Here is a 1,153,433-nt window from a genome sequence, read left to right on the forward strand (position 1 = left end):
ATGAAATAGCTCTGGAGATCATGTAGCCACCAGGAGGCTGAAAGACACTCTTCCAATGCAACTCTCTGGACTCGGTCCTGAAGGTAGGACTGGGACCACAGTGTCCCCAATTCTCATTCTCCAGAGCCAGTCCAGGAGGATACCCTGGTCAATTTCATCAAATGCCAATGATACGTCAAGAAGAAGATACAAGGTCACACTCCCCCTGTCCCACACTCTGCATCAGGGCTCATTTGCATGGCCAGGCTTAAACTCAGATTGGAATAGACCTAAATAATTCTCCGAGAATGTCCTCCAAGAATGTGACCTCCAAGAATCCTTGCAGCTGCCCAAACACAACCATCTCCACCACTTTTCCCCAAAAGAGGGTACTGGCAACGGGCTGATAGGTGTTCCAATCCAAAGGGTCCAGAGTCAGTTTCTTTAGGAGCAGTTGTGCCCCCACCTCTTTCAATGCAACAGGGACCACCCTGTAATGTAGTGAAGTGCTAATCACACTCTGAACCCAACCAGTCAGCCCCTCATGTTATTATTTGGAAAGCCAGGAGGGACAGGGGTTTAGAGCAACACATAGTCAGACACACTGCCACCAGTAAAGGATCCTACTTGCCTATTGTTCTAGGATCCAAACTTAGTACATAACAAAAGGTTAAAAAAAAAAGTAAAGGACCCCCGGACTGTTAAGTCCAGTCAAAGGGCACTATGAGGTTGCAGCACTCATCTCGCTTTCAGGCTGAGGGAGACAGTGTTTGTCCACAGACAGCTTTCGGGTCATGTGGCCAGCATGACTAAACCGCTTCTGGCACAACAGGACACTGTGATGGAAGCCAGAGCACACAGAAACGCCATTTACCTTCCCGCTGCAGCAGTATCTATTTATCTACTTGCACTGGTATGCTTTTGAACTGCTAGGTTGGCAGGAGCTGGGACCGAGCAACGGGAGCTCACCCCATCCTGGGGATTCGAACCAACTGTCTGACTGGCAAGCCTGAGAGGCTCAGGGGTTTAGACCACAGCACCACCCGTGTCCCTCCAATGTTACCACTATAGCTCAGTGACATAGCCTCCGTCTTGCATGCAGAAGTGCTCTAGTTCAATCCTTAACATCTCCAGGTAGAGTTGGAGACATCTCCTATTTGAGACCATGCACAACCACAGCTAGTTCTCTGTAGTCAGTACTGAGTTTGATGGCCAATGGGTCTGACTCGGTATAAGACAGCTTCCTAAGTTTCTAGAACATTACAGAATCCAAATTTTCCACCTATGCTTTCCCCTAGGACATCTTAAGTATTCCTCCATCAGCCTCACATTTTCTGTGAAACTTGGCCTATGAATGTGTATAAATGGCTAAATAATGACAAGGCTTCCTGTGACATCCAAGCAATGTCACAGTTATGGCAATAAAGCCACATCAAAGTCCTGGAGCTTGGCAACATCTTTGGAGTCACATAACTGTCACAATAGATAATGGCCCATTTGTAGTCGTAGCACATCACTCAGGTTTCGCATTCATCATCTGCACTAGTCATTTCCTAGGGAGATCACAAGCATGCTGAAGTATCATTACTACTACTTCATAGTAAAATGACACTCGCATCATCTTGTTAGGGTTGTATTATTTTTATAGTAAACTTAGTGCCTGAATGACAATCTGCATATTTTACTGTGCTTACTTGAAAAAAAATAGACATTTTAAAAATGAATCTGATTTTTTATTTATGTTTTTGTCAACAGAGGGAGAACCCTTTCGCTGTCAGGTGAGTTTTCAAAGAAATACATGTGTAGGAGAAAAATCAACTTTATTTAGACACGGCACACCAAACACTGCTATTTCTGTTTATTCTGAGAGCGCAACAGAGCACCTATCATAAACACCTTGGGGCGGGAAACACAGATTTGAACGAAGATTGTGAAGAAATAGTGCCGAATGACTTTCATCTCATGATGAAGACATAAATGCAGAAGGGCCAGCGTAAGCAACTTGTCATGTAGACAAGAAGTTAACATATTGCATAGGCAGAAAATTCAGCATAAACAAATGAAGGCATAGGCAGAAGCTTAGTCTGGAAATGACAAGCCAAGAAAAAGGGTGCAAAAGTGACTAACCCACATATCTTTTAGGATTAGTCGCCCCTTATGAAATTGGCTGCTTCGTGCAAATAGTGTCCAATGAGTCGTACATACTGCTTCGGAATCAGAGTTTACATCTATCCTGCTAAATGCACTTAGGATAGAGTGTGCGCTAGCATCCAGGGAAACCCAAGTGTTAAAATGTTCCATAGACAGTGAACCAATTTTGAAGCATTGCTTGCTCATTAGTCATTGCCTCCATATAGAATTTCCATGTCATAGAAGCCACTTATTTTTAAAGGGTTGTACCGAGAAGGAATGACCCCCAGCCCATTTTAAAATATGGAAATATCCAGCCCCACTCCCCTACTTTTGCTTCTCTACTCCCTACTCACCCTGATTACCAGAGTAGCACTTTGTCCATGGCACAAACACCACTGAAAACAGATCCAGGCATGTGTGCCACCTTGCCCCACAATTGAGGGGTCCATGGCCATGCGACGTCAGCATACCCCATGGCATGTGTGCATGACATCAACATGCCCCGCAGCATGCGTGCATGCCCTGCGGCGTACTCATGTCACTTGTGCACACTGCAGGGCATGCAGATGTGTCGCGCTGCTGCCCTGGGGCTTGCACGCATGATGTGAGCATGCCCTACAGTGTGTGCACACGGTTGCCACAGAACCTTGAGGGGCCCAGCCCCCTCATTGAAAATTTTGGGTGGGCAGCCCCTGCCCTCCCCCCAGTTGGCACACCTGACTTCAGCCTGCCTAGCCCCATCCTTTTAATGCAAGGATTGGAACCTTTGTTCCCATGTTGCTGGACTACAGCTGTTCCATAGAGAGTGTTGCTGGACTACAGCTTCCATCCTTCCTGACCACTGGGCATACTGGATGGGCTGGTGGAATTTGGCAGTCCAACAATATGTGGAGAGCCAGAGGTTCCCTGACCATTTTATCCACTTGTAGCCTAAATGCTCTGGTTTCTTCATTTTCTTTATTTTGATCGTGCTAAAACGTGAGAGAATTGTTGCTGTTGCTGTGAACGTATTAATTGCTGGCTATGCAATTGTCTCAACATGATGCACAATTAAAAAATGGGGTGAGGTGGGGGAAACGGTCTAAAAACAGTCAAAAACACACACAAAACCCCATATTTTTAAATGTGTTTACAACAAAATATATATTTAAGGCAAAATTAAAGCCAAACGAAGTAGACACTTAGGATAAAGACTCATTTATCCAGCTGGAGAAGCCTGTCAGAATAAAAATGTCTTCAGTTGTTTCCAGAAAGTGCAGATTGCGGGCATCAATATGAATGATGTTCCACAGAACAAGAACAGCCCCACTAAAAGCCCTGCTCTGAATTACTGTCAGGGAAGTAGTACAGGGTGTTGGCAGCTGCCATTTATATATCTCAGGCTGCAGTCTTACACATATACCATATATATATGTACGATCTATATAAATTTATACCTATGTACCAAGGAGTAAGCCTCCTTGAGCTCAGTAGGGCTTACTTCATGGCATGGGATAGCATGTTTAGTATCCTTAGTTTCCCACAAAACTGAGCATAAGACTTTAAGAAGATCCCTGCTGGATCAGGCCAAGGGCCCATCTGGTCCAACACCCTGTTCTTGCAGTGGCCAGTGAGAAGCCCAAGAGCCTCAAGCAGAGCACAAGTGCAACCAGTGCTATTTTTCTAGAAAAAGTGGTGCCAGAACGGTGCCCCCCTGAGAGGTGCTGGAACTGAGTTCCGGCAAGTTCTGGCTGAAAAAAGGCCTTGAGTACAGCAGTCGTCTCCCCACCAGTGATTCCCCACCACTGGTTTTCAAAGGCCTTCAGCTCCAACGGTGGAGGCATTATTAATTAATGGCAGCTAAGTATAATGAATGGGAAAGACCTAGCCCAAGAGCTATTTTATTCCATCCTCTTTTACTTTCTTTTAATGTTTCATTTTATTATTTGTCAAAAGAGGAACGGGTTTTGGTTTTTTTCTTTTTTTTTTCATTTAAAGGGAGCATGCTGTAATCTGCCAAAGAAATCCAGCATTTCAGGTTTCTTTGGATTGTAGTTCGTTTGGGTTTAAGAAATTCTACGGATGTTCCCTTGTGTTACTTTCGTATTGCTGGAACTTCAGTTTTGTGGCGATCAGTTGACTAGATACAAATAAACAATTTCCCCGTTAGATGTGCATCTCTGCCCTCGTCAGGTGCTCATTATGAACGCCAAAGGGGCAAATGGGAATGCATGGGGTGAGCCCTGCCCCTCGATGATGCTGCATGCCTTGGGCACCCTTGAGCATTTCCAACATGGGAACAGGAAGCCTGACTGAGCAGGATTCCTGCTGCAATGATTCCTGTTCCATATGCACAAGTAAGGCAAGCACCTTCAGACGAATGCTGATATCACACATGGACCAGGGAATGCACCCACCATGTCCAGTGTCAACAAGGAGGCAGGACTCATTTTCTGCATCCCAAATTGCCCCTTCACAGAAAGCACCTGATGAGAGTTTATGCATATCTCAGTAGCAGAGCATCTGTTTTGCAGGCAGGGCATCCCAGGGACAATCCCTGGCATCCCCAGGTAGGACTGAGAGAGAACCCTGCCTGAATACCTGGAGAGTCGCTGCCAGTCACTATAGACAATACTGAACAAGATGGACCACTGGCCTGGTTCAGGATACAGCAGCATCCAAGCTCTTCTCTATCATTTCCAAATGCAGAACACAATTCTGCTGTCTCCTTTGAGACTGTGGCACTAGTATGCACAATGAGATGTTTATAGATCCTATTGACTCCAATAGGGCCTGTTGCCTGCTGTATACATGCTCTCAATGCAACTGAGAGCACAAATAGCTTATTGATGGAAATGATAATGAACGCTACTTGGTTATTTGAATGGCTAAAACCTTTATCACACTATTGTGTCAGTCCTCTTGAAACCGGGGGGGGGGGGCATTACTTCACGATTTACTTGCACAATAAAGGGGTTCACATTTTGTGATTTTGTTCCTTTGTTTGCCGGATTCCCCGCCACCCCCTTCTTAGACAATAAAGGATAATACACCATCATGAAATTAAAGAAAACTAAAGACCACTGCTTAAGGGGGAGGATGGCAAATGGAAATATCCTTCAGGGATCCATTTTATTTTTCTATCCCACATCAAAGAAAATATTTTGTCATATCTGTTTTACAGTACTAAAAATCCCATCGACTTAAGACACTATTCAAGACTCACTGGAGGCTAATTTGGACTTCAGCTACACCCATGCAATCCCAGTGAAGTCAATTATTATAAATGTTAGAAAAATTGGACACAGTCCCCAGGATTATTTTATTTTCTTGATCTGCTTCACTGCTCTTTTCACAAAATCTCTTTCTTTCCCCCGCCCACAGCTCTCTCCCCACACACATTCCCTTATGTAACTTTTTATCCAGACATAACATTCTGTCCTCTATGAGTGGATTCTATTGATCATGCCAGTAACTTTTGCAATCACAGTACAGCGGGATCTACATGAAAAGTGGGTTGCCACCAGTACGCTATGGTCTATCCTGTGCAAAACTTGGCCTTTTATTCTCCTGAAGATTTCTGCCTTGCCACATGCTGGACTCCCATGCAAGACTTCCTGGCTTCTTTTTTGCGAATTACATTTCTATCCAGCCTCATCAAAGCAATTTTGAGGCATCTTACAAATAAAAATATAAAACTATACAAAATCAATAATAAGATGAAACAAGAAGATGAAAACTTACAGCAATAGAACTAGAAGGGCATAGCAGCAAATGAAGCAATCTGACTAAATACAGTATCGCAAGCTTAAAAGAAACACTTGGAAAGCAGTGGTACAATCAGTTCATAAAGGGACCCCTGACCATTAGGTCCAGTCGTGGCCGACTCTGGGGTTGGGGTGCTCATCTCGCTTTACTGGCCAAGGGAGCCGGCGTACAGCTCATGTGGCCAGCATGAACCAGAGCAGCGCACGGAAATGCCGTTTACCTTCCCGCTAGAGCGGTACCTCTTTATCTACTTGCACTTTGTGCTTTCGAACTGCTAGGTGGGCAGGAGCTGGGACTGAGCAATGGGAGCTCACCCCGTCGCAGGGATTCGAACCACCGACCTTCTGATTGGCAAGTCCTTGGCTCTGTGATTTAGACCACAACACCACCCAAGCTGTGGTACAATCAGTTCATATACCAAGGTAAATAAAACAGTTGCCAGCCCAAAAGTTTGTATGAGTCAGTGCCAGGTGTATGGGCCTAGGGAGAGCATTCCAAAAATGGGATTTGCTGCATATAATGTGAGAAATGGCTCTTAGTCTAGAGAAATATATAGGTGTGTTTTAGTTGTATAGTTTCATCACTGCCGTGTTTTAAAATGACTGTTGCCATCTTCCGATAAAATAACTCTTTGTTAATTAATTGTATGTTTCAAGTGAGGAATCAATCAACAGATTATTTGCAAAAGGGAGCAGATGGATAAAAATTACAATTTTTCTTTGTTTTTAAAAGACGCACATGAAAGCCATGGCAGGCATAATCTCAGAACAGGCATTTCCTGCAGTGTGAGACAGAAAGGGACAACTTCTTTTCCGATGGTGCTCATCATGGTGCATTTTTAAAAAATAAGCCATTGCATTAAAAATAATCAGTACAATTGTATAAGTACACAGAAGTAAGTGCAATGGCAGTTATTCACAAGCAATAGGACTGCAGCCAATTAAAAAAATAAAATCAACCCAATTAAATGGGGACATCATTTTAGTTAATAAAAGGAAATATCTGTTTAACCTAAGGGTGGGGAATCTCAGGCCCAAGAGCCAAATGTGGCCCTCCACACCTCTCTGTTTGGACCTTGCGGTTCTCCCCAGGCTGCACTCCTCCTTAGCCACACCCATTCTCCTCCAAGCCACACCCATCACCAGCCTATGTCATGCCTTCCTTGAATGTTTTTGCCTACCTGGCATGTGTTCTTCACCTCTGATAATGCTTCTTGCTTGTCTGGATGGAAGATAGAAAGGGGTGTGTGGACATGCAGAAACTAGTCTTCTGTACAAAGGTAACATTTACATGAGCTACTTTGCCCAGTTTTGCCTCTGGCCCTTCCCACCACTGGCACGTGGTCCTCAGAATGTTGCCCAGATGAGAATGTGGACCTCAGTGTGAAAAAGGTTTCCCAGCATCTTTGTATTACATTTTACAGCCCTGGTTGTTACTTCCTCTGAGAAGGCAGGTCAAGTGGATGGGGAAATGAATACAGATTCGCCGTCTGTTTCCCATTGTCTTTGGATTTGGGGTTCTGTATCCTCAAGAGCAGATTGGATTCACAGCAAGCCACCAGATCCACAGCACTTTCCATTCTGAGTCTATGAATTTTAGTATAATGGTACTTTACCCATAACTGAGATAACAACTCCTTTAAATGTGTTTCATCTTTTATCAAACTTGGGTTTTTATATGAAACGTAAAACATTGATATTCCTATTACATCCCGCAAGGGAAAAGAAACACACCATTTGTCATAATCAGGGAAAATGTTTTATTCCTTCAGACATGCATTTATCTCCTTCACAAATAGAAGCCATAAAAAGAACATACAAGTGTTTTAATATTATGTGGGGTACCTTCATGCCTAGATGCCTTCCTGGAGGACTAGCAGGATGGTGTCGGATCCTGGCAAAGAAACGAATAAAGAGCACAGGCTGCAGCACACCAGCATTTCCACCCATTTGTTTAGTAAATGCAGTTCAGGTTTAGGCAACACACACTTGCCTTCTTCAAAGCCTTTGTGAACACAGCAAAAGAAAATTGGTCAATAGCTGGACACAATGTCCGGGGTACTGTTTTTGTTGAGTGGGTGAGAATAGCTGGGATATAGAAAATCTGAAGAAAGTTGCCTACTTTGGGGGGCTCAGTTAGCTTAGCGTACCAGATCACTCAAGTCAGGAGTGAAGCGGGCTGTGTGTGTGTGTGTGTGTGTGCGCGCGAAGGATGTATTCTGCTTCCCTGAGCCTCTGCTCCTAGGAAGAGGATATAAAAATGCCTGTAGTATTGATCCCCTGCCATCCCACTTAGGGGAAAAAGAACACAATTGCAAGATTCTGCTTTTTTTTAATTGTTAAGGCTTCTTTTTCAGAATATTAGATCCAGTAGCCATTTGGTTGGAGAAACAGAATTAAGCCGTGTTTTCTTATGATTTCCAAATTACCAAGTAACAAATGTTGCAATCACCCTTACAGAACAGAAACTCTTTTGCCCTACCAGGAACTGACAGCTTTCTAATGCAGTTACATTAAGGTGCTTTTTGAAGTGTGTGAGACACTTTTTAACTAGCTCCTTGGGGCATTGTTAGATATCATTGCTTACTACCAGTGGGAGCCGCTGCGCTGTTAATAGCACTTCCCGTTTTACTTCTGATCAGTCATATATGGGGGCTTAAAAGGGATTGCTTGGAACATATGAAAGAGCCTCTGCCTCCCACAATTTGCCAACCACACTGTCCATTCAGACAGAGCCAAAGATAACTCCCTAACAGAGAAACAGGCTAGGACTGCAGGGTACATTTCAGTGGCGACCTGCTTGCTTCAGTTGGGTTTGAGTATGATACGTCTCTAGTGTGAAATAAATTCTGAGGTTCAAACCCCACACAATTCCTGTCAAAATCAAGCTGGAAGGGTGAACTGTACCTTTGGGTTTCCCTGTTCCACCCCCAATATTTATTTTATTGATCTTTGTCTCTGTCTTGTATATCTGTGAGAACTAGACACTGCCATTTGTTCTGTGCCTAGAAAGTACGGGTTCAAGAGGTTTCCTAGGGACGGTTTTGCCTTTGTCCCTCTGCTTTCCCCTGGAAAACCTGCTTTTTGGTGCTAAATCAGAGTAAACGTCAATCTGGAAGAAATTTGACTGGCGTTTGCTCCAATTCGGTGGTAAACAGCAGGTTTTCCTGAGGGAAAGCATTGGCGCGAGTGGAAGTGTCTCACTTGAGACATAAATTTGTTTTTTTTTAATTAATATTTTAGTGAAATTAACATTAAAAACACATTATATTGAGAAAATTCCTTTGCAAAAATGTTAATATTAGGAGAAATATGGGAAGAACAGTAACTCTACGAGGCTACTGTTAAGATACATGGGATGTTGCTAGTCGCTCTCAGCTTTGCAGATAAGGCAGAATGTAGTGCAAGCAGCCCAAACATCAGAATGGGTCGCTGTGCATCAGTGAGGGATTTCCTGAAAGCTCTGATCAGCACAAGGTTTGCACAACGACTCTTGCCAAATACCCACCCTCTCATCCACCAGCTCCCGCCTTAACTTTGGTTGACATGTGCCCCATATTTGCAATTCCAGTTTTACTAACAGAGCCAGCATGTATGTTAGGCTCATCAGTCTGTAGTTTCCATAACCATTGTCACTGCATTAGCTAGTTTCCAGTTGTGACCTCTGACCTCTGAAATTCTTTATGGCTCTTCATAGGCATTTGTGTGACTTCATATTTTGCTTTCCTTCTACACAACTGTCTCTGAGCAGCTGAGGGCAAGGGGCAATATCCAACGTAAGTAAACCCACTTTTGTCCCTTGATTGCAATGGGTCTGGTCTGAGTATGACTAAAGTTGAAGATCACTCAAGAGAAATATAGGCATCCAAACTGATGAGCCTTATTTCAACTTCTTGAAAGTATGAGTTGGCTAGCTACTCCAAAATATTCAAACCCCCTCCAAAATATTTATTTTACTTCTTTCATACCCCACCCTTCCTCCTGATGGAGCCAATGACAGCCAACAACCATTTAAAAACATGTATACTGGCAATGTATAAACATCATAAAACAAAAATTAAAAATACAATATATCAGTACCAGCTTCACCCATATCAACTTGCCTGTGCTTCAAGATCAGTAAATGAGGTGTGGGATGAGGTACACATGGGAAAGGGCTTTTTCAGTGATGGCTCCTTGTAAATCCAACTCTCTCCTGGCTGAGGTGTGTCTGGCCCTAGAGGATATTTGGAGGAGGATAGACTTGATTGGTGCAGCTTCTATCATTGTCATTAAGTTATTTGTTGTCGTCCTTGGTTAATGGACAGTGCTGGGCTTTTAAAACGGATTTTATGTGTTCTTATCTGGTTGTTTTTATTGCAAACCATCCTGTGACGGAGCCAAATTGTGGCCTACAAATTATCTAAATAAATAAAGTAGCAACAGCAGTATACAATGTACAGTGGTACCTTGGTTCTTGAATGGCTTGGCTCCCGAACAAATCGGCTTTCTAACGCCGCAAACCCAGAAGTCAGTGTTTCGGTTTGCAAATGTTTTACGGAAGCCAAATGTCCGACACGGCTTCCGCAGCTTCCATTTGAGTCCAGGAAGCTCCTGCAGCCAATCGGAAGGCGTACCTTGGTTTTTGAACGGTTCCGGGAGTCGAACGGACACCCAGAATGGATTAAGTTTCACTCTCTGGTGAAATAAATATCTTGCAGTACAATCATACTTGGGAGCTTACTTGGGAGTTAGTCCCTTTGGCCTTACTTTGACTTACTTCTGGGTAAGCAGGCCTAGGTTTGGGCTAGAGGTAAACAGAAATCCATAAAGAAGACTTTTTGACAAGCTAGACATAGCCAGATTTGTACTAACATGTACGGAAAGAGATAGCAACATCTTGTTCTGCAGAAAGGACTCACTATTACTTTTGTCATTAAGTTGTCCATAAAGGTGATATATAACCATCCATTTTCTCCAGTTATCCATGCAAAGCAACACTTTGCTTTTCAAGAAGTTAAAAGTGGAGCTTCATTGTTTTTATCCAGCAGACCAAAGACAGCAGACAATCCATATGGAACAAAAGAAAATGTGGCCTTGGGTTATACGTTGAGTAGTTCTGCAGTAAATCTTATTTATTTCCTCCGAGTCTTCAATATCTAAAGCTCTTATGTATTCATTATCAGCAACATGTCGAGTAATGTGGTAACTTGACAAGGTTCTATTCAAGCGGCTTAGTGGGACATACAATACTTATGCTTTTTGATAAGAAAACATTTGGAAAGGTCACTTCGTCTCTTGTATTCTCTATCTCTTTGAGTAACAGCAACACAATCTTCAAAAAACAAAAAAATTGAAACATCCCAGAAATCCAAGGGTAAATGCATTGATTGGACCATACTGACTGCTGACTAATAATAATTCCCTCTATTAGTGAAGTTCAGGGGTGAGTGGCGAACCTTATGTGGCCAAAATTGCACCTCCCATGCATTGGGAAAGCATCAGTATACTTGGGAGAACCCAAAAGTTTGCAGAAGAAAATTTGGAGGGAGGAAAAGAAAGCAGACAAATTCTTCTCAAAGCAGCTAAAACACAGCACAGGTGAGAAGATACTTTCGGCAACCATTTCTTGAAATTCTAAACAATGCTTTCATTAAGAAGAGATTGCCCAGACTTCCAGGACAAATGCTCAAAAGAGCAAGTAGGCCAGGATGGTGTCAAGCAAAAAGATGGGATAGAGGAAAGGGCGAGGAAAGAAAAAAAGAGACAGCAAAGAGAGACGATAGGAACAGAATGGAAGGCTCAGCAGGAAGTAAGAAATAGGGAGGCAGAATCATAAGTGAAATCATGTAAAGTGGGGAGGGTGTGTGGTAAGGAGAGAGAGACTCACCTTGGAAATCACTCAGGGCCACTGCCCAGCCTACCCCGAGTCTGCCTGCCCGGGGGGGAGCCATGGTGGCAGCAGTTGGCCACTGAGGGCAAGGGCCCAGAAGGGCATCTAGCAGAACTGGAGCTGGGATGGGGGTGCAGATAAGCAGCAGAGGCAGAGAGAAGGCACCTCCTCCCCTACACAACTGGTCCATCAAAGGTAGCTTTCCTTCACTTGGGCAGCAGTTCTTGTGCAGCACCCCTAAGCAAGGGAAGGCCAACCTACTTATTTATTTAATGGTGGCTCACATGGTCAAGCACAAGTAAGGTGCGTGTACGTTGGGGGATGCCTGTATATGCACTTACGGTGTGGATGCCTGAGTTCTTTCATAGGCCCCCAACATTTTAGTGGAAGCAACTCATCTATGCGCACTAAGTAAGTGTGTTTAAGGTCTGCGTAGGCTTCTTACCAGTGACTATCAAAAACAGAAAGAATAAAAATGAGACGGAATGGATGAATCTGTCAAACTTCAGTTTCCAGTCTTTGGTTCCCCACTTTTCTACATCAGTTTGCAAAAATAAAAATAAAAAATCCTAATGAAAATTCAGCAACATTTTACTTCAGATTTTTAACATATGCCTTTTTTACAAATCAACTTCCCTTGATATAATGCATTTTTATGTTACTTTTCATAGATATATGCATTTTTACGTACAGCTTACCCACATATATGCATTTTTGTGAACATTACTTGGTTGAAGAATTGCATCGCAAAATTCAGAAAAGTGTGAATTACAGTGGATAGTTGGGCTTTGCTTGGCATGTTTTTTCTCAAAGTGCAAATTAGGTAAGTTCATGTTTAAATGTGACATGAATAACAAAAAAAAAATTCCCCTAGCCTACTTGGGGGTCGCTACAAACACATGTGTGCAGAATCCTGAAACCTGTAGCTTAGGGGTATGGTGAGAGGGATTCAAATATACTTCAGAGACATTTGGATCACTTCAACTTTGATTTGCCTTTTGTTGTCCCCCGTTTTCAACTTCTTATTCCTCTTGAGCATATTGTCATGACTAGGTCATCTTTATTGTTACTTTCCCATCCCATTATTTCTGAGTGTAAATGATGAAGTCTTTCACAGCAGCTTCCAGAGTCTAGGAGGAGAGAAAAATGCGCATGTCATTATTGAAGTATATTAGATAAAATGTTACCTTTAGATGAACTTGACTAAAAACAATGGTTTGATTGTAAATCTGGATCACAGCTGGAAGCCATGAGCTAAATAGCAATGGGAATAATGGAAGAAAGGGGGTGGGTGGGAAATAGCACTATTAGGCAAATCAAACTCTCATAATTTACATAAACACCTGCTCGTGCTTAAATCTTTTGAAAGACTATTATTTTAAATCCAGGCAACTGCTGAAATTCAGTTTGTTAATGCTCAGATACACTTGTTCCTTTTTCTTATTTTTTTCCTTCACCCAGGATGCTTCTGGGATCACAATCAGCAGATTAAGGAGTCGCTGTCAGCTGTTTTGCCGGAGGGAGGATTTTCCTTATGATGAGGCAAAGGATTGTTCTTCAAGAAATTTAAAATGGGCAAACCTCTCCCTTTCTGCCCCCCGCCTTAATGACCACTTTCCTAATTCTGATTGGAAATCAACCTGATTATCAGTGCTCAGGGTGTTTCCATTAAGGCTTGTTCACCGGCAGGCGTCTAATTATTCAAAGACTCCTCTAGGTTAAGACTAGCATCGAGCCTTTAAAATGAGCCAACAAATGGCAGGCAATTCAACGCAAGCACGCTTCTTGACAAATGATTCGGTGTCACTGAATTGCCAGAATCCATGCCAGATGTGTCATTCAGCATGTTCTGTGGTAAATGGACCGGCATCCTTCTTCAATAACTCTGACGCCGCCAAATCTACCTGAGGGCAAGGCTCTGCCCAATTATACAACAGGATTTAATTCTTGAAATGAAGATTTCTTAAGGAGGAATCATTTAATATTATTCTGTGTACCAGGCTGTGTGTTTGTGCACTCACACAAACTCGTGTGTCGCATCTCCCTGCCACCTTATCAAATGTGCATTCTCCCCTCCCTCCAAGAACTATTGAGCAGTAACATGTGGATTAATCCCATTTTGTCTTCACAATAATTATGTGAGGTAGATTAGGCTAAGATAAGAGATGTGAACTGACCCTGGCATGCATTGTATGGCCTGCTAGTTTTGTAAAGCATAGGACCAGACCAGTAAAAGAAAATGTGTCATGTTACACATCTTAAGGCTGATAATTTGCAGTCCCACCAATGGAAATGGACTGACACGTCAAAACCTGCAGTAAAGGCTTTTACCTGACTGTGCCCCCAGCTGTGGAACTCATCTCTGCCCCCCTGGGAAGACCCAGCTGGTCTTGACACCAATGGGCTTCTGGCAAATGGTAAAATTTTATTTGTTCCTCCAACCTTTCAGAGGACACACTTATTTTAATTCCACTTTGTTCAGCTCCTAGTCTGTTTGTATTTTATACTGATTGTCATTTTACTGTTGGGTTTTAATTGTATGGTTTCTGGAAATCTTATTAATACATTTGCTTTGATGAAAACTGCTTTGAGGGCATTTTTGATTAAAAGCAGTATACAAGAATGCAAAATAAATAATAAGTAAGTTCTAGTGATTCTACTTGCAGTAAGAACTATTCAGGAAAGTGTACCAACTACACAAGTCTTTCTCTTCCATGAGATGGAAGGGGTATACAATCAGGTTTAAGAGTCATACACGTTGATTGGGAATGCCATAAGAATCTAACATTGGTTGGATTTTGCCAGTGTTTGCTGGAATCCTGATTCATTTGACATCTTTAAGGGCCAGATGAACTTTTAACTGAGTTAAGATTAAAAAAGGATGTGTACAAAAAATGGAAAAGGGGGGAAACCACCAAAGAGGAATTCAAACAAATAGCCAGCACGTGTAGACACAAAGTCAGAAAAGCTAAAGCACAGAATGAACTCAGGCTTGCTAGAGAGGTTAAAAGCAACAAAAAAGGCTTTTATGGGTATGTTCGTAGCAAAAGGAAGAACAAAGAAACAGTGGGGTCACTCAGAGGAGAAGATGGTGAAATGCAAACAGGGGACATAGAAAGGGCTGAACTCCTCAATGCCTTCTTTGCCTCAGTCTTCTCCGAAAAAGAAAACAATGCCCGACCTGAAGAATTTGGAGCAAATGATTCAGCAGAGGAAACACAGCCCAGAATAACTAAGGAGATAGTACAAGAATACTTGGCTAGTTTAGATGTATTCAAGTCTCCAGGGCCAGATGAACTGCATCCAAGAGTATTAAAAGAACTGGCAGATGTGATCTCAGAACCACTGGCAATCATCTTTGAGAATTCCTGGAGAACAGGCGAAGTCCCAGCAGACTGGAGGAGGGCAAATGTTGTCCCTATTTTCAAAAAGGGGAAAAGAGAGGACCCAAATAATTACCGCCCAGTCAGTCTGACATCAATACCAGGGAAGATTCTGGAGCAGATCATCAAGCAAACAATCTGTGAGCACCTAGAAAGGAATGCTATGATCACCAATAGTCAGCATGGATTTCTGAAAAATAAGTCATGTCAGACGAACCTGATCTCATTTTTTGACAGAATTACAAGCCTGGTAGATGAAGGGAACGCAGTGGATGTAGCCTACCTTGATTTCAGCAAGGCATTTGACAAGGTGCCCCATGATATTCTTGTAAAGAAGCTGGTAAAATGCGGTCTTGACTATGCTACCACTCAGTGGATTTGTAACTGGCTGACTGACCGGACCCAAAGGGTGCTCATCAATGGTTCCTCTTCATCCTGGAGAAGAGTGACTAGTGGGGTGCCACAGGGTTCTGTCTTGGGCCCGGTCTTATTCAACATCTTTATCAACGACTTGGATGATGGACTCAAGGGCATCCTGATCAAATTTGCAGATGACACCAAACTGGGAGGGGTGGCTAACACCCCAGAGGACAGGATCACACTCCAAAACAACCTTGACAGATTAGAGAACTGGGCCAAAACAAACAAGATGAATTTTAACAGGGAGAAATGTAAAGTATTGCACTTGGGCAAAAAAAATGAGAGGCACAAATACAAGATGGGTGACACCTGGCTTGAGAGCAGTACATGTGAAAAAGATCTAGGAGTCTTGGTTGACCACAAAGTTGACATGAGCCAACAGTGTGACGCGGCAGCTAAAAAAGGCAATGCAATTCTGGGCTGCATCAATAGGAGTATAGCATCTAGATCAAGGGAAGTAATAGTGCCACTGTATTCTGCTCTGGTCAGACCTCACCTGGAGTACTGTGTCCAGTTCTGGGCACCACAGTTCAAGAAGGACACTGACAAACTGGAACGTGTCCAGAGGAGGGCAACCAAAATGGTCAAAGGCCTGGAAACGATGCCTTATGAGGAACGGCTAAGGGAGCTGGGCATGTTTAGCCTGGAGAAGAGGAGGTTAAGGGGTGATATGATAGCCATGTTCAAATATATAAAAGGATGTCACATAGAGGAGGGAGAAAGGTTGTTTTCTGCTGCTCCAGAGAAGCGGACATGGAGCAATGGATCCAAACTACAAGAAAGAAGATTCCACCTAAACATTAGGAAGAACTTCCTGACAGTAAGAGCTGTTCGACAGTGGAATTTGCTGCCAAGGAGTGTGGTGGAGTCTCCTTCTTTGGAGGTCTTTAAGCAGAGGCTTGACAACCATATGTCAGGAGTGCTCTGATGGTGTTTCCTGCTTGGCAGGGGGTTGGACTCGATGGCCCTTGTGGTCTCTTCCAACTCTATGATTCTATGATTCTATGATTCTAGAGAAGAGCTCTCTGGGTTGCAAGCCTCCCACATTTGGTAAATTTCAATTTCAAAAAGAAAAATTAATAGTCTGAGGCTCAGGTACCTTGATGAAGACTTCTTGGCTTAATACACTGTAATATTGGTTGTATTCTTCCATCATGTGAGCTACAATTTATTGGAAAAGTTAAGAACTTAAGAAGAAGCCTGCTAGACTACCCAAAGGCCTATCTAGTGGCTGGCTAGCTGCCTATGGGATGCCCACATGCAGGACTTGAGCAAAACAGCATTGTCCCTACTCATGATTCCCAGTCACTGGTATCCAGAGCCACAGTGCCTCTGACAGTGGAGGAAGAAAACCAGCAATTGTGGCTGGTAGCCATCATTAGCCTTGTTCTCCATGAATCTGTCCTTCAAAGCCATCCAAGTTGCTGGCCATCACTACGTCTTGTGGGAGTGAATGCCACAGTTCATAGAATCATAGAGTTGGAAGAGACCACAAGGGCCATTGAGTCCAACCCCCTGCCAAGCAGGAAACACCATCAGAGCACTCCTGACATATGGTTGTCAAGCCTCTGCTTAAAGACCTCCAAAGAAGGAGACTCCACCACACTCCTTGGCAGCAAATTCCACTGTCGAACAGCTCTTACTGTCAGGAAGTTCTTCCTAATGTTTAGGTGGAATCTTCTTTCAACTAGGCACTGTGTCAAGTGGGGAGTCTGCCCTGAAACTTCCAACATTCAAGATTCATTTGAGGACCCTGAATGTTGAAAGAGTCAGGAGAGACGGGTGAAAGTATTTCTTCGCACAGTGCATAGTTAAACTGCCTGGTTCACTCCCAAGGATGTATTGATTGTAACCAACCTGGATGCTTTTAAAAAAGAGGATTAGATAAAGTTCAGGACGATGGTAGTTGCTAGAATACTCAGAATTTGCAGGCTACTGTCCATATTATGATGCCGTCAAAGTTCCACAGGTTCCTTCCTTACATGAGTCTGCGGAACTGATCAGGGTACAAGCAGTCCTTCCCCTGCAAGTCTAAATAGAAAAACAACAGCCGCAACAACATTTCGTTCCATTCCACCCTTTCTTCAGTGCAGATCACCCATTTAAGAGCTCACATTTGTTTCACATAGCTGTAAAGAAAAACTACACACACAAGGACAGCCTTGCTGGATCATACCAAAGGCCTATTAGTCCAGCATTCTGTTCTGATAGTGCCCAACGGAATACCTATAGGAATCTGACAAGCAGGACCTGAGCACAATAGCTCTCTATGGTTTGCTCCCAGGCACACTGTCCTAAGATCCTACCCATAATCTCTTTGGTATTGGTATTGAGCATAAATTTAACTTCAGAGTTTCTGTTAGCTGCATAATAGCATATATCAGAAATAATACTGTCTCCAACCAACTTCTGGCAAATAAAAGTGCTTCAGGAAAGGAACAAAAGCGCAAGACGGTCTTCATCCTGATTTAGTTCTCCATGATCTCATTCTTCTATGCAGGCAATCATGTAAGGAGATTGTTCAAAGTGAGTTATTTCATTGAGAGCCAAAGGCACCGTTGACTTCAGATATGCAATTCTTAGACAGGAGAACAGAAATAATCTGAACATTGTCCTGAAAATGCTCCGTTGGGATACCTTTTGCCCTTTTTAGAGTTCTGCCATTAGATAAAAGGAAGTCAATAGCTCCAAAGGTAATTTTAGGAGGAGAATCTCAGAAATACATTGTCCCAAAGCACATCTGAAATCACTTCACCATATTGGGCAGAACTACTGCAGGCAGAAGTGGAAAATTGAGCCCTTAAATAGGTGTTTGTGTGTATTTGTGTTGTGTTCTGTGTGTTCCAGGGAATATCAAGTGTGATGCTTTATGAAAGCATGAATTAAGAACCTCAGGGAGCAGAAGATATATTGATTTTGCACAGTATGTAGCTCAGCCAAGGAAAGCACTGGAGATAATCAACCAAAGTTAGCTGCTTTAGAATGTACATCATGCAACCCAACACAGTCATGTTTCAGTTCCTTGATTGGAACTTCTTTTAAAAACATGCATTTAATTGGCTATTTTGTCTATACATTGTTTAAGCAACTAGAAGAGGGGAATGCCTTTCAAAACACCTTGTAAGTTCATTTTTCCAAGTGCCTGAGCCACCATCATTGCCTTATCTTAAGGACACTTAGGACTCAGCTATACAGCTGCAAATAAAACATTTTAAGTGTGTTTTACGTGCAATATACAATGTGACACTAGATGACGATGGTGAGCCTTATGGAAAATTCAATGCATTTTTTAAAACACCTTTTAAAAAAAGCATTTTCAGAACGGTTTTATGTGTGTGTCGATTCCACCTTAAGTCCTCTTCAGATAACAATATAGGGTGGCTGAACACTTTGGTGGCAGGTTCTGGGCATATCCCTCACCTTCATGCATTCATCTGTACAGCACATACATGTTTTCAAACTCTGTGTGTATAACCTCTGGCTCAGAGGTCTACATTTTTACAGGTGATTGTGTGAGCAGAGCTGAAGCTAAAGACGGGTGAGCATAAGGTCGCTCTTCCAGAAAATGAATTAGGCCTCTTCAAGTGTTCCATTCGAATATTTGAAACTTTTTGTGGGCCTCTTTCCCTCTGTATCTGCTACCCTGTCTGCATCCCCCAGGAGTGGTGATGGGGTCACCTTGGGAACATGGACTGGCAGCCAGTGGCTTGGCATCCTTGCTTCAGGTGTCAGTGGATATGCCAAGAAGCCAGAACCAAAGGAATGGTGGCTCTAGGCCAGACTGTAGGACTCTGGGAAGGCTCACTCCTTGTGAGGGATGGACAAATCTTTCAATTTTCAGTCCATGTCACTTCTGCAAATTCTTACCCCCAATTTCTTTGTTTCATTCCATGGAACAAAGGGTGGAATTCAATGTACAGTCGTATCTTGGAAGTCGAATGGAATCCGTACCGGAAGTCCATTTGACTTCCAAAACTAAAGCACGGCTTCTGATTGGCTGCAGGAAGCTCCTGCAGTCAACCAGAAGCCGCGGAAGCCCTGTTGGACTTTTATAAGTAACATCTTTATAAGTAAGAATTCTCTCTCCTGGTCCCAAGAAAGAAACAAGACAAGAAGGAAGGAAAAAAGGAAAGTCTGGAAATTTAAGGCACATCAATATCTGGATCCTAGGTGCGAATAAATGAAGACACAGTAAGGAAAGATATGAACTGTGCGAAAGAAAACTCTGCAAAACATAGTGGTTCTTGATAGGGTTGTTATTAAAGTCAAAAGCAAATGAAAGGTCTCCTTCAACAAGACATTTCAAAAGTAAGAAGAGTACAAAGGCCCACCCTGTTATTAAGCATTGGCTCCAGGGTCACAGGGCATGAAGTTGGCACCTTCCCAGCTGTGATTTAAAATAAATGGCAGGTGGTTCTCCCCGCTTTAAGCTGTTGCACAGTTTCCCCAAGAGCTTTGCTGAAGTGAAAGAGGAGGGAATGAAGTTGGCAGTTAGAGCACAAAGAAGCTATCCAAACTTCTCTCATCCGGCCTTTGTTCAAGAGCATAGACATTCAGGAAAAACGCACTCTGGGTTCAGGCATTTGCCTGAATGTGCAAAAGGATTAAGCCAGGAGCAGAGGAACATATGCAAAGCCCACTCAAATGTCCCCGGGTGTGCTGGCTGCTCTTGAGATCTTATTATGGGCAGAAAGCCCCTGGTTTATCCCCAGTCGCAGGGAGGTTTTCAACTGAACACAGTTAAAACAGGAACATAGGAAGCTGCCTTATTCAGAGTCAGACCACTGAGTACATCCAGCTCAGGATTGCCTACACTGAATGGCAGCAGATGTCCAGGGTTTCAGACAGGGAACATTCCCATGCTGGAGGCTGAACCTTCTGCAGACTCTATCTTCTGACCTGCAGACTAGTAGTATGGAGGTATCAAGAGCAGCCAATGGCCCCAGGGATATTGGAAATAAGGCCTTACGTGTTCATGCAAATACCTGAACATGGCTCCAAACAGAAACCTCACATAATGTGTGGCCTATAAAATGTTCTGAGGCCCAGAGCCTTTTGGCCCCCGGGCCTGAGGCTTTCCCCACCCCACCCCCGGTCTACTGGAAAATCAATATTTGTCACCAGATATTCAGGAACTGAAAGACAGTAGTTTCAAGATACACAGTGTGAATCATCCAGGGAAGGAATGGATCATTCATTTGTAAAACAATATTCCTTCACATTTCTAGAAAATCACAGAGGTGCAGCCTACCTAATGGAGGGCACAATCCAACCACAGCACTTCTAAATCCCATTAATTTCAATGGGAGAGTGAAGCAGATGCTTAAACGTCTTCCATTGAAATCAATGGGACTTGGAAGTGCTTAGCAGCAGCTGGGTCAAGCCCTTCTTTTTAATTGAGGCACACACTTCCAAAATTAGAATGGGAGGGAAGATAATAAAAATTGGAGGAGGAAAAATACTTGTGTGTCATCTCACTTGCGAATCAATAGACTGTTCACAAATCCAGCCCGGTATGATTGCAGAGATCTGAGCGCCCTCTCCTTATTACTATACCATAGTTCATTTAATGCTGCAACTATAGTTCATTTAATGCTGTGCTGGCTCCTCTTGCATTTTCCTCATATAAAAGTTAAGTATCCACTACAAAAATGAATCATCTAAACTCCAGGTAAAAGCTATCACAGTATGAAAGTGGAGATCATGCTGTGAAAATGATATCAAATGTTATATAAAAAGAGCTATCCTATTGAAAGTGCTGGTGGTTTGTAGTTTACCTCCTGTTAGCGGTTCTATCTGTATTGATTTCAAAAACCTGTTCAGAAAGCTAAACTCAGATTTTTTTTATGAAAGCATTTGTAGAATGCAAGCTGTAAGCATCTTTCCATGAGTGCAAAGCCAATATCACTTCATCACTCTTTCACTCTTTTTCTTCCTGTATCAGTACGAGAAATAACAGCCTGCAAAGGCCTGGGTACAAACTAATGTTAACAAGAACAAAGGTTGGAAATGGTTGCCGTTTGGGCTTTGTGAAACTTCAATCCATCCGTTTCGTATGGCGTAAATCAAACAAAGGAAGCGGTGAGTGACCCCAGTGTCTTCCCAAGGCACTCGCAGAAAAAAAGCAGCTACATTGAACTTGCCAAGATAGAAGGAAAGGGTGGCCAGAAGTTCATTGCATAAAAGGCAGGAGGAAGAGAAACAGCACAAACAAGGCCTTGTTCTGTAGATGCTGATGGGCAAGATCTCACCCAGTTCATAGGGGAACTGTGAATTACTACCAATTCCACCTCAACACAACCAAAGTAAGAGCAACAACAGCAACCCTGACAAAAAAGTATTACTTCACAAGAATGCAAGGAGATTAAGGTCAACACTGGAACAGAACTACCAACAGAGCCATTTGCCTTTTTAGAATGCAAAACCGAGACATTCAGATGCAAGGTGGATGGATGTACAACATTCAAATGAGAGGCAGGCAGAGAAAGAGGCAAACAGAAGCAGCTCATGGCAGGGGGTGGAGTCGATACACTAGCTTCCCATAAGGTGGGTTGCTGTTGCTTACCATGAGAGGGAGGCAACAGGGGAGTCAGCACAGGGCAAATGCATCAGTAGGAGCACCAGATTGGCCACACCCATGTGTTTGACCTCCCCTCCTCTTCCCACCTCCCTCTCTCCCTCCAGTAAGCAACAGCGACCCACCGGCTAGGAAGCTGGTATAGCAACTCCACTTCATCAGGTGAGTGATTTCTGCTGGAAAGTATGATAAGTCTGTTATATACACCAACACAGCTGTGAGATTCCAAGTTTGCCTACCTCAATGAAAAATGCTAATCAGATATGAGATCTTTCTTTATGAATTGCCAACAACTCACTATGAAAAAAAGAGTTAAAGAAGAGCTTGTGCATATACATGAAATAGTAAAATCTTTGTTGGGGGAAAAGTGTTAGATATGTATTGGCACCAGTGGGAAAAGATACAATCTTTGGGAAAGTATGCTTGAAAACTTTTGCAGGGCAGCAGCTGAAGAAGGAGCAAAAGGGTTTTCTTGTGTGTGTGTTTCTTTGTGGCTGATTAGCTGCTCTCCCTGTGCAAAGGTCAGAGGGGGCAGGGTTTCTGTTGAGTCAGGTTATTAGCTGTGGGAGGAGCTTATCAGAGCTTGCAGGGCAGCGGCGCGCGCAGTTTGATCCATCTTTTAGATTTAGGGGAGCTAGTCTCAAACGTTTGTTGGGGGAGATCTAGGTTTTTTTGGGGGGGTTATTTGTCCTGTCTTCATGCTTTTTAAGATGGAGGACCACTGTAGCCACCCCCAACGACACGTTTTCAAGATGGAGGATGAGGGAACAGCTGCAGTCGCCTGCGGTTCCTGCGCAATGTTTGCCATCTTGCCAAAGGTTGCAGGCAGCTTTACCTGCAGCAATTGTATGTTGATTGCCCTCTTAGAAGACAAAGTCCAGCATCTGGAGGAACGTGTAGCTACGCTCCAAAGAATTAGAGAGCTGGAGCTCTTCTTGGAAGCAACAGAGCACACCGTCTCCACCAAGGAGGAGACAGGGGGCTCCCCTGAGAAGGAGGCTAGTTCACCAACACAGGAGCCAGATATATGGAGAAACGTGACTCAAAGAAGTAGGAGGCCCAGGGTTCGCTCTGATTGTTTAGAAATACACAATCGCTTTGAAGTCCTCTCCCCTAACATGGAAGATGAAGAACAGACTCCATTTGAGGATCTCTCCCTCATTACAGTCGATCAGGTATATGAAGACGAGCAGCAAAGTCAGTCCTCAGGGAATGTGCAGGCGACCTTGGAACGGACAGCTCACGGAAGAACCCCAACCAGACCTAAGAGGAGGCGTGTAGTGGTGATAGGGGATTCCCTACTGAGGGGAACAGAAGCAGTGATCTGTGGGCCTGACAAGATGTCTCGGGAGGTGTGCTGTCTCCCCGGGGCTAAGATCCAAGATGTAACTGAACGACTGCAAGGAATCATAAAACCCACTGACAAATACCCCTTCCTCTTGGTTCATGTGGGAACCAATGACACTGCAAGCAATAGCCACCAGAAGATCAAAAGAGACTACGAGGCTCTGGGCAGGAAATTGAAGCAATTAAATGCACAAATTGTCATCTCATCTGTCCTCCCAGTTGAACGACGTGGCCCAGGGAGAGAGGAAAAAATAGTGGAAGTGAACAGCTGGCTTCCCAAATGGTGTAAACAGGAACAGTTTGGATTCTTAGATCACGGACTGCAGTTTCTTGAAGATGGACTTCTGGCAAGCGATGGGCTGCACCTCACAACGGTTGTGAGGAATGTTTTTGCCAAAAATCTCAGAAACCTCATCAGGAGGGCTTTAAACTGACTAATGTGGGGGAGGGAGACAGTGCTCCTGAAGGTAGGAGTCTATCAATTGATGAAGATGATCATCCAAATGTCATAGACCAAATGGAGCAAACAGCACGCAGACCTAGTGGTGGGAGGAAAAAATCCTTAAACAAGAGACACGGGGGAATGATTAATGGACTTCAATGTCTGTACACTAATGCGCAAAGCATGGGAAATAAACAAGATGAGCTTGAGCTCTTGGTACAGCAAACTAAATATGACATAATAGGCATCACTGAAACCTGGTGGGATAAGTCCCACGATTGGAATGTAATAATGGAGGGATACAATCTATTTCAGAGAAACAGACCAGACAAGAAAGGAGGAGGAGTGGCGTCATATGTCAGGGATGTGTATACCTGTGAAGAGATCCAAGATTTAGAATCTCAAAGCAAAAGTGAGAGCATTTGGGTCAAAATTAAGGGAGAGAAGAATAACAGAGACCTCATTGTGGGAGTTTACTATAGATCCCCAAGCCAAACGGAGGACATAGATGATGCCTTCCTGGAACAGATAGCCAAGCATGCAAAAGGAAGGGAGATAGTAGTAATGGGGGACTTCAATTACCCGGATATTTGTTGGATGTCAAACTCAGCCAAGAGCATAAGGTCAAACAGATTCCTCACTGGCCTTGCAGACAACTTCATTGTCCAGAAAGTGGGAGAAGCAACAAGAGGAACAGCCATTTTAGATCTGGTCCTAACCAATGTTGATGACCTGGTTAGTGGGGTAGAAGTGGAAGGATCATTAGGCGCGAGTGATCATGCTCTTCTGAAGTTTACTATACAGCAGAAAGGAGCAGCCAAGCATACTAGGACTCAATTTCTTGACTTTAAGAAAGCCGACTTCATAAAACTTAGGGAAGTGCTGGGTGAGATCCAATGGACAGTAATACTAAAAGGAAAGGGAGTTCATGATGGCTGGGAGTTTGTTAAGAGGGAGATAGTAAAAGCACAACTTCAGGCAATACCAATGAGACGGAAACATGGAAGGTGCCTAAAGAAGCCAGGGTGGCTATCTAAAGAACTTTTAACTGAGTTAAGATTTAAAAAGGATGTGTACAAAAAATGGAAAAGGGGGGAAACCACCAAAGAGGAATTCAAACAAATAGCCAGCACATGTAGACACAAAGTCAGAAAAGCTAAAGCACAGAATGAACTCAGGCTTGCTAGAGAGGTTAAAAGCAACAAAAAAAGGCTTTTATGGGTATGTCCGTAGCAAAAGGAAGAACAAAGAAACAGTGGGGTCACTCAGAGGAGAAGATGGTGAAATGCAAATAGGGGACACAGAAAGGGCTGAACTCCTCAATGCCTTCTTTGCCTCAGTCTTCTCCGATAAAGAAAACAATGCCCGACCTGAAGAATTTGGAGCAAATGATTCAGCAGAGGAAACACAGCCCAGAATAACTAAGGAGATAGTACAAGAATACTTGGCTAGTTTAGATGTATTCAAGTCTCCAGGACCAGATGAACTGCATCCAAGAGTATTAAAAGAACTGGCAAATGTGATCTCAGAACCACTGGCAGTCATCTTTGAGAATTCCTGGAGAACAGGTGAAATCCCGGCAGACTGGAGGAGGGCAAATGTTGTCCCTATTTTCAAAAGGGGGGAAAGAGAGGACAGGACCCAAATAATTATCGCCCAGTCAGACTGACATCAATACCAGGGAAGATTCTGGAGCAGATCATTAAGCAAACAGTCTGTGAGCACCTAGAAAGGAATGCTGTGATCACCAATAGTCAGCATGGATTTCTGAAAAATAAGTCATGTCAGACTAACCTGATCTCGTTTTATGACAGAATTACAACCCTGGTAGATGAAGGGAACGCAGTGGATGTAGCCTACCTTGATTTCAGCAAGGCATTCGACAAGGTGCCCCATGATATTCTTGTAAAGAAGCTGGTAAAATGCGGTCTTGACTATGCTACCACTCAGTGGATTTGTAACTGGCTGACTGACCGAACCCAAAGGGTGCTCATCAATGGTTCCTCTTCATCCTGGAGAAGAGTGACTAGTGGGGTGCCACAGGGTTCTGTCTTGGGCCTGGACTTATTCAGCATCTTTATCAGCGACTTGGATGATGGACTCAAGGGCATCCTGATCAAATTTGCAGATGACACCAAACTGGGAGGGGTGGCTAACACTCCAGAGGACAGGATCACACTTCAAAACGACCTTGACAGATTAGAGAACTGGGCCAAAACAAAGAAGATGAACTTTAACAGGGAGAAATGTAAAGTATTGCACTTGGGCAAAAAAAATGAGAGGCACAAATACAAGATGGGTGACACCTGGCTTGAGAGCAGTACATGTGAAAAGGATCTAGGAGTCTTGGTTGACCACAAACTTGACATGAGCCAACAGTGTGACGCGGCAGCTAAAAAAGCCAATGCAATTCTGGGCTGCATCAATAGGAGTATAGCATCTAGATCAAGGGAAGTAATAGTGCCACTGTATTCTGCTCTGGTCAGACCTCACCTGGAGTACTGTGTCCAGTTCTGGGCACCACAGTTCAAGAAGGACACTGACAAACTGGAACGTGTCCAGAGGAGGGCAACCAAAATGGTCAAAGGCCTGGAAACGATGCCTTATGAGGAACGGCTAAGGGAGCTGGGCATGTTTAGCCTGGAGAAGAGGAGGTTAAGGGGTGATATGATAGCCATGTTCAAATATATAAAAGGATGTCATATAGAGGAGGGAGAAAGGTTGTTTTCTGCTGCTCCAGAGAAGCGGACACGGAGCAATGGATCCAAACTACAAGAAAGAAGATTCCACCTAAACATTAGGAAGAACTTCCTGACAGTAAGAGCTGTTCGACAGTGGAATTTGCTGCCAAGGAGTGTGGTGGACTCTCCTTCTTTTGAGGTCTTTAAGCAGAGGCTTGACAACCATATGTCAGGAGTGCTCTGATGGTGTTTCCTGCTTGGCAGGGGGTTGGACTCGATGGCCCTTGTGGTCTCTTCCAACTCTATGATTCTATGATTCTATGATTCTATGAATAACTTTCACTGATGCTGTCATGCCTTTTTTATACCGCTGTTTTAGTGCTTTAGGAAGGAATTCAGCATCATGGTACATTAATTTTTCAGGCAGTGCAAACATGTCAGCTTCCCAAATTAAATAATCCCCTCTCTCCTCACCCCTGTGTGCTGTTATGGGGATTCTCCCCACAAGCCATTTGTGGGGCACATGGAGGGAGGGGGTGAAGTACCACTGACAGGACACATTAGATGAATCCCACCCTTAAAGCTTTTGGAATTAATGGTTTGAAATTGTTAATTTAGAGGTACGCACTGTTGTCAGCCATCTTGAGCTCTGTTGAGAAAATAACAAGGGTAGATACATATGTTTATTCACTTATATAAACACCATGAAAACAATGGCTCCTAAACTTCTGACTATCTCAACGTTTGGGATACCACGGTAACAAAATATGTTCAATTGTATTATGTGCTGTGCTTGCCTGGTATTGGGAGAATTGTGACAGTGCTGGAATGATCTATTTCCAAAGGCACAGCCTCTGTTGCTCCAAAACAGCCTTGAAGCATCGACCAGAGTCCACTTCATCAGAAACAAATCTATGTGATGCAGAAGGGACATTATTTTTGTTGGATCTCAGCTATACTTACAGGGCAGAGTGTCCCATGTAGTTTAGCTGTGAACTTTCTGTGACAAGATTCCTAGGCCCGGGTAAAGTACTTGCTGGGCCAGTGTTCAAATGCTTATGGCATGCAGACAGCTACTCCACCGGGCACAAAAGTGATCCCTGGCTCTCTCCTGAACATGGTATAATGGATCGACTCTACAAAGTTGAAAGTATTAATGTCACTGAACCTCATATTTCCTGGCTCAAAGAATCCATGCGGGCTTTACAATATTATAGTTCTTCTTGGTCTCAGATTTTAAACTGAAGTAGAGTAGAATTCTCAACCACTTCCTCCTTCCCATCTGCACAACCCATAAGCCAACTGCCTCCATTCGCCATTTCCTTCCACCCACTTATCCACCTCTTGGTACCACCAGGAGGTCCTGCCCCTCCCCTCTCTGGTTCCTGCTACACTACCACGTCCACAAGAGGCACAAGTACACCTGAGAAGTGTACTTTTCTCAAGGACTACTCACATTGATATCTAGATTTCCTGACAACAGAAGGAATGCGGATATCTCCCATTACCTCTTTGTCTGCTTCCTGTGTAACTAAAACAGCTATATTCATCTGAAGCCACCCCTGGTCATTAAGTGGAGTTACATTTAAAGAAGCATAGAGATTTAAGACTTTAGTGATCTCTAGCTTTGTTTAAAGATGCATTTAACTGCATGCCGTTAAAACAAAAGAAAAGAGATTAAAGGGGCAAAAAGAATCTCTCATTATTCTGGGCAAGTACTTTGTACTGAATTACACGGAGCAGGATTCACTTTGCTATAGCCATTACATGAAATTGCTGAATGATTTTATAATATAACCATTCACATTATTCAATCCAATTTTGAGTTCCACTGCTTGCTTGCCGCATCTATTTGGTTCCATTAATACTCTGGGTGTGCATTCCTAGACCTTCAAAATCACAAACAGATGTTTACAAAGATTTAAAGATAATTCATTATTCAGATTTTAGAGAGTACCTTTCAGATATCCTTGTTCCATGAAGTCAGAGGCAGATATATCCACAGGTGAAAGAGATTTTGGGGTGGAGAAAAATGGAAACAAAAGTTTTTCTTCATGGACATCTTGTCCCTTTCCTCATTATGAATCAATACTGTATCATTACATAGGTTTGTGATGTACCCCAGCAGCTCAGCTACCCAGGCCATTGTTGCAGTTTGTGAAAACCACCAGTGCTTTATTTGTCAGCTACTCTTCACACAAAGCCATTTCCCATTCCCGGTGAGGTGTCATTGCAGGCTGGGAGCAAGCCCTCCCCACACACAGAGAGCGGGATCACCCCTGTCGCATTGGATGGTCCTTGGCCACATCACCCTTAGGCCGTCCAGTTCGGACGGTCCAGGGGCATGGCGTGGGCTATTCAAACTGCCCCTGTTTTTCTCCCTGCTTGGCCAGTTCTCCTGCCCTCCCTCCCTTAGGTTAGGCTCTTTTATTTCTTGACCTTGCTATGGACCTCCGTTGGTCGCCTTGGTCATCCAAGGGGCCTGGTAGGAATTTTGCCACTTGGCAAATTAGCACCAGCCATTTGGTTTTTCCGCCTACCTCGTAGCAAATCGTCACAACTTTGTAAGGTTTGGCAGTCAGGCATTGGAGTATTAGGTTGAAGGTGAGGGGAGGTAGTGGCCATCACCTACCCCTCCTAATTCAAATGTATTCCATTAAAGGAATCTGGGGGACATGGTCTCCATCTGAAAAACCCAAACCCAAACGGGGGGCTAGGGCCATGGCACAACCCCTAGCTTTGACCCTGGGGGAGTCCCTAGTTGATGTGCATCAGCAGGGCTCCCCCTACTGGTAGTTAACCCTTCCAAGACTCCTGCAGGCAGGCATGAGTCAGATATAGTCGTGTGGTTTCCAATGCCTAAGCCAATACCACTCACATTTTGTAACCAATAAAGTTGTGGCCTTTATCGCCCATTAACCAAAAATACTTTTTCATGTGTCTTTATTCCACTTCCCAGGAGTGTTTTTGGACCTTGCCACGCAATACCAAGCCTCTCTCTTTATAACTCTTCATGCAGCACTTTTCCTCTGAAGAACTGCTTCTCCCCACTCTGGTTTCCAGAGTAATCTTTGGCCTAAGAACGTGAGAACAGCCTGCCAGATCACATCAATGGCTCATGTAGCCCAGCACCTTGTTCTCCAAAGGTCTACCCAGATGCCTGTGGGAAGCCCATAAGCAGAATCCAAGCATAAAAGCACTCTCGCCTCCTGTCCTTTCTAGCAACTGGTATTCAGAAAAATATTGCATTGTGAAGGCTAGCAGCCTTCTCCTCCAGGAATTTATCCAATCCTCTTTTAAAGGCATTCATCCTGGTGGCTGTTATCACTGCCATCTGTGGGAAGGAGTCCCGTGGTTTAGCTATGCACTTTGTGAAGAACTTTCTTTTGTCTGTCCTGAATCTTCCAACAGTTAGCTTCATTGGATGTTCCTGAGTTCCAGCGTTATGAGAGAGGGAGAAAACTTTTATCTATCCACATTCTGCATGCCATCTCTTCTTACTCACCTTTTCTCTAAACCAAAAAGTTCTAAACTCTGCAACTTTATGCTATAGCATTGTTATTGATGTAATGCTATCATATACAGAGCTTTTTTTCCTAAAAAGATGTTTGGGGTACTCTCATTTTCCTACTCATATTGAAATACTGCCCCTCAATGAGGCCAAACTTAGATTTAGGGGTATGCGTACCCCTGCGTCCCCCCAGAAAAAAAAAAAGCACTGATCATATATAATGTTTTCCTTAGAAAATTATGAGAAGTCCTTTCTCTGGAATTGATCATCACCTCACTGTCGATGTCATTTGAAGGCAGATAGATATGAAGTGGCCAAATAAGCACAGAGCATACAAGTTTTCAATCAGCACATGGGGTCTGGAAGCTTTGTGTACATTTGACTTTGGTGTGGCATTTGCAATTCCACTAAAGTTGATGGATGCAGGAGCGCAGGGCTGCAAAACGTGAGGTGATCCTACAAATTCCAAGGACTGGGGTATTTCCTGTTTTCAGTGTTATGCAGGCCTTCGCGTGTTTTGCACAAGTACATTTCAGTCACAGTCACACTGCATCATGGGTGTTGAAGTCTATAATGCAGCTGTGTTTGAAGCACCCAAGCAAAGAAACATCTAGGAGCATTATAACTTTAAAGGCAGAAAATTTGCCCAGGCAAACATCAGCATCTCCAAAACAACTAATTTGTTTGTTTTTGTATTTATATTTATATTTATATTCTGCCTTATGGAACCCAAAGCAGTAGACATGTGGTCCCAAGCAGTCTCCCATCCAGGCAGTACTAGCTTCAGCAAGGTAGTGGCTGAAGACGCCTTCAGACAATGGGGATTTAGAACAAAGCAGGGGTAAGTCGTAATCATAAAATTGTAGTGTTTAAGCCAGACTTCCCCAGCCTGAGGCTACAACTCTCATCAGCCCTAGCAAGCACATGCTGACTAGGCACTAAGGTATATGGGAGTTGTAGTCCAAAATGTTTTGACGGCACCAGGTTGGGAAAGGCTGGTTTAGGCTGGAGGTTGGTCTTAAAAGAACTGAAAGCATAGGACTCCCTAAAATCTACACAGACATTACTATTCAAGAGGAATAAATATATATTGCAGTAATCTAGGGCGTCTGATGCAGTTATCAGCACAAGAAAGCACATATCTCCTTTGACCAGTAACCAAGTGATGTTCCACTGAGAAATCAAATAGAGCACGACTTTTGACTTCAGTGAACTGTTTGCTGCCTCTTTTGTTTTGAGTTGCTTTTTAAAGAACAAGAAAACATCGTAGCAGCTTGCTTACCGATCTCACCAGAGAGAGCCACGCCGTTTAAAACTGCCTTTGATCGGCTTGACTTCAATCAGGGTTATTTCCAAATCTGCAGCCTGAAATAATCCTTTCTCGGTGCAGGTTTGTAAACTTTTCAACTCCCAGAAAGTCACTTGTGCTGTTTAGCAAGGTCAGGTTGTAATGAGCAACAACTGCTTTATTTACGATTTGTGGCTCTGAGGGATTAATTGTCCCTATTTGGGCTCATCCACAATCTAAGGCCGAATTGTCAAAATGATCCATGGCTTTCGTCCCCAGGCCCATGGTTTCATTATTAAGGTGCGTTCTAATCGATAGGAGCATTTTTAACATTTTGCCCCCTACTTTTTATCAATCCTTATTATCTAATGACCAATACTGAACTGGTGCAAGGTTTCTTCAGAAACACCACTGACAGATTACATCAGGCACTTGCATGCATTTGTAATTGGACTTGATTACCATTATAAGAGCTGAATAGGAGCACAGAAAGAAACCCAGGATAACGGCGCTCTGTTGGCCACTCCATCTCTTTGTAGGTGTCTCATTAGTCATTCTTAATTTTGAAAGCTCAACAACAAACTCCAAGTCATTTCCCCCCAGATTCAGCCTTTTAAACAGCTTCATTTCAGAGACAAGGAAACAATCAGAGGCTTGGAAAGCTGAAAAGGGTTCTAGAAATGGCAAACGAGGGCCACTAAGCATCGGCCCCCATTTCTTTGTTGATTGTTTTTGCCCAGTGGAGCCTTTGTGTCTGTGAAAGAAGGCCACCCGTCCAAATAAAGAAGTTGGGCTTAAAGCAGGAAGTTGGCAGGCAGGGAGGGAATGCTGGGGCTTCCTCTACCTATATTTCCCTCCCTCTGAAACTGCATCCCCAGTGGCTTACTTCCAGATGGGAGGAAATCATGGGGGGGGGGCGGTTTGCAGGAAGAAAGACCAAATAGTTGAAGGACTTTTTATCACACTTTCCTGTCCTCTATGCAAAAATATACCTGCTCATTGGCAATCTGTATTATATAATATACCAACTTTTAATTCTCAATTTCGGTGTGCTGTATGTGTGCATGTGTTTGTGCCTTTCTTTTGCTCTGATTGCTTATTGCTCTGAAGCTTGCGAGCTAGTTTATCATAAAAAGAAAATAGGAAACCATTTAATATCTGCCCCTATGTGGACAGGGATAGCCTAACTACTGTTGTCTACGCTCTTGTAACCTCAAGGTTAGGTTACTGCCATGTGTTATATGTAGGGCTGCCTCTGAAGATGGTTTGGAAACTTCAGCTTAGTGCAGAATATAGCAGCCAGGTTGCTCATCAGAACCAGATGGTTTGAACCTAGTACACCGATCCTGGTCCAACTGCACTGGCTACCAATTAGCTTCTGGGCTCAATTCAAAGTGCTGGTTTTGACCTATAAAGCCTTAAATGGCTCAGGGCCACAATACTTCAAGGAACGCCTCTTTCCATATGAACCTACCTGGACCCTAAGGTCATCTTCTGAGGCCCTTCTTCGTGTGCTGTCTCCTCCTTAAGAGGTCTGGAGGGTAGCAACACGAGAATGGACTTTTCTGCAATGGCTCACCATCTGTGGAATGCTCTCCCCAGGAAAGTTTGCCTGGAGCCTTCATTATACAACTTTAGGCACCAGGCAAAAAAATTCCTTTTTAACCAGGCCTTCGGTTGATTTGATTGAAATCCTATGCCCTTTCGGGGGGGGGGGAGTTATTGGGTTGTTGTTTTTATTTTGATTATGCATTTTTGGTTTTATATTTTGATTTTATTCTATGAACCACCATGAGACCTCTGGGTATGGGGCGGTATATAAATTCAATAATAATAATATTAATAATCTCCTTTAAATGGGCCCAAGTAAAAATAGCCCTTTTTACTTAGACTGATTCCTTTTGAATAGCAGCCTCCATGCTGTATCATAGACTGCTTCTGGATCATCAGCATTTTCAAACTGATTTGCAGAGTGGGGACTCCTATTTGAGCTACTATCCACTGATTAAAATATAGAATATGGTTAGGTAGACACCTAGAGATTGCCTTGTCCTATCTAAGTGATGGGCATACTCTCCTTGGTTCATCTCAGAATCCATTCAGCATTAAAAACATTTTTTAGAGGGCTCCCAATAAGTTCTCTTCCAGCTTGAAAGGTTGTTGCCTGTGCATAGAAGGTACCTGGGGATTTGAGTATTCCCCAAACATCACACCCAGAAACAAGAATCAGGAAAATGGAATAAACTGCTATGTGAATATAACCTCACACTCCGGTAGGTGAAATAGGCAAGTATTGCCATTTCACTCAAATAGCCCTCCAAAATGAACTAAACAGCTCAGGCTTCTGGCACCTCTAGCCTGTAATCTCAGGCCTGGTGTGTCAGCCACGGGCAGCTGCTAAGGCCCTAATGCCCACTGATGCCCCCTGACTGAGAACATTCCCAGTGTTTCATAAGTCAGCTACCTACAAAAAGAAGTCAAGTATTCTTCAGGGAACCAGCTTCAATTTCCGCATAAATGTTTTGGCAATCTTTAACCAAATAATATTTTCCTCGGTTGTACTATCCATGCTTCATGTACCTTTTTGAAGAGTACAGAGATGAACATTATCAGTAGTTGCATCACAAAGGACAAAATCCACCATAAACTTCTTCTTTTTTCTTCTGAAATGAAAGGGACTTACCTTGGATTTGTGCCTATCCTGTACAACGCCCTGAAACAAAGCATAAGACTCAGCATCTTTTGCGTAGATGTTCAACTCTCACACAAAAGAAACTAGAATGATGGACCTAGCCTACACTCATTGGTGATTAACTGCTCTTCGTTACCCTGAAACCACTTATCTCTGTTGGTGTTTGCAGTAATAGCATTAATTAGCATCCCAAAACCAGAGTGGTCACTAGTACTAATAAAATATTTTGTGCTTGGTCATGTAAACCAGATTTAATAATGCCAATGGCATACCACCAACAGTGCTGTTACTATGTCTTGCCCAAAGAAGTGATCAGAGTTGACACTTATTAAAGTAAACAATAAGAAGGATGTTCATTATTTTGGATCTATGTACTACTTTTTTTATTAGTATACAGAGAGTCAGGTAAGGCTGACATGGGATTCCATCTCTTGCTTTTTAATTAGAGACCTGGACACTAAGAAATTAAAAAACTCCAATAAATACAAGTTTGAAAGAATGATGTGCTACACATCAAGCTTAAAAGCAATCGAGCATGACAAACATTCAAAATGGCTGTCACATAGCCACTCTCAAACTCACACAGCATAAACCAAGGCCAATGTCACATTCCAGTTCTGGTCATCGCAAGATCCCACAGAGAAAGCAGCTGGCCTAGAGAACTCCAGGTGAGCAACATGTTCCAACAAAGGCTGGAGCAGACTGAGGCCTTTTAGGCCTCTGCCTCCTGAATACCTCATCCAGGCTCCACCCCCTGGTAGAGAATTCCAGAGCCTCATAGGGCCAAACCTCTGGCCCGAAGATGGGCACTCCTCCATTCCATTGCCTCCCTTCTAATGCACTCCTCTGTGCCACTGGAACAATGAAGTGTGGGGTGGGGAGGCATCTGACTCCTCAGTCTCAGGAGAAGATGTAGGCACCAACTCTAAGGGGCCCAGGTCCCTTCAGGGCCCTCAATAAAATATCCCCCCCCCCAATGTTGAGAACAATCAGTTGTGGTGGGTCCCAATCTTCTGCTCAAGTTGGTGCCTCTGATAGAAGATGCCCATAAGGGTCTCGGCCTACAAGCTCTGATTGTCTGAGAGGTTGTCTGGGAATTCCTGTCTGACAGTCTCGGGTGCAATGGTGTCCTTATCTCCAACAGTCAGTTCAGTGTCCTGGGTCTGGCCCAGCTTCTTATATTGTGCCTTTGAAGGCTCTGACTCTGTGTCTGGGTCACTGATGGGTGTAGGGGCCATAACAGCCAAATTCTCTTGTAGCAAAATTAATGTTTGAGACTGAAGGAAATCTCCATGTGGTGATGAGAAAACAAAGAGTGTTTATTGCTAGCAGTAAAGGCTCAGTGGGATCACTCTCCAAAAGCTGAGCAAGCCCAAAAGGGTGGGGCCTGCTGATATACGTAGCTGTTATCTGTTTTGCGTGTTTAGACCTTTAAACCTCCCCCTTATATAAATTCAGACAAGACTCAAATTTTGGTTTGGTTTTTGGCAGAATTTAGGCCACAACTTTGTTGATTACAGCAAGTGAATGGTTCGACTAGCTCCCTGCACCGTTGCAGGTAGCGCTGACCCAGGGCACCAGCATAGGTCAGCCTAGGGTGAACACCTGGATAAGTGGAAAGCTGGAAACAGGCTATCTCTGCCACCCAAATGCCCCCCTGGACTCAGAGGGCACAACCCCCTCACAGGGGTTGACCAAACCATCGAGTCCCTGGATTCCTTTAACGGAATACCCTTCACATAGGGATGGCGAGAGCATTCTCCCATCCCTATCACCTGAACCAGAGCCTAGCCACAACCTTACAAGTTGTGACGATTTGCTACGCAGCAGACAAAACCCAAATGGCAACAGCCAATGAGCCAAGTGGGGAAAATTCCTGCCATACCCCTGTCCCAATGACAGACAATACACGACGGCATAGCAAGGGCAAGCGTACAGCCCTAAATATAGGGAGGTGTGGGCGGGTGTTCCGATGCACACACCAAAAGAGGAAGTTCTGGGTCACGTGCATAGGTATATATAGGTGCCTTGATCCGTTTAGCTTGCATCCCATTGACCTGATTAAACCCAGCATCAAGGGACCTACCAATTGGGTGTTGTGGCCAATTAATCAAACCCACCCACAACACAGGGTTTGGTTGCCAGGTCTCACTGCAACACGTGCCCTCTTTAAGGGAGGACCCAATAAAGCAATACATGTGCATAAACTTTCTCCAATCTAAAGTTACAACACAATACTAATTATACCATGTATGGTCTTTCCTTCATTACCTATTCATTAGGTAAGGAAACAAAGGACTCTCTCTCTAAGCAGCAGCCCGCCCCCCCCCCCCCCGCACGTAGGCACGTCTCCTTTCATATGTAGACGCTTAGGAATGTGTTTACAACCTTGGGAGTGAAGCTGCTTCTAGCACAAGATAAGGCACTTACAATGAAACAACAGACACAAGGCCTCTAGCCTGGCTAGTTAGCTTAGCTTGTAGGTCTCTATTTGCATCAATCTGCTGATTTGATCCTTATGGCTTCATTTGATCCTGGGATGCAGATTCGCATAAAATTCACAATTGTTACAATTTTCATAATAACTCCAGAGATTTATACTTCTTTCAGTTCCCAAGCAATGTATATGTGGACAACAGAATTTCTGGATTGGCTCTAGAAGACTCCAGATGATTAAGTCCAGTCAAAGGCAACAATGGGGTGTGGCGCTTATCTTGATTTTCAGGTCAGGGGAGCTGGTATGTGTCCACAGACAGGTTTCCGGGTCATGTGACCAGCATGACTAAACTGCTACTGGCTCACGGAGGACTGTGATGAGTGCCAGAGCACACAAATATGCTGTTTACCTTCCTGCCACAGCAGTACCTATATATCTACAGCTTATGGAAAAGCAAGCCAAGCACAGCCCACCAGCCAGGTGACAAACACCTAGCATCCCTATTTGTTCAGCCCGAAGCAAGCAGCAAAAACCTGGAGGGCGACTAATTTCCCAGTAAACTTCTATACATAACCAGTGGGTTGCATTTGATTTTCTGAGTCTCTTAGACATGCTGGGTCCATATTGTTCTAGGTTAGATGGTTCAAAATTAGCCCTCACCCCCTGTGCATTTTGCATCAAGCAAACCTTCCAACAGTTATGAAAGGGAGGGGGTCATGGGCACACAAACTACGCAGTATTTAGCTGTACAAAGAGTTCCACTGAATGGGACTAGTTCTAGAACAGGAACCATCAGGGTAAACTGGGTGTGATGTCAGTTGTACAATCTCACTGTGACAACACCAGATATATAACACACACAGTTGTCTGATACAGCGGCAGATGCCTCTGAAATATTAAGAGTCATCGTCACATTCAACAATATCTCTGTGTTTGAGTCTCTTTATTATCCATAGGAAATGCTTCAGTTGGAAGCCAAACTCTCAAGGGGCTAACCAAGCTGCCTTTGTGCCTTTGTCTCCTTCCACCTAGCAGAGTGTATGTTGGGTTCTCTTGAGTCGAAAAGTGCTATACAGTTGTACTTAATTACACTCAGAGCTAATGTTATCATAATGGAAGACATTCCGCTGGGGAAATCTATTAAACATTTTTAAAAAAACTTGGGATGGTGACTTCAAGGTAGACTTTGCAAAACAGCACACTTTGGAGTGAAAAGAAAGAGCGGTGCTCTGAATTTTGTTTTTGGTTTTTTTGTTGTTGTTATTTAAGTCACAGGGATACTTCCAGGCCAAAGCTGATAGGGGTATGCTTGAAACGGAGAAGGGAAGGTTGTGGGACAAAAAGACATAAGTCAGTCCCTGTGGCATTTCCTGCATTTTGCACAGCTTCTGATCATTCTTGTGGCCTGCCAAGCATAGCATAATTAAGAACTGTGTGCTTGAGATCACACAGGTTCAGCGGCTTGTACTTTGCTTGTTGTTTTCCATTACAGATTGATCAGAAATTTGCCTGACATTCTCAGAATAGTCCAAGTGGCTGCCTTTCGAATGCATCTCCCATCTTCCCCACGCTTCCTTTCCTGACATGTATTCTTCATTATTTTCTGTGCTTTGACAAACTTCAGAAATAGTACATTGTCTATCCCAGCAACAGGAACATACCAGGGGATTTATTCACGCTCAGAACATGGAAAATGCAATCCCAAACTTTGGCAAAACTCGCAAAGTTGTTATTCCTACGGGGGGAAAGTGGCTCAGGAATTGACATCTTCTGTCTTTAAGGAAATCTATAAATACTTATTGGCTTGTTGGCATGCGGAATATAGACAAGCTAACTGCTCTTGACAATGTGACATTGACTCGAGAAAACGTTTTCAACTGCAAATTAGTATTTCTTCTTCAAGTAAATGTCTAGAGTCCAGACCCCCTTGCAGAATTCATTTCAATGTTACTTATTGCAATAGCATGTTATGCTTGAACTGTATGCCACCCAAATGTACTCAGATGCCTTCCTCATTTTGCTGGAGGGATCGGGGGTTTGAAAAAAGCAGCTTTTGATATATGCAATACTGAGACCTGGCTAGAATAGGTGGAGCATGGATTGTATCTGTTATGAGGGTGCAAAAACTTTGTACCAAGGCCAAATAATGAGGTGAATTGGGTGATTTTGCCACTACCTGAGCTGAACCATGGTGTCTACAATCTCGCTCCTGACTTGTATCAAGGCCCCCCACAAAGCCTTTATTCTGCCACTCTGTACTCTCCACTTTTCTGTATGCTGCACCTCTATTTTCTATGTCTTCACTAAGGGCTTATCCACATCTCCGCTTGCCTCACTGCTTTCCCCGAGGGAAAACTGATCTTTAGTGCTGAATCAGAACAAACAGCAACCAAGTTTTCTGCATATTGCTGTTTGTTCCAGTTTAGTGCTTAAGAGCGGGTTTTCAGGAGAAAGGAGCAGGCCAAAGGCAAAACTGCTTAGGTCCATGCCTAGAAAGTGCTGTTCAAGCAGAAAACTGCTCTGACCAGTGCTCTTTAAGCACGAGACAAGCAGAAGTGTGGACAAGCCTTAAGTCTGACTGAAGAATTCTGAATGATTTCATTTTTAAATCAGAGAAAGTGGATTAAATTTTTTGAAAAAGTTTAAAGCTTTATTTAACTTTTAAAAAAGAGAAAAAAACTATCCGGTACTCTGCTTGGAAAAAAAGATACATTGAGTTCATCAGTCCTGCACAGGCAGTGTTAAGGACAGCTGTACCTTGTGCTACCTGTTGCAGGATGTTGCTTCTTGAATCAAACAAGTATCAGAAAAGTGAAGCCAGCCTGTGTAAAGTTGCTAGTGTTTAAAAAGATATATACAAGCAACAATACTCAGAATGGGGAACAAAGAGCTTCATTTTATGCAAAATGGATTAGAGTGCAAATTATAGATTTGAAAGTGCACATGGCAACTCAGAAACAGATTGGAATTTTTATAAAAACACTGGCACAGCTATAAGGTGAATCTTGGGGTCCATGTACACCTTCAGTATGTGTACTATGGACACTACCTGTGTGTTTGCTGCTGCACCCCTAGAATTCCTGCTCAGTGTTTGAATTTGTAAACAAACCAACTATTACAATGGTGCCATCTGCCTCCAGTATTCTCCCCTTTAAGGAAAACCAATTCATATAAATCCTGTCGCAAATTTCAGGGAAGCAAAAGTGTGAAACCAAATTTTCAACTTCTTTTGTACCATGTTCCTAATTAGCAGCAGTGACACCGAAGAAGGTGATATGACAGTTTTCAGTAATAAAAGGATGACGTAATAAATAAAAAGTGGACTTTTTCTGAAAGAGAAAATCAAAAACCTCTAAACAGAGTTGGATTTCCCCCCCTGCAGTAATGTTGCTTCAATCTGTTATCATCAGAGTGAACTTTCACTTTCTAATGCCTTTTCGAAAAGCACAAGTCATGTGCTTTCAGTGCTTGCGTATCTGTTATAACAAACACAAATGAGAGAGAGGCATCATTCAGCCCCAGTTACATTTTCACCCAACCTGCCGCAGAAAATCATTTCCAGCACTAAGCTCTTGCAAATTGCGAGGTTTCACACTTCCTCCTTTTTCTCAAAGAAGAGAACCAATTATTCAAAAGTGTATTCCCTTTCATATTGCTGTTCTCTTAGTTGGATGTTTTCCCCCTGGACAACGCCTGGTGTATGTTGAAAGGGATCCATTCAATTATTATTTTGCGACAAATGATCCATTAAGAGCGATGCCAAACATTAAAGGTGCATTCAGTGATGTGCTCTGTAGCCCAAGGCTAAATGAGCCCCCAGGTAGAGGCTTCTAATCCATGAACCTTCAGCATTTAGCTTAAATGGCAATCTCTGTATTCCCTCCCCCCCCCCTTTAATGACATCCCATATTTGCTGTATTTCCCCCCATTGGTGTATTCCCCAATCTCTCCATCACTGGCTATGAACTATCAGCTCTACTCCCATTACATATATCATAAACCTTCCCTCTTCATCTGTTATTTTGGTAATCTTCCTACTTCTGTAGGACCATCCACCCCCTCTAAAGATAATTCTGAAGAAAGGACTGCACATTACTATTTTTTAATATAAAAAACTGCTTTAGAACAATATCCACCTAATTTAATACAAACAGGTTTAACATGTGTGCTTTCAATATGCAAGGGAAATACTTATACAATAGTATATATTTTAAAAGATACATAAGAAATTATAAGGAATTAAATAGGCATATTCCCAATGCTTCAGGATGGGCATGGACACACTGTTGAAACAATGAAGAATACAGAAATTAATCAATACAGGCTACAACTAACTGGGAGATCTCCAACATTAATTATATTCAGAGTAAATCCACTGTAATCAATGGACAAGTAAAACAATAAACAAGTGTGTCCTTAACTTGTAAGCCTACCCGAAATGTTTGCCCTCATCAGTAAGAATTGTAGCCACATGTTAAGCAACAAAAGTTTTAGTTGATTAAGCTACCATGCACCTCATTGATGCCTGCAGACCAGTTAAAAACAGCAGACCAGTTAAAAGAGAGCACCACTCTCTTTAAGTAAACATTAAATCTCAGTCACGTGCATCTCAAAAGAAGCCTATGATCCTTTTGTGACTGGTATTAATCAACCCTTTTTATTTTATTTCCCCTTCCTCCCCAAACCATCAGCACAATCCTGTGCACGTCTACTCAGAAGTAAGTTCCACTGAGTTCAAGAGGGCTGACTTTCCAGGAAAGAGGGTATAGGTTTGTAGCCTCAGGTTCTTGTTGGCATCCTCTTGAGTACACCTTCGGGGTAAAATAATTAGCCCCCAGTACTAATACAGAAAAACACCTTCTGTATTATGAGTTGTATATTCCACATGAATTAATGAAGATATTTTTTATCGTAATAAGAGCATGATATAGGCCATGGCACATACCTGGCAAACCATGTGCACAGCCCTCAGATTAGCACATCTCCTGCACATGGGAGTGGAGTTGACCAGGCAGAGTAATCAGCAGTAGAGTACAGGATCTTCATGCCCATAACTTTCACAACAGAACAAACCTTTTCTTGCAAGATGCAATCAACTGCAGACATAAATATGTAGCACGTCAATTAAGGCATACGCACAGTTGACTTGACTGCTCTATGGTACATGAACAGAACAATCCTATACATCTCTACTCAGTGAATTTTACCTCCTGAGTTCAGCATGGTTCACTCCCAGGGACACAGCTGAATCGTAGAATTATAGAGTTGGAAGGGACCCAAGGACCATCTAGTCCACCCCCTGCAATGCAGGAAACTTTTGCCCAACATGGGGCTTCAACCCACAACCCTGAGATTAAGAGTCTTGTGCTCGAGTTATCGGTCTGTAAAGATGTTTGCATGATCAGAAACTCAGGTTAATGATACTGTTGTTTACAGAAAACTATGCTGAAACAAACCCATGAAGAATTCAGCCAGGAGGTTCAAATAATTAATAGTTATATTTCTGAGATTTTATTCTAATCTACTATATAGAAAGCTATACCATTACTGGCAGAATATATTTTGTAGCACTTTGGCTTGAAATAAATCAGATTTTTGTGCAATATAAGTGCTACCTATCTTCACTGATATGCATAAGAGAGTGCAGTAATTTACTCTGCGTATAGTATTTCCTATAGCTGTGAGTTAAAAAACAACAACCCAACCCTAATGTGATGCAGAAGAAGGGCTAAAGTGATACCCACCAACAGGTTTATTACTAAACCAAACTCTGCAGTGCAAGAAAGAAAACCAGGTAAGATCAATGACAGATAAAAGAAAATCACCACAGTATTGCTCACAAACACACAGCTAACTGCATTAAATGACTTTTTCAAGCAGCCTACCTGGTTTGTTTGCAGCTTTTAATACACTAGTGGCTACTTATGCAAAAAAGGGGGGGAACTAATTAAATTTGTTTATGTATGTTATCATGTGGAGCACTCATTTCCAGACATCAAGCTATGAATCATTAAATAACTGCTAAATTGGTCTCCCGAGATAGATCATGCCTCAGAGTTGGGCAAGTCCCCATCCCGTCAAAGCCAGGTGTGCTCTGCGGTGAACAAGCATTAGAATGGCTTTAAAGGCCATGATTTGGGTAGGCAGCCAGGCTTCACACTGTGAGGTGAGAGGTAGGAAATCATGAAAACACTGACAGCCCTCCCGTCAGAGTTACTCCTCAGTTTGATTAATGAGGGCATTTGAAAGACAATTAGCAAAAGCAGGTTTGGCTGAAACTAGCTTATCAATCAGACCCCCTCCATTCAAAGCAGTGAAGCCTTTTCTTCGGGGTGTTTTCTTTTCTTCTTCATTTTTTTTTTCCTGGAGCGAATGAATGGTATCAGACCAGGCCCAAACAACAAGACTTTTCTGCTGCATTTTCAAGGCAAGCAGCAGAATGTTGCAAACCACAAAGCCATGAGAAAGAGGATCATTTTTTAAAAAAATAAAATAAAATCTTGACTTCTTAACAATTGCCAGACCAGAAATGCCATTAATATACCGGCAGATCTGAAGCCGTAATAGTTTCAACTTCAAATTTTCAAGCATTTTCAGCCTTTAAATGGGGTCAGAGCTCCCCGGAGCTTAAGGCCTACACAAACCATGCGAAGGAGTTTCTTCTGCTTCCTTTAGGAATTAGTCATTCTCTTCCCTAAAACTAAGGCCCAGCATTTCAAAGAAAAAAAATCAGCACTGCAGATAGCACTCTCAATGCCTCAAAGTCTGAAAAAACCCATTGAAAGCTGCAACTTGAGAGTAAGCCCCATTGAAACCAATGGTGTGTACTTTTGCGTAGCCATGTAGATGTTTTTTTTCTGTAAATTTTATTCTACTCAGTTTACAGCACTACATGGAGTTAAATGTGGGGCAAATTTCCTGAATAAAAATTTATAAGAACCAATGGCAGCAGCAAGTCGTAGAGTCACTTCTGCACAGATATTGCACATGATTTCAGTATAATCCTGCCTTTCTCTGTCAACAGCCCATGGTCTGCTTTCTCTACGGTTTGCCAATGGAGATCTTCTCTAGTCACGGGGAAGGGCTTACCGTATTTTTCGCCCTATAGGACGCACCGTCCCATCAGGCGCACCTAGTTTTTTGGGGGGGAAATAAAGGAAAAAAATTATTTCCCCCCCAGGCGCGGGGTTGGGGAAGCCCGAGCTTCCCCCGACCCCAGCCCCCAAACAGGCAGCTCTCTGCAAGCCGTGGGAGCCCAGTGCTGGCTCCCGCTGCTAGCGGAGAGGTCCGCGAAGCCTGGACGCGCTGAGCTCAGCGCGCGCAGGCTTCAGCATGCAGGCACCTCTCCGCCAGCAGCGGGAGCGCTCCCGCTGCTAGCGGAGAGGTCCGCGAAGCCTGGACGCGCTGAGCTCAGCGCCCGCAGGCTTCAGCATGCAGGCAACTCTCCACCAGCAGCGGGAGCGCTCCCGCTGCTAGCGGAGAGGTCCGCGAAGCCTGGACGCGTTGCGCTCAGCGCCCGCAGGCTTCAGCATGCAGGCACCTCTCCGCAAGCAGCGGGAGCGCTCCTGCTGTTTGCGGAGAGGTCCGCGAAGCCTGCATTCGCCCCATAGGACGCACCCAGATTTCCCCTTCATTTTTGGAGGGGAAAAGGTGTGTCCTATAGGGCGAAAAATACGGTAGTCTATGTTTGATTTTTTTTCCTCCACCACTAGGAGGCTGCTTTTGATTTCTAGAGCAAGGACTGCTTCCCCCTCACTCAACCAAACATTGAGCCTGGATCCTGCCCATCATCTCCAACCAATCTCTTTCAGCATATTGATGTTGGCTGAAGGTATTTCTTCTATCGAGCTGGTTACCAACAACCAACAGATGTGGGTCTAGCTGAGCTGAAGTCACAGTACTGACTCCACCAAACAACACCTGAGGAAAGTCCCTCTTCTACACAACTATTCAAGGTGATAAACAGCCCTATACCGGCTTGGATCTTTGGTCTGTATTGTCTACAGCAGCATTTTATATATTTATTTTTAATCCGCCCTGCACTAGCATAGAGATACATAACCTAAAACCTCATACAATAGAAACACCATGCCTCACATACCATCAACAATATATGGGCAAGTGGTTTTTTAAAAAGTATTTGTGTTTCAAAACCTCAAGTCCTCCCATAAGGGCACATATAGTACATTACTGCCTACAGACACTGGTCTGAAACCTGACCCACTTTGCCTGATGGGACAGAGAAATAGTGTTTGATGTCATAATCACTTGACAGTACCTTGCAGTAGCTCAAAAAGATGCTAAAGAGCATACAGGATAAGACTGAGTCATATGGAGCCCTGCAGAATAATTCCAATTGGGTTGAACAGTAAACTCCCAATGCTACTCTCTGAAAGTATCACAGATAAAGGAGTGCAACCACTGCAGAACCAGCGTGGTATAGTGGTTAGAGTGTCAGACTAGGACCTGGAAGACCAGGGTTCAAATCCCTACTATCCCATGAAGTTCACTGAGTAACTTCACAGCCTCTAGGCCTAATCTACCTCACAAGGTTGCTGTGGGAATTAATTGAGGGGGGAGAGAGAGAGAACAATGTGCACCACTGTAAGCTCTTTGGAGAACGGTGAGATTCATCAATGTGGCACCTCCAACTCCCCGCTGTTCTGATCCACAGGTCCAAAGGTGAGCCTGTGTGAATTTGATGCAGAGGATATCAAAGCAGGATGTCAATGTTGACCAGTTCTAGTGCTTTATTAAATAAAGGTGTAAACTTACAAAACAAGGCCTCATCACCATTACAGATGCAACTCAGACACCACAGTAGTGAAAGGTTATCATGACTTGTCCACAAAATGCTAATATTTTAAGCATTACTTATACAAAAGACGGTATCCACCAGTTTGGCCAGAACCTCCCATCGCTCCATCTGACTGATGAGGGCATAGGTGGCAAATACCAAAATCTTACTGATAGTTCTCCTCTCTGGGCCAGGAGCCCAGCATCCCAAGCCCAACACCAAAGCGAGTCAATTGGCACATATAAGAGCAAGTTCATAAACATTTGTGGGTTCATTCTTGCAGCATCTACCAGTTAGTTTCAGGGTTATTTTGACTACCAGTTCAGTGTTTGCAGCCTTCACCAACTTCACCAACTCTGTGAGCCACTCCAAGATGATACCATTGTCAATGGCATGCAAAACCGCTGAGATGTCAAATAGAATCAACGGCTTGCACTCCTCTATATCTTTTCTGACAAAGGTAATCAATCAGGATGACAAGGTTCTGTACCCGAGCCTGAAGCCAGATTCAAATTGGCCCAAATTAGTGATTCCCAAACTTTATTCCAAATTGGACCACTTGGAAATTGCCGAGGGTCTCGGTGGACCAGTTGCTAATTTTTCTGCCTATTGTAGCAATTGTAACACACTGTGCTAGATGATGTATGCTTTTTAATTGTATTTTTGCAGAACACCTAAATGAAGCTCACAAATAACTGGTTGTGGTCCATGGACCAGAGTTTGGGAACCTCTGGCCTAAATAATTCATACCCTCCAAGCATGCCTTGAACAGTCACCCCTCTCAAGTAGTTGCCCCCAAAGGCAACTGGTCTTGGTCCAGGGAGCTGTTCTTAATCAGGGGGAGAGCCTGATGCAAGTTCTTATCCATCCGCAAAGTCCATCTTTCTTCTAACTTTTATAAGCCAAGATGGACAAGGGTCAAGAGCACATCTAGTAGGCTGCATACTTCAAGCAGTTTGCCCACATCCTCATGCTGCAACAGTTGAAACTTATGCAATATAACGTGACTAAATGGCAACCTGGACCCCCCCCCCCGGACTCGCTCTAACCATCACATCTAAAACTACCGGTACATGGATCAAAGCTACTTTATCCTCAAAGTACCTGGCAAACTTATGACACAGGAGTCAGATGGTACAGCACCTTGCCCTTCCAGCCAGATTTCCAAATACCATTCACCACCCAGAAGAGCTCCACAGGATGGCTGCTTGAAGATGTGATGGTTGTAGACTTTCTTCACTACCATCATCTTCACATGATAGACACAATAAGGTGTTCTCACCTGTGTTCGGTCAGATTGGTCTCAGCTTTCCAAAGGGGGAAACAGTGAACTAGCTAGTCATGAAGCTACTTCCATTACCTTTTTTATATAATGAACCAGCGCTCTGATGCAAGTATCTCTTGGAAAGACATCATGCTCATTTAAAGATGTGGCTCTGAGCCTGGCGGTCTTCAAGGAATACACCAGTGCGTGACTACATCTAATTCACAAGAGAGGAAATGACCTGTCACTGAAGAACTTCACACCAGTGGTGTTTATGTTCACAAAACTCTTGTATCATTTGCATTGTACATATGGTTCAGGTCCAGTGATTTAATGATTGTTTAATTGATTTTCATAAATCAGTATATAAATATACAAATACATCCCTGATCACAAGATGCAGACAAATGACCTTGCTTCCATCTTCATTTTGCAGCAGGAAGACACACTATCAGCCGACGACAGATGGCTTTCACCTGGATGAGAGAGTGACAGAAGATGCGTCTTGGCTAATGTTCCATTAAATATAATTCGGAAATCCTTCTTAGCCTTCTTTAATGCAAGCAAACTTTTTTTTTTTTTTTTTTTTTTTTTTTGGCAATTTCCTCACTAAGTAACACATCACAGAGAGAAAAGAAAATTTGCTGACCTCACTCCCTGGCTATGATTACTCTTGTCAATTATTCCACGCTGGGAAGCCAAACAAATGTCGTATATGAAAACTAAATACTCCAGTTGGCATAAATTCAAATTAGCTGTCCCACACACGCTTCTAGCATGCAAATTAAAATGTCCTGAATAAGCATTAATCATCCTAATGGGCTAATTATTGTCATTTAATATCTAATAATATAACTACTGCACCTCTACAGCAAACTTAGATACCAAAATAGTCCAGGCTAGACCCCTGTATGCTGGGAGAAGTTGAAGAAAAGAAAATGTCTTATTTCTAAGGTAATATAGCTGGTAAACAGACTTTTTCGCTTCTGTAGCACTTTTTAAATCGTAACAGTCAGGAAAAAATCGCTGGGACATTTTCCTCCACATGCCCAGCAGAATTCAATGGATCTGGGATAACATAGTGGTAAAACTACTATGCCATGAATCAGTTTGAAACTTGCTTCTGCAGGTCAACAAAACATGCAAGGAATGTGCGGCTAGGAAATCCTGTGGTTTTAAAACCCTGTTAGTGGCAGACACACTCACACCCTAATCTAGATGCAGTCTGCAGTATACTCAGTGAAGAAAGGAGGTTATGGATCAGGTTATTTAGGTATCCACTCTATTTTGCTCTTCTCCAGTTGTTGCAACCAAGTTCTATGTGTCTTAGATGTATCAAAATACACATGTTAACAGGGTATAATCAATTGAAATACATATTCAAGTGGAGATTCAAAGATGCATTTTGAGACCTTTTTTAAAATCTGCAGATTAATGTGGACATTCACATTCTTGGAAGTGGCACCTCACCAGTGGAATGCCTTCAACCAGGTGATATGGTTGAACTCTTCTGCGTAGCTGTAGAGTTTTCGATGCATCCTTAAGGCACATCTTTTTACTTGAACCATTGGGACTGCTTAATGTGGCCCAAAGTCAAATAGATTGCTGTGGTTCAGCTGCCGGGAGACTAGGTTTAACATTTTGATTACCATTTATGTGACTTTAGTGTAGCTATTATTTTAGCTGTTGTATAGGCTACCTGGGATCCTGACTGATGAAGTACAGCTAATAGAATTAAATAAATAAATAAAGCAGTATACAAGTATGGCACTATCTGGAACTAGACAGGTAGTCAACAGGGAGTTTCAGAGAAGAATTGTAATCAGGGGAATATTGAAGGAGGCAGTGATTAAAGCTCAACACCCCAGTTCTCCAGTCCTTATTTGATTCCCTGCCACATCACCTATTATAAATTTTTTTATTGCGTTTCTTTCCATAATTTTATAGGTTTATAAACAAATAAAGTAGTTACAAGAAACAAATTTTCTCTTTTTTAACAACAAAAACAAAATAAAACTTGGACTTCCCCACCCCTTCCGATTCTGCGTTCTTTGCATTAACAATGTCAGCATTTTGTTACCTTATTTCATACCTTGTTGTAACTTTCGAATGTTATGTATCCAAATACAATATATTATATCTCAATTTCAATACCTTTAAAATAAACATAACATATTCAATTTAAATTGTCTCCTTTTCTCTTTTGTCACTAATTTTACCATTTACTTAATCATATTCGCAGAAGCTTAACGTTTCCTAATCATGCACTTTCTTAGGATTCATACAGCTTATAATATTTTTTCAGATAATCTTTAAATTTTCCCCAGTCCTCCTCAATTGTTTCTTTATCCAAATCTCGGATTCTGCCGGTCAGTTCAGCTATCTCCATGTAGTCCATCAACTGCGTCTGCCAGTCCTCCAGCGTGGGCAAATCTTGTGTCTTCCAACTCTTTGCAATGAGTATTCTTGCTGCTGTGCTAGCGTACATAAACAAAGTTCTATCTTTCTTTGACATTTTCTGGTCCACCATGCCCAACAGGAAGGCCTCTGGTTTCTTAGGAAAGGTATACCTAAATACCTTTTTCAATTCATTATAAATCATTTCCCAGAAGGCCTTCACTTTTGGGCAGGTCCACCAGAGATGGAAGAAAGTCCCCTCTGCTTCCTTACACTTCCAACATTTGTTGTCAGACAGGTGATGCATCTTGGCTAGCCTGACTGGGGTCATGTACCACCGGTATATCATTTTCATAATGTTTTCCTTCAAGGCACTAGATGCCGTGAATTTCATTCCGGTGTTCCATAACCTTTCCCAGTCTTCAAACATAATATTATGTCCAACATCCTGTGCCCATTTTATCATAGCAGATTTAACTGTCTCATCCTGTGTGTTCCACATAAGCAGCAAGTTATACATTCTAGATAAAATCTTGGTCTTTGGTTCTAACAATTCTGTCTCTAGTTTCGATTTCCCCTCCTGGAAACCAACCTTTTTATCCATTTTAAAAACCTCTTGAATTTGAGCGTAATGTAACCAATCTCGCACCTTGTTTTTTAATTTGTCCTGGCTCTGCAACTTCCAACCGTCTCCAATTTTTTCAATTAATTCCCAATATTTCGGCCAATAGGCCTCCATATTGGGTCTTTTTCGAGCTTTGGCCTCCACCGGTGATAGCCACCTCGGTGTTTTACTCTCTAATAAGTCTTTATATTTCATCCAGACTGCAAAAATCGCTTTTCTGACAATATGGCTTTTAAACAATTTGTGAACTTTAACCTTGTCATACCATAGATATGCATGCCAACCAAATGCATTATCAAAACCTTCCAGATCTAGGACGTCGGTGTTTTCTAGCAAAAACCAATCTTTCAGCCAGCAGAAGGCTGCAGCTTCATAGTACAACCTCAAATCCGGCAGGGCAAACCCCCCTCTTTCTTTTGAATCAGTTAATATTTTATACTTTATTCGGGGCTTTTTGCCCTGCCAGACAAACTTAGATATATCCTTCTGCCATTTTCCAAAACATTCCTCTCTGTCCACGATCTGTAGGGTTTGAAACAAGAATAACATTTTCGGCAATACATTCATTTTAATTGCTGCAATCCTTCCCAACAAGGAAAGTTTCAATCTTGACCAAATTTCTAAATCCTTCTTTACTTCCAACCAGCATTTTTCATAATTGTCCTTAAATAAATTCAAATTTTTGGAAGACAAATAGATCCCTAGGTATTTCACTTTCTTTACCACATTTAATTCTGTTTCTCTCTGAAACCCCTCTGTTTCTGTAAGTGTCAAATTCTTGGTCAAAACCTTGGTTTTTTGTTTGTTCAACTTAAACCCCGCCACCTGACCAAACTCAGATATAAGTTCAAGAACTCTTTTTGTACTGGATTCTGGCTCCTGCAATGTCAAAACTAGGTCATCTGCAAAAGCTTTAAGTTTATATTGTTTCACTCCGACCTCTATCCCTTGTACCAGCCGGTCCTCCCTTATCATGTTCAATAGCACCTCCAGGACTGAAATGAATAAAAGAGGGGATAGAGGGCACCCTTGTCGTGTCCCTTTTTCAATTTTGAACTCCTCCGTCACCACATTGTTCATTATTAATTTGGCCTTTTGCTCTGAATAAATTGCTCGTAACCCATTTTCAAACCCCCGCCCCACTCCCATCCCTTCCAAGTTTTTCTTCATGAACATCCAAGATATATTGTCAAATGCTTTCTCCGCATCAACAAAAATTAACACCGCCCTTGTGTTCCTGTTAGTTTGTAAAAGTTCCAAAATATCGATGATGTTTCTGGTATTCTCATATAAATGTCTACCAGGGAGAAAGCCTGCTTGGTCTTTGTGAATTACTTCAATTAAAACTTTTTTAAGTCTACTTGCCAAAATGTCTGCAAATATTTTGTAATCCACATTCAGGAGTGAGATGGGGCGGTAGTTCTTGAGTTGAGTCTTTTCAGATTCTATCTTAGGTATCAATGTGATGAACGCTTCTTTCCACGTTTCTGGTGCCCTCTTCCCATCCATGATCTGGTTGCATACCTCCAACAAGGGTTGTGTTAAATAGTCTTTCAAAGTCTTGTAGTATTTGGAGGTAAGCCCATCCGGGCCTGGAGATTTGCCTAGTTGCATGTTCTGAATGGCACTTTCAATTTCCTGGGTGGTTATTGTAGAGTTCAAGATTGATCTTTTATCTTGAGTTATTTTTGATAGTCCATTTGTCTTTAAAAAATGATCTATCTCTGATTCTTTCTGAGGCCCCTGTACATAAAGTTCTTTAAAATATCTGTGGAAGCACTTCCTAATTTCCTCTGGTTTCTGCACCGTTCTTCCTTCAATCTCTAGATTTGTAACTGTATTCAACTTTTGTCTTTTTTTCAGCTGCCAAGCTAGCAGCTTTCCACATTTATTTGCTGATTCAAAGGATCTTTGCTTCATCTGTTTTATTTTCCATTCAATCTCCTGATTAATCAATTTTGAATATTCTGCTTGATGGAATTTAATTTCTCTCAACAGATCCTTTGACTTTGGTTTAGTTCTCAATTTTTTCTCTCCTTGATGTATTTTCTCCAGTATTTTATCTTTCTTTCCATTCCAGAGCTTCTTCTTAATTGTATTCTGTTGTATCAGAAACCCCCTCATGACAGCTTTGCTTGCGTCCCAGATCGTTCTTTTTTCTACTGTAGTATTCAAATTTATCTCAAAATAGTCCTTTAATGTTTTTTGGGCCTTTTTCACAATCTCTTGATCTCTTAAAAGAGTGTCATTCATTCTCCATCTGAAGGAACCGGTTTGAGTAAGTCTGAGATCTAATTTCAGAGCGTTGTGGTCGGAGCATGTTTTTGGGCAGATTTCCACCTTTTTAGTCTTGGGTGCCAGCCCCCTGGAGGTCCAGATTTGGTCGATCCTTGACCAGGACAGGTGGGCCTCAGAGAAGAAAGTTCCTTCTTTACCTAGGGGGTTCTTTGTCCTCCATATATCAATCAAATCCAGATTGTCAGTCATTTCAAAAAAAGTTTTAGGCAGTCTGCCGTCTGATGTTAGATTTTGGTTATAAGACTTATCCATATGTGTAGACACCACTCCATTCATGTCTCCCATCATTATGATGTTAGCATAGTCCAGATAGTCCAGCAGCGTCTCATGCAGCTTCTTGAAAAATTCTGATTTCCCGTCGTTTGGAGCATAAATTCCTAGTATCAATATTTTTTCTCCTTGGGTCTGGATTTCAATTGCCAGAATTCTTCCATATTCATCTTTGAATAAAAATTTAGGTATCAGGCTCTCCTTAGCATAAATCACCACTCCTCTTTTCTTTACCTTGTCTGAGGAAATAAACTCTTGGCCTAGTCTTTTGTTGACCAAAACTTTCCTGTGGAGCCTGGTCACATGGGTTTCTTGTAAACAAATAATATCCAATTGTTCTTTCTTCAATATATGAAACAGTTTCCTTCTTTTCTCCGGGGAATTTCCGCCATTTATATTCCAACTGAGTAGCTGCAGAGACATCCTGAACTATTCTGTTACACCTAGAGCGGTGTATCTTCTTTTTCCTCTAATTCCGAGGGTTTAGGCGTCCCTCCGCCTGCTGGCAGAGTGGGTCCTGGTTTAAGTATAGGCCAAAGGGCTGCTGCTTCTTTTTGGAGATCTTCTCCGTGGTCGTGCTGGAACTTTTGTAGATCCTCTGGTAATCTTATTCTAACCTTCTTCTGTTTGTAAGTAAATGATAGTCCTTGTGGGAACTCCCACCTATAAGGGATTGAGTTAAGTCTCAACAACTTAGCCAATTCTGAATAGGTGGCTCTCAGATCCAATAGCTGTTTAGGAATATCTCGGTAGATTTCCACCCTTTTCTCTTGTATCTCAATTGAGTTTTTGAAGTGTAGGCCTAATATTTTGTCTCTCTCCTCTCTTGATCTCAAAGCTATTAGACAGTCTCTAGATCTATCTTTTCTTACCAATCTTCCCAGTCGAAAAGCCGATACTATTTTAAAATCACTTTCTTCTTTTAAGCCCCAGAACTTTGAAAATTCTGTTGTCAAAAATCCAATCAAATCTTCTTGTTCGATTTCTGGGACCGCCCTAAGCCTAAGATTAGTCTCCCGGTTTTTCAGTTCCGCCAAAGAGAGATAGGTTTGTTGGTCCCCTATCTGTTTATGCAGAGGCTTGACTTCTGCTTTAACTTCCTCAACCTCTTTTTTAGCTGATGTTGCAATTTCAACGGCTTCCCCTGCCAATTTACGGTTCTCTTCCGTTGCTCCTTGCAATTTTTCAATTGCTTGGGTGTGTTGGGAAACCTGATCTGTCAATTTCTGGATCGAGGATGTAGCTTGGTCAATTTTTGTTGATTGGTTATCAATTTTTTGATTTAATGTTGACAATTGTTCCAAAACTTGTTTCAGTGCTGCCTCTGCTCCTCCTGATGCCATATCTTCCTCTTCAGATTTTTCAGGCTTTTCACTTTCTACTTTTTGTGTTGCAAGCACAGCAGGCACTGATAGTCTACGTCCCTGAGTTAAAGTTGTTTGCAAAAGCTGTGCCTGCTTTTTTGCTTTTTCTTTTTCCTTAGCTTCCTTAGCTTTGGCTGCTCTTGTCTTTCCTGTACCACTCATCAGTCAATGTTCAAGGTCAGATGTTGTAATCCCATGGGAAAGACAAGTCCAAATTTATAAACAGTCTGGAGAAAGAAAGTAAGCAAAAAAACTTTTCCCAGGCCTTTGTTATCCAATGTCCTCTAGGGGGAGTGCCACCAAAAGTTAGTAAGAAGAAGGTAACTTTTCCGCCATTAAAGTTTCCGTTTTCAAAAACAATTTTAAAAGCAAGTTAGTTCCAAAACACTAAGAAAAAAGTCCTGCAGAGCACTTTAAAACGTTTAACAATGTTCCAACAAGGTGCCTGCAATTGTATCCACTCAAACTAAGTAAGCCCAAAAGTTGCACTTCAGTTACAAAAGTATCTGGAAGTTTGTAACAGTTCCGCAGTCAAGCAACTTCACCCGGCCACCCGAAGATTTGGGGTTAGAGTCTTCCCTCGCCCCATGGGGGACCGCTCCAAGTCCAATTTAAACTGTATTTTTTCTTCCTTTAAGAATAGAATTTCAAGTGTGCATGAAAGTCCCACTTTAAAGCCTTAAAGCTTCCCTGTTCACAGCGCTTTCCGCTCTTTAAACAGTCTGCTTTGATCTTATAAGCAGTGCCGGAAGACGGACTTCCTCTTTCTCGTCTCCCGGTTTCAGCCAAATTTCTTCAAGTTATTGTAACAAATCTTAAGTCCTTACTCACGGGTTTGCTGTTTCAGAGTAGTATTTTTTGGAAGAAAGGTCAGCGCTCATCCGTGACAGCCGCGCGGCTTCGCCTCCGCAGAAAGAGCGATGAACTCACAGCACCGCTCCCCCTCCTTCACTCCGGAGCCCCTTACGGGGTCCCTTCCGCGAATTTGGGGTCGCTCCAGGTGCCCGCCGAGTCCCACGGCCACGGACTCTCTCTGTCCGTGGTTTTTCTTGATGGGTTGCCGCTGCGCCGTAGCGAAACAACCCTTTTCTGCGGTGCCCCTCTTCAGAGCTCGAAGAGGTCCGCCATCACGGACCCTAACCCTAACCCTAACCCTAACCCTGCCACATCACCTATTAAAGAAGTTTTTAAAATGCAAGAGAACCTCTTCACAGATCTCCCAACATCACTTCTAGTTTGATCCTGGCCTGAGCCACACTCTCCCACCTACCATCTCTAATATGGGAATGATAATAACAATGTCCTACCTTACAGAGTTGTTGTAATGATTGTACCAAGATACGACATGTTTTGTATGCTCAACAACTCTATATAAATGTTAGGCATCAATGTATTTATTGCAGTTGTGCAAAAAAACATGACAGTGGTCCTGGGAAGCTCCCATTTATATTTCAGCAAAATTTACCCTGGGGAGCTTCCTATCACACTGTACCCATTTGGTATGAACTATTCAATTAAAAAAAAGGATATCATGATAAGCTACAATTCATATTAAAGTAGCCTATCCATGGAATGTTAAAGATTTAATGAGATTTAAAATATTAATTTTTTCCTAAATGGCAGTTATTTCTACTTTTCTATGCCAGTGGATGAATATATTGTCACAGTACTTGTGGAAATTATGAAGGCCAAGATTCATCACTTTTTGACTGTGACATCAAGGGATGATTTGCATGTGCTAATTGGCCATCACAGCTCTAACACAACAGGCAGAACTATCTTATCACCTCAGCTGTGATGCTTTTCCATAAAGTCAGTTCACACATTCAGTTGTCAGTCATTAACTGTAAAAGAGTCAAGTGCACAGGACTCACATGGCTTTTGTGCATGTGTGCAGGACTGGCTCCAGTTCTAAGGAGACCCTTTGCAAAGTACAGCATGTCCTATCACCTCTGGGGTCTTCTCGAATCCTGTATGGTACACATGTGCGCCAACTCCTAGGGACCAAGGCAGTTCTGGCCCCCACAAAGTATTTTTAGAGGGGATGAGCCCTCTCAATATTCAGGGGGCATTCAGTTCCACCCCCCAGCTCCTTGCAGCATCGTGCGCATGATGTTGTGGCGTTGCACAGCATTGCTCACGGACCCCTTCAACCCTCTTCAGAAGAAGGCACTTCTAATGGTACAGAACTCTTTAAACAGAAAGCTAGTGTGGGGAAAGATGGGCACTACCAAACTATGGGCCCTCCCAAAACCTTCAGAAGGTGAGAACAAAAACAGATTAAGAAGATAGAAACAAGAAGCCACCAAATATAATAGTATTAGTAACATTAGATTTCGACCCCACATTTTCATCCAAAGGAGCCCAGGGTGGCAAATCTAGCTGCAGATTTTTCTTAGGTTTTCTGAGGAAGAGGCCTTTCTAATAGAAAAGGAATACTGTGGTACCTCAGGTTACATACGCTTCAGGTTATATGCTTCAGGTTACACACTCCGCTAACCCAGAAATAGTGCTTCAGGTTAAGAACTTTTCTTCAGGATAAGAACAGAAATCGGGCTCCAGCGGCACGGCGGCAGCAGGAGGCCCCATTAGCTAAAGTGGTGCTTCAGGTTAAGAACAGTTTCAGGTTTAGAACGGACCTCCGGAACGAATTAAGTACTTAAGTTGAGGTACCACTGTATGTGGAGGAATCAAATCAACAATGAGGCAATGTAGCCAATCAAACAATTTGAATATATATAACCTGGAAAAAATTAAAGCTAATAACTTTATTATTATTATTTTTTCTTCTTCCCTACTTTTTGTTCAGCAATATGTTGCTTGTCAAGTATTTCCCTCACTGTTGCCCTTTCAAAGCAGCTAATGTTTAACCAACTCCAAAGTGAATCTAAATGGATCAGAAAAGGGTTTATATGATGCATTATTTTGCTTTTTTAGCTAATGATTAAAGGCATTGTCCAGCGTGAGGAATTAGGTCTTGAGTGTCACAGATACACTTACGAGTTAGGGAAAGGCGCGTCCATCACTCCTACGTCTCTCATCTACTCCTAGGTGTGCACCCAATGCAGCAGTTGCCGCAACAGAGAGGCCCCTCCCACAACCTCAGCTTGTGTATCTCCCCAACCCAAGCTGCACACAAGCAGGTGCACCTGTTTCTGCTCCTCTTCTGGTCCTGGGAGACAGTGGAGCAGGTGGGGTCAGGAGGAGGAGCTGTGGAAACCCTAGACCAGGCTTCCTCAACCTCAGCTCTCCAGATGTTTTGAGACTACAATTCCCATCATCCCTGGCCACTGGTCCTGCTAGCTAGGGATCATGGGAGTTGTAGGCCAAAAACATCTGGAGGGCCGAGTTTGAGGAAGCCTGCCCTTGACTCTCCACCAGCCTGACCTATCTTTCCATCCTCCTACAGCTGTTCTTCACTCTCCAATCCTGCAGCTTCTCCTGCCTCTTGACTCTTGTCTCCTGGCTGTTATAGGCTCTCCCCAAACACTGATCCCTTCTTCCAAGCCAGTCTCACCCATTCTCCCAGTACCCACCCAGCCACCACTCAGCATTCAGCAAGTCCCTGACACTAACTGGAACTGGTTTAGTCACAAAGCCATCTCTCTATCTAGAAAGGCACAGAAAAAGAAGTGGAAATGCCTGAAATGAATTTCTGGTAATGTGTCCATTTCTCAACATCAAGAATATTTCTGAAATAGAGGGGGGGGCTTGCCTTTGATCACCTGTCAGTAACTGTGAAGTATCTTTGCATTAAATAATGTGGGTGTCACATACACAGTAAAGTGTGTAGGAAGTATTATTACCTTTGCTTAAAATGAACAGAAAATGACATGTAGTACAAGCTTCACAAACGTGACAGTCGATGAAGCCAATGAGATTCTGGCATTTTATTTACTTTTATAGTTTAAGTACAGTAGTGTTGCTTCTCCATTAAACTCCCTCCCTCTCTCTCTCTCTCTCTCTCTCTCTCTCTCTCTCCCCCCCCCCTCTCTTCAGCCAGCTTAGAAAATTAGGCAAGGATAAACTAGTATCATAATCAAGGGCATGAAGTGTGTGCATTTGTATCAAACCTATTTGATGCATAATTGTATCTAAGTCGATGACAACTCTATCCTAATTCCACAACTGATCATTTTTATGTTCTGCTTTTAAAAATGCCTGTGGCCATCAAGTGATATGATGTTCCTGGTTGCAAGGGCTGGAGCGAGGGAGGGGGGGACAGCCACTGAAACAGTTTCCTCAGAAAGGTTTCTGTACGATTTAGTTTCTGACTGGGAATGTTGACACACAGTAAAGCGGGAAAGTAATATTTTGCTAAGAGAGATACTGCCATCGATTTATAGTTCTGCCCAGTATAACATGTCAAAAGAACCTAAAGGCAACTAGTTTCTAACATTGTATAGCCCTCCTTTGTACATGGAATCATAGAACTAGAAGGGACTCCAAAGGTCATCTAGGCCAACCTCCTGCCAATGCAGAAAATCCACAGCTGCAGCATTTCTCAAAGGTTGAGAAAGGTTGACTAAACATCCTTTGTTGTTTAGTCATTTAGTCGTATCCGACTCTTCGTGACCCCATGGAAGAGAGCACAGGCACTCCTGTCTTCCACTGCCTCCCACAGTTTGGTCAGACTCATGTTTGTAGCTTCGAGAACACTGTCCAACCATCTCGTCCTCTGTCGTCCCCTTCTCCTTGTGCCCTCCATCTTTCCCAACATCAGGGGCTTTTCCAGGGAGTCTTCTCATGAGGTGGCCAGAGTATTGGAGCCTCAGTTTCAGGATCGGTCCTTCCAGTGAGCACTCAGGGCTGATTTCCTTAAGGTAGACATCCTACCTGTGCTTAAAAACTCATAAGAGTCCACCTTCTAAGGAAGTCTGTTGAACAGCTTTTAACATCTGGAAGTAATAATAATAATAATAATACCCCGCCCATCTTGGTGGGTTTCCCCAGCCATTCTGGGCGGCTTCCACAGAGACCAAAAATACACTAAAATGTCACATATTAAAAACTTCCCTGAAGTTTATCGCTTTGACATCTGATGGGAGGGCATTCCTCAGGACAGGCGCCACTACTGAGAAGGCCCTCTGCCTGGTTCCCTGTAGCTTTGCCTCTCGCAATGAGGGAACCGCCAGAAGGCCCTTGGTGCTGGACCTCAGTGTCCGGGCAGAACGATGGGGGTGGAGACGCTCCTTCAGGTATAAAGTTCTTCTTAATGTTTAGCCTAGAGGACCAAATCCATACCATAGATTTAAAGCACTATTATATCCCTTTAACTAGTAAAGTCTTTCTCCAAAGAATCATGGAAAGTGTAGTTTTTCAAGGGTGTTAAGAGTTGTTGGGAGACCCCTATTTCTCTCACAGGGCTACAGTTCTCAGAGTGGTTTAACAATCCCTCTTCCTGGGGAATTCTAGGAATTGTGGGTGGGGATTTTATTACCAGGTTTCATGGGATTTAATACAGGACCACTTTTAGTTTTGCTTATTGCGCTTTAATTGTAACTGTATGTTTTCCTTTTGTTCTATTCTCACAGGATACTCATAGGATGTGGCAAACATCCTTGGTTAAGAGATTTGTGCTTAAGCTTGCCATAGACAACAGCAGTGTCTCTTTCAGTTAAAACCTAAAATAATCTCAGCTGTGGCCTGCATGAGGCCTCTATCATGCCATGTTGCATATCAGGGGTGCTTTGGCTGTGATTTGCATAAAGCAACTGCTTTTCTTCGTTCTTCAGGTGCTGAAGCTTCTTGGAATACACAGATATGAACAGGTCAGAATTAATGATTTTGCTTCAGTTGTTATAGATCCCCTCCCTAGACAAGGTTGACCATGATGAATGAACAGTTTCAGTAGAAGATTTGATGTAAAACTTGACAAATGTTTCCATATGTGCTTTCAAGACACTGTGTGTGTGTGTGTGTGTGTGTGTGTGTGTATCAGTGCCTACGTGAGAATTGTCTTGAAGAGGTCAATTTAAACTAGCAGAAAGTACTGCAACCAACAGATGATGTTGTAAGAATATATAATCCTAGTCTACATTTCTAAACCTCTTTGTGAGAAATCTCTGCAAACCTTACAACACATGGTGCGAAAGGTAACAGTGATAGATATAGAAATCACTTCTGCTATCTTAATTAACATTATGCAATATGAAGATTCCATCTGGAATGAAGATTCCCCCTATATAGATGAGTGAGAGCCATTCAATTATATGGAAGAGAGTAAAGGCACTCAAGGATACTACTGGAGTGGAAATTCAAGCTGAACTCCTGTTCCTAATGTCTGGGATATATATCAGAGTTTGTATCCTTTCAAATTTATCTCCGCTTGCAAGTCATTAACTTTTTCCCCAGGTAAGCTGGGGCTCTGGCCCAGCTGCCATTAGGGCAGACAACTGAAAATGGGCCCAAGTGGTGGTTTTGTGTTACATCTAGATTTGATAGTTGACCTAACACCACAGAAAGAAACTCCTGAATGTACAACTCCTCGCGTAGTTTTCAAATCCTGCAGACCTACCCACTAATTCATTCTCTTCCATCTCCATTGACCAACAATCAATCTGTTTGACTGATTGTTTAACTATAACAGGTCATTTTAACATGCAAAACCAAGTGATTCAGCATCAATGGAAGCTATCCACTGCAGATGCCAATCGACATCAAAAGAACTGAATAGAGGTCAGGTAATAAAGGGACGTAAGTTGATATTGCTAAGCAGCAAGTACAGGAACAATACAACAAGTTTGCATCAAGCTCAAAAGTTCAGCATATAACAGCCTTAGCCAACACTTGTAAATGCATGTAGTTTGTGAGTGGTGAATCAAACAAATCTCAGTCACAAAGGTCCGTGACTCCTTGGCGACAGAAGTGGATCCATACAATTCACATTGGTCCTAGTTGTTGTTTACTCTTACTACTGTTTTACAGCACAGGTGTTTCTTATTGCTAAACTTATTTATCTTTCCTATATCCTGCGCGTTCTCTTAGATGACAACTTCCTGACCATCAGCTATACTGGCTGGGCGTGAGGGGAGTTAGAATTGAGCGACACCTGGAGGGCCACAGATCTCCCCATCCCTGAAGGAAATGGGTAGTAGCACTTTTGTGGTATGCTTGTAGAAATTTGGGACAGAATTTAATGTAGCGCTATGGCAAGTGTTTCATTAACACAAGCTTTTCTGCTTGCTGGACGGAACGATCCCCTATCGCTTCCCTCTGTGCGCTGTTCCAAGGTTTCTCCTCACCTGCTCAAGAGCCAATTTGGGGGCGAAAGGTGAGAAAGCGCTGCTGCACTAGCAAAGCTTCCACTAGTAGGATTAGTTAGTGGGATTCCACCCTGGAAATTGGATGTTTAAAATTAACACTATCCATTGAGGTATATACTCATGCGGCTTGGGGTTTTCTAAAAAGAAAGTAGAGTCATACCTCGGGTTACAGCCGCTTCAGGTTACATTTTTTCGGGTTGCAGACTGCCGAAACCTGGAAGTACCGGAACGGGTTACTTCCAGGTTTCAGCGGTCGTGCATGTGCAGAAGCACTAAATCATGCTTTGCGCATGCGCAGAAGCACCAAATTGCAACCCGCGCGTGCGTAGATGCACAGACGCAGATTGCGAATGCTGGGGGTGCGAACATGCATCCCTCACGAATCATGTTCGCAACCCGAGCGTCCACTGTAGTGTAATTGGAGCATCATATAATACTCCTTTGTGGGGACAGAATTCCCTAGCTTATTTGTTTTACTCCAACTTTAGGAGGAACCCATACAAAATCTCATGAATTCCACATTATCCTTTGAATTGTTGGATAATTTGAGGATTAGTGGGGTAGGAAAGCCTTAAAAAGTCACATACAGTAACCCATGTGTCCCTTTGGTTTCAGATAGTACGTGGGTGGACAAGTCTAAAAAGCCCAGTGGGCCGTGAAAATTTCTGTCCCTGGCTTTTTAGACTCGTCTACCCATGTACTCCCCTTCATGGATCACTGCCTTGCCATGGCGAAGAGGCTTGAATAACTCAGAGAAGCTATGAGCGATGCCATGCAGGGCCACCCAAGACGTACAGGTCATAGCCGAGAGTTTAGACTAAATGTGATCCACCTGGAGAAGGAACTGGCAAACCACTCCAGTATTTTGCCAAGAAAACTCCATGGACATAAAAAAGGAGAAGCTCTGAGAAGGAAGTGAGAGTTTCCAAGGCATGCTCTCATTCATGGGGTCATGAAGAGTCGAACACGACTAAGATGACTAAACAACAACAACCCATGTCCTATCTGAAACCAAAGGGGCACATCGGTTGCCAGATGTGAAATACATTGGCATTATTTTCAGCTCTCCCACACCACTACAGCATATCTAGCTCTCCTAGATAAGTGTTTTTGCTGGGAAGCACTGTTAGCCTGGTGCACAAATGGCTACTGTTCATTAAGTTTCTTTCCAACAAAATTAATATGTATATGAAGTGAAAGGCGTGACTATTAAGCAAATAAACCTTTATACAGTTTCCCCTTCTCTATTCCTGAAATATATCCATTTATGCATGTGCCTACTCAGAAGTAAACCCTTCTGAGTTCCATAGTGCTTACTACCAGGTGTGTGCTTACAGGATGGCAGCTCCAAGCAAGATTCAAAATGGAGTAAGAAGTGTTCTAACTTGCACTAGGAGCCTCCAAGGAGTAGAGGAGGCTCTTTGCTTCAAAATGTCACCTGCAAACTCCTGAAGGGCTGTTGACACAATTTAAGGGATGTGCTGGAGGAGGCATGGTTCCCTCTGACATATTTGCTTACATACGTTTAAAATGAGCACCCAAATAAGGATTATGTCACCTTTGAAGGCACAATTTAACACCAACACCTCTTCTGATGGCCCTTCGAGCACAGAAGGGCTAGGTTCTATAAACAATCGATATTCACATAATTTAAGTTTCATAGTGTCTTACAGGAAACGACCTATTTTTCTGTCATAATACTTTTTAGCTCACACTTTTTCTCCACCACAGGTATTGAAGAACAGCTTTACCATGATAAAATAAAGATATAAAAACCCATGAACTATATCATAATTACATGGCAAATGTATTTTCCTTCTTTATGTCCTACATGTCCAAGGCTAGACATGAGAATGGATTAAGAGAATCGGAGGGATGAGGAGGGGGAAATGGAGTGAAGTACAAATATAGTACCAAATTACATTTCCTCCCACTCCCCCAAATAATCTAAAAATCTTCTGAAGAAAAGCAGGTTGGAATATTGGAAACTTAAGTGCCTTAAGTGCTTTTCAAAAAAAAAAAAAAAAAAAGACACGTATGAGAGAGATCAGGAAAGGCTGGGAAAGGAGGTGGGAAGAGAAGACACCCAAAACACATTTTCTATCCTAGACTAAAATAAACATGATCACGTTTTTTCAGTGATATGTCAGTAATAGGAAAAAGTAAAGTTTGCCTTTCGTGAAACACAAGACAAAACGTAGCGCCTAGCCAAGGGTATAGATGGGGGAGACATTCAATTCAGTTCACATTTAAAGGTGAATCTATCTAACTCACACTTTATGAAACAATGCAGGAACTGAAACGCAGCCATGCTTTCAAATTCGCACTTCTCCGAACTTTGCAATGCAGTTCTCCTGCCAAGTGACGTGTAAAGAAATGAATGTGCTGGGATGAAGTGTGTATAGAAATGCATTTCTTAGTGTAAGCAACATGCAAAAATGCATTAGATTAGGTAGTGCATTGAGGAGGTGTGGAAAGGTGGTGCGGGCACTCGTATCTTGATAAGCATGCCATGGGTGCAAGAACAAAATGGCTACCATGGGCAGGGGAAAAAGAAGTCACTGTACTCCATACCAGTGAGCATGGTCATGCACAAAAAGTATTAATGCCAGGGTACATTGCTTTGCAATGTGTATATTAGCCAAAATTTAATAATAATAATAATAATAATAATAATAATAATAATTTTATTATTTATACCCCACCCATTTGGTTGGGTTTCCACAGCCACTCTGGCTTGCTTACAGCACATTAAAAATTGTAAAACATTAGACATTTTAAAAAATTCCTGATACAGGATTGTGTAAATGTGTATATTAGCAAAAATGTGTATATGTGTATATTAGCAAAAATCAAACGTAAGACCATCAGAGACGTTTAGACAGGATGGGGCCAGATAAGCAGCCCATAATTTTACTGTCGGATTGAACATCTAGTTCCCCACCAAGGCCCAGAAGATGCCTCTGGGAAGCACACTATCAGGGCATAAGTGCAGTTGTTTTTCCCCACCTTTGTTCCCCAGTACTGGAGATCATACATAGCCATCATGGCTCCCAGCCATTGATAGCCTTATATTCCAGGAATCTGTCTAGTCCATCCAAATTGGTGTCCATTACTATATCTTGGGGCAAAGAATTCCATAGTTCAACTATGGGCTGTGTACTGTGGGCCCTATACCCTAAGCTCTCCTTATATTTTTCTTAGTATTCATAGACACATCACATTATTATTCAGAATCAGAGTGGTCAACATTAATAGAAACGGCAGGTCCTCCCATGGATATTGTGGTGTTAGAACGCTACTCTAAGGAAATTTATTAGCATGCATTTTATACTAATTAATAAAGAACAAAATAATACGGGCCACTTTATGCAGGTTATGTATTTCTCTGTCAGGCAATTCCATTCCAAACGCTTAGAACACAAGGACACCCCTGCTGTCTCCTCAGTGCCTCACATTTTTAAAAGTGGATCTGTAATATCAGACACACAACAATGTGAAGAAACGCTGGAAGCAAATTAAGTGCTAACTTTTAAAACCCTAAACAGCCTTGGCCCTGTATACCTGAAGGAGCGTCTCCACCCCCATGGTCCAGCCCAGACACCAAGGTCCACCTCCGAGGGCCTTCTGGCAGTTCCCTCACTACGAGAAGTGAAGTTACAGGGAACCAGACAGAGGGCCTTCTCAGTAGTGGCGCCCACCCTGTGGACTGCCTTTCCATCAAATGTCAAAAACTAAAAAACTTTCTGAAAACATCTCAAGGCAGCCCTGTATTGGAAAGTTTTTAATGTTTGACATTTGCTGTGTTTTCATTATGTCGGGAGCTGCCCAGAGTGGCTGGGCCAATCCAGTGAGATGGGTGAGGTATAAGTAATAAATATTATTATTAATGATTATGATTATAATTATAATAATTATTATCAACAACAACAACTTTAATGTTTGACTAGGTTTAAACTGTCCCATAATGTTTTATCAACTACCAACTATTTTTCAAAAGAAAAGAAAAATCCTGCTTCCTTCTGTCTTTTATACAACACAAAACACCAGACGACCAATTGTACGCGGAAGATAATTAGCCTTCAATTATCAGCAGTCACATTTTCACCTGTCCCCTTTTGCCTATTTGTGGAACTTCTCCTTTGACCGACCGCCATATTCCGACCCACCCCCCACCCACTGACACAACCCGGCTGGAATGGGATTAATAACCCTTTGTGCTCGCCATCTCCAGCAGTGCCTATTCAGCTCTGTAGGAATTGCGGTGCACAGTTTGTGGTGAGTGGTAAGAAGGCTGCACTATTCATTCCTTCTTTTCACCAGTCAAGTTTTTAAGTGTGATGAATACAGTCAAACATTTAATTCCCACAAGGCAATGCTTGGGGGGGGGGGGGGAAGAGTTTCTCCACATCTCATATAATCATGGTGGTGGTGGTTTTACTGCTCCTGTACCAATAACAGTAGCCAGATGCACAGAAATGCAGAGGTTTATTTCCCCCTCAACTGTCTTCAGTGCTAGGAAAAGTTTGGTGGCTACACTTTTGAGTGTCAGATTTATGTTAAAAGCCCAGGCTTGCTGTGTACGGCTTGAAGAACTGGTCCACTGCTGATCCTATTGCCAACTACTACTTCAGAATTTTAATATGTATGAAGTTACCATGTCACATGGAAGATGGAGCAAGCATTAGAGGAGCCATTAGAGATATGTGTAGAAAGCAGAAAAGCTTCTCCCTCTCAATAAAGGTAAAGGTAAAGCTACCCCTGCCCGTACGGGCCAGTCTTGACAGACTCTAGGGTTGTGCGCTCATCTCATTCTAGAGGCCGGGAGCCAGCGCTGTCCGGAGACACTTCCGGGTCACGTGGCCAGCGTGACAAAGCTGCTCTGGTGAGCCAGCACAGCACACACGGAAACGCTGTTTACCTTCCCGCTAGTAAGCGGTCCCTATTTATCTACTTGCACCCGGGGGTGCTTTCAAACTGCTAGGTTGGCAGGCGCTGGGACCCAGCAGCGGGAGCGCACCCCACCGCAGGGATTCGAACCGCCGACCATGCGATCGGCAAGTCCTAGGCGCTGAGGTTTTACCCACAGCGCCACCCGCGTCCCATTCTCCCTCTCAATATTAGAACCCAGAGCTATCCCATGATGTTGAATGGTGGGAGATTCGGGACAGAAAAGTGGAAGGACTTATTCACACAGCTTCCACAAGATGAGGGTGACAGCCACCCACTGGATTGTTGTAAGAAAGGTTTAGGCAATTTCCTAGAAGATAAAGCTGTTGATAGCTAGTAGTCATGATATCTATACGCTACCTTCAGAGCATGTCTCAGAATACCAGTTGCTAAGGAACGTGATTGGTAAACTGTTATTGTGCTTGTGTCCTGCTTGTGGGGTTTCCATAGGCAACTTTTGGACACTGCAAGGAACAGCTGGAAAAGATGGGCCTTTGGTCTGATCCAGTAGGCCTCTTCCTATGATCCATGCCTCTTCTATGTGCATCATTAGGTATGACTAACTTTCCTGCGTATAGTTCTCTAGATGCTGGAAGGTTTTTGATAGAAGGGAGGGGTAGAGAACTCCTACACACAGATAATATGTACAGAAGAGGAGGGAAAGTATGTGGAATGGGATCTTGTCCTTAAATTATTGTTGTTGTTGTTCCAGCAAGGCTTTTAATTCTGCAGTTCTGTAGTCCTTGCATATTGGACATTTGGGGGATTCTTGTCTTTGGTTGTCTATTTATGCAGCTTTTAATGTGGCTTTGCTGCTGTTTTATGGGGTTTACAAAAATCTAGTAAGTTATTGTTTGATTTTAGTATGTTTTACTGCTTGCTTTCAGTTGAATGCCACCTTTTCAATCCTTTGAGAAAGAAAGCGGGCATAGCAAAATAAATATGCGCCGCTCTTGAATGTCTATATAGTACATTTCCATGGGTAGCTTGTCAGGTGATGATAGCAGTGATACTGTAAGAGCTAAAGCTAGATCAGATGAGCAGTAACTTCATATGATGCTTTCGTTGATGGGTTCTACCATTTTGGACTGCAGATGAGAGTTCAGATGCTTCAATGCTCCCTGACTTAAATTTCACCCTAGCATAGAAAACTGTTGTTAAGAAAAATACTTCTGGGTATCATGGTTTTATATTTTATGGAAGAAACTGAAAGCACTTAAGAACACAAGAATACTAGATCAGGCCAATGGCCCATCTAGTCCAGCATCCTGTTCTCACTTTGGTTGATCGGGTGCCTTGTGGGAAGCCTGCAAGCTGAACATAAACACAACAGCCTGCTGCCCACAAATAGAGGATTTGCAGCTCTCGCACAACAAATCCCACTTCCACCCAAAATCACACTTTTGGTGATAAGTGATGGGGAAAGGCATTGGAAAGTGTGGATGAAGAATTGCTTGGCACAACATTTTATAACCTCCCTGCAAACAAATCAGAATGAATGCTCACTAAATAGCTGGTATTGTTTAACCAAGCTTTCTGCAAAGAAGTTGAAGGCTTAATAAGTAGGTCATCTGAAAGTGAGGAAAGAACTTCCAACTCTATGGTTCTACTTATGCTAGGAAGCAAAATATGTGATTCTCACCGAAACGATCACATTTAGGGATGTACAGTTCAGCCTATTTCAACCCATTTCACCTCTGCATGTGTTTACTTACAAGTCCATTCTATCCTATTACCACATTATTCTGCAGCTTTTAATCAAAGTCCACATAAGAATTCACAAACACACATTTTAAACATTTATTTGAAATGTATTCTTTGTCGAGCTCTGGAATGTCTAAATGCATTTTCTCTCAAAGTACAAATTTTAAATGTTTAACAATTTATTTAACAAAATGTATCTACCACTTGATAGTTATTTAACAAAATGTATCTAGCACTTGATAGTTTAAAAAAAAACAACCACCTCTAATATCTGAGCTAACAACTGCACTGGAACATTTGTGAAGCGTCAAAGCCAGCAGATAGCCAAGCGCACTCTGCAATTGGTCTGGAAGGTACAGATCAGGTCAGTTCATATTGGAATTCAATATGAAAGATCAAATTCCTCAAGCAGCCTAATCATATTGAGTTTCTGCTCATGTCTATGGGGTCCTGCTGGGTCCTCAAGGTCCCAGAGAACAGGGGAAGAAGACAGGTGGCCACATTAGTTCTGTGTGCAGATTCAGAGCTTCACTCAAATGAAACACCTGAACTGGCTCAACTTAGTCAACTTGGAACTTACATGTACAGCCTATTCTTTTAAAATGCTGTCTTTCTGTTTTCGTGCACATACACACACTCTGTCTTGCTCCTCATGTCTGGGGACAGTTTTCACTACTCAGAATAGAGGCTTTACAGTGGAAATGGCAAAGTTTTACTGCTCTGACAAAGCAATCCATGAGATATATATGCTAGACCTACAGCAAAGAAGAATCGGACAAAGACTCAGGGAAGCTAATTGTCTGCAGTGAACCTATTCCACAATATGGTTTGTTTTTATAACCTCTTGGTTTTCAGCAGACTCCAATCACGGTTGTGACAGCCCAAGGAAATTGAACTTTTCTGCACAGTCCTCACTAATGCAGCCTGCCACTTAGTCCTATTGTTATTAGAATAATTTGCTCCCAAGTTCTGGAATGAACTCTGTGCCCAAGTAATTAAAGCTCTTAAAGTTTCTAGTCCTTTGTTTAAAGAATTCGTCCTTGTGCTCTCTATGCCCCATCAGCTACCTAATTAGCAGAGCCTTTGCGTGATTAAAAATTCTCACAGAGATTCTGCTGGATATTTGCCTCTCTTAATGAGTGTTTGTGGACAGCTGGGAGCGGGAGCTGGCTCCCTCCTCCCAGGACCTCCAATGAATTCTGCAGACCTCTGTCAGGGCCCAAGAGTGAAAGCTGTCATTTTAGTAATGTGGATGAAAATTGGTCAAAAGCACCGTGGTCCTTGAGGAATGAAAGGCCTTGAAATATAAATGAAGATGAATATTCATATTTGGTTCAATAAGTGCCAACTATTAATATACATGTCTGTCAGTAAGAAAAGTCAAACTTATTCATTGTGCCTAGCATAATTTGGCTCCTAATTCACAATTATTCCGCTATTCTTCCTATTGCTTTGCGGCCCATTCATTGACTCCAGCTCTTGCACGGAAATTCAAAGATCTTCACAGAAGGGAAAGTTATTTCCTCCAAACAAAGTTGCCTTTTTGACGTCTGAGATAATTTACTCTCTGTTAGAACCCACCTGTGGCTTCTGCTCTGAGGGATTCTGAGCACACAGAAACACACACTGATTTCCCATACTTTACTCATGACAAAATGCCAGTTTAAAAACGGTTGTGGGCATGATTCCTGCATTGCAGGGGGTTAGACTAGATGACCCTTTGGGTCCCTTCCGACTCCACAGTTCTATGATTCTGAGTGTGAATGCACAAAGGGCGCATGTACATGAGAGGAGGAGTAAGGACTTTCCTTTTTCAATTATCTCGACTCTTCACTTGCTTTGTTTTTCCATTTCAACCCTATTTGCGCACAAAATTGAAACACTGAAAAATGTGTCCATACATCATTTAAATGAAATAGCAAGTTGCAATGTTTAAAGGAAATGGCCAGGGTTAAAATTTCTGCCTTGTTTTTGGATGTCAAATAATTTGGCTTCTGCCTGGACCTCAGCAGGCTTGCAAAGCTGATGGCAGATTTGCCCTTCCATTCTCAATCGGCAGCCCGGCTGTCAGGTGGCAAAAGAAATATTGACTCATTGTGTTTTTCAAAACCATATTAAAATTCCATTTGGTGTAGCCCATTCAAAGATGAAGTCAACATTCAATGTATATTCAGTTTCAAAAGGCCTCTCTTCTCTTTAACATGGACAACACAGAGACATGCACAGCTTGAAAGAGGCTCAAAGGCTAGGGACGCGGGTGGCGCTGTCGGGACGCGGGTGGCGCTGTGGGTAAAAGCCTCAGCGCCTAGGGCTTGCCGATCGAAAGGTCGGCGGTTCGAATCCCCGCGGCGGGGTGCGCTCCCGTTGTTCGGTCCCAGCGCCTGCCAACCTAGCAGTTCGAAAGCACTCCCGGGTGCAAGTAGATAAATAGGGACCGCTTACTAGCAGGAAGGTAAACAGCGTTGCCGTGTGCGGCTCTGGCTCGCCAGAGCAGTGATGTCACGCTGGCCACGTGACCCGGAAGTGTCTTCGGACAGTGCTGGCCCCCGGCCTCTTGAGTGAGATGGGCGCACAACCCTAGAGTCTGTCAAGACTGGCCCGTACGGGCAGGGGTACCTTTATCTTTTTTATGGGGGGATTATCTCATTCTATCCAGGGGCATGTCATGATATACAGTGTCCAAAATGGCTCTTGGGTGGTATTCAACCAAGTTTTACTAAGAGCCAACCCACTGAAACTAATGAGCATGACTACATTAGGTTCATTCATTTCAACAAGCCTATGCAGAGCAAAATTCAGTTGAGTATCACCCCTTGTTTGAAGCCATCCTGTGCTTTTACTGGAGGGGGGGCATCTTAGCAGTTAGATATGTGTCTAAACCTCCACTAAGCTCTCTAGAAAAGGGAAATGCCAGGCAGGGAAGAAAGGGAATGGAAGCAGACAGGTGTAATTTTGTGACTGACAGCACTAGCTTCCAACCAGAAATGATTTTACCAGAGCTCACCTATCAAATGCTTTTGGAGGAACACTGAAGTAACCTGTCAGAAGTTGTTCCACTATTTTCAGAGCCCTTCTGCAAGAACTGTGGAACTGTTGGTGGGAGCTTTGTTTCTGAGACCTTCATTCCAGTCCAGAGCAATCTTTCGTAAAAGCCAGTCCCTTGCATCCTAATTTTTATTTACTCGTGCTGTTTGTTTCTGCCTTGAGTGTAAAAAGGTAAAGGTAAAGGTACCCCTGCCCGTACGGGCCAGTCGTGTCCGACTCTAGGGTTGTGCGCCCATCTCACTCAAGAGGCTGGGGGCCAGCGCTGTCCGGAGACACTTCCGGGTCACGTGGCCAGCGTGACATCGCTGCTCTGGCGAGCCAGAGCCGCACACGGAAACGCCGTTTACCTTCCCGCTAGTAAGCGGTCCCTATTTATCTACTTGCCCCCGGGGGTGCTTTCGAACTGCTAGGTTGGCAGGCGCTGGGACCGAGCAACGGGAGCGCACCCCGCCGCGGGGATTTGAACCGCCGACCTTTCGATCAGCAAGCCCTAGGCGCTGAGACTTTTACCCACAGCGCCACCTGTGTCCCCCAATCTTTCGTAAAAGCCAGTCCCTTGCATCCTAATTCTTATTTACTCGTGCTGTTTGTTTCTGCCTTGAGTGTAAGCTGTTAGGTAATTCACCTCCCTTCACCTCATCCCAACTCACCTCCATTATGGACCTGGATGCATTTGATCTAAGTTAAATATTTGTGGATCTCGGAGTAATATCCAAGTCTGGTGTGTGTTTGTGTGACTATGTTACGCACAGTGTTAAGGTGTGTACAAGCATTACATTAGGGCACATTTTCAATAAAGTGTCATAAACTCGACTGAGTATGATGCAGCATTGCTCATAGATTGGTTAACATTCCAGACATGGGACCAATAAGTGAATATTAGCAATTTCCATTACTGTTTACATTTTTGATTGAATGCTGCAACATCCTAAACCACAAACTGGTTTCTGTGAGGAGAGACAAATGCAGAAAGTTCAGATCTTTAAGCAACTGTAAGGCACCAAAAAGTTCACAGTCCTCCCTTCCATCTGAAATTTGGCTTACATCATTGGTACCATGTCTGAAATTTTGTCCAATTCTACCAAGAAATAACAAATTATAGCTTTTTGTTGATTGTAGTCAGTTGGGACTATAGTTGGGAGATTCTGCCTCAGATCCAAAGTAAAACAGACCTTCTCCAAATCTGTCCAAAGCAAAGCAGCCACCAGCCAAATCAGGTTCTGAAGCATTTTCCCCTCTGTGCACACCCATAACATATGACTGCATCCACCTTACTAGTGTCTTTTTCAGAAAATTACAAGAGAGATATGGCTTGCCAAAACCACATGGCAAGAGTCAATGCACTACAATGTTCTGAAAAACTTTTTGATGCAGTATCCCTGAGAAAGAGGTCCTTCAGAGTTGGACGCAATGTTTTTGAATGTTTCTTGTTGGAAAATGATTTCATATGGAAAGGTTTCTGATTAGTGTGAAAAGGGAAATATATGGGTGACCTCCTAGAGAAACTGCATACAGATAAGCTTTCTTCCTCCCTTTTAATACCAGAACCAAAGTTCATCCAACAAAACCGATTGGCTGAAGACTGAGTACAGACAAAAGTAAGTAGTTCTTCACCCAGTGCATAGCTATTATGGAATTCACTGGCACAAAATATGGGGGGCTCCAGCTTTCTTTGTAAACCATTCTGAAAGCTTTGATTCCAAATGCCAATTGCAAGGAAACAACAGTGTGAGAAATCTATAGCCCTCACATCCTGGACTTTCCAATGACATCTGATTGGCCACTGCAGAAAACATTGTAGCATGCTGGGCTAGGGAAGATTCAGCAGGGATCTTCTTAGATCCTTGGCGTGTGGAGAGTGCTAGTTGAGACCATTCTGTTGGCAGGGAGTTCTTGGTGTGAAGAAGCATTCAAACATCAGATCCCTTCCTGCATTCTAAAGCATAGGATCCTGAGGCATTGAAAGATTGTGCAGTGGATTAGCACTTACCTGACCTCCTGACACCTGAGTTTCTGCTGAGTGGGAGGAGCAAGGTGTTGGGAAAGTCAGTGCAATGCAAATGCACCAGCAGGTATTGGCTCTGCTGGTGTGTTTGCACCATACCAACCTCTCTGTTTTCTCACCCCTCTCACTCTGCCTCCTGGTAAGCAGCAGCAACTCAGCTGTCAGGAGGTCAGGTAAGCACCAACACCCCACCCGGCCATCCATTAATGCTGAGAGATCAGTGTTGGGTATTTTATTTTATTTTTGGCAAGGAACGTAAGAAGGTAAGGCCAAGGGCTTGTCTAGTGCAGCATACTGTTCCCACAGTGACCACCAGATGCCAAAGGGAAGTCCATAAGCAAGACCTTAGTGCAACAGCGCTCTCCCCACTGGTAATTCCCAGCAAATGATATGCAGAGACATACTGTCTCCAATAGTGGAGACACAGCATAGCCACTGTGGTTAGTAGCCATTGATAGCTTTATCCTCTGGAAAAGTGTCTTTATCTCCTCTTAAAGCCGTCCAAGTTGGTGATCATCACTACATCCTATGTGAGTTAATGTTTCAATCATTTCTGATTTTCATGGATTGGGTGGTGGGGTGGGATAAGGAGACAACCAAAAGCAAGCCCAATGCTTTTTCCAGTGCATCAAACCAACACCAGTCTCCCTTCTCCAAATAATTATTTTATGATTTTGACCTTTTCAGAAAATGAACTACCAGGGCTTCCTCAGACACTTGTCAGTGACAGAACTAAGAACCAGTGTAGTTTGATTTCTTTTCACTCTCACCCAGTAGAATATGCTTTCAAACTTTATACAATTCCTCATACAGATAACGTGTGATATATATTACACACTTCAGATATTGTGTATGTTTTTTGATAAAAATGAAAGGCCTTAAGAGATATGTTTGGCAATTATCCCTTTTCTGTTTTTATTGCTCCAAAAGTTTACTCATGTCAACCAGTTGGAGCCAAATGTTGCTGTATTTCTTATTTTAATGCTTTGCCTGTAAACAGTGCTTATCTTCTAGAGAGAAAAAATGCCAGTACTACGTACCCTTGAGTACTCCCAGAAAAAAGCACTGCCTGTAGAGGTTCAGCCCCCAGAATCATCAGGTATTGCTAGGTAGGGTACTTGCCTGAATCCCTGAAGAGCTGCTCTCTGTCAGTAGAGATAATACTAACCTGGATGGACTAATGGTTTGACTTGGTACAAAGCAGTTTCTTATGTTCCAAACACACACCCTATTTAACCATTCTTAGGTAGAAACAGTAAAACCTCCAGGCTATCAGCTGTTGCCAACAGGTTGGTTATTGTCTGCCTTAAGATTTATCTATAGATTTAACTGTTTCTTTTAAATAGGACGGCCACCTCCATTTTTAGGGTGGCTTTTCGTATGCATGAGGAGGACTCTGTAGGTGCTAATGTTTTGTTTTCTGCAAAATGTAGCTTTAATTCAGTGAAGAAATGAGATCAGCTGTTGTCAATGGCAGGTTGAAAAATGAAGTGGAAAAACTTGGGACAGGTGTGGGAGCATATTAGTGAGGCAATTAGGTTTGGCAATAATGATTTATCATTTGTAGTAAGGTCACATCTTAGAAATCTGTGCCCACGCTGCATTTAGAGCTGTGGTAAATCAAAGCTTTCAGACTCACAGAAGCTGTGGCAGAACTTTTAGAGAGTTCTGAGTCACAAAAATTCTAGCATTCTCAGAAATAACAAGCATTCCTCAATGCGGTAGGGGTGATGATACAATCATCATCACCTTAACATTCATTTAAGATTTTTAGTGTTAAAAGTATTTCATGTACATTATCTCAGTTGTCTGGGCTATGGGGCTGGACTATAAGGAATATCAATTTTGCAATCTCCATATTCCACAGAGGGCAGGGACTGATCAAATAGTCCCGCTGTCCATGGTGCCGCTAAAGTTATTTTTCCTCCATGCCTGTGGTTTCTTTTCCCCATTGCCTTTCATAGTTAACATTTAGCCACTTGACCTACCTGAACTGTAATTCTTCAAGGGAGAGCACTGGGCTGTAAGGTCTTGCATATCTCTATCATCCCCTCCCCTCCCCTCTGCTGTCTCTCACAGCCATGCACTCTCATTTTTCAACTGACCCTCCCTCGCTAACACCCATTCTCACTCCATCCAACATTCCATTCCACCCTACTCTACTTAAACTTCTCTCACTACAGGCTAGATCTAAGAGATCTGGGGGGGGAATAAAAATGTCTGTGTTGAACCAAACTAGCATTAAAATAGATGTCAGGTAAGTTTTCCTGGGGACAGCATTCTGCAACCGGTGTGCCACTACCAAAACAGCCTCTCACTCACAGTCACCCACCCCATCTCACCTGGGGAGAAGGGCCTCCATCATTGATCTCAGAATCTGGGTAGAGGTGCTGTGGGCAGGAAAGAAATAGGGGATCAAGAGTTAACCATCCCCTCCCTTTGGCACTGCTGCTTCCCAATCCTGCAATTCTTTTCTCTTTTTTTAAATGCCAGAAGAGCAATCGCAGGTATCCTGGCACCATATTTCACTTGGCCAGCGGAGGGGGGAGGGAGTTTTCTGGTGTCTAATGGGGCATGCTGTACCAAGTGAAGGTTCACCAATGAGTCTACCAGGATAGCTTTGAAATGGCATTGTTAGCAATTTTCACAAAATGAATATCGTTTATCAGATAAGAATTTGTCCAGGGAGAAGTATGCTGTTGGCATACAAAGAATAACAAATGATGCAAAAATCAGTTGAAAAATGTGAGAAGCACACATTGAAGCAATATTATTATTATTATTATTATTATTATTATTTTATTATATATTTTTTAAATATTAATATTATTCTGTAGAGGGAAGAAATGAAAACACGCTTTGGCTGGCAGCTGCATAAACACAAACATTGCACTAAAATTGACCATAAGTGTAAGTCAATAAACTGCTCTTAACCTTCCAGTAAATAGTTTATTTTAAGAACTTCTCTGGGAACTATTGGAGCCCTTAATGTTTGGGAGTGAATCCTTTTTCATTGTTACATGAATAGCATCTGTTATCTGTGAGAACGGTTTTGATCTTTTTTAAAAAAACTTTCTCATAAAGTATGCAATTAATAAGCCTTTTCTTACTTTTCTTACTCAGAGGGAGCCAGTGAGACATTTTGAAACTGCATAAAGCCCTCTCACTCTTCCATGGGACTGGGACTACAATTCTCTGAACTCCCAGCAGGAAACTGAATTAGAGTACCTCATTTCTGACAGAAAGTCAACAACCTCCAGCTCATTTTTCTGTGGGCTATTCTAGGACTTAGGCATCCCAGTCCCATTATTTTGTGGGCAAAGCCACTCTACAGGGGACTAAGATCCTGCTGCTGTTTCACCTGTCTGCCACAAGTTAAGTTTGGGGGGTCTTGGGAAGTGGGGTGCAGTGGATGAGAATTGCAGTGAGAATCTGTTCACACAGGTCTTGCCATGTCTCAGTTCTAATCAGGAGTGATTATGCAAGTGAGTTTGAAATCTCACTACATCCACACCTGTAGTATCTGCTATAGGTTCATTTATCCAGGAAGTACTCTAGTGTTTGTTTTTCCTCACAGTTCCTTGGAGGTAATATTTTGTTTCCTCACAGCATCTTTAACCCCAGGTGCAACCTGACCTCCAGTGATCTCACCAATTCCATTACAGACTTTCCCTGAGACTCATTTTTAAATGTATACACTTGGAAGTATTTAATTTAAAATGTATTTTTTAAAAAACAAAATGTTCACAGTTTGACTTGTAAGGAATCATAGAATTGCAGAGCTGGAAGGGACCCCAAGGGTCATCCAGTCCAACCCCTTGCAATGCAGGAATCTCAGCTAAAGTACCCATGGCAGATGTGCATCCAACCACTGCTTAAAAACCTCCAAGGAAGGAGATTCCACAACCTCCCAAGGGAGTCCATTCCACTGTTGAACAGCTCTGTTAGAAAGTTTAGTGGGAATCGCCTTTCTTATAACTTGAAGTCCTTGGTTTGAGTGCTACTCTTTAGAGCAGGAGAAAACAAGCTTGTTCCCCCTTCCAATGTAGTTTTCAAAGGTTATGTAAGGAAGATTTTGAGAAGGGATTTACAGAACTAACATAACTTAGAAACTTCATTTAAGGGTTTGGGGGGGGGGGAGGTTGGAAGAAAAGATCCTGTTCCTCTGCTTTAACAACAACAACAACAACACAGCTCATTAGAGCTCTACAGGCACTGCTTTACATTGTAAATCCTATTGGAGTAAAGGCCCATCACAGGATACAACCACCAGAAAGAAAGTCTATTGTGAAGCTACAAAGTATTTTTTGTTAAATGTGCAGGTAAGAGCACACCATCACTTGGCCACTTCTTAATTATTTTCATGTAAGAGAGAGAGAGAAACTCTGCCCTATAACAGATAATGAAGGAAAGTGAATCCACAATTTAGCTGGGTTAATCTACTTTGTGCCTGTCCATTTCATCCACTTTGGCCAAAAGAGAGAAAAAAAGTTATATTGAATGGGGAAACTCAGACATTCATTTTATAAAGAGAAGCTCAGCAGTCAAACTACAAATCAGAACGTGCACAGAATGACTCAGGTGCAAATTGGAATATTTAAAAATGCACAGATACAGGGCTAATCTTGGGGCCTGTGTCCATCATGTGTGTGTGTGTGTGTGTGTGTGTGTGTGCATTTTACATTGGAATATAGTCCTTGCCCAGCTGTAGATTGAATGCATCTACATTGCAGCAGGCATCTCTTCTCCAGACATCTCAATCATGACTCCAAACCTATAGCCTCCCTCAAGTCTCCTGCAAAGAAGCATATTCCGTATTTTTTGCACCATAACACTCACTTTTTTCCTCCTAAAAAGTAAGGGGAAATGTCTGTGCGTGTTATGGAGGGAATGCCTACGGGTGGCATGCCTACGGATTTTCCTCCTCTAAAAACTACGTACGTGTTATGGTCAGGTACGTGTTATAGAGCGAAAAATACGGTAGTTCATTCCGGACGCCTCAGTAATTTTGACCACAAAACAGAGCAATTCAACGATCAGTTCTCTATGTGCTCAGCTGCAACTCAACCCCCACCTCAACAGGTCAGTATGGTCTGGAGAGTAAGCACTTAACTATCCTTTGTTGTTAATGTTGTACTGTTTTAAATCTGCCGTGAAAGAAAGGTAAAAAGGGTAAGCACAGAAAGAAAGCTGAGTCCTGGTGGGGGGAGGGTGTAAAAAAAAAGAACAAGGTCAAATCTCAGCAACTGGAAAGTAGTAGAGCTCCCTTCATCAAGTTTTTAACTAGAAAAATAGTATGCCTATTTCTTTGTAATACACCTCTGGGCTTTTTTATTATGACTTCATTTCCCCTTGTAATATTGGAACGTCTCTATAATTGTAAAAGTGTAATAGAATCTAATAGAATTTCATTTGGAACTCTGAATGGTCTATGCCATCTCTGCTCATTCTGAGTAAAATAATGATTTTTAATGTCCACACATGGCTTCCCATGACCTTATTCAATCTTTGGGTTGATCAGGAAATATATTGATTCAATTACATACTGATGACAAATGAACTAAAAGAAAGAGGGAAAAAAAGGTCAGCATATATTTGAACATGTAAATCTTAGCAATGTCTTTTGGGTTTGCCCAAAAAAAAAAGTCATTTCAAAATGCCATTTGTGGCTAATAGCACAGAGTTTCAGTTCCTATCTGTGAGGAGCAAAGAAATCATTAAAGTGCATAGAGCGTATTCTGTTCTGCTTTTATCATTATAAAATCCTCTTTCCTTCAGAGGGTTAGAGGGAATGACCTCCACTGACAAAAAAGACCCTCTCTCTTTATCACTTTACTGAAGCTTTACTTCATAAATATATCAGGGGGTTTCGCTAATTTCTCCCTTCTTTTTCTTCCTCCTTTGGTTCTTCTTTTTCTTTTCTTCATGAGGCAGTTACCACAGTGGATATTTTACCCTACCGTCAGTGCTTTCCTTATTACCCACCTTTCTTCTCCCTTTATCACCCATCTCAGTCATACAGAATGCCAAATAGCATTTCCTCAGGCTTTTGGCCCGTAATTTGAAGGGTGGCCTGGTAGCCTCTTTTAGTGAGTGATGATCCATTAGTTGTGTCTTTTACTTGTATAGCTATGTTTTTAGGTTTTTTACTTGGTTGTTTTTAATTGCTTTTGATAAAAGTCACTTTGGGTCATTCAGTGAGAAAAGCAACTTATTATTATTATTATTATTATTAAGGTAGATTTACCTAAGTGGGGTTATTTCCAGTTTAATAAGCTGTTAAGTGTCTATTTGCAGTATTTCGTGGCATCTCATGTGGGGGGTGGAATTAATGGCTTAAGGACAGCTAAATATTTACGTATCTATGTTCTGTGAAACTGGGCTACAAACCTCAGTTACAAAACATATAATTGCTCAGAAGAAGCAAGACACAAATAGAAATTAGAATGACCATCTGATTACTAAAACAGTCACTGGATCATGTACCTTATTTGAAAGTAATGTAGATGTCATGAGCGACTCGGGTTCCTTTGATTTGGTTCCATTGGCTTCATTCATTAATTTCTCTTTAAAATGGGACCTTTATCATGGCATCCATGACACTCTGGTATAATTCATTACAGCACATAGTTATCTATGCTCTTGCACAGAAAATCATGAGTGGTGTTGCTCTGGTGGTAAGGATTTTGTCAGCAGAACAGAGGAGGGAAGCCACTGGGGCCATCCTGTAGCCTCCACGCCCCCTTAAATTTGCTCCAGAGGGGGGACCTTTTAGAGTAGATTTTAGGAGGGCAGGCCCTAGTGACTGCAGGGAGAGGGGGAATGACTGCAATTTCTTCCCTCCCTATTCCTCCGATTGAAGCCTTGCCATCAGCTCAGCAACATCCCGTTGCATAAACATGATTGTCATGGTGTCTGGTGATTATATGTGTTGCAAAGTAAGACTCAGGAGCACACACATCGAGCCACTCCAGGGTTGGATTCATGCAACTGTTAAAATAAACTGTAAAATGTTGGCAAAGGCAGTGAAGCGAATGCTCCCCTATCTCTAGTGTGCAGGTGGCTCGGGGAATTGCCATAGGGCACATGAGCCACCAGCATTGTGGAAACTAAGCTTCGCTGGGTCTGGTAGCTGGATTGGAAATCACCTGAGAAGCCCAGGTATGCCACCATGGGTTTCATGACACATGAGAAGCAGGATATAAATGTAATGAAAACAAATGTTCCCTATGTCCCCTTTACTGTGATAGGATGAACTGTACTGCCCCAATGGCATGGCGACACAGATTCTGAAAGGTAGAAGTTGACAGCCAATGCCTAGTACTTTCAGATTGTTGACAAAGGCTTGTCTTGACATTGTGCAACAGAATATACAACGGTAACATTTTCTTATCTTTAACAAAAGCCGAAATCCTAAACACGTTTACTTCCTTACTTGCACATAATGGGGCTTTCATCTGAATAAACTTTGTTTGTTACATTATTTACATTATTTATTTATTTAAATTGCATATTTCCACTATAATGAAAAGGTAGCAAGTATACACAGAGTTGTGCTGCTAAATCAAAATAAGACCTCAACGATGTCCTTGACGAGTGTGTTTCCATAATACATTGTGCAGGTTTGGGGAGTACACAATGTACACAAAGAGCTAGCGTGGTGTAGTGGTTAAGAGCGGTGGACTGGTGAACTGGGTTCGTGTCTCCGCTCCTCCACATGCAGCTGCTGGGTGACCTTGGGCTAGTCACACTTCTTTGAAGTCTCTCAGCCCCACTCACCTCACAGAGTGTTTGTTGTGGGAGAGGAAGGGAAAGGAGAATGTTAGCTGCTTTGAGACTCCTTAGGGTAGTGATAAAGCGGGATATCAAATCCAAATGTATTTTAGAGGAAGCTCCCCTTTTTCTTTACTAGAGGGAACAGCAAGTCATTCCCTATTTGGTTGCATTAATGTCACTCTGTGTTTTGAGAAATAACCATCATTGGAAGGAGGGAATGGAATATTTTGATTATGAGCTATCCAGAATGTTCAGGAAAATCCAATGCACATTTAACTAGGAGTTAATCATGTTCAATTTAATATGGCTTAGTCTGCAATCCTAAACCCACTTACCTGGGGATGAGCCCCACTGGATTCAGAAGGAATTACTTCTGAGTTAAAATAGTTAGGGCTATGTTGTTGCTTCTGAGTAAGACTTGCAGAGGCTTGAACTGTAAGACACAAATTCATTTCTTAACACTTTGAGGTAGTATAAGCTACTTTTTTATCAGTAACAGCAACCCCTCAATGTCTAGCCTCATCTAATTTACATAAGTAGTTGGCAGCTCATTAACAGCTAATTAATAACTTTGTATGTGTTTGGTGGGGAGAAATAGGTGCCAGAACATATTCAATGCAGCAGAAGAAACAAGATTCTGCTTTCAAATAAAACTAAAAAGAAAACCCCCTTAATAAACCTCTATAAGACAAACTGAAAAAGATTAAAAAAATAGATGAGTATTTTCCATGATTCTATGGCTGATCTTTTTACAGACTATATCCAATGGAAGTAATTGGTTTTCGATTCTAATTTTTCTATGATGGTTTATTCCCCCCCTCCAACTATGAGGTTCAATTATAATCTAATGTACCAAACATAAAACACATGCAAATAATATACTAACAGTGCTTATCCTATACGTCTATTCAGAAGTAAGTCCCATTGAATTGCATAGAATTGCAGCCAAACAACAATCCCCAGCCATGACAATCTAAATATATAAATATATATTGCCCTAAATAGACAAAATAGGACTGCAATTTACTAGGCACAGATATGAGAAAATAAGGGCAGTTCTGTACATGTTCACTTGGAGTGTATCTCAGCTGGAGGTGGGGGAGAGGAAGCCATACAGTAGTAAACTTTCCTAAAATATCCCAGTAGCCAGAGAGCCACATTCCCTAACATTTGGGGGCCCACATGCCTGTGATAAGCAGGGCCAGAGACTGCACATCTGTAGACACAGAACTGAGTGGAAGCAAAGTCTATAAACTGCTGCTCAAATGTGTACAAGAAAACAAAATGCAAACATGTGCAATACAAGTATGAATAAAGTTACTAAAATGCAACGATATAGATCCAGACTATACATAAAACTGATGTGACAAACAATAGCTAAAGTCCAAATGATGTTTTGACCCCCATGGGGTCTTCCTCAGCCGTCAATGAATTTGTACCACACAATTTGTCATCCAAGATAACCTGATCTGCATAGATGACAAGGTGAGATGACTTATCATATCCATAAGGTTACTGTGTGCACATGGTGGACATGAAGATATAAAAAAAGATGGTGCTTTTCTACTAGTGCCCAGTCATGTGTGTTTTAGGGCGTCCTCCAGATCTCACATTATAGATGTCAGCTATCCACCATAGGCAACCTTTGGGGGCCAAATGCATGTGGTGGCGAGAGCCAGAGGCCACATATCTGTGGTAGGGAGTGACAGAGGCAAAGTGGGTGGAGAAATGGGTGTGACTCCTCCCTTTGTGCAGCAGGCTACATTCCAACCATATAGAAGCCTGAAGTTTCAACACAAATGTATTGAAACACATGTTTCTCTCTCTGTCCTCCAAGCAAGCAAGAGGCACCATTACAGTTCAAGCGCACATTCCAGCCAGACAAAAGCACTTGAGGAGGTGCACAGCAGGTCTGGTGAAGATGTGGCATGTAAAGATGGAATGTGGCCTTGGGAAGGGGCATATACTGGGGCGAGCTGAGTAGAGAGCCTTGGAAAGCCACACTTGGCCCTCTGGGCCTGAGGTTACCCCTGTCTGCAAGGTCTAACAAAAATGGTTGTGCCTTTTGATATAAATGTGACTTAAGTTAGCTTCTATTGACCACAATGGGATTTAAGCATGACTGGCGTTCTCTGGTTTTGGGCCGTTAGCCTATAAAGTGGCCCCCCACGTTAATTAAGGCTTGGATTAGACCCAAAGACAGCAGAACAGGATACAGTTGCAACAGCAGAGCAAATCAATGTTTGTTGTTAATCCTCTTTCACAATCATGCCAAATGCATTAGTTATAATTGGAAGATTGAAACGGAAATACACAGTGAATCAATCTGAAGTTCAGCACAAAGAATAAATTTTAACACGCTTCATATTCTTTATGAGGGCAGTGCAACAGGGTTCATTACACAATTCATTAACATTCTAGCCAATGTGGTTTTTTTTTCAAAAACACATACCTGGCTTTGAATGATAGCACAAAAATAACTACAGATTTACAGACATCTTGGAAAAGAAGGTTGCCTTTTAGCTATGCAGTGTTCATTAACTTGCAGCTCTGGTGAGAAACCTGGATTTGTGGCTGCAGCTGGGTGTTCAAGTGGTGGCACTGGCTAAGAGTGGCTTTCAGCAGCTTCAACGGGGTCATCAGGTTTTTCTGGGGAAGGCGGACGTAGCCAGTGTAATTCATACCGTAATAACATCCAGACTGGATTACTGTTCTACATGGATCTGCATGTGAAACTTCAGTTTGTTCAAAACGGAGCTGCAAGAATAAATGCATTTGCATTTTGTTTGAAAGCAACAATTCATAATGCTCTAAAGTCTAGGACCTCCAATATCTCAAGGACAATCTTGATTCATGTATACATATCTGGGCATTTAGATCGAGGACCTTTCTCTGTAGGTTTCTACAGGCATCTCCCCTATTCTAATTGCATGAAGGTGGGAAGCACAGGGCGCTACCAAGCCCCACCCTCACATCACTGTGACATTCCCACAGCCCTTCACATGTTGGGGGCTGAACTTCTGCAAAAGGGAGCTTTTTCTACACTTGATTTAGAACCTTGGACATTAATGTCAGAGCCAGAAAGCACACCTCCATTCTTCCCCCTCACATGATTGCAATTTGGGGTGGGGATGTCTGATGAGGGTTTGTGTCTCCCCGACATCCGAGGTAGGCCAAGAACAAGCTTTCTCGGTCAAAGTACTGTAGTTGTGATACACCCTCTGAAAGCACCCAATCATTCCTTGAAGCTATGTCACTACAGTAAGCCTGCATCTTGCGCACATTTAATGTTTGTGCGTTCAGCTTTACATGCATGGCAAATAAATAAATACATGGGGGGGCAGGATTTCAGGAAAAATTATTTTGGCAATCCCATCCACCACTGAACCCAATGGGTTTTGACTATACACGATTTTGGATTTAGGCAGGCGCCTCAGAACACAACTCCCACATAACTTGCAGGCCTACTGTATGTGCCGCACACCCGACATCCATGTGACATCAGGTGAGGGGGCAAGTGGGTGTGGTCTTTCAAGGATAACCTGGCAGACCAAACGTGGGCTTGTGATGGGCCAAATGTGGCCCACAGGATGGAGGTTCCCCGCCCCTGCTCTAAAAGTGAAAGTGAGCATAATAGAGCAAGTGAGCACCATGCCAAGGCTGCAACAGTGACCTAAATCTAATCTAAACTGAAGCAACCAGCACCTTCTAAATGAGTCTTTCCTGATTTTCCTGATGTACAACCAATTATCTAGAGGTATTGGGAATTGCCCTAGTGATGCTAGATAAGGGAGCTTCAGTTGACTTGTTAGGTGCCATACGTCTGGGTTTCATGACCTTGACAGTGGATTATATTTTATACTTATAGGAAATCACTAACTTTTAAAAAGCTCATTTATTTATATTTTGGCCTTTCAGCATGTAGAAGTTGATTCCGGTTCATAGACGAGACAGAACATATTTCTGATTGATAAAAGCAATCCTCAATGAAGGTGCCATTTAAAAATAAAAATAAAAAATGTCCTCCTTAAAAGAAAGAAAGAAAGAAAGAAAGAAAGAAAGAAACTCACACCATTGCCAGATAAATTCTAACATCACCTTCACGTTTAAAGGAAGCCTGTTGGAAATTAAATGATGTCCCGCTATAGAGTAGCCTCTTGCTCAGAACATGAGCTGTATTTCTGTTATTTATCATAACCAGCCATGAGGCTAATGTATTTTATTTACTACTCAAGGTCTACTCCTTCCTTACACCTGTTGCGAGGATGCTTGTAAACCTAAAAACCTAATGGTATCTAAGTGAAACTGCTCTTTAATGAGCTCCCAAAGGATCACACCCAAGGCTTTTATATGACTTCCTCACTCGTTTGATGTTCTAATCTCTGTCAAACGATCAATTTTTCCCCTTTAAAAAACAGTCACAATAATTCCCCTACCCCCTCTTCACACCAAAGGCATAGCCGTGGTTTTTCTTGTTTATAGCAATCTTTATTGTCTCTCCCACAGTCAGAGAGAAAATAATTTCAAAATATATCTTAGGAGTCATGAAGTTGGGTCCACTGTTAGTCATATTTAGAGTAGGTCAATTGAAAGTAATGGACATAAGTACCATAGGTCCATTAATGTCACTAGGTCCACTGTGAATAGAACAGCCCATGGTTGTCAAAGTGTTGGAAGTCTTGGAAGCCTTATCAGAGTGGATGTAGCTCATGGAAGAGGTGGGTGAAGTTTCATGGAGGGGGAGGATCCCAGAGCAAATTGAGCCAGAGCACTTACCTTCCAGGAACAAAAGTTCAGTACTGTAGAAACCAAATCTGCTATGCAGAAGCTGCCAGAAGGCAATAAATGTATGGAACCTTCTGCACAATAGTTCTTCATTCTCCAGTCTCATTCTTTGGGTGGCAGTGGCTGAGAAGTTCTGCTCCAGCAACTACCATTGTACTGGATACAGCACATATACAGCACATAGCCTCTCAAACACAGAGTGTAGACACATACATGTGCACACCATGTGCACACAAACATGAACTTGACATCCCTCCCCCCTTGTCTTGATCCATGAACTCTGGGTTGTAGCTCAGAGCATAGCTGTCAACGTTTCCCTTTTTTAAGGGAAATTCCCTTATTCCGAATAGGATTTCCCTTAAAAAACAGGAAAAGTTGATAGCTATGGCTCGGAGGCCCAGCAAGTTCACCCGGTTGCTCAGAAGAATAACTTGTCATCGTAGATTTAGGCTTAGTAAATTTATGCATCTCTTCTCTCGCACACACACAAAATAACTCAAAGCAATTTACAGACTAAATAAAAAATACATCCATGAAATCTCATGTACGTCCAAAAAAGCAGATTTAGTAGTACAATATTGTATCACTGATGCTGCCCAAATGCCCAGAAAAACAAAAACACCTTTACTTGGTGCCAAAACTATGCATAGCTGTCAACTTACAGATTTGAAAATAAGGGGCCAGCAGCCTTGAAAATAAGGGACCAGCAGACAAAATAAGGGACCTGCAGCCTCACCTGTTCCAGGCACTCCAGTCTTCCTGTCCTCTTGCAGTCTGTCAAACTCATGCTGATAGCTTCGAGAACACTGTCCAACCAACTTTGTAACCAGAGGTTCAACTGAATAGAATCTGAATCACATGCACCACAAGGCCTATGCAGCCTCAACTTAAGATGGCTCCCCGGCCTGGCTTTGCACTGCAAAGTTTGCAGCAGCAGCACGTGCAACAAAATGGCGTCCAGCATTCAAAAAAACCCTCAGCTTGCATTAACTAGCCACACACAAGGCATTCAAGCTCCACCCCCCCCAGTCATTCTTAGACTTCTTATTGGGTGAGCAACACAGCCAAGCAACACAGTTGGAGCCTCCCTCCTCCCTGGCCAACAGGGAGGGAGGGAGAGGAGCTGCTTCCTTTGAAATTTAAGAGACATCATTTAAGGGACATCCATCAATAAGGGACAGCAGGCGCTGAAATAAGGGACACTTGACAGCTATGACTATGACAAAGTTAACACCTGGCAGGTCTCCCATTCCATAAATGGGGAGCTCTACAGAGATGGCCTATTCTCTTGTCAACAATCTCAAGACTTCCCTTGGAGGTGACATATCAAGAAGGGCATCAGATTATGATCTCAGGGTCCAGGCTGGTTCATATGATATTGAGTTCTGAGCCATGTAAGGCCTTAAAGTTCAAAACCACCTATTTGAATTGGACCCAGAAACAACCTGGCAGTCAGGCTAAAACCAGAATTATATGTTCATGCATTCTTGCACCAGTTAACAATCTAGCTGCTGCGCTCTGTGCTAGCTGTAGTTGCCACACCATCTTCAAATGCAGCCCCATGTACATTTCATTACAAGAGTCTCACCTGGAGCATACCCTCCAACTTTTCTCCGATGAAAATAGGGACACCCTATTCCATAATAATAGTTTGCCACAGCCACTCCAGGCAGCCTATGAAAAAAAGGGGGGGGGGAATTCTGGGATCAAATCAGAAACTGAGAAGGCTTCTGTAAAACCAGGACTGTCCCTGGAAAATAGGGATGCTGGAGGTTACCAGAGCATAGAGAGCCACAGACAGCCTGTCCCCACCTAGTAGTTCAGCATCTCTTCCAGGAGTTCATTATCACTTCTGAGCTATCTATCACTTTTAAACATTTTTATTGAGTATTTAACATAGTTCTCCAATAAAATCAATGCTGTTCACAAAGTGGCCAGAGGCTAAGCAGGTGAGTAGCATTTGGAAAGTTCAGGGGAGATGCTTTGCCCAGGTTTCCTAGCAGACAACGAAACGACAGATAAGCCTGATCTCCCCTGAACCGATCCAGTCTCTCACAAGCCTTCCAGAAAGTGGTACGAATGATAAAGGCCGTCAAGCAGTGCAGAAGCATTCAGCAATGAGGAAACAGCAGGCAACAGACTGAAAACGCTGCTGGCAATGAAGACCCCAAACTCAATGGGAGACAAATGGAACAACTCAGACATGACCAGGACATGATGCAGGTCATTCTGTCACAGCCATCAAATGGATGGGGATCTTGCGGGCCAAGAAAAAACGCTTTGGGGACCAAGTACAGTCCTTTCCAGGCTGCTGTAAGAATTATGAAATAATGCATATAACTCTCTTTCAACACATGAAAGTGCTGTACAAATGTTGTTTATTTTATATCAATCATCATCATCATTAAACACTGCCCCTCCAATATGATCTTGATGAGACTACATATGATTACATCAAGCTCATTTTTGAACACAGCCTTCAACACAGCTACACTCCCAAACACGGTGAAAACAATATACAAAACAAGATTGACACAAACAGGTATTGCATCACTTTTTCTGCATGTTTTTCTTGTCGCACCTTGCTAATGTAGAAAAGGGGGGGAGAGATAGGGACAAACAGAAGGGACTGAAAACTACAGCAACTATTTGTTCATAAATTTTAAAAAATGTAATGAAAGGAAGTTTCTAATATGTTGGGTACGCTTTGAAAATGAGAGAAGGTAAATAGGAACTTCAAAATCTGGGAAGAAATCCAGATAAGGAGAATTCTGGAAACATCCCTAATCTCTGTAGAAGTGTCCTATGCTAATCCAGCCTCTCTGAGCTGGCTGTACTGCATAGTTTGTCTAGCCCACTAACCAGGACCAACTCTTTACAACAGAGATATACGGTACAGATATACAATAAATATATGGGACACGGGTGGCGCTGTGGTCTAAACCACTGAGCCACTTGGGCTTGCCAATCGGAAGGTTGGCAGTTTGAATCCGTGCAACGGGGTGAGCTCCCGTTGCTCTGTCCCAGCTTCTGCCAACCTAGCAGTTCGAAAGCACACTAGTGCAAGTAGATAAATAGGTACCGCTGCGGTGGAAAGGTAAAGGGCGTTCCCGTGTGCTCTGGTTTCCATCACGGTGTTCGTTGCATCAGAAGCAGTTTAGTCATGATCCAGAAAGCTGTCTGTGGACAAACACTGGCTCCCTCAGCCTGAAACAAGATGAGCACCGCAACTCCATAGTCGGCTTTGACTGGACTTAACCGTCCAGGGGTCCTTTACCTTTACCTTACAATAAATATACAATACAGAAGCAGAGATTTCCTTCATGACCCTGAAATAATGCTTTATTATGGCTGCTTTTATTGTGTTTATTCTTTTTTAATTGCTGTTTTATGTTCTCTCTTTATAAACCAACTCGAGAGCCTTTTTGGCTCTAAGGCAAGATACACATTTCAAAATCAAATCAAATAATATTACAAGATGTTGATCTACTCTAGCAATCATTCTACTGCACTTGCCGCGGATCTTGTCTGGTGTAATCGCTCATAAATATTTGTCCCGGCCCTGCCATCTTTCAAGTCCATATTTTCTCATCCTTCTCACATCACTGACAACCTAGCTCTTCTCTGAGATGCAATGTACTCTCATGTTTTGACTTTTATCATTTTATTTGACTGTATCTTTTCCAACAGCGGAAATGCTAGCGAGCAGGTTGCTCCCATCAACTGCCTCATGCTGCAGCAATTTTCAGAGTGCAAGCTGCAGTCAGAAATTTAGAGGACTTCATTCAGCATGAAGTAGTACCACCAGAAGCATCCCGAGAAACCTGCACAAATGGGAATCCGCAAAACCCGGAAAACACTCGTTTAATTTATTGACCTTTGACTGAGTGGTGCTTCTTACTCACAATGGTCCCTGTGTCTGTAATGGGTGGTATGCTAATAGGGAAGACAGACATGAGCTCTGGACAGATCCACACCATTCATTTAAAACACACCCATCACACATTTCTCCCCCCCCCCAAAAAAAAAAATAATAATAATCATGGGAACTGTAGTTTGTTAAGGGGGCTGTGAATTATAGTTCTCTGATTAAGAAGCAATAGTTCCAGGGATGCTTTGGGGAAAGTCATGTACCTTAAAGGTGTTTGGATGTGCTTTAAACATATATTGTGGGTCTTCCCTCTGTATAGTATATAGGGCATGAGCATGGGATGAACAGATCCTAAAAGGATCCCAAATAATGGAATAAAGAGCATGAAAAATCCAAAGAGTGTTTCAAGCACATAGGTCTTCTTAGGATTCATAGGTATCAGAATTTAATCATCCTCTATGGTTTAGAGGAAGCTGCTGAATCTCATGGGTCACCAAAGTTTTTGAACCAGTGGATGCAATTTGCAATGTTGAGGAGGTGTCATGGGTTCCAGTCACAGAGTCATGTCCAGTCATAGGGTCATGGGGTGACACAAAATGGACATTTACTGAGACTTTTTGCGGGTGCCCCAGGAAATACTGCCAGGCACCCTGGAGGCTGTGGGCACTACATTGACCACACCTGAGCTAGATGAACTACCCCTGTGCAATGCATGTCCTCTCTAAATGAACTGAATTATTACTACATGCTACTGCTATTAACATGCAAGGACAAAGGCAGCTCTTACTATGGGGTCCAGCAGGGCTGGTATCCAGGTGGCTTCCTATCTGTACTTCTGGGATAGCTCTTCAAAGAAAGCCATTGCTGGCTTGTTCTATGCTATTCTTCATCACCACTCCTGCACAGAGAAGTACTGCTAAGCAGAGTTCAGGTAGAACAAGGGGCTAACAGATTCCCACCTGATCCTAAAAAGCAGTATGTACTCCAGATGTGGTTTGACCACAACTTCTCTGGCCATTGTGCATGTTAGCTAACTATTTTACTGTTTTGTGTTTATGTAACCTGCCCTGGGACTTCTTACATTTCAAGAAATGAAATCACTCAACAAATAAATGACATCTCGAAGGCACCGTGCTGGCTACTGCTGCTATAATGCACCCAAAAGTCTCTGGGAGAACTGCTCTCAAAACTGCTCATCTCTTGCTTATTAGCCACCATGGTGCTCAATTGTTTTCTGGCTCTGTAATTGCTCAGTGCGAGACACAACAAGGAAGGAGGCATTTCCCAGCCAGTACTTGGCCATGTGTCACTTGCAAAGTTTCACAGACGTTATGGAGTCCTTTCCCCAGTGCTGCTACAAGATGTGCAGCAGCAGCTTCTCCATCCTGTTGCTCCTCCTCTGTTTCCTTTGACTATCTAGATATTGTGAGGCCTTGTAGTTTAAACACTGAGCATACTGGGACCTTAAGAAATGATATCTTTGGCTTATGGGGTGAAAGGAGAGAATAGTGTTCAACAGCTGTATATGTTGGTTCTACTTCCTTGCTACATATTTTTTTGGCAGGGCTGTTTTATTACTTTTTAATTCATCTTATTAAGCGCAAACTCAGCCAAGTCAAATCACTTCATTAATTAAAAGGGATTGGAAAGGTCCTTAACTCCCAGATTCTGCAAATGCCCAAAAGCTCAGGCCTGTTTACAGGAGGTCGTATTTCATTTACTGCCTATGTCAAACTGCTACCCATCAGGCCTTTGCTAGGCCCCTGAGACGAGCCAATCAATGTCTGCTTGCTAAAGCCCCTCGCATGAATCCACTTAAGCAATGTGGATGCTTCCTGTCTAAAAAAGAAATGGTCTCTTGGTACTTCTGATAGAAATTAGCCATGAATTAGAAGAGAAGCACAGTTGTTTTGGAAGGAAGCCAGGACCAGAATTAATAGGCCATCCAAGCCTCTTGAGTGTTAAATCCCATTTGTTGGCAATTCTTTATGAAAGGCTTCCTCTACCTATACCAGCTCTGACCTAGGACTCACCACTTTCTTCAGAAACTAATATTGTCAAATAAAAATTCAACCAGCTGAAAAAACATGAAAACTATTCCCCTTAGCCATTTGACATTTTATAAATTTTTACTGAATATTTGTACTTTTTAACTCCCTTGACCCCAAAGCTATCTATTTTTTTTTTCTTGGTCAAATATCCCATCTCCTCTTGGCCCATCACATTCAAATAATCCATCTCAAGCGTACCTAGTCCACTGATATTAATGCACTTACACGGGAGACCTATTTGGGTCACTGCAATTTTTAAATAGAAGTTTTAGAATCTTGTGGATGCGGCTACTGTGAATTTAATTTAATTATTCTGTGCAAATATGAGTGTACTTTGAGTGTAATACAATGTATACAGATTTTTTTTTCATTATCAGTTTGATGTGTTCTCATAAAAGCTATAGTAAAGATTTCCAAACTCATCACAGAAAAGAACACTAACAGAGCTAGGTTTCTACGTAAGTGACATGAGCCTATTCAATGACCCTATAGTTCCCTCATTTTGAAATTTAAGAATACATACCCTTACACATATTATTCTTAAAAGGATCCATTTCTTGGTATCAAAGTTGGCTATTAACAGGACACTTAGATTTGTTCAGAGCTATAAACAACACAACCACATACATTTCTAATCATTAGTAAGCCCCACTGAGTTTAGCAGAGCTTGCTCCTAAGTAGTACGCATGGGATTGCAGTTTAAATAATCTGTCAGTCAACATCTTCTACATTTGATAATTCACATCTGTTTAAAAATACACTTTTTTCCATTGGTTCTGTTCTGTACTTTCTTTATAACATGGGAAGCCTTCAACATTTTTGTGATATTGTTTTGCTATAGTTTTGGCCGAAGAGTTTTAGTGTATTGAAACTAAGTCTGGAATGAAAGCTCCTGTCAATTTCATGGGAACATTACCACTTTTCTCGGAGGGGATGGCTTTCCTTTAAGTATGAGATGGCTTAGGGTTGATTCCCCCACACCACTTCATTTCCTTTTTTAACACAGGCAAAAAAACCCCACTGTCATCACTTTAAGTGGCAACTCGATGGTCCTCAGCATTTTGGCAGCATTCCCTTTCTAATTTGGGACATGATACCCTTGGGAATGTCATGACATCAGTACATGCAGCTTAACTAAAAGGTGAGTCACTACTGCACAGGGACATCATCAGGACTTGAGCAGGCCTGAGGACTAAACTTACTGAGCCAGATATGCCATGCAGAATCGATGTTGCCTACCTTAGACCTAGGTGTTGTCACCGGCACACTTCTGTAGGCAGTAAGCCTCTGCATGCCAGTTGCTGGGAATCACAAGTTTCCCTCAAGGCCTCCTTGCAAGATTCCGGACTTCATAGCCCTGTGGCCTGACCCAGCAGGACTCTTCCGTTATCACCCAGTGAAGAGAGGCAGTAGAGAGGTTACAATCATTGTATGTTTGCTGTTCAAATCTCAGCTCAGCCGTGAACCCACCAAGTGGTCTTAGATGAGCTAATATTTTCCAGCCTCAGGCTCTCTTTGGTCATATCCACATTGGTCAGCCTTTCAACACTGTTGTAATGCTCAGGGAAAGCAATGTACTGTATAAGATACTAAGGGTTGCTAAAATGTTATGGTGGATGGCTTTAAAGGGGAATTAGACGGTGGCTACTGGTCATGAGATGTCGTGGGTGGCGCTGTGGGTTAAACCACAGAGCCTAGGACTTGCCGATCAGAAGGTCGGCGGTTTGAATCCCCGCGACAGTGAGCTCCCGTTGCTCGGTCCCTGCTCCTGCCAACCTAGCAGTTCAAAAGCACATCAAAGTGCAAGTAGAGAAATAGGTACCGCTCCAGCGGGAAGGTAAACGGCGTTTCCGTGCACTGCTCTGGTTTGCCTGAAGCGGCTTAGTCATGCTAGCCACATGACCCGGAAGCTGTATGCCGGCTCCCTCGGCCAATAAAGCGAGATGAGCGCCGCAACCCCAGAGTCGGCCACGATTGGACCTAATGGTCAGGGGTCCCTTTACCTTTACCTTACTGGTCATGACACCTATATAAATGAGCAGGATTCACCTTGCAAGTCCTGTCAGTGCAAGCCATCCCTGAAGGCTTCCACTTGAGCAATGGGCCTTTCCCTCTCTCCTCGCCTTGCCCCCCATTATCTCTGGAGGAGAGATGGGATTATTCCCAGAAGAGACAAGGAGTGGAGGAGAGGGGGGTTGTCCCACCTGGCAAACTGCAGTGCTTGTGCTGACAGAGCATTCATCGTAGAGCAAGGTTGGATTCTACCCACCGTCCACAGGATCAGAGGCAATATGATTCTAAATACCACTTGCTGGGAAGATGAGTGGAAGTGCTCCTTTCCTGCTTCTGGGTTTTCCATAGGCATCTGGTCCGATCCAGCAGGGCTCTTCCTACGTTCTAATATACAGCTACATGCTAGACGTTCACCTTGCACACCTGACCCCGACGTTTTGTGCTTTGTCCCTTTATGAAAATGTTATAAGCTTCCAATTAGAAAATGTGCCCCATTCTCATACATAAAGAACTGGTCTCCAAAACCTGACTATATTGCATGTGTGCTTGTGCCAGATCACGAACAATGGACCATTTTGTATTCTAAATGGTCTGCTCCCGATTCGATGCTCTACAATGTAAGCATTTTGTTCTACTTGGTTAGCTCTTTATGGGTTTCATTGTGCATTCTTACCTGACTGGTGACATTCATGTCAAGTTTGTTCTCAAACACTTCAGATTTATTTAGCCATGCTAATTCCTTCCAGAAGTACATTTAGAGCAAAACACTGGAATGGTTCCCCCCATTGAAAAAATGCAAAGGACCATTTGATTTGAATGAATGTTTATGCTACAGGATGGGCTTGATTAACAGTGAGGGCCATTGCCACATGGAGCAAAGCACTGTGGGTAAAAGACAAACAAAGAGTATCAGCCTAGCTTTGAGAAAACCCCAGCTCACTTTTCAGAAGTTATGATATACATTTTATATCTTTTGTGGCAAATACAACTGAAACAAAACAATCCCAAGGACCAGATGCACTGGAACAATGGGCCATTTCAGCTGGAGAAATAAAACATATATTGGCTCAAACCTAAACAAGAATAATTTGAATGAGGTGGGTTGATAAAGAGCCACTTTTGCTGGAGGGCTTCTAAGCTTTTCCTATCCACAGAAAATATGCTGATCTCCCCTGTATCTTTGAATTGGCTAGTGAATCTCATAATGATATAATGCTTACAGGCGCACAAGGCAGCTCCATTGCTGAAGCAGCTCTGAGTCTGGTCAATGCCTGGGTGGATGAGCCCCTGGGAACCACAAGGGTTCCATGATAGATGAGATGCAGGGGACAAATGTACACGGTTTGTCAATGCGTCTGGCTGCTAACCAGAAGGTTGGTGGTTCGAGCCCATGCAGGGACAGAATTCCTGCATTGGAGGGGGTTGGACTAGATGACCCTTGGAGTACCTTCCAACTCTATGATTTTGTTACTATGACTTTTAAAATAAAAATAGTAGTGGCTCTTCACACTCCCTACCCCATCCCCATCCTTCTGTCCATCCTGCTTCCTACAGCAGAGAATGGTAGAAGTGGGAAAGCTGTTGTAAATTTCAAGTGGAAATGTGGCCGTCCTATCTGTAGAAACTAATTACAGTGGTACCTCAGGTTACAGAAGCTTTCAGGTTACAGACGCTTCAGGTTACAGACTCCACTAACTCAGAAATAGTACCTTGAGTTAAGAACTTTGCTTCAGGATGAGAACAGAAATCGCATGGCAGCAGCGGGAGGCCGCATTAGCTAAAGTGATGCTTCAGGTTAAGAACAGTTTCAGGTTAAGAACGGAGCTCCAGAACGAATTAAGTTCTTAACCTGAGGTACCACTGTACAATAAAATAGAGGTGGTTTGTCAGTTCCTGGGATTTACATTGGTGCAGAAAGACTAAGATTTGTGTCATCAATACACAAATGCCTTGATCAGTTTTTGAATGCATTTACTTGGTAACATTTCTCATGATTGGAACACAATGAAGCACTACCACTGAGGATGGGCAGGTGGAGAAGCTCATGGGTTGAAATGGCCCCAGTCTCCTTGAAGCCAAGGCTGTTATGCCCTCAGCTGGCCAGCCCTTCATAAGCTTCCATGAGAGCCCTCCAGCCTCTTGCAAGATCCCATCCTTGCAAGATGAAGGAAGGCTTATGCCCTGGGAAGGCTTTTGCCATCCTGGGAGTCCATTCACCACCAGGTGCAGCAGTCACAGATTTTGTCATTCATGGGTATGGCGTAGCTTGTAATCTGAAAGCAAGAAAAATTGCCGATTCTCCCTTCTCATCCAAATTTTTATGTTGGGCTTTGAAAGTATATGCAAACTACTTTCCAGGCCACCGAGACAGAGTAAAAATGCAAGGATTGAACAGCAGCAAAGTGGCATGTTTATAAGTCTAGGAAAGGTCTTTATAAGCTGATTGAGAACCAGAACAGTGATGAAGTATAAACCATATGGGATGAAAAATAAAGCAAGGGAAAAGTACTGTACATAACCTGCTAGCTTCTTGAGATCAGATCACGCACACATTTTAGAAGATGGTTATTCAAAAGTGAATGTAATAGTAGAGCAACATCATGACAGGAAAGTTTTAATCTATCCCACAAGGGATTTATCACTTAGGATAAACATACATGATGTCTGCATAAACAAGGGAGAATCTATGAGCAGAGGGAATGGAACCTGAAAATTCTTTGTTAGAGACCCTAAGCCCTCCTCACAGAAGTCCTGGGGGAAAAGAAAAAGTATTGAACCAGTTTAAATCTATGGCATAAATATGTCTTTAGACTTCCCCTATGCTATTCTTATGCTGCTTTTATACTGTTTTCATACCAGTGCTGAGCTGGTTTTATGTTGATCTTACATTATTCTACTGTATATTTTATGATTTTGTAAACCACCCCAAAAACTTTTTGTTGATGAGTGATACAGAAATGTTGTAGGTAAATAAATCGGTGTACACCAATTAAACAGGAGTCGTTGATCACATATATTTTCTGGATTGTGTCTAGTGTGTGTCCATCCTCTGGTAGAAGGAAATTTGATCCAGCAGAGAATTCTGTGTGCACAATGGGAAGGAACTCAATTGCTCCTCTCCCTTATAGCCCCCTCTGTCCCCACCACCATCTCCCCCAGAGCACTAAAATCAGGGACCTTTGGGAACATTATAGAAGGTGGTTTGGGGGGGTTGCTAGGAGTGATGGGCAGTTTCTGAAGATCACCTCCTGTCCTGTTATGCTGACAGAAGCCTCTGCAAGAACACCACTGGATATGACATGGTCCAAAATATCTGAAAGACCTCACTAGGTGTAGTTCCACCAACCTCAGAAGTTCAGGGATGGTGGCCTGGGAGAGGGCATTCTCTATGGTGGCACCTACGTTGTAGAATTCCCTCCCCACATACGTGCACCCGGGACCTTTATTATATAAGCTAAAGATGCTGTCGCCCACTCTGAGATCTTACTGTGAAGAGCAAGTAAGAAGGTTAATAAATGATGATGATGACAACGAAGATACCACCCCATACATTTTTCAAGGCTTGTTTTGTACACTGTAAAAAGACAAGGCATCTTGAGATCAGGTCCCTGATTTTTTTTGTTCAAAGGTAGTGCTTTAAAAGGGGTGGGGGAAGGGTTTAATGAAGCTTGGTGTGGCAGCCACTTCAATTTATAAGGTCAAAAAGGGATATTCTTTTTACCTTGAAAAAGATGCTGTCAGGACTTTAACTGAGCCGAATGACTTGAATTTCATTATAGCTTAAAATAAAAAAGATTTTTTTAAAAAAAGAAGAAGAATCCTAACACAATTTACAGCCTTTGTTCAACACATCAATACAGATATTTGCATAAGGTATTGATTACAAGTCATTATAATCACAAAATGTTAATTACGCCAATTAATTCCCAATCTGTTTTTACCCTATCTTGTTTGCCTTGAGCGCCGAAGGTTAAAGCCAGAGTGACTAACTTGTGAGGTTTTCTCTGCTAAGAACATTTCTTATACGGGAAACACTTTCATTTTAGGAATTTGTATCTTTTCCCTTTATCAAGCTTGAAAGCGATTATACCTTGTAATGACTTCTCAGATGTATTTGTCTCATTTAATGTAATATATCTATATTAAGTGCAAACATTAATTATTGAAGCTATCAGAAAAAAATTAATGAAATGCCTTATTTTTGTAGAACTGCTTACAACTTGGATTTGATCAGATTGCAGTGTGTGGTATTCAACTACTATGTACCATCAGTGCAAAGATTTCCACTTGCAAATGAGACTTCCCCACCTCACTGCCACCCTGCACCCTGCCCAAATCTACTCCAGAGGGTTGGAGGAAACTTTGGGACAGATTTAGGAGGTGCACAATGGGAGGAGAGAGGGAGAACATTCTATTGCACAAGCATAAATCTTTGTGCTAATACAACATCCACTTAGTGTTACATTGGCTCTTTTGTGGTACCCAGCCTTTGGAATACTCCACCTTGTGAATTATGTTTGCCCTCCCCACTCCCATTATTTCACCAACTAGATTGATTGATTGATTGATTGATTGATGATAGTATTTTATTGTATCTTATTTTTATCGTATTGTAATACGTTGTCCATTGCTTTGGGGGTCCTCTGAGTCCAAGAAGCAAGGTGAAACCAAACCACAAGTATACTTTATTAAATTGTGTGCTGTATTGCGGAAAGTGTTTCTCCCAAAAGGCACTGAACATTGGCCAACCTCACCCCCTGACTACTGCAGTTCTTCATGCAATAGTTCAAGCTGTTCTGAAGAGTGACAAAACCTTCAGGAGCAAAGGGGTTGCAGAGGGAGGTGGGACAGAGTCTACAGTAAAAATGGCAGATCAGGGGAAATTGTGTGTTCCAGCTCGGGATGTAAGAAGGCAATGACTTCCATTCCAACCAATCTTCTTCACAATCCATTCACCTGCAGTACAGCTTTGACCAAATACTATGTTATTCACCTTACTGTCCACTATTTAACATATGTTACATAATTATTTACATAATTTATGTAAGTTAGAAAGTTAACATAATTAATGGCACAATTATTTCTACACCATTCATTTCAGTGTAAAGGAAATGGATAGACAATGTAAAAAAAGTCATAAGTTATGTATTGGTTTTTTAAATGATAAATAGATTGATTTCTGTTCTGGACCTGTGATGAAAATGCAAAGAGTGGCACCTTCCACTTCTGATTTAGTTCTCCAGCATTTCTCACCCCAACTTGCACAAACAAAAGTCCAACTGATGGTGCAAAACCATCATCAGCTATAACCCATTATATATGCCAGAACATACCAAACTCTGCCTCTTGGCTACAAAATCCTCAAATGGGGCATGCAGTTTCAGCATCTCATTCAAAAAGGAGATTCAATCACCATTACATTTGTGGTACATTCCCTGACATCAAATGCTCTAATACAGGGAATTTTCAAATTTGTGAAAGCTATAGTGGTTGGATTTTAGTAGCTATATATTGCCCAAATACAATCCATGTATTATGAATGTTCTCCACAATGTGCCTAAACCCTCTGAGGTTAAAGCACCACTGACAACAGCAGCTTTTCAAATGTATGTATGCACAAAGATTTGTAGATCACTTTTTGGACATTCTGTTAGATCATTTTTAATCTAATCCTCTACGAAAACCTTCCAACCAAGCCCTTTTGACATATCCTTAGTGTTGACTTCCAACAACCAATTATAAATCTTTGAAATTAGTCCTCTAGAAATATTAATTGAGGAATTTAACCTATAATTTATTGTTTGCATGATTTATTTTTTTCCCCCTGTGCAGCTGAAGCAACAGCCCCATGAAACCCAAGGAAGGGTAAAATATTTATGGGCAATGTGCTTCATCTTTAAGAGACAAACTGGGAAACCCCTGGGAGGCAATGCTGCTGAGAAACCTGCCTATAGTGGCTTGGTGTCAATTTGCATAACATTACCCAGAATGCTTTGTGGTTTCACGTTAGTGTGAAGAATGTTATCTTTTCCTTTCATTTAGGGAACAGATGGCAGCACAGAGGGGCTGGTTGATAGGCTGTTTGATTTAAAGGTTTGTTCATAATGCAAAGGGGTGTCAGTGTGGTTGCTGTATTAACATGGAGTGGAGGAAAGAGCAGGTCATTAGTGATAGCTCTGCATGCCAATCAAAAATCAACTGGAGGCAGGGATATCTATCATCAGATTGCCTTAAATTCTGTTCTCATAGCAAAGGTGTGTGCAGTCCATGTGTGGAGGAGCAGCGCATCCATACCTGCTGGCCTCCTCCCAGCTTTTGCACACGGATAATGTCTTTTGAACCAGGTATGCATGGTAAGCTTGATCTCCTGCACAATCAGCACATATCGGCTGTGGTAGAACCATCAGATGTGACGTACCTGCCTCCAATCTGCAGGGACCTCACCTGCCCTCCAAGAATTCTCAAAGATTAAATCTGCAAGCTCCTTTAGCATCCTTGGGTGCAGCTCATCAGGCCCTGGAGATCTGAATTCATTTAAAGTAGCTAGGTGTTTCCTTGCCACCTCTTTTCCTATCTTGGGCTACAGCTCCTTCCTCGCATCATTGATTCTGTTATCACCAGGTTGGGCACTGCTTTCCTTTAGATGAAGACAGGAGCAAAATAGGTGTTGAGCAATTCCTCCTTCTCTCTGACACCCAATTAGCATTTCTCAGTCTTCTCCATGCAGATGGTCTGCTACTTGCTTGTTCTTCCTCTAGCTTCAAACATAGCTGAAGAAACATTTTTTTTATTGTTTTTAACCTCTCTTGCAACCCTGAGCTCATTCTGAGCTCTGGCCTGCCTGACCTTCTCCCTGCAACTGTTGGCTGTTGTTGTTTAGTCGTTCAGTCGTGTCCGACTCTTCATGACCCCATGGACCAGAGCACGCCAGGCACTTCTGTCTTCCACTGCCATCCGCAGTTTGGTCAGATTCATGTTTGTAGCTTCGAGAACACTGTCTAACCATCTCATCCTCTGTCGTGTTTTATTTGTTTTATTTAATGTTGAATTTGCCCCTAGCTCCCCCCCCCCACTTCCTCAATTCAGTGGCATTTGAATTGCCATTGACATGGTCTCCATGTCTTCTTTTTTCTCTTCTTTTTCTCTTAAGTACTTGCTGCAATTACCATATTGATACTAATATCAACATCTTTATTGCTGGCATAAAACTAAGTATTTTCTGGAAATTGGGGGGGGGGACTAGTCATTCCTTTTAGAAGAGACAAAGAACAGATAAAGTAGTTTCATTTACTGAACCAACTTTGGTTAGAGTAGAAACATGCATGTTTTTCAATCATATGCAGATTTTACAACCCACTTCTAATATTTACTTGGAATGAAGTCGCTTTTATCTTAATGGAAACTGCAAAAGTGCTTAGGATTCCTACTTTAAGCAGGTAGTCGGAACAGAGCGAAAGAGAGCACACAAAGTTGAGTGCAGATCCAAATATTTTTAAACAAGCAGACAGAACTGAAACCAAATGGAGAAACAGAAACAAGGGGAATAATGGAGACAGAGGGCAAGCAAAGTTTGATAGATGCCATAAATAGTAGGCAATACTTTGGGTTCAAACCAAAATTGTTGATACATGTAATATAAATTCCAAAGCCTTTTGAGCAGTGAACTCTTCATCTACTGTATCTGACATCTATTCTAGTTTACCATTGTAGGATTCGGTGGGTCAGGGGCTCCTTTTGGAACTAAAGAAATTACTATTCTTTTCTTTTTGTCGCCTGATGCTCATTGCATGGAACACTTTAAGATTTATATTCCTTGGATGGATCCATGAATGTGTTTATCTGCCAAAGTTTGCTTAAAATCTATGTGCACTGGCTTAGGGATAGGGGTGATGACGGTCAATTTCGATTTCTCTCTGTTTCCACTCTTCAGTTCTTCACATTTTCACATCACTTTGCTTTTTTAAAAGTCCTCATGAAAATTCACTAGCATTTCAGTGAACATTTCCCCCACTAAATATGTTTGTATGCAATTTTGGCTAATACACTCATTTTTACAAACATATTTCCCCCTACCTAATATTTATATTTTCCTAATATAGTGCTTGTTTCAAAGGATGGCAATGTTTTGTTTCTTGCATTGTTTTGAAAAGTGTAAATAAGGCTCACTTTTCAATGAAAATTAAATCAATTTTCCCCCATCCTTACCTAAGCGTAAACCCCAATGAACACAGTGGGAGTTACCATACTTCTGAGTAAATGTGTATAGGATTGCACTGAAAGTAATGTTTAATACATTTGACCACGGCACCATATTTGTGTAAAACTCCTTATGCAATTAAAGACACTTCTGAAAGCTGTTTACAGCATCTTAATATAGTAAGGTAAGTAGAGTTATCCATAGTCTTTTCTTTATCTTACAATGCAAACCTATGCATGTCTACTCAGAAGTAAGCTCCATTGCATTCTAAGAGATTTACTTCCCTGTATGTGTTTATAATATTTCATCCCCAGTTGTACAGTGGTACCTTGGGTTAAGAACTTAATTCGTTCCGGAAGTCTGTTCTTAACCTGAAACTGTTCTTAACCTGAAGTACCACTTTAGCTAATGGGGCCTCCCGCTGCTGCCGCACAATTTCTGTTCTCATCCTGAAGCACAGTTCTTAACCCGAGGTACTATTTCTGTGTTAGCGGAGTCTGTAACCTGAAGTGTCTGTAACCCAAGGTACCACTGTATACAGAATGAACCCCATCCTCCTGCCTCCTCTTAAAGCAAACCAGTGTGTGGCTAGATATAAATGGCAACACTTAGCACAAAAGTCTATTTCTATAAAACTAGCTTCATGGTCTGCCATGGTCACTGTCTGTGTGACATTCCCACGTTGTCCCCCAGGCATCACAATAGTAAACGTATAGTTTTAAGAATAATTGTAGAATCGAGTCTAAGCATGACCTCCATCAACACAGAGTACATGCAAGCGATTAAGTTTTCTTTCAAATCACAAAGGAGCCAGGCTTTAGAAATAAAAACAAGCCGACCCTTTGACTTCTTTCAAGATTATTCTTCCACAATAATGTCCTTGTCAGTAATTTTTACAAGATACAAGAAAATTAGGTGAAAATTTATCAGGGAACATAAACAACAACGATTTGATCTTTCGTTATGTTTTTTATTGATTTTCCTCCTCTGCAAAGATTAACAAGCAGGCACTGGCATAAATTTATGCTATAATATGCCAGGCACAGTTGTATCTTCTAGACTGAGCTGCAAGAGGAAAGTTCACTCACTTAAGGAAGCTCTTGCTTAGCATCAGTTAACCTAATTTGGCTGCAGCGGGAGATGCTTGCTCCATGCTTCCTCTTTCCCTGTGGATAGACTTCATAACTTCGTAACCTACCTTTTGGTTCTGAAAATAACTCAAGTTTTGTCCATTCCATTTGCCTAGAAAGGAGCATTTTAAGAAGAAGAAAAAGCAATTTCTTTTTATATAATTTGGTAGCCAAGTCTACATTGTCCACAAATTTTGTTCAGTCCTATCATGTTCACATTTTGTGCAGATGTGTGGGAAAGATGTCGAAATGAAGCAACGCCAAACATCAGCTCTAGCAAAATGAATTAGTATAAGCAAATAAGCCCAGAGGATGCACACATGGATTCCTTGTGCGGTCGAGGCAATGCTCTCCCACTAATTCTTAAAAGTAGAATTACCACTTTCTCCATATATGTTTCAATACTATGCGGAGACATTGTGCAAGTGTTGTCCATGCAGCATTAATGTTTCTGTGGATGGTATATAGTAAATTGAGGGGGTCTGTGATGGCAAGTGGCTAATAGACTCCAGACCCTTCCCCCTCCCATTCAGGTTTCCAAATGATATAATATAACAACAAAAAACCCAGCTTGAGCCAGTGCCAGAATCAACATAAACAGAGACCTGCATACAATTAATATAAAAACTAGCAAAGAGAAAGCAATTTGTGTGTTCAGACCCAGAGACACCCCCCCCCTAAATAAATCCACACATGACTCAAATTTTAGTTTTGGTTAAGGAAGTTTTTCAATGTGTGACATTTTAATGTATTTTTAATCTTTATTGGAAGCCGCCCAGAGTGGTGGGGGAAACCCAACCAGATGGGCGGGGTACAAATAATGAGTTATTATTATTATTATTATTATTATTATTATTATTATTAGTTACAGAAGGTGAGTGGTTGCATAGGCTCTGGTTCGACTAGCTCCTTGCACCCTTGCAGGCAGCGCTGACCCAGGGCACCAGCATAGGTCAGCCAAGGGTGAATACCTGGGAAGGCAAAAAGCCGGGAACAGACTATGTTCACCACCCAGATGCCCCCCTGGACTCAGGCATAGGCACAACCCTCTCTCGGGGGTTGACCAAACCAGTTGAGTCCCTGGATTCCTTTAACGGAATACCCTTCACATAGGGATGGCGAGACCACTCCACCATCCCTATCACCGGAACCAGTGCCTATCCGCAACCTTACAAGTTGTGACGATTTCCTGCCATGCCCCTGTCTCAACAACAGACGACACACGACGGCACAGCAAGGTCAATAGCATAAAACCCTAAAAGTAGGGAGAGGTGGGCGGGTGTTCCAAATGCATGAGCCGAAAGAGAAAGCTCTGGGTCATGTGCATGGGTATATATAGGTCCCTCGATCCTTTAAAACTGTGCCCCATTGGCCAGATTGAACCCAACATTGAGAGACCTACCAATCGGGTGTTGTGGCTAACCAATCAACCCACCCACAACATAGGGAGTCAGTCTCCAGGTCTCACCGCAACATGTGCCCTCTTTTAGGGAGGACATGATTTATGTCCAGAACTAAATGCACTGAAACTGAAAAGACCACAACAGGGGCATTCCCTCCCAAATAAGGGCCTAGTATCCACCCTCCTAATATGAATTGGCAGAGGCATCCAGAGAAGGATCTCAGATTAAGATATTCATAATCAAGAAAATATATGTGGTATATATGCAATAACTGGTCAGTCCTTCAAACAACCTGGTCTGAGGTCATTTAGGGCTTTAAACTAGCACTGGAATTTGATGAAAAGGAGGCATGATTTTATTGTTAGTTTGATTTTGTACTTGATGTATCCTGTACTAGGATCACTTGCTTGATGAGGGGTGGTTTAAAAATGAAATCAAGAAATAAAATTTAAAATCTTGTTTTCCCAGAGTGGGAATTAAAAAAAAGGAAGAAAAGGAGACATGATTCCGGGTGTCATTAGCATATTGGCTGCTGCTTTGTGCAAGGAAATGACTTGCTCAAGTGAGAAGAAAAGTAATGGATGGAGATAGTTATATTTATATTAAAGCACATTCCTAACAAATCCACACCTAAAGTTTCAGTGTTACAATACCTGAACAATGCTATTAAAAGTAAAATAAAAATATTTTTAAAACTTAAAAAATAATTTAAAACCTGTAAAAGAAAAACCTTTAAAGCACTAAAAACATCTAAAAACGTGTAAAACTTGTACCCTCACAGTTAATTTGCTCATAGTTAATAACCTCAACATTGCCAGGAACAGAAGCTTTCAGCTATCACATGCCTGGGTGAACACAAATGTTTTAAAGTTCTTTCTCAAAGATAATAATGAGGGAAACAGATGCACTCTCTTGCCAGGGAGGGCATTCCACAAATGGAGAACCACCACCATGAAGGCCCTGCCATGGGGCAACATGACTGGGCGTCTCCCAGTCTGATCCCTCACTGGTAAGTAGCTGAAGACTGCTAAAGCCTTGGGTGGAGCAAAGACTGGGAGTTAACTTGTCAAGGGCCTGCTCTTTGTCAGCAGAAGATGGAAGAAATGTTTGAGGATTATATATAAAACAGCCTCACTGCTGTTGTATTTCCCAGGGGTTCAGTTGCCTTTGGCACCTAAGCGGCAGTACTGTCATTATACATCAATAGTTGCAGCAGCTGGGGATCTGGCCTTTTGAGATTTGCTCACTCCAATATATAGGAAATCAAGGAAAAGGAGAGGCTGCAACAAGTCTGAAAATGAAAGAACAGTCTTGGTTGGTCAGATCAAAACGTCAAAGGGGAAAGACACATTCTAGCTGTGATTCCTTCTGCATTTTAATGTGAACCTAGCTAATTTGTACTTTCAAAAACAATGTGTGAAATAAAGCAGCTATCCTTCAAAAATCCCTCTTCTAAATTCTTTGAGTTTTGAAGGATAGATTCAAAATATATCCTTTGAAATTCACTCTTCTATATCTATGTGCAAAGCAATGTGTTTACCTGGGGAAAGTGTTCATAAAAAGGCATTTTATTAGAGAAAAATGGGTGCATTGGGCAAAACTGCATACAAAAATGTGTGTTTTAGGAGAGAGGCATCCTAAAATGCTCAAATGTTGCCCCATGTGATATTCATTCAAATAGGGTTGCAAAATTTTCATATATATATTTCCAGATTGTAGGCAGGGCCTGGGGGCATGGAATGTGATCACCTGAGGGCTGAGCCCCACAGAAGATGCTCTGTTCATCTGAGATGTACAGCTATTCCATTTACTTTCCAATTCTCTGCCAATAAGCAAGATTATCCACACAAGATCTCAAGCCCCACAGAACACAATCTAGCCCAGAAGTTTCCCAAAATTCTGAGTTCATTGACCTCTTGATGAGCTTTTAAAGTTGTCATAGACCCCAAATCCAGGAACGTAAATAAAGTCAAGAAATATCAATATGCAGTTTACATTTATTAACCATCAATCACCATGACAAGGAGTCATAAAATGTACAAAATAAGGAAATAAAACAAGTGAAAATAATAACAATACCATACATTTTATCTTCTCTAATAAGATAGTTGGGGCTGATGGGCTTAACAAGTGTATGAATATTGGGGCTGGAAGTTAATCCAGTAATAAGTATCTCCACGTCTGTGAAGTCAGAATGTCCTTAATCAAAAGGTACTCAGGACTGTAACTTTTCTATTCTTGGTATACTTCTGTCAATCTCTTATTCTTTTATTCCTAAAGTTTCATAGCTCTCATCCATTTGCTGTTTATTCTCACAGTACGTTTGCTCACTCTGACCCTCCCCATCTTTTCACAACTTCCTCTCTATTTGCAATGCAAAATCTATTGAATATCTATATTGCTTGTATGGCTATTGAACATATTTAACAAGGGCAAATGCTAATAGGCAGCTTGATGTCCTTTGTGATGGACTGATGTGGATGTTAACGACGGTGATGACATCAATGAGGGAAATACCATTATTGCTTTTTAAGTGAATGCAAACATTATGGCCATATGCATTGCAGAGGGGCAGGTAGAGCATAGGTTTAGATTGATGCTGTGATTAACAGGGCTAAGAGTATAGCATCTATGAAATGAGGTGGTGTCCCCCCTCCCATAGGGTCATGTTCATCCATCAACTGTCTCCAGTCCACAATGCTGTTGGTGGTGAATGAACTTATAGAAGAATGGAACCACAATTGTACCATTATTGTATTGTGGTAATATTCTTATCCTTGTGGTAATATTCTAGATGTAATTAAAAGTGTACTTGCATTTGTATTAAGTAGAAATGTAGAAGTACAACAGTGCCTCAATCTTCTCAGTGATGTGTAGACTTTTCCATGAAGCTGTGCTAAAGTAGCATTTCCAGTACTACTCAATCGGCATTTCTGATGCTAGTTATGTATCAGAGAAGGCTTGTCGACTACATGTCTAAAAGTTAAGTGCTCTAATAACTTCTCTGTGGTGCCGGCATGACTACAAACCATTTCCAAAAACAGGAAAATGCTGCATAGTTTTCTGAATGCCACACCCTGGATTCCAGGAGAGAAGAAAACAGTTTGCAAAAAACACTGAAATGAGTGCTAAACTTCACTTGTTTAGTCGTTTAGTCGTGTCCGACTCTTCGTGACCCCATGGACCAGAGCACGCCAGTCACTCCTGTCTTCCACTGCCTCCCGCAGTTTGGTCAAACTCATGCTGGTAGCTTCGAGAACACTATCCAACCATCTCGTCCTCTGTCACCCCCTTCTCCTTGTGCCTCCATCTTTCCCAACATCAGGGTCTTTTCCAGGGAGTCTTCTCTTCTCATGAGGTGGCCAAAGTATTGGAGCCTCAGCTTCACGATCTGTCCTTCCAGTGAGCACTCAGGGCTAATTTCCTTAAGAATGGATACGTTTGATCTTCTTGCAGTCCATGGGACTCTCAAGAGTCTCCTCCAGCACCATAATTCAAAAGCATCAATTCTTCGGCGATCAGCCTTCTTTATGGTTGCACTATGGCCTACTATATTTCTACAAGTGGCTTTGACATCATGTGAAAGCTCAAATATAACATGGAAATTAATCACTGGGGAAACAACATGGAAACGGACTAAACTGCCGTATGAATGCAGCCCCTGTGACTTGCTAGCGGTAGCAGATGGTGTCAGGAGAGTGGCTCTGCCCCACCATACTCATCATTTGCTAATAAGAGTTAACCATTCATTTCACTATGAAGCAAAATTGAGACCTTGTGCCTCTAAAACAGTCAGCGATCTAATCAAACATACAAATGACAACTAGAGGTTGACTCTGCTATTGGGTGAGGCCTGAAGGGCTAGAACTGAGAAATCGGCTTTTCTCTGTACTACCACCCTATCCAGTGCTATTTTTCTAGAAAAAGAGGCGTCAACTGCTCACCATGAACTTCTCCCTTGTTCTCTTAGAATGGCAATGGCGCCCTCCTGAGAGGTGCTCCAATGAGCTTCAGCTGAAAAAAAGCCCTGACCCTACGTGTTGACCTCTTGCCTCTGGAAGGATGATAGGCAGCTACAAGAGTTCAATTCCAATGCCAGTTGAAAGCATTCATGTTCTCCCTGGCCTTCTGAATGCTGTCAGACCGTTTTGCACAATAGTTAGTATTGTTTTTTGTGGCTGTACGGTTGTTTGATTTGTTTCTATCTGCTGCTGTGATTTTGCATGTTGATTATAGTTGCATTGTATGTGGATTTTAATTGTGTTTGTTCATCAGGTGTCTGTCTGTTGTATTTTAATGTTTTATTGTGCAAAGGGCTCTGGGATTTCTTCATAGAAATCCCAGAGCCTAGAAGCATGCAAATTTTATTTTCTATTATTTTATATTTATATAGTGCCCTTCATCCAAGGATCACAGGGCTGTTTACAGTATAAAAAACACAAATATCGGCAAGAGTCTTGATAGCACAAGGATGGAAGAATGAGGAAACCCCGACAAAAGAACAGTGGCAAGAGAAATTGATGAACTATGCAGAACTGGCAAAAGTGACATGCAAATTGCGAGATAAGGACAACTGTGACTTTAAAGAAGAATGGGAACTTTTCACAAATTATTTAAAAAGACAACAAAATGAACTGGACTCCTTGGCAGGTTTTGAATAAACATACACAAATTTATTGAGGGTTAATATAGTGGATAGACAATATAAGGATGTATACAATTTTACAATATGCAGAGAACAATATGAGTTGAGAAATCAGAGAGGAGCTGAGGGAAGTCTTGGGGGGAGGGAGGGAGGGACGGAGGGTGTGTTGTGGAGGTGGGAGGGAAAAAAGGGGGAAATAATGAAGATGATTTGTTTTGATAATTTGTTATGTTGATATTGTTAATATTTTTTTAAAACATGCACACACACAAATATATGTAACATAATTACAAACAAAACAATACACCACCTTGGGTTCCATGATGGAAGAAATTCAAGACATAAATATAATAAAATAATATATGGACAAAGTCCGTCCCCAATGAATAACCACAATGAGTTTCCACAAATCTGTGACTAGCAGTTAAATTTTCTAAAGTGTAGAATGTAAGCTTCTTTTAAGGATTACTAGATCCACACCTTGTGAGGAGAGTGGTCCCTTTAATAATATGTTGGTACACGGTAGGATAAATGGTAGGGGCAGATGTGTGAATGGCTCATTCATCTACTTTTCACACTTCCAGTGTAATGTTTAAAAGGGAACTTGCTCATTCCGCACCAAAAGTGAGATCTGTGAGCTCTATCCACATATTGAGCTCGTTCATCTCACTTTGTGGGAGAGAGATACGCTTCACCATTGGATGTTATGCTGAAGAGCAGGTGTGTGAGAGTAACCCATGTATTCACTGTAATCAGTGCTGTGAAACGTCTCTTGCAAATCCCAAAAGAGCCATACAAAAAAATGAGCTCTCTTCATGACGCTGCTTTCGTCATGCCTGAAACCTTGGGATTCAAAGAAAACATTTCTCATGCAATAGACTAGAGCTGGAGGAAGGGCCCTGCCATCTTCAGGTAAGGTTGGCAAAGACTCCTGTCTGAAAAAACTCTCTCATGGGGGATGGAGAGAGAGAGAAATGGAACAAGAACAAAGGATAGTCTGCTGGATCCAGCCAGTTCAGTCCATCTAGTTCAATATCCTGTTCTCCCATACCCAACCAGATGCCTATGGGAAGCCCACAGGCAGAATCTGAGCATAACGCCACTCTCCCCTCCTGCCATTTCCAGTAACTGGTATTCAGAAGCATAATGCCACTGACTGTGGAATTAGAACATATCCATCAGGGATATGTAGCTACTGAAAGTCTTATCCTCCAGGTTGGTGGCCATCACTGCTTCTTTGGTGAACAAATTCCATAATTTAAGTATAGAGGATAGTGCCTCTTATTCCACGACTGCTAAGGTTACTTGCTTTATTGAAAGCTTTTTGAAAGTCCAGGTACACCATGTCAACCGGATTGCCTCTATCTATATGCTTGTTATCTCTCTCAGAGAACCCTAATAGATTTGAGAGACAAGACTTACCCTTGCAGAAGCTATGCTGGTTATGCTTCTACAAGGCTTGTTCTTCCATATGTTTGGTTATTTTATCTTTATCAGTACTTTCCACCAGTTTTACCAGGTCCAGGATTCCCCCTGGATCATCATAAAATTCATGCTACATTAGCCACAATCCAGTCCCTATGGATGCTGATCTTAGGGACAAGATGCCTCTTGATGTTAGCTCTGCCATTTCACATGGTAGTTCTTGGAGAGGATGCCATCTAGACCAGGTGATTGGTCAGTTTTTATTTTGTCTATTTGGCCTAGAACTTTATCTCTTGTCTCCCCTCTTTGCCTCAGTTCCTCAGACTCCCTTCCTGAAAAAATTAGTTCAGGCACTGGAATTTGCCCTTTAACTTCCACTGTGAAGACAGATGCAGGGAATTCATTCAACTTATCTGCAGTCTCATTCTTCTTTTGGTTGCACATAAAACTTCTGGTTGCAACAAGGGATCAGGGAAAAATTCAATTTTGTTTACATTTTAATAAGAAATTACCTAATTCACATTTCCATATGCAAACCAAAACACAGTTCCCCTTGAAGATTCACATTTCTCTTAATATTGCTATGCAGTTCTCCAAGAAACCAATATATGCCACTGACATATTATATTAGGGGGATATGCTAGCAAAAATGTTTATGTTAGTTAAACGTGTTGGCAAAAATGTGCTTATCGGGAGATATTCACACCAAAAATGCTGACAAATTTTATTAAGATTTTAAAAATATATATATCACTGCTCACTGGAAGGACCGATCGTGAAGCTGAGGCTCCAATACTTTGGCCACCTCATGAGAAGAGAAGACTCCCTGGAAAAGACCCTGATTTTGGGAAAGATGGAGGGCACAAGGAGAAGGGGACGACGGAGGACGAGATGGTTGGACAGTGTTCTCGAAGCTACCAACATGAGTTTGACCAAACTGCAGGAGACAGTTGAAGACAGGAGTGCCTGGCGTGCTCTGGTCCATGGGGTTACGAAGAGTCGGACATGACTAAACGACTAAGCAACAACAACAACAAATTGAAGCAGGTTGATGCCCCATCCGTTGTGTCATAATATGGGACCTGGATCAGATTTAGTGCTAAGGAAGTATCTGGTAGGCTTTTTTAAAAATGTGGAAACTTTTAATAATCTACAAAAAGGGGCTTCAATCAGCAGGAAAAGAAAACCCTGTTAATATCCCAAAATTTGCTTTCTAGAGCCACAATACCCTAACTCTGGGGTAAGCCTTGTCAGTTGTGCTTTTTCACAATGGTTAAATTGGCCCTCTGCACCTCCAATCCTACTGTATCCAATGACAAGAGTTTGTCATTGTGTGATCACCGACAGTGTGCCATTATTAATTGAACAGATGGAATTCATCTTAATCGTTTGCCCCCCTCTTGGCTTTAGACAAAAGCTTCATTCTTTCCTTATGCTCAATTGCTCCCATAAATGGTTCATTAACACGTTCTTTTGGTGGATGTAGCAGCTGTTCCAGTTTCTTCACTCCTTTTTGGTATTACAGCTGAAATATATTTCCTGGGTGTTAACCAATTCTAAATGTGGTGTCTGCCCCCATCCTCCTCCTTTCTCTGAATGCATTCATCCTGAAGATGGGGAATGAGTGTTCAAGAGCACTGGACTCTGGAAAGTTGAATACCCCTTCTGTGCCCTGTTTATCCACATATTCCCCTTTCCTTATATCTTTTCATGATTTATATTTTTATTCTTAAAATACATAAACTCTAATGTCAAGTCCAAATTACAGAGTCCAAATTACAGAGTAAAATGTCTAAGCTGAAAACAAACTGTGGTTGTAGTCTGAACATAAACTTGCTAATAGGTAACACATGATACCAATTTAATGTCTTGAACATACAACATGCTCAGTGACTTCGTAATGTATTGAAGTGAGCTAAATGCAATTCTTTCCAACATGTTAGTATTTCTGAATGAGCTACCTATCAGCACAAGCTACAATCTCTTCATGGTACAGGAATTCTTCCAGGTATAGCAACCTTGTTGGAATATTAGTTTCATTGTCCCAGTTCAGAGGATAATGTATTCTGATGGGAGAATTGATATTCACTTGTGAATTATTATCTGTATCATTAGGGTTTAATCAGGAGGACTGTGAAGAGTCACATTTCATATCAGGAATAACTAGGGTTCAGACAAGACTTGATGAGATGATTAATTGCAAATGGAAGTATGTGTAGCAAGCAGACATATGTGGTCATTACTGTCTTTGGTGCCACTATGGTGAAGTGGATGCTATGCTAGAAGCAGACTTCGTATATAGCCATTCTAACTTCTAGAAAGGTCCGGTGAATGGGGAGCTGGAAAACAGATGAGAAGGGATCCTTTGTGATAGTCTGAAAGCTTTCTTTTTCAGTAAAGGTTATATGTACCACGACTTAGAAGAGGCAGGCCCTGTAACAACACATACTACAGCATATATGCATGCTAGACGCCAGTTGTGTAGAAGCCCAAACACAAGCTGTTCAGAGGCAGGGCCAGCAGTGTGCTTGATGGCCCTGCTCCCCAGGAATGACATGATGTTGCCCTCACACATGTAATGCATGTAAAGGTCATCTATCTTGCCAGGTTCTGGTTCCTTTAAACCCACTTTCCCCCTTCCCCAGAATGGAAGTGAGGAAAAAAGAAATAAAGCATTTTAGCATACCTGCGACTGGGCAGGAGCTTCCCACCCACCACCCACCAATAAAAAAAAGACATAAATACCAATAAAAAAAATGTCTCTGGCATTCACTGAAAATCTGGAGGTTACCTCTCCAGACAATGAGGTGGATTCCTCCTATTTTCTTAATCTTTTTGTCTCCAGTGCTTTGTTGACACCCCAGAAGTTCACAGGTCTAAGAAACTCACAGCTGGTGTTGCTATTTCATGTATATATTGTACACCATGGGGCTCATAACTATGCAGAAAATGTTACTTCCACATTTTTAGGTGGCTTTGGTTTGCCCTGATAGGCATCACCCAAGTTCACTGTTAGAGGGTCTGTACTAGCTGCAGTTTCTAAACCATCTTCCAGGAGAGGTTCACACTAAGTGCATTTCAATAGTCCAGATGTAAGGTTAATACTGTTGTGAGGCCATCCCCATCAGGTAACGGCCATAGCTATCAGGAATGCCAACTTAGCCCAGCGACTGTGGGTGCCCAGGACCATGGGTGCCATGCAGTGTGCATGGCACTGGCACTGAAATTTGTGGGTGCCCAGCCCCTTCATGGGGAATTTTGTGGGTGCTCAAGCACCCAGGGCCCCAGAGAGGTGACACCTATGATAGCTAGTGAATGAGCTAAAGTTGGGAAAAGGCTCTCCTGGCCATTATAGCTACTTTTGAGATCTATAGTGATATTGAAGGATCCCCAAAGATACCCATCTGCCTCTTCAAAGGAAATGCAACCCTAGACCATCTTCCCACTTTTTAGACATGGAAACTACCAATGGACAGTGTCTTCATCTTGCTGGGATTCACCCTCAGATTACTGAGCATCATCCAGACTCCAGGCACTAGCTTAACACCGACACAACACATTCAGATGGAATGAGGCAAGGGAAGCGAGAGAGAGAGATGGGTGTCATCAGTGCATGTACCCAAAGGGAGTTCTGTTTATCATGCGTGTTCAAGCCTTGGTGCTGAAAACATCTTAGGGATTACTGAGGTTAAGCACTCTATCTCAAATCAAACCTATTTTTACTGAAAAGTCAATTGGGTATTTTGTCTGCTTGCTTGCCTGCCTGCCTCTCTCTCTCTCTCTCTCTCTCACACACACACACACACACACACACTGCTTTATTTTTTTTAATGTCATACTTTCTCTTGCCATTTTCTAAGCCACTACCACCATTTGCCCTGTGATTAGCAGGACTATACATGCATGTTTAACCACTAAAATGGGAGGGGGAGAAGTTCTGAACATAGCTGTCAACGTTTCCCTTTTTTAAAGGCAAATTCCCTTATTCCGAATAGGATTCCTTGCAAGAAAAGGGGAAAGTTGACAGCTATGGTTCTGAAGTAAGTGAATATTGTAATGCTTAAAGCAAGTATGCCTAGAACTACAGCTATCTGTGACAAACACTGAGCATGGAGACTGGACCAGAGTGACCAATGTAGTCAGAGCTGGCACATTAATAAGCTTTGAAGGGAGATGTTAATTCAGCAAATGTCCATAGGGGAGTGTGGAACCTGGTCCTCTGCTGCATCATTGCTTGCAGCTGGATGTTGGCTTGCAGCTTGGTCTACTCCCTCCTCCTGAGTAGGCCCTTCCTCGCAATTAGACCCTTTCTCCTGAGCAGACCCTTGCCAATAAAGATGCTCAGCAGCTGAATCCTGTGACTTTTGACTTGCCACCCAGCCTACCACCACCTTTGCTTCTCAGGCTAGAGGGGTAGAGGATGTGATGGGGGAGAACTGAGGAGCTAGATCTGGGGAATCTCCAGATGGGGTTACTAGCTAAATCAGGCTACCTTTAGCCTAGTGCAGGTTTCTCCAAGGGACCCTCCTCAGAAGAGATTTCCCCAACTTATGGGTGAGCCGAGATTCTGACTGCATTCTAAGTGACCTAAACTTAAAAGAAAAAAACAACATCCTTCTGGGTTCTGGAAAATGTGGTTGCACTTCTAAGTTCAGTGTTTTCATATAATTAATCCCAGTCTTATTTGCTTTCATTTCTTTTATCTGCATCTTTCCACAGGCTATTAAAAATCCAAAGTCTTATTCACTGTGGCAGTTGGGGAGGGGGTTGGCTGTGGGGAGGGGGAAATTATTTTATTTTTATTTTTTTGGTCCACCCAATGTGAAAGATGACAGGTAATAATATAATGTGTGGTAGAAGAAGAAATGCTGACAGACATTGTGTTACTTTGCTTCAATTAGGCTCTAATTACTTCTTCTCTTCAATTAGAAAATCACATGAACCAATTATGCCAGATAATGTGTGCTTATCCTATTCAAGCTGCACAATGGGTGAGGTCTATTCACATTGATTATCTTCAATTTATGCTTTTAGCCTTTTCCCCCCTTCTGTCTGCATGGCCCATTACAGTTTTAAAGTGGAAGCTCTTAAGCAGTTCACAGTATTATGATATCATTCATAACAATTGTTGTGTTTTGATGGAAGAATAATTTTGATGCCTTGAATAAGAAAGGGAGATTTCTTTGGATTCAGTATATTCTTCTCTCTCTCTCTCTCTTCATGGTTTATAAATGAAATGACACAAAACAAGGCTTTATTGAGTGCACACAAGTGCATTCAGATGATCAACTGTAGGGAACAAAGGATTTAGAACTAAACTTTGTACTGTCTCATTGACAAGTGAATTTGATTGGCACAGGCCTCCAACTCACTGAAAATGCTCCTACTATTTGAAAAGCGAAAAGGACCAGCATGGAGAAAAAAAAGACAAGTAAAAAATTATAAAAGCCAGTAGAAGAGGTGGCTCTGCCTGTCATTAGCTCTGGGTTCCACCTATGGTTGTTCTCCCTTACTTCTGCCCCACCAGTTTTAGTGGCACCAGCAACCACTAGTAAATGCCAATGTGAAATTAATAATAATAATAATATTTTTTTATTTATATCCCACCCTCCCCAGCCGAAGCCGGGCTCAGGGCGGCTAACAACACTAAAATAGTGCAACATTATAAAAAAGAAATTTGCTATTGCCAGGGGTATTATGAGGGGGTGGCTAGATGTCCCAGGTTCTGAGTCTTTGGGATAACTCAGCCTCTTTCACCCTCACAGCTCCTTATTCTAAGCAGCTAAAATTATATCATTTTCTCTTTATATTACGTCATGCCCTTTTTCTGTCGTAAGATAAGATGTTAATAATAACTCATTACAGATGAATGGTAAGATGCTATAGCTGTCTATCTCTCCCTCACCCACCAAGCTTATAGCAGCTGGAAAAGGATTTAGATGGGAGAAGGTCACTAAAGAAAGGGTTTAAATATCCCGGGTTGAAACCGGCTAAATAAATGCACATGCACAATGACTTCCCCAAGTGTAGCAGAGCTTCCCTTCAATCTCTTCCATGCTTCCTAATTCGATATCTTCTTCATTCCATCCAATTTGATGCTGATATACACAAACATCTCTTCAGAATGCAGGACTGTCTTCAAAGGAACAAGACCCACCTTCCCTTTCCTAAAGGTATTCAACACATTGTTCAAAACTTACTAAACTAACTCTGCTTGTTTCAGTTGAAAATGCTGTCTTACACCTCTAACTACAGACATTTTGGAGAGCATAAAAAGCTTTTGAATATCTAACTATAGATTTGCTACAGCAAACCTACAATAAAACAAATGGCAAGTGCCCATTATTCAAGACAGGGGGACTAAACTTTGAGGGATGTGTGCAATTACCGTAATTACACATCCAGCCGCTGCCACCTGCAATCATGCAACTTTGAGCCCAAATTAGCCCCAAAATGGTACTTGCATTTCTACACCTACGTATATGTACTACATATATTTTTCCTAGTGCATGTATTATAGAATAATAATGGCAGCAGAAAGTCCAGAAGATAAAGCCAGAGGAGTTACTGTAAACGAAAGTATAAATAGATGTATACAGACAGTGGTTTCACAGTGGTATAAGTTTCAGGCATGAACGTCACATTTATAAGAGGCTGGTTGTTCCATGTGTGGCAGTGTACATCACTTGATAACTTTGCGCTTGACAACTATGTGAAAGGACTCCTTTGGAAAGCATTGCACATATGGTGATATAAAGTGGTCTGTTGCTGGCACCTCTGATTTCTCATTCATACATACCACTTGATTCCACTCTCAATAAGTAGGGTTGCCATACGTCTGGGAAATCCAGACGTGTCCTCTTTTAAGGGAGATAATTCAGGGGGATTTTTACAATTGTAAGCAAATGTCCAGGGGGTTTTGGGGGGAGAATTGGAAAAAATGTGTGTACACATGGACAGCTTGGGTTCAGGCTTGGGCAACCCTACATTAAGTAATGCCTAAGATGTTGGTTGCTGTGTCTCAAAATTCAGCTCAACCTCAAAACTGAGATCAGATACTGTACCTCAAGTATCCATGGGTAAATTATTAAAGTCCGTGGTTATAGAATTCTTCAGAATTACAGGTTTTCAGTCCGTAAAAGACTGCAGCTTGCGGAATTAGATAGCGCTAAGGATATATAGGCATAGAAACTGTATGAACTTTGTATTACCTTTGGAATCCAATGTAAGATTTTATTGACAATAAAGCTTTACAGTGCAAGAAGCCAATTAATAAGGGTACAGGCCTACGGATATTTATCTGAGAAGAACCAGCACTGGAGCCAATCAGAGCCTTTCTCCTGCTCCATAGAGTGCCTGGGAGGAGCAGGGTTTTCGTCAGGAGAATGGTGTGGGGGAAATGCCCACTCTCACCTGCACCAGTGGCCATCAGAAGGCCCCGCAGCTGTTATTTACAGTTTTTATAGATGCCCATAATTCCCATGGCTCTGTGTATAATTTGATCCTCATTTGTACAACACTTTGCCCTAATGAAAAGCATGGCTAGTAGAAACTCAAATATTATGAGGAGAATGCATATCAGCTGTGAAGTGGAGAGTCCTTCCTTGACCAAATTAAAGCACACATAGACACATATATCCACCCTCCAACCAGGAAAGCAAGAGGTGTTGTCACAAGGCAGGGACACATTTATAGGCAGGCAAAAGCACCTTCTGGAAGCCTGCTGGCCCACAGGCCAGAGAGTCCCCACCCTTACTTTACCTATTTCTTTAATTTGCTTATGTTCTACTGTGTTTTATGCAAGTACATTCATTCTTTCTTTGGTTTGGAACTAGGTGCCACAGAAACACATAAGAAATCTGAAAAAAACCACACAAAAAGCAGCTCTCTGGTCTAGGCTACCTACCTGATCTGAAAGAGTAGAAGTTTGGGAATCTCAATGTTCACAAAGCATGTTTGACCAGAAGAGACTCCAGCATCATCAGACTTCAATTTGTCATAGCAACAGTTTCTTATGCCACACAGAGCAGCTACCACCCTGTTCCCCTGGGTAATGTTTGTGTTTGAAAATCCAAGCACAACTGGTTCAGATTTTCAGTTGTGACTGTGATAAAATAGTTTTACATTTTCAAATCTCCAGGGCTTGATGAGCTGCATCCAAGGGTACTAAAGGAGCTTGAGGATGAAATTTCAGAGCCTTTGTCTATTATCTTTGAGAATTCTTGGAGAACAGGTGAGGTCCCTACAGACTGGAGGTGGGCAAATGTTGTCCCCATCTTCAAAAGGAGAGGGGGGAGAAGTCCCAGGTAACTACCAACCAGTGAGCTTGACATTGATACCAGGAAAAGTCCTAGAACAGATAATTCAACAGTCGGTCTGTGAGCATTTAGAAAAGGGTGCTGTGATTACTAAGACCCAGCATGGGTTTCTCAAAAATAAGTCATGCCAGACCAATCTGATTACATTTTTGATGGAATTACAAACTTGGTGGATCAGGGAAATGTTGTGGACATAGTCTTGATTTCAGTAAAGCTTTTGACAAAGTCCCCCATGATATTCTCGCAAGCAAGCTGGTAAAATATTGATTAAATGAGGTAACTGTTAGGTAGATTTGTAGTTGGTTGACTAACCGAACCCAAAATGTACTCATTAATGGTTCCTCATCATCCTAGAAAAAAGTGACAAGTGGGGTGCCGCAGAGTTCTGTCCTGGGCCCATTGTTGTTCAATGTCTTTAAAAATGACTTGGATGAAGGAATTGAGGGGGTGCTTATCAAATTTGCAGATGACACCAAACTGGGAGGGGTAGCAAATGATGCAAGAGACAGAATCAGAATTCAAAATGACCTTAACAGAATGGAGAACTGGACGCAAGCTAACAAAAAGAATTTCAACAGGGACAAGTGTAAGGTTCTGCCCTTAGGCAGGAAGAACCAGATCCACAAATATAGGCTGGGGGACACCTGGCTTACTAGCAGTACATGTAAAAAGGATCTGGGGGTCTTGCTGGAAAGGATCTAGGGGTCTTGGTGGGCCACAAGCTTAACATACTGTAAGTCAACAGTGTGATGCAGCAGCAAAAAAGCTAATGCTATTTTAGGCTGCATCAACAGAAATATAGTGTCCGGATAAATGGAAGTAATAGTACCACTCTATTCTGCCTTAGTCAGACCACACTTGGAATACTGTGTCCAATTCTGGGCACCACAGTTTAAGAAGGATGTTGACAAGCTGGAACATGTGCAGAAGAGGACAACCAAGATGATCAAGGGTCTGGAAACTAAGCCTTATGAAGAGCGCTTGAAGGAGCTGGGTATGTTTAGCCTGGAAAAGAGGAGACTGAGAGGAGATATGATAGCCATCTTCAAATATATTTGAATACATGGAGGAAGGAGCATGCTTGTTTTCTCCTGCTCTGGAGAATAAGGCTCAAACCAATGACTTCAAATTGCAAGAAAGGAAATTCTGACAAAACATTTGGAAAAACTGTCTGACAGTAACAGCTGTTCAGCAGTGAAACAGACTCCAGCAAGAGGTGGTGGACTCTCATTCCTTCGAGGTCTTTAAACAGAGGTTGGCTGGCCATCTGTCATGGATGCTTTAGCTGAGATCCCTGCATTGCAGTGGGTTGGACTAGATGACCCTTTGGGTACCTTCCAACTCTAAGATTCTATGATTCTAAGATTCTTTTTGTTAATTTATTAAAAACCCAACAGATTGGATGCCAAACACTGCAGAGTTTTATATCTCGGTGGCTCACACCTTTCATTCATTTGAAGAACATTGAAGGTGGCAGATGTTAACTGTTGAGAACATCTGACATAGGAATTGAACAGAACTTCTCTAGAGCCTTAGAATACTGTGTGAATGAGAATACATAGGTGCAAATCATATTCATTTTAGGGGAAAGAATTTCCTTTCCCATCAAAGTGTGTGTGTGAGTGAGTGAGTGTGTGAATACTTTCTGAAATACATTCCCACTATAATTCCTTTTGCGGGGGGAGAAATGTTTCAATAGCTATGATAGCTCCCCAAGAGAAGGTATAATAATAATATCACACAAACAGCATTAATAGAATAACAATTTATATAATAGCTTGCTTTCACGCAGAAACATCAAAATTTATTTGTAAACCCTTTTTAATAAATCATACAGTGAATTGCTTTTACATGTCAGATAGAATAACATGCAACAAAATATTTAATAGCATAATGTTCTCAAGGGCTTCAATTATATCATCGAAACCAAAGTAACTTGTTTCCCGACAGACCCCAATATTCACCGATAGCCAATATTACAGTGGGCGTTTGTAAGAAAATATGTGTCATGGGTACATATCAATACTCAAAAATATTCAATACTATTGTGAGAATTTTTTATAAAATGTATATCTCTATCTACATGATATAGCAGCACTATTAAAGCTTAAGACTTAGGCCAGCTTTTGCCACCCTGGTTCCCTTCTGAAGTTTTGGACTACTGCATAGCCATACTGCATAGGACTGATGGGGGTCATAGTCTCAAAAACCTGGAGGGCACCCGGTTACAAAAGGCTGCCCAAGGGAGTAGACTAATCTTAAGACATGGATAGTTTGGCAACAGTAGGCTCAACTTGGGGTGAAGGTAACCTGTCATTGAAGAACACCATAAAAATAGAAGATCGAAGCTAATACAACCTCCAATTATCTGGCCCAGTAGTTCTCAAACTTTTTTTTCCTGTGGGCCTTTTGAAAATTTCTCAGGGGATTCTTAGACCACTTAGTCACCTTTTTTTATCCTACAAATCAAAGTCTTACCCTTCTAATGCAATGAGCAAAGTTCTATGAAACCAGGTGTAGTAATGCTTGCCAGTCTTAGGCTCAGGTCATGTTAAGCATTAATCAAGGATGGACTTGAGGGTGGAGGTAACAAACATTCTCTCACCCAGTGCAGAATTATGAAAATAATTAACCAGTTTGATAATCTGGCCAGGATCAAAATATTCTCAATCCCATGGTTAGAAAAATAATAAACAAAGTGCAGGTCCTAGCAACAATGTGCTTTTGTAGAAAGCTCTTCTGAGACTACCAAAACTCTAGCTAAAGCACTTTGAATATGTTCCTACCACAGAAAAGCACCAGAGAAATCTGCAAATGCCCACTGGGTTGGGCTGCTGACACTAGGCTCAATCCAGAGAAAATTGGACAAAGTTTCACTAAATCAGTGATTTCACTAAATAATCTAATATTTTCTGGATTCCACCTGCCAGCCTCAGTCCAGTATACCTGAAAGAGTGTCCCCACCCCCATCATTCTGCCCGGACACTGAGGTCCAGCGCTGAGGGCACCTGCCCAATGTCAAAGAGAAGAACAACTAGAAGACATTTGAAGGGAGCCCTGTTTAGGGAAGCTTTTAATATCTGAGGGACTATTGTATTTTAATATTTTGTTGGAAGCCACCCAGAGTAGCTGGGGAAACCCAGCCAGATGGGTGGGGTATAAATAATAAGTTGTTGTTGTTGTTGTTGTTGTTGTTGTTGTTGTACCCTTGGAAAGCAAAAACTAGTACAATCCAGGCCTTCTGTTGGATTCAGGGGTTTGGAACAATAAAACTGGAAGCTATTGAATAGAAAGTTCAAGGGTTATGTTAACTGTTTCAGTATAGATGCAGACTGGGAAAGTTCTCTAATGGGAAAGCTGGTTGGGAGAGGAAGGTCTTTAGGAGGTGTTGAGAAGACAACAGAAGTGGCAGCTGTCTAATATTTAATGGGAAGAGATTCCAAAGGGATCTCACAACATTAAAGGCCCAATTCCAATACTGTGCGGAACCAGTGCTTTTCTTCTAGGAAAAGAAAATGCCGGTACTCACCGTGAAGTTGTTACAGTAAGCGCCACACTTTTAACCAGTGCAGAAAAATTGTGCTGGTACTGCCTGCCCTTGAGGACCCCCAGAGAGAAGAAAGCACTGTGTGGAACAGACCTCCTGATAAGATGACGTCTGCAGGAGACCCTCACCTTCAGAGCACAGTGATTGGCTGTGTATGATGTATATGATACTGTTCTTGCTGGATGTCTTCCATCTGCACTGGAGTTGGGGGTGACCTTAGCTTGACAGCACAAAGTTGGGGCTGTTCTGCACACTGTCTGAACAAATGCCCCAGCTTGCTGAACACCTGCTAGTCCTGCTCCTATGGGTACTAGTTCTTGCCTGCCTGCTGTTAGGAATGCTGGAAAACAAGCTCAAGAAGATGAGGCAGGCGAGGGGAAAGGGAAATTCTAAAAAAAGAATGGTTGTTCTTACTCCCAGTCTTCTCAGTGTATAACTGAAATATAGTTCATGAACAAAAAAAAGTCTCACCCTCAGTTGAAAACAGTTGTAAATTGCAGTGCTTTTACACACACACACACTCTCTCACACACACCCCTCTTAAGAAACAATTATGGCCTAGACATAAATGCTTTTATTTGAAACATTATTTTATTGTTTTTACAGCCTTCATAATTTTTCCTGGAAGTTCTGAAACAGATTGCAGGAAAGGCAGACGCAAAATAGATATTGTGCCCCTGCTCAAGTCTACATGTCTCTTTCTCAGATATTGCAGCTCTTGATAATCGTGCCAGGGGAACTTCCCCACTCTAATTCAAATAAACATTTACACCAAAGTCAAGAGGGATAAAACAGCTCAGCGGGGGAACAGAAACCCAAAAGAAGCACACAAGGGGAATCTTAAAAATTTCAAAGGTTTTCTCCCTTTAATAATTAAAAAAGACTCATCCTGGAAACCAAGGGCTTTTTAAATGCAGCTTCATAGTAGAAAACTTAGTTCTACAGATATAGATAAAAAAGGATTGCTTCAAGTTACTTTTAGCTCTAGAAAGGTAAAAGATTGAAGCGACTCAGTAGGAGGAAAAATAGGATTCCTTTTCTTCTTCTTTTTGTAGAAAAAAGACCAGTGACCACTCAACTAATAGAGAAATAAGATTTGGTTTTGGGGAATTATGTTTTAACAATTATAATTATGGAACTGTATCTGTGATGAATCCTCTGTGTTGGGAATACAATGGCACTGCAATTTTTAAACGACTGTATAATTCTTGGGCACGCTTTGATGATTTCCCCCCCTTCCCCCCCCCCCGGCAATTGGTCTGTCTGTTTTATAAATCAGCAGGGGATTTGACAGAATGAGAAAAAAGGTTTCCTCCTCCCTAGATTTATAAATGCTTAGCTATATTCATTGTTAGCGCTGCTCTGAACAACTTAGTCATTGATTTGTGGCATGTGCTCCTTAGAACCTTTTAAATGTTTTTATGTGTCCTGAATGAACCTTTTACTCTAAAACTTGAAGCGTCGCAGCTTCAGACGTGAGTTATGGTAAAATAAATTGCCCCTTATTTCATCCCCCCCACCCATATATATTTGAACTGATGATACGTCCTTTATTTCTTAACTCAAGACAGAAAGAGGAAATGTCAAAGCCCTTACATCAGGGAGCCAAAAATAAAATTCTAAAAATTCAGATTGAAAATCAAATTACTCACTTCCTGGATAGGTTATGATGATTTCAGTAACCTTATGGTTCATCTTAATCTTCATAAGGGGGAAATGATGGGCTCGTCCCGCATCAAGGAAGACCTATGCTCAGCAGAAATTGACGTCTGCTTGTCCAGCAGTGGATAAGCCTGTGGATGGGTATCCATATATTACTTTAGCATTACTGGAATGTTCTTTTCTCAGGCAAAAGCTACATGTGTTGGCAGGGATGAGAACACCAAGCTCCACTCTTGGAGGGTGAAGTTCTGAAGCTGGGAGCCTCCATTTCTCATGAAGGTTCTCTGCATGCTTTGGAATCCTCCATAACTGGGGTTCTATATCATGTGGGGAGGACAACATCAGACCTTTGCTCTCCATGAGTTGAAGGGCAATGGGGGCATGGAGCTTAGTGCATTTGCTCTCCCTGCTAGCTGTTGGCGAGCAGAACACATGCACAGGGTTCTTGTGAGTCTTATTTAATGGCTCCAGCGGGACTTTCAATTGGATGGATGAGTACCTTGATGTGGATGTGGGTCTTCACGAAGATTTCCATGTAGACCCAAAGCTATAGGACTTCCGTATGGTTCTCCGGGTAGTATTTCTGTATTTTTGATTTAATTACTTTGTCTTCTGTGAACTGTGTGTCCCTCTCTGTACCACCACCCCTTATTTTGGATATTTGTCTGGTTTACTTGCCCAACTCTTCTGATGCCTTTTCCACAGGAACAATAAGTGACATTTTCTATGTGATATGGTTGTTTGGTTTTTTGTAAGCATCTTCTCTCGTTGGAGACAGGGCTGGGATCTGCTACTAGCAATTTTTATGATTGGCTAGGTAGAGAAGATGGACAGAAGCATCTAGAAAGCCTCTCAGTCACTGAAAATGTATCAATGGGATTGTGGGGCTCAGGAGAAAGACTGAACTGCAGCTTTGAAAGCTTGTGAGCGAGTTCAGTGGAGCCTCCCTTGCTCAGAAGTAAACTGTGCTGTATTCAGTGGGGATGGCTTCTAGGAGAGTGTGCGGAAGATTGCATTTTAAATGCTATTTTATTTTTTGGTTGAGTTTCTGGAGCGGGAGAGGGATAACTGTTTAAAGATATGGCTGGCTACCAATATTAATTAGCTAATTGTACATCAATTTCCCTGATTTTAATTGCAGTAGTGGGGGGGAAATGAGGACTGTTTTTGACATGGCCTGTATTTGTATTGTTTAATTTCTTAGTTGCTAAGCCCTTACTGTGGAAAGTAGGGGGTGAATTAAATGTTTCAAATAAATAAAACAAGGTGCCTACAGAATGGGATTGTGGGGCTGCACCAGAGCCCTAAGGCTGCTTAACCAATCTTCTCAGTTACTTTTTATGTAACTTTTATGTATCTTTTATGTAATCCAGAAACTCATAGACACCAGGTATTCTGAAAAACAGCTTAATGGACGCTACCAAGGGACCTGAATCAGACTTTATAACACAGAGACAAGTACCAATTTAAAGTGGAGAGCAATTCCCAGAATAGCATTATCTGTGTAGTGTTAATTCTTTATTATTCAAAAGATTGCTAACTGTTCATATCTGCACAAATGTGTTCATGCTTCATTCATTCCAAGTCAATAATAATGGATTCTTACTATTGATTATACATGAGCCTTTTTGTCCCATCATAATGAAATTTTAATGTTGATGGTCCCTAAACTATTATTTCAGCCTAATAACAGTGAGACTTGACAATTACCTTGGTCTGTGGATTGCAGATAGAACTAATAAGGTCATCCTTAATAACTTTTTGTTTACCTGACATTTGGTAATTTTATAGTTATTATGTATTATTTTAAAGTCAGCAGATTGTTTTGCAGAGGGCTGTTGCCTCCCCATGGAATAAAAATACGATTCCGGCAGGAGGATACCTCTTTTGGCTGGCTGCTCTCTGACCTGCCGTGTGGCACTCGCTTCCATTAAGAGATCCCTTCAGCCCACAGAGAAGAGAAGGGAGGAATGAGCTTCGATAATTACCATTCGAAAGGGCTGACCAAAAGAAAAGCAAGAAGACATCTTTAAATCTTCCAAAACAATTTAGAGAGAGAAACTTAATTTCAGAATCAATAAGGGCAGGACAGTAGCAGAAGAACTATTCTCTCTTTTCAATGAGCTAAACAAATATGTTTTATTCCCCCTATAAATTTCATGCCAACATGAGGCTATTTGTACAACGTTTTATTTGGCCCTCATCGGCATGATGTCAGCACAACCCACTCTTTTTCTGTTTTAGCCTAATCTAACCCTTGTGGCACCAGCAAATCCATTTTATGTTGCTGACTATGTGACAAGGGGTGCATGTATAAACACAAAGGTTTCCTGAGCGGTGGATGTAGACCCACACACAAGTCATTGGCAACCAGGCAATTTACCACTATACCTGGGGCGAGTCGCAATTATTCCACGGAGAGCACTCGAATACCAAACGGCACATGTCCCCGAAGGAGGCAGTGGCAACCACCACAGCACTGTTATTAAAACAGTACAGCCGACTGAATGCGTGACTCATCACTCTCTTCTAACTGCAAAGAGGCAGTAGCCTTTCAATGCTAAAAATGAAATGAATGAATGAATGAATGAATGAGAGCCATGTGTAAGAAGTGCCAGTTCCAACTCATAACTGGGAGGTATGAATCCTGCCATCTGAGATCTCACAAGATCAGGGCTGCCCAAGATATCACAGGATCTTGGACAGCCCTATGAGATCTCACAGGAGCCTTCAAAAGGCCTCAAAGGAGCCTCCCAGTCTAGTAAGCAAGATGGAGAGCTTTAAAAGCTCTTTCTGGGAAAGGAAAACCCTTCATGAGAACAGCTTTTTAAGCCTTCCATCTTGTTTACCAGGCTCTGGGACAGTTGTGTGAGGCCTCTCGAGGCTCCCACAAGATCTCATGAGGGCTTCCAGAATCCAGTAAGCAAGGGTCTCTTGCCCCTTTTCTATTTTTAATTGGCAATATGCATAAAGCTGCAATGGTGCAAGAGTGAAGTCTGCCTAAGTTGCAATTGCCCTATACCTCCTGAATAGTGATTGGCAAAACTGGTCACAGCAGCCTCACTGGTGGCTGAGCCAATTGCCCATTGGAGGTACTGGGAAAGCCGCAGCAGGAAGTTGCACTCTTGGGTCAAGATTAGAGAACCGTGATACACAGATTCTGAATAAGGAAGTGATTTGATTTCAGCAAGCCATTCTGAAGCCACGTATTTGAAGGCTCCAGGCAGCTTTTCAGATAATTCAATTACATTATCTAAAAGGATGCTACCCTTTGAATTGCAGAGTGACTGTGGACTGTTTCACACATTAATACTCTGACCCTCAGAGCATGTATAACAAAGTTCTCTCCCCCTTTCTCCACCCCTTTCTCTCTTTCTTTCTCTCCAACACCACTTCTTAGCGCATGTACATAGAGTGAAGCAGATGTTTGTGTGGGCATTCACTCTTCTGGCATGAAGATCCATCTTCATGTTGGGGAAAATGTTGCATGTAAATCATATGCAGTTATCTACACATTACTAGAGACACGGGGCTGGAAGGAACTATGAAATCAGATCTAACTTTGTTGCAAACCACACTGGAAATATTTAATTGGAAGGCAATAAGAAAATGTTTTAAATATTTTATTTTAAAAGAAATCTCTCCTCTAATCTAAGCATCACACTCTCTTAAACCATTCATCATATTTCCACAGATTAATCCACACAATCTGTGCCACAGCAGAGACACACAAAAAGCAGACACATACAAGCCATTGTCCCTCATGCTTTGGCATCATCTAGTTTTGCTTCCATTGTTTCTATATCTGTCCTCCACTATAAAATGTTTATGTGGAGCGGAATGTGAATTTTGTAAATAACATTAAACCTGCAGTTCTGGACACTGCTTGGTTGTGTATGCAAGCCCGGACCCAAGTCAGTGAAAGGGTTAATCAGACCAAAAACAGGTCATGAGGTCAAGCATCATCTCACCATGTGGAGGCAAGGAAAGGTCTTACTGGCGCTGTGTTGTGGCAGATCACATTGTGGGCAAAGAATTTGCACAAAGATGGTCCAGTGAAGAATAAAACATCTCTCATTGATTCCTGCATTGCAGAGGATTGGACTAGATGACCCTTAGAGAATCCTTCCAGCCCAACAATTCTATGATTCTATGAGTTGTGGTCTTGTTTTTTGTTCCCAATTATACAGTCTGGTTAAGCATTGTGCTGACTTAGGTCAATGCTTACACTTAACTCCAATTGACTTCAATGGCTCGCATCCCACATGTCTGCAAACACATGGAGACTGTACGTCATGTTGGTCAAAATAAAATGACAGTGTCAACGATGTCAGGTGAAACTTCAGAATGGGCCAGAAGAATTTTTCATCAGGTAGGATGGAAAGGCAGCTGAAGGCACAGCTGTGAAGTTGAACTGGAGAGGAAGATGCTCACTACACACACATATATAGGTCTGCTTTGCTGGAAACATGTACAACCTAGTGAAGAATCCCATCTCCCCTGAAACATAAAGATATATTTAAAAACACAGACTTGTCTTCCTCACACATTAGTGAGTACATGCTAAACATTAAATGCAAGGAAAAGCTTGTTATGATCAAAATCTGGGGGGAAATAATCTCTTCATTTCTACCTCCACCGTCAGAGGCAGAACACTGGGATGCTGTGAATTGCAGGAGAGGAAAGTGCTATTGTGTAGTCTGTAAAGGTTTAGTGTGAGAAAATGTATGTGTCCATCACATGCGCCAACTCTAGGGGGCCGAGGTGTCTTCGTCTTCCTCAATATTTACTGAAAGGGGGCTTGGCCCCCTCAATTTTGAGGGGTCAGAGGAAGCCAGGCATGGAGCCAAGCAGAATCAGAAGAATCTTTATTTGCATCAGCCACTAGCCATAGCAATAAAATGTTCTGAAGATAGAGGTGAAAACTTAACTACAGTAAATACAAAATACATTCTGGAGGCATGGCACAGCTTCAGTGGCCAGCTCCTCCAAAGCGCTTGGCCTCCTCCAGACAATGTGACGTCACACACACACAATGTGCGACGGGTCCTCTCAATCTTGGGGGCAACTTGGCACCTCTGGTGTCAATGTAGGCTCTAGTAGCAGAGCAAGCCCAAGGGATTTTGCTGCCTAATGGTGCTTCCTTCCCCAAGTCCATCAACACTGTGCCAAACACTGGGAGTAAGACTAGCCAAATTATTTTGGCACCTGATGGCAAAGCCCACAAGCACCTCTCCCCCTCCCTTGCATTAAAAATTCAGCATTGGTAAATTAAGCGATTAATAATTTCCCACCCTTTCATGACATCCAAAGCCAACTGCCTGAGGCAGCTCCTTCACTCAGCCTAATGGTAGGGCTGGCCCATAGTAGTTTAATAGGGAGAGATTTGCTTTTTGTGGAAGAAATGACAGAGCTGGGCCATTTGCCTGATCCAGCAGGCTCTTCTTACATTCTTAGCTATTTGCAAAATGCAATGATCATCCTACGGTGGGAGGAGAGGTATGAAGAAGGAAATATCTACATTAGAAAGATTTGTAGCTTTTTCCAGTCAGCTGGAAACTTGAAGAGAGGCTCCAGTCTTCCATCTCAGAGGAAACTGCCTAAGGATCATTCACTCTGAAGCTTGCTAGAGGCCAAAATATTTGTTTACAGGGCTGTTCCTAAGAGAAACATTCCCGACTGCTGACAAGAACATGAAAATGCTGTCAGAGGATAGCACCTCCCAGACCTAGGAGAAAACAGGCCGAAGAAGGGGAAATCTGTTAAGAAGATTGATTTCAATTAACCAGTAGCTCTCTGACACTCTCTTGTTACTCTGCAGATGTGAGAAAGCCCAAAAGGCTGAAGTGTGAATGCAAACTTCTTGTTCATATTGCATCAGATCACACTTAGGGGGTGGGGGGAATCTCTTCCCAAGGGGTGGAAACGTGGTTATCACTCATTTGCCTATATTAATTCATTTATATAAATATTTTTTCCAAAGCACAACATGCCAACACAGCCCAGCTATGTGACTAAAGTCCCCCTTTTAAGGCTTGTTTCTTACAGACTAATAGCAATTGATAGCATCCCAGTGAGTTCAGTAAGCATCACAGGATCACAACCTTTTTCTGGGCTGATTTAAAAGATACTTCTTGATCTGGTTGCAAGCTTTTCATGTGATCCCTTTGAAAGATGAACTCCTTGGAACCAGATGCAATGCTAATAGGGACAGTTACTTAGAGCAGAGCAGAGCACATTAACCTGTACAGATTTCTGCATAAGGGCATACTCACATACCAGCTTGGGTCCAAGACCCTTCTTGTACTCCTTATGCCAGTGCAACTGCATTATGAAAAGCATCACATTTTTATCTAGTTTGTTCTTCTTCCAAGAGTTGGCTTGACGCAGTGTCTTAACCATCCTACTGACCAAATGTTGAACGGCAGCATAAAAATTGAAAGGGACAGAGATAGTCAAAGCCATGATCTCTCAGCCTCAGCCACCCTTCTGCATGTCATCTAATGAAAGGATTATACAAGAAGATCATGTATGTGAAGCACTATGCTTGGTATTACGTGTTCTATTTGATCTCTTAACTGGGAGTAAGTCTCATTAAACTCAGTGGCACTTACTTCTGAGTAAGAAAGTGTCATCTTCCATTCTACCCTGTATTCATTGCACAAGGCATTGTTTCCCTTCTGTTGCAGTTCCTCTTCCACCAAAAAAATACACTCTGTCTCACTGCCCACTGTGGCAAAATTATGTAATATTATACTATTCCACCTCCTTAATTTCAGTACAAAGGAAACACAAGGAAAGTGCAGGAGGGCGAAATCAATTACATTTCATTTGCAGACTGTAAACAACAGCAACCACAGTGAATGCCCATCATATTCACTGGATTGTTTTCTGTTCTGGAATGAATAACCAAACACGGGCAATTTCTGCTCCTGTTTCTGTTTTCGTTGGAATTCTCCAACATTTCTGCTTCTGAGTAGACATGCATAGGATTGCGTGGTTAGGCTTTCTTTATCACGTGGTGACAACTCACTGATCACTCAGCGATTGTGACATCAAGTGTAGACCAGCAGCATGTGTGAATGAGCAGAGCCAGTGTAAGTTGAACACCAATTATTATAGGCTTTCCTATCACCATCCATTTCAGTGGAGTCGTTTCATACATTTAGCCGTGCGTCATCAAGGCTTGAGCAATCAAGCAGCATATAACTGTGTGTGCATGCTGGCCCTTAGACATCATTAGCAGCTCATTCATTTTGTCTGCTAGGCTAGGTGTCAAATCTAATGTGAACATATTTCCAATAGGCGTGAGAGTGGGTGTGTTCATGCAATTGTGTGTGCTTCCAACAATGGCTTCCTACATAAATTAATGAAAGATAAAAGGGTTCATAATGATGCACACAGCAACTCAAAAGGCAGGATGGCACATTCAAATGTCCCCATATAAAATAGTCAGATCCCATTTAAGAAAGAAAATATTTTCTTTCTTTCTTTCTTTCTTTCTTTCTTTCTTTCTTTCTTTCTAAAAAGTGCAAATCTGATTCAAGAAATGGGAACACTCTACACAAAGTGCACTATTTATTAAAAACTAAAACACAGCCCACCAAATCTTCTCTGCCTTTAATGAAAGCAAAGTGCCTTGGAAACATTTATAATCCATAGCTCTGCTTTAGTGGTGTACGTGCTTAAAAAGTTGACAGATTCCTTTGTAACAAATAGAGGCTTAATACACTGCATTAAGAGTAAATACAACCACCTTAATAAACATACTCATTCCCTCTTTAAAAAAGATAAAATGCAATCATAAAAAATGTGCAGATCTAAAAGGTACAAGGGACAATTTTCCACCACAGCAAACACACTGGGAGCAGCCAACTATTGCTCTTACAAGAGTGCTTCTAATTAAAGACCTAGATACATCCTCACACCAAGCTAATGAGACACAGTTTGCCTCTCTCGGAAGTTGCTTAGGCACTGCTTCATAAAGAACATGTGTGCTCTCAGTGCAAGTTAAGGGTTGGGAATCTCAAGCTCAGTGGTCAAATGTGACCTTCCAGACATCTAGACATGACCCATGGGACTCTCTGCAAGTCACAGCCCCTCCTTAACCCCACTTCATACCTTCAATGAGTTTCTGCTTGGCTGGAATGAGTCCTTGAACTCTCACAATGTATCTTGATTGCCTAGATGAAGAGAGACATGTCGTGTGTGTGTGTGTGTTTAGAAACTAGCCTACTATGCATAGTTTCGATTTGCATTCCTTGCTTCACCCACTTTTGCTTCTGGCCTAGCTCAATGCTGACATGTCCCAGCCCCAAAAAGGCTGTCCATATATGAAGGTGGCCCTCAGTCCGGAAAAGGTTCCCCATGCAGGTCAAGATAAGGCATGAAAATTAGCCAACAGCATGGTTCAATGCTATCAGTCCAACAACACTTGCTGTCCACAGAGATATAGAGGAAGGTGCCTTAGACTGAATATTCTGGTGCATCTAGCTCAGTATTGGAATTCTGTACTCAGTATTGGAATTCTGTACTTTCTGGTAGCTTCTCTCCAAGGTTTCAGACAGGGAATGTTCCTGGAAATTCTGGGGAACAAACCTTGTGCATTCAAAGAAGAAGGCCTCTTGCTAGTTGTATAGAGCTGTTGGGTAGTGAAGAACTGGAGCAAATGATTACTTATGCACTTGGCCTCCTGAGACCTTTAAACCAACATGAAAGAGCAATATTGACAGAACACTAGGAACCAATCTTCCCAGTCAGGGACCTCACCTAATGTAGCTGTCCCACTGGACATCTGAATATATGAATGGATCAAGTCAGAGCAAAAATTCTAGCCTAAACTTTTCCCTGACATGCTAGTTCTGAATGTGCCAGGAAGTGTTTGTTTAAAAAATGACAGAGCATTCACACATTCAGTCCCCCACCTGTAGTGTGAACAGCAACATTTCCATCTCATGCTTCTGATCGTGTATTTTGCCCGAGTGCCCAGCTTTTCACAGCAGTATTTTATCATGGGATTGCATCTGACAGACAGTACAGAAGATCTGCTTGCTCTATATGCCAATCACACAATGCCACCATCACTATTATTGTAGGTGCAAGTCATTTTGTTTAAAGTTTTGTCATTTACTTGCTTGTTTGCTATATAGTTGTGATACTTTGGTTCACTTTTCAGCCAAGAAAAGCAGCTTATAATTAGGTTGTATTGTTGGTTCTGATCCCTAGCAGAAAAACCACCCAGATTCCAAGCTCTTCCCTCCAGATGGAGAGGACTGGATTAAGCTGCAAGAGGACTCAGGAACTGGCTGGTGGTAAAGATGCCAATCTACCTACCCAGCCATTCCTTTAATCCAGTGGTTGGTTATGGCTTCTAGGTTCAAGATACTTCTCTCCAAAAAAGGGTGAGGGAGAAAGTAGACAGGTATGCTTACAGAACAGGGTGCCCACAAGCAATCCATAAAATATGCCAGTACAGGTATAATTTTTCTTATCTAGCTCATATTTTGGACAAGTTTATCTGTTCCTCAAAGGTAGAGCTACAGGACATGTGTTATCTAGTCTAGACGCCTAACGACTGCAGCTTTTTACCACAGGAACTAAGAGCAGTGCTTTGAAAAAGAATGATGCCATCTAACACAAGAAAGATATCAGGCAACTTTGTGCTATTGCCCTAAAAAATCACGCAGAGAGAGCTCCCTTATCTTGGCATCTCTCTAACCTGGCAAGATCCTGCCAAGTTGTCCTCTGAGCAAGGAGGTTCATTTCTCCAATGCACTATTAGAATAAAGGACAAATCTGAATCTTAATGGGTGCACCATTACCCTATAGGGCCTTGAGAAACTTTGCAATCAAGCCACACAATTTTGTAGATGGAGAACTCCCTGTCCTGTTGAATAAATCAGTAGACTATCTTCTTACACTAACTCAGACTAACAAATCTTTTCACAGAAACTGCTCTGCTTCAATCTCTGAAACAGAGCAAGGGCGTTAAAACCTCTAAATAATTCTTGAAACTCTTATTACACCCCCTTGCCCACAGGAACACACACAAACAGCTGGGAGCCTCCCAACCTGAGATGCTTGACTGGAGCCACTTATCATAACTAACATTGTAAATGAGTTTGCCCTTTTCAGAATGTCCAGGCTCAGTTCTCAGCAAGGAAAAGAGTAGTTTCTGTGCACTGAATAATCTCTCGTATATTTAAGACATGTTTTATAAGCTTCATATGTTCTCCACACCAGTTTTAGGCATAGAACTCAAGAATATTAGAGCAAAGGCCTGTTTAGTCTGGCATCCTGTTTCCCAGAAGCCTTTGGGAAGACCACAAGCAGGGTGTGAGGGCAATATTCCACCTCCACTGTTGCTCTGGCATTCATTGTGACCTATACAGAGAAGAAGCATGGCCCTTACCTGATAAACGTTACTTAGTATGGCCCAGCTATGGGTTTATTCAGCCCATCTTCTGCCTCTATCTCCCAGTGCACTCCCTGCCTGTGACCTCTACTCCTTTAGCCATCCCACCCTTGCTCTGAGCTCTTTGTGGGCTACTGCTTCCTTTAACAACTTTGTGTATGTTTGTATGTTACCCACTCCCACCTAGAAACATGTACATAGTGCTTCGTTCTTCCTCCTCAGAATTTGTTTTCTCCATAAAGCCTATTGCTTAACTCCTTAATCTTCATCCCCCACCACAACAAAAATCTACATATGTATAACAACCTTTATATTTTCTCTTCATAAGCAAACCTCGGACTACAAGCTTTTTTGGGCAGTGACCTGTCCGGTCCTTTTCTGCTTATGGTCTAAAATACTGGGCTCACTGAAAGTGCTGCATAAACAATACATATTTATGATGAATATTCATTCAATCATGTTAGCATTGCAAGATGTATATTGCTAGAGGATGATCTGTGAGTGCCTATTCCAAGTTGAGATAGTTAGTGGAGAGCTTCCCTGCATGACCTATTCTTGGCTTGCTACATCCCCTTAAAACCTCTGAACATAGATGGAGCATTGGAGTGGCAAGGTATGTCCTGGTCAGTTGGTGTCACAAGTTGCCTATTACTCTGCTGGGTTTTTATGATCACTAGGTGTGCCCAACAGCCCATATCTCACCATGCTCAAAATATAAGTCCCTTCACTTAAGATGTCCCAGTTTGTCTGTCCTAAACAATATATAAGATATCATAAAAATGTTTCTTGGGGAGACTCAGTTGATGGGTTCTTTATTTCACATACAGATGCCCATTCCAAAATGTGTGTTGGAACCATGCAGATACACTTTGCTAAACTCACTCCTGGCTGTGCAGCACATCTTTTATGGTGTCTGCACTCTGCTCCAGGTACTTCAATGACATGCTCAGCTGCTTGCACCTGGTTTTACCAGTATTGTCCTTTCAGATGCAATTTATAGCATAAATAAAAGGGAGATCTTTGCAGTGAGATGACCAAGACTAGTCTAAATAGTGGGAAACTTTTATGTGAGCCTCATTTATGTGAGTTGACTGGGAAACATCCCAATTATTCAGATGGCCAGACATTTGAATGCATTGGATTGCTTTTTTTTCTGAGTCTCCTGGGGACAGGCAATGAACTTTGATAGCAAGGAATTGTGAATAACAAAGGTTGAGATCATGGTCCTCTAGTATTCCATTTGCAGCCAATTTGTTCCATCATGAGGCCACTAGGATGCTAATGTTGGTCCTCCTCCGCAATCTTCCAATGGACATTTCATTTTAACTATTTATACAATGCTGCTGATCGAAGTGCCAAGGAAGGGCAACAAAAGGGCACAGCACTAAAGTAAAATACCACCATGCGTGACAACGGAAGCAAAGCAAGTTAGCAATGCCTGATCTTAACTGAGAACAATATATTAGTAACAAGCTTCAGATCACAGAAAGGAATACTCTGAAGAGGAAAAGACTCAGAACAACTATTTACTGTGCAGAGATCATTAGGTAAACAAAATAAGGAAGGCAAGGTTATGAAACTGGTCCTAGAAGAGAAGCACGAAGCCTAACACCAGTATTTACAAGAGGTAACAGATAAGGGGAACTTAGGAAGGAAACAAAACAATACAAACAAAACAAAAAAAACCTAATTGAGTAAAAATCATATGAATTGCATTAAATACAAATTTTAGAATGCTAAATCCATTGGAAATTGAAGCAGAAGTTCCATTGACCTCCCACTGAAAGCAGAAAAAAAACATGAATGGAATCGGACTGTTTCTGTTGTCCCGCTAGAGTCCCCAAATTTTCTTTGTTGGCTTTTGGCACAAAAAACGAAGAGTCCGTCATAAATACAAACTGTTTTTTAAAGTGGGGGTATGTAGTATTACATGTTTGTTTGGGTTTTCTCCAATGAGCCAATTGTAGCTAAACTTTTCACTGCCACTTCCTCAAATGTCAGTGCTTGAAACTTGATGTGTTTTATTTATAAATGTACCTTATAATAGAATTTGACAGCAATGACAGGTAAGGCAGTTAAGGTTTCATCAGCCATTCCTGAGATGGTCTGGGCACTAACTGTGTCAATCCATGTATCCATGCTCAAAGATCCCATGGAGATGAATCAATCCAATTAAGTGTGACATTTGTTTGGAACAGATTTATGTGGGATGGTGGGGAGCTTGGTTGTAAGTCACTCTGGGTTGTCCTGGGCAAGACAAAGCAACGAACAAATTTAATAATTAAAATAAATAAAAAAGCTCAGAAGAGAACAAACACCACTTTTTCTCCATGGCTTGCAAACTATTTAAAAGCAGACGAGGAAGGAGTGATCCCAAGCTTCTTACAAACGCTTAAAAATCCCAGCTCTCCTTTATTTCATAGTTGTTATATGTTTACAACATTAAGAAAACCTTTAATTTTTTATTTAATAGTACAGGTTTGATTTTAAAAAGAAAGAAAGCCACCTCATTTATGGTGCAATCATTTAAAATAATTTTGATATCTCACCCTTGCTCTCCTGAAGGGGGATTAAGGTAATGCTATTTTGAAGTTGTTTGCCTTATCCCCACAAGCTGGTTGGTAGGGCGTGTGCCAGAACAAATAATGTCTCTGTGTAGAAATGTACATCTACACTTTTTAGTATGTACTTTTCTTTCTCCCTTCCAACCCCATTCCCACTAGGAATAGCCCAGATTCTTTAAATGACAAGAGACTGCCCACAGCTTGACACTTTTATGTTAGACTAACAGTCACATTACTTTTTCATCTTTAAAAGGTACTATTCTTGATCAGCGCCAACACACATATTATCGAGTGCCTTTCAAAGCTGGCATTTAAATATTGCTAATGGAATTTCTTTGTAATAAGTCCCAGAGAGTTTAACTCTGTATCACACAGCAAAGCCATCTCTGCATCTCCCTTTGACTCAGACAGCAACATAATATTCGGAGCTCAATCTGTTTCACTTTTTGGAAACATGATGAAACCCAAAAGTGACTTTAAAAAAAGAAAGAAGGATCTTGATGTGAGGTGCAACAAAGGAGGCTCCTGAAGTGAAGTCACCCTGACTGCAGCATTCTAAGGGAACAGAAGAAGACTCCAGTGGGTCAGCCCAATGGCCAATATAGTCCAGCATTCTGTTCTCACAGTGGTCAACTTATGGGAAGCCCAACAGCAGGACCTGAATGCAACAACATCCGACAATGAAAAGCTCCTAAGGAGGGGATGGAGATCCTGTTGCCTTCCTAACATTGTTGGACTACAGCTCCCATCCTCCCTGACCATTGGCCATGCTGGCTGGAGCTGATAGGAGGTAGAGTTCGACAATATCTGGGGGAGGGGGACAGAGTTTCCCCCATCATAACATGGTAGTCAAAGGAGCAGCTCAGCACTGTTTTAGTTTAATCCCTGGATTTAATTGTTGATTGTCCCATCTCAAACTTGCATGTTTGAGAGCTTACCCAATGCTTTTTCCGTGTAACCTGCCTAGGCCCTCCACACAGCAGCTGAAGCCCCTGCTGTCAGTCCCTCCAAAGTACTTTTAGGATAACCTCTCGGTGCCTTTCCCAGAAAATCACACCTGATCCATACCTGAAGCTCTGAAATTGTTCACAGCCCTATTCTAAGCTGTTTCTCTCTTGCTTGAGTGAGTTGTTGCTTCCATTTTTAATTGTTCACACGGTGACATTAATTCTGCAAATGTTAGCCACCTTGTGGGTTTTTTGAGAGGGAAGCATGGCATTAATATCTTAATATTGATATTGTTTGCTGAGGTATTATTTGAACAATTCCGGGTTACTGTAATTGTTTCTTAATTGTATATTAAATTGTTATTTTCCAGCAAATTGTTTTATTCAACATCAACTTGGTATTATTTTAATGAGAGGCAGTCTAGAAAAGTTTTAAGTAAATAATATTTTTATGGTTTTCTTTTTATATGTTATGTGAGCTGTTATTTTATGTTCTGTACAATGCGTTGGAATGTACCCAGAAGATGAAGGGCAGATTAGAGATATTTATTATTATAAAAACTCCCCTTAACAACAACTTCCTGCCATTAGCAGCTTTGTCTGTCAAATTTGATGAGCATAAGGATAGCTGTAATAAAGGTGCGCTGAAAGAAAGAAAGAAAGAAAAAGAGAGAGAGAGAGAGAGAGAGAGAGAGAAAGAAAGAAAGAAAGAAAGAAAGAAAGAAAGAAAGAAAGAAAGAAAGAAAGAAAGAAAGATGGATGTATATGAACTCAGGCTAAGGTCCTGCTCCATCAACTCTATAGATTCAGTAAACATATTTAGAAAGTTGTGAAGAGGGTTTATGTTTTATTACAACCTAATCCAAACGAATTTCAAATGGACTTCTTTCCAAGTAAGGATGCTCAGCATTTTAACCCTGGTAACTATTTATCTATAGAAATACACATATTTCCACATAGATCTATCATTAAAACCTGGGAAGTATCCCAGGAGTCTGAAAATTTAATGTTTGGGTAATGTAGGGCTGCCATACGCCTGGATTTTCTCAGACATTACTGGGATTTTAAAGGGAGAATTGACATCCGGGGGAAATTTCCGAAAGGTGGCACTTTGTCCTGGATCTTAGGCAAGTCAATAAAAAAATCATTTTAAAAAGCTGGTTTACACTTTTTGAAATATGGCAACCCTAGGTAACAAAACTCCAGTTCCTCAGGGTCTTGACCCTGGATGCTGGCAGGGACTTTCAAAAATCAAAACTTGTATGAACAAGGCTTACAGTAAAAATATTTTATTTTTAAGTTACTCCCCTCTTAAGCTTACTATATTATTTCAGTAAAGTTTTTTTTCTATTCAAGTTCTTATTCTTTTAAAAATTATAGACTTGAAATCATTCTGTAATCATCATACACAATGTTGGATTTTTCCTTTTCATTTTTCTCATTTGTTTCCTCCACAAACAAACAACTCCTTCTTCAATATACTATCTCCCACACGTATCTCTGTATAGTACAAGGTTGATTTGTTAGCTTTAGAGTTTTTCAGTGCTTTTAATTAACACCTATGGTCCATATTGATAATTAAGGGTAAGCCCTTCCTTTAAATCTAAACTGTAAAGTACTGTATCTGATCAACTGTAATGCCTGGGCGATGCTGCTACAACAATCCCCATTCCTTCGTGAAAACAGATACATCTCACTGGTTTCAATATTGTCCCCCATCCATCCTAGGGGATTCTGCAGGCATGCTTTTAAAAGATAACATGGCCCAATAAAACACACGGTCTATAATCCTCCAAGAAGTTCTTTATCAACTCAGAGTCCTGGATAACGGAACAGGTCAACCTCTGCAGTAGTCCAGGACAAAGTAATTTGAAGAGCCAGAGGACACACTTCACTTGGTTTCCCAAAAGCTCTTTCATGTTTGTATCAGTTTTGTGAGGTTGTCTCAGTCTGGTGCTCTGGTACCATTGACCGCCAACTGCAGGACTTATTTCACTCACTGTGAACCCAGAGACTCACATTTCCCAAGTATCTCCTTCAAGTCCTCCTTTCCCTTCAGACTGTAGCCCCAACACAGAGAAAGATGGTTGCTTTTTAATTCAACTAACTTTTAAAAACTATTTCTATCCCACTTAATCCTACCCCCTTAATCAAACAAAGATTTCCATGGGATCTAAACATACCTGTTTCTATCTTGACAAATACTGTAGAACACTGGTCTTCAGCTGGTGGGTTAGGACTGATCCAAGGTGGGTCACAACAGGACCACTACCGCCATGGAAATATACGGTCAAAGATTAAGAAATGCATCCCCAAATGCAGCTGGGCCCTGGGTTTGAAAAAGTTGAAGATATCTGCTGTAGAAAAGAGGTTTTTGACTGTTCCTCAGAAGCTTATCAGGGACTTCTTGATGAGAAGATAATTAATGATGAACAGCCTTTGTTGAAAGGTAGCTGGAAATCACAGCAACTACCAAACTTTCCCTAGAAAGTGTACAGCCACAGGGAGTTGTTATGTTGGCTGTGTGTTCTAAATTATAATCTCAATTCACATAAGTCTATAGTGAAGTCTAGATGGCCCAACTAGTGCTCTGCTAGAATTGAAATTACACTTTAATTTTCTCCCCAGAATGTGCAGTTGCAGACATGCAAGGCAAAATCCTTTCCTACCCGGAAAGTGGGAAATTTGAAAACCACTTAGAATCAGAGAATCATAGATTTGTATAATTGTAAGGGACTATGTGGGTCATCTAGTCCAAACGCCTGCATTGCAGGAATCTCAACTAAAGCATCCTGGAAGATCATGCAACCTCTGCTTAAAACCTCCCAGGAATGAATGTACACCAACTTTCGGGGGAGTCTGTTCCACTGTCAAACAGCTCTTACCATCAAAAAGTTCTTCCTGATGTTATTTGGAATCTCCTTTCTTGTAACTTGAATCCATTGGTGTAGGTCCTAGCCGCCAGAGCAGAAGAAAACAAGCTTGCTCCATCCATGTGACAGCCCTTTAGATATTTGAAGATGCCTATCATATCTCATATCTAGCATATCTCATATTTATCATATGCCTAACATATCTATCATATCATAAAAAGCAGAGACATCACCTTGCCTTTATTTGTGCCCTCCATCTTTCCCAATATCAGGGTCTTTTCCAGGGAGTCTTCTCTTCTCATGAGGTGGCCAAAGTACTGGAGCCTCAGCTTCACAATCTATCCTTCCAGTGAGCACTGAGGGCTGATTTCCTTAAGAATGGATAGGTTTGATCTTCTTGCAGTCCATGGGACTCTCAAGAGTCTCCTCCAGCACCATAATTCAAAAGCATCAATTCTTCGGCGATCAGCCTTCTTTATGGCCCAGCTCTCACTTCCATACATCACTACTGGGAAAACCATAGCTTTTACTATACAGACCTTTGTTGGCAAGGTGATGTCTCTACTTTTTAGAGTTTAGGTGGGCCAATACAGGATTCTGCAATGGATAAATTGTAGTTCATTTTAAAATTGCATATTGTAAACATTGCATATAATAACTACTTTACCTGATGTTTTAATGTTTATTTCACACTTTACTTTCCCACATAAGCTTTGCACCCTAATGTTTCCCTTGTATACACTGTTTCTTATATTTTCCCTTCCCCGGCATCCAACTTAAAAGTGCTTTAATGTTTCTTTGATATCATTTACATCTTTCAGAACTGTTCTTCTGCTGATGCACTGCAACTATATTCTCCGAACTGATTTCAGCCTCTGGTCATTTATTGTCACCACTACTCCTCTCACCCACTGGGCAAATTAAGGGTCACTTTCACACGCAAAAAAAGAAAGCAAAAGAGGGGCACATACCATGCACAAGAATGTCTTTTGGGGGCTCATCCGTACCATCCATTTAAAGCAATCATATACCACTTTAACAGTTGTGGCTTCCCCAAAAGAATCCTGGGAACTTTGATATATTAAGGATCCCCTAACAACTCTCGGCACCCTAACAAACTACAGTTCCCAGAATTCTCTGGGGAAGCCATGGCTGTTACAAGTAGTGTGGACTACAAGTAGTTAGCACTACAAACCAGCTAAAGCAGGTACCAATTTCAGACAGACAAGTGAACAGGTTTTAGTCTTTCCTTCAAAGTATGTGGAGTTTCGGCTGAAGAACCGCAATTCCTTGAGAATAATTAGGCTTTGTTTTCACTCTCCCTTTGACTTGTAGGCTTCTAGAGTCTCCAAGTGGCCAATTCCCAGGCACTATTATTCACTGCATTGCTTGAGGGTGGGGGTTTGAATTCCAACTGCAGGAGCAAATTATGTTTGGGAGGAAATTACAGTAAATAGGTGTGAAAGTACAGTAGCTATAGAAGTGAAAGAATGTGAGTGAGTCACACAGAGTAACCATCTCATTAGATCCTGCGTTTTTTTGATGAAGTTGTTCATTGGGGAGCTGAATATGTGGGGGCGCACTAAGAGCCTGAATTATAGCCAGCCCCTGAAGAAGAGTGGGGGCTATGCAGACAAATAAAGGTACTTTGTTAAAAGACACAGAATCAGGAGGCAGGGAAACTTTCAAAAGCAAAGGGGGCATGCTCTGGAGTTAAAAGCAGTTAAAAGGTGGGGAGGAAATCCCACCATTAGAGTCACACAAATTGCTCTCTATCAAAACCTGACAGAACAGCAAATTTTGATGACAAAAACCATTTCTGTTATCCAGACCCCCCATAATTTATTTCCATTTCCATTTAGGTTTTACTATAAAGAAAAAAGTAAACTAAACCACTCAAAGGGCACTTACATAATAGGATGTTGGAAGCTGCTTAGATGGTCACCAAAAGGTTATAGGAGTTTCATGGCTCAGACACATGGAGGCTTCAGTGTTGATGTGTCCTTCTGGCTCACCCCTCCACCATCTATTGACATAATTTAAAGGAGTCACCTTAGGCCCAGCAAATGCTCTTTAAGCCATGGCTCTTGAATATGTGTTAGCATGAGCATTTCAGAAAAAAACTAGACCAGCACTTCCAGGTTAGAACTAACCAGCCTGGTAACATCAGAAGCTGCAATACACCGAATGTTTAAAATATAAGATGTGGGTGAAGCCCCACTGAGTTTAATAGCATACTCCCAAATAAGTGTGCCATAGATTGTAGCTAAAGGCTGCATCCAGGTGGAACCTTCTTGTTCAGAGAGTTCCACAGATGATTAGAAGAAAATGCAAGGCCCATCACCCACCCCTGAGACTGGGAATGTTTCCCTTCCAACATCCTTGAAAACCAACTTCTCTGAGTTTGTGGAATCCTGTTTTTCTCACCATGACAGTCCCAAGTTATTAGGCTTATCACAAAGAACTCATACCTTAGAAACAAGACACTATCCTTCTCAGCAAGAGCTGGTCATCTTCAGGGAAGAAGAGCCAAGATCACTAACCTCTCTGTGACAGAATTGTGGGTACCAGAAGGCTTCGAGACCACTGTTAGGGTAGCACTCAGGTCTGGGTTCTTGTCTGTGACTACTTCTAAGTTTTGTCTCAGATTCTGGCATCTAGTTGTCATCTCAGATTCCTCACTTGCATGATGTGCTCATCCCTGTCTCCCCTTCCTGAACTCACCTGTGGCTAAGCCCAACCCTCAAAACTGTGGTTCTTTCCTTACTTTTGGATGGGTAAGAGAAAATTTGACAGAAGAAACACATATAAGGATTAAGACCCCGTGGCCCTCCCAATGTTATTGGACATCAATTCCCACCAGCCCCAGCCAGTGTGGCAAGTGTTCAGAGATGATGAGATCTGTACTCCAGCAACATCTGAAGGGCCACAGGTTCCCCACCCTTGACATAAACACCCAATATCTTAGTAGAACATTGTCAAACCTGCCTCTGCTCAGATTCAAAGCCAACAGGTACGACTACCTAATGTTCTTGATTTATGTGTAGATCACCGCTAATCTGTCTCTTGGTGAGAGTAAGACTACATTCAATTCACAAAAAAACCTTTTAATATGCTGCATTAAGGGCCTTCCATGTTCACTCAAGTTCCAAAATGATGGGAAGTTGCAGGTGTTAAGGGCCACCTCATGAAAAGATGCTTTATTTAGGTGATATGGAGAAGATATGGTATAGTATCCTATCCTGCGGTTAGTTCAAGCTTCACTACTAACCTGGAGTTGGATAGCTGTCAGTGGCAGAGTGGTGGGCCTAAATTACCAGCGCTCTCACTTTTATCAGTCACTCACTCCCACATACACAGCCATCACACATTTATTGCATTAAAAAAATATACTACTACACATCCTTTCATCAACATTCTTTCACATAACAGCCAATAATAACCTAATGCACTGGCCATAATAACAATCATAATAGTAGCCAGCAACCAGTAATGATCAAACATCTCAGCATCACCACTGAACTAACAGGTCCTCTCCCCCCCCTCCCATCTTTAACCAGGGAGGAGGGTGATGTTTTTTTGTTTGCCAGTGTGGGCTCTCATCCTAGGAGGATATACAACTACTTCTGGTCCATCTAGTTCAGGCACTTGCTCGTGGTTATCAGCTGCCTTATTTGGCTGAGCTAGCTAGACCATTGGTCTGACCTCATGTAAGGGATTGTGTAAGCTTCCTACATTCCTAGACCTCACATCTGTCAGGAGAAGATACTGGGGGCTGATGCCATTTAGGGCAGCATTCAGCATAGCCCTTCTGAAGTTTGGGACTACAACTTCCATTAGTTCCAGCCAACATGGCTGTCAAAAACTGCACCTTGAATTGGGTGCAAGAACAAACCCAAAAGCCAATGCAGAAGAGCTGTTCACACATACATGACTCACGCCCCTCAGTGATCAGGCAGCAGCATTCTGAACCTGCTGAAGTCTCCAGACTGACTTCAAGAGCAGCCCCGTGCAGAAAGGCATTAAGACTAGTTCAAACAGAAAAGAACCAAGGCATGGACGACAGTAGCCATGTCTCTGTTCTTTTCTTTCCTTTTAAATTGCAGGGGGGAATTATGCTATATTCAGTGAAAGGAGTGACCTCTCTAATCTAATTAATTTTGCTCTTTGTAAAGAAAATCAGCAGAGCCATTAGCAGTCCTTGATTTTTTTTTCCCCCTTTCTCATTGGAGATATTGTTCAGGATTCAAAGAACCATGCAGAGATACCTAGCTGCCCAAGGAAATTTGGAGCTTGTGTTTCTCAAGCAGGAGCCCCATGTGCTGTATAGCAAATTTACTTTTGAAATTGAGGAGTTTCAAAAGCAATTTGTGAGATGTCACAGTGGTCAGCTGTTGAAAGAAAAGAAGTCAAAATTCCCACTGAAAGTGTGCAGGGCCTTGGGTCCACTCTAGGTAGTTGTTTGGATCCTAGTCATTCACACAAAACAAAGCCACAAAACGCATGGGCAGGCAAACTAAGGCCCGGGGGCCGGATCCGGCCCAATCGCCTTCTAAATCCGGCCTGTGGACGGTCCGGGAATCAGTGTGCTTTTAAATGATTAGAATGTGTGCATTTATTTAAAAATGCATCTCTGGTTTATTTGTGGGGCATATGAATTCATTCATTTCCCCCCAAAAAATATAGTCCAGCCCCCCACAAGGTCTGAGGGACAGTAGACCAGCCCCCTGCTGAAAAAGTTTGCTGACCCCTGATATAGAGGTTGCCTGGCTGGAGAGGCCTGCACAACAGCATCCCTAGAGCAATCTACAATTAAATAATCAAGCCACAGGCTTTCCTCAGACTTCTGAAGAGAATGAAGATTATTCAACCAGTGAAAGAATGCAGGAGGAAACAATGTATTTATGTCAGCTACAAAATTAGGTGTCTTTTTATTCCAGGAAGGGCCAACCCCCTCAGCCAGGACTGGGGAACAGAGCTGAATTTACCTCCCCCACCCCTTGCAGGCCAACTATGATAGGTGGACAGATGAGGTAACAACCTGAAAGGGGATTGTCTTTGAAGACCCTTTGCAAGTGGTTTCAGTCATGTCTCTCCCTGCCTCACCCTGTGAAAGGATCCCTGCCCCACTCCTGTTGTGGATATTAAAGAATATCTAAATTAAACTGTGGCTTGGATCCAGAGTTCCCATGAAAAGAGCTCCACTTGTGGGATTCTCCTGCTGGTGGTAAAGCAGGTGGAGAGGGCTTTAAAAAAATATTCTCCCTTCCCTTTCAGTATGCGGTGCCCTCCCTTCCAAAATCTGCTCTGAAGGGTTGGGTAACCATCCAGACAAATGTGGTAGGGTCACAGGGATGGTTCCAAGAAATGGGATATCTGCAAAATCACCTCTTTCTCTATCATGTGAAGACACATCAGTCAAGAAGCTAGACTATAAATTTATGTTCTCCTTTAAGAATAGAACAAGAGGAGAGTCTTGACCCCATCTAGATACAGCCAGGTGCAGAGCCAAACTTTAGTGATCAAGCCACATATGACATTATCCACATACATCCTCTCTTGGACCAAAGATCCTTCTGCAAACAATAGGAAGCTTTCCATGTATGGAGCAGCGATTTCCTTCTACCTGCTGCGTGGTAGGACAAGTCCAACATACAAATGCATCCTGTTGTCTGATATGCAGAAGTGTGTGAAATGATGCACAGGAAAGGAGCTGAACATCCCAATCATCTTATGTGTAGATGCACCAATCACAGCACAATATAAACACATGTATTTAATGGAAATGGTGTTGACTTTCACTTTGAAATAATTCTGGCAAACAGACCCAATGTTTGGCTTTTATTTGGAGAGTGGGTGTTTCTGGCAACAGAATAAGAGGGTCAAAAAGAGAACCACAAAAACCAGCAAGTCAGCAATTTTTTGTAAAATAAAATGCTGAGGGTATGCTATTCCTATAGACATAAATAACACGAGACCAAGAGATAGAGAGCATAAGGAACATAAAGCCAACTTTTCATGAAGGTAGTAGCAGCTGACCTAACGCTCGGTCTCGTTTCACCTGGCCACCTTTGCTGTGTGAGAAGAGAAGAACACATCCTCAAAACTTCTTCATGGAAAACCATGACGCTTATCCACAGAGCCAGAGAACAGAACTTAATTCTGTGCAAGGGTGAGTGAGTGAGAACACGGCTTCACAATGCAATAGTTTAATTATTATTAATACTTCTTTATTGATTCTTACACCAAGATTATCTGTCAGCAGGGACAGTGTTGCATGAAGGGAGAAAAAGAAGTAATGGAAACAGGATAGGTTGAAGCCAGGCAAGAAGGGAGACATGAACTGACATTAGATTTTTTAATTAAAATCCACAGAACTCTGTGGTCAAAGAACCTAGCCTGAAATGTAACCTCATGGGTAACTCATATGTTTCTTGATTTTAGGCAAGATATAAGAGGCACCCAGTAGACTGGGCAAGGGAGTTGGAAGAAGGGAACCAGTCTAATTAAATCAGCCATGCCTTTAAAATAAGTATTATTCAATTTCAAAAAAAGAGAGACAGAGAGAGAAAGATGAAGATGTGCTGACTAAAATTACATTAACTTGCCATTCCCTGCCCTACTGACAGCTGCCAACTGTGAAGTACTTTACCTGTCAATTTTGTATTTTCTGCTTCATATTTGTCTGGTTCCCTGTCACCGCCACCATTGACCACACACCTGATCTACCAAGCTCTGTCTGCTCCCAAATCCCTGCTGTCCTCCATGTCCCACTAAACTCCACCAAGTTCTACCCTCTACGCGCGCACACAAACACACACAACCCTCTGGCTCTGCCCACCAGCCCTTGACTGGGGCTGTGGGGTTGTGTTTTGTATATGTTGTGTTTTTGTATATTCTGTTGAAAGTTATTACTACTACTACTACTACTACTACTTCTGCACACATGGGCTAGGGAACCTCAGATCCAGGGGCTGAATGTGCCTGAAGAGGCCTTTCTATGTGGACCTTGGGACTCTTCCCAAACCACTAGCCTCCTCAGCCACGCTCATCACCAGCCTTGGTTTGCACCCTCATTTAGTGTTTTGGCCTGGCTATAATGTCTCCTTGAACTGTGTTAACACCTCTTGCATTCTGATACAGCAGTATCAGAAATGTAGCCACTGCTTTGGCCCCAGAGAAAACTGTTTTCCTATTTAAAACATGGGTTTCCTCTTCTTAATCTACATTTCACCTCGTATTACTAGAATGCTCTCCCTCCAGAGCTAACTCGCAGACATTACACGTTTTTCAATTAATATGATTTTCATTCACTTTGTAATTTATTTCTCACAGGTTAAAGATCTATCAATGAAATTCCATTTCCAGGCATTCTCAAGATCTCAATAGTTACAATTGTCTTCACATGGACATCAATTTTAATTATAGCATCACTTCACATTACAAGTGGTAGGGCTATGTCAGCGCTGCCACTGTAAATAACTTTTCATGGATTTATCACCTAGCAGTAAAACTTACTTGGCTTGGGTTTTCAAGGTCCTGCACCAAATGCAAATATTTTCTTGGGGAGGAGAGATTTGAGTAATATATTAATTGAACAGGAAGTTCACAACTGGAAAGACCTTTCTCTCCTTAGCTAAAATTTAACATACCTGAATCTATGCAACACACAGGCTCTGGGTAAGTTAGAGCAAATTGTGCTAGACATGTATTTGTCACAGCAAAATAACAAATCAGGCAAAGCACAGAATTTGTTTTACTTCAGTTACCTGGAATTCTTATTTTCCAATTCTGCATTCAGAATAATTATCCAGAATAACATTTATTTCATTTATATCCTGCCCTTCCTCCAAGTAGCTCACTATCATCATCATCATAATACTCTTATCCTATTTGTTCATCACTTTTCTTACAAAGGTAACTCAAAGTGACTTACATTAAAACCAATAAAAACCAAAAAGAACACAAAAATTCAAATAAAACACTAACAATTAATCAAAAAGGCAGGACCACAAGTTCCACTCTACTAAAAGACACCACAAAATACTTCAAATTAAGGGCCAAGAACTCTGGGAGAAAAAGAATGGGTTTTGTGCAATGCCTAAAACAAGATAAAGATGGCGCTAGCCATGTTTCTAAGAGAGCGTTCCATAAGCAGGGAGGTGGCCACCACTGAAAAGACCTTCCCAATCTTGCCACCTTCCAAGCCTCCAGAGGAGGGGGCAAATAAAGGGCCTCAGATTATAATTGCAGGGGTCATGTTGGTTTCCTGTGGGGAGAGGCTGTCCTTGAGCTACTGGGGTGCTAAGCTGGATAAGGCTGTCCTATCCTGAGCACAACACAAGAAGCTGCTTTATATCAAGCCAGCCCTACTGGGAGATGCTAAAAATTAAACCTAGGGCCTTTGGCCTACAAAGCATCTGATCCACCTCTGTGCTACGGTCCTTAGCCTGTGCGGTAGGCTAGGCTAAGACAGAGTTTCATAGCGGAGTGGGGATTTGAAGCTGCATCTCCCAAGCCCTTTGTCTGATAACTCTTTACTACATCATTCTACAGTAGTTCCAATCCAGCAAAGAGGCATATACACATGGTGGCAAATTTCTGCACACATCTCCCTAGTAGGGATGAAGAACTACATGCACCAATATGTGTACAAAATCCCAATCCCATATCTGGGACTGGCATATATGTAGCCCAGATCAGATAGTCTACACTCAGATGGGTCAACTGTCAGAGTAATCAGCAAGCTGCATATGGTACCAGCAGTTCCTTCTTCCCTGCCCAATCTGATTGATGCAGTTTTGCGACAGCGATAAACATGCACAGACCAGGGCCTATATTATTTTATTCAGATGCTCCTTTTGAACTTGGGCGCCATGTAAGTTGTTATATAACTTTTCCTATTCATTTTGCAGCTGTTTTTTAAACATGTAAGTAAAAAAAAAAACCCACTCAACAGTGGCAAGATATGTGTATATTTCAGAGTAGTTTTGATTATCCTTTGACTTTCATTTCATTGACTTTCATTCCTCATTCGTCTTCTCCCCTGCTGCAACTCTCCATTGGAAGTGAGGGTTTATGGCAGTTCCAACTACTCTCACAAGTAATTCTAAAGAGACCTCTGCTGGACAAATGGGAAACTGACTGCATGAGAAGTTAAAGGGCATGAGATGTGTAGAATCTCAAAAATACTTAATAAAATTATCATTGTCATTACAGTAGTACCTCGGCTTAGGTACTTAATTCGTTCCGGAGGTCTGTTCTTAACCTGAAACTGTTCTTAACTTGAAGCACCACTTTAGCTAATGGGGCCTCCCGCTGCTGCTGCGCCGCCGGAGCACAATTTCTGTTCTCATCCTGAAGCAAAGTACTTAACACGAGGTACTATTTCTGTAACCTGAAGCGTATGTAACCTGAAGCGTATGTAACCTGAAGCGTATGTAACCTGAGGTACCACTGTGTTATTAAATATTTGTACCTCACCTATCTGACTGGGTTGCCCCAGCCACTCTGGGTGGCTTCCAACAAATATAAAAGCATAATAAAACATCAAACACAGACACTCCAAGTGTCCCTATTTTCCAGGGATAGTCCCGGATTTACAGAATGTTTCTGATTTGATCCTGTAATGTCCTGCTTTCCCTGAGGACATCCCTATTTTCATCAGACAAATGTTGGTGGGTTTGAAGTTATGCAACCCCCAAGCCAAGGAGATAAATAACTAGGTAAAGGTAAAGGTACCCCTGCCCGTACAGGCCAGTCTTGACAGACTCTAGGGTTGTGCGCCCATCTCACTTAAGAGGCCGGGGGCCAGCGCTGTCCGGAGACTCTTCCAGGTCATGTGGCCAGCGTGACAAAGCCGCATCAGGCGAGCCAGCGCAGCACACGGAAACGCCGTTTACCTTCCCGCCAGTAAGCGGTCCCTATTTATCTACTTGCACCCGGACGTGCTTTCGAACTGCTAGGTTGGCAGGCGCTGGGACCGAGCAACGGGAGCGCACCCCGCTACGGGGATTCGAACCGCTGACCTTTCGATCGGCAAGCCCTAGGCGCTGAGGCTTTAACCCACAGCGCCACCCGCGTCCCCCAGATAAATAACTACACAACCTTTAAAAGACATCTGAAGACAGCCCTATATAGGGAAATTTCTTAATGTTTTATTATGGTTTTATATGTTGGAAGCAACCCATAATAAAATGATGACGATGATGATGATGATGATGATGATGAACGTCCCTATTTTCTTTATGTTGGAGGATATGCAAACATTAAAACCTTCCCTATACAGGCCTGCCTTCAAGTGTCTTCTAAAAGTTGTACAGTGGTACCTCTAGTTACGAACTTAATTCATTCCAGAGGTCCGTTCTTAACCTGAAACTGTTCTTAACTAGAGGTGTGCTTTTGCTAATGGGGCCTCTTGCTGCCGCTGCGCCACCAGCACACGATTTTTGTTCTCATCCTGGGGCAAAGTTCTCAACTTGAGGTAACTCTTCCAGGTTAGCGGAGTTTATATCTGAGGCGTTTGTAACTCGAGGTATCACTGTATAGTTATTTATCTCCTTGACATCTGATAGAAGGGTGTTCCACATTAATAACAACAACAACAACAATAATAATAATAGAAAATAATAGAACCAGCACAAGTTAGTTGTTAGTTGTTAGTTGCAGATGTTAGTTGTTAATTCCCATATTACGAAGAAAAGCACAACTCTTGTTAATGAAATTCTAAGAGTATATTTTTCAATCTGTCCCTTTCAGGCTTCCACATCATATTAAAACCCACTTTTTAAAATTACCGTTATGGAATGTGACATCCCAATTTTCCTAATGCTGGAGGGTATGTGAGTTTAATGTAATTTAATTACAGGTAAGTATATGCAGCATTGTTGCAACAACCCTGTAAGGTAGATGTGAAATTTTAATGGTATGCCAAACGGAAGGTACATATGGCAATTTAGAGGTAGGCTCAGGGGAGCATCGCAAGAACTGGGTATGCTAAACTCGTAATTTCTCTAATTCTTCTGTAATAGTCTCTGAAAATTTACTAGAAAACTCCCTTATGTGCATATCTTCCCTCCCCACCTCCCACTTTTAACATTAAATTCATGGTAAGGTGTAGGTAGGAACCTCCATTCTTCCTAATCTTGTACCTGTAGAAGACTCAATTTTTACCATGATAGCAGGTGATATATGGTTATACCAGCTGTGATATGCTTTTTATACTTAAATGTAATTTAAACCCCCATGACATCCTTGAAAGAAGGTGTCTTAATTTCTGCAAAGGGCATTGCACTCACGATTGAACTTGCCCCGAACACACATTTATTAATGAGTGAAACAATCTTACAGTAAATCAGTTTTTTTAAACCTTAATCCAGATATGGGGCAAAGGCTGAGACAAAGAGAGGATCCACCACCAAGTAAATTCAAGGCAGTGGCAAGATTTTGACTTACAGATTTCCCTGTTTGTAGCTCAGTTCAGAGACAATGCCAAGGAGAAGTTTTGATGGATTCCATTTCTCTCTCCATGCTTCCATGTCTGCTCTGAAGCCCCAAAAATGCATGGATCTCAAAGTGAAGGAAGAATGTGCACCATAGAGGGTTGCTATTTATTAATATAAAGTAACCCTAAAATACAAAACGAATCAGCAAATACAGCCATAAAATCATTAAATACCTTACAGCAAGTTATCACTCCTATAGACTGTACTGTAACACAAGGATATATTTTTCTTTGTCAAGGTTGGCAAAATGTTTTGTGTTTGTGTGTGTATGTTCACTGAGACTGGTGCAACTGCACATATTTGTTGCATGTTTTGTTTTTTCTTGGTTTTCCTCCCAGGAGCTAAAAGCTATGTTCATTCCCCTTTCCCCCTTTATCTTCACAACACCCCTGTGCCATTGGCCAACTTGAGAGTTTGTAGTTCGGACACCAAAGTTGTTAAACTGCACATACTTAAGAGTATTTTTTGCTTGTTGTTATTTGTCATGGCTGGCAAACATTTTGTTTGTTTTGATATTTTGCTGAAAGTATCAGGACTATGGAACATTTCAGTTAAAGCAAGGAGGCTGCTTTTCTGCTTTTCTCTACTACATGATCTGTGAATGACATAGGCCAATAAATAGCCTATTTAGTCAAGCATCTTGAGCCTATGAGAATTCCTTCAGCAACTAGTATTCAAGAAGCATAGGCCTCCAACTGTGGAAGCAGAGCAGAGCCATTGTGGCTAGCATTGATAACCTTATCCTCCATGAATTTGTCTAATCTTTTAAAGACATCCCAATCATTGGATCCCGTGAAGATATATTCCATAGTTTTCACTCTGCATTTGTGTGCTTTTCCACCAAGGTTGTTTACATTTTCTTTCCATCCCTCTCTCCCTTTTATACAGTGGTGCCTCGCAAGATGAAAAGAATCCGTTCCGCGGGTCTTTTTGTCTTGCGGGTCTTTTCGTCTTGCGGTTTTTTCCTCTTGCGAAGCAAGCCCATTGACGAATTAGCGCTATTGGCACTTTAAGGGCTAAAAACGGTTTTTTAAGGCTTGGGGGATTAGTGGTTTTGCTGCTAAAATGCTTTTAGCAGCTTAGCGATTCAGAAAAAGGGGTTTGGAGCAAAAAAAATTTCAAAATTTTTCGTCATTTTCCGTCTTGCGAAGCAAGCCCATAGGGAAATTCATCTTGTGAAGCGCCTCTGCAGATGGAAAACCCTTTCGTCTTGCGGGTTTTCCGTCTTGCGAGGCATTCGTCTTGCGGGGCACCACTGTATTTGGAACAGCGCTGTGAAGTAGGCTAGGCTAGGTTAATACAGGTACATAAGTAGCAGTTCTTGCCGATAGATGGGGAGGGCATGCAGAGGGCCCAATCCACAGTGTACCAGACCCTGGAAATCCTGTTGGCATCCCTGCCAGGGAGAAACTGCTAGATGCCAGCAAGGAAGCCATACCTTTTGCAAGGATTTCTACTGCCATCAAGTCAGCTGACTGTGATACATAGGAAGCTGCCTTAGACTATTAGTCCATCTAGCTAAGTATTATCTAAACTGACTGGCAAGGCCTCTCTAGGATTTCAGGCAGGGTTGTCTCATAGCTCTACCTGGATATGATGGAATTAAATCTGGAACCTTCTGCATGCAAAACAGATGCCCTTCCCTCATGGCCTGGACATCATGTGATCTGCTCCCCAATTTGGTCTTGCAAGGGGAGTGTGTAAAAAAAGAGCATTCCAGGAGGGACTGTTCATCATGACAGCCAGAACCTGTATGAACCATCAGGCATAGGATGAAAGAGCCTGATTCTTTGGTCGAATGTGGATGACTGGCATGTGAAAGCACACCTAGGCTGACATGGCAAACAATTTAATTCAAACGTGTGTAAATTACTTTTTTACAAGAACTTTTTGTTGAAACGTGGTAACTTAACACTTATAACCCTACAAAATTTCTGTATAATAGAAATTAAGTTAATTATTGGGGGGGGGCTGGAGAGGAAAAGCTGAGAAAAGTTCCATCCCACGAAAACTAGACCCCGACCCACCTCATTAGCAGAGAGAAGGGAATGTTTCCCTATTTTCTTATACTAGCAAACAGGATAGGACCTGGTAATACATTTATCCACTTTCCTGCAATGCAAGGAGGGGCAGGTGGCAACACTGATGCCAGCATCCCAGCCCTTGTGGAGGCAGGAGGTAACAAGTTGGAGGCAGAGATGAGAGTCGGCTCCCATTAGAAGTGCCACCTGGCCGCTTTTAAACTGCTCTGGTGTTTTGAAATCATCCGCAGTGTCAAGTAATGGGCAATTTAATATGTGCATATATGCAAATTAATCAGCACAAACATGATCAAAGGCTTTTCCCTTTCCGGAAGAGGTGCCAGTTCTACTGCCTTCCTCCCACAGGCATTCATGTGCAATGCCACCTTCTTACCTCTTGGCCACAAAAGCCTGGTAAGTTAGCCGTTGGAGATACAATGTGCTGGCAAACAAGAGAAATGGCACGACTGATGATAATACTAACAAGCAGCCATCAGGAGATTCGTGCATACATCTAGCCTAGTTTGCAGCTACAACACACATTTGCTGCATATAAATTTCTGACTCACTGTTGGCAGCCTGCAACAGTCCAGATCTTTCAGAACCAAGCCCCTTATCTGTATGCAGCCTGCTTTTGTTCCAAACCTTTCTTCATGTTCTCCCTCTCTTCTTAATTAACAGAAAACAGTTATGAATATTAAAGAAGAAATTAACAACAGTGTAAATAATTTCTGGGTGTTTGTAGATTCCATATTTAGTTTTTAATTAACCCCCACTGGTTTCAAAAGAGTGTTTGAGAGACAGATATCCTTTTAAATTCTCCTTGTGCAGATGTTGTTGTTGTTTTTTAAAAGGTAACATTGAAAACGGTATTTTGGCATTGCAGACACATAAGTGTTATTTGGGGGGTGTTCATCATAAATTGCTTTGGGTGCTATTTTGGCTGGTGCTTATGCCCAGCGTACAACCTGAATTCTAATGCAACTTCCAGAAAGAGAGGTAGCTGTCAATGCCTTTATTACAATAATGTAGATCTCTCTTCCAGAATATCTGGCTGGAAGGCAGACACATGGAAAACCAACCAAAACGTAATTTAAGGCAGCAGTAAGTTGTAGACCACTGCATCTCCTCCACCACCATTTTGAGTAGGAGAGGTGTTTTCTTTTTTCTTTTTCTTTTTTAAAGGTCTGCAGTGTTCTTCCTAAGTAAGAAATACTTTCCTCTGCCAGGAAGGATGTACCATTCATTCACTTCCAAGATCTTTAATCTGCCTCCCCTGCCAATCTCCGGAGTGCCAGGAGAGCAGCAAGGAGGATGGATAGTTTGATGGTGCCATTCAACACTGATGGCCCTTGATAACTTGCCTGATCTTAATAGTTGTTGGCACTGGCCACACACTAAAGAAAGGAAGGGGAACTGATACTCCCACCAGGAATTATTCAAATATATGAGTTGCATCCACATGGTGATCCCACATTGCCACGGGAGTGGGACTAATGGTATAGTTATTTCCTATACACCTCAGCTGAAGGGATCAGGAAGGTGATGTTTGAGTGCAAGGCTCCCCTGGGATGCGGGTGGCACTGTGGTCTAAACCACTGAGCCTCTTGGGCTTGCCAATCAGAAGGTCAGTAGTACGAATCCCCACAACAGGGTGAGCTCCCATTGCTTGGTCCCAGCTCCTGCCAACCTAGTACTTCGAAAGCACACCAGTGCAAGTAGATAATAGGTACCACTGCAGCAGGAAGGTAAACAGTGTTTCCATGCACTCTGGCTTTTGTCATGGTGTTCTGTTGCACCAGAAGCAGTTTAGTCATGCTGGCCACATGACCCTGAAAGCTGTCTGTGGACAAACGCCGGCTCCCTCGGCCTGAAAGCAACATGACCGCCACAACCCCATAGTTGCCTTTGACTGGACTTAACCGTCCAGGGGTCCTTTACCTTTTACCCACCACCCACATCATCTTCACCACCCACATGGTTCCTTCATGCACATATTGCTGGAGGGCTATGAGATTGCACTCCAAGGAAGTGGACCAACTCACCTATTCACACCCAAATGCCCACGTGTCACAGGACTGATCCTCAGAGCCAACATACATGTGATGTTACACATGATTTAAAGCTATGTGAATATTTTTACAAGGGTAAACAGCAGTGGCCTGATTAGGAGTACAGTTGTACCTCAGGTTACAGATGCTTCTGGTTACAGACTCCGCCAACCCAGAAATAGTACCTCAGGTTAAGAACTTTGCTTCAGGATGAGAACAGAAATCGTGCTCTAGCGACACAGCGACAGCAGGAGGCCCCATTAGCTAAAGTGGTACCTCAGGTTAAGAACAGTTTCAGGTTAAGAACGGACCTCCAGAATGAATTAAGTTCTTAACCCAAGGTACCACTGTATGGTGCTCAAGGAGGTAGTCCTTTTCTCCTGCATCAGAGTCCCGATGAAGATCTTCAACCAAGCTATGATTCAGCTATGGAGAGACATTCCTATTGGAGCCACTGGAGTACACATATTTTAGATAATAATTTGTTGCTGTATTTCTTATTTCTGTTTGATAATATTCCCCCCCCCCTCCATGCATCAATGAGGGCAGACCTTGTGCTTAAAGCAAATTTCTACCACAATGCAGGATACATGTGAGACTTGGGCAAGAAGGATCCGTGAGTTTAAGAACTCTGCCAACCATCCAGACTCACTTCTGTGGGAATTCTGCATGTAGAGTAATAACCTGATGTCGAGACGCTCTCAGGAATCTGATCTTAAAATGATTGTGGAAAGCTTCAGATTGTACTTTCCTAAGTGCACAAAGGGGTTATGTAGCCCTCTCCCCTGTGCGTAACACCCATTAGCGTTAATTTGAGTTTTCCTTGTTCACCGAGAAGAGAACATAGCCTGGAGCTGCTAGCATAGCTTCTTGCCTTCGCACTAACACAAAGTATTCCCTCTGCATTCCCACACAACCATTGCAAATGCATGTTCTGGGGGAACACACTTTGTACCACAGCTGTGCGCGTTTCTGTTAATGCAACACCTCTTCCCCCCTCCCCACCCACCCTCCATCCTTTAAAAGGAAGAGAGGGAGAAACCTCTTGTCTTCACAACTGTGGACAATGCTAATCTGTTCCAAATATGCCATCTGATATTCTAGAAAATGAGAGAGTATTATTCATCACATCTCAGCGTCCTTACCTACTACAGTTAAGAGAGTTTTGTGTAAATACATTTATTTTCTGTTTTTAACATAAAATGTAAAAACTTCCTGTTAGGAAAATGAATTCTAGTTTATTAAAATTGTTACTTAATAAACATCATTCAGCCATCCTTTTTTCATAAACAGGGCAGATGGATAGGCTCATGTCCTCTTTCCCTTGCTCAGTGGTGACACTTGATGTGGGGGGCAACTAGGTGCAGAGGTGGGGCCCGCTTTATTGTCTGAAGGTTGGTATGTGGGTGCATAAGACCATTAGATTCATAATTATAATATATTTCCTGCTTGTCCTCTCTATTATAATATTGACTAATGTGAGCTATTCAAGTATATGAACTTGCCACACCATCCCAATGATTTGCCACACTGGTGCACATACGAGAGTGTTGGTTTTATATGTAACACTTGTACCCTGTGCTTGCCCTGAAGAGCTCAGAGCTTGTTGTTGTTTAGTCGTTTAGTCGTGTCCGACTCTTCGTGACCCCATGGACCAGAGCACGCCAGGCACTCCTGTCTTCCATTGCCTCCCGCAGTTTGGTCAAACTCATGTTCGTAGCTTCGAAAACACTGTCCAACCATCTCATCCTCTGTCATCCCCTTCTCCTTGTGCCCTCCATCTTTCCCAAAATCAGGGTCTTTTCCAGGGAGTCTTCTCTTCTCATGAGGTGGCCAAAGTATTGGAGTCTCAGCTTCACAATCTGTCCTTCCAGTGAGCACTTAGAGCTCAGAGCTACTTCCTTACAATTCCTTACAGTTTCCTACCCACACTGTACATAGTGGCACTTTGCTTCAGCAATCAAAGTGCATTGCGTACATTTCATTTAGACCATTATGTACAGATTTACAAGATGAACCTCAGGTGCATGGGCTTGCCAAACAGAACAACTTCCACATGCTTTGGATCATAAGTGGCCACCATGCCTGGATTTGGAGGCAATAAGGAATTCTTCTGACCTCTGCTAACCTGTATTCTCTGCTTATATTTTAAAGGTTGACTACTGAAGGGTTATTGCTGGTCTAAAGCTGGGGGGGAAAGAAACCTAAAAGGACTTCTACCCAATCCAGCTACGAAGAACCTAGCTTTGCTGACCTCAGGTGGAGCATGCTCTTCTTACCAGTCTGTAAGACTGCCTACTTTCCCAGGAAGGTGTGATTCACAATTCCAGATTCCGAGTGAGAGATCTGTGCCACTTGAGAAACAAGCATTACCATGCTGTTCTATGACTTTGATGGAATCCCACAGCCATGTTTATCATATTATTGCAACTTTGAGCAGCACAAGATTCCATGCACTTGCCCATGGTTTGTGTTTCCCTTTTGGAAATGAGGTACAGCAGAGCCTGTAGTGTCTTTATGATATATAGCTTATTTACACATATATACAACCTGGGCCTACAAGAGAGGGATTCACAGCATCAACACCCCAATAGTATCTTGCTTCTCCCATAGCTACAGCCTTGGACTTCAGCAGACATCAGTCAAGGCACTCTGCCTTTCCAACCTGCTGCTTTTGTATCCGGCTTCTAGCTACCACCACTCAACTCTGGCCTTTCTAACTAACAGACAGTTGAGGGACAGAGGCCCACCCACTAGCACAGAGCTGTTTCCTTTGTTACCCTAATGACACATGCTTGGAGAGCCATTACCAGGTTGGCCTAGCTATTACAGCACTTGAATCTGCGCTGTGTCCAGGAATTAGAAGGGGGACTCAGGAATACAGCCTACCCCCAAGTCATAACACCATGATTGACTTGTCCTCCTAATCTTCCATCATGCAGTTCCTTTGTCTGTGATAAGCATTTCACCCTGTGATGGTGGTAGCCTTCAACACGAGCAAGGCCCACATGTGTTAAGGAGTCATAAAAACGTCAATGTGTCATTTTAATTCCTCTTTTAAAAGGTGCTTATTTCATAATTAGAACTCCCAGGGCCTTCCCTCATAACAGAATGATAAGAATTGTTTTCTATCTTGCTACATAAGGTGGTTTTCATGTTAACTAGTCCATTAGCAATCTGCCGTGCCTACACATTACAAGTTAATCTTGCCTTGGGCAACATTAATTTAGCTTTGCTTTTTAATGGCACCTCCTCGGGGTTAAATATAGATGATGCAATGCAAATATTTTCATGTGTAACTTCACTCACTAACCCCCAACTCCTGATTTCTGCAAATCATTCATGTTTCTGCATTTTTTGTTATAGAAAATTCATAATCATGCTTCCATGTGTATTTCGGATACATTGAACCACACTTCCTAAACTCCAATACATAGCTGAGTGATATAATGTTTATAAAGCCTGTTAGGACCTTATTAGGACTTTTCACAAACATTAACACAGGTCCTTTATCATTAATTTCAGCTTAACAATTACAGTATTTCAAAAAATCGCATCTGCTCTAGCCAATGAGCAAAAATAATACTTTGAATTAATACTCTGGTATACAACAAAATTACACTATAGAATACAAGTAACAAATAGGGCCAGTCCTCAGATAACTCTTTGTATTTTCTTACCCATTAAAAATAAATAATATTTAGCACTGATACAGCACTTGCCAACTGTTTGAAATGCTTCTGATGTATTATCTAAGATGCAGTCAGCATTATTATCCACATATATTATCCTGCTGGAGGTGGAGGCTGAAGCTGAGAGGCAACAACATACCTAAGGCCACCTAGTGAATTCATGGCAGAAGTGAGATATGCTGGCAACTTTACACCTCAGTTTTTATACCACATTGGAAGATGATTATTCTAGCTCATGGCAAAATACACCTCAGCTCCATTTAGGACTCAACTGCCAGAACCATTAATCTTTTATCCCTCTGACCATCCTTAAATACCTACAGTGGCTTCCTAATTCACTCCCAGATCCAACGCAAGCACCTCATCCTTACTTTTAAAACCTCCACAGACTGACTCTCCCTTCTTTCTCCATTCTATTATCCTAAAACATCCCTGCCTATAAACAGTGCTGTCACTACATTTTGTTGTATGGCTAGGAGGCCACTTAAGCTAAGGGGAGGTGCAAATTCCCACTTGGTCTGTCAGAGCTGTCTAGAAGGTTCCATACTGGGGTTTGTATATCGCTACAGGCCATGAAGAACAGTGAAAATTGGTCTTTCACATGTGACTTAGGGTGAAGAAGAATAGAAATCTGGCAGACTGCTTGTACATTTATATATCATATGCTTGATCAAATGTGACCTCCAGCATATGGTGGCCAGTAGCTGTACTCTTCAGCTATATCTCTGTGCTCTACTGCTCATAGGCTGTTAGTGGAAGAGTAAAACTTTCTGAACCTGCTTTGTGTTTGTTCTTCAAAAATATCTTGAAGGGTTTCAGGCTAGAGTTTAGCCATGGGCAGCACTTTCCTGGTTAAAGTATTTTTTTGTATGTTGGCCATTCCATCCTATTGCATACTATGGGTCAGAAAGTCTATGTGATATAAGCACATGTGATCATTATGTGAACACTCCACAGATGCTGAAAAATGAATTTCCTGTTGATTTATTTGATGTGGAGACATACAGTGGAGACGGTGGAAAGCAAATAGCATTTCCTCAACTAAGCCAGAAAAGTGGTCGTCTTTTGCATTACTGCATTCAGCCAGCCCAAGCTTAGAACTACAATTGCTTCAACCGTTAACCAAAACCTTTGAATAATAATTGTAAAGAGTATGAGAAATATGGGTATTTGTAGAAATTAATGTGATATAGTTTCTCACACATACACACCCAATCCAGTAATTCAAAATAAGCTTCAGGAATCGTTGTGCAGGAGCCTCTCTAATGAAACCTTGAGAGAACACAGATAATCTTTAGTTCAACAATTCAACTTTAGAGGTTTCTTTCCCTGCTCCTTTCAGATGTTTCCCCCAAGGTGTCTTTGCTAGAGAATAACTTTATGGTTAGACAAGTTCAAACACAACTTAAAGAAAATGTGTTTCATGTAATTTTTACAAGCTGAGGTTGGCACCTTACTGTTCTACAATGTCCCTAGCAGGTGAGGAAAAAAGTGAAAGGCAGAGGCGAAGAGAAATATTTAAGCTAAGCACTGAAGCAGTAATTCACAGAAAAGTTTAATTAATCTGCTAGTCTTTTTCCTGACACCTTCATCTTTTGACCTAGCCACACTTGCTTTTTAAGCTCTTGGTCATTTTCTGATTTCTTAAATGATTCCCATCTCCTGTTATGTTCAGTAGTATTTTTCCAACCATATTCTTTGAAAGACCTACTTCTGCTTTCCTTTCCCCCCACTTGTAACACTTGTATTACTGCCAAGCAAGCTGCTGTATTAATTATAAACCAGATGTGCCCCACTGGATCATCACACAGCTCAAAATCAGAAGAGACCTTCCTTAGCCTTTGGCCTGGTTTGCATCTCGTGGTAGGCCAAACAAACTGGGCATGCAGGCTCTTGGAGAAGCTCACAGATGCTTTGTCCCTCTTCGGTCATTTTTACTTGTGTGCTACGCGGAGCTTAGAGTGCCATCTGAACCCAGGCTCCTGGTTAAGCTCTCTGCTCATGAACCATTAGCCGTAGCCAAAAGCATCAAATGAGCTAGAAAGTAGGCAAAAGAAGCAGGTAAGTTAATTCAGCGGTGGATGGTGCCACATGCCACTGGCAGGTAGTTGGATGGGATTTCACACATGCACACTTATAGGGAAGACATATGGGGTGAGCAGAGAGACAACCCTCCCGCTTCCATGCACTGCCCATCACAATCACGCTATCCTTAATTTGGTTGCTGGGGAGAGCACAATTCACATGGAGAGGTATCAGCACTGAGACAGAGGGAAATTTGGCAACAGGCAATGGCTTGGGCACTCACACAGGTGACACTGAAGGCCTTGAGGGGCTGCCCCCATGCGACTTATATGCTTGTGGTTTGAGCCACCTCATCAGGAATGGTTTCCTTGCATTGTAGGTATATATAAACACAAAACTCCCTTAGGGTCCTTTGGAAATCCTTTCAGTCATATAACTCCCTCCGCCCCCTCGAAAAACTCACCAGTGAAGGCACTGCATTGAAGTGTAATAAGACAGATCCAGTCCTTCCATTACACAGAGTACTCATCTCTCCATTATCAGATCTAACATCTTTTATTCTTTGAGATGAAGGATGCCCTGTGTGTTGGTGCCTTTGAATTTGATGGGATCTCTGCTCATTAAGAGCAATAAAACAGCCACTTCTTATCCATGAAATTATATTAAGTGACAGAAATACCCTTTCTTACTGATGTAAGCATATGGACTGCTGCATTTCCTCCCCATACTGTTAGCATCACCCATTAAGTGCATTAATATTGAATTAGAGGCCGTAGATCACTTTCCCATTCTTAATTAGTACTTAGATTTTCCTCTAATGAAAATACTAATTGATGTGATATTAAAACGAACTTTTTTTCAGCACAGTTACAAATATTCTGAATGCAAAATAACCTAAAAGAGCAAATGATTTTATAAATGTGTTGTTTCCCCAGACAGAAGGTCCACCTATTACATGGACACTCACAATATATATGTAGTTGTTGAAAACATACAATGCACTCAAACCTACCCAATTACATTTTAATACCCACTAATCAGTTGGGGTTTTAGGATGAGATAAGAGTTCAGAATAGCAGTTTTGAGGCTTAATCTTTTCAATATTTTCTTTAAAACAACACCAGAAAAGGGCAATTGGACAGTATTTACAGAGTAAAAAGGCTATCGTTTAAGGGTTGGGGAGCATCAATGGATACATCAGTTAGCAATGGAGAGAACTTAAGTCAGATTTGAACTAAGGTAGGTTCAAACTGCTGTTCAGCATCTCTCACCCAAATCAAATTCTCAAAGTTGCATTTAGGGTTAGATCACCTCACCATGTTCACTGTCCTGAACACAACAGAGTGAAGTGTAGATAACAAATGGGGTTGATAGATAAATGTACCATTACATTTGTCCATACCATGCTTATACACTACACTGGTATATACAACGTTGCCCCCTCTATTGAACTTTTACTGAGGCAGACAATTACTTCAAGTCTACTCCAACTTTGGTGGAGGTTTTTAACAGCTCTGGCAATTCTTGATGGATGAGGAAGCAGAACTTGAACTCTAGCATGCCTCTCACTCCACATTAACCACACAGGAAAGGAAAACTCTTCTGGGAAGAGCAATCGGTATGGGCCTACAATGGACTGTATCTTTAGACAAAAACAACTGTATTGATCCATTGATTGATTTGACTTATACCATCCCATGAACTAGGGTTGGCATCATAAGTTCTGAAGGGGAGAGGACTGGCAAACCACATTAAGAGCAGAGAAGAGGGTGACAAAATAGGACCTTCTCCATAGCATATTGTCCTTAAAGGTATCTGAATCTTAATATAGGGTGATGTGCAGCCACTCAGCCCACATGATTAATTTTTAAATATCGCAGCAGGTTATTTAAATTTTGTTCCATTTTTTAAAACATTAAAAATTATCGCTCGAGGTATTGAGCATAGAAAAAGCCAATCAACAGTTGCTGAAAACAGAAAGTAAATTACACCGTTTGCCTGGATGCAGCTAAATTTTGGGATTGGTCCACAATTTTGTATGTAAGATATAGTACTATTCTAATTTAAATAAAATGTGAATTGGAGTGATATCAGTAGAGCAGTGTTTTGTTTTGTTTTACCCTTTTCTTCACTGGGAATGGCCTCAGCTCCTAAGCAGGACTGAATACAAGTTAATTAAGATTGCTGTGGAGCAGTTCCCATGAGAGATGCTCACATATGGTAAGATGCAATGTGCAATGTTCTGTTTTCTGTCTTTCAGTCCCAAAATGCTACTTTCTGTTCAGAATTTGGATGGGATGATATTCCCTGCCATGTTTCTAATGCAAGTCAAATTTGATATCTCTGTAATCCAAGGAACTTTGAATTCACAAATGCTAAGCTGAAACAGACAAGAATAGGGCATAAAGCAATGTTAGCAATGGCATCTTTTATAAAGCACGACGAGACAATGATAAAAAGCAAGCCTTTGCTTCAGTAATTGTTTGAAGTATGTACCCTCTTAATAGAATGGAATTTGGAGGATACAGGTGGTGTGACAATATACATATATCAGTTAAGTGTTAATGGGAATTGCATCCATGATAAATGTCTGTAAGCACATGAAATAGATACAGAGATTAGAACATGCCTATAAAGGCTAGGCTATCCTATAAGGAAGGCATGTACAACTTCCAAGAGACTGTGATCTACTCTCACTATAAAAACAAACTGGCAGTGATCTACCCATTGGATTGACCAAAGTTGTTGAGCTTTTTGGGGGGGATCAAACAGGATCACACAATCGACCAGGAACGCCCCGCGATTGACCAGTAGATTGCGATTGACCTGATGGACATGCCTACTATAAGGGAAGTGATCAGGTTCGAGAGGGGAATGGACTCTAAGGTTTCCTGCTCTGTGTTTTAATTACTTTGTGGGGATTTACAAGGCTTACATTGTTGAGATTCTATACATTTTTCTGGAAGAAGGGTACTGAGTTCTTCTCCGTCTTGGATTGAAATCCAAGTCAGAGAAAAACCCAAAGGGATGAACTCACAGAATGCTCATGTTGCAATTAATGTGAGCATTACGAGTCTGTGAGGTTCATATTCCAAGTCAAGATGTATAAAGCTCAACCGCATCTCCCCAGCTAAGGGAGCACTTACATCACAGGTGGGGCGGGGGGGGGAGAATAGGCAAAAAAGGAGTTAGAGCAGTACTGAATAAATGCAGGCTATCAGCTGTCAGAGGCTTGATTTAGAAAACCTATTTTTGTTGCCTGCCTGTGACTACAAAATGCAGGGGAACCATCCAGCAACTAGCAGCCCACAATGCATAAGTGTTTAGCTTAGTAGGCCAGAAGTTGTGCAAGTCTGGTTTAAGGTTAAAAAGCATGGTGTCACAGAGGACTCTATTCTGAAGCAATCCACCCAGACAATATCGCTGTTACTCTGAAGCACCCTTGCCTATTTATCCTCTTGATATGTTGGACATTCCTTTAGAAGTTCCTATGTAAATAACTTTAAAGAACTGCGCATTGCATGCCTTGCTCTCCTTTCAGCATTTTTAAACACAATCGCCTGCTGATGACAAGCTTATTTTCATATGATTAGATTGTCAAATTAAATCTTATGTCCCTGAATCACCCTTTTCTGGACTGTTTAAAATGGTGCCAATTCCTGGGCTGCTGCCATCTTGATTTATACTAGGCATGCTCAGCACACCTTGAGAAATGTGTGTCAAATGATAATTGAAATGCAAACCAAAGAATACAACCATAGAAATATAAGCTATAAAGATGTGCCCCTAGCTTTCCAAAATCAAGACCCTGATCTGCAATATTCCATTCAGGTCAATGCTTTCCATGCATTATATATGAAGGATATATAATATTGGGGCTATTGGTGGTCAACAAAAGAGGTTTAAAGACTGTCTCAAGGCAAACCTTTAAAAATGTAGTATAAACACTGACAACTGGGAAACACTAGCCTGCGAGCACTCCTGTTGGAGAACAGCCTTTACCAAAGGTGTCATGAAGACACTCGAACTCAGAACACAAGGGAGAAACGTGCTAAGAGGAAGGCATGCTTGGCAAATCCACGCTGTGATCAATTCCTGCCCAGGAACCAATGTCCCGTCTGTGGCAGGACATGTGGGTCCAGAATTGGCCTCCACAGTCACTTATGGACTCATATTTAAAACCGTGTTTATGGAAGACAATCTTACTCGGCTGCAAGTGATCGCCAAAGAAGAAGAAGATTGGGGCTATTATCACCTCAGCCAAATTTAACTCCTATTAAGGTATAAAGCAAGCTAAAGAAACTAGTCAGCACCTTGAGCTGCTCCTAGAAATATCTCTACCTCTACCTGGAAGCCAATGGCAAACCCTGAGCAAAGGTGTTCTGGCACTGGCTTAAAGTTAGCCCGATGCACAGCCCACTGCAGCAGCCAAATCTGGAAGTTACAATAACAAACAAAGGACTTCTGGTGTACCAGAGACATCAATTAGGCACCTTTAAGATGTACTAACATTCACTAAAAAGGTAAGGAAGGAAAAGATTAAAGTCTTTTTGTCGCTTTGAAAAGGCTCATCCTGACCTTTCTTTACTCTAGTCACACAGAAGCCCATTTCCCCCCCATCGATCATATCAAAGAGAAGCAACCTTGTGCTACAAGGTTTGCTTTCCATCCCTCACCTGCACATCTCTTCTTTTTCTTTGATTGTGAAGAGCTATGTGCTCCTTCTTCTTTTTTCTTCAAAACAGTTCCAGTGCTGAGAACCTTCAACTACATCCCTGATGCATTCCCTACATTAGAGGGATAGGACTATAATTTAGTTTGGGACTAATTTGCTCATATCTCTTTATTATGATTAATTAGCAAACCAGATATATAAAAGAAAAGCCGCTTTAAAAAAAAAAGTTATCAATGGACTCCAAGCTTAGGAGGCCTTGAGGTTTTGCACACTGCTTTTCTAGTCCTTTAGCAGATTACAAACAATACAGATAAGCTGTGCTATTTCATAGCATCAACATGCAAGATAAATGCTTTTCCAGCAAACATTTTCATTAAGCTTCTGTTCTATTATATAGGAGTCTGGGATATTTATTCAAATACATTTTGCACGGCATGTGGTACTTTTTAATGGAATTTTAACAGGGAAGGGGGGAACTAGTAGAAATGTATTTTCCAAAGAGCATATTTATATCACAGATCCTGAAAGAAAGAAACCATCATGAAGGTCAATGTATATTTTAGACAGAAAAAAGAGTAAATGGGAATTTAATAAACATGACCTTTGATAAGGTGTTCTGTCCAGTTTTTGTATCTGAGTTGTCTTCGTTCAGTGCACAGACCATGCCACACAGCAGATACAAAGTTATTGCTACAGATAGGGAAAACTTCATGTCAAATGTTTTCGAGGAACTTCTGCGCTGGGAGTCCAGTACAGCTCAAAGTCGAAATCCCCAGTGACAATTCAACATTAAAGCCATGGTTTTCCCAGTAGTGATGTATGGAAGTGAGAGCTGGACCATAAAGAAGGCTGATCACCGAAGAATTGATGCTTTTGAATTATGGTGCTGGAGGAGACTCTTGAGGGTCCCATGGACTGCAAGAAGATCAAACATACCCATTCTTAAGGAAATCAGCCCTGAGTGCTCACTGGAAGGACAGATTGTGAAGCTGAGGCTCCAATACTTTGGCCACCTCATGAGAAGAGAAGACTCTCTGGAAAAGACCCTGATGTTGGGAAAGATTGAGGGCACAAGAAGAAGGGGACGACAGAGGACGAGATGGTTAGACAGTGTTCTCGAAGCTACAAACATGAGTCTGACCAAATTGCGGGAGTCAGTGGAAGACAGGAGTGCCTGGCGTGCTCTGGTCCAAGGGGTCACGAAGAGTCGGACACGACTAAACGACTAAACAACAACAACAAATTCAACATTTTCTGGTTAGGTAGCAACTGGACTCAACATTGCCATGCCAAAATGACTTATAATTTGGCTCAGAGACTCTTGGACACAACAGTCTAAGTACAAACCATTGATAAGGGGTATTAATTGTTTTGTCTCACTAAGTAATAAATAAATTCCTGTTAGCAGTGGAGATGTCGGGAACCAATCCTTACAAAAAGAATGAGAATCCTTATTTCTTGGAGTTGGAGGCAGTGGTCGAGAGACACTTTGACATTTTGAGCATGTGACAGTTAGCTCTATTTGTCAAAAACAGCTCTTTGCTGGCTAGAAACATTTCCATAACCGTGGCTATTTCTGTTTTCCTAAATGGAAAACACTACAATGGGAGGAAAAATAAAAGGGAAAGAATGGAACTCCATGGAATGAGAACACGTGGGTGGTTTGCTGAATGCATACAAGCCAGGAAGCTACAACTGGTCTCAGCTTACCAGCACATACAATATACACAGTGGTGGCTTGTTGAGGCAGTTTGATGGAAGGTAATTCCATGCTTAGCAGTAATATAGAAGGATAAGTTACCTGGTGCTCTTAGCAGAGGATGTCATAAGGCAGCAGTGGAGACCTGGGAACGGTTTTGTTCAGCACCACGCAGGCACAAGCATGCAGCTGCTGAGTGGCTGGCAGTGTGCAGTATGGGCCACTGACATTATGGCCCATCAGTGCATGGATTTGACGTAACAGTCCCATGCCTCCATTACCACCTTGCAAGGCCTTCCTCTTCCTGTCGCCATCAGTGACCTGCAGCAGAACTGCCTTACTAAAGGCTGCTGCATATATATTATATATGGAGGCAACAAAACATGCATGTTCAATTGTCAGGGGATGCAATCTAGGCATGACATGCATGAAAGCTTTTTCTTAAAATAGAAGTGCTTTTTTATCAGGAAAGGGGCAACAAGAGGTAAGGCAGATATTGAGTGCTGTTCTTGCTACATAGGACTATCCTTCTTTACCAGCAAACAGATGACACCCCCTAAGACACATCTTGCTTCATTACCTGCTGGTTTGCTCTTGAGTTATTTGCTCTTTCCAAGAAACTTCTGACCATGGTGTCCAGGTTCCAAGGATTAGCTTTAAAGAATTGTAGTCAGAGACTAGGGCTAACTCTCAACTTCATTTTATATAGTCTAAAAGTGTTTAATGCAGATAGATGAGACAGAAGGAGATGAGAAACAAATGCAGCCTTGAACTTCTCCTGACTGACTTTATTTTTTATTCAATGGACATACAGAGCAGAAAGGCAAGGGCACTCAGACATGGACAATTGTGAAATATATCTGGTGCCAACATAGCCAAACCTATGTTGATATAAACAATCCCTTAGACCTTTGCAGAAACTTCCAGTAAAAATAAGGGTGGATACTATTCCATCCATCAAACATGAACATATAAATCATTAGATTTAGCTGTGGACCAGCACTTCAAAGTGGGAAAAAATGTATATTTAAATTATCATTGAATGTCCTGAATTTGATGGAGCCAGTAAGGAAACTACTGTGGAAATAACTGAGCAGTAGATTTTAAACTCATATGGGCACATAGAATATTTAGATGTTATAATTTTAACAAGCTAGGCAAATCCATGGTATCATACAAATCAGTTTCAGGGAAAACAAATTGACCTATAAAAATTGTTTATTAAATTTCTGTCCCACTTTGCTTCTCAAAGGAGCCCAGGCTAGCAAACACCAAAGTCATAGATCAAATGATAAATACAAACAACTAAAAAAAAAAGTAAATATTTCAAACCTTAAAAAAAATAAAAATAAACACATCTAAAAATATGCAAAGGAGTTACATGCTTTTGGAGTTGATAATTTTAAAGTTGCAAGGATGCATCATGCCAGGGTGGGCATTCCACAAACAGGGAAGGGTCATCGAGAAAGCCCTGCCTTGGGTCAGTGCCAACCAGGGAGCATCCAGCAATGGCACCACCAACATAATCTCCCAGCTGATATTGAGGAAGACACTCTTTTAGGTATTTGGGCCCCAAGCCAATTAGGGCTTTGTACACAAGTACTGACTTCTTGAATTGGGCACAGCAGTTCGTTAGCGGCCAGTGCAGCCACATTCTGCACTAGCTGCAGAACCCATCTTCAAGGAGGGCCTCACATAGAGCACATTACAGTAGCCCAGGTAGTAGGTCACCAGAGCAGAGGACAGGCTATCCTGCTCCAGACATAGCTAGTGAACCAGCCTAACCTGGCCATAAGCATCCCTAGCAACAGAAACAACTTGAGACATAGAGGAGGATATGGTTATCCCTGTGTTAGTAAAACAATGGGTTAAGTAAGAGAATGATAGCCCTATAAACAGTTATATTGGTGAGAGCAAATGGTGAGAGTTCACCAATAAAAGCTAGAATAGATTACTTCTTTTTCAGGAAAACCAATATTGACTTGTAGCTCTTTTGTTGTAAGACAGCTTTAATGTTTTCTACCTCATTTGCCTACTGAGGAACTCCTGATGCCTGCCACAAAACATTAATTCACTTCACTTCCTCCCAAATTCAAGGCAGTTATCGAAACCGATACTCCTGCAATGTACATATATAATGTTGTGAGCAGATTCATGATGTCCAAAAGACACAATACCCCTCTACTCAGATGCCCATCCAGTTTTGGTAATGCTTTCTTTTCTTCTTCTGTGAAATGAATTTTCTTCTGTATCATATGCAAGCTTATGCAGCCTTTAAAAAAATGTTCTTCCCTTCTCCACAGCAATACCCCATTTCAAGAACCTTTGGGGGAAACAAAAATCCCCTCCTCTCTTATAATGTGAATCTCCTCCCTGTTACTATAGGAGGTAATGTAAGTACAATGCAGAAAGAATGCCTTCTCTGAAGATGAAAGGGGGGGGGGGAGTGGAGACATATTGTTTCCCCAGAAATATAGATCCTAGACCAGGACTGGTTAATTTTTGGCCCTCCAGATGTTGCTGTAGTAAAACTCTCATCATCCCCAACCATCCCACACCCCACAGCCTCATCCATGAGATTTTTTTTTCTGGTCTTTTTTTCTGCAATGCCCACACTCAGAATGCTATTTTCCGCTTCTGAATCCTGGAATATCCCTATTGTTCTAAGTAAATCAGATCAAATTGATACCATTTGTTTGTTAAAAGCAGCTGTAACTACTTATCCAAATCCCAAGGATACAATTTAAGTGACAGGGTATGAAGGAATCTGTTAAGTATGTAACTTGCACAGAGCAAGAAAACAAGCACTGTATGAAATTTCCTCCATCTAAATTGAACAACAGCTGCTGTAACTTAAAGAAAACATTGGATAGCGCCTGTCCCTAGGATGGTAGCCTGTAATACAGGAGTAGAATGTAACCCTGCAGCTCTTGTATATCAAGTCACACAATATACACAACTATTCTGCATCCCTTCCAAATTATGTTTTCACCAGTACAAATATGATATGCAGATAGAGTCAAAGCAAAACAAAATTATGGAGTAATTCTTAAATCTTCTTAGAAATGACATTGAAACAACACTACTACTGTACCCTGGTGGAGCAAGAATAATGTGAACATTTCCACATATATCTTGCTGCTACTCATAAATGATAGTGTGCACCCAGCACGGAATCTAAACCATATATTAATAAAGTACAGTTTTACCTACTGACGTGATATGATACAATGCGAGGAAGCAGTGCAGAATGTACCAAATTCAGTCCTGAGACATAATTTTCTACTGACTCTGAGGAGTTTCTGGGGAGAGGGGGGGATCATCAACAGTCGTTTTAGCTTGGCATTTTCATGTATCTCATTTCTTTCTTGTGTGGCACCGAGCGTGGGCAAGAAGTATGCATTCTACAAAATAAATACATTTGTAAAAGCCAGCCACTGCTGTTTCACTAACTAGGTGAGTAAAATTTAGTAATAAAATTCATTAGTAAAATTCTGCAGTGTAACAAAGCTAATACTTGTGAAAGCTACTTGCATGGCTCACAGGCCCCCTTTTTAAAACATAAGTAGAAAGGTTCTCTGTTGTATCTCTAGATAACATGAATATTTGAAACATTCTTCAAGGTGATTGTATCTATCAAATTTTCATGTGGATAGGCTGAACAAATGAACTAGTATTGCATTTTTAAAGGATCAGACTGCTGTTGATTAAGGCCTTGTCAGACCGGGTACTTTCTTCCAGTTTTCCCAGTGGTGCAACTGACTACAAACTATACAAGCATTAGCATAGGCAAGCTGTCATTTTAATATAAAGCGCTCTAAGGTTTAGATACTTTTAAGGGGGCAAAGCTTCTTGAGTATATGGTGGTGTGGTGTTAACTTTTGCATCCCTGCCCCACCCTTCCTCCCATAATTTCACAGCAGCACTAAGAGACAGTGACATTCCCAAGGATGCTCCATTAAGCTTCAAGGTAAATGGCGATTTGGCCCTGGATTTTCCAACTTCAAAACCAAGATACTAGCCACTATAAAAGCAGTGCACTGAAGAGGCTACCCAAAGTTTCATCATAACAAAGCAAAAGTTATGTATTTAAATAAGTACGTAAACAAGTCCTCCCAGTTGTGAGGTAACGTGACTGACATGTTTTCTTTTATTTAAAATTCTATATGTCCCTGGGTCCAGGGTACAAAAGAGCAAAGGGCACAGTATATGTCAGCCCCAGTCATTAAAATTCCATTTACAATAGTCAAGGACTTATTTGAACACAAAATAGAATTGGCCTTAACGCTACATAGTCAGTTTGCAACTAAGCCAGTCCTGCGATCAGGTAGGATTGACCTGAGGCTGGCTAATGATGCCTTTGCAGCTCTAATAGAGCATGTCCTGGCATAGCCTACAAGCAATTATCTGACTAAAGGAAAATAACTGGTGCCAAGAGCTAATAGCCAACTAGATCTGGTCTTTTAGAACAAAAGGGACCTATTGCACCTCTGTCAGGAGACTCAGAAAGCTAGTTCGACTTTTTAAGATACTCTGACCATTTCATATCAAACCAGAGAGGCTGTCAGTTCCAGTATCTGGGACAAGGTTTTGCTGAAAATAGCCTGAATATTATTTGGGGGGGGGGTGTTAATCTTTAAGACCAGCTAAATTAAGAGAAGTACTTTAATGTAAATGGTTATAACATTTGTAACTTTACTAATACACATTAATAGTAAAATATTAAATTCTTCCCATGAGGTAAAGGTAAGACATGAAGATCTGAAGTAGAAAGAGGCAACCTCCTTATCACCCATGCATATCTGGGGAAAGTTTGGATATATCCAACTATTTATCTGGACATATCAAATTATTTATCAAATTAAATCTAAAATGATATTGTGAACATCTAAAATGCCATCATTGGCTTGAAAAGTCTGAGTGGCAGCGTGCCCACATTAAGTCACTTGCAGGTACCAGGAACTAGAAACCTCTGGGGAACCTGCAGCTTACATGGAACTGGGCCCTTGGCATTGCCCTGCATTATCATCTTGGGAAGGTGACAGAAGAATGAAATCTGCTTCATTCACAGGCTTCACTGAAGTACCTGTTATTTCTGCATAAACTGAGAACCCACGGTTGCTTGCAATCATGGGAAGACCTACACTAAATTTTCCACTAAAGTTTGAAAAGAACCAAATGTTATATAAGCATATGGATGAGATCACTACACAAATATTTAGCCTGACAGCCTGAATAATTCACAGTGCAAAATGTGTCAAGTGTAAGCATTCAAGAATAATCTAATGAAAGAACTTTAAGCAAAAAGAGCTTTATCTTTAAAAGAAAAGAATCATATTACAAAAATATGATTCTTCTGCGGCACAATCCATCCTTTCAAAAATGAAGATTAACTAGCATGTGAAAAATATTTTTCTAAGATCTGTTTTATTTGAACACACAAGAGTTTTAGCAGCAATATGAACCTCAGCAATTTTCATAATACCTAAAAATGTTTAAAGTATGTTTTCTAAACAAACTAAAGTGCCATAAAAATATCAGAAACAAAATCCATTGACCTTGGTACACAAGTTATAATGCCTACAGGGTTATAAGCACAATCTACATACATACATACCACCGAGCCATTTCATATTTTGGCTCCTTATTCCCCCACGCAACAAATGTTTGTGACAATACAAAGCAAATTTAGGAAAAACATAGAAAGTAGATTGAAAGAAACCAGTCGTTTGCCTGAACAATACAATAAATAAAAGACTGATTTTTACACAATTCTGTGCTCTTGCTCTGAAAGTAATACGACCAGTGGATGCCCTCACATAGGTTAGGAATTCACACTGCTTCAGAACTTTTATCAGCGCTACTGTGAAGCTAGAGCTCTCTTGATGATTATAGATCTCAGAACAACAAAAAAAGGCAAAAAGAGTTCAGGCTACATTGGTCCTTTTTATAAAGCTGCCACATTTTGGCATCGGCACTAGTTACTTCGTAAGAACTTCGTTTTGAGTTGATAGATACCCCCTAAGATTTCTTTTTCGTTTTGAGTAGGCCACTAAGGGTAGTTGATTTTTGCGAACTTTTGCTTGGAGACCCATGGCTCGGAGAAAAGGAAGACTTTTCCATTTCAGTTTTCTTCTCTTGGCTATCCTGCATCCGTTTCACGACTGATCCTGGAGAGACCGACCCACTTCCACCACTCTGAATCTTAAAAACAAACGACACCAAAAACACAAATTAACACAGGATACATTTGATATCACATTTATTAATGGGAGGAAGAAACAGTTATGTGATGATGCCTGTTCAAATTTTAGTAGAAATTTCTGACTTCTGATCAGTTATACAATGTCATTAGGAAAGGACAACTTCGTCTGGAGCTACGTTAGTTGCAATAAAGCAAATCAGATTTGACAGCATTCTTATTAATACATGGTGTTAGGAGTGGGAAGAATCCTCTTCTAACTACTCAACAGAACCATATTCTGTAAGCTAAAAACCAATAGGCCAAAAAGCTCTCAGATGCTCAAAAAGTACCAGGAAGAGCACAGCAGCAATGAATGTCTACTAAAGGGAGGAAAAGGAAAAGAGGTAAAGGAACAGTAATAGAATGACAGAACAAGCTGCAACAGACCCTGACTTTGTATTCCATCACACTCCAGTCCCAGACAGAAGGAACTATGCAATATTGCATCACCAAAGCAGTTTGAGACTCTTAAGCTCAGGGTCTTGAGTTTGAGCCCCACGTTGGACAAAAGATTCCTGCATTGCAGGGGGTTAGATTAGATGATTCTTGTGTCCCTTCCAACTCTACAATTCTATTGGGCCCATCTAGTCCAACTCCCTGTTCTCATACTGACTAACCAAATGTCTATGGAAAGCCCACAAACAGGACCAGAATGTGACAGCACTCTCCGTATCTTTTTAAACCTCAGCAACTGGAATTCAGAAGCATACTGCTCCAACACTGGAAGCAGAATACAACCATCATGGGTAGGAGCCACCAATAGCCCTATCCTTCATTAACTTGTCCAGTCTTTCAAAGCCATCCAAACTGATGGCTTCAACTATCTCTTCTGGGAATGAATTCCTTAGTTTAATTATGGACTGTGTGAAGAAGTACTTTCTTTTGTCTGTCCTGAATCTTCCAATGTTCAGCTTCACTGGGTGGTCTTGAGTTTTAGTATTATGAGAGAGGCAGAAAAACTCCCTACCCACCTTCTCCACACAATGCATAATTCTATTCACCTCTATCATGTCCCCCACCTACTTGCCTTTTTTCCCTGAACTAAGAAGCCCTAAATGTTGGAAACTTTGATAGCTTTATCACATCTTTGCCACGCTAGCAGACTTCCCTTCCTGATGACATCATCTATAGGACTGAAATGAACGCCATCTACTTTGCAAAGTATTTCTGTAGTGGCAAGAACTACGGCACCACAAAGACTGAAGCAAGGAAGGTTTTGAAGGCTAGAGTAATGAAAACTTCTGCACCAAGTTTACACACCAAGAACAATGAGAAAGCAGTTACCAATAAAAAAAAGACTATAAATCACACAAGTTGATATATGGAAGCTACGTAACTAAACCAACCTCTATAAATTACAAGAGAATCTGCTTCATCAGAATCAAATCCTCTAAATGATTCAGAGCAGTTTTATTTAGCCTCTTGGTATGCTGTTGGTTAAGATGCCGGGACTGCGTGAGACTGCCACTATGCTTGCTCCTAGACACCTAGGTATCAACCAGCATCCACTAATGGGAGCTCTACATGCAAGTGCCCCAATTCCCTTTTCTTATTGTGGGACTCAGGGCATTGACATGTAGACCATCTACTTAGAGGCACATTTAAAATGTGATCCCAGCCTGCTGCAAACACAATACCAACTACAAAAGCATCTAAAGTACTTATATGGCAGCCAACACATAGCTGAAATGACCTTTCAGTTAAGAGAGAGCGGCTGATTTTATAAATATGCTTACGTTAGAAGCTGACTTGTTATATGAACTTTTCTTCCGCAATGTCCCATTTGGTAAAGTGTTGCTGTGGGTTTTTTTCTTATGAGTCTGAAAAAGAATACATGTTGTTCTATAAAAAAGTAACTGTAAAAGTTCTGTAAAAGGTAACTATGATTCATAAACTTTGATTCTCCTTAACACAAATCTTGCTTTTACCAGCACTGCGCTATGCTATTATCTAGTTCAGGGGTGGGCAACCCAGTCAGATGGACAGGGTGTAGTAGTAGTAGTAGTAGTAGTAGTAGTAGTAGTAGTAGTAATTTCAGCCTGATGACTGCCCCGCTATGCAAACGTCTGAGGGCTACACACCAATGAGAGGCAGGGCCAGAGGCAAAAGTGTGCACAGGAGCAAATGTGAATTTTACCCGTGTACATTAGGTGAGTTTCCATACAAAATTCACACACCCTCTCTATTTCCATCAGGGAAAGCAAGAAGCATTTATCAGAGTTTGAAGACACATTCCAGCCAAACCAAAACACTCAAGGAGGCTGCAAAACTGGTCCAGTAGCAGGTGTGGCCCAGGGAGAGTCTGGGCCAGACAGAGATTCCTAGAGAGACACTTTTGGTTCCTAGGATGGAGGTGCCCCACCCCTCAGATTGATTTAATCTTAGAAATACCAGGTAAACTTTTACTTGTTTTGTCGGCGTGGAGGATTTGCTGCTCCCACTCTCTGTTTCTCTTTCTATACTGGCCTCTAAGTTGCCATTGCTGCTAGTAAGTCTATCATGCTCTTCACGGGTTTCTTGTTGTGAAGTTGATGATGCGCCATTCAGTTCAACTTCCAGAAGGTCTACTTCTCTGTTGTCTGTGTTGATGTCATTATTCCACTTCTTCATCAATTCTAGGACATTACATGGCCTTGGGAAAATGTCTGTTTCACCCTAAAGAAATAATAAACCATTTATGTCCAGGCCTTTATTTCTGGAAGCCAAGGTGTTTCATTAATTCTTTTATTATAAAAGAGAGAAAGCTCCTCTTTTTTTAAAAAAACCAAACAAACTGATTTTCTCCCCACAAAACAAAATAATGATAATGAAGAGTTTTACATTGGGAATTATACTGTAGCACATGTATTCCTCTTCTTTTTCGCCAGAACATTCTAAAAACAGCTGATGCCATCTATGCCTTATCCTAGGTGGCACCTTTTTTTGATCCTCCTTACAACTACTTCTTGAGGTGGCAAGATGGAACACCTACCTGTAGGCAATTAAAAATAGCACTGGCACACTTATTAGAAAGTCAATTGCTTTGGCAACCCCTCCGTACCTTCATTGATTTTCTATCACAAGTATGCAAGTCCAATAAAATCTGAAAATGATTTTGCCTGCCTGGTGGCAAGCTGTTTTCCCAAAAGCTCCACAAAGTTGTCAAGCACAAAGTCCTATTCACCTAGAAGTCTTAGAAGCATTTTTGACTAACAGGACAAATGTAACTATTTTTTTCATGGCACAGCAGCAACGAGTGTCTACTAAAGCCAGGCAAAGGAAAAGAGGTAGAGTAAAAAAAAACAATACTAGAAAGACAGAACAAGCTGCAGTATATGGCATCAGAAACTTTGATGCCCACAAATGCAGATTCTATGGAATCCTAAACGTTTGTTTTTTTAGACTTGAGCCAAAAACATGAAAAGAGGTTTTTGTGAACATATTTTTGCTTCTGTGTTCCTTCATAGTAATTTCTGTGGAGTGGAACCAAGAACAAGAGTGAAAACAGCTTTACTTATTTTTCTTCAGCAACCATGCAGAGTGAGGAGACTGCTTTATGTCCTTAGTCTGAATTAACTTTGTGACACTATCATTGTAACCAAATCCAACTGGGTATGTGGTTTAATGACATAAATATGGCTTATGGCTGGATCAAATAGGAAAAGACCTAATATAAGGTCTTTCAAAAACAGATTTCCTAAGCAACGACCGAGGCAACAAGCAATTATAATCCTGGTGGAGAGAGGAGGACATACCCCTCCCACTTCAATTCCATGCCAAAAATGTTTCAGTAAAGAACTTGAGCAAGTTAGACCAAGGCTTGCATTGTGTTCTTATATATTGACTTACTTAGCTTTACAGACCCATTCTTGTATTTGTGTAATGCTCATTATGGACACATATCAATTTCCATAGAAATAAATGGATCTTAAATATATAAATAAGCACTATTTTTAGTGGATTTTCTCCCAATAGATTTCTTCACTTTTTTAAGTCTTTATAAGCTTTTGGTTCTGAAAGTCTCTAGGGGTATAATACCTGTCTATTTGAAACTAGCAGTTACCCGCCCCCCAACACACGGAGGGGAAAGGACTATAAACGTAAAAGCAGCCTTGTAGCTTTGTCTTCTCTGTATAATGTATCAGCATCAGCTTCTTTAAGACTGGAACAGGAAAGTCATGTGTGTGGGCCCACTTAAAGAAAGATTATGGGTTTGATCTGTTGTGGGGAAAATCTCCCCCATGGATGTTGAATCCAATAAATGCAAAGTGATTCACAGTGAAGATTCAGTATCTTTAAGAGATACAAGCATTCAACCTAATGCTTTAAGCAAGAAATACTTTGTTCTTTAAAAAAACCCAAGCACTATGTTTTTAAAAGTTTGCTTATATGTGTCTAAAAATAACATGTGTGTGAATCTTTTCCATTTAAAGAAATGTATCATAAGGTTTTGACCATACCATAAATCCATACATGACAATGGATCCATACACAATATAACTAGATTTACACCTTCTTTTCCGACCGCAATACTATATTGTCTTTATTAACAGTATATTTCAGTCTTTGCCTTCCTATGGTTTTGGCACAAGGTATGTATGTGTGTGTTTTTTCTGAGTGGTGGAGGTTGGGATAAGATAGCCATGCACAGAGAGAATTAGTTCTACATGAATCAGGATAATGTATTCCCAGTCCTTCTAAATTTATAGAATGATTTTCAGATGTGGACTCCAATTTTGCAGGTGCAAATTTACATCTGTAATTAACTGTAGACAAATTGATGTTGCAGACATCCAAATAACTACCTTATTTGCAAGCACATTCAGGTAATTAAATTTCTAAGTGCACCAAATCGCACCTACAAAATAAGAGGCTGAGTTGTGGCCTCAGGAAAAAAAGCACTATGTTTTAAAGAGCTACAAATACTTAAATAGCACATGAAATGGGGTGGTTGTGTTCTGACAGTTTTTAAGAAAGTGGAACCACTTAAGTTAATTGTCTGTATTGCCTCATTTGAGCACCTGTTGAGTTTAATTGGCTAGCATCTGGTGCTGATTGTGGGGAAAGTGGAGGATTACTAATTGGTTGCCTTTTAGATTGTTTCATTTTCTTTTGTCTTTCCTTCAAGCTTTTTATGTTCATATTTTAAGGGAGTGCACGTCAGTGAGGTTCAAGGCATAGAAGGGAACAGTGTGCCCCTCCATCATATGGCACCCAACGTATGTCAGAAACACATTTTCCATTCTGTGATCTCTGCTAGACTCTGTTCTGAATGGCAGTACTCCCACACCACAGCTTCCGGACAAAAATAAAGGTTTGTTGGAGAAAATGTTCCAAAAGTAAGGCATAGTTTAAGAACCTTTTACGGTATTTGTGTGTGGTGAAAAATAAATGAATATTCACACAGAATGCTCAGTTAACTGGCGACTGATTTTTATTATTATTTTGTGAGGGATAGGCCACGCACTGGAGAACACACTTGTGTGATCAAAAAGGGAAGTGGAGGGGCAAAAGGAAGGAGAAGCAGCCTCAGTAGTTGAAAATGTAAGTGCTGAACTTATTCATGAATTGAAGAAATACCCACTAGTGACAAAATGTTCCATCGTGTGCAGTATGGACCAACTTGCTGAACTGAGAAGCAGTGTGCTTAGTTTTACAAACTAGAAGACTATGCATTAGGAAGAGTGAAACTCAGATTACGCAGAAGCAAATACGAATATGAAATATTTGAGGCACTCGTGAAATGCACATTTACCCTAGTATCTCTAAACACTTTTGTGCATTAACATAACATGAGTTCTTACATAAATTTGGAACTGAGGTGGGTGGGAGTAATTTAATTATAAACATCTAACAAACAAGACCTTCTGTCCATCTGTGGGCACAAGGGGGGGAAATCTAACAACCAATCCTATTGATAAATAAACAGCTGTTTATTTGGGTAAAGAGTACGAGGGAAAAACTATAGCAATTATGCAAAAATAATCCAGAAATAGATGCAACATAATTTCAGTTTGTTTGCAGCAGTGTATGGAGAAAAAACAACACTGATAGAAGCTTTTAACCATTGCTATCTCTGCTCCAAAGGATAACCAATCACAGATTTTTGAATTAGCACTTTACATAAAATAGCAGCTATTAGAATTCTGTTATAATTCTGCCCAAATGCTTGTCATTTCAACAGCTATCCCTCTGTCAAATGCTCTGAAAGCTTCAGTGACTGCAAACCCTAAAGCTGTGTACCATGCATGAAGTGCCTAACCCCCAAAGGTAGAAGAAAGGACAACTGGATATGGACAATCCAGATATGGGTGAAAATAGATTGCAACCCTATTGATACAGCAAGTATGTGCAGTTGGCTAGGCACAGGGCAAGGACTGGATAGCAGAGATCTCACCTTTTATACGAAGGTGGTGCCCCTACCCCATCTGCTGAGGCCACCTCCTGTGGGTTGCCAGCATAACAGTCCTCAGCGTACTATGGGACAAGCATCTGAGTTCTGGCTGGCAACCTGGGACAAACAGTGAAAGGCCTGGCCTGCTCAAGCCAGGGCTGAGGGCTAAAACACCACCTCCAAGTCCCCACTATATTAATGGTCTTGCCCAATGCCTTATCCTGCTCAAGTTGTGACAGAGAAAACAAAAGATGAACACCTAACAATGTAAACAGCTCTTGCTGAGATGAAGGTGAAAACCTTACATTATGGGCCAATCAAGATATGAGCAAAATTCCTTTCTGGGAAACCAAACAAGTTCCCAGCAAATGTCTTTACTCCGAGGGAGGGAAGGTGCATGGTGAAGCCATGGACAAGAACAGACCAATTCCCAAAGTCAAGGGCTCCTTTTGAGACTAAGATAAGCCCTGCATCTTCCCCATAAGCCTTGTGATAGTGTAGAAGCTCCCAGGAATTTCTGCAAGACCTAGTTAGCCCCATACATGGACCCCACCTCCTGAAGATTCTGAAGGCGGCCCTGCCACAGGAAAGCAGAGAACTGTTAAGTTCTGGTAACACTAGGCTGCCCTATATAAGACAGTAACCGACATTCCATTATTAAACATCTCACTAGCAAAGCTGATCTTGTTCTTCATGGGGGAGGGGAGCCTTAGGATGAAACCTTTGCTAGAAATGGACTGGAACAAATAGAAATGTGTAAAGTATGGAAAAGTAATCAAAAGCGCATAACATCTTATTCATTTCTATATTATTGTTGTTTAAATAATTGCTTCCATTATTATCAGCGAACCTCTGTAATCACCAAAACTTCAGATATACTGGGAGAATAATATTTGTTTTGTAGGGTGTTCATGCTGTAGTTTACCTATACTGCTTGCTTAAATGTGGATACAATTGCTTTGGGGAACAACCAACCATGCACTCCATTTAAATGAAGTTTGCAAGAGAGGTTCCCTGTGGATAGTGCCCTTGATTCTGCTTATGCTTTCAGTTAACAAAAATATATACACATACCTCGGAGATATTGTGGGTTTGGTTCCAGACCACTGCAATAAAGCGAATATCATAACAAAGCAAGTCTCACTTTTTCTTTTTGTTTCCCAGTGCATACATAGAAAAGATATGTTTACACTATACTGTAGTCTATTAAGCCAGGCTTCCCTGGCTGTGTCAGGGAAGAGTTAGAAGTTTTCAGTTTATCAGAGGGAGAAAGCATTCCCCAAGGGGGGAGGGAGAACAGTGAATCTAATAGAAGGGAGCAAGAGGAACAACAGGGAGGGACTGGCTGTTCACAGGAAAGGCAAGGGTTAAGTTCTAGCTCAGATTCGGAGGAGGGGAGATACAAGCCAGCTCTAGCCAGGAGGTTAGAAAAAAGAGCGGGAAAGCGAAGGGAAGGACGCCTTCGCATTTTGAGAGTGGCTGGTCATGGAGAAGCAGAGCTCAGAAGGTATCTGAAATAAGTGACTCTGAGGAATAATAGTTAAGAACCGTTTATAAGATTGTTTTGTTAATACACAATAAAAAGGTTTTATAAAGAACAAGAAGCATTTGTGTGGTGATCTGAAGAGGACAACGACCAGTCCTGACAGGCTGCAAGGACAGAAGGGGGAAAAACCTAGTTCTAGCCCTAGCCAACTCCACTCCCTTGGCCAGAAAAGGACCATTCTCTGCAAGGCGTATTAAAGTGAAGCACAATAAAATGAAGTATGCATGTACACAGATGGAATATGCAACTCAGTGTCTGGGTCAGAATTCTGACAATTGGAACTACACTAAGAAAGGTCATGAAGAGTTGGCAGAATCTGGAGGGAGTAGAAGGAGAAATGTAGTAATTTGTGGCCCGGATTTTTGTTCCTGTTTACACACTCTATAAAAGCCCAGTAAGCCCTCACAGTGACTTGTGTCATTGTTTATATACTGGCAGATACACCAAATGCTGTAAGTACAATTTAGATGCATATAAGGCAAATGACGAATGTCTCACCATCTTACTTGTTGTAACGTAGTAGAGCCTTCAGAAAAAAATGGGATATGGCTATTATCTGAGGGAGGTGAGGGAGAAACATTTTCACAAATAAAAAGAAAAATAAGGCAAATATTTAGGATTTTTTTAAAAAACAACAACAGCAACTTACTGTTATCCACTGGATGTGAAGCAATTCATTAGCAGTCATTCTGTGGGCAGGGTCTACTCTTAGAAGCAGCTCCAACACAGCTTTGGCTATAAAGAGAAAGACTCGTAAACCTCATTTCTGTTAGCTGCTAACAAACACATCTCCCAGTTGTCTCTGAGTGCTTTAATCCAGCAGAGTATTTTACCTCTAATGCTGTGAAGCTAATTCATGGCAACAGTTCTGTGAATTTTCTTTAGCATCAATTTTACATTTATGAGAAAACACAGTACTTAATGGTAATAAAAAGGTCAAAATATTGCAACAATTTGTTGAATTTCATGCTAGGGATGTTGTTGTTTGTTTTTATCGTACAGTTGCCTACTTACCAGCCTTACTGACTGTATCCCAGATTGAATGTTTAAAATGAAGATCTCCTTTCTTTATAAGTTCAAAAAGCTTTTCTTCAGAGCCTGCCATAAAAGGTGGATCACCACATAATCTGTTTTGCAGGAAGCAAAAAAGGAAGGCTGCTTTATATTCTGATTAGTACACATATATGTTTAAAAGATAGAAGCCCCGTGAGGATTTGAGAGGTGGCTGCAAGTCTAGTCTAGATAGTATAAGCAAGCTGTTCTTCACATTTGCAATACATTCTTTTGGATAGGAGTTTAAGCCAGGTTATTATATCTCCATTGTTGCTTTTAAAACGAATGTACATTGTTGTTTTTTCTCTATATAAACATTCAAATTCTATATAACATTTTTGTTTTCTGAAACAAACAAAATCCAAATGATTTTGAAACCCCGGAGGTTTAAGACAGCTAGTTTAAGCTCCCAAACAAGATGACTCTTTGTCAGAAATGGCAAAACTTTGCACCAAAAACTCTGCTTCTCGGATTTTGACTGCTCAGCTCAGCTAGTCTCTTAAGACATGTGATCTATATTTTTACGCTGTTGTTCAGCCAAGCCTGTAGTCCTATAGACAGTTTCCTGCAAGTAAGTCCACCGAACTCAGTGAGACTTGCTTCTGATTAGACATGCACAGAATTGCACTGAACAAGACTTAAACACATTGTGCGTGCTATGTCGGCAGCACTGATTGTAAGGTCCAATTAGTCTAGAAATGATCTCATGCTCATTCGTAGGCAGTATTGTGGTGTGACTGCTGACTACTAGAAAAGAATGTTTGGCTACCTAGCCTAGGAACATTTTGCTTATGATCCCTCTATTGAGCCCTGACATCAGTGGATGAAGCATTCCTCTCAATGTCTCATTAGTGGAACACCCACCCCACCCAGGGCTTACTGGGATTTCCCTCCTAAATTAATTCAGGCAATAGCAAAAAGTATTTATACCGGAGTGAACCTTTTAAACTTTCTTCTGTACCTACACATTTCTTCCTCACCCTTCCCCTCCTTCTCTCATATACTTGGCTTTGATGCATCTATCCTGGCTTGTTAAACCACTGTTTCCCATGATATCAGAACCAAGAAACGATGATTTAATCACTACTTACAATCCAAGATAATAAACCCCAGCAAATTCTTAGGCCAATAAACCATTAGCTTTTGGCCTCTGATCCAGGCTAGGAAATTCCTCATTGCAGCTTCTTGGTTGCAGTGCACAATATCCATAAAAAGAGCAAAGTATTGGCCAGAGGCAGAAGAGCAGGAAGGGAAATATCATATTGGTTCAAAAATAAGAGCAGCGGGAGAAGATTTGTCTCTGGAGCAACTGCAAGAAAACTTCCCCAAGCCAGTTCCAGAATACACAGTGGGAGAACGATCGGAACAAATCCTCAAAACAAAAGAGGTGCCAATTCTGCAACTCTTGCTTAAAGAGGAAAGAAAGGGCGTCAGAAAATGTTCCTTGTAGATTTAAAAGAAATTTGGGGAAAGACTGCTTCCTGTTACGAACAGCAATCCACTGTGGAGTGGTAGGCTGCCTCTGAATGCTAGATTCATAACCAGTGTTTGGAAGAAATCCTTGCTTAGAAATGGATTAGAGTTTGCTTTAAACTATGGCTCTTCCAATTTGATGAGTGGAAAAAGAAAATAAACAGTGGCAAATTCCTTTTCCTGGCTGTGCGAGAAGAAAAGAGTATATGAACCTGATGGTTAACTTAGGCTCCTTCCTGCCAGTCTCCTTCCCCACTGGGCGTCAAAAATTAATATGAGCATTCACACAAACAGCCAGGCCCTAGAATACCTGCCCAATGCCCTAGCTCCTGACAATTATGAAAAAGAAATTATACCAGGTGATCTCTAAAAAAATACTCATCATCACTAATTTAGAACTTGCACACATTACCATTAAGTGTAACATAACAAAAAAGTGAACAGAAGCAGAAGATTCACCAAATATAGGGAGTGTGTATTTTTTCTTTAATTTTAAGTCTGCTGTAGATTTAGAAAATGCTGTCATCTATCCTGATGGATGCCTGCCACTCAAAATCAAAATGTAGAATCATTACCATCAGGTTTATTTCACTCTGCTATGAAATGCCATAAGTAAACATTTTAGCAATTTATTTTCAAATGACAGTTCTCACAAGTCTCATATATTTATTTGATGGATTTTTAACCCAGAATATCTTCAAAAACACAACAGACATGATATACAGTGGTACCTTGGGTCTTGAATGGCTTGGTTGACGAACAAATCAGCTCCCGAACACCAAAAACCTGTTCTGGTTTTTGAATGTTTTTCGGAAGCAGAACATCTGACACGGCTTCCGCTTGAGTGCAGGAAGCTCCTGCAGCCAATCAGAAGCTGTGCCTTGGTTTTTGAATGATTTCAGGAGTTGAACGAACTTCCAGAACGGATTAAGTTTGAGAACCAAGATACCACTGTATAAGCTAATAGGAGTAAAAGCAGGAAGGGGCTTACCATTGTTCTGGCCTTCAAGCAGCAACAGCATTGTTACATACTAAGACAGTGAAGGGGCAGGGCACAAGCAGAGCCATTCCTGGTGATGTGCCTAAATTACACAATGTGTCAGAGGCCTAGCAAAGCCTCAGACGTGATTTCTGAGGCTCTGCAAGGCCTCGGACACAAATTTCAAGGCCCTGAGAGGTCTCAGACATGACTTCCAGTTCCTCCTGGAAGTTGCCTTAGAGGCCTCAGATACGACCTCCAAGTCCGTGCAAGGCCTCCAATGCAACTTTTGGGCCTCACAAAGCACTGGAAGTAGCATCAGAGGCCTCACAGTGTGAATGCCGAGCACCCACACAAATAATATGGGGCTCTGGGTGCCAGTTGCTGCCAGTGACCCCAATACAAGCCTGTGGCAATGTACTTTTGCTACTTCCGTTCTATTTTCTAGGCCTCTTTAATTTTGCGTTCTGCCACACTCCTGTGGCAGCCATTTTGTGACTGGCATTCCCAGCACTCTGAAAATCAAAATGTGTTCCCTGGTCCAAAATGACTTGTGACCCGAGGGCTACATGATGTCACTGAGGTTAAATAAAGTCTATTGAGAATGTGACAGAACTTATTCCAGAATAAGTCACATAGATGATTCTGGGCAATCAAGGATCATACAGTGTAAGGATATTTGGCAAATCAGCTTTGGCTACATGGTTATATCACTTGATAGCAAGCAAACCTAACTGAGAATAAAGAATTTGAAAATATTTCATAGGCATTAAAGAAAAATTAGTGTTATTTCAGCACTGTTGAAATTGTTCCAGAGAAACTGGGAGAATTTTTGCTTCAATCCTGTTTGGCAGCATAGCTGCTTTGTAAGATGCAGTGATAAAAATATTGGCCACATAAAATGCTACTATGCGCCTTGTGGTAGAACTTGTGGTCTACGAAACTAAGCCAAACACAGCCCACGAGGAGCTCAATAAAAACATAATTGCTTGTTGTTTTACTGGCCTATGCTAAAAGAGAAATGGCAAGCAAATTACAGATACATTCCATTAAAAGCATCACAGCAGCATTATTCTATTATACAAATACATCACATGCAAAATTCAACAAATCTGAACAAATGTATCAAATCTTAAGGCCTGGATTTCCTAGGTAGCTCAAGATCAAGCCCATTCTAACAGATAAGCACTTGTTAAGATAAGTCATGCCATCTGTACTTTTGTCATTGCTTTGGTTGCTAGAAGGTGAATGCAGACTCATTCAGCTACAGGGAACATCATATAGCAATGGCAACATTAAGCATTCACTTAGACATCATGGCTCAAAAGTCCATCTAACAATAGTAGGGTGTGTTGCTTATGAAAACTGGATGAAAATTAAACACATATCTTATATATCTCTTGAATACCATTTGCAGCAATAAAAGGGGTGTGAAGTGGATTCTATTAATACTTAAGCAGTATGTTTGTGGGTTTTTTAACTGTCATCTGGATGAAGTGCAATATAATGTTGCATTGTTATAATACTATTGTGATTATAAAATGCTAATTTAAAATATTTATATGTTAATTAAAGTATAATGTCAGGAGTCCTGAGCTGTGACTACAATCAGCACAATTCACTGCTCTGTGTTTTTACAAGGCCTGTGAATTGTGCAAATTGCAGAAACAGCATGGAATTCTTATTGGCCAATCAGGTATTTCAGTTACCCCAGCCCAATTTATAATGCATTCAGCTGTGCTATACTGTGCAAATGTGACTTCTTCAGTGGCAACATTAATACTGCAAAGTATGGCCATAAAACTGGTACTGCCTCAGCATTAAAAAGTTTGTAGAACACAGTTTGTGCCACAAATTAAAAGAAAGAAAAGCAATAAAGCTGTTCAATCTTTTTATGGTATGCAGAAAAGCTACACTGAAGGAGTTGAAGGAACAATAGGTGGGGGAGTGGTACACCCCCTACTACATCAGCTTAAGGTAAGATGCATGTTCTTCCTCTGTTTGCACTTGTCCAGAACAGAGATGTTGTTGCTAGTTAACCTATCAGAGCCCAACACTGCTGGAAGCAGTTTGGTTACACAGGGTGAGGCGCCCGTTGTCATCTCATGTTTAGCCCAAAGTAGCACTTTTAGCCAAGAAGAGCTGATGGGAAAGTCTTTCTCTGCACATCAAAGGGGCTCTGGGTTGTATTTAGCACTGCGTAAGCTGAGTTCCCTGAAACACTAGGACTTTCCTTTTATTTTCTCAACCTGCTCACCCCCAAAATATGCTCCCGGGGGACCCCCCTCGACCCTCTGGGACAGATCTTGAGCGTGTGCGAGTGCTGCAGGAGAGACGAGAGAAGCGAGTTCAGTTGAGCAAGCAAAAGTATGTTACACGAGTGGAACAGCAGGATTGGATACAATCCTCTGCCACAATTTCACGTTTCGTTTGCTTAGTTGAAAGGTTTCATCAAAGGAAAAATACTTTAAAACCCTGGATCCACATGCCGTGTGGGGTTTTTTCTTAATGTTTTTTTTTATGATAATAATAATAATAATAATAATAATAAATACATACATACATACATACAAAATTTCAGCTTTTGTTTGCTTAATCTGAGCATTTTCTCTTATGCACAAATAAATATAACAGAGTAAATTCATTACTCCCACAATCAAATGGAGGTTTTAGATTATTTTGAATTACTCTATTAAAACATGTGAATAATTACAAGAACTGGAGAAGTAAAAACATTTACTGGTGTATCTGGAATAATTTGTTTCTCTTACTGTATTCTTCTATTATACGATATGTTGTACTCTTCAAACATAGTAAGTCATTAAAAATTTAAATTTAAATTTTTAAACAATGTCTAAATACACTGGACATTTATATTAAATTGTGCAGTGCAACGGGCAGACAGTGTGAGCAAATGCCTTGAGCAGTGGCAGCAATGGGAAATGGTTCCCAGTTCTGTCAAGTCTACACCAAGACTGACAGAAAGAATGGACCACATTTTCATGAAACCTTATTTTTCATTAAAAAGATATTGCCAATAATAGCCTGACCCTTCACGCTGCCTAGACATGTACATTCTAAAGCTTTGATCCTAAGCACACCTATTTGAAAGAGTATCTAGAATTGAGGTTTAATTGTACCGAAAAGATTAACTAATCCTGTTAAAAAGGAGTCAAGAAAGACAACCTAAGCAATGAATAATTTCAGCTAGTACGTAGCCAAACCAAGTAACAACCCTTATTTTATTTTTTTAAAAAGGGAAGATTAAATACAAAGTTACGTTCTTTAGGATGGATATTTTCATTTTATATAAATGTTACAAGCTACTTACAGCATATACATAATGACACCTATGCTCCAAACATCACACTGTTGGCTATAGTCATGTGCACTGATCACTTCTGGGGCTGCCAACCAAGCAGAAAGAATATTATTAATAATACAAAAAATTACTTTTAAAATGCTTAAAACAAAGCATGTGCTGATGAGATATACTTTATTCCTCCCCGAAGCAAAAAAGAAAAGCAGCAGATGTTGAGATTAATAATGTACAGCCCTTAACAATTCATGCTGATGTGTCCTCACTTTGATCATTTAGGAATGATGACATTGTGGCTAAGTAATTGCATTATTGGTTTTCTTTCCAGCTATAAATTGAGAAAACGTTGCTTATAAAATACTGATAGCAAATGCTTCATGACACCACGTAAACACATTTCCATTTAGTAAACAAGTGTAGTGCATAAGGTTACATGCTGGATTTAAATACAGAAGGGGTTCTTTAAATATTCATTTAAGACAAATCTGAAAATGGGTAACATCAATTTAAAATATAAACATGCTTTTGGAAATAAAAAAATGGCTTCGAATTATCTGTTTTATATATTTATACATGCCCTACGATTGAAAAATATACATAAAGTTTTCTCACTAATCACTGGCTTGGCTCAGATGATCACATATCAGGTTACTAAATGGAGATATGCACAAACCTTTTCCCTGCACATTCTGCCCTTTCACAGCTCCCTTTCTGTTGGCCATGTTTAATACAAAAAGTTTCTAATTAGCCAAAGTTCTCCATTTCTCCGAACCAGGAAATTACAGTCACAAGTTTCAAGTTTGTTTAAGAACCTACTTCTTCCAAAGTGGGTAACCACAGTATCTCAGTTAAGACAACACATGAAAAGACTTTCCAGTTTCATAGCTGCATAACATGAAGAGAGGAGTGAAGGGGCTGCATACACAAATAAAAAGCTTGAATGTGTTTGATTTCAATACACTTAAAACAATTGCTTAAGGGTAAAGTTAGCGGTGCCTAATGTACTGTCCTTTAGTACAAGGTTAGTTCTCTTTGTCTGCCAAGGACATTTCACCTCAGAGAAAAGGGCAAGGTAAATAGTCATGCATCAGTACTTCATCCGTTTTGACACTGAAGCAAGTTAACTTTAATTGACTTAGTTTAGCATGTGTTACATAACCAACGGGCTGGCCTTCAAAACTTATTTAGTGTGTGTCACAGCTAGCAGAAAACATCCTTTTACTACATTCAGCTCTTGCTTTGAAGCTGTAAAGCAATTGCTAAGAGAGCATAAAATCTCATTTTGACATGCCATTATAATATCACAGCTATTGGATCAGTCTTGGTTTTAAACCAAGGGTCATAACAAGGCAGGAAACCTGATGTATGGTATCAAACCCAGGTCAACAACATAGCTTAAAATACAGAATGCAGAATACAAAAGCCAATTACAGAGAGGGTTGTCACACACAATACTGATTTCTAGATCAGAAAGTCACCATAACAAGCTGTATGCAGCTTCACAATGTCCTTGCCTGCTGAGCCAATGCAAATATAGTCATTTATATGAAACAAGTGGGGCCTTGCAACAAAATGTTGCAGTGTGGGGTGCATCTGTTTAGGGTTTGACACTTCCTGTCCTATTATTATTATTATTATTATTATTATGCCAAAGCAACGATGGGCAAAATGAAGACATTGTATATATACATCTAAACAAATGGAAGCCACCTATTCACAGACTGTGGGCTACAAAATAAAGTTTTATTCCATTCAAATGCCAGTCTTTCATGTGATGAAACTAAATGGGAATACTACCATATGAAGCACTGAACTTACCCATGTAGATAGGAGTCCCACAGGTAGACTGGAACATGCTTTCGCTTCCTCCCATCTTTTGTACAGCTAAACCAAAATCAGTCACCTACAGGAAACAGAACTCAACTGTCTTGAAAATTCTCTGCTGGTATGTAGTTGCAACTCTTTTATTCCTCTGAAGAGCTCATTGTTCATTGCAAAACCACTTCAGAGAGACCTAACGGAATCTGACTAGATTTCCCAAATGATCTCCTATAACAGCACACCTAAAGAAGAGAAAGCTCTGCACCAGTCCTTCTATAAATATTCAGAGCCGAGTTTTAAACAACTTTAATACTTGCACTGCAAATTGCACTAGCATTTGAGCATATGAAAAGTGATGAGCTTATTAATGAGATTCAAGCTAAGTGTGTGCTGCTATAGGGTCTGATCAAAGCACTTTAAAAAGCAGAATATTTTAGTTATGAGTTCATTGGGGGACATAAATATGGGGAACAGCAACAAGAGGGAAAGAAGCCAGGAAGGAAGTCAGACAGGAAAGAATCAGGAGATAAATGATTTGCTGGGTGTTTGGGACACACTCTTCCTCTCCACATACAGAGGAGACTCCACAGGTGCACAGGATGGGGTGAAGTTGGGGCAGACTCATCCATCCTTCTCGACTCCTCTATTCAGCAGCAGCGTAATGCTGAATGCTACCTCAACTGCCAGAACACTATTATGTGAGGGCAGAGACTGGGGAAGAAGAAGAAGCCCAGCCCAGTTTTGTATCCAGGAGCAGCTCACCAGGGGGAGTGGAGCAGCTATGCTAGCTTCCTGGCAGGTGGAATGCTGTTACTTAGGGAGGTATATGGAGACGTGCGAGGCAGCGAGGATGTTGGCATGGCACTAGATCAGTTCTGCAGGTCTGTTTGCACCACATCAACCTTTCTGCCATCTCAGTCCTCCTGGTCGGGAGGCCAACGTTAATGGCTCCCCTCCTTCTGGTGAGCCAATTCAGCTACTACCTCCCTCCACCTTCCTTGTTTTCCTGGGGCTTGACTTCCCTAGTAGTACAAGCTCCACTGTGTATAGTGCTTATTCCTGCGCCTAGCAAGAGACACACACGTGCACTGGGTCCAGGATACTGCATAGGAGATAGGATGTGAAGTGCCTGGGGCTGCTCTACTGTGGCCTGCCACACTGCTGTGTGCCTGGCACAGAGCAGTACACAGAGCAGTACTGTGCCAACAGAAATACACAAACATACCTGAGGAAAAGTTAATAACTACCTTGCTCCCTCCCCCCTTTTAATGAATCCTGAGAGCATCTTGAAAAGCTAAGCTACAGAAATATTTCACATTTTTCCACTGCACAATGAAGCATTCCCCCCCCAAAATACAGCTTTTGTTGTTAGTAGAACAAGAATTTATTCATGCCATTTTTGTTCTTCCTTACAGAGGTTCTCTGTTTTAAAAAAGTAACTTTTTCCTAGATAAATGACTGGTCCACCCAAGGACCAGTCCACCAGCTGCTTCCTTGCACTTATTTGCATTTGTTCGTGAGAGATCACAAGCAGAAATGTAGTAATATTATTTTCTTCCAAGGGGGTTCAGGAAGATATATGTGAGGTTTTTTTCTATTTTATCCTCACAACAACCCTAAAATATAGGTTTGCCTGCAATGGAGTGACTGACCAAAAATCACCTGGTCAGTCACTTATGGCTCAGTTGGGGTTCAAACTCAGATGTCCCTGGTCCAAGTACAACATACACTACCCCATAATGCTGCCCTAAAAGGTAAACTAGTGGCTCAAAGATATATTCAGCAGCTACTCCTGTGACTGGCAGCTTCTAGAGCAACTGCTACCACTATCTGTATAATGCTAGAGCAGAAAACCATATCCATGGTAGGACTGGGAAGAAGAAAAATAAGGGACCAAACACAATAGAAATGAGTGAGTAAAAAAGAGAAATATCAGTTAAATTATATGGCATAAAGATCCGTGAGGCTACCACCTCACTGAAGCTAAGCAGTTCTGGGTCTGGTTAGGGCCTTGATGAGAGACCACATGCATGGAGCCTTGAAAGGTGGAATAGAAATGTAAGTAAGTAAACAAATAAGTATGCCAGAATATAGGACTTTTCCTGCCGAGCCCAACTGCTGGGATTCAGTTTCTGCTGGCCTAATCTACTAAGAAAGTATGGAAGGGATATTGGTAGTAGACAGAGACCCAAATGCAGGTGGGTAGCCATGCCTTGGCCATTTCCCTGTGGGTGGGACAGACCCTATTCCAGTACGCTGGTCTAGGGTGTTGAAAGCCTCAGGGCCTCTGAAGGATACCCCCCCCACACACACACACACAATAATCGAGAGCCAGTGTGGTGTAGTGGTTAAGAGCGGTAGTCTTGTAATCTGGGGAACCGGGTTTGCGTCTCCGCTCCTCCACATGCAGCTGCTGGGTGACCTTGGGCCAGTCACACTTCTCTGAAGTCTCTCAGCCCCACTCACCTCACAGAGTGTTTGTTGTGGGGGAGGAAGGGAAAGGAGAATGTTAGCCGCTTTGAGACTCCTGAAGGGGAGTGAAAGGCGGGATATCAAATCCAAACTCTTCTTCTTCTTCTAGTCTTTGTGGGATACCAATGCTCACTGAGCCCAAAGACCACATTTAAAAGTCCAAAGCAAAAGGTCAGTTGTGACAGCAATATGGCACTTATGGGCAACATTCAAATTTGGGAGAAACTACAAGGATGGTGAAGAAAACAAGGCATAGGGTAGGCAGATCACAGAGGCTGAGCATAGTCCCAAAGCAGCCAAAACAAACGGGTTTTCTCTTTAGTCTTCCCAGGAAAAACAAACAAACAGAAGCTTGAATGTACCACATTGACACCAACACAGGGGAAGTAACAAGGCTGCACAGTCACATCAGCAAGCTGTCACAGCCCAGTCTGCAGAGGCAGGGGAAACATGACTGTCCTCGCTCTTCCTCTCCCTTCCAGTGCACAGCACAAACAAGCCCCAGCTTGGGAATTATTGTGCATTTCTCCATGCAGCTACAAGCAAAAGTATGTTCAGAAGCAAACACATGAAGAGAAATGCCTGGTGGAATGTTCTTGTGAACTTGTGCAAAGAAAAGTTCAGATTCGCACAGAACACTCTAAGTAAAATACAATTTATCATAGTGTGCTGCTTTAGTTACTGCAGGTTGAACCTCTGTGCTTCGGTTCTATGTGTCAGCATGCACTTTTTATACAATCCTCACAGCCATTTTATAACAGCAATAAAATTTTTAAGTAAGGATAAAGTAATATATAATTTAGCAACCATCAAGTTCCAATTATTTCCACACAAATAAATGAGTGTAAGTTCTTGATACGTTTAATGCGTTTAGGTAGTAAATACTTATAATATCCAAAGTCTACAAAATAGAAAGTAGATGATATGTAAAGCATCATATGTTTTTCAAAATTACTAAAATGTTTAAAATAAATTGGCAGTATGCATAATTCATACTAATTACAGCTCCCCAGCTCACTCTTGCTAATGGCTTGGAACTATATCCAAAAAGGTATAAGAATAACACAGTGCACTTCTAAAAACATTTCTTTTTAAATGGCCTATAACTATACTACTCTTTGCTCAACAAGAACTTTCTTCAATGGCACTTGACTCCTACATTCTTGTCAATTGTTCTTATCTCAGACCTTTTATTTTTGGCTTGATTACACCATTATGTTTCAGTTCAAAAGCTACTAATAGGCATTTACTTGGAAACTTGACTTCTGATTCCTGGGTTTTAAAAAAACCACAGGCAAAAGTACTGCTTAAAGTAAAGTGTTGCAATTTCTGGGCTTACCTTTATATTTAATTTCATTTCATTTTCTTCATCAATGTCACTGCTTTTAACTAAAATGTTTTCCAATTTCAGATCTCTGTGAACAATATCTGTCAAGATGGAGAACAAAAAGTAAGTGTTATTTATCAATTGCATTGAAAATATTCTGACATAAATGTTTTAAACCCTTTTGATTGAGTAATTTATGAGCTACACTTTTAGTGCATTTTATCCTACATTAGTGCACGTTGCAGACACCGTTTTCTTTTATAGAAAAAGTCTGGTCTGTACGTTCCAAATCTGGATCAAACTTAGATCCGTTCTTCTAATAAAGGGAAAATCATAATTTGAATAATATGATTTGTCATTTGATGCACTTTAAAAGCACCCATTTGTAAAATTAGCATATCAAAGGAAATCATCCAGCTAGCTTCCTGTGCTCAGAAGGACAAAGCATAAGGTTCATCAGAAGTAAAGATGAACAACTCTTTCTCATTTTGTCCCATTTCCCATTCACAGTTGTGCTCTCAGTTATTATCCATAATCAATACAAGTATTTCGTATTATATTTTTGTAAGAAAAAACACTGCAATGCCGCAGTTTAGCTGGCTGGCCAACTGCGGCACAATGGCAGAACAATACTCAGGCGAGGGTAGGGTGGGTTAGGTGAACTGTAAGGGGAGGGGGCATGGGGTTTGAAGGGTGTGCAAGGGGAGGGGGTAACAACAACAACAACAACAAAATTAACAACAACAACAACAAAATTATTATTTATACCCAACAACAACAATAACAACAACATTTTGCACTTATTTGCTGAAAAACGTTACTGCTGTAATGAACGAAGAAAAATAATTAGGAAAAAATAGGATAAAGTAATGGCATTTTAACTAGTAAACGAGCAACAAAAATGTGTGTCTTAAAAGAATGTTGCTTTTCAGTTGATAGGGCCACAATTATACTATGAAACAAGTAAGAGATACAAAATTGTGATGATGAGATATAATAATCTATAAGAGCGTAATAATCATCACATTACCTCTTTTGTGAAGATATGCTATTGCTGAGGCAAGACTCTGAATGATGTGCCGTGTCTCATTCTCTGTAAATTGACCTTTTCTTTGTAGAATCTCTCTAAGTTCTCCATCCTCACATAGCTCCAATACAAGGTACACACGCTAACATTAAGAAATAAACAATATAAATGTGTGTGTATAATATGGAATAATTAATATATATTTTCAATCTAAATGCCTCAAATATTTAGTTAAAAATAGAAAAATCATTTTTGTTTTAGAAAGATTGAAGAATTAATATTCTTCATATTTTTGAACAGCCAACTACAGTGGTACCTCGGAGGATGAATGGAATCTGTTCCAGAAGACCATTCGACTTCCAAAACATTCAGAAACCAAGGCGTGGCTTCTGATTGGCTGCAGAAAGCTCCTGCAGCCAATCAGAAGCCATGGAAGCACTGTCGGACGTTCGGCTTCCAAAGAACATTTGCAAACCGGAACACTCACTTCCAGGTTTGCAGCGTTCAGGAGCCAAAACGTTTGACTTGCAAGGCATTTGGGACCCAAGGTACAACTGTATTCTTAAATGTTACAACATTTAAAAACTGAAAATATAAAGTGATATTGGTTATAAGTGCTTTTCAAAGAGTCATTCAAGGTAAAAAAAAAGGGGGGGGATAAAAAAAAGAAGAAGAGTCATTCAAGGTGAAAAATGTGGAAGGACCCTTTGCACAGCTCACTTCCCTGATAAACAGCTTCTTCATAGGTCTTTTACTCCTAGTGGGACTATATCAGAGCACCCCTGGGTGGCTTGGGAGCTTCAGCACCCTCTCGCCCTCTATAAAGCCCCATCTCCACTTTATAGGAACTGAACTGCAATACAATTCTAACACAACCATCTGTCATCATCACACATGGTTTGCACCTTTGGGTTAACTGCATTATAGGATTTCTATTGATAATGTCTTACCTTGGGAGTCTCAAACACCTGTTCAAGATGTATGATATGCTCATGGTTTACTGTTTTTAGGATGCTCACTTCCCTTTCAAGTAGTTTTACTGCAGAACTCCCCGCCTTTAAGAGGGAGAGAAACACATTTCTTGCGGCAGCTTCAAAGTCAGGTTCCATAGCCTTAGTCCTGTCAAGCACCCCTACCAGAACTTCATGAGACAAACACATAAAAAGCTAAACCAAGCCAAGGTAGGCATGGGTTGTTACATTCATAAGAGGAATGATAAAACTATCCCGATATTTGCAATAAGATACAGACAGGTAAGTGAAGAGAGAGCAAGAGGTATGGCATACATGAGTTGCAAGATACACAGAAAAACAAGCCTATAAACCATCTGAAACCATCAGAGGAGTACCAAGAATAAAAGGCTCTATATTACTCCAATTAGATGTTACTTGTCCTAATTTTTTTGAGACTTGTCGACGAGACCAATATAATTTTTTTTAATGTAGTCAATAAAATCCCACCAGACTCGCAGGCCTTTTTATGTATGGTATTTTAATGGATATGTAGTTTTTACCTGCTCTTTTAAATATATTAGAACTAGAGTTATTTTGTTTTTAATTGGACTTAGCTCACCTTGGAACTGTATGTTGAGGTGTGGGCTAGAAGTGCTCCAAATACATACATAAATAAATATCCCCATGCAGCCTTGACCCTCTGCTCAGGCTTGAAATGCCAACAAGTAGAGACAGCAGACTGAATTGAGATATGTAAGGAATGTGCAAGCCTTCCATTCCCCTAATGGCCTAGTGATATGCCACAGCCTTCTCACCAAAAGGGAAAGAGGAGGGTAGAAACATGAGCCTCTTGTGCCTGATAGCATTCCCTCTGTGGTTGGGTGATGAACCGGTGCAGGATAGATCATGCACTGCGTAACTCAGTAATTACAAAATTGATTCTGCAATTATTTATCCAAATACAATTCCTGGAATTAAAATATTCAGAAAATACTAGGCAGTTCAAAACCACTTACTTCATTTGAACCATTTGTTTGAAAATGGTAGCATTATTATTATTATTATTATTATTATTATTATTATTATTATTATATTTGTATATCACCCTTTATCCATAGGTCTCAGAGTTGTTCACAATATTATGTCTCATGTTTTCTGAGAAATGAAAGTTGAAGAAAACTGATGGCAGCATGAAAATTGCACCATTTGCAATGTGAATTTGGGGCACATAAATGCATTGTGGTGATTAATTTGTAATAAATAATATTATCATTGTCTGAAAAATAAAAACTCATACTCCAATACAATTGAAGCCTACCTTTTCCCGGTTCACTTTCTTGATTGCCCACTTCATGCCTGTTTCTTTGTCTGTTACTTCAATCACCACACCAAAGCTGCCTTGTCCTAATTTCCTTCCAAATGAATAAATTTGCTGCAGTAATAAGAAGAATAAGAAGAATAAAATTAACAAGTTGAATGTTACAGAGGAACACTCATGTAAGACTCATCCAGACTTGGTCTTGCCCCACCATTCCCCCCCCCCCCCCCCCGGAGAAACCCAATCTTTACTGCTGAATTGGACCAAACGCCAGCTGGGCTTTCTGTGGACTGACATTTGCTATGATTCATTGGTAAAGAGCAGGTTTTCTCATGGAAATCTGTGGGACCAGGGCAAAACCGCTCAGACCTATGCCCAGAAAGCATGGGGCAAGTGGAAAACTGCTCAAACCTGGGCTTTCTAGGCACAGGACAAGTGAAAGTGTGGATGAGCCCCTAGGTTATGTTAGTAGTCAAATATATATGAGGAAAATATCCTCAAGACTGATGAATTTCACTAAATATTCAAATCCTTATTACTGAGGAACGTTGAGTTTTGCAGGACATCAAAAAACCAGATTGTGATGACAGGGGCAGGGGGCTGACAGCAATGGTGTGTGCTTTGCACTTGAAAAAGAAGGCACTTGCAAAATAAATGTTCTAGGATGCTTTCAGGAAAATACACAGGTCTTCCATTTTATACAGTGGGGCAAAAGAATCCTAACTTTACATACATGCTGATGGTGACTGATCAGGAAAGGGATATTGGGTGTGTGGTGGACAGCTCAATGAAAATATCAGCCTAGTGTGCTGCTGCTGTAAAAAGGCAAATTGAATGCCAGGGGATCATTAGGAAAGAATAAAAAACTAACCTGCCCATATCATAATACTTTATACATATATATGGTGTGGCTGCACCTGGATTACAGGGCACAGTTTTGGCCACCACCGATTGCAAAGTATATTGTAGAACTGGAAAAGTTGCACACGATGGCATTCAAAATGATCAAGCAGCAGGAGCAGCCGCTCAAGGAAATGTTTTTGGTGAGGGAATGTCTTCCTGGCCCCATCTATTGGCTGACGAAAGAGCAGCTGCTCTAATACTTGCTTTCCTTTTCCCTTCCCCATTTCTTTTTTCCATTTGTATTGTGTCTATTCTGCATGTATGGGCTGCCTTTTCTTTAATGTATGTTCAGTATTTAGAAAACCGCAAGTACTTTACAAGCTGCTGTTGTTATTGCTATCAATGGCTAATAGTCATTATTATCAATATATATTATCTCCAGTATCAGAGACATTCTGCTTCTGAATAGCACTTGCTAGGGAACACAAGTAGCGGAGCATTATTCCACTCATGACCTGCTTGCAGGCTTCCCATAGGCATCTGGTTGGCCACTGTGGGAACAGGGTACTGGACTAGACTGGCCTTTGATCCAAGGCAGCAGGGCTCTTCTTAAGTTCGTAGAATCCCAAATAGAAAAGTGCTGTATCTACAAAGTACATAATTTTGCTAACAATTTGTTGTTTGAAAAATGGGTTTAACACCACATAAACTACTTGTCGTCCCATTAATCCATTTGTATATTGTAGCTGTGTCCACTCCAGCCCTTTTTAGCTCCATTGTGTTCACCAGGTTGCTTTAGATGTTTTGGCCAAGCAACCTGAGGATGCCACCGTAACAGAACAGCAAAACTGTTCTGATAGATATAGAAATGCAAAAGAAGAAGCAGCTTGAATGAATATTATATTAGATTAACAATAATAAATGACCATTTTTATTGCCCCCTCCATCTTGCTTTGTTGAATATACAGTGTCAGGAGTCAGAGGATCAAACCCCCCATGGTAGGTTGCCAGGAATGGATAAGACAAGGAAAGTTCTTACCGATGCTTTTTATTCAATAGTCACAGAGAGAAGCTTAGATATGCAGTCTCTTGGAGTAATGCTGTTGTTCCAAGTGAAACCCCACCCTCTCCACCTCTCCCATTATGCATCATCACTATGGTGGCTGAGATGCCTTCTGCCTCTGAGCTCTCTGCTCTCCTACTTTCAATGCCTGCAGGGCTAGGGAGGGGGGTATGGAGTGCATCCTAAAGACACTGAGTCCATCAGAGTCCGTCAGTTGTCCCCCCCTCTGGTGGTGCTTCTACCTCCTCTCCCATTATCTCCCAGCTTTTCCCCTCATCTGCCTCTGAGCTGTGATTCCCTCAAACCCCTGTTATAATTCTGAACTGTCTCCTCCTTCTCTGGAAGGGTCTGGCTGGGGAGGCAGTCTCCACCATTCCTCCTCTGTCCAGTCTCTGACATCAAGCCTGATGAAGAGTGTTGAGGAACTTGAAAGCTTGCTTTTGACATTGAGATTGCTGCATTACAGAGGGTTGGACATGATGACCCTTTGGATACCAATCTGCAGTTCTGTGATTCTATGATACTGTATTATGTCAGTCAGGATGGTCCTTATACAGGCATTACCACTCTCCCACCCATGGACCAACACAGCTATTTACACAGCTATTTTTGCCATCTTCTAATTAAAAATTGTACCAAAAGTCTGGAGGAATGCACAACTACGAACCTGAATTGCTGCTCCATCTTCTATTCGCGTGTGAGGAACTTTGAAATCTGTATTACTGCCACGAATGCCTGGGGTGGTAATGAGCATTTTCCTCTGAGAGTCTGTTAGTTCTGACTTTGGCATCTTTAGGGACATAAAAAGAGAAGCATGAAATTAAAATACAAACCATTGTTTTAAAAGGCTATATGCTATTTTATGTACCTTCCGGCACATGCAGTAAGTTATATGTAAGTTATTACAAGAAAACGAGAAAATATATGAAGTGGGACGAGACCTAGAAAAGGTGAACTTATTAGATTTCAAAACAACAGATCGCAAAACAATCAAAATGTATGATGGAGCAGGAGGCAGCCAATGTAGTAGCTGTTGTTGAACTTCAACTCACCTCAGCCCCATCCAGTATGGCCAATTGTAATGGATAGTGGGAACTGAAGTCCAGTAACACTTGGAAGTCACCACATTGGCTACCCCTGTGTCGGAGTATGAATAAGTGGAAAAAAAGAGAGTCTAAAGACACCTTATATAAAAATATGTATTCCTTTTTCCTTTCTGATGCATCTATTTCAACAAGATTCCAACGTAATTTAAGCTTGCATTGCTTTTTTATGTTCTACTTCAGTTCTAGGAAATGCTTGCTGAAAAGCCAGTCTCACTCACAGAATCCAGATTCTGCAGCATGTCTCCCAATAAGCCTCTCTATTTCCTTGTTTTCTACAAGAGGACTACTATGTCTAGGCAGCAGGTGAGCAGTTACCCCCATGTACCACCAGCTGAAAGAGCGAAAGCCACTCTGAACAGCACCATCCTGCACTGATAGCTGGTAGCACACCAGCTATGGTCCCAAAAGGGATCATTCCCTAAGGGTGATGCACATGCTTCTCAGGAGAAGGTCCATGGCTCAGTGGTAGAGCATACGCTTTTCATGTCAAAGGTTCCGGGTTCCATCCCTGGTGTTTTTAGGGAGGGCTGGGAAGGATTCCTGCCTGAAACCCAGAGAGGCATTGCTAGCCAGTGTCAAGAATATTGAGCTAGATGGACTGAAGGTCTGGCTTGTTAAAAGTCAGTTTCCTATGTTCTATGTACTTATAGTCAATCCAAAACCCCATATTCAATACAAGACTCAAGACTGGGAAGAAACTTAATCTGAGTCCTGGAGAAGCTACTGCCAATCACAGTAAAGAGACAGTACTGAGCTAGATGAACTAATAATCCAATTCAATTTTTGTTTTTTTATTCCAAAATATTTATATAGCAGTATGGCACTCTCAAACCAGAAATAGCCAAATCAATGCACAATAAAACTTTTTTTCATAAAGCAGGTTCATATATTCATATTCTAATAGAAACATACAATTGTAGAGTTGGAAGGGACAGTGTTAAAATAAAATAGGGCAATCTGATTCACTCTGTACCTATATAAGCCAACTTTTAAAAAATCCTTTTTAAACTGATACCGGACAATATATATAAGGAATTCCACTAAATAACAGTAGTGGAAATGTATTTGTATTTACATATTTACAATTGTAAATGCTACTGGTGTTAGACAGCCTGAATAAAGAATCAAGAATTACTAGGGTTTTAAATATTCCTAATGCCTAATACTTTTTTTTTTTTAATCAAGCAGAGTAAAAGATTATTCTTTTTGTGTGAATCAGCCAACTGGGATACGCTAACAAAAAATGACACTGCATTAAGTGCTTGCATTAAGTTAATCAATTAGATACTAAATTAATGAAGTAGCTGATGTTGGAAAAAAGACAAGTAAATGTATAACTAAGAGAATAAAATGATGCTAAAATTATTTGTGCTAATATAATATCCATCTTACACTAAAAAAGTAAAGAAATCTATAACAATAATGGATTTCATATATGGCAATTCTAAAGTTAATGGTCATGCTTTTCAAAACATCCTATGCATTCTACTGACCATCTGAGATGTAAAACTCAGTTACCAATAGTAAAATGAAGTAATTCTTTTTGATTATACTATATGACATAAAGAGTATAATCATAGGTTACTATATTATCTTTTTATATCAGATGTAAATCACTCATGGTATGTTCAAACAAAGTTTATCTGAGATTGTTCAAAGTTTGCATCCCGCTTTTTAAGAGCACTACTTTAAGGAGGCCAATTTGTGTTAATTGACCAAATTATGGGTAATCCTCTGGAGTTTCAATCTTAAGTGCTTTCCCATCCCATTTGTTTTGAATGTATATTTATTTCAGGGGATTTTTTTGCAACAAAAGCTTTTAAAGATTTGTGCTGTACAAGTTTCAAATACTTGTGTTCTCAAATAAATGCAGTACACAGCACTGGACTGAAAACAAAAGAAAATGTCCTTTGTACATATTTTCTATAAAAAGCATCAGGGGAATAATAGAAATTTAGGTCAATCACCACTTCTGCTTAATTTCTCCACACAATTATTGTAACTTTTGAAAATTGTGAGATTAAATCTGAGCTATTATTTCAAAGAAAATCAAATGATTCAACATATCTACATTCTCAACATCAGCTGAAACTGATCTAATGATGTCACCCCAGTTGTTGCAAGGGGGACTTGTTTCATCTCTCTGCTGTCACTGCTCAAAGCGCCATGCCTATTAGGTTTTAAAAGAGGAAGGTTAGGGAGCTTGCGTTTCAGAGGCAGGGGACCGGCAGAAAGGGCTTCTGGGAATAGTGGGTGCTTTTTCTGACGCCCTCAAATTGGCCTGAGCAGGGTGTGGGAGGGATCAGAGAATAAGTCAGTCTAAGGCAGCCTTTCTCAACCTGTGTGTCCCCAGATGTTGTTGAACTACAATTCCCATCACCCCTAGCTAACAAGCCCAGAGCTCAGGGATGATAGGAGTTGTAGTCCAACAACATCTGGGGATCCACAGGTTGAGAACCGCTGGTCTAAGGCAAGTTCTGGACAGCTCACTCATCCTTAGCAGTCACCAAAACACTTCTAGGTTTTCCTCTGTGGAGCTACCAGACAGGCTCCTGCACCTTTGCAAGATGACAGGCAGGCAGCTGCTTAAACAGGTAAAGGCATATCCAACATGTAGAAGAAGCCACGGTGAGCGTAACACCTGCAACTCTTCTGCCTGCTGTTATGCAGTTTTCAATGGCAACGAACCGCCGGTGGGACAAAAGACTGGCCTGCCTTTGTTTCAGACGCTATTCCATCTGCCATGCCGTTCAATAAAAAGATTTCATACAGCTGCCATTTCTTTGTTACTGGGAGTTAGCGGATAGGGATCTCTTCTCCCATCCTAGTTCAATCTCACTTCAGGATGAGAGTCTTAACTGGGAGGGGGTGCCAATGCTTTTTCTACTACTGGGATTTAAGTTCAGTGAGCCCTCCATTCAAAGCGGGCAGCCTCTCGGAACCCACAAGTGAAATAGGTACTGCTGCCACTGTAAAGTCCATCAACTGGCAGGGGGAGGGGGAGGAACAAGGCATATATGATCAATAACTTAGCAGAGCTAGCCAGCCAAGAAAAACAGCACAGGAAGATGGAGCATAGGTCCATTAAGAAACAAGTAATTTGCCCATCCAGCACACAAATGGCTTGGTCAGGTGTGTCTGCACAAGCTTAAGCTTCCTATCCCTGTCTGAGTATAAGCCTAGGACTTTCTCCAGGCAAGACTTCTACTGTTTCATAGGGCTAGAGTTTCTTATGTGTCCTATTTGGTCCTGCCACATATGGTTGGAATTGTACATGGTCACCTGGAGGATGGCAAATGTTCCACGTCTTCTGCCTGTTTCTGTGGCTGAGTGGGTAAGCAGCTTTCCTGGAGGGGAGTGCTTTATAGGTTTGAATCCTGACATTTTCCTATTTTGCTTGACGTTACTATCACTGGCCAGATTTCACAAAGGCATTTCACAAAAGGGAAAGTTATCTGAACATACACTGGGGCGGAGGAAGGATGGTGGAAAAGGAAGAAAATAAAATCTTTGAAGTTAGTATCCTTACATTTGCTAAATAAGATGTTTGTTTCTTTGACAAGGTGTCTTCAGGATCCGAACATTCACTCACTGAAGTAGTTGGTGAATCTGAGGTCTCTACTACAGCTTGTTCAGGGCTCATGGTGCCATTATTGCAACGGGGGCAAAAAAGCACAACATTGCTTGGTTCAAATGATGTGCAACACTCTGTACATTTTGCAGTTGTATTTTCCTGACTGAGATCAGCCATCTGTTTGGTCGTGTAGATCCTGCTGTGCAAATTAAACAGTAGCACAAAGATTGGCACCTCAGTGTCCACTGTTGAAGGAAGCAAAACAAAAAGCTGAGAAAAGGAATTGGAAGGTCACAGTTAGTGGATTGGTGGTATTAAAATGTGTTATGACTAGCAATGGCTTCAAGCAATGACAGTACTGTAATACAGACCTCTGATCTCTCTCGATCTCTCTATACACACGTGTGTGTACACACACACATACACACATTTTAAAACGGCGTTTTTGTGTGCTGCTCTGGTTTCGCCAGAAGCGGCTTAGTCATGCTGACCACATGACCTGGAAAGCTGTCTTTAGACAAACACCGGCTCCCTCAGCGTGAAAGCGAGATGAGCGCCACAACCCCAGAGTCCTTCACGACTGGACTTAACTGTCAGGGGTCCTTTACCTTTTTTTAGCAGGGGAAATTATTTATCTTGATGATTTCAGCTTACAAAAGGGGAATATATAATGCTACATTTTTTATGATGTAATATTGGAAGGAATATTATGTACAACCTAAAATCTTACCTCAAAAAGTGAGGACCATGTTGAAATAGGTAGCACTGTCATGGAAGGGAGCTGGAGTAAGAATGGATAGAAAGAAACCACTGAAGTCTACAGACTAAGTAATCTGCCTACTGTTCATAAACTAAAAGACACCCCCCCCCAAAAAAAAAGCAACCATACAGAAACAGCATGCTAGAATGTTCTGTTGTTTGTTATTAGTTACTTTATCATTCTGGGCTGGATTCAACTAACTGGGCTTCCCCTAGCATAACAAGGTTTCCCCTCCTGTCTTGCCTCCTGCACTTGCACCCCAAATTGGCCCAGTGGGAATGGGAAAACCCCCAGAAATGTTCATAGAGGAGAGAGGAGGGGTTGTTCAGTGCTTGTGCTGATAGAACATTTGTAAAAACACAACACTGAATTCTTCCCTGTTTATATTCTCAGTTGTATAATAAAAATTGAAAACATAAAACCAAACCTATTATGCTAGAGAGGTAAATGTGTATTTGGCTAGCTTGAATGAATTGACAGGGCTTCAGGTATTTGGTAGGATGTTGGACTAGATAAGCCTTTGGATCCTATCTTATTGCTTGATCCTTAAAAGAAGAATACTTAATTTAAGCCAGTGTGTGTGTCAGACCTTAAAACAATTCCATCCTCCCTTAAAGCCTTTGCTCTCTAATGTTCTTTATATTCCTCACTAGGTATATTCCCCTAGATCCAACAACTTCTGAGATATGTCTACTCCACCTCCAAGATTGCTACCTGCCAACCTATCTACGATGGTGGTGGCACAGCCATCTTATACCACTTCAACTATGAAATGTGTAGGCTGAGGCCAATACAAACATAATCAAGATAGCTCTGATCTGTGTCATTGCCGAGCTGCCCCCTGCAGTCCCCATTGCCACTTGGAGCACTGGATTCCAGGCCAGAAGCACACCAGGGCAGCATAATTAATATGGCAGAATGGTGAGTTTGGGCATGCAGTCCAGAGCTCCAGTCAAAGCTGCCCCCTCAGCCCTGTTGGCTGCTGCCATGGGCATGCAAGGAATCAGGTGGGCCCAGCATCTCACATGTTGGCAGCGGGTCTAACATGGGTTTTGCTCATCTCTAAAAATTAATGAGCTGTGCTTGTTCCAATGTTTGCTACCAAGGGTTTTAAATTTTGATTTTAAATATATGACAGGAAAGACCAACTGGCAATCCCGGGACCAAATCATCTTACAGCACCTTCTACAGTCCAACCAAATTCTAAGCATGGTGTCATGAAAGGTTGGTCTACAGTTTCAGCTGTAAGGAAAAGGAAAATAGATTCCATTCCCAAGAAATAGTGACTCCACACATACTCTCTCTTTTGGATTTTGTATGTATTGTCCTGGCTAAACCTTGAGCACATGGGTTCTATAATTGTGATACCCTAAGCGTGCTCTGGTGCCTGGCGTGCTCTGGTCCATGGGGTCACGAAGAGTCGGACACGACTAAACGACTAAACAACAACAAGTATTGCACTGCACCTACTTTATTATGGAGCTTGACTAGTCATGAGAAAGTCGGTTGCTAGTTAATAGACACTTCCTACCACCAGGTGATTAGGAGAATGGCATGGTCCCCAACAATGCAGAAGTCAGCCATCCCTGACATATAGCAGCATATCAATGAGCTTAATGGTCAACCATGCAAAGTGCAAGTGTGATTTACCCACCACATGGATACTGAAGAATAATTAACCTAAAGAATCTCTTGTACGCTTTTTGTGTTAGCCAAGCATATCAAATTTATAGCTAGCTTCCTAATCTCTTTTTATGCAGAGAGCCAGAGTACATTTTAAAGCATTCCTAAAATATCAAAGAAGAACAGAAGTTATCTAAACAAATGCAGGATAAATAATTATAATCCCTTCTGGACAGACCAAAGCTTGTAGTAATCAAAGCAAAAGGTGTGTAAAGTCCTTACAGGTGAAACAGACCCTTTACATTTTGACCAGAATGCTATAGGAAGCTCATGTGCAATGGTGCCATGTTATTAAAGTCTAAAACCAATAGCTAGATAATTAAACAAAAAACAAAACAATACTGTATCCAAACATTTCATCTCTGCTTAACAAACACAAAACTTTTATTACTTCCAACTCTACAATTCTATGATTCTATTATTATCCTTTTATGTTTCTAAGAGTACATTCACAAGCAATAAGCACAACTGGGTCTGTCATCTCACCTATGTACTTTGTGATGTGTCGCATTCAAACATTTGAAGTTGCTAACTCAAGTTTATCAATATTTCAGCCATGCCATTATAGATCAAAATCAATCACTGTCAAAATTGTCTAAATGGAAATAGGTTACATTTGCTTAACCACATTATATATGCCTAGTTGCATCTCAAAGCAAATATACATGAGGTAAATGCTTCCCTGCTACTATTTTATTTTAATTTTTGTACTGCCAAAGTGTATCAACTCACTGAGTTATTATTCTAGTTACTCTGCTGAAGGTCACTGTGAAGTTTTCTTCCCAGTAAAATCAAATTTTGCACCATGGCAATACAGACTCTGTAAGAAGAAACCAAAAGATTTTTTTGAATAGCAAATCATGAACTTGTATAAATTTGCACAACCTTAGCCATGTTCTCTGCAAAGAGTTTACCTTGTGGGTAGAATTTGGAGGTTCGGCCTGGGATCCAGATGATGCAGAGTGGGGAGGGATAGGGAAGGTACTGAAATTCTGGAGGTACCTTGGAAAGAGAAGCCATAAAGTGGGGAAGCATCTCCGGCAGCATATTTGGGGCAAGTGAGAAAACCAGAAAGTGATTTGCAAGATCTTCAGTCTGTTTTCCCCATCAAATACTTTCAAGGTTTGCAATGAATATGAACAATAGGTGCTTGATCTTCTGGGGCAGTGACAGCCACTGAGTTAGAGACTGCTGAATCCCGCTGTTCCCTGTAGTTCCGACACACTGGCAGAAATCTGTTCTGGAGAGCTGGGGGAAGGCTTTTCAGAAGACAATTTGCAGGGCAATATCCAACTAGATTTTTCCTTCAACATAAAAAATTCCCACTTACACACCAGAACCTCCTCCTCCCTGCGCATGAGAACCCCACATCCTCCTCAAATTTGATCTACACAGTAGGAAAAAACCGCTGAACAAATTTAGGGGCCATGAAGGGGGAAGAGAGGGGGTGAAATCCTTGTGTTTATGGAATTAGTTCATTTCATACCACCTACAAAATCCTGACAAACTGAAACGTTCTATAGTGAAGTAAGAACTTAATAGCTCCATTTATAAAGTGAAAAATTAATGGAATACCAAAGTCAATAAAACATACTGTTAATACTCTTTCATTTAAGCTCCTGCAAAGCAAAATTTAGCAGAATTTGAAACAGTTTCCTGCTCAAAGGATAATTATCAAACTGCTTTCTACTCCTCTTTTAATTATAGTATTGATGTATTGAATGATGTTTTTATGGTAGTTGGAAATATTTTATGTTTTGAAAGGCAGTACATATATAAATCCCCAAAATTAATAAAACTGTACAGAGCATGCAAGTTTTAGTGGTTGAACAAGTTTGGGAACCAGTAGACATGCTCAGAAGTGTTAGGATTAACTGGAAAATACCTTTAATAAACTAAAAAGAAAATGCACTTTTAGCATAGCAGTGTTGAAGTACAAAATTGATGGGTAAAAAATGAAAAAGTGAACAAGAACTCAGGCTGACTAGGAAGAAAAAGTAAAACAGCATGTACATTTGACCTTGAATACTCATCACAAAATGGAGGCAAATATCTGACAATTTTAGCAGGTGGTCAGAGGGAAAGACTATTTGAATAGCTTCCAGAAAAAGAAAATCCGACCATATTTTCTTTCACCTAGTGATGTTCCAGTACCTTATAGTGGATAATATTTTGCTTAAATGAACAGAATTCTGTGCTTATATGATATAAATTCTGGAGTAATCCTACTGAAGCCAATACCGTTACTCTAAGTTTTAAAAATCTGGTTCAGTGTGATTAAAATCAATAGAGCGCATCGTTTGATGATACTACTTCTCAAGAAAAGGCTATAAGCTTCAGGCATGCTATTATTTGATTACACAATTTCATTGACAGGTTGAAAGGCTTAAAAGGCAACTGAGATATGTGGAGGATTTCATTTTCACAGGAAGAGGATTCATTTCCTCATTTGAAAGGACATCACCATGTCATTTCCTCAAAGTTTTTTTTAAAAAAATCTGTCCTTTGTTGTAAGACACTTGACAAGAAAATTCCTTTTCTAATCTCAAAAAAGCAGATTTCTTGCCAGTTATGATTGGATTTTTTTTCAACAGTGCACAGCATCATTTTAAAAATATGAATTATAACTCTGATATTGTTCTATGTATGTATTTGAAGGAAGACTAATGTTTTTTATTTTATGCATTTGTTTATTTTTTTCTCCATCCTCTCTGGGTCAGTTTATGTTTCTGTTGTTGAGTCCTCCAAGGGGCCTGGGTCTACCTATAGTGTTCTGTACTTGATATCAACACCTTGCATCCTTCAGCAGGGCAAAATTTAAAGCAAAGTAAATAAATGATTTTGTTTCTGGTAGAATGACTGATGACAGGACAGGAATATACAAACAAGGGAATTCTGCAACCTGTCATATATATGAAGCTTACTGTCTATATAACCTGTTTTCACAGGTCCACAACTGTCTATAACATGTATGAAATGAGGCAGTCACTAGATCCTACAAAACGTACTTTCAAGAGAAGTCACAACCTACACCTAAAGAAAGATAAGAATTATTATTATTATTTTACAAAAAAAAGACACTCCATCAGTATTTGTGGCTACCCTGCCACATAGTATGATTACCCTCCAAGGCCTTCTGCTTCTCTTCCAGACATAGCTGTCATATCACCAACTCCAGCGAAATCCCCATCTAGGTCAGCAAACTACTGCTTCCATAAAAACAAGTCTGGACTGCTTTACAGAGTTAGTGCACTAGAGTCTAACAACAGAGAACAGTGTAAGAAACATCTTCCCCACTGAGAGGGAATGATGTGCAGTCTAACTCTTGCTATAGTAACATTACAGCCTAGATGTTCCTTGCTTATCTGACTGACTTACACTCCATTCTGGTCACCTAATATCTGATCCTTTGAACTGACTGATATTAAACCTGAAAGAAGCACTGTAGTCATCGCCTTCTTGTTCTTCATTGATACATGACTGGCCCATTAATACCTGCCAGCCCAAAAATATTATCTCCCCAACTACTACATAGCTTCATGGTAGCTGTTCATCTTTCTTACTTCTGCCTACTTATTATCTGGACTGACTAAGTAATTGCTTAGCCTAAATGTGACGAGTTAGTGAGTGTGCAACATTGCAGTGCAATGCATACTGTAGACATGCAGTGTGGTAAATACTGTCTTTTATCACATTTCAGTAACTACTATGAGTGGTACGTGGTAGACCTCTGCTGCTTTGTGATGGGTGTAAGAAATACGTTTAGATGCATGTATGTGTTTTTTCTAAAAGAGAAACCTATTGTGTGTTTCTACAAACCTAGCATTTGAAAATGAAATTGATTATTAACAAAAAATAATAATTCTTACCTGATACACTCACATTTGATTGGTCGCACGAAACACCACTGTAACTTCAAAATGTTCCCATTCCCTATATTTAAAAAAGGAATGAATGAATATTTTACTTGCTATTTATACTTGCTGCTCCAAAATAATAAGCCTAGAAAGTATACTGGGGGGGGGGGGGGAATCAACCTTATATCAGAGCAGCACAAGTCTAATCAGGTTTTCAGCGGCTGGAAACCAAGGTTTTATAATCAGTGGGGCATAACTGGAAGTGAAAAAAATCCATAAGCAGAGACCCAAGGAGAGTGGGGGCAAATTAATGTTTAATTGCACATGAGAGCATCCTATTGTCAAGGACAACAAGGGCCAAGTCTGTACAAGTAAAGGTAATTATTTAACTAGTCAAGCCGCTAACTAATGCTTCATACTGCTATGAACACTAATCTCACACACAGACATACAACACAGCTGGAACTGAAAAAACATTATTAGCCAATGAGAAAAATAAAACACATGAGGTGGCTTCATCAGATATTTAGTATTATCCATATTACTGAGTGTAGCTACCACTCATACCTAGGTGCTACATACGGTTTATCTAAAATATTGTAATTATTTAAAATAAATTATTTAATAATTTTTCTAATATATTTTTTCCATGTTATCTTATTTTTTTAATAAAAATGCTTGCTTAATTACCAACATATATTCACCATACATTAAAGTAGATGGCTGTAATGGATAGCATCATAGAAGATATTAAGAAAAACAAGTGAAAACAAATATATACATAGATGCTTAACTGGACTAATTGGATGCTCTCTCTGTGTGGTAATTACATCACAGGACATGATAATTTACTTAAAAATATGACCATCACATTGGTCTCATAGATTGGTTTTCACAGATTGTGCTGATAACATCGTGATGTTCTTATTGTAAAGAAGTTTTGGACAAGTTTACTTAAAGAATTGCTTTACCCCATACATGTCAACTCAATAAATAAAAAAAAGTGAAGTACATTTAAAACTGCCCTTTCTCATGGTAAATGTTATATATAAAAGCACCCTGGGTCAGTATATGCCTATTTAATTACCTCCACAAAGTTATATACTATACTAACAAGGGGCCAGGGAGGAGCGAAAGTGTGTCCTCTGTTGCATTGGAAGCCTCTTTCTTTCTTTCTTTCTTTCTTTCGTTATACCAGCTCCTGGTTGGCAAAACTGAGAGGCTTAAGGATTGGGCCTTTGGGAGGATGATCCATGGGACGTAGCCTCTGCCACCCCACCTCAAAACAAACTAATTGTTTCTATCCTTTCAGCTGTCTACCATCAGAATAAGAACCACCAACAGTAGCTTTCTGCCCACTTTGGTGGAGCTGGGACAAAAGCCAGTGGAAAAAACTCTACACACCATCCTAACTCCCTCCATCAGGGAGTAAGGATTGCAGCCTACGTCTGTGAGGTATATTTCATATACCTATTTTATATATTCCAGAGAGATGCCAGTATACGCTGTATGGAAAGTTTGTTCCCTGTTCAAATCCACTGCATTCTCTATTCAATCTCTATTAAAATCTCTTATACGTTGCTGTAAGGCTGTAGCCTTTTACTTTCCAAAAAAATAATTACATAAGAAAAGGAAAGATTGCCACAAATTATTAAAATCATATAATTCAGCATGACTGCTCACTACCATCAGTTGTCGCCAATTTTTGTTCACTTTTTATTGTGTTGAATATTAATTCAAATATGGTATTACATACACTAATGAAAGGACAAATGCTTCTTATCTACTCCCTCTGTGCAGGACTGTTAAAGCCATCTTTTGTATCTTGCCTTAGTAATAAAATGCTGATTTATAGTGTTTGCTTTATCTGTTGAAGTAAGATAATGGAGGAGCTATTGCCCAAGTAGATTTTCATTTCATCTGGCGTAAGATACAAATCCCCACCTTCACATATCTTGAACCTGCTACTCCTAAAACATAGGTATATGGAATAATGCACTCCAGTGCACAAAGAGAAAAAGTATCAAGAAAAAAAACCTGCTTGCTATCAAAGCAAACACTGCTACTGTTATGTGATTCACAAAAATAATTTCTCAGAAACTCAACAGCTCTTAAAATCTAATACAGAAACCAAATACAGACTGTATACTTAGGTCACCTGCCAATGCTCTTCTTTGAACATCCAACTAATGCAAGTAAGGCAGGTGGCAACTAGAGAGAGGGCACTTTTGGTTGTGGTACTCCTCTCCCAGAAATACTCACCTGGCACGCATTATGCTATCTTTTTTGTACCAGGTCTTCCTGGGTTTGTTTGTTTTTACCAAAAAAAGACTTTTACAAAAACTTTATTGTTTTTATTATATCCAGTTTGTGAGGCTGCACAAGCATACAAACTTCGGGAAAGAGCTTGTAGCCACTTTGCCCATGTCTGGTCCTTTTTTGCTCCTCTGCCATACTAAGCTAGGACAAGGTTTGGCTTAGCAGGTTGTACAAACCAATGTTACTTTATTATTGATTTTTTTAAAAAAAATAAAGAATAGGTTTGCAATGCTGTTTTTAATCCTGTAAACTTCCCATAATCTTAAAATGAAGGGCTTTATAGAACCCTAATGATGATAATATCAATAATAATAATCACGAAATAAAATAGGAGAGGTGGCAATCTCGCTTTTGTTAACCCCATCCCTGAATACTCAATTCAAAGGGCAAAAGTGGAATTCCTCAACTGCAGTTGCATCATAGCAGTCTAACTGTAGACACCCTCGTCACATACTATGGCCAGGGTTTACAGACAGCTCCTATATTTACATACTTAGTGCAGTTTCATGTACACTCCATGCCTCTCTGCTTCCTGCCTCCTCCACATCTGCACCCACACTCCTCAATCTGACCACTGCATCTTCAGCCTTAAGTACTATGATCCAGAGCATGCACGCATGATCCAATTCCAGCAACTGCAGCAGATTTAAATCCACATTTTGGGGAAATCCACAGATAACTGTTTTCAATAGCAGGTGTCAAATTATCTGTGCTTCTCACATATGACATACTCATCCAGGAAGTCCACCCTCCTAATTTGAGAAATATTCTCAGGCAGCAGCAGACTTTGGTACACAAAGTCCAGCCTAGAAAGAAACCCAGAAGTTTCCTAGCACCTTATAAATGAACTAATAGTTTTTGTACACAACAACCTTCCTCATTAGATAATGACATAGGCAGAGCTGGTGTTGGAGACAAAAAACTGTACAGATATACATGGATTTGGAGTTAGCAGAAGAAACTGCACCACTCCATCATGCTAACAAGCTGGAATTAATAATATATATTCAAGTCAAAGGCTAAAACAAACTGAACAATACTCATCTCGAAAAAATGGAATGTACTACAGACTTTCTATTTTGTGTGCCTATGTAAGACAAGGAAGCTAACATTTCTTTGGGGGAGAAAGTTGAAGAAAACAGCACTCTCTAAAAGAGTATGTAAATCATGTAGATATCTAGTGTGAAAAATCCTCTATACTGCACTGTGTTATTCTCTCCTCAAAGGGAAATAAATCAAAGCTATTATCTTTGTAGTTTTATCGGGAATAAAGAAGGCAGACTGCTGACCTTTTTTATCCTCTGAACTTCAACAAAATTGTTTAACATTTATTTACAAGTCTGTCATATGATAAAGACAATACCTTCAATGAAGCTTCACTCAAAGACCAAGGGTGATATAGCTCATAGTTTAACGCAACATTGCTGCAAGCAGAAAATTAAATGCTGAAAGGTACAAACTTGATAAGAAGTTTTTTAAAGGGTTTTGTTTTTTTTTAGGTGAACTTGGGAACTTATGCTCAAGGAAAAGTGCAGCTATAATAAAGATCAAGTGCTGAAGCATAAACTACAGTTGTCTAGTTTAGCTACCCAGAAGGTGCTTCAACCCTGAAATTAAAAACTGTAGCATAAACTAGTATATTTTTAAAAATTTGGGAAATGTCTTTAAAAACCTACAGGACTATCTTTCAATGTTTGCAATATTTTATGATCAGAACCAAATTAAAAGACCCAAATATGTCTGTGTTTTCATTAATAAAGTTACGTAGCACTGTAGTTATTTGTTTTTTCCACGAGGTGGCACTTTTGTACTGTCATGAAAGGCTTGGTGATTTCTTTAATCAAGCCACATTCCTTCATCCTTTCCAAATCCATTTACACTTTATGGCATAAGAGAATGGGGAGTCTGTGTGCTGTATGGTTTGGCATCAAATCTTTAAACAATGGATTTTCAGTAAACCCCTGTCTCCAAACACTCCTATATGTCTCGCTGTTCTCTAAGTTCCATTGCGGCCTGTATTCCTCAGCTGATATTATTATTCATTTATTATTTAGCTATTTCAAAACCACACTTTCATAGAAAATATAACAAGGCATTGAACAGCTTATAAACACAGTACTGCAATAATTACAGTAAAAATGCCAATGACGTAGCAATGAAAAATGGTCAGTAAAAAAAATTGTATTTAAAGGCCTGTCTTAACAACACAATTTTTAAAAGAGATCTATAAGATAGCAGAGGTGACACCTGCCAAACCTCTATTGGCAAGGAGTTCCACAGGGCAGGAACTGCCAAACTAAAAGCTTGCCCCCTGGTAAAAGCCAGGGGGCATAGAAGGGGCACCAAGAACTATCCCGTTTATGACCTTGCATCACATTCAACAACAGAATTAGGAGGGTACCCATGCACACACTAGGAGGAGTACAGTGGTACCTCGGGTTACATACGCTTCAGGTTACAGACTCCGCTAACCCAGAAATAGTACCTCGGGTTAAGAACTTTGCTTCAGGATGAGAACAGAAATCATGCTCCGGCGCCCCTTCAGGAGGCCCCATTAGCTAAAGTGGTACTTCAGGTTAAGAACAGTTTCAGGTTAAGAACAGAACTCCAGAACGAATTAAGTTCTTAACCCGAGGTACCACTCTATACACATTCTCTCACTCATGCACACACATTCCTAGAGCGCACACTCTCACATGCACACACACGTGCAAGCATGCAGACCACACATGCTACATTGATCCCCATCTCAGTGCAGGCTGAAAGACAAACCAGGTGCCCCAGGCTACTTCAGGAGGAAAGTGGGACAAGAAAAGGAGGGAGGGAAGGGAGGGGTTGATGGACCACTAACAAAACTTCACAGAACTTATCCTGCCATGGATTCACCATAAACATAAACCTCTCTTCTTTGTAGCTTCTGTGACAAAGCATCTTCTAGACAATTTAACATACTCCTCAGGCAGTGTAAAATTGTTTATCTCCTATGCAGGTCTGAGGGGGTTCTGAAATCCTATTTTAGTCTCCTCGGGAATAAATTATACCACAAATAGTTACATTTATTAACGGAGCCTAAGAAAAAGTGAGTAACCACTGTGCGTACTTCTATCTACATGAAAAATAATTATTTTAAAAATCCCATTCTTAGCACTTCCTGTACTGTGCTCTTCTGTCTTGGCAGTATTGCAAATTTTTGCATGCTACCTGTAAGTGTCCCCCCCCCCCGCACCCCCTTAAGGTGTTTTTCCTGGGCTTTCTTCTGTGCTGCTCTTGCAATGAGGAATGAATTTCCCCTTTTTAAAATGATTGCAGCTACATCTGGTGTTTTATGGAGCAGAGCTTACATCCTCTACCCTGCCTCTGTGCCTAGCATATGAAAGCAAAGTTCTGCTGGGGGGGGGCTTATTTTGCAAAGATTCAGCAGGCTTGTAAATTTCTGAACTTATTTTCAAGACTGGTTTAGCACTTGACATCTTGCGAAGAAGGACCAAATTAAGACCTTTGGAGGTCCTAGGCACTTGGTGCCCCATATTTATCTAATTCAAAATTATATTTTTTGAAATGAAACAAAACCTACAGAAAGATGGAAAGTAGTGTTTATTTTTGTATACTTCCACTTTATTCATATTTGGGGGGAAAAATCTACTTTTTCTTATTGCAAAGTCTTTGATCAGATCCTTAGAACAAATCTTACATAAGACATATGCCTCCATACTTAGTAGAGATAATAAGGCATCCAGCCTACCTCGTTGCATAGTTGTTCTGTTGGGATTTTTAATATACTTCAACTGAGAAAATGAACACTCAGCTGAGCAATTTGTGACCATTAATGCTAAAAATCTGGCAATGAATCTGTGGTGCCCCCTTCCCTTGATACCCTAAGCAAGTGCTTATTTTGCTTAATGCTTAATCCAGCCCTGAGTGGAAGTATTAAGTGGTTTCCTTAATTCTGTCATTTGTTTTTTTCCACCAGATGGCACCTTAGTACGATACAGTATCTGCTTTGTATAGTCACATTCAATTGGCATTTGTTTTTCAGTACACTGTTTTGCATTTTATTGGAGAAACATTAATGTGGTTTACACTTCAGAGTCACCTAAGTGTTCCATTCAAACATTATGTGAAAGAAAATGTTTCTTATCTATAGCTATCCTCAGCACAATATACATATATATTAAATCTACAGTTATGTGCAATTTGATCTCTCTAAATCATCAAGAAATTACCTCCTTCATTATGGATGTTGGGAGGTACACATTGCAAATTTAAGTATGCGGGATAACTGCACAACAAAATTGCACTAGCTCTTCTCATTCTACTTTTGAGTACATTTAAATTAAGTGATGCAGCTCTTCCCTTTCAGTTAATTTCCAGAGAGGGAATAATGGCAGTACATCATTTGAATCTCAGTTGTATCCATTAACCAAAATAACCTTTCTCCTTTTTTGGTAAAATGTTTCCAAGCTCAAACCTACTGCATCCCACAACTCCCATTTGTGACACAGCTGACAAAAAAGAGATTGACACCAATGATTTGAAATCTTTTTTTAAAAAAAATCCTGTTGCATGGGCTGGCACCAATATAGATGGGTCCCTGCTGAATGGAAGCCCTTTCTACCAATTTCTGATCTATTTTGCATACTACTGCCCTAACAAACTCTGCTGCGATATCTTACCAGCATCTTAGTTATCCATCCATACTACCTTGTTGCATTAGCTCATACCCCAAGTGTGATATCCTGGTTGTTATATTGCACCAATTTTTGTGAACTGATTCTACTTTGTTGACTCAGAAGCTCGAAAGATCAGGACATAAATAACCCCATCACCATACAATGTGACCACAACAAAGCATGTACTGTATTCAGATAAAGGTGTAAAAGATCCTAAACAAGAGAGTGCCCTTAAGATAAAGGGATAGAAATATTAACAGTGAAATTGAGTCATTGTGATCATCTCCACATTCATATTAACAAACTGCAGATAAAATCTTGTCGAGAAAGCCCCACTGTTAAATGGAAACCACAAAAGTTCACATAACAAAGAAGTTTGCTGTGCTCATGTTTACTGCAGGCCTTGGCTAGTTGCTAGGAGCACTGCTTTCAGTGGGATTTTTGCATTCTTGTCTAGTTCACTTCCTCAAGTGCTTGAACATTCCCATAATAAAATTGCTTTTAGACTGCCTGTTCAACACACTACAGAGAACTCAATTCTGTCCAAGTCAGTGTAATGTATCCCTGTTTACATCATGTAACATTCTTTGGAGAAAGTTGGAACGTTCTTATATCATATCTATGGTCTGGATATGCAATCTGTACAACATAAAGATATGATTGTACAGGTATGCAATTCCCCATTGCATACACTCCAACTTTTCTCCAATGAAAATAGGGATATTCTAACATACGTAAGCTAGTCTCATACAGGCTTTCTCATAGTTGGAACTAGGGGGGGGGGGACCTTTTTTTTTTTTAGCCTCCCCACCACATTAATAAATATTGACATAAGTAACTAAGGGAGCATATAATAAAAATCTACAAAATCATGCACAGTGTAGAGAAGGTGGGTTGGGGAGAAAGTATAGCACTTTTCTCTCTTTTCCATACCAAAACTCCATCCAATGAAATTGAATCACAGAGGATTCTGTATTACAGTATTACAGGTATATTCTGTGTTACAGGTAGATCCAATAGGACTGTTCTTGTGTTAAGGGTGAAGGGTTGCAGCTGCAACAGTATAGAGAATGTCAGCTAAGAAGGAGGTTCCAAACTAGAAAATATGATAAAGTTATGCACAGGGAGGACTAAGTGTCAAGGAGTACAATTAGCAGGTTTTTTCCAGGAGCAGCTGGTGAACCTAAGTGGTGCCAATTCAGTGGGGTAGCATTTCTGTTAATGTTGCAAATGGACAAAACTGTGCTAGACTAAACTTACTGGTTTCACAGGATAAAGAAAACCAGCTCCTATCCCCTTTTTGTATTTTTTTCTGGATAAGACGGCTGGCTTCTTCTCTCTCCTCGCTTACAAAAAAAACACAAACTACTCCCACCATTCCTTCCTAATGTGTTTTAGCAAATTAATGATTTGTGAATCCTTGATTCAAAGCATCTATTTTACAGGCTGCAGTGAACATTCTTGAGGAGAGTGAATATGACTATCTATTGAAAATTAGATAACATAATTAGTTACTCATTTAGAAGCAGAGAGAAAATGAGTAATCATCTTAGTCTATTGCCCTTGTGTCTTATGGCCCAGTAGCCATAAGATGGCTTTTATTTCAACAACACAGAAGGGATTTTAAGAATTAGATTCATATAATTGAATACATTCATAGAATAAGGGTGATCTAATCAAATTTAATAAAGTAGCTGAAAATTCTGTCAGAAATCATGTAATGTAGGAAACAAGGGTCAAGACTGTGCCTACGATGGGCAGTAAGCTTTGTTAGCACTTCTGGAGATGTATCACAGTGTACTGTTTTATAACAAGTGACTATATATTTTTCAGAAGTTATAGTTTGGTCTACAATAATAAAAACTAGTAAATACCATCAACACAGAGAACCTCCATGTTGCAAAAGTGTTCATTTCCATTAAATGATCAGAAGAATCAGTGGTGCGGCTGCCCACTAGACCTGGTGAGGATGCTAGGAGTTCATGGGGTGCAGCCAAGTTGTTTTGGTTTTCTCATCATCATCCTCCCTTGCTGTTGTGGACACTTAAGAACTTCAATTTAACAAACAGCTTTTTAATTTAATTTTAATTTTGCCAAAATGTTTTACTACCTTTTTACCATCACAGCTCTGTAAAGTAGACCATTGTGCAACTTGAGCAAAACAACAAAAAGAACAATGCTACTACCTTAACGGCTAACAAATTTATTATGGCCTAAGGTTTTAGGGACTAAAATCCACAGGATCAGATGTCTCGTTTTTTTGTAATCCATGCACGCTTAAGGAATAATACATTTTTCTAGCCTCTAAAGTGCTACTTTAGAGCACTTTAGAAACTACACTGCAGTTTCATTTCTGCTATAAGCCTTTGCTAATTGTATAACATTTCTGAACAAATCAGATAAAAGCAGCAAGATGATTCCATGTAAATGCTGAATAGCATGGGAGACAAGAACTCAGAATATTAAAAACCCCACAGAACTCAGAATATTAAAAGCCAGGGGGCTAAGCAACAGTCTCCCAGCAACTTCTTCTGAAAGTTGCTCTCCAGATAGGAATGTAACCACTTCACAGCAGAGTCTCTAATTCCCAACTCAATCAGCCAATCCAGCATGGTCTATGGCAGGGGTTGTCAACCTGGTCCCTACCGCCCACTAGTGGGCATTTCAGGATTCTAGGTGAGCGGTAGGGGGTTCTACGGCACAAGCTGAATCCTCCTTCCATCGAGCATGGTAGGTGGTAAGGAAATTTTACCATCAAGAAAGATGCATTAGTGGGCGGTAGGTATAAAAAGGTTGACTACCCCTGGTCTAAGGACGCGTGTGGCACTGTGGTCTAAACCACTGAGCCTTTGGATCAGTGGTTCAAATCCCTGCGACAGGGTGAGCTCTCGCTGCTCAGTCTCAGCTCCTGCCAACCTAGCAGTTCGAAAGCACGCCAAAAAGTGCAAGTAGATAAATAGGTACCACTCTGGCGGGAAGGTAAACGGCGTTTCTGTGCGCTGCTCTGGTTCACCAGAAGCGGCTTAGTCATGCTGACCACATGACCTGGAAAAACTGTCTGTGGAACAGACAAACGCCGGCTCTCGCAGCCTGTAAAGCAAGATGAGCACTGCAATCCTAGAGTCGTTCGTGACTGGACTTAACTGTCAGGGGTCCCTTTACCTTTACCTTTACCCCTGGTTATGGAAACCAAAAGCCACTGCGAGTGGCAGAAAAAATAGTAAGGTCACACTCTCCTCTGGTCTCCCAACCAGATAACATATCAGGGTAACCAAGGCTGTTTTAGTGATGGAAAAGGACCATAATGAGATTGAAATGGAACTAGATAAGTAGCCTTGTCTAAGAATGCTAGATAGCACCTTGCCCAGTAAAAATCTTTTCTTGACTTTTGTATCCTATGGATGTAAACATAGCTATAACCCACCAGAGGGAGCATGAACATAAGAATGAAAAAGTAACAGCCAGAGACATATGGAAATCTTAAACCAGGAATGGCAAGCCTGTGGCCGTCTAGATATTGATGGACTGCAACTCCCACCATACCTAACCATTAGGAAAGTCATTAGGAAGTTTAGAGCAAGGTGCCTATTGCTCCCTAACATCTGAATCAGGAGATAAGAAAGCTCTGAATATATGAAAGCTCATATGAAAGCTCTGGATCGGTATCTGAAAGGGCCAATAAACTGTTGATTCCTGGAAAGATGGAATCTCTTTGGATAGGTAGTTTCTGTGTGCAGGAGATAGGCAACTTATCAGTTGCAAGGTAAGAAAGAACAGGTGCATAGTTGGGGATACTCCTCAACACATCTCTGTCACTAGAGCGCGAAGTGTCCTCTGTGGATAGGAGTGCCTTTTACCTGCTCTGCCTATTTCACCAGCTATAGCTATTCCTGGAATAGCCTGGCCACTGAAGTCCATTGTTGTTAATCTCAAGGCTGGATTACTGCACTCTGTGTGGAGCTTCCTTAAGGCCTGGATCAGAAGCTTTCGCTGGTGAGGAATGTGGCACTTAGACTGTTGATGGGGGCACATTGCCAACATCATGTGGCATTTTTGTTAAAACATCTGCACTCGCTGCATATCAACGACCAACCAGGTTCAAAGCCATTGTATTAATTTTAAAAGCCTTAAACATCTTATGTCCAGGGTACCTTAAGGACAGCCTAAACCCTTCTACCCCTGAGCATCATTAGTCTTCCCCAGAGCTGGCAAGGCTCACCTGACAGCAACAAGACAGCAACAAGCCTTTGGTGTCATCAGCCCTGTCCTGTGGAATGCTCTGCCAACAGAGATTCAGCAGTCACCCTCAATTTCAGCCTGCAAAAAAAACTTTCTCTGCTACCAAGCTTACACAGGCAATTAAGAATACATCTGATTTTAATTTTTAATGCATTTTATTCTGTGCGGATACTATTGCTGTAAACCGCTTGGAGATGGCTTACGCTATAGCAGTGTATAAGTACTTTTATAAATAAATAAAATAAAGCATTTAAAGCTGCAACATCACTGCCAGAGGAGATATACCTCTCCTCCGTCCTCCACAAGCCTGCCTACCCCGCGTATATATCCATGCAACGCCTTAGATCGATTTATTAAACTATAATAGCAGAGTAAGCTGCCATCAGCCTCTACGTTGCTTTTGCTGCTGCAGCCTAACCCGGCCGGCCCTCTGAGAGCGGATAACACGGCAGAATCTCCGAATAAGTGACTTGTGAGGGACCCCAAAGGAAGCTGGCTGACAAAAACTCAAGCAGGTCCCTCCTTCACCCGGCAGCCCCGAAAAGCGCCCACAAGCGGCGGAGATGCTGCGCTCCCCTCCCTGGAAGCGGCCGCTCGGGGCGCCCAAATGCAGCCGGCATCCTCTTCGTCGTCATGGCAACCGGACAACTTGCAGCCTCCCTCCCTGGCTCCCTCCCTCCTTCCCTCTCTCGCCACTCGCTTCGCAGCGGCAAACGCTCACACCTCACCGACCCAGCTGCCCTGCCGTGGCGGCTTTTTCCAGCCTCTCGGTCCCCGGCCGGCTCTTCAGCCCCTTCGCGCATGCAGAAACTTTTCTCCACAGCCGCCCAGCCTGGGCACCGCGGGTAGTACAGGGGCCTCGCAGGGACAAAGTAGCGCAGAGCGCGGAGACGTTCCTCCCTGCAACCCCCTCCCCCCCCCGCCCTCCTCAGAGGCCGGCCGGCCCCACCTCAGGGAGGAGGAGGAGGAGGAAGGGGCGGTGGGACTTTCCCGTCTCCCCCTCGCTTTTCTCTCGGTACCAGAAGGGCGGGCGTTAACTCAGCCGACCGGCGCTCTGAGAGAACTTGGTCTTCGCTTTGAAAAAAGTTACATTTCAAAAACCGGCTGCAGCCGCCGCTCTGCCCCACCATTCCAGCCTCTAAGGAAACTTAGCAGGGCAATCTGGGAAGTAAACCGCATTGAATACCGTGGATCTTTCCCCTCAGAAAAGCGTCCATAGGCTGGGAGTCTCTCAGCTCCCTACGAAACTTGTCCGTTGGGATTGTCCTCTTTCTGATTTCGTGAGGCTCACTTGGCTCCGCGGTTTTTATTGCTGCTGCTGCCGCCGTGGATGCGCTTTCGCGTATAAAGAGTGGTGTGCTCAAGACATGGCCCCTGGCGCAGAAGAACCAGGAAGCAGGAAAGAGCCGGTTGCACCGAGTACCATAATGTGCAATTCCTGCATCTTCTAGTTCCTCACTTAGCAAGGCTGCTTTGTAAAGTTTCAAATGCCTTGCAAGGACATACAGTATAAACCGCAGGCTGCCCCCTGGCGCAGGGTTGTTGAAATCAAGAGGGTTAAAGGAGCTTAGGCCGAGGTGGGGGGCACCCAGCCCAAGATACTTGGGTATCTGCAGGGGGGACAACCCCACTAGCTCCCACACCTCAGTGGAGCCTGCACAGGAGAACAATAGAATTGTAGAGTTGGAAGGGATCATGAGGGTCATCTAGTCCAACCCCCTGCAATGTTTCACCCAGTGTGGGGCTCAAACCCATGATCCTGGGATTAAAAGTCTCATTCTGTACTGACTGAGCTCAGATTATTGTTTCCTGTAAATCAGATGTCCCACTCTGATGCCACTTTTTAACAGCGCCCAAAATATGCCCATTGAGGCACCCTCCTCATCTTGCCTCACAATAGGATCGCTTCTGAGCTTTTTAAACAACTTCTAACTGTGTGGCACTACATCTTCTCTTTTGTAGCAGGAAAACCCTCAATCGACACCAACAGCGCAATATACAATTTGCATAAGGGAGATTACAATCTTGCTATGAGGAATGGGTGCTCTTTGCAACTCCTTACCTGTGATGCAATCATTATGTCAGGAGTTCCTAAACTGTGGTCCATGGACCACAAGTGGTCTGCAAGTTTCATTCATGTGGTCCACAGTGTGTCTATTGATTTGTGGTTGAAGTCAATAGACATCAATCACATCAAATATTCATGTTGATTTTAATTGTATTTTAATTGCTTTTATTTCTTATATTGTGTTTTTGGTATTACAGTTTCAATGTTATGGACACACAAGGTAATAAGACATAAAAGAAGCAGTAAAATACAGCTAAAATACAAATACAGCATCTAGCACAGCACATTACAACTACTACAACAGTCAGGAAAATCATCAAGTGGTCTGTCAAGACCCTCAACAATTTTCAAGTGATCCATGTGGAAAAAAGGACAAGAAGGATGTTGTCACTGAAAATTTATATGTACAGAAATAACATGTGATACAGTCCTTTCTCGACTGTAGCAGGGCCCAACTGCAAGTGCATTCTTTGCACATTTGGATCGTGAGTAAATCAGGTAGATGACTCATCTTATTGACGTTAGCTTTTCATGTATAGAAAGGGAAACATTCAAACACAGTCTGAAGTAGTTACATAGATACACAGTCTCCCAAGGAAGAGGTAACAATTAGCATGGGGGAGGTAGGTGTGCATACACATTCCATCTTTCAGGTGGTGTCACCTGTGCTAAACGTTCTGGTGTATCATTTGGTCTAACAGAGATGAACAAAATTTTATTGTGCTTGACACTGAAAAATTGTCCATCGTTCAGGGGCAGCCAGGAGCATATCCTTGAAGAATGCAACCTGTATTTATTTACTAATACAAAATAGCATTACCGTAAGCACTGAACAATGGACTGTGGTACAGTGACCTTTTCCAAGGTCCAAACTATTGTGAGCCACAGTTGCAGGTTAAATAAATGATATTTACCTTAGATAAATGAAATGGTCAAGACAAATTCCTGTTGTAAGTAAGTACTACAATAAAAAAAAATGTGTTTACCAGTGCTAGCTATAGTAACAATCCTGATTACATCATAATCTTTACACAGCAATTCTATATGTGTCAGAAGTTAGCTAATTATGGTGCCAGATGTATCTCTGTGGAGAAGGAATTCCACAAACTTGGAGCTGCCAGAAGGAATGCCCTTTCCCAGGCCACCACCATCAGAACTTCTGAGGGCAGTGGAACTATGAAGAGGGACCTCCTCCAATTTTAACATCCAAGAGGTCTGTGGGGAAAGAGACAGTCTTTCACATATTTGTGGCCTGAGTCATTTAGGGTTTTATACCCTAACTTAAGCATATTGAATTGGGCCCAGAAATTAATAGGCAGCCAATGCAGTTGTTTTAAAGCCAGGATTATATGAGAACTAAATGGAAACCCAGCCAGTAATCTGTCCACTGCACTTTGGACAACTGAAAATTCAGAGCTGTTTTCAAGGGCACCTATTATCCAATCTGGAAGTTACCAGACCATGGAGTATTATGGCCAAGTAAGCTCTGTCCCAAAGTGGCCATGTTAGCAAACCAGCGTTAGCAAGAAATAGATTCTCCTAGCCACTAAGGGCACTTGAGCCTCAAGGAACCATATTGAATCCAGAGTACACCCAAGCTATGAACCGGCTCCTTTCAGGGAAGTGGAACCCCATCCTCAACAAGCTGTCTTCCCACCTCTTGGACTCAAGAACTTGGAACATGTAACACCTCTGTCCTTCCAGGATTCAACTTTTTGGCCCTCATGCAGCCCATAACTCCCTCCTAGCACCTGTCTAGCACCTCAACCATCACTCCTAATTCAGATGGGACTGAAAGGTAGTGTGCCATCCTTATACACGTGACACTTCACTCCGAATCACTTGATGACAGCTCCCAGTAGTTTCATATAGTTGTTAAATAGCATGGGGAACAAGATGGAACTCTCCGCAACACCACAGCAAAGCTCCCATACTAACATATTTGGGCTGCAATCCAAAGAGATGATACCAAGCACATGACAGAGAACAATGCATGCAACTGAAGTTTTACTTGCTGCTTCAACCGCAGCAGTTTCTACTATCAAAGGGCTAAGTGACTGATCACATTTTAAAGCGACTTGTTCCTTCAGCAACTGCAAGAAGTTCTCTCCAGCATCCATATTTCACATCTTCAGATCACAGCCAAGGCAATAATGTTCTTGCTTCTTGACAGTGCATATGCTGGATAAATACATTTTAAAAATCTCTCATTGTGATGTTTAAATACTAGCCCCATTACAAGTATAGTTAAAAAGAATGCATGGTGGTTTTTATGCTATATTAATATCATTCTTTATGAAGTCTTGTTGACTTAGTATCACAAGCTAGTTGATTTATCAATTCCTGGTTTCTCCCAGAGTGATTTTTTAAAATGTGATTTATTACATGTAACTATATATTTATATATATATATAGTGGGACGCGGGTGGCGCTGTGGGTTAAAGCCTCAGTGCCTAGGGCTTGCCGATCGAAAGGTCGGCGGTTCGAATCCCCGCGGCGGGGTGCGCTCCCGCTGTTTGGTCCCAGCGCCTGCCAACCTAGCAGTTCGAAAGCACTCCCGGGTGCAAGTAGATAAATAGGGACCGCTTACTAGCGGGAAGGTAAACGGCGTTTCCGTGTGCAGCTCTGGCTCGCCAGAGCAGCGATGTCACGCTGGCCACGTGACCCGGAAGTGTCTTCGGACAGCGCTGGCCCTTGGCCTCTTTGAGTGAGATGGGCGCACAACCCTAGAGTCTGTCAAGACTGGCCCGTACTGGCAGGGGTACCTTTACCTTTATATATGCTAATTCATATATAGTACATGTAGCATTGAGTAGCCAATGATGGGTCTTTAAAGAAAGTGATGTACACTCAAGGAATACACACACACACACACACACACACACACACACACACATGTATTAAAAACTCCCTTTCCCTTTTTTGTGCATATAAGGTGTGGTTCTAGTGGTGGTCCCTACTACTAAGTAAGGTTTATCTGTTCCAGCCTCCACATTGAAAACTTGAGTGTATGTGAAGTATTTGGTACTCCCAGTGTGATGCTGTGACTGTTCCAAGTTTGGTTTGCTTTTTACCTGGAACCATATGAGCACATGGCTATGCTGATGTAGGATTTTACCCTGATGCATTTTGAAATGTTGTCGCTGCTTACTCTTTTATTACTGTGTTTCACAATGTGATTTATATGTTGTTAGCTTTGTGCACTGATAGGTTTTATCTAAACCACTAACATTTGTTTTCATGAATATGATTCCCCATTCGAGAAGCAGTAAAACCACTTGGTACATCATCTCATAGCAACACTTGCTGCTATTTACTCTTGGCAGAAGAGAATAGGTGCCTTTGAGACTCAGGCTTACATAATGCAGCTAAAACGGCAGGCTTTCATTTTTGGACATCTAACTCACATTTCCCTTGAGTAAATGTCTCTGCAAATATAGATGCAAATATTTTAACTGGATTTAAATAAAATACATATACAGTACCTAATAAAACACAGCTACTGCTGCAGTTTTCTAGGGGTTTTTTATTTCATACCCCGCCCCCTTTCTATAATATCACTCAAGGCAGTATGCAAACAGAAATAGAAAAAGAAATCACACAAGATTAAACCAATCCTAGCAATAAAACAAAACAAACAGTAAACGCAGCATTATAAAAATTCTTAGCAACAGGAAGCTAAAACATAATCAGAGGGTCTCTTACTATGACACGCTTGCCAAACTAAAACAGAACCCTTTTAAAATTAGGCAAAGTGAGGACTAAGTTAACCTTTCCAAGAATAGTAAATATTCTGTACTTTACAGGCCACTATTGAAAAGAATTTCTCCCTCTCTCATGTTCACGCCTTCTACACTTCTGTTGGTAAGGAGACAGTGATGAGGGCTGCAGAAACTGATCATGAATTTCAATTAGGTTCATGGGCGGGGGGGGGGGGATAATTCCTGAGAAGCACCATTATAGTAAAAGCAGTTCTGAAGTGTGTCAATTCCTAAACTAAGAATAAGGATTACTGTTACTCAGAACCACTATGAATTAGCATATAAAATGAAATGGGTACAGAGCACCTTTCACTACAGAACTGCACATATACAAAAAGTAAAACCCAAAAACAGCTTAGGAACCGTAAAACAATGGTACCTGATAGTTTTAAGGGTGGTAAGTTATCAAAGTTTTTGTGTCCTGTTTTGATGTACTGTACAGGAGAATGGTGCTAAATGTTTACATGGCCAGGGTAGTCTAATATCAAAAGTTAACTGCTATAGAACTGCCAATTCGCTTTTGTAGGACAACTGAATAACCCCTGGTGTTATTTCAGAGCTGGTGATAAATTTCCCAGTTCTAAAATAATTACTGCCACCTGCTGAAGCAGCAAATATTAGCCTGTGGATGGGAAAGTAATAAAATGGGGGGGGGGGAGCTGTGCTGCTTCATTGTTGGTGGATTTTGATAAGGGTCCTCTTGGGAATTCAGAGAAAACCTTTTGACTAAAGGATTTTTAAAAGCTCACAATTTTTAAATAAAAAAAAATCTCAAATTTAATTCTTGGTTTTTCTCCCCAAGTTGATGCAGACTTCAGTGTAATAATAGGACTACTTCTGCCTTAGAAACAAACATTATAGCTGAATTCCAAAACAAACATTGCATTTGGCCTACGTGAACTGTGTCCTTGAGTATACATGACCCAGCATGCCCTTCAGGGCAAACTGGAAGTTTCCGTTGCTGCAGAACACAACAGCCTGCCTCATAAAAAGAGTAAGTCCTAACAGGCAAGCTACCAAAATATGTTTCAGTATCTGCACTGGATTCCTATTATCCACCAGGGCATAATTCTAGGTATTGATTGACTTTGACTTTAAAACGTCTAATGGTGCAATCCTATTCACACTTACCTGGCAGTAAATAGCTGTGTCTTACTTTTGAGAAGATATATATATATATATGATTACACCATAATGCCTGAGTCTTAAATACACTTACTAAAGATACTCAGTGCTCTCCTCCTCTGCAACTAATTACTATCTCTTACAGCTGAGAGGCACACCATTTTAGCATTTCCACCCTGCAACATTATTTAGACAGCATGGATAAGAAGCATTTTTTGTGTATGTTCTACACTAATTTTATTCACATCTGTTCAAAACTGTGGTATAACAGATAAAAGTGTTGGGCATGGAATGGGGAACTGAGGTCCAAACTCAGCAATGAAGCTTAGTGGATGATGTGAACCAGTTACTCTATTTTAAACCAATCTACTTCATATGATTCTGTGAAAAACTAATAAAGACATGCTGCCAAACATGTTTTAAATGAGTTATATTACTTCTATTTGAAAAACTGGTGGTGGTGGTATTCATTATATTTTTTTAATAATTCTGTTCTCCGTATGCATGATTTAAATTATTATTTGTACTGGATTTTTTTTTAAGGAAGAGTACTTTTTCATTCTTTGAATGAGTTAGATACAAATAATAGCCAAGGAGACAGGCAAGGAAATAATTTAGACTCAACGGTTTAAATTCTTTTTTCAATGTTTCCTTTATTTTTTTCAATGATTTTTTATTATACAATAAGAAAAGAGACAACTTTTTTCTACAGCATTTATTTTGAGCCATATTAACATTGAAAACAGAAAAAAATATTCAGGTGCGGCTAGTAATTCTATAAACTCTCGCTTAACGTGTTCTCTATTATAACAACCATGGATACCATATTCAAGAAATTCATATAGACTGAAAAACTCTCTTCATTTACAGCAAATCTAGTATAACTGGAAACTCACTACTCTTTGGGGGAGTTAAAATGACTCTCCTTTTAAAGAGTCAGATGAAAACCAGGACATCTAAGAAGACCACCCCACCCCATCTGCAATCACACCTGATCCCAGCTAGCAGTATAGCAATTGGGATTGGGAATGAGGCTAAAGAGAGACTGCAGGGGATGAGGCTTCACAGAGTGTTGTGTGTGGCACAGTGGGTCAGTGCATCCTGCTGTTAACCAGAAGGCTGGCGGTTCGAACCCACCCAGGGACAGCTGTGGGCAGGATTCCTGCATCGCAGGGGCTTGGACTAGATGAGCCTCAGGGTCCCTTCCAACTCTTTTGATTCAAAGAAGACATGAGGGTTGAGAGCTTGAGGCATTATACTGAGTGAAACAACTGTATCTCAGCTTCTGCTATAACTTGTCTGCAAGGGATTCCTCCGCATTTTAAATTTTACTGCTCAAGTGGGAGGGTGAAAAAAGGCTCTGAAAAAGCAAAACTGATGCATCTCAGAAATACCCTTTATCGGTCTCACTCCTATGCAGCCAGGCACATTTCAGCAATTGACTGGCTTCATAATTACCCTATATTTGTTTGCATTACACATAGACAAGGGGTTAGCATAAAGAGAACACAGGTACAGTATAATGTAAGCTGCTGGTATTAAATGGACAGTCAAACTTCACTCCACCCACCCTCTGCTCCCCATGTTGGTTGCACCAATCCACTTCTGGTGCACAATCACCCTATATGAGTGAGAATTGAAAACAATGCAGGGGAGGTCCTTTCCTTTTCTAGAATTAAAGAGTAGAATTCCTGAATGCAGTTCTCGTTTTATTTCTTTCCACATCACTTTCTGGTCTTCTAGTAAACACAGAACCAAGAACTCTCTGCTTAACTCCATGGGAAGCTTTGCTTCAACTGATGTCCAGAGATTTGGTCTTTGGTTGCCACATTTTGTTAGCAAGACAACATAACAATGGCTATACGTTGCATTGGGAACAGTGTATACTCATACCAGATGAATTTTGGATTCATTTTTTTCACTAGAGGAGACAATAGGCTTAAGACACTGCCACATATGGTAAAATTGTAATGGACACTATAAATATGTGTGGAATTACTGGTGATGTTGCCAGATGGCTGTTTCCAGCTACAATCTATTAAGCGATGAGAATTTATGAAATAATTTTAAGAACAGCATATCAAATGTCCTATTTTTATTATTAATAACTATTGCATATGACAAAACAGTAGTGTAAACACAAATTGTTAAGACAGCATATAGCTGTCTTACTACCTATTAAAATTACATTACACTGAAAATGTAATCTCCCCATAGGACCTAAAAATGAAATTGATTGACCACTGCTATGAAGTTCAGGTGGAATATCTTAAGAGACATTTTCTGACTCCCCTCTTACGCACATCTTATTTTGATTGATGTTTTGTTCTTTGCAGCACTCCACACGTCACACCTGAGAAAGACCTTTAGCTGGCCAAAACATTGGTCTTTTAGTCTTTTCACTTTCCTGTGTACAAAGGAAATAAATGGGCAAATTGTTAGAGAAGCTGGTCTTTTCAAATATTGTTTCACATTGCATTTTACTTGGCAAAATAATTAGGTAGCTTGCAAGACCTTCAAGCACTAACCTGTTTACACAACTGAACATGAAGAAAGAATCGCCCTGGTCTGACTGAAGTTTACTAATACATCCCTAAGCATATTGTCAAAGCTTTATATTAAAAGCTGTGGAAAGAATTAGCTTTGGGGCCACTAAACAATCAAGTTTTGTTATGTTCTGTATTGCTTTTGTATTCTTACAGCGTGCCGTCGCCTTCTTTTGGGCTGGATACACTCTTGTCTGTATGAGGGCCACTGGAATCCCTTGGGAGCCACTTGACTATTTTCATGTTCCTCTGAATCAGAGTCATCTTGCTGCACCGAGCAGAACTGCTTTTCTGGGTAAATGTCTTTTAACTTGCTTTCAAAGAATATTTCCAGGCATCGTCCAGCCTCAGCTACCTCTGAATCAGGCTGCAAGAGAAGGCATCATAATTTGTTACGACAGCATGTGGTTCACTTAGTAAGACATGCTCTCTCTGTTGCTAGATCTATGAAACTCTTGATTTATTATTATACTCATCATTTAAAGAATTGATACAATTTACAATTAAATAGAAAACAACCACCCAGGAGAGAGTGAGAAGAAAGGTCAAGGCAATTCTATGTGAAAATAAATAATACTATACACTGAATAAGAATATTTCCAAAATGTTAAATAAACCAAGTGTGAGCATGGAAGGCTAGCTTCTTAGTGGTATTAGGAAATAAATGGAAACCAGATATTGGGAGGAAAATCAGGTTTTTTAGATTACCTATTAATGGTGAGTAAATTTCTCTAAAAGATCAAGGTGCTGAACCCTACAGAATTAGTTTTGTTGATAGCAAATATCTAAGGACAAGCCAAATAATATTTCAAAGCCCCAGCACAGAAGGCAGGTTTTCCTGGTATGTTATCGCCATTGTTCAGGTGCAACAGACAAAGGCAACACAAAGACAAGGATCAGCCAATTTAGTCAATGAGTGACAATAATCATGGACAAGGAGGATAAATCAGGTTCCTGTCCATTCCTTTTAAATAACTTGCTATTTTTTTAAAAAAGAAAAACCTTCAAAGCAGAGGATCCTGTAAATGAAGATAATGAGAATGTAACGTAATAGAGAATAATAGATTCTCCAGCCCCACCTATTGTGGTCTCTCACTCCAGAATTACTGCCAGTATTTGTAGTATTTGAATCTTTTGTCCAGGATACTGAGAAATTGCCTTTGATTAGTGGCTACTTGCTATCTTTTCTCTAGGTTGCTATTTTTCACACTATGTAAATCCAATTGACAATCCTGTGTTGGGATTATTCAAAGTTAGGTTAAAGAATCAAGGCCCAAATAAAAATATTCAGAGAGGAAGAGGTATAGCCACTGCCCACATTATTTGCCCAGGTGATGCAGTGAATTCTGAACTGCAAGAACTTACATAGTTGAATGTTGCACAATTCCAGAACATAAGGCGCACATCTGCTACCAGCTCATCAGCGGTGGAGTAATGCAGCTTGTTCTTTGTCTGGAGCTTTTTCCGGATGGTGGACAAGTCCATGGGCCTTTTGATGATCTGATAATAATGTCGAGCCTGTAAATAAATATCACAATCATTCTTTACAGCTAAAAGCATTGCTGTGAAGTAGGCAAGTGTTTTTTCTACCTTGAATATGTTTTAGATTAACAGTTTTGTTTTTTATACATTTTTATTTATAAATCCCTAACATCACAACACAATGCTATACATAATTATGCAAAATAACTTTAACATAACCATAACAATAACAATAAAGTGCACAACAATTTACTGTACATTAAATAAGAAAATTCACAAACACTGTAAACACATCTGCTTACCCACAACCATCAGAGACTGCTTAGGCAGGGGAAATGTCTTCATCTAAAATCTAACCAATTTTTTTTCTGGAGAAGTGGCGGTTAAATTACTGAGACAACTCTCTGACTCAGCAGTCCCTGATGGTTGTTGCTAAGTAGATGTATTTAATGTGTTCATGAATTTTCTCTTTAACGTGTAGTAAATAATTGTGAATTGTTTTATTTTAGATTCCTTTCCAACATGGAATATGGCTTTTTCACAGCATTTACTGGGTCAACATTTTCAATGAACTATTCAACACATCCTTATGATTCCCTTCCTGCTCAAGCATTGTTAGCTCAGACACTATTAGCGTGTGTGTGTGTGCAAAAAAGTGGGCAAAAAATTCCATTGCATTACTTCCATTCCATTACTTACAATGGAATGTATTTTTCATTTTGATGCCAGTTCTGGTTTGGAGAATTTTTTTTTTTTTAGAACTCTTCACTGTTCTTTTTTTGTGTGCTTCTAAGTAATTTTGTGTTCTCCACAAACTTGGCCACCTCATCACTCACTACTAACTCTAGATTATTTATGAGTAAATTTAAAAGGACTGGTCTCAGTACAGATCCTCCAGGGACCCCAGTGATTACCGTACCTCCTTCCAACGTGAGAATTGTCAATTTGTTTCTGTTCTCTGTTTCCTGTTCTCTAACTAGTTACTGGCCCCTCATCTTATCCCAGGACTGAAATGCTTGCTCAGGACACTTTGGCGAGGGGTTTTCTCATCCTACCATTTGGTGAGATGATGCAGTGAGTCAAGCCAAGTACAGTGTTCCTTAACTGACAAACATCAGGCTTCTGATGAGATAAGATTAAAGGAGTTCAGCTTCTCCTGCTTAGGGTGGGCGGCAGCAGAATGGGTGGGAAGAGACAGAGAGATATAATAGCACTCTACTTATGATTATAGTGACAAAACTAGAGAAGTGGAACACTTCTGAGAAAGAATAAAAGGTAAAGGTAAAGGTACCCCTGCCCGTACGGGCCAGTCTTGCCAGACTCTAGGGTTGTGCGCTCATCTCACTCTATAGGCCGGGAGCCAGCGCTGTCCGCAGACACTTCCAGGTCACGTGGCCAGCGTGACAAGCTGCATCTGGCAAGTCAGCGCAGCACACGGAAACGCTGTTTACCTTCCCGCTGGTAAGCGGTCCCTATTTATCTACTTGCACCCGAAGGTGCTTTCGAACTGCTAGGTGGGCAGGCGCTGGGACTGAATGACGGGAGCGCACCCCGCCGCGGGGATTCGAACTGCCGACCTTTCGATTGGCAAGTCCTAGGCGCTGAGGCTTTAACCCACAGCGCCACCCGTGTCCCATTCTGAGAAAGAATACTGTGAAGTAGAAAGTAGCTGTAGCCCACCATCTGAGCTGAGGGTGCCTCCAGACTGTCACTGTTTAGCAAGAGATTCAAGCACATACTGTAACTTAATGTCTGCACAGTGAAAATTGATTAAAGGGCTCTGTCACCCTAGTACAACACATCTACTTTAGAAGAAGAAGAAGAATTGGACTTTTGCAGTTAGGAAAGTGATGGGGAAATGCATTGACAAGTGTGAGATGAATGAATAACTATATAAATATCCCAAAAGCAAATCAGGAAGAATGCTCAATAAACAGGTCATCTGGAGAGTTCCTAAGATCATTTTTTTAACCAAGCAAAGCTTCCTTCATACTGAAAAGCATAGGAAAAAGATGTGAAATTAAATTCTGGTAACACTTACCAGAGGACTGACTGGTTCATGGAATGGAAGACTCAGGTTGTTGCAGAGCAGTGAAAGTATAAGTTTCTCACACTTCTGTAAAATGTAAGTTTTAAAATTAACTTTGGTTATAAAAGAACTATATGAATACCTACATTAATAGTTGATATTTTGGCCAGATAATTTATTTCTCAGTACTCCACTCACACCCAATTCTAAATCAGGTTTCTCTACTTGCAAAAGTTGGAGAAACCCTTGGCTAATTTTCACTAAGCATATATTACCATTATGAAAAACACAAGTTTCTGTTTCATTTGCATTGCTAAAGTCCAACATTATAACGATTATATGAATTTTTAAAAATCTCTTAAATAAATTTTGTATACCGCTGGATTGTAGAAAATCTCAAATTTTTGATATAAACTATATGCTTCCCCCTCTATCCTCTCCACCCTCCCTGCCCCCAAAACTGGGGTGTGTAATTTGGTCCTGACTTATGTTCAGTGTAGATGGAGTCTACTGTATTTTACTTCACATTTTTATTCTGTGTAGTTTTCCTTGGGACATTTGCACACATTGAAGAGACAATGTACATGTTTGGAAAAGAAGGAGGGCTCAAACATTACTCAAACTTGTTTATATGCTTCTGTTGATACTGGACTTACCTTCTGATCATAGTCGTCAAGGCCATAAAGTACTCTTGCTGGCATTAGCGTGTTACTGTAGCTAAAACGTGTGTTTTCACAGTCATACGCAACCTCTGGCTTCTCCACATTGCGACAAAGCGTGCACACCCATTCGCCTCTGGAGCACAGAAGGAAAATACAACATCAGATTGTTGCTGTAGATCACTGGTCCTTGAATTAATATGCCAATGGCAGATGCCTAAGAGGAAGCCTTAACACCATGTTGGAGAACAATTCTGCTTTCCTGGTCACCTCAGGCAGAAGAAGCCCATTTTGATGGATTGTGTATTTTCTTTAACAATCAATGTGTGAAGAAGAAGAAGAAGAAGAAGAAGAAGAAGAAGAAGAAGAGGAGGAGGAGGAGGAGTTTGGATTTGATATCCCGCCTTTCACTCCCCTTCAGGAGTCTCAAAGCGGCTAACATTCTCCTTTCCCTTCCTCCCCCACAACAAACACTCTGTGAGGTGAGTGGGGCTGAGAGACTTCAAAGAAGTGTGGCTGGCCCAAGGTCACCCAGCAGCTGCATGTAGAGGAGCGGAGACGCGAACCCGGTTCCCCAGATTACGAGACTACCGCTCTTAACCACTACACCACACTGGCTCTCTGTTTAATTGAGTACAGGCATGGATGCAACAAACAAACAGCAGGAGTTGAGAAAAGAAGCTGTGATGAAGTTCTTTTTAACAACAACTAGACTGCAGTAATGGGGGGGAGACATGAACAAACACAGGAAGTCTCTTCTACTGCTCCTCTACCTTGCTATCTTCAATATTTGACATGGTTTTCATCACAGACAAGAATTACAAAGCATGACTTCCCACTGTGTTAGTTTCTTATGCGTTCCATACCTAACATGAATCAAGTTCTCTGGTTTCCTCAAAATCCCCCAAAACAAATTACTGTAAAGGAAAAAGATGCCAATATATGGATATTATGTGTGTCCCTATGCATGTAGCATATAGCATGGGAAGAATTGTAGCTCTGTGGTAAAAAAAAAATATCTTTGCACGCAGGTTCAATCCTGGGAAATAGTCCTGATTGAAAACCTAAAGAGTTACTGTTAGTTAGTATAGATCGTGCTGAGCTAGATGGAACAAAGGTCTAACCTGGTGTGACGATTGCACCCCCCCCCCATCCATGCTATATCAGATCATTTCAGGGTGGATTACAGTCGATAAAATGACAATACAACATAAACAATAGAATCTTCTAAAAATTAATACACCCCACAAAATCCAATAATCAGCAGAAAAATCAACATAAACAGCTCAAATAAAACAGTAGCTAATTTTGCCAAATGGTTGCCAAATGGTTGAGTGTATAGACAGGACTTAACTTGGCACCAAACAAAGCCAATGATGGTGCCAACACAGCTCCTAAGGGGAAGGCATGACACAACCAGGAAACTATAGTGGAGAATGCCCTCTCTTTCACCTCCACATAGCATACACATAGGAAAAAACCTCTGCAGCATAGCTTTATGCCCAGGTAAATATAGGGAAAGGCTCACCCTCAAACATCCAAGTTGCAAGGCATTTAGGGCTTTAAATATAATCACTAACACCTTGAATTTGGGCTGGAAATGTATTAGCTGACAGTGCAGTTCCTTTAAAACTGGTGTTTATATCCTGTCCTTCCTCTCCAAGCTCAAAGACTGAGGAGTCTTTATGTTTTAGCAAAGCATTGCCAGGTTATCAACTTTGTAAGATTAGAGAGACCTTGAGCCATTTCTTGATCTTGCCATCTTCACCATTTGAAGATCGCTGAACACAGGACTCTCTGAGATGGAAAATGCACCTCCTGGCTGCCTAATGTCACTTACATACCAGTAGCCACCAAATGTCTGCACCCAGGTCCCAAGATATCCTGTTGATCATCCTGTGAGCACTAACTGGCAGCAGGACGCTTTTCAAATACAGTGGTACCTCTAGTTACAAACTTAATTCATTCCAGAGGTCCGTTCTTAACCTGAAGCTATTCTTAACTAGAGGCATGCTTTCGCTAATGGGGCCTCTTGCTGCCACTGCGCCACTGGCACACGATTCCCTTCTCATCCTGGGGCAAAGTTCTAAACTCAAGATAACTCTTCTAGGATAGCGGAGTTTGTAACCTGAAGCATTTGTAACCTGAGGCGTTTGTAACTCGAGGTACCACTGTAGTAAGCATCCAACCTGAAAAGAACCACTGAAAGCCATACATGAAACCTGAGTGGTTGGCACAAAGTGGATTAGATTCAAAGAAGTGGACCTGAAACATATACCAAATGGAGCAGATATTTCATGTGCTATATGTACTCACACAGGAAAGCTGAGCAAGGCAGGAACATGGCATGAAAGATGGAACACCTTTGGGCAGTAATCACAGCACAATAGCTCTCCTCCATTCAAACAAACAGCGCAGAAATCCTCGTTCTCAATCGGGTGGTCTTCCTGGGTAAGCACAGATTTTTTCATACTATTACTGAGCCTGTGATCTACAGAAGGATGCAACACTGGCTCTGTCAGTTGACTTGTGGGGATTCTCCTTTCCTCCGTGTTCTCAGGCTTGAGATTATGTCTTTCAAGTGGATTTCCTTGATTTACCTAGGATGAAAAGTAAAATCTAAATTAAAGCAGCCTACCATTTTCACATGCAACATTTGAAATAGTACAGAAGATTAAATGCAATGAATAAACGCCTCAAGGAAAGCAGCCTTACTGCATTCACCATTGAGGAGTCCTATCTCACAGTTTCTCTGTGACGCATAGCACATTAAATGCAGTAATTCCCTCAAATGATATGGTTTGGGAGTGGGGAGCTCTAACCAAGATGTTAAGTATATTTGCATTGTCCCCAATTACATTCATTAAAAATTATGCCCGAAGCTTTAATTGGTTTAATCAATAGATTAACCAACTAATTAGTGAAACTGAGATTTTGTAGCTTGAATGGCAGCATGACCTTCAGAATAGCAGAGCCCCTTCTTCCCCTGCCAGATATATTGGAAAAGAAATGTTAACATGTACCCTCATTCCAGTTTGAAGCCAAACCTAGAAGACATTTAGATAACTTTTGATAAGTGGTGGGATATAAATTATATAAGTAAATTTTTAAAAATGCCTTTCACCTTGAAAACACCGCAACTTTTCTTCTAGCAGACAATGTGAATAGCAGACAATAGACAGATTGTGCTCAGTTGAAATCAGTATTGCTAATGTCTTTTCAATCTAAATCTTTCTCAATACCAATGGAATGTAATCTTCACATTTTAAAAGTGGTTTCAACTCTGGCATTTTGTTTGAATAGCATTTTCCCTCCTCTGGTTCCAATTTCCACGGTCAGTGGAAGCTTCTGTTTATTACACTGTATGTTCTCTTACTCACAAAAAAACTAGCCCCTTCTTCAATATTTTGGCTCCTATATTGAAGTCCTGGTAATATGCAAATGTATTGACATTTAATCAACCAATCAGTACTGTATAAATCCTGATGATTAAGCAGTTTCAAAAGGCTTAAACTGGTTGATAGCCACAATCCCAAACAATATTCCTGAGAAATGTAATGTATCTGTTAATCAATCTGTTGTTGTTGTTGTTGTTGTTGTTGTTGTTGTTGTACCACCCTTCATCTGCAGATCTCAGGGCAGTTCACAACATAAAATTACAATGTTAAAATTACAAAATACTTAATAAAAATTAGAACAGAACCAAAACAATAACCCCCCTCCCATAACACATTTAAAAGGGTATTGGATGTTAAATAGCCCAAGGCCTGGTTGTAGAGGAACGTTTTCTCTTGGCACCTAAATGTGCATGAAGGCCCCCTGCACTTAAAGGTCCACTGAATCCAGCAGAAGGAAATGTAGTCCGCAACAAGGTTGGTGCTGAGGATTCAGCCTTCAGTCTAAAGACTTGGATTTTTACACTCATCACCTTGTATCCAAAAGTGTCTGAAGCTATACTGTGTGAACAAATGCTTGTCTACACTACCTGCAAAAACCAGCTGAGTTTTCCTGGCTCTCCCTGAACCCAATCCACCCAAACAAATGCCAGGATCTATATCAACTAGACAGGTTTAAATGTTTAACAGCAGATGTTCATGAAACTACAATTCACAATATTCCAGGGATTAAGTAATACACTGTAAAACTTAAGTACATCTTTCCCCAGTGATCCGTTTATACCACTGTTAATGAGATACTTAGCACCCTTTGAGCAGCACAAAAGTTTTTCTATGCATATTGTATGTGAAATGTTTTAGTAGAGGATGATTCTGCTTACACTTAAACAGAAATGCTTTGCATCAGTTTCAAAGCTTTTATTACTTAAACAGAGCAAAACAGATAAAGTTTAAATTTTTTTAAATGCTGTTTATTTTTTTTCATTACAGGCAGAACTCCTATGCAGAGATCACCCCAGAGAAAACACTTGGAAGTGGGTGTAAGATAAATGTGTCATCAGGTCCTACAGAAAGTCAAAGTCACCTGATGCCAATCCTGGGTGGTACTCAATGAATTTTTTCTACTAGTACAATGTTTAGCACTAGCTCAAAGGAATCCGCCCCCCCCCCCCCCGTCCCCTTGCACACTCCTTTTGCCTTCCTCAAATCTGCTCTAGAAATCTGGGGAATAAAACAGAACAGATTTAGGGGGAATGTAGGGGGAGAAAGGGAGAATGTTCTGTTGTGCACAGAGAAATTATGGCACGGATGGAACGTTCACCTTAGTGCTGCACTGAATACAACCCAGCAATTATCAGTTGTGTACTGCTGTTCTGATAAACATCAAGGGCAGGAATAGACTTGAAGTCCATTGTCTCCCATTCACACAAGTGCTCTTAGTACTTTCAGCTTTCGTTAAGAATAGTGCAGGGAACCACCTATTCTTTTCTCTGCAGCATCCCACACTACTTGCCACTGCCAGTGCAGTCTATTTCTTTCTGGAAGGAAGACGCTTCCAGCTTTTGACCTACATACAGTGTTTTTGTTTCTGTATATTTTCCCCCAACAGCAGCTTGAGATGGGGGATTTAGGTCAGGGAAATGGCATGGGGAAAAGCTTACCCCTGTCCCCAGTGCTGAAGTTCTGAACCAGTTCAGGGGCCTCTGCAGCTGCTCATAAGTAAACATGAAGGCATCAAAAGATATGATCACAGATCTTATTTGTCACTCGTAGTCTGGCCCTAAGTGTAGTGTATTCAAATCTGCTGGTCAAAGGCATCAGTGAATTTGAATGTGTCAGGGTAGAATAGAAGCAATGCCAAACAGCAACCAAACCAGCTGAATTGAGCTGAGCTTACCTTAATAGCCATGCTTGAAGACTGAGTACCACATTCAATTATCAGCAAGAAAGTTCCATCATGTTCACTCTTCTGTGGTTGCAGTTTAAATACTGGAAGTTCTCCAGACTCTGAGTTGCATATCTTCAGTCGTTCCAGTCGCACATAAGGGACTTTTACCTCTTTGGCACAAGCTCTAAGAACAAGGTTAAAGAGTGGATTGACTTCATCAGTGCTAGTAAGAATCATCCCCCCATTCCACCTCTATTAATATACCATATGTTTTCACAGGTTCCCTTGTATTTTTAGATGGCTAATCAAAATGTTCTAATATGATGTTATTAATACACCTGAAATTTCAAGAATGGGCTTTCATACTTCATAATGCAGGATCAACAAATCTTCACATATGAATGGGAGTTGTGTGTACAAGGGTCTTCCTATGTTGTTGTTGTTGTTACTATTATTATTTAATAATAATTCTCTGCTGCTCCAGAGAAGCGGACACGGAGCAATGGATCCAAACTACAAGAAAGAAGATTCCACCTAAACCTTAGGAAGAACTTCCTGACAGTAAGAGCTGTTCGACAGTGGAATTTGCTGCCAAGGAGTGTGGTGGAGTCTCCTTCTTTGGAGGTCTTTAAGCAGAGGCTTGACAACCATATGTCAGGAGTGCTCTGATGGTGTTTCCTGCTTGGCAGGGGGTTGGACTCGATGGCCCTTGTGGTCTCTTCCAACTCTATGATTCTATGATTCTATGAAATTTGTATACCATCCTTCATCCAAAGATCCCAGGGTGATTCAAAACAGCTTCTCCACAGGCTCCCTCACCATTGGAAAGTCAGACCTACGATTGTTTCAACCTAAGTTTCCTCACCAGTAAAACTCACAGAACTGACATGAAAATGAATCAGTTCGTTTTACACCAATTGCTCCACAGACAACATTGATAATGTCATTATGTTGTTTTTAAAGTGATACCTTACTTCACAGATTGACACATTAATTTCACAGATTACTAATATATTTGTTGAAGTGCATTGAGGATTGTGGTGAAAACTAATTTTTGTAACTGTTTATAGTAATTTGTTCTAGATCCTTCTCACATCTGGAATTACTTAATTTAACTGAGCTATTACAACAAATGTGATTTATGTTCCTTTCTAAGAGGGGAAAAAAGGATTCAATATCTTAATGCTGCACTTTCAAATCGGGTGTTTCGTGTTACCTGTTGCTCTGATTACTTTTAATTTCCATATCAAAATGTTCCTCTTCGCAGTTATGGCAGTCTGCAAGAAAAGAAAATGAATAAAATATTTGGTGGTCTTATCCTAAGGGGAAGTTATATTTGGAATGCATGGCCTCCTTTGAACTTTGTATTGGTATGCACTAAACCCAACATTCTGTTCAGACCCCTATTCGGGATTTTGTAAAACAGCCCACTTATGCCCCCAAGATCCCAATTTGAAGGCTGCCTGGTTTGGCTTTCTCTCCTCTCCCTTCACTATTGGGAAATATAAAATGGCTGTGACACCCCCCCCCCCGGCGCTTTTGACTACAGTCAAATCTGCATGTACAGTTGCGCCTCTAAATTTTAATTTTTTTCTTTCTGAAGAACCATATATAACTTATTAATTTTGTCCAAAATTGGATTAAATTTGCCTGCAAGGTACCTCTTCTGAGGGCATGGATTATGCCAGGTTTTTTTTTAAACGACAGCTGCAGTGGTTGACCTGAAAGAGCACCTATTATGGCTTTGGAGTAGGTGAAAAAAGAATTACTCCTAGTGGTATGTTGGCCTGAAAACTGCAGACACAAGAGAGGTATCCCTCTTACTCCCCACATTCCCATTCCATATGCTTTGGTTCTGCAAAGCTGCTCCCTTCCCCAAAGCACCAGGATTGGACAACACTAAAATCATTATCTCTACTAGACCTGTTAGTCATGACAGGAGCTGTTTCTCTGCCCTCACTCTGTTGATTGTTCTTTCCTATCATCCCATCCTGGTGTTGGGAAGCTTATTAATTTTGCTTTAAGCAGACACTTGCCACCAACATTTTTAATGACTACGGGGGCAATCCGAACTCCCTCTCAAGCCACCATATGATGAAAGAGGAGTCAATCTCTTTCATCTCAGGCTGTCTCCAGCATGCTCTGTCCCATGGAAAGTCCTGTTTTCCACTGGCAGCACTTCTGCCCCACATTTGGCAGGCAGAAGGAGGAACACCACAGCAGCAGAGTGATACTGGTGTTACTTTGGAAGCACAGGCTAGCGGGAGACCAACAGAGTCTGCCAGAGAGACACCTCAACCCAATCCAGAAGTCCACCAGCCTGGCACAAAAGAGATTTGGGGTTGCTGGGCAGAGTGCAAAGGTACCACGAAGTGCTTCAGGGATCTCAGCTTTGATTCATGCTGCCTTGTAGAAATCCTAGTTCACTTCTGACAAGCCCCAAATGTCTACAAGGCATCCCACCTTGGAGCGCAGGATTCACTGAATGTGATGCACATCACTATTTTGTACTATATTAACTGAAGAACCAAAAAGAGCTGGAGGAGGGAGAATCCCAGAGAGATGAACTGTCAGATCCAAAGCTCTGCCTCCCTTATGCTGGCAGGGCAGAGAGCAGCTTGGTGTTGCTCCATTTCATGGTTTCCTTTAGGGGCCAATGTCTCCCCCCACCCCCAGATTTCTCAAAAGGTCTCAACAGGTCACTCTCTGTTAACATGGGCAAGTATTGTGGATGCCAAAGAGAACAGGTAAGGAAACTGTAGTCAGTTTTGTGATTCAGCTTGGCAACAGAATGAATTACTTCCAGAAGGAGCTGTGTTATGTCTGTTGCAGCAAAAAAATTACTACAAAAACCAGAAGGAACCTTAAACATTAACAGATTTATTATTGCATAAGCCCTTGTGGAAGCATGAAGTGTAATCTTAAATTTGTAACCATATAAACGTACGAGGAGGCACATATGGGAGTGAGGTCATACGGGAATGAAATTGTCTTTTTGCATTTCATTTCCCTCTGATCTCATCTACGTATTTCCACACACAGGCCATAATGCCAAGTTAGGATTACATTTCATGCATCTGATTAAACAGACTGTAGTCTACGAAAGCTTGTGCCATAATAAATGTGGAAGTCTTGAAGGTGCCACACAAGCTAACTGCAGCAACGGCAACCCTGAAATGACCACACTATGCAGTGGAACAGATTTTAAAAGCCAAAGGAAGATAAAAGAAAAACATCATACCTTCAATATGTTTTGGTTGTGGAGTAACTGGCTGCATGCAGGAAGCATTGCTGATAAGTATGGGAGGGGAGGCACATGGCTGCGTCTTCTTCACCGAAAGATTAATAGGCTCTTCCAGAATATTTTGCATGGGAAGAGATAACTCACTGATGTCTTTGGACTGAGAAGCAACAGAATCACTTCCAAGAGGGTAAGTCATGGAGCTGAATTCTTCATTCTCCAGCTTGCAAAAAAAAGGTGGGGTAAGGGAAAAAAAGATTGAAATATACAAACTTACATCAATCTCAAGAAAAGAATTACATTGTTGAATATTGTTGCTTTGTCGCACTCTTATTTCCACACAGAGGCTGGGATCCAAAAAGCTATTTTAGGCATGTTCAACAGAACCTTTGAACCACCGATCCACATGCCATATTGCAAACAAGGTTTTGAGAAGAGGCACATGCAATTTCATGAGTTTGTATGTGACATGAAGAGAGGTTGTTAAATAAACACAAGTCCCCTCAGGCTAGTAGCTCCTTTGGAGCTAGTAGTCCCACGGTTCTCTGAATCCATGCCAGAGATTTAGCCCAGGCAGCATGCAATATATATGCATAAGCCACGTTTGTACCATACATTTAAAACACTATCTTGCCACTTTAGACAGTCATGGGTTCCTCTGAAGTGTTCTGGCAGCTGTAGTTTGTTAAGGGTGCTATAAGACCCAGAGAAGTTTAACAATATCTCTTTCCACAGGGAACACTAGGAATTGCAGTTCTGTGAGGGAAATAGGGGTCTCCAGGTCAGCCATGCAGTCTGTGCTGGAGCAAGCAGCTCAAATCTCTTTACACTGAGCTTCTCAGGTAGATTGAAAGGGAACAAAGGCATGATTACTTAGTCCCTCCCAAGGTGAGCTAAGCCCGGCAGGACTTTATGGTCTCAAACCCTTTTTGCATTCATTAGACTTAAGCATATTGCTTATATGAGGCTGGTTATCCCACAGAATCAACAGTCCTTACCTTGCACACTGCGCTCCCCAGGGGCACACCACCGGTTGCTAAGTGGCTAAGAGCATCAGAGTTCAGGTCATTTGTACTTCTATCCAAAGCCAGGCTGTAACTGGGCAAAACTTCAGGCTGCACGTCAGAGGTATATGGCATACTTTGGGGCTGACCGGATGTTACAGTGGATATTTCTTTTGCCTGTGAATCAACTGACTTGGATACCCTTGCTGAAGACAACTCCATGTCTAAAGCATTTGAAAAGCCCACAATGTTCAGTGAAGCTGACCGCTGAAAAAGAAGACAAGTGTAGGTTGATGTGCATGCAGATCTAATTTTTTTGATGTGGACATAAAGGCTCATCTATACTGTCGTGGACATTAAGTGCCTAATTCAGTGCCTAATTCCATCACTTTCTTTGTATTTTGTGGAAGCTTATGCTGTCAGTCCTACAAGTCTTTCACAATTACATTTTACCTATTCCACAACCTTCCGGATCTGTGTTCCTATTTCCACACAAAACACTGCATGTTCACTCATGGACTGCTGTGGGCAGGATTCCTGTGTTGCACAGGGTTGGACTAGATGACTCTCAGAGTCCCAACTCTACAATTATATGACTCTATGCTATGGTGCTCTATGGTAATCAACTCTATGGTAATCAAACCCCAGATTCAGAGATTAGTCTTGGAGCCTTCAGCTTTAATTTTGTTGGTGATATAGACAGATAGACAGCAGATAATAGATGAATTGTTGGGTGCCAAGATCCAAGTTTGGGGCAAGTACTCTTTGGAGACAGATCCCCAGCAGAGTTTTAAAGTCACAAAATATGCAGCAAAGTAAAACGTGGAAATATAGGCTGTTAGTCCTTTATACCCTTCCAAGTGAGTTACAAAAATTCTTTCTTCCTCTGGCATAGGAAAGGACCACAAGTTTGGCAAGTTAAAAACTGATTTACTTACAAACTCTTCAAAGGTCAGATTCATGTGCTTTTCTTCACATCAGTCAGAAAAGTTGCAAAGGCAATAAAAGTTCATAGAGGTAAACCTGGCAGGAGAGCTTACTCTATGGTCTTAACCCCTTCATGCTTTAATTAGACATAAGCATGTTGGTTATATGAGGCTGGTTATTCCACAAGTTTCCCATTTCATTCTAATAGAAAGGCCTGGTTTTTCCCTGCAAGCTACCAGGAAAGAAGAGTGCTTCTGAACCCAATGCAGATTGCTCTTTTCTTACTGTTGAAACACAGTGTCTGGATTCCATATTTCTGGAGTCAGAAGGCTAGAGCTTCTGGTTGCCAAAGATTGAGGGTGCCAGCAAAGTTTGGAGTAGTATCCAGAGATCTCATGCTTATTGCTATCTCATGATTGAGCCATTCACATAGACTGGTCTGATCTTATTCCCAAAGACTCTATGGAAAGACTCCTGGTAACTTCAGACTTCAGAGCTACAAAGCACAGGTCTTTGCAAAAATCACCTGATGTATTTGAAACTAATACCTTTAAAGAGATTAAGTTTTACAGAGAAGAGGGCTTCTATTTTCCCTTATTACTGCTCCAGTTACAGGAAGTGTATGAAGAGAGTATAATAGATTGCATCAGTCAGTATAAAACATTAATCTTACTAAAAAGGAAAGAAAGGAAAAATGAGGCCATCAAACTGCCATCTGTCTCTCCCTGGAGGCAAAAGTTAATTCTGCGGTTATTTTAATAATGAGGAAACATTATGATCTTTCACTTTAAAAAAAGTGTGTGTGTGTGTGTGTGTGTGTATTAAGGCTCCTGGTAAGCAGTTGACACATTCTACACTGTGATCCACAAAGCTGCTGTCAAGTGTGAAGTGAACAATGCGCTGGGAGTAAGGCTCATTAAGATCCTATTAATTCTCTCCCTAAAATAATCATTCCTTTTGGCATTAGCGGGCGGTGGGTGGGGAACCTCATCTCCCCTAGTGATTTCTACAGTACTGGATAATATGTGGTGTTTCTTTTTTTATTATTAATGGATCAGAATTCTCTAAAAAGCTTTACTGTTTCATTCCTTGAACAAAACAAATGCTACATTCATCATATACACTGTCACAGTCTGATTGCTGCTGTTGGAAAGCCTTTCGGTTCCAACATTTTAATGTACAAAGTTACAAACAAGTCCATTTGTGCCATTACAAATCTTCGCACTCTGCTTGCTTTTGCCCATTCCCTTCATTTTCAAAAAAAAAATCAATCCCCATGTTTTCCTTAAACTTTGCAAAAGCACAATCTCAATTACGTACAGCTCCTGACACGTTATAACATTAATTGCAACAGCAGCTGTCCAGTAATGGTGCTCTTAATGTCAAAAGGTGTTTTTTAACCATTATCACTTATATCACACAAATTTCAGCCCCCTTTTCCATCGGCCTTACTGCATACCTTTAATAGCAGCCTCATATGCAGACATTTAGCTGGCAAATGCTGTTCCTAGCATGAAGATAAGTGACAGGGAAAGCTTAATCTTCAAGCTTTCTGCATGTCAGGCTGCTATTAAAGGCACAGGAAGAAGGCGGGGGGGGGGGGGGCGGAACAGCAGCTCTACTTACAATAGTAAAAAGATAATGTGCCCAAAATCAGAGTTAAAAATTAAGAGCATATTTTTATACGGCTCCATGCAAACATGCATTATGAACCACAACGAAAGTTGGAGGTGAAAATGCCTACCTTCAATAAAGTCTTGGCTTAGGATTTGTTAAACCTACACAGATTCTTTGCGATTGTGGAGAAATTACTGAGAGCAAAGGACTGGAAAGTAACGAAGGCTGCTGTTAAGTGGAGCAATCCCCCTGGCAGCTCATTATGCTGCAAGGTTAAACAAATGCACTAATTCAAATCCAGTTGGCTCAAATTTAACTCAGAGTACACCAATAGCCTACACATATATTCCTTTTGCTTGGCTCTTAAGTAGAGCGTCCCTGACCAACACCCCAGTTTGGGGTGGGGGAGCACCTCTATTTTCTGTTTTAAAAAAATGCATCACAAGAAAATGGAGCCGGCTTTACAGTGCAAGCAGCAGAAACAGCCAGCCGAACAAGCAGCATCATGTATTATTTATCTTCCTTTTCAGGTCACAAAAATAAGCTTTGCTAATCTAAAACACGCTGTGAAATACTGCAAAATCCACAGCACGGCAATATCTGCATTAGGCCAGTCAAAATGGCATAAAATAGTAAGCAAGCTTTCAAGTTCTACCAAACTCTTCACTGGGTGAGAAGGGTAGGAAAGATGGCTGGGTGTTAAAAACCAGGTAAATGTTCCAGCTGTACCTGGAGCTGATGAGGATTAAACTGTGAACCCTCAGCATGCTCTACCACTAAGCCACCACCCTTTCCTATACAATGTTCTGATTACCACCAGAATGGCTTAAGTTCAGCAAATCCAGTACTCCAGAATCCCCAAGATGATCAGGGTCCAAAGGATCAGATCCTAAGCACTTATATTGGGCTTTTCCCTGCACCTGCACAGTAACTTTTGGGCAGCACCAGCTTAATGCCAGTGCCTTGGACATTTAGGTGGCATGGCTTTTGCAAAGTTCAGGCCAGCTGCCAGTACAAACACAAAACCAGGAATATAAAAGTTCGTTACTAGGCATAAAGTTGTGGAGTTGGATACCGTAACCTAGAAACATGGATTCTGCAGGGGTAATCTCTTGGACACAGATTGAGAGACGGCATCTGGATTAAAGATGGAGTCTGAACACTAGTTCCCTCCCCAGTATATGGTCCTGACTACAATAGGGCACAGAGTCAATGGTATTCAGTGGAATTCCTAGGTCAGTACCAGCAGGCTGCTTTTGTTGACATCAATAAGTAGAAAATGTTGTCTCCTGACGCTGATGTAGCAGTCAGTCATATTTAGCAGTACAGGGAGCTTAAGCTTAGATCATAAATTACTATGATAATCAATCAATGCAGAAATCTAGACACCCACGGTTATGCCATGGGGGTGGGGGAAGCCTAATGGTTGGAATGTCATGAATATCACCTCTTGTTTTACCAATTTGTGGATTTCTGGAACTTGGAGATAGATATAAGAATCCCAACATTAAAGACCCAGAAAGGAGAAGAGGTCTGTGTGGGATTTTCAGAGGCTAACGTGCAGTAAATAATGACGATGATTATGATGATAGTATCCCACACAATTATAACTTTACAGTGTATTAATATCTCATCTTAAATTCCTCTCTATTCTCCCAGTCCTGAGGTGAAATATCATAATTCAGCACTAAAAACTAAAAACAAACTAGAACACAAAAATGAGATGCAGAGCATATATTTGATGCTCAAGTCTAAGGTTCAATCCTGGCATCCTCAGTTAGGATCTGAGCTATTTGAGAGTGGGGCAACTCTCTCCCAGAGAATTTATGATATTCATAATATAATCTGGTGTACGTGTAGTATGAGGATCATTGCTCTGAATGAGTGTACAGCAACTCCTTTTAAAAAATGATGATCTTCAATTGAAATGTATGTGCATTTATTCAAATGTGACTAGTTAACACAAGTTTCCAGAGAGACTTAATTAGGAATGCAGAACTGATTGGGAGGGGGAGTACAGAATAGCATTTTTCTTTAACTAACTTCTTAACTAACTTCTTTTTCACTCCCTCCCTGCTCATCAAATGATTGAGCCAATGACTGGGGAAGGAGCCATTTCTATCTTCAGCCTGCTGGGCTAGGCCAAGAGGTTTAAACTTCTCCATTCTATGTGTCTACTTTATATATCCCCCCCCCCCATTTTTTGAGACTGTCCAAATTGATGGGTTCTTGGAGGGGGGCAGAAAAAAATGGAGAATGTAGATCAGGCCACAGGGCTGGGAGTTAGCCACACCTGCTATATATTTTACATGCGGTCTACAGATTTCACTCCAGAGTAGTGCTTTTGTTGTAGGAATACTGCATTTAATGTGCACTCAAATGTACAACATTCTGTACTTGACACACCATAAATTTGAAGCACATCCCCACCATCACCCCTGCAAAAAAAGAGAGAAAGATATTGGGAACAGTAGTTCAAAGGGCTACAGTTCCCAGCAGCCTTAACAAACTACCATTCCCAAGGTTCTTAGGAGGGGTGCTTTGAACGCTGGGTGTGAGCACAATTAGATGTGATGCTTCTCCCACAGAGTGCATATGTTGCTATAAAGTTTATTTGCAGAGTATTACTGGCAACTTTTATGTGGCATCTGTGCAACATCACTCCCCCTCTGCCTGTGCACCCCTTTGCTACCTGACCCCTGAACCAGATGACACAGCTCTTGGTGATGGTTTTAAAAGGGGGGCAAAAAGCAGCATGACTATAGCCCCATCTACTGGATGAGGATGGGTTAGATTAGAGTTCTCAAGAAAAGTACGATAACTGTTATGTCATCATGCATTAAGCAAATGTATTTGTGGCAAGTCTTCAGTAACTGTCTGAAACAGCATTGAGTCTACATCAGGATGTCTGAGTCTACAGTATCCCCATTTATCACATGCTTTATTGGTCTGTCAGAGCTTTTCTAATATGAATTTTATTTGTAAAAGTTTTCAAAAATATTAGATAAATATACAAGAGACACACAACACAAGAAAGGAGAAAAACACAGAAGCAACTTGAAACTAAAGCACATTTACAGTACAAGGATGCAGGGTGTGTGTGGAAATGACTGTCAAATTCACAGACAATCAATGAACTCTAAGAAAAGAGGATGTTTGTCAAGCTAAGTTGGCAAACTGAAAAATGAGGTGCAAGCAGCCAAAACATCAGAGAGGAGAGGGATGTAAATGTTTTTGCATTTGGTAACAGTAAGATGGCCATCTGGCACATACACGGTAAGAACCAGATCACAACAATCTTCTTTTTCTAGACTCTATCTCTAGCCTGCAGCATCTGTTGACAAAGTTTACACATAATCATCACTTCTCAGATAGCTCTGTTGTTTCAGCTGTTGCAGAGAAAACCACAATTGTGTTGTTAAGAAGTATAGTTACAAGGTCATAATTTGCTTGAGAATGGATAAACTCCTAAAAGAATTCTGCAATTAATTCGTAGAAGAGTTGAGCAACCACAAAATGTATTTAAAGGTCCTAGTTTGGACACAGCCATACTAGACAAACTGACTATAGCTCAAATGGATTAAGTGGAACTTTGCTGCAGTTATGCACTTTCTGTTAAGATCTTTAAACTGAGTTTTCTTTATATTCATGCTACAAAAATGAGGCGCAGGTGCCTTGCCAATCTAAAGTTCTGGGCAGATCCTTTATAAACCTCCAACTACAAAAGCATCTCCTTCAGAAGAAGGGTCAGAAGGAACAGGTAGATGGTAAGAGCTAAGGAGGAGAGCACTGTGACATTTAAATAGGATTCTAATGATGCTAGTAAGGTTCCAGCATTCTGCTTGAATTATGGTTGTCTGAGAAAGTAGCATATTTGCAGAGTGGCATATTAGAATAGTGGTGCCATTAGGGCCCCACTCAGCAGAAGGAACAGGAACACCCGCAAATGCAGCAAGTGAAGTAATGGATATTATCATTTAAAATGATCCCACCCCCATAAGATAATTAAGGTTAGGGTCCAAAATGATTTAACTGCATCACTGTACAGAAAGCTATGGTGAATCAACTTTCTTTTCATGTTCCCTGGAGTTTTCTTCAACATGTTAAGTCTGTCATCCAATGTATCTTTGTTGTTTTCCAGGAAGAAAAGTCCATATGGCTGTTTGAACTGATTAAATCAGAATGATACAGAAAAAGACGATCAGGCAAAAATGTGATTCTCTCTTCAACAGGTCCAGTGAACAGAGCATTCTTAAAGGAAGAGATGCCTAAGTATGAACCAAGGCCGATCCCTGTGATCATTCCAAATCAAGGCATCCTGTGTATAGTTTCTGGTAGCATGTTGTTGTATTTGTGTCCACTGATGATGCAACCATATAGGAGAGCTGCAGCAAAATATAAAGTCCAGGGCTGGAACTGTCAAACTTTTTTTAACCAAAAGTCTATTAAATGTGAAATTGCTTCAGTCATGGTTTATGCTTAAGACTTGGTGGTGACAGATAAAGTGCAATTGTTTGGGGAGGGAGGATTCTAGACATTCATTCATTCACACAACTGCTGTCCTGGTGAGCCATAAAAAGTCAGAATACAATTTTTGCATGCATTTGTAAAGCTGATTAGAAAGTGGTTGGTAGTAGAATGTATAATAGGTAGACAGAAGGATGACAGAAAGATCCCAAGGTAATGCCATGGCTTAGTGGGCTGCACAAAATAATTTTATGGGTCAAGTTTATATTTATCGTATCAGACTTCTGACAGTTGGCTTTTTATCCAGATGCTTTTTCAAATGTGTCAAGCTCACACTGGTTACGAGATGTAATTTGAGCTGCTGAGATGTTATCAGAGATAATCACCGCTTTATGCTGTGTTTAGTTACACTTGGATCATTTTGTTCATCCACAGAGCACAGGCTAAGGGTTCCATTGTCAGGATATATAACAACAGACGCAGCAGACAGCCAGATCTAGTTCTCTTTTGAGATGAGTATGATAGAAGTCCAGGTTGTCTACAGACACAGCCCCTAAGGATGTTGATAATGCCTGAATGTCCCTGGAGGAATTAGGACTAGAATTCATCTTGAGAAGCAAATACTTGAGGCATAGCCATTCGATACAATCATAAGCTTTCTTATTGTTGGGGGATAAGATGTTCAAAATGTGTCTTGCCTTGTATGCAACATCAAGCCCATGTAACACTTTGTCCACCAGGTGTCATCATGGGATGAATTCCATTTGATCAGAGTGGATGTACTGGGTGATAATGTTGTCCATTCTGTCAGTTAAGACAGCTGTAAAGTTCTTCGAGTCCTGATTGATTAAGGATATTGAGCAGTAAGAGGCAGTTACAGCCGAGTCCTTTCCCTGTTTCAATCATCCATCTTTTCTTCCACCCACAAGCAATATCTTACTACTCTAAAGTAGTCACAGAAGTTTCAAAGGCCTTGCTATCAGAATTTTATGCAAATATGTGTAATTTGTATGCAACCTTCTTATTCTACTGATTGCCTGGTTTCTCTGACAAAAGACTGTAACCTGGATCCAAGGGACCATACAGAGGAACCAAACACATCATAAGGCTCCTCATGTGATCCCTTCTGGCTATAGCCCCTATACCACCTTGCAAGCTGCTCCAAAAACTCTGAAGAACTTTGGGACTGTCTGCAATCTGGTATTAAAAAATCCTGGTTTTTTTGGCTTTGGCTAAGCAAGGATTCCAAATTCTTAAATAGAAGGTACTTGTACTAAAATTATTCAAATACAGTGGATGCTCGGGTTGCAAATGTGATCTGTGCGGGAGGTACATTCGCAACCCACAGTGTTTGCAACCCACAGCACCGTGTCTGCGCACACACGGGTTGTGATTCAGTGCTTCTGAACATGCACAAAGTGCGATTCGACACTTCTATGCATGCATGAGCACTGAAACCCAGAAGTAACCCGTTCCAGTACTTCCGGGTTCGGCGCAGTGCGCAACCCGAAAACACACAACCTGAAGTGTCTGTAACCTGAGGTATGACTGTATCAGCCATCATAGCTAAAATTAATCCCTTTGTAAATTGGTGGTTCAGAGTTGGGAACAGGGAATGCCCAGTTATTTTTATCCTTCATTTCAGTTTCCAGGGAGATGATTGGCCAATATCAGATACAGAATGCTAGCCTATACAATTCCTATGTTCTTAAATGCGGCCTAAGCAAACAGGCCTTATCTACGGTAGACAACAAACAATTAGAACTCATATAAATGGCATGTGGATTATGCAAATGGCATTGCATCTTATGACTCAAATTACAGACCATTTAATCAAAATACTCGTACATAAGTTCCTGGAAATTGTGGAGAAACAACTAAACAGTTATGTACAAGCAAAATGGTAATGTAAAATGAAAGTTAAATTACCCTCAAAAATACAACCAGTCTTTTACTTTGACCCAAAAGGAAATTTGGTCTTTCCCCTGTTATAGTTACAACCCCCACATCACTTCTTCAATCAGCACTTGCCTAATTTTGGCACCAAGCCATGACAGTGCTGTGACACTATAGCAAGACAAGGGTCTTGAGGTCAAAGTAGATGGGGCTGTTTATTTGTGTTTATTTGTATCCTGCTCTTTTCCCATAGGATTCAGGGTTGTGTATAGGGAAGGCTGAAGAGTGTTCCATTCAGGAACTAGCCAGGCCAAAGCACTATTATTCCACTAAACAACTCCACTGAAGTTACTGGCCAGTTAAAATATTTACTAGCTGCATGCCTATTCACATCTATCTAGTCATCTATGTCCTAAAAAGAAGAATTGTCAACTTTTGTGAAAACAACCTTGTCTTATTATTTTGGAAGCATTTCTTACTGACCAGAAGTGACCAGATCAAGTGGCTGTTGGGCAAAAGGTTCTCAGAGGAGGTGGGTAAAAGCTACCAACTTAAGCAAGCACATTTTCAGTATTTAATATTGCCTATGTGATGAAGCATGCTTCTAGTCTGTAATGCATGAAGCTACAGTCAAGGCAACACACTGGATAGTAGCTGCAATATGTACTGAGTTTATTTCTTTCTCTCTCTGTTCTCAGAAAACAAAACCCTTCTGGATATCAAGAAATGTTCCTTTTTAAATTTACAAAATCTAAATATGCATAGAGAAGATCATAAGTATGTCTATTTTACCTGTATGGTTATTGGCACCACCACCTGAGATTGAAGGAAGAGGGGTTACTTTGCACCTGAGTTGCCCTCCTCAGCAGGTTTGTTTACCTGCTGCAGAGGAACCTCAGAGGTACCTGCCCTAACAAGCCATGTGCCTGGGCCTTAGAAAGCTGGCTTACACCAGGTCCATCTAGAGTAGACTAGTATTATGTACACTGACTGGCAGCAGCTTTCCAAAGTCCCAGGCAGAGGTCTTTCTTAGCACCTCTTAACTGGATAACCTACAAACACAACCTGTAACTGCCTGCATGCAAATCATGTGCTCTACCACTGAGCTATCACTAATGTTGGGGATAGGAACCTTTTTTTCTGCTAAGGGCCACATTACCTCTGGGGTTTTTGGGGGGGGGGGGGTTGGGCCAAATAAATTTTTATTAGTTTTCCAATATTCCCCCAATAATAGCCAAATTATAACAATATCAATTAATTTACCTCTGAGGTAATTTATCGAAGGCTAGATGCTAGCAGTATGCAAGGCCAGAGTGAAAAGTGAGAGGGGCACTACCTCTATCACTCATTTTCTCTCTCTCTTTGACACCCATTTTCCACCTGTTCTTCCCTTCTGTGGCACCTGAATGAACTTAGGTAGGCCACAGGTTGCTCACCTTTGCCTTATGTGCAACCTCCCATGATCCTACACACGTGTTAACTGACAAAGCCCTAAACAACTCGTGCCCAAAGGACCATCTGATCTCTTATGAAGTACTTCTGGTGGTTCCCCATGCCCTGGAGCCTTCACTAGGAATTAAGCCTTTAGCTTGGCAGGCCCTGTGCTGTGTAGAGGTTCGGGAGGAACTGTCCCTATCCCTATCTTATTTTAGAGGTCTGAAAACTGTACTGTTTAGACAGGCCTTCACAATATGATTTTCTCTTTTTAGCCAACCAGTATCTACTGATGTTTCAGTGAAGTTTTTTATTGTGTTTTATAGATATTTATAGACTGATATTGTGGGACGCGGGTGGCGCTGTGGGTTAAACCACAGAGCCTAGGACTTGCCGATCAGAAGGTCGGCGGTTCGAATCCCCGTGACGGGGTGAGCTCCCATTGCTCGGTCCCTGCTCCTGCCAACCTAGCAGTTCGAAAGCACGTCAAAGTGCAAGTAGATAAATAGGTACCACTCTGGCGGGAAGGTAAACGGCGTTTCCGTGCGCTGCTCTGGTTAGCCAGAAGTGGCTTAGTCATGTTGGCCACATGACCTGGAAGCTGTACGCCGGCTCCCTCGGCCAGTAAAGCGAGATGAGTGCCGCAACCCCAGAGTCGGTCACGACTGGACCTAATGGTTAGGGTCCCTTTACCTTTACCTATAGACTGATATTATTGTGTTGTATATGTTCTGAGCCTCCTTTATATATTTTACAAAAGTGTGGATTATAAATGTTCACACAAATACATAACTGCTACCTTTGGGCTCCAACTACCTATGAGCATTTGACAGGCTGCCCCAGCATTAAGACAGCATTGAGAGGAAGCCGATGCAAGAAACAAGACTGTGGCTGAACTGAGTGAATTCCCCCTATTCCCTCCGTCATGCAATTATTGCTGCTTGTTTCTGAACACCTAAATAAGGTGTTCAAATAATTGTGAATACTGGGATTTCCCTCCATCCTTGTGTAGAAAAGAAATGTCAGGAACAAAGCAGCCCTAAAAATATGTCTTTTGCGGCATTGCCTGGAGATCAACAAATCAGAATTCATGAAAAACTCCCATCGAAATTTCCACTCAAGGCTTTATGTGATTTTTCAATCAGTTTGTAGTGCAAACGTACAATGTACATTGCCCCAAAATGTAAAAATGTACATTTGCATTACAAATGCCTTTCTTCTATTCTTTTCTATATTAACAACTATGAAACGTGTATAGAAATAACATGAGAGTCTCAAGGGCAATTTAAGCACTTGTATGGACACATTCACTGTGTTCCAAGGATATGGCTTTCTACAGAGAAGAATCTCCCCTACAAAGATGAAATTTCACTCTTGACCTTCATTCCTGTCAAAGTGCTGAAAGAGAGAAGTAGTCTTCAAAGAAGCCGTATAGAGCTACCGAAACATTTTCTCTTATGTTTAAAAAAAGAAAAGAAGAAGCTCTGTGTACCTTTCTGACTGGATTCAACAAAGTACTCTCTGGGGAGTGAATACTGACAATAGCATCTTCCAATGGCTGTGACATTGGTGGAATCATGTTTCTATCAAGAGGAAGTGCTGGTTTTTGACCTTCTGAATCAGTGGGATCTTCACCAACCTATGATAAGGGAATAATCAGCACAGATTCATTAATAGCACCAAGATCAGTTTGGGAAATGAGTCGTAATATGAAAAATCCTTTTGATGGAACACCCTTATTTTATTTGTATACACAGGGATCATTTCCAGATGATCTGTAGACTGAGCCACCCTCCTAATTTGTTTGCAGGGAGATTAGTTGATTTTGCCCATTAGTTAACATTCAATCAGATTTGTTTGCAGTGAAGTTAGATAACGCTGTGTCAAAGCAAGTGTTCTCACACTCCCCAGTGCATTTCCTCATCACTTTCTTTACTGCAAAAAGTCCAATCTTTTGCAGAAGAGCTGCAAATCAACTTTAATTGGGCAACCAGAATTTGCCAGTGTGTTATTGAATCCCACCAAAAAATAGTGATGCCTGGAAGGGCCTGCTGCAGTGGCGTAGCGTGGGTTGTCAGCACCCGGGGCAAGGCAAGTAATTTGCGCGCCCCCCCCCGCTGCACTGTCCCTCCCCCAGATAGTCCCTTGCTCTCTCTCCGCACCGCACCGCACGCCTGACACCCTCCCCTCCACAGTGGGCGGCGACCCGGCGGCTCGGATCGGATTCGCACAGCCAGCACTGAAGTGAGAGAGAGTGAGCCAGGTAGGGGCAGAGAGCTGCGAGTGCGAGCGCGCCCCCCCCCACAGATGTTGCGCCCTGCACCCCCCACACTACGCCACTGGCCTACTGAGTTCTCAGGTGTCAGCCCATTTATTAACAATTACTGGCTTTAAATCTGTGCTAACCTATCTGCAGTGGAACCTATTTGGTACCAAGTTTTGGTTAGGGCATTTAAACAGCTAGAGACCAAAAAAAAGAAGAAAGGAACAGACCTAGCAAACTCACCTGCTGGGCTTCATCCTGGCTTTGCTGCTGAACTGCCGTCGGCTGCCTCACAATGTAGTTTATTTGTCCCACAATTGTTTGCTGAACATGCTGAGGCTGCTTGGCCTGATTCACTTGCAGGCTGGGTTGCTGAGCCTGGAGGAGAAGCTCCAGATCTTTCTTCATTTCCTCCAGTTCAAACTGGTGGTGCATGATGTCCAAACTCTGCTGTAGCACTTGTTCGTGAGCCTTCTCGTTCTGACCTGTCGTAGATGATTGCTGTGGTGACAATGGTGGTGGCGGCGGCAAGGGTGGCTGTTCCTGCTGCTGTTGCTGCTGTTGCAAGTGATTCAGCTTTAGTTTCTGGAGAGGACCAAGCTGAACTTGCACTGTTGGACTGTGCAGAGCAGACTGCGCAGGCAGCTGCTGGGAATGTCCAGCCTGGCCTTGTGGACCATCATGCAGGGGAAGGGGATAAATGGGATGTGCCGCCTGTTGCAACGGCTGCTCTTGGGAATGCTTTGCCATCCTGGCAGATAAGCTATCGTGCTCCTGGTGAGATTTCTGCTCAGCACAAGGCTGCAGTATTTTCACGGGTCGAGAGGTGCACCTCTGTTCTCTTTCGTGCTGCTGCTGGCTATACTGCAGAGGGAAATGCTGCGGCTGGTGGTGGTGCTGCATCTCAGGAGGCTGTCGGAAGGAATGAGCATGGCTCATGGTTTGATGAGGAAGCTGTCCTTTATTCATGTGTGGGATGTTAAGGCAATGGGTGCAGCACACAGACGTAGGGCAATGAACAGGAGGCTGAAACTGGTGGGACTGGGTGTTGAGAGAGTCATGCTGTGGTGCTGGCGAATGATGTCCGTGATGATGATACAAGGAGGGCTGCATTCCTTGCATACTTCCATAGGATGGCACTTCTGAGTGATGGATTGGTCCCCCCTCCATTGACAAGTGGCCTGCAGAAAGCAAGGAAGAATTAAAATGGGAAGGATGCACCAGCAAAATGGAGAAAAACACCCACCCACCCACCAGGAGGGGGTCAACATGTGCTAGAAACAGGCTATCAAATCTTCCTTCAGGGGAAACCTTCTTCAGAAATACTTCCACAGAGTCGCACCTTTTGCATTATCTCCTAGCATCTGAGCATCAAATGGAGGCATATGATGAATTGTTGTTGTTTTAAGCCCTGTTAAAAGTAGAGGACTGGTGAGATAATAGCCAGCCCAAAGGGGAATGTATGACTTTTTCCCAAATTGTCATTTGTAGCACTTCCATAAAGACACTGTAAGCCAGGGGTCAGCAAACTTTTTCAGCAGGGGGCCGGGTCCACTGTCCCTCAGACCATGTGTGGGGCCAGACTATATTGGGGGGGGGGAATGAACAAATTCCTATGCCCCACAAATAACCCAGAGGTGCATTTTAAATAAAAGCACACATTCTACTAACGGAAAAACACACTGATCCGTGGGCCAGATTTAGAGGGCGATTGGGCCAGATCTGGCCCTGAGGCCTTAGTTTGCCTACCTATGCTGTAAGCAATCTTTTAATTTCAGTAGGGCTTGTGAGATTATTTCAACAGTAGCTATTTCAGCTTGTGGGTGGGGCTATACTGCATGGCTGCCTTTTGGTCCCATCCCCCCAAAAATGCTTCTCCAGATATGGAAAGGACTACATCAACATTATCCCCCTACTTTCAATCAGTTCTTTGATTCTGGCATGGTTATTTATGTATGGATGTGCATGTGTGTGAGCATGTTTTCATTCTTATGCCACCAAAGCAAAATAGTGGCGCCTATGTCACTCGCATAGGGGTATAACTCACAACTTGGCCTTTTTCCGCACGCGAAAGCTTTTGACTCACCTTGTAGCAGCTTTTGGGTTACATATTAAGTGTGACTTACAAAGAATTGTCACAGTGGTAGCAGTGGAAAAATTAACATCAATACTGATAATACACACACACATATTTTCATCTAATGAACTCAAAAGAAACCTAACGTTGTATACTTTTTTTACCTAAATTGGACAGTTGTTTAGTCCAGAAAGATGGGTCCCATGTGAATCTGACCTTCCAAGGAGGACCTGCATCAGTATTGCAGCTTGTTTCTAGTAAACGCTGGATCTGAAACACAATCTGGTATCAAATAAAAAAAATACTGTTAGAGTTAATGATGATCAATGCTTTATCAATTACAGCTGATTATAACTTATAACTTTAAATGACCCTACATTTCCATTTTCCATTATTGCTTACTTGCCCATTCAGTTATCCTTTTATTTCATTTCGCTTTTCGATTTGCTTACATTTTCAAGGCAAGAATCTCCTAGCTAAAGTGAACTAATGGGAGGAAAGGAATTCATGTTTAAATCAGAGACTCCTAAGCCAGTTGTCCATCACTGCAGGAGAAATGATTTTGCATGCAGACACCAGCAGGATTGTAATGTCTGCTATGCAAACTTCAGTGGAGAGTAAAGTTACTCAAATTGCTATGGAGACCAGCAAATAGCCTGAAATAGTGAACAAGAAGTATGCTTCTGCAGAACTGGCACTTTTGCAAGTGCCACATAATGTATGTTCCAAATTTGTGAGGAGTCATTCCTTTAGTATGGCAGCACCTTTGTTGTGGCAGACACATGATTTAGTTAATGATTTTTCTTTTAAAGTCATTGTTTTTTATCTTTGTTTTTAAGGATGGTGGTGATTCTATGTACACATGTTTTTAACTGGTGTATGACTTTATCCATGTTTTTATTTATAATTCTATCTGTACACCACTTGGGAAATTTCTTTTGATCTAGTGGTTTATTAATTCTCTAAATAAAATAAATAATTGATAAGTTGCTGATGTATGAAACAAGGCTGAGATAACGATCCACAATACTTTACTGTGTAAGCAAATCCTTACTGTCTCACAATCTTTCTCCCATAATTACAAACGATATTTTTATATGTGCTTTCCCCAATAAAGTACTGCACATAGAGAGCAACCTAAAGTCATATCCAGAAACTCCATAGAATCATAGAATCATAGAGTTGGAAGAGACCACAAGGGCTATCGAGTCCAACCCCCTGCCAAGCAGGAAACACCATCAGAGCACTCCTGACATATGGTTGTCAAGCCTCTGCTTAAAGACCTTCAAAGAAAGAGACTCCACCACACTCCTTGGCAGCAAATTCCACTGTCGAACAGCTCTTACTGTCAGGAAGTTCTTCCTAATGTTTAGGTGGAATCTTCTTTCTTGTAGTTTGGATCCATTGCTCCGTGTCCGCTTCTCTGGAGCAGCAGAAAACAACCTTTCTCCCTCCTCTATGTGACATCCTTTTATATATTTGAACATGGCTATCATATCACCCCTTAACCTCCTCTTCTCCAGGCTAAACATGCCCAGCTCCCTTAGCCGTTCCTCATAAGGCATCGTTTCCAGGCCTTTGACCATTTTGGTTGCCCTCCTCTGGACACGTTCCAGTTTGTCAGTGTCCTTCTTGAACTGTGGTGCCCAGAACTGGACACAGTACTCCAGGTGAGGTCTGACCAGAGCAGAATACAGTGGCACTATTACTTCCCTTGATCTAGATGCTATACTCCTATTGATGCAGCCCAGAATTGCATTGGCTTTTTTAGCTGCCGCGTCACACTGTTGGCTCATGTCAAGTTTGTGGTCAACCAAGACTCCTAGATCCTTTTCACATGTACTGCTCTCAAGCCAGGTGTCACCCATCTTGTATTTGTGCCTCTCATTTTTTTTGCCCAAGTGCAATACTCCCTGTTAAAATTCATCTTGTCTGTTTTGGCCCAGTTCTCTAATCTGTCAAGGTCATTTTGAAGTGTGATCCTGTCCTCTGGGGTGTTAGCCACCCCTCCCAGTTTGGTGTCATCTGCAAATTTGATCAGGATGCCCTTGAGTCCATCATCCAAGTCGTTGATAAAGATGTTTAATAAGACCGGGCCCAAGACAGAACCCTGTGGCACCCCACTAGTCACTCTTCTCCAGGATGAAGAGGAACCATTGATGAGCACCCTTTGGGTTCGGTCAGTCAGCCAGTTACAAATCCACTGAGTGGTAGCATAGTCAAGACCGCATTTTACCAGCTTCTTTACAAGAATATCATGGGGCACCTTGTCAAATGCCTTGCTGAAATCAAGGTAGGCTACATCCACTGCGTTCCCTTAATCTACCAGGCTTGTAATTCTGTCAAAAAATGAGATCAGGTTAGTCTGACATGACTTATTTTTCAGAAATCCATGCTGACTATTGGTGAACACAGCATTCCTTTCTAGGTGCTCACAGACTGTTTGCTTAATGATCTGCTCCAGAATCTTCCCTGGTATTGATGTCAGACTGACTGGGCGGTAATTATTTGGGTCCTCTCTTTTCCCCTTTTTGAAAATAGGGACAACATTTGCCCTCCTCCAGTCTGCCGGGACTTTGCCTGTTCTCCAGGAATTCTCAAAGATGACTGCCAGTGGTTCTGAGATCACATCTGCCAGTTCTTTTAATACTCTTGGATGCAGTTCATCTGGCCCTAGAGACTTGAATACATCTAGACTAGCCAAGTATTCTTGTACTTGTGTTTCCTCTGCTGAATCATTTGCTCCAAATTCTTCAGGTCGGGCATTGTTTTCTTTATCGGAGAAGACTGGGGCAAAGAAGGCATTGAGGAGTTCAGCCCTTTCTGTGCCCCCTGTTTGCATTTCACCATCTTCTCCTCTGAGTGACCCCACTGTTTCTTTGTTCTTCCTTTTGCTACGAACATACCCATAAAAGCTTTTTTTTGTTGCTTTTAACCTCTTTAGCAAGCCTGAGTTCATTCTGTGCTTTAGCTTTTCTGACTTTGTGTCTACACGTGCTGGCTATTTGTTTGAATTCCTCTTTGGTGGTTTCCCCCCTTTTCCATTTTTTGTACACATCCTTTTTAGGTACCTTCCATGTTTCCGTCTCATTGGTATTGCCTGAAGTTGTGCTTTTACTATCTCCTTCTTAACAAACTCCCAGCCATCATGAACTCCCTTTCCTTTTAGTATTACTGTCCATGGGATCTCACCCAGCACTTCCCTAAGTTTTATGAAGTCGGCTTTCATAAAGTCAAGAAATTGAGTCCTAGGATGCTTGGCTGCTCCTTTCCGCTGTATAGTAAACTTCAGAAGAGCATGATCACTCGCGCCTAATGATCCTTCTACTTCTACCCCAATAACCACGTCATCAACATTGGTTAGGACCAGATCTAAAATGGCTGTTCCTCTTGTTGCTTCTCCCACTTTCTGGACAATGAAGTTGTCGGCAAGGCCAGTGAGGAATCTGTTTGACCTTATGCTCTTGGCTGAGTTTGACATCCAACAAATATCCGGGTAATTGAAGTCCCCCATTACTATCTCCCTTCCTTTTGCATGCTTGGCCATCTGTTCCAGGAAGGCATCATCTATGTCCTCCGTTTGGCTTGGGGATCTATAGTAAACTCCCACAATGAGGTCACTGTTATTCTTCTCTCCCTTAAATTTGACCCAAATGCTCTCACTTTGGCTTTGAGGTTCTAAATCTTGGATCTCTTCACAGGTATACACATCCCTGACATATAACGCCACTCCTCCTCCTTTCTTGTCTGGTCTGTTTCTCTGAAATAGATTGTATCCCTCCATTATTACATTCCAATCGTGGGACTTATCCCACCAGGTTTCAGTGATGCCTATTATGTCATATTTAGTTTGCTGTACCAAGAGCTCAAGCTCATCTTGTTTATTTCCCATGCTTTGTGCATTAGTGTACAGACATTGAAGTCCATTAATCATTCCCCTGTGTCTCTTATTTAAGGATTTTTTCCTCCCACCACTACGTATGCGTGCTGTTTGCTCCATTTGGTCTATGACATTTGGATGATCATCTTCATCAATTGATAGACTCCTACCTTCAGGAGCACTGTCTCCCTCCCCCACATTAGTCAGTTTAAAGCCCTCCTGATGAGGTTTCTGAGATTTTTGGCAAAAACATTCCTCCCAACCGTTGTGAGGTGCAGCCCATCGCTTGCCAGAAGTCCATCTTCAAGAAACTGCAATCTGTGATCTAAGAATCCAAACCGTTTCTGTTTACACCATTTGCGAAGCCAGCTGTTCACTTCCACTATTTTTTCCTCTCTCCCTGGGCCACGTCGTTCAACTGGGAGGACAGATGAGATGACAATTTGTGCATTTAATTGCTTCAATTTCCTGCCCAGAGCCTCGTAGTCTCTTTTGATCTTCTGGAGGCTATTGCTTGCAGTGTCATTGGTTCCCACATGAACCAAGAGGAAGGGGTATTTGTCAGTGGGTTTTATGATTCCTTGCAGTCGTTCAGTTACATCTTGGATCTTAGCCCCGGGGAGACAGCAAACTTCCTGAGACATCTTGTCAGGCCCACAGATCACTGCTTCTGTTCCCCTCAGTAGGGAATCCCCTATCACCACTACACACCTCCTGTTAGGTCTGGTCGGGGTTCTTCCGTGAGCTGCCCGTTCCAAGGTCGCCTGCACATTCCCTGAGGACTGACTTTGCTGCTCATCTTCATATACTGATTGACTGTAATGAGGGAGAGATCCTCAAATGGAGTCTGCTCTTCGTCTTCCATGCTAGGGGAGAGGACCTCAAAGCGATTGTGTATTTCTAAACAATCAGAGCGAACCCTGGGCCTCCTACTTCTTTGAGTCACGTTTCTCCATATATCTGGCTCCTGTGTTGCTGAACTAGCCTCCTTCTCAGGGAGTCCCCTGTCTCCTCCTTGGTGGAGACGGTGTGCTCTGTTGCTTCCAAGAAGAGCTCCAGCTCTCTAATTCTTTGGAGCGTAGCTACACGTTCCTCCAGTTGCTGGACTTTGTCTTCTAAGGGGGCAATCAACATGCAATTGCTGCAGGTAAAGCTGCCTGCAACCTTTGGCAAGATGGCAAACATTGCGCAGGAACCGCAGGCGACTGCAGCTGTTCCCTCACCCTCCATCTTGAGAACGCGTCGTTGGGGGTGGCTACAGCGGTCCTCCATCATAAAAAGTGTGAAGACAGGACAAATAACTCCCCCCCAAAAAAACCTAGGTCTCCCCCAACAAACATTTGAGACTAGCTCCCCTAAATCTAAAAGATGGAGAGCAGCTAATTAGCCACAAAGAAACACACACACACAAGAAAACCCTTTTTGCTCCTTCTTCGGCTGCTGCCCTGCAAGCTCTGAAAGCTCCTCCCACAGCTAATCACCTGCCTCAACAGAAACCCTGCCCCCTCTGACCTTTGCACAGGGAGAGCAGCTAATCAGCCACAAAGAAACACACACACAAGAAAACCCTTTTTGCTCCTTCTTCAGCTGCTGCCCTGCAAGCTGTGAGCATAGGATCTCTCTTTCACACTAGCCTCATCTGGAATATTATTGATTCAGCAAAATGGAATCCTATGCATATTTACTCAGAAGTAAGTCTGCGTTCATAAGACAGCCAGGTCTGCACTACACAGGGCTAGTTTAGGGGATCTAATTATTTGTTATGGGCATTTACTCTTTACAGTACACATGTGTACCTTTTGTATTTTCATTATTTGCTTTAGCTCCTACATATTAATGCAGATTTTTAGTTCATGTTGCCTTACATTGTCTTGGTTGCCTTTTCGGAAGACAGGTAATTAATACATACTTAAATACATAAATGCATCAGTATTGTGCTGTATCTTCAGTTCATACCAGTTCCATATCCTGTCCCACTCTAGATGAAAGTAATGGGAAGCTACTGTAAATCATGAATCAGGTAGGCATTATGTGAATGACTGTGTTAGCATGGGGGGAAAGGCACTGGATCTTGTTCCATTTCCTATGCTTCTGGGTCAGCACTAAAGTCCCATGCTGATCACAAGAAAACATCCTATGCACTGTATATGCACTATATATGCTTCCAGATCACTGGTTGTGTGGGTGATTGGCACCATGTTTTAGCATGAAAAGAAGTCTCAATCTATATAAGGACTAGGGATGGGCAAATCAATAAACTTCCAGACCATGCCACTTTTGCATGTGTTTGCCCATAATTCAACTGTCCCATTTCCACTTTAATCTGTGTATTTCCACTCAAAACAGAAGTTTCTAAACATATTAGGCCATATTCAACTAATGCACTGCCCAAGCAGAAGCCACCACAAAGATTCCCACTAATGCAGTATTAACTTTTTAATGGAGTCGCTTGCCAACCTCCATTTTGCTTCAGCTTCTGGGAGACCTAGAAGTACTCTTAAAAGTCTTGAGCCACCAGTACAGTAGAAGAGTTCATGCATTTTCCCCATTAGCTTCTTTGGGGACTTGTTTTTCTCCCTTCCCTTCCTTTTTTTGTATTTTGGGATTGTAGTGAGCATTTAGACTTACCAGCTCCTTACTGAAGAGGAATGGAACACTGTTTTTACTGCACACTGCCCAGCTCAGAAAGTTCTGCACGTGTTCAAATTGCCTGTTTAACACCATGATGCCCTGAAGTTGTTGTTCCAGTTTCTGCTTCTTTTCACTGGTGATTCTCTGTCAAGAGTCAGAAACAAAAGAAACTACTCAACAAAGTCATTGGAACTGTGATTATGCCTCTTGCTTGCTTGGATGAAAAATGGAGAAACGTGTGTCAGTGTCAGAAACATCAGAAACAAAAGCCAGAAAACTTTTGCTTTTGAATGGGTGGAATATAGCCTACTGTAGAAATATAAGACTCAATTTGTTGCTCAGCTCAACGTTGCCATTAGTCCTTCCCACTTTTGCCTCTGACCTCACTCACCACAGGCATGTGACCTCCAGAAGATTGCCCATGAGAGAATGCAGCTCTCAGGCTGAAAAACCTTCCCCACTCCTGATATAGGCAGTCCCACTGGTACTGTAGGCACCATGGACATCTAGCTGTGCTGTTTCCAAATCTCTTGCCCAGCTGCCCTTCTCCCAAAGCTCCCTATTCATTACCAGACATTCCCACATCAGCTGAAGAAGGACTTCCCCTTTCAGTTTTTCTCACCCCGTGCATTTCTTGACCTTTGAGTTCGCCACATAAATAAATTGTTGTTGTTTTTATGTCTGCACGTAATGATCTGCCTTAGCTACGTTAGAACCACCCTACTTACCTCTAGCTGTTCAAGTAGAACATTCGTTCTCTTATTTATTTCACTGATCAGAAGCATCTTGGCCATTTTGATCTGATTTTCCACTTTCCTTTGGAGGTGCTTTACTTCAAACAATCTGCAGAAAAGAAGCCATTGACAACTTATATGCGTACCCATATATGAGAAGGTTTGATGGTCATCACTGTGAATGCATTATCAATTGCACCAGGAAGCCAACTAGTGTATATGGCTTGCATCTTTCAAAGCACTTAGTACTATGATCTGGCTAATATCATGATTCTAAGCTTGCGTGCACTACTGCTAACTTGAAAAACATGCTTCATGGATTCAAACGTAGGACTTTCCAAAAGAGTTTTGCTGAATCAGGGTGACAAATCAACACTGCCTGATTTTAGCAAATTTGCCAGGTTTCATGAGAAAGCAATGATCATATTTGTCTAGTTCATTATTAATAGATTATAGCAAAACCTTTATAATGTATACTAAGTTGTCAGACTGAAGTTCTCAGCATTTTATCATTGAGGGTAACTGGTGTGGCTATTCTTGTATCATTGGAGACAGAAAAAAACCTTTTTAACTGCTGTAATATTGGAAACTCCTTATTGGGCATACTTATTATTGCATTCTTTATATCTCACCAAGCATTACTTGAGCTTAGATTTGAATTGAGTTTTCCTGCATCTAACCCTGAATAACCTAGCCATTATTCTGTTGTTGTTGTTGTTTAGTCGTTCAGTCGTGTCCGACTCTTCATGACCCCATGGACCAGAGCACGCCAGGCACTCCTGTCTTCCACTGCCTCCCGCAGTTTGGTCAAACTCATGTTCGTAGCTTCGAGAACACTGTCCAACCATCTCGTCCTCTATCATCCCCTTCTCCTTGTGCCCTCAATCTTTCTAAACTACTAATTATTCTAAGCTACTATAATTTAGGATTGCAATCCACTGAACAGAACATAGTTCTGAACAAACTTGCACAAGACTGGGCTGTAAATTTAGCAAAATGCCAAAGGATGTTTGCCCTCCTATCTAACACAGCTAGACAAACTGGCCACCTCTTTCACATGTTACTGAATACCTAGAACAAGACAGCATAGTAGCCAGATCTCCTCTCTTTGAAGCATTTATCTCCAGCAAAAGCACACACCCCATGCTTCTCTGCCCAAGAGGGTCAGAGAGTTCTGCACACTTTCCCCTTCATCACTCCAGATATGGAATCAAAGAAAAGTGGGGGTGGGGGAAGCAAGTAGGCAAGCCACACCCCTTTCCTTCAAATGATGTGCCCCAGTTATGTCCCTACTTAGGCCACCTTCAAAAACATCACTGACTGCCTTATTGTGGGAACATTAGATCTGAGGCCAATTGCAACCACCCAGGCCACCCAGGCTCTCTTTCTGTTCCTTGTAAAGTGTTTGTATCCTGTCCCCAGCCAAACCGTCTCTGTTCTTCCTTGCCTAGAATGTGTCCTTGAAAGTTACCTGTCTTCAATCTGTTTGGCTGAGACCTGCACCCCATTTTTCTTCTCTTCCACTTTAGCCGTCACATTTTCCAGGATGGCTCTCTGGTTTTGTAAAGCCTCGTGGAGATGCCTGAACCTAGGAAAAGAAGAGAAGCCTTTTGTGTTTTTTTTAACTCTTCTACTAATAAAATCATACATTAACAGTGAGCAGTCTTCGGTTCAAATCCAACGCAAGGAGGATTTGCCCCTCTGGCGTGTGGCCCCTGACAGATTGCCCATATGGGAACGTGATCCTCAGGCCAAAACATGTTCCCCACCCCTGCACCAGACAGCGTGGGCAGGTTCATACATCACTTGTACTGTCTAGATTTGACTACTCAACACATAAATGACACACCACTAAATATGCAAACTGCCTCCACTGAACAACAAAGTGCCTGAAAGGAGGAGACACCTTTGTCTTTGGTGTTTGACCCATGATGGCTCCTTCACATATGGAAGTCACACATGATGCAGTCAGGAAGTGTTAAATATGTATGTTTGAAGATAGGGCAGATCTACAGCACACATTTAAAGCACATTCAACACACATCCAAAACACATGGACTCCCCCAAAGAACCCTGGGAACTGAAGTTTTCCCCAAACAGCTACTGTTCTCAGCACCTACACTTCCCAGGATTATTTGGGGCAAGTTATGCACTTTAAACGTATATAGGATGTGTTTTAAATGTATGGTGTGGATCTGCCTAAGGTCCAGTCAACCAAAAACTTTCCAGAAGACCCCAGCAGCTTTTCTACTGTCTTGGCATCATTATTTATGTACCACCCAGTCAAGGCCTGGACTACCAGATTATGTGTGCAAATCTGGGTACATGTTTGACAGCTGCCTTCTCCTAAAACTGTTTCCTGAACCACATTATTAGTTTTTTTATTACTCACGTTTATTCCACAACTATCAAAAAACACAATATCATTTGTAACGGCTACACAGACTGCTTCACCTTCCCTTCATAATCACAAATGTCTACTTAATTGCATAAGTGTGTGATGAAGAACTGAGGAAACCACAATAATCTTCATATGTGAAGTCGAAATCAGCTTTGCTCCAAATAACCTCCAAAGATTCATCTAAAACCTGCATTGGCCTATACTTTCCGTTCTTCCTCCAAGTTCTTTCCCACTTTCATAGTATTCAAAATGGGACACAAAATGTGCTCACAGCCCAATCCTGTCCAAACTAATTTGGAAGTTACCTCCATTGAGTACTATGAGACTTTTTCCCAAGAAAGGTTTCAATTCTGTTCTGGGTCTTACCTCTAGGTAAGACAGCATGGTGTGGTAAGTGCATCATGTGAAAACAGTGGAAGTTTACATTGCATAGTGGGATGTGTGACCTTCTGTACAACTGAAGAAACATTGTGATAGAAAAATAAAGTGGGGCAACCTTATCCTTCCAATCACTAGGCTCTTCCTTGTAGCACTAGACTAAGAACAAAGGACAATAAATATTTAGTACCTGTGTTCCTTGTGCTCCGTTAGAAGGCAGCAGCGGCAAGTAAGGGCGTCGCAGGTCTCGCAAAACAGTTTGAGTGTCTCTTGACTGTGCATTGGGCAGAACAAGGGAAATTCACTTGTTTCCCCATCAGCTCCTGGAAAGCAGGATTAATACAAAATTACTCCCAAATTACTGCCATGGCATTTGCCTTAAGTTCTTGCCCTACTGTCATTCTACTGCTCTCCCCCTATTCTCTTGTAGTTTTATTAAGTTTGGAATAGAGCATGTAATCTGAGCACTCTTATGCAAAATAAACAAATTTGCATTTACAGTTTATTTTCCTAATCTATTTTAAGCACAACACCAGAGTTTCTTTGGCGCACAATGTCAACAGCAAAGCAGAAAGAAGATCAGCTATCCTGAGTATAATTTGCTTAATTCAGCCACTAACTGATTCTGTTCTCAAAGCTCTGCATGAAATGCTTCAGCTTCTACTATACGTATTTATCCATCCTCAGGCTACAATGCACATACGTTGAGTTCCGAAGTTTTCCCAGATCAGTAGGTGTATGTGATCTTCCTTTCCCCCAAGAAGCATGCCTAATAAATATTGATATGCGCATGCATCAGATCCCTTAGTCCCTGTGAGATTGTTCTGATTCAATCACTTACTACTAGCTTCAAAGAAAGGAAAACTACCAGGCACTAATGGGAGTTGAGTATAAATATGGTCTTTTTCTTTTTCTTTCTTTTTCTTTTTTGTTACTGGCATGCCTGCCTCCTAGGACAGTTAAGGGGAAAGTCATTTACATTCTTAAGGCAAGTTTCCAGCCAAGTTCCCATTCCAAAGACTTGCTCAACTTCATTTCCTCAAATTCACAACCAGCTTTTGCCTCATCTAGATGTAATGTATAATACAGCATGTTACATACTTTATTAAACTGCCACTTGTATGTAGCAGTGTTGCATATTTTATTAGGGTATGCATTAACTTTGGTGCCATGTTTTCTTTTGATGGACATGTAGCTATCTGGCATCTTTCTTCTATGCTTATCACGGCATGAATTTTAAATTAATGAAATTAACAAATAATGAAAAGCTAGATTCTCCAAGTCTCATTTTGCATACTGAAGACAGGAGTTGGGGGCCTTGATTCCAGAAAACATTTCAACAAAGGTGGGCAAAAAACCCCAGGGGATTTCTGAAGCTTCCTTCAGAAGTAAAGACCTTAAACACCTACATACTAAAGCTACTGATGCTCTCCACAAATCTCCACTACTTTGTCTGTGGAGTAAACATTACCATATGTTATCTGTGTTGCATTTAGTTTCCGAGGAACTTGAGAGGACTCTGGAATGGGGTAGAGATTGCTGGAGGACTGACTTTGCCTTCTAGTGCATTTGCAAAACTATTTCCCCCAGATGTAAGTTTCCCTTGGTGCACTCCTTGTTCTAAGGAAAACAGCCATTTTCTTCCTATATACATAAAAGTGTAAGGTCGTTGGCATGCTCTGGTGTGACAACAGAATGGCAGGCAACAAGCAAGCAAGCAGTGCAGGTGGCAGGTGACACAAGTCAGCTGTTTAATGGGGTCAAGTGGCACTTCACTGTGAAGTTTGGCAAAAACAGAACCGCATGAGATTACATTTCTACCTGAACATCCCTTCAATGGTATAGGCAAGAAATTGTCTCCTGTTTCCTTGCCATGCCCGTGTTCTTCTGTACACAAGCTGCATAGCCACTTGTTGCAGTTAGTACACAGACTGTGTGCAGGCCTCTTTTCTTTACATCCAGAGCAATTCTGCAATGACAACAAGAACAAGAACAACAGCTTAGACCTGAATAAAACTAAACTTAAATTTGGGGTGACTCCCATTAACTTACAGAGATGTCTAAACTTAATGCAAATGTGGAAGTTGGACTTTTTAAAGATTTCACATCTTTTACACTTTTGCAAGTCAAAAGCATGTTGAGGTACAGAAAATAATAATAATAAAAATAAATAATATTTTTTAAAATCTATATCCTGCCCTCCCCAGTCACTCTGGGAAGCTTTCAACATATATAAAAGCACAACAAAACACCAGAGATTGAATCTGCGGACATCTGGATGAAAGACAGATTCTCTACCATTGAGCCACAGTCCTGATTACACAAAAAGAATTGTCACACAATACAGTTGTGTATGAAAAGCTCTCTGCACACAACAAATGGCTGGGAGAATACCCTAGTAGACAGAGTATGTTTGGAAAGCGACAAAGCAGAGTTCAAACAATTCGGATAAACACTGTTAACAAAGCATCGAGGGGAAAGCATTCTGCATATATTGGAAGGCATTCTCTTCACTTTTGCTTTGCATTTTCCATGGGTGTACCTCTTGGAAAGACATAGCAGGCTCGGCCCGGATGAGACCTTGTCAAATTAATCTTCGGTACACAGATAAGGAAAACACTCTCAAACATCAAATTGTGAAAAAATGTATATAAGCTGAGAAGCTTCTTATGGCTTGCCAAAAAGAAGAACTAGTGACTCACTGGAAAGATAGGAAGCATAAAAAATGACAGGCATATACATATAATATTCCTGGGTAGATATTTTGGATAGGAATTATTGATTCTCTGTTTATTATAGCACACCGCAGCTGCATAGCTTAGTGTAAGGTTAGTTGTGCTATCTGATTTTTCGATGTGTGTGTTGATTCTACAACACTCTTAACTAAACATGTGGCGATTCCTGAACAAGGCAATGGGCAAAACAGGCTGTAGACTGGCATCCTGTCAACGTTTAATTTCAGGGTTAAAGGTAAAGGTAAAGGTACCCCTGCCCGTACGGGCCAGTCTTGACAGACTCTAGGGTTGTGCGCCCATCTCACTCAAGAGGCCGGGGGCCAGCGCTGTCCGGAGACACTTCCGGGTCACATGGCCAGCGTGACATCGCTGCTCTGGCGAGCCAGAGCCGCACACGGAAATGCCGTTTACCTTCCCGCTAGTAAGCGGTCCCTATTTATCTACTTGCACCCAGGAGTGCTTTCAAACTGCTAGGTTGGCAGGCGCTGGGACCGAACAACGGGAGTGCACCCCGCCGCGGGGATTCAAACCGCTGACCTTTCGATCGGCAAGCCCTAGGCGCTGAGGCTTTTATCCACAGCGCCACCCGCGTCCCTAATTTCAGGGTTATGAAATATCAATAAACATTTTGGTTATTCCATTTACCTTATACCCTACATGGGGTTCCATGATAACTGATCAGCTGTATATGCTTACAGCTATTTTGTACTGTTTGTACACTGCCACCACAGCTGGAGGCAGCAGTACTTCTGAAAGCCACAGGAGGGAAGAGTGCCTTTGTGTTCGAATCCTGCTTTTAGGCTTCATACAGGCATCTGGTTGGCCACTGTGAGAGAAGGATGCTGGACTAGATGGGCTATGGGCCCGATTCAACAGTCTCTTCTTATGTTTTTATGTACTACATATATTATTATTTCACAGTGTGATATAATCTATACAGCATGTTTTGCTATTAAGACTCTTTCCACAAGCTTTCCTTCTATTGCAGATAGCAGTCATGTGGGACCCCAGTTCTAATAAGGACAATAGCAGGAGCAAAGGGTTAAAGCCACTCTCCCTGCACCTATGTCATTATATCAATCTGACTCAAGATTTTTGTTGTTGTTCCCAGGCAATTCTGTTAGGATGATGAACCCCCCAGAGGGTCATGGGGGGGTGCTGCAGGCTGTTCCAGGCAATGTTAGCTTTAAGTCGACTACAGCTATTACTTTTTGTCTTCAAAGTGCTTTTTAGATATGAATCTCCCCTATGCTTTTCTGGAACTGACCTTCCAGTTTTATGCTTCCTCCTGGTTTCCTTGGCTCACCTTTGCAACGGAATGAAAAGGTGGCACATAGTTGCTAATGTGGACAGCTAAACAGTGAGAAACTAGCAAGCATCGAAGGCAGGGTGGAGATCACTGGAACTGCAATTTCCCTGAATGGCATTTTTATGTGAAGCACTTTCACAAATCCTGAAATTAGACCTGTCCTTTGACTCTACCTCACAGTCCTTGAACCCTAACCTCCAAATTTTGCAATGCAGAATGGTTTGCACATGTAAATACATTATTAAGTGTTTTTAGTATTAGTAATTATTATTCGTTATGATTCAATATAGAGGCATTTTCCTAGTAAAAGTGTTTTCCTAGCTGTTTTGAAAAAGTGAAGCAACAACATTATGAAATGAGATTTAGCACTGAGTGCGGTTATGTTTGTAAAACTAATGCATTTATGCGGCCATATTTGCATTTGGTTTGCGCATCCCATTTTGGCTTTTGTGCTGACAAGTCACAAAATTTAGAGGCGATTGCCACTACCCAATGATATACAGTAGCTCCTTCCCAAACTGAACAGCATTCAATCTTTATGAGGCTCAAGCTACACCCAGGTTTTAATCTTTTCCTGTCTACAGTAATCTGCCAGTTTGCCAACTAGATGGCAGATAGTTGTTTCAACATTTTTGCACTTTCCAATTCTTATGTCATTCATCTTTGCAATAACCTAGTCAAGTAAATTAGACTGAGACACAATACTCCAGGCAAAGTAAACACTCTTATTTGTATGCTACATCAAACTAGCTCTCAATAATCAAGACACTCCAATGTATTTTTAAAAAGTTTGCTTGTAATTCCAAGCTGGGTGGCAGAGTGCTGAAAGCAAGTGGTTGCTTTACAGAATTACCAAATTTTTGAAATGAGCTGATATCGGGACTGGGGGGGTGTCCGAAATGTTGAAATCTGGAGCTGCCTGTATTTGTTACTATGTACTGTGATACTCCTCAACATGTAAATGTGTAAATAAACAAGAATACTGCAAAGATAGTACAAGTCTCTGTAGTATTCTCTCTTCCAAAGCAAAGGGATCCCATCAGGGCAACCCTGGCCTGAACTTCCCACTGTGTAGAAAAAGTAGAGGGGACGTTCAGGTAAAAAACTAGGCTAGGTCACTCTGTCACACACTAGTTACTTTTCTGCTAACTTTTCAAAGACTGCAATTGGTTTCTAGGCCGTGCTGCTTTATCTTTACTTCAAAGTCTTCAGCGAACCAGTATTATTTAACGAAAACAAATATAAAGCAATTGCAGAAGAGATTTTCCTTCTCTGTTGGTGATTCCTGTGCGGCACTTGTGATAAAAAAATGTTTTTTACAGGCTCGTTAGGCTTCAAGGCAAACGTAGCCCCACAAAACCACAGTATTTGATTTCAGCTGGCAGTCCCAAAGCTGCCCCTTACTTTTCCTTTCCATGCTGGCTACAAAGAATATACTTAGATTGATTCAAAGCAACCAGTAAAACTCTTTGTAAGGTGAACATTCTAGGCAGGGAGGCAACCTCAGCTGCAGCAGCCACATAAAGCTTATCTAATGCTTTTCATGCTAAAATAGCATACCCTCCAACATGCTGCTGATCAAAATTGGGGCGCTTGTTTTTTGCTCCAAAGCTTTCGCGGGAGCCAGATGACTTGCATAACACTTAAAAACAAGCATCTTTTGGTCCAGTGCTCTGATGTGAGCCCACTGACTCGTGCCAGAGTACCAGACCCCCAAATGGGGATCATTCCATGATCCAATCAGAAGTCAGGATGTCTTGCTCAAATCAGGAGGGTTGAAGAGTATGAAGTAGTCTGCACCAATAATCTAAAATCACATCCACAGCACACATGGCTTCCCCCAAAGAATCCTGAAAACTGCAGTGCTCACTTCTGTAGCAAAAGGAACCCCCTTGCCTGGAGTTCGCTGCCCCTTCCAGCCCTCCGCTTTCCCTCATTAACTTTCTGCCTCCCAAACTTTCTCACCGTATTTGCACTCCAGCCTTGTGCAACATAATAGGCTGTGCTGAAACATTAGGGGAACTATTGCGTCATCAAACAGGGAACAGTTAGTTACCATAAGACAAATCCCTTAGGTTTGAAACTTGATCTGCCTACATTAACAGCCACCTGAGGATGCTTCCAGGTGTCTGCTTCCTCTGCAGCATCTAAACTGGAAGCAGAATGGGGAAGTCTGCCTTATTTTCTCCACTAGCCCTGCTGCTGCCACCTTCTTCCCCTCCTTTCCTGTTTATTTGATTTTAAGCCTGCAGACTGGGCCTCGTCTACGTTTAAGCTTATATGTACAGCACCTGGTGTTTTTAGGTGCTTAGTTAACATGGCATAGTGGGGTTAGTAGACTACGACTTGGTAGACTGGGGTTCCAAAGGCTACTCAGCCACGAAACATAACATTCAAAACTCCATTCAGCTTGGGTTGTTGCAAGGATAAAATAGGGAGGGGGAGAACCAAGTAGGCCACCTTAGGTTCCTTGGGAGGAAGATGAGATATAAATGTAATACTCAGTGAATAAAACAATCAGAGAAGGAAGTACCTCGCAGAAGCTGATGATCCTATCATTGCCTTCTGCACTATCAATGCTATGCTGCCTGTACTTAACCCGAATGAGCATTATTTGTGACAACTAATAGTGTTAAGCCAAGGGAGAGGCTCATATTCACAGGAGACCCATTGAATGCCATTATTTTACTCCATTTGTTTCAATGGGTGTACTCTTAAATACGCCTTGATTGTCTATTGCCCCTCATGTGGTTCTGTGGCCACCAGGCGTGCTTCAGAATATTGTCCACTTACCCTCGCCATGGCTTGGTTTATTGTAGCAAAAGTCCCCAATAAATAAATGTTCAGCTACATTCCTTGGTAAATCGAAGTGACTGAAAACGGGACTTGAGAAGATACCTAAGCAAAGAGGTAGAAAAGAAGAACAGGTCAGGAAATAAAATAAACTGCTATTTCACAAACGAGTTTTAAAATATGTACATAAAAGCATGACAGTGATACACCCACTCAGCTGGGACTGGCTATGGAACTATGTATCTATTTCTAAATACACACAATGTGTGATGCAGAAGATTGGAGAAGGGACAAAGCTCAGTGGTACAGCACGTCTGTTGCATGCCAAAGGTCTCAGGTTCAATTCCTGGCATCCCCAGGTAGAGTTGAGAAAGATTCCCATCTGAGACCCTGGAGAGGTTCATATTTACATTGCCAGTCAATGTAGACAATGCAGAAGCAGATAGACCAGTGGTCTCGCTTTAAATAAGGCAGGCTTCTGCTGTTGTACATTTCACCAAAACTTTGGTTTCAGGAAATGTGACCCTTTATCCTACAATTATAGTTTAAAAATTATGGACTTTAAAAAATAAGAGAATGAAAAGATCATCTGTTATACACAGTAATGGATAAAATATGGCCACCCCATGATATTCATTTATCAAGGTTACATCAACCAATGCTCCACATGTTATTATGCTCCCTCAGTTTGGTCAGCTGTATTCACTGCAAATCATGGAGTGTTTTCCTGCAAAGCTGTTTTCAGCTGGGGCAACAGCATATGCTGGTAATGGCTCCCAAGGGTTTGTTATTCAGCTAGAAATAGCTAGAGCTGATCGTCATCTTGCTTCCTTTTGGTGCTGACACACCTACTATCTGAGGATGCTACATATAAGCAGAGACGTGTAAGAGTATTCTCAGGGGATGGGGCTAGTATTTGCTTTATATTGATCACGGGAGCAATGACAGACCAGAGAGTTTACTTTACTTGTTTGTGCTTTTCACAGATGAGATAATTTCATAAACTATAGTAGTTTGAAACCTACCATGAACCCTTCAGTATGGCAAGTCTGTAATTATAAATAAATTCAATACACAGATTTAAGAGATAATTATAATACTGCAGTGTATTGTAGAAATAAGGTAAATTGATGAACTGCGAATGAATATTTGCCTTTGTCAATCCAAGTTCTCTAGGAGTTACAGAATTACATTCTTGCTTTCTGCTGAAACTTCTGAAAAATTGAAATTGAACCTCCATGTTTAGAGCAGTATACCTTCAATTATCATATGCTGAGGGCAAACAGGGGATGGCTAACTTAGGCTATGTACACACTCCCATTAATTTTGGATTTTATATACTCAAAACACTGGTTTGGGAAGCAGTACACACACAATGTTAACCATAATCCTGTACCTATCCTGTTGTTTCTTATGATATACGACGTTTTTATGTCTTTCCCCAAAACAGCTTCAATCTGAGTTGAGAAAAAGAATAATGTTGTAGCATTTTAAGCTGGCAATGTTTTCACAGCCTAACATCTGTTGGGGGCAAGAATTCTGGATTATAAAGACTGCTAGTTCAGCCACGCAAGGCTTTTCTTATGTTCTTAAAATCATACTTGTAGTTACTCTGACAACCACTTGGGCCTAGTTACTCCAAGATCAAAGTGACTGTATCACTCAATACATCAATTTCCCCCCTTTGTATTTCAAGTGAAAATAGAATTGCAGACCTATATAAATAAATTTGCCTGTGATTGGTTCTTCTTTGCCTTGGGCGACGTATTTTTCAGGTTTAAATTATGTAAGCCTATTTAAAATTATGTATCTAGAAAAATGCACATATATAATTCCGTATGAAGTTGTCATCACTGTACAAGCGCTCTCTGTCTCTCTCATGTGAATGCTCTGCAGAATACTCAGCTATTAACTTGTCCATTACTCTTATGATTAATTAGATTTCTGCCAGTAATTCTCTAAGGTTTGGATGTTTTCCAGTTACTCAGCATTCATTGTCCTTGAATGCACATTCCTATAAGATTCTGCCGGTAAAAAAAGGCGATACTGACAATCTTTTGTTGATGCTGTCAGCAAAGCAGTTTTTCTGTTCAGTCCCCTGTACACAATGAAATCTGATTTAGATCACTTTTTTATTAGACTTCTTTCCAAATACAAAAAGTATTTCATTACATTTGTGTCCTGCTCTTCTAAAACAAGCTCTGGGCAACATACACATGGAGGAATTCAATGCAACTCTTCTAAGGCAACTCTTCTATTAGGGCAGGCATTTCACTTTGCCAGATGGAACAAGCCCGCCTCTTCTCACCCTGCACACTGTTCTAGTGGTTCTCCCCAAAACCCAAACATTTGGGGGGGGAGGGCACAGGAGGAGGAGGAGGAACCCTGTGATACAAGTAGAAGCTCTTGTGCACTAGCTGGATCCCACCCATGGTGATTGTCCCTTTTATCATAATAACCACAAATTGCTGGTTTTAACTGACAAAGTGCTGCATGGCTAAGGACCTCTTTCTGCCCATATGAGCCTACTTGGTCCCTGAGACCAACCTCTGAGCCCCTTTCCCTGTGTGCCCATGCAAGAGATGTTTGGAGGGTGGCAGTTTTTTTCAGTGCCCCCGCACCCGATTGTGGAAGGCTTGACTGGTATATTTTGTCATCCTTCTGGTGCCAGGTGAACATGTTTTTGTTCTCCAGAGCATGTGGACAGCACCAATGCTCTGGCTTTTGGTCCTTTTTTTGTGTGTTCATCATTATATGGTAGGGGTAGTTTTTTACGTTGTTGGACGATGCACATTCTAAAGTACATTTATTTCATTTTAATGACTTTTTGTTGTATGTTGTCCCTGTAAATTGCTTTGGGGCTCCTTTCGTGTGAAGTGATGCAATAAACTAGGCCAAGAGAGGATAATTAGGACTAGTTCACCATGAGGAACAGAGGAAGCTGCCTTAGATTGCATCAGGCCATTGGTCCATGTTGTCTACACTGTTGTCAGTCTTGTCTACACTGACTGGCAACATTGCTCCAGGGAGACTTTCTTAGTTCTACCTGGAGATGTGGGAGGTTGAACCGGGGACCCTACGCATGTTCTACTATTGAATGGCTGAGTAGGGGTTTGAAACTGTGCTTCCTTTGAGTAATAGGGATATTTAAGCTGTCCTGTACAGAACATCTTGTTCCCATCCAAGAAAGCAAGGGATTACCGTATTTTACCGTGTATAAGATGCCTCCATGTATAAGATAACCCATATTTTTTTAACCCGAAATTAAGTTGTTTAGCTTTTGGGGGTTGGGGTGGGGGAAGTGACTTCCACCAATCGCTCACCCACGTTGCCCGCCACTGCCGATCACTTGCCACAGCCACTGCTGATCGCACACCTCGCCGCAACCGCCAATTGTCTGCCCGCTCGCCACCACCAACAGCCCACCCGCCCACATGCCATAGCCACCAATCACCTGCCCTCCTCGCCACAGCTGCCAATCACCTGCCCAATTGCCACAGCCACAGCCAATCTCCAGCAGGCCTTGCCGCAGCCACCAATCACCCACCCAATCGCCACTGCCAATCTCCTGCTTGCTGCTGCCATTAATCGTACATCCCTCCTCTGCATTCACTATCTGTGTATAAGACGAAACCCAATTTTTGCCTTTTTTATTTTTAGCAAAAAGCATTGTCTTATACACGGAAAAATACAGTAAGCATGGAAGATGATCTGATAGGGCTAACAAATGTTGTGATATCCAGCCCAAACTTGGCCTGGGTAGAATTGTATCTACAGTTATTAATTAAGCTTCTTAAGACAATGTTACAGCAATACTGACAGTTAAATAATGTTTTTCATATTTACATACCTTCCAGATGAGCTTATAACCCAACAGGTGTACAAGAAGAACTAAGGAAGGATGTGCTATGGCAACAGAGTTATTGGGCTATTGTCCCACCCATAATTTTATTTTCACATTATAAGATGGGCCTCACATTTGTATTCCTGCCTAAATTTCATCACTGCAACAAATTTGGCTAGTAAGCAAAGCATCAACCAGACCTTATCTTGTTGTGGGGCCATTACACACAGTGAGAAAAGCTACTATGCTTATTTTTCTAGGCTGCAAGCAACAGAGATGAAGGAATTAAAACAGCGTATGATACATATTCTCCATTGAACCACTTTTGCACCTTAATTACCCAATTTCACTTGTAAGCTTTACGAGGCAAGAGCCTGCCTTTTTGGCTTGTGCTACTCTGTTAAGCACGATGGGGAAACCCAGGTAAGGACCCGAGATACGGGCTGCTTAAATTACCTGGGCATGGCCTGAGGGAAGCCCTCCTGCTCCATCAGTTCCTCCCCCTGGCCCAGCCTGCATCCAAATCTGCACGCCTATTTGCCAATCCTGGGCTCACATCCAGCTCCTGAAAGCTGGAGCGCCCCCGCCGCTCATCCGGACAGGGTGTTGATCCCGAGCCACCCTCATTAGGGACTTAGGAGGCGCCTCTGCTGTCCCGCAACGCCGCCACACTGAGAGGGTGAGCGGACTTGTGTTGCTCTGTGCGCTATGATGGTGCTGTAGAAATAAGTAATAGCAACGTCTGAGTTCTAAATATCAGTCTGGAGTCCTGGGTAGCATTTTTGAAGAGTGAAACACTGGACAAAATCTGAGCTGTGTATAAAATGTGACTGCACTCCATTAATATTATTTATTAAATTTGTACCCCACCCAGAGGGATTGACAGCAGGTGATACAATCAAAGCAAGCAATAAGCCAGACTAAAATAAGTATGCAACTACAAAAAAAACATGCAAGGTAATAAAAGAAGTAAAAGTAGGTAATAAAAAAGAAGGTAATAAAACCGCTGAAACTAGACAAAGCCTGGGGCTGTGTACACATTCACATTTACTCTGCATCCAGTGCGCCCCCAGCGCTGGTTTGGGAAGTGGTGTACATCTGACATCCTGTATCTATACATTCATGAAATACTGCGTTTTTATGCATTTGTCTCCAAACCAGCTTCAATGTGAACTCAGAAAAAGAACAACCTAGGTGTGTTTTAAGCTGGCAATGTGTACACAGCCTGGGTTGTGTGAGAGAGAGTGTATGCACAATGCTTTCTAATTGTCACTGAGGCTCGTCCATACTTTGCATGACCTGTGTCTAGAAAGCACGGGTCCAAGAGATTTTCTGCTTGTCCAGTGCATCTGCGCCACTACTTTCCCCAGGAAAACCTGCATGTTGCCACTGAATCAAAGCAGGTGTCAATCCACTGAAAATCCGATTGACGTTTACTCCAATTCAGCAGTAAAGAGCAGGTTTCCCCAGGAGGAAGTGGCAGGACAAGCATAAATGTGGACAAGCCCTGAGTTTGAGTGTAAATGTGTTTTCCTACAATTTCTCTTGGCAGGCAGTTTCAAAGTGTGAAGGATCTCACCAAAGGCGTAGCTGTCCACCCTTCAAATAACTAATATGCAGCAGTAGAGGCCAGTCCACAACCCACAAAGTACTTGACTTTGGGTCTGATTAACTCCACTTCAGCATAACACGTTTAGCTATTAAATGCAGTACATATCCCACCTCAAAGGATTAAATATTGCTAGTTTTGATTTGACTCTTTATACACATCTGTTTAGAGTCCAGATGGTTGCCTGGGGCAACACACGGGCCTGGCTGAGACTCTTGCCAGGGCTGCTTCACACCACATTTTCCAGTGCAGGTTTAGGCAGAAAAATTGTACAGCTGTCCTCTCCTATGTTCAGACTGGATGGGGTTAATATACCTCTGATCAACACACTGGCAATAGGGAGGCTCCTATAAACAATGCAGTGAACTTGTTTGAAATGGCTTTTTGCTTCCTTTTTCTTAAGTGTCATATGGGTATGAGAGGACTGACAACTTCTGTTTTTCAAAAATTCTGCTGGCTGGGTGAGCCAGGGAGCACAACACAACAGACTCCAACAGGTTAGGTAGTGGAGGAAGTAGCAACAGGTTTCTGCTTGAGCCTTGTATCCAGTATTCCTGGCATGGTGGGTGGGTAAGTCTGTCCTCTGCACATCTACTATGGGGTGGAGAAGTAACATAGGGAATTTGGTCTGGAGCAATGGACAGAAGGAGTGGACTGGGAGGGATTGAGTTGTAATAGAAAGAGGGCAGGGGAATTATTAACCATCCCTTTCCCCACTGCTATTCCACTTAAAATACCCCTTTCTTATTCAGCTTATCACTAAAATAAGCAGCTATTTGGGTTTATTACACATGTCTCTGTGTTGCTTGGCATTTATTCTGCATTCATGGATGGAAGAATTGAAGCTCACATACTAAATAAAGATGATGCCTGTTTTTACTAAAATGATGATGATGGCCTTACTGGGGAAAACATAACAATATAGCAAATGTTTGGCTTTTACATAAACAATAACTGTCCCAAAGGCTTTGATTTTTTAAAAAACACACAGGATTTTTTGTTTTTCTTGCAGATAACTGATTTGCTTTGATAATATTATGAGGAATAGAAAAGTAAATCCAGCAAATTATCTTAAAACATGTCTTTCTTCATCTTTGAAATTTTAATCCTGCCTACCTAAGATCAGACTGTAGAACCTCGCACCCTCCCTCATCAGGATGCCATCATGGGCCAAATTTGGGAAAGTGTGCATTTTTTCCCACATGGACACACAAGCCCATGCATGTTTGGACAGGCAAGACAGACCTTTCTCCCATTTCTCTCAAAAGACTGTGTGTGCAGAAGCCACTTATTCAAACACAAATGTATTCCAAACATGTAAACACCGAAACGAGTCTGTATGTCTGAATCAGCCAGTGTATTTGGAGAACTAAGAGCTCTAGTGACCATGACCTTCAGGCCTCCTAGATAACCAAGGAGACTCCCAAACAGAAAAATGTAAAAAGCAAAAGGGCAACTGTTAAATAATGCTAAGTCTTAGGTAGATGCAGTTACTGCAGTCGGCAAATCCCCTGTTTGATCGTCTGCCTAAATATCGGTAACAGCTTGATTTTGGTCCACAACAAATGTGTTTGCATCTTGCTGTCTGAATCTTTAACCCCACGGGATACAATTGACCTTCAGTTACCCTGGGCTGGCTAATCAAGCTCCACTTGCAATACTTGGTAATTTTAAACCTGTACATTGTAGAGATGCAGAACTCCCACTCCTACCACCCCCCGCTGCTGTCTGCTCTTATTACCTCCTAAACCTTAATGATGCCGCTCCCATTATCAATGCATTTTCCTTTGGAATGGCTATCCAAACTTAATCAGCATAACACGAAGCACGCCAGCAAAATAACCTCTCTGCCTGTTTACAGACAGTGAATCACAACTGACAGACAGCTGCTCCGACTAGAAATGGGAAGTGCTTATGCCACCCTCCTTGCAAACTGCTGCTAGGCTATGTTATTTATTCAGGAAAAAAATTACTTTTCATGTTGGCTTACCTGTTCTCTCTGGAAAGCAGCCACTTAAGAGAGGAGCACAAATAAGTGTCTCTTGGCTGAGGAAATGGGTTGTTACTAAGCAGAAGAGCGTGCACCGCGTAATCCCTGGAAACAGCTTTTACTGTACAGCGTCAGGAGTGCTGATGAGAGAAAATGACTAGACCTTCCCGGTGTTCGTCTGGGGCTCCTTTCCTGTTTGGTAAAGCCCTCTTCAAAAACTAGGCTCAGAACAGAGACCATTAACGTGCCTTATATGCCCCTCTTACTTTTCAGTCTATGGTACGTTTTCTCAGCTGTTTTTCCAGATCAATAGAAAAAGAGGGGGGGGGAACAATTCCATGGTGAGACAGAAATGAGAGCAATCATTCTGTTTTTAACCAGATCTTCTTTAAAAGGAAACTCTCAATATGGCTTGTAACAGATGCTTGCAAACGGAGACTATAGAGGCGTCTTGCTATCAACCCATCAAGAAGAAATCACAAACAATAATTCACCCCAAGGTACATATTCAGCTACCTATGCAACTGCTGAACTTCAGAACTCAGTGTCATCTAAAGCCAAGGAAGGTATATTTCTGGAGCCTGTGCTTTACAGAAACCTCTTTTAAATACAGTATATCATTATTACACCTCTGCTGGTGGAGGAAAGAGTATTCAGCATTGCCCTAGAGAGCCACTGTTTGTACGTATGAAGAATGATGCAATCAGTACATCTAAAAAGCAATCCAACATGGGATTGTACAACTCAAACAACAATGTATGAATATCAATAGACCAAATTCAGTTCATGTCCAAATTAGGATATCTTAATTTCTGTAAAATGCAGCTCATCAGTCTTGAAAATGCTGTTACCTCTTCACATGGATTGATGCTATTTATACTTTTGACTGAAAGAGGCAGGGAAGAATATACACAGGATCCACTTCTTTTGAAGCTTTCCCGATACCTGTTTTGAACTGAATCCAAGCTTCTTTTAAAAAGACAAAAATGAGATGCTGTAGAAAAATTGTATTATTGTAGAGAACTCTGACTGAAGTAATGAAACTCCTTAGGTCATCTTCAGATGTGGTTAAATTTGGCTTCATATTTTTTCCCATCTATAAACTGAATTTTAAAACCGTATGGTCAAGGACACTGGTTTTTAAATGGTGACCCATGGTGTACTTGTTTTTTATGTCTTGGAACCCCAAGGGCCGTAGCTCAGTGGTACAGCATCTGCTTTGCATGTTGAAGTGGCAGGGCTGGGAACATCCTCTTTCTGAAACCCTGGGGAGACCCTCCCATCAATGCAGACAGGACAAAGGGTCTGACTTAATATAAGGCAGTTTTTATGTTCCTGAATTTCTAAAACAATGGCAAAAATAACAGGAAAATCTTTGTACCCTTTTCCTGAGCAAACAGTTCCCAAACAGCAAATTATGACTAAATTTCTTCTGACATCCCCTTCCCCCCCCCAAAAAAAAGCTGTACTGAAAGTGTGAGGTAAAAATTAAGTGTCATGTGGCCCACTTGGTATGAAAAGTTGGGCTGCCCTGTGCAAAATGGCTTCTACAAGATAAGGGCAGGAAACTAGCCTGCTTCTTGTGGTTGGTTGCAAAACAGATTATACTTTCTGTTGAATAACCTGCTGTATAACAAGCTTCTGCTAGCACAACTGTTGCGCTGGATTTTATATTGCACAACCATTATTCTCACCCTCATGATAACACAACAGCGTGGTCAGAAAACATTGAATCCAGGCCTTTGAGTTGAACATGAGGATTAGTTTACGTGGTGTTTTGGCCACAGGTGCCGTACGAGTGAAACTACACCAAGGAAACAGTTTTGTGTTTTTAAAGTGTTCTTTAAAATCCTCCGCTGAGACATAGAGCTCACGTTAGTGACCTGAACCACCAGCCTTAAACCTGTTTATTGAACGTTCATTCCTATTTGCTTGCACAAAGCTTTTGCAGAAGTTAGACTATGTTCAGTCATTATTAAGCACTCATTCTGATTTGTTTGTGGGGTGATTATACAACAATGAACATTCATTCTGATTGGTTTGTATGAGTTTTACATCTTCCTGTCAATCATTCATTCATCTCACATTTTTCAGTGCATTTGCCCATCACCAGTGCTTTTTTTCTAGAAAAAGAGGTGCCAGAATTCCCCATGAATGCCTCCCTTGTTCTCTTATAATGGCAATGGCGCCCAACTGAGAGGTGCTGGAACTGAGCTCCAGTGAGTTCCAGCTGAAAAAAAGCCCTGTCCATCACTTTCCTAACTGCAAAAAGTGTGTGTGTGTGCTTGTTAGTGAATTTATTGTGAAGGATGATGGATCACTTTAATCAGCTTTAATTGCTCAAATCTAAATTTCTGATACGTGTTTGAATCCCTCCCACAAAATAAGAAACAGTCTGAAGGTGCCCTTATGATGATGATGTCAACAACTGGATATAATATTACATCACTGGATACCAAAGAACTTTAAGAAAAAGTTATTCTTTAACTAAATATGTTGCTATGTTAAGTAAGTCAAACAGTGAAAGTAGTATTCAGCATCTGAATTTGGATTTTTACTTAGAAAATCCATCATGACAATTCATATCTGAGTAATGCACATGAACCTACATTTGTTTCAACCTGATAAAATTTCTATCCATCTCCCAGATAATTTCACCTGCCTTATCATCCTTCCTGCTTCTCTAAGCAAATGTTCGGATAATAACTCTCCCAGAGCATTAACCAATTGCTCAGAACTCTTGATATTATTCACATTTTCTCTAAGGCCCAATTAGGGGATATCAGGGAGTATTTTAAAATACAAAATGCTGTACTCTATGTCTTCATATTTACCTAACCAAGCCCAACTGCTCTGCTCGCCTTTTGCGTGGGCAGCAGCAGCAGACACTGACCAAAACAGGTCTGAAGCAACTCCAACTCAACCACCTTGAACACTTATGCAAACTGCTTGCAACATTTTATTTACTCTCCAACCTGAGCTCTTATTGGTGTGATTAATAAAGTTATGCTATCATCCATACCTCGGGTGAATGTCTAATTAAAACTAAGGGGTATTCATTTCCAGACAGCATTGCATGTAACACATTGCATCACTTGCCTTTGGAGAGGTTTCAACAAAGCAATTTTACGTGCAATCCCTATAATCTAGAGCCTGTAATGTGAAGCTAGCAAAAATAGCAGGTGCAATTATAATTCTGGGTTTTTTAAAAAATAATATGGTGAAATTCTCCATCACCTTGAATGTCTCTATTCACTGGACATCTAGCAGTCATGATGACTATAGTTTGGTGAGCTTCACATTCTGGAATCCATTAAAAAAACTGACGGAAAATGCCTGCCTTCAAATTCACTGTCTCATTCACATGTGGTGGACTGGGAGGTGGTCACCTATTTTTCAGGAGCGGAGAATAAACTGCACAAGGGTTATGGAATGAATGTGCCTTACCATTGGTAGACATAATGTCATCCCAGGGCAATGTGGGTTTCATAATATGATGGATGCTCTTTCTCACTTATAATGCCTCAAAAAAGAAAGGGAACAAATGGAGCTTTTAAAACAGTTGAGAGAACAACCATGCACTCACTGCCAATAGTAAGCCCTCTCACTCCCACTAAACTTTTTCAGTTTTCACTCTCTAAAATCTCTCCCTTAGTCTCGGGGAGACAAGCCGCTCCCAATTTTGAGCCAAAACCTCTTTCCTGAAAACTTTCAGTTCAGCACTCAGATTCCCACAAGTGTTGCACTTACTACATGATAAGCAAACAAACAAACCAACAAAAAAAACCCCCCGCAGTTCACTAGCAGTTCTGGTTAGCTATTTGAGTTTAACAGCAACTCCCTTGGAAAAGGAGGACATGGAATGACATCATCTGGAAGGTTCAGAGACAGCTGAGCAGTTCTCCAGGGTAAAATGCAACATCTCAAAAGCGGATTCAGCAGCAGGGAATGGCAGATGCAGCTCATGCCAGATAAGTAAGCACTTCTGTTTTTCTAGCACCCAGAAAGGAGCTGGGTTCCCCATTCAAGGATCAAATATTGTATATCTAGTGAATTTCACCTGCTTCAGAAAGGGCAAAGCATCTCCCACAGAGATTGCTCTAATACACACGATGGGCTGAGCTCCTATTGCTCTGTCCCAGCTTCTGCTAACCTAGCAGTTCAAAAGCACACCAGTGCAAGTACAGTAGTACCTCGAGATGCGAAAGGGATCCGTTCCAGAGCCCCATTTGCATCCTGAATAGAATGTAAGACGTGATGGCACGTCAGCGCGTGCGCAGGTTGCATTTTGCCGCTTCTGCGCATGTGCGTGACGTCATTTTGAGCATCTGTGCATGCATGAATGGCGAAACCCAGAAGTAACGCGCTCTGTTACTTCCGGGCTGCCACGGAGCACAACCCGAAAGCACTCAACCTGAAGCACATTCAACCGTAGATAAACAGGTACTGCTGTGGTGGAAAGGTAAAGGGCATTTCTGTGCACTCTGGCTTCTGTCACAGTGTCCCGTTGCGCCAGAAGCTGTTTAGTCAAGCTGGCCACATGACCCGGAAATCTGTCTGTGGACAAATGCTGGCTCCCTTGGCCTGAAGCGAGATGAGCACTGCACCCCATAGTCGCCTTTGACTGAACTTAACTGTCCAAGGGTCCTTTACCTTTAATAACCAATAAGAATATATTTGTTTCTCAGGAAAAGGGCTTGTTCAGGGATGCTGCTAACCAGGTTGTACATAATAAGGAAAAGTTCTGACAGATGCGCACACATACACACACACAAGCTGGATACAAAAGGGCTCCCTCCACTCCCCGGGCTCAGACATGCACATTCGGCACAACTGATCTCTTTAAAGCCACATAACATGCTGAGTTCAAATGTCAGCAGTTCCCTGCCTCTGCACTCAGCAAGCATGGACAATAGCAGGATACTGTTAGGCCGTGTGCATCACATGTGCTTTCTAAAGGCACCTGTCCTTCACAGCTAGCTCCCTCCCATGCCAATGTCATTAACAGCACAATCCCATACCGTATACTCCTACTGTGTCGCATGAGGCTTATCTCCAGGAAACTGGGCTTAGTAGTTTATATGCAGCTTTAACCTCCCACATAAATTTTAGGATGATGCCCGTATAGTTGCCCACAGAGTTCAGCCTACCTTGGCTTTCTCATTTTTATCCACAGCCTTCTTACTGGCATGGCCATGCAAGTCCCTTCCAAGCAGCTTCAAACAATATCCATTGGTCCTCCAAACAAGTTTGAAATGGATAAATACATTTGTCAGATTACTATTCTGTTATGAACAAGAATGAATAATAAATTGTTCCCACATCTACAGCTATGTGATTAGTTCACTCAAGGCTATTCCAAGACATATAGGTGTCCTGGACAGAAGTTATGGATGTGAATGTTTCAGTCAAGACAGTAAATAACACCTTTGAGGCTTTCTCAAAATATTTTTCCCACGTGTGGGTGATACAAGAGAGGACACAGAAGAAAACCGGATGTTCATGGTAATCAGTGTAGGACTTACATTCACAAAATACAGGAGTTACGCCTCCTATCAGAAAACTTCAGATGACTCTACCACCCGGATCTGTATGCTTGCTTCGCTGTCTATTCCAACGATGTCCATCTCTTTTCATATAACATGCTGCTAACCCTGCCCCAATGGGGCCATGAGCTCTTTCCTTACCCTCCCATCCCTCCCTCCCTCCCTCGGAAAACCACTGCTCCCCACCCCATTTCAGCAGCTGATTATTCAGTAATTTCTGAATGCCCAATGGTGAAGAAAAATGTCCCTTTCATCGTATAGATGGGTCAGCCCCAAATTCATCACTGATTATTTTATCATGGAATAGATAGCCACATAATTCAGTCTGTGATCATGCCTAGCCTTGTCACAGCTGTAGAGTCAAAGTTATCAAGTACAATATCCAACACATAAAAGACTACTTTTTGCTGGGCTCAAATCAGGATATCTCCTGTCTTTCACTGCCTCTCAATGGTGTTCAGTACACACAGTAACATCATTTTACTGAGATTCAGATTTGTTTTCCTTCCTTTTCAGATTCCTGACATATTAATTAGAGATTTGCACCTGGTGCCTTGTGTGGGCCTATGAGAATATCGCTGTTGATTGATTCTTTGCCCTGTCATTTCTCTTCTGTTTTTTTTAAGCACATAATAATTCCTGATTTATAACAAAAGATGTGAGACACCTAATTAATTACCGTTCCTGCCCCCTGTTCTACAGACTGCAGAATCTGTTGGCAGACACAGTCAGGCATTTTCTGAATTGACTGAGGCATGCTAAAAAAATATTGCTGCCATTCCCTACCCCATCACTGCCACACCCCAGAAAAGCTAAGTAAAATGTGTGCAACATATCCATACTCACACTTGCAGATTTCCCCTTAGTTTGAGCCGCAGCAGCTCACAGCACAGAACCACCCAAACTGCTCTCTAATTGAAAAAGCACCCTTGGGATTTAGTGCACCATCAAGTTGCTATGGGCAAAAGCAATCCCAGGCACACATACAATGCAACATAGGAACAACCCAAGGCAGAGTTCCTGCTTACATCCAGGCAACCTGTTTACTGAGATTTCACCCTGATTTCTTTGCATAAAGTTTTCAAGGAGGTGAGCTGACATTGGCTAATTATTGAGCATTCATCCCAATTTGTTTCTGGGGAGGTTAGACAATGCTCCGGCAAGCAAATGTTATCTCAAACATTCCAATGCATTTTCTCATCACTTCACTTATTGCAAAATGTCCAATTTTGAAAGGAAGTGAGCTGGTCGTGAAATAGCTCTAAATCAACTTTAATTGCACAACCTGAATTTCCTAGCATATGCTTGGAAGCACCCACAGTGTGATTCTGCCTTTGAATTACAACCACTTGATGGGGATAGGATCACTACTAGTTCCTTATGCTGGCACAACAAAACTTTGAATCAGAGTAGTGGGTTAGTTTGCTGGCAACACTTGTACCCTGCCTGTCCTCATAAAAAGGCTCAAGCTGACTAGCAGCAAAATCAAACCATTAGCTAACAATTTAAAACATAAGTTACAAAACCATTAAAATACTATAAACAGCAATGGAAAAGCAATAACAGAGCAGTTTTCAAAAATTACAAACAGTTTTCAGATTACAAACAGGTAGAGAGAGTAGTAAAACCAATACAATAAAGCCATCATCTGTAAACAAAAATCCTGCTTACATAGAAAAGTTTATTCTAGCTTCTGGAAGGCCATTAAAGAAACAGTGAGGCACACTTTCCCCAAAGAGAATTCCAGAGCCCTAGAAGAAGTCACAGAAGAGGCCCCTGTTGCACCAGCATTATTCAACACTGGCATTATTACCACAGTACTCAGTAACACAAGTGACTAAATGGGCACAGTTGACATCTAATGCACAGAAGTCAGTTGCAACAACAGTGTAGCATATCAAATTAAAAGACAGAGCAAGTTAAATAAAACTAAGGGATCAGTGGAGAGCCTAAGGTGATTGCCCTGTGCTATGACCACGATCACAACTCTACCATGCTGTCACACCATATCATAGGACAGGAGTCTAAAATAACTCAAAAACAAATCACAGGGGTATATCATCTCCAGAAACATAACACAGCTTATTTATATATAAATACATCGAGGCACAGGACATGGGGCTCTATCTTATGGTAGACAACTAAGACCTTCAAATGTTGATGAAAAGGAATAGTTGTTGTGAAGGAGAGGAATGTTGTTAATATTTTTTTTCCACAATAACTCACAGGAACATGGGACTCCAGATGCAAACACCCATTAAGAACCTCAGCTCCACTGCTGAGGTGCAAGGATAAGTACCGTATTTTTCGCACCATTGGACGCACTTTTTCCCTCCTAAAAAGCAAGGGAAAATGTGTGTGCGTCCTATGGAGCGAATGCAAGGGGGAGGAAGGCGGGAAAAGCCCCCAAGAGCCGCACACAAGCTGCGTGCGCTTTTGCAGGCTTTTCTCCAGGAGGGAGAAGGGACTGACTGGCCGCATCGGTCCGTTCTCCCTCCTCGGGGAAAAGCCCCAAAGAGCGGAGCCCTCTTTAAAGGCTGCGCGGCTCCTGCGGGCTTTTCTACGAGGTGGGGGAATCCCCCCCACCTCCCAGAAAAGCCAGGAGAAGCCGCGCAGCCCCTTTAAAGAGCGCACGGCTTCTGCGGGAGGTGGGGGAAGCTGCAGCAGATTCCCTCTTCCCGCGCTCCCTTTGAAGCGGCAATGTGGGAGGGGAGCAGCTTACACTCGTGTAAGCAGCTCCTCTCCCACTTTCCTCCTTCAAAGCAACTACGGGGGAGAGAAGGAAGGGGACCATGGATCCTCCGCTGCTCCGTGATTGCTTTGAAGGAGGAAAGTGGGAGGGGAGCAGCTTACACTCGTGTAAGCAGCTCCTCTCCCAATTTCCTCCTTCAAAGCAACTGCGGGGGAGAGAAGGAAGAGGACCATGGATCCTCCGCTGCTCACAGGGATTCTTCCGTGATTGCTTTGAATCAGGAAAGTGGGAGGGGAGCAGCTTACACTCGTGTAAGCAGCTCCTCTCCCACTTTCCTCCTTCAAAGCAACTGCGGAGGAGGGAACAAAGGGGACCATGGATCCTCCGCTGCTCACAGGGATTCCTCCGTGATTGCTTTGAATCAGGAAAGTGATTTCCTCCTTCAAAGCAACTACGGAGGAGAGAAGGAAGGGGACCATGGATCCTCCGCTGCTCCGTGATTGCTTTGAAGGAGGAAAGTGGGAGGGGAGCAGCTTACACTCGTGTAAGCAGCTCCTCTCCCACTTTCCTCCTTCAAAGCAACTACGGAGGAGGGAAGGAAGGGGACCATGCATCCTCTGCTGGCGAATGCAGCAGATTCCCTTCTCCTGGGCTCCCTTTGAAGCAGCAAAGTGGGAGGGGAGCAGCTTACACTTGTGTAAGCAGCTCCTCTCCCACTTTCCTGCTTCAAAGTGGAGGGAATCCAGTGCAGTTGCGAGCAGAGGATCCATGGCTCCGCTTCCTTCCCTCAAAGCAGGGTGTGGGGGTGCAGGGGGGAAAGAGGGCAGGAAATAGAGGCCGGGCAGGAAGACACAACCACACTTTGACCACTGAAAGTCCACCTCAGCCTCCCCAGATTTCCACTGAGATGGCCAGGCTAATCTCGATGGCCATAAGTCAGGCTCAGCATTATTAATTGGACTTAGATAAGCCATGGTTCCCCTTCCTACCCTCCTCTGAGGCTCAATTTAAAGCAGCAAAGTGGACAGGAGCCGCCCGCTTTGCTGCTTTAAATAGTTTAGTGCAACATTTGATTCAGAATATTTTTTTCCGTATTTTCCTCCTCTAAAAACTAGGTGCGCCCTATGGTCAGGTGCGCCCTATGGTGCGAAAAATATGGTAAGCAAGGAAAGGCAACTCACCAGGGAAGGGCAGACCATGCCTCCAAATCATCACGGCATAACTCTTGCATCTTTTCCATCTGTTTCCCCTAAGCAAAGAGATGGGTATGTGAGTCCTCAAACACTCATGACTACAGTGTGTGTGTGTCCCACAGCCCCCACCTTAAGGAAAGAACATAAACAGCACTCTCTTACTCAAGAAGCTGGAGCTGTCTGAATGATGGTGTCCTCCATATGTTCAACCAAAGCACATCTTTCCTCTCCAGGCTCAAGCTGTTTTTGCAAATTTGCAGCTGAAGCTGGCTTTTTAAAATAAAAAAGGTAGACTGCTTGTGCGAAGCATAAAGGAAAAGATGGACAACACTGATAGATGAGCCAGAGAGTGATTCACTGGCGTGACTATTACTCATTTCAGTTCAGTGAGGCTCTCCCAGCAGTAAACTCTGAGCTTTTTATATTAAGGCTGCAATCCACAGAATACTTACTAAAGAGTAAGCACCAGTGAACAGAGCAGGGGCTTACAGCTTTGTAAGCATGATGTTGCCCTAAGGTTATATATTTGCTTAAGGTACTCAGCTTTGCTTCCTTCTTGCATCTCTAGCAGAACTTTATATTGAGCCAAATAAATTGTCAAATAGCAGAACAGTTGTAAAAAGAACACAGACAATAATGGTGGATTTGAAAATATTGAATAATTTGAGAAACAATGTCATTAAACTGTGACCCAAGCTTGAGATTGTGTAAGAAAGATTTCTCATTCTTTGTCATTAGGATGCTGGACAAGTCACTAGTGTCTGAACCATCACTACAGAAGTCAGTAGCACAGTAAAGTTGCTTGCAGACTGTTTGTTGAGCTTCTACCTGATTTGTTTGCACAAAATTTGAGGAGAGGCTATATGACATTATATCAAGCAAATGTTATACCACACTTTCCAGTGTGTGCAAGAATGCCAAATTAATGTCAATTGTACACACAGCATTTGCCAGTATGCCACTGAACCATACACACAAATTGTGACTGTCTAAGCACCCAGCATTAAATGCTAAACATTTCACTAATTAAAGGGTTTACCTGCAGAATGCTGGTGCAGTAGTGAAAAGTTCATATAAAGGTCTGGGATCCTAAAATGATCATATACAGTATTTCCAGAAAGTTCTGTTATTCAAATACTACCAAGAGAAAAGCAAGAAAAACTCTACACAATATAAGAAACATCTGCCCAAGACCTGGTTATGCAGCATATTTTCATAGGATAAAACTTGCTGTGTATCACTAAAATTATGTAATTGGTCAGTAGTCCGACATAAAAAACAAACCTTATATTCCATTGGTGGGTCAGCAAAATATCAGATTCTCCTTTTCCCAATGTAATTATCTAAGATGCATGTGACTTCTTTGCATGATCTTAGTTGAGCAATCCCATTACATTTTGCTCAGGAAATAAACTGTTATCCCTGGGAGATGCATATAACTGCAATTATTAGACACACGATGAATTATTTACAATAAAACAGAGGAGTTTCTAGGAACAAATGAAAATGTTCAGTCTTTCTATTATTGTGTGTAGACAGTGTCATCATATAGTTTAATCCCCAGGTGGTACTTTATTTAAATGTACTTGGAGGAATCAGGAGTTTGCTGTTGCTGTTCTGTATTGTAGAGACAATGAAGTTCATGTTGAGTTTTCTGACTGGTGTATGCTCTAACCCTTCCATGACATATGGAACACAATAAAATATGTGCCCTGTTTCCTGGATTTTGTTACTATGGTGGCCAAAGGCACTTGTGTATTCTATAACATTCATTTGTAACCTCATGCCCCTGATTTTAGTTCATCTCCTGCTTGGAAGTGGATCTTCCAGGATCTTCTGGGGACAAGAAATGCTCACACAAAAATATCAATTTTGCTCTGGGGCCCATTTAGCACGTCAGGCCACCTAGTGTCAGATTTGCCCCTTGCCATTGCATCATTCTGATGTTAAAGATGTGTATATGGGTTTGTCACTGTTTGAACTTAGGCTTTGGAGTCAAGAAGACAAGTATGTCCCCTTGCCCTGGAATAGTTATGTTTCTTGAGGTGGGGGGAGCACAGCTTACTCACCCGTCCCCCAAGTCTTTCTCATTTATTTTAATCTGACCTATACCCACCCTGTGGAACGCCCTCCCACCACATGTCAAAGAGAAAAATAACTACCAAACTTTTAGAAGACATCTGAAGGCAGCCCTGTTTGGGGAAGCTTTTAATGTTTAATAGGTTATTGTATTTTAGTGTTTTGTTGGAAGCCGCCCAGAGTGGTTGGGGAAACACAGCCAGATGGGCAGGGTATAAATAATAAATTATTATTATTATTATTATTATTATTATTATTATTATACAGGGGTTGACAACACTTTTGGGCCAGTGGACACATAATGACTTTTGAGAGGGTGCTGGGGACAAAATGGCTGCTATGGGGCTGGCATGGCATAACACAAAACCGCTGCAGTGAGGAATGTGGAATAACACACAATTAGAGAGACAACGATCCCTGACCACATAAGGCCCTATACAGCTCAGGACCAGCTTCTTTAAGACTGCCTTATACCTTACACACCCAGAGTACCTGGCACTGATAGTAAATAGCAAGTGTTCCAAGCAGTGCTGGGTGGCCACCTATTAAATTTCCCACTATGCTGCAAAGTGATACTACATCACATTCCCAACACGGAAAATGAAAAGGCTAGTTAGGATATAGCTGCTTCTTGGAAGATCAAGCGAGAAAGGGGAGCAGCACAGCAGGTGGCTTCATTAATGAAGTACTGTACGGAATAAATATCGACAGCCCGAGGCCAATGCTAGGTGTTTCTACTCAGAAGAAAGTCTCTGCTCACTCAGTTCAATAGGACATAGTGCCAGATGTGTATAGCTGCGCAGCCTCAGGGAGTCAGTACCCCTGAAATCAAAAGGACTCGCTTCTGAGCATGCCTGAATGGCAAGGCTGCACTCCGAGGAACATACAGTTCAGGGACCAAGGGCCCCCGCTGGATACAAAAGGACAACAAAATGACTTGGCTGGGATTTATTCCAATTTTGCATTCTCCAGTGACGTTATCAAGCGAAGAGGGCCGCATTTAAAGGCACACCAGCAACTGCTGGTGTTTGAATTGTAAATTGTAAATAAATTGTAAGTGTTTGAGGTGCCACAAGAATGCAGTTTTGACTGAAAGCACAGATACCGCCCACTACGCTCAAGGGAGGAGAGGGGAAAACCTCCACAGGCGAAGCCTTTCTTTAAAAAATATATCACCCAATGGTATGTGTTAGGAGCTTCCTTTTTTTTTTTTTTTTTTTTGCGCTGAGGAAAGTTTCCCGCCCTCAACAGGGGCTCTGCTGAATTCTCCTCCCACTTGAGTGGCAAGACCAAAAGCTAGGTGACGTCATCGCCTTCCTGACGCTAACTGCGTTTCACTTCGATGAGAGCGAAAACTTCCGGTATACCCCTGGATTGGTTTCCCGCCCCCACCCTTCCCCTCCAATGCAAAGCGGGCATTTATCATAGAGCTGCCACAGGGCTGGAGCGGCACAGTTACACCACAGCGTGACGGCTTTCAATGGCCACCGGAAGTGCAGGCTGTGTTGCCGCTCCAGGAATGGCCGAGCTTCACTTCTCTCTCCCGTTCTATGTGCCCCTCCCCCCCCGCCCGCCCGCACCCCGAGAGCATTGTGGGAGGTTCCTTGAGGAAGGTCTTCTTCCGCTTCCTGCTTCCCTTCTTCCTTTCACGTGGTGAGTAGCGGGGAGCAGGGTTTAAAAGGAGCGAATAAGTTCAAGCAGGCGCGCGATCTTTTTTTGGTGAGAGTCTTTCTGTTTCTGTTTGTGAAATAAAATATGTGTTTACAGTTCTAGACAGAATTAACGCATTGGGTTGAAACAGTAAATGAGTAAGAAGCTTGTGTACCTATAATTAATCGAGACTAGAGTCACATCTTGATGTCTTCAGTCGTTGTGGTGTGCTATAGTACTCGGAGAGAAAAACTAATCTTTATTCACTGACTTTGTTGTTCTGTAGCAAAGTCAGTCACCAGGTTAGTGACAGACCTACACCTGAATTCCAGTGAACTTTCTGAAAATTGAGGGAGGCAGAGTGCTGATTAAAGTGACTAAAGAGTTTCAAGGGAAGAGATTTGTAAGTAAAAATGAGCCACACAGCAACATTGCATTTTTTTTCCTTTGTAGCCATCCAGTTTATTTGGAAAAGTTGTTACGAGACCTTACTGCTTGAAGGAGGGAAAACTATGCACCAGATCAACTCTGCGTGCTAAGTGGATGAGCCCCCAAACCACGCTGGATTAAGAGTACCTGCTGATTTTGTAGTCTTGGTAAGTTTGCGAGGTGCAAATATAGACTTTGGATTACAGGCATCTTCAACCTTTTCAGGCCCAGGACCCACTTTTAACCCAAAGGCAACCCATTTCTTACTCTTTTACCATATATTTGCATGGTGATACTGCTCCGGTTGCAAACCACCTTGGATCAGGCTACTACCTTACCTACCAGTTTAAGAATAGTGTTCTACATGTTAAACTTTCAATTGTGTTCTGTTCTGTTCTGGCTGGGGAGCCCATCACAGTTCCAGTTTGGCCTGCTTAACCCAAACCACACCCATCTGTCACATTGGGTGTGGTGGCTTCTGACTTCAACTGAAGCGTCCAGTTCTCGCTCTTAACTTTAAAGTGGAAAATAATGCTGGTTATTTGTAATCCTTTTGAGAAGTCTAAATTATCAAGTACCAAAAATGCTTGTTTACATCTATGCTCTAGTCAGAGACCATTGCTTTGGGTGTACTGGTAGTGATTTGGAAGCTGCCTTCTGTTACAAAACTCTTAAAACTGCAAATACATTTAACTGAAGCAAGTTGTTCTCCATCAACCTTACATTCGGCCAGCACAACTTTCTACTCTCAATCTGGGTATGTCATTCCACCAATGTTTCAGTAAACTTGTTTCTGTCAGTCTGCATCCAGTCTGAGGGTTCTGCACATCTGATATGTTGCTAATGCCACTTAAGTTTGTAATGCAATTCTTAAAGAGTTCTGAATGAATAGGCTTGAGTTTATATTGAGGGAATACTTCCATTTTTAAAGTATTTTATTATTTTTTAATAAAAAGTTTGCATAAAAGCTGAAGTTGTTTGGTTTTTGTTTGTTACATGAGGATATAATTTTGAGGAACGCGTTCCAGTGGATGTGTCTCCAGTGAATGTTCATAGGACTAACAACATCAAAATTGAACAAAGTAATCACAGATTGGTGTTGGAGGGACTTTCTTGATCCTCCTTTATGGCCCAGGCCCACTTTGAAAAACAAAATTAGCTGGTGGAACATGTAGAATCCAAAACAGGTTGTAGCCAACTTATCCTGGTAAAGTATTGCCTTTTTACAATGTCCAGGTATGTTTGGGAACGCCTTTCCCTTATGAGCATCTTTCTCCATATTAGTCCTCACTGATGCTCTGCTGTGGGCACCATGAGAACACTTTTTCAGTGGTGGCACAGCCACTAATACACCACTTATGCACAAGCCTTTAGCTTAACCAATAGTTATTTCTGCTTTGTCCTCCCAGGTTCCTGTGTAATATTAAAGTACAGAGGATTTTTCACCATTTTTTTCCTGAAAAGTTGCTCTAGAACCTTTAAGACTGTAGATAGAGGGGGCTCAGTGAAAATCCCCTCTCCTCCCTGATACACGAAAAGGACATTTCCTGCATCCAGTAGTCTGCTGGAGAATGCCAGTGGTGACTATCCCATTAGAGAAGTTTGAAGAGAAGTTTGAGTGGTATGGTAATGCCACTGGTTCCTGGGTGTACACTGGAATTTGTGAGCTACCTTTAAGAGTCCTGGTATATGTTCATTCAATTCTGAAGAAAAACCATTTCAATTTAAATAGATGCCTAAATTTGTAAAATGTTTTTGCTTTTCCTTAAAAATAATATATAGCTAGTTTGTTCTTGTTCACATCTGCTGGTGTGAACTGCACATAGTTTACTACCTAAAAAACATGTATTAAACAGCAGAATAATGTGAACATGGTCACTTTAAGACTATGGCATACAATCAAAATTCTGGGCAACCACAACCAGTTGGCACAGAAAGACACGTTCCCAGTAGGGGACAAAAGCCACTGGTATCATTGTCTGAATTCCTCATGTGCAGGTGCTCTCTCACATGTAGAACACTCCAAACACATTCAATTTCACAAGGTTCATGTGTTTAAGCCTATCTTTACAATGAGAAGGGCTGAAATGGAAATTCTGACTCCTGTGCCACTTTTGTGCTTGTACATTGAAATGGCTGCAAGAAAACATTTTGAACAAAAAACTACTCTCTTGGTGGACCTTCCCCCCAAAAAAAATCAAGTTAGGAGTATTAGAATTGGCAATGAGATACTTTTCAAATTTTAAGCTTATGAATACACAGCTGAAATTGTGTTTATTGAAGCCTGGATACATAGAAAAATCCTTTATGCCACTAACACGCAGGCACCACCAACTTCTTTGATTTTCTCTTCTGCCTTTCTGCTGAAGAATTTTGCTTTCACGATTACAGGCTGTTTGGGCAGTTTCCCCTTGCCCAGGACTTTGTAGTAACCCTGGAAAGATAAGGAGATTTAGCAAAAACTCTTAAGTCCAAATATAAGGTACACAAAGCCTCTTACAGTCACTACCAGCTGAACCAATTTCCATACAAATCAAAAGCAAAATATTTCAACGTACTGTATGTAACAAAGACATTGTAACAAATGACCTTTAGAAAAAGTTTTGCCAAACATTTACCAATTACAAAATATAAATCACCATGCATATTCAGTATTTTCTCACTTTGTCTTCTTGGTTTAAAAATACTTTGGCAGACAGAACAATTTGATATTCTAAAAAGGGTTGTCAGAAAACTAATATGCTATGTTGAAATGTCATTTTGTCCTCTCGGCCTGAGCACATACCATGAAAGGTTTGTATACGTACTTGGATCCTCCGTTTGTTCCCACCATGAACTCTTTAGTATATTTTTCTTCCCCCTGTGATCAGTATTCTAGTGGATCAAAGCACACTTAGGAACAAAGCCAATGTCAAGAATGCAGTGTGCACAATGCAGTCTCAACACAAACACTGGGTGGCCATACATATTAAGAGCAAAATCAAGTGTTTAATATACAGTATAACTATACTGAAATCCTAATTATGACAATAGCTTTATTAGGCCAATGAAAATGTTACAAAATAGCACATAAGCTTTTCAGTTCTCCGCAACTCTTCATCAGGCTTGATGGTAAAGAAGCCGCCAATATTTGAGGCAGAGAAAGAATGGGAGCGAACACCATCTATGTCTACATCTGGGAGACAGACCTAGGGAACAGCTGGTTTTGTATTTTCAGAGAGAGGCAACTGGCAACTGTGTTTCCTGCACCCTAAAACCTGCATAGCACCTAACAAAGCCTCATTTGAACATCTGCACTCTAGACACTCACCAGATGCAGACTTGGTCAGCTTTACCACCAGTCAAATTCTACCTAACTTTATTCAGTATCTATCCCGAAGAAGAGTTCTGGAGAACTTGAAAACTTGTACATTGTTTTGAGGCATTTTTGTTGGAATAGTTTCATCTTGGCCTAAGAGACCTCACTCCAGGGTGGCTCACCTAGCACCTTCATTACATAATTTTAGGTGCCAGACAAAAACATTCCCCTTTGGTTAATTAAACTATAGCCTTTTAAGCTAGTGGGTGGTATTTTATTGTGTTGTGTATTTTGTGCTTTTATACCGTAAACTACCCTGTGATCCTTATTAGGCTGCACTCCTGTCTACGCAAATGTTAGTCCAACTGAATTCAGTGGGCCTTACTTTCAAGTAAGGGGTGTTACAAGTTCAGCTTTTATCTCTGAAACAATTTTAGGACTTACCATACTACACAAATGAACTAGCTTCACACACATTTTATATTATCAAAATAAACTTACCGAGCGTACAACATCAATAACTGGAGCTAATCCCGCCTGATTTTTGGCATAGTTGAGTCTTGTTTGCTCACTAACAAGTGTCCAGAGTTTATCCAGGTTCACTGTAGGACAGAAGTGCTGGTTTTTCTTCAAGTGGTAATGTCTCATACCAACTTTTCCAAAATAACCAGGATGACTGGCAAGAAATCACAGGCAGAATACAGTCAATGCATAACTCATTTTGAAATGCATGTGCATCATTACCTAGCTAGAGGACATACAAAGTATATAACATTAATTGCATAGCCTACTGAATGAGAAATTGTCTTCATTTAAATTTCTCTAGCCAGGTTCGTCAGGTTTTTTTATGCTTAAAACCACTGCAAGGTATATCTAGTCTACTAGTACCCAGCTTATTTCCCTCACACACACCTCAATGACATTGTCTCCTAGCCACTTTCAGACTGAGTTAATGTGGTCCACAGAGGTGAAGAACAAGAAAATAGAGTTGTAAGGAGTATTTATTGTCCGAAGTAATAACTTATTTAGTTCCAGGTAATCAACTAGAGCAAAAATCAAACTAATCAGATGGGGAAAAACCCTGTCTATTTCTGTGTCCTTACACAGTTGTCCCAGTATTTCACTGCCTGGTGCCCAAAGTACCATAAAACACGACATTACACACACTGCTGTACACAAACCACCCTAAATGTATAATTTGCCAGGAGGGGGTTCTGCACTACAGGTAACTTTTATGCCCAAATATTCTGTGACAGAAGACAAGCTACAGCAACTTCAAAAAAATCTGTTGTTCTAAAGGAAAGGGAAAGCTGTAGTTGATCCAACAATAAATATTTGCCTTAACTGTGGCTACAATGGGAGGTCCTCCAAGCTCTTGCTTTTTATATGAAAGCAGTCAAAGACACACAGTTCTATTTGTTTCCTTGCAGCAACCCCAGCAATTCACCAAACACTTTTGGAAAATCAGAGCATTGACTCAGCATTACAAAGACATGCAGAATGATGATACCGATCCTCCTGGTGGCCCCACACCTCCCAGTTTGGGATATGAGTTTTCTGTTACTAACCTGGTGACTGACTGAACTATGAATAGGGCAGTCAGTGAATAAAGGTCAGTTATTGCTCTTCGAGTACTATAGCACACCATGATAACTGACAATATCTAGATGTGACTCTAGTCTCGATTGCTGTAGATCAGTAGCAGTCCATGTGGTGGGTTTGAGCTGCCCTTCCAACATTGGCATGGTTGCAGTCTGGGCTGTGGACACATTCTGGTGCTCCTGGTCATACACACACACAGTCCCAGCCTCACTGTCACCCTATCCAGGTAAACTGCAGCAGTGTAGCAACTTCACCCCACCAAACAGGCCACTTCTGGTATAGATAAGTAGCTTTGCATACCTAATTCAAAATTAAACCTGAAATCCTCCGCTTGTTTACTAGGACGAAAGTCCACCAGAAACAGTGTAATGGACTGCCTCATGGCCCTAAGCAAGAGTAGGTTATGATTCCACTTCAGCCTATATTTAACAAAATCAACATCTACAAGGTGGTAAATGTTATTTTGGTACCTATTATGGATTTGTTCTTTGCATTATATAATCAAATGCTTGAGAAGGAACAAAAAATGAGGAAAAAATGCTTACTATTTGTCAAAGTTAATTCTGTGGTGGTGCAAACCCCCAGCATTACCACGGCCTCCAGGATGCTTCCTGTGTTTGCCTATAATAGAAATGAAGAACAGATTAAAACCTTGAATTCAACTTCAATTAACAGGTATTTACATGCCTTTCCCAACCTCACTGTAACCATCATCATTTTCCCCTGCACTCTGGTTGTATTTCAGTCAAGGTTGTGAAATAAATAGCCAAACCTTAAAATAACTAAGTATTAAAAATGAAGCTTACAAGTACTACTAATGTTATCCTCTACATGACTTAGTCTAGTAATAAAGCAGAAGATATCCGGAAGCCATGAATGAGCACAAACCAACAAAGTAAATAATCCTCTACACTTACCGATACGGCCGTGGCCATGGCTAACATGACCCCTCAGTTTCCTGGTCTTCCTCAGTCTGGAAGGCTTAAAAGATTAGACTTGTGTAAAATATATATATATATATATGAGAACAACAGACACAACAATGCTTGACATAAAAGGGCTATCAACCCCTGCCAGACCACACTACTTCAGATGAAACAATTTAAGCACAACCCCCTTTCCCCACTAAGGGTTTGAACACAATTTTTTGGCTCCTCCTTTCATGAACTGTTTAGTTATAAAAACTCTGTAACTAAGAGCTAGCACATTTGCTTTCTTCCACATCTCTCCTAATCCCCTTTGTATCATATTTTAAACTTGTATACTTGAGGGCAGGGGCTGTTTCATTACTGATTTTTATAAGCCACTATAGGCTACTTTTAGGCTGAAGAGCAGGCTTAAAAAGAGAAGAGTTAAATATATAAATATATGTGGGGGGTTTTAATGCATGTTACATTTTGTTGCATTGATATGGTTCTTTATGCTTATAGGGGTGGACATAAGGTAGATCATATTCCATAGGTAGACCTCTGACCAGTTGCTGGCAGATAACCTGGTACCTCTTGGCTGCTGCGATTTTTTCCATGAATGGTAGATCCTCATCAGATCCAGCAAGGCACTTCTTACCCTCTTAAGATTTAACACTGCCCAGTTATGCTTTAAAATGTCCTGAATAGCCACACTTGCATTGTGAATGTGATATAAAATCGATTTTTAAAAAAACCCCGACTGAAGTCAGCCCACCCCTACGTGATACACTCTTAGCCATCCTGAGCCTGCACAAGAGTGAATAAATGAAACAAATACACTACCATGCTGCTTTAATTTAATATACTGTACACTGCCCTGGTGTTTCAATGAGGAGGGCAGTATACTTAAAATAGGAGGAAAACGCTCCTCCCTTGTGCTCTTTCTAGTTGGGAAGCATATATCGCTGTTTTATTATTACTATTTAATATTTTGTTGGGAGCCGCTCAGAGTGGCTGGGGAAACCCAACCAGATGAACAGGGTATTATAATTAATAATAATAAAAGGCCCTGCTCCCCTCCCCAAAGAAGTACTATGTTCTCTGGAGAAGAGCTTCTACAGGCCACGTGCTCTGCAGTGAGGAACCTTCCTCTTTCAAAAGGGGTTTCCGAGAGCCGTCCCTTGCACACAGGGTTCCCACATCCTCCCCCCCCCCGGCAGAGGTGAACGTGGCGCATTTCGGAATTATTTGCAAAAAGGAAGGGTCGGACAAAACCGGGGCGCAGTCCAGGGGATGCGGCTGCCACGTCCCGCTCCAGGGAATTCCACGAGGCTCTGGGCAGAGGAGGAAGGGCTCCCCTTTTCCGCCTCCCTACGACTGCAGGACGAAGCAGAAGGAGGGAGAAGGAGGAAGGCCCCGGGCCAGGCCTCAAGCCAGAAGCCGCCCTCCTCACACGCTGCGCGGAGAGGCGCCGGAGAAGCCCCGCAAAACCGCCGGGGCCGACCGTGCCGCATCGCTACCTACCATCTTGCTGGGCGAGAGTCAAAGGGAAAGAGAGAGGCCTCTCTCGCGAGCTTTCACAAAAGAACCGGGGAAGCGCGCTCTTCTCGCGATGTCTCGCACGGCGGGGTTGGGGGTGGGGAATGGGTCAACGAAGTTCCAAGCGCAGTTTCCGCCGCTCATGATCACGCATTCGTGTCTCACTTCCGGTTCTGAGTAAGCCTCCTCCATGTGCGGGGCAAGAGGGGCGGAAGTAGAGGTGGCCGATGCAAAAGTTTAGCCAGGGCGCTTTCGTTGCGTTGTTCTGAAATGATCTTAGAGAAGAGTCTTGTTGCTCGTTGTAGGAGTAACGTTGGTTATTGGAAGAGAACACTTGAGGGTTTTAAAAGTGGGGTGGGGAGGGAGACGGGACACAATTTAGGCTGTTAAAAGAGATTGAAGAAAGGTTAAAAGCTGGTGTGCAGTGCATGGGTTTAGTTTGCTTTCTTGATGAATAAGAACAATAAGAATAAGAACCCCAGTGGGTCCTACATCACTGTGTTTCTGTGAGAAAATAAATACTGGAAGTGTTATCAGTGAGAATTTCAGTATGGTGCTTGGTGTGTGTCTGGGATATCGGTGGGGTGTGGAGTTCCGTAGGGTAGGGGGCTGTGTGAGGCAGAACGTGTAGAAGGGTTTAAGTGTGGAATTTAATGTGGAGCAGGATGTGGCAGATTCAGTGAGCGCTTGACTTTAACACTCATACTGGGGAGATGGTTGGGGGGGGTGCATGCAAGGTTATGGGATGTGGTCTCTTAAGAGGTGCCCATAGCGCGTGCGCCCCCCCGCCCCACCCAATGGATGATTCTTCATTTAACCACTGCACCACACTGATATTTCATAACTAAAGGAACAGGCATTGTGCAGAGCATCCACTAGTACTGGTGGTGGTATGGAACCTTAAACAGTAAGGTTCGAAGGAAAGGAAATACAGAAGAATACAGTGTGATAATTGCATTATTAATAGTGGCCATTTTCTCACACACAAATCCAACTGGGTTAATCATGACATCAGTATGCCAATTAACACATGTAGTGTGATTTATTTATTTTTTAAACCCATTGGTAACATTGACACTCTTGATCAATTGTAGTTCACCAGTTTTATGTTGCAGTCTCCCTTTAAAGTGCCATTGATCCATTATCGGGACATTAAGGTCAGGCATGCTGTCCTAGAAAGTTAAAAGGCCCTCCAATCCCTTTTTAATATTGCCATTTCTGGTGTCAGATTTGTGTCCATTTATTCTTTTGTCTGGCCTGTTTTTTTATATTGTGATAGGAATTTTGAGGTCTTAGATATATGGTAATGTTCATAGCCGCACGTACATAGATCAGCACAGGAAGACTGACCTGAAGCCATTTTGATTCCTAAACTGAGCAAATGTTTTCTCTGCAAGGTCAAAGTGGAAAAGCCTCCCCATTGACTTTTCCTTCACAAACCCTGTCTTAAGGGTATGTCTGTGTTTGAATAGGGTGTGAGCCTGTGACCTGGCCCAGGAACTAAGTATTTATCACTACAAAAGAATGGCCAGGCTCCCCAGGCAATCCAATCAAGTAACCTGCCAGACAGGAGAAAAACAATATTAAAATTTCTGTTTTAGACCGCCTTTTCTGTCATGTAGGTGTGATGTATCTGAGGGGTGGACTTAGGTTACACCCCTTCTGTTGATGTATGTATGATGTTTCTGGGGGTGGTCTTGATCTCCAGGGTGGCAATTTCAAAAGTCTTTATAAGGCCTTGCACAGCATTTTTCTGGGTCCTCCTCCTCTCCTGCGGGTGAGGGAGCACCCTGTTGCAACAGATCAATGAAGATCAAGCTTACTAGCTGCTATGCTTCTCAATATTCTCTGGTTGGCCTCTGTTATTCTCTCCTACCAATAGGGAACCTATGTAAGGACTCTATATGGGCTCTTGGATACCCCATAAGGGAAAAGGGCAATTTTTGTTTATAACAATAAGCAGAAAGTCACTGTGAACAATGAAAAATGACCTGATGAACAAACATTTACTTTGAAGTTTTGCTTTTAAGCAGACCAATTGTCTATGAAGTTCTCAACCCTTAAGCTAATAGTCGCTGCTACATCTTTTAATACAGGAATAGGAAACCTGTGACGTTTCAGGTGTTATTGGGACTGACCACTGGCCATGCTGTTTGGGGCTCATGGGAGTTGAGTAACATTCGAGGGCCACAGGTTCCCCGACCCTTTTTAAATATATTCCATAAATGCACTGGGTAATGTCTGCTTAAAAAGCAATGCCAATAGATTCCACCGGGTGTCCAGGAATTCTAGCTTTTTAAAGAAATAATTTTAAAGGGACAAATCACTCAGCCCTCAGGAGTTGCACAAGTCCCACTCTGCAAGTGGAATGCCTAGGATTTTTAGGATGCAATTAGTAAATTCTATTAGTTTGACTGTTACTTTGACAAGATGCAGAGGTTAGCTTCTAACAAGGTTTAAAACAATGGTTTGGTACTTTGGGCTGCCAAGCCCAGTCCTATGAATATCTACTTGGGGGGGGGGGGGATCCCACTGTGTTCTAAGGGATTTACAGCACGAGTTATACAACTTCAAAGTAAATCTTGTTATTCATTTAGTATTGAGGCAGAAGCCAACATCAGAAGAATTCTAATGAATGACATTTGACACATATTTACACAATTTATTAGAAATCATACATACATTAGAAAAAGATGGACTGTACCTCACCATTTGCAGCCTGTGTGTCAAAAGGCCAGAGATTTCTCCATGTTTAGCAATCATAGTGCAGAACGCATTATAATTTACTGACCACCATTTAAAACAAAGCAGATAATCTGTGATTGTGAATCAAGTACCTTATTACAGAATAACGTGTTATTCTTTTTCTTGAAAAATTAATTAGAAGAAACACTAGAGAAAAATATAAACTCTGTCATATAAAAAAATCAGACCTCTTTCATATACCCCCACCCCCAAATTCCCACACTGGAGTTCATTCGCTTCCACAGTACACCATGTAGCTCTCACAAATATCTGATGAAGTCAGTGGTTCCGCTGAGACAGTCGGCTGCACATAATTAGCTATTCAGTTTGCAACAAGCATAACTCAGTTTGCACTAAGGAAAGAAGCACCTGTTATTTTCAGGAATATACAAATATTACCACAGTTGTCCGTGCTCGTGACAATTTTTGTTTGTTAAGGACGCTTACAGCACATCATTTACAAATATCTATCCAAATACATTATTATTATTATTATTGCTGATGCACAGCGAAACATCATTTGCAATCACTTAAACTTGTGACCAGCTAATTTTGTCCCCTCCAGCATCAGAATCGGAAAAAAAAGATGTAGGTGGTGATCTGTGCCGGCATCATAAATAGTCTTTGGATCCATATTTCAGTAGAAATGAATTAATTCTTCTTGTGAAGGAACCTCATTTTATTTCCTGAAATAACACAAATGAGATATCATAGAGTTATTAATATACATTTTAAACCATCAGGAATTCAAAACAGCACAGCTTCTTTTTGGTAAAGAGGTCACAGCATACAATGCAATCTGTATCTTGGTGGTGTCTCAGAAATTTAGTTTGAAAAGCAGCATAGAACCCACTACTACCACAATCCTGGTTTATGTACATGAGATGAAACACAATGATGAAACACTCTCCTTTTACAGTGGTACCTTGGGTTATAGATGCTTCAGGTTACAGACTCCGCTACCCCAGAAATAGTACCTCGGGTTAAGAACTTTGCTTCAGGATGAGAACAGAAATTGTGCTCCAGTGGTGCGGCAGCAGCGGGAGGCCCCATTAGCTAAAGTGGTACCTCAGGTTAAGAACAGTTGAGGTTAAGAATGGACCTCCAGAACGAATTAAGTTCTTAACCCGAGGTACCATTGTATGTCTTAAAATTTATTTTCATGCTTAAACATTATAATAAAATTAATTAGCAGAGGAGAACTATCTGACACATACATGGAGTGTGTGTGCACAGGTAACAATTTCTGTGTACAAAGAGGAATGATGTCTTCCTTATCACTACTGTACAATTGTACTGGGTTGACAACCTTACTGTCTCTATTTGTTAAAGTCCTCACCACAGCCTCCTCTCCACACCCCATTTAAGGACATATTGTTAAAGTATATTGTTATATCTTTGCCCTCCCTTGATTCTTTTGAAAAGCATGAGCTTTACATTATATGAACTTTACGTTATATGCAATGAATGAATGAAACGAAGTCCAATTTTTTCAAAAAATAAAGAGACTGCAATTTTAAGTGTGTGTTTGGGGGGCAGGTCCTTGACCCTTTTCTGCTTTTCATCTACATGTATAGTCCCCCCCCCCCTCAGTCTAGAGTCTTGCATATACTCTAAAGCAGGGATGGGGCATCCTACAGATGTTACTGGACTCCCACTCTCATCATCCCCACAAACACAAACATTTCAACAATCTAGAAGCCAAAGAGCTAAATCAATTCTTTCTTTTTTTAAAAGAAGCACATCTTCCCTACCTATATTAAAATGAAAACAGTACTATGAATTGCATTTTGTTTTGCTTATCAGATACAATATATTATAATTTCATTTGATCAACTGAGGCCCTTCTAAAGAATTTTCAGTTGTTGTATGCATTGGATCATGAAGCAAAGTGTGTTACCAGGACTGTTAAATAGGTCAGCACTTTCTGCGGAAGCTAAGCTCTTCCATTACTTGTTAATAAATGTTGCCTTCTCTTGCATATCTACCACATGCTACAATGAAAAAGCCTCCAGGAACAAAATGTGCTTTATAATAGGGCCTTTTCTTAGCATTTTTTCAATATGATGCACATGTTTCAATATTTCAAAGCCTCTGTTTTAAGTTCCTTACCAAGGCCTCGCAGAAACTTATTTACTCCACTTTGTTCAGTGTCTGGAAGCTCTTCCAAATACTGTTCAACCCTCTGTTCAAAGAGACCTGTGGGAAATGGATGAAAGAGAAATGTTGGTCTTTTTCCAAGAGAAAGGAGGATCAAGACCTAGTGCTCTTACTTTTGTGGCAGCCAGAGACCCTCTCTCTCTCTCACACACACACCATTTGTTTTCTGAAGGGTATTTCAAAAGCCTTATTTTCAAAAGTTCTGTGTCTTCATTCACCCCAGCATTCATCAGCCTTTCTCCTGTTAGGAGATGGTGGGTGGGATTGCCAAAGTCTTTTTTCCTAGACCCCCGCTCCCTTTAAAAATAAATGCCAAGTGCGTAAGCTGAATGCACACAAGCTAAATGCTTGTAAATTGTGAATTATGAGTACTACAATACATTAATAAATGAAAAGGCCATCTCACAGTTGAGAGAACAGGCCTTACCTTTTGCCCTGCATTTTCGGAGTTCTCTATCTTGGATAAACCCAGCGAACATCTGAGATTCCATAAAGACCTCTAAGAAACGGCGGATGCTCTTTGAAGCCACAGATTTGCGGAAAGCTTCTCTTTGGAAGACTCGCTCAGCCTTTTCATTTTGAGTGAGGAAAAGGGAATAGTGTCCGATCGTCTCCACAAAGAAACGGATGAACACTTCTGATACTAATCCATTCAGAGTATTACACTCTGCAAGAAAGAGGAAACAGTATATAGTAGAACCCACACAATATGAACTAGATGTCTCCTCCCCCAACTCCTGAATACCATTGTGTGTGTCCCTGCAGCTCCCTGTCACTGTAATTGAACATAAACATTATTAGGATATTAGAATAGGATGTTCATTATCAGACTATTGTTTAAAATGTCTAAGTGGTATACAACAGATTAGCCAACAAGTGCAAGGGAAAGAATGTATTCAACAGGACATCACCAAGAGACTGTCCAGCAGTTAAAAGCATCACTCCCACCATCATTTGATATACATTTAAAATTCATTTAACATAAAGACAGCATGCTAGTTTCCTCAATTCTCATAACCAAAGGGCTGTACGAATACCAACAAATGGGGTTCGCTCATCCTTGGTTGGGTCTTCTGGAGCAGGTTTTTTGAAGACCTTCACTTTGTTCTTCAAACATTATATTCTGGGCTTTTCCCTCATTTATCAAAATACTAGTGGGTTTAGAGTGTATACCACAATTACACCAGGAGACAAGCAAAATGTTTGTTTCCAAACAGCCTTTGCAAGATCCTTTTCCCTTGAATGAGGATGCCTTTGAATCTCATGGAGAAACTATTTTGTTTAACTAAGAAAGAAACTGTGAAAGAATGGTCAAACATTAGTATGAAAGGAGAAGCCAGCAGCCAAGGCAGAATTGTTGCCACTCTCAGACTCCAGTAAGTACAAAGCACACCAAGAGGCTCCTGCCAAGTTTCTCTAAAGTGATTCTGCCCCGCCTCCAAGGCTCAGATCAATATCTGCCCATCTCATGTGGCTAGGTCCTTTTCTTCCCTTTCCCTAGTCTTAGGATAACTAGTATTATTAAATTTATTAAAAAGCCATTTGTATCCTTAAAAAAAGAGGCTAAATGACAGGACACTTTTGCAAGTATGCATGTAGCATAATCCCACGGACATTCATGTAACAAATCAAAATGAGTATCAAGCTCTTCAAAGCCAAGCGTGTGGAACTCAGCCATTCAGAACCTAAGACATATTAAAATAGTTCTAAAGTCTCTTTAAGGGCTACCAAACACTTCAAGTTCTACAGACAGATGCATCAGTTGTTTTCCGAGGGAAGTCACAATGACTCAGATCAACACAGCAAGCTGCTCTGAACCAACTGTGGCTCCTGTTTCGCTTCCATTGGGAATAGCACAGCATCCAAGCTTGTAATTAAATTCTTACAAACACAATAAGTGAACCAAAAAAAGAAAAGAAAAACAGTCATGGAAGTCACTCTCCAGAATAGCTGGCTATAGTCAATCAAATGGTTAGCAATGCGTGACAGTGTTGTGGAAAAAAATGTGTGCCATCGTTAAATACTGAATGGTTTACTGTTGTGAAGTACATTTTTTGAAGTTGTTTTTCTTACAGGATTTTCATAGTTAACAGAGGTACATAAAACGTCTTTGTTTTCAATTCATAGAGTCCTTTCTACAGGTCAGTTACATTCAGCGTGAGAATGTAATGATGTGTTGTGAAGTACACTTTAAATGTTGAAAAATATATATTTTTTGTAGTTCGCTGATCAGTTTACATACAACATTCTTGTTTCCCTCTTTAGCTTCCAAGAACATATTATTCCCCATCCCACAAAGATTTGACTGTAAACAGGACTTGTTCCCAGCCTCTCTTACCCTCATCTGATTCGCTGTCTGAATCTTGGTTTATTAAATCACTCTTCCTCTCTAGAGCCTGCTCCAGAGCTGCTTGCAATTTCCTAGGCAAAAGTGTGTCTTCATCATCCATCTGAAGGAGGAAAACAATGAGCAGGCTTATTTCCAATCAAACTTTTTCAGGATTTAGAACTGAGAAACATATCTGATATTTCACACCATGTTGTAAATAAAGCATTAAACTATTACACTGTGAGAAGGAAAACAGGCCAAAGCCAGATTTGGCAGTGATGTTGCAGCACCTTGCCCAGGATTTTGAGGAGAGATGAGGTGTATTGAACTTCTGAATTTATGTTGTTGGTTGTTCTATTTGTAATTGAAGTTTTTATTTTGTTTTATGCTATTTGAATGTTATTGATTCATTTTGGCTTAGATTGTGTATATCTCTGCCCTGGGACCTTTGGGTGAAGGTTTATTGTTTATTGTGAGGTTGACACACCCACCATGTTTTCTCATTCTTAACTGATGGGACAACCTCACAACTCGGCCTGTTAACTCTATTTATGTTTTACGAATGGGCTATGAAGCTGTTTTGCATATTTCAAGACATACATAAAAAACACACAGTACCTGTCTGATGAAACGATCAGATCCAAGGTTCACCATCAAAGCCTAAAAGGTAATCAACAGAGAAAAGTTTTATCGTGGTGCCTGGAGACATGTTATTGTCTTTACAAGAAAGGGGGGATCTAAATACAAGTTTGACCACCAAATTGAACTTCTAGTGCCATCCAGTGGCTTCAGAGTGTTTGGTATGCACCAATAATGTATAAAGCAGGAACCCAAGCTTGTAGTGTACTGAACATCCACTTCTATGAGAATTAAGCTGAGAGTCTTACATCAGCATTGTGCCCTCCATATGCTATGGACTAAAACGCTCATGATCCCTGATGATTTGGCACTCTGGCTGGGGCTGATGGGTATTGTTTGATCCTTCCTTTATTCAAGAAGACACAGTTCCACTAGTATCTGAGAAGGTATTCATATAAACCAGGGGTGGGGAACATTTTTGGCTCGAAATGCCAGATCCTTATTAGGATCAATCAGCCTTGTGAGCCAACTTTGACAGGTGGATGGGCCAGCTCTTGAGCTATATGAACCAATGGTCTGACTCAGTATAAGGCAGCTTCCTCAGTTCCTATGACATGGGCCTTCCTATGTTCCTATTATATGGGAAGAAATCATGTCATTCCGTTTACTCAGACATTACCGGAACAGTAACAGATCCAGACACTCAGAAGCAGTTCTTATGACACTCTGATACTGAATGAAGCTACCCTTGTATATATAAATAGCAATATAATAAGAAATTTGAGAGAAGAGGAGGAGGAGGAGGAGGAGGAGGAGGAGGAGGAGAAGAAGAAGAAGAAGAAGAAGAAGAAGGAAAGAAAGAAAGAAAGAAAGAAAGAAAGAAAGAAAGAAAGAAAGAAAGAAAGAAAGAAAGAAACCTGCTTTGCACATGTCACAAATAGTGGCTCAGAATCAGCCCTATCAAAACACCTCTTCCCCTGCTTTCACGACCCATTGAAATAGAACAATGACACCGTCAGGTATGCAGTTGTCCTTAATATTTTCTGGACTGATGCCAATTACCAATGTAGTATCTTCCTCATCCTCTGCTCTCATGTTTGCCATGTTTACACCACAGGAAATTAGTTCTCACACTGAGCAAATTTCATGATGGATGAAAGTATGTAAAGGAGAATGAATAAACTCAGAATTCAGCTCAGAACAGAATAGTTGTAGGCAACAGCATTTCGACCACATTGCTCCCTAAGCAACAAGCTGCCAATATACCTTCCTAGAATGGTCTGTGTAAATTTACCACTCAATTTTAACACTCATGATAATTGGTAAGAGCCTATGTATTGATAGTTGCTTCTCCATTCCCATGCATTTGGTAGAAAATACCCAGATATGTCATAAGAGTTCGATTCAGGCATGCTCCTCATTTGTAAAGCTCACATGGGAGCAGGGTGAGCAAAAATGAGAGGGCTACACCCACTGCCTTCCAACTCAGGGATTACAACTATGTGAAATGGAGGATTCTGAATTGTGCAAAGAGCTTCCATGAGTAGAGGAGGTCCCTTGCTCCATGAGTTGGAAGATGATGGGAATAGTGACACAATGGCACAGCTTAGCATGCTCAACCTGCTTGCATTGTAGGGTTTGCATATGAGCAGAATGCCCAAATAGAACTAAGATTGTACATCTGTCCTGGACAAACTTGCTTCTTTTAAAATGGTCTGTTTCTCTACCATAGTCCATCTTTGCTGGTGTTACAGGCAGAAATACAATTAAAAAATGAATGCATCCACCTCATAAGGATGTAAGAATACAAGCTTATCAAAATCAATGAATTGCAATTCAGATCACCTATCCCAAAATTGGCCTTTCAGTGTTATACTCACTCTAGCAGCATTGGGGAACCTCAAGCTCAATAGCCAAATGTGTCCCCTATGCCTCTCTATCTGGCCTTTGTAACACCACCCTGTTCCCAGGCCAATCCCCCCTACCAGCCCTGCTTTGCACCCCAATGGGTGTTTTTGCCTGCCTAGAATGTAGCTTTTCTTTTGCTTACCTGGATGGATGATAGAGTGGTGTATGTGGAAACTAGCCTACTAGAAAAAGTGAGATTCACTGCTTGGCACACTTTTGCCTCTGGCCCTACATACCCCTGGCATTTGGACATCAGAAGGTTGTCCAGAAGGGAATATGGTCCATGGGCTGAAAATGGTTCCCTGCCCCTGCAGTTACAGCTTGCATACCAATGAGGAGGAAACCTTTCAGAGATGTAATGGCATTGTTTTCCATCAGTTGCAAGTAAGGACTGAAGCACAAAGGTTTGTTAAATCTATTGCAGAGTTCTTTCCTGGGAATTTCACCTACAATGAACTGTAGACTCCATTCCTACCTCTTCTACCGGTAGCTCCTTCAGTTTAGGCAGTGAGTTGGAAAGCAATCCAACCAGAAACGGAGTAGGGCAGCAGACAATGTCAATCATGGAAGAAGGCAGGACAGGAATGAATGTGTGTTGCCAGGAGAAGGGGTACAGCAAAGCCACCACCGCATGAGAGCAGCTGGACAAGGTGCTGAGGACAAAACAGAATGGACATTAGCATGTGCTTTAACAAACAAACAAAACTTTCTGCTTGCTTCTTAATAAAAGTCGGGACACTTCCAGTTTGTCACTATATTCAGACGGGGTTAAATCACATACCAGCAAATTCAGGTTGTACACTTCCTCAAAAGATGTGACTTTCTACGATAAGGAAAGGGACCAGAAAATGCACTGGAAAATATGGGATAACATTTGCTTTTGTGCAATGTCGTCTGACCTCCCCACAAACAAATCAGAATGAGTGCTCATTAAATAGCTGGTGTCACTGAATCTCCCTGCAAACAAGTCTGGATGAACACTCAATAAACCAGTTGTCTGGAAGCACACTCAAAGCAAAGAGAACACCCTACATTCACGCACCACAAAATGGTCTTCAGGATGACTTTGCACATTATCCAAATCCAATCTTTCCTGCTTAGTCAAAAGTCATCACCAGCCACCAATTTATGGAAGCCCACCTGGTGTAAACCTTGCCACAGTTTTAACCCCTGGCAACAATGATATTGTTTTCCCTAGACAATTGGATAGCCCCAGTGATATGATACATTGCCCTGCTAATATGTTTCTAACAGGCTTATATGATTTTATTATTAAATTTTTCTTGCAAATTATTTCAGGACTTCTTCTCTTTTAACCAGGAAACAAATGTATAAATTTAATAAACCTAATCAGTAATACAGCAAAAGAGTAAAAGAAAAAAGGGGGGCACCATTCAAAATATATCATTGAAACACATTAATAGCATACTATATTCTTAAGAATCTCTTTCACTAGTTCAGGATCCTTTATAGTGTATCCGGATTCAGCTAGAGAAAATGCTGGCCAAGCAATAAGAGAGTGGACAAATTTTGTTTTTGAAAAGTAAATCAATTAATTACATATACACTTTAACATTTTTCAGGGAAAAGCAATGGCACAATTACTGTATTGAGCACAGCTTTGGGTTAATATGGCACTGTAAAGGAGTGTACCTATTCAAAATCAGTACCTGAGAACAAGATTCTAGCTACCACATGGTTTGCCAGCCTCCCTGTTACGAGCGGAAACTAATCTGCCAATGTTGGCAGCTCTAGTAAATGACAGGATGATTGTTTTCCTACTGGATTAAATTACGGTATCCTACGGAAATAGTCTGAAGCTTTCAAAGTTAGCACTGATTAGTATCCCAACTAGGTTAAATCAGTCGCTAAGCTGATAGCCGTGATAAGATTTTTTGTCTAGTCTTGATAGGATTTTGTTGTTGTTTGGGAGTGAAGAAAGCATTGGACATGTTACCCATAAATGAGAGGGAAAGAAGCATGAACCTCACTTCCAGTGTAACATGTAGATGGAGAAATTGCACATCTCTCCAGAATGAGATGTGTGTGCTTCCAGAAGTGGAGCAGCCCATACATCTTAATACATGAATTGCCTGTCGAACCAAAAGTGCAAAGAAGTGTTTACTATCCCCACATGCTCTCACATAACACATCACTGAGGTCCAGTGCTGAGGGCCTTCTGGTGGTTCCCTCACTGCGAGAAGCCAAGTTACAGGGAACCAGGCAGAGGGCCTTCTCGGTAGTGGCACCCACCCTGTGGAACGCCCTCCCACCAGATGTCAAAGAGAAAAACAACTACCAGACTTTTAGAAGACATGTAGAAGACAGGCAACCCTGTTTAGGGAAGCTTTTAATGTTTAATAGACTATTGTATTTTAACATTCTGTTGGAAGCCGCCCAGAGTGGCTAGGGAAATTTATTATTACAAATTCATTCAGCTAGTGGTTTGTCAAGGACAATTGCCACTAAGAACATTGAGAGGAGGGTTCCTATTGCCCTGCTTCCAGCAGGTCACCTGCCACCTACAACAGCTAGCCTGACAAGCCTTTTCCTAGTTTGAAGATGCAATGAATGGGGAAATTATGCCTGTTGAATTTCTGCCTGCCGTGCAGATGACAAAGGAATCCTACCAAGGATAAACTGTGGGTAATCAAAGCTCTTATTAGCTTAACAGCTGGTGCTTTCTATTTCAAATTGTGCAGCAATTGTCATTATTTCCCCATTCAACTAGCCTCCTCCTCATACAAGTCCATATACTGTATATCCCTGCTTACATTTTTCACACCATCGGTAAGCAATGGAAGAACGCCTTGTCCTTGACCAGCACAGCACAGTCTGAGAACTGGAAAGCCACAGTTCCTGCTGCCCTTGACTTTGAGGGCAGTTTCAGTTGTTCTCAAGTTCTTCCATCTGCAGGATATGCTCCATCTTCAGAGCACTTTCCATTGAAAGGCACTTCAGAAACCTCTGTGCACTCAAAAAAGCCCTCGCTGCTATGCTTTGCTATCACATTCTTTGGAAATCCCCTGCTAACAACATGCTTTTACCCAGAGTGCCTTTCCAGTAGTCTTCTTTGGAAGGCTACAATCAAATAGCATTTTTTGTCCAATCTGCTTTAGGATAACAAAAAAAGGAAAGGACTTTTATTTCAAGAACCACCACTTTAACTTGTGATGCTTTGTGCAGAGGTGAGGGTGGGGATTTTTTCTTCCTGAAGACAGCAACACTTGTGCCAAGATCTGAGCAACTTACGATAATTTTTAGTCACAGTTAAAACTTGTTTAAGCAAATATGCTTGAACAAGTTCTAACTGTGACGAAGGTTAGCTCAAATGTCATGGTCTGGATTGAATTCCAAGTGTGTTGTCACTTTAAGTTTGTGAAGAAAGTCCCTCACAAATCTTTCTTCCACAAGAATACTTTTCATTTCAGAGAGTTATGAATTCACTAAACGAGTTTTTACATGAAAATGCTGTGTGGTCAATTAACCATCTATTTATTGACATGCAAGGCCTTTTCAAGACCCTAGATGGCATCAAACGTCTGTTTGAAGACTCCTTTGCCAACTCTCTAAGCAAAAACCATCTAAAAGACCACACAAGACCATTTACTCAGCAACTGGAGCTATGTGCCGACAGGAGAGAAGCTTCTGTGTGCTAGGTTGTAAACTATGCAATGTCACAGTAGAACTCTTAGGGGCACATATGTCAGATTTCTCCAGCAATCATAGCGTTTTTGCAGACCACAAAGGCACTGGCGTGCCATGCGCTCATGAACCAGATGAGAACTGTGCTGATCCAATGTATTTAAGGGAAATCAGTGGAGAAATGTTGTGGGGAGGACAGCTACTATTACTAGTTCCTGATGGGAAATGCCCTGTCAGAATTGTGTGCAGCTTCCAGCACAGATGCCAGCAACTAGTTATCCAGCAATGATAAAATTACATTTGATCCAGCTCTTGGTCAGAATGGGAGGACTATTAGCTCAGTGCTAGTAGAGGTTAAGCCTGGGTGGAATGAGGTTGCACTTCTCTTGGCAGAGCAGGGACATGGTTTGAGGGTACTCCTGTTCCTGCATTCCCAGGTGTTACCCAAGAGTGCTTTTGCCCAGCTCTGGCAGGTGTATCAGCTGCTCTTGTTTTGGGAGAAGACAGACTTGGTCTCTGTACACAAGCCCGCTCTGAGGCCTGAAGTGGGAGTCTTGTTAGAATAACGTTATAAGGTAAAGGTAAAGGTACCCCTGCCTGTTCGGGCCAGTCTTGCCAGACTCTAGGGTTGTGCGCTCATCTCACTCTATAGGCCGGGAGCCAGCGCTGTCCGCAGACACTTCCGGTCACGTGGCCAGCGTGACAAGCTGCATCTGGCGAGCCAGCACAGCACACGGAACGCCGTTTACCTTCCCGCTGGGAAGCGGTCCCTATTTATCTACTTGCACCCGAGGGTGCTTTCGAACTGCTAGGTTGGCAGGCGCTGGGACCGAACGACGGGAGCGCACCCCGCCGCGGGGATTCGAACCGCCAACCTTTCAATCGGCAAGTCCCTGGCAGGGACCCCCAGCCAGCTTAGCCCTCCAAGGCATGGGGCAAGTGTACCTGTCTCCCCCCGCCCTCCGGCATGGGCCTGTCTCTCCACAGGCCTGACTACACGAGTAGAGTAAGACGCTCTATCTGTGGGTAGTTCAAAATGCAGTTGGTTGACTCCTTTATTACCTCAGCTGTAGCAGCAGCCTGTCTGTTTCTAGACACGATCCAAAGTGCTGGCTATTGGCTTTAAAGCCCTTTAAACCTGGAATCAGGTTACCAGGAAAGGTGCTCTTGGGTGCGCCACTCCCATTCCAAGCACACCTGGCTGGGACACATGTGAGGACTTTCTCAGTAGTGACACCCACTTTCTGGAATTCTCTCCCTTGGGGGACCCACTTGGTTCCTTCTCCTGTAGCATTCCGACACCTCCTGAAAACATTTCTGTTTAGGCAGCCTTTGGCCTACACTTTTTGCTAATTTTGCCAGGCCTCTTCTTTCCCAAGCCTTTGGTTTTGCTCTTTTTTTCCTCCTGCTCATTTGTTAGCTTCTCAATTTGTTCTTCTGAGCCTTGTTACATGTTTTAAGCACCCTGAGTGGTTCAGTTTTGAACTGACAAGTAGTATATGAATATTCTTAACTAAAACAGTCTTGTTGCGAGGATGGAATGGGGAGAGGGAAATCCATATACACCACGTTGAGTCCCTTGGGGAAAATGAATACAACAAATAAATATAATGTAAGATCTAGCAATCCCTCAATAACACGCTTGCCCAATGGATTTTCCCACTCTGCTTTAGTAAAAAAGGCAGATTCGTCTCTACTGAAATGGATTTGGTACCACACAGGGCTCCGGGTGAAGGCAACTGACTTTCATGACCTTGCCTACCTACACAAAGATTAATGCTGCCTTCTTAGCAAACATTTCCCTCCTAGTACTGTTATCCAACATGTGATGTGCTAGCCTTGACTCTTATCTTGCTGAATAGTGTATTTGATTTAAAAACAAACAAAACACCACCACCTGATTCAGGAAAAGAAAATGTGGAGCATGCTTCACAGGCTTCCAGGCATAATCCTTTAACTCGCTTTTAATGACTGTGGAAGTTTCAAGTGTAACTGGTCAAGTCAATAAGCAAATGGAACTAAAGTGAGAACCATGTTAATCTAAAAGCAGGAACACAAACATTCCTTAGTGTTCAGCACATACTCCTTGCTTTCTATAGAATGCCCTTTTGTAACCTGCCCTCCTCTTGAAGGCAGGGCTGTGATGTAAATCAGCAACAACATCCTCTCTCTCATGGGCAATTCCCACGCTTGGGGAACTTTTTGCTTTGGGCCACTTCACTAGATTCCCCCCCCCCCATGAATTGTCCAATGCACAGAGCCGCTGAGAGAAAACTGGGTAGTAAACATGTGATCCAAGGCAGTTACACATGCATGACAACTTTTTTTTACTTTTTTTACTTCCAGAGGAGTAGTTGCATTAGTCGACTGCAACAAAATGAACAAAGATTTACATCTTGAAGATCAAAAGATTTATTGCAGCATAAATTGTTGTAGGCTGGCGCTTATAAATGGAGAAATGGATTTTGGTTCATGAAAGGTTCGACACAATAGAAATGTGAGCCTTTAACTTGCCAGAAGATATGCTGTTGCTTTCTTTGTTTTTGGTTTGATAAGGAAAGAGGTAAGCTAGATTGGAATATTCAGATCTGAGTAGCTTTGCAGATGGTTTTGTACAGATCCAAGATTTGTGCTTTTGGGGCACATCTGCCTGGGAGCCTTCCAAACTGGTTAGCCTAGTACTTAGTACTAAACCAAAAAGTAGCAAGAAAAGAAAAGGGTACTCTGTTGTACAGGTTTTGCACATTCCTTTATGTTGATTGTGCCACCCAGACAGACAGCCTGGCAACAGTTCTCCAGCCAATATTGTCGTCAACTGCAGAGTCCTCTCCTTTTACTTATTGGTTGATTATGGAAATAACCTTGCTGCATTAGCATCTTTTACACATATCATTAAAAAAACAGGGCTGGTAGGCTGAATTGTAACTTTGTATGCTTGTATGCCTCTTTAGCATATCTCGTAGTGAGTACCTGGACTGAATGTCTTTTTGAATGGAGAACAAAGATCTTTTTGTAGTGTATAAAACTGGAGACATTTGAAACTCCATTAACTTGGCCAATTTATCTTATCATGATACTTAGCTATACTTGGTTGTTTATATTGCAAGCATAGAAGTCATGGGGCAGTTAAGAAGGGTGTGTGTGTGTGTGTGTGTGTGTGTGTGTGTGTGTGTGTGTGTTACAGGTGCCTCATGCTGGCATAGTCATGGAATAAACATCTAGCCCAGATGTGGTCCAATTTATATGCGCAAACTGAGATGTGGTTGGAGCCTGAACTGCCAGCATGCATTACAACTCACTGTCAGGCCACTTTTTCAATTTGGGTCCTCACCAAAAGCTGAACTAGGGCTCTTCTCAGCAGGTCATTATATGCCAATTGCCATTTTGCAACCCACCAAAGGCCTTCCTAAAGTGGGCTGAATGATGGGATATAAAATCATGGTCTATGGTTGTGATGAACTGCTCCCACTGCTTCTTCACCACAAGTACATTTTGAACTGCAGTTGAAAACAAGCGGTTTCCAAGTAGGCTCACCAGGGATGCAGTTGTGGGTCTTTCACATGAAAATTCAAGGCCTTGCAATGAGCAAGAATGTGTTTACAACTGTAGTCCAAAGGGGATGCCAGCTCAGGCGATCTATAATCCGAAAAGCCACTTAAAACCATGGTAAGATGGTCAGCATCAGTTCAGTGCCCTGAAGTTATGTCCAATTTCAACTTCAGGCAGACATACTGTAGGTCTAACTTCTAATTCTGGTCCCATGGGACACCAGATTAGAAGCATGAGACCCATTGTTGTTTCTTTCTGTACTCAAATTGTAAAAATGACATGCCATACATATTTTGTTAAAAAAAATGCTTCCCTTGAAAATATCAAAGTAAGAGCATGAGTCATTGTTGCTACCCATGAAAGAAAAAATGTCAGTTAAAAAATGCTGAGTGAATAGCTGTAACCGTGAGAAAAGTCCCCAAGTTACAGAATATGCTAACACATGCATTCAGGGACAATGGTGATATTCAAAGTCAAAGAACTGAATGCACAGATTAGGAGAAAACCACAGCAGAAGATGATGGGACGGCATTTACAGGAATCTAGGATACTGGGGGATATTTAATGGATAATGTTTCAGATACGGGGTGGGAGAGGAAACAAAAGCTGAATATTTCACAACACAAAAGGATTTTTAAGAGCAACTAATTGTCATGTGGTATGTCCCAGGATATAATGCAAGCACGTGTTGTAGTCCACTTCATCATCCTGGGTGTTGTTGATTAGGGCTCTACTTCTGAGTTTTGTTGCAATTAAGTTATTCCCTTGCTGAATAGTCACAATAATCTGGATAGGAAACATCTGCACATTACAGCCTGCCAGCCACATGGTCTCCTAAGTGCTTACCAAGTTCACTATTTCTACAATCCTAGATGGGCAAAACAGGTAGTTTTATCATGCTGCTGGTGACCTGATGAACACGGCTGGTGGGCTCCATTCCACTTGGTGGATTACAAATTTTGCATCCAGCAGTGAATTGCAAAGGGGACTCTTAAGATCTAATTTGCATATTTTATCTGAGAATTACTTTTTATTTTGTGTAATAAGAAATTTTGGTGGATTTGACCATGGTTGTGCCGCATATAATGTATGTAGCAACTGCTCTTTCTTTCTTTCTTTCTTTCTTTCTTTTGTCTTATTTCTTTGGATGTTGCCATGGACTTCGGCTAGCGCAATAATTTTTTCTTTTTTTTTAAGTTGTGCATCCCCTGCCAATATGTTTTTCTAAGGATTTTTATTCATTTGATTTTTATGAAACAGGGAATATCTGAAAAATGCAATCTTTCATACAGGCAGGGGAGAAGCTATGGCCATTGTCACTGTATACTGGGTATGGATACCAGGTGTTAGAGCCGGGCCAAGGTCTTGAAGATCCTGGCTTCATTATACTGAGACTTAGGGCAGTTCTGCAAAAAGGTTGTGATCCTAAATTCAAGCCATTGTTTCACAAACTGAATAGCCATTTTGATGTCCTAAAAGACCCAAACTGCTTGTGTGGGCATTTGGAGCTCCAACGGTGGCCCCACAAACAAACCTCTATGCCAGGGGTCGGCAAAGTTTTTGTGGCTTGGGCTAGTTCATGGTCCCGCAGACACCATGATGGGCTGGAGTGCGCACACATGCGCAAACACTATTTCCAACGCTCCTTCTGGCGCGGAGGAGGCGTGCACAGCTTCCCATTGGCTGCAGGAGCTTCTTGCAGCCAATGGGAAGCCAGCCAGCATCACAGAAGGTGGTTCCTGCTCTGCTCTGCGCCCGTTTAGCGTGGCGCACGGGAGCCGACCGAGTGGGCTGCGGGGTCCATGGGCCGGTTAAACGACCCCCATGGGCTGCTTGTGGCCCATGGGCCTTAGGTTGCTGACCCCTGCTCTATGCTGTCAAAAACTCCTCATCCCCACTCAGTCTTAATATTCTTATACAGGTCTTTTCCCCAATCTTCACTGAGTGGCTGGAAGTGGGGAAGCAGAAAAAAGTCCCCCTTCCATTCTGCAAACAAGGAAACATCTGCATTCACACACCCATTCCATGCCACCTTAACCAAACAGAATGCAGCAGCCGCCCATCTGGCAGTCAGACAGCAGCAGATTTGCTCTGCATTTTGCTTTGTTTTTTGGATGGCCTGGGGATTGGGGGCATCCGAATTCACTCAACAAAATATGTGGGATGGGTTCCAGTTGAGGGCAACGTCATGTGAACAACACCTATAAATTCTGGACTCAAGCAGCCTCAAACTCATGATAAAGTCCAGTGAGGACAAGCCCTGATACAACCACCAGCAGAAACATTGCTGGAGTTTAACTAGCCCTATGCTAAGATTCCCCCAGTAAATGATTTTGAGCAAAAGTGAATGCTTGCAGGGCAGGCTGAAGTGGTCTCACATGAATTAGTATGCTGGCTTGATTGCTGGGAGTGAGCTTCATGTGACAAACTGCAGAGCACAAAGGTTTGGATGATAAAGCTGGGGTAGGGGGCATGGAGTGAGGAGGAAGTGCATACTTTCCACATCACATCAGCCAATTATCAACTATCCCCTTGTACAAAACAGTTTTAACTATGGCTACAATGTAAAGGATAAACTCTCAGCTCCTTCATCCTGCTACTAAGTATTTCCCCCCCATGAATGTAAGCCAACATAAACTTCACGTTGAAAAGACATGAGTCATGTATAAGGATTTATCTTGTTGGGCATTGTGCACAAAAGATTTAACAAAATCAAATGTGCTGTCATGCTTGGTGAGAATTGTAGACTTCACACTATAATAATAATGATCTCTGAAATTTCTGTTATGGTTCTCTGTCATCATGTAACAGAGCTTCTTTACTGGGTCACATATGCTATTAACAATGTCCTGTATAGACTTTCATCACTGATTTGCAAAGACACCAGCAATAATGAGATTATTTATGAGGAATTTATGAAACAATTGTTGGCTCTTTGCAACCTAGAGTGTATTGTGAAGAATACACAAGTATAACAAAATGAATTTTGTGAAGCATTCCCACACAAACAGTGACCAGGTAATGAGGGGACCAGAATCCAACACAGTGGCTGCACAGGTGTGAACCAATGATGTCACCAGCATGGAATCTTAATTGCCTTTGTGCAGGTGGAACATTGCAGCATTCTTGTCACCGTTCAGCAGTAAAGGTAAAGGTAAAGGTACCCCTGCCCGTACGGGCCAGTCTTGACAGACTCTAGGGTTGTGCGCCCATCTCACTCAAGAGGCCAAGGGCCAGCACTGTCCGAAGACACTTCCGGGTCACGTGGCCAGCGTGACATCGCTGCTCTGGCGAGCCAGAGCCGCACACGGAAACGCCGTTTACCTTCCCGCTAGTAAGCGGTCCCTATTTATCTACTTGCACCCAGGGGTGCTTTCGAACTGCTAGGTTGGCAGGCGCTGGGACCGAACAGCAGGAGCGCACCCCGCCGCGGGGATTTGAACCGCCAACCTTTCAATCGGCAAGCCCTAGGCACTGAGGCTTTAACCCACAGCGCCACCCGCGTCCCACGTCACCATTCAGCAGTAGCAGCTGGTAAATACACGACTTATCTCTTGGTCCGTCTAGCTCAGTACTGCCTACACTGGTGGTATCTCTCCAAGGTTTCAGACGACTGAAGAAGAGTAAGAAGAAGAGTTTGGATTTGATATCCCGCCTTTCACTCCCCTTCAGGAGTCTCAAAGCGGCTAACATTCTCCTTTCCCTTCCTCCCCCACAACAAACACTCTGTGAGGTGAGTGGGGCTGAGAGACTTCAAAGAAGTGTGACTGGCCCAAGGTCACCCTGGACTGCAGCAGAGAGCATTACTCTAGTCCAGGGGTAGGCAACCTAAGGCCCAGGATGCGGCCCAATCGCCTTCTCAATCCGGCCAGCGGATGGTCCAGGAATCAGTGTGTTTTTCATGAGTAGAATGTGTCCTTTTATTTTAAAAGCATCTCTTGGGTTATTTGTGGGCCTGCCTGGTGTTTTTACATGAGTAGAATGTGTGCTTTTATTTAAAATGCATCTCTGGGTTATTTGTCGGGCATAGGAATTCGTTCATTATTATTTTTCAAAATATAGTCTGCCCCCCCCCCCCAAAGTCTGAGGGACAGTGGACTGGCCCATTACTGAAAAAGATTGCTGACCCCTGCTCTAGTCCTTTAAAATAGCCTGGTGGCATTTTCCATCTTCTTCCACTGCATTAGTGCCCTCATGCCCATACATATGGTTTGCAATGATTTATCCTTTCCTCCCTGTTTCATTTAGCTCTCTGCACTTTTGCTTTCCAGTACAGTACTAGAGTGCACATCACTGACATAGAGTGAAAAGAGAAGCATGTGCATTTCCCACTGACCAATACATCTACCTATTACACTGGGAGAGCATACTTCTTTCCTCTTGGTGATTCTAATTCAAACACCCTTGGAAAAGCATTAATGGGACACAGAGCACTTCCACAGGGCCATTTATTGTGAGCTCAATGCAGCTCATGCGCACACATGTTTCACAACATCCTCATGATGTTGTCCTCACCCAAATGCTATTCCATATTTTTTTCTCTTTTAATCTGGATTGACTATCTTGCCCTGTTTTCTTTAACATCAGAATTTTTGTAGAATCAGTAAATCCATATTAAATAGAAAAATAAAATGGGACAATGTTTTGATGAGATTGACATGTGAACACTGCACAAAACTTGCATGTGTAAGCAGCACCAAGTCCACAACTACCTTGTGGAAGTGCTCTCAATAAGAGTTGTCCCCGTCCCCCCCCCCCTCCAATTACTGGTTAATAACCACACATCTACGTAGAATGAACCAGTTCATGCAAGCAAAAATGTGTGGTGCTGAAGCTATTCAATTCCTTTTCACTTCTTCAACTTCAGAGGATAGCTATAAATAAGTCATAAATTAGATCTTTATAACAAAAGGGGGGGAGGAACCCTATGAAAATCACATAGACAAATTTTGTGCTCTACAGCACCAACTGGTGTTGCATCTTTACAATGGTGTTACAACGATATAACTGACTAGTGTAGCTGAGTCCCCAAGTTTCATAGCTTAGGCCAGTGCTTCCCAAAAGTTTTTCTCCCACAGACCACTTGGAAATTGCTGGGGGTCTTGGCATGCCATTGAATATATTTTTTCTGCCTGCTGTAGCAATTGAATGGGCTGTGCTAGGCGCTGTATAATTTTCACTTGTATTTTTATTGCTTGCTTTGTTTTTTATATTGTATTTTACTGTATTAGAATTGTATCTGTTTTTCACAGACACACTGTGAACCACCTGAATGAAGCTCAGTCTGTAGACCTCAATTTGGGAATCCCTAGCTTTGGGTAACACATAACACGTAGCATAGTATTACAGGTTTATTACTTTATAAAATGATGTGAAAGCACTCAGTAAAAGTGTAACCTGAAGTCAATTCCTTTTTTTTTTTTAATGAGAAGGGAGACAGGATGACTGGAAGTATCCCCAACTAGCTTTAATGAATGGTTGTACAGTGAGCAGCACTATGCTCATAGCATTATATTTAATTTTCAGCCTTATATTTAATTTTCATCAGGGAAGTTCTTGTGTGACTTACCTGAGTTTATCTGCTATGAAGATCACTCGACGTTCCAACAGGAGGGAGGCAAAGATTCTGATGATTTGTCGTATACTCAGACACTTGAAAAGGCACTCAAAGTCCACATGTTCCAGGCGAGAGTCCATTGGCCTTCGGAGTTCTATCACCTGAATGCATTCCAGAAACACAAGTCATGTTCTAACTGGCTTGATTATAATATGGACATTATGCCAATCTTGCATCCTGACTTTGGTTAATTATTATGTGGAATTTGAAAGTAACAAAACATTTCTTGGATTGTCTGCCTCCTTTGGTAGCCTTGAGAATTCATGTCACCTTTTATGGTATTTTCCCCAAGAAATGTTACTTTCCGCAATATGCAGAGAAGGAGAAAGTGTGTATTTTGCCTAATGTGTGCTTGACAAGAAGCTGATGTTGTTATTGGTTTACTATTATTTATTATAATTTATTTTATTACTTATTAGATCCCTGTACCGTCCTTCATCCAAAGATCGCAGGATGGTTTACAATATAAAAGCACAAAAAGCCAACTACAGAGAGTGAAACTGACACCATTCCATCATTCATACATTACAACGTAAAAAGAATTAGCTCACATACAGTATGTTATGAATGCAGGAATTATCTCTTGCTTGGCTAGCTTCATGACTATGACAAAAGTGCAATGACACTAATTTGTAGGCTGAACTATGTAGCCTTTTAATGACCAAATATAGACAAAATCGTGACATACTTATATATGGTACTAAACTGTTGCAACATGCTGGTTATAATTTCAATTCTTGCCTGTGGTGACTTGTAGCTTCCTGACGTAACCACTAGGGATTAGTCAACAAGAGAAAACACCTTGAGACTACTTTGATGGCTAGTTTGCTGACCTTGTGATAAAGCCTGCTGATGTCATAATTTTCATAGATAAAACCAAGACGCCCTATAACATAGAATCTGTTAAACAAATATAAATTGGATTCCTGAAGCAGTTATGCACATACACACACCAAAGTAAATTGCCTAATGCAGCAGCTTCCCAAAAGAAATTTATTTTAAAAAATAAATCCACAATACATGTAACTTCCAGAGCTGTGATAGCTCTCTGTGTTCTACTTTCTTTCTCTCTATTTTACTGTTTCAGAGAGAGAAATAATACGTGTGTTAGGGTTTTACTTGAAAGTTTAAGGTTTCTTTTTACCTCATTTCCAGCTCCAGGCAGGAAAGTCTTGACTTTGATTGTCTTTCCAGGTGCAGGAAAAGGAGACTCCATCAGACTTCTCATAAATGGATAAACCAGGGCAGCAGATATTCCTCTTCTCCTTTCAACTTCATCCAGTATCTGATCCATCACAGTCAAATGCAGAATAAAAAAGAAGCTGCGTCTTAATGACAACTTACACATGTATGCTATATTGACTCTACTCAACCAAAGTGCTAGTAAACTGGAATTTTTGTGTTTTGTCCATTTATTTTTAAAAAAATCAAGCAATATCAAACTTTCTTTTTCCAGAAATGTCATTTCTAGGACTGAAGCCTTCCAGTTGAGTATGGACTCAATCTAAACGTACTTCTTTGAGAAGGACTGTCACTAACATTCCATCTAAACAAGGAATCTCTCAATGACACCAACGCTTGAAAGATAACCTGGAACTACAGGACCCTGGCTGCATTGCAGCACCACACAGAGAATGGTCAAACAGAGGGACTGTAGCTAATCAGCACAGCTGGACCAAATAATGTGGGGAGACAATAGGGGTCCTAGGGGTCATAAGCTGTAGCCAATGTTTGTTCCTTGGCTTACCACTTGTTCATTGTCTGGCAAAAATAAACCATGTGCCCAGATTCAGGTGCAACACTGAGCAGAACCATGGAAGAAAAAAAAACCAGTGTGAAGATGCAGGGCCAGAGGAGGAGAAAAGCAGTCACAAATTTCTCTCCAGTACTTTGCACATTCACATTAAGCCATAGTCTCTCAGGAACAGACAGTAACAGCACAAGAGAGTTCAAATTCCCTTTGAGTAACCATCATCAAAGTTTGAAAGCTTTCTATATCTGAGAACCCTTATAGAAAGGAGAATGATGCTTGTGATAATATAAATGAAGAAGCAGTTTGCTGGGCTTCTATCAAAAAGTTCCGGCTTTACCTTCTGGCATTTAAATAGCTCAAGTAAGTCATTTACAGTTTCCATTAATAGCTGAACTGCAAATGGGAAGTCAGACCACTACTGTCTACTGTCCTATTGGCAGCTGATCTGCAGCAGAAGTCTTTTTTAGCCTTGCTTCCTGAGATTATTTTATTGGAGATACCAGAGCATGAATGCAATGCCTTCTGCATGCCTTTGACACTGCTATTTAGATAACTCCCATTAACACATTTTAAACTTTCTTTGATGACAGAAAACAGCATAGCCTAACAGAATTCACCCATGCAATGATCTTGATATGAAGTTATCTTTTATCTACAGGTGCATATGCATCCTGAACTTCCAAGTTTCAGCAACTTTTGGTGAAACAGGCCTTGGGGATGGGAAGCAGAAAGGAGGTATAATATGAACTGGGATATTATCAAGCCTGGCATCAGTATTTTGGGTGTGCAGGCGGATTAATGCAGACTGAATACAGAGGCATGTGGGCAATGAGGATTAGATATCCATTGGATGCACACCCAACCACAATTTTAAAAAACAAAACGGTTCTGGAGATATTCCCTGTATTTGGCAATAAACAGATACTGGGTTAGTGTTATACTGGCTCATCATTTCAGATAAGTGCGCCAAGAATTACAGCTTGGCCAAAAGTGGCTTTAGAATACAATGGACTGAGAGGGAGAGTGCCAATACCGACAGACACAGATGTTTTTCAAATTGAGATGCACTTCAGGCACAGAAGTAATAAAGCATTCTTTAATAAAGTCAATAACAGAGATGAACTGTCCAGCACAGTAATTCTAAAATACTGTTATCGCCAATCAAACAAAAAATTCCTCTTCTTGACTCATTAAGTGTGAAAGTTTTCTCTGAGCAGCTAATGCAACAGCAGTGCTTAAAAAAACCTCCAGCTTACCTTGGAAAATAAGTCAAAGCAACCCAGGCGGCTGATCACACAATATACTTCAGGTAGGCGTGGACCTTTTCCACTTGGCTGACAACAATAGTGAAAGAAAGAAAGAAAGCAGGTTTAATTGCATTTTAAGCCACTGATATGATTGTGCCATTGGCCACTATTCTAAACACGACTATTTCCTTTCATCACCAAAGTGGTCAAACTGTTGGGAAATCACCTTATTTTCCCGAAGGCTGGAACCTCAAGATACATTTATCCATTCTGGCAACTGCTGTGCAATGGACACACTTCCCCATCATCATACCAAATCAAAGTTTTGTTTTATTTTAAAGAAACCTCCAGCACATTTAGAATTTCTGCCATTGATGTCGTTTTTCTATCATATATGAACTGAAGCCACCAAGATCACTTATGAGAAAAGTTGGGAGTGAGGACCATTGAGAATGCAAACCCTAGGGCCAGCCCAATACATTTTGCTGCCTGCGATGAAGGACAAGATGGTGCCGTATTCCATGTACTGAAGCCAAGTTGACTAGCAGTTGAATCCTGTCAACAGGATAGTGTTTTCCACAGGGCCCAAGGCCTCAGGCTAGATTATAGGGCCAAGGTAAGGCTATGTGGCAACAAAGACGAATGATTGGCTGGGGGGTGGGGTGGGGTCAGTATACAGACAATCAAGTAATGTTGCTGCTGCTCCCATCCCAGTACCCAGTGCCTTTTTTCAGGGGGTACTCAAGGGTACACAGTAGCGGCACATCTTTTTGTTGTTGTTAAAAAGTGTGGCACTTCACACTCTGCCCACCCCCAATCCCTCTCACTACCAAGGAAATGTAATAAGCGAATAGAAAAAGAACCTACCCAGCTGATGCTGACAAAAAACCCACACATGCACACTATATAAAAGAACATAAGTTTCACCACCCCTCTCCCCCCCCCTTCTTCCCCAACCCTATGCCGTATACAATACTAATGTCTCATATCAAATGTAACTGATTTGTAGAAAGGACTTCACAATCTGAAAAAAGAGACAATGCACGTAACTGTTGTAAACCAAGAAAACTTTTAATTAAAAATTTTTTTTTTTTTAGTGTGGCACTTACTGTAACAACTTCATGGTTGGAAAAAGTGCTGCCAGTACCTAGGGCCTGAGGTGGTTACACCTCACTCTGCCTAATAGGAGGACTGGCCTAGGCCATCACAAATCTTCCCACATGAGTTTGCTTACTACATCCATCGGGTGCCTTGCAAATAGAAAGCAATCGGGAAACTAGCCATGACCTAGGTGGTTTGACAGTGTCCTCCATAATCATGTAGACATTCCTTCATTATGAGTGTTAAAAGGCAGTTAATTTGCAGTTGTGCCGATGGTGTGAGCACATGCTCCATATTAAGGACAAAACAGCAGTGCCAATTCTGTGTACCTAAGGTACGCTAGCTCCTTCCATTTCCAATCAAACCAAAGGAGATGGCAACATTTAAAAATCCTGGTTGTTAACCCTTTTTTTATGAGGCTTTCAAAATATTTTCTGCAGTTAACGCTTTGCTGTTGAGCTGTTTGCGCAGGAGTCACAGGAAACTGCAGATTAATGTTCTAATCAGAGAATGACTGGGCTGGTCAGCAGGTGCGTGTGCTTCTGCAGTTAAAATCGTGAAGATGCAGTGAAGTTAAGTGAACACAGACGAGTCTATTTCTGGATCAAGACCTGCTGCTCAGCAGACGTCACATTTCTGAAAAGGCAGAATCCTTCTTTGTCCATATTAGGTATAAAAACGCCTTCTAAAAGCATCAAGTGATTATATCTAGCATGTGGGATTTGGGTTAAAATCATTGTGTCAAATCTGCAGGAATGCTGTAGCCATGCCAGGCGTCCTGGACAGCTACCAGCTAAAAGCTGTCTTGCTGGCTGCCAGTAAAAACACTGCATTCCTGGGTCATATATAATAGCAGGAACAATAACGGCTCACAGTTTAGTCAAAAGCTCCGGCCTTGTGAAATATTACTCCTGGGTTTTTTTGCTGCTTTTTTAATAACCCTTAAAGGCTACAGTGTCACCAAGTTTTAAAATAAAAAATTGAGCATCTTCACTTTCCAAACCTCTCTTGCTTCATGTCCTTTATTTCAGATTTCCCTTTTCTTTTTACCAGCAGCAGTGACTTCCTTTGTGCTAACAGATCGCAGCAATAAAAATGGAGCCCCTCAGAGGTGGAAAGTTTTTAAGTGGCTGGAACTCTTCTTTCTATCAACTCTTTCACTGGTGTGTGCATGCACCAAACTGCATAACCTTTCAATTTCCTTCAAACCTCTAATTATGAAAAAAGCCCCTGTGTTAGTACAAAGCTTTTTACATTTGCGGCAGTATTCACGTTTGAAATAAGAATCACTGAATTTTGAAATTGTTTTCTAATATACTGTAGTGTGCAATTTTAAGTAATAGCTCGAATTTTAAAGATTCCTGTTTATTTTCCATTAGACTTTGTGTTTGAGTGTGTGTGTTGATTAGTGGAAGATGGAATCAAGCGGGAGGGCCACAGGTTCCCCAACTTTGGTCTATATGAATGGGTAAATCAGAGGTGGATTTAGGGGAGCACCACTGGCTTGGTTGAACTTGGCCCAGAGCCTCGGGGGCACTGCAGCTACGATGTAGAATGGAAGATGTGAAGCGAGGAAAGTTCCGATTTTTTGGTGTTACACAGGGCATCGCTGACATTTGAGGCCCCAAGGTCCATCACTGACTAAATGCCCCAGGAGCAGGTTGTCTCAATGCTACTGGCTGTTATGCAAAATTGTAAAGATCAGAAATTACCTATCATCAAAGCCATTTTCATCTCCCTGTGAACCTCAACCTCACTGCAGATTTGTGAGTCTGAAGGCAGTCTTAAAAAACAAATCTCCCCAAGTATTCAAGTATTCAAGAAGACTAAAGGTTGTCAGCCTAGCATACACATCTATAATACAGAACTCTGAAAAGAGAACAAAACACTTAGGAATAGCTCTTAGGTGATGTTTGCCACTGTTTTCAATTTTCGTGCATCAGTGAATTATTTCCCACTCCTTTTGAATATCAACATAGGAGTTCTGATAAAAAAGTTTCAGATTTAGCCACATATAAGGGCATTTGAATGTAATTTCTAATAATCCCAATGGGTGACATCTAGAATTCAAACTTCAGTTTATGGAAGACATTAATGTCAGTGATCAAAATGCACTTATAATATAATGCTTATTTAAGTGAAAGAAACTGTGGATGTAGCAATGTAATGTGAACATACTGTACATATTAATAGTCATGGAAGCCTGACAACTGTACTTGTCCAACTTTATTGTTTTGAAAATGAAACAATCACAATATTTAAGCCAAAACTGGACTGGAAGCAGCATCTGACAGTGCCAGGAGATCCTGTCCCACACTATCAACATTACTTTAGATTACAGCTTTTGAATAGGTTTTTCTGAACAGTATAGTCTGTGTTCTGTAAGTCAGGGTTGTGTTGCATGTGCTATGCAGATGATTTACAAGGTCTGCAGTTTTGCACACCCAACCCTTTTCCATCCTCAAAGAAATCAAACAGGAGTACCAGCTATCCTGCCAGAAATAGTCTTTGGTATCTTCCTCTCCACCATCCAACCCAGGCCATCAGCAGCACCTGCTGCTGAAAAGTTAAGCTTTCTAAAAAAGAAAAGAAAAATCTAACAGCAGATAGTCCCTTCAGAAGTGGGAGTATCTGCTTCTCCAAAACAAGGTTCCATCTTAATGTGCTGCTCCCTTACAAATTACAGTGGTACCTTGGCTCTCAAACTTAATCCGTTCCGGAAGTCTGTTTCAAAACCAAAGCGTTCCAAAACCAAGGCGCACTTTCCCTTAGAAAGTACTGCAAAATGGATTAATCCATTCCAGACTTTTAAAAACAACCCCTAAAACAGCAATTTAACATTAATTTTACTATCTAACGAGACCACTGAGCCATAAAATGAAAGCAATAAACAATGTACTGCAGTCACACAATCAATCAATCAGTAGCTGAACTAGGTTCCACACAGTCACAAAAACAAAACAAAAAAGCTGCAAAATAAATAGCAAAAACAGACAGACCTCAGTGTAACACTCAAATCGGAAGTGTGGCACTCAAATCAATACATAAACACTCAAAACAGAGCACATTCGGCTTCCAAAAAAAGTTTGATAACCAGAACACTTACTTCCGGGTTTGCAGTGTTTGGGTTCCAAGTTTTTTGTGTACCAAGGCGTTTGAGAACCAAGGTACCACTGTACTTGTTTGAACCAAAGCCAAGGTCAGTGTTGTAGTGTCAGCACAGAGTAAGCGGTCATATATCATATTTTTCCTATTTCTGGTCACATGCCTCCTTTTATTCCTAATATTCTGTTATTGTTGATTATTTACTATCATCATTGTCTCACAGACAGGGAAATTGCCATATTGGCTCCCTGATTTGTGTCCCTGCAATTAAAAAACTCCCCAAGTAAAACAATTTGCCACATCAATTAAAGTATTTCAAAAATACATGCTCTTTCTGTCATGAGCATCAATCTCGTGGAGAAAACATAAAGTAGGCAGAGGCTTTCATGATATGAATGGTTGCATTTGATCATCCTCAATTCAGCAAGGTGTAATCCACATTCAGGAACAGATTCTCATGCATGGATTGCCTCACTATACTGTACATGCCAGAGACTGCTGTACAGTATAATATTACTACTGCTAGCAATGGCCTGAGGAGACATGATAGCAGAAATACTAGGTGCCTAATCATGCATCTGCCCCGATCATCAAAGAGGGGAGTGAGTGCAAAAGGAGACTACAGATGAGGGGTACTATATCTTCCCTTGCTTCTATATTACCGCCCTACATCTTATTTCCACATGTGTTTTACTCCCTAGTGAAACTCTAATAGTAGAAGCATCCTTAACTGCTAGAAAGGTGGTTGGGAGATGGGATGCAGAAAGGTAAGTGACAACCAGGGACAGGGGTGTTCAGCACTCCTTTCCTGTATGCATCTTCTTGCTGTTAAAACTAGAGCCTGCACAACCCATTTCTGTGTGTCTGTGGGCAGACCTGTGTTTAAGCACATAGAACATCTACCACCACATCTAAATTGGCCCTGAGTGGAAATCAAAGAATGACCTCGACCCAGTTTCCCAATAACGTAATGTCTACAAAAGGGAAGATGGGCAGAGCATGAGAAAATGCAGCTTACTAGCCTCTGTTTGGCACTACAACACAATCTCATTAAAAACATATAAGTGGGATAGGAAGCAATAAAACATAGGTAGAAAAAGAAGTTCCCCAATGTTAGCTTTGGGCTTATCCACACTTAGCTTTCCTCTGCTTCTTCCAGGGACAGCCTGTGCTTTAAATCTCTGTTTCTATGTGCCCTTTTCTCTCTCTCCAGAGCTTTCCCCATAAAAATCTGCTCTTTAAAGTTCAATCGGAACAAACAGCAATCCACAGAAAACCCTTAACTGACATTGAATTGACATTTGCTGCAACTGAGCATTAAAGAGCATTTTTTTTCAGGGAAAGCTCTGGGGCAAAACAAAACTATGCAGCTAATACTAACTAGTAGTGCTAGTCCAAATGTACTCATGGGATCACCATGGGGAAAGAATCAACCGTCATGAGTGCCAGTAGCTCTGTATCCTCTTCATAACCGGTAACATTTCTATCAGATACATCCTGTTTTACTTCTAATAAGCTCTTCTCTGGAAATGCCCAATTTGGGAGTAGGCAGGTATGAATTTTCCAAGTAGAATAAACAATTGAGAGTGGGCTTGGTTTTAAAAAATGAAATTCCCTGCCATAAACACTGAAACATGTAAAATACAGTAACTCCTAGATTCCCTGGAATATGAACATGGATTTGATTTGATTTGATTTTCTATAGAAAAAGCTCTATTTCCCTTAAGACCACAAGAGATTAATTTTCTTCTTGCATTTGTCTGCAGCCCCAAAAGTGACACATTCAGCTCTCATAATATGTCACATTCTTAGCATAGTGTATGTTGAAAAAAGTTGATGTACTTACTAGTAATCTTCTGCAGTAACCAAACCTTCTGCTGCCATCTTCTCCCGTCAGCATAAAAGAGAATGTTTCACTGTAACAAAGATTACCACAGATGTTATTGTGCTGCCAAAAAGCAGGTGTTAAGATTCCTTTCGATTAATATTTTGACATGTTTTGAGATATCTTCCAGACAGATAAATCTTGTGGTTTTATCTCATAGTCTTGGTGAGGCTTTGAGACTAACCAAAGGATTTGTACTCATTCTATCCATGTGTAAATGATTACATAACACAAGAAGCAACGGAGAACCAGATATTCTATTGTGAAATTGGTTGGTTTCTTTTGCCTCACAGTAGTAAGACAGAGTACTCCACTTATAGTGGTCAACTAGCATATGGTTTACGAAGTAGCTTATGCTGTAGGAGGAAAGAAACACACCAATCCAATTAAGTCTGAATGGAATATATTCAAATTAAGCAATGAATTTCAATTCAGCTATTTCAAGCTGGAGCCTCCCTTTCCATTTCTTTCATTCATATCCCACTTTTCCTCCAAGGACTTCATGCCAGCATACATAGTTCCCTCCATCCCATTTTATCCTCCCAAGCTTGTTCGGTAGGTTAGGCTGAGAGCTATTTCTTTAAGTATGGAGACTTTGAGGTGAGCAGAAAAATCTCCCCAAAGACTGACATCTCTTGTTCTGTTCTTAGCTGTCTGACTGCTATCAGAACTATACAAAACTGAACAAGAGATGGTTGCAAAGCTCCCTCAAGCCAGGCTCAGAGAATGTCTTTGGGAGCTTGCAAAAGCTCACCTCAAAAGAGAGGCAAGCTTTAAAAGGCCCAAACTCTCCTGCGGCTCAAATTAAAATCTGATCTGAAGAAGGAGAAGGAACCCTGGCTTTCCTCTCCACCATCCCTCCCCCAAAACACATACTCTGAAACTGCTCCCTCCTCTCTGCCACCTCCCCACTTTCTGTTACTTGTCTGGCCAGTGGTAATAGCACCAGGGAGAAGGGGGCAGAGAGATCTATCCCTCTAGCCACCCACCCCCGCCTGCCACCACTCATTGCCCAGACATCGGCAGTGGTAGTGGGAGCAGCCACAGCAGGGTGCAGGGTAGCTGGAGGCCATTCACTTCCCCTTCTCTGTCATGGCAGCCCTTCTTTTCCAAGGCCTACCATGCCCTTCCTCCTAGGAAGTTGTTATGCAGCACTCCAAGGCCATCAGTTATAGCCCTCTGCTCACAAAATTATCCATTTGATGTGTTGGAGAGGGGCAATTTGCATCTCCATTAGAGTGCAAGGCTGTGCCCACCCCAATGCTATGTCTGCTTGATCGTTTTTCTCTTTTTGGTGCCATTGCCAAACTCATTCAGTATTAGGGTAGAGAGAGGGAGAGAGAGATTGAGCAGCTAGATCACAGCCCCTGAGCTGCGGGTTAGCCACCCCTGCTCTACTTGGTAACAGAAAACCTAAACAGGGCTTTTGTGATACTCAGAAGTGAGCTCTTCCTTCTCTAACCCCAGAGAGCCCAGAAAGGCCAGTAATCAAATTGCTATGACCAATTTCACTGATTATCTTCCTCAATACTGTGCAAAGGGCATTAGCAGGAGCAGCAAAAAGAGGCAAGGACTAGGTGTGGTGCACCCGCAGAACATAACTAGAGTCCCAAAGGAGAAAAAAATGTCATCTACATGCAACAACAAGCAAAGGGCACAGATTTATGTGTGTTTTGTCAATCCATGAATCTGGTCTTGTAAGTATCAGCAGGATAGTTTACCTGTTGTATTCTGACACTGGGTTCCAGTCCTTGGCATCTGGGAAGCAGAACTGTGGGATGGCCTTGAGACGTTCTTCTGCTTCGCGAACTTGCTTTGTGGGTCTTTCTAGCTGTGGTTGAATAAGTTAACATCAGCAGAGTCTAGAACAGACTCAAATCAGGCTTTTTAAATCAACACAGAGAATAGCTATCCTTCTACAAACATCTATTAAGGATGCAATCCTAAACCCTACTTACCTGGGAGAGCAAGCCCCATTGAACCCAATAGGGCTTACTTCTAAGTAGACATGGTTAAGGATTGAGCTGTGACTCAACCAGGTAACTAAATGAGAAAACTATATTTTATCCCCCAAAGCCATATATATATAACTTAGTACAGAAACCTATGCAGAAAGTCAAAAATGTGCCTTTTGAATTTAAACTACTGCCTTTTTGGTTCAAGAGAAGACAAATGACAAAATAGATAAGCTGGGTATTATTATTAGTGATATCAGAGCCTCATTGATATCTTTCTCCTCCACACAATCACAGAAACCCACTCAGGATCCTGCTTTTGTTGCTGCTGTTCCAATATTGCCTTTGTCTGATTCCATTAGCCTTATGAGATCTTGACTCTAGGCAAAGAAAACTACAAACACTGAGAATATATGGGTCGTATTCAACTAACTTAGAGTAAACCCAGTGCTATTAATAAGCCTAAGTTTATCAAGGCTATTCATTTCAATAGACAAATTTTGAGAAAAAGTCAGTGGGTTGTATCCAATGAAAGGACAAGTGAAAGGGTTGCCTATTGCAAGAGAGTTCCACGCTGCTGCCTCCCCACCATGGTGCTCCACACCCTCCCAAAATCCTATCCTAAGGGCAGAACGATTTCTACAGAATAGAAAGGAACTGTGGCAATTCCTTCTTCCCTAGATCAAGCTGTAACACCATCACCGTGAACACATCTGTGCTACTATCTACAGTGTGTTACATTCTCCCATAACCAGGGATTGCAATTCGTTGTTTCAGCTTGTGCTAAGAGAAGAGTGAAGCAATCTCCCATGTTCACAGAAGTAATAATAATAGTAATAATTTTATTATTTATACCCCACCCATCTGGCTGGGCTTCCCCAGCCACTCTGGGCGGCTTCCCAAAAAATATTAAAATACTGCAATACATAGAAAAACCGTTTACTATAGTTTGCCACATTGTGTGAATGCAGCCACCCTATTTACTTACTACTTACTTACTCACTTACTTACTTACTTACCTACCTACTTACTTACTTACTTACTTAAAATCCTTTTTAGGCTGCCCTTTGTTTGAAAATATGACCTCACAGCAGTTTAGAAAAAAACAAAATATCACAGCAGTGGTACCATTCCAATAAAAAGTCTCATCAAAACATCCACAACATAAACAAGGGCAATAAAAACTGGCATTTTAAATTTTGTTTGTAAGCCACCTAGAGAATATTTATTGATGGATGACTATATAAATTTAATGTGAAATATAAAATAATAATGTCCACCCATCTATAGTAATATTTCTTAAAACTGGACATGTGTCTATTTTTAAGTTATGCATGTGCCTAACAGTGTCCCATATATGCTACAATAGCAGACAACAGCTACAATAACAATAATGATGGCAATCCAATAAAGTTGTTTTTTTACCTTTGGAAACTGATATGTGACTTCAGGGAGGTAAGTATTTTTAGAGGGCTTCTTCTTAAGAGAAACTACCACAAAATACTCAAACAATTCACGTTCCTGCCATTCAATCAGCTCCAGTTCCAAAGTCCGGTAACTAGGAGCTCTCTTCAGCATTGACTGGATGTGGACAAGGCGCTGGGTGTGAGCTAATATTAGAAAAGAAGCAAGAAGTATTACTTGGCAGCTTCTGAGATGCTAACCCCAAGCATGTTCACTTTTAATTCTGCATGTCTTTATTTCCTACATAAATGAAAGCCTTTTCAAATACAGAAGCGATAAAAGTTCTTGAAAAGAAACTTGAGGAATACAACCTACTCAAACTTTACGAAGTCAGCTGACTGCATAGCATCAAATGCAACAGGCTGTAAACCATAAGGATCCCTATACTTTATTAACAAACAAGTATACATAAAATAGCTTCTCACATCACTTTAGAATCAGGTCTGTGTTGCCAAATATGTTTCAACCTTGATGTGATAAAGTCCTCTGGGTGGGATTCAACTAAGGATTCCTGGCAGGGGAAGCCCTACACAAGGACTTCTGCTTGCACAACAAAACTTCCCCTTCTCTCTTCTCCCCCCTCACCCCCCCATGTAGGGGGAGATTTGAAGCTGCAGTTTCACCCATCCGTTTCTGCTGCACCTCAGACTACCACAGTAATCTGTATCAACCTAAAGCCAGAAAATTCACTGGAATAAAAGCAGATTCTGGCACTAGTTGGGAAATAAGTCCATAAAAACAGATTTACTGGCCAGACAAATACTGAGACACACCAGACTTCTAGAAAGCAAAAGCAGCAAAGACGGCTAAGGAGAAGAGAAACTGTGCCCAGCAATTTCACCATCATTTCATCAACATTATTATTACTGTCTTTAAAGGATTTTTAAGTGATAGTCATATCCACCATATTTCTTCTTATTTTTTTAAAAACCCATTCCTTTATATGAAGCTTTGCATTTAGTGCACGTTAATTAATTTGCTCCATGCTCAAAAAAACTGTAAAAAGAAGATACGCTGCAGAAAATGCTGGTTCTGAGCAGGTGCTCCAAGCTGGGAAGAACTGTATTGGGTAGCTTTCACCTTAAATGTCTACTGCCGCCAATCTATAATAGGGTGATGACAGTACTGGCATATTATATAGGCTTGCTATAGATAATGCTTACTGATATAACATATCTACAAAGTGCTTTAAGCATTTAGGAAACGTAGTGTTACAATTGTACACCACAATGACTACCACTTATTATATTCTTATTGGCTAAATGCAGGGATTGGGAAACCTGTGGCCCTACAGATGCCGCTGGGCTCGAACTCCCATCATCCTCAGCTAGCATGGTCAACAGGCAGGAATGACAGGAGTTGGAGTTCAAGACTATCATGGAAGGCTGGAGGTTACCAATTCTTGATACAAGGCCCTGCATGAGAATAATTACTTTAGTCAAATGCAAACATCCCAAGGACAATGAAACGGCTTTCCTGCTTCTTCCTTACTGCACCCCCACTGTACCTCTCCAAAGGCCAATTCTTAGGCTCAGGGGACCCTCAGAGACCAGCAGCATCGTTTGTGATGATGCTCAGCCAGCAGCAACATGAGCACTAGGGCAAGAGCAAAGTCCGGAGAGCTCCAAGTTGGCAGTAGCAGCCAGGATGCACCTATAGAATGCTGCTGCCATTCCCTGACCTTGCTGCCACCCTGTCCCATCCAAGTGAACACAGTGCTACCAGCACCTAGCAGCACTGGTAGGCAAACTAAGGCCCAGGGGCTGGATCTGGCCCAATCACCTTCTAAATCCAGCCCGCGAATGGTCCGGGAATCAGCATGTTTTTACATGAGTAGAAAGTGTGCTTTTATTTAAAATGCATCTCTGGGTTATTTGTGGAGCATATGAATTCGTTCATTTTTTTTTCCAAAATATAGTCCGCGTCCGCCCCCCAAGGTCTGAGGGACAGTGGACTGGCCCCTGCTGAAAAAGTTTGCTGACCCCTGATCGCAAGCCACTGCTGCTCCATCACCACCCTCACGTGCCTCTGCTGTCAGAGATGAAGTGGGATGTGGTAAGGGGGAGTTGTAGTTCTATCACCTTGTCTCCCATTTAATTTCATTGGATTATAAAGCAACTACAAGATAAGGAATGCTGAGTCTCTCACCTTTAAACCTGTCATCTGAATCACTCTCACTCTCACTATTTTCATCTGAAAGAGAGAGAAGGATTCTATTATCAGAAGGAAACTTCAGGTTTGCTCTTAAAGTTAGCAAAATAATAATAAAAATAATGTGTGTCCTTACGTCCTGCAATGAAAATACATGGTCAAGCAATGTTTCATGATTATGGAAATCTTTAAGAAAAAAGTAATTTCCAGGCTGCTTCAGGAAGCATTTTGAAAACTAGTTCGACACTTTCCCATTCAAATTCTTTTTACTGAAAAGAGATTGTAACACCTCAGAGAAGTCAAGGGGGACACTTTAAAAGCTTAAGTAGTCAGAAATCTGTATGAATAACATGAATTAATTCTGTGATGAATGCCCACGGGTAACTGGGCACACTGGTAGCTAGGCTGGCGACACATTCACAGCATGTGGCTACTCTTAAGCACGCCAACAGCGATGTGTCAAGGGCAGGGAGCAGCTACAACTGAGCCAGCAGCAAGCAGTAGCAAGGCTAAGTTCAGATCTAGATATAAGGGAAGGGCCGTAGGTCAGCGGAAATGCATCTGCGTTGTATGCAGAAGGTCCCAGGTTCAGTCTCCCACATCTCCCTAGGCTGCACCCTGTCTGAAACCCTGGATTGCTGCTGCCAGTCAATGTGAGTGGACCAATGGCTTCACTTAGTACAAGACAACTTCCTAAGCCCTCTATGTTTTCATGTCTTGGTGTTGGAGTGGTACATCTCATAGGGCAGAACCATTAGGAACTCTCATTACTTCTGCTACACTGGCACACACACACTGGCATACATGACCACATGCACATACAAAGATGCACATGAGATGCGCAGACCATAGCCAATGTTAAAAACATTCATTTGGGAAGAATATGCACACAGGATCCAGTTTTATTAATTGGTTTTACTTTCACATTGTTGCATATGCAACAAGTTGACAGAAATAAATCAATGGCCGATGTGGCTCCACCATGAGCCCATTTGTGCACTTCAGTTCTGCAGAAATTAGCTGGCACCTTCCAGGAAACATTGAGAGCCGCTTCACACTTTATATAGCAATCAGGTTTGCTGCAGCTATGGCCACATTTCCCTAGTATCTCTTGCACTAAATGTGCAAAATGTGAAAGGCAGATGGGCATTCCTAAATGCTGAAGGATGCACACCAGGGACCCCTAATTGGCTGCAATTCCCTAGTTTGTGCTTAGGAACAAGCACCTGACCATGCAGCTTTATCTGTTTATTTATTAGACAATATATCAGCGTAAAAGTGACTTCTGTAATGAAAGATGGGTGCTAAAAGGGATTTCATGATATACCTCTCAGTGATGCTGTTTCAATATTGGACATTGAAAGCTTCTTCAATCTTTTTTTACCTCTCTTTGCACTATAGATAGAATTGATCCTTTGTACAAGCTGTAAAAGAAGAGGAGAACCATTAGCCTCCATCAAACCAGCACTTGAACTCTAATAAGGATGGAGAATAAAAAAGCTGTGTGGGTGAGGGCAGCATGCAATGCACAGGATGTGTTAGCACCTCCCCTCCTCTCAGCACACCCTCTGCCCTCTCCAAATCTGCTTCAAATGGTTTGGGAGAAACCCAGAACAGGGAGAAGAGAGGGAGGGGAAGTTCTGTTAAGAATGTACTAAACACAACTGCACAGGAAAGAGGTAAACATATAAGGAAAATACTACATTTACCATTATAAATAAATATGCTGTTGTTCATACTACCAGATAATTATTCCGTCTCCTTCTTAGATTTGTAAGTTTTTTACCAAGTTGCAAGAGCTTAACTTTAATTGAGGCTTGTTTCAAATCTGCCATGACGCAGCTATCTGAATTGCACAGATATAAACAATAGGACCCAAGTTGGATCAGTGGCGATTTCCTTGGGAACCACCATGACAAACAAAAACAAAAAACTTTAGGCACAAACCATGGATTATAAATAGCAGCAGGTCAACTGCTACTCACATTATAATTTAAGCAAAACAGAGCAATGCACCAGTTTGCAGAGATTAAGGGAATGCGTGTAATTGCCCCTTTTCACACATGCACCTAAAAAGTCTTTTCCAGAAATGGAGTGGTGAAGGCAGACACCCACTGTGCCAACAACATAACTTGCAGCTCAGATGTCTTTGTGGATATTTCATGCAGTTGTTTTCCCTTTATTGAGAGCTAGAAGGCCACATGGCCACGGCAGGTGTTACATGGATATACATGTGCTTTACACCACATGTGCCTGTTTTAGTGATTTTACCTTTCAGTCTGAAGTTGGTTGCTGCAGCACACAAAAAAGCTCAGGGACTTTCCCACCCCCCACAACCCAGGTATTCCCATATGCATTGTTGTGCATAGATAGCTAGATAGCTAGATAGCTGATAGATAGATAGATAGATAGATAGATGATAGATAGATAGATAGATAGATGATAGATAGATAGATAGATAGATAGATAGATAGATAGATAGATGATAGATAGATAGATAGATAGATAGATATAGATGATAGACAGAGAAGGGAAGGGAAGGGAAGGGAAGGGAAGGAACGATAGATAAAGAAATAGATGATAGATAGATAGATGATAGATAGATAGTTAGATATAGATAGATGATAGATAGATAGATAGATAGAGATGATAGATAGATAGACAGGATCCCATCTCTCTCACAGTAAGAACATAAGAAGAGCCCTGCTAGATCAGGACTATGGGGAAACGAAAAACACAACCTGAGAGCAATAACACTTTGTCCAGTTGTGAATCCCAGCAACTGGCATTCAAGGGCACACTGCCTCCAGCAACAATACTTAATTTTGTACTGAATTTGGGATATTACACCAAGGGTAAGAAAAAGCAACATCATGACCGATTCGTAGTAGTTACCTTTGGCACCCTCCGGGCTCTGCGTGTGGAAAGAAGTTCGCTGGTAGTACTCAGACTGTCTTCATTCAGGCTGGATGGAGAGGAGGGAATGCCAAGCTGAGCCAGCAGCAGCATGTCATCATGACTGTGTCTCTTGGGTAACCGTGGTACACGATGGCTTCTCCTTTCTGACCAGTTTCCGATTCTTAGTGACTGGCTGCTGGGCTTTGAAGGTAGCTAAGAAGTCAGCATAAGAAAGTAAGAAGAGCTCTGTGGGATCAGACCAAAGGCTTATCTAATCCAGCATTGTGTTTCACACATTGGCCAGCCAGGTGCCTATGAGAAGACCATAAGCAGGACATGACAGCAGTAGTACTCGCCTGCTCATAATCTCCAGGCACAGGTATTCAGGCGCACCCTGCCTCTGATCTTGGAAATGGTGTGTAGCCATTTTGTCTAGTACCCAATGATAGCCTTATGTTCCTTTTTGAAGCCATCCGTAGGTGGCCATCACTACATCCTGTTGAAGTGATTTCCATAGTTTAACTATGTGCTTTATGAAGAAATACTTACTTTTGTCAGTCTTGAATTGCCTACCATTTCGCTTAACTGGATGACTCTGGGCTCCAGGATTTTGACTGATGGAGAAATACTTTCGTCTGTCCACTTTCTCTACTCCATGCATAATTTTACACACTTCTATCGTGCTCCCCCTTACCCTCCCCTTAAAAAAAATTTCAGTAGCCTCCAAATATTGTAAGCTTCATTTGTTGTGAGTTACTCTATCCCCCTGATCATTTTGACTGCCTTTTTGCACACCTTTTCCAGCTCTACAATATCATTTTGGAGGAAAAACAAATTCCATCCATAGAAACACAGTTACTCCGGCAAAGTCCAGCCATGCCGGGCCTTGACTGAATTTTTAATATAATTAGCAGAAAGACCTCAAATGAGCTTCAGTGAACAGTAGATAAGGAGAGATTGTTAGTCAGAGAGACAAAATTGCCCTTTTCATTGAAAAAGACTACATTCTGCCATTAGTATAATGAGCTGCCTTATACCAGCTCAGAACATTAGCCCTTCTAGTCCCATCACTCTCTTGGCTTGCAATCTTTAACTGGGGATGTCTTCCACACAACTCTCAGTACTTGGCATTTGACTGCTCTAGGCTGCAATTCTATGAACACCTGCATGGAAACAAATCCCACTGAACACAGTGGGGCTTACTTCACAGTAAATATGGTCAGGATTGCACAGCTAGAATAATATTTCATCTCTTCCTTTTTAGATATGACAATACAGAGTCTTTCTTCCCTCCCACTAAACATATATTAATAATTCTGTGTGAAGAGTACTCCCTTTTGTATATCATAATTTCCCACCATTCATGAGCCCAGGTTGTGTTATAAGAGGAAGAGGAAGAGGAAGAGAAACCTCTCTCTATCAACTTTTGTCACACCATGCATAATTTTATAAACCTGTATCGTGCCCCCACTTTACTCATCTTTATCCTAAACTGGCTGTAAACAAAACATTTCCTTAGAGTGGAGCTACCCTACACTCCTGATCATTTGCCCTTTTCTATGCCATATTTTTTTTAGGTCCAGTGACTAGACTCCTACACATTGTGGCTGCACCATAAAAAAGGTAAAGGATCCCTGACAGTTAAGTCACAAACGACTCTGGGGTTGTGGTGCTCATTTCGCTTTACTGGCTGAGGGAGCCAACGTTTGTCCGCAGACAGTTTTTCTGGGTCATGTGGCCAGCATGACTAAGCTGCTTCTGGTGAAACCAGAGCAGCGCATGGAAACACCATTTACCTTCCTGCCGGAGTGGTACCTATTTATCTACTTGCACTTTGATGTGCTTTCGAACTGCTAGGTTGGCATAGATATGTATAAAATGTTCTAATTTGTTGCTAGGAGAGCATTTTGGCTCTGTGCCTCAGCTATGTATATATACATCAATGCAGATGTTTCTCTTTTTTACTTGTCTGGCTCAACTTTGTCCCAGTGAGCCTCCCCAATCAAGAAATAAAAATTGAACCCCCCCCCCAATGTTTACAGCAAATTTAATAAACAAAATCAGAAAATGGCACTTGAATGCAAGGGGATATTCCACACAACTGTAATAGAAGTGATTATCATCAGGGGAGATACTGCGCTTTTGAGTGGTCAGGAACTACAATATCATTCCATTAAAATGTTTCCTTGAGGAAAGATCTGGGGACTGCACTCAGACTGATGCAAAAATACATTCCACATGTCCCTGTCATCTGAGGTTAGGAAGGTAGTTACTGTGGGAAGTCTACTTGCTTAACACAATCACTTTGGGGGAAGCTGGTAACAAGTTTCTTTTTAGGAAAGCATTTGCAATTTGCTAAAAGTTACTGATTTTATTCTGTCCAGTGGTGAAGTTTGTTTCTGTCTCTGATCGTTTTTATTGTATTGTACATTATATATTGCATTCTAATAATCTGTAAGCGCCAAGGGAGGAACTATGGGCTAGCAGGTAGGTGGAAATTTTCAAACGCCCATTTGTCATACAAAAGAGAATCTGTGTAAAAAGGTCTTATGTCTTCTGCTCTTTTGTGTGAGATACAAATAATAAGTTTATGTAGTTGTTTAATAATAACCCACTCGATTCGTTTGCTTCAGCACAAACACAAGTTCTAGATTCCTAATACAGTATTGGAAAGAACTCAGTTGATCATGTAATCCAATCAGCACTCAGAAACTCACACACAGAATATCTTTAACAACAGTAATCCAAATTCATGAGAGATGGTGTTCATTTTTATAAAACAAATTTTTGTAAAACAAAATCAGACATTTAAAAATCTATTTTAAACAAAACAAATACACAAGCCCATTTATAATCAATAAGTGAATTCAGAACTAAAGCCCACTGATACAAAATTAATTTGACATTCCACATACGTCAAGGTTTTCACTGTAGGCTATTATGTCATAAACATTACAAACCCTTACATAATTTTATCAAAGGCATTTGGAAATAATGTCCTCTGATTTCAGCTTTTTTTTCTAGAAAAAAAATACAGGACCAGCATGACTGTCATATAAGAGGCAACATTGGTTTGGGAGATGAGGAGCTAAAGCAGTTATCTGTCTAAGGAAAATCTTGCTGTGCCTTGCCATTTTCCCATCTAATGACACATTCATTGTTTGAACACTATTTTTAGTAGATTAGATATAAAGCCTGGGTTGACAATTCATAATAATTTAGGTTAAAAAAACAACACCCCCCAGAGCTTTGCCTATCCTCTGTTGAAACTGACAGAACATACAGTGACTCATTCTGGGAGTTACTAACTTTAGCAAAGGGTAACAAACTTTATAACTGTATAAAGTATCAAATAGCATCACAGAATTTAAGTGCATGTTTACAGCAAATGTATATAAACTTAAAGCTTCTTTTTTTTCTACAGCAAACACCTAAAAGGATTCTACTTCCTTTCCAATAACCTTTTTTGGTTTCATCAAGTTCATTTACAGTTAGTATCCCTTTTCCTAGCTCTGCTCCTGCGGCTAGTTCTTTTGCAAACAAACAAATGAAACACGTTCACATCTAAACACAAGGTCTGAGCATAGCCCAGCCCGCTTTTGGACATGCTGTATTACCTGTGGAGGTGTTGTGTACTTCCTGTCCTGCGGAGTCCACATCCTGTGCAAAGTATCTAGGGAACTTTCTGAGAACTGCTGGGATTTTCGGCCTGCATTACGGGCTTTTAGTTCCACATCCTCGTACGGATTTTCCTTGGGTGAATCTCCTTAACAATTTTTTTTTAAGGAAAGAAAAACAGATAGGAATGTAAAATAAAAAAAAATCATGTGAACTAAGCAAAAGGCTCGTAGAAAACCTCCTTCGCTTCCAGCGTGACTCATCCTTCCAAGTGCAGCTGGAAGTACTTGGAGGAAATTCTGGCTACGAAAGACTGTGTGGTGTGTTTTTTTTTCTCTTCCCTGTAGCGATTTCACAAGACTGCTTTCTGAGTCCCTACAGGCTCTGTCAAGCTTTATTCATGAATGTAAAAGAAAGCGTTAAACACACAGCTACTTTCAGGAGAACCAGGCAGATTACTAACAGTTCAATCCTCTGTGTGTTTACTCAGGAGTAGGGATGCCATCAGGGCAGGGCTTGGGGGGATGTGTCCAGGGCCCCTACTCAGCAGAATGAGCAAAATGGCCCCAAACACAGCAGGGCTGGCTCACCACATTTTGAAATGAAGGAAAACACGTTGCTATCTACCGTGGGTGTGGGTGTGTGTGGGTGTGTGGGTGTGTGTGTGTGTGAGAGAGAGAGAGAGAGAGAGAGAGAGTAAAGATTATTAAATCCAGAGTCAAAAATTACCTAACTGCACCACTGCTCAGAAATCCTACTGAGTTCAATGAGACAATGTCCCTTGTAAAATGTGTTTGTAGAATTGCAAATCAGAGAGTTACAATTGACTCTCATAATAAAAATAATGGAAGAGGTTTTTGTTTTGTTTTGCAACCGCCTTAAGCACACTCAGGCTTGGTTTGCATGTCAATTTAATTATTGTTACACTAAACAATGGCTATGAACACACTCCCATTTACTCTGAATCCAGTGCGCTGCCACTGTTGGTTTAGGAAGCAATGTACCCACGTCAGCCACAACCCAAATCCATCTATATCCTCTTGTTTCTTAGGAAATACTACATTTTGACACGCTTTCCCCAAAACCTGCTTCAATCTGAATTAATAAAAAGAATGGCCTAGCTGCAGTTTAAGCTGGAAAGCTGAATAGTGTCTGAGTTTTAAAGGTGAATGTGGAGCATTTTCGTGTGCACTGCTGAAATTATGGGTGCTTTGTTATTCTCCCACTCCTGCTCCTGTCATGCTGCTAGGAGCTAAACTATTGTAAGCCTTAGGGTTACATTTAAACCGAGGCTTCTGGTTTGTTTTCCCCCTGCCCAAACAAACCATGAGCAGTAAGCCAAGAACAGATCTTGGTTACTATTGCTATCACTCATAGTTTGGAGAAACCACAAGCACCAGTTTAGATACAGCAGCTAAGGAGAAGTGAGGAAGGAGTCAAGAGCACCCACAATTTGAGCAGCAGGCACCAGCACACTGCATGATCACCTTTCAAACCATATTTTGGTTTAAGTAGGCTTTAAGCCAGGTGCAGACCCCTCCAGATGTCGCTGGACTACAACCCCCATCATCCCAGGCTATTGGCCATGCTTGCTAGGACTGATGGGAGTTGAAGTTCAAAAAAATATCTGGAGGGCCAACGGTTCCACATCCCTGGTTTAAAGCATCACGTGAACCAGGCATGTGCATAGAAAGGCAGGATACAGATTATTGTAATAAATGAATGGTAAAAAAAAATAATGTCATTGTCCTATCACATGCTTTAGTAAAGCTATCATCTGTCACCTTATAGCACAGGAGTTAAAGGAGCAAATTATCTTTTTGCAAAATAGGGGGAAAGGCATAGGTATAGTCATGATGAACTCAAGCAGAAGCTGTTACCTCACACCAACATTCATGTAACATTCTCACTTCCAATTTCTATAAACGTTTACAATATCTAAAGGAAATGCTACTCCTACATAAAGATAAATATTGGGTAACCTCCATATGAAACACAAAGCAGGCCACTCAACTAGGTAAGAAATATCCAAAAGCTTGATGGGTCAATAAAAACAAAACCATAAAGAAAAACTGACCTTAGGTCTGATTGCAGGCATGCCCCCCATTTTTATTTTTTTGTAATGAATTCAATAATTTTGAAAGTTAGGCTTTAGTCAACGATTAAATAAGGGTGGTCCAACTTTGACACAGAACATGCAGGCTGCACACTGCCTTGATGCGCGGGGGTGGAGAAGAGCAAGGCCAAAATGTGATGCCCCCTCAGCCCTCATGCTACCTCCCCAAAGTTGGATATGCGAGGGGTTGGGCTTTGGAAAGGAGTTGTGAGGCTCACATTCTTCCCAAAGTTGGGAAAGCACTAACTAGGCCAGGGGTCAGCAAACTTTTTCAGCAGGGGGCTGGTCCACTGTCCCTCAGACCTTGTGGTGGGCTGGACTATATTATGGGGGGGGGGGGAATGAACGAATTCCTATGTCCCACAAATAACCCGGAGATGCATTTTAAATAAAAGCACACATTCTACTCATGTAAAAACTCCAGGCACGCCCCAGAAATAACCCAGAGATGCATTTTAAATAAAAGGACACATTCTACTCATGTAAAAACATGCTGATTCCCGGACCGTCCACAATTGGGCCAGATCCGGCCCCCGGGTCTTAGTTTGCCTACCCATTAACTGGGCTTTGGGAAGGAGAATGGAGGACTCTAGGACCCTGTCAGAGCTCTCACTCCTCCAGCCCAAAGCCAGCGCCTTGCTTACCCAGCTTTGGAAAGGCAGTGCGAGGGCTGTGGGGGTGGGAGTCAAATGCTGCTGCTGAGGACCATCAAAAAGGCATTGAGGGCTTCATTGAGAGCCAGTGTAGTGTAGTGGTTAAGAGCGGTAGTCTTGTAATCTGGGGAACCGGGTTCGCTTCCCCGCTCCTCCACATGCAGCTGCTGGGTGACCTTGGGCTAGTCACACTTCTCTGAAGTCTCTCAGCCCCACTCACCTCACAGAGTGTTTGTTGTGGGGGAGGAAGGGAAAGGAGAATGTTAGCCACTTTGAGACTCCTTTAGGTAATGATAAAGCGGGATATCAAATCCAAACTCTTCTCTTCTCTTCTTCTCAGGCCAGGTGTTGGACAGCCCTGGTTTAAATAATTCCTCCAGGCTCAACTATACAGGAGATGTGTTGGTACCAGCAACTATATGAACCCAGAAGTCCTTCTAGGCCAAATCAAGGGTCCACAATCCTGTTCCCAACAGCAAACAGCCAAATGTTTCCAGCAGTTCACAAATAAGGGCCTGGTGGCAACCACCTGCCTCTGTTGCTTTCACTAAGCTATCATGTCAGTTTTTTAAACTAACCCCCCTCCATTTATTTGTCTAATCATGATGGACAACCCACCCATGAGGTGGGCTGAAGCAGCCACCTTGGGTGGCAGACAGCTGCGGGGGTGCCATGCCTACCCCTGCAGCCAACTGGGTCCTGCTGCAGAGGCTTCTTCTGGCAATATCTTGGAAGAAAGCATTGCAGCCATGTGCAGGGGAGGAGTAGAGGCACCTTCCAGCTTCACCTCCACCAGCAAAGCAGGACAGGCTGCCCCTGCTAATCATTTTCTAAAGCCATCTAAGTTAGTGGCCAAAACTACCTTTTGTGGCAGGAAATTCCAAGTAAGTGTTGCGTGGGGAAGTTCTTCCTTTTGCCTGTCCTGAATCGACTGCCTATTGGTGTAACTGGATGATTCCCCACCCCACCCCACCCAGTAGCCAATTTGGTGCCCTCCTCATGTTGAGGGACTCCAACTCCCATCAGCCACAGCTGGCATGGCCAACGGTCAGGTATGATGGGAGCTGCAGTCCAATAACATCTGGAGGACATACTGACTCGTGTGTGCAGGTGTGAATTAATACAAGAGAAAGAAAGGTGCAGTGCCTTTGTGTGTGTCTAGCCAGACTGATAAATTAACAGAGAGGGATAAAGAATGGAACTTAAATGAAAAATTCTGGCCAGTGGCAGAGAAATGAAATAATTACAGATCTTCCTCAGTGTTTATTCATTTAGAATAAACTAACCTACAGATATTATTATTTTTTAATTAAGGTATGCTACTTTCACTATCTAAAGTGTAAGCAGTGCCTTAAAGGACACTGCACACAAACCAAAATTTTTGGATTGTTTTAATGACAAACCTTGAGCAGCTGCTGCAATAGAAAATGGTTCAATTGGCAGTCCTTGATCATTATCTCAGTAGTATGGAATGCAAATCTATAGAATGCACTGGAACTCACAAACCCTGGAGTCAAGATACCTCCCAGCTCAGATGAAGAATAATTTAGAAACTTCTTTGGCTATTTTCAGCAAATAAATTTTAATGGAATTTCAGTCTTTGTGGAGTATAAATATGAAGCCATAAATTCTACGGTGATACCTTGAAGAGACGCCCAGAGAAAAAATAAGGACAACGAGCTAGTGTTTCACAATCAGTTCTGAAAAATGAGAAATTCAAAACATGACAAGTGCAAAAAAAATAGTAACTTGAAGGAGATCAAAGGAATTTGGAAATATCGGCAGAGGTCAGTTACTATAACTGACACAAAGTCAGGAGACTGAAGTCAGCTCAGGACATTAGCTGTGATTTGCATTTAACAAGCAGGTTTTTAAAACAGCATCAGCTGGAAATAGAAGGAAGGAAATGTAACCCTCTCCTTGACTGGTAAAAGTAAAGGGACCCCTGACCATTAGGTCCAGTCGTGGCCAACTCTGGGGTTGTGGCGCTCATCTCGCTTTATTGGCCGAGGGAGCTGGCGTACAGCTTCCGGGTCATGTGGCCAGCATGACTAAGCTGCTTCTGGCGAACCAGAGTAGCGCACGGAAATGCCAATTTACCTTCCCACCGGAGCGGTACCTATTTATCTACTTGCACTTTGACATGCTTTCGAACTGCTAGGTTGGCAGGAGCAGGGACCAAGCAACAGGAGCTCACCCTGTCGTGGGGATTCGAACTGCCAACCTTCTGATTGGCAAGTCCTAGGCTTTGTGGTTTAACCCACACTAAGGTGCTACAGGAAATCCCTCATCTGAAACTGTTATATGCTTTGGTGAAATGGCACCAATACAACATTTTCTCCTAAAGCAAATAGCAACTTAAGATGGCAGATTTTTCTCAGAACACAGCAAGGGGGAAAGGGGTTAAATGCAGTAAAGACTGGAGATTGGTTTAACAGTTCAGTGCTGTGGGTGCAAGCATTAAAAGCTATAACTTTTACACCTGAAGACTTAGGAACAGTATATAAATAAATAACATGAGAATATAAAATTCTAAACTGTTGGAAAGGTAAAACCCATTCTGCTATATTGATGCCAAGCAGACATTTCATAGACACTGAAAACTGTTGTAGAGATTTTTTGAGTTAACATTCAAGATCCATTCTTTAATATCATTAAATGAGCCTCCCTTTCTATGGCGAATCATTTTATCATATTATTTATCTATTGCATTTATTTATCTTCCCCATAACGAATGGGTTACAAACAAGTTAAAAACACAGAAGTCCCCTGCAGAAAAAGTCACATAACAGCACACTACGAAACCACCACAAGCAACATAGCAGAGATTAAAAGAAATTCAGTCATAATCACAAAATCAAAATGAGGAGAGCCACAAAATCATCTTAACGGAGTTAAACCATATCATGACATCATTGCAAAAGCTTTGGAGCCGTTTACAAACAGATTTTAAAGGCCTGGGGAAAGAAGGGTGCCAAAGGATATTAAAGGTGGCACCAGGTGAGCCTCTCCAGAGAGGGCATTCCACAACTGGAAAGATGCCACCAAAAATGTCCTCTCCTTCATGGCCATTCCCTGCTGCTCAGACTGTGGGAGCACTTGGAAGAGGGCCTCAACTAATGGCCTCATGGCCTGGGTAGGGACAGATGAGAAGAGGCTATCTTTCAAGTAATGAAGTCTCAAGGCTTGAATCACTCTCCCACAGGTGTTGAAGGAAAAGTACAGACTTTACTTCAGCTTAAGACCACATCTCTTAAATCCAGCATTTTGCAATATGAGAATTCTAACCACAGGTTCTTAATGGAGGTCAACTGCCTATATATATATATATATATATATATTGGTTTTGGTGTCCTCGGGTGTCTTCCCGTGTAAAAGTTGGGGTGTCTAGGCGACGTTTCGACGAGGTCTCACTCGTCATCTTCAGGCTGGTGCTTTCGGCTTCTTGTTACTGGAACAGAGCAGGATCTTAGTGTTTGAGTTCCTATAAATACTGTTGAGGAGGTGTGGTGTATAGCCTCCAATGTTCTGGGCAGAGAGGAGGTTCCCAGGCTAGTGTGCCTTTTCTTCTTTTGTTCCTTAATTACTTGAGGGATATCTTGGGTGATTTCTTGAGTGATTTCCTGAATCCCACTTAGGTGGGTCATTAGGTGTGGATTAGTTGCTAAAGCCTTCGTGTCTTGAACTCTTGAACTTTGTGAAGAGTTTTTCTGAGAAGATGGCTGTACTGCACTTGGTTGTGCTCTGGCTTGGCTTCGTGTATAGGGGCGAGCTGTGGTTTTGTGGCCTGTGCCAGCCAGATCTGTGTAGGGATTGCAGGGGGGTGCAGCATCCGGAGGTGCCACCCTGGTTTGGCTACTGGATGGTGTCTGTAATTTATCTGTGGAGAGGGTCTGGGTTTGGGTCTGGTGTGGTTGATTGGTGATGGCGTTCTGTGTGCCTCTGGATCTGGTGTCAGATTTTGTGGGGAGGGCTAATTTCCAGATGTCTGGCAAGCGGGATGTGTCGTCACGCTTGTTCATGTTGTGAGGGTGTTTCTCTATCTCGATGGCTTCCATGATTATTCTCTTGTGGTGATGTTCCATGTTAAAGAGCAATTTGGAATCTGCAAAATTAATTTCGTGTCCTGTTTCTTTCATGTGTTGGAAAAGGGAGGAAGTTTTTTCTTCTTTTTTGACGGCATTCTTGTGTTCTGCGATCCGTGCATTTATTCGTCTGTTTGTTTGTCCAATGTACGTGGCTGGGCAGACTTTGCAGGGTATTTCATAGACCCCTTGGTTTTCCAACTGAATTTTATCCTTGGGGTTTCTGAGGATATTGGCTATTTTTTGGTTGGTGCAAAAGGCTGTTTTGATATTGTGTTTATGGAGGATTTTGCTAATTTTATCTGTAGTGCCCTTGATATAAGGAAGGAGGGCTATGCCATTGTTTTCTTCTGTGTCTTGGTTTTTGGGGGGTGTTTCTTTTTGGATTAGCTTCGTAACCCTGTTTTGCTGGTATCCATTGGCAATTAACACATTTGAGAGATTCTGTAACTCAGTTGTCAAGTGGTCTTCGTCAGCCAGGCGTTTGGTTCTGGAGATGAGAGTCTTGGCTACGGAGTTTATTTGTGCAGGGTGGTGGTGTGATTGTGCATGTAAGTAGCGGTTGGTGTGTGTTTTTTTCCGGTAGATAGTGTGTCCTAGGGAGCCATCAGGTTTTTTGTAGATTAGGACGTCAAGGAAGGGAAGTTGGTTGTTGGCTTCTATTTCCATAGTGAATTGTATTTTCCAGTTCCAGTAACAAGAAGCCGAAAGCACCAGCCTGAAGATGACGAGTGAGACCTCGTCGAAACGTCGCCTAGACACCCCAACTTTTACACGGGAAGACACCCGAGGACACCAAAACCTGCATTCCTGTACCCGTGAAAATCTACGAAAGCAAATATATATATATATATATATATGCTTTCCTAGATTCCTGAATCTACCGCTTCCAGTGCATTTATCTGCAGAATAGTTTTGTTGGCAACGTGGTGCAACATTTTGTCCAAAGTAAGAGCAAATGAAAGCCATGGTAAAATAATCAACACACTTTGGGGGAAATAAAGAATAATGTGCTGGGGAGTTGAAGCACTGATGAGTTGTTTGTGATGGTTGCACTCCTTCAATGTGCAGCTCCGAGGAATGCAGCCAGCCCCTCAGTGCAGCAAATGGCTTGCCACACTGGCTGTCAAGTGTGGCAGATGGGAAGCCAAGTCTAGGCAAAGCTAAGCAAGCCAACAATGAAGTGAGGCAAGAATGAAAAATGGCAGCAAGAAAAAGAAAAACTGAATTCCTCACATAATTATCTGGAGCAGCATGTTTCCTTTGCACTCTGAAAGCAGGGATTTATCAAAGGGAATTTCATGTAGCACATAAAGCATTTCTGCCCATTAGTCTATAACTAAGAGAACAGATTTGCAACTCAAAAAAAACTGTCTTTAGAGGCATTTTCTAGGCAACACAAATAGCGATTCTCAAAGCAGGTGTGAGCTTGCAAACAGGCTTGAACCATCTGTTGCTCCTTCAAAACCACAATCCTGGCTGATTTGGGACTGACACTGGCAAGCAGACTGGAAACAGGGAAGATGAATCATTGTTGAAGCTGTGAGCAGACAACGGTGGCGACTTTCAGTTTCCTAGGTTCAAGAGATTGCATTCTTAGGGACAGAGAAGAGCCTGCTTCACCTTAAAAGACAGGTTACAGATTTCTGGAGAACTTTGTATTTTGAAGAGTGTTCCATGTATGTGTATACTTATGCTCAGATAAGTATACGAGCATGAAGAGTTGAGTAGAGGTTGCATCCTCACTGCAACTGACGTACATGAAAAGTGGGCCTAAATGTTAGTAAAGCATGTTTCCAAGAGCATAATTGATTTAAGATACCATTGAGAATTCCCGGAATGACACATTACAGGGCCAGTGGTGCCAAGGATACAACAAATCGGAGCAGGGCAAGCAGACATGGTCTCACCTGCTCCTGATACATATATTCCCTGAACATGGATGTGCTGTGTGAACTGGGCTACAAACAATGGGTTTTAGCATATTTCTCTAGAATAATTCAGTATTTGCAGATGCATGTCCATAGTCAAAACTTTGAAAATTCAATCATGATAATCAAAGATTTAAAAATATGAAAGTAAAATACTTTCAGCCCATATTCATAATAATATAGGACTTATTTTTAAAATGTGGCAAAATTATGATAGGTCAGTGAAGGTCTGCTTTATTGTTATTGAGTAGTTTTCAAGATGGCATTCATAAGAATTGAATACCATGGTTGGGTCAAGTGACTTCCAGAAGAGTCATTTAGGAAAGCTCTCCTTGTACTGCATATAGAGCTGTCAACCTATTAAAGAAATTTTAATTGATTAATCGTATGAGTTTTAGTTTATTAATCAATTGATTGAATCTGCACAAATTTGAATGTCTGTAAAGCAATACTATTGAGGTAGAAAGAAGCATTCTTTCTTCTTCTTTTAAACTTGCTTTCAGACATCAGTTGAATGATGGTGGGTTTTTAATGCCGCTCGTTTATTCTGTTCATTTGCTGAGTTTCCAGAAAGTCATCATATGCAGCTATCACCTTTTATTTCAAGCTAATCTTAAAACAATAATTAATTTAGTATATAATTCGAGCTCTTCTCAGACTCCAGAGAAAACCTCTAGTTAACCTCATAAATTACTACTGAGCATCTAACAAAAACATGTTTTTTTAAAAAAAGAGAGGAATGGATCCAAACCAAAATCATTTTTCTGGACATCCATTAGCTTTGAAAAAGTCTGGACTCTGCTCAAGCATTTGTGACTGACTACGGGGCCAAATATAAAACAAAAAAAGTGAAAGTGGAGGAGAGTTTGGGAAAGGTTGTATGATGTCAAGTCTGCCTCTAGCACTAGACTACAGTGAGCGTCTATTGCTAAGGTGGACTAAGAAGCCCAAAAGGAAACACCTGTAGCCTCTAGTAGGGATTTTTGGATCCAGATCAGACCCTTACAATTCCTGTGTGACTTTACAATAAAACAATCTTTTTAAAAATCCCCACAAGCAATGTTGTTTAGTCTAATGTGTTCTGCTTGGTGATGTAAACAAAAGATACTGGATCCAACAACAATTTCTTTCCTATTTTTCCTTTCAATATAAATTGATTTCAGTGGAATTATCTAATGGCAAATTATGGAGAGGGAGGACATATTATCCTGGAAATGTGTGCAAAGTGCATTCAGGACTGTAGCTTAAGCATATGAAAATTTGAGTGGAGTAAAACCAAATAGCACCAGATATAATATTTTCTATTGCAGAAAGCTAATATTGGTAACACAAACTCAATCATGAACTTTATTTCACAATTAGTAGTGCCCTCCCACAAGCAACTACACAGAGTCCCTATTACTACATGGTCTAAAACACTGAGCCTCTTGGGCTTGTCAATCAAAAGGTTGGCAGTTCGAATCCCCGCAATGGGGTGAGCTCCCGCTGCTCTGTTCCAGCTTCTGCCAACCAAGCAGTTCGAAAGCATGCCAATGCAAGTAGATAAATAGGTACTGGTGTGGTGGGAAGGTAAGCGGCGTTTCTGTGCACTCTGATTTTCATCACAGTGTCCTGTTGCGCCAGAAGCAGTTTAGTCATGCTGGCCACATGACCCGGAAAGCTGTCTGTGGACAAACGCCAGCTCCCTCGGCCTGAAAGGGAGATGAGCACCGCAACCCCATATAGTGGTGCCTCGCAAGACGAAAAGAATCCGTTCCGGGAGTCTTTTTGTCTTGCGGTTTTTTCGTCTTGTGAAGCAAGCCCATTGACGGAGTAGCGCTATTAGCGCTATTGACATTTTAAGGGCTAAAAACGGCTTTTTAAGGGGTGGGGGATTCGTGGTTTTGCTGCTAAAATGCTTTTAGCAGCTTAGCGATTCAGAATAAGGGGTTTTGGAGCAAAAAAAAAAAATTTCAATTTTTTTCGTCATTTTTCGTCTTGCGAAGCGCCTCTGCAGACGGAAAACCCTTTCGTCTTGCGGGTTTTCCGTCTTGCGAGGCATTCGTCTTGCGGGGCACCACTGTAGTCGCTTCTGACTGGACTTAACCGTCCAGGGTCCTTTACCTTTTACCTTTACCTTTTATATTTTACTAAGATATCCAAGCCCAGTTTTTTATTATTGGAAAATATTTTGAACCCAAACAGCAAACTGTAAATATCAGATTTGGGGGGGGGGGGTCAGGGGAGACTTACAAAATTATTGTCTTAGAATAGATATGAAGTAAAGATAAAGCTAAAGGGACCCCTGACTGTTAAGTCCAGTCGCGGACGACTCTGGAGTTGCGGCGCTCATCTCGCTTTACTAGCAAGATATGAAGTAGACAATATTAAATTCCATCCTTATCCTAATAAAATAGTAACTCAGCTGGCATGTTTTGGTTATATTAAAATAAACAGTATGTATTCTAATTAGAATAAGATTTCTCATTTTCTGTACTCCTTTGCAAACTTCTCCAGCTGTACCCTCCTGTGTGACCTTAACAATATAAAAATTTTTTACCTTGCACCATAGCTTGTTTCCACTTGTTAGCAGCTTCAGCTCTCGCCTCTGTGATAAGATTCACACAACTTCTCACATTTGTGTTTTGTAGTTAAATTTTCTATGCAGTTGAAAAGTAGCCATGTGGCAGCAAGAATCACATTGACAGATAAAATATTAATAATGATATCTAGGACTCTTCTCCAAAATGCTTGAATAACCTGACACATGTATAGCACGCAGATACCTTTTGGATTTAATGCCTTGCAATGCCATTATGAATAAGTAACACCTTAGTACCTCTAACTAACTAGTTAATTTATAAGAGAGTTAGGTGCCATTTATTTCAGAAAGGTCTGAATACCCAGAGCCAATTTTAATGAATTTTTGTTCCAGATATAGCACTGTCAATGAACATGTCCAGGCCTGGCATGAGAGAGAAAAGCTGGCAACAAGCAACAGCATCTACAACAAGAATGGCAGTAACCAGGGGCGTAGGAAGGGGTGGGGGTCCGCCCCGGGTGTCATCCTTGGGGGGGGGGTGTGACAAAATACTGGCCTGGCATGATCGTGGCCATGCCGGATCACACTCCCCGGCCAGGCCGCAGCGTTGGATCGCACCCCCCAGCACGGTGCGATCGCTGCTCTACCAGATCGCACCCCCCAGCCACGCCGCCACGCCGGATCACCCCCCCCCCGCCGGACGCAATCGCCACCGTGCGGATCGCCCCACCCTTTGGGCAGATCGCCCGTCCTGCCCCCAGGTGCACAGCACTGTTCCGGGTGCCCAAGCAGCTAGCTCTGCCGCTGGCAGTAACAATGAAGGTGTGGATAGTAGCTGACAAGATTAGTCACACAGCATTATTTTCAAATATAGTAATAGGGTAGTACTAAATACTCATACAGCAAGAACCAGGCAAACACATCTAAAGGAGCCACAAAGTGCTGTAGGAGTGGACAATGAGCAAAGGGGGAATAAAGAGAAAGAAAACCTTCAACTAATTCCTGCAGGGGGTTTGGTCCCTTCCAACTCTCCAATTCTCCAATTCTCTGAACTCTGTCATAGCTGTATTCATAGGACTCCCTGAAGAACTCAGGAGGCTGAGACAGAACACGCTGTCACAATTATGCCAAACCATTCCAGTGCTAAAGTGTGGGTCAGAGTCAGGCAACTGTCAAGCTGCCACCTCACCAAAGACATTCACCAGCTATAATGTGAGTTATCAAGGCAGTGGGTACCCCGATCTGAGAGGAAATGAGGCACAGGATCAGCTACTATCGCAGTAGTAGGGCAAAATAAAGGGCAGCTAGCGTTTTAGCATGTTTGACAATTCCCTTACAGTTAGAACAAATGCTATGCAGAGCAGAGCCTCAGAATGTATCACCACACTAGCTCCTTCGGCATTTTGATCCCTTCACTGTCCCTCTTTCAGAAGCAGGTGAAAACATTTCAAAAAGTGTTTCCTTTGTAAAACAACACATGCCATTGCAGTGGTACCTCAGGTTACAAACACTTCCGGTTACAGACTCCGCTAACCTGGAAGTAGTACCTCAGGTTAAGAACTTTGCCTCAGGATGAGGACAGAAATCGTGCTCCGGTGGCACAGTGGCAGCGGAAGGCCCCATTAGCTAAAGTGGTACCTCAGGTTAAGAACGGTTTCAGGTTAAGAACGGACCTCCAGAACGAATTAAGTTTGTACCCTGGGGTACCACTGTATGTAGTGCTTTTAAACTGTACGTCTGCTACTTTGATCTTCTTAATGCTTTGTACTATTTCAAACGTTTCTACATTTATAATGAATTTTGATTGACTTTATTTCACAACTGTAAGTCATCTTGCGTATTTCTGTGGAAAGTAATTTCAAAATGCAGTCAAACTCCCATGCCACAGTAGGGGTGCTGTTGTAATATTAATTCTAACTGGTTACAGCCATATAATCTGAAAAGATAACCAGTCCTTAAATACTGCAATAAAGCAAAGTAGAACAATTCTCATATCTGAGTTAGTCACGATATATTGCTACTTTTTTAAAAAAAGGAATAAGACATCTGTGCACCAATGCACAGAGCTATAATAAACCCAGTCTTAAACTCCATACCTGCGAGAAGAACAATCTGATATATGTGCATGCACTGTGTGTTTAATGGGACTCAATGGTTTCATAAGTTATATATCAACAAGAAATCATTGAGTTTCTAATTACAGACCTAGTATTAATAGACCTCTGAGGAAAAAGAAGGAATTTTAATCAAACACATTCCTCTCAAAGAAATATACTAGGATATAACTATTTGGGCTTCAAGTTTGCATGAATGGGAAGGATACCAGTATTGAAGATGAATGTATTACCATGGATCCTAGTTTTATCACTAAATAGAAGTGGGAGCTGCAATAAAATCTTGCTGCGGAGTGCTGCTGTTCAGGATTGCAGCATTCTGCGGCCACTGAACATGCTCAGCTCGTATTCAGCTGGTACTGAGGTTCACAGCCTTAGAATTTGTTTTCTAAATATTTGTGTACTTCTACAAACTCTGTATCATCAGCAACAGCAGCACATAACAGGGAGAAATCATCATTTCTCCCTGTTGTATGCTGCTGTTGCTGTTTTGGCTACATAAAGAATGACAGTCAAAACTAAAGGGAATGATTCCATTATAAGTCAATTCATCATTATTAGCATTTTAGCAAATGGTACTGTCATTTTTTGTTTGTTTGTTAGGAAAAAGATCAAGGATTATTGTTCACACTGTGTGTAAGACGGTTGCTAAAGTAGGGGTGGAATCTCCACTTACATGCAGAAATTCTGAGTAAAAGACTGGTACACTGAAGAGAGGTTTTGAAGTTGGAATAAAGAGAAATAAAACTTTGTCAATCCAGTTTGAAGAATCACAATGCTGTGAACAGGCATGCACCCAAATTACTGTGATCAATGGCAGTGTGGAAAAAAGTGGCAGGCACTTTCATGCTCTGTTGATAGTCACATACTGATTCAAAGTGGATTTATTTATCTGTAATTTTGGACTCCAACTCTTCCTCCAAGGAGCTGGGGTTGTTGGCTTCCCCAGGAGTGTTGTTTGGCCACTGCTGAGAATAGGATGCTGGCTAAAATGTACCCTCTACCCAATTCAGCATAACTCTTATGTCTGTTTTCTCTCAACTATGTGTGAGATACTGACCTGCCCAAGTCTATCCGTAGGCTTCACAGCACACCAAAACACACACACACACACACACACACATCATGTCTCACCATTCCACCTGCAACCCTCTAGACAGCTTGTGATAAGATAGATTGAAAAGTTGTCAGAGTTTTATATTCTAAATTCATAACATTTAAAACGAAGGCAGACTTGTAGCATATTCCATTTACTCGTCCTTATTTAATTTTGCAGTAAAGGTGAGAAATCTTATAAATAAAAAAAAGAAGACATAGGAAATCACCTAAAAATAAGAGCCTCCGCAACTCTTGGACACGTCTTGATAACTGGGGGAGGGGAACTTTTTACGTGTAGTAACTCAGCTGGCTATTTAGGCCAATTATATTAGAAACATCTTGGAGTGGCATGGCAAGCCAAGATAAAATATGCTAGCAATCTGAAAACTAATGCTCAAATAACACTCAAACAGTTCTTTCTGTCTAGAACTTCTAGTTATACAGTTGTACCTTGAAAGTCGAACGGAATCTGTTCCAGAAGTCCGTTCGACTTCCAAAGCGTTCAGAAACCAAAGTGTGGCTTCTGATTGGCTGCAGGAAGCTCCTGCAGCCAACTGGAAGCCGTGGAAGCCGCACCAGACATTTAGCTTCCAAAAATCATTTGAACACTCACTTCCAGGTTTCGATCGTTCAGGAGCCGATTTGTTCAGGAGCCATGGCGTTTGAGATCCAAGGTACGACTGTATAACACTTATAAATGATAAATGGTTCTTTATAATTGAGGCTTCAACTCAGTGTTTTGGGATAATAGGAAACTTCCTGATATGAGTTCAGACCATTGGTCCATCAAGCCTAGTATGGTTGACACTGACTGGCAGTGGCTCTCCAAGGTCTTTCCCAGCAGAGTCTTTCCCAGCCCTTCCTAGAGATGTCAAAAATTTAACCCAGAACCTTGTACATGCAAAAACATGTGCTGTACCACTGAGATAAAGCCATTCCCCAAATTTGTGCATTTGGGAATTGCTGCTTCAGAAAAGTCACGAAATCATAAAGGGGGGAAAAGGCCTGGAAGATAAAGAAAGGTGTCATTGCCAATGCCAATGAATCAGTATTTTGAAAGAACCAGTTTCCATTTATATATCCTCTTAAAAACTTCACTCTTAGCCTATATTTCATATGATAACAAGGATAGGTATACACAACCAGAATATAAAACTTAAGAGTGTTTGTGCGCATAGATAGATAGATGATAGATAGATAGATAGATAGAGGGGTGCAAGCTCCTGGGGCTGAGCCCTTTGGGGACCCCCATATATTTTGGGGGTAGAGGCCGCCACCCCCCATGTCTGCAAAGCACATTGCAGCTCCAGTGGCCGTCTCCTCCTCCTGCTACAGCAGAGGGGAAGGACGGTCAAAGCAGCCTCCCACCCGTGGAGGCACCAGGAGGAACAAAGGAGGAGTCGCCTGCCATTGAAGCCACGTGGCTGCCGTGTTTGTCCCAACCTCCTGACATCGCTTGCATGACATCACACACATGACGTTGGCCTCTTCAACTGCCCTCGCAACCTGGCACCTCTGGATGGATGGATGGATGGATGGATAGATAGATAGATAGATAGGCAGATAGATACGGAAGTGTTAGACATTTTCTTTTGTTGGCGATATTAATCTGCTGTTCTCTGTAGGTGTTAGAAGTGGACAGCAGGGATGAACTTTTAGTCACCAAAAAACAATATAGCTGGCAGAGAAAAGAGATGAGTGCTGAGGAAGGTAGCTGCTGCAGATGAGTTTACACAGACATCCTCTAAACATAGGCCAAAAGCCACCTCCTACAGGAACCACCCTGCTGTTTAATAGTTCTGCAAGCTCTGCATCTATTTTTCCTTCTATATTCTCTGAGCCCACAGTGGGTCCCCAGCCAAAGTCTTCACAAACAATGATTTACGCCATGAAAAACATGGTGATGGCTAACCAAGTAATCTGTTTCCAATAAGACTGCTCAGTGAGGTTTAAAGGAATCAAGACCTCCTGCCTGCAGTCTGCGTATAATGTGCTTGCTCTGACGTTTCAGCTCATTTACCCTTCACTTAACGGCTTCTTGCTGTTGTACAGCAGGACGCATATTCAACAAGTCACTGCCTGACCACAATTGCTCAACGTCAAGCAGCTATATTGTGTGCCGCAACAGGTCCTTACCTACAATGTCTTCGTAGGCATTCTCTTCTAAAGTGCTCTTAGATCCAAACTTGTGCTGGCTTTCAGTTCCATTCTCACTTGGGGAGGGAGGGTACAAGGACTGGAGGCTTGAAGCATCTTCAAACTCAAAGGATTTTCTAGAGTGGAGAAAATGTAAAAGGATAATTTTCTGATCCACTAATTAACAGTGCTTTAAAGCTCAGTGCAGATATTAGGTGGCATTCAGCTAAGTTTTACTTAGGCAGACCCACCACAATTAATGGACCTAACTAAGTCCTTGTTCATTAATTTCAATTGACCTGTTCTGAGTAAAGCTTAGCTGAATGCCACCCGTAATGCTAGGAAGGGTTAATGTATCAGAAGAAGACGGCCGTATACTCTTCCTCCCTGAGTCTCCCCCGTCCCACACACACACCGCGTCTGAGTCTATGATGAGATTCTTTGGTTAAACATAAAGAATAAATTGGTGACTGGACTGTTGATTAAAGTTAGCTTCGTATCAAATCTAAAACATACGTCCACATTATCTTGCCACAGTTATAAAATACACAAAATACTGAATTACCTATGTATCAGACCTGTGAAGTACCAACCATGTGATCTGTCAGATTTTGATTTTGCCATAACCCCAAGGTGGTGGTAGTTAAACAGTTTTTTGAGGTTTTCAGCCAACATGATGAGATTTTGAACACTGATTCAGCACCCGCCCTATGGAACGCCCTCCCACCAGATGTCAAAGAGAAAAACAACTACCAGATTTTTAGAAGACATCTGAAGGCAGCCCTGTTTAGGGAAGCTTTTAATGTTTGACGGACTATTGTATTTTAATATTTTGTTGGAAGCCGCTCAGAGTGGCTGGGGAAACCCAGCCAGGTGGGCGGGGTATAAATAATAAATTATTATTATTATTATTATTATTATTATTATTATTATTATACTACATTTTCATTCTTGTTTTGCATATTTGTGCTAGCCCATGAGCTGAACATACATTGACAAATATACATACATACATACATACATACATACAGATAGCGCTTAACTTAAGGCAGGGATGAGAAACCAGATGTTGTTGGACTCCCAATTTCTATCAGCCCCAGCCAGCATGGCCAATGATCAGAGCTGTAGTCCAACAATATCTGAAGGGCCACAAGTTCCCCATTCCTGACTTAACAGCTGTGGTTTCCTTGGACCTCTCCAAAGTCCTGAGAATCCTGCCTTTCTCCTCTGGGCGCTTGTTAGCTGCTGGCCACATCCTGTGATTTATTCGGAAGTTCCTGCTTGCAGCTCATCATTCCAGGCTTCATTCAACATTTTTGCACTCCTCAGCCACAGCAGTTGGAACACACATCAGTGGCAGTGAACATTACATTTAAGTTTCTGTCCATTTCCTTTCTATACCAAAGAGACATTATGCAAGGGCAACATATATAAGGCCATGAGAGATTATTGCTTCAAGACAGCACTTGCATGTGGCTCTGTTGTGCAAGCACTGAGATCATCAATGAGTTTACAATTTAGCATCCTGAGAATCTCAAATCATCTTTCTAAAAAATACAAAGCATGTTTCCAATCCATATGGCTTTGAAAATAGTTTGTGCACATTCATGTCTATCTCAGAATCCATTGAGGGAAATGCTAAAGTAGGATTGCCAGTGGTCTAAAGTGTTTTAGCACGATACATAGCTCATTGCCCTTCCTTGCGAATAACACTATGGCAAAGAATAATATGTAACAGCACTGCTGGGAAATGGAGATTAAATATTTGGCGGAGGATCCATCTCCATCCTATTGTGGTATGCAAGGAAGCACTCTGAGAGGGCTTGTTCTATGGCTGTTGGAGTTACTGCACTTTGAGGGTCTGGGCCTCTATAGTGTTAGCATCCTAAATACAGTTACCGGTAGTTTTCTTCATAAGAAGTTGGGTGCCCTTATCAGAAGCTAGAGGGCATCTCTAAAATTCTATTAGAATAAGGATAAGCAGAACAAATTGTTCAAAATAAGCTAATTTGTGTAATTTGTACAGATTGCAGAACATGGGTTACATTACTGCAGTTTGTTGTTTTGTCTATTTTTTTTAGTGCAGAATAAATACAGCCTAGACATAACACCAAGAGAATTGTATCCTCTCTGCTCAAGAGAAAGGCACATTTGGGCCAGAGTCAGTCAGTATAAATTGATTCCAGTATGGCTGATCCACTGGAGACAGACACCAAGGGTGATTGAGGAAAGTGATTAGCCTTAATTTTAAAGTCTAACATTATATTTACATATATATGCTGTAAGCCACCCAGAGCGGCTGGTGAAACCTAGCCAGATGGGTGGGGTATAAATCATCATCATCATCATCATCATCACACAAATGATGTGTAAATAGCAGCAATAGACCATTGTTAGGTTTGCAGGTGGAAGACCCAGGTTCAAATCCCCTCAGCCATGAAACACACTGGAAGGCCATAGGCCTTGCCTACTTCATGGGATCACTGTGAAGAAAAATAAAAGCAGTAAAGCACTTCCTACAATGTACATTCAAAATTGCTCCTTATTTAAGAACTCTCCAATTCCACAGATGAAGACTACAACTTGTATTTTTCCTTTTAGTCATGGTGGTTGTTGGTAAAATAAAAGTTCGTCTGGCAGCTGAATCTGTTAGAAGATTCATGTCCCTTTTTTTGCTGCAAATGGCAAAACCCTGATTAGCAGGATACAGGAGGCAATGATTCTACAACACAAAAGCTGTAGCCTAATTAAGACTGTCTTTCATTCTTATCTGCTGAGATTGTGACCTTAAAAGGAGATGCATCTTGAGAATATATGACAAACAGCTTTCCATCTTTACCTATTTTGGGATTTTCTGTGGAAGCGTGACTCTTTTTTCTGCCTCCGGGTGACAGGGGGAGCAGGAGTTGACGGAAGAGGGGGAGGAACAGCAGCCAGAGGTGAAGGAGGTAGGCCATTGCTTGGTTTACTTTTATGGTTCTTGTCAGCTTCATACTCGAAGGTGCGTTTGGGCTTGGGCACAGGGTTTACCGCTGTGTTCGCCAAGTTCTCAGGAAGCAGCTTAGGGCCAACAGGACTAACTGTGGCATTGAGTCCTTGTGGCATTTTACTAGTTTTATCAGTCTCAGTGGGTGTCTCTGGACTACTCCCACAAATAACACTCCCTGCTTTATTATCATTTGTGTTCTCATTCAAGTCCTCCACAATACCCGAAGTCACAGACTTTTTTCTTCCTCTGTCAACACTATAGCAGCTACTGGGCAACTGAGGAAGACCCCTGCCTGGCTGTTCTTTTAAAGCCTGCTCAATCTTCTGTATTCTGTTCAGCACGGCAGAACTCTCTTTTCTTGCGTTCCCCTTGAAGAAAGCATTTGCCGACTCGCTCCTGCTCGGCCTCTTTTCAAACCTGTGGCAGGAATCTCTGTCCAGGAACTCCTCCTCCTCCGTTTCTGGGTAGGAGCATTCAGAAAACGTTCTGCTCATCCTCCGGAATCCTTTGTAGTCAAAAGTCTTCTCACTGCAAGGAGAAGGCAACATACTAGGGCAAGTCTCACTGCCTGACCTGTCCCCAACATCCCTCTTGTCCAAGCATACACTCATCCTAGGGGAAGGCTCTTTCCGACATTCCCATTCTGATATCTTCTGCCTGATATCGAGTGCTTGGGAATGGACGCTGACTCTGCTGAGGGAGAGGTTCCGGAGGTTTGCTGCAGACCCCAAGGAGAGAGTGCTCCGCGTAAGCTGGCGGTTGCCTACAGCTTCTTCATCCTGAGTCTCCTTGGAGGCCTCCTTTTGGTCTTCAGTCTGGAAAAGAGAGAGCCTTTTGTCCAAGCAGCCAATGCTGACAGTTTTGAGGGGGTGATTTGGAGATTCAGTGTCTGAGGGAGAACTTGAGGTGCTTCTCAAGGCAACTCCACAGTTAGTCCGGTCCTTGAGGAGCACCCTGGAGCCAGAAACTTTGGTCAAACTACTGGAGCGGCAGGAATCCTCACTGTCGCTGAGGGGATATGTTGGGCTTCTTGGTTGGTATAGAAGAGGCGGTGGGGAGACTGATTGACACCTGGAAGTAAGAAGAAAAAAACTAATCAGCTACCTGGCTACCTAGATTTTACTCAGCACTTGTTTCTAAGGCCAAACGTTTAGAGTAGGCCCAACTTAGTAGACTTTTCTAAAATGGTTTATGAAAGTGCACACATTTTATACTAGAATAAAGACTTTTTATCCCCCCCCCCCTTTTTTTTTTAATACATGGTCCACAGACAGCACTGGCAAATACATTTTGCTGCCTGGAGCAAAAGACAAGATGGTCCCTACCCCACCCTAGTCTATGCACAGAAACCCACCATACTGGCAGCTGAACCTGACTTCAAGACTGGTGATGAGACTGTGCCTCCCTCATGCCTAAGGGCAGCAAGGCAGCTTAGGGGGCACAAGGTAGGCTGCATAACATAACACTGATGGTACACTTTTAGGTATTACTCCTTCCTATATGCATGGACCGGTTAGTCCTCATTCCCCTATTTATACACCCTTTGTGTACTATCAATATCAGTTGTTACATTCTTTGCTCTGACATAGCTGGATGATTGGAAGAAACCAGTGGCCATTTTGTAGAGTTGGCAGTTGAAGAGAGCTCTGGAGGACAACAACTTAGCACATACTTAATGCTTTTGAGTGTTCAGTCCACTTCACATTCATAATCTCAGAAATCCTTACAACAATCCTGTAAAGCAGGGCAGTATTATCTCTGTACTTCGTATGAAGGATAGTGTCTTGCCTAAGGCCACCAAGTGAGTTCACGGCTGAGGTAAAAGTCGAACCTTCCACTCTGCTCAAACTAACATTTTAAATTTGTATTAACTAGTAACATTGAACTTTTCCTCCTGACACATTGAACAGGAAGAATATTTCTCTCCAAGTCATATTTACAGTAATATTTACAATCAGAGATCTTTTTTGTCTTCTGCATTTAACACAGATATTTGAAACCTCTTATTTCTCATTTTGCTTCTCGCGTGCCTCACAAAATGCAAAAGTAATTCCCAAGTCATCATAATTTCATATTTGTGGCAGGAGAATCAAAAGCCAGAGTGTATGTTATAAAAACAAATGCATTTATTATTTATTCATTTATTTATTAAATTTGTCAGTCACTTTATCATGCCCAAGGCAACCCAAAGCAACTTACCCAAACGTCACTTACTTTGTGATGTTTTAATTCCAGGATGGGGAACCTGTTATTATCCAGCTGCTGCTCAACTCCAACTCCCATCATCCCTGATCTGAGCCATGTGAATGGGGTTGATGGGAGTTGCTGTCCAGGAACAACTGAACAGTCCTAGGCTCCTCATCTTTGTTTTAGCTTATCCTAATACAGGTATCTACTGTGAATTTAGGGTTTTTCCTCATGGAGTAACATGGCTGCCTACAATTTTATAAGCTTCGTTACTTAGTGATGTTAAAGTTAGTCCTTATAAAGGTACTATTCTACTCATACTTTGGGACTTTATCCAATGAGTTGAGAAAATCCAATGAGTTGAGAATTCAGAAAATAGAAATATAATCATTCGCTTGCTAGGGGAGAAATGAGCAATGATATTCTGTATATATATCCTTAATTCTTTTGTGAACTGACTTATGCCATATACCATAATCTAGTTTTTAGATCTCATTAATGAGGGGGATTTCCTAGATACTTGAGCCTGGTATTTACCGGAAATAGAAGCAAGCAATGACTTGGTGAAGGGGACCGCCTAAGGCACTGTCGAGAACCTTCTTTCAGTTCACTGGGCTTTTTCTTTTTTCTGTGTGTTCAACATTTTTTTCTACTTTTTCCTCTTCACTTCAGAGCTGCAGGTAGGTAATTTAAACACCAATGTGTACAATGATCCATGGTTTTGCTTTATCAGGCTGTGTACACATTGCTGGCTTAAATTGCAGCTTTGTCATTATTATTCTCAGTTTAGATCGAAGCTGATTTGGGGAAGAATGCATCAAAATATAGTATTCCCTAAGAAATGACAGGATAAATATAGGATAGATATGGGTGTTTTGTGTACAACCCTTCCAAAACCAGCAGTTGGGAGTGCACAGGGTGCAGAATAAGCAGAAGTGTGTACACAATAATAACTTTTGCAAGCAGGTTTTACCAAGTACATGCGTTTGAGAACCACCTGTGAAACACACATGCACTACCAAAAGGAATTAACAAGATGGAGATGGGCGTAGAAAGAGGGTGTGTTGCACAAGGACACCAAATCCACTTCCATTGTAGAACCTGAATTTGAAGGCATGTAACTGAGACAGCAAAATAGAGACAGCCTGGGTGGGTCCTGACAGCACAGTCCTAAACATTGTTTCTCAGAAGCAAGTCAGATTGTGGTCATTTATTAGACATATTAGACTAGATTAAAAATAAAGGTGCAGTTAACCTTTTATTCTAGTCAATTTCCTCTAGCCTTTGTATAGAGATAAACCTACATCTACCTAGGTTTGTGAACACAATTACTAAGATGATCAAGAGGTAAAAGGATTTTGTGCAAGACTCTCAGAAAGGTAAATCAAGATCCCATCCTTTGTCCTGTAAGCATCAGAAAAAGATTGATTTCTAGCCAACAAAGCCCTATTTGTTCAACATGGTAGGAGAGTGTGATCCGAACCTCTAGGCACACAGCCTTCCAAAACAATAAAACAAGTCCTAGAAAACCCATATTACTCACTTAATTGCAGCCACAACTTTAAAAGTTAGATAACACAATAGAAAGGAGTAAACCCACAGATTGTATTAAAATGGTTTCTATTTACCAAAAGAGACTATTTCAGGCTATCAGTTCTGAATTATTGTTGTTGTCATTGCAAGTATTGTTATTTTGTGATTTCTTTCCTGGTAAGGAGAGAAAAATATACATTGGCTCAAAAGAAACGAAAGCACCTTAATAATGTAGTATCCTGATTCTGAACATTAGGCTTTACCATTACATTTGGCTTAATAAAATCTGTTAAAAGTGTTATATACAATGAGAATCTGAAAACCTAGCAGGCATGAAAATTAGTGAATAAAAGTGTAAAAAACAACAACAACCCTATCACTCACTGTGCGATTGCAATAAACTTGAAGGACAGTCACAGGTAGTTGAAAGCGGTAGTGCTGAAATAGCAAAATGACTTTATAACAGTATTGTGGCTAGACATAGATTTCAACACTGAATCATCTGATTCTGTCTCAACATCACCTTTTCAGCAGACACCAAAGAAAAACAACAGCTCCAAGCTTAACTTTGTTCTCTTAAAGAACTCTTAAACAATGGACACGTACAAGGAAGTGCTTTCCCCCTTTTTACTCCAGTTCTATTATGCAAAGTTGCGTGGTTTAAGAAAAGTTTAACTCTACAGCATAAGCCTGGCCCAGGTTCATCACAAAACAGTATTGCTTCACTTACCCCTATTCTGTGGCTCATGAAAAAATACCTTTCCAGCTTGCTCTTGAACTTTTTGTTAACTTCCACTCTTTTCTTTAACTCCAAAGTCCCACACTGCTTTAATCTCCAAGCTAGTAATTGTCCCATACAATTCTCTTTCATTCCCAGGATGAGAAAGGATCCTTTTAGCAAATGCCACAACTCTTTACAAACAAAATTGTTGTCATTGTTAGGAAGAAAATGAAGTGGTTAATTTGAGAAACTAACATTCCATATATATGAATCAATATATATTTATACACCAATAAAAGCAAGAGCCCAATTGTTTACATACACCTGAAAAACAGGCAAAGGAAAAGACTTGCATCAATAATAATAATATTAATGTTTTGCAAGGGCTGTGTGGGATTCAAATGTGTAGAGAATGAATACAGATGGAGGAGGGGGAGGATGCAGGGAATGTACTGAGGAAAAATTTCTTCGAATGTCAAGAATGTACAGCAGGGTGATGTGTCCTACTCTGTTCACCAGCTGTGAAGAGACAAAGAGAAGAGCTGTTCACATGTTCCCTATTTCCAAACAAAGACAGTACAGAGAGAGGCATCCGAACTAGGCAGCTACCCAGTCGATGCTATACAGGGCTGGTATTTGTCACCAAGCCATTATAAGTAGCTGTGAGTTTTCTTTCTTGGAAAGTGGGATGGCAAGGTGTGGAGAGAGAAGACACCAAAAATATATGCTTCACGTGTCTACCTGTTGTGATGCTAAGTCATAAGCAGCCAAATAACTAAAAGTGTGGGGTACAGAAAACACAAGCAGCAGGGAGAGAGGATGAAGCCCTCCCCAGGTGTAGTAAGCAGACAAACAAAATGAATTCTAGCTGTTGCCCAGCCAAAGCTGAAGCTAGATCTGGCAGATTTTCTAGCTGCTCAGGAGAAGTCACCCTGGAGTCTGGAAAAACACCAAATTCCTTAGAAGTTTTCACTTTGCTAACCCAACTGGCTTAGCATCAGGTAAGTAGAACAGGCATCCCTCCACACATGCCTGGTTCTAGACAAGCCTTCCACAGCCCAATACCTTCATCCATGACTATTAGCTATAGTGCTGTGGATGGCAGGAATTAGTAGTCCACATGGAGAAGGCTGTTCTTGTCAAAGTAATTCTCCTAACACCACTCTACATGCCCCCTTCAGTCATGAGATGTTGCTGAGGATGCTGTAGTTATAACAAAACATAGAGTGGACTAGCAGGCCTGCATAGCAACTACTTGTGCTCCTCAATGCATGTGTGAATTCAGCACAGAGGACCTAGCTTGAGTTCAGAAGATGTCTTTGACAGATTTTGCCCAGAGTTCTTGGTCTTCCAAGTGCTATAATAGGAAGAAGACTGATGTAGTTCCCTTATATACAAAAGCTTCTGCAATATGGCTGTCAAGGAGACTCCAGTAACAGAAAATGTGTACTAGCAGTAATGGGGAAACAATAAAGTGTACTAATAATTTTAAGGATAAACACTAGCAGAAACATTTAGTTGTACAGCCTGCCAAGCATCTTAAAATACAGACGATCTTGCCTTCTACAAACAAACCAAAAAAACCCCACCATCATTTAAGAGAACCAAAAATAGAACATTGTGCAGTAGGTTTGGAGTAATGAGATGAAGACCAAAAGTTGACCTTAGTTGTGGGCTCCCCAGAGAACATAGGCCAACAGCAGGAAAAGAAGAAACCTTTAAAACTCAAAATACATATCCCATAGAACACATTCTTAAGCAAAACAGAAGCAGGCCAGGCAACAACATATTTCAAGGGCAGTGTCCATTCCACTATTGCAAATCTGGCTGGAGTACTGTACTACAAGCATTGTGGACCAACTACACCTGACAATTCAACCCTGCCCTCTGGGAATCCCTTGCAGATGACTGCAGTGCCTGGAGACAGGCAGTCAAGTCATGTATCCACAACAGTGACCAGAGGAGAAATGACTTCTGGGCAGAGCGCAGAGAGAAGAAATGCCATAGTGCATCTGCAGCAGCACAACTGGACACTTTCATCTGCTCCAGCTACAACAAAACATGTCACTTTGGTATCGGTCTCTACAGCCACAGCAGGCTCTGTAACCTTCCAGCAGTTTGAACTCTCCCTCAAAGGCATATTCCTGCAGTGTCTTCTGAGACAGATGGATGCCAACTGACTGCAAGTCAGGCTGGAGTACTACAAGCATTGTGGACTAACAGCTTCTGACAATGGCACAGTTGTCAGAAGTTAGGAGTACAGTAGTTGTAGCATACCCAGAACTATCTAGTTATGCTAACATACTGGCTCATATATTACACAGAAGTGGGCATAAATTGAAGAAAAAGACACTTGCACTTTTCCTTTCCACACTTTTACTGCAGTGCTTGAAATTGAACTCTGATCTCACCTGCAGAATATTCTATGAGTCCTGGGGGTTCACTGGGGCCCACAAATCTCTACAATTGCAGCAGAAGTTGAAACCTTACTCTATTTCTCTGCTTCTGTGTAATTTATGAACCACCACCCCTGAGTTTTGCTCAAAATTGTTCAAATTAATGTTAAATATCAGGTTAAACATGCCCTTGATAGTTTTCAGATTTCAAATTCTATCAAATTTATTCCTTTCAATGCTTAAAGGAAGAGAATGGATATTAATGATAACTGGGGAATGCCACCTTAAAAAAAAGAAAACCTTGCCATTGATTCTGGCATTTCATTTGAGAAGGGCCCTATGGAAATGTTATGGTAAAGCTGAACATAACTTTCAGGAATATAGAGGCGGCCTATATTTTAAGTTGAACAGATCAGAATCAGCTGCTGTAAAGGAGTTTTATACATTCAAATATGAGGCCAACATGGTGATTATTGAAGTGATCACTTTTCTTAACTCCATGACAAGCTGGAACTAGCCATCGCAGGAGCCATGTGGTTTCCATCAAGATAGCAACATCACATTTCATCCTCCTCCTCTTCCATAATGTCTAGTGAATCCAAAAATGCAAGCTGTGATGTCAACATGCTTGAGGTTTTCCCATCCAAACCCCACTGCACTGGCTGCTACTACTTATGAAGGTAGGAAAACTTAGCTCGCTGACATTACCTACCTACCAACCTACCACTTAATATAAAAAATAATGAAGCAATTTAAAATAGGAAACCAATATAGTAAGACAAAATTAATCCACAAATATCAAATTACTGAGCAGTACAATCCAGAAATAACAGTTAGGAAATGGTCAGACAAAAAGAGACATTACGTCACAAAACTTGAATCGGACATTAGAAGGGGTGAGAGAATGAGAAATGAGGCTTCTGCTTTCAGTGGTAACCACATGGCTCTCATAATACCTAATTCAGCCTAAGCTGATTTGATTATCTTTGCTAAGTTTTGTGAATACCTAAGGAAAGAACTCATTTTTCTAGTAGAGACACTTCTTTTTCTGCCTACATTTAAAAAAGAAACACATACAAAAAAACCAAAAAAAAAACCAGACAGCCTTCATGCAAATGGATGCAAAGAAGGGCCTGTCTCCTGTTGTACCTGTGGATGCTGATGATGAAAGAGGAGAGTTAGTCATCTCCATCTGCCCTCATCTTCTTTACCAAAGAACAGCTGATTCTCCAGGAAAGTCTCCTCCATGTTATGAGTCAAGTCATGGTAGACCAGCTTGAGGGAGAAAACTAACCACATAAAATAATGAATGATGCAATAACTATTTCCTGTGCCTGCCTCCTCATGTTTCCCTCTGCGCAGAACATGACCAGATTATCCTCACAAATTTGTTTTTGCTTCTGGAAAGGAAGTGGCTAAGAAATTGCCTGGGGGGGGGGGGGGTGAGGCTAGTGGCAGTAGTCAAACAGGTTTCTCTCCTGTCTTCTGCTACTTCTCATTTGTTTCCAAGCCAGTCAGTGTCTTGGAAGCCAGTCAGTATAGGTCACAGATAGTTATGACAAAGCAGTGGTAGGGTTGTGCTCAAAACCTTATCTCAGAAAGTATGAAGCAATTACTCAAGTCTCTTTTGTCAGTAAATGAGTCTTCTAGTAAAAAGGAAGGAAGGAAGGAAGGAAGGAAGGAAGGAAGGAAGGAAGGAAGGAAAGCTTGCATACAAGACAGGTAACTAGCATCTTACAAACATTTAACTTGTGAGCATTCAGCTTTACGTGCTTGGCAAAAAAATAAAAATAAAAAGGGGGCGGACATCTGCTAAAAAAGAAATTCCACCCGTCATTGAACCCAATGTATACGTGACTGGCTTAGCGTGTTTTCCCTGGAACGTAAACCGCACACAAATTGAAAGTCACCTGTACATCAATGAAGCTATTCAATATGAAACATACATGTGGTTTTACTATGGTGTATTTGAAATAGAATGATATTTGCGCCCCAGGTTCAATGATATTTGAACCTTCCTAACTCAATATTTTATCTCAAACCTCTTTCCCCTTATTGCTTTTCATGGGACGCGGGTGGCACTGTGGGTTAAACCACAGAGCCTAGGACTTGCCAATCAGAAGGCTGGCGGTTCAAATCCCTGTGACGGGGTGAGCTCCCGTTGCTTGGTCCCTGCTCTTGCCAACCTAGCAGTTTGAAAGCACATCAAAGTGCAAGTAGATAAACAGGTACCGCTCCGGTGGGAAGGTAAACGGCGTTTCCATGCGCTGCTCTGGTTTGCCAGAAGCAGCTTAGTCATGCTGGCCACATGACCCGGAAGTTGTATGCCGGCTCCCTCGGCCAGTAAAGAGAGATGAGCACTGCAACCCCAGAGTCATCTGCAACTGAACCTAATGGTCAGGGGTCCCTTTACCTTTACCTTTATTTGAAATGGAATATTTGCACCCCAGGTTCAATGATATTTGAACCTTCCTAACTCAATATTTTACCTGGAAACCTTTTCCCTCTCATTGGTTTTCATGAGTAATGTGTGATCCCTGTCCACAACATCATCAAGAAGATGCAGGCTGTAATCTTCCATATAGGTGACTATAACTAAGATCACTCAAACCTTCTCCTGAGCATGTGTGCCCAATTACAGGTATGGGCTTATTCTTCTGACACCCACTGAAATGCACAGATGTACATCAAACTGTTTAACAGTCTCGGGAAGCACACAGCATAGCTGTCAACTTTTCCCTTTTTTAAGGGAAATCCTATTTGGATTAAGGGAATTTCCCTTTAAAAAAGGGAAATGTTGACCGCTATGGCACACAGTGCCCTTGCAGAATTGTATTTTATTGGGGGTGTAATCTTCAACATATTATTGACATAATAATGGTGCAATAGTGATGGGTTTGTTCTGCTTTTTTTAGTTGTTCTGCAATGCAGAAGAGCTACAGCACAACAAAAGTAGGACAAAAAGAAAGAGAAGTGTGCTGGCTCTTGTTTTTTTATGTCTATATGCATATGAATTCTAGTTCACAGATCACCAACACAGTACCCAGCCTTCTCTGGGACTCTTGCTAAAATTAGAAATGAAAGGGGCCTTCTCTTGTAGCCAATAGCTATCTTCTTTGAAGTGCAATACAATGGAGGGTGGGTGCTACAACAGGGGAGGGTAAGGGTTAACCCTTCCCTTCCCAGCTGTGACACACACATACGCACCATGCATTGCCAGTTGTAGTTAGGCTTGGAGGGATGGAACTGCTGTTGGCTACAATAGAAGGCTTTTTTCAAGTCTAATTGTTGCATGGGGGACGATCTTCCTGGAGAATGTAGCTGAGGAGGGCAGGCTAACTCTTTTCTCCCAAGCTTCTCTCTCAGTGAAGATCACACTTTCCCCTGCAAATTATCAGCATGCTTGCATGTGCTTAGCTGCCATGCGCACATGTGGTGTTCATGACAGTCTCTCCAGTGGAATTTGCTGCCAAGGAGTGTGGTGGAGTCTCCTTCTTTGGAGTTCTTTAAGCAGAGGCTTGACAACCATATGTCAGGAGTGCTCTGATGGTGTTTCCTGCTTGGCAGGGGGTAGGACTCGATGGCCCTTGTGGTCTCTTCCAACTCTATGATCCTATGATTCTATGATTCAGTTTTCAAATGGGCCCATGGGCCCAAAGAGGTTGGCGAACCCCTATTCTAGCTGAATGGGTTTTTTAATTAAAAAAAAAGCTAGCACAAATTGGCATACTGCCTACTTTCAGCACATCTCTTTAAAACCAACTATTTTGTTCAACTCTACAGCCAATTTTTGAACGATCAAGATCTTTGTTAAAATAATAAACCTCTTTTGTCACTCATCCCAAAATATGACAAACATGCATTTTTCTATTAATTTTGGGTCATAATGTCTGGCCAAAAACCTACAAGTCCTACTAGTATTTGTAGCAGAAGACTGTGATTATTAATGGGGTGAGGAGGAGGAGGGAGGGAGCATAATGTGTTATTGACTACAGATTGGGTTGTTGGTTCTGCATTTGGATGCTTTTCAATGTATTTCCTCAATATTTTGGTTTTTCTGCTACTGCTTTTCAGGAAACTATATATGCAGGCACTACACCATTTGGGCATGGTGAAATAAAAGTATGAAAAGTTGGTCTCTTGACATATATACAGCCAGCCCAATAATAGGGTTTCTTGATCTAGATTTCATGCTGTTCGAGCAGAACCAGTAAGCTTCTGGCTATGTGTAAAAGTGTGTGCTACATTTTAAGTGTCAAAACTGAAGTAATAATCTCCTTTCCTCCCTTCTGGGCTTTTGATTCATCACAAGGTCTGAGGGACAGTGGACTGGCTCCCTCCTGCAAAAGTTTGCTGACCCCTGTATTAAGAGTTATATGTGAACCCTGCTCAACAGCTGAACTATGGTTTGTTTACTGCCAACAAAGCAAGATGTGAAGTCACAGTTTGTTGCTGGGTTATGGACCCTATTTTAACTATGGCTTTGTGTTATGAACCTTACAACCTCCCCTAACCATAGTTTGCTTGACCACCCGACTCAGAAGCTCACCAAACTACAAAGGCATGAGGCAAAAGCAGATGCAAAACAAACATTTGGAAAAACAAGACACAGTTTGCTTGATCATCTGTGGGACAACTCATGGATTGGTAAACAAGCCATGGCTTAGTGCTATGTGTCAACTAGGTCAAAGAAAGAAAGAAAGAAAACATGAAGCTAGAACAGTGAGCTTCAAATACCTTCCACATTTCTTCTCCTCTCATCATACATAAAGATATTGCATCTTGTGACCATTTTTAAATGTAAGCCACCCTGGAGACTAGATTTAGCTACAAAGCAGGAAATAATATAATAATTATGGTTCCGCCATGCCGTCCTCAGCATGTCATGCAGGACAAAGTGCTAAGGACTATTATCTTATTCAAACATACCAGATCATATGCTGCACCAAGTTTAAATCGCTACCTTTATTGGTTTGATTTTTGTTTTATTATTACACTTTATTATTACACTAAATGGCATGACTTTTTGCAAAAACTCTGGACTCACAGGGTAGGAGAAGCACTAATCAGAGTGGACCCTACATACAACAGAAGAAGAAGAAGAGGAGTTTGGATTTGATATCCCTAAGGAGTCTCAAAGTAGCTAACATTCTCCTTTCCCTTCCTCCTCCACAACAAACACCCTGTTAGGTGAGTGAGGCTGAGAGACTTCAAAGAAGTGTGACTAGCCCAAGGTCACCCAGCAGCTGCATGTGGAGGAGCGGGGACGTGAACCCGGTTCACCAGATTACAAGTCCACTGCTCTAAACCACTACACCACACTGAGTCTTAACCACTGCACAACAGCAAGACCCTGTGCCCCATAGCTTCTATTAAGCTGTTATTTCCAGTCATTTTCTGCACTGTGGAGATCCTGACACAAGGCTCGAAAGGAATGATGCAACTCCACCAGACAAAGATATCTCTGAAGAAGATCTAAGTATTAATGGACACCAGTGTCCTCCTTTCAAACATACTAAAGGCAAGAAAAACAAATTCTTTAAAAGGACATCAGGCTTTCTGCCATCAACATTTATTCTGTTTTGTAGTATGATTCCAAACATGATCTCATTTAATTTGAAGGCCAAAAGTGAACTGTTTAGGCAGGAAGAAATATCAATGCTGCTGGCTCTTTCTGTTTCAAAAGGGACCTTTCAAAGGCGCTTCAAATGGTCCTGCAGTAGTTGCTCACACACCCTTGATGCAAGTATACCACTTTATTTATGCTCGCACCCAAGGTCAGGTGCATGTTTCTCAAGCTAAGCTAGCTGTGACTGGTCTTTAATTCTGAGCGGTGAGGCTGGAATCTCCTGCATGTGACCACAGTTGCACTGCAGCAGCAGTGACGCTTCTAGGGTAGCCTAATGAATGAAATTACTTTCTCTTCTTGGGCCTGCCTATGAGCAGCTGACTGGCTAACTTTCATCTGGGTCCTGTGGCATTCAGTATGGTGGATCAGAGCTGCTGAGCTGCCCTCTCAGGACTAGCATTGCTGCCGCTTACCTAGACAGCACTGGGGCAGCAGCGAGGTCAGGGGTGTGTGGAAGCATTGGGAGAGTCAATGCAGTGCTGCCACCAGAGACTCAACACAGTTGTGGGTTTGCTTCTGCTTTGCCCTGCCCCAGTGCCATCCAGTTAAACTGCATTGATGTCTTGGCGCTTCCATGGCTCTGCCCCTCCACACTAGCCACTACTACTGTCTCTTTCTGTTATAAACACCCCACTTCTTCTTCTCAGTTTCTTTCAGTGCAACAACCAGACGTAGCCTGGCCTCTGTTATCTACGTTCTGATGGCCTCCAGATTAGACAAATCTTTTGGGGTCCATGGTCACATCTTGAATTTTGAGGGACTGTAGGTACCACCCTCTCTTGGCTGCCTTTCTCTCTCTCCCTCAGGCCACTCTACCACCCACCCACCCAGAAAGAATGGGAACATATCACACCAAGGCCACCATACATTTAAAGCACACGACTTTCCCCGAAGAATCCTGGGAACTGTAGTTTATTAAAGGTACTGGGAAATGTAAATCTGTGAAGGGTAAAGTTCAGTTCCCAGGATTCTTTGGGGAAAGTCACATGCATTAAATGCATGGTGTGTACATAGCCCAATTCTTAAAATAGTTGTACTAGATACTAATTCATCTCCAAGCGCAATTCAAAATGCTGGTTTTAACCTTTGAAGTCCTATACAGTATAGTCTGGGATTGTGACATGTCTTTTTCTGGTGGCCTCACCAGTACCTGGCGAAGTCAATGATGACCAGTGGAAAGGACTTACTCAGAGGTGTTACCCAAATGGTACAATTTTCTCCCCAAGGGGGCACACATGGCACTGAGTATTTTGCCTTTTCAGTGCCAAAGGCCTTATTTATATGCTTCTACTGATAAATTGCTGCTGTTTCCCTCCTTTTTATCTACTTTTAATTTTAATGCTGCCCTCTGCCCCTTGCTTGCTTTTCTTATTAAGGAATAAAGAATAGTTTCAATGAATGCCTTTCATATGATATGACACTTACAGAATTCCTGTAAGTTTTAATATTAATATTACATTTCTTTCAACAGACTCTCCATTTCTGGTTCCTATAATTTACTCTTGCTTAGGGCATTAAGCAGGCACAAAGCCAACTTGGGCTGAGGTTCACTGTTACAACCACCAGTAACTGCAGATGGGTATATGTCATAAAGTTTGGGTGTCTGGACTTAATTGTCAGTTTTTGCCTCAATTTTTCCTGACTGTGGTCAGGAAAATATTCAGATAGATAGTCTGGTTTGGTTTGGTTTGATTTGGTTTGGTTTGGTTTGGTGAGAGTATTTCCCCAAGAGCAAGCTTTTTCTATCCAGCCTCATGATACAGATATTTCTGCCATGGTAATAGGACTGTGGTTTTTGTTAACCCCTCAGATTCACAAATCTTGGAGGAAGACGCAGTTACTTGCTAGCAAAGGGCAACTGATGTGTATAAACTTAATTCATGGCAGAGGCAGTCATTTCTCCTGAAGAAAAGAAAGCTATATTGGCAAGACTGCCATTTTCTGCAAGAAAATTAGAACTCCCTTTAACACTCATAGTCAAAACATCACAATTCTGCCACTTGCAGACCAGAAGCTGTTTGTCTGCAGTACTTCTGGTCAAATCCCAGATTAAACGAGCAGCTAGATTTCTCAGTGTGGGTGTTTTGTAGTAGTTCCTTTCTTTTCAAAATGTGTTTAGAATGAATCCCTCCAAGTGTTAAATGAAAATTAATTCAAGTGCTGCTTCTGTTGATTTAAGTCTTATTAAAAAGGAAGAAATCTTCCCAATGACTCAGGGCATGGCCTCCCAAAGGAAAGTCAGCCAAGAAGATTACATGAAACGAAGGAGTCAGGCTGCTAGCATGACATATTGGAAGGTTTCTCTCATGAGTCTGTAACTCAGTGATGTGCCAACTCTCATGCCTATGCTTGTCTTTAAATATATTATTCATTACTGAAATAAACCTTTAAAAATAAATGTTGGTCATAGTGAGAAGAAGAGAGATGTGGAGCTTGTGGACAGGCATGTAGAACTTACACACTTGTTTTTGCAAGATTTTTGACACTAGTACCAAAATAAAATTGTATTGAAAATAGTGGTTCTGAACTTCTTTACTCCCAGGTCTGGACTTTCGCTTAGGAAGTCTTGGAGATGGTCCACCCTGACAATGTGCACATGTACACAAGGTGTGGTGCCATGTACACTGATGGCATAGTATACACAATAATCTTAATTATACACTGTCGGGGGCAGGGGAAAGTTGATCCCACATGCTCTCAACTGACTGTTCATCATCTTCAGCAGGTGTTCCTGAGTTCCAGTATGAGGAGAAAGACAAACGTGCTTTGGCTAAATCACATCCTATAAGAAGCTTTGAATTTTTCCAGAATCCCACAGCAGTGCCTTATTTTGAACTGGCTCCACTGGAGCCTTAAACATAGTTAAGGGAATCGGAGTCCCACTCAGAACTGTGTTTGTGTCTCCCTCGGGCTCATTCCTCCTCCCATCAACTTTCTGAGTTCCCCTATCTCTTTTTCCCCAACAGTAACTGAAGCTAGCATCACATCTGCACAGAGCTGGACACTAGCCATAGTTTTAAGTTTAAACTAGAGGTCAGAAGCAGACTTCAAATTCCATTTTTAAGTGAACAATCACTTTAGCCCAGGGCTCAGCAGCTTGCTGGGGGATGGGAGATGGGGAGGGAGAACAGAATCTCTCTAGGGCACCACCACCAAGAATGTTCCTTTTGACAACTAACCTAATGTCAGAGGATACAGATACTTGGAAGAAGGCCCCATCTGACAACTAATCACACAAGCAGGTTTATGCAGAAGATACTGGAAGATACTTTGCAGGCCCAGGACCATCATAAAGTATACTCAGGCAGCTGCTGGGGCTCATTTTTCTTTTAATTTTTGCACTCCAGTGCCAAACTATTTCCAGATGTCATTTTGGACTTGCCCCCAAATGCTCTAAGAGTTAAGTAATCCTAGGGCATTGTAGGGAGTGAATATGACCACCGCCATGTTTTTGTGGGGAACCACCTTCTCCCCTACCACCAAAAAAGAAAACATGGAAGAAGTTGCTTGGAGCAAGAAAATAAAAGGGGAGGTGTTGATTTTTTAAAAAAATGGGCAGGTGTCAGAGCTGGGCAGAGGGCCCAGGATGGCACTTCACCATAGATTGAAATTTTCACAAATGTTCAAAGGAACTCCAGGTGAAGCACACCACAAAGCTCAGCCACGAGGTTGCCAAGGTATGTATAACAGGGACCAGGTCACCTTTTCCCATAAGTAGCCAGAAGATAAAAGTACTCCGGGTCATATAGACCAGTTGCAAATCTAGGAGTAGTGCCAGGTCAAGAGACACCCAAACAGTGCATTTGGCCTTTATAGGTGCCTTACTTGGTTCAGATGAAAAAGGGAGAGTTGTTTCATCAGTATACTGATGGCAACTCACTCCAAGTCTCTGAACAGAAAATATCAGCAGTTTCATGTTGATGTTTAAAAAAAACCATTGCTTTGCTGCTTGCAAGATCACCGAGTCAGGGCTTAGCAATTGTATATTTACATAACATGGCCAAGGATGTGATTAGTAAGGAGACCCAAGATGACCTGTATGCCAAGGTTTCTACACACATTACCCCTGGATCCAGTGTTGGCTCCATATGCTAAGGGGCTCTTGAACAATATGCCCTCAAGGGGAGCCCTCCTGCCACCATCACCATCACACATTCACTTGTCCCCTCCTTCCAGGCCCAGCCTGCCCAAAAGAAGGGAAAGGGGAGGGTGAAGGCTGCTGCTCTTATTGCTGCTTGTATATTTGGAGAGTCCTGGTGAAGAGAGAGAAACAGGAAGGAAGAGAAGCAGGGCCAGGAGACTCTGGGTTCAGAAATGGGCCTCCTCCTATAAACGATAAGTTTCATAGATCTATGGGTCAGAGCATTGCTTTCTGTTGGGGTGGGAGGGCAGGAAGCAAATTGGAATCAGGCAACAAAAGCCCATAAAAATATTGCTTTCCACTTACCTATCGAGACTATCCCGAGGCACTTTACTTCCTCCAGCTCTCTTGGTGACACTGGCAATCTTGTTGGCAGTCATGGTCATTTCTGCTCTCTATAAACCTGGAAACCTGGGTAAGGGGAAATAAAATCCAAAGCAAACCCATTGAACCAGAGACTTTTTCCAACACAGCTTAATAAGAAATGTTTCTAGTGCATGGAAAAGACTGTCGAAAAAAGTTTTGAACGTGTTACCTAAACATAACTACTCTTTTCAATGTTGCAAAAAGTCAAACAGCAGCTCAGGTAAGATTCAGATTTGAGTCATGTTTAGACAAGAAACTAAAACCACAGAAAAGTATGTTAGAAGAATGAAACCATTGTCCTTACTTTGCCACTTTCTCTCATTAAATTGGGACTGGGATAATTATGATAGCATTTTTTTAAAAAGTGTCGCAACTGTAATAACAAATGACAGAGCTCAATCCTAAAGCAAAAGGTTTAAAATGAGCATTGGAAACCATGGCAGAACTCACAGACTGTGCAATGTCGTGATAGGATACAGTATATCATAATTTATAAGATGTACAAGCCTGCCCCAAAACATATCAAAGATAAATTGATTATGGTCCTAACGCAAAGACTTGTACAATATGTAATTTTCTTCTCTCAAACCTAGCTCTCCTTCATATAGTTCCCCAAGCTGGCAATAGAGCACAAGGTTTTCCAAGGACACCTGCATTTATCTTTCTAGACCTTCTGCAAATAACAACTAACTAAACCCAAAGATACAACCCCTTGCTGTTCTCAAAAAGTCACAATATCTTGAAGATTATTATGCTTACAAATATCTTATTGCCCTCTGTGCTGTCTCTAATTCTTAAAGTACAAGCTGATGGGGGCAGGGACTTTCTCTGAGATACTGTACATACTTTTCTTGTTTACAGTGGATAGCACATGGGAACCAGATTATTGCTGCAACCCTTAGGCTTCCCATAGTAAATGTAAAATAAACAGCCTGCTTAATGAAAATTTCCACTGACAGGTTTGACCCAAATCCTCTCAGATCTGCAATATTCCTCAAATTAAACTGAATCCAGATGTTTACAGCAACCACACACCTCATGTCATCTTCCTTCTCTGAAGGACGGCAAATAACACAGAATTAACTACCAACCATGGTCCGTTTGCAGCGGGGATACAAGCACCATAAGTAAAAACCCACAAATCTACTTCAAACACAACTTTTATTATTTGTTACATTTGTATCCCACTCTTCCTGCAAGGAGCTCAGAGGATGATATGTCTCGTTTTTCTCACTGTGTGACAAAGCAATGCCCATGCTCCTGGTACACTGCAGCAACACAAAATAAAATGTTGGACAAATATGCCTGGAAAAGACATGTACCTCTCTTGCTGGGACAGCTCCAGGCCAAAAGTCAAAATCCAGGTATGACAGCTACATGTGGCCTGCAGTGACCTTGCAATGTTCTTATTCATTGTGTAGGCTGAGGACCAGTTTGGACTGAAGAAGCATCCTGCACTGGTCCTGCAACCATCCAGTCAACCATGTGGTCAGTGGACCTATATGTTGGTGCTGACCTTTAAAGCCCTAAACAGCTTCAGCCCTGTATACCTGAAGGAGTGTTTCCATCCCTGTTGTTCAGCTCAGACACTGAGGTCCAGTTCAGAGGGCCTTCTGGCTGTTTCGTTACGGGGAACCAGACAGAGGGCTTTCTCGGTAGTGGCACCCATCCTGTGGAACGCCCTTCCATCAGGTGTCAAACAGGTTATCTACACAACTTTCCAAAGACATCACAAGGCAGTCCTGTATTGGGAAGTTTATAATGTTTGATGTTTTGCTGTGCTTAATGCTTTAGTTGTGGGAAGCCGCCCAGAGTGGCTGGGGCAACCCAGTTAGATGGGCGGCATAAATTATAATAATTATAATTATGAAATCATATGTGCATCTGCAATCTGTAAATAAGGTCTAATTCATAGAGTACGTGGCAAATGCAGTGTGGCATCTACACCCAAAATTGGTTCCTGTTACTCGCCCTCCATGACACATCAATAGCAAGGACACATGCCAATCACATAGATCACACAGTTGCATGAGCACTTTCTCCAGCAGCACCAGTGTTCCTAAAGGACGCGCCATCTGTGCAACTGGACATGGAAATATTACTTATGTAGCCAACCATTTTCAGTACCATCATGTAGGTCTGTGAAACTGCCTTAGGAATTCATATCTAAAATATGGCATATAAATCTAGTAAATAAATAAATGACTCCTCTCCACACAAGAGAAATAAAAATTAGATTTGGATACTTGAAGAAGGAATGGAATCATTTTAGGCACACTTTGTCTGGAAAGAATTAGAGATCAAAGGGGAAAAGAACATGACTGAAAATTGCTAAAGCTGTCAAACAAATTGGTTTTAGTTGATTTATCTTCTGCAGTACAAATTATATTTTGAGAGTAGTTAACAAGTTTTTTTTTAACCAAAGAACCACTTACTTCCTGTTTCAGAAATCATCAAGGGGTTTTCCTAGATCATTTATCTATCTACACTAAACATCAGAAATGATCTCCCTGATTCACACAAGGGAAAAGGGAAATAGTTCAAACCTCAATTAATGAACTGAACAATCATTTCAGTCCCAGCAATCATATCCTGTGCATCCCTCTCATTTATTGCTATGACCCCTTTGTGTTTGGGCAAGGGAGATGCTTAGCACAACACTCACCAGCAAGACAAAGAACAGAGATCCACTGCAAAGACACAAACCACCAGCCCTAGATGCAGAACTGACATCAGCAGGGGCACAAAGCGGGCATCCTGTGGCAATCAGCACATGCAGGCATAGCCCACACTCACAGCAGTAGCAACCACAGGAAGGATGGTTGCAGTTCATGCAACAGAACAAAGTGACCTGTCTGGATGGATAGAAGAATCTGGCTACACCACCCAGCACAGATGTTCATTACCAAGTTAATCAATTCATGCAGCTGCACCAGTACCCTTTAGCAACCACCATGGACAAATTACATTACTGAGCCTTTGGTAGCACTTAAACTAAATCCTTGTAAAGCCTTGATCCTTTGGCCAGCCTATGGTGACCCCATTCCACCCTGAGCAGCAACTGTGGCTCCGACCGAGATAAGCAGGGGCCACATCAGAAGCAGCAGCCACAGCAGCAAAGGCCACAGAAAGGCCAGACCAGAGATGAGGAATCTCTGGCCTTCCAGTTGTTGTTCAACTCCCATCAGTCCCAGCCTGCATGGCCAACGGTAAGGGACAATGGGAGCTGCTGTCCAACAGCATCTAGAGGGCCCCAGATTTCTCAGCCCTGGCCTAGATCCAGCCACATGCCCGGACACTGTGTCTAAGCCAGAGTCTGAACAGGGATCTCCAAAGATCACAACCCATTCATCTGAGATGTCCAAGGGGGGTGGGGTCACACTCTCTATCACCAGTGTTAGTAGTGAGACATGAGGGAAGGAGGCAGAGCAATAGGCTCCAAGTTAGGAGAGTGCCCTTTAAGCTCACCACACTCCAGGAAAGAGTTGGGCCTCAGGAGTGGTAATCTGAGCTGACTGAGTAGCATAAAATGTCTCATTTGGACCTTTTATGAATTTCACTTGCTTAGCTGAGACTCTATGAGGTTATGCAATTCCAGCCTGTCTTGTTGTGAACTTGCACCTGAGCTCCAGATAGATATAACTCAAATTAAGTGTCCTCTGCTACTCCCTCCACCCACCCCACTAAGACCATATGTGGCAGAAATGGACTGTTGTGTTATTATAAAACTATAAATCTTGCATGTAGGTGTGTTTGGGGAGTTAACGGGTTAATTTGTAGATTTTTGCCACTGATTAGAAGGTGGTAGAATAACTGAGGATGGTACTGTAGTTGGGAATTAAGACCCTCATACTTCCTTCAATTTGCTGATTAGCACTCATGTAGCCAGATCAGGGAACCGGATGAAAGGATGAACAGATCAAGGTATGAGACAAAGAAAACACAAGTCTACCCTAGGGATTGTCTAGTGTGGGGAGAGATGAAAGTGTTTTAACCTACATTTATTTGCTATAGTTTATTACCCACACCGGGAATGTTTTGTTGCTTGTAAACATTCTTAAATTAGAACCTTTTTTCTTATAAACTACACACCCCCCCATTTAGTAAACTTCCAGTCTTGTTACAGAAAACCTTGTGGTCTCTGTTATTTTTATTAAAAAACACACAGAGACCATGTCTAAGCCAAGTTCTACACTACTTCAAAGTGTTCTCAAGAAGACACGGGAGAGTTTTAGACTGGTTGGTGAAAGACAACCTTGTAGAAAAATAAAATCTTTCAACTGGTGGCAGCAAAGATCTAAAGGGAAGGGTGGGCGAAAAGAAGGGGGCATTGTGTTTGGCTGGGAACTCCCCTCTCCACACAACTCAGGAGCCAGGGAAGCGGGAGTACCATACCACCAAGTAACTTACTTACCTTTGACCAGGGCAGGGAACACAGCAACGTTTCCCCAAAGGGATGGGACAGGAACCACCAGTCCCAGGATCCCTGGCAGGTAACTGATGCCATGCATGCCATTTCTGCTAAGGTGAAAGTCTAATGGGAAAAGATTCTCTTCCACAGCCTGCAGAATGTCTGCCCTTGCAAACACACACACACACACACACACACACACACACACACATATACTGCGAAGGGAAGGGAAAGTGCCAGCACTCACAAGACTAAGGCAAACCTCAATCCTGTTTGCAAGCATTCAACAAGGTGCTCACTTTTGTGAATGCTCACAGCATTTCAAGTTCAAGCCAAGACTACGCCATGAAGACCATGCAGAATGGTCTAATGGGGGACAATTTCTTTGCACAATTCCCCTTTTTGCAACTTCTCCATATAGTGGCTAAGAGGTACTTTGGCAGGCCTGGAAATTGTGTTTCATTGGGTATCGATACACAAGCCCCAAAGCCAGATATACAAGGTATTCCCAGAAGCAGTCTTAAGGCCCAACATGTGCTTGGAATTCTGCTTGGAAATTAACAGGCACAGTCTAGATCTCTCAAGCTGATAGCACAACTACCATGTAGAATCATAGAATCATAAAATTGTTGAAAGGGACCCAGAGGATCATTTATTCCAACCCCCTGCAATGCGGGATTGAACCTACAACCTTGGCATTATCAGCATCAACTAACCAACTGAGCTATGTAGGAAATGTTAAGCTAAACCAACCCATGCAAAAGTCTGACCATGCAATTTTAAAATATGCCTTGTGCACATTGGATCAGTCTGCCTGTAGCATGAGGCAATGGGGCAACGAGGGTCGGCAATTCCATATAAAGAAACAGTGCTCATGCACATTGATACCAAGAAGAAATGAGGTTCAGATCTCATTGATGCACCTTCATAAAAGGTTTGAGATTCACTGGTTTAAAGCTAACAATGTTTCTACATCTTGCAGGTTCCATTCTGGAAGAAATGTATTCATTACATTTCCAGGAGGGCGGGGAGGGGGAGGTTAAAACCATCCCATTTTACATCCATTTTTTAATTAAATTAAAAGAAAAAATCATATTGAGAACACTTGAGATGACTCCACAGGGAGATATTAAGTAGAACAAAACACAGAGAGGCTACAAGTCTCCATCAAGAAATTTGCTGCTACATGAATACATTAAATAATCAAATTTCATAACCTGCTAAAGTTACTATTTTTGCATTAAAGTGTAATCATTTCCCAATGCCTCTATGAATTCTCAGATGGCCAATTTTTTAAAAATAAGCTGGTTTTCAATAAAAGAAAAAACTAAGCAGGGGAGTTTTGAGAAATGTACAAAAAATGTTGCTGGCGAGTTTTCCCTGTTGAAAATACAATACAAATGTTACAGCAGCATTTTACTGTGAATAATTTGCACAGCTCTAACCCTAGGCCTGAAATGCACAGCTGCATTAAACCTCATGGTTCTTGGGCTAACAGAAGCATTAACCAGGGCTTTTCCCTACCCTATGAGCTTGCTTTTGCATGAGTTCAAATAAATTCTTAAAAGCACAGCCAACTTCAGCTGCAGCCTCCAAGCTCTGGTCAGTTCTCATTCTTCACGCAACAAATGAAACCAACTTCATCAAAATAACTCAATCAAAAGGTATCCAAACTTCAGAAAAACGTGCCTGGAATTTTGGATCTCTACCAAAGCCAGAACGTGGATAAAGAGCCCCCTCCCCGTGTCTTCAGATGTTCTTTGCCTTCCCATTTTCTTTGTAGATCCTTACCATTTGGGGCTCTTTCTGAGAAAAGGGTGGGGAGGATACATTTTTAATGTAAAATAATGAAATGGCACCTTTTAACTCATACCCTTATGCCACTAAGTTACGTTACTTCGTTTACCAAAGTTTCAAACACATTTTTGCCAGCTAGCTTTACTTGAATAATGCCAACATCAAAGAGTCCATATGTCCAACATCTTGCACGCTCAACAGGTCGATTGTAAATAAAGATCTCATATGCCTGCTTTGTGGCTTCCAAACTATTTGAATAAATGTGCTTTGCGGGAGGGCGGGATTGAGTGGTGTGGTGGGGGGGGGGGAGTAATAATAGGGTATTAAAGGATGAGGTGAGTGGCTTTGGGGCACTCCCTTCTCCCCAATGTTGCCTTTCCTTTCCATGAAATTGCCTTTTTTAGTTCACAGTAATGGAAACCTGAAAATATATTTGAGCATGCCTGTGTGGAAAACCAAAACATAGCTTGAAGTCACACATGCAACCTAGAATGGACAAGTACTTTGACAGCACTATCTAATGCCTTCTGCTGAACCCTCTCTCCCCAGCAGACCCATCTGTCGGAAGGGCTTGTGTGCAGTCCGTTTCTTAAGCTTCAGAGTGATTCCAATAAACATTTCTTTACACCTCAGCAGCTGAAGTGGTGACTAGGGAGGTCTCATTTCCATCCGTTAAAGCCAGAAGTCCTTCAATCAATAGCTACAAAGGTTCCAAAGACTGGAGATTACATTTACTTCAGGGTGTTCTCCCCTTTTGCAGAGTTTTATCTGATTTTGGAAGTAAATTGATAAAAACTATTACTTTTCTGGCAGCTTACATAAAGTGCGCATTCATTTGTTATTTACTTAGTCTCTGTATGGAATCTATTAACATAGTTAATGCCCAGAAATATTATCTAAAGCTTTGGCGTTGACTTGGCAAATCAATAGACGCATACAAACTCAAGGTACTGCATAGCAAAGGCTACTTCACTAGAAAACCTTCCCCCTGTTGCATAAAGGGCACGCTGAAGAATAGCTATATAAATATAACCCAGCCCATTTGAAATATTTTCCTAAGGAGCAGTTTTCTGTGTCACTTCTTTATAGTACTGGAATACTATTGGGAATACTGGACAATGAAACACTAATGAGAGAGAAGGAAGTATGGAATAGGTGCCTCTGGAAAGTGCTTGGTTTTTCCCCAGGTATGCCAAATGACCATTCTGTGATCTTTCCACACATGCTCTGACTGGGGGGGAAAGGCAAATATCAGCAGTGGTGGGGCGAGGGATCTTAAAATTCAGTGGTGCCCTGTGCAATGTGAAAATTTGGCACCCCTGCCTCTCGTGCTGCGTTCTAAATCATAGCTGAAGTGCCCCTGAGGTTCCAAGCCCAGTGCAACCAAACCAGTCATGCAGTGTTCAAAATTAGCCAGGTGCTTTTGACCACTTGTGACCAAGTGAAGATGCCTGGGTGCCAGGATGCCACCTGACATCTCTGCCATCTGGGGATCATTGTATCTGGACTTTTTCACACACTAAGACCCCATCCTGTATAATTTTAATTTTTCTGCACAATCAGAATGAATTTCTGGAGCCAAATTGCTTTTTCTGTGCAGCCTGAGCAGGAGCAGTCACCATTAAGAAAAAGAGGTTGGAATAGGCAAAAATGGCAACTAGACATTCTGTTTTGGCGACTGCAGCAGTGGTTTAAGGAGCCTAGTTTAAATATCTGAGTTTCTAGCACAGCAGTCACGCTCCCCTAAATCCGATTCTGATGTCAACAACCACCTAGCCTTCACACAAGGATCTAATATATAACCAATTACCTGGGGAAGTAGGAGGCTCCCTCCCTCCTAAAATCTTCAGGCAGGGACCAAAGCAATAATCTGTAGGAAATTACCGTATTTTTCGCTCTGTAAGACGCACCAGACCATAAGACGCACCTAGTTTTTGGAGGAGGAAAACAAAAAAAAAAATTCTGAATCTCAGAAGCCAGAACAACAAGAGGGATCGCTGCGCAGTGAAAGCAGCGATCCCTCTTGCTGTTCTGGCTTCTGGGATAGCTGCGCAGCCTGCATTCGCTCCATAAGACGCACACACATTTCCCCTTACTTTTTAGGAGGGAAAAAGTGAGTCTTATAGAGCAAAAAATACGGTATTTAGCTCGGGATTTGCTGCATCTAACAATGTGTTTGACCAGATGGCCTACAAGACCCCTCCCGATTCTATGATTGTGTATGTGGGCACAGTGACAATCATGTCTTCTTCATCCCCTATCTCTCCTTTCAAAGAGGAAAGTTGAGCTAGCCCAAGCCATGATCATGTTACAAACTGTTAATGCCCAGTGCATCTCCCCTCACAACCCCTTTCCCCATAAACATAAAAAGCGCTGGTGATGATGCACAGAATATAAAGCGATTTAATGGCAAAAACACCATATAAAGCACTTGATTGTTTACAGGAAGCTGTTGATGCAGCTCCAAATCGACTGGGCTATGTTGCTATGATGAGCGTTCAGAAGGAGGGGGGACTCTGCATTCCTCTTGTCAACAATTTCCTGAAAATGCTCTGCAGCAAAATCTAGGCTTTCTCCAGCACTATGCTGAAGACAGGCAGTTTCCTCTCCAATTGTGACTTTTATTTCACAGATGACAGAAAAACCAACACTAAAACTGTTAGTTTTATTGTTTGAAAAGTGATACAATATGATCCAAATGGCAACTAAGCCAGAATTTTCACATGGGCTTAGCAACCTCACATGGAACTCTACCAGGTTTCATAAAATGCTACACATAAAAAAAGTCTGATGCAATCACAAAGCCAAATTTGTCCAGGTAGTCAGGCTGCATCCTAAGCATGATGGGATTTTTGTTTGTTGTTTTTAATTGCAGGCTACAGGTAGCAGGAATCCTCCAAGACTGTTGTGGAAAATTTTAAAATGTGAATTTGTAACTCTTCTCAAACTTGTACCACCCTCTTGTATCCCAGTCTAACCTCAGCCAAGAGAACGCATGAGAGAACTGGGATTCATATATATTTTTTGGTGGTGGTGGGGAATAATTTGGCTGAAAATGGGAGAAATCCACAGATTATATGGTTTACTACTTCCAAATTTCAAACTTCAAGGCACAAGGGGTCAACCAGTAGCCTGCTTATTCCTTTCAGAAAGACTTGTAAGTGAAACAACAAACAGTATCCAGCAAAGTAGTACCCTTAGCACATGACTTCTGGCTAAGCCATGGAACTCGTCTTTCTTCTCCCCACATGCCCCTAAATTTGTTTTGGGTTCTCCCCAACCCTCCAGAACAGATTTGGGAAGGAACAAGGGGCTTATAAACTGAGGAGACAGAGGGGAAGTTCTGTTACACAAATGGAAAACATTATGCCAACGGAGCTACTTCATTGGCTACAACCCAATGGGCCTGGACTCAACTAAACAGCTGTGCTAGTGTGACTGAATGCAACAAGTCCCCCTAGCGCAACAGGGCTTTCCCTGCCATGCACCTCCACTATGACCCCCTAAATAAACCCTGGTAAGATTGAGAGAACCCGCATTGAGAGAACAGGGGAAGGGGAGATGGGAAATCATTCCATCTGGCAAGCTGAACAATCATAAAAGCATAATGCCAAATTCCGCCCAATGTGATTATTTTTGTTAATTCCAGATATGCTGGCTTCTAGGTAAGCTAACAAAAACAAATTATTAATATCCTAAAATATATATACTTTATCACAATGTGGTAAAAAAATACTGGTTTTTTTTTAACATGGTGTCAGTAACCTCTATTTAGGAAAACAAATATCTGCCACAGTATGGTGTAGTGGTTAAGAGCGGTAGCCTCGTAATCTGGGGAACCGGGTTCACGTCTCCGCTCCTCCACATGCAGCTTCTGGGTGACCTTGGGCCAGTCACACTTCTTTGAAGTCTCTCAGCCCCACTCACCTCACAGAGCGTTTGTTGTGGGGGAGGAAGGGAAAGGAGAATGTTAGCCGCTTTGAGACTCCTTAAAGGGAGTGAAAGGCGGGATATCAAATCCAAACTCTTCTTCTTCTTCACAATGCTTATAACTTCACACACATACACTTCAATTATGATCGTATAACAGTGATATTTGTTGTAAAGATATACTCATTTAAGTGTGTCTCTTTATAAACGGAGTCCTTTATAAACTCCGTTCCAAGAAGCCAACCCCAAACATGCTCAACTTTGTCTGGGATTCCTAGACGTCTGAGTAGAACCATTTGCCTAAGCTAGAATTCAGCACCTGGGGATCCTCTATAGGAGAATAATTGGCTTGGCAAGGAGAGCTGCTCTCCACAATCAGAATTTCTGGGATTGAGGGAGATTCCACTTTTTTGTTTTGTTTTTCAAACCAAGCCTAGAACAATATTATGAGAGAAAACTTGCCAAGACTTATCCAGAATAATATGGATTGTTCCAGCAATTTACAGCTAAAAGGATAGGATTACTGGGCAGCTCCAAAACATGATAGATGATAGATAGATAGATAGATAGATAGATAGATAGATAGATAGATAGATAGCGGCTTTCACTGGGGGCTAATTAAGGTAATGTGGGATTGGCTGACAATGAATCCAATGACCACCTTTCTTTAAAACTTTCTTTAAAACAGAATTCAATGGCACAGAACCCAAAATCAAACCAGACATGACCTTAAATACAGATCTGCATTTAACAAGCATGTTTCTAGCAGGGAGGCAAGCGGAGGCTAGTAATTGTCAGGACTGAAGCAAGTTGAGATGTGGAATTTAACACTTTTCCTCCTTTGTTGTGGTGTTACTGAAATCACTCCTCCACAGCTGCTATATGCAGCACACACACACACACACACACACACACACACACACACCAGCCAAAGGGAAAAAAACAAGCAAAGCCACACATAAAATCCTGCCTCATAAAACTATTAAAAGGGGGGTGAGCCCTCACTGCACCCCAAAGACATGACTCAAAGAAGCAATTCCCTTGGGAGGCTGCCCCCAGAGGCCGCACAGCCTGCTATCTCCTTATATCCTACCTTCCCCAGCACTGCATGGTGTGCTGGTTTGGGGAGTGTCCTGAGCAGCTGCAGCTACTCAGGCAGATGGCATATTGCCTCAGCGGGGCCTAGTCCTGATGTTAAATGTCTCCTTGAACAGCAGCCTCTTGGAGACAGCAGCTTTTGTAGGGAACTAGGGGGCCTGAAGTTAAACTCTATTCCTCTCCATACTCCCCCTCTCTCAGCTAGCTGCCTCCCTTCCATTCACCTCCTTTGCTATCCCTATCTTGCTCTTTTAGCTTCTCTTAATCATTTGCTTCCCTGAGCCATCCTTGTCTGCCTGAGGGTCCCACCCCAATTTTCACACATCTAGCAAAGGAGATGTTATCGATCTGCTGCTATGCAGTCCTACATTTGTTGCCAAATTGCCACATTTAAGAACCACGCTGTCCTCGTAACTCAAATGCCGCTAAAATAATAGCAGGTTACAATAACCACATCTCCTATTTCTTATTAAGAAGAGCTGACAAAATTTGACTGCAAGGCACAAAATATAATTAGTGGTTCAAAACTATGCCCTCACAATAAATGTTTAGGCAGAGAAAGAGTCTTCTCAGTGGTGGCACCCAAAACAAAGCACCTACTTTACTGGCTTTTCAGTGTTGGGTAAAGCGTTTTACTCTCCTGAACTTTTAGCAGATAATATTTTATGCACTTACTTATATTGCTGCTGATTGCTTTACTGTATTTAATTTCCTATTGATATGTTTTAATGAAATGTTTTAACTATTGTTTTTACCTCGCTTGGAAGTTTGCTTTTACTGTAAGATAGGATAGAAAGAATTTAAATACATTCTGGTTTCTATGTACCGGTAGTTTGCTTCCCACACTCCCGCTACACACACTTATGCATTCCCATGATGCAATAAGCCAAACCATGGTTTATTTATTGGGACTGGGTGAACATGCATGCTCCCAGAGAGGAGCTTTCAAACTCTGTACTTCTCCCTGCTCTTGCACTATGCTGAGTTAAGCTTGTCCTCCTTTTCAAGTCACTACCAGCAGCAACCTCTGCTTCCTCCTCCTCATTTGACACAGCAACTTCTGCCCCAGCCTCAAACCAGTCAGAATTGCAGGGGTCAGAGGACTCTCCTTGCTCATCATGAGCTGCAACCAAGATTTGTAGCCAAACACTGTACCCTTCCTTAATGAGTTCTGAGACTGCTTGAGCTTGCCTTCATCTGTTTGCCGTTTGCTTCCCTTGGACAGCAAGGGATCATTCACAGTGCTTGCCATATATGGATCTCTTTAACTCTTCAGACCCTTTTGGAAGCATTGCAAGTCCATCCTGTTTTGGATTATGTACAACATTGTACTTGTAATTCTGCAATCATTGTAAACTAATCCATCAAGTTTAACAGATCACTAAATCAAATCCACCAAGCTTTACTCTTTAAAAAAGTGCTGACGTCTCTTAATCTATATCCTGTCTCAAGACTAAAAAGTTAGATTGATATCAGTAATCACAAAGAATTTAATAATATATGGGTGACATCCAATATTACTTAAGCATCTCAAGTCCATTTATTCCAGTGGGTCTACTCTGAATATGACTTAGTTGGATATCACCCATATAAATGTCCAGGCTCTGGCATCGCTCAACTGGAAAGTCTTATTGCTTCAAAAGAAAGGGCTAACTGTGAGCCTTGAACCACATTCTGTATAGAAATACTTCTTCCTATATACCCAATTGCCAATAAACCCTTAATACATTTTCCACCATGTAGATTTGGATGAAAACAGTATCTAATTTTTCAAAGAGCTCATCTGCTCCTGTTCCTTGTTCCCCGCTAGAGTCGTAATCCTCTCACTGTGACATGAAAGACATTTCGCACAATGGCCAATTGTTTGTGATATCACAACCCAGGATTATTATTTCAAAAAAAGACTGAACAACCAGAGCGGCTGAGTGCTTAAAGAGCAAAGAGACTCTTTTCATGCAAATGTCCTGATTAATAAACAACAAAAGGAAGCACGAACAAAAAACCAGACATACAACCAAAGGGGCATTTTATAATAAGATTTTTCTTCCAGCTTTTTGATAAGCTCACATTAGCCTTTAAAATGCACGCAATCCATTGAAAGGTTCCTGCAATCTGCAGTTCATGCTATAGAAGGCATGCTGCTGAGTTGATAGATTCTGTGGACATTTATTGTGGCCCCCAAAACATTTAGCACTTTGCAGCTCAAGAAAGTAATGTGTGAACTGAGATGTGTTGCGTGGGTTGGGAACTAGGCCTTCTGTCTGCCAAAACAGGCTCCATATATGCATGGATAAAAGAGAAGTCAGATTTCCAGAAAACATGGCATGGGTTGTTTTTTTCTGCCCAAGCCAACATCAATATATTTTGCAAAAAGAAAACAAGAGGGAATGTGAAACCCCACATTACTAAGCAGCGGCCCTGAGAAATCCAATCCACAGAGTGACACTGCCCACCCTGCTGCACCAGGAGTGTGGGCCCTCCAGCAGTGCAGTTCAGAGGAAACGCAAACACTGCTCTGGAATACTGGGAAAATAAATGGGCTTGTATAATATGCTTGGCTAGGCAGAATGTATTATAAAGCAGAATGTTTCCTTCTGAGCTCTGGGGTGCCTTTGGCTAATGCCTATAACCCACAGTAGGAAAGTGAGAGCCAATGAGAAATTCCTGGCGATCCTTCTACACTGTAGATTCTACACAGCCTCATCAAAGTACAGGAAAGGATCTATGTCATTCCACCTTCTGTAATTCAGGTTCTCAGGCTTTAAAAAATGGTCCTGGTGAGTTCTTCTCTGCACCTGGTCCTGTGCCACATAGCCTCTAAAACCAATGTACAATCAAAGGTGGATTTCAGACAGTGCAAGAGGCTCTGCAGGGTGTCACAGCTATGACATAGCTGGATCTTAAAGTGACTTAAGAACCAAGCAACAAAACAAGATACATTAAGATGGGGGGGGGATACATTAAAAACACCCCACCCACTTCTAAAAGGCCACACATAGTTGCAAAATGCCAAAGGCCTGGTTATAAAGTTTTTGCCTGGCACCTAAAGTTATATAATGTTGATGCCAGGCAAGCCTCTTTGGGGTGAGCATTCCACAAGCAGGGAGCCACCACTGAAAAGCCCTGTCCTCATGTTGCCACCCTGCAGACCTTCTGTGAATGGGCCACTCAAAGAAGGGCCTCAGATGACAATCCCAGGGTGTGGGTTGGTTCATATGCGAAGAACCACCCTGAGACCTTCGGGTATAGGGCGGTATAGAAATTAGATAAAAAGAAGAAGAAGAAGAAGAAGAAGAAGTCCTTAAGGTATTGTGGTCCTGAGCCACATAAGGCTTTTATGAGTCAAAACCACACACTCCTCACACTCAGTAACGCCAGCCCCTGGGTGCCAATTCGGCTCCTGTCTGTATAACTACATCCTGGTCACACTGTAGTTTATCAGTATTTTGGAAATGGGGCTCTCAACATATAAGTCAGTTTCCCCCCAAACAGGTGCCTGGGGCTGATGAGAGTCTAAAACATCTGGATGGCACCATGTTGGGGAAGGGTAACGTGAGTGAAAATAGGCTCACATAGGCCTCTTCCTGGGAACTTTTTCTCCTTACTCCTACTGACCAGCTTCCCCCCCCCCCCCAGGGAATCCTCTGCTTTGCAACACAAACAGCGAAGAAACCACAGATGCTATTCAGAGTAGATCCACTGAAGTTAATGGACATTAGGGTCATTAGTTTCAATGATCTGACTCAGCTGGATACAGACCCATGAGTCTTGAGAGGTCTGAATTCCAGGTGCTTCACCTTGTTCCCATGCAACTTTTGCATGCTGGCTTCAATTCATTTCTGCAAGCATCACTGAAAGCAGAGAATGTTTTCTTAACATTTACTGTATGTTCCCCTGTTGTCACTAAAGGAGGAAATACTCTCTGGCACTTCTCAGCTAACTCTTTGGCAGAAACCCTCTTCTGGCAACTTTATCAGGGTGTCAGAATAATTATTTCTGCTCCCGAATTCAAAAGCTAGAATGAAGGGAGCGGGGAAGGTATCAGGTATCAGCTTCTCACTGGGATCGTACTAGCAGTTCTCACTAAGTAAGCTGTGCAGGAATGTTGCTCTTGAGTGCTGAGAACTCAAAAAAGAAAAAGTGTGAACCAACGCTGAAAAGCCATTAGTCAAAAGGAGAAGAGACTGTAAGCCCTGCCCCATCCCCAAACATGGCTTTAGAAAGCCTTACTACCATCTTGGGGGCACAACCACACAGCAGCTGACCAGGCTCCTGATTCAGCACTCTTTATTAATGAACATTGCAGGAAACCAAAGAAGGAAGGCTAAATAAGAATGAGTATGAAATTGATAGAAATTTTTTCTTTGCAGTCAGGCATGTCTGCAACAACTTTTTAATATTACTTTTCTAAAAGTTCAAAGCAACACTTGTTCCATCTGTAGCCTTACCCAGCAGTAATTTTATGTTGGTCTCATTCAGAAATCAGCATGCTAGCCACAGTGCGACAGGTTTATCCTGCTATGTTGTGTTCCTATCCACTTCTGGGATTGATTTGGATAATAATAATAATAATAATAATAATAATAATATCTTTATTGTCATTGCCCCCTTCGGGGACAACGAAATTACTTGGCTGCTCCATAAAAACACTAATTAAAAGAAATATAGTAAAATACATAAAACACCAATTAAAAAAATATAGTAAAATACAGCAAAGGAGATTTGATGACTTTCAAAGTCCGGGCTTCCCATTCAGGGCCGAGATCGCTCTGGAGAAGAAGCTGTTCTTAAGACGGCTTGTTCTTGTCTTCATCGTCCTGTATCTCCGTCCCGACGGCAAGAGCTCGAAGAGACAGTGACCAGGATGCGATGGATCTTTTACTATGTCTAGTGCCTTCCTATGGCACCTTGTGGCGTAAATCCGCTCTAAGGTGGAGAGTGGGCAGCCAACAATGCTCTCTGCTGCCTTCACAACCCTGTGCAACCCCATCCTGTCCTGGGTAGTACAGCTTCCGTACCACACACATAAGCCATAAGTAAGCACGCTCTCAATGGCACAGTGATAGAAGGCAAGCAGCAGTTTCTGCGGAAGATGGTTTTTCCTTAGTATTCTCAAAAAATACAGTCTCTGCTGCGCCTTCTTCACAAGCCCCCTTGTGTTGACACTCCAGGACAGATCCTCTTGTAACTCAATGCCCAAAAATCTGAACGTTGTTACCCTCTCCACACAGACCCCATCAATCAAAAGTGGCTGGACATTGCTCTTCTGTCTCCTAAAGTCCACCACAAGTTCCTTTGTCTTCCTTGTATTTATGAGCAAGTTGTTAGCTCTGCACCACTCTGTCAGCCGCTCCACCTCATCTCTATAATCCATTTCACCCTCCCTTTCAGAGATGAGCCCAATCACGGTTGTGTCATCTGCAAATTTGACAACCCTATTACTAGGGTGAGTAGCGACACAATCGTACGTGTAAAGAATATAAAGGAGCGGACTGAGTACGCATCCCTGTGGTGTTCCTATGTTAGTCTTAAGCATATTAGAGGTATAAGGGCCCAACCGAACCCTCTGGGGGCGGTCTGACAAAAAGTCCAATATCCACCCACAAAGTGATAACGGAAGCCCCAGATCTTCCAGTTTAGACATCAGACGTTGTGGTAGAATGGTATTAAATGCCGAGCTAAAATCTAAAAAAAGCAGTCTGGCATAACCCCCCCGCTGCTCCAAATGTGCAAGGACAGCATGGAGGGCAATCGCCACAGCGTCCTCTGTCGATCTTTTTGTTTTATAAGCAAATTGGAATGTGTCCAGTCCCTCTGGTAGGCAGGCAATGACATAATTTCGTACCAGCTTTTCAAAGCACTTCATGATTATAGGTGTGAGTGCTACTGGACGAAAATCGTTCAGATCTTCCGGGTTAGGCTTTTTTGCTATTGGAACGATAATAGAGGACTTTAGGCAGGATGGAACAATAGCCTGGGCTAGGGATTGATTTAAAATCCTAGTGAAAACTCCTGCCAGTTGATCTGCACAGTCTCTCAATACCCTTCCAGCTACCCCATCTGGCCCTGTGGCCTTCCTTGGGTTGATTCCCTTCAACACCTTCCTCATCTCTTCTTTTTCCACAGAGACTACTACATTCCTTTGTACTGATGATGGTAATGGTGGTGATGATGGCAAAGCCTTCACAGGGAGTGGTGGTGGTGTTGGTAAAGCCTCAGCAGGTGTTGCTGCAGATGTTACTTCAAAACGGGCAAAAAAGGCATTCAAATCCTCAGCGAGGGATGCCCCTCCCTCGTCTGCCAGGGAGTCCTTGGATTTATACCCTGTTAATTCTTGTACACCTTGCCACACCTGCCTGGTGTTGTTACTTTGTAGATGATTCTCCAGCCGCTGTCTATATGCCTCCTTTGCTACACGGATACCTCTCTTTAGATCGGCTCTAGCTGAGCTGTACAGCGACTTATTTCCACTTCTGAAGGCAGTATTTCTTGCCTTTAGCAACCCCTGGACCTCCCTTGTCATCCAGGGCTTCCTGTTTGGGTAGATCTTTATCCGGCGCCTCCGTGTTACATTGTCAGTGCAGAACCTAATATAGTCCAACACTTGCTCAATGTGAGTCTCTACATCCTGTTGGGCGAATACCTCCCAATCGGTGTCATGAAAACAGTCTTGTAGTTGTTGGGATGCTTCAGCTGGCCATATTGTATATGTATGTATATGTATATATGTATATATCTTTTGTTCATATGTGAAACAGCAGTCTGGATAGCAAACCGAATACTATATATAGTATACAGAATCACACAGCTATCTTTCCATTCATAAATTATTCCATGGAAAGATGGATGTCTGGAATGAACTGGAACCATGTGTCCAACAAGGGGACCGCAGTTTTATGAAAGTGTTGCACATTTCAATCTTGGAATGAATATTTTGCTTTGGCAATTATCAGATCTCCCTTAACTGGAATTGTTTGTGAAAAGAAATCCAACTGACCATGGACAAAAAAAGCAAATAAAACCAGTTATAAATCAAGTTATAAAACATGGAGCCAGATGTAATTAATTAACTGACTGGGACATTGAGCCTAACCATTTGCTCCAGGGAACCTCCCTCTATTACTAGTAAATTGTGTTTTCTGCATGCCACCTGCAGCTGAGTTTCAGCTGATGAGCAGAAGCTATAGGGCAGGCATGGCCAAACTTGGCCCTCCAGATGTTTTGGGACTACAACTCCCATCATCCCTAGCTAACAGGACCAGTGGTCAGGGATGATGGGAATTGTAGTCCCAAAACATCTGGAGGGCCAAGTTTGGCCATGCCTGCTATAGGGCATTCTGATAGTGGAACCACAGTTATGGAACTCCCTCCCTTGTGCCAATAGGTTGAATCTATTAGTTGTGTGAGCAGATGTCAGACTACACAACTGATCTTTCTTTTCCCCATCTCCCCCTTTACAAAGGAGAAAAACAACAACGCTTCAGAGGGCTGGTGAGGGCCCAAAATAATGTGGACTGTGCTGTAAGAGTAACCTTAAAATGGAGGGAGATGGGACATCTTGCACCAGTAGGAGTACGACTAGACCAAGATCGCTCAGTCTGATTTGGGGTGATTTCTCCCTTCCACTCTCACAACCACCAAAATTTTTTAGGTAGAAAGTAAAGAACTTCCTTTCCCAGACATTTGTTGCTGCTACTTGAGGTTGGTTTTCGACCATCACTGTCCTGGTTCTGTTTTTGCTCTTTCTAGGTTAATTATCTGTAATTGTCTTTAAATGTAATATGGTTTTTATTAGGGAGTAATCTACTTTGGACTCTTGTAAAGACAGGTGGGATAGCAACAGATAAAAAGTTTGTATCACACTGATTGTACAAATGTGCTGGATATCCCATTCTAAAAATTTTCCTGCTCAGCAAATATTTGATTTAAGCTACAAAATTTGAAAAAAAATTCATGTTCCTTGTTTAAAACAGACGTGGATACAGTGAACTATTTTTAGAATATTCTGGCTTTGTCTTTCAATTCTATTAAAAGATATTTGGATGTTTGATTAAAATTAATGGGAACTATCATCCAACACCCTCATGTTGGGCTTTCAACATCTCAGCATATGTTTTTGATACTGATTTTTCACTGCCTCATAACTTTCCAACGTGATTCTTAAAACATTTCATTGCTATGTATAAAAGCTGAAACAGAAGGCCTAGCATGGATTATGGAATGGCTGCCAATACAAAACAGCCTTCATAATACATGCAGGCATGAGGTGATGACAATATGAGTATCTAAGGAAGGCCTAAAATTATTGCAAGCAAATATACTTTTGTTTCAAACCACAATAAACCCTGAATTGTAAAAGAGAACAAATCAAATTCATTTAGTTTACTTTATACCAACATAAAGAAATATAGAATCTCATCTCAGGCTTTATACATATATTTCTTCGCCATTAAGTAATTTATCACTCTAGATAAACACGCATGCGTGGATTCATCCAGGGCTTTCTATGCTCCTCATAGCACAAAACTGGAGCGCCATACTAGGAGTGCAGGACCTATATAGCCATGCAGTTATTGTTGAACTACTGTTCCCATCACCGCAGACCATTGTCCAATTGGGAGACTCAACAACAGCTGGATATTTTTCAATGAAAGCAATTCTCACATTCATATGGAAGTCATCAAGGTAGGTCAATGAGTGAGCAACTAAGTCAGTACTTATTTCAGGGGACAGGTATACAGCAGGCCTCAAGTCTGTCTGGAAACAGCACCCTCTAAGCTTGAAGACCACCACCATCTTGATTCCTGGTTGCTTGGCCCTTTCTGTGGTCACTCAGTGGTGAGAAACAAGCACTCTCCACCTCTGCAGAAGCCATTCTGATGATTCTTATTTTTTATGTTCCACAGGTGAGCCTTGGCAGTGAAAAGAGATGCCAGTGCTATGCTCTGGTAAACCCTGAAAATTATTTTAACCCATTCATTTCGACCTAGAAGTCCTGGTTCTAATTCCTGCTGAACTTTGAAATCCTTAGATGTCAGTGAATAAATCACTCCTCTCAGCACCTGTTTCCCATCTGTAAAACAGGAATCTGAAACACTGGGTTGTTAGGAGTGTTATGTATTGAAGTTCTCACCCTGGCCACCAGGAGTACTGTGTATGTAGTTTTCACTCAGGTCCACGTCAGTTATTTTAGTAGGGAAACCCTGGGTTGTTGTTGCTACAATGCTGACAGCCAGCTGCCTATAAAAGCAGGCCGGCTGAGCTGTTTGCTGTTCAGTTCTGTTCCAGCTTACAAATAAAGAGCTGCTTTGGAGAAATTGCTGTGTCGTCTGCTATGTCTACCCACTATTCAACAAGGAGGATGGTGAAAGAATGTGAAGCACTCCACACCAAGGCTGACTATAGAATTAATGCCGCTAGGTATTCTCAAGCCCCTTCCAACTCTGGCAGTGGCAAAGAAAAATTTCTCAACAAATTAGATAACACATTGCTTCTTGATCTGAAACAAGTGGCCAGTACTAACTGCAAACAGTAGTCTGGGCGCATTGTAAGAAGAGCCTGTGTCAATCCTGGTTGGTCGCAGCCACCTGAAATCACCTGGCAAAATGTAAACCTCAGGCAAAAATAACAAAAGACCGCATTCTACACTCCCAGTTTTATGGAAGCACAATGGTGTGAAGTATGCAGCTTTTGAACTAGGGCACCCTGACTCTGCAGAGGCTTCCTCCAGTGAACCATGCAGGAAAAGAAAGCTAGAAAAGCAGAGAGTCCTGGGTCCTGGTTTCAGTTCTGCTATCCCTCCTTCTCCCTCTTAAATCTTGAATATTTGTTTTTACCAACAATTTCTCTGATGCAGCCCAAGATCACCCTCTTCCCAGTGCCCCCACGCCCTACTTTTAGGCTCAGGTACATCTGACTTTTGAGAATGAGATGCTGGAGTAGCTGGATGTTTGGTCTGATCCAGCAGGGCTCTCCTTACACTGAGCTCTAAGCAGACTTTTGCCACAGTAGACTATGTCATTCTGGAACTTCTCAATCTACCAGCACCTGATTTCTAAACTGTGGTGCTGAAAGGCAAGACATAGCAAATTATGAGTCAGAACATCAGCAGAAGAACACCGGCTGATAAAGACTTGGATTGCATATTTATAAAAATAATAATAACTTATTATTTATACCCTGCCCATCTGGCTGGGTTTCCCCAGCCACTCTGGGTGGCTTCCAACAAAATATTAAAATACAGTAGTCCATCAAACATTAAAAGCTTCCCTAACAGGGCTGCCTTCAGGTGTCTTCTAAAAGTCTGGTAGTTGTTGTTCTCTTTAACATCTGGTGGGAGGGCGTTGCACAGGGTGGGTGTCACTACCGAGAAGGCCCTCTGCCTGGTTCCCTGTAACTTGGCTTCTCGCAGCGAGGGAACCACCAGAAGGCCCTCAGCGCTGGACCTCAGTGTCCAGGCAGAATGATGGAATGATGAAATGAACTCTAGTTCATGAAAGTTAATACCATAATCAATGTGCTAGACTTTCAGTTGCCACAAGACTGTTGTTTTTACAGTCTAAGCATTGTTGTAAAGCAGAGTGCGCACGCACACACAAAGGGCAGGCTATATTTATAAGGTAGTCTGCCACATGTTTCTCAGAACAAGTTACTAGTGATGTGGTGGACACCAAAAGTAGAATCTGGAGCTTCTTTCACTCGGGACACTTGATGCTTTGGCAGCCACAGATTCACAAGACATTTATGTGTGCAGATTTTATCAAGCAGCTCTACTGCATGGCCTTCTGTTTCAGATATGTTGCATTCCCCACAGTAATTGCATTGCTGAGGAAGTTCAATTATTTCTCCTTGCAGCAAGGCTGTGAGATTCAGAAAGCTGTTTGAAATGTGACTGAATGTCAGTTATTGGAACCTATTGCACAGTGACTATGACGTGTGGCATAACTGCTATCTGTATGCACATACTTTGTCATGATCCAGTGCTCAATCTCAAAAAACTGAGCTGAAACTAATTAACTGGAAGAGAAAGTATGGTGAGACCCACTGGTAATTGTGTTTTGTGTGTGCATTGCCCTTTAAAAGCTGGAGGAAAGAAAGAGCTCTATACGTGGACTGGATGTTGCACAATTCCCTTTGAGCAGAGGCTCACAGGAGAACACTTTGAACAGGTAATCTGGGCAAGCCTATAAAAGGGATTATAAACAACAGCTCTTCCTCTTGGCTCAGGAAGACTGAAGCTTTCAAGAACTGAGGGCTTTTGGTGTAGGATCTTGCATGCCCTTGGCTTCAATTCCACAAATCCGTTTCTTCCAGATGGTTGTAAATCCCCAAGAAATGTCAGTGCAACCCCATAACAGTATTTGCATTAGTTTTCTACTGCCCATCCAAGTCAATTAGCAGTAAATTAAAACCAGCAGGGGTTATAGTTCTTAATGTATTCTAGGAGAAAACAAACAGCAGAGTGTAGCAAATAAGAAAGGCCAGTCACAGCACTGAAGTTTGTATTAACTTCTCTGAGTGGTATTTTAGTAGATGGGAATGAAGAAGAAGAATGAAGAAGAAGAATGTGCTCATTTTATAAACTAGCAACCAGAAATTAAGAACAGGTTACTGGCGGTTCTGTTCCCCCGATTATCTCCTATTTTTATTGTCTCGCATTGTTATTATCTGTGGCCTTGGTGTTGCCTAAAAGTATAAGTATAAGCCTGTTGTTACATTAGACTGGCTCTTCTTATTTCTTACTAGTCCCATCCACAAGGAAGAGTCCATCTGTGCAAGCTCAGGACATCTGCCCGGCCTTTAGGCTCAGGGTGATATAAGGGACATACACAACCCTGTGTAGGGAAACTCTGGAGTCCAAAGACAAAAGCATCAGGTTGAATGTGCAGGTCCATTTGACACAACTCAATCAGGGTCAGGAATCTGATAAGTCTCAAGAGAAAGTTCATTAGCAAACCAGAGAATTTTCAGAGCTGTGGTATTATTGGTGCTACGCCAGAAAGACAATTAAGAAAGGCCATTCACGGGGCAATTAAAGTTCAATTTGTCACTAATCCCCCAGCCAGACTCAACAGAAGGCAATAGAATGGTCAGGATATTTTTTTAAAAACAGTGGAAAGTACCAAACAGGACTTACTTGTGAGTAAACATTGCAGAGGGACCTTGGCAATGAGAAAGACAACTGCTGGAAAACATGGCGGTATATTAAGTGCTATGTGGAAGCTCCATTTGATTCTTAGCTAATTCTGGGAAAGCAACACATCAGCAGTGTTATAGGGCTATAGGATTGAAGCAATCTCTGAGACCCAGCATGGAATTCTGCCGTAGTTGTAGGAAGAGCATCCTCCGTTCCTGCTCTTCAGCCCCGTGCCTAGGTCAGTCTCTGATGGCTGGGGCTGATGGGAAACAAACCACTGCAGGGTACTAGAATGCCAAAGGCTGGCTTAAAGTAACTGGGTGAGCTCCTTTTCCAGGCAACAGAATAAGGCTGATGGGGACAAGGAGTCAGCAATCATACTGAAATAATCTTCAATATCTCATTGCCCTGATTTGCACACACAGCAGTGGTATATATACCACAAATCACATCAAATCTGCTATTCAGACATTTGGTTGTAAAAGCATCATGGAGGGCAGAGTAAGTTTGAACGGTGAAGCAAAGTTTTAAAAATTTGAGGCGGGCAAGCAGTCTGAGAGCTTGTGGAGAAGCCAAATTGTGGAAGTATTTGACAACTACCACCCAATCGCTAATTTTTATTCTTGGGCAAGGTAACTGAGTGAGTGGTAGCTGGCCAGAAGCAGATGTGCCTGGAAGGAAATGGATTATCTAGACGCATTTCAATCTGGCTTCAGGCTGAGATTTGGCAATGAAACAAGTTTAGTCACTCTGATAACTCATAGGAGGAGAGAGGTGGGGGTGGGGGGAAGGGCAATTGATGCCATTGACCATGATATCTTCCTGGAGCAGTTCTGCAGATTGGCAGCTGGGGAGCTCTGTGCTACAGTGGTTTCACCTCTGTCTTCACCTGCACTACCATCAAGTAGCACTGGGAGTAGCTCAGCAACTTGGCACATGTACTGTGGGGTCTCGCAGGGTTCCATATTGTTTCACATGCTTTTTTTTATTTTAGCATGAAGTAACTGGAGGATTTCCTCAGGGGATCTGGAGCTTTGTCGTATGTGTATATCTATTTGGTTGTTTTGTAAACCACCCTGGGATCCAAACAGACGACGAATGTTTTTAAAATGTGGACAACAACATTAACAACCGTAACATTTGGAAACATCCAATTCTGCACATGCAGCCAAATAGGTAGATACAGTAGGAAGCAGGAGAGATATTTCTGGTTTTGTTTTTACATATATAGAAGCCAATTAATTGTATAGCCTAATCCTATGCATGTTTACTCAGAAGCAAATCCTGTTGTCTTCCATGGCACTTTCTTCCAAATCAATGTGTGCAGGATTATAGCCCCAAATCAGAAAGCTGTAAGCCCTGAAAGGAGTTCCAATATCACTGAGCCAAAGCTTAATGTCTTTATCCACTTTTGTTTCAGGAAAAGCTCTTGTTCTCAAGAATAGATGTTTTGCTGGAGTAAAACAGACATCTCCTCTAACAAACTGTGGGAAAGATCCACACAGCTGCATTCTGTCTTTGATTCTTTCAGAGGCTCTTATAAGTGAGCATAGGGCGAAGGCCAGAAATGAGAGCAGCAGTGACTGTATACGCACAGGTCTACAGGTGGGTTCTGTATTAGCTGCAGGCTAGCTGAAAACTGCCCTGTACTCTTTAACCTGGCCTCTGACACCTGAGTTGCGTGTTTTCAAGATTCTGTCCTATTCTTGTGATTGTAATTTGCTTTTGCTGTTTTTAATACTGAATTTTAAAATGCTGCCAGCCGTCCTGGGACCAGCTGGTGAAGGATGGTTAATAAATGAGAGGCAAGATGGTGTGGTAGTTAGAGTGTTGAACTAGGATCTGGCAGACCAGAGTTCAAATCTCTACTCAGCCACAAAACTACCTGGGTGGCCTTGGGCCAGACACTGCCTCTCAGCCTAGTCTACCTCACGGGGCTGTTGTGGAGAATAAATGAGAAGGAGGACAGCCATGTACACCACCTTGAGCTCCTTGGAGAAAAAGGTAGGATATAAATGCAATAAATAAATAAATACTAGTAGTAGTAGTAATAATAATAATAATAATAATAATAATAATAATATATACACTGAAGCACTTGAAAGCCATAGAATATACACTTCAAACTGGCACATTTGCTACTGTGATCGTAACTGCAGGTAGTGGGAGTAGCGGCAGCAGGGCATCCTGAATGAAGGAATTCCTTCAGACAATCAAGATGCTGCTTTAATTTGATTCAAATGGCAGCAGAGCTGGTAAATACCCATATTCCACTGGTGTTTGCTATGGAGAGCACATAAAATGTAAAGAGTGGTGTCCCTGAACATAAGAAGAGTTCTGCTGGATCAGTCCAAAAACGTACCTATTTCAGCATCCCGCTTCCTATTGTGGCCAACCAGATGCTTCTGGGTACAAACAAGACTTTAACAATACCCTGCTGTTCCCCACGGACTGGTGTTCTAAGGCATTATATAGTATATAGCCATCAAGTAATAAGAGATGCCCAGGATCCAGCCAAGGTCAATCACTGTAATAATAGTCTAACTTGGTAGGATAACTTATATATATGCACACATGAATGAGCATGGTTCTTAGTGCCAAAGAAGTGTCTGATAACTAAATAATGGAATATGGAAACTATTTTCCAGGCAGTAATACATCTCTGTGCATGGATCTTAAGGATAGATGGCACATCTAGAGGGTTTTTTTGGATAAATACACGTGGCTTTTATATTCCTCCTGTTGAAACCTGTAGCAGAAGCAACGCTATCCGAACACAGCTGGGAACTGACACTATTTACAATCCGATTGGGTATCCATATAGAAGCACGTTAAGGAAACAGCTGTTAGTACATGTCTTGTATGTTTACTTTGCTGAAATATGCCACTGTTTCTAAGAGTTTAAGAGAATCCCCTAAAATCCCCTAAAAGAAAAGGTAACCTTAAGGCTATTTTGCAATATACCAAGTGGATCATTTTCAGTGTATAGTTCTCCAAATCACGCCTGCTCAGGTGCCTGTGCAGTGATTCAAACAAGAGTGTTACATGTCTGAAAAAATATAATAGGTCTCCACTGTGGGCCCCACTTAACATTTTCTAGTTGTTTGTGCCATCTTATGAGCATGAATGGAAGGAGCCGTTGGTGTTTGCTCTAAGCATTAATGCATAGTAATAGAAAGTACAAAAACTCAAGTTCAGAGCAACTTAGCTCCAAAGTACACTACAAGACAAGTAGTCCAAATCTGCAGGCTTCCCTTTTTCTTGAAAGTTGGTGCAGCACCCTCCACAAAGCTCTCTCATCCACAAATGTGCCCCAGATCACCCTTGTAAATATCTGTTTTAGGGACTTGGGGGAGAAGAGGATGTAAGCTGCATTCTTGATGCTGTGAGAGGGCAACAGTGGCTTTTTCTGTTAAGCAAAATCTCTTTGTGCAAATTACTACCCAAGCTGACCTATTGCAAAACTGCCAAACGCCTCGACGGTGCCACCACCAACCAGGTTCTCTTACAACTACCTGGGTGACAGCCACGGCCACAGCCAACATTCATTTATAAAGGTAAAAAGGTAAAGGTACCCCTGCCCGTATGGGCCAGTCTTGACAGACTCTAGGGTTGTGCGCCCATCTCACTCAAAGAGGCCGAGGGCCAGCGCTGTCCGGAGACAGTTCCGGGTCACGTGGCCAGCGTGACGAAGCTGCTCTGGCGAGCCAGAGCCGCACATGGAAACACCGTTTACCTTCCCGCTAGTAAGCGGTCCCTATTTATCTACTTGCACCTGAGAGTGCTTTCAAACTGCTAGGTTGGCAGGCGCTGGGACCGAACAATGGGAGCGCACCCCGCCGCGGGGATTCAAACCGCCGACCTTTCGATCGGCAGGCCCTAGGCGCTGAGGCTTTAACCCACAGCGCCACCCGCGTCCCTAACATTCATTTATAATACTCATTAAATAGGACATTTTACAACCTGCTGGCATGCTCCATACCTAGTGACAGCCAAACTTACTAGCACTCCAGTTTCCAGTGCACTAGGATTTGCCTTTAATTTAAATCCTTCATTTTTTTCATTTTAAGGAAATATTAAAATGTTAAAAATCTATGCAGGAGAACTAATTTGTAGCAAATGTGTGAGAAAAATGCCAGGCCTGGCTCTGTTCGGTGCCTGTTCCAAAAGCCTGCTTTCAATCACAACAGCAAACGGTGTCACAAGTTCACCAAAGGAACAAGGCAAAAGCTACAGAGAGGCAAGGGATTCCTGCTAATACTGCTCCTCATGTATGGAAAGGTGGTGGCTGACCAGGGTTGCTGACAAAGAGAAGTCTCCTTTACACTCTCACCCATACACCTTAATTTCAAAGTACCCATTCTCCCACTAGGACGGACTTGTTACATGAGCCCTGGTTTGCTCTTGACACTATGCATGTTCCTATAGCTTCAGTCTGGACCAGGAGGCACCTACAAATGTTCTACTGCTTTGTTTACCCAACCCAAAGAGTGCAACAATTCTGCCATTGAACATGGCCTTTTAAACAATAAGGGGAGGAAAGAACTTTGGGTAACCCCCTGCTTAATGTACTCTTGTTGGCTTGAAGGTGAGGAACCTGAAGCCTAGGGGCCAGATGCCATCCAAACGCAGGGCTCTCTGCCCAATACAGGCTTCCCTTCCAAGCTACATCAGTCCCCAGTCCTACTCCTATGCTTTTGCCTGGCTTGAATCTGTCCCCCAACTGTGGATGGAGCGATGGAGTGTGTGTGGAAAGCTCTGTGTTTTATATGACTGGAATGTAGCAGGAATGTAGCCCACTGCACAAAGGTGCATCTATTGTTTTCCCACTTTTGCCTTTGGCTCCGCCCACCTCTGGTTCCCAGGAGGTTGATCATGAGGAAAAGTGGCCCTTGAGATGAAAATAGCTTCCCACTGCTGGCAAAGTTAGTCACAGTAGGCAAGGTGAAGGCCAGCGCTCCTTTTACTTGCTCCTCAGAAACAGCCAGCAAACCTCTGCTTGAACCTTCGTTCTCCAGCATACAATCCAATCCAACAATAGTTACTCAAGAGTAAGTCAAACCTATCTCTGTGGAACTTACTTCTAAGCAAGCATGCTTGGAATTATAGTCTCTGTTCTTAAATACTAGTGATACATACAGTGGTACCTCCGGTTACAAACTTAATTCATTTCAGAGGTCCATTCTTAACCCGAACCCGTTCTTAACCTGAGGCGCACTTTCGCTAACGGGGCCTCCCGCTGCCACCGCGCTGTCGGCGCACGACTTCTGGTCACATCCCGGGGCAAAGTTCACAACCAGGAGCATCTACTTCCGGGTTAGCGGAGCTCATTACCCGAAGCATTCATAAGGAGGACGGTACTTAACCCGAAGTTCCACTGTACATGCACCACCACCATACGAAAAATAGGGGGAAATTCTACCCGTTAAGTTGCAACATTTCATTTTAATTGCCAAATTACTTGTTTTGTATATAAAAATGAGACAGTGATGTGACTCACTGCCCTTGAGTCAAATGCTATTTAATTCCTAGACAGTGAATCTATAGTACAAGGCTTGGATCTACTCACATTTTACTTTTATTTACAAAGTGGGTGTCTGTACATTACCTAACAGGTACATTTTTATTTTTGATGTGGCTGTAAAAATATTATGATTTAGTAGTGGTTTCAATTTCCCACTGGTAAGGTTATACATACAGATGTAAACTGCATTTAGTATGAGCTCACTTTGAATGGGCATATGGAAATTATATTGAAGAAATATTAAAATTCTGCTTCGTGCTATTTTCCTAGATAAGCTGTGGGAACTGCAAGAAATCCAATGCAGGAAATACTATTCCCTCAAACAGAAAATCACATAAATAGATAGGATGTCCAGTCCAAACCACTGCACTGAGGAAGGATTTTCTATACCTAAACATCTTTAAGAGGCTAATCCATGGACTACAATCATACATTCTGTGATTATACAAACTACACATAACAAACACAGACTAGGAGTAAGGGAGGTGAATCATGCCAAAAACTGAGGGAAAGCATTTCGTAAAAGAAATTTGGATGACTCAAAAGCAGACACAAATAACTGCATCCTTGCATCTAATGCAGTTTGTTGCACTGTGGACATTAACTTACAGGTTTTTCAAGTAGATTTTTAAAGTAAGGCTAATTCTGCATTGGATCATCAACCAATGAAACCTTAGTATGGGTGTCAATTGGCCCCTTTATGAGTAAATGGCAGTGCACCTGTGGAGTCCAACGAAAGCCTATTTTCTTAGCAGTTCCAGCCTGCTCCACCAGCATCCTGTCTACATTGGTGGCCTTTGTTTATTGATTGATTGGTTTCCATCTTCCATGCTTATTCTAGTTTAATACAGTAAAAAAATTCCTGTATGGTAACAGAACTTTAATGAAAAGATATGTCAGACACCCCAACTACACAGTCTAAATTAGGAAAGCTATCCAAAACATGCTACCCCATAATTTTACGCCTCCTTCAAGCAACTCCTACAGCCCAGCTGGTGCCAAACGTAATGCTCTGCTTTCCTTTAGACCACATCAGGAAGGCCAAGAGGGGAGCGGTCTTGTCCTATGGACATCTGCCTGGGCTTGTGCCCTGGGGAGGTCACTTCGATGCTGGTAACACAGTGGTTTGACTTCACCCAGTGGCAGAACTGGGGTCTCAAGTTTCAGCAACACTCTGCGTGATGCCAAAATTAGGCACCTCTCTGCCTCTCAACTTCCATTCTACACCATAGTTGCCACAACCCCCGTGGTGCCCCCAAGCCTCCGCACCCAGTGTGACCAAAATCCTGTACCCCTAAATCTACCTCTACTTCACCCCCGGAGGCACACTGTCTCTTGAAACAGACAGGGGCCAACAATAATAATTTTGTCATCTATAGTCAGCACTGCAAATGCCAGCAGGGAAGATAAGGGTTGTGTTGAAATCTTGTGTCGTCATACAATATGCATGTACACATTAAGCACATATACATCACTCATGATCCCCTGCCCCCAAAAAACAAGCAACCCGGGCTGACACTTCCAAAATGCTGTCATATGAGAACAATATGTAAGCAGCAGTATCTGGAAGGCTGCATCCCCATCACTACTAAAGAGCTGAAGGATCAGGACAAGGAAAGAGGCAGGCGTAGTTGGGTTTTCAATTTGGACAGCTTCCTCACTGTAAGAAAACCCTCCTGGGGGTAAAATGTCACAAGCATTGATAGGAGTTTGAGTCTGGTGCTAAATCTATACATTTTCAGGATTAGACTTAAAAGGAAGTGATTGTGGAGCATTTCCACCTTATGAGGAAAATGTTTATTTCTTTGTTCTTCCTTGTCATGCAGCCTACAACTCCCAAACACTGACATCAAAACCTGCAGTATCAGTTAATTAAAGCTCTGATTTTATATTTTTGAAGAGAAAAAGAAGCTATTTATCTTTGAGGAGAAAATAACTAAATGTAGTGCAACAGGACACAGCCTTACCCTAGGCAATGATAAACTACTGTGTAAATATTACAGTGCAATTACATATGGTAACACTTTGTTCCTGTCTCCTGAATTTAACTCTGGACTGATCCGATAAGGAAACCTGAGGTTTTGTTCTTAACTTTTCTGAAAGATGTTTTAAAGCATGCAGGGAGGAGCTGTAATTAAAAAAAGGAAAAAACGTGAGACAAATACTATCCTTCTTCTGCAGTATCTTTGTTATTTTCACTCTGTCCATGTTTTCCTTCTTGTAGTCATACCCAGCACAAAGAGGAAACAAGCCATCAGCAGCATGTCTGAACCATGCTAGCAGGCGCACTGAAGCCAATCAGAAGTGTCTTTCATTGTGCAATGGAACACAAAAGACACTCTGTTTGAGAAACTCGGGAAGAAAGCTGAAAGCTTGTGACCTAGTCTCCCAGTCAAAAACTGCAACTGTGGCTAACAAAGGCCTGAGATCCATAGAAGACATCCTAGTGAGCAGACCCTAAAATCTGTGAACAGGATTTATCATTTGACCTCCAGCAATGCTGTCCTATACCCTGAGTAACCCACCCAAATTCCATATTATCAGAGCTTCAGTTATCAAAAATTCACCCCGTCCCCATATTCTGTATATGGAACATTTGGAGCCTGAAACCAGCATGTTTCTACCTATCCTGCTGGATGTTGACTGCTGAATGTATTACGTTTGGATTAACTTGATATTTTCAATGACCCACCTCTGCAAATATAAAAGGGGAAGGGCTTAGCAGACCATGGATCCAACCCTTTCAGTGTTTCACTGGCAGAAAGTTCATACTTCCCAAGAGAAATTGCAGAAGAGAAGAAATCCGGGGAATAGGTCAGAGGAACACAAGAAAGTATATTATACTGATTCAGACCGTTGGTCCATCTAGCTCAGTGCTGTCTACACAGACAGTGTCTCTCTCCAAGGTTTCAGACAAGAATCTTCTGCAGATGTTCTGTAACTAGCTAAGGCCCTTCTAGTGGTCATTTTTATACACTGTCTAGAAGCCGAACACTGGGATCCTGACCTTAGCTGAACTCCCTAGAATGAATAGTAGTAAAACTCTCATTCTCATCATCAATCCAGTATATTTTGGTCATGTATTAGCTGAGTTTTCACAACACTTGATTTTATTAGACAGGCATTAAAATATTACCTATTTTCCACCAAAGGCACCAGTTATAAAGCACAGTTTGAGGCATTTCATTTAAGCCTTTACTTGCACATCTAAAATGAAATGTTTTGGGGGGGAGGGTTGTAGATTTTGTTTTGTTTTGCCTCTGTCTACATCTGCACCCAGCTGGAATTTACCATAAAAGGTGTTTTAAATGCACGGAGCCCAGAAATAACCAAGAATTCAAAGGAAGTGCCCTCATTAAAAAGACCAGAGCAGGTTTGATAAATAATAAAGAAACTTTACTTGATTTTTCTGGAATGCACATTTAAAACAGCATAGTTTCCTTAACAATGTTTAACCATTGTTTCTATTTAACCACCTTTATTTAAAACCCTATATCTGCAACATGCATACAATGCAACTTCTCCTGCAACAAGTTGATATTTTAAAAAATGCCTCTCCTAAGTTGAGTGGTGCTGCTGAATCTCACACTGCTGGAGAAGTGAACTCGCTAGCAAAGCAGCCGCAGTCTTAAGGCAACCTTCCTTCTTTTTAATTGTTTAAATCCCAAGCACAGGCTTGATTTCTTTTGCCCCATCTATTTCTTCATTTAAGTGCATGTAGGCAAATCCATCACCAGGAAAAATTAAGCAGCCACTGAGAAGCCAAGAACCCAAACAGCAAAATAAAAGAATTACCTTCAATGTAATCACCATCATTGCGGTGGATGTGGACCCGACTGCCATTTGCGGGTCTCGAGAAACTTTCCTGAAAGTCTCTCTCTCTCTCATGTTGGAATACTTCACACAGAGAGAAAGTAGTAATCCTAGTACAAGATTCAACAACTTTTCACAGGCAAAAAGATCTATTCTTCAGGGCGGGCGGTGGGTGAAATTCACCATTTCCTCCCTCTTTGCTTAACAAAACCCAACTGCTAGGGCATGACATCACTCCGCGGAGAATGGGATTCCAAACATACGCTGACATGCAGCTCCAGAAACGAAAAGGAAAATTAAAAGAGAGGGAGGGAGGGAAAGAAAGAGAAAGAGGCAGAGACAAAAAAAGAGGGGAAAGTTTTCATTACCTGACACTTGCAGCACTTCCCCTTCCACGCCATTCTCGATTTTTGTATTTCCCAGACCAGAAAAAAAAAAGCTTTGCCCTATTAGCTGAGGCACTGGACGAACGAGCGACGTTCAGAGTCTAATACCTGCTGTGCTTCCCACAGCTCCTTCTCATGACCTTTCACAGCACAGATCTCGGCCAAAATGATTGCAGGGAGAGTACACAGACTGGCTGGGTCAGTTGTCATGGTGATCATTCTCACCCTTTCTCTCTCACTCACACACACACACACACGCTCGCTCTCCCTCCCTCCCTTTACACACACACACACACACACACACACACACACACAGTGTCACAATTCTGGAAGACATCCATGAAACAGCATGCCTTTTCATCCAGGTTTTTTTTCCCCCTACCCCTCGAGCATTTTGCCCCTCCTCCTCAACCGCCACCGTTGCTCTCACCAAGCCAGCCCCCAGACGCTTCAAATTGATTATTGCTGCTTCAAAAAAGATAATGCCTTTCCGAGTCAGTGACGTCGAGTTTAAGGTACTTTCCACTCAGCTAAGGGTTGCAGAGACAGGTTGGGTTGCAAAATCTTTCTGCAATAATTTAAAAAAAAAACACACACACACAGAGGCCTGCCACTGCCTGAGGTGGGGCATGTGTGAGAGAGAGGGAAAAGTGGGGGGTGTCATTTGACATTACAGATTTTATATTTTTAGCTTCGAGATCAAACTGAAATACAATAGGAAGGATTACAGAGCTGGAAAATCACTCTTCAGGCAGCTAAATGGCTTACCTTGTTGCTCAACCCAGCACTTTGTGAAAATACTTAATTTTGGTAGATATTCATTGTCGCCAAGCAGGGCATCCTGTAGTCTTTCATCCTTCTGTAGTTAAGAAGAAAAATATAGATGTGAGTTAGGAATGAAACAGGATTGTGAAATGAGAAAGAGAGATTGCCATTTCTCCCAAAAGTTTCCTTGCTTCCAGGGCATACCACTCATTGCGGTAGAAATGCTACCCACATTCCACACAAGTTAACCATCTATTCGCCTTGCCAGTACCTGGTTATGTTGTCAACAAAATTAGTGTGACTTGGGTATGCATGACAAGGCAGAAAGCTGATGTCTTTTGCCACTGGGAAATAGTTCTTTAGAAAAAAAGTGGAAGTTCTTTCTGATACTTTTTGCTACAGCTTCTGAATGAATCTCCTATTTTTTTCCAACCTCTCCATCTTTCTTACTGTTTGTGCTTTAAATGTGCTTTAAAAGTACGGCGTCTTTTCATCTTGCTTACTGTTTGCTTGACACAATGTTATTATTAATAATGAAATTTAAATAAATTTGTACTGCACAACTAAATTCACAACAGAGAAGAACACAACACACATAAAATCAGATGCAAACTGTGCAACTGTATGCTTCAGTGCTTAAAAATGAATAAAATGAGCAGATTTAAAAAATAATAATTATGCCCATTTCAAAGTTACGGAGATTAAATAGAAAATTCTAATTATGAATACGTAAGTGTGAGGAATGCCAGAGTCCACAGGATTATTTTCTACATCAGCCACAAATCTAAATTCATTTACCTTTATCACAGTTCTGTGTGAGAACTATCTTAACAAAAAAAAAAAAAAAAGACTGGTTAATGCTTGGTAGACTATAAAATAATTTCCTATGTAAACTTTTTCCCATTTCAAAACATTTTAAAATGATGCCCACTTTAATATCTAGCAGTTAGGCACCATGGCAACGCTGGATAAAATACTTGGAAGAAAATAATATTGTTTCTCTTTTTAAGCTTATTGCTATGGAAACAAAAAGGACCCTTTTTAAATCTCATTGAACTCAATGAGAACTTTGACAGGAATTTAAATGGGAGCAAAAGCAAGCCCAAGCCTTTTAAACTTCAAGATAGGGCCTTGGAGACTTCCTTCTTTGGAAAGTTAATTGAAGACAGTCAGTGAAGATTTTAAAAGCTCCATATAAAGTCTCAGAAAATCTGAACAGTTCCCATTTCTCCTATGTGAGCAACATATGCAACACTCCCCCTAGTGGGAAACCAAGTCCTTTAAAAATATCTATTCTTACAGAAGTCCACCTCTTTCATACACTACCCAGCATGTTTTTTAAAATGCAGGATATTACAACTTCCATAGAACCTTTCTTATCGGTTTCTATTTAATCTGCATCTTTTCTAGGGAAAGACTGCAATCTAATTTAGGGAGAGGGTTTGACTCAGGGGTAGAGAATCTGCTTTGCTTGCAATAAAGTCCCAGATTCACTCCCTGTCATCTCCAGGTAAGATTGAGAATGACTCCCTGGAGTGCCACTGCCAGTCAGAATAGACGATATTAAGGTAAATGAACCAATGGTCTGACTCTCTATAAGGCACCTGGCTGTGTTTCTGTGGCTCAGAACTTAATCTCGTGCCGTGACAGACAAATGGAACTAAAACATTGCTTCTTCATCTATCGCTCAGAAATCTGGATTTTCAAATACTTCCTTTAATAACATAGCATAGAATAACCCAAACCTCAATACACTTCTAAAGCCAGGCAAGTCACAGCCAAATAAATAATATAATAATAATAATAATAATAATAATAATAATAATAATAATAATATATTAAGCAGCATAGAAATTAAATAACCATCTGGCACAGACATGTACACTCCAGTCACCTCCAAGAAAAGGAACTGCCATGCTGATCCTGGCCACCAGATCAATCTGCTTGTGAGCATCAGACAGCAGGACATGGGAAGGGCAATGCTTAGAACAGGAGTGCTAAACCTTTGGGCTTACTAATGTTGTTAGACTACAGCACCCATCATCCCTGAGCATTAGCCAGGTTGGCTGGGAGAGGTAGTCCAGAATATCTGGAGGGAACCACATTAGTGGAGTCTGATGCAGAGAAAGAACAGTGGACTGAACGGTAGCGGATTAGGAGTAAGAGAGATATTTAAGTGTACAGTGGTACCTCAGGTTAAGAACTTAATTCGTTCTGGAGGTCCGTTATTAACCTGAAACTGTTCTTAACCTGAGGTACCACTTTTGCTAATGGGGCCTCCCGCTGCCGCCGCACGTTTTCTGTTCTCATCCTGAGGTAAAGTTCTTAACCTGAGGTACTATTTCTGGGTTAGCGGAGTCTGTAACCTGAAGCGTCTGTAACCTGAAGCGTCTGTACCCCAAGGTACCACTGTAGTAGGTTGTAGGAATGCATTCCAGACAGGTGACAGATACCAATTTAGTGCTTGCCCCTCTCACAAATAAGCAAAAGCTTTTGCATTGAGAAATTGCTTTTCAAAATAGACTATTTCCCATGATTGTCTCCTCCATGGTACAGGCTGCCAGGTTGGATGTCCAATAAGATATCACCCTGTTTATTTACACAGGATGATCTTACATGGTAGCACTGCAGTCACTTTGAACTGAAAATGCAATGCAGACCTATGGCATTTTTTTGCGGCCCCTTTTGATATTATGTTCTAAATGTTCTAAATGTGAGCTAGGAACTTTACACAACCTGTGGTGACTGAGCAGATCATTATCCTCAAAAGCTCATTAGGCAGCAGGCAGTAAAAGGGAAATGTCAGGCCGCTTTTTCTCTGAACAACCATCTCTTTTCTGCAGGGTATCTCAAGTTCTTAAGATTCTTTTATTTTGCAAAAGCCTCGAGCTGCGTAGTCATGTATGTTATTGTGAACTGCAGGGATCTGACATAAATAACTCTGCAACCATGAATTCAAACAAAAGTTTCCCTTCAAATATGCAATAAGAATTACAATTCCCAAGTGAAATAGGAATCCCCATGGCAATAGGTTAATGAGACTATGGAAGCACTAAAACTAGAGATGGTTTTAAGGCCCAAACTGCACATGACATAAGCCATGTATTTAAACAAGTGTGCTTAATCTGGCCATCTTTAGTTTGGAGAAAAAAAAGGAGCCATGCGTCCCTGACATGGTCCCAATAATCTGAGTTGGGTTTTCTGCTGAAAACAACTCACTCCTGGCTTGTTCAACCCCAGAAGTACTGTTTACTGCAAACAGCACCTTCAGCCAATGGCAGCCAAGCAGGGCATGATTTTTATGAGAAAACTGATGTTCTAGATTGGGGTCTTTTCTACAACAAAGTTTGAGATGAAGGAAGGAGGCGAAGTATATTTGCTACTGTTGTGCCTCTTGGATATAATCGCGACTTATTAATAGAAACGTTGCAGCTGCTTGAACAACTTTAGGCTGCCACTGTGGGAAATTTTGGAGTGAACATCCGGTGCTAGTTCAGTCTAGGACCAATAGAGAAAATGCTGCCTCCAGAAAAGGGGTTTATCCATTATATTAAGGATTAAAGTAATTGATGTTGCTGTCTCCCCATATACTCAATAGCTACAGCAACCTTCACCACCAACCTGGTGCCCCCCAGCTCCTTCAGCATGGCTCTGCTCCCCCTAGCTCCAGCAGCATATGGCTGGGGCTGATGGGGATTATAGACCAAGATAACTAGAGGGAAGAAAATGCACATTTTCTCCTTCTGTTGTTTTCTGGAACATCATAGAGCAAAGAAGCTTAGTGAGTAGCAGGGATAGGTGATTGTGCTAAAGGTTAACTAAAAATTAGCCCAACTTTGTGCAGAACGGCAAGCAAATTCAAAACAACATTTATTCATGCAGTTCTACATCTAATTAGTATTGTGTTGTGTTTCGGTTTTTTTATTCTCCATCCCTTCACTTCCTGCTTAGAGCTTATGACCAGGGATTTAACGATTACGGGTAACCTGGCACAATTTAGTCTACTGTTGTGGTACTTTAGAGATGGCCAAGAGCTAGATGTGCCAGAAATCTCAGACAAATCCTGTTCGGGCAGACATTTGCCCATAGAAAAGTTGAGAGGCCACTCACCTCACAAAGTACATTCAGATCAAGTCTGCTTAAATACAATGAAGTCTGAGCTTGAAACGGTAGAGCACGCACTGTAAATTATGCATTGTCTGTTGTCTGTGTATGCACATCATTGAAATTTCTCTCTCTCTCTAAGAGTAGCAAAGTATTTTGCACAAGAAGTATCCAACAATCTTGAATCACAGCTATTAACTATTAATCCAAATGGTTAAACATTCGCCTAAAATACTGTGCAGTACAAATCTATGTCTATATGTCCCATTAGTTTCAAAGGCACTTACTCCCAGGAAAGCACACATAGGATTACAGGCTTGCTAGCAGTGTGGATGAGTAATGCTACTAAACCAAGACATCGTTAATTTGGTAAAACCATTTTAGGAACAAGGATGAATTTTGCCAAAGCACTGTGGATGAAGCATTTGGAAATCAATCCATCACGACATTCTCCTGTGCAAAGCTCATTGAAATGGAGCCTGAATGGGAGATATTCACAGTGAGTTGTGGCTCTGACATCTTGATCTTAAAAGGCACTGAAAATAGCATAGCAGAACTACTCAAATCAATCAATCAATCAATCAATCATTTTACACACAGAAATCATTTTCTAATCACAGTTCCAGACACTTCTCTACACTTCTCTAAAGGATATAGTGAATAGATAGGTCTTCCCCAAACTGCTCCCCTACAAATGTTTTGTGCTGTGCTATCTGGCGCTGATGGGAGTTGTATTCCAAAATATCTAAAAGGCACTAGGTTGGGGAAGGCTGGAGTAGATATTTACGAGGCTAAAATGAAAAAAAAAAATCAGTGCCCAAGCTGTATCATGCATACTAGGCATGTTGCACAGGTAGTAGGGATTAGTGTGTGGTTCACGGACAAGAGTGGAAGGAACTCATGGGTTCCTATAAAGCATAGAGTAAGCCCTGCAGTCCCGCCCTATTGTCCACTAAAACACCAAAACACAAGACTAAAGCACCAAAACACAAGGAGAAGAGAATGGCTGCATTTGAGAACTTGCATATGCGGCAGTCTCTCATACCTTGAAATGAGTCACCTAATGCACCTGCCCAAAAGATTGACAGTGGCTGCTTGAACATGATATGTGGCACACTGCTGTATGTGGCTTTCATAGGTCTGTAACTACTGGATGCAAAACAATATCAAATTTAGGAAAAGATGTTATTTTTAATATTTGAAAAATCAGGAATCAGGTCCTGTCATTCCAATACTACACACATTGGGTGAGATCCAGTGTAGCATAAGCAGGTGTCCTTTCAGGCAGCAGGGCTTCTGCTTCCTCTTCTCTCCCTGCAGCCAACTGCACATCCCCGAAATCTGATCCAGAGTGTTATGTACTGAAGTTCTCACCCTGGGCCAGCAGGGGGATACTGTAGTAGTTTTCACTCAGGTCCACATATGCAAATAAGGAATTGAAAGTGACTTTCAGTGATTGGATAGTTACAGAAAGTTGTTACTGTTGTGTTGTAGTGGAGCTCTATATAAGCAGGCTGGCTGAACCCTTCAGTTCTGTTCTGTTCTGGCCTGTGAATAAACAAGAGCTGTTTGAAGAATCGCTGTGTCGTCTGATATGTTCACCCACAACTTAACACAGAGAGTTGGGAGACATTCCATAAAAATATGGGGGGGGGCACATGAGGGGGTTCAAGGGGGGAGTAGAGAAACCTGAAGCAAGTTAGTAGACATTTTTGGATGTCGCCTATTTGCATGTATGCGGGTCATATCAATTTCACTGGAATTCCCAGACAAGTGTGGTTAGCTAAGAACTAACCAAATAGACACATTAAGTGCCAATCCATTTCTATGCACAATTCATTGTGCCAGTCTAAACCATTAAAGCCCTACACAGCTTGGGATCCAGGCTGCTGAATAATTGCCTCAACTCACAGAAACCCTTCCCATATGCCATTATCTTCACAGGTTAGATGGGTGGTGACCAGAGTAAAGGCCTTTTCAGTTGCATCACCTCATCTATGGGACACTTCCTTGTGACTCCTTTTATTCATTTGAGCTTTTTAACTATCTTAACCCCGTTTTAATCTCTGCTAAAATGTTAAACACTTCTATTGCTCTACTCCTTTGATTGTTACAAATTGTTTTACATTGTGTTTGAGGTATCATTGATTTTATTGCCTCAGTGTAAGCCATCCTGGGGAGTGGAAACAGCAACAGGCCAGCTGCAAGTGATTTAAATATATAATTATCAAGGATGGAGTCACATGAGAAATAGATGGACCATGTGCTAATTTCAGGCATCACTTGACTTTTCCAGACAAGAGCACAAGTAAAGCTGCCATTGAGAAGAGTAGTTGCTGTACCCTTTTGTTGTGGTAGCAAAAATGACACAAATATGCTTTGGAAACCGAGTGGTGTGAAACAGCCATTATATCAAATGGGGCTTTCATGTCATCAGAAATTGCTTCAGACACAAGCTATTGCAGTGGAAGCAGATCATCTACATTTCACATTTCACAGAGACCCAGTTTATATGTTGCTCGTGTGGCATACTCGAGATTCCTTCTGGCAGAATCCCACGCAACTCTAGTTTTTTTGGTTTTTTAGTTTTATTTATACTTTTCAGATTGACACATTTCCTTATTTTTACAATAATTTTAACATTTCAAAACTTGACTTCCTTCCCCCTCTTTCTGCGGTTCCTTAAAGTTATCTTTTTTTTAATATCTTCTGCATATCCAAATTCATTTAATTTGCTAATTTGTTTATCTACTTTAAATATATACTCCTGTGAAACTGTAGGTTATTACAATAATCCATCCATGTAACTCTAGTTAACACATTTTAATATTTGCATCACATGGAAGACACAGCACATGAGAAATTGCCACATTAGAACTACCACCTCCCAGGAATGTGTAGCACAGATATGTGAAATGACATGGAAACCAGATTATTATTTTATTTAAACACTAATGGAACAGTGTGGGATCTAGCCAAGAGGAATGATATATACCATAAAGGTAAAGGGACCCCTGATCGTTAGGTCTGGTCGCGGACAACTCTGGGGTTGTAGCGCTCATCTCGCTCTATAGGCCGAGGGAGCTGGCGTTTGTCCGCAGACAGCTTCCAGGTCATGTGACCAACATGACTCTGGCGAACCAGAGCAGTGCACGGAAACGCCATTTACCTTCCTGCCGGAGTGGTACCTATTTATCTATTTGCCCTTTGACGTGCTTTCGAACTGCTAGGTTGGGGAATGATATATATCAATACTTCCCTGTTAATGAAATGTTGATTGTGCTTTCGTAACTGAAAAAATCTTCAAAAATGTAGGTTTTCTCAAATATATGCACCGGTCTCTAGTCATATCATCAAGTGACCACACACTGTGTGTTATTCAACCCCAAGCAGTTTATTATGGCATAAACTTTATTTTGCAGCAACTCATTTCATCAGGTGAATGAAATAATTTAAAAAGTATAATGGAATATGGCTAAGAGGTTGTATACATTTTTGCATGACTGGTATCCTTTCATTGAGCATGGATAGCTCAGCTGGTTAGAGCATGGTGTTGATAACGTAAAGGTTTCAAGTGCGATCCCTCTGTGGAACAGCTACATAGTCCTACATTGCAGGGGGTTGGACTAGATGATCCTCAGAGTTCCTTCCAACTCTACAATTCTAGGATTCTATGTTCCAGCTGCCATGAACCCCCAGCCACTCAAGTTTTAAGAATTTTTAAGCTTCAGACATACACAAAAACTAATCCGATATCATGTATCTCAGGATCATTTCTATCACATGGAAAAAGTTGTCCTCACTCTCTCAACACATTCACAACTATACCGAATGCATCCATTTTACTTCTATCTGCTTAATGAATGATGTGCTTTAATGAGTAATAGTACATGCACTATGAAGCACAATGCATCTGTTAACAACAAAGTGTTCAATCTGGAGCACAAAGCAGATGACTCATGGGTTGTAAGTCTAGTCACTGAAAAACGTGGCAGAATTAAGTTGTTTGTAAAGGTCTGCCCATTCCCTGAAGATTTATATCTGCTTTCTAAATCATCTGTTCCTGCTAAAATAGTTTGCATGCACACTTGTGTGTGTGTGTATCTACCACCCATTAACACAAGCTATATTTTAATTCATTAACACAAATTCAAGATTTTTGTAAAGGATTGGGTGGTCGATTAAAATGTTTAAATTATTATTTTTTCTTTATATTATTAAGCAAAATACCGTAGTTAAAGAAACTTCCCCTAGTTTATAGCACTCCGAAACATACAAACCCTTTGAGCCATTAGCAAATCTAAGCTCTAGTCAGGAATGTATCTCAGAGGAGATCTTCCATCTAGGCTGTTCCAAAAATGCAGTGTGCCTGCGGTTTATTTTCTCCTGCATATTTAAAGGAGATTTTACTTTCATGATGCAGTCAAAGGAAATTCGGTTCCCAAAAAATCACTCAGACATCCAAATTCAATGCAACGACAATGATTCCAAGAAATGCAGTTTCAAAGCGTCAGGAAAGAGCGAGGGGAAATATACGGTACATTTCTCCAACCTTTCCTCAGGTATGACAATGGGGCTTTTGCCCTGAGGTCAGCACTGATTCACATGTGTGTGTACAACACTTGATTACTCTACACTTGACTTCCCTTCACTTGTTCACAGAAGAGAAGGACTACCCAGCTAGTCCCAGCCCCCTCCCCCCATTACGTTGCCTGGCTCCACCTCCAGCATCAGGGTCAGCTCTAGATGTTCATGTGCTGGCATAGTCCTCTGTAGCACAGAAGTCTACACACAAGCAGCCCAATCTCATGGGAGCTTTCACATTAACAATTCAATAGACTTCTGCATATTACCAAAGTGCCAGGGCCAAGACAGCATGCTGAGAGTACAGCATGTACTGTTGTAATTGTGCCATGCCCCCTTCATGCAAGTAACATGGGAATGGGACTTAAATCGCTGGCAGCTGAACGAGTGAAGTGATTTAATTCAAAAGCACACCTTTAAAATTATGGGTGGGGAAATGAAAATTCAGTATCATCACTTACTACAGTTATCAAGTGGTAGATAAGCACGTGTGACTTTTCCCTAAGATGTTCAGCATAGCATTGCTAAGATCCAGTCATAGAAAAATGTCTGAGAAGTCAAGGCCAAATGTTTAAAACTGTACAGTGGTACCTCGGGTTATGTACTTAATTCGTTCCAGAGGTCCGTTCTTAACCTGAAACTGTTCTTAACCTGAAGCACCACTTTAGCTAATGGGGCCTCCTGCTGCCGCCACACGATTTCTGTTCTCATCCTGAAGCAAAGTTCTTAACCCGAGGTACTATTTCTGGGTTAGCAGAGTCTGTAACCTGAAGCGTATGTAACCTGAGGTACCACTGTATTAGTTTTATACAGTGCTATTTTTCCAGAAAAAGAGGAGCCAGAACTCACTATGAACGCCTCCCTTGTTCTCTTATAATGGCAATGGCGCCCACCTGAGAGATACTGGAACTGAGCTCTGGGGACTTCCAGCTGGGGAAAAAGCCCTGGTTTTATAGCAATATCAGAGGACAAAACCGGTCCTTCCTGCTCTGCACAGTATCATTTGAAAAGAGCAAGAAGAGTCGCAGCAGTGGACAAAGTTTCACAAATAACGACAGAAGCCAATGTGTAATAATATCAATTTTATACTTTTGTCCAATATTAGTGTGTTATTTATTTTCACTGCATTCATTAAAGGATTAAAAAGGCCAACAGCAACACATTAAAATGGATGGTACATGACAATAATTATGGTTTTCCAGTTGCCTTGAGTAAAGTGGAGGCAACTTCACACAGAAAGCCCAGAGTTTCAGACAACAGGCTTGTCAAGTGTGGAACTCAGTCACACATCCATAAACACCTGTGTTCACATTTTGTGTTCACATGTTGCAGACTCCTGATTAATCCAGAATTGTGAGGCATGTGAGAATGGAATATTTAAAAACATGCATGATATCCACATGTTTCCTTTCATGTGGGAAACACTAGTGAACACACAGCAATTGGATTGCCATGGAAAATTTTGGAGTCACTTCCAGGAGAAGCAAGCATGGTCTTATACTGCAAGTCATGCTACGGTGTAATATCAATGTCCATAATGGAGCCCTGAGTTGCTGTTTTAATTTGATTCTACCTCTGTGGTGTTTGTTCAGCAATTGCTGAAGAGCAAGTCTGTAGGCACCAACCGCTACATTCAGAATGAAATAAAAATTCCTTCTCCCTTCCATAAAATGTACTTCCCTCCCCCTCCCAGACAAATCCCATAAGGCATGTGCAATTCTTCCTGCTCGGAAATTCTCATCTGTTATTGAAATCAGTTCAGCGACAAACAATCCAACTCTTGATGGTTTTGTTCCTGCTGCCAAGTGTCTGCAAGACACCCAACCTCAGACCTTGGGGGGGACATCCCAAGACACTTGTTTATTTACAGAATGGCTTGTTGGCAGTCTCACTCCCTCTCAGAAGGCCTCAGCTCAGCTCACATGAATAGGCAGAAGTCACCTTCAACATTTTCACATTTTCCCATGAAGTGGAGCGGGGAGGAATACAGTAAATCAATCATGTACTCTTTAAAAACAGGATCACAGTAATGGCACCTATTATATAGACTACGACAGGGATTATATTAAACTACTCTGCATGCCACAGGAAACTGTGAGACACATGCTGATTACAGTCGAAAAGGTCAGCAAAGCAGTACATGGCTATGGATCCCTCTGTACATGACAGGATCTCCCAACCCATAGATCAAAGCTCTTGAGCTCCAGTCCTGCCATGAATAAGAGCACCCGACAAGAAGCTCCTTTTGAGATGCGATCTATTTCTTCTACTCATTGTAACTGTACTCATAATTCGCAAAAGGCAGATGCAGTGCACGCACACACAACTATGAATACATTCCTTCTTGAACACATAGTTTCCTTTGATTGTTTCCTCCCTTAATTACACTTGCCTGCAATGAATTTTGTGTTCATTTGCACTGAGAGAACTTTGCAGTGGTCTGCACATTATTTGTCTGTGCCAAAGCAATTCTAAACATGATTGAGCACTCTTGGCATGAGCAGTGCAGACTACTGGAAACTGTAGCCTTAACAACTTCCCCAATTGCTATAGAGTACGTAATGAGGGTTCAGTGGACCTCAGCACTCCTCCTCTCTGGCCTCTAATTCTTTGCTGCTCAGGTCACAACACTCTCCCATAACTGGATTCCAGTTCTGGTCTCCATCAGCAGCCACAGTTAGTGTTGGAAGAGCAGTCATTAGTGAAACAGATCTGTCATGCCAACTTTGAGACATAAGCTTTCATCAGGATCTGAAAACAATCTGTTCATGGAGTACAACATTCCCGCTTTCTGCATGCATAACATTCTTAAGAAGGCCTTAAGAGCCAACAAGCATGTGACTGACTTGTCAATGCAATTTGATGGTGACTTATGATAAACCAGTAGCACAATGAGCTCCCTATAACATTCAAACAGAATCAGACTTTCAGCTTTAAAAAATCCCAAGCCACTTATATTAACTACACGTCCCTTGGAGTAAGCACGTTTATTGATTTCGATTTCTTTCTCATTCTGTACCACCGAACTCAATAGGACTTACTTCTGAGTAGTGAAGTATAGGATAATGCTGAAATTTTGGCATGGCTCAGGACAGAGAGAGTTGTCCATACTCGTGCCTGGCTGACAACCACAAACACTTTCTTTAAGATCCCACTGTTCACTTCTAGACCAGCTGTGCATTAATTTAGTGTTAAGACAGTGTTCTCCAGAGGCATTCTGTAGTACCCCTACAACTGTCTACACTTTCTGAATATACTTATGAATAAATAAACTGGCTGTATTTACCCCTTACAATAATTCAATTATGCAGCGCAAGATCCCAGTACCTCAAGGACTGCCTCTCCACACATGAAGCCACCAGAACCCTGCATTCACCATGTGGGGCCCTTTTCTGTGCATCCTCTCAAATGGAGGTGTGGAGGATGGTGATATGAAAACAGGCCTTCTCAGAGGTGGCTCCATTTCTAGACTGCTCTCCCCAAGGAGGCATGCCTGGTGCCATCATTATGTGTTTCTGGGCAACAGGTAAAATATTTTTATTCACCCGGGCCTTTGGAGCCTAACTCTTCATATTTTTATGAAGGTTGTGCTGGATTAGCTCTTTTATGCATATCACTGCATTTTATGTTGCTTCTACTCTTTTTTTACACCTGTTTTCAGTGTTTAAGTTGCTTGAGGATTTTTTTAAGTGATTAAGAGTGAGTAAAGTTACAGGGAACCAGGCAGAGGGCCTTCTCAGTAGTGGCGCCCTCCCTGTGGAATGCCCTCCCACCAGATGTCAAAGAGAACAACAACTACCAGACTTTTAGAAGACATCTGAAGGCAGCCCTGTTTAGGGAAGCTTTTAATGTTTGATGTATTACAGTATTTTAATATTTTTTTGGAAGCTGCCCAGAGTGGCTGGGGAGGCCCAGCCAGATGGGTGGGGGATAAATAATAAGTTGTTGTTGTTATTATTATTATTATTATTATTATTAATAGTGAGGTATCCTGAACGTTCTCTGAGGGTTCCCCTTTAGGATATTCACTATGAATTAATGGAGTGTGGTGGGGAAGAGAGTCCATTTAACTTCAGCAAGGAGCCATGTTGCACGGAAAAGTTGGAAAGCATCACTTATAGCAGGATGGTATTTTAAAGTCTTTAAAGAGCTGGGCTCATGATTTCTCTAGAGGTTAAATTCCAGGAGGAGAAAATTCTCTTTGGAGTCAGCAAGAGGGCTTGAAACTTCTTCAATTAACCTAAATCAGCAACAGATGGGGTGAACAGGAAGCGCGTCCCATTCCAACATAGAAGCTAACCATTTAACTGAGATAGTGTGGCACTCAGACATACTCCGTTCCCCTTTGAAAGGGGCTGAGGCAGTGGCGTAGCGTGGGGGGTGCAGGGGGAGCCGGCCGCACCGGGCGCAACACCTGGGGGTTAGGGTTAGGGGGCGCAAATACACGGGTTAGGGGGCGCAAATTACTTGCCTTGCCCCGGGTGCTGACAACCCACGCTACGCCACTGGGCTGAGGGCAACCCAGTTAACTTTATTAAGTGAATGTCAAAGCACCCTTGGAGCACAGATTTGGGTTTAAAATAAAATTCAATTTTTTTCAGTTACATTTTCTCAAAGAAATGACCACCAAAACAGGGACAGGACACCTATGACCCTACCGGTGTCACTGGGCTACAACTCCCATCATCGCTAACTGTTGGCCTTGTTGGTTGGAGCTAATGGGAGTTTGAATCCAACCATGTCTGGAGGGCCCTACGGGGTTCCCCACTATTGATCCAAATACTCATCACTGAGTAGAGCAAGGAAGGTGGCAAGGGTGGGATTGGCACAGTGAGACACAGCATGCCCAGACTAGTAAAACATAGGACTGGTTGGTTGACACAGAGTAACGTTCTTCTCTGTAGTGTGTAGGACCCAACCTGCAATCACGTCCGTATTTAGCAAACCAGATGTTTTTAGCACCCTTCACATATTAATCACATGACTAGGGTTCCATGCAATGATTGGGATTGTGGGATAAATTTGATTCAATTCACATTTAAAGGCAAGCATACTGAATTTGCACTTTCAAAATACCATGGGAACTGAAATACAGTCATCCTTCAATATTCGCACTTCTCCAAATTTTGCAGTGCAGTTCTCCAGCTGATTTGTGTGTACAAAAAATACATAGGCAAGGGTAAAGTGTGTGTGACAATGCATATATTAGTGAAAGTAACATGCAGAAATCCATTATATTGTTATGAGCTGGGAGTGGGGGAGGATGAGGTTGTATGCCAAGATCCTTCTCATTACTGGATCCAGCAAGTGTTAAAACTTAAGCAAGGATTCAACTTCCCAGGATAGCTACCAATTAATTTGACAGCAACAGTTCAAAAATACAATGAGCAGAAAGACGGAAGGGAACAGAAAAAGAGTCTGTCCAAGGTTTGTTTTTTCAAGGGAACTCTGTTCCTGGTTAAGTGAAGAGCCATCTTCCCTTTCTACTTTCCTCCTTTGCCATCCCACCCTCTTAAGTTCAGCAAGGCGGTAGATGTGTCACTAGAAATCATTCACATGCTTAAATTGAAAGTGCTCCTTCACAGCAAAACTCTCAGCAATGTCACAGACTGCAACTGCATCATGGATACAGTGGCAAGTTCCAAATGAAATCCAGAATGGGATCTTAAGGATTTCGCCCTCTGAGAAGCAGCTTTCTGGATAAATGGAGCATTAATCTGAAGTGTTTATCTCAGAATTGCAGTTTCATGTGCTTAAAGGAAGGATGATTATCCACAGCCTGGCAGTGTATCCTGGAAAATATTAACAGTGGAACAAATCTTCATTCTTATTTCACGTCACTAACTGCTACTAAGCATACGGCACAAAACTATCAGTAGGTCAGGTTTCTCAATGGCAAAAGCAGAAAGACTAGCAAGATATGGCAACTAATTTTCCCCAGACTACTTTTATTGGCCTGTTTATTACCCACTTTCTCTCCCTCTCACTCAGAAACATTTTGCGGTATACAGCATTTTTCCTCCTGGGAAAATGTTGTGCATTTGTGAGTCCTGGGGTTTGGATTTCATTTTCCTGCATGAAAAGCAGCGGGCACAAAGACAGCACAGAATATATGCTACTATTATCTATATCTCATTTACCAAGAACCCATCTTCATTTAGATGCTACCCCACATTTCCCTAATAACTTCACAAAGCTTGAACTCAGGGAAGGTAAAGAGCAGGTTAACAGGAGGTGGAAAAGGATTTATGTACACATGCACAGATGCAAACACGCTGCCACTTATTTCCTCCATATCCTAAACATTTGAGACAGGGGGGCTTGCCATTATAATTTACTTATTGCCCCCCACGTGTTTTAATCTTGCAGCTTTTCTTCCAGAGATCCTTCTGCTTTCTCATTCCATTTCTGCTTCTGTTTTGTCTCCTTAAGATTTCTGTTGTACTCTGGACTGTTCCAAAATCTATATGATTTGTTTCATTAGATAAAATCACCTTCAGTGTCAGGGACAGCGAGGCAAAAGGTTTTATAAATAAAGTAAACTGAAGTAAGTTTTCATTACAAAAGAACAGGATAAAGTTACTGTCTGAAACCAATGTAATAAAACACACTGTCTGCCAACTCTACTGCTTTCTTGGTAAGCCACATGTCTAACTTACAAGAAGTGGTAGATGCAGTCAGCAGACTAGATTGATCTGACCTTAGTTGACCAAGAGCCAATATTGGAGCATTCAGATGTCCCGACTGCATTTTTCCACTTCCTATAGGAACCCATGGCTTTCTGGGTACATGATACAGCAGACAGATATGGTTTCTCTTTATAGGACTCAAGCATGAATAGAGTACTTTCCCACTCAGATGTGGTTCCTTATCTGTAAGATAACAACATTACAGTGGTACCTCGGGTTAAGTACTTAATTCGTTGTGGAGGTCCGTTCTTAAGCTGAAACTGTTCTTAACCTGAAGCTCCACTTTAGCTAATGGGGCCTCCCGCTGCTGCCACGCCGCTGGAGCACGATTTCTGTTCTCATCCTGAAGCAAAGTTCTTAACCCGAGGTACTATTTCTGGGTTAGCGGAGTCTGTAACCTGAAGTGTATGTAATCTGAAGCGTATGTAACCCAAGGTACCACTGTACACGGAACTTTGCATTTTAAGGCTGCCAGTCCTATAATCAATTGCCAGGTAATATGCCCCACTGACCTCAATGGGACTTATTTCTGAGTGGACATGTAAAGAATTGTGCTGAAGAAGCATGACTATCCTGACTTCATTGGAACTGAAGCACTTGCAGACGGGCACTTGGAGCAACTTATCTTCGTGGTTGAAAGGGTTGTGATTCAGTCCCAGCTATACACCACATTACTCATGGTATCAGAAGACAATATTCTTAGAATCTTAGATCATTATGTTTAAGCCATCCAGCACTCTGAGTCCTGTCCTGTCGATCTAAAAAGGCCTGAAAGAATTCACCTCACCAGAATCACTTTAAACATGGCACACTTTCTCACACCATGCATAATTTCAATTCAGTTGTGAAGGCAAGCTCACACTGAGAACGGTGGTCTCATGAGGTCCAGGCTTTGGAGGCTACCTTGGAGGTGGAGTGGGGGGGGGGGTGATTGCCAGAGATAGTGGCGAATGATGGGGCCCAGCATCAACACCCAACATGGGAATACCAGGGCTGACACTGGTTGCCACAACTTGCCTTTTTTGAAATGGCTTTCACAGAGGTCAGGTGCACATTGAAGTTCCAGCCATGCCTGCCATTTTCATTATCCCCGAAGTACTAGAACAGGGAACAGAATGAGCAGTCAGGGCCACATTGGAGGGAGAAGAAGCAGTAAATAGTAACTGCCTGCCAGTTTCATGCCCATACATATTTTATTAAGCTAGAGCATTTGCCAAGTCTTATTTTTCATACATTAAGTGGATTCAAAAATTGTCCATATTTCATACCTTGATAGTCTGTCTCAAACCATTTTGTCTCTTGGGACTGATGTGGCCAAGATGTATTAGTTTCTATGACCTCTGTTACATTAGACAACAATATGAGTAGCACCATATGTAACCACTCCTTTTGACTTTCCGAATCCAAGAGTTCGTGAAATCATATAGAGTTCAGTGAAATGAGGCTCGAAACCCACAAATTTCAGGGATGAAGTCAAATGCCCAAACCATATGACCACTGTGATTGAAACGCTGGCACCAAATTGCAAGAATTTGTAACATCCATTGAAGCTATTTGACACAACTCCGTTTTCCTTTTTGAAAGAATTTCAATTACAGTATGATTTTCACTAAATAGGGAGTGTGGGGAAACTACAATAGAGACATACAGTCTGGTTCTATGATGTTTATTCAGATGTAAGCCACTTACAGTGGTACCTCTGGTTGCGAACAGGATCCGTTCTAAAGGCCCGTTCGCAACCTGAAAAGAACACAACCCATGTCTGCACACGCGTGGGTCACGATTCGCTGCTTCTGCACATGCACGTGACGTCATTTTGCAAGTCTGCGCGAGCAGCAAAACCTGAAAGTAACCTGTTCCAGTACTTCTAGGTCGCCGTGGGACGCAACCTGAAAACACGCAACCTGAAAACACTCAACCTGAAGCAAACGTAACATGAGATATGACTGTATTTCAATGGAACTTTGAGATATGACTGTATTTCAATGGAACTTTGAACTTTGGACTTCCAGACTGTCCACTATGACTGTCACTATTTCAGTTAAATTCAGGTTGCACAATGAAAGTTCATTTGGAGCACTTGCACAACAAGCCCACTTCCTCCAAAAATCAGGAGAATGATGGAAAAATGCACAAGGTGGTTTTAAAGGCAGTTTAGATAAATTCATAGAGGCTAAGTCGTGATGGCTCCAGTGTCAGAGGCCCTATGTCTCTGAATACCAGTTGCAGGTTTCCCATAGGCATCTGGTTGGCCATTGTGAGAACAGGATACAGGACCAGATGGGCCTTTGGCCTAATCCACCAGGGCAGTGGTTTTCAACCAGTGTGCCATGGCACTCTGGGGTGCCTTGAATGATGGTCAGGGGTGCTGCAGGCAACACTGGCCTCTGTCCCTCTTTCTTTCTCTGATGCCTTCTTGCATCTCTGCCTCCCAAAGGGTTGCACAGATGTTTAGTGCAACAGCCCTGGCTATAAGCTTCACTTCTCTTTGGGTTGAGGCAGCTCAGAGACCAGTGACAGCAGCAGCAGCAGCTACTCAAAGGACTCCCAAGGGGAGAGGAGAGGAGGCTGTGAGAACACTTCACAAGGGAGGGTGTTCGAAAAAGGGTGAGAGGCTGCCAGCGCTGCAGGCAAGGGATGACATTACTGGACTCCTAAGCCCCACAGGAGTGCCGCAGAAAGAATGTAGTTGGTCTAGGGAACCATGGATTCAAAAAGGTTGAAAACATCTGCACTAGGGCTATTCTTATTAATGGCCTCTGGCTGGTGATACAGTTTCACTGTGGTTCTCAGCTTGGAATGAATCATCTACTCATAGATTACTTTTTTCAGATGTTGTGAAAGAGCTTCACAGCAACATTAAACATACACTGCATGTGACCTTTAAAAGTTCTTATAAGACTCCTATTTATGTATGTCTTATTTATTTGAAACTTTTATAAACCACTTTCTAAACAAAAATTATTCACAAAGTGATAACAGTTAACAAACACTATCAACTATTACAGTGTCAACCACTACTACAATATACGTTTAAAACAACCAGTTTGTAATGCTTTCTTAAAAACTAGCACAAAAACAACAACCAGCCCTAAACCAATTGTAAATAAATCACACCACCATTTCTGAGGCCCAGTTTACATCAGCTACTAAAAGATGTGGGTCTTCAAGGCCCATCTGAAACTTCCAAGGGATTATTTTGATTTACTTTGGATCAATCCTTCATAACAAAATCTACAAGATGACACTTGAGGCTCAAGCAGGTAACTTGAGTAAACCTAAGAAGACTTTAACCGGATATTAAGTATTCTGGAAATAAATTTTCCTTGACAGAAAGTTTTTAAAAGTGCAGAGGTGGTGCTTTTGTTTTTGTTTTTGAAAAGGTGTTTAATGTCACTGAGCATAACAAAGGAACTGCTGAATGGGAGACTGAGCAGCCAACTGGGCTACCATCATTATTCTACAGTAGCTGCACAGTACAAATCACATTCCCTTCATGGTGGTCTCTACCCTGATAACCCAGATGCCCCCCAGCTGCATACAGAGCTTGTCAGCAAGTAATGACAGCCATCCTGCAGAAGAAACTGAAATGTTCGAGAGGAAGAGGCCCACATTTCCCATCACATTTCCCATATAAGACCTGCAGGCTGAAGAATGTAAGGTGGGCCACTGGTTTGACTCTTTCTCATTTGTATACAAACAGGCAGGGCTCAGCCACAGAATCCATTCTCACTCTAAAGCAAAGAGCCCAGGAATAGGTGAGGTAATAAAACAGGAAAGTGCCTCTGAGCATGTGCAGAGCACCTTTTTCCCTAAACAACCATCACCAGTTTCTACATAATTAGGGGTACGGAATAAAGACTGTGATGTAGATGGCACGTCTCTCAGGCACGCTTGAGCCGTGGCACACCTCTTTGTAGAAAGGAAGAAATGCACATCGCAGTCTTCATTATCTCAACCTGAGCAGGCGTATCTACTAAGACTGATTCAAGAAGTCAGTGGCAGTTGAATGTGGTGAGACTGCAAAGCCATCACATTCTTAACTTACCATGCGCAGGCATCTCCCCGCCCCCCACATGCATACATTTGAATTGCTATAAAAGTATATCCTCGCACAGCTCTCTGTAGTTCCGCCACCTACATCCCAACTTATTTACAAGTTCAGCCAAACATGGCTCTGTATATAGAATGTTTCCATACTGGTAGAAGAATGCAGAGCATTAGCTGGAAAGTGAGTATCAGGCTAGACAGTGCTGCGTGCCAGATGCAGGGAATCTGCCAAAGAATAGCAGAAAATGCTTATAAATCTGGCATGATTTAAAATGAACCCACCAACCACCTCTACTACTCACACAGAGAAAAAAATCCCTAGCATCCTTAGCTACTGTTCCTAGGATTCTTTGCTTGGAGGGGTGGCTTTAAAGTGGTATATTTGTGTGTAAATGCTGGTAAGCTCAGGTGAATTTTGTGAAAGTCTGAAAATAGAAACCTGGCCTTGCACTGCATTTTGGACATACCAACGGAAGGCTGAAAAATCACATTTAGATAGCTATATGTGAGGTCTGCCACAAAATGTTGCAGCGTGGTAGACACATACCTACTACAGATACTATTACTTGAACAGGCACACATCTGTAGCAGGTTATGCCTACCCTCTGTCTGCATTCAGGACATATATAATGCCATGAGCCCCCTTTTCCTCTCTGACAGCTCCTCCAACCACTTAGCCGATACTGTATCTATTTTAGCATTACTCTCATTCATTCTATTATTAACTTCAGAAATATGATTTCTGGTATAAACATTTATCTGTGTTTTCTTTTGCACTGTTCCATTAATCTGATTTTTAGCCCCTGCCAGACTCAGTAAAACGTGCAGAGATGCAATGAGCTTAGTTCAGTACATAAGGAAGTCATCATTAAAACAAGTCTCTCTGGGGATCTCTTTTGGATATGATGTCATTTTTCTTTCCCCTCCCCATTACAAATATAGCACTGGTCTCCTCTGTGCTGCTTCTGGACTTGCTGTGTTGGATACAGCCTACTATTAGATTTCTGAAAACCTCTTATCATTTAATTTTGCAGACTCTCTTAATTTCACATTCTTATCCCCCACCCAGAGAGTCATTTCTTGCTACCTAACTCCTTCTAATTCTGGAAGTCAGTTAGCATTGTGGAAACTTACTGGCCAATCATTATTGGATTTATTACTTCATCTCTTCTGCGGAGTAGGATTTAACACTCAATTTCCAATTAATAACAACAGAAATAACAACACTTGATTTCCAATTGGCAATTTACCCTACAGCTATCAAATTGGGTTTAGAACACCTGAAGAATGGCTTGTGGTGCTAACCTTTAACTTTGAGAAGCAATGGTAAAACATACTTGCTTGCCTGGTATTCCTAGGATCTTAGTATTAAGGGTAGCCAGCATAGCACCTTCCAGAGGTTGTTGGGCTCCAACTCCCATCAGCCTCAACTGGCATTCCCCAAAGAAAGGGATTATGGGAGTCATAGTCTGACAGCATCCAGATGACACCACATGGACTCTATGGAACAGGAGTGGACAAAGGCTCTCTCTCTCTGTAAGGGTGAGCTGCAGCTATGAGATCAACTTTGCACTTTTTGGATTTATTCAGCAAACTCAGGGCCACAGGTTCCACAGTTCGCACATGGAAGGGGCTTCCAAGTAACACATGTAAATTATGTCAGACATACAAGGATTTAGCTGTCTCTGTATGCAACTGGGAGCCATGTATATGCAGCAAACAAATCACATGTCGTTCACCATATGATCTGCACACAGGCTTCACTCTTTCCAACATGGCCCTGGCTAAAGGAGGAATCAGCGATTCATGGCTAATCCAGCACACACTATGCATTGCTCCTCTCAGCACTAATGGAGAAAGTTTTGATAATACTTCTAGAAAAAGGAGCACAGGAAATACCATAACCCTGCATTTTCCCCAGGCATCCACAACTCTTGTACAATTTAGCAAAGAGGAAAAGAAATGAAAATCCAGCAGCAAGCTGCAGTCCCACACTAGGAAGAGATGACACAATAGCAACTGCTCCAGAACCCATTTGTGATGTTTCACCAGAACAGCCCTTGAAGGACAATTGCAGAATCTACATTGTTATCCAAGTTTATTGCATGAATATGGAAAAAACATGTGACATAGCTGCTATTATTACTATCATTTCAGTTCGCTTTTGAAACAATTGAAAGCAAAGAATCATGCTGATCAGAACTTTCTATTCCTTCTTAAGAAACTATTTGTTCTCCCACAGAAGCAACAATGTGAAACAGAGAAAGTAACAATGGTGAAACTTCCTGCTGTAAAAAACTGGTTAGAAACAGCTTTGCCTATAAAATCCTCACTCCTTATTCCATTTTGGCCTTGTTTATCTAGGCTTGTGACCTTCCACAGCAACTATCATTTTAAAATATATTGCTGCATGAAAAGGCATCTTGCAGCCCAAGCCTATGAATGCTTACTTTGAAGTAAACTGTACTGAATTAAATGACACTTCATATTCTCAGTAGGTAGCAGAGCAGTGAAAAATTCAAACATTCCTCCCAAGGTCTGAGAGGCTCCTTTGAAGCAAAGACCTTTACTGAAGTTTAACATTCCAGTGGGTGTTTACAATATGAGCAACTGAGGCAAAGGACAGAATGCAAATATTTGGAATTAATTTTCCTGAATTTTTCCGTAGCTAACACAAAGGCAACCTGCTAAGTTCTTACTAACAGGGTTACTCATTTCGTAGGCCCAGAACAAAAGATTGCTCACTGAGAAACATGTTAGCACACTACCACAAACTAAAGGGTGCAATCTAAACTCCAACCCATAATAAATGGAAACAATGTTTAACTCTATCATTACCCATTATTATACCAAGCAAAGAAAGAGGATGCACTTTTACCAAAAAAAAGTACGAATATTTTGTGCTTGCTACCTTAATTGGTCAGCCAAAACCCACTTGGTCCAAAAAGTAAGGAGACCTAATTTCAGCTGCAGACCTATATATACTGTATTATCAAATCTACTCCCCATCTATGTGTGTAACACACAGTCTGGTTGTGACATTAGTTTGCTTCTAGCAATTCAGCTTTCCATGTTATAGAATTTTTTTTTGTGCATGATTCACATAAGGATCGTGCTGAAATCACATTGATGTCACTCCTCTAATTCCAGAGAATGGTTGTCACTTATGGTCACACTGATTCAAAAGCAATGATTGAGAAGAACCAGAATGAACTTTCCCCCAAAACGTCCACTAAGCATCCAAAAGGAAGTGGAAGGCAATGCGAAGGAAAATGGGCATTGTTTATGTTGTCACTGCTTGACCCACAGAATACTAATTTCACCCTTCCTGTAGTTTAACAACTCAGCAGTTCCTGTATCTCTGTGAGGGGTAAACTACAGTTCCCCAGGTACTTTGGGGAAAAGGTATAGAGTGTACACAGAGATGAAGTGTTCCATTAGTTCAAAAAGTGCATAGTTTCTCAACCCAAGTTGACCCAATAAAAAAATCCCTTCCTTCTCAGAAATCAGTGCAGTGGTGCCTTTGTATATGCTAAATCATGTGTACACAAATGAAAGGGGAGCTAACAGGACTCTCAGAAGGCAAGACAATATATGCAAGTTAAGACAGATGGCATTTCCTGTTCCATTAGTCATTCCTGTTACTGTATTCAGAGAGTAAATCAGGTTAATTGACACAGCTTACATAAATATGCCTTTTTACAACTGCATAAAATAATAACTAAGAAACCCTAGCTTGATATGGCAAAACCTATTATTTGTAACTTTGACCTAAGTAGGAACTTTAGTCTATCACATATCTTAGCTTTCACTTCAGGGGTTATTATTATTATTATTATTATTATTATTATTATTATTAATAATAATAATATGTAGGACCAATCACTTCACTTTTAGTTACTGCTCCTGATCCAGAGAAACACAAATTATAGCAGGATTCTGTGCTCAAGCCACTGTGCTCTTGTTTTGCTTAATAGCTGAGCTGCTCTGCAGTGGGAACGGCTTCACCACAAAACCACACACAGTGCTGATTTGCTTTAGTATGAGGGACATTAGCAGTGCACTCCTAAACTCACTTAACTGGGAGTGATCCCCATGTACTACAATGGGATGCATTTCTTAGCATGGTGACCAAGTGCCAATGAGGACAGGGCTCCACCAACTTTACTAGTTGTGTAGAAGAGGGAATTTTGCACAGGTCTCCTACACAACTACCACAGGTGCAGAAACACAGTTCTCTTTTGCACCTAGCTACCCTAAGGTAAAGGTAAAGGTACCCCTGCCCATACGTGCCAGTCTTGCCAGACTCTAGGGTTGTGCGCTCATCTCACTCTATAGGCCGGGAGCCAGCGCTGTCCGCGGACACGTCCGGGTCACGTGGCCAGCATGACAAGCTGCATCTGGCAAGCCAGTGCAGCACACGGAACGCCGTTTACCTTCCCGCTGGTAAGCGGTCCCTATTTATCTACTTGCACCTGGGGGTGCTTTTGAACTGCTAGGTTGGCAGGCGCTGGGACCGAACGACGGGAGCACACCCCACCGTGGGGATTCGAACCGCCGACCATACGATCGGCAAGTCCTAGGCGCTGAGGTTTTACCCACAGCGCCACCCACGTCCCTCCACCAACTTTACTAGTTTACTCCACCAACTTTACTAGTTGTGTAGAAGAGGGAATTTTGCACAGGTCTCCTACACAACTACCACAGGTGCAGAAACACAGTTCTCTTTTGCACCTAGCTACCCTACCTATGAGTAAATATGCTGTAAGACTTTGAGGCCATCCACAAGGTATGTTATTCATGGAATGGCGGGCAGAGTAGGAGAGATGTAACAAAAAGAGGATTAGACATTGGTTAAAATGAAGCAAAGCACAACAATAGGGAAATAAATACAAATTATGAAATCTGGGAAGGATAGAGATTATCACATTTTTGTTCTGAATTAAACTGGATTAAATATCAGATGCTGGCTATTGGTATTATTGGATTTATTCATTCCTACATAAAACTAGGCAAGAAAAATCAGAGACATATAGGCAGATTGACACAACGCTCCACATTTTACAGATACTTGGTCTTGATCCATTTTACCTTGTTTTTAAAATGTTAATTCATCCTAACAAGGAAAAAGAAGTGGTAATATTTTTCCCATATCTATGGAGGGCTATAGCTCAGTAGCAGAGCACATGCTCTACTACTAGGTTTAGTCCCTGACATCTCCAGGTAAGTCTGGAAACAACATCTGCTCGATACATTCGAGAGCTGTTCCCAGTCAATGTAGACCATACTGAGCTAGATGGGCCAATGGTTTGATTTGGTATAAAGCTACGTTGCTATTTGTTTAAGGAAGGGGTAGCTAACCTGCAGCCCTCCAGGGTGTTGCTAGGACACAAGTCCCATCATCCCTGACCATTGGCCATGTTGGCTGAGGTTGATGGGATCAGCACCTAGATGGTCATACGTTTCCCACCTCTGCTTTGAGGGAAAATGTGACAGACAGCTGCACTTAAAACTTAAAACAGGTATTGGGTAGCATGACCAATTTTATGAGTGTGCTTAATAGATAAAAAATCTCCTGTTATTAACCCAGGAGAAGTTTAGAATCAAACCAGGTTGCCCTTACCTGGCCTAGCTAACCCCACTCACACAGTCCAAACCCCAATTCTCCCTCCTGACAGTTAGTCCCTATAGATCCTCACTGATAAATAGTCCCTATCTGAAACCACTCAGACAGTAAGAGACCCAATCTGCCCACACTGAAAGAAAGTCCCTCTCTGACTGTGAAATTGTAAGCTTCCCCACTTAAAAACTCCTTCCCCTCTCTCTCCTCTGATCGGCTTTCAAAGGTTGCTTGGTAGCCAGGATGATCCAAGGCCTGTTCATCACAGAATGTTTTCACAATTCTGTTTTAATCCACATCTTATATTCTGAAATAATTGCCATGAGTTGTTCACATAATACAAATGCAGATTAGAACACTCAACAAACTCTTTATATACTATTCAAAAAAGAACACTCCCCCCATGTGCCTTTATTATTCTGTAGCACAATACAAACCATGGTGATGGTTAAATGATGTTAAACAGCACCTGAATGAGCTGAGATCAACACTGCAAATTCAAATCTCACCCCAACCCCAAATTTGCTAGGTAACCTTAAGCAACCCATCATTTCTTGGCTTAAAATCAATGTTTTATGTATCATGTGAATCTGCAGGTTCAAGAGTCAGGGGAGACACAAGTATCTCACTAGGCAAGTTCAAGACCTGAACACTACCCTAAGTAGCCGTTAGGATCCCAGGGAAAATCTGGTACTATTTCACTTAACAATTCTTATTTTTTTCCACTAAGGAAAGAGTTGCTCTTATGGCGGAGATCATTATGAACTAGGCAGAATGAAGAATATATATGCATAGTTACCGTAAGTATGTGCTGTGTTCATTCAAATATAGTTACTGTCATCAGTATATCCAGGACATGAGCCGATATACTGAAACACTGTATCTAAAAGTGCATTTCAGTGATAGAATAGGACCAAAGGGATTTGTAACAACTTACAGCTATTATTCTGGCTTGTGTGTGACCTCATTGCTCCCTTGACTAAGCAAGACAAGCACTTAGTTACAGCCCAGACTCAGATCCAGACATCAGAGGCATTCTGAGGGAGGTGGGGGGCAGTCTGACCCAGGTGCCATTCCAAAGGGAGGGTGACAAAAGGTCGATCACCACGCACCCTCTGGGATGCGCACCACGCCCCCTGGGATGAGTACCGCTCCAGGTACCAGAGCAGGTTGCTTCACCTCTGCCAGACGTCTGATTTCCCACTCACACCACCTATACAAGTTGTTCCCAACCCACCCACCCCTAATCCACTCTACAGACACACAACTTTTCCAGGTCCAAGAGGCTGCTTCCCCAGGAGATACAAGACTTAAAGCAGAGCAGTCAGAAGTACAGTTCACTGCGTTCAGTAGAACTTGCTTTCAAGTAAGAATGCATAGGAGGACTGAATCCTCAGCTCAAGTTATAGCTGCATGAATTAAAGAACAGGAAGAGGAATTAGTTGTGGCCTCTGCTAATATTATTCACCTTTCCTTCAAGGAGTTCAAGGCGCCATGCATGGTTTTCCGCCTCCTCCCCATGTTTTTCTCACAATAGCCCTGTTAGGAACTGACTGCCCCAAGGTCACCAGAGAGCTTCATGGCTGAGTGGAGATTTGAACCCTGGTCTCTCAGGTCCAAGTTCAACACTTTAAACCACTATGCCCTGCTGGCTTCCCACCATCCATCTCTGAAGGAGGGCTGAAAGTTAGGGTTTGGAACTTTGTGGTAAGAATAAAGAAGACTTGATGAACTTTTCGTTTCCATCTGAGCTGGGAGCAGAAGCCCTTTTACTTTCAGCTTAGTACATAGCACTAAGTTACCTCCAGAGTCCAGACACAGCACTCCATGGAGAGGCAGATATTCATTATATTGTATCACATTATACTGCATCAAATAGGAAGCAGAAATCCCAGAACAAAACAAGGATGGGGAACAGGACAAGTTAGCCAAATTCAGTATGTCAGCGTTACACCATGGCTGGCAATGTCCCTTTGTATCCAAATGTCCATTTTCTAACTATTATCCGTAGCTAACCATCCTAGACTGAGGAGGAGGTGGAGGGGAAAGAGGGAGGGAGGGAGAGAAGGAAGGAAGGAAGGAGCTGCGTTGCCATTTGTTTGTAAAATTCAATATACAGCAATGCTGTCTTTTGCGGTATGTCGTTTGGGTGTCAGTACTCATTAATTTCCATATCTGACTAAATAATAGCGGATGGGTCCAGATATCAATAACATTTATAGACAGATCCCAGGAATCAAAAGAATCTTTTTTAAAAAAAGTTTTCTTCCCAGACGTGTTATCGGTGAGGAACAGCTGGCAAAACGGGTGAGCACGGTGCGTAAGCGCCACCTATCCTCCTAAACCGGGCAGTGCAAGTCGATTTGTGGGAAGGGGAGAAAGAATACGCTCCCTCCTTCCTCATCTCGAAGTTGCCCTGAGCCCCCTCCAAGCAAAGAGCTAGAAAATACCCCGAAACAACCCGAACATTACGAGCAAACAAGCAAAGTCCGAGCCCCGGGTCGCATGCAAGGAAGACCCAAACGTCGATCTCCGGGGGGGACTCGCCTGCCCGGCGTCCCTCCTCTTCCCTTCGCGCCGAGGTGAATCCATTGTTCTTCCCAGAGAACTGCCGGGCGCTCGCCCCGTTCAAACGCTGTCTCAGCCGCAGAGACGCAGGCAGCCCTTTTCCTGAGGAGCAGAGAAGAGCGCCGCCGAAGAAGCTTCTCCCCTCCCCATCCCCTGGAAAAAGCGAAACCCGAAGCCTTCCAGATGGCAACTGCAATCGCCTCCTGGGCTCTCCCGTGTGTAGGAAACTAGAGAGACCCTCTCGGGCCGCCCCGCCAGCCGGAGCCCGGCGTCTCTCCTTCTCCCTTACCTGGGCTGCTGCCCTGCGCTGGAAGAAGTGCAGATGTCGAGTCCAGCTGTTGCAGCGCGCCGGAGATCGCCTCCAGTTCTGATCTCTTCGCTTGGCCAGATGCAACTCTCTCTCTCTCTCTCTTCTGCCCCCCCCTCAACCTCCCTCGCTTTTTTTTCTCCTAAAAGAGAATCTGGAAACGCGCGGGGGGAGGGGAGGGCGAGACAGAGAAATATGCCAAGACAGGAAGTGGAGACAGCGAGGGCCAGTGCGGGAGATTAATGGGAACCAGTAACCCGGCGGCCGGCAACGAAAGCGGCTCCCTGGGGCGAGAGGGCTTCTGCCGCAGCCCGCCTTAGCCCACGACGGCCGAGGGGGCGGCGGGCGGCCCAGAGCGGGAAGCCCCGGCCGTCGCCAGACCACGGCGAGCTTCCCAACTTCCTCTCTCCCTCAGACTCTCATCCCAAGGAAACGGGGGGCGGGGGACTATTCTCCGCTCTTGGCTCACAGGATCAAGCTGGAACTGGGAGGAAGGGGTCTCCAGCCCCCGAGCTTCGTGGCAGGAGTCTGTTTACTGGGTTTTCACGGGGTCTCGTGGGGGGGTGTCACGAGTGGCGCTGACCACTGGCTTGCTCTGAGGCGAACGAAAGAGCGTGAGAAGCCACTCGCGACCGGCCCCCGATCCAGCCCTGACCGCCGCCACCCCACCCCCACCCCCCGCGCGCGACCATCGCAATAAAAGCTCTCCCTGGTGAGGAGCATCTGGTTCCAATCACGAGAAAAAAGTGGATCGCTTCCTATGCATGAAAACGGGGAAGCGGGGAGGGGGGCCCTCGTTGGAGCCGCCGGCAGCTTTTAAGTTTCCTCGCTCGCCGTTCACCGTTTGGAGACGCCGGGTTCTCCTTCATATTTTTTTTGCGCGCCAACGCGAGTTCCGGTTCACACTGCCGGGCGCCCTCTCGCCCCCCGCAAGCTCTTGGCTGATCAGTTATTTGACGACCAAGTCGCTCCATATAAACGGATCCTAAGAGTTGGGAGGGACCTCCAAGGTCATCTATTGTCACCCGCCAGGAGATGGAGGAAATCTGCTGTGTTAATAGCAACCCTGAGAGGTGGTCAGCCAGCCTCTGCTTAAAAATATATCTCTTTAGGAGAATCCACCGCCTTCAGGGCTACCAACCCTGTTGGACCCAGGGGCACATTTGCAGATCAGAAAAAAACTGCTGTGAATACCAGACACCAACCCCAATACCAACCAAGAACACACCGCAACCTATTTGCCTTCCTGGGCTCCTTTGGGTAGAAGGGAGGATACAATTTTAATAAATAACTCACACATTATATTAGGTATACTGGGTGTGTGGAATGTTAGGGGCAGGGTAGTACCTCTGGTGGGGGACGCATTATGCTCTTTTGGGGTAGCTTGTCCACCTTTGGTCCCCACCCTGCACTCAGCTCTCATCTCCTAGAAGCTGTCGGCATGCAACAGCGGCCACAAACCCCAGAATGGCTTCGACTGGCCAGGTAAACCAGGTGAGGATAGCTGATGGGTCTCAAACTCTCGGTGAGTTAAGGACTGCCCCTGCCTGCGAAGAAAGGCTCTGCCAGATTGAGCGGATGAGGCCAATAGTGGGTCCAGTGGTCAAGAAGGCAGTTTCTGCATGTGCTGTAGAGGAAAGTGAGGGGCAGATGAGGCTTATCAACCTGAGAAGGTAGCCCATCTAGGAGAAGGAAAAGTCTGATCCTAAACCACCACTGCCTTGCGGGATATCTTCGAAAGAATAAAAGGCTAAGGAGCAAACCCTACATAAAGCTGGAGTGGCGTCTCTAAGTCAGTTGGATGGTGCCTTGTATGTCTCCTTCCAGCAACTTCTGCAGCTGTAAAGGTAAAGGTACCCCTGCCCATACAGACCAGTCGTGTCCGACTCTAGGGTTGTGCGCTCATCTCACTTAAGAGGCCAGGAGCCAGCGCTGTCCGAGGACACTTCCGGATCATGTGGCCAGCGTGACGAAGCTGCCCCGGCGAGCCAGCACCAGCGCAGCACACGGAAATGCCGTTTACCTTCCCGCTATAAAGCGGTATCTATTTATCTACTTGCACTTAGGGTGCTTTCGAACTGCTAGGTGGGCAGGAGCTGGGACTGAAAGACGGGAGCTCACCCCGCCGCGGGGATTCGAACCGCCAACCTTACGATCAGCAAGTCCTAGGCACTGAGGTTTTACCCACAGTGCCACCCGCGTCCCCGCTAAGATGCAGCTAAGATGGTGCCAAATGTATTGCTCTGCTTTCCTTTGGGCCACATCAGTGAAGCAGAGAGAGGGATCTTGTTGTCTGGGCAGCCCAGGACCTTCATACACACTGCCCAGCTTGCACCCTGGGAGGTCACATTGGTGCTGCTAATGCAGCAGTTTGACTTCACCTCTGGAGGCACACTCCATTGTCTCTTGAGACAGATGGGTGCCAACAATACTAGCTACAACAGAATGCAGCTTTCAATTCTAATTTCAGGGAGGTGAGGGCATCCTGTGGGAATCTGCTGGTGCCACATTTGCAGTGCCTGAAAGGTGTACTTTTTATGTATGACTCCAAGCATCTCTTGATCATTCTTCAGAAGAATGAAAAGATGCAGGGCAGGGCAAAGCAGAACTTTCTGGCATCTCTGTAGTCCTATGGATTAGGCACTTTTAAAAAGAAGTGTGTCTTTGGCCATTTTCACATGTCCTAGAGAACTGCACAAAGGTACTTCAGGGGCATGTGGGCCAGCAGTCATCCTCCTGCTTGTTTTCTACCCTTCTTACTCCAAACTTTCCTCCTCCCCATCTTATGCCAAGTTTGTCCCATTGTACCTACTCACTACAGATACCTTACCAAACACTTTAAACCTGACTTTCACCAAATCAGAACCTAGTGACTTCATAAATCCTACATACCCTCCAACATTTTACAGATGAAAACAGACACACATTTGAGTGCTTACACCACTGTTTTCACACCAAGGACTTGAGCACATGTATGTGAGCTCACTTACAAACACATCACTAGGTGCCTTCTATACAGCAATCTTCAGAAATCATCTGTCCTGCCCTGTTTTCTGAATCAAGTGTGTGACTAAACTGATCGTATCCATTTCCTTTTTTAAAAGGCTGTTTAATAGAATAATTATAATCTCACAATGGACCTGGTTGCACTTCTTATGGAAAACTACAGCATTAAAAAGTTGAACAACATTTACTACTTGGATAAGCAGTTACTGGTGGCTGGAAGATTAAACTACTTCACATGAACATGCACACTAACAGATTTTTGTTTTAGAAAAAGACCATCATCTCTAACGTTTCCACAGAAGACAAAACAAGGACTACTACAGGCCAGTCACTAGTATAGGCTGGTCTGCCCCTAGGCAGAGTGAGGTGGTCTCCTCAGGTAGGTGATTGTTAAAAGGCAGCAAACTGATGGTTGGTTACACACTCTCTCTCTCTTTCTTTCTCTCTCTCTCTATATATACTGTGAGGAGGAGAGGCACTTGTAGGATTTTGTACCTCAGGCACTGTTTTGCCAAAGGCAAAAAGGGCTCTTTATTAAGGATCTCTGAAACAAAGGCAAAACACAAGGAATGAAGAAAGTCTTAAATGTATTGAGTAGCAGGCTTATCATACACAAGAATAATATAGACTAACATACCAGGCAAACAGCAATCCTACTTTTTCTGCTGGGAGTCCCAGGGATGTAGCAGCAGAGTAGACCTCAGGCTGCCAGGCTATACAGCACCAATATCCCATTTAGGCCTGCACCCCACTCTGACTCAAACCCTGTGTTTTTTTTATACCATAGTCTGCCCCAAGTCATGAGGCTTAATTGCTAAGCTACCTTCACAAGGCTTGGCGGGGGGGGGGGGGTCGCAGGATATAGGAAAGCAAGTAACACTCTGTTATCTGTGCACAAGGAGCCCTCCTGTGAGCACTCAAGTCAGCAGGAATCAGCATTACAATCACTACTGCTGAGCTTAGGAGAGTGGTGAAACCCTGCTTCCATATGGTGATATGAACGGTTAAGTGTGCAAGGCCACCTCCATCATCTGCATTTCCACTGCATTCAGTGTTATGAACGTACCAGGGAGATATGGGTCAATGGATGCCCTCTAAGCATAAGAGACAAATCAGATCCTAAATGATGTGCAACCAGAACACTGTTCTGGCTGTCTACTTTGTGTCAGATGCCTAGCTTAAGCTGTCATGATGGTTGATATACATACACTTCTTGGTCAGTCCTGTACTCTTGTGTTTCAACTTCTATAGACCAATGAATAGATCGTGGGGTTGGCCTCAACAATTTTGGGAATATTGCTGAGCCTGGAAACAACAGTTTTAAGAACTGAGCCCAGATCCACATGGTCCCAGTCCACTGCACTGCTTGTTCACCAGTATTAAATGTTACCAGCTGTAACAGCACCAATCATCTGTTGCAGTTGATGGAGGAAAGAGGAAGTGTAGAGGTGCTCAGCCCTGACTCCTGTTCCTCCAAACAAATGACTATTGCAGAGCAGATGATAACCATCTATTAGGGACCATGTACACAAATCTGATGCCAGAAAGGCATCATACAAGAGTCCCAGATAGGAATCCTAGATATGAGATGCATGATCTAAAGCCTTTGCTGTATATAAGAAACACATCCAACAAGGCAATGTGAACACATGAATCTGTTTCCATGTGCAGATTTTTCTTTTTGCTCAGGGCTTGCAATCTATACCTATTTAATGCTTAAGATGCTTTAAAAGACTTCCTTTCAAACTTCCTTCATTTTTGCCATAAGGCCCATTAGAAACAGAGGGACTTACTCAAGTAAACATACTGTACATAAAACTGAATTTTAGTAAAGTCTTTGTTAATACTAATACTTGTACACTAATACTTGTGAGAACACTTGCCAAATGTAGAGAGGTGTCTGAGTTGAACCTGGCAACACACATAGCACAATCCTATGCATGTTTACTCAGAAATAAGCCCCAGTGTGTTCAAAAGGCTTACTCTGGTAAATTGGAATAGGATTGCAGCCTAATAGGAACTAAGAATTGTCCAAAATCCTAAAACTGCTGCCAAAGCCCTTTCAAAACAAAATTCCAGTAGGGTGCCTTCCTTCCCCACGTTTTTGCATTATTACACAAAGCAAACAGAATTAAGATCATGATAAATATTTTAGCAGTTGTCTTGTTGCTTAACATCAGGTTTTCTGTTCTGAATCCTTTTTCAGCAATTACTCAGGCATGGTCTTGTGCTTTGCAGAATTAGGATCTTAGCTGGTCATGTCTCCCCACCCTCAAGCAATACAGGAAATGGTTGTTTATTATAGAATAAATCTCTGGCAAACAGCTGGCTGCTGCTCTAATGAAGCAACTTGCGTATGATGATTATAAAATGTAAACAGAAAGTGGGTCATATTCCCCATTTGCTGGAAAGATGACAGATGATACTGCCCAAGACCTTCTGGCTGCCTGATTGTCTGTTGTAGCTTCACTTCATTGGGGGGGGGGGGTAATGTATAATGATGGCATTCATTATGATGTTAATAATGAACAGTAATAGTAAAAATAATGTTTATTATTGCTATCATTATTATTTCCCCTATTTTTCCCCCCCAGGAGTAATTTAACATTGCTCCCAAGAGAAGAGAGAAGTTTCTATCTAATTCAACCACAGAGGTTTCATCTTGGCATAGAAAAGGATTAGAGAATAATAATAGAGGAATTGATTCACATGCGTTAGAGGGTTAAACCTGGCATCTTCAGAGATCAAGCTGGAGGAATAAAAAATCAGAAGATATGGAAACCTCAGAATGTATAGCAGAACTGCGGAGGGAAACCTGAGAAGGGGCAAGCAGGCAGGAGTAAATGCAAGGAATGGGACCCAAATTTTGGGGTTTGTAGTTAATGAAGCTGAATAGGTGCAAAATTGAGTCAGAGGGAATGGCAACATTGCCTGTAATTTGGGCAATGATCTGACCAGGAGAGAGGTCTTGGTTGTGGAGTGACCCATAAAATTTCTCTGGATATTATAGGAACAATTGTTGCTGTGGAGGTTTGTCACTATGCAATTGACATCCAACTATTTTTTTATTTCCATTTAATCCAGGTGATACAGCAGATGCACCAAAGACGTGCTTACAGTCAATAATGGGACAGTTGATTTGAGGGCTAGTGAACTGAAGCTGAATTAAAATAAGATGGAGATAATATAGGTAGGTGGAACCAGTGCTTTCCCCCCCAAAAAATGTTTAGGGATACTCTCACTTTGACTCAAGAAAACTGGGGAAAATAAATACAGTAAATGGATAAAAGTACAAAGATTCAAAAAATATTTAGGGGTATGCGTATCCCCAGAAAAAAGTACTGGGTAGAATGACTGTGGAGGTTCTATTCAGCTTGTAGTAGATGTGGTTCCAACATCCATGGTTTCACTCACAGTCAGGATTGCTCCTCAACCCACCATTGCTGTTGAATGCCCAAGTGGCCCCTTTTCCCAACTTTGGTGTGCTGGCTGCATCCCCTCCCAAAAAATGAATGATGCAGCCACAGTTATCCATGCTCTAGCAGCATCCAAGCTTCATTGCTGTGACAGGTAATTCCATGAAAATGTCAACCTACGGACCCATTTTTTTCATTTTCATACACAGTTAGCATGTTCTGTGTTATTTTAAGAATAATTTCCCAAAGTTTCTTGATCTGGCCACTGTTTTTCAAAGCAGCATTTTTCACATAAGTAAAAAGTTAAAATTAAAAGCCCCAGAAGCATGGCATGTGAGATGTCTCAGAATTGTTTTATCTTCCCCTCAAACCTTCAGTTAATGACCTCTACAAGGAAATAGGTTAATGACCCTTTAATGTACTAATGGTTCTGCTTTCTCATTTCATAAACTAAGAATAAATTTTATGTTAGGATCAAAATCCGATGAGCTTAGGACAATACAGTACAACTTATATTGGCTTAGTGTGTTATGTAGGTCACAACAACACACACATAGCCCATAGAGATGCAAAAAAATTACCTCAGAAGATGAAGGTCTCTTGCCTTATTGTAATCATCTCCACTCCTTAACAATGGAGAATTAGGTAGCCAGCTCAAAGAGAAGTCAGGGCTCCTGCACCTTTAAAAATACAGTAGTATGAAAACTACACTTACTGAAATTTCATCTTTCTTGCAACTATTAAATCCCACCTGTTCAGAATACATACTCTAAGCTGTCAGGGGTTTGAACAGATGAATTCCTTTTCTTCCTTAGCCTTCCATTCCCCCTTTTTTCTTTTCTGGTTTTGTGTTCAACTGAACATGAACATTTTGTATCTTAAAAGTACTCTCAGTCACAGTCTTATTAGCAGACTTGCAGTCTGCCTGACTTTTCTTTAGGTCCCAACCCCAGGTCAACAGCTATCAACATTCTGTAAACTCAGAAGCTCCTAACAGCCAGTTTAGATATATTTAAAGCACATTCTTCCCCAGATAATCCTGAGAACTGAAGCTTGTTAAGCATGTTGGGGACTGTAGCTCTGTAACGGGGAACTGCAGTTCCCATAATTATTCAGGGGAAGCCATGTGATTTCAGTGTACATTGAATTAACTTTAAACTACATTATGTTTGGGTGTCCTCATTTCACTGCCAAATTGATTGCCAGTTAACCACCTAAGTTTGCTGTTAGAGGGAGTGATTGCTCTGAATAGTAATACTCTGCTGACAATCCTTCATAATCCAAAAAGCAGCCTTGTATGCAGAAGGTCACAGCCTTCTGCAGCACATAATAAGAGTTCATCTGCTCCTCATAAAAGGCAATTCCAGGCAAAGATGTTCCTCAGTGCATTGCATTACATAGTCAGCAGTTTCCAAATGGCCCAACAACAAAATTGCTGACAGCATGGATAGCTGTGCATGGATGCAAATCCTTGCACAATGGGGCAGAAATGTTCTTAAAAGTCAAAAGAAACTGTTGTCTGGCTGAAGAAAATTGTACTTGGAAGAACAAAGCTTTTTAGCTTAGAACTCTGATGTCATACAAAACCCAAAGATTTTGCAGGTACTGTTCTGGTAAATATAGTCATATTTGAAAACATCTGCAGAACTCCAACACTCAATATATTTGTAAGTTGTACTGAGGGCTCAGTTTAGGTAAACTGGAAATGTAAAAACAAAAACTGAGCTAGTTCTGGATTCACACAGCCCACTATGGAGCTTCTTGGTCAGGGGTGGTGCCAATGTTTAGGCTGGCCGGAACCTGAAAGCCCCAGGCAGGCAGCAGAATAACGACCAGCAACTGGAACTAGTCTGCACAAAATACTTTATATACAGACCTTTAGAATATACCAGGAATCCCAGGAAAATGGCTCAGAATTAGGGTTGCCAACTGGCCAGAATAATAAAGTTTAAAAAAATAGTTCTGGCATTCTCCATTCTCCTTAACAGATTTCATAGGTAGCAACTTGAAAAAGTTTTTAAATGGTATAGATCAAAACACTAGGTAAAAGTTAAAGGTAAGCACCCCAGGATGGTTAAGTCCAGTCAAAGGCATCTATGGGGTGCAGCGCTCATCTTGCTTCAGGCTGAGGGAGCCGGCGTTTGTCCACAGACAGCTTTCTGGGTCTTGTGGCCAACATGACTAAACCACTTCTGGAGCAATGGAACACTGTAACAGAAGCCAGAGTGCACAGAAACACTGTTTACCTTCCCGTCGCAGCAGTACCTATTTATCTACTTGCAGTGGTGTGCTTTTGAACTGTTAGGTTGGCAGAAGCTGGGACAGAGTAATGGGAGCTTACAAAAGGTGGCAACCATACTATGTAGTGAGCCTGTTTGAAAGAAGGCTATTCTGTGTTCAGCATTTGTCTTGAGGATTTTTAGTGCAGAGATTAACATCCCAATCTTAACCCAGATGTACAGTAAAGGGAAAGGGAAAGGGACCCCTGACCATTAGGTCCATTCGTGACCGACTCTGGGGTTGCGGTGCTCATCTCACTTTATTGGCCAAGGGAGCCGGCGTGCAGCTTCCAGGTCATGTGGCCAGCCTGACTAAGCCACTTCTGGCGAACCAGAGCAGCACATGGAAACACCGTTTACCTTCTCACTGGAGCGGTACCTATTTATCTACTTGCACTTTGACTTGCTTTCGAAGTGCTAGGTTGGCAGGATCAGGGACCGAGCAACGGGAGCTCACCCCATCGCGGGGATTTGAGCGCCAACCTTCTGATGGGCAAGTCCTAGGCTCTGTGGTTTAACCCACAGCGCCACCCGCATCCCAGATGTACAGTAGTCAGAAGTAAATTCCACTTGGACACTCCAGAGTAGAATGGCATTGAAACCAGCTCCATTCGACAAGGGTGGAATTTTGGAGTAAGCATGCCTAGGATTGTGATGCAAGGTGACACCCACACCCTACACCTAAAGCACATTTATATCCCATAAAAAGTCATGGCTTCTTGCAAATAATACTGGGGACTGTAGACTTGTAACAGAGCTACAAATCCAAGCATCCTACAGTTCTCAAGCTTCCTTGGGGAAAAGCTGTGGTGTGGATGTGACCTAAAGAGAAACCAGCTGCTCTACAGCACACCCAGGGAGCACTGCCACATACAGAATGTAACAAGTGGATCCTTTTTCGGTGCCCATTGGGCTCAAGACTGACATCCGCAAAACAGCAGAGCTCTATCCACGTTTACTCAGAAGCAAGTCCAGTGAAAGCCAACGGGGCTTGCTCCCCGGTACGCGTGCAAAGGCTCTTTTCCAGCCTTTCCGCTGACTCGGGACACGTTTCTGAATGGCGCGTGCACACGACCGCCGCCCCACGCGTGTTTACTCAGAAGCGAGTCCCGCCGAGTTCCACCGAGCCAGCGGCGGCAGAACCGCCGCTTTACGGAGGTCACCCTCCGGGAGGAGGAAGGCAGGTCGTCACGCACGCCCTTTGTGACGCAGCGCCGCCCGCTAAACAGGGACACCCGCTCGCCGCCGTTAGAAGCTCGTAGAAAAGGAGAGCGGCTGCTCGGTGACGTCACCGGCGGCTCCTTCGGCAGCTGACGCTTTAAAAGGGAAGCGGGGGCTTCGCGCGGGAGGATCGGCTCAGTTATCGCCGCTCATTGCTCAGTTCCCCCAGGAAGTACGGCTGACGGTGAGTTCCCCCAGCCTGCCGGTAGAGGGAGCATGTGCGCCTTCTCAGCGGAGCGCGCGCGCGGGAGAGGAAGGGTCTGGTGAACCGCGCCTTCCCCCAACCTGGTGCCCTCCGCGTGTGCTGGACAGCCAACTTCCGCCAGCCCAGCTGGGGGTGATGAGAGCCGTAGCTGGCGGAGGGTGTTAATCGCTTAAGCCGCTTCGAGGTCTTTTGGGTCACGGAGCGGTCTATAAGTGGAAAGAGCGCACAAGCAAATAAGGTCGCTCCTCTTCCCGCGGCACAAGAGGGCAGCACGAGCATTGCTTTATTTGTGCTCGCGCTTTGCAGGGTGCGCCACTGTATGTAATGTTGCCCGCTTTGGATTATTTATCATGCCTTCGCTTAATAAGCTGAGATAAGAACGAGACTATTCCTTTTTCTTTTGTAGGGTGAGTAATCAAATCCAAAAGCCACACGTGCCCTCTTTTTTTGGTCTAAATAGGGAAACTAGGTGCTTCCAGAGGTGTGCTTTGGGTGGGAGTGGTGCTGCTTGTGCACGGAAGCGCTTTTTTTCTTTTTCTTGCAGCATCCAGGTGGTGATGTCATCAAAAGGCCAGTTTGTATTCTTACCCCTCCCCAATTGAACCTAAATGTACCATTTCTGGTAAAAATCTGATAAGTTTTTCTAAAAAAGAAAAACGAACCTGTTGCCAATATCTCTTTTACAGTATTTAGCCCCCTTCTGGAAGCACCCTGTAAGTACTAGCGTTGAAACAATCCAGGATACAGTATTAAATCAACTTATTTAAGGCTTGCTTTGAAACTTAAAGGTATAGTTTCCCAGTCTGAATGCTCATCCTATGAAGGGGGCAGGGAGGAGGGAGGCAAGAGGTTTACTTATATATTGACTTATCAAGCTGAGATATAAGTCACCTCTATTTGCCCTGTATAGCATGATATTATTTGTGTGACGTGTGTTACCTTCTCTTCTCCTCCTTCCCCTCATTGGCTTGCACATAATGGTGGCATTGGTGACATAATGCCACTGATTGCATTGCACAAGGCAAAACACCATGGCTTAATGTTATGTGAACAAGCCTTGGGCGTAACAGCTCTCCCCGATCTTCCTTGGGCATGGTTGTGAGGGCAATATCGTAATGTTCTGTCTGAACCCAGACAAAGTGTTGTTTGTCTTAATTATGTTGGCTTGTGAAGTCTTCTTTTCCTAAAGTATAGTTAAAGCTAGCTACAGTTTAGGCGCTGGATGTAACAGTAAACAATGGTGAATTAAAAACAGAAGTCATCCCACAGCTGCACCAGGGGAGGGCAGAGGAAGGGAGACCATGCTTGCCCAAGACTCCTTCATATAATGCTAAACCAGCACTTAGCATTGCATCTGAACCAGGTCATTGCCACTAGCTTCCCTCCTCCTCCTCATCACTGCTGCCTGCTTGCTTAACAGGCAAAGGAGAGGTGAGTGGGAATGGAAAGCAGCATGAGCAGCTGCTTTCAGATGGGTATTTGGTGTGGGAGTGGGGCTCTCATGCATGGAAGCATTTTGAAGCCTCCAGATGATCTTCTTGGCCAACACAAAAGGGCTGCACGGTTGTGAGCTTCAGTAAATGGGCAGGGCAGCTTTTGGGTAATGAAAAAAGAACCTGAATCTTTGGGGAGATGGCTAGGAAATGTAGTTATTGATCTCCTCCCTCTGTCTTTTTGGTTAGTGTGTTTGTGTCTGCCTGAACAAATTCATTGGGCTATATATATATTTTTTAAAGTCAGGACACAAGAAATGGAGTCCCAAGAAATAAGCTTGAACCGCTATCGCATGCAGCGCACAGCAACACTGGCCCAGGAAGTTCTGGAGCGGGCAAGAACACGGAAATTGAACTGGCCATTGCCTGCTACATTTGAAAGGAGGGCTTTTCAGGTAAGTGCTGTAACCAAAGGCAGCTGCTTCCATACCTGAACCTTTCAATGCTACCGAGAAGCTGCTGTTCCATTGTGAGTAAGTTGTAATAATACCTAAACAGAGCTGAATGTCCTCTGCGTACTTCTGGCCCACTATGGTTAAGAGCTCGGTTTCACTCCAGATGCACCAACAAAGATTAGACAAAGTTACTCAGGGGCGGTGCATCCAATTTTGCCACTTGAGGCAAAATGGGAAGTGCCACTGACGATGACGCCATAACTGCTACTGCACACCCTGTTCCATCTGCTGGCAAAGAAGCACGACAGCCATTATAGCCCATTTCAGGCAAGATCGTGCTGATTTTGAGTGAGCTCTTGCATGCTCTGCAAGATTTTGGGTAAGGTCTCGCCCAAAGTGGATGTGATCTTGCCTGAAATCGGCGCTGATGGGCTTGCTTGGGGGGCTTTGCCACCTGAGGCAGCGACCTCACCCTGCCTATTAGCTGGGCCGACTCTGGTGTCATCTAATGATTCTTTGGGGTTCCCATTTTTCCCATTATTCCCAACCATTGGCCTTGCTGGCTGGGGCTGATGGAGTTGGAGTCCAGCAACAGCTGGCTATTCTGGTTCCAGATGATAAGGCCTTGTCTGCTTCTGTTGTGTACCTTACAAGATTGCTTGTATAACTAACTGAACAGGGGGTGCTACTTGGCTCATTACGAAGATTGCTAAATATAATTGTCACTGTAGATACTGCCTTTTCTCAAAGGTTCGCCCTGCATGTAGGTATGTAAAATATTATTTCATGTGCCATCTGTGTTTTCCTTTACCTGTTACCTTTTTGCCCACATTTTCTTCCTTGAATCATCAAGCAAGTTATTTTTGCCTGCCATTTGTTAGACGTGGGACTCTGAATAAGACAGAAAATGTCAGGTAAAACCAAATGGGAGGCAAACAGTTGTTGTTGTTTCATTTGTTAAAATGACACATTCTCAGTCCACAGCAAACTGTACAAGACTGAAATCTTTTCTGAAGCAGCAATAATCCAAAAGAAGCCACTCAAATATTCTCTTTACTTCAGAAATTAAGAGGATTTTTTCAATACCAGAAATGGAACTGAAATGAAAATCTCTCTGTATAACCAAAATGTAAAAATGTCATGCTACCCCTTTAGAGGATTTGTAGTGTCTCATCATAACCCTTGATGTTCATGAAGTCAAGGCAGGGTGGGTGAGCAAAAGAACAGAATTCTTCCATAACTCTTAGGGTAAGGGAATAGAATTCTGCCACAACTCTCAATATCCTGTTTCTTTGATTGGATAGCTGCAGGAAGCACTTGAAAATAGCTTATAATAATCCTCAGATATTGGATAAAGAGCTGCAAGGAGTAGTTCAGAATCTTTTGCTACTGTCCATGAGCAACTGTGGTTCATCGTGTTATCAGAACCCTGACAACCTGTGGTTAAGCTTAACTGGTTTGTCTGAAACTTCAAACCACAGTTTGTTTTCGTAGAGATATATCCTGCCTCTCTTCATCCATGGAACACAAAGCATTCATGTGTTTTCCAAGTAGTCACCCATCCAGGCACTGAGCAGACATATGCCTTATGTGGCTTCAGACCCTATGAAGCCTGTTTGTTTCAAGAAAATATAGTTAAAATAAACACAGTTTAAGGTTTAGCTCAGATCTGTTGAAACTCAGCATATGCCCTGGAACCCTGTGTCTATTTTGGTTTTGCTCTGAGCAATGAGCGTGTTGCCACTGCAAAGTAACAGAGACAGAAGCATTGGTTTAAACAGGATATCTTCCTATAGTAGCAGCTGTGCATAGGAAGGAACAGTCATTTTGATGATGACATAGCTGCAAGCCTAACTAGTTTCTTGCTATATCTAATGTAAGCATATGCTCCGTTTTGGCCCTGAGGGATTTTCCATCATCTCCCACCAGTAATTGGATTAAGTCTAAATATGCATTTCCTGGGAAAGTGCCACTGTCTTCCCTCATGAGGGATACTCCATGTGAGTTCTGATTAGCCAGAGACCTCTCATGACCAACATTTAGGGAAACATATTGATATGTTTAGTAGTGATTCTGTTACCTAGCATCTAATGTTCCTTACATGGGGTCACAAAGAGTCGGACATGACTAAACAACAACAACAAAATGTTCCTTCTGTCCAGAACTGTTATTAAAGCAATTGCCCATTGTGTTAGAGCTAATGCCAGAAAACCTGTTTCCTATAACTGGACATCTTACAGATCCAAAATATGTCCACAAAGCCTGTGTTTCATGCCTGCTGTAATACTTGGATGCCTTCAGGGGCCATAGTTTGACCTTTCCCTTGCCTTTTCTCCCCCTTTACCTGCCTCTCATCTGTGTTTATTTTCTTTGGATTAGTCAGGAGCATCGTGGAAAGCAACAGCCAATGCTGCATATCATGTAAGGAATGCCTTTTTCTGTTTTTGAAACTTTATTAACTAGAATCTAAGGAAGCTAAGGTTGGAATCAGCACTCCCTCGGAAGGCTTGCCTACCTTCAGTCACCCCATCGCATCCTGAGCCAACAGGGTCCTTTCAGAGGATAGAGGAAAACATGCAAGTTTTCACCTTCTGCTTATAAAGGGCTCACCACCCAAATGACTTGATTACAGTACAAAGAACCTTGGGTTCAGTTACAACCATGCCACCACAAGTCGTGGTGAAACTTTAGAAATCACTTCTGTTCACTCTCCCTTCCTCATGAGAAGTGATTATTAGTGTTTTCTCTTTCCAGTCCCTAGCTTTCTCATTTCCTTAATCTTGCCATCTTCTAATACTTGCATTAACCAACACCCAGTCTTTTGCATTTCAGCTTTTCCTTTTGGGGGTTTAGGATTCCACTGCAACTCAGCTGGTTTCTTAGCACCTGCTCCATGCAAGGCAAATTCTTCTCCTCCCATCTTCACCTAGCTCAGTAATACCAATACAGTGGTGCCTCGCAAGATGAAAAGAATCCGTTCCGTGAGTCTCTTCGTCTAGCGGTTTTTTCGTCTTGCAAAGCAAGCCCATTAGCGGATTAGCGCTATTAGCAGTTTAGCGGCTATTAGCGGCTATTAAAGGCTTAAGGGATTAGCGGATTAGCTGCTAAAAGGCTATTAGCAGCTTAGTGCCTTAGAAAAAGGGGGTGGGGAGCGGGGGAAAAACCCCAGGAATCGCAAGACATTTTCGTCTTGCGAAGCAAGCCCATAGCAAATTCGTCCTGCGAAGCACCTCCAAAACGGAAAACCCTTTCGTCTAGCGGGTTTTCCGTCTTGCGAGGCATTCGTCTTGCGGGGCACCACTGTACTGTATAAATTTATAGATCAGGCAGCTTTTGGTAGCCTGTAACTTTTTTTTAACAACTAGCCATCTTGCTATTCTACATTTCTCTATTGCATTGATACTTCCAAGCTGCAAAATCATTTAACTCACTGCCAACCATTTCGTGAAAAGAAAACATTTCATATTCATTTTGACAATATTTGTTGGTTCTCGATCATTTTTCCAAGTAAGCAAGGCAATATTTCTAAATTGTCACCATTGTGGTGGGCAATTTTCTCTAGATTAAAGATCTCCAATGCTGTGCCTCTGTGAATATATGTGTAAGATACAGGTTCATGTGTATGTGTGAATAGACTCGCAAGTAGATCCAACAGCATATATAGAACACTAAACTGTAGTTAATGAAAACCAAAGCGAAAGTTTTCCTTCTACAGTGGTGGAGGATAATGGAGGGGGGAACTCAAGCCTGAGGCTTGCTATGACTTGTTCCTATCACAGTAAACTATAATTTATTATGGAGATTTCAGTATAAAAAATGACATACAAACACAACTGCTGTGTTGCCCTTTTTGGCTGTATATTTCCCATTGTTTTCATAGTGACAGGACATTTTGTTTCATGGAAACAGGAAGGCGAGGATGAAGATGCATGTCTTGCTGCTGCTTTTGCTTCTGTTGCTGAACACATGGGCCACATCTCAGCAGAATGCGAGGTAAATGGTTCTTGAGATGGAAGCAGTGACTGCTGTGCTGGGAGTCAAGTACAGAAGCTTGAGTGACAACTATTAGGGACATAGGAAGCTGCCTTACATACCATTGGTCGATGTAGCTCAGTACTGTCTTCACCGACTGGCAGTGGCTTTCCAGGGATTTAGGCAGGGGTCTCTCCAGGCCTGGATATTGAATCTGACACTTTGTGCATGCAAAGCATGAGTTCTACCAGCAAACCATATGAAGACTTTATTGCAACTGCATTTTAGGAAATACCAGTTTATACTGTGTTGAATTATCAAAACTCAATGGGCTGAAGGAACACCAAATCGCCATCAAGCAAGTCTGGATTCTGTTCCATGAGTATCTTTGTCAGCTTCCTCAGAGATCCCTTTGACAGGGTGGAAATGTTCAGGATTTCCCCCCTCCCATAAATCATTTATCATGTCTAACATGAAAGAGGAGGGGTAAGGAGCCATGCTTTGTATTGAACCCTACCTAGCCAGCCCTCCTTCCCTGAGACTTCAGAGATTTCACCAGGTGTTGACCACACACTTTCAAGCCGACATTCAGGCATATTTTATTTCAGCCTTGTATTTAACAAGGCTCTTGCAGCTAGAAGGTCTGTGCAAGATCAGCCTCTTCTGATAGCCTGTGTGGCTACTGTGATAGCTGTAGAAAGAGGAAAGACACTTTCTCCCTAGTCAGCATGGGACCACAGTGGGCTAGCAGAAAAGGAATGGAGCAGTCTGCCGCTCCACTGGCCAGCTTGGCAGAAGAGGCAAGCTTTTTCTTACTACCTTGCTGAGAGCTGAAGCCTGCATTTCTGGGATTTCCTGCCTCCATGGAGAAACTGTTAAGTTTCTTTGCAGGCTAGTAACTTTTGTGGGGTTATTGGCAGGGCTTTCATTTTGACATTTCTTGGGGTTGCAGGCTTCTTATGACTTCACAGTACCAATTTCTACACTGATTTAATTACCCCAACACTTCCAAGTGCTTGCTCTGAGGGCAGCAATTAGCGTGGGCCAAATATGAATCAAGAGACATCCCAATTTCCCATTGTCAGGAACCAACCACTTGGTGTAGAATGCAGGAGGAGGATTTAGTCATCTTATTTACAGCAGAGATGGGAAAGCTGTGACCCTGTAGATGTTTTTGGACTCCAACTCCCATCAGTCCTGGCCAGCATGGCCAATAGTCAAGGATGGTGGCAGTTGTAGTCCAGCAACATCTGGAAGGCCACAGGTTCCTAACCCCTGATTTACAGTACCAAACACAGGCATTTGTCTGACAAAAGTCCTTTCACATTTGTCCTTCTGGTGGCAGCAGAGACGAGGGAATTGCTGCTCACATCTTCATGGGGCAGGCCCACATCAAGACATTTCATTATTTTAGCACCACACACACTTCTTGGTTTAGTAATTAATATTTTCTTCTTCAACTCTATTCCAGAACTATTACTGTTGCGTACCACCATTTCAGTTCAAAGAGTACGAAGTTGCACATATATTCAGATACCACAGCAGGGAGTCATCTGAAAACTTGCTAAAGGCATTTGAAAATGAGGTGAGTGTACTGAACATAATTCTCCTTTTAAGCTAGGAATGGCTAAACCTTTTAAGCTAGGAATGGGGCCCCCAACCCCCAAATTACACCTGGAGGGCCACAGGTTAGCCATCCCTATTTTAAGCAAATATATGTTGTCCAAGGGTCAGCTTACTCAAAGGAGTCTTGATGCCGCTTCAACCAAGCCTCTGCTAATCTTCTAAATGGCACATAAATTTGTAATTTATTTGGAAGAATTTTCCAACATTGCCTTAAGGGGCATTTTGTTATTTTGGACATCTCCTCCTGTAGACATCGTCCTACTGTATTATCCTATCCTTCCAGAATTATCCTTCCCAGGAGAGAGGCGTGGCTCAGGCACTCTGCAGGCCCTGCAGTAAGTGCTGCCCCCCGTGGTGTGGCTCCCAGTCTGCCCCCCTGCCTCCCCCCCCCCATATGCCTCTAAAGCTTCTACAGGCACCTTCTTGGTACTTGCTTTGTGCTGATTTGGATTAGGTCTGTTTGCTTGAGGCTGGTGGATAGGCTGAACTTGGTGACATCCAGCTTGAGATTCCATAAACTATATCTGCTCTCTCTAGGAAAGTAAAAATGTCCCAATAGTGGAAGAACCTGGTTGTCCTGATACAGATACTGCTGCTTTAATTCCAGCAGAGAATGCTGAACATAAAATAAAAGCAAGTATAAGTTCACTTAACATTTTAAGGCTTTTGTGGGTTTTGTTTTTATCTGTGTAGGGTGCACAGGCATTCAATTGCTCGATGAATTAGAATGCGTAGTGCTTCTGGAATGAAATAAATGCCATTGGTTTTTACATGGACGAAACCACAATCACACTCCATGGTGACTTCCCCTCCCAGCTCCATCAGCCGACATGCTCCTGAACATAACCAAAATTCTTTGTTAGCTACAGTAATTGCATTTTATAATTATATTTATTTAAAACTTCTTTATATTGTCCTACATTTAAAAAAATGTGGTTGTTGTTTAGTCGTAGAGCAATAGCCACAGGAGTCTTATGAGACAAACACAGCAATCTGGTATTAATGAGCTGCAAAGGTCTGGGAGAACATATGTATTTTTTGCAGGTTCAGTAGGGAGGATCCTGTTCCAAAGGGTGGGCACCATAACAGAAAAGGCCCTCCCCCTTTTTGCTGCAGGATGGACCTCAGCAGGCTGTGGCACAACCAGGAAGACTTTATTAGATCATAGTAACCATGCAGGTCTTTATGGGAGAAGGTTTTCTGTCTGGACCAAATTTGTTTAGGGCATGGTAGCCCTACATTTATCACATCCTGGACTCACCTCTACACACACACACACACCCCTGGCTATCTCAAAGGAAGCAATGATGGACAAAGGTCAAGGGGGCACTTGGCCAGCTGAGCTTTACTTTAGCCCACATTCTCAAGCTCAAGCTGATCCACAAAAGCTGACTAGATGGTATGTCAGGCACATCACTCAGACATGTTACTGTGGTGTCCTAAGTCTTGAAGGCGGGCAGTTTTGTCCACAAAGTGCCTTGGGAACTTCCAAACACAACCAATCAATAAGTCACCCTCTGGTTATGCAGTATGTAAAAATATAAATCTCACACCACCAGCAGCACATCTTACAAGAGGAGGATGTCCTTACAGTTATCCAGACACCAAATACCCCACCCAACCATACAATTCACCTGACTTACTCTTGGGAGCCTCTCCCTCCAACCACCAGTCATGCTCTCACCTGGACAGCTGCTCTCCAGATACCCCTGGCTCTCAGAGGTGTCTTTTCACATTCAGCCTCACCCATAGCTCTCACCTAAAGTGACAGCACTTCATTGAGCAACCCACTTCACCAGCCAGCCAAGGGGATGGCATCCCTTTGTGTTACCACAAGGGCAAGGGTGCCAAATGTTGTCTAAGCATCTCAGAGCTGCCACTCTCTTCCTCTCTCACCACCAGCATTCTTGGTCTTGTCAGTTGTCTTCTAGGACAAGTTGAGTTTTGCATCTTTGTGTTCATATGCTGTGGTTAAGAAATTTGATGAGAGATTTTTTGTCCAAATAGTTAAACATTTATTTTAGTAGTTGGAGCTATTTAGCATAAGAACATGAATGGGGTTTTGATTTGAAAAATCTTGACATGTATATTTTATATTCAGGATATCTACATTGAAGTTTCTCCTGGCACCTACACAGTCTCTGCCTCTTCGTATGACAACACAGTCAAACAAACACATCTGGTAGATGTTCGGTCAGGAGAAAGCGTAAATTTGACCTTTGATTTATGACAGATAGTCTTTCTGTTTCATCAAGGTAACAAATGAAATAGATTTTGGTGTCTTTCAAGTGTCACTTTTTAAATAAAATTTTCTCAGGCTATTTACCCTATATAATTAAATACGATCTCAGGTTTTATGCTGTCTGTATATTATAGTGTGAAACTTTGTTCACATTTGCCCTAACTTGAATCATGTGTATTTTCACTTTTATACTATGCAATGCCTTGTAAACAATAAATTTAAAAGTGCAAATGTTTTTGAAAAGACTTTAAATTCTTTGTCATTTGCCTTTCCGAATGAACTGCTAATATAATGACAGAGGCTATTGAAATAAAATCAACAGAATAGAAAGGGGAGTCTTATTTAGTTACGTAGTTCCAGGTAACCGCAGAGTACACCATTTAGTCAGTCACAGATATTGGTGGTTGAATCCTAAACTAAAATGCTTTGCTGCTAACAGAGCATATTTATCATTTGGAAAACATGAGTTTGACCAAACTGCGGGAGGCAGTGGAAGACAGGAGTGCCTGGAGTGCTCTGGTCCATGGGGTCACAAAGAGTCGGACACAACTAAACGACTAAACAGCAACAACAACAACTTCCCTTTTTGTTAACCTGGCTGGTCCCAAAAGTCCAAAAACAGTTACTTCAAAATATATTTGAATTTTCTGTTGTACTGTGGTTAGATGCACTGATCTCCTCTAGGGCCCATCCAGTGTTGAAACAAGAGAACACTTCTTAATTTGCTGGGGAAATTACCATATATATAATTTATTAGATGCTAATGATCCAACATCATTATCCTAAATATCTTAATATATTCTTGTGGACCCACAAAAAAAGAAGAATTAAAAACAAGCATATGCTTTCAGTGGAGGGTTGTTTTTTCTTTTCTTTTTTACTGTGTTCCTTGCTCTCCTCCTGAGGATGGTTTGACGTCTTTGTGACCCAAGACTTCCTTCACAGTAAGTTGCCTTCGAGGAGACTGTTCAATAGTTTCAAACATGGCACTGTGGTTGATCAGTGCAGTTGGGGACGGATCCATATAAGGAACTGCTTTGGTTTCGGATCTTTCCTTTCTGCAGGTGCTGTCCAAAGTATAATTGGTTCCTATACATGATAGTATAACACTTAATTTGTGAGTAGTTAGATGAAGACAAAATAATCAAACAAGGTATGAAATAGGGAACCGAGTGTTTGGGGGGTTTCCCCCCCTCATGATTTATTATTTCAACATCCCTCTCTTCTGTTAAGGCAATTGGAGACAACGGGGGGGGGGGGTTGGCTCACGATTTGACTCGATATATATTCCTACTTCATGCAAATTATTTCATAAAATTTATACACCACTTGATTGTAAAAATAAAAAAAACCCTCAAGTGCTTTTCATCTTCACACACACACACAAAAGCACACAGTTAACAAACCAGAAATCCCTAAGTATGTTAGTATCTGTGATACCATTAGCAGAAAAATCAATCTCAGTATAGCTGTCCACCTCAACCAGTATGATAATGCCGTTTTTGGCACTCTTCTACCTTCCACTTTGAAGCTCATTCAAAGGAAATATTGTGTACCGTGGCTGTTACGACGAGAGCTGGGATGGCTTCTCTTCCAGTATTTCCAACAAGGTCTGGTTTCTTGCAGCTTGGGCTTTTCAAAAAGACTAGAATCCGTGTTCACTGCATGATCTACCATTGTGGTCTTGGTCAAACCTGTTTCTGTACCACTTCTGGAACTGGAGGAGCATGAAGAAGAAGAAGAAGAAGAAGAGCTGGACACAACAGTGGCTGGTTCTTCCTTTGGAGGCCCTTCCACTGCCAGTAATGGTTTGCTGCTGAACTCTTCTTCAACATTTCTCTGGGGTGGTTCAGTTAAAGAGGGTGGCCACCAGCAGCCACTGTATTTAGGGCAGCAGCAGGAAGCGTACTGTGGATGTCCAAGGAATGAGCATGTGTGTTGAAAGCACCTGGAGCAAGGGGAGATGAAAGAGCAACATGGCCTCTGGAGCCTGCAGAGGCCACCTACAGCACATCCATGCCTGGAGCCTGTTATAGCCCTACATGAGCCACTGTAGTGACCGGGTCTTTGGAGCTGCCCTTCAGATGCTTTCCTGCTGGTAAGGGGCATCCGGATCATCTCCACAATCCTCTCCCACTGCCCTGGGGAAATCCACAGGGCTACACCCAAGGGGACTTTGGCTTTCTTGCCATTCCAGAAGCTGACTATAATTTCTTCATCTTCGTTCCCTGTTTTGAAGAGAAAAATATAAACTGGGGAAAGCCGTCACTCTCCTCAATTTATTTATTAAATTTCTATCCTAATTTTAAGGAAGGGACTGGGGCTGTGGTGTTTTTATTGTATGTTTCTGTATGTGATCTTTTACATGTATATATCTTAATGCTTGATTGTCTAAATAAAGTATCTATATTTCAAAAAATCTATTCTGCCCTTCTTCCCAAAGGAGCAAAGCTAATGCTAATAATAGTTTGTCAGCTTAAATCAATCTGATTAATAATAGTTTGTCAGTTTAAATCAATCTGATTATGTAGCCACAAAAGGGTGGTCTTTGTATTCCAGTCTAGAAAGTATGCATAATAATTAAATACCTGTTTGAGGGTTTAAAAAAAAAATATTCACCAGAGCTTTGACATAAGCAGTATTTTTCCACCATATGCATAATTTAATAGTAAATGAAATATGAAGAGTAAATGAAAACCACAGGAGCATACTGCACTTCCTATGTTCAGGGCTATATTATACATATACACACAAAAAGCTAGTTCAGCTACTGGCTTATGTTAAAAAATAAACAAACTGGGTTTTACCTCTCAAGGGATCCCTGGTTTCCATGCCTTGGATGGTAGTGCCAGGGCCATATCTTTTTTGCTGTGGCTCCCAGGGTGCCAGCACTTTATCACCTGGCAGTATGGAATGCCTCATTCCATTCACACACTCAAACATGTCACTGCTGGCTGTTTCTTGCACGCATGTTGTGTCCTCACTCAGTCCAAACGACTTGGCAAACTGTACAAGAAAGGTTCTTTTCTCACCCTGGTGCCAGAAACAAGATGGGGAATTAAAATGAAAAACGAACAAGTTTAGCCATGAAATAATCAGCCGTCACATCTATGATAGCTTAAGAAATGAAGGGCAGGAAACGCAGGATGCTGGCCATGTTAGTGCAAAGTTTTTGATGTTGGAGGAAAATGTTAAGCTTGTGCCTTTTCATGCATGGTTTTTAAGAAGTTGATCAGGGTGGCAAGATAACAAGAAAAACAATTTAACTAAAGCTGTAGAAAATAATACTATAAAAAAAAAACCTTTTGCTGTTATCTTGAGGTTGAAAACATGCCGCTGTTCAGCTGGCATGCCTGGAAAAACTGTATTCTCAAAGGGCAAGTTCATAATAAAATGCTAAACAGATGTAGCTCAGTGGAAGAGGATGCACTTTGCAGGCAGAAGTCCAGTTTAAAAGAATTAACTAATAGATGGTATGGAAGACCTTCGAATGAGACCTTAGGCAGCTACTGCCAGCCAAGAGTAAAGAGTATTGGGCTAAATGAACAATAATCTGGTATAAGGCAGCTTCCTGTGTTCCAACCGCTGGTAACAGCTTTAGGAATTGCAAAATGCATATGGGGTTCACCTGCCTACAATGGCTCCCCTATTAATTTCCAGAGAGGAGCATTACAGTAGGCTATGGGCGTAGCCAAGGGGGTACAGGGAGGGGCAGCTTCCCCCCCCCATAATCAGTAAAAATACATAGCTAACTGAGGTTCTCCACCCTAACAAAAATCCTGGCTACGCCTATGCAGTGGGCACATCTCTGTGTGTATTGGGTTGGCCACATTTCCTATCTTACAGAGAGCAGTCCTCTAATTGAAGGACTTATCAAAGGACAGGCAGCCTCTACTTAAAAGTGTCCTTTAGTCTAAGGATTAAAGAACCATTAGAAGGAAGAACTGGAGCCTTGAATTTGGCCATCAACAGATAGGACCTGGACCAAAGACTGAGCTGGCATGTAGGTCGCAGTTTCCCCCACTTACGGTGAGATATATGGAATTTATTTTTACGTTACATTCATCTGATGGCATTCAGTTAATGAGTCCCATCAGTGGAAGCCTGCACAGTGACTTAGATTTGTACAATGGGGCTTTCCCTCATCTCTTTCACCTGTGTTCTGCCTGTGCTCCCCAAATTGACTCGGGGGGGGGGGATTGGGAGCACCCCTCGAATAGCATGAGGAGGGAGGAGAGGGGGATTGTTCTTTCTGACAAGCTTGTCCTGATAGTATTATCAACATAGTACAATGTTGAATTCTTCCCAGTATTTCCCCATCTGCACCTATATGTATGAATAAGCATATGCAGTTTTTATGCTAATCACATTTTGTACTTTTAATTAAAAAATCCTCTTTTTTTTTTTAGCAATGCATAAGTGGCCACCATGTTGTGTAATGAAAGGAATAAACACTACAAAACAAAAATATATTCTTGCCAGTCACTCCCACAACATGCTGAATACCAGGCATTTCAGATTTGTCAGTCTTCCAGAAACTTTGATAAACAGCCTTGCCTTTTTCTTACACTTCAAAAACAGCACATTTTTTTTAAGTTTCAAGTGCTAACAGCTAATGAATTGAAGGTTGTTTTTCCTGTGTACAGAGAACAAAAAGTGTCAAGTTTATATATATTAACACACTAAGACATTTCCAGCAAGTATAATGTCCATCCGTTTACTCATAACAACGGATGAGATATTGTCCCCAAACAGCATAAATCTCCAGATACACTTGGCAGGAAGGTTTAAACACACACACACACACACACAATAAAACCTGTGCCAACAAATTGGACAGAGACTTGGGTCACAGCCACACCACACATTTCCCTAAACTAAGAATTTTGGCAATGGTAGTTTGTTAAGGATGCTGGGAATTGTAGGTCCATGAGGGGTAAACTACATTTCCCAGGATTCTTTGAGGGGAACAGCATGTACTGTAAATGTATGGTGTAGCTGTGACCTTGGCAGCAGTTCTAATTTCTGAAGGTCTCATGCAAGATGGACCTCAGACAAGTCAAATGAAATCTAGAAATTTCTGAAAGTATGGGAAAGTGGTTGTCAAATGGGGCTGAAAGCTTGGTGGTAATGTGACACAATTTTCAAATACAGATTGTAGCAACTATGTGCAATAAATGGCTAGAGAGTGGTCCTCATGATCCATCAGAATTCCCAATTATTCAGCAGGTAAAAGGAGGGAAGGATGCCACTTAATGAGCAGGATGTCTAATATTAAAGAGTTTTTTTTCTCCATCAAAATGAGGCAGACACAAACTTCCGTTGAATGCAGCAGTTGTGATTGACATACACCGCTTGCCCAGAATCTGACGCCTTTAGCAGAATCCATAAAGATTCTGGGGTGAATTACACTGGGCAACAATTTTTTACTTTTTGAATGTTGTCTAGATTTCTACAACTGATTTAGGGTATTTTTGCACTGCTAATGGCATCCGTTTCTCTCCATCAGGTCAGGTTTACTGTAAACTGAATGGTGGGCATTGATAAAGGTAAGTACACGTAAATTGCATGTTGCTTCACCATTTTTCAAACTTCAGGGCTTGAACTTCTGTTTCTTGGAACTCCTGGAATGCTCAGCGGCAGGGAGGTCTCTCTTCAGAGTCCAACAGTAGTCAGCCATCATGACTGCATCCCAGCGACCCTGATACCTGGTCTCCAGGAATCTCTCCCCCTGCTCATCACTCATTGAGCCCAGGTTCTCAGGAAACCGGTCCATATGTGAAAATAGGTAGTGCATCTTGACGCTCATGTTGCAGCCCAGGTTTCTGAAAGCAGTCAGCATGTTGTTGACAAGTTCTACATAATTTCTGGCCTTATTGTTGCCAAGAAAGTTCTTCACTACCAGAACAAATGCCTTCCACGCTTCCAGTTGCACTTCGTTCATTGAGTTTCCGAACTCTGGATCCCTGATGAGCTGATGGATCTGAGGACCGTCAAAGATGCCAGCTTTCAACTTCTCCATGGTCAATCCTGGAAAAGCCTGGCGCAAGTAAGTGAAGCAGTCACCATCCTTGTCCAGAGCCTTGGTGAACTGCTTGATTAAGCCGAGCTTGATGTGCAGCAGTGGGAAGAGTATTCTGTCTCTGTCCACCAGAGGGTCACTGATGACGTTCTGTTTTCTGCAAGGCACCAATTCCTCCCGCACAGGCCTGTCCTTCTTCATGTAATGCTGAGCACGGTCCCTACTATCCCACATGCACAGAAAACATGGGTACTTGGTGAAGCCAGACTGTTGTCCCAACAAAAAGTTCACCATCTTCAGGTCAACACAAATAAACCACTTATGCTGATCATAACCAATTTTCTCCAGAACATACTTTACTGCTTCATAGTTCTCCTTCAGTGTACTTGAGTGAGCCAGGGGTATAGAGGTAAACTGGTTGCCGTTGTATAGCAGAACACATTTCAGTGATCACTTGCTGCTGTCAATGAACAGTCTCCAATCTTTGGGTTCGTACTGTGGCACTCCAAGCTTGAGCAGAAGCTGCGCAATATCTGCACAGTACACCAAGTCCTTCTCTTCCGAGAAAAAACGGAGGTACTCTTGATGCCTATTGCGGAAGAAGCTGATGCGAGCACTGTCAGAGAGGAGGTTTTTTTCCTTCAATCTGGATGCCAACAGTTCGGCAGAGTCCTTTGACAAGCTGAGGTCGCAAACTAGATCATTCAACTTCTTTTGGGAAAATGGATGTGGAGCATCATCTTCAAGAACCACTTCTTCTTCTTCATGTCCTTCAACACTGGAGGCATCTTCATCACTAATATCAGGAAGTTCTCCGAAGATACAGGACGACGTGCTGATTGAAGATCAGGATACTTGAGGCTGCTCTGGTTCTTTCTGTTGATCCCATCCGCACCAATTTATGGAAGATTTCAAGGTTTTATGACTTCAAACTGATCCCTTTTCGACATAATCACCCAGAACTATCAGACCTGAATACTTCTTGTCATTAAAATAATCATCTCTAATCAAAACAATTATTCGACATGGCATTTTACCCCCACCAACTTCTTCTAAAATGCTCCACACAAGCGTACATATGAACAAAAATGTAAAAAAAGACATGTGGCCATAGCTCAAAAACTTGACCTGATTGAGCAAAACCAATGTGATTTTTGGATTCAGCGCATCAGATTCGTCCTAAATCAACTGAAAAAACGCAGACAACAAATTTGTTGTTGACCAGTGTTATTAATGTCTCATCTACACATGACAGAAAAAAATCATATAGCAACTTGCCTCTATAATAGCTTTTATTATTGTGCCAGGATAATAATAACCATCAGTTTCTCTTCTTGCCAAAACAGGAATGCCAACAGTGTCCAAGGATCTCTCCAAGTTTTTTACTGCCTCACATGCTCTAAGAGGAGGAAAATGGAGGCAGTGGCTGAAATGTAAGCACCTTCAAATAACAGAGACAGTGTTAATGCTTGTTTTATCTACACATGACAAGAAAAGCTACTTCATCTACAACAGCTAGAACCTTGATGCAGATGCAAAAGTTTTACCTCAGGAGTATTACTCTTCTGTACCCCTGTTTTGGCATCAACCAAACCCCTCACCCCACTTGGAAAATCCAGAGATGTATCTACAATGCAACATCTATGACTGAACGCTGGAATGGAATTTGCGCATGAGAGCTGGCATTTCAAAATGCTGCTCTTGTTTGAACTCTTCAGCTTTAGTCTGCCCACCCCCATACATACTTTTTATTACCTTGTTGTGATGAGCGGTCTAACAACACAGGCAGGATGTGCTGAAATGGCACCAGTGCAGGTAGAACTGGGATTAGCTGTGAAGCTGCTATGCACAGGTTTAGCTGGTGCTAGCATTGCACAGCAATGGCTGTGGTACGGCAAAGAGAACCAGGTGCAGCCATCCATTCCTTTCAAAGTATTTCCCTACCAAAAAGGAAAAAAGCAACCACCGCATAAGGCACGTTAAGTATTCTGAAGGAGGAAAACATGTCACCATGACATAACAGTAATTGCGGCCACTGCTCAAGCTCATAGCTTTGGCAATTTCTCCTGAATGTCATCTGCAACAGTTATGAATCAGGCCCTAACCTCTTACATTGAATGGGAATAGATTTGAAAGTACTAACTACTGGTAAGGAATTAAATTCTTTATCTGGACCAGCTTTTTACAAAAGCACAATTGTGAGGAATGGCTGAGTTCCATTTGAAGGTGGTGAGCAAAACTGACATTGCTATAGGACTAGCAGCGCTGTCCAAAATAACAGCAGCAGCATCAACAACAACGATAACTTGATAATCCCCATTTGGTGTCTACATTTGTATGGTCTTACATTTTAAAGAGCCCCCATCTCCATTTCCTAGCTGCCATCCTGCAGAACAATATCACTGTTTGTCAGTTGCAATACTGTGCTCTTTTTTAAGGATTTAGGATTCCCCACTAAATACAGCATTTAATATTATGTTTGAATGTGCAATTCCTGGAATCGCAAGGGAGAAGAAGGGAAGAACGTAGATGAAAGTCTACTTTTTGGTTTTTATTCTGTGAACCACCCTGAGACCTCTGGGGTAGGGTGGTATATGAATTCTATTATTATTAATAACAACAACAACAACAACAACAATAATAATAAACTCTCTATGTGACTATTAATTCAGTTCAAGTGCAAGAAAATGTGTGGAAAATACCCACCACTTCAGTATTAATAAAGCTGCAATTGTAGACACGCTCACATGGCAATATATCCCAGTGGTGCTTGCTTCTGAATAGGCATGCATAGGTTTGTATTGTGAATTTTTGATGAAATACAGCAACTTTTTATGTAATACAGAAAAAAAACCAATGTAGCGTGGAAGTAGTAAATACACACCATACAGTTTGGACCAAACCACAACAACAATGGCTGTGCATAGGTTTGTAAATAAATTCTCTGAGCTTTGTGGAGAAGTTTAAATCTTTTTGTCCAGAACAGCAGCATGTATCCTTTTTGCTGCTATTGCCAAAATCAGTGGAGTTGGGGTAGGGCAGAGGGAGGAAGATTTGCTTGGGAGCCAGATCAGGTCTCCAGAATGGGGGTTAGCCTAGACCTAACACAGGGGTTCTACTCAAGATGATCCTCAACCATCTACATTGCTGGTGGGACAACTGGGTTATTGGTGTAGGTAGGATTTTGCAACCTGCATGGTCAGTTTGCCATTGTCAAGTTGCAATGTGCCTGTTTTTCCAGAAACATTTCCCACATCTCTGCATATCACATTAGAGGTTGGTATGGGAATTAGACAAATCAAATCTATTAACAAGGCAATCAAATACAGGTTATAGCCAAGAGAAACATTCACCCCGCTTCCCTTTGTGCACTCCATAACTTAACTAGAAACATAGGAAAATGTTTATACAGTGGTACCTCAGGTTAAGTACTTAATTCATTCCGGAGGTCCGTTCTTAACCTGAAACTGTTCTTAACCTGAAGCACCAGTTTAGCTAATGGGGCCTCCTGCTGCTGCCGTGCCGCCGGAGCCCGATTTCTGATCTTATCCTGAAGCAAAGTTCTTAACCCGAGGTACTATTTCTGGGTTAGCGGAGTGTGTAACCTGAAGCATATGTAACCCGAGGTACCACTGTATAGGTTGTGCTCTCAAAGTACCTCATGATTCAGAAAGCACCTCAGGTAATGCTTCCATAGCTGAAATAGGTTTAGAAAAAGTCGTTCCATTTAAATCATGCAAAATTATGATGGGAAAATATTTTGATCTGTTCTGTGTTCTCTTGTGCTTCATAATCACTGCCTTCTTGCAACAAGGGAATGATCATACAGAGAAATGGCATGTGAAGAGAGAACTTACTCTGTGGCTGTCAAGGCAAGATTTGCAACGTGACAGTAAATGCCAGGCATTTATCAGGCATGCTGGCAAAAAGATTTTGTAGCGCTTCAGAGATTGATACAATCTGACTTGATTATGGGTGTCAGCATTAAAAAGGAGATAGGTGTTTTTGAGAGTGCTCATCATGTGCTTATTATTTTGTTGGTTAACTGTTTTAACATTTCCCAGGAGTAAAAACAAAAACAAAAGAGGTTTGAGGGCTGGGAGACAGGGCTCACCTCTAACAGAAGGACTCCCTTGAGAAAATATGTAGCAACTGTGCAATCATTAAGACATCAAATCATCTGGAAACTGTCTACTGCTGACATGCTAATTCTAGCATAATCAAGACCTATATTATCAGTGCTTCACTTCTATTTTATTCTAACTAGGCCTGTCAACCAAATAAATAAAATTTACACCTGCTTTCTTGCTATTAATTGATTACAGTATATTACATGTAAATCAATTAGCATATTTCAACAGTTATAGCATATAATCTTTGTATATACTGAAGGAAGTGTGAGGTAGTTTTTTTTTCTTATTTCTTTATTACCTGCCCTTCATCCTAAGGTCACAAGGTGCAAAGCAGCAGTAAAACACATTAAGAACTATTTAAAACAACTTACAACAATAAACAATTTGTTTATTCAAGTGTAAGGCTGCTATCTTATGCACACATACCTGTTCTACTGAATTCACTAGAACTTACTAAGTTACCATCCACTGGAAAGAAAGATTATTTTTAATGCTTCTCTATTACAGTAACACAAATAGCACCAAATATATATCCAAATATACCAAGTAAATTGAAGCTATCTACCAACTAAACCAGCAAGGGGGAGGCAAACCTAAAACTCTTCAGTCCATTGATTTGCTAAAATAGTAATTAGAACTCACCAGATGCTTGCAGTACTAAATGCTGGGATCTTTCAATTGGCTTGACTTCAACAATACGGCACCTCTCTGCTGAGAAGGAGTGTTATTGGTGGCTGTTTTCTGTTTCTAAGCAGGTTGCTATAGAGCCACTGCAAACAGGAACTTGTGTCTGATAGTACAGAATGTGTGAAACACACACACACACACATTCATAGTGTGAATATCAGCTGTGAATGTTTTCTCAGGTACATCTTATTTCTAAACTCAGTGACACTAAATACTGAAAAAAGAAAAATGACAAGGGTAAAATGAAGATTGTCCAGAGAATGCTCAAATCTAATGAAAAGAAATACAGTGGTACCTCGGGTTAAGAACTTAATTCGTTCTGGAGGTCTGTTCTTAACCTGAAACTGTTCTTAACCTGAAGCACCACTTTAGCTAATGGAGCCTCCTGCCGCCGGCTGCGCTGCCGGAGCACTATTTCTGTTCCCATCCTGAAGCCAAGTTCTTAACCTGAGGTACTATTTCTGGGTTAGCGGAGTCTGTAACCTGATGTGTATGTAACCTGAAGCATATGTAACCCTAGGTACCACTGTAAAGAAAAAGCAAATGCTCAAAGTCACAGTGCACTCTGCACTATAGAACCTTTCCTCAATAAAAATATTTCTTTTTTATTTCACAGGATTTCTATACCATTTGATTGTAATAAAACATAAGAGTGGTTTACATTAAACACACGCACACAAATTAAAATATATAATTAAAATCATTATCTATTAAATGTAGCTTATTGATAAAGATAAAAACTATTCAGCTAGCTGCAACCACACTCCACTTTGAGCAGCATCTTATTTCTACTCTGCAGAAATTTATTTAAATGTGACAAATAAATAACTTTATTAACATGTATTTGGTTGAAAGAACTATTCTAATAGTTGTTTTAACTGTTGTGTTTTAATGGGTTTGTTTTAGTGCACAATTTAATTGTAGCTGTTTATTTTAATATTTTTGATATACTTTTTTATTGTACATTTATATTTTTTGTAATTGGTTTTGCACCTATGAATTGCCACTTTGGCAATTAAGCATGATATATATATTTACTACTAATAAAGCCATGTGGAAAGAGGACTTTATAAGAAGATTCAAGCTTTTTCTATATTATTGGGGGGAGGGGTGTTCCTCCGATTAGCAGTTCAAAGACCACTGAAGAAGCATCCTTCTTGGAATGTCTATATCAGTAATATTTATGATGCTCAAATCCTCAAGTGAACAATGGAACACTACAATAAAATTGAGAGAACCTAAGGTAAGCTTGTAAGTTTCTTTATATTCTTGAAATAGAGGGAATAACAGGAGGTATAGACACTCCTTCAGCTTCATTTCTTCCACTCACTGTCAATGTTGTGACACTTAATTGTCTTTCTCTCACTGTGTGTCCGTATAATACAACAAACTTCTTCTAAGATATAGTTTGATCATGGAACAGGGATTTATTTAGATTTCGAAAAACAAAATATCCAGATAAAATTAACTCAATATTAGCATTTCCGAAGTGTGTTTTTACAATACTGTCTTTTTTGTTGTTGCTGTTACAACAGTCAAGTGGTTTCCAGTTTATACATTCTGTGCAAACAGAATTTATACAGAAACTTTATACATTTCATCAATTTATAGAGAAACATAAATTATATATTTTTTTAGAAATGTTAGCAAAGAGAGAGAGGTTACTGTTCTCAGAAAGGAGCAGAATCTTTTTATTAAAATATAACCTAAAGCATTCAGCTTGAGTTGACACATTGGCGGTCTCCCCCGCCCCCTTGTAACCAAAATTAACCACGTATTACTGATCTCTCATATCAATCTGTTAAAATGATTCCAGCCATTTCAATCATTTGAAACTTCCACAAATTTTAGCAAGATTCATGTCATCACAGTCACAAGCCCCGAAATCACCACATTGTATAGCAAGTTCAGTCTTACAAGCATCTTTGAACAGGCAGGATTGGCTTTGGAGCTTCCAGAGAAGACTTTATTTGCTCTCGAGTAGACTATGAAGTCCTAGGAGCGTGATCGCTTTGAGAGCTATCTTTGGGTGCGTGGTGAGCTTCCCTGCTATTCTCCTCTGAATCATTGTAAAGCACAGATTGGAGATACCTGATGTATTTAATTGCAGCTCGGAGTGTTTCTACTTTGCTGAGTCGTTTCTCTAGGTATTCGGCAGGTAGGTGATGTCTGAGTTTGGCGTAGCCTTCGTTGACACACTTTACTCTCTGCCTTTCCCTTTCATTCCTTTTTCTGATGAATGCCGGGCCGCAAGAGTACTCGCATCTGCCAAAATTCCCACAGGGACCTTGAAATGGGAACGCACAAGGATCGCTGTAGAAATTCTCAGCCGTCAGCTGCTCTGGTGTGAAAGGAAGCAGAGGCAAATCTTCGGGGCCAGTGAATTGGTTTGGGATCTCTGGGTAGAAATGGAGTGCAGCATAAAAGTCCCTGCAGCCAAGTCTAGACATCTGTCCAGCGTGGGAGTCGCTTAAGACGGGCAATCTGTCCATGGCATCCCAAAAGCTTCCCAAGCTGTGGTGTCTCAGGTATAGAGCTAGAAATGGAGAACTGTGTATCAGCTTTAGTGATTCATACATTGCAATAGGCTAGGTGTGATTGTCAGTATTTTTAGTGCACTTCTGATATTATGCAAATATGTGGGAGACGGCAATGTTGTTGTACTGACCTATTTAAATACAGTGTTCCATATGCAAAGGAGATATTTTAAAATAATCAATATAAGCATAGATGCTTGCAACTAGATAAATCTCTTTAGCTTTACAGTTCAGGATGTGAAATCATATGGCAGATTTTCCTGGGCAAAAACACATGCCGTTGTCAGAATGACTGGTACATGAACTTCTCCATTATTCCCTGTACCCACTCTTTTTCTCTGCAGTGTGTGCCTCGCTATTCCTATCACTTACGCTGATTATTAGCCCAGGGGGAAAGGGCGGTTGTCTGTGGGAAAGCTTGAAATGTGCTTAACTCTCTCACTGAAATTATTGAGGCCTACATGTATTCAATTGTGTCCCATATCTTTTAACAGAAACTCTCCTTTTCAGGCTGTGCCTAACATCAGAATTCAAAATTTGCCATCTCCTCCAGCTAAAATAATGTTGTATCTTTTATTCTGTAAAATAGCAACTCAACAACTTCATATAGCAAATAATGCGAAAGGTAATGGTAAATTAATGTTTCTCATCCTCCCTTCCAATACATTATTTTTATTATAAGCAATAGTGTAAGAAGTTGTTTTCTTCCATTTATCAGGGATTACTGGGTCAGCTTGCTAGCAAATATCAAAGTATTACTCTGACTGCGGGCATGTTATTTAATTGCATATAATCTATGTGGTTAGGATTTAATGGGAAGTTGCTTAGAGAGCAATCAATCTCCTGTAATGACTCAGGACCCACCAGCTGACCTTCAGAACATGTAAGGGATGAAATTGGCTCTCCCTGTGCCTCACAATCACACTTGTCAGTTTCCACCAGCCTACTCCAGCATAGAGAATTCCATAACACATGTACAGAAGAACGCCCCCCTCCCCCTGCAAACAAATTGGGTCTGCAGCCTGTAATCTAGAGCAAGGAAGATTTAACTGAATTATAGAATCATAGAATTGTAGAGTTGGAGGATCATCTAGTCCAATGCAGGAATCTCAACGTGTCTGGTCCCCCATCCAATTTGAAACCATACCAGACACTGCTTAGCTTTGCAAATGTGCTAGGAGTTTTATATTGCTAAACAGCAATCAATGAAACATATTTATTGATCATGCATTATAAAAGCTGAATCAGTAAATTGTCGATAATAAAAATTGTCTATAATAAAAATGTCAATTAATGTTTGCATTTTAACATTTGGAAAGATTACTGAATTCCCCAAACCTTTAACTTGAATTAGAAACCTCAGTTAACTGAATTATTTACTAAGAAGTAAAGTCTCATTAATTCAAATAATTTGCTCTATTCTTTCTGAAATTTGCCTCAGTGCCTAAGACAAAACACAAGATCATAAAACAAAGCTAAGTTTTTCATTCCTAGACTTGCTTATGGTGAAATGGAAAATAATCCCCAGAACCACAAGGAAAAATCTAGAATATTAGACGGGCACTGAACTTCAAAATTCCACACTAAAATTATGTATGTTAGTAAGCTGATTCTTATAGCACTGTTCTCTGTAGATCTATTCTATAAACTAGAGCTCACAAAGTATATATTTATCATGTGCATCATTTAAATTTAACAATCTGGATTAATATTAACAAAAACCATGTAACATTTTGCTATTAGCCTCTATCTACTTTACATTCCTTACCTGAGTTCCACAGTTCCTGTGCCTGTTGGACTGAGTCAAAAGACAGATCTAAATTTATAGTCAATTGACAATATGCAAAGTAGCTTACAGTTAGATCTGCTCTTTTCTGGTTTAGCTTCTTCCACCCACACTGCAGCTATAAAGGCAACAAATATTAGAATTATGGGATAGAAAGTGTAACGTATTAGATGGTTTTTATGGTTTCAGACAGAAGCATATTTATACACTGCCAATGCGTAAGTTGTTGTAATAATTTACTAATTTTTATCAAATAAATGTTCATATTTACACTGTAGAATAATTTGCTAGATCTTGAATACTTTCCCCACATATTTCTTCAGGTGTGTTAAACACACAAATCAAATCTCAACAAATTTATTTCAGACTATCTTTATAGTTATAATAAATGCCTGTGAATGTGGATATTTACAAACCAATTTTAGAAGGCCACTGGGAAATCATAAAATGCTGACATTTCTTAGTAAAAGTTAAGGCCAGTTCACTGTCCAGTCATCACCAATTTCATAAACTCATAGAGTTGGAAGGGACCCCAAGGGTCATCTAGCCCAACCCCCTGAAATGCAGGAATCTCAACTAAAGCATCCCTGACAGATGGCCATCCAATCTCTGCTTAAAAACCTCCAGTGTCCATCACCTTCCAAGGGAGTCTGCTGCATTGTCAAACAGCTTTTACTATCGGAAACTTCTTCCCGGTGTTTAACTGGAATCTCATTTCTTGTAACTTGAAGCTATTGGTTTGGATCCTACCCTCTGGAGCAGGAGAAAACAAGCTTGCTCCATCCTCCTTGTGAAAGCCCTTTAGATATTTCAAGATGGCTGTCATATCTGCTCTCAGTCTCCTCTTTTCCAGGCTAAACATACCCAACTCACTCAATCATTCTTCATAAAGCTTGGTTTCCAGACTCTTGCTCATCTTGGTTGCCCTCCTCTGCACATGTTCCAGCTTGTAAACATCCTTCTTAAATTGTGGCGCCCAGAACTGGACACAGTACTCAAGGTGGGGTCTGACCAAGGCAGAACAGAGTGGTACTATTACTTCCCTTGATCTAGACACGATACGTCTGTTGATGTGGCCTCGAATAGCATTAGCTTTTTTTTGCTGCTGCATCACACTGTTGACTCATGTTAAACTTGTGGTCTACTAAAGCCCGTAGAGACTTTTCACATGTACTACTGACAACCCAGGTGTCCCCCATCCTATATTTGTGCATCTGGTTCTTCCTGCTTAAGTGTAGAACCATACATTTGTCCCTATTGAAATTCATTTTGCTAGATTGGGCCCAGTTCTCCACTCTGTTATGGTCATCTTGAATCCCAACTCTGTCTTCTACAGATTTGGTTATGCCAAGCACTCATTTTAAATGTAATTTGTTTAGCAACTTAACTAAGCAGAAAAGTTTAGTTAGAAATTATAAGAAAAGAGCATGTACAAATACAAGTTTAAATCAGTATTTAATGGTATAATTATTTAAGGCTGTACATGTACCTAAGATTGTGTATGGATGTAATTAATAATAATAATTAATAAATAAACAGAAGAGAGCATACTGTGAAATGGTAACCCCCCAACTCTGCCCCTTCTCTGCTCTCAAGTTCCCTCTTCCACTGGCAGATGATGACTAGAGCAGTAGTTGAGGAGAATTTATGATAAATCTGACCAAATACAGGTAGAGTTCATATTAAAATCTACACTGTTGGCTTATTTTTCCAACATAATTATATCAGTACCATGTAAATCAATGTTCCACATTATGAGGTTATTTGGTTTTTGTTTACAACTCTTGGTGGTCCATCCTTGTGAGTTTATTCTAAGAGAGTCTGTGTACTGGTCCAGTAAGCGCTTCCGCTGCGCCACCAGCAACAGCTTTCTTTGCAGAGTATTAATTAAGTCCAGTGCAGAGATTCTTCTTGTTGCAGTACAAGCTTCAAAAGTCTCAGCAGCAAAAAAACGACACAGGGAAGCCTGTCTTTCCAAAGACAGGTTTATTGCAGAAAGATAACACCTCCGGAGCTTTCACACATTTTGCTTCACGTCCAGCACGCCCCAACAGGCAGAGAAAACAAACACTCTTTATATACTGAGCACCTTAACAACTTAACGAGCTTGACTACTTAAAGTCACATGACATTGCTAATTTGCCAGCGTCTTAGGTTTCACACCCTAACACCCCCTCTCGCTGGCAATACAAAACCAAAAAATTTACTTCAGACCCATTTCTTTACAAAAGTTTTCATGCCGCTGAAACCCAAGCGGTTTTGTAAAGCCATCAGCTTGATTTTCATGACTGGGACAGTAATTTAATTTAACAATTCCTGCTTTTACCGTTTGACAAACATTTTGAAAGCGGATATCCAAATGTTTTGTACGACCTTTAAACTGCCCATTTTGTGCTAACTTAAGACACGGTTGATTATCACCCCATACAATGATTGGAGTGATGGCCTTTTCATACATCTCTTGTGCCAAGCATTTGTAAAATTCTAGATCTCTACATAACTCAGATAAGGCACAGAACTCAGCTTCTGTTGACGACAAAGCAATCAGGTTCTGTTTCTTGGATCTCCACCCAATCAGAGAGTTACCAAATTTTATCACACAGCCAGACACTGATTTTCTATCCTTTAAATTTGCCCAATCACTATCTGCCCAACAAGTAATCTGTGCTTGTCCTTCCGAAGATAATTCAAGGCAAAAATCTTTGGTGTATTGTAAATATCTTAACACTCTTTGAATTCCTTTCCATGCATTTACACTAGGTTTTGGAGCTTCTCTGCTGAGTAAGTTAACAGCGTAAGCAATATCTGGTCTACTCCATTGCGAAAGATGAAGTAAGCTTCCCAGTGCTGACTGAAAGATTTCAGCACGCTTGAATTCAGCACTATCCTTGAACTCATTGTCTTTTACAAAACCCATTTCCATTGGTGTTCTAACACCTGCACACTCCGTCATGCCAAACTTTTTCAACATTTGCAATATCTTGCCTTTTTGATTCAGTAGAAAACTGCCATTTTTGGTCCTATCTATCTGAACACCAAGATAGACCTTCACATCACCAAGATTCTTAACTTTGAAGTGTTTATTTAACTCTTTGGCTAGTTTTTTTACTTGTTCTTGTGTCTTTGAAATATAAATCAGGTCATCTACATAGACAAGCAAAGATTCTTGAGCATCTCCTGAACCTCTGAAATATAAGCAATTGTCAGCCTTGCTCCTGCTAAAACCAATGCCTACCAAAACGTCATTCAAACACTCATTCCAATTATGAGCAGATTGCTTGAGTCCATAAATAGATTTATGTAGTTTCCATACCTGATTTGATTTACTAACTTTCAATCCTGGCGGTAGCTCCATATAGAGCTCTTCAGCCAAGTCTGAATGAAGATAAGCTGTAGAGACATCAAACTGATTCACTTTAAACCCTTTCTGAGCAGCGACTGCTAATAGTGCCCGTAGGGTTTCACTCCTTGAAGTGGGTGCATAGACTTCGGAATAATGTAACCCCTGTCTTTGCGTAAAACCTCGAGCTACAAGTCTTGCTTTGTACTCTGGTTTCCCCATCGCTGTTGTCTTTATCCTGTACACCCACCTACAACTTACTGCCTTGGTACCTTCTGGCAGTTTGGTGATGGAAAACACACCCAGTTCTTTCATAGAATTCAACTCCTTTTGCATGGCCTCACGCCACCTACTGGCCTCTTCCTGGGGTAATTGCTCAACCTCCTCAAAACTTTCAGGTTCGCAATTTGCCAAACCAGCCCAAACACTAATAGCTTGGTACCTTTCAGGAGGTTTACCTTTGTTGGTACGCTTGGAACGCCTTGGCAGTTCCTGCGATGTTCCTTCAGTTTCCCCCTCTGACTCAGAATCACTAGTCATCACCTGTTTGTCACTAGTAGTCACCTGTTTGTCACTAGTAGTTGAAGAACTTTCAGATTCTGACTTTACACGTCTCTCTTGCTGTACAGGTGAACTTTTAGAGCTAGAAGATTCTGACTTTACAGACTTGGGTGAACTAGACGATTTCTCACCCTTGTCCTCAGACTTAAATTCCTCAGCCTGTTCTGGAACTAATACCTGCCCTGGGGCCTGAGTTTCATTGTTACTGTTCACCACATCAAATAGTATGTCAGGATTTCCATGAATTTTATTCCAACCATCCTGTTCACAAAATTCCGCACTTCTGCTGATTGTGATTTTCGTTTGATTGCCTTCTACATTCACAAATCTCCAACCTTTTGTGTTTGCTTGATAACCACAGAAAAACATTTCTTTAGACCTAGGATCGCCTTTCCTACGTTGTGCCCTAGGCACCAGCACATAAGCACGACATCCAAAAACTCTTAGATGATCAATTTTTGGTTTTTTCCCAAATAGCATGAAGTAAGGAGTGTTGCCTACTGTGCTATTGTACACTCTGTTAAAAGTATAATTCGCATACAGTGCAGCCTCAGCCCAAAAACGCTGTGGAAGTCCAGAATCAAACAGCAAAGCAGCAATGGCTTCCTGTAATGTTCGAAATTTTCTTTCGGCAACTGCATTCTCCTGTGGTGAATAGGGATTGGTAAGTCTATGAACTATACCTTTCCTTTTTTAACCACGTCTCCAGCGTGTGGTTCACATATTCCCCACCGCGATCTGATTGTATTTTACGTACCCTGGTGTCAAATTTACATTCGACTTCTTCAATCCAATCCATCAGGATGGAAGCTGCTTGTGATTTTTCTTTCAGAAAGAAAACCCAACTAGCTCTTGAAAAATCATCCACCAAAATTTGCATAAATCTCGCACCTCCAAGCGATTTGACTGGCATAGGGCCACACACGTCTGTGTGCACAAGTTCAAAGGGTTTCTTGCTTACTCTATCAGATCTAGGATAGTTACATGTCTTAACCTTAGCATGTTTACAAGCACAACAATCCAGAAAATTTGGACAGGGTTTAATGTTACACTCCTCAGCTAAATCTGGCATCTTGCTTACATACTTAAAGCATATATGAGCTAACCTTCTGTGTAGTAGATGTACACAACCTGTATGAGGAGCCTTATTTACACACTTAGCTTGCGCTTCACCTGTTGAACATCTACCTGCTGCTAACTGCTCTTCATCCAAAACAAAAAACCCATCCTCACAGGGAATTTTAACTAGCTCCTTCCCCTGTTTCGAAATGGTGCACACATCATTTTCAAACTCAACCTTAAAACCACTTTTTACCAGGCATGACACACTCAAAAGACCATTCTTCATTCCTGGAAGAACAAAAACAGGAAGGTTAGTTTGCAAACAGTTAACATAAATTGTGCCTTTAAGGTTCATCTCTCGTTTACTATTGTCTGCTATAGTCACGGTTTTTGCAACTGGCAATGTCTTGCAGTTCATCAAGCTGCCACTAGATGTCGCTGGAACTAAACTGTGACTTGCTCCACTGTCAATTATCCACTTCAAGGTTTGTTGGCTCCTTTTAGGACTCTGTTGTGCTGCCATTGCAGATAGTCCCTTATCAGCACCTGCTCCCCCTCTGGATCGTTGATTCTTGTAGTTCTCACGTCGTCTTCCCCTGTAGCTCCGGAAACTGGCCTTGGACTGCTGAAATTCCTGTTGCTTTTCTGGACACTTTGCTATCAAATGAAACCTGCTGCCACATCGAAAACATGGCTTGCTGGCCATAGCAGACACTTGTGAGGCTTCCTTACAGCTCTGCCTGCTAGTTCCCTCACGCTGGGAATTATCTGAACATCCAACCCTTGGGGTATTTGAATTATCAATACGTTTTCGATGATGTTGATATTCTTGCTCACACAATCTACCAGTCACATAATTCATATTCAGCTGGTCCTCTGGCAAAACTTGTAAAGTTAGTACTAAGTTTTCAAACCCTGCATGCAGGCTGCTAAGCAGAGTATAAACTTTGATATTTTCAGGAAAATCCACACCTAGAGATGACAGTCGGTTGAAATACTCAGTCATCTGTGACGTGTGTTCAACCACACTATCCCCTGGCTTCAGTTTCAACTCATACAAAGCACGTATAATATTCACCTTCTCTCCGGGCGTGGCTCTATGGTGAATTCGTCTAAGAGCTTCCCAAATTTCAAATGCAGACCTTAAATTTTCCACATGAGGTAATTGGGAATCGTCTATCGATACCATCAACATGCATCTAGCTTTAGTGTCCATTTTATCATGTTCCCTGTTCTGAGCATGTGCGGCAGCCTGTTGCTCTGCTGTGGCATCTGCTGCAACAGCCACAAACGGCTTTCGCCTCTGGACATAGTCAGCCCACACTTCTTTGGCTTCCAACCAGACTTGAGCCCTCTTAGACCACTGCACGTAATTAGCAGAGTTCAACTTTGTAAAGGGAACCTGGAAATTTTCCACTGCCATTCTTGGGGTCTGCTGCTACTCCCTCTGTGTGCCCTTGCTTCTCTTTCCCCTTGGGATTTGTTTTACTCACTTTTCAGACGCCTCCAGCCTCTCAGTTCCTTTAAGAGCTGGATTTACGACCAAGCCGGTCTTCTCTCATCCGAAAGCTGCTTTCACTTTCTCTGCACACAATACAGCTGTAGAAACGTAGAAGGATCCATAACCTAAGAGAGTCTGTGTACTGGTCCAGTAAGCGCTTCCGCTGCGCCACCAGCAACAGCTTTCTTTGCAGAGTATTAATTAAGTCCAGTGCAGAGATTCTTCTTGTTGCAGTACAAGCTTCAAAAGTCTCAGCAGCAAAAAAACGACACAGGGAAGCCTGTCTTTCCAAAGACAGGTTTATTGCAGAAAGATAACACCTCCGGAGCTTTCACACATTTTGCTTCACGTCCAGCACGCCCCAACAGGCAGAGAAAACAAACACTCTTTATATACTGAGCACCTTAACAACTTAACGAGCTTGACTACTTAAAGTCACATGACATTGCTAATTTGCCAGCGTCTTAGGTTTCACACCCTAACATATTCATGCTTTCATCACAGATGACGCTCCCCATAATCCCACCTTACTTGGACACAGACACCTGCTTCACACTCTCACCTAGGAGCAAGCCCACCCACAACCAGTCACCACCCATGGGGGAGTGTCCTCACCCTCTGAAAGGAAGAACCCACCCAAATAAACAACTCACCTTTGGTGTCACCCTCAGTCCAGCCGGCCAGTTTCAGCTCACCACCAGTGGCAGACTCCACATAGGCAGGCTTCCCCTCTGGAAACCAGAGATAGAGAAACTGGCCACAGCTGTGTCAAAATTCTCACTCTTCATGGGCAGGGCTGGCCGGCCAAACATTCTGACTCCTCCAAAGGGCTGCTGTTCTGCAGGTACAGCAGAAAAGGGTTGGGGAGGCTAAGATGGGGTCCACCTCCCAGCCAGCAGTAGCCCAACTACTGCTACCTGCAGGCCACCTGCTCACTTGACCTATATCCATCTTGACTGGCAAGTTTGACCACATGGGTAGAGAAAGTTATGATTCTTTCCTGGGTATGTGATTCCATTTCCTTAGACAACGACAGCAAGCTCAGAGGGGCCTTTTGGAGTGCAACCAACTGCATCCCTGTGGCAACCATAATGGAACTTATGAGCAAGTGGGCAGGCAGTAGTGGTGATAGCAGCCAATACTGCAGTAATAGCTACAGCAGGCAGACTGGCCACCTATAGTGGAGTAGGCGGCAGCTGCAAGGCCAACTGGCTTTGCATGGTGAGTGATGCATCAACCACCCTTTGTGATCCGCTGTCCAGGCAAGTATCTCACCATGCCTCATTATACGGCTGGCCCTGTATGCCTTGGGCACATCGAAGCTGGACTACGATAACATAATCTGCATACAACTCTGAAAAAGTTTTGAAGGCTACAAATGGAGCATGATGCTCCAGCCAGACTTCTTTCACAGGCCTATTACCATATATAAAGCCTATTTCTCTCAGTTCTTTTGGAGTTCAAAATACTGGTCCACACCTTTAAATATATTGGGCCTAAACTATATACGGTTTTTAAGGCCTGCCATTTCCCATGCATAGTGTCCACCTATTGTGTTACTGGCGCTGTGGCCAGTATTTTATTTAGCTGGGCCTTTGGCACTGAGGAATTCATGTTGCCCTGACTATTTTGCCTTACTGCGGTATTACAGTCACTATTATACTCTGCTGCATTATGTTTTCAGTAATTGTAATGGGGCGATTTATTTTGCTTTCATTGTTGTAAGCTGCTTTAAGGGCTTTCAGGCGGAAAAGCAGTCTAAAAATAATGCTGCTTTTTAGGGAGCACCAGAGGCTACAAAATGAAAGGAGGTGGTTAAAAGTACCATTGCACGAATGCAAATTTGATCACAGCTTAGGTTTTTGGGAGAAAACTTGTTTTTGCCAAGTATGTTTAGGCCCAAGAAAATTAGGGTTGCAATTCTATGGCCACGTATCTGGGAGAAGGCCTCACTGAACTCAGCAAGACTTAATTCTGAGCAGACGTCTATAGAATTGCAACTGAATCTAGGTTATATTCTGCATAGACTCCTTGAAATCAATGGAATTAAGTCCAATGACATCAATGGGTTTACTTGCATTAATGACGAACATTGGCTATCCCCCTTAGTTGGCTATGTACTTAAATTACCACCACCAAGCCAAACCTTGAAGTCCTCACACTGACAAAACAAACCAGGTTTAAACACACTACCTTAGGATGAAGGAATAATAACAGGCTTTGGTCAAATCAAGTCTTGGGTACACACCCCAAAAGTGTTGTAATTACAGCATAGCTTCAAATGCATTTTGAAAGTATTGCTATGACAAAGAAATCTTTCCTTGTTCTCTTCAAATTAATGACCAATCAAGATGAATGCTCATAGCCAAAAAGAAAGAAAGCACAATGGTTTTGAAATGGTAGAGCACAGCTGTAGGGGGGGATACATAGCACTGCAATGGATTCATTTTTGTTCTTGCTGAAGGACAAGATGAGCATTCCCATGCTGCTGTGGGACATTAAAAGGAATTTTCAGCATCTAAAGCGAAAACACAGAAACGCACAATAAAGAAGTTCAGCAACCTGTGTAAGTTTGGGGCACAGGGGAAGTATATCAGTTATGGAAACTGTGGATACTATTTGCAGAGGTACAAAGCAGCCACAACTGCAATAAGCACACTAGCTTGGTGCGGGGGAGATTGCCTTTTCAAACATCAATATATTGCTTCTGGAAAACTGAAATATTCCCACAACAGAAATGCTGCTTGGACAGTAATTGTTCCAGAGGGCCCAGATGACTAACAGCTGTCTGTTTGTTGCACTTAAAAAAAAAAAGTTGCCTGCAAATCCAAAAAAAACCTTAAAACTAGCCAATTCCAGTCTTAAAACTATGAATGCCTTCAAATGCATTGGCCTGATGACTGAAATACCCAAATGGATTCCACATGGTATTTCATTTTAAAATGCTTCACTTGACAAATTTTATGGAATCAAAATAATTTTTCCAAGTTTAACTAACTCCCAGGACAAGAGAAGATTCTGAATAATTTATTCGCATTCCGTTATCCAGCTAATTTTTAAAGATTCTTATCATCCACCAAATATTAAGATTTAGATGAATAAATTTAGATATCACATTGTAGACACTTAGCAAGCAACCGAGGAGGTCCAACACTTCCTATTTTGTTCTACATTGTTTCATTTACACAGCACTTCAAGTCTCTAGAGTTCCCTGTCTTAAAGTTGCAGAGGTGCAAGCAATAAAATGCATACAACCAGCCAGTTTTAGATGCAACAGCTATACTGAAAGACCCAGGTTTTTGATACACAGCATCAGACAGTTAGAAAAGAACAAATATACATATATAAAAGTTCAATATGTAAAGTCACTTGTAGCAGAAATGTGGCACACCGTCTCATTTCTTCAAATAGATATTAGGGAAACTTGCATTTAAGAAACATAGTGAATCATCTCTCAATGTCAAAATTAGCACACAAATAATAAGCTTATGCTTTATTAGTAAAAGCAACTTAGTAGTGTACTAAGATTTTGGCTTGTTAAATATTTGAAGATATTCCTTCCCCTCATGTTTGTGCTTCCTTTGCTGCTAACGAGCAAAAATGGTCTTCCGATGAAGTGGAACACCAGGAAAACAATCTGGCACTTTACTTTCGTCCATTAATTTTCCTCCAACACAATTTGGTGATAATCACTCTACTTATTAACTGAGCACAACATGACGGTCAAACACAGATTTGCGCTGTTCTTGGACTTGGCGCTTCCAACGTTGCTGGGCATACTCCACTTTGTTCAGCATGTTGGCTCGGCTTCGGGAACGAGCCAGCACATCATGAGCATTTGCAAAAGGCTGGTGATCCTGAAATTAAGGGAGATAAGTTTTCATTATTAAATTGTTGTCGCTCAGCATGCAGAAGTTGCAGCTGCAGAAGTTGGCAACCCCTTTTCTGCTGAGCAAAGTTAGGGCTTGAGAATTTTCACTTGCACAATAGAACTTCCTCTATTTCTTCTCTCTCCCCATACCCCTATGCCTCCTCTCCTAATCTGCTCTGGAGAGTTGAAGGGAAACCCCAGAAGAGGTTTAAGGTGCACATGGGAAGATGGAAGGAAGGGGAAGTTTTGTTGCACAGCCAAAAGTCCTTGCACTAAGTCAAACAGAACTACTTCATTGGATACTGCCTCGAAAATCAACTAATACTTCCCTGAGACCACTAATAACCAGTAGATTGTATCCATGTTTTACTCACTGAAATTAATGTAATGAAATTAGGTGTATCTAGCCAATGTTAGTACAGCTAATGTTGGTTAAACCCAATATAAATTGTTTTCCAGTGCAAGATTATCAGGAGTAGTAAAAGGATCCTGTGTATTCTTCAGTTTGTAAGATAGCATTGAAATTCAAACTACCAGTGCACTTGTGACTCTGTCTAAGCAACTACACTACTAATCAGCAACACCTATTGTTGTGAAGCTGTTTAGAGTACTCACTCCAAGATGTCAAATAATACTGAGCACAACTGTTTATATTCAATATCTTAAAAGAAAAGCAAAAATACAGCTGTTTAGGTGACAAAGTTGAAGTACTATATTTATGTTAAGCACTCATGCCATCCTATTACACATACCACTGGATGAATGCCATTCATAAACATCAACATTCAATGCTAAACCTACTGTTTAGATTTTGGGCACTAAGCTGTGTTTTAAAGATTAGGTTTAGAGAAGGGCATGTATGTGATATATACTAAGGATTAAATATCCACATTGTGAACTGTTTACGATGTTAACATGTCAAAACTGACTTTTAGCAGCAATACTTCAAGGCATTTAGGATTTTTTAAAAAACAGCATACACCAAATTGGAAATCAGACATCGGGTTTTAAGTGAAAAAGTTGCACAAGCTGCCTCAAACAACACCTGCACAAGCCCCAGGAATACATTTGAGATGGTTAAAATATCCTATACCTGACGGAGCATGGGAAGGAGTGTTCAGAATCTTATACATAACCATCACCATGTGCATAACATGTGACATGGTCATATGTACGCCTTACCACGCCTATTCACTATCAGGGAAATAGGATGTAGACAACTGAACAATAATTCCTCTGTGCTATGGAAGATCAGTGAAGAACTGCCACTTAAAGCAGGACTTTTAAGTTTGGGGCCAAGCCTCTGAAACCATCTTCCATCTGGTAATCTTTGTACATCTTTCACTATCAACAAAGATACTCTTGTTTTCCATGGCATTCGCTGTCTGCTGATTAGTACCATTTCCAACGTAAGGGTTGTTGCCTATTTGCTATTTTAGTATTATATTTTTTAAAAAAATATTTATGATGTATTTTTACATCAGAATTTTGAATGATCAAAATTCAACCTGAAATTTTGCAACTAGGGCCTTGAACATATGAATTTTGGAACATATGGAGCATACGGATTTTGAGTATTATTCAGACAAATAACTTACCCCAACGTCGTCATCGCTTTGTATTAGCTGTGAATGTCCAAAGAGGCGTCTCTTCAGAATAGGTTCTATCAAGGTAAGATACACCATATACAGCAGGAGGAGACCCAAGATGGAGAGATATATGATGATTGTAACCTACATGGCATAAGACAATAGTTCAGTTATACCATCTGAAAACACACTAATAGGGAGAATGTTGGCTGGCCATGTGAAACAAACAGTCTATTACAGCATTGTAAACATTTAGGCATTCCATTCTCAGCAATGTATCCAAATGGACTTTTAAACCACTTAAGCATTTAGCATGAGCAAGTGAAACAAAGAGAAAACACACCAAAGCTATCAAAGGGGTCAAAGAGTAGGAAAATCAAAACTCAATTTCTTCAGATACTATGGGTTCATTTTCTCAGGGAAACTTATCATGGCTAAACAGGTGCCCATTCCAACTGAGTCTTTAAAAACAGGAAACAGCAGCAAAAACGGGTTGGAACAGAACCTCTGGATGCAGCACAAAGTGAATTTGTGAAAGAAGATCAACAAGCGGGTGAGGGGCCTGGACTGCTCCAATGTAAAGCTTGTCACAAGCTTGCTTTGAATGCCATCCATGAAAGCAGACTGTACATCAATAAACAAGACCAATGTCAGCACAGTAGAGAAAGATTAAGCTGGATGCACAAATTAAACAATTCTGATGCTGTTACCACAGCCTTGCAAAAATATTAACAAAATATTAAGCAATTCAAGAACTGGACACAAAAATGAACGGGGTGGGCAGATTTACTGTATGTGAGCATTTAAACATGACTATCTCTTATCACTTAATTTTATTTCCAATAATAACTTAAATAATTTATGGTACTGACACCAATAGACCAAATGCTATGCCTGTTAAGCATGCCTTGACTGGTAAAACATGTGCTATGGGGATTAGCCATTGTTGCTTGATAGAAAAACATCACAAATTGTTGACCAATAAACGGTCTAGGAAGCATGAGACTGGCTGCATTCACAAGTGATGCTAAACAATAGTTTAGCATTATGAAGACAAGCCGTAACACTCTTTGACCTCACATCTACCTCCTGCACTCCTCTGGCATTGCTGTGAGGAGCTTGCAAGTTTCCGCTTCTATTTTAACTGCAGTTTATTGTGACAACTGAACCTGGACAAACCGTAGAAAGCCCTTAACTGTGGTTAGTAGAAAGAAACCAAACAGGAGAGCTGGCTTATTTACACTAAGCGAAGTACAGAATCAATATTATATAGGGCAAAAATGTTCTTCAAAATCTAGCTACCAACACTCTATTACTGTAGCTGCTGCATCACACACATAATACTCAAGAGTCATTATTTTATTATATTTTTTCTTTGGAAGGATTTTTATGCAATTTATGTAGGTTATGATATACAAACTTTTATTTTATAGGTTTGTCTAATCTAAAATGTGGATTTTGGCAAAAGTCTTAACTGAACAAATGAGCTTTAACTGGCTTGAGTTCTAAAAAAAAGTTAATCAATAGGTATTTTACTTTAATAGTTTCAGAGCTTCTTTCCTCATATTTGCATTCACAACGTAAGCAATATGCCTCTACATCTGGTCCCGGAACTGGCATAGGCTCCACAACATGAAGACAATCACTGGGTAGAAAGGAAAAAGTGCTCAGAGTAAGTTTAGGTAAAATTATACATTGCAAAAAACATCTTCTTCAGTGAGAACACATGCTGAATGTACCAAGAACTCACAATCTATTATTCATATTTTTGGAAGTTAGAAATAATTGACATTTAACCCAAATAATGATCTGCTTAAATATTTAATTTGGTGCAACAGAACTTAAGTCACTTAGGAAGAGGAAAACACATTAGAGTACAAATGCCATCATGGGAGTATCTAAGAGAAGGCCCTGAATCTCTAAATCTCAGTCTGACTTGCTAGGCTCTACTCCAGGATCTTCATCACCATCATGAGCCCTCAGTGGATATCAGCTGTGGTGCATGGAAGTGGTAACACCAGCTGGAGTGATTGTTAAATGTTCAGAGAAGAGATCCTTGCCCTGGCAACAATCCATCTGGCTCCCAAAATCACACATACTGTATCTCTTTACTCTAGCATACTGAAAGGTATTCTGACGTTCAAAAAGAGCATGAAATTGCCTAGGAAGCAATTTGTAGATCTTAGAAAAAACTTATTTCCTTCTTTTGCAGGCAGAAACAACTGTCGAATTGAAGGCGGTGCAGAAGTGGAGTATATTCAATAGGCAAGCGGTCACAGAAAGTTAGGCGCGATTGCTACAATTGTCATCTGCTTTCCCTCCTACTTCACATTGTCAAGAGCTCTCCCACCATGTGAAATACCATACACTCTTTTTATGAAACTACCATGTATTCTTCCTGTACGATCTACTAAAAGCCTAATCCTATACAGACAAGACAGTATTGGTGTGGAAACCTTTCTTCTCTGGTTTCAAGCACAGAATGAGGCTTACACTGTGAGGAACTGCACTGTACCATCCCTTTATCTTCATTAGAAGAGGGTTTAACTGTATATGCCAGAATGCAGTTACTTTTCTCAGTGAAAGTGAACATGTCCATGAAAAACCAAATTTACAAGTCCTTTGTATATGGCTGCTTTCATATACCTTCTGGGCAACACTTACTTATCACAGCTAATTTATTAATTGTTCCACTCTGTTTGTATTGACTCCTGCATCGTTCAAATGACAAGAGCAAATGATCAAATTCATGATGGCCAACCTAAGGAGATTCAGTACATGGCAAAGGCATTAAATAAGTATGCTACTAGCCTCATAAAACCTTCCAAGCTAATGCCTATGACATCTAATCATTCTGGGTTGAGCCAGAAAGAAGATGAAACCATACTTCCTAAAGTTTGTAAATGAAACCAAACTTCATCCAGTTGGATTACTTTGGTATCATCTAAGGAACATATAGTAGCTATCGCCAAAGGGCATGTTATACATTGGTGTAGCTAGTCATGAAGAAAAGCTTCCAGTCACTACACTAATAGACGGGACTCGTGCCAGCAGTAACCAGCCTGACCTGGCCAGGTCACCATTCACTAATCTCCTTGTGGGATGTTTTTCAGCACTATGGAGCAGCCTTGCTTTTGAAAGAGAGCAAAGCTTAGTTCCCATTTGCGGTGGCCGCCCACCATTTTTCAAGTTACCCAAAACGTAATGTCTGAATGTTACAATGAAATGTATTGATTTCATAGATCCACAGTCCAGACTGAATGGGAGCAGAGCTCATCTTCTGTTCAAAAGTGTTCTTGCCTCTCAACATGTCTGTGACCATGGTGGAAGGCAGTGAGTGGTTTTGGTGTTGTTGCCACCCTCAGAGTGGTAGCAGTGGTTGTTGCTGTGGCCACCACAAGTAAGCCTGTGCCATGATTGGGTGGGGGTTATTCTGGATCTATTGTCTGCTCTATGCTAAGGGCCCCTATGCTGGCTCTGCTAACAGAAAAGCACCACAGTGTAGGTATTAGCATTCATTGAGAGGAAATACTGTTTTCCCCTCCAAGACTTGCCCTATATATTGAAAGGCACTATGAAAGCCACTGTTTCAAGTTCATATATACAAATTAGGCTAACCCACATGCCTTTGCTTGACTACTTTTGACAGCCAACTCAAGGTATGCCAAAATATTAGAACTGGAGTTTTGTCTGATTGCCTCAAATGCAAGTGCTTAAAAATAAATCATTTTTGAACTAAAGGCTTTTCTTTCATAAATGCTGTTGTATTTCAGTTCCATCATAAAAAAGAAACTATAGTTTATTACTTATGTTTACTAAATAGCCTGAAATTCAACAGCTCCTTATCTTTTGCCTTTACTGCAGCTTTAGGCTCAGCATAAGGATTAATTTCCACATTACAAAATTCTGTATCAACAACAGTACCTTTGAAATGGCAATTAAATAAAGGGCAAACATTTTAGTTAAGAGTACAAGAACAAGACAAAATTGCCATATACTTACCAGTCTTTCTGTGAAACATTCTTACTGAAAATTTGGCCAGCATGGTCTTTGTAAGGAGGACAGATGCATTTACATCGGACATCTTCAGAATTCTGAAAAATAAACACAAGCTTAGAACTAAGGGATGTGCCATCAAGAACAAAACATAATAGTGCCTCTCTTTTTACAGAGTATTTATGATTTTTACCCTGTTGGAATTTATATATGTCTTCAAAGGCTTCAACATACCTTCTAAAAAATGAATAACAGAAAGAAAACTTAACAAAAATTACACTTCTGAGTAGATGTTTGGCTCTATAAATTGAACCATGCTTGATCAAGTTAATTTGACTAGAACTGTAAAAATGGGAACTAGATAGATTACCTCCTTTGGTAGTGTATTAATGTGAAGTCAACACACCTCAAGCTATGTACCTTGAAGCCTTTCAGCAGCTTTGAGAAACAAGGTAAATCTTGCTACACACTTTTTCCACTTTTAAACTCCAGCAATAAACCCAGGGATTCTGAAATCCCCCACTCCAACACAAAATATATTCCATTTCCCACTGTTTCTCAAAGCCATCTAAGCAGGCAATCTTTTATACCAGTTTATACACCACAACTCATCATGAAACACCCAAACACAACCAGTTGTGCTTGATCTTTAAAAACAACTCCTACATTGGTCATGTGGTTCGGATGCCTATCATCTTCCAAAGCAACTACTCTATTTCCAACTTAAGAATGGAAAGCAAAATACTGGTTTAAAGACACTCTTGAGGCAAATCTTTAAAATGCAGCCTGCAAGCGTACAATTGGAGAATAGCCTTTACCAAAGGCATCATGGACTTTGAACATGAACTCAGGAGGAAAGGGAGAAACGAGCTAAGAGTAAGGCAAGTCAAATCCTCACTGTGATCCTCACCCAGAAACCTATGGCCTCCACAGTCACTTACGGACACATTGCTAAGACTGTGTTCATGGAAGACAATTTTACTAGGCTGAGTGATTGCCAAAGAAGAAGAAGAAAAGAAGACATCTACAGATGTCTAAATACACAAGATGACAATATGAACAAAGGATAGGAATGCAAGACAGCAGTCAGAATTAGAAGCATCATAAAAATCCATAGTAACTGCTGTTGGCCAAACATGATGCTAAAGCTAAAGGTGGCCACTGAAACTCTCAACAAGCACAAGTTGAACATGTTTGTAATTATAAGCTTAAGCAAAATGCCTCCCTTTGCTCTTCACGACATCTGAAATGAGAAAACGACAAACATTTCGGGGTGGGGTAAATCGGATACTGTAAACACATATGACATAGCAAAAACCTCCCTGTCCGAAAACCGATTCTTTCTGCTGTGTTTTGCAATCCTCCTACCTCGCCCTACCACTTTTTCTTTTCTTTTTTGAAGGAGAGCTCCTACATGCGTTCTGCTTAAGGGATATTTTAAGAGTGCTGCAGAAATATGTATTTTCAGAAATTAAAAGTCGTCGACAACGAGAAAGCAAGCGTCAGCGACGGAGGTGAGATTGACAGCCCCGGCGTTGCGGGCGGTGGTGGTGGCGGGGAAGCGGGGGCGCCTTATTCCCTAAATATATGGATATGACAAGCCCTGGCCTTTTGAACATAAGCTTTTTTTTTTTTTTTTTTAACATAACCCTCCGGAAAGTGGGGCTTCCGCTGCCGCTCCCTCCTAGATGCAGAGATATTCCGGGGACTGGAGAGGAAGCGGGCAGACTCAGTGGAGGGAGGGAGCGCGAGCGCCACGGGAACGGACGGGGAGGGGTCGCGCGCGCGCCGCATACCTTTTCGCCGGCTACGTGCCCGGCGAGCGCGGCCAGAGCCAGGAGCGCGCACAGCGCCGCCCGCACTCCTCCCGGGGCCGCCATGCCCGACTCCCGCGCCGAGCCAACCCAGAGACCCTCCCCTTATCGCCGCCGAGGCGGGGCGCGAACTCCCAGCTCCGGAACCATCCCGACTTCCGCCTTCGACAGAGGCTCGGGCCCGTCCGCACCTCGTCACGTGACGCCGCGGGGCCTTCCTTTTCGGGAAAGGGCCCTCCTCCCACCGCCCGCTGCTCGAAGGGCGGTCTCGCGGCCTTACGACGAAATCACGCGAGGGGAGAGAACCGGCGGTGTGGCCCTCTTCGTCTCTCACTCGATCTCCGCCGCCTGCTTTTTGCTAGTAGAGAAGGAGGCAGCTCCCCTCAGACCCCGCGGCAAGGCCTCCGTGGGGTTTCCTAAAGGAGCAGCGCTTCTCCTCTGGGAAACTGGACGTCAAAATTGAGACTCCAGACCTTAAATATGCTTACTTGAAAGTTAGCTCGATCGAAACCAAGAGGATTTGCCTTGGCGGGGGAAAAGTGTTTTAAGATGAGAGCGTTCATGTGAAATGCTTTTATTATTTCTCTTTCCGAAATCTTACTTTTGGGGCGTAGTTTCCTCCCGCCGCGCTCCCCCAAATCCATTTTGCCACTTCTGTACCTCCCTCCATTCATTTTCCTGATGCTGCTGCCACGAATCAGAATCGAGGCCACAGAGGTGGAGACATGAATTAATATTGCTTCATTGTCTGTTTCTGGTCTGGCTTTTGTTTCTTCAACAGCTGTTCGCCGGGTGGACGTTGGAGAGCAAAAGCGTTTCTTAACATGAAATGCGTTCATGGTAAAAGCTTATGAAGAGGCACGTCACGTAATACACCAACTTGATTGTGCCTGCAATTTTGTGAACGCTTACAGTAGGGGGGTTTCCAAAGCAGCTCAAGCTATACTAGACTGTTGCAGCCCTTTTTAAGTTACTCATTTTGAGGGAAATCCTCATTGCATATGGCTGAACAACCTTTATTTGGTTGTTCCAATACAACAAAGTTCCTGCCATTTAGTAGCTCTGTAGAAGAAGGAATTTCAGCAGGTATGCCACATAACAATGTTGCATTTTCTAAACAGCTACTAAAGGTAGTTTTTTGCATCTGTCTGTCCACCCTAGTACACCCTCAGGGGCAGGCTTTGGTCTTTCAAGTGGTACCCTGTGTGAGCCCAAAATTTGGCACCCTGACCTCTTGCCTTCCTTTCTGCTCAATTCGCTATATCATAGTTGCGATACATTGCACTCTGTTCAATGCCCAGTGCAGAGGAACTGGTTGTGCTGCCTCTGAGACCCTAATGAATAGATATGGCACAAAACCCTGCCCCCACTATCTTGCAGTGTGTTCATATTACTACCTTAAAGTGCAGCAAAGTTAATTTTTTTCTGTGTGTTTTCCCCACCCCAACCAGCTGTTCACATCAGCAGAGCTTCATAGTGTCAGATTAATTTCTGTTTGTGTTCTTGCTCAGGAGAGTGTATTTACGTCATGTGTCCTTGATGCATACTTGTAGCATTGCCTTCCAGCACAATCCTAAACATGTCTACTCAGAGTAAGTGTCATTGAGCATAAGGCTGTATACCACAACTTGGTACAGCAACATCTTTATCTCCCCCTTTGAATTTCTAGCATAATAATGTAATCTATGTCATTTAATAGCTAGTTTTCAGTACTGGAACAATGAAGATTGCTTTATCTGGGTGTCTCAGACCACTCTTGAGCTTAAAGTGCTTTTAAATCTTTGTGCTTGTCAAATAATCACTAAGCAGTATGTGATAAGTATATTATAGCCTGTAGATTTCTCTGAGTATGATTCATTACCTGCTAATAAATATGTGCCCAGATTAAAGGAGACAGAGGGAAGGTTGCACACCCCCTGATTTTTAATCAATCTCATTATAGCCATTTCCTGCAACTGCAAATTAGTACTTTGATGCCAGTTTCACCAACCCACTCTCCCGATCTGTTCAACCACCTGCCCGCTTTTGGTCTTTACTGGGAAGAACATTGCCTTTGTCTAAATATTCATGCCAAGGAACTGAAAAAGAACAAGTATTTTTTCCCCCTTATGTATTTGCCATCTCAAAAGCAAGTGACATCTCTGCAGAAAATATAATTAAAAACAACCCTGCTTTCATGTGGATATTCTTAGTTGTGGTTAAATCCAATGGAAACAGTGTTTTATTTTAGTAGGGAGGCAAGCCTTATTTATAACGTGTGTGAAAACAAATTAACCACACATGAAAAACTGCTACAGAAAATACATCTTTTTTCATGTAGTTTCACATCATTTGAATTTATTAATTTGCCGACCCTCAGTTCAGTTAGAGAGCAGCTAGGCAGTTTGCTACAATTCTTGCCACAAACTTTTTACCTCAGAGTCATGAATGGTTGTGATGGTCTGATAATGGCTCACCTCACTGGAGGCCATGATTCACCAAGAAGAGTGGGAAACCACAAAGTTTGTGAGGCATTTCCATGCTGATTCCATTTTGGTCAGGTGTTGTGTCCCTCATTGTGATGGGGGATTGTCTTAGTAAGACAGGCAATAGAACCCACTCCATTTTCACTCCCTTTCCAAACAAATGTATTGCAGCTGTGTTGTCCATATGGATTGCCTGAACAAATGGGACAACTCTTTATATCTTGTAAATATGTATCTTCCTTAAGACCGACCCCCACCCTAGCATAGGGGTCCTTATATAGGCTTATACTAGCTCTGTCCAGTATTGTGCAGAGATACCGTACATTTTTAAAGTGCTATAACCTATTTTACTTCCACATGTTTGTGAGTGGTTTGGACATTAATTAAACTTGGGAAATTGAGGTCTGTCACCTTTGTAGGGCAGGCTCACTGTATCAAAAGTCTAAGAATAGAATAGTAGACTCAATCTGAGTATATGAGTTGTATAGAAATTAGTTTACAATAAGAAACATTTCAGTTGCTGTGTAGCTAACTTCTTGACTTGTTAGTAAGCGAAGGTCTCATTTTTAATGGTGTCCAGAAGTTAGCATTGCAGTGTATAGTTTCAAATTATTTTGTTGCTGTTATCAACTTGTGTACATAATTCATGTACATAGTCTAATATTAGAGTTTCCTTGCCTTTGGCAAAAAAACCAAACCATGCTGAATTTCCAAGTGGAAGTGAAGCTATGTTTTCAGCAGACTAGAACATCAATTTCATTCTTCACTGCACAATATACTGTTTCTATCCACTGCTGCTTGCTTCTTCTTCATAAGTTATGTCACATTGGCTCTAAAGGTCGGAAGCCAAAGCTTTTCTCCTTGATATTTTGGAATCCTTTGCAAAAGTGCATTCTTAAGTGATCCAAATGTTAGCTGCCCTTTGACCACAGAAGCTTCCTGCTCAACCATTTATTCATCAATGTACGACCCTGGTTATAGTTAATCACAGCCTTAGTTTGCTGCTCGTAAATTGGGATATTATAACCTACCTGCCAGTCTGCAGTACTAAAGCCCTGTTTAGGGAAGCTTTTAATGTTTGATGTATTACAGTATTTTAATATTTTTTTGGAAGCTGCCCAGAGTGGCTGGGGAAGCCCAGCCAGATGGGCGAGGTATAAATAATAAAATTATTATTATTATTATTATTATTATTATTATTATTATTATTATTAACCAATCTGGAAGTAAGTCCAACTGAAGTCAGAGTTAACATGCTTGGAATTGGGAATGGGTAAGGACGCGGGTGGCACAGTGGTCTAAACCACAGAGCCTAGGGCTTGCCGATCAGAAGGCCGGCTGTTTGAATCACCGCGACGGGGTGAGCTCCCGTTGTTCGCTCCCTGCTTCCGCCAACCTAGCAGTTTGAAAGCATGTCAAAGTGCAAGTAGATAAACAGGTACAGCTCCGGCGGGAAGGTAAATGGCATTTCCATGCGCTGCTCTGCTTCCCCAGAAGCGGCTTTGTCATGCTGGCCACATGACGCAGAAGCTGTCTGCGGACAAACACTGGCTCCCTCGACCAGTAAAGCAAGATGAGCGCCGCAACCCTAGAGTCGTCCATAACTGGACTTAACAGTCAGGCGCCCCTTTACCTTTTAAGGACAGAAAACAGTTTGCATTCTTGAGCAGCTATAGAAATTAATAATGGAATCTTATTTATATTTATGCTTCTCTTCTTTTTAATTGCTTTTTCTCAGGCTGAAGAGGAAAATGAGCACCACTTGTCAGATTGTCAAATTTGGTTCTTCTATAGTTTGCTTTTGGGAAGTTGACCTGAAGAGGTCGCTAGATATACATCCAAGAAACAGGTAAAATCAAAGTATTTTTAGCATGTGTTAATTGTCTTATTAGTGCTGGGGTGTTCAAATAATCAAGAACTGTCTTCAGCATGTAATTATTCCTGACTGTACTTTTCTGCATTTTGTTTTCCTTTGACCTCACATTATACCATTTCTGTCTCCCCCCCAAAAAAAAACACTCATATGAACATGCAACTAGGATAACAACATCAGAATACCATTTCATGTGTTTGAGTAAATGGGTTGTAGTTCACAACAACTTGAGCCATAATAGACGTGTTAGTCTTTAAGGTTGCTATTTTTGCTGCAAAAGGTATTCCTCTGGAAATTGTCAAAGTCAAACTGATTGTACACTTTTGCACCCAGTATTGCATTCGGTCTTTGGGAGATTATTTTTTTAAAAAACAACAACAATGCAACATCAACAACTGTAATAGACTGTAATCAACTGGATGCTTTTTGAAGTTTAACCAGCATCAGAGGCATATGAGCACCAAGGCCCTATTTAACCTCCATGTTCCTGATGGAGCACCAAAAACTGACTGTCCCCAAACAGCTCTCACTGTATTGATTTTATGTCATCAGGCTCACAAGGTTTTCCAGAGTATGATGACAGCATAGCAGATGCCCTACTTGCTCTGTGTTTCCATGACAACTGTTAGAAAAACAGCTCCCGTCCCCACTACCAGTGTCTTTATCACATCTCACAACTGTACTCCAGGTGAGACTTTCATCTCCTGAAGGTGTTTCTTCTTCCAATTAATCACCAATGCTTTGTTGAAATGAAACACAATTGAAATGTCTATGGCTTTAAGTAACACAGTTACAAAAAGCAGCACGGTGTATATATCTAAAAGGCACACAGTATGAAATGGGTCAGGACTAGGACTACAAATACATTTAAGAGGAATGTAGATTGCTTCCTAAATCTGTGTTTTGAATGTTTCATTTATATGACAAAGAGGGGTCTGGAAGCAGATAATAAAGTACTAGCATTACATTGGCATGACCAAACTGAATAGAGGGGAGGCTGCCCGGGAACATCCAGATTCCGATTTTGTTCAAGTTGAAACCACTGCACGGCAGAAGGAGGGGGCAGTGTGTTCGACTATGCTCCCTGGCTCCTCATGATGTTGCACGTGTGATGTCACCCCCCCAAAATCATTTTCAGAAGATGGTGCCTCTGCGTCACCCCATTAACTAGTTTGCTGCCCTCAAGTGTACTGGGGAACACTGTCCTATTGCCAGGGTTGAAATAAGATTTAACTGCCAGTTTAGGCAGCTTCTATGCATGGAATGTGTGTGTTGTGTGTTCTATAATAGTGTCCTTTGCCTCAGGCAAGAAAAAGTCTTAAGCCAACCCTGTGAATGACTGCTTAAAATTAACTACAAATCCTGAAGTTTTGGATCCCCCCAAAACCGGTGCCAAAGTTTTGAAGTAGTTTTGTACACCCCCCCCCCAACTGAGTAATTGATACATCAGAGTGGGCCATTTCGTAGTTAACACTCAGAAATCCAACGTTGTCTGATTCACTTCAAACTGGTGCCCAAGTTTTGTAGTTGTTTTGTAGGGTTTTGTAATGAGAACTGTGCATTTTGTAGCACCTCCCAAACTGAGTAATTGATAGTCAAACCATGGCTCATAGGCATCACCCAGAAATCCAACATGGTGGGATGTACAAAACATCCAAATTTTTGAAGTCCTTTTGTAGGGTTTTGTTAATGAAGCTGTAGCCAAATACTGCAGCCTCATCTTTTGTTAGGGAAATTTACAGGCAAATGGCCCAAGATGGTTAGGAAATAGGTAGGTCTTCCTTGAGTGTTTTGAATAGGAAAATCCATTAGAGTTTAGGAGTAGTGGCACATCTCATCCCCCACCTACAATGAATTATATAAACACGATCTGGTGAGTTTTAACAGAACAACAGAAAAGGGTTTGGGGATCGTGAGACAGAAATTGCAGCTTGAGAATGAAAGTGAGTTTTGAGCTCTGGAAGTTTAAAAGCATCTCAGAATGCTAGACTGCCTCTGGAGATCTGATGCTGGGCAGTGTAACTGCTGTTTTCAGGAGTTCTATGCTGTGTATCTCATCTTGTAGGTAAAATCAAATATAACAAAACACCATAGGTAGGTCTCCAGTGGTATTTACTTTTTTCTTCTTTGGTGATCACTCATAGCCAATTAAGATTGTCTTCCATGAATATGGCCTTAACGGTGTGTCCGTAAGTGATATTTACCTACTTTAAAAGGAGACAAAGCCTGGAATTCTGCCCCTGGAACGTCATACTGCTTAGGGAAACTATTTCATAAGAATTCAGAAATGTGTGAGCAGCACATGCTTATAGCTGGCCTCAATTATTGTTGCCTTGATGACCAAGTCATTCTACTCATTTTTGCAGTTTTATTTCTTTTCTTTTCTGTGGACACATGAGTCTCTAATTATAGCTGTCAGTTTAGACCTCATCCTTTTTTTCCATGTGGCTCAACAAAACAAGGTCCTCTCTCATGGCTAACTTAGATTGTAACCCACTGCATGCAGATCTGAGCATATGCACCACTGAGGACAGTGGGCTTGCTTCCAAGTAAAGATACCGTACATAGGATTGTGCTGCGTGAATATTGACCTGTACTGTATCAGCTCATACCATGGGCTGCAAGATCTTCATGAAGCCTCATTTTAAAATGCCACAGGGCTCCTCAAGTTTGTAATTAACTCTAATTGGAACTCACAGAATGGGACAATTGCAAACAACTTATGACCTTATCTTGCAGAGAGAAGCCGGCAGGCTACAACAGAGTTCCCAAGCTTCCTTTGCAACAGTTCTTTAGCTCAGTGTGCGCAAAACTGCTATGAAAAAATAATGAAGTTGATATTGCAAATGCCAGATTAATTAGCTCATATGTCTATAGGTCAATTTATGTTGAAAAATGGATAATCATCTCTATTCCAAGGAGTAAACTAAAACTTCTGTGAGCAAGAAAGGAGCCCTAGCTGATGAAGCATTTAAGCCCCAGTGACAGAGCGTTAAATTAACAAGCAAGTCATTCAAGAAGGTAAGTGTGTTCATTCATTCATTCTATTTATGTATTTATTTATTTCATCTGCTAAAATAGGGTACAGCAGAGGCATTGTGAGCTAGGAACTAAATTCCAGTGCAGGGCAGACTTGAGAGGCTGCAGTAAACAGCAACCAGAAATTTATATAATAATGGCCAAAACATAAGGGTAGGCCTCAATCCAAGTCAGACATTTAAGCATTAATAAAAAATTAGTTCAATTTAAGAAACAGCTTTCAGTTCACTTTGAAAAACAGTTCAAAACTAGAGTATGAATTACGACTTAAAACTAGAGGGTAAACTTACACTTGCAAAAAACTTCATTTCAAGCTCGTGTAAGCTTTGGTTAAACTTATCAACCAAATATTAAGGCTAGGTCTCAGCCCAAGTTAAAAACTCTGATTTTGGTTCTGTTTCAAAATTAGTTAAAATCTAGAATATTTTTTAAACTCCCAATTTACATTTCATCTACTAACAGCCTCCCTTTAACCCCTGTTTAATCCAGCCATTGTCCATTCCCCGGACAAACATTCCCATTGCTAGGGAGCTAAACTGACCTAAGTTTTCCATTCAGAGTTCTGCTCAGTGGAACTGAGTACAAACTCAGCCCAGTAGCTGAGCCACACTTCCTTGTGTTTCAAAGGACCACCACCTGATCTAATTGAAGTAGCAGCTGAGGAAAGCTAGACAGGGCTATAAATTAAGGTAACTTACCAAGGGAGTCAAGGGATGTGGGTGGCACTGTGGGTTAAACCACTGAGCCTCTTGAGCTTGCTGATCAGAAGGTTGGTGGTTCGAATCCCCGCAATGGGGTGATCTCCCGTTGCTCGCTCCCTGCTTCTGCCAACTTAGCAGTTCGAAAGCACAAAATGCAAGTAGATAGATAGGTACTGCTCCTGCAGGAAGGTAAATGGCATTTCCGTGCACTGCTCTGGTTCATCAGAAGCAACTTAGTCATGCTGGCCACATGACTGTACGCTATGGAAGCTGTACGCCGGCTCCCTCGGCCAGTAAAGCGAGATGAGCGTCGCAACCCCAGAGTTGTCCGTGACTGGACCTAACGTCAGGGGTCCCTTTACCCTTACCAAGGGAGCCTATTGTATAAGTAAAAGGTAAGCCCATACTCACTAGTTCTTAAAGATTGTGGAGCACCACACTGATGTGACAGGAGAGGATGGCAAGTGTGGCCAGAAGATTCAAGGACAATCAATATTATAATTTTGGAATGATTAATGTTCTTATCTAGTTACATTGTTTTCTAATTTCTGGATGTCTCATGATCATATTATTAAAAAAAACCAGTGGTGTTAGTTTATTGTACAGTGGTGCCTCGCAAGATGAAAAGAATCCGTTCCGCGAGTCTTTTCGTCTTGCGGTTTTTTCATCTTGCGAAGCAAGCCCATTAGCGGATTAGCGCTATTAGCGCTATTGACAGTTTAAGGGCTATTAACGCCTATTAAAGGCTTAAGGGATTAGCGGTTTTGCTGCTAAAATGCTTTTAGCAGCTTAGCGCTTCAGAAAAAGGGGTTTTGGAGCGGGAAAAAACCTCAAAAATTTTCGTCAATTTTCGTCTTGCGAAGCAAGCCCATAGGGAAATTCGTCTTGCGAAGCGCCTCTGCAAACGGAAAACCCTTTCGTCTTGCGGGTTTTCCGTCTTGCGAGGCATTCGTCTTGCGGGGCACCACTGTATAGGAAAGGATACAGTCTTGTATTGTATTCTAGAGAAAAGATTCGTTCCTTCCCTCATTTATAATAAAAGTTCTTTTGACAAATGTGCTTGTGTAGGCTTCCAAACTTCCGTCCCAGAAAGCAAACTTGGAGCATGACCTTCCAACTGTCACAGAACCAGCTAGAGGGGCAGCAAAGCTGGACTTAATCTTAAGTGATGTCCAGGACTAGGAACAAGATGAATTTATTGTTGAACCAACTGGGGACGGTGACTACATTGCTATTAAATGCAACAGTTCTTGTTGCTGCTCCTTAAAAAGCAGCTGGAAAAGGTTCAGAAAGGGGAAATCCAAATTTTAATGGGGATGCTGGAGTAGATGGGCACTGTGTCTGATCCAGCAGGGCTCTTATGTAACCCTGCCTTCCTTTTGTCCACATAAAAATTGCATTTCTACTAACAATGTTGGTTGGAGTTGAGCAGAGAGGCTTCTGAAGGAACTATTATCATGTGCTCCTGTAGTGGAGGGACAGGGTCTCTCACAAAGATTTTCTAATAGAGCAGTTATCTGACGGTGTTTCCTGTAATTGGGTTTCTAAATAGAGGCACCACTTTCCCAGCACGCCAGCCTAAAATAACCTGCAAAGCCCTGTGAAAAGAATACTTCCTCTTATGACAAAGAAGCCTGGTTCTTTTTTCAAATGGACACATGGACTTGGTAGAAACATTGGTTGCTAGGTGACACAGACACTGCTCATGGACCCCAGTAATTTTGACATGTTGTGTTAAATCAGAAATCTCGGGGGGGGGGACCCTCTTTCCCCAAAAGATCTCCATTTTGAGTCTTGTTAATAGAGTGGCTTCTGTCTTATCCAGATGATTTATTAGTGTTATGGACTTTCACGCCACCCACAATGAGAGGCAGGAGCATAATCTTAAGTTAAATATAGCAAACTTACCCTTTACTCCAAGTCAAGAACAGTTGGACTGAAGTTAGTGAAAGGTGCTCATTATTCCCAAGGCTGGTCCTGTAAACTCAATAAAGGCACTGCCTGAGGCAGTACCTAGGACTGGAAGCTCTTCAGTAAAGCTGCCGCAAATTGTCAAGCCTTTATGCAGATAAGTAGCCAGGGTTGATATATTGTGAGATCAGGAATTTTGAAACTGTTATCATGATCTGGACGTAAAACCATTTTTGCACAATGTACCAGGACGTCACCCAGGCCTACTGATGGAGACCTTTGGATGATTCAGAACTCTGATCTTTCAAGGTTCTAAATTGTGCAGGGAACAAGATGGTGATGGGACAGAGCTCTCTACATTCACGTGTTGGCTTTATGAGTAGAATGACTGAAGGGAGCTTTTGTTGATTTTATGGTTGCTGGATATCATGTTTGGATGGTACTGACTGATAACAGGGGACTTGTTAGAACATACACTAAGCAGGTTGGGGGGAGGGCAGAGAAGTATATGTGTGTGAGAGGAATCATGTAAGATTAGACATGACTTGTTTTAGTTTTAACATGTACACAAGCAGCAGTTCTTGCTAATATATCGTGGGTGGAGGACCCAATCTACATACAGTATACTGGGTGTAAAAATCCTGCTGCTCCTTCAGGGTTCAGAGTGAGTCCTCTGAATGAGAGCAAGGGTTGCCTTCCCTCCTCTAAAAGTCAGTCTAAATGTTCGTATGAATTAATGTACTGTAAGCCCACAACTTAAGCACATTTAACTTGTGCGCATACAACTATATATGCATGGCAAATTTAAAACAATAATAATTAAGGGCTAGAAAAGGGGTGGGTTTCTGGGGGAAATGACTTTGGCAATCCCACCTGCCATTGAACCCTTTGGGTTTTGATTATATGCAGTGTTGGCTTCAGGCGTGATCCCCAGGACATAACCCTTTCGTAAGTTGCAGGCTTACTGTATGCAAATTTGTACCCTGTGCCCTGAGTCCTTTAAATGCCTAGCAATAACCTTAGACAGATCTGTCTAAGAATTAAATAAACTTAAACCTGGTTGGCTAACTTGAGACATAAGAACCAGGTGTATGTGATATGGCTACAGTTGTCTCATTCTTGGAACTTGAGTTGTCAGAATATCTAAAAGGTGGTGTTTGTTGACTGGAAAAGTATTGACCAACTTCTTTCTGAAGTAAATGTCAGACTACTATAGTATCTACTTGGTTGTGAGGCATTGTGCCGTGACTTTGTCATATTCAGTATCGACTGGCCTGGAATTAAGCCACTAAAATTCAGTTTTGCTTGAATTGTTCTCTCAGTAAAGCAAGTCCAGCAAAGACTTTTCATTTGTAGCAGTTAAGCCTAGATCCTGTAAAGGCACAAATATAACAGACTGTATCATGTGAGAGAATCAATGTGAAAGCATTGTCAATATGCTGAATACCCATTAAAAAAAAGCCCAACCCTAAATGTAGAATATCTCCTCAGTATGGAAAAAGTGGATTCTGAAATGGCAGTAGACTTTCATGCTGATGAAAGGCCAATGCACCACTCATTACGCAGAAGAAGAAAGACAGAAGAACACAGGCAATGTACATTCTGCTTTCATCATGACGCCTTTTAAAATAAGGCAGCCAATTAGATGTTGACAAAAACATGAAATAAGGTGCCCTTGCTATGTTCAAATATCTGAGATCCATTAGTATACCAATGCCATAAATAAAAGCCAGGACATCATGCTCCCCTGAGAGCATAATTAGGTAGGAAAGAAGTCTGCAAAAGTTCCCCTCATTTGTCTCCCGGAACTCAGCATCAAAATGTTTCATATAGAAAGATAACTATGTTCTGATATATAATGACCAGCAGATAAATTGCTAGTTATTAACAGCAGCAGCAGCATGTGTGGTTGTAGCCTATCATTACTGGGATGAAGTGTGGGATAAAATCGCTTTTAAGTATATAAAAGAAATAAATAATATTAGAATACTAACATTCAATACAAATGCCCAGTAACAGCATTTGCTTTCCCCTTGCATCATGCGCCTCGGATAACCTGATTGAGTCTGTGGGTATTTTGCTCTGCTCTATGTTTGTGGTCTGGTTTTCATGTTTGAGAGTTGGTGGTCCCACAGCATGAGGCCAGAAACTTGTTTATAAGAAATATGTATTATTTATTGCCTGCATAGGCCTGATGGAATAGAAAAGTTTTCAGTGGCCATTTGAAAGTTGAAATAGAAGATGCCTTCTGAATCTTGGTGGGAAGAGTATTTCACAATCCTGGACTGATGACCCTAAAAGCTTGGTTCCTTGTTAAATGAGCCTTACCAACTCAGGAAACGGCCAATAATGCTCCAGCAGATTATTTCAGTGATTGAGCTGGAGTATAAGGTTTCAGGCAGCCCTTGCAGTACCCTAGACTGAAGTTGCCTGGACCTTTGAAAATTAATACAAGGACCAGGAACCTGACTTGGTAGTAGATGAGCAGCCAGTTCAAATGTTTTAACCATGGGGTCACATGTTGTCGGCCAGATGTAACCAGAGGGGATCCAAATACCTTTATTAGTGCTGTTGGGGCACTAATAATTTCTGTTACTTGCTTTTTCCCCTCCAGTGACTTTTTGGACCCCCCTCCCCACACATACATTTCCCATTCACTTTTATCTACTATGCATTCTGCTCTACGGGGTGCAATCTGTTCTAGAAGAATGAGAAGCCCCTGCACTTGCACTTGCACAACTTGATCTCAGTCAGAGCCACCCTTTACACAGCAGCTCCATATTTTAGGGTGGCTATGCCAAAAAGAAAAAAGAGAGAACAAAAGATAATGCAGATTAATATAAATTTTACATATGCCAATTTATTTGTATATATTTAAATTTGAAGATAATTACTAAAATTTAAATAGAAATGCAATACATTTCACCATAGTGGGGAAGATGTGAGCAGGTTAGCTGTTCAGTCTGCTTCCCAGGTGCTAAAAGTTAAAGAGCAACTTAAAGGCTACAGCTTTCCCTTGTTATGGTTCTTTATCTTTTAACTGGGCTCAGACCAGACTGCCATTCAGATATACTATGGTATGAATTTTTGTCTTTTTATATTGTAAACTGCCCTGTGTTTCTTGGATGAAAGATGGTATTGAAATACCACTACTACTACCACTACTACTACTACTACCACCACCACTACTACTACTACTACCACCACCACCACTACTACTACTACTACTACTAATCTAGGACTGCCCTTAGTAATGTAGGACACAAGGCCTACCATATTTGCACCAGAAAGCACCGAGGGTTCTGGATCAGGGTGTGTATTTGGCAAAACATACCATGAGAGAAGATAAAGCAGAAATTAAAACACCTTAATAGAAGTTTTACATTTTATTTATTTTCATAATCATCACAGTAATAAACACTAAAGTAGCCAAATGCCACATAAGTAGCATAGACAAATATATTTTATTTTTCAACTACATGTTGGCAGGTATACACACAGTGCAGTTCACCTCGCAAACACATAAAAGTTTTGTTTTGTAAATATAGATATATAAGTATTGAGGGCAATGATGCACAGAAAGATAAAAATATATCCAAACATTTATACTTCAAATCTGTGAGCAACACCAGCGCTGTACATGGATGTTATCAAACCCATTGCAAAAAGCCAAACTACAAATTATTAAAATATATATACTAGTTTGGGAGTGCTAAAGATGTTGTAGCCATTGCATATTCTTTGTGGTCACTGCCAGAATGACCAAACCAGATCAAATATTGAAAACTAACGCTAGCCTAAAAGCATTGGTTTTCTACCCCTTTTTATTCAATGCCAGTACTTATTTCCATTGAATTTAATTAGGGTTCTTCAAAATGTAAGTGCATATTCAGTACAAAGTCTACTAGATAAGTTTTAAAAGGGATCTGTTGTGTCTAAAGTGTGTATTGCATCCTGTTGGTTTGACAACACCCACCCACACCCAAGTCTACCAAAGCTTCTTTCCTGCAAAGCATTTAATTAACTGGTGTAATTAGAAGCACATCTGTGATGCTAATCATATAGTCGTATAGCTAACCATACAGCTCCATATATGGGAGCTTGGTATGGTGGCTTGAGGTGCACTATGGACAGAAGCTTAGAGAAAATAGCTTGAACAAGGAGCAAGGGAGAGGGGTGTCTATATACAAAACAGCTCCCCATGTTCTCAGGAAGGAAGAGAGTGCATGTGTGTAAGATCATTTTCCTGTATATATTGCTTGCTATTTTTGTATCTATGGATTGGTGCACAAATATGACCACCGTAGCCTGTTGTGAATATGGGTTAAGCAGATATATGCAGACTTGAGCACATACTATATAAGTTTTACGATTGAGCACACTTCAGTTTGCAGCTCAACACATTTGTAACGTAGCTGCTAGTGCAAGTTGAACTGCATGTTGAAACAATCAGACAATTATGTGCTACACATGTTGTTAATCCACACTGCGGCCACAACACACTTATTTTTGAGTAAATTTGCACAACTAAACGTATCACCCAGAACCAATTGAAGAATACCTATTGCTGGTAGCAAAAAGCTCAAGACCCTTATAGAAAGCAGTGCCAAGAAGTTATAGGACAGGAATTGTCTGTGGTATTATCAGCCTAATGGAGAAAACCAGATAGTTCGCTGAAGAGTGTGTCATAGCATACAGCATTATTGAGACTCTAAGGCAGGGTGGTCCAACTTCTCATACCAAGTGGACTGCAAGAGTGATTCAACATGAAGCCCACGGGCTGCACACTGCCTTGTCACACATGTGCAGGGAGCGGAAGCCAGGCTGAATTCTGAGGCTCCCCCAGCCCTCACACTGCTTTCCCAAAGCTGGCAAAGTGAGGTGGACTTTTGGGAGGCACCATGAGGCTCTGACAGGTACCTAGAGCCCTCCTAGCTCCTTTGGCTTTGGGAAGGAGGCTGGGGGAGTCTTCATGCCTCTCTCCCCAAGCTCAGTGCCTTGCTTAGCCAGCTTTGCAAGGGCAGCGCAAGGGCTGAGGGGGGTCATCAAATGTTGCTGAGAGCCGCCAAAAAAGGCCTCAAGGGTCACACATGGCCCCTGGGCCATGTGTTGGACCACCGTGCTCTAAGGGAATAAAAGAAACAAGGTGCTGTCCCGGGAGCAGGGAAGAAGTGGTTCTGTCTTTCCCTGCGGCTCATCATATGATGTTTAGAACAGTGGAGAGCCTGCTTGAATATATATCATTATTATAATATTGTCTCTGGTGGTAAGTGTCTAAATTCCCTGTTCGGTGGATAATATTGAGTGATAATTGCTCTTCTTGGGAATCAAGCAGTCATGCCATTAGTGAGAATGACCCCAAAGGGAGTATGACAGGACACGGATATTCATTTTTTTAGAGAAAATGGAAGGGGCTGCCATAGCAACATTGTTCCCCACAGTGTATTTTTATATACAGTACACTCATTCTCTCTTTCTCTCATTTCTCAATCCGGTTTTATACTATAAAACAATAACCATGCTGAAAAATCAGTCCAGAACTCAATGTTTTTAGATTATTTGGTGAATTTGCTGCTTACAAGATAAAGGTAAATACACTTGAAATTCTAGTAATATATATATTGTAGAATACCTTGGAGATACAAAGGCAAAAAGTATCTGGGCATTAAGATGATGAAATGTTTTTTTCCAAAATTATCTCATAACCAGCCTTAAGGAGTGATGAAAATTATTATGCCAAAATGTTGGTAACTATTTAGAGGTCTATCCATGTCTACTGATAATATCTTTTTGCCAGGAGTTATGGGCTAATAAAAGGCTCACACATACAGTTTAAAACAATCACAACTGAGAAAATTATGCAACAAAATTTGAAGAAAATAAACTAAAATATTAATGCTGAACAAGTAGACATTAAAATTCTTATGTATGCTACACTATGGTTCTAGATAATTTGTTTAAAATCTGGAAATCCAGTTACTTATGCTATTATGAAAAGCTGAGTATTATATAGATTTAAACTGTGCTCCACCTTCTTACTGTTGACATCAATATTTCAAAATGAGAAATCAAGAACAACATTTTCTGAGATATTGAAATTTGGAAAATATCTAATAATACAAGCAACAATAGTTCCATCATACCACCTTCAGTACCCTTGAAAAAATATATATTATCTTAAACTTACGTGAGCATTTGGATGAACTTATTTAATTGTAAATAAGCTCTGGTTTTAACCCAATCATGTCCAATTATTAATCATTCTCTGTTTAAAAATAATTCTAAAAATCTGATTCTCACAGCCTCTCATTGCAGCTAAATACAATTAGTTCAAAAGTTATAAAAATGGTCTTTTTCAGTCTCACAAGAGGCAATTCATTTCATTTCAATATAATTTCCATTCATAACAAAAAAGATGTAAAAGAAACATTTTCATATTTAGATGACCATAAAGAGGACATCATTTTTAAGAGTGGACTCAGGTGTGCTTTTAGAAGTCCACTGTCCAGACTCTTGGCATGGTGAGTGAATGCCTGAAGTTGCCCTAGACTCCTTCCTTCATTTAGCTACAAGCTAGCTACAGTCTAGCAAGAGGTGGGGTTATCAGTATTGCCGACTCTCCTTTCAGTCACAAAGCCTTATTCTCTGAAGCCAGCAGTGCATTCTCTTCAGGCCTCAGAAGTGCTGAAATGAGAAGCATAAACCAGTGTGACAAAAGAGTCGGCTCTGTTTTGGTTTTTTGCCAAGCTCGATCTCATTATAGCAAATACATATGCACATGGCGCTAACTTGGGGGCTGGATGTGCTCATGCAGTCGTTCAACCCCACACTCCATAAGCACCAGGGGCTGCATGCAACCCATGCTGCTTCCCAGCCTGCCCACTCTGCTGACAGGGATGGCTACAAGACCAGCCTGGGCTGTACCACCTGTATGGCCAGCACAGGATATCCTGGAGGAAAAAGGTACCTGCCTTTTCCAGGGACACTTCCCAGGCTTCCAGCTGTGTCCTACAGCTCTGAACCAGGAGCGCAGGTGGCTGCCATGAGGATGTGCCCTAGAAAATAACTGTTTAGCAAGCAAGGCACCTCATAACTGTGTGTAAAATATATTTCCTTACCTAAAACCTCTGATTTCATAGATCCTATATATATTATTTATCAAACTCCTAATCAGCACTTAATTTGTGGAAAGGGGGCACAAATGTACTTGGGGCAACTGAAAGCCTAATTTATTATATTCTTGAAAAGAGCCTATTTCATCACCTTTGTAATACTATACCTCTTTGGGGGGAAAATATTCCAGAAATAAACCTCCCATGGTACAGTTAACACACATGCCCAGGAGCAATATAGTCCCCATCAACATTAAAAATGCTGAATGGTATACCATTGTCTCATTTTCTCTTTCTTTCTCCCTTTCTTGGAAACTTCCATGCTATTCCCTGACTAAAATGCAGGAGTGTGTCCTAAGCACTTACTGAAAGCAGGATATCCCAGTGCAAACCCGCCAAATGAAGCAGAAAATATACGCATTGCCTGTATGATAGGCTTTGGTAATCAGAACCAATGTTTTAAACCATATTCAGTCTGATTGGTGTTAAAAAAAACACCTTAAAAATATTCATATCTTCTTCACTCACATCTAGGGGCGAGTTCAATAATGTGACAGTTTCACCATTCAGTTCTCTACTTACAGCAGCTTTTTCGTGCTGCAGTAAACATACTTTGGATAGCACATGGTAACTATCATGAAACCCTCAAATTATATGCCATCCCTAGTCAGGATCCATTTCCTCCACACATTCACTATGCCGCTGATTTGACTGGATATTGTCACTCTAAATATATCTGTGCAGCTTTAGAGTTCAGTACTCACTTCTCTTCGTGTGCAGAGGCATTAATGACAAAAGGAATTTCTACCCTGTCTGTCTTCCCCAAGATCAAGTGATACTTTTCAAGGTTTATCACACACTAAAATTAGAGGGAATATAAGAAAACAAATTAGACAACAGGTTAAGATCACCTCAGTAAAAGAAAATAGGGGATACCAAAAGTTGGGAGGGGAACAGAGTTTTACCTTCAAAGATTTCAGTGTCTGTAACCCCAGGGAGAAGTTTTTATCATTATCTTCTGGAAAGGGAGAGAAACATGTTCAGACAGAGATAAAATGCTATGATGAATCAATCTAACACATACACGAGCTCATACTTCCATGAGATGTGTTAGTGCGGTAGAGGGGTCCCTGCCAACTCAATTTGTCTAAAGCAGCTGAAGAAGAACCTGCTCTTCCCTCAACTTTACCCTTCCTAATAGTTCAGTCACTATGTAAATCTAATCCTTTGCTTGTTCTGTGAAGCCAAGTATTAATCAATAGTGCTGAAGGATGTATTAATTTCTTTTCTTTTCTGAATTTTCTTTTCATGCAAGTAACCATTCTTTCTGTGACCTGTTCCTTATATCTAAGTCACTGAATTGATTCCTCTGTAGAACAGTGATAAGAAATCATTGCTGATGGCAAAGAATTCGTAGTGGTCTCAGGGTAGTTTCTGTTGAGCCAAATTTAGAATTGTAAAGGCTGTCATTTATACATGAGAGGTGCCAGTACTGCCTGGAAATAATACTCTATCATTATTATTATTTATTTTAGGGTTTAGTATATCACTATGACACTTAACAGTTAAAAATTTCAATGCATATAGACTCATATATACTTATTATCCAAATAAATATATAAATATTTCTAATACAGTTATATAAATTATACTCTGAGTTTGTAACCCTGCCGCTTAATCCCAGAACTTTGTAGTCTGATTGTCTTTACTTGATGGTGCGGGGAAAGCATATTGAGAGGTGCTTAATAACTTTAAAACTTTCAAATCTTCTAAGAGAACATGATTCTGCATGCCCAAATTAAGCTAGGAAAAACAATGTACTAACTATAATCCCCTTCTTGGTCAGTCCCCAAAGCATTCCTGTCCAAAGCACAAGCTTAAATTCACATAGAAATGTGTGAAATTGAACTTATAAAGTAGCTGGCTGGAGGCAACTGAAAGATAGTTTTAAAAGGCAATTGGAAAAAGGAATTCCAACTTCTGGTATATGTACTTATCCCACTTTCATCACTGGTAAATGGGTTTTGCAGGACTTCATATTGTTTCAGAAACCTACAAACTGTTTTTGACCAGAGGCAACAGTGAGGCTAAATAGAGTTTTCTCAATTAGACTTCCAAGGATCCTTTTAAACTTGAGGAAGTAGGGATTTAAGCTGTGTTCTCGTACATTCCAAGCTTGTGTTCCATTACTGAGGATGGGTCCTTCCACTGTGAGTCACTTTAATCCAATAGGGTTGGGTCCAGAGTGAGTTAGTTGCACTTAGAGGATTGGAATTAATGTTGGTTAGTTTTCATTGAAATCAGCGGCAAGTAAGGCTTTTGCGTTTTCCTTTTACAAAGAGTTTATATCCTACCCTCCCTCTGAGGATCTCAGGAAAGCAAACATGGTTCTTTATCCCATTTTATCCTCACAAGAACCCTGTTACGTTGCAAGGCAGTGATTGACCCTAGGCCATCCAGTTAACCTCATGGCTGAGTGGGTATTTGAACCTGTCTTCCCAGTCCTAGTCCAACATGCTTAACAGCTCTAATGGGAGTTGTAGTCCAAAACAGCTGGAGGGCACCAGGTTGGCTAAGACTGTTTTAGCCCACCTTCCCTAACCTGATGTCCTCCAGATGCTTCTAGACTGCAGCTTCCATCTGCCCTAACCTGCAGAGCCAGTAGTCATGGTGAAAGATACTCTAACAAGTATGCCACACTAACTCCCCTAAGCTCGACTAATTCAGTCTGGATCCAACCAAATAGATTTAAAAAAAAAGGAAACTGACAGTGAATTGAGAGAGGTTTGGCTTCTCAGGGTACAACCACAACATATTTTTGTAATCTCAATCCAACAGATTTTAGAAACAAGTCAAAAGCCTCCCAAACCTGTTTACCAAATAAACTTAGAAATTGCACCATAATGTACAAAAATAGGTTTGCCTGAACCTGCCTGAACACTCACCTGCCACAATTGCTGAACAGTCCACATGAATAGTCCCCATGGTAAGAACCAGGTGTTCTATGTGGCCAATCACTTTCATACTGTGTGGCAATGAAATCTTCTCTCCTTCGGGCTTAAAGGGTTTCATGTGCTCCTTTAATCTGCACAAGGAAAAAGTCACTGGGTTTACGTCAGGAGTTTGTTCATTTTAGGATGCCAGTACTTGTATTGTGTTGTATCCTGGAACGGAGCATAGTCATTCCTATTCTGTAATTAGTATCTGATACAGATAAATAATTATTTTTATACAGCTTTATATTATTTGCTGTTAACCATACACCTAGATACTTTACCTTTCTTTCAATCTTTAGTCCTGACACATCTTGTAATTTTTGTTCTCATCATTCATATTTTTTACCAAGAGTTTGATTTGTCTGTATTAATCTTAAATCCTGCTACATCCCCCCCTTTTTTAACTCTTGTAATTCTTTCGGGGTTGACTCTGTTGGTTCTTCTACAGATATCACTACATTGTCTGCAAATGCTTTTAATTTATATTGTCTTGGTCCCACTCTTATACTTTTAATTTCTTGGTTACATCTTATTCTTTGTGCCAATATGTCTAAAATTCATATGAACAACAAGGGTGACAACGGGCACTTTCAGAGAAAGAAGAAAGCACGGATGTTTTTGCTCAGTGGCAGATTGTGCTAGCCTGACTCGTGGGAAAAAGGAACAAATTAGTAAGACATTAAAACCTGGCAAGCCTTTTGTCTTTCGCTAATACATAATGTTCTACTGCTCTGTCAAGTAACATTTGAGGATTATTTGGATTCTTTTCATTTCTTACATGCCCCCTCTTTACGCTAAACCAAGACCACGTCTGGGGAATGCTCAAGAAGAGTCTAGCGATTTTTCTGATCTACCAGAACTACCATCCAGCTAAAAATGAGAATTCTTCCCTCTGTTTCTTAGACTTGTTTTCTCTTAGGGCATTTTCATCACTGTGCTTACTTCAGCAATTGGATGAGCTCGGATAGGATATCTAATCCCTGCGGATCAAACCCACTGGGGAGTTTAGTCTGTGCTAATTTCTTGCCCCATTACATAATTGACAAGGTCGGGATGGTGCGTTCTGGACACCCGCTTTCCTGCAGCATCTCTAGAGGTGTCCTTGAATAATGAATCTCTTCCAGGGCTGCATCCCATGCTTTCAGCCATGCTCTAACAGCATCCAAACAGGGTTATGGGCAACCACCATGTTTGGACCTTCCTAGGGTGACCAGAGCAGAGTTTCTATAGGGAAAAGAAAAGCTGAGCATGATGGAATTAGGCAGGCGATTAGATGAGACAGAGAGAGCTGGGGAAATGTATACATCTCGGGGATCTTTTAAAATTAGATGTTACATTTAAAATGTTGATTATATAAACATTTAGTTATTTATTTTTAAAAGGGTTTTTTTAAAAAATGCTTCTGATATCACAACATACTATTGGCTGGGCTCTTACAGAATCCTTCCTTTTCATTTTCTTTCAGTGGGGCCTACACAGGAGACAGTGTCTCGGTGGATTTGTGACATTCCATAGGGTCAAACCAAGTACTTCTGAGGGAACTCACAATTCCATAATGCTTGCTATTCTTTCCTCCTCACCCTTAGCTTTGTCCTAACAGTGTGCCTGTGCTGGACTGACGGTTTTTTGTTTTTTTAAAAACAGTCTGTCCAACAGCTATAATTCCTTTCATTTTCCATGAGAACCTACTTTCATTTGTGCCTCCTTTGTGGTATTTTTCTACTGCACTGCTTTGCAATATGAGTCATCAGTGACTGATTTATGACCTATGCAGAGATGAGTCAATGCTAAAGGCACTTTGATACGGTTACTTTGAAGAACCCATTCTCCTATCTATTAAATGAGCTAGATGGATCAGAGCAAAAGACGAGAAAAATGCTCTACCCATTTCCTCAACTTTTTCTTCCTTTGATCTTCCAACAAGTTAAATATGGTACAGTGTATGACCAGTTCCGATAGCTAAGACGCCCAGTCCTTTATATAATTTGCCATCGTTAAATATTCTGATTAACATGTTAATAATTTCCATAGCCCTTTTCTGCAAAGTACATTGCAATTACTTAATGTGTATTTTGTGCTTGATAATTAAATTGTATCCCACCCTCCATGCAAAGAATTCAGAACAGCAATCCTTTTACTTGGCAGGCAGAGACTGCCTTAGTCTTAGAGACTAACTAGTTTGGGCCCGATCTTCTATACTTCAGATTATTAAGATCTGCTTATAGGAGATAAGAATGCTTCTATGACATGGGCGCTGATCGCAGTGCACTCGTGCCTGCCTTTTAGTTAAACAAGTCAGTGTATGAACCCATGTTAATTTTTATTGCCTTGTCAAGGAAGATCTCATTTGGTTAGCTAAAGTTTAAACATTTATCAGTGTGTTGGCATGGAAGCATGCTCTGTTCTGCCCTGGTTGGTAGACAGTACTTCTGGCTGAGATACATGGCTAAAGAACAGATCACCATATGGTGAGTACTACATTCAATGTTCCCTCTCCTTCCTTCCCTCCTCCCCAAGAAATATAGGCTCCAATTTCCCTGGCACAGGTTAAGATTGCACAGTCTGAGCACACAAGGTTTTAAGATAATTTCAAAAATTAGAGCAGACTGGAGTTCAACTCTCCCCACTGTGTCACAACAACTGAATATAAAAACTCTTCTGACAAAGGCCCACATTCATGTGCTGGGTTGTGGCAAGGCTTACACACTCCTTATGTGCTCAGAGGCACTTTTTTCATTTGTATTTCACATGTTTCAAGATAGGGCACTGATACTGAAAATGGCTCAGCTTAAGCGCAAGGGTGGAATAGAGTCGGTCACGACTGGACCTAATGGTCAGGGGTCCCTTTACTTTAGGAGGAAGAGTGCATGACCTTCAGAGACCTTGTTTTGATGGGAAGCAGAACAAGGGAGGTGGATCGAAATTGAGTATCTTGGGCAAGGAGATGGCTGCCCCAAACCCTGAACAAGAGTACTCCACACTCTTGGAACAAGAGTACTCCACACTCAATCAACATCATGTTATGCAGCCAAAGGCCGTAACAATAAGAAAAAATAGACAATATCGTATCTAAAAAGGAGGAATACAAGCTAACAGCTATAAATAATTAGCAAAGACATCTATCATCACCTTTGCAATTAGCAACATGGATTTTAGCTGCTGACATACCAAACAATGCATCTGAGTGGATTGCCAGCTGGCGGAGAAAAAGAAATGGGCCTGACCTGCTCTTGTCTCTTTCATAGCATCTTGAAAAGCAGGAATTAGCAAGTTTTTCACAAGATGGAAACACACATCATCATCTGCTAATTTGCTGCAGATCAAACAGCCCTTAAAGGCACCTTAGCAGGGGCCAGATCGAAAGCAGGCAACTCAATCTCCTAGCAGTTGGCTTTAGAGTGGTTATATAGAGGGCAGAACTCCTGCACTTTTAATAGTTGTATAGAAGAGGGAATTTCTGCAGATACAGCTTTTAATCTCATTTGCATCTGACTGCCCCCATTGTTTGATCAGTATTCCTGTAACAAGATGTTTATGAGAAACTTAACATGAGATACACTCCAAAAAGGAATTCCAACTACAAACATCAGACAACATCTTCCCTCTTTTGGACACAGTTGTAGAGAGGGCTCCAAAGCACCATAGCCACAGACACAAAGTTATTCTCATAGCAGAAGTGGGCAGAAGGTAGACTTAAGGTCAAAGTATAGAGACAATTTTCCTGGCTTGCTAATATTTTCATATCACTGCTGTTAAAAACACAGTTACAGTAACCAGTTTGAAAAGTTGGCAAACCTACTTTCACGTTGCAACACCCTAGGAAACTGCCTTATCCCAAGCCCATCTAGTTCCTTGATCTATCTAGTTCAGTATTGTTACCACCTAGTTCAGAAGTGGGGAACCTGTGCCACCACCCCCCTGACACTGTTGGGCTGCAATTCCCATCAGCATCTGGGGTGGCACAAGTTCTGCATCCCTGGTCTGCACTAGCTGGCAATAGGTAGGTGCCCAGAGTGCTATTGCACTTACATCATGTTGGTGAACCTCTCATAGGCGTATGGTTGGCCTTTGTGGGAAATTAATCCTGGACTTGATTGTTGGATAACACCATAGACCGAGGTTTTTCTGATGTTCATAAGTTTCAGTCAGGAGTCTTTCCTGCTCTTCTTAAGACTCAATGGCTGCTTTGCATGTAAAACATCACCACCACTAAGCTACAACCTTTCCCTGTTGAATGAGAACTCACTCTAGAACAGGCATAGGCAAACTCTGGCCCTCCAGATGTTTGGGACTACAATTCCCATCATCCTTAGCTAACTGGACCAGTGGTCAGGGTTGCTGGGAATCGTAGTCTGGGGAGCTGGAGTTTTCCTATGCCTGCTCTAGAACAAAATTGTCAACTTTTTGTCTGGCAGTCCTTTACCTTTAAAAGTTATGCAACAGATAGAAATTCAACAAGTACTCAGTTTCCTGGTGTGGGAAAAAGCATCCCCAGTGGAATTTGTGTCTGCCATCCAGCTCTTAAAGGTACAGAAGCGTGCTCGCCAAGTCAGCACAGTGCAAATGCATTAGTGAAGCAGATCTGGCACTCCCACTGGTAGATTTGCAATGCACTAACCTGCTCCCTTTCCCTGTCCATCTTGGTGTGCAGCAGTGAGGTCAGGTGAACACTGTCACATGCTTTTAACTAACAGTCTAGAAAACGAACTCCTTACCCTAGTCGCTCGAGACATGCAGATGATATGATATTGCTCTGACATCCAGTATCAACCACAACTTGCAGTTCCTTCCCAGCGCACTGTTGGGGCAAAACAGAGTATTTGAAAGAATCAACTGACAGCTTCGATTTTTATTTGTGCTGTAGTGTAGCATTCTGGAAACAAACACCCCCCCCCCCATTGTGATCTATCTGTGGAACCCTTTTTTGTATCACCAGTGGAGGGCTGATTTCTCATTTACTAATTCTACTCTTGAAGAAATTCATTCTCCAGCTTCACACGTGAACACTCATCCAAGTTCAGTATTCCATCAGCCAGGATGTGCTTTTCATAATCTCATCCATTTTATCTGCCTATCTTATGTATGGCTTGGTTCACACTGTGCATTTTTTCTCCACATGATGGCTCCAGGCATGTATTCATCCAGCAAACATGAAATGTAACCCCACCACACACTGTGGAGACAGATGCAGCTGCTAAGAATGATCCCCCATGGTCACAATGGATTCTTAAAAATGCTGCTGTGATCACAGATATTGCCGCCGCATAAAGCTTTGGCTGTATTTGGGTTCAGCCACATAGGGAATTGGGTGCAGCATTCTCACTGTAGTGGAAGACTGGCTGAAATATCAAATGTAGGCCCATGAAGCATACCTGGCAACACACCAGGATGAGGTCTTCTTGCTCTGTTTTCTTTGGGCCATCCAGTTTCATTTGATTCAGTTTATTTGTCTGGAGTGAGAGTTCGTTCTTCTGAGAGCAGCTGCCCCGGTTGTGGCGCAACCTGGACATGTTTGTCTCCATCAACCGTCTCTGGAGGATGTTGTGTGGTTGCTTAAAAAAAGAAAAAGAAAATCAGGGTAGGGGGAAATATAGGTTGATTGAAACCAAACAGTTGAAGAATGCTGTCCTTTAAATACATGCATTATTTATGCAACTAAGGAAAAAATATTTTGGCAGCATTAAATATGTATGTTTGTATCTAAACACACACATACAGTGTGACAAAGTATGTGGCCCTTTGTTGTTGAAAAGTCTAAGAACAGGACTCAGCCTAAAATCTGTGGGATAACAAGCCTCCTATAACCAACAAGGTTAAGTCTAATTAATGCATGAAGGGGTTAAGACCATAGAGTTAGCTGTCCTGGCAGGTGTAGCTCAGCTTGGGAGAGAGTAGGTAATCAAGACTTTATTCCCCTTAGTCTGTCTGAGAAGCTCAGCATGTGAAGAGTCTAAACTGGTTACTTCAGTTTAGCTGAATGGCTCTTAAAAGCAACTCTTGAGTTCCTCTATCAATAATTTAGGAACTTTCACCACTGTAACTAAGTCAAGTTTCGTTGTCTGTTCAGCTTTTTCTGAATGCTATATGGAAAACACATGAATCAGACCTTCGAAGAGTTTGTAAGTAATTTTTAACTTATCAAACATGTGGTGTTTTCCTATACTGAGGAAGAGGAGCATTTTGCAACTCATATGAACATATTTTAAAGGTCTAATTGCCTATATTTCCACGCTTTACTTTGCTACATATTTTGTGTTTTTAAAACTCTGCTTGGGTTCTCTCACTGAAGAGTACTTTCCCCAAACCTGAATCTTGCCATCTAGGGAATTCTCCTTTTGTACCTATTTTTTTTTCTTGCAGTCAACAAAGTCCTCATCCCAAAGGTTCTGCATGGAGAAAATGGCAGGCTGAAATTTATAAAGGAGTGGATAATTTCTGTTGTCATTCAGTATTTACAAATGGTGGTTCAAAGATATTTCAGGACATTTTGACATATTTAGTTGCTTGGATGAGGAAAACAATTTCACATACAGGGGACAGGAGTGCAATTTGGGGAAAAAGCATTATCACTAATTTTCTAAAGGAGAGTATATTTATCACTAAAGAGTGAAGCAGCATGTAAAATTTAGTAAGTGGCATAAATATGTTGCTATTATTTAAATGTGTGCACAACACAGTAAGCTAATGTCGGAGATATTGGGGAAATAATTTTTGAGGATGTGGTTTTGTGGTGCCCATTCACTGTTTTCTCTGCATTAGAACAGCTCCAATCACAGGTATATCTGGGATTTTATGTGGAAAATTTAAAAAGTTCAGTTGAGTTCTGTGGACTTGCTGGGCAGGTTTTTCATTTTGCCTTTGGCTCTGGGATGCTGAAGATATTTTGCTCAGTTCTGAAGGCATGCAGACACTTGCAGCCTGGAAGTTTCTGAGTAAACATGCATTGGATTGAACTGCATTTATTATTAGGGATGCCTTTAACAACTTCATGACATTCAAATTCCAATTGTGTTGCTTTCCAACTGCTGCATTTCCATACTGGAAAAAGCCATAGCCATTAAAGACATAGAGCTTCCCTGAACAAAAGTGAGGCTGCTCTAATTGTAATACTGTATATCCTACATAAGTAGTCTTATAGTACCGGAACAGGGAATATGAGTGCAAAAGCCAGACCAGGATAAAGATATACTATAAAGAATCAGGGGGGTCTAGTATTTCCATTTTCTGCTTGGTAGTACATGACAGGATGAACATTCTCTCAGCCTTGGGACTCCCCATTTCTTGGGACTTGGGATGCAATGGTTGCAATAATTCTAAATAAAGACTAAATGCAAAGTTCAGACAATGTTTATTTGATTTGGCCAAACAAATTACTATTGAGCAATTATTACTCTTAGTGCCAAGACTTTGTAGCTGTGGGCTTTCCCCAATCCCTTCCTTCTTCCTTGGACTCTCTTCTCATCCTCCTCCCTCTCTCCTTCTTTAGGATGAAGTGCCTCATTCTATGCACTTTTACTCTCTCCTTCTTCCATCTTCACTGTTGATTGTGTTATTTTGTCTTAAACTCTTATAGTAAATCAGCCCATGTCAATCCAGTGGCTTTTAATGTTTATTTGTTGAGTTTTACTATATAAAACTCTCTAGCATTACAAACTTGATTTTTAAAAAAATCTCATTCATGACATTATTGTACAGTTTACCATAAATTCTGAGGGAGCTCCCTTTCCTCTGTTTCACCTGACTACCCAATCAAGGCACTTTCTTCCTATCCCCCACCCCCATAGCACTGGAAGGGTCTTTTGGGAATACTGTATTGGGCCGCTTCAGCATGTGGTAAACGCCCTCCGTATAAGAACCAATTTTATGCAGTTTTACGATCAGCCCATTGAACAATTTTCACATCCCTCATGTGGAAGAATGTGTTGTTAAGCAGATCTGGGTGGTTTGAACCAGAATCAGCCTCATGAATGTTGCAGTGAATGTTCTAATTGACTGCAACTCACCACGTCCTGAAAGTAGAATGAACTAAGGGGGTGTTGTGAATTACAAGATGGAACAAGGGAATGTTCACCAGGCTGCTTTTGACACTGAAAAACACACATCAGTAATCATTTTGAGAATCATAGAGAGTACTCTTTTAAATTTAACAAGCTTTTTTTATTATTTTCCTCTATCCTGCTTTCTGTCCTTTCTTCACAAAGTAGAAGTGTTTAAATATCATGACGCTGACTTTTTATATATAAAACACACACATCCCTATTTAATGCCCCTGTCCTTTCTGCAATCTGTGACATAGCACTGTTTTGAAGCCTTTGAATATTCACACCTGGAGTAGGGTTGTGGGTGTGAGCATGTCACAAGGGAAACAACTGAGAAAGAAATGACACAAGGGATCGCATAAAGAACTTGAGCCGCTACATCCTAAAGCAGTAAATTATATTTAAAGGGGTAAGCCAACATAACGACAGAGAGTGATAATAAAACAAACTTACTCTCTCAGCACTGTATGGAACAGTACTAAAAAGCACACTGGAGTCTCTCTCACATCTCACATCACTTAAAAATGTTAATAGGAAGAAGAATTCAGAAGTGGACTCAAACATATGCCCCAGAATCAAAGCAGCCTTCACATTCACATAAAACACCAATTGAAGCCTCAGGCCTGAATACAATACATACTCTCTCCAAGTTAAGGAAAACTGTATTTCTGTGAAGTAACTAACTATTTCCATAATGGAACCCTCAGGATCCTTGTCAGATTTGAGGTTCTTTGGAGGAAACCATGACAGGCAAGCTACTATGATAAGTTTATAGGATGGCTGTGCCTGCTGTGGTTCTCTCTTCTTCTGCTATTCCTAAATTTCCCATGGATCTCCTGGTTCAAGCTATATTATCTAGCAAGAATCATTTTGTGTCTGCATCTAACATAAATATTCCACAAAGCATTCCCAGCACCAGCTTCTTTTTCTTTGCTATCCAGTTCTGTGAGAACCGCTGGTGTCTTGCAGTTACTCTTGACAGAACTAGACTGCACATGCCTTAAGGCAAGATTGGGGAATTCTTTTGTTTCTGCAGGCATCAACAAACTAAGCACTCAGCAAATATACATTAGACGATGAAAGGACAGAGGGCAAAGCTATAAATAATATTTCTCTATCACACATAGTATACTCCCTAGTTGTACAATAAGAACGCACTATATATATTTCAAACAACCACCTCTGCTAAGCTGGTGAAAGAGACTGGCCCATGCCATGCTGGCTGGGGGCTGATGGGAGTTGGAGTCCAACATTTGGATAGTCACATGTTCCCCATTCCTATTCTCCTTCTCATTGTCCTTTCCAGAGATATCTCAGAAATATTTCCAGTGGCTTTTACAGAAAACCTTTTACACAGCTCTGCTTATAGTTCTTTGGACCTGAAGGGGAATCATAGATACATAAGGTGGTAAAATACACATTTTTGCATATTTTCACTAATGCTCGCCTCTTTATGCATGACTTCCCCAATACACCTATTTTTGGTGACATATTTTTGAGTGGATAACTACATTGCAGCATTCGGAGAAGTGTGAATTTCAAAGAAAAGCTTTGTCCTAGTTTTGCATATTGTTTTGGGAAGTGTGAATTAGGTAGGTTTGCACTAAAATGTGAAGTGACCCATATTTCTTCCCCATCCTAAGCCCATACACACACTTTTTTCGCAACAATGGGCATTTTCCTAATTATATAACTTATTCCTGAGTACTTTAGTGCAGGTTGGTAAGATGCAAAAGAGGACAATATTCCTGGACCCTTAAAGGTTGTATGAGGAGTGACATTCAGTAGGGTAGCTTGTCATGCAACCATTAACTTTAGCATGACCTAGAAATAGATAGCAGAAGTATATAGGTAGAGAACTGGAGCCTTGCAAATGAAATAAACTTCAGGGGGGAAATGCTGAAAAAGCCATGGAAGTAAAATGCAAGCAGCCAATATATACTGTGTATATTAGATTATGAGTCATGATAGACAAGTAACATGATATTTTAGTTAACTAGCAATCAGCATAATGAACAGGCAATAATTGCTAAAAATTAGTATGTGTAATGTAACATTTAAAGCAATATTTCATACTGTCTTGCATATCTGCACTATCTTGTTTGACCTTTTAGTTATTCTAGACATAACCCACACACAATATACACACAAATAACTGTCTCTATAGGAAATACATTTAGAAAATATGAGCAAGATACAAAAAAATGCAAACAAGAAGAAACTGGGCAGTGAAAACCAGAAAGATATAAGAACCGCAGTAAAAAATCATCCAACAGAGGCTTCCTGAAAACGAAGATTTGCACTTTGGAAAAGCTTAGAGCTCCCTTTATCTGAATCTTCAGATTATCTGAATCTCCAGATTATATATGTATACATATGTTGCCCATACAACATGTTAATAACAGCAAATCTAAAACAGCAATACCATTTATCAAGTTGTGTGATGTTTTAAATAAAAAGGGAATATAATGCATTAGTTTATGCATTCTGAATGTTCTGCAGGAATGGACTATAAGAATGGAGAAGGTTGGACAGTAAATGAAGTGGATAAAATAATCTGGCAAGGAAACACAGTCCATCAGCGGGTTGTTTCCAAGGAAGTGATCTTTTTCCCTGGCAAAAACTAAGGGGTGAGACCATCTGTCTTTGCCTCAATTTTTTAGTTAAATCTATACTTTGATATTTCTGCTAGCATCCCTCTACCACACAGCCAGAATTTATAAAGCATGGAATTTATATGCAGAAAAGGCCTTCCCAAATGATCTTTACAACCCTGGATTTTATTTTTACCACTATGTTAACTAGCTTCAATCTAAACACTAGTTGTACAATATCCCCTTTGGGTGTTTTTCATGGAGAAAGGCTCGGGATGTAATTTTTCTTTATTTTAGTGAGGGCTTTGATAAAATCCCCCGTGATATTCTTGTGCAGAAGCTGGTAAAATGTGGCTACAAGGAGTTAGGTGGATTTGTAGCTGGGTGACTGACAAAACGCAACGAATGCTCACAAACAGTTTTTGTCAGCCTGGGAAAAAGTGATAAGTGGGGTGCTGTAGGGTTGTGTCCTGTGCCCAGTGTTCGTTCAACATCTTTATAAATTACTTGGATGAAATCAAATTTGTAGATGACACTAAACTGGGAGGGGTAGCTAATGTCCAGTTCTGGCTATCACAATTTAAGTATATTGAGAACCTGGAACGTGGCAAAAGAGGCTGACCAAGCTGATAAAGGGTCTGGAAACCAAGCTATATGAGGATTGATGGAGGGAGCTGGGTTTGTTTAGCCTGAAGACGAAAAGACTGAGAGGTGATAGGATAGCCATCTTCAGATATCTGAAGGACTGTCCCATGGAAGATGGAGCAAGCTTGTTTTCAGCTGCTCCAGAGGGTAAGACCTGAACCAATGGATTCAAATACAATTAAACATTAGGAATAAATTTCTGGTGTAATAGTAAGGACTATTCAACACTGGATTGGATTACCTTGGAAGGTGGTGGACTCTCCTTCATTGGAGGATTTTAAGGAGAAGTTGGAGGGCCATCTGTTAGGGATTCTTTTGCTGTGATTCCTGCGGTGCAAGGGATTGGACCAGATTGCCCTTGGGGTCCCTGCCAAGTCTACAACTCTATGATTCTATGTGTACAAAGCGGGAGGCCACATGTGAGAATTGTTGAATGCATAGACTACAAATTCTTGGCTGCAGCTCCTTGCCTTGGGATCAAGCTGAATGATAGATAGGTGTGCTTCATTTTTCTCTTACATGGGGATAAGGGAATAACTTCTCCCGAGTACCTCCTGTTAGGTCTCTGTGAGAACAGGATGGGCCGTGGTTATAGGTTCAGGTAAAAAATAGGGGGTATGGTCCCCTCACATTTTTCTGGGCGCCCCCCCCCCGCGCCCTTCAGATTGCTACCAGTGGCTGCTGGGAATGGCAACATAGGGACATGTGGAGCTGCCTTATATTGAGCCAGACGATTGGTCATCAAGATCAGTACTGTCAACACTGACTGGTGGTGATTCTCCAGGGTTTTTGACAGGAGATGCCAGTTACTGAACCTGGGCAATACCTTTTGCATACAAAGCATGAGCTCTACTTCACAATTGTTCTAAGACCCATTTGACCTGAGCATTATAGTGCTGTCCTAGAAAGGCTGCCAATGTTGATAAGAAAGATGGAGAGGTCTGTCTTGTTAGTGATAATATGGCAGGGAAAGTCAGGTGAGTTTCTGCAAAGACTCTCCTCCCCAGAGGGGAGGGGAGTGGTTGTGGACGGGAGCTCCGACCCCGCCCACGCAGGGGCGGGAGCCCCTGCTCCTTCCGGCTCACCTGGCCGGCGCCGCACGCCCAGGAGGCGGCTCCCACCTGGAGCCGCCCGTAGAAGGGGCGTGCCTGGCCGGGATATATTCTGGCGCCGGCCCCCTCTTCGGCCTCTTTCCACGTCGCCACTCCGCGAGTCACCCACCCTCCACTCCCTCTAGCTCAGGGCTTAAGTTTTCCTCTGGCCTTGCTATGGACCTTAGGTTGGTCGCCCGGTTGTCTGGGGGCCTAGTAGGAGTTTTTCCTGTTGGCATTAGGCCTATGGGTTTTTTCGCCTACCTCGTAGCAACCGTCACAACTTTTGTGGTATTGGTGGGTAGGTTAGGCATTGGATTTGGGTGTTATGCTGTGTGGGAAGGCTAGGTGTGGCCATCGCCTACGCCTTCGATTTGGGTATTCCGTTAAAGGAATCCGGCGGTCGTGTATTCTGTCCGATGCCTGCTTGGCTGGAGGCCATGGCACGACCCCCGGTGACATCAGGGGTGAGCCTATAGTTGGATAGGCATCAACTGGCTCCATCTACTCTACTGATGATTCAACCCCTCTGCTGTGGTCATCCAATGCCTAAGCCAATACCTTTTCATTGCAGTAACCAATAAAGTTGTGGCCTTTTCCTTGCCCATAAACCTTATACCACGCGTCTTTGTGTGTTTATTTCCACCACACGGGGGTTGGGGGTCCTCGAACCACAATCAACCGGCTGTTTTCCGCTAACATGGAACTACTAGTTCAGGGGCCCAAACCTCTTTCTTGCTGGAAATCCCGCCTGCCTGGCTGCCATTGGCCTTTTAAGAGCTCATTCTGGAGTGGAAACATGTTTCAGATTGCAGCCCTGTAACTGCCTTTTTCTTTTTAAAAAGTAACAACTGTAAGCATTTTAAAAAAAAGAAATACCGGTAGATTATAATGTCACATGTACTTTAGCCTTAAACATGTTTTCTCTCTTTTGTTTAATGTGCCTATTATTATTTATATGTGGTTGGGAGATGTGTGCAAGTAGGTAGCTCTGGGTGGGAGGAGAGAAAGCAAACACCACAGCTTCATTTATATAAAGGAAATAAACCTTCTGATGCAGTAAATCACAATAAATGCTGTGACAAAACTGGGGGACAGAATTTACATCAGGAGGCATGGATATGTGGCAAAAGTGTCATTATTTGTGTACCTATAAATTGATTATTATATATTAAGAACTTGTGTTGAAGCAATATTGGATTTATATCAGTCAGAAACACTAATTCCAAAGATGTGTGCCGTTACAATTCTTTACAGCGGTTTGCTTTGTGCCAGTAGAGCTATATACAGTACCTGACTGTGCTGGATGTCGGCTGCAATCATAGAATCATATGCCTGGTTACTCCCATTTATTAAGAATGCAGTTTTGCATGAAAATAGAGGGTGCTGTGATGTTTAAACAATTTATCCCCAGTCCTGTCTCTGCTCTGCCCCTTCTCTGACCTCTTCTATAGTTAACAGTTTTGCATAACACTGCCACACTTTTATTTACTGAAGCCAACCGCTGCTAATGTAGCAGGTGGGCTATTGCACTGTGTTAAATTGTGGCAGCATGCAGATTCCACAGGTTGTGATGTGGTTCTTTGGTGGCACAGTGGCAGCCATGTATTCCATCTTACTCACTGGCAGTGAGTTTGTTCTGTTACAAGAGAACCAATTGCAACTTCTTGCTGGAAACTTCATTTTAATACTGTATTATCAGTAGCAAGAACAAATCACAACCTTTCTTTTTTTTAATCGTAACATAGCAAGTGTTACTTTTGAGACATACAAAGAGGTTGCATATTGATAAAAGCTGAATCCTATAAATGTGTATAAATGCCCTGAGCTAGCTGGCCATGTCGAACTGCAGCTTCCATTTCCTTGGCTTTGAAAGCCTTCACTCGATCTTCTAGACTTGGAAAGGTGTTAAGATGGGGAGCAATTTTCCGAAATTGTGGCATGATCCACGGAGGATCTTTCTTTACTGGCATTTGATATTTCCTCAGCATGACAGCCCGTGTATCATACATCTTTCCTCGCCTTTTCTTATGCTTGTTTTCTTTAACATATACACAGTTTTTTCGGTTCTCCTCCACCCATTGGTCCCCAAACTTATGTTGAAAGACATCTATGAAGGGGGTGGAAGGACGATAGGGCCTCCCATAGGTCATGGCATCGGGAAGACGAGGTGGATCCCTTGGGAACCTATCCCCATCAGCTCCTTTGCGGCGCACATCATGGTGCTGGCGATACAGGTAGTGTTCCTTTGCTGTGAAAAGACCAGCTTTTATTCCTCTATAGTTCATGACTATGTAGTCCTTTGGCTTCTCCTTCTTTTTGGTGACAGTGGGTGTCATTACCCGCCAGTTCCCTATTGCTTCAGGCATTCCTCCGTCAGTCCCGCGTAGAGTTAATCCATACACAAAATCTGAACCAGGAATCTTTGCACACCTTCTGAGGGTCCTTCCTAGCTCTGGCTTTAGAATGAGGTGGTTCTGAAACATGGTGTCTCTCACCAGTCCAAGCCTGTCATTTTCTGTCCCTGGTTTGATATCATCCCTGGTCAGTGGTAGCAGTGGGGGTGGGCAAATGTCACTAACGCTGGCCCTCCTCTTCTGCTTATCAAGGTACCTTCTTACGAATGATTCCATTGCTGATCAATAAGTAGTAATCAAACACCTCATGCGCTCCCTCTCTCTCTCTCTCTCTCTCTCTCTCCAAACAAATATTTAATGCAGGCCTCTGTGGTCACTTGAGTGTAACCTGAAGCCTTGGGGTGACATCACAGACCATGCAAAATTTATTGTTGTGATTCACTGTGTCATCAAACCCTGATCTATTCATTCAGTAGATGTCAGTAAGTCACTCAATACAGTGTGTGTGTGTGTGTGTGTGTGTGTGGTTGGAGAGGAGGGAGGAGGGCATTTTCAAACGAAATGATGTTCGTTAAACAGGAGGATGGTTATCTCAGGTGTTTGACTTCCATTTTTAGGAAAGTTAACACTTAATTTCTAAAGCATAGGTGGCTAACACTTTTCAGGACAAGAACTACATTGACCCATAGCTAAGCTTCTGGGTACTTTTTATCAAAGTGGGCAAGTGTAAATGTTGGCATGGACAAAGCAAGTGGATGTGGCTAAAGTGTAAAAGTGGGCTCTATTAAATATAAAATTATTTAAGCTCATTTATTCTTCCTTATTAAATTCATGGAGCAATAAGCATTCCTCCCCTTTTAAACTGCCACATGCTCTCTAGTTTGTACTCTGTCTCTCTGCCTTCTGGCTCTGAACTCTCACAACTAAACAGGTGAAGCACTCTGTGCTTTCTATAGTTTCATAACTTCAGCTGCTCTTGAAAATGACGTTGAGAAGCTACCTCTGTTTGGAAGCCATCAGTGTACAGGAAGTGCTGCTCACAAAGATTGTAAAGCACTGCAGAAGGGCCCTCTATAAAGAAATTTGGGGGAATTGTTTGGTGACCCATGGAGTAAAAACACAATGAACACATTTTTAGGACTTGCACAACAGAACCATCAGTTCAAGAAATATTGTATTCCAGGTCAACAGAAGTATAGTGTCCTACTCAAGAGAAGTAAAAGTACTGCTCTATTCTGCCTTGGTCAGACTGCATCTGGCATACTATGCTTATTTCTGGGCAAAACAATTTAAAAAAGATATTGACAAGCTGGAACATGTGCAGAGGATGGCGACCAATATTATCAAGTGGTTAAGGGAGCTGGGTATGCTTTGGCTGGAAAAAAGAGACTAAGAGGAGATAGGATAAAGTAAAGGTAAAGGGACCCCTGACCATTAGGTCCAGTTGTGACCGACTCTGGGGTTGCGGCGCTCATCTCGCTTTATTGGCCGAGGGAGCTGGTGTACAGCTTCTGCGTCATGTGGCCAGCATGACTAAGCCGCTTCTGGTGAACCAGAGCAGCGCACGGAAACGCTGTTTACCTTCCCACTGGAGCGGTACCTATTTATCTACTTGCCCGTTGACGTGCTTTTGAACTGCTAGGTTGACAGAAGCAGGGACCGAGCAACGGGAGCTCACTCTGTCGCAGGGATTCAAACCACCGACCTTCTGATCGGCAAGTCCTAGGCTCTGTGATTTAACCCACAGGAGATAGGATAGCCATCTTCAAATATCTAAAGGGCTGCCAAATGTTTTCTCTTGCTCTGGAGGGCAGGACCCGGACCAACAGATTCATGTTACAAGGTAGGAGATTCTGACTAAACATCAGGAAGAACTTTCTGACAGTAAGAGCTGTTCAACAGTGGTCTGGACTCCCTTGGAAGGTGGTGGACTCTCCTTCACTGAAGCAGAGGTTGGATGGCCATCTGTTGGGTGCTTTAGTTGAGATTCCTGCATTTCAGGGGCTGGGACTACATGATCCTTAGGGTCCCTTTCAACTCTACAATTCTATGATTCGGTGATCTTCAACCACCAAAATTTGGGAAGGGTTCTCTGGAGGGGGCACAAAAATGTCTTCTGGATGCTGGATACAGCTACAGGCCATTGGTTTACCACCCCTGCTCTAGAAAATGCTAAAGAAGTCTTTACACCACTAATTTGTAATCTTTGTACAGGGAGTTTTATGCAAAGCCATAGATACGGTATAGCACTAAATGCCCCATCCCTCTCCCTTTACTAGTTATATATTTCAAACACTGTTGTTCACCTCTGAGTATATTGTGATTACTACAGGATGATTTGATGTGTAGGGCTCTAGCAAGTGCATTGTAAGACTTAATTTCAGTGGGGTTGTGTCAAATGACTACTGGTCCAACTTGGGGGGAATGGCATATCCTTGATGCAGTATTTACCCCAAATGATATGAGGAATGGACTGACAGTATATGGGGTGCAATTTTCTCCTCTGTGGTGGTCAGACTATACGTTTTGAAGGTTGGACTGGAGTGTGAATTCCCAGAGTTTTAAATTAGAGCAGAAATCATAGTTTTGGCCAGTACTTGTTCTGAGGCTAAAGCCTGGTATGGTTTTTAGAAACACCTCCTATATATTAAGCAAAACACTGCCACTTTCCATTTTCACTGTTACACATCTAATCCTAAATTCTGGTGACATCAAAACTATACACGGTTAAAGTTTTTTTGTTTTTTAAAAAGATTCACTATATTCATCTTATCGTCAAATGTTGTGAGTAGATAACATATAGAACTCGGGGTGGGGGGGGGATAAAAATCAGAATGGACACAACTTCACTTCCTGCTCAAATAGATTTTCATCCTGTTTTGTGTCTCTAATGTATGCTTCTATTTTCAAAAGCTAGAAAGCTTTGCAGATGTATGTTGTAGAACTCAAAGGAATATAGCTTCCCCTTATGTGGGAGACAATAGACTTGACTGAGGGCCAAACAAATGAACATCATCAGGAACGCAGCCACAGTACTCCTCCCCACCCCCACCCCCCAAAAAATATTCTATCAAGGTCATGAAGCTAAGGGAATAATTTTAAAAACCCTCTCCCCAACACTGCTTTTGCTGCTTGGTACCATTCGGAAACTGCTATCTGCAAAAGACAAAACAGGCAATGCAGCAATAAGGCCCCAAAGCTGCAGTTCTGAACACAGTTCCCTGGAAGGAAGTTTCACTGAAATCAACTGGAACCATGTTGAAGTAGCAGGACTGGAATTTACCTTAATAAAGAGAAGTTAAAGTACAAACTCAGGAAGTCATCACCTGTGTTTGATCTCCAGTTTTCTTATTACAAAACTACGCCTAATCTGATCAACTCACCAACTGACCAATTCACATATCTAACATTTGTACAGAATACATTGAATTGACTATATATCAATATGGCTGAATAAGGCCATCTTTTCTTTTCTTTTTTAAATCACAATGCAAAGGATGCTTGATTGCACTTGCAAGCATGGCTATATAAACGTTATGTCAGGGACAGGACTTTGGGATAGAAGTCCAGGGTCCTGCTCAACAGAATGAGCTGGGGTGGCTTATTACCACATTTTGAAGTATGTTTTTTAATTATACATTTCCATCTTAAAAGCCCCCCATAAGACCATAAAGTCCAGAGTTCAGAATTACCTAGCTGCACCACCAAATATAAACTATTTTTGATACCAAAAACAGAAAACATATCTCATGTAAAGCTCTTCCCCCACCATTTCCTCGGTCTTTATCCTCCCTCTGCATCCCCAACAGCTTAATTAAAATGCTAATTTTCTATGGCTTCCAAAGGCAACAGAGATCATTATCTTTAAAACACCACTAGAATCAACAGACTAAAATGTTTTAAATCCATCCTTTTAATCTTATGTTTTCTTGATATAGATTTTTACACACACACATATACACACACAAACAGCATCTTACGGTGTCTTTTGAAGTCCCCAGCTTTTTCAGCCCATCTAATGGTAGCAGGTCAGCCGAGTCCTTGTGGTTAAACTGCACTGCCTGCTTCATTCTCCTCTGTTGTCGGAGAGATGCAGCTTCCCTCAGGTCCACATCCTTTCTGTCTGTTAGGAGCCCTGAGTAAAACATCTTTCCGATCTGTCTCCTCTTGTCTGCCTTTCTTTCTCTCCAAAGCTGCTGCCAAGCGTCTATATGGAAACAAATGCCCCGGCGATCTATTGTGGTGGACTTTATAACAGAATCCGCGTGACGTTTTTGAGAACAGCAGGTATCCCAGCCAGTGCGGCGTAGTAAAGGAGGGGTTATGTACACTGCAATATGTTACACACATCGAATATGGCATGAGTTGGCTCACAATCAGTCTAGGAATTACCAGCTTCCTTTTGAGGGGGCGGAAAGCAATGTTTTGCTGTACTAGGCTGTCTGTCTTGCATCTTTCACTCGCAGCTTGGGCTTTTCAAGGAAAGAACTCTTGATAAAATGAGCTAGCGTTTTCTTTCAAAATAAACAGATGTGACCTTCTAATTTTATTTTATTTTTAAAGGCAGTCTGGTATATGTTTAATATGTATATATATTTAAAAGCAGAACCATCTGCTGCAGATGTATAAACCACAGACTAAGGTGTGCTTTCAAAATCAAAAGGCTGTGTGCATATACTGGCTTCCCTGCAAGAATCCTCAGACACAATATAGCTTAGTTAACGCTGCCAATATACAACACACGTGCAAGTCATTTAAGGCAGCTTTGGGTGCATGCTTATCGCACCAAACTCAGTGCTGCTTGGATGTGATACTGGAAATAGGATAAACAAGTGGAACTTATACCAAAGCATTCAGTATGCCAGCCAATATTCCAGTGTTCCAGCCGGCCAGCCAGCCAGCCAGCCTTTTTCACAATATTCCATTCCATTTCACCTCACACTCAGTTTTCCACCCTGTTTCCAGGTGGAAGCAATCCCAGAAGTGCTTGCTTTTAGCACCAAATTTAAAAGCCCCCCCTTGCAGAGGAAGCACAATCAAAGGCTTCCAATTGTTCCTTATAACCATGGCTTTACCTGCCACACAGGTGGTAGGACACCCCATGTGGGGCAGAAGGGTAGGGCTGGTGAAAAACTGGCTTATGGCCCAAATTAGGGCCTCTGAACATTCCCCAGGGAGATTTGCCTGGTGCCTTCGTTACATATCTTTAAGTGCCAAGCAAAACCATTCTTCTCCTCCCAGGTCTTTGGCTAATTATACAATCTTTGCCCTTGCAAATTGTGTGTGGCAGTGTGTGTGTGTGTGTGTGCGTGTGTGTGTGTGTGTGTGTGTGAGAGAGAGAGAGAGAGAGAGAGATTGTTTTGTTTGTGTGTATGTATAAGTGTTTTTGTGTTTTTATATTGTACACTGCTCTGTGATCACCAGTAGAAGGGTGATATGTTAATTTAATAATGATGATAATATTAATAATGATAATATTATGAAATTTGGGCTACGGGCCGGAGGTTTCCCATTCCTGACATATGAATGTTAAGAGTAATTTCATGGAGCCAGCCTCGCAATGTATCATGATCACACCTTTAGTTTTGATTCTGTTCCCACCCTTGCCAAGGCAAGGAATTGTTCTCATCCAGTCCTATATCAAGGCCAGACATGGGTCTAGTGCAGCCAGTGCCACACCTGCAGGTGTAAAGGAAGGGTAGAGCAGTGTATCATCAATGTACAGTGGTACCTCAGGTTAAGAACTTAATTCATTCCGGAGGTCTGTTCTTAACGTGAAACTGTTCTTAACCTGAGGTACCACTTTAGCTAATGGGGTCTCCCGCTGCCGCCGCGCCGCCGGAGCACAATTTATGTTCTCATCCTGAAGCAAAGTTCCTAACCCGAGGTACTATTTCTGGGTTAGCAGAGTCTGTAACCTGAAGCATCTGTAACCTGAAGCGTCTGTAACCCGAGGTACCACTGTACACGTTTTCTTGACAGTGGACTCCAAAATTCCAGATGACTCCTGCCAGCAATTTCATGTAGTTGTTAAGCAGCATGGGGGATAAAATCGAACCCTGCAGAACCCCACACAGGGCTGAACAAAACTCCCTCTGAAGATGGTCATCCAAGTAGAGTTGGAACTACCGCAAGGCTTGGAATTATACTCTCATTCAGACACCCAAAGGCCAAAATGCAACTGCGGCCTAGCAGTTTAAACACAGGAGAGGTTTGTCCTGCCCCTTTTCTTTTTAGAATAGCCCATTATGTAATGAATCATTACAAGCATACAGAACTCTGAGGGTAAAAGCAATCTCTTTTTCACCTTTGGAGGCGTTTGGCACTTAGCCAGTTGATTAAATAAAGATGCTTTGTTTGTTCACCTCATCTCTGGGCTAAGGGAGAGAAAACAGCAAAAACAAAGCCCTCCCCCTAAATGGATGCTTTCTCTTTTATGTAATAGAAAGGAAGAGCTATAGGACAGAAGCCTTGCATCTCGTCTCGCATTAGCAAAGGTTCAATAAGCTCTTATTCGCAGCAGGACTAGTGGCTATATCAAAGCTGAGGTAGAGGAGTGCTATGAAAATGCAATCCTTCTTTTTGAGTACTGCTCAAGGGTAAATGTGTCATCTATTTCAGCATGCAAATGAAGAAGAATTCGGTGGCCTTGAAGTTTTGCATCATCCATAGAAAAGCTTTTCTAATTGCATTACAGGCCACAGTGGTATTAAAAACAGTCAAATACAATAAATCTTGGTGTAGTAATGGAGCTAGGTAGGTAATCTTACACTTTACGAAAATCATTTTTAAATTTATTTTTAATACATTAAGAAATAGTACAAAATATTGTGCTAAGTGCATAAAATAAACCTCATGCTTTCTCAACAATTACTATATGCATATTTAAAGATGGTGCAATGATTTGCATCATAAATACCTTCTATCTTGTATTAAGAATGTAGATATAAAAATGTAGATGTTTGTGTGTCCACACACACACACACACACACACTCTGTTGCATACCACCCCAATCCCCAAACAGTGCGAGATTCCAAGGGTTCCAGGCATTTACCCAGGGTTCAGTTTCCTTGGAATGAGATACAGCAGAGAGAAGTAGAAAATGGTGCCCCTTAAGGATTGGTATTGGGAGCTGTGCTTTTTAACTTACAGTGGTGCCTCGCAAGACGAAAAGAATCCGGTTTTTTTGTCTTGCGAAGCAACCCTATTAGCGGATTAGCGCTATTAGCGGCTTAGTGGCTATTAAAGGCTTAAGGGATTAGCGGATTAGCTGCTAAAAGGCTATTAGCAGCTTAGCGCCTTAGAAAAAGGGGGTGGGGAGCGAAAAAAAATCGCAAGAATCGCAAGACATTTTCGTCTTGCGAAGCAAGCCCATAGAGAAATTCGTCCTGCAAAGTGCATTGAAAAACGGAAAACCCTTTCGTCTAGCGGGTTTTCCGTCTTGTGAGGCATTCGTCTTGCGGGGCACCACTGTATTTGCAAATAATATTGAGTTAGGAGCAGGCAGTGAGGTGGCCAAGTTTGCAGATGACCTAAATTGTTCAGGATTGTTAAAGTAAAAAAGGATTGTGAAGAGCTCCAAAAGGACCTCTCCAAACTGAGTGAATAGGCAATAAAATGGCAAATGCAATTCAGTGTAAACAAGAATAAAGTGAATGCATGTTGCAGCAAAAAGATCTTAATTTTACATACATGCTCATGGGGTCTGAACTGGTGGTGTCGGACCAGGAGTGAGATCTTGGGGTCATAGTTATATAGCTCAATGAAGATGTCAACCCAGTGTGTGGTGGTCATGACAAAGCCAAATTCTATTCTAGGCATCATTAGGAAAGGAAAGGAAAATAAAAATGTCAATATAATAATTGTTGTTGTTGTTTAGTCGTTTAGTCGTGTCCGACTCTTCGTGACCCCATGGACCAGAGCACACCAGGCACTCCTGTTTTCCACTGCCTTCCGCAGCTTGTCAAACTCATGCTGGTAGCTTCGAGAACACTGTCCCACCATCTTATCCTCTGTCGTCCCCTTCTCTTTGTGCCCTCCATCTTTCCCAGCATCAGGGTCTTTTCCAGGGAGTCTTCTCTTCTCATGAGGTGGCCAAAGTATTGGAGGCTCAGCTTCAGGATCTGTCCTTCCAGTGAGCACTCAGGGCTGATTTCCTTAAGAATGGATAGGTTTGATCTTCTTGCAGTCCATGGGACTCTCAAGAGTCTCCTCCAGCACCAGAATTCAAAAGCATCAATTCTTTGGTGATCAGCCTTCTTTATGGTCCAGCTCTCACTTCCATATATCACTACTGGGATAATGCTGTTATGCAAATATATGGTGTGACCTTATTTGGTGTACAGTTCTGATCCCCTCGTCTCTTAGAGGATATTTTAGAGATGGCAAAGCTTCAGAAAGGGGCAACTAAACTAATCAAGGGGCTGACTCCTCTGTGAAGAAAGGTTGTACGCTTGAGACTTTTTAGCTTGGAGAAATAGCAAGTAATAGGTGACATGGTAGAAATTTATAAAATTATGCAAGGCATGGAGAAAAACACTAGAGAAAGTTTCTCACCCTCATAACACTAGAACTTGTGGCCATCCAATGAAGCTGAATGTTGGAAAATTTAGAACAGATAATAGAAAGTACCTATAAATGCAGCACATGGTCCAACTATAGAACTCACTCCCCCCAGAGGCACTGATGGCCGCCAAGCAGGATGGCTTTAAAAGAGGGTTGACAAATTCATGGTGGAGGAGGCTGTCAATGGCTGCTAGTCATGATGGCTATGCTCTACCTCCACAGCTGGAAGCAGCCTGGGCTTCTGAATACCAGTTGCTGGAAACATCAGGAGGGTAGAGGGCCCTTTTGATCATGTTCTGCTCCCCGGTTTCCCATAGGAATCTGATTGGCCACTCTGAGAACAGGATGCTGGACTAGATAGGCCATTGGTCTGATCCAGCAGGCTATTCTTATGTCATGTAATGTTATGTTTAACCAGTTATCATTGTACTGAATTTGTAGCTTTTTTTGGACCTAGTATCAAAGAAACTTCAATAGTCTTTATTTTCTTTACTTAGGTTCTTAAACTAGAAAGAAAGAGTCCTGCTGGATCAGGCCAAAGGTTCATCCATCCAACAGACAAGTTACCACGGAAACTAAAGAACTTTGGGAAATGAAAACTGTTGTGGGGAAAGATCTTCCTAAGGTGACTTTCACATTAGCCCCTTTACACTAGAATTGCCATCCTTTGTGCTCTCACTTTTTTACGGGGCATCCAGATAACACCATTGTCAGCCTGTGCATTCCAGTATCTTCTGTGTTTTTTGACACAGGCTTTTCGTGGTAAAACACAGTTGCAACAGCAGCCTATCTAACATGAACAGGAAAGGACTATGGAGGCTTTTAGGGGTCATACTTTTAAACCTTTCCTAGACCCTTTTATTTCTTCCTGATTAGTGTAACTAGAATTAATTATCCCTTGAACGGCTGCGGTTAATTGTCCCTATGCCAGTTTCTGTTCTTGTGGGGGGTGGAGGCTTCAATTATTGGCTTCCTTTCCATTTTATATCGTCAAGTAGTTCTGTTTGGCTAAATTACCCACACCACAAGGATAGGACATAACAGACAATTAACAAAGGCACCATTAGTAGGCTATTTCCAAATAATCTTTGCTCCTCAGAAAGCAATAAAGCTGGATGAACTTTCAAGGAAGACAATGGTAGTTAAAATTGCAGAGAATATTTGATTAAGAGGACTTACTTGGGAATATATGGGAAGTCAAACCTAGACTAATTGTTTGTGTGGAACCTTTTGTTTTTGTTCCACTTCTTGATAATTGTGGAAAAGCAATGCTTTGGCAGCACCATTAGGCTCTAGTGTAGAAGCAACCTAAAACTGGAGGTTGTTACTCCAGATAGCCTTGCCCTGCACAGAATGGTCTAATCCTAAATACAATCAATTACAGCTGCTAGCCCCATGCTCAATCCTCCCAAATTGTCTGTGCTTGTACACAAAGCCTTCCATCAGTATTGGCATAATCAAGTACTGCTGCTGTATTCTATTTATTTCAATGGAGTTTGCCCGGGAGAGCCATATGAGCCTCACTGACATGAAAGGAAGTTGTACACAGCAAGTGTTTGGTGAACTGCACTAGGGGTTGCCAGCTAAACTGGGGGAAATATAGGCTAATGTGTTTCTGTCCCTTTAGTTGCAGGTTGATCTGCAGGAATCGGCTGCTGGAGCTTTTCATGATGTGGAGATAAATGCCTTCACCCGATAACACCTGCCGATAAAACCACTGCTAAAGGTTTTACCACCACAGGGGTAAGTTCAAAACCTGGCAGCTCTAATTGCAACCCCTATCAACACATCTAGGACAAGGACAGTGTATTCCTTTGTCTTGGATGAGGCTTAACAGTTACCTTCTCACATCAATGAGATCGTAAGCACGGGCCTGTCTATTATTTATTAGGACCATTAGAAATGCTGGATAATTGATGACCTTCACTTCACTTCAGGAATCCCCTCCATGCCACTTGAGACTAAATGGTCCCACAAGAACCTGCCCAGGTACTGGAATTTGGTGAAACTGTTGTTCTGTTGAGGGACCTTTTCTAAAAAATGAGAGATGTGGCCTATCCAGTTTTTTAATTCTAAAATTTCAGGTGTTAAAATTAACTGGAAAATTGAGTACGGACAACTCATTCCACTCCATGAAAAGTTCCACGTGGCAGTCAAAATTGTGACAATTGCTACAGCAACAGCAGGGAGCCCAGTATCTTATAGCACTAGTTTTCAAGCTGGATGCCACCAGCATTTTCCAATTTGTAAACTTAGGCCTACCTGTAAGCAAGTTCCTTTGGAAGTAAACAAAAGGAAAGACAAGGCTGGATGGGTATCCAGGAAACTTTCTATGGAACAAACTCAGCAGGAAAAAAAGATAACAAATTTTGTTGCTACTTTGAGCTCAGTTTTGTGGCTGAATTTTTGAAAAACCCTGCTGCCTGGGAAAAGTTATTTTTGAATTATAATGAGCTTACATTTGCCTGCATTACTTGTTTATTAAATGGTGGTTTTTTTGCTTTACTTATATGCTGCTGTACTTTTGGATACAGTTATATTGAGGGAAATGTTGCTTGCTTATTCTTCTTATTTATATGAGCTGCTTTGAGCTCAACATCATTGTTTGAATAGCAGCATGCATATATTAAATCAAAATCAAATCAAAGGTCAACAGTCAGTCCTGGAATATGATCCTTCCTCCTCACTGGTCTTGGGTGGTAGACCTCTCTTTGCTTATAGACACAGCCCATTCTCCTAATATAAAGCTAGGTGTCTTCTACATTAGCCCTTTCCACTGGAATTGCAGTGTGTACACACCCTCATTTTTGTTCCTTTCTCAATTTGATTCCAGTACGCATGTTAAAAATGCAGGCTTGTTTGTAGCCAAATTAATAACGCTGAAAATAAAGGTCCTATTCATGGATTTACACACGTGCATTGAAAGAGGGATGGGGCTGCTCTGCTCTTGTGTGCCCAGGCTAGCTCTGCCCAGAGTCCTAGTGAGGATGTCTGAAGAGGAATCCCTACTTGAGAGCAGCTGTAGGATTTCCTCTTTGTGTGTGCACACTTGATGTTCAGAGGTAGGGCTAGATCAGGTGTGGGGGGGGGGGTGGCTAGGGCCAGCAGCACAGCCCCACTTCTAATTAAGTGCTTCAGTGCCCAACCTGTGTGTAACACATGGGGAGGGCAAAAGTAAGGATTTGCAGGAAGTAGCAGGTTATATTAGAGCTCCCCCCTACAAACTTTCATCACTCTCAGATTCACAAACAACATAAAGCCAGGTAAGAAGAGATTTCAATTAAATTAATGGATTTCTGTGTTTATATAGCAAATATCTGGTAGAATGTTTTTTTTTTATAGTTGACTAGAGGAAAAAGGCCCAACAAAAGCTGACAACAAGTGTATTGTCACAAGAAGAAAGCTCTTCTCCCCTCTCCAATGTTTGAATGCTATCCTTGTTAAACTGGTCCTGGGAGACATAATAATAGAAACTGCTTAGTTGTACTTTTAAACTGATGCACCATGGTGCCCTCTTGTGGGAAAACAAGGGAAGATTTCTAAAATTCAAGAAAGCTGCTCAAATCATAGGTAAAGGTAAAGGGACCCCTGACCATTAGGTCCAGTCGTGACCGACTCTGGGGTTGCGGTGCTCATCTCGCTTTGTTGGCCGAGGGAGCCGGCGTACAGCTTCCAGGTCATGTGGCCAGCATGACTAAGCCGCTTCTGGCGAACCAGAGCAGCGCACGGAAACACCGTTTACCTTCCCGCCGGAGTGGTACCTATTTATCTACTTGCACTTTGACGTGCTTTCGAACTGCTAGGTTGGCGGGAGCAGGGACCGAGCAACGGGAGCTCACCCCGTCACGGGGATTCGAACCGCCGACCTTCTGATCGGCAAGCCCTAGGCTCTGTGTTTTAACCCACAGCACCACCTGCGCCCTGCGCTCAGATCATAGGACCAATATTATTATATATAAAAAGGAACAAACCACTTGCAACCTTCATTCATAACTACTAGTATATCAGGGATAGCCAACATGGTGCCCTCCAGATGTTACGAACTTCCATCAGACCCTGCCTACATGGCCAAAGGTTAGTTGATGGTAGGAGTTGTACTCCACAACAGCTGGAGGGCACCATGTTGGCTACCCCTGCAGTAGGTAATGTAATGGCAGAAAATAAAACAGATGGCAATGAAATAATTATATTTTTAATAAAAAAAAATTTACACACTGTATACAACTGACTGGGCAGCTTCCTGAAAATTTCCCCATCTTAGAGAATACAAAACAAATCTGCTGTACAGCCAGTAACTTTTTAAGTTTTCAAAATATAGCGTTCACTATTTGTAAGGCCTCAAAAATCTGGAGACTTTAGAGCGCAACAATCGAATAAAAGACCTTGGAAACATCTCCCTGGACTCTTGTGCTGTGTACTTGAAGTAGTTCTGTGGGTGTGCCAAGACATCAAACAATGCCTTTATCAGCTTCTTATCCTGAAAGTGTAAGAAAGAACTCAGTTGTCATTTAATATATTGTAGTTTGAGGGGAAAATAGTGCAAGCACAATTCTTGGTTCAGTTTCTATTACATATTAAGGTAAAGGACCTTCCTATTTCCTGTAATTCAAAGTGCAACCCACCAAAATGCTAAGGCTTAGGCCAAGTTACCCACGTATCATTGCTATCATCATTCCTGTGCTTACAGAAGTTGGAACAGAAGGCACGTATGATTGCTAGGCAATTACTAATGCTCAAGTTCACGTTAGAAACATCAGCATTTGCCATCAGCACTACTATTAGGCAGCAGGCTGAGACAGCAGTTTCAGGTAGCCAATTTATGGCAATATTAATAGGTAGCATATTGTCAGTTATTTAACATATACACTGCATGTTTACTGCATCAGTTATCAACATATCTTGAATCAACATTGCCTCCACCACTCCCTTCAGACTAGTTTTGGTTCTTGGGGAATAGAGGGATAGCAGCATGTTGCTTCTTGTTTAGGAGATATGCCTGCTGATCCTCCTCCTGTTAAGCTTCCTCTCTGTCACAGTAGATTGTAAAAAACCATTAAACCTTTATTTTCACAAACAGCAGTCACTCATGAGGGGATGTTTTCTTTCAGGAGATTAACTGAGCAAGTTTACCTTAAGGATCTCTTGATGATTTTCTGATGCATACAGTCTACCATCTCTGACTATGTCTTCTATTAGTTCCTGATAATCCTCTGTTGGAGACACACACACACATGACTTGCAAATATTCATTTGAGTTACATCAGCAGCACATACATGTATCTCTAGGCTGAACAGGAGGGATACTTACTACTCCTTTTGGCAAGTCACTCTGGGAGCATTTCCCTTTCTTTGGCTGAAAATGCTCCCAAACAGAATGTACTATAACCATCTATAACCAAGACTACAATTTTCAGATTAGCAGATTTAATACCTATTCTAAACAGCCTTCAAGAAACAAACTATACTGTTTAGACAAAGAGACAAAGTGTTCCATACCTGCTTTATATACTCGAGTATAAGCTGACCCGAATATAAGCCGAGGCACCAAATTTTACCACAAAAAACTGCGAAAACTTATTGACTCGAGTATAAGCCGGTTCACCACACTACAAACCTTGTGGTGACAGCAGCGGGGGAGGAAGAACAAGCAGCCCGAAAGAGCTCGTCCCTCCACCGCCGCCTGCCTCACTCGAGTATAAGCCGAGGGAAGCTTTTTCAGCATAAAAAATATGCTGAAAAAGTCGGCTTATATTCGAGTATGTACAGTAATCGGTCCATGGCAGAATTATAAGCAGCCTTGGAGACATATATAAATGCTGGCTATGTGGCAAACTTCAAATACAGCTTTGCTAAATAAATCTACTCTTTCTGTTAAAATCTGCCTACAACACTCCTGCTTTTTTCCCTTTCCCTTTTTTTGTATAATAAGCAAACAGCATTTACTATTTTGGTATCAAACGTATTAGCCTGTTTCCACTGGCGTGTTTTCAGGATGGAAATCAGGTTTCAAAAATGTGGAACAAATCCTGTTTCCAGCTAAGGAAGGTGGTTAAGTTGCCACTGACTGGCAGCAAAGCCAAAGGATTTAGGCCTTTAAGTGCTGCACTTGCAGGCCTTTGGAATCCATCATGCCATAATCACATCAGATTGTTACCCCAGGGTAGCTTGGGAAAATTGTGTCAAAGAGATTGGACGTACAAGGAAGATGAAACTTCCAATTTTCTCTGCATCTGCCTGAAACACTGATTAGTCCCAAATTCAACTTCAAAGTAGAAACTGTGAAGCCATTTGTACCATTATGAGAAAAGACACTTCTTGGGATACAGCAATAAACCAGTTACAGCTTTCCTAAATCAAAAAATAAAACCTACATTGCAGCAAAGCAACTTGGAGGTGTTCAGAGCCTAACTTGTCTCAAATACACAAATATACAATTTTGTGTAAAAATGTGAACTGGCACATAAAAGACAAAATCTGATACAATTTGAGAGTTATACCCCCAACAGACATCTGTCCCCCACCCCTTACCATCTTCAAAATATTTTCACATTTAATCTCATAAGGGACATGGGCAATACCCATGTTATTTTGTGTGGAAGCATGTCCTTACCTGACACATAAAAATTCACTTATATAAAATATTCTACCTATATAAAATTTTGATATCCCCTACTCCCAGACTTTGAGATGGAAAGTAAAAGCACAAATTTACACATTTAAACACCCACACTTTAGTTCCAGCAGTTTTTAAGGTTTCCTTACCATCGTATGTTACATAAGGGACCTGGAATCCTTTGGCACTATTTCCTTCATTGGACTTGAACTGGACCCAGAGCTTCTTAGACCTGGAAGTGAAAGCTATAGGGCGTTCGTAGGTTTGACAGGTTTCATATGTGGTCACAGAATTGGACGAAGCTTCAAAACAAAATGGACAAAAGGAAGGTATCAAACACCTGTTAGCTTAGGATTTTTCTTTTGAACAACAAAATACTTTTCTTTTATTCTCTTCTCACCAACCCACCCAACTATCTACCATCACCCCAACATGAATTGCCCTGAAGTTTTTTTTTCTGCTTCTCCATTGCTAGGATCCATCCTAGTAAAGGGCAGTTTATTTACTTGATGGCTACATGTCATACCCTCTGTCAGGGCTGGCTCCGGGTCCCAGCTCACCAAGGACCAACGCTAGCCGATAGTACAGTATCAAAGTCTTTATTGAAGAATAGTCTCCATTTACAAGTCTCAGCGTCCCAGCCCTACGTCTGGACTTTAGACCGGCGAAGCTCTGTCTGGATCTCCACCCCCCGTGCACCAGTTCAAGACTCTAATCTTACTCCACCTCTTCCTTCTCTCTCTCTTCCTCTGGGTCTTACTACCCCCCGGGGTCTCATTCCTCCTGGACTCTTCCGACGCGGAGCTAGACCCCTCTGACTCCTCCCCCTCTCTTCGGCGGGCTTTAGGACCTGGCTCCTTACCCGGGCTGCCCACCTTGCCGCCCTCCTGTACATTTGAACTTGGCGCGCGCGCGCGTTTTACTTTCCGGATGACCGTTTCCTCGCTCCCTGACGAGGGTGTGGCCACTCCTGCCTCACGTTCTCCCTCTGCCTGCGCGCTCCCTGATCCCGATGCCTTGGACTCCTCCCCCCTACTGCACCCTGGGGGGGACGCTGGTCCGGATTTCCAGCTGCTACTCTCTGAGTCCCCTTCTTCCCGAGGTGTCCCCCTGGGCACTCCCCTTGCCCTGACCATGGGGGCCCCTTTCTGTGAATCCTCCGAGTCACTGGAGAGACTCAGAGATCTTGGACTACTGTCGCCGCTGACATTTCCTTCCGACTCCTCCCCCTCGCTCTCTGTTTCTTCCCTCTCCAGTGACTCTGCTCCTGAACCCCTGACACCCTCATATGTCCCTCCCATTACTTCCAGATGGTTTAAAAGCATTGTGGGCAATGTTTCCAGGGAACTGCCACCTCCAGCCTAGGAACAACACCCCCACCGCATGCTGCAACAGAAAAAGCTATTGAGTGGGATATCTCAATGAAGAAAGATGGACCACGCCTCAACACTGGAGCACTAAGCAGCTTTCCAATTCTCCTGGGTTCCTATCACAAGTCTATGGTTTTGCTGACAATCTGACAATAAATACAAATAATAATAAAAAAAACCGTACATTTCAAACACATTACTTCTCTAAATTTGGTGTGATTTTTTTTTTAGTATTTTCACTTCTTGTATGTTTTAAAGTACTGTGATTTTTTTCTTGATTTTATCGTTTTATGCTTTTATTATTTATTTGTGTTTGTTTGTTTGTTTGTTATGTTTGTATACTACCCCACATCCATAGTTCACAACATAAAATAGATAAAAAACAAAAAATACATAATCATCATCACCATCATCTGCTTTGAGGTGTTTTTTTTAAAAGAACACAAGCAGCATATAATTTTTTTGAAATAATAATAAACTAGCTCATTGCACAAGGAAAAGAGAACACTAAATCCTTTTTTGTTCAGTAGCAAAACCTATCCCAAGCGCATGCTTAATGCCCTGCTTTGTGGGTTGCATAGAAGCTAAGAAACTGAACAAATCTTCTAGATGGAATATTGACTCTGCTTTGAATGTGCTATGTGGCTTTTGCCAAGCTATTTTCTCTCAACGCAGTTCTTACCCATTCTACAATACAAGAGGAATAATTTTCAGTATGGAGGAAATAATAAAATGCAGGGTTTTTGTAAAGATTGCAACTAAATAATGCATGTGAACACCTTGGGCAACTGAAAGCGAAATATAAGTGTTTATTATTAAAGGTAGTATTAGAAGGAACAGTACAGAAATGGTGGTATAATAGAATTCAGGTTTGCAATCAATATTCCTGTTTCAATGCACCATAAGGGAACCTTTGGCTCTGTTGAGGTCATTGGCAAAGCACACGTCAAGATTACACTCCAAAGATACAATTTGGCTCCATAAACATGCTATTTTTAGCTTTTAAAGATCTATTGCCTAGGAGCTGTGCCAAGCCATCAGCACAAGAAAATGAAGTGTTGAATCAACAAGAACAGGCCCAGCATGTAGCAAGCCATGACTGAAGCAGTAAAAATATCATATTATTTCCAAACTCACTTAATTCAGCAGGAGTAAAATCTTCTATGCCTCCCTAAATGCTAGCTGAGTACAGTACATTCAGAAAGGCTGCTCTTGGATGTGTATATGAAACTTAGTTAATGCCAAAAACAATGGTATTGTTTTTAGTAAGTTATACTAAGGCTGTGCATTCCTGCTGCAGGTGTCTGAAGCTGTGCACACATGACATTAGCCACAATCCATCTCTCCTGTAGTTTCTTGAGAAATACTGTTTAATGCATTTCTCCTCAAACCAGCTTCCATTCAGTTTGAAAACAGAAGCCACTCTCACTCCGCAGTTTAGCTGAGGTGTGAAAATTTGAAACAACTGTTGCACAAGCACAGATCACAGCTTCATGAATAGGAGTTGGGGAGTTGCATGCATTAAGGAAACCAAACAGGTAATGCCCCCTCTGGTGTGTATAGCAATGTGCAAATGCAGCATGAAATGCTGCTGGGCGGGGGGGGGGGGGGGAGCTAATGTCTACATAGCCAAAGTATCCCCACTGAATGGAAAGGCATGCTATCAGTGCTGTAAGGCCACTACATTTCAGGATCTCCTGAGCTCAACAAAACTAGCGGCAGCAAGAAGCTGGTGGATTGAAAGCTGCTACAAGCATGGAGAGTGGCGGGGGGGGGGGGGTTAGATTTGCAAAGGCTAAATCAGGCATAGGCAAACTCGGCCCTCCAGATGTTTTTGGCCTACAACTCCCATGATCCCTAGCTAACAGGACCAGTGGTCAGGGATGATGGGAACTGTAGTCCCAAAACATCTGGAGGGCTGAGTTTGCCTATGCCTGGGCTAAATAGTGGGAAATTGCTGCCAAACACAAATATGCATGAGTGCTTAAGGGGTTACTACAATAGAGCTAGATTCCTAGACTCAGCTAGGTCATGCTCCTTCTCCAAAGAGAAAGGAAGTAAAGCCTTCTTTTCCTGTTCCCTTTCTTTCCATAGCTTGTAACAGAATGTTTTTATTCAAGAATATTCTGCCTATGTTTTCCTTGCTGCTGCTTGGATAAATGCATGAATCTGACCTTTCGAATGTTTTGTAAGAAAAGCATTTAAAACTTACTTAACAGTGTATATATAGTCTGTTCAATGCAAAGGGTGGTAGAAAGAAGGAACCACTTCACAAACTAAACTAAACTTCACTTCACAAACTTCGAACTAAACTGGATTTGCAAAAAGTTTAACAGCCTACATTCCTAACACTTCACTGTGCTGCTTGACTTGGTGAGTTTAAACTCTGCTACTTGGAACTCCCGCTGGAGACTGAATTTAGCCCTGCATTTTGAATTCAGGCACCCCAATTCTTTCGTTATTCACCCCACACACGTAGGTCGCAGGGATACTTATTTTTCTTCCCACATGAACCATTCTACAAAAGCAGTCATTTTCAATGGTTGACTCTGCTTGCTGCTGCCAAAAGCCCATTCATCTTAGGACTTAGTGGTCTTGTGACTGCAGCCATCAGCAGATCATTTGCTCTCTGGCTCCACTCAACCAGCTGGCAGATGTACACCCCATGAAAGGCAAGCATGTTTGTGTAAAAAAATAAGATGAATTCCCTACCTCCTCCACCCACCACAAATCACTATAGTTCCCCACTAAATCTAAAATATGTCTGATCGGTGGTGTGTGTGTGTTTCACCCATAATGGGTGGAATGTATTGTTTAAAAGGCTGTTATACTACATTTTAGAGCTAGATTTTCACAACACTTGCTTAGGCACAGACAAAATGTAGCAAAGATGCATCAGGAAAAATACATTCATATACCTGACACGGAAACCTAGTTTAACTTACAGCTTTTTCTCATCACCAGGTAGTCTCCACATTCATCTTCTATTGGCAAAAATATTTCCGGAACCACAATCAGGATGCGGCGTTTAGGAGGAGGATTTATACTCCAAGTACATTCTGTGTTTGCAGGATAATTTCCAGGGTAGTTTGGGGATTCAATGTATCCAGTAAACTCTCCAAGCTCACCACCACAGTGCCTGTCTGGAAAAAAGGAAATACAGTGGTGCCTCGCAAGACGAAATTAATTCGTTCTGCGAGTTTTTTCGTAGAGCGAGTTTTTTCGTCTTGTGAAGCACCACGGCGGGGAGGGGTGGAGAGAAGCAGGGCAGCTGCCGCAGCCGGTCCTTGGACTCACCCGCGCCTTGTGGACACCGCGCGACGCGGCTGCTGGAGGGCGGCGGGGCTCAGGAGCGCGACTCCGGCTGCAGCGCTGGCTGCTGGCGGCAACAGCTCCCGAGGGGAGCGCGCGAGGGCGGTGGGCAGCGGCGCGAGGCAGCCGGAAGGTCGGCCGGAAGGTGGGAGGGAGCCGGAGGAGCCGTCAGCAGGAAAGTGGGAGGGAGCCGGAGGAGCGGGGAAGCGAGCGTGCAACCGTCACCATGACAGGAGAGGCAGGGCTGTTTCGTCTAGCGAAGCAAGCCCTTTGGAAAATCCGTCTTGCGAAGCACCTCGGAAAATGAAAAACCCTTTCGTCTAGCGGGTTTTTCGTCTTCCGAGGCATTCGTCTTGCGGGGTACCACTGTATGTTACCCATAGCCAAGGCGGAGGGGAAAGCAATATTCACACCTGTGCAATGCCACCAGCAGCAATCACAACTGATGCAATTACTTTGGCTGCTATCTAGGAATCATGCATATCTTTTATTCCTTAGACCATTTTTATTGAGTAGCTGCTTCAAGATGACTAAAAACAAAGGAGCAAAATCCATATACACTACAGCTTTGTCTGTGGAAATAAATGGCAGGAAAAGCAGGAAATTGGTATTATCTGGGAGGCATTTACAGCTGCCTTTTCCAACCTAGTGTCCTTTCAGATTTTTGGACTACAACTCCTATCAGCCCCAGCCAGTATGGCCAATGGTCACGGACAATAGGAGTTGTAGTTCAAAACATCTGGAGGGCATCAGTTCAGGAAAGGCTGGTTTAGTGGTTAAATAAAGCCTGGCCTGGAAGAATTGCCTTAGGCTTAGGGCCTAGAACTTGGCACAACTGAAGCAGAGGCTGTTGGAGACTGACACCAAAGAAAGCAATGAAGTCAGGTTAGGAAAGCCTACATCCCAAAGCAGGATATGGCTAACAAGGAGTGATTGCTGTTGGGTGGGGATATGGCTTCTGCTCACTTAAGGAAGATAGCATTTATCCCCACTGCAGTTGGTACTACGTCCTTTCATTTTGGACTGACTGCAACATAGATTATCAATATTTACCTTTGCAATGAGTTACATTTGTTGATCCATCATAATCAGTGGTTGTGTTTCCAGGGCATGAAATGCAGTAATTCTGTCCAAACTCAGGCTGGTATGTTCCAACAGCACAGCGGATACAACGATGTGTTGTAGTGTTGTAGAAATGACCAGGTGAGCACTGCACTGTAGAAGAAGGTGAAAAAGCAACATGCTACAATAGCTTTGGTAAGCTGTGACATTATTAACTGCAGCCATTCCACTGAATGACATTTCATCCAAGACTAATTTTCTGCACAGAAAAACTGCGTACATCTGACATGCACACTGCCACAGATGAAGAATGTATATGCTAATTTCACTTGGGAGTTCACACTGTGGGCATCTATCACTTAGCAGGAAGTTTCAGTGCATGTTGAATCTGGCAAAATAAATATGTATTCACCACACAAGAAGGTATATGTGTGGGGTATGCATGCAATTCCTTTAAGAAAGTGAAGTCCATATAGGTAGGGCAGGGTTGGAGAACCTACAGCCTTGACTAAAGGTAAAGGTAAAGGGACCCCTGACCATTAGGTCCAGTCGTGGCCAACTCTGGGGTTGTGGCGCTCATCTCACTTTATTGGCCGAGGGGGCCAGCGTCCAGCTTCTGGGTCATGTGGCCAGCATGACTAAGCCGCTTCTGGCAAACCAGAGCAGCGCACGGAAATGCCATTTACCTTCCCACCAGAGCGGTACCTATTTATCTACTTGCACTTTGACGTGCTTTCGAACTGCTAGGTTGGCAGGAGCAGGGACCGAGCAATGGGAGCTCACCCTGTCACGGGGATTCGAACCGCCGACCTTCTGATCAGCAAGTCCTAGGCTCTGTGGTTTAACCCACAGTGCCACCCACGTCCCACACAGCCTTAACTACAACTCCCCTAATTCCTTCCCATTGTTCATGCTGGCTAAGGGTGCTGGGAGGTGGAGTCCCAACATCTGGACAGTGTCGGGTTTCCCACTCTTGATATAGGAAAAAGTCCTGAGGATTAGTCTATCCTGCTTGAATATATTCTTTCCAATTAGTCCCTGCCCTATGTATGAATGGAAAAGGGAGGAGTTGCCTCCAGCATGCTTTGAGTGATTTCCAGCTGCTCAGCCCCACTCAGCCCTTGCCTCAGAGCTTATCAGCGGCTCTGCTGCTTATCAGAGCGAGGCCTGAAGGTGATACCAAGGTCTAGGGCAGGAAATGTCACCTGCTTTGCACAGTGGCAGCATCGCAGCCAATGAGGTTATCTAAGACACGGCTATTACCACCATGGCGACACCATGTTCCTCCTGACACTGGATGTGAATGTGAGTTTTATTATGAGAATGAGCACTTCTTTTGGCTATTAAACAAGATCAGTATTCTAAGTAAATGAATAGACTAGATCTCCAACTTTAATATTTGCAGTTGAAAGGAATGCTTTCACCCTTAAAAGGTGGAAATGAAAAGTCTGGTTGCCTATGTTCCTCGTGCATCCGTGGTTCTTACCTTTAGTCTCACAATTCTGAAACACTGTTGCACCAGTAAGTTTTGTCATCAAACCTCCACCACAGGTAAAACAAGATGTTCGACCTGGCTCAGGCTGATATGTCCCCAAAGGACATGCAAGACAAGGCTTAAATCCATCAACTGAGTATTCACCTGGTGAGCACTGTCCTGTGGGAGAGAGGAGAGAATATACATTACTGTAAGCCAGAGTCCACGGCTCCCTTGACCAACTGCATTCTTTCTGTGGTACCCTGTGGGGCTCAGGAGCCCAGTTATGTCACCTCTTGCCTGCAGAGCTGGCAGCCTCTCACCCTTTTTTGAACACCCTTATGGATTGTTCCCTCAGCCTCCTCTCCTTGGGAGTCCTCTGGGCAGCTGCAGCTGCACCCCCCAGTCTCTGAGCTGCCCTCTCAAGAGAGGTGACTTCTCCTACTGCCCCACAGGGCCCTGGGTAGCACCCCCTGGTCAGCCCCAGAGGCACCATTCACCTAGGGAGCTTGTAGCCAAGGCCGCTGCAGCAAACAACTGTGCAAGCCTTTGGGATGCAGAAATGCAAGAGGGCATCAGAGGAGGGATGGAAGGAAAGAAAGAGGGACAGAGGCCAGTGTTGGTCGCAGCACCCCTGACCATTCAAGGCACCCCAGGGTGCCACAGCACATTGGTTGAAAACCACTGCTATAAGCCATGAATTTTTTGGCAAGCCTATAATATACTGGAGCCTCAGTTGGTGGAAAGTCCTATTGCCAAGATAGAAAATGTTAGTTATTAAAAATCTGAACTAAATGCAGTTCAAAATAAAAATAGGAACTTGCAGCTAAATAGGTGTCATCATCTGGCCACTGACATGCATCCAATTCTGAGTTACCTAATCCTGGAACTAGAAATCAGCAGTTGCCATTCTTTTACATTGTAGATCCATAGCTAATTCTTGTATTTCTTTTTAGAAAGTACTAATAACTTTATGATGTTCCATTAAGGCAAAATCCAAATCCACTTAACTGACTACGTTGTGAATTTATCCTTCCAGAAATGGAAAGTCCAAATGCAAAGAGAAAATGCAGGGTTTTCATGATAGTTGAAAAGCCTCCTTTTAGAGTCTGTAAAGCACACTTCTGAACTAGACTGGCATTACTAATCAAAGTATTAGAAATGCCTTCACTTTACCATGGGTACAGCACCCACATACAGAGGAATTCTGTCAGGCAAAATAGAACCCAGTGACCCCTCTCTCCTCCCCACCTGCACCCAGGCACCAGAACAGGCTACTATGAGGAATAGGACCTCTTCATGTACCTTTCATATCCCCATGCAACGTACCTTTCAGACAAAGTCATGGAATGTCTAATAAGCCATGTAGAAAAAAATTAGGTGCAGGCCCTATCACTGAGCCTTTAGCATTATCTCCTCCATTCCTAAACTGCTTTGGTACCGATATACTATACAGACCGAGCTAACCTACTGGAACTGATTATATACACATATCCATCCTCTGCAGCTTCTTTATGTAAATCTCCAAGCAATATGTCTTCCAAACTTGCAGCAAGCTGATTGCCATGGCAGGCCAAATGATTAAAACTGTTCTGCAAGACATGGGATTACTGCTGCAGCTGTTTGGCTAAGCTGTGAAGTTCTGTCCTTTTAAAGAGCTGGTAAAACTAAGGCTGTTAGTTTTGGTTTATAGCTCTGATAAATCACTTCAATGAATGGTTGTTTTTGTTAGGGGGGGGTTAAATTGGCCCTGGCATCATTTCAAGTTATTTAAGTTTGCAGCAAATAAGGCATTAACTGGTCATGATCAGGGATGAGGAATTTTGTTTACAGCTAATGAACTGAGTTTAATAGGGAGTGCCGCCTTGGCTTCTGAATAAAGAAGAAGCATGGAGCTGTATGCGCTTAATGCACCAAGGGAGAAAGAAAATTGCATGCTTAAATACTGACCCGTAGGTCATGACATCAAAAACCCATTTTTTTTCCTCCAACACTTTTTCTTTTGAGGTTGTAAATATAGCCAATGCATGTTACATACAAGTTTGAATGCTACAGAGCTGTTAAAATGTGAACTATCTAATGGATATGGATTTCTTCTTTTGTTCTGTGATGAGAGTTTTAAGACGTGCCACCTCAGCTACCAATATCCATTTGCTCTATCAATAAAGAGGCAAACTACATTATCCTAAAACATCATATTGTAGAAAATTTCTGGAGACTACTATACAGTGGTACCTCGGGTTAAGAACTTAATTCATTCTGGACGTCTGTTCTTAACCTGAAACTGTTCTTAACCTGAAGCACCACTTTAGCTAATGGGGCCTCCCGCAGCTGCTGCGCCGCCACTGCGCGATTGCTGTTCTCATCCTGAAGCAAAGTTCTTAACCCAAGGTACTATTTCTGGGTTAGCGGAGTCTGTAACCTGAAGCATATGTAACCTGAAGTGTATGTAACCTGAGGTACCACTGTACTTTAGAGTAGAGAACTTCATGACTGACCGCATCTCCTTGCCATAAACTCCCAGGAGCACAGAAATTTAGAATGCCAGAGAAACATTTTAAACAAGCCTTCCTTTTTCTTATTAATAATAATTGGTGAATGACCTTTTTATTCATAATATATTAAGCATATATAAGCACAAGAAAAGTATATAAATAAAAATACAGAATTTATCACTACTGTAGCTCTTCAAATATTTATGCTAAACATTTTTCCCAACAGAAGGAAGCGCCTTCTCAAAACCAAATTCATGTTTGTGATCCTTCTATATAAAAGGATGCAGTTTTATTTATACAAAGGAATTCTGAGCTCCCTTAATATAATAGAGCTTGCTCATTTCCCCCTAAGTGCAACATTCCAGATTCTTATTAACCAACTTTTGACAACTTTTGACATCAGACACAGTTTGATCTTTTCCAGAGTCTGGGCGTGCCACAATTAAATTCTGAATATATTTTTTCTTCCTGACTGCTCCCTGGATATTTCCTAAAAGCAGAACTTCAGGGGAATTTGGTAATGCAAATCTTGCCATTGTAGAAATAATGTAAGAAAATCAGTAATTATCTTAGGAGAGCTGAGAGCTCTTACAGGATCCCCTCTCTATTATATTTTATATTCCTCTACATTGACTCATATGTGTTAAGGTATGACAAAGAATCATAGATGTGGGAGGAAACTGAAAGGTAATTTCTGCCAATGCAGGAAATCTGCTACTATAGCATCCTTAGTTAGCTACACTTTAAAACCATGTTGACATAAATGTATAAACTGTATAGGAGAATATTTTATCATTGCCCACAGTTCTAAAAGTCTGGCAAAAAAAGGAGATAAAAAGTGAAAGGTCTTATTCCTCTTAGTAAACTACATTTTCCAGATACAGAATGTTGCACAGATTATAGTGTCTGAAGTATCATAAAACAGTTGACAAATTTAGATTAATGGAAAAAGTGTTATGGCCAGCACGGGTCATCTTCCTTCCACCTAAGACTGTTCCTTAGTTTTCCTTTATTTCCACTTTCCCCCAAACTGGTGCAAGAATCTGATACTAAACTGATCAAAGAAGCACATGGCAAGGATGTACTGGAAGCTGGCATCTTTACCTCTCTTCAGGCTGCATTCCATAGAAATTCCATGTTATCTCCAGATGCATCAGTGCAGACAATACTGGGAAGGCGAGTACAGTAATGAAATGTACCTACACCTCAACACCCATATACATATTGATCGCTGTCTACTCCAAACCTGCATACACATGCAGTGCAGACACTGTCCAAACCAATGTAAACATGGCATGTGAGAAAAGAAGGCTGAACTAATGGGTGCTTTCAAATCATACCAAGGAGGAAGAAGCAATAGCGTTCATGACTCTGTAAAGTGCAACATCCTCACCTCCACATTCAGATATACTGTGAGCTCCAGCTGTTTTTTGGTTTCCGGGATTCTGTGGGTTTGGGCAAGGTTCACAAGTTATTTGGCCTTCATTGTCTTGGTAAGTTCCATTCGGACATAGAATGCAGCTTTCTTGCTCCCCATCGTAGTATGTTCCAACACTGCAGCTAGCTGAGAAGAGAAGAGAAACTGTCAGCAACAATGAATCGGTGATCATCTTCTATGGGATGTGTGGAAATGGGGATACCAGGAGGCAGAGAATTGAGTCCCATTATTTTTTACTTTGGGATGTTTCTTTCATGCTGTGTGCCTCATGGTCATATTTAGGGTCAGGAAGTAAATTTTCTGTCTGGTCACATACAGGGGAAGGCTTCTACTTTCCCTATAGATAGAAAAATTGACCCTCAAGTAAAGGCTTGATCATCTGTTCTGTTCCATCTACAGAAACACAAATGGATTGTCCTGCTTTGTGAGGGGTTGGCTTACATGGACTTTAAGTCTTTTTGCTCTCTGATTGTGGCAGAACCATAGGTCAGTGAAAATGCTTCAAGTTAAATAACTGGTAACAGGACTGATTGATAAGCTCCTCTTCTCTGGGATAATTATAGCATAGAATACTTGGCTAACCAGACTACTGAAGTATAAGGCAACTGTTTAATTTCACTTCAGTGAAAGGAAGTAGAGTAACCCTCTCTTGCCAAAATCAGTGGGATTTCAAAGTTCTTTGACTAACTATCCACAGCTACTGTCTGGGCTTTTGCATATTTAATAGTTTGAACAGAAGCAGCAGAAACAATCTCTCATTGGTATGTTTGGGAAAGAGACCTAAAACTGTTTGTTTGTTTATATTATTAGCACCCCGCCCATCTCCTTGTCTTACTCCTCCCCGCCCCTCAAAATAAGGACTATATATTTCTGACCATTCTTTGCAGAGTTATGTATCCTATCAGAGGACTGGTTCCCAGTCAGATAGTCCTTACTAGTTCTTTCCATGGCTGTAAAATATAACCCTTTCCATCTCCATCCTATTAAAAGAGACCCTTATGTAGCATTCATTAGAATGGCCACACTATAAATGAGCTAAGTCTTTTCAGAAATATTTAAGGTCAATGCTTGCTTGTGAAACGTTATCCTCTATGATGTGTCCAGTTCCCTGAAAATCAAAGGGTGGATGTGTCAGTGTGCACATTTCTAAAGCTACTGAAGCACAACTGATCACTCTGTATGGAGCAAAAACTGAAATTAAAATGTCGCCGCAGCCTTAAATTCTTCTGTACAAATATTAGTTTAAAAATTAAGCTGCAAAGTTTTAGTCCCACAGAATAAAGCACAAGGTGTGCCACACAGTACAAAAAAAGTCTGTTTTCACAACAAAGAGCAACGACTTGGAAATAATGGCACTACATCAAGGATTCAGCAAGCTTTCTTTGCCTGCTTTTTATTTCCCCACAACCTGCTTGTTTTCCTTCAAATGAGCTGAAGAACCATTTGCCTTCAGCAGGATTCATTCCTATAACCACTGTCTTTGTTTGTCTTCAGTGACCATTAAAATCCTATTCTTAATCACTGCAACTCTTTGAAAAAGTGAAAGCTATTCTGATGCAAAAGAAAGAGGGGGAGAAAGGCAACTCCAGGGAGCCAGGAATAGTAGTTATAAGGACATTTAAAGGCTCTTTCACTCTATTCAATACTTTTGGCCTTTAAGATTTTGATGCCATGGACAAACTCTATAGTGTCTCCATGATGGAAAAAGGTGAGCCTCATAAAAGAGGTCGTGATCCACAACTAACTGTTCCCCTAAGAGCCATGCCCTGACTTTATAAGAAAAACACAAAAACCAGATGGAAACTTATTTCTAAGCAGCCCTCTGTATTGTTTTAGGATCTTTTTGTGTTGGTGTTTATTGGTTCACAAGCTGTGGTCATATGGGTAAATTATGCGCATTAGGAGTTAGGCCTTGAGTCTATTATTCCTTAAGCAGCAGGTTGGCAGAATAGCCAGCTATTTATCTCTGGTTTGGAAAATTTATTCCCCTCTCCCCCAGCACCTCTTTCAAGATCTTTTCATTTGAAAGGAAAGAAAGTTGCAAGATGTTGGGAATCAGATACACGGAAAAAAACAGCAGGGGGGGGGATTTCTAAACAGAAAGTTCTTTGTGTCACTTTTTCTTCTTTTAAGGAAAAATAAGACTGAGCCACAGTGAAAGTTAATGTTCTTTTGGTGAAGTGTCACTTTATATGCTTACAGTACAACAAAGACTGACTGAAAGACGCGTTTGTGCCCCGTAACAGAATTTTTTAAAAATCAGCGCTGATGATGGAAGTTAAAATCAAACAACATTAAAATGCAAACACTGAAAACACCATCCTAACAACATCATAATATAGATAATAAAACCTAAAATAACAGCATCAGATTTACTAAACATGTGAAGTCTGCTTCACATGCCTATACTTGCAACAGTTAACAACTTACTGTGTGAAGGGGAGATTCGTTTATGAATATAGAGAGGGTAAAAACTGGGAAACACTTGCCCTTCTAAATTTATGGAGTTCAGAAGGATACAAATACAGCCAATTCACAAGGTTTATTAGCCCTCATGCAGCCAGCCCACTGGATGCCACAGCTGAGCATTACAGAAATGAAAAGGAAAGAGTCACCCTGAGTCTTGTGCTCACACACTTCCCCTGCCATCTCCCCCGCAATTGGCCGCAATGAGGACTTTAGCAGAACTTATTCTCACTTTCCACTAATCCTCACTTGTCATGTTGCACAAATCAGAGATTGTGGTTTAATATATGACTCATGGTTTAAAGATGGCTTGCTCTGAAACTGACTAGAATTTGCAGTTTGAAAAGTTTCTGATCCATACATAAGGTCATATGAGGTTTTATGGAAAGCGAAGTTAAACACTGTTGAAGCTCACCTCTCAGCTGTGCAGGAAGGGAAAAAAAGAGGAAGGTAGAAATGTGCGAGCCCAAGACTCATGGTGGCGTCTTCCTGCTAATGCCCGTAAAGCTAAATCATGGTTTCTTTTTCCTGTCTCCACCCCACTTGGGTTATCTGTACCCACAGCCAATCAAAGTGAGGTTTCCCCGCTCAGCACTTTGCGAGACGCTCCACTCTGGGGGAATTCCACTGCACTGTATCACCAGACTCTGGTCTTTCTTAGCTTTCTGTCACTGTTACATACGCGTTAGATCAATGCTTCTGATCACATCTGTGCTCACCACATTTGCTGCCCACATGCCTTTGACCCAGGCCACAGACTTCTTGTGTTTCCAGCACCCTGGCAGATTTTCTGGCCACATCATGATTCACACCAGACAGGCGAATATGGAATTGTTCTTTATTGATCACCTTCCGCAACGTTCTAATTGCTTTACGAAGTCTTTTCTCAGTCCTCTTACGTGCACAGCTCAGATTGCATGTTTCTAGAAAGGTACAGGTGGTCGCGATCAAGAGCAGAAAGCACTAAAGTGCAACAATACTAGATTCAAAAGAGTTGTCAGTGCAATAATGATAGACTGTATTAACTACGGCAATACATTATTCTGTGTTAAACTTTTCAATATACCCAAAACAGACAGCAATTAAATGGTGAACATCTAGTGATAGTAGCTTTCTGACCATAGGGGAAATGAATATTAAAGCTTTAAAACAGGAGATACTTTTTTCTTTTTGCATGAAGGTGAAAGTGAAAGAGAGAGAAATCAAGGAACAAACTGCAACAAAGCTCCCTCAAACCCATAATCTTTCAATTGTATTGTGGGTTCCTTTCCAACCAACCTGTCACCTCCTTTTGGTTTGTTTCAAGCTCAAAGTCTGCAGATATAAACATTTCTCTAGCTGCCTTCAAGCTGCTGAGGTCTCCAAGAGTTCTCTTGCCAGAACTGCACGTCAGATTTACATAGTAGAAGTTCTTCTCCATTACTGAATTATGTTTCTCTGTGTGAAGAAAATTAAAGGAAGCAAGAGACATCTATGCTGTAGGGCCTTTCTAAGGCTTGATAAATGTTGCCGAGAAAATGGTTATGGGCTGTATGATTCATTCCAGATGCTAACAAACGACAAGCAACTGCACTCGATGGTGTATGGTACAGTCTGGTATTTGGACACATTTTCTATTTTATTAGACTAAAACCAGTGCCGAGGTCTTATTGCTGCCCAAATTAGTTTATTGAAAATTAGCTCCATTGTTCCTTTTACACACTTAAACCAGCTATGACAAAGCTCTACACCATTAAAAGTTCAAACTTGGACTGCCAGAACCTCAGTCAGTTTGCTACTAGGAAGATTTGTATGGCTATAGTTCTAAACATTTGCTCACATATTGCGTTTGTGTTACGAATGAAAGGAAACGTATCCAGGTGGCCCTAGGCTTGTGATTAGGTACCGTGTCTGGGAGTCCAGACATTTCCTGTGTCACTTGTCAGCAAACTAATCCAGGAAAAATTAACAGTGGCACCTCAAACATGGGCTGAGCTGTGTACCCCTGCATCAACAAGAAATCAAGTCAGTCAAGATGTATTCAACACTTTTCCTGGTGATGCACATACATAATCACTAGCCTTTGGGACAGATTCCATTTAGACTGCCCATATGTCCCCCTTCCCCCTTAATTGCCCTGTTAACATAACTTGATAGGTAATCTGAAGTTCTCCAGCCATGGTTCTTTAAGCTGTAATGCTTTCTAATCTTTAAGCCTTCCCCATTACACACCTGATGTACAAGCACACATTCTGACTGCAAAGGTTCCTGTCTATTTTGCACTCTTGCCACGGCCCCCATTCTCTTTCGTCTTGGACTCAAAAGTCCATATCTTCACCTGACCAATATTGGTCAGGGCAGCCTTGCTCCAACCCAGTTACTGACATTAACACTGTACCATCCCTCACGCAGCCTTGCCTATGACTGGCTACAGAAATTATTGTAGACTATCAAACTATAGAAAAATTATCTTAAACTCCTCTCATTGGATTCTTCTGCAGCTGAAGCTATTTTCAAACTCGGATCACCTTAGGCTATACATGTGTTCAGTTCCATGATGGGTGTTGGCTCCATATCCCACCTGGCACCTAACAATGGGTTATTAGGTGAGGAGGTCTGAAGCACCACATAGCAGCAGAAGTGAAAGGAGGCCTGGACCTGTCCTATGGCCCTACCGTTGGACAGAGTGGTTGCAGGGAAGCAGAATAATAGTGTTCTGACTAATCATGTATCTATAGTGCATGATCATGACCAAATATTACCAAGGTCCTTCAAAAAGTAACTACAACTACACATCACACACCATTGGGAGCCTCTGGCATTTACTGATCTACAAAATTAACCCGCTTTAATCACGCATATTCATCCATACCTGGTATTATATGATGAAGGGCATCTTGAAACATCTTACTCTTTCTCAAGTTACATTTTCCTTCATTAAATTTAAAGGTTACGCTTGTCCTGATGGTAGAAAGATCTTCAGGAAGAAACATTAAAATTGTTACTTTCCTATGCAAGGACGTAAAACCAAGCAGGTAACTCAAGTGGCTTTCAAACACTGCATCATCAACACTTTGAAAATAAAAAGTGACCACCTGCTTCTCTCTCCAAGAGAAAGAGCCTTTCACATAAAGTGAAAGCAAAGCAATAAGCAGTTTGTGGAATGCTCTTCCCATGGAAGCTCACCAGGTGCCTTCATTATACATTGTTAGGCACCAGGGGAAAATGTTCCTCTTCAACCAGGCCTTTGGTCCTTTTAAAAGTGTTTGGGGGTTTCTTTCTTTTTTTCTTTGTTTTTATTATGTATTTTGTGTTTTTATTTTGTATTTTTATGCTGCAAACTGCCCTGAAATCTTCAGATGAAGGATATTTTAAAACTTAATAAACAAAGACAAAATTTGCAATTCATCTGCTCCACTAATGCCATATGAATACTATTCCTGGCAACTGGTAGACTGTATAGCAGCATACCTAATGCATTTAAAAGCAGAACCATCCCTTCTACTTCTTATTTTCATGTGTGAATGCTGTTGCTTTTGGATCCAAAGCCTACACAAATGAGGGATGTATCACCAGGCTTGGGGAAAATCCCAAAGTTTGCAGAACTACAAAAAAACTTTAGGGGAGAACTATGGGTTATGTTGGGGTGGGAAAACAGCTTAACAAGGACTGAGTGTGCTTAATGGCCATGGGATGCTAATTGACAAGTGGAGCATGGAGAACAGAAAATGGTAGCAATGACAATCCTGTAGGACTGAATAGGAACACGTTTTGTTAAAGGTGCCACTTGTGAACTCTGCCTTACACTGAGCCACACTAATGATCCACCTAGACCAGCATTGTGCGTCCTGAGCACAAGTCACTGCCAAAGACTGCTCTCCAAACCCTGCTAACCTGAGATGATTTTACAAGAGATACCTATGAATGAAGCTGAGATCTTCCCCTCTGCCACTGAACTATGCACTGTCTTCAAGAATCTACAAAAGGCTACACTAGTTTGGTTGCCCTTTTTAACAAAACAGCAGCACAAAACTTGGGTTGCAACATTAATTCAGTTAATTGATTAAAAACCTTAGGATCAGTTTTAAAAAGTGCCCCCGATTAACCGGGAAGCAGATTTTTTTTTTTTCAAAAAATTGCCAATAAAAGTACTTGCAGAATCCAAGGTTGGCAGTGCCATCTTAAAAAGCACCTCCCTTTTTCTTCCTCACAAGGAAATGCCTCTTCTATGATAGTACCTGCTACAATAAAGGGAGTATTTTCTTCATAACTGTTTTATTCAGATGCAAATTTAGGCAGATTAGTAAATTAATTGACCACAATTTCTTTAATTAAGCAGAACCCTTAAAAGATATAAACCAGCCCAAGCCCAACATGGAAAAATATATAGCAGATAATTTACCTAGAGCAGTTGACTCACTGGCATTTTGTTTTTTTTTCTTAAGTGGAGAAGGGCTGCCACATTTTATATTGTAGGAATCTTCAAGGCCTAAGAGACAGATCATAAAGCTATACAATAAAACAGAAACACATACTAGAATACTACTGAAATATATTCCTGGAAGCTCAGCCCAGTTTCTGAATAGACTCTCAAGCTTACAGTACTAAGGCACAAGTGACGCATCACTAAGTCTAGAACGCATATTTATTTATTTTGAATATTTTGTCTGCCAAGTGATTTTCACAAGGGAAATCTGGTATAAATTCATGTAGCAGGAGATGAATACTACAGAATGTGCATATGGATAGTGGCATATGATTTAATGAATATTTCCAGAAATTTTTAGGGTTTCTATTCTTTTACTTAGAAATAACAACAACAATATAATCACTGTGTTCTGCATGACTTACCAGAGGTCAGATGAATGTCAGAGGGGCAGATTAAAAAACACCTATTGCTTCCATCAGTCTTAATGCAGTGCAGAGATATTTTGGGTAAACTGACATCAGGCATGGACCTTTCTATAGGGCAAAATACAGATACACACAGGAGAAGAAAACTAATATGGTTCTAAAATGCAAATGTGAAGCTATGCATGGCACAAAATCAATATTGACAAAGGAGGAAGGCACAAACAGTATATATACATTTCCTCTTTTCTATAAAATACTGAATTTTTTTTTTTTTTTTAATGCAGGCAACCGCAAAAGGAAAAACAGCCCAGATTAAAAGCACAGGAAAGAAAGCATCAAAGACCTGAAAGTATCTCCTGTTTTGTTTTGTTTTGTTTTTAAGCCAGCTTTGACAGACAGCCATGATGGCCAGTTAGAAACAAAATAGTACTGCAGGCTGAAGACATACAATAGATTTTTCAGAGGACTGGCTGCAATTTGAAAGATGGATCACTGCTCTTAGTATCACACTTTCACCTCATGGTAAGCAGATTCTAAAGATATTTGACTGCTTCAGAAACCTGGTTCACCAGATGCAACGGTGAGATAAAAGAAACATGGATGTATGATAAGAGAAGTGCACTTTCTTTCAGATCACTTCCAGCTCTTAAAAAGTACTGTCTGTCTTTGGCCGTGATAATGCAGATCCACACTGCTGTGAGCAATGGATCATTGTTACCAAAATTGCTTCAAATGTGTAGGAAACCAAAGTTGCAAAAACCATTGGGGGCTCTTGAATCTTACCAACACAGTCCTTTTTGTTCCAGTGTAATTTGTGGCCAGCATCACAGTGGCATTCATAATCCCCCAGTGTGTTTACGCAGGTATGTTGGCAGCCACCATTGTTGATGCTACACTCATTGACATCTATGGCAGAATGGGGCGGAGGGAGAGAGACATTTAACCAAAAAATTAGTGCAGTTCCTACTGTGCTCAGCATAGAGTAGCACATGCAAAACTACTGCTGGGTACAATAATACATTCACTATGCTGGGGGTAGCCAATGTGGCACCTGCCAGATGTTGCTGGATTCCAGCTCCACCCATATCCCTGACCATTGGCTATGTTGGCTGGGAGATGGAGTCCAACAAAATCTGGAGGGCACAAGTTGGCTACTGCTGGACTATGGTATATATAGAAAGTGTGGCAAGATCTCTCTCTCTCTCTCTCTCTCTCTCTCTCTCTCTCTCACACACACACACACACACACACACTTAATTGTAAGCTTGTAAAATTCAATAGAATTTTGGGCCAAATAAGTGAGCTTAGTTCTGAAGCATAGGGAACCTAAATATGTATATATTTTATTTTATTAATCACCCTTTCTTCTAAGAGCCCAGGGCATAAGAACCCAGGATGCATAGCACAAGATAAACAACAAAATACATTACTAAATAAAATGCATACAGAACTAAAGTATTACAAAATAACAAATGTCAAAACCCAGACTCACGATTTGTCTTGCTCTAGATAAACCACAAGCCGCAACCAATATTTCTTATTGGCTTAGAGCGGGTGCTTTGACTGGAGCAAACCAGAAGTCTCGGTTTGGACAACATGCTAAGCCAAACCATGACTTAACTCACAGCAGAAGAGCCAGAGGTGGAGTAAAGTGTCACGGTTTGGTTTAATGTTATGTCGGGATCAAAATAAAATGACTTGAAGGCCCAGGCTTTCCCCACAGGAACATTGTAAAACCATAAGAGACTGTAAATGACTTACTTAGCTTGTCAAAGCTACGTCTACGTATTTCAGTTAGAAAAAACTAAATTACAAACATAATCTGTTTTTTGAAACCTTTTTGAATTAGGGCTAGCCTTGGAGGTAGCTACTGTGCATAATACCTGCTGAAACCTATGGGCGTTTTGCAGGCAGCCATTCTGCAAAACCTCTCTCTTAGTACCCAAGTGTGGAATGCAGCTGTTTGTTCTAATAGACATAGTTGCTTTCCAGTAAAAGTGAGAAGGAAAAGTTACTTCAGCAAAAGTATGATAAATACACAGTTAGTAGTTTTCTGCTTCAAACTGACCAAAAAGGAGAAAGGCAAACATCTGAAAAATCTGCACCACTGGGTTTAAAACCCACATTTCCAATTGATGTTAAAGATAGCACAAGCAATAAGCATGCCAGCAAGAACTTTATATATACACTCACCTCCACAATGTGTGAAGCCATAGAGTGTGTATCCTTTGTTGCAAGTACACTCAAAAGTGCCTGGATGATTGATGCATATATGGTCACATGTTCTTTCAAATGTACATTCATCAATGTCTGCAATTTTTAAAGGGACACTTCATTATTTCACTTTATGATTAGGAGACATTTATATATTAGGATGAAAAGAAAAGTACTGGATTTTTTGGAAAAAGTACTGGATTTTAAAACACCATGAGGCAGTTAGTATATCAAATGTGGCAAACCAAAGAGTAGAACTGCTGTTCGAGTGAATTCTTATGCTTTTTTAGACCACTGAAAACATTTTGTTATAAGGTAGTTGAGACCAGGCAAAGAGGAAACAATATTTATCAAGCAATACTTAACTTTCCTTCTTTTTCCTACTGACTTAACAACGGTATAAAACATTGGTCTACTGATTAAAATGCCACTGACAGCAGAATAATAAAGTGGTTCTTTGTATCTCTGGGCAGGCAAAATATAGTAAGTCGATAGCCAGCAGGTATTTTCTAAAAATAGAGGTGTTGGAACTTGAGGTTCTTTAGAAACTTTCCCTAGCCAACCAACCTTCCTAATAATCCAAGCAGGGAGGAGACAGCAGGGAAAGAGGGTGCAGTTGCTCAGAGGAAAATAAAAAAGTAGTATTTTTTGCATTGCAAGGGCCAAACTAAACATTACACACTGATGCCTGTAACATCATTCTGATTGCCCTTTAAAAGGTGGGAAAGACAGTTTGGAGGCAGGTGTGGGGAGGTGAGAATGAAATAGCTGTAAGGCTGTGCCTTTTCTCACCTGCTATTTCCACTCTCCACATTGCCTCTTAAAACAGCTCCTTGCTCCAACACAGATTTTAATAAATATTTTCTTGAATTTAAAAAGGAGGCCACTGCTCTGGAGGAAATTTGGAAAAATGGGCAAGGAAGGTGGTAAGCACCCCCTCCCCTACCAGTTCTGTAATCCCAACCACCCCCTAGAAGTGGCTCTTCCCATTTTTAATAGGGCAATCGGCATCCATACATTTTTTGTGGAATGCCTTGGTTTATCCAGAATACACCATCTTGTTGGTACTTAATACAACTGCTATATGACATTTAATACTGAAATCATTGTTCTAGAAATAACAGGACGTGGGTGGTGCTGTGGTCTAAATCACTGAGCCTCATGGGCTTGCCAATCATAAGGTCGGCAGTTCAAATATGTGCAACGGGGTGAGCTCCTGTTGCTCTGTCCCAGCTCCTGACAACCGAGCAGTTCGAAAAAGCATACTAGAGTGAGTAGATAAATAGGTACCATTGTGGCAGGAAGGTAAATGGTGTTTCCATGCACTCTGACACTCCTCATGGTGTCCCATTGTGCCAGAAGTGGTTTAGTCATGCTGGCCACTAGACCCAGAAAGCTGTCTGTGGACAAACGCCAGCTCCCTCAGCCTGAAGAGAAATGAGTCCTGCACTCCATAGTGCAATTCGACTGGACTTAACCATCCAGGGACTCTTTACCTTTTTACCTTACCTTTTACATTTTCTAGAAATAACCCAGCCATATAGAGGCCAGAAGGTGAACATTGTACATAGACAACACCCAGATGGAGGTTGAGATCAGGGATTAAAAGGTAAGTAATTGGTAGAAAAATTAATAATAGGTAGGTGCACAAAATACTGTATTCAGCTAGCACTTGTGTAGGTTTTTAAACTGTTAACATATTATTATTTTTCTTAGAAAAAAATAGCCTACTTCAAACACAAATTTGAATAGTAGCACAATTTTAATTAAATAATGAGCTAACTACTGATCGTTCCAGCAAGAATGTGGTTGGTAAACAGATTAGGTGGAAAGATGAGAGACTTAATACTAACACAAACTGTATTCAAATGTTACTTTCACGTGAACTCTCATAAATTCTACATTTCCTATTTGTCGTGCTACATCTGATCTTAAAAAAAAACAACAATAAAAAGATAAAGAACAGTGGATTGAGTTTTGGGTTCTTGGTAATCAGTTCTGCTTTGCAGAAGTCATTGTCAATGATGGCTTCATAAATGGTTGTCTAGAAAAATGGATTAATGCACCTACTAAAGCTGACAGAAGCTGAGTCATGAAATAAATTCAACTCCAGAACATTATTTCTGGAATTCATTAGCACCTCATTACTACCTACATGCTCAAACTGTTCCAAACATATTTATATTTTTATTGCTTGCCCCTGCACATACCTTGACAAGACTTTTCATCAGTTAATAATTTATAGCCTTTTTTGCAGCTGCAATCAAAACTACCAATGGTGTTTCTGCAAAAGTGATCACATCCACCGTTACTGGCCTGACATTCATCAATATCTGTAAATAAAGAAACAAAGGATACAAAGCTTGATTTCCTTTTCTTGACAGATCCCCCAAAAAAGGTATATACTGTAAATATTAACCATTTTCTGAGTGCTCCTCCCATCTCCTTATACAGCAACCATTAGATTCTCTATCTTTTTTTAAAAAAAATACCCTGCTAGGCCACAAGGATTCTAGTTTCAAGTAATTATGTAACATTTTAATATTTAAATTATATAACATTTAGGAAACATCTGAAGGCAGCCCCGTATAGGGAAGCTTTAATATTTTATTATGCTTTTATATATGCTGGAAGCTGCCCAGAGTGGCTGCGGCAACCCAGTCAGATGGGCGGGTACAAATAATAAATTGTTGTTGTTGTTGTTTAAAAATAGTTTTAAAAGTACTATCACGCTGGGCTTAAGTCAGATTCCCACTGATTGCCACTGTGTGCATGAACACAATAAAGTAATAAAATAAATTTATTAAAGGTTCCTATGAGGCCAGAATACACAGCTACAAAGGAGGCTGCCTGTGACAATTCTCAGTGATTTACTGTTCTGGTCTATCAGCCCCAGGCACGGCTGGGCAGCTCTGCTGAATTAGGTATGGCAGGATCATTTTATGACTCCTGGGGCACAGAGGAAGCAGATTTATCTGTCCTCAAGAGGAGGTGCTCAAAGAACCAGTGACACATGCAGAAACAAGAGGTTAAGGGGAACTAAAAAAAACCTTGCATGTTGTTTTGTGACATATTGGTTTGCCTGATAAATATAGTGTCGTAAATTAAATGATGGAAGGTGGGTAGTTCATTCTTACACATTCTTCTTGCAACCCATTTTGGTTCTACATGAACAGAAGAAAAGTCAGAAAATGTGATGTACATGCCGAAGATCCCTCAGCCAATTGCCAATTCTGGGTTATGTTTACTATGTATTTTAGATCTGTGTGTCTCCCTGTATGAACACCCTAAACACCCATGTCTAACTGTTTGAAAGTGGAGACTAAAGGACCATATGCAAATTACAGCTGAGCGTCCCATTTCAATTTTTTTGCTTGTTTTCTTAGTAATTTACAAGTGGCAAGGTTTTCATTGGGATGCTGCAAAAGCAGCAATTTCTATATGCACATTGCAAAAAAAAAAAAAAAAAAAAAAGGTCTAAACTCTACCTTTGCATGTCTTCCCATCAAACTGAAGGGTAAATCCAAGAGGACAGCTGCAATGAACACCTGTTGAGGTGTCTTTACAAGTGCGATCACAGCCACCATTATTTACTGCACATGTTTCTAAGGAAAGGAAATAAAATCTGGCATTTGCAGAAGGAAAAACTAAAAGAGAATTTAAAAGCAGCATGTGGTATTTGATCTTTTCCAGGTGAATTAATTCCATTCTAACTTGCCAATTTTAAATTAAGATATGGACAACTCTGTTACATAAAACTTAAATTATAGCTTCAAAAAATTTTAGCAGAAGATGTGACAACTGTAGCCAAATGTAAAGAAGGGGGAAAGCAAAGCCATGCTCATTGGCTCAACCCCATCTGCTGGGTGCCTGTTGCTAGTCCTGCCATCCTCCACATTTTGGAGGGCAAAGGACTGCAGTAGGGAACCTACTATGCTCATGTCAGGCACTTTGTAATTTAGACTCCTGATTGGGCAATGGGAGATATTACAGGGAGGGCAGGGCCAGGGAGCTGATCCTGCTCTTCACTTCACGTGTTGGTAACTATGTGAAGGCATGATGCCTGCATAAGATCCTGTGGGGTAGACAACTAACTACATTCACCCAAAGGATAAAGACTCAGGCTTCATGTTTCCATGACAGAAGGTGCACCCTGTTCACTCAAATGTAAAAGAGCACTCTAAGTCACGTGAAGGTGAATGGATGTATCAAAGAAGTGGGTGTGCTTAACCACATTATCCTCAGCAGGCCACAGTTTTTTGGGGAGCAAATTAAGAGAAAGAACATGCCTTAATTAGGAAAATAACATTTTAAGGTCTTTAAATTAAGACAGGGATTCTCATATCCTACAGAACAGATGAATAGGCTTGAAATTTAAATTAATGTGAATTAACTCAATTCCTGGTCTTTGTGCAGAACTGCAGCTATGGCCCAAAATATGGCTATTCCTCCCCCTGAGGCAGACTAGCAGACCGGAAAGTGGAATGGATTCAAATCACAGTCTTAGGACTGGATCCTCTGCATCTTTACAAAGTCTCCTTGTCTGGGACACTACCTGAAGCACAATATTTGAAGGCAAGTCCTATTTTATTTCAAGAGAATTTCATTTTAATCAAGGGTGCTTGATCATTCCCCATTGTACATGATTTCTACATGCTTGGCCACATGACACGACTGGGGGGAAATTCTCTCTCAAGTTGCCTATAACCTCCTTTCATAAAGATAAGATTGAATTCTATATGCTACTACAGATTTCAAACTTAGCGCAAGTAGGAAAGGTATAATCCCCTGTGCAAATGCATAAGTGCATTTGCATGAATCTGTGAGATACTTGACAAAGGGAAAGAACATGATATATGGTTCAACGGAATATTGAACTGTCTTGCCAAGAATTTCCCATGCTAAACTGTACCAGCATGAAAGCAGGCAAAATTCCCATTGACTTTACTCAGTAGAATGGGTAAAAGTGTTTCCTGATGCTGAAAATAATCATATAAGCTACAACACTTAAAACTGGGGAAATGGTATTTCACAAAGGAAGGTTTGGTAAGTTATCAGTGTCAACTATCAGACTAGAACACTTCTTACCCATGAGCAGTCGCCGTTTCACCCGCTTGTCTACATCAGCTCCCGCTGTTGCATTGTTTTCAGAGAGCTCAGTTGTAGCCTCCTCTCTCTCTTTAAAAGCGAAAGAAAAGTAGTATCATAATTGGTCCTACATGCAGTAGGTCCTACATTTTGGTTCAGAAAAGAATCTCCACCATTTCTTCCAACTCATGGGTAACTTTGAGCGGTGTTTGCTTGAATCATATGTCAACATACAGGAGTCCAATTCACAATGGCCGTGTTCAAGTATAAAGCCTGCCATTAACTATTGCTAGGTAAATTCATTTGTGCAAGCAGCCTCAATATGCTCACTTCACCTGTCCCTTTCTCCCAATGGGAAATGGCATGGCTGGCTTAAAAGTGCTTGTGGTGTTTTTCTCCCAAACAAACCATTATAGGAAGCCAGGATGAACTTGAAATCCTAATGTAGAAAGACATGTGTGATCGGATAGGTATCATCATCATGACTTGGTGGGATGAGATGCAAAGCTGGAATATAGCAACTGAAGAGTATACCTTGTTCAAAATGAGTAACACTTTTTAAAAAAGAATATTTCCACATGTAATACTTAAAAGTATCTTTTGAGTCTCTCTCCTTCCATTCGACTCGCATTGAGATTATTGTTAATGCAGAACTGAATGCAGAAGAGCAATGAGATGTACAGTCTAGCCAGTGCACAATTTACATCTTTGTCACAAAGTGGTTTAGGTAAGGTAATTTTCTAAGGAAAGGTCTGTAGCTCAAGGACAGAGTGTCTGTTTTGCCCAGAGAACGTCTCAGGTTCAATCCCAGGCATCGCCAGCAAGGAAGGTCCCCTGCCTGAAACTCTGGAGAGCTGCTGGCAGTCAGTGCAAGCAATACTGAGCAGGTTGGACCAATGATCTGACTTAGTTGAAAGAAGCTTCTTATGTTATGCAAACACCAATGAAAACACCAGTAAAGCCAATGAAAACTCTGCAATTGCTACTGAGAAATATTTTAAAGGAAAACAAAACGGACAAAATATAACTCCAGCAAAGTTCTTTTCAAAATGGGAGTCTGGAGGATCAATATATATATATATTTATTTTGAACAGACCTCCTTTCCTTCCAAAACCAACCATTCAAAGTTGCCTAATCAGATGTGGGCATGTTTCTCACTTTGAAAGGTACAATTTAACCAGCCAGCCATTTTTGAGCAAAATACACAGAGATGGCTAAAGGCTGCTGTCATACATATTTCGTATAACTGAAAAGAATTCAAGTGCTTACATACCAAGGCAAGTTTTTCCATTGGAATGCAGCATGTATTCTGGATGACATCCACAAACAGGTCCATCATCAGCATCTTCACATGTATGCTGGCAACCACCATTCCCATGGTTGCAAGTCACTAAAAAGAAGACATAAAACTGAGCTTCAGAAGCATTTGCAAAGCCTATGGAAATCTGCAGCTCAGGGAGACTGTATCTTGAATATTATATCTTTGCCCTCCATGCATTTGGCATGCCTATGAACTATTTTATCCAGGTTTTCATCTGTTGTGTATGTACTTTGACACAATTACCAAACCAAAGTTAATTATAACCACGAGCAACAAACAAATTATACACTCATTGACATGCCTGCTTTTAACTGACTTAACAATTTAAATTAATTTAACGAAATTAAATTAATTATACTATACTAGTCTTACATTTAAATTGTTTTTATTTAAATAGTTCATAATTGATGAAGCAATTTAAATCAATTAAATGAAATTAAATTAATTATACTAGTCTTACATTTTAACTGATTTCATTTAAATGGTTCATAATTGATGAACCAGTGAAAAACAACTATCACGCTAATTCAGTAGGTGATATTTCTAGGAATATTTGATCCAAGAATAGTAGTTTAACACAGCTAAATAGCATGGGCAACTAATTATCTATCAGAAGTTCACCTTAAAAACTGTGTATCTGAATTCAAAGCTGAACACAGGTAGCTCCTAATTTTATATCTGGCAAAAATCCATTGCCAGAAGGCAGCTCTGATCAAGAGCTAGTCAAAACTCAACACTAACTTCTTGTCAGTGATAAAATATTGCAGTACATTAAAGACTATGAGAATTTTGGTGCCATGGTCTGCTGCAGAAAGAACTTCGTTGGATGCACCTTAAATCTGTTCTTTCTTTAAAAGTGCCTCAAGGAGCTCTGCTATTTTTGCAGTAACAGACCATAGAACACCCCAAGAACAGCCCACAGTTTCCCTAGGAGCCAGGAAGTAGGTGGGCTAGAAAAGTCTTCAGGGAGTGAGAGAACCAAGCAAAAACAAAGGATAGAGAAAGAGGACCAGCAGTGTATGTGGGTGACTGTGAATTATTGTGCTTCCTTCCAGCTTTATCTGCTTATAGGATGTTCTTGGGGTGGGAGAGTAGGCTGGGCTTAAGAATTTCCAACAGGCAGAACCAGGCTACTGTCTTGTGGTGAGCCTGGCTGTAAAGTAGATACTGTTCTAGGAATTGCTATTAATTAAAAGAGCCATTTCATCACAACCTCTGAAATGATGTTTTTGTACAATGGCATTTTGAATATCTACCAGTTTAATACCTTGTCCCACCAAACTGAATTTTAGATAGCATCATGCTTGCAAACGAAGCCTCACATTAACTAACAGCTACAAGAATGCCATAATTCTACTTGTTCGCCTTGAGAAACCGTAAGTAAGTGTAGAATGTTGCATACAAATGCAGCCTCTCTGGTTTCTGGCCAGTTCAAATCCAGGTCTGCATTCGCAGGCCACTCCTCCTTTCGGTGCTTCTTTGCAGATATGGGCACAGCCATGATTTTTATTCATGCAGCTCATACCTTCTGCAAAAACAAGAAGAGGATGCATCAGTGTTCTTTGTGACTTTAAATGCAGATGACACATTCTAGACAAAAACTGTTTAAATAGGTGACACATTCTAGATGTGAACTATTTAAATAAGTGCCAGGTGGCCTTGAAACAATCTATCATATTCAAACAAAGAATCCTGAATATTTGTACAGCGCCTTAATATGCAACACCACCACTTAATATTTTTCTCTATGTGATGTGCTAGATAACACAGGGTAACACTCCCCCTGAAGACACAAGTTTGCAGTTTGGGTGTGCTTCTGCACACAGCCCTGAGCATGAATGCCTAGCTCTCTGAAGTTAAAGCTAGTGCACCAGTTGATCCCATCCCTTGAGTTGTCTGATATGGCCTCAGTGACACATGCCTTAATTACCGGTACATCCCATTTGGATTACTGTAATGGGGCTGCCTTTGAAAAGTGCTCAGAAACTTCAGCCGGCTCAAAGAGCTGCAGCCAGATCGCTGACCGGGGAAACCATATCCCACCTGGACTCATACCCAGCTATGGTCCTAAGGGAGAGGTTAAAGGAATTGTTTTAAAGTAATTTAACCTTTTAATGATCTAATTTGTTTTACATGTCTATTAAACATTATTTATTTTAATGGAACCATTACTAGGTATTAAATTTAATTTCCTGTGATTCAGGTGTCTATGATCCACATAGCAATGGCTGACCAGAATTCAGTACAAACCAACGTGTTCTTGATGACAATGAATAATGTCCCATTAACTGACTTCTTTGCCCTTTCCGGACACCTGATAAAACCATTTTGTAATTTGTCTCCAACAGTTGCAAGCTGTTCACACTCTTAACACTCAGTTACCTGGAGGCAACAGGGATTGTCCTCCAAAACCATGCTGCCAAAACCTGAAGTCAATTAAACAATGAATAATCATTCCCTGGGTAACAGTTTTAAAGACCCTCCTTCGGCTTGATTCAGTGTGCCACTAATTAGCAGCAATCTATAGCCCTCTTTGGTGTTTTAAATACTGAATCGTACTGTGATTAACCTATGCTTGCATGGGATTAACCTATACTATACTAACATTTTACTAGCTAGTATAAAAATAAATCCAGGTAGCAATAATAGGCCTTTCCTGCTTTTAAATAAATGCTCGGACAGTTTTACTGGCCAAATCCCTTGCTTCAGGCTGCAGAGCAACCTCAATATCAGAACCTATCCCTTTCTAAAAATAAAAGTCGCTGCCAAGGAATACCTGCATGTTCGTCATTCACTGCCTGCACGTTACAAGGGTTTCTGCAGTGTGTGTTGTAATATTAATGTTGCATTTTAATTGTTAACTTGTCCTAGGACCTTAGGGTGAAGGTAACAAATTGCAGTAGTAATAGTAGTAGTAGCGCGAACAATCATAATAAAAACTACCCATTTAACCTTTCTTTTAGGAGCTTTCGATGTAAAAAAGTCCATTCTTGAGATGGGGGGCGGGGCACAGGGAATATTGCCCCTTTTCAGCATTTCATCCATGCAAACAACCGCCATACCTACATAACAGAAGATGGAAATGCTATCCCTCCAAGTTGCAGAATTCATTCTCTGCCTGTCTCACACATGCACGCGCACGCAAAATGGAGCCCCCAATACTTCGTTTTTCTTTAAAGAAAATAACAATTGGGGGAAAGTGCATTTTAAACAGGCATTACAAGGATATTCAGAAAGTTGTGGGTGGGTATGGGAGTAAACATATGAATTGCCTTTAAGTAACGCCATACACTCTGATGCCATACCTCTGACGCTTACACAACCACAATGTCATCTGGTACAATAATCATTCTATCTGGGCTAAAAATAATTGTTTCCCAGCAACTTCAGTTGCTTGAGTGATGGGAAACAGAACACTTTCATAAATAAAAAAAATTTGACAGGTTGCAAGGAGACCTCCATACCTCACAAAGCAGCAAACATATGCAAACAAGCAAAACTCAGCAACATCCAGTTGCGGTTTTTCCACCAGTCGGTAACACACATTTCTAGGTACCATTGCAGCTGAAAGGCTTTGCTACAGCACAAACAGAAGCTTCTGTATGCAATGCAGTTAAATATTATTCCTCTGTGGTAGGTCTGCTACTGAAACATAAAATCAAGGGGGGGGGGGGCAGCATCTACTGTGGCCAAAGGAACTAATACCAGGACACCTACTGAAACCCACATTTCTGCTAGATCCTCTATTCCAAAATGCAACGTGTCAGTGACTTGTGCATTAGCAACCACACTGCCTCATGGTTGCTGTAATGGTGTCCAAACTTTTTTCAAAGAGGGCCAGATTTGATGAAGTGAAGGGCCGTGGGGGCCGACCAAAGGGCCAACCGAAGTTGTAGACCTTTTTTAGGATTGATGGTGTTTAAGAATTCAAGTTGTTGAGATTTTGGGGAAATTTTACCCCAGGAAATAAACTGCGACAGGGGCCAGATTAAACCAACCAGCGGGCCGGATTAGGCCCCCGAGGCAGACTTTGGACATGCCTGCTGTAGTCCACACATACCCCTGATGCAACATTTGTCAATCAGGCAGGAAATGCCTTGGCTTGCAGGTAAGCATACAGATTTATCTGCAGAACTGCTCCTTGCAGGATTTCACCCAACTCTGTTCTGCAGCCACGTTATTATTCCAAGACGACGAATGTGAACTGACAACATGGCCTCTGAAGGCTCTGTAACATTTTAATTAGGCATGCTGTCTTCTTAACACCTCTATTTATGGTACAGATAGACTCCTTCTAAGGCTGCAGCTTTGGACAACAAAGGAGAGTGCCTACAAGGGCTTTGATTATTCTGCTCTGCTGGCTTCTTGATTCCTTTCCCAGAGTGAGAAAACTAACAAGACAATGATGCCTCCAACCCTTCAGAATACACAAAATATCCACATGAAAACTGGCAATCACTATTATGCTGTCAGTCAAACTCTTTGCATCCCAGAAGATCACAAATTAGCCTTATTAAACTCTAGTGTTTTGTGGCATTTGGAAGCTTCAACATGCCATGTGATCTGTCTGTTAGCTAAGAGGTGTTTAAGAAGCATTAAGAGAATTAACAGCTTTAGATTTCTGCTAACAGTGTAACTTCTTTGTGCCATTCAGAAACCAATGGAGACATCATTCAAGCAGGTACTTTGGCAAAGTTCACTGAACTCAAACAAACACTTCAAATGCTGAATAGAGACTTGTTTAGTTTTGCATGGGGAGGGGGGGGTGCGTTGTCTTGCACTCTTCTACTGAAAGCTACTGAGTGGGGGCAGCACATTCCGAAACACTACAATTAAATAACAACATACTATATACCCTTTGCCTGACTAGTTAAACACACTTTATTTGAAATGTAAAATAAATGTAAAATCTACTAAGTTGCTGAAGTTGAAAGCTTATTTAATCATTGATTAAGTGTTTCTATCTTTATTTATGAACAATTAAAAAAAAGAGAAATGAAAGAATGATTATTTATTGTATTTCCATCCAGTCCTTCCTCCTAATGCAATACAGCACACAGAAAACCCATTTCATATAGCTAACTACCGAAAGCTTGGCAAAATAAATACATTTTGATTGACATCTTAGTGCAGGCATAGGCAAACTCGGCCCTCCAGATGTTTTGGGACTACAACGCCCATCATCCTTAGCTAACAGGAAAAGTGGTCAGGGATGATGGGAGTTGCAGTCCCAAAACATCTGGAGGGGCCGAGTTTGCCTATGCCTGTCTTAGTGTCAACAGTGCAGGAGACATCTGAATCTCCATAAGAAGGAAGCTCCAGAAATGGGGGACTGTGCTACTGTTCTGTGGACTTCTCCTGCAGATGCTACAGAATGGATCCAAGAGCATTGGGGAGGCCCTCCTTCACATGCTTGGGTCTCAAGATGTACAGGGCTTTGTACACCAGCATCAATACCTGTAAGTTAAGTTTATAATTCTGATATCAACTTGAATGAGATGGTGACTGGAGCGTCAGCATTTCAAAAGTACAGTATGTATTTGAAAAGTACTATGAGAATTAGATAACTTGTTATGTGATGGATACACAATTTAAAGCAAAATGCTCTGGATTCTAGCACAAACTATGCCAAGATTAGGAAAGGATAAAAGGGATCAAAAATGCCTAATTCAGCACTGTTTGAGCTATTTACATCAAGTAGAAGAAGTTGTGTCTCAGTCCATTTCTTCTGGGTATCAGCAACCACAGATTCAAGACATTAGGTTAAGGTGCGGCCTTGGTTGCAAATAAAATAATCCATTCACTGACCTGAAAACAGTTTAACTTCTGACAAATTTCAATCAACTCAAAATGTGAATCAGTGATTAATGGGATGGATGTTCACGTGATGTCCACAATTTATCTGAGTTATTTTTCTCTGTCTTCTACTCTCACCAACCTCACATTTACCTATACACAGAATTTTCCTTTGGTCCATGTTTCTGCTTTTCCACAAGCTATGTTATATTTACTGTACTTCCATTGGCCATTTAGATACTTCTAGTTGTATTATCTCAACACACACTTTAGTTGAAGACTGAACACTATAAAGGCTGGCCTCCTGGTTGGTTTTCTTTTTAAAAAAATGTTTTGGTTTATTAAAGAACGGCTTCATTCTATATTTATCTTTGCCAACTTTGCAAACCTTTACAAATTTTCACTGTGTTAAACCCAGTCGGGCCCTACTGACTAACCACAGACAGTGGAAACTCCCTGATTTAAAACTACCACTTTCAAGTTATTGCCCCCAGGGTCTCTATTAAACTTTCGTTCACTGCAGCCTCTAATCAGGCATCCAGTTTCATTTATGTGTGGAGGATTTACTCATGGTCTTAAAACTAGGAGTTTTAAATAACTCTCCTTACCAAATGCTTAGGTCATGTAGCTTCATGGAAATGGACAATGGCAGTATTCTGTTGCTTCCATTCTTCATTTCAACGGGCATGCTTAAGAGAAAGCAAACCCTCTTCCTCTCCTATCAAGCAGAATCACTTATCTACCACTGGATTGATTCAACCTTTCTTTACACTAGGATCTTTCCCTTATAAAGGAAAAGTTCTCACAGTCAGTCCCCCTGTCACCTCTGGCACTATGCAAAGGCAGTAGGACGTAGCCAGTTATGGCTCGTGCTTTGTGGGATGAAGGGGTAGAATGTGTATTTTGTCACTGACCTATAGTGGGTATTGCTTGCATTTCAACAACCATGTACGGCCCCAGCTGCCACTGGTGGACAAAGATGTCCACCAGCAAGGATATGAGACCTCTCACTATTTCAGTAGCTGCTCAGGAGTGCCTTTCAGCAGCTTCTATTCCACATAATTCAGCAACAGCAACTTGGTTTAAACATAAATCCGAGTGCAAAAAAACACCAAGCAGGTAAGTCTGGCAGGTTTTGGTGTTTTTTGCTGTTGCTGATGTTTACGTATATGTATATTACGTCCCATGTCAGCCAGAGATCTCAAAGGCTGGGATTAGCCCTTGAATTTTGAGCATGCCCAATATGATTTGCTGAAAGACTCAGATATAACATACCCAAGTTACCATGTGACTCATGGGAACAACATGCAGAAGCACACTCAAGTAAAGATTGTTACTGAGCCAACCACCTAGAGGGCTCAATTCAGGATACTTTGTGAGGGAGGGAGGGTGAGGCACCCTTTCTCTTTGGTGGAAGAGAGACTTTACCTTCTAAACGGTGAATACAGGTATGCTGGTTATCACTGAGGAAAAATCCATCATTGCAAATACATTCGTAGCTCCCTACTGTATTGACACAAATATGTTGGCAGCCTCCATTGTTGAGCAAGCATTCATCCATATCTGAAAAATAAGAGGCAGCAGATTTGTACCAGCTGTTATTGGTCAACACAGCAGCCTGTACTAACCACATAGGAAAGGTCAATTAAGCCATGATGATGATAAAACACCCAACAGGTTGGCCAGTTGTCTTTATTCTCCCTTTCTCCTCACTGGTAGGATGGGCACAACAGAATTCAACACTATGGGCCTGATGATGGTATTTGAGTAGCTTTCAGTGTTTCAAACTATTCCTACTTAAGGAAGCAGTCTTAAATTGTAGATTCAGTTCACAGGTCTTCCTTACATTAGGACTCCATTACACTTCATTCTGCTTTTCTTTTTACAATAATGTACTAGCATCTGACCAATGGCAACTTCATAATACCCACTTGAGGAACATTTGACTCCCTATTATCTGATGAACTGATAAATATGGGATTCCGTTAAAAAAATAAAGCAATTTAATGCAGTTTTGTGATACTCAGTACTGCACAATACAAGTCAATAGTTGGATTTGCTGGGAGGATATTCTGAGGACAGAATGGAGGGTGATGACCTAAATGCCGCTGCCTCTCACGCTCTGAAAGCAAGTCTTCTCTTCTCTCTCTAAGCAGCACTGCCACATCTCTCACTCTCACTTTTAATTCCTCATTCATTGTCTGAAACATCTGCTTCAGGTAAGAGTGGGAAGGAGAAGCAAATCCTTACATTGTCCCCTGGTAAGTCAGGCAATGCTCCCACTCTTTATGTGTTAGTTTGACATATTATCTAGACCCAAAATATGGAATTATTTGTGACATTTGCATCTAGCCTCGTAACATGAAATTCTGATTGAATGTTAAAAAGGCACTTGACGTTTGGTAAGCTTTCTGTGAAAAGGCACCATTAGGGTTCAAAAGACTGATTGCATTCTGCTGCAACACTAAACCATGCAAAGGCTTATTTTACTTGGATGCTCAATATCTATATAGTTTAGTGTCAACCTAATATCTGTACTTTTTGTAGAGCTTGAGAATATGTTAGCAGGGAGGGAGTACGTAAAGAGGAGGAATGGTAACAGGGAAGTGAAGAGTGAAGTTGTTGAATAAAGGTCAAAGAATGTAATGGAAACCAACAGGGAAGAGAGACAGGCAGGCTTTTTAAGACCTGTCTGCATGTTTCCAACCATATTCCAAACCAAGAAAAGAATAAACCAAACCACAAACAACGAAAAGAATAAAGGCTTGTTTTCCTTTTAAAAATGAAAAGCGTGTTTTCCCTGCAATATAAATTACAGGAAAGGAAGCTAAATTTGTGCAAGATTCTATGTAGATAAATGTTCTTTTTCTTTCGTTCTGTGTTCCCTTTGGCTTCCCTGATCACTGAACCTAACCCTCCCCAGCAGCTTTAGGAGAGTCTCGTTGCCTTTTGACTCTCTGGCGATCTTCTCTTGAGCTTCCCACACACCTGTCTCCAAGGTGGTTGGCCGCAAACTCTATGGCAAACCTTAGGGTCTGGCACTGAAACAACTTCAAGCAGCGAGTCATTACAAGTAGCAACAATCCTGTAATGTATTCTCCCTCAAAATATCCTTAGGAAGTAAGGAAGAAGACCGGAGAAATGAAATTAATTGAATTAATTGAATCTTAGGGGGAAGGTGGGGAGAGGATAGGAGAGAGAGAAGCTCATAAGATATTCTGGACCTCCCAAGTCTTGAGTGATTATTCAAAACATTAGGCATCCCTCCCTCTCACACACAAAACACTTGTGTGTATATGTATATGTGTGTTTTTGTGATATGCTGTGTCTTATACTTGCCAAGAGTATTGCTACCATTTTTTTCTGACAGGTTTCAACAGCTACATCAATTTCAACCAAGGACAGCAGCACTTCTTAAATAGGGCTGTAACAGTGGACAGGAGAAGAATGTGGACAAACGGACTGGTGGGTCAACAGGGTGGGAGGCACAATGGTTATAACCTTCCAGTACATTTAAATCTTTCTGCAACCCTTTGCATACAAGAACCCAGGAGCCATACTCTTAAAAGTACAGAATTGTGGGGGAGAGAAATGAGACCATTAAACTTTTCCAGGGCAATATTCAACTAACTTTTGCCACTAGAGCAAGGATTAGCACTAGTGTAAGTGATGTCCGTCCTGCTTTGCACACCCAGTGCTGTCCCCAAAAAGCTCTTCCAGAGGGTTAGAGGAACCACCAGAACAGATTTGTGGGGGAAGAGAGGGGGGAAACATTCTGTGGTGCAAGGAGAAATCTTTGCACTGACAAAACCTTAGCAGCAGTATTACATTGAATACAACCCAAATACTTTCCCCAAGCATTTTGTAATAATGAGTCAATATGCATGAAGCATATTGCTTAGGCCTTTGGTTTGGAAACAATGATCTTCTGGTTCCTTTCTGTCATATATTTCTAGATATGCACTCAAACAGTAGCACCTCCATTTCAGAGATGGCAAAACTCCAAATGACCAAACCACCTTTTAGATTTTTCTCATTAAGATAACATTGCTTTTATTCAACCATCTTAAATTTTTTCATGCTCATAAGAAAATATAGGTGGCATTCAGCACTGAGGCTGGAACTCATTGTAGCACAATCCTTACCAAGACAATTATGGCCATCCTGAGCCAACATGAAGCCATCATAACACATGCAGCGATAATTGCCTGGAATGTTGAAACATTCATGCACGCAGCCTCCATTGAAGTCATTATCACATTCATCAATGTCTGAGAAATAAAGCAAAAGTCAATATGATGGATGCCTGCTTGTTTGCTGTAGACAGGTCATGACATGACTATATTATATAAATGCTAGCAGTTACTGCTATCTTAGAATCATATTTGCCTTTCAAATAAAGCAAGTTCAACAGAGTATTGACAATTTCTCAACAGTAACATAAAGCATTAACCTTTTTATGTGCTGCTCTGATATTATTTTAAGAGTTTTGCATATCCAGCTGGGAATGTCCTGCACCACACTCCATTATATGGTGCACAGAGGGAGGAAAAATAAGTTACTACAGGCTTCTGCTGTAGCAATCACCTGCCTCCCCTCCCTTTCACCCAAGTAAGATCTTGTAGAAATCCCAGGATCAGTCTAAAATCTGGAAACCAAATTCTTCTCAAAGAAAGTTCCATGCATGTTTTGCATGGAAACATGCACAGGCAAGATAAAAGTGAAACCATCAGATTCAAATATTCATGTTTATATGAATATATGTGTATGTGTGTAATCTTAATACAGTGGATTTCTTATAAGGTTACAAGTGGATTTCTTATATTCATTCATTCATTCAATGAATATTCATTCATTCAATTAATGAATTCTACGAAATGATCAACTCTTTAAAAACTCTAAAGAAAAATATAGAACCACCCTCAGGCAGTTAATGAACCTTTATGAACTTTTGATTGCCGTATACTAATTTTTTTGGCTCACGCCCTTTTCTATAAACTAACCCATATTGGATCTATTCTTTGCTCTTCATTTAATGAATTTCTGAATAAACTAACTAATTAATCCTTATTCACCTCCTTTGTATTTAAGGAAGCTGAATGAACTCTTGACTCAATTTACTTATTAATCATGGACTACCTCTATCTATCTAACCAACCTTATTGGATTATTTTCCTGTCTAAGTTAAATCACCATTAATCACTTAGAATTGTAGAGTTGAAGGGGATCTCAAGGGTCATGTAGTCTAACCCTCTGCAACACAGGAAGCTCAACTAAAGTATCCATGACAGATGGATATCCAGCCTCTGTTTAAAAACCTCCAACGAAAGAGAGTCCACTATCTCCCAATGAAGTCCATTCCACTGTTGAGCAGCTCTTACTGTCAGAAAGTTCTTCCCAATGTTTAGTCAGAATCTCCTTTCTTTTAACCTAAATCCATTGGTTCGAGTCCTACCCTCTGGAGCAGGAGAAAACAAGCTTGCTCCATCTTCCATGTGACAGCCCAGTTTAGATATTTGAAGATGGCTATCGTATCTTCTCTCAGTCTCCTCTTTTCTAGGCTAAACTTACCCAATTCCCTCAAGGCTTGAACAAGAATATTATCTTTTTAAAGTAACCTGAACAAATCCTTAAGAAAACATCTCTCTGTATAAGGCTACTGGATGGATTTAATGGGAATCTGGGGCAAGAGGCCACAGTGAAGGAGGTGATCAAAGCCACTTTTCACTGAAATAAAAGTAGTTTCCTGTGAGGACAGAAGAAGGGGGTATGTTTTCTATAAACTTTATATGATCAAGCTGCTCTGAAACATATGCACTTTAATTTTTAGCCTCTACAAATTATCATACACATTATCGTATGGATTTATTAATTGCAATGCATTTTATACTATATGATCAAGCTGCTAGGAACTGTGAGCATATAATTCAATTTAGTCTCTATGAAAATTTCTTAGTTTTTGTACAATTTGGTATAAAATTACCATGCAGTGGCTGCTTGCTATTGTATTAGTATGGTTATTACATCTGTTATTAATTTGTATATTTTAACAGATTGTTTTATGGTTATTTTAAGTGTTGCATTGTTCATCTAATCCAACTATGCTATTCTTTGGATTATGTTTTGAACTGATTTACCTGCCTTTGGTTGTTATTATAATCATGTACCAATTTGCATTACACAGCTGTCTGACTGGTGTTGACAGTGCTTCCTGTATCCATTGTGAAAAAGTTTAAACTGCAGTCAGCAACTTAAAGTACAAACATACATATATTTGCTTCTTCAGCATAGTTTATTCAGCTTTAGCTAGTAAAGAGAGGGACTAAGCATACTTAGTGTAAAACTACAAAGCACATACATACCTTCACACGTCTTTCCTTCTCCACTGTAACCTGGTTTACATGTACACTTGTACAACTTTGGAGTATTCTGACAAATTGCATCTGGGTGGCAGTCATCAATCCCTTGGGTACATTCGTCCACATCTGTGAAAAGAAATGCAACACAGTAAAAATACATGCAGTGATGTGTCCCACTCAGAAGTTCACAGACAAAATGAGACCTTATGATTGTAAGATGGTTCTGCTTATTACAGTAGCATCTTCCTCTCATATAGAAATGCTAAATACAAAGCATAATATACAAATGACTCAGTTACTTTTACAAAACTTTTTATAATGCTAGGACAGCTTGAAGATACTTCTGCACAAATCCTTTCCCGTCTTAATGAGATCAGGGCCAACCACAGCCAGGAATATTTAGCACTAGCAAAGACACACTTTGGGGAAGCAAAAGAACCACTCACATGTAATGCTAAGCCATGGTTTGTTTAGATAAAGTGTGGACCAACCATGAGTAACCATGGTTTACTTTCTGGCACCAAGTTATGGTTTGTTGGCTGACAAATTGTGGCTTGCTTTAACCATGGGTTGGCATTAGATCAGAACCCAACAGCTTTATTTAACTACCGTTTGTTTGGCTGCCCCACTCAAGATGCTGACTAAGGTACAGAGACGTAGGGCAAAAGAAGGTAGGAAATGAAATTGCTCACATGTCTCTAGCTGGTACTTTTCTAGAAGTCCTCACTTTTAATTGTACATAGCAAGCGTCCTTTCCCCACTCAACTGTTTCAGAAACATGCCTGTTCTTCGTATGGCACTGGCAGCAGCCCTATCCAAGCCACCCACTCACAAAGTGCTGACTTGCCTCTACAATTTCAGAAAAAAACAGCACTCAGTGAACTCCTTCTACTCCCACTGCAAGGACCTTTTATGTCTTGGCTGTTCTGTGTCAGAGCAAAGTGAACAGAAGCAGCATGGATTACTAAACCTCCATCGTGTCCACCTCAGTTGACTTCTCCCTACCGCCCACCCCAGACAAACAAGCTTCAAATTCTCTTGCCTTTCTTCATAGATAAGTGACTCTATCACATTCCCATTTTGGAAGCCCATGTCTGCACGTTTTCCTGCTTTACTATTTCTTGAGACTGGACAGCTAGTCTGTTCTGCGATGTTCCAAATGTGGCACCAACAGATGTGTTACAATACCAGCAGTTTTATTTTCTGTCCCTTTCCTAGTAATACCTAGCATGAACTTGGCTTTTCACCACTGCTGCGCACTACTGCAATTTTCATTTAGCTACTCAGCATGACGTCAATAACTCTTCACTGTTTAGTCAGACAGTTAAAACCCAATCCTTGTCTACATGAGGCTATGATTTGTTGCCCCAGTGTGCATTATCACTTTACACTTACTTATGTTGAACATCATTTAACATTTTGTTGTTCATAAATTTAGCTCTCTGGACTGGGCCTCTGGTTAGCAAAATGGCATCTTTGTGGACCTCACCCAGCTGGAAGAGCTAGGCCAGAAATGAAGTTTCCTGAATGTAACCCAGACGTCTATGTGCATTTACTTACTGATATGCATGAGATTAAAGCAGGTGCATAGAAAAAAACTTCAGCCCCCCACACCTAGCAGTGGTTTCATAGTAGATCCATTACCAGCTGGCCATATTCAGGCAGTCAACACATGCAGGGTTTTCAAGCTAGCTACCATATTTTCATAGCTTGTGAGCTAGTGCACAGTTCCCTACAGAGATAGGAGTACTGATTTCCAAGGGGGGGGGAGCCCTGAAAAGTAAATAATTTCAACTGCAGTATACTAACCAGTTACTGAAGAAATACGACTTTATTACTGTGACATCACTGTCATAAAATGTGATTGGAAAGAAATACTTACAAATAGCGTTTTATAGAAATGAACATTTAGGCAAGTCAGGGCCACAGAAACATTAAACTTTTACTTCCCATTAAACAGATGCTTATTCAATGGTGTGTGTTTTTTAAAACTGTTCCAAAATTAGCTTTTTGCACTGAAAACCAGAAGTCTCATCTAGTAAGAAGCATCACTCAAGCACATAGTCAGCAGTCACCTTTCCAAAAACAACAACTCACAAAGGATGTTCACAGCTAAAGGATCCAGGCAGGAATTTCAGAGCAGGACAGCTAGGAAGATGTACAACTCTCGGAGAAAGGATGGAAATGTGTGTGTATAGGATGTTGAAAATTTCTGGGTGCCAAACAGAAATAACACATACCTAGCAAGGCACCAAACTTTTGCAATATTTGATTTTTGATACAAAAAAATTGCTTGTTAGGAGACATTTATTATTGTGTTAAGATTGAAGAAGGTGGGCACCAGGCAGAGGGCCTTCACAGTGGTTGCACATAGAATGGTCTCCCAAGAGAGGGCTGCCTGGCTACTTCTTTGTTTTATTTTCAGTACTAAACAAAGATCTTTTCTCCCGCACCTTTCATACTTAATTTTAGCACTACTGATGTTTTTATATTTGCTTTAAAGGTAAAGGGACCCCTGACCATTAGGTCCAGTCGTGGCCGACTCTGGGGTTGCAGCGCTCATCTCGCTTTACTGGCCGAGGGAGTCGGCGTGCAGCTTCCAGGTCATGTGGCCAGCATGACTAAGCCGCTTCCGGCGAACCAGAGCAGCGCACGGAGACGCCGTTTACCTTCCCGCCAGAGGGGTACCTATTTATCTACTTGCACTTTGAGGTGCTTTCGAACTGCTAGTTTGGCAGGAGCAGGGACTGAGCAACGGGAACTCACTCCGTCACGGGGATTTGAACCGCTGACCTTCTGATCGGCAAGTCCTAGGCTCTGTGGTTTAACCCCCAGCGCCACCCGCGTCCCTTATATTTGCTCTAGCTGTAGTTTAATATATAGAGCCGGATTCAGCTAATGAGTTTCATTAGCAAAAGTGTGAACAAGGGCTACCACTAGTGATAATGGGCTTCTCCCCTCTTCTCTCCATGCACCCCCCAATTGGCTACGGGGGTTAAGACAACCTCCAGAACAGCACGTGAGGGCACAAGAGGAGGGATCACGCCATCTGGCAAGCTGAAATGTTTATGCTGATGCACATTTGCTAGTGCCATGGTGCTATGTTGAATTCCTCCCACAGTATTTTCCTTTAATACAGGCTTCCTCAACCTCAGCCCTCCAGATGTTTTGGCCTACAACTCCCATGATCCCTAGCTAGCAGGACCAGTGGTCAGGGATGATGGGAATTGTAGTCTCAAAACATCTGGAGGGCCAAGGTTGAGGAAGCCTGTTTTAATATAGATCACTGGGGGAATTTCTATTAAATGCCTATTTAATAAAATAAATAAGTAAAACAGTTGCTCTTCTTTTAAATAAATGGCACACTCTCTTTTTTTGTTCGGTACAGTCAAGTCCGGTAATGCCCTAGGTTCTTCATTAGCATTGTTCTTGCAAGCATGCTGAGAATGCACTATATTTCAAGGTAAAATTATTCCTAATTTCATGCCATGAGTGTGCTGTATACTTGTATGATTGTGCAATTATAATCTGATGTCACACACACTAAGGAGTCCCTCAAAAAGCTAAAATAAATCTCAATTGTCACAAGTGGTGAAAACAGAGAGTAGTTAAGGCCCAGCCAAAGTAGTAACTAGCAGGAAAAAGGAACAATCCAGGGGGCAGATAAATATCACAGAAAAAGGGGCTGGAGAATTAAAATCACTGTTGTAAAAGAGTAGGTTTAGAAGGCAATAACACAAAAAGTGTAACCAAATTAACAAATAGAACTATCCTCTTAGATGTAGCTAGAAAACTGCAAGTATTCAGTCACTCAGCCGCTAAAAAAATAAATAACCGATGCTGGTGTCCCAAAGGATGCATTTAGTTGCAAACCGAAAATTAATGAAACCCCTTCAGGATCAGTTCTTGTCACACACTGAATTAAACTCACTTTGCATCGTGGCAATTTGATCAGGTGAATTTGCCCTGGAACCATCACTGACAAGAGTCCCAACGTCTTAGCAGCAGCAAAACAGGAAAAAAAAGGATCTATATAAAATTGATAGGCAAGAAAACGAAGCAGAAATACTAGCAGGAAACAATATAGTCTGCTTATGTAGCATATGCACCAACTGCAAAACTATTTTATATCAAACTGCCAACATTCACCACCTTCATGGATCACTGCCTTGCCGTGGCGAAGGGGCTTGAATAACTCAGAGAAGCTATGAGCTATGCCGTGCAGGGCCACCCAAGATGGACAGGTCATAGTGGAGAGTTTTGACTAAACGTGATCCACCTGGAGCAGGAACCGGCAAGCCACTCCAGTATCCCTGCCAAGAAAACTCCATGGACAAAGGCAACAGGCATATAAAAGTTATGACGCTGGATGATGAGCCCCTCAGGTCGGAAGGCATCCAACATGCTACTGAGGAAGAGCGGAGGACAAGTACAAGTAGATTCAGAGCTGATGAAGCGGCTGGGCCAAAGCCGAAAGGACGCTCAGTTGCGGATATGCCTGGAAGCGAAAGGAAAGTCCAATGCTGTAAAGAAAAATATTGCATAGGAACCTGGAATGTAAGAACTATGAACCTTGGTAAGTTGGATGTGGTCAAAAATGAGATGGCAAGAATAAATATCGACATCCTGGGCATCAGTGAACTAAAATGGACGGGAATGGGTGAATTCAGTTCGGATGACCATCATATCTACTACTGTGGGCAAGAATCCCATAAAAGAAATGGTGTGGCCTTCATAGTCAACAAAAGAGCGGTGAAAGCTGTACTGGGATGCAATCTCAAAAATGATAGAATGATCTCGATACGAATCCAAGGCAGTCCTTTTAACATCACAGTAATCCAAGTTTATGCACCAACCACTGGTGCTGAAGAAACTGAAATTGACCAATTCTATGAAGACTTACAACACCTTATAGAAATGACACCAAAGAAGGATGTTCTTCTCATTATAGGGGATTGGAATGCTAAAGTAGGGAGTCAAGAGATAAAAGGAACAACTGGCAAGTTTGGCCTTGGAGTTCAAAATGAAGCAGGGCAAAGGCTAATAGAGCTCTGCCAAGAGAACAGGCTGGTCATCACAAACAGGCTTTTCCAACAGCACAAGAGACGACTCTACACGTGGACATCACCAGATGGGCAGCATCGAAATCAGATTGATTACACTGGGCAACAATTTTTTACTTTTTGAATGTTGTCTAGATTTCTACAACTGATTTAGGGTGTTTTTGCACTGCTGAATCAGGAAATGGCATCCGTTTCTCTCCATCAGGTCAGGTTTTTGTGCTATGTTGATTTGAAAAAAATCAGATCTTGTGACAAAAGCAATTACATTTTTGTGGCATTATCAGCTGATTTTTGTCAGCACATATCATCCTAAATATGTTTTTAAGAGAAAAAAAATGTTTTTCCAACAACATATATTGATTACCTGATAGAAACATCGATTACTGTAAACTGAATGGTGGGCATTGATAAAGGTAAGTATACGTAAATTGCATGTTGCTTCACCATTTTTCAAATTTCAGGGCTTGAACTTCCGTTTCTTGGAACTCCTGGAATGCTCAGCGGCAGGGAGGTCTCTCTTCAGAGTCCAACAGTAGTCAGCCATCATGACTGCGTCCCAGCGACCCTGATACCTGGTCTCCAGGAATCTCTCCCCCTGCTCGTCACTCATTGAGCCCAGGTTCTCAGGAAACCGGTCCATATGTGAAAATAGGTAGTGCATCTTGACGCTCATGTTGCAGCCCAGGTTTCTGAAAGCAGTCAGCATGTTGTTGACAAGTTCTACGTAGTTTCTGGCCTTATTGTTGCCAAGAGAGTTCTTCACTACCAGAACAAATGCCTTCCACGCTTCCAGTTCCACTTCGTTCATTGAGTTTCCGAACTTTGGATCCCTGATGAGCTGATGGATCTGAGGATGCCAGCTTTCAACTTCTCCATGGTCAATCCTGGAAAAGCCTGGCACAAGTAAGTGAAGCAGTCACCATCCTTGTCCAGAGCCTTGGTGAACTGCTTGATTAAGCCGAGCTTGATGTGCAGCGGTGGGAAGAGTATTCTGTCTCTGTCCACCAGAGGGTCATTGATGATGTTCCGTTTTCTGCAAGGCACCAATTCCTCCCACACAGGCCAGTCCTTCTTCATGTAATGCTGAGCACAGTCCCTACTATCCCACATGCACAGAAAACATGGGTACTTGGTGAAGCCAGACTGTTGTCCCAACAAAAAGTTCACCATCTACAGGTCAACACAAATAAACCACTTATACTGATCATAACCAATTTTCTCCAGCACATACCTCACCCCTTCATAGTTCTCCTTCAGTGTACTCGAGTGAGCCAGGGGTTTTGATCCCCCAACTTTATGCTTTGCTGCACCGATTTATGGAAGATTTAGAGGTTTTATGACTTCAAACTGATCCCTTTTCGACATAATCACCCAGAACTATCGAACCTGAATACTTCTTGTCATTAAAATAATCATTTCCGATCAAAACAATTATTCAACATGGCATTTTACCCCCACCAACTTCTTCTAAAATGCTCCACACAAGCATACATGTGAATAAAAATGTAAAAAAATGACATGTGCCTGGTGTGCTCTGGTCCATGGGGTCACGAAGAGTCGGACATGACTAAACGACTAAACAACAACAACAAGCAAACATTCACATCATAGCTTCCAATGAATGGCATTCCAATTCTCAAAACTCTGACTTTATTTAAGTCACCAGGATTTATTTGAAAGTATTTTTCCTTTAAATCCACAAACGTGTTTTCAAGTGAATGTGCTCAGGATCAGTATACTCAGGATCAGTATACTACTCTGCAAATAAAGTACAAAAAAGAACATGCACCAATACCCTAGAATACTTTTTATTTCAACTTCCATCACTAAGTGTATCTATCGTGGGCCATGATCACCACAGAAAAAGGTGTATGTACTGCAAATTTCATTTAAGTCTTCAAGATAAGCTATCATATTAAAGTATATTTCCATGTAAGTCTACTTAAAAAGCAACAACTACAAAAAAATGCATGAAATACCAAATAAAAGTGCAACAAATCTAGTTATTCTACCTACTTGGTGATGCTTTTTTCCCATGAAATATGTTTACTCACAGTAATTTTTTTTAAAACTCAATATAATACAGCAGGCTTTAAGTATGATAGTGGCAACAGTGTAAAAAATAAACTTAATATTTAATCAAATTTTATTATTCTATATCAACATCTTTACATTTTTTCAGTGGTTTGGTATATGTTTTAGCAGTACCTACTTTCTAGTAGGGTGAAAACATTAAAACAAACACTATTTCTCCCATAAAGCCAAAAATTTTATATCATAGCCAACGTTACAAATCAATGTAAGCCAATAATTTTCCTCCGTTAAAAGTTATCACATCTATTTGTACAACACCAAGTGTATTTTATGCATTATGCAACACACACTGAGAACTCAATTCTAAGAAGTACTGCAACTGAAAACCTTTGGGTGCACTGTACTATTAACACTACAGTCCGTATATGTGTACTCAAAAGTAAGCCCCCTCCCCCGCTGCATTCAATGGGGCTCTTTCAGGTAACCATGTATACTATGGATTGCAGCCTTAGCTTTTCCTACTAATTTTAGTCAATTGCTTTAAAAAAAACAACTGGTAGATGGGACGAGCCCTTCTCTACAACTTAAGAAAAGTTACAATATGTGTAAGCTTTTATACCTGCATGTAAGAAAAAAAACCCTATTGTCTTGCTCCTCAAGAGCTTAATTTTCTAGGCAGAACACAGCCCATTTATCAGAGCTATGAGCCTACTACATACAAAAGCTCATACCACCACCACCACCGCTTCTCCAACGTGCCACGGCATTTTGTGGCAGCAGCGGCAAACTGACAGGTCTAATCTCCTGAATTCCTGGAAGTTAGAGAGACTGAAATCAATGGAACTTGACTGCAAATGACTGTGTACTGTAAACACCAGCACAGGCTCTTGCAGCAGCAGCAGCAGCAGCAGCTGCAGCCAGCGGAACAACTCGTGTTGTTTGTGTGGTGGAGCGCGGCCAACGATAATGCCCATCGTATGCAGAGATGAGCTTGGGCTTTCCCAACTATCCCGCGAAGCCTGTGCGTGCGCGGGTCGACAAAACGAGCTTAAACTTTTTTAAACTCCTGACGGGGCGTCGAATTCGCAGAAGGGGCGCGCGCCCTTGGGAAACATCCCTTCCCCTCAGCTTTGCCCACGGCAGCCAAAAAGCCTTTTGGAACCCTGCCTTACAAACACACACACACGCAACCCAAACCACCCGCGCCAGCCCCGTCGGACGCCTTCAACCTGGGAGGAGAAGGGGGAATGGCACCCTGCTGCGCATACGAACCGGGGAAGAGGAGCCCGGCTGCGCGGACCTGTCCTTGGGGGGGCGCGTCGAACAGCGGCGGCGGCGACAGCAGCAGCAGGAAGAGCAGCAGCGCCTTCGCCACAGAGCAGCAGCAGCGCCCGGACCCCATCGAGCTGCCGGCGCCAGTCGTTGCTGCTGCTGCTGCCGCCGCCGCCGCCGCCGTTGCTCGTGCGGCTGCCGCCCCCTGGGGCCCGGCCCTGCGCGCGTCCACAAGGGGAGGCGTCTGCAGGCGCCTGGCCCGCCCCGAGCGTCGGCCTGCCCTCACGTGCGAAGGAGAGGCAGCGCGCACGCGCCGGGTGTGGGAGCGCCGGCGCCGCTGCCTCTGCTCTTTCCCGCTCTTATACGCAAAAGGGCCTACGGACTGTGGGGGAAAGGTGGCCAGATACTTAATATATTTGTATCGGGGCACCTGAACAAAACGACACCACCACCCCCTCCTTGTGCATGCCTGGCTCACAATGCAAGCCACTTTGAGCTGATGGCCGGACTTTAAAATGCGTTTAAAAGGCAGGTGTTGGGTATTATCCTACGACGTGAATGGCATGCAAAAGGCGGGAGGCGGGGAATCACGCCACTGCAGCCGGAGAAAAACAAAATACTGTAGCTGACTTAGGACGCCATAAACGGAAGCTCACCTTGTTTGGCATCTACTTGGGCAAGAAGCATTACCGCAGCTCTAAGATTTCTTGGTGCCTGTTGTCTGCCATTGATAGTCCTGAGGAAGGGGCAGCCAATGTGGTGCTCTCCAGAGGTTTTGGATTCTCCCATCGTGGCCAGTGGTCAGAGATAATGGGGGTTGTAGTCCAGGGAGTTGTCCACAACGTCTGGACGGCCGCGCCTTGGTTCTGTCTGCTCTAAGGCCTGTCCTGTTTCTTCCCCTTTCTTACTCTTTGCACAATACGTTGCTTCTTCCTTTAGACTGGAATCCAAGACAGTCTGCTTTCTGCCCTCTGCATTTTACTGCATTCTACATGCCAGGCTTGGTTGATCTCATCAAATCCCATAGCTTTCAGTACCATCTAGCCACAGATGACACTCCCTTCTCCCCTCCACCAACTTGTTCCCTTCATTTCAATCCCACAACTCAAACTGCCCTCTGATAGCACTACTTGCATGCACCATCATTTCAAGTTCAGTAGATCCAACATGAACTTCTCTTTCCTCCCCAGCCCTCCTCGCCTAGCTTGCTTTCCTTATGCATTGAATTGCTATCCATCCTGTTGAACAGGCCTTAGCCTTAGACTCTTCTCTCTCCTTTGTCCCCCATACTGTACTGAGTAGCCAAGTCATGTACAACATTGGCTTGTCACTGTCCCCTCAGCAAGAACTTTGCTTCATGGCCTGGCCCCCTCTAGGCTTCTGAAATATTCTCTGGTCTGCTGCTATCTCAGCTTGGTCCCCTCACATCCATACAACACTCCGTTGCGAAAATAATCTCTATCACTGCACTAATCTCATGACACCCTCCTTAAATCCCTTCACTGGCCAGGTACATCCCTGCCTGTGACTTTCACTCCTAAACTGCAGTGCCACTCATTCATCTGAAGATTTCCTGTTTCCTCAAAAGACACTCCCCCCTCCCCCGCTGCCCCTTACGTTTAGAACTTCCAGACATCTGTGTGAAGCAACCTCTTCCTTCCTTCAAAACATCATCAAAGACACATTTTCTGTGAGAAATATAGTTCCCATTTTATTCTTACAAAGCTACATTTCCCAGAGTTTCCTAGGAAGAGGAATTGATTGTTAAACCACCCAAAGAACTGCAGCTCTGTGACGTGAACAGGGTTCTCCTAACAACTCACAGCATCCATAATAAACTACAATTCCCTGGATTCTCGAGGGATGATTATTTAAAATGGTATGATACTGCTTTAAATGTATGGTGCAGATGAGACCTAAACCTGTAGGGTGTTTTGTGAAAGACAACTATAATAATTTCCCTTATGCTTTGTTTCTTCCATGTTTGAAAGCTTTTCTCTGTATGGTATTTTCATGTTTCCATTATATTTTAAGAGGTTCCTAATTCTGTGGTGCTATCTCAGATGTGGAGCAAACCCAGAGGTTTGTACCATTAAAGCACCCAATGTTAAAAAACAAAACAGGCTAATCGGTTTTGACTAGCTATTTTAATTCAACTTTTCCCTGAGGCCATAAACTGATAACACAGTACCTTTGTACCAGCATTCTTCCCTTGGATATAATGGCATTAAAAAGTGCAGGGAATCAGCAGCAATGAACTTTATAGTAAATCAGTGTGATGTGCATATATTTTGCTGTTTATGATCGGACATGTACTTCCATGAACATAGTAGAGGGCTGACCCCCTTCATGCATAAATCTTAAATGGTCCACATAGATTTCACAGTAGATTTATTCTATTGTGTTGCCTAAAGCACTTAAAAGTATTCCACAACTCTCAAACCTCACAGGGGATGTTTAATCAAATGTGACCAATACAAAATGGAACACATTCTCTTCTTAGTAATATTTTTCCTCTTCCTTAACTGCAGTTCTAAGAATTCTTCAAGCTCAGATGAGAGGAAGATTCAGAACTACCCAGACTTGTTTACATAATCCAGTGGTTCCAAGGTTGTTTGTATGAGCTTGTTATCTAGAATGTCACCTCTAATTTGTTGACATGGATAGGGTGTCACTGAAAATGGTGCTTGCAGTACACTGCTTTTATTCAGATCACCCCTCCTAAGACACATATTTCCATAATCAAGAACAGCAGCACTATTCACATAGATGGGACGGATTGAGAACTTGATAATGTTGAAAGTAGTGAGCAACAGGCAAAGTATTCTAGTAGGAGAGGTAAAACATAGCAGATCTCGGTAGTTATAGGAAGGCTGGGTAGATAGCTGTTGCTTAGCAAAATGCAGGATAGTGATTGCTCTAAGACTGCAACACAACATTCAGCATGCTTCCAGCTATGAAAAGGGTAAATGAGACACCATCTTCTTTTAGACAAGGCAAAGTAGGATCTACGTGAACCAGGATTAAAAAACCATTGCCCGGGTATGGGGAGAGATGTTTTGTTCAAAGTGTGAAGATGCCAGTATACTGGCAAAATAAGCATGGGACACTGCAAAGTGCTTTACATTCCTAGAATCTATACAAGCACCTGTTCAACAGCGCCATCTAGCTAGAACATTTTCTTTTATAAATACAAGTACAATATTACCGTATATTGTTATTAAACATTTGCATGTTGAATATGAATTAGTTCCTATTGTAATGCTATTAGAGCAGGGAAAGCAACAATTATGTGAAGTAGCTCTTTGCTTAAGGTAAGAATGTATTAAAACACCAGTTTCCATATGCTGCACACTGAAGTCATTTGAAAAACAATGTTTCTAGCAATCCTAACCAGCACAAGGTGAAAATATTAGAGCAGATTGTAAAGCCTAATTAGAATAAACAGCTGCCAAGGATGGCACAGTAGGTTAATTCTGTTGGTCCTATCAGAAGAAAGCTTTATTGCAGTACAGCAAAGTAAGCTGCATCTGGACATACGTTTAGATTTACAACCCGAAAAATAGAAAAATTAGAAAAATAATATACTGCATTTTCTTTTCTAGTTCTATAAACTACAATGACTAGTTTTAAAACAGATTATTATTAGCATTATTAAACTTGATTCTGCATTTTGAAGATAAACTACCAATCTCTAGGTATAAAAGGAACTACAAACATGAGAAGTAAATAAACAATTTCCAGCTAATTCGTCAACTCTCCATCTTGAACTATGGCAACAGAAATCTTCCAAAATATATTCATTCTTGCTAAGAACTTAATCGGCAAAAGCAATTATGGTCTGTCTGTTTTGCTCTCTGGCCTGGTTCACACATCACACTAAGCCAAACAATGACCTAGGGTATATGCATGGAGAGGAAATCACTGCCACTTTGCTACTGCTTGGTTGTTTTGCTGCTGCACTGTGCTAAGCTAAGCCATGGCTTGGCTTAGTGTGTCATCTGAACTTGGGCTTGTGATTTAGCTCTTTGACATAAACCATAAGTCAGAAACGAAGAACAAACCTTCATTTCAGCTCGTTTAGTCTCTAGAGAGCTAAACCACAACCCTTGTTCACACAACACACCAGGCCAAGCCATGGCTTAGCTAAGCACAGTGCAGCAGCAAAATGACTGGAGAAGAGCAAAGCAGCCACTTTCCTCCTTAGGAGCCTAAGTGCTCATGCATTTTCACTAAGCTGTGGTTTGGATTAACATGCTGTGCGAACCAGGTTGATCCCGCTGTCTCTCTCTCTCTCTCTCTCTCTCTCTCTCTCTCACACACACACACACAAAGCAATAGACTGTTAGAGTTCATAGTATAGTCTAAAAATGACTTAATAGTCTAAATTACAAACAGCCTAAAAATTACTTTGCAATGCAGAAATATAGCTGAGTTCATAAGCATTTTAAATGTTGATAGTATTTAAAAGCTTATGAACTATGAAAGAGAAGCTCTTTAATTAAAGAGAATTGAACATCACTACCTTAAAGTTAAATAAAAATAACCCATTTTAACTATGGGATAAGGCTTGCTAATTAAATACAAAGCAGTTTTTGCATTTTCATATAAATCTATGCAGGTGCTTGGATATGAGTTATGAAGAGGAATTTTGTTAGCCTTTATGTTTTGACAGGAATGATTTTGCAGCCTACAGCAACTGCATTGTCAGAATTTGTGAACTGGGAGGGCATTAAAGAGAATAGCTCATCTACTGCATTTACTTCTCTTAGGCATGCTTGCAGTTGTGGGAGGACAACCATGTTTGAGCCAATTCTACATCTGTTACTACTCACATTTAAAAATGCAACTACATACAGTACACCAAATTTGAAACAAATAACTTTCCCACATTCATAATTTTCTGTTTGAGCAGCTGAATGTAATTTTTGAAAAGTTATGTCAGTTTTAAAAGCAGTTTTCTCTGCAGCATGGTGTCAGAAGTGTGTGCAGGAGCCAGGCCCTGTGACCACTAGGGCTTCGCAGGACTGGGGCCTTCCTAAGTTTGTTGTGGAGAGGCAAGGCACGGTGAGGCCACTTGGTAACTCACTGCACCTGGTAGCAAGAGCCAGGTAGGGATATAAGGTCAGCATTTCCCTTCAGCTCTTGGCCACAGCAACACATTTCCTGCGTTTGGCTTCTTGCTTCCTGATCCTCGGACCTCGGCTTTTAGACTCCTTGCTTCTCGACCCTTGGACCCTCGATTTTGTGACTCCTTGCTTCTCGACCCTCGGACCCTTGACTTTGTGACTCCCTGCTTCCTGACCCTCGGACCCCTGGCTTCTGGACTCCTGTTCCTGCTCCCACCCTGCCATCTTGCCCCTGGTCCCAACGTCCTCAGCCGGGACTTCGATCGCCCGTAGATGGACAGTGACATATGGGGCTTCATATCTGAAAACTTCAAATTTACAGCTATCTTGAATAAACAGATTTGTTTTGTAGTTGTTTGATATATCTTGCCTGGCAATGATCTATCACAAGAGTCTTGAAGTTCCAGAACTGTGCAGCAAAACCTTTCCCAATGGTCAGCCAGTCTCCTCCTGTATTTTCTGGTGGCATCTGAGAAAGCATTGGTGGTGGAGGTACTGCTTTTAAAAAAATCAGACTGGCTGGGGTGGTACCACCCAGGAGCTCTCAGTGACTTCCACTGCTCTTGGGCATTCCTAGCCATCTTCACTGGAGAACACAGGGGCAGGTTTGAGTGCTTGTCTCTACCTACCTCCTCTGATCTCCAGTTCTTGAATATTATCACTGATGGTTAACTGCTCCAGAAGGCAGTATAGCTAACCATGTCTACACACATACTTTTGTTATTCAGTTCTGCAGTGAAGTAGTTAACTGTGTCCTCTACTATTAGAAGCAAGTCTTATCTTGGGTAGATACCCAATACAGATGATGCTGTTATTCTGTTCAATGCAAATTTTTCATAATACTATTCTGTAAAAGGAAGTCTTCAGAAAAACAACAGGCTTTTTCATTTTTCCGGATTCTTTGTGCAGTTGTGTAATATACTTTTAAGTGAGATAAGAGAAAATAACATTCTGTTATTGCAGAACTAATGTCAGTAGAGCCATGCACCTCAAGACCAGCATGAGTATGTTTATCCATTGTGTATGTTGTGATAATGCGGGCTGCATCCTTTTCAGTCTCCAGTATGATTTTCTCAAGTTCAACCAATTCAAATTAGAAACAAAGTACAGAAGCAATTTTTCAAAGTAATAACGAAATAAAACACAAGAAAAGTAAAAATAGTAAAATTTAATACATGTGCTATATTTTTAAGTTACTGGAATAAAAATGACCACAAGATGTAGGAAATAAAGAATAATGCTACTTGTTGGAGACTGACAGTTGAAAACGTCTTTATCAGAAGTTAAAGAGGCTAACTTCAGACATGTATACAGCAAAGGCCTGTAGAATCTTGAATCTTAATACAGAGACCTAATGCTTGTATAGTATATCTTAGTGTTTCCTTAGCTCATTATGCATCTCCTAGGGATTTTTGCTGAGAATTCTAACAAGAACAGTTGCTTCTAGGCATTCACTAGATTTTTCCAATTGGAATTTTACTATTTAAAAAGTCCACAAATTCTGAACATTATGAGGGTATTCTAATATTTTTACACCGTGTTCACAAGCACCCAAAACCTCCAGCCTTTAACATATACAAAAATTAGCACACGAATGCTCAGCATTTCAAATAAAAATGTTCCATATGTTCTGCCTGTGAACTGGGTTACCAAGGGAAAGATTTGAAACCTTAACATAGCATTATATCGAGTAGCAGCATAAATTGGTCACAGTAATACTGCTCTCACTTACAGCCAACCTGAAGTATTTGCACCAGCACATGTGCTTGTGAAGCTGTTGTAAGGTAGTGCTAGCTTTGCAAGATGACAAAACTGTGAAACAACTGCTGCTGTACCTGATCCTTACACATTTATAGACTGGCCCAGTTTGCACATAATGGCTTAGTGCAAACAAACAAACATTTGCTTTCTGGAGCATATATATTATGCCACAGCACTCCTCAAATCTTGCTGCTGCTTAACCTATGCCTTTGACCATGGTTTGACTTAATGTTATGCCTGAACCATAGTTTATCTGCTGCAGAAAAACCTCAAGAGGTAAATCAAGGACAAGACAAACCATGAGTTTGGGTTTGGATGTAACACAAAGCCAATTTATGGCTGAACCCTTTTAGCTGCAAACACTGAGGGAGGATTGCTGCAGCGCAATCTTCACTTCAGGAACCTGAATGTTTGCTCTTTTGCACTAAGTCATGGTTTGGCTTAGTGTTAAATGCAAACCAGGTCAATGTTACATCTAGTATTTGATTAGACTGTTAGCCATTACATAGAGTACACATGGCTTAGGATAATCACTTATGGTGGTATCCAACTATTTCATACTCAGAGCAGACCCACTGAAATCAATGGACTTGTTAGTAATGACTAATAAATTGAAAGGCAGGTTCATGCCAAGACATATTTTGCTAACAGACACTCTTATTCTGGCCTTGTATTTAGGTGGGCTGCACTCTAATTAGGTTCTAAATTGAAAACACAACAGACATGTAACATAGCCTGTTAAGTACTATATATAGTATTCTTTTCTTAGACAAAGACATTACAACATGATGAAAAGTTAAATAAATAAATGCCAGTTAAAAACACATTTATAATTTTCTCTGTGCAATTTCGTACCCATATGAAAAATATCACTGATCTCTGCACATCTGCATGAGTCACCCCTCAAAACTCTGCCAAAATAATACTGACAACAAAAATTAAAGAAAAAAAAGGATTTGCTAATGAATTCAGTGCTTCAAGGCTATTAAAAACAATATTTAAACTTTTAGTTTTTCTTGCAGAACAGTGACCCAACACGTAAAAGCCAATGATGAAAATGTTTATAATAAACTATTAGATTTTCAATTGCTGAATGACCCTTAGCGGAAATGGAATGTGTGAACTATACTTTTCAACATACAGTCTGAAGGCAAGTTGAGAGAATGCCAATAGCTTCTCACTGTGCCATTTTCAATGGCAAAGAAATATTACAGCTTTAAAATAAGCTGCACAATACTCATTATCTTAACCCTTTCACATGAAAGTGTGTAAAAGCAAATCAGCAAATAAATTCTAAAAGTGATTTATAGGTTATATTTTCCCTATTACACGTTGGGCGTAGAGCTTTCATCCACATTTCCGTTCTCTGTTTTGAACTTCTTTCCAGAAGAGTTGTAGCAAGTGATGTAAATGTTTGGATGCAATGTATTAGCCGATTGAATTTCTGCATACTAATAATGGTTTGTTCCTTGTTGCTTTTTTACAGTGCTTGTAGCAAGAGACGGATCAGATGTCTATTCCTTTAACGAGGGATGCCTCCAATGTGATGTTGAACTCCTGCAAAGTCTGCAACACACGAATCAAGGAATTCACTAGGGTATGATCCTTTATGAGCGCTGTATCCTCATACATCTGAGCTGTGATGGGGCAGTCTGCCAGCAAGGCAATCCAATGGTGCAAGAGGTGATCTCTGTAAGGGAATGTTTTGAAATTTCAAACAAGTTATAAAATATTTTTAATTCTTTAAAAAAGAAACTTATCACATTTCCTGGTATTTTAGTATCACAATTCTTCTTAATACCACTACCAGTTAGTATTGACAATACTAGGTTTAACTGGTGTGAGTTTATAAAAACTGAATTCTAGGTCAATCTTTTGGCTCAGTATCATTTCTTATTTGCTTCATATCTGAAATAACTTGGAAAAACATGGCCACTCGCTCTATCCAAAATGACTGGCACTTGATGCCAAAGCTATACCTAGCTGTGGTGGTACAGAAGGACTGGGAACTACAGGGGCATCTAATGCAATACAGTTAGGGCAGGCCTATCTTGCTATTCTTATTGAACAGCAATCCCATTATTATAGGTTACTACTAAACAGCCAGTATGCAAATTAGAAGCCTCCATACTGACTGAATTGTTAGTTGCATAGAACACCAGTCTTACCCTGCCATGTCTCCTTTCTGCTGATTTCTAGGCTCCATAATGACCTTTACAGAAGCCACATCAGGCAACATCAGTTCTGCTGTGTTGCCAGCACAGCAGAACTGGCATACACTTTGTTGCACTGGCATTCTAGATCAGCCTGAGGCCGTGTCTTGGCTATACCTTTGCTGCTGCAGGAATCCACAGCACTAGGCTGCCCAAATTCTCCCAAGAAAGCGTCATCTCATTCACCAATCAACTTACACACTTCAGACCACAATGCACCACAGACAGACTCAGGGGAGCTTCCAAAAGGTGTTTACAAGGCAAATAGCTTTAAAACGGCCCAAGCCACATACTGGAAACCATTAAGGGCACTGCTAGTTTGATTGGGAAATGCTCAGTTGTACAAAATTTGCAGCCATGAAGCAATCTTATGGAAAATTTAACTGGGTGCATCTCCATGCCTTGATCCCTGTTGTGATGACCCTGATTTTCCCAATGAGGAGGGATGCAGAAATCAAGGCCTATGCATGTGAAAGGCGCTTTCTGATTTCAGAGGGCTACAACTAAGGTATAGAAAATGCCACACCATTCTCCATAAATTTCTTATAACTGTGCCCTGAAACCAAAGAGCTTATTTGCTGCCTCTGTGGTTCCAGGAAAGGCTGTTTCACAAAAATTTCTGATTTGTCAATTTTTGTTTTGTAGCTGGTGTTTATTGTACATCTGAGCCAGTGTGGTATAACAGATAGAGTGTTGGACAATGACCTGGATGACCAGGGTTCAAATTCCTACTCAGTTATTAAGCTCACTGGGTGACCTTGGGGCAGTCACTGTGTCTCAGCCTAATCTACCTCATAGGGAAGTAGTGAGGATAAAATGAGGAGTTGGAGAACCATGTGCACCATCTTGAGCTCCTTGGAAGAAACTGTAGTATATATTAATGTAATAAATAAATAAATCTAGCCTCCTTTAATATAAAATAGTTCATCTCCCTCTTCAGATTAATTCTTCTACTATTTGGAATAATACTTTCATATCCCCTCTCAGCCTTGTTTGTTTGTTTGTTTTGTAAACTGCATGCATCAAGCACTTTTAATCTCCTGTCAAGATAAATCCCAGTGACCATGTTCTAATTTCTGATTTCCAAAGTGGCAGAATAAGTGTAAGGATATGTAATTTGGTCAAAGGACTCAAAATCTGGACATCAAAACAGTAATAAAAGAAAACTGATCAGTGTGAAAGCAACTCTGTCACATTAGACCAGGCAATTATATACAAATGAAAATATGCTTATGGAAATACAATACCTGGCTCCAAGGCACACCAACATCTGAAACTTGCCATCTTTCCCAATGTTTCTAGGAGTGTTGTTGATGGCTGTGACAAAGCGACAAAAACTCCTGGCCCTTTTCTGCCAGTTTTCCTCTGGGACCAATTCATTTTGCTCTAGAGCCTCATAATATCCTTGTGCTTTTTCTGGAGACAGAGTCATATAGCATAATGATCAGATCAGTAGAAAAACTCAAAACCTTCCTCACATATTGTTGGCAGTATAATTATTTATACAATTAATAAAATATTTGAAGATGGCCATAATTTCCCTTCTATTTTCCAGTCTAAACATACCCATTCCTTCAACCTTTTCCCATAAGAAGGTTTTCTGTACTTACCTAGAAAGTCCCAAATGAAGACATTTTTGAAGAGCCTGGGGGATTTAAATCCATGCTGAAACACCTGCTCAAGAGCTGAGACAAGCCCACCTTCACCACACAGCAAAAGTGTTAAACTGCCTCTCTGCCAATGGGATATAAAATAAATATTAGTTTTGAGATGTTTACCCATGGTATATTATGAATATATCTGTCAAATTACAGATGGCTTTTAAAAACAGACTACCAATAGTCTGCACTGACTGAGTTTATCAGTTAGTGGCACCCATTAGAAAAACGCTCAATAATAAGATTTCAACGACAATCAGATCTCACAGCAGCTACCATTTACTCACTTTATGAAATTACAAGTCAGCATTATTACTGATGAAATACCTTTCCACCCTGATTATGTTCACACACACACACACACACACACACAAACACACCTTTGTTCACTGCTGCTCAACATGGATAAGAAGCTCTCTCTGTGCAGAGCAACAGAAAACAAAGCACCCGTCCTTGGACCTTCACTTCTGTTTGATGAAGAGCTGGAGAAAATGAGGTGCCTTGATCAGGAAAGAACACTGTTATTTATAAAATGAGTACTACAGTATAAGTATAACACAAGACTGCTGTTCCACTTTGTGGCCTTTGGCATGTGAAATCCCAAATTTTGTCCCCTAGTGCTTTTACTTATACATGAAACCACCGGGGAAGGTCATCCAGAGGTTTAGGGTAAGATGCCATCAATTTGCTAATGACATTTCATTTTTTCCATCATTGAAAACCCAGGGAGGCAAAGGAAATAATAAATTAGTGTCTGGCATCAGTTCTGAAGTGAATTGAACCTTAATCCAAACAAGGTAGAGGTACTGTTGTTCAGGAGTTTTGAAGATCTGGAAGAAGATGCCTCAAACATCCTTATTGGAACATGTAATTCTAATGTTGTTTAACTTCACTGGCTACTTATTTGTTTGCTCGGTTTGAAGTACTGGTCTTAGCCTTTAAAACCCCAAATGGACCAGATTACTGCAAGGACCATCTGCCTCACAGGCCCTGTTCTCTGTGCCATCAACATCTCAGATGTAAGTAAGCACACGAGACGGGGCCTTCTGGATGGTGGTGTCATGGCTCTGGAATGCCCTCCAGTTGGAGATTCATTAGCCCTCCTTTTTACTGGTCTTTAGTTAGAAACTGGAAATATATTTGACAGCCTTTTAATATGTAATTTCTGTTACTGCTTTTATATGAAACAGTTCTTAATTTGTAATGCTACTGGTTGTGTGTGTATACACACACACACACACACTATATATATATATATATATATATATATATATATTGTGTGTGTATATACACAATATATACAATACATATAATATTTGCTTTCGTAGATTTTCACGGGTACAGGAATGCAGGTTTTGGTGTCCTCGGGTGTCTTCCCGTGTAAAAGTTGGGGTGTCTAGGCGACGTTTCGACGAGGTCTCACTCGTCATCTTCAGGCTGGTGCTTTCGGCTTCTTGTTACTGGAACAGAGCAGGATCTCAGTGTTTGAGTTCCTATAAATACTGTTGAGGAGGTGTGGTGTATAGCCTCCAATGTTCTGGGCAGAGAGGAGGTTCCCAGGTTAGTGTGCCTTTTCTTCTTTTGTTCCTTAATTACTTGAGGGATATCTTGGGTGATTTCTTGAGTGATTTCCTGAATCCCACTTAGGTGGGTCATTAGGTGTGGATTAGTTGCTAAAGCCTTCGTGTCTTGAACTCTTGAACTTTGTGAAGAGTTTTTCTGAGAAGATGGCTGTACTGCACTTGGTTGTGCTCTGGCTTGGCTTCGTGTATAGGGGCGAGCTGTGGTTTTGTGGCCTGTGCCAGCCAGATCTGTGTAGGGATTGCAGGGGGGTGCAGCATCCGGAGGTGCCACCCTGGTTTGGCTACTGGATGGTGTCTGTAATTTATCTGTGGAGAGGGTCTGGGTTTGGGTCTGGTGTGGTTGATTGGTGATGGCGTTCTGTGTGCCTCTGGATCTGGTGTCAGATTTTGTGGGGAGGGCTAATTTCCAGATGTCTGGCAAGCGGGATGTGTCGTCACGCTTGTTCATGTTGTGAGGGTGTTTCTCTATCTCGATGGCTTCCATGATTATTCTCTTGTGGTGATGTTCCATGTTAAAGAGCAATTTGGAATCTGCAAAATTAATTTCGTGTCCTGTTTCTTTCATGTGTTTCAAGAGTTCTTTCAAGAGTTCAAGACACGAAGGCTTTAGCAACTAATCCACACCTAATGACCCACCTAAGTGGGATTCAGGAAATCACTCAAGAAATCACCCAAGATATCCCTCAAGTAATTAAGGAACAAAAGAAGAAAAGGCACACTAACCTGGGAACCTCCTCTCTGCCCAGAACATTGGAGGCTATACACCACACCTCCTCAACAGTATTTATAGGAACTCAAACACTGAGATCCTGCTCTGTTCCAGTAACAAGAAGCCGAAAGCACCAGCCTGAAGATGACGAGTGAGACCTCGTCGAAACGTCGCCTAGACACCCCAACTTTTACACGGGAAGACACCCGAGGACACCAAAACCTACATATAATATATATATATATATTTGTAATCTAGACTAGGAGCATAAATATGAGGTACAAATGTTAAACAAAACCCAATCTACTGGATATCCCAGACAGCATATCTAGTACTACAAATCAGAACAAATAGAGAAGGGGTTGTCCAAAAAAGTACCAAATGGGATACTATTATCTTTGTGATCAAGGCACAGCTGACAAATTCAAACAATTGGCATACTGTTTTATCAGACTTAATTCTAAGGCTTGGTTCTGCTATAATACTGGATCCAGGGTTAAGCAACTGACTGCAGACTACAGGACTGCATTCTATTCTCACATGCAAATTTTCCTGCCCCCTTTCACCTGGGTCCAAAGTTATTTATGACCTTTGTTAATCCTGGTTAAGACAAACACCATTTTGGATTACAAATTTACTGAAGAATTCTGATTAAAACTGACATCAAGAAGAAATGTAGCTGCAAGAGTCTGTATTTGGCTATACATAATTCCCTTCAACTCGTCAGCTGCATGTGCACATCTGTGACACACTGTTCTGCTGAACCAACATTCTTGTCAATTGTAGCTATGGTCTTTCATAAACTAACTAGCGAACACATAAATATAAACAGAGAAATATTATCAAGCTCAATGACAATGCTCACCTCTTTCTCTGGCTTGTGGAAGTGTTTGACAATTCCATTTACTGCTTCACCAATAGATTCTTGTATTTGACCTGTGTTTAACTCTGTGCAAGAAGGAAAACATGTATTTGTTTAAGCAATTATTTGTTTTTCACTTGGCCAGGGACTTTAGAAAGGAACTAGATCTAGGCTTCTGCTTTTTACATTCTAAAATAGGACAGATTTATCAACATTTGTGCATTTATCTTTTGTAATATAGGGTTTTGGAAGTAATAAGCAAAACCCACCAAGCTGCCATATAGGGAACAGCTACAGCTACTTTATTGGGTAAATAATGTTTGAAGGTGAAGGGGGAAACATTACACAGAGGTTGAAATCTTGATAAATTAAATGAGAAAGCCTCCAACAGCAAGCACTGGTTACAACAGTAGTTTGTAGATTAAAATCAACTTACCGTATTTTTCGCTCTATAGGACGCACTATAGGGGGAAAGTGTGTGCGTCCTATGGAGCAAGTGCAGGCTTTCGCTGAAACCTGGAGAGCGAGAGGGGTCATGCACACTGACCCCTCTCGCATTCCAGGCTTCAAGGAAGCTATCCGCAAGCCTGCGGAGCCCGGCGGGAACTCCTGCTGGGCTCTGCAGGTTTGCGGATAGCTGCCTGCAGCCCGAAGCCCAGGGAGCGCGGCGCTGTGCACCCCGGGCTTCGGGCAGCTCTCTGCAAGCCTGCAGAGTCCAGCGGGAGTTCCCACCAGGCTCCGCAGGGCTTGCGGACAGCTGCCTGCAGCCCGAAGCCCGGGGAGCACGGCGCTGTGCACCCTGGGCTTTGGCCAGCGCAGCCCTCCGTCTCGCTGTTCCAGCTTCGGGATGGCTGCGCAAAGCAAAATGTTGCAAAATGTTGCAGAGTGGAGACCTGTTCAAAATTCCAACCTGCCATTCCAAAAGCCATTCCCTTTTTTCAGGATAATCATCCCCACCTCCCACAAGTCAGTCAGTCAACATTTCATTCTCACTGAGCTATTTTTGGGTTTGTCCCCCATAGGATTTCCCCCCCTATAGACTTTTTGTACTTCCACAAACTGTGGGGCTCCCCCAAGTCTACTAATATGTGTATGGATGATGTTTTGGCTACATAAATAACTACACTCAGAGAACTGAGTTTGCTATTACTATATGTAAGATTACTAGTAAAATGTTTTTTCAATTTAACCAGCTTACTTGGTTTGTTGTTTGGTGATATTGTAACGAATCTTCTAATCATACTTGGGGACTGCTGCAAAGGCGGAGTTCTGCACTGCCTTTCATCTACCTCAGAATGGGATGTCAGCAATTCTCCAACCAGGATCCTCTCTAAACTGCCATCATCCATCCCTTTTCCAAGCCACCTCCCACATGGAAACCTAAAGACATGAAATAAGAAAAAAGACACATGATGCAGCTCTTAATTCCAGATTTTAGCAAGAGGCTATACATTAAGTGAATCAGTAAAATGGCTTTTATTTCATGCTGGGCATGTTCCATTTACTAAAGTTTCTCATCCCTGCAAGACTGGTGCAGCACAAGAATTGAACAGTATTAATCACAGGAGGAGTTATGTAACTGACTAATCCACAGGGGCCACATACATGTGCTGTTGGAAACAGAAATCTGAATCTTCTGGACCATAAGCAAGCAGATATTTTGGACAGCCAACAGATTGATTGGATTTATTGACCAAATTGGATCTGAACCAAAGGAACACAAACCAATGACTTTCCCACTCCCACGAGGCCCTGGCAGCCTCTTGAAAAACCTATCACAAGAGTCAGAGGACCCTGAAAAATGGGGCAGACTGGGAGGGGGGGGGCTGAGAGGAAAGGAGGGGTTTGTTGGCATTTAGGTGGAGTCACCTAGGTGGAGTAAGCAGGAACTCCCACTGACAGATGATGCCTCCACCCAATTTTCAGCATTCCCTTCCAGCTCCCCTGTGCCACAGCCCATGACCCTCAGAAGAGGCGTTTCAAGGGAATCTGGGGGCTGCTGGGTCTCAGAGAGGTGGGAGAGTCACCTTCCACCAACCCCCTTTGGCTAATATTTCCCTGGATGCAACCAAATGTAATTAATAATGTTCATTAGATATGAAACTTCTTTGAGACAGGGCTTTTTTTCAGAACTCACCAGAACTAAGTTCTGGCAGTTCTCAGGTGCGTGCCAGGGGAGAACAGGGGAGGCATTTATGGTGAGTTCTGGCACCTTTTTCTATAATAATAATAATAATAATAATAGTAATAATAATAGTAAATAATACAGTGATATTGGAGAAGGTCAGTCTACATCCCAATCCCAAAGAAGGGCAGTGCTAAAGAATGCTCCAACTACCGCACAATTGCACTCATTTCACACGCTAGCAAGGTTATGCTTAAAATTCTTCAAGGAAGGCTCAAGCAGTATGTGGACCGAGAACTCCCAGAAGTGCAAGCTGGATTTAGAAGAGGCAGGGGAACCAGAGACCAAATTGCAAACATGCGCTGGATTATGGAGAAAGCTAGAGAGTTCCAGAAAGACATCTACTTCTGCTTCATTGACTATGCAAAAGCCTTTGACTGTGTCGATCATAGCAAACTATGGCAAGTTCTTAAAGAAATGGGAGTGCCTGATCACCTCATCTGTCTCCTGAGAAATCTCTATGTGGGACAAGAAGCTACAGTTAGAACTGGATATGGAACAACTGATTGGTTCAAAATTGGGAAAGGAGTACGACAAGGCTGTATTTTGTCTCCCTGCTTATTTAACTTATATGCAGAATTCATCATGCGAAAGGCTGGGCTGGATGAATCCCTAGCCGGAATTAAGATTGCCAGAAGAAATATCAACAACCTCAGATATGCAGATGACACAACCTTGATGGCAGAAAGCGAGGAGGAATTAAAAAACCTTTTATTGAGGGTGAAAGAGGAGAGCACAAAATATGGTCTGAAGCTCAACATCAAAAAAACGAAGATCATGGCCACTGGTCCCATCACCTCCTGGCAAATAGAAGGGGAGGAAATGGAAGCAGTGAGAGATTTTACTTTCTTGGGTTCCATGATCACTGCAGATGGTGACAGCAGCCACGAAATTAAGAGACGCCTGCTTCTTGGGAGGAAAGCAATGGCAAACCTAGATAGCATTTTAAAAAGTAGAGACATCACCTTGCCAACAAAGGTCCGTATAGTAAAAGCTATGGTTTTCCCAGTAGTGATGTATGGAAGTGAGAGCTGGACCATAAAGAAGGCTGATCGCCGAAGAATTGACGCTTTTGAATTATGGTGCTGGAGGAGACTCTTGAGAGTCCCATGGACTGCAAGAAGATCAAACGCATCCATTCTTAAGGAAATCAGCCCTGAGTGCTCACTGGAAGGACAGATCGTGAAGCTGAGGCTCCAATACTTTGGCCACCTCATGAGAAGAGAAGACTCCCTGGAAAAGACCCTGATGTTGGGAAAGATGGAGGTCACAAGGAGAAGGGGACGACAGAGGACGAGATAGTTAGACAGTGTTCTCGAAGCTACAAACATGAATCTGACCAAACTGCGGGTGGCAGTGGAAGACAGAAGTGCCTGGCGTGCTCTGGTCCATGGGGTCACGAAGAGTCGGACACGACTGAACGACTAAACAACAACACCTCGGGTTAAGAACTTAATTCATTCTGGAGGTCTGTTCTTAACCTGAAACTGTTCTTAACCTGAAGCACCACTTTAGCTAATGGGGCCTCCTGCAGCTGCCGCGCCGCTGCTGAACGATTTCTGTTCTCATCCTGAAGCATCTGTAACCCGAGGTACCACTGTAATTTATTATTTATACCCCGCCCATCTGGCTGAGTTTCCCCAGCCACTCTGGGCAGCTCTCAATTGAATGTTAAAAACAATACAGCATTAAATATTAAAAACTTCCCTAAACAGGGCTGCCTTCAGATGTCTTTTAAAAATAGGATAGCTGCTTATTTCCTTGACATCTGATGGGAGGGCGTTCCACAGGGCGGGCGCCACTACCGAGAAGGCCCTCTGTCTGGTTCCCTGTAACCTCACTTCTCGCAATGAGGGAACCGCCAGAAGGCCCTCGGCACTGGATCTCAGTTTCCAGGCTGAATGATGGGGGTGGAGACGCTCCTTCAGGTATAAAGAACTAAGGCCATTTAGGGCTTTAAAGTCAGCACCAACACTTTGAATTGTGCTTGGAAACGTACTGGGAGCCAATGCAGATCTCTCAGGTCCGGTGTTATATGGTCCCGGTGGCCACTCCCAGTCACCAGCCTAGCTGCCGCATTCTGGATTAATTACAGTTTCTAGGTCACCATCAAAGGTAGTCCCATGTAGAGCGCATTGCAGTAGTCCAAGTGGGAGATAACTAGAGCATGCATTACTCTGGCAAGACAGTCTGCGGGCAGATAGGGTCTCTGCCTGCGTACCAGATGGAGCTGGTAGACAGCCGCCCTGGACACAGAATTAACCTGCGTCTCCATGGACAGCTGTGAGTCCAAAATGACTCCCAGGCTGCGCACCTGTTCCTTCAAGGGCACAGTTGCCCCATTCAGGACCAGGGAGTCCCCCACACCCGCCCTCCCCCTGTCCCCCCAAAACAGTACTTCTGTCTTGTCAGGATTCAACCTCAATCTGTTAGCTGCCATCCATCCTCCAACTGCCTCCAGGCACTCACACAGTACTGTGTGTGTGTGTGTGTTTTCATAGCTTTACTAGTGTATACAAATAAATATCTATTGTACATTGACAGTACCGTATATAAATTTGTGTGTTTAAATGGACAAGAAAGCACTCTAAATCATACAAGTCAATAGATAATTCAGCTTAATTCCAATTTCAGTGAACATAAGCTTATAGTGGATATAAACAAGAAGAGGCATCAAATCATACTCTGTAAAACAGTGTATATTTTTATTGAGCTTTATGAGAAACAAGTCTTGTGCGACATTAGAATATGTATCAGTAACTGATTTGGTCCCACAGGGCAAGAAAAGGAATACCTATCAGACTTAAGTATTTTGAGCAGCAACAGGCTGATTTTACAAAGGAAGTTGATGCAGTTATGATACAACATTTTCAATACATCCTTTCAGGCAATCCATAAAAAAGCTGAAATGCTGCTTACTTGTAAGTGTGACCCGTTACTTCATTTCTCACCATGACATATTCCACAAGCCACTTTGCATACAGTCCAGAATTATCATGTCCTATTTGTACTGTGGTAAGCTTTCCCAGGTTCTGACACTGAAAATTAGAAAAGGGGTGGGGGGGAAATCTGCTGAATCAAAACAGAAATAAAACATCACAGTGACCATAGTCTAATGAACAGAGCAATAATATCCAAACTTAGCAATGACTAAACACAATGCCACATTTTAGAGAAAAAAGCAAGTTTATAAACCAAATGGTAAGGGAACTTTTAAAATAACACAATCTTTATAGAGATAGTTTTACACGTCCCTCTCCAGCTAACATATTTTAATCATAATTTTCTATAGGTTTGCTGGGCTCTCATGGAAAGATTCCAAAAAGGAAGATACATGCAATTTGTATCATACAGGTGCACATATATTTTAGGTTGTGAACTGCCCTGTGATCTTCAGATGAAGGGTGATATGCATATTTAATTAATAATAATAGTAAAATAATAGAAAAAGTCCCCAGCAATCTTCTGATTTTTTACTTCTTTTTAATTTTATCTTTAGGTAAGGCCATACCTCAAATGTCATCTCCAGTGTATTCCTTGGAATGTGTAGGACTCCTGTTTCACCCAGTTCTCCTGAAATACAGATCCATGGGTTGGCTGTGAACATTGAGCCACCAAGTTTTTTGCTAGGAATGATCAATATATGGTATGGAATCACTGTAAAACAGAACAAAAAAACAATTTGGCTGAAACAAGTTGTCCAAGAACAAATGCAAATACAATTGAAGCAGAATAACAAATATCCATTATACTATATTCTTAGGCAGAAATATCATCCGCTAGGCTTGATCTCAGACTGCCAGGGAGTGAAAGAAAAATCACTGGACACTGGAATTATTTTGGACAGACAGACAGAAGCGTACCAATGGAGTCTAGTGATGTTAAAACGGGTCCAACTATGGCTCCAAAAGCAGAATGTCTTTCAAAAGAGAACTGAGAACTAATGACGGATCTCTCACAAGGGGAGCTCAGAAGAGAGCATAGGAAACTTATCATGCTCATGCTGAGTATGAAGATGAACATAAAGAGGCAGGTAGGAGAAGGATAATGCAGAGAACTTACCGTATTTTTCGCCCTATACGACACACTTTTCCCCCTCCAAAAATGAAGGGGAAATGTGTGTGCGTCCTATGGGGCGAATGCAGGCTTTCGCTGAAGCCTGGAGAACGAGAGGCGTCGGTGCGCACTGACCCCTCTCGCTCTCCAGGCTTCAGGAAGCTATCTGCAAGCCTCGCGTGCCCGGCGGGAGGTCCCGCCGGGCGCGCAAGGCATGCGGGCAGCAGCCTGCAGCCCGAAGCATGGGCGCGTTGCGTAGCACGCCCCGTGCTTCGGACAGATGTCGGCAAGCCTTGCGCGCCCGGCGGGAGGTCCCGCCGGGCGTGCAAGGCTTGGGGCGGCAGCCTGCAGCCTGAAGCAGGGGGCCAGCTGTGGAACCCGCCCACTGCTTCGGGCAGATGTCCATAAGCCTCGCGCACCTGGCAGGAGGTCCCGCCGGGCGCGCAAGGCTTGGGGCGGCAGTCCGCAGCACGAAGCAGGGGGCGAGCTGCAGAGCCCGCCCCCTGCTTCGGGCAGATGTCCGCAAGCCTCGCGCGCCCTGCAGGAGGTCCCGTTGGGCGCACAAGGCTTGGGGCGGCAGCCTGTTCTGGGGGCTGGGGTCAGGGGAAGCTCAGGCTTCCCCGCGCCTGGGGGGGAAATAATGTTTCCCCCTTTATTTCCCCCCCCCCAAAAAAAACTAGGTGCGTCCTATGGGGCGGTGCGTCCTATGGGGCGAAAAATACGGTATAAGGAAGCATACAAAATTGGCAGTGTTGGAGGTAGGGAAGATTTCAAATGCATTGCAATATGCTAATCAAAAATACTAGAATGTATCAATGAGGTCTCACTGCTAATTTACCACACAGAATCATGCTCAGTGTTATAAAACAGAAATTTGTTTGAAATACATTTCCTGCGGACAAAATTATAGTAAGTTCACGCACTAAAAAAACAACCAACCATGGATTTTACGCTTTGCAGAGTTACAAATTATATCATCTCATGAAAGGGGTATTGGTAGACTCCCAGCATGAGATATCTGTACGCTGTTATAAAATAAATGAGGCTATACGCATGTGTCAAACATGCTTTAAACCCTTTGAAAAGTAACACAACAATTAAAAGCTATACTTACAGATAGTTGTAAAAACATTGGTAAAACAAAAGTAATCAACAGCGTTGAATGACAGGAGGTGATACAGAAATTGCTCTTTTTCATCATCACAGCGGAGGAATGCATAGCGCTTGTAGAGTTTTCTGACAAAGAAAACAAAATTATATATTACTATAATAAGACTTCCCAGACAGAGGGTTGCTGGCATTTATAATGAACCAATCAATATGTGTATCATGTAACCACTAAAGTTTTGACTTCTAACTACCTTACTCCACAGATGTTTCATGTAGGCTTGCACCCACCTTACAGACAACGTTTCAATTAGGAATACAGTGGTATCTCGGTTTACAAACTTAGGTCCGTTCTTAGACCGAAGCGTTCTTAAACCGAAGTGTGTGCTTTCCCTAATGAAGCCTCCCACCGCCGGTGTTCAGCTTCCATTTGTCTTCCAGGGCAAAGTTCACTAACTGGAACACCTACTTCCGGTTTTGCGGAGTTCATTGTCTGAAGTGTTCGTTAACAGGGCTGTTCATAGACCAAGGTACCACTGTACTATTCCCCACACCTTTGCTGTACAAAAAAATAATTTAAATTTTCTTTTTAAAATTATCATGATTTTAGCCCCCTGTGGTTTGAATAGTTTGGAAGCAAAGCTGATGAAGGCTCAAAAACCAGGGGAAGCAGAAGGAAAGGCCACAGGAAATATACTGCCTTATACAGATGAGTATTCTCCCCTTCGGCTACACCTTCTTCCATCCTTTCCCCATTTGCTCACCTATTCTTATTCACAATTTCCTGCTCTTTCCATTCCCTTTTCCTACTTTCCTTCACCACAGTCCTCATCAAAAGATTTAATGTTATTGGAAAAGTTGAGTTTAGGGAGAAAATCAGAGTATCCAAATATATAAAATAATTGTACACAATTTACAGCACAATCCTTTGTGCGTGCTCAGGAATAAGCCCTATTAAGTTCAGTGGAAATTATTCCCAGGTAAGTGAATATAGGAATGCAATCTTATTCGGTCATCAGAGTTTTTATGGAATGCAAACTACCATGCACAAGCATTGTTTGTTACCTTAATTTTCTAGTTATATTTACCCCCATTCATTGCCTTGAACAATGTGCTGGTGTAATTAAGAAGTGAGAAAAATGTAAAGAACAGAAAATTCATTCCTATAGTACCAGAACAGATGCTAAGGGAATTCCTCTGCTATAATGTGTTTAGATCCTACCCTGCCTCTAAGGTGCTCACAATAGCTCACATCAGGATTATCCCATCATAGTCATTTTTCATAAGAGTTATATTTTTCAAAGTTGAAACCAACAGTCTTCCAGTTTAAGATAGCTGAAAGAAATACTGTTTTGGAGATGTCTTCATCTAGTTTATTTTGGACTTTCTGACCATCACTATACAAAATATGTAGCAAAGGGAATGAACCCAAATTTTCTGAATGCAAACTTATGCATGCCCTCTTTGTTCCAAGCCTATCCTTTTTCAAGATTATTCTGTTTCTCAAGCAGCTTTATCAGTACCTGATAAAATCATATACTGTGTTATCTATTTTCTTTGCTAAAGGCTATGGCAAGTCTATTTAAAAAACAACTACCACAAACCAACAGATCTCCATTAACCTCAAGCTGGACTCAACTTACTTTGTGAGTTCATGATCAGAAAGAAGGTGTTTCAGGTGGCGGGAAAGTAATTTCTTTTCCATAGAGAGCCGAACCCAAGCTCGAGCCTTACCAACATCAGTTTTGATCTCACTTATATTCTGGATATGCCTGAGAAGGAAAAGCAGGTTATTGTACTGTCCTACTTTTTACTGAGTTAGAAAAGAAGCTGACAGGAATGCATTGCACAGTACCCCAGGCGAACCAACAGAAAGCCTTCCAGATATTGCTGAACTACAACTCCCATTATCCTTGATTATTAGCTATGCCGTCCAGGATTGATAGGAATTATAGTCCAACCATATCTAGCAGGCATACACTGGCTACCACTGTAATAGACATTACAGTCTAGTATTTTATTTACAAGTCTGCCCCATTCACCTATAAAGTCAGAGTGTTTAGATTTTATTCAAATTAAGCTAGTGGGTAAAGAGAACTTGGCACTGCCCCTGCCTATCTCTTACATCATTGCATTCCATTGCTTCAAACAATCTTCTCATGAGCCTAGGTAGCAGAACTGAGCTGCAAGAAAAATTGAATGAAGCAATGAAACTCAGTGAGGAAAAGTGGGAGAGAGGGCAGGGTTTAGTTCCCCACACCCATGTGCTCCACTGCATGTCGAAGAAAAAGAAAGACTGATTGCTCCACATACTCCTTTATGGAGCAAACCCATGAATAAATACTGCTGCCCTCTTTAGTTTGGCCCTAAGATGACATCAACAAGCAACTAAAGTAGCAGAAATAACCGTAAGTGCAAGTAAATATTGAAGTAGGATTTAAAGAGGTTTTACTAACCAGTGAAAGGAATATAAAATTGTGCAGGATGAACATTCCTCTCCCTCAAAAAACACAAGATATACCTAAGTGATCTTACTATCTATCTTTAGCACAGTTGATATCGAGGATAATAATTAAAAATAATGAGAATTTGCTTTGTTTTCATAATGGCTAGGAACTCTCTTTATGCGAGAATGTTATATTCAGAAAGGCTGAGTGACTTGTTAGATATGCACACAGCAAATTGGTAATCATATTCATGAAATGTTTGACTTCTAGGCCTCAGCATTAATCATTGTTTCCAGAAGAGAGAACGTTATTAGAAAGCTGCTAGCTTTGTAAATTCTTCCCGGACAAGGAAGGTATGAAGCAAAGTTTGGGGGGGGGGTGGACTGGAGAGACAGGGATGGCCAGACAGAGACCTGGGGGCTGGATAGAGAGCCTTCTGGTAGCCCCCATGTCTTAGTTTTCCCTCCCTGTAATAAAATATTTATCAGCAATGACTACAACAGCAATGTCATATGACATAAAAAGTGTACCTGTCTATGTTTCTCTATCATACAACAAATGCTCAATAGATTATTAGTTTGTTCTGAAACCATTCACTTCTTCCTGCTCAGCATATATACCTACTGAATCTAACTGCTACAAAAAATAAAGCACTCTTGTTTTTTTGCATTCTGTGCTTATTCATATATTTAAGCTATTTTATATACTGCTTAATTACTAAAGGTAAAATAAGACAATTTTAATACTTGCCACTTGAGAGTAGTTGCCATATTAATGTACTACATATGCTAAAGTCTACTTAAAATGCATGAAATGGACAGGCACTCAACTAACTCAATGCATCAGTGGAAGGATTTCTGCTTGCTCAGCAGAACTTTCCCCCTAAATCTGGTCTGGGTATTCTCCAAAGTCTGTGGAGCAGCTTTGGGGTGTGCACACAGAGATGGGGAGGAAGTTCTACTGTGCAAGTGGAAATCTCTGTGTTGATGGAACAAGTTAGTTAGTTAGTTGGTTGGATGCCACTTTTTAACTTTCAAGCTCAACTTGTTAACTGGGTTTTTCTTCCACAGTACACACATACATGCAGACACACTAGCCCTGGCTCCTTTGGGACAGAGGACAGGGCAGAAATTTAACAAATATAATAATAAACTACCTTTTTAAGTTCATTCCATGCATCCAATGGAATAGACTTGCCTATAAATGCTTATGATAAAATAAACTTAACCTATCCAATTCCTACAGCTTCACACAATTTTGAATTAGGCCTTTTCTCCACAGAGTGAGTTTAATTTACAAGAAGTCATTTCACTGTAAAAAGAAAAACAGACACTGACTTTTAATCACTTAAGGAGAACTTTGGAAGAGAAGAACTAGAACTGCAATCCTCAACTTGCTTACTAGGAAGTAAAACCCACTGAACACAATGGGACCTGCTTCTCAGTAACCATTCTTAGGATTGCACTGTCCATCTCAAATCAGGAAAAAGAGGCTAACTAAAAAAGCTAACAAGGAGCTATTTTAAAGTCAGCTGTACTTAAAATATTGATAAACCTTTCATGAAAGTTTTGTGTTTTTGTTGTTTTTTAAAACCAACCTCATGTCTTGGATGAGAGATACTCTTAAGGGAGACATTGCTGGGCTGGCATCCGACTTCCTTCTTTCTGAATCAAGTAGTATTCCTAAATTAAAGATAACATTTTGTATTAGTACAAATATTGATTTGTATTTACATTGGTAAATGCTTTCCATTTTAGCAATGCACTTAGTCAGCAAATGAATATTTGGGCTTACTGCAAACATTCACAAGAACCTAGCAGCCAGCCCACAGGGGATAGTCTGGAGGTTGCTGACTCCCACTGTGGAGGAAGAATCCCTGGAGCTCTAGATGATATGCTTCTAGATATGACCCCTGCCCATCTTGGATCCAGATGATAGTTAATGTGTAATTGCATGAGGGAGTGATCACTGCCACCTATGGCCACTCTTAAAAAATATAGCCCTGGATCCATTGGTTTGGACTACCAACCAGTTCCAAATATTCTCACTGTAGGGAAGGTCGTGGCAGGTTTTGAGACTGAACCACACTTAGTCACCCTGATGGATGAAATGTATTGTGATCAGGTGACTTGGCTTCAGCTTGTGTACTCCTTCAGAAAGAGCATGTTCATAGTTGGGGGTGCTCCTGGATACATATTTGTTGCTGTAAGCTCAGGCAGTCTCAGTGGCTAGGAATGCCTTTTACCAGCTAAAGCTATGGACATTCTTGGACAGGGATAGCCTGGACACAGTTATGCATGCACTGCTAATCTCAAGACTCAGTTATTGGAGTGCACTCTATGTGTGGTTACCCAGGAGCCAGGTCCAGAAGCTCACCTGGAGCAAAATGCTGCAGCTAGACTGTTCCTGGGGACAGACTTCCACCAGCACATAGCTTGCACTGACTGTTCATATGCCCACCTTAAAGACCACCTGATTCCTTGTTCTTCTGCCCAATCAAGGACGTCCTCAGAGGAGTCACTATTAGTTATCCCCATGAGTCAGACATACAGCTTGTGTGCTGTGGACCTAACTCTGTGCAGCTCCCTCCCAGTCACGATCGAACAAACCTGTTCTCTGTTAACTTCTGGCACTTAGTGAATACCTTTTTATTTCAGCAGGCATTTTTCTGATTTTATGGTTAAGTTTAACTGATTTTATCTCATTTGTATCTTTTTTGTATTCTTATTGTGCAACACTTAAAAGACTTGGTGTGAAATAATAATATACATTGTTGAAGTTAATAAATAAATATAACTTAATAAATCTGTGTTTGGTGCAATCACTCTTTTGTGACTTTTTCTTTCTCAAAACGGAGAACACTGTTCATAACCTTCATACAAACTAACAATACCTGAGGTACTGAAGCTTCCGGATGTAGGTTTTCGCTGTCTATTTTCTTGGTAATGTAACAAATGTGACCACAAAGCAGACTTCCCCTAAGATTTAAAAGAAAGATTGTCAAATGCAGCATAAATTTCTAATTTTGAGCATTATTCATATCTTTAGTTTTATTTCAAAAATGTTCCATATTAAATCATCAGATATTACTGTACCGAGACAAAATCTCTAAAACAAATCAACACACAAACCTTTTCCTATATTCACTAAATTATTCCATTAAACTGCCAATCAGCCTAAAGCAAGCTATACATATCAACTACTTCCACTCCGACCACATATTCTCATAGCTGAGCCTCTATTGTGTACTCCACTACCCAGTCATTTCATATCACAAGAAGTCTGAGAAAGCAATATAAATATAAAATGCAGTATTCAAAGGCATGCAAAACTGGTATGTTATCCAGATTAACCTAGCCTTTGTTGAAAAGGTTCTCAACTTTACTGTAACCTGCCTTTGATAAAGAGAAATTTAATAAGCTATCACCAACGTGTGTGGCAATACTAGTGTTGTGTTCTTATGACACACAGGTGGGTGTCCTCCACTTGTCCTATCAGCCCCGGCCAGAATGGCCTATAGTCAGAGATTTATGCAAGTTGTAGTCCAGCAACAGCTGGAGAGCTATAGGTTCCCCATTCCCGTCAGATCATAATCAAAAGGAAACCCATCCCTCAATAAGGGACATGGTAATGTTGACAGACCAACTTAAATTCTACTGCCAGTCTCTGCCGAGCTGGGCAGATTTTACTATGCTGTTTTTGACAGACTTAATTTACTCTGGATATTTGGGTTATTCTTTATAAATCCAAGGCTACAACCCTATGTCTACTCAAACTTGGGAATAAGGCCCACTGGATTTAATGGGACTTATTCCCAATACACGTTCACAGGTACCTGCATGCAATCCTACCGAATGCCACTACATTTATTCTAGGACAGACTTCTAATTAAAGTCCCATTTTATGTTTATTTTCTATATTCCTGAATTGTTTTAACAGAATTTGTTTGCTCCTGGTTTGTCCAAAGCTCTGGTCAAATCTCAAAGTCTTGCCAAGACACTTGAATTTGGATATAATAAAATACTGTACAGTACAATACAGAGGTAACGCATGTGCATGATCTTACTACAGCTAAGCTTCTCATTCTTTATGAAACCCTGATAAAACTGGGGCACCATTTCCTAGCTGCAGATTCAATGGATCCCCACTGGCCTCAGATATAGAAAGGAAAGTCTGCACTTCATCTATGTTGTCGCCAGCTTCCAAAATTTGATTCTTGACCTTGAACCAAATCATGGAGCTGTTCCTCATCAGCCAGCTACTTTCCCTTGTAAACAATGCACGGCAACCCATGCATGCTCCCCAAACCCTTCTGTCCTGCTTTAAAGCATCCACGTCTTTCTTGTAGAGAAGTTGTCTTCCAGATCGTGGCTTGGGCTGCCAGATGCTGAGTCCAATCTTAACACATTAGGTACCAGTGTCCTGGCTCTTTCTATCGCCCAGAACAACAGAATTCTAGACAACCTTTCAGAAATCCTTGCATAACTGGATGTAAAAAAAGTGGTAGCAGCTACTAAAATGACTCCTAAGCAAGAACTGGATGGCCTAGTCTCTCATGATTGTTACAAATTTAATTCCTGAGTGGCACAAACACCAACCAGCACGTGGGTTTGTCCAGAGCAATCTACAGATCATCAAAAATACTATCTGAAAGCTGATATCTACCTAGCACAATAGGACATAATGAAACCCATTCACTCATTTGTTGTAATAGGACCCAATTTGGCTCCTGTCACCCCTCCCCAGCATTCCAGACTAAGTGTTCAGGTTAATAGCAGCAGGGTGATTATATCTGTAAGAGAGAACTCATTATTTCAAAGAGAAACATGCTATAACCTATTATGACTGCAACATAGCTTGCAAGGCATGTGGAAGAGAATACCCTAAAGGACTAGTTCACATAGGGCTAATAACCACCAAATATAAAACGTGGGTAAGCTATAGATAAATGAAAAGAAGCATAAGAATAAGTGCAACTCCACACATAAGTTATTTCCTCCATGGAGATCACCACCATGTAACCAAAATCAGTTTACCTTAGAAGGAATTCAGCCCTAAGGAGATCACTTTGTCAGTTTCTGCTTGCCTGATGGAACAATCTCCCTTCGCGCCCCCTCCCTACACTGTTATGGGGGTTCTCCTGACCCCTTCAAGCCAATATAGGAGTGGGAGACACAGGGGGAGGAGAGGGTGGGAAATCCTGTTGTGCCAGTTGAACTCACACGAGTTTCCACCAGTGGGATCCATTAATTAAATCTGACACTGTCATAAATGTCAAAATTAACATGTTCTATCATACACACACAAGGATCTGCCAGAAAGCCAGTACTTCTCACCAGATGTGAGTGGTAACAAAGCATTCATAAAATATGATGCAAATGAATGAAACAACTTATTGTACAGAAATAAAACCTGTGTAGGCTGTATCTTTGAAGCATTAAAGGTGAAGGAGGGAATCAGGTAAAGACAAAAACCAGGTTTGCCTTCTGCTCCAACTGAGCTCTCCCTTCCTACTCCAAGACCTTTTATCATTAACATGGGATGGGAAGAACAAAGGGAAAGATGGAGGCAGGTAAAGTCAGTATCAGATGACTCTCTGTTAGGCTTGTATTAAGTACCAGTATATGGTTTTTAATATCTCAATGTATTTAATAAATTTTAAGAGTTATTTTGAGAATGCTGGTCAAAAAGCAAAACATAAAACAAATACTACTATACATTAGCTAAATAAATTTAGGATATAGCATTATTCTGGAGTATAAAAAATGTGAGACACTAACGAGCATCTATAAAAAATGTGAGACACTAAAGAGCATCTATAAATTAACTGATGAATGCTAAAGATTGTTATAGATTGTTATATTTAGAAAATTAATGAATAGTGGTTGATACATATGACCTCAAATATTCAAATATTCAGATAGGATCCTTCAGATGTTAAACTTCTGACTTGGCATTCCAGTAAAATTATATACTTGTACAAATTAGACAAAAGGTAGACTGTACAAAAACTAAACTAATTCAAGTTTATAACTGCTTATAACCATACTGGATGAGTGCAGATCATGAATGTTATACAACTGCAGCCTAGTCTTCAGCATGTTTATTCATCGGTAACCGCCAGTGTTTCCAGTACGGCTTACTCCCAGATAAGTGTGCATGTGTTAAGTCTTGAAGAGTGGATTAAAGTATTTGCATATTCCATTTTATAACTAACACCAAAAATGTATTTAACATGCAAAAAGATTTGCATTGATATTTAGACACAGAAAAAAGTTACATTAAATATATAATTATTAAAATTCATTATCTCCCATAACAAACATTGCTATATTTCAAGCAAACATGGGAATTAATATCCTATTACTGATTATTGTACATACAGCAGGAGAATTAAAAAATGCCTTTCTCAATCTAAGTAATTCTCACCCAGCTGCCATTGAACTTCATTCCTAGTGTTGGATAGAGTTGCTGTTATTTAAGGTTACCAAGACCAAAACAGAAAGTTGAGGAAGCAGCAACCAGAGAAGGTGGAGAGCTGCTGGGAGGGAAAGAATCAGTGCTCATTAACCTTTCCCTTCTTTATTTTGTTTAGGTGAGATATACCATGAGCTAAGGAAGATCTGGGTAACACTGATGATATCAGAATTAAAAAAGATGGTGACAGAAAAAAATTTTGGGTCACATCCCAGACTCGCTATAAAGAATTTGCTGAGAAGTTAAAGAAAGGCTAATATGGAAACCAGCGCATCTTATAAATACACCTGATTTAATAACAATACAGCAGAAATGGCCAGAGATTTATAACAAAATTTATTATAATTACTGTTGTTGACTTCAAGCTTTTTAGTCCAAGGATTTCTTGAGTGTTTGCAAAATGTGAAGTGCCTTTTACAACTGATCATTTATCAGGGAGGGTAACATATTACTAAGAAAAGTTACTTAGGGCAAGAAGTGTATGAGTATAAACACTGACAGCTAAAAATTCACTAATGTATGGTCAGGAATCAGAATGTAGTTTTTAATTGTTATAGGTGAACATTATTGGAGACACACAGAAAAATGCATAGGCTACTAAGGAATGTTGAAGTAAATAATTATTCAAGTTCATTATTTCTAACAAACATCATTTGATTTATAGTAAATATTGAAATTATTCTCACATTATTAATTAAAACAATGTTCATTTAACTGGTATATTCTAAAATAGGAATAAAGAAACTGAATAGGCTCAATCAGATTAATGTAAGCTGTATTGGCATTTCTGCTCTGGTGGCTCACTCATACAGGTATCAGGACAAGAATATGCAATGAATAGATTTTTCTCATTCTTATCCATCAAACTGGAGCCAAGAAAGATTTTCCCCCCTCAAGATGTTTGGATTTTTGACCACTTATTTTTCTTTACCCCTGGCTTAACTTCATATGACTCAAGAAAAACAGCATGCACTTCTCTGCAATACACCTACCCCCTGCCTGTGGCCCATTGTGGCCTGGATTTCACTGCCTGATTTGTGAAAAGCTAGAGAGTAAATGATCCTGCCTTGCAGTAGGAGACTGGATTAGAAGACCCTTTTAAATTCTGGTTTAGGACTTATGGTACTGATGGCCCTGTAAACAATAAGGCAGGCAGACAATACAAAAGAGATTTAATGCGTAAATAAAGACATCATTGTAAACATCTCTCTCAATATTACACTTACATGATGAACAACATATATGCTGGCTCCAGTGCTGGAACAGATCACGTAAAGAGCACAAAAGCCCAAGTGAGCTTATAGTAAATGAAAATCACATTGTGTGGAATTATGAATGAAAAGCTCACATGAAAGGCAACAATTCATTTCCTTGAACTGCATGCTGAGATATGGACAAAGTCAAGGGAGAAGAATGGCATGCGTACAAGAGATGACAACAAAGAAGGAAAAATACTCTCAAAGCTGACAGGTAAGCAGTATCATACATCTTGCAACATTAACTGGGTTGATAAATATGAGGCCGCAATCACAAATGGAAGAGCAAGTTGGTAGCTAGGCAGGGCTAAGATGATCCAGCAGCAAGGGGGTGGGGGGCAAAAGCTGGGTGTAGTATGGAGGGAGCTGGGGGTATAATATTCTACTGATGATTTCTCAAACAACAAATTTACAGAAATAGGCTTCTGTGGTTGAAAACCAAAACTGGTTTTACAAGGAGGAATTGTGATTCTTTTTTTACACTTTTATTTCGGAAGTGCTTGGATATACTGCACTTCTTCCATCAGATTCCTAAATACTCTACCACAACAGACCGTTCAGCACTGTTTGCCAACATCTTCAATCAATTCAAAGAATTAACCTTATGTAGGGTTGGCCGCTTGCTGGTCTGAAAGGCCCAAATCTGAGTTGTAGCAGAGTATACTGATGCTCTATCTTCTAAGATGAAAGTAGTACAGCTTCTATCCTATGTAGTATATAAGAGGGAAGGTAAGAGTCAGACAGCATATACCTGCACACACAAAAACTGTTACAGTCTAGAGGTGGATTTGGGCATAGGTAGCTCTACCTAAGTGATCAACAAAAAAACCAGGAAGTTCTAATCTACAAAACAAGATATAAAGGCCACCAAAGCTCCTTAGATAACCAAAATTCGATTTTTTTGTTCTCCTTTGAACGGCAATTTCATACAGGAAATCCATCAGTGCAGTTTCTCTTTAAAGGAATGAGACTTTGTGCCTTACTTCATCATTTTCTAGTTAAAAGCTCAAAGTAAAGGTTAAAAAAAACAAGGGAAAATAAGTCAGGACTTTTTGCACTGGATCCAGAAATCCCGTGAGCATAGCTTTGCTCACAGAAAATGTGTTCTCTGTCCTGTGGATGGATTGGGGAAGAGGTAATTTCCTTGGGGTATTGGGGAAGCATTCAGAAGTGTAGGAGGCAACTATGAGCACTGAAAGAGGAATCTGTCAAAATTATCTCTACCTCCTCCATTCAGAAGATCCTCCGCTGGATCCAACCCTTAGTATTAAATTAAGCAGCTCTACCTAAAATGCAAATTTTAATTTACATAAAAGATTTCAATCTCATTCAAAAAATTTCAAGCATGTATCAGCACAACTCTTTCTTAATATCTGAAAACAATACAAAAAGATGGCACATTTTTAAAAGGTAAGTAAATATTCGAAAAATTGTAGAGTGGTAATTTCAATTCTTACCTGCTTCACCTGCAGACCATGGCTCCATATCCTTTCCAAGAGATCACAGAGACTAGCTATTAATGTATTCTCTTCTACACCTGTAATGTTCACCTCACCATGACCAAGTTCGACTGCTTCACGACCCATTTTTTCCACTAGCATTCTCTTTGTCTTTTGAGACAGAAAGAGAAATGGACAGTTACTATTTGTCAGATGAAACCACCAGAATATTAGACAGCCTTCACATCATGTGAGCAACATGTTAGCTGAGTAAAATACAGTGATTTTAATTATAAAATGTGTTGTTTTAACTGGCAATGATTATCTGTTGTGACATACTGCCAGCATTGTTCACTTTTCTGCCTTGTTTTTCTATAGAAATCAGACATGGCAAACTTGTTCAGCACAATGGAAAAGTTGCTGACACCAGTGGTTCAGCACAATGGAAAAGTGAATGTAAGTCTATGGTTTGCATGTGTGTGCAAATCCACACCACCTGTTCTGCAATATTATTTATGTCAGAAATCAGACAATAAGAAAACCGGGAGATTCAAAACACAATGGTCTAGAAGATCAAAAAGAAATGTGAACAGAGAATTATACTTGCTGAACAGGGCTTTCCCGCCCACCCCCTTCCTGCTGAAGCCCTTGTTCCCCCCAAATCCATACATGAGCACCATGGGCCCCACTGGCATGTCATGGGGTGTAGCACAGGTGGTTACAGCCAGAAAAGGCATTTGGAAACATCCCTGCTTGGAAAACAAAAGTGTGTTCTGTGCATACTATAGGCACTCCGTATCCTCCTCTGAGTTCAAGCATTATATGATTTATTTCTAATCTGTAGAACGTATGTTGCCATTGTCTTGCAAAAACTACTCTGCAACTATACTTGTCCCTAATGGAAAATTGATAATCCTAAACACATTACCTCTGTGGATGAAAATTACTGCGAGTGCCCCATATTTCTCATCTTTGAATTAGGAAAATACAATTAAAGATCTCAGGATTCCTGCACCCCACCTAACCCTTGCGTGGAAAAGCATAGATTAAACTGGAAAAAATCTGGGAGGACACGTCTACATACAATCTAGAATTTCTAATTAACAACTCTTATACTTTGCACATTTGTGCATGTCTGCTTATGTAAAGTAACTTCAGGTTCGAAGAGAAAAAAAGTTGTGGTATGTTTATGACTTATTAGGAAAACTGCACTCATGATGATGCTGTTTGGGGATTCTCCACTCTGTAGAAATTATCTACTGCAGGGGTGCACCAAAGAAGCTCCTCTCCCCACTTTGTTGAGGAGAGGAAGGGCTTTACAGTGGTCACTGTAGTACGGATAGTTCTGCCTCTGCTACCAAAGTTGCCAGCACAACCAGCAGCTTCTAAAATTAATACCATGTCACCATTTTAAGCCCTTTTTCATCTCCCCAAAGCAGCAAATATCACTGTGTCACACCCTACCTCTCTGTTTCAGGATTCACCTGAAATGGTGCCCTCAGAAAAGGATAAATGATGAAACAGGGAGAAAGGGGACCACTTTAAGGTTCCTCACCTATTAAGATTATGTTTTAGAAATATTCAATAGTTATCAACAATCTCATCATTACAGCAGCAAATCTCTTTATCTATAAATTATTACAGAAGCAGTTTTTCTTCTAGGCTTAAGGAATGTGCCTTTCCATTTCAGTAAATTAATTTACATTGCGTGCTACAGCAGACAACTTTAACAACAGGACCTTGGTTGACAATCTGACACAGCAACACATTTTCCTCCAAATGCCCCAGGAAAAATTAAACAATTGATAATAGACTTTACAGCTGTTCTTGTAAGATGGTATAAAATGCTAGCGCTATAGCGCAGTTGTGACAGGAACAGAACATGATACAGTTTCAGCTCATTTTTTTACACAGGTCTTTGCCACTATCAAGAAAAGCATCTCATCTTTCTCAGGTAACAACTTTAAAGCAGAGACAGTCCTGTGTCTCTGTCTTTTCTTACAGATATATTATTTGCCTCTAAGGTTTATCCTTAATCATCTCACACTGCAGACTTTACTTCTTATACCCACTGTTGCTATCATTTGACAATTCCAATTTATCAGTCTTGAAAGATGGGCTTAGCTAATAGAGGGGCTCAGCTGAAATACAAGCCTGATTTCACACACACTGTTCAATCCATCTTCCTCTAGCTGACTAATAGCAGATTACTTAAGGCTAACCCTTGGCACTGTTAAATCAACAGAATACTTTAAGGTAAGATCTGCTTCAAAACTTCCCATAGTTACGGATACATGCAAAACATTTAATACTGATATGTGGATACAGCAGAAACCTGCATCAGACAATACAAGTACCAGAAAACCAAGGTTAGATGTTCCTCCCTTTTCCTACATAGAACTGTAGAGTTGGAAGGAACCCCAAGGGTCATCTAGTCCAACTCCCTGCATGTACAATCATGTACAAAAAATCACAACATTTATGGGCACCATAAAACAGCCTTAAGAAGAATTGCATCAGTTGTGGCTCTGAGACCAAAAAAGAAGAAACCATGACCATAATATGGAGGAAAGAGTACATTATCTGAACTGTACTCTTTTTATGATTTAAACTTATGTTTAAACTTGACTACCCACAAAATTCCTGTACAAGGGGACTTCCCCATACTTTACACAAGAGGGAGCAATTTTGAGGCACATCCCTTTCTATGCATGAAATCCCTCCCTCCATTGAAGTAAATGAAGGAGCCTTCCATCTCAATATAAAATATCATCAAGGCACCATAAGATTAGGACATAGTCTACTACCTAGCTCCATAGTACTAGCAAAGGCTGCCTCAATAAAGACCAGCACAATACCTTATTTCGACATTCCTTCAGCAAACCTTCAACAAATTTCCAGTTGGTCTGGGCAATTACTGATGGCGAAAGGTTAGACAATTTGGGCTGCCGAATAGTGCTGCCAAGATTCCGAGCTTCTTGGATATACTTCTATAAACAAAGAGGAACATACATATATAGAAATGCACAACTTTTAAAACGCTTAAAGCACTTATATGTGGAAGTATATGTTTTATAAGAATAGAATAGAATAGAATAGAAATTTATTTGTCATTGTCCGTATATACACAGTATACACAACAACGAAAATCAAACACCCACCCAAAGACCGGCTTCACATACACATTTGCACGTACCTCCAACACTCTCATCCCATTCAGACATAATCTATAAAACATACATACATACATGTTTTGCTCTTTTGTCAAAGAAATATCTAAAAAAATTGCATATTGAGTTCTCAAAGGATTAATGCTTTTATTTTATTGTACTGGAGATCAATAACTAGCTATTGTTATTGTTCAAGGAAAAGACTGAAGCATTTTATTGCATGAATAGAGAACCATTGCACTGATTACACTATCCAATATATTTGTAATAGCATAATAATAATATGATCCCAGGTTTATATCAAATAAAATGCATTTGGACTGAACTTTTCAGTCACTGTAAGAAAAATTCCCTGAAATACATACTTAACTATGTATTTTTGTTCAGTACCATAACCGAACACCATGTTTTCATATTATATATAACAAGACACACGCACGCACACACAAACACAATGTACCTACACAAACACAACATACCAGGTATAGTTCTGAAACAGATTTAAAAGTGTGCCTGAAAGGCCAATCATGCTGGTCCAAGTCTAAACAAAATTGCAACTGAAGGTCTGGCAAAGGAAAATCCAGCTGCTGGCAAAACAGGAAAGACAACAAAACAAAAAACAAAAACAAACCAAAAATCATATAGCTCATGTTAGATGAAAGCATGGTAAGCAGACATGAAATAATGAGAGCACGCATGCAAAAACAGGACAGAGGCTGCTTAAGACAATTTATGTCTTTCCAAAGTGAGAAAGAATAATGATGTAATGCAAGTTAAAAAAACAGATTTCAACAGAGAAAAGAATAAAATGCATGCATCAACACATAAGACAAGATTTTTTTAAAAAAAGAAAATGACAGAAGCTTAGAACTCAGTTTTTACATATTTGGGGTAGCACAAGACTGTTCTTCAGTGATTATATAACTGCCCCCCCTCCATTGACATCAATGGCATATTTATACTTTTGGCTCTATACAAAAAGTTTACAGGATTCCTCTGCATCCTTGGTGTAATACAAATCAAGCAATTAGGCAAAGTGGGAGATTACTCTTTGGGTATTGGATGATGACAACCAAACCTCAGAAAGTCTAGTGGAGAAGTCATTATCAAGACTAGAGGTAAGGCATGAGAGAGAAAGCAAACAGGGTTCAAACCACAACAAAAAACAAACAATATAACCACACTGCATAGCCACACTATAAGGCTGTTTCCACACAACATACATGCAAACAACATGGGTCCTCATAGATGTCAAGAAGATGTCCAGGCCACCTTTACTCTGTGTCATGTGTGCGAATTGCTAGTTCAGCGGAAAGTCACTAATCAGGAAGGGGTAAGGAGTGTGCAATCCAACCCTCACATAAGGCAGGTGATGGTGTAAATTGATGTGACAGTTTAAATTTACACTTGCCAATACAGAAATGTGGGAAGGAAAGAGGTAAATTTGTGAAACACTTCTTCTTCCAGGCAGATTTTGCAAGATAAAGACCCATCCTATGGACTGAGATGAGAAAGCTGGAGTTATGCAACCATCACCAGATGGTCCTGCAGAAATGGAGTTGGCAGTTCATGGAAGGTTTAGGGAACCTTAAAGGGTATAAGTCCACGATGTCTTAGGCTGCTGTGCACAATTGCATTTGGCACAAAACATGGCTTGCCAATGTAATGCCCATGGGTGCACATGGACCAGAGAGGCCTTCTTGGCACCCACAAGATCCCATTGCTCTACCCCTTCTCTGATGAAATTATGCTTGCAAGAAGCCTTCTATTGCAACCAATATGAGGCTGTGTTTCAAGGTCAACTATGTCAGGAGGGCAATTTTGGGGAATTAGAGCTGGGGAAGGGACCATCAACTCCTCTAAGTCTCATTGTTGTGGAGAGTGACCTTCCTGTAGACTGCAGCTGCATTCTCCAGGAAGTTCACACCACCTCCCAACTAGCTTGAAAAAAAGCAAACACATTTTTTAAAGCCTAACTGCTGGTGGGAAGGACAGCAAATATATGTAGCCATGCTTGCAGTGTGTGTTTGTGTGTGTGTGTGTGTGTGTGTGTGTGTGTGTGAGAGAGAGAGAGAGAGAGAGAGAGAGAGAGCTACAATAGTTTCTCCTATTTCAAATGTGCCCAAAGGCCCCCAAAGACAGACAACCCCTGGCAAAGACCTTTATTTTTAGAAGAGGTTACCTTTTATATCAGATGAAGAACTGGGCTATGCTTTTTCATGGGGTTGGGAAAAGCATCCTATACATACAGTCTGATAACCTACGTTATTATTCTGTACAAAATAAAGACATTAGATTGGAAATTGTGCTCAGCATTTTTCACCTCTCTCTGATCATTGTCAAGACGAAGGTGCTCTGTGTGCTGCTTCTGCCTGTCTTTCCGCCTCCACTGTGCAGGTGCATTTCGTTTGGTCCATCTAGAAAATTATAATCAATATTTTAAAAATGTATTCTAGCTCACAAACTGAAAAAGGGAATATATATGTCCGTTCTGGACTGCAGTCAATAGGGAGATAGGGTCAAAAGTAGTACAACATACAGTTTAACCAGAAACCTATAATAGGTCGAACCCCCAAAATAACATATTTTTGTTATTAATGTTTGAAAACTGACTATGATAGTCAAAGTTTATTTGTGGAAGTGGAGATTACAAGAAAAACTGGATGCTTAATTTTTCACTTCTCACTTTTGTTCCCTGCTCTAGTATGTAGCTTCAAAACTTAACTCTAGAATGGTTAGCATATCACCTGTACGTTTGTATGTTCATGACTGTCACCATTACATCCAAGTCTCAACTGTCACCAGCAGACTACATCTTATAGTTATCACAACCAACTCCCAATTCAAAAGCTGAATGGCCCCCAAACTGTGCAATTTGTTAAGCAGAAGATCTTCCAAACATAGCTTACTCACTTATTGCTTGCTGGCCCCGTAGAAAGAACATCAGACTGAAGTTTGGGGAAGAATCCAGGTTCATATTTTCCTTGTCCAATCTTCATATCTAGCAAGTGGGGATGGACTGCAGTATGGTCTATCTTTGCAAGCCTTAATTCAATAGCTTTCTCTGAAGAAAAACAAAACCATTACATATACATCTTAAACCGTATCATTCTGACAAGAGGTCGTCATGCGCGATTAAAAAGGAGAATAAAAGAGGCAAGTGGGAAGACAGGAACCTCAAGCCTATGAAACACAAGTTAGAAAGCTACTGTCAGAAATATGTATCCTGTTCAGAGTGCTAAAGGAGTATAAAGAACCCCCTTGAGAGCAAAACATTCATATTTCCATTTGAACCCATTTCTTAAATAGTGTCATTTATTAATAGTATTTTAAAACTACCGCATTTCTGAAGATCTTCATTCTATCTGCTCCTAGCTGAGCATTACCTTGGTTTTACCAGTAGACATAACTATAGTGCCTTTAAAGATAATATTTCAGAGCTTACCAGCCTCATCAATGGTAGTACACTTTTGATACATGGAAGTGCGCAAAGTTGGTGTTCGAACATTTAACAGTCTAATTTTATCCACTCTAGAATCAAACACTCTCAAAATAGGGTCTTTATCATCATCATCATGGCACATAATCTTGTTGTCGATAAAGGAAGCAAACATCTGTGTCTCCAAAAATCTTGAGAGGAAAGGCAAATAAGGTTCTGGCTGGTCAGACAAGAATGATGCCTAGTAAATTGAAAGAAAATGTGTTTGTCTCCACATGTTAAATGATTTCTGAAGGATATGAAGAATACTTTCAATTATCAACACAATCAAATTATTTTCTATTTTACTATATTTTAAATGTATTATTTTATTATATATTTTAATATACACTCTGTTTTGAAACAGATATACAGGTAAAAAGGTAAAGGACCCCTGGACAGTTAAGTCCAGTCAAAGGCGACTATGGGGTTGCGGCGCTCATCTCGCTTTCAGGCCGAGGGAGCCAGTGTTTGTCCACAGACAGCTTTCTGGGTCATGTGACCAGCATGACTAAACCGCTTCTGGTGCAACAGAACACTTAAATGCCGTTTGCCATCCTGCTGCAGCAGTACCTATTTATCTACTTGCACTGGCGTGCTTTTGAACTGCTAGGCTGGCAGGAGCTGGGACAGAGCCATGGGAGCTCACCCCGTCACTCAGTGGTTGTCTAATTTGGCCCTTACCAGCTAGAATCATCATAGGCAGATAGCTATGCACAAAGGAAACATAGTGGGGGAGGGGACTATCAGTTTATAGCAAAGCGAATAACCTGTGACTAATAAGTCAGTTTACAAAAGTAGTATTTTGTTTCTGATCTATCTTTTTAACAAGATCTGATTCACACCACCTGTTAAACATTCAAAGGAATTAAGTCATCATACAGTATCCTTCTCACAATTTACCACGTCGATCTTAACAAAATTAGAGCTAATTCTGGCTGATATAAAGGGCTACTTTACAAATGAACACTCTTTTGGTGCCTCAGTTCCCAGTCCTCCAAACCATGGTTTGTATGATTGGGACTGCGCCATGATACTTCATGTGCCCTACTCTCCTTCCCATCATGCATATGGATCCCCTGTCCTCTGCTTTCATGGTGTCTTTATACTCACTTTATCAAAGTTCTGCATCTGCTCTCTATTGGTGAACCATGACTCTTTGTCTTGACTGGGCTGAATAACAAATACTTCATAATCTGCAAACATCTGAGTGAAACGATTAGCAAAAACTTCCCGCACTTGAATATTCAGCTGGTAAATTCTGAACTCTTCTTCATCACATTGCACTTTGAGATCCTTCTTGCTGCTACCAGTCTCTTCTCGAACTTCAAGCTATAAGGAAAAAGAACTTGAAGCTATAATTATTCACATAGAAATTCTGCATTTGACTTATGTGAGGTTAAGCCTATCAGAGACTAGGGTTATGTCCATGATGAATATTTTCTGGAATTACAAGAGCTGATACAGGATGGTGCTGTGTTTATATTCATGACAAGAACGGAACAACAACAGTGCCTTTTTCCTAATGCATTTTGAGTAAATAGTTTTCTAAGTGAAATTGTTTTTACAAACAAGTAAACCAGTTGAATCTGATAAAAAAATATTTCAGGTTTAGGGGAAAGGAACAGACCAGTTCACAGTCATTTTTTAAAAATATTGACTAATATCATCTGCCAGTAAAATCACAAATTACTTACTATTTGGGGGAATATGTATCCATATCCTGTTACTAAGTGATTTCACAGGATATGAAGCAACCCAGTAATGTCTAAACTCATTTATAATAGTCAGACTTGGTAAATTGTTTTATACAAACATTCTTTTTGTTCACCAAGGTTTAGAATAATAGATTTGATGATGCTGTATGTATGTTATGTTTTTACCAATATGACTTTATTTTTGTAACTCCAAAAGGAAAAAAAGAAATAATTGGTTTGTTGGCATAACTAACACCCAGTTTTCAAATACTATTCCATATCAAGCTTCAAGTATATCTTCACCCCAAAAAAAGGAAAATCAAGGTGAGGAACATTTATAGCATAGGCATTTCAATATCAAAAGCTTGCCAACATCAAAAGCTTACCATCATGCCTGCTGTCATGACTACTAAAAAAAACAATGCAAAAAAATATTCTGACCACACAAACAGAAATCAACCTTAAAGGAGAAGAGTTATGGGATACAATTCAAATACTGTACTGCAATAAGGTAATGAAAATGACAAATTAATAAATCAATGGCACAATTTAAGCAATACTCATTAAAGACCTGGTATTAGATCAGTGGTACTAGAGCACCACAAATTAAAACAAAAACTCATAGGCAGCCAAGCTGCACTACAACTGTGAATGTTGGCAAACATATTTGCTCCATACGTAAAATAAACTCCATACATCTCAGTAGCAGAGAAGTCTCTCTCAAAATTACACAGGCATAGTGGCATGCAACAAAACTGGGATTAGAACAAAGTACAGTGGTACCTCGGGTTACATATGCTTCAGGTTACAGACTCCACTAACCCAGAAATAGTACCTCGGGTTAAGAACTTTGCTTCAGGATGAGAACAGAAATCGTGCTTCGACGGCGCAGTGGCAGCAGGAGGCCCCATTAGCTAAAGTGGTGCTTCAGGTTAAGAACAGTTTCAGGTTAAGAACAGACCTCCAGAATGAATTAAGTACTTAACCCGAGGTACCACTGTAGTAGTGCAGATTCACAGTAAAGTTCCTTAGCAATCCAGTATCAGCTGCACAATGTTCTAGTGTGAAGCTTCCATAAGTATTATGAAATTACCTTTTCTAGGCTCACACCTGTTCTTTTAACAAGTGCTTGAAGTCTTGCTATGGTCTCATTTTCTTTCAACAGTTCATATGAATTTAAAGTTGTTCCTCCTAGGTTACCATTTCTCTTATCAGAGACTATGTCACATGTTCTGAGGCTCTTCATCTTGGAGGCACTTTCACTACAGTGCAAGTTTCCCTCGGGTGAAATCCCAAAAGCCATAAGGATCTCAGAGACTTCCTGAATGAATTCAAGTTTATTTGGAAATTGAGGCAAGTCTTCTGGCAATTCAACATAGTGGTTGTCTATGTCCACAAAGCACAAATTTGCCTGAGAATTAAGTCAGGAGAGATATAAGAGAAATCATGAGCAGATATAAAACGTTGACACATACTGCACATGTAAAATGCCTGTGTTGTCATTTTGCAATGTGCAAAGAAATCCTAGGTATCGTAATGTGTAAAAAAACACTCATTAAAAACTGGAAATGTATATAACAACTTGAGAGAGAATAATTTGAATTAGAAAGTAGGATAACTGCCCAACTGGAAAGGATTAAAGCTGAATTCCTAGGCACACTATGGAGTAAGTCTTACCAAAATTAGAAGGCCTTATTTCTGATATATTTTCTTGACTCGTTGATACAGTGTCAGATTATTTACAATGCTTGGTCACAGTGGATTAAGAGGAAACACACATATCCTGTTCTTTTCAGCTGTGCTTGAAATGCAGGAAGGAAAGTAATCTGCATTTCCGTAAAGGAAACTTGTAAGACACGTAATAATTGTTTATGCCCTCAACAACAATTCCTTACTGTAGCAAACAATTCAGAGAATTGCAGAGGGCAAACATCTTTGCATTAGACTTAAATATGGTGTCAACATTCCAGTTCCAAAGCCACAACTGATGCTGGACAGCAATACCAGCATCCAGTGCTTTAGAAGAGAACTGAAGGGCATCTAAGCTTGCGTACACTATGAAGGCAACAACCTTGGCCAATTTATTAAGGTCCTTCTTAACATGAATGTCAGCCTATGGCTTTTTCTTAAGTAAGATCCTGGCCCATAACATGGACACATGTGCTATGAAGGTGGCAGCTGCTATTGCTCTAATAGCTAGGTGCTGAGATTTCATAACACGATGGAAGAATTTGCTACCTTTTTATTGTCTGGATTTCTTAAAAACTCATACTCATCCACAGGAGCCAGAATCCTAAAGGCCAACTCCAACACTGAAGCATCTACAAGAGTCACTTTCATCTTATTCATCAACTGCTGTGGCAATATATAGTGGGTTGAATTCAAAGTAGTGCTAAGGCGATTGCAGGAGAATGTGCATACTGGCCAGAAAATGTAAAAAATGGAGTCTATATATATACACAAATACCTGAGTCCTTTTGTAAAGGTACCCCTGCCCATACGGGCCAGTCGTGTCCGACTCTAGGGTTGTGTGCTCATCTCGCTCTAGAGGCCGTGAGCCGGCGCCGTCCGAAGACACTTCCGGGTCACGTGGCCAGCGTGACGAAGCTGCAGCTAGCGAGCCAGCACCAGCGCAGCACACGAAAACGCCGTTTACTTTCCCGCTATAAAGCGGTCCCTATTTATCTACTTGCACTTAAGAGTGCTTTCGAACTGCTAGGTGGGCAGGAGCTGGGACCGAACGACGGGAGCTCACCCCGCCACGGGGATTCGAACAGCTGACCATACGATCGGCAAGTCCTAGGCACTGAGGTTTTACCCACAGCGCCACCCGCGACAAAGTCCTTTTGTAGAGAAGGTCTATTAACTGGGCAATATGTATAATTCTTTATGCATAAATTATGTGCACAGTGGTTGGTTGTACTGCACATTAACCACTCAACTCACATTACCTGTTATACCGATAATTCCCTGTATGAGTTCTGCTCCATTTTTGTTAACATACTTTAAAATTACCATTGAGAAACTATTCCTAGCAAAAGGAATATGGCTAAGGGATGCTGCTAACAAAAATATGTAGCCAAAAGCATACCTTCATCTTACAATCTCAAGTGTAGGTCATATTAGGAAAAGATTCAATATCCCGAGAATCACATTTAATTTTTAAAGCAATTTCTAAATTTTAAAGTTACAACAATCAATTTGAAAGAATGTCAGCTTTTTCTTCTTCTTAACTAGTCCTTTACCCAATCTACATGAAACCAAATTACACATTGTTCTAGAGAGACTTTTATAAGTGGAAGAGCAGGAATAACACTAATTCAAAATTCTCTCCTTTGGAAACAGTTTAGCAAGCAGTGAAGCCTGACTCAAGTAAAATTTCTCACCTCTTGAGGGAGCTCCAGCTTAGACCGGTCATCTAGTCCATTGGAGTGCAAGCCCATTAAATATGGGACAGGAGCATCTAAAAAATGCAGGAGAGAGGCTGGAAGGATGGGAACATAGACATGCTGCCAATGGAATGGAAACATCAGTGCTGTGATTGTCTCTGCCACAGTCATCAGTCTCTGGTAATCTAAAAACAGGAAGTAGTGAAGAAGAGAACACACTTAGAGAGCCACCATGAAAATGCAATCACCAGCACAAACCTAGAGGCTTAATATAAGGAGCACTAAGAAACAAACACAAGGCATTGCACAATACATATTCTAAAAATATCAGTTGCTTAGTCTCTGTGGAAATGAAAGATAATGTAAAACATAGCTTTCTACAAGATATCATGCAGAGAAGTTTTTATTATTATTTTAAAAATAACTTGCACCCAGTAAAAAGGAAAAGGATTTATGAGCCACAGACCAACCTCCCATTCTCCCCAATACATGGGATGGAGGAGAGGGGAAATAGCGCTATATTGAGCCTGCTAAAATCCGACACATATGGCCATTGCATCTTCAGCAGACTCTGTTGCAGCTTGAACTTTTATACTGAACTTTTTCTTCAATATAATATTAAACCGTTGATACACATAGGCAATCTGTTTCCACAGAAAGGTTTTATCACTTCAGGTTAACCAGTTGTAGTATTTACAAAGTCTACATAAATTATCACAGTAAAAAAAATAATTCAAGAACGGTCATTGATTCAGTTCAGATAATCACCAATTGTTAATGTGGCTAAGCTGAGCCAGAAAGGCTATACTTAATTCTCAAGCCTTAAGATATTTTGGGCACTTAACAGCGGAAGGAATCTGAACAAGAGCAGACCATATTTAAACTTTATTTTGAATAGGAACTTTAAAACAATGTGAAGAAAGAGAATGAGGGATGGATAGAAGAGGAACTATTGAACCTGCAAAAAAAGACTTCCAGCTTTTTTATCCAAACTAGTTCGACTTACTATGATTTGATAGCTTACTGTATTGAGTAATAGTTGAATAAGTCATACGCAGAGTAGACGCATTAGGTCAATGGTTTTAAGTAACAAGTCATTTATTTCAATGGGTTAACTCGTAGTATGACTTATGTTGTCTATCAACCACTATTATGATCAGCATGTTTATTAAAAAGGCTGTTTATAAACTTAGTTTGAATGTTTCAGGGAGAAAGAAAAAACAGTCATTTTCTTACCACAATTTTTTGTTCTCAGTCCTCATATTCCTAATCCTCGGGATGGTGCCTCCCTCTGGAGCACTTAGGCCGGGGCATTCTAAATTGCTTCTCCAGGTGAAAGGACTACCCAACTCCCAGACTAGATTGGAAGAGCAAGCAATACAGGAGGAACAAGCAATTCAGGAGATGATGTGGATGGAACACCCTCCAGAGGATTCTGGTCAGAAATTCTCAGTAAAAATATATAAATATTTTCCCCCAGAGCCTCCAAAAGAGCATTACTAATTCTTGTGACATACCTGAACAGGGGGGCAGGGAAAACGGCTGAGGACCAAACGCTACTATTCCAGCACCTTGTGCAGAATTTTATCAAAGCTCTGAGAAGGAACTCAGCCTGACTAAATGCTTTGTTACACAGACTATGGGTGGAATTCAATGTCCCACTATCCCTCTCCTTCCCCCATGCACTGTTCTGGGGGGTTTCCCCAAGCCCCTCAAAGTCAATTTTGGGGGGCAGCAAGGGAGGGGGAAAGCCCCATTGCACGTGGAAAAGTCCTTGTGCAGAACTTCCGCTGAATTGCCGATGGCGCTGGTTAGGTGACTTCTGCCCTTAGTCTGAAAGCTGGGTGGCCCCTCCCCCCTGGGGAAGCAATTTTCAAAATTAATAATAATAATTTTATTATTTATATGCCACCCATCTGACTGGGTTGCGCCAGCCACTCCGGGTGGCTCCCAGCAAAATATTAAAAATACTAAAACGTCAATCATTGAAAACTTCCCTGAACAGGGCTGCCTCCAAATGTCTTCTAAAAGTCAAAGAGTTGTTTATCTCCTTGACATTTGATAGGAGGGTGTTCCACAGGGAGGGTGCCACTACTGAGAAGGTTCTCTGCCTGGTTCCCTGTAGCTTCTTGGCTTGCAGTGAGGGAACCACCAGAAGGCTCTCGGTGCTGGACCTCAGTGTCCAGGCTGGATGATGGGTGTGGAGAAACTCTTTCAGTTATATAGGGCCAAGGCCATTTAGGGCTTTAAAGGTCAACACCAGAACGGTCCTGCTTAAGTGATCTAGAGAGAAGCGCCATCCCAAAGATTACAAATGGTCCTCAGGGGTCTCTAGGGCATTTATATCCTTTGGAAATGTTTACAGGCATATTCAGAGCAGGTGTTCCATAAACAAAAGGCTGGCAACTGGACTGAGGGTCTTCCTACTCACACAAGTTGGAGGTGATTTTCACCAATTCCCCCATCCCCCTGCTAAGTACCATGTTATCTCCCACACTATGCTAAAGGATTATCCAACAAACTTGAACAATTTTTTATTGTAGATATTTATATACCAGAATTTATAGAAAATGCAAGGGGAAATGAGTTAAAATAACCATATTATTCTGCGAGCAGGAGGCTGCATGGAGCAGAATATCTGCTCACCTGGGACTCCAGGTGGACGGCCAATGCCGCACAGCGTGGCCATGGTGGGTTCAGGGAAGCTGCCATCTTCCAGTGCGGCAGGGGAAGAGGATTGCTGGCACTGCCCACCTCTGGCCATGTCAGGATCCCAGGTAAGGACAGGCAGTGCCCACTCAGCCAATCAGAGGCTGAGGCTTGTGGGCTGCGAGCAGCCCACTCCTAGCCTATTTAAGGGAGTGGCCAGGTGTTGGCCGCCCATTTGGAGGATTTTTGTGGGATTTTCCCACCCACCCACCCAGTCTTAAAGGGCCCGCCCAGCCGGGGGGTGAGGTGGACAGGCACATTGCCTTGCTATGGACCTTGCTATGGTTTATTCACTCACCATATTTGGGGCCAGGGAGAAATTTTCTCCTGCAAGCAAATTGGCAGGCTTGTAGGTTTTCACTTACCTCATAGCAACCATCACAATTTTGGCAGATAAGGCATTGGGCTGCATCCTTAGTCTCAGAGGTACCCCATTAGAGGGGTCCAGGAGGGGTGACTCTGTCCATGAGTCCATTGTGGGGCCAATGGGTCAATAAAACTCTCCCAGTGCTTGCCTGTGCAGGACTGTGCCATCTAATCAATGTTGGGGGTGACTCCCCAGCACAGGTTTGACCCTACCAGGTTCCTATCAGGTAGTAGGCAAGCTGCCTGCTCCAGAATACATACCCAATGCCTCAGCCAAATCTACTCTTTCCTGTAATCAATAAAGTTGTGGCATAATTCAATCCAATACCAGTTTCCTGTGTCATTTTTGTTGCCTTACCTTCACCTGTCATGGCCATTATGCGCCTGTGGCGGCAACTTTATTCATGGGGTCTCTGGAACCGCCCAATGACACTTTATTATTTTATAGTAAAGCTGCAATCTTATACCCACATACCTGGCAGCAAGTTTCACTGAATTCAATGGAACTTGCTTCAGTTAAACAGCCACAGGATTGCACAGTAAGCATTTATTTAATTACTTTTTCAGTTACCTGGTACTGATGCAGAAAATTGTTTTATCTAGCTAGAAAATATCTGCAAGCACAGTATAACTTTCAATAGTATAAAGGTTTTTACAGGTCTGAAGAGAGACAATAGCATTTTAAGCTTTAGGGTAGCTTTTATCACCAATTATACAGGTATAGTCAAGCACACATATCACCAATTATACAGATAAGGGTTTTTATTTATTTATTTAAGACAGTCAAAATTTAGAACAAAGCATTCTGCTACAAATTAATGGCTTTTATATAAATGTGAATTCAGTATGAGCCTTATGCTGAGATATCATTAGCAGCGTCACCAATGACATCCAACTTTATTCCTGACTATGCTTTATCTAACCGACCTCACCTCCTTAAACTCATTTGCACTAACTACCTAATGCAGTCTTGAAGGAAAGAATAAAAACAAATCAAGAAAGATCACACTCAAGGTATTTGTTTCATTGAGGAGACCTGTGGAAATTTTACTGTGATGTTTTAATTTGTTGGAAGCAGCCCAGAGTGGCTGGGGCAACCCAGTCAGATGGATGAGCTATAAATCATCATCATCATCATCAATGAAATGCAGACCCATTTTACAAGATCACCAGATTTTTTTATTTCATAATTTTAATGATCACCAAGGTATACTCAGACTACATCACTAAGCCAGGAGCAGGGAATTGGATTCAGTTGGCAAGCCCAATCCTTACTGAATCCTTATTGAAAAACTGGACAGAGACAACATCCATGTGGAGCTCCACTCATGGAAGATGCCTCCCCTTGATTTTTAGGGATACCCCATATTGTCTAAGCTCCTATGCTATTGCCTGCTCCCATTCAGCAGTGCTTTCCAACCCTCAGTAAAGCATTTTGAAGGGCAGGGAGACCTGCCCTGGGGAGCAGGAGTAGGAAAGTCAGCTTCTGCCAGCCCTGCTATGCATACTTTACTGTGGATCCAATGCATCAAGAACAGGTGTATCTTTACCACATTGACCATCATTTATAATATAAAAGGCTATACTCACGCTGTGAATAAAGCAATATCTGAAATTCCAAAAGAGCACAGGTGAAGAGCTGAACCATATTCTCTACTCCAAGTAACTCAAAAACTTCTTTAACTGGAAAGTCAAATAATGGCAATTCACTGGTGCTTGGCCTCTGGCAGATAATTGGTCCATAAACTCCTGAAAATTTTAGTGATCTCCCTGCAGGTGGTAGGGGAACTTCATAGAGTATATTGTAGATAAAGCTTTCCAAAGGTAATGGTGGTGGTTGAGGTGAAGTTACAGCTTGGTGAAGTTGCTCAAGCACTCTCCTACACGCCTTCATGAAAGACATTGGGGTTATCAGACAAATGCACTTAGAGACATAAAGAGTGTCTCTGCTAATATCATAGGAGTTAAATCGTTGTAGCTTTGTTACAGAGGTGCCATTACAGTCTTCTATGGTGCTACAGATATCTTTGTCATTGGTAGGTGGAGTATGAAGAATATCATATTCCGCATTGTGCATGTGATATAATGTCTGCATTGCGCTACAGATTTGTTTGCTGGTAACTTCCTCATAAAATGTGAGAGAAAACCCAAATGTCCGAGAGCCATCTTCACGGGTAATGATAAAAGAATGGAACTGAGGTTCTCTGGCATCAGCTTGTGTCTTGAAAGACAGACCCTTAGGCATACATAGCTGTGGGAGAAAGGAAGAAATAGAAATGTTTATTTTTATTCAGCCAGGTATTTTATTAGATGAAAACACACAATAAAAAACTTGTGTTTTTATGCTGCTTTTATTTTGTATTGCATTTTAGTTTTTGGTGAGCTGCTCAGAGGCCAGCTACTATTGGGTTGCTATACTGACAGTGGTGCTTTGGACACTGGTAGCTAAGCTATCTCCCCTGCACCTGTCTTATTGAAAATATATTTACTTGGGTAGATGTCATGAGTTACTCAGTGCCTTCAGGCACAAACCTGAGAGAGCAGACTCTAGAGGAAGATGAAGAGGCAGATGAGGAGGACTAGGGAGGAGTCCCAGCTGCTGCTTCCCTCCCTGTGAGGGCACACTGTTGGAGACTAGGAAAACTTCAGAGCTGCAGCCTGGGGTGGCTGAACAGAATTCCAAGAAGGAGGGTTTAGTATTGTCTTTCAAAGCCAAACAATGGCTCCACCAATGGGAACAGACACTCCCACCCCAACAGTTGATGCGCCTGCAGTCTAGACATTCTCAAAAGACTAATTTTCGCAAGTAATTCATGTGCTCTCCTTTGGCTACAAAGCTTGGGTTGGGGGCACTTGGGTTGGGACAACTTTGCTGCTCTTGTATGGTTTTGAACACTGTGCCCTGAATCTTGGACTTTGGAATTATGGCTTTGCTTCTAGCTCAGTTAACTCCTCCACCCTGTTTGTAGAAGCTCTGTTTCAGTTAGCTTTTATCTGTTGCTGCACCTATATTGTACTCTGCTTTAATTAACATTCTTTTTTCACTCTCAGATTGCCTCTGTTATCATGTCTGGAGCGGGAGCTAGGACAGTAGGAAAGAGGGTCAAAAGAACATATAGAAGTAGACATCATGCTTAAGAGGACAGGAAACAATATGCCTTCATGATATAGGCTTAGGAAACAATATGCCTATGTGATATATGTTTATAAGTAACTTTAAGCAGTCCATTTCCTGTCCCTTCTTAATCTCTCTGTGAATTCATGTGCATGTGTAAGTGTGTCTCCCAATCAGCCACATTGTAGGTCAGTCTTCCCAAGCCTAGTGTTGTCCAGATGTTGCTGGACTCCAACTCCCATCACCCCTATTCATTGGCTATGCTAGCTGGAGCTCATGGGAGCTGGAACTGAATAACACCTGATAGGCTCCATACTGAGAGTGGCTATTCTAGACTATGCTAAAGTTGGAATAAAAGTTGCTCTTAGTTAAGTCTTCATAATTTGGCCTGATTTCTGAATGAGAACAAACTTTCTAGAAGCTAATCTACATAAATGTATGCATCCTGGTCCAACATACAAATATGAATATTATAGCAAGTGCAACAAAGTGCAAGTGCAACAAAGAAAATTAAGAACCAACCATTCCCACTGCATCCTGATCAAAAGGATTCCATTCAACATTTTCTGGGTAACGAGCAAGAACTTTGGACTTGAATGTGCGTCTTAATGGAGTTTGTTCAAAGTTTTCACCTGAAAAATGAATACAAGAATCAAAATAGTTTCACTTCAAGGTTTTTTTGTGTAGATGCCAGAAAGCACACTGAGTAGTAAAAGGAACAGGTTCGAATAGTTCCTTAAAGAGAAACAGGAAATGGAAAGTAGTGGTTAGCAAGAAAGTAAGCAAAATGAGGTTATAATATTGGTTGTATCTTACATACAATTAACTATGTGTGCCTTTTCTTAAATAGGTTCAGCCCAAATTATTTTATTTTTCTTCATTTATTTCAAAAGTTAATCATGAGCATGTTTATTTGTTCACCAAAACCAAACCCCATTTTAAAAGTAATCCAGGAAATGCACACATAGGTAACAGATGCTAAAGTTAAGCAAAATTTAGTGCATACAAGATCAATGTTAATAGCTTTGTTATGTATTTATACCTAGAATCCATCATCTGTTAGAGAAATCAGCTGAGAAGGGAAAGCTAGAAGGCACAAAATGGTCAAGGGACAGAAATACTAGAAGAGAAATATCTGTATGAAAAAGATTTGATCAGTTTTCCCTGTGTTTTTGTTTTACCTTCTGCTGAACTTGAAATGATACGGCTACCACCATCTTGGGCTTTAGAGGCCTGTATATACTGGCATAATGCTATATAACAAATAAAAAGAACACTGTATTATGATTAAGTAAGTGTTAACTCTTATTATAACTATAAATCTCCTTCAAAAATAATTTCACTCAACAGGTCTATCTCCATATTTTCCAAATGCATTTAGGATATCAAACAAGCGTTACATTAAAAAACCCTTTTCAAACTGGATAGCAACAGACCTCTGAGCAGCAAATGAGAAACACCAAGGTCAGTCATCTAAATAAACATTCCTATTTAGTAAAAGGAACAGGTTCGAGTAGTTCCTTTAAGAGAAACAGGAATTGGAATTGGTTAGTTGATATGGATATACTGTTTTTGGAGGAACTGTGATGGTTTTGTGCTCAAAGTATAATTTCAAACAAGAAAAGACACGTGCCAGCTTCTTGTGGGATCATCTTCTTGGTAGAGATTTCCCCATTCTACAGATAAGGCACTCTTCTCAAAACAGGATGCTGGCTAATTCATATGGATGTGCACTCAAGCGGATAAATTTTAGCATTAGAAATTGCAGTGGAGCTATTATCATGGCTGCCCTGACTTAGCTAGGCTAGGCTCGAAGTGACCATAAGAATGTAAAGTATAATGAACAATAGAAGTAAGAGAAGCAGGGTCAAGAGTGCTTAACCATTAAGTTCTCACCATGGTGACTAGCCATGACTGGGGCTACTTAGATCTAGGAAGCTTATGTACAGCTTCCAAGCAATAAGGCAACACTAACAACAAATAAACTATTTAAAGCAACAGGAATGTTGATAAGGTTTATTCCTAGGCCAAATGGCTAAAGTGTCTGCCCACAAACTTGAAGGACTGAGAGACTACCAGTGAGTTCAATGGGACTTCCCACCCCACCCCCGCATGAGCATGTATAGGATTGCTGCCTTAGGCAAATGTAGTTTAATATTGAGTAAACTATGCTTCTTTCTGCTGGAGACATATGAATACCCTGCCAAAAAAGGAACCTCAAAGAACATATTGCTGTTAATTATTTTGGTATAACTATACTTTGTATTCAGGTGACAAATAGACAACTTTCATTAAATTCATTAATTAATTATAGAATTCAAGATGAGGCTCCTTTTAAAAGTTGCCATATAAAGTTGCAAAAATAATGTAAGTCAAAAGATTAATAACTTGCATGTATACTATTAACAATCCAAACACCAAGAATTTTACTGTGCTAAAGGTCAAACAAAATGGTCAAATATGCTATGCTACATCATACCACAAGCCTATTAATGCTACATTCTCTACTTCCAGGCCCCTCCGGGCCTCTGAACTCTACCAAGGTGACATCGTCTCTTGCCAATGCAATCCCCCTCATTGGCTCTGCTTTACACTCCAAGTACTTTTACCTGGCTAGAATGCTTCCTTGAACTGAAAGCCTCTTGCTTCCTTGGATGAAAGACAGAGAGTGGTCAGAGAGTGGTGTGAGAGTGTAAAAACTAGCCTACTGTATAAAGGTACAGTTTACATTTGTTGCCTCATCCACGTTTGCATCTGACATTGCCTACCACTGGCATGGCCCTCAAGAGGTTGTCCAGAAGAGAACACAGCCCTTGGTCTGGAAAGGATTCCTCACCCATGCTCAATACTTCTATATTGTTTTGAGCAATCCTTGGTTGCTTCTAGCATCTGATAATCAGAAAGGTATACTGCTGTGCAATGAAGATTTCAAATTCAAAACTAATAGCAGCCTCAAATGCCATTTGAGAATCTTAATCAAGTAGTTTACTACAGAGTATTTAAGAAACCTAAGGACTATGAGCAATGGCCGAATAGATTTTAATGGCAGTACTTCTCTCACTACACTTCATGCAGATATAAATGCTTTCTAAATAAAGAGGGGGGGGGGTTACTCCAAAAATAAACCTTCATCAAATGAATAAGAAAATGAGCATGTAGAGGGTGACAGCTGCTATAACAATAAACCAAAATTACATGAATTAACATGATTCAAATAAAAGCAAAGCTTTCATCACCACCTGCAAAATGAGATGGGGGAAGCCATTTCAATACTTCATTTATTCTCAAATACACAGTAATTAAATGGCAAAAGAAGCTGATTTCACTGTATTCTACTCATCAATGGAAAATGATTCCAGATTATACTTTAGTGTTTACTCTTTAGGGCACACTCATTCTACAAAAAATGTTGTCAACATTGGACTTGAGATTCATGACAATACAGAACACGCACAGTGAGGACTATTTTATAAAATGTTTGGAAAAGTAAAAGGTTTAAAGATGAAATGTGTAACCCCCTATACACCACAAAGATTCCTGAAAGAAGGATGAAATACAAATGTGTTACATTCCATCTTGCAGCCTCAACTAGGCACACCAGGTAGCTCACATATAGGAATAATGCTGGGCTTACCTGTTGGATATTATCTCCGTGTGAGAGAGAATAATTTGTTCCAGAAACAGAGAAGAACAGAGAAAAAGTTTCAAGAAACAGCAGAAGGCTGAGATTGTTTTGTCTATGCAAGGACGTTATCTGGGGGAACTGTTCTTTAGCCATGCACAGTGTTACAAGAAGTACTGACAACAATAGTTCTGTGTATCTTGTTGTGAGTCTCTTGCTTGCGGTGAGAGTAGCAGAGAGATTGTCTTGGACTCTTGTTGGACTCTAAGCATGCCTTGACCACAGCAGTGGTGAATGTCTTTATGTATCATTATGGTTTTATGCCTATCAAGTATACTTCTATACAGTGGTACCTCGCAAGACGAATGCCTCGGAAGACGAAAAACTCGCAAGATGAAAGAGTTTTCCGTTTTCTGAGTTGCTTCGCAAGACGGATTTCCCTATGGGCTTGCTTCGCAAGACGGAACGTCTTGTGCCTTTTTTTTAAAGCTGCCAATGCATTCCTATGGGAAACCGTCAATACACAGCGGTGCTTCGCAAGACGAAAAAACTCATAGAACGAAAAAACTCGCAGAACGAATTAATTTCGTCTTGCGAGGCACCACTGTACATCACTGAATCTGTACCTTCAACCCCAAAGACACTTCCAAGGAAGGAGCTGCGTTGAGATGTAACGCTGCTGAGTATGGATACTGGCACACATGCACAGCAAAAGTGTTGCCGCACCCAATCCTTCTAAATGATCCATCAGAAGTTGATGAACTGATCCAATGTTACCAATGCCAACTATCGGGGGTGAGAGGAATAACAGAATAATGCAGAGCAGTTCCTAGAAGAGCCTACCCTGTTGCACTGAGCTAACTTGATTTTGAATGATTCTTTTTTAAGGAGGGGAGAAGTGACAGGAATCTTATTTGCTTGTTTGTTGCCTGCCAGCCATGAGTGCTAGTAGTGGGCACTTGCTTCACCCAATAAAGGGGATCAACAGCTCCACTGTCACAATGGACTTCCATGTGTGTAATGGAACTTCCTCTCAAATCTCCTTCAGCCCCCTTTGCAGCCTCAAAATTATCTCCAGAGCACTGTAAGATGCTGTGAGAAAGAGGTGTATGTGTGGCTATATATATGTGAAATGCCAGAGAAAGAACTTGTGTGTGTGTGTGTGTGTGTGTGGTGACAACTTTGTATATTTTTCCTGGTAACCCTGTTTTTACTAGACAACAACAGTATCATTGTGTAGGGGGGAATCAATATTGTGTGATATCCACAATCAAGAACAGCAGCACGTAGCTGACATCCCATGGTAAGCATCTGGTGGCAGCAGGTGCTGCAAGGACTATTAAGGGAAGTTTGGACTCAGCAGACCAGCCAAATTATTTACAGTGGTACCTCGGGTTACATACGCTACAGGTTACAGACTCCGCTAACCCAGAAATAGTACCTCGGGTTAAGAACTAGGCTTCATGATGAGAACAGAAATCGTGCTCCGGCGGCACAGCAGCAGCAGGAGGCCCCATTAGCTAAAGTGGTGCTTCAGGTTAAGAGCATTTTCAGGTTAAGAACGGACCTCCGGAACGAATTAAGTTCTTAACCCGAGGTACCACTGTACTTTGTAAGGAACCCATAGAAATCACACTCACCTATCTTTTTTGTAGATCTGCAAACCTTAGGGCTCCCCTAAGCCTGTCAATACCTCCCTCTTACATATAGATACTGCTGTCTTAACTACATTTAGACACACACCCAGAGAGTTTAGTTTTATTAGTACATTGTTTAATACCCAATGTTAAACTTATACCATAATAGCAATCTACTTCAAATAAACAAAATAAAAAGGGCAGATAATAAAGGTGACAGAAGCATTCAGAGAGCCAAAACATCTGTTTGGCCATGGTAAACTTACTCTTCCACCTAACTTGTGTAAGATTTGGATTTGCATAAAAAGGCTCAAGCCCAGCTAGTTAGAACAATGCCTGAAGGACGATTTGAGAGGAAATGTATCAGTTCCCCTTTTGCTCACTAATGCACTAACAGCACATTTTTAAGAAAATGCAGTTATAAACACATGAAGATGCAATAAAAGTTGCTAGCTCACACAACAATTACCTTAAATAAGCATGATCTTTACCTATTCACTGACTCCCAATAAATTCAATCTACGTAAAATAGCAATAAAAAGAAATATATCAACCAACCTTCTGTCATCTAATTGTTTCTGTATTAAGCTATCCGTAAAGCAGACAATTATTGATCCAAGTCAGTCTTTCAGTATACAGCTGATTAAGTCTTGTTTTCAAAATCAAACTGGTAGCAACATTGAACTAAAAAGCCAAGCTTGGGTTTCCCAACACACACTATAAATACTAGCAATCTGATCAGCAATATTTATGCAATTTCTGCTTATCAAAAACATTCTTCTCTCCCACACACAAAAAGTTTCAAGAGTGACCAATTACTTCTTAACCCCATTACTGAATGAGATGATACCAATTAACAAGACAAGCTAATTTGTTAGTGACCTTGTCATTAGCAGCAAGTTTTAGGCAGGCAGCCAAGAGAGAAATAACAGGAAGCCCTGCTCTACTTCTTTATGCTTGCACCTTGCTCTGCTACTAATGACAGCTTCTTTGGTACCTGTAGAATGTGGTTATCCTGAACAAGGTATCAAACTAGATATTCTGGACATCCGATACCATCTTGAGGACTCTTCACTGCTGGGCAGAGAGGGGGGTAACTGCACACAGAAGAGAAGAGTGTAGGGTGGGAAGTTGGAGCAAACTGGGAGCTTGTCTGACACTAGAGGGGAGGGTGAAGTACACCTAAAAATAACTTACTACTGCCACCCATCTATGATGACATTCATGAGTCTTACAAGTTGGATGAAAACACCCAAGAGAGATTTTCAAAATTTAACACAGCATTAGTCTGCGTTTAACTTTATTAGCCTCAAATAACCCTATTCAGTACTCCAATACTTTGGCCATCTCATGAGAAGAGAAGACTCACTGGAAAAGACCCTGATGTTGGGAAAGATGGAGGGCACAAGGAGAAGGGGACGACAGAGGATGAGATGGTTAGACAGTGTTCTCGAAGCTACAAACATGAACCTGACCAAACTGCGGGTGGCAGTGGAAGACAGGAGAGCCTGGCGAGCTCTGGTCCATGGGGTCACGAAGAGTCGGACACGACTGAACGACTAAACAACAACAACCCTATTCAGATATTCAATCAAATGCATGAGAGCCCCAGCTCCTAAATGGTGTGTGGACCATGCTGCTCCTAATGTCCCTATGTACGCCTTGACTGCCTCTACACCCAGCCTTGCTAAAAGTCAGAAGGGGGATTCTAAGTGCTCAATCACAGGCAGAATCCAGTAGTGAATGGAGTGGCACCACAGGTAGGGCGACATTGCTGACCTGGTTTCCCAATGATGCACATCTCTGTTGGTTACAGGGAAGGGGAGGGATAAGGCAGCAGGGAGCTTGGTACAGGCACAGGTGCAGTGGCAGTTTCCCTCTTGGTAACTGGCAGCAATGTGCATTGTTGGGAAGCTAGGTCAGCAGTGCAGCCCCAGTTATGCCACCAGTCCTGCACACTAAATGTGCAAAAGTTCAGAAGGAAATGAGCAGGGACAGCAACCCACACTCCCTAAATAGTCTGTGCCCTCAAACATTCAGCTGAATATCTGGATAAGACTATTCATGACAACTGGCCAAGGACTAACCTAACTCACAATGTTGTTGTATGGATAAAATGGGAAAAGCGAGAACCATGTATGCCACATTGAGTTCCTTGGAGGAAAGGTGGGATATAATTATTATAACAACAAGAAGAATAAGAGCTGGAGTCTGGAGGGCCACAGGTTCCACATACCTATCATACCTGTGTATCAAATTGTGATTAATTTATTCCACGAGTTCGACTTATCTACTTTTCACTAACTGCAATCAACCATCTACCCACTTCTGAATGTGTAAAATACCCCACCAAACTCCTATATCTTCCATTGTGGGGTTTTGTTTGTCTTGACCACCATAGCCTCATCATCTTTTCTGCACTTCCCTCCTCTAACTTTTTCTATTGCATCCTCAGTATTCTCAGTCCTTCCCCTTCACATGACTTGTGCATGCAGTCCAGAGGGTTTGTATGCTGTTAAAATGTTTAGTAGTGGCAGTACCCCATTTTAGCTTTCATCTCTTATTAACTGGTAAGATGCTGAATTCTAGCAACATTCAATTTCCTAAGGCAGCACAGGGCAGTTAAATATACACCATAATCTGGACTCTATTGGGCAGATTCTCCCATTTTATGATTTATGCCTGAGGATAAAGCAATAACTTTTGGCAATTTGATTAAGTTCGTGAATAATAATTTTTAAAAAAGAACTAAATTACTTCAAGGATCAGCAAATGTAGGGAGACTAATACAATTCATGTTTTTAGGCCAATATCCTATCTAATTTATTTAAAAATTTCAATTTATAATATGTAAAGCCCAAAATAATGCAAGGTATTACCAAGCAGCCATATATCTTGGAAAGGAAGCAACTGACCCTAAATGACAACTTTGCAAATAACTGTGGCCTATTTGCGGAACATGGGACGCGGGTGGCACTGATCTAAACCACAGAGCCTAGGGCCCGTGGGGGAAAACAGTGTTGCTGACCTGGCTTTCCTGTGTCATGTGTCACTGACAGTTACCAAGAAGGGAGGCACAAGGCAGTGAGGAATGCAGCATGGTGGCAGTGGTAGAACAATCTGATGCTCCTGCCATTGCACCCACATTGAGTTCCCCACTTCCTTGTCTCTCCCTCTCTTGGTAACTGACATCAACATATGGCATTGAGAAGATAGGACAGCAACCTGACCCCACCCACACTGCCCTGCCAGTCGCTACTGACTGTCTGACAACCTTAAATCTGAGCAGAATAATCAATTTGCCATGTACAGTTAGATTAATATTCCTGACAATGTTGCATTATATCATTTTTTTTTCCATACAAACTTTTGCAGGCAAGCTTGAGTATCCTAAGGTACTAACATAAAAAACAACAACATTTTCATAGGCTTTCAAATCTGATGAGTGGTCAGGGGAAACAGTTGCTTGTTTGTTTGTTTGTTTGTTTGTTTGTTATTAAATTTGTATACCACCCTTGAGCTGAAGATCACAGGGGGGTTCACAATATTTAAATACAAAATGAGTTACTATTTAGCTAGTAACACAAGATGTAACCAGGTAAAGTTTCATATTATGCATACAGCTGAAGTTTTAAAAGTTAATTGTTCATTTGTGGAATTAGATAACATAATATTTAAACACCTTGAGACATTTCTGAAGTTAACTATGATTTAAATGTTTGCCTCAATATTGAGCGGAGTCAATTATTGCTGTCAATTTTGAGTTTTGCAGACACACATTGCAAAGCTAACAGACAGACTTTTAAAGGCTGCTTAGAGAAACAAAGGAGTGACTTGTTTACTCAGGTTTTATAAATTATGCTCTCCTACTCAAGGTTGTAAATATACAGCCAAATACAAAAACATGGTATCACAACATCAGCCATAAAGCAGCCTATCATATCAGCCTGCAGACTCCAAAGAAGCTTCACAGCTGCTCTTACTTACATCAGCTACTCCATTCTTCACTGCAATATCAGCTACCACAGCACGTCTGCTCAGCTCCCAAAGAAACAAAAGAGCTCTTTGGTATTCTGCAACATGGCAAACAGCATAAGCTTCTTCGGGGGGAGAAAGAAAACTGGGTGATATAGGGCAGCAACATGTACAGAGGATTTCACAAGTGCCATTGCAAACCTCAACCTCAAATTCTTGCCCTATCGCTGCAGAATTTATGAAATAAAAGCCATTTCACATAACATAAAGGCTTCTCCATCAATTTTAATACCAGTCAATGAATAAGTTTAGTCACTAAGAACTCTATTTGCACTTTACATAATTTGGGAAAGAACTAGGATCCATTTAATTTAGTGCAGATGTACTGCAGCTAACTGGCCTTTGGAAATAACTGCTCCCATTAGTGGTCTACTCACATACACTACATAAAACAGGAGTTAGCTCACTGAAGTCTGCAGCTATGCTTCTCCCGCCCCAAAATTCACACTGGCAATCCTGGAAGGTTTTGTGTGGAGAAGTTGGTTAGGTGTGGCCACACAGTCAAGCTTGGATATAGATATAGAACATTCATGTTTAAGCATTTTTGTTCATCATTACATGCAAGTATCTACTGAAAACCCAACAGATGCTCTTGAAAACAAGTAGTCATTCTGAGGGCCATCAGGGGTAGGGAAAAAGAAGGGAGCTCAGGCTTTTCTCTACCCAACGTTCTAACTTTTTAATGTTTTTAATGTTTAATGTTTTTCTGTGCTTAAAGTTTTTAATTTGTTGGAAGCCGCCCAGAGTAGCTGGGGCAACCCAGTCAGATGAGCAGCGTATAATTTAATTTATTTATTTATTTATTTATTTATTATTCTCACAATCCAATTTTATTTTATTATTTCTAGCTTGCCTTGCCAAAAAATGTTCAGGCTTATAGAACAAGAAAACTTTAAAATATAATATAAATAATAGCAAATAAAAGGAGGTAGGGGGGAAAACCAGTTCAATAAAAATACTAAAATACCATGGAAATCAACAGTACAATGCTATACATGTTTGCTTAGAAGTAAATCACACAGAGTCCATTAAGACTATATCCAAAATAAGTGTATATAAGAAGCTGACATACTATTGTTGATAAAGAAGTTGGGAATGGGAAGCCACTGGGGTAGAAGACATCAAGCTGTGTCAGAGGCAATAAGCCTCCAAATATCAGTTGCTGAGATTGACAAGTGATAGAATGTTGCTGCACTGAGGTCCTGTTATGGTTTCTCATGAGTATTTGGCTGGCCATGGTGAGAACTGGATGCTAGAATGGAACATTGCCATGATCCAGCAGGCTGTTCTTAAGTTTATATGAAACTGAAGGCATTGAGAGAGGGAGTTACCCAGGCAGGAGACTGATAGTTTTAATTGCAAACACAGCTCAAGCACAGAACAAGAAAAATAACAAAAAGGACTTGCTTAATGAGTAGAGTCTATTCCCAGACATGGAGTAAAGGCCCAATAGGACACCATATCATTGGCAAGCGGAGCTGGGGAAAGGCCCACATAGTTTCTGTGGCTGTGTCATTTCAGTCAGGAAGAGTAGAGAGAAAACAAATGATCCACCCAGCAAAGACATCTATGGTGCCTGTGACGTGCTGGTTCACTTGGTGGGCAGCATAGGGAGGAAAGAGGCCACCTGATAACTTTTCACTTGGAAAAGATATCCATGGTGTCTCTGCTTCACTCCGGATCAGTGTTAGAAACTGAGATATGAAAGCTAGGAGCTAAATGGCACCTTAAACCTAGGTTATGGGAGCAACAATGGAATGTCTAGGCGCAATTTTTTAATAACAAGAATACAAAGCGGAAAATGAATGAACTGTAGCTAAAATATTACGTTCATTTTTCACATGGTTTAGTCCTTCCCCTGCCCATCCCACTAATATTCTTAAGAGGGTCTCTTCTCCAGTCTTCAGAGAGTAGCTGTAAGTAGGGAGGCAGAAAAAGGTCCTCCTTTCCTTCCACTCTGCAGTTTTGATCTGAAATCTTAGGCACAGTACTGTGCCCAGAGCTCAAAAACTGTGTGCGCTAATGAAATTCCCTGTTGCAAAATGCGCCTAGAACAATGGGAGTTTCGAACACTGCTCAGGGTGGAGTGACAAGAGGCCAATCTGTGCCAACAGGAGCAGGTGGCTGAGCGGTCACTGCCTCCTCCACCCTTCTTTCTGCCTCACACCCACTGGTATTGACCTACTCTGCCAGCCTTTGTCCATACCTAAACCTGACTTCTCTTCCCCTACAGCCCGAGGCAACAAGAAAGAGGCCACCAAATAGCTGCAAGTGAGTTAGCATTGTGGGAGGCAGGACACAAGCCCCTTCTCTCCCATTACCATCCATTTAGCTCCTCACAAGTGGGTATAGGGAGGGGAATATTTTGGCTTTGGATGCTCTCTCCCATAAAAGTTCTCTGTGTTCTGCCTTATCACAAATTCTCCTCCATTAATGACAGTTCACTCTTGCAGAAGGTTTCAACTGATCACTTACAGAGGTTGTCTGAAATTGGGCCAAAGCTCACAAGTTATGCACCATTGCTTTACTGTAACTGATATCACTTTAAAGTTTATAATAATAAAATCACATATATGAAAACTGTTATTATATACAACTACCATTTGTAAGCTGTATTCTTGAATAAACCCTAGAAGGCAGAACAACATTTATTTCCTAGAATAAATTTGTCTATAGCCTTGCTAAGTGTTCCAGCAACAACTGTCAGTTTCCCAGTGAACTATGGGTAGTGTTAAAAAAAGTTTTACTCAGAGAAGATCCATTAAAATTAATGGACTTAACTTAGTCATATTCACTAAATTAATGGATCTACTCTGAGTAAAAGTAGTTGAATACCATCCAGAGAGATTGTGCTCAAGGCAATCTTAACTCTGAGGAAAAGTGCAGTGTGCAGCAAATTACTGTTAGTGTTTTTAAGAATAGCTTTTATTTAGGAATCCTATTTTCCTTCCCTCCGCCTTTCTACACTGTAATACCAGTGCTTTATTTGAACAATTGCCACTTATTAGACAAATTGTTTCAGCAGAACAAAGATGCCTTTATAGTTAAAAATGCATTCAGCAGAGGAAAGTCTACACAATATCCCTTTTTACTCCAGTAAATATATCTTTCAGGAAACACCAAAATTTTAAAAGTGTGCTAAATTCAAATTGTAGATCTCAGAGGAATTGCAGTAGGAGCTGCAAATCTAAGGACCAAGGTATGAAAACTGTTGAAACTGCTTTAATACACAACACACATCACTATTATAGTTAGCAAAAAGCATAAAGCAAGATGGAAACAACCTCACCTAATTTATTTGGACTTGAAGTTCATCCTAAAATTACTCTTAAAAATTTATCCTTTAAAATATAGTGGCTTCACCAGACTACATCACTTTTGTCATCTGGTTTAATTCTTTGTCATCTAAAAAATAACAATGCTTTATTCCACCCTGACTCGTTTTACACAGCAGGGGTCTCTATTCCTTCCTTTCCTCCAAGAGGCTTCCATTCCCCTTGCATGCATCTAAAGGCAGAAATTATCCCTGACTTTGTACTTCTCATTTTGTCTTTTGGGTCTTAACTTTGTAACATAAATATAATAAATTTTTCACTTGTCAACTATTAATGTCATTTTGCCTTACAAATGTATCTCAAAGTCAATGCCCAGCTGTACATGCCACAGGAACAAGTGCAGAAAGTCTGCTTGTTCCCAAGGTAAGGAGCAGCTGATGTGCTCCAGCCAATGTTGTACACAGGTTCATAAGCCCTTTTAAAGGGTAGCAGCAGGGCCCCAAGCATCACGCCTGCTTCAGGTTCCATAACCCTCTGGGTAGACCTGCTTCTAAAGGAATTGCATGGGGAACACCTCATATGTGAACAGACTCATGGTTTGGTGAGTCGAGTGATGATCTGAGTTCATTCAAATCCCAGCTCAGTCATGAGCTTCCTGGATAATTTTGGGTAAGTCACTATTTTTCAATCTGTTCCAAAGTAAATAATAATAAAAATTAATAAGTAGCAGGGTAAAAATAATATGAGCTCCCACTCAGAGTTGTTAAGCTGTTAAATGAGATATTGTGAAACTTCTAGCATCTTACATGTATCATTTAAATAAATAAAGAAGAGGTACATAATATAATACAGCTTTCTACTTCGGGATTCCTAACAAAAGAACATGGGCAAAGCGATCCAACCTGTGGGGAACTCTGTGGTGGAGTCACCAACTTCTTCAGAGCCCTACTGTCTCATAGTGCATAAGACAACTAGTTTATCATTTTGCAATCCACAGCTGCCCATTGCAGCCAATGGAAGGAAATAAACTATGCAAGTTCCATGGCTAGCATAATTTTAGAAGTTTTGGGGAAACAGATCAGGATAACAAGGAAAAATTGGATATGAACACTTCTTCAGATACACTGAAACTGAAGCCTGGCGCAACAAGACACCATAATGGAAGCCAAAGCACACTTAAATGCTGTTTACCATCCCGCCGCTACGGTACCTATTTATCTACTTGCACTGGCATGCTTTCGAACTGCTATGTTGGCAAAAGCTGGAACAGAGCAACAGGAGCTCACCCCGTCACACGGTTTTGAACTGCCAACCTTCTGATCAGCAAACCCAAGAGGCTCAGTGATTTAGACCACAGAGGCACCCGCGTCCCTTATATGCATGAAGTATTAGCAGTTATGGGACTCTCAAGAGTCTCATGGACTGCAAGAAGATCAAACCTATCCATTCTTAAGGAAATCAGCCCTGAGGGCTCACTGGAAGGACAGATCGTGAAGCTGAGGCTCCAATACTTTGGCCACCTCATGAGAAGAGAAGTCTCCCTGGAAAAGACCCTGATGTTGGGAAAGATTGAGGGCACAAGGAGTAGGGGACGACAGAGGACAAGATGGTTGGACAGTGTTCTCAAAGTTACCAACATGAGTTTGACCAAACTGCTGGAGGCAGTGGAAGACAGGAGTGCCTGGCGTGCTCTGGTCCATGGGGTCACAAAGAGTCGGACACGACTAAACGACTAAACAACAATTACCAGTTATATAGGTTTTGAATGGGGAAATTATTAAGTTGTGCCAAAAGACTATGAAAGGCAAGAGTTCTAGACCTGCAACCATTCCTTATACTTCTGCAAATATGGTTCCTAAATTGTTGCTACCAATGGTGTCATCTTGTGGCCGAGTGTCTTCTTTTTCCTCCTCTTCCATCTCCATGAGCAGCCCTTTGCCTCCTACCACATCTTTTTGCAGGATTACAAAAATAAATACAGTACCAGTTTCCACTGTCAGGAATAAGTGGGCAGAAGGATGTTAATCTGAAGTCAGGGCAGCATTTCAGGAAGAGGTTAAAGGAACAACAGTGTAAACACACACAAAAATAAAGTGCACTAGATTTCACCTCCCCGCAGTGAAATTAATGCCACTGCTGTGGCAACCGCTGCCACATGACCCTTAAAACTGCTTTTGCATCCCACAGCGACAGCAAGATGCAACATCTCCTTATTATGAAGGCCAAGTGCTCTGGGAGCAGAGAGGAGGAGGGAGGAGGAGAGAGAATGAGGGTCCTGTTGCTGCCAAAACAAAGCAGTGGCTGCTTCCACCCTCCGCCGCAGCTGCCAAGTAGCCCAGGCACAGCAGCTCCTCCTGAGCTGGCAAGGAGGGGAGACGACATCCACGAAGCCCCTCTCGCCTCCGCAGACGCGAAAGAAGCCGCTTCTCTAAAGGGACCGACGGCAACCCCTCAGCCCCGAACTGGGTCGCCCCTCACCCGCGCCAGGCAGGGGCTGAAGTGAAGCCGCTGTCAAAAGCGCCCCCCCTCCCGGCCTAAATAAAATAATGATGATGATGCCCCGGTTGGGCTGATTTACTCTCCCCTCCGTCGCCTCCCTCCCTTGAGGGCAGAGCACGTCGACGCCGGGCGGGCGGCAGAGCAGCCCTCGGGCTCTCGGAGGGAGGCTGGCGGGGATGCCGTCTGACTCACCCGAGAGCTCGTCCGGCTCCAGACCAGTCTCGGTGTCCAGCCCGCAGATCACGAAGTAGTCGGCGAAGCGGCCAGGAGCAGACGAAGAGGAGCCGCTGCCGCTGCTGCCGCCGTCGCCGCTCATGCTGGACGGGGCCCCCCAGCGAGGCGGGACGGCTCAAGCCGCCCAGCAGCAGCGAGAGGGAGCGTTCCGGGGCGCTACCGCCGAGGCTCCTGGCCGCCCAGCTGCGGCGGACGCGGCTGCTTCAGGGGCCCCCGCTGCTGCCTCCATGACGGAGCGGCCAGGGCCGCATGGCATTGTGGGTAGCAAGGCCTGACACTCGGGCGAGGGAACACACATAACAGGGCGCTCTCCCCCCTCAGCTCCTCTCTTCCCAGATGTTTCCAAGGGGGGCGAGGCGGGAGAGAAGGAGGAATAGAAGCGAGGACCGCAATGCTGCGCAGGCGCAGTGAGCAGAAAGGATGACGTGATGCTCCTTGCAGTGTGGTTTCTTGAGAAGACTCTGGGAGGAGCGGCGCGAGGGGATAAAGCCCATTTCCTCGCCCGCTGTTGGTTCTTTCCTCAGCACCGGATAGAGTTAGAGCCCAGTCTTTTCTCTCAACGGACATTTCCGCCTCTCTGCTTCTCCCTCCCCTTTTGAGTTGTTGTCCTCGTCGCCCCTTCTTCACTTTTAAACCCTGCTTCCTTTGTACCATATATCTGGAGGGAGAGGGAGCACAGTATAAAAGCATCATCATTATTAACAAATTCTCCTGGATTTGTGCCCATGTTGTTTGGCCGCATGGCAGAAAAGGAGGTTATAGTTATTATCACATTTTTCTTGATTGTTCCAAAGGTTTTGCATTCTTATTATTACTGTCCTCCTCCTTGGCCCACAGCAGGGATTGTTCCCAAATTGTTTTTTCGCGGAGAGAGCACAGTGCAAAGACAGAAACATGATTGTTATCTAATTTGAAATATGATTCTTAGTATAATTTTAACATAGCTACATTTAGGTAGTGTTAGGAAACTGGCCCCAAAAGAGTTGTACACAGGGCCTCGGCAGACCATGAATCTGCCAATAGTAATAGGAGGAAGACCAGGTCCAGGGGGCAGCTGTGGGCAGTAGATCAGCTAGGCTTGTTGCTTGGGGTCAAAGCATGCAGGTGGAGGGCAATACCACATAGTGTGGCAGATAATGTGGACAACATTTCCCCCTTCCCTCCTCCGAAAAGCAGCAGTTTTCTGCAAAGAATTAAACGGAAGCATAAGAAGCTGTTTACCATTAACTGATTGAAAATTAATTTTGCTTTCCAAACAGACCCTCCAAAAGCCGTTAAAATGTAGAACTCATTTGGAACTAATCAGGGTTGTGAGAATGGCAGGCAGAAAGTTCTATGCATAGCCCTATGCTGAAGTCTGCATTCACATGAGCACTATGCTTCCAGCTTACTCCACTCTAAAGTGCCCCTGCTGCTATATACTTCACGCTTTTTTCAACAGTAGCTGTGTGTTAAAACTGGCTGAATTGCTGCAGGAACATTCTGCACTTGTTCCAAGTATCCCATAGGGCCAGTATTAAAGAGATGGTACATGAGGCTCCTGGCAGCAGTCAACTGAAACAGATGCATAGAGTTACCATGGTAATTACCAGAGGAGTAGAATCAAATGCAGCAAACAAGAAAAGGGGACAAGGGCTAATGTTGCTGGATGCAAACGCAGAGATTCAGACTTCTGCTCTGCAACTCAAACAGGCCTTTTTGTCAGCCCAAGGGATAAGAGTTTTCTTGCTTTAGCGGGCAGGAGAGATGAGTACCGGTAAATTAAGGGACTGGTAGCAGTGAGGCAGAAGCCTTTATTGCTGCAAATCCTCTCAACAACTCATCCCAGCTCTTAGTTTCAGAATTTTAAATTTGGCTACCTTAACTATTAAAGTATTTCACATGTAACTTTCTTCAAAATGCTGTAAATACCAAGGGCTAAGTAAAAGCCTCAGCAGCTGGACATCATCCAACTCCCAGCAAGTAGAAAATCAGAACTTTATTAGTACAACACAATTAGCTACACTTTGGGATATTCATCCTGTGTTGTATGTGTATGTCAAAAATCTGTTGTAGCAAATGCTCACAGTACTCCAATATAATAAAACTAGTCATACAATGGCAGATTGTTTCAAGCCTTTGCTCTACATGACAATTGTTATTCAGGTTTTTCTCTACCGTTCTAATGTTTCTGATTTCAAATAGGAACAGATGCCATTTTACACCTAAATGCTACACACAAGAACAAGAAAATTCTCCTGGGTCATTCCTTTCCCAGCCAATTCTATTGCTTCATACTCTCTGCAGTCACTGCATTGATTTGCATTCTGAAGGTTACCTGAGACTTCTCACACATAAAAAAAGAGTACAAAATGTATTTGACTCAACATGCAGGTACACATGCAATAGTGTTACGAAAAGTTTTGTAATATTTGTATTGTGGAGAAAAGAGTGACGAGGGGTGAGTTTTCAATTACCCTTCTGAGTGTTTAATACAGATCGAGATATTCCATACAAAAGCTCACATGCAATAAAATAAAAAAACGTGGAAATTAGGAGGATACTCTAAGTTCAGTTTATTTAGCCTGGATCCAAAGAACCACACATCTAGCTCCATACAGGCAGGGGAACTTTGAACATGGATTTATTTAACAGTAGCCCCTGAAGCTGACAGAAGTTTCAAAAATATTCTGAGATATAACATGGGGGTCTGCTTTTCAAAGGGGTATAAAAGTGATATTTCAGTCTGAGTGCCCAACAGGGGTGTACCTAGGAGTGGCCTAAACTGAAGCGCAGGCCCAGGAGGGAGTGCAAAAATTGCAAAGAAAGGTGGAAAAAATGGTGATTGCCAAGGGTGCAAGGATGGGGCTGGGGTTGTCAATACAGCCCTTTACCAAGGCACAAAGAAAAGGGTGGGCACCAGTACAGCTCCTTGCCAAGGGCATAAGGGGGCCTAGGTATGCCTCTGGTGCCCAAGCGCCTTTTGTACAGTTAAAGCAGATGTTTCCCCCCCCCCAGCTAGTATACTAATCCATCAGGTAAGTCCACTGTTGTGTTGATAGTTTTATTAATAATGGGGAGGGGGCAAGAAAATGAACCCCCACATAAATTTAAAAACCAGATACCCACAAAAAGTATCTCAACACTTAGTGGCCTTGCCTAATTTAACATACACACACACGTGTGTGTGTGTGTTTGTGTGTGTTCTCAATCGCAGACCACCATTAAGGGTTAAATACGAATATTGTTCTACAATGTGGTGTTCGAGGCAGCTTTTATTTGATTGAATAGCACAGCATTTCCCATAAACACAGCAACTCCCTCCATCTCCATTTTTTATAGTTCCTTCCAGCTTTTCCCTTCTCCTGTTTCTACCCCTCCATTCTTTCATAGAATCATGGAATCATAGAATTGGTGGAGTTGGAAAGGACCCTATTGATTATTATCTTGATTCCCACCCCACCCCGGCTCATATATATTTAAATCATTTTATTAGATCAATTGCCTCTACACTTTATCTATATAATGTGTTGTTATTTACATCCATTTTCCCCTCTTTTTCTTCTTCCCTTTTTTTTTTTTTTTTTTGTTCTGTAATATGTTACTTGTCAATCATTTATTGCATTCCCTCACTGCTGCCCTTTCAAAACAGCTAATATTTAAGCAATTTCAAAGTGAACCTGAATGGATCAGAAGAAGGGCTTGCATGATCCATTATTTTGTCTTTTTAGATAATGGTTAAGAATATTAATAGGTGGCAAAGGAGGAGAATTTAGGTTATTTTTGTATTAAAACTGTTGTTGTTGTTTAGTCGTTTAGTCGTGTCTGACTCTTCGTGATCCCATGGACCAGAGCACGCCAGGCACTCCTGTCTTCCACTGCCTCTCGCAGTTTGGTCACTCATGTTTGTAGCTTCGAAGACACTATCCAACCATCTCGTCCTCTGTCGTCCCCTTCTCCTTGTGCCCTCAATCTTTCCCAACATCGGGGTCTTTTCTAAGGAGTCTTCTCTTCTCATGAGGTGGCCAAAGTATTGGAGCCTCAGCTTCATGATCTGTCCTTCCAGTGAGCACTCAGGGCTGATTTCCTTAAGAATGGATACGTTTGATCTTCTTGCAGTCCATGGGAACTTTTACACCCCCCCCAAAAAAAATCTTAGTACTATTGTTGAAATTGTTATTCATGATGCCATCATTGTTACACTCTTCTGCATCAAGTTCCTTAGGCATGTTTAGTGAAGCTTCACCTGTTCCTCCTTACCATAAGAGGCATGAAGGTATCCATTATACCAGCAGAAAGTTCGGATCATGCAAGGTGCTCAGTGGTCCAGTTTATGTTTATCTTTATTCTTTTTTTATTTTTAAAATTTCTCACTATTAAATTTTTTCTCCGCCCCCCTTTTCCCTTAGTTTTGTCTAGTCCTTCTTATGCTTTCTCTTCATCTTTTAAATTAGTTTTGTTAACAGTATTAACAGTTAACACATTAAGACTGAGGCAGTAAAACTAAGAATTGTACATTTGGCTGAACAGGATGAATGTCTTCAAGTTTCCTATATAGATATGAAGAGATGACTGATCTAAAGGCTATCATGTTGAATGTGAGGTGACTAGGAAACCCAATCAAATAGAAACACATTATCACATACATATAGCCGATGAGACTGCACATTGTTTTCATTTCAAAAAAAGATTGCTTTATCTGTTCCAAGTAGAAACATATAAAGGTAAGTACCGTTTTCTTACCCTACTCACAGTAACCAGTTTAACTGAAGTTTTTTCATGTCTAGTCTGTAGTCAGATTATATCTGTAGTGCTTAACTATTGATTTTCAGACCCAACAGAACATGCTGATTCTTACTCAGATTGCATGCTGTTTAAGGCTTTAAAGGTATTTTAAGCCTGCTCTCCCTCCCCCCCATGATTCTCCCTTAGCACTTTAATAAACATCTGACACACTGCATGCCTGTTGCCTGAAGTACAATTAGCATTTACATTGTATTACATTAATTCTACAATTCTACAAGACAAACTCTACCAGGAACAGGAAGGTGTTGACTTTATGGAATGCCCTCCCTTAGGAAGCCTGCCTAGGCTCAACACAATGTGCCATTTAGATGCCAAGTAGACCTGGGTGTTTAGAGACACATTTGATGGGGGCTAAGCAATGCTATTTTAGTTACACTTGAGCCCATACAAACCAGTTGTTGGAAACCACAGAAGGGAGTTGTGCTCAGCTCCTGCTTGTGTGCTTCCCACAGGCACCTGGCTGGCCACTGTGACAACAGTATTCAGGAGTAGATGTCCCACTGGCCTGATTAATCAGGCTCTTCTTATGTATGTTTGCCTGTTTTATGGTGTTGTCACCATCTTGATTTGTTATACTTAGTTGAAAAACAACGCTGATTTTTTAAAAAGCATTTTCACAAGACTTCCAGTGAGCGTAGTACTCTGCATTTGAAGAATTAGGTCACATACATTTAACTAAGCAGATGGAACTTCATCTTTGGGAAAGCTGCTTTCTGCATGGATATAAATCTCTCAACCATACTCAACATATAATTTTCTGCATCAGAATTTAATCAGTTTGAAAGAAGGGCATGATGTATACCACGTGCTACTACTGTTCATGCTGTTCTCTTGAGACAAATGGGAATCAAAATTAAAGAAATAAAACAAATACCGGTATTTGGGCAATTGTGAATGTTGCCCTGCACAAAAAACTGAACCCACATGTGGGAAGAATTGAGACCACAGAGAACTGTCTCCATTTATTAGGTTTCTATGAGGCATGTTATGTTCCCCAGTAAATACAAATAATGAAAATCTTACTGAAGTAATATGTAATTTGGATGATAAGACAAAATATACGAATGTTGCTTTTCCTCTTGCACCAAGCGGTGACAGAAGCCAGGAAGTCATAGTTAAACCATAGCTTTCTGTTATGTGCAAATCAAGTGCTACAGGTAATAGTGTCCAAATAAGCCAGGATATAGAAACCAGCTTTAAAACATGGCTTCATATTCTGCCATGGCTGGAAGCCATAAACTAGTTCCAGGTTGGACATAACAGCAATAGTTAACTGTGGTTTGCTGGCTTGTTTGCAGCTGCATTCAGATTCCTGAATCATGCGTGTATCTTAGCTTATTTAGCTGAGATTTTATTGTCCAAACACAGCCAATGTGTCTTATTAAATTCATCCCTTCTAACCCTTGCATCTCCCTGTTTTTCTCTTCCCAAGTAGCAAATAAAAAACAATAGCAAGGGAGCCAATCATAATGAAACAATGATCAGATAAAGCCTTACCAGAAGAAAGTGTCCAGGTGGCAGGAGAATACCGTTAGGGAGAAGGCCAAACAGATATCTCAGGATTCCAAAGGCAAGATGATGCAACCAAGATCTTCCGTTCTATTACCAACCATACCACAGAAGAGCTTCTTCAGAGGACCTCAGTGGACAAGAATTGTGTGGGATTTTTTGTTTATGTTCCACTGTGAAGAGCCATGTATGTTGACAATACAGCAATGATAAATGTGCAAAATAAAAATTTACTGTGCTTATGGAGCAAATTTCATAAGCAAAACTGTTCTATTTTCAGTTTATTACATAGAATTAAAACCATACAGCTCTGTAAAACCTAGGCTGTTACGTAGTGCAAAACGATGTCTGAAAACTTAATTCAACCAGTTCATTGTACTGTATCTTGAACAGCAAAGGCAGAATGAAGATTACCTCTTATGTTGTCTCAAATCAACAAGACACTACACAGTTTGGACCCGGCAGAGCAGGAGTATCAACTACACAAATCACCTGCCACAGTTTTACTAAGGTCAAAATGGTTCAGCATTATAATGTGGCATTTGTTGTGACAGGTGTACTTTTAGACATTTCTGAACCAACCTCTGAAAAAATCTAACCAGTAATAACAATATACCTAGTAAGATAGCATTTGGTTATGCCACTATACCATTTATTATGAGGTCAGGTCAACACTTTTTTAAAAATAGGCAAAAAGCAACAAAAACTGCATATGCAGAACATAAATGACGAAGTATATTAATGTATCTTCTGTGTTGTTGCATTTACACATAATACTGTATAAAATGATTCAATCCATATTATATTACAAAAGAACAAGGCTGCAGTAGTATATTCACATATACTCTTACATTTCAAAAGTTCCTCTGAAAAGTGGTGCTTTTCAGGATGAGAGGAAAGCTATTTTACAAGATTGCAGAAAAATATTAGAATGTTTTTATTCCTAATAACCCAATGCACTTGAGCGCTAAGTACCATGCAACTTCAAAAACAGACTTATGGGCAATTTCAACCATGTAAAGTAATCTCCACTTTTACCAGCTGAGTTTTAGAGTGTGCCCTTGTCTTGCTTTAAACTCAAAAAGGACACATTACAGCAAAGGTTACCCATTCCATTGCTTTCAATGGCGCTTGCAACTAGCTTTTAATGGATTGTACCGTTTTAGTGAATAACTATTTCTGCATTTCAAACAGCATAATTTTGCCTCTTGTACATCAGATTGCTTGCCAAACATCTATGGACCTCAGAGTCTTTCACTACTGGAACCATCATCCACCCACACCGCCAATGTCTACCTGTTCACCACTGCTTTTGAGCAATCACAGAAGAGACCTGTAACATTCTTCAGTCAATGCTTATCTGCTGAAGAGCTGCACAGCTCAAGGGAACTGCAAAGGGCCTTTGATTACAGACTGAAGAACACTGTGTACCTTAGATGAGTTGTGAACCAGGTAGGAGAATGCCATTTTGAGAGGGAAGGAGTGCCAACATATGGGAATGGAACAGGTACTATACGGTAGTTCTTCAGATTAGTGGGCATGTAGTACTTAACTGTCTACAGACTAAATTTGGCATACTAGCCTTGATTCAAAGGAGGACAGCAGAAGCTGGCAAGCACTGTAGTCTTCTTAGTTTGTAAGAACTGTAAAATGGCTAAAATTGTTTCGTAACAAAAATAACCGCACAGAGTAATCAGGCCTAGAGATGGACACACTTGAGTGGCATTCTGAACTAGAACAATATAATGAAGCCCAGAAACAGAAACAAAATACCCCTAGCAACAATAATTATTCAAGGAAAGGTATCATTACCTTGGGGAGTAAAAACCATAACAGAGCTCTTAAAATTTCAAAAATAAATTTAATCATCAGTTAGCCTTCCATCAAAACAGGGACACATCTTCCTAGCACGTCTATTTACAAGATGTACAATTTGTACATGATAACCTTAACCCAACGAAAGTATGCATGTAGGCATGGAGCTTCCTCATAGTGAGGCACTTACAAAATGTTTCAGCTGCAGGGGCATGAAAACCAATAAGGGATTCCGTGCCTGAAAGACCACTGTTTGGCCACTTGGAGCACCAATGGATCTTTACACCAGAGGTTATGCTATATGGCCATGCTGCATAAATAAAAACCTAGCAAACTTTATATACTTAATTAACTATAATGACAGATTGTTACTGCTTACTAACTGAAATTGATAATTCCTCAAAGTGTTTCCCACATTTTTGCATGCACTTATAAATGCATGCAAATAATTATTTTTGACAGCTGATTAATTAGTTTAATAAAATATTAGCAATTTTGGAAACAGCTGCCATCCATATGAAATACTGGCAAAATATATATATAAAAGTTAGCATTTTTCATGTGCCATGATAGATAAAAGTCTGATCAATCCCAAACCCAGCAAAAACATTCATATGACAGGAAAGTCACTCAATGTTTTTCAGTGTCTCCACAGTTGGCATGAAGCAAAATGAAACCCAGGAATTTCTGAAACACTGGTCAAAATATCTCTTCCTGCTCTCCCACAAGGAGCTCATTAATAAAGAATTCATACAATCCATTACCCACTGGGCTGTGGAAACAACTGTGCAGTCTATTACTTTTTCAGAATTATGAATGATGTTGCAAAGATGAGGGGTAAACAGGAATGAATTTATCACGTTAAGCCTACACAAACAAAATCAGATAAGGCATACATATACATACACATATGTATATGTATATTACATATATTACTGATTAGTTAGAATGAACAATGCTTTAAAAAAAGTATATGGTTCATCTTAATTTCTTCTGAAAGCAGTTATTTTGTCTTTGTGCCCCATAAATAAAACTCAGCAAGAAGTCCAGAAACATTTTTATCTCTTATAATTCTCTCCTTTCAAATTGTGAAAGATGCGATAGAAAAGTGACCATAGAAATAGTGCTGATCCTGAGATGAAATATGGGACATGAAGATCCAGGCTAATTCTCATTCAAACTTTTGTTTAAGTTTCTTCTGAAAAATAGCTGGCAGAATGGAGAGAATAGCTAGAATCATGAGAATGAAAACAGAGTTCCAGGAGACTGCTTCACCTGCTGTTGTAAGCTGGTAGAGCGTTGTTCCAGCTTTAATGGCTACAAAAGATGGTGGCGCAACACCTGGAAATAAAAAACAAAAAAATGGATCAGGGGGAAAAAATTAAACACAAAACAGCTGTGTATTTTTTTTTTTAATGTCACCAAATCTTATAGATGATTCAGAAGACATGAAGGAAGAACCTGTTCTCCCCCAACTTTGCAATTCTATGATTCTATTTTTAAAGCATTTTTATTTAGGTTACCACACTAAAGTATTATCTATATTCCAGCTTGTAACTAACATGTAAAAAGGTAAAGAGACCGCTGACCATTAGGTCCAGTCGTGACCAACTCTGGGGTTGCGGCGCCCATCTCGCTTTATTGGCCGAGGGAGAACCAGAGCAGCGCACGGAAAAGCCGTTTACCTTCCTGCCGGAACAGTACCTATTTATCTAATTGCACTTTGACGTGCTTTCGAACTGCTAGGTTGGCAGGAGCAGGGACTGAGCAATGGGAGCTCACCCCGTCACAAGGATTCGAACCGCCAACCTTCTGATCAGCAAGTCCTAGGCTCTGTGGTTTAACCCACAGCACCACCCGCGTCCCTAACTAAAACGTACAAGATGGTCTATACAATAAAATACCGATTATAAACCCCCCAATAACTAAAGCAATCAAGAATGAAAAACGGAGATTCCAAAACAACTAGCCTAAATAAAAATGTATTTGCTGCTTGCCTAAAAGCAGGCATTAATAAGCATGGGGTCGAGACAAAACCTTGTGGCATCCTGCAGGCCAAAAGCTATAGGCCAAATCAGTAGTCACCAAGGTCCACCTTCTGAAAGCTACAACCCAGAATTTCACTTCTGTCTGCTTCTGTGTCACTGGCACTTTGCCTTCTCTGCTTCTGTGACTCAGTTGACTAGCCCAACCAAGCCTTGCAGATTTAATAAGCCAGAGAAGCCAAGGATCCAAAGCGCCTATCATGGGTCTTGGTTCTCCAGATAACTTTTTCACAACTTCAGGTTGCGCAAGTTGAAAGGTATTCAATACAAAGTGAACAGTCAGGAGCCCTGTGTGATCACTGGCACTGATTCAGAAATAACCATAGCATCCACCCTGTAGTGGATGCTAGCAACTTTACCTGAAAAGCTTCTTGCAAAGCCGTCACCATCCCCCTGCTGGCCAGACTGCAACAGGCCTTTTTACTATTCTGAACAGATCCAATGAGCAGACAAAACAATGGTGGTGATGTAGGATTTCTTCACCACAATCATGCCACAGAGTAGGCTCAAAAATGGAATGTATCCTATGATAGGTATGTAGAATTTCAGCTCATTTTTATTTAGCTGTGAAATTTACAGCCTGCATTCCTTAACAACTAAAAATAAATAAAGCACTAAAATAAGAATATGCAAAAACAGTTATTCAAAATTTATACAACTGCCCAAGGGATGGGGCTGTGTCCTAATGAAGCATGCAGAAAGGAAAATAGTGTCACATTTAGCAAATCTTTAATATTAATCTGAATTCTTACCTAGAAAAGTACCAATAAAAAATACTTTCAATGGTACATTTATTACAGGAGATGTTATATTGATAAACCAATTAGGAAGGAAAGGAGTTATTCTCAAAAATATTATGTAGTTAATGAGGTGTTCTCTGTGTCGTTCAACCTGTTGGGATATAAAAATTCCAAATTAAAATAATCCTATTTTAGAAATATAACAGCAATCTTAATTGCATAATCATTCCCTCTATTTCCAAAGTTTACTTGCGAGTGCTGGTCTTCACATAGCTAAAATGGAACCATTCACACACAGGAGGGAGAAAGCAGCAAGTTTGGTTGAACCCCCAAGGTTCACAGAATTACAAGAAGAAGGCCCAGAAAGCAGCTGAGAGTTTCCGGGCTTGAGGGTACAGACATAACAGCCAACTAGCAACTCATTTCATTGTCAACAAAGAGAACCTGTGGTTGACATATTGCCAAATCCCCATATTTGCTATTACTTTTGGGAAAGTAGGGGTGGAAAAAGTTATGCTACAACTGGTTTCAAGTTGACTTGCTTGAAACTAACATTAACCAGTGTTTGTCAAATCAGACGACACACGAACGGTATGCAAGCCCAAAATTTACTTCTAGACTCATTCCTGTCACACTGAACTATGGTTTAGCATGAAATCCAGGTTGTGACCAGGAGTGGGGGGAAATGGATACAGTGGTACCTTGGTTCTCGAACCTGATCCGTTCCATTTGAAAACCAAGGCACAGCTTTTAATTGGCTGCAGGAACTTCCTGCACTCAAGCGGAAGCCACGTCGGAAGTTCAGCTTCCAAAAAATGTTCACAACCCAGAACACTTCCTTCTGGGCTTGCGGCATTTGGGAGCCGATTTGTTCAGGAGCCAAACCGTTCGAGTACCAAGGTACCACTGTATTTGTGTAATTCCTATCCTCTTATACTTAAATGTAAGCTTTTAGGACAGATGTTCCACCAGAGTGACTTTACCTGCTGTGACCATTTCACGGCTTTCTCTGTTAAATATCTATAAACAACAGGTCTTCCAACTAAATAGGACAGCATATAACAGAAAGAGGCCCCAAGTCCAGAGCACTGCAAATGAATGGAAAATGAGACTCTCATATATTCATCCTTCACATGATTAACATGCAATGGGGTTTCAAATAATCAATGTAGTTAAGCATTTATCTATACATTCAATATTACTCTCTCTTAGTTAGAACTGTATCACCTCAGACCACCTATAGGCGACTGCTTTGTTAGTACTCCCCTTTATGTTAAAAAGAAAATCTTTCATGCAGAAAACTAGCATATCTGAGAGAAAACTAGTCTAGAAACTCTCTTACCATGTATGAGTTGTCTGTATGATTCTGCTGAACACACACTTCAACTCTAGTACAAGAAGCTTCAAAATAGTAGTAACTACAGAAAAGTCTTTTTAAACTGATTTGAATTGGACTTTTATTATACAAGGGTGTTCGTGTGTCTGCATCTGGGGCCATCTGTTGTTACAAGTGACTAGCTGTCCACAACACGGTACACTGAGGCCACCATTTCCAAATTGCCTTCACATAGCGTTTTGCAAATGACCCTAACCATAACGCCCTTCCTTTTTCCAAAGAAGTTGTTTCAAGTCTTGGAAAGGGATGTACATCACACCCTAATTAATTCATTTAAATTGGTTTCCAGTTGCTCACTTTTATAGCCACCAGAGAAGAAATGGGTGGAATTGAACACTGCACTATTACAAACATTCTGTCTGCACAAGCATATTAGCTTGCTAATATGATATGAGAACACGGGAATTAAGGGGTAAGCCCTGCTGCAGAAGCAGGATGTGTTATGTGAATCCCACCCAATGTTTCTGTTTTACTCAGAGTAAACCCATTGAAATTAACGGACCTAATTTAGTCACTTTCAGTAATTTCATCGGGTCTACTCCAGGCTAAACTTAGTTGAATACTATCTAGTAAAATTATTATTTTGCTATCACTTATTCAACTTTGTCCATTAGAAAGTACTCCTTTCTGAGAGCTGATTCATCACTACCACCCCTTATGTCAAAAGCAAATTTCAGCTGCCCCAGGAGGGCAAGATTTAGTATACTGTCCTCACTAGTAAATGCTACATTTCTATTAACTATTCTCTTTCTTTGTTAACGTTAAAATTCAGTGGAGGAAAAGCCAGTCCTACTTTACAGAAAACAATTATTGCTATTGGGCACTGATTTAACAGAGCCAGCTGAATATATTTAAAATATTCTTACCCTATCTTCTAATCAGTGCACCCAACTGCTCAGAGTAGACACAATGAAATTAATGTACGTGTTTAACTTGGCTCCATTCATTTCAGTGGGTCTCCTCTGAATATGACTAACATTGGATACAACCTGAGGACACCTTTTCAAATCCAATAAAAAAGATAAATACACAAGTGATTGTGTACAGAAGCAGAACAATTCTTCTCTCCTTACAGATGTGGGCTCCACCGGGAAGGGAAGTTTGGGTTTTCTCTCCCCACCAATGACCCCAATCAAGATGCCCCCTGCACCTCAATTAGGCTTAAGGGAGAAGTTCCCGTTGGCACCCACTGCAGCATAACAGAAAGGTTAAATTAAACTTCTCCTTATGCTGCAGTCTCACAGCACACCAGGGAAGAGACACTTGCAATTAAATGGGGAAAATCTATTTAGAGTAAGTAATGTGTATTTTGGCCCTGAGGCAAACCTCTGCCAGCAGGTTTTTAGGTTGCTTTCAACATTCTTTCTGTGTCTATTTCTAGGTTGTTTTTCAGTTATATTACTATTTTGTTTGTTACTGTCTTATTGTAAACAGCTTTGAACTTCCTAAGAAAGTAATAGCTAAACATTTAATAGCTAAACATTTAATTAATAAGAACTCCCCTGTTCATTACTTCAATTGTTAAATATTAAAAGGTTAGGCCTGTACTATTCACATCATCTGCTGCTGCACTAAATAGCAAATACCTTAAACAAATATTTTGAAGAAAAGCATTCTGTATTTGTAATTAATACTTACCAAACAAACAAGAAATAGAGCTAGAGGGAAAGGGTAGAGAAATCCTGAAAGTATACTCAGAAATATTGATCCAGGAATAGCAAAGGTTTGCAAACTGGATGGTAGGTTTAGTTAAGGACAACATTACTTCGCTGTTTTGAACATGCAGAGTATACTAATGCATGTTTACTCAGAAGTTAGGTCTGACTGTTTTTAATAAAACTTTCTCCAAGGTACATAGGATTACAACCTTAAAAATTTAAAACCAATACAATTTAAAATAATTTATATATCAAAAGTATTGCCAATGAAAACAATTTAAAAGATGGTTTAATATTTGAAATTTTTTGAAACTCAAAAAATTAGAATATCGTGGAAAAGTTCATTTATTTCAGTAATTCAACTTAAAAGGTAAAACTAATATATGAGATAGACTCATGACATGCAAAGTGAGATATGTCAAGCCTTTATTTGTTATAATTGTGATGATTATGGTGTACAGCTGATGAAAACCCCAAATTAACAATCTCAGAAAATTAGAATATTGTGAAAAGGTGCAGTAGCTATTCAATCCATAACACTGGCAATGGGTTCCCGAGCCTTTAAATGGTCTCTCAGTCTGGTTTAGTAGGAAGCACAATCATGGGGAAGGCTGCTGACCTGACAGTTATGCAGAAAGCCATCATTGAGACCCTCCATAAGGAGGGAAAGCCTCAAAAGCCAATTGCAGAAGAACTTGGATGTTCCCAAAGTGCTGTATCGAAGCACATTAATGGAAAGTTATGCAGAAGGGGAAAGTGTGGAAGAAAAAGGTGCACAAGCATCAGGGATGACTGCAGCCTGGAGAGGATTGTCAGGAAAAGACCATTCAAACGTGTTGGGGACTTTCACAATCGTTGTTTTGTAAACACAAGCATTCCAGCTTGCCAGATGGAAAAATCTCCCCTCTCCTCTGCGTGTGTTTCTGCAGCATCCTCTGACATGCTCTCCCTTCCCCACAGTCAATTGGGGGGGGGGGTCCACAGGGGGAAGAGAGGGGAAAGCCCCAATGTATTAGCAGGACTTGTGCTGGTACCTGGCTCTCAGTCAAATCTGAAACATTCATTCTGCAATGTATAGAACAGACTATTATTATTATTTACTGAATTTATATACAGTGGTGCCCCGCAAGACGAATGCCTCGCAAGACGGAAATCCCACTAGACGAAAGGGTTTTCCGTTTTTCAATGCACTTCGCAGGACGAATTTCTCTATGGGCTTGCTTCGCAAGACGAAAATGTCTTGCGATTCTTGCAAATTTTTTTCGCTCCCCACCCCCTTTTTCTAAGGCGCTAAGCTGCTAATAGCCTTTTAGCAGCTAATCCGCTAATCCCTTAAGCCTTTAATAGCCGCTAATAGCCGCTAAACCGCTAATAGGGTTGCTTCGCAAGACGAAAAAACCGCTAGACGAAGAGACTCGCGGAACGGATTCTTTTCGTCTTGTGAGGCACCACTGTACTGCCTTATACCTGGAGGTGTCATGGTGGTTCACAGACTATGATGTTCTACTAACTTAGATACCAATAAAGGTTCACATTGGTGTTTTTTTTTTAAAAAAACTGTGGTGTTTCTAACCTTTATTGGGTCCCAGGGCAGGAATATAATAAATGAATCTCAGCTTTACCTCTGTGTAGGCTGCTTACTGTAAGTTCTGTGAACCAAACTCTTACATAACATAATTTTGTACTATGAAGTACTATTCAATGGTACCATTAAATAGCCTTGTTTACAGCTGCTAAAAGTTGTTCACATAGCACTAACGAAGCATGCCTCAAACAACTTTTAAATAGCTAAGTGAATCAAAGACTCATTTCTATCCAAGTGTTGTTAACAACCTAGCAATAGCAAATTAGCATATTCTATCCCCACAGGGTGAATAACCACCAATAAAAATAAAGCTGCTTGTTTTAACAGGTTGCCTATGCGTTAAGAATTTTTTTTAACAACTTCACAGCACAAAAATATTCCTTTATGCAAATAAGTCAAGTCTTCCTAAATGTTCTTAACCCCTTTGACTTCCGATGTAGTTTTCACATCTTAAAAATACAGGATTAAACCAAGTTAGGTTGCTTCTTAAAATCGGTTTCAAAAGTTCCTTCAATTATTGATTACTAATGTTCTGTTAAAATTGATAAATCTCTCCCACTTGAAATGGAAAAAAGCAGACTTGGAGAATCTGTGACCTTCGGGAAGTTGCTGGACTCACTCATCCAGCCAGCATGGCTAATGGTTAGGAACATCACAAGTTGTGGTCTAACATCTGGAAGACCACAGGTTCCCCTTTCATGGAATAAATCAAGCCAGGGTAATGCAGGATAATCCCTGCTCAGATTCCAAAGGCAGTGGCATTCTCTCTGCTTTCGTTATCGTCTAGGATTAATTGATTCAACTCACAGGAGTGTTATTAAGGATGAAATCACCTTATTCCATAAATCATTTTATAGTTTCAAAACAAAGTAATTTGCAAAGGAAACCTATCTTCACTTAGATGTAGCTTCCATTGCCTACAATGAAGCATATTCTTTAGTAAGTACTGTATATTTAGGAATGCAGCCTTGGCTTCTTGAATTTAATCCCCCAACAATACAATGTACTCCATTTTTCTTTTTTTCTACCTTTCTGGTCCAATCTTACATGTGAAAATTCTGAAATAAACATGTTCAATGCTGAAGTGGGGAAAGGGCCTTTTTATACAAACCAATGAAAACCACACACTGTTAACTACCAGCAGTTCTATATTGAAAGATGCCAAGTACGGTCACACAAATTCTTAATGGCTCTTAAAGTTATTCCCCACATTTCATTTGTTCAAAAGCCCCCACCCCATGGATCCTTTCAGGAGGTACAGGGGATGGGTACCTTTTCTTCTATGAACTTCCATCTATTCACTTATCTTCGGACCCAATCCATGTAATCAAGAGGGTCCATCACCACCACACAGAAAAAAGAGCCTGGAAACTACTTCATGTCATATTCCAGAAAGCCACAGCTATGTGTATTTTTCAAATAAGGATACAAAACATAAGTAGCAAAATAGGCCACTAAGACTTGTACATAGAAGTTGTCCTTGTATTTAGAGAGAACTTTTCCTAAGGCTTTGGCATCATCCATGTCTCTGGGAACCTTTATACATTCTCTCTCCTCTCTGTAGGGGAAAAAGAAATCAGATGAAGTTACCAGCATAAACAGCAGATGCTTGCCCCAAACAGCAGGGATACTAATGGCACTGTGACATAATGTATCATGCACTCTTAAGATTTAATGTAAAATACTAATTACACTGTTTGACTTATTGGATTTTGTAATACATACAGGCAGCTTTAAACTACTACTTGATGTTATTCTGTAACCTGTTGAAGTATCAAAGGTACTACATCAAAACATCAGTTGTTCAGAAATTACTAGACAGTTTGATATTATCAAAACCTTTGCCTCCGCTCCAGCAATTATTAATCAAAGTCAATGTTCAAAGCAAGGCCACACATCGTATTCAACATAATATTCAGGCACAACTCAATAACTTTTAATACAAGCAGATGGAACACATGTTCTATGCTTTAGGAGAGAAGAGTAAGTGTTTGTGGTGTTTAGACTTTTTATCCACTTCGCTTTCAAACTGGACAGAACATTCCTTCAGAGATAGAGAAGGGCTTCAATAGATAACACATCTACAGAGAATACCCCAAATCTCTGCATCTTTGGAAGCAAGTAATTCCTTTCAAATACCTGTAGATATTATTTTTTGGGAAACGCTTGGGTGATTCTTAGCAGAACATACAAAGAAGCTCTATGGCCACATCTACACTACAAATGTAAGCTACTTCCACACAGTGCTTGGAATTCCCCAGGTGCCAGGTGTGTTTTGCTACTGGAGCTGGTCCAGTTGTGACTACGTGGAGATTTCTGGGTGACAGGTTGGTGATTGCTATCTGCACCGAGTCTGCTGACTTGTGCACAGCAAAAGACATGCATCTTGTGCTTCTGTATTGCCCTGTGAATCATGGAGCCATTGCTGGTCATCTTAGTCCTCCATCATCACAGACCACAATTTAAAAACCTCTGGCTTAGTCCATAGTTAATACCATTTTCATTTCCACTGTGTTTCTCCTTCTTGCATCCTGGGACAAGTGAACTGTTGTAAGAGCAAGCTACAGTCAAGCAATGTAGTTGATATCATAGAATCATAGGATTATAGCATTGAAAGAGACCCCAAGGACAATCAGGCAAATCCCTAGCTAACAGATATTCCATTGCGGCAACCGTAACCTAGGTTTAAGGTGCCATTTAGCACTTAGCTTATATATCTGAGTTTTTAACACTGCTTCCACATCAGTTAAACAGTAACAGCTAACTATCACAAATCTTTGAAACAGCAGTGCTCAGCATAATCAGAAATCTACAATTCCAGAGTTTGTTTGGTTTTTTGGAGAGGGGAGCTCCAATAGTTAAAAACTACTTTGAACCCAGTATCGTAACAGCTTTTTGTAGTGTGAATGTGCAGAGAAATGAGCATTTGTCCAAGTTTTGTCTGATGACATAATTTTGAATTGGACAGCTCAGCTCTGCCAGACATTAACAGGTGGTTAGTTTAACCTCTAATCTCAGAATATACAACTATCCACCTGGGAAATTTATACACTGTGACATATTAAAACTAAGATTGGGGCTAACCAGCAATATGAAGTGTTTTGATATAGTAGTACAACAAGCTTCCATAATGTATTGTCTGAACAAAAAATATTTGTCAGTAATCTTTAAATGGTTATGTCAAATTTCTGACAGGAATGAGCCAGGTAGCGTACCTTGTGGCTTACTGGTAAATTTTGATATCAAAACTAGACATTTATACACATGGTTCCTTTCTGAAAACTCAATGAACTGTGTCCTTCACTTCTGAGTTCTATAGGTTTGTAAGGTTCTTTAGGTACATTTGCTGGAAACAAAGCAAATTTTTTGTCATACTTACTCACTCAGCTGTGGAAAGTTTTTATATACCAGAAACATAACAGATGCAGCTATTAAGAAGATGGACAATAATATGAGAAGGGACATTCGTGCAGATCCACCTTCTTTATGGGCCTTTCCTGAAATGGAACAAAAATATAATTAATTCATGAGTTCTTACAAATCATATTTGAGGGGTTGAATTGAGGAAGGGCACTTAGACTTCACCCCTTCATGGATCACTGCCTTGCCGTGGTGAAGGGGCTTGAACAACTCAGAGAAGCTATGAGCTATGCCGTGCAGGGCCACCCAAGATGGACAGGTCATGGTGGAGAGTTTTGACCAAACGTGATCCACCTGGAGGAGGAACCGGCAAGCCACTCCAGTATCCCTGCCAAGAAAACTTCATGGACAAAGACAACAGGCATATAAAAGTTATGACGCTGGAAGATGAGCCCCTCAGGTCGGAAGGCATCCAACATGCTACTGAGGAAGAGCGGAGGACAAGTACAAGTAGATTCAGAGCTGATGAAGTGGCTGAGCCAAAGCCGAAAGGACGCTCAGTTGTGGATATGCCTGGAAGCGAAAGGAAAGTCCAATGCTGTAAAGAAAAATATTGCATAGGAACCTGGAATGTTAGACCCATGAACCTTGGTAAGTTGGATGTGGTCAAAAATGAGATGGCAAGAATAAATATTGACATCCTGGGCATCAGTGAACTAAAATGGACGGGAATGGGTGAATTCAGTTTGGATGACCATCATATCTATTACTGTGGGCAAGAATCCCGTAAAAGAAATGGAGTTTGACAAGGTAACTAGAGCTCACTCAAGTCTACTTCCCTAGCTTACTTTAGTGATAATAATCAAGCAATAAGTTCATCTTTTTTTAAATTTGCTTCTACTGATGGATAAAGGAAGCATGCCCATGACCAATTTGCCTGAAACAACTATTTCACTCAGGCAGGCAACTGTGTGAGACTGCTGCTACATAGTAAACTGGCTAGATCATCCACCCTGCTTATCTGTCAAGAATAATAATAATCCCAGAGTGTTTATTACAATTGGTGGTGCCATGATTATGCAATGTGTACTGAATATTCCCTCTTGTGATGTTACATGGTTATGAGCTGGCAGGAGGAGTACAGAGATGATGAAACTGCCACATAAGTATGAAAATCGTATGATGTGCCATAACAAGTGTTCTGAATATAGCAATTTGCCTTGAAGTTACTACACTTGTGTAGCATGCTTTCATAAAGCCTCATATGTCCTAACAGAAGGCACACCATCTGCACAGCTACACCTGAAGTTTCATTACTCCTCTTAAAATCAGTGCCTCTGAGGAAGAATCTGTATAAAATCATTACTGTCAGCAGAAAGAAAGATAATTGTTTAGTAGCAGTTAAAATTCACATTTCTTACAGCAGCAAATGTACACTCTGGGTGTCACACTGCTATTCCAGCAAGCCAACATCACAAATCATGGCATTGTATCTGTGATGCAGGCAGCTATGCCTACAGGTAATTGTATGAATGTGCATTCATGTTAGGTCTGAAATAAGCACACAACCCACAAAGACATATGAAATTTTAAAATGCCAAACTCAACAAGGGTTTTGAGAAGATAAGTTGATAACCATTTTTACCTGAATTTTTTTCTGCCATTACATTTTTTTTCAGCTCTTGAAATTATGCTCATTTTAAAAGTTCAATTTCCACATTACATGCCAAATTCTAACAACTGCTATTGCATTGGAGGCTAAACAAAGCTTACAAGCTTCCAATGCATTACACTTTTAAATTTTACTTTGATTAGAGTGCTTTTTGCACAGGGAGTATATCATGATTCAATTTGGAACAAATTCTATTGCAAATAAATTCAAAAAAATCATTAGGACCACTCAAGTGACATTATATGCACAGAACTGAGAGTTAACATTTAACTGCACTCAATCATCTCAAGTACAGTAGATATCTGTAATTACAACTTCAATTTGGCAAAGGCACTTCAATTACTATTCCAACATAAAAAATGGTTCAATATAAAAATGATACTGAACATTATTTTGATGCACTGTTGTGATAAGCCCAGATAAGAATTATGTTAAAACTAAAATGTACTGTATACCTTAATTTTAAAGTCCTTGTGACAAAGCCAACTTTTTTAATGTCTTTGACACAAGTAATTTCACTTACAGGAGTTTGCCACAGCCAGTTAAGAGTCAGAGTAAGAACACGTAATCATAAAGTAGCATTTACTGTACTTCCTCTATTCCTTACCCACATATATCTAAACCGGATAACATAGCAAATTTATAGAATAGGCTTTAAAATTCGAAGTGCAGCAACTCTGAATAACTATGTCAAGTTCTGAAATAACAATGATTTCCAAAGCATCTAATTAATGTGGCTACAACAATGTTGCCATGCCAGCTTAGACCAATTACATGTTTAAATACTCTGCTCTTTCAGGCTGTAAATGTCAAAATGTCCTTACTTGTACCAAGCTACTAGGGTTCCCAATTTTAAAAGGCAAAAGACAGGACTGGTTACCCAGGGTAAAATTTGAAGTGCCACAAGACCATCATCTTAGGGAACCTAAGTACATGTGGGTCTGGTCAGTCTGTGGATGGTAATCCCCTCAAAACCACACATGTGCTGCCTTGGGTTCCAAGACACAAGAATGGCAGGCTATAGCTAATGGGGCCTCCTGCTGCTGCCACGCCGCCAGAGCCCGATTTCTGTTCTCGTCCTGAAGCAAAGTTCTTAACCTGAAGCACTATTTCTGGGTTAGTGGAGTCTGTAACCTGAAGCGTATGTAACCTGAAGGTACCAGTGTACTAAAATGGTCTGTATCCAACCTATGAATTCAATGTATCATTTCTGCTTTCCCGAGAGAATGATATCCCATGTGCTGTTCTGGGGGATCCTTCAACCCTCTGGAACAGATCTGGGGAGGGTGCAGACGGAGGAGATGGCATAAGTCCTCTTGCACTAGTGGGAATAGTTGCACTGGCTTCCACTAGCAAACCAAGTTAGTTGAATACAGCCGTATGGTTTCCTTCACCCCCTCAAATAAATGTAGTTACCCCAGTTTTGTATTTAACCACTCACCTGGTTTCCACTGCCAACCAGGAACTCAACACAGATGGGTGAGTGGATTAGCAAAGAAAATCAGAGTACTTGTTTCTCTTTTGCCAACCTGTATAGCACCCATTCTGGCTAAAAGAAAGGGGCTTCACTTCCTCTGCAGCCACCACAGAAATACAGTGGACTGGCGAAGAAGAAACAGAAAACTCAAGTTTTTCCATTGTCAGGCTGTTGTGTTACTAGCGTACAATGAGTAGGACCTCTCTTAATAAAAAAAGCAGGCAAGTAAGAAACTTGGGAGGCTAGGAATAGGCTCAGTCCTTTCTGAGAAGCCCTGCACGAACAGTATCTTATGTGTTAAAACTAATGCCATCATTAGCAGTGTTCCCATCTAAAATGTAACCTGACAGAAAAGCATGAGAAAGATGTTAGGAGACCTGTCTATCTGAAGACATGAAAGTTATGTCAAATATGGCAAAGGGAACATTTCACACACAAAAACATGCTTCACTAATACGCTGGGAGAAAAATGTTTTCGGAGAGAAGCATTTTCTCACTTGTGAGCAGTTTGCTCTGCCTTCCCGCAGTTCAACTTTACCCTGTATCAGTAAAATGAATTTTCACTCAGAACCAGTAACGACACACTAGGTCATCACAAGGTTATTCTAATAAAACAACTTCTCTTTCCAAGCTCACTCCCACAAAACACAACACATAATCCTACTTCATTTTCAACTATCAGCCTCTATTCCAGGTGGGAAATGTATGCTTGTGGAAGGTGGGAAATCTCCCAGAAGCGTCTTTCATACAGCCTAGAGGAAACAACTTAATCCCATCAAGAACAATTAGACATCCTTCCAAATAAGTCTACAGAGATTGCAAGTGTATAGTGAAAGACACCTCAGATTTGGGATATGCATTCAACATATGTTCCCAAGGAATCTTTGCTGAAGAGGCTAGACATACCCCACCACTGATAACTGTCTGGCAGGCATCACATATGACATTGCAGACATCCCTTTCTAATTCAATCACAACTACTGTGCCAATTTTATTCAAATGAAGGTTTGGAAAGACTTGCAAGAAGTTCTTCACTATTGTCTCTAAGACCTTAAGAATCAATGGGACCTGTCATAACCTCACAGCTGGAACTATACACGGAAGTCCCACTGTGAATATTTGAATACAACAGCTGAAAGTTAATGCATTTTTTGTACTCAACTCCTGAACTACATTTCTTACTCCACACCACTTTCCTAGGCCCCTAACAACTGGTTTTCTTCAAGCATAATGCTCATCATTAGTATTTATCATATTAAAAGCACTTCTTGTTATAGGAAATCTGTTCTCAGAAGAACAATGGCTATGATTCAAACCCTGAAGCCACCACAGTGCATGAAGCTAAACTGGTCTTTAAGTGGTCAGTGTCCAGAGGGGTGACTGCTTGGGAACCTTGGGTTCCAGGAGTAAATAAATACATAAAGCAGGCTAACAGCAACTTGTCCGATAGGAATGAACACAACTTTATGGCTGAATGCCACAGGCCACCCACAATATCCCAATTGCCCAACATCACCTTCAGAGATTTATGACTAATGAGTCTTGAACCTAAATTATCTGCTTTGAGGTCCAACGTGGAAGAACTGCCCCACATCACGCCATATGGGCCTCCACACCCATGAGAGCACAGCAAACTTCCCAAGTAGGGCTCCTGACAGGCCTCGGGCCCCCCAGAACTTGTTTTCAAAAGGTCTCGACTTAAAAGGCTTAATAAATGCGTCCCTTTGAGCATCTGCAGAGTGCCCAAGAAAACCGAGAACCGGCCAGCCACGGATTATGTGGGAAGACTGTTCAGTTCGGGATCTAGGCGAATTTGAACCCCGGCACTTCTTCTTTTGTGGCATTAAACGCTGCTTCGGAGCATGTGCATTTTCCCTCTGAGTCACCCTCCTCCTTCCTCTTCTTCCTCCTCCTCTCCCTTCCCGCGTCTCCTATCCTTCATTCTCCAGTGACCCCGGAACACCTCCAGGCAGACCGCCGGCTTGGTTCCAGCGTCCCCCCGCCCCAATCCATCCATCCATGAATCTCTCACGCGTTCGCCTCCTGCCGCTTCTGCTTCCCACCTGCAAGCAGCTCCTGATGCCTTTCCAAGGCAGCCTCCGCCTCCTTCGCTGCCGCCGCCGCCTCTTCCTTCTCCGACGTCCTCCCGGACCCTCGCTGGCTCGTGCCCGGCTGCGCCATGGTACCCCCTTCGGTGACGCCACCAGCCCCTTCGCCGGCCGGCAACACACAGGCCCGGCTCAGCCTCCGCCGGCGCCAAGAACCGCGAGAGGAGGCGGGATCGGCCGCAGCCCTCCCCTCAGCGCCGACACCGCCCGCTCGCCGGCTCCGTAGGCCGCAGGCGCGGACTCTGTGATTCCGCCCCGCCCGCAGAGGCTCCCCCGCCGCCCTTCTGCCAACACCTTTGCTCTTGGGTTCCTGGAAGGGCTGCCCACGTTTTCTAGTAAATACCGTGGAAGTCGGTTCTTTCTCCAAAAGACGCCGATTCAGAAGGAACGCAGTGGTTCCACCATGGGCGTAGGCAGGATGGGGGGGGGGCAGAACCTCAGTTTGCTATGGATTTTTATGGATTTGGGGGCGGGGGGGGCGGGGAGAAGGGCAGCTGCGCCCATGGGTTCCACCCAGGGTCGGATTTAGGTTTGATGAGGCCCTAAGCTACTGAAGATAATGGGGGCCTTTATATGTCCAGCTGTCCTTTGTCAGCAACAAATTGTGCTGTTTTTGTGTTGAATATATGCTATAGGTCCATATACAACACAAAATACTGTTGCTGTATGTAGGTTTTATTTTATTTTTCCCTTATATTTTGGAAATGTACATCCAGGTGTATTTTTTCTTTACATTTTTTTTGTGACCCCCAAGAGAGTGGGGCCCTAAGCTATAGCTTGTTTAGTTTATACATAAATCCAGTACTGGTTCCACCGAGTAGAAGCGCTGCGGGACATTTCACTAAGTGGCTGCTAGTTATGATATGCTGCAGAAAACAGGATGTTGCGCTATAGGCCTTTGGTCTAATCCGGCAGGGCTCTTCTTATGAAACCCAGGGTTTTATCTTTTCTTGGCTGGGAGTAAGTCCAATCTCACACTGTGGCACTTCCTTCCAAGTAAGGGCCGTAGCTCAGGAGTACAGCATGTGCTTTGCATGTACACAGTCTCAGGTTCATCTCTAGATCGGGCTGAGAAAGATCGCTGCATGAAATCCTGGAAAGCCACTGCCAAGTCAGGGTTGAAAATACTGCTAGGTGGACTAAAAGGTCAGGCTCAGTACAAGGCAGCTTCCCATGTTCTTATGCAATATGCATAGAGTGATAGTGGTGTACAATTGGCTCCAGGACAAAAGAGGAGCAGGCTTTTTATCTCCACACTTTTCTGAAAATAAGCCACAGAGTTCAATGGGCTGCAGGCTGCAACTTGATGGAAATGTATGGGATTTCTTCACAAGCAGGAATTCAAAATGTTGTATTATGAGCTTGGACAGTAGTACTTAAATCAGACATGCTAGTAAAACTTGAACTTTGTAGATTTGTGCTTCTTTGTGTGCCTCTTTCCCCCGATATTTCCTCAAAGGGATATCACTTCCTCCCAATATATACAGAACAGTGAATGGCGTACAACCTACCTTCCCCTTGTCAAAAAGACTATCCAGTAAAACTAGCTACTTTAAATAGCCAGTTTAAAACCAGCCAAGCAGAAACCCTAATTATATACCACCATGACATTTACTTCAAATTCATTTTGATACAAAACTGAAGGAAGTTCCTGTACTGAGAAAACCACAACAGGATGCACATGACTTAGTTAATGATGTGGCATTAGGGCCATGGTGTTTTTGTAAAAAAAAAAAAAAAAATCTCAACAACTTTGGGTTTTCTTTTAAAAAGCTTAGCAATTTTGGGGGTTTGCTTTAAAAAAGATCAACTTTTGAAGTGTCTTGGTTTTTATTTTTTTAAATATGGCAACCTTATGCAGCATATCTGTCTGTGGGTTGTGAAACACAACACTGAAGGCCAAGTGCATTCAAATATTCAAAAAGCAGCATTAGCTGCTAAGTTCTATACATTACAGAATGTCTATAATGTTAATATTGTTTCATGCTACTCCAAGTGGTGTGAGATTCTAAGAGTTCCAGGCGCTTACCCAGGATTCGGTTTCTTTGGGACAGTGGAGACAGTGGTGTATTTATGATAATATAGTTTATTTGCATAAATACAACATGAACCTACGATGGAGGGGTTCACAGCATTAGCACCCCAAACGGGTCTTGTTTCTCCCATAGCCACAACCTTGGATTTGAACAGAAATCAAACATCTTGCTTTGTCTCTCTGGCTTGCCCTCAGGCCTTTTTGTCTTTTTAACTAACCAGGGAGGGAGGCCCACGGGCCATTATCTGACTGGCCTGGCTTTTCCAGCAGTTGAATCTCTGCTGGATCCAGTAAATAGAAGCAGGGCTCAGGCATATACAGTAGCCTACCCCTCCCCAACTCATAACAAGATGTAGCAGGCAGTCAAATTGGACACTTCAGCAAAATGCTGGTCAAACCACTAAACTGAACTCAAGGTGGCATACTTGGGATTCCTTTAAAGTATTTCATCCAAGCATTGACCAGACTTAGAGCTGAATAACCTCAATAAGACTGCATCAAACACCACTAAACCATAACTCTGCCACAATCATAAGATGTGCCTGCTGAAGCCTTGTAATCTGGCAGCAGCATCTAGGGGCATTCAGAATTAAGGGTCCTGTGCATGGTGTTTCCTTGTTCTATGCATGCCAGACATGCACAGTATGATTTTTAACAGCCTTCACTCAAAAGCTTTAATATGGGAGTGAGGGGAGGAGTCAAGAATGGAGAAGAAGGAGAGGAAATAAGACGGGGGTGACTAACTTGTCACCCTCTGGATGTTGTTGGACTTCAGCTGCTGGTTGGTTTGATTCTTGGTTATGTTGGCAAGTTAGCCACCCCTGCTCTATTTTCCACTGCATAGTTCCACAGACTTCTCTTCATTTATAAAGGTAAAGGTACCCCTGCCCGTACGGGCCAGTCTTGACAGACTCTAGGGTTGTGCGCCCATCTCACTCAAGAGGCCGGGGGCCAGCGCTGTCCGGAGACACTTCCGGGTCACGTGGCCAGCGTGACATCGCTGCTCTGGCGAGCCAGAGCCGCACACGGAAACGCCGTTTACCTTCCCGCTAGTAAGCGGTCACTATTTATCTACTTGCACCCGGGAGTGCTTTCGAACTGCTAGGATGGCAGGCGCTGGGACCGAACAACGGGAGCGCACCCCGCCGCGGGGATTTGAACCGCCGACCTTTCGATCGGCAAGCCCTGGGCGCTGAGGCTTTTACCCACAGCGCCACCCGCGTCTCTTCATTTATAGTACCTTCCAAAATGAGTACAGCGAACAATATACAGTGGAACCTTGGTTGTCGAACGTAATCCATTCTGGAAGACTGTTCGACTTCCGAAACATTCAACAACTGAGGCGCAATTGCCGGTCGGCAAAGTCAATGGAGCAAAATTTTTTAAAACTCTCAGGAAGCAGTTCGATTTCTGAAAAACGTTCGAAAACAGAATCATTCACTTCCTGGTAATTGGCATTTGGGTTCTGAATTGTTTGGCTTCTGAAACGTTCAACAACTGTGGTTCCACTCTAGTGGATTTAAGTATGCAGACAGATACCCCACCATGAGAATCCCCCAAATCTTCACACCAGAGCTAAAGCAGATATCAAGGACCTTCTCGCTGAACAACTGTTTCTTTTGGAACTATTGTTAGATCTTTCAGTGCCCATTTAACACATTATTAAATACGATGACTTAGTGGTATGGGCACTTCCAGCTACAGTTCTGTAAACTTTTAGCTGTGAACACACCCCACTAGGCTCTACAAACAAAGTTGTGATTAAATTAAACGTGAAAAGTGACATACGCTGTGTATAAAAGTTTCTCTGCCTAATAATACCTTGTAGCAAATTAGATCAGACTTGGTAATTGGGTCTCCTGTTATTTAAGACTGTATCTTTGTTACGGTATACCAAACAGAAATGAAAGTACAAACTGAAAGACTAACAGCTTCAGCACATATTATAGTTGACGATTCAGTCTGAAGTGATTGTTCTCAGTGGTATCAATGTTCCAGTAATAAGTTCTAATCTAAAGTAATCTTAAACTATAAATTTTACTTCAGTAAAATAGATCACCAAGAGATTTACTATCTGATCCTCAAGCAAACTGAATGAAAATGTAAACCAGTTTACCGGTAATCCCTATTGCGATAATTAAGTTTTCCACTTGCTACCTTTTCTTGGCTGTGCTTCTATATTTTTAACAGCACCACCATCACCAGAATATCTGATCCTGCAGGAAGCCATGAGGCCCTTTCATGGCATGACACTATGTAGTTGGAATAGTGGCATTGAATTATGCCGCTTGAAAGGACCAATGAAACAAAGGCATTTCAGGTATGTGTCATTCTTGGCATTAATAGGAGAAAGTGGGATGCATGATCAGGCCTCTAATTCAACTGAAAAATGAGATTCCCCACTACATTTTGATATCTCACTGAAATGTATCTGTCTGGTTCAAAAGATCAACATTTTGAGTTACAACTCTTCTAGCCTTAAAGCAGGTTTATTCTCTTGCAGAACCTTCCTACAAAATTTTCAGGCTTCCTCAAACTCGGCCTGCCAGATGTTTTTTGAGACTACAATTCCCATCATCCCTGGCCACTGGTCCTAGCTAGGGATCATGGGAGTTGTAGGCCAAAAACATCTGGAGGGCCAAGATTGAGGAAGCCTGCTACAAATGTTAAATTATTGAAAGGTATTTCTGTAGAGACAAGATAAAATCAACAAGGGTTTAAAAATGGAGTTTGCAGCTAAAAGGCTGCATTCTAAATTATCTGTAAATTCCACTTTTCTTTATTATTTAAGAATCATTTTGATGTATAAACACACTAGTTCAAAATAAATAAAATTATGCAGTTATGATAGATTAATTCTTCTCCATATATGCCCTTATTAATTTGTCTCTGCTTTTTTATTTATTATGCTGTTTCTCCACACTTTAATTCCCTTATTTCCTCTACTTGAACTTTCTTCCTTTGATAGTCTGAAGTTTATTTTCCATTGTAAAAGAGCACTATAGCTACATATGAATTATCACTAGCAGAATACTCCCAACACTTGATGGAGCATTTCTTATAATGAGATTAGTAAACAGAACTAGCCCAAAGGTCTGTCCTGGAAAGCACATAGTGTCACTTACAGCAGTTAATGTGAGGATGAAAAGCCACTGTGGATTTAGCTGCTAAACAGGATTAGTGTTTTATTTGGGAGGGTGGTGTGGAGATTACGAGTACTGCACTAATTTCACCCCACAAGCAACAATCTGCATGAAATCTGTGCATTCATCTTGAACACTGCAGGTCAGATATTTATTTTGATCTGGATATTTTAACTTTGGTTCCCAGCAGAACTGTGATGGTTTCTTGCAGTTGAAGAAAGAGGAATAACCACAAACCCTCAACTATGTGATATCAGAATTCACTAGAACTAATCTCAAAAGTAGAACTTTTGAAGATACACTACGTGGCTAGGCACAAACCAAGATGTTGCCTCAACACTTGAATGACCTCTGGCAAATAACTTTTTATGTTTATTTTATTTATTTAAATTAATAATAATAATAATAATAATAATAATAATAATAATTTTATCATTTACAATTTTATCACCTGCTCTGATCCTTTTAAGATGACTTTTGAAGGACTCAGGGTATTATTAAAAAAACATACTTTTTGGGTGGTCCCCCTAACATATTTAGTTACTACAAGAAACATCATGACTATATCCAAAATTACTTACAAGGTTTGTGAATGTAAATATTAATATTAATAATAATAATAATAATAATGTTGTTTAGTTGTTCAGTCGTGTCCGACTCTTCGTGACCCCATGGACCAGAGCACGCCAGGCACTCCTGTCTTCCGCTGCCTCCAGCAGTTTGGTCAAACTCATGTTGATAAATAAATACAATAAAAATATTATTCAACCTAACATTATCAAGGTGGTAAATATTAAAATGAACAATAAAAGAGGTTTCACACTGGTGTTCTGGAAGGTATTATCTTTTCTTGTACGTACTGTATATTTTATGTGTAAGGATCACAAAGGAGTAATAGGCAGAGTAACATATCAGGAGACTTTGAGAGGCTAACTATGGTTGGGTTGGAGGAGTAAAGAGGCAGGAAGGGATACAGCAAGGAAGAAGGGCAGAGAGATAGGCCGTTGGAAAACATAGTGTCAAGGACAAATAATTTACAGAACTGGAAGTGCATGAGGAGGATACTCAATGTATAGACGTGGAAGTGGAGTGTTTCATAAGAACTCCTTTCCAAATTAGTGGAGAGTGAGATTGTGCACACCACACCTCCACACAATGAAGATTTTGGGTTTCATCTTCTTTGTCATAAAAGGGGTAGATTTCACAACATGGTATAGGTAGATGCAAGGTGACTTCTCAAAAGACTGAATAAGATAGACTTCTATACGATTTGAACAATAACTAATTTTCTATGTTTAAATGATCTGCAAATACTGTTTGTATTAATTGTTCCATATTTATTTATTTATTTATCTATGGTGTGATTATACCAAAGCAAAGCAATTTACATAGAATTATATTCTGTTCTATACTACAATAATTTCCTACCTATACTTTCACATTCACTGCATACTTCCTCTGTCTCTTTCATCTTTCATCATACTGTTTCTCCCCAGGCTCACGTTGTCTTGGTTCCTCCCTCCTTGCATTAGTCTGTTGACTGTTTAAAGTTCATCTAAGTGTTGACTCATCGCTTGCAAAAGACTTGCCTACTTCCAACACTTAACTGGTGAGACTCTGAGTAGCAGGCAGTCCTATTCAAACTGAAAATATTGTAGATTATTCTGGCAGCAGATTTTACATATTAAACTGACCTGAATAAAATTGTTTTAGAAAATGTACATCATGAACCGCAGAGACTAGAGTTATGTGTTACAAGAGGCTCCCCTGATGTATGGATTAGGAGGTCTGCAGCTCCAAAACTTTAATGGAAGAAATCTAGGGAGGACTGTACTGAGGCACATCTGAAGTTCAGTGCAGCTCTGTCTCTCTTTCCATTTCATTTGCTCTAGAAATGATGGAACAAGCCAAGGTTCATAACCCAACAACAAACCATGGCTTATGACTGTTGTTTGTTAGGAAGAAACAAACCATGGTAAAGCTAAACAAACCATGTTTTAGTGTTGCAGGCAAGCTGTGAGTGCCTAATATCATATATACATACATATACATATATATGTGTGTGTCAGATCAGCTGACTGTCAGGCATTGCAAAGCCCCTTTTAAAGTGCCCCCAAAGCCCCCTATTAGCTAATGGTTAGGTCTTGTAGAATATTCTGAAAGGCAATTTGCACTCTACATTTGTCTGATTGACGTGAGGATGTCCTGCTCACCTATCAAAGTTGGCCTGCAGGCTCCAGCTTGACTGGATCTTTTCTTGGGAGAATAAGAGGTATAACAGGTCAAAAGGGATGAAAATCAGTAGGATGAGCGTTGGGGTGAATTTGATTACCCAAGACTATAAAACCATGAATATGTACTTGGGCATAGCCATAAAAACACTATAGGATTAATATAGTGGTTAATAGCTTGTGTTTGCATATATGCGGCCAGTGTTCAATACCACACATGGATGCTGACGGCGGGTTGTCCAACGTTACAGCAGTAGAAAACGCGGGCGGACAGAAAACCCAAGAAGAAGCAGAGCGCTCCAAGGCTCGGTCCATCACTTTTTGCTGCCTCTTAGCACCCTCCTTCGCATCTGCCTTATCCGAAAACATACCAGGGAGAGTCGTTTATATTTGCACTAATGGAACCAGTGAAAGCACTATATTTCCTGATCCTTATTCTACACACGTAGCATCCACACGTTACACGTTGTCCTCGTTTCCCCCCTCTGCACGTCCAATGCTTGCGCCACCCCTGTTTGAGTGGCATACGGGGGCCTGGGAGGAAGCGCTCCGAACGGACTACAATTCCCGTGATGCCCGGCAGCGGCGGCGGCAAGAGCCGAGCGGAAGGCGTCGGGCCTCCCAGCGGCCGCGAGCAGCAGCTCTATCCGGGGCCTTGGCGCGTCTCTCCTCCTTTCGCGCCGCCGGCTGCCGCTGTGGAGCGGCGGGTCCATGTGCGCATCGAGCGGCGCTGCTGCCCCTGCTCTCCTCCGCGTCGCCTCGCCTCGCCGGGCCTCGACCCTCCCGCCATGGATCCCAACACCATCATCGAGGCCCTGCGGGGCACCATGGACTCCACGCTGCGGGAGACGGCCGAGAGGCAGCTCAACGAGGTGAGCGGCCAAGGCGCCAGCGCGGCCCGGCCCGGGGCGGGAGCGGAGCGCGCCAACAGGGGCAACCCCCGCGACCAGGCCGGGCGGCGGGCGGGCGGGCGGCAGGAGGCAGCCCTAGGCCCGCGGGCGCCGACGGAGGGCAGATTGGGCGTGGGAGCCGAGGAACAGCCATGCGGGGCCGGGCGGGGTGAGGGGAAGGCTACGTGCGCGGTGGGTCTGGCGAGGGGAAGGGAGCCTGGAGGGGGGAGCCCTGTGAAGGGTACAAGGGAGGTCACCTCCAAGCTCCGGAGTGAAGGGAAACTTGGCCGGGGGGGTGAAACTGGGTTGTCGCGCGTGTCACTTTCCCCGTTCACACGCACACGCGGAAGGGCTGCTGCGGGAGGAGGCCGGTGGCAGCAGGAGAGCCGCCCCGCCGCGCCGCCTTGTGCGAAACGTGGGCAGGAAGAGGGAAGTAGGCGGCGTGGAGGGAGAGCGGAGAGGCCTTGCTGACGAAGTGTGGACGGGGCGGAAGGGAAGGCCTTGCCCGTGGTCGGCCCCGCTGTCAGGCCGCCTTCGCGCTCCCTCCAGCATTGTCCTCAGGCACATGGCAGCCTCCTCCACCCCAGGGGGAAGCGTGGCAGGGGCTGAAGCCGCTCCCGTGCCGCCGCCTCTGGGCAACGAGGCAGGAGCGCCCGATCGTGGCACCGACGGAGTTTTTAAACTGCCCCTTTCGAAAAGTGGTTTTTTAAAGCGGTAGCCTAGGATGCTGTTAGCCCATATATGGGCGCAACTTCTGAGTTTTTAGGTTAGGCAAGCTGAAAGGAGGTTGGTGGGTAATAGAGCCCTGTAAGAGATCTGAGACGGTCTAGCGATCGGGAGGGAAAGCCTGTTAAGGCTTTTGGAATTAATGGTTTCATAAGTAATGCAGCACACAGACTTCAGCTCTGAACTGTCAGCTTGACTGCAGGTTAGCGAACTTCGTAACTCAGAAACTGCATTTGGGACAGTTTCTGGGCTCCTTTCTGTTCAGGATGTTCCTTGAGGCTTGAAATCTAGTTAGGCCAGAGAAACTTACTCTTTACCAAAACAAGTCTTCTCAAATCATTCCCAAGGAGTTAGTATAAATGCTATAGTTACTATTACTCATAAACTAGTTAATATGCTTCTCAAATTAAAAGGAGTAACAAAAGATCAGTATGATGCTGTGTGTTTGAGTGAACAGCTGATGGACTTTCTAATGGCATTTCAAACTACAGTATTTTTATTAAAAGAATGAAGACTTAACTAGATGCTAATATTTGGTATAATTTAAAAAACCTGGTGCCTGCTTTGAAAAGTGTGGTGTTCTTTTAAGCAGACAACTTCCAAGCATAGCCTGAAAGGTTTGAGGCTGCAGAAAATAGCAGGAGAACGGTGGACGAGACTGTTTTCGGCACATAGTTTGTGGGACTTTCTTGCACACCATGCTTTCCCTTGGTTTTCCATCGATTAAGCTAACTGAAGATGAATGTACAGTACTGAAACATTTGAAAGACCTACATTTTAAATATTAGAATGGAAGGAGGCTTCATATAGACAGTAAAATTATGCCCAAATAGGCTATCTCCTCTCATATATATATATATATATATATATATCTGACTGACTAATACCTTATCTGAATTGACTTGGGCCTATGTGGCAACAGTCACATAATTGAGGATGGTAGTACTCTTCCAGTGGCAGCTTGTATTATATTGCTGACACTAGGAGAGTATGCTATGCTTTTCATATTCTTTGGTTTGCAATAGGTCATCTGGCCTGTACTACACACATGGTTCAGAACAGATGTAGGTGATATATGATAAGGTAAATCACTCTTTCTGGAAAGGTAGAATGGCGATACCTGAGTCACCGTAGGTAACAATGGTTTTAGAACCCAGAAAGTGTAGGAAGTGACATCACTATGGAGGTATAAAAGAGACATACTAATTGACCAATTAAGATTGGGGCTTGGACTTGTCAACAGATGTGGTCATGTAGCCTGCAGTGTTGAAAATGAAATGATTGTGTCATGGCTTCAAGAGGAATTGGGGAAAGCTGCTTTTCTAGGTCTATTTTTATATTGTGGTTCTAAAATTATTGCTGTTTGTGAACAAACATGTTCAGTCTATTTATCTACATAGGTTAAAAAAAGTACACCTTCCAATGTTCCATCATATTTTGCTTGTGGCGTGAAACTGAATTAATAAACTAACAGTTGCATACAGTTTTGGGAAATATGCTAATATATGGCTAATATGCAACATTTTGGGGTTTTTGAACAAAAGTAATATACACATTAATATTATAGTATCAAAAAGATCACTAGTATGGCTGCTACACAACATCTGATAAGCAGAGATTTGGAATTATGATCATATTCAGCATAAGTGCAAAATATGCTTATAGCTTGAAGCTTTTGCCAGAGGAAATATTGTGATACAATTGAGTGAAATACTGCATTAGAAGTAGTACCAGTTCACTTAATGGTCTAGACTTGCTTTTTGTGCATTGAAACATGATATTATATTGTAAGCTTTAATCAGACTTGCATTATATCATTTTGAAAGCACAGCCCATAGCTTTCCTGCCATATGTTTAAATAGCAAAGTCCTCGCCTCTTGTCTGAGCTCTATAGCTAATGGCAAAATGTTAACAACATTGTTCTTCAAATGTAGGTCTTTTATATACAGTAAATGCACGTTCAGGATTTTTGTCCTGATAAATAATGCCAATAAAAAGATTACAGAGAAGTACTGTGTATACAGGTTGAAACTTTTTATCTTTTTTCTCATGTATATATTAAAAATGTTTTTTGGAAACTTTCTTGTCATTTGATTTTTTTTATTATTCTCAAAGTTGTGAGATGTCCATCAATATAGGTAAATAAAAAGACGTGTATATTGTGCATGCTTTGTTCAATAAGTCTTATTCTGGAAAATGTGCATTGACCCTAGACTAGAGCTTTGTTCATATATTAGGTCATATATTGTTATAAGTAATTCATTCAGCATTTAATGATATTACTAGGTTCTAACTATGGTGCTTGTGGATCTTTGAGTTATGCTTATATGGGGTAAAACGAAACTCCAATATGCTCTTAGTAACGGGAACTAGGTAGCTGATCACGTACAATGAAGGTTTCAGTTACCTTATCCATCTTACTCTTAAAAATGGGCTCTCATCTGCTGCTTAACATAGGAATACTGTATAGGAAGCAGTCGTCTTATATCATGCAACAGTGTTAGTCCATCTAGTTCAGTCTTGTATCACAGGCTGACAGTAGCGCTCTGGGTTTCAGTTGAGAGTCTTTCCTGGCCATACTTGGTAACATCAAGAAATGAGTATGGGACCTTTTTCATGCAAAACATGTGGCCTAATACTGAGCCTTCACTAAACAGCCCTTTATATGTGATTGGAGTAGATGTCATGTCATCACATCACATTTGAGCAAAATAAAATTGTAAGGTGAAATTCAGCAATGCACACCTGCTTGTGCTGTATGACTTCATTTCCTCTCCCCCCCCCCTGCTTTGTGCTCCCATAATTTGTTCTGGAGGGTTCCCCAAGTACTTTTCAAGTAGATCTTGAGGGCAGGAGTGGGAGGAGAGGCTTGTGACATCTTTTTGCATCAGCAGACGTGCATTCTTGGGCTCTGACAGTGTTGGATGCAACTCATAATCAGTTTACAGCTGGCCAACAACAACTGAGCAGTAGACAGTTGCAGCTGGAATGCAGTGGGTGTCCATTGCTGGACTGGTTGCACTTCGGTTGAAAACCATATATCAAGTATTGGACTTGAATGTGGAAAATTACCACTCTGCCATTAGTTCTTGACTGAAGGCCACCTATATATCAGTTTAACGTATATCATTCTTTTTGTAAATCATTTTGAGGTTTTCTGCAGTCAGGAGTTAGTTATACTGTATAAGTTTTATGAAATACATACATACATATATCATGGAGTTGCGAGGTTAAAATGCTGTCCTGGGTTCTTTAGTTGAAGTGTGAGAGATAAATGCAATAGAAATGCAATAGGTAGCTGAACAGATGTGCAATACATAAGTCTCAAAGTTTAGGATGTGGAAAATCTGTGACCCTTGAGCTTCCATCATCCCCAACCATTATGGTCATTGGTCAGGGATAATGGGAGTTGTAGTCCAGCAACATCTTGAGGTTCACAGGCTCCCCACCCCGGTTTAAGATTATTGATGAAGTGCATAGTGGTGCACTGTGAATAGCGGTCTTATTTAAATATAACTTATATTACAACCTCATATGTGTCTGCCTATTCAGACATTATCCTCACTGAGTTCAGCAGAACTTATTTGTAAGTAAGTGTTGAGAATTGCTCTTCAGTTTTCAAGATTCATATAGTTGGTGTGGAGTGTGCCTTTTGTTAGCAATTGAATGCTAATTTTTGCATATTGTGTAGAGTCCTACAACGTAAGGAATCTAGAGCACATTGCTTTCTTAGAGCTACTGGATTTCTCCAATGTAATGTGTCCTCCTAGTCCTAGTCTAAAGAAGAAAAGCTTCGGTGATAGAGAGCAGAGGTTTCTTAACCTCTCCTCCTCCTCCCTCCTAGCTTATTCCCAGCCTTCACAAAATGTTGGGCTAGTTCCAGCTGTCAAAATTACCTTTATGTGTACTGCCACAGCCTAGTTTCCTACTGGGAGACAGGAAGCACCATCATTCTTCATTGGGTCCTAGACTCCCTCCTGTCCTGCCAGTGGCTGGATAGAATGCAGTTGCATTTAATTTTGTTTTAAATGTTTATGCCTGTTTTGCTGTTCGTTTGGGGTTTTTGTTTTTTGCTTGCCTGGTGAAATGTTAGTGCAGAAGAAAGAGAGGTCACTATTAATTCTTCCACAAACTTCAGAAGAATACCTAGGAAACAATTATACATTTGCTTTGGTTTTCCAGATTTCTTCAGACTAGAAAAAGAAAATGCTTATTAGCAGTAATCCCTCTGATTTCTAGTTGAAGAATGCTTCCTAATAATCTCATTCCTCTTTCCCCTATCTTCATACATTCTAACCCTTTTAAAGGTTTTGGAGGTCTGTGTTAAGAAGTAAATAATGACTTGAAGTGATTACTGCCATCAAAAGATGCCAAAATAGAACATTTAAAAATCTGTTGTAATTTTTTGTTGCTTAGTTAAAATGTCAGTAAACCATGGCAACTAAAAGTGGTGATAATGGTTCTTTTAGTTTTTTGTAGTATCCCACCTTCTATTATCTACAGAAAAATATTAATAACACTTACTTTACCATTCTCTTTATAAAAGAAGTTTAGTTGAAATGCCTTTTCCTTGAAACATTCTCATGGCTTAAGTGACTTGCTTGTATGTTACCAAATTATGATAAATATTTTTAGATTGCCTGTGATTGAGCTTCATATTTTTATTTTTAGGAAGCTGGTGTGTTATAGCTATTATGTTGGTGTAAAATTGGAATGACCCACAGTGAGCAAAGTGGTTTGTGTGGCTTAAGCTTTGCTTAAAACATTAAATATGATCTTACATAACTTTTGAGTAAGTGAACTTTGATAAGAAATAATACTTCAAAATGTGTTTAGTTCCCGAAAGAGTAGTGTAACATGCGGTGGAGTGGTAAGAACAACTCTGTTAATAAGGTTGCATAGCAAACATAGATTTTAGAAATGTCACTGGATTCCTTGGCTCTTAAACAACTAGGAAGTCATGCCCATGACACAGCATTTTGAGGACAAGGCAGGGTGTTTTATCTTGTTTACTCTTAAACAAGATAAATAGGCTTTCTTTAAAATGTTAGATATTTTTCAGTTAGTTTCAGGTTCTTCTGCATGCATGTGAATAACAATGCAATATGAAATGGTAAGTCTTAGGAGGTAGCTTCCCTCCATTGTTACCATACTGTATTTCAGTTCTGGTTCTTGTCAGTAATAGCAAACCAAGAAGTACAATACAGGTAACTTCTTATACAAGGGTTCGGTTCCAGGGGTCCATGCATATACACAAAAATGTGTAAAGCCTGGAACCAAGCCCCCTGCAATGTGGAGGACTGCTTGCCCAGCTTTGGGAACCCTCCCGCTTCCTTTGCAAAGTCATTTAAGTGCTTGCCCTGCTTTGGGAGTGAGGAGGGAGGGCTCTAGATCCCTTCCAGAGACCACATGCCTCCTTCCCAAACTTATCCACTAGAGGCTGCCAGACAGGTGGGTGGAAATAAATAAATGGATAGTGCTTTTCCTCTGCTCTCCGTTTATTATTTATTCCTTCCCCACTCGTGCAAAGTTAAATAACTGTAAGATGCAAATTACCTGTGTAGTAAACTAAGAAGTGTTTTTCAAACTTAGCATAACACGAGCTTTTGCATGGAAGGGTTTATAAGAGAAGTTTCACTATCTTCTCTGTTGATGAACTAAGAGAGACATTGGGTTGCATTATGATGTAATTTGTGCCACACCAGTGATAAGCCACAATTTGTTCAAGTCTTTCCTCTTAGATTGTGAGAATAAAAGGCTGGTATAAAGGAAGGAAAGCATACACAAATGTGGCAATTTGAAATGCTGCTGGACACTTGTGTTACAGCAGCTGTTCTGAGGATGCGTAATAAGCAGCATGTGGAAGGAAGAAGGAGAAAGAGTGAAAAATGGGACACTGAGAAAGAAAATTAAGTAGTCTCCATATTGAATGTTGGTTAGAAATTGGAATCTGATCCAGAGAAATCTAGCAAGCATTCATGATGTTCTTGAAAAACAAGTGTACAGAAGATTAGAATGGAAATATTGATTGAAATTCAAAGAAGTGTCCACCTTCTGTTTTATTCCCTGTTCTCAGCTTTCCAATTTTAGGCAGGCATGTTGTTTATATGCAATATAGTTTAAAACTATTTTTTTTCTAAAAAATGTGATTATACCAAAGTCTGCCTGAAGTTACATTAATAAAAATCCCTAACCTTTAATATGGCTGAGGCTGTAATTGTACCTTATTAAGCATTTTATAATGAGAGAGCTTCATGTACACTGACACAAATAGCAGATGATACAATATCACCTTTTTGCTTGAACTGAATTCCTAAATTAACAGCATCCATTGCATGCAATTTTGCACCTCTTGCTTTAACGTGTTTGCATTTTCCAGCTTTGCAGTTTGCTTACAAGGGCAGTCTTTCTGATTATAATTCTAACAAGTTAAGTAAGGCAGCACCTTGGAAGAGAGCAATATTTCCATGCAGATCAGATAAGAAGCATTGTCTCATTTTCTCTCAGTTATGACTTACCAAGACTTCATGTCTTAAGTTAGCAACAATAATAAAACAACAACCAAGTCTGATGAATGAATGCATCCTCTATTAAAGAGAAGTGGTTGGCTTAAAGCTTTTTCCAAATTTGTATCAGTAGCATGATGATATCACACCTCTTTAGGTAGCATATTTGAACCAAGATTAGATTGTTCTGGGTTCATGCTGTTCTGCTGAATAGGTTTCTTTTTATGTCATGCCTGTTTGTCACTATGCCAATTTTTTTTATATTGGCAGTGAACTAAAAGTGAGTCACCAGTGAGTAGTTCATTATGTTCAAACAACTTGGATTTGTAATCTGCTCCTAAGATGACTCGGCTTTGTCTGGTGGTTAAAGGGAAAATATTTTACAATGAGTTGTCCTAGTTTCTCCATACACACAATGAGGGCGAATGGTGCTTTTGGAAGGTGTGATGAAAAAATCATTCTGCTTTAGAAACTGTTCTTGCCAGTACAGTAGAATCTACTGATCTATACATGCCTCTAGTAAGAGAAGGAAGAAGTTGTCACCCTATTGATCTATTAAACCAGGTGTCAGGGACCTCTGGCCCTCCAGACATTGCTGAACTACAGTTCACACCAGCTCAAGCAAGCATAGCTAATAGTCAGTGATGATGGAATATAAAGTTCAGCAACATCTGGAGATCCAACAATTCCCTACAGCTGCAATAGACCAAAAATAGAGGCCTATTTGAGCATCTTTCAAATTCACCAGAACTCTTCAGCAGGCTAGATGTTATGAAAAAAATGATATAGAAGGAGGACATATTCCTGAATGTGATGAAAAACCAAAATATATAGTTTGCAATAGAATGGAATATATATTGTGCAGATTCAATTGGGTTAGACAGTACCTGCTTGAAAAGGGGATCTCTGGTTGCAGCATGATATGGTGAAGCAATAGCTACTAATCTCTTTTGAAAAATAGGAACATTAAGAAGCTGCCTTACACTGAGTCAGACAAATGATCTATCTAGCTCAGTATTGTTTACAGTAGACTTGCAGCACCTCTCTGGCACTTTAGACAAAGGATGTTCCAAACCCTACCTGGAGATGATGGAAGTTGTTCCTGGGACTTTCAGCATGCAAAACAGATGTTCTGCTGTTGAATTACAGCCCTTCCCCAGTGTAAGATAAAAAATATAGAAGACAATTATTCAGATCTGTTTTTAGCATTAATTTTAACACTTGTAAGGTAGAGAACATAAGTGGAGTACTGATGGCAGTCCTTACACTAGCAAAGCTGGAGATGAATTTTAGATGGTGAATGAAATATAAAGTCAATAGTAGTCAAAGAGTAGTGCCACAATGCAATAGAAAAACTTGTCTCATCCATAGGGCTAAGGCCCCTTCAATGTTAGGTGGCAGAAGGTGATCTTCCAGTTCTATATTTTCTTCTCCTGGATGGTTAATTTTGGTATTGTACAAATCAAGAGCTTTAAAAAGATGCAGATTAATGGTTTCATTAGAACCTAAACTACAGTTGTTGATTTATCAGTCCATTTGTGCAAAGGTGACAGCTGTAGTGGTCACAACACCATGTTATAAGAAAAAACTGCTGCTTTTCCCTTATAGAGTATTCCAGAGCCCGTATAGAGCCCTTCTAAGGTTCCCTATCTGCAGGAGAAACTAACAGAGGCCAGCCAGAGTATAATGTACTGAGAAGCAAAGCGGCTTGGCAGCCTGATCTTTATTAAAGGAACTGTTGTAACAGGGTCCCCACTCGCCACATGCAGGAAGGAGGACAACCCTGAACAATGGTGCACAAGCCCTTATATAGACACTTGAAATTGTCCACCCTGTAGTCCAAGACCACCCCCCTGAAACATCATATATACATCACGGAAGGGGGATGTAGAAATCCTGTCTGCCAGGATACCTGATAATAGTCACTAATTGCATTACCTGGGCAGTCTGGCCATTCTTTTGTGATGCTCAATACTTTAGTTCCTGAACCCAGGTCAGAAGCTCACCCTATTCATACACAAATGCAGCCTTTTTGCTTAGAAGCAAAAAGACAATGGGAAGGCTTTCTCCATTTGTCTCCCTTACTGCAGAGGAATATTTGAGCTAACTGGGAGAGACAAAATGGTTTCAGGATTGCTCTCCCATACTATTTCAGATACATGGTGTGTTTGTGTGTGTATATGGTGCATTTAATATACCGGTATACAGGGTGAGTCCTTTAAAAGAGGCCCTGTGGATACCGAGTACACATGTTCCACGGGGCCTCTTTTAAAAGACTCACCCTGTATGTATTAAATGCACCATGTATGTATGCATTTATGGATATTCGTATTTATTCTATATTTGAGACCTTATAATTTTTACAACAATCAAAAGATACCTGTGTTTCCACTACAGCTGACACCTTTGTTGCAAGAGGGCTGATCATTGTAGTTTGGACTCTAATGAAACTAAGGGCTTAGGCTTATAGCCATTGATCTGTATACTCTTCCCCTCCTTCAATACTCAACCTGTGATTTTCCTAAAGTGAGTGCTGGGACTTCTTTAAAAAGGTGCAGGCAGGTGCTTGGAGATGTATTTTTCTTTTTAATATTTGCTGCCAATTGTGTGTGTTTATAGGGCTAGGGATTCTGAATATCTGCTTGCTACTGTTATGTCCCCTTTTAAATCCAGTCTGAGTGGCTATGGGCATTCTCCCTGCTGCCATTCCCTATTTATTTGTAGCAGGACTTTTAAGAACAATTTCCCCTCTGATCTCTCTGGAGAAACTTTTAAAGCAAACCTTGGAGCCGTTAGCTTTTCCATTTCTGTGATGTTCCTCTAAAGCAAATATCCCTCTGTGACAAGATCTCTTAATCAGTACTCATGGTTGATAGGTGTAGCCTGAGACTTTCCCCACCCCATCAAGAATAAGATTGTGTTGGTTTCCTAAATTGTTGTTCAAGCTCTTTTTAGTAGTCTCATCTTAAATTCTATAAATTTGTTGAGGAAGATAGCATGCTTACAAAATGTTTCCTGGCACTACAAGTGTGTAAGTCACTTGCAGTGAACAGCAGGAATTGTCTCTTACACACACCCTAGGACTTTAAACTCAACTTTGATTCATTCTGCATAGATTTGTGTTGCATGTTCCTAATAAACATTGGCAGGTTCATAAGAATGGAGTATCATGCTCTTGAGATAGAGATAAGGTCCTAGCCACAGGCACAGTGTTCTCAAACCAGGAAGGAGGGAAGAGCACCTTTGTTTGTGAAATGTGGAGGGGAAGAAAGAATAGCCTGCAGCTCAAAAATCAAATTGTAATAGAGGGTAGAGGAGAAGGATTCCTGAGCTGCCATCTTTCCAGACATGCTGTGTGGGAGGTAGAGAAATCTTGAGTACAGTCAATTTTCAAATTATGTGGGGGGTTATGTTCCAGGGATAGCACATAAAGCCAAAATCACATGTAGTCAAAACACATTGGGTGCAGTGGTGGTTAGGATTGCCAAAGTCTTTCCCCCCCCAGATGCCTGTCCCCTTTCTGCCTCCTCCTTAATTTTGTAAAGTGTTTTTTTTGCCAAGTGTATAAAGCCGAATGTGTGCAAGTTAAATGTGCATATGTTGTGAGTCTACTGTATTATTTTATGGGAGCATGCTTGTATTCCTCAAACTCACTTCCTTCTACAATGTAAGTATGAAGGATTGGTAAATTCAGCCAGAACAACAACTCTGTTCATCTGAAGGAGTGTGTACCATGTGACTGTACACCCCCACCCACATCCATGGAAAATGAACAGCCTGGTGGGAAGATGGTCTGTGATTTAGCTTCAGATTTCAGGGAAGGAGCCAAGAGTTCCTTATCTGCTTGACCTGCTCATAGTTAGTCTGTCAACATTATTACCCTTAGTCTCATTCTCAAAATCACTTCTATGGATTAGGATTTTTCAGAAGCGTGCACTGAAAGGGTAGGGGAAACACCATACTTACAGCATGGTCAACATCCCACTTGAGATTACCCACTTGAGTGGTAAAGGGTTAACTAGCCTTGGTTTTATGATCTTTTTTACACACCCTTGAAGAAAATGCAGGTAGTGGAGCAAGAGAAAGTGATGCATATATTTCCACTTCCTGTGCTAAAGCTGATAACATCTCATGCAGCCAGATAGCAGCTCTTAATAAGATTATGCCAGAGTAAAGGGCATTAAATGTGATAGGCATCTTTTCTCCCAAATGGGAAAGTCGTCTGGGAGGGGGAGGAAAACAGAAGGGAAGCACGCCCATAGGAAATGAAAGAGGGGGGAAACCAAAAGTGTGCTAAGAGGCTCTGGGTGCTGCTTCTTAAAAAGTTGGGCCCCCCACCTCCTCCTATCTAGCTTTAGTTGAAGAATATACAGCACTCTGAAAACTACAAAGCTTTATTTGTAATGGTTTCCACAAATTATTTTGACATCTGACTATACCGTATTCACTTACTTTACAGGCTCACAAATCAGTGAACTTCGTTTCAACTCTCCTTCAAATCACTATGTCGGAGCAACTGGATTTACCAGTGAGACAGGCAGGCAAGTGTTGATTTTATTTATTTATTTATTATAGTATGTATGCTAATATTATTTGACAGTGGGCAAAAATTCGTAATGATAAGTAGATTTTAAAGCTGCTGTAACCTAGATAATATGAACAGAACCCATACAGTCTTAGAAAATAGGTATGGGTGTCTTGGTGGCGGAAAACGCTTGTACTACCAGTCATCCTTCCACAGTGGTAGAACTAACATACCTATTTCTCCATACAAAGCTCTGTGTCTTCAGTGTGCTTATGATTACATGGCAATGGTGTGTTAATATTTTGAGATGAAAGTTCATCTCATCCTTCTCTGCCATTTCATTTCTTTAAAAAGTACATAATGGCAGCTGAAGTAACCTATTTGCTAGAAATAGTACTGCTGGGATAATACCAGACTCTTCAAGCTAATTGTGTTTGAGATGCATGCATTACTAATTTGACTGTTGGAATAACAGCAGGCTTTGCACATCATTTGGAGTCCAGTCATGAATGTAGGCATAAAGATTTGCTTCATGCCAGCTGAGGTGTACAAGGGAAATACTATGCTATGGTTCTCTTGTGATATAAGCTGAGCTAAAGTAAGTTCCATGGCATTCTGAAGGCTTTGTTTGCATGGCCTGCAGCTGTATTATATTTTTGCATCATGGTATAGTTGCATTTGAAATACTTTGTTTTTACAGTTCGTTTATAATTCATAAAATCTTAAGTTCGATACCAATATGTTGAATTGGAAATATAAACATGGATAAAATAATGATTTGTTGAATTCAGTAGTATTGACAACTCAGTCACTTTCACCTTAACCTCAGTCACCAAACATCAGCGCAAATGAGAAAGTTCAGAGTAATTCTGAAAGATTATGTGAAGTTGGGTAGGTTTGACAGTGAAGAAATTTCATACCCCTCCAAAGGATTCACTTTTGTCCAAAGGTGACACAGTGATGATAATAGCATAAAAGAGTGCTCAAAGTCAGTCTTGAGGATATCCATCAGACATCAGACCTGTATCCCATAATTCCATCAAAGAGCTTATAGGGGGCTTGTCTCATCTTAGCTGTACAGTAGCCCTGTGAAATAGGTTAGACTGATTGTGAGTGGCATAAGATCACCAAGAGAGCTTCATATCTGAGTAGGAAGTTGGTACACAGGTGTCAGTTGTGATACTGTGACCACTTAATCACACTGACACTCTCCCTTAGATATGTTCTGAGATATGTTAGTCACAAGCTGCTGCTTAATCGCCAAATAATGTTTCATTTGGGTTGTTTTTTTTAAAAAAATGTGTTAATCAGTATTACTACAGAGACATCATAATCTTGGCTTGGACAATATTAATATTGAATGCTTCTCTTGACAGGTGTTATCTACTTGAAAAATATGATAACTCAGTATTGGCCTGACCGGGAAACTACACCAGGAGACATCCCACCTTACTCAATACCGGAAGAAGATAGACATTGCATTCGTGAGAATATTGTAGAAGCCATTATTCATTCTCCTGAGCTCATTAGGTATACTCTGAGTCATGATCACAGAGCACACTCTTTCCCAACTCTTTCCTTGTTATTTTAAGCCTTCATTGTCACTAGAAATTGTAACGTTGATGTTGCTATGATCTCAAATAAATCTAGGTGGGTGCTGAAAAAGGTATGAACATGACACCCATGTAATTTGGTAATGAGGCAAGGGAGGCGATCTAGATGTATCACTTTGAAGAAGCATGGCTATTTAAATAAATTCATTTGTGTGCATAAAACTATTGTAAACTGCCCTGTGATCCTTGGATAAAGGGTGGTTTAGAAATTTATTTTTGTTACTTAATTATTAATTCATTAATAATAAACTTGAAATTTCATTTAGTACAACATTGCTTGCTCACTTTAATTAAGAATTCGGTTATCCTAAAAAAACTTTGTAACTTCTTGTGTTCCAGGGTACAGCTTACTACTTGCATTCACCACATTATCAAGCATGATTATCCGAATCGTTGGACTGCAGTTGTAGAGAAAATTGGCTTTTATCTTCAGGCAGATAATAGCGCCTGTTGGCTTGGAATTCTTCTCTGTCTTTATCAACTTGTGAAGAACTATGAGTAAGTTCCTGTCTGTCTTATAAACCCAGAGAAGAGCCACATCAGTGATGCGTGGTCCCAGTTCTCCTTGTAGTTTACACAGCTAGTTCCTAGACAGTAGAGTTGTTTGAATTGTCAGAATAAGCAAGCTGTGGAATCGGCCCATTTTGATAATTGAAGGGAAGGTTGCGAGTGCAAAGACTACTTCTATCAGGATCCCTGTACTAGTCTTTTATTTAAAGTGTCTTAAAGTTCAGAACATGGTGGGTGCTGCTCCCCAGTCTCCTACTCTCTCCTCCCAAAGTCCTTGTTCTGTGTCCCACCATTTTACACAAATTTTATAATCCTAGATGATTTACAAGTGTCTAACCTGCTGTCACTTAAGGGGTCATGAGAGGTGATTTTAAAAGTTTAAATGTCTGGCCCAGAGCATGGATTAGAGCACATTGCAGAGTTTTATTGCTGAAGCTACACAGGTTTGGTCCTTGGGACATTTCCTGGGAACTTTAATTAAGACGCTTGAGGTCCTTGGAGGAGGACTGGGATGTAACTTGTTTAATTGCAGGTGTTCACTTCTTCAAAGTCATGCTTCTCCCAAACATTAAGGAAGTCTGACTGCCACGCTCCGTTGCACTAACCCACCAATCTAATGGTGTCCCTTGACATCTTTATTTTAATCAGTGTGGCATCTAAATTCTTTCTAATGTCAGTTCTCCTCCTCCTTAAAGATATAAGAAACCGGAGGAGCGGACTCCTTTGATAGCAGCAATGCAACACTTTTTGCCTGTTCTGAAGGATCGTTTTATCCAGCTTCTCCCTGATCAATCTGATCAGTCTGTCCTTATCCAGAAACAGATCTTCAAAATCTTCTATGCTCTTGTTCAGGTAAGAACATTTTTTTTCATTCCTAGTGCAATATTGCCTTAAATAACGTAGCTACTGTCTGAAGCTATTTTTCATCAGTGCTTAGCTAAGGAAGTCAATGACTCATTTGGGATGATTTTGATCCAGAGTGGGTTTTGTAGACTAGTTCGTTTTGAGCTTATTTTGGTCTCCATCAAGGGAATGCCCCCAAAGAATATATTCACATGGAATATATTTTGAGCATATTTTGTAACTATTGCTTGTTTGTTTGTTTAATAGTACACATTACCCATGGAACTGATCAATCAGCAAAATCTAGCAGAATGGATTGAGATTCTGAAAACAGTTGTGGATCGAGATGTACCAGCTGTAAGTGCTTGTTACATTCAGGCCAGCCAGTTTATGAGCATGCAAAGAAACCATATGTGTAAGCTGAAGCTTTCTTTATAGTTTTTGCTTCTGTATTTCCCACATCCGATGTGGTAAGCTGCTTTTCAAGTGGAACTATTGCTTGTCTTGTCAGAAGTGGGTATTGCAGTGCTGGAACTGCAAACAGTGTTCCCAACATGTTTGTGGTTCCCTTGCTTTCATGTGACCTGTTCCTTTTGGATCATCTGAAAACATATATGAATTTGATGGTATTTGGGGGCCCTTTCCTATATGCTATTTTTTCCACTAGAATATATACAGTATTTTGCCTTTTAAATAATTGCATGGTATACTTTAAGCAAAGATCCTAATTTCTCAGAACCCCCCAAATAATGTGACGTACTCATTCTGTTAATCTGCTATTGGTTCCTAAAGGAAACCCTTCAAGTGGATGAAGATGATCGACCTGAATTACCATGGTGGAAATGTAAGAAGTGGGCATTGCATATATTGGCTAGACTTTTTGAAAGGTAATGCTTTTCCACAATATTCATTTTCATTTTTTAAAAATGTAACTTTTGTGATGATGTGCACAATATATTGCAGTATTATATTGGACTTCTCACTAATACAACAGGTATGGAAGTCCTGGAAATGTTTCCAAGGAGTACAATGAGTTTGCAGAAGTTTTCCTAAAGGCATTTGCTGTTGGTGTCCAGCAGGTAGGAAACTCTCTTTCAAGTCACATGCTTGATTAATAATTACTTGCGGTTTACCATCCTTTCCCCCCTCTTAATTTTCTCCAAATACGGAAGCTTGCTAAGAAAACACTTGAAATAAAAGTTCTGTCCCCCCCCCCCCAAAATAAAGTAGGAATTGCTAGTGCTTAAAAGGGTTTGATCCCTTGTTCTTGGTGTTTTGCACCATATATTTTTGGATTACCAAGGTCCTTAATGATGGTAGAGATTAGAGGTGAGCCTGTTGCCCCCCAGATATTTTTGGACTACAATACCCCCAACCATTGGTCCTGTTAACTGTGGTTAATGATAGGTGTTGAAAGTCCAACCACATGTGGACTACAGGTTTTCCATTCCTGGTATTGACTGAAGCTTGAGTGACCTGAGGTCATATATCAAGTCAGACTATTTGCCCACCTGGCAGCAGCTCTGAGTTTCAGATTGTAAGAGGGGTGTCTTTTCTCTAATACAGTTGTACCTTGGTTGTCGAACGCCTTGGTACATGCACGTTTCAGCTCCCAAACAATCGCAATCTGGAAATGAGTGTTCTGGTTTTTGAACTTTTTTTGGAAGCCAAACATCCAATGTGGCTTCCGCTATTGTTTCTGGCATGCCTGCACAATAGGAAGCTATGCCTTAGTTTCTGAATGTTTGAACAGACTTCCGGAACGCATTCTGTTCGAAAACCAAGGTATAACTGTGATATTGGATATTGAATGTGGGATCTTCTGCATTCAAAAGATGGGCTCTACCATTGAGCTATGTCCCATCTCCAAAGGATAACATAATTTGTGAGACCATAATCAAGGTTCCTTCCACATGAATTGTTTCAGTGCTCCTGTTGCAAATCATGTAGGGATGTGCTGACCATTGCTGGTCAGAACTGGTGTTATTGGCACACTCCAAAAGGTACAAGCTCTCGTTTCCTAATTTCTTCCCATGCTAATAGGTACTTTCTAAATCATGTGTGCAGAAAGCACACCTAAAGACAACCTAAAGTTAGTTTTTTGCAGTTATCAGCAAGATGCTTAATCTTTAGAAACAACCAACAGCAGTTTTTTTTTTTTTTTTTGCTTTTTTAAAGGTTTTGCTGAAAGTGTTATATCAGTATAAGGAAAAGCAGTACATGGCTCCTAGAGTTCTGCAGCAGACGCTGAACTATATCAATCAGGGGGTGTCGCATGCAGTCACTTGGAAGAATCTGAAGCCCCATATCCAAGTAAGTTCTTTTCCCATCCTCCTCTCTGAATGGTGACTGCATAACAGCATGAATATCTTAAGCCTTTTTCTAGCCCTGTATTTTTTGATCTTGAACTTGAACTGCTTGCTATGTTAAGTGGCTTTAAATTTGGTTGTATTGAAGATAATGCTCAGTAAATACCCATAGTTGCTTTGAAAGCCATCAGTTAAAAGAAACTTGGTGCGCCAGAGAAATTACATAGGAACACCACAGGGATGCGTACTCAGTCCGCTCCTTTATATTCTTTACACGTACGATTGTGTCGCTACTCACCCTAGTAATAGGGTTGTCAAATTTGCAGATGACACAACCGTGATTGGGCTCATCTCTGAAAGGGAGGGTGAAATGGATTATAGAGATGAGGTGGAGCGGCTGACAGAGTGGTGCAGAGCTAACAACTTGCTCATAAATACAAGGAAGACAAAGGAACTTGTGGTGGACTTTAGGAGACAGAAGAGCAATGTCCAGCCACTTTTGATTGATGGGGTCTGTGTGGAGAGGGTAACAACGTTCAGATTTTTGGGCATTGAATTACAAGAGGATCTGTCCTGGAGTGTCAACACAAGGGGGCTTGTGAAGAAGGCGCAGCAGAGACTGTATTTTTTGAGAATACTAAGGAAAAACCATCTTCCGCAGAAACTGCTGCTTGCCTTCTATCACTGTGCCATTGAGAGCGTGCTTACTTATGGCCTATGTGTGTGGTACGGAAGCTGTACTACCCAGGACAGGATGGGGTTGCGCAGGGTTGTGAAGGCAGCAGAGAGCATTGTTGGCTGCCCACTTTCCACCTTAGAGCAGATTTATGCCACAAGGTGCCATAGGAAGGCACTGGACATAGTAAAAGATCCATCGCATCCTGGTCACTGTCTCTTCGAGCTCTTGCCGTCGGGACGGAGATACAGGACGATGAAGACTAGAACGAGCCGTCTTAAGAACAGCTTCTTCTCCAGAGCGATCTCGGCCCTGAATGGGAAGACCGGACTTTGAAAGTCATCAAATCTCCTTTACTGTATTTTACTATATTTTTTAATTAGTGTTTTTATGGAGCAACCAAGTAATTTCGTTGTCCCCGAAGGGGGCAATGACAATAAAGATGTTAAAAATTACTTTAGACCTCTTTTGATTCTAGGTATCTTTGTAATTTTTTATTTATTTGATTTTTTGCATATTTGAGACAATTGTATATTTTTTCCACAGCAGTAAAACTTCAGAGTTCATTAGATTATTTTTCTTTTCCCTTAAATTTTTTAAAGGTATTGGCATAGATAATAAATAATATATTTCTCAGCGATTTCATACTGTGGTATCATATGAAGCCAAAATAAATCAAATTTACATATAGTAAAAGTAACTATGTTGGCCTTAGAAAACACTGAAAATCCATAATGGGGCAGTACTTTGAGTAGGCCAACCAAATTGTCACAAAATAAAGTGCAAGCTTGCAAGTTCTTGAGAACTCTTCATTGCACTAGATTACCATCTAAGGTGGTGGTGAATATGTAACCAATGGTATTGCTGTGAGTCTGCATCTGGACAGAGTCTTAAAACAGTGTGGCAGAGGATCTAATACGCATCCAAATGATGTTCTTTTAGGTGTTATGCAATTATCAGGTTGCACAAAAACTGTTGGTAAGCACCGGCATAATAACGGCTAATTCAAGTTTTCATTTGATTTATTTAAAGTTCTGATTTAACTTGTTCAGTTTATGTTGTAGACTGCCCTGAGAACCCCCCCTTTTTTTTTTTTGATAGGGCAGCCTATAAATGCCAAACATGCTTCTAACAAATTATATTCCTTATTATTTGCAGGGAATTATCCAAGATGTTATTTTCCCACTGATGTGCTACACAGATGCTGACGAAGAGCTATGGCAGGAAGATCCATATGAATATATACGTATGAAGTTTGGTAAGTAGTTCAAAACTAAGTTTATTTTTCCAGCTAGGTAGTAATAGTGAGGAGATGCTGTATATGTTAGGGACATTCAATCCCATCCCTCTAGCTGTTGTAAGAGAGCTTTGCACCACAACTTTTACTATGGCATCCTGTACAAGGAACACAGAACATAACTGGACAGGTCTGTTCTGCTTGTCTTGTACAGGAAGCCTTCACAATAAAGGAAATGGCTCTCTCCACCCCTTGCACAAACTAGTTTGTAACATTCAGAGGTTAATCCTAACGCAGAAAGTACTTTGTGGATATATTTTACAATACTTCGGTTTTGAAAACAAAATTAATATGTTTACTACTTCCAACATGTTAGGCATTTTACAGTATTGGGATCTTTATATTACTGTTTGTGATTTTAAAAACTCCTTGCATAAGTTGAAAGAGGAAATTGCTGCACTTAAATAACAAAACCTGGTGAGTGAGGACTAAAGTGGCTCTGTTGTCTGAATTCACTTCTTCTTTTGCACTAGTTCCTTTTATGCTTCAAAGTCCAAACATTTAGACTTCTGTGTTTTGCTTAATAGATGTGTTTGAAGACTTCATTTCCCCCACAACTGCTGCACAAACATTGTTGTTTACAGCATGTGGCAAAAGGAAAGAGGTATGCTTTTTAAGGATTACCTGTAATCCAAGAACCGTAACTTTTTCTGGTATTTGTGTGGGCCCTCATATAGGTTTCAGGCCCAAATGTTTCCTATGATTAATACTTAGCCACTACAGTTTACATGTTATTGTCATGTTTAAATTTAATTCTAACAAACAGTTTTAATGCTGATGCTGTTGTTATAATTTTCTTTGTTTGTTTAATGAATCATCACTGCTTGAGCAGAGCCCAGGGTGATGCACAACAAAGCTGACAACAAAATTAAATCACTGATGAAAACAAATACACAACTAGTACAGTGGTACCTTGGGTTACATACGCTTCAGGTTACATATGCTTCAGGTTACAGAATCCGCTAACCCAGAAATAGTACCTCGGGTTAAGAACTTTGCTTCAGGATGAGAACAGAAATCGTGCTCCGGCGGCACAGCGGCAGCAGGAGGCCCCATTAGCTAAAGTGGTGCTTCAGGTTAAGAACAGTTTCTGGTTAAGAATGGACCTCTGAACGAATTAAGTACTTAACCCGAGGTACCACTGTATATTCATAAAGGAACAATTATTAAAAACACAATGCTCACATAGCTGTTCAGGGCAAACATGACCATATCGGACTCTATATATACATATATACATATATATGTATATGCAGGTTTTGGTGTCCTCGGGTGTCTTCCCGTGTAAAAGTTGGGGTGTCTAGGCGACGTTTCGACGAGGTCTCACTCGTCATCTTCAGGCTGGTGCTTTCGGCTTCTTGTTACTGGAACAGAGCAGGATCTTAGTGTTTGAGTTCCTATAAATACTGTTGAGGAGGTGTGGTGTATAGCCTCCAATGTTCTGGGCAGAGAGGAGGTTCCCAGGCTAGTGTGCCTTTTCTTCTTTTGTTCCTTAATTACTTGAGGGATATCTTGAGTGATTTCTTGAGTGATTTCCTGAATCCCACTTAGGTGGGTCATTAGGTGTGGATTAGTTGCTAAAGCCTTCGTGTCTTGAACTCTTGAACTTTGTGAAGAGTTTTTCTGAGAAGATGGCTGTACTGCACTTGGTTGTGCTCTGGCTTGGCTTCGTGTATAGGGGCGAGCTGTGGTTTTGTGGCCTGTGCCAGCCAAATCTGTGTAGGGATTGCAGGGGGGTGCAGCATCCGGAGGTGCCACCCTGGTTTGGCTACTGGATGGTGTCTGTAATTTATCTGTGGAGAGGGTCTGGGTTTGGGTCTGGTGTGGTTGATTGGTGATGGCGTTCTGTGTGCCTCTGGATCTGGTGTCAGTAAATCTGACACCAGATCCAGAGGCACACAGAACGCCATCACCAATCAACCACACCAGACCCAAACCCAGACCCTCTCCACAGATAAATTACAGACACCATCCAGTAGCCAAACCAGGGTGGCACCTCCGGATGCTGCACCCCCCTGCAATCCCTACACAGATTTGGCTGGCACAGGCCACAAAACCACAGCTCGCCCCTATACACGAAGCCAAGCCAGAGCACAACCAAGTGCAGTACAGCCATCTTCTCAGAAAAACTCTTCACAAAGTTCAAGAGTTCAAGACACGAAGGCTTTAGCAACTAATCCACACCTAATGACCCACCTAAGTGGGATTCAGGAAATCACTCAAGAAATTACTCAAGATATCCCTCAAGTAATTAAGGAACAAAAGAAGAAAAGGCACACTAGCCTGGGAACCTCCTCTCTGCCCAGAACATTGGAGGCTATACACCACACCTCCTCAACAGTATTTATAGGAACTCAAACACTAAGATCCTGCTCTGTTCCAGTAACAAGAAGCCGAAAGCACCAGCCTGAAGATGACGAGTGAGACCTCGTCGAAACGTCGCCTAGACACCCCAACTTTTACACGGGAAGACACCCGAGGACACCAAAACCTGCATTCCTGTACCCGTGAAAATCTACGAAAGCATATATGTATATATATATACATGTATATATGTATATGTATTTTTGTATATATATACATATATACATATATATATACACACACACACACACACACACAATATACTATCTATATACTATATCTATATACTATATCTATCTATCAATCATCTACCTACACACACACACACACACACACACACACGGACAGACCTCTTCAGGAGAAGCCACACAACTGCTTCCTTCTAGATGGAAGGCACTACACCATCCCATACTGCAGGATTAATCATTCTCTGGACCTACCCTGTCAATCCACAGCTAGTTTTCACATGCCAAGAAGGATTGAGAAGACAGGTGGTCTGCAAAACCCCTACAGATATCCTGCTTACGTCAAGACACAGCAACTCAAACTGTATAAATATATTTATTTGATTATGCAGTGAACAAATAATAAATGAATCCCACAAGATGGTGCTCCCGAATCTTACCAAGATCTGTTTCAACTGTGATATCAGATTCAGAGTGAATAGAAATGATTTTGCCCTAAAAGTGATTAGCAAATTTGTTGGAGGAGAACAATGTTCTTAAATCTGGGCTGTACTTAGCTGGCCATTTACCACCTCAAACAGCCATGTAGCATCTGAATACCTATAAGGTAACTGAGCAGTGTTCATTTATTAGAAAAATTCAAAGAAAGCCACAAATGACATCATAGACATAAGGATATTTTCTAATATTTTGAATAATAACTGAAATATCTCAAATTGTCTCTTTATACTAGGTTCTTCAAAAGACTATGGGCTTCTGTTATCAGATCCTCACAGAGCCAAATGCTGATCCTCGTAAAAAAGACGGTGCTTTGCATATGATTGGTTCTTTGGCTGAAATACTTCTGAAAGTAAGTGCACTCAAAACTTCTCTCCTTAATTTTTGTCATATGAAGAAGACACTTTAAAAATCCTGTAGCAACACATAAATCTTGTTAACTCAAGTAATTACAGTGGTATCTTCTTCCATGGCAACAACTATATTTACTCAAATCCTTTGTTAGCACATTTTCGAAGTGTGACATGACTGGCACTAGTATCAATTTGTATTTTGCTATTGTTAGAGGAATGCTAATTCCTGGCCAAGTTTTGTGACTTACTTGTCACCTTTCGAAGATGGAGACCCAGTATTTCCAGGCAGTGGTTAACAAAAAAATCTATATTGCCTGGTTAAATTAGATCCAGTCCATTGGTTGGATGATCCATATTTCCTCAATACTGAACCCTCTGACAGGCACACACAACTTGTGCACATGAGGAGTGAAGTTCACCTTTTCAGCTACTTCCCTTCTTCAAAGCTCAGTGTGAAGTGTAACATGACCCCACACCTTCTGCTAGTTTTTCTATGTGTAGAAGATATGGGGTGTGTGTGTGTGTGTGTGTATGTGTCTTTTTTGCAGTAGGCTTCATGACAGGTGGGAAACAGCAAGATGCTGTTGCGTGCTTATTCCAAATCCGAAAAGAAAATGAGAGAAAATATTACTCGCCTTAAGAGGCTCTCTCTCTCTGTGTGCGTGTGCATGCATGCATGCATGCAGAGAAGTAGGGAGGGCAGTCAGTGCCAGCCACAAATGATGCCTGACTGCTAAGCCAATCCAAAATGTGAACCTTTAGCAGTGAGATCTCTGACCATCTGTGAAAGGTGGAATTGTGTTGCTGTAACTGACCAGGTGGGCAACCCTACCTTCCCAAACAAACATTTGCGATTTGGGTGTATTAGGCTATTTGAGAGAGGGTTAATCCTGTCAGGACTGGGACAGGAGTGCTTAAATGCAGTATATTGCCGGTCTTGAATTTGCACACTTTACATAACTGCCAATGTAGGAGATGCTGTGGGGCAGATATCTTATCTACCTCTTGACCCAGATGCTGTGTTTTCCTATTGGATTTCTAGAATCTTATGAATTGACAATAAACTTTAGCACTCATCTAATTTTTGACACTTTCCATAACAGGCTTTTGTTAAGTTGAGGCTGGAGAATAATTTTTCCATGATTGCATTTTGACACTCTGTAACTATGAATCATTTAAATGTTTGCGCCTGTCTGTCACAGGCTCTTCTCTTTGTTTTGATAGTCCAGTTTTTGGCAGCTGCTGCTGTTAAATCTGGGAATTGCTAGTTTTGTCTAAGTTCTTTTTTAAAGTTAACTTCATCTTGACATACTCTTACTTTAAAATTACCTTAGCAGAAGGGTTAGCAATCTTAACAGGAATTATTTCCATTCACCCATCCTTTCTGACAAGCTAGATTGATCTCTAATTGTCTTACATTCCATTGTCTTATATTCCAATAGAAAAAGATATACAAAGATCAGATGGAGTACATGCTGCAGAATCACGTGTTTCCTCTCTTCAGCAGCGAGCTAGGCTACATGAGAGCACGGGTAAGTGTAAAACCAGGTCCAGTCTCATTTGCTCTTTCCATTGGTAGCCTCTTGGTGAAGATGTCTAGTGAAGGGGAGGGCTAACATGGCATAGCTTCTTTCACAAAAGGGCTATGTGAAATCGTGAGGAGCATATGATTTCTAGCAAGTGGTTTTGGATGGTGTGGGGGTTGTGGCCAGGGCTTTTGCAGAAGGAGTGGTGTAATATCTTGTGGAAGTTGTTATCTGGGTTCCCAATTTTTTTAAAGAGGCCAGACTAAGAGTAGCAGTGATCTTGAAGACGCCATGTCTCAATATCCTGGAATTCATGATCACAGCTTTTCTCGCAAGTTCCCTGTTAGTATAACTCATCTGTGAGAGTGGGATAGGGGTGCTGTGGGTTTGTAAATTTTAAGAACAGTTTAGCAATGGTATAACCTGAAGGTGAGGCAGTTGGTTCTTTATGCAATTAAAGCCACCATGTGATAAGTTTCCTTTTTTAAGAGACCATCATGCAGTTTGTCATTTGACTCCTGACTTCTCCTCCCAATGAAAGGCTGCAGGCATTTGTGTGCGTAGCTTCTAATCTATGCCTAGTGGCATGGTCCATTTGCGTTCTGCTTATAGACCATGTTGCTCACATACAACCTGCGGCCAAAGAGCAACTTGAGATCATAGTACTGGTCTAGTGATGTCGAAAGACAAGCTTACCACTGATCAGCCTCCAAACTCTCATACATGTCTATCTAAAGTGATTCTCACATTTCTGTCTTGCATTTGTGCCTTTCCCAACTGTTGTGTGGGATAGGTATGTCCATAATTACCTAAAATTGCATATCATCTTCTCCAGGCTTGCTGGGTGCTTCACTATTTCTGTGAAGTAAAGTTTAAAAGTGACCAGAATCTGCAGACAGCCCTTGAACTGACAAGAAGATGCCTAATTGATGACAGAGAGATGCCTGTGAAGGTGGAAGCTGCCATAGCACTGCAGGTTTTGATTAGTAATCAAGAGAGAGGTGCTTTTTCCTACCCTTTGACCTATCAAGTAACCTTACAGTGTTGTGTAGGAGTGGCAACCTTTTTTATTTGGAGGGCTGGATTTCCTTGGGGCACCATCCCAGGACAGTGGGGTTGCGGCCAGTGGTGTGTGGGGCCACCCCACTATCTCCCTCTGAATTTCTATGCTCTTTCTGCCTCCCCTTCTCCCTCTTCCCCGTGCAGCAATTAGACTTAAGTAAAAAGCTCCCAATAGTGACAGTGAAGGCCTCCTCCCCCCCCCCCAAGCCTAAGTTTTCTGTGGTTGGGAGGGGATTTTTCAAGGAGGTTGCAGCTGAAGAGAAAAACATTAACCTCCACATGTGCTTCAATTCCCCCTGAAAACTTCTTCTCCATACTCCACAGCGAATAGGCTTCAAAAAAATACTTTCACTGGCAGCTTTTTTCCTAAATCTAACAGCTTCACTGGGATTGGGGGGTGCGCACCAGATCCAACGGCAGGTGCATGATTTAGACTGAAGGAGCCTTTTGGATTCTCTCCTTGGAGGCTGAGGCATCTTATTGCTGGGGAAGCAATATTCCTAGAGTAACATCCATAATAAGGATAGGGTGGTGGGTGGCAGCGGCACATGGTCCAGGATTGGCAATCTGTTTCCCATATCAAGAAACTGAGCACATCTGAACCAGAACAGGGAGGGGGGGAAGCGTGGGGGAAGTGGTAGTAGTGTTTTGCAGATTATAATTTGTACATACATTTGAAAAGCTGATTGAAAGCTACATTCATGCCAAGAAGCTGAGCATTATTTGAAATGGCCTTTATCAGAGTGTGGCTTTGTTAAAAGAATGCCTAAAGCAGGGGTGGCCAACTTGGTGCCTTCCAGATGTTGTTGGAGCTACAGGTGACATCATTCCGGACCTTCGGCCCCATTGGCTGGAGACTGATGGGAGTGGTGGTTCAACAACAGCTGGAGGGCACCACATTGACTACCTCTTGTTTAAAGTACTAGCTGTTTTCCTGTAAGTTACAATAAAGTAATCTGTTTTCCTGCCCCCCCCCTTTTTTTTTAGCTAAGGAATATATTACCCCATTCATTAGACCTGTAATGCAGGCTCTTCTTCATATTATTCGAGAGACTGAGAATGATGATCTTACCAATGTGATTCAGAAAATGATCTGTGAATATAGTGAAGAGGTTACTCCTATAGCAGTAGAAATGACCCAGCATTTGGTAAGTCTCACTATTTTACCATGCTTATGGCCTGTATAGTATGCTGGCTGCTGTTTTAATATCCTGAGGTTCTGCTAATGTAGACAGTCAATTACATATTCTAACCTGCTTAGTTTGCTGCCAAAGGTAGTGTGTTGGTGGTAGCAAAACATAGACAAGAAATAATATTTTTTATTAAAGCATAATAGAGACGATTTAAATATACATATTTGACATACTCTGAATTTTTCAATGGAAATTGACTTAGTTAATACCACAAAAATCCCAAATACTGTAGCGTTGTTGGGCTATTTTAAAGATTTGGGGTTGGAGCCAGAGTTACAAGAAGCAGAAGTCTGCTCTTGGGACTCTTTGCTGGCGGGCAGGAGGAGGTCATATTTGCCATTTTCTCTTTCCCCTGGAAAGCTGCTCCAGGGGAATAAAGCTTGGGAAGTGGTCTGGGGCCTTTGGGTAGAAAGCAAAAATCTCCTACCCTCCTCCTTTGTTTAGCAGTCCCCACCCCCTGCAACCGCTTAGCTTAGCTGTTTTTTAATTTAAAAAATAGATTTTTACATTTTTATCAGTATTCATCCCTGATTAATTGTATTTAAAAAAAAAAAATTAAGGAAGCCCAAATTCTACATCAGGGTTGAGCTCTTCCCCACCCCACCCTGATACAAAGTCTTATTTGATAATGTTCTTTTGCAAACGGTCCTGAAAATGTTGTTTGTTACACTATGATTCTTTAGTCTGCTGTTGAGCTTCCTATTAACTCTTAACTGAGATTTTATTCTTTCTCTTTGTAGGCAATGACTTTTAACCAGGTGATTCAGACAGGGCCAGATGAAGAAGGCAGTGATGATAAAGCAGTAACAGCAATGGGCATCTTGAATACCATTGATACGCTCCTCAGTGTTGTTGAAGATCACAAAGAGGTAAGAAATTATTTTGCTTGTGTCCAGGAAAAGCTGCAAAATAGCCTTGTTTTAAGAGGGTTGGTAGGAAGCCAGCGTCAGTATTTAAATTCTGTGAACCTATTTTTATTGAAAATACTTTACTGTTTTGTTGTTAACCTTTGTTAAACTGTAAAAACAAACTCTAGTCCTGACTGAGTTTTACAAAGCTGCTTTGCACTTTTATACAAATTATTTTTGAAGAAAGATAGAGGTCACAAGACAAACACCTGCTATTCTAAGTACCTCAGCGCTTTGCAGATTCCAGAGGGAATCAATACTCAGTAGAATTCATTTTCCTGAGAAACTATGTGTGGGCCTGCTGTGCTTTAAAAATAGACCCAAAGTTAAAAACCTGACCTGTATTTATGATATGAAACAAGTATATTTTCATACCTTTCTTAATATGATTCTGCTCCTAGCAGTGGTGAAAGGCTGAAAGCTTTTAAGGCAGAGATGGGGAACTTCAACTCCCTGAACACTGGCCATGCTGGCTGGGGCAGATGAGAGTTGTAATCCAACATCAGGAGGGTCATAGGGTCCTGATCCCTGCTGGGAGCAGTGACTTTGATGTCGTCCGTAGAGCAGATAACAATACTTCATAGCCCTCTCTCTGGTTCATGGGATTTCATAGGAATACAAGAGAGCCTTGCTAGATCAAAACTGATCTGTATAGTCTAGCTGGCAGCCAAATGCCTTCAAGAAGCATAGAATCACAGCAAAAAGTAATTGTATGTCCCCAGTATCTGGTGTTCAGGGGTACTGTGCTTCTGAAAATGAAGGTTCCGTTGAACTTCCTATTCTTTTAGATTGGAGCAGCCCAACTTTTCCTACCAAGTGGGCTGCAAGAGTGCTTCAACATGGAACCCATGGGACACACATTGCCCTGTTGGCCATGGGGGCGGGGAGAGAGGTCAAAATTTGACACACAAACCCAGTCCTCATGCTACCTTCCCAAAAGTGGCTAAGTGAGTCGCTGGGCTTTAGGATGGAGGTGCAAGGCTCTGGCAGGCTCCTAGAGCCCCCCTACCTCCTTCCCTCCCAAAGCTGTGAAAGGACTAACTAGGCATTTGGGAAGGAGGTGGGAGGACTCTAGGACCCCGTTAGAGCCCTCAGTCCTCCTTCCCAAAGCCCAGTGCCTTGCTTACCTGGCTTTAGGAAGGCAGCATGAAGGCTGCGACAGGGTGTGTGTGCCATGGTTGCTGAGGGCCACCAAAAAGGCCTCAAGGGCCGCATGCCCCCTTTGGGCCATGTGTTGGACTGCTCTGTTTTAGCTAGTTACTGATTTGTAAGAGGACCCATTTTTGAATCCTATGACTGATAATTTTACTCAGAAAACTAGCTTCTTATATGTAAAAATAGCAAAGGGAGCTTTGTTAAGCTTGTTGCCTGAGCTTTAGTGCTGGTGGGCAGTCTATTTTTTGTCTTCCTTGTTCCTTCTCCTTTGCATTTTATCTTAATGCTTTGTTACTGAAGCTTCCTCACAAACTATCCCTATAATTAATTAATTAATTCATCCATCCATCCATCCAACTCCCTCCATCCCTATTGTAGCTAATTAGGATATGACCCTAGGTTCAGAAAGGGGTTCCTGGCTAGCTTGAAGCTCCAAAGTTATTCAGCCGTGCCAGATGACACAGCAGGTATGAACAAGGCAGGAGTACAATTAAGAGCCGATTTAAAGACTGACTTTGCAGAATTTCTATCATGCTGTTCCAACTCCAAAGAAAAGCTCCAGGCGGTTCATATCAACATAAAAACAAAGCTGTGAAAATAAACCAGAAAGCTAGATATATAAAAAGCAGTGGGTAAAACAATCAAAGAGTAGAAAGCCAGAAATAATTAAAATGCTCGTAACAAATTAATTAAACAGCAAAGAATTCAGTTGTAAAGGGAGGGAAACACATGAATCTCCCAGGCTCTCCATTGTGCTGCATGAGTATGAAATGGCACACAGCCATGTTGACTAGAATCCTTCCTCCCTCCTGGTACCTTTTCCTATTGTGTTGTGACTTTTTAGATTGCAAGTCTGATCTTTGTAAGCTGCTCTGGGAACCACTTTTGGCTGAAGAGCAGGTTTAAAATGTTTCAGATATATAAAGAAACAATAGATAGGTGGTGACGCTGCAATATCTGATTTCTCTGCATGCCTTGTATTTGAGACCAGTGGCTTCAGAGTCGTTGTGTGTGCTTTAGGACACATGAACCTAGCAAGTGTGTTCTGTGAAATGGATGAGAACTTTGTTGAACAACCTTCTCTGTGACAGAGATAAGAAGGCGATATTCTTAACCCTTTAGTACTCAAACATCTATTAAAGACATAAATTTGATCAGAACTTAACTCTTTTTGTTCTGATGCTTATAAAACAGTCCTAGTGTTAAACACTTCAAATAATGGCAGTGGCCACCTTTGTAAATGTGCTTTGCTTCTGATTACTCTATTTTTTTTGAAACAGGCCACCCACCCAAGTAATTCGTGGTTGTGTGTTTTATTTAAAACTTACCCTTTTTTTGTTAAATATTTTTTATTAATTCTCAGTTACAAAAATCCAGTATATGCCACATTGTATCAATACCAGATTACCCTGCACATTTCTCATTAACATTAAAAAATAACCAAAAAGAACACATTTTTACTCCTCCCCCCAAACCCCCCCCCCCCGACTTCCTTTAAATAAACCAAATCATCTTACATTCCAGGTCCCTTTACGCAATTTTCCAACTACTGAACAATTAAACTTGTGATATATTGCACAGATATTTGAAACATTCAGACCACTTTATACATTACACATCTATGCTTACAGACTATTTCCCCTTTTAAAATTATCCCTATTGTTGCTTTTTGCAAGCATTTAATCCATGCCTGCTGATGTCCCAATTTATTTACAACCACTGGCCCCTAAATAAAAACTGTTTCCCAGACTGTTACCCATTCTTTTTTCTTACTTTGGCATATTTAAATCTCCGGAATAGGCTTCCCATTAGGACAATTCACAATTTCAGCCCTCCTTCCTTCCAAATTTCTCTCTGTCTCCAAGGTTGTGATTTCACTCAATTTGCTCTAACTATTCCTGTCTGTACTCATATTTAAGGCTCCTCAAGAAGCTGCTACCAATTAGGACCATTTCCAATATTTAAAACTTATCCTAATCTAAGGTTCAGGGAAAGTTACAGCAATTCTATATCGGTCCTATGGCTTACTAGCCAAGTTAGACAAAAGCAGCAAAGATAAGGTCCTATTAGAAACCTTGTCCACCCACCCTCATAATTTATAATCCCATCTAATTAATCATTTTCCTGTACTCTACTTCTGAAGACCCAAATTCGTCCTCCAGTACGTAACACAAGCAATTTATGACATTGACCTTTCCTTTAAACAATTCCTTTCAGATTACCCAGCAGTTGGAAGGTATCTGTTTGCAAGTAATAGGAACAGTGTTACAACAGCATGTTCTGGGTAAGAGGTCTCCCCACCCTTCAGCTATTACTTTGCATGTGGTGCACTGATTGGATCGAGCCAAGGTTCATGACATCTTTTTCTTTTTCCTGTTCCAGAATTCTATGAGGAAATCTTCTCCTTGGCTCACAGTCTGACTTGTCAGCAGGTCTCAGCACAGATGTGGCAGCTTTTGCCTCTGGTCTTTGAAGTATTCCAGCAGGACGGCTTTGACTACTTTACAGGTGAACTTCCTTGTTAGGTCTTTCTTCCTTCATTGGGCATAGGCAGGCCACTGCAGAACTGAATGATAATGATACCTTTTTGTACCTTGCAGCTTTTCATATTGACCAAGAGAACACATAAATAACAACTGCTGATTAATCTTTTTACTGCAGATATGATGCCACTGTTGCATAATTATGTAACTGTTGATACCGATACACTCCTGTCTGATACAAAATACCTAGAAATGATCTACAGTATGTGCAAAAAGGTAAGCAACTCACTAATCCTCCTATCATTGTAGCTAAATATATACCATTGGAGTGCTTTGATCTGCAGAACTGGCACTGCTACAGGTGCCAAAAAATATTTATTCCACATTTGTGAGAAATGAGTCATTTCATTTGGAGCTTCTTGCCCATTGACATAAGGCAAGTGCCTTTGCGCTGTTCTTTTCAGTGCCTATTTAAATCATTGTTTAGACAAACCTATCCAGACACCTTTCTTTTGAAAGTTTTTTAATACCTGTCTTTCACTAGGGTGTGTTTGGAATTTTAATGTTTTGTTTACTTTTGTAAACCACTTAGATGTTTTATTACACATAAGCAGTAGATAAATTTTGCTGAATAAATAAATCCTGTAGATATCCATTATGCAGTATAGATCTAGGAAAGAAAGACTTGTGCCTTTCCAGCAGCTAATCCAAATTCACATTCAAGAGACTGCAAGGTCCAGCAACTCTACACAGACCTAGATAAGCTAAATTATTGGGACCTATGGAATTGCATGTCCATTTTGCTTAAAAAATACGTGGTGGATCCAACTATACAGAGAGTCAGTAGACCAGGGGTGGGGAACCTGTAGCCTTCCAGGTATTGTTGGACAACTCCCATCAGCTCCAGCCATCATAGCCAATGATCAGATATGATGGGAGTAGTAGCTGAGCACCATATGAAGTGCCACACGTTTCCTAATCCTGTATTAGTCCATAACCTCTTCTGAAAGCTCCCATGCGCGTAACCATGCAGTAACCAGTCATACAGTTGTATTACTCTTCCCCTGAAGTGGATTAAAATGGCTACAGTCACGTGTGTGCATAGTTTCTAATCTGTGCCTAGTAATACAGTCCAATTGTGTTTTGCATTTAGACTGTGTTGCTCACATACAGCATTGTGGCCAAAGAGCAACTTGAGATCATAGTACTGGTGCAGTGATGTCGAAAGACAAGCTTACCACTGACCAGCCTCCAAATTCTCAAACATGGAGATTGAATGTGGGCTGGACTCATACTAAGTGTAATTTAAACACATCTCTTTGTATTCAGGCTTTGGCTTACTACTGTGCGGTATTGTGGTTGGTTTTTTATCATAACCTTGCCTTCAAAGTCAGGTTATTAAAAAGTGGTGGATGATTTTAGTTGGATTAAACATGAACACACCAGTTTCCATTACAGCTGTTTTTGTACATGACCTCACAGTGATTTTGCAGCTGAGCTGAACTGGAAAATTATTCATGCTGTGGCTGACTACAGAAATCCCAGTGCCTTCTGAACTACGCTCTGCTAAACAGATTATTAGAGCAGTTAGATCTAATACCTGTGATTCCTTGCTAAGATGGGGCAGGTGTCTGTCCCCAACCTGCTGCCAAGTTTCGGGGAACTTCAGTCGAGAAGAAAGATTGAAATGTATGCACTTATATGCATGCAAAGGAGGTTCCTTGAATTGTGCCCTACATATCTATATACACTATTTTAAAACAAAGACTCCCAATTTTAATGCAAACATCAAAAATGAGCTCTTACATATATACTGGCTTTCATTTCACTTGGTGATTGGTAGTGTCAGTTTTACTGGTACGTACTAATAATGTATTTTCACACTAAGGCATATTGTTACACATTAACATGCACACAGCTGCTTGCTTCTGTGTAGAAGAATCTCCAGAATGGGGCAACATTCCTGGGTGCTAGATGATTCAGTTTTTCCTTCCCCTTCCACAGTCGGGCATAAAATGCTATGTCTGTCTGAAATCTGGAAGAAGAATCTGTATATACAAGCCTGTTTCTTCACCTGGATCACCAGTGCAGGATTAGGCTTGCGTATTGTGTAGCTTTGTGCTCATTTCAGTTGGCAGAACATTTTCTATTTCCACTGAAATAAACAGCAAATTATGTTGGTGAGAGGGACAGAAACACTCACATATCATTAAGTTATGTGATATGATAATTACCGACAAATGTTTACCTAATTTACAGTTGAATGTATAAAAACGGTCAGACACATTCAGATCCTTTACTGGCTAACGTAACCAGGAATTCAGTTTTGTGGATGTAAAATAATATTCCCTAGGTGAAATCCAACACTGCTGTTCTACTTGTAGAACAGCTTTTGATCTTGCAGAGGCACCCACCATAACAGAGAAGAGGAAACAGTCTTGACCAGTTTCCCCCTGCGGTCCCCCACCACCACCCTCCACAGTGGTCTGGAGGGTCCCCCAATCCTCTGGAACGGATTTTTTTTGGAAGTTATAGAAGGCAGCAGCAGGAAGGAGAAATCAGTGAAAATCTCCTCCACTTACATTAGCAGATATCAGCACTGGATCAAAGCCATTCTGCAAATGGAACAGTAGTATTGGGATTTCAGCTAGTAACTTCTTTACGCAATTAATATTTTTTTCATATGGTTCTGGTACACACAGTGCAGCCTGCCTGTGCAGATGGGAGGTAGAATGACAGAGTTTCCTTAACAATTTTGTTCCTTTGAAAATATAAAGAATAAATGCTACTAAATATCCAGTACTGAAGCTGATGGGGTATAATTGTATTTCTTAGGTCCTTACAGGTGTGGCAGGAGAAGATGCAGAATGTCATGCAGCAAAACTGTTAGAGGTGATCATTCTACAGTGTAAAGGTCGTGGCATTGATCAGGTAAGTGGAATGGACTTTAACTGCCAAAAATATATGATAGCTGCAACTCTAGAGGAGACACAGTCACCTACCCTTTTCATGTTTAATCAAAAGTGATGTGCTGGGCTTTGGGAAGGAGGCCTGAGGTCTCTAACAGGGTTCTAGAGTCCCCCCACCTCTTTCCAAAAACCTAGTTTGTGCTTTCCCAGCTTTGAGGAGGAGGTGGGGGGGCTCTTGGATCCTGCCAAAGCCTTGCAACCCCTTCCCAAAGCCTGGTGCCTCACTTAGCCAGCTTTGGGAAGGTAACACAAGGGCTGGGAGGTGTCAAATTTTGGGCTTGCTCCCCACCCCCGGTGTCAAGACAGTGTGCGGCCCATGAGTTCTGCATCAAAGTACTCTGGTGGCCCACTTAGTATGAAAAGTTGGGCCGCCCTGAGTTAAAAGATGCATCTGGTTGGGGTTATTAATGAATGTAAAAATCAGGGGTTATTACTGAATGTTGTCACTATAAATGTTTTGCAGTGTATACCTTTATTTGTGGAAGCTGCTTTAGAGCGGTTGACCAGAGAAGTTAAAACAAGCGAACTGCGAACGATGTGCCTCCAGGTTGCCATAGCTGCTCTGTATTACAATCCCCATCTACTTCTGAATACTTTGGAAAATCTACGCTTCCCTAATAATGTGGAGCCCGTTACAAATCACTTCATTACACAGTGGCTTAATGATGTGGACTGTTTCTTGGGGTAAGTTTGTGTCTTGGGGATCACAGTGCTGATGCACTGAACCTTTTTATGCACAGACAAGAAATTGTGTCCACTCAGTGCATGTCTCATCCACCTTTTCATATGGCTTCTGCAGGGCTACATCTATTGGGGATAAGTGAAAAGAAGCTTGATTGTACATTTAAGACCTATTTGCTCTTGTACTTCTCTAAATTAAGGTCTCCATTGGGTTGTATGCTACTTGCCTTCTTTTTCCTAAAGCTGAAAAATAATGTAATATGGAATTTCCTCTTGCATTTCAGGCTTCATGACAGGAAAATGTGTGTCCTAGGCTTGTGTGCACTTATTGATCTGGAACAAATACCACAGGTTTTAAATCAGGTTTCGGGCCAAATCCTGCCAGCTTTCATCCTTTTATTTAATGGCTTGAAAAGAGCGTATGCTTGCCATGCTGAGCATGAAAATGATAGTGATGATGATGATGAAGCAGAAGATGACGAGGAAGCAGGTAAAGCATTGACCCCTCTGGTAGCAGTTCACCAATATTTATCATGTTCTGGTGACAGCTTCTCAATGAACTTTCAATCCTGGTACGTCTGTCTTTTGATTTTCCTGTTCTTGTTTTTACCTCCTTGCTTTATTCATTCTCTTCCAAATAGGATTCAGATGTTTGTATCTTGGCCTGTCATTTCCTTCTTTTTCACCTGCTGTTTTGTTTCCTATGTTACACACTATATTTGCTATGGTCACTCATTCAGTGTTTCCTCTGCTTTATCCTTGTATTATAAACACTTTTAATATCAGACAAGTAGTTTAGTTTTTCGTACCAAGTATCTTTACTTTTCATTTTGCTTTTTGAAAAGCAAACCTAATCAGACTTCACTGTTGCTTCATTGCTCTTCACTATGTCCAATTTTTGTATTTTTTTCTTTTATGTCTCCGTGTTGGCTTTTATTTCTCATTTCAAGCTGTATAGTGCAAACTGAGAAAGTTTTCATCTAGGGCATTGTAAATGCATCGTATTTTCCCAGATAAAAGCAAAAAAGAATCCTAGAGCCTAGCCCTAGGTTAAAATTGTGGAATTGTTATGAAGTACAAATATTACATAAATTAATGGAGAAAGGTACACTGCTGTTTTTTATCTTTGAGCGATATCTTCTTACAGAGGAACTTGGGAGTGATGAAGATGATATTGATGAAGATGGACAGGAATATTTAGAGATTCTGGCAAAGCAGGCTGGAGAAGATGGAGATGATGAAGATTGGGAAGAAGATGATGCTGAAGAGACTGCTTTGGAGGGATATTCAACCATTATTGATGATGAAGATAATCCTGTTGATGAATATCAGATATTTAAAGCAATTTTTCAGAGTAAGTCCAACTGCTGTTTATCTTGCATAGCAAACTTGTATTCTCTTTTTTGCGTGGGCGGGGACTCCCATTGAAATTGGGAAATGGGGTGGCAATTAGGCGTGCAATTAGAGTTCAGGGAGGACTATGATTTAAAACTGCAGCTGAGGCATTCCATCACACGCCAAGCATGATATGGGATAAGTTTGAAAGTGGGCAGTTTTGTTTGGTCTGTGAGTGAAGAAATCTTACTTTTCGTATTGTGGCACACCCTTGAATGTGTCTGTACCTCAGTGTGGTTCGGTTACCTCAATGAAGCAACCTAAGTTTGTCGAGGATGGGTAACATTTTGCTTTTTTGTTATGTCGTACTCCACATGGAGGCCATTTGTGACTGGTGTCCCCAACATCCTCTCAAAATTCAAAATGTGCCCACTAATCTGAAAAGGTTGGCAACCCCTGTCCTATATCCCTTCCCAATTATTGAAGTGTTTGCAGGAGTCACTATTAGTGGTCTCTTATGACTCAGTTGCATGCCCAGTTTCCATCAGGAGCTGTGTGTTCAGTGTTGTGGGCCCAATCTGTGGAACTCCCAATTAGCTGGGATCAGACATTCCGCTCGATGTTGAACTTGTGGTGCTTGGTGGAGACTTTCTTTTATTTTAGCAGGCATTTTAAGTGAGCTTTGTGATCATATAGTTCCTTTTAACTGATTTTATGATATATGCTATGCTCCTGTTGTATCCCACTTAGAAATTGTGGTATATAGATATTAAAATAATTGTATTAAAATAAATAAAATAATAATACAATGTAGCTATAAGGGTGAAACTAATATTTAAATTTGAATCATAATGACAGCAAATATCTTAAACTTTTGTAACACCTAGATACATTTCTCATTATGTGTAGGAATCAAGCTAATGTTTAAAAATTGTTCCTGACCTTTAAAAGAGTTCCTGACCTTTAAAAGCATGTCATTGTGTTCTCTGTCATGTGCTCTAACTGAACTGAAGGTCTGGCTACAATGAGTCTTACATAATCTACTTTAGGCACTAAAAATCATAAACATCACACGTTGTAGAGTTGTAAGGGAATTTACCTTTTTGTTGCATTTTCAAGTCTCCATGGGCTTACATAACGGGTGGTACCAGTGAAATAATATAGATCCAAACTGGGTTTTGTATGTGTTACAAAAACTGTTGACCTTTTTTCTTAATTGGTATTTCAGTTGACTCCATTGTAATTTGTTTTAATATCTGTTTGTTTTAATATTTGTTTTATCTGTATGTTGGGCTAATACAATTGTTGAGATTCCATCTGCTCCTTTCTTCCTTTCAGAATGTTAATTTGCGATGTAATTCTAATAACAATACAGTGGTACCTCGGTTTATGAACTTAATCCGTTCCGGAGGTCTGTTCTTAAACCGAAACCGTTCTTAAACCGTGGCACGCTTTCCCTAATGAGGCCTCCCATCACCGGTGCCCTTCCACCGTTTGGATTCTGTTCTTAGACCAAGATAAAGTTCGCAAACCGGGACACTACTTCCGGTTTTGTGGAGTTCTTAAACCGAATAGTTCATAAACACAGCTGCTCTTAAACCGAGGTACCACTGTACTTCCATTTTAGTAGAATGTGGAGTATTTTGGAAAGAACTAGGCAAATAATTGGTATAGAGGGAAATATTTGGACTTGAGAGAAAGTATTACCAGAAGCCTGGGTAGTGGTGGAGTAAGAAGCTTTGCAGAGCAAATAAATCATTACCTTGCTGAACTCTTAGCCTATCTTTAGTCTGTCTGTTAAATGTCTACATGTCTCTTTGTTCTGTAGCAATTCAGAATCGTAACCCTGTGTGGTACCAAGCATTGACACGTGGTCTTAATGAAGAACAAAGAAAACAGTTACAGGATGTAGCAACTTTAGCAGATCAGCGAAGAGCAGCCCATGGTATGCATATTTTCACTATGTTTGATATAATCTGTTACTATTAAATGCTGGGTATACTATTAGCATTTTATTAAGGGACCTAAAAGTTCTCCGTCTCACCCTGTTCTAAGAAAAAAGAGGACCTGCTTGTAGGGGACAAGCTTTGTGTTGATCTTGCAGCTTATTGAAGTACCAATTCTTGAAACGGAAATTTCTGGGCTTGATGCCACCTAATTGACCGTTGATTTTTCTGGGAAGTCACATATGCATGTGTATGTGTTTTCTAGCAATTCAGATGGAGAAAGGGCATGGCTGTGGACTTGCCTGTCTTCCAAGTGTTTTTGTTTTTTTGTAAAAATGTTAGAATTCTCTTTCTTTTCCTTTTGGCAGCTGGTATATGTTTCAAGCTTGCACGCCCTGTTTCTCTTTCTTGCCCCTGATACAAGTGGGTCTTTGCATAGGATTAACAAAGTTAACGTTCACCATTCAGATCTTGTAATACCTTGTGCATTCAGAATTGCTGAGGGTCATCTAGTCCAACCTCCTGTTATGCAGTAGTTAAAAAACAAAGCTTGGAGTATGTATTTATTATTGCTTTTATAACTCTCCTTTCTTCCAAGGAACTCAAGTTGGCTTACACATTCCCCCCACCCCCCATTTTTGGGAATTTGAACTCTGATATTTCATGTTCTAGTATTCTGCTTGAAATTGAGTTTGTCTCTGAAGATATTTGAAAATATACCGTAATTTCTTGTTTTTAAAATGGAAGCCCTTCATTGCATGAATGTGCACATCAAGAGCTCGATAAGCTGTGACAAGACATGGTTTGTGACTTTCAGATAATTATATTTTTCTCTCCCTTTCAGAATCCAAAATGATTGAAAAGCATGGTGGATACAAATTCAATGCTCCAGTTGTGCCAAGTTCATTCAATTTTGGTGGTCCAGCCCCAGGAATGAATTGAATTATCACTACTTTTCCTCCTACTGTGTGATTGTAGTGAAGAGCTTGTGTTCCTCCCAATAGTGGTTCCAGAACTGGTTCATGTTATCTACAGCTCACTCTAAATGAATTGGTAGATTGAACATTTAAAAAAGAAAAGCCAACCCAGGAAGTGGGACTTGATCATGCAACCGAATACTGGAAAGGTTTTATGAAGATAGGAAGAACCTGACACTTGAGCTTCAAATGACACGCTGTGGAAATCAGAAATCAAGAGGTAATGTCATGAAGACAGCTTCCTTTCTATGAAGAAAAAAAGGCATTGGCTGCAGGACTGTTGGAAAGGTCTCATTTACAGTACACAAGCTAGAAGGCCAATTTAATTTTTACACCTGTGGGACTATGAGTATTTGCCCAATCTTTTCCCCTTACCCTTTCTCCTGCTGGGTATCTATTCTTTTAATGTACATAAAGGTAATTGGATAGCCTTACTTAACACTTCATCATTTCCATTTATCAAGATTGTTCATATGTAGAATATCGGACACTTATTGTAGCACTACATAACTGATTAAATCTGTAAATGATTTAGCATTTTCATATTGAAACAAGCCTGCTAGCCTATGTACAAAAATAGCAAAATGTTTGTTTATAAAAAAGGGATGTTCTGGGGAAAAATTTCAAGTTATTTAAAACTAGCAGTTTTGTACCTGGTGACTTTGTGGTGCAGTCACCACTGGTTGTGACTTGAATTTGGTTATGTACAAAAGGGGTTAGTGGTATTTCATTGCTGCTAAAAAAGAAAAAAAAATGGCAACACCCTCTGTGTCCTTTGTTTTTTCTTAAAGCTGTCAATGTACAAGTGGAAATTTGGATACAGAAACCTTCATGTTTTAAAGTGCTGAGAGGGGAGTTCATTTTCTCAGCAGCATGTGAAATCTGACATGAAGATTTGCTCTTACAGGAGTGTATTTTGAAGTGTGGTGGTGAACATCTACATATGCAATCTATTAAAAAAAGTAATTTGGCTAACTTGGGTTGGATCTGATTGAAGTTTATTCCCATATTTGGGAATATTATTATTCTCATCCTTTTGCTCCTTTTCTAGGACCTGGGTAGAGGTTTTAACATCTCTATTCTCTCTTGTTTTCATTACCCACCCTGGCCTTGCGATGTCCAAAAGCAGACATTCTTTCATTTGCCTGATCCAGCTATATCAGTGGCTTGGTTCATATCCCAGCTTATTGTACCGAGATATTTTGCCTGAGCACATAACCCTTTCACGTAAGCTGTGATTAAAGCAGGGAGACTCTAACTGGGGTTTCCCTTTATATCTGAACTGAGAAATGGTGGTTACCGTTTCAGAATAAGCCAGGATCACGAACAGTGTTTGAGATTGGCTTGTTTGATGGATAACTATGGCTAATCAGAGATTTCCTGGTTTAGTTGTGGCTTGCACAAAGGGCCTGCATGCTTGGGCAAAAAGATTTGCTCATATTCCAGCTTATAAAGCTAAGGTATGATCATGTGAACATGGCCTTACAGTTACCAAGTCTCATTTTTGAAGCTACAATTTGTTCTCCCTTGCCTCCAGGTGGTATATTAGTTAGTATATTAACTAGAAAGGTAACAAAGTCCTCCCTACTGGGACCACTATTAAAATGATTCAGTGAAAAAGCCAACATCAAAATGATGTGTTTGGCCTGGCTTAGGGCCCATCTATAAAACACATATATAAAATCTTAAATGCTGAGGTTCTTGATCTTGCCTTGAGATCACTGGTGTCAAATATTTTAAGTAAAATGTTTTTCCCCTCCTGGCTGTTTTTTTTATTCAATGTCATCTGCTGTTACAATTGATGCTGAACAAGCTACCTTAATTTAAGTGTAAACCTCCAGAACTTTAAAGGCAGGTTGAAAAATGATCTGAATTTATATCTATAAAATGAAACTGAAATGAACATATATATTATGATATTCAAAAATGCAGTCTTCGGAAAAACAATTTGTGTGATGCGTGTTTGTTTTGTATGTATCTATTTTGGGGGGTGCTTGGAATGTAAGGGTTCCTAACAGAATACCTACCTCTCACTTGTCTCAAGCCAGACAAAGGGCTTTCCCTTTTCACTCATGGGTTCATTCTTGACTTTGGTCTTCAATGTGGATTTGATTAAGGCAGGCTTATGTAGCATCCAAATTGCTTGAGAGAGGACGATCTTCCATCTATCCTTTTATTCAGGTTCTGGTCAGACTAGCATAATAAAGTTGGATTCCTGAACCTGTCCTGTAGACATTTCATTGCCATTCTGTCTTTTGAGCTTTTAAAAATTTCATGTCCTGCGGATTTTCTTTCTTTCTTTTTTGTAGCGGGTACAACTTTGCAAATGCTTTGTTCTCATTTGGACATCTCTGGTAAGGTTCTGGTATTTAGAGAACTGGGCCCCTTGGGTTGCTGTAATAAGACTTTTCCTCCTTGGACTTAGCACCACAGCTCCTAACAGCAAACAGTAGCAGCACAAACTTATTGACTAGGGTTAATGTGATTTGTTAATTGGACTGAATTCCCATCAGCCACAGCCAGCATGGCCAATGGACTCTGCCCCTATGGAAGCTGAATGCTACCCCATCGGCTACCCTAATATATTTATACAAATCCCATATAGTGTGTGGTAGCTTAGTTTACATTGCAAAGCTGAGTAACTTAGGGAGGCTTGCAATACTTATAAAACTCAGGGTCATCCAATTAAGTTGAATGGTGGACCTGAAGATAGACAAAAGTTGGCACTACTTCACACAGCATGCAAGTAAAACTGCCATTTCTTACAGAAGATTGATGCCCAGCAACTTGGAGAGCTTTAAAAAGGAGATTAGACAACTCATAGGGAAGGTCTCAATGGCTACTAGCCACAATGCTTGTATTACCTTCAATAGCAGACAGCCATTTGCTTCTGAGTACAGTGGTACCTCGGTTTAAGTTTACGAACTGTTCGGTTTACAAACTACACAAAACCAGTAGTAGTTTCCCGGTTTGCGAACTTTACCTCTGTCTAAGAATGGGACCCAAATGGTGGAAGGGCACCGGTGGTGGGAGGCCTCCTTAGGGAAAGCACGCCTCGGTTTAAGAATGGTTTCGGTTTAAGAACAGACTTCCGGAATGGTTTAAGTTCATAAACCGAGATACCACTGTACTGGTTGCTGCAAATCAGCAGTGCACTTATGTCATTTGTGGGCTTCCCATAGGCTCCTAGTTGGCCACTACAATAACAAAAAAAAAAAACCCAGCAAGTCTGATCTGATCCAGCAGGGCTGATGTTCATATGCTTGGGGCTATGTATGTCCTTCATGACAACCCTAGGCAGCTTTTTTGCATGGGGAGAAAAACTTGGGGAGCAAAATTCTGCTTTTTGACACAGGTGGATATAGAAAGGTGTTAATACTGTTAAAAGTATGTGTCTGGACTCATGCCTGTCCAGCACTCGTGTATCCATACATACACCATCAAAGAAGTTTGGGATCTTTTGCTGGAGTTATAACATGCCTCCATTTATGAATATGTTTTACCCTTAACCTTATGCCCACGAGAAGTTCTTACACCAAAGGAATAAAGAAAGCTTGTTTTATTATATGAAATAAGTGTTCTTGAGACAGAGGGATGCCAATGGAGTGTGCCTTTGGAAGTAAAATCAAATGGTTGGAGAGATACAGCACCTGCTGTAGAGGCCAATACAGGAGGTATATTTTATTGCACTGGTACAGATGCACCATAGTATTTCTTCTCTCTGCACTTCTCCCAACTTTTTTTCACATGCGCAGACCCTTACAAGGTGTGGGGAACTAAGTACATTTCTGGAATGTCTTCAGGATGTTTGTGATAAGGCTGGTACTAGGGTCAAGGAAGGTTCATAATGGGGAATCTCATGTCATATTTAAGTTATATCAACTTTCCTCTGCCATGATCTACAGTAATAAACTATAGAGTAAGTTCAAATTGACACACACACCTATTCATAATACATGCAAACTTCAGCTTAATTATTTGCTTACAACTCAATACATGATAGTAATGCCAAAAGTTTTCTACACCTTTATTTCATAAAATTTTATACTGCTTCTGAAAAATCTCAGTGGTTTACAAAAACAATAAAAGTACCAGTAAAACATTTAAAAATAAAAGATAAGCAATAAGCTAAAAACAAAACACCTCAACATCCTGTACTGCTGGCTAGGCTAGTCTAATCAAAAATGCACTGAGAAAGCACAGTGGAGGTACCTGCCTGATTTCAATAAGCAGGGAGTTCCAAAGTGTGGGTGCTTTTTCATATTAAAAGCTTTTTCATATTAAAAGACCTATGTGACAAACCCCATCCTCTTGGTTTCAACTGCCAAACATCATGTTGTATGGGAAAACGCATGCTACAGCAGCAGTGCATGAAGATGCTCTCAACATGCGGTAGTAGAAACTATAGAGCTGCTATGACCATTTTAAGATCACAGCCCACAGCAACAATACCATAATTTATTAATTCCCTTGTCAACAATTAACCTGAACATCTTTGAACTGCCACAGGGCTCTTTGCAGTCTAGTTATTTCCACCCTGGTGGTAAGGATGCATAGGGATTTATTATTTTTTTGTATGCAAGTAGCACCATGATCCCACTTCACAAATATATGGATACTCTGGTTGTTCTGACACTTGTTTTACCAAATTTCTCTGCCTGGTGTCCTTTCTTCATTAACGAAGGTGGCCCTTCACAAATGCATGCTTTGTGTCCAAAATAGAACGTGATGGCTCCTGAAGCAAGGTATAAAGTAGCTATAACAGTTTCCTTTCTAATTTTATAGAATGTTTAATCTTGGTAGTATTGGTTGTAGTCACAATTGAAACATTCAGTTTTACAATCTGGAATTGGGGAATAAATTTTGCTGAGTGATTTTGGTCCAATCACTATTTTCCCCCCAGCCTAACCTACACCACAGGATTATTCTGAGGTAAAACCATGAGAGGGAACCATAAGATGCTGGCTTGAGCGTTTTGTAAAAAGATGTGAGTTATAAATCTTTCCTGGAATGTCTGCTTGTGCAAGACATAACTGCAATGGTGGAAAATTGCCCCCTCTGTGAACTGTGAAGGTGCGACAGCCGCTTAGAGCTACCTTTTTCCCTTCTAAAGCGACGCTTGGCCAGGATAGGAGATGGATTTGGCGCGGGGGCAGCCAAGCTGCCTTATATTACAGGATTCCGATGCATCTTGCAAAGCAGGCCCCTGCTACGTTGTCTGTAACGTGGGAAGTCGTCCATGCTGTTAAGAAGTTTTATCTACATACGAAATAGCTCCAGCGAAATAAATATCAATATGCATGATGTCGATTTACAGGGGGGGGGGGGGATTAAAGGACTTCCTTGGGACCGTTCAATTCCCACCCCCGGTGGCCATAACACAGCCTTTCTCGGGGTGAAAAAGCAAAGACTAGCCTACCCCCCACGACTGCCATCACCACCGAGTCCCGAGGGCGAAAGACGGCGTTGGCCGCTCTAAAAGCCGTAACACCCCAGTCTCTTCCTCACTCGCCTTCCCCATGTTAGAATCTGCCTAACCAGGGGGGTTCCCTTAAAAACCACTACCGCCGGGGGAGGGGGGGGACGGGACATTTTCGAAGGCCAGCCGATATCCTCTCTGCGAGCGCATCCTCCCGCTTTGCTAACAAAAGGGGAAAATGGCGCCCGTCCTTCTTTCCCTCGCAGACACACTAGCGCCTCGTGCGACGTGATACAAAATGGCGCCTCCAGAGGCCCCAAACCCAGCATAGAGGAGAGTCAATGTGGCGCGGAGGCGGGCTTATCCGGCAACAGCCAATAGACAATGAAACCTGTAGGTCAGTGGCCCAATCGTGGCCGTGGGCGGTATTTTCTGCCGCAGCCTGTCCAATGGAGCCTTATACAAGTGCTGGTGGCGGGGCCCGCCCGCACGGCTCTGGGCGGCGCTGGAGTAGGCGGGCGGGCGCTGAGACGGCCGTTTCCTGTCCTGGTGCATGGTGGTCGGACGGAGGAATTGTTGGAAAATTTCTCGGCGAGGTTCGTATATAAATGTGTTTTTACCCAGTGTGCCTTATTCTAACCGCCGCCATCTCCGGCTGGGACGCTTCACTCTTGGGTTCGGCCTGCCTTAGTCCCCCTGCGGCGGCGTTGTATGCAGGGGAAAGTGAGGGGAAAGGGGGCAGCCCGCGTTCGTATCGCGGCTCACAATAATAATAAAAGCCGAGGCGTCGCCGCCGCCGCCCGCGCTTTCTCCCCCGCCTCCCTCTTCCTCCATATTCCCGCCTTCTAGGCCTCGGTGCTTCCCGCTCTTTTCTCCCGCGATGCTTTTGTCCCCGAGGAGGGAGAGAGTTCTCACATTAAACAATAAACTCGGGCCACGGGGCGCTCAGGCCACTTTCGCGGGGCGTGGGCTTCGGGCGGGGGGGCCTCCTTTTGGCGGCTGCGTCACTGGACTGGGCTCGTCTTCCCACAGCATCTGCGTAGCTGCGCGGGAGGCGCCTCGTGCGGCCCCCTCCGTGCCTCCAGCTTCGAGCAGATGGGGCTGCCGTCCCTATAAAGCCCTTGGTGCTGCGAGGGCCGGTTCACACGCGCAGTGCAAACACGGGGTTGGTTGGAACCCGCTAGACTCATTCCCAAGGAAGGATGTTTAGGATGGCAGCCTTAATCGATCGCTTTTCAATCGGTTAGCGACCGGTTAAATAACACAAGCGAGTTTGGGTTGGCAAACAAGCAAATAAATGCAGATTTAAGGGTGGCAGGTTCCAAAGAAAGCAGAGTAGCTTATTTGTTTTATGCTATGCATGCGTGGATTACGATAGGGACCCTCTGGGAAGAGGCATTCCCTGCTATGGAAAGAAATGCCTCCTCTAAAGTGGTGCCTGTCTACTACAGGCCCTAGTTTTTGAAACCCTCATTCGGTTCTGTGGTTAAAATTCAGTTACAGCAAGACTAAATGTTGAGGGCAGGCGGGATTTTCTTCCACACTGCACATTGTTTGGCCAGCATCCAAGAAAAATGTGCAGCCTAGTCATGCACATGTTTGCTAGGAAGCAGGTCCCAAGTGAATGGGGTTTGAGACTCATGATTTCAATAGAAATTTTAAGTTCATGGAGGTATGTTGTGGCATAGGTGTAACTTTAACAAATGTCACGAGAGACAAAGGACAACATAATAGTATTCAAAACTTAACATACATGCTGTTTAGCAATAGCATAGCTATATAAAATAAATGTTACTAATCTGCATATATGCTGTGTTTGGGGAAAACTTCGCAGAAACATTTATGATTTATTCTACAAGACCTTTTAACTTAAAATGCTCCTGAACACAGAATGCTGCATTTTTAAGCATGATTTATTTTCAATCAGATTGATTCCCAAAGCAGGATACAATTTGAAGTTCACAATGCTGGCATAAAACATAAGAAGGACAAGAGAAGTTCAAGAGGCAGCATAAGAACTAAAGGATGCTAATTACAAAGGATCAAGAACCAGCATAAGAACTTAAAAGAAAGTTCCCAAATCTGTTAGAGTGACCCAGTTTGCACTTAAGGCAAAACCATTGTTTAGCAGTACATTGACAAGCCTTCATGAGCCCAAATACACAAACCCTCTACTCTCACCGAATTTAGTTCTACTTGCAAAGAATCTTGGTTTAGTGCTACATACAAACCAGGGGTCCTGGTTTAAAATTGATTATTATCAATGGCTAGTTAACCCAACTCGGCTTATTTAGAAATTAGGACCACTGTTTCATACTGAATACTCAGCTGAGAATTTTTAAAAGCAAAACTTAATTTGACGTGTCCTGTCTACATGGGAACACATGAGCTCAAGGCTTAATGTGGCCTCATCCACGTTGTACTAAACCAGTGGTGCGGAACCTCCAGCCCATAGGCCTGATTAGACCTGCCATGCTGCCAGATTTTGCTTGTGATAACACTTCGGGTGAACTACATCTACCTTTCTTGTGCCTGATTATATGATGTCAGGTGGGGAAATTTCAAGCCATGGCTGCAAAGGAAGAATCGAGAGCAATCTAGTATGCTCAATTCTTCACTTGCAGCCAAAAAGTGGTGCTGTTTCCATTAGGCACCTTTTTCTGTTGGCCTGCATGGTTACATATAAAGGCACCAAATTAAAAGAACATCAAATTCAAGCTCTCTTTGCAAAGAGAATAGCAAGGCGCTGCCTTGCCCTAGATGGCAGACAGGAGGAGAAAGTGGATGAGCTGAGACTCCAGTCTTCATGTCTCTCTAAACTATAGAATGTTCTGGGCACAGCCTTACGACGACTTGCTTTCATGGGTGAGTTTTCCTCCCTATGGCTTCAGATTTAAATTGTTCAAATATGATCATAATACAAATTCAGATTTTTAGAAAGAATGATATGGCATATTTTACACCAATATTTCCAGTCCATTAAAAAAATGCTAGTGCATTTTCTAATAGTTGGCAGAGGAGAGGCATGCTAATATCCTCAAAAAGTATCACCACAGCTGGGTGTAAGCCAAGGGTGGGCAACATACAACCATATACTCTTATGTGCCACATGAGTTTTCTAAGCCTAAATTATGCTTTGAGAAGTCTAAATATTTCACATAGATTAATTCCATAATAAGAGTATCAGAGAAATATTTCACTTATATACACTAGAATGGAAAATTAAATAGTTTACTATAATTAAAATAAGTAGGCTTACTGCATTCTTGAATCATGGCAAAGCTTAAGTGGCACTCTTAACTGTTGAGCAATTTCTCTATAACTCTGTAAAGCACGACTTTCATGATACCAGTTCTTCAGAAGGGTACAAACCCTGCATGCGAAAACTGATAACAAGGCACCACAAAGTAAAAATTAAATTGTTTTACGACTTTGTTATGGGAGTACGTCAAGAAGTTTGTTCATACCACACAGTTTTTCTTTGATACCAGAGTTTGTTTTCTCCCTAGCTATTCACAATTAGCATCTCCAGGAAAAACAAACAAACTTTGTTTTGAATACATATCACTTCCAACAGTCACGGATATATACAAAATATACAAGGCAGTCTGTTTATATGACCCCTTGCTTATTTACCGGTACTTTATTATATTTGTATACCATCCTTCATCTCTAGATCTCAGGGTGGTTCGCACATATATTCATTAAATAGTCTCTGAACTTGCCTTTAGACTCTGAAGTTGTTTCTAAAACCGAACTTACATTTATTCTTCATTTTCCTAGTAATATTTATTAAAATGAGACTGATATGACAGATTGCTTGTACTAGTCTTGTTGAATAGAGGGATGCTATGTCAACTATCAGTACGTCAGCATCTGAATTGAAGCAATTCTCTAATATACACAAACTTTTTCATTATCCTGATAAAAGTGATATGTTCCTGAGCTCAAAAGTCAAACTGGATGTGATGGTAGCAGTTGCATGTATTGAAAAATGGAAGCACCCCAATTGTGTAGAATGGGGAAGTTGGGAGGTTTCTGATTTTATAGACAAAGGGCATAATAATAATGAGCGCAGAACCCTTTCCTTGCCCACAGCTTCTCTTCAGCAGAGCCCCAGTAATGTACATTCAGCATGCAGACAGGTAAGCAGCATGCTGGGTTCAGTGCCCATCACCCACACCCTTTCTGGCTCTCAAAATCTTACACAAATAGACACCAATTTCTGCATCGTTGGGCCAGATTCAACTACCACTATTCTCTAGTTTGGCTTTTGTGGAATGTGGGAAATGATTACAGAAATGTGCCACAAAGTTACAAGGTGACCTAAGGCAAGTCACTACGCTTAGCTTATTAACTTAGGAAAATGCTTTTGTGTTAAAAAGCAAACATGTAATTCTCAACCATGTTAAGAATAAAATATGTTTCTGTGCAAGGAGAACACAGACCTGTTCTGCTCATGCAGCTGGTCTTTACGCTCCTCTCCTTCAGCCCTCTGTGCCTTCAAATCTGCCAAGAAGGTTCAAGGACTCTGGAGGAGATTTTGGAGGCATGTATAGGCAAGGAGAAAAAAAAGATAAGGGCATGCTGTTCTAGCAGAACTCCACTCATGCTTCTGTGGATTCTGTCCCAAGCCTTCAAAATGGTGGCAGGACTTTCTTTATTAAGGTACAGTGCCTGGATATCAGTTTCAAAAGTGAAATAATTGTCTGTTCCAAAGGGGATTAGCAATGTTTACTAATATTTGTTCTGTTAAGTCACCAGGGACATATTAGAAATAGCTGGCTTTATTATACTCTTCAAGAAATCTGAACCATACTTCAATGTCATATACAAATACTCACATTGGCACTCTGTTATGTGCATCATTATTAGATTTCAAATATGGTTAATTATTTTGTGATCTGATCACTCTAGCAAGGGCACTGTATGGTGGCATTAAATACTTCCTGGTACACTAGTAATACTACATTATATTATTTCAGGTTTCTGAGGTTAAAGCTAGCAATATACTGCACCACATACACATCAGAGAGCCAGGAGCAGCATGTTCTATCTCTGCAGAGATTGGGAAAGGAAAAATGCACTTCCTTTGCGCACTCATCCAAACAAAAGTAATTGAAGATGGGTAGCATAAATAAAGAAAAGCCTTCTCTCTCTCTCTCTCTCTCTCTCTCTCTCTCTCTCTCTCTGTAGTGGTCTGTGGTTGTGTGAGGCTTCCTCTGCACAAGCACAGGCAAATGGGGGTGTCTCTCATTGCTTAGCTTTGTGACCTACCGGCCATGTGGAGATGGTGCACGTGGCTCCTTTGCTGCATGGTGTGACTTTTCTTCGGGGGTGGGGGGGTGGGAGGAAAGATCAACAGGGCTTTGCTCAGCTATGTTTCTTGCTAGCCATGTGAACCTGGTGTGGATGCGCTTCCTTTTCCCCTTGAAGGGTTAAAAAAAAGATGGCAGAAGAAGGAACAATGAGAATAGCCATATTTGTTAAATGTGGCAAGTATGGGATTTGATAGAAGTATGTGTGGTTTCTGTATGTGAGAGAGGGGTAGATGTAGGTGTGGGGTGCAAGTGCATGAGAGAGGCAGAGGCATTTGTGCCTGGCTGCATGTTTATGGTGAGTGCACATGAATGCTGTGTGTGCATGTGTTAGAGAAAGTGTGGTGTGTCCACCTTTCATATCTTTCCTGATACTGGAGAATGCTGTTTTTAAACAACAGCCTCATTCTGTGGGGGCAAAAAATAATCAGAACGGGCAGAACATAGTTGACTTCCCTGGTAAGCAGGGCGGGAGAGCAGCAATGTGCACACACGTGTAAAAAGGTTACATACCTCTAGTTGCACCTGCAGCAGTTTTCCAAGTAGAGGGAGCACTTGAGTAGCTCAGAAAAGCAGGGATGGTAAGGGGCGGGGTGTTTGTGTGTGTGTGTTTGTGTGTGTGTGTTTGAGAGAGAGAGAGAGAGAGGTGCAGCAGCAATGGTGGTAGGTGCCAAGGTGGTGGTGCTGGACACCCTGAAATGGGGGTAGCTTTGGAGCAGCTGAGGTGCTCCTTGAAGCTCCCAAAGTGTCCATTGCCATTGATTGTTACCATAATAGAAGGCAGCACTGAATCTTAGACTGAGTTATACTGGCACAAAAAATTATCAAAATATTTTTTAAAACACTTCTGTTAATTTACTCATTACACTCTGAACCTTCAAAACATTCTTTGAGTACTAGAACTTAAAAACAACAACCAGGACTATACTTTTGTGAGACCTTTTGTGAGAATGGTCACAACATCCTTACAATATAGCAAGGATTGTGGTTTGAAGTTTCTGCATGCTCTCCCTAACAAAGTATGCACCGTAATTATAAGAACTGGCAAAATTGTATGTTTTCTAATGAAAAATTTATCAAAAATATTACTTGGTGTGAGGAATACTATTTAAAAAAAATTCTGAGTGTCTTGAATCCATTGTTAATATTTTAAAATTTCTCTTTCTTTTTCCTTTAGGTAGACAATGTTATTAGCCCAGATAAATCGAGACTCTCAGGGAATGACAGAATTTTCAGGAGGGGGGATGGAGGCTCAGCATGTAACACTCTGTTTAACAGAGGCTGTAGCTGTGCAAGGTGAGTAATCGGATTAATATCCCAGTGCCAATCAGTGTGGCATTCAGGACAAGAAAATGGCTATCTTGATGAATTTATGAAGCATACTATGACATTTTGGGTTTTGAAATGCATCACATAAGATAATTGGAACCTATAGCAAATGCCTGAACCATTTTTCCTTGAACCTAAAATTTATTTTCTATAGTGTATACATTAAACAATCATTACGTTGTGGACAAATATGTGTTATGAACATTAAGTAATGCTGAGAATTTTGTTGTTAGATGGAGACAACTTGGACAACATGGAAGGAGTAAGCTTACAAGCAGTTACGCTCTCAGATGGGTCCACAGCCTACATTCAGCATAACTCTAAAGGTATATTTCGAGTGTGTCTAAACAGGCATGAGAGAGAAAAGTCTCCGTAAGCAAATATCTCTGGACTCACTGTTTAATCATTTTAAATAAGTAGAAAACAAGTGCTTAACGTACATACCTTTAGAATGACTTGGGCTACACTTCTGTACACACCTACATGGAAGTCAGTTTCTTTGAACTTCATGGAATATACTTCTGAGTGGATGCATACAGTGTTGCATTGTAGGATACTGATCTTGTACTCAAGATAGTAAATGGGCCTTATCACGCTGCTCCAAAACTTGGAACATGTTTCATTCCCTGAAACAAGGCATCAGTCATTATTATCTGGTGTGTTCAGGAAAAGCTTTTTATGGTGCAGGTGAGACATACAAGGATCTTTTATAGTGCAAGGAATACTGGAATACTAGCACATACTGTGGGATGCTAAGGATAATGAGAGGGGTTTGCTGCAAGCAAGACCTTGAAATGATGCAGATGTGTAAAAATGTACCATGGTATTTTAAGGGGCAGGTTTGTCCTGCTTGAATTGTATAAGCTGTGACCTTTGGAATGTGTTGATTGTTTTATATCAATTTGTTTGTTATAAAATGTAAACAAAAGAAAAAGAAAATTGCTTCTGCATGTGGTTCACTCTTTCTTGATTGAGGTTATAGTCACTTGAATTTTTAATGTGCATATATTCCAGATGGCAAATTAATGGACGGTCAGGTGATTCAGCTAGAAGATGGCTCAGCTGCCTACGTTCAACATGTTCCCATGTCTAAAAGTAGTAAGTATATTACAGTGAATACAAGCTTAAAGCTGCTGACATAATGACAGAGTGCAATATAATAAATGATTTAATTGTAACTTTAAAATTAAAATACTGTTACTTTTTGAAGTTTACTCTTTTTAGCAAATTTATTTTCTAATGGTGATAAAATGTTAAAATTGGTTTTGCAAATCATAAATGCATTAAGTAATTGAAGTGAAATTTTATTTTCCTGATACAGGAGATAGTCTTCGTTTAGAAGATGGACAGGCAGTTCAGCTTGAGGATGGAACTACAGCTTTCATTCATCACACTTCAAAAGGTAAAATGCATTTGGAATAGTCATTTCTATTATGTTTAATTTCCAACTCCACATTGTTGCCAACTAACAATAAACAAATAACTGAATCATTTTTTTGTCATTGTCTTAAACATTATATAGTAAATTGTCAGCTGCTTCAATATTCAAAACTTTTGTTCCATACAAGTGAAGGGAGGTTTCAAAACAGTATTACTTGATTAACCATGTCCATCCTTTGAAAGAAATACACACAAAAATGTGGTCTATATGTTCTTGGTTGGTTGGTTGGTTTAAATATATAATCCTGTATCATAGAAATATATCACAGCAGTTTACAATATAAAACCGTGCAGTAAAATCATAAAAAATTAAAAGCAAGTTAAAAGCAAAAGAATTAAAAACAAGCATCAGTAGATAATTATGAGGAATATACTCTTAATTGCCTGCATAGGCCTGGTGGAACAGAAAAGGTTTCAGCAGGTATTTAAAAGTTGGCGTACAAGGTGCCCATTGAATCACTGGTAGCAGGGTGTTCCACAGGACTGGGCTGATGACATTTCAACAGTTTATATACAATTTAATTACAATTGTCTCTTGCCTTTAAATAATTTCTCAGACAGTTATGACCAGAGTGCCCTGCAAGCTGTACAGCTAGAAGATGGTACCACTGCTTATATTCACCATACAGTGCAGGTTCCACAATCAGATACCATCTTAGCCATTCAGGCTGATGGCACAGTGGCAGGCCTTCATACGGGAGATGCTACTATTGATCCAGATACCATCTCTGCTTTGGAACAGTATGCAGCCAAGGTAAATTTGAAGGACACCTAATTTTGTACGGTATTTGCTCTGTGAAATTTAATAGAACATATAATCAAACTAAATGTTTACTACACTGGATGGGATGAGAATCAGATTGATTCAAAGCAAAGCAAAAGGCAGGTTGGCTGTAATCAAAGAGTAGACAGTAGGAGAGATGATTAAAGGCAGAAGAAAGTATTAGATTCCTTTGAAGCTAGTGAGAGATGGAAGTTGATGACGGACCTTTATCTAGATGCTGAAGAAAGGTAACACAATCTGTTAAAAATGAAGAAGGTATTTGACTGAAAGTAATAAAATCTAATTTAGTGAATGTTGAGAAGTAGTGCAGCATGTGAGGCAAAGTGAAAAGTAGGAGGTACTGCATTTAGGAGGAAGTAATTCTAATCCTTGACCACTAGTGGGGATTTCCCAGCACTACCCAGGATTTTTTTTAAAAAACAATATTTTTTGTCTTTTTTAAATTGATAGTGTAATTTGGGAGTTTGGACCCATGACACCAAAAATCAGGTGAAGTCATGCCAAAGTCACATTTTGGTCCGCCATCTTGCTTTAAAATGGTGCCTGACATCCAAGCTTCAACAAAGACTACTCTCCCTACCTCATCATGCCAAGTTTGGCAACGATATCTTGAGTGGTGGTGAAATCTGTACCAAAAAATGAATGGAGTCACAGTTCAGTCCGCTGTCTTGATTTAAAATGGCCCCTGGCATCCAGACAAATGAAGGCCTGGGAACCCTTGTGCCAAGTTTGGCAACAGTATCTTGAGAGGAGGCCCAAGTGATGTTTCGGTTCACCATTTTGACTCAAAATGGTGCCCGGCATCCCATAGCTTTATTTCAAAATATATTTCTGCTTTTTCTTTATTTTAGGTGTCTATTGAAGGAAGTGACAGTGTTAGTAGTACTGGGATGATAGGAGACAATGAACAAGATAAAAAAATGCAGGTATGTATTATGATATAATTGAACTGAGTTGATGGGTGGGGTATAAATATTCTTCTTCATAAGCTGCCTTATTTCATTTTGAAAGTTTCTCTTTCTGTATCTAAGAAATGCATTTTAGATTGGCTATGCTATCAAGTATATTCCTCCCAGAGTCATCTGCCTCCTGAACTATCTTGCAGAGAATAAAATCCACCTAACTAGAGGGGTTTTAATCATTTGGATATTGAGAAGCATTGGTGGAAAGGAATTGGCAGCAGGTTACCTTTTCCTGTTCCCTCAGTCTCCTTGAAAAGCCTCTCCAGCATAGGGGGACCACAGTGAATGGGTTAAGCTGCAATGTTTGGGGAAGCTGCTAACTGAATTGAGGCCCCTTCTGTGTGCAGGAGGGCTGCTCATAAAAAGGTGTCTCCATCCAGTTGGTTTATGAATAAGTTGGGCATATGCAAAATAAGATGGGCTTCCTGCACCTCTAACCTTCAACATCGGGTTTTTTGACACTATGAATCTGCTATTGGGGTCCACTGAAGTGCTAACAAAATAAAAATATGATTAAATTTCAAAATGACTCCAGTTTAACATTAAAAATAACTTGCTTTGGTATGACATTCCAAAAGCTTTGTCTAACACAAAAATTATAGGCGTAGATTTGGGCCCACAGTTCTAATTTTTCACTTGTGCCTTTTGATATATTATCAACTTAATCTGCAATGCTGGGTTTAGTACAGCTTGAGCTGGCCAGCACAGGTGGGGCAGGGTGGCTATTCTGCTGGGCTTTCAGCAGGCACAATGGGGATCTCCACAATGGCTGAGCACCACCACCAATGGAGCCTTTCAGAGAGACAATTCTGCCTCATCCTAACCCTCTCTAGCACTGTGGCTCGGGGGTTACCATTACCCTGTTTGTGGAACTTACTTCCAAATAAACCAGCATAGGATTGTTCAGAAGAGGTATTTATTTGGAGAGAGAAGTTTCATTGCCAAAGTTATGTCAAAACTAAGTAGTGAGGAAACTAAATGAGTGTTAATTAATTAAAGTAGGCGAAAGTGTTTGAAGTATTATAAGTTATGAGTAATTACTGTAATTTCTGTACCTTGCTTGTAACAGCAGTACCCTATACTTCCATTATTAGATGCACACCTGGATGTGCTCTTTCTCTCTTTGGAAATAATTCTGTTTCTATGAAAGAAAGGTACCGATATATTTGTAGTCAAGCAAACACACATTCTCTTGACAGTTAAAAACAAATCTAAATATAGAATGCAAGAATATGCAAGGTTTTTATTTATACCCCACTCTTCTGCCCATAGGCACCTGGTACCATTTCACAACAGAAGAAATACAAATCAGACAATCACTTTTCAGAGCAATTCTTGCCCTGCCAGGGGATGATCTGCTGTATACAACAGACCCTGCCATATCCTGATCAGGGCTGAAATGGGGTCTTTTGGGTGGGGGCGTTGCTGTGTCAACTCCAGGGTGGTGCAACAGAGAAGCCTTGGATGCAGTTGTCAATACAGTTGTGTAATGCTTCTAAATGCCACTTGCTGGAAACCACAGGAGGGAAGAGGGCTCTTGTGCTCTGGGCCTGCTTCAGAGATTCCTACAGGCATCTTGTGTGGCCACTGTGAAAACAGGAAGCTGGGCAATTGGCCTCGTCCAGTAGGCTCATCTGATGTTATGTTCTTACGTTAATCTTAGCCCTCACACTATCTCAACATTGCTTGAGAGAAGAATGTAGGTACATGAGTTAAATTGACAAAGGATTTATAGTATGGTTATAAGCAAATTTCCCTGAAGAGCTGGTGATATGCCATGTTACAGATCTTTTAATATAATTCCTGGGATTTTTTTCAACATTTCAAGGAGCTCATCGCAGTGCACCCCTATACACAGCTAATTGTTTTAGAATTTAGCAATTAAATCACATGGGAAACACAGATATCCACATTTCATAGAAAGTTTGATGTCAATATATGTCTGAAATGTTCATGATATCATTTCTTTCATCTTAGATTGTCTTGCAAAGCCATAGCACAAGAGTGACAAGTAAATCACAGTCAAGTGGAGACAAGGCTTTTCGGTGCGACTATGATGGATGTGGAAAACTGTACACCACTGCTCATCATCTTAAGGTATTCACTGAAATAGTATCAAAGCTTTCCAATTGTTTTTGGCAATATAATGCTGGCCATAAAGTCATGCAATTGTATATCAATTGGCCAGGTTGCAATCTGAATTTGTGTCCCTAATACCACTTATACCACTGACATCTTAAGAGGCACAGTTTTCATTGTTTTCTCCATTTGTGACCTTATTTGACAGATGATTATATAAAGCACAATAATTGTGTATTTGTATCTGTGTTTCTGACTGAGACTCTTTATGTCTCTAGCTGCTCTGGGTAATGGGGCTGTGGTCCAAATGGAATAATGTTGAATTGCTGATAGTTTTAAAGGAGTTGTGTGTTGTGATAGAGCTTCTGATTTTGTTAGCTCCTTCAGCTGGTAACTTGCAAACAAAATAATGTGAATATTTTAAACCTGGTGCCTCACAGTGTATATTTAAGGCATAGAGCTTTTTTGTTAGTTCTGTAGAGGAAGATGTTTTCTTGATTTGGGGGCAGAGGGAGCTATCTTTCCTTCTAAATATTTTGACCACAACATTGTTATGATTGTCCCTATTTTTAAAAACCACCAAGTGCCTTCCAAGCATTCTTACATACACAGCACTACTGTGTTTTTCAGATAGCAACCAACTTGCACAGGGGACATAGGTCTGGCATAGCTAATTCCTGTTGTCAGGCATAACCAACTAGATTTCTGCTGTGGCCTCCCACCGCTCTGTACAAATAAGATTGAATATACACTTTGCTCATGTCTCCTGAGCAGACTTCTACTCAGGGGAAAGTCCCTCTGACTTTTGGTGATTCCTCCTTCCCTCTGCAGCCTCTAGTGTCACCTCCCACACTGTTGCGTAGGGTTGGGGCTCTGTGTGGAGCATTATGGGAGGTGGCGCTGGGGATTGCAAGGGGAAGGAGGGAACCGGCAAACGGTCACTTGCCCACCATCACCACCAACAGGATTTCTCTGCTGGAGCAAAAGCTTTTGTGGGCTGATTATATGTCTATAAGGACTCTTTGAGATGACTGCCTCATAGGGCCCCAGTTATGGAGCAGTGAAAACTTATATTGAAAAATACATACCACAGCCTGAAATGATTGGCCTTTTTCAACAGGTACATGAAAGGTCACACACGGGAGACAGACCATATCAATGTGACCATCCAGGTTGTGGAAAAGCATTTGCAACAGGTAGGGTCGTGGGATTCCTTCATGCCCCCCACCTTTAATTTTTTTAAATGAGAACTTGTGACTAGCTTTCTTATAGATCGACTGATGACTTTTTGCATGAATGAAAAGAATACTAGAAGAAATTGCACATGTTTAGTTAAGAAGACATAACTGCTTATTTTGGGGACTTTTAGATATACAATAGGTTTTGTGATTGAGTAAATATATGTGTTAAGCATTTAACTTTTAAAATAGTTTATCATTCAAAAGGAGAAGGAGGTATTTCAATGATACAGGTCTTCATAGAGGAAAACAACATAAAAATAGATTATGAGGTTTTCTAGATATAAAGCCATTCGACTTTAAGGGGATGATTAACCACTAATTAGTACAGTAAAATTTATATTCTGAAGCAGTTTGCCTGTAGGACTTAAGACAGCAGAGAAGAGTCCTTGGGAAGAAAAAGCAACACCACTGAGCTAAAGGAGCTCTGTTGGTCCAGAGCAATGATGTAACTTTTGTAACTTTTCTCCCCAAAGACTCTCTTTCTGCTGCCCTTCAGACCTTTAAACTGTGGCACAGATCATGTTCTACTCCCTCCATTTATCTGCTTGCCCATTGATTAAGATAAGAAATATGGTCTAGGAGACTGGTCAGAATGGAGCTCTTGTAAGAATTGCTTTACACAGGACGTTGAAATGTGTGAATTAGGTACCAATCTGGTCCTTGGAGGGAAGGGTGAAAAAGTAAAGCGCTGGTTCCACACATCTGTACCTAACCCAGAACAAAAATTTGTTTACATTACCCATAATTGACAGAATTTTCCATTTGATAATGCAAGAAAAGAAGTGATAAAGTGACCGTTTCTGAATTGCAAACACATGTCTTCCATTTTGCTGGTGTGAAATAAATAGATATAAAACATGGAGATCAATGGAAAATAAAGTCTGTGTAGAATTAAAGATGTTTAAAATTTGAGACAAGATGGTTATGATCATCCAGATAGTCTTAGATTTTAAAACATTATTTATACTGTATTTTTCAAGGTTATGGATTAAAAAGCCATGTCCGAACCCACACCGGAGAGAAGCCATATCGGTGTTCAGAAGAAAACTGTACTAAGTCCTTCAAGACTTCAGGAGACCTACAGAAGCACATCAGAACACACACAGGTACATGGCATATTTATTGTAGCCATTGTCTATTATTCTGATAATAACAGTTCATTATAGAAAATGGAGGGTTTTTATGAATCTAACTGATTGATCACAGTTTGACTTCTGCAATCATGGTAAGCATGCTCTCTGTTGAGCTCTTAACTGGTCTAACAATCTATTTTGAAGCCTTCAACATTTTGAAATTGCAACTCCTTCACTCTTTACACAAAATATTGAACAAAAATACTGATATTTCTGTAGCTGTTCTGACACTAGCAAAATGTGCTCTGTATAGATAGTTTTGGTTAAAAATCTAGCTGCTGCATTTTGCAGCAACTGAACTTTCTGTCTCATAAGTACCGTATTTTTTGCCCTATAGGACGCACTTTTTCCCCTCCAAAAATGAAGGGGAAATATGTGTGCGTCCTATGGGGCGAGTGCAGGCTTTCGCTGAAGCTTGGAGAGCGAGAGGGGTTGGTGCGCACTGACCCCTCTCGCTCTCCAGGCTTCAGGAAGCTATCAGCAAGCCTGGGGAGCCCGCGGGAGTTCCCGCAGGGCTCTCTAGGCTGCGGGTAGCAGCCTGCTGCACGGAACGCAAGGCACGCTCAAGCAGAGCGCCCCACGCTCCGGGCAGGTATCCGCAGCTTAGAGAGCCCTGCGGGAATTCCCGCGGCTGGGGGGGGGGGGATAAAATTTTTGTTCTTTATTTCCCCCCAAAAAACCTAGGTGCGTCCTATAGGACGAAAAATACGGTAACTATAAAAACGTAATGTGTGAAATGGCCTGTATTCTTGAATCTAAAACTTTACTCTATTTTGCTGACCATAGGACAAAGTTGCTCATACAGTCTCTGCTGAGCAGTGCACGAGATTGCAGAGGTCCTGGCACTTAACCAGGGTTTGTGTACCTTTGGAATGAGGCATGCTAGAGACTGTAGTATCTTTAAGTTTATTTACACATATTTATACCTGAGCTTTGATGGAGGGAGTGCAGAACATTACATCCCAAGGGTGTCTCTTGTTGCAAGCTTTAGTCCAGAGCAGAAGCCAATCTTTGCATATACAGTGGTACCTCGGGTTACAGACGCTTCAGGTTACAGACTCCGCTAACCCAGAAATAGTACCTCGGGTTAAGAACTTTGCTTCAGGATGAGAACAGAAATTGCACCACGGTGGCACAGCAGCAGCAGGAGACCCCATTAGCTAAAGTGGTACCTCAGGTTAAGAACAGTTTCAAGTTCAGAACAAACCTCCGGAACGAATTAAGTTCTTAACCTGAGGTACCACTGTAGCCTCTCTCAACCAGCCCTGCATGTAGTTCTGGCCCCTCCCTTCTTCCCCCAAGCCTTGTGTAAAAGGGGGCATTTTTTCCTGTGGTGACATCATGTCCCCAGGCAACCTCCCCCTCCCATCTGCTCTACAGATGTTGTAATGCAACTCCCATCATTCCTGACGGTTGGCTGTGCTGGCTGGGACTGATGGTGGGAGTTTGAGCCCAACAACATTTGGAGAATCCTAGGTTCCCCACCTCTAAAGTAACCATAACCCAGCTACTTGCTTTCTGAAAAAAGTGATAAATATCAACGGCAGGATTTATAAACCGGTTGTGTGACATTCTTCTGGACGTTCCATTCCTTATGTTTAAAACTGGAAAGGGTGTTGCTGGGCGGATCTAAGTCTGTTTCACTTGTTTTCTGCCTGTAATTTGATACACAACATTAAGTAAGGATTACAGAAGCTATGGCAACATAACACTATAGCATGTACACTTAAAATCTCATACATCTGTTTGGCAGAAAACTGACAAAACATACTAAGGAGTGATGTGCAGAGGGTGTTTTTTCCCCCCTACCAAAAAGCTAATAGTTACCTTTCTGAATAGTTACCCTTGAAGGTTTTTTAGCTTCCAGTGTTGTATAATCGTGATGGGGTATTAGATAAATATCTCAGTAATACATTGAATTATAAAAATTGTGCTTTCACCCATCCCTCTTAGGCTTCTCTCTGTGGCATGAAAGTATACAGAGATTCGACAGTTCTTAGCAAAAGCACATGAGAAAATACAGCACATCAGCATGAGGGTACGCCAGCAATATAACATTCATTGAAGGGTTTTTAATATTGATCAGTATAGCCATATTTAAGATAGTTGTGTGTAAGTTAAACAGTAGGGAACAGGTGCATTTTTATTTTTAGAATTACTTCATAGGTGAATTTGATACTAGACATTTGAACATGTCTAGTGGTGTACTTACAGGTGAATAACTAAAACTTTACTTCATAAATTCCAGCCACAATCCAGAGAACCCTAAAGCTGGCAAAATGAGTCTCTTTGACCTTTTCTTTCTCAAGCAGCAGCTCTTCATACTCCATGACAAAACACTTTTGAAGCCTTGGGGATATTCAGACATTGTGGTGGAGTGTGACAGAAGGGGCAGGTGGGAATCGATTATTTGTCTGGGGGTGCACAGTCCCATAAACTCCCCGAATTAGCACTCTGGATTGTGGTTTGTATCTGAAGAATGTAGTTTCCAAATAACTAGCAAACTGAAAGGCAGAAATGCCAGCGTTTGTTAAAGAGCTCCCTTCGTTGCATAATATATTCAAAATGTTTTGCCTTGAGGGTTTCCCAACTGCCCTTTTTAAAATGTTTCGTTGAGTACCAAAATTACCTTTTGATTGTTTTTATGAATTATATATTATGCATAGACAATCTGAATAATGATGTTGATGCGTTGTTGCAAATACATACACTCAGCAGCTTCTAGTGGGTTCCTACCCTTTGCGTGTAGAGTGAGAGTAATGGCGCAGAAGCAAACAGTAGCACACCCCTGAAGTTCCTCCCCTGTTGCTTCAACTGTTCATGGTTCCGACCCTGCAAACTTAAGCTTCCCCAAGTTTAAAAAGTATGTTTTTGTATAAATATAGTTACAAATCAGGCATTAGAAACAGATATTCACCTAAATCTCAGCCAAAACGTATAGCTCATAGTAAAAATAGACAAAAGAAGATAAGATTGAAGGTGCTGCTTAGTAACAAACTTACTATGAATTTTTTTACATAGGACTTAGTACCAATTTTTTACATATAACTGAAGTGAGGGAGTGTAAGATGCTTTAAAGTTAAGTGTACTGATTAGCCTATTTCTATTTTTTGTTTCCCTAGGTGAAAGACCTTTCAAGTGCCCCTTTGAAGGATGTGGTAGGTCGTTCACAACATCGAACATAAGAAAGGTTCACATCAGGACACACACAGGGGAAAGACCCTATTATTGTACAGAGCCAGGATGCGGAAGAGCATTTGCGAGTGCAACTAATTACAAGAATCATGTGAGAATACATACAGGTATCTGAAAGATAGAATTTTACTTATAATAATTTTAGATGTGACAAAGACTTCCAGTTATAGTTTTGAAAATGTATCTATTCTGTGTGGGACCTATTCTGTTTTGTTCAAACTATACTGTGCTGCTTTTGCTTGGAATATTTTTGATTGTATAAACTGTTTTTAATTGTATGATTATATTGTAACGCACCCTGGAACATTATAGTGAAGGACAGGTGAGAAATTTTATAAACAATAGAATTCACATAGGTTGAAATTGCATGTAATGCTAAGCACACAGTTTCAAAAGTGTCTTTAGCACTGGCCACTTCCTTTCTTGAGAAAACTCAGCCACACAGGTGGGAATGGGGCTTTAATCCTTTGCTCCCCCTACTGGTTTCCCAACAAAAATCTTCAAAGTTGCTGTTTCCTCCAAAGGCACTGTTTTCACCTCGCCCCAATCCAGTTCATGACATAGTTTGGCACCTTGGATTAGACTTGATCTGACATAGGGCAGCCCTGAACCAGGTCCCAAACTGAATTCAGGAGAGGGGCTTGTGTAGCCCTGAGTTTAATTAGTTTTAAAAATACAAAAAACCCTGTATAAACATGTGTTTGGCATAAGGAGCTAGGGAGAGAAGGACAGACCAGAGTTTCTTCCTTTGTCTCCTTTTCACCACCAACCACGTTTAATTACGGTTTAATTACGTTTAAAACCCTGGTGAAACATGCAGTCACCCAACCACCACATACCTTTTGATTGCTGTCTAAACCCACTTGGGACAAACCCTTGATTGGCCTGATTCAGTTTGGGATCTGGGATTTGTCCAGAGCTGGCACACAACCCTACCGTTTACTGAAAAATAACCCTCCTTCCCACATGTCAATAGAGAGGGAGGGAGACCAAACATACTTTTAAAATTGTATGATTAACATAACATGTAGTTTGGTCCCATTTCTTGTTATGATGAGCCCACAATCGTTCTTCTAATTCCATAGCTCAAGTACGTTCTTCTACATATTTGGCATTCAATAATGTTTATATTTCTGAAACATTGTGAGTGGGGGTGGCAGTAGAGAAAGAGGTTATTTTGTGTGTGTGTTCTTTTCAGTTAAAAGAACAATAACATTTTAAATTGTGCACACATCCCATATAACAGACTTGCAGATCTAATAAACAGAACCATGTTTGGCAATTAGATGCATTGTCATAGAATCATAGAGCTGGAAGAGACCACAAGGGCCATCGAGTCCAAGCCCCTGCCAAGCAGGAAACACCTGCTTGTGCTAAGGATATTTTGTAACAGAGAAAGCATCTCTGATAATGAATAGTCCAGCTGCCTGATTGTTATAGAAGGGGCGAGGCTGTAAGAAAGCTGCTTCCGGCTGCCATTGGCTGAGTTACTGTGATCTAAGGGGTGCTGTTTGCCATTGGCTGTCCTTTTCTGATTCTGTAGTGTGGTAAGGCAAACAGAAGATTAGGAAAGAAGAGACAGAGTAGCCGGAGTGTAGGAAGGCAAGGTTAGAAGATAATAATGATAATGATGATGATGATGATGATGATGATGATGATAATAATAAATTTATTATTTATACCCCGCCCATCTGGCTGGGTTTCCCCAGCCACTCTGGGCGGCTTCCAACAGAATATTAAAATACAATAGTCTATTAAACATTAAAAGCTTCCCTAAACAGGGCTGCCTTCAGATGTCTTCTAAAAGTCTGGTAGTTGTTTTTCTCTTTGACATCTGGTGGGAGGGGGTTCCACGGGGCGGGTGCCACTACTGAGAAGGCCCTCTGCCTGGTTCCCTGTAACTTGGCTTCTCGCAGCGAGGGAACCACCAGAAGGCCCTCGGCACTGGACCCCAGTGTCTGGGCAGGACGATGGGGGTGAAGAGGCCCCTTGAGGTATACTGGACCGAGGCCATCTGCTCTAGAGAAAATAGCAGAATGAGAAGTCTGCAAGGGGTTGAAAATAAAAGTGATAGAGAGAAGTGACAATCCTTGAAACGAAAATGGTAAGAGGCAGAAGTTCAAATCTTTGGCTGCACCCTCTAATAAATATGAACGTAATATTTCCAGTAGAGGGAGAAAGATTTACCAGAATACCAACATACAGATTGCAAGTATAGGAACTACTTCCTGTTCCCATATACAAAATCATTTGGACCACTGTCATTTTTAATACAAGCATCAGTGATACAAAAATTAAAAGTGTTGCAGTGCAGAGTACCTTTACTTGTCAATGCCTTTTTCACATTCCATATTGAATCTAAAGGCAAATTCTAAAGACAAAGACAGTCACCAAAGTTTATTTGGTATAAAAAATCATCAAACTGAGCTGTGCTGTGGTTCCTAATTTCCCTGCTGAATTAGAGATTCTCTTTATAATCATAATGAAATATCACATTTTTATGCCATTGTTAGGATAGTTGCAAGATTTTCTAAAACAGCATATTCTGTTTTCCTCACTACTTTTGTCGTCTTTCTGTCTAGGGGAGAAGCCGTATGTATGTACAGTCCCTGGCTGTGATAAACGTTTTACAGAGTATTCCAGTTTATATAAACATCATGTTGTACATACACATTCCAAACCATATAACTGTAATCACTGTGGGAAAACCTACAAGCAGATTTCCACGCTTGCGATGCACAAGCGGACAGCACACAATGACACAGAGCCAATAGAGGAGGAGCAAGAAGCATTTTTTGAGCCACCTCCAGGTATGTGACTATATCTCATATTAGCAACCTAAACTGTTACACCTTTCAAAGACGTCTTTACATCTTAACCAGAGGAGGAACTAAAGCACTGAAACGAAGGAAGTTAAAAAAACTTTATTTGTGCTTAGCAGCAAGGGTCTGTTGTTTGTTTGTTTGTTTGTTTGTTGGGTGAGGTGTGAAGTGGTAGACAATTTAGTACTTCCAAAGCAGTGCCTGCTTCCACCAAACTGGTTTTAGATCATACAGTGTTTCTTTTTGTCCTTGTGATGCAGATTCTTTGACCTGTGTGGCCTTCTATTTTGAATGCCCCATATTTCAAATCCGGTAATGGGTGTGTGGCTACTCTGCTCTGCCTTGTTACACTAGCCATTACTGCAATATACTAAACTGATGCTTACATGGAGCTGTCCACCACAACCCCAAGATGTCTTTTAGGAAAAGTCACTGCCCCATCAATATTTTTGTTGTCTTGATGTTTGTTACTTTGCTAGCAAGATAAATTGTCACTTAGTTGTTAATTCATCCAGTTTTGAGGGAGTTTTTGGAGTTCTTAAACCTGCTTGGGTTTTCACCATTTGGAATAATTTTGGTCTTGATTAATCTAAAAGCTTAGCCATTTCACTACTCAACCCTCACTCCAGGTAATTTATTAATACATGAAATAATGTTGGTCCCAATATAGATCTTGGGTAGAGCCTACCTCTTGCTTCCCACCATAGTTAAAGCTGCCCTTTTTTCTCCATTATGAGCCACCCTTGCTTGCTGTCTAGCTTCATAATTGGTTTTGTCTGTAAAGTTTGTCTTCAAGCTCATTGGACTGATGGAAGGGACTTTCATTTCTCTGGCTCCTTGCCCTATTGCTGATACAATACAACTTAAGCCCTTTTAAGTAAACTCTGGGATTCCTAATTACTACATACAAAAAAGGAGATTAGGATGAAAGTTTATATTTAGCTGGGGTTAAACATTTCTGTAGATACTACACTGTTTCACCACTTGTTACACAATGGAGTCTCTCTTTCTCCTTGGAAGGAAAGTGTGTTAGTTAATGAATAATTCTTTGAATGGACCATTGATGATAGTTGTATCCCAGTGCTGGCAGGCAAAGATTAATATTTAACTAAAGCTAAAGCACAGTGTTTCTTTCTTTTAGATTATAACCTATGCAAGCATGATATGAATGCCAGTCACAAAGGATAGCTGGCATAATTCTTCATTTCATTTTTACTGTAGATTGCATATGAACTAAGCCCATCTTTTTTTTAATTAAACAGGTCAAGGTGAAGATGTTCTCAAAGGATCTCAGATAACTTATGTAACAGGTGTAGAAGGAGAGGATGTCGTTTCTGCACAGGTTGCTACAGTGACTCAAACAGGACTGGGTCAGCAAGTGGCCCTTATTTCCCAAGATGGAACTCAGCATGTGAGTATTTTAGCATATTAATGCTATCCCTACAAAATGGCTTTCAGAAGTGGAGGAGATGTTTCCATTTAGTCATCCCATTTGATTATGCTTACAAATATTAAAATCCCTATATAAAACTCAATTGGTATTATGTTGGTTCTATTTTAAAGCATCAGGCATACAACTTATTCTGACATAGTAATATCGTAAGCACTAATTACTGACATTCTTTGACAGAAAGCTAGAGTGAGTATCTCTAGTAGTTACAAGTTGCAGAAATAATTTTTGTCCCTACCTATTGACTTCTACCATTAGGACAGGCTCCAGTCAAACATGTAGGACTGAAGAAAAGGGGAGAAAACTATTGTTTTTGATGCAGCAGAAAATGCCCCAAGAATCTAGTTTCCATTTTTCCTCTTCTTTAACCTTTGGGCAGTTTATGAATGGGCAGAAGATGTTAAGATTTATTTTAATTTTGTAATTAACATCTGACACGTTGAGCAAACAAATGAACGTGAGACCATTGTAATATAAAAAAGTAGTATGATCATTGAACAATATGATGTAGAGAGTTAAGTAAAGTTACTATGGAAGCTTGAATTCCTTTTTTTTTTTAATGCTTTAACTTCTACTTAGCTTGTTTAAACTTGGTGGTATTTATCTTCAATGCTACCTGGACAGGTTAACATGTTGCTTGCTAAAAATGTACAATACTGTATGATTAAGGTCTGTAACTCAGATGTAATTCTTTCCGTTTAATTCAACAATTATGTTTTATTTAAGGTTAACATATCTCAGGCTGACATGCAGGCCATTGGAAATACTATCACTATGGTAACACAAGATGGCACCACAATCACAGTCCCTGCCCATGATGCAGTTATTTCTTCTGCGGGAACACATTCCGTTGCAATGGTCACAGCAGAGGGCACTGAAGGACAGCAGGTAATATTGCTACTAAATATATGTAAGAATGTATTTGTATATATGAAAATTCTACTAAGTATTAAGTACTCAGTGAAATGCTACTTAGCATTACATGGACAAACTTGAATGAACCCAAGCAAATAAGCATGCTCAGCCTCATTACAAGCCAACTTCATTAAACTAGCCAAAGTTCATTTTAAACCAGGATCCTTGGTTTGAACATAACACTAAGCCTGGATTGTATTAGTGAAACAAAACTCAGCAGAAGTCCTCCTCCCAGCACTTAAGGTAGGGGGGTGGGGTACAAGCCCAAGGCTTAACTGGAGCTTGTTCAGTTTGTCCATGTGTGATTAAATCATGCCACAGATACAGGGGTTCTTAAACAATTGTTCAGATAAGCCCGATCTACTTCTTAAAGAATATTAAGAATGAGAGGCACTTTGCAAGAGAGCATTTAAAGGAGTAATCATTTTTTATATTCCAATGTTTAGCAAATTTTGTATTTTTATTTCAAAGGTTGCCATCGTGGCTCAAGATTTAGCAGCATTCCATAGTGCTTCACCAGAAATTGGACATCAGCAACATGGGCATCATTTAGTAACTGCAGATTCTAGACCTGTTACATTGCTGGCAACATCCAATGGAACACAAATTGCAGTGCAGGTAAGTATGGAATAAATTTCAGATAGTTAGTACAGATTTATTTATTTTGTCCCTATGCTTTACAATCTACGGCAGAGGTGGGGAACCTTTTTTGCATCATCCAGATCCTTATCAGGATTGGCCTTCCCAGCCAAATTTAACTGGTAGGTGGGGCTGCCCGCCTGTCAGTCACCTGATGTCACAATGAAATCATTGTGACGTCAGGTGAATTAGCACTTTGAAGTCCCAGAATCAGAACTTCAAAGCACCACACTAAAGTGGAGGGGGGATCTGTTTTAGCCTGGGGTTGCATTGCAACCCCTGCCCTGTTTTTCAGGGAGAGATTTACATTGAATCCTGCTGAACTGATGAGAAGAGGTTAAAACCTGCTCAATTTAGCTGCATGCACTACTTCCCCACAGAAAACTAGCTCACACAGCCAAACTGTGAATCAACTGATCGGAAAGGAGTTAAATCCTCCTATTTGGTTGTGGATGCCCACAAAGCCCAAGCATCAGGGGTGGTGGGGAATATCTGTTCCCCGCTTGAAAAAAACACATATTTTTTCATAATGCAATAAAAAACAATCTAATTTAAATGAAAAAGAGAGAGAAAAGAAAATGCAAGATCCTCTCTCAAAGGGTAGATCTTAACCTTTGTTCCACACAGAAAAGGGTGAACCCTTCCAGCTCTCACCTGGGAGCTTCCCTTCTCCCAGCCTTCCACCCTTGGAGGTCTTCCCTTCCCTGTCAAGATTAGGGTCCTGACATCCCCATAACTTTCCTGGAATGCATACCTGGTCTGTCAGACCCCAGGGCATGTAAAGAATTTAACAGAGTAACTCAGCAGAGTGTAAATGAAACACATGAACAGCTCACTTCGTCAGCAAATATACTTCACTGAAGCGTTTCAATAAGCATAGCAATTGTAAGTCCTCAGCCAGATCCCTGACTGGGTGCATAGCTCAAAAAACAGTTACAGAGAGACACCAGTGAACTACATAGCTTGAAAACAAAAGTAAGGCTGACCGAGGCTCACAGCTGTATGCACCTATATAAGGAGGGCTCAAACAGTCTGGAACCTTCTGGTAAACAATGAACACTAATGAGAAAGGACTGTTGAATCACTAGACTGCTGAGTCGCTATAGTACATTTCACATCTAGGAAACACTCTACGCCATTTTTAGGCTCTGACATCCGCTGCCTCTCACATAAGGTCTTTTACCAACCATCCATCACCTTCATGTCCATATAATCCTAATAATGACCCAGAGTAGAGTGTGCACTTAGCACCACACATTTGGATTCAGGTTTCTCAAACAGCAGGCCCCCATGCTTTTATGGCAAACTTATTTTTCAGTTGAGGCACCTTTTAAAGGTCATTTGAAATATGACAGGGGGCCTGTTGTTCAAAGAAAAGAGAATTAGCCAATGGTGACTGGATCCTGATCATGAGCTATTGCAATTGCATATGTAGAAGTATTATTGATATACACCTACCCAGTGCTTTTTTCTGGGGGGACGCAGGGGTACACATACCCCTAGACATTTTGTGAATCTTAAGTTTGGCCTCATTGAGGGGCAGTATTTCAATAGCAGTAGGAAAATGAGAGTACCCTAAACATTTTTTAAGAAAAAAAGCACTGCACCTATATTTTCTGATATATTCAAGGAAGCTGAATAAACATAGTATTTTTTTTAAAAAAAGTTTTAATTTTGTAGCAGAAAATGTATTTCAGTACAACATTTTGTTTATTTCAGCTTGGAGAGCAGCAATCTTTGGAAGAAGCCATTAGAATAGCTTCCAGAATACAACAAGGTGAAACACCAGGAATGGATGATTAACTCCTAATATGGCTAAAGGAACAATAGACTTATTTACATTTTATTTTCAATCAACAAAGGTCCATGCCAGCTGAAATCTATAAAAAGTTTGACATATTCTTGCTTACTAATACTCTGCACACACCTTACGCAAGAGTGAAGAACATTTCATGTGTATAATGTCTCTGTACATGAACCTTGGGAATATATGATGTCCACCTCTTAGACTCTTTCTCTACCCAGGACAACAGAATTAGGATTTTATGTTAAATTTTCTTGCTTATACTTACATCAGATTTCAAACCAGATTACAGGGAAGCAGCAGCTACTATAGAAATACTGGGATGAGTTTTGAAGTCACTCAAAAACAATGAAGGCATTGCTGAAGATTTCATGAGTTTAAACTGTAACAACAGTAATCATTTCAAAAATCATTTGGAAGGGGAACAATTTTAAATGTTTCTCACATACAGAAGAGTTCTGAATTTTGAGACCTTTGTAAATAATACATTTTGAAGTGTGTTTCATACACAATCTGAAGATTCATCTTCTTTAGCTTTCCCATCCCAACTCACAGATTGTAAATAAAGACTGTTCATGCTGGAAGTGCTAATTATAATACATTTGGATTGGATTATGTACAAAGAGAAGCTTTGTTGTTCAATATTAAAGGGATGTAAATCTAATGTTTCTGCATTTTCCCCTATCATCATTATCCTATTTACTAATTTTGAACTCAGTTCTCCAAGTGTGGATCTATATATTGCCAAAATGGTACCATTCACACACAGGAGGAAGAGGTATCAGCAGGTTTATGAAAGTATTTAAGGAATAAACCCTTGGGTGGTGAAGAATCAAAACAGCTCAGTGAAGATGGCATGCTCTGTGGCCACAGAATTCTGACTGATTATTGGGCAGTGAAACATAAAACAAGGATGGGAGGGATTATTATGGGAACAGCTGACTGGTAACCTGAACAGGAGCACTCTACACTGCAACATTTTTTTGCAGGTCCCACCTGTTCTGTGAATCAAATTCCACTTACGATAGAAGTATAGCAAGATTATGTACTAACCTAATTAAAATAATAGCATGAAATAGTTATTTCTTTATTTGCTGCCAGAATTAACTAGTCCAAACTTCTGTTTAAACTTTAAATGTGGTGTAAGTAAGATACAGGTGAAACTCAGAAAATTAGAATATCATGGAAAAGTTCATTTATTTCAGTAATTCAACTTAAAAGGTGAAACTAATATATGAGATAGACTCATGACATACAAAGCAAGATATGTCATGCCTTTATGTGTTATAATTGTGATGATTATGGGGTACAGCTGATGAAAGCCCCAAATTAACAACCATTGAAAATTAGAATATTGTGAAAAGGTGCAGTAGCTATTCAATCCATAACACCTGCAATGGGTTCAGTAGGAAGCACAATCATGGGGAAGGCTGCTGACCTGACAGTTGTGCAGAAAGCCATCATTGAGACCCTCCATAAGGAGGGAAAGCCTCAAAAGGTAATTGGTTGTTCCCAAAGTGATATATCAAAGCACATTAATGGAAAGTTATGCAAAAGGGAGAAGTGTGGAAGAAAAAGGTGCACAAGCACCAGGGATGACCACAGCCTGGAGAGGATTGTCAGGAAAAGACCATTCAAACGTGTTGGGGACTTTCACAAGGAGTGGACTGAGGCTGGAGTTAGTGCATCAAGAGCCACCATACACAGATGGATCCTGGAGATGGGCTTCAAATGTTGTATTCCTCTTGTCAAGCCGCTCCTGAACAAGAAACAACGTCAGAAGCGTCTTACTTGAGCTAAAGAAAAAAAAAAGAATGGTCTGTTGCTCAGTGGTCACTAGTCCTCTTTTCTGATGAGAGCAACTTTTGCATCTCATTTGGAAAACAAGGACCCAGAATCTGGAGGAAGAATGGGGAGGCACACAATGCCAGATGCTTGAAGTCCAATGTGAAGTTTCCACAGTCTGTGTTGATTTGGGGAGCCATGCCATCAGCTGGTGTTGGTCCACTGTGTTTCATTAAGTCCAGGGTCAATGCAGCCGTCTACCAGGAGATTTTGGAGCACTCCATGTTTTCTTCCGCAGACGAGCTTTATGGGGATGCTGACCTCATTTTCCAGCAGGTCTTGGCACCTGCACACACTGCCAAAAGTACCAAAATCTGGTTCAATGCCCATGGGATTACTGTGCTTGATTGGCCAGCAAACTCGCCTGACCTGAACTCCATAGAGAATCTATGGGGCATTGCCAAGAGAAAGATGAGAGACATGAGACCGAGCAATGCAGAAGAGCTGAAGGCTGCTATTGAAGCATCCTGGTCTTCCATAACACCTCAGCAGTGCCACAGGCTGATAGCATCCATGCCACACCACAGTGAGGCAGTAATTGATGCAAAAGGGGCCCAAACCAAGTACTGAGTACATATGCATGCTTCTACCTCTCAGAGGTCCAATATTGCTCTATTTGCAATCCTTATTTTGCTGATTTCATTTAATATAATTTTATGAGATTGTTAATTTGGGGTTTTCATCAGCTGTACGCCACAATATCACAATTATAACAAATAAAGGCTTGCCATATCTCGCTTTGCATGTCATGAGTCTATCTCATATATTAGTTTCACCTTTTAAGTTGAATTACTGAAATAAATGAACTTTTCCACGATATTCTAATTTTCCGAGTTTCACCTGTATAACAGCTATAGTGGAGCAATTACTGGTTATGTACTACATTTTGCAAACAATTGCTTCTGGGGCAGGATATCCAAAGGTGCAAGCCCTTGTACCTCCTGTTGTCTTTCATAAGATGTGTATACTTTTCAAACCATCTGAGAATTAACTTACATGTCACTGATCAAGCACCTGATTGTGTGAATTGCTCAGTCAATACACAAGATTAGTGGGCAGTTTTACTAGACAATGGCAGAATAGGAAGGAAAGATCTATTGCTAGTTCCCTTAGGCAGCACACTTTGGGTCCATTTTGTTTTAAAAAGCCGAGTGTAAAAATGCACTAGCAGAATATTAGTGTAATAAAGCAGCAGGAATATCCCAAGAAGCAGGGGAGGACCAGAGACAGGCTATGCCGCTATATGCCTATTAGTGATATAATTTGCAAAGCAAAAGTTACTTTGGTGCCTTCCTCCCATGTAGTAATATCACATGTTTAGTTTGGAATGAATTAAGACTTCTCAGATTGTAGATACCCATTTGCTGGGAGGCTTATTAAGGGCAACAAGCTGGACATACATAAAATTCACTGAAGGCAGAATAGTACATAAAGCTGCCTTATAAAAGCTCTATTAGTCTATGTAACCCAGTTCTGTGAACTCTGACAAGTAGTTGTTCTTCAGGATCTCGGGCAGAGGTTTATCCCATCACCTACCTGATCCTTTTTAACTGGAGAGCCAAGAGATTGAACCTTGACATGTGCTGTATCACTGTGCTATGGTCCCTCCCCAAAAGAAATCCTTAATTTGGGTGGCACCAGAGACCAAGATAAGAGCATAGTAGTATACAACTGACAACAGCCCCCCCCCCAAAAAAAACCAGATTACTCCCAAAGGAATGTGAATGTTGTGGTTCTGGTTGGGTAAACATCACACTGCTGACTATGTGACAAGTTTTCTTTGGGGGTATGAATGTTCCAAAGAGATCTCTGCCTCTACATTAATAATTTAGGGCAAGGAGATACAAATGGGACTCTTTATAGAGCATGGAGTAATCTAGACTTCTCTTGCTACAGTTCTGCTGAGAAGAAATATGCGAGTAGTCAATGAAGATTACTTACGTTATCTGTGATTTTTCTAGGTTCCTTACAAAGTCCTCTAGGATCTGTGTAATATTTATATGGGAAGGCACTATAATCAATATAGTGCTGAGAAAGAAGTCAAAAGATTATAACCATAGCCTTTGTTATCATTAAAGGTCAGCATTCCCTCCTGTTGGGAAAATATCAATATTGACTTTGCAAGATTATGGGCTGTTGCACATGAACACGCACCCACAGGAGCAAATACTAAATTTTAAGAGACAATTTTGCCAGTGGTGAGGATGTCAGGGATTGAAGGCTGTGATGTCTGAGAAAAATAAAAATAAACTTTAAGCAGCAAAACGGAATACTACAGCTGCAGTCATATATTCTTACCTGTAATAAGGCAAATTGAATTCAATAGGATTGTCTTGCTGAGTAAAGGCAGAGAATTTGCTGTAAGTAGTTTACAGTGCAATCCTATTCATATCTGGGAAAAGTGTTGAATTTACAACTTGGTGGTATTTAAAATATACCTGTATTTAGTAATTTTTATTATCTTTTGTTGTTGCGTAAGCAGGAAAAACACTGACTAATGAAAGAAGAAAGAGGGTATTTTCCTTTATTTTGTCATGTATCTGGACAGATTGACCAAATTAATATCCATGTATTGCTGTCTGTGATAAGTCATACTGTACATTCAAAAGTGAATGCAGCTGTCAAGTTACTAGTCCACTGATGTACTTTCCAGAGCTACAAGACAAGTCTGACTCTAGAGCTTTCATAATGGCCAACATTATTTCCATCTGGCATGTCTAAGGCAGCAGGAATATAGTTCTAGAGTATGTGGATATTTGTAAACTGAGTTAAATGCAAATCTGATGAGAGGACTGTCATTAGGCAGTTCCATACCACACGTACCAAAAAAACCTACACCTATCTGCCTTTCAGCATCAGTACATTGGATGCCTACTGTCGTGGTTTTGCTCCATAACGATCCAGAGCAAACCTCAACGTTAGTTAGCAGAGTAAGCACGATGCAGGATTTCAAAAAAGAAACCATACGCAACCAGCTTCATCCAGTAATTATTTACTGAAGGTAAATGAGCATAACAGTCACAAATCCAACTCTTCAGGATTGGCATAGTCATTAATAATCCAGTTGCAGCAAAACCTTAACTTTAACTTAACAATAAGACTAAAAACGTAGGCACTTCAGCATACTATGTACAGATCACCACACAGGAACAAAGTAGAGAGAACCAAGAAGGAAAGAGAAAGTCAAACCAGGCTCCTTCAGGCCTATTATTATAGGAAGCATGACCTTGGGAGAAAGAGATAAAAGGACTGGTTTGAATCAACTTGGCTCAGCTTCTCTGAAGGAATAACCCAAACATCAGGAACCTTTTGCTTACCAGGCAGAAGAGAAACTTGACTTGTCAGCTAGAAACCTCCAGCTTCTATCACAGAGATAAAGTTTCAGAACCTTATTGAATCAACAGAATAGAAAAGATCTCTGCACTTTAAACCAATACTTTCTGTACTTAAAAAATGCAAGCCGTGACACCTACATGTTATTTCCAGTCTAATCTGAGAGCCGTCCCATAGATCCTGAACACTAACTTTTGCTGGATTGGTAACAATTTTAACTCCAGTCTAGGGGGGGTCTGTTTAAATATCTGTCAATGTATCTTTCCAGCAGTGTGGCACTGAATACCGTATTTTTCGCCCTATATGACGCACCGGCCCATAGGACGCACCTAGTTTTTTGGGGGGGGAAATAAAGGGGAAAAAATTTATCCCCCCCCCAGCCGCGGGGCTGGGGCGGGGGAAGCACGAGCTTTTAAAAACGCACCTACCGTAGTTTTTAGAGGAGAAAAACAAGGGCAGCAGGCTCCCAAGGCTGTGGATATATGCCCAAAGCGCGGTGTGCTCTGCTTCAGCGCGCCCTGCGGGAACTCCCACGGGCTCCCCAGGCTTGCTGATAGCTTCCTGAAGCCTGGAGAGCGAGAGGGGTCGGTGCGCACCAACTCCTCTCGCTCTCCAAGCTTCAGCGAAAGCCTGCATTCGCCCCATAGGATGCACACAGATTTCCCCTTCATTTTTGGAGGGAAAAGGTGCATCCTATAGGGCAAAAAATACGGTATATGTTTGTCTGAACACCTTATTGCAACCATTTGTAGAGGACAAAGGTAGAGCTTGGCAAGGTGAGTAGGCATAGACCAAACTGAGCTATAATTGCAAATACTGCAAAGCTGTATTGAATTTGCAATACAACAAACAGAATAAAATAACTGTTGTCCCCAAATAGCAGGTAGAGTGTAAAAACTTGCATCTCACCCAGTTATGCCTGATAAATGACTTCCCAACTAGTCAAAGAACAGGACTGGTTCAGAGGATAAAGTTTGTGTGGCATAGGCATCGAATTGAAATTGCCTACCCAAGAGATGCCACATCTTCCTTGCTTCTTTAATGGTTAGGAGGAAGACCAGTAGTGTTTTTAGATGTACGGAACCCAGTGCTTTCCAAACCAGGAGTGACACCAAGAGTGGAATTCACAGTAAAATGCTGACAAATGTTAATGATTGTTGTTGTTTTTTAATCTGCAGATTGCTGCAGAAATGTGGAGAACTTAATTTAAGATGGAAAGAATGAGAAATTGAAAGAACAAAAAATGTCAGATCCTTCCATTCCTAGTCCTGGATGTTTTTCCAGACTAAAGGTCCTAAATGCATCGTTACAGTTTCCTCTAGTTAGGAGAGTAGTTGTTGGATACACAACATTGCTGAAATGATTAGCTTTGGTTAAATAAAAGGCAGGTGCAAACATTGCTATCAATTCAGCAAAGACTGACCAGGATAATGAACAGATAATTAAGAGCACCAAGGTCAAATTAGCCCATGAGAGCTTATCAGCCATAACATTACTTGTATCTATCTGTAATGTTTAGTGTAATGTGCCCTTTTTTGTTTGTTTACAAGCTGTTTGTGAAACAAGGTTGGTTAGTGCTCCAAGCAGAATGTCACATTTGAAATGGCACAATACCAAATACCCACCAATCACATTTGTGAGCTGCATTCATGCTCTCACCCCAACTGGAGCTCCTCAACATTTCACCTCACACTCAAAAGCCAGGTTAACTCGCATCCCTCACTCAAAGCCAGCTCTCCATCCAGTCTTCCACCTATTTTAATATATTGGTAAGCAAGTTGCTGTTTCTTATAGATGACGCCTACAAAATATGAACAGCCCATAACCATTATGTGCAGGTGCTCTCTTAAAATTCTTCTTCTTCTTTGGCGATCACTCGTAGCCAAGTAAGATTGTCTTCCATAAACAAATAGTGCAGTACCTACTGATAGAGACATTAGAAAGGATCAAAAAGAGGGCAGTATTGTATTGAACTCTATGGGACTTATGCCTGAGGAAGCATGTGTAGGCTGCACATCATTCCTATATATTGGTTGAGAACAAGGAGTCAAGAAGGCAACAGACTTTTGTCAGTGTTTGTCCACAGACAGCTTTCCAGGTCTTGCGCCCAGCATGACTAAACTGCCTCTGGCGCAACAGAACACCATGACAGAAGCATGGAAACGGTATATACCTTACCGCTGCAGCAGTACCTATTTATCTACTTGCACCAGTGTGCTTTCAAACTGCTAGGTTGGCAGAAGCTGGGACAGAGCAATGGGAGCTCACCCAGTAGCACAGATTCAAACTGCCGACCTAATCAGCAAATCCAAGCGGCTCAGTGGTTTAGACTACACCGCCACCCGCTTTTAAATCTCATGTTTCCAACAAGGTTAACATGATAATTATAGTTGTTTCCTACCATATAAACAACCCTGTGAGGCAGTTTAGGCTGAGAGATGGTAACTTGTCACACAGTGACCATGTTTCCTGGGTGAATGGGGATTTCAACCGTGGTCCTTGTGTGATTATAAAATACTTTGTGGCTGTGCATTGGGGCCTACTCTCTGCTAAATGTGCCTAGGGCTGAAGCCCAAGATGCTGAAGTGTGATTCAGTGGTAGGAACATGGCTTTTTTCAGTCAAAACTCAGTTTGGGCACCTCTCAGGTGGGTGCCATTGCTATTATAAGAGAACAAGAGAGGTGTTCGTGGCGAGTTCCACCATTTATAGAAAAATAGCAGTAGGTACGAGGCATATACATTAGGTGTCTAATTATTCAGCTGGGATTGCAGCAAGGGTGAGGTGCTCCTTTTGGAAATTAGCCATGTTTAGATTTAAACCCATTTGGGCGTGTCTTTGGAGAAGACACCGGAGTCATCAAAAGACAGTGTTGCAAGTAGTTTCTCTTTCCCTCTCTTTAACGTGTCCTGAAAGATGACACGCTTGATGAAATTCACACTCAAATGCCCTGCTCCTTTTCGAAGAAAAGCCAGTCTCCTTTTTATTTCTTCCTCCTCAAAGGCCATCTTTCTCTACCGCAACCACCCCCCCCCCTGCTGTTGGGAGAGAGAGGCAGCTTCGCTCCTCCCTTCGCAGTGGAAGTGTTTGGCCGCAGGGAATTCTTGTCTGCGCACGCCGAGCGATGCTCCTGCTTTTCTTGGTGGCTGCGAGTTGTTTCCTTTTAACTGGGGCGAAGCCATTTAAAAATCCCAGCGCGTACGCTCGCCTCTAAGGAGAACCTCCTTCGGAGGATACATGTACCAGGGGGTCTCTGGAATCTAATGTAACCACAGCTAACCCGCGCCCCCCCCCGAATATTTTTAACTGTTGGCGCCAGCAATTTTGCTTTTACTGATGCAAACTTGCCCAGAGGGCCTAGAATGAGCTTTGCGGTGAGCGAGGCTGCGACGCCCGGAGAAAGCTAGCCTCTTTATACCACACGGTGCTTCCTCTTGGGTACACAGGCAGATAATTTTGAAGAGCAGCAGACGATTGAGCCACACGTTATTCAGACCCTACGAAGCTGCTGTCAAACCGATTTAGACCGGGCCGCGCGCCGCTTCTCGAAAGCGCACTGGAGGTGTCCCCTGGCTAGGATTGTAGCCTTTAAACTGTCAGGGTGATTTATAGATCACAGCCTCGAGCTCACTACTTAAACCAGTTTATCAGGCCGGGGTAAAAGGGACCCTCCAGCGGGTGGCTGTTGCTGACACACAGTTACATCAGCAGCAAGCCAGTTTCGGCCAATTGCAGACGGCGAGAATTGCAGAGTCAGAGTGAGTTGAGTCACGTCGCGCACGGGTCGGCGCTGCTGCCCCTCCTGACTCCATCCCCACCCTGGGGAAGCCCCCTTGCTGCCCCTCCTCCTCCTCCTATGGACTTGCACGAGCTCCAGTTCAAACGCTGGCCCAGCTGCACGCGCAGCTAACGTCCCCCCGGAGCTCGAGCCGCTCCAGGATAAGAACTGTATGAGAATACGCCCGCCCCTCCTACTCCCAACCCCGAATTCGCGCCAAATTGCCGTCTGATGCCATCACGCACAGCCCCGCCTCCCGCCTCCCATGTTTTCAAACGAAGGGGGCGTGCGTGATTGGCTGGCGTGACCTGGCACGTGACTAACGGTCGCGGGAAAGCCGCGGAGTCCGAACGGGCGAGTGTGCTGCTGCTGTGGCGAGAACCAGAGCTTCGTGGAGGAGCGCGCAGGCGAGGCACGGGTCGCGCGTCGTGTGAACGGGCATTTCAGCGCAGGGAGGAGGAGGGAGGCGTGGTTTACTCCTGTCAGCGTCCCGTCTGAACAAGGGAAGGCCTCCCGCGGATCTCGGCCATGAGTTTCCTGAGCCTGCAGCCGCAGCAGCAGCCGGTCGCGGGGCCGCGGCGCCCGGCGGCGCGTCGGGCAGCGGCCCCGATCCGGCAGAAGCTTTTTTCGGGCGGCGGGAGCGACTGCGAGGAGGAAGAGGAGGAGGAGGAAGACTGCTACGAAGAGGAGGAGGAGGAAGGCGGCAGCGGCAACAGCACCGGGGAAGACTCGGCTTTCCAGGAGGCCGACTCCCCGCTTTCCGTGAGCCATACCCCGGCTCGGCGCAGGGAGCCGCCGCCGCCGCGCTCCCCCGAGGAGGTGGCGATGGAACTGGCGCCTCCCGCGCTGCCGGGCGACGAGGGAGACTCGTGGGAAGAGGAGGGCTTCGGCTCCTCGTCCCCCGTGAAATCGCCCGGAGCCTACTTCATGGCCGGCTCGCCGCCGCTGAAAGGACCCCGGCGCTGCTGCGGCCGACCGTCGCCGCCGCGCTCCCTGGTGCTGCCGTGCCGGGGCCACCAGGGTCCCGTTTCTGCGCTGCCCGAGTATCCCGACACCCCGCCCCACAAGACTTTCCGCAAACTGCGCCTCTTCGACACCCCGCACACGCCGAAGGTGAGAGAAGGGGGAAGGACGAGCGGAGGACAATTGCAGGGGAGAGGGGGGATCCGGAGGCTCAGTGGCGGGTGCAGGGCTTGGGGGGGAGAGGCTAGCCTGCCCCGTCGGCTCTGTCGGGGAGTTTCCATTCAGTCGCTGCCGCCTCTTGGCTCGCTTCCGTCTGAGCACGTGGGCGCTCGGTAGGTCTCCGGGCGGCTCCCTTGGCCGACCACCCCGCGTAGTATGTAGTCCGTGAAACAGGCGTTAGAGGCTGCCTCGCTCTTTTACGTGGCGTGAACTTTAAGAAGCTTGTTGCAGACCGTTTTGGGTTGATCAGAGCAAAAATGTTATTTTCGGGGGAAAGGGAAGACAATGCAACTAGCGGTGCTCTGAGGAATAGGTGCCACGCCTCTTTCGCCTTTGTCGGTCCCCCCCCCCCCCCATAACTGGCAACTTAGAGAGAAATGAATCCGTATGGTCTGCCCATGCAGCCTTTTCGCTCGTTTAAAATTAAGAGCTGCCATCAGACTACTTTTTCTACAGAGTTTTCCGTTCTCCAAAACATGTTGAAAGTTGTAATGAGAGACTGTTGGCAAATGCAAACCAGGTGAAGGCCAGTGCTTTGAAAGTGTGGTGTGCCCCCATGAAATTTAATTGGCTGCCTTGGTATCTAGGTATATACCAAATGCAGCTGGTGAAGCAGGTTATCGTCAATAAACAGAGGCAACATGTTGGTGTATCAGTGTATTTTCTCCTTTTTTGCACTGTTTACATGTGGATTGCCCTTTTTAACAGCAGCCAACATTGTAAAGTGCAGAATACTCCCAACTAAACAATGGCTGCTGCTTGATTTCATTGGTTGGAGGGCCTTTTAAACATAAATTCCATTCAGCTACACTTCATAAGTTGGTGCCAAATACTTGAATAATTTTTTCCAGTTCCAAGCCTGTACATCGTGCTTATTACATAACAAGCTAGCTTGCCTGTTACAGAAATATTGGCAACTTTGGTAAGCCCTGCCCACAGATTGTCCGTTAAGATTATGTAACTGAACTACAAATTGTGCCTAAAATAGTTTTACCCACATTGCAAGATGCAGGGCCAGTTTGCTGCAGCTGTTTGTTCCCCCACAAGAAAGCTACTCTGGACACTTCTGAGCCCTGAGACTGTCTTTCCAGTTTGCTTAGTGAAATTGAAATGTTTACATTCAGAAGAGCAGTTAAAAAACACTCCCCTTTACATCATGAAATCAAACTGTTTTTGTAATAGTTGAGAGAGGGAAGAAAACTTTTTCACTAGCTTTTTTAAACTCCAGCTTTAAATTTTAAACGTTTTCATGAATGTAATAATATATAATAATACATATTATTATTATACCATTATTGTCCATGTAAAAGAATATTGAGAGGAATAGAAGTATTGAATAACTGAATGAATTGGAAGGCCATCTGCTTGTTTTAATGATACATGCATACATTTTGTTAAATGTTGTCTCATAACTCTTTGTTATAGTGGGTGGATTGTAGAGCCTAGGCCAGTGAGTTCTCTGTTCAAATCTTTGCTCAAGTATGAAGTTCACCTGATGCTTCTGGGCAAGCTACTCAACTGAATTATTGTGAAGATAAAGTGAGACAATGTTTTGCATTGAACTAATTTGAGCATAATATATACAGTGAGGCATATAAATAGAAAAAACAATACTATGCATGTGTACTTGGAAGTAAGTTCCAGTAATGTAACTATTCCCTGGTAAATGGGCATAGAATTGCAGCTTTAGTGACTAAGCTTCTTGAATAAAAGGATGGAATAGTAATATAATAAGTAAAAAAGAGAGTGCTATATAGCACTTTGCCAGATAAACTTGCAGGATGTTCACATCTATGACCTGGACATAGCGACAAATTTCTTAGTTGCTTCCAGATTAAGTTATTGCAGTGTGCTCTACACAGGGCTTTCTTTGGTCTTGACATTTAAATTGATGCATAATGAGAAGTAAGGATGCTATGAAGTCCTCCTGCATGCCTATCTTAAAACAGCTGCAGTTGTTTTCAGTCCATTTCTACACACAATTCAAAGTGTTGGTAATTAAGTTGTTGTGGTCCAGGGGTTTTGGGTGGTGGTGGTGTTGAATACCTGTTGTTATCTCTGCAGTGGAGTCTCTGTCTTCTGCTTCATAGAACTCTTGAATCAGTATGAAAGAGGAGCTTTTTAGCCACTGAGGAGGAGTCTCCTCACCCTTTGTGCTGATTGGAGCCAGAGGGAAAGAAAGGAGGTGAGTCAGCCACTGAGGATCGGCTCCTTGGTCACTCTGGAGAAGAACACCAATGAGTTGGAATTGTTTTGTACGCTCCAGAGCTAAGCACCAAGGAACACTGAAAACACAAGGGGCTTCTGTTTCAAGAGAAATGTGTGCAAGGTCTGTTACACACAATGGAACTTCATGGGAAACACAACTTAAGTTGCTCCAAAAGAAGATATTGGAGCACTCAAATTAGTTGCCCCTGCATTGCAGGGGCTGGACTAGATGCTCCACAGGGTCCCTTCCAACTCTACAATGCTATGATTCTAAGTTTAAAACCCTAAATGGTGCAGCCCATGGAACACAGGGCTTTTCCCTTCTGTGCCATTATGTTTACTCCCTAAGATCATGGAGAGGTTATTATTCATGTGTTGATGTCTGGATGGGATGTAGAAGGAGAATGGGTTTTTGGTAAGATTTTTTTTTTAACTTAGTAAAATTGCTCTTGAATGTTGCCAATCAATGCACTGGATGAGCGGAATGTCAGTATTGTAGATAAATAAAATTTCATACATGAAGCTAAATTTATTGTGTCTCCAAAAATATTTTGGCTTTGTAGTCATAAGAGGGAATCTGGGTTTTCTAACTTTAGAATCAGGATGCAAGTAAGTAGTAATTGTCTTCGCAGCATGGGGTGGAACCAGGGAGCCACCCTCCTGCCACCACCATTGCTACTGCCTATCACTGACTGCCAGTTTGTTTCTGGGATTAATTCAAGTGGGTCACACACATATTTAAAGTGCTTAAAGCCCTAAACAATTTAGGCCCTAAATATTTGAAAGGCTGCTTCCTTTCCTACAAAACCACCTTGGAGGAAGCCCTTTTGGTAGTTCTGCTGTCCTCAGAAGTTTGTATTTGTTTGTTTGTGTATATGGGGAGGAGATGAAGATGGCCTTGGATAGGGCATTCTCTGTGGCAGCCCCTAAGTTGTGGAATCCCCTCCCCACAGTGGTACATCTGGCACCTTCACACTACAGCTTTGGGCACATGCTGAAGATGCACCTCTTTGGCATTTGACACATAAAAAACGTGTTTTTAGCAACCACCATATTCTTGTGACTACTTGTTTTAACAGTTTTTAATTTTAGCCCGTCCTAGGACTGTCTGGTGAAGGGAGGGTCATAATTTATTGATAATAGATGGGATAAAGCGATAGCAAGGTTGAGGCCTAATCTGACACTCTCACCGATGTGCCCATGAGGCCCTGACATCGCTGCTACTAAGCCCAGTCCAAGTAATCAGTGGCAGTACTAGTGTTGGGAGGGGATATTGACCTCACCACAGATGCTACTATGGGCTAGCCGAAGAGCCAACTCTGTATATATGGCATGAAAACTTTGGATCTAACCAATTAACGTTATGATCTCTTGGTTATGTTTGAGAGTGAAGGGAAGTTCTATTCTACAATGACTAAATTGGCTACCACCTTCTCTCCTTTGAAGGAGCTGGTATTTCTTTATTCATTAGATTTAACTGCATGGTAGATAGGATTACACTTTCTGGTTAACAATACAACATGAACTTTGCAGTGAATAACTATATAATTGTCATCCCCATTTTATTTTAGGTAGCCTCTGTGCCAGATATGTCCAAAGTCTGTTTGGGGGCCCTAATCTGGCCCGCCAGTCAGTTTAATCCAGTTTATTTTCTGGGGTAAAATCCTACTAAAAAAGCTCAACAAGATCAACCATAAAAAAAGCTCAAAAACTCAAAATCCTAAAAAAAGCTCAACTTCAATCCTAAAAAAAGGTCAATACAGTCATACCTCAGGTTACAGACGCTCTTCAGGTTGCGTTTTTTTTGGGTTACGGACCCACCAAAACTTGGAAGTACTGGAACAGGCTACTTCTGGGTTTCAGCAGTTGGGCATGCGCAGAAGCGCTAAATTGCACTATGCACAGAAGCGCCGAATCGCACCCCCACATGCGCAGATGTGCCGCTGCAGGTTGCGAACGCTTTGGGTTGCAAACATGCATCCTGCACAGAATACGTTCGCAACCCATGCGTCCACTGTAACTTTGGTCAGCCCTCACGGCCCTTCACTTCATCACATCTGGCCCTCTTTGAGAAAGGTTTGGACACACTGCTCTGAGCACTATGCATATTATACTTAAAATACATCTTACAGAGAGCACTGTTTTCTTACGTATTATTATTTTAAAATGCTATACTGCTAATTTCTATTGGTGATTCTTTTTCACCCTCAACCAGGCAAAAAGAAGTATTTTTTTCACAATTTCAGCAATGTTTAATATTTGCTCTTGCCAGTGTGGGCCTAAATGAAACCATTTATGTTCTGAGAACCTGGCTTTTATCAGAGTTTTGAAACTATATCAAAGCAACCGGTCAGTGGCCAAGTATAATACTGAAAGTTTGGTGATTGGTGGCACGGTGGCAGTTTATTTGTATGCATGAGGGGGCTTTGGATGTCTGCTTTCTTTTGGTTTAGAATATGGCATGAGAGTCAATGGATCAAAAAAATAAAAAGTTCAAGATACTTCAGTACTGTATTGCTGTATATCGTGTCAGTTGAGTTCTTCTTTTGCCTGTGGTTGAGCAAAAGTTGTAATAGCTTCCACAGTGTATGGCAAACTGTTGGCTCTGACTACAAACTGGAAAGAAAAGTCATCTCTTAGTTGTGTGGTTTTTAGTAAACTTGAATGAGGTAAGAAGGATAAAGGACATCTACATCAACAGGACTCAGGTATACCTTTCTAGACTCCCATTTATTTATTGTCAAATTTACTAGTTCATTGATTAACGCTTGCAGTCCTAGTAGTGGGTGGGTGGCACCACTTTGCTGTGGTTCCAGTCCTACTTGGTTGGCATTACCAGGGGATGATGCTTGGGGAGTATTTTTCAGCTCCATGGAGCCTTCAGTGTATTTTAACATATATTTGGAACTACTAAGTGGTCATCTAGAGCTTCAGAGTATGTTGTCAGCAGTATGCTGATGACACACAGTTCTATTCCTTTACATCTGCAGGTGTGGCAGTGGATGTGCTAGACCATTGTCTTGCTTCTGTACTGGACTAGATCAGATAAGACTGAGGCATTGTTAGTGGGCTGTTCCCTAAACAGGATGGATGGGAGATTGCCTGCTCTTACACTCCCTCTGAGGGACCGGGTACGTAGCTTGGTGGTACTTGTGGTTGCATTTCTGTCACTTGAGGCTCAGGTGGCCTTAGTGGTGTGAAGTGCCTTCTATCAGCTTTGACTGGTGGCTCGGCTGCACAGGGATTGCCTAACTACTGCTGTCTATGCTCTTGTAATCTCTAGGTTAAATTACAGCAACACGTTGTACACAGAGCTGCCTCTGAAGACTGTTCAGAAACTTCAGCTGGTGCAGAATTCGGCAGCCAGGTTGCTTACTGGTGAAAGACAGTTTGAGCATATTATACCAATCCTGGCCCGACTGCACTGGCTGCCAATTAGTTTCTGGGCCCAATTTCAAGTGCTGGTTTTGACCTATAAAACCTTAAATGGCTCAGGACTGCAATACTTCAAGGACCACCTCTTTCCATATGAACCTACCCGAACCCTGAGGTCATCCTCTGAGGCCCTTATTGTGTGCCTCCATGAGAGGTCTTGAGGGTGGCAATACGAGAACGGGTCTTTTCTGCTGTTATTCCCTGCTTGTGGAATGCTCTCCCCAGGGAAGTTCACCTGGTGCTTTCATTATACACTTTCAGCTGCTAGGTGAAACATTCCTCTTCAACCAGGCCTTTGGCTGATTAACATCTGATGCCCTTTTAAATGTGTTGTGGGAGAGGAAATTATTAGTTTGTTCTTATTTTTTACTATGTGTTTTGTGGTTTTTATATTATGATTTTATGTTGTGAACCACTCTGGGGTCTGCAGCTCAAAGGCAGTATACAGATTTTAATAATACTAATTGTTACTCCTAATTCTTTCATCTAGTTAGCAGATTTGATTAACATGGGTTGATATGTACATGTTATTGACCGCAAGATGAAAGTAGGCATGGACAACTAGTCTTGCACATTGCTGTTATCTAAAAACTGTAGCAATTCCTTCTGTCAATAAGTGGTCAAAGCCAACAATGTGTAGCTTACAGTGTTTTACTGGTTGGAGTTGTACATCTGTTCTACTGATTTTAAGTCGGTCACTTCAATGTATAACTAAGTGTGTAACGGCAAGAGCTGGAAAGAAGCTTCTTTAGTTAGCCTTCTATATTTAGGAGGTGATCAGGTCTTGCTCTTCATTCAGGTGTAGATTTTATGAACTAATAGTTGTATTATCTGATCAACACCTTGTGTTGCATTCTGTGGCATGCCTATAACACCAGCTGTGATTTAAAGAAAGGGTGGGAGAGAGATGTTTGTTTGCCAGAACTATTTTTCTTTTCTATTAACAAAGAAACTCTTGATTCAGAAAAGCTGTTGATTTAAAGCGTTTCACACCAATTATTGCCTTGGATCCCAAGAAGTTCCACTAGAAGGGGATTGCCAGAAGATGACTCTTTCCTCCTTTGGCATCTCCCCAAACACTTCAGAAAGCCTCTGGGGGTGAGGGTGAGTTGTGGCTAAAAACAGAGGTCACTGAAAAGCTGGGTGGAGACAACTTCCATTTATGTCCATATCATTAGCTGAGAGAATGTGATAGTTTTTAGGTGTTGTTAGCATACTTTAAATGATACTAATATGTTTTCTACTCTGGGCTCTTTTGGGAGGAACGAGAAGATAAAAACTGATTAAACAATATGTCTAATAGAACTTAGGAAGCCTGCAGCTGAGGCGAGGGGTGTGTATTTGTGTGTGTGTGTGTGTGAGTGTGTGTTTAGTTCTGCTTTGCTCATTGCTCTGATAACCAAAATCAGTTAGATTTTACATATGAAACAATGAATAGGAAACCCATTTATGCCATAGTAATTTGCCATAGGGGAAGCACAAATGATATATTTGGAAAGATTATTCATTCGTTTAAATTCCAAATAATCATTAACTTGTTAAGTCAACATGAAACAGAACTGTTAATTTACTCATTTCCTTTATTTTTCAGAGTTTACTTTGTAGAGCTGAAGGAATGGGATCAAGTTCAGCTAAACTCCGAGGTGGCTCTCTCTTTATGAATGTTGGAAAACTAGTAAAACAGGAATCTGATGTGGGGCAAGCACCTCACGTGAACATTAATCCCTTCACTCCAGACTCTCTCTTCCTTCAGTCATCAGTTGGGCAGTGTCGTAGGAGAAAGAGAACACACTGGAATGAGTAAGTGTCTAGAGCTGGTCATTGATAAACTGCTTAAGAAATAAACTTTTGATCGCAATCCTGTCAATGAAGGGATTGTACTTAACTATCTTTATTTTCAAGTGAATAATTAGGTATAGAGTTAGGGAGGCTTTAAGAACACAAGTGGTTAAAATTGTACAGCAGAACTTGTAACATTGCCTAACATTGTGAGATATTAGTTTGTAAGTCTTGAAGTGAAACTAGAGATTGCTAAACATGGGCTGCAAATATAGCTCTTTCTCTGCCGATGTTATATTCAGTTTCTTCATCTCCATTCTACACAGTTGGTTGTTGCTACAGTGGGGCCCAGGGAAACATGGGTAAATTCTGACAGCGTCACCTTTAGCATGAGGTCTAATTTGGGCCTAAATGTAACCTTTTACATACCTGTTCTACTTCCCTTTTTTATGAGTCTGACTCCTTATCAGTCTCTCTTCCCTGCATTTGACACAAACACACATCTTACTGCGGTGAGATGTTGGCATGGCACAATATTAATTTACATAATCTATTCAAACAATCGTTCTGTCACATCACCTCAATGCAGCACAGCTTCCTTCATGACTTTTTGTGCACACACCCTCTACATTGTCCCTGCTATTGGCATGGGTGAAAAAAGATGTTTGGAAGTGGTCTGGAAGCTATGCCTTTGCACAGTTCATGAATTTGATTAAATTGCTTGGAAAGTAAAAGCTTACATCTCAGTGTAACTTATCGATGAAAGTGAAGGTTTCATAGCATTTCTTTTACTTATTGTTTGTGTCACAGCTCCTATGGCGAAGATATGGATGCAAGTGATGGAGAGCCTGAAGATGAAACTACGAGACCTGCCAAGGTAAATAAAAATAAAAAACAATCCTCATTTATTCCTAAGTAAGCATTTTTAAAGTTCCACTGAAATCCATAGGATTAACCTTTTAAGAAGCCCTTTTCCTCAAACTTGTTTCTCTCAATCCTTTTAGCGAATCAGCATAACAGAAAGTAATATGAAATCACGATATGCAACAGAATTTCATGAATTGGAAAAGATTGGATCTGGAGAATTTGGTTCAGTATTCAAATGTGTGAAAAGGCTTGATGGTTGCATCTATGCAATAAAGCGTTCCAAGAAACCCTTGGCTGGCTCAATTGATGAGTGAGTAAAGAATTAAATGTAAACTATTCTATGTTCTTGTATTTCACTCCTCTGCACATACTCATTTTTAAAATAACCCTATCAAGGCATGTAAGGATTTGTTCATGTATTGTCTTTGCAGCTACAATACTGAAATGTTTATAGTTGCAAAACTAGCATTCGTTCACCTGTACATAACAAACACAACACCCCTATGCCCTAATTCATACCTTTTCCAACTCAAAAAACTTAACTGCTCTTGTAATATGACCAGCATTCTATGCTTGCTTCCTTAAACCAGTTTCAAGCTTTATTTAATTTGTTTCAATACCACAGGCAAAATGCTCTTAGAGAAGTCTATGCTCATGCAGTTTTGGGACAGCATTCACATGTAGTCAGATATTTCTCTGCTTGGGCAGAAGATGATCATATGCTTATACAGAATGAGTATTGTAATGGTAAGTAAAACTCCTATTGAATTTGCCTTACTATGAATTCTGGTTATTAAGGGAACGTAGTTGTAGTAAGATGCTAAACTTGTCTGGGAAAGGGGAGTGAGATCTGCTGACTTATTTGCCAACAAAGTCAATCCTGCACTTGCTAAGTCCTTTTTCTTTCAATGGAACTTAAGCATGTGTAATAGGGTACAGGATTGCAGCTTGGACGCAGCCAGGTATGTCTTACATGAGCAGAAAGGCATTTCTGCTTGTAGAAGACAGCCTAGCAATTTTTCTTGATTTCCCCATTCTGCTGAAGCCCCCCATGCCACATCACACACTGTTCTGGAGGGTCATTCACCTTTTAAGAAGTGGCTTTTGTGTTGTGTGCAAGAGGCAGAAGTGGGGATTGGCGCTCAATTTGTACAAGCAGTGCTCTGTTCATCTTAGTCTCTGAATCAGTAGTATTTTATATTAATGTCAAACGCATGTGGTTACAGTTAGGACAAAGCAGGTAGAAGTAAAAGATCAGATGAATTTTAGACGATTTATGATACAACAAAATTCAAATAATTTGTGAGCTTCTTAAATAGGTAGGAAGTGAATGTTCTTACAAACATTCCAGCTGATTAACTAGACTTGCTTCCTGAGTCATAAATTGGGAGTCTTCCTTCCAAGAAAAAATTCAATACCCAATCTAGAATATTTCAGAACAAAAATATAAATAATCTGGTTTGCTTAATATGTGGCTGTACTTATATAGCTTTACTCATGTATCTTTTTTAGAGTCTCTTTTCTTTTGCCTGTTATTGTCCCTTAACCCTAGACTAGACCTCTCAAACATGTGGCCCAAGGAATTGTATAGAACCCCTACAGCCTACTAGCTCCTTGACAATGCAGCGCCTTCCAGATGTTTTTGGGACTACAATTCCTGTCATCATTGGCCACAGTGGCTGGGGTTGATGGAATTTGTAACCCAACAACATCTGGAAGATACCATGTTGGCTAGATGGGCCTTACATTATTGTTGCAAGAACTACATCTAGGTAATACATGTTAAGTGCCCTCCAAATGTTGCAAGACTATAGCTCCCATCATTCCATACCATTTGATGTGCTGGCTGGGCCGGATGAGAGTCCAAAATGTCCTGAGGGCACCACCTTGGCTGCCTCTGGCCTACAAGAAAATGAATTTTCTACTTTTACATTATTTAATTTTGCTTCTAGGTGGAAGTTTAGCTGATGCTATAAGCGAAAACTATAGAAGTATGCGCTATTTCAGTGAACTAGAATTGAAAGATTTGCTTCTACAAGTTGCCCGTGGTTTAAAGTATATCCATTCGATGTCCTTGGTGCACATGGATATAAAGCCCAGTAAGTATTCAGAGATCTGGTATTTCCTGCATTGAAAGTGTTTTTAAGAGATGATTGAATATGTGGTGGTAAAATAACCAGTGAACCACACCTTAGTAACGGAAACTTTTTCATTCTGAATACAGAAAACAATGAAAGAAATCAGTTCTGAAACATACAGCTGGCCAACTGCTGTTCAGTTTATTTTGGATCTTTTTTTTTTTTGTTTTTTGTTAGATTATGCTTGTTTGCTGGCTGTCCTGAAATCTGGCTTCTTTCCCAGAAGGCTGTTGGGTTAATTATTCAAAGAAGCCAGCAGATGGTGCAAATTCTGAAGCTAGATTATATTTTGACGAATGTCTATTTTTATTCCTTGGCAGGTAATATCTTCATATCTAGGACTTCAATTCCAACTACTATATCTGAAGAAGGTGATGATGATGAATGGACATCTAGCAGGGTTGTTTTCAAAATAGGTAGGGGAGCATGGAGTTACATTTTCCTGTGCAACCTTTTCTTTATTTTTGCTTTTGAGAAAATAACCCTTCTTCCCATTCTTCTTTAATGTAGGTGACCTTGGTCATGTAACTAGAATATCTAGTCCACAAGTAGAAGAAGGAGATAGTCGTTTCCTGGCCAATGAAGTTTTACAAGAGGTAAACAGTGTTTTGCTAATGGGAGTTAAATAATTAATTGTATCTTACTGATGTCTAGGGTTTGGGTCCTCTGATTATGAATGGAAGGATCCTCCCTTCATTGAAGGAGAGTTACATTCACAGGAAGCCCCCTTCTGAAAGCAGAACTCTTTATTATTAGTCACTTCTTTCCAGCAAGGTAGGGACGCGGGTGGCGCTGTGGGTTAAAGCCTCAGCACCTAGGGCTTGCCGATTGAAAGGTCGGTGGTTCGAATCCCCGCGGCGGGGTGCGCTCCCGTTGTTCGGTCCCAGCGCCTGCCAACCTAGCAGTTCAAAAGCACTCTCGGGTGCAAGTAGATAAATAGGGACCGCTTACTAGCGGGAAGTAAACAGCGTTTCCGTGTGTGGCTCTGGCTCGCCAGAGCAGCGATGTCACGCTGGCCACGTGACCCAGAAGTGTCTTCGGACAGCGCTGGCCCCCGGCCTCTTTGAGTGAGATGGGCGCACAACCCTAGAGTCTGTCAAGACTGGCCCGTACGGGCAGGGGTACCTTTACCTTTACCTTCCAGCAAGGTGAACTCATAGTGACTTAAACAAAAACAGTAAAAGCATGAACAAAGTGAAAACTTAGGATCTATGCCTTGATATCTGTTCTGGTGGGATTTTGTAAACTTTTATTTCCTTTGCAGAACTACAATTACTTGCCAAAAGCAGATATTTTTGCTCTTGCATTAACTGTGGTGTGTGCTGCTGGTGCCGAACCACTGCCAGCCAATGGGGATCACTGGCATGAAATTCGACAAGGAAAACTCCCTAGAATTCCACAAGTCCTTTGTCAAGAGCTATTAGAGTTACTGAAGGTAAGAAGGTGATCTGTGTTCCTGGCATCATGCTACATGTTCTTTAAGGGAAGGGTGGTCAGCCTTAATTTTCATCTCTTTCCTCTTTCAGCTTATGATAAACCCTGATCCAGAGAAAAGACCCTCAGCAGTAGCTCTAGTCAAGCATTCTGCATTGTTATCTACTGCCAGAAAAAGTGCTGAGCAACTACGAATAGAATTGAATGCTGAAAAATTCAAAAACTCTTTGTTGCAGAAGTAAGTTGAATCCATACTGTGGCAACTTCAGTGTCAGAAATCTAGGAAATAATATTAAGAGCCAAGTAGCAGAAGAGACTGTTCCTTGTTACAAAAAAGAAAACCTAGACTTTATTATGTAACCTCTTAATTTAACTCCAGACATAAGCAACAAAATAAAACATTTTGCAACTTCTCTTGAAGCACATTGAATGTAGCACCAGTGATTTGAAGTACAGCAGACACCATATTTTTTGCTTTAGGTATCGTTTAACAAGATACCAACACTGAATGGAAGCTGCTTGAAACTCTGGTTCTTATAGTGTTTACTTTGATTTGGTAAAGACTGCTTCTTAGTACTCGGGGGCAGGGGGGAGGAAACAGGTTCATATAGTAACATCTACCATGGGGAGAGCTTTGCGTTCCCAAGGAGGAGAAAGTATGTACATCTCTGAATGGGAAGGATATGTGCAAATTCTCCCTTTGTATGAGACCATGCAAAGTGTTCAGATGATATGCAAGTCACATTAGCTATGTGGTCCCTAGTTTATTACTAAACCAGAAAGGTGTGGTTCAGTGGTGCTGACGGAATACCTGTCTTGGCAAACGTTTACTGAAAACCTTTTTACTGGGTTTTTTGAAGGGGAGAACAGATGGTTTTTTTTGACAGCATATTTGCCCTGAAAGCTTCAACTGGTGGACATTTTTAGTAATCCTAGTTGCAACTTCCTCGGCATTGTGTCCATGTGTGTCCCTGTGCATCCACGCAGCAACAGTTGATGCAGTTACAAACTATTGGGTGACACCACGGTATTAATATTGAACTTGACCAGAATTAGTCTGTGAGGTGACAAAACATGCCAGTAACAAAAAGTGGACGTTATGAAGTTTGACGAGGACTAGGGGAACTTTATGTATTAAATATGCCTAATAAATACAGCTACTAGGTCTCAGCTTTTGGTTCTACAAAGTGGAGGTCAAAATGCAAGGTATTCCCTTCCCTCCCTTTAAAGGGAAAACACATAAGTATATTTACAGGATGGTGAAGAGACCATAATATCAAATGTGTGCTCTCTCTTGAAACATTCTACCATTCAAGCAAAATCAGAGGTCAGGAAATAACTGTTACCTAGTTAACTTGGGGGAAAGGTACTAATGGAGGTTGAGATTGCAGATAAATGGAATGAATTCTTTGTATCTGCTTTCATTGTGAAAGATGTGATAGAGGTGGGGAGAAAGTGGATAGGAAGTAGTTTTCTCCCTCTTAATACTTGAACCCAGGGTCAGCAGATGAATTTTATATCAATAAAATATCAGAATTCCTTGCTCCAGCATGCATTTTAAGGTTGTGTTTGGTTTTATGATAAATTTTTATTGTCCAGTTTTCTGTGAATTAATTTTTTTATGTACGCCACTTAGAAATGTGGGCACACTAGAATGGAAAGCTGGACTAGATAGGCCTTTGGTCTGATCCAGCAGTGCTGCTGCAGTGCATTCTTGTAGAAAGCTCTGTGTGATTCTGCTAATAGTGTTGGTAGACCAGAAAAAAAAGTTACAATAAAATGTTTGCACCCTGAATTACTGTTCTTGTCTCTTTAGAATGATTTTGGATGAAAGTTATTTGGTGGCAAAATGACTTTTTTTCTATGTTCCAGGGAACTTAAGAAAGCACAAATGGCAAAAGCAGCAGCAGAAGAGCGAGCTCAAATTACAGATCGAATGACAACTCGATCTACAGCACAGACTAGAACAACTCGTCTTAATGGAAAGAAAATGAACCGTTCAGTTAGCCTGACAATATATTGAATTGGCCGTTCCAGAAAGCTTTCAAGAAGATTGTGGGATATTCCTGGACTAGTTTAGGAGAGGAAGAGGATTCTGTTTCTTTAAATCACTGTCATTGGTGTTATAAAGAAGTCTTTTACAATTTTAGTTTTGCCAAATGCAGTTAAATAACTGTAGGATCCAGGCTTCCTATGAGTGGCACTCTGCTCATTGAGGTCTCTCACCACAGGAAGGCGCAAATGTGGTTTTTCACCAACCCTCCCTCCCTGCAGCTCCTGAAAATCTGCTTCAGAGGATATAGGGACCCTCCAGAAAATGGTGGGAGGTGGTGTGGGAGCTGTGGGTGGAATTGGAGAAAATTGCTGCTTTTGTCCAGCAGAAGCCTCCAGTGGGTATCAGGCTTTTCTGTGAATGGAAGCAACTCTTCTGTTGCAGAATGTCAAGTCTGGATCTGACCCTATGTGTCCTCCTGCTCCTTAAAGAAACCAGGACGCTAACTTTCAAGCCTTTTAGTTACACTGAATAGTATACCATCCAGAGTTAACCACTATAGTGGTTTGCTGCGTCTCATTCTTAATGCATTTCAGGGGAAAGATCTTTTCCTAGTAGTCTAATGGGCTTTTTTGAGTAAATTACTCTATTTGGAATGGAGGGAAAAAATGACATGGGGAGAGGCCAAAGGCCAACAGGCTGAACCATACCTGGTGTCAGGTAAACTATTGTGAATTTTACTTGTGTATTCAACTGGGAGCACTTTGTTAGGCATTGCGTAGACCACAGGAAAAAGCCTGTGGAAACATGCCATGTGAAACTGCTGCTATTTTTAGTTTGTATTTGCTGTAAAACTGTAGCATTAAAACAATCATTGTGTTAGTGGGCTTTTAAAAAAATTATGTGAAAAATATCAAAGCTGCCCTGCTGAAAGCAGCTTCATTCTCTGAAGCTAGTGTATTGTGTACAGAGTCAGTGCACCAATTTTATATTTGAATTACATTATTAGTGTAAATGTTTGTTTGTCATTCTTTCTAATAAAGTTCTCCAAAAGTTAATTCCTCCCCTTCACTTCATCTTCCCTTTATGTGTTAATATTTCAGTGTACCTGTTGGCATATTTTTAGAACTTGTACATAAGTATACTGTTACCATTTTCAAACTGAATGTATAAAAGTGTTATAGTGTACGATACTGAAAGCTGTAGTTTGAGACACCAGAAGCTCCAGCTAAAATCTATTTCAATTTTAGTTGCAAAATTAATATAATTGGCCCTCCTAATGATCTGTTCTGATATTGCCAAAATAGATGTTACGAATTACAGGCTTTTTGGCTTAAACCAACGTTTTCTATATGAATGTTTAACTTTGTTCTTAATTAGTATTGAATCAGATTATTAAAGTGACATTTTGAAATTAATATTGTCATGTTTTTGTCAGCCTTGAGTATCATATCCCATTAATGGTCTATAAATCTACCTGTGAAGAATATTTTTGTGCGCGCGCGCGCGCGCGCACACACACACACACACTGAGCTGGTCATTCCTGCTTGTTCATCTAAATCCTGTTGAGGAAACTCATGTCTGTCTGCGTTTGAGGCAATACAAGGGTGTAGTGCTTTCCAGACTGTCAATAAATATGAGCTCTTTATTGTGGTAGTTGCTCAGTGTTTGTTTATTTAATATACTGCCTTTCTCCAAAGTTGGGATTCCAAGGTACCTTGCAGAATTTAAAAACCTCAATTACAAAATAGACAAAGTACAGTAATTAAAATACATAATTCACATAAAGCTAGCAATTTAAACATTTGCCCAGTAATCAGCATCATATACACCTTGGTTTCCAAAGGCTTGTCTAAGCAGGAAGGTCTTGGCCTGCCAGCAAAAAGAGAACAAATCTAACCTGGGAGCAGCCACAAAAAAAGCTCATGTCACTGCCAACCATGTTTCAGATGTGATTAGTGAGGGGAGATGCTCACCTGAGGATCTTAGCCCACAGACAGATTCGGATAGGGAGATCACGCTTTGAGACTCCTTAGGGTAGTGATAAAGCGGGATATCAAATCCAAACTCCTCTTCTGGATGCAGGCTACACAGGGCTTTATAGTTCATAACCAGCACTTTGCATTGTGGCTGGAAACGGACCGTTGGCCAGTGATGTTTTAACAGGAGTACCATACTCCTTGCAATTAGCTGCAGTCAGCAGTCTAGCCATATCATTCTACTTTTCAAAGGCAGATCCATGGAGAGAGAGATAGTCCCAACAGGAATGTAATGTAAGGCATGCATCACCATGGGCAGATCTGATATCAACGAAGGGGTGCAGTTGGTGCATGAGCCATAGCCACCACCAAAACCTGGGCATCCAGGTACAGGCTAGAATCCAGGTACAGTCGTACCTTGGATCCTGAATGCCTTGCGAGGAACCTTTTGGCTCCTGAATGCTGCAAACCCGGAAGTGAGTGTTCTGGTTTGCAAACGTTCTTTGGAACCCGAACGTCTGATGGGGTTTCCATGGCTTCCGATTGGCTGCAGAAGCTTCCTGCAGCCAATCAGAAGTTGCGCTTTGGTTTCCAAACATTTTGGAAGTTGTACGGACTTCCGGAACAGATTCCGTTTGACTTCTGAGGTACCACTATATACCCATTAACAGAAGTGGCAAATAGGCAGCCTGCTTAGGGAAGTTTTTTAATGACGTTTTAATGTATTTTAATCTGTTGGAACTGCCCAGAGTGGCTGGGGAGACCCAGCCAGATGGGCGGGGCATAAGTAATAAATTATTAGTTTATAAATATAGCTGGCCATGCTATAATGATCTGGGTCCATTACGATAAGGCACACAGGAAAGCCAACTGAGTTATTGAGACAAACGGAAAAGTTTTGCATAAATAACGAACAGGTACAACAGCAGCAGAACATGCCATTCACTTGAAACCAAGATAGGATGGAACTCCTGATGGGAACAGGAAGTTACAACAAACCTTCAGGAAAAAGTTTAGAGCCTCCAATTTAGCGATGTGCTCCTTGGTGAGAGTACCTGTTTTGCTCGAAAGTCTTGCATTAATATAATTACTGTATTTTATCTAATGGAGCATGCTGCCTAGGAATGTTGAATTTTCTCATGATAGCTTTCAATAAGAGGCTGGGAAAGATTCACCAGGCATGTTCCATATATGGATATCTTTCCATAGACCATTTTTTTGACCAAGGCCCCATCTTGTGCTGGCCAGTCCTCCATGGGGTACAAGCCAGTGTGCATATCCATGTGATTGTGTCCACTCAGGCGCACACACCACACATGCAGAAAAACACACATGCTCACTCTAAAAAAAAAGGAACACACACCAAACTTGCCTGACTTCCTATTACATGGAGGCCCGTATCACAAGCATCCCCCTCGCAGCACAAGGCTTGATGGCGAGGTTTAAATCTACTTTCGATCCAGCACTAAGAAGCATGTGAGAAAGAAACATTTTCCCTAGGTGAAACATCAGATGACCCCCATTCTTGATACAACAGGCAAATTTTACATAGAATTCCTCCATGTTATGGTGGATGAAAAAATTGCACACCTAGGTAACAGATTTAAGCAAATAGTGCAGTTTAAGAACAACCGTGGATTTATATTTGATGTTAAATTGAAAAAGTCCATATCATTAAATGGGGCACTAGCAAATTGTATTTTAAATGATTAATCACTTCACAGGGTTGTCAGCATAAAATTGGGAGGGGCACACAGAAAGTACAATGCCCTCAGGTCCTTAAAGAAAGGCAGAATGTACATAAATGTAATAAAGTAAGTATTAAGCATGTATAAATTATACTAAGAAATGCTGACAGACGTGACAACTCTAGTTATGCAAAATGAGCAGATCTGGCCAAATCTATGACTGCCCATGTCACTCGTGCATATGGTATATCAGTGGTGATGTTACTGCCATGAAGGAGCAGGACTTGTTTACTCTGGAAGTGGAAATGGGAAAATCATCTACTATGCGCTTGAAGTGGGTAGCAGCTGAGGTGTCCATATCCATGCTACAATTTTATTTAGCACATTTCTAGGGCACCTTACAACAGTGCAAGCACCAACAAAATGTGTACTTCATGTCAAAATGTATAACCTACTCAAAGAAGAGATAGCTCAGTTGACAGATCATGAGACTCTTAATCTCAGGGTTGTGTGTTCGAGCCACATGTTGGGCAAAAATATGTTTGCATTGCAAGGAGGCATTGGACTAGATGACCCTCGTGGTCCCTTACAATTGAATTTCACCTATTTGAAGTGAAACACTGAAATTAGATTCATTTAAGAATTTGACACTTAAGGGTATTTTCATTCAGAAGGCTGCAGCTACACCTGCTGGTGAATAGATAAATAGTTAATAGAGACACCTTTTGGTTTATGGTTTTCTCCCCCCCCCCTTTTTTTTTTTTAGACTGGACACTCTTATGAAGCTAAAACCATTGTCTATTTACACAAAGCTTCCCTGACTCACTACAGTTGTTAATACAACCATATCAGCAACCTACCACTGTAGAAGATTAGAGGTATGCCTGTGTATTTGTATATTTAAGCACTAATTAGCTGTGATAGCAAATTTTGCATCTCATTGATATTCATCACAGAATTGTAGGATTAGAAGGGACCCTGAGGGTCATCTAGTCCAACCTCCTGCAGTGTGGGGGTGGGGAGCATCCATGACAGATGTCCCCTCCCTACAGTTTTATTCTTTAAATGGCAACCAAGATCTCACGTCCTGCACAAGACGAAGTGGGGCACATAACCTTGCGCCATAATAAATTGTTAACCCTTAAGGTGCTGCATGACTCTTATTATTTTCACACTTGAGTTGCTGCAGTGTACACAGAGGCTCTGGCTGAAACATGAAGCAGGGGAAGGAAGATGCAAAAACAAGCTGCATTACTCCACTTTACTGTGAAAAGCTCAGATTCTCATGTTATGTATTTTATTTATGCAAAAACAGTAGCTAGTAGTGCACCTCTTTAAAAGTCAATCTATTCACAGAGACTTGAAAGGGGACCTCAAAGTCCCCCAATTGACCTCAAAGGTTCAACCCCCTATTGATGTAGGAAATCCAGTGTTTACAACATTCCAACCTCTGCTTAAAAACTCTTAAACAAATGAGAGTCTGCTACTGAGACAAGCTGGTCCAGTGTCAAATAGCTTTTACTATCAGGATGTTGTTCCTAACATCCGAATCCCCTTTCACCTCATTTTAACCTATTGGTACCCTCTTGACCAACAGCAAGCAAATTTGCTCCATCCAAATGACAACTTTTCAAATATTTGAAGATGACCATCAGTCACCTCTTAATTGCTCCTCTCTAGACCAAGCATATACAACTTGTTCAATCTTTCCTCAAATGACCTGGTCTCCAGGCTCCTCATTATCCTTGTTGCCCTCCTCTAGGCATGTCCCAAACCCTTAGATGACTTCCCTGGCAGCTGTCCTGCTCTGTGTTTATCAGTGCAGTGTCATTTGCCTGTCTACCTTGAATGCTTTGTTTGATCCTGTGTAAAGTATTGATGCCTACAGTATTCTTAGACAGCAGACGTTTATATTATAGTGTGTTGTAAATTACCGTATTTTTCGCCCTATAGGACGCACCGGGCCCTAGGACGCACCTAGTTTTTTGGGGGGGAAAGAAAGGGGAAAAAATTATTTCCCCCCCAGGTGCAGGGCTGGGGTGGGGGAAGCCCGAGCTTCCCCCGACCCTAGCCCCCAGAATAGGCTGCTATCCGCAAGCCGTGGGAGAGCTGCTCGAAGTCGCGCGGCTTGAAGTCCCACGGCTAGCGGAGCACTGCGCGAAGCCTGAAGCTTGGGGCGTGCTCAGCGCACCCCAAGCTTCTGGGTGCAGGCAAGCTCTCTGCTAACCGTGGGAGAGCTGCGTCTCCCACAGCTAGCAGATAGCTTTCTGAAGCCTGGAGAGCGAGAGGGGTCGGTGCGCACCCCTTCGCTCTCCAGGCTTCATCGAAAGCCTGCATTTGCCCCATAGGACACACACACATTTCCCCTTCATTTTTGGAGGGGAAAAAGTGCGTCCTATAGGGCAAAATATACGGTAATTAAAATATTTCTGTCCCACCATTCAGCCCCTCATGGGGCCACCATGGCAGCTGACAGCATCAGTCAACACACTAAGCAATCCATAATGCAATCAAGACTAATCAGAAATCCAGATATTAAAACCCCAGAGGATGGGAAAACAAAATAAAATGAAAGGTGTGGTAAAACAAAATGCTTTGGGAAGCACACCAGAATAAAAAGAGGGCCAGCCAGGCCTTGCCAGTGTAGAACGATCCACTCTATGGGTGCTGCAGCTGAAAGTCTTGTTTTATGCCCTAGCAAATTTGGCTTCTGGTGGCAATGGAACTTGAAGCAGGCCCTCTGACAATAATATCAGTAGGTGCCTAGTATTGTGGGAGAAGCCCTTTAAATATCCAGGTTTCAAATTGTTAAAGTCTTAACAAATAAACAAACAAACAAACAGGACATATTCCTTTCAAGTTTAGGCTGCGCTGCCAGATTATTTCAATATTGCTTAAACTTAATTTCATCTGTGTAGAAGCTAAGAGAAGTAAATAAAAGTTCAAGCAATAAGACATCTTGCAAGAAGACTTAATCTGAGTGACAATCACTTCAGGATGGTGATTGACACTTTCCTGGATGATAAACCAAGCTGGGGGAAAAAGTTATCTACCAGTCCGATTTCCTCATCTGTACACCCTCGGTAAGTGTGCTCAGTAGGACTGCAGCCTACATTTTCAATTGTGTAGTGTCTAGCTGCAAAAATATTTATTAATTGGCTAAACAAAGAGTCATGAAGCTTTTACGGGAAAGGTCATGGTAACCTTCTCTGCTGAACCAGGCAGAGTCTATTGAATGCTTCCTTTTAAAGGTATGAGTCACGTTAGGAGATGGTGAGGCAATTTCCCTGCTACTGCCTAAAAGCACCATTATCCTGTTTGGTTGGAAATAACTATAAGCTGGATTTGCAGAACATATTTCTGAATTTTCAGATGGTAAGTCTGAATGCGCAAAAGATTTGTGTTAAATTAAAACATTCACAAACTATGTTGATAGTGCACCTCATTAAAGACAAAATATATTTGTACTTGGAATCTCCACATCTCTGCTGTATGTTTACAGAAATGCAAGCACACCCTTTTTAATTTTACCTCAGAATGAGAACAGAAATCACATGGCAGCAGCGGGAGGCCCCATTAGCTAAAGTGGTACCTCAGGTGAAGAACAGTTTCAAGTTAAGAATGGATATCACTGTTATGTCTAGAGCAGTGATAGAAAAAATATGTTAATTAGAAACATATTGGGAAAATCCTAAACAACAAGTGGGATCTTATTCTCACATCTAAAGCACAATAGGTGAATATGACAATAGATTCACCAGAAGTGGCTTAGTCATGCTGGCCACATGACCCAGAAGCTGTCTGCGGACAAACGCCGGCTCCCTCAGCCTATAGAGTGAGATGAGCGTGCAACCCCAGAGTCGTCCCCGACTGGACCTGACGGTCAGGGGTACTTTTACCTATAAAAAAGCAGTCATACACACAACAAAAGAAAGATAAAGTATTTTGTAATAAAAATCCACCCTGTACAGTCAAGCTGACAGAGGGAAGAGAGGTCAGAATACTGCCTCTCTTCCAGCATCAGATTGTTTCCACTTTCCACATCCTTGCTAGTTTTTCAGAAAAGAGAAATGTTGATAATATCAGCGGAGGCAAAGCTTTTGAGATCATCCCCGGAAGCCCTCAGCTCAGCGAAGGCTGCAGTTCCTTTTTTAAAAATATATTTTTATTAAACAGTTTTAACAAAACAGTTTATTAATCGAAATAACCAATTACATTTCCCCTTTTTTTATTCCCCCCTTCCCTACCCCCTAAGGACTTCCCTCAGCTCCCCTCTCTGATTTCTTTGTACATATCATTCTCTACATGTTAAAAATTGTACATATCATTGCCTTGTCTGTCATAAAGTCTACTAATAAATTTGTGGATGTTTATTCAAAACCTGCCAAGCAGTGCAAGCAGTGGCGTAGCGTGGGTTGTCAGCACCCGGGGCAAGGCAAGTAATTTGCGTCCCCTAACCCTAACCCCCAGATGTTGCGCCCGGTTCGGTCGGCCCCCCCTGCACCCCCCACGCTACGCCACTGAGTGCAAGTCATTTTGTTGTTCGAAGGCTGCAGTTCTAAGCCCATTTACGTGGAAGTAACTCTGAGACTCCCCTTCATGGATTACCGCCTTGCCGTGGCGAAGGGGCTTGAATAACTCAGAGAAGCTATGAGCTATGCCGTGTAGGGCCACCCAGATGGACAGGTCATAGTGGAGAGTTTTGACCAAACGTGATCCACCTGGAGCAGGAACCGGCAAGCCACTCCAGTATCCCTGCCAAGAAAACTCCATGGACAAAGAAAGGAGTGCCTGGCGTGCTCTGGTCCATGGGGCCACGAAGAGTCGGACCCGACTAAACGACTAAACAACAACAACAAACTCTGAGCCTCGCCGCGGAGTAATTCTGATTCCGCGCGAGGGGGGAGGGCACTTCTGCGTCTTGCAACCCCGAGGAGGACCTGACCTCTCCGGCTTGGAGATTCAGCCCCGCCCACGATCAGAGACAAGGCCGGGGTCCACTTTTAGACGCCAGGCTCTGGAAGGTCCGGCAGCGATTAGGAAAAGCAGCGCCCTCCCCGCCCCGAGGGCTCCTGAGCGCGGCGGCAGAGGCGCCCTCTCGCGAAGCGGACGCAGCCTGCAGGCCGTGCGCTCTCTCGCGCGCCGCCCTCCTTCGCCCGGCCCTGGCAAGGCGGCGTCGGGGTTGGCCGCTGGGCGCGGTTACGGGTGGGCAGGTCGAGGCGGCCAGCCGTGTCTCGGCAGCCGGGAGAGAGAGGCGCGAGGAGGCGGGAGCGAGCGCCGCGGAGTCGCTGCAGCTGGCGGGCCATGGGGAGCCCGAAGGACGAGCTGCTCAAGCCGATCTGGCACGCTTTCACCGCCCTCGACTTGGACAGGAGCGGCAAAGTCTCCAAGTCGCAGCTCAAGGCAAGTCAGGAGGGAGGCAGCCAGGCCCTCCTGCCTCCAGGGCGCCGGGAGGGCTCCAGCCAGGGCTGCGCCTCCTGCCTCCTGGGCTGTCGGTGGCCGACGCTTTCTGCCTTCCTGGCGGCGAGGCACTTCCCTTTTTACGGAGCGCTCTAGGCGGCTGGCCCGGGGGGAAGTGGCGGGTCAGCGGGGAGAGAGAGAAAGAGAGGAAGGAACGACTGACTGGCTGGCTGGCGTGGCAAAAACTGGGTGGTTGAGCGGGGCTCTCCAGACGCGACACCTCGGAGAGCGCTTCTGGAAACTGAATAGAAAGGGAGGGCAAAGAGCAGGGTCCCACCCCCCCAAATCCCCCGGCCTGTCTTGCAAAACAGGCGGTCCCCTTTCTTGGTCTAAGGGAGCAAAGTGCTCACCTCCTCCAAATCTGGTGAGATGACCACCCATTGCAGCATTATTAACATGGGTAAAAGCTCCCTTGGTGAATTAATATAGGTAACAGGGTTTTCCTCCTCAGGACCTGGACTTGGCAACCCTCATTGTTCAGAGCTACTCTGGGCTCAGTTTCTCCGTTTCAGAAGCAAGGAAGGAGAAGCACTTTCCTATTTAGGAGCACAGGAAGCTGCCTTATACTGAGTCAGGCCCATCAGGCTGACTGGCTCTTCAGGTGGGAGTCTGCCCCAGCCCCACCTGGAGATGCTTGAACAGGGCAGGAGGGCCTTCTGCAAGTAGGATGCTCTACCACTGACTGAGGTAGTGGCCCTCTGCAAGGGTCTCTCAGGGAATGTAAAGTAACAGCCTCTCAGCCACAGGGAGGGTGCCAGCCCTGCAATACTTCGCTGCGGTTGTCATTTGAGCTCCTTGCAGAACAGGTTAGCGAAGGTTTTGCTTTAACGAGATGATTTGTTTAAACTGCTTTGGTGCCCAAGATGAGGGTTTTCATGCCCATCAAAGAAGGAACTCCAGGAGGGCTGAGTTGGTGTCTTGAAAGCAAGCAGATGTGGTGAGACTCAAAAGCTGTTTGGCCCACTTCATAAAAGGCTCATCGTCGATAAAATAATTTTATTACTCAGACCAGTCGGTTTTAAAGCTACTAGATAGTGTTGATCAAGCAATATTTTTTATGACAAATCTTGAAAGGGAAGTAAATGGTTGCTTATTTTTTTGTCAAGTGTCTTAATAAAGATGTAATTAAGTCAGAGTTGCTCTTTTGTTTGGCTGCCCTGTATCTCAGCCAATTCAAGAGGATGGGTTAACTTGACTAGTATAACATTTACACCTGATGCGTTACATTTTCTGTGAGCCATGCCAGTCAGGGCCATTTGACACAACCCTACTGGTGTGTTGACTGTCTGTCATAGTAGGTTCAGTGGAACTGTGCAGTGTTGTGTGACTAGCTTTGCCATGTGTCATCTCACAGATCGTTCACCATGCTGCAGTCATGAGTACGATCTGCTCGAACCTAGGCAGTACCAATAACCCATTTAATGTAGTGGAACTAGAGCAACTGCTTTAGAAGTGGCTGCAGATAAATTTATTAGGCACATCTAAAAAGTATTATTGGATTATGGTCCAAATCACTTCAGTACCAGATGTATGGTTTGATTGTTTCAGTTAATCCCTTGGGTGGTTAGGTGGGGTGAGAAGGCTTGCTTTAGGTGGCAGACTTTGGCATACTGCTAAAGGGCATAAAATTTAAGCAGTGTAGCTAATTATCAACTTGAGAAGGGCTGTAGCTGTGAGACAGAGCATCTGCGTTGCATGCAGAAGGTCCCAGATTCAATCCTGCTTATCTTCAGCTAGGACTGTGAGAAGACTTCCAGTCTGAAATCATGGAGAACCACTGCTGCCACTCGCTGTAGACAAAACTGAGCTGAATGGGCTAGTGGTTTGGCACTGCGTAAGACAGCTTTCTATTTTTGTGCCTATATTTACCACCTTGTAAAAGTCTGTTTGTCTTTTCTGCTTCAGATACCAAAATGTCTTCCTTTAGAATATTCTCTAATATTACTTGTTGTTGTCTGCTTCATAATTCATTTATTTCCGGTGGTAGGACTGGACTCGGGTTTCTGGAACAGTTTAGGAAGAAACAGTTTTACCAGGTCTGGCTGTTTAATCGTCTAGCTAAGTATTACTTACTCTTACCAGCAGCAGCTCTCCAGAGTATCAGACAGATGACTTCTCCACCACCTTTTACCTGATTCTTCTAACTGGAGATGGCAGGAGTTGAACCCAGGGCCTTCTGCATACAAACAGAGCATGTGTTCTGCCACTGAACAATGGTTTTTTCTCCCCTGTAGCCTGCTGTTCTAAACACTGAAGTTGGGTAGCAGGCTGCTCTGAAGCAAAGGCAAACTATCTGAGGAAAGTTACTTGGGAAGGGAACCTTTTCCATTAAAAAATTATTATATGAGTAGTTATGTCAGGCTAAAGATCCAACGTGAACAGCTCTTGGTCTGAAGCATAAATTTGCACCCTAGAATCCTGTTGTCTCTCTGACGTCTCTTGAAATATTAATGGACAATAATTGGTGATTATTTTTGTACATCTTTCTGTGCTTTGTAGATGTACAGCACGTAGTCCAGGCTATCCCAGGCCACGATTGGGGCTGCCAGGCACAATTGTAATGGAGCTGATTAATATGTACTGTTTTGCTATCACAGTTCTTCCATTTTTGTGTTTCATAGCTAACAAACTTGATTTTATCTTTTGCACCATAAGAATGCCTCAAATACTGCTCCCTCCCACTTTAGTTGCTTGTTGTAGCCAACACTTTTCTTTCTACCCCAGTGGCCCACAACATTCAGGCACCCAAATAAAAGAATTGGCTTTGTTCCAGCTCTGTGTGGAGCCTGCCAATGTTGGGGAGGCAGAGATTCTATACTGCTCTCTTATTCAAGTACAAACAGGAGAAGTAGTGAAGAGGGCCTGTTCTTTTTCTTGCCACATACTCCGAGGAGTGTTCTCCACAGAACTCTCACACAGTTTGTGGAACTTTGATCTATGAATTTGGGCACACTCCATCAGACATTTTTGGCCCTAAATTCCTCTGGTTAAGCCAGCTCTGAAAAATGTTTTGAATAGGGCTCTACACCTGTGGGATGCTTCAGACAGTAGGTCATTGTGCTGATTACTGGGCCAGCTGTAGTCTGTGCTGCTGATGGCCAAACTGAACCCTGTCAATAGCTCAGAGCAGTCTTTCTAGCTGTACAATGAAACTGAGGGGACTTGGTATGCTGCGGAGCTGTGAGAGCAAACATGATTATTTCTGAAATCTTATCTGCATTTGTAAGGGAAAACAGAACCCCACCAGCTCTTCCTGTGTGTGGTATTTTGATTTACTTGTGTGGTGTTTGGTCCTGTTCTGTGCAACTGTTCTTGGGCAGAATAGTGCCAACATTTGAAACATTTTGCACTGAAAAAACATTTGGAACATTTTGCGTAATGTCTGGAGTTACAGATCCTCAACCCGGTCAAAAACTCATGTACTTAGTTTGCATATGCTGAAATTGTTGCCTTGGAATTTGGAAGTGGCTTTGGACATTGTGGTGTAGATAGACTGACCAAGAGAAGTGCAAACACCTTGCTCTTCTTGTTCCTTGTACTTCTCTGTAATGTCCCAAACAGAATGTTTATATCTTGCCACCCACCTGCCTAAACAGTGAGAGATGCAAGCTGTCCCTGCATCAGGTGCGTGCTCACCTTAGTGCAAGGGGAGACATGATGTGTTGTATTTGGGGCATTATGGAGAAGTGTAGGGAACAGAAAGTGTTTGTGTTTTCTGTTCTTTCCTCATACAGTACTTGTAACATTCAGAGCAACTCTGAATAGCCTCTAGTTAGTACAATGGGGTCCTGGTATATCCAATGTCTGTGTGAAGCTATAGTGTAAATTTTCTCCTGCTTTTCATGTTGACAGTCCTTGAGGAAAAAACCCTGCCGTTTAAGCAAGGAGTTGGAGAATTAAGATGCTTCTCAGTTAAGGTTGTCTGCATCACACCAGCTCTTGCACTGCTTTATGATGAAGTCACATCATGTAGGGTTGATGGGGCTTAGTATATTTATTTAATTGTCCTTCTAGAATACTGTTATAAGTTTTGTTCAGTTACTGTTTTTGCATTTTCAGACATCAACATAGTAAAATCACAGCATCTCTCTTCTGGATGGAATTATAGATTGCTTATTACTGTATAGTCTTCATAGGTACCCTGTCGGTTTTTCATCCCAGCGCTATTACGCCTTATTAATGTTTCTCTAATTTTAAGGTTGAAACCTGACTTGCTAACAAGAATCATGCAATTCATTCAAAGCGAATAATTATTAGACTCAGTGAGACACAAGGAAGGAGGAAGTTCTGCTAGTAGAAAGTTGATTACATTTGGCAAGAAGCTTATTAAGGAAATAACACATCTTGCAGTGCTCCATGGCATTGTGGAACTTGGTATTATTGTACTTTATATGTCACTTGGAATGAACGAAACACCTAGAAATAAAATGCAATGGGCAGGATTCAGCTAAGGAGTCCTATCAGTGGAAGGTCTTCAAAAGGACTTCTGCTTGTGCAATGGGTTTTCCCCCTCTCCTCATGTGTTCCCCCAAATTGGTTCTGGGGTGGTTGGGAGCACCCCCAGAACATTGTGTGGAGAGAGGAGAGGGGGGAATAACTCTGTCTGGCAAGCTGAAATTCCTCCCCATGAATTGAAAGAAAACAACAACAACAACAACAACAACAATTTATTTATACCCTCCCATCTAGCTGGGCCTTCCCAGCCACTCTGGGCAGCTTCCAACAGAACATTAAAATACAATAACCTATTAAACATTAAAAGCTTCCCCAAAACAGGGCTGCTTTTCTAAAACACACCCTTATGCATATGATGTCACCCAAGGAGCTTGGCTATAAATGTGGTCTGGTTAATGAGGACTTGCACTGCTGGATTCTGAAGCTGATTCACATTACTACTTTTTAAAACTCCATCTCCAAAAGTAAATCTACTATGGTGGCAGTAATCTGGCAACTGTCATGAGTATGTGTGAGGAGAAAGAGGATGAAAGAAGGACTTGTATGAGCTCTGTGGTTGCACCTTGTTTGGTGGTATCTCAGAGTGCTTCTCAGACTTGTACATTGGCATGCTAAGCTTGCTGCCCTTGCTCTTGTAGGTAAGGATGAAAGAAACCTCAGAAAAAGTTAGCAGGTTAGTTGTGCATGGAGGCTGAGGTGCACACTGGGAACCTATTCAGTAGTTAATAGATAATGTTTGGAATTTGGAACATCTTGGCTGATGGCCTAAGTTTTTAACATGAAGGTTGTGCCATTAAGGCAGATTGTGAAATTGTGGAAAGTTACTTAGCAACCATGTGAACCCTAGAAAAATAATTATTGGCAAAAAAATTATTCCCTTTTGAGAGAGGCTGAACTTCCTAATATCCCAATTAAGCTTTTTGTTTAAAAACAGTTTAATATAAATGCATACATAAACAGGAAATACACCTATGCAAATAAATTTATGTCATGTGTCTGTTACATTTGTATTATATTACAAGAAGGAAGAACAATATCTTCTTCACTGTGAAGTCCACAAAGGTTCTCTTCCTGTATCTCTTCTATTGGTATAGTCAATAAAGTCTCACCAGGTTCTAACAGAAGTATCTTGTTTACCTTAGTCCCCTTAATATTTTCATTTTGCTTGCAAGTTTTTCCAGAAGTCCTCCTTGCCAGACCCTTTTGATACCAAGATTCCAATGTGTTATTCCAGCATCTGACAAAAGCCCTTGCTGCAATTATTTAGTTTATTTTTTAAAACAAACAAACAGACAAGTGGCTTACTAGTTTCTTATTTATGTTATTAGCATCTTGCTCCAAAAGCCACTTTTTAAGCAGCAGATTACAGCTCAGCTAAGTTAATTATATTGGTATCCCCTCCCCTCCCCATTTATATCCCAACTTTCTTCTGTCATGGAACCCAAGGTGGTAGCACTCACTCATCCAAGGTACTGACCAGACTTGCTTACCTTCAGCTGGTTAGGGCCTTGTATGCTTTCAGACCATACCCTGCAGACAGAGGTTTAGAGCATGGGTTGGCAAACTAAGGCCCAGGGGCCGGATCTGGCCCAATTGCCTTCTGGATCCGGCACGTGGACAGTCCGGGAATCGCCGCGTGGATCGGTGTGGATCTGATTCTGATTGTTTGGGCTGTGCAATCCCCCCCCCACACTGCGGCAGTGCCTCCTCCCTGCCTCCTCCTGGCTTGTCCCCGCCCTGTGAAGGAGGAAGGGGTCTGGGCTTTGATTGGTGCCAGCAGCAGCAGCGTAATCACTCGAGCAGCTGCCATTTAAAGCAGTCCCTCTCTGGAGACCTTTTGTGTGCCGCTCATCATCTCTGCCGCCAGCCCCTGCCTCTCGCAAGACACAGGAACTCTGGTTGGCTGAGTACCCCTCTCAAGCAGCTGCCATTTAAAGCAGCCCCGCTCTGCAGCCCTTTTGTGCACCGCTCATCATCCTGCTGCCACCCGGCCCCCCACAAGGTCTGAGGGACAGTGGACCGGCCCCCTGCTGAAAAATTTTGCCGACCCCTGGTTTAGAGTATCTGTCTTCTTGCTATGCTCATTTATTGCAAACTCCGCCTGTGGTCTGAAGTAGCATGGTTACTTCCTTATTCATAGTCCCAACAGGTGTCTGACCTTGCACACAGCAGGTGTGGAAATTCACATGACAGTCACCAGACAGCAGGTGTGGACTTGCATGACTGAAATTTTCATTATTTTTTTTAAAAAAGAAATTTATACAGAGAGTTGGGTGAAGGGTTATTGTGGAGCCGTCCCTCGCATGTGGTCGATTTCAGTGTTTAATATCTTCATTCATGAGGAAGCATTCCAGCATGTGACTCTTCAGCTGCAGTCTGAAGTGCTTCAGTTGAGACACAGGCTCATTACCATATCTCTGCTGCTTAGTGAGAATTAGGCCAAAGTGGGGTGGGGAGAGCAGAACTTGGAAACAGCACCTCTCTGAACAGAGGGGGATTTAGGGGAGCGTGACTGGTTTGGTCGCACTGGGCATGCAGCCTTGGTGGTGCCTCGAGGGGGGAGGCGCCACAACTGATGCAGAATGGAAGGTGAGAGACGGGGTGCCAAACGTTGCTGGAATTTGAAACCCCAAGGTCTGCCACTGCTCTGAAACTGATAATCACCTGGAAGTTTCAGCTTAGAGGAGGAAATGCATCCACAATAAATATAAGGAAGTACATTGCCAACTAATCCGTAGTACAGCAGGTCTGTATAACCTGTGATATTGTGAAGTGGACTACTGGGGATTTTGTGAGCTTGAAGGATGCCAACAAATATAATCCCACCTGCTTCTAAATCAGCATGCTCTGCATTTTCTTTTATTTAATCTCAGAGAGGTCAAGTATATTTGTGTGTGATCCTATTAAGAATGGGCTGCGTGGTGTGTGTTTTTTTGGGGGGGGATTAAAGTATGTTGCCAATAACCCAGGAATAAGAGGGTGGAGAACCCAAATTTGGCTCTCTATTCCCCCCCCCCTTAAGTTAGAACATGGCTGCTTCATTAGTTTTTTAGCATTGTAGATGGAAGATGATGTATTTAATACTACCAGTTCTGCAACTGAAAACATATTCTATCATCAAATTGACTGATGTGTATGGTTTTGCTGTATATTGTTGCATTCTCATTGATTTTCTCACTTGGGGTTTTTTTTAGGTCCTTTCTCACAACTTGTGTACATTGCTGAATGTCCCACATGACCCAGTAGCCTTAGAAGAGCACTTTAGGGATGATGATGAAGGCCCTGTTTCAAATCAGGGTTATATGCCTTATTTAAACAGATTCATCTTGGAAAAGGTATGTGCCTCCAGTTCTGTGTATAAATACTGTCCTGAATTTCTTCACTCTCCCCAATTTCAAATATAATTGCTACATATCAGTAAAAAGAATGAACATGCAAAGAAAGACACAGCTCTTCTCCAGATTCTTGAATACAATTCAGAAAAGAAAAAGTAACATAAACTGTGAAAAGAGAGTGTGTGTTAGATGTGGAATCCAGGTACACATGTGCTAATTTCTGCCATGTGTGAAGCAACTCAAATCCAACTGCTGTACAGGTAAATTTATTGATAGGCTAAAAAAAGAGTCCCAGACATGCTATAAGCATCTTGTAATCATGAACATGTCTGGTGTTGTAGCTTACCAATATTGATTTGACTTTTTCTTTTTAAATGAGAATGAAAATATTTTTTTGAAACCTACAAAACCTGTTCCCCCCCTCCCCTCAAAAATTAGTGTGGGAAAGTCTGGAGAATAGAGACAGACCTGCAAATAAATTAGGTACAATTTAATGACACTGAACTAAAGGCAATGTTCTTGAGTGGAGGAAACCCAAGGAAGGTCAACTTTCTGGTTGGTAACTGCAGTTACGTTTGACTGCAGTGAGAACTTTTAGAAGTCTGTTTCATTTCATTTTAATGGTTCTGTTTCACTGATTTCTGGATTTTCTGAAAGGCAGTGATGACTTTCTCAGTGTCTCGATTGACATCAGCTTCTTGTTTAGCTATCAAGATGCAGAGGAAACTGTAGTATTGTTTCCTTCCTCTTCCTTCCCCCTCACACACTGTCAGCTATGCAGCTCTCAAGTGGGCATCATGCAAAATGCTGAATTACACCCACCTCCCTCCACCCAAGAGAGCTGGTGATTTACAGGATCAGGAGATGGGCTTGTTTAGTCCAGAATTTACTGTGACGGGCAGGTGTCTTTCCCAACCTTGCAGCCAAAAATCCTTAAATGCACACACTCACGACCATTTGATACCAGAAACAGAACCTTTAAACTTCTGTGTGTCATAGAACGATAGTCAACTCCCCAACTCTGTCTGATCTTGGACAAAAGTTTTTACCAGCTCTGCTTCCGTAGTCCCTTATAACCAGAGATGCTAAGAATGAACCTTGGACCTTTGAGATGCAAGGCTTGCATTCTGCCACTTAACTTCACCTCTTCCTGCTAATTGGCCACGCAGCCTGTTTCTGAACACAAGTTGCACTTATTTGAAAACATTTTTTTTTTGTTTGTTTAATTGTCACTCCAGTGGTTTTAGGATTAATCACCTTTGGGCATTGCATCTTTATGGTTTTGACATGTTTGGTAGATATGGGTAGCATTCTCAGGCGATGAACACTGGCATTTTGTATACAAAGGGCCAAGTAACGTTTTAGCAGGTCTTCTATACTTCCCCGCCTCCTCCTGATTCTTTTGGTAGAAAACTGGAAACTCTGGCTGGCTGTATTCAGTATATTGTTCTGTTGTTTTCCCCCCCGCAACTGGTGCCCATTCATAGATTACTCCAGATATCACTTTCCTGTGAGAAGTAATGGCTATCTGTGCAAGAAAAAACAATGAGCTCTTGGCTCCACAGGAAATCTGTTATTCTGCTGTACATATCCCGTGTAAATCTTATTGACCACACCGGCCAAGCTCTCAGAACACTTCCTCTTGTGGTCCTGATTGCAAATGAATTATTTCTCTAGCTCATTGTGGAGACCGAGTTGCCCTTTAACAAAGTCTACATTGTTGAACCAAGGGAGCGTGGACAAATGCCCAGGCAAAAAGAAGCAAAGAGCAGCAGACATTCCTTTTACTAGAGTAAGGATTTTGAATAGCTGAAACCCCTAATTAACAATAAGCTGTGCTAAATCAAAAGATGCCATGTCCCGAAGGCTCATGGTTTTAACTATCTACTCTTTGAAGACTGAACTGCAGGCTATTCCACTTGGCAATTCAGGCTGGGTTGGGGAGCATAAGGGTAGCAACAACCATGATTGCCATGCCGCTGCCATGTCAACAGTTTTGCACAGTTGCCCTTAAAACCCATGTTTTAAGAGAGATTTTCCTGTAGCCAGAACTAGCATAGGCATTCTCTGCCCAGTTTGTACAACTGGCTCAGCTTCACCCTGTCCTATTTTAAAGACAGGCTGGTAATGAGCTCACTATGTGCACAAGTTTGGATTCTCCACCCTGTAGCCTATTAAGGACCAGCAGCAGAATAAAAGTGGAATAGAGAGACCACTGCAAAGTCTGTCACTCAAGTGTTTCCCCATAGGTCCCAATTAAAGCTAGACCTATGGGCTAGAAGACCTTGGGAAGTCCAGACTTAATAGCCTCTGATCATGAGCAACAAAACCTTGTTCTCTTCTTTATCTACTCAATGAAAGTAGAACATGGGCTGAAATTTTAGCATTAGTACAAGATTGTTTATAAATTTATAACCATATTTACAAAAATATGGAATTAATGAAGACATTCACACAGAACATTCATAGGGGGATCATAGCTATAACATTACACTATACACAAAGTCAGAACGGTCAGAACTCATATGTCACGTGTTTAATGTTACAAAGCAACTAGGCTTAGATAGTAAAAGCTGCCTGTTAAAAAACAACAACACAAATTGGCAAGACACCGAGTTGCCCCTAGATTATGAGGCCCTGGGCTGCAGCCTGTTCAGCCTGTATGTAAATCCAGCACTTCTTACCCTGCACAACCGTTACTTGTCCTGAGCAAGCAGAGGAGGTGTGATATATATTACTTTGGCAGAGCATTCTCTGTGGTGGTGCGACTGCTATGGGGCATTTGAGGAGGCCCACCAAATCAATGTTTTGTTTTAGCTTTGGGTCTCTTTTGCGAACTTTTTTTCTTTCTGCAGGTGTTAGGGCATCTTGCTGCTGTTATTCCTCACTGGGTATCTTTAAATCATTAACACTGCTTTGCTTCTACTAGGTTCAAGGAAACTTTGACAAAATTGAATTCAATAAAATGTGTTGGACTTTGTGTGCCAGAAAAAACCTTGCAAGAAATACCTTGCTCCTTTCTGATGATGATGCTTTTAAAGTGTGGGTCATCTTCAATTTCCTGTCTGAGGACAAATATCCACTAGTCATTGTACCAGAAGAGGTAGGAAATTGTTGTTTCAAGTACAGTATCCGAATGTTCTTTGTCCAGCTATGCCTAAACTGGCTGTTTTTCTGCATTTGCTGTTTCATTGAAGTAGTTGTAGAAATAATCTTTATGAGCAACATTGTCTTGGCAGTAAAATTAGAACATAATAGTACACACACACACTTCCTTCCCCAAACTCTTCTGGCTTTTTCTGATGGGCTGTGGATCACAACAACAGGTTTTCTAAAAAGAAAGAGACCAGCATTTTCTATAGTCCTCCATATTTGCAACTCTTTGTGTTCAGGAATACAGCAGTTTGTTACCTTGGACAACAGCTGCACCTTAGGATTGCTTTCATGCTCTTTTATTCCTAAAGTATATAGCATTCATCTCCTTCATTTTTGCACACTCTGAAATGTAGAGCACGAATCTTTTGGTGATATGGATACACTGTGCTGTGTTGACAAAGCTGACAGCAACGGTGTAGGAAGAGTCACTGATCTTTTTTGTTTTCGTATAGATGGTTTGTTCAGAATCTGTGTTGTCTTTTTTTGTACAGATTGAATACTTGCTTAAGAAGCTGACAGAAGTCATGGGATTAGGCTGGCATCAAGAACAGTTTGAACATTACAAGATCAGCCTCGATACCAGCTGGGAAGGTCTTTCGGCTTGGGAATTGATTGAACTGATTGGAAGTGGTCGATTTAGCAAAGGGATGGATAGGCAAACGGTATCTATGGCAATTAATGAAGTCTTCAACGAACTTATATTAGATGTATTGAAACAGGTAAGATCTTCATGCAAGTGCTGACCATGTTGGTATACATAATTTATACAGATAAATATGTGAATTTTTGACTAAATCACAAAATGTTGCACCAAGGTTGTCAAATTTTACATTATGATAAGACAGATTCTGCAATCTGTATAAAAATAATTTAGATGTTTCTATTTTGCATGGTCCATATAGTTAAAGCTATGGTTTTCCCAGTAGTAATGTATGGAAGTGAGAGCTGGACCATAAAGAAGGCTGATCGCTGAAGGATTGATGCTTTTGAATTATGGTGCTGAAGGAGACTCTTGAGAGTCCCATGGACTGCAAGAAGATCAAACCTATCCATTCTTAAGGAAATCAGTCCTGTGTGCTCACTGGAAGGACAGATCGTGAAGCTGAGGCTCCAATACTTTGGCCACCTCATGAGAAGAGAAGACTCCCTGGAAAAGACCCTGATGTTGGGAAAGATTGAGGGCACAAGGAGAAGGGGACGACAGAGGATGAGATGGTTGGACAGTGTTCTCGAAGCTACTAAAATGAGTTTGAGCAAACTGTGGGAGACAGTGGAAGACAGGAGTGCCTGGCGTGCTCTGGTCCATGGGGTCACGAAGAGTCGGACACGACTAAATGACTACACAACAACAACAATTTTGCATAACTTTATTCTGCTTCTGCTGGTCATCAAAGGGACTAAATCAGTGAAAATCCTCCACTGTCTCTCTTACAGCTTCTGAGAATTAATCAGAATGTCAAATCACATTTTTGTGGCTTTGAGATACAGAAGCTTACTACTACTACTACTTTATGTTTTAATGGAAGTTAAGATTCTCAGTATCTTGGATTATCTGCCAAGTATTAATTTCTGTTTTCCTTTGGTGTAATCAGAGAATGCACCACGGTATTTCTCATACCCATGCATTGTAACACAGTGTTTCTAAACAGAGCTTGAGAATAAGAATACAACTCATTTAGGTGCTTACATTATCCCTTATATCACAGTCCAGTGATTTGGGTGATGGGAGACTTGCTAATAGTTAACATGCGTGATTACCATATTTTCATCTTTGTGTAATATATTCAACATGAATTTCTTCAGGCTTGTCGTCTTGAACATGAATTCTAAAGAAAAGTGTTGTACTTTTTAAAGCCTTCTGCTGCTTAGTTGTGGTGCCTCAAGTTTGAATATGACTTGAAACATGCAGCCATGTGGGGAGATAAAGAGGAAGCAAGAACCTTCTCAGAGGTGCAGGTGCAGGAGAGTGGGGGTGGGGGGAGCTGGCTTGAACAAAACACCACTAGGGTGTTAAGTTTAGTGTGAGTCAAGTGTGTGAGTCAAGTGTTTTTAAGATTTACAAGAACCTAGGTTCAGATGTCCATGGTTGAATAAATTCAGGGTTAAATAATTAAAAAGCAAGCAGTAGATTCTAAGAATAGTTGTTATTAATATTGTTTAATTGTACCTCATAATAGCTACTGTGATGTCATTGGCACAGGTCAAACAGCCAACTTTTTCTCTTGTTTTGAGCAAAAAGGATTTGAGCCTTCCATGTGAATGTACCTATTTAAGTCTTTATGCCAGCATGGACAACTTCGCCCTAGGATTGTTGGCTTCAGCTACATTTCCCTTATTTAAAAAAGTCAAAGGGACCAGATAACAACATTGGACTACACTGTTGGGTTGTCATTCTCCCTCTCCTCCCCCCTCTTTCTATGCAACCCATCTTCCCCATCAGTATAATTGTACAGCAACCCTGGGCTACTTTGAAAGGCTGTTTGGTTGATATGCTACTGCCCTGTCACAGCTACATTAAAATCCTGGATTTTCTCTGTTGTTTTCTCTGGGAAACAATTTCTGCTAAGGTAGACCAGGGTGGGGTGGAGCAAGTTTAAAAACAAACCAGGAAGTCCATTCAAAATATGCTAAGCAGTCATTCTTTCATCACCTGAATCTACAGGGGGGAAAATTAGAGTAGCACATGTTCCAAGCAAGATCTCCCTACAAACTTCTTCAAAATAAACCAGGAAGTCCTTTCTCTTGGGTTTATATGATTCTAGATTCCCCTCTAGCACTTGCCAATCATAGATATGACTCGCTGCCCTTACATAATATATCTTGTCAATGTAGTCTATAAAGTCAGCAGATTATATGATTGCATAAATAATAGAATTGCTCTGTTCTTTAAACTTGCATTTCTCTCTCTTTCTGTGTGCTACCATTTTGAATAGCTTTACCCAAAGTGGATAAATCCAACAGGTAGGTGTCCCTGCTTTCTACATGTACAGTAGAGCTATTTTGACAACTGTATTCATAGTTAGGACCCAAATGTGGTAAGGGCAAAATAAATATAAATAAATAAAATGAACGTCCTGTAACTAAAGGAGGAGAAAATATATTCTCCTCTGCTGAGCCTTTGTCACAGTTGTAAGCTTGGAAATGAGATGTGGAGCAGTTAAGTAAGTACCTTTGGATTGCTAATGAAGTCTTGTGGGCCTCAACCACATGTGCTTTTATATACTTACTGAGTGCATGCACATACATGCATGTTGAACTGAGCCCATGCTAGATTGTGCACATCTGCGGGAGACAGTATGGTTTCTGTGAAGTGTAATGTTTGCATCATGCAAGGTTGTGGTGGCTCAGATGTGGCGTCAAACCCTACAAACATAAGAAGGGTCCTCTTAAATTTGGCCAAAGGCTCATCTTAATCCAGCTTCCTGTTCTCACAAGATGCCCAAGGGAAGCCCACAAGCAGAACCTGAATGCAAGGGGGCTCACCTATCTTGCAGTTCCCAGCAACTTGTATTTAGAGGCATACAGCCTCTGACAGTAGAGCTAGAATATAGCCATTACTTAAAATGCCATCGCAGTATTAGGCCCATTTTTATTGTTTTAAATACCATATTATGTGACTGATGCATTGTGTTATTGATTGATTGATTGATTGAGACCATTTATGTAGAAAAGCAGTCTGTAAATATTGCAAATTAAATAAACAAATTTTGGCTAGTAGCCACTGATGGCTTTAGGAGTCTTGGGTGCTCACACTTCATCTGAACAAACAAACCATGGTTTGCACTTGCAATACAGATTATGATCAGACAGCACAGTTTTGTCTTGGTTTGCAGGTCATGCACAAACCATAGATTATTCTTTCACATCTATGGCTTATTTCAAAGTAGGTTTGGAAGCCAGGAAATATTCCACTTTTGCAGTTCTTGATTTCCACATTATCTATATCAATACCCTCTTCAAAAAACATCTGAATTAATTATTTGGCATGGAGTTGCTGAAAAAATGTGGAGGGTATTATTGTACAGATTGTATAAGTTTCCTGCTAGTGTGTTGTGTGAGATAATGTAATGTTTTCTAACTACCTTATTTTTCTGTGTAAGATGCCCCCATGTATAAGATGACTTCTACTTTTTTGAACCCCAAATTAATAAATCAATATTTTAAACCGCGCCAACACCTGCCATCGGCCAAAGTTGTAGAGCTTTTTGGGGGGAGATTGCCTGGATCATGGTGGCAATACTGTTGACATTTGCTCTATAAATTGTAAATGGTATGTGTATATTATAGCTGAAGGAAACGTAGCTGTACATATGTATAGTCTTTTCAGAGACTGATGTAGTGAAGTAATGACCTGGATGGGTCATTGAATGGAAGCTTATATGAAAACTGTACACACTTCCAGTTTTTTAAATCAATTTGATTCCTATTGGTTTTGGTACTAAGCAATGTTCCTTCAGTTATGCAGGGTGGTTGCTATTGTTCTTGGCAGTTTTTAAGTTTCAGCAGCATAGTTGAAATATTTTCTTCCTAACCAAGACAGGTTTAAAACTGAAATTAATTTGATGCTTTTTCATAAAATGGGTTCATAAATTTATCTTTGAACTAATAGGGAAAAAATATTTTAAAGGACCTGATCCATGTCTGTTGAAATAAAAAAAATGTATTAATTACATTTGGATTTCGCTTCAGAACTATTAAGTCAGAAATTCTAATGCTAAAATAATTTAAACGAGCCATTTCTATTTTACAGGGATATATGTGGAAGAAGGGCCACAAAAGGAAAAACTGGACAGAACGTTGGTTTGTTTTAAAACCCAGTATTATATCGTACTATGTTAGTGAAGACCTAAAAGACAAAAGAGGAGAGATTATACTGGATGGCAACTGTACTGTAGAGGTAAAAAAAATGCATGCAATGTAAAAGTACACCCTGGAATGCCTGCCCCCCTCCCCCCACAGAGGATAGAAGGCAATGTAATTTCAACTTTTCAACTTTTCTATGCAGGCAATTGAGAATACATCTTTCCGCAATGGCTAATTGCTGTCTGCTTTTAACTTCTTTCACATGGTTTTTACTGTATGGTTTTATGCATTTTTTGTATGTAAACTCATTTGATACTCTTTTATGAAATTGCGCTATATATTTTTTAAATAAATAAATAAATTAGCTTTTTCTTTTATTAACTATCAGCATAGTGGAATATTTAACAGAATAGTCACCATCTGTATGGTTACATCCCAGTATAGAGAAACACATAAAGAGGACACAGATCTCTTGCTGGAGTGGGCTGCTCTATTAATTCCAATGGGGGGAGGTAGACTTTTATGTGTATTGCAGATCTTCACTGCTTGGAACTATGCTGTTTGTGTGAGGAAATGTTGGGTTAGGGTGATAGGCTTTAGGAACGAGTGTGTATGAAACCAGCAAGAACTAATGATAGTAACGTGCTCAGCCGTTTAGCATAGGTGTAAAAAAATGCATTAATAGCTATGAATATTAATCACGAAATGGTTGTAAACCCATTGCTGGGCAAAGAAGCTTCCTGCAGTCCTACTGACATAGGAAAGAGAATATCAGGAGCAGGTGCCTCTGTTACGTTGCTCCAGTTTCGTTATTGCCATAAGCAAAGTTAATCACTTTGGTTGTAGCGAATCATAGGTGTTATCTATGAGATGAGCAAGTAGTGTTTGTTGTGCTAGCACATGTCCCTGCAAAGGCTGCTTTGGGGGTTGGATGCGTCTTACCAAGGGCACCCAATGCATGCAGTCTTTCTTTTGGTCCCCTGCCGTACACTTAGCTCAGTGACTGTGGGGCTATTGCAGTCTCCATGGCAGACTTCAGTATGTCAGGGTTGGGCTGCCCAGAACAGAAAAAATAACTGTTTCTGTAGAAATATTCTGCTTAGTGGTCATGCTTGTGCTTGTGCCCAGCCTTGGTCACTGAGAAGTTATAGCTATAGTGTGAAGATGCTCAAAGGTACAGGCCAATAGCCTACTATTCTCAAACTTTGTCAATAGATTACCATGTTATTATTCCATGTTCCATTACAGAAAACAGGAGAAAAAAATTTCCCTAAATTTTTACTAGCAGACTGTTTTTAGACAAATGTTATTTATTTATTTATGAAGACAGGTGTGCCTGGTGTGCTCTGGTCCATGTGGTCATGAAGAGTCGGACACGACTAAACGACCAAACAACAACAACAATGTTATTTATTAATGCTTATTTATACACAAGCAGGGAATGGTGTCCATATATTTTATTATTATGAATATATATATCTGGTTCTTGGGTGTGCATTTTTCTCTGTTTGATTCTTCTGAGCTAACTTTTACTAGAAGATACATATTTGCAAACTTTTGTGTATCCACTGATATATTGTGTTGTTATTGTATTATTATTTAAAAGGAAATTATTATTTTTCTATAATTAGGCTTTGCCTGACAAAGATGGAAAGAAATGTCTCTTTCTTATAAAAAGCTTAGAGAAATGTTTTGAGATTAGTGCCTCTGATAAGAAGAAGAGGCAGGAGTGGATTCAAGGTGAGAATGACGTTTCTATGTTATTACACGCACCTTTGGAAATTTAAGACTAGCTGGGGAAAGCTGTGAAATATGTAATATGTTTGGGCTGTGTAATGAATTTAGGTATGTGAGTATACGTGGAAAAAATAATACTTTTAAAAAATCAGGAACAGCAGAAATAATCTAATTTTTTTTTGCCAGGTCTGCATGTACACTACATAGCAATCTAGTTTTGTTAAATGTTTTTTATGTGTTATTTTATTTTATTTTATTTATATACTGCCCTCCATCACAAGATCTCAGGGTGGTTCAAAGAATAAAATAACAAGATAAAAATACAAATAAATAATTAAAACAAAAACAACAATAACCCACCTCCCCACAGACATATTCAAAAGGATGTTAAAGTATAACTGTAAGGAATTTTTGAAATAAACGTAAGTAAATACAGAAAAAATTGAATATCTAGAAGAATGGAGAAAAGGAAAGGAACCATAGAAGGAGAGGAGGTAGAAGTCAACTTAATTTGTATGTTTTAAAATTTGTAACTTTATTTGTTGTAAAATAAAAAATGATAAATAAAATATTAAAGGGAAAGAAAAAAAAGAATGGCTGAAGGAATATTAATCAGCCAAAGGCCTGGTTGAAGAGGAATGTTTTCCTGGCACCTAAAAATATATAATGAAATATATAATTATATTGGCATTATAAGATGAAAATGATTGGCATTATCATTTAGGCTGGCAAACTAGGATCATCCCTTCCTTCTTCACTTTGGATTAGAACCAGAGAATACACCAATCCATTATTAACCTATGATGTGTTTCACATGCCACGCATGAAACCTCACATGCTGCCCGTCCTCTTACAGACATGACAACTTGACAGATTTTTTTCAGTGTCAGTCTGGAAACTTGTATGGGTCTTTGCTTATCTTGTTTCAGAAATAATACTGAATTGTGAACTCAGTAAGATTAGCAGCTGTAAATACTTCCGCTCTCCTGATAAGAACAGCTATTATCAATAAGTTCAACACTGTTGCAATAAAAAAATGAGTCATCACTACACATTACAGAATTTCATTTATTCAGTATGAAGCTGGGTTGGGCTTTTTTGCAGAAGTCACTGTAAATGGTACCTTTTAAATCTCTGTCATTTAGCAAGAACTTAATTTAATATGATAGACACTAAAAAGTACCGTGTACTATAATTGCAGCAATCTGAATAGTGAACAATGTCTCAGTTCTGAAAATGGTACTTTTGTAATTTCCCCTTGTCTACACACTCTGCGTCTCTCACTAACCATCCCTACCCAAAAGAAGCAACAAAGTACAGAAATAAACTAGCATTTGACTTTTGTGGTATTGAAGCTGTCACAGCTATAATTATATCAGTTGATAACTGGGCTGCTTGCTTAGCAGCAGAGTGTGCTGGTCTTTCAGTAGTACAGAAAATACAGGTTATGTTTTTAGAGTCCCAGTTTAGAAAATTATGGGCTTTAGGCACTAAAATGGAGAATGAAGTCAAGCAGTATTGGAGGACCACTACAGCTGTGTCTATATTTAATGTTAGTTTATAAGAAAACAAGCCTTAAAGTAACGAGCTGCAAACCTCCCAGACCTGTTTCTTAGGATGTGTCTGTATAGGGAGAGTTGGAAGAGGTGGGTGCATAGCAGGTTTGGACTTGAGAGACCTGTGTTCAAGCCTTAAGCCCATCCAGAGATCAACTTGACTTATAATGGAGTACTCATTGCTAAATATAAGTTTATCTGTTATGCAAAGTCTTACACCCATGTGGTGCTCCTGAATTAAAACTTTTTAATGATACAAAACAAGAAGCCATATATGACAAAAGCATTAGCTCACCCCTGTTTTTGTTAACTGGTACTGTGCTGTACTATAACTTCCTTAGTCCTCCTATACATATGTCTAACATAACCTAGAAACTGTGAGGGCAACTGCAGAAGAATCTTCCTTCTAAGCCTGACCACTAGTCCCATCTTTCTACCCCAGAATTATGTTCTCTGACAGGTTGGCTCTGCTACATCTCAGACTTCCTATCCTATTCCTTTGCAAGGACTTCCACTTGCACAAAAGGGTTTTCCTCCTCATGAACCCAATGGCTTTGGTGGAGTTAGGAGAATCCCCAGAACGGGGCGGGGGGGGGGGGGGAGAAGTGAGACCATTCCATCTGAGAAGTTGAATTGCTTTCCCTGATGGAATGATAAACTTAGCAGGACATTAAATTCCTCCAGTTAACTTGAGCGTAAGTCCCACTGCATTTCGTGAGAGTTTCATGGAATTAAAGGTAGCTAGGTTCCATTAGGCTGCAATCCTGGGGCCTGTGAAGTATTCCCCCCTCCGGCTCTTCCTTGCCTTACTACAGTGGTACCTCGGGTTACATACACTTCAGGTTACATACCCTTCAGGTTACAGACTCCGCTAACCCAGAAATAGTACCTCGGGTTAAGAACTTTGCTTCAGGGTGAAAACAGAAATCGTGCAGCAGCGGCGCGGCAGCAGCAGGAAGCCCCATTAGCTAAAGTGGTGCTTCAGGTTAAGAATAGTTTCAGGTTAAGAATGGACCTCCGGAACAAATTAAGTAGGTAACCAGAGGTACCACTTTATTTGTTTTGTGTTCTGTAACGATTGAGCCTTTACCACCACATCTCAGTGGCATCACCACAATCTGACTACCTACACAGTGGTTGGGTTTGGTGACAAAATATACTTCAGGCTCCCACACCACTCTGTGGAGAACAGGAATGAATATAAATACTGATATTCTTGGTTTGGTGACCACAGTGTAGGGCAGAGCTTTCCAAACTTTTCATGTTGGTGACACACTTTTAAGACATGCATCATTTCTCAACACAGTAATTCAGTTTTACTAGCAAACCGGAGGTTAAACTAACCCCTTTCCAGCCTCAGGGGGAGCGCGGGGAGTCGTCACATGACACAGCTAGACACTGCAGCTGACACACTAATCTGTCGCGATACACTGTTTGGAAAGCTCTGGTGTAGGTAGTTAAAGCAGCATTAAATGTCTAGATGGCATCAAACCTAACAGCTGCAGGAAAGGAATTTGTATACTTAGAAACAATCTTCTTGTTGATAAATGGATCATGTGCATTATCTCCTTTTTCTTTTCAAACAATTAAAACAGCTATTCAGACAACTGTAAATCTATTGAGATTAAGTAGCCCTCCACCTCACAAAGAGGCACGACAGAAACGTAAAGAGCTACGCCAGAAATTGCAGGCTGAACAAGAAGAACTGGAAAGGCAGATGAAAGAGCTCCAAGTGGCAAATGAGAATAAGCAGAAGGAACTGGAGACTGTTCGAAAGGTGGGTGCACGCTGTGGGTCACGTTCTGTGTGTCTTCCCAGAATGCACTGTTAAATATTGTTACAAATTGTGCTTCTTAGCAGAATGTATTTTCCCTGATTGCAGATATTGAAACAATGTAATACAATCTCCTGGCACCATGCCCTAAAAAAAAACCTGTCTCAAATAATCAAGCTCTGTGAATTGGCCTGTTCCCAAATCAAACATTCAGTTCATTCAGGGAAGAAAGGGTGGTGGTGAAAATGATGCTTCTTCAGATTTCTGTTCCTGTATTACCCCAGGAAACTGAAGATCTCAAACAATTCTTCTTGATTAGATGTTCTTTCTTTCTCTCCAAGAAACTCTCCAAGTTTTTCTCCACCACACAAAGCGACGGAGCTTGTGTGTCTTGAGCAACAACCGCTCTCATTTTAAAGCTCACGCAAAACAGAAATGCTAAATAATAAAGCCCCCAAGGTATTTTATTGAGATGGGTCTGATGTAAAAGTGTTGCAATATCATTCCAGTAATCTGAACATGGTTTACTTTGATTGTCTTCCAGTCAAGGGGAGGTAGGTTCCTGAATGGTGACAGGCACACAGTTCAACCTGAAGGGAATTTACAGATCTGGGAGAAGATAAAAACTTCAGGTCCTTGGCATTTCCTTCCTGCTTTATTTACATATGCATGGGCATATTGTGCAGAAAATACAATAGAACTGTGCTTCAGATTAATGAAACGATGCTCGGGCCTCACTAGCTAACTAAATCACAGTGATGTCAGAATGGTTATGGTATTCCCACAGCTGAAATGTGATATAAGCATAGAACCGTATCCAGCATTCTCTGTCCACTAGCACAGCCCTTCTGCTGGCGGAGTTTAAAGGTTGTGCTACAAAGGAATCCAATGCAACAGTTGCGTTAGTTGACGCTTGTTGTATAACATCTGATTTGTGTGCGTGCAATGTACTTGTGTTTTCCCATGTACAACAGCTGATTTTTGTTGTGCAATCTGTTGCACAATAATGTTTGGTTATTCAGTTGTGTGTTTCCTTGCACCACAACATTTCACCACTATGTACTACTAAGTGACTTTAACTTTGTGCTATATAAGATAAAAACCCATAGTCCAAGACAGCTTGATTATTAGTATAGTCCAAGGGTAGAGAATTTGCAGTCCTCTAGATGTTGTTGGGGTACTTCATTCCTGGCCAGTAGCTGTACTGCCTAGAGATGAGGGCAACTGCAGTCCAGAAACATCTGTAGGGCCACAGGTTTCCTAACCCAGTGTAGTCTGGAAACAGGACATTTTGCTGTCTAAATGCACAACAGGAAAACTTTCATAACAGTGTCCTTCACTCCAGCAGGACAGAATGCAGAGGTGCAGGAGTTTCCCCTTCACATGTTAAACCAGCCTCTGATGGAAGAAGGGAGGATTTCCAGTGGCAGAAAAGAAAACTGGAACGTACTACCGGGTAGTAGCAGGGGTGCCAACTTGAATAAAATATTGTGGGGGCCCAGGTAAGCCCCACCCTGCATAATCAATCACATTATGCAGTGCACACACCATTTGAATGGGAATGCCCATCAACTTTGTGGGGGCCTGGCTCCTCAGATATTTTAGGAGTTGGCTCCTATGACTAGTAGTTATTATACAAGCAGTAGTGAAAGTGGAAGTGTGCAGCAATGAACAGATGCAGAGGACTAGGAGAAACATTGTCTGGCATTTTGTCTCTTTGGCAGGTTGCTGAGGGTACAGCCTTTTTGGAAATTTGCATGCTGGGTTTTAAACACCTGTGATAGATGTGAAGTCTCAGGGATTCATAAATGGGAGAGTTTAAATTAGTAGCATATTAAGCACCTAATTCAGACCCACAGCTGAATTGTTGACAGAGGGCATATTTGAATCGTACCAGTGAAGGATTGAAGATCTGAACTTGTCTTACTTCACCCAGTGCAGCCACCACTTCAAAGATGCTGGTCACAGGCCATGCAGCTTATCCAAACCCCACAGCTACATCTCTCCCCACCCCACACCCTACCCCAATCACATAGACTGAGAGTTATGGGATCAGGAGGAGTGCCGTAGTGAACAGGGAACTGTGTTTTGATATTACAGTGGAACCTTGGTTCTTAAACTTATTCCTGCTTTGCTGCCCAGGAGGACTCCCTGTGTGAGTGCCTGAGGGCCCTGCTCTTGCCACTTACCATCTGGCCCAGGGCAGGGCCTGAAGCCTCAAAAAGACTGCTTTGCTGCCCAGGAGGACTCCCTGTGTGAGTGCCTGAGGGCCCTGCTCTTGCCACTTACCATCTGGCCTGGGGCGGGGCCTGAAGCCTCAAAAGGACTGCTTTGCTGCCCAGGAGGACTCCCTGTGTGAGTGCCTGAGGGCCCTGCTCCTTCCTGCCACTTACCACCTGGCCCAGGGCGGGGCCTGACGGGCCTCACAAGAACTGCTCCTGCCACCTACTATCTGGCTCAGGGTGGGGCCTCACAAGGACAGTTGTTGCCACTGATGCTGCTACTGCCCAGGAGGACCCGGAGGGGTGCAGAGTTATTTTTAACATGTTTTAAAATCTCCCTTTCCCTTTAGATTTTTTATATATGGGGGTGGGATGGATGTTTGGGTGGGCTTGGGAATTTGTTAGATTTTGATGAATTTGTAATTTTGGCAGTTATTATTTGTATTGTTTTATTGTTTTCTGGGCTGTTTTTGTTTTTTGTTTTTATTGTTTTAAGGTTTTATTGTTTTAGGCTGCGGAAGAATAACATTAATTGCTATCAATGGAGGCTACTATGAGGCTTCGGATTGCTACCGTGGAGGGGCGAGGGAGGTATGGTGGTGGGGGCAGATGTTATAGGCGAAGGGGATCGAGATATGGATATGCTCGTACCCCTTCCAATCTGCGCCTCATCCCGAGGGACGAGGGTAGGGTGAGCAAGGATTACTCACCTCCGTCACTGGTGTTGTGCAATGCTTGGTCTATAGGCAACAAAACCGCCACCCTGCGAGATTTCTTTATCTCACAGGGGGTCCACCTGGCTTGTGTGACGGAGACCGGGGATACTGTTACCTTACGAGAGATGGCGCCCCCGGGTTTCTCCGTCCTCCACCAGTCGCGGACTGTGGGCCGGGGGGGTGGGGTGGCATTATTAATCCGGGAAGATTGTCCTTTCAGGGCTCTACCATTGCCATCGATCCCCGGCATTGAATGTGTTGGCCTAGTGTGGGGCTCCGAGGAGAGCTTGGCTGTCTGTCTGGTGTACCGGCCACCTAGCACACCAGCAGCCACCCTGTCAGGCCTATTGGAGGCGGTGGCCGGCTGGGCCTTGGAGTTCCCTAACCTATTGGTATTGAGGGACTTCAACATCCATGCTGATGCCACTCCCTCCTCACAGGCTCTGGACCTGGTGTCTTCCATGGCGACACTCTCTGACACTCTCAGGCTCTCCCAGTTTGTTTCGGGCCCCACACATCAAGCAGGCCCCACACATCAAGCAGGCCACACGCTGGATTTGATCTTTGGCATAGGTATAGATGTGATCATGTCTCCTTCGATGAAGGTACCATGGTCTGATCACTACGCTCTGAAAGCCAGGATTGACTTTCCACCCCCACCCTGCTTAGGTGGCGAGCTGATTTGGGCTCGCCTGCAGAGGCTGATGGACCCTGATAGATTCCGCCAAGCCTTGCGGGACCTTGCTCTCCCTGGCGACTCACTGACTGAGCTTGTTGAGGGCTGGAATATCCAGCTCCTGGCAGCCATCGATGAGATCGCACCTAAGCGCCCTCTGCGACCCCGCAGAAACCGGGCTCCCTGGTTTACCGAGGAGCTCCGGAAAATGAAGCGGGACATCAGACAGCTAGAGCGAGTATGGCGGGGTGCCCATGACGGAGCCTCAAGAACATCTTATAGGGCTTTTATGAAAACCTGCGAGATAGCGGTGAAGGCTGCTAAGAAGTCTTACTTCTCGGCCTCCATTGCATCCGCTAGCTCTCGCCGGGCGCAATTATTTAGTATAAGTAGGTCTTTAACGTCCCTTGAGGGACAGCCAAATTTAAATAACAATTTGACACACAGCTGTGAGGCATTTGTGAGCTTTTTTGCGGAGAAGGTCTTGTTGCTCCGCCATGACCTCCCTGCCAATTTGGATACAATAAAGGAACTGGAGGCCCCTTGACTGTCCTCGGGTCCAGTATTGGACCACTTCAACCGGATATCCCCAGCCGATGTGGACAGACTCCTCCGAGCTGGAAAGCCCACCACCTGTCCTCTCGACCCGTGCCCGTCTTGGCTGATTAAAGCGTGTCCAGACGAGGTGCGGGCCCTCCTGGGGGGATATCATCAATTTGTTCCTTGGCACGGGGACATTCCCAGGGGAATTGAAGGAGGCAGTGGTGCACCCGCTCTTAAATAAAACATCATTAGATCCTTTAGATCTATCCAATTACCGTCCGGTTTCGAATCTTCCGTTCCTGGGTAAGGTGATTGAGAGAGCGGTTGCTGAACAGCTTGGTGGGTTTCTGGATGAAACATCGGCTCTCGATCCATTCCAGTCTGGCTTCCGCGCTGGTCATGGGACCGAGACGGCTCTGGTTGCCCTAACAGATGATCTTCGTAGACAGCTGGATCGAGGTGGGTCGGGGCTGCTGATTCTTCTAGATCTGTCAGCAGCTTTTGACATGGTTGATCACGAACTTCTGGAGCACCGCCTTGCCAACGTGGGGATCCAGGGCACAGTCCTTCAATGGCTGCGCTCGTTTCTCTCTGGTCGGGGACAGAGGGTGGCGCTTGGGGGGGGAATTGTCATCGCGCCACTCCTTGGTGTATGGAGTACCTCAGGGTGCGATACTCTTCCCGATGCTTTTTAACATCTTTATGCGCCCCCTCGCCCAGCTTGTCTGGAGTTTTGGGCTGGGTTGCCATCAGTATGCTGATGACACCCAACTCTATCTATTGATGGATGGCCATCCTGACTCGGCCCCAGACACACTGACCAGATGTTTGGAAGCTGTGGCTGGATGGTTACGTGGGAGCCGGTTGAAGCTAAATCCTTCGAAGACAGAGGTCCTGTGGCTGGGACGGGACGATATGGGATTGGGGGGGCAACTCCCATCTCTTACGGGGGTGCAATTAGTGCCAGCACCGTCCGTTAAGAGTTTGGGTGTAATCTTCGACACCTCCCTTTCCATGGAGGCGCAGATTGCAGCTACAACAAAGGCGGCATTTTTCCATCTTCGCCAAGCTAAGCAGTTGGCTCCTTACCTCTCTCGCCCTGACCTAGCCACTGTGATCCACGCAACGGTCACCTCCAGACTGGATTATTGTAACTCGCTCTACGTGGGGCTGCCCTTGAGACTGACCCAGAAACTCCAGCGGGTGCAGAATGCTGCAGCGAGACTCCTTACGGGGTCTTCGCTGCGAGATCACATTCACCCGGCGCTATACCAGCTGCACTGGCTCCCGGTGGAGTACAGGATCAGGTTTAAGGTGCTGGTTTTAACCCTTAAAGCCCTATACGGCCTAGGACCCTCGTACCTACAGGACCGCCTCTCCTGGTATGCCCCACAGAGAAACTTACGGTCTTCAAATAAAAACATCTTGAAGGTCCCAGGCCACAGAGAAGTTAGGCTGGCCTCAACTAGAGCCAGGGCTTTTTTGGCCGTGGCTCCGATCTGGTGGAACACTCTGTCACAAGAGACCAGGGCCCTGCGGGACTTGACATCTTTCCGCAGGGCCTGCAAGACAGAACTGTTCCACCAGGCCTTTGACCTGGGCACAGCCTGACTCCCTCCCTTGGTTATCTTCGCAGAGCTCTGGCCCAATGGTTGCCAGTGGCTTGAATTAATTAATTTTATAATGAATGATTTTAGAGGGTTGTTTGTGCTGTACTTTTGTACTGTTTTATTGTTGTTAGCCGCCCTGAGCCCAGCTTCGGCTGGGGAGGGCGGGATATAAATAAATTTTATTATTATTATTATTATTATTCCGTTCTGGGAGTCCCTGCGACTCCTGAAACTGTTGAAAACCAAGGCACAGCTTCCGATTGGCTGCAGGAGCTTCCTGCACTCAAGCGGAAGCCGCGTCAGTCGCGTCGGATATTCAGCTTTCATAAGATGTTCCCAAACTTACTTCTGGGTTTGCTGCGTTCAGGAGTCAATTTGCTCGGGAGCCAAGCCATTTGAGAACCAAGGTACCACTGTAGTACATTATTTTCAGGTGGCACTAAAAGGACAAAACAGTTACCATTCAGAAATCTTGGGTCCAGCTCCCCAGTCTTCTTCCTTTGTTGTGTAAAGTAAAGTAGCAATGCATACTTTCTCACCTTGACACAGCAAAGTTTGGCTAAAAAGGGGGCTGGGAGTATGTGTAGGAGAGACATGCAGGGATCCAAAGCACACGGGCTCTTCAGTCCTCTAAAGAATAGCTCCAGAAAGGTTGTTGCTAATGTTGGAAGGAAGGGAGGAAAAAAATCAGACACGCCCCCATCTATGCACGGAAGCGTTTTAGTATAGGCTTCTCTGGGCTCCAGCCTTTGCCAGAAAAACAGAGAACCAAAGTAATACCGGCCCATGCCTTCCGCATGAGTGTGTGCATGAATTTTTGGTAATGCCTATTCTCTCCCATGTTTTTGTGGGGCTCAGAGTATGCTTATCTGCTTATCTGCAGAGCGGCTTATCTGCTTTTGATAGGACCATCATTTTGGCATGTGGCACTATTTACTTGCTTAGGTGTGGTAAACTAATCTTATATCCTGTTTGACAGGTAGTGATGGTGTAACTTTCTCCTGTGTGCTGTTGTTTGTCTGTGTGCTGTTCTCTGGTTGATGTGAGTTACTTGGTTAGGAATGTTTTAAATGTAGCCTCAGTAAAGTCTGCTAAACTATCTCACCATTTCAGACCTTTCAATCCTTACAGCTTCATGATTCCAGGGCCTGAGACTTATCTCAGCTTAATTGAAGATAGTTGTTTTGATTTTTAATCTATATCCCACCCTTCAGAAATATGTTGTTTCCAGATTGATTTACAAACCGTTAAAATGAAAATACAATTTTAAAAACCAAATGCCACAGCAATAAAGTAAGAAATAGTCGATCTGTATCTGTGCATATAGACAGATTAGTGGGAGTTATCTAGTTCTTTCTTCTCTGGCACAGCAACTCGAGGAAGCTGCAGCTCGAGCTTCAGAAGAGGAGACCAAACGTCTGCAGACTCAAATGGAATTGCAAGATCGATTCAGTCTTGAGCTGGAGAGAGAGAAAATGGTAAGTTCAAGGAGAGTAAGGCTACATTCAGACAGTGCTTCATTCTATCTTCCCAACATTTTCTTTACTTTGAATTTCTATGTTTTATGGGATCTTCCACACAATGTAAAAGCGACTTCTGGAAATCTGGTGAAAGTTTAGTGCTCAATTCCATGTTAATTTTTTTTGTAAAAATTTTTTTTGTTTGCAACTCCATTAACTTGGAAAACCATGGGAGTTTTATGCTGTGATATTCCCATGGCTTTCATGATCATGCCACCACTGACACGTAATGAGATTTGGGCCATGCAGTTCAAAAGTTTAGCACAACATGGTGATATTTTGATTTAAAAGCCACAGTTCCATAATGCAACAGGGTCCTGCAGTGGTAAAAGCAACATTAGAAATTAGGACAGAAGCACTAGCATCATAACTTGTGAAACTAACATGATCAAACCGCATCTGACTGCATCCCAGGTGACAAAGTCAGTAAAATAAAACAATAAAAAGAGCAAAGCAACCAGTAAGTGAGGCAACCAAATAAAAATTCATATGTTGTTGATTCAGGATTCTGCTGAGTGATGTATTTCTGAACTTGACCAGCTAACTGGCACAGAGGAATTAGGGCATATCAAGGAGTGGTATCAAGATCTGTCTGTTTAGATTGTAAACTTGTGGGCAGTTGAGTCATTGTCAATGTTGTGTCATACTGTTCATTGCATTGTTTTTTTGGGCACAAGAAATAAACATTAGCTTGTGCAGAATGGAAGAACAGTAAGGGGGAAATGACAAAATAGAGTTGGGTCAGAGAGACTGCTTTGAAAGCAAAGAAGCTTGAAATGGGCAGGCAAACTGTGCAATGGTAAGGCAGTGTTTCTCAAACTTGGGTCTCCAGCTTTTGTTGGATGACAATTCCCATCATCCCTAGCTAGCAGGACCAGGGGTGGGAGTTGTAGTCCAACAACAGCTGGAGACCCAAGTTTGAGAAACACTGCCGTAAGGAGACAGATGATGTCATAGTGACAGGAGAAAGGTGTATGGCATCTTTGAATCTGCTGAAGGATAATGTAGCAGGAACTAAGGCAGTAGCAGCTGGTGAGGTGTGGTGGCACCCACCTGGCCTTCACCCACCTGCTGAGCTGCTGCAGCATACTGGGTGGCATGAGAAGGCAAACACACTGTTGAAGCCAATCTGGTACTCCTACTGGTCTACCACAAAGACCTCACTGCTCCCTTGCCCCTCTCCATCCCGGTATGTAGCAGTTACATGGACAAACAAAGGACCAAGTCAGTACCTTTTCAGTGTAATGATGAAGGGGTTAACTAGGTCTTATCAGTTAATCATCTGAGTTTTAAAGTTTACATAACATTTAATATTTCAGAAGCCTGCAGTTTCATTTAAAATGTAAGAAACAAAGGTATGGTGATCATTGCTGGAAGTAAAGGCAATTTTTAATATTTTGTATTCCATCCCTCTAGTATAGTAATGAACTTAGAACCAAAATAGCTCGAAGAAGGGGCAAGTTCTAGCTGTTTAATTTGTGAGTCTAAAAATGATCTATCTTAATAAATAGATTAAAGCTTGACTATCCAAATTAATAATAGGTACATAGAAACAAGGCGGGGATTGCAGCAATGTTTGGAAAAGAAAGGGCCAAGAGGTTTATTTGCTGATGAAAAGGAAAAATCACAGCTGCAAACTTATGAGGGTTTGGGGGATGGGAAACCTGGTGGGGAGATGGAAGGATTCCTCCCTTCCTTCCTTCCTTCCTTTCTCTCTCTCTCTCTCTCTCTTTTACATAAAAGGATGAATTCTGTTATTGGTTGTGAAGTATGATGAAGCATCCTTCTCTTCCATATCACCAGGTGAGACAGAAAATGGAAGAACAGGTAGCCCAGAAGTCATCTGAACTAGAACAGTACTTGCAGAGAGTCCGAGAACTCGAGGAAATGTATAAGCAGCTACAGGAGGCCTTGGAGGATGAAAAACAGGCACGCCAGGATGAGGAGACTGTCAGGAGACTTCAGGCCAGGTCAGTATATATTTTTATAGCAATAGGGAAAAAATCTAAGGCTACTCCGTACTTCATACTGAGTGAGAGGGTTGCCATTCATGTATCTAATTGAGGGGAATGCTTGAAGAGAGATTTGGGAAGTGACAAAACAATCTGAATATCTCTGCAGTCAGGCAGAATTCTCTTGTCCTGGAATCATTGTATTTTCTGCCTCTGGCATTCAATAGCATGGGTGACAGCGAACTGAGTCTCTCAGCCCAGAGCTGTCTGTCAGTCAAGAGACAGATTTAGTGAAATCTGATGGGTGAAGTCTGTAAACAGAGCTATAGGCTGAAGTGGGTGATGAAAACATCCCATGGGCATCAGCTAATCTCATATGGGAGATTATTTATACTCCAAGCATGGTTGCCAAGCAGGATGGGAACATGAAAGCAAAAAACCCCTCCCACTGACCTGTTCTACACAACTCTTTATTAGTTCTTGAGAATAACTGTGTCTATTTTTGATAGTTAATCAAATTGATAGATAGTGATGCTCCTAATGTATACACTCTTTCCCAACCCCTATAAACTCTTTCTAGACTACTGGAGGAAGAATCTACAAAGAGACAAGAACTGGAGAAATGGCATTTGGAGCAGCAGCAGACCATTGAGGTGACTGAAGCAGAGAAACAGGAGTTGGAAAACCAGAGAATGATGAAGGAACATGCTCTTCAAGTTGCACTGCAACAGTTAGAACAACTGGAACTGGATAGGAAGGAAGCACTGGAACAATACGAGGTGAGCTAGTGCAATATTTTAGGTAGTAAAATTTTTGGGCAGTGGCAATAGCAGAAATCTCCTATCATTTGAGTGTCCGCATATTGTTAATGCTTAAACCAATCTAATCTTGCTTTAGGAGGTCAAAAAGAAGTTGGAAGTTGCAGCAAACAAGACCAAGAGTTGGAAAGATAAAGTTGCTCACCACGAGGGACTAATTCGATTAATTGAACCAGGTAGGAAAGTACAGTTTTCATTCATGAATCCACACATGAGTGGTGCTATTTTTATCTCCAGTAACCTATTGTGGTTTCCAAGAAGTCTGAACTGCTACTGAGTCAGCCTGGGCTGCACTTCCTGTTAGTGAACTGGGAAATGCTGCAGACTGGAAAACATGATTTTTATTTTTATTTTTAAATCTGAATAAAGGGGACTGTGCTGCAAACAAACAATGCCAGCTGAGATTGTAGGTGCCTGCATGGCAAGACTCCTCACAAGCACTCTTTGGTAGGGGTTTCACCCCTATTTAAATGATATATTGCATTTATTTTATACAGCAGGATTGTAACTTGCACGCATTTAACCTGGGTTATCACAGCTTTATGTGTTTGGCGGCCGGCAACCTGATATCACAGAACTTAAATGCATGCAAGACAGGGAGCTAAAAGCTGTCAGAAATGCTTCCTGGGCTCTGGGAGCCTTTTGCGTGGGCTCATTGGGCTGTCCAAGATCTCATCAGAGCTTCCCAGAGCCCAGTAAGCAAGGCGGAGTGCTTACAAGCTGTTTGTGCACTGTGTTTCCCCACTGTGGAAAGCCCTTTTAAGCTCTCAGACTCTTAACAGGCTCAGGGAAGGTCTTGTGCAGACTCTGGGAGGCTCCCACGAGATCTCTCAGGAGTCTCCCAGAGCCCAGTAAGAATGGTGGAGAACCTAAAAGCTCTTTGTCTTGCATTGCGGGCCAGGCCCACTCGGTGTGCTGGCTTCAGAAAAGTAGAGAGGTTTGTGTCTGTGTGTGGTTCTGGAGTTGTTCTGACTGTATGCAATTTTGGCTTCACACACAATCCCCTGGAACATAATTTCTGCATAAGAAGTGATCCTACTGTAATTATATTTTATAACCCACCTGGGATAGCTTGTCAAGGAAGTGAAATGAAATTAATAAAGAAAATGGCAAGTCCTAGGCGGTAGCACAATCCCCTGGTTTTGTTTTGATTATTTCTGTAACATGTTTCACATTCCAGCTGTGTGGAGATCATACTCTAGTTTTGTTCTTATCAGCTACGAGGTGCATTCTAGTTCAATTTAAGCTTCAGCAGGGTACTTCTTAGTGTTTTTCCTGAAGCGAGGAAGTTGCTGTTTCAATTTCCTATTTAATCATCCTTGTTGAGTAAAAACATAATGAAGGAAATACGTGATATATCAGCAAGCACTAACCGTTCCTATGAGCTTAATTTATTGGTTCAGGTTACTGAGTTAAATTCTAATAAGAAATATGCTGCTGCTTCAGTTGGCATTAGGGTAAGAGCTTCTCTGTTACTCACCGTGATCCCAAGACTATTTGAAAAGCTGGTGGATCTTGGAGAATTGGCTCTGACACATCATTACTAAACAAATTTATTTGACAGAATTTCCGCAAAATAGAATTAAACTGATTTCCAAGAAAATGTGTGCGAGATAAAATCCTATCTACACTTCCATAATAATTTATTTATAAAATCCATATCTTGCTTGTTCTGCAAAGCAAAAGTTCAATACATTTTACAATAACACAAACCCATTAATTCTTAAATATTTTCCCCATGATAAGCCCAGAACAGTACTTGACTGATATTGGGCAATTGTTCCCTGTTTTTCTGGGGTTATTTGATGTCCATGGCTAATATTAACCTTTTGTAAATACATACATACTATGAGTGGACGTCTCATAAATGAAGCCCAGGTTGGAGAGAAGGCTGATAATTCCTGACTCCAGGTGGCCCATTGGCACAAACTACAGTTTGTGTACTGAGAAACTGGGCTCCAGGTAGCACAGCATGAAAAAAGGAAGATGTGATCAGCAGTGAGCTCCATTACCTAACTTTTTGCCTAGCTACATAGGTGCTGTGTAGTTCGTATATTAGGGCTCTTCGTTGTAGAATGACTACGTCGTTATTTTAACATTCTTAACACAACAACTATTCTCTAATCATTTTAGTATGGTGGCTAGAATATTGTCTACCAGTCTTGGAAGCCTGGGTTCAGATCCCCACCTCATAGGCTTGAGAGCATCAGCCACAATCTTCAGTTCTCAGTTCAACATTTGGAAAATAGGACTGACAAGGGAATTAGGTGCATGACATTTTGGGGATGAGAAGGGTAATGTTTGCAAAAAAGGTCAAACACTGAAAATCTGTATTCTGGTTTAATAATAGGCACAGTTGTTCAGAATTATAATGATCAGGTCCGATTTTGAACTTGCTATATAATTTTGAAAAACCTATCACCCTGAAATGAAAATGAAATGAACATTGTTTGCTAGATCAGAAACCAAAGAGCATACATTGGATGCACATCCAAGTGCAGAGATCTCTGTCCATGTGCATTACTTTTGATGGCATCTATATTATGGCACAACTTATTGCAAGTAACTAAGCAAGGCCAGATCTGGAATGGGTCATACCTATTCAAAGTACTACAAGTAACATATTGTGTCTTATAGGTTCCAAGAATCCTCACTTGATCACAAACTGGGGACCAGCAGCCTTCACTGAAGCTGAACTTGAGCAGAGAGAGAAGAGTTGGAAGGGGAAAAGGGGCACTTCTGAGCAATGAATGGGGTGTGGGTGTGGATGTGGGGTGTGTGTAAGAAATCTAAAAGGAATAATTTTATACCAGCTTTATTTCAAGGTTTCCATGAACAAGTTGCACAGGACTGCAAACTATTAAATGACTGGTGCACATTAATGTCTAATGCATTTTCATGCTTGTACACACAGGGAACATTATTATAGCAGAATTGGCCGGAGGTCAAAAGTGTTGGTTTTCTGCACACAAATTGTGTTTGAAATGAATTCAAACCAGTGGATCAGTGGTTCTCATACTTTTTCCTCTATGGACTGCTTTAAAATTGCTGAGGATCTTTGTGGCTCACTCAATTTTATTTTATTTTACTTTCTGCACTTAGTGGCAATTATAATGAACTGCATTAGATACTGAATGACTTTTAAATTACATTTAAATTGCTTCTTTTAATTCTTATACATTGTATTTTATTGTATTCCCTAGAATTCAAACTGTAATGCAATAGAATATGATATAAGAATTAAAGTAAACATTTAAAAATCAGTATGAATATTGAAAGCAACAGACATGCCAGTGCCTGTTCAACCACATATCCACAGACCACCTGAATGAAGCTTATGGAACACCAGCGATCCATGAACCACAGTTTGGCAACCCCAGATATAGATCAAGAAAGTGTGGGGGTTCTAATTCCCACTTGATTTTTAGAATTTGGCACTGGCTTAGGGGAAGGAGAAGTGAAACAAGGACCAATTGAAATACCTTTTTGGTTAACAAACTCTGAACTGGTTTGAGGCTGTAACATATTATGTAAACTTTTCATCTCTGCTTGCTACAGTCCAGAATCTCCTGGAGAAGCACAGTAGCTTTAGCTGCTAAAACTGTGTTGAAATTCCCCAGAATTCCTTTCTCTGTAGATATTGGCTGCTATCTCAGGAAAACAATTTTGAGGGAGTAGCATCTTAACAAGCCTGAAGTGTGTAAGGAGAAAGTGGGGGAGTAGCAGTACTTTAAGCAGTTCCTGGGTTTTGTTTGGTTTCTTATCTTTTAGCAGTAGCTATCTGCAAATTTTGGACAACTGTTTGCGGTTTTTAGGAATATATGTTTTGTCTTTCTTGGGAGAAACCTTTTGTCAGAATTCTGGCAATCCTTTTCTATTTCTAGGAAGTCTGCTTAGGAATTCTTAGCCCAATACTGGTAAAGTGTACTCCGGAACATTTCACTTAACATACATTTAAATAATTTTTGTATTATAAATTCTTATATGCAGTATTCCTGCTACCTGTCTAGGTTTGGCAAACTGAAAAATTACAATGCCAGAAATATTGATGTGCTGGGGAAATTTTCCCCTCCCCTTGGGTGTGTGCTAAACTTTTCAGATCAAGCATTGTGCTTCAAACACATATCACTTAAGAAAAATCAGTATTGAAAATATCTCTCTCTCTTTCTCTCTCTCTCTCTCACACACACACTATACATATTCACTGTAGACTTGCATTGCTCAAACTTTTGATACCTGAGAAGCAGTCTTTCTTTCTGGGTTAAAATTGAAGGCACGCTTTGTTCTACACTCAGATATATATCTCCATTCAGCTTTCAAAATAATGGACAGTAATAATCTGTGCAAATGCAGGATAATAGTGTCAGTCCTAACTGCCAAGTGTTCCGCCCACCCTTTTACCCAGTGAGTAAGGTGTAGGGGTGGCACTGTGCTTCCTTGGGTAGTGCTAATGTTTCTAGGATTTCTCCTCCTCCTGTCCTGTAGGCTTTCAGGAATCTTGGAGTGTTGCTTGGGATGCTGCTGCAGCTCATATATTGGTGAGAAAAGGGAATCAATGTTGCATTGGGTGGCAGATGTTTTTGCCATAGCGGCTTAGTTTTTTAGGACACGTTTTGTCAGTCCTTCTCATGATGTACAGCTTGGGAATTACTGCTGACTTTAGGCCTTTCTTTGACTGAAACAATTTGTGTAACTTACTATGAAAGTCTATGGGTGCGAGCCTGTGCATACTTACCTGGGAGTAAGTCCCACTGAACCTACTGGGTCTTATTTCCTGAATAAACATGCAAAGGATTGCATTGTTTGCTAACCAACTACTTCCTGAATCACAGACACCTGCTCATGTCAATTGTTGACTAACTGTCCTTGCTTACCAAACTTGTACAGTTTTTCTGTACAGCCTGAATATTGGTGCAGCTAATACTTGGTAAATTATTTTGACATAAATGTAAAATTTAATATTTTATACTTAAGTGTTTGAATATATAATAGTATGTATTATTCAGTTATTTGTGCCTTCATACCACAGGAACAAAAAGTGATAACCTTGAAGTAGGGTCGGTTCTCTGGAGCTCATGCCTGGCAGCGGGGGGCACAGAGACAGAACTATGCAGCTCTTTCCATTCATGTGACTGGGATATACATGAGTGTTTCATGCAAGTTGTCTTGAAGTTCATGGATTCTATCCAGTAATAATGCCGGCTGAAGTGTGATCCCCACACCCAGTGATTTTGGACTTTTACCAAGTAAGACAGAAGAGCATCAGCTATATTGGGCTATTTGTGTAATTAGCTCCACGGTTATTTTTGTTTTGTTTTCTTAACTGTTTTTTTTAATTAAAAAAATCAACAAATGGTTATGTGCATGAATATTAATGAAATCCAGTTTCTCAGACTTTTAGTTGCTGTACAGTAAGCATTCTTTTTATGCTGATGATGCATTCACATTGAATTACCAAGACTAGCGCTAAAATCTGAGAAACAAGTTGGGATTGTTTTTATGATGTCCAATTTAATGTGCAGTGTTAAGTTGTATTAGGTAATCTAACCGTTAATATTTTTCCTTACTGCAGTAGTATATTGTAGCAGTTTAAGGAAGCACCAGTAATTCTTGTTTTCACATGTTCTGTTCATTTTTACTAGAGCGTCTATTAAAACGAATTAAGTGTAATTTCATTGTTTCTATTCATCTCTTATTAGGTCAGGGGTGGGATGGGATAAATAGCGTTAAATATCAAACTGAATGAAGAACATACTGCATCTTACAGGCACACTTCACCTTTATGTCTTAGGTAATACTCCTGTAATACATGTCTGAATTGTGTTGATACATGAAGCCACTTCACCCAATGACATAAACCCACATGTGTCTTGGTTGTCACATGAAACCCTGTAATAAAGATTTTGATGATCACAGCCTTTAATTCAGCAACACTGGAGCATGTTATGTAGTTTAATTGGGTGCACTTTTGTTAAGATTCTCAGGTGAACAAGATGTGGGCAGTTTCACCCACAGTTGATAGGGGAGGACCTACACTGACCCCTTCTATTTTTTTATGTATCTTAATTCCTTCAAGAGATGGAATATTTATCCTTTCTCCTGTGCTTAGCCATCAGTTAATGGGAGAGCATATCCATTGCAACATACAGGTAGAAGCTTCTGGGCAAAGTGTCTGACAGGAGATAGACCAGGCATAGGCAAACTCTGGCCCTCCAGATGTTTGGGACTACAATTCCCATCATTCCTGACTATTGGTCCTGTTAGCTAGGGGTGATGGGAGTTGTAGTCCCAAACATCTGGAGGGCCAGAGTTTGCCTATGCCTGAGGTAGACCTCTGCCTGAGACTTTGAACAATGGCTGTCAGATGGATTAGCCACTACTAGGATGGGTGAAATTGTGTCCTATATAAGGCAGTGTGTGTTTTGGGGTCCTCACCCACGACTTGCGGGCCACTTGCAGAACTTTCTACTTCACTGGGATACTTCCCTGCTTCTCTCCAGCTCTGTCTTCCCATTTTATCTTCTGTTCCGAGGCTCTTGTTGACCTCAGCTGAATCACCTTCATTGTGTCTTACTCAGAGAAAAGTCATAGCCATTTGGTGGTGCTGAATAAGCATTTTCAGTCCTCATAGAGACCACACCATTTAGTCTCTGGTTCCTTCCGTCTCCTATATGCCTATTCTGTAGATTAGCAAAATAATGGTGCAGGCAAAGTGCTGCAGTTTGCATACATAGCAGCATTTATGTCGGAATGCAGTCTTCACAACTATTAGAGGTTCAAAGGTAGGCAGCCTCACTTAGTGTCATACTAGCTCAAAGCTGCCCAGTGAATTTCATGATGGAGGAGATTTAGGCCCTGTCCTTCCCAGAATTGTAGGGGGGGGGGGGGGAATTGATGTATCTGTTGTCTTAAACTGTCCCCTAGTGGTGATATGCTAAAGAAGGAATTTATTGCACAAGAATGAATTCATTCAACTGGCATATAAACAGAAGTCAGTTTTATTGACTTATGCCTGAAGCCAAATTCAACCCAGTTAGAATCTGTAAGTGAAGACCTGCCTACCCAAAATAGCTGACTGGCAAAACCAGACATTCACTATGCCACCCCACCCATTATAATAAAGATTGCCTTGTAATCCAAGGCACAGAAGACTTGAGTTGAAAGTTAATAACAGCTTAGAAGTTTTCATCATTGGAATTGCACACTAGTTTTAGTTGAGTAAGAGCTTTACTTGATAGGCTAGTGTGATTCTAAGGGACACACTCATGATCTTTGCACCTGCACAAAAGCCTTTCAGCATAAGGTTATATTCTGTCTCTGCGACAGAGGTGAGGAGCCTATGATCCTCAAGATGTTAGAACTCCCATCATACCTAATCTTTGGCTAAACTGGCTGGGAGTCCCAACAGCACCTGGAGGGCCAAAGACATCCTATTCCTGCCCTATATGATGGTTTTGGTAACATGATTGATCTATCTATCTATGGAAAGAAATGTACAAACATTAAAAGGCCCACAGGAAGAACTACTATGTAGAATAGGTTTTCAACAGCTTCATCCTATATTGTTAACATGAAGTGGTCACAACTGAACATCAGTTTATATCACTCATGTATGAATTGTGATTTCTTTGAACTGGCCCCACATCTCTCTAATGTTTCGCCATCTGGGATCTGACAGGTACCACCATTATAGACCTTTTGCAAAACCTGACGATGCATCTGTTTTCTTTTATTTACTTTTGAGATGTGCTTGCTGGATTGATGGTTTTAGTTGTGTCTTGTTACTGGATTTTTAACATTTGGGGGGCTGATTGGTTTGTTATTTATTTCTGGTTTTATTAAATTTACGGTATGTTGTTGTAGCCTATTATATCTTGCAAGCCAACTTGATTGGTCTTTTGCCCTTAAAGGTGACCTACAATATTTTTAATCATCATAATCTTTTGCTAGCTGCAATGTTTAGGGGTGCTTTGACTTGAAACATTGGGCATACTGCTCCCCTTTCGGAACAGGTTAACTCTGGTTAGAGCAGAGCTTTCCAAACTTTCCATGTTGGTGACACACTTTTTAGACATGCATCATTTCACGACACAGTAATCCAGTTTTCCTAGCAAACCAGAGGTTAAACTAACCCCTTTCCAGCCCCAGCAAGAGCACAGGGATTGTTCATGCGACACACCTACACACTGCAGCCGACACACTAATGTGTTGCAACACACAGTTTGGAAAGCTCTGGGTGAGAGGGTGTCCATTTTTGTTACTGGTTTGTCATAAATTTCAAGTGCTGGGATCTTCTCAAACCTTTTAGAAGAAAAGTGTCTTTCATGAGTGGGGAAGGGCCATGGCTCAGTGAAAGAGCATAAGCTCTGCACAGAAAAGGCCCCAGGTTCAAATTCCTGCCATTTCCTGGTAGTGCTGAGAAAGATCCTGCTTGAAACCTTGGATTGCTGCTGCCACTCATTGAAGACAAGGCTGAGTTAAATGAGTCCATGATCTGATTTGGTATAAGGTCTGCAAGCAAAAAACATTAGAAATGTATTTTGTTTTGATATATGAAATATGAAGCCAGCACCTGAATTGGTGCACTTTCGGGTCCTGTTTTTATTCCATGAACAATGCCTCAGCTTTGCCTACACATAGAACTAACAGCACGTCATCCTGGCATTTTAATATACTGTTATGATGAGACAATGTGTACCTATTACCAGAAACGTCCTGGAGGCAATGTTGGCCTAGTATGCTGAAGCCATAAACCATAGTATACAGCTGCCCTGATGGAATTTCAGATATGATAAGACAGACCTGTTCAGATAAACTTCCTTTATCAACATAAATCCAGTGAGAGCTTACACATTTGTCACTGAGATGGCACCTTTATGTTTTTCTCTTTCATTTCAAATCTGGTGTAGCCTGCCTTCCTCCTACAGTTCCGCATCAGTAACTAAACACATACATTATTTCCCTCCAAAAGATTACATTATTGCATCCAGCAGCCTTGCAGTGGCATTCTTTGCATTCTCTAATTGCGCTCAAAACAATAGTTGCTTGCCAATTGTTGTTCTGGCAATGGAGTTAATTATAGAGGAACACCTACCAGCTGTCTGTACTGGTTCGCTTTGCCTGGCTGCAGGCTAGAAAATCTGACTGGGTGAAAGGGCAGCAGTGATTATGTTTCTTAGAAAAGTTGTGCTGTTTAAAATAAAGTGTGTTTTGAAGCACGTTCTCACTTTTGCCTTAGAATGCTCTAATAGGATCTTTGAAAAATGTTGAGCCACAATGATACCACTACACATGGGCTTTATCCTTCCACTTGCACTAGCTGTCCCTAGATATGAAAGCTCAACACCAGTCCCATCCACTGTCCACGAATAACGGGGAGGGGAGGGAATTAAGGGTGGTAGAGGTGTACAGAAACCATCTCTCCTTTCTTACATTGATGCACAGGAGGAAGGAGGATTTGCTCTTATCTGTACTGAGATTGAGATGGGCATTTTTTTGTGTGTGTGTGTGTGTAAGAGTAGGGACCGGAATGCACATTGTAGCTTGGGCAAAAAGCCCTATGCATTAAGAGGGGAGATGTTGAAACGAATAAGCAATATGGGGGTGAGGTTAGGGGCAGGGGGCACCAAATTTTGGCATTGCACAGGGCACCACTCAAATTTGAGACCCCCCAAGGTCTGCTATTTCCAGAACTTTAGGTATGTATGTTTAAAGTCAATTAAGGGGCTTGGTTATCCTAACATAAGCAACTTCTAAGAAGAATAAGACTCTGTAGTTTGGGAAGTGTCAGTGAAAAACATTTAAAAGTGTGGGATGAATGATTAACGGGCAGACGTATAACCACCCCACAAGCAAATCAGGATAAATGCTCATTGCTGCATCATCTTCCAGTAAAAAAAAGCAAAACAAATGCCTAGTAAAGACTGCACATAGGCTAATCTCTGTGTAAACTTTGTATATGAAAAGCAGGATGGATAAACAGGTCACCTGGAGGAGACATCTGATTACCAGCCCAGTGGAATGAGCTGCTCAACCCATCCTGAGTAATGAGCTTCACTCAGAGCTGGCATAGAGCAGTTTGCATCTCCTGGCTGTGGCAAGGGGCCAGACGCTGTCCAGAATCATTATTCATGAATTACCTTGTGCTCAAATTGCCAAAGGTTTCATTAGGTTCCATGCAAATTAAGCACAGCCTTTGGCTGTCTGAAATTCCATCAAGATGCATGGAAAAGGAAAGGAGGCCTTAAAGCTGCTCATTATTCCCTTCTTAATAATTTACAGATATGCAAGAATAGATTATATGGCTGCAAATCTGAACAACACCTGTCATCATCCCTGCCCACTGGTCATGCTGGCTCAGGCTTATAGATGTCCAACAACTTCACAGGGTGGCGGGAGGTTGATTGGGTTTTCATATGTTATTTGTGGTTTAAGATTGTGATCTGGCCTGCTGTATACACTAAATGCAAGTTGCAAGTCATGTGGCTATGCTTGGCTTTCATCCAATTTATTTCCAGATTTTTAAGAAGACACAGCAGTTCATGAACACTAGATGGCAGACGCAGCCTATGAAACAAGTTCAGCATGAGTAAGTTTTGAAGGGAAGGAGGGGTAGGCAGTCACTTGATAGATCTGTTCCCTTTACAGAGCAGCAGGGATCGTTTTTCAAGTGTTTCTCTTTTAATGTTGAACACTAAATTGTCTTTAGCCACAGAAATTATTCCAGAATAGGCAATGGCTGAGTTGACCAAGCAGCAGTTGGTGTTATAAAAAAAGAGAAAGAAATGTCTTAGGTTATACACAGGAAGGATAATGTTGAATCTTATGTTCAGTAGTTGGAGGTATAATGTATTTAAGGGCCACACCGTCATCTATTTATTTATTTCATTGTGACATGTGAAAGTCTTGGATTTTTTCAAGAAGACTTAGTGACTTGACTAGGGAAGGAAGTGACTGAATGTGCAGAACACCTGCGTTTACTGGTGGTCCTCTTACTGGCATAATTCTGCATAATGTAGTTTAACATACAGTATATATATATATATATATATATATATATATATATATATATATAAAATCACTTTAAAAATCAAGAAAATGCACACATAAAAAGACATAAAGCACAGGTTAAAAGTAGTCCTTCAACAAGTGATTAAAGTAAGAAAATATCCAGTATTTACAATGTCCAGGATAGTCACCAATGTTCTCTTCACTCAAGAGGCTACTGATCCTTCTGTATTCTGTATGAGAAGCATTCACAAGCAGTGTATTTTGTTTTCACATAGAACAAGCAGTGAGATTGTAGATCTAGTTTAAACACCGAGAGAAGGCTCTGTTGCATATGCAAATTTTGTTCTGCATGCCATATAAAGTCCAGAGGTGTCTGAGAGTGAATTTTAGTTTCCAAATATGGTAAGTTTTCTAATAAGGATGTTGTCATCGGTGTTTACTTCATTCAGTACTAGCAATGTCACGTTTCACCGATCTCTGTCTTAGCAAAAGGGTTGCCGAGAGTTTAGCCAACTGTGCTAACACTTTATAAGCTCCACTATTTAAAAACACTTCCTCATATTACAGCTGTAAAGTACAATACAAAAGGGAAAGAGCAATTTGCTCTTAATATAGTTTTTGAGCTCCTCTGTTGGCAGAAATGCCTTGCTGGCAGCTTCCACATGATGGAAAAGCCTCTGCCTGCAAACTGAGGCAAAACATGGATATAGGCCTCCATTTCTTAGTATTAGTCTTTGGAAGCAACTGTATACTGGCTGGGAAATCCTCACTGGTCAGAGCACTCACGGGACTTGAGCGCTATTTGTAAATTAAATTCCATTCCATACTGCCATGGACTCTTTAATAATAGTCCTTCTAAAAGATCCTTACATCACTAGGACATCAAGTTACTCTTCAACACTGCCAACTTGTTCTGTCCTTACAAATGATACATTTTTAGAGTATTTCAGTTATAGACTCTATCTTATTCCTAAGGCTTCTCAAACTCTTCTCTGAAGGACATGTTCTTGCTCCTTTTGCACAATTAGCCTGATAAGTGATAAGCACTTCCAGATAAGACTGAGACACTGTTAATGGATGGATGGGAGATTGCCTCTTCTTGATGGGGTTACACTCCCTCTGAAGGAGCAGGTATTTAGCTTGAGGGTACTTCTGGATCCTTTGCTGTCGCTTGAGGCTCAGGCCTCAGCAGCACAGAGTGTCTTCCATCAGCTTTTGCTGGTGGCCCCGCTACGCCCCTGTTTGGACAGGGATAGTTTAACTACTGTTGTCTATGCTCTGGTAACCTCTAGGTTTGATTACTGCAATCATTGCAGTTGTAGATGGAGCTGCCTCTGAAGATGGTTCAGAAATTTCAGCTGATGCAGAATTCAGTGGCCAGGTTTCTCATCGAAGCAAGACATATAACGCCAAATGTGGCCTGATTGCTCTAGTGCTGATCAGTTTCCGGGCCCAATCCAAAGGATTGGTTTTGATCTATAAAGGCTTAAAGCTTAGGCCCACAATACCTCAAGTACTGCCTCTCCCCATAGGAAGCAACCCAGACCCTGCAATCATCACCTGAGGACCTTCTTTGTGTGCCTTCTCTGTGAGAGGTCTGGAGGGCAGCAACGTGAGAACAGACCTTTTCTGCATTGGCTCCCTGCTTGTAGAATGCTCTCCCCTTGGTTACATATCTTTAGACGCCAGGTAAAAACGTTCTACTTCATCCATTCCTTTGGCTATTTAAACTATCTATGGTCTTTTAAACTGTGTGGGGCTGGTATTGGTTTGTTTGTTTAAATCTATGTATGTTTGTGTTTTTAGATTGTAAACTGTCCTGTGATCTTCAGATGAAGGGTGATACAGAAATTAAATAAAGAAATCACATAAAAATAATTAATAAATTTGGGGAAGGAAGAAGGGGTAATGGAAAGGCCAACACCCATACATAAGGGCTTCTGTCAAATTATCAACCTGACCAAAGCATGTTGGCTATTTGCAGTTTAGTTGCGCTGCAGAAAGCTTGCTGGGGAGACCACGCATTACAAGGAACTCAAAAATAACTTTAACAAGGTTTTAATAACAAAAACAAAAACTCCTTTTACACTAAACATATCAATAAGCATGACCCATCCACCAACCCAACCCCCAGGGTTCTGAGAGAGCTAGGTGCTTCTCTTTATATACTATACCCAATTGCTGACACAGCTTAATTAGCACTACTTAGCAGCACCTGCTATACTGTTTCACAGCTGTAAAACTGGGTCTCGTTATTTGCTCTGGCCCTTAAAGACTTACACATCTTGTGGAACAATAATGAACCTTCACATTTAAAGAGACCATTCAACAAAGCATACAAAGCATGTTCTCCTTCATGGAGAGCACGTGTTGCAGTGGAGGCCGCCAGGACACTCCAAAGTTGGGGGCGAGCTAATTGTTCATTGGCCACTGATGTGATTGGGGCTTCCCTTGTTGTTGGGAAGAAGTTAATGTTGCCATTTGTTGATTGACAGCCAGAAATGCTAAAACTCCTTGCATGAGGCTAGGGCTTCCTCTTTTCGACAGTGCATCGGATTGCCCGTCCCCCCCTCCCTAGAATTAGGGTTGTTCGCTTTGACCTTGCTATGCCATGGGGTCGTCTACTCTTGGGGCAGGGGCCTGGTAGGAATTTTGTCCATCTGGCTGATTGGCTGGGGCCATTTGGTTTTTGCCTACTGCGTAGCAAATCGTCACAACTTGTAAGGTTGCGGTTAGGCATTGGTTTAAGGTTTGGTTGGTTGAGGGGAAGTGGTTGAGTGCCTGCCCTTGGTAGGTTGAGTGCCTGCCCCTCTAATGCTGCTGCTGCAAGGGATTCTGTTAAAGGAATTGGGGGCTAACTATTGCTTGTCCACTCTGTCAAGGGGGCTCGGGCCATAGCAATGAGCTCCTGGTTGCATTTGGGGTGAGAGCAGGTTCCCTGCTCCACATAACCCCCAAGTGTATTCCCCTATTCTGACTTTTGCATCGTGTGGAATGTCAGTCTGTTCCCCATGGTGGGGGCAGATAGTCGCAACCAATGCCTAAGCAACCACTCACAAATTTGTATTTCAATAAAGTTGTGGCCAAAATTATGCCAAAAATCTTAAACAAAAATTCTGTGTGTTGTGTGAGTTATTGGGGTGGCCCTGGGGACCTTGACACGCAAAGGAAGATTCTCCTAAGGTTTATCAAATATGCGTGTTTGTGTGCATACAGGTGTAGGAGTTCACCCACCATTAGATTCACAGTTAACTGGGTTGAAATATGCTGAAGGCAATTGATCACAATATGTTGTGATAGTTTTGCTGAGGTGTGTGTATGCAAATTGACATTAAGTTCTGCAGTTGTTTCAGGTTGAGGACAAAGCTTAGATCTATTTTATGCAAAGCTATCTGCTTCCCTCAGAGAAGCACAGGGCATAGGCTATCTGACCTGTAGCTGCTATTTTTAATTCATTTCCCCTGTGACTCTGCTCAAGAATGAACTCTGTCAGCACACCCACGGATGAGTCCAAACAAACAGTTTGGGATGCAGACTATCTGCAAGACAGAGAGATGATTTAGCTATTGCTTGCCCCTTTTGGTTCTGAGTTCTTATTCCCCTTAGCAACACACTGGCTGTAAGAGAAAAACTTATTCATGCTCTAGAAATGTAATATTTACTCAAAACAATTTTATTTGCCTTGGCTTCCTCCTGGTGCCATAAAGTGATAGCCAACATCAAGTACTTAAAAAGCCAGCATGTGCATATGACTCATATTTGTTATCCTTATTAATAAAAAAAGCCCATGTTTTTTGCTGTTTGGTGCAATCATGCGGGACTCAGGTCTGGAGCACGTCTTAAGCATAGCCTGTCTCTGGAATCTGCAGAGATTTGCCCTGCTCCATATTTAGACCTTGTGGGTGGAAGGCTAGGTAGAAGCCAACTTTTTATGCCATTACATCACAAGAATCAAGGACTTTAGGCTGAGGGGTCCAAGACAATTAATGAAGAGCAGCTGCTCACATGTAAATCACAATAAGTATGTAAGTATTAATAAAACAGATTTTATTCACAGCAGGATAATCTCATAGTTGAAATTAAACATGCACACACACCCTTAAAGATAACTGGAAAAGGATTAGCATTCACAAAGCAAAGGTCCAGCTAAGCTCTAATTAACTGAGTTGTTAGCTAAGCTATTTACACCAACCAACAGACATTGCCCACCCAGTTATTTCACAAAATGGCAGATGCAATTACCAAAATTGAATCACTGCCCTATCTTGGCATGTAAAGGAGGTGACGAAAATGTGACTTGTATGGTTGCGGGCGGGGGGTGGGGTGCGCAGGCGGGCGGGCGGAGAATGAACAGGTTTTGAGTTTTCTCCATGAGGCACTTTTGAGCTATCTAGTTTGAAATTGAAATTTATTTCTTAACATGGCATTGGGAAACCAACAGAAATCTATCTGCTAGAGCTAGCCACATATTTCTCAGGTTGTCTTAGCAGGCTGGGCAACATCTGTTCACCTTATCTAGAAGTGCATTTTTAAAAAGAGAGAGTCTGTCCAGCTTCTTTCTACTTCTCTGTGCACTTATATATATTCCATGGGTCTGCAGTATCTGAGATTCTGCTAGAAAACACAGCTAGGGGTTGTAGGATAATGGCTAAGTGGGGAATAAATGGCAGCAGCCTCCCACAACAATACATTCTCAGACAGATGGTCCAGCTCACTTTGAGCTGGCAAATATTCCCTACACTTCTTTACTGAGTTAAGCAAGTTCTTACCTATTATGATGAATAATGTTCATATATGCTCACAGCAGGATGTACAGGGTGTTAGGGAAGGAGGAGTATCTCTGGTGGGAGATACGTCATGCCTCTTCTGGGATAGTTTGTCCACCTTTGGTCCCCACCCTGCACTCAGATTTCATCTGTGGCTCCTAGAAGCTGTCAGCATGTGACAGTGGCCTCACCCTGGGAGTTAGGGACTTCTCCTGCATGTGAAGGGTGCAGCCTGCAACTTAGATGAGCAGGACATGGTGGGGATGATTTCCAAATTTGGTTATGTGGGATTTATCAAAACCACTTTAAATCTGTGGTGTGTACACACCCTTGGATGGATCCTGACCAAATCAGCCAGGCTTCAAAGTGCTTTGGACCAAGGCAGGATGTTTTCCAAAGCTCCAAACCAAGGTACTAACTGGATCTTGTGGTTGGTGCACACCCCTACTACCTCGTATACATTTCATTTCAAGGAGGAAATGTGCCAAGTTCCTTGTTGCTGAGACATTGGGAATATGGCTGTCAAAGAAGAACTATGTAGTCATTGGCCAGTTTAAGAGAATCGGGGAATGGAGTATGCGCAAGAAGGAGATTCACAGCAATATCTCCCCCAGGAAAGCAATAGTATCTTAAAAGGGCAAACCTGCTTTTGTCGACCAAAATGTAGCAATTCCAGGTCCCCCCACCCTTTTAAAGCTGTACCCTGGTCATGTCTCTTAGCACATAGTCTTTCATCTGAAAGCAAAGTGATAAGAAGATAAGAGCTGACCAAAGGTCAAATAAGTCTAGCATTTTGTTGTGACGGATGGTCAGCCAGAGGCTTCTGTGAAGCCTACAATCAGGGCATGACACCCAGGAAAGCAGGAGTGATTCACATTCTCGACATGTGGAACACCACATCATCAGAGTCTACCATGTGTATCAATTTGCACCAAATTGTGTATACAAGGAGAGCCTATCTGCAACACTGTTGGAGCACCGGTGTCATTTTCACATCAAAACTTTTCAATGATGGGAGTTATAATTTAATGAAACAGATCTCCCAACTTTTGTGGTCTTGACTATAGCGCTTCTGGCTCATGAGATTTCTTGGAACTTGAAATCAGCAGAATCCTGAACCACCTCACTTTCCTTGTAAATGAGAGTGCACTGGACAAAAAGACAAAAGTACATGATATCAGAGAGCTGACTCAGTTCCTGGAATCCTCGGGGACAGAAATGCTGATAAAGTGAGAGACAACCCTTTATGTGCTGAACCCAAACAACATTTGTCTGAAAACATGGACTGTAGCAAGGATGCAATCTACTACAAGATTGCTGACGAGGACACCCTTAGAAGGCAAGAGATGGAATTGAACATATTTTACCAAGTTTGGCTACAACTATAGAGTAAAGGAAATTGTGAAAGAGAAAAGGAGGTTCCAATTTTGTTATTTGCCACTGGTGCCGAAAACTGTAAGGGAATGTTATTAAAAGTAGGCTAGTTACATTCTTAGGCTGTGTCTGCATCTTTAAATGCAGGTGCTGTGGAAGTACTGCTTAATGCAGGTGCAAAGCCCAACTCCTCCCAATGGTGACATTCCTTTAAATAAAAATGTGATCAATGTTTCATTACGCACATTGGCTAAACCTAGACACACACCAGTGCTGATTTGGACTTGTAAAAATCTACAAATGTAGATGTGAGCTTGGATTGATTTCCCCAGGCTCCAGTCATTGCTTTGATGCTGGGAAGCAGTGCTTGGACAGATTATCCAAAATTTGTGAGGTTTACAAATGGAACCCCTGCAGAAGAAAAAAAAAAAAAAAAGTATTGTTCTGTGTGAGTAAAGACATCACGGACTGTGACATCCTCCAAAAATGATGGAGACTTTTTCAAAAAACCTATTCAGTGCTATAAATACATCATAAATAGAGGTCATTAAATGACAGGGAACAAGAGCTTTCCAATGTAAACAAATAAATTCTGCATTGTACTGCCCTCTCTGGCCTTATAAAACCAAGCTGAGCCGAGGAGTTGCAGTACATTGCATGACAATAGAACATAATAGAAATGCTGAGGGGGCGGGGTTTGTCATTGCTGTTCCAAAACTTTAAATGACACAAATGTGAAATTATAAGTCTGTTCATACTTGCCCCATGATTTACTCCCTGCTGTTATTTGATGCTGCAGAATTGCAAAAGACTGGAAAATATTATGATTTAATAGGAAAAATTTGGAGTAAATTTGGAAGAAGGAAAAGAAAAAGAAAAGAATCCTGGAATGGCGGGCACTATTACAAACTGAAAACACAGCTTGACTCTGGAACTTTCTTGTTAAGTTTATAGTTTAGTGCTAATGGGTTCGGCAAACAAACACTTGTGTTTATTGTGACAGAATGAACAGAATGTACTATGGGGACAGCATGATTCACATTTCCATAGGAGGCTTGCTGACTGAATTAAATATTGTGCCCCTCTGCTGTGGTTTGTTGAACATGCTGTGTTTGTCGACATGCTGCAGCCTTGTTCCATGGAAAGCTGATATCTGAGGTTGATAAAATATATCCTTTTATATTTTGGATACTCTGTCTGAGGTCTTCCTAGTAAATCAGTCTTGTTGTGGGTCTGTCTATTAAGTGGCTTTATTGTCTCTGGCTGCTTGTTTGATATTTATTTATACATTATCAACATTTTTATTTGTTAATTCGGCTCATAAATGTTTATTTGTCCCCCACTCCCCCCCAATGGGAACCCAAAGCAGTTACTATGATACAAAAACAAATACAAAGGCAAACAATTAAAAATGCTATCTGCTGACAATCAGCCCATAAATTAAATCATAGAATCATAGAGCCCAGATTGATCTTAGTCTGGACCCCCGGGTTCTGAAAGGAGGGGAAAGACAGATTGGTGGCTATGGTGACTAGGCCTTTGCTAAATTGCCACAGTGGGCCATATTCTGAAGAAGGTATGGATTTGCCACTCTGGGCCCAGAGTATACACTGGTAAGACCCCAGGACAGGTGTGGGAAACCTTTGGTCCTCCAGATGTTGCTGAATTACAACTCCTACCAGCTCCAGCAACCACACCTGCCCTAGGTAAAGCGCTGCCAAACTTTTTGGGCCAATGGGCACATTCAGTATTGTGAGAAAGTTCCATCTGCCATTGAGGCCTGTAAAACAGGCCAGGCCACTGCAAACGAGCTAAGCAGGAAGAGCAAACATTTTCTTTTGGATTGTGGATTTTTGAGGGTATATTCACTGAGTTCACATCTGCACCATACATTAAAAGCAGTCTTATACTGTTAAGTATAGTAATTTAATTCACTGACATGGTAAGTGCTTGTGTGCATTATTACCATGTGTTTAAATGTGATCAGTTGGGGTAATCGAATTCTAGAGAGTTCTCTGGTAGTTCTCATGTGATTGGCTAATGTTGGTCACATGGAAGGTGTCTAGTAAAGGAGAGACTTTGTTTTATGTGGAGCAAAATGACTGTGTTTTAGAATCCACTTGTGAATGTTGTTAAATTGGATAGATCGTTGGAGTGCTTCTTCTCTGCTTTGAAAGAAAGAGAGCAAAGCTGCAGCAGAAGGTAAAAGTGGAAATCTCTCAGGGGAGCTGCAAGGCATGGCCTAATGAGATATAGAAAGCTGAGTCCTGAGCTCTGGAAAGAGAGGAAAATGCAGTTGTTTGGCAGTTAGAAGAAGAGACTGTAAACCCATGCTTGGATAAGAATGTGACTGTAAATATTATGATTTAATTCATCTATAAGTTTATGCAAGTAAGGTTTTTGAAAGTTAAGTCTGGGTATTGGTTTAATTTCCAAAGAAGGGTGTCAGCCATATACAGTGTTACCTCGGGTTACATACGCTTCAGGTTACATACGCTTCAGATTACAGACTCCGCTAACCCAGAAATATTACCTTGGGTTAAGAACATTGCTTCAGGATGAGAACAGAAATCGTGCTCCGGCGGCATGGCAGCAGCAGGAGGCCCCATCAGCTAAAGTGGTGCTTCAGGTTAAGAACAGTTTCAGGTTACGTACGGACCTCCGGAACGAAATAAGTACTTAACCCGAGGTACCACTGTACATGATTTGAGCTTCTTAGTTGTGACATTTTGCTACCCTTTCTTCAACATTTCCCGCTTTAACAGGCATAGCTTAACTGTAGTTTGTTAAGCATGGAGGGAACAAACCACAGTTCCCAGGATATTTGGGGGCTGTCTAAGTGGTATGAAAGTGCTTTTATGTATGGTGTGGATGTGACCTGTGACTTTTTGTTATGTACTAGCAGGCGCACTGTTGCCTCTGAATGCCATCATGGCAGCCCCAGCCCCAGGAGCACATCCCTAAGACAAAGGGAAGCTCTTTTGGGGACAGTAAACAGAAGTAGCATGATGAACTTTCGGCCTTGTGACCAGTCATTTACCAACAGAAAACCAAATTTTGGTTGTAAACAAATGAGAAATGAAGGGAACCAGTTAGCAAGCAGGAAAAGCTTTCTGGGATGTTGGGGAGCTGAGAGAGGTCTCAGACCATTCTTCTCTAAGCTCCATATTAGCATCATCTCTATTTCACACAAACAGCTCCCCCCCCCCCCGTCTTTTTTGTGTGCTGTACTATATCTTTTCTCTGGAATGCACACAGTAAGAAGAAAATGTTCCTTTTGGATTGCATTCTTGATGCTTGTCAAAACTTTGCCTTGAGACAGGCTTTACTGTGTTGAGTTTTCCACATACATGTTGTACAGTTGTTTTTTTTAAACTTGTTTCAGGAAATTTTATTTCTACCTTAGCAAAAAAAATTCTTGTGATTTTTACAGAGAGCTAGATTTTCCCTGATGTTCATGATATGGACAGCTTTGGATAGATTTATTTTTTTTCAGATTTCTTTTCTTCTTCCTCATTACATTTTATATATTCCTGGGAGGGGTTCAGGCTGCACTATTTTATTTTGGAACATTTTTGTTTAGTGTTTCCTTGAACTAATTTTCTACTTAGATGTTCCTCAGTGGATCTTATATCCTGGACAGCAAATTGTTCTCTGCTAAGGGGGGAAGTAAATGAGCATCTAACACCACAGGAGCCTGTTCCCTGAAATTCCACTCTGGAACTGGCAGCTAGTGTTATTCTTTTTAATATGCTATAAGGTTAGGACAGCTAGGAATGTAGTTAGAGGCTAGTGGAGCTTAGGCAGGCCTGTTTAGGGTTCAGAAATTGTAGTTAATTGTAGTTAATTAATTGTTATTAATTTTAATCTTACATACCAATCCATGCACATAATAGCAAGGATTAAAACTAGATGTTTTAACAAAGTTGATTTTTCCATGTAACCATTGTATCCTAATACAATGCTTTGATTTTTCATTTAATATTGTTTGTGGCTTATGTGTACATCTTCCACACTCTGAAATTAAATCAAAACGGCAGTGCCAGCAAGTCCAGCTGTGTAGGCTCAGCATTCCCATCTGTGTCACTCCTGGGCCAAGATCTATCTGGGGGGTGGGGAGGGGTCTCAGTGAGGGCATTTTGTCCAGGACAGCCTCAAGCCTAGACATAGTTCTGCTGCAACTTAACATGCTGGCTCGCTTTAACTGAACACTAGCATCAGGGCAATAAAATAGGAAATAAGAAAACAGAAAATAGAAAATAAGGAAGTAATCCTTGCAGTTGACTTTCTGGCATTCATATATACCTTTTCCTTTTGAGCAACCTAGTGAAAAATATCAATGGTTTTATCTGTTTTAAGGAACGTGTGTGTGTGTAGAGCAATCCTTATAGAAACCAGCATATCCAGAGATCTTAACAAAATTTGGTTTCAGGTAGCAAACTAGCTGCTGTGCGTTTGCTTTTGAGTGCTTCTCTCTGAGGAAGGAGGGGCATTCCTTCTGTAGCTTGAAACATGCTATCCTGTGTCACGCAAGCTGTTTGCGTTATAGATGCAAACATTCCAGTGTAAGCTAAGCTTATCTTGTGTCTTTTCCACCGAGACTTGTGGGTTTAGTTTTCTTGAGTAGTCTGCCTGAACATTGTCCAGTAAGACTTCATCTTAATTGATTAGGACTTGGAACGTACTTTCTTGGACAAATTGCATTCTGATGAATAGTGCACTCTCCCTCACAGCTGGGCTGCCAGAAAGCCAAGATATTATTTTCTGTCTAGCAACCATCCCAAAGCGACCCTTCGGTAAAGTTCAGAATCCAATTTCATTTTTTAATTCATTTGATTCAATCCCATACATTTCAACATTAAGCGACTGGAATATGATTGGCTCCAAAAGTTTTACCTTGAAAAATTTTGCTGTGATGTATTCCATCTTCACCTACAAAATGTCCTATCGTAGAAACCATTCACTATAACTACAAAGTATGATGTGGAGGCTGAGGAATGTTTCTTTCCCTTAGGTAGGGAAACACTGCCATCCTAACTTCAAGAGAATAAACACTGGATTGTCTGAATTAATTTTACAAGATTGCGCCAAAAGCCTAAGACCAAGCAGAGGAATGATTATGTGACTTTTCTCAAATGCCTCAAAGGATACTGCTTTTCCATATTCCGTTCTCCTTTGACCTGCAGTGGGTCATGGAAAAAGTGAAGTATCTGTTGAATGCCCATATGTAGTGCTGCAGCATTCCATTCTTAATCTGACCTCAGAGCAAGGAAGGAGGACTATATTTCAAGCATACTGGTCCTAGTCTAACCAAGGTTAGCAGTGACCAGTCCTATTTCTTATTGAGGTAATAAACCAGTGTCTTGGCTGTGCCACTCCAAACTGCAGAGGAGAACTCACATGATTGAGTACCATTGCTGCACCTAGAAAATTAGATGCCAGAGCAAAAAATTGTAGGCTACCCTGACATATGTTTAGGGAGTGTGTGTGTGTGTGTGTGTGTGTGTGTGAGAGAGAGAGAGAGAGAGAGAGAGAGATAAGGATAAGCTTATTCTTCAATAAGAACTTACCCCAAGGGACAAGCTTAAGCACCAGTTCCCTGTTTGTTTTCCCCATTTTTAAAAAATCTCAGCAGTCTTGATCAACTGCAAGTCAGAGACAAAGAATAAGAGAGTGTGTGTATGCTTAGGTATTTATAGCCATTTTGCTCCAAATAACCCAGTTCCAGCTGATTTTTGTGTCTGTGGGTAGAAGAATATGGCTACCTGGCTAAATAACTCTGCTATTGTTTACATTAGACCTGTAAAACTTGCAACTCAGTAAGCCACATCATGCAACACACAAGCTACATATTGTGTGCTTGACAGCTCTTCCTTCTTGTTCCTTCCTTTTTGTCATTCCAGGCAGACTGCAGAAACAGATTAATTTATTGAGCCCCCTTCTGGGCTACCACGCTTGACAGGTGTACATCAATTTGTCTGGTGAGCCATCAATTAAATTATATTGAATGTAATATGTGTTTGATATTTATAAAATGTGGATGACCTGTTACTGTTGTGAACAACTTTGAACTAAGCTTTGTTACTTGAAAAGTGGCACACAAATATTAAATAAAACAAAACGGTGATTAACATATACAGTCATTTAACTTGAGATGAAAGGAGCCTCCTGTTTTGCCAGACATTATGGACTTACTTCTTTTCTACTTATGATTCACTTTCTCCTGGCCTCATGGAAACTGCTTATACATGAGCTGCTCACACATGGCTGCGAGATCTTCCTTTGTGACCCCAAGATTCCGCTGGGGGCTGGTTGTGTGTGTCTTTCCTACAAAATTGGAATACAAAAGGAATTCCCCCTTTCCCCTTTCAATGGAGTGCTCATTCTGTGAGAAAGAGCCATGTGATTGATTCCCATGTGCAGCAGGCTGGGGGTCATCCAGGAGGTGATTGGAGATGTAGAAGCAGCAAGAAATGACATGACACTGGCTTGGGATCGAAATAGTCACAACAGTATTGATATGTAAGTCGGCTTTGGCATAGGCATTCAGTATATATCCTGAATCAGCCAACCTGGTCACTGGCTGATAACTACCTCAGTACTGATCATGGAGTTAAAGATGCAAATCAAATGGGGCAATTTCACCAGGTCGCCATTTGGGGGTGTTATATGGCCCATTAGCCCCTGTATGGGCTTTTGGACAGAACCCTACCCTTGGACCCCTTTACCAGGTACCCTGAATTTGATTCTGGATCAGGGGGTGGGGCACCCACAGCTTATACTAAGGTTCCAACTCAATACCCTTTCCCCAATAAAAGTTGTTAAAGTTGTTGTGTGCAAGGCACACCCCTCCATCCCAGACAGGGTCAATTGGTCTGCAGGCAACTTCCTCCCTGACCCCAAAATTAGACCGATAAATTCCACAGCCTGGCCATACACATGCACTGCCTACGTACCTCTTGGCAGAGCCAACAATATACAGAGTGGGAAGGTGGGACATCTGATTCCAACTGTGCCACATACTTTTGGACATACTGTGCCACATACTTGCAGCGCAGCTGGCTTTTATGCTATGGCAGTGGACCTGAGTGAGGACTGGCTCCACCAGGTCTGTTGCCAGAGCACAACCCCCACTTGAGGGCCATGATAGGCCCATTTGAATTTGAATTTTTTTGGCGGACAATCCCACCAGCCACTGTGACTGGCTGAGGCTGACAGTGATGTCAGCCTTTCCTACCCCACCCCCCAGCTCCCCCATGATAAGCAGTCTTTGTACAACAGAAAATAATATTTAAAGGGCACCATAAACAATCTGTAAACTGAAGTCTCTTTCATTTCAGTTGTTTTGAAGTTTGCATTTCACATTCTTTTTATTTTAAGCTTTATTGTCACTGAGGGATCCACCCAGACATACGTTAATTGCCATTTTAATTTTTATGGGGAATAAGCAAATCCACACATCAATATGTCAAAAAAGTAAGAACAAAAGAATCATGTGAGATGAACTTGTTAAGTTAACTAGACAAATTATAATGATAAGAAGAACTGCAGAGGTCAGAGAGAGTACTATAAAACAGTACATGGAAACAACTTACAGTGCAATCCTAAACATGTCTCCTCAGAATACTGTATCTAAGTTCTGTTGAATTCAGTGGCGCCTACTCACAGGTAAGTGGGGTTAAGATTGTGTCCTCAGTCATTTCCCAACTTAATTAATAGTAAAATTATGAGATATTGTAAAGTACTAAACCACAGAATTAAAGGCCAAAATGAAAATAATTAACTGCAAGAAAATGGATTCCCTACTTAAACTTTCGATCATACATTCATCGTAGAGTTGCAAGGGACCTTGAGAGTCATCTAACCCCCTGTAATGTCTCCTGAGAAATCTCTATGTGGGACAAGAAGCTACAGTTAGAACTGGATATGGAACAACTGATTGGTTCAAAATTGGGAAAGGAGTACGACAAGGCTGTATATTGTCTCCCTGCTTATTTAACTTATATGCAGAATTCATCGTGCAAAAGGCTGTACTGGATGAATCCCAAACCGGAATTAAGATTGCCGGAAGAAATATCAACAACTTCAGATATGCAAATGACACAACCTTGTTGGCGGAAAGTGAGGAGGAATTAAAGAACCTTTTAATGAGGGTGAAAGAGGAGAGCACAAAATATGGTCTGAAGCTCAACACCAAAAAAACTAAGATGATGAACACGGGTCCCAAAACCTCCTGGCAAATAGAAGGGGAAGAAATGGAGGCAGTGGGAAATTTTACTTTCTTGGGTTCCATGATCACTGCAGATGGTGACAGTAGTCACGAAATTAAAAGACGTCTGCTTCTTGGGAGAAAAGCAATGACAAACCTAGACAGCATCTTAAAAAAAGTAGAGACATCACATTGCTGACAAAGGTCCGTATAGTTAAAGCTATGGTTTTCCCAGTAGTGATGTATGGAAGTGAGAGCTGGACCATAAAGAAGGCTGATCGCCGAAGAATTGATGTTTTTGAATTATGGTGTTGGAGGAGACTCTTGAGAGTCCCGTGGACTGCAAGAAGATCCAACCTATCCATTCTTAAGGAAATCAGCCCTGAGTGCTCACTGGAAGGACAGATCGTGAAGCTGAGGCTCCAGTACTTTGGCCACCTCATGATGTTGGGAAAGATTGAAGGCACAAGGAGATGGAGATGACAGAGGACGAGATGGTTAGACAGTGTTCTCGAAGCTACAAACATGAGTTTGACCAAACTGTGGGAGGCAGTGGAAGACAGGGGTGCCTGGTCCATGGGGTCCATGGGGTCACGAAGAGTCGGACACAACTAAACAACTAAACAACAACAACAAATGATGTTGATGCAGCCTAGAATAAAATTACCTCTTTTTCCCACTGTACCACACTGTTGTTAAACAGTTCACCCTAAATGGGATAGTGTGTATAAGGATTAAATGCTGTGTCAGTGTAAAGACGGTCTTTGCCCTATCCTTCCTCACATGCTGAAGTGCAGAGAGGAAAGGAGAAAAGTCATCTAAGGATAAACGTCTGGAATGAAAGATAAGGCTGAATCTTGGAATTCTCTGGTAGTCACAAACAAGCTCTTTATTTACATTGCACATCATGCAGGATAATGCAAAACAAGTGGCTTGAGGTAATTCCAAGAGAGAAACAGACAATGGAGGGGGAAATTGAATTCTGGCTGAGAAACAGAATGATTTCAAGACATGGTCTAAGTTTCCTTTCAACATACTAATCCTTGGTGTTGACAACCATGTGTTCTCAAAATGCATGAGTCTGAGACTGAAAAACGCAGCAGTTAGAATTAAGGTAATCAGGAGATACCCTCACAAGATCACATCTAAGGTTTTGAAAACATGCTGCTTGGAGGGGGGCGGCGGTATTTCACATCTGGTAGTCTCTGGTACAATGTTCTTTGCATTCCTAAACTTCTCTTCTTACAACAACCGTTCTTAAGCAATGAAAACTCATTTATGTGAGCCTTGAGCTGCCTAGTAATGTTGAGTTCAAAAGAGCGGAATGAGTGAGTTTGCTTGGCATCAGACTGGAAAGCAGCACTTCAAGGTGGGTGAATCAAATGGGTGTCAAGGAGCTTCAATGTCCCATCCATAGCCATTACACTAGAAAACAGATCCTGGAGAAAAGGGGCTGGGCAGTCTGTAGGACAGGGGCGGGAAGCTTGCTGGACTACAACTTCCATACAACTGACCTTGGCCATGCTGGCTGATCAGTGTTAGGAATTGGAGTGCAACAACATCTGGCGCCACAGGTTCCTCCTCCCTGCTCTAGTGAATGATGCAGGGTCACTTTGTTGAGCAGTCGTTTCACCTTTATTCACCACAACCTTGCCTCCACCACAGATACCTTTGTTGTGTTTGCTGGTCTCCACTAGTTTACTTCATGACTTGTGTTGGCTGTGAGACCATATATTGTCTGTGAGTCCTGGAAGACCTGATCTCTGCCTTGCAGGCCTTTCGCCGCATGGCCTGGGAGGGTGGGGCCCTGCCTGACTCCAGCTCCAAAAGCTGAGGCTGCTGAACAGACTATTGGGCTGGGGTGTTGTTTGTGGGGCAGCTGCTGCTGTTGGTTTTTGCATCTTTATTATAGATCTTGTTGCGATTTATGTGGAAATTGTTGAGTTTGATAGTGTATTTTTATGTTTTATTTATTGTTTATGACTAATTTTGTTGTGGTTATGTATTTTTTCATGTCATAAGCAGTCTTGAGCCTGGTTTGAACTATGGGAAGGTGGGATATAAATAAAATTATATATGTATGTATGTATGTTCTGTCAAATGGTGAAAAATGGTGCTGCTTAATTTATTTAAAGTCCAAATGTTTTAGGAAGGTAGGATATTTAGATCCCTAGTTTCTTCAAAGGGCTACATTTGCCAGAGTTCCCTGTGAAGAGAGTTAAATTGAGTTGTTAAATCACTCTGGGAAATGTAGCTTTGGGAGAGGAATGGGGGTCTCCTAACAACTATCAGCACCCTTGACATACGTCAGCTGCCAGAATTCTTTGGCAGAAACCATGACTGTTTAAAGTGGTAGCTTAGTGCTTTAGATGCCTGGTGTTAATGTGGCCTCAGTCTCAGTATAGAAATCGTTCTTGGCTGGAATGTGAACCCAGTGGCAAAACAGCTGGGTGATGCTCATTCACAGACACGGCATCAATGATCAGAAGGGGCAAGCACCTGGACTGTGGGGAGAGCAGATACTGACAGGGGCAGCTGCTGACTGCTACCTGAATCTAGCTATTAATGCTTGGCCTAGAATGAACTCTGGAATTAGAAAGGGCACCACTTGCTACTGCTGAAATTTCAGCACATGTAAGATGTGGCTGGCAACATTGCCTGGTGCCCCTCAAAGGTCCCACAACTTCATTGCAAGTTTGGTTCATGCCCAGAGAATGTGGATACTACTAGGGTCTTGGCACTGGAGGACCAAGTGCTGCTGCCTGACCTTAGCCTCTGATCCCAGGCACCGTCATGGAACATAGAAAATTGCCTTATACAAAGCCAGACCATTAGTCCATCTAGTTCAGGATTGTCATCACTGACTGGCAGCTTCTCTCCAAGGTTCTAGGCAGGGGTCTTTCCCAGTCCTATCTGAACATGCTAGGGATTGGACCTGGGGACCTCTTCTTATACAAAGTATGTGTTCTTCCACAGACCTGTGGTCCTTCCAGATGGTAGTAGGCTGCCACTATCTGCTTGCCACCTGCTGCCATGTCACCATTGGGATTGGGCCCAGAGGTGGAGCATAGGTAGGTGTATCTGCTTCACTTCCTCCTGTCTTCACTTCTCCTTCTGGGACCAAGCTCCACTGTGAGATGAAGGCAGGCTGCAGTGATAGCAAAGGACAAGAGGGAAAGGAGCAGCAGTTGTTACTGCTCTTTTGTAGAAGCAGCTGGATTTCCTTGTTAGGTATGTTGTGGAAGAAAGGAGGGCTGCATTTCCTTCCCTCAGTTCTTAAGGAAACCCCTTGAGGGGGTCTCTGGACAGAAGGGCCTTCAGAACCATGGGAAAGATACAGGCTCTGCATCAGGGATGGGGAGCTTGTGGCTCCTCAGATCTTGCTGGAGTACAGCCCCCATCACTCTTGATCCTTGGTCATGCTGGCTCAAATTGATGGGAGTTTGGAGACCAACAACATCTGGAGGGCCACAGTTTCCTCACCTTTTCTCTACAGTGTCAAAGTGGCAGGGCTTGGTTCCAGGCCTTTTGGGGGGGGGCACTTGGACAAGATGCACTCAGTAGGCCCTCCTCCAGCTCACTGCTCTTGCCCCTGCCCATTTGTTTACCTCTGGACCCCTCAAAGAGGACAAGGTATGCAGAGGTCCCTTTGAGTTATTGGCATCCTCTTTCTGCTTGCTTGAAGAATGTGGGTGACAGGGAGCAACCGCATAGAGGAGGACCAAGGGGTTCTAGGCCATTGCAAGTCAACCCTCCAGCTGGGTTGGGAGTCCTGGCAGGTGCCTGAAAATGCTGAATCCTGATGCCAGTCCTCCTGAGTAGCTTTGGTAGCCATAGCACAATAAAAAGGTTGTTGGTTCAGATGTACATTTCATATGGGGATCAAGAACACATGTGGAATGAAGTAGATGAGCTTGCACGTAACCAAACTAGTATAAACTTGAATATCACAAGCAAACGCTGAAAGCATTAACTGATTTACCAGATAAGAAGAAGAGCTAGAATATAGTTTTTTGGCAGATTACCACTAGCGTCATTGTCTTGCTGCTATAAACTGCCAAGGACGCTTCCTAATACTGTGGCCAACTGATACATATAATATCTGGTTAAAATCAACAACATCTATTGCATCTATTTGGGGGTCGGCGCCAACATTTAGTTGTTATCCTTGATGTAAAACTGCTAAACTCTTCCTCCAAAACTGTTGACAGGTCCCAAAATGTAGAATGAGTTATAATATATGCTATATTGTGTGTGTGTAGTTTGGCTTTGTAAAACAGATGTCATCATGGCTTGACATGGAATTATTGATGATAAACACAGTAAAACTAATTAGAATCCAGAGTCCTATGTGTACCACCACCAGCCAGCCGTACACTGGAATGTGCAATTGGACAAACAGGCCCTGCAGTGACGCAAGATGCTGCCACGTGGAGGCTTCCTCTTTCATGCTGAGAGCAGTTCTGCTGACCCCAATAATGCTCTGGACGATATGCACACTCGGCCTGACAGCAGGGAATGCTTCGCAGTTGCTCTCTTGAGCATTCAGCCCTGACGAAGCCAAGAACGAATTCCAGCTCTCCTCCGTATTGGGTTGTCCCAATGCATACACTTTTTTAATGAAGGAAAAGAAAATGGGGAAACCTCCAGGAGCCTCTTGTTTCTTAAGATGGCCTTGTGATGGGTATGGTGCCTTTCACAGGCTCCTTTAATATAAGGAGTGGGTGCGTTTGTCATGGGATCTCTCAAGGTATGGCAGTGATATACCATGTTTCAGTGTTCACCTCTCTGAGGCTGCTCTATACCATCTCCAGCAGTTGTAACTCTCCCAGAAGTTAAGCAGATACAGTATAATAAAGCAAATATTGCTTATAAAGCAGTACTTGCATGTTGCGGTATTTGGCATGCTCTCTCACTGGAGGTGGATGGGGCAGTGCAGAATACTATATGTAGTGATAGAAAAGCCTTATTGGTGGCTCTTGGGGGCATAGAAGCATGGAGTTCAAGTTTAAACTCATACAATCCTCAGATAATTTTTTAGACTGAAAACGCATCACAACTAGCAATGCTAGTTGACAGTGTTTTAGCACACTGTGGGTTACTCATTGTGATGAGTTGGTTACTCATGATTGTGACTGCCCCGTAAGATCTCATATAGGATTTGAACTGCAACCTCTTCCTCCATTCAGTCTTCTGGATGCCATTTTGGAGCAGTTCAGCACCTTATAACTCAAAGCACAGATCTATTTTTATTGAGTTTGCAGTAATATACATTAAATGAACACAATGACATCCATACAAAGAAAGGGCTATAAATTGTAAAGATATGGTTTCCCTAATCTCTGGAGGATTTATCAACATCATGATGGGCTCCTTAGAGGGATTCAGAAGGGTATGGAGCCATGGACTGGTTGGACAAAGGCTCAGAGCCCAGGGATTGTTGGTGGGAGAAAGATGAGTGGTCACAGGGAGACGAGGAAGAAGACTGGGAGGATGAGGTGTCAAAAGCTGAAGAGGTAACAGGATTTAGTGAGCTCAGAGAGTCTGTGGCAGAGAGAAATCTAGAATCAAGAAGAAGAAGAAGAAGAGTTTGGATTTGATATCCCTAAGGGGTCTCAAAGCGGCTAACATTCTCCTTTCCCTTCCTCCCCCACAACAAACACTCTGTGAGGTGAGTGGGGCTGAGAGACTTCAGAGAAGTGTGACTGGCCCAAGGTCACCCAGCAGCTGCATGTGGAGGAGCAGAGACGCGAACCCGGTTCACCAGATTACGAGACTACTCCTCTTAACCACTACACTACACTGGCTGGTGCAAGAGAAAAGGGAGACTAAGAGGCAGAGATGAGTTCAGCTGGGGAAGAGACATGGGTGCCTCCCTCTCCTGCTGCAACAAGCTCCTCTGTCCCTTGGTCTCCTAGAACCAGGAGAGGCATGAAGAGTCTGCGAAGTTAGCTTTGTGCAGGTGCAGTCTCAGACTGCTTAGAAAAAACCCTGGAGAGGAGAGGACCTAGGCAGCTCTGAGGAGGCGAGGATCTTCAGTCTCGGCAACTGCTTCATGGGGGCAAGACCCAGCGGAGATGAGCTGCATTGCTCCGTGGTTTATGCTTCAGGGATCCCTTTGCATCTTGACACTCTGCGATCTGCACTGTTTCTCCACATGCGCTGAGCACCCATGAAGCTGTCCACTGTTCCTGCAGTCCTCTGGATTAGGGCCCAAATATGTTTTTATTCTAGAATCTGGATAATGAGCAAAGTTTCAAATCAAAGTTTCAAGCTCATGACTAATATGGATCATAAAAGTCACACATACTCTCCTGGCCAAGAATAGAGAAAGGGCTTGTAATGTTCTTCCAATATTTTAAATAGTGCTTGGTGGAGTCCTTCGATGGGAAAGTACTTCCTTTCGTGTATCCTGAATCTTCCAACATCAGGAACATGTTAAGCTGCCTTATACTGAGTCAGGCCATTGGTCCGTCTATCTAACTCAGTATTGTCTGCACTGACCGGCTGTGCCTGTCCAGGGTTTCAGGCAGGGGACACTCCCAGTCATACCTGCAGATGACTGAACCTGGGGAAATCTGCATGCAAAGCAGATGCTCTGCCACTAAGCTGCAGCATTCTCAATCTTTCAGCTGCAAGGTCTGGAGTCCTAGGGTGGTACTCACCATGAATCCCCCACCATGAATTTAGGTTCATTGATTTAAATGGGTCTGCTCTGAGTAGAATTTAGTTGACTACCACTCCTAGTATTATGAGAGAGGAAGAAAAATGGTTTTCTACCCACTTTCCCCACACCATGAATTATTTGTTAAACTACTATCAAGCCCTGGTTTTACCTCCTTTTATTCTGTAAACTGAAAAGCCCCAAAATGTTCTTTTCCTATTGTTGTTTCCTATTGCTTGATGCAACTTGAACTCAATACCACTTAGTATGTCACAAATACCCCTGCTCCATTTTGTATTATTTTTCCAGAAGACAATGCAGTACAACACCAACGTGGAAGTGCTCCTAATATGTAGCAAAAACACCAACTAAAGTGGCAAACTCCAGCAGAATTGCTCTTAGCTCCCCTTTTACCAGTTTAATTATGATATGATCTTTGTATTTTTATTTTTATTTTTTATTTTTTCCCTTTGTGGGACGTCAAGGGATGGAATTTCCCAGATCTGTTTAATTTCAGGCACCCTTTGTCAGACACTCCCAGGCTTTGGCTTATGCATTTCACCCTCCCCCTTTCATCCCATATGGGGTTGCCAACTTTTTTTTACTGGCTCTGCAGCTATGCCTTTATAACAGCAGCCTGACACACAGAAATTAAGCAGGTGAAGGTTTCTCCCTCAATTTATGTGCATGCCAGGAAAAGCAGTGCCTGCTTAATTTCTTCCTGTCAAACTGCTGCTCCTTCACTGCTGAAGCTAACATGGGAACTCTGGGGTGAGACTCCATAGCATGCTGGAGGCTGGGATATAGCGTAGTGACAACTTCCTGGGACTGTGCTCTCAGACCTCAGAGTCATCTTCAGGCGCAGAGTGAAATAGGGGTATGCAAGATCACTCACTGCAATTGGCAGGCAGTGTGTAGCCTCTGAATTGGCCAGGCCTGGTATAAATCCTGGGAGTCTGAACTTCTGCCCTTGCTGGGTCAGGACAGCAGTATCTTCTAATCTACATGTTTTGCTGTTGTTTCTGCCTCTCCGCTAAGATTCTGGGTTAGAAAACACACACACGCACACAAAATCTCTCTTCAGATCTGGCTTTTGGTAGAGCTAGATTTGTTCACTGAAAATCCTTAATGCTATGAACAGATGATCCAGGGTAGAGTTACTTCCCAAATCTGCCCCACCCACCATTTGTGGTCATGCCTTGCAGACACACAAGTAGCTGGATGCCATTTTTCACTTCAAGAGGATATGTAGTTCCAGTATTGAATATAAGGGGTGGGGACATAGGTAAAGGTAAAGGGACCCCTGACCATTAGGTCCAGTCATGACCGACTCTGGGGTTGCGGCGCTCATCTCGCTTTATTAGCCGAGGGAGCCGGCGTACAGCTTTTGGGTCATGTGGGCAGCATGACTAAGCCGCTTCTGGCGAACCAGACCAGCGCACGGAAACACCATTTACCTTCCTGCTGAAGCAGTACCTATTTATCTACTTGCACTTTTGACGTGCTTTCAAACTGCTAGGTTGGCAGGAGCAGGGACCAAGGAACTGGAGCTCACCCCGTCGCGGGGATTCGAACCACCGACCTTCTGATCGGCAAGTCCTAGGCTCTGTGGTTTAGACCACAGCGCCACCCGTGTCCCTTGGGTGGAGACATACACTGGGCCAAAAAGGTTCCCCACCCTTTTAGCATATTCTTTCAGACAAAATATATTTCAGGGAAAGGTGACAAATGCTCTGTGAAAATTGCCAGGGACCTACAAAATGCAAGGCCCAATCCTATGCAGATTTCCTCAAAAGTAAGCCCTGCTGTGTTCATTTGGGACTCCCAAGTGAGTGTACTTAAAATGACAGCTACATAGGAATTGTAAGGATTTTCCACTATTTAGTACCTTACAGAAGAAAATTTATGATTACTGATGTTCCGGTAAAGACAGAACCAAGGAAATCAAAGCATTTTCTGCAGTTTAGTAAATCAGGGAAAATGTGTTTGCTGTCGGGGAACAAAATATATTGCTAATTACTATACCTGTCACCTAGCATATTTTATTTGTTTTTAGTTGATTCAATTTTTTTCAGTGCTATTGGACACCAATAAGACTAGCTAAAGTTCTGTGTTGAAAAAGCTGTGGGAAGCCTGGATGTGATATGCATGTATAGTGGGAATGTATTATTGTACAAAAATTTTGGAGCAATGTTTTCACGGCTATTTCTATTACCACTAAACAACCACTGCAGCCTAATCCAGCATTAACACTCCTCACACTGAGTGTTACCTCAAGTTGTCTTAAGGATTTTAAGTATTAATGGGTTGTTTTTTCCCCTGACTGCAGCATGCCTGGTGATAGCCCAGCAATGGAAAAATCAATCAGAAAGACCCATGGCTCTGGTTTAATGCTGTGTGGGATGTGGCCTTAGCAGAAAGACTTACGGTAGCTATCATAGAAGAGTTATACAAGGAACTTCCAGAAGAGACAAGTTTGACACGGTATAGCATCCTTTTATTTCCTATGCAAATGAATGTGGAAGAGATTTCTTATTGCCCATTACTCAAACAGCAGCACTCTTAAGTGGCATTTATTACCTTCATACAAAACCATATGACAGTTCTGGGGAAATGTGTTGCTCCTGGTTAAGGGAGTTGGGTTTGTTTAGTCTGGAGAAGACTGAGAGGTGAAATGATAGCCATCTTAAAATATCTTAAGGGCTTTCCCATGGAAGATGGGGCAAGATTATTTTTTGCTGCTCCTTAGCAAAACAACAACAACAACAATGAACCAATGGATTCAACCAACAAGAAACGAGATTCTGACTAAGCATTAGGAAGAGCTTTCTGGTGGTAAGAGCTGTTTGATAGTAGAAGGTGTATGTGGGTGGGTGCAAGGTTAAACAGAGGTTGGATGGTCTCCTCTCTGGGATTCTTTAGCTGTGATTCCTGCATTGTATGGGGTTGGACTAGATGTCCTTTGGGCTCCCTTCCAACTCCACAATTCTATGATTCCAGATTAGGTAAAAGTAAGGTAAAAGGTAAAGGTAAATGACCCCTGGACGGTTAAGTCCAGGCAAAGGCATCTATGGGGTATGGTGCTCATCTCGTTTCAAGCTGAGGGAGCCAGCGTTCGTCCACAGACAGCTTTCCAGGTCATGTTGCCGGCATGGCTAAACCACTTATGGTGCAACGGAACACCGTGACGGAAGCCAGAGCGCACAGAAACTCTATTTACCTTCCCGCTGCAGGGGTACCTATTTGTCTACTTCCACTGGTGTGCTTTTGAACTGCTAGGTTGGCAGAAGCTGGGACAGAGCAACAGAAGCTCACCCCGTCGCACGTATTCAGACTGCCGACCTTCAGATCAGCAAGCCCAAGGGACTCAGTGGTTTAGACCACAGCGCCACCCTTGATTCCAGATTACCTTGTAGTTGAAGGAAGTGTGGGATAAGGTAACCCTCACAAAAGAGCTAATCAATCAAAACAGCAACTGTGCATCTCTCTGTACATTGCTGTAGTAAACACCTATGAACATTAGAAAGATAAAGAAGAGCAATAAAACAAAGGAAATAGGACTTAAAATAAACACATACATGTATGGGTGTGTGTAAACACATACACCTGGGCCTTAGTTACTCCATATGTTTATTTTGAAAATTGAGACATTTTGCTTTTTCTGCTCTAGAGCCAGAGCCAAAGAAATAATCTAGGCTGCACACCAGCGCCAACTAAACAAGCACATGTGTCACCCAAGGCAATAAACAGCCTGATAAATGATGTGATGATAGGTGACTCCTCCTTTCCTATATAAACTCCAGCTACTAAACACATTGGCCATGTCACAAACATCATCATTGTGTCACCTTCCCTAACAGCTGTATTATTACAGAGTTGTTTTTTTTTGAAAAATAATAACGTATTTATTACTACTGGCCTTGTATATAAAAATTCTGCATTGGCACACAAAGGAGCTAAGCCAAGGGTTCGGTTCCTCATCCTCATAAATACAATAATGATTCAGCAGGGGTATTACCGTATCTCTTTCAGAGTGTATATATAGCTAGATTTAAGGCCAATTAATAACATTACATTTTGACTATTTTGGGAAGGGGGGGGGGGAGGTCAGCATTCTTTTCTATTGGGTGAACGGGTTGTGTGCATCAGCCCACCACAGTCACCAACTGTCAGGATACCCACATGCGGATTTTACAGAGAACTGTGCTTTGGGAAAAGTTTAAAAGAAACTTGTTTCAAATGCATCTTTTAAAGTTGTTTTGATGACTTGGAAAATAGGCTGCAAAGAGAGGTCACAATGAACCCATAGTGGAATGGGAACACTTCCTGTCTGAGAGGCACTTGATTTCATCAGGAGGAAACAATCATGTTTATAGAGGCAGAGGCAGTAGAAATAAAACGTCTAAAAAAGCCAGACTATTTAAAGTGACATGGTGTCAGCGGTGGATAAAACGTGCTATGAATTAAGCAACAAGCACAGAGTCTACAAACTGAAAGAACCTCTGGCACCTAAGAGAGCCACACATCTGGTCTACTACACATTACACGGAAGAAGGAGGTACAAATATGGCCAGTACAACTTCAGGCTGAAGGTGGATGACATGTTTTCTAATTTTCACCCTTGCAAACACGTTCAAACAATCACACACACTTCTTCCATATAGCACAGGATCTAAAGTTCTGCAACAAACCACTCCCTTGTTTATTGTAGAAAACATGACCTCCTTACCTGCAGTATGGTGATGGAGCTGAGAATCGTACCCTTTCTTTCTGCATAATGTATGTATAGAAAAGCTCTCAAACTTCTAGGAAGAGCCCAGAAGCAGTACAGTTTTGTTTTGGGGTTTTTTTTTGGGGGGGGGGGGAGCCAGCAGAGACGCAAGTAATGCAAAACTTTTCCAGATAAGGTGATGTAGTAAAAATCATTCCTATGCCGAGGGATGAAGATGGCTGATGTGTTGTGTTGATGAGAGGTCAGCCATCTTTGGAAAATCAAGCGGCTTATCTTGGCTCAGCTATGAGAACCTGCATGGGGGGTTGTGGGGGAGCTCAGGGGCAGAGTGGCATAGGAGGACCCTGTGTGTGCTCAGCCATCATATGGCATATCATATGCACTATTTCAGAGGCTGGTGCATGTTGGCATAACACAGAGACATGTCTTGAAAAGCCATGTGGATATATTCAAAGCATCCATTCACGTGGCACTAAGTGAGCACAGGGATTGCTGCTTCCAGATTCTCTGCTGCTTTTGCATGGTAGGCAGCTACTAAACAGGAAACTAAGGCTTAAAGGGAGGCAACCAAGACTATACAAATGAAAGGGGAAACATTCTAGGTGGAAATAATTCTGGATTAGAAGGAAAGGCCAAAACTGGTTTGGGATTGTGTGAAACTGTAACCTTCAGCATTTGACAGGGGGGTGAAATGAGCCCTACTTCTCTGTTGAACTTTGCCTTGCTAACTTTAGGAAGTTTGCGTAGGATTAGGTGTTTGGAAATCAGGGCTTTCTCATTTTTGTAAATGTCATGATGCCATTTCTGTTGTTTTTGGCACCTTGAGCAAGTCTTGTGATTTATCCAAGAGATGTTTTAGATCATACAAGAGATGTTTTAGCTCATGATTCAACACCCTGATTCATCCTACTTTGCAAATATTGTTTCAGGGTACAGTGGTCGCAATCTGATTTTCCAAGGAATAATTGATAAAGAATGCACAGTAATTACTGCAAAAGCCAACATGTTCTTACTTCCTAATTAGAGAAAGTATTGTTTCAACTGAATCATTCTTCAGTAAGCTATTCTCTTGCAGAGTGCCACACAACAAATTCCATAAATACATAAATATCACCCCCCGCAAAAGCCGGTTTTAGGGGAGTTGGCAAATAGCAGCAGACAGTAAATGATAAATTGCATAGTGGCTTGTATGTGTTGACTAGGATATTTTCCTACTGCCACTTCTGAATTCAAATCGTGCTCAGATTTAAAAAAGTATAATGCTGATTGCTTGAAAAAGTCATAATACCCTTATTGTATGTCTAAAAAGTATATTTATATAACTAGATAGTGATATTTTGACATTCCCCCTGCCTAGAGTTAGAGGGGAGAGCAACACTGCCACCTTTTGGTCAGAAAGGACCTTTTACATGGTCTCTTACCGATGCATAATTACATTTACTTGTTTCATGAATTAATCCAGGGCTTTTTTCCAGCAGGGACTCGCTGGAACTCGTTTCTGGCACTTCTCAGGTGGGCACCATTGCCATTATAAGAGAAAAAGGGAGGTGTTAGAAAAATAGCACTGGAACAATCTAAAATATAAGACAAAGAAGATTTGCTATGCTTGTTTCAAATTCATCCTCCATGCTGTTTTCTGATGGCACTCTGGTTGCTGTGCTCATTTGTTTGTTTTTTGTAGCACATGTGTATGTGTTTGCACAGCTTCAACACAAAAAGGCTTCAGTACCATTTTACTATCTGCTATCAGGTGGAAAAAAACATGTATGGAAGGAGGCAGAGCAGGGTACATTTTTTATGCTGCCAAAGGTCTGCATCTCTCTCCCGACCCTGGCAAAAAAAGAGAGAGCATTGTTGTTTTTTCATTCCAGGAAAGGCCAATTGGCTAGTTGGTCCAGACCACATTTGGTTGAGAGATGACTGGTTATTCGTCAATTGCCTGAAACTGATCTGTCTGTGACATCTGAAACATATCCTGTAAAGCAAAGGTGGGGGAAACAGAGCCGGACACACTTTCTGCTCCCCCCTCCCCAAAGTATATCCTCCCCTTCTATTTCTTTAGACTGTTTGTAGCAATTGAGTTCCTGAATCTGGGTCTTTGCTGAACGTCCAGTTTTGTGCTTAGTTATTTCTCAAGGAAATGGTTCAGCTTAACACTTTGATAGGTAGCCTTATAGAGCTGCTGGACCATAAACCAAGAGCTTATGCACTGGCCACTAATAATAAAACATATGATGTAGATATTTTCCCACATTTATTATGCTGTCTTTCTGACATACAAATGACATGAGAAAACTTGGTAAACTTGTTTGTATAACATTATTCTTGTTTATAAAACCCAATTTTAAAAAAAAGGAAGAGTGAAGAGAGGACTTCCAATCTCAGAAATGAATCTAGTTTATTGTGATTCCTCCCTCATTGTTTTGCCATTTTCTAATCTTTATTTTCACCTGCTTCTTGGGAGAAAAGCAATGACAAACCTAGACAGCATCTTAAAAAGCAGAGACATCACCTTGGCAACAAAGGTCCACATAGTTAAAGCTATGGTTTTCCCAGTAGTGATGTATGGAAGTGAAAGCTGGACCATAAAGAAGGCTGATCGCCGAAGAATTGATGCTTTTGAATTATGGTGTTGGAGGAGACTCTTAAGAGTCCCATGGCCTGCAAGAAGATCAAAGCTATCCATTCTTAAGGAAATCAGCCCTGAGTGCTCACTGGAAGGACAGATCCTGAAGCTGAGGCTCCAATACTTTGGCCACCTCATGAGAAGAGAAGACTCCCTGGAAAAGACCCTGATGTTGGGAAAGATGGAGGGCACAAGGAGAAGGGGACAACAGAGGACGAGATGGTTGGACAGTGTTCTTGAAGCTACCAATGTGAGTCTGACCAAGCTGTGGGAGGCAGTGGAAGACAGGAGTGCCTGGCGTGCTCTGGTCCATGGGGTCACAAAGAGTTGGACATGACTAAACAACTAAACAACAAAAATCTTTATTGGGGGGGCGGTGATCTTCATCCTGTTGTGAAATGCCTAGAAAGCTACCGCAAGACAGCAGAGACACAGGCAAAACAATAAGAGCAGCTGCAGAAAGGGCAAAAGAAGAGAGGAATCTTAAACATCCTGTAGCTAAACAAACAAAACAGGAAAAAATGATTATGATTAACTGCTTAAAACAAGGCTCAGGCTGGAGAACAAAAAACTTCCATGTGTGAAATGAATGCAGAAAGCAACATCTCCCCCAGTTCTAGAGCCATAGAAAAAAATATTCTGGATTCCAAGCAGATGAAGGGAACACAGTTATAACTACTTAATGTTTATTTAACACACCAATGTGCCAGCTGCTGTACAGACAAAATGTCTTGGTCTACTCAATCCACAGGCTTAAATCCTGAATATGCTTCTAAATGAACGCATTTAGAGCCATGTTGCATGTGTGGCTGTTTTCTCCACAATGCAGGCTATTCATGTTCAGAAATGCTACTTCTGGTCCCTTATTCAGTGAGCATCAAGCTGCACACCTGGGAAGAAAGCAGTTCCTCGCCCAAAGAAGAGAGTGGGAAAATGCACTTTCAGCAAGTGCATGAACATACCATAAATTGGAGACATTTTCCAATGCATGCATGTACAATGGGACCCAGTGATGTCCACTCCCTGGCCATCAGCCATGCTATGTACAGTGATCACATATGCGGGCATGAAAAGAGCACTTATCGGCCATGGTTAAGCATCAGTCAGTCCCTAGCAGGATGTAAGGAATCATTCCCTTCTACTGCTGGTGGACAGTGAGTTATTCTGCTCTTCATGTGATTATATTGCTCCTGTTACCTGCTCTTGGGGAAGGAAGACCCAGCAGAAAAGAGTGAGTACTCCTGTTATCTACTCCTGGGGAAGACAGTGTGTCTGCTGATTGGACAGGAGTCCACATTTTGCAGTTAAGTTTCACAGAAATCCTGTCTGGCTTTTATATTGCTCATTGGCCTCAAGCAGCAACATGAGGAACAAGATGCCATTCCAATAATCTCTGAAGCATCTGAGGTAGGGAATTACCATCTTAACTTTGCTGGTTACTATGAATTGACTCCTCAGGACTCAAGGAATAGGGGGTGTGAACACTCTGATTAGGAGAAAACACTCAGAGGCACTATAATCTCTCTCTCTCTCTCTCTCTCTCTCTCTCTCTCTCTCTCTGTGTGTGTGTGTGTGTGTGTGTGTGTGTGTATGTGCAGGGAGTGTGGTGATCCAGGGCTCATCCACATGTACCTTTTGCCCCACTTTCTAGGCACAGACCTGCACTTTAAAGTGCCATGTCCGAGAGCTCCTTCCTGGCATTTCCCGTGTGAAAACCTGCTCCTTAACACTGAAATGGAACAAACGGCAATGAGGGTTTTCCGCAGACCTGTGCTTAGAGATGTGGCATGAAAAGAAGTCTGGGCGAGCCCTCAGTAACACAACCTGGCTAAAGCTAGTTCTCTTTATTTCTTGGCTTTAGTGGGGTGGAGGGAGAGGGAGAAGAAACAAATATCCACAAGCTTCCTTTCTCACTTCCTCTGTGTTTCAAGCTTTGCTTGAGTTTGGCTTTCCAGTCTTTAGTAGGGACCAATCCCTTATTACAGGTTTGCAAAATGTTTGAGGATGCTAATTCCCAGTTAGATCATTTTCTGCAAATAAAGGCTGGACTTTGTTGGCAGCATTGGTCCTACTATTAGACAGAGTGAGGCTGTTTAACTATTGGAATATGTATAGGAAAAGTTACCGTAATTGGCACCCGTCCTGTCTCAGGAGACAGTGGAAGAGTGCATCTTCCATTGTATAGGATAGGAGGGTACTTATTAATAATAATTAACTGTATACAGTTTTATTGAACTACATCTTTCTGTTAAGCACTAGTATTTTTAACAGCCTAGTACTTGATTATTGTATTTAACTATATAAATAATTAAAAGTGATTGCACTCCAACTCCCATTAGCTCCAGCCAGCATGGCTAATAGTCAGGGATGATGGAAGCTGGAATTCAACAACATCTGGAAAGCCACCCCTGCTCTATAGAATAGACTTGCATAGGTTGTGGCAGACAAGAGGCGTGATAAACTTTCTGCTTTTTGCTGCCTGCCTAGGACTGCAAACATGGAAGTGGGGGTTGCTAAACACCTCGCAATCCATGCTTGGATCACTGGTTGTGCAGCCCGTTCTATAATGTCCATTACAGCTGCTCTAACTTGGTGTAAAAGTATTCATCTTTGAGCATGTGCAAATACTTGGAAATAATAATTGTTATTTTCTTCGTTCCTGTTCCTTTGGCCTCCTTCCATCATCTTGGGAGCCCTCGTGTGCATTAGTTTTCTTCTGGTTTTTCTAATGCGTGCACAATGACATACACATAGCTAACACTTCATAAAGAAAAAGAAAAGCAATTGATTTAAAGAGCTAATCCACAGTAAAATGAGATTCCCTGGCCTCTGCACTACTGTATGAGACTCCAGTTTGCAGGCATTTGTCTTCAGATGCTTCCAAGCCAATCTCTGATCTCATTTTTGCTAGTGCTCAGTGCATTCCACGTTTCTGAGTAGACAATCGGCAGATGAATATGGGACAACTTCCTTGGTTCTGTTGTCTGCAAGCCGAGGAACACATCATCCCCCAGGGAGCCAGGCGGGATCAATTAAAATAGTTTGCATTTTTGTTTAGCTCCTTTTGTTGCTTTGGCAAGAAGAAACAACATAACCTAAGCTTTTTTCATTCCTTGTGGGATTGGGGCAGCTTGTCCTCTTAGGAAGAATCCTTCCTAACATATAGGTAATTTATTGTGCAATTATTGTACTCTTCCTTGGTCAGTTAGATTATTTTCTTCATCCACCATGGGTGCTCTAACTTTAAAGGTCAGACCACACGTAAGATTACAACCTGTACTTAAACACATTTTTCTAGGAAATGTGCTTTGTGCTTATTTATTCCAGGTCCTGTTTCCTTGCTACATATCGTTCTTCTATTCAAATGTGACTTTAAAAAAGGGCAGCTTCCCTGTGGAGCTGATTCTACCACAAAGCCAGACCCACCTTCTGTGCTCCATTCTTTTCCTGACCTGAAAAGTGCCCTTTCTAGGGTGGATTGCACCAGATGCAGAATGCTACTTGTGATTATGAGAGACTAGTTCAAGTAGCATTGCAGGACAGCCCAACCTTCAAAATAAGAGGCTGGCCCAGGGTGGGGTGTCACTGGTCAAGAAGCTGGTGATTCTGATTAACCATTTAATTAATGAAATGGAGAGCCACGTGCCTTTGCAGAGAACCCAAGAGAAATTGAGGCTCACCTAACCATGGGCTTGTCTACATGGGATTTTATGGTGTTTGCAGTTGTCTGCATCCCCAGTTTATTTGTTTAGTCTGCATGGAGTTAACTCCAACAACACAATCTCAATGTTTTTTGCTTTGTAAATTTGGGTTTACCTGATATGGGGATAATCCAATAAACTGGGGGTAGGTCAGGTTCCAAACTGCTCAGGGTCATAGATGACTTGTTTCAGTGGCTTTTGGGTGGGCAGATCATTTGCCCCTTTATGATACTCCCTTTCCATGCCCGCTTCCTCAATACTTCCATTTCTTTTCTGGCTGTGCTCATAACTATTTCCATCTTTGCTGACCACCATATATACAGATGGTGACCATTTTGTGCACATCCAATTGATGTGTGACTGCTGATGCGCGGGGCCTTTAGGACCCAGAAGAGGGCAGAATGAGGGTGTAATAGGCTTATGCATGTTCCACCAACTTGCGTGGCGGCTAGAATCAGAATCCCCATGCAAAATGTGCTCTCTCTCTCTCTCCACAAGACTGTGCAAGAGAACTAAAATTATTGATACAATGAATGACAATTTTGGCTTCTGTTAACACCACCTCACTGGCTATGGTATTATGCTTTATCCAACAGAATCTCTTCTGCAGGGGCTGTGGAATGGACTCATATAATGAAAGATGAAAATAGATGAGTGTCCAGTGGTTGCTACATTTAGTTAAGATGTAGCTCTCCACATCAATACTTACGCTTTCATGGATATTTCCCTTGGATATTTCCCAGTTTGATATATTGACCTTACAAAGTGAGCACTTTCCCCATGAAGTCACTCTTCAGACTTCTGCCTATACTAAGGGAGCTTCCAGATGGAAACCATCCATCACAATTGGCTCATTCAGATGCAGTTTTTCTGTATGCACATTTCTACACATCTCATTTTTCCCAGTCATTATATTCCTTGCTATTCTCTTGTGCAAATGTGTTTCCACACCAGCAGTGGTTGCAGATTTGTGTAAAGAGTTATTTTTACCTACCATATTTTTGCAGCAGTAAGGGGCCAGTATTTTGATGATGATGTCATGTGGACACTGCAAAAACAGCAACAAGAAGAAACTTGTGGGCATGAGGAGCAACAATTCCACAATAAACCCCTGCCTGAAAGGACTCTTACGTCTACCCTATGCTAATCTCAGTAAAAAATTTTAATAGACATATATTTGTGGCAATGCCATGGCAAAGATGCATCGTCATTTACTCCAAGGCTCTGACAAAATTCCACAGGTTTCAGTGCCTGGGTCAGCTGCAGAGGAATGCAACCGCCATGAGGTGTTAGATTTGGCAAACAAGACTCCAAATAAGGATTTTAAGAATAGTTTAATACTGGCTTGAAATCCTGAAGCACAGTGTTTTATATTCCCTTAGTTGTGTGCCTGTGGAGGCTGAGAGACCAGGATTTGAAGAACATCTGTGAGGGAATTTTAGAGACTCTCCCAAATCAACATTTCTCTGGCTTTTTATTGTTATTAAGAGATGTCTGTTTAATGTTAAAACTTCTAATAATCCTCTTCTTCTTCTTTGACCATCACTCGTAGCTGAGTAAGATTGTCTTCCAGGAACATGGTTTTAACAGTGAGTCTATAAGTGACTGTGGAGGCCAGTTCTGGATCCACACGTCTTTCCACAGTGGGGATGTAGGTTTTCGGGTGGGAGTTGATCGCGCTGAGGGTTTACCAAACGTGCCTTCTTCTTAGCACGTTTCTCCCTTTCGTCCTGAATTTGAGCATCTTCAAAGTCCATGATCAACTTTGGTACAGGCTGTTCTCCAATTGGAGAGCTCGCATGCCAGTGTTTTCCAATTGTTGGTGTTTATATTACATTTTTAAAAGATTTGCCTTGAGAGAGTCTTTAAATCTCTTTTGTTGACCACCAGCATTACGCTTTCCATTTTTAAGTTCGAAATAGAGTAGCTGCTTTGGAAGATGATAATCAGCCATCTGCACAACATGACCAGTCCCATGAAGTTGATGTTGAAGAATCATTGCTTGGACACTGGTGATCTTTGCTTCTTCCAGTACACTGGCATTAGTTCATATCATTCTTTAGGATTTTTTGGATCTTTGTTCTAGAACAGGGGCGGAAGCTTATGGTACCTCATGGGGGTACCTTCTGGGCTGTGTGCCAGTAGTGGTTGGGGCTAGAGGAAAAAATGAGTGGGACAATGGATGTGACTCTTACCTTTGTGCAATGTGTGTACAAGCACACACAGGCAGATATCTACATCCAAGCAAGTAAGAGACATCATCACTGTTCAAGAACACATGCCAGACAGGCAAAAACACTCAAGGAAAGTGCAAAGCAGGACTGGTGCACCGGGTCCCACGAGCCAGATAGAGGGGCCATATTCAGCATCAAGGTCTGTGGTTCTCTCCCTAGTCTAGAAATACCCTCCACCCCATGTTAACCTGAAGAAGAAAATCCCCCAGAACTATGAAAGCTATGCCCTATCATTAGTAAAATCTGAACTGGAGCATCTAATGTATTTGCATCAGGAACACACACCATAGCTCACTATAAAAGCATATGACTCTGGCCCTCTTCTCCACAGGCCGTGGCTTAATCACACAACTACTGTGAGTCAGTGTCACTGTTGCTGCTTTCATCACTGGGTGGGAAGGTCACAGAATTAGTGTGTGGATTCACAATTTGGGAGCCACTGGCGGTTCTTCTACCAGGGAAATGCATAATGCCTGCAGGGGCTCTCTCTGCATTCCCCGCTGCCAAACTGGCAATGATTCCTCTGCTTTTTCTTCCTTCTTTTTAATGACCAGTGAGCAGTCTCTACCAGCCATTTGCTGTAGTTTATATAAAACGACATATTTGCTGTATTCTACAGGGACAAAAAAAAGCAGATAAGGGTTACTTTGCTGGTTAAAACAATAATAAGTTACACTTTGGTTGAATTCAGCGTATGAACATTTCAACAAGCTTAAATTATTTCTTTCTTTAAAAGCTTATTTGGTTTTTTGGAAGTAACACACAAACAGCAATTGATAATTATATAAGTGTAAATCAACAAACACAACTCTTACCCTCAGAGGAAAAACACTAGAGGTGTGCAAAAGATTCATATGAATGCTGAATAATGTGCTGGGGCCTTTGAGGGATCTGGAGGCATCTGCAAGGTAAGCTGGGGTCCCTACAAGACAGCCATGAGTTGGAAGAAATTAAAGAACAACAACATGAATACAGAGTCATATATGTGCAACTTAATCTTCATGTACAATGCTTTGGCACCTCATGAAAAGCCAAGGGCTAAACTGGAAAGGGTAGGAAAATGAACAAATCTAACAAAGAAAAATAAAATCAGCAAAATAATATTTAAATATGTAGTTAAAATAAATCCATGGCATGTTTCTGGCACTGTCTATACACTCTGATTCTGTGCTGCTTCTGTAGCTCTAGTTGCACATTGTGGGGGGCAGAAATATTCTCATATCCAGTGGGTGAACATTGCAGAGATATTACCTGTGCATGCAAACAAATTCAGGGGGAGGAGAGCTATGACTATCAGTGGTGATGGCCAAACCAAGTATGTCTCTGAATATCAATCTGGGGAGGAGGAAGCAATTGGGGAGGGCTGTCACTTTCATGTCTTCTTGCTTGGGTGCTTGTTGAAGGCAGAGCTGTCCACTGTTGGAAACAGGATGCTGAACTAGGTGGAGCTTTGGCCTAATCATACAGGGCTGCTCTTATAATATTCCCCTTGTTCTAGTGGGACACGTGCTGGTGCACATACAACCTTAATTTAAGAACATAGGGTTCTGAGATTGCATTGTTGAATGAGCCAGGCAAGTTTCTTGATAAGTTAATGGCCCCTAAGTATGGGCCGTTAGGGTAACAAAGGAAGTAGCTGTGTCAGAGGGCAAATGGGTGTGCCCTGTCCTTCACCTGGCTGGTAGTTAGAAGGATAATGCAGTTGTGTGAGACAGCTGGGCTAGGAGCCGGCAGAAGATTGAGAGTGAGAGGCATGCTTTATGTCTGCTTGAATCCAAGGCTGTGGCTATGGGAGATGCAAAACCTTATTGGGGCATTGATCCTGTGAGCTCTTCCATCATAGGGTCAGGTTGTATATATCTGTAAATAAACAATACATCATAAAGCCACCACAGTCCGCTGACCCTCATTCCAAGGAAACTGAACCCCATCACACTTGATATTAGGGTAGCGTGCAACCAGTGCTTTCCTGTCAGGGGTACTCAAGGGTTCTCAGTACTGGCACCTCTTTTTGTTGCTAAAAAGTGTGGCACCTACTGTAGCAACTTTTTGGTGTGTACCAGCACCTATTTTCTAGCGGGGGAAAGTACTGTGTGCAGCAATATTTATTAGGCATCCTTGCCAAAAGGAAAAAAAGAATCTGCATAAGGCAATCTGATTTGATATGTTTCCTGCTTCTAAGAAATACCACTGCCAGCAAAATCACCTGTTTAGAACGGAGCATAAGTATGGAGGACACTTTTAAATAGTGAACTGGAATACAAAGTACTGTGTCCACTCAAATTTGTACCTTCAACATTTCATCAGCTCCGCCTTGGACACTATTTCCCTGCTTAATTGTGCCTTCCAGAATTCAGGATCTCAGACATCAGGAATTTCCAGCTCTGGTTTTGGTTCCTCAGGGGAGGTGGTCTGAAGGATTGGCACAGCAAATGCTGCAAGGCAAACAAGGCGGGAGCATTCCTGTAAACAAGATGATCCTTGCACATTCAACCTTGCGTTGCAACACGGGATTTTTCACGTTGTTCTAGTCTTAGGTCATATAACAAGTGTCACTTGAGAAGAATGTGGGGGGGAGGGGGAGGATGTAATAGGCTAGCCATGTGTCTGGTAGAACCCAGTGTTAGACGTGACTTCTCCAAGGAAAAAAGGCTTTAATAATAAGCAAGTGTATCAGGTTTCTCAAAACACACTGCTAGGGTCATCTGAGCAGCTGGCAGGGATACGAGCTCTGTGACCTGCCTCTGAACCTTTCAAGCTCATTTCCTGTCAAGCGTCAGGCCCAAGAGGACAAGCAAAGAGCTGTTAAGTTCTTCTCTAGAGTCGTCTCAAATTAGAATTCCAGTAATGGCTTGAATTCCATTCCACTTGTCCTCAACTGGCCACTTTCAGTTCCTATGAAGTTTGAATTGTATGGCACAAGCTGTTGTGGGGAAGGACCTTAGCTTAGTGGAAGAGCATCTGATTTGCATGCAGAAGGTCCCAAATTCAATCCCTGGCATCTTCAGGTAGGACTGGGAAAGACCCAGGCTAATATAATATAATATAATATAATATAAATATCACACATACATATATACATGTTTTTACTGATTTTTTTGCACTTTTGCTTTTGTATTTAATGTGGTTTTATCGTATTTCCTTTTGTTTTCAACCTGTTCATTGCTTTGGAAGCCTTTGGGCCAAAAAATAGTATATAAATGACCAACGAATGAATGAGAGTTGCTGCCAGTCTGAGCTTAGATGGGCTGATTGTCCTACATCTTTGGGAGTTGCAAAGGAGGAAGAGGTCAATAGGTCCCATATTTCAAATAACAACCAGATACAAGTTAAACTGGAGATGGTCACAGACATCACGTTGACCAGCAGATATATACTCAGATTGTCTGGAAGTGGGCAGGAAAGTTTAAGGAAGTTAAACATTTTAACACTTATTAGGGATATTTGAAGATCCTCACTCAGCACAACCTGAATGGCAGAGACAGATCATGTTCAAATGCTCTTGTAATCACATGCCAGCTCACTGTTCCCATTCTTGCCTTCTACAACCTTCATTCTCCCCAGAGTCACATGCTGCCTTGCTAACTGTGTGTGCATCTTGTCATCTTCCAGAGGTGCGGGCACATTCGGTACTTTACCTACATGTATGGCTGCAGGTTGAAGCTATAGAACAGTAGTGGGCAACAGGTTGGCAAGCAATTGTATCCCACCCCAGTCCTCTCTAACTAGCCCTTATTCTGTTTACTGTTATGCAGAGTTTAAAAATCCATCCGGGATTCATTTCTGTGAATGTTATTCTATTGCAGGTACACCAGCTGAACCAGCAAAGTGAGGGCAGGGGCCATAGCTGAATGGCAGAGTTTATGCTTTGCATACAGAGTCCCAGGGTTCAGCACCTTCCCTCTTCAGCTTAAAGCGTCAGGTAGAGTCAATGGGCAGGACTTCTGCTTGCTTGACACATTTGAGATAGTTGCTGCCAGTTAAATAGACAGATGGGGAAATGGCCTGATCTGGTATAAGACCATTTCTGAGGGGCCTAGCTGTTAAAAGCTGGACCCTTCAGTCAATTCACCTGGACAGTTCACTTCCCTCAGCTTTAACCACTGGTTTGTGACCTGTAGAATCAGCTGGCTTTCCTAGCCTGGTCCTCCTGATGGAAGCAGGAATATGTTCAGTTAGAACAGGAAGTTCTTGCATCTTCCTTTACTGGAAGCAGTTGGAAATGGCAAGACAACTAGATGAACTTACATTGTGTTTTGTTAAACTCTTCACTGAACTATGTCCACCTCCAGCAATTCAGAAACAAGAAAACTTCCACTGTGTCCTAGCCTGTCTTGGGGCCCAGGATGCACCATGGTGTGATAGAAGCTGCCTACAGAATATTTTCAGTTAGAACAGGTTTTTTTGTTTTTGTTTTTGTTTTATACCTTCTTGCACCCCTTACTGGAAGCATTTGGAAACTAGATGAGCTTGCATTGTATTTTGTTACTGAGCTGAGGCCACCTTTGGCAATTCAAAAACCAGAAAGCTTCCACCCTGTCCTAGCCTGTCTCGGGGCCACCATGTAGCCCAGTGCAGTGGATGCTGCCTACGTAATATTTTCAATGAGAACAGGGTTTTGTTTTTGTTTTTAGCAACTTACATTACCAGGAGCATTTGGAGATTACTTCTGGATGAGCTTACATTTTATTTTTTTAAACTCTTCACTGACCTGAACCCATCTCCAGTAACTCCTCCAGGAACAAGGAATTGCCTTCTAAATCCAGCCCGCAGATGGTCTGGGAATCAGCTTGTTTTTACAAGAGTACTATGTGTCCTTTTATTTAAAATGCATCTCTGGGTTATTTGTGGGGCCTACCTGGTGTTTTTACAAGAGTACTATGTGTCCTTTTATTTAAAATGCTTCTGTGGGTTATTTGTGGGGCATAGGAATTCATTCATATATATTTTTCCAAAATATGGTCCAGCCCCCCACAAGGTCTGAGGGACATTGGACCGGCCCCCTGCTGAAAAGGTTTGCTGACCCCTGCTCTAAGAGATAAACAGTACAAGGAAACCATAATTCCGTTTTCTCTAATTAGTGCTTAATGTAATGCATCTTATGGAGTTGAATCTGTAGTCCATCTAGTTCAGCATTATTTGCCCCAATTGGCAGCAGCTGTCCCAAGCAGGTGAAGAACAAGATATACAGAACCTAACCGGATTGGCAGTGGACTCTTACTTCAACACCTGTCAATGGGACAGTGTCCTCCACTACACCTGTTAGTAGCAAGCTGACATAAGGGCCATGGTGGGCTGCATGATGCCCACGCTTCTGTCCTCCGGTACCTCGTTGCTGTTCCCTGCAAAGTTGTAGATAACCAACAGTAGGTTATCAATAATGCCACAGAGGAACAACCGCTCTTGTGCTTGTTCCCCCAAAACCATAGTTCCACCTCCCTCCTGTGCCCCACACGCATATCCTTAAATGTCCACTCACTGAGAAGTCTGAGAGACTTCCTGGAGTTGTTTCTCTCTGTCTATCTTTCTCCTGTGGTTGCCAATCTGCTGTGTGCAGATCACAGCCAATCAGAAAAAAATAACTATGGAGAGCAGTTCCCACCCCCATCTCCAAAGGGATATTTTTTTTTTTTTGTAAAAAACAAAATAGCTCACAAATAGGTAAGAAAAATTAAATAGGGTTGGGGGGTTTTCTGGACCTTTTTCATTTATCCATTTACATCCTTCTGTTCCCTAATCAGGGCCCATTAAGTAATGTAAACTTATGGGTTGCAGTTGTGGAAAGAGCTACCCTGCCAATCAGGTGTGTATAGTTGCAGCTGGGCCAATTAGGTGCTTGCATTTGCGCTCTGTGGCTGTTAGACTTTTCTGAGTTTGCACTGATGTGTGACGGTTCCCTTATTCTTAGAGCAAGAGGGCTATCGAAGTAGCGGCCAGCAACAGTAAGTGTCTTTATTATATTTTTATTTTGGTTGTAACAATGCCAGACCCAGGAACTTATTGTATTAGGAGTAGAAGTGGTTGAGAGGAGAGGCAGAGCTCAGTGTAGGAAGAGACAAAGGAGGTTGCTCTTCTCTGAAGCGAAAGGGCCAGAGGAGGTGTTGAAGGAAACTGGAAAAAGAGATAAAAGGTTACATTAAATTGGCATACAAAGGAAAGGCATAAGAGAGGAAAGGTGTTGTAAGAGGAGGAAGGAAATGTAAAAGCACCAGAAAAGAAGAATGAAAGAAACTGGCAGTGGTTTTTTGGAGTGGGGTGGGGAGGATAAGGTACTAGTAGAGTGTGAAAAACAAATGGTAGAAGAAATGATAGGAAATTAGTAAACCTACTGTGAGACATGTGGTGATGGGAAGAAAAAAGGCTTAATCACATTACCTCCAGAGCAAATGTTGGTACTTGTGGAAAAATGAGGTAGGGAATTTGTTTCCATAGGGAAAGCACTATGGGAATGAATCTAGCTATTTCCAAAGATGGAAAGATCAATAGACAGCGATGTTAGTCAGCTAATTAAGCCAAGCTCTGCAGCTGCCACCATTTTGAAACTAGGTCCACACCACCATTTTCTGACTAGTGGACCTCAGTAACTTCCAGCCACCTTAAGTAGGCCTGAAGATAGAAAACGTGGGAACCTCCACAGTAGAGTTTGTTTGCGTAGCTGTTTGCAGGCTGAGCAAACTTTGTTCCTTTACAGGTTTCTCTTTGCCTGACCCCCAAAAACTCCACTTCAGGGAAGGCAGCTATTCAGTATTTTGAATTGAATCTCATGCATGTTTGTTTTGAACTAAGCTCATTGGGTTAAATTGTGCTTACTCCAGAGACTGTGTAAAGTGGTGCTGGCTGGGGCTGATGGGAGTTTTAGTCCCAGGTTTGGGAATGTTGCCTTTTCCTATACACACCAAGGGTGGCTGTCTTGCGGCCTTCCAAATGTTGTTCGACTCCTACTCCCATCCTCCCCAGCCAGCATGACCCATGGACTACAATTCCCATCATCCCTGACCAAGGCATCTGGAGGCCCACAGGTCATCCAGTATAAGTTTATGCTTGTTTACTCAGAAGTAAGACTCTATCAGTTCACTGTGACTTGTTCCCAGGAAAGGTGATATAGGACTGCAGTTTTACCCACATTGTAAATTCCCAGTTGCTGGATATTATGTGTGAGAGAGTGCCATTGCAGTCAGGGCTATTCTTACGTTGTGTTCATAAAACACTTTCCATATCCATCTGTGTACACAGTAGGCCTTGAAATCACATTGGAAGTACATTTCCCCCTCAAAAAATTATGGGCATTGTAGTTTAAGGGTTGCTGGGAGTTCTAACTTTGTGAGAGGCAAACTACAGTGCCCAGAATTCTTTGAGTCAAAGATTGTGCTTTCAAGCTGTAGGGTGTGTGCAGCCTAAGGAGGGTTGGATACAGTCAAATGTGCTTGGCTGTATCCATTTTCTATGGACACAGCCTGTGTTTCTAAAAGTATGGGATGAACTTGCACTGTGGAATCCACCCTTAGGTACAATGGCCTCTGGTACCCTTCAAGTATTTTATACTGACTGCCAGCATTTTGGGTTAAGTCAATATATTTGTTTATACTGTTTTCTTCTAAAAACAAAGAGTATTGTGTCTTGTGGCCCTTAAAGACCAACAATATTGTTGTAGTATAAGCTTTTGTGACCTGGACCCTACATCATTAGATATATGATGTGTACCCTCATTTGGCATGTCTATATATGGGAATAAAGAAAAACGTATGTAAGCAGTAGGGGCAGAAGGCTAAGAAATGTGAGAAGCAGTCAGTGACATTTCTAGGTAGCTTGAACTTGATATATTTGAATTTTGCCCAGAAATGTCAGAGAGTGTACTGCTTGCATCTCATGGCCTTTTTTGTTGCCATTGTTTACAATTATGTATTTTACCTTCACACCCATGTACATGTACAGTGGTACCTCAGGTTACATATGCTTCAGGTTACATACGCTTCAGGTTACATACTCCGCTAACCCAGAAATAGTACCTCAGGTTAAGAACTTTGCTTCAGGTTGAGAACAGAAATCGTGCTCCGGCGGTGCAGCAGCAGCAGGAGGCCCCATTAGCTAAAGTGGTGCTTCAGGTTAAGAACAGTTTCGGGTTAAGTACAGACTTCCGGAATGAATTAAATACTTAACGCGAGGTACCACTGTATAATCTGCCAGTACTTGGGGCAGCTGTTGAAATGAACTCTAGACCACAGCAAATCTACAAGTCTTTACTGACCATAGGACTGTGACTGTGCAAATGTCATAGTGGGACTTATTTCTAAGTAAACATGAATTAAATAATTCTGTTGATCTGTTGCAACAAAGACTAAAAAATACTCACATTTCTGGAATGAAGTGACACCTTTTTATTTTTATGTGTGCCTGGATTTAAGCCTTTTCCCCACTGAATACTGCACGTTGTAGTCCAACGCTTACTATCTGAAGGACCACTGATTCTTCATCCCTGGTATAGACCTATGGTTTTTTCATAGAGTCATAGAGTTGGAAGGGACCCTGAGGTTCATTTAGTTCAACCCCCTGTAGTGCAGGGAATATGCAGCTGTTCCATACAGGGATCAAGCCTGCAACCTGTGTAGTTAGCACCATGCTCCTTTCAGCACCATGCCACTGAGCTATCCAGATTGAAGCTCATGTTTGTTTTATTTTTGTGGCTGCCTGAATATATATCCTGTTCTCACCCCGTTTTCTGGTTTTGTTTTTTTCTAAGCAAGTTATAATACAACATTTGGAGGACCACAGGTTCTTCATCCCTGGCATGCACACCAAAATGGTTTATTAAAATTTTGAGTGTATTGGATCTATATGAGGCAGATTATCTAGATCAATTTCAATCTAGTTTAAGGTCTGGTTATGGGTCATAGAATGATTAGGTTGTCTTTGTTGATGAGCTATACCTGTAACTAGACGGGTGGTTCTGGATTAGCTGACTGGGATGGAGTTTGGAGGTACCAGTTTACATTGGTGCTTGTCTTACTTAGAGGGTTGACGGAGTACAGTTTGATACCATGGTTAATTGAGCTATATGGTGACCCCCAAGATTACATTCTATGCTAATTAGCACACATATGATGTCATTCAGGCGCTTATGGACTTATCATCAACAATATACTCACTTTGCCTCAAAATGTAATGTTGGAAACTTGTTAGTCAATGCTTATAAATGGCTTACTGGGAAAATTAGGATGTTGGGAATTCTTTCAGGCATATGAAATGCATTGAAGGCAGACAAATGAGGTCAGCCCATTTTAGAAACTAGTGGTCAGCTTTCACACCATGATGTTTGAAAAGATCGTTCCTGAACAAATTGAAAACAAGGGATGGAATTAGACACAGATGGGTTCCACTGACAATGCCAGATAAACTGTATTGTGAACACTTTCACAAGGGACTATTACATAAGATGTGGATTGCTGACAATTTATAGAACAGTCCACTGCATGTTGGTAGAAAATTGATATTTCTGTTAAATAGCATGGAATGAGAAGTGCATTCCCATGTGGCTATATAGGATTAGATGACAAAGACCTCTTAATAGAGCAAGTGAACACTGATTTGTTTGTGATGCTCAGGAAATAAACTGTTTGACACCCTGGCTTTTGGTCTGTAGCACTCCTTGGGGATCTGATCTGTTCCTCATGCAGATGTTTTGTTGATGACTTCATGCAGGTGCCCCATGAGTGAGTGGGGAGAAATGTAGCTCAGTAAATGCCCAGTTTGGAAGTGGCCTTTGTTCATGTACAGAGCTGAATAATGAGCAAGTGAATTGACACGTGTCCACTGCAGAATAACAAACATTCAGTGCCACAAATGTTAATGGGGTGTACCACTGTGAACACCAAAAGATGCTTGCCCCATAAAATATCAAGTGCCCCACCATTTCCCAGCCATGCGTCTTTATGAAAGAGAATGTTAGATTTTATGCATTGAAGGTTTTATGTGGTGAATTCCTTCCAACAAGCAACATTTGAGCACCGCAGAAAACCACCAGTGGTATTCAGCTAAGTTTTCCCTCACAGCAGTCCCATTGAAAATAGTGAACATTGTTAGGTCCATCAATTCCACTAGGTCTACTCTGAGTAAGCCTTAGTTGAATACCACCCCAAGTTTCAATATTCTCAGTGTTTCGGCTTATTCAAAATAATGGATTCCTACAAGAAAATGTTGTCTTCAGTGCATAAATTGTGGGGTTTGCAAAAGAAAAAAAAAAAAAAAACCCCATTCAAACTGAAGATGACTGCTGAAGCCAAGGACAGAACATTTTTGTGGTGTCCCATCCCTATGGCTTGACGTTGCTGCGGCTGCTTGGATAACAGACTCATTGGCTTTAGTGACCAATGTAAATAGAAAAAAATGACCCAATAGAGAAAATGTTAGAGGAAGTAAGCATAGATGAACCATAGTGAACCCAGGACGACAGACAGAAGGTTAGATATATTGGCATGTTTGACTTGGGAAATACAATTTGATGCCTTAGTTCTATATGATGCATACTAGACTCATCATAGCTTTGAATTAGAGACTGTGTGAGTCTGTGCCGGCACTTGCTCTCCATTAATTTCCAGCAGTTTTTTGTTTGTTTGTTTTATTGAATTTTACATTATTATTTCCTCCCCCACAATTACATCATAGCAAATAATAACAGATTAAATTTCCCACTTTCCTCCACCCTCCCCTTGACTTCCCTCAATTTCCCCTTCTGGTTTTTTTACATATGAACTTGTCCTGCTTACAATACTATTTCCAGCAGTTTTTTGAATATCACTCTCCTCACACACATTCGCTCACTTTCTCCTCTCAGGCTTTATAAAACTAGAAGAGTTGTGAAACTACTGTATTTTTCCGTGTATAACACCACCCCATGTATAAGATGACCCCTACTTTTGGGAGTCCAAAATTAAGAATCAGTAGTTTAAAGTTGTTCAGCTATTTATTAAGGGACACGAGTGGAGCTGTGGGCTAAACCACAGAGCCTATGACTTCCCGATCAGAAGGTTGGCAGTTCGAATCCCTGCGACGGGGTGAGCTCTCGTTGCTCTGTCCCAGCTCCTGCCAACCTAGCAGTTCGAAAGCACGTCAAAGTGCAAGTAGATAAATAGGTACCACTCCAGCGGGAACGTAAATGACGTTTCCGTGCACTGCTCTGGTTCGCCAGAAGCGGCTTAGTCATGGTGGCCACATGGCCCGGGAGCTGTCTGCGGACAAATGCCGGCTCCCTCAGCCCATAGAGCGAGATGAGCGCCGCAACCCCAGAGTCGGTCACGACTGGACCTAATGGTCATGGGTACCTTTACCTTTACCTATTAAATTTATTGGACCCCATTTTCAGATTCTTTGTCTCCAGTTTGTTACAAGCCTCTTCACTACTCCATTGCAGTCCTATCTGAAAAGATAGGCAGTGCAGCACCCGCCTGCTCAAGCTTTTTCCTCCCACTAAAGAGAGCAAAAAGTGCTCTGTGCTTTTGAAGAATTTCATTTTCTCCAAGTGCAATTATGCCCTGAATGACGGAGTATAAAACAGGAATTCGCAGGGGAGTTCGCAGGGGAGTTTTTAAGAGGTAGCTGTTATTTGACATGCTGAGAAAAATATTACTTTCTGACTAGTCTGTTAATCCAGCAGTTTAGCTGTTGGAATATTTTGTGATGCAACTTTGGTAATTTCATTGAACGGCTTATGTAGCCAGGCATTATGTGAAAAGTCTAAGGCCACTCATTTAGGTCATTTGGACAGACAAGTATAGAAAATTAGGTCCATAGGCATTCCCCAAATCATATAGCAATACAGAAGCAAGCATGTGATTATACAGTAGAGGCTGTAGTGACATCTGCTGTTAACACTTCAGTCTTACTTTGCAGCCCTTGTATACCTGTACAGGGTTTTTGGCGCTCTCTCTGTAACTAACTGCATATTGAGTCTCTGCAACTGCATTACAAACCCTTTACCCATTGTCTAAATTAATGCTGCAATCCTATACACATTTACTTGGGAGTAAGTCTCATTGACCTCAGTAGGATTGGCTTCTGGGTAGACATGCAGGATTGTGCTAAATGATCAGGATTGTGTAAATGATAGAAGCATATCCTTATTGTTATGTACTGAGTTGAATAGGATCCAAACTGCAGCAGTCTGATTGGTCCCAGAACAATAGGATCCAAACTGCAGCAGTCTGATTGGTCCCAGAACAATAGGATCCAAACTGCAGCAGTCTGGTTGGTCCTAGAACAATAGGATCCAAATTGCAGCAGTCTGATTGGTCCTAGAACAATAGGATTCAGAATGCAGCAATCTGATTGGTCCTAGAACAATGCAGCAGTATGATTGGTTGGCAGGAACCAACCAATCATGCTCCAGATATAAGTGAATCCACAACCTGATTGGCTTACAGTAGAATTCCAGAATTAGCCAATCATGTGCAGCCCATTGTGTAAATAATGTATATAAAGCAGATACCTTGAGGGGGGACTTTCATTCATTCCTCCTCACCACTATGAGCTGAATAAAGAGCATGAAATCACTTTGCGACTCTGAGTATATTTCACTTATCAATCAGTAGCCAGGCTGAGAATGTATTTGTGGGATTTGTTAGATGTTTGTAGGTGGAAAGAGCCACTCTTAAGACATACTAGATGCTGTACCAGTTCTCAGTGAAGAAACGGTACAAGTCACAGCCAGTCATTTCAGAAGGCAATCAGTTATAGACACTTCCTGGTTTATTTAGGACAGGTTTTATTAGTTGTCAGGAATAAACAAGGGCACAATCAGCTGGCAAGTACTTGCATGGAAGCCAAATTAAAACAAACTGCTTGTACTGGGTTGTGCTTTCAGTGTTTCATTTTCCACAATGTTTTGGTCTAATTTACAATGGTTCTAACTTGATAATCACTGGCTACAGCTGAGCAGTAGTCATAACTAAGTAGTTGCATTCGTTGTGGAACACCCTCTCCATCGCCCAATTTCCGCTTAGACAGTGCACCTAGCCAGTTCAGTTGGTGCATGTTGCTTATTAGAGATTGTATTCAGCAACATGCACAGAAGATTCTATTTTGCTGAATTGAATCAATTTGCAGCTTATGCACATTAAAACTTAAATATACAAAGTAAGATCAAATATGGAATTTAAAATCTGAAATTTAAATATAATGCATTTTTTTCTACACAATACAGTGGTACCTCGGGTTACAGATGCTTCAGGTTACCGACGCTTCAAGTTACAGACTATGCTAACCCAGAAATAGTACCTCAGGTTGAGAACTTTGCTTCAGGATGAGAACAGAAATTGTGTGGCGGCGGTGTGGCGGCAGCGGGAGGCCCCATTAGCTAAAGTGGCACCTCAGGTTAAGAACAGTTTCAGGTTAAGAATGGACCTCCAGAACGAATTAAGTTCTTAACCCGAGGTACCACTGTATTTGATTAGTGAACTGCACCACAAAATTCAGAGAAGTGTGAAATTTGAAGGATGGATGCATTGAGGTTTGCCTATTGTTTTGAGGAAATGCAAATTAGATAGCATTAAAATAAGAATGCAACAAATTTATCCCCATTCACAAGTAGGGAAAGACTCTTCCTGCCCCTCTTTGCCCCTGATCTGTCACAAACTGTACTCATGCAATACATGAACAGCCTTTTTGTCTCTTCTCTTAAAAGTGCTTTATTGAGAACCAATGTTAATTATAAACAATAGGTGAGATCCCACAGGGGGAGGAAAGAAAGGGAAAGTCCCACTTAAGCCAGCAGATGTCTGTTGCGCAAGTGGGGTACTGAAGTTGGCTATCAAGCAACATCAAGAGCATCCCATGGTACAGATATAACAAATGTTACATAGAAGAAAAAAAAGGTGAAAGGAGCTAAACTCGAATAATGAGCTTTATTCATAATACAGTAATACCTCGGGTTAAGAACTTAATTCGTTCTGGAGGCCCGTTCCTAACCTGAAACTGTTCTTAACCTGAGGTACCACTTTAGCTAATGGGGCCTCCCGCTGCTGTCGCGCCGCCGGACCACGATTTCTGTTCTCATCCTGAAGCAAAGTTCTTAACCCGAGGTACTATTTCTGGGTTAGCGGAGTCTGTAACCTGAAGCATCTGTAACCTGAAGTGTCTGTAACCTGAGGTACCACTGTACATTCAGATAACCATGACTCAAGGGATACTCAGGGATACTCATCAAATACTTGCATAATTCTTAGCTGTCATGATGGTCACCAGGGTGGGGTGGGGTCCTCCATGCATGCATCCTGCTGCCATCAATTGTGCAGTCAGGGTGGGAAGTGCAAGAGGGCTTTCTCTATGTCAGCACACCTATCTGGACAGCTCCCTACCTTCTGCTACCACCTGATGCCCTCTGTTTCAGCAGGACTTTATCTGCTGCTTGTTCGATTATGTCTTTGTGATTGTACTTTCAGCATATTTCGTTAGGCTTCTTGAGTCATTTGAGTCTTGAGCTAGAAGGGCAGAAGTGTCCACCTCTTGCTGTTACTGTCTCTGATCTCAAAGCTTCAGCCTCCTGTTGATGTAGAGAACAATTCATTCCTTTTTCTTCAGCTTTTATTGCATTTTTTTGAAGTTTTGCAAGCAGTGTTCTGTCTTTTGCAGTATCTATATCTATAGATAAACATATAGTTTTTGAAATGCTACTGTTGTAATAATGTTGATGTAATTCAGATTTCAGGGTTCAATGTGTTGAAATATCACATTGAAAGATGGATCACTCTCTTACTACATCACTACCACTGAGGAGAAACTCGCCTTTAGCTGCTTTGCAATACAGTGGTAGCCATTTCTTGTCTTAACAGCTTTGTACATTCTCTCCTGTACCATTGTGAGGCCTTTTGTTGAAGACAGAGCATCAGTTTGAAGTGTGGGTGGGGAGTAGATTTGGAACATGTTGCCTGCACCCAGAGGCATTTGTTTTCAGGGTAGAGGATGTGCAATTCAGGCCACTGGCGGGCCAAACTGAGAATGTCTGACTGCCTTAACCCAGAGCCCCCGGGTTGTAGCTGTCTCTTGGGCCAGGCCTCTCATTCACCCTATTTGCAATCTCTTTCTCAAGTTTTTTGGCCTCTGCCCCTTTCCTCGGAGCGGAACAGCTTCTTGTTTTGTTTTGCCTTATTTTGGCAAGTCCTTCTGTGTAGGCTTATGTGCATTTCCAGTTTTCCAATAAAAAGGCTAATGTGCTCAGTTATATTTTAAACCTTTTGGGGAGTCTGGGGTGGGAAGGAGACAAGAAGCACTATTGTCATGCAGGAATTTCATGATGTAGATTGTTTGGTTGCATGTCCTCCTCATTCTCCGCTACCGCCTCTCACCAGTTACATAACAAGTCGTGTTCTCGGCTTGTTGTGAAGAATTTTGTGTCCACAGAGAGGCACATGGAGGACCAGAATGTGCAGCAACATGGTAAACAACAGCTGCAGGGGCTCTATGGCATGCATTGATTTTGGACTCAAGTACCGAAAGACTGTATTACTTCTAGGAAGAGAAAATTTGAGGAGTGGGTGGGCTTTGTCTAAGGTGAGCATAAAACTTGGGGAGAATTGGTGAGGTTGATTAACTATATTGATTTTTACCTTGCAGAAATATTCATATGTTTTGAGATGCTTCTATATAAAAGGGGACTTATTCAACTACACCGTACTACATTGTAAAATGTAGGCTATAGATCTGCTGGGTCTTTCGGAATCCATCCTTAGCTGGTCTAAGAGTATAAACCCAAGTCCATGCTTTATACATTGTAGAACATGAAATTGCACAATGAAATGGTGGTGTGTGCAAGATAAAAACAAATTTAATAAATTTGCTGAATGTAGAGCATTTTTACCCAGAAAAGTAGCATTATTTCCCCATTTAAATTTGTTGGCATGAATGAATAATGTTTGGTAATTCATGCTCTGGTAACTTCCAGGTGGTTGTTGTTGTTGTTGTTGTTGTTTAGTCGCTTAGTCGTGTCCGACTCTTCGTGACCCCATGGACTAGAGCACGCCAGGCACTCCTGTCTTCTACTGCCTCCAGCAGTTTGGTCAAACTCATGCTGGTAGCTTTGAGAACACTATCCAACCATCTCGTCCTCTGTTGTCCCCTTCTCCTTGTGCCCTCCATCTTTCCCAACATCAGGGTCTTTTCCAGGGAGTCTTCTCTTCTCATGAGGTGGCCAAAGTATTGGAACCTCAGCTTTAGGATCTGTCCTTCCAGTGAACACTCAGGGCTGATTTCCGTAAGAATGGATAGGTTTGATCTTCTTGCAGTCCATGGGACTCTCAAGAGTCTCCTCCAGCACCATAATTCAAAAGCATCAATTCTTCGGCGATCAGCCTTCTTTATGGTCCAGCTCTCACTTCCATACATCACTACTGGGAAAACCATAGCTTTAACTATACGGACCTTTGTTGGCAAGGTGATGTCTCTGCTTTTTAAGATGCTGTCTAGGTTTGTCATTGGTTTCCTCCCAAGAAGCAGGCGTCTTGGGTTAGGCTACTCTAATGGGGCCACATTTGCAGGTTGTCCACAACATGGCTGCTAAGTGCAAGCACACATTTTGTCAGTGTTGAAACCACTGCACTACCCTCCTAGTCCATTTTATTTTAAAGTTTTCTAAGTTTTAAAGTTTTCTAAGAAATGACAGCATCATTGCTAGGCAGCTTAAAGGTAAAGGGGCCCCTGACCATTAGGTCCAGTCGTGACCGACTCTGGGGTTGCGGTGCTCATCTCGCTCTATTGGCCGAGGGAGCCGGCGTTTGTCCGCAGACAGCTCCCGGGTCATGTGGCCAGCATAAGCCGCTTCTGGCAAACCAGAGCAGCACACGGAAACGCCGTTTACCTTCCTGCTGGAGCGGTACCTATTTATCTACTTGCATTTTGACGTGCCTTCGAACTGGGACCGAACAATGGGAGCTCACCCCTTCGCGGGAATTCGAACCATCAACCTTCTGATCGGCAAGTCCTAGGCTCTGTGGTTTAACCCACAGCATTCTAGGCAGTTTACAACATAATAAATACATTATATATTTGAGGAAAATATTGGTGCTTAACTTTAAAGCTCTATACATCTATTGGTACCTGAAGACTTGGTGATTTGAACATGAACCTACTCAGGGTAATATTTGAAGGCCTTCGTCTAAGTGCCCCTGTCAGCTGAGAGCAGCTTTCTTGGTTTTGGCATTCTGTTTATGGAAGAGTCGCCTCAGTTATCTTTCTAGCACTTTTAATTTCTAACACATAATGGAACTGTTTCAGTTAAGAACATAGGAAGCTGCCTTATAGTGAGTCAGACCTATGTCCACAAAGCTCCACACTGCCTACACTGACAGGCAGCAGCAGCCTTTCAGGGTTTCAGGCAGAGGTTTCTCCCTTCTCTGTCTGGAGAGGCCAGGGATTGAAGCAGTGATCTTTTACATACAAGCCACATGCTCTGCCACTGAACCACAACCCTTTCTCTTTAAGGGAACTGATGCTTTTATCCTGCTGTTTATTTGCTAATGTTGTATTTTTTAAATCGGTTGTATTTTTTCACACTTTTCTTTTTTGGTAGATTTATGTAAGCCACCCTGAAAGAATTTTTGCATAGAATGAGGGGGTATGTACATATATAAAATAAATAAATCATGATCTGTATTCTGGTACACATTTACCTCTGCAGCAATTAAAACCTGGAAAATCTATTAGTGTGAGCATTTCAAACTGAAGTTTACTGAATGACAACTATACTGGGTGCACCAAACACACTCTGCAAATAAATAGGCTTGTCCTAAAATCACAAAGTACTCCAGCTGAGGGCTAACACACAAACGTTTATGCTGGAGGAGCTGCTGTAGCAACTGCACGTTGCATTTAGAGATTGTACCTTGACCTTTGGGGCATGTTGACTTTGTTAATATACCACGTGGAGTGGTCAAGGACATGCCTTTTACACACTGTTGCAGAACTAGCTTAACTTTGTTCCTGGATCCACTTCATCTTCCTAAATGGCAACTTTTCAGGCTGCTGTACACATCCCTACCACAAAATGAGAGGCGGCCGGCACTTTATCATGTGCCACAAGTCTGGAGTAGATTAGAATCAACTTACTTGGACAATGTTTTTTGGAAAAAATTGGATTCAGGCCCTGGAGGAACGGATCAGCTGCTCTGAAGAGAATAAAAGATCAAGAACCTGGAGAGATTTCCAAGCCTGCCAGTGTTCAGTTTCCTGCCACTGGTCAGACTTGTTCAGTTTATTTAGGACGCAGATGGGACAGTGACTAAGAACTCTCCATTACCAATTTGTTCCTAAAACCTCTGGGTATTAAGAGGGACAACAGTTCTTATATTTTCAGGAAACTGAAGTGGCATTGTTAAATCAGGTTTCAGAGTGGTATAAGAGAACTTCTAGGTCCAGTGTGTTCATGGGTATGAAAAAACATACTTACACATCAAGGGAACTGTATAGGTTGGAAACTGTATGAGAAGGTTAAATGAAAAAGGGCAGATTCCTTGCCTTATAAGATATTCCATATCCTGGCTAGAGCTGGGTGATGCATTGGTAAATTGTCTGAAACGGGTTCAGATTCCAATACAGGTTTTTCAGCTGACAATACAGTATATTGTGGCAGCTTAAATTACCTGCAGATGGCAAAGGTGCAGATGGAGCCTAAGAAGGTTCTGGGCAAGCACCTTTTCAGGCTCACTCTGCAAGTCCCCACACAGCTCGCGTGAGCTGGAGCGATATGGAGGCTCGCCCTGAGTGGTTTAACAAAGCCCCAATGCCCCTCTGGCTTGCGTGAGCTGGAGAAGCATTGGGGCTTGCTCAATAGGGCTGGGTGAAGAAGCAGCTAAGGTACCTTCCAGACATCATGATGTATCAGCATATCGTATTTAGCTATTGATACATCACAATGTTGACAACCAGATATCGCCCAGCCCTAATCCTGGTTTTTGCCAAACAGTGTATGCAGCTCAGTTTCCCTCCCCGAGACCATTTGTTTTCTATCTTCTGTCTGGCTACAGATGATTTAGGTGATAAATTTTAGAGGCAGCTGGATATTCAGTCACAAAGATTTCCGAACCTTGAGGAATTGCCACTCTAGTTTATTTAGAAAAAGAACTCTTTTGTTTTCCTGGAATTGGGGAAGAAGTGAAGACAACGGTATAACTGGACTACTCATAACTTACTTGAAGCCAGGTCCTGGTAGTAACAGAGGATGGTATCGGTAAAATATAATAGAAAGATAATAAGGGAGTCTGACAGGTTGACAGGCATCATCTATTGTAAATGATTGAGATCAAAATGCTCTCCCAGCTCCCCCTTGATGAAAACAACTTTGAAGCAGGCAGGCAGAAAGTCATATTTAACCCATGAACCACACAGACAAAACAGTATCCAAGAACGTATGAACTGAAGATTCTTTGGCTCACTGCTGAAATACTGTATTCTGAAATATCAAGCTTTGCTGCCATGAATGAGTTTAAGCACTTAAATGTCCACCTGGCTGCATGACTGGATAAAATGAAGGATACCATTTAGGACTGATTTATACACGTGTTTAATGTTGCTTGATTATCACATTATGTGATAGCACATTATCTCAGTGGTGCTTAGCTAAATATATGAATGGCAGTGCATCTGAAGTGATGGCAGGTGATTTCTTTGTTGTTTTATATGTGGTGGTTTTTTCATGGATAACTTGACAGTACTCAAATGTTGAACACGTATGCAAGGATTCATCCCCAGGACACCAAACGTAGGACATAACAAAGACAGTGGCAAAGCTGTATGCAGCAGGGCTGGACAACCTCTGGTCCTCTAAATTCTGTACTCTGGCTGCCATTAACTACAGCCACCCATGGCTAATGGTTAGGGTTTATGGAAGTTGTAGTTTATCAATATCTAGACCTCCATAGGTTCCCCACTCCTAGGCTGTAGTAAAATAAAACTCCCAGAAAGCTTTAGAAAGCTTACCCCTCAATGAAAAGGGAGGCTAGAAGCCTTCATGATGAAAGTTCTCCATGCTCAGGAAGATGTTAACATGCGGAACACTTTCCAATATGCATCCCATATACATGCATCCTCAGGCGATGTAGCCCTATATGGGACATCTCCCACACTTGAATGTTTGAATTGGATATGACACCAAGATCTGACTGAGGAAATTATAAAGGACTTTTCATAAGTACAGCTGCAGTTGTACTTAATGAAGTTCAGGCACTGCTCCTCTTTGGTTGAGTCTCACACCAATAATACCAGAACTGGGAAACAGCATGGGGTGGGTGGGCAATATAGATGATGCAGCTCAGTTGTGGAGCTCCATAACTTGTCTAGGCCAGGGAAGATGATTAGGTCATTTGTTCTAAGTGCATACTTGGTTTAAAAAAACATAAGAGTCCACTACTGCCGGATGTGGTTATCCTTATTTATGACAAAGTGGACATAAAGTTTTCCCCAGGGCAATTTCTTGACCACAAAGAATCAGGACAAAAATTGAATGTCTCTATGAAGCAGCCGAAAGGTTTATTTTAAAAGTTTTTGGAGGAAGTGAAAAAGAAATGATTTTCTCATACATTTCTGATACTGCCAAATAAAAGGGACTCAAGTTAATGTGTCTTGATGTTATCCATCTGGTACCAAGACCTTCTGGTGACATGGCTGGCTAAGGTGGTTCCTCAAGTACCTGCCACAATGAAAATGCAGCTCACTCATCAAGATCATTCAAATATGGGGAAATTTGTCCTTCCCTGTCTCTTGAATCATCTGCCAGGTTTTCAAGTATGCCACCTGAAACCAGTTGAAAGGGGTAACACTGTGTTCTTCAGATTGTCAGGTCTGAGAAGTACAGTGGTACCTCGGGTTAAGAACTTAATTTGTTCTGGAGGTCTATTCTTAACCTGAAACTGTTCTGAACCTGAGGTACCACTTTAGCCAATGGGGCCTCCAGCCGCGCAATTTCTGTTCTCATCCTGAAGCAAAGTTCTTAACCCGAGGTACTATTTCTGGGTTAGCAGAGTCTGGAACCTGAAGCGTCTGGAACCCGAGGTACCACTGTATAATAATTTAAGACCATTGCAAGACTCTTTACCCTTGTAGCTTACAGTCAAAAGACGGCGAGGAATAGAGTCATGAACACATCTGCCCCAAGCAGAGAAACACAGCAGGAGTTTGGAAGCAGTCAGACAGCTGGGAGCAGTTCCCCTCCCCCAACGCAGAATGGAATGTAGATAAGGTGTCAGCAGCTCGCTCAAGAAGCACAGGCAGCTTCAGAAAACAGGAGGGGTAGCTTTTTGTCACTGGAAGAGGAGTTAATTAACCCCTGGAGCCCAAAGAACAGACGTATGGGAAAGGTCTTAGACAGAAAACAAACCCGGAAGTATAAGGGTCATAGGTTCAGGATATTCTGCAGAACCCGGAAACATTCCCCAGAAGGGTCAACTGACTCGTAAAGCAAATACTCAGACATCCAAGGCTAATTGTTTGTATTGCAATAAATTTTCAAGCTAATTACGACTTGTGTGCTGTGTTATCAAGATGGCAGCCTCGGCTCCTGACAACTAGGTTGCCCCAGAGGTCAGTCTTAGGAGGACAATCTCACAATGGCAGGTGGAAGCTACCAATGGCTTCCTGATTCAGTTGTTAGCAATGCAATGTGGGACCAACTACATAGAAGTGACCCACACTGAGTATGAATCTGCTCTATCCAGAGAATATTTATCCGAGAAACTAACTTCACTTTCAGTAAAGTGATAATTCATATAAGTGAGTGTCATCACTATAAGCTATTTTAAACCTTAGATGAGAAAAGAAAATGTTCAGTGCTTTTGATATTTCATCAAATAAAGACCAAGGGAACTAGAAGATGCCATGGCTCACTACTCACCCACCAGGTTTGGAAATAGACCGCTTGAAACCGTGTGACAACAAGTGGTAGCTATGACAGGTCACATGCTTATGCATCCGGAACTTTAAAAGCAACCTGATCTGCTATTTTGCCCCAATTCAGAATGTAATCCTTCTGTTTATTTTTCTAGTTTATTGGAGGTTCATTGCAGGGTCTTTCAATTGTAAAATTCCAAATACGGATGTTTCGGTATTATCTTCAAGCACAGGTCAAAGTATGCAGCAGTGCTTTACAGCTGGTGTTTGTCTAAGGAAGGTGGAGCCATGTTCTGCACAGAGAAGTTGGAAGAAACTTACAAAAATAAAGCTTGGGCTGAAAAATACAGAAAGTAGGAAAGCCATAATTTGTGCAATTATAAAACTAATAGGAAAAAGGATCTCAAGAAAATCTCTGGACCCAGATCTGTCAAACATGCAAGATCTTATGCAACTCCAGAAAAATAAGTTGATTCAAACCTTCTTGTATATATCTTAACACACCCACACAAGGTTGTGAATCAGCAAAGCAAAAGTGGTAGTTTATTCCTGATTAATGTAGCAATGTTTGCCAAGAGAGCTTCCCACAAAACAACATGTCAGACATCATACATGGTTTTTGTTCCTGTTGCCCTCTTGCTTTCCCAGTGTCCTTGCATGGCACTTCGCTTGCTGGGGCCACAAGTTGTCCTAAAAGAAAGACCATCTGCCATAGGACGCTACTAGCTGTGCTGTTTGACATAATTAAAGGAAGATGTGTTTTAGGCCTGGTTCAGATGTAAAGCCTGGAGGGGGGGGAATTCTTAAGTAATTTTTATTTGCGTTTTTACGCACAGTTCAAAAAGCGTAAGTAAAGCTTAAAAGGAGAAAAATGAGAACAAAACCAGGACACAAAACAAATGTATTGCTCTGCTTTCCTTTGGACCACACCAACAAGGCCAGGGGGTGGGTCTTGTTGTCTGGGCAGCCCAAGACTTCCATACACACTGTCCAGGCTTGTGTCCCGGGGAGGGCACTTTATTGCTGCTAATGCAGCCGTTTGGGTGGAGGTGTACTCGTTGACTCACGAGACAGAAGATGCCAGCATTTTAGACATGGAGGCTTTCCTCAATGCTCTGCAGGAGATACCCCAAAGAGGGAAAGTATTTGGCAGGAGGAAAATCAGCCTTGATGGGATGATGTTTGTATCACTCAGGTTGGCTGTCCGGCTCAGCCAGGAGGGCTGAGTGGAGTGATGCCTCTGCTCAATCCAGCCCCTACTCCCAAGTCTGGCATAAAGTGGGGGAGCAGGGAGTGAATTGCTCTGCTCTTCTCTAATCTAAAAAATAAATGTGATTGTAGGTAGATTCTTCTGACCAAACTGCGGGAGGCAGTGGAAGACAGGAGTGCCTGGCGTGCTCTGGTCCATGGGGTCACAAAGAGTCGGACACGACTAAACGACTAAACAACAAGGTAGATTCTGCATTACTGTTCATATTTTAGGTTCATATTTTAAACAAGTAATCATTTTAAAAAGATTTAAAATAGTCCATTAAAACAACTCCCTATTGGCCCAGCCTGCATCTGCTAAATGCCAGCCTCAGATATGTTCCATCCACATAACACAATGTCAAAATACAGTCCTTTCTAAGTGACACTAAATCTAAATATTAGCCAAAATTATTTGGCAATCTATTTGCTAGCCACATAAACAAAGCTTTTATGTAATAATATCATGTAACGCAGGGAAAAGAATGCAAAGCAAAGAAGGATGATTCAACTAGGGCAAAGGTAAAAATGGTTGAAGTTCACCAAGTGAAAGTGGGGTTTAATATTTGCAAAAGGATCTAGATAAATATGTTGTACAGCACCATCACACAGTGGCAGTTACAAAAATGGACTTTAACCATCTGTAATGTTCTCATATGGATGCAATATTAGGAATCATGCACATTGGTGGGTGGAACATGGCAATATTGTGTTGTTGCAGCAGGTCAGGTAGAAGGTGTGATAGTTATTCCTGGAATGAACAGGGATTTTTTTGATTTTTTTTAAATTCCAGCTCAGCATTTCAACTTTCTGAAGTGACCATTTGGTAGCCATAAAGAGCCAAAACTCTTGCATGATAGCAGATATGAAAAATAAGAACACTGTGTGCAGTCACTTGCATTCAGCCCAAGGACACTTAAAGATCAAATAAAGATAACTGCCTGGCTATGATGGGTTGTACGTATTGGAATGTTAATAATGAAATCACTATACTAACAAAGCATGAGAAAATTACATGCATAGATGGTGATGCTAAACTTTATCCTAAACCATTTCCCCCACATCTGTTAACTTTTTGCATTTAGTGTACTTTGATTCACAGATTTAGGATGCTGTAGGTCTGCTTATTGTGTTTCCAATTAATTACTGACAATCCTGTGCTTGAGATAGGAAGAGGAAATCGATTAGTATGACACACATAGTATAATGATGCACAGTTATTTTATTCCAGCTGGAAAATGGAGATGGTGAAGCAAAATAAGTGAAATGTCATTGTAAATAATGTATTGATGTTGTCGCAGTAGCATGCTAAGCCAGTATCTGGGCCTATTTTGCAGGTCTTAGACCAGCACATGCACAATGACTTGGAGCTGAAGATGTGATCTGACAACAGGCTTTGCAACTGAAGAGATACAAGGTGATACAAACACTCTTTCTGTATTGTTATATCTGTAAAGTGCAATTTACACGAGATAAATTCAAACAAACTCATTAGCTTTTGCTCCTATAGCAATAATTTCACATATCTAGGTAGCACGTTTCCATTCTAACATTGTTGCTCCTAATTTGTGCTTCCTAATTAGCACCTATGGGACACGGGTGGCGCTGTGGGTTAAACCACAGAGCCTAGGGCTTTCCAGTCAGAAGGTTGGCGGTTTGAATCCCTGCAACGGGGTGAGCTCCCGTTGCTCGCTCCCTGCTCCTGCCAACCTACCAGTTCGAAAGCACGTCAAAGTGCAATTAGATAGATAGGTACCGCTCCGGCGGGAAGGTAAATGGTGTTTCCATGCACTGCTCTGGTTCGCCAGAAGTAGCTTAGTCATGCTGGCCACATGACCCACAAGCTGTACGCCAGCTCCCTTGGCAAATAAAGCGAGATGAGTGCTGCAACGCCAGAGTCATCTGCGAATGGACTTAAGGGTCAGGGGTCCCTTTACCTTTTAATTAGCACCTGCTTTTCCAGCTGTTTTTCAAAGTAGCCCATTTTATATTTGCTCTCTTTCCTTCTCAGTCTCCTATTTTCATTCCTGTTTTTAGTTCTCTCACTCTTTCATATTCATTTTAGTATGCTCTAATTCTGGATGTACTTTTAAATTAAAAAAACATTTTTTTCTGTGCAGCGATTAGGGCACTAGGATGTACATCAGAAGGGCTTAAACAGCACAGTTAAACTCACCTGAATACTGAACGGAATCACTCACACAAATGGCTTATCATGCAGAGCTAGTTCATAGTTCTCTGTCATGTGTGAAATGGGCTTTACAGTACTTTGCAGTTTGCCATCTTTTTTTAAAAAAAAACACTAGTTGTGTATGTGCCCTGCAAATATGTGTGTGTATGTGTGAGGGAGAAATTTCTGTGGAATAGTGATGTAGCAGGATGCTTCAAGTGAGAAGAAAAATCAAGAAAGCCAGTTATACATAGAAACATAATAACCCCCCCCCAAAAAAAAAACTAATGCTGGAAGGGGCAGGACAATATTTATTTTTTGTTTTATGTAAAAGCATTTATAAACAATTTAATACTTTTTGTGTTGTACACCACTTTGAGATTTTAAAAACAATAAACAATATCATTAAAACAACAATACAATATAAAACAGTATAATAAAAGTATTTTAAAACAAAAGAAAGAATTAGGGATCCACAGCAACACAATGCCACCAACTCCTAACTCACAGAGACAGTCCAGGAGGATGCCATGATCAGTGTATTGAAAGCCACTGAGAGATAAGTAATGTATTTTTATGTTGTGAAACAAACAAACAAACAAACAAACAAACAAACAGGGTCATCCATCCAAGGCCGGTTTTGTCTCAAAGCTGGGCTTGAACCCAAACTGAAATGCGTCAAGATAATCAGCTTCCTTCAAGAGTGTTTGCAGCTGGATTGCTGCTATTCCATAGTAAAATGAAGGTCTTAGCAGGATTGCGGGCTCTGACTTCTGGAAAATCCCCCAAAGCATTAATAAATTCCTCTAATTCCACAAGTCTTTGGCAGTGGACACTATGAAGGACCCCTCACCACTGTAGGAGGAAGACACATGATGTAAGACCAGACATAACCATGTCTGACCATGACAAAGGTTAATTCAAACCTCTCCCTCTCCACCCATATTCAGACCACCACCCCTCACACCCTGAGGTAAAGACCAAATCAGGGTATGTATGTGACATCCTATGCATTGGGCTGCTGACAACTTTGAACAGCCCCGTGGGTTTCATGGAGAACATGAAGTTTTGATCTTACCCTACACTTGATAGAGCTATTCAGCTACCAGAACCAGTGCCATGGAATTCTCCCAACACCACACCTTGAGGCTACCAAGGTACAGGCCTTCGTAGCCCACCCCAGGATGGAAAGGCTTCCTGGTGAACAAGACACAAACTCTATGGGCCACAGAGACTCCCCTTCTCTGGTCCTCCAAACAAGGTGGATGCTGCACCAGATATCTGTTAAACCTTGAATCAAATCCACTCTGCCCAACTCACCCAGGTCTTAGTAATACAGGCTAGACAGGTTCCTTCATTTGTAATCAAACTAAACAGTAGCACCAACTCAGTTGGCACCAGGTGCCTGTAATGAATGGCCTGTATAGTCATCTAGATCACCCATACACCCAATGGCCCCCCTACCTGTGGTCACTTGTATAGGGTCACCATCAGTCTCTTTTCCTCTACTGTGTCTCACATCTCGACTCATACACATTCGCTTCCAAATCTCAGGCCCCTGAATAAGAAGCTCCCAACACAATTGCCCAACAGATCACATTGCCACCGACCATTTATCTTGTGGATGTGTCCATGAATGGTTGCCATGCTCTTATCAGGTCACCATTTCCCAGCACTCTGCCTCTCAATCAAAATACTGGGTTAGGCCTTTCACCCAGGAATCAACCCAATCAACAAGTCAAACCAACCAGGTAATTAGTTTGAGGACGACCCTACAGAATCCCTGTGGAGCTGATGATTAAGGCAGATAAAGGTGCCTGCTATTAGGAACTGCCAGGTCAGGGCTGGCTGGCCATTCTAGGAAACCAAACCCCTTTGCAGAGCCAAACTGTCATGCAAGAACATCACAAGTTAAAGTGACAATCAAGCAGCAGATGTGGAGGAGATGGTCTGAGCGTCTTCTGCATCTGCTGCCAACACGTCATGAGAAAATCTACTCAAAATTATGTTATCTACATTAAATTTAATATCTGAGATGTGAAAGATTGTGAAACATTTGAACATTAGGAAAATAACAAAACAAGTACAAAGATTACCACCATAAGATGCTTATATTGCATGCAAAGAAACCCAAGAATAGTGCACTGAATAGAAAATGTCACCAGTTTATGGGCTATACAATTTACTTGCTGTATTTTTTATCATATTAATTTCACAAAATCTTGCTGTTGGCAGCTATGCCCTAAATTACAGTGTGTTTTGGGCACATTTAAAGATAAATTGGAGGGCATACTTAGAATAAATTTTTTGATGAAGTATTAATACTCAATGAAAAGGCCTCCTAAACCAACTATTTTCCTGTAGACAACGGAAAATGCCAGATGTCTAAGCCTTCCTATGGCAGTTCTGGTGCTAAAAGGCTCAAGTAATTAACTGTTGTTGAACAATGCCATTTGTATATTGTATCCATATTCATGTTGCATGTGGATTATTTTTTTTTGTATTCACTTAATACAGAAGCACAACTTTTCTAAGCAAGTAATAATAGTGAAATATTACTGGCCGCCTGTAGTATTAATGGAATGTTGTGAGTTTAATAATGATAAAACACACTTAAGAACAAGTCTTTTCCACATACAAGATGGCACTTGCCTGTATAAAAATAGGAATTTTATTACAGGGTTATTTGGAATATAATTTAACTGTACAGTTATATGAGGCAAGGTATTTTTGTATACCACTCGGTAGAGGAAAGAAGGGATGCTTTCTTAAGAAGTATCTTTATTACAAGTTGGTTAGCATATACTAGTTATGTAACATACATAAAATAATTAAAATTGGCTAGTTACAACCATAGAAGTAGTGTACATTTTAAACAACTATAGAACAGAATAATTATACAAAGTACATATAAAAGTACTTCATATACAAAGAAAAATACATGAATGTGCAAACACCATTTTTCATAGGTGGTGGTTTATTGGCTGAAAATGCTAAAAAATCCTTCATTCCTGTTTGTTTTTGGGATTCCAATGTATTTAAAACAGATGTATTTCCTAGTCTGAGTACAATGTGAAATCTGTATTCACTATTTACTTTAAAAAATATAGAAAAAAGTAGTGGTTGTTGTTGTTTTTTTAAAAAAGGTAAACAATTTCAGTAACTGAAATTCTATAAATGAAGTCAGTTTGGTTAGTTGGTAGTGACCCAGTTCACATGTGATTGTAAACCATGGTTTGATGTTAGAATGAAAAGCCACAATGAGTCTTGGGCTAATATGCTCCCTTCCTCACCTCTAGCACACTTGTGTTGAGCAGAATGAAAGCTCCCTCTTCCCTTTTACATCAACCACATTTGAATATTCTGTCCAATTCCTAAACTGTACCTGCTATTAACTACCATTAGTGAAAATACTCCAGCTTTGTAAAATATGGGTTCAAATTGCCTTGTTTTTACTAATTACAGTTAAGACCAGTCACCCCCCAAACTCAGCCCTCCAGATGTTTTGGGACTACAACTCCCATCATCCCTAGCTAACAGGACCCGTGGTCAGGGATGATGGGAATTGTAGTCCCAAAACATCTGGAGGGCTGAGTTTGGGGGTGACTGGTTAAGACTAAACAGTTTGAGTGGGAAGCTTTTGAGCTGTTCCTCTTTGCTGCACCAGAAGAGGAGGGAATAGCATGCAAGCCCAACACTCGCTGGTTTGTCGTTGTTACACTTGACCATAGTTTAGCATGACATGTGAATGTAGCCATTAAGTTACAAGCAACATTACTAAACACTAGAAAATACTGACCAGTATGTACAAACTCTGACATATTAGCTTGATATTTAAACATATTAGTACTTAAAACAAAAAACATGACATGTTAGCTATCTAGAGACTCCACACTCAAAGTCATCACAGATTGCACCAAGTCAAACTTGTTATTAATTCTGGACTGTAAAAAAACCAACAACATTCCTCAAAGATTCTTAAGATGAACAAACACAATGTTAGCAAATGTAAAAAATCTAAAAACATTCTTCCAATTCATGTGCAAAAATGTTTTTAAAGTATCAAATCACACCATATTATGCCCAATTATGTACATATTCTTTATCTGTAATCACTGTTATCTAGCTAGCATTCTGCTATAAATAATTTACCTCTATCCTTCAAATGTCTGCTTTCAAGGATTTCAGTGCAAGTGTTTGTTTTGTTTAGTGCATTTATCATTGTGTTATTTCATTTTACAACGAGCAGAACAGCACATAAATTAATATACAACTTTTTATATTTCTTAGGCTTTTCTCCCAAGTGATTTGTAGAAGGTTTCGACCTTTGTCAGTTTTATTGTTGTCTTCATTTATCTACTGCCACAGGTAAAGAGAATGTAAATAAAAAATGATGTATCCTTCAACTATCTAGAGATATCTGGAGACAAAAATATCAGGAAAGAAACCTTTCTTAAACTTTTTTGGTGTCTAGAATAAATGCCTTATTTATTGGTTTCCAAACCATGGTTACAGGGCTAGAGGATAGCCTGCACAATCCATTCTTTCCATCCCCTCTGGGTAATCTTTTGGGAAGTGCAGCAGCTCAGAGGGCTGGAGAAGTCTCCTGAAAAATGTGGGCTGTGTTGTGTTGGGTGGTAGTAGGGAGGGAAAAATTACCTGAAATTTGGTTGAGGAACCTTGCATGAGCTTGATTATAGACACTTCCCCCTTCCCACTATATAGCCCTGTACAACCACAACCAACATTTTTCAGGAGGGTCCCTCAGTGCCCGGAAAGGCTTTTCAGAAGAAAAAAAATAGTTGTGCAAACTGTATTTTGTTTATGCGCCTGTGGGATACAATTCTTAATGGGTCTTGACGATTTTAATAATGCTGTATAAGATTTACTAGCCTGATAATTGACTCCCTTGCTGAAACACTGGAAAATAGAGGGTTATTTGGAAGAAACTGTTCACAAATAGCAAGTCTGAGATAACAGCATATCCCAGTACAATACAGCCTGGTCATCAGGCCTGCAAATCTATTGAAGAGAACCATTTTGCAGGCAGAGAAGTTAATTGATTTTGAGTGTTTTCCATACGGAGAGTCATAATACAGGCTATATGGTTAAGGAAAGGCGATGTTTTGAGTATTTATGGCTGAAATATAAGGCTGCTTGATCTGCAATAACAAATCTTGTTATAATCCAAAGTGATTTTATTTTGCATATGGAATCATTTCCTTTCTGCTGTTGGCAGCAAAGCAAAATTCCTAATTATGCATCTGAAATACAGCTCTGTATTCGGTCCATCCACTGCTGGGCACTTTGTGCATCTTGGGCACAGAAATTATATACACGTTTACTTGTCTTCAGCTGCAAAATGAAAAGTAAAGATAAGAAAATTGTGTCCTTAAAATGCATTCAATTTCCATACTTTCTTAAGCATAATTTTAAAGCTTATTGTGGCCAATTTATACTTTGTGCAGCACACATTAATTTGGTGTTTGTAGATCACATGTCTCCCAAAATTGTAATTTTTGACAGGAGGACCCAACTATTGAGGAACTACTGCCAGTTCATGGTTCCCATTTCCCCTTCAGACATTAGAAGGTTTACCAAGAGATAGGCTGAAGACAGATAGCAGACTTGCCTCCTTCCGAGTGTTTAAATTTGACATCTTAGATATTCTGGAAATATATGAATTGTCTTTCTTAAAGAAAATAAAATACACAGTCTTTAATAATGGCTAGAATTGATACTTCTTGAGATATTGTATTGCTTGCATTTCATCTTCCCAGAAAAAGTGCTAAAACTTGGGCTGGCAACTTGAAAATCCTACATACTAAGTAACAACCCTCAAAAGGTTAGTTTTTGTTTCATTCCAATACATATATAAAGTTGTCAATTTTGGTTATAGAAGAGTTCCATGCATTTGGGCTGACGATGGCTTCCAAACAAGATACGGTGGTACCTTGGTTCTTGAACAAAATCCATGTTGCATGTTTGGGTTCCGAAAAACATTTGGAAATGGAAGCAATTACTTCTGGGTTTTCGGCATTTGAGAACCAAAATGTATGACAACAGAGCTGTTCAGGAACCGAGGTTCCACTGTACAGGCATTGTATGAACACTTGTGAACATTATTCCTGTGGGCTCTTTTCCTCCTCAAATAAGGTTTGGGAGGATTGCAGAAATCCAGCATATCATGCCTGTGATACATTACAATGAATTAGTGATATGGGGGTGGGAATTTATCTGTTCAGGATTATTGTCCTGCCATGTGTAATTTCTACTTTGACAGGCAGAATATTCAGGACATTTTTGCCTTACACTTGAGCTGAAACTCATATTCAAAAGAATGCAGCCATGAATAGCAGTGTGCTTTTTTATCAACATTCAAGAGTAAAACCAATATGTGTCAATCAAGAGCCTTACCTTAGCAGCAGACGGCAGTGTTGTTTTATGTATTTTATTTTTTTAAAGTTTTCTTAAAATGGAGACAGGGACTAAGGCTATCTGATGAAAACTTCAAAAACATGAAGTTTGCTTAGTGTGAGTGTATGTGTGTGTTTGAGAGACAGATGCAAACACACAGAGGGAGTAGGGATTTTTGGTACTAATATGAAGTAGTCCAAGGTCTGTAGCCAATATACTTACATCAAAGAATGCTCTCTCATTAGCATGCTTTGGAGCACCCATAGTAGGTGAAGCAGGTATCACACTTTCTACTTCTGCAAGATCGATATGGCCCTTGCAGCATGCATCCTCAACAGAATCGTAATATCTTAGCTAGTAACGAAAGAAGAGAATTATACACTATGAAAAGGAACAACAAACAGATTACACACTGGAGAACCTAACATTTGCCATAGTTTTCACAGAGTTTGAACCACTAGAATTTGGGTAGACTGCAATTTACAATAATATTGGAGTAACTTGCTGCTTATAAATTCTGCAAAGAAATACATCAACCTAGGTATTATTCAATGGCAGCTCTCAAAATTCCACTCAAAGCCACTTCAGTTCACAAACTCAGCGGTGCTGGCTGTACACGTCCCAAGAGCCAGTGTGATATACTTAGGAGTGTTGAAGTAAGAGCTAGGACGACCGTTCAAATCTCCACTGAGGCATAAACCTCACTGAGTGACCTTGGGCCACTCACTCAGCCTAACCTACCTCACAGGCATCTTGTGAGGATGAAATGGGGAGGGGGAAATCATGCATGCTGCTTTTAACTCCTTGGATTAAAGGTGGGATATAAATGCAATAAAATAACTAGATCAATTCTAGTCTGGAGGAGGGATGCAGCAGAGCACCCAAAGCTTCACCTTGGGGTTGGAACATTTTTTTCAAAAAGATCTTTGATTGCCTAAAAATCTAACTGTCCTCTGCGTGAGAGATTACATAATAAACATAGACAGATGTTACAAACTCAGGAGCTATAATTAGGCATTTTGAATGGACTATAGTTTGAGGAGCCATCTGATTAACTTGCAGAATTTATTGTGTTCAGAGGCAGCGTACCTCAGGATCAAATGCTGGGAATAAAACAGGGTGTGCTACCATACCTTGCCCAATACTACTTCCCAGGAGCACCTGTTTGACAGCACCTAGACTAGATCTTTGGTCTCACCTAGCAAGGCAGTTCTTATGGCCCTATGTACAAGGGTGCTGTGGAAACTCTCAACACACAAACTGAGCAGCTCATTTGCTGCTGTTTTCTGAAACATAGATTCTAGTCCGAAGTCAGAAAGCATCTCCTTGCTTCACTAAATCTGATAAGGTGCCCAAACTCAGGCCTCTTAAAGAAACATCTGTAAGCAGGGAGATCAGATAGTACAATTGCTTTCTCTCTCCCCCCCCCCCCCCGCCCAGCCTAGTGGTATAATTATTTATTGCAGTCTCTACAAAACTTATTTTGCACGAATAATAAGATTATTCTATTAGAAAACAGAAGTAGATCTTACTTGGTGTTTGGTAACATCTAGCACAAACCAACGAGGTTTCCAGCCTTTCAACAAAGCTCCTCTTTTGTAAAGTGTACCTTCAAATGATCTTAAGGAAAATAAAAGAAAAGATATATATATGCATTTACTCTTAAGCTTTTGAGTGCCACCTAAGTAAGCATTTACGTATCAGTATCAGTAATTACCTCATATTTCTCATTAAATCCATATTTTCTTTAATGAGAATTGTACATGCATCCCTACAAGGTCAATGCATTTGGAATAGTGTGATCCTTGGATAACCATGAGGTTTAAAGTGTTTTATCTGTTATCAAAAGTACTGTTTATATTGTATGCCAGACTATGTAGCAATTATTTCTCTGTGTAGAGTCTTAATGCAACTAGTATCTTGCCTCTAAATGAAATATGGCCATTAGGAGGAAAGAAGCCAGATGCCTTAGATTGTAAATGGACATAATTATGAATTAAGCTGAAAATAAAAATGCAGATTTAATAAATGGTATCTCATTACTCAAAAGCATTAAATAGTCAGCATACATCCCCAGAAACATTTCTTCTTTGAGCCAAGGATTTACCTCAAAATTATTTTGAAGAAAAAAATACAAATAATGTGAATAAAACAGTATTTTAAAAATAGCAAAATTTTTAGGAGAGACAGTAGTTAGTTGTCTGTACTTGATTTGCTTGGTTTTCTATTTCAATATGGTATTGTTTTAATACCCTGATTACTTTTTTGTTATATTTGATGAGCTGCAGTTTGAAACAGCAGATTAAGAAATGGATGTGACTCTCCTTCCTAGCTGAAAAAGAGGTGTATCATATGCTAACCACTCAAATTACCTATTTTCATCATTCTTTGATGTGAACTGATTGTACAGCGTAGTTACTCTCCTTTCCACACCATTGGAGGGTGAGATGTTGGTGTTCTGTTCTTCACCCAATCCACTGTCTGGTAGATGTAACAAAGACCTCTTTTGATAAGAATGCAGATTGGCAGACATGATTGCTGACGAGCCAGAAGGATGTCTCCGATGCTTTGAAAAAGTAATAAAATTTCAAGAAGTTTTAAGATGGAGGGGTAGTTGAGGTTTCAACAAAGCAACATTCTAAACTGGGATTCCTGGCTGGTTTAAGTCAGAACCCCATTGGCCATTAGAACATTTTGACAAGAGTACAGCACACCAATTCACAGGGTGAATTAAAAGCGTAAGGAGCTGAATTACTATAGCTGACCTCATCAGACATGCATTGACAAAACAAAGAATATAACTATTTCACAAAATTCTTAAAATTAGAAATAACCAGGAAGGAGGACTGGGAAAACCACCACTGTGTGTAAGTCCAGATCTAAGCAAATCTAAAACTGCCACTTTTACTTTAAACAGGTAAGAATTCAATTTCAGAAGGTGCTTTGGTCACAACTCTTGCCAGCCGTTGTTTGAAGAAGGAATGCAATTTCTGATCAGTGTGCCTTCTGCCACTTACATTGTCCTGCCTTGTATCTTCTTTCACATTTACTTTGACTTTTTCCCACAATGGCTGCCACCTTTCTGGGCTTTGATTTAACTTGTTCTCCAATCTTTCGATTTCCTGAAAACAATGGAAGGGGTTTTTCTTGACATTAAATATTTCTGACGGTTTGTTTGTATCATTAGAACAAAAGCTACAACTGCTTGCCATGATGAAAAATGATGAAAAGGACTGGATGTTTTTAAAAGACTATTTGCAAAATTCAGGCCCAGTGCTATGACATCAATATTACAAACTGCCAAGAGTAACATTTACCCTGTTTTTTTAAGGAACACTACCAAACTGTAATAAAAAACCAAAATGAAACAGAAAAACTTATTTAGTATGTATGCCAGACTGTAAGTTGTTGTTGTGAAACTGGGAATTTGAACTCTTTGGTAGCCTCTTGTGACATTTTATTAATGTATGTTCCTATGTGAATTTTTCATGAGATAGGCGTTTGATTTGTGCATCTGATTAAACAATATTTAAAATTAGCTATGGTTTAATGCAAATGAGCAGCAAATCATGGATACTTTGCTCCTCCCATGTTCCTGTTCCTGCCGGGCTGTCATGAAACAAGCCATAGTCTGATTTATCATGTTGTCTGAACTTGGGCTCATGGTTTGTTTCTCTTGAAACAGACCATAAGCAGATGACTGCAGCAGCACAAGGAACACTAAACTTTGTGAAAGAGACTATATGAGTAAATGTCAGCTATACCTTTAAACCAGCTTTGCCATTTAAGCATTGTTCATGTTAACTTATCATGACACACAGTAATAAAACAAACTGTGGCAGCATTGGCTAATATCAAAGTTTTTGTTACTTAAATTGAATAAGAGCATATTGCTTGTTATTGAACTTCTGTTGTGAAACATTTGATCTTAATCCTTTAATAAAAATGCAGCGTATTATAGCAGGTATTAGCTTATTGGTCATTGTATTATCTTCTGCTTCAAAAAAGAAAGGACACTGAAAATAAGGTGGCAAGAAATGCCCTCAAAACTCTAATTTTAGGAAATCATCTGCTATAGTATGGCTCGGAGCCTAATGTTTAGCTCCATGACCCCAAAGAGCATTGTGCTCTGCAAATACAGCTCTCCTTCTGTTCACAGGGTTAAAAGTTAGGATCTAAGCCTCTATGTTCTAAAGCGAAGTATAAATTCTAGGACAGGGTTGGCACTCACCTGGGCCCGTTTACTCCCACAGAGATTGCTCTGTGGGCCGGATTGCATCTGCGCAGACGCAATTTCCAGCACCGCGGAAGCGAGTCCCCACTCTGCCGGTTTAGCGCAGCATGTGGGGACTCGTCAAGCGGGTGGCTTGGTTTGGGGGTAGCTCATGGGCTGTTTAAATGACCCCCGTTGGCTGTTTGTGACCCATGGGCCGCAGGTTGCCAACCCCTTGTTCTAGGAACATTGAAAATGTCATAAACAGCTAGTTGGAGCCAATAGTTATTATGTTTCAAAACTACATTTTATTTACTGCTAAATTACAGTTCTTTCTTCTAAACTGCAGGAGGATCATATACTAAGAGAAAGGAAAAAACTGAATTCAAGTATATAAAGCCGAACATGGACTATTATTATAGGCTAATTTAGAATCCATTTTCCATAGTATGGAAGCACAGCAATTACTGATTGTAAGCTGAAAATATTTAGGCATTTCCCTGCCCCCCCCCCCCCAATTGATATGTTTGGTATGATTTTTTTTTTTATTGCTTTAAAATAGCAATTAGTTCAGGAAAATGTCTTGCTGCTGCTGATTATAAAAAAATATTTTAAAGATTTTTAAACACATCTTCCTAACACTTGTCTGCATTCAATACCCTTGATACTACCTAACCATTTTTCAATAGAATTTATTATTCCTTAGAAGTTAGCAGGATAACCACACTACATAGGAGCTCCACTTAGTTTAGGCAGACGTGGAGTTTACATGAAGCTAACCAATAGATGCTAGTGTAGTTCTGTTGTACAATGAGAGAAGCTACAAGTGAGTTTGTATCAGTTAAAAATACTCCAAACAGTTAAAAATACTCCAAATTGGGCATTTCACAGACAATATCCTAAAGACCACTCACAGACTTTAAAAAAACTTGTGATACATTTCAATATTTCCAGAAAAGGACTAACATCCAAAATGTATTGTATTTTGCTAACATAATTTGAACAGACAATTGGTTGGCTTTCAGTTAGTCTGGGAAACAGGCATAGGCAATCCTAACTCAGAAAAAGGAGTAGTCTTTCCTTTGAGCCAAAGTATCATTTTGCTCTATTTCTGCTTTTGTAAGGGAAATACGTTTTTAAAAACTGAATGGATGTTACCTGACACCAATAGATGCTTAAAAATTTATACTCACATTTAATAAGCTGGTGATGGCATCTGGCTGCACTTTGCTAATGTTGTCATAGCATGGCCAGACAATTTTCCTCTTACTGTGGGAAGGTGACATGTCCATTTGGTCAGGTTCATCCAAGGTACTACATTTTGCAGTTACCATGGCCCAGTCATAAGAAGGACCAGTAGCCAAAGTCTCCTCTGTGTAGTAATCCCACTTTTTAAGACTGGATATGTTTACATTTGGTTTTAAGGCCTGTAGAAATTAATGCCAGCAGATTAATAATGCATAATGGCTTTCTGGTATCATTGTCCCCACTTCCTCAAAGGCCAATTGATGTGCACAACTTCAGCTGCTCTTCTGTACTTAACATTTTATAGATAACTTCTGGAACATACCTGACCTGACCTCAAACTTTTTGCATTGCTGAAGCAAGCTGCCTCAATTGTAAGAACAAGATAAATATTCAGTTTCCTTATTAGGGCAATAAATTCAAATTTCAGTTTGTCCATACTGTTCAGGGGGTAAATTATTTCTTTATTTTAGTTCTAACCTTGGAAAGCCCTCCCTTTCTTTCAAATTCCATTTATCAAGGATATATTAGGCTCCTCATTCATCTAGCAAAATAGGTCAGAAAGGTCCTTTTGAAAGGATGTAATAAAATGCTGATAGAAATGGGTGATATTATTAAAGTAAATATGCTGAATATTATTTATAGACTCAGAAACCCCACCAATATACATGTTTAAATAAAAATAGCTTTGCAGATTTTTGGTTCTAAGATTTTGTGATGAGGAGCTGTCACTAGTTCTACTGATCCTGGTTTCAACTCTTTCCACAGTGCCAGGCATGTACCTTTATAACTGTGTCACCAACAAAGCTATAGCTTTTCGGTAGTAAAACTAGGTTTAAATTCAAGAATTAGCATGAGATCACCTCCTGAGACCATGTCCCAGCGCCTTACCTGCTGCTCTGCCAGCCAAGATGCTGTTTTAATGCAGAGTTATAGGATATTCTAGTAATAGGCACAAATAAATTAGAGGGAAATATGCTTGCCTTACATTGTCTGTACACCTTTGCCCCACAACACAAGCTTAAGGTTGCAGAACCAAAGCTGTTATTCCCCCTCTCCTAAAAAAAGCAAACTGCACAATTACTTCCTCATGCCCAGGTGGTTGTGTTTGGAAAACATTAATGCTTCATGCCAGATAGTGAAAAGTGCTTTTGAAACTGAAGGCTCTTCACAGTACAGAATTTTGCTTGTTAAAGAACTAAAAATATCCAACTGAGCATGCCCCAGCTCTTGGGATCTTGGCCATGGTTCTGTAGTCCTGTTTATGCTAGTAAACATTCAGGTCATCTAGGTAGTTTATGCACCAACTACTGGTGCTGAAGAAACTGAAATTGACCAATTCTATGAAGACTTACAACAGCTTATAGAAGTGACACCAAAGAAGGATGTTCTTCTCATTATAGGGGATTGGAATGCTAAAGTAGGGAATCAAGAGATAAAAGGAACAACTGGCAAATTTGGTCTTGGAATTCAAAACGAAGCAGGGCAAAGGCTAATAGAGTTCTGTCAAGAGAACAAGCTGGTCATCACAAACACTCTTTTCCAACAACACAAGAGACGACTCTACACATGGACATCACCAGATGGGCAGCATCGAAATCAGATTGATTATATTCTCTGCAGCCAAAGATGGAGAAGCTCTATACAGTCAGCAAAAACAAGACCTGGAGCTGACTGTGGCTCAGATCATCAGCTTCTTATAGCAAAATTCAAGCTTAAACTGAAGAAAGTAGGAAAAACCACTGGGCTGGTAAGATACAATCTAAACCAAATCCCTTATGAATACACAGTGGAAGTGAGGAACAGGTTTAAGGATTTAGATTTGCTGGACAGAGTGCCTGAAGAACTATGGATGGAGGCTCGAAACATTATACAGGAGGCAGCAACGAAAACCATCCCAATGAAAAGGAAATGCAAGAAAGCAAAGTGGCTGTCCAATGAGGCCTTACAAATAGCGGAGGAGAGAAGGCAAGCAAAATGCGAGGGAGATAGAGAAAGATACAGGAAATTGAATGCAGAATTCCAAAAAATAGCAAGGAGAGACAAGAAGGCCTTCTTAAATGAGCAATGCAAAGAAATAGAGGAAAACAACAGAATGGGAAGAACCAGAGATCTGTTCAAGAAAATTGGAGATATGAAAGGAACATTTCGTTCAAAGATTACCATAATAAAGGACAAAAGTGGTAAGGACCTAACAGAAGCAGAAGACATCAAGAAGAGGTGGCAAGAATACACAGAGGAATTATACCAGAAAGATATGGATGTCTCGTACACCCCAGGTAGTGTGGTTGCTGACCTTGAGCCAGACATCCTGGAGAGTGAAGTCAAATGGGCCTTAGAAACCATTGCAAATAACAAGGCCAGTGGAAGTGATGGTATTCCAGCTGAACTATTTAAAATTTTAAAAGATGATGCTGTTAAGGTGCTACACTCAATATGCCAGCAAGTTTGGAAAACTCAGCAGTGGCCAGAAGATTGGAGAAGGTCAGTCTACATCCCAATCCCAAAGAAGGGCAGTGCTAAAGAATGCTCCAACTACCGCACAATTGCACTCATTTCACACGCTAGCAAGGTTATGCTTAAAATTCTTCAAGGAAGGCTCAAGCAGTATGTGGACCGAGAACTCCCAGAAGTGCAAGCTGGATTTAGAAGAGGCAGGGGAACCAGAGACCAAATTGCAAACATGCGCTGGATTATGGAGAAAGCTAGAGACTTCCAGAAAGACATCTACTTCTGCTTCATTGACTATGCAAAAGCCTTTGACTGTGTCGATCACAGCAAACTATGGCAAGTTCTTAAAGAAATGGGAGTGCCTGATCACCTCATCTGTCTCCTGAGAAATCTCTATGTGGGACAAGAAGCTACAGTTAGAACTGGATATGGAACAACTGATTGGTTCAAAATTGGGAAAGGAGTACGACAAGGCTGTATTTTGTCTCCCTGCTTATTTAACTTATATGCAGAATTCATCATGCGAAAGGCTGGGCTGGATGAATCCCTAGCCGGAATTAAGATTGCTGGAAGAAATATCAACAACCTCAGATATGCAGATGACACAACCTTGATGGCAGAAAGTGAGGAGGAATTAAAAAACCTTTTATTGAGGGTGAAAGAGGAGAGCACAAAATATGGTCTGAAGCTCAACATCAAAAAAACGAAGATCATGGCCACTGGTCCCATCACCTCCTGGCAAATAGAAGGGGAGGAAATGGAGGCAGTGAGAGGTTTTACTTTCTTGGGTTCCATGATCACTGCAGATGGTGACAGCAGCCACGAAATTAAGAGACGCCTGCTTCTAGGGAGGAAAGCAATGGCAAACCTAGATAGCATTCTAAAAAGTAGAGACATCACCTTGCCAACAAAGGTCCGTATAGTAAAAGCTATGGTTTTCCCAGTAGTGATGTATGGAAGTGAGAGCTGGACCATCAAGAAGGCTGATCGCCGAAGAATTGACGCTTTTGAATTATGGTGCTGGAGGAGACTCTTGAGAGTCCCATGGACTGCAAGAAGATCAAACACATCCATTCTTAAGGAAATCAGCCCTGAGTGCTCACTGGAAGGACAGATCGTGAAGCTGAGGCTCCAATACTTTGGCCACCTCATGAGAAGAGAAGACTCACTGGAAAAGACCTTGATGTTGGGAAAGATGGAGGGCACAAGGAGAAGGGGACGACAGAGGACGAGATGGTTAGACAGTGTTCTCGAAGCTACAAACATGAATCTGACCAAACTGCGGGTGGCAGTGGAAGACAGAAGTGCCTGGCGTGCTCTGGTCCATGGGGTCACGAAGAGTCGGACACGACTGAACGACTAAACAACAACAACAGGTAGTTCACTCAATGAAAGTCTCAAATGAGACACCAAACTTTATTCAGGTACCAGGATAATGAAGATCCTGAACCTTTCTGCTTTATACCTCTGTTTCAGCTGGTGCATAGAGGTAATTGAAGAAAACAGGACTTCTTTTGTGAATTTTGTCTATGCATTCCCACATGCAAAGTCCTTTCTTGCCATGTTTCTCTCCTTTATCTTCAAACAGTGTCCCTAGAAAACAAGAAAACATAAGAAGTTGAAGGAAAGAACTCTCCTTGCCAGATAGTGAAAATAACTTTTGAAAATGAAGGACCTTTACAGCACAGGGTTTGCGTGTAAAAATATCCAACTGAGCATGCCTAAGCAGAGAAGCAGAGAACAATGGCCAGTGACGGACAGCATTAGATAGCTCCTCCCTGTTCTCCAATGTTCTTATACGTAAGCTTGTGACCTTCTAAGGCTTATTTTCTTTTCCTATAAGTTTGGAAAAGATGCATCTGATTATGTGTCATGAGTACTTTCAGATATAAACATAATTGTAAGAAATTCAGCTGCCTTTTATTAACAGCTGCCTGTGACATCACAGTGTAATTTAACTGCTAATACCTGTTAACTAGCAGCACTAAATTGTGGCAAAAACGAGGACTCCTCTCTCAACTTGCTTACATGCCACAAGCAGGGAGCCACTGCAGAAAAGGCCCATTCTCAGTTGCCACCCTCCGGACCTCTTGTGGAGGAGGCAGCACATGAAGAAGGGCCTCAGAAGATGATCTCAGGATCTGGGTAGGTTCATATGGAAAGAGGCGGTCCTTTAGGTATTGTAGTCCTGAGCTGTTTAAGGCTTTATAGGTCTAAACCAGCACTTTGAATTGGGCCCAGAAACTACTGTATTGGCCTGAATATAAGCCTCACTTTCCCCCCAAATTCTGACTGTGAAAAGTTAAAGTACGGCTTAAATTCGTAACCTTACAAAATTTGGCTTTTACAGTATTGTTGCTGAAACAGACATATGGTAAAATGAAACGGGTGTGAGTGCCTGTGGAATTTTAAGGGAGCAGCTTATATTCAGGTATAGTATTTTTTTCCTTTTCTCCCCTTGAATTTTAAAGGGGTGGATTATATTCGGGTGCAGCTTAAATTTGGGCCAATACAGTAATTGACAGGATTGGCGTTATATGCTCAAACCATCTTGCCCGGTGAGCAACCTGGCCTCTGAATTCTGCGATGTGAACTACTTAAGTGAGAAAAATAAAATTTCATTCTAATGGGGCTCCAAAGGGAATAGAAGCCTTCAAAGCTCTGAAGGCAGGACTTATCTGGGAGCAATGAACACAGTTGACTTTTGGTGATATCACATATTGAGCTCTACCTTCTAGGCCAGAGCTTTCCACACTTTTCATGCTGGTGACACACTTTTTAGACATGCATCATTTCGCAACACAGTAATTTAGTTTTACTAGCAAACAGGAGGTTAAACTAGCCCCTTTCCAGCCCTGGGAGGAGCATGGGGAACATTCACACGGCACACCTACCCACTGCAGCTGACACACTACTGTGTCGCGACACACAGTTTGGAAAGCTCTGGTCTGGGCAGTGTGGATATGTGGTTCCTATGTATAGTGTCCTTCTTTTCCTGGTTAAATGCCATAGGTAACTTCCAATGTCACAAGCTATAAAATGCAATCCATTACATGTCTGTTCTTAAGTAGGCCCACTGAGTTCAATGGAGTTTACGTCCTGGTAATTATGTATAAGATTGCCGCCACAGAACAAATTTCAAGATAGCAAAGGGTGGCAGGTATATTACAACAATTTACAGTGGTCATATCTCTGTAGATTCAATGTTAACTTTAGTCAGTGCTTTAAAATAAAACACCAGCAAAATTGGGATCCTTACCATGTTCCAGTCTTTCATAGTCTGAGTCCAGCAAGAATGTTTTAAATCGATTGGAAACATAGTGAAAGGCTACAAACTTCAGGTAATACTGATTGAATTCAAACTCTGTTGGATACTGGTTGTGAATCTGAAATGCACAATTGATAGCAACATATATTACAACAATAATATATGTTATTTTAAAAAACTAAACTTAAACAGCAAAATATATTATTTATCTTACTTTCATCGATCAGGCACCTCTGCAAGCTTTTCTGCTACAACCTTTTAACTGCTAGATTAAAATGGGTTTTTATCACTACTGTCAAAGCACTATAGTGCTCTTAGGGAAAGGTCCCAAATATGTGTTTTTAAATTCTGTGATCTTAATAAACAAACAATCTACTGTTACTGCTATTTCCATCATCATGCCATTATGCCAATTTTGAAAAGTTGTTACAAAAGCATCTCTGTTTGTTTTGTTGAAGACTGATATTTTGTTTTCATACCTTGTATCATTATGAAGTTGTTAGCTGCCTTAAGAGTTCTTGCAAACCAAATCATGGGACAGAAAGTAGGGGATGGGACATAAAAATGCAGGCCATATTTGAAAATATTTGCAATGCCTTGAAATTCCAGTTTTGGTTCAATAACAGCAATGAAAATCTTGCACCACACTGTCTGCTGGAACTGTATTAAAGCCAACTAGGGCAATGTGGTATTATTGTTTAAGTGGGCTAAAAGTGAAGTCAATATTTCTTCAAGTACTAGGAGTTACAAGGAATCTGTGATTGACTCACTAGGTGTGTTTTTTTTAAAACCAAAAACCTGGAAAGCAGTGTGTGTGTGTGTGTCCTGAAAATCTGTTAGCAGTAGTGGGGGAGGAGTGCTTTAGTTTTCACCCCTCCCACAGATGCTTCCTGCCCACAGAAGGAAAGTAAAGTCCCTCACAGATCTTCCATACAATATGTAATTTGTCCTTTTTTCTGCAGGAAAAGAATGGAGCAGGTGAAAAAGAGGCTGAATAGCTCCAGTATTCCCATTTTTCTTTAGGACCTTCAGTTACAACAATTACCATTTCTGTTAATTACTTAAAATGGATAAGTAGCATTTACTGAAGATGTGCATCCATGCCAAATGGGTTTTGAAAACAGATCTATAAGTTCCCAAGTGATGATGATGTTGATGATAATACTATGAAAGGGAAAAAGCTACCCACAAAAACAATTCATTAAACATTTTTTATATGCCACCTAATTCCTAGTGCTTTCTTCAAATCTGGCAGGCAGGCATGATGAGAGTCCACAGCATCTAGAAGGCAGACATTGGCTACCCCCACCACAGATAGTCACTATAGAGGTAGTGGGGTGGAAGCTGTTCTCATCATTTCAGTGAGATTTCATTTTAGGTGTACCTTTGGATAATACCCAGTCTAGGCCTAGCCTACAAAGAACACACATGGCTGAGACAGCAACATATGCTGTAACTTTTCCTCACTACAGTAAGGGTGGGGAAGTGGAAAGAGGTAGGAAGAGAAGAAATAACTTTCACAGATAAAAGTTTTATGCAAATGCAGCATTATAACAACACATTAAAACTGACACGGGATTCTGGAGAAAGTGATGGAAGCTTTCTAGTGTGACATCACTGCCACAAATTCTGTCTTCCTAGAAACATCTACAAGATCTACCAGATGTTGCTATTGTGAAATAATGATTCACATTAATAATTCAGCTGACACCTGGAGATACTGGCATAAACAATGGCTTTTTGTAAGATGATGCAGTTCTAATTTAAGAATCCCTGTTTTATATGTTCTTTCTAGTTGAAACAAGGACGGCTTTTTTCTGCAGGATCATTCCAGTCTCATTCAGCGTGTTAAAAGTGGCATGCCATTAAAACCTTCACTTATTGCTTCTGATTGAATTTGCACAGCAGATCCAAAATAAAGAAACAGAAGGATTCCATTGTCATCTTTATGCAGAATGAATTACCGGTAATTCTAGAAAACCATGTTCTACATAGGCAAGACTACAATCCAAAAAGTAGTTATTCCAGTGCAATGCTAGAGTCCATTTCATGTACAAGGCAGCATGGCTATGACTTTCAGATGCCAGGAGCTAACAAGTGATGGCTATCACCAGCGCATCCTGTTTACAAGCTGATCTGTGCACCACATGTCCTCTGTTGGAAATATGATACTGAGCTGGATGATCCAGCATATTCATTTTTCTTTCTTGGTGTTGACTCAGGTAGATGGGTTAGCACCAGTGAGCTCTGCAAATGTAGAAAAATCTTACCTGCAGGTGTCTGCAAATATTGGATTGGCCTATCGGGCAGCCACTATTTCTGCTTGCCACCAACTTGCTCCCGTCTCCCCCCAAAACTTTATGGCAATGAAGAGGGCTTTAGAGTTCTCTAATTTGTGCTGAGATATGGAAAATATGTATTAAAAAAGAGAGAAAGAGACTGCTGCTGTCACTTAACTTTACAAACTGCTTTGCAAGTGAGAGCTAGGGGGAGTCCTTTTTGCCAGAGGAGCAGAGGCATAGCATCTATGGAGCAGATTTGTGGATACTTGCTTATATTTTCTTTGAGAAGTATGGTAGTAGTACATTACACTACTAACATGAAAACAGCTTTAATTTCACATTTTTCTGTCGCACTAAGTTTATTTATCCTACTGAGAACATAAAACATGTTCCTCTTTTTCTAATATATTTGTCCATTACCCTGGAATGTTGGCACTTTGCATCTATCTATATTAGAGATAAAGATTTGCTCAACGTACCTGGTGAACACAATCCAAGAACTGCAAAAAGACAGGAGCAAATCCACTCCCCTGGCAATTGAGAGTCAAATTACTGCGCTGGCTGAACTTGTGACCAAATGACAGCCATTCTTTTTCCACTAGCATTCTGAAACCTTCAAGTGTTCGATAGAATGGATCGCTGAGTAATTGCACAAGAGACACCACCTAGATATCAAATGACATTTGTAATACATTAAATACAGCACATTAGAAACAATCTAGTATGTTGCATGAGAAATATCTGGTCGCTGCTGTGGTGTATATCTTTCCTTGTCTCTTTTCCCCTACCAACTGTTTAGTGTACCTAGTACTTCTATCTTTGAAGTGTGAGACCAATCAGCAGAACTGCTGTGAATATGTACAATGTCAATGTTGCTTGCGGAGGTTGATGATGCAAACCCTGTGTCACCATCAGATACAGCTTGCCAGAACAGTAAAGAATTGGGAGGGGTGAGGATGAGGCTCAAAGAATAAAACAAGTTGTCCAACTTTTAAAATTTCTACTGCCCAATCACTCTGGGACCACTCCTCTGGTGCACATGGAATACACAAACCAGGAGCCCTTGGTTTCATGTTATATCTAAACCAGGGACCATGGTTTATAGCTCCCAAACAAGCCACAATTGATAACCAATCTTAAGTCATGTTTGCTGATAATAACTACTTAGGGAGCAACAAACTGCAATCCCTGGTTCGGGCACAATGGGTTTATCCTGCTCACACCAGGGGATGAATGAAATCAGAGCACACTGCTTTTTCACATTAAGCCATGATAACTCAGAAACTATGTTAGATATAGTAAGTAACCTGTTGCAATTTTAGAAAAAAACAACATAGTCAATGAGATCTGGAATTACTGTTCATTTCTTCCATGGTTCGCTACATAGGACTAAAATTACTGGCAGTTTATTTTTACACCAAGCCTTTTCTAAACACCAGAATTATAGGACAAGAGTGCTTGCAAGTATGAATGTATGTGAGGCAGATCCAGTTCCATACAGACAGAGACACTACACTTCAGTTGGCCATCAGCAAAAAAGTTCATTTCTTTCTAAAGGATTAAAGATTCAAGGGATGGGTGTTTTTTTAAAAAAAAGTATATAAAAGAAAGTTGTGAAGGGTTTTAAGTCTGATGCATTCTTTGGTATCTGAAGTTATTAAACAGATATAGTAAACTGGTCAGAGCAAAGTGATCTTTGCTGGCCATTAATATGTTATAGGCTCACCTGTGCTGTGATATCCCAGCCATCTTCCAGGCAAACCAAAACTGAAGAACCATTCTCAAGCAACTCCGATATAACCACACCCAACTGCATTATTCTGTGAAGCTATATACAGTATGTATATATAAAAGATGAAGAGCATATGTTAGAATGAAGGGTAAATTAGTAAACAAAATGATTTCTGGAATCAAATTATGCTGTACTCAACAAACTAGTCTTGTAAAAAATGAGTATTAGAAAGACTTATTTTTATATGAATATTATTCAACACCCTTGTCTAAAAGCTACAATCAGTTTCGTTTAAGTTTCACTGAGGACAGAGGTTATAAACAACAGATCAAGGAGGGAGAGTTGGAGAACATGCTATAGTGATGCTTTTTTTACTGGCATCAGAAGTAATGCATAACCCAGCTCTAAGTTATAGGTTATGAGAAGGATTTTACCCATATTAAATCCAAAGAGGGCTTAGAACAGCCCAGAAGTCTAATACTGGCAGACTTGATTGGTAATCTGATTTAAAAGATATTCTGTAATCTCTTCAAGCACCACAGACTCTTAGTCCATATAATAAGAAAGTTTGTGATTATTCTGTGTCACACTCTACAGCTGCAAAATATGAGTGTATATTCTAGTCAGGGATGATGGGAATTGTAGTCTAACATAATTTGGAGGGCCTCAGGTTCCCCACCCCAAATTAGGGGGCAAATGAGATACAATACTACTACCAACTGTGTGACTTGCTTTTAAAAAGTAAACTCCAAACATGGGGTAGGAACAAATCCGGCATAGGTGGCTGGAGGCATTAATCTTTGCCCATCCATGGGGGTCCTGAATGGGTATTAATTAATTAATTAATTAATGCATGACCATTAATTGCACTAGGAAATTGGTGGAAATAGAAGTCCCCCCCTTCAATATAAATAGCAGGTGTGAGACCAATTGGGACCCCTGCAATGAAGAAAGGCTTAAAGCCCCCATTTGCCCCATATCAGAGCTCCAGTCTGGATAAGCTACCCACCGCCCAACTGCAATATACTTTTTAAAAGCCATTGATTCTCAAATAATGTCTGCTGTAGAAAATCCTGGCTAAAAATATTTAGATGCAGTAGACCATAACTTTTGAAACAAGTGTCTAATCTGCAGAGCACTCAAGCAGAAAATATCCATTTCAGTTCAAGGAGACTTGTGCCAAAGTACTGAATGAATACAATATGGTGGTTAGATCCTTAACTACAAAGGATAATCAACAATAAAAGATTCAGCCACATTGTTATTCATGTTACATCAATTTAAATACTGGAAATTTAAACTGAAATTGCTTTAATAAAAGCAGCAAAGATTTAAACTGATTTTAAGAGAGAAAGTAAATAATAACAACCATGTACTACATATTCATGACTGATTATAATTTATAGGGAGCCATGTAATGCTTCATTCGTCAAATCTCACATCTGTCACTGTGAACACTGAAATACATCTGTCTGCATAAGAATACCGCATATGATATTTAAAGCAGTTATTGAAGAAAAGGAGAATTTTTCACTGGACAGAAATAGCACTTTGTTATGCGTCAGAAATCACAAGACATTTATGACTCCACCATATCACTTTACCTGTGGGAACCACTCTGATTCTCCAAGTGCTTTAAGGAATGTTATTTCAGAATCTGCAGGAATATTGCTAGGGACACAAGCACTCATGAGCTTTTTAAAACTAGCTTTCACTTGCCGGATGTCACTGAACTCGACAGGAACAAATTCACAATTTAAAGCAAAATCAAGTTTGAAGCTCTGTGGACAAAGAAGGTATTTACTTGTGTTAATAATGGGCATTTAAAGTAAAATATTGCTTTATTTTACTTTAACACCTTATTAATAGTGTTACTTTAATATTGAGTGGTTTCCCGCCCTGCTCCCATTTTCATGAGCTGAATGGCTGTTATGCAAACAGGCTGCCACAACTGGATGTTACCCAATCCTCATGAGTCATAACAGGTGTTGATTTATTTAACAACCTTGATATTGTGTTACGGATGCTATGAACTGTCCTTTTTTGTACTATTTTGTATAAACTGAAGGTCTAACTGATCATACTCCTTGCATTTCACTGCCATTTAACCCACCATGTGCAGTTTTCCCCTTTTGCACCCACGTGTGCAGACACAAGTGGACTCTTGTCTACAAAAACTTAAGCCATATTATGTTAAGTCTTTCTGTTGCTTTTGGAAGTACATTTGATACATGTTCACAATTCTTAACTCAATGAGTAATAAATGTGTATCTCTTTCAATGGTTCAGGGAGAGAAACTTCTATAGTTGTGATCATTTAAGTAGTCATACACTCTAAAGATATCCTGCAAACTAGCACACAGTTATGAACATTTAATGCCTAGTGAAATCAGTAGGGCTTAAACCTGCATAATTCTGTGCTGTATTGCACCACAGTTACATACAAATCTCCCCTTTAAAAGCAGGCAAGCAAAACTACAAAATTATAACTGGAAAGGATCCATACCCTTAGTTGAGATTTTTCTCCAAATATGTAGAGGGAAGCCTGGCGTTTCAGAAGCCGGTTTTGAAAATATGCACTACTGCTGGTATATGAAGGTGAACCATCTTTCCCTGCTAATCTTGCACCAACATCGAGGAATGGCATTTGAGTGCTGATAAACCGACTGCTAGAACGAAGACTTGCCCACACACCTTTAGAAAGATTAAAAATAGAATGAAATATTTCATATTTTCATGGAATTGGACTATTTTGTAACTCTCCAGTAAAGAATGTGCATTGTTTGAAAAGAAAACATTTGCATCTCAGTTACAATGTTTTCGGATAGGTCACACATAATGTACCTGGAAAAAATGCGCCAGCTTTGGGTTTGACTAGATGATGCTTTGGGTCTCTTCCAATTCTACAATTCTATTCTATGAAGTAATGCATAGCCAAAATCTGCCTAAACTGAGATAATAATCGAAACCACGTCACATTTAACATTAATACAGAACTCCTCCTGTGCATTCCTATGCATTTTGTATGGCTGTCTGGTGGGTGTCGCCATGCTCCTGCCATACTGTTACTGTTCAGTGAAGGTGGGGGAAAGAAGCTACTAGTTCAAAGATGTTTTATTGCTTCCTTTGGCTGCCATCACAAAACCACTTCATGTAGCTGGGTTCTATGTTGCAACAGTAAAAGAAGCAACATCACATCAGTTGGGCTAGTGAGCCATGTGGTTAGATCTCAAGCCCATATAGATGCAGTAATGGCACTGGGAGTGAACCTATGATCTAGGCCAAATGTAGGGCACCTTTTGTGCTCTGTATGTTGCTATACCACTGCTGCCATCAGTCCCATCAAGGGTGGCCAATGGCCTGAGATGATGGGAACTTTAGTTCAGCAACACCTGGAAGGCCAAAGGATCTCCACATTGGATCTAAAAAATCCACTTGCTGTATGCTTGCATATGTTACAATTACAGTGTGTAGCTTGACCATGGTGTCAGCCAAACTACCGAGATGTATGATCTAGGCCAGAACGTTGCTGCCTCTTTTCTCCAGGTGTTGTTTCATATGAGAGCGTATAAGACCACAAGAGGCTCTATTCTAGCACCAATCATTCTTTAAGAACTGCAAGTGCAACAACGGACCAATCTTACAGTGCATTGGAATGGGGGGCATTGGCTTATGCATGTAGTACCAAAAATAGTAGTTTGAGTACTCCTGGTGAAATAGCTGCACACTTTGAAAAGGTGATTTTTTTACTAAAACGGTAAAAATAGGGACATGCCTGCTGATATATCAAAGTCAGTCTGCTTGCTTTAGATGTGAACATAGAGGACACAAACAAAAATGGTTTCTTAGGAAATTGAAGCTGGTAAGCTGCTGCAGTTCCTTCTCTGAAATAAAGTAAGCTGTAGCAAACACTTCAGCAGGGAGCACATGTTTAATCTGACTTTTGTTTTCCATATTATTAGTAAAAAACACACCATGATTTGTTACCGAAGAATCACAGCTTACACAGAAAATAAATGTTATTCCTCATTTTTTAAAATTAAAAGCCAAAGGATGTCCAGGAGAAAGCAACCCATCCCACTTTTTGCTAACGACAAAGGAGAGCTTGATTATAATTTGCACCACATAGAAGCAACAGTCACAGCTAATTGAAAAGCACATGCAGACTATAACAGGTACCAGTGATGAGTTACAGCGATTAAAGGGTTTACAGGTCTCTACGTATCACTCCCCAGCTACTATTCCTTGCCACAGAAGTTTTTTATTAAAAAAACAACAACAAACCAAAAGTGGCATACAACACATTTCCTGTTCTCATTTTGAGATCATTGTTTTATGAGTGCTAATAATTATGTCACCAAGGTCTATGTTTATTACCTCTGTAAAATGTTACTAAATAATGATTTATGTCAGCATTAATGTTTACTCAGTAGATAACAGCATTTCTTTACTCTCTGGCTACTGAGTATCAAAGCTTGGATGATGAGATAATATATTCTTTATCATTTTCTTGCAATGATGGCAAGGATACTTATGATCTAGAAGTTATTCTATATCATCCTGCAGCAAAGCTGTCACATGGTAACTAAATTGCGTGCCTAAGCAAGTTTACATGGTTTCTCTATACTGATATGCATAATCATGGAGATGGTAGAATGTACTATTAGTGCAAAGAATACGGTACCTTGATAGACTCTTCCTGATTTGGAATTTGAATGTGTGAAACATTTATCTCTGTACCCAAGCACTGGCAGATAGCAGTAAGGACAGGAGGAAAAGGAGGAGCAATGGAATGCACATTGCAATGAGACAGTCACAGCAAATTGAACAGGAAAGAAGAAAAAGGTTACTTGTACATTTCTATTTACTTGATTAAAATAAAACAACCACTAATTATATTTGATTTTAATGGCTAGCGCCAAGGAATCGCCAAAAAGGGAAAAAAAGCAAAGCAAATCAAGCTAAGATAATTTGGGAAAAAGAATAGGAGGGGGGAAATTCTATATTAAATCATTTACCAAACAGAATAATGTTCATGGCCACTGCAATTAATTGCAGACATGCAAAACAGCCAAAATGATGTGCCATTGTATTATACCAAATGGAAACTTGTCCATTGTGAAAAACATTTTAAAAATGTGTGAGATTTGTCAGTTAAAAAATGTTTAGCACAACTTATCTCTATTGCCCACTTTGATTGCCAGAAGCGTAAAATTAATCTAAATGCAGGGCAGACGTCCACATAACCTTACCTAAACAGATCTACATTCCTAAAGCACCATGCAAAGCATGTGGTTATTTACAGTCACATTAATAGCATGCATTATTTTGTTCTTGGGCAGTCCTGTCCAGCAGCACTCATGCACTGTGTGGGAGGGAGAAGACGACCTAGTCCCCCCATGGGATTAAGTTACTCAGGCCATTTGGTATAATGGAAATGTAGTTTTAAATAGAAAACCACAGTAACAAAGACTCCTGCTTTGTTTTACAAACTTTTTTCTTTTCTTGCTTAGATTCCAAATTTTTCTACAGAGACATCAAGTATTTGAGAGCAGCAGGGGACCATTATTCCTGTGGAAACATTCTATTTCACTAACATTACCACTTAATATCTAGATGGCTGGAGGATAAACTGGATGCCAAACATTGTTTCAGATACCTGATTAAGTACCATACCATACTTGAGCCAAATAAAAAAGGGAATTAGAAGCAGAAGCCTCTACTTCAAGTAATATGTTCGTACTCCTGCAAAATGAAACTATTCGGTCACATTTCTGACAGATACCATAAACAATGGAATCTAGTATGCTTGCCAGTACATCCACATTTTAGAGAATTCTTGCTTTTATTTGAAAAAATAATAATTCTAGTAACTGTAATTATGGAGATAAGGGTAAAAATAAGGCAATGATTGCCAAAGAGACTAAATCTAGATGGGGGCTTCTATATGGAGCTTCTAATTGTTATGGTTGCAGACTTTCTTTTTAAAATCAGGACAGAATACGTGTAAGAGAATAAGCTGCACTGTAAAGTTAAAAATAGTTGTCATCACTTCTGCTGATGCTGAATTGTTGGATTATAATAAATTAGAACTCATATTGGTCAATGTCAAAAACGTTAGCATATTTAATTAACCTGCACAACTTAACCTGATAATAGTGAACATTAAAAAATTTGCTTCCCTAGCTGCAATTTTTTTTTTAAAGTTACAGTAAATTAAGTTTTTTGGTTATGTAGAAAGTGACACAGAACAGTCATGAAATGTACACATACAGTACTTCTGAATAAAACAGTCAGAAATGAAGTATTCACTGTCTGCATGGACACTCTGGAATGGAAAATATGGGAAACCACAAGTTGTGATATTATGAGGGGGATCCCAGACTGTGTTCAAGTGTACTGCCATAGTGCATTCTTATTTACTCACTTCCTAATTCAGTGGCAAAGTACTTCCCTACAGTGAATAATGGCAGCATGACAGGAGAAGAATCATAGATTATGCTGTACCGACTGAGTTATGCTCCCCATGACAGGGATGAGTTATTATTCTTCCCACCATGTTCATTTCCTGCCACTGTTACATATGATCTGGTTCTCAAGTTATATGATGGCAATGCTGGAAGATCTCTGTGACTGACAATTACTCCTAGACAGAGGTTTTCAGGTTTAGAGTGTTGCCACTGACTAGCTTCCAAAAGAATTGTGGTACTTTATTCATAGATTCTTTCTCTGTAGGCACAGTACTAGAACCCTTCTATATTATATGCCCTTTGTGCTAAACTAGCTAGCATGCAGCTCTAAACCATGGTTAACCACAGATATGCCACAGAAAACTGAGCAAAATGTTGGGCTCATGTGCTCTCCTCATCTTTCCTCCTCGAAAGATTTCAGTTTCAAAATAGGTAGGTGAGTGATCTAGGAATCCTAGTTTAAAGCAAACAGTAGTTAAGTGCTAAACAAGCAAAATTCAAATAATGCACTATGAAGTTGGCTTGTTTAGCAACTAGGCTTTGTTCCTAGTTAACATATAACACTTAAGTACAGATTCTTTGAAATGCTCCTGGCAGCATGAGAGCCTGATGGCTTGCTTAGACTTCTGAAGGTCCACTTATTGCTAAGCCTTGATTTAGTGTAACATACAAACTGTTTCATAAACTCAAGTAATACACTAATAGGCCTTGCTAATGACCAGTGTAAAACACACCCATGTACTTGTGCACAATCCCACCTTGCTTTCTCAGTTTAATGCAGTTCAATTGGTACTGTCATTTTTCAGTCAAGAACATTAGTCATATTGTAGTCAACAGATGAACCTGCCTTAAATTCAAGAACTCTGAAGTAATTGGGCAATGAAGTGAGCCATTAGACAGACTACTGTCTTCACAATTCAGCACCTTCCTTACTTTTCCACAGTATATAACCAGTAATACAAAGCATTACAAATTCTACTCTCACTTCATTGCTAAGGGTGTATTACATTTTAAATAATAATTTCTATTAGTTTCTAAATCTATTAGTTGCTAGAACATGATTTTCCAATGACACTTGTGCAGATATATTTAACTTCAGATTTAAAGTGTCACTCTTCCCAGTACTTAATACTCCAATTTTGGTTATTCTATATCACCACGTTCAAGATTGACAAGCATACCCCTTCGGCTTCTGCATGTGTCACTTTATGCAAAGGAATATTTACACTTAAACACTCTGCTGACTGCACAGCCTCAGTTAAGTGAGAATCTGGACTGGCTGTGATACAATTCAAAGTGATCAATATAGGTTGTAAATGAAGATAATTATTGGTGTTTAATAATTATTGGTGTATAATAATAATAATAATAATAATAATAATAATATAATAATAATATAGTGGAAAAGTAATTTTTACTTCATCATTACAAGTTTGTTCATACATTATTTTTGTGATACAAGTAACTGAAATAAAGCAATACTCTTCACAATTCACCTTTGAGCTACCTTATGGAACAATTAGAAGCTACAACTGCCTGAAGCCCAGTAGTATTTACAACTATTATCTGAAGTGGAAACACTAGCCTGGAGATATCCACATATTGTAGAAGTGTGTGTGCACATATTTGCATGGCCATAGCAGCTTGTTAAACAGTTGCTGCCGCCTCCTTTGTGATAGGTTCTGTGTGTGTAAATGACTGCATGGGCTCAGTTAATTTTCCACTCACAAGACAGGATTGGTGGCACCCATCATCTGCTAAAAAGCATAGCCCCAGTCTAGTGAACAGAATTTGCATGCACAGCTCTTGGGTGCTGGCTGCAGGAATCCAATCACAAGAACCACATGCATATCCATTTGCATGTGCAGTTTCTATTTCAGCAAGGGTAAGCCTGTTCTCAAAAGTGGATCAGGTGTAGTTTGGTAGACTAGTTGGTAGTATTTGGTTTATACCGAGAAACAGAAGGATAACGCAATAGCAATTCCTCAAATGTTACCATTATTTTCATATTACATCCCCGTGTAGGCTTTGAACTAGTCTTACTAACCTCCTCGGGCAAAGCTATTGGATAGATTTACATCCAACTGTCCTGGCACTACCTGCTTAAACACAGTGGACATTCTTGAAGCCCTCCTTTCAGTGCCTAAAGTCAGTCAAAAAGAATGGAGAGATTAAAAGTACAGTATCATGCAAGATGACATTACCTACTTGTTATCCTGACCTGAGGCCCAAGAGGTGTTTTTTAAAATTACACAGAAATGTTCTTTTTATGACTTATATATCTAATTGTTGCTAGTTTACAACATTTAAGAGACATTACACATAATTAAAAAAGTATACATTTGCAGCATCACAGAAGGTTAGGCATGGCTAACACAATCAAAGTATTTAACAACAAATGAAGCAAGGCATGCACAATTTGGTGATGGTGTTATGTTATGAGAAAAGCCAGAATTTAGATACACTTGATTTCACCAACTGATTAAGCCAAATGGACATACTTGGCAAGTTGCATGCTCCTGTGTCTAAGACAGCAGCTTTTACCTTTCATGAACCCTATCAGGTTTCATCACATGACAACTGAAATAGAATATTAATGCATTTCTTAATGACTTCATCAAGACCTATCTACAAAAAGCTTATTACATTTTAGTCTCTTTGCTTAAAAAAACCCTATTCCTACGTTTGTTAGAGAACGAAAAGTAATCAATTTCTTCAGCATAAATTTCTAATACTTTGATATAAGCACTGTACATTTTTTCCACCTATATGGAATAGAATTTCATTGATTAACAATTCTGCTTAAGTCAAGTCATTTTACTTTTGAATTTACCCTGAAAAAAATATATGCAGAAAACACAAAAAAAACTATATGCAAAAACCAGACAGGTCATCTATGTGGACAGTGAACCATTCAGACAACGGCACACTGAGAGAATATAGAGATAAAACTAGGAAACAAAACAAAATAAATAATAACACAGTCAGACTGGTCTTACATTTAGCCGAGCTATATAAAAGCATAACATTACCTGGAGACAAAGCAATTGTTGGCCTGACAGTGAGAGTATTGCCATTCATTTTACAATGGACAGAAATTGCATTCAGTAAGGCTTGAAGGTATTTTTCTTGTTCTATGCTGTTTGATGATTCTAGTGATGTAGGAGCTATGCAAACAAAGGAGGGAATAAATTATATTGATCCTTTATACAGCATATTTCATGTCATTGAAGTGAAAGCATGACCCAGTGTATGCTCTTATTTAGATAGCTGAATATTACTCCTAAGATCCAGACATGATAAAGAATGTTGAGAAAATGGTAAATTTATTTAAATGGTAAATTTATTTAAATTTATTTAAAAATAAAACCCAACAAAAAAAATTTGATTACACTATTGATCACCAACCTACCTCCAAGTATCAATGGGAAGTACAAATTACCCTTCTGTGATCACAAGTATAATATATAAAGAATAAATTCCAGTGGCAATAATTTTGATTTCAGAATATCAGGATACCATCACTCTCCCATTAAAACAGGCCTGTTTACACGCCAAACTATGGCTTACCAGGACCACATTAATGTGCATGTTCCTGGAGAGGAGTCTGCGGCTGCCTTGTTTCTTGTTGGTTTTTTGCTGTCTCTAAGATGGGGTGAGCTCCCATTGCTCGGTCCATGCTCCTGCCAACCTAGCAGTTCGAAAGCACGTCAAAGTGCAAGTAGATAAATAGGTACTGCTCCAGCGTGAAGGTAAATGGTTTTTCCATGCGCTGCTCTGGTTCACCAGAAGCAGCTTAGTCCTGCTGGCCACATGACCCGGAAGCTGTATTGGCCAATAAAGCGAGATGAGCGCCGCAACCCCAGAGTCGGCCACGACCGGACCTAATGGTCAGGGGTCCCTTTACCTTTAAAAAGCTCATTATGGACGTTTACTTAACATGCCCCCATATATTGTTTCCTTGATGGCTATGGAGGCAATTTCTTCCCTTTTCACGTATAAAAACATGTCTGCTCACATTAATAAGGATAACATGCCAATGATGAATGTCACTTTTGCTATGCTAAAAGCTACTCCCAAAATACTTCCTGAGTATAGCTCATTAATAGGGTTGCAAAAAAATACAGGCAAAGACTGAGTCTGGTGGCTGGAACTTAGATTTCTGAAGAGAGGAACATGTTTGCTTACTTCATGAAAATACCCTTCTTTTTACAGTTATCCTCATATGAGGCTCTCACCCATTTTATTTTTCCACAACAAGTTTTGTTCTTAGAGGCAGACCCCTTTTACTCCAGGCCCTTTTTACACTTGTTTCCTTCCCCATTCCTATTTTAAAACTTTGCCTTTTTCCTCGTTTCCCCCCTTCTCCCGCCCTCCCGCAAGCCCAGTCATTGAGGCCCCCCCAAAACAGTGTAGAGAATGGGGTTGTCTCTATTTGTGCATAGTTCTGTTTATGTAATCACCAAACTTTGGACTACACATGATGTGATTTGAGTATGGTGGTTTTCTATTGGGGTGAAGCCAAAGTTCTACCTCTGCTGCTATGTTTTATTTTTGCAAATTGCTCAACTCTTGTAGTTAAGCTTAAGGAGTAATGTAATCTAGTATCTTAAAATATTGAAAGTAGATACAGTACACACCCACACAAACTTGCACAGCTATGCTTTGTAGATTATTTGCTGAGCCACTGTGGAAAATTCATTTATTGTGTGTATGTATTTTACTTACAAACTCACACAAAGTAGTATGCCATTCATAGGATTATGCTGAAGTATTTAAGCCATGAACATCTATCCTCATCATGAACTCTTGAATGATTCACCGCTTATGTAACTTGTGCATAACTATGAATTATTCTATCCACTGTCCTCTTCAGAAATTCCATAGGGCAAGTTGTTCAGGCAGGCCAGCAACACCAATGTTTATCTCAGGAATAAGCCCTTTCCCTCCTTTCCAAATGAGATGAACTCTGAGGTTCATCTCCATGTTGGCTCTGTGCCTCGCAAAGGCAGAACAGGAATTTTGTACCCCAGGGGAATGCCAGATGAGGCTGCAGCATGCCTCCACCCCTCAGATTCTAGTGAACGAGAAGCATTCTGTATGCTGCTTACTGGAGTGATACTGCAGAGCAGCCTTCCACAACCTAGAGCTCTTTTGGTGCTTTAGATTACAACCATAATTATTCTTGAGCACCGGCGGCTGATGGGAGCTGGAGTCCAAAATATCTGAAGGGCACCAGGGGGTGGGGTGGGGGCACTGGTATCCACATAATTCCATGACAACATGGTACAGGCCATCACAAATAAGACTGCTGTAGGACTGAACTTCCATGCTATTCTCTTGTTTGATGAACATTTTAGTGCATGTCTATGACCTCTAGTATCCACTTCCTGATGGTGGTTTCTCTAAGACACTTCAGAAGGAAGTTCACAAGAACGCATAAGCAATTCAACCCATCATTCATTCCATTATGCTCCTAAGTATTTTTATTTCAACTATCAGCCCCAATGCAAATATTTGCAATGTTTCAGAGAGAAGGGGAGAAATACAAGAGATGGCCCTGTATTTATAATGGTTTGTGTCCAATGTAGCACTAAGTAAGTCTCTTGTTTTTACACTTGTGCGATGGGACTCCCCACTTTCACGGTGTGACTCATAAATCTTTCTAGAAGTTATCCCACCCTCTAGAGCAGATCTGGACAAAGCATGGGGTGTACATTGGGGAAGGAAGTCCTGTTGCACAAGTAGAAATCCTCACTGATGACCCAAAGGAGTTGAATACTGCCCTAAATGTTAAATTCCATGGCTGGCACCCACTATGATACCATGGGGCATTATTTTAGGAAGACAAGAACTAGAAAAACATAGTAAAAAGCAGACTGCATAAACTTATATTGAAGACACTTCTTTCCCACAAAATATCCTGGAAGTGAAACATGCACTCACCTGATGTTTGTGTATTTTGAGATTTGAAAAGGCCAACAACTCCTTTGCCATGAAAGCCACCGGCTCGAAGCAGAAGTGTGCTGGTTTTTGAGTTTTTCCAACAGACCACTGGCAAGCGATTGTGTCTGTAACAGCGAGCTACTCTCTGCAGGCTGCTGTCCTGCACACACTGAGGTACCACTAGTAGCCCTGGATAGCTAAATCAATAAGAAGGGGGTGCGGGGAAGAGAGAGAATTAGATGGTTCAGATAAGCCAAGCTGTGGTACCAGGTTACAAGGAAAACAGATGTGATTGAGGAATACTTCTTACTTATTCCAAATGTTTCAGTTAATCAGATACTGTGTGAATTCAAAACCCACCAATCATGTTAGCCAAGTTTGCATTTCTAAATCTAGCTCCAGTTCTACCCACTTGAGCCATCTCTAATGATCCAGAAGAAGAGGGGAATAACAAGATTAAAACAAAGCACACTACTTCCCTTTATAATTTTATTGATCGCATTGTCATAATGAATAACTTTCTTTGCTACATCATTTAGGGATATAATTAAAGAACATTATTTTTGAAATGTTTACAACACATTATTTTGTTCCTCAGCATAAAAAGGTCTCTTTTGCCTGCCCCATCACTAACAGAGGCAAAACCTTCACCTATAAATAGTAATGCCTTCCTTCCCAGTTGTGGTATTCCCTCCTGTGAGGGATCCTTTTTAAAAGGAATTAAAACATTTCTGTCCTATGAAGCTTTTGAGTTGTTTTAATTCCCTTTTTTATATCAACTCGTCCAGGTTTTATGCTTTTTTTTTGTTTGAATTAGAGTGTTGCTTTTATTATTTTACAATGAGGTAGGTCACTATGGAGCTGAACTATAAAAATTGGCATACTGAATAGAAATGATAACATCAGAATTTGTCAAGTTCTATATTTTTGTATTTACAGCTCACATTTAAAGTACAGTATGATCACATCTTACACACATTTAACTTGCGTGATTTCAACTATACACAGATGGAAGCAGGCTGGTTGAAACTTCAAGTTAAATCCAAGCAAGGTGGAGAGTTTAAAAGCTCTTCTTGCACCAGGTCTGCCATCTGCCATCCTGTGAAATCTCACACGAGCATCCCAGAGATGGTGCACTGAGCAGACATTGAACCTCAAACAAGACAGAGAGCTCGTTATGCGCTGGATAACCCAATATTGTGGGGTCATCAGAGTTCTTGCACAACCATCCCTAGCCTCTAAGTTTGTGCACTGAGCAGGTTTGGGTTACAAAGTGTGAAAAGAGCTTTTAAGCTCTCCACTTTGCTTGCTGGGCAAGGCCTGCATGGCACACAGGCTCTGGGAGTATGGGGGATTCTCTCTGCCCCTCACCTGTTAGCCATTGGGTGGAGCCAAGGGTTTGGGTATACATGATTTTCATGTATACAGTGGTACCTCTGGTTACATACTTAATTTGTTCCAGAGGTCCGTTCTTAACCTGAAACTGTTCTTAACCTGAAGCACCACTTTAGCTAATGGGGCCTCCCACTGCTGCCGCGCCGCCGGAGCACAATTTCTGTTCTCATCCTGAAGCAAAGTTCTTAATCCGAGGTACTATTTCTGGGTTAGTGGAGTCTGTAGCCTGAAGCATATGTAACCTGAAGTGTATGTAACCTGAGGTACCACTGTACAAGGAACTCTTGGAACTGAACCTTGCGCAATTTGCAATTGTACTGTACACAAATTAATTCAAATAACTAATATTTTATCCCAGCATATGAAGTGGTTTACTTATTATTTTCTTCCTTGATCATTTTATCGTTGATGGATACAAACAGCTGATATGGTTTTTGATGAGGCTTGATAGTAAAGCCAAACACAGGGGTTGCCAGGTTTCTGTTTTTCCCTCTCCCTCTTCTCCTACAAGCTTTGCTGCTATCACCCTGAGCATCTCTGCCTAGCCAGAGCCAAGAAAGACGCCCTTGCTGGTTTGTATTTGGGTGCCTTAGTCAAGCAGCAGCTGCCAAACAGCCCACAGCCTTCTTCTCAATCTTAAGAGCTGGGCGAGAGGGCAGAGATTACAGCACAACTGCCAGGAAGAAGGCTTTTATCATTCATCATGTTTACCAGAGGAAGGTGGCACACTTGCCATGGCAAGTGAAAATGAGGAAGCCTGCGGATACTTTCCAACAACATAAATTATTCACAGCACAATCCTTAACATGTTATTATATTACATTTTAAGATTAAGTGTTATTAAATAGTTCCTTTGAAAGCAGCAAGGGGATCACTACAGCAACACAGAAAGAAACAGCATGGTACATTTCATACTTGTCCTAGACTGATTGTTTACAGGCACTTACTTTTTATGAGCAAGAATGTTTAGATGCTCTAATTTAACACACTAAACACTGCCAGTACTTTGGCTCTGACAAGGAACCAACTCTGGCTTGCATCAAAATCCATTTAAACAGCTCTGAAATGATAGTACGCAAACTGCTAGTTATATAATTTATTTAAAAAAATAGAGCAAGTTAACAAAGAAAAGCAGCTGCTTCAGATTCTACTCCAACCCTGGCCGAAAGAGAAAATATTCCAGGGACTCCGGATGTTTTTAAATAAGGTGAATTTGAACACGTGTCTAAAGTCATTTACATAAAAGTTAAGATGATTAAAAATTACATTTCTAATCTATATGAATATTTCCTGGTTTTGAAAAATGCACAGTATGGTCTTGTATGACATTAAGGAAAGTGAAGCTCTTATGTTTCTGAAAAATAAATTCCCAGGGCTGACTGCAAAATTCATTTGACACCCCCCTCCGCTTGTAAGAAAAGTGAAGGGAAAATGCACTATAAATTGTAGAATAGCAATTGTTTGATGCAACCTCGTATAACTTTCCTTCTTTGATTCAAATCAGAAAGAGTGCTCAATACATAGTCGATGTCATGTAACCTCCCTGCAAGCCTTGTGCAAACAAAATCTATGAATGCTCAATAAACAGCCTGTTTATAGAGACCTGAAAGAACAAAACCAGATCTGTCCAACTTTTGTTACTGATGAACACTGCTAGCCCCTCGAAGCACATGTGGGCTTTAAAGCCTTGTGGATGGGAAATTCTAAGTCTCTAAAAGGCTATCAAAGGGGCTGGGTAGACTCTGGCAACTGCAGAAAGATAGAGGCTTGCTGACTGGTAACACCCCACCCTCCAAACCTTCCCCAACTCTTGAATATATTCCACAATTCTATACAAACTTACAAATGTGTATATGTATTTTAAGGTGAACCAACTATATAGCTTTTCTATACATCAACAGGCAAACCACCTAGAGCAAAATAGCAATAAGTAAAATAAAATAGCAGAATAGCATTTTATATTCAACAATGAAAACACCAAATGATAAACCAAATGCTTTTATTAGCTACCTGCAGAATTGGCACAATTTCTGTTTCCTGCAAATTCTGTTTTCTTAGGTGCAGAAACATATTGCTTCCATCCAGCACAGCTTTGTCAGGAGAATCTAGAATCTGGTCTTGCTAATTGGTGGGGATGAGCCTCTGGCTCATCATTTTGACGATTAAGTCAATCAACTTGAGAGCAATTTAATTGCTACAATAACTGTTTGAGTTCCAGCTGAAGTGTCCAGTGTTTGTGGGATCAATTTCAGCTTGTGCAGCCTGATGATATGGATGAGGTACTTGCAGGGCTGTGTCCAACTATGTGCCCTCTGGATCCCTGCCCATTGTGACTGGTGACATTCTGCTTGGGGGTCTTGAATTGGTGGGTCAAGGGTGTGCTCAATGCTTTGTTGCATGATGGTGGAAGTGACTTCCGCCCTAAAGGAGATGATGGTGCAGCCACTACTGAAAAAGCAGGCACTGGATCCAATCAATTGTAACAACTATTACCCAGTTGCAAATATTTCTTGGGGTGGGGGAGGAGGATAATTGAGAGGATTGTGGCAGAACTGCAGACATTATTGAATGAGACTGATTATCTGGATCCATTCCACTCTGGGTTCAGGCCTGTACTGGTATTCTTCTGGACCAACTCTGTGGATGAGCATAGTGGCACTTTGTTATGGTGGCTCTGTTCCACCTTACAAGGTCATGTCCAGAGGTTAGCATAGGGTGACTGCTCTTCAGCCTCCTGGTATTTACAGTTCAGAGTGCCATGGTACACCATTTTGTCCCCAATACTAATCAGCATCTATATGAAATCATTAGGAGTTTGCTCCACCTCAAATCACTAAGATTGGGGCTCAGAACCAGATTGTTATCAGGGGAGGTGGGTGTAGTTTGGCCAAAAGCACCCTGAAGGCCAATAGTGAGAAGTCATGGCATGTAAAGTTAGTAAATACTGTGCTGGACTATTATTCCATCTAGCTAACTATTGTGTACACTGACTGGCAGGATTTCAGACAGGAGTGTTTGCCAGCCCTACCTGGAGATGCCAGGGATTGCAAAGCAAGAGCTACAACCCTTCCTTTCTAGAATTAATAATATTTCACATCAACAAGGCTTTGTAATATTTGTCAAAACGCAATGCCATTTGGAATGTATTTTATGGGTTGTGGTTTTAATAATTACGACAAGAAAGTTGGCTTACCTTCTGCAAAGAGAATACATCCTGTTCAAGGCCGTTATGCGAAAGTACTCTGTTTTTGAGCGAGAAGAGCTATTACTGATAGTTCCCAATCCCAAGCGTTGATAATCTCTAAAACAAGCTCTTTCCACTAGCTGTTCCATAGTTGATTTCTCTGATGCTTTCAAAGTAGCACTAGCGTGCATTTCACTGTCATCTGAAACTAAAGTTGTATTATTTTACTATCTTAACATTTAGTGAAGCAAGCACACTGCAGAGTGTAATACATTAGCTAAATTCAGATATTTACAGAAAAGCCCCTCTAAAGTTGTCTTACCTGATAGATCATCCTCCTCATTCCACCCAGGACGATTCACTCTTTCTTCCACAATTGTCCCCGTTTTCTTCTTTAGTAGGTACTGTCGGCCAATTGTCATCTTCCCTGCACGTTTTGCTCCTTTTACAATTGTTTTTGAAAGAGTGCTACAATTTAGAAAAGAACCAAAATATCTGTATCGTGGTTGAAAGAGGAAAACTGGACATTATCCCTTCTAGGAACTTCCTCTCCAACAGCCACTAGAGAAATATGTGGAATATATACAAAGTATAATCTAATCCCATGCCTTCTAATGAATATTGTACATGAAAGGGTTTTTTGTTGCCGCATTTTCTCAATCTTTGTATTTCACAAATAATCAGAGGCATATTTTCATGATGCAGGTCCCTCTCTCACCAACAGGAAGATTTGGTGAGGTGATTTGGGAGCAAGAAATACAGAAAATCCCACCTTAGTGATCATAATGTTGCATATTATAATTATTATGCCATTTTCATTAGAATTCTCACATATATTGCAGCATCTCCTTTACTAAATCATGCTATAAGCATGATTTTAAAACTTCTTAAATATAACTCCATTGCAGAACCCTTTTTGAAACTAATAATGTAGAACAGTATTTATAAGAAAGAAGCAAACATACAAAAAGGGACCATTCCTTACCGAAAGGAAGTGTTCTTTTCTTTTTGCTTTGGTAAGATTATCTGAGGTGCAGTTTGACCAGCTGCAAAAGCAAAAGTGCTAAAGATGGACTGGGGGTAGCGAAACTTCATTAGCTGTTTCTTAAATATCTCTACAACTTCAGGGCCCACTTCTTCATCAAAAGCTACCTTAATCAGCTATGTATAAAAAAGATGCAATGAATTAAAAATAAAAGGTAAAATAAAATATAAGAAATATAAAATCAAGTTTCTAAAATATTATGAAATATTATTATAAAGTAGTATTACTGATTTATGAAGCAATTTATATAAACTTTATGGTTAATTAAATCATTTTTGTAATGCATTGCTTACAAATTAGAAAAGACAAAAGAAAATGTGTAAGATCAAAGAAAATCATACAGGAGTTTTGACAATAATAGTAATAGGGAAGTTTTAAATGTTTAGGGAAGTTTTAATGTTGGATATTTTATTCCGTTTTTAATCTGTTGGGAGCCACCCAGAGTGGCTGGAGAAACCCAGCTGGATGGGTGGGGTATAAATAAATTATTATTATTATTATTATTATTCCAACACACTGTATGTATTTATTTAAAAACAACATCACTATGTGGAATGGTATAAGTTGAAGGTGTTATTTTGGTTTGTCTCATGAGTAACAAAGAGAAGAAAATGCAAGCATTAAAACGAGGCAGAAGATTTCTATGCTATTTTGCTTGAAAAACAATTAAGATTAATCAGTATCACATTTATGTTGAACAGACACAACATTTGGGCAAAATGACAAACTATTTTCCATAATATTGCCCCACTGTTTGCAAGCCTGTCCATCTTCTCTTGAAATGCTTTGGAAATATGGGCAGGGTAAATGCCATCAGAAACATAGCTGTCAAGTGCCCCTTATTTGAAGGGACAGTCCCTTATTCCAGTGCCATGTCATGCTGCTGTCCCTTATTGATGGATGTCCCTTAAATTTCAAAGGAAGCAGCTCCTCTCCCTCCCTCCCTCCCTGCCGGCCAGGGAGGAGGGAGGCTCCAACTGTGTTGCTTGGCTGTGGTGCTCACCCAATAAGAAGTCTAAGAACGACTGGGGGGTGGAGCTTGCATGCCATGTGTGTGGCTAGTTAATGCAAGCTGAGAGGTTTTTTGAATGCTAGTCACCATTTTGTTGCATGTGCTGCTGCAAACTTTGCAGTGTAAAGCCAGGCCGGGGAGCCATCTTAAGTTGAGGCTGCATAGGCCTTGTGGTGCATTTGATTCAGATTCTATTCAGTTGAACCTCTGGTTACAAAGTTGGTTGGACAGTGTTCTCGAAGCCACCACCATGAGTTTGACCAGACTGCAGGAGGACAGGAAGACTGGAGTGCCTGGAACAGGTGAGGCTGCAGGTCCCTTACTTTGGCTGCTGGTCCCTTATTTTCAAGGCTGCTGGTCCCTTATTTTCAAATCTGTAAGTTGACAGCTATGATCAGAAAGCTGAGACAGAGTGGAGGATAATAGAGTATGTTTGGGGAACCTGGAACAGGACTCTCCCAAATTCTCCTTCCTACAGAAGCTGCTTATGAGACTGGCACTGCATCCCCTGGCCTATTTGCATGTCTTGTAACCAAGGTGCTTCAATACTAAGGGAAGGCAAAAACTGCCATGCTTAAAAGGCCTGGAAATAAATAGGCAATACTAAAAGTGGGCAAACAGAAGTCATGTACAGTAACTCATGACCCCACAGAACTATGGCCCAGGTTTATGGATACATTCCATATATACTTTCACTCTTTGATGGGCATTTTGCTTAAGTTCTCTATTGTACTATGAACAAGTCATGGGCAACCTATTTTTAAATGAAGGCGACGGCACTTTATTAATTTATGAAAATGACATCCAATGTTGCATAAAAATTGTCCAGATCGTGACCTTGCTAAGAAAGCTTACTCTACATTTCTGTCATAAATTTGAGGCAGATGCATTGAGTGACAAAGATTAAAATAGTGTTCTTGGTACATCTGCCTAGTGTACCTAGACCCGGGGTCACCAAACATGGTGCCCTCAGATATCTGCCTTGCACTGGTGCTGTGAGGGGAGTGTGCTTGCTTTTTTTGGATCTGTGTTTTATTTGTTTTTGAGTTTTGTCTGTTGCAGTGGGAGAAATATGAGCATCACCAGTTTTCTTGTGCAAAATGAGTATTTTGTGGTGCCAACATCAGTTGCTTATTTTTCCAGATGTGGCCCTTAAAAGGAATGCTCCTAGGAAAAACTATTATCGTTGTAATGGTTTCCATTTTTTTAAGATGATCTCTCTTTTCAGTTGAATTAATTCATACTCTGCTTTTCTACAGAAGATGTCCAAGGTAGTTAACAATAATAAAACCTTAAAACCTTAGTTAAACTAACAGGGCTTAAGTTAACTTAATTGTGCGGGAGTTTTTTTAAAACAACAACAACACTTTTTATTTATTTTAAAGAACAAACATAACAACAACATTGGCTGCCTCCATTTTTTAAAATTGTGTTTGATTGTGGCCTTTATAGGCAGACTTTCTTAGTGGAAAGTTCAGGGACATGAGAGTTGATTTATTTTGGAATTGGTGATATTGTAAATATAACATGCAGAAGGAAGTAAGAGTGTTCCAAAAAAACCAACAAACTATGAACTTTAAGCAGCTTTATTTTACCTGAAACACAGCAGAGGTGATTTGTAGCCCTTCCTGCATGCTTTGTTGAAGCTGGTTCTGGATGGTAATTTTCTTCTCCTTAGTTATTGAGGCAATGGGGACGCTCCGAATAACAGTTTGTTCTCCCACTAAGAATATTAGTCAGAGGAGCACTGAGTCACGGTTCAAGTTATCAGAGCTGTTCATATTTTACATACTCTACTCAATATGTATGATCAGTCTTACACAGATGCATAAAAGATGCAACAAAGTCAAAGCCATAATCAAAGCTGGAACGTCTATCAAAATACTGAGCTCATTTCATGAATGACATGTTAAAGAGCCTATCAGTTCCAAAAAAAAAAAAAAGGAACTTGTACTTCCTCAGTCAGCTTACCAAACTGAATCAATTGATTTATTTTATTAACATTAACATTTTTTTAAAAAAAATCAACATGATGCCTTGTAACATCTATTCCTTCAATTACACCAAACTACATTAAAATGTATTTTGACAGATATTCAGCATATGTATGTTTACAAGTATGTAAGTAAGTAAGTAACTAACTCCTGCTGTGTTTAGTGAAGCTTACACCCAAGAAAAATGTGTTTAGGATTGCTTAATTGAGATTGCTCAATTGCAATTTCAGCAACTTGGCTATCTTCATGAGAAAGATGAATTTAGAAAAGTTGTACATTATGGGATGACAAGCATAGCTCTAGTGGCAGTGGGTCAAAGTTTACAGTTTTGCAACAAAAGGGAAAATTTGTTTCGTGGGGCACTTTTGGTTGTGTGGAAAGAGCCATTTATATAAAAGTGTTAACATGTGGCAACACTTTTATACATGAATTCCAAACATTATAAATGGCGTATCTAGTGTATCACTGTCATATCAATTATGCGAAGTCAGTATAATATCAGATTTGTCACCTGCTGCTGATACAGAAGTTGCTGACCCTCAACCTGGCATTTATTGGCTAGTGTCTTAAGTCTTCGGTTCAAGCCACCACTATGTTAATGAGAACTAAGTCTATGTATTATCCCAATAAATATGTGTGCACTAAAGAAGTGATGCATCAAATGACAAAATATTTGATGCATCGCTCTCACTACATATTTATTTTCTGCAGCCTGTAGAAATAATTGGAACACACTGCTTTATTTTTATGTAACTCACAGAGATTTCAAAGTAGAATTCTTATCCTCAAAAAGCTACAGTTACAATTTTCACTAAACAAATAAGATAATTGTTAAATAAATAATTGCTATTTTTTCATTAGCCCAAGATAGCAGTTTTAAAAATTGTTAACATTATTTGTTCTCATGACATTTTAAAATACTGTAATTTTTAAAATTTCTGCTCTTTTAATAAAGTGAAGGATTATATAGATTCAAATTACTTTCCATTCTGGCAGAAAGAGTTGTTGCAGAAACCAGTTCACTAATTTCTCATTCACTGGCTATATATCTAACACTCATGGCAAACTAGTTAAACACTAGCCACATAAGAGCCACAAAAAAAGCCAGGAATAAGATAAATGAACTGTAATTCAGAACTTACAACTGCTACAAATGCAAGCAAAGAACACCGATTGACAACTTTCTCGGTTTAAACATGTAACACCAACTTCTTGATCCTGTATATAAGAACACAAGAAGGGCCTGCTAGATTAGGCCAATGGCCCATCTAGTCCAGCATCTTGATCTCACAGTGGCCAACTAGATGCCTATAGGGCATGAGTGCAACAGCACTTACCCCACTTTTAATTCCCAGGAACTGGTATTCAGAGACTTACTGCCTCCAACAGCAGAGGCAGAACATAACTATTGTGCTAGTAGCCAATGATAATAAAGGTCATGTACTCAATATTTCTGCCTGCAGAAGATGAAGTTTCCATATTATTTGTGCATATCTGCCACCATCCAACCATCCAGCCATCTATCCATCTACTTTTATTCATGTGAGTAATCCAGGTAATCCTTGAGTAGTTGCTCTTGTCTTTTTAACATGTTTCTCCTACTCAGAGTAGATCCTTTAAAATCATGAACATGATTAATTTAGGTCCATTGGTTTCAATGGGTCCCTTCTGAGTATAATGTAGATAGCTCTAACGTATAACCAGGACCTTCACATGTCATGCTATACCACAGCTTAGCATAAAGCCTCTCCTCCTCCCAGAGGAGAGGTGTTGTGAGCAGGAGCCTTTCCCGCGTCAGCAGGGGGGTGTACTCGCTCCCCTGCATCACTCACCCGGCTGCCGCGCCCCGCCCACCAGGCCAGCCAATAGGGTTGGGGGCGAGATCTAGCTGCATTCAAGCGGCCGCAGCAGCCCCGCGCCTCATTCTGTTTCCCTGGAGTCGTCGGATCACCTGCCCGCCCTCCCTCCCTTTAGGTCATATTTATGCTTTGACCTTGCTATGGACTTTGGTTGGTTGCCCTGGTTGACCAGGGGGCCTGGTAGGAGTTTTTATCCATTTGGCAGATTGGCACCAGCCTCTTGGTTTTTTGCCTACCTCATAGCAAATCGCCACAACTTTTTTGTACTGGCGGTTAGGCACTGGGATATGTGTTGTGCGTTGGTGGGTGGGGTTTGGCCATCACCTACCCCGCCCCTCGTTGGGTATTCCATTAAAGGAATCCAGCAGTCATGGATCCTGGGGCCATGGCACAACCCCCAGTGATATCAGGGGAAGCTTCAAGTTGTATTTGCATCAACAAGCTCCTCCCACCGTTTGTTAACCTCCAAAGACCCCTGCTGCACGGGTGGGGTCAAATATAGGTTGTTTGACCCAATGCCTAAGCCAATCCCACACGCATGCTGTAACCAATAAAAGTTGCGGCCTATTTTAGCCCATTAACCTAAAATACATGTGTCCTTGTGTCTCATTTTACCAATATGCACGTGGAGGGTCCTCGACTCACAATGTGCATAAGCTGAAATGAGCCCAAGCAAGCCTTTGGCTCCTGGTAGGAGACCTCAGAAGCATTTACTTTGCTTGCACTTAATCTCAGATTGTTACTGCTTGTGAACAAAGGATATTGTTTATAACAAACTAAAAAGTCTGATCCATAGCCCAAAGTTTGAAGTTGGCTTGTTTTGAAATTGACTTGTGTTTGCTATAAAAGATAATCTCTGGTTCACATGCTATGAAAACCTGAGAAATGCTGCCAAATTCCATTTCCAGGTGTAAGGGAGGAGGACAGGTCTAGGAGGTCTGCATTAACCCAGATAACACAGATTATGCATGCTGTATTGAACCATGCTCTACCTTGACATGCAATCTAGGCCACAGTATGAGCATGAGAATGAAGGATACGACTACATCACTTTCAAGACCAGAAATGCATAATTAACAGTTGAGGACATGGAAATTGCATCTGACCAATTTCCTGGATCACATTTTTTGTTTGTCCATATAAGCACATCCATCCATCCATCCATCCATCTACCTATGCTCCACATATACGTCTTTATGTCTATGCTCCAGACAGTTCAAGAAAACTTTTTTATGAAGCCTATCACATTACAGTCCTATCCATGCATTCAAAGGAAAAGAGGACTTAAACTGAGAAGCAGGCTTGTGCATGCTGCCTCCAAGTTCCCTCCATATGCCTAGTGTCCCCACTCCACTGTAAGTCTTTCCAAGTTCAGCGGGAGGGTTTGAAGGGGGCTTCTAAGTGCATTTGGCAGATAATACATGGTTCCCAATCATAGGAAGGCTTGTAAATGTGTCCAGCTGAATGTGCCTAAATGCCCCCCTTCAGACCTAGTCAATGCGATAAAGTTGGGGTGCAGTGAGTGCACCTGACATGTATGTTCTCCCCAGTTTAAGCCCTTACATGTTCTTTTGAACACATGAATAAGGCTTATGAGAACAATTATAATAATTTGTTACTTAATTAGCTATGCAGATTACAGAAATTCATACCGATCAAAAGGTTGAATTATAGATACTGATCCTATTCCGGCACATTTGTTTTAAGCGACTTAAATGGACTGCGGGTTAGCTTCAAGTGTGTTCTGAAGTAAAAATTTATTTTAACATTCATAAAGAAGACCATACCTAGTTGATCATGAGGTGTGCCTTTAAATATAACTCTGTACGTAGTAAGGAACAAAGCTCCTTCTGCAGGGAGAATGTGAGGGCCTCCAAGCAATCCTCCAGTTGCCTCCTCTCGGCCATCAGGATCCAGAAGCACACGGAGACCTTCACACACAAACTCTTCCCCTGGTAGCAAAGCTGGTCGTAGAATCTTGGGCTGAGCCCAAAGACAAGATTTATATATATATATACACAAACTGTGTTACACATAGTACACTACAGGTGTCAAACTAAAAAGGATTGAGCTGGAATTACAGCTATAGTTTGTAAAAGACAGGTTATTGTAAAAATGGGTGTATTTTGTAGAAAAGGGACTTAACAAAGAGCCCTAGTCCAACACTCTAACCACTATACCACACTAACAATCACATTGTTAGCATTCATAGAAGGGATAAGGTGTGCCAGCTGGGCGGATAGACATTTATCTGGTCTCCCTAGGGCTTTCCTGCACTCTTTCAGATTTCTCATCACCATTCATGGTCAGAAACATCCCTCTGCCCCTGTGCTTACTGGGCAGACTGGATTTCAGCTAGGATAAGAGTAAGAACTGAGTAAAATAAGTTCCATCTTTTTAGAAAAGTGGCAAAGATGCAAGGCTCTGATGGGCTGGAGCAGGGGTGGGGAATCTCTGGTTCTCCAGATGTTGTTGGACTCCCAACGTTGCCTACTTAGCATAGCCAATGGTCGGGGGGGGGGGGGCGTGATGGGAGTTGCAGTTCAGCAACGCAGGAGGGTCACAGGTTCCCAGTGTCTGGGTTAGAGTTTTTGCCTCTTCAGTCCAAAAGGGAAAGCATTATTTGCTTAGATGCTGTTTGACTGGAAAAGGGAGTGGGTCGATAAAGAATAGGTCTTAAATCAACAATGGACATGCAACAGCAGCTTATTTTGATTCAGAGGTTTGGCTGATACTTTTTCTTTAGTTCATATTTCACAAAACTATAGCCAAGCTGCTTATTTGTTGAATTTTTCATATTTTTCAGCATCCTTTTAAGTGTTCCAAATATCTCCTCAATTATATTACAAAAAACCCCCCACAAAAAACTGAGCAAACTTGCCATATACCTAAAATGTAAATAGTGTAAACAAAGTCCAAAATACTTGCCTTCTGAATTGGTGGCAACCTTCTACTTTCTCGATGAACAGCCTCCAGAGTCTCAATGTGCATTGCTACAATTCCTGGGAGCAAACACCACCGCAAATGAGCAAAACATAACAAGAAGAAAACAAACTAAAATAATTCCACCCTTCTAAAAACTGCTTTCAGAAAGCCCAGAATAGGGCTCTCACATGACTATGTGGAGACCGACAGACTAAAATTAGAAGTGCAAACCCTTATTGTCAACTGAAAATAACACACACAAAGAAGCTCTTTTCAAAAATATCTTTTCTCAGACAGTGCAAAATATATCCCTCTCAAAATATTTCAAGACTTCAGCATAGCTCTTCATACCTGGTATCATACAATGAAGACTCCTGATGTGATCCTGTGTAACTCCACTTTCTGTACAAACCTTGTCTATGAACCTAGTAATGAAGCGTACGACAGCATTGGCAATGTCATTGTTCTCAGAATCCTCAAACCCACTTTCAGTATCATAACTCTCAGCAACACTGCCTGCAATGCTAAAAAAGCAATTCTAATCAGTTAAATCTACATTGGAGCAAAATAAACATTTGAAAATAATGTGGTTGTCCCGATTACACACCTATTTGTGACAATGCTATTGCTTCCACTCTCCCAGTCACCCGTTGCTGAAGTTCTTAGGAGTTTGTTTTTACTGGTGTCCAGTGGCACCAGCAGGTATACCATGAGGTTAGCAAAATGAATTGCCTGACTGAAAACCATACTTTCTTCACTTTGTACTAGTTGCTGTTGAGTCTCTTTACTAAGTGTTGGCCACAGACGCATCTGCTCAGCAGCTAAGTCCATGGCAGTCTTTTCTTGGGCCTGGGCATCAGAATTCTTCTCCTAGGGGAGAAAATTAGACAGTAGAATATTATACTGTAGCTTTAAATTATTTCCGTTCTTTTGGAATGGGGACAATTCCAATTGGGGACAATTATATATGAGACCATATAACACCGGTCTTGAAAGACCTACATTGGCTCCCAGGATGTTTCCGAGCACAATTCAAAGTGTTGGTGCTGACCTTTAAAGCCCTAAAAGGCCTCAGTCCAGTATACCTGAAGGAGCGTCTCTACCTCCATCATTCTGCCCGGACACTGAGGTCCAGCGCCGAGGACCTTCTGGCAGTTCCTTCGCTGCGAGAAGCCAAGTTACAGGGAACCAGGAAGAGGGCCTTCTCAGTAGTGGCGCCTGCCCTGTGGAATGCCCTCCCACCAGATGTCAAAGAGAAAAATAACTACCAAACTTTTGGAGACATCTAAAGGCAGCCCTGTTTAGGGAAGCTCTTAATGTTTAATAGGTTATTGTATTTTAGTGTTTTGTTGGAAGCCGCCCAGAGTGACTGGGGGGACCCAGCCAGATGAACGGGGTATAAATATATTATTATTATTATTATTATTATTATTATTATTATTATTATTATTATTATTAAACCTTTGCTGAAGAACCAAACATAAGACAAAACAATGTGCAAAGAATAACAATTCATGAACCACAATGCAGGATTTGGTCCTGAAGTTGCAGTTTTTTTGCTCATGGGAAATTATGCCTCTACACCGTCCACGTCCTGCCCCCAAGTTGTGCTACTGCATACTAAGCGACAGCAGAACATTATAGAAAGGGTTCTCTACTGGTTGATGTCTCAAGATGCACTTTGCTTTTTGCATCCACATTGCTCAGGGGTGGGGCAAAACCTGGATCTGCCTGCAAAAAAACATTCAATTTACAAATGTCGTGCCCATCTTATCCTTTACTTTCCATTGCATCTGAAATTAGATCCTTGTGCAAGCACAGGGCCATGGCTGGTCTTAAAATTTAAAGAACTATTTCTGACATACCTACAGAATCCATAGAAAAAGGAATGCACAACATGGAGCGATACTGAAGGCAAGTCTAATTCACTTATAGCCCTTTCAACACAGCATCAATTTAATCTGCTTGTTGGTGGGTTTAATTGTTTTTGTTTGTTTCCTCATTGCAGTTTTACAAGCTAATATATACATTAGGATTTCATTCTGCTTGCAAATTCTTGGCTCGTTCTCACAGTGAATATGAATTGGCTCAAGAACTAACTGCCTGGCACAGATGATACTGTCCAATTTTCTGTAGTGCTTGAGTCAGTGAGCCACGTGTAGCTATAAATAGCTTATGGCACTGAAAAAGTTTCATGTTTTCACATGCCAGATTTCAAATCTAACAGTCGTTCTCTGTAAACGAAGTGGATGGCACGTAGACACAACATATTGTAGCCTAAAGAAATTAGGGCAAAGGTAACTGGCAACTGTTTTCACATAACCTCATTTTTTTAAAGGAAAAAGCAGCAGGAACCTACAATTGTATGATCAGCCTTTTAGACTTCTGAAGAATATGAGGAAAAGCTTCAAGTGTGCGTATGTGCTACAACTGCTTCTATTTCTCAATTCTGCTACCACTGTTCTCTGTTGCTTCCCTATAGTACAGTTAATACTGGTAGCAACTTTGCTGTTCATGGCTTTTCCTTCATGTTTGATAGTCCCTAAAGTATTTAGAGGAACATTACTGACACGCTAAGATGGCAAAGTGCCTTCTTCTATTACTTTGTCTAGAATTGCCAAGTTTCTGGCATTTTACTGGTTTTGCCATACTGGAAAGATGCAACCTGTTCCTTTTATAACAGGATAATTAGGACATGCCTATACTTTACTTACTTATTTCATTTATGTACTAACATTTTCTTCCAAGGAGCTCAAGGTCGTGTGCATGGTTCTCCTCCCCGTTTCATCCTCACAACAACCCTGGGAGGTAGACTAGGCTAAGAGATAGTGACTGGCCCAAAATCACCCAGTAAGCTTCATGGCTGTGTAGGGATTCAAACCCTTGACTCAAAGGTCATAGTCCAATACTCTAACCATTACGCCACACTGGTCCAGATGTAGCTCAATATCCATCCCAGCTTAAATCATTATAACACCCACCCACCCTGCATACTGTAATACCTGCAGTACAGGTGCAATAATATTATTGACACCAGCTATCACGCCTAATCTGCATATCTTTGTTTAAAGATGACCCTGTAGTCACACAAGCAGAAAGTATATTTCCAGAGTCATGCAGCTTCATATTTTTGATCTTCCAATTTCAAATACCACAACACTGTTTATGAGCCCCCAAAAGGGAGGAAAAGGTTAGAAAATGAAAGGAGAGAAAGAGAGCAACGTAACACAGAATGATGGCACATTGTACAAAGCAACATGAAATGGGAGCCAGTTTATGCTGCAGCACTGACATGCCTTTTCAGCTCTGCACTGTACATAAGACTTCAAAGCAGGTCAACGAAAGGAAGAAGGAAAACTTACTTTATCTGTGGCTGAAGTAACTGTAAAAGCCACAAGCAAAGGGCTGATTTTCATATTGGTTTTCTACATATGTGCTCTTAAGAAGCATGTAACGAAGTGGCTGGAAGGAGTGTGCTTTTTTTTTTTTTTGTAACTTGACAGCAATCCAGTACACATCTTGGATGTGTTCAGTTGTGAAGCTTCTTGGTAAGTCTGACAAGTAGTCAATGTACTGTGGTGCAATGTGTCAGTGTGTCTGGATGTTAACAAGAAGATCTGTGGCTTAAGCCCAACCAGGGATGGCGGTGGGCAAGATTCCTGCATTGCAGAGGGTTGGACTAGATGACCCCTGGGGTCCCTTCCAACTCTACAATTCTATAAGCATGTATTGGATATCATACATGTTCACACAAGCTTGTCACTGACTCTCTCTTTCACTACCACCCACTTCTTATGCCCCCCCCCATAACTACTGCTTTCCCCTCTGCTAGCCAGGTCACAGAACCATGTGGACAAGTGGTCTTTCTCCCCAACCATTATGCCTACACATCTTGATGAAAAATTTACATTTTTACCCCACATTGACCAGATTGATGTTTATACCTCCCAAGGTCTTAAATTTGGAAAGACCTCTGGTAGGGGAAAATCTTTGGCTTGTGCTCAGGACAAGAATTTTTATTTTTCATGAATGCTGTGTGCCTCTGAAGGAACTTTTAGATGCTCCTGGTACAAAATATACAGTATTACAATGCCAATACAATTATACTGCATGATATAATGGTCCAGAACAAAAGTTGTTGTGGAATTAGATAAGACATGACAGCTGAATTAGCCTTTGGGTTCCAATACAAAGTAAGCTCCAAGATTTGTGCAGCTAAACTCATACACAGTTATTCATTACTGCTATTGGGGGAAAGAGTTATTTTGGAAATTATGTTTATGCACCAGGGTGGAAAATCTGCATTTTAGGTTTCCTTTGGCACCAATATTCACAACATCTACTATCCATTTCTGATGAAGGCGGGGGGACATTCTTAAGGGAAGGGTAAAGTTTTGTCTGGGAATGCTGTCTGATTTGAAGCAGAAGAAACAGAGTGCTGCCAAAGCTAGAAAAACATGTAGTAATGCATGTTAGGACTGTGAGCATATTAAGATAATATACTCATCTATTCTAAAGGAAAGCAAACATTTCTTTTGTGAGTATTAATGAATTATCCTGAATAGTTGTGCTGCTTTATATATAAAACATCTTAAATCTTCCCCACACTATTAACAAGTTCATTACAACTAGTACCATAAGATTTAAGAAGTAATTCCAGTATTTATGAACACACCCCTTGCCTGGCATATTAATTCAAGAAGGCTCAACAAACTATACAATATCAAACATTTTCTTTAACTAAATGCCAACTGACTTCAACACAGATTTAGTTTAGCTTATTTCTTTGCTCATTAAAATTTCTATATTATTGTTTTACTTACTTTCTGCTTTAAGTGTTGTGGATGATTGTCTTCCTTAGCTGAAAGATAGAGTGAACGAATTTGATTTTCCACATCACTGTAAAAGTTTGTTTCCCAGAACTGCTGGTTAGCCCATATTGGATGATCTTGAACACAGGTGTAAACAAACTGACTGACTCCAGGAGCTAGTTTCTGAAAGCACAACAATGAGTCATCAGATTAATTTTCAAGAGTAGGAACAACAATGTATTCAACTGTTGTGGCAATAAAAATCATTAATGAGACAGACAACTAATGCTAATGATGTATGTGTACATATAATAATCATGAATATATTCTCTCCTATACATTCATGTTGAGTAAACTAGTGGGCAACTCACTAATAATTCTGTTTATTTGAAGACAAAATCTTACAGAAGGCTCATTCTTGAGTATGAATGTTGCACCAAGACACACAGAGGTACAAGATCCAAAAGTGAGAACAATGGAATATGTAAGCTTGGTTTGCTCTATTAGCTCTAGTAGCTTTTCAAAGAATCTGAAGCAGGTCTACAAGGTACATAAAGTAGTATTTTCAATTACACAGTGCTTTTTTTTTAATCAAAGCAAATGTCTTTTCAAAGCTCCTGCAGATAATGCAGAGATGGCTCTATACCCCCCCTTTAATGTATTTGTTGAACCTTCAGATACTCCACCTACATTGCAGCATTGCATTCCTTCCATATTTATATTACAAAATTAGGATTAGCTTTTAGGGTCACTGAAATCAGATGCACTGCATATTTTGATCTGTTGTTCAATTATATACAAAGTCTAAGTTCCAAATTATTCCAGACGTTTCCCTGGTTTCTATTTCTAGTCAACCTTTCTGAATTAGCTTACAGGTGTTTCATTAGAACTGTTATTCAGTGCAACCAAACAGCAGCCAGCAGATGGCAATAGATTTCTGTGGAAACTACATGCCATTTCTCTGTTAAGGCAGCCTAATAAAATAGTGGCGCTGACTGTCTCAACAACTGAAAGATCAGTGCTGAACTCTGCTTAACAGATCTGCCTGTAAAAAAGAAATCTTACATACACAAAAATATCAATAGTATGCCATGTGACTACATTGTTTACCTTGAAATGATATCCATGCTTCCCCATTAGTCCTGTACTCCCCTGCTAGCCTACAACAAAACCTAAATGTACTCCTCTCAGCTAGCTTCTTGGTGTGGTTCCATATAAGGGCATAAGAGACAATAAATTAGATTTCAGCCCTGATCAGACAGGGATTATGCTGACAAGTGGCCTATCTGACTTGGGAGATGATATGGGAGTTAGCTTAGTTGGTAGAGCATGAGGCTCCTAATCTTAGGGGTGTGGGTTTGAGCCCCACTTTGGAAAAAAAGGTTCCTGAATTGCAAGGGGTTGGACTAGATTACCCTTGTGGTCCCTTCCAGCTCTACAACTGTATATGTATGTGATTCTATACAGCCTTTTATTCTGGATGGGGTTGCAGTTTAATAGTGCTTTTAGATCTCTAGAAGCCCAAGTAGCATTACTGGCACAAAATACCTACCCTCAATTTAGGCTGGTACAGTATGGCCTCTCCTAGACCAAGAAAATCCAGCCTCACTTACATACACTCTGGCAACATTGTCTATAGGTGGTTACAGTGTGTTGTACATTGGGCTGTCCTTTAAGATGGCACAGAAACTACTGTTAGTTCAGAATGTGGCTACTAACTGCAACTGGGAATTTGGAAGACATCTTACTGATCTTGAAATGGCTTCAATGATTTCTGGGTCCAATAGGAAACGTTGGTTTTAACTTTCAAAGCCTGAATGACAGCACCAGAATAACTCAGTGACTGTCCTTCCCCCCCGCCCCAATAAACCTGCCTTTCATGAGAGGCTGTTCTGTTCTGTGCCACAGACTTTTCTGTTGTGGCATCTTATCTTTGGAACTTATTTCCCAGGTCAATAACAGTCAATAACAACAACTCCTCCTCCTGATGTTTTAAGTAAAATAAGAAAGAATTACTCTAAGATGAATTGGAAACACTGGAAATAATAAGGGGCCTGGTGGAAGTGCAATTTCATAAAAGAATTATGGGAAAAGATTATAAATTTAAAAACAAAGATATTGGGGTATTAAATTCCACATGATTTATTAATAAATTATATGGATAACTTAATAAAGAAAAAACACACTGAGATGTTCTTCTTATATGGCAGCTGCTACTAGAAAATGTCATGCAAAGAATTGAAGATCTCAGGGGACATCTAATATTAATGAATGGATAGATAAAACTTGGGAATTTAACTTAATGTCTAAGTTGACATTTTCTGAGGTCAAAGGAAACAACAAAGATGAAATACTTTTGTAGCAAAGGGATTCTGTTTCTTAACTACAGTCAAAATAACCTTCCAAATATACGGTATGGTTTTGAGATGCTATGAATTTTAAAGTACTAGTAGTTCTTTTTTTGAAGGCCCAGTTGCAGCAAGCCTAAGATTGCTGGGATGGGGCACAGGTAACTACATGACAACATTTTGGGATCCAAAATGACCACAACTTTATTGATTACAGATGCCATTTGGTATGTATCCAAAATCAACCAACCTGACTGCTCGCTGATTACATCATCAGGGTCAATACTGGGTTAAGGGACCCCATATGACACACTTCGAGGACACCATTAAGGGAGTTCTATGGTCTGTTTGCCCCCGCCTGGACACACAGTCAGAATTCTTCCCCTTGGACCCATTTACCGGGGAACCCTGATACTTTGATCTGGAGGAGGGGGAGGGGTTAGGCTCCTTTCCACGCCATCTGATTAGACTAAGGATCCAGCCCAGTGCGTTTTTCCACCAACAAGTAGTGACAATTGCTGTGAGGTAGGTAAAACCTCCAAACCAGCCCAATTAGGCAAATTCCTTCCTGGCCCCCAATAAAACAATCAAGCAATTCCACGGCATTCATACGCACTGCCTGCTTGCCCCCACATACAGGTTTAAATGGTTTGAGGATAGACTTGAGTAAAGACAGGCTCAACCCAGGTCCACTCCCAAAAGTCCCCCTGCAGTTTGGCCATGATTGGCCAATTTAAATTTGAACAGCAGAAAAGGCCTATCATTCTCTGTGGCCCGCTGGGGCTGATGACACAGCCCAGCTGTGCAGGGACTTTTTGCCCCCAACCAACTTGCCCACAGCCACACCAGACCACACCTCACTTATTGCTGCTGAGCAGCATAGTAAGCTGTTTCTTCCTCTTCTTTATCAGTTTCATGTTATCTGTTTAACTTACTTTATTAGTATTGCAGTTTATGACTGTTGGATATTCTTCTTTTGGGGTTAGAAAGAATATTTATTGAGATGGCATTGTTTCTAGTTTTGCAAACTGCAAATTGATAAACAATAGTGCAATCCAGGCCTGCTCACACCAGACTGTCAGGAGTTTGGGCAGAGCCAAGGTATTTCTGCACCCAGCTTTGCCAGCTGGGTGCCATTGACAGAGAAATACACCACTGTGTGTGTGCTGACTTTCCCCTTCTGCCCACCAGTGGAGCCCAGTGGAAAGCCCAAAGACTCAAAATTCCAAGGCAGGGGATGGAGGTGAGCTGCCCTGGAATCTGCTGGATCTTGAGACAGTCTCACAGCAACTGCAGGCCAGCATCAGGCCTGATTTGGGTTTGACCACTGCATCAGTATAGAGCTGGTGCAGGGATCAGGCCCAATCGTCCTGCTGCTGCTACTCTCTGGTTACTGGGAGGTGCTGTGCTGTGGATGCAATGGTGGTTCTGCTGCTCTGCAAAGCCCCACCAGTGTGCGAATAGATCTTAATTGCACCCCACATGCTTACTGCAGCAGTTCAGGATTCTGGTGCTGGTACTGGCAATCTAAGAAGCACAAAAAATTATTAACATAATGATTTAATAACGGACTCCCTGAAATGGTGGCTAGATAGATGAGGAAGGAGCAGTCAGTGAGCTTATCCAGACTCATCCTCATAGAGAACAACTATTAATCTGTAATTACCAGTTGTAGGGAGTTCCTACAATATCCTGTACACTTCTTTAAATCACAGGACACTGTGAACTCTCCCTCTTCTGCAATAGAATATACACCCAGCGAGTTTATACAAAAAGGGACAAGGGAACAAGGTTATTCCTACATCTGTTGGAATGGACAGGATCTTATCTGATTGTTGCTGGAGTAAATCTTGTGGAAATAACATACAATAATAAAATGCATCTGTGACACACCATGATGGAAAAACTTATAGAGATGTAGAACCAGGAGCATGGCCATCTCGCGTGACTTGTTTTGAAGGGCACTGCAATCACAATTTAGGATGTGTATATGTGCATAGGTATATACATAAGAAAATGCAGTTTACAGCTCTTTTATTCAGGATATGTACATTTGTATCGTGACTGGGCACAAGAAATCCTGATCAAATATAAAAGAGTGTGCTCTCTCTCTCTCTCTCTCTCTCTCTCTCTGTGCAAAGTAACTATTGGGGCATGATCCTGCCAAAGAACCTTTCATTGGCTTCAAAAGGGAGAGATTTTAAGTATATGTCTAAGACTCCCACTGATACCCTTTGGGTTTTAAAGTGCTCTACTTGGATAAATCATGCTCAGTATTTTCAAACTGCACTTCTGAATGTGCAGCCTTAGTACTGTCTTAACAATGAATGTGCAGATTTCTCCAGGGTAATGCAAGGTGCAAATATTTAATTTCCAGTTCCAAGATCACAATCACATTCTATACACTTACAAAAATAACGTAAAGGTCATTTTTGCCAAGATCATTTTTGTGCCAAGTTATAAAACCCCAACAGGGAGCATCTTAGATGCTCTGACATATGTTCATAACAATTATTGTGTGAAAGGCGCCACTATAATGTGTATCCAAGAATGTTCCTTTGTGTGCCAATTTCAACATGATTAAAATGGGTAAAATATTGATACTGAAGACTACCTGTGGCCCTACATCTATATGCAAAGCATTATGTTAAGCAAAATAACTCTTAGCTAAAATAGTAGTCACAAGAACATTCAAATTTTAAGGTTGCTTTTTGGTTCAGACACCATACTAAGTGTATTCAGAAGCTCAGGGTAAACACAAACAGCTCTGCTATCCACATGATTATGGCACATGAGATTGAACACCCAATAAGACTTATGTCTCTTGAAAAAATGGCCTAAGAAAAAAACATATGAAAATAATCATTATTCCATTAGTATGTTCATTTCATGGAAAAGGCTTTGAAAGTACGCAAATGAGGTAGGGCCCTAGTGATACAGCTTATTGGCGAAAACCATTTCCTCAGAAATAATGTACACAAATCAAAAACCAAACGCCTTGTCTGGGGAATAGGTAGGAAAGCATGGGTGGAGGAGGGCGTAGAAATATAAACAATGTCTCAGACTATGAATTATTCTGCTAATCCCAAGGGCTAGATTTACAAAATATCTGACCAGTGTTTAAATTTTTAACCTTAAACTGAATACTGATTAGAACGTTTTTTAGAGAGGAGATCATAGACCAGTGAGAAATCAAACAACTGTCATGTAATTCTTTTTGCGGGGTGGGAGGAAGCGGCGGGGAAGGGAATAATTATATATAAAACTTTTAGCTGAGTTAATCAAGCAAAGTGAATCAATGATCTAAAAGAGGTCAGTTACATAATCTAATTGCACATTGTAATTTCTCAATGAAACGTCTAATATTTTTCCTTAGATTTTATTATATCTGTGCAGTTAAAGTTAGTCATTCCTAAGGAGGCCATCCTAAACTTGTTTACATAAATTCCACTGAATTCACTGGTATGTATTTCTGATCAAAGAGCACAAACTCCATAGCATAGACATAGTGAGGTTGTGTATACAGCATACATTTAAAGCACATTTTCCCCAACCATCCAAAGAATCCTGAGAATTGTAGTTTACCCCCCACAACAACAGTTCCCAGCACCCTTAGCAAACTACAGTCCCCAGTATTCTGGTGGTGGTGGGGAGTTCTTTAAAATGTACAATAAGTACGCAGCTGGAGGATCATTTTGCACTTTTCTGTGAAAGCTCAGTGGTTTAGAGCACAGCGCCATCCACATCCCTTATCTGGCTATCTAGGGTAATGTTGTGGCCAGGAGCCATCTCAGGCTGCGGATCCAATTCTTAAGAGGTAGTATAAGAACTTCTAAGACCAGCTATTCTATTGGATAAAAGCATCTCTGTCTCAGCTTTAAGCATTATTAACCCACAACCAGTTCATTACTGAAGTGAACCTTTGTTTAGGACTTCCATTTTCTTTCTAGAACTAAATGGAAAGGAGAGGAAATGGTATCATCAGCATAATGTGAATGCCACACCACATCCCAAATCTCTAGACATCCTTACACAAGAGCTCATATATATGTTATGTAGAGCTGGAAACAAAATGTGCTGGATCCCTAAGTCTAAGCCAATTTGAGCAGCAGCTTCCCAGTACCACCATCTAAGATCTGCTTTCCAGGAAGAACAAGAGTCATTATAAAACAGTGCATACAAGCCACATCCTGGGCAGGTGATTTAGACGAATATTAAGGTCAATTACACTGAAAGTAACTCATAGCGCAAAAAGAATCAGGAGGGACCATCTTCCCCAGGTCAGTTCCCATGGAAGATCATGCACAAGGGCAAGCAATGTTATCTCAGTCTACAGGGTGGAAACTAGAAATTTGAAAAAAGGGAAAAGGCAATCTATAGGCAGAAGTATTGCTAGGAGAAAATATGTACATAAATTTATCGTGCACTGTTTTGCTATGACATTCCTTTAACAACTAACACTGGAAAATTAACATAATAGGCCGTCTTCCATCAAAAGGAAGGGAAACATTGTATCTTGTACAATTACGTGTTATTTATATTTTAAACAAATTCCAATTGTATTACTAATGGTAAACAGAAACACTGTTTTCTGCCCCAAAGGCTAAAGTTGTTTGCTTGCACAGGACATTACTACACACAGTGAAGAGTGCTCTTCCTGACTTAGATGAATCACACTCTTTTGATTTCTTAGGTCTAGTAACTTAAAATTGAACTAGAGTGAAGTTATAGTGGTGTTTGTATGAAATTTTCTTCCAGGCCACAAGTATGCATTTACTGTACTGACTTGTTGTCCATGAATTTAATGCTGACGGCTATGAGCTTGTGGATTTCTTCAGTCACATCCTGCCCTGTCAGGTTTTGTAAGAGTCTAGTCACTGGGTATTAACTACTGGAATTATACTGGACATCACATGAGGCACAATATATTGTAAACAGAAATTCTTTCTCGTTATTTTAATTACACATGTGCAATGCCCCTAGACTAAATGTTTTGGAAGCCACAGGCTTCATGAAAACTTTAAGAAGCAATTGCCAGATCACACAGCTAGCCTTCTACCAAAGCAGATTTTCTGATTACTATGAAGCATTTTGCACTAATATTAATATTTTAAAGACACAGAATTCACAGCATTCCTACCTGACGACCATGCTAACTTGACTTAGTAAACGTTTTTAGTGAAAACTCACTGGTTTACTGAGTTAGATTAGAAGAAGCTGCTTCCATTTTGAAAGTTTGGTACACATGCATCCAATCTAAACAGTATTTAATTTTCAAAGTTTATTGTGAGCATCTGTACCTATAAAAAGAATTTCTTCATAGATTAATAGAAAATACTATTGCACTCAGGTCCTGCTTAAAAGGGCTTACCATAGGCATTTTACAGGTAACTGTGAGAACAGAATGCTGAACTAGATAGGCTCTTCTTTCGTTCTTAGCAAACTACTAAGGAGCTGGAATGAGGGAAGGATAATATCTGATGGTTTTTAGGAAGCCATTTACTTCCAGAATAGAGCCAGACAGTAGAAAGACTAGGTCCTATTTACATGTAATAGAAAGCCATGGGCAGAAACATACAATGGTTTACCACAAATGAGCAGTATGCTGGTACACACTGTGCAAATCACTGAACTGCTGCTACCTTTTGCCGTGCCAGCTGTGATCCCAAGAAAATCCCCATCCCACCCCAGATTTAGGGGGAAAACCTCCTTAGTAAAAAATTTCCACTGGAATAGCAGGCAGGGAAAGGGTTAAATATCTCAATGCACTCCATGCTGATGAAAATAATCCTGACTTTTAACTGTAACATAAACCAACCTACTATGCATTTGGAGTTATGTCTAAATATGATCATGAATTGAATGAATTCTGAGTAAGACAACCAAATCTCTGACAAGCTTGGTTCTTTAAACTAGTGTGTTTGCAAAGTGTGGTATGCAGATGGGGGTACATGAAATAGCTTCAAAGGGTATTATTAAAGCTAAATTCTCACAAGAAGGGATCTCAATTAATATAGAGGTATACAAGCACTTATTATCAAATTTCCAGAAAACCACAACTTACCCTATAAAAAGCAGTTGTTAGTGGCAGCAGTGCTGCAGCAATGTTGTACTCTTCTGACGTTGAACAATCCTTCAAGTTGAAACAAAAAGAGGGGAAGTTAGCAAGTTATTCTAATCAGCTTGCATTTTCAACTGTAATTATTAGGATTACCCACAGAGAGCTTTGAAGACGAGAAAGATCCCTACTCAATCATGATAGAAGCAAATGTAGCCTCCTGGTAGTTCTTTAAAAAATTAACCCTGAAACAATCTGGAAAACAGAAAAAAAACTTCCATCTGAAATGTCTATTTACCCCAGATTGCATCAGTGTAGTCAGGTACAGTGTGGTCAGTATATTTGTGTCAGTGCGCCAGGTAGCTCAGTTGGTTTAGAGTATGGTGCGGATAATGCCAAGGTTGTGGGTTCGACCCCCTTATGGGCCACCTGCATATTCCTGCATTGCAGGTTAGACTAGATGACCCACAGGGTCCCTTCCAACTCTACAGTTCTATGATTCTTTGATCTTTGTGCCTGTGTTGGGAAGTATCTGAGTTCCAAGAAGGCACCTTAGGGAACACCCATGTCATTTAGACAGCAAGAGACCATTTAAAAAAATAGTCTATTTGTGTAACTTGGGGATACCAGACTGTGCCACCCCATACTGATCAGATTTCATCAAGCAGAATGAATGAGGGAACTGTAGAGCTCTGGATTATAGGTTGCAAAAGAAAAAGTAAGGCAGACATGAAGTCACACTTCCCACTATATAAAATATAAGTACTATATTAAATTGTAATAAATAGAACATACAATATTATTTTGTGGAATTTCTTTTGAATATAGAATCCAAGTTTCATTGACAATAGTATGGTTTTTAAATGCAGATGATGGTAAATCGTGCAGTAATGCCAGACTTTATATATAAAAGCACTAAGATGCTAAAATCCAGGATTCACAAACATACCTCTTGCAATGATTTCTTCCCCACTCATCTGCAATCCCAGAGACTAGATACAAGCATTAGCCATAGGCTGTTTAACAACAATTGCCACCATTGTGATGGTTGGGGGCAGGGGAAACATTTCCTATCTGGAGCTAAAAGTCTGTGACACTGTGCTCTCTATAGCATGGTCTATAGCTGTTGTGATGGCTCCAACCAGCAGTGTTTCAGTGGTTTCCCCTGGCCTCCAGTAATGTTTGAGATTTTCTTCCTCTTGAGCTGCATTAGCACTACTGCAGAGTTCTAGATTCTGTACGTACTTTCCTTACGCTTCTGACAATTCATTCAGTGCATTTAGATTTTTATGCATTTTTAGTTTAATTTAGTTTCCACATGACATCAGTACATTAAAATAAATGACAAAAACCACACAAGCAACAATGTAAAGAGCACTGGAAAGCTAAATTTAGAATATTTGTTCGGATTGTAACCATTTGATTTCAATCTCCGTAAACATTTCAAAAAGTTAACTGAGCTGCCAAGAATGCAACTCAGGTTTTTCCAACGTGAGTATAAATCAAGCGATTGCAAACCAAATTAAAATCAACCCACAATTGCAATAAAAAGAAGCAGATGGTTCTTTATGCATTTTAGGGTTTAAATATGTATGCGTATATTTATTCTTGCCCTTAATAATTTATACCACTATTTTCTTAGCAGCAATTAATCTACTTGGAAAGTTAATACTGGAACCTGAAAGGACCAAGAGGCGTCCGGAGTGATGAGAACAAGGAAATAAAAGGGATTTTTAAAAAAATAATAGAGCAAGAGGAAAAAGAAAGTTTATGCTAGAAAAGATTTAATATTCAGTATGCTTAAGTTATGGTATCAGTGAGACATCCAAGAAGGTGGGGTGAGTGGGAGCACAGTCGACTATATATATCTATTCAAGTCTGATTGTGACCTCTTTCTCTTGCTCATCAAGTTGGCCTCTACATGCCTGAGTGACTGCCACCTGGTTATGCTGCACTGTTGCCTCTTAAAATTTGTCATGTTAAGGCATCTGAAGGCAGTCCTATTTATGGAAGTTTTTAATGTTTTATGTTTTATCAAGTTTTGACTATTGTGCTGGGAGTTACCCAGAGCAGCTGGGGAAACCCAGCCAGATGGGCAGGGTATTATTATTATTATTATTATCATCATCGAGTACAAACCATGGAGGGGGTGGGCAGAGAGATTTGACAAATCAAAGAGCAGGAGAGATGAGACAGATTAGTTGCTCCTTTGTTTCTCTTTTGCTGTAGCCACTTTAGGAAAAAACCATGGCAGGAGAGGTAGAAATTGTACCATAGGAAATAATGAAAATTGTCAGGTGAGTGTTCTCATAATAAGCTAACAAACCATTTCTTAGGAACTTGATTTTTTGCTCCATAAGCAGCACCTGTGTGTATAGCTGTTCTACATTTACTAAAGAGAATCATTATTTTTCCCATTAAAACATTATCTGATGTCTTTCCTACTAATTTGTCAGGGTTTCCCCCAGTCAACCAAAAACCAGGTTCTATTCTGAAAATGATTATAAAAGGTGCATGAAGGGATATACTGTGCTACAGCTGCATGTCCAGCTGTCACACTACCATGAAATCATACTAGTTGCTCCTTCAAACAATCTCCCCAAAAACTTGACAAGCCAAACCAAAAAGCTAGGTCTGATTTATTCATGTTTATCGGATTTGTTATTAAGCTTGGAACGTACAATGGTGTTATTAAAGGCTGACTAGTCCATAGATTATCCTGTTTCTGGTGCATTCCCCAGCACAAAAATGGTTCAGCAGCAGCCAGGCATTCATAAGTTTGAGTGAATTCAAGATGGAAGGGGGGAAAATGAGGGCTGAATGCAATTTTTCACTAGTCAGACTTGGAGACAATTAGTTCTACTGCAACCCAAAACAAATTTTACCTAGATTTACCCTCAATAGTATTGTTAAGTTTTGGCAATACAAAACATCTGTCTTGAGCAGCTCTACAGTACTTTAAAACTAACAGCGGTCAAAATCAGTGATGACACTGATAGAGTAAGATTCATTGTTCCTTCATTCTTCTCTTACAATAGAAAAAAAAAGCTCAGCCGTCACAGAAGAGTGATTTCCTACATTTCACATCAGTATTGTCACTTGTTGTAACAAAAAAACTATTAAACCTAAGGGCTCATGTTCTTCACTTCCCCCCCTTAAGACAATGATAAAATACAAGAATGACAGCCCCTATGTTTCTGCACATCTGAGTTTCTTTAGCAAAAATGCCATGCATGTTTCTGAAAACTGTCATGAGGCCCATAGCAATAAAGTTCAGCATACTCAGGCTGTAATCTTCTCCCAAGGAAATGGTTGGGATGCCAAGATGCCTTTTGACTTTTATTTCACAGCAGGACTTCATTCGCTGCAACTCTGTCCAAACCTTAAACTACAACATCTGTGATATACTGGCCCACAACAGAATTTGTAGAACTATTCTACAAATAGTTTTTAAATTAAGCAGTGGGATGCTTTATAACACATGACAAACTAGGAAGACAAAAAATATCAATAGACGCTGAACATTACTGCTGCTCCAGAGGATAGGAACCAAATCAATGGATTCAAATTACAAGAAAGGGGATTCCGAATAAGCATTAGGAAGAACTTTCTGATGGTGAGAGCTATCCTGACAATGGAATGGACTACCTTAGAAGATGGTGGACACATTTCCCCCAAGATTAGGAATAGAGCAAGAAGATGGTATATGCATGATATGCAGCAAGTGTGCTTCCACAGGGGGCTCATCACTAACACTACGGACACATCTTCAATTCTCCTCAAGTGGTGTGATATTTCCCTTTTACCTGAAATGGTAGGATATTTCTCCCTCATCCAGGTCTTGTTCAAGAACTGGATTCTTTCTTTTTTAAGGAAGGTGATATCTGCAGAAGCAGCAAACAGGACTCTGAAACTTTCATTCCAGATGAAACGAAAATTTAGGAAAATGAAAATAAGAGTGATAAGCAGCTGAAAAATGTCTGTTGTAGAAGGCCTAAACATAGCATTCTGTGCTGTTAGGAGGAAAACTAAGAAGATATTAAATGGGTTTTTTTATTTATTAAACTAACGTGCCTATATGAAAGGTACTGTATAGAACACAACACCTGACCTTTAATTGTCTACAAGTCACACATTTCAAATGAATTTATTTCCATATCAGCATGGTAGATGGCACCTGCAAGCTTTCATTAACTTATATGATAGTTATATCATAGTTAGATATCTATAGTTAGATATTGAAAGGATCCATTATTTTCCCATACATTCCTTGTTGGGTTAATATTTTGAAAGTGTGCAAGCCTACAATATAAACCTAAAGTGATTTAATTGCCATAGTTTCCTTCTCTATGTTGTACTTTTGAAAGGAATCTAGGAATGTTTAAGAATTACCAGCTACTGTTCCCAGGAATCCCAAGGGAAAGCCAGGACATTTAAAAAGATATCCTACTTAGCAGTGCTATTTTGCAAGTATGATAATGCTACAATGGAGTACAGTACATAATGAAATATAATTATGTATTTTATAAAATTTATATGCTGCTTGATTATAGAAAAAACCTCAAACCTAAACAGATGACACCAGACACAGTAGGATTGGGGGCGTGTGGGTTATAATCAATGATTTGCAATATACTGCAGGCTTCAGTTACTTTAGATCATATTCCAGTTGATCAAAACCACGTGGTGCAAATGCCTTCAGAATCTCACTCTCACCCTGATATGCAAGGTATAGAAAAACAGAGTGCATCTTCTTTGACTATCCTTCACTGGTTCCCAATGACTCTGGTACAGTGGAACATTATGATAGTGGCTACATGCAAAATGACAATGCAGCAATACTCTTCATAAGCTGAAAGGCAACTGTGCTAAGGTTAGGGGGCAGGGGTGGCCCAAGGCATTTTGGCACCTGAGGTGAAACATCCCACTTCTGCCTCCAAAATTGGTGGTGGTGGGAGGGGATAAGCTATTGTCCTCAAGGGCTGCCTGAAGCCCAGCAGCAAAGCTGGGTTGCGGAAAGTCTCCCCTCTAGCTGAACCAGTAGGAGTGGAGGCGTTTTGCAGAGGCTTGCTGCCAGTCCCCTTCTGCCCCTAGAGGCCAGGGATACCAGCTACAAAGCGGGTGGCAGAACTGCTTCACCCCGCCTTATGAGTGGAATGGCTCTGTTAGGGAGGAAAGGAACATGAGTGAGGTGGCTTAGTATGGTGTGAGAACCAGATATACAAAGTGCATGCTTATCAAAAGTTACATTACAAATATAGTGATCTGAAAGTAGCATAAAAAGCACTAATAAATAACGACATATGCAGTTTGATTATTTATGCCTCCAGCAACATAAACTGATCAATTGTTAATGTTCTTATACATTTACTAAGAAAATATATAGAGGGAAAAAATAATGTTTCCAAAGAGAATTAAAGTAGTAATGGTGGGAATTAAATCTGCTATGTGTGTCATCTGGATGACTAGCAATGAAGTCTCAGTAAGCAGCACGTAGCAAGCACATTAAACAAAGCTTAATTAGAAGATCAGGGCTTCAAGTAATTTGAACAATTTGCTTGGTCATTGCTCTGAATCATCTCAGCCATCAGTCACATATTCTTGCATCGATTGAGCTTAATCTCCAGATGACTTTAAAGTTTTACAGGCTGAAGCAAACACCGAGTTAAAACAAAAAGCAGGAATGTGAAACCCACATAACCCATGGGACAAGCAGAATCAGATTAGCACGTAACAGGCATCCCTCTGTTTAAATTACTCTTTTTAAAATAGTCTACTCAAGATAGGGAATAATTCCTTCGATTTTTCTTTTTTCATTTGATCCTGTCTTGAAGCTACACCTCCAGCATTCAGCCTTACATGCCCATCTCCTCAGTTTGTACCTCACTCTCAGTTGCGCTCAGGGAAGTCAGAAGTCAGAATGAAAGCAGCCCTCTGCTCCAGGGAATATAGCCCTTTGGCCTATGGGGGCACATTTTGCTCCACTCCTTACTGCATGCACATCTACAGAGAATACAATTTCATTTAACTCTGAGGAGCCTATTAATACTGCTTCCACTAGCAAAGTCCAGAATCTGAAGGTAAGGAAAAAACAAACAAAAAAAATTGTGGCACAATGGCAGGGTTGCCATACGTCCGGATGTTCCCAGCCATATCTGGAATATTGTAGTCGGCAGCAGTGCCTGGGTGAAAATCCGGATGTATGGCGGCCCATGTTGGCAGTGCTGTTTTTCCATTAAAAAAGCTTAGTAACTTAACCGAATTTTCACTGTTTGAAATATGGCAACTCTACACAATGGCAATTATAAAACAAATAGCACTCTTCCATAGGATCACAGGGGATACACAAGGAATTTATTTAGCTCCCCCTGCAAGACACACAATTTTCTTTATGAAAATCCCCACTGCTCTGAAGCTACCGCTGTTATTGTGACCACTACAGCAAAAGAAAAATAGTATGAGTAATTCTATAAATATTTGTCGCTGTGAGGAGCAGTGAACTGAACGTTACAATACAATAACCTCCCTTTGGAAATACATAAAATTTTGGAGTGTACATGTGCGTGTTAGGAAGTGAATCAAGAAAGATGAGTCTTAAATTACATGAAATCTTCCTAAAGCTTTACAGTTATTTCCATTTGCTAGAGGATATGACATTGTAGAAAAGTACATAATCACTTCCCATAACTAGATTCTGCAACAATTTAGTCAATGTAGTAAAACTGCTTGCCTTAAAAAGAAAGGGGAAAACCCCTGCTCTGTCACAAGAGAACAACAACAAAAAAAAGGGTAATCATGAAAATCCCCTTGCAAAAGGAGGATCGTTTTGACATCTAGCACAATTTAGAAATACCATCTCTGGGCTTTTTGAATTACCCAGATTGTTATGCAGGGCTAAATTTCTAACTCTTAAAAAAAATCATAGGAACTATGGAGAGTATGAATGTAAGAATGCATTGCTGGTACAAAAACATGTAAATTGGCACAATGATAAAAATACTTAAGAACATAAAGCTATAGAGAAAACAAAGTAACTTCAAAGAAACAGCATCTGTTTTATCCAGGTATAATTCTAATAAAAAATTGTGCAAAAGACAGGAGGAAGAGGCAAGAATAAACACACTGCATTTTTCTATCTGGCATCCGTCTGTCTTGAGAGACAATTGAGTGCACCTATTGGAGTGAAGTCAAACTGCTGCTTTAGCAGCACTGAAGAGACTTTTCTGCCCCTCACTTACCTCTACAGCATGTGCAGAAATTGCCTTCTTGGACCCACTATTGACCTTGTCCACTTAATCTGCTGGAGCGGTCTTCACATCAAAAAGTCCCTAACTCACTGAGGGTTTGAGATGTATCGGCTACCCGCACCTAGTTTAGCTGGCTGGTTGAAGCTGTTCCCTTGCTGTGGCTGCTGTCACATGCTGACAGCCTCTAGGAGCCACAGGTGAGAGCTGAGTGCAGGGTGGGGACCAAAGGTGGACAAACTACCCCGGAAGGAGCATGGCCTGTCCCCCACCAGGATTGGATTGGATAGTAATGAACAGACAACTAAGCAGAGTACACACACTTCTCTCACCAGAGCCAATAAAGTAGCACTTTAGGCTGTGATAAAATTGTAGTCACACCCTCTGAAGTTATTGATCAGGTTTTTCATTTATGTTAACCATTACCCACACAACTTTGGCAATGTATGTCCAAACCCCAGAGGAAGGCAAATGCTTTCTGGAACAGTTAAAAAAACCGGATGATGCAGACAGCCAAACAGATAACCCTATTGTAATACTGACCTCAGAAAGTTTCCATGCTAGTTTAGATTGTGGCAATATGAAGAAGATAAGTAGCTTTGCACAGCTGTATTATATTATAAATAATTGCTGAACTTCTGATCTACCTGATTGTATTTTGTTGAAATGGCTCACTTATAGAACTTAATCCCTAGACCTGGCCCAGAGAGACGTCCCCCCCCCCCTAAAATGTATATATTTAAAAAGCTTATCCCTCCCCCTCAAATATTAGTTAGATTTGCTTGTTTTTAACCTGGTACATCATTATTCTTCTGTTTTAAGGATCTTATATCTGATATAATAAATGCATACATTGTTCAGGTTGAACAAACTAATTTATAAACTTACACATTGAACACAATATTTGAAATGGTTTTAGAAAAATTAAAAGTTAATGTAACTCAGAATCACATAACTTCAGAAGATTACCAATTAGGAAACTATATTTGCAACAGAACCATATAGCAAACAGGAAGTTGGGGCAAGCCCTATAGTCAACAATTTTTGCCTCCCATGCAGAAATAAATTGCATTTCATATTTCATTCATTGCTGTTAGTCTGAACTTTTCTTATGAACTTGACCTGCCATCAATATATCCTTTGCCCAGTTCCCCACTCATAGCTCGCCCCCCTTTGGTTCCTGCCTTTGGAATGTTTGATTTATCTTGCATACACTTTTCATAAAAGACATGTCATCTCTCTCTCCTCCTTGTTCCATCTTCTTGCACTTACAAAATTGTGGCTTGATTGCTCCAATTCTGCCTCTGAGTACAGATGAATGGATTTCTCCAATTCCATTCTGTTTTTATTCAACTTCTGTATTATGCCCTGGGGTTGTGCTCTAGGTGCCTTCCAACAGGACAGGAGCATTTCAGAACATTGATAACAGATTTTGCTTTGGTGCAAAAAAGTAAATACAAAATAGTACTTCCCTCAAAGACAGAAAGAATTTCCCAAAGGAATAAACATTTAAGTTGCATTTCTCTAGAAGTGTTCTGAAGCAGTGTTAAAACAAAATATGGTACCTCACTTCCCCTGAAAATCATGCTTATTCTGTTGAAAAGAGAAAAAAACTACTTCCTCCAGAATATACATATTTTCCCCTTTTGATCTGTTTATTTATTTAGATTAAAAAATTGTATTTATTGCATTATATTTAGCACCAAAAACAAGCATTTGCATGTAATACAGGAGCATAATTTATATAATTAGCCAGTTCGCGTAATAAGCACATTAGGCCAATCAAATTAAGCTAAATCAATTAAGCTAGTGCCAATTGGACCTTCCTCCCATTAGAAACAGCAGGTACAGAGGAGCAATCTGATTGGGATAATGGCAAACTCAAAGGATTAAAGTTCCCTTCCACCCATGCCATGGTCTTAACCTGGCTTCCCTGACCATATTCTTCCCCCGCCCCACATGACAAACATCACATGGCCCTGAGAAACAGTACATTTGGCAGAAATACTAATGACAGCTAACCAATAAAAAGTTGAGGGGCTTATTAGTGACATTGATTTTAGTTTAATTTATGAATATCAAACATGCACTTTAATCTTGGATTCAGATCTGGGGAGACACACAATAGATTGCTCTTTTTACAGAATAATACAAACTCCATGACTTTTCTCCTGTCAACACTATCATCACAGTTGACAGACATGTTTTAATGCACTATGTGGTTGCAGAAGCCAATTTTATGTTTTTATAAATTTCTATATAAAGAAAACATTTCATTCTTTATTGACATTTTTAAGCTTATCTAGAAGGAGAAGACAAGTTCGGCATTTAAAAATAATCTTTATAAAGAAAACATTTCATTCTTTATTAACATTCCACATTTAAACTGAGATTTGCATGCTGCTTCAAGTGCAAGTGATAGGAGTAACACACACACTTTTACTTTATATGGAATTCATTGCTATTTAATAGTAATATCAGCACAGCTCATTTTCTTGTGTCTTGCCAATCTATATGATTTCCCACTTCCCACTGTGCCCAAGTGGTAAAAGAACCACTGCATCCATGTCTCCGCTTACGTACCCAACTACTATGCTCTCTCACTGTCACCATTTCCCCAGACGTGGCTGGTATAGGAGGAAGACTTAATAAGCAGAAGGGCAACAGTCCATGCACATCCTTCCCAGTCAATCCCCATTCTTCAAGTCACCTACAGCTTCAGCTGGAGTGAGAAGCTCAATTGGAGAGCTCTTGCAGTTGCCTAGTGTGATAGCTGTATCTATATCTATGGTCCTTACTCCCTCCATACACAGATAGCTTTTTAAAACCTAGAGCTAATTTACACCTCCTGATACTCTATGGGAAAGTTAGAGGTGCTGGAAAAGCATCAACCATATTGTTTTATCAAGCTGTGATAGATAGTAAAATTTCATTTTAGTTTGTCTTTATTTTTGCATGCTATATTCATTAAATGTATTAATTTCATAGGAAAGCAGTAGAAGCAGAAACTGTCTTATTACATGTGAAATTAAATGGATTGCCTTCCAAGGGTTTCTAAGCAAAAACCACAGCTTGAAAACAAATAATTGAAATAGCTTCTCAATGATTCTTGAACATTTTGCGGATTACGACATGGCCCAAATGGAGATGTCGTTTATAGCAGTAGTACACAAGTTTAATAAACAATATAAAATTATCTAAACCAAAAGGAATCTAATTAACATAAGTAAAACTAAATGTAGCATTTGTTGTTTGGCTAATGTATTTGTTACATACAACTTTTTAGACCAACAGTGGTTAGGAACAACATATTAAAATAGGGAGATGTGCAGTACTAAGAAAATCTAGCAAGAAATGTAATCACCTGCTTAGCTTAAATGCAAATGGCTACTTTAGGTATGTCCAATGTGCTCCTCAACCCTTTTCAATAAGACCAAGCAATTTATTAAATTGCTAATTGTAGAGTATGTTGTTACTATATTCGCAATACTTAGATTTATCTGTGAAAATGCTGCTGCAACTTATGTAACTGTTATTGGGTACAACTGACTTTAGATGCCCTTGGGGGTCAGTTGTTTATTTTGATGGCATATGATTCAGGCTCTGTTCACAGAGTTTTAGCCTAAGGTGTTTGTACAGTTAAGCCTAGACTAAAATGAAAAGTTAGAAATTGTGTACGTGCCAAAAAAAATTATTCCCATCCCATAAAATAAAATGAAAGGGTATGTGAAGAGGTTGAACGGAGGACCGAGAGGGATAGAATACAGTGGTACCTTGGATTACAAATGCTTCGGGTTACAAACGCTTCAGGTTACAGACTCTGCTAACCCAGAAGTAGTATCTCAGGTTAAGAACTTTACTTCAGGATGAGAACAGAAATTGTGCAGCAGCGGGAGGCGCATTAGCTAAAGTGGTACCTCAGGTTAAGAACAGTTTCAGGTTAATAACGGACCTCTGGAATGAATTAAGTTCTTAACCAGAGGTACCGCTGTATATTAAATTCAAAGCCCCAGTTGTTCTTCAAACAAAGCGCATTGTCAGCAAATCATTTTGACAGAAAAATGGTTAATGAATACTAGTGCTTATATGTGGACTGAAAACAATGAACTTTCAGCCATAATTTTTGGGCAGGATTCATCGAACCAGCCCTGTGAAGGACTTCTGGTCGTGCAATAGAACTTTCCTTCTCCCCCTACGTGCCCCCCAAATTGTCTCGGAGGCGGTCGGGAGAACCCCAGAATAGTGTGTGGTGGGAGGAGAGGGGGAATGATCTACCTAGCAAGCTACAATGCTCACACAGAGAGAACAATGGAGGAGAGGGCTATGTTCTGCTCTCCACAATTGGTGGCAGCCATATTTCTAAATACCAGTTGCTGGAAACCCCAGGAGGGGGGCAGAGCTCTGTGCTCAAATCCTGCATGCTAGTTTTCCACAGGCATCTGGTTGGTTAGATGGGCCATTGGCCCGATCCAGCAGGCTCTTCTTATGTTCTTAACAATTAGAAGAGTGCAATATTGAATTCCACCCTTTAGTCTAAAAAACTCATGTCAAGCAAAGGTACATAGACCTATTATAGTATATGCATAATTGTTCTGAATATAGGGTATTTGATTCATAGGGGTTTTTTTTAATTCTCATAAATGTCTACCTCCTCACACTCAGCCAAGCAACGGAGGTTATCAGACAGAAAACATCAACAGAAATTCTGCTCTTAACACATTGCATATTTTATTTGCTATTCTTTCTGTAACTGGGGTTTGTTTTTTGGCAACATGGGAGAAACTGGTGAAAACCATAAATAGTGATTTAATCTAACTGAGCAATTTTAGCATCACATTAACTTTAATCCCTAGTTAATGCACAAAGAATGAAAATATGCTAACACATGACAAGGCATAGTAATATGATATATGCAAACATCTCAGGTGAAATGAGGCATGAGGTATGTCAAATTTTTCATTCAACAAGTCCTTCTGCTACAGTTATCCACAAAACAGTTTTATTGCTTGAACTATTCTGCTGAATGCATGACCATTTGAGAAGTTTGATTTATAAACAGCATAAAATGAAATTTCATTTATTCTCCTAAGAAACCAAAGTGACTGTTAGCTCTCAGACTGAATCCTTCTAGACAAAGCCTTCTTCCATTTTGTTTTTATTAAAAGTATTTTTATCCTGCCTTTCTATCGAAATATACTTAGGATGGTTAAAAAAAGTATTTAAAATCAAAGAATCTCATACCATATTTACAGAAATGACCAAATAAAAATGGAAAAAAGCAGAAAATATACCTAAGAGAATAAACAGCAGCATGCAACTAATCATACAAAAAGTAGTAGATGGTAAGTAACTATAACGTACTATATTTCCAAAGAAAAGGGTGTTTGCTCTCTGCTGGAGGGAAACTGGCAGGTCCCTGGGGAGATAACAGTTCTAAAGACTGGGGACAATCACCAATTATGATGATCTGAGTACTGGGCAGCTTGCTTTAGGAGTATATGTGTGATGGGATGAAGAGCTGCTTGTGCGTAAACTGCAAGTCCCTCAGAGTTTGATCAAGCTCTCAAACCTCTGCCTGTGACGGAGCCCTTCCAGCATGGCTGCGTCAATCGCTAGCAGAATCCGAAAGTGGTTGCTTTCGGAATCGTTTCCAACATAAAAGCTCCTTAACGGAAACACGTCTTCTGGACTCTCGGCGTGACAGTTTCCGGCGAGGAATGGGTGTCCCTATAGGAGGTCCTGAGACCTCCCCGCTGTTTTCGCTGGAAGCGTCTCTGAGCCATTCCTCCGACTCCCCTTCCCTTGAAGTTCCTGCTCTCCCCCTACTGGTTCCCTCCTCCGCTGCTGCGTCTCTCTCCACCTCAGAGAGCCCTTGCACCTCCTGTCCTTCCGATGGCAGTTCCCTGACAATATGGTCCTTCAAATATCAACCCACATCTAAAGGCTACCCTTGCCCATGTCCGGGAGATAAGAGCTCATTCTGGCAAAGACCAGATAAGGCTGGTAACATGTTTCTAGAGTATATTACTTCAGACTGCAGATAGTAATTCACATGGTTGAAAGACCCGCCATATCTCTGCCCAAACAGAACCAGGTAATGGACAGAAAGGTTTTATCCCTGGCATGCTAGTTTTTATGCAAGGGAGTGTTCTCATACAAAGGAAGATAACAGTTGTGTAAGTCCCAATATGCATCCTGAAGTTGTGTAGGCCAGACACAGTTTTGCAACCTAATCTGCACTTTTGTGAGAAGTAGGCTTAAATTACTCTAATACAGATGTTCACCAGTCCTTGGCTATGAGTTTTTGCTAGCTCATAAAATTCTGAACTCAAACTGCAAGCTGCATTCTGATTTTAAATGCACCATGTCTTTGAACTGTGCTCCATTTGATTGTCCTTCTATGATAGTTATGAGATTCTGTGAACATCAGCTGAAATAAGTGAGCAATATCAATCATGGGCAGGCAATTCCCAGTAAGCCTGCAATACTTTGTCCTTTTCGCCTTGGAACATCTACGTTAAAACAGCCTAGGACAGCAATGATTACTCTCTGTGTTTTAAGTGTTTGCTGCCAGCATCAATCCTCTTAGAAGAAATCACTTGGTTAACAAACCCTTGTTACAGCTTGGGGTTTGTCTGGAATGAGACAAACCATGAGCCAAGGTTCAGATGATACACTAAGCCAAATCATGGCTTGGTTTAATAATGAAAAGGACAAGGGAAGAGCAAAGAAGCTGTTAGCATAGTGTGACTTAGCATGATATGTAAAGTAGGCCTGTGTGTAATTCTTTACTCAGGAGTATTTTCATTATTATGATTTTTTTTAAAAAAAGTTCATAGCAAAAGTTCTTAAAGTGCTTTGAAAATTCATTGTTGTTTGATTCAAGAGGAAATATTAAAACCTCATTATGAAACTTGCTACCCAACCATATCCAACCACTGAAATATCTTTGCTGCCTATTATCCTTCAGCATTCATAATAATAACCTGGTTTTGCCATTTTAAATTGTTTATGTATCTGCATGTGGACAAGCCAATAAGTAGTCAGTTAATAAATAATGAGCACAATATTGTTCAATATAAATGAGACAACCTAATTAAGAGCAAATGAGGTTGAAGCCACTTTATCCCTCACCTGTGAAGGGGCCTTTTTAATCGGTTGCCTTTTTCCTGTCCTTTGTGTTCTTGTGCAGTTTTTAGGGCTTGATGTTAGAATTCCTATCTATAGTACCTCAGGTATGTTACTGGATATGTAGGTAGCCCCCATGTAGCCATTTTGTAGTATGATCTGTTATGGTAGATGATGGGGTTCTGGTAAAAAAACCAAAGGAAATCATGCAAGTCTGGGCTCACCTCTGATCTGCAGCTCTGGATCAAATCTATTTTTCCAGAGATATTTTACTTATTATTCACAGATACCAAAGAGCAGAAATGTCTATAAAGAGTTTTGGCATTGGTCTTTTAATTGACAACCTCCCTGCAGGCATCTTGAAAATTAATAAACAGTCATAATGAAACTGCACATTAAGGCAATGATCTTTGAACTACAGTACTATGCAGGAAGAATCCAAAGGACTCCCCTGGGTAAGAAGCATAGCATGAGCAGGAGGAGGTTTGGCAAAAGGAAAAACAGGGTTAGGCAGAACTTTGAATATTGTAGTTTTGCTTGTCTGATGTTAATGTTGGTGTTTGTTTCATTTGAATTTACTGTTGTGGTGCTTCTGGGACGGGGTCGGCAAAAGATGAAAATGAATAAATGAGAATAGACTGCAGCTTACAATTATATTGTGAGAAAATGCATTTGGACATTGTGATTTATTTTGTTTAACTTGAATGCTGTCTTAACTTGCATTTTGTTTAATTTGTGTTAAGGTCCTCCCTTTATTTTCCAAGTACTCCAAAGCTGACGTTCTCCTACATGTTTTTGATTCAGTGCTCTATGTACTGTTAATTCCTTTCCCATGTAAAGCATATTATACAGACACGGTAGATTAATTTTTACAGCCCAAACACACTTTTCACTTTCCACATTCAAAGATTGATTTTGAAGGGGCTGTGAATCACAGTTTATTAGACATAGTCTTTTTACTGTATTATTATCCTGGTATAATAAAGTCAAGTGGTGGTCCCTAAATAAGACAAACATATCTGCTGGGCAAACTTTTAAAAATCTGTAAAATACAATATTATATATGATTCTACACACACATATATGTACTATGTATAACTAACTGTGTTACTGTATATAATTATATTTTCAAATGACTTTTGTTGGGATCCTGTTGGGAGCAGTGAGGGTGGATGGTGCTGCATACCTGGCCTCCCAGCTACTTACTGGGAGAGAGAGGGGTGAAGAGGTGGGGAGATCTGCATTGTGAGATGCATTGGTGGAGACAATGTGGTGCTCCTGCTCATGGGCTCTCACAGTGCCAACTTCCCTACATACTACATGCTATTCTATAACAATTTTAAGGAAATCAATAATGATGCATATCCTGTCACTTTTGGCATTTTTTATGAAATGCAATTCTAGTATTTGTTATCTAACACAGGCGCCTTATTAGAATGATTCCTTGGAGAAGTAAATATGGAACATTTGACAGGTAAAATTTCATGTGGATTTTTCTAGTTCCTGGCCATGTCCTCAGACACCCATGTATATTTTAAAATTCATAAAGTAGCTGGCTTAGTTCAAACTTCTTGGTTTAAAGTAGCCATATTTTAAATTCATATTTAGTATCAACAGTTATCCCAATATTCCAAATCCAAGAAAGCTTCATGAGATAACATTGCTTTTAAGTAGCAGACAATTGCACAGGGGGAGTTCTTCGGTTTTGTCATGAAGAAGCTTGAAAAAGAAAATAACCCTGAAATCAAAATCATCAGCATTCTGGAACAAAGTTCTTTTGTACAGAAAAATACTCATGGGTCAAAGAAAAACACAGCTATTAAAGTTTGTGAATAATTTGATTCAATTCTGCTAAATATTTTTGTATACTTCCATAATCCCAAAATTTGGTCTCCGCCATGAAATTCTCTTGCTCTTGAGTGATACCAGGGGTCATCAACCTTTTTCAGCCATGGGCTGGTCCATTGTCCCTCAGACCATGTGGTGGGCCGGACTATATTTTGAAAAAAAATATGAACGAATTCCTATGCCCCACAAATAACCCAGAGATGCATTTTAAATAAAAGGACACATTCTACTCATGTAAAAACACACTGATTCCCGGACCATCCGTGGGCTGGATTGAGAAGGCAATTTGGCCACATTCGGCCCCCGGGCCTTAGGTTGCCTACCCCAATATAGACTTTAGTGCAGTAACTCCCCCCCCCCCCCACCAAAGCTACTTAAAAAACCAAACAAACTGATGCACTATTCATCACTTGCAATTTCTCATTCACTATCTAGTAGTAGGTATAGTGTAGAAAGCATTCAGATGCAATAAAACAAACAAACCAAAACAAAGCTATGTGTTAGCAACAATCTGAAGTGTAAGACAAATGCTACCAAAGAAAGATGGAACCCTTGCTGTCTTCCAGGGAAAAGAAATGTTTCACATTTATAGTGCAAAAAACAATGGTTAAGAGTGATGCTCAGACCCCCAGGAGCAAAGTTTTGTAGGAAGAGGGAAGAATGCTAAAATATCACCCATGCTAATTATAAATGGCAGTTATAATCAGCTAATTGGAAATACAGCAAAATATACAATGCAATCTAGTACCTCACACATATGAACATTTGTATTCAGTAAATTACAAGTTGAAGCTAAAAGCAATTTTAAGTACCTGCAAAGTACAGTTCATCATCCGTACAATGTAATCGAACTGCTGATGATCCAGTATAGCTCGATTTTGCTGAACATGTAGGCTTAGTTCCTGTGTCAAACATTGCCGTGCTGCTTTTCCTTTTAGGGCTCTCAGTGCAGCAGGCAGAGTCTATTTAGAGAAAAATGTATTCCAATTGCACAAAACATTAGTTTAATTGAGTTCTTTACTAATACTTGGGTTATTTGTAAATAAAGTAAACCAAATCAACAAAGTCTCTAAACAATCAACATTTAAGCTAGTGATAGGTTTAAACTCTCCCAGATTTTCATATACAGTAGAACCTTGGTTCTCGAATGGCTTAGTTGATGAACAAATCGGCTCCCGGACACCAAAACCTGGAAGTAAGTGTTCCAGTTTTTGAATATTTTTCGGAAGCCGAACGTCTGATGCAGCTTCTGCTTGAGTCAGTGGCGTAGCGTGGGTTGTCAGCACCCGGGGCAAGGCAAGTAATTTGCGCCCCCTAACCCGTGGATTTGCGCCCCCTAACCCTAACCCGCAGATGTTGCGCCCGGTGCGGCCGGCCCCCCCTGCACCCCCCACGCTACGCCACTGGCTTGAGTGAAGGAAGCTCCTGCAGCCAATCGGAAGCCGCATCTTGGTTTTCGAATGTTTTGGAAGTCGAACGGACTTTCAAAATGGACGGAATGGATTATGTTCTAGAACCAAGGTACCACTGTATTCCTATTTCCTAAACGAACAACATTTTCATGCTAAATTATAAAACTGAATGAAATGTGGGGGCTTAGAGAAGGAACTTCTTGGTTGTGGTCTCAAAAGTTAAGGAGTATGCAACATACTGAGACATGGCAGTGCTCGGTTTTGTAGGTTTTAATGAATGTGTGAAAAGCGCTGCTCTTTCCACAGACTTAAAAGATGTTGTATAAGTGGTCATATGACTGAGGGTGGAATTCAACATTGTGCTAGGGAGATCGTTCTTCATCAGAAGCATTTCTGCTTGCCCAGTGGAATGATTTCCCATCTCTTTCTCTTATGCACTCTTTCTAGAGTTTCTCCTGACCCTCTAGAGTAGATTTGGGTGTTTATGCAGGGGGAAGGCAAGTGAAAATAGTGCCAGTAGGAGCCCTTGTGCTGGCTTCCACTAGTAGAGTGGGTTAATTGATCCAGCCCTTAGTTCTTTAGGACACTGATTTATTTGTATTAATAAAATAAGGGCAATATCCAAAGATGCCTGCCTGCTTCCACAACATAAATCTATTTGCCCAACAGTATTTCCTGTTTCTCTTCTCCCTGTTCCAGCCCTTCATACCTTCAAAGTCTGTCTCCAGCTTTGAAGTAAGGGAACCAACCAACCTGAAGTTGGAGACAGACTTTGAGGGTATGAAGGGCTGGAACACGGAGACGAGAAACAGGAAATACTGTTTGGACCTGACTGTTCACTGGGTGGAAAAGGAGAAAAATTACGTGGGTGGAGTAGTGACCTCTCTATGTATAAGGTAAAGAAAAACAGGGAAGATTTGCGGGGGGGGGGGGGGTCCATGTACAGAAATGTAACAGAGAAGGGGCAAACAAGAGGGTGAGGTAAGATTCCAATTTTAATTTAGAGTAAAAAGGAATCCACATATTCACATGCACTGCCTCCACCCTAACTGGTACCTCAGTACTTTCAGTCTGATACTTGATGAAGAGGACAATGAATAAATGAAAAAGGACTACAATCTGGCAGGAGTAGTAAAGAGGTCAATCACTTAACATGTATGAGTTTAACTTGGAAGTACTCCTCAAATAGTTTAGCAGAATTTTTTATTACCTTTTCAGTCTCCAAAATTTTATTTTCAAATATAAAAGAGATGCAGTTTCTAACAACTTCCAGCCTTTGTGCACTGTTGAAAACCGTACTTGACTTTTCTACTATGGAAACTAACAAAGAAAGAAGTAGAAACATATGTGAAACAATTTCTTGTAAAAACCATCACTAAAGAGCTATTGCATTAGAAACATTCCTAGAATAACTCCTAGGGTATCTTTGTTTTATTTTGCTACATTTGTCCTCATTAAATGCGCAGGAGAACACAACCCTATTAATGCACAGTCATGTCTATCATATTGATACGTGGGCAGACTTGACTGACATTTCCCCCCCAAAGAGGAAAACTGTGCAAGCATGTCAGAATTTAAAATCCATATGAATTTGGCAGAGAATATTCAGGAGCAAGAACAAGCAGAAATCTGGCATTTTGATGATCAATTTCCCCTGCAAAACCCTTGTGAATTACGGGTTATACTCCTTTACGGAAGTAAGATACCTGGGATTCCAGCAGTGGAGAATTAAAAGGGAGTTGGGGGCCAAGCCAGGGCAAATAAGGAGAAATGCCATTGGCTTTTTGAAAACAATGGCACCCTGGGGATTCCCCTAGCAGAGAAAACTGTGTCTTACTGTTAGAAATCCAGCATGACACATGGCCCCAAATGAATAGCTCAGGGCCCATGCCAAAGTAGGCACCCTTATTTCAACCACCGTATTACCCAAATTGTCAAGAAGGCAGTCCTCAACTGCTGAAAACAGTCCAATATGTAATAATGACTCAAGTTAGTTAATGCACTGATGATGGTAAGGCCAAATAGAAAAGATGGCTGGCTAACTGGTATAGCTATTATGGCAGTGGGGAATGCATTAGCAATGCAGAACCCTGCACACACGATAGGCTATGTAGCAAATACTTCCGTGCTTTAATAGAATAACTGTCATCTCTTGTACGTTGGGTGGGAGGATCTAAGCACCTCAGAGGAGGGTAGTACACAGATCTATTCAACAAACTAATATGAACACAGAAATATTTATTTTGATACCACAGAGTACACTTATCTATTTTCTTAAAACTGCTACTTCCCATCACATCAAAATATATTCCACAACCATAAGAACTCATAGATACCTAAAGATAGGACTACTGTTAATGACAACTTTATTCTTATCATTAAACAAGTCAGTGGTTTATTTCAATGGCTAAAGTGTTACTCCCTTCTTAACTGTGAAACCCACATCACTGTGAATCAATGTGGGAAAACGTATGAAAATATCCACATTTATCCTGTCAGGAGAAATTCCTACAGCAGAATTAAACATAGGGTGGCTTCTCTTACCAACAGGTGGGCCAGCAGGAACAACACACTTCCTTTCCACACGAGAAGCAGGTGGTGCACTTTGGTTCTTAACCAAACTTTCCTGGATTAGATCCTGAACATGATTCTCATTAATCTTGGGGAATGGAAGTACATGAACTCGCAGGTGAGATCCTTCCGTAGGTCGTGGAACTTTCTGGAATGCCATGTGAGGATTTGGATTCTCCTGAATTAAAATAAATACTACTTGAATTAAGGTATTCAGTACTTTCTATCAATATTTTATAACAATACAGAGTATCATGTTGGTATCTAAACCAATAAAAGACTTATTTGACATATTATTTCACTTAGCAAAAGGGTGGAAGTGATTGTGTAACCCTAAGAGGAGTATCAAGCCTTCACTAGTAAAAACTTAAGCACTTTTGATTTAAGCATGTGCATAACACATAAAATAAATGAAAGTGCTCCATTTGAATGTGCTTCACTTTGGATTGAGCCCAAAGTATTCTTTTGTGTTTCAAAAACACCAAGTTTGTAGCTTATTGAAAAGTAATAAAACTTTATGCACTGTCTTTGTGTAGAATTTTAAAATGACTAATGCTCCATCACAAATTCATGTAACTGTAATTTTTCAATGTTCATTTTTATAAGATCAACCTTTAAAAACAAAAAACAAAGTTGTAAGACAAGGCTAAGCTTGTATAATTCTGAAACTGAATAGATGTGCAATCCAATCCTCTTCTATACAGCACATGCAATTTTCCAAAATGATTAATACTAGTTCACAAAGCAAAAATTATACAATGTACACTGTGTTTTTATGCTGCAGTATATGAACTGTGGGTAGTCCTATAGTCTTTATGCTATAGCAAAACATTTCTGTTCTCACTCCCTACAACTTTTATGTGGTTCACAACAATAACATAAATTCACACAAACTATTTTTATAACAGTGTTGATTTAAAATTTTAGTGCTAAAATACAATCACAATACATTGAACCCAGAACATCACATTAGCTGGGCATACAATAACACTTAACTGTTCTTTCAGACAGTGTTTATTTAAATTATAAGCCTCATTTCAAGCTTATTTACACAGAAAAGCTCTCACAGGGGATTTTAACCTCACCTCCTTTTTCACTTTTCCATGTGTGCTTGCAACAAATCTTTGACACACACTATCTCTACAATATTGTTTATACAGCCACTCATCTCACTTGTCCTTTTCCATCATTTGATTTTGGCCTTAATTTAACACACTGCTTCTGTTTTAATTTTGTTTACATGAGTAATCTCATCATAAGTGATTCTGTAAAGAAGTCATTCAGTCGCACACTAAAGCAACACTTTCCCCAAAACAGCACAATAATTAAACTCATAGGAACATGCAATGGCCATTCTGAGGCTATGCCCAAACATCTTCTCCCTCTCTCAGATTTTAATCACAAATGGCACAATTCTAGCTATCAGCAATTCAGTGGTGTGGTAGAAAAGATGGTGTTAATGAAGGTTTATTCCCATTTTCCATTGTTGGGAACCCAGAGCTTAACAAAAATAATGATGAGCCTTTGTCTCATCCACAGACACACACCTCAGCTGGAAAGTCTCCAAAAACATAAATGTAACAATAATGATATCCTACAGATCACAATACATCTGCTCCGTTGACACACAGAACAACAATAGCTGTCATACTTTCAGTATTGAAGTAGTTCTAGGGTTGCTCAAAAATGGCATTGGCTCTGGTTAGTAAAGTCAAGCAGAAACTATTGTTCCAAGCAAGAAAGTAGAAGCCACAGACACACAAGTAAGGGGACTAGTTTTCATCTTACTTTATCTATATACCATTTCTGGGCATGGTTTCGGTTGTTGCATATCTGACACAACTTAAAAGTAAGTGGCATATTTCAACTAATATTAAGAAAAGATACCTTGAGTTAGATTCAGTGTAAATAGGTCTCCAAATGCAACAATCATTGCAGTTAAATTATACAACCAAGTACCGTATTTTTCGCTCTACAGGATGCGCTTTTTCCCCTCCAAAAATGAAGGGGAAATGTGTGTGCCTCCTATGGAGTGAATGCAGGCTCCCTGGCTTCAGCGATAGCAACACGAAGCCTCCGAAGCCTCCAAAGTCTTTGAGGCTGGCGGTGGCGGAAAGCAGTGCTTCCCCCCACCGCCAGCCCCAGAGGCTCGGGGGGCAGCAGGAAAGCGCGCGACGCCTTTGCGCTGCTCCCGGACCTGGTGTGGAGCCTGGCGGTGGGGGGAAAGCAGCGCTTCCCTCCACCGCCAGCCCCACAAGCTTGGTCGAAAAGCCCGCAGAAGCCGCACGCTCTTTAAAGGGTGCGCGGCTGCTGTGGGCTTTTGCAGGAGATGGGGGAATCCCCCCACCTTCTGCAAAAGCACGCAAAAGCCGCACGCTCTTTAAAGGCTGCGGGCTCCTGCGGGCTTTTCTACGAGGTGGGAGGTCTGGGAGAAGTGCACAGGCTGCGTGCAGACTGTCCGCTGCTCCCAGAGCTGGGGGGGGTGTCATATTTTTTCCTTGATTTGCCCCCCTGAAAACTAGGTGCGCCCTATGGTCAGGTGCGCCCTATAGAGCGAAAAATACGGTAACTATATGTATAGCTTCAACATACATTCAAGGCTAATTCTATTTAAATTTCCACTGCTTCAATGATTCCTATTTAAATTTCTACAGCTACAATAATTTGAAGTGAAACATTATTCAGTGGCATTATAGTATGTGAATGCTTTGTACTTACATTTTTGAACAGCTGGTCTGCAAGTTCTCTGACATGCTTTAACATTTTTGATGAATTGCTTTCCTCAGATTTAATTCTCTCTACTTCAAATGCTACCAACTTAAAGGGGAAAAAAGGTTTTAGTTGAAAAAAATTAACTATTTTCTGGAGAGTAAAGTAACTCTTTTCTGGATCTAAAATAAAGTTTCGTATAATGAAGACTTTGAGAAACAGTCCTGCTGACAAGGACCCCAAACCAGAAGCTGCAACTGGCAGAAGACTGGCTCAGCCCCACTAGTCTATACAGGCTTGGTCAGTCTGAGTCGTTTGGACATTCATGAACCAGACTTTAAGCTTGACCTGACACTCATCAATCCAAGAAAGGACTCGTATGCTACATTATATGGTACTTTTTATTGTTGTCCACTGAAACACCTTCTGCATGCACCCGCATTTCCCAGGATTCATATATGCTGGTTTATTGCCCAATCATGAATTTGAAACCAACACTCCTCTAATGAAAAGACAAGTCTGTCCCATCATACTGCAAACATCATGCAACATCTCTAACTTCACTTTTGCGGAAACAGACTCCAGAAGTAGGATATTATATTTGATGAACCATTTCTAATCTGGTAGTACAGTTCTTTAAAATAATATTGACAACTATCAATTTATATAGCACATTTAATATGCTAAGCAATATTATTATTATTATTCACTAAATTTCTATACTGCCTTTCATCCGAGGATCACAGGGCAGTTTAGAATATAAAAACACAAAATTACATAACACAGTAACAAAAAAATATGTATGAAAATTATATATTATTGAAATATATGAAAATATATGAAAATCCCCCCCCCCCTTCAGTTAAAAGGCCATAAATTGTTTAGTTAGCCGAAGGCCTAGGGGGAGAGGAATGTTGTTGCTTTGCACTTTAATATATGAACCTTCCTGGGGAAAGTATTCCACAAGCAGGGAGTCACCACAGAAAAGGTCCATTCTTGTGTTGCCACCCTTCGGACCTCAGATGATGATTGCCGGGTGTGGGTCAGTTCAATATGCAGTTCATGTTTTAAATACATGCTATATTGTTACAGGAATGTTTTGTCAAAATCTGTTAGCTTTTGTATGTATTGTATTCAGCATTCAGAAGCGTACACAGCAAATCAACAAAACAAACCGATTGCAAGGGAGCATAGAAACACCGTAAGTAAATAAATAAACGTGATTCCCCAATAGTTCATTATTCTTTTTTATAAATTGTTAAATTTATGGCACTTGTCATGCCAGTTATGAAAACCCAACTGTTTTATTTTAAAAGCAATATTTGCCCATTCCCATTTCTTCTCTGCATTAACAAGCTCCTATAAATGTCATACAGAAAGATTTGTAGGAGTATGTAAAACCATGTTATAATATTGCCATTGTCCGTAACATGCAGTAGTCACTTTTTATTTATTATGACAGGGCTTGCAATATGTTCTCATGCATTCATTATGCCTGTGAATATTCCCATTGGTTCCAAACCTTTTTTTAAAGAACTTAGAATCATTTTCTTAAAAAAAATATGCATTCAGCAGAAAAAATCCCAATTGTTTCCAGTGAAATTATTTGCAGGAAAAAATGTAATGACTACACAAAAGGAGGGCTTCAGAGGTAATTCACTGCAGAATTTTTCACAATGATATATTTCATAATGGGGAACCAGTGTGGTGTAGTGGTTAGAGCACTGGAACTTGGGAGACTCGGGTTTAAATCCACACTCAGACATGAACCTTGGGCTAGTCACTGCCCAGCCTACCTGACAGAATTGCCGTGGGGATAAAAAATGGAGGGGGAGGGGAGAACCATGTATGCCATTTTCTTGATTGGAGGAAAGGTGGGGTATAAATGTAATACACAAATAATGTGACAAAAGCATTACTTTTATGACAGAAAAAATTGTTACAGAAATTTAAGTATGAATATTTTCTCTCACTTTCATATTTTTTTTTAAATGTTTCTACCTCATCAAAGAGATCACAGGATCTGTAAGGAGGACCTCTCTCTGACACAAAACCAGCAAATGCCATTCCATTCAGGATTTTGGTAAGAAAATCATTCTCAATCAAGCCTCTCTGGCCCAGGAAGGCTGCCTGTGGAAACAAGTAAATGTTAACCATGTAAACACATTTTTTCATATCATTGTACTTAAGAGTCAAAACAAGCAAACACAAAAAGATGGTTGCAATAGAAAGTAAGATACAAAAGCAAAGAATGAGGGCCTAACACTTTTTATAAAACCAAACAGTGAACTTGCATAGCATCAAGGTTACTGTAAACAGAAAATTTTCCATCAACACACACATTCTCATTCCAAATATGTTTGGAATGCATTCAGAACTCTGTTTTCTTTCAGCAAACAAAATTATGCAAGGTAAGATGTAAAAGTTACATATTAAATGCATTTAACAGCTATGGGGTAAAAAACAACAACTAACTAGTACTAAAGCAAAATTAGGTGACGATAAAACATGAGCATTTTCAATCTTGATTCTCACTGAATCCATTGGGATATGGTACTATTTGAGGGGGTTTTTGAGCCACTTAATATGATGCCCCCCTTCCCCTTCTTCTAGGGCATTGGAGCATGCAATAGGGCAAGTAAAGATGGAATGCTGGGTGGGGCAGACTTGTGCTATAGAAGGTCAGGGGGAAAAGTCTGTTGGAAAAACAACTTGGCAGATGAGTTTTGCTTCATGCTCAATGTCCAGTTGAGGTCAAAAAATCCCCCCCAATGGTCAAGTAGGCTAGGAAATGCTAGCTTGTTTATTCTTCCTTATTTTGGCTCACTTGCTGGAGCCATCTGGATTATTTTACAAAACTATTCACTGAATTGTGAATTAACATTATTTAATATGATACACATTATTCACTCCTAATCTCTGCTAGTTGCACATTGTTATCAACTGGATGGTGCATGTTAATGTGTTGGAGGTTAATGAGTGTACAACTGTTGCTTTAAAGAGCAAAGGGGTAGACAAAGTGATCACCATTTCGTTTTTTAGTTTAACTGCTATCTGTAGGCTAAAGTATCATTGTAATTATCATTGGCATGCAGAAAAAACGTATCAGGATTCAGCAAACTAATCTACAGTGGAGTATCAAACCACATCACTGACCTATGCAAGACAACTGCTGCACTAATAATTCTAAGACTTTTTTAACCTCTTAAAAAGAAAACAATGCATGATCATCTAGAAGCTGATAACTTAGCTTTGCTTTTACCTTGTGAAAGTTTATGACAGGTTCTGAATGAATCCTGATTAGTTGAAGACAAGATCTATATCCTTGGAAAAGCTGTGCAAATAACCTAAGAAAGACACCTCGCACTTCTTTATCCTGTGAAAAGACAAGCGAGTTGAGTGCAACTATCTCCTATTAAACACAAACTAAGAGAAAAATGCTTCCTCTGTCTTTAGGCATAACATACCAAGAGGTGCAACTGGTATGATAAAATGTAAAAGTATAAAATCCTTTCATATGAACTCCAATTGCCCAATAAAAACAGTCAGAGTGTGACATTTTTGTAGTGAAGTTTAACATCTAAAGTACATTTTAGAGAGATATTTCATTAGGTCTTGAAAGGTGCAAGATTTACCTTTCAGTTAGGAATAAAAATATTCCAAGCTTAGCCTAAACCAGAATTTAACCTATTGCTACTTCTGGACAGCTTCTTGCCAGAATGGATGGCATCACAAAGAGTAATATCAACAATGCCTGGGCTTTGTTACTCATACCTCCTGAGGTATTAAATCTACCTGACATTTAAGGATAAGGAAACATGATGATTCCAATCAGTCTCCTGAGCTCTGCCTTGTTCTCTGATTCTCCCACTTCATCCCTGGCACATCAAGAAAGTAAGTGGTGCCCAAACAGGTGGGAAGTCCAGATTGTCTGTATGAGCAGCAGTTTGGCTGCCAGAAGGATCTATCATCAGTAATCTACTCAGGAAGAAGAAGAAGAAGAGCACAAATCTGCATGTTGAGATTCCTGCATTGCAGGGGGTTGGACTAGATGGCTCTCAGGGTCCCTTCCGACTCTATCATCCTTGGATTCTTATTAGTTTTCCATTAAAAATGCAGTATTGTGTGTAAGTGGTATTCTGAATTTGCATTAGTGCTAAATTTCAACGATAAAAAGTACTATGCGGGCTTACATCAGAGGACACTGATGAGGTACTGTATAACCTCATAAACCAGTATAAAGATATAGGATGCTAGTCCTATGTAGAGTAGACGCACTGAAATTAATAGGTATGATGGCCATTAATTTCAATGTGTCTACTCTGAGTAGAACTTGGTTGGATACACTGCCTTGTCAGATAGTGCCCTTCAATTTAACAGCAATTATAAAAAAATGTTAAAATGAAATTATGAAAAAATGTAATAATTATAAAGTATTTATGAAGAATACAGTAAAAGGAAAACCTTCATTTCAGGAAAAGCATCATTTTTTTCTGTTTATTACAAAGCTAGAAATACTGGGTCTTACCAACATTTTGGAATGTGACAGAGCTGTTCGAGGAGGAGGAAATGCATAATCTGCTGTTTCCAAATCTGGATGTAAAACCTACAATTTTAAAGAACAAAAATTCAAAGGAAGCACTCTGTTGGCAACATTTTCCTGAGTTTATTTTTCTTAATATAGACCCTTCCACAAACATATTTCATATTAAGCCTGACAGCAAAGGCTTGCATCCCATTTAGATCCTTACCTCCCTACTCCTATGAGACTGAACAGACAAAAAGACTCTAAAAAAAATATCAAGCAATGACCAGTAAGAAAATAATTATAGCTCAACAATAAAGCAACTCTTAACAATAAAGCAACTATTGGTCTTTTAAGTCTGTAAAGGGGGAAACAGGACAGACAGAGTTGAAGATGTATGTAACAAGGGGTATAAAACAAATAAATGTTTCCTTTACAATTTCCTGGTGATTCTTGCTTTGTTTTTATGCTTGGTCTATGTTGCTCTAGCATATTAGTATGAAATATTTGCCTCTTTATGTCAGTTGGTAACAAATTGAGAAAACAAAAGTGATGCATTAAAGGGTAATATTGGAAATTAGACTTACTAGAGAGAGGGCAGTTTGAGTCTGGTGGAGTAGTGGTTCGGGGAGCTGGGAGAGATGAATACATTCGGGAATTTTAATTGTACCACCATCCAGATCTGCTATAATTACATCTAACTGAAAGACAATGGCAAATGAATGAAAATGTTATATGAAATTTCACATAATGGATAGGAACACAATTGAAATATTTTTTAAAAAACAGCAGAAAATCTCATGGGATGCCTCTTGACAACTGTGTTGTGACCTCTGGTTCTGACTCCCTATTTCAGGGGATGAGGTCATGAATTCACAAGGAGCATCAGCAGGTGAGAGGGAACTACACTGAAAACAGACCTAGACATCTCCACATCCATGGAAGCCCAGGTGTAAGAGAAGCCTGTTTTGCCAGCAACTCTTAGTCTGCTTTCAAAGGACCTCAACCCAGAAATCCCCTCCAAAAAAACTGCTGCAATGAAGTCAATGACTGTAAAAGCAGGATAGGCCCTTTTAACTGAAGAAGCCTTGCTCATCTGGTGGGGTGGGGGCTAGTGACAGAGCTAGAGCTCTACTGAAGGCTCACTGTGGGTTGAAGCAACATAATTTGAGCTTCCTCCTCTGATGCTACAGCCAGAGGTGCACATGGAGCTATCCAGGGTGCTAACTTGCTTTGTCTGAACATGCATCGTTGGAACCTGAACTTGGCTTGGCTTAACTTTGCCTCATTGGAACCTGAAACTTGCTTTGCTGACATTGCTTTGCTGAAACCTGAACCCATGCCTAACTCACTCCTGCATGGACCTGTACCTAGAGTGAATGAGACCACCACTTGTAACAAACCACAATTTTGATGATGTATTAGAAGCAAAATATGGAAACCTGTATCCTGATAAACAGTGCACTATTAGGGGCACAGTTGAAGTGTTGATATTGAATAGAACTGCAGCATGTACTCAATGGATTGATTAAATCAACTAAAACATTATTATTGACAGACATGTTTCTAGAAAAGCAGGCAGCAGATAAAAAATGTTAAGTATTTATCATAGAATAAATATCTCCTTTTCTCTATTTCACAGGAGGGACAGGATCTACCAAGTTGTTGTGTACAGTGGTACCTTGGGTTAAGTACTTAATTCGTTCTGGAGGTCCGTTCTTAACCTGAAACTGTTCTTAACCTGAAGCACCACTTTAGCTAATGGGGCCTCCTGCTGTTGCCGCGCCGCTGGCGCATGATTTCTGTTCTCATCCTAAAGCAAAGTTCGTAACCCAAGGTACTATTTCTGGGTTAGCGGAGTCTGTAACCTGAAGCGTATGTAACCTGAAGCGTATGTAACCCGAGGTCCCACTGTACTGCAACAAATAAATATGTGCATTATCTAAAAAATGGATGACAGATAAATGTTAAATAGTAAAACATCTTTTGTTTTCTTCTATTTTGTATTTGCATACATTTATGTTTGTTTATGGGATGACTAACAATACATTTAAAACCATTTTATGTCGTTAATTTGCTTTATTCACTTGCTTGTTACAGTTCTTATTATGAAGATGATCTACCTGAATTTTATGCTCAATCATTGGATAAAACTTGGTTGAATATACTCACAAGTTCATGAATCTCATTACGGAAGACAGAATGCACACCAATAATAAAGGGTGTGGGTGAGCTGAGAACTTCAAGCAGCTGTGCAGGGAGAATTGGAATGTATGGGTAACTGGGGGAAAAGTGAAGGGAAAAACTGTAGCAACTTGTTGAACATAACATATTACATGATGTAGCTTTCTTATTTGCACTATAGCAGCAAACACACATTTATCTACAGAATCACTTGACTCAACCATTTAAAAATTACATCCCACCCCAACACAATATTATTTATCCATGAGTTACAGATAGAAAAATCTGATTTTTGGATTATCAATATTTAGGCAGCAAGTATTCATTTAAAATGACTGTCAGCTCACTAGTTAAATCTGTATTTTACAGATAACCCTATGTAAATATATATTAAACAGTTATGAAATATAAAAGTTATTTCAATAATGTACAGTCTACCAATGTGAAAATTAGCAATACAAACTAGGCAAATAATTTATGCTCATTTAAGCCGAAGGAATTCTGAAGATCTGTTAATGGTAGTAAGTTGTACCTAGACGAGGTTCATGGCCTTCATAAGTAGTTAGTTATCACCCTGGGTGTTCCCACAGCCACAAATCTATGATGTTGCTAATGCATATTGTGGGTACTCCAGCTATGAATGTTGTTATGCACAAATATTAAAATCTTATAAAGTTGCATCTGATAAAGTGGACTGTAGTCCATGAAGGCTTAAGCTGTAATAAATTTTGTGAGCCTTCAAGAGTGCAATGAGGCTCTTGTTGTTTTTGCTGCAGCAGACTAACAGAGCTACCCCTTTGGAAACAAAGTATGAGTGTAACACCTACACACTAACCACGATAGTGTCTGTCCACTTCAGATAGATCTGAACAGATTTAAAATAACAGATTTAAAATAAGACCAACCCTTCCTGGAACTGGGAGGCAGAAAGAGACAACCAGTGAAAGTTGAAATATGTTTAATCATCTTCAGCACACCAAGTTTCCCCAATGTGCTAAGGTCTACATTGGCTTTAAACCAGATTACATGACAATCTAATATAAGATTGTATTTCTGGAGTTCGAAATCTTAGAAATGTTGAGTATTACATTCTTTAAACACTGTTGTTAATTCTGGCTTTTGAATGCAAAATATAATGCATTTTACTGTTTTCCATGTAACAAAACGTATGAATATAACCTGATATAGCTACCAACCTCTTTTGAACAATATATTTGAAAATACGTTTTTCAATCAGGACGCTAATTTTGAATTTCTGAATTTCAGTTCTGATGCTAACTCTTAGATGAGAATAGATCTCAATGCTTTGAAATGTATTAAAAGGAAATAAGTTGAATGAGTTGCATGCAGTAACATAATCTTCTGTAAAAATGTCTAATATCTAATTAGAGGGAGTCCATGCGAAAAACTCACACCAATATGGATTTGGTGTTCCTCAATGCCACGAACTGCACAAAAGAGCTTACCTATATTTGAGAGGAAACATTAAAGATTCAAGTGCTCTACTGGCATCGCTCAGTCTTTGGAAACTTGCAGAATGAAAGAGGACCTTATTTTCTGTAAGAACTGCGCAGAACAGACTCAGCACATTTTGAATTCCTTTACAAAAAAAACACAAACAAATTTTAGAAGATAGAAATGCACTGCCAAATATAAGTTAAAATAAAGTAATCAACATTTTTGGAGTCACTTTAGGAAAATCTGTGGTAAGAATATAATGTGCTACGTCTTGGGGATTTTCTCTTTTCCGTGACACTCAAGTTTTGTTTGTTTGTTTCTTTTATTTTAAGGCTGGCCCGCTCCTCTATGATTATTTCCCTATGGTTGGAATATTTTGTGTTAGATGTCTTTCAGGATATTTGATCCTATTTTCCTAACAGTGCTCAATAGTGACCTGAAATGGCATTTTGTACAAGTATTTGCGCTTCCGGAGCCAGGCAAGTGGTTAACTTATCAACCAAGCTTAATGTATCAACCTTTACATAACGGGTCTCTGAATACATTAGATTGTTGTTGTCAGCGGAAGAACAGAAAATGTCTACTAGAAGTTATCTGTAAAGTATAAACTGAAAGTTTTAAGTCTGAACAGAAGCCAACACAGGTTATGCAAGCGACTGTAAAAGATTAGCTGGCTGTAAAATCTAAACAACTCTCGCATTAATTGAGTTAATGAATCAAATGCTACTAAAAAAAGACAGACAATAACTTATTCCAGACATAAACAGTATACCAATACAATGTCTAAACATTTTAATGCCCTGGGGCCAGTCCTACTATTTGGAAAAGGGAGGCAAATATCTCAAGCAGCAGCTTGTTTTAGGCACCTTGCTCAGTCATTCCTCCTAAGCCTGCCCCCCCCCCCATCCTCCTCTGCTGCAGATTGGAGCTATGTGTGCTACATGCATGTCATACACCCTCTAAACTAGCCAGCTGCACAAGGAGGACATTATTCAATTGTTAGCCTTGAAGTAAGTTTCAATTGTCAGTCCAGTCTGCTGCTGTACAGGAGGGTGGGTGGGGAGGAAGAAACACATATTGTCCTTTGCCTCAGGCAGCAAGATGTTTTGGGCCTGCCCTATTAAAGAATGTACTACTACGTTATGTGCTAGATTTGTTTTATTTTTAGAAACTCCAAGTTGCGGTGAGAGTGAAGTGCATAACTTGCAACATGTGGTAGCTGTTAGGTGTCATCATATTTGGAAACTCTTCCTCAACGATGGAATTCTGAAGGCATTTTATATGGGATTACTGGTTTGTTGTTCTTATTTTTACTATATATTTTGTGGTTTTATATATTGTGAACTGCCCTAAGATCTGCGGATGGGGGGTGGTATACAAATTTAATAACTAACTAACTAACTAACGTACTAACGTCACATTAGTTTTTGAAAAATTACTTGCAATAACCTGCTTAGGTCTTAAGTGTCAATGACCTTTTAAGGATCCAATTACAGATTAAAATGCTTACAAGTACTACAATGCTATGGCTTGGAATTCAGACTTTATTCCCACTGGCAGGAGCATCACTGGAGAGGAATTTCACCCATGTGATACTCCTGCTATTGGGAGACAATTTCTGCAGATTCCACCCTCCCCCTACAGTGCCTGCAACTTTAAGGGGTCTAAATTTGGAGAGAAAAATTCTGCTCTTCGGTGCACTTAGCTGTTAACCAGAAGGTTGGTGGTTTGAGCTGACCCAGGGACAGCTGTGGGCAGGATTCCTGCATTGCAGGGGGTTGAACTAGATGGCCTTCGTGGTCCTTTCCAACTCTGCAATCTTATGATTCTATGAAGAGAATTCCCCCGCTCCCCATCATTGAAACTGTAAATTGTGCAGTCAGTCACTCACACAGCCTAAAACAACTGGGCTTGAGGAAAGCTAAATGCCTTACATGGGGCAGCTTCTATCTTCTTGGGACCGCAGGCTAAACAGAAGCAGCTGACTTGTCAGTCAGCTTGTCAGTCCTCACTGGCTGAGGACCTCTGCCTACATTCTCTACTAGAGCTGATACCGACTGTCAGCATGATGGCAACATGGGATTTCTGGAGATTTGAGGGAAGTAGTATGTGCTTTTTTAACCCACAAGTTTCTTGCATACTTTGGGTGTCATTCTCCACCACCTCCCCTGGTATGCAGGAAATAGCCCCTGACCTGTTGTTTCCCCTGTTTTCTCTCTTGCAGTATGCAAAAACTATTTTACTGAGAGGAGCAAAAGCAAGCAGTGGGGAAAAGTTTGGTTTTTTTTAATTACATGACAGCAATGCATGGCAAAAGATTATGACAAATGAAAGGGTTTGAAAGAAATGGTTTACTTCTAATGCTTTAGCTGCTCAAGAGACTATTAACCCAGATCAACATTTTCCCTTTAAAATCATTCTTATGCACAGGGTTGAATTAGAAAGACATACATTGCTTCAACAGATCTTATTTCTATTATAATGCACTCTGGTGATGTTTAAATAAATAGATAATTATAATAATTCTGTTTATACCAGCCACACTTATCAGTGCCAAAGATAATTTAAAAGAGCTATATGGGCAGCATAGATAGGTCCCTGCACCCACGAAACATATGATCTAAAATAGACAGTGAAGAAGCAATTGAGGGAAGGGAAGACCAGAAAAGGAAGTGAAGAATGAGCGCAAATGCCATTACAAGTCAGCAGAGAAACCAAAGGCTATGCAGAAAAAAATGGTTCTGGTAGAGAGAGGTGGGCATGATATACAGCAATCAAAGCAATACACAGTAGCAAAATCACCAAATACCAACCAATCACACTGGATATACATTTGTGAGCTGCATTCAGTACTCTCAATACAGATACAGCTCCTCAGCATTCCTCTTCTCACGTGGAAGCCTGTTAGCTCACATTCTGCACCCCCACTCTGGTTACTCCAATCTCTCACCTGGAAAAAAGCCTATCCACAACTTGGAGTGGATAGGTGCATGCCCTTGCCCTAATTACATCCTGGTCTGAAATTAGTGGCCTACCACCTCCAAATGAGTAGGCTCCCCCCCCCCCCGAAACCTGCCATAGCTGGGGCAAATTCTTGCTCTTTACAAGTAGAGCTAGATGGCTAAATCTTCTGGCTCTCAAACAGGCTGCAGTTCTCCAGGTGGAGGTGTAGCAGAAGGGCTGAGGAGCCTATCCTAAATGTGAGTAAAATAAGTGAATCAATGGCAACCACAAACTTTCAGATTCAGTCATTCCTTAATTTTCTTTCTAGAGGTTTTACAGCTCATAAGGCAGGCTCATGATATATCACATTCTGCAAGTAGCTTCCTCTGTAACTCAAAATTGCAGTTGGGGTGAGTAAGCATTTTTCTACCTGCAGGAATTTGTTCTTGGAAGGAAGTAAATATGTTCCATAAGTTTTTCATTTAAACTAATGAAGGGCTTGAGTATATGGTTTCAGCTGTACAAGATCTGGAGTTCATCAATTTCGCCTTCATCACTTGGTGACATTGCAAAAAAACAAAAACCACACACTGAACATGTTACTATTTAGAAGCCAACATTTTACAGAGTTCAAAGACGGCAGAGTATGTGAAAGCCAAACAATCCCTACAACACTACACATTTTTTTAAAAGAAAGCATGTACGGTATTAAAACACTGAAAGTGTGCTGATCACTAGTATAACTTCCTTTATTTTCTACATAAATTGACAGTTTCTTTGCTTTCGACAGAACTTTTACAATTACCAAAAATTACAGCTTTTTGCATCCCTATAGATGAAATATATCCATGTATATACAACTCTGGTCAACAAATCGTACAAATCATGCCCACTTCAGCTGCAGCTAACACCTACATGTATTCTGCCCAATACCAAACTGGCTGCTGCTTTAAAAGTAGAACTGTTAGACCGTGGGGTTTCTTGCTAGCAGAGCTTTTAAATCTGTGGTTGACCCAGATAAAATGGGACAGTTGAAGGGTAAGATAAATTGTATTTTGTTTTTTAAATCACAAAGCCTGAGTAGAGGGTTATATATTCAGACAATTGGGATCAGTTTCACATACTTTGGATGCCAGATTGTGACTGGGTTGTTGTTCATGTAATTTAACTCTTCACTTCTGACCACTGCTACAATGGTCTTTAAAAATTACTTATGTTCAGATTGTCTAAAGCCACTATTTTGGAAAGCAGTTTGTCTGTCCGTCTGTTCTCTATAGGTCTGGATGCCTCTTAAGATATCATTACCAAACCTGGCATGAGGATTCCTGATGTGGGGGTGGCGGTTTTCATTGACTTTGGAACATTCGCTGCCATTGAACCAAAATGGTGGACTGAAACACAACTTTGAAATGACTTTGTCTAATTTGGCGTTAAATGTCCAAACTACATTAATCTGTACACCTCTGAAGAAACTGTCAGCCAGTTTTATGTGACTTTGCCAAATTGGGTGTGACAGTTCAGCTGGCTTTGAAAATATCATTGCTCAATTTGCATGATGGTTGCCAAGACGGAACCCTCTTTGTCTATATTTGGATGCTAGTTATCATGCAGAATCAAGACAGCAGACCAAACCTAATTAAACATTAGCATACCCACACTTGGTGTGTTTGCGTGCAGCCCTAAAACTCATAAATTACTCTATCTATATAAAAATCACAATATTTTCTTGTTTCTTTGACTTTATAGGCAGTGCAAGGCACTTCCTACTACTTACATATATAGTACTTGATAGTACATGGGAGTAGATGTTCTCCACCGCAGTACACAAACAAAACAGATAAGCTTCAGATTTTTTTTATAAAAAAAAACCTTATAAATGCGTTTTTTAAAATTTAAGCCACAACTGATTTAATTAAAATCATGACTATAAACAACTTTATATTTTGGCAATTAAACAGTATAGACATTTTATTAAATAAAATAAATATAATTGGGTGTATTTTTATTTAGAGGTGTATATTTTGAGAGTAACAGTTTACATATGCCTGAGGGGCATATAAAGGTAGGCTTTATAAAAACAGTTTTCTAACCTTTTGATGTCTGCAAAACAAAAACCACATGGGAGCTGATGACTGCAATCCTATACTCATCTACCCGGGTATAAGCCCTACTAAATCCAAAGGGGCTTTCTTCCAAGTAAACATGTATAGGATTGTCCTGTAAACTGAGCTACAGAATATATTCAAATATTCTGCATTTTTAAAGGAGCCTACATCTGCTATTGTAAGTCCTAAGAGCTAAATGTAATAACTGTTTACTTCTCTTCCTTCCTTAAACAAGTCAATGAAATAAACAAGCAAAAGGTCCTTTTCAGCTCCTGAATGATAACGTATTGCAACAGCAACTTCTGAAGACAGATCAGTGTTGCTTCCTCATGCTGGAAGGCAGAACTATATTTGTTGGTAACCTTGAACTTCAAGGTACATCCGTGACACTGACTAGCCAGGGCACAAACAGACTAGACAACACAAAAACATATCAACAATCTTTCTCATGTTGATTATTACAGATTAAGATTCCATAGTCAAGCATACATCCTGTTGAACATTATCCATATGCTGGAAATTTTTGAACAGAGGTTTCCTGACTGACCTTCACTGTTTTCAAGTATTTGAAATGATATGTAATTTGCACTAAAATATCTGACTTCCTACTTTTAAAAAATGCAATCAATCAGCCTGCTTCCTGTTGTTCTTTTTAAGAAAATGATTTAAGAGACACGCATGCACACAAAAGTGCATAGTTCATTGTTCAAACTATTACAATATTATTCCATGGTACAATGTTTCAGAAGTCTAAAAACAGTGACTGTAAGATGCTTAAATAAAATGAGCAATTATAGACACTGGATTAGGGTATTTACCAAGATCAATAAATTCTCTAACCAATATGATGCAACAGGTTCCGGGATCTTAGAATAGGTTATAATTAAAAGCTTAACAAAAGAAATAATCTGTAACCTAGTGAGACTAATCCACAAAAATGGGTCAACAACTTTGAGAAAGCTTTTCTGAAAGATTATGGTGGTTGGCACAGCCCAGTACAGAGGTTGTAAAAGTTTTATAATGCAACATCTTAATAGGAATGGGAAACAGGCTTGATTAAGAGACAGTTTAAAGTGGAAGAGACATTTTGAAACATTATTCCAAGAAAACTGGTACATCTGCCTAGTAAACTGACAGTAATTTTAGGAAGTAGAAACAAACTCAAATGATATTAGTTCATTGTTTATTTTGGGTGCTTAATATAATACAAAGAATTTAATTACTCTCTAGATTTACTGAATTCAGCATTAATAACAATACTCAGTTCAAACCAGAAACTCAGCACTGCCCAGGACTCAGCAAAGGCCAAACATGTATGAACCCTGATACTCTAAATGAAAAGGAGATAAATGTTAAAAATCAGGAACTGTCAGTACCTATATATTGGCAAAACAGACTTTATGTGAGCATAAAACAGTAAACATAGAAAGGAGGTGGGCATTCTGAGTATTCTGGGGTGTGGCTTTCATCTTGCTTCAGGCAGAGGGAGCCGGCGTTGGTCCAGGGACACCTTTCTGGGTCATGTGGCCAGCATGACTAAACTGCTTCTGGTGCAACGGGACACTGTGATGAGTGCCAGAGCGCTGTTTACTTTCCCACCGCAGTGGTACCTATTTATCTACTTGCACTGGTATGTTTTTGAACTGCTAGGTTGGCAGGAATTATTTTCTATCTCATAGCTTTTTGCCTGGTGTAAAGTTACATATATAAAGTTTTTGGAAGAAACAGGGCAAATACTATAAAAGTATTTGGCCATCAGGTTACTCTGAAAGAACATCTTAAAGTTATTAACCTGAAGGAGCGTCTCCACCCCCATTGTTCAGCCCGGACACTGAGGTCCAGCTCCGAGGACCTTCTGGCGGTTCCCTCACTGCGAGAAGTGAGGTTGCAGGGAACCAGGCAGAGGACCTTCTTGGCAGTGGCGCCCGCCCTGTGGAACACCCTCCCCTCAGATGTCAAGGAAATAAACAACTGACTTTTAGAAGACATCTGAAGGCAGCCCTGTTTAGGGAAGTTTTTTATGTTGGATGTTTTATCGTGTTTTTAATATTCTGTTGGGAGCCGCCAAGAGTGGGAAACCCAGCCAGATGGGTGGGGTAATAATAATAACAACAACAACAACAACAACAACAACAATAATAATAATAAAAATAAATAATTAAAAAAAACCACACAACTTCAGTTCAAAGATAATAATATGAGAAAGTTAAAAATATGAAAAGTTGTAACTATTTAGGCCTGTTTACATTCACAAATCCCTTTGAGTCATGGATGGATACAGAAGCAGCATACAAATACAATTGCTTTCAGTGTTCATTCACTAGTTTTTACATAGCTTCTCTGTGTCCCCACCTTTCATACCCATTTATCCCCACAGCTCTTTTTTAAAAAATAAAAAAAATGGTACTTTATTTATTAAATTTGTTAGTAGCTTTACCTTTCCCAAGGCAATAGAAAGTGACTTACAACCAAGTCTCACAGAACTGGCTGATAGAACACAAATAATTTCTCTGCTTAGGATATGCATTCTAACCAATTATCTTCCTCCACACAAAGTATCCCCTATTTCTAATTAGATCACAATACCATCACCATCATATCTTATATACATTCCCAGCAAAGTAGTAAGAGGATAGTGGAAGACTGAGCTGGAACAACCAGGTGGCATGTTGAGTTACGGAAAAGCTAAGCAGAATGTAGGACAATGAAGGGAAGTTTTGACAGCTGCTTCCTCTGCTATACATTTTTATAGCTAAAAAGAGTCCAAGATTACTGTACTCTGTAAGTCTGACAGTATAACAGCATATTGATATGTACTTGTTAACTGAATGAAATGTTCCAGTGATCCAGCAATTACTATGCTAATATATTAGCATATAGCTTACCGTATTGGCCTGATTATAAGTTGCACCTGAATATAAGCCACACATTTAAAAGTTGGGGGGGGGGGAGAAAAAAAGACAATACCCGAATATAAGCTGCTCCCTTCCTCGCTTTCTCCCTTCCCGCCCTTGGGGGAGAGAATGGGGGACTACGTGCAGGGCGGGCACCACTTCACCGCGCTCCTGGTGTTGTTTGGCCTGCACTCCTAGCTGTGTAAATGGGCGGGGGGAGCCATGTTATGTTGCCGGCAGCCTTTCCCCTTCCTCGCTCTCTCCTTTTCTGGCCTTGGGGGAGAGGACGGGGGACTATGCGTGGGGCGGGCACCACTTTGCCGCGCTCTTGGTACTGTTTGCCCCGTGCTCCTGGCTGCATACTGGATTATTTTTGTAAGCTCGCAAATATAAGCCACACTTTAACTTTTCACAGTTGGAATTTGGGGGGTGGGGGGAAGTGCGGCTTATATTCGGGCCAATACGGTATATGTTTATGGGTCAAAGTATGGGGTGACAGCTCAGCTTCAAGATCCTAGAGCCATTTTAATCTGGTTTTAGGCCTGGCTATGGAACAGAAATTGTTTTAATTGCCTTGGTGGGTGAACTGAACATGAGAAGTGCACCCATTAGTTCCATTGGATCTCTCTACGGCTTTTGATGCAATTAGTGTGGAAACACTAATTGAGGGGATGAGAAAATACCCTTGCATATTAGTCTGAGAACATGTCCACCTGTGCAAACAGACAACATTGACTCTAGAAGATGGTATTGTGCAAAAGTGTGTACAACTGCCAGTTGCTATGTTCAAAGGAGCATGGGGGGGGGGGATCGCCCATGCGTGTTTCAAAGGCTATGTGTATAAACATACAGCCTCAGTTGTTTGTAGCTTCCACCACTATACAGTGGTACCTCAGGTTAAGAACTTAATTCGTTCTGGAGGTCCGTTCTTAACCTGAAACTTCTTAACCTGAAGCACCACTTTAACTAATGGGGCCTCCTGCTGCCACCACGCCGCAATTTCTGTTCTCATCCTGAAGCAAAGTTCTTAACCTGAGGTACTATTTCTGGGTTAGCGGAGTTTGTAACCTGAAGCGTCTGTAAGCTGAGGTACCACTGTATAAAAAGTAAAGCACTTTTAGAAAAAGGAGGAGTCCTGATAGATACAGCACTTCATCAGTGTTTGTATTTGCCCATTCTGGATGTTCTTTTTATTTGCATTCTTTGTAACTGTTTTTCAGAATAATCAAGCCTTCAAGTTGCAGAAGGTTGCTTGGCAATTCATATCTAATAGGTCACTGATAGGTTGATATCCTGTAATAAACATGGTCTGGGGTGGCCTTCAGACATATCAAGTGTAATATTCTAGTTGTTGTGGTCATAACATCCTGAAACCTTTGATAGAGCAAAAGCAGATGGGTGATGCAGCACTACCAAATGTCACACAGACTCTCAGATGCCATGTGTACTCTAAGCCTGTGTACCACAAAAATGTATGGCATATTGGTTAAGTGTGAACTCACTCAGAGAAAGCAACTGCTTTGAAAATTATCAAGTTAAATTTTCAAAGTTCATTATACAGCTAACACTACTGCCACAGACACTTATGTTTTGAACTTCAAAATTTAAGATACCTGTTTATTCTGTATGCATAAATTAAAATTACTACTTTAAAAAGTACTGAATATTTGTAATAGTCCAGTACTGAAGTTGTGAATTCCAGTAATCATGAACTGTGGGCATTCAAACAGAGATTCTGATCCTCTTTTGCGGCAAGAAATTAAAAGTTAAACTTGTAATTATTTCAGACTTGTAAAATTACTGCTACATTTGTTTCGTGTGTGTACATATGTGTTCAGTTCCAACTCTTCTTTCCTCCTCTAAATCACTTGCTTTCTCAGGCCAAAACACCTAGGCCACTAAGTATATTTAGAAGTGAGATGGACAGCTCTGAATCCTATGGTTCACGGTTTATTTAGGGAGGTATTGGCCCAAGCACCACGTTACTACAGTACATAGTAAAATAAATAAAAATAAACTGTTTATAATATTCAAAGAAAAGGCTCAGCAAATAAATAATGAGAACTAGCTTCATAAGTATTTGTTAAGTAAAATGTTAACCTGCTCTTCCTGCCAAACATTCAAATTATAGCTGCAGGTTCAGGAATAGATACTTGGTTATTTTTAGCTGACTTTGCTGTGGTTTCCTCAAGTGTGTACATGAGTGTTTTACAGACACTTATCTGTTGTTTATGCATTATGTATTTGCCAAGAAACACTGTTAGGTCTGCAATATATACACTTGCCATGCAATGTTCAAAGTGGTCCTTTGTCTTTCAGCGGTCTGCTCCTAATCTAGATGCAGAAAATAACTGTCCATGAAACTATGCCAGCTATTTTTAAATTTTAGTTAATATTACTAGATGTAAATGATACCATATGTTATCATTTTTTTTCTTCAGATGCATATTTGTTGATCTTAGTAGACTTAGAATAATAAAATGTAGAGTTGGGAGGGACCCTAAAGATCATCTAGTCCAACCCTCCTGCAATGCAGGAATATGCAGCTATCCCATATGGGGATCAAATCTGCAACCTTGGCATTATCAGCACCACGCTTTAACCGACTGAACTATCCATGCTGTCTTTCAACTTCTGTAGTAAGCTGCTTGCAACTCCACAGCCCAGTCTGAATTCATAAAGCAACTCAGGCCTTTAATTATGGTGATCTTGACAGACCAGGAAAAAATACAAACTGAACCTAGTGAGAAAAGTTACAGTTGTAAGCCAGTCCAGATGGCTGTAGTTCTAATGTAGGCCTGAAGGTTTCCATGTGAATGATAGCAGTTCCACCCCACTCACACACCTCTAGTCAAAACGACCCACGATAGGGTTAGTAATTCTGGACAATTTATTATTTTTCAGATGGACCCATATAGTTGACTGCGGCTGAAAAAATTCTGGAAAATAGGATTCTCCCTCTAGGCATGATTTTAACTGAAACCAAGTTTAAAAATAGGTTATTTGATTTCATTGCTCAAGTAAAGCTTTTAAAAGTGATATCACTTTCAATATCGGGGGAATAATAAGTCTGCCTCTTGTCAATTTATCATAAACAGATATCTTAAAATAAAGCCTATTTTTAAAATTATGTTTCATTCTTTCATGGATTAGTAATGATTCAAACTATTTTGGAATATTGCCCTCAAATGTAGGTTGGTGCCCTGGATATTTGTCTGTTCAGAGACAATGTGTCCTGGGTGGTGTTACAAAGCCTTCCTTTTTCTGGAAAGGGGGTTTGGGTGGGTTACACATCACCATTGCACAATGTTTCTCTAAATAATATAGCCAAAGTAAAAAATGATGAATTTGTTCTGTAATTGTTTACTACTCTGTATTTGGTAAACATATGGGAACAATTTGTTAAAGACAGCTCATGTCTGTGCAAATGCAGCTCTAGTAACATGTTTCAACGTTTACTTTAGGTTTGTTCTCTCATAACTCTTGCTTTCCATAGGGCACATTTAATATGTAAAGAATGCACTGCGACATTCAGAAAAATACTAGTTGCCTTTATAGAGGACTAGTTGCTAATAAATTTGTTTGCCATTAAGGGGTGAGAAATAATTACTGCTTTAATCTTAATTTTTTAGAATTGTGGTTGGTGGAAGCAGAGATTTAAGCAACTAGGTGCCTCTTTATTTCACAGAGGAAGTAGCTGCACTAGGGTGGTTGGGTATAACTAGCTTGCTGCAAAACTGCTCTATATTTAGATTACAGGCCTTAATTTAGAACAAAGAAAGAATAGAATGAAGATCCCACCATTCCATGCCAAGCCTCCCAGACTAATGTAACTATTCATCTGTCTGCATGCAAAAGACTAGAAAAAATGATGCAGAAATGTTATAAAAACTAGTTATTAATCCAGTGTCTTTTTTATCAATTTCAAATAAATGACCTTTAGTACATTAACATCTGAATAGAATTAAACATAATCAGAGTTGAAAGTTGGTCTGAGTTTAAACAGATTATTTTATAAAAGGCATGAAGGATATATTGAGGCTTAAATAAACAGAGATCATATAATACAGCCCAAGACAACCATATTTTGTTAATTATAGCTATTCCTACACTATTATGTCTGAGAAAAATGAATTAATGTTTTCTCAGAACTAGGGGCTCATAGAACACTCTCTATAGTTTGCTCACTTTTCAATATTCTTTTATAGCTTTTTACAAAAGTAGTCATGGAGGGCCAAACAGATCCTGAAAACCCCTAATTAGTTTGTGCCCTTTCACAACTCTTCAAAGCCACTGCCACTCCCTTTCATATCATCTGCACTTATGCCACTTGAGTCAGTGATCCATAGAGTCATATTACGATACTGGATATTATGATGTCACAACAGCAAATAAAGCACATTTACTTCCTGTAACATCCTTCCCAAACCTGGGACCTTCTAGATGTTTTGGTCACAACTCCCAGCATCCCTGTCCATTGGCCATGCTGGTTGCAGCTTATGGAAGTTGTAGTCCAAAGCATATTGAGTGCATCAGATTGGTGAAAACTGTCTGATACAGATCACATGGGTAATTCTAGCCAATCAGGGATCATTCTAATAACTGAACTCTTGCAGCTCTTTCAACACCACTACCCCCAAATAATGGAAATGTGGGACCCTTCTGACACTGATGAAGATTTTAACAACAAAACCCCCGCTTCCCATACATAAACATTTTCGCTCAGCTCTATTTGCATTTTTATTAGCTGTGTTGACTTGTTTGGTTCCAAGGGGAGGGGAAAGCACAAATAATGAAACACTGTAATTAAGAATCCATACAGACAACTTGGCATAGAGCAATTCAAAGTAAAAATAAAGTTGGCAAGAAAGAAGGAGAGCAATGGATGGAAAATGTTAAGTGTACACACTGGTCACACTTTATCACAATCTAGAGGCTTGTTGAGGTGTAAACCCTTGTTTCACTTAACTCCTAACAAAAGCCAGGGATTCACTGCATTGTTTAGCTTCCCATGTCAACACCATATAAAATTGTAAGCAGGGCTTTTTTCCAGTATGAACTCACCGGAACTCAGTTCCGGTACCTCTCAGGTGAGCGCCATTGACATTCTAAGAGAACAAAGGAGGCGTACATGGTGACTTCCGGCACCTCTTTTTCTAGAAAAATAGCACTGATTGTAAGTAAAGTAAAATCCACCCGAATGCTGTTCTTCCTCAGCTGAAAAGCCAGGTTTCTTACATATGCATAATATTCAATAGGCTTCTAAGCCAATTCAGCAACATGTCCAGTACCTCTCCTAGATTACCAAAGGTGCTCTATAAATGCTCAATTGCCTTTGTCCTCTACCTCCAAAACCATGAAATTTGTTGGGTGAGTCCCAGAAAAATGCCAGTTCTAGGCAACAATAATTCATTTGCATTCATTGAAAATCAATGATGATGAATTATGCAAAAGAGAGTCTAAGCCAAAAGTCTTTCCAAACATTCCACAGCATGGCTTTAGATAACGATACTCTACAATTTGCTTTGTCAGTATTGTGACCTGAGGGTAGCTAGTTTTCCAACTCCAACCACTTACATGAATTTTCTGTGGCTTGGGGTGCATTCATGCTGTCTGAGAAACTTGTTTCAAAATTTTCCAGTCTTTCATTCCCGCATAAGGCTTATTTTAACATTTGAAAGCAATCTGTAACAGAAGCAGAACCACGAGTAGGCTATGACAGAGTAAGCTAAACATCTTTCCTAAATTTAGTTTTTGTTGCAAATGGTCTGCTTAAAATTAGTGGACACTAAAATTTATGTTTTCACTGACCATGGAAAAGCTAATATGCTAACTTCTTTGCCATCACAATGAACTTCTTCAGTCTTCAACAGATGTGGATATATTCTTACCATAGAATTTTCTCAAGGGGAAAAAAGTATGTTTGTGCCAATGTTCTGGTTCCTGTGTAAGTGGCTCAAAAACTACAATGAAAGTATAGTAAATTACTCATAAATGAGTTAGTGAATGTCCCAAACTTGTTACTCAGCACATTTTTGTACAAGTGAACAAAACATTCTGTAATACCTGTTTCATTTTGGCTTTTTACCTTAGACTGAGAACATTAAGTGTAAGCTCTGTGGTTGGTCTACCAGTCCAAGGGCTTTCTTTTATACTTTAAAGCAGCTGCTGGTGGATTCAGATTCAGCAGTGGGCAAGTGGGCTAGTGAAGGTAGAAAGGGGCATTTTATCTGTTTCTTTGCCAACATTTGTTTGCTTAAGATCATGCTGCTTTTTCACCTCTAGGAGTAAATATATTTAGATCTATATTTTTTACTCTTTAGGGAAAAGAGCAATGGAAGGGGGGGGGTGAGTAGACAAACAGCTGGAAATGCCAGACTTCTGCTCAATCTAAAGTCACCCACAGCTGCTTTGCACTATAAAAAGTTATATCATGGAACATGCTGTTCTGCCATGACTCCAAGAACATGCATGGCTGTAGGAGTTGTTTGTTTGTTTTTTTACCCTGGGAGTAAAAAAAAACCTCACCAGAAACCTCACAGCTTCTGTACTAAACACATATTTTTCTGTTAATTTACTACATAGCAGACCAATGAAACTGTCATCACCAAAAGTAGCAATATACTGGGAAAGGGACTGTAACTCTGTAGCAGATTATACACTTGTCCCTGTTTCAATTCCTGATGTCTGTTGGTAGGGCTGGGCAGTCTCCTGTATGAAACCCTGGAGAGGATGCCAACAATACTGAGGTAGAGGAGGCAACAGTCTGACTTGTTATAAGGCAGCTTCCTATGTACTGTTTAGTGTAAACATTCACTCACCCCTTGTTACTGTTTCTAGATTTACGCTGAAACATCCAGCTGAGTAAAGAAGGCTTTCAGGTGCACATGCCATAAGGATTATTTTTTTACCAAGAGCTTGAGGGTTTTGGGGGAGTTAACTGCTGAGTGCTATTACAACTGCCACATGACTTTCCAATGAGATACGAAAGAGAAAAATGTGCCCACAGAGTGCTTCTTTCTTGGTACTCTGCAGGGAGCTCTACTTGAAGGCACATCACACATCACAGCTATACTTCTGTTGTTCGAGGAACAGAGCAAAACCACAAGGTAAGCACATGCACCCTCCAGGTCCAGTGTCACTATGAACCCTAGATAGATAATTTTCCTACCACAAGGCAACGCTATACCTCAACTTTCATCCAGAAGATGGGAGTACATCTTAGCAAGGGGTAAAAGCTGACTCACTGCACAGTATATATGCCCCATGCAAGTACAAAAAATATTTAGCTTCATTTCTCAACAAGCTGTCATCTAAGTACTGTATCTTTCTTTGCATAGAGGAGCTGTTATGTATCTTCTCTCCCAAAACCAGGCTTTACAGATTTGCTTCCATTGAAAACTTGGTACCTTGTGCATATTTCACTCTCCCTGTGTGCTGCATTTCTAATTTGTCCCTGTTTATTGCAATATGTTCACCATTAGGAATTACATTGAAAAAAATGTTTAATACTTGGTTTAATTTCTCAGCTACAAAGAGATATTTTAAACTTTAGTTAAAAAAAAACAAAAGAAATATTAAGGTTGCACAGCAAAGAAATAAGCAGCTGAAGAAGAAAAAAGTACAGAAAGAAATATCACAAATTAGAGCTATGATAATATTTTGGTATGACAGAAACACATCTACAAAGTGTGATAAATTCCTCAAGTCATTGTGATTTGTACTAGCTTCAGACTCATTTGTCTCAAGTGTGTGCACGCATGCAGAGAGATACAGCAGTAAAGTACTAAGCAAACTGGATACAGCTGCAAGACACCCAGGTTACATTCAGATCATCATTAGGACATGTACAACTATGTTCCAAAATACAGAAAAGCAACATCTTGAGTTTTGAAACTCAAAACCAGCAAAAGTTACTATTGCATATGTGCAGTCAGTTTGGAAACAATGGCAAAATATAAAAATAATAATAACCCCAAAACAGACATACCTAATTGTTGAAACAGAAGAGCCACACTGGTCCCTGTGACAGGAAGACTATCATGTAAAGGAGTTTGTATCAGTTGCCTGTCTCCTGCTCCCAAGGAAAACAGCTTCTGTAGAAATATATATTAATACACTATTATTGCTTATGCAATATGAGGTGAGTTGTTTTTGCACCATTGTCATCAGATGTATATTAATTAAGTCAAACTGTTGTTTATGTGTTTACAGTTGCATACTATTCAACATCATACAATTCTGGCCCCCCAAACATGGTTGTCATGTTGCCAATATAGTTCCAGCAACTGCTGTGAGCACAGTGAGCAAGCACATGTCCCTCTCTTGCCACCAATCACTAACCGAGTGTTCTGTGAATCACAGAGAACACTGATGGGGTGGGGAGGTATCTCACTTCTCCCTGGGCTTTGCAGCATGATGAGTCTTTTACCAGGGCTTATCTTCTCCAAGAAGATAATGGACCCAATGGACTTTGGGGTGACTTAGCAGCAGCTGCGGGGAAGGGCTGGTCAAGATCAGGACCACAGAGTGTGGGTGAGGGAACTAAACCTTTCTCCCTGAGCCATAACCCCAATGAAAATCATTGTCATTGTTGCCAACATCAGTTTCCCTCTACTGAGGAAAATAACAGCTCAAGGGAGGATTGTTTTGGGACTGTGGAGGGTTAACACATACACTCATATGGCACTATCGTATCAGGCTCCTGCAAGTCTGTTTAAAAAAAGAAAAGAAAAAAGAAAAAGACTAACAAGCCACACTGAACGCAAAAAGGCATCCAAGAATTGGCTGCTTTGTCTGTAAGTCCATTTTCTCGAAATCTTGGATGTAAGTCCATTTCCATATCCAAAAAACATGAAAAAGAATGAAAGATCCCTGTTCATCCAAGCCAGGCAATCCACTGAGAATTGGAAAGGAAGCAAGTAAACAAATGGAAGGAGTGTGGAAAATGGCTCTGTCAAGTCAAGTGGAGGCAAGAGGGCCAGAAGTATAGAGAGATTCATGCTTACTAAAGCAGGCTACAGGATAAGTTGGCTGAGAAAAAGCATAAAGCATTGCATCCAACACAGTAATTCCGTTTGCAGAATGACTTCTGCTAACACAACTTCCCATCTCTCTCCTTACCCTATGAACCCCTTGCACAGATGCACCAAATGCACCAGAGGGTTCCCCCAAGATTTGGGAGGAGAAGGAGGGCAAGTTCCACTGTGCAATTGGAAGTCATTCTGCAAGCACAATTACTTCATTGGGTACTACTTGGAAAGGTGCCATATACGAGGTTTGACTTGAGAGTCCATCTATTCTCAGTGGCAGCAGCTCTCCCATCACCTGCTACCTGATCCTTCTTTAGGCTAAGAATGCCAGGACTGCAAAGCATGTGCTCTAAAGAGAGGGTGTTGCGCAAGGACTGAAGCATGGGGGTAAGAATAAAAATGTATATATGGTATATAGTAGATTGGTCAAATAGTCATTATGTCAGCACTACCTTAAATGAGTATATAAACTACAGTAATGTACAAGCAGGAATTGGGAGTGAAGCTAACTAATGAGGAAATGGGAAGAAGAAATTCTGGCTTCTTTTCTAGGTAACACACTACTAATTCTTCAGTACAGTCTACCAACTCAAAGTATGACAAGGACATTTCAGTGCCTCCCCCTCTTCCCTGATCCAGGGTACTATCAGCAGAGTATGTTGGCAGTAGGGAAATGGGAAGGAAAAGGCTCTTGCTGATGGTATTCACCATCACACCCCACTTCTGAAATTTGCTATGGCAACTGAATTACCCTTGTCATGACAAAATCATCCATACTTACATGTGAATTCTGTGCAGCTTTTTTTCATCATAAGGCAAAAATTACTAGTATGCAATAGAGCATGGTTTTCTTAAAACCTAATTTCATCATCATTGTATTTCACTGAAATCTGCAGTATCATTGAAGACTATGTGGTAGTCCACTGAAACAATGAACTACACCAGGACTGACTCAATAAAATCAAGTTCAGAGAACAGAAAAACTCTGCTCCCCAGTATCTCATGCAAACCAAGAAAAAACATAAAATATTTTGAAGCACTGGTAATAAAAAAAAAGGTTGAATTCTACAGCAATGTTTCTGAATTCATAGTATGCCGTGAAACATGCATTTGAAATGACAGAATTAACCCTTTGACCTTATGGTGGAATGGAATTCTCGCTCTCTTTAGAAGACGGGCCACTGGGACATACTCAACTGAACTATGGTCCTCTATTAAATCAAAATATTTAAAGAATTTATTTTTTGCTTTCTTCATAAATCAAATTAGCTGAATAAATACCCTTTTTTCCTATTTACCTGTGACCCTCCAGCAGCAGGGACAAAGCACGAACAGAGATTTGCAATGATACTCTCCAGTGAAACATGCAGGTTGTCCACATACACAGTGTAGACCAAGCCAAGGCAAGCCTAAAACATGAAATAAAAACATATTACATTGCAACCTGGGGAAAAGATAATACTAATAATTATTGGAAAATATACATCTGTAGTATAAGGAATGCAATTTTGGAATGTTTATACATGAAAAAAATATTTTGCTTAATTAAAGTGCAATGCTAAAATCTAAAGCTTTTGAGTTAGAACTATATAGCTTTATCAGTAGTATGTTTCCGTAGTAGGAGTTTCAAGCCTGGTTTTAGAACTGAAAGCATATTGGTAACCATGACTGTTCTTTATGAGCAGAGAGAAAAGAGAATGTTGTTTTGCCTCTACCTGTCAGCAGCTTTTGATGCAAGTGACCATGGTGTTCTTCTGAAGCAACTCAAGGAGATGGGAGTTGGTGGTAATGTGTTACATTAGTTCTGCTCTTACCTGCAGGGTTGCTACCAGACGGTTCTAGGAGATTGGTGCTTAGCACCATGGCTGGGTCCCATAGGGCTGCCCCACAAGAGTCGATTCTGTTTCCTTTTTCTATTGAGCATTTATATTAAAGAGTTGGGAGCTCTCGTCTGGGGGTTAGAGCACAGTTTCAGCAGCATGCTGATGAACACAACTTTCTGCATGCCAATGAAATCAGGAAAGGCTGTGAAGATGTTGGACAAGTGTCTAGAGGTAGTGATGGACTGGATAGAGTCCAATAAACTCAGCTTAAATCCTGCTAAGATGGAAGTGTTGTGGGGTGGTGGTTCCTGTTTCTGGGAATTAGGTGAATGATCTGTTCTGTGAGGTGACTGCACTCCCCTGTGAAGGAACAGGATAATAGCCTGGGCATACCCCTGGATTCCAACTTGTTACTAGAGTCTCAAGTGGCTTCTGTGGCTAGCAGAACTTATGCCCAGCTTATGATGGTTTGCCATCTATGACCATTCCTGGACAGCGATAGTTTTGCTCAGTTGTCCATGCTCTAGTGACCTCCGATTTGGGATACTATAATACGTAGGGTTAACCATGAAGGTGGTCTGGAAGCTGTAGCTATTGCAGAATGTGGCTGCTAGGCTGGTAAGTGGGGTAGCCCGATAGGACCATATGTCACTGGTTCTGAAAACACTGCCCAGGTTGCCAGTACCAGGCCTAATTCAAGACATTAGTGCTAGCATCTAAAACCCTTAACAGCTTGAGACCCAAGTACCTAAAACAGGGTCTTTCATAATATGAGCCAACTTAGACTGTATGGTTGGCAAGTGAGCCTTGTTGGTACAGCTGTCACTGGGAGCTGCTCTGACCCATGGCAGGGTTGTTTCAGTAGCAGTTCCCCATTTGTGGCCCTCCTGTCACCCTCATTACTGACTGAGGAGGAATTTGAAAACATCCCTGTTTGATGGCTGAAGGAAACTATTCCTGGCACCCCTAAGATCAGTGGCTGAGTTTTATTATGGATGTGCTCGCCACCCTGGGTTCCTTCAGGAGGAAGAAGTTGAATGAATGAGGGGGGAAGAACTATTTTTTGAGTGACATAAGTATAAGGAAGCCTTTTTAAAGAAGTTGCTGTTTGTGTACTGCATATGAGCCTCAGAAATAAAAGTTGCAGGCTGCAAGGCCAGCTCCTGCTGAGGCTTTCCATACTAAACCTAAGGACTGCAATTAAGAAGCTACATAACTTGAGTTATCTAGAAGCTCAGTCTCAAAGTCGTGTGTAAGTAATAACATATTGGGCATAATCAAAAATACAATCCTGTACTGCAAATTTTAAATAAAAACGTTTTTTTATTAGTCTTGTGCCAAACATTTAACCATTTCATTTGGAGTGCAGAGTTTCGAGTGAGGCTGAAGAGTTCTGAGTGAGGCTGAAATATTTTCCCCACTTTGTTACCGAACCAGTTGCTTGTTTACTGAATCAGCTGTTGCATCAGAACCAACATTAAGCTATGTAAGTGAATCAACTCAATTACTTTGACCAAACTAATTGCTCTGAAGTTTACATTTTTAGTTCTATATGAGTAGCTAGGAGATTCCAGGGCTAGAACCAGTTTGCGGCAGCTGCCTGTGGTGAGCTGTCAGAACTGCAGCTTGGATTATCATCTGGACAAGAAGGCTATAAAGGCTTCCTTTTGTGGGATGGGACCTTGCCTGAGCAAGATGCTCTTTCTGGTTTTGATGTGTTCTTTGGCTTCAACTCCTCCCTTGGTCCCTTGGTCCCAATTCACCAGTGCACCTCTGACAGTTGCCTATGGCTTAGCCCTGACATTAAGCTGGGATAACTAAATATTTATTTGGTATATATGTGCTTCTGAATATAATGCTTCTGTGAATAAAAAGTGCATAGCATTGATGTACCAGTGAAAGTGATTTGTATAAAATGCAGGCTATTTCTCCTTGTGCTGTCTAAATTCTCATAACAGTGGAAATATATTTCAGTTCAAGAATACTTGCCACTGTTACTTATCAAATATCCAACAAATTTGTACAATGGCACATTATAAATGACAGGTTCTTTACCCTGAAAATTTCTGGATAATCTAATCTGGACACCAACACCAGGCTTTTGGGAGCAAATACTTCTGCAGGCTGGATCAAACCTGTCTCCTCCTCTCCTTCTGTTTCTCTTGATCCCTTTGAAAACAGACATACTTCAGTCAACAGATAAGATGGTGATCACCTTTATGAAAAAATAGTATTTTAAAAAATAAAACCCAAATATGTCCTAGAATTTAAAATAAAATATAGCTTTTATTAAAACATTAGAACTTTAAATGAACTACCATGCAATTTGTACCTCATGGTTCCCAAGATGACTTATTGCAACAAGCAAATAAAATAGCTAAGCACAGTTTTTGCATAAAACACAAGGGGGAAACTTCTACGTTGAAAGCAAAAGCAACTCTGCTTCCTACAAGTTAGTCAAAAGCTCCTCTTTGAAGCTATCTCAACATAGCAGTTTTCAATAAAAGTGTGAACCCATGTAGCTCTATGTGTGAGCTTATGACATTTCTAATCCTACCCATAAATTTCATCCTACATCATGTCATTCAGTAGACAGAATGCCAAGGGCAGCAGAGAATCACACCTCAATGGCCCACTGGGATTTGTTGGATTGGTCTTTCACTAATCACTACCCCAATCAGCTGTTGCTTCCTAGACAAGAGGACTGGGCAGGCCCCAAAAGCTGCAGGTAGGTGGTAAAGAGAGATTGGTATTTCAAAACGTGAGACCCGAGTTCCAGTTTTGCTGACTGCCTCAAAAGGTTCTAGTACTGCAATTTTCATTCAAAATCATTATTTCTAGCAGAGTGACAACAGCAAAACATGCTTTGGCTTGCACTGGATATGCCAGTAGTACCTGTTTGTAGCCTAGGAGTGGCAACCATTCTCAGGAGAATTCAAATACACATCAACTTGTTTCTTACGGTAGCTATCCTACCAGGAGAGGACACTGTGACCTACTATCCAAGCTAAAGGGCAGATTGAACTACTGGGCTATAGCAAAAGAGTACAAATAAAAAGGAAGTTTTTGTTCATTCTACCTCACTGCTTACAATGCTCTGCTGCCTGTTGACTGGAGCTGTCCATGAATAATTAAGCTGAATAATGAATGTCACTGGCATACACATTTGCTGTTTCTGTCATGTTTTCTTTGAATATTAATTGTTGTTGGGTTGCTGCTAACATAGCAGCCTGTATTAGCTAAATTAAGAGTTTCATTTTTTAATTAAAAAACCAATTTGAGTACAAATAGGATTTTTAAATTCGAAAACATTACATTTTCAGGCCCTTGAATGATCACAGCAGGCCATATCTCTACATCTATATGAGAGACAGGGATTTTCTTTTCAAACTGTATGGCATGAAAAATAAAAACAACCAAACATGTTTAAAGGAACCTTATAGCAAGGACAGCTCACTTTTGTGTCAGAGTAAATGTATACATGTTTATCCTTTTTATTGGACCATAAAGTTATGGAAGAATGTACAAGTTGTTAAAATTACATTGAATGTCAGGCCAAACCCTATTTTGTGTACCTTGGTTTCCTTATTCCCTTTTACTAATATGTTAGCTAATATGCTGGCAACTCCTTAACTATTTTGTACCTCTTCTTGTACAAAAGTATATCATCTTTTGTAAAGTCAACCATCATTATCCTTAACATACTAGTAAGGCCTATGAATGAACTGACCGACTTGAATCTAGTAGCTTTAAATAGGATGCTTCTCAGTAGTGAACAAGACACAGAGCTCACCTACACTTCCACTTCTCCTGTACCTAGAAAGGACGGGTCTGACCAGTTTTTCGCTTGTCCCATGCTTTCTAGGCATGGGTCTGACTGGATTTGCCTTTGCCCCTCCATTTCCCCCTGGAAAACTTGTTCTTTAGTGTTAAATCAACACAAATGGAAATCTGTGGAAAACCTGATTCTGATTCAGTGCTAAACTGCAGGTTTTCCTGGGGGAAAGTAGAGGGTCAAACGGAAACTTCTGAATGCAAGCTAATCAAAGCTAATCAAGTCTTGTTGCCCTGAACTGTATTTGGTATAGCAGTGACTAATATCCTTTTCACTTGTACTACGCTGTGCTACAGGACTGTCAGCTATTATCAGTGAAAAATACTTTCTAAAATTGGATAAACATCTTCCTGTGGGAACTACCAATACATTTTAAAATAATTTAAGAGCAAACACTGCACAATGCTGTCTAGCAGTGTTTACAGCAATGGATATGCCCACCGTAAATCCTCTCAGAACATTTCTATTACCCAGTCTCAAAACCTTATTCAGATTCGATACATCAAATAGGTAAGATGAACTGATTTTTACAAGCAGACTTCACTATAATTAGTATGGAGATCAGCTTTATACTACATCAGGAGAAAAAGAAAAAAGAGCTAGAAATAGCTAACAGAACCACAATTATTATTTATATTGCTGAAGTAAAATCTGACTTAATTCCAGTCATTCTCATTGTTTGCTAAGTTACTTCTTTTTATGGAAAACAGTTTTATATCTAGTAAAAATAGATAGTGGAAAAAGTTGGAGATTACTGTTTCACTTAAAGGGAAAAAACCAAACAACACCCTAACAATCACCTTATACATTCAGGTAGGTAGCCGTGTTGGTCTAAGGCAGTAGAAATATATTTTAAAAAATAAAAAAAAATTGTCCAGTAGCACCTTAGAGAGCAACTAAGCTTGTTCTTAGTATAAGCTTTTGTGTGCATGCATACTTCTTCAGATACACATTGAAATACATTGTTTTCTTTTACTAAATCAAATTGTGAAAAACAGTCCACGTGACTACAAAGGTGAATTTTGATAAGATTCTCTGGCACTGCAAGTTAGGATTGAGATCACACTGGGTTCTACTTGAGTTCTTTTGGTGAAATACCAGTAGGTGGCACTGGAGATTCTTACAGCTAGTACTTCCAGGCTTCCTTCATATAGGGATGACCCATGACACATAGGAGTGGCTTGGAAGACTTTTAAATTCTGTTCAACTTAGTCATTTCTTTCAGCTGGGTACTCCTACAAAAACCATGCTATTTGAAGGTAAAACAAACAGATGTGAAGGAACCGTACACTAATCTTCCATGCGCTGCATCGTTTCCCATCTTGCTTCCAAGAGTAAGAGTGACAAACATCTGTGTGGCACAACAAAATCAATGAACCTTTGTTTCACTACCAGCAGAAATGAAAAGTACCGTAATTTTCCTACGAACAACTTGTAACAGACAGTGTGAATAAGAAGAGCTGCATGACCTATACAGCATTTGAATGAAAACTCTTGTATGATTCAACAGGAATCTCTTCTCTGTCAAAAGTATATTTTGGATTTGAATGGGAAAACATGGAGGACATATTATTTTATCTTTGTCAGATAGCAGAGAATGTAATCTGAACTGCAGTTTAACTGTAAATTAGGAAACAATCCCATGGAAAACAAGCCCTCCCCAATGAACAATGCCTTCTGCCTGTAGAGATTCAGCTTTCATGGATCAAAGGACCCTTTCAGATGTTTTTATTCGTAGCACCCTCTCTGTAGAATTACCTCCCATCTAAACTAAAGCCAATGCTAACTCTGAGGCCATTCTGGTACAGTGGTACCTCAGGTTAAGTACTTAATTCGTTCCGGAGGTCCGTTCTTAACCTGAAACTGTTCTTAACCTGAAGCACCACTTTAGCTAATGGGGCCTCCCACTGCCGCCGCACTGCCAGAGCACGATTTCTGTTCTCATCCTGAAGCAAAGTTCTTAACCCAAGGTACTATTTCTCGGTTAGCAGAGTCTGTAACCTGAAGTGTATGTAACCTGAAGCATATGTAACCTGAGGTACCACTGTAGTTCCTTTAAAAACACATTTATTTTCTCAGGTCTCTGTTACAAGTTAGTTGTATTAATTTAACTCTTCACCAAAGCGAGGTTTAACGTTTTTCCCTCCAATGTCCTGAGACATAGATTTTCAAAGGGCCAAGTCCCCGCCATGTGCGAATGTGATAAGGTGTCGCCGGAGTCGCTCCAGCACATTATGTTCTCTTGCCCCTTGTTCAATGTGCTACGGGCAAATTTGCTGGGATCAATCATACAGAAACTAATGGGTACCCCTCCAACATTCCACCTTGCCCAAATCTTGCAGGATAAGGATACCCATACGACCCTGAAAGTGGCTAGGTTCCTGGCCGCGGTCCTTACCCAAAAGCGACGCCAAGGAGCACTACAAGCTAATTAAGGTGCAGGATGCCATTCCATCTTATAGTATTTTATTGTTATAGTGGTGTTTTAGTGGCTGTTTATTTTATTTTTTTTTCTTTCCCCACGTGCACAAGCTGTTATTTATGTTTTTTCTGTATGGGCCCACGGCCGTAATAAATAAATAAATTGAATTAACTCTGCCCTGGCCTGATGGCTGATGTTTTTATTTTGTATTATAATAGAGAGAGAGAGAGAGAGAGAGTTTTACTGTACACCACCTTGCAATTTCAAATGAAAGGTGGCATGTTTATATATTCCAATAAATATTTAAAAATGGGAAGAGAAAAGGCTTTTATGTCCATAATGTTTCCGATTTTTTTTTTTTTTTTTTAGAAAAGGGAATCAAGGTAGATCCTGAAGGCATAGTTTGAAGTAGCTAGGTCCAAATCTGAGAGAGAAGATCCATATTTTTCATTAAATGGAGCTGGTTAAAAACCAGTGATTAAACACAAGTCTTATTGCCTGACACTGTTATGTAGTTTCCTAACAAAGCAATGTATTTTTTTGCAGACATTGCATATGGACCCTATAAAGTTAACATCTGCACGCCTTACTGTCGTACATGTAAAATTATGTGTAGATATAATACATCCTAATGTGTTCAGAAAAAATTGTACGTTTATTGAAAGTATGTTCATCTGTGTGGATTTGTATTAGTCTGGTTACATGCTGTTCCGCTTCTGCGTGGCATTTCTTGAAGTCTGAGCAACACAACAATACACGTGCTCAGCAAAAAAATCAGAAGCAATTTGACAAATATTATATGGCTATGGTGCAAGATGTCATCACTAAAGATAATGTATTATAAATGGCTTTTTAAAATGCAATTAGTTACATATTTTTGCATAAAAGGACAACTGCAAGAAATCTAGCTAGAGGAAGCCTAAACTTTTCAATTCACATTGAAAAGAGTGTCAGCATTCCCTAATTCCAGCATTTCAACCATGCTTACCCATGCAAAATTTCTATCACAGAATTCTCTTGCTGTGGGAAAAGTGAGATTTACCCAGATTTATTCCTTCACAAAGAAATGAGCCAACTGCATAGACAGATCTCATTACCTTACAAAATGCTAAGCAGAGGAGATGGCTGCACTTCAAAAAGCTATTAGTAAGCACTTTGTAGAACCAATTACAAAAGCCCATATATGGTAATTAAAGCAAACATTGCACAAAGTTTATACTAGCCACAATCAAAGCCAAAGAATGATACATGTTCTTTCATTTCCAACATTCCTGGCATTGTTTCACTAAGTGACACAATAAACTGTAGACAACGTTCTGAATTTCCAGTGATTGTACACTTCCTTTTCCCTGCCAACTAATTTCTTCATATCTCTGATATGCTATTTACAGGATCATGCTTAATTACAAGTAGGAAGAAATGACAATGCACAAACTATTTATACAATCAGCATTATTCACAAAGGTGCAAAACATTACAACTTAAAACAAATTCCCCCTTTAATTTCTGGAAAATGTGCTCTGAAAATGTCCAAGACCAGTGACCTATTGATAATACAATCTCACTAAATCAGAATGGGCTTGTTCACATAGCACATTGCATCATAATTTTAAACAAGCTATGATTTCTCTTCTCATGAGGTGGCCAAAGTATTGGAGCCTCAGCTTCAGTCCTTCCAGTGAGCACTCAGGGCTGATTTCCTTAAGAATGGATAGGTTTGATCTTCTTACAGTCCACTGGACTCTCAAGAGTCTCCTCCAGCACCATAATTCAAAAGCATCAATTCTTCTGCGATCAGCCTTCTTTATGGTCCAGCTCTCACTTCCATACGTCACTACTGGGAAAACTATAGCTTTAACTATATGGACCTTTGTCGGCAAGGTAATGTCTCTGCTTTTTAAGATGCTATCTAGGTTTGTCATTGCTTGAAAAGAAGACTCCCTGGAAAAGACTCTGATGTTGGGAAAGATTGAAGGCACAAGGAGAAGGGGACGACAGAGGACGAGATGTTTGGACAGTGTTCTCGAAGCAACCAACATGAGTTTAACCAAACTGCGGGAGGCAGTGGAACACAGGAGTGTCTGGCGTGCTCTGGTCCATGGGGTCATGAAGAGTCAGACACGACTAAACAACTAAACAACAACAACATGATTTCATGTGAACAAGCAGTGCATTTGTGCATGCTGTTTAAAGGTTTCTGTGGTGCTCCTTGCCCACCCCTGTTGCCGCTGCACCATGAACAAAAGAGGAGGGGAGTCTAATTTGTCATGTTGTCTGAACCCAGGTTCATGGTTTGTTTCTCTCCAAACAAACTACAAACTCAATTTCAGACACTTTGACAAGCAAAACTTGGGCTTCTTTTTCTGCAGCACTTTTCTGCTGTGAGCACTGGCAGCATTCTGTGGGTTCACAATAAACTATAGTTTGTTTTAATTATGGCTTAATGGGACGTACAAACTGGGCCAGTGTATGCTCTCTCTTTATTATGTTTTGAAAAAATGAAACATTAGAGAAATGTTTTTTAAAGCATTAACCACTAGAGGAATTTTGTTTCTGCAGAAACTACCAAGAAAGAGAAGGGGGGAGGAAGGATGCTGATTCACCAAAGAATGGCAGACAAATTGCATTTTAGCATGGGATTTGGGAACGTATTTTGCAATTCCTGTGCATCCTGGGTGAATAGTACTGTTAATTATGTCTAAGATAAATGATAACCTCTTGCCTTCAACAGTCTCCAGCCAATATATCTGACCTGCTGCTAGGAAATTATTTTATCTCTGTTTTAAGTTATAAATTTATCTTGGTGTTTATTGCCCTCTGTGTCACACTACTGAACACATAACTGTGGTTACTCCTTAAATTTCTGCATTCTAAAATACTCTATAGAACGGGATGTTCTGTGATGGAAAAACCATCGAGATTACTTGAAATACTGTAGCTGTAGGGGTAGAGCCTTTAAAACATATGGAAACCAATCCTTATGAGGAATGGTTTAGAGAGCTGGATATGTCTAGCTTAGAGAAGAGAAGACTGAGAGGTGATATGATAGACATCTTCAAATATATGAAAGGCTGCCACATGGAAGATGAAACAAGCTTGTTTTCTGCAGCTCCAAAGGCTGGAATCCAAATCAATGGATTCAAATTACAAAAAAATGAGATTCTCACTTAAACATTAGAGAAAACTTTCTGATGGTAAGAGCTGTTCGACAGTGCAATGGAATACCTTGGAAGGTGGTGGACTTTCCTTCACTGGGAGGTTTTAAACAGAGGCTGGGATTCTTTAGTTGTGATTCCTGTATTGCAAGGGGATGGACTAGATGACTCTTGTGGTCACTTCCAACTCTACAATTCTATGATTATGGAATATCAAAACAATTTATTTCAATTCAAGGTTTTGTAGATAAAATGAAGGAAAAATGTTTTTTTACATCTGCAAAAAACCTACTTACATTTTTTCGGCACAATAACAATAATTCCACATAACACATTTCTCATTTGTTCAAGCTGATTCTGCTGAACTTCTCCAGTAGTACAACAAAATCACCTTACCTAAATATTTTAGATTTAGGGAAAGAGTATTATTTTTCAGATAGGCTCATCTTTTTAAAAATGAATACAGAGAGCTATCCTCATACATACCATGTATGAAGCCAATGAATTTGCAGCATCCACCATCCAACTGATCCCCCGCCCACTTCCTCCAGTGGGAGCTTCTGCTCAATCCGAGTGCCTACTGTAAAGAACCACCCTCCTAGATGTGGCCAAAGGCCCATCGAGGCCAACATTTTGTCTTCACAGTGGCCAACCAGATGTCTATAGGAAAGTGTGCAAGCAGGTAATGAGCACAACAATGCTCTCTCCCTTTGTGATTATCAGGAACTGGTATTCACAATCATACTGTCTTCAGCCTTATAGAAAGAACATCCAAGTAGGTTGTGGACTCCATTGGAGGTTTTCAAGCAGAGGTTGGATACCATGTCATGTCATGGATGATTTAGCTAAGATTCCTGCATTGCAGGGGGTTGCACCCTTGGGGTCACTTCCAACTCTGCAATTCTATCGTTCTATGATTTTTTTAAAAAAAATCTCCCAAATTGGTGACCATCATTATATCTTGTGGGAGTATATTCCATAATTTACGGTAACTATGTGGTGTGTGAAGTACTTATTGGTTTGTCCAAAATTATTTATTATTATATTAGTTATTAAATTTCTATACTGCCCTTCACCTGAAGATTGCAGGGCGATTTACAATATAAAAACACAGAAATACATACCATAATAACAAACAAAAACAGGACCCCACAATTTATTATTATTATTCCCAAGATCCAGTATTATAAGGGAGAAGTGCTATCCACTTTCTACACACCATGCTTATTTTTATGCCCCTCTCTGTCTCCCCTTATCTCCCCTTTTCTCTAAACTAAAAATTTCCAAATGCCATAAACTTTCTTCATAAGTTCTTCAAACTTTCTTTTCTTCAAAGTTGCTCCAGCCCCTTGATCATTTTAGCTGTGCTTTTCTGGAGGAGTGATGCAGAAGCATGAGCTTGAGACCATATAGCCTTTTTGAGGTGAGAAGATCAGAATTGTACACAGCATCCCATGTAGTCACACCATAGATTTGTGTGACAACATTATGATATTGACAATTTTATATTTATTCCTGTTCCTAATGATTCCTAGCATAGAATTTGCCTTTTGAACACCAGCTGCACAAATGAAATTTGCCCTTTCATTTGTGGAAATCCTACTCATAATCCAACCCAATGTATGGTTTAATTGTTGTTTTTGTTACTTTTGGTTTAACTGTTGTTTTGCTATTATATAATTGTATTTATTAACTGTATGGCTTGATTTTACTGTTGCAATTTGATTCTAGCTGATATTGTAAGCTACAACGGGTTCAATTTGAAGATACGCAAGATATAATTTTATTTAATTTTTGCAACAACAACGTAATAATGTCTAAAAATTGAAAGAAAGGACATATTTTTCATAAAGGCTTCTTATTAAACAACAATGTAAAATTCCTGCAAAGCCTTGGACTGCAAAAATTACTTTGCATCATAATTAATACAAGTCTTCTAAGCACATTTAGAGCACGTAAAATACTTAGTAAGAATGTGATTAACAATTCCAATGTGATAAAGCAATCAAAGAAATTCCTAGAAAACCAAAGCTAGTCACATATACAAACAGAGGTATTACCGGCCATGTCATTATCAGAAGTCACAGCCTAAAAGGATAATCTGATTAAACACATGACTTTCAAACTACTTTATTGTGAGCATTAACAGTATATGCATTCTCTGAACACACAGTGTAAAGCTAGATGCCCATAGCCAGTTAATCTTTTGGTTCCAGTTTAGAAATGCATTCTCTCTCACAAGACCAATGCAATACTCCAGTTCAAGAACACTTTTGGGGGAAAATATTTGATTTGATGGTACATGTATTCACCCCAAACACAATGGGAATAGCCACCCTCCTAAGTCTTCCATATGTCAGTTAGATAGATCAGGGGGAGCCAAGGTGGTTACCTCCAGATGTTGTAGTTCTTATTAAACTGTGAATTACTCAGACTTGAAAGAGATGAACATAGCTGAGCAATATTACTTTAGTCAGATCGACCCAAACAATTCAAGGAATTTAAAACAAAACCTTGGATCTCTCTCTCTCTCTCTCACACACACACACACACACACAGAGAGAGAGAGAGAGAGAGAGAGAGAGAGAGGGGTGCTGATAATACCAAGGTCGCATTCGATCCTCATATGGGACTGTGGCATAGTCCTGTACCGCAGGGGGTTGGACTAGATGATCCTCAGGGTCCTTCCAGCTCTACGATTCTATGATTCCACTTCAGCTTGGGCAGCAGGAGGCTTTTTTTAATAAAAGCCAAAAAACCCCCAAATAAACCGAAATATAGTAATTGTAATAACTATTTTCAATATTTAATTTCTATAACATGATCACTGTTGTTCATGTGCTAGTAACTTCCATATTACTACAATGTGGTCTATGTGGGACTTCCCTTGACCTGTAAACTGCAGCTAGCGCAACATGTAGTGTCTCGGCTGCTCACTAAGGCTGACTATTACAGTACCATCATATTATTCTGCTACTAAATTGGCCTCCAAGTAGCTACTGTTCTAAGTACAAATTCCTCTTAAGCACTTCTCAAATTTACCATCTCAGTGTGGTTTTTCTGCCTGAAATATGCAGTACAAAAATATGAGATAATGATGATAAAGACTCAACATCATCAACATACTTCCTACCCATCCCTCACCACAAGGTCCCAGGGCAGGTCACAGCCCTTTAAAAATACAGTATTTATGTATGGCCTATGAACTATGTTATCAGTAGGTATTTCATGCTAGTGAGGAGGAAGAGGCAATGCCACCTTAATCAATTCTGTTTTGCACTTGGTTTCTGTGACTTTTGCTACCAACCAATGGAGGATGGCATAGCAGCATGCACTGCTGACCTTCCGTCCCAGTACCACATGCTGTTACTGGTTAGAGAAAAGGGCAGGAGGCAAGGCAGCAGATGCGGCGGAAGCATATCCGATGATCCTGACACTATGCTTATACTGTTTCGAGCTCCCTGCTGCCTTGCCCCTCTCCCTCTTGATAACTGGCAGCAGTGTGCAGTGTTAGGAAGTCAGATCAGCAACACAATCCCACTCATGTCGCTACTGTAGCCAATTTAGCAAAACAAAAGTCTGAAGTTTTGTAAATTCTTCTTCATTCATCTCAGTTCCCTAGCTCCTGTACCCATGTTTCTGAAATTTTACAGGTTACTTCCTTAGGAACACTCTACAATGGATGCCATTATCATACTAAAATCCTAAGAAAAAAACCTAGCACAAACCTCCCTGAATCAATAACTCCCAAGCAATTCATGAATTAATATAAACCAGTCTTCTGAAATTTGGCAGGTTTCTTACCTGGGGGCATCTCTATGATGTACACTATTTTAATATAAATTGGACACAAAACAACAGGGGATATTAAGTGCATCATTTTTTAACGACCCTAAACTGTAAGGGCCGTCTTTCCAGGAAATTCACTGCACCAATTATTCTGAAATTTGGCAGTATTCATCCCTCACAAGGGGTTTTTTAAACAAGGAGTTTCATTGTTTTTTAAAAAAATTAGATTGAAGGGTGCCCAACAGAAAGATTCCTGGGCTACTTACAAACAGCAAGGTAAACTATGCCTGCAAATATCCAATTCTGTCAAAAAGAGGGGGAAGTTGCAGGCATTTTTATTTTCCTATAATAGTGAATGAGAGAGGGCATGGAGCTTCATTTTTTCCAAATTGAGATATGAACCCAGGCTGAATTAGGAAGTTTTCAAAATGCTTTATAACAAGTCAGGTAGTTTTTCAAAGAACCAAATCTGGGTCTGAACTGAATAGTGTATTCTGTGCTGAAAACTATAGGAAAAATTAAAGTGATGTAAACAGATAAAATTAACTATATTAAACATCAGAGAGTTCAAGACACTCCCATATGAAATAGACTCTAAGACATCCAAACAATGAGATTTTTCTTCAAGTCTTTTATGTATGATGACAGCAAGCGCTCCAAAATGAAACAGGCAACAGTTTGTTCTTTGGTGGTCTCCATTTTTTAGCTGATTATTATTCCCAATAGAAACCAATCTACTTGGCTGAATTAAAGTGAGAGGTGACATAGTGAAGCCCAGAAATGGGATAATATGTCAATTAGGAACATATTCAGAGATTAAAAGCGAAGAAAAAGCTGTGTGCTAACACCGTGTGTGTCAAGTGTAATTTTTAATAATTTGCCATATCCTTTCTGTCCTAAACTGTGTCTCATCTACATCAGTTGTAACAGATGAAGATGGGAATGCTTTAAAATTAATCTCATGTATATATAGCTCAAAGTCACAGTTCCCTCAGCTAGTTTGTACTTTAATACTATCATGTGAATAAGCTTTTAGCAGTAGAGTTCATATTAAAGACACAGTCTTCACATGTCAAGCAAAGGAAAACAACATTTTTTTTAAATTAATGAGCTACTTATTAAAATACTCAAGACAACTAGGTCAAGCAGAAGCAAACACAAGGTTGGAATAATATCCTAATCTATTTTAAGTGCTTAAACTTTGTATACTATTAATGTAAAATGGATTGTATTTAAAGTAAATGTATTGGGGGGAGAAGCATACTTTAGTACACTATGTGCAGGCTTGGCTGACAAATATTTCATCTTAATGCAGTAGAAGACATGTTCTAGATCAGTCTGACCTTGAACAGAGAATAACCAAGCTAAAGCTAGTAAACCCTCTCATATTTTAGAGTAGAAAATAAGATTTAAATTTGAAAGATTTAAAAAGATTTACATCAACCACAATCAATTTATGATGAAGCAATTTCATAAAATATTTTCACTGATTTTTATGACATTAATGAGATCATACATTTTTCTGAAAAAATAGTGTTCACACAACTTGTTTAGCATATATGCTTTACATTATTTATATAAACTATTAATGGAACACCAAAGCATTCAAACAAACAATGCAGATGAGTTTCTGAACTGCTTATAAGACAAATTAACAGTTTAAAAGACAGAAAGAGAGGTCCTCAAAGGTGCAGTACAAAATAATATATCAGCGTAACATGAATCATGTGTCATAGCTCTTCTTTAGTGGCAACTGATTTAATCCGTTTAAACTGTTTAGGAACTTGTGGCCTTCCAAATTTTGTTGTTCATACTACAATTCTGCTCAGCCTAGCCAGCAAAGCAAACATTCAGGGATTATGAGAGCCATAGTCCGAAATCAGGAGGGTATCCTGTTACCTACACTTGGGTTAAACTCATTGCCACTGAAAAAAATAAAAAAAATTGCATTTGGCCAATAAATCATCCTCTGTATACTTTTGAGATCCCTTCCTAGCAGTTAAATGCTAATCATGATAAAATTATGACTCAATGAGCACCACATAGGAGACATGTGGAAGCCAGACACTTTTAATCCAATTAATCTAGGATACATACAATCAGTAAACAAATGTGAATCACTTATGTCATAAAGTGAGCAAACACAAAATAGAACTTTCCCACATGTTTAGAGCAGACACAGACACATGAAAATATTTTTAAAATACCTTGTTAATCCATTTTTTAAATCTCAATAAACGAACCTGAAGTGTTCCCACAACCACAAATGTACATTAAAACCGTCCGTCCTGCTTCAAACTATTTTTTTCTGAGAGACAAAAGACAAAACAAAAACCCCAGCAACTTCTGCTTTGAATCCAAAAAAGTTGGTTTACTCCATTTGTTATGGCTGTATTGTTTGGAGCTCAAACACTTCAGCTCAAATTCCTACTTGGTTGGCCAACTTGAATGGTCTGGTGGACCTTAAACAAATTGAAATTTCTCTGAGATTATGCTTCATTTTAATGTTCTCTTTAGTTTACGGTATGTGGGTAAGTACATATGTGGCTCTGCCTCTCTCCTGCAGGCAACAATTCCTGAAATTCCCAAACTGAAACCAAGCCCAATGTCATGTAATAGTGCATAGAATGGTATAAAGCCCTTACTTGGAAATGCCATTTCTCTAGGATGCGGGGAGACTAATTTGTCACTGAGAATTAAAGTATATGTGTCAGGGAACTGCCATCAGCTCAGAGGCGAGAGGTGGAAAGGCAGTTGGGTTATAGGGAACCTACAAAGATCGTGTGAAGCAGCTCTTCCTCCAGCGAGGAGGGAAGCCCCGCCTCCAGTGGGGAGGCAAGTCCCCCTTTGCCAGCGCCCTCTCTGCGCAGTCGGTTTACGCGCAGAAAGGGGAGGACAAGGATGGGGGTCAAAAGACTGTTATGCTGGGGAAAGTTTAAGGACCGCCCACTCCGAGATTCTGCTAGCGATTGAGCAGACATGGACTTGACACGCTCTGCACTGTAAATGTTTTTGTACAGATAATAAAGCCTGGAAAAGACCGGTGAGAGTCTTGGCAGTTCGCTCTCAAGCAACCACGCAGGCACATAACAATATGGAAATGTAAAGCAGTTTACTGAAACACAGTTTACAAAGACAGAACAAAATAAATTAGAGGGAGAAAAGAATCAGACTTTAATATGACCCTGTTGGCAAGCGTAGTGGCAAGTTTGAAATTTTGTAAAAGTTGTATGGCTACATTATTATAAGCTGCATTATAAAAGCAGAGATATAATGAGATATAATGTGAAAAAAATTGTCTGTAGTGTCAAAAATCTGTTATTTTTAGAAAGGCTATTCAAAGGTTTATGAAAATCTGAAATCTAATCAGGATATTAATCTACACCAAGACTACGGGCAGTGCATGTAACTAAAGGGTATGCTACATTTACAGAAGGCCATATTAACAGGAATTTGGAGAGTAGGGTTTTACCAAGGGTAAAGCTAAAAAATGTCTAAGAAAACCTGTGAAATGGTTTTTGGTTACTTTTTACCAACATTGCTGTGAACCTCTATGTCCATGTTTGGTATTCCTGACACACCTGCCCACTATTGCAACAACATAGCTAGAAGAATCAGACATATTCTGTGCACCTATGCTTAAAAAATGCAGGAGTATTTAAGAAGTCTAAAATAGATAGGGCAATGCCTTTAACATTAACAACTCCTCAGGGTCACCGACAAACAGTTATAAACCCTTAGCCTCTTTGTTATGCTCCGAATAAATTCATGCACTTCTTCCAGACCACAGAAACTCTAGAACAAGTTTAAAATATTAGTTCTGGAATCTGAATAAAAGAACTTCTAACCACACTCATGAAGAACAAACAAAAGCAGACAATTTAAGATTTAACTGTGTATACAGCATTTTCATTTGAATTGCTTTTAAAAGCAATGCACGTGATGCATCAATGGCTTTGAATTTTATATCAGCCGCTAAACTCTTCTAGGTGTCTTTTACTACAGAAAGCAGCCAAACTTTCCAATGAAGTGTATTATACAGACCAAAATATGTGGGAATAACACCTTATATGTTTTGCCTTCTACTGCCAGAACATAGTAGCCTCAGTTTTAATGTAAAACTTTGCTACTTCACATCTCTTACACTAGAAGGCTTGGTCACATTGGGTTGTTTCCATTATGTTCACACTATGAATGGAAGGAGCTTTAATTTCATTCTTCATGGAGAAAGAATTCTGTTCACAGAAGGAGGTTCCAGCCTCAGTAAAAGCAGCAGAAAGCTGTGGCAGCACACTAACAGCATAGCATACTACAGAAGTAGTCAACTTTTAAATCCAGTATGTATTTTGATATTTGCCACCTACAAGGGAAGAGCATGCATACATGGCCTTTGTTTTCTGTGAGCTCCTGCTTGCCTTCTTCTGTGACTATTGATCTAATTTAGACACATGTATTCTGTTCTTGGTGTTATAAAAAGATAATATTGAAATTCTATTCATAGTTACACCAATGTAAGTCTCACTGAGTTCAATGGGGCTCACTTTATGGATATGATTCCTATTCAGATTCAAACATGCTTAGCTTCGGGGAGGTGGTGGCCTATTGTGCCTTCAGACCATGCTCTGGGAGCTTCTGGGTAGTTAAGTACAAGATTGGTCTCCAAACCATTTATACTTTTGAGTGTATAATCCTGTGTATGCTTACCTGGGATTATGAAAATACCACTAAATAAGAGTTGGCCAACTTTCTGTGAACATGCAAAGGACTGCTCTGTAAATCTCACTGCAATCTATCAGAGTTTGTGCTTCATTTTAATGTTCTCTTTAGATTATGTGGTTAAGTACATATGTAGGCTTTGCCTCTCCCCTGCAGGCAACAATTCCTGAAATTTCCAAACTGAAATGAAGCCCAATGTCATGTAACGGTGAACAGCATGGTACAAAGCCCTTCCTTGGAACTGCCATTTCTCGGTGGGGGGGGGGGGGAGACTAATCTGTCACTGAGAACTGAAGTATACGGAAATTTAAAGCAGAAACACAGTTTACAAAGACATAACAAAATAATTAGAGAGAGAAAAAGAAAGAATCAGACTGCTTTAATATGACATTATCTAATAAGAAATTATTACAAACTGCATTATGGATCAAAACATAGCTATCTGAAGCATCAGCTTCACTCAGATCACCCTGCCTGCACGCCAAGATCAACCACGTAGAGGCCTTCCTCATATGCTTATCTTTGAGCACTGGGCCTTTTAAACTGTGCTTCCACATCTCAGGAATGCAGAGCTGGTTCATCAAGCATCATCCCTACACACTTGCAAGAAGTTTTTTAAAAACACATCTGTGTTTTTTTTAAAAAAACAATACTTGACTGTTGCTTGAAATCAGGCTTTGTTCTGTGGGGTTGCCAATGTACTTTGTCATTATTTAGTTTTGGGTTGGCTGGACATTTTCCTTTTAATTTAGTTAGCTTTAATTAAGTATGTTTAATGTGGGTGTGCTATATTTTGATTCATACACCATCTATGGAAAACATTTGCCTGTAAATGTTGCATTAAAATATTTCATGTAAAATAACCATGTTTATTTTTTGGGATTTTGCATTTTTCCAATTTCAGTGATGCAGTTCTTGGTTCAACATCCATAAAAATGCATCTGAAATTACTTATTTTGAGAGAAAATGTGTTTAAAAATGCATATTTTGTACAAAATGCATAGATAAATGTGAACTTGCATAATTTTTTTTTAATTCACAGATTCCTGCCGAAACAGGACTTCGGGATGAACAGAGTTGAAAATAACTCAGACCAAACATACACTTATCTCTATTAAAATATTACTCCAAACCATTTAATAATTTTTGCTAACAAAACTAGCAACAACCATTAATTTGTTGAAGCTCACTATCATGTTCAATACTGGAAGGACCTTAGCCTTAGCCAAAGAGCAAGTTGGAAAGAAGCAGTTTCAAACATTTTATAATAAATTTCACAATTAAGTGTTGCGATATCTTGGTCCCTAGATTCTCTCTACAAAGGATTCCAAATAATGTGTCATAGAGAAATCATTTAAAATTTCCAATTTGGGTAAATTACTTCAGCAAGCATTTTAAACTGTCCAGAAATTAGTAATACACATGTTTTAAAGGGGAACTGCCAAGAAGGTTACACCCAAAATCTAACCTAACTTTTCTATTTTTAGGAATGTATTCACAGATCTAAGCATGGGGTGGGAGTTAAGCATTTTAAATCTAAATGATTATACAAACATGCAAACAGTAAGAAAGTACATGTTCTAATTATGGAAATCTGTGTACATGAATAACACGCAAACCCTTACAATTGATATTTCTATATCAATGGCAGTATATTAGCATTGACCATCATCCCATAATGGTTTGTACTATATTGCTTTGTACTGCATTGTGTTAATGCTATATAATACATGTATAAAAATAGAATTGTTATGTTTTAATCTATTCCAATACACAGACATCCAGCAGAGGGAGTAATATGTTTTTAAAATCATTCTGAAATGTAGAACTAAGAACCTGTGTTAAACCACAAATAAGAGAGCAAATAAAAATACCATGTTGAACTGCTTTCTATAAATATACAAATTACATTGAACAGAAACTAATTTTGGGGGGGGGGGGCGAGGGGGAAGAAGTAAAAAAGAGGTTTCAAATAAGCATCCCTTTAAATCTTACTACTAAGACTCAAGGGAAAGACGTTGAACATAGAATTATAGCTTTGGAAGGGACCCAAGGGTCATCTAGTCCAACCCCCTGCAATGCAAGAATCTTAGCTAAGGCATCCATGACAGATGGCCATCCAACCTCTTCTTAAAAGCCTCCATGGACTCCTTCCACAATCTCCAGAGAGAAACCATTCAACTGGTTAATGAGCCAAATGTAAATTGGAAGACAGTTAAGTACACCAAAATTATTGAATAATATTTGAGTTTGCATAAACATTTGTTTTAATTCAGATCCCCAGTTATTATGGGCCAGGCAACTGAAGCTGTAGATGAAATGTGCATGAGTGAGGTACATTAAGAGCTGGGTATGTGACTGAAGAACTTGTAGAAATGAGTTCCTAGGTTTGTGTGCATGTGCTGTGTGAATGATTCAATAAGATATTTACCTGAAGATTGATCTCTGCTTCATAGAAAGTCAGGCAAGAGCAATAATGCCGTTCAGAGTTTATATCTGTGAGCACCACCACAAAGAACGTAGGCTGCTTCCTCTCTCTGGACAGATGCCATCCTCCAGGCTGACAAAACTATGATCAAAGAAAGCACAAGTATAGTTTTAACCCACAGGCCAACTACATTGATTAAAAATAATAATTTATAATGTGTAAAACTATGATAAATACAAATACTTATAATGGACAGTGTTTTTAATTTTATTTTATTGCAGATCTACTTGACAGTTCACAAACTCGGAACACTTGGAAACATTTCTAGTATGGCATATTTTGTTCTTACAATATTGACAGCTGCCGAAATAACTCATCTAAATTATACACACAAACACTTCCAAAACTGTGGCATTTTTTTTTTATTCCCAGAATTTTCCATTGTAGTGTTGCTCTTCAGAAATCAATGGCTCACCAATAGAAAGAGTGGTGCTTTTTGGCTACTCCATTATTATTTGCCCAGAACTACACACACACATCTTGAGTTCCTCAGGGCCTGCTTTCCAGAATCCAAACCTGGTGCCAGACTTTTGCAGTAACTCTGGACTAAATAAAACAAAAACTATTGTACTGTACCTTACTTTGCAACATCTAAATTAAAGTTTCTGTATTCAAGACTACAAAGTATCAGGCTGCAAAATAGAATAAATCACAGAACACAAGTAGCAGAAATGCTGCTAATTAATGGAAACTGGAATTCAGTGCTATTTTTGTACTAATCAGATTCCAATCAGTATTTTAATAATGAGGCTAATTTCATCTAACGAAACATATATAAATAGCTTATTTTGTACAGAAGCCCATTAACATATCCAAACAGCTTTCTAACACTATTTTCCATTCTATTACATATTTGACTCAAAATCAGAGATTATTCAGCACAAGGATCTGTGCAGACTAATCCAGATAACATGACACTTGCATAACAAGATCTAATTTGGTTTCTCACAACAGGTCCCAAGAAGTGGTGGTACAGTGTATTTGTAACATTTAATTTGTTAAGCCAGTAGGTATTTTAATCACTGCTTTATGAGATTTTTGTCTTTACAAAAAAAGAAGTCAAACCTTATTTCCTCCATAAACCTTTAGGAGACTCCCTTGTTCAATGAACTTCAAGTATCTCTCTGGATTATTTCATAATCCATATTTCAAAAAACAAAACTAAAATAATACAGAATTAAAACACTGTGATAAACAATCTGCTTTGTCTAGGTAAAAGAATGAATTTCTCAGTGAATGTGGAAGGCTACTGAAAAAGGTATTTAAATATTAAAGGAGGATCTTTTTATCATCTGTTGGGAATATTCAACACAATATGTTTCAACAACCTTACTCAAGGCACTCAATTGTGTATTAACTGAACAGATAAGAGCTGGCCGCAATTCCTAAAATGAGTGCATATTTATCTATATTTTGTAAAGACAAGCATTAATGTTTCTGTTCCTCTAGTGAAGCTATCTCAAGAGACCCATGCGACTAATTTAAAATGAGGTATACATTCTTTAATAAGTTCTATGTCATAAGTTTTCCTGAGGCTGTGAGGTGGTGATGTCACTCACTGTCATGACTCAGCTTACTGTATAATAAAAATGTAAGATTTGTAGTGCTGTATCAGATTCCTGAATGTGCCTGAAGTCAGGGTGGGGTTGTTGAGCATAAGAGAAGACAAGTTGCACAAAAGTAGTGGCTGTGGCATGGAGCTAGAACGGAAGGACACGGAGTGTAGAAAGTAGTGGGAGAGTTCTCAATAGGTGTCAGGAGCTCAGGAAAGGAATGTCGAGTGTGAAGAATTGACTCTTTGTTGTCAAAGGTTAGGGAAAGGTATGTCCATCAGTCCTACATCTCTCAGCTACTCCCAGGTGCGCACCCAATGAGGCAGTTGCAGCAACAGAGAGGTCCAGCCCCCCAACTTGGTTCATGTATCGCCCTCCACCCGAGCTGTAAACCAGCAGGCAAAGACTCTGCCTGCGTGTAACGAGTTTCTGCTCCTCCCACTTCAACCCTCTTCTGGTCGTTGTTGCTTTTTTTTGAGACAATGGAACAGGAGAGATGGGGACAGGAGGAGGAGGTAGGGAAGCCCTTGATTCTCCACCAGCCTGACCTCTCTCTCTCTCTCTCTCTCTCCTCCTGAACCTGTTCTTCACTCTCCAGTCCTGCAGCTACTCCTGACTCGTCTCCTGGCTGTTACAGGCTCCCCCGGATCAATGATCACTTCTTCCAACCCATCTTCTCCCAACGGCCACTCACCAGTATCCAGCCACCACTATTCAGTGCTCAGCCTGTCCCTGACAATAGACTAGGAACAATGGTTGCTTTTAAAAAGGTACAACAGAATAATCTTAGAATGGGGTTGTCTATGGTAAATAAATGTTTCAGCTAAGGATGGATTTTAATTTAAAGTTGCCAATTTAACTAACAAAGCTTGCGAACCAGCCAATCCTAGTGACCAAATCTCCAAATTAGTACATCAAGCATCAATGTACTCCTGGTGGCTGCCCTACATTCATGGATATTCATTCTTCTGGAGATTTGCCAAAAGTGCATACCCAGGAGCCATTTGGAAATATTGCAAGACCTTTGAATTTAAAATGGATTTTGGTGGTTAGCTAAAAACAAATGTAGGATTGATACTTGTGCTTTATATATGGTTGTCAGTTTCACAAATATAATAATAATATATTTTATTGTACAGTGTTCCCTACTTTAAGCATTTAGATTAAAGTATGCTAAAGCAGAAATTCTGTATATAAATTTAGTGCATTGGTGGGCTGAGCAAGATTGTGATTGAAGTTTTATAATGTATGGCAGCAGAAGGAATTATTCTTTGAATATATTTAATGTTTTCGAAGTGCCTTCAGGAACCATCATAAAATGACATTAAGGTCATACATGGAAGCCATGTTGTGAGAACAGTTAATACTTGTGAAATGATATACCAACTTGGATATACTTAACAATCCAGAACTTTCTGCTCATGCATTAATCAGCTCTTTCAAAATGTTCAGTATGGTTTGATCAAACACAATGGCTATGACAGATTTTTTGTTTCATACATATCAAAAACTATCCTATTGTGTATATAAAAGCACAGCTTTCTGTTTCCACAATTTATTTTAAAAAGCCAGCAGTTGCCAGATTGTTGACAATGAAATATTATTTAAGTTATTATATAACATGTTATTGTATACTTGTACATGAAGCATATTAGTAATGTAGTTATATTCCGCCTAATGCATTACAGAGTTATAAGTTCCATTAAAGAAGATAGATGACATATATTTCCCTATGGGTCAATTTGATTTATCCCTAAAAGTTATAAACTATTCCCTGAAGCATAAAAATATTCTGTTTCAGATATCATCTGAGACAGAGGAAAGGGAAGGGAATAAAGTTACATTGTGTGGATGCCAGACTGATACTGAAAGTTTTCTTATCAATTATATCAAAACAATTTGTATTTGAGACTGCCAAGAAAAAAATACCAATACTGAAATAATCTATCGTCATACTGAAGATGTAAAGGATGCCTGCAGTATGGTATATGTATAGAATTACAAACAATACAGACAGACTAGCTTTATCTGAAGCCAAAATCTAGATAGACAAATTAAGAATACAGTACAGTTGGAATTTGGGAAGGGATCTGCATGAGGAGAATGCTATTGTGTTGCTTTTTCACAGTAAAATATGTGCCCAAAGTGGCTCACAATAAACAAAGTATGTAATATTTCAAAAACAAATTGCTGCAAAAATAATATTCATTACTCATTCTGATCCAAAAGGCCAGTTATAGGATTAAATACAGTTCAAAGTGGATGGGTCTTCTTACCAGGCTCAGTGGCTCATAGCACTTGCAGTAAGACAAAGGGTTTTCAGAAAAAAATGGGTTTTGGGGAAATATCTGAATGAACTGTAGTAGACTAGCTAGCCCAGGCTTCCTCAACCTCGGCCTTCCAGATGTTTTGAGACTACAGTTCCCAGCATCCCTGACCACTAGTCCTGCTAGCTAGGGATCATGGGAGTTGTAGGCCAAAAACAGCTGGAGGGCCGAGGTTGAGGAAGCCTGAGCTAGCCAGATGGGGTTCGTCTGTTCCGCTCACTCAAGCTTGTCTACTGCGACAATTATTAGCACAACTACTTTGGAAAAAGAGAGGTCAGTGTGCTACAGCTGCCAATGGGGCCAGAACAGTCAGCAATAGAAGAGAGGAGAGAAATTATCTGAATACTCTTCTATAGGCTGTGGTTGAGCTCACCTCCTGGGCATCTTCCTTTTATCTCTTTGAGTTCGGCCCTTCACTGGCTAAGTCCCATTTGCTAGCCTCACCCAGGAAGCATAATTTTGTGTTTCAGGCGAATAGGATCAAAAAATGACATCATGACAATAATTTACTTTCATTTATTTCTCTACTTCTCAAATTAAGAACTCACTTAAGAAGTTTCAGAAGAGAAGAGAATGCTAGATACAAACACTCAAAGCTCAGAATCGAAAACAAATAAAAAGCTAAGATCATCATAATTCATATTCAACAACCTGCAAAGTACCTTCAAAGTGTCTCCTCAGACACCAATAATTTATAACTGAAGAGCATGTAAGAAATACATCCTAATAATTTTTAACCCCAAAATGTTGGCACTTGGGAATAGCTGAGTGTTCCATCCTATGTTTACAACTACAGGAAAAAAAATGGCTGATGTGGTCAATACATATAGTTATCTATCCTTAGAATATTCTTTTCAGTCAATTTATCATCTTATATTATTAGTCATACTGTCTTCACTCATGAAACATCTATGGAAGAACGGTGAAGTAAAAGGAGTGGAGATAGTCTTCTGCAGTGTGTAAATGCCTTATATGGGAAGCTTATCATAATCTTCTCATTTTCCTCCAGTTACAAGTCCCCTTGCAACTTGAACTATAGCAAGCTTCGTAATGTAGTACTGGTATATTATACAAAAGGCAACCTAAGGCATTCTTTAGCACAATGAGTATGCATAATTGAAGACAGATTATTATGCGTTCTAGTAATCTGGAATCTAGAAACAAGAAAACATGTACTTTACTCTCTTTTCTCTGTGCATTTAGTGAGCTACAACTAATTAACAAGTAATTTAGTTGCTTGATTTCATGGTATTCTGTTCTTGGGCTATGACGAAATGGCCTGTTAACATTTACTGCTTTTTCGTTTTCCAATGTGTAACTATTCTTGACTGTAATTACTGTAATGTGAGATCTGGAGAAACAAAAAAGGAGCACACTTGTTTATGCAATCTCCATCACATTTTTTCAACAGACTGGCAAATTTAACATCATGCTGGAATACTGTGAGAAATTCATTATCATTTTCTAAGACAAGTCAAAACCGATGCCCAGAATACTGGAGTGTTGAGTCATAAAATAATGATCTAAATGTAAAATTTAACAGTTTACAGCCTGGCTTGTTTGGGTAAATCAGTGTACCTGAAACCAATATTAAATATATGCACGAGTGTTTATGTGCTTTCGCAAAGGAGACCATAGAATCATAGAATCATAGAGTTGGAAGAGACCACAAGGGCCATCGAGTCCAACCCCCTGCCAAGCAGGAAACACCATCAGAGCACTCCTGACATATGGTTGTCAAGCCTCTGCTTAAAGACCTCCAAAGAAGGAGACTCCACCACACTCCTTGGCAGCAAATTCCACTGTCGAACAGCTCTTACTGTCAGGAAGTTTTTCCTAATGTTTAGGTGGAATCTTCTTTCTTGTAGTTTGGATCCATTGCTCCGTGTCCGCTTCTCTGGAGCAGCAGAAAACAACCTTTCTCCCTCCTCTATGTGACATCCTTTTATATATTTGAACATGGCTATCATATCACCCCTTAACCTCCTCTTCTCCAGGCTAAACATGCCCAGCTTCCTTAGCCGTTCCTCATAAGGCATCGTTTCCAGGCCTTTGACCATTTTGGTTGCCCTCCTCTGGACACGTTCCAGTTTGTCAGTGTCCTTCTTGAACTGTGGTGCCCAGAACTGGACACAGTGCTCCAGGTGAGGTCTGACCAGAGCAGAATACAGTGGCACTATTACTTCCCTTGATCTAGATGCTATACTCCTATTGATGCAGCCCAGAATTGCATTGGCTTTTTTAGCTGCCACGTCACACTGTTGGCTCATGTCAAGTTTGTTGTCAACCAAGACTCCTAGATCCTTTTCACATGTACTGCTCTCAAGCCAGGTGTCACCCATCTTGTATTTGTGCCTCTCATTTTTTTTGCCCAAGTGCAATACTTTACATTTCTCCCTGTTAAAATTCATCTTGTTTGTTTTGGCCCAGTGCTGGAATAATTGTTTTTTAAAAATTATTTATAATTATCACTTCTGCTACCCATTCCTCTTCAGCTTCCAGATATACGCCTCCCAAAATGGAAACACTTAAAGAGAAACCCTGGTCCAGTTGGCCACTTCAGTCAACACACAGGTGGTTGTAATGGTGGATATGTAGAGAAGGGCAATATGCATATATAGGACCCTGTGCTGCTGAGGGTCCCCCAAATAAATACTCTTGTTTTCTCCTACTCTCTGATTAAAGTCAGTAGAGGCTGGCCTATTAAGGCAATTAAGGGTTATCCCTACCAACCAAAAAGTCAAGCAAGTTTAACTCCTCCGCACCCCTCCAAAAATACTTAACCCCACACTCTTTCCTGCCCCATTCATCCTTCCATCATCCATTTGAATTTCTCTGGACAATCAGTTCTCTGCACCTCAGCTAATCTCAGTCCAAAAGTATTGCTATGGTGAAGAGGTCCCATCCATAGCTTTCTAGGCATAAAAACAATGGGATAGTAAATCTGCTTGTTTGTTTTTGAAAATAAAAATTTGTCTTTTTTGTAGCATACCTGGAAGAACACATCCTGCAATATGCACAAACATCGCAGAATAACAATAAACAGAAACTCCTTCAACATCTGAGACACCCTTGTTTACGCTGTGTAAACTTAATCCCCATGAAATGTCAACAAAAATCACACTAATTATCATATACTTTAGGGGCATGTCTTCTACTGTGTTTGTGGAAGTAATAAAGTTCCAAATTCTCCCGCAAAAGTATCATTTTTCTTTAATTCATCTTGCCAGCCTTAATTTATATGCTAGTTTTTCAGTAAGAGCCATTCCCTCTTTTACCAAGATGTTAAATTAGCTCTTTTAAGATCTTTCCCAAAGGTGGCTATGATCATATGTGCAGTCACCAGTAAGTATCCTATTATTGTAGTTTTGCCAGTCAAGTTTTCAGAATAATTACTGCAAGGCAATACATTTGTTTCATTCTGGTACAGCACTGTATACCAAGCCATTCTATGGAGTTAAATGGCCTAAGGACCTACTGTGCTAATCTTAAACAAAATCATCTATCCAGAAACAAAAGCAATATTAAAATGAATGATTCTAAAAGCCTGAAAATAAACAATTAGACAAAGAGATTTGGCTTATACTGTGCAAGTTGCAGGTAAATTAGTTAAATATTTTTGTACCAGGAAACATAGGTTGTCCTAAACCCTATGACATTTTAATAACTGAAAATAACTCTGCAAGCTAACTTGCAGAGGATAAAAAACAGATTTCGCTGAGAATCTGGAAAACACACTGCCTAATATGTAGACGAGGGTTACGAGAACCAAAAGACTCCTGCCCAGTACTGATCTGTGTTATGAACTTCTGTCTTCCTTTAACATGTATATCTTCGATGGGTAACATGTGCAGTTTTTATGTTAGTAACTGAATGCCAAATGCTGCAGCCTATCTCTCTAGACACTGGCTTTAAGTATTAAGCAAAGATTGAGAACCTGTGGCTTTACAGATATTGTTGGATTGCAATTCCCATCAGTCCCAGAGAGGTGGGCCAATGGTCAGGAAAGATTAGTGTTTTACTTCATCAACATTTGGAGGGCCACAGGTCCGTATCCCCTGTATTAAACTGTTTTAATACACAAGCAAAAGGACTATCCACAAAGTATGTCAAACCTTAGGGTAATACTAAGTCTTTTGGAGACTTTTTTATGTTGACAAGCCTATTCAGTTCTTTTCTTTTTTAGATGAACCAGTCATTCTTCTGAATATTTGGTATTGTTTTATTATATTGTTCTATGATGTGAACAGCCTTGCTATTTTATGTTAGTGTGTGGTATATAAACACTTTTATGGGGGGAGGGGAGATTTTGCATTGATTAAAATGAGGTGAAGTGTAACAAAAGCAATGAACAGAATACCTTAAAGTGTGATATACCAATAATTCCACATTACTATATTGCGGAGGAATTTTGATCTGCTGTTCTCCACATTAAATAGTATTCATTTCTCCTAATGCCAGAAGCCATTGTTTCAATATTTACTTCCTTCTGCCAGCTCAAACTTGCAGACTCAGTTGGTAAGGCATTATGTTGGTAATATTTACACAAAAGACCACAATAATTTACCTATTCATTCAATTTGCATCACATTTTTTCACAAGACTGTTTGCAGATGTACCTATAAAGGAGAACATGCACATATAAGGACCTTAGTTGCACTGAACAAAAGTCAGTGTGGTCCAGCGGGCAGAGAGACAGACATATATGGAAAACGTGATAAGGTAAAGGGTTCCGATGCTGGCACATACCTGTGCACTAGTAGAATAATGCCTGCAGAATGTTGTTTAAAGAAGTTCTGCTAGAGCTCTACCAATTGCTAGATTCCTGCTTGCCTTCAAACCTTCCTCAGACTGTACTAAAGAGTAACACACACACACACACACACACACACACACAGACATGTGTCTGCTCACATGACAAATCAACAGCAGCAGTCTGAAAAGAATGCAGTGAGCAGTCAAGCAAAATGGATGTGAGGGTGAAAGGCCATTAAAACATGTTTTGTTAGTTTTATAGATGAGGATCGGAAGAAAGACTGCTGGGCAGTAGATACTGCTTTCAGCAGGCAAGCAACCAAGCAAGCAAAGAGAAAAGCTAGAAGGCCAAGAAAGCTGGAGTGTGAAGGTGAAGGTAAAGGACAGGGTGGTCCAACATGTGACCCTCAATGCCTTTTTGGCAGCCCTTGATAGCATTTGAATGCCCCCTCCCAGCTTGGTCGGCCCTTGTGCTGCCTTCCCAAAGCTGAATAAGCGAAGTGCTTGGCTTTGGGAAGGGAGGTGTGAGGGCTGTGACAGAGTTCTAGAATCCTTCCCACTCCTTCCCAAAGTCTAGTTAGTGCTTTTCCATCTTTGGGATGGAGATGGAAGGGCTCTAGGACTCTGTCAGAGCCCTGTGCCCCCTTATCAAAGCCCGGTCCTCAGTCAGCTTTGGGAAGTCAGCACAAGTGATGGAGGGCCCTTTCACTTCCTTCCCCTCTCCTGCACAACAAGGCAATGTGTGGCCCACAGGTTCTGTCTCAAAGTACTCTTGCAGCCCACTCGGTATGAAAAGTTAGACTGTCCTGGCACATAGGATTGTACCCTGTTCTGTTGGAGAGCAGCAGTTAAGTAAGTCTTTCTTTGTTTTTCTTACCTTTTCTATTCTCCAGTAGACACTACAGTAGCTCCAACTCCAAAAAGGCTTACTGGATTATAAAGCCCAGAGGCAGCCAACCCACACCCAGTGGGGGCTTCCAGTGGTGCCTCTGGGCAGATGCCATAGTCTCTGAATTTTGATTTATTTATTTAAACTAAGTCTCCTATAAAGAAAGGGGTAAAATGTGCAGATACCTTCTAAGCAATTTCTGTTAAATGAGAGTCATCTGGCTCCCTTGTATATTTTTCCAGGTACTGAGGAAAGTTCCCTGGTGATCTCCAAAATCAGGACAAGCAGGACATATGCTTATCTTGGGGAGTCAGGTAAGGTTGTTGGGGTGGTTGTCTAAATTTGTGTTATGCCTCGCTCCCCATAGCAGTCCTTTTGTTATATGCCTCATACCCACCATGGCAGCAATTTTGTGACTGGTGCTCCCAGAACTCTGAAAATTTGAAATGTGCCCACTAGTCCAAAATGGCTGTCAACCCCTGGGAATAACCCTTGCCTGCTCCTTTCTACAGAGAACCTCTGTTTATTATTTTAATCTTGCTGTGTTAAGGGCAGCACCAGCTAAAGAACCAATGAAGGCTATTGCCACTGGGAAGGTGGGAGCCCAAGTGAGTCACATAGAGTTGGCCACCTTCATATGAACTGGCAGGTTCTGGCCCTTCCCCATTAGCCAAATCTTGAGTGATACATTTTGCTATATTTTGGTTCTCACCAATAGAAATAAGTCCCAAATAGGAATAGTGACTTATCTTACATAGTTGCTCTAAGGATGAACCTAAGATTATTGGCCTTTTGCAAATTCAGTATCATATTGGCAGCAGTATTAGGTATAGCAACTGGCACTCCTGTAGGATATATCCTGCTTTAGTGCCTGAATAAACTGCCTCTGTTTTCAGTAGACAAAAGTGTTTTGTTTTCAACACTGTCATTTATAATGTTTTATAACACCATCTCACCACCTTCTAAACCATCTCTTTGATGAGGTGCAGCCAAGTATGTAATGGAACAAGACACAGTCCAATATCTGTAACTCTGTTTCCACTGTATCTATAATGATTAAAGAGATAAAAGTAGTGACACAAATATCTATTGGGAGAAAGCTTTTTATTACCTATGATTCCTACTTGGTAGATTTTTGAGGGGGTTACCTAATTAATCAACATTTAAATAAGTACACTGAGCAGGACATTTGGAACAATATTTTGGCTGCAAAGTGTATGAACTCAACAACTGAGCTTTCACAGCAGTTTTGGAGAAGTGCACCAAATAACTACACATACCAGAACTGAGTCTCATGCTGGCAAAACTTTACGTGAGCTTCCATTTGACACTAATACTCATGGCTCAGAACTACATGAAGTAAAAAAAAGAGATTTTATTTCTGCATCTTGGCATAAGTAAGAAAGCTTTTGCCAAAATGATATTACATGTTTGACTACATCATCTTGACAGAAAGCATTGTATAAAGATTATTTCCTGCCCCCCTCCACTTATAAAAACATACACTAAGCCAAAACAAAATGATGCCAAATTCCTACCTGGCTTATGGCATGAGCAGCAAAAATGCAGGTATAATTACTGCTCCTTTTCTACACAGACATAGCATATAGTATTTTTTTTAAGTTGCACAGCATTCTCACACCATACATCTATGGAAATGCAGACATTTACCATTAATTTTGTAGTTTGCGATGCAGCCCAATATATATTAATCGACTTATTTCATTGTGCTTGGCAGATACATGGAATTCCATTCCTATTCCCATTGATATTGTATGTCTATACAATTTCCTGATATTTCCATAGCAAAAATGGTCTAGCGTGCAGCTTAAACACCATCACCTCACCACCTGTCCTATTATAGTTCCCCACTTTGTTTTCATTCATTGAGCTTCTGATCTTCTCTACTGTTTTTAGTGGATTTAATTTTTCTGTTTCTATTTTTAATTGGTTACTGTCTTTTTGTAACAACAACAACAACAACAATTCACCCTTCATCAAAAGATCTCAGAGAGGTTCACAAGATAATAATAAACTGCTTCTGGACACATCAAGGTCAAATTGCAAGGTTTAAAAATGTGGATGACTAAAATCTCTATCCATGGTAACACTAAACAATCACCTTGACTCCAACTGGACACTCAAACAGTTTGAAATACATTCTTTCATTGACTACTGAACCTATATTCAGTATTCACTATGTACTAATTTTAGACTGAAACCTATTTGTCTATTCTCTTTCAATTTTCTGTTCATAAATCACAGAAGCATAAAACTGTAGAATTGGAAGGAACCCCCAAGGGTCATCTAGTCCAACTCCCTGCAATGCAGGAATCTCAACTAAAGCATCCATGACAGATGGCCATTCACACTCTGCTTAAAAACACCCAAGGAAGGAGAGTCCAACACCTTCTGAGGGAGTCTGTTCCACTGTTGAACGGCTTTTACCGCCAGAAAGTTCTTCCTGATGTTTAGTTGGAATCTCCTTTCTTGTAATTTGAAGCCATTGGTTTTGGTCCTATCTTCCAGGGTAGGAGAAAACAAGTTTGCTCCTTCTTCCATGTGACAGCCCTTTAGATATTTCAAATTTCCTGAAACATCTGGATCCAGAAATGCAGCAGGAAAGGAGATCATAACCATAGGGGTAGGGAATTAAAAGTTCACCAGACCCAGCCACTCGTGCTGGTCTCATATGGGCCGAAAGAAAGAGCCAAGGAGGCCACTTACATACAAGGTCCCATAGAAAGAAAGGGGTCAGACTGGGCCCGGATCAAAGGCCTGGAGGAACAGCTCCATCTTGCAGGCCCTGTGGAAAGATGTCAAATCCCGCAGGGCCCTGAACTAGCACTTAGAGAACACTCAAAAAAGAAGAGATGAGACATATGACTGCAACTCTAGCACAAAAGTAATTTTCCACACTAACATTTCTCTCTCTTCTTCATTCAGCAAATCCTTGTAAAATAAAGACAGATGAATCCAATTCCCTAAACTGATTTGACCATCCAAAAATAAATTCTTATAATGTGCCACACCTAACAACAGCATGTAGCAAGGATGCCATTCTCTGCAGCAATGCTATCAATCCTGTAGTAATTAAGGCTTTTTCAGTCATTGGAGTCAAAAGTAGACATCACACTTGAACTTTGCCTTAGGATTCCTGGTACACAGATGTTTTGTAACAAAAAGTGTTGACAACACATAAGTTCCTACAGAAACCAGAGATGTTGACATTTGGGGAAAACATGCCAGTTACTTATTCGGGTTGAACAATCCAGAACATTAAAAACAAGACCATTTTAAAGCTTTAATGTCTTCCTAAGTAAAAAATAAAACAAATTCCTCTTAGCTGTCGGGTTCAGCTCCAGCAACTTTTCAAAAAATAATAATAAAATCCTTAAACTCTACAGCTCCCTCTAGACAAGCAAGCTGCCAGGGAATTCCATACATGAAGCCTGTACTATACTTGCTGTAGCCCAGACGCATCAACTGATTCCACAAAGGACAGGCTCTGCTGCCAGAAGTAGGTGGAGCTGTCTGAAATGTGGCTTTATTTATTTAATACATTTATAGACTGCTGTTCAGTAACTATTTCCAGGACAGTTCAATGACAAGACAACATCCTCTGCTGGACTAGCACTACAAGAGCATAACAGCAACTTCAGGTAAGAACTTCCAATTCTTCAAAGTTTATCCTTACAAACTCCACTTTTATGGATCATTCATGAGTATGGAAAGCAAACACAGGGGCGGTTTAAGGTAGCACTACCAGTTTGGCCATACTGAGCACTGCACTGCAAGGGGGCACCACAATAATGCTATGGAATGGAGCATGAAAGATGGCAGGGGTGCCTAATTTCAGTGATACACAGGGCGCTGCTGAAATTTGAGAGCCCAAAGTCCGCCACTGGCAAATATTAAATAATAGTTCCATAATTGCTTCAAAGATTGTCACCCAAACATACATAGCTTTCTTCTGGTCATAACTTGTTTTGAGATTGCATTTCAAGTAATTTTAGCTAGAGCATGCCCAATGCAAGAACTTTTAGAGTTCCCCCGGTTCCGTTGTCAGAAATGTAAGTATTTGATTAACCCAACCACTGAAAATCAATTGGACTTGACATGTTATTATGGACAGGCTGAATTTGCAAGAAAATAAAGTTGATAAGATGTAATATGTCTACATGAATGTGAAACAGGGACAATGTTGTACAACCTATCCTTGGTTTCCTCCCCTCTGCCCCCTGTAGAGTAACTTTTGCTTAAAAATGACAGCTCTGGCAAAAAGAGAGTTGCTATGGGATCCTGAATAGTAGTCAAGGAGGCTGCAAACGTCTTGTAGACAGCAACTTCTACAAGCTTATCACATATCTCTGCAGAGGCTGTTTATAACAGAAGTAAAAACTGCAGACTTGGAGGGGGGCTGCAACCAGCACATCTACCAGTGGTGTTTTGAGTTTATCCATGGCCATGCTGTTCCCAGCTGCTGGCATTCTTCTCTCTCTCTCTCTCTCTCTCTCACACACACACACACACACACACACTTGACATACTTTAAGATTATACTACTGACACAAAGTATAGTTGTACTTTTCATAGGAAAAAAAATCTCAACACACTTCTTAAAAAAGAAAGAGGACCTTCAAAGAATTGTGTGTGCACATTTCAGTATTCTGGGAATGCAATCTGAAATCCCAAAACACAAGCCTCAAAATATGACATACTTTGAGATTAGAACACATTCAAAAGCTTAGGACACATTCAAAATCCCCTCCAAATTTAGTACATAAAAGACCTTTGAGACACCGATTTGTCCAATACTTCAGCAGACAATATTTCAAATTCCAGTCAAAATCCTGAAAACCCATAAATGCTTACACTAATCTTGACAATGAATTTGGAATCCGTCCATGAAAGAAATCCACCAACCAGATGTGAATTTGTTCTGGCATTTATTTTGTGTGTTTTAAAACAAAATAATTTTCTTTCCCAGTTGTCATTGTTTAAAACTCAGGTAAATCCCAATCACAAATCAACAACTGGTTACAATGAAATATTCAGAAGTATTTATTCCTGAATAAGAAGAAGAAGAAGAATTTGGATTTGATATCCCGCCTTTCACTCCCTTTAAGGGGTCTCAAAGCAGCTAACATTCTCCTTTCCCTTCCTCCCCCACAACAAACACTCTGTGAGGTGAGTGGGGCTGAGAGACTTCAAAGAAGTGTGACTGGCCCAAGGTCACCCAGCAGCTGCATGTGGAGGAGCAGAGACGTGAACCCGGTTCCCCAGATTACGAGACTACCGCTCTTAACCACTACACCACACTGGCTCAGTGAAAGTTGATTCCTCAGATGTATAAAAAACTTTTAATAATAATTCAGCTTTTCAAATAAAAATCTAACTATAATAATTTAAAAATGCACTTTGATCACAACTAGTGAAAATCTTAATTATAATATCTGCTGGTTGTAGGTCCAAGATCAGGATCACTTAATTCTTTCTATACCTGTCTGTTAGCTACATTTCGGAAATAAAATTTGGGCAGGGAACTGACTTGCACCAATAATAATGCCCCATTACTCTTCTTGCCTTATTGTCTGTTCTAGATCACTGAGCTGTTCTAAGTCATTTATAAGTATATAAAAAATCAATTATAAAAAACAATAAAACAATTCCATTAAACATTAAAAGCAAAGTTTATAGTAAGCATATACAATAAAACAAGCCCATTAAAAACATAACAATCAAAATATTTAGCAATAAACACAATTAGCCCCATATTAAACAGAGAACATTCAGAGGTAGGGAAAATCAGAGTTTCAAGCCAGTCCTCTGCCACTTTAAATTCACCTGTGAATTAATAGATGTCATAGCAAACTGGCAGAGCACAAGTGCCCAAGTTCAATCCCTGGCATCTCCAGTTAAAAAAGGAAATCTCAGGTAACCAATCAACTGGCTTAGAAGGAACAGAGGGCAATTAGTTTTTTAATTAATCTTCCTTGTATTGTTATTTATTTATACCACCCCTTTCCATTTACCAAAGGTCTGCTCAAGGTGGCTAACAGCATTCAAAATACAATGAAAGAAAGTAGGTCTTACACTAGCTCAAAATGTCCATCTAATCTTGCACAATCTACTTCAACTGGCAGCAGCTTTCCAGGGGCTCAAGCAAAGAGGGATCCTTCTGATCACCTGTACCTGAGAACCCTTTTTAATTGGAGATGGCAGGGATTGAATCTGGGACCTTCTGCAGGCAAACCACGTGCTGAGCTATGGTCTTTCAATTGAGTCCATAGCTGATGGGGCATCTTCATGTATTCATGCAAGCTCTTAGCTGAAGAAAGGCACTTGGCCAACACACGAGTTCAGATCATGGTCAAAACATGCCTTCTCCTCCCCCCTGTTCAACACTTAAACCTGTTCTTAGGGTTCCCTCAACCCTCCAGAGCAGATTTAGGGGGCTTGGGGGTGAGCAGGGGGAGAGGTGGAAGAGTCCCATTGTGTGAACTGACTCATTTCATGTTGGTAACAACTTAGCCAAATTTGCTTAACATCTTGAGTTATGCCTACAACACTGAACAGGTCGGTTTAAAATTGGAGAACGGGGATGAGAAGGTTCAATATTCTCATCCAACTGTGAAGGCAAATGTAAAGTGTTGGTTACTGTGAACCTACAGTATTTTGCAAAGGCACTGAATTTTCTAGAGTACTAAAGATGCATCTTATCAGTCATTTAAGGAAAGGATATCCTGCAAATCTAAATACAGAGACTTGTGAGCAAAATCATTCTTATAAAATCATGTAAATGTTTGGTGTTTTCTGCTGGTTGCTGAATTTATGGCATTGCAATTATAGATGTTGAACATATGTACTTGATTATTGGAATTAAGTTGCCTACAGGCTTCAAACTTTTAAAGCAAGTAAAAAAACTATTTAAGAATTTTGGATCTCATTTGTTCACAGGGTATCAAAATTGTCAACAGATAGGCAGCTAATGCATGACACGCATACAGTCCATAACACCATGATTATTAGAAAGTCTAGGTGTGGGGACTTCACCACACCTTCTGCTCAAATTACAGTATTTATAAAAAGCAGGGCAAGCCACACATATAGCAGAACATGAAAGTTCATTCTTCATACATTTGAATTGACTTGACTCAAGAGGAGATTTGTAGTTTTTATTAAGTAGATCTAGTGCAATCATTTGACACACAAATGCTGAATCCCTATAATATTGCCTCGTAATTGAAAAATGTTAATATTTTTAATAAACAGATTGGCACCTTTTGTTCTTTAAGCAGCTCTTGTGTAAAATATTACAAAGCTCATTTCCATTAATTTTATGAGAGGATGTCTGTCAGGAAATAATGGATTTGGATTTTTTATTTTTTTTAAAGAATATACTTTTAAGGCCTTGTATATCAGATACACTACTTTGGGAAAAAAGGCCATTGTAAAATTTAGCTTTAACAGCTCAGGTGCATCAACACCTCTCTGCAGCTGTTCAAACTCTGTCCAGAGAAAAATACCTCTTCTGGAAACAGTTATTAAATAAATCAAACATGCATTTCAGGCCATTCTGTAAAGCCTTTATCTTTTCATTAAACCTAAATCATTCCATACAATCTAACCTAAATCAAATAACCTGCTATCTATTTACATATTCAACTAGCTTCTACACCTGACTATTAAGTGCAACACAGGATTCGGGGAGAAAAATATTTAGGGAATGGACTATGAAATTTTTATAAAGAATTAGTATCTTATCAATTTAAGAAGGATTTCACTAGGCACTCATCTCTCTACCTTAATCTAGCTGAGTTTAGACAGAGGTTGGTTATATCCAGCGATGAGAATAGGTGGCAGGAGCAGTAATTTTCTCTAGGGGTGGGTGGGTGTTGTCAAGTTATAAAATGTCAACATTAACCACAGTAATGCAACTTCCCGTCAATAATATACTGGTTGCCCATTAACTTCTGCTACATTTAATACTTTGTAAAGGCATGGGCTAGCATTTCCTTCTGCAAGAGAATAAAAAATTACTTGTATACCAAAAAGAAGAATCCAGTAATGAAATATATTATTTATTTATTTTTGCACAAAGGTTTGCTTACAGTATTTTTATAACAGATATCAGTAGAATAATGAATTACAATTTATTAAGGTTGCCAGATGTAGTAGCTTCCAGATGTAGTAGCATATGTGTTTATATCATTGCTTTTCTGGTACATCTGACATCAGACAGGTATCTTCACTGTACTCTTTCTGACATCTGCTTAAAATGTTTTTATTTACCCAAGCCTAACCAAACATATAAGGGACACGGGTGGCGCTGTGGTCTAAAACCACTGAGCCTTGGGCTTGCCGATCGGAAGGTTGGCGGTTTGAATCCCCATGACGCGGTGAGCTCCCATTGCTCGGTCCCTGCTCCTGCCAACCTAGCAGTTCGAAAACACGTCAAAGTGCTGGTGGGAAGGTAAATGGCATTTCCGTGCGCTGCTCTGGTTCGCCATAAGCAGCTTAGTCATGCTAGCCACATGACCCGGAAGCTGTACGCCGGCTCCCTCTGCCAATAAAGCAAGATGAGCACCACAACCCCAGAGTCGGTCACGACTGGACCTAATGGTCAGGGGTCCCTTTACCTTTACCTTTAACCAGACATATAGTAGTTATATGTGTTTTAATCTGTTTTTAGTTTATTGTTGATTTTAATTAGTTTTTGAATGCTTTAAAATAACTGTTTTTAACTGTTTTTTATTATTAATTTCAATGTTTTATTCATTATTTTTGAGATGTATTCTAATCAAGCAGTATATACATTTTGTTAATTGGATACTAAAGCTTCAGAGTTGACTATCACTACTATTAGATACTGCTTACTACACAGCAACTGATTCCTTCTATAAAACATTCCTTACAGCATGAGATAATGACAGGAATCTTGGCAGGTCAGTTATCTTGCTAGCAACGTGCAATTCTGCATGTCACTACTTCTACTTATTCATTGAAATAACAGACTTCATCACGAAACAGCTAAGAGAAACAAACAGAGTCTCCTGTAGTTCCTGCTTTCATTTATTAGTCAATATTCAGCTTTCCTTTCCACTATCTCCCACCACTGACTCCCAAAACTTTGTGTCTTCACAAAACAGGAACACAAAAGAAAGCTAAGCAAAATGCAGTTATCCTTAGTCATTGACTGATGACTCTATTCTTATTTAAGATATTTTTCTCTCTTCAAAAGGAACAATCAGAGTCCTTCCGGGAAGGTCACACAGCATTCCACATTACTTCTGGGACTGCAATATAACAAAGAGGAAAGTTTAAAGAATCGAGCAGCCTCAAAAATCAACTTGTCCACTTACACGTTCAAGACTATGAAGATCACATTTGGCCAGAAATTCCCAGTCAGAAGCAATGAGTTCTTTCTCAGAGATACAGATATTATTATTATTATTATTATTATTATTATTATTATTATTATTTTGTATATCACTCTTCATCCAAAGATCACAGTGTGGTTTACAACATAAAAATACAAAATGAAAACACAAAATACATAATAAAACTAAAACAAACCATTGACCCCACCTCCCACAAACTCATTTAAAAGGCCATAGAATGTTAATTTTAGAGGATTAAAAAGGGTATATGGGGGTGTTAGGGGAAGGGTAGTACTTCTGGTTGGGGACACCAGAGGTACCTTCTGGGGTAGTTTGTGGGATATCGTCAGGAGTAAACCCTACAGAAATCCAGAGTGGAGTCCCTAAGACAGTTGGACACCTCCTTGCAGCAACTGATGAGTTTCTGGAGGCGGTTTGAGGATGGATGATGGCTAACAGATTGAGGTTGAATCCTGACAAGACAGAAGTACTGTTTTGGGGGAACAGGAGGTGGCCAGGTGTGGAGCACTTCTGGTCCTGAATGGGGTAACTGTGCCCCTGAAGGACCAGATGTGCAGCCTGGGAGTCATTTTGGACTCACAGCTGTCCATGGAGGCGCAGGTAATTCTGTGTCCAGGGCAGCTGTTTACCAGCTCCATCTGGTATGCAGGATGAGATCCTATCTGTCCCTGGACTGTCTCGCCAGAGCGGTGCATGCTCTAGTTATCTCTCGCTTGGACTACTGCAATGCGCTCTATGTGGGGCTTTGAAGGTGACCCGGAAACTACAACTAATCCAGAATGCAGCAGCTAGACTGGTAACTGGGAGCGGCCACCGGGACCATATAACACCGGTATTGAAAGACCTACATTGGCTCCCAGTACGTTTCCGAGCACAATTCAAAGTGTTGGTGCTGGCCTTTAAAGCCCTAAACGGCCTCAGTCCAGTATACCTGAAGGAGCGTCTCCACCCCCATCATTACAGGGAACCAGGCAGAGGGCCTTCTCAGTAGTGGCACCCGCCCTGTGGAATGCCCTCCCACCAGATGTCACAGAGAACAACAACTACTAGACTTTTAGAAGACATCTGAAGGCAGCCCTGTTTGGGGAAGCTTTTAATGTTTTATGGACTATTGTATTTTAATATTGTGTGGAAGCTGCCCAGAGTGGCTGGGGAAACCCATCCAGATGGGCAGGGTATTTATTTTATTTTTTATTTTTTATTGTTGTTGTTGTTGTTGCAGCAGCTAAACTGGTGCCAAACATATTGCTCTGCTTTATTTTGGACCACTTTAGTGAGGCCAAGAGGGGGGTCTTGTTGTCTGGGCAGCCCAGGACCTCCAAACACACTGCTCAGGCTTGCACCCCAGGGAAGTCACTTCAGTGCTGTTAACACAGCGGTTTGACTTCACCCCTGAGGCGCACTCCATTGCCAACAAAAGGTAGCCTATGAAAAGCAGATGCTTACTAGCACTGTACCAGATTAAGTTTGAAACAACTACCCTGCATATTTAGCCATCTATCAATCGTTTTAAATAAGAAGTGTTCTATTCTAAACCCTAGGTAGAAGTGTTTTGGTGCCATCATTCTGTTGATAAATGGTCACTGAAGGAGAACAAACCCAAAATTTTAGCTTCTTGTGGGTCTGTTTTCACAAAATAGTTTCTGAACCACCTTTCTATCTGCTGCCAAAGATGAAGGGCATCTGGGGCCCTCCTAACTTGGCTATGACAGGAAGAGGAGTTGGTATCTGAAACAGTGGTTCCAGCTTCTTAGGAGAGCTTCCTCTCACACTGCAAAACACACTGTGACTACGCATTCATTATTCCTAGTGGGAAATAGTTGCAAATACTGTGAAAAAAGAAATACATGTTCCAAAAAAAAAAGAAATACATAGTTATGTTCTTCATTTGCCACCTATAGCTATATGGAACACTAGGACTTTCCTTAAAGGTAAAGGGACCCCTGACCATTAGGTCCAGTCGTGACCGACTCTGGGGTTGAGGCGCTAATCTTGCTTTATTGGCCGAGGGAGCTGGTGTACAGCTTCCGGGTCATGTGGCCAGCATGACGAAGCCACTTCTGGCAAACCAGAGCAGTGCACAGAAACGCCGTTTACCTTCCCGCCGGAGTGGTACCTATTTATCTACTTGCATTTTGACGTGCTTTTGAACTGCTAGGTTGGCAGGAGCAGGGACCGAGCAACAGGAGCTCACTGCATCGCGGGGATTCGAACCGCCGACCTTCTGAGCGGCAAGCCATAGGCTCTGTGGTTTAAACCACAGCGCCACCCGCGTCCCTCGGGACTTTCCTTAGTTATCCCAATTATGTAAATTAAACAAGAGTATAAAATGGAGGGGTGTCAATGTTATTTGATAATTATATTTCAACCCACTTTTCTAAATACATATGAAGCTGGGTCATTGAACATAACCTGTTTCAAATAGGGTATTACTGGTGGAACAGATAGTCTGGTGGAACAGATAGTTTTGCATATTATAGTATTTTCTCCATCCTGTATTATGCCATTGTTACATTTAGTCATTTATATGGTGTTTTCAGTATTTAAAATGCTGCACATTCATCACAGTAATCCTTAAGGTAGATTAGTATTATCCCAATGCTTCTTCTCTTAGGATTAAATTTTGTCTATTGCATTATGTCTATATATGTCTAAAGATCCAAGGTGCTAGGGAATCTGAGCAGATATCCATATCTTACTATTATAATTATTCCTTGCTTAAAAGGTAGCCCAATAGCACCCCACACTGTTCTAACATGCTTTTGTTATGTTTTTGTTATTCTTTTTTAGGCATGAAAGCCCTTTAAATGCTGTCAGTGTATGGATGTTATTTATCCTCCAAGCTGCTATTTAAACACTTTAAAAAAATGTTTTAGGGTCCTATAAAAGTGAAAAACATGCAGTGTGGAATATCTTTCTTGGGGTTTTGGCCATTCACGTCCAATTAAGTTTCATCTTTATGTAGCTCTGCGACTTGTATATGGAAATGTAGAAATCAGGGTGGCCAACATGTGATTCTCTGACCTTGTTGAACTAGAACTTTCATCATTCCTGACCATTTGCTATTGTGGTTGGGTTGATGGGATCTGGAATCCAACAACACTGAGGGCCACAAGTTAGCCACTCCTGGTGTAGATGATTAGAAAAGGAACCTAAAAGAGTGATGGGGAGTAAGAAAAATCCTATTATATTCTCATGCACACTGCCCTATTCTCCAAAGTCAGTCTATCTAGTTAAATAAAAACAAAACCCACACTTGTGTTTTTGTGGTTCTGAAACAATGCTGAAGATCAGTATCTGTAACCAAATATTGTTTCAAATTTTGTAATTTAAAATACAAAGCGTAAGTGCTATATCCTCTGGGACACAGAAGTTGTTACAAATATCTTATCACTGACCATATCAGTCACACAGAGTTGCAAATGAAAACTAAATTACAAGAGCAACATAAATTCTGCTGACTATAGTTGAGAAAGGTTTTTACAGGAGTTCCTCTAGAAACAAGTGGATTGGGCCAGAAATAGCAGTAGATAATTTCAGAGGTGCTTCACACACTCTCCAAGCCCTCTCTTCCTTGCTGCATAACCCATTCGGCAGCTGGTTAAATGTTCCATTCCTTGCAATTCCCATCGTGGTTGATCCAATACTGCTATTTTCTTTTTACTTGGCTTACTAGCAGCGGGGGGCGGGGGGGCGGGTTCAGAATCATTAGAGGGGGAGAGAAAGTTTGAAACTCTCCTCTTCTTTCAACTCCTCTTGTGATGCTGAGCTTACTGAGTAACAGGTGAGAATGGTGGAAAGGATGTTGGGTGTTGTGGGCCATGTAAAGTTATACAGTGGGCCAGAAGCAGCCTGGAAGTCACAGACTGCACACTTCTGAACAATACAGAGAGAGTGAAAGGCATGTTTCTTGGGAGACTTTATTGACCAGAGAATGTGTATATTGCCCAGTGAATATGCATATTGTTTGCAGAATGTACAAAACGTAGTCGAGATGTACACATCCCCCAAGGTCTGTTGGAGTTTATGCATAATATTGACTGGGAAATGTCCACAACCCTCTCTTCATGGAAGGAATATGAACACATTCTTCATGAGGCCTGGTTAATGTGCACTAAGAGTGGTTGTTATGCACATGAATTGTTCATTCAACTTACATTCATAGACTCATAGAACTGGAAGGGACCCCAAGGATCAACAATCCAACCCCCTGCAATGCAGAAAACACAACTAAGGATCCATGACAGATGGTTATTCAACCTCTGATTAAAAACATTCCTCTTAACTTATACAAATTAATCTAACAGTGCATATGCATTGCTTTGATTTTCCTTTGCTTTCAAGATAATATTAAGTAATGTCTAGGTATATCAAGTATAAATGAATAAACATAAGTAATGGAAACAAAAATGAAACTATATTTTTAATATCTTGCCTGCGGAAGAGTTGAAGGCTAGTTCTCTATTTTGCAACTTTCTGTTTTTCTAATAGCAGGTATTAATTATATTAATCTTTCAGATTGCAGTTAGTACAAAAAAATTGACATATTTAGTTAGATTGTGTATAGATAATTTCTGTCAAAAAAGTTGCCCTTACCACTACTGTAGCAACAGCCCTGATATAGCTGCAGAAGCCCAATCAACTGCTTTATCTTCTGGTTTTCTTTGCTAAAAATTAGCTATAACCTATTCAAGAAGGTTCTTTAAATTGGGAATATCACATTTTAACCTAGAGCTGTTTGTGAATATTCCAATGTTCACATATTTCTCACACAAAATGATTAATTTTGTCACTATTATTGTAAAAATGTTTTCTCAGAGACAGAAAAAGACTTGACATAAACAAGTGTTTAACCAATACCCTAATCCGAGTCACACACACAGGTATATAAACAACCACAGAAAGAAATCACTACATTTTAACCATAAACAAACACACTGGAAGGGGGGTGCTTTCCTCATATCCTATAGTCCTCCTGATTATACTAAGCCAGGGCCGGCAACCTAAGGCCCATGGGCCACAAGCGGCCCATGGGGGTCGTTTAACCGGCCCACAAGCCACCCCTGAACCGAGCCGCCCGCTCGGCGAGTCCCCTCACTTTCACGGTGCTGGAAATTATGGGCGCACGCGTGATCCGGCCCACAGAGGGATCTCCGCTGGAGTGAACTGGCCCAGGCGAGGTAAACCTGCCGACCCCTGTACTGTGTGACATTTATGAAAGAGGGTAATATTTCAGCATTTCCTAAGGGCTCCTGAGGCCCACAGGGGTGTCACGGAAAAGAATGTAGTTGGTCAAGGGAACCATGGACTCAAAAAGGTTGAAAACCTCTGAGCTAATGTACAATTGTCATCTATCAGAAAGGTATAAATGTAATGTTGTGTGGATATGGAACTATTTTAAGTTCATTGTATATTTTATTATTAGTTTTAAATTTATCTCTTATCCAGTTCAGTATTTTTGGGATGCTTGTGACAGAAACTAAAATAAATAGATTTTTTTTTATACTGCTAACATGTTGAGACAAGTTTGACTTTATACAGATCGATGTTATATAAATGCACATTGCACAGAAGACAATAGTTATCCATTTATTCTCTAATAGAGTCATGCATGAAACAAGCAGTTTATGGGCTTTTCATTATAAGTAATTGTAAATTATGGGTGGATTTTGGAGAACCATCCATTGAACCCATTCACACTTACATGCCCAAGACATGATGCATTACAAGTTGAATGTGACATTTTAATTTACTGCTCTCTATTTCATAACTGATTACCTGTAAGAAAATTAATCCCATGACCAACAGTTCAATAGAAGTCATTCTCTTTTATAATCTTTCCTTTTAAAGAATGAAATGTAGTAAACAAACACACCACATATTTTAAACAATGAGACATAACTGGGCGTATCTAATAATGATACAGTTCAGTTGTTAATAATTGTATTACAGCAGTCACACTGATGTGTCACGTTCATTAACTCTTTCAAAAGAAAGATTTTTAAAGGATGCACTCACAGCACATACCACCTTATTAGGGGAAAAGCCTGCAAAAAAGATAGGAATATCCTGGACATATTTTTCCTAAGACACATCCTGAAAAATCATGCTCTTCATGGCATTTCATGATCAATCCCAATTCATGCCCAAAATGACTTGCCCAAAATTATTACAATAGGTATTAAGATAGTTTAGTTAGATCCAACATTCCCAGGGAATACGTTCATAAGTCATTAAAAATTACTCATAACTGTTCTTTACCGTATTGAAATACATAACTTACTATTTTGAGCCAGCCCCCACCCCGCCCTAGTTCCTTAAATTGCTAATTAACATACTTCCCTATTTCCTCCATTTATGGGATTATTTGACATGGAAGGACATCAAAAAACCCATAGCTTCTAAAACTAACTATGCTTATTAACCCCAATATATTTTCCTAATTCATCTGTGTTTGCTTCTTCACATGATAGCCATCAAATATATGGAAGGCACTTTAGACACAGTGTCTGCAATGTTTTTTCCATTTCATTATTACATTTGTTTTCATTATCAAAAACCTTGTTCATTTTGTTATTCAGTCATTAACATCACACTCAAATCCATTATTCCCAGATGTTCTCTTGCTGCGTTCCTTCCTATTCAAATGCATTAGATTTTCAGGTATTCCATACCTCCAAGAGATCAGACCTGCCAAATTTCAGACAGATAAGGAAAGGGGTCCCCATTTTATAGACAACTGAAAAAAGCACATAGACCAACTACTCTATGGAGGAGCTTAAAGAAAATTAATCAAATACCTCAAGAATTTGGGAGAAAGCCTTTTTAAAATATCATTCCCAACATAAGATGAAGAGGTCAAGGAAACAGAGAGTTGGAATATAGTTAGTAGAATCTATAATAGCCCTTGCATCTGTCATAGGAAGGTTCCCCAGAGCTCAGTTAGACAAATTCTCGACGACCACAGCTGCTTTTTGCCATAGCTTGTGTGACTGGGATTTCCCACAGTCTCTACAGGCTTAATTATACTTCCTGTGAGCAGTAATTAGTGTTCAGGATTTAAATTGACTTAAATTCATTCTCCACCCCATACTATTCATGCTGCTAAGGGGAAATGATAGGAACAAATTTAAAATGAACACAAATGAATTTCATCCAGAGCTCATTTATGACAAAAGCATTTTTTTCTTACAAGTACCAAAAGAAATTAATAGACTATTCATTTCATGTTTTAATTTCATTTATGTAATAAATGCATAGCCCAACTTTAAAACAATTTAGGGGACAAAATACAAAGTAACAAAAACAAACTAGTAAGAAACAGTTAAAATTAAAATAAAACACATTTAAAGCCAGAATTAAAATAACAACTGCTCTGATAGCAGCCCAGTGGTCAACATCATCTGCACTTAAGTTTTCAAAGGCCCTTATGAATATGAAGGTATTGGCCAGCCGGTGGAAAAACTGCAAGAAGGGAGCCAATCTAACATCTTTCGGAAGGAAATTCTGTAATATGGGAGCAGCCACAGAAAAGGCTCTCTCTTGTGTCACTACCAACTGTTTCTCTGATGCTGATGGAAGGAGAGGTGCCCACCTGAGAACTTTAGCACCCAATCGGGTTCATAAAGGGAGATACAACATTTTAGGTAACCAGTGACCAAGCCATAGAGGGTTTTATAGGTCATAACCAGCACTTTGAACTGTGCCTGGAACTGGACCAGTAGCCAATGAAGTTGTTTTAATAGGGGAGTAGCATGCTCCCAATAACCAGCCGCAGGCAGCAGTCTGGTCATAGCATTCTGAAGCAGCTGAAAGGTACAAACATTTTTCAAAGCAGACCCATGTAAAACATATTACAGTGGTCCATTTGGGATGCAACTAATGCATGCATCTCCATGGCCAGATCTGATATCTCAAGGAATGTGCACAGTTGGTGCACGAGCCACAATTGTGCAAATTCACTTCCAGCCAGCACCAAATCCTGGGCATCCTGGTTCATGGCTGCATCCAGGACTATACCTGAACTGTGAGCCTGAATCTTCAAAGAGGAGCTTAGCCTCATCCAGCGTAGTTTGAAGCCCTATTCACTGAGCTGCCTTCTGACTGACCTCAACTTGTTCATCCTAATCTAGTCCATTACTGACATCAGACACTGATTTAGAACACAGACAGCATCTTTAGATTTAGATGGAAAGGAGAGATAGAGTTGTGTGTCATCAGCATACTGACAGCATAGCACACCAAAACTCCAGATGACCTCTCCCAGAGGTTTTGTATATATGTTAAATAGCATGGGGGACAAGATGGAACCCAAGGGCCCTACAAGTCAACAGCCATGTGGTCAAACAGGAGTACCCCAGCACCGCCTTCTGAACTCACCCCTCCAAGAAGACCAGAGCCACTGTAAAACAGTGCCCCCAAATCCCATCCCAGACGGTTGGTTCAGATAGCTACCATGGCTGAAGGTATCAAAAATCACTGAGAAGTCCAGCAGAACCAACAGGGACACACTCCTTCTGTCTAGTTCCCAGCATAGATCATACCGCAAGGCAACCAAAGCAGTCTCCATTCCACTGTATATAGGCTCATTGATGTAGGAAAAGAATACGCTGATTGGCAGCTCAAATCCCCGCAACGGGGTGAGCTCCTGTTGCTCGGTCCCAGCTCCTGCCAACCTAGCAGTTTGAAAGCACGTCAAAGTACAAGTAGATAAATAGGTACTGCTCCGGTGGGAAGGCATTTCCGAGCGCTGCTCTGGTTTCTCCAGAAGTGGCTTAGTAATGCTGGCCACACGACCCGGAAAAATTGTCTGCGGAAAAAGTCGGCTCCCTCGGCCAATAAAGCGAGATGAGCACCGCAACCCCAGAGTCATTCATGACTGAACTTAACTGTCAGGGGCCCTTTACCTTTACCTTTTTACAAAAGAGTTCTGGTCCCAAATGTCAGAGAAGCCAATATATTTTATTGTTTAAAGATAAACTTTCCTACTCTGAAAAACTAGAGAAAAGACACCTCAGTTAATGCTACAAAGGTAACAAAAAAGGAAGGAAGCATTTGATCTCTTCAGAAAGCAATGTTGCTAGAACACTTTACCTTTATGTCTAAATATGGACAAATAATTTACTGCCCACTTTTCTGAAACATCCTGCCAATTCTACTAAATTTAATATGAAGGTCATGAAGCAGATATGAAGAGAGTCCAACAATACATCTTAGAAATTTTAAACGTCAGCAAGTCTCTGCAAGTATATTACTGGAGAATGAAGAACATCCATTGTGAAATAAGCTTTTCTGCTATGTAGTTTTAAAAGGAGCTGAAACGGTGCCACAGAAATCGATCTGGCATCTATGGAGGAAATAGAGACAAAATATGCCTGCTAGGTGCAGTAGCCAATTGTTGACTCACTCTTTTGAAGCAGGATGTCTCTGCATTTCTCTGTCAACTTTGTCACTTCTATCATCATCATCTTACTGTGTGGGCTAAAACTGTTTGGACTTTTGTTGTCACTATAGACATAGTTAGAATAAGATGGCTTTTAAATAGAGGCTCATGGAACAGATGAAAAGACAAGGCAAAAAGACAGACAAACATGTCTGAACAGAGTCCTATGATTATTCCACAGCAGGACTAGAAATGTACATTTGCAGCTACCGTGGAATCAACAAAATCAACATCTCTCTTACTGAAATGGATTTAATACTATTTGATACATGAAGTACCACCAAATTTGCATAGGCTTTTGCCTACTAGCATTAATCCAGCACAAACCGATTAGATGACAATGCAGTAGTAAATAGTAAATTAACATTCTACCCTTGAAAGAATTGGTACAGAAACACTGACACTATAGAAGGTATGTGTTATGCTAATGAGAACTGGTTTGGTTATAAAATATCAGATATACAGAATAGTAATGGAAGAAGATACTTAAGGAATTTGATCCAAAGTTCTGATTTAGAGGGATAGATAGATCTTCTTCTAGTTCACAGGCTACATTGTTCATTTTACTATAAAGGCAGCATAATGGTATGTATGGAAGGACATTCCCACTTTTCTTTCATATACACACATTATGTACATATATTATGGAAAATGCCTCTAGCAGTATGACATATTTTTGTTGCTTTAGCATCAGAACATCTGCAATTAACTTTTTTTCTGCTGACAATGTTCTGAACAGTGGGTCATCAAGATAAAAGCAGACATAAATCCTCTTATACCAACACAAGTAATATCATTCATCAGCTCAGATATTTTTTTTTGTAACATTACGTACAGAACATATTTGCATTGTATGCAAAGGAGTCTCTAATAGACACATTATGGAAATAAAAACAAATCAAAACACAAAAGGGGAAATCTCTCAGACACTATTAATATTTTAAAATTGTATGAACTCAACTATTGTGGCCTACTGTTATTTACAAACTATCCAAACTCTTAAAAGGTGTCTTTCTGGACAGTTTACAGTACAATTTAAAAACAAAGTTTACAAGATATCATTAGATCCAGGTGGGTTTTTTTAACCAAATTATATAGGGCTCAGACCATACTGAACATAAGGAACTTACCGTATTTTATATATGACGATAGGACACAACTATATACAACCCAACAAACAACAACTATCACAATAAAAACATGCAATAAAATGCAAAATCAATAGAACAGTAAAACAGCAAGCCATAAGCATTAAGTCTAATTTTTGCAAAACCTTATTATATATATTTTGAGCACCCTATCACCTCGGGCAAGGCACTTGCTTTATTGCTAAGTATGTTAAGCACATACTTAACATACTTAACAGGGAAGCGGGTGGCGCTGTGGGTAAAACCTCAGTGCCTAGAATCCCCGCGGTGGGGTGAGCTCCCGTCTTTCGGTCCCAGCTCCTGCCCACCTAGCAGTTCGAAAGCACCCCTAAGTGCAAGTAGATAAATAGGTACTGCTTTATAGCGGGGAGGTAAACGGCATTTCTGTGTGCTGCGCTGGTGCTGGCTCACCAGAGCAGCTTCGTCACGCTGGCCACGTGACCCAGAAGTGTCTTCGGACAGCGCTGGCTCCCGGCCTCTTAAGTGAGATGAGTGCACAACCCTAGAGTCAGACACGACTGGCCCGTACGGGAAGGGGTACCTTTACCTTTATGTTAAGTACCCACCTTTGGAAGAATCTTTCAGTTATGATTTGATTATGATTTGAATTTTTTTTTCCATATATACTAAAATAATACACATATACTTGAGGCAATTAATTAATTGGTAAATATTTTAGCTTAGTTAATGCATTATTGCTTCAGATCGCAAACCACTTTGAGTTTCCTTTAATTAAGCAAGCTAAAAATGTGCCAAATGCTGAGGAATTCATGTCAGTGGCTATAAAATCAGCCAGAATTTTTTTTAATTCATCCATAAATAACAGCAACATATTCTTCCATCTTAGAAGGACTGGCAACAAGTAATTGGCATAAGAACAGGTGGTTTTCATGTCCAAAATCTTAAAGAGAGTATATGTAATGTATTGTGCAGCTTTTAATCCTTATAGTCCTTAATAATATGAGTGCAATCTGCCTTAGCGAGCACCTCCTCTTCTCAAATGGGTTCAACTGGAAAGACTGAAGTTTTATTTTACTATTTTATCACTTGTCATTACTTTTTATAAAAGTAAAACTTCACAAGAAAATTATGTAATAGTTAATAAAAAATTCTCTAAGAGGCATTATAGCAGACATGGCTAACTAGTGGCTCCCTAGATGTTGCTGCCTTCCAGTTCCCATCAGCCTCAGCCAGCTTAGTCAATGGCCAGAGGTGATAGGAGTTGTAGTCGAGTAATAGCTGGAGGGCCACAGGTTTCCCACTCCTGCACTGTAGTATGTACAATATGACAATTAAAATGTTCAACTTGATAAAAAAAAAAATTAATGAAAAAGTTTTTTTTAAAAAAAAAAAGGTAAAAGACCCCTGACAGTTAAGTCTAGTTGCAGATGACTCTGGGGTTGCGGCGCTCATCTCGCTTTACAGGCCTAGGGAGTCGACATTTGTCCACAGACATTTTTTTCGAGTCATGTGGCTAGCATGACTAAGCCGCTTCTGGTGCAACGGAACACCGAAACCAGAGCAGCGCATGGAAATGCCATTTACCTTCCTGCCAGAGTGGTACCTATTTATCTACTTGCACTTTTTGGCGTGCTTTTGAACTGCTCAGTTGGCTGAGACTGAGCAACCGGAGCTCACCCCGTCGCAGGGATTCGAACCACTGACCTTCTGATCGGCAAGCCCAAGAGGCTCAGTGGTTTAGACCACAGCGCCACAAGTACTGATATTCAAAAGGCTGTTGAGTTCCAAAATCAAATCTCTAAATTCAATTTGTTCACATGTAGAATCTCATAGAATACACAGACCCAGTACATCCATACTATTTCTGGATCTGTTAACTCTGTGCATATACAACACTAGACTATAGTTACTTTTTCAGCCTTAAAGTAAGGTGAACAAAGAAGAAATTCTGCACGGTTACAAAATCAATACCATCTTGCAGGGTCCCTCCTCCTCCCCATGTGAGTTCACATGATGCTTCATCAAGATTAACATTCACTAAAGGTTATTTTCATCATGGTTTGCAAATCAGCTTCAAACTCTGTATAGGGATAGTGACAGTGCAGACATAATGCTACATCTTGGTTAAGACTAAAAGGGCAAGAATGGGTGGGGGAATTTTTTATAGGAGAGTTGAAGGGAATGAAAGGGATGCACCTGGTCTTCTACCCATGATTCAGACACACAGAAGTATTATTTTTTATCTGAATCTTGGAATTAACTTTAGATTTAATATAGGTTTCCACCAATTCAGAAGGCACATCTAAATGTTTTGTGTAAAACACTTGCCCAAAGTTACTTAGCAACATAACTGAGTTGCCATGAAACACATGCACATTTTTGTACTTGCATGCACTTGAATTAAACTACATAAACATGATTCAAGAATAAGACACACTGACTCATTACTATGTAGCACACGAATGTGCACATAGAAGCAAGGTTTAAACTTAGCATTAATATTTTTTCATGATTGTCTCATTATCTTAAATTATCCTTTGTGTCATAAATATTAGTCAGATACACAATACTGTTAATCTCATTTTGCGTAAAGACAGAGCTAAATACCAAGTATGACATAGCATATCCACACCTTTTTGATGCCTTAAGGTGAAGTAGGAAGCATGCAAACTTGAATGCCAGTGCCACTTAAACAATGAGGCTTACTCAAAAGTAAATTTGTTTATGAGAAGGGTAAGTCCTCTTGACTTCTGCAAAGATTTACAACGGAAAATGTAATATAAAATTAAAATTGATTTGGGTCATATTTAAAAATTAAGATAACTCCACCAGTATGTAATGATTATAAGCCAGTATGGACAGTTTGAAAGAATCTCTTCTGATAGCTTATAAGCTTATTTAAAATGAAAAAGACTTATAGAGTAAGGTTTTGAAAAAAGGGTTATAGTAACACAGTTCCCAGAATTCTCAGGTCTTCCATAACAAAAAATTACTACATAGCATTCAGATGTATCCAACTCTCCAGTGTGAAAACAACTGAAGTTTTTTTCTTCTACAACTATTTTAGAGAAAGGCATTCTTAAAATTCACACACTGAAGAGTTTAATTGCCTCCCTGAATTTATTGAACAGACAATCTTAAACTATCCGCAATGGTTACTAAACTAATTTTCCTGCTTTAGATGATAGTAGCCAAATTCCAACGTGAAATAAATCATTGCTGCCTAAAAGCACTTACAATATTCTAGGTTCAGAAGTGGACCAAAGGAGCCAACATTTGCTGCAGTGGATGACAATAGCAGGCTGAATTGCATCAGTGATGTGTTCCCAACACACAAATATTGTCATAGAAACATCAAACATCATGCAAGCAGATGTCTACTCAAGTAAAGGAACTTTCCCAAGCTCACCACAGATCTGATCCACCACAGCAAAGGTGGGAAGGGTACACAATGCAAAAACGGAGAAGAGAAGTGGAAGTCCTATTGCACCTGCTGAAGTCTGTTCCACTGACAGACAACCACCATTGGACATTACTGTCATGAGCAGATGCCAGGAGCAGGTCTGAAATAACTCACATGGCTTCAGTGAATTCCTTATTCAAAGAAATAAGACAGCTCAAAAAGCTACACCTAGAGAACACAGCAACTCTTGCCAGTAGAACCTGAGGCAGTTGTGAGGACTGAAGGTCCCAGCCTTCCCCACAGTTCCCTAAGTTTCCTTCCCAAGCAATCAGACTCTGTTGTCTTACCTGTCTTTGCTCCACCCTCCTCATACCTCTTCTGATTCATGGAGACCAGCGGGAGGGGATCTAGTTGCAGCAGGAGGGGGATACTCCCTGGCTTTTTCAGCAGCCTGCCTCATCTCTGCCTCTTGGCCCCTTTCCTCTCCAACCTCTGCCCCTGGTTCTAGACTGTTCTCTGCCACAGACTCTTCCTGTTCTCTAAATCTTGTTATCTCTTCAGCTTCTAACACTTCCTCCTCCCCGTCTGATCTATCTTCTCCCTCTGACCACTCATCATCATCCCACCGCCATTCCTCTGGCTCTGGGCCTTCTTTCCTTTAGGGTTCCCTAGTTGGTGCCTCCTACCACTTCAACCTATTCTCAACACTTACCTTCTATCATTTCAGCCATACAATTCAGAATCAGCACACTTACCAATATCCAGTACAAAATTAAGAACACGCAACAGAATAAGCACCACAGCACCATATTCTCAAATCAGAATTAGGAGATACAATAACTTTGCACACATGTCATTTCTAATTAAAATCCACAGTCAGTGCAGTAGTCAAGATCAAACTGCAAGCAGGTCCTGGTGTGGTCAACCTTTGCTTGTTAGGTAGAGAATAGGATCTTTTAGAATTTCAGAGAGGAAGAGGTCGCCTTAAACTTTCAGGGACACTTTTAAGGAACAACATATGCAGATATAACAGAAGGTAGGTGGTCTCACTGTTTCTCATTGTGTACTCTGCTTTAAGTAGAGCATGCAGCCAATAAATTTATAAAACAAAACACATTGCAGCAGCATTTGTTATGCTGCTGGAAACTAGTCTTCGCTTACCTTATGCAAGGTTTGAATTGTTACAGAGAAATACCATCTTGACCAAGGACCATAGTAGGGCAAAAAAATGTACACAGTGTGGATGCGCACTGCTGGATCTACAATAAAGCCTCCAACGTTCTAAAAAACTATGTGTTTATACATAATGTACCCTTGTGTATAAGGAAAGCCATCACAAGGGAATGTACCTGCACAACACAACCTTGAATTGGGTGCCATCAGTGTATTGATTCAGTATCAAGAGATCCAAACTATTATTGTATCCTCTTCACAGAGGAACAAGTAAGTGCTCATGAACCATGGGAGGATGAGAAGAAACAGGTGCTAGAATTAGGTTCAAAATTGACTGCAGGGCCATAAAAAATGCACAAAAGACATCAGCTTGAAAGGTTAATGGCAGAAGGGTACCACAGTTACCAAGCACAGTTCTGCTGCTGAAGCAAGAGCTGGAATATTACATGGCAGCATTTATGGATGGGCGAAGTGAGAAGAGGAGGCATTTAGGAGGTCTCCAAGCTGAACATGTGGAACAGAAATAGGGGAAATAATCACCAACTCCAATTTTGCTGGTACATGAATGATGAGATCTAATGTCTTAAGATCATCTGAATTTTTGAGGGGGGAGGAAGCATCACCTTTGTTTGAAAGTGTCCCCACCCTTCTCAATTCCTGAATGTTCATTAAATCTTGGATTTCAATTAATTATCCATTTTCTATTTTGCATGTTCATGCCAAATATTCAACTGATTTTTTTAAAAACCTTATAAATGCTGTCCCTAATATGACCTTTAAACAGTTGAGTTTACTTTGGAAGTTTGAACCTTAAATAGCTTGGCTTAGCAGCTTATTTGAAAACAGAAAAAAGAACATTTTGTTCAGAAAGATTTTGCTTTCATCCAGAAAATTAAGATCTGTATGTAAAGCCAATTCTGCTTAAGTTTGTCCCAACAACCAATGAAAGGTTTGACCTAGAGGTGTACAGTATTACAGAATGCTTTCTCAATTTATACACATCCAGAGGTTGTGTCCATTAAATATTATTTAGAAGAGATAGTAGCAAAATATTTTGTGAAGTCTCTTTTTGAAACAAAGCTGATCATGACCTTTCATCATAATTTTGTCCTCCAATGCTGATTTTAAAATGGCACCTTTGAATTTATATTGAATGAGATTCTACGTGCATGCATACTGCAACTAACAGATTGTTTTTAAAAGCTTTGGTAGCTGATGATAATATATGGATTTATTTAAGCATAGTAAAGATGGAGGAAAAATATCTAGTTAACATGTAGGAAAAATAATTATTGAGATTAGCTCAGAACTTTGAAATTAAATTCATTTCAAAGCAGTGCTTGGAGTACTTCTCTTGCAGCTAATGTTAAAACCAACTAACGGAAGAAGTTATTTAGAATTATTTGTGAAGTTGGATAGAAAGGAATTGATTTTGCATTCCAATCAGACTTGTGCTAGTATATATTATCTGTGTCGATAGTCTTGTTAAAATATATTTAAAAAGCACATGAAAGCTTATACCAAGAACAAACTTAGTTGGTTTCTAAGGTGCTACTGGACAATTTTTTTATATATTTCAACTGTGTCAGACCACTACCTACATTAGTCTTGTTAGTTTCTCTGCGGCAAGAACACTCCAGTTTCCCAAAGAAGAAGAAGAAGAAGAAGAAGAAGAAGAAGAAGAAGAAGAAGTTTGTACGGTGATCTCAAAATCTAGGAGTTAGCTCTTTACAATATCTTGGCTGCAAGAAAGTTAAAACAAGCTTTGCTACTTTTGACCATTTCAATTATAACATCTTGCAAACAGGCATTTCACAAGATGCCTAGCCAATTCTACAGAATATAAAACAACTTTAATCTATAATTCTACCTCAAAGCATGCTAACATCACACTGCCTTCAATATTTACACACACTTCAGAACATGATCTAATGCAAGGTTTCTCAAACTTGGGCCTCCAGCTGTTTTGGACTACAATTCCCATAATCCTTGACCACTGGTCCTGCTAGCTAGGGATGGTGGGAGAAGTACAGTCATATCTCGGGTTGAATGTGCTTCAGGTTGAGCGCTTTCGGGTTGCAATCTGCGGCAACCCGGAAGTAATGGAGCGTGCTACTTCTGGGTTTCGCCGCTCACACATGCGCAGACGCGCCGTCATGTCTTATGTTCCCGTTCGCATCCCAAGGTACCACTGTAGTCCAAAAACAGCTGGAGATCCAAGTTTTGGAAACCCTGATATAATGCATCCACCTGGTTTTCCCAACTTCAATTTCATTCCAATTCAAATAGTGATAGAAGATTGGGGAAAGAATCCAGATTTCCTTGCTGAGATTTTCAAAATAGTGAACAGGATGTTAGGGTCTTTACAGGCAACACTTCTTCATTCCTGCTAGGGAATGGGACCACCCAAAGATATTTGGGCAAACTCCTGCAATTGCAAGAGGAGGAAGGGGAAATTGGAAGGAATTCATATTGAAAAATAAATGAAAGGCGTACAGATCTCCCTCTTCATGGTTTCTACTGCCAGACAACCGTAGAATGATAAAACACAAAGAGAACAAATGTTAGCCAAAGTCAACCCAATAATATAGGGGGCATCAACACCACTCAAGGCTGCCCAAAAAAATAATGAGTAATAAAAATTATAACTGAACTGCAGAGACTAGAGAAGGAAGCATAGCACAACAAGCAGATTGAATAAAGAAAGAAGAATCTGAGAAATGCTGGGGGGCTTTCTCAGAGGAGTACAGAACTAGGATGAAAATATTGTATAATACTTGGGAGAATGTGAAGCTTTTTGCAGCTCAACAGGGCAATAATTTCCTTACATGAGAAGTGAGGGAGTGGATGCTATACTGCAATGAAGGAACACATCTTTTCTCATCCTCCCAAACACAAAGATGGGGTCCTCCATGAAGGGAAACAAAAGCGAGTCTCAAAGGCACAAGTCTGAGAGCACATGGTGAAATTACTAGCAGCAACTGAGGCAGCTTGAGTCTGGTCAGTGTGTGGATGGGAAACACCTGAGAACCTCACGTACACTGCCTTTTGTCCAGAAAAACATGATGCAAATGTACCAACTTACTAGATCCCAGCTGTAATCAGGGACTGGCTGGGAGACAGTAAAATGTAGTCCATCAATCTTATTGAAATCCCTGAATATTCATCTAAACATTTAAAACTCCTTAATACCTTTAAATACATTTAAGTCAAGGATGCCATGTTAGATATATAAAACGTTATTCACTCTCCAGTATATTCTGAAACATCCTCACGACCAAGTAATTCCCGAATCCTTATTTTCAAAAGGCCCAAGAAATGTGGAAGTCTTATTGGAAAATTCTCAGTTGTTGACAACTATGAAAATGGAAATTTACTGGGGATCATTTTATTTTATATATACTGTGATTTCAGAATTTATTGTTTTTACAGTATTCTGTTCTCACAAAATAGCTTCAGTTATATTAGGTAAAATTCTTGGATCACATCACTAAAAATATTTTCCTATCAATGTGATTTTTACAGGTCACAGAAAATATGTTCTCAGAGTATTTACTACAACATTAAAAATGGAGAAACAATTCAGTAAGTTATGAAACTATGCTACAGAAGAATAGTTCCTGTAGAGAACCACCTACAGTCATTTTACTAATTTCAGAACACAGTTTATGGACAATTGGCTACTGACTTCAGCAATGAAAGTTGAATCATAGAAAATAATCTGCCATAGAGCTTTTTTTTTCCCAATTGGAATTAAAGCAAAGTAAAACTTTGATATTTACACATTGATCTCTGATGGGACTTGAAAAAAGGGTGGCTGATAGCAATTTGAATTACTTCATTCATGAAGCTAGGAAATGCTAGAGTGTAACGAGATCCACAACACTTCCTAGAAACCAAAATGCAGGTTATATGTGGTGATGTCATAATGTCATCATCATGCTTGTTAGAAATGAAGGACCTCAGTTATGATTGCAATGCACACATTTGCAAGTATATTCTCTTATAGTCCTCCACCAAGGACCAACCACATGGGAAATGAACTTCAATCAAATTATGAAGCTAGAACTGTTGTTTTCACAAATAATTAAAATAGAAGAATGTAAAAATTATACTAAAGTAGCCAACCCTCATCATATGAAGCAACTTTAAAAGTGCAATTATGAAAATATGATGCAGCAAACTGGCCAAATACCTAGAGATGTTCTTTCCTAAAAGCATTTTCTAGGCTTCTATTATTTTCCATAATTGATCTACAATTATTTCTTGGCAATTATAAACACATCACAATCATCTGATCTGGGATACCCTCTCTGCAAAGTTGACAAAATGTAGTTACAAGTTGACAAAACATAAATGTCACAAGTTGTGAAGCAGCCTTCTAGTCTATTCAAGCATACAGAACATTAGTTTTCATGAAAGCAGAAAAAGGAAACAATAAAAAGGTAGCCCAGTCTCTCTCAGCAGCATGTTTAATTTATCACATTGTTCTTTTATACCCTTTTCTTTTATACCCTTTTCTCCACCCCCACTGTTCTGCCCGGACACTGAGGTCCAGTGTTGCAGACCTTCTGGCAGTTCCCTCACTGTGAGAAGCAAAATTACAGAGAACCAGGCAGAGGGCCTTCTTGGCGGTGACGCCCACCCTGTGGTATACCCTCCTACCAAATGTCAAAGAAATAAACAACTATCTGACTTTTAAAAGACATCTGAAGGCAGCCCTGTTTAGGGAAGCTTTTAATATTTGATGAATTATTGTATTTTAATATTTTGCTGGAAGCCACCCAGAGTAGCTAGGGGAACCCAGCCAGATGGGTGGGGAATAATAAATTATTATTATGCACAGGTCAAGATGCTGGTATCAAAAATAGCTGCTAGAAGAGAAGAAAAACAAAAAAAGCACCTAAAGTTACAAATGCTGGTTGCATTTTAGGATGTTTTTTTTAAAAAAACTTGACTATTAATAGATTTTATTTTTCATATGATTATTATCCAGAAAGATGCTGCTTCATGTGCATATCTTATGCATGCCTAGGTGCTCCATGGATGTCAGACTGTATATTTTGTCACAAAAGAAGTGGCTCCTCTCCAACTTTTCATTCTTAAAGTCAGAGATCCAATGACTGATTCTTATGTAACAACTGGTGGCCTAATTGAGGTGAGAATATAATAATAATAATTTATTATTTATACCCCGCCCATATGGCTGAGTTTCCCCAGCCACTCTGGGCGGCTTCCAATCAAGTGTTAAAAACAATACAGCATTAAATATTAAAAACTTCCCTAAACAGGGCTGCTTTTAAAGAGAAGATAACAGCTGATTTCCTTTACATCTGAAGGGAGGGCGCCACTACCGAGAAGGCCCTCTGTCTGGTTCCCTGTAACCTCACTTCTCGCAATTAGGGAACTGCCAGAGGGCCCTCGGCACTGGATCTCAGTGTCTGGGCTGAACGATGGGGGTGGAGACGCTCCTTCCGGTATACAGGACCGAGGCCGTTTAGGGCTTTAAAGGTCAACACCAACACCTGGGTCCAGGATGACAGTAAGGAGATAGGAAAAGCTGGTTTATCTCAAGAATTCACTAAAAGCATGCAGACACCTTTTTCACACTGACATCCTCTCTGAAGATGATGTTGAGACTATTAATCTAGATATACATGCAAGATTATTAAGCATTTACAAATGCATGTCACAGAGCAACTTACCAACTCTATTCCCTGTGGAAAAGGAGTGTCATCCAAATCCTTTAAGGGAAATCTCTGGATTATTTTCCCCAGACCATCTCCTGATCCTAAAGTGGAAGGAAAGGGAGAGAGGGAGAGGAGGAAAGAATGAGATTGCGAATGTTTTGCTTTTCCAGTCAGAAGTTTACACATATGAAAGAAGTCACAATCTAATGCATACTTGCATCTGGTTAAACTGTGGCAAGAACCTTTTAAGTTCTAGAAACTGTATTCAAGTGACTGCTGAAGACTGCAGAATTTAAGTTCCAGCGACACATACACGGTACCCAATTTTGTTTTCAGAAACTATGTTCTGTATTTTTACACATAGCAGTGACATTAAGACCCACTGAATACTCAATGTATACTCTTAGACATAGGCATAATGATGCCACAATGCAATCTTAAAAATTCTTAATTTTACTATGCACCCATCGTGCTACTTCTAGCACATCAACCACTATGGAGATTAAACCAGATAGGAAAATGTACAGTTGCATAAAAACGCAAGGGTGAGCACATGAATGTGTCATCCCTACAGGAATATGTGACAGAATAGTACAAAATCAATTTAGCATTTCCACCTTCCGTGTACATTTATGGCTTGCCTCTATTCAAGTTATTGTAACTTAACTTGCCCCTGAGCAAACTCCCATATAGCCTCCGTTCAGTCACTGCAGATCTGATGTTGAATGGAAGATTCATATTCAAGAATCAATGCAAGTAAACTCCAGTTTTACCGTACTGTAAAATACTGCTTCATTGCAGCATATTATACACATTTTAATTTACGGTAATATAATTAAATGGAACACAGTACTTGTACATGATCTAACTGTGCTTGAAGCACCATAGAGTAAGCAAGAAAAGAAAGCTGGATCTATCTTAGAGGTCAGTTAAATATACAATTAGCTTGTGTGTGTTTGTTTTCAGGAGGGCAGGCAGTTTTGTTTCAATGCAGCATTTTAAGCAACATAATAAGTGCCCATGAGAATCAGATCAACCTAGTTCAGCATTCTGTTCCCACAGTAGCCAATCAGATGCCTGTGGGAAGCCCACAAACATCACATGAATACAACAGTAGTCTCTCCCTCACAATACTCAGAAACTGATACTGGAAGTAGTACAGCCTTATCCTCCATGAATTTGTCTATTTCCTTTCAAAGCCATCTAAGTTGGCAGCCATTATTACAGTGAACCATGGCAATGAATGGCATAGTTTAACTATGCATTATGCCTCTCCTTAATCTCCCAACATTCACCTTCATTGGATGGTATTCTGAGAGGGGAAGATCTTCTTAATCCACTTTCTCCACAGTATGCATCCATTTTATACACCTCTTTCATGTCCCCCCCTTACTTGCTTTTTTTTTTCTTCCCCAAAACTTGTAATTTTCCCAACCCCTTGATCGTTTTGACTGCCCTTTTTTGAACCTTTTCCAGCTCTACAGTATTCTTTTTTTTTATGTGTGGCAATGAGAATTTTATATAGTATCCCAAATGCAGTTGCACTACAGATTTGTATCGAGGCAATGTAAGATTAGCAATTTTATTTTCAATCCATTTCCTAATTATCCCCTGGAATCTAGCTCTTTCACAGCTGCTGCACATATTTTAAACAAGCTGTCCACTACAACCCCAAGATCCCTTTCCTGGTCAGTAACAGCCAGTTCGGTGCACTACAGTGGTACCTCGGGTTACATATGCTTCAGGTTACATACGCTTCAGGTTACAGACTCCGCTATCCCAGAAATAGTATCTTGGGTTAAAAACTTTGCTTCAGGATGAGAGCAGCAATCGCGCGACAGCAGCGGGAGGTCCCATTAGTTAAAGTGGTGCTTCAATTTAAGAACAGTTTCAGGTTAAGAACGGACCTCCGGAACAAATTAAGTACATAACCAGAGGTAACACTGTATTAGTGTTAATGTAAGGTTAGGAAGTTTTGTCCTAAACAGCATCACTTAAGGAAGGAAGCTGCAAAGTACTTTTTACATACAATACACTTCTATCCAGTATCTGCAATAGACCACATTCATTTTAAGTTGCCATTAATTTTAAGTTGTATAATCAAGTTGCCGACATTATGTAAACATATTGTGTAATGTGGAAACATTCTATCATACAGTGGTACCTCGCAAGACGAATGCCTCGGAAGACGAAAAACTCGCAAGACGAAAGAGTTTTTCGTTTTCTGAGTTGCTTCGCAAGACGGATTTCCCTATGGGCTTGCTTCACAAGACGAAACGGCCCTGCCTCCCGTGTCATGGCGACGCGCACTGCACGCACGCTCGCGCCTGCGATCAAGCGAGCGGGACGTCACGTGGCCGACCGTGCACACTAAGCGGCCGCGGCGAGGCGGCTCGCGGAGGAGCAGTTTGTTCCCCCAGCCCCGCTTCCCCGCTCCTCCGGCTCCCTCCCACCTTCCCGCTGACGGTTGGTGCCTCGCGCCGCTGCCCACCCCCCTCGCGCGCTCCCCTCAAAGAGCCGTTGCCACCAGCGCCTCTCTCTCCCTCAGGTGAAGAGGATGGTGGCGGTTCCGCCGAGTCGCGCTCCTGAGCCCCGCCGCCCTCCAGCAGCCACGTCGCACGGTGGCCACTATGCGGGTGAGTCTGAGGTACCGGCTGCGGCAGCAGAGACCTCCTCCCCGCCTTAGGAAAGCGCCCTGAGGCGCCCGGCTGCGCTTTTGGTTGGACGCCAGGCCTGCTCCCTGGACGCCCATTGAATGGGGGAGCCGCGTCGGCCCCTCTCGCCTTTCTCCTACCCCCGCCAGCAGCATTCCTCCTCCGGAGTCTCCTCTTCCGTGCCACGCTCGCTGCAAAGTCAGTCAGCCCGTGAATTAACGTCCGGCTTCCTCCCTCCCCTCCCCGCCGTTGTCAGTGTTTAAATGTTTTTTTTAAAACCGCCAATGCATTCCTACGGGAAACCGTCAATACGCAGTGGTGCTTCGCAAGACGAAAAAACTCGTAGAACGAAAAAACTTGCAGAACAATTTAATTTCGTCTTGCGAGGCACCACTGTACTTGCATAAAATCGAGGTAGATATATAGTACCAGGATACTATTCTAATTTTATATTCCTTGTTAAAGATCAGATTGAAAGAAATAGAACAGATATCCAGAATACAACTGGTTGTATCATCAAGCTTTAAACATGGAGTGATCTGAGAGATCAATTACAAAATTGCAACATCACAAAAATATAATATACAAAGTTATGCAGGAATACACCTGTAAGTCACCCCAAATATTTATTACACAGGACTGTATCCAATTGTGTCCCTGAACTTATATCAAGCTTCTGTGAGTAGAATGGGGGGATAGTTTTTGCTGAGTCACCCTCCCCTCTGAATCCCTTCCACACAATCTGCCCCGGAGCATTGGGGACCGTTTGGAGCAGCATGGAGGGGGGGCTGCCAGAGAAGGGAGGAATTCAGAGAAATCACCTTCCACTAGATCCATGAGCTGCTGGTTTCTTCAGTTGGTGAAACATCAGCAAAATGCATCAGTAGTTCTGTGCTCTTTTTTATTCTCCTTATATGAAGGGGATGTGGTATTTTAAGGTCAGGAGGAGGGAGGGGGAGAAAGTGAGAGAGTACATGACTTTATGTGACTGCTGTATCATTGCTTGCTGTCTCCTGACTGGAATGTGTAGCACAAGCTCATTCTGGCTGACTCTTCTGGCTTTGAAAAGGACAGGCACCTGGGATGTTGCCATCCCAGAATATTGGGGAGGTGACTGGAAGTGGTAGCAGAAGCAGGCGGAAGCTTAGCAGAGAATGATAATGCAAGACAGCATTAATATTGCTGTACATCAGAGCAACTCCCTCCTATTTCAATGTAGCCTCCCAAGAATGAAGTCATCAAAAATAAAATAAGGATATCAGACCTAACAGCCACATTTCTCTCAAAAAATGCAGCACATTCTACTTTAAAAAAAAATCTCAAGGGAAAAGTACACACCAAATTCTTCTAATATTTTGATATAAATTTGTGATGATCCCTGATTATTCTTTGCTCCTTAGACCCATAAAGTCAACTCACAACATTAAACTGCAATAAAATTCCTAGCTCCCATAAATTCACCGGGTCATTGACTTTAACAATCTTCAACTGACTCGTTCAAATTGTCAGATAGTCTCTTGTTTTGGATATCTCTGATTACAGGATTTCTGTCACACTGTAAATGCGAACACACACATCATTTTACATTCTTAAACATGGCAACAAAGAAGGTGTTAGCAGAAAATGTTTTATTAGGAGCATATGGGAAAAAAATGTAGCAAGGAAGGTTGGTTTCAAGTTCAACAGACTAATGGCAGTTATGACAACATTCCATAAATATTGGGAGGCAACGTTCCAAAGAACAACTCCTTGTCAAATCAAATTCCATTCAAACTTTTTTTCACTTCCAGATTATAATGTAGTATTAATGAAGTCTTAAAAATTTGGAATGTATATTCTTTCTGATCTTCTGCTGCTCATGCCCCAAACTACCTCCCACAAAACATATTAAGAACACATTCTCTTTCTTCTCTTCAAAGCCCATGCATCCTTTCGCGACATAGTAATTCAGTTTTACTAGCAAACCAGGGGTTAAACTAACCCCCTATAAGAGATACAGACACATATCGCATGACACACCTACACACTGCAGTTGACATACTAACATGTTGCAACACACAGTTTGAAAACTCTGCCTTACTGAAACAGAGTAGACATACATTAACTAAATTGAATGCATACCCCCCTATTTCATCCTTCTCACTTCATAGAATCATAGAGTTGGAATAGACCACAAGGGCCATCGAGTCCAACCCCCTGCCAAGCAGGAAACACCATCAGAGCACTCCTGACATATGGTTGTCAAGCCTCTGCTTAAAGACCTCCAAAGAAGGAGACTCCACCACACTCCTTGGCAGCAAATTCCACTGTCAAACAGCTCTTACTGTCAGGAAGTTCTTCCTAATGTTTAGGTGGAATCTTCTTTCTTGTAGTTTGGATCCATTGCTCCGTGTCCGCTTCTCTGGAGCAGCAGAAAACAACCTTTCTCCCTCCTCTATATGACATCCTTTTATATATTTGAACATGGCTATCATATCACCCCTTAACCTCCTCTTCTCCAGGCTAAACATGCCCAGCTCCCTTAGCCGTTCCTCATAAGGCATCGTTTCCAGGCCTTTGACCATTTTGGTTGCCCTCCTCTGGACACGTTCCAGTTTGTCAGTGTCACTGTGGTGCCCAGAACTGGACACAGTACTCCAGGTGAGGTCTGACCAGAGCAGAATACAGTGGCACTATTACTTCCCTTGATCTAGATGCTATACTCCTATTGATGCAGCCCAGAATTGCATTGGCTTTTTTAGCTGCCGCGTCACACTGTTGGCTCATGTCAAGTTTGTGGTCAACCAAGACTCCTAGATCCTTTTTACTTCACCCATAGCCTTCTTTGTGTTGAGCCTCAGAGGACTGTAAGCTCCTTCATAAAGTTCCATGCACATCAAGCTTCTTTGAGTAACTCCACCCTTACACATCATTCTTTCAGTGCTAGAAAAAACAGTAAGACTTCAGTTGTGAGTTAAGATTACCAATTAGTTATTTTTGTGATCCTGCAGTGCCCTAAACACAACTGCTCCCAGATTCAGATTTGCAAAGTATAGATCTTAACTCCTATGTCCAATGTGGATACCTCTCACTAAAGTCTCACACCAGCTGTAGAATACACTTTGGGGCTTTCTTGGACAGCTTTCCCACTCCTTTGCCCTCCAAATGATATGGATCACAACTTGCCTCAGCCCTAGTCATCATGGCAGTCAGGGATGGTAGGAGTTACAGTCCAAAACATGTGAAGGGCACCAGTTTGGGAAGGTTGTACTAGGACAAAAAAATTATTACCATATACTGGAACAGTCACTTTCCTCTTTGGGCTCTTTCAGTCTTGGAGACAAGAAATCTCAGTCTTCTAGCCTAAATGAAGAGGGTATGCCATGTGACAGTAACAATGGTGAGCCTGCAGAATGCTTCACCCTGCAATACACACAAATTCAATGCAAGAGAGGCTGAAACTAATTGCAAATTAGTAAGCAGTTGAACTGCTTACAATGCCTATCATCTGGTGACGTTATTACAGTAGGATCCAAAGAATCTAGTGGAAATCTGTGGGGCTCTAGTTGCTCCTCTCTCTCAGTGCAGATCTCTTAACCCCCCAAGAAAGTCATTCTATGGGTTAAGGAATCTCCAGAATAGCACTGGAGAGGGGCAGAAAGGAGAGATAGTGTGATAAATCCCAGAGCTTCCTACATGTAGAAGCAATTACAAGAAGGAAAAGACTTATAAATATTTTCTTTTTCATTCCTCATTTACAGTAACATATCAGCGCCAGGATAACTAACTAACTATCTCTCTCTCTCTCTCTCTCTCTCTCTCTCCCTCTCTCTCTCTCACACACACACACACACACACGCCCTTCCATACCAGGCCTGATGGTTAGAAACTTGCCTATCTCAATGAATGAACATTTTCAAGTTTTAGCTGATTAATCTATCAAATCAGCTAAAGAATGGAGCCCTGCTTTTCTCATGTTCATGCAGGTACATATTTGGGGGTTTTTTGGGGGCGGAGGAGGCTTAAAAATCAAAAAGGCCATTTGGGCTTAAAAATCAAAAAGGCCATTTGGGGGCGGAGGAGGCTTAAAAATCAAAAAGGCCACCTTGCAACTTTCTACTCTTTCTAGGTTTGAATTTTGTGTTTTTCCTGACTATGAACACATCTGGAATTTAATGTCTTGCAAACTTCTGCCCAAATGCAAATATACATTTTATAAAAGCAAAGCACAACAGGTCTCCCCTCCTTCTCCATTTGTAATATCTATACATCAGCTCTTAATGATGGATGTCAAACAAAATGGAACACTACATACGGGCCTCTTATGCATTCGTGACACACAATCTATAAGAAAGACATGTTTTCCAAAAGCATAAAAAAATTAATTTGATATTAACTTGTACAATGCATATGGAAGGAAAATATTTGCTCATCAGATGAAGAATATATTAAAATGCCCTAATGTTGATTTTAGAATCTTCCATGTGGACCAACATGGCTTTCAGTATTCAAATTGAGTTCTCTTTATATCATCTACTCTGAAATATCTAAACTGCTCCCTGAAACTAACCCTGGCCATACACAATACTGTAGCATTCACATATTTTATGAGAAAGTCTGGGACCATATCATCTACAAAAAACAGGGGGTTGGACTAAAGACCCTTAGGGTTCCTTGCAACTCTATTCAAGGAAGAATCTTATGTCCCCAAACACTCAACCTTCAACTAAAATCTTGTAAACAACCATTTTGGTTTAATTAATACACACAGAACATTAAAATCCTGGCAAAGATTTCTAGTTCCTGAACCTCAGTATCCCTCAACTCCCTTCTTATATAAATCTCAGCTATTAAAGGTCACATGCCATCTCCTGCTTGCCCTTTAAATTCCACGAGCAAATTGTTAGTGCAACTTACATTCCAAATTAATGAGATGTGCGATAAACTGTGCCTCTTTCCCTGTGAGGCATGGATAACAATAAATTTAAGCTGCATTTATTTTTAACTCTGTGTTTAATGTTTGTGGTACAAATTGTTTAGTTTGTCTAACGTAGCAAGTCACAAGCATTGGGTATATACATACAGATACACACATATACACTTATATATGTGCACATTCATATATGCATGCTAACTCGTGTGAACTTATGGATTGTGTGTGATGCAGAAAAGCAAAGCTGCAGTATCATTACACTGCAAACAAATATACAACAATGCAATGAATAGTATTGGCACTTCAAACAGTTTCATAGCATTCAAGCTGGTTTGCAAGAGGAATTACAACAGTAAAAGAAAGCATCATTTAAATACAGTGGTGCCCCGCAAGACGAATGCCTCGCAAGACGGAAAACCCGCTAGACGAAAGGGTTTTCCGTTTTGGAGGTGCTTCGCAGGACGAATTTGCAATGGGCTTGGTTTGCAAGACGAAAATGTCTTGCGATTCCTGGGGTGTTTTTTCCCCGCTCCCCACCCCCTTTTTCTAAGGCACTAAACTGCTAATAGCCTTTTAGCAGCTAATCCGCTAATCCCTTAAGCCTTTAATAGCCGCTAATAGCCGCTAAACCACTAATAGCGCTAATCCGCTAATCCGCTAATGGTCTTGCTTCGCAAGACGAAAAAACCGCTAGACGAAGAGACTCACGGAACGGATTCTTTTCGTCTTGCGAGGCACCACTGTATAGGTAAAGGGACCCCTGACCGTTAGGTCCAGTCGCGGATGACTCTGGGGTTGTGGTGCTCAAACTCACTTTACTGGCCGAGGGAGTCGGCGTACAGCTTCCGGTTCATGTGGCCAGTATGACTAAGCCGCTTCTGGCGAACCAGAGCTGCACACGTAAACGCCGTTTACCTTCCCGCTAGAGAGGTATACCTATTTATCTACTTGCACTTTGACGTGCTTTCAAACTGCTAGGTTGGCAGGAGCAGGGACTGAGCAACAGGAGCTCATCCCATCGCGGGAGCTAAAATGAATAAATCACCACTATACAAACTGTAATCAATTATGCGGCTGAAATTCATTATATAAACTGCACAGAAAATAAATATACATTGTCCTGCCGTTATAAAAAGGAATATTTACTATACTGGCTTTTAACTGACTGAAAGAGATATTTCCCATTTTTATTCTTTCAGTAGCTATAGCAGGACTGACTAGACTTTTTTTTGGCTCAAAGGTAAAATTAAAGGTTGGTCACTCCTCCAAGGGTAACATTCTATCAGTGGTCATGGCAAAAGTGGTCACCAAACATGCATCTGCATACTGCATTCACCATACATACAACACATATAAAGCCCCACAAGTAAGAACAAATCATACTTATTCCTGCAGTGCTGAGCTAAGTATATATCCTAACCTCTCATCCATATAGAGGTCCTGTATACCTGAAGGAGCGTCTCCACCCCCATCGTTCAGCCCGGACACTGAGATCCAGCGCCAAGGGCCTTCTGGCGGTTCCCTCATTGCGAGAAGTAAGATTACAGGGAACCAGGCAGAGGGCCTTCTCAGTAGTGGCGCCTGCCCTGTGGAACGCCCTCCCAGCAGATGTCAAGGCAATAAACAACTATTTTACTTTTAAAAGACAACTGAAGGCAGCCCTCTTTAGGGATTTTTTTAATGTCTGATGCTGTACTGTTTTTAATACTGAGTTGGAAGCCCCCCAGAGTGGCTGGGGAAACCCAGCCAGATGGGCGGGGTATAAATAATAAATTATTATTATTATTATTATTATTATTATTATTGAGCATTGTGATACTTCACACTGCAGGTGTAGGGTCCCATGCTTGCTCTTTACTTTTTTAAAAAAAGTCATCCACACATTTTACAATTTGGCTTTTACTTGCTATACTACATCATCCAACCAAAGTTCTTCTAAGTATCACGCAGACCTTCAAAAGAGTGGAAAACCAGAGTGATAGCCTGCAATTTTAACAACATTGCCTTCTTTATTTGTTTTTAATCTATTTTTCTTTTAACAGAATGCCAGCTCCTCTCATTTGCCCTCTCCTTAGGAATGAAACTGACTGTCCAGAGTTATTATTGGTATCCATTGTCTTGGGAGACAATGGAAGAGTGCACCATCGGGGGTGAAGTCAAACCATTGGAGAACTACAGTGCCTGCTGTGGCTGTAGAGGTGAATATGGGAGACACATGTTTTGCTACAGCTGGGGCAGATGAAGGCATCCTCTTGTGCTGATGAAGATGCACTACAGGAAGTTGTTTATGTGGTCTATTTTGGAAGTTTCTGAAAGGTTTATGCAATATTTTTTACATCATTATTAACACTGTCAGGACAAAGCCTGGCTGTCGGGAACTTCATAGAACACCTACTCCCCCCCCCAAAAAAAAAGCATCTTCATCATAAGAAAGAATTGTCTGTCAATTGAAAAGAGACAGACACCTGCTCCTTGAAAAGCTAATCATGAGCAGTACTACAAATGCTTCTTTGAAAAAGCTATTTTTGGTAGCTTGCTTTAGGAGTGTTTGAAAAACCCTAGTACAATGTAAGCTAGTTTAAAAGATAACTAAATACTGGGGGGAAACTGTCAGATTAAAAAAATCATTTACAACCAAATGTGTTTTTTCAAACCTTTGGTAAGTTCAAAAGGCACCAGAAAGTCGGATGTGTCTAATTAGTAGAGAATGCAGCATTGCTCAAGAATATGCAAAAAATAAAAAAATAAAAAGCTTCTCAGGGCCAGATGATAAGTTCAGCACAGGGCACTTCAGCATTCAATATAAACAAAATCTTTCATATAAAAGATACAGAAGTAAAACACCTTAAAACTGTTTTATTAAAAAGAAGAGGAGGGACAAGGAAACTATGCAGGGAAAGCATAGATGGGATCTCAGCACTGTACAAATTAGGTTGTTTGAAAGTCAATGCAATTAGTAGTTAACCCTGTGACACACAACTCCAACCCAAACAACCCACCCTGGGTTCATCCACACTTCTGCTTCTCTCATACCTAGAAAGCATAGGTCTGAGAGGTTTTCCACTTGTCCTGTGCTTTCTAGGCATGGGTCCAAGCAGTTTTCTGCTTCCCTTCCACTTTCCCTGTGGAAAACCAGCTCTTTAGTGCTGAATCAGAACAAATGTCAATCCGGAGGAAAACTGATGTTTGCTCTGATTCAGTGGTAAAGATTGTGTTTTCCAGTGAGAAAGTGGCAGGGCAAGAAGAAGTCTGGATGAGACTTAATATTTTAATTAAGACAAATTCTGTCAAGAACATACTATGGTGGCTGTAATTTAAAGTGTTTTTATTGTCATGAAATTGAATATTTTATATAGTACAATAAGAAGAAATTCTACCAACTCTTCACTCTTAGATTCCCAAAGACCAGAGGATTAGAGCTGGTGAACATTTCAAAATTTATAAACTATGGCCTAAGGTCCCAAATGAAGTCAAAGGGCAGGACTACAAGTCTTCACACTGAAATTCTTCAGGGAATGAAAACCACCTGTGTGAACTGACTGTTCATTTTAATAGGATGGACTTGTTGGCCAAAATGAGCATATTTTGTCTATTTTGCAAAACAGATGCCGTATGTATTACTAAATGCATACCACTAAAAACTTGCTAATGTCCAAGAAATAATCAACATATATTGCAGTAAGTCAGTCGTACACTGGTATAATCAGCAGTGAATTATTTTCTTAGCCACATTGCTGATGCTTTTCATTTTCAAAAGAAGTCATTAGAATGAAAGACATAATAAAATTAAATGAGTTGAAATCTGAGACCAGGGATCTGGTAATATTGCATTATGATCAGAGCTCCATAAATCCAGTCAGGTTTCTAAAAACAGCCCTTTCCAAATCTGTGGATGACCTCTTCTTCGATATTCTCTCTGGAATAATGGAAAGATCATATACACTTCCCCATATAAATGCGAATTTAAGCCATGTTGCCTAAGTCTTCCAAATAACAGCAGTATGTTGGTCAGCTGATGGGGGATTATTGTCCTGAATGCCAACAAGGCCAGGCTATAAGGTCTGTGCCAAAACCAACTGCCTGAAGTAGTCTCACTTATTTCAGAAGTCTCAGATACGTTTTAATCTGTTTGCATCCTTGAAATGTATAAATGGATTATTTATTCCTAGCAGCTAATACAGAGACAATCAAGTATTTGGTGATGAACAGTAAAGTAATCTGACCTGAAAGAACTGCTGCCAACTACGAGGCAGTATGCCTCTGAATGCCAGCTGTAAGCAAGTGAGCACAAGTGTTGAGTGCTGTGCTCATGTCCTGCTTCTGGGCTTCCCATATGCATAGAAATGGCCACTGAGAGAGCAGGGTGCTGGACCAGATGAGCCTTTGGCCTGATCTAGCAAGTTTCTTCTTAAGTATTATGAGACAGTCAAAATGATAAACGAGGCCTATTTCTGTATATACAAGGACACAGTCAGTTTTTAGTACTCTGTGTCCTTAATAACACCATCTAATGCATTGTGTTTCCATGTAAATTCTGTCAAACTGTTTCCAAATATGGTGGTACCTCGGGTTAAGTACTTAATTCGTTCCGGAGGTCCGTACTTAACCTGAAACTGTTCTTAACCTGAAGCACCACTTTAGCTAATGGGGGCCTCCTGCTGCCGCCGCGCCGCCAGAGCCCAATTTCTGTTCTTATCCTGAAGCAAAGTTCTTAACCTGGAGCCCTATTTCTGGCTTAGTGGAGTGTGTAACCTGAAGCATATGTAACCCGAGGTACCACTGTATCAGATCTAAATTTGTTTTTCTTTTCCTACAAAACAGAAGCTCTGAACTATAATAAAGACAATGTCGAATGACAACACACACAATAAAGAACTTCACCTTCAGTTAAGAAGTGGTCAACCATGCAACCAAACCAGAACAGGTGCACTTATCAGCATTGCCATTAGCCATGCACTCATAAGCAACACAACATGTACTGTATTATAGGTCCTGGATCAGTTTTTGGAGGTAGTGGTGGACTGGATAAAGGCCAATAATTTGTGATTGAATCCCAACAGGACAGAACCCGGGGGGGGTTGATGCTTTCCAGATCAGGGAACTGGGAAAGTTGCCTGTTTGGGATGTGTTTGCATTTCCTTTGAAGGAACAAGTACATAGTTTGGGGCTCCTTCTGGGTCAATCATTGTCACCAGAGTGACCACAAGTGACCTCAGCAGCTGGGAACACTTGTACTAGCTTTGACTGGTTCATCAGCTGTGCCTGTTCATGGACATGGGCAGCCTGGCTATACTGACCCATTTGTTGATAACCTTTAGGTTGGATTTGGCTACTGCTAAAATTGATCCAGAACTCATAGCCATTCATCACATCAAAGGGAAGCATATCCAAGTGTCTGCCACTAACCAGGGCAATAAAGGTCACTGGAATGCTGCATCCCCTAGCTTCCAAGAAGACCACAATGACTGGAGCAAGAACAGCCTGGCAAGAACAGCCAGTAAAAGAGAAGTTTCCATAATGTTTGCTTTACTCTTCCCTTCTCATACTTTTTCCCTTTCGTATCAAGTCTATTAGATTGTGAGCCTGCATCATTGTTTTACAAATTTATAAACCTCTTCATGGCCAGAGTCCATTTAAGCAGTGCACAAGATTAAATTCTAAAGACATATAAAACCATTTCTATAGGTACACAATCAATATTGCACAAATGACTAGGTCATACATCAGGGAGGGGTTATGTGGTGTTAGGGGAGGGGTAGTACCTCTGGTGGAAGATATGTCAAACCTCTTCTGGGATAGTTTGTCTACCTTTGGTCCCCACCCTGCACTCAGCTCTCACCTGTGGCTCATTGAAGCTGTCAGCATATGACAGCAGCCACACCCTGAGAACGGCTTCAACTGGTCAGCTAAACCAGGTGAAGGTAGTTGATGGGTTTCAAACGCTCAGTGAGTAGGGACTTCACCTGCATGTAAAGACTGGCTCTGGCAGATTGAGCAGATGAGACCAATAGTGGATCCAATTGTCAAGAAGGCAACCACCTTCTTGCACATGCTGTAAAGGGAAGTGAGGGGCAGATGGGGCTCGTCAACCTGGGAAGGTAGCCCATCTAGGAGATAGAAAACTCTGGTTCTAAAGCTCCACTGCCTTGCAGGATATATTCAGGAAAAGAGAAGGATAAGGAGTAAACCCTACACAAATCCAGAGTAGAGTCTCTAAGACAGTTTGATGGTGCCTTGTACACCTTCTTCCTGCAACTCCTGCAGCTAAGCAGGTGTCAAACATATTGTTCTGCTTTCCTTGGACCACATTAGCGACGCTGAAATGGTGGGTCTTGTCATCTGAACAGGATCTTCATACACACTGCCTAGGTTTGCGCTCTGGGAGGTTACTTTGGTGCTGCTAACACAGCAGTTTGACTTCAACCCTGGAGGTGCACTCCATGGTCTCTCGAGACAGATGGATGCCAACTATATCAGAAGGTCTTCTTAAAGAGTAGGTACCCTAACATCATGGTAGTGATTGTCTGCCTACAGTAGCTTTGGCTGGCAATTGATTCCAGAGGACTAGACATGCAATACCAAAAGTGCACCTCTGGGCATATGGTACTTTCAGCAGTGCCCCACCTGAGAAGTCTAGTTGCTTGGCAGAGACATATGAAACGAGGCAGTCCCTTAAGGAACCCAGTTCCAAACTACTAAGGGCTTTTCATACTAAAAATAAAACCTTGAACTTCACCTCATAGCATACTGGCAGCCAGTGCAGCTCCCTCAGCAGAGGTGCTATACAGCATTAACAGGATTCCCCAATCAACAACCTACCTGTTGTCTTCTGCACCAGCTGCAGTTTCTGGGTTAAACCCAAAGGACACCCCATTTATGGATATCCAAACAGCACTGATAATCTTCAAAGAAATTGTTATGGTAATATATATTCTTTCAGTTATAGGATTTTGATAACAGCTTTTGAAAACGAAATGTGGCCTATTTAATATTTGGAGTGGGGTGGGACAGACTTGTTTCCATGTAAACAATCAGAATGGGCACTTGTACTACCTTTGCTAGGTAAATTAAATGCAATTGAATATGCTTCTGAATGCTTCATTCCAAAATTAGCACTAAGAGCCAAAGAACATAGGTAAATAGGTGAAGCATGTGATTGATCCATGAAGGATCAGCCATAAAGTAGACATAAAACTACAGTGGTACCTCGGGTTACATACACTTCAGGTTACATACACTTCAGGTTACAGACTCCTCTAACTCAGAGGAGTACCTCGGGTTAAGTACTTATTTTGTTCCGGAGGTCCGTTCTTAACCTGAAACTGTTCTTAACCTGAAGCACCACTTTAGCTAATGGGGCCTCCTGCTGCTGCTGCGCCGCCGGAGCACGATTTCTGTTCTCATCCTGAAGCAAAGTTCTTAACCCGAGGTACTATTTCTGGGTTAGTGGAGTCTGTAACCTGAAGCATATGTAACCTGAAGCGTATGTAACCTGAGGTACCACTGTAATCACCATTATTCCTTCATTCACAGGTATTCACTACTCAAGGAACAATTGGCAAAGAATAAACAAGTTCTGCTTAAATAAAGAGAAATCATAATATTAAATAAAGGCTGTGAACAACCATAAAATCATAGAATTGTAGATTTGGAAGGGACCACAAGAGTCATCTAGTCCAATTGTCTGCTATGGCCAAATCTGTCTGAACAATGTAAAGCAGAATGATGATCATTCAATAATGATAGACATTAAATTTTACTCTCTTGAATGGAAACGAACTGAAGAAAACTGACATATCTGCATTTTTTGTGGTGTTTGGCACATATTCAAGTATTGGCTTTAGGTTCATGCCCTAAATGGCACAACATCAAACTTTCATATTTTTTCACCATTACTTGGCTAGGCTGATTGAAGGTTAATTTATTATGAATTGGGAAAGACTATTAACACAGTCTTACTTTGCAGCAATGGTTTTCACATATTTTTAGTGGTGTGGAAAACAGCTGGTACTATAGTTCAACATTCAAAAGGCAAAATGGTCTTCAAAAGTCTGATTCCATGCCAAATGACGCAAATTAACAGTCACAAACTAAAGAAAACTTAGTTTCCAGACTCTGACATACTGAGAATAAAGTCTCACCAGTTCCAAGTACTTTGGATTTTTGGATTTAAACCCAATATATAAATTAAGCATGTCAGAATGGCTTCATCCAAGCATCTGGAAAATGCCTTGTGATTAGCAAAATATCTGAAAAAAGCACAATAAAAATATGTTCCAACAAAAGAAGCCAATTTACTCAGAACAACACTAAATATCAATCTCAACAGTTTGTACGTACATGCAGAATAACCCTTCCACACACACACATTCGATCCTGTTATAGGCTGGAAGAGAGTCCTAAACTAGAGACTGGGGCTGGTTTATCAGCTACCACATGTTCAGAGACCCCCTGGTGATAGTAGCAACAGCTCTGAGTACCAGTATTAACATCCAGGAAATCATTCAGTAATCCTACTTTTAAAAAATCAATTTCTTCTGAGATTAAAACATGCAGGTATCTGTCTCTGGAATTAGATATTTTTTCTACACTGTCAGTATTCCATACATGAAGAACCTTTCTGCTCTCCTGCTGTTCAACTATCACCTGTGGAAGCCTTCTCCATGAACTAGGTGACCAAATGAAGCAGACGTGTGAGGAAAGGGTAAGTAACACTTACTTACGGTACTTACTTACTTACTTACTTACTTAGACTAATAAGGGCACAATAATAAGGGCTCTTAAATCCTTTAAGAACTTACAACTTAGAAGCTAAATTCTAGGGGTAGGAAGTCTGTGTTACCTTAGCAGCAAAGCTAGAGAACTCATAGTAAACTAGACTAAACCACCAATTTTTGGAGAAGGGGTAAGAATGAAGCTTTACCATCCAACAAGTTCCATACAACACAAATTTAGTTAGCAGGGGGGTCAACTTAGTTTTTAAAAAGGCAGGCTTAAACACCTACCCACCCACCCCACTGTTTTCTTAGTTTATAAACATTAGGCTGTTGTTGTAGATAGAAAAAAGACTCAGTTGAAAGTTCCAGTTGTTAGTGCATTTCAAAACAGGTGAAAATCTAGTCTAGTGACTACTAGCCATGATGGCCATGCTCTGCCTCCACAGTTGGAGGCAGTAATGTTTCTGAATACCAATTGCTGGAAACCACAGAAAGGGAGAGCGCTTTGTGCTCAAATCCTACTTGCGGCTTTCCCACAAGCATCTGATTGGCCCTTTGAGAATACGGAGCTGAACTAGATTGGTCTGATTCAGCAGGCTCTCATGTTCTTAAGCAGATTTAGAATGAAGGTTCTACATTATTTCCCACATTAGGATGCACTATGCACACAGAAAACGCACTGGGGGAACAAAGAGAAACATCTAATAAAAAAAAAATCACTTAGGTTAGTTTTAATTAGGAAAATATATGTTTTATGTACATAAATGACAGGTATTTTCTTAAATACTGTACTTCGAGTTACTTCATTGGCCTTTTGCTCAAAAGGCACAACCTGTACAGTGGTACCTCGGGTTAAGTACTTAATTTGTTCCGGAGGTCAGTTCTTAACCTGAAACTGTTCTTAACCTGAAGCACCACTTTAGCTAATGGGGCCTCCCACTGCTGCCGTGCCGCCGGAGCACGATTTCTGTTCTCATCCTGAAGCAAAGTTCTTAACCCGAGGTAAATATTCTGGGTTAGCAGAGTCTGTAACCTGAAACGTATGTAACCTGAAGCATATGTAATCCGAGGTACCACTGTATTTTTATTGTTTCAACTTAGTTATACAAAAGTCAGTCATTATATATATTCTTGGGATATAGTTCAGAAAGGTTAATTTAAAAAAAGAGACATTGTACATACTTTTGTAAACCAAGAAATCTTTAATAAAATAAAAATGAAAGGTTAATAAAGCTAGTAAGGGCTCAAAAGAAAGTGAAACCTCTGGCTTTTGTGTGGTTGAAATATAACCTACAGTTACTAAGGTAAGGGTCGTATCCATTCCGCACTCACTTTTTACCTCTGACCCCACACACCTCTGGCATGCAGTACCCAAAAGGCTGCCCAATAAAGAATGCAGCCCTTTGACTGAAAAAGGTTACCCACCCTTGACTTAAAGTTAGCCTCAGCTTCTTTGGTTCCAATCCAGTGGACAAATTACAAAAAGAACATTTGTGAACTAATTCATCATTCCTGTTACAATTGACTGCTCTGCTAGAAACATGAGCCTCTCAGGACAAATCAAAATTGAATGAACCGATTAAACAGATCAGGGTGTGCTTGCAAATTACACTTGGATGCCCTTCACTTTCTTCCTAATGCCATGTGTCTAATGTTTGAAGTCTGATACCGCTCCATTCTGTCAGCAAGGTATCTTTTAGATCCCCATGCATAACTTCATCGGGCGAGAGGTCAAGTATAATCCGCATAAGAAGGTTTGGCAAAATGGCAAAGTGTAACATTTGGCTGCATGTTATGGGTTACATCAGCTGTACCATAGATTTGGTAAGGTAGCTACTCTGAATGAATTGCTCCATATGAGGAGAATGCAAGCTCTGAAAGTTTTTTTTGGGGGGGGGGTGGATAGAAAATACACTTGTCAGTAGTCAACCCCAGCCTCGCTCTGTAACATGTGAGCACTGTCCTGATGCTAAGAATTCCAGGGCTTCTACAAAGGCTATTTTCAGAAACTGACTATCAGCTCCCATCATAGCAGCACTCATAACATTCAGAAAGAGTCGTGTGTAAAAGTCTAGCGCCTTGGCTCTCAACATAAAGGACAGAAAAACAAGATAAGAATGTGTCTGTGTTTCCATATACTGAATTGCAGCCAAATTTCTGAATGGTGTTATGTTTCTAAACTATTGCAATTTAATTTTTATTGGCCTTTCACTTTGACACTGAACGTTACCCTTCAGAGGCAACAATTCACTTGTCCTAGACTAAAGCAGTCCCTAGATCAGTGTTTCTCAAAACTGGGTCTCCAACTGTAGCTGGCAGGACCAGTGGTCAAGGATGATGGGAGTTGTAGTCCAACAACAGCTGGAGACCCACTCAACAGGCTCTTAGCAGAATTACTTGCTCACAAGTAGACCTTTTGTTCCTTGAAGCCTTTATCCTGCATATAACAATGGCAGGAAAAGTGGCCGTCTGTGAAACACAGCAAGCTGAAGCAGAGGGTCAGAGAGCCATGGTGGATTTCTTTTTGAATCCAAGGAAGAGGACCCTCTTCAAGTGTAAATGCTGTGAGCCCCTCCATCACAGGCTCAAATTGTAGATATGTGTGTATGTGTATGAATAAACCATATATCATAAAGGCACCACAGTCTCCATTGTGCCTTATTTCCAAAAGGAACCTTAAACCCTGGGTAAGTGCACCTGGGACACCTGAAATCTCGCACCATGGCAAGTAATATTATTTTCCTAAATTCTAGTCTAATATTCATCCTACTCAGAAGACTAGGATAAATGATTTACTTTGAAACGCTTGGTGAAAATAATATTGAAAGACATTCACCTTTTCACCTCCTCTTTAATTCCATACAGCACAATACTCTGCATGTTTACTGAAAGGTAAGTCTGGATGTATGGTGCTTATTCTGAGTTAAGGAAGCAATCCTATGTTTGGGAAACCAGAGTAATTTATGCTATCTTAAATTAAGATGGTGTAAAATGCACCAAATCCAAACTCTGTGGGGCTACTGCTAGCTGAGCTGCCATAAGCCTGGCAGAGGGGATATAATATTTAAAAATAGTTTGACTTCTTAAACCACCACCAGGTTGCCACATCACGTGATCAAGCTGAACAGAGTTAAGATCCAGTGTAAATTCTGCTGCCTAGTCCTGCATCTGCCACTCCCCCAGAACTCTGATTTTTCACGGCTTATAGCAACGTACATTCCACTAGTCTTGACTGAGCCAAGATGGGAGAATTATGTCAGATATTATATTGGCATAGCTCAGTTAAAATGGGAACCTACTTATGAGACAGATATGCCACATTTTAGCTCACTTATTCTGACAGGGTTGGGTTAGAATCGTGCCCCAAGTGTGTGTACGTGTATGAAGACTTCTGGTGAATATAGCATCAAGATGCTGGCTTAGTTATTACTGTTAGATTTTGGTGAATAAACAAACAATATTTTGATCCCCTTTACATACTTCCATTGTGCAGTTTATCTTGGATTAGAGAAAAAGTTGAAAGATTTATGCCAAATTTACAATCTCTCCCTCTCACACACATTTATATGTATATAAAGACATACATTTATGTATGTATACAACCAGTTCAGCATTCAGTGAATTATACCATGAGCATTTTAACAGGAATCTGTCCACAAAATACCAGAGAAATAGCAAGTCCATTTCATAAACCAGCAACTGTTATAATGAACAAATTCTGAATCTACCAGGCACTTAACATAACTAGGTAATTAGGTAACTGGCAACTGGCCAGAGGAATGATAGAACTCTGGAAAAGTAGCTACAAAGGCCTTAATCAGGGAAGACAGCTTAAGAAAGATGGTTAAGTAGTAAATTGTGGCCTTGAATGCCTCATAGCAGGCCCTGCTTCAGCTTAGGAGATACAGAAAGGAAGTTATTCTTTTCATTTGTTTCACCCTTTATTTGCTTTCACCAGCAATGAAACAGGTAATAATCCAGCTGCACTGAAAATAAAGCAGGAAAAGATGACCAAGACATTCATGCACAAATAGCCAAACCAAACCAAAAAACAAAGAATTGCTAATCAGAATTATGTGGAATTCTATAGGAAGACAATGGCCCGATTCACATGTCATTACATGTCATGGTTTATAAACCATGATTTTAGTTAATCATAATTAAAATGGATAATCTGAGCCTAGTCTCTCTGCTTAACTAAGCATAAATGCCACATATTAACAAAAGTTTGTAGATCTTGATTAAAGTTGGGCATAACTAAGTATTACTTCTAAACCTGAACCTCCTCCTTAACTATGGTTAAGGAGACATCACCACCAAAAAGCCAGAGCCACAAGTATAGAGCGGCTCAACAACTAAGCCATACTCTAGGCATGGTGGAGATACCTGTTACTCTGCCTGGCCAAACCAGATCTTCCCCCACTCTTGACAAAACCACTTTATGTACCGTATTTTTGCCCTATAGGACGCACTTTTTCCCCTCCAAAAATGAAGGGGAAATGTGTGTGTGTCCTATGGGGCGAATGCAGGCTTTCGCTGAAGCCTGGAGAGCGAGAGGGGTCAGTGCAAACCAACCCCTCTCACTCTCCAGGCTTCGTGCAGCTCTCTGCAAGCCGCGGGAGCCCGCGCTGGGCTCCCATGCCTTGCGGAGAGTTGCCTGCATGCCGAAGCCTGCAGTTCCAGAAGGTGGCACTGAAGAATCACTGCTTGGCCTCATGGCATTTGTGATATGGAATTCTGCAAGGGTTGTGCCCCATGCTACTATTTTGTGCCTCATGCTATGAAATTATGTTTTTAAACTTCAGTGGGTCTTCATATCATGGGCGTAGCCAAGGGGATGGGGGAGCAGCTGCTCCCATCAATCAAAATCAATACAAATCTGAGGTTCTGCCCCCCAAAAGCCTGCTCCCCTAACAAAAGTCTGCCTCCCGCCCATGCTCCATATATTGCTTAACTACAACTCTCATCATCCCTAGCCAGCTTGTCCAATGGCCAGAGTTGATGGGAGCTGAAGTCCAACAACATCTGGGGTCCCAAGAATCCTGTGTGATATTGTTGTGATTATATTGCAGGGTGGTTTAGTGTTTGGTGCACATATAATGATGTACTTTTTGAATTTTCAAAAAAGATATCTGGGGTCACACACACACACATATATATAGGGGAGGTAGAGCAGGACCCTCTGCCGCCGCAACCTCTGCCACTGCAGGGAGGTATGGTGGGACCCTCTGCCGCCACGGGGAGGCCCAGCAAGGCCCTATGCCGCATATGTCATGTTATATCCCGATATTTAGCTGGTGATATATCGGGATGTTGAGAACCAGATATCGTCCAGCCCTCCTAGAGAGAAGCTAGAAAGACTTCTTAAAATGCTAGAGGGGCAAAGCTGTCCAGATTAGCAAAAAGATGCTTTATACTTAACAGAAACTAAGGGAAGGGAGCCCTACTGATTTTATTATATTTTGCTACAATCATCCTTAAATGCCCTTAATCTTCAATATTTTGTTTTTGGTAGTACTCAGTTATAAATATGTATCCGAACGGAAAATGTCATTTACAAATAGGTTGAGCTGCCAAAGTTCTTATGGTCTTACATATAATCAGCTCACATTTTGCAATTCTTCTTCACATTATAAACAATATGCTTCACTCATTCCTTTCCCAGTAACAAATACCTATTATTATTAACAAATACAAGAGGATTGCATAATATGCTCACACTAATTGCTAAATGTTTAAAACATTATTTATATGAAATTAGACAGCTGTCTTTTTATAAGTTTATGTAACCTCTTGGTTTACAAAAGAAATCTGTTCTTGTTATATGAAATAATGTTTAATCTAATTTTTTGCAGATCGTAAGAAATTGATGCACTTGATCCAAACAACTCAATTCCATGTCTCCAAGTTCAGTTTTTAAAAGATGTTTTTCTAGAACACTCAAAGACAGAAGTCCACAAGCAAGAAATGTCCACATCACATTCAAGATAAATAACTATTTATGTACTCAAATGATAGGGGATTGTAAGACTACTTACTATACAAAAATCAATCTATTTTATTATGCATTCATAGACCACAGGTGTGAATAGTTAACCAAAAGTAGAAATAATCAGAATATTTGAAATTGAAATGCTCACTGAGATCCTACAATCTTCCTCCTTAGCAAGCATTTCCCTAGAAAATCAGTGCCTGCTTTTGTTACTTATGCATGTAGCATATCATTTCATCCTTCATTGAAATGTGTAACCCATTCTCTGCAGAGCATCAGAATTTAGGATACTATAACAGTGGGTCTAACTGGCCATCTCTCTTGCTCAGCCATGCACCACTTGTGGTCATTCAGTACGTTGAGGAGTGTAAAGACCTGGCTAAGATTGACGATGAAAGGGAAGTGTCTCAATGGACTAAACTATGCTTACTGAGTGTGCACAGAAAAACTGCATTCGAAAAAAGGAGGAATTTGAGAAGGAAGTGCTGAAAAGGATTTCAGCAAATCCAAGAAAACTTGCTTTAGTTTAGATTTTTTAAAAAACGAAACAAGATGAAAAAGCCATGCTGTGCCTGTGCCCCTTAACCGGCCTGCCCACCACCACCATATCTCCCTCACCCACCACAGGCACATCTTACATACCTTGATTAAAATTAAAAGCATACAAGTTAATAAGCTGTTAAAAACAAATAAAAACATTTTAAACAATTAGAGCAATAATAACAGCACCAGAATCTCCCCTTCCCAAAAAACAACTATAAACAATACTCCAAAGCAAGAGTTTGTTCATCTGACTCAGCTTTTATAGTGCAAGTCAATGAGGGCCTCACCACCCCAGGCCTACAAGGCAGGCAGCAGGTCTTCCAGGACTCACAGCAAGTTCTTGTAATCACTTTGATCTCCCTGAGCACAGTGGTGCCTCTAGTTACGAACTTAATTCGTTCCAGAGGTCCGTTCTTAACCTGAAACTGTTCTTAAAGAGAGACGTTCTTTCGCTAACGGCGCCTCTTGCTGCCGCTGCACTGCCAGAACACGATTTCCGTTCTCATCCTGGGGCAAAGTTGTCAACTTGAGGTAACTCTTCCAGGTTAGCGGAGTTTGTAACCTGAGGCGTTTGTAACTCAAGGTATCACTGTAAATCCCATCCAATGATTCTTCAAAAACAGAAATTGTATTGCACTAGCCTCACATTGTCACTCCATCTGCAAATATTTGGATGTATTGGAAAGACTCATCATAAAAAACACCCTTGTGACCCAGTGTGACACAACTGAAGTCAGACTAGAAATTGCAATACTTTATTCAGATATTTACATAAAAGCCTTGAATCTAACAACAATCTTTGTTCATCCATCCCAGTGAAAACATTCTTTGCTCAAACGTTTGTGAAAATATAAGTTTTACATTTCTAGTAACATGGCTTGAACTCACAGACTTCATTAATCAAAACAGTTCTATTCCTCTGATATTGTGCAATAAGATCTCATTTCAGTCTCTTTTCCCTGACAAACTATAGCCAGGTTGTCAAAAAAATATCTTAAAGAGAGGAAGTCAATTCTGGAAACAGTATCCTAGAATTAACTCAGGCATAGGCAAACTCGGCCATCCAGATGTTTTGAGACTACAACTCCCATCATCCCTAGCTAACAGAACAAGTAGTCAGGGATGATGGGAGTTGTAGTCCCAAAACATCTGGAGGGCTGAGTTTGCCTATTCCTGAATTAACTGCTTTGTGCTTTGAACATTGCTGACAATATTTCCCTACTCCATGACCCCATGTTGTGCTTGGCCTATACAACAGCATCTTTCCCTTCAATTTCCAGTTGAAGACTCTCTAGTTCTGCTAACAATAAAAAGGCACATTTGGATCCCCTTTGATACGGCACTTTGTTTGGTTGAACTTCATTCCAATACTACTGAGATCACCCTACTCCTCTCGCTTAAATTCCCAGGTCTCCTCTGCACTTCACAATGGTTTCTAATGGATATTTCATTTGTTCCTGCCCTACTGAAAATACGTGTCTGTGTGTGTGTGTGTGTGTGTGTGTGTGTGTGTCACAAAAACTGATCACTGAGAATAATCACTACTTACTCCTCCCAACATAAAAGTCTCTTTTAGCATAATTCAAAAAATCTAGTCCAGAGAATCTCAACTTAGAAACGTGCTTCAGTTATGTTTATATTCTACCTTTCCTTCAGGGTGCTCACGGTAGTATGCACAGTTTTTCCTACCCACTCCCATTTTATCTTCACAGTCATCATTTCAGGGAGGCTAGGCTGTGAGATGCTCACTGTCCCCAATATCACATGGCTGAGTAGGCATTTGAATCAGAGTTGTCCCCCATATGATCAAGATTCTGAACCTGGAATCTAGCAGGCATCCTGACAGTGATTAAGAGTTCTTAACTTCTCACATGCCAAGTCCAAAATGTCATACACAGATCATGTTCTTATAAGTATCCAATGTCGATTAGTTTTAAACATATCAAATCCGTTTGATCAAAGCCGGTAAGACACCTATGGAAAAAACCTCAATCTCATATCCATCACACTGACTGAACTGCTCTTGAAGACTGAAAACACACAACTCAGTAGTCCCCAAACACAAAACTTTCTGGCTTTGGAGCACTTGTTAAGTGTTTAAGCAACTAACAACAGATCACAGATGCAGCTAAAGCAGGGGTCGGCAAACTTTTTCAGCAGGGGAAAGGTCCACTGTCCCTCAGACCTTGTGGGGGGCTGAACTATATTTTGAAAAAAATATGAATAAATTCCTATGCACACTGCACATCATTTAGTCCAAACCCATGCGATGCAATTTGTGTTGTTTTTAACCCCTAGGCTTTTTACCAACCCCTAGGATGGGAACAGGGTGGAAACAGATAAAACTGCCTTGATAACTATGAGCTGGACCAGGTTGGGGTTTGTTCGTTTTTTAGAGTTTCTCACGGCTCACCCTACAAACCTTTTCCCCCCGCAGTTGCTCAGCTAGTCATCTAGTTTGGTTTTTGTGAGAAGAACAAAACATGACTCACCACACTCACCCAATTCATCTACTGGGAGGGAAAGCAAATATGAGAAAAGGCCAAACTCCAAAATTAAATAATAATAATAAGGTTTACATCCACAATCCCTCGCCAAAATATCCCGCACTGTCCCTTCCAGACGCAAGGTGTTTCAGGTCCCACAACATTTTAGAAAAAGTAACATGGGTGCCGTTCCTCGGCTGTGGGGCGTGAGGAGGCGAGGCGGAAGCCATGGCCGCAACTGCGAGGAAGGGACAGAGGGAGGGAGGGCAGGCAGGCAGGCGGAGAGCTGAGCCGGCCCTGGAACCCCGCCCTCCCTCGGCACGCTCACCTCAGCCTATAGGCTCATGGGGAGAAGAAGCACTCCACTGGGAGTGGGGGGGGGGGTCTGCATTCCCCACCAGCATCTCATGCACAGGCCCCAGCGCAGAAGCGAAGGAAGACAGGCCTAGAGGAACCAGGAAGGTGAGACGGGGAAGGGAAAGAAGCGAGAGAAGAGAGAAAAGAAGCAGAGGTGGCCAGGAGCGCACGGTGCACCCTCCCTGCCACTGCAGAGGTCAAGGGAGCATGAGGACGGAGGGAGGAAGCCCAGAGGCTGCCACCGCTCTTCTCCACTGCCCCCCCCCAGCCAGGCGCCCCACCTGCCCGCTGCCTCCCATGCTTAACCGCCTCGTCCACCTCCATGCCGACCCCATTGCTGCTCTGAGCTGGGCAAGAACCACCGCTGCGAGCAGCCACCATCTTGGCCGCGTATGTCCTGCTGAGCTCTCTGGCAAGGCGTCCATGGATTCTGATTGGCCTCACTGTGCAGTTTCCGATTGGCTGCAGGACCTTCCGGCAGCCAATCAGAAGCCTCGGACGCCTCGCCGGAGAGCGCAGTGGGACATACGCAATCAAGATGGCGACTGCTCCCAGCGGGACTGACTGAGCAGGTGGCATGGTCCGCAGGCCAGATTTACCAGCCTGGCGGGCCTCATCCAGCCCGGGAACCATAGTTTGCTGACTCCTGATCTAAAGAGACTAACCATATTTAAAAGGCATGAAAATGCACTTCAAAGGCATTAAAATGCACCTTCAAAGGCTGAGTAAGAGAAAGAGATGAGCCAGTTTGGCTGAAAGACTAGAAAACACAAACACACAAATGGCTTAACAGTTGGTATGGTGCAGATAATGCTGGTGATGAATATCAATGAAAATAAGTAATTGTTTTCTGAACAGTGATAAGTGCTCCCAAAAGTAGTTTAAAAGGGTAACTCTGCTTATGGCCTGTGGCAAGCAATTCATATGAATGTTTAACAATAAGCAAGTGCATTAAAGGCATTGCAAAGGGGCAGAGGCAGAACAGTATGGAGGCGGAACAAGATGGGCTTACGCATATCTCGCTGACACATGCAGTGCCTCAGAATGTAACCCCTGCATAAATGGGGAGTTGCCTGGATATAATATATACCCTGTCCCTATGAATAGTTTAAGGCAGAGGTGGGTTTTCCCCTTGAGGAGCTGCCCCCAAAGAATGGCATCCCCTCAATGTAAATTGGTAAAGGGCCACATACTGATGGCAGGAACGACCAAAACATACACAACTTATTATCTCCCTTGCCCCTTCTCTCTCTCTTTCTCTTTCTCTCTCTCCCATACTGCACAGTAAGGAAGGAGCTCCCTTCCTCAATGCACAACACAGACACAATAGCCAATTGTTCCACAAGTCCAAAGTGGTTTGTCATAGCTTTGCCAGTGTAATCAGTTTCCATTCTGGTGACTATAGAAAGGTCTTCACTTCCCCCACAGGCAGTATAGAAGCAGATAATGTTTGTGATACGCTCTTCCACCGACTGACCATGAATGCTGGGTACAAAATGAGATTAGTAAGGTACAAGTAGATGGTAGGCCAAATCTATCATGGCAGATATATAAACTGAAAAGCTTGTATGTATAGAGGTGTAACAAACTGTGTACCAGTGGTGTGCAGCCAGTGGACATAGGGACTAGGCTAGTCCCATCAGAATGTCACAACATCTCACACGCATCACCCCCCCCCCCCGCTGCCCTCACAAGCTGGCGCCTCTGGCCCTAACTGATCCCCTATGAAAAATTTTACTGCATGCCACTGCTGTGTACCCACAATGAAAGAGACATTCACACTGCTGTTCAAGAATTACAGTGTACACACTTATTCGAACATATTTTCATTCCACCTTTCAACTTTTTTTGACAACATGAAAAACAACATTTAAATAACAGATAGAAATAAATGCAATATACTAGTCATACCTCAATTTCCCCCTAAGAATGCATGCCAACTATTTTGTCATAACTTATATATGTGTTTGGGGTTTTTTTTTTTTAAAAAGTAAGGTAAAGGACCTCGGATGGTTAAGCCCAGTCAAAGGTGACTATGGGGTGCGGCACTCATCTGACTTTTCAGGCTGAGGGAGCCAGCATTTGTTTCCGGGTCATGTGGCCAGCATGACTAAACTGCTACTGGTATTTAATTTCCAAGGCTCTTCCCAGCCAGTTTACATACTTGCTCTAGAAAAATATTAGGTAGCAATGAAACACAGCAACATAGCACAACAAAGTGTTTCTCAGCAGTGGCTAGTCTCTAAACTCAGGTACCTAAGTCACATGAATTTTATTATTAACTAGATACTAGTGATATAGTCCTAACCAAGCCAAGGTTTACTACTGGTATATAAAGCCCTACATGGTTCTGCACCAGTGGGTATCTGAGAAGGAACTTCTTTCCCTACATCCCACTCCAGTCACTTAGACCTGTTAATGAAGGTGTGTCCAAAAACCCTGCACTAGAACATGCTGTAATTTGAGGGTGTGCTTTTATCTTTGTGGCACAATTCTCTACTCAATATTTATTGAAAACTTCACTCTTCACCCTAGCTTTCTGAAGACAGACTGCTTTATTTCTAGATTTTTAAATTATTGTTAGTTTTTTTGTCTTAACACAAGCATAAGCAAACGACCCTCCAGATGTTTTGGGACCACAACTCCCATCATCCCTGACCACTGGTCCTGTTAGCTAGGGATGATGGTAGTTGTAGTCCCAAAACATCTGGAGGGCCGAGTTTGCCTATGCCTGTCTTAACACCATTCTTATGATATGTATTATGCTTTATATGCTACATATGAAACATTTATACATACATAAACACACACACCATTTTTTATGACAGTTTATTGCTTAGTTGGACATTATTTTATACTTTTTATATTTTAGTGTTAGGTGTGTTAGGTGCAGCCTAAAAATGCTAATTCTAATACCAAAAAAAACTCCTCTATGTATTATTTAAGAAAGTTAAATGCAAAAGTATTTAAAAATGAAAATATGCTATGAAGGAGTGAGTTACAGTCACATACTCAACATCCTAAATAGTTGTGGAAGACATTACTGTCATAATGAGATGTTACACTGAAAGCATGTGATTTAAGAACAAAACTCCCAGGTCTTCCCAGAACCAAACAGGTGGCAAAATATTATCAGTACCCACTGACAGCTCATCAGTAACTAGAGTATTGACCATCTGGAATCTGTGGGTGTCCTGCAGTATCAAGATAAAAATGTTCATAATATTTTGATCATACAAAACATTATGATTTCTCTCTCTCAATGCTACAGCTGCACAAACGCACCTGAACAATAAGCTAACTTGGATACTCAATGTTTCTAACACATACTATCACCTTCTTGCCACCTCTCCCAAAAAGAAAGGATGTTCTCATGAAGAGAGAGATAAAACATTTTAATGTAAATATATGCCTTCCTGGGATAAATATTTTGTCTGGAGTGATTATATAAACCCAGAGAACAAAGCACTTCCAGTAATTATGTAGATTTACATGACCTATGGACACTTGATAACGATTGTTGCTATTTGGAGGAGTCATGATACTATGTTCAGTTATCTAGTGGCTCATTTTTGTTGCTGAATTTACTAATGGGCACAATGGGCAGTCTGTTAAGAACAGCAGTGCTATATAATTAGTAGTGAACCATAAACAGGGGAATCGGCAGACAGCAACTCAGTTTAATCACAATTTTACTGGTCATGGCTTCTACTACTGTCATAAGCTACACTTCCATGATTCATGGAAACCTATGGTTAGATATCTTGGCTGCAGTTTTATACGCACTTAGCAGTAAGTCATAATGAAACCAGGAGACTTTGAGTAAACATCCATAAGATCTGACCTTCTTGTCTCAAAACTATTTTAGTCACCCCTTAGATGTAGGTTCCATATAATATGGGACCCTGCTTTATCAAGGTTCCTATTCACATGGAAAGTTCTACTCATGTTCAAGCAACTATGGAATGAAGTCCCCTGCAAACCTGTGTGACATGGGGAATGTCAGAAAGCAAGGGATGCATATGAAGGGCATGAGGATATTGGGTGTTTAATGAATGCCAGAAAGACTGTCATAGATTAACACTTCTACTGTATAAATTTGATGGTGCAACATCCATCACAAAGCCACTAATGCAGACATTCCTTGTGTTTTAGTACTTTAGTCTCAGTTCCATTATCCATGCAATACCATCTAAGCACTGCCTGTCACATTTTACACATTGTGGGCAGGGCTTGTGTCATGTCTCTACCTACATTCACACTTTTGAGCGTTGTGTGTTCAGGACAAATTGCTTGAAGTTGTGTCAGCTGCCTTAAAGTGCTTAATTAAGTGGGGTGGGGGGATTTCACCATTAGCCCCTACTGACTGTACAAAGAAAATTAACATGAAGCTTGATGAGTTGTATGAAAGTTTAAACTATCTGTAAAGCATTTCATATTTATTTCAATCAGATGGCATGCCAGCTGTTTAAACTGTCTTGAGGATTTATACAACTGAAGCTGAATCAATTAGTTCCCAAGTCAATGCTAAAAGTATGTTTATCAAACATAGCATCAATTTGTTCCAAACGTCATCAGACTTTTTGGATGAATGACAAAGGAGAACCTATAAGCAAACTAATTGGACACTGGGTGATGAGGAAGCATTTAACATGAAAAGATTTTTCCACTTCAACCAGCTTTGTAACATGAAGTTTGCTTCTCGTTCACTGATAACACTGAAATGAAATTAATGTGCCAACTTTGTTTTTCTGTTCTCATCCTGAAGCAAAGTTCTTAACTCGAGGTACTATTTCTGGGTTAGCAGAGTGTGTAACCTGAGGTACCACTATATAGTCATCCAACCTCTGCATAAATACCAGCAAAGAAGGAGAGTCCACTGCCTCTATTCCATTGTCAGACAGCTCTTATTGTCAACAATGTTAATTCTGATGTTTAGTTGGAATCCCCTTTCTTATAACTTCAATCCATTGGTTCAGGTCCTAGCCTCCAGAGCAGGAGAAAACAACCTTGCTCCATCCTCCATGTGACAGCCATTTTAGATATTTGAAAATGGCTATCATATCTCCTCTCAGTCTCTTCTTTACAAGGCTAAACATACCCAATTCCCTCTACTGTTCCTCATAATGCCTGGTTTCTAGACCCTTTGTCATCACCTTCCTCCTTACACGTTTCAGCTTTTCAATATCCTTCTTAAATTGTGGTGCCCAGAACTGGACACAGTAATCCTGGTGTGGGAGTTAATAGTCAAAACATCTAGAGGCATGCTTTGGGGAAATAATGTTTTAAACTTGCTATCTCATGCCTGCAAAGCTCTCTTCCCCAGCAGTAATACATACGGGGAGATCAAAAGGGGGGTTGTCTCCCCCAAGCAGCATTGGAATCGAGTTCCCTTCAAAGCAACCTCAACGAGACTCTAATGTGTGGCTTGGTGGATCTTCATTCTACTCAAGAAAACTGCTGTTAGCTAAGATGCTGGCCTCACCTTACTGTATCATATCCGTGGTTTCAAGAGTCTGTGGATACAATGAGGCAGGATCTCGACACACCGGAATGGGGAAGAGAAAAAGTCTTTGGCACTAAATATTGCTGCAAGTGTAGCCATCTTGTTCATAGTAAATGGGCAACTAATAAGTTACCACATACTTTAACAAAATCTCATTGAATGTTCTTGAATTCCTGTGCATATTTTCCTGATGCTTGGAATTCTCTCTGGTCTTCAGAAAGTAACACCTTCCAACTTCAGAAGCCATACGAAGGCAGCCCTGTATAGAGAAGCTTTTAATGTTTGATGTCTTATTGTGTTTTAATTTGTTGGCAGCTGCTCAGAGTGGGCAGTCAGATGAGCAGCAAATATTAGATGATGGTGGTGGTGATGATATATGGACTTTGGAGCCAGTTTTGCAATTTAAATGGTATAATGAGTCAGATTTTTTAGCTGGAGGGAGCTAAAACTGGACAGCAGCCTTCAGAGACTTAAATAGTGGCTCTCTGGGAAACTGACAAAGGAGCAGCATCCAGGCCAGCTAATCATAATAATAGCTACTATTTAACTTTAAGAATTGGTGCCTCAGTTTCCTTCTTCCCTCATCCCTCTCCAGTGCTTTTTCTTTTTGTGTTATGTCTTTTACATTGTAAGCCTGTAGGCAGAGACCATTAAGTTTTGATTGATATTAAGCCACTCTGGGAGCCTTTTCATCTGAAAAAGATACAAATGCTCCAAATAAATAAAATGTATTTATTCTAATGCTATTTCCACAAACATGCTTTTATGGAAGAGCATTCAGATACCATTAACTTTGCTTCTTACATTATTTCCACAAACATATTTTAATATGCTTCTGGGTAACTCATACTTTGCATGCAAAGGATTTTCAGCACCTATTGAGTCAGTATATTTGCCACCTAATTCACTGCCACTTTGTGCAAAACACAAAGATGGCCCCTTGTTCAACAAGGAAAAACAGAATGCAAGACTACACCTAGAATGGAACAAAATACGATATGAATACACGTTCTGTTATACTATCAACAGATTGCATGAAATTAAGCCTGTGTATGTGTTCCTTATAAAGCAATTTGAAAACAGAACTTGATCTGAAAAACAAAGAGATGTAAAAGAATCACAGATTTTCAGCAGTTGAGTACACATGGTTGTTTAAGACATCCCAAAGACTATAACACTGGTCCCAGAGGCAGGTAACATTTGCCTTTGACATTTCCCTTTGTAACCATTGACATGGCACTCCTATAGTCACACCCAAATCCAAGCTTGATGAGAGGAGAAAATAACCTACACTGTCAAAACTATCTGTGAGAAATGTATCAGATAGGGAAGGGAGCAAAGTTCAGATGGAGAGCCACGCTCGGAGCAATAGAATTAAAAGTTTATTGGAGCAGTATAAAGCAGGTAACAGAGACAGTAACATGAGGAACCTTGCAACCTTCCACAGCAGTTAAGGTTACGGGGAAGTAATGCAACCAAGAGCCTGAGGGCTCTTTTTCAGGAGCATTTCACAAGATGTGAAACTATATAAATAGTTGATTAACATAAATGTTCATCTGGTTTACAAATCTGTATTGATCATATGTTGTATTTAGCACTGCTTATTTATTGGACACTTAGCTTATACCATTTATCACGTTTATGCCATTCACCATATATGTCAGCAGGGAAATTTTTGGTGAAGCAGCGCTATGGCTCAGAACGAAAAATACTAATTCTCCCTTTATAAATTGAAATACAGGAAGTATGTTCCTTGCAAAAAGCAAATAATAAACTGTAATAAAATATCCTGGAACTTTATCATGTTCACTGAAATTTGAACTACACTAGTAGGGTTTGGAAACTACAGGCAACTCACAATTTACACAGTGAGTACATTCCTGGCCTTCCAACGTTTAACTGGAATCATGTATATTGGGAGCACCCTGGAGGGGCAGTGGGGCTTGCACAGCTGACGCGTGGGGAAGCTTCTTCCCTGCACATCAGCTGAGCGAATCTTGCACAGCTGGCGCGCAAAGAAGAAGCTACTGCTATGCTACCCTGCAGGTCAGCTGTTAGGCAGGAAGGCCTTAACAAAGCCCCGCTGGGCCTCCAGCTCGAGAGGAGACCCTCCCTACAGCCCAAAGAGGACATCTTCTTTTGGTTATGGAGAGAGTCTCTTCATGAGCCAGAAGGACTCTCCAGTGTGCTCCCCATTTCCAGGTTCCTGGCACTGCGAATGTGCAGTCGCCCGCAAATAGCACATGCGTAAATGGGGAGTTGCTTGTACAGCTATATCACCACATTTATACAGGAAAATGGAGGTGTTTAAGAAGCTTTGAAAACAAGTCTCTGAATCCACAGAAATCTAGTTCAAACACACCTATCGAAATATTACAATTGTTATAGCAGATGCATTGAGATGACTGGAAAACTAAGAGAGGGTAACGTGAACCAAGCTGTCATAATGCATTTATTCAGTAACTACATTGTATAAGGCAGTAGTGTTCAACTATCCATAGAGCTTACATAACTATACAATATGACTACCAAGCGGGCAACTTTACAGTGGAACCTCAGGTTACGTACCGTCCTCCTTATGAACGCTTCGGGTAACGAGCTCCGCTAACCCGAAATAGGTGCTCCTGGTAGTGAACTTTGCCCCGGGATGCCAGCGGAAGTCACACACCGGTGGCTCGGAGGCAGTGGAAGGCCCCATTACTGAAAGTGTGTCTCGAGTTAGGAACGGCTTCAGGTTAAGAACAGACCGCCAGAACAAGGTGCCACTGTATTTTAATATTTCCTCGTAGCGCAGAAACTTTTATATCACCAAAAAGGAGAAGTGTCTGAAAAATGCAGGTTTTTGTGGGAAGGATTTTCTTTGATTCCATCATAACATCTGCTACATGTTCTAGTATAATACTTTCAAACAGGAACTGAATATTTGCCTGGGCCTACTGTCACATTTTCTAATGGTTTTAGAATTCTGAGAAGCTGGAATTGCCATAAAGGTTAGTAATATACTGATGTTTTAGATTCACAGCAGTGAATAAAGGGACAAGTAGAATTTCCTATTTTTTATTAGAATGTTGCTGCATGTCTCATCCAGTAGAAGTCAGAATCTTACATCACATGTAGAAAATGCTGTGGGCTACAGCTCCCATCAGCCCCTACCAGTATGGGCTGATCAGTGATGGTCAATGATGAGTGTTGTCACCACATTGGCTAGCCCTGACTTAAGTTGCCATCATTTCTATTGAGATAGGCTTATTACTGCAGCCAGCTCATGTTATGCAAGATTCACATCTATGTATTCGCCACTGGTCACTATTGCTAAACAAAGCTGCATCCAATTATGCACAAAATGCAAGTGTTTCATTCAAGAATGGCAATAGAGAGCACAATTGTTTTCTCCATGAGTTTTAGCTCAAAATAGCTCTAATGATATAAAAGTTCATTATTTGCCTTATACTGAAGGGCTTCACTGTCCTCACATCTTGGGACAAGTTAAATGCGTTTCCGGAGTATAGCTAACAAAAATGTGTGTCCCTTCTGGGCATTTCTTTTAAAAACTTAAATGGCTATGAGAAATATTTCCTGTTAGGAAGGACACATTTTGCTTGCCTCCATTCTCACTGAAATACTTTTAAAGACAGCATTACAAGTGTCAGAGTGTGTTTTGAAGGTAGTATATATATTCAATGTATTTATGATGAGCATGCTTTAGCAATTCAAAGTTCAAATGTCTATGTAAAGTATATATATTAAACATGGTGGCTTTCACCCACTATATGGAGATTTCTTTCCAATAGGAAATCCATTTATCTTACTTTTTCCAGACAGAGCACTAACAAATGGAATACTGGCACTCTGCAACAGTTTGCTGAAGCTATGTGCATTAAGGAAAAGACAAAGAAATTACTTTCAAAGACAATTTCAGCATTGTGACAACTTTTAAAACTTTTCCATTAACAGCTGAAAACGGTTATCTTATGCAGCACATTCACATTTACTGAAGAAATGTATTATGGTGGTTTGGCACACATTGCTCTCTTTAGTTCTTCAGATTAAAAAAACATTCCCCACCAAAAGGCATGTGCACAACTACATCACACCTGGAACATAAAAACTTGATTGCTAAAATCTTGGCTGGGGCAAGTTTCTGGCATCACATGACCCCTTTACTGTAGCAACTGCACTGGCTCCCAGTCTGTTTCTAAGTGCAATTCAAGGTGCTGGTTATTGTTCCTATTTTAGTATATGTGCTGCCGAAGCAAACACAATGTGTTGGTTATTACTTTCAAAGTCCTAAACAGCTTGTGATTGAGCTACTTGAAGGACCATCTCCTCTTATGTGACTATGCCTTTCCTTGAAGATTGACTGTTGACTGTTCCTGCTTGTACCTTCATATGGACCATGTAGCAGCACAAAACTTTATGCCCAAAGTAAATATTATGTTTGTTTCCTTACAAACAAAGGCACATTGCTTCTAACAGCTTACTTCTTAATGACTGCTGTTTAGCACAACCATGGTCACATCTACCCAGGCTACTGAATTGAATGGGCTTACTCCCAGGTATGTGAGGTTAGGACTGCAGCCTCACTCATTATTTCAATAGTTTTATTATACAGATAAGGCAGAATGTAAGCCATAAGGACTTATCTGTATTCCTTTGTAGGGGGGCCTTGGCAGTGGCTCATCATCCTGAATAAGGCCACATATAAAATCCTAAAGGCAAATGTGGTCAGTAATTCATACGAGCAAGTGCAGAAAAAAGTGTGTGTGGCGGGGGGAGGGTTGCATTCTCATGTCCTTGTTTGATCTCAAAAAACATCTGCGCACTTCTTTCAAGTCTTATTCACATTCCAGTAGGCAAACCAATTTACATGGGAATTCTTGTTGCCAAGCAGTTCAAAAGCCATGTTAGAAGGGAAATATGTCATATTGCACCACTTAGATGTTGTATTCATTGTGCCCATTTCCCAACCACATTACTTAAAGTTTTAAACCATAGTACAATTCCACAGCAATTCTTCATTCCACCAGGATGTCAATGAAGACAGAGCAAGTTATATACTAATAGAGATATAGTTGAGTGAAAGTAAAATTAATATTGCTTGGCAAATACATGCAAGTAGAAGAGAAGAGTCTCTGAGAATACATTGTCAACAAATGGCAAGACAGCAATGTAGTCTTACATAGCTTTCTACAAAACCTTCTTAAATCTTGTGAAAATATGTCTTTTCAGGTGTATCTAATGAACACTTTCATGAAGTACTTCATTTGCATATTTTGTAAACAACTGTGGAAGTGTCATATCTCAGTGCTGGAGTTGCATGCATGGTGTACACAAGATCTGGAGTTCAATCCCTGGCATTCCCTGCTACAATAGTTTCAAAAGAAGGTCTGTGAAAGATCTATGTTTGCCCAACACCCTGGAGATCTGCTGCCAATACAAAGCAAAAGTGGCTGGCTGAGCTCAGTATCAACCCTAGCACAGAGCTACTGGTTCAGTGAAAGAGAGAACCACAATGTTCTCCTGGTAAATATTCAGTTGCTTGGCTTTTAGAACTACAGTGGTACCTCAGAGCTTGAACGGCTCCATTCTCGAATGATTCAACTCCCAAATGCAGAAAAGCCGGAAGTGTTCCGGTTTCCGAACACTCCGTGGAACGAACGTCCAATGCGGCATCTGTGCAAAAACCTAGCTGTCAACCAATCGGAAGCCGTGCCTCGGAACTCAAATGTCTAGGAAGTCGAACGGTCTTTCTGAACGGATTACGTTTGAGGTACCACTGTATTGGTAAACAAGTTTTTAGCTTTCATGGCTCATTCCCAAAGAAACATATAGAAACATGTAGGAAGTGATGTTTATAAACTCAGAAAAAAGAAGAGACCTCAGGTGGAATTTCTGTGTCTTAAGATGAGTCCAAGATCTATGTGGGGTTCCTGAAGTGTTGTCTTCTGCTCAGTTTATCATTAGGTCACAGCAATGTGGTTCAAACTAGAAAGAAGCTTGTTGTGCTTGACCCAATTCAGAAACTGCCACAGCTGCCTGCCTGAACAATGATATGTAAATTTACCAACAGCAAGATTTGGGACATCAGTGAACTTGTATCTAAGATAGCTGTTGATACTACCTGTGACACAACAATACTGAATATGTAAGATCACACTCACATCACAGGCAGTGATGCAAGCATAAATGTTTAGGATACAGCTGCTAGTGGTTTAAATTTATCTTGCTCAGTCCTTTTACATAGGAATGTAATGTTAAATATGGATCTGGAGCAAATATCAGTGTTAGCCCCATAGTGATATAATATACCGGTACATGTGAATAACAAGCAGCACAATACTAGAATGTGACTCAAAAAGGGCAATTCTCTTTGCACTGTGGGACAGTACGTGGGATAAAGGAATTCAGAATAGACAGTGCATATTTATTCTTCCAGTGAAAGTTCTTTACCAAATAGTTTGAATTACTAAAAGGGGAAAAATACCAACCCAGTGGAAGGAATAGCTTGTTTTCGTAAAGGTTAAGAGAACTATTGAAGACACTTTTGCCTCAAAACTATTATGCGCCTGAGAGTTTATTTCATATAACATAGGCATCAACTGCATCAAGATTTTATAAAAATTATATTGGTCATACTTGTTTACAGAAGGAACCAATCAGTGACAGGACTTAAGAAACCTTTCATTTAATGGCTTGCTTTATATTTTGCATAATTCATCAAGCCCTGTTATTTGTATAGATAATTAGAAAACATGACAAGTGTCTTATGGAAACACTCTAATCAAATGTTGTAAACAACCTTATGTGAGAGTTTTGTTTTCAGCATGACCAATACCACTACAGTGTTCAAGAATATAAGGCTGAACAAGTTTCTAAGTATTTTCAGGTCTGATATTGTTATAATAAATATGTAAATTATGTTGTCTTTAATATAAAGATACATAACAGCCCAACCTTAATGTGATGCAAGGGTTACTGAGTTCAACAGGATTTCTATAAGCATGCACAGAATTGCAGTTTAAGGATTATATTTTTATTTTAAATGCAGGAAGCATATCATCTTTATTTACATGATTACAAAACTGAAGAGACAGCACACTAATAGTTTGAAGAAGCCTAAGGAAGAGGTGTCAAGACAAACAAATAGGATTTTCCCAGGCACTGACACACGAATGTATTAAAGAGAATTCAGCCCTTTCAAAATCCTGCTTAATGACAGCAGATGATTAAAGGATCAACATAAAATATTCCCTGAAATGCAACTCCATGTAGCTGTTTAGGTATAGGTCAATACAATATGCATCTACATTTAAATGTGTTGAAAACGTTTTTAAAATATTCTGCACATTACAGTACAATGGTACCTCGGGTTAAGAACTTAATTCGTTCTGGAGGTCTGTTCTTAACCTGAAACTGTTCTTAACCTGAAGCACCACTTTAGCTAATGGGGCCTGCTGCTGCTGCTGCGCCGCTGCTGCACAATTTCTGTTCTCAACCTGAAGCAAAGTTCTTAACCCGAGGTACTATTTCTGGGTTAGCGGAGTCTGTAACCTGAAGCGTCTGTAACCTGAAGCGTATGTAACCCGAGGTACCACTGTATACGTTTCGTATCCCATGACTGAATATAAAACTTCTAGTGAAAAACAAAGATGCTGCTGCAAGCCTGAGGTTTGCCCACCCCACTTTATAGAAATACTATGTGTTATCCTACTAACAACTAGATAGATTCAACACACTCCGATACAGAAACACCTCTGAGAATTCACCAGAAACCATATGCTTTGCTTCCCGCATAGTTAACAAAAGGGAGAAATGAGGAAACTGTTATCAGGATTATGGACTTTTGGTACCCCTGCAAAGATGACATCAGAAAATGGGAGAGACACATAACACAGAAATTTAAAGGATTTGCACATTACACCTTCTTACAATTAAATCAATACCAGTCCCCAGCAAAGCCAAGGCTACAGTGCTAATTTCACCTACTTGGGTGTAAGCCCCAGTGAATTCATTGTGCATATGTCTAAGTATACATGGTTAGAATTGCACGGTTGCAGACACCAGCTGAATAATTCATTATTTTAGGAATAACCTAAGGTAAATGTGACCAAAGTATTGTACACATAAACTCACTTATTTTTTCAGACTCAAACTCAAGGAATTAATCACCCGTTTATAATCTTTGTGGTGAATAGTGCCTATTGTTCATGCCTCTACTTATTATTGAAATTTGCTTGATTTTCCCTTATGCAAACAATTACAACGTCCTCTCACACGGAAACAACAAATGTCAGCAACTAAACTTGCCGACGGATGCACGACACACTACGCACATTCATGTACTGCACACACTGTAACGAGACTTCACACCCCCTCCCCTTACTTCCCTTCTCACAGTCCTGGGGGGCCGGAATCCTCTCTCCGGGCCTCCCTTCCTCCCACCCCCCCTTTCCTTGCGTCATCGAATACACACTCAGGATGCGCCAGGAGCGATATAATAAACTAACGAGAAGGGAAGATACTGCTGATGTTTTCACGGTTTCATTGCAGCCACGCCACCAGGCTGGAAGAGGCTGCGGTGGAGCCAACTTGCCCACCTTCGCCACAGGAAAGCAATGGCACGCTGGCCGTTCACGTGTATTCACATCCCCACGTGTTTGTGTGTACACGCGCGTCCCTACTTTTCAGAAAAGGGAAGGGAGACACGAGCCCCGCCGTTGTCCCTCAACAATTCCTACGTGTCGGCTGCCCAGTCACGCTGTTCCCTCCACCAGTTCCTGTGAGGGGGAAATTACATGCACACACACCCGCTCTCTCCTGCCAAGCCTGAACCTCGTGAGAGGAAATGCAACGCTCTCCCATGATGTGCCCCCCCCAACCGCCCTTTAACCGCCACCCCGCTTCCGTCCACGGATTTATTAATCCTCTCCAACCTTCCCACCTCAGTCCCCCGTCTCCCCAGCCCCGGTGCACAAGGAAGCCATGTCCCTCCCTTCCCCGCCGACCCCACCACCGCCAAACAGCCACACCTACCTGTCTTCTCGTGGTCGTAGCCCACCACAATGAAATAATCTGCCAGCCTGGCCATGGCTGAGGAGAGCCTGCCTCGGGCCCCGCAAGCCCCGCCGCCGCCGCTGACACCGCCGCCGCGCCCGGGAAACTCAGCATCCTCCCCGCGGCGCCTGCAGCTGCTGCACAAGAAGAAGGAGCAGCACCTCAGCCATGTTGGACGCCCAGGCTCGCAGTGCGCCTGCGCGCGCTCCCACCCCCCCCCCACTCCCAACCGCCGCAACGCCGCTCCTGTACTACGACCTCGCGGGGGCAGAGCGGGCGTTTGCGGGGTTTACAAACACCACGCGCCGCTGCCGGGCGGCTGCAGCCCACGCTCAGTGGGGTCAGAAGACGGGAAGGTCGGGGGGGGGGGAGGCGGGCAGGGGTTTAGGGACGGGCGTTTCCCTCCTTTCCCCTCACTATTGTAGTGGTTTGCAGCTGGGTGCACGTTTGCGTGTGGCGCTTTGCATGCGGCGACTCGGGTGCATGATGGACCCGTCGCCTGCAAAAGCCGCAGGACGGATGGCGCCCTGAGGCATAAAGCTCAGCCCAAGCCTTAGCCCGGCGCTTCCTTCCTGTTTTGGAAATTCAAATTAATACAGGGCGCGGGGAAACGGAGGATGGCGGAGCTTTCGAGCCGCTCCCCCCTCCCCCGAGATTCGCGAAATCTCCGGTGAAAGTGTGTCCCGCAGGCTTTCGGGCAGACTTCGCTTCCGCTTGCAAAGTGCTTAGGGCTCACCCAAAGGCCTTTTTCGCTCCTGCTGTTCGGAGCCAATGTCTGCTGACTGTGCGCATGTGTGAAGGGCAGCTTTAAATTGCTTGCGTTAGGTTTCCGAACCCATTCATTTCCGTGAGGAAGATTGTAAACTGCGTTCCAGCCATCCTGCATTTGGGTGTCCTCCGGCTATCGTTTCTCGTAGACATGTTTTGAAATGACATGTTCACGGTTTCGCTTCTGCCTAGCCAAGTTTGGAGAAATGTCTTCTCAGTTTCATTTCTCCGTGGGGGAAAATCATCAAAAAGGCAGGGGTGATCTTGGTCCAAACTCCATTTGTAACTCTTAGAATTATTATTTTTATTTTATATTTTTGCCATATCGCACCCATTATCTTTACTGACTGCATGATCCTGAAGGTTACTCAAAAGTTATTTACTCCCAAGTAGCAGCCTAATCCTATGCAGAGTTAGTACATTTAAGCCTACTGAAATCATTTCCAGACTTGCATTAGGTTTTAATTAAGAGCAATTTAAAAGAGTGTTTTAAAATAGCACTAAAACACAATAACTGAGGAGTAAGCCAAATGACTTCAGTGTTTCTGTTCTTGAAGGATGGACACGAATATAGAGGATATGAAGCCAAACACTGGGTTGGAGCCAGACATGACCCATTGAAATCAATGAGTCTACTCAAAATATGGCCATCTAGATTCAACCCTATGTGAGATTACATTATTGAACTCTACAGAATCCATAGACTTCCCCACAAGCAAGTATCGCATGGTTACAGTTTGGAGCTGCAATCCTATACCTGAAAGCAAACACTATTGAATTCAGTACCCTTACTTTTGAGTAGACATGCACAGGCTTGTGCTGTTAATGAATCTGTTTAGTGTTTCAATTCTAGATGCACTTTGTAGTTTTTCGGGACAATTTAAATCAAGTTTATTCTGAATTTACTGCCTAGACAATAAGTTTAAGATTACAGATTTAGTGATTTCTAGGGAACTTACTTTAAAAAGCTTGTAAGGGAGGGTAATGTTGGTGCAACAAAATCATTTAGAGCATGCTCTGATACATAAATGTGGTCAGTAAAGACCACTCCATGTTTAATTTATGTTCCCAAAGTGGCAACCAGAACAATACTGTGATGAGAGCTGAGCAAGGTTCAACTTTTGCACAAGTGATAGAGGCCTATGGCATATTCCGCAGATGATGGGATTGTTCAGAAAACCACATCCATATGGCTGTCATAATGTTGGCAAGTTTCACTAGGAAGACCTGCTCTTTTGTTTGGAAACTCTATGCCAGCATTGCACATTCCTGGAAGCTGCTCGTACTGGTATGGAGGCTTTCCACCCAATCGAACCTGCCCATGTTGTGAGTTACTCACATACCTTATGGCAGCTGCATGGAGCCCACAGCTGTGGCTTCTTTTCAGCTGCAACAACTTCACCACCCCAAATAATGCAAAAAATAGATCATACTCAACATGGTTCTCACTAGTTCAGCATTTTGACACTTGTGAACATCAGGTCTAATGTGAGGTGTTGTATTTTACTTCCCATGTAATTCAAATTATCCCATCAACACATATAGCCATACAAGTCTACACTGGATAAACTGAGATTATGACACACCACAGCCTGGCTTATCTTCTTTTTACACGTTTTGCAGGTCATGAAATGAGCTACAATTCTGAAACCCTAGATTGTTCATAAGGGAGGGAAATCACCACTTGATGGCTTCATTCTGTCCTTAGCAAATGTGCAAATAGTTGTGAGTCAGCACTATGCAATTTGTAGTTTACCACAAAAATAAGTACAATAAAAATTCCAACTACTCTGGCAGAAAAGTCTTCTGGAATAGATCCATTGTTAATCTGTTAGACTAGGATGAGCAAAATATAAAAGGTATAATAAAGCTACTTCTGCACGTAGAAAACTGTGTGCAGAAGAGCTCCTATTGGATGTGATTTTAACACTTCATTTCCACTGCTGCCCTCAAGCTGAAACTGTGTTAGGCATGTTGCAGTATACTCAGTAAGTTAAAACCCACACCATATACGAACCATGTCAGTGTTAGAAACTGAGATATGAAAGCTAGGAGCTAAATGACACCTTAAACCAGGCTTCCTCAACCTCGGCCCTCCAGATGTTTTGAGACTACAATTCCCATCATCCCTGACCACTGGTCCTGCTAGCTAGGGATCATGGGAGTTGTAGGCCAAAAACATCTGGAGGGCTGAGGTTGAGGAAGCCTGCCTTAAACCTAGGTTATGGGTACAACAACAAAATGTCTAGGCGTGCTTTGTTATAACAAGAATACAAAGCTGAAAATGAATGAACTGCAGGTAAAATACAGTATTATGTTCATTTTTCACATGGTCTACTCCTTCTCTGCCCACCCCTGTAACATTCTTAAGAGGGTCTCTTCTCTAGTCTTCAGAGAGTAGCTGAAAGTGGGAAGACAGAAAAGGTCCTCCTTTCCTTCTACTCTGCAGTTTTAATCTGAAATCTTAGGTGCAGTACTGTGCCCAGAGCTCAGAAACTGCTCGCACTAAGGAAATTCCCTGCCGCAAAATGCACCTAGAACAATGGAAGTTTCGAACACTGAACCAAGTGTCTGCCTGGAAGTGCCATAGCTCAGTGGTGGAGTACATGCTTTGCATACGAAAGGTCCCAGGTTCAAACCCCAGCTTTTTCAGGTCGGGCTGGAAGATAGCCCTCTCTGAAACCTTGGAGAATTGCTGCCAGTCAGTGCAGACTATACTGAGTTAGATGGACCATTGATCTGACCTGCTATACGACAGCTTCCTTTGTTCCTCTTGATCTCAGCCCATCTTCCCTCCATGGGCGTAGCCAGGGGGGGAGGGGAACAGCTGCCCACCCCCCAAATAAAAATACATAGCTGACAGAGGTTCTGCCCCCCCCCCCCAACAAAAATTCTTGCTACGCCCATGTTTCACTCCACTTCATGAAATGATGCAGCATAAGAATGGTGTTTGGGATATATGTAAGTGAGACATGGGGAGGGTCTTGGCTTATGGAAACAGCTGATTAACTGCAGCACTCCTAATACAACTACGTACAACTTCAGCTTAACACCAGAACAGGAAGGAACAGGATGGTTACAATATGTTCTATAAGGAGCTCCATGGCACTCTTGTTTCCTGTAAACCATTTAAGATGCTGTCATCTTGAACTAGTTCAATCCTACTGAAGTGTGAGGCTGAATAGAACTTAAATGAAAACTACTCCTGAATGAATTAACTGTAGATGACATTCATGATTCTGCTGAAGGCCAGTGACACACCTTTGAAGACCTAACTGCTATATAAATGCAAAGTAAGCCGGATTCAATTGTTTTAGGTTGTAGCTTATAGATATAAATATAAATATGGCACATAACACTCTTTTGGAATTTAAAGCAACAAATGGTATTTTCACAGTTGCCACAGAAATCACTATATAAATGTCATGCATCTCCATGAAGCCACAAGTCCCTGTTGATTTTTCTCACTTCTAAATCACTCCACAACTATCTTTTAGAGGCCACACATGCCTAGAAGGCCAGCTTGAATGTTTCGTCTTCAGTAACAGCACTAAAGCAACCACATCCACAAACTACTTAAGATGTATTAATTGTGCTTAAACCATTTTAGTCATGTTAAAGTCTTTCAGCTTAAATGCAAGCCCATTGCAAAGAGATTAGTGCTGAAGGTGGGGGTGAGGAGGAGAAAGTGAACAGTAGCAATTATGCTAGTCTTTATGTATGACTGAGAAGCTTTATAGACGTGCTTTTCTTAAATGAGGGTACCTCCAGATAACCCATTAACTGAGCATTTTGATTTGCTTGCATGGAGGTTTGCTGATGATTATAGTTTGTTACCCGTCCTAAGACAGGAGTGCCTGGCATGCTCTGGTCCATGGAGTCACAGAGAGTCGGACACGACTAAACGACTAAACAACAACAACCCGCCCTACTCCGCAAGGTCCCAGGGTGGGCCACAACAACTAAAATACAAAATATTAAAACACAATATTATACAATATTAAAAGCAGTTTAAAACAACCTAAAATCACAGAAATAAGATATACATCTCAAGTGTCAAAACCCAAGATAAAGCATTCACCAAAAGCTGTATAATGAGGATGCCAAATGCACCTCTGTGGAAAGAAAGTTTCACAACTTAGGGGATATCACAGAGAATGCTCTTTCCTGGGCTGCCACCACCCAAGCTTCTGAGGGCAATTTAACACCCTCTGCCAATCATAGCACCCAAGAGGATCTGTAGGGAAGGAGGTGGTCTTTCAAGCATTTATATCTGGTCTTTACTGAGCACTCCTGAATTTCTTGAGGGAAAGTTATACAACAATGTGCATCCATCCTGAACTCATCCTGATTTGCTTATTTGCTTTATGATCTCACACTTTTCAGGGCATTCTCTTTCAGTTTTCTGACTACCCAAAAAAATAAAAAAACCACTTAAAAACAACAACAATCAGAATGGTTGTGCCAGGGTGACACAATACTTTAAGCCCCTTTAATAGAGCAAAAATAAATTTCACCTATGCATTAGAATCCCTCAGAATACTGACAGGTATCCTCGGAGGTTTGGGTATTTTTTACAGTAGGAGTTCTGAAACAATACTTCAGGAATATGTCAGGGTGTTAAAACAACACTTAGATGATCCCAGTTAACACACAGTTAAACAATTTAAACCCAATAAAAACATAAAATCCATATATTAAAACTGATAGTAGAATTTCAACATTTCTGCAATGAAATGTAGATAACCTTCTTCCCATGCATTCCCTGCTCTCCTTGTTATGGCCCAGAATTTGGTGGATTGTGACCTACAAATGTCTATCTTTAAAGCCCTCACCAGCTATAAATATATATACATATCGGGTCATTTGCTTATTGGAAGCTCACAGAAATGTGCTTTTAATATTTTGCTGATGCATTGCTTATTCAGTACCACAATATGGACAACAAAGGCCTCTTTAATGTAGCCCCCCTGAGCTCATTCTCCAGAATGGAATTTTTACGTGCCCAAGAATTTCCAGGATGTTTCCTGTTTACGTTTTCCTCTTGCCTGAGTCTAGCAACATACCCCACTGGGAGAAGGAGGAGGAGGGATGCACGTTTCTACAAACTAAGTGCGGCAATCAAACACACCATGCAGAGCTCACATGCAATGTGAGCTATTATTGCACTGGTGTGATCTGTCCTCTTAAGTATAGTTTGAAGGAAAGCACTAATAAAACAGTAGTGGGCCTCATTCATCACTCAGACTATTCTTTTGCAGTAACTTTATGAACTGTACTGAAATGTCTCTTGTCGTAAAGTATGCAGGAAGATCTGGTGTGTGGGAGGGACAATGTAGGAAAGCCCAAATTCCACAGCACAAGTAACCAGAGAGCGCTTTAAGTGCAGAAACAGTACAAGAGAGAGTGTTGCTCAGCAGATCTTTGAATGAACAAAGTACAGTAGTACTTCAGGTTAAGTACTTAATTCGTTCCGGAGATCCGTACTTAACCTGAAACTGTTCTTAACCTGAAGCACCACTTTAGCTAGTGGGGCCTCCTGCTGCTGCTGCGCCGTCGGAGCACGATTTCTGTTCTCATCCTGAAGCAAAGTTCTTAACCTGAAGCAATATTTCTGGGTTAGCGGAGTCTGTAACCTGAAGCGTATGTAACCTGAGGTTCCACTGTATTTGAGGAATATCATTTCTTCATTGATTTATTTATAACGTTTATCAACGGTTCATTAAAGCCAATATGTAATAACACCAACAATTCTTAAACACCAATAATAAACAATCATGAGGAACTCTAGACTTTAAGAAACTCCACATTCCACACTTTAAGAAAGCTGACTTCTAAAACTTCAAGAACAGCTGGGTGAGACTCTATGGTCAGAAATACTCAAAGAGTATTCAGACGACACAATGTCGTGTACATGATGTCACACACACAACACAAGCCAGGCCCATAGCTGTCAACTTCCCCCCTTTTTTTAAGGGAAATCCCCTTATTCTTAATAGGATTCCTCGCAAGAGAAGGGAAAAGTTGACAGCTATGCCCAGGCCCCCTATAATCTCAGGGACAACATGGCACCTCTGCTACAGGATCAAGAGGGCTTGTTGGAAAACATACCAGGAACTCAATTTTCTCAATGCAGACAAATTATGTTGTTGTTCTATATAAAACAGGTGTTGTCTCAATGCATCTTTTGCTTTGTGCAAACCTAGGCTAAATAACTGTTGCAGTGAAAAACAACAACAACAACAACAACAACAACAACAACAACAACAACAACAACTGACATTAGTGGCTTTCATCCAACTGCTTTTGTGCAAGTAAAGCAGAACTTAAGGAAGCAAACCCCTTGGAGCTAAATTCAGCTAAGTCAATACTGCAGTTAAATGCCCTTAACTAGGGCTACCTGAGAATGGAGGAGAGACCTACTTTAAACTGCAAAACGGCACTTGAAACACAACCTGGTACAAAAAAATTAGGCTGCACAACTTCCAGAGGGTTTAAATTTGCCTCAGTCCAGATTTGAATCCCATAAAGTAACTGAGCTAAAGTTTTAGCTTTAAAAACTTCATGGACTGCAAGAATAAAGTTATGGTCTTTTGTTCAAATGTTTAAATACTCTTACCTGTTCAATAAATTCTTTATCTAAATACCTTTTGGGTGATCTGTATTATTCAGAACATACCTTTACCTTGATTTGGTTTAATTTCCCATAAAATATTCTTTTTGACAATATCCAGAAAATGTGTCCAACATCTCATCAGACTCACTTTTGTCTGGGATAGAATTACATACAATTAAACAGAAATCTTTTTGGTGGCCATCTTGGGGACACAATAAGTTGGTGACAATAGAAACTTAACTGTGTTGTTTATATAGAGATTGAACAGACAGGAGCAAAGATGCAGCCCTGCTTAACCCCTTTAGTAAATGACACAGGATCTGTAAGATATTCATCCACAGTGCAATGTACTTTCAGGCATGTATTATTATACAGATGTTTAATGAAAAAGAGGTCTTTTGTGTATAAGCTCACAAAGCCAATTTCCCCCAAAGAGAAAGAAAAGCTGCATACAAAGCACCTTTGGGTTGGTTCGCCCCCTTTTTCATATTTGTCAATCAAATCTATAGTAGATCTACTCTACCTAAGCCTTGCTGGCAAAATTGTTTCCTCTTACAGTGGTACCTCAGGTTAAGAACTTAATTTGTTCTGGAGGTCCATTCTTAACCTGAAACTGTTCTTAACCTGAAGCACCACTTTAGCTAATGGGGCCTCCCACTGCCCCCACACCACCACTGCGCGATTTCTGTTCTCATCCTGAAGCAAAGTTCTTAATCTGAGGTACTATTTCTGGGTTAGCGGAGTCTGTAACCTGAAGCGTCTGTAACCTGAAGCGTCTGTAACCCGAGGTACCACTGTATAGCCAGTTGGTTAGTTTATTATGCAGGTGATTTGCATAAAGTTTGCTCATTACACATCGCAAGCTAACTGGGCAATAATTTGCTCAATCAACTTTGCACCTTTTAAATATATAGGAACAGTACTCCAGGCTTACAGCAGTGCTCCAGAACTCTTTTTTTAAAGAAATAAAATCTGCAGAAAGAAAGCAGCATCTTAAAAAGAAGGCATGCCCCACTTTTTCCTCACTTAGGAGGGAGTAGGAGATGATGCCTGCTGTCTACAGTGGTATTGGGGTAAATTTTGAAGTGGAGTTGGAGCCCCCATAGACCCACCCCTGAAGGGGAGTCGTCGCTTAGGATCAGCTGCCAATGACAGGCAAGTGGATAGGCAAAATATGGTGCAGCAGCTAGAGTAGTAAGAGCTGAGCTCACATTATTGATCCACCATGAAGCTCACAGGGTGACCTTGGGCCAGTTGTTATTGTTTAGTTGTTTAGTCGTGTCTGACTCTTCGTGACCCCCTGGACCAGAGCACGCCAGGCCCTCCTGTCTTCTACTGCCTCCCGCAGCTTGGTCAAACTCATGCTGGTAGCTCCGAGAACACTATTTTCTGAATTAACTGACCTAGTTAATAAAGGAATCATGTGCTAGACCTGATCTATCCTCCAACCCCCTGAGCATACACCATGGGCAAATACTGCTGCATCTGATGACATGCTTATTCCTTTTGTGAACAAAGCACTGGAACTATGCTCCCTGCCCGCCCACCCCCCATGTTCCTACTACACCACACCACTGGCTACCTATGACACATATGTGCATGATGTAAAACAAAGGTAGGGAACTTCTTTCACTCCATGGACCAGATCTTTATCACTCCTCACCTGCGCAAGCCAACCTAGGTCACTACCCACCCGTCAGTCATCTGCAATTACCTATTGGGGAGTAGGTCACCTCAAATCTGACTGGACCTATCACTGTTGTCACTGGACCTTAGTTGCATTTGGTTAAATCTACAGAGATTGTGACATTATAACTTGATATCATTATGGTGCCACAGGACAGCTGTTTTTTAAGTGTGGGTTTTTTCTTCTTCAAAGCCTTCTTGTATCTATCTTTTCAGGTGCAGAAGAGTAACAGAAAGTGCTAATCTGACACCTGGAAATCCTGAATTCCAAATATGATAGTGGCACAGAAGAGGTGGGAAGTCTCATAGGCAGATGTCACTTTAAATCCTGCTGGGGGATGATGGCAGATCTTGTCTTCGCTATCTCTTCTGCTTAATTCTCTGTGACCTTCTGCTTAAGCATTTGGGTAACACTCTGGGGAAAGTGCCACTCTTCAATAGCTAAAAGTGCCTTGGAGCCTAGAAGGACTAAAGACAATGATTTCAGATTGCTATTAATAGATGGCAAAAATGAAACCTCTTTGGTCTTAGCCATGAGAGTGCAATTGGCTTGTCAGAAACTGCAAGCATAGTGCTGGTGTTTGGATGTTGTTTGACAGAATGACTCGAGTGTATGCTAACAATGCACATGGAAGGTGCCATTTACATCTTAGGGCTGTTTCACAGGATACAAAATACATTAAAATGAAAGGGAAGTCTTTTCTCATTACTCTAACTGCGAATTTTCTGAACTGGTTGAGGACAGAAAGCTTCCATTTTTTTAATACCGCAAATGCTATCAAATACTTTGGAAGTCTCGGTGCCACTTTTATGTATAAACATACAGAGGAAATGTTTTATTCTGTGTAAACAATTCCAAACAATTTAGTAAAACTGTTCTGAATCCTAGAAGATGAAACAGGCCAGTTTCAAAAGGTCAGTTGTCTCAGAAACAACCTCTATTGTTTCCCCAAGGTTTAATTTTAAAGAAACAGCCTGGTGTTTTTTTTTAATGATATCATCACTTTAATGATCACCCAGTACATCAGCAGCACTTCAGCTCATCTGCATGTTTTCCAGTCACGAATGAATACTTATTCTGCTTTAGTGCGGAAACTTATTCTGAAATTATACTACTTTGTGGGTAGTAAACCAATAACCTTTTCGGTCTTGGCAAAGGGCAACCTTAATAATTGAGGAGAAGGAAATCCATGAAGACACCTTTCCCTGTCTTGCTTGACAAAGTGCACCTGTCAAAATTTCACTTCCACAACAACTGTCAAAGTACAGAAGTCCTTGATCAAATCTCCTGTTTGTTCAGTTGATGGATTTACTTTAAAGCAGCTACAGAGGGCTCCAATTCTGATTAGAGCTCCCCATTAATCCTTTGCTCCCAGTAGTATTTCCCAGCCTAAAACTGAAATCCTTTACACTAGGGTTGGCCAGTGCTGTTTTTCTAGAAAAAGAGGTGCTGGAACACACCATGAACATCTCCCTTGTTCTCTTAGAATGGCAATGGCACCCAGTGGAGAGGTACTGGAACTGAGTTCCTGCCAGCTACTATGGGGCTAGATAATATGGTTCCATGATCCATATATTGTTGGACTCTAATTCCCATCAGCTTCAACCAGCATGATCAACGACCCGAGATGATGGAAGTTGGAGTTCAACAACATCTGGAGAGCTATCCCTTGGCTATCCCTGCTTTACACTTACCCTGAGAATAAGTTCCATTCAACTCAGTAGGATTTACTAAATGCTATTAGCTCTTACTGGGGAAAACCTACAGGTATGTGCATTATTCGTATATCCCCCCCACCCCAAAAACAACTCAGGACCAATAGGTCCCCGAAAGCGATTTATAGTGGAAAAATGTATTGGAGGGGAAGGTAAAACACATGCTGCTCTACTACCACAAATGGGAGTCCCCTCCAGTTGCTTTTTTAAAAAATGGACTTATGTTCAGCAAAGGCATATGTTTGTTCATATGTTATAAAGTGTTGTTTTTTTTTTAAATTCAAGGCATTATTTTATATGGAAGTCAATGTAGCACAGTTACAGAGCAATCTTATGCATGGTTATTCATAAATAGTAATTCATATATATGTTCAATGGAATGTACTTCTAGGTTAAGCACGCTGAATTATAGAATCCAAATGGAAAGGAGCATAGTTTGTCAAAATTTGCTACTGAATAATAGGGTAAGTTACTATGAAAAATTATTTTCTAAACAAAAGCATATTCTAATCTAAAAATAAACAAAGTTGTTTCAAAGCAATTTTTCTCACCATGCTTATAATGCCATTAATTTTAGTGAATGCATTAACCCACTGTGGATTTATTAAAGCATAACATCAGTAATTTATAGAGTCAGTGTTTTCTATATTAAATATATCTGTCACATCTATATTGCTGCTGGTCTTAGGCACTACTGAAAATATTTTGTAGATTTCTTGTTTCATGCCTTCACACAATGCCAGTATTTTTGACTTAATTGTTGAAATACTAACTTATAATCTAAATATTCCTCCAATTGAGACTTAGAGTTACTAATGCACAATATATAGATTCCAATAAAATTAATCAATACAATTATTAATCAGGATAAATAAACCTGTCAAGATTGTTGTCCTGGACAAGACTTGCTTCCAACATAGACTTCTTAAAAGATTTTCTTGTATTTTATTATTGCATAGTAATATCTACCCATACCAGTGTGGAATACATTTCTAGTTTTTAAAAAAGTCAAAACTTTCCTAATGGAAACTGTGGCTGGTGTGTGCGTGTGCGTGCGTGTGCACATGTGGCTAAATTTACAATAGCTTGTATTTCACAGACAGTAAATTAATGGGGTAATATTTTCCAGGTCATGTGAAATTCTTTACTTAGGGCCTAACGGCTGAAACTTTTAGTGGGAAATGTAGGGGTTGTAAATTCTATAATTACAAAACTATAGCGTACACTGTCATTGCTTGACTGAAATAGAAAAGGATTGAGCAACAATAATTATGAATTATACAATACAGCCTTCCTCTGAAGAATGAAAGGAACAAAGAACATTTCTTTCTCTTCTGAAATCCAGAGACATTTTTGAGGGGGAATACCGCAACCATTTAATCATGTACAACAAAGGGCCATAACTATAGCACTGAAACTACAGGAGGTATTTAAGAAGGTGATGCATATTTATCACATTTATCATCTGACCATCTCATGGGGAGAAATGGGGGAGAGGAGATTTAGCAAGGTCAAAAGGTACACAACGCATGTAAGCAATGAGCAAGCATTTCTTACATCTTATTCACTTCCTAGCTATTTTTCTACAGAAAACTCTGTCAGGGAAGTACCCCCGCAGACCATCTCTTCTCTTGGGTATGTGGAAGGATGCAAGTGTGCTCCGTTGTATAGCATTTTTCGCATTGCAAATCTTTTTCCTTCTTCCGCAGAATTCCATGGATCACATTTGTTACGTTGACTTCTATAGACAAGGCTAATGTGGAGGGTATGTACTTCCTTTCCCACAGTCTGGGGCAGGGGTTAATTTCAAAACTATTTTTCTGATTGCTCTCCAGAAGTAGCTCTTTGGCCAGTGTCCTGCAAATGTAGATGAAATTGAATCCAGGCAAGATGGAAATGACATTGGTTAGGAATTCCAATTATAATTGCAGGCATGAACCTACTATTTGTCAGTCAATGATTAACAGTTTAGTGCATGCCGTACAACAGAAAGCATGGCACAATAATCATACCTTCTAATAAGTTGACATATGACATATGTAAACAAAGCATTTTCAGACTTATAGTATAAGTGAAATATTTAAAATGTGGATTACAGGGGTGTTCTGCTGGTTTGCAGAGAAGCAGCATATTAGCTCTAGATTTTAGAGCAAGAGGTAACAGAATGCAATAAGCAGGTAGCAGGGACAAGTCAGAGTCAAGTTCAGCAGGACCTGGGAGAGCTCCCAGAGCCAACAGGCATTACTCTAATGAAGGCCAGAGCCAAAATTAGCTTTAAATAGTGGAGGCACCTGCTGACTGCCCAAGCACCATTTTGCAGTTGTGAGCTGGCAGAATCCCTTAAAGGGCAGAACGGAAAGTCTTGCTTTCCCAATATGCCTTCTGTCTTTTTACTCAGAGGCTTACAATGAAACAAGGTCGTGGGCAGTCTCCTTTCACATAATTTATTGGAACACACTGGTGGAGAAGAGGCTTTGGGCTATTCATTCAAAATGTCTCTGGCCTCGAAGGCTGAGTCAAAGTCTTCTCCTTGAAGCTGAGCCATGGATTGCTTTCCCCTTGAACAGCAGTTTTGAAGAAGGCTGTGTCTTAAGTTATGCTTCTCCTGACTTGCATATGATCGCCGAAGAATTGATGCTTTTGAATTATGGTGCTGGAGGAGACTCTTGAGAGTCCCATGGACTGCAAGAAAAACAAACCTATCCATTCTTAAGGAAATCAGCCCTGAGTGCTCACTGGAAGGACAGATCCTGAAGCTGAGGCTCCAATACTTTGGCCACCTCATGAGAAGAGAAGACTCCCTGGAAAAGACCCTGGTGTTGGGAAAGATGGAGGGCACAAGGAGAAGGGGATGACAGAGGACGAGATGGTTGGACAGTGTTCTCAAAGCTACAAACATGAGTCTGACCAAACTGCGGGAGACAGAAGTGCCTGGCGTGCTCTGGTCCATGGGGTCACGAAGAGTCGGACACGGCTAAACGACTAAACAACAACAAACCCCACAAGCTTCGGTGTCTCAGGCATGTAGGTACATAAACGTTTTAAGGGGAAAGCAGTTGTGATGCCCAGTCATGCATTCCTCCTGTGTATTTAAAAAAAAAAAAGAAAATACAGCCACGGGGGCTGCAATTCACAGCAGACTGCCAGTGCAGGGGAACTGCCTTGCCCCCACCACAAGTGAGCACTAAAACATCTCCACACTGTATACCTAGGAAAAGCTGTTTCAGAAGCAAGTTTTAGTGGAAAAACTGCCACAGGAGAAAGGGTTAAGAAGCTCTTATTGACACACAACTCAGCATCATGGGTAGTTTAGCCCTTAGACTGTCACTCAAATAGAGAGATCAGTGTGTGAGATCAGAGACCTCCGTGGAGGAGAGGGAAGCTGTTCCATGCATGCATCAGAGATCAAGGGCCTGGAACTGGTTACTATATCAGCAAGATAAATTCGTTAGAATCAAGACTGGATGGTAAGACTGGTAACCTCAAACCACTCCTACCTCTTTGAGGATTTATCTCAGTATAGTCACTATCTGATAATTGTGGGCTTAATCTGGAGATACTGTGTGTAAAAAGTGTGCTGCATATAACAAATACCACATGTGGTACTTTGATGTGGATACACATTGATTGCACGCAGTCCAACTATCTGCACTGTGTCAGACTTGTGTTCTGTTGATCCACCCATGATTCCTTTGTTACCTCACAAAATGGCATCTCATGTTAAGTTTCTGTACACATAAAAACGTTAAATGTGAGCATTTTCAGAAACCATAGGACTTAAGCTGAATGAATATACAATGCCTTGCATACATTGCTGTCCTTCCACCATGGTTACCTTGGCCTGCTCCTGTTTCCTCTCTATCCATGGGGTTGTGTCCAACAAAGTCACCCCATCTGTACAAGAACTTCTGCTTTTGAAATAAAACTTCCCCCTCCTCTTCTCCCCCCATGTGCATTGCAGCCCAACCCCCACATCTGCTCTGGAGGATTGGGGAGACCCACTGAGAACAGATTTGGGGTGTGTGCTGAGGAAGGAGATGTGGGGGGAATTATATTGTGATACAGCACATGATTTCACCCTCTGCCATCATTACAAAACAAATTATTTGAGAAATGAGACGGAATACATACTGCAAAAGTTGCACAGGTTTTTGGTGCAGAACATAGATTTGGAAAAGGTGACTTGGTTCCTCAGTTGTGTAGTAAGTAATATGAACCATTGTCCCTTTGCAAAAAGTAATGGCACCTTTTCAGTTAAAAGATGCCATATGAACTTTAATTACAGTTAATAGCACTGGCAACACTGCACATGTCTTACATTAGATATGGGAAACTGAGGGACAAACAGGAAAGACACTAGGACACACAGCCTTAAAAATTCCAAGCTTCATAATATTCACCATGGCAATATTGTTCTCGACATGTACCTAAGCATGTATATATAGCCTGTCCTTCGAAAACATTTCCACTGTTGTTGTCTGTGGTTGATCTTATTATGCTGCTCATAATATACTAACACAGTAATGTTTGCAGTTTTTTTAGTTATGATGCAAGCCATTTGGATTATTGCAATGCCTTATTGCAGCTGCCTTTGAAGATTGTTTGGAAGTTGCCATTAGTTCAAAATGCAGTTGATTTGGAATTACTGACTTATTAGACTGCCACTTTTGAGATTGCTCAACTGGCTCTTAGTCTGTTTCTGGGCACAATTAAAAATGCTTGCACTGAAGTGAACTATGGTGACTTAAAATGCTTTAGGACCACAAGTACCTTAGCAGTTGCCTTCATCTACCCAGAGCCTGCACAAAGCTGAACAGATGAAGATGGCCTCATAGCTAATAAGTACCTGAAGGATTAGTGTTGTGTGTTAGCTTTTGGGGGATTAACATTATACGAGGGTCCTCCACTCACACACGGCAGATTATCCTAATAATCAAAGACAAACTTTTTTTTTTGTAGTTTTTATTGAAATTTCCAATGTTGCAATGCAATATGATACAAAAGAAAAAGCAGAAACAAAGTAAGGCAGAAAGAACAGAGGGCAGAGAAGTAATTGTATCTACTGCATCATAGATAAACCTTCTTTAAATGGAAAAATGAAAATATGGGTAGGAAGAGAGCAGAGGTGTTGATAAAGTTAGTACACTTCAAAATTTCATGCTGCTGAGAAGTGGCCTGTTATCTGCACATACTCATGAATTGGCATTGCTGGGTGTGTTGAAAATATCAACGATGAATTATTTATCACATATCTTCAGTCCATCTAGAACTCTTCCAGAACTGTTTCTTGGAACAGCTCAGATGTTGCTATTTCCCTTTGATGCAGAAATTTATAGGTACTTTCCTAAATTTAGAGAAACATGTTGTCTTAGATGGAAGCTCTTTTCAAACAATATTTATTTATTGTATGCATATCCAGCTCTTCTTACATGGATCTCCCATCCAGATTGCTGATTAAGTCCACACCCACTTGGCTACAGCCTCTGATATTCCCAGAGCTTCAGTTTACTGGAAGTTAAGAGAAGCAATAACCATTTCCTTAAACATTTGCATTGTCACACAGAAAGGATAGCATTGTAATTTTGTTGTAGAAATCAAGGAATTACCCAACTAGAAATCACCCTTTTGTATATGTTGGTTGTCGCTTCATTATTCATTTTGTGTTTCTCAAAGTCTAGTCAAGTGGTGGTTATCAGAGATACATAACTACTATTGGCACTATATTGGCCCCAGAGTATAAATGATACAAAATAGATACGGTAATCAATCTTCATGAAGCCAAACAGAGTTAACTCCTAAGAGTACAATGGTACCTCGGGTTACATACGCTTCAGGTTACATACGCTTCAGGTTACACACTCCGCTAACCCAGAAATAATGCTTCAGGCTAATAACTTTGCTTCAGGATGAGAACAGAAATCATGCAGCGGCGGCACAGCAGCAGCAGGAGGCCCCACTAGCTAAAGTGGTGCTTCAGGTTAAGAACAGTTTCAGGTTAAGAAGGGACCTCTGAAACGAATTAAGTACTTAACCCGAGGTACCACTGTACTGTAACACAAAAGCATACCGGTACATATACTTACACGAAAGAAACAACACCCCACACCGATACTATGCAGGTCTAGCCAGAAGTTGAGTCCCCCTGGGCTCAATGGAACTTGCTCCCAGGAAAATTGGTACAGGATTACAGCCTTCACAGGCTGACTCAGTATTATGCCCCTTCATATGTACAAGATATATTGAAGTATCAGAATGCAAATGCATTTTTTAAAAGAGTAAAGTGCTTAACGTTGGCTGGCTTTATCCAAGTTGCTCCCAATTCTCGCTAAAGGTACGCCGCACTCCTCTGCCGCAAGTCTTACCTTGCCTGAAGAGCCCCTTCGCTCGCTGCTCAAGAGGCAGGCTTGCTGCTACCTGGAAATAAAAGCTGCAGTTACCTCACAGCACAGCAAAGCTATCAAGAGAGAAAGGTCACACATGCACAAGATGCTAAGACAAGTAGCTGGACGTTAATGGGTATGTGCAAGCCATGCTCTGGAGCACCGCATCTGTTCGCCTCCGCAGACTTTCCAAGCAAAGGCAGGAGAGGCAAAGGAACTCCCTGAGCGCTGCTGGCAAGGGAGGAATCACCTTTCTGCGACTGAGTCATTCGAGCAAGTGAAGGGAAGCCTCGATCCTCTCCATCCCCACCCCTCTCCCAGACCCATGGCATGCCACGATTGCTATGGCAGGGCAGCGCGACGCGGCGCATCTGTCCGTGCGCGCGTACACCTGCTGGCTCCAGCCGCTCTCTTCTTCGCAGAAATGGCCTGCGGGAAAAGAAAATGCCCCGGGATTTTTTAGAAAATCTATTTTTAGGTCTTTGAGATTTCTTGGCAGTAAAGGCACTCGAAGGAAACTCCCGCGCGGGGAAACGAAAAGAAAACCACCCTGCTCAGAGATTTGCGCTGATTTGCAGGCGCCCGGCAGAGAGATCCAACTGGTTCAGTCTGGGCGAGCCGCTCCAAGAAGCCAGGAGGCTACGTGTGCGAGGGAGCGTAAGCTTTGCGGCTGGAGAAAGATCGCACAGGGCAGGAGAGCAGCAGCGGTGAAGAGAAAGCTCCTGTGTAAGGGAGGAATCAGATCGGCGCGGCTGATATCCCGTAAACAAAGTGCTACATGTCCGTCCCTTTCTCCCTAGCCATTGCAAAATAGTCACAATAATAATCCTTCCCACTGTTCAGGTATCTCCCAGTTAAAAAGCCAACTTTGCTTTCTCCCAGTTGAAAGCAAACAAACAACTGATAAATATTTGGCCAGGAGTTTCTTCCAGCCTTTACAGTTTGGACGTGTTGGTCTTTCCTCCGAATATGATTACTAAGGAGAACCCAAAGCTCTGGGTTAAGATTAGCTGGCTCACTAATCGCGCTTCTTTGATGATAAGGCACGACTGGCTTGGTCGTTTCTCGCCGCCAATTCTGTAACTATAACCACTTCCACCAATATTTTGGTGGCTCTTGGCTGTAAACTGCAGCTTGCAGTATAAACATAGTTCGGGAGGGAGAGAGGACCGACAGGGAATAGGTCTGCCAAGATTGCTTCATGAACCTCCACGTGCAGAGGTACTCTACCTCTAGGTAACCGGGTGCTGGAGGGCAAACAACGGGAGAAGTCCGTCGCACTCATGCCCTGCATAGGGGCGCTTTCTTTTCTTTTCTTTTTTTGCAGAAGCCCCTACTGGAAAGAGAATGAGAGACCAGTTTGACCTTGCTGGTTCGCTTTAGCGGGGCTGACTAAGCTTGAGGCCCAGCACCCGCGCCAAGGCAGCGCGGCAGCTCCGCTAGATTTCGCCGGGGGCACAACTCGTGTCACTCGGGGGCCGCGTATGCCCGTTGACATGCCTGACCCCAGGCGATTCCGCCGAGAAGCGGTGCAAAGTGGCCTCGTTTCCAAGCGTCGCCTGCCCCCCGCGGCCTGACTAATCCGCACCCGAAAGTCATACCTAGCCCCGCCCCCTGCCCCCCCACCTCCCGGGCGCTGCTCTATAAAAGCGCGCAAAGTTGAGTGCTGAGCAGTCAGTAGAAACTTCAGTGGCGCGCAGGACGGGCTCGGAGCAGAGGAGCTCTTGGGAAGAACTGGGATACCTTTATAGTTTGGGGATTTACCGTCAAGCAAGGATCCAGTGTGCGCACAGCCGGACTTCAGTGGATTATCTTCGCTATCAGGTCTGCGCTTTTCCTCGCTCGTTAACTGGATGGGGAAAGAAGCACGCAAGGAGGGGAGGGGGTCGACAGCAGAGCTGGCAAAGTTTTGCGTGTTTAGCACATGGGGGGGGGGGTTCGGGTTACAAGTCAGCGGCCCCGCTTTGGAAACTGGAGGGACTGGCGCGGAGTGAAAGGGGTAGCGCTTGAGTTGATCTCCGCGCCCCGCGGTGTGGGGTGGGAGAGGGGGAGAGAGCGCAGCCGGCTTGAGAGAGCGCTGCTTGCATCGAAGGGCACGAGAATCAAGGTGTTGTTCGTGACGCGCTGGAGCCTGGGAAAAGGGGAGCTTAGCCTTCACCTTTCTGAGCAAATCGAAAGCTTGACAAATGTGCACGCGGGAGACGAGGCCCCCTGGGTCGATCCTGCCGTGATGAATGGCTGAGCAAATACTGGACGCGAGCGTCACGAGTCCCCGGTGCTCCGGGACAGGGCGGCGGAGGGAAGGCAGAAGGAAGGAGCACCCCTCCCGGGGACCCCTAGTTAGTTGCCCCCCGAGCAAGGCGAGAGAGAGAGAGAGACGGTGCGTGTGTCGTTGCGCGTCTCGCCACCACCCCCGCCCCCTTTGGAGGAGGAAAGGGCTGCTAACACCCCCTCTTCTCTCCCTGGCCAGGATGAAAGTGGTTTCCCTCGCCCTACTCTACCTGGGCTCCGTCTCCTTCTTCGGGGTGGAGGCTGCCAAGCTAGACATCGCGTCGGACTTCAAGAGAAAGTAAGTAGCCGTCGTCGGAGCTTATCCCACGGGGGGAGGCAACATCTTCGAGGGCGCCGAGGGAAGCGCAGAGCGGAGGCTTCGGCTGGAGCGGAGGGCGCAAGGCGCTCCGCCCCCGGCGCTCCTCCTCCGCGTACCCTCGCCGAAACGCCTGCGCTGCCCTCCGAAGGCAGGAGTCCCCTCGGGCGGGCTGGCTTTCTTCCCCCTCAGCGCCCCCTTCCTTCCTTCCCTCTCTCACCGGCCTCCCCTGCCTCTCCTCAGGTGGAGCAGCTGGCGAGCCCGGCGGGACGGGCCGGTGCCACCGCTCACCGCGGCGCAGGCGGCGGCCCTCGGAGAAGGCAAGCGCCCCCCAGGCAGTGAGGCGGCAGCAGCAGCAGCTGAGCACAGGCCGGCGCTCACCGCGGCCCAGGCGGCTGCCGGAGTGAAGAGGCTCACGCGCAGCCTGGACAGGTAATTATCTGACTATTCTTCTTCTTCCCTCATGGGGCTATTACTGCTGAGGCGATCGCTGGAAGCAGCTTGTTGGGGGGCGGGGAGAGTGAGCGGCGCTTTTGCGCGGAGAGGGCTTTTGGCGGGAGAGCGCAGGCTGGGCTGCGGGGAGGGCGCGCAGAGTTCCCGCTGGGGGACGTCCCTTCGGAGGGGGCCCAAAGCGACTGACAGCAGCGCGATGTTAATCATACGTTTGCTGCGCTCGGCGGTTTAAGGACTGGAAACAAACCACGTGGTAGTGGTGGGGGGCGGAAAAAGGCAAGAGGAAAATGCCTCGGTCCTTGTGAAATAACCCCGGCTGGGCTAGCTGCCCTTCTGAGGCGACAAAGCTGCTCTTCCCCCTGGCACCATTTCCGTGGAGCTCCCATGAGCCCCAATGGGTAAGGGGCGGTGGGAGCTGTAGTCCCGTCCGGCCAGGCGGCTGCGGTTTCCCGCCTGACCTCGCTGACTCCCGCCGCCTTCTCTTGCTTCCTCCGCAACAGCCTTCGCGCGAAGCGCAACCAGGAGCCCAACGTCCAGAACTGGAGGGAGATGTGCGGGTTCGGGACGTGCACGGTGCACAACCTCCTGCACCTCGTTCACCACTACATGGACAAGGACAAGGACGTCTCCGCCCCTCCCCAGAAATTCGGCCCGCAGGGCTACGGCCGCCGCAGGAGGCGCTCGCTGCTGGACACCGCCGCCGCCGCCTCCTCCTCCAGCGGGAGAAGCACACGGACAGCGTCCCGCCTGCTGGCCTTGCTGCGGGAAGGCGGCTCGGCTGGGGCCCTGGCCCAGCAGCCCTAGCAAGCGAGGACCGAGCCCTGTTGCCCGAGGGGAGCCTTCGGCGCTCGGCAGGCGGGGAAAGGGGGCTCGCCCACCTTCAGGGATCCGGAGGCTACCGGCAGGAACGCGGGAGGGAAGGCGGGCGGCGGCTGAGCCCGTGCTGCGCCTGGAGGGACGGAAGTGGAATGATGAAACTGTGCAAAAAAGGACCTTTCCCCTCCCTTGTGTGGTGGTGAGCTTTCGGTGGTGACGGGCTCTTCCCTTCTGCTCCCCACAGACTGTCTCCCCGCTTATCCTCCTCCTCTCCCCCCTTCACACGGCAGGGAACTGGCGACCCGCAAGCCCCTCTCTGGGCAGGGGCTGCTGTCTTATACTTGAACGGCCTGGTCAGGCGAAGTGCAATGGACTCGGTGGGCGCGAGCGGCTGAGCAGGAATGAGTGGCTGGGTGGATGTTTGCATGAAAGGAATGCGCCGTATTTAAAGAATTGTCTCCTGTCCTTGTATTCTTTTTAACTACAGAGTTATTTTTATATGTTATATATATATATAACAATATATATATTGTGTATGGGCATTTTTTTTACTCCGTTATTTTTTTTTTAACATTGAGAATATCAACCTTTGTCTTCATCCTGGTGGCACCATAACCATTTTTCTTTTTGGCGAGGCACAATGCATTTCCGCGGGAGGGTTGTGGAGGCAGCAAGATTTGTCGTACCCAATCTATTTATGAATGATGGTATATTTCATATTAACGCTCCTATTCTAAACAAATTTTCTGTGAAGTCAGTCCTCTTGGTTTCATTGGGGTTAACTACTAAGTACGCTTAGGACTGCAGCCTTATTGTAAATCTCCAGTTTCGGTTAGAACTGGTATGTGAAAAGTGCCTTTCTGCAACCACATAGTACAGCATTGGGGTGCAAACTACTTGGGGTTGGGGGCTTGCCCCCTTCTTGTGCCACCTACAGTTTTCATTTTGACTTGGTTTGTCTGGTTGTCATATTCTTTCCTTGTTTGCCATGGTTTATCACATTCCGGACTGGTAAAAAAATGTATCACTGTTCTCTCCAGGGGCAGCATGTGAAAATAAAATAAACATTATCACACAAAAAGTTCCTGATTGGTGTTTTTAGATAAAACCAGTGCACTTGGCACAGGGGGGAGCCTTGTTATTTACTCAGTTTCCATCTTTAGAATCAGATGGATTTAAAACTGCTAAACAGCAGGTAATTTGTCATTCTCCACCAAGCCAGGACTCTGAGCCAAAATTGCCCCAAATATGTCCAACCTAATAAACATCATAAAGTCATAATAAATGCTTTCAAGTGAAGACTCAGGGCTGTTGAGGCAACTCCAAGGTCTCCGGTCCTTATACATGTTTCAAGTGAAGCTGAAACATGTCAGAGCTTGGATTGATCATCAAGGGTTTTTTGGGTTGTTGTTTTTTTCTTTTTTGCTGCAATTAATCAGAGGAAACAACTGCACTGCTTTCACATTGCACAACAAACAGATTTATAGAGAGAAGGAACATGTTCCAAAAGAAAATGGTCAGGGTAGCTTCCAAGGTTATTTCTGAAGGATTTCCTGGGCCACAGTTCAGGTTGAACCCAGAGGATTATCGTGGGCAGAACTCACATTCCTAAAGCCACAGACCAAAAAACAACATGAAACATTCCAACCCTAGTGTCTCGCTACAAGAGATTTATGTAACCACAGCACCATCTACTGGCAGTACTTAGCCATTACTATTACAGTTCAGTTTCCAAAGCCTGTTAGTGCTGTAAATCATCTGTAGCAGATTGTATTTATGCTCGGTTCTTATGTAGTGATAGTAAACCTCTTTGAAACTAAGTAAATAACCATGATATTAAACCTTTCTGGAATGGGTAAATTTGAGACTGGAAAGGCACCCTTGAGTAATGTGAAAAGATACGTTGGACAGGAGTATCTTAAATCCTGGTTGATAACAGCATCGTCCACAATGCTGATTAAGGCTGGGAGTTGTAAATGCTTCAACAAAATACAAACAGAAGTAATTCTATCATTAGCAGAAAAGCATCAAAATTGGACTAGCAATAGTCATGAAATAATTTAGTTGCCACTGCTATTTATGAGTTTTGCCAGTAACCCACTTTCCATGTACCATAGCAATTTATTCATCTAGTCCACTGCTGCTGCTGCTGCTGCTGCTCACTGGCAACAGCTGGTTTCAGGAACAGGTCTTTCACATCACCTTCTACAAAGTAGCTGATCCTTAAATAAAACAAGTGTTGCCAAGGATTGAACCTGGGACCTTCTGCTTGCAAGCTAGTACTTTGCCACTCCCACAAGGTATCTTACTAAAGCTTATTGATTTTTATGTAATTACGGTAACAAACGTCCTTATGGCAAGAGATCTAAGAAATGCAGAATGTTTTCCTTTGTTTCTGGCTTTCTTCAATGCCACACTTTTGAAGCTGCAGCTAAGTGCTTGTTTAAGAAGCCAGATCCCTTCTTTATTTATGGTCTTTCTAGCTCTTGGTCATGCTACTCTCACTTGAGAGTAGATGAACCAAATAGTTCACACCCATCATGTACTGCAACACAAATCTCATGTACAGTGGTACCTTGGGTTACATACGCTTCAGGTTACAGACTCCGCTAACCCAGAAATCGTGCTTCAGGTTAAGAACTTTGCTTCAGGATAAGAACAGAAATCGTGCTCTGGCAGCGCAGCGGCAGCAGGAGGCCCCATTAGCTAAAGTGGTGCTTCAGGTTAAGAACAGTTTCAGGTTAAGAACAGACCTCCGGAACGAATTAAGTACTTAACCCGAGGTACCACTGTACAAGAAAGGCAGCGATTAGAGAAGCACTTGATGTTCTTCAAATAGTGTACAAACTATAAATAAAAATACCTACCAAGCGTGACATTCTGCCTAGATAACAACATGCCTTAGGCAAACTTTGAATTACTTCAACCACCCAAGTAGATATGCATAAAGCTTCAGAGGAAATGTACCACCATGTGTTCATTTACATGCACACAATATGTAGGTTACTGGGATTCAAAAAATAAAGTAAACATTATATTCATATGGCTACTTCTTATGCTCTGAGTTTAACTGTCAGCTACATCTGCAGCCTTCAGTTATATATGTCCATGTATGTAGGATGGTAAACTATGGTCATTTCTCTTCATTCCTAATTCCTATTGTAATTATGTTTGCTATTACGGCTGCTAAAACTTCCATAACAACCTGCTTCTGTTCTCTCTCTCTCCCCCCCCACCCCCATCACACACACACTTCATCAAAGTAGTTACTTGTCATTTTTATTGTTTTCCAACTTTACATAACTTTCTGGGGGTACTTTTATTCCTTAATGCCTTAGAGTGAGTCTGAGCATGTTCTAGTCCAGGGCTCAGCAGACTTTTTCAGCAGGGGGCTGGTTCACTGTCCCTCAGACCTTGTGGGGGGTGGACTATATTTTTTTGGGGGGATGAACAGATTCCTATGCCCCACAAAGAATCCTGAGATGCATTTTAAATAAAAGCACACATTCTACTCATGTAAAAACACCAGGCAGGCCCCACAAATAACCCAGAGATGCAGGTGGGATTTAGAAGGCGATTGGGCCGGATCTGGCTCCCAGGCCTTACCCATGCTCTTGACTGTAAAAACAGACATGGTTACTTTAAAGTCCAGAACCATTTCTACTATTTCTAATGCTATTACAAAAGGATATGATGATTTTATTATTGCTACTCTGTAATAGTAGCAGTGTTAAAGTAACGGTTGAGAATATGAGATGAATCACTTTGGTTATGTGTTTGAGTATGCATCAAAACATCCCAGCTTTTGTAAGTACATTTAAAGAGGCCCTCATCTCTATTTATTTATTTAGGGATTATCATCTGAAACATAATTATAATTCAAAGTGGTAGTAGCAGCTGGGTTTAGCTTTGCTTGTTTACACACCAGCACCTGCAGATTTTGTGAGAGCAATGTAACATTTCCAAAAATGCTTGAAACATTTTGCCTTATTTGGGTATTCTGAGCTTCTTTCTTGTGAAAAAGAATAGCTAGCAGCAAAGGACAGTTTAGAGACTGGCTTAGGGCAGAATCAGAACCCACCCCCAGTACAAATTAGTTTGCACAATGAAATACGTATCCTACTTTTGGCAGGAAAGTAGGATATATATATATATATATATATATATATATATGCAGGTTTTGGTGTCCTCGGGTGTCTTCCCGTGTAAAAGTTGGGGTGTCTAGGCGACGTTTCGACGAGGTCTCACTCGTCATCTTCAGGCTGGTGCTTTCGGCTTCTTGTTACTGGAACAGAGCAGGATCTCAGTGTTTGAGTTCCTATAAATACTGTTGAGGAGGTGTGGTGTATAGCCTCCAATGTTCTGGGCAGAGAGGAGGTTCCCAGGCTAGTGTGCCTTTTCTTCTTTTGTTCCTTAATTACTTGAGGGATATCTTGGGTGATTTCTTGAGTGATTTCCTGAATCCCACTTAGGTGGGTCATTAGGTGTGGATTAGTTGCTAAAGCCTTCGTGTCTTGAACTCTTGAACTTTGTGAAGAGTTTTTCTGAGAAGATGGCTGTACTGCACTTGGTTGTGCTCTGGCTTGGCTTCGTGTATAGGGGCGAGCTGTGGTTTTGTGGCCTGTGCCAGACGTTCCAAACTCCGTTCCAAACTCCTTCCAGTTCATAGAAACAATAAAGAAGCAAAACCTACAACCCAATGACCTACTTGTGAGCTTCGATGTTGTATCTCTCTTCACACAAGTGCCCATTAATGAAGCCTTGACAGCCATTCAAAACAAATACAATCCCCCCGAATACATCTTGGACCTGACCAACCACTGCCTAACCAACACGTACTTCATCCACAATGGACAAAGATACAAACAGATAGAAGGAGCACCTATGGGATCACCCCTCTCACCGGTCATCGCTAACCTGTACATGGAACACTTTGAAACCAATGCTTTAGACAAGTCAGAACACAAACCCAAACTTTGGCTCAGATATGTTGACGACACCTTTGTAATTTGGCCACACGGGAAGGAAAAACTGGATAGCTTCCTCACACATCTCAACAGCCTACACCCCAAAATACAATTCACTATGGAAATAGAAGCCAACAACCAACTTCCCTTCCTTGACGTCCTAATCTACAAAAAACCTGATGGCTCCCTAGGACACACTATCTACCGGAAAAAAACACACACCAACCGCTACTTACATGCACAATCACACCACCACCCTGCACAAATAAACTCCGTAGCCAAGACTCTCATCTCCAGAACCAAACGCCTGGCTGACGAAGACCACTTGACAACTGAGTTACAGAATCTCTCAAATGTGTTAATTGCCAATGGATACCAGCAAAACAGGGTTACGAAGCTAATCCAAAAAGAAACACCCCCCAAAAACCAAGACACAGAAGAAAACAATGGCATAGCCCTCCTTCCTTATATCAAGGGCACTACAGATAAAATTAGCAAAATCCTCCATAAACACAATATCAAAACAGCCTTTTGCACCAACCAAAAAATAGCCAATATCCTCAGAAACCCCAAGGATAAAATTCAGTTGGAAAACCAAGGGGTCTATGAAATACCCTGCAAAGTCTGCCCAGCCACGTACATTGGACAAACAAACAGACGAATAAATGCACGGATCGCAGAACACAAGAATGCCGTCAAAAAAGAAGAAAAAACTTCCTCCCTTTTCCAACACATGAAAGAAACAGGACACGAAATTAATTTTGCAGATTCCAAATTGCTCTTTAACATGGAACATCACCACAAGAGAATAATCATGGAAGCCATCGAGATAGAGAAACACCCTCACAACATGAACAAGCGTGACGACACATCCCGCTTGCCAGACATCTGGAAATTAGCCCTCCCCACAAAATCTGACACCAGATCCAGAGGCACACAGAACGCCATCACCAATCAACCACACCAGACCCAAACCCAGACCCTCTCCACAGATAAATTACAGACACCATCCAGTAGCCAAACCAGGGTGGCACCTCCGGATGCTGCACCCCCCTGCAATCCCTACACAGATCTGGCTGGCACAGGCCACAAAACCACAGCTCGCCCCTATACACGAAGCCAAGCCAGAGCACAACCAAGTGCAGTACAGCCATCTTCTCAGAAAAACTCTTCACAAAGTTCAAGAGTTCAAGACACGAAGGCTTTAGCAACTAATCCACACCTAATGACCCACCTAAGTGGGATTCAGGAAATCACTCAAGAAATCACCCAAGATATCCCTCAAGTAATTAAGGAACAAAAGAAGAAAAGGCACACTAGCCTGGGAACCTCCTCTCTGCCCAGAACATTGGAGGCTATACACCACACCTCCTCAACAGTATTTATAGGAACTCAAACACTGAGATCCTGCTCTGTTCCAGTAACAAGAAGCCGAAAGCACCAGCCTGAAGATGACGAGTGAGACCTCGTCGAAACGTCGCCTAGACACCCCAACTTTTACACGGGAAGACACCCGAGGACACCAAAACCTGCATTCCTGTACCCGTGAAAATCTACGAAAGCATATATATATATATATATATATATATATCGATTTATCAAAGACAACTTCTACAGTTGCACAACTAAAACAGCCTAGAGTTTGGAAATATAGTTGAGTGTGGGCATTTAGTTACAAACTGATAGTTACCATTGGTACTGACATTCCTGTTACCTGCTTTTGCTTTTATTTACTGTTATGATCCAGGATTCACTTTCTTCAACCAGCACCATCTACTGAAGTTGGAGTAATTGGTGGAACTGCAGAAGATGGTCTGCTCTGAATTCAACACACTTATTCTTCTTAAAGTGGAAACATACTAACCATTGGACAGAAATAGATATCAGAACATTCTTTCCAAGAAACAGCTAATATATGTTGAGTACTTCACGAATAAAACTTTTTTGAAATGGGGTTGGAATTAATAACTATCACAAATGTTTCAATTTCTTGTCATTTTGTTAGGTAGAAAAAGCATAGAATATCAGGGGTTTTCAGCAACCACAAAATTTGCCTTTGTGTCAAAATTAGCATTTGAAAGCACGTGCTTGTCATTCTGATTTGATTTATCATTCTGGTCCAAATCTGATCTGTTAAATCTGAAGCTCTGTTTAGCCCCTTTGGCTGTAATGGAGAATTTAAAAATGGTTGTTATTTTTTTCCTTTTCACATAAGTGGATGAAATTTGCAGGCAACTGAGCCCCCACCTCCAAGCTGACCATCTAGGAGTTTTCAGGCAGAGAGTTGTTTTTCGTTTAAGAAAAAAAGCCTCCAACTTTTAAAATTTTCTGATAGAATTGGATGCAGATTGCAGGCATAGTAACCGCTTTGGTGGGGATGAGGCTTGTCAAATCTCAGAAAAATAGGTGTAGCAGTTCTCAAGAAATAGCAGACTTTGCGGGGGGAGGGGGGTGTTGGAGCAGGAATAGAAATAGTATTCCCGCCCTAAGCTTTTTCTTTCTTTTTCTTTTTTAGCTGGGGGCCATCACCTAAAAAGAGCAAAAAAAGAGAATGGGCTACAAAATGGTATAGGCATGCACCCCCATTCTCATCAGCCATACCATCAATGGGGGGCAGGGAAGCACCTGCACTAGTCATTGCCATGCTCATAGAGAGAAGCTCTTTCGCCACTCCTCTGTTCAAAAGAGCCAGTGGGGTGTAGTGGTTAGAGTGTTAGCCTAGGAAAAGGGAGACCAGGGTTCAAATCCTGACTCAGCCACGAAGCTCACTGAGTGACCTTAGGCCAGTCACTGCCTCTCAGTCCAGCCGACCTCACAGGGTTGTTTTGATGAACGAGGAGGGGAAGAATCATGTACACCACTTTGAGCTTCTTAGAGAAAAGGTGAGAATAAATGCAACAGATAAATAAAAAGTGTGTGTGTGTGTTGGGTTATCGCAGGGGTCTGCAACCCTCGGCTCCGGAGCCGCATGTGGCTCTTTTACACCCTTGCCGCAGCTCCGGGGCGGATACTAACGAGGGGAGGAGGCGTATTGTGCGCCCCGACACTCCCCACTGTGGCGGGCGCTGTACTGGCTGTGACATCGCATGGGGGCGGTGCGTGCGTTAGTCACGCACCATCCCGACATCACTTTCCCGCCCGCCTGCTACATTGTAAGGGGCATGTACGCTGGTCACTGCATTGAAAGGGGGCATGTACGCTGGTCACTGTTTTGAAGGGGAGTGAAGAACACACACACAAAGGTAACTTGTTAATTTAACATTTATTTCTATGAGGAGGAGTAATTCTGAGGGGTCAAACAAAGAAATAATAAAAAAGTGACAAAAAAGTTATTTTTATAATGACGAGTTTTGCGGCTCCCAGTGGTTTTTTTTCCTTCGGAAACGGGTCCAAGTGGCTCTTTTTGTCTTAAAGGTTGCAGACTCCTGGGTTATGGCATCCACTGAAGCACGAGCGTGTTTCAGGTTGTATGTTGGGGAGGCCAAGCCAGGGCAAACAGTGAGCAGGAAGAACAAACAGTCTCTCGTGTACTGTGATCCCTGGTGCAATGTAAAGGCTATTCCAAAATGCAGTTTAAAAAAACCAGAAAGCAATCTTTCATCAGCATGTGGCTTTGGCTGTGCACTACTGGCTGTGAGCTTTCCATTGTTTTACTGCATTACCTTTTTCTGTACCAGCAATAAGCAACTACTAGGCAGCGGTAGGTGAAGCAGTTGTCTAATGCCAGTATGCCAAAGACCCATTTTCTGATATTCTTACAGATCAGAGAGGAAGCCACTAAAAAGCCCTTTGATTTTCCTCCTGTTGTGGAACTCCAAGCTCCCAGAGCCCTGGCTTTTAATAGTGTCTGATAAGCTGGAAGCTAAGTGGGAGCTTTGTGCCCAGTTTAAGGACAGCATGTGCCTCTGGGCGACAGTTGACATATAAAAATATGCAGTTCACATGCTTCAAAACAAACTAGCAGCATCTGTTCATTAGGGTGCTCCATTTAGAATCGGAATATCGCTTTCCAAAGGACTGTCCTGAACCCAGCAGAGCGCGGGTGCAAAAGGTGGCTACACATTCTACACCAAAGCCTCAGGAACATTACAATTATTTTAGAAGGGTAGGCGGGAGGAAGGAGGAATTAAGTATATGTTGAAGAGAGGAGGCATTCTTCTCCATCAACTAAAAAAAAAAAATGCAATCCAACAAAGGAGTCATCTTTCAAACTGGAAGCTGGGTTGTGATGTGCGCTCTCTCGCTCTCACTCTTTCTTTCTCACCCCTTGTATACAGCCCAAAGGGGGGGAGGGGGAAATGTCCAATTCTTGTAGGTCAATTTACTATTCCTTCATAAAGCTAAAGAATATCTTGTTACCACCAGACGACGTCTGAGACTGAAATAGCATAAAGGCGCACTTCCTGCCCATGTACACCTTTGGGCTTGTGACTTTATTTGTTGCAATAGCTGAAGGGGCTGTCTAGACATCAGCTTTCCCCAAGGCTGGTTTAGTGATATAGCACTAAACTTGAATCTGAGATTGGTCGGTAGGGGTGGAGAGAACCAGAATGGAAGAGAAGCCCAGAAGCCCGTGTGTGTGTGTGTGTGTGTGTGTGCAGCTGTCATTCCTTTGGACGTGCCATCTGTGCTGATCTCCAGCCTGCCCTTGAACCAACAAGAACCAGCATGGATGTAATTGGTTCCCCTGTGTTGCCTGGAGGATTAGGCACACTGAATCACCGCGTTTAAGCCGTCTAAAAAAGAATCCGTAAAAGGAATTTTAGCTCACCTCGCCCCCCCCCAATGGCCTTCCGGAAGATGGCTGAAACCTGTCAAAGGAAGGTTTGGGGGCCATAAATAGTTGCTCCCTTTTTGAAGTGGTTTTAATAGCTGTGGTTAATTTATTTGTGAGGGATTCTGTGTTTTTGTTTTTAAACTGTTTTCTCTATGCTGTTTTAGTGTTTTATGGCTGCTTTATGGCATGCAATGCTATTGTCGAATTGATGTTAAGCTTGTCATTGTTTTAACTCATGAACTTAGGCTCCCTAGACTCATTGAGGAAAGATAGCTTATAAATGCTTTAAAGGAATAAATATATACCCAGCTTCTCTTTTATACTGCCCAACCGAATAGTTGTTGTCAGGCTTCGCTTGGGCACTAACTATGCACTAAAACTAGCACTATTTGGACCCTTTAGCAGACAGCATTCCCCCATATGTTTCTCACAGCATCCTCATGTCAAAATTAGCAAACTACTAATAAAACATGCAAAAAAGGCAAGATATAACTTTAAGACATCAACATTAAGAATACGTGGCCACAAACTAACTGCAATTAGCCTGACAAGCTTTCCAAACTAGTATTTAGATGACATCTGAAGGCAGCCCTGTTTAGGGAAGCTTTTAATGTTTAACAGACCATTGTATTTTAATACTTTGCTGGAAGCCACCCAGAGTGGCTGGGGAAACCCAGCCAGATGGGTGGGGTATAAATAATATATTATTATTATTATTATTATTATTATTATTTATTTCACCATTTTAAATTCTGCACAGTCTCTGATCTGCTCAATCTATGTGCTGCTGTCTCTTCCACGTGTCAGCTTTGATAAATTTCTGAAAACCTTTCAGCTTAAGTATCTCAAAAGCAGAGCATATGATTACGTGATGCTATGTTGGCTTAAATTAGAACTGTTGCTGGTCACAGCCCACAAAGGTGCTTCCTGTCAGTTGAGGAAGAGCCAAATAAATCCTACCTTGCTTATGAGAGCTGACTTTGACAACTGTGGTATGGTATGAAAGGCCATATTACTGGAATCAGATACCAGAAATATACTTTCTCATTACAAAAGTAACCAAGAGGAGAACACTAGTGAACATTCTGGCATATGTACAGATGTTCCTGGATCAATTTCCAAAAGACAGCATGTCTCAATTAAAATAAATAATGGCAACAGCTCATAAATAGTTTTCTTCTATTGCCTACACCATTGGAATTGGTTAAAATTGCTCTTGCAAATGCATGTGATCAAAACATCCAGAACAGAACACATAACTAACACTGTCTAGCTCTAAATCAGCTGTGTTTATTGTATTAAAAGGTTTTATAGGGTTTTTATTCTCCAAATATTTTTAGAAGAGGTTTGGTTTTTTCCTTTTCAGAAAGTGATTTAGCTTTGAAGTATTTTCAACTTTCTAAGTGCTCAGATCCTTGGAACAGGGTCATATGTCCTGAAGTGAGGAAAAAGAGCATAGTTATTTCATAAACTGGAAGATCTCTGTTATGTAAAAATCTTTTCAAACACTCCATCCTTTGGTAGTATTATGGACGCCAAGTATTCCGAAAGATGACGGTAATTAATACCAGGACACCGCTAACAGAATCATATATTGATTGATTAGACATGGTCACAATTGCTTGGCATTGTTTTGGCAATTTGTTGTAGGCTGTATATTCTCAACATTAATCGTTTTTGCTATGTGCGCAATCATTGCATTAATTAAAAAAAGAGAAGGGTGTTGTTTTTCAGTTATTTTATAGTTTTATGAAAAACACTTGGTTTCTACCCATTTACTGAAAATCAGATTTCTCAGCATTGGTATAGAAATATAGTGAGTAAGTTCAGTTGAGCCCCTGTATTCAAATCAGAACTGCACACATATAAAGGGAAGTGAGAACTCTGAAGCAGAAAATAACGTGCTATAATATTAAAAGGTTATTTTTTTAAAGCAAGGGCCTAAAAGACCACTTATTACTTAACAATGGACAGCAGAATTTTTATTGAAGAACAATCATACTTGCAGAATAATCCCATTAAAATTGGGCTCCAAAATCATTGGAGCTTAAGAATGCTCAGATTTCTGAGAGTTGTAACTGGCTTCTTGGTATCATCTTCAATTTTATAGAACATAGTTAAGTTATTTATATAGATGGATTTCTATCCAGTCCTCAATAAGAACAAAAGCTCTGATTCAAAAGTAAAAAAAAAAACAAAACAAAAAAACAAAAAACTTTGAACATACTAAAATTTGTATTTCTAGTTGGCTTAGATGTGTCTGCTGCCAAACTGAACTCTGCTCAAGTGTTTGCTTTCCTCTTCCCTCCCCATTCCTTTTTCCTTCTGTGTTGTGTATATTACAGTGTGAGCCTGCAGATAGGGACTGACTTATCTTTTACCAAGCATAGGGCTGGCACAGCCCCTTGTTCTGCAGTTCCCAAATGCAGGACAGCGTGCTGACAGTCAGGTGTCTGGAAAGTGCTGTGCAAGGATGTGCCAAGCCACCTGTCAATGATCTGATGACAAAATGACTTCAGGTGATTGACAAGTGGGTTGTCCTTCCCACCTGTCAAAGCTGGCTCACATGGGTAAGGACAGATAGGAATCTGGCCCACAAATCCAAAAAGGATTCCCCACCTCTGTTTTATCCTCTGTACAGTACTTAAAAGCTTTTAAGAGCTTAATATGGGCGATATTCAACTAATTCATACTTTGAGTAGACTGACTGAAAAAGTAATTCATTGATTTCATCTGATTTATTCTGAGTAGGAGGACTACCACTGTATATCACCCTAAGAAGCATTCATCATAAATTTGGCACATCACTTGTGAACATCGTTTAAAAAACAATAATTTAAGTATGCCTCTTCAGCTACAAAATGGGATGATTACTGCTGGGTGCTGTCAAGGATCTGAGACAATAATGAGCAGGGGAGACTTAATGAGAACAAGATATAGGAACAGCTGCATGTACAGCTCCCCTTAACATTACCAGGCTGGCACTTGAGAGGGCAACACTGATTCATTTCTGTGGAGTAATGCACCCTTGAAAATTGAACATTATTTTATGGAAAGGCATTATACTGAAAAGGAAGAGATGATAAACTTTAATACAGTCACAATGCAACAGAAATAAGCCATTCACTGCTCTGCAACTTTATGGGATGCAAAAACAACACCTCATATTATATGGTAGTATTATACATCCCACATAGGGGCAGATGGAGCTCATTAACCTGGGAAGATAGCTCATCTAGGAGAAGGAAAACTCTGATCCTAAAACTCTGCTGCCTTGTGGGATATATCTGAGAGAAGCGAAAGTGAAGGAGAAACCCTACACAAATCTGGAGTGGAGTCCCTAAAACAGTTGGATGGTGCCTTGTAAGCCTCCTTCCTGCAACTCCTGCAGCCAGGCTAGTGCCAAACGTATTGCTCTGCTTGCCTTTGGACCTCAGTTTGACTTGACCCTTGGAGGCACACTCCACTGTCTCTCAAGACAGACGGATGCCAACAACAAAAGTATGTCCCACACATATGTACATTTGGGGCATGCTATATGCCACTGGTCACCTTTCCTTTGGCATCTCTTGTGTCTTTTAGGGGTAAAGGGAAGTGCTGACCTTCTGTTTTGTGAAGCCCAAATCCACCAAGAGATTGGTAAAAAGTGGGCTGGGCATTTAAAAATTATGAACAATAATGAACAAGGAACAAGAGTTTTATCTATTGCATTTTCATCACTCTCATCATTCCATGAGTCCACAGCAGCATGAATGGTCCATTTTATCCCTGCAAGAAAGCTGACTAGGTTAAGCTGAGAGATAACAACTGGTCAAAGGTCACCAAATGTGCCTCATGACTGAAAGGGCATTTGAACCTGCATCTCCAACACTCTGGCCCCTGTACCATAGCAGTCACAGAAGAAGCATGCTATTTTCTGTCTGCAGGTGTTTTCCTGCACAGCAACTCCCTGCGCTGACCGTAATTGCAAATTATATATATATATGTTTTTACAAGGTAAATTGGGTCTGTTTAGTAACTAAAATATAAATATTTATTAAAGCTTGAAAGAAATTTGCACAAGGAACTAAACTTAACAATAAAGCATAAATCTGACCTGACCATTCACTTTGCTATGCCCACGCTCTGGCTTCATTATCTCCTAGCAATGCAGTAAACATCTCATGTTACTCAATTCATACAGGTAATTAAGGAAGATTTATTATAACCATTGCATTACAAGACAGAAACAAATGAAACAGTTTTTCCATGGAATGTTGTTAGACTGATATATATTTTGTTTTCTCTCCTAGCACTACCAGTAAGGGGTACCCTTAAGAAAGTATGCCCTCTGTTGATCCACTAACTTAAAAAAAGAGTAACTTGCAGTTAGCTTTCCTTATGAATAAAATAAATAAAAGTTGTGTTGCCACAAGCTTCTATTTTAACATCTCTATTTCATAAAGCCACGTTCTCATCAATAAAAAGTACAAAACCACAATGGCTTCAAGTTACAAGAAAGGAAATTGTGACTAAACACCAGGAAAAACTTTCTGACAGTAAGAGCTGTTCAACATTGGAATGGTCTCTCTCGGGTGGTTGTGGACTCTCCTTTCAGTAAGCCATTCCAGCCGGTTGACAACAGCAAACAGACTTTGTTTCAAAACTTGGCCTTAAGGGCAAAGCCCTCATCAACTTAAGACTGATAGTGGAATACATTGCTTGCATGTACTAGCCCTGCTGGTTCAACATCAAAGTAAAACACTAATGGATGGAAGGCCCATGCCACATCTTGCTTCAGCTGCCGTGAGTTAGGCTGCAGAAGAAGGCTGTAGTAGATGCTGCTTTGCCAGCCATCAAGCGCTCAGCATGGTATGCATTCAATGAAGTAATAATCCAGACACACTTGTGAGGAAAGGAGAGCTGGTGTCCAAAAGATCGTTGACTTGAGGGACAGAGATGATGACACACTAGACTAGGAGATCTTTCTGTACGTCCAAGGAAGACACCTTCCATCAACCCCGGTGCTTCATCCCTGTGAGAGCTAATAGCTAGTCTCATGGGGTATATGAACCTCCTTTGACATGTAAACCTACTACAGCAGAAGGAAAGAAGTTCATTGGTGAGCCCATGCAAGTTCCACAGTGGCCCTGTCACACTCACTCTATGAGAGGTGTATGAAACAAGCCACAGAGGAAGCAGGCAGGGTGTGTATGCATGAGAAACGTGAGGGTTATGTCAGAGGCCCAGAAGCAAGTCGGCGGCTGATGTCCAAAACCAAGCAAGACTTGATGAAACTTGTTTACATATCTTATGAACTGATGTCATTACTTTCTAATGTAGTTTTGTGATTACAAGGTCATGTTGTATGCTTAGCAGGATATGTTTTATGCAGAGAAACTAAAAAATATATAACATTATCTGACATACTCAGTAAAGTAAAGGTAAAGGGACCCCTGACCGTTAGGTTCAGTCGTGGCCGTCTCTGGGGTTGCGGCGCTCATTTCGCTTTATTGGTTTCCGGGTCATGTGGCCAGCATGACTAAGCCGCTTCTGGCGAACCAGAGCAGTGCACAGAAACGCCGTGTACCTTCCTGCTGGAGTGGTATCTATTTATCTACTTGCACTTTGATGTGCTTTCGAACTGCTAGGTTGGCAGGAGCAGGGACCGAGCAACGGGAACTCACACCGTCGCGGGGATTCGAACTGTCGACCTTCTGATCGGCAAGTCCTAGGCTCTGTGGTTTAACCCACAGCGCCACCCGCATCCCTGACATATTCAGTAGGTAACATTAAAATTCTTTGGGTTGTTTGAGAGCAGTTTATGTGCTTTTTAACCAAATGTAGATTTGCCAAGTTAAACATCCTAACACAAAAAGAATAGCAGATTTGAATTCCTCACACTCAAAAAACATTTTTAAGCTCCATCACTGAAGAAATCTACAAAAAAATGGGCCCTAAAATGACACACCCTACTACCACAGGTCACTCTTATGGAGTTAAAGTTGAAAAATACAGTGGTATCTCAGGTTACACACACTTCAGGTTACATACCCTTCAGGTTACAGACTCCGCTAACCCAGAAATAGTACCTCGGGTTAAGAACTTTGCTTCAGGATGAGAACAGAAATCGTGCAGCGGCAGCAGGAGACCCCATTAGCTAAAGTGGTGCTTCAGGTTAAGAACAGTTTCAGGTTAAGAACGGACCTCCGGAACAAATTAAGTACTTAACCCGAGGTACCACTGTACACTGTAAAATTATTGGGTTTTATTTTCCCCAGGCAACTGATTTGAAGAGGTCATAGAACATGTCACAAAATCAAATTAACTGCTTCATTCTACCTTCATCATCATTCAAGCATTTTTACTGAAGTGCTGCGTGGTTTCTGATGACATCCAGGCTATCCAGTGAAGGGAATTTTGTTGCTTTTGTACTATAATATTTTGTCTGAGAGAAACTCAGGCGGCCAATGACAATGCCAAAAGCAGGAATCACATGACTGGCCACATATGAAACCGTTTAAAGATAGCAATTGCTCCAGTTACTTGACGTGACTCAGGTTGACCATATTATAATTGCACTATGAAGTGAAAGAACAGTTATATAACAGTTAAAATGATAGGATAGAAAAGAACGCCATGCAACATACCACAAAGCAGACGATAATACAGTCTCTGGAAAACTAGCGAAACTTAACACATCAACAGAATGATTATGCCATTCAGTTACACTACTGTATCTTTTATTTTTGTGCGATGCTAATCAACATGGTAGATATGTTCTTTGCTAAACAAGGCATCTTGCAGTTATTTGAAGCACATAGTTTTAACATCGCTCACTTACATCAGCCTCTAAATATTTTAATGCCCTATTTTCAAATGCCCCATCTGCAAGAAAAATGGAAACTTGAGAGAATTAGAAATAGCCTGGTTGAAATCCTAGGATATAACTTATTACTACCACTCTGGTAAATGCCAGCAGACAACATTACCCAGTCTGGTAATGATCAGCATTTGATCCCCAGATGTGTGTGACCAATCAGAAGTATTGCTGGAATATACAAATTATCTAAGCATTTTTTAAAAAGAACTTCCAGCTATAGCAACAGCAAACACTTGGATGGTGCCAACATGGGAAACTTATTGTAGTAACCAGTCACCCAGAAACATGGATAAAGATGGAATTATTTGACAGTCACAAACATTTTCTGAATACACATAGGGACAGGTATCCCAAAGACATGATGATAGATAGGTATATAGTATAAGCTTATAATAGAAGCTCATGCTGTAGTGCAGGGCTTTCCAAACTTGGGTCTCCAGCAGTTTTTGGACTACAATTCCCATCATCCCTGACCAATGGTCCTGCTCGCTAGGGATGATGGGAGTTGTAGTCCAAAAACAGCTGGAGACCCAAGTTTGGAAAGCCCTGTGAATTTGTGGGTCTTTTAAGGTGCCCCAGACAACGATGCAGAGATATGGTCCTGGGCACCACAGCCCAGGTGTCTTGAACTGACCACCCAAAGAGCAGCAGATGATCGGGGCGGCAACAAACAGGCTCTGGATCAGCAGCTAGGCAAGGCTTTGGCATGACAGGGTCCACTAATGTCACCACAGTATCTTTTCTGTTTCCTTATTGGTGCTTATTCCCAATTAAATGTGCAGAGCAGCATAGTAACATTTGCAAACACCATGTTCCTATTGTCATGATGGTGCTAAGATTTATGTGAGCTTAACATGCAAAGCTGCACATGCTCAGTGAAGATAGGTAGGTACATGCCTAATGTATCCCACACAAAAATTAATAGTGATTATATTTTGAAGTCACTAAAGTCTTAACTACATTTAACTAGACCAAGGTCTTGTTCCACAACAAAGCCCAGATCACTGGAGCCTGCTAAATGGTGGACAACAAGCAACATGGAGTCATGCTATCAGACTCTTATAGATGCACCATTGGTCACTAATGGTGGACAACAAGCAACATGGAGTCATGCTATCAGACTATTATAGATGTACCATTGGTCACTAATGAGGCATGGAGAGGGACAGGACAAGCAGGTGAACACAGCAGAGATAAAACGCTGGCAATATTCAAGACATCAGCCATATTTGTTTTTCTTTCACATCCCAGAGTTGGGAGAAAAGCAATGGATGGCAAACTGATGGAGGAGGTTGATGTATCCTGGCAAATTATTGGAAGGAGCAGATGCTGGCAACCCATCACTCTGCTCAATAATAGTTGGCTACATTACAGATTGAACTTCTAAGCGTGAGCATGTCAGCCAGGAGGCCCCAGGGCATATGCTTTTTCTGGGTCCTTGTGTATTCAGTACATGCCCCAGGGTTCCTCACACCTGGAATACACCTGGGATGAGCAAGAAGCCCTGAGGCATGGAGCTTTCTGGGCTCCCTGCTAATTTGCTTAAGCAGTTTGGAAAACTCTATTTCCTGGCAGGCTGCCATTTTGGCATTCCAGGTGCCAGTAAGGAATGGAGGCCTTGGATAGAGGCCTGTCAGTTGCCACTGCTACCACTGAGCAACCTTTGTTGTGGGCAGGGTTCAAAGGTTCATTGGTGGAAATTCGGAGAACTTTGGAGGCTTCTTTGCTGAGACTTCATTGGAATCCTGCAATTGGAATGGAATAGCATTGTTTTTGATCTCATTTGAAACTTATTTTCTGATTGTGGTTGGTGTCATTATATAAAAGATGTCCTATCAGCTGAGTTTATATTCAAGAAAACTTCACCCAGAACTGTCAATTAACTATGGATGAAGTTACAGGAAGAGGGATAATGAGTATTACCCTCTTCCAGAGAAGATTTGGACATTAGTGCCACCAGCCTCCTGTGCGATCACTTCCACATTTGGCTGGCGGTGCTTCTGTGGAACATTGAAAGAGGATATTGCATAGGTGGCCTGTAGGTGCAAACAGGGTCTGCGCAACTTCCTTTTTCAACATTACAGGCACTTCCAGCTGACTACTGAATAGACTGTGCATGTTGTTTTTCCTAGCATCAAATACGATTCATTAACAAATATCTGAGAGGCTCCCCATGGTGGCATTTAGTATTTACTGCACTGGCGACCATTTTGGCTTCCCAATCTAATGCATGTCAGCTGTCAGAAGCATGCTCACAATAAATACTTATTACAGCCCTATCAACCCATTGCCAGCATGTGCCAATGGGAGTTGTACTCCAAAACTTTTGGAGGGCACTAGGTTGGTGAAGGCTGATTTTCATCATGTAAATGACAGCCTAAAAACATCTTGGGTGGTCTTTTACTGTGTCAGAAGTAAACGTGGTAGTCACACCATACACGTGTGCTATACGAAGGCAAACCTAAAGTAAGGCACTTCTTGTTCTAATGTCAGTCAATATTAGGAATAGGTTTGACTCACAATAAGCAATCCTTTCTGTCCAGCCATGTACTGTATAACACAGGACTCACTTATGTAATTCATGGAAATAAAGAAGAGCAATCTCCAGTTTTTATGCAACAAGTGCATGGCCTGGCAGAGAGTCTTCGCAAAGTTCTAGACAAATATTTAATCTGGACGAGTACATATTTTCAGTTCCTGGCCAATCCACAATCCCTTGAAGGAGAAAACCAGATCCAATTTAAATTCAGTCCATCACAACATTTCCATAACGCACAGCTGTTGGATAGGCTCACCAGTATCCTTGGCCTTTTAAAACACCAGAAGCCATATGAGGTATTTGACCAAATCTTTGGTGACCTGATTTTGGTGTGAAGAGACACTGGCATTTTTCCTTTTAATACAGACGTTTGCCCATGATCTTCAGGCTGGTGGCTCAGAATTTTTTCCATGATGAAAGATGCACTGTGAGACTTTTAACCTTTTACTGAGGGAAAGTCTACATTTGGTGCAAAACAGTTGACGATATGGTTATGGTCTTGGGAAGGTTCTCCAGTTTCTCCATATTATACGTGTTGAAAAAATTCCATTGTCAAAACAAGGCAAAAATGTAGAAGCCTCCTGAGTGCCTTCTTTTCCTGTAGCAGCGGCAGGAGAGATGATGACTTGCTCAAGGTCATCCAAAGTCAACTTCATGGCTGAGGGGAGTCTCCTCAATCCTTGTCCAAAACTCTAACCGCTACAGCACTCTGATCTGGCCAACTTGAATCTGGCACTCAGCCACACACCCCATTTGGCAGGCATGTTGCTAGTATGGAATAGCTTATGAAGGTCCAGACACCTCTTGTATGGAGAACATGGAACAACAAAAGAAGAGGAGCCCTCCTGGAGTCAGATCTAATCCAGCATCCTGTTCTCACAGTGGCCAAATACGTTGCCTATAGGAATCCCAGAAGCAGGACACCAGTGCCACAGAACACTTCTCTTTCTTTTCCCCCATAGTAAAGGTAAAGGGACCCCTGACCATTAGGTCCAGTCGTGGCCGACTCTGAGGTTGCGGCGCTCATCTCGCTTTATTGGCCAAGGGAGCCGGCGTACAGCTTCCAGGTCATGTGGCCAGCATGACTAAGCTGCTTCTGGCAAACCAGAGCAGTGCACGGAAACGCCCTTTTATCTTCCCACCGGAGAAGATCTACTTGCACTTCCCCCATACCACCTCCCAATACCGGTGTACCTTCTTCACAAATTCTATTATAACAATTGGCATGCAAATCCTTCATTAAAATTGTAGCCTACTCACAGCAGACCCACTGAAATCAATTAACTTAAGTTAGTCATGCCCATTAAGTTCAATAGGTCTACTCTGAGTAAGACTAGCATTGGCCACAACACTCAACAAAATTTAAAAAGCTGTAGGTACAGTCCCCTTTTTTTGATGTTGAGCTTCAGACCATATTTTGCGCTCTCCTCTTTCACCCTCAATAAAAGGTTCTTTAATTCCTCCTCACTTTCTGCCATCAAGGTTGTGTCATTTGCATATCTGAGGTTGTTGATCTTAATTCCGGCTAGGGATTCATCCAGCCCAGCCTTTCTCATGATGAATTCTGCATATAAGTTAAACAAGCAGGGAGACAATATACAGCCTTGCCGTACTTCTTTCCCAATTTTGAACAAATCAGTTGTTCCATATCCAGTTCTAACTGTAGCTTCTTGTCCCACATAGAGATTTCTCAGGAGACAGATGAGGTCATCAGGCACTCCCATTTCTTTAAGAACTTGCCATAGTTTGCTGTGGTCGACACAGTCAAAGGCTTTTGCATAGTCAATGAAGCAGAAGTAGATGTCTTTCTGGAACTCTCTAGCTTTCTCCATAATCCAGCGCATGTTTGCAATTTGGTCTCTGGTTCCTCTGCCCCTTTGAAATCCAGCTTGCACTTCTGGGAGTTCTCGGTCCACATACTGCTTGAGCCTTCCTTGTAGAATTTTAAGCATAACCTTTCTAGCGTGTGAAATGAGTGCAATTGTGCGGTAGTTGGAGCATTCTTTGGCACTTCCCTTCCTTGGGATTGGGATGTAGACTGATCTTCTCCAATCCTCTGGCCACTGCTGAGTTTTCCAAACTTGCTGGCATATTGAGTGTAGCACCTTAACAGCATCATCTTTTAAAATGTTAAATAGCTCAGCTGGAATATCATCACTTCCACTGGCCTTGTTATTAGCAGTGCTTTCTAAGGCCCGTTTGACTTCACTCTCCAGGATGTCTGGCTCAAGGTCAGCAACCACACTACCTGGGGTGTACGAGCCATCCATATCATTCTGGCATAATTCCTCTGTGTATTCTTGCCACCTCTTCTTGATGTCTTCTGCTTCTGTTAGGTCCTTACCACTTCTGTCCTTTATTATGGTAATCTTTGTACCAAATGTTCCTTTCATATCTCCAAATTTCTTGAACAGATCTCTGGTTCTTCCCATTCTGTTGTTTTCCTCTATTTCTTTGCATTGCTTGTTTAAGAAGGCCTTCTTGTCTCTCCTTGCTATTTTTTGGAAATCTGCATTCAATGTCCTGTATCTTTCACTATCTCCCTTGCATTTTGCTTGCCTTCTCTCCCCCACTATTTGTAAGGCCTCATTGGACAGCCACTTTGCTTTCTTGCATTTCCTTTTCATTGGGATGGTTTTCGTTGCTGCCTCCTGTATAATGTTGCGAGCCTC

General features: G+C 41.2%; 20 protein-coding genes and 8 long non-coding RNA genes across 95 annotated transcripts; 13 read left to right on the plus strand and 15 right to left on the minus strand.

The window, feature by feature from the left end:
• Positions 1-22,551: 22,551 nt before the first annotated feature.
• On the plus strand, positions 22,552-23,891 carry LOC310662804 (uncharacterized protein; the record flags this gene model as incomplete). Its single annotated transcript, XM_083409945.1, has 2 exons — positions 22,552-22,631; positions 22,821-23,891. Exon 2 carries the CDS (start codon positions 22,821-22,823, stop codon positions 23,889-23,891), a length of 1,071 nt encoding a protein of 356 aa, XP_083266071.1. The 5' UTR covers positions 22,552-22,631.
• Positions 23,892-54,330: 30,439 nt separating this feature from the next.
• Positions 54,331-663,939, minus strand: DENND5A (DENN domain containing 5A). 9 transcript variants are annotated; one of them, XM_083457546.1, is made up of 25 exons: positions 663,446-663,831; positions 649,367-649,438; positions 648,708-648,817; positions 646,661-647,321; positions 641,993-642,180; positions 639,700-640,017; positions 638,023-638,241; positions 636,877-637,111; positions 636,345-636,495; positions 635,755-635,848; positions 633,911-634,015; positions 633,120-633,251; positions 630,280-630,432; positions 629,424-629,528; positions 623,983-624,067; positions 622,687-622,771; positions 620,286-620,414; positions 618,650-618,771; positions 616,991-617,136; positions 616,399-616,517; positions 612,493-612,674; positions 611,298-611,380; positions 608,093-608,216; positions 607,730-607,898; positions 603,662-605,959 (listed from the first exon to the last, which is right to left on the minus strand). In XM_083457546.1, the coding sequence occupies exons 1-25, from the start codon at positions 663,567-663,569 to the stop codon at positions 605,776-605,778; spliced, it is 4,095 nt and encodes a 1,364-aa protein (XP_083313672.1). In that variant the 5' UTR covers positions 663,570-663,831; the 3' UTR covers positions 603,662-605,775. The 9 variants fall into 9 exon arrangements, 7 of the variants coding, with proteins under 7 accessions (XP_083313672.1, XP_083313674.1, XP_083313675.1 ...); XM_083457548.1 differs by lacking the exon at positions 633,911-634,015 and having other exon boundaries at positions 663,446-663,939; XM_083457549.1 differs by lacking the exon at positions 629,424-629,528.
• Positions 168,548-223,139, minus strand: STK33 (serine/threonine kinase 33). 25 transcript variants are annotated; one of them, XM_083446604.1, is made up of 17 exons: positions 222,986-223,079; positions 210,584-210,647; positions 207,447-207,534; positions 205,002-205,052; positions 204,227-204,516; positions 200,259-200,381; positions 197,686-197,799; positions 196,365-196,469; positions 195,418-195,556; positions 194,400-194,488; positions 190,586-190,670; positions 188,780-188,855; positions 182,958-183,070; positions 182,593-182,678; positions 176,431-176,679; positions 175,761-175,844; positions 168,548-173,984 (listed from the first exon to the last, which is right to left on the minus strand). In XM_083446604.1, the coding sequence occupies exons 5-17, from the start codon at positions 204,446-204,448 to the stop codon at positions 173,802-173,804; spliced, it is 1,668 nt and encodes a 555-aa protein (XP_083302730.1). In that variant the 5' UTR covers positions 204,449-204,516; positions 205,002-205,052; positions 207,447-207,534; positions 210,584-210,647; positions 222,986-223,079; the 3' UTR covers positions 168,548-173,801. The 25 variants fall into 25 exon arrangements, with proteins under 25 accessions (XP_083302730.1, XP_083302731.1, XP_083302748.1 ...); XM_083446605.1 differs by lacking the exon at positions 222,986-223,079 and adding an exon at positions 222,523-222,651 and having other exon boundaries at positions 210,597-210,647; XM_083446622.1 differs by lacking the exon at positions 222,986-223,079 and adding an exon at positions 222,523-222,651 and having other exon boundaries at positions 204,227-204,541.
• Positions 230,834-296,525, minus strand: TRIM66 (tripartite motif containing 66). 4 transcript variants are annotated; one of them, XM_083400380.1, is made up of 22 exons: positions 294,453-294,647; positions 293,576-293,683; positions 293,402-293,469; positions 276,540-276,644; positions 271,524-271,671; positions 269,893-270,025; positions 268,395-268,511; positions 266,918-267,032; positions 266,187-266,333; positions 259,843-259,960; positions 257,845-258,782; positions 256,831-256,977; positions 244,992-245,264; positions 243,994-244,216; positions 241,969-242,029; positions 240,762-240,936; positions 237,786-238,069; positions 235,467-235,605; positions 234,823-234,897; positions 232,665-232,817; positions 231,454-231,666; positions 230,834-231,160 (listed from the first exon to the last, which is right to left on the minus strand). In XM_083400380.1, the coding sequence occupies exons 4-22, from the start codon at positions 276,546-276,548 to the stop codon at positions 231,101-231,103; spliced, it is 3,528 nt and encodes a 1,175-aa protein (XP_083256506.1). In that variant the 5' UTR covers positions 276,549-276,644; positions 293,402-293,469; positions 293,576-293,683; positions 294,453-294,647; the 3' UTR covers positions 230,834-231,100. The 4 variants fall into 4 exon arrangements, with proteins under 4 accessions (XP_083256506.1, XP_083256507.1, XP_083256505.1 ...); XM_083400381.1 differs by lacking the exons at positions 293,576-293,683; positions 294,453-294,647 and adding an exon at positions 296,335-296,525; XM_083400379.1 differs by lacking the exon at positions 294,453-294,647 and having other exon boundaries at positions 293,576-294,387.
• LOC310665988 lies at positions 231,457-240,755 on the plus strand. Its single transcript, XR_014505741.1, has 3 exons — positions 231,457-231,594; positions 237,790-237,920; positions 239,855-240,755. It is a non-coding gene; the product is annotated as an uncharacterized lncRNA (long non-coding RNA).
• Positions 297,133-298,538, plus strand: LOC310666127. The gene is made up of 2 exons (XR_014505771.1): positions 297,133-297,211; positions 297,596-298,538. It is a non-coding gene; the product is annotated as an uncharacterized lncRNA (long non-coding RNA).
• RPL27A (ribosomal protein L27a) lies at positions 299,812-304,987 on the minus strand. The gene is made up of 5 exons (XM_083412969.1): positions 304,904-304,987; positions 303,389-303,452; positions 303,017-303,092; positions 301,371-301,545; positions 299,812-300,005 (listed from the first exon to the last, which is right to left on the minus strand). Exons 1-5 carry the CDS (start codon positions 304,904-304,906, stop codon positions 299,877-299,879), a joined length of 447 nt encoding a protein of 148 aa, XP_083269095.1. The 5' UTR covers positions 304,907-304,987; the 3' UTR covers positions 299,812-299,876.
• On the minus strand, positions 307,560-447,448 carry DENND2B (DENN domain containing 2B). Of its 8 annotated transcripts, none has more exons than XM_083400802.1 (22): positions 447,008-447,329; positions 419,107-419,197; positions 417,935-418,227; positions 385,184-385,288; positions 368,121-369,341; positions 365,282-365,418; positions 348,627-348,775; positions 345,007-345,222; positions 343,439-343,535; positions 342,109-342,153; positions 339,922-340,106; positions 338,263-338,372; positions 336,503-336,572; positions 330,460-330,537; positions 328,595-328,735; positions 327,403-327,551; positions 315,115-315,292; positions 312,771-312,812; positions 312,162-312,273; positions 310,251-310,490; positions 309,776-309,862; positions 307,560-308,349 (listed from the first exon to the last, which is right to left on the minus strand). In XM_083400802.1, exons 4-22 carry the CDS (start codon positions 385,261-385,263, stop codon positions 308,315-308,317), a joined length of 3,372 nt encoding a protein of 1,123 aa, XP_083256928.1. In that variant the 5' UTR covers positions 385,264-385,288; positions 417,935-418,227; positions 419,107-419,197; positions 447,008-447,329; the 3' UTR covers positions 307,560-308,314. The 8 variants fall into 8 exon arrangements, with proteins under 8 accessions (XP_083256928.1, XP_083256931.1, XP_083256930.1 ...); XM_083400805.1 differs by having other exon boundaries at positions 348,627-348,772; positions 447,008-447,152; XM_083400804.1 differs by lacking the exon at positions 417,935-418,227 and having other exon boundaries at positions 447,008-447,448.
• Positions 456,927-469,299, plus strand: AKIP1 (A-kinase interacting protein 1). Of its 6 annotated transcripts, XM_083411288.1 has the most exons (8): positions 457,185-457,559; positions 458,889-459,040; positions 461,420-461,461; positions 462,950-463,033; positions 464,484-464,597; positions 465,176-465,271; positions 466,740-466,893; positions 468,507-469,299. In XM_083411288.1, exons 2-7 carry the CDS (start codon positions 458,903-458,905, stop codon positions 466,866-466,868), a joined length of 603 nt encoding a protein of 200 aa, XP_083267414.1. In that variant the 5' UTR covers positions 457,185-457,559; positions 458,889-458,902; the 3' UTR covers positions 466,869-466,893; positions 468,507-469,299. The 6 variants fall into 6 exon arrangements, with proteins under 6 accessions (XP_083267415.1, XP_083267412.1, XP_083267414.1 ...); XM_083411289.1 differs by lacking the exons at positions 457,185-457,559; positions 468,507-469,299 and adding an exon at positions 456,927-457,131 and having other exon boundaries at positions 458,893-459,040; positions 466,740-467,123; XM_083411286.1 differs by lacking the exons at positions 457,185-457,559; positions 468,507-469,299 and adding an exon at positions 456,928-457,131 and having other exon boundaries at positions 466,740-467,123.
• LOC310662292 (uncharacterized protein C11orf16) lies at positions 465,508-477,728 on the minus strand. 2 transcript variants are annotated; one of them, XM_083409076.1, is made up of 6 exons: positions 477,678-477,728; positions 474,658-474,842; positions 474,181-474,301; positions 469,688-469,913; positions 468,437-469,108; positions 465,508-467,969 (listed from the first exon to the last, which is right to left on the minus strand). In XM_083409076.1, exons 2-6 carry the CDS (start codon positions 474,822-474,824, stop codon positions 467,758-467,760), a joined length of 1,398 nt encoding a protein of 465 aa, XP_083265202.1. In that variant the 5' UTR covers positions 474,825-474,842; positions 477,678-477,728; the 3' UTR covers positions 465,508-467,757. The 2 variants fall into 2 exon arrangements, with proteins under 2 accessions (XP_083265202.1, XP_083265201.1); XM_083409075.1 differs by having other exon boundaries at positions 474,181-474,343.
• On the minus strand, positions 479,127-489,264 carry ASCL3 (achaete-scute family bHLH transcription factor 3). Its single transcript, XM_083415256.1, has 3 exons — positions 489,163-489,264; positions 482,116-482,163; positions 479,127-480,258 (listed from the first exon to the last, which is right to left on the minus strand). The coding sequence occupies exon 3, from the start codon at positions 480,212-480,214 to the stop codon at positions 479,708-479,710; it is 507 nt and encodes a 168-aa protein (XP_083271382.1). The 5' UTR covers positions 480,215-480,258; positions 482,116-482,163; positions 489,163-489,264; the 3' UTR covers positions 479,127-479,707.
• TMEM9B (TMEM9 domain family member B) lies at positions 491,521-499,902 on the minus strand. Its single transcript, XM_083412130.1, has 5 exons — positions 499,762-499,902; positions 497,972-498,063; positions 495,506-495,614; positions 493,979-494,113; positions 491,521-492,366 (listed from the first exon to the last, which is right to left on the minus strand). Exons 1-5 carry the CDS (start codon positions 499,843-499,845, stop codon positions 492,211-492,213), a joined length of 576 nt encoding a protein of 191 aa, XP_083268256.1. The 5' UTR covers positions 499,846-499,902; the 3' UTR covers positions 491,521-492,210.
• Positions 495,622-496,407, plus strand: LOC310665861. Its single transcript, XR_014505686.1, has 2 exons — positions 495,622-496,097; positions 496,182-496,407. It is a non-coding gene; the product is annotated as an uncharacterized lncRNA (long non-coding RNA).
• NRIP3 (nuclear receptor interacting protein 3) lies at positions 513,142-538,801 on the minus strand. 3 transcript variants are annotated; one of them, XM_083410076.1, is made up of 8 exons: positions 538,583-538,801; positions 525,249-525,428; positions 524,592-524,674; positions 519,826-519,965; positions 517,846-517,898; positions 517,645-517,739; positions 516,740-516,823; positions 513,142-516,452 (listed from the first exon to the last, which is right to left on the minus strand). In XM_083410076.1, exons 1-8 carry the CDS (start codon positions 538,748-538,750, stop codon positions 516,437-516,439), a joined length of 819 nt encoding a protein of 272 aa, XP_083266202.1. In that variant the 5' UTR covers positions 538,751-538,801; the 3' UTR covers positions 513,142-516,436. The 3 variants fall into 3 exon arrangements, with proteins under 3 accessions (XP_083266202.1, XP_083266203.1, XP_083266201.1); XM_083410077.1 differs by lacking the exon at positions 516,740-516,823; XM_083410075.1 differs by lacking the exon at positions 513,142-516,452 and having other exon boundaries at positions 516,472-516,823.
• LOC310663071 (cilia- and flagella-associated protein 77-like) lies at positions 533,910-534,987 on the minus strand. The gene has a single exon (XM_083410664.1). It carries the CDS (start codon positions 534,876-534,878, stop codon positions 534,048-534,050), a length of 831 nt encoding a protein of 276 aa, XP_083266790.1. The 5' UTR covers positions 534,879-534,987; the 3' UTR covers positions 533,910-534,047.
• On the minus strand, positions 547,345-597,686 carry SCUBE2 (signal peptide, CUB domain and EGF like domain containing 2). 5 transcript variants are annotated; one of them, XM_083401730.1, is made up of 23 exons: positions 597,380-597,686; positions 589,014-589,136; positions 586,797-586,922; positions 584,080-584,214; positions 578,258-578,383; positions 576,808-576,924; positions 575,534-575,623; positions 573,934-574,050; positions 572,656-572,778; positions 570,425-570,541; positions 569,015-569,137; positions 568,229-568,339; positions 567,780-567,866; positions 566,250-566,354; positions 564,677-564,835; positions 564,118-564,321; positions 560,888-561,058; positions 557,012-557,179; positions 555,517-555,678; positions 554,097-554,294; positions 549,931-550,083; positions 548,299-548,378; positions 547,345-547,645 (listed from the first exon to the last, which is right to left on the minus strand). In XM_083401730.1, exons 1-23 carry the CDS (start codon positions 597,507-597,509, stop codon positions 547,493-547,495), a joined length of 3,078 nt encoding a protein of 1,025 aa, XP_083257856.1. In that variant the 5' UTR covers positions 597,510-597,686; the 3' UTR covers positions 547,345-547,492. The 5 variants fall into 5 exon arrangements, with proteins under 5 accessions (XP_083257856.1, XP_083257858.1, XP_083257857.1 ...); XM_083401732.1 differs by lacking the exon at positions 597,380-597,686 and adding an exon at positions 589,310-589,368; XM_083401731.1 differs by lacking the exon at positions 573,934-574,050 and having other exon boundaries at positions 597,380-597,622.
• Positions 663,940-664,194: 255 nt separating the features above from the next.
• Positions 664,195-672,069, plus strand: LOC310665672. Of its 2 annotated transcripts, XR_014505548.1 has the most exons (4): positions 664,198-664,242; positions 665,672-665,860; positions 667,997-668,190; positions 669,708-672,069. It is a non-coding gene; the product is annotated as an uncharacterized lncRNA (long non-coding RNA). The 2 variants fall into 2 exon arrangements; XR_014505547.1 differs by lacking the exon at positions 665,672-665,860 and having other exon boundaries at positions 664,195-664,242.
• TMEM41B (transmembrane protein 41B) lies at positions 671,623-688,061 on the minus strand. The gene is made up of 7 exons (XM_083410537.1): positions 687,593-688,061; positions 682,400-682,517; positions 680,450-680,578; positions 677,416-677,509; positions 675,365-675,469; positions 674,394-674,532; positions 671,623-672,937 (listed from the first exon to the last, which is right to left on the minus strand). Exons 1-7 carry the CDS (start codon positions 687,708-687,710, stop codon positions 672,768-672,770), a joined length of 873 nt encoding a protein of 290 aa, XP_083266663.1. The 5' UTR covers positions 687,711-688,061; the 3' UTR covers positions 671,623-672,767.
• A 7,510-nt stretch (positions 688,062-695,571) lies between these two features.
• Positions 695,572-736,523, plus strand: IPO7 (importin 7). Its single transcript, XM_083401594.1, has 25 exons — positions 695,572-695,918; positions 707,628-707,709; positions 709,070-709,223; positions 709,646-709,804; positions 710,512-710,668; positions 710,927-711,016; positions 711,452-711,546; positions 711,654-711,738; positions 712,838-712,972; positions 714,803-714,902; positions 715,469-715,545; positions 718,224-718,340; positions 719,784-719,873; positions 720,703-720,868; positions 721,917-722,077; positions 722,863-722,991; positions 726,403-726,469; positions 726,568-726,693; positions 726,847-726,944; positions 729,504-729,599; positions 730,101-730,321; positions 730,603-730,808; positions 731,466-731,672; positions 733,482-733,598; positions 734,444-736,523. The coding sequence occupies exons 1-25, from the start codon at positions 695,619-695,621 to the stop codon at positions 734,539-734,541; spliced, it is 3,333 nt and encodes a 1,110-aa protein (XP_083257720.1). The 5' UTR covers positions 695,572-695,618; the 3' UTR covers positions 734,542-736,523.
• Positions 736,524-738,636: 2,113 nt separating this feature from the next.
• Positions 738,637-765,770, plus strand: ZNF143 (zinc finger protein 143). 8 transcript variants are annotated; one of them, XM_083407280.1, is made up of 17 exons: positions 738,637-740,591; positions 744,981-745,109; positions 746,491-746,609; positions 746,876-746,968; positions 747,657-747,740; positions 747,958-748,044; positions 748,640-748,836; positions 749,718-749,792; positions 751,806-751,925; positions 753,028-753,103; positions 754,129-754,254; positions 757,404-757,583; positions 760,059-760,286; positions 761,561-761,709; positions 762,475-762,636; positions 763,135-763,281; positions 765,022-765,770. In XM_083407280.1, the coding sequence occupies exons 3-17, from the start codon at positions 746,498-746,500 to the stop codon at positions 765,103-765,105; spliced, it is 1,920 nt and encodes a 639-aa protein (XP_083263406.1). In that variant the 5' UTR covers positions 738,637-740,591; positions 744,981-745,109; positions 746,491-746,497; the 3' UTR covers positions 765,106-765,770. The 8 variants fall into 8 exon arrangements, with proteins under 8 accessions (XP_083263406.1, XP_083263411.1, XP_083263405.1 ...); XM_083407283.1 differs by lacking the exon at positions 744,981-745,109 and adding an exon at positions 744,094-744,140 and having other exon boundaries at positions 738,639-740,591; positions 747,964-748,044; XM_083407286.1 differs by lacking the exon at positions 738,637-740,591 and adding an exon at positions 740,633-742,860 and having other exon boundaries at positions 747,964-748,044.
• Positions 765,544-770,563, minus strand: LOC310666022. Its single transcript, XR_014505753.1, has 2 exons — positions 768,309-770,563; positions 765,544-766,226 (listed from the first exon to the last, which is right to left on the minus strand). It is a non-coding gene; the product is annotated as an uncharacterized lncRNA (long non-coding RNA).
• Positions 770,564-774,324: 3,761 nt separating this feature from the next.
• Positions 774,325-790,515, plus strand: WEE1 (WEE1 G2 checkpoint kinase). Its single transcript, XM_083407174.1, has 11 exons — positions 774,325-775,174; positions 782,478-782,686; positions 783,476-783,542; positions 783,670-783,842; positions 784,158-784,279; positions 785,485-785,631; positions 785,991-786,086; positions 786,181-786,266; positions 786,935-787,105; positions 787,197-787,342; positions 788,977-790,515. Exons 1-11 carry the CDS (start codon positions 774,590-774,592, stop codon positions 789,125-789,127), a joined length of 1,953 nt encoding a protein of 650 aa, XP_083263300.1. The 5' UTR covers positions 774,325-774,589; the 3' UTR covers positions 789,128-790,515.
• Positions 790,516-797,291: 6,776 nt separating this feature from the next.
• Positions 797,292-834,768, plus strand: SWAP70 (switching B cell complex subunit SWAP70). The gene is made up of 12 exons (XM_083408040.1): positions 797,292-798,168; positions 805,875-806,015; positions 808,945-809,118; positions 809,663-809,890; positions 813,922-814,068; positions 815,606-815,714; positions 818,863-819,044; positions 826,179-826,286; positions 828,132-828,298; positions 828,861-829,059; positions 829,178-829,274; positions 831,736-834,768. The coding sequence occupies exons 1-12, from the start codon at positions 798,070-798,072 to the stop codon at positions 831,846-831,848; spliced, it is 1,764 nt and encodes a 587-aa protein (XP_083264166.1). The 5' UTR covers positions 797,292-798,069; the 3' UTR covers positions 831,849-834,768.
• Positions 834,769-848,260: 13,492 nt separating this feature from the next.
• LOC310665349 lies at positions 848,261-904,085 on the plus strand. 3 transcript variants are annotated; one of them, XR_014505421.1, is made up of 7 exons: positions 848,261-848,450; positions 852,152-852,229; positions 863,451-863,605; positions 880,323-880,356; positions 881,106-881,147; positions 898,861-898,940; positions 903,984-904,085. It is a non-coding gene; the product is annotated as an uncharacterized lncRNA (long non-coding RNA). The 3 variants fall into 3 exon arrangements; XR_014505422.1 differs by lacking the exon at positions 881,106-881,147; XR_014505423.1 differs by lacking the exons at positions 880,323-880,356; positions 881,106-881,147 and having other exon boundaries at positions 848,266-848,450.
• Positions 868,853-877,418, minus strand: LOC310665765. 2 transcript variants are annotated; one of them, XR_014505644.1, is made up of 5 exons: positions 876,705-877,418; positions 876,089-876,274; positions 875,230-875,336; positions 873,175-873,228; positions 868,853-868,932 (listed from the first exon to the last, which is right to left on the minus strand). It is a non-coding gene; the product is annotated as an uncharacterized lncRNA (long non-coding RNA). The 2 variants fall into 2 exon arrangements; XR_014505643.1 differs by lacking the exon at positions 876,089-876,274.
• On the minus strand, positions 902,342-1,131,309 carry SBF2 (SET binding factor 2). 3 transcript variants are annotated; one of them, XM_083456131.1, is made up of 45 exons: positions 1,131,259-1,131,309; positions 1,127,743-1,127,794; positions 1,111,331-1,111,550; positions 1,110,574-1,110,731; positions 1,070,389-1,070,474; positions 1,030,572-1,030,709; positions 1,012,279-1,012,392; positions 1,009,699-1,009,809; positions 1,007,359-1,007,464; positions 991,435-991,567; positions 989,957-990,065; positions 988,372-988,485; positions 987,788-987,865; positions 986,522-986,635; positions 985,261-985,389; positions 983,269-983,367; positions 980,524-980,728; positions 979,190-979,299; positions 977,380-977,529; positions 960,354-960,422; positions 951,954-952,124; positions 947,738-948,000; positions 947,482-947,654; positions 947,134-947,207; positions 945,993-946,188; positions 941,948-942,075; positions 939,281-939,456; positions 938,618-938,763; positions 938,305-938,503; positions 933,717-933,913; positions 930,803-930,937; positions 929,818-929,913; positions 925,985-926,047; positions 923,807-923,994; positions 922,906-923,082; positions 921,296-921,397; positions 920,049-920,234; positions 917,279-917,405; positions 915,485-915,612; positions 911,517-911,750; positions 909,128-909,232; positions 908,483-908,676; positions 907,643-907,730; positions 906,333-906,464; positions 902,342-905,048 (listed from the first exon to the last, which is right to left on the minus strand). In XM_083456131.1, exons 3-45 carry the CDS (start codon positions 1,111,384-1,111,386, stop codon positions 904,950-904,952), a joined length of 5,856 nt encoding a protein of 1,951 aa, XP_083312257.1. In that variant the 5' UTR covers positions 1,111,387-1,111,550; positions 1,127,743-1,127,794; positions 1,131,259-1,131,309; the 3' UTR covers positions 902,342-904,949. The 3 variants fall into 3 exon arrangements, with proteins under 3 accessions (XP_083312257.1, XP_083312258.1, XP_083312259.1); XM_083456132.1 differs by lacking the exons at positions 925,985-926,047; positions 929,818-929,913; positions 1,111,331-1,111,550; positions 1,127,743-1,127,794; positions 1,131,259-1,131,309 and adding an exon at positions 1,111,012-1,111,072; XM_083456133.1 differs by lacking the exons at positions 1,007,359-1,007,464; positions 1,009,699-1,009,809; positions 1,012,279-1,012,392; ... (4 more) ...; positions 1,127,743-1,127,794; positions 1,131,259-1,131,309 and adding an exon at positions 1,004,946-1,005,053.
• Positions 908,686-915,927, plus strand: LOC310666051. The gene is made up of 3 exons (XR_014505759.1): positions 908,686-908,848; positions 911,876-911,942; positions 915,608-915,927. It is a non-coding gene; the product is annotated as an uncharacterized lncRNA (long non-coding RNA).
• On the plus strand, positions 1,129,420-1,132,697 carry ADM (adrenomedullin). The gene is made up of 4 exons (XM_083411980.1): positions 1,129,420-1,129,584; positions 1,130,231-1,130,329; positions 1,130,591-1,130,779; positions 1,131,301-1,132,697. The coding sequence occupies exons 2-4, from the start codon at positions 1,130,232-1,130,234 to the stop codon at positions 1,131,602-1,131,604; spliced, it is 591 nt and encodes a 196-aa protein (XP_083268106.1). The 5' UTR covers positions 1,129,420-1,129,584; position 1,130,231; the 3' UTR covers positions 1,131,605-1,132,697.
• The last annotated feature ends 20,736 nt before the right edge of the window (positions 1,132,698-1,153,433 follow it).

This window comes from Podarcis tiliguerta (assembly GCF_965153285.1).
Source record: "Podarcis tiliguerta genome assembly, chromosome: 1".
In the NCBI taxonomy this organism is placed as follows: Eukaryota; Metazoa; Chordata; class Lepidosauria; order Squamata; family Lacertidae; genus Podarcis; species Podarcis tiliguerta.

Excerpts from the sequence above, each read along its gene's own strand:
- STK33 (XM_083446612.1), bottom strand. The coding sequence starts at position 205,043 with ATGACAGTGCTACCTATTTCAACATGGTCCTCACTTTTTGAG. Across the intron at positions 182,679-182,957 it reads GGATACAGTCAGTAAGGCTG|CCAAAGCTGTGTTGGAGCTG; the intron begins GTAAGTAGGCAA and ends TTCTCTTTATAG. Across the intron at positions 175,845-176,415 it reads AACAAGTAAAAGTTTACCTG|ACTCATAAGAAAAAAACCCA; the intron begins GTATTTCTAAGA and ends ATTCTTTTTCAG.
- TRIM66 (XM_083400381.1), bottom strand. Across the intron at positions 267,033-268,394 it reads GCCAAACAGATTGAAGACAG|ATTGTTTGAAGTAAAGCACC; the intron begins GTAACTTTCAAG and ends TCTTTTCTGCAG. Across the intron at positions 240,937-241,968 it reads AAAAGTAATCAGAGCAACAG|AGCTTGTGCCAAAGAGGTAA; the intron begins GTAACACGAAAC and ends CCTTGTTCTTAG.
- RPL27A (XM_083412969.1), bottom strand. Across the intron at positions 303,093-303,388 it reads CCATGGCCACGGCCGTATCG|GCAAACACAGGAAGCATCCT; the intron begins GTAAGTGTAGAG and ends TTTCTATTATAG. Across the intron at positions 301,546-303,016 it reads AGAATTAACTTTGACAAATA|TCATCCTGGTTATTTTGGAA; the intron begins GTAAGCATTTTT and ends ATTTCTTGCCAG.
- DENND2B (XM_083400804.1), bottom strand. The coding sequence starts at position 385,263 with ATGACCATGACTGCCAACAAGATTGCCAGTGTCACCAAGAGAGCTGGA. Across the intron at positions 343,536-345,006 it reads GAGCCCGGAGGGTGCCAAAG|CTTGTACAAAGGATCAATTC; the intron begins GTAACTACTACG and ends CTTCTTTTACAG. Across the intron at positions 309,863-310,250 it reads CCGAAAATGCAGGGCAAAAG|GTCTCTTTGAACAGAGGGTT; the intron begins GTAAGGCCTGTT and ends CATTTCCCACAG.
- AKIP1 (XM_083411289.1), top strand. The coding sequence starts at position 458,903 with ATGGAGTCCCAAGAAATAAGCTTGAACCGCTATCGCATGCAGCGCACA. Across the intron at positions 463,034-464,483 it reads ACATCTCAGCAGAATGCGAG|AACTATTACTGTTGCGTACC; the intron begins GTAAATGGTTCT and ends ACTCTATTCCAG. Across the intron at positions 464,598-465,175 it reads TAAAGGCATTTGAAAATGAG|GAAAGTAAAAATGTCCCAAT; the intron begins GTGAGTGTACTG and ends TGCTCTCTCTAG.
- LOC310662292 (XM_083409075.1), bottom strand. The coding sequence starts at position 474,824 with ATGGATGGCTGCACCTGGTTCTCTTTGCCGTACCACAGCCATTGCTGT. Across the intron at positions 474,344-474,657 it reads AGACCGCTCATCACAACAAG|GTGCTTACATTTCAGCCACT; the intron begins GTAATAAAAAGT and ends TGTTATTTGAAG. Across the intron at positions 467,970-468,436 it reads CTCTCGTCGTAACAGCCACG|GAACCAATTATACTTTGGAC; the intron begins GTACACAATATT and ends TATCATGTATAG.
- ASCL3 (XM_083415256.1), bottom strand. The coding sequence starts at position 480,214 with ATGGACAGATTGCCCGTCTTAAGCGACTCCCACGCTGGACAGATGTCT.
- TMEM9B (XM_083412130.1), bottom strand. The coding sequence starts at position 499,845 with ATGGCGGCCCCGGGAGGAGTGCGGGCGGCGCTGTGCGCGCTCCTGGCT. Across the intron at positions 498,064-499,761 it reads GGCACGTAGCCGGCGAAAAG|AATTCTGAAGATGTCCGATG; the intron begins GTATGCGGCGCG and ends TTTATTTTTCAG. Across the intron at positions 494,114-495,505 it reads GAAGCTCTGAAACTATTAAA|GTTACAATCATCATATATCT; the intron begins GTAAAATACCTA and ends TATGCCATGTAG.
- LOC310663071 (XM_083410664.1), bottom strand. The coding sequence starts at position 534,878 with ATGGAATCATTCGTAAGAAGGTACCTTGATAAGCAGAAGAGGAGGGCC.
- NRIP3 (XM_083410075.1), bottom strand. The coding sequence starts at position 538,750 with ATGTTTTACTCAGGGCTCCTAACAGACAGAAAGGATGTGGACCTGAGG. Across the intron at positions 525,429-538,582 it reads TGGGGACTTCAAAAGACACC|CAACCACACAACATCCTCCA; the intron begins GTAAGATGCTGT and ends TCTTTTTTTAAG. Across the intron at positions 516,824-517,644 it reads GCCTCTGCACACGAAGAGAA|GGCACATCCTCATGGCAGCC; the intron begins GTGAGTACTGAA and ends GTTATTTTCTAG.
- SCUBE2 (XM_083401730.1), bottom strand. The coding sequence starts at position 597,509 with ATGGGGTCCGGGCGCTGCTGCTGCTCTGTGGCGAAGGCGCTGCTGCTC. Across the intron at positions 561,059-564,117 it reads GCATGTGGGCAGCAAATGTG|CTAGCTGCAGTGTTGGAACA; the intron begins GTGAGCACAGAT and ends TTCTCTTCTCAG. Across the intron at positions 548,379-549,930 it reads CCCTTATGTAACATACGATG|AGGATTATCAGGAACTAATA; the intron begins GTAAGGAAACCT and ends TGTCTCCAACAG.
- DENND5A (XM_083457546.1), bottom strand. The coding sequence starts at position 663,569 with ATGAGCGGCGACGGCGGCAGCAGCGGCAGCGGCTCCTCTTCGTCTGCT. Across the intron at positions 647,322-648,707 it reads ATCAGGATGCAGTGGGAATG|CTATGTATGCCTAAGGGTCT; the intron begins GTTGGTTCTTAA and ends TTTCTCCCACAG. Across the intron at positions 620,415-622,686 it reads TCTCTCATCCAAGACATGAG|GCATATCCAGAATATAAGTG; the intron begins GTTGGTTTTAAA and ends TTTCCTTCTCAG.
- TMEM41B (XM_083410537.1), bottom strand. The coding sequence starts at position 687,710 with ATGGCGCAGCCGGGCACGAGCCAGCGAGGGTCCGGGAGGACGTCGGAG. Across the intron at positions 674,533-675,364 it reads CCGTGAAATGGTCACAGCAG|GTTGAACGACACAGAGAACA; the intron begins GTAAAGTCACTC and ends ATATCCCAACAG. Across the intron at positions 672,938-674,393 it reads TTTTATTGGTACTTTTCTAG|GTGTTGCGCCACCATCTTTT; the intron begins GTAAGAATTCAG and ends TTTTATTTCCAG.
- IPO7 (XM_083401594.1), top strand. The coding sequence starts at position 695,619 with ATGCCCGGCAGCGGCGGCGGCAAGAGCCGAGCGGAAGGCGTCGGGCCT. Across the intron at positions 726,694-726,846 it reads CGGCTTTGACTACTTTACAG|ATATGATGCCACTGTTGCAT; the intron begins GTGAACTTCCTT and ends TTTTTACTGCAG. Across the intron at positions 726,945-729,503 it reads TCTACAGTATGTGCAAAAAG|GTCCTTACAGGTGTGGCAGG; the intron begins GTAAGCAACTCA and ends TGTATTTCTTAG.
- ZNF143 (XM_083407280.1), top strand. The coding sequence starts at position 746,498 with ATGTTATTAGCCCAGATAAATCGAGACTCTCAGGGAATGACAGAATTT. Across the intron at positions 747,741-747,957 it reads TGTTCCCATGTCTAAAAGTA|ATACAGGAGATAGTCTTCGT; the intron begins GTAAGTATATTA and ends TTTATTTTCCTG. Across the intron at positions 748,837-749,717 it reads TGGAACAGTATGCAGCCAAG|GTGTCTATTGAAGGAAGTGA; the intron begins GTAAATTTGAAG and ends TCTTTATTTTAG.
- WEE1 (XM_083407174.1), top strand. The coding sequence starts at position 774,590 with ATGAGTTTCCTGAGCCTGCAGCCGCAGCAGCAGCCGGTCGCGGGGCCG. Across the intron at positions 784,280-785,484 it reads ACAGAATGAGTATTGTAATG|GTGGAAGTTTAGCTGATGCT; the intron begins GTAAGTAAAACT and ends TTTTGCTTCTAG. Across the intron at positions 787,343-788,976 it reads AAAAACTCTTTGTTGCAGAA|GGAACTTAAGAAAGCACAAA; the intron begins GTAAGTTGAATC and ends TCTATGTTCCAG.
- SWAP70 (XM_083408040.1), top strand. The coding sequence starts at position 798,070 with ATGGGGAGCCCGAAGGACGAGCTGCTCAAGCCGATCTGGCACGCTTTC. Across the intron at positions 809,119-809,662 it reads TAGTCATTGTACCAGAAGAG|ATTGAATACTTGCTTAAGAA; the intron begins GTAGGAAATTGT and ends TTTTTTGTACAG. Across the intron at positions 826,287-828,131 it reads AGCTGGAGAGAGAGAAAATG|GTGAGACAGAAAATGGAAGA; the intron begins GTAAGTTCAAGG and ends CCATATCACCAG.
- SBF2 (XM_083456131.1), bottom strand. The coding sequence starts at position 1,111,386 with ATGCGCACAGTCAGCAGACATTGGCTCCGAACAGCAGGAGCGAAAAAG. Across the intron at positions 991,568-1,007,358 it reads TCTTCTGTTTCAACAATTAG|GAATTCAAAATGTGCTGAGT; the intron begins GTATGTCTGTTT and ends TTTTTTGTAAAG. Across the intron at positions 911,751-915,484 it reads ATGCACCAGCTGAAACAGAG|GCCTTAAAACCAAATGTAAA; the intron begins GTATAAAGCAGA and ends TAATTTCTACAG.
- ADM (XM_083411980.1), top strand. The coding sequence starts at position 1,130,232 with ATGAAAGTGGTTTCCCTCGCCCTACTCTACCTGGGCTCCGTCTCCTTC. Across the intron at positions 1,130,330-1,130,590 it reads GCGTCGGACTTCAAGAGAAA|GTGGAGCAGCTGGCGAGCCC; the intron begins GTAAGTAGCCGT and ends GCCTCTCCTCAG. Across the intron at positions 1,130,780-1,131,300 it reads CTCACGCGCAGCCTGGACAG|CCTTCGCGCGAAGCGCAACC; the intron begins GTAATTATCTGA and ends CCTCCGCAACAG.